This window comes from Rhinatrema bivittatum, chromosome 2 (assembly GCF_901001135.1).
Source record: "Rhinatrema bivittatum chromosome 2, aRhiBiv1.1, whole genome shotgun sequence".
In the NCBI taxonomy this organism is placed as follows: domain Eukaryota; kingdom Metazoa; phylum Chordata; class Amphibia; order Gymnophiona; family Rhinatrematidae; genus Rhinatrema; species Rhinatrema bivittatum.
The window spans coordinates 620,767,104-621,661,215 of NC_042616.1; the positions used below are offsets into that span (position 1 = coordinate 620,767,104).

The following is an 894,112-nucleotide window of genomic DNA, read 5'->3' on the forward strand; positions in this document are numbered from 1 at the left end:
AATTCTGTAACAGGAGCTCCAAAGGGACCGCCCGCCCCGCCCCTGTTGCAGAGGAGAACTTGTAATGTGGTCCCGGCACATAAAAAGTTAGAGCCTCACGACAGACACTGAGGGAGTGAGGCACAATGGGGCGTGGAAGGCAAGACGGGCGGGAGCCAGCGTGGGGGGGCGGGGAGAGTAAAGGGGGAGGTAGGGGAGGGAAGAGGAGGGTGGGGGCGGGCCCGGCGGTCTGGTTAAAAGGGAAGCTCCTACAGCCGAGCTTCCCTTTTGCGATCCAGACCTCTACCGGTTACCTGCAGTTTTCTTTGCCTGCTGGCTGGTTACTTCGCTTTCGCTTTCGCTTTTGATTTGCAAGTCCAGGCAGGAGGACACCGCGCGGCTCCCCTCCTTCCTCGAGTCCAGAATCGCGCTGCTCGTCTCATCTCGCAAGATACATTGTAGCGTGGTCGCTGCCGCGCTGCTTCGATCGCTGGATGTTGCTGATCCTTCGGAACCGTATGTAAAAAAAAAAAAAAAAGTTACTGCATTCTGGCTGTTTTATTATGCTAGGAGCTGGCAGGCTTCTTTAGTTCTCGCCAATGCTTGCTCCAAAGTGCCTGTGTGTGCCTCTAACCAGGGGGGGCTGTACATAAGAAGGGAGCCCGCATGTGCTAGTGATGTAATTCACCAGCGTTATATATACATTTTGCTTGCTTTGCGATTACAGATGTTTTGTAGTAACGTGGTCTTCTGGCTAGGTTTTGTGCTCTGCCTGCATATATATGCCTTTGCTGGTGTGTGTATAAGCCTTGAACGCAGGAGACCGCATGTGACGATGTGGCTTTCGACCGTCCTGCAGGTCCTGCAGTCTTGCTGGCTAATTTTCTGTGCTAAGTTTGTGCTCTGCCTGTAAACATTACGTGCTTTGCCCGCATGTCCACTGTTCTTGCTGGCTGGGCTGGGGGTTGGGGGGTTCAGTCCGGGTGGGAAGGGGGAGATTCCCGTGGGTCTTAATTTGCAACAAGTGTGTTCTGCCTATTTGCCTGCTTTATGGGGGCTTATATTAAAAAAAAAAAAAAATGTCTTTATAGAAGTATGGTGAGTGGTTCGGGACATGCGTGCATCTTCCATGCCTGATATAAAGGGGACTGGACAAAAAAGGGAAAACATGTCCTGGATGCACAAAGTAACAAGCACATGGAGGCATGCTTGTATAGCTACAATATGGTTAGAGTGCTGTTAGTGTACAGGGTGGCAGCCATGTTTGCATTAAGGCTGGGGGAGTAAAAGGGAAGGAACTTGGGGAAGGTGCTTGACTGCACATCTCGCATTAAGGCACATGGCAGCCAATTTTTTCATCGGGGCACACAGCAGCAGCCATTTTGCATTGGGGCACACGGCAGCAGCCATTTTGCACTGGAGCACACGGGGCACATGGCGGCAGCCATTTTGCATTGGGGCACATGGCGGCAGCCATTTTGCATTGGGGCACATGGCAGCAGACATTGCATTGGGGGGGGCTACCTTATTCCTATACAAAAAAAAAAAAAATAGAAAGAAAATTAATTACATACGAATATAACAATACTAATAATGAATAATGAAATTATTATTTGCTGCCGTTATATATTATTGCGCATCTGCTGCTAATCCCTTCCCCTTCCTTTCAGCCAACAACATGGCCCCCATTAGAAGGGACCGTGGACACGCAAAAAAGGTCTCATCACAGCAAATTTCACATGGCGCGTCGATGCCAGACGGCGCGCCGATGCCAGACGCGTCAGCCTCCAACGACGCCGTGGCCAGAACGCCAAGGAGGAGCAGAAGCCCACGGAGATCGCCCAATGCTGAACGCCAACCCCCGACTTCTACTCAGCGCAGAGGCAACCGAGCCACATCCGTGACTCCCCCAGACAACGCTGACATAGAACATTTGGTCAACGAGATAAGGGCGCAGGCCATGACCCATGGGACCGAATGGGTACGGCAACACATGGCAACCTTTAACTCCTCGACCACCCATAATGCACCAAAACGGGTCCATGCGGCCTCCAAGAAGAAAGTTCCCTCCAAGAAAGTTCCCTCTCAAAGATCTTCCAAGTCTTCGGCGGGGCAATCTTCTGGGCCTACGGCTCCCTCTACAGCCTCTGCTTCAACAAGATCTCAGAGGGGAGCTTCTACACGCACCGAAAGGAATTCAAGATCCCTCCACACTTCATCACGGGCTACCAACACATCAGGAGGTAAGCCCACCAGTGAATCTGACACTTCTCTTTCAGCGAATGGCAGTGACGATGACAGGGCCCTAGCGACAGCAATTCATAACGTGCTTAAATCCCACGCGAGAAAACACTCATCTGCATGCGGCGCTTCAGCGGCGACCGTTTGGGAAGCAGATCCGACACACGACTTGCCATCCTATAGGGCAGAGCTTTCCAAACTTTTCATGTTGGTGACACACTTTTTAGACAAACATAATTTCACGACACAGTAATTCAGTCTACTAGCAAACCAGAGGTTAAAAGTTAAACGAACGAAACATATTTCGACAATTTATTTATTTATTTATTTATTTATTTATTTAACAGTTTTATAAACCGAAATTCTTGTAAGGGTTTACAAATCAGTTCGGTTTACATTGAACAGAAAACAGTGCTTCGGTAAATGAAAGCAATTACATAGAACATTAACAGAGCTTCAAATGTGAACAATTATAAAGAACTAATAATAAATATCTTATTAACCAACAAACAAGCAGAACAACATTTAACATTTGTACAGGAAACAGTGTCCCAGAGAGAGTAAATATAATACATCCGTGGTCGCACGGATGTATTATATTTATATTGTATTTATGTATGTTTCCTTAAATATATACATAAATAAAATGTTTCACGACACAACCTATCTCATGAAAACCTTTCATTTATATTAAAAATATATAATATTCCAAGGTTCATGTTATTGTTATAATTTATGAGTAACAATAATAAAACAAATTGTCTAGCCCCCCACACTCATCTCTCTCCCCCCCAGCACGTCTGTCCCCCACACACTCATATCTCCCCCCCCCCCAGTACATGTCTGTCCCCCCACACACTCATTTCTCTCCCCCCCAGTACATGTCTCGCCCCCACACTCATGTACCTCTTCTTTTTGATTGTTGCCAGTTAAGTGCTTCACTCCCTTCAGGGTTCAAGCCTGCCATGGTGCATAAAACCTTCTAGGATCACCAAACACTGTTGCTTGCAGTCAGTACTCCTCATGGCCAGGCCTCATCAGCAGCAGCAGCCAATGCAAGGGCAGCTAGGCTCGTTCCACCCACCAAGTCCCCCAAAAAACGCGATTGACAGCAAAAATCACCCAATAATAAGCAACCCATAAACTGAAAAAAAAAAAAAAGTGAATCTCTAGAAAAAAAAGCCCAAACTTGCATCAGAGTTGACCGGGCTTGCGCGACACACCTGCACACTGCAGGCGACACACTAACGTGTCCCGACACACAGTTTGGAAAGCTCTGCTATAGGGATACGCCGGCTGCCCCCCCACTAGGCCTACCTGACGCAAGCGCTGTAGTTTTACCCGAGGCAAGTGTTATCACGCTTGCACCTCATGCAAGCACCCTCACAACCAATTCCAGTGGAAATACTGGAAATACTGTTCCGTTGCCACTCTCTAATTCCGTTCCTGGTTTCATACCCGTTCCTCAAGTCACCACCCTGTCTCCGGCAGAAGAAGTTCTATGTGGCGTCACCTCCCTAGCCCACAGCGTTCCACTTACAGTCAAGAACAAGATATGGAACCATGAGTTTATTGACATATTCACCTTACTAATCACTGACTTAGACGGCGAACCTGAGAAAGGAGGTGTTAACGAGGGAAAAGACAAGCGACCCAAAATTCCCAAAAACATTCATAATTGGATGAAAGCATTCCACATCTTCATGTCCGTAGTAGTCGAACGGGAACCTGACCAAGCCCCTTTTCTCATTCGCTATATCGATACCATAATTAAGGCCCAGAAACGGGGGGGATGGGCCTGGCTTAATTATGATATTAGATTCAGAAAAAGTATGGCTCAAGATCGTGCAATATCCTGGCGGCATAGATTAATTGATTTATGGTTAGACGAAATGACTCTCCATAAGTCATCCTGGCAAGAGAGACCCCTACCGCACTTGTCCGCTACCAGAGACAGAAATTTTCTTACGGGCAATGGGAGGCGTGAATTATGCAGACAATTCAACGCTGGACGTTGTACATGGGCAAACTGCAAATACAGGCACACCTGCTCCATTTGCGGTCTGGGCCCTCACCCCGCAACACAATGCCGGAATCCCAGAGACCGAAAACCTTTTCCACAGGGTCCCATCAGTCGCCCAAACGAATTCCATAGCCCCAACACCAGTCAACGTTAGGGCTATGCTTCCATGGTTACAAAGCTACCCGAACCTCTCTCATGCAGCAGAAATTTACAATGGCTTTACATGCGGCTTCCCCATCCCATGTCAACATTCACCCCACGATTCATTACAGCACCCCCCACGTAATTCACACTCCTTATCCTTACATGAAGAGGAAGCAAAAAAGAAAATTGACTCAGAACGCCTTTTGGGCCGGATAATGGGTCCTTTCACTCGCCCACCATTCCCAAACATGGTTTTTTCCCCTCTCGGCATGGTTCCAAAAAAAGAACCTGGCCGCTATCGCCTCATACATAACCTCTCTTTTCCCCCAGGTAATTCCGTAAACGATCATATTGATCCTCACCTATGCTCAGTGTCCTATACATCATTTGATGCAGCCATCAGTGTCATCAAAAAGGCGGGACACCTGGCACACATGGCCAAGGTGGATATTGAAGCCGCGTTCCGCCTCTTGCCGGTGCACCCAGAGTCCTTCCATTTGCTAGGCTTCCATTTCAGAGGGCAATATTATTATGACCGTTGTATCCCCATGGGCTGCTCGATCTCCTGCTCTTACTTCGAAAGATTTAGTTCCTTTTTGCAGTGGGTCATCGAGAACCAATCGGGATCCAAACTTTTGGTGCACTACTTGGACAATTTCCTCCTAGTGGGGCGGGATAGACATACCTGCAATGACCTTCTATCTGTCACACAAGCAGTAGCCAAAACATTTGGTGTCCCTTTAGCAGAGGACAAGACAGAGGGCCCGGCCAGAGTGATAACATTTTTGGGCATTGAATTGGATGCGCAGGCGCAGCTCTCTCGCCTCCCTTCCGACAAAGTCAGCAAACTACACAAGGCTATTGTTGAGATGCAAAGCTTGAAAAAAGCCACCCTTAGGCAATTTCAATATCTTATTGGTTTACTTTGCTTCGCTTCCAGAGTTATTCCGATGGGCAGGGCTTTCCTGCGTAGGCTTTCCTTGGCCACCGCGGGGGTGCGAAAGAAACACCACCGTATACGTGTCTCCGCAGCCATCAAACAGGATTTAAGCATATGGGAAGTATTCTTGCGTAACTTCAATGGGGTAACCTTTTGGCAGCACCCCCCTAGGCAAAACAGCGAACTAGAATTTTTCACTGATGCCTCAGGCGGTGTTGGCTTTGGTATATATTTCAGAGGAGCCTGGTGCGCTATGCGCTGGCCACGGCATTGGTCGCAGCACAAGATTTCTAAGGATCTTACATTTCTTGAGCTGTTTCCAATTGTTGTCGCCCTTAAGATTTGGGGGGAATCACTTTGTCGGTCGCATATTGTTTTTAGATCAGACAACATGGCGGTGGTACAGGTTATAAATGCTCTCTCTGCCCGCACATTCGAGTCTAACGCACTCTTAAGGCAATTAGTGCTGGCATGCTTGCAATTTAATATTACATGCCGCGCTGTGCATATTCCCGGTGTAAGTAACACAATTGCTGACTCCCTATCTCGCCTGCAGCTGACAACATTCCGATGCCTTGCCCCGACAGCAGACCAGCTTCCAACCCCCATACCCGAGGAGGTATGGCTACTTGGCCCCCCGGATTTTGGGATTTGATATTGCAGTCACTTTCTGAAAACACCCGACGAAGTTATAAGCAGGCATGGCTAGACTTTCACAACTTCAGGACCAACGAAATGCAAGAAACAGCAGAGTGGCCTATCTCGCCATACTCCCTTTCACGCTACATACTTCATTGCAAGAACCTTGGAAAATCAAGGGCCTTAGTAGCAAATTGCCTAGCCGGCATATCATTCTTTTCAAGATTACTAGGGTTCCCTGGCTACACATCAATGTTCCCAATAAGGAGGGCTATGTTAGGTTGGCAGAGGGGGGTGGGTATAACGGCAGATAGTAGGAGGCCCATTACCGTTCAAATTCTTAGAAAAATTGTCCAGGCACTAGACAGTGTTTGCTCGGATGACACGGAATGCACCTTATTTAGGTGTGCATTCTCCCTGGCCTTTTATGCAGCCTTAAGCGTCAGTGAGCTGACTGCACAATCCACAAACAGATCATCCGCCTCTTGTCTACAGTGGCAAGATACAGTTCTTGAGCGTGACAGGCTGATACTTCGTATTCCCAGGTCTAAGACAGACCAACGGGGTATTGGATCCAATATCATACTACACCAATGGGCTGGGGAACTCACTTGCCCTATCGGGTCCACCACCTTATTCTTAAGACAACGCCCGCCGATCGTGGGGCAGTTGCTAATACACAAGAATGGGAGACCGCTTACACGTTACCAGTTTAGTCGGGTCCTCCACATGTCACTGCACGCAGCAGGCATTGCAGTTTCGGGGTTTTCCACGCACTCGTTCCGCATAGGCGCCGCTACAACTGCTGCAAGCCTGGGTTTACAGGACGAGAAGATAATGGCAATAGGTAGATGGCGATCAGGCAGATTTAGCCGTTATGTACGCCCCCAGCAATACTTCGCCAATAACATGTAAGGTGTTTCACCCCTGTTTTTTGTCCTTTATTTACCGACAGAGCTGAGAACGCGGCTGCGCATCACATGGATCATTGGCCATTCTTATGTGCGTTGGGCACACAAAAGGGCCTTATAGCGGCCTTTGGGGGAACATCTTGGTATGGCAGCCCATCATCTATCGTTGCTTTGGAATGGTATCCCAGGAATGAGATGGGACCAATTAATTCCGACTGTTCTTCAATTGTTAAAATTCAACCCCCCCCAGATGCGATTATATTGCATCTTGGGGGTAATGACCTGCCGCTGATCAGAAGTGTGGCTTTGACGCAAAAAAATACAACAGGATCTAGTCACCTTGTACAGCATGCTGCCACAGTCGGTAATTGTTTGGTCCTATATCATTCCCCGTAGGTTTTGGAGAGGTGAGCTATCACACTGCGCTATGGAAAAGGTTTGTAAAAAAATAAATAAGTGGATCTCAAAATTTATGCCCACAATCAACGGTTTTATCTTTAAAACACGACCTGATAGACGAAAGCCCGGGTTTCTTTAGACCTGACGGTGTTCATCTCTCCGATATAGGGTGGGATATATTTAATAGTGATTTGCAGGATTGTCTTGAAGCTCTCTTGCCCCTAATGGCCGCAGCCGAGCAATGAGTGGGAGGTTTCCTGGTGAGTTCCTGGTGAGTGGGGGGTTTCCCGGTAAGCGGTATCGCTACCGGGGAACCTTGGCGTGGTGACCAGCCGAAGCAACACCCCCGCCTTTAGTTTAAGTAGGCCGTGGCCTGAGGGGCGGCGGCCCTTCGGGGCCACTAGAACAGGCAGCTCAGAAAGGGGCCAGCGGCCAGCGCAGACCCTCGACGCTTAACGGCCTAGAGGGGCGAGCAAAGAGGCGAATGGACCAATCGACCCTGACTTCCACGGTCGGGTCACCGGTAATTTCGACAGCCCTGGCTTCTACGGCCAAGGAGGGCGCATGCGCAGCAGAAAACTCTGACAGTAGCACAGGTTGGTGGGGGAGCGCTGGTCAATAAGAGTTCAGTTTTTTAACAAGTTACAGTGTTGTTTATGATGGCCAATTATGTTTATTGCTCAATTTAGTAATGTATAATATTACCATTGCTTATTGGGCTGCGGCCATTATTTTGTCCAAACCAATAAAATTCTCGTTATTCAAATGTAATGGTGTGCGTTGTTTCTAAGAGTTACTTGCAGGTATGATAAGGATTACAGACGCAGGCTTTCCACTGCCCACATTGAGAGCCTCACCACAGACACTGAGGGAGTGAGGCACAATGGGGCGTGGAAGGCAAGACGGGCGGGAGCCAGCGTGGGGGGGCGGGGAGAGTAAAGGGGGAGGTAGGGGAGGGAAGAGGAGGGTGGGGGCGGGCCCGGCGGTCTGGTTAAAAGGGAAGCTCCTACAGCCGAGCTTCCCTTTTGCGATCCAGACCTCTACCGGTTACCTGCAGTTTCCCACCCTCCCATCAATTTAGTCCTATTTGTTAATATAGTTAAGGGGTAGGAACCTGTCGCAGCCCTTGGCGTTGCGCATGGCGTGGTGACCAGCCGAAGCAACACCCCCGCCTTTAGTTTAAGTAGGCCGTGGCCTGAGGGGCGGCGGCCCTTCGGGGCCACTAGAACAGGCAGCTCAGAAAGGGGCCAGCGGCCAGCGCAGACCCTCGACGCTTCAACGGCCTAGAGGGGCAAGCAAAGAGGCGAATGGACCAATCGACCCTGACTTCCACGGTCGGGTCACCGGTAATTTCGACAGCCCCGGCTTCTACGGCCAAGGAGGGCGCATGCGCAGCAGAAAACTCTGACAGTAGCACAGGTTGGCGGGGGAGCGCTGGTCACTAAGAGTTCAGTTTTTTAACAAGTTACAGTGTTGTTTATGATGGCCAATTATGTTTATTGCTCAATTTAGTAATGTATAATATTACCATTGCTTATTGGGCTGCGGCCATTATTTTGTCCAAACCAATAAAATTCTCGTTATTCAAATGTAATGGTGTGCGTTGTTTCTAAGAGCTACTTGCAGGTATGATAAGGATTACAGACGCAGGCTTTCCACTGCCCACATTGTGCTCATCCCTATTTCAGAATACAGTGGAGGGAAAGGTCAGGACGCTCGGGTGGAATAACGCGACAGCAACAAGAGCAGGCACTCGGCGGGTAAGCGGTGCCGCCGCCTCCTCCGCCCGGGAAGAGCACGTGCAGCGGGCCAGGCAGAGCTTGCGTAGGGAGCTTTAGTGAATAGGGAAAGAGCGTGGGCTCCCGTTAGCATGACGTACGCGGAGCTGAGCTGGGAGACGCAGGGAGCGCAGCGGGGAGGGCGCTGCGAAGTTGAAGCGAGTGGCGGTGGTGGTGGCGGCTGCTGCGAGGAGCGCGCGAAGAGCGGCGCGAGAGGCATCGCAGCGCCCCCGTTGCCCCCCCCTCCCTCGAAGCATGAGCCGGGAGCTGGCCCCGGGCCCCCGTGTGCTGCTGAGCGGTAAGCTGCCCGTCGCCCTGCAGTGTTTCTTAGGTGCATGACCTTACATTGCATATGAAAGAGAGAGAGAGAGAGAGAGAGCGCGCATTACCTCACAGGTAAATATCAGCTGATCCCCTGCCAGCCAATATCTGCCGCCTGGCGCCCGGGCAGCAGCTGGTGCTGCGCTGCGGAGGGGAGGCGAGCATGATCGGGGTGGGGGGTGGCACCGATGCCCATGCCGGGGGGCAGCCAGCCATCGGCCCCCGGCCGGCTCCTCCGCCCGCGCTGCACCGCGATAAAATGGTGCAGTCTGCGCTCCCGGCCGGGGGCTCCCCCGCTTGCTGCATGTGCGCACCGGAGCTCGCCGCTGTCACTCGCAAGTCTCTGCTGCTGCTGCCTCCACTTTCTTCCTTTGCAGCGAGAGCCCGTTGTGCATGAGGCGCTTGCTGTGAGCGTGTCCTCGGAGGGTGGACGCTGCAGGACTGATGCTACTTGCACCTGCCAATATACTGGATTGAGGTTGATCGCCGAGTACCTTAGAGGCCTTGTGATAGGACCGGTTTGGGGGGGGGGGGGGGAATTTGGTTGTACCCGTACTTTCACTATGGGCTGTCAAGCTTTACTTAATCCAACTCGCACTTAAAAAAAAAAAAGTTTAAACTTTAACACCGGAGTTTCAAAGTGTGTATCATCCCTTCTTAATTTACTCCCCCTTGGTCCGCAAGAAAGCGAGATCCCCACTGTCCAGGTGAAAGTGAGCCTGCTTTTCACCTTGTCAGGGTGTTTGATGACTATTTATGGACACTTATTAAAGACTCTTGGGGGGGTGAGGTGCAGGTTAAGCGTGGGGATCGCTGCACCTATTTGTACTGAGGAGAGAAGTGCCTGCTGCAGTGTGCTTCAGTCTGCCGGGTGCCATCCCTGACATCATTAATGGTCCTGAGTAGCAAAGCAGAGAGAAGCCATGCTTGTGTGATAGACGCTCGCAGCGCCTATGTATCTAGGAAAGGAGATATTTACTAGTGCAGTGATGCCCTTGAAATATTTGTTCCTTAAAAAAAAAAAAAAAAAAAAAAAAAATCAGTGTGATCTTTTTACTAAACGCCTCAAGGTGATTACAGTATATTAAAATACAACACAAGCATCAGTAGTTGGCAATAAAAATAATACCTTTGGGAGCATTCACCTGCTTCATCAAGTTTAGCAGTCTGCGCTGTAGAAGCAATGGAGTAAATTAGCAAGAGGGGGGGAAAATAGCCTCCAAGAAAATCTGTGCTTCGTGCAGGGCTTGAGACAGACTGGCTGACAGTAGTGGCTGGGAAATGGGTTTTGGGGGCTTTTGTTGACCTAAAGGCAATCACTGGCAGATTCTTGCAAGCTGACCATGCTGGCAAGTGTGAGGTTTGCCACACAGAGGGAACCACCACAATGTAGGGCTTCAAATATACCCCTAGATTCATCATTCTGCTATATTTATATTTATAATCTCCAACACCCACACTTCAAGGGAAACCCTTGCTTGGTGGTTTTGTGCGGTGGCTTACGTTTCAGGACAACCACTTTGTAATTGTCCCTCTTTATAGCCCGGTATTTTACTCTTTATTATTTGCTATTAGTGTCCATTTTTTGGTTTTTTTTATTCATTTTTATGGGATCCCCATAAGAAGCAGTAAGGGCGGCAGCCTAGATAAGTTCATGATAAAAGAAAAAAACTGTTGGATGGGTCGGATAGACGGCCGGAGAGAAGTGAAATAATAAGACACCACTGTGTCTTCGCTGCCGGCTTTCGCACTGAATAGCGCCACCATGAAAGGTGGTGCTATTTGGTGCGCTACTGCCGACAATAACGTTGGTGATGTTACTGCCGGCAGCGGAGAAACCGCCGACTCCTCCCCGCCCCGACTCCTCCCCTCCCCCTAATGTGCATTATATCGCATGCGAAAAAGGCCTTTTTTGCATGTGATAAAGCTTTAGTGAATGACCCCCTTAGGGCCTCATCTACTTAAGCATTTTCCCCATAGACACAGAATTTATTTGTATTTATTTAAAATCTTTTCTGTACCGTCGTTTAGTGAAGCACCATCACAACGGTTTACAATGAGGCACGTAAATATATATTTGGTGAAATTCTTACTAACAATGTGCCAGAGCATTTATCGGTAACAAGTATTCATAATATAAGGTATATGCTGTGTGATCTGGATGATAGAAAAAAGCCATACAATCATTGCACTTTGTACTACAGTTCTCTTAAATGATTCTATTATAATGTTAAGTAAAAATGATAATGTATAGGTATAGGTGGGGTATTTGGTGACTTTAGCTTGGTCATTTAAACTTCAGCATCTCCATTCTCATTATAAAATGCTTTCTTGAAAAGCTATGTTTTCAAACTTTTTTTTTTAAAGAGTTTTAGATCTCTCTGTAATCTTGTTTCCAGTGGCAATGAATTCCAGAGTGCTGGTCCGGCTAATGATAGGGCTCGTTCTCTGACTTGGGTCAGTTTTGCTGTCTTGATTGAAGGGATGGTTAGTAGAGCTTTATTAGCCGATCTGAGATTTCTTTGTGGGATGTGTAGGCGTAGTGCTGTGTTTAACCAGTCTGCTTTTTCATCGTTTATCAGTTTGTGAATTGTGCAGAGTATTTTATAGAATGGGAGAGGAGCCTTAATAATTCAGGCCCTTAGAGTGTAAGCCCTCTGAGGATAAGGAAATACCTACAATACCTGAATGTAATTTGCCCCCGAGCTACCAATGTGAACATTTATCTTCTTTTTAAACAGGGATGATGTTTTTTTAAAGAATTTTTATTAACATTTGTGCGGTTTGTATTTTAGGTCTAACATTGTTTTATGATATGTAGTTAGTGTATTGGAATTGTGTTTACTTTGTGAGCGGTGATGAACAAAATTGTTTTGGAATAGGTGGCATATAAGTGTAATAAAATAAATGTTAAATCTGCAATTAAAATGTTCAGTGCTAGAATAGGGAAACGATGCCTGGATGGATTATCCTGTACAAAGGATGCAGAGAAAACAAGAAACAACTTTCACTTAAGACACTGCCAATCACAACTGGTCAAATTAAGGCCCTAAATTATGCATTTTCTTTTTTTTTATGCTGAAATGAACATGCTGGTGCCCGTTAAATTAGAGAGTCCTTGCAGTTTAATGGAGGATGGGCATGCTGATGTGCTAGTCTGGCAAGAAAATGGCAAATTTGGAATTTTTTTTTTGAAATTCAAGTTTTAATGGAGACCAACCATTTCCAAATAAATAAACATGTCTCAATACCAAACAGTTATTACGAACTCGTTTATGATAATAAACTGATATGACTAAACAGTCCCTTCCCCACCCACCCAACCCCCCCTCCCATAGGATTGCATAATAACCCTTATTATATCTCATCAACCGGCATCTATTTAAAAAGGGCTCCAGGGGCGATCCAGGAAACTACAGACCGGTTAGCCTGACTTCAGTGACAGGAAAAATAGTGGAAAGTGTTCTAAGCATCAAAATCACAGAACATATAGAAAGACATGGTTTAATGGAACAAAGTCAGCATGGCTTTACTCAGGGCAAGTCTTGGCTCACAAATCTACTGCACTTTTTTGAAGGAGTTAATAAACATGTGGATAAAGGTGAACCAGTAGATGTAGTGTACTTGGATTTTCAGAAGGCGTTTGACAAAGTTCCTCATGAGAGGTTTCTAGGAAAAGTAAAAAGTCATGGGATAGGTGGCGATATCCTTTCGTGGATTAAAAACTGGCTAAAAGACAGGAAACAGAGAGTAGGATTAAATGGACAATTTTCTCAGTGGAAGGGAGTGGGCAGTGGAGTGCCTCAGGGATCTGTATTGGGACCCTTACTTTTCAATATATTTATAAATGATCTGGAAAGAAATACGACGAAGGAGATAATCAAATTTGCAGATGATACAAAATTGTTCGGAGTATTTAAATCACAAGCAGATACCTTGTGAGACTGGAAAATTGGGCATCGAAATGGCAGATGAAATTTAATGTGGATAAGTGCAAGGTGATGCATGTAGGGAAAAATAACCCATGCTATAGTTACACAATGTTAGGTTCCATATTAGGTGCTACCACCCAAGAAAGAGATCTAGGTGTCATAGTGGATAACACATTGAAATCGTCTGTTCAGTTTGCTGCAGCAGTCAAAAAAGCACACAGAATGTTGTGAATTATTAGAAAGTGAATGGTGAATAAAACGGAAAATGTCATAATGCCTCTGTATCACTCCATGGTGAGACAGCACCATGAATACTGTGTACAATTCTGGTTACCGCATCTCAAAAAAGATATAGTTGCGATGGAGAAGGTACAGAGAAGGGTGACCAAAATGATAAGGGGAATGGAACAACTCCCCTATGAGGAAAGACTAAAGCGGTTAGGACTTTTCAGCTTGGAGAAGTGACGGCTGAGGGGGGATATGATAGAGGTGTTTAAAATCATGAGAGGTCTAGAACGGGTAGATGTGAATCGGTTATTTAATCTTTCAGAAAATAGAAAGACTAGGGGGCACTCCATGAAGTTAACATGTGGCACATTTAAAACTAATCAGAGAAAGTTCTTCTTCACTCAACGCACAATTAAGCTCTGGAATTTGTTGCCAGAGGATGTGATTAGTGCAGTTAGTATAGCTGTGTTTAAAAAAAGGATTGGATAAGTTCTTGGAGGAGAAGTCCATTACCAGCTATTAATTAAGTTGACTTAGAAAATAGCCACTGCTAATACTATTACTGGCAACAGTAACATGGAATAGACTTAGTTTTTGGGTACTTGCCAGGTTCTTATGGCCTGGATTGGCCACTGTTGGAAACAGGATGCTGGGCTTGATGGACCCTTGGTCTGACTCAGTATGGCATGTTCTTATGTTCTTACTTCTTCAGTCTGGGGGAGTGGCATAAACTCCTTAAGAAAGCAGTTGTTTATGTCTCCACTCCAGATAGGGATTCTAGATCTTATGTTATAAAAATTCAGTAAATTTCTGACATTTCTGTGACCAATTTATTTGGTTCTTAATTAGAGGAAAGGGGATCTTAATAATTGCTGCTGGAGAGGAAGGAGGGGAAAGGATTGAAGATAGGGAGAGAGGGGATCTCAGAAGAGGAAAATGAAGAAGGGAACGTAAGCATGAGGGTTAGAGATAAGGGATAGAGGGGAAGGAAAGAGGAGGAAAGAGAAAGGGATAGGAGGGGGAGAAGGGGAGATAAGGGATGATCTCTTTACACCAATCTCCCCCACCCCTCCATCAATCCTCCCTCTCACACTCCTTTCAGTTTCCTCAAACCCCACATCTTTTCCGATCCTCTCACTCTCTGTCTCTCCACACACAACCTCCAATCTCCTCATTCTCACCGCATACTCTCCGATCATCTCACTTGCACCCCACATCTCTTCTGATCCTCTCACTCACTGTCTCTCCACACACATACCTCCAGTCTCCTCATTCTCACACCCACTCTCTGATCATCCTACTCACATCGCACAGCTCCTTGATCCCTTCACTCTCTTGTCCACCTCAGAATTCTTTCACTTGCACTCTATAGTGTCTCTGATCCCCTCATTCACTCCCCACCTCTCTCCCATACTCATTTTACCCCCCTGCACCTCTCACTTCATCTAGGGGAAGGGATCTAGAAGGGAGATAAGAAAAGTGGTAGAGGGATAGGGGATGGGGTAGGAAGTAAAAGGAGGGATACTGGATCGGGAAAGGGAGGAAGGATGAATCCATTCTCACACCTTTCCTCAGGAAGATCCCTTTTTTCACTCTTAAATATACCCCACATCCCTCCACTCACTCTCACACATACATTCTACATCACTTGTAACCCCCTTACTTACACACACAACCTAACCCTCTCTGATCCCCCTCCCCTATTCCACACTCACACACACTCACACACACTCACACACACTCACACACACACACACACACACATACACTCACACACACACTCACACACACACACACACACACACACACACACACACCCTCCCTCGCACAATCCCTCACTCACTATCATATATACTCTCCACACGCCTTACTGTCCCCTCCCTTTCACAACCCTTCACTCCTTCTCACACATACACCCACATCACCTCTAATCCCCTTAATCCATACACGCCCCAACGTCCCCTCCCACCCACAACCCCTTTCTAACTTTCATCCCCTTTTCTCCTCTGATCGCCTCCCTTTCTCCCCCTTTACCCACCTCCTTCGATCCCAGCTTTCTTACAGCAGTGTACAGCAGCAGCAACACAGCACCTCGGGGCTGCTTCCCTTTTCCTGTGCAGTGCCTGGCCTGAGTGCTGAGCTTTGAACCACGGAGGTTGCCATATTGCGGCATGGCTGAAAGCGGGACCCTCCGGCCCTAGGCTGCACGGAAGAAGAAGCAGCCTGAGGTGCCACGGTGCTGCTGCTTATCACCGCTTTAAGGAAGCTGGGACTGGTGCAGGTGGGGTGGGTTAGGAAAGATGTAGCGGCCACTGCCTATTACTTGTTGCTTACAGCGTCCTAGCCCTGGATTTTCTCATGACAAATTTGCAGGGAATGAATTCCACAGGAAGGGCTGGATTTTGTGGCCCTTCCTGTGGCCATGGAATTCCAGGAAGCCAGTGGCCCTGCTTATGTGGAATTAAGGAATTGACTCCAAGAAATGAGAATAAAACCCGCAATCCCGTACACACTCTTATGTTGTCTCTTTCTGATGCATTTTTCTTTTGGGAGAATAAAATAATACAGTTGGTGTTCACCACACACTGCACAAAATTATAATGTCTGGAGAGTTTACAGTCTAAGTTAAAATCTAAGCCCGGGAAGGGGTAAGTGACTTGTTGAGGGTCACACAGCAAGCGGTGGGTAGGGGAACTGAACTGAGGTCTCCTGTATCACAGCTCTAATCTGCGCTGCTAACTAGGGATGTGAATCGTTTTAGGACGATTAAAATTATCGTCCGATAATTTTAATATCGTCTTAAACCGTTATGGAACACAATACAATACAGATTCTAACGATTTATCGTTATAAATCGTTAGAATCGTGAGCCGGCACACTAAAACCCCCTAAAACCCACCCCCGACCCTTTAAATTAAATCCCCCACCCTCCCGAACCCCCCCCCAAATAACTTAAATAACCTGCGGGTCCAGCGGCGGTCTGGAACGGCAGCGGTCCGGAACGGGCTCCTGCTCTGAATCTTGTCGTCTTCAGCCGGCGCGAAAAATGGCGGCGGCCATAGACGAAAAAGATTGGACGGCAGGAGGTCCTTCCGGACCCCCGCTGGACTTTTGGCAAGTCTCGTGGGGGTCAGGAGGCCCCCCACAAGCTGGCCAAAAGTTCCTGGAGGTCCAGCGGGGGTCAGGGAGCGATTTCCCGCCGCGAATCGTTTTCGTACGGAAAATGGCGCCGGCAGGAGATCGACTGCAGGAGGTCGTTCAGCGAGGCGAACGACCTCCTGCAGTCGATCTCCTGCCGGCGCCATTTTCCGTACGAAAACGATTCGCGGCGGGAAATCGCTCCCTGACCCCCGCTGGACCTCCAGGAACTTTTGGCCAGCTTGTGGGGGGCCTCCTGACCCCCACGAGACTTGCCAAAAGTCCAGCGGGGGTCCGGAAGGACCTCCTGCCGTCCAATCTTTTTCGTCTATGGCCGCCGCCATTTTTCGGCGCCATTTTGGAAAATGGCGCCGGCTGAAGACGACAAGATTCAGAGCAGGAGCCCGTTCCGGACCGCTGCCGTTCCGGACCGCCGCTGGACCCGCAGGTTATTTAAGTTATTTGGGGGGGGGGTTCGGGAGGGTGGGGGATTTAATTTAAAGGGTCGGGGGTGGGTTTTAGGGGGTTTTAATGTGCCGGTTTTTCGATTTTTCGATTTTTAACGATTTTTAACGATTTTTCACGATATTTTACCCCCCCAAACGGCAACAATACGATTCCCTCCCCCTCCCAGCCGAAATCGATCGTTAAGACGATCGAGGACACGATTCACATCCCTACTGCTAACTCCATTAAAATAATGCAGTTATTTCTTCAGCTGCCCTGAGGTTGCTGGTTGCAGCTGTTCACTGTGAGCACCTTGCTTAACTGGAAATTCAGATATGTTGCTGTGCCGGGGGGGCATTTCATATTTGATATCCAGAGCTTGTTTGGCATATGCATAAGAAGGTTTTGGAAAAAAAAAATGATGCGCTGTCCTTTTAAAATTTTATTTTTGTAGGATGAAGTTTACATAGAAAAGAAAGGCAATGCATGCAAGAATAAAAGGAAACAAATCAAAACCAAAAAACGGAAGGTAATAAATAGTATTCACAGCCCCTGTTAAGCTCACACATAGAACGAGAGAGTGAGAGGGAGGAAGGAAGATTTCACACAAACGTTTCAAGAAAAATCAAAGCATTATAAGGATACAGTCAGTAATCAGTCGATGTAATCCCATCCTAAATAAGACGTACATTACAGAGCTGTCCTTAAGGAATGCTGAAAGTTGCTCTGGATCCCAGAAAAGAATAAAGTTTTCCACGTACAGACTCTGGGTCAGATGTTCCATGCACTTCCCCCGTTAGTTCAGTAAAAAGTTATCACCTACAGCTTGTGTGCTGACCCCCATATTTCCTTAGACACACGGAGGCCGATATGCAAAGCGCGTTTAGTGCTAGAGAGCTGGATGAATGGGACTTACCCTGCACTCTAGCAGCCGCTGAATATCGGGCTGTCTGGTAAGCCAGGCAGTAAGTGGGCGGGCAGTGGGCGGGATCAGGGCGGCGCTGCTTATCCCGTTAAGCTAACCAGATAAGTAGCAATATTTGCTCTTAGTCGGTTAAGTTAGACCTTCCATACAGCAGGTCATTTATCCAGCTAAGTAGCGAATTGTGCTCGGATATTCAGCGGCGTAGTCGTGCCATTGAATATCCCATGTAACTTAGCCGGATATGTTATGGACGGGTGAGTTACATATCCGGCTAACTCTGAATATCTACCCCTCAGAGGATGATTCATTACGGCGCAGTAAGGTGTGTTCAGCTTTTCACATGGAAACACAACTTTATTAATGAATAGCCCCCCCCCCCACTGAATAAAAAGGAGCTGTGCAGTAAATAACGCGGATGCTTTCCGCCTTAAAAGCTTACTGCAGCTTAGTGACTCGGCCTCTAAATGGGGAAACAACCCCCTCAGTGACTCTGGCCCTTCCTCCTTTCTTTCGCTGGGCATCTCAGAGTGAAACACCACCCAGAACAAGCCACAGTTTGTTTTAGGATCAGAAACCTTTTCCTTCTTTCCTATGTTTCCTGAGTAAAATCTGGGTACAACCTAATTTTTGCTTTCTCCTGCCCCTTCCCAAAAGATAGCCATCTAAATCTTTGAGGAGATGATTTGTCATTAACCGGATTCCAGAATGAAAGAAATAAATAAAAGTGAATTTAAAGATTCACCAGAAGTCTCCAGAGCTGCACAGCCTTCCAAAACTCGAGATATCACTGGAATAAAATAGGCTCTAGAGGGCAGAGGGGAGAGCTTCAACGGAAACTTTCACGCATTCTGTTATGCACATCTTAAATAAGGCAAGTCCCGAAAGAGATTCCATTTTAGGAAAAATCACAGCCCTGAGATTTTGCTCCTCACGGGATTTTCCATAGCCACCATTTTCCTGTTCAAAATTTAAGTTATCTATAATCAGTGCCAGATTCACAGAAGAGATCCCTTTCATTTGTCACACATATTCCCCTTTTCTATCCGAGATTTTTATCATCAGACCCTGCATTTCTAATTTAAATGCCATTGCGTTGGTTCCCTCTATGTTCACCTGCTTCGATGCAGAAATAGAAACAGCAAATGTTTTCTTAATATCCATAACAGGGTGCCAGAACATATCCAAGGTAACTTTGCTTGGAGCCTCTGAGTCCCAGAGAAAATCACAAATATCCAAATCTACAGTAAATTTGTCAGCAAAAATATCAGTTAAAGTTACTTGGGAAACTTTGCTTTTGGGTCCTCCAGCTGTACTCACCCCCGACATCCGGGTCCCGGCCCTGGCCCATCCTCTTTGGCAGCAGTAGGCAGCCGCCTACGCGCTCGCGCTCCTGCTGCACTCCCAGGTTCCTCGAGCAGTTCCATGGCCTCCTCCAGTCCCAGTTGGATCTCCCCTTGTGCATCGAGGGGAGACGCCGCCATTACCTAATTCCAGTCCATCTGCCTTAAGTTTGTTCACTCGAACCTTCCCTGACTTTAAAGGAGCCGCAGCAGGAAACCTTCCTGCAGCCCCGGATGATGTCATCACCGGGCCTTGCTACTTAAGGTAGGCTCCGCCATTCGATCTTTGCCTTGGCAACAGGTCTCCACGCTTCCAGTCATGTGCTTAGTGACTGCTCGTTGTGTTACTGTTCCTGTTCTGTTCCTGACCTAGTTCCAGTCTTGTGTTCCTGTTTCAGTCCTTGTGCTTCAGTTCCAGCTTCTTGTTTCCTGACTACCCTTTGGACGGGTTCTTTGGCTTCGACCCTCGCTTGTTCCTGACCACGCTTTGGACGGATTCCCTGGCTTTGACCCTTGCTTGAACCTGACCTTGTCTCCAGTCGCCTGCCTTGACATCAGCTTGAACCTGACCTTGTCTCCAGCCACCTGCCCTGACTTCAGCTTGAACCTGACCTTGTCTCCAGCCACCTGCCCTGACTTCAGCTTGAACCTGACCTTGTCTCCAGCCACCTGCTCTGACTTCAGCTTGAACCTGACTCTGCCTCCAGCTGATTACTTGGACTTGGCCTTTCATAGGATCTTGCCTACTTGCAAGCCCGGACTTAACCTGTTCCTGACTCTTAGCCTGCTTTAGCCTGTCCGGGCTTCTGGATCCAGGCCCTGTCTTAAGCTCAACTTCATTGGACCCTGGTCTCCGCTGCTTCCTGGATCCTAGCCTCGAACACCCTCCAAAGGATCAACCATGCGGAGGCCCGCCTAAGACCAGCCGGCCCCGGTACCCAAGGGCTCAACCCGCGAGGAACAAGGGCTGGTATTGGTGAAGCTCCAGTCGGCCTCCGCTTCCCGTTCTGCTCCGCCTCCCGACGGTGGGGATCTGTGGGGGCATCCCCACGGGTAGCGCCAACTCCACCTCAGGCTAAGGGTCCACCTCCACAACAGGAAGTAGGCATTGGGCCACACAGGCCAAAGAGCAGCCTGCTTCTGCTTGCTTTAGGACGATGCACTGGTATAGTTTCCAAGGCATGACCACCATGGCACTCTGCCTCTGGGAGCAAAAATCTTAAATCCAGCCATGGCGGTTGTCCATGGTTGTATTCAAGTCTTGTTGGGAACATAATTCCAACCATGGTCACAACTCTTCGTGGGCCAAGCTGTCTGATGTCCGCGGATCTGAAAGAGAGAGCTGGAAGGAGGAAATGACGTTATCAGGGTGAACAGTTGCATGAATGCAAGCTCCCTCGCCAGGATCTAAGATCTAATTTATCACAGTTATCCAGGCTACCATCTCATCCAAATTTGACTACTGTAACGCTCTCCTCCTAGGGCTCCCATACACTACCATAAAACCTCTACAGATGTTACAAAATGCCACAGTGAGACTCATTGCAAATTCCCGTAAACATGATCACATCACTCCCATCCTTAGAGAGCTACACTGGCTCCCTATAGCCTCCCGTATTCTCTACAAAACCCTCACCATAGTACACAAAGCAATTCACACCCACAACTCCAACTGGTTAGACTTCCCTTTCACAGCTCCTCAGTCCACTCGACCCACTAGAACAGCCAATAAAGGCTCCCTGGTTGTGCCCTCTCTGAAAATAGCCCATCTCTCCTCCACACGTGACCGTTCACTCTCAATTGCAGGCCCCGCTCTTTGGAATACCCTACCGCCTGACCTGTGCCTTGAACCGTGTATGAACAACTTCAAAAAGAAATTAAAAACATGGTTGTTCAAGCAAGCCTACCCAGAATAAAAGGCCCTCATATCCCCCTCCAAAGAACGACCATTCAGTGTTTACTCTTTCCTCATATTGAGGATCCATGTATTGTTAGTCTTTTCTTCACAGCTGCCTCTTGTTATCCCTCTCCCAGTTTAGCTTTCCCTGTTAAAATGTAATTTGAAACTTAAATTTGTTTATTGTAAACCGGTATGATGTCCATAACTAATGCCGGTATATAAAAATGTTTAAATAAATAAATAAATAAAATAACAACATCCTTACCTGCACTTTGCCGAATCCATTATCCAGTCAACAATTGAATCACAGAGATGTCGGTAAGGAAGAAATTAATAGATATCCGTAAATTTTCTTACAATAAAAACGCTGCGGAACTGGAGGCTGCCGAGGGGAACATGGCAATGGGGGAGGGCCCAGAAACGGAGCTAGGCCATGATCCTGGCCACGGCTTGGCTTAAATAATTCTGATGTACCCAGCCGTGACGAATTTCGGGGTTGGTTTCGAGATTTGAGAGAGAACATTAAAACTTATAAAATGTAGACAAACAAATTAATTAATGAACTGCGAGAAAAAAATCTCAGACTTAGGACGGAGAATAGATGAAACAGAAATCCACACAGATGCCCATGCAGAAGAAATTTGATGGATTAGAGAGGAACAAATGGCTGCTACGTCAGAAACTGAGCATCTGGCGGAAAAATTGGAGGACATTGAGAATCACACCCACAGATGTAATTTAAGATTTCGTGGCATACCTGAGTCGGCAGAGTATGCAGACTGCACCACAGTGATCATTAAGCTATGCCGAGTTATTTCTCACATCAGAAGTCTCTGATGGCTGCACTACACCTAATCCTCAAATTGAGAGTGCACATCGGGCACTGGGGCCCAAAGCTCTGAATCGGCCCTGCGATATAATAGTATGTTTCCTATCATTTGTCACTAAGGAAAAGATTCTAGTGAATGCTCGCAAACAGAACCTATGGCAGTGAGAAGGCAGTGAAATTGCCGTGTTTGCGGATACTTCTCCGACCACATTAAAAAAGAGGCAAGACTTGAAAGAAGTCACTAGTTTTCTCCGCAATGAAAACACACCCCCAAAGGTAGTATAAAAGTAAATGGAGGTTACACCGATCTGTTTGAGGTCTGCCGTGGCACGAGACAGGGTTGCCCCCTCTCTCCTATTTTATTTGCTATTTTTCTTGAAACCCTAGCCTCAAAAATTAGGGAGAATAAAGATATCACTGGAATCGAAACAGACAGTTATTCCTCTAAACTCTCCATGTTTGCGGACGATGTGCTTCTCACACTCTCTAACCCTAAAATATCATTGCCTAACACAGTTCAAGAGCTGGAAACATTTAGCTCAGTAGCTGGATTCCGTATTAACTGGGAGAAATCCGAAATTCAAAACATCACAGGTCCTCCCGTAGAGACACAGGCTCTCAAAAATCACATGCCGTTCAAATGGGCCAACTCCAAAATTAAATATTTAGGGATTTATATAAGTGCCCAAGAAGACCTCTTCACTATAAATTATACACCTCATGTGTTAAAATTAGGTAAGGATATGGAAGAAAGGAATAGGTATCACATCTAAAGCCTTATCTCTCCTCTTTATATTGATTAATGCAACTAGTTTATATTGTTTTATGTAACTTCTCCTTTCTTCCCCCCCCCTCATGTTTTGCTATCTGTTAAATGTAAACCGATGTGATGTACAAACGAACTTCGGTATGTAAAAGCTTTAAATAAATAAATAAAGTAAATAAACCTCTTGGCTGGGGGGCATAGCGACTATAAAAATGAATGTGTTACCTCACATTACATACTTATTTCAGACTCTCCCAATAAAAGTTCCGGCAAAGATACTAAAGGCCTGGCAAGCCAAGCTACTGAACTTTATCTGGGATGGCAAACGCTCAAGAGTAGCTAGGAGGATTTTATATCTACCTAGATTAAGGGGAGGCCTGGGTGTACCTGGGTAGAATTACGCAGCTGCACATTGGAGAACAATTATAGACTGGCGTAGCAAGGCCATAAATAAAACAGGGGTTGCTCTGTTGCAAGACTGAGTAGGAATGCGTCCATTATCTTCCTTTATTTGGCAACCTAAGAGGTCCAGGCGACTACCCAACCAGGCTCCACCATCATTATCAGCAGTTCTTGAGGAATGGATAAATGGAAGTCTTCCCTGATAGGGATGAGGGACTATCATTATAGCACTTCCCTTCTCTGTGATCCACAATTCACCCCAGGGTATATGAATACAGCTTTCAAACAGTGCCAGTCTTTAGGGATCACGCACTGGGAGCATGTGTGGAACCCTGATGGGTTATTTAGCTTTCCAGAACTACAAAATAAATATGGCTTTCCTAAACGGGCACTATTCCCATATGTGCAACTATGTCATTTTGCGAAACAAATTAGGATTCATGAACTACTGGGCCAGGGAGTTCAATATTTTGAATCCTTATGCAGACAAGCAAAACCTGTAAAGGGCATAATATCTAAAATTTATAATTTTTTAAACAAGGACCCAACTACTAAGCCAGCCTATATTAAAAGTTGGGAGCAGGACCTACACAAAGGGTTCACCACAGAAAAAATGGCTGGCTATAAATGCTAATGTCGCCAAGGGGCTCATATCCTCCCAATTGATCGAAAGCAGCTACAAAGTCTTATTTAGATGATATTTAACAACAGTTTGCCTGCATGCATTTAATACTAAGCTTCCCTAAAATTGTTGGAAAGGGGGTCAAACCACAGGTTCCTACTTGCACCTATGGTGGGAGTGTCCTCTCATGCACAACAACTGGAGGGCGGTACAGGACTGAATAGAAAAGATACTCCACAAGCAAATAGTGATACACCCAGAGAATGCTTTGCTACATGACCCGGTGGAACATATAGGGAATTATATGAACAGTCTCTGGTGAGAGCTTTCTGTGTAGTGGCAAAGAGAGCTATAGCATTTCATTTGGAAACGCCTCTCGCACCTACCATACCGTATACCCAAGATAAAGTCCTACACCTTTACGTCTTATATAAGATCTCTGCTAATTTACATAAATGGGTACCGAAATTCAATCGTATCTGCAGTTTCCTCGGCATCTCCTTCTTCAAAATAAAATGCCGCATGTTGACCAGCTCTCTCTTTCACATAAACATTTTGTTCAGCTGAGATGATAGTATCCTGTGTTCTGAATTCCTTCCCGATAACCCCTCACCCTCCCCTATCCCTCCCATCCCTTCTGATAACAGTAAATCCTGGGAAAATACATCAGCACGAAATGCATTAAAATCAAATGAAATAGCATACATCATCATATACGGGGGTTAGAAAGTGGACTATGATCAAAACAACATGATTCTATTGTGGTAGACAGTGATTTCTTCTCTCCCCCAGTAAGAAACCCCTAGACCAGAACCATTAAACTGCCTCCCCTAGATGTTGCTTTGGAAGCAACATCTAGGGGAGGCAGTTTAATGGTTCTGGTCTAGGTCTAGGGGTTTCTTTCTGGGGGAGAGGAGAAATCTGCCTCCTCTAGATGTTGCTTCCAAAGCAACATCTAGGGGAGGCAGTTTAATGGTTCTGGTCTAGGGGTTTCTTACTGGGGGAGAGGAGAAATCACTGTCTACCACAATAGAATCATGTTGTTTTGATCATAGTCCACTTTCTAACCCCCGTATATGATGTATGCTATTTCATTTGATTTTAATGCATTTCGTGCTGATGTATTTTCCCAGGATGTTACTGCTATCAGAAAGGATGGGAGGGATAGGGGAGGGTGAGGGGTTATCCGGAAGGAATTCAGAACACAGGATACTATCATCTCCGCTGAACAAAATGTTTATGTGAAAGAGAGAGCTGGTCAACATGCGGCATTTTATTTTGAAGAAGGAGATGCGAGGAATCGGATCAGCTCTGGCACCTTCTGATGGTGTGGCAGTCTCTGGGTGCGTTTTTTCAACCGATTGTTTACATTTATGGGTTCTGAAAAACTCTGGGCTCTGGGATACCCTAGAGAAAGCTTCCTCGGCATTTGTGGTATGGTTTAATCAGAAAATTTCTTATGGAGAGGAAAAGGAATACTCGTTTCATTGGTTTGTGGCCCTTGAGGACAAGAGGTTCTCTACCCCTGCCCTAACTCATTCCTCTCATTGATACAGAGGTTCAGCCATGGTGTATTGTCAAATACATAACTGCACACCCAGTGGGTTAGAGCAGTAATGGGCAAACTATGGCCCGTGGCCCACCTATCACTTGAGGACATTCCATTATGTGTGGCCTGCAATTGCTCTGATCTGCCTGCCCCACATCATCATCAAAGGCCAAATGAAGCTTGAGCAGTGAGGTCAGAACATCGGCGGGTGGCAAGGGGAGGCCCCCTTCGTCGGCACGCTGACCGAGTTCCCACCCACACAAGTGAGGAGAGATCATTTGTTGGCGCTGGTGGGGATCCCACCCCCCCACCCCCGCCAGAGAGGTGACCCCATTCATGGGCACTGGCGAGAATCCCCCCCTCCCCCCCCACCAGCGAGGAGAGATCCTGTCCGTCGGCGTTGGCAGGAACTCCGCCAGCGAAAAGAGAGAGCGAAGTGGCAGCAGCATCCACTGCTGCCCAGCAGGTGGGCCTGAAAAAGAAGGAAAAATGTTGGGTCTGTGGTGCCTGTTGCAGCAGCAGCGCCCACTGACGGGACCGAAAATGAAGATAAAAAGACGCGGCAAGCCCGGGCTGGTGGGGGCTGAGGATGAGAAGGGGGAGGCAGCAGCGGCGCCTTCCGGAGGAGCAGAAAAGAGACCGGGTGGTGGGCTGCCGCTTCAATCCAGGCCAGTGGGGCTGTAAAATGAGCAGCGGTACAGTTGTGTGTTTGGGAGCCTGCTTGTGAGTTTGCCAGAGAGAAAGAGATTGGCAGCCTGCTTGTGTGTTTGTGAGTGTGTGTGCCTGTGAAAGATAGTTGTGAAAGAGAGAGAGAGAGAGATTGGGAGCCTGCTTCTGTGTGGTGTGCCTGTGAAAAAGTATCTACAATCTCAGGCTGAATGGAAATGAAACGTTTTCAGGTATGGAGAGGGTGGGAATTTTTTTTATCCTTTTACATTTTAATTATTGGGTGATATGTCTTCTGTTTTGAAATATTTGATTGATTTTGGGGAAAAGTATCCTTATTCTTCTTAATTATTAGCTGGTGTTTATTTGTCATCTGTTTTGATATATGCTTTTCATTAGTATGGTTTTCTCACTGTTAAGAACATAAGAACATAAGAAATTGCCATGCTAGGTCAGACCAAGAGTCCGACAAGCCCAGCATCCTGATTCCAACAGAGGCCAAACCAGGCCACAAGAACCTGGCAAGTACCCAAACACTAAGAAGATCCCATGCTACTGATGCAATTAATAGCAGTGGCTACTCCCTAAGTAAACTTGATTAATAGCAGTTAATGGACTTCTCCTCCAAGAACTTATCCAAACCTTTTTTGAACCCAGCTCCACTAACTGCACTAACCACGTCCTCTGGCAACAAATTCTAGAGCTTTATTGTGCGTTGAGTGAAAAAGAATTGTCTCCGATTAGTCTTAAATGTGCTACTTGCTAACTTTATGAAGTGCTCCCTAGTCCTTCTATTATCCAAAAGTGTAAATAACCAATTCACATCTACTTGTTCAAGACCTCTCATGATCTTAAAGACCTCTATCATATCCCCCCTCAGCCGTCTCTTCTCCAAGCTGAACAGCCCTAACGTCTTCAGCCTTTCCTTATAGGGGAGCTGTTTCATCCCCTTTATCATTTTGGTTGCCCTTCTCTGTACCTTCTCCATCGCAACCATATCTTTTTTGAGATGCGGCGACCAGAATTGTACACAGTATTCAAGGTGCGGTCTCACCATGGAGCGATACAGAGGCATTATGACATTTTCTGTTTTATTAATCATTCCCTTCCTAATAATTCCTAACATTCTGTTTGCTTTTTTGACTGCTGCAGCACACTGAGCAGACGATTTTAAAATATTATCCACTATGATGCTTAGATCTTTTTCCTGGGTGGTAGTTCCTAATATGGAACCTAACATCATGTAACTATAGCAAGGGTTATTTTTCCCTATATGCAACACCTTGCACTTGTCCACATTAAATTTCATCTGCCATTTGGATGCCCAATCTTCCAGTCTTGCAAGGTCCTCCTGTAAAGTATCACAATCCGCTTGTGATTTAACTACTCTGAATAATTTTGTATCATCTGCAAATTTGATAACCTCACTCCTCATATTCCTTTCCAGATCATTTATATATATATTGAAAAGCACCGGTCCAAGTACAGATCCCTGAGTCATTCCACTGTTTACCTTTTTCCACTGAGAAAATTGACCATTTAATCCTACTCTCTGTTTCCTGTCTTTTAACCAGTTTGTAATCCACCAAAGGACATCACCTCCTATCCCATGACTTTTTAATTTTCTTAGAAGCCTCTCATGAGGGACTTTGTCAAACGCCTTCTGAAAATCCAAATAACACTACATCTGCCGGTTCAACGTTATCCACATGTTTATTAACCCCTTCCAAAAAATGAAGCGGATTTGTGAGGCAAGATTTCCCTTGGGTAAATCCATGCTGACTGTTCCATTAAACCATGTCTTTCTATATGCTCTATGATTTTGATCTTTAGAATAGTTTCCACTATTTTTCCTGGCACTGAAGTCAGCTCACTGGTCTATAGTTACCCGGATCGCCCCTGGAGCACTTTTTAAATATTGGGGTTACATGTGGGGTAATGATGACTGCAGCCCCTCCCCTAGCTCCCTCCTCATCTCTGCACTCTTATCCCTCCTCCTCCTCCCTCTGCTCGACTGAAGGACTCTGATCCACCAGCTTGACTGGAACACGCATTCGCTTTTGCTCGAGAGTTCCTCTGACTCTCTCTGGTCCCTCAGCCTCGAGAGTTGCTCTTCCTTCCTCCTAGTCCAGTGGCCCTGGGCATTTCACTGCCGTGCCTCTGGTGCTAGGCACGCAGTTCGGAGAGGTATGCTTCCGAACGACCACCAGAGCTTATGTGCATTGTTTCCATCTCTGCGGGTAGCTGGGAGTCCGTGCATAGCCTGGAAGGTGCGTGTATACTTCAAAGGGCACACTCCTCAGCGGGTCATGGTGGAGTGTTCGTGCACACCCTGCCGATTGCCAGCTGACAGACACCCTCCAGAGATCTAAGAGTATTTTATATAGTGAGATTAGGAAAAGAACAGATTAAAATGAATAAGGTGGCACGCCTCTGATGTTTAATTTTTGCAGTACAAAGCCTTTAACTCTGGCATGGACGCCGTGTGAGCATTTGAGTTGCTGTGAACATAGTGTGTTGGAATCCTGTTTGTCTGAAAAAGCTTTTATCCGTGCAGATGATTAGTGGTACAATAAGAAGGTTCCTCTGCAGCGCAGCTACGTAAATACACTCCGGGTATTACAGTTTAGTACTGTGTACTTTGACATAATAGTGTTGAATGGATTAATACTTCTCACAAACAATGAAATGAACTCAGAGGCACAATCTCTAATAGATAACCTTGTTTCTAAATATGCTTGGAGTACAAAATTAATAAAGCTTTAGACTTTGATCTTTTTTTTTTTTTTTTTCAAATTATCTGTTTCATGAGAGACATTCTTTCATTTTGAGTTGTTTGTGATTTCCTTGCTTTTTATTAAACTGAAATTCTCTTCATTTTCTCATGCTGCTTTTGCCAGTGCAAAAACCTGGTTTAAAGACTGGGCAAACGTCCTGCAGCTCTTAACTAACTCAGCCTTATCTGTTTGCTCATTTATGTTTATATAATTAGCCCATGTTGGAAAGTTAGACGTTACATAGTAACGTAGTAGATGTCTGCACTACTTGGCCCATCTAGTCTGCCCAGTTCCCCTGCTCCCAGCACTTAAGGTAAGGATATCTTCCAGCTGTCAGCTGTGCAAGCTGGAGCTTACTCTTACCTCCGCCCACTGTGCTAAAAATGTTGACCACCTAGGGGATATGGCTCCTTCTCCTTTTGTCCAATCAGAGTACCGGCTATACTGGGAAATTTGCCACTTGCCTGAGATTGCACCAAAGTCTTGCTGCTAGTTCCTCTTTTTGGGAACTTCATGCAGCCATTTCCCTGTGTACGTCAGCTTCGCTTTCTCCCCTTTTGGGTCCTTTACTCTTCAGGTAGTCTATCACCCTGGCTCTCCCTCTGCATTTCTCTGAGCTAGGGTTCCCCGAACCTGCTCTTAACTGCCTTCTGTATCTGTCCCAAGCATGCTTAAATTCTGTCATGGTCTTGGTCTCCACTCTTTTTTTTACCAGGAGGCATCCACCACCTTCTTAGCAAAGAAATAGTTCCTCTGAGCCATTCTCCCTCCTGGGGCTAGTCCTGGGGGTTGGGGAGGGGGTGGAGAGAGCAGTTGGTGCGACTGTCCTGAGCTTTAACCGCGCTCCTTCTTGTGAGCTGCCAGATGTTTGACATCACTTCCTGTTCCTGCGCGCTGGTGGGCAAGATATTGCAGCAGCCTGCATGCAGCCAGAGACCTAGGAGGTACAGTGGAAGGCAGTCTGGATAGAGCCCACCCCACCCCCCCTCACCCTTCAGTCTTGGAGGGCGGGGGGAGGGAGCACTCTCATTTGCCCCGGGCTTCACATTCAGTTGGTCAGCCCTGCTCCCCTCTAAAAATTCAAGGTGATATCTTTTTATTGAGCTAACTTAATACATTTCTTGATAGCTTTTGGGAGCTAAAGATGATATAACCTGAATACAAAGCTGGACCAAATTACATTACAATTGTGTTTGTGTATGTGTGTGAGTGTTCCGTGATACGTGCTTTCTTATTCCTACCTAATGTACCCTATTTCTTATCTATTTACTTTCAAGTCTGTGTCATATTTATATGTGTGTCTATTACATATGTACTCTATGTCTTATTACTTCATATAATCTACCTTAGGCCTGTCTTTAGGGAAACATCAAATTATTATAAATAAGTAAATAAATACAGAATGTCCTGTAGTGAGTTGGAAAGACATGGACTTTTTCACGCACTGCCTTACTTAATACTGACTCCTGTCACCTTCTTTTCAGGCTGCTAAGAGGTCTTTCCCCACCCTTCCTTTTCCCCTTCTATTCCCTTTCCAGGTCACAGCGCCATTCTCGTGTAATCCTTTGCCTTGACCTGCTTATTCTGAGCCCGATGTAATAACACGTGCTCAGCAGAGCCCACAGTTTTACCCACGGTTGTGCAAACATTTTTTTGAGCGCAGACTGTACTCCAGATGCTTCAAGGAGTTTTACATGCGAAAAATGTGTGCGTAGACCTCTGCATGTTGCTCAGGGTCCTCCCATGGAAATCCCATTCGAATGGCTGTTACCATTATGATGCAGAGAGGTGCGCTGGCTTACCTCAGGTTTTCTTAGTGCTGGAAATTTTTACTCCTGCTCCAGGGCTAGTGTCAGTCTGTGCAGAAGCTGAAGTTCTGGTGCCAGGACCTGCAGTCAGGATTTATGCAGAGTAAACCTGCTTTGTGCATAAGATTGATTTATGTGCAAAAAACTGTTTTCTGAACTGAAAGCATTTATGTACATATGTTATATTTTCTGCCCACAAAACAAGCATTAATCCTGTCCGAGAGACTCCCCTTGCTACCCGAGTTAAAATATGCAGTTGTCCTGTGCTGAGCACACTTTTTAACTTCGGTTTGTACGTTTCTCCTGTATCTAAAGAAGATTTTCTCTCCTTTTATTGATTAGATAATTTTCTCCTTTGTTTGAGCCTTTGCTTTAGTAACTGCTCTTCCTGTCTCCCTGGGTTTTTCTTTATAATTTTCCCTGTGTGTCTGTGCCAGTCTCTAATCATTTATGCTACTTCCTAAAAGAACCTTATTGCTCTCTTATTTCTTGTCTCTTTGCTGACTTGCAGTCAAGAAAGCAAACAGAATGTTGGGAATTATTAGAAAGGGAATGGTGAATAAAACGGAAAATATCATAATGCCTCTGTATCGCTCCATGGTGAGACCACACCTTGAATACTGTGTACAATTCTGGTCGCCGCATCTCAAAAGGGATATAGTTGTGATGGAGAAGATACAGAGAAGGGCGACCAAAGTGATAAGGGGAATGGAACAGCTCCCCTATGAGGAAAGACTAAAGAGATTAGGACTTTTCAGCTTGGAGAAGAGACGGCTGAGGGGGGGGGGGGGATATGATAGAGGTGTTTAAGATTATGAGAGGTAATTTGAATAGAAATGAAAGATTTGATATAGGTCGATAATTGCTCAATACTGTTGGATCAAGGTTTTGTTTTTTTAAGATTGGTTTGATTGTGGCACATTTTAATATGTCTGGGAAATGTCCTTCATGAAGAGACAGGTTAATTATAGACGAAACTGAGGGAGTGATAGGATTTGCTATCGTTTTTAGTGATAATGTAGAAATAGCATCAAGAGGATGATTTGCAGGATTCAGTGACATAAGTTTTTCCGTTTCATCTCTTGATATGCTTTCAAAATTTAACCAATTGTTAACCTCTTTTTTGGGCATGTTTATTACCTGCTTTGATGTGGAATCAATTTTGATTATCAGTAGTTCGTTAACACAAAAAGCAGAGGGGACAAGGCACGACCTTGTCTTGTTCCACCCTGAGGAGAAAATTCTTCCAATAAGGCACTATTAACTAGTATACGGGCTTTAGGATTTGTATATAGTAACCTAATCCAATCCACAAATGGACCATCTATCGTAAATTTAGCTAATATCCAAACATGTAGGACCAGCTAACCCTGTCAAAAGCTTTTTCAGCATCTAAACTTAACTCCATGCCTTCCTCTTGTCTCCCCTAAGTTACTCAATACTGCTAACAGTTTACGTACATTATTAATCCCATATCTTCCGATTACAAATCCTGTCTGATCCATCCCTACCAATGATGGGATGATCTCCCCTAGTTGTGCTGCCAAGATGGAAGCTAGGATCTATGCGTCAATATTGAAAAGCAATATAGGTCTGCACGATGCTGGGCTTCCCAGGTCTCTCCCCTTTTAACAGCCTGATTCATCAAGCATAGTTGAAACATGTCTGGAATTTAAGTATTTTATAAAATTCTGGTCCCAGTCCATAGCTCCAGCTGCCTTTCCCAGCTTGAGCTGACTGATAGCTCTGAAAATCTCCCCCTCTGATATTGGCTTGTTTAGTTTATTCTTTTTTTTTCTTGTAAAATGCAGGGAGAAATAAGTCTTTAAAAAAATGTATTTCTCTTTTCTGTGTCTGAAGACTCAGAGCTATAAAGATTTTGATAGAAAGATTTAAACATCTCCAAAATCTTTTCTGTATTTGTAAATAGCATCCCCTTCTCATCTCTAATCCTTGTAATAAATACTTTCTGCCTCACCCCTTTAACCAAGTTTTTCTGTTGCCACACTTAAAAAATTGAAATTTAAAATAATTAATAGAACAAATAGCTTTGAAATGAAGCAGATGGTAAAGTGCGGTCCTAGTCTCGAACACCATTCTCCTGTGCTCCTCTGAAATAGAAGACATGTGCACCCTTTTCCTTGATTTCAACAAGTTTGAGAGGCGTAAACCTTTGGCATCTCTCTTTTTTCTCTGTTCAGCCACGGATGCTTATAATTTCTCATCTCATTCTGCCTTTCCTGCTTCTCACTACCTGCTGTATTCAATCGGTAATATTCATCCCATTTATTTCTGAGGAAACTACCAAACTCTCCATCTTTGTATAGCCCGGCCAGATGCGCCAGAACGAGGTCTTTTCTCGCTTTTCCCCAATTTTCAATGAAAATGAGAGGATTTGATTTGTACACTCCAGTGCTAGCTGCATTGTATAAATCTACTCCTTTTTAGCACTATATAAGGACTGAAATTGTTTACTGATGTCAGTTTTACAATGAATACATCTGCATATGTCTATAACATCCACCCCAGTTCAAAGCCAGTCTTGGCCCTGTCCCTTTTCCACCTCCATATTCTGGACACGTGTATATACATGTACACGCGTCTTTCCTGGCTTCTTAAAATTTGCATTGCTCGCACGTGGCCCTCATATGGGTGTATGTAGCCGTTTATGCACGAGCAACGCTTTTAAAATCTACCTCTACTTGCTACCATGTTAAAATCTCTCCCTATGAATGGTATATAATCGGGGTAATTGAGAATGATATTTATCAAAGATGCAAAAAAAAAATCTAAGGAGTAGATATTTGGTGCATGGGGAGTGTTTTCCTTCCACATTCAGAGTAACAAACTTAACATTTAAGACTAATTGGAGAAAATTCTTTTTCACTCAACGCACAATTAAGCTCTGGAATTTGTTGCCAGAGGATGTGGTTAGTGCTGTTAGTGTAGCTGGGTTCAAAAAAGGTTTGGATAAGTTCTTGGAGGAGAAGTCCATTAATGGCTATTAATCAAATTTACTTAGGGAATAGCCATTGCTATTAATTGCATCAGTAACATGGGATCTTCTTAGTGTTTGGATAATTGCCAGGTTCTTGTGGCTTGGTTTGGCCACTGTTGGAAACAGGATGCTGGGCTTGATGGACCCTTGGTCTGATCCAGCATGGCAATTTCTTTTTTTTTCTCATTTAAAGTTTTTTTATTGAAACTTTCACAATAGCAGAAGCACAAGGCAACTAGCATAATAACAGGGATATAACACAGCAGTGAAAAACAGCGTATACAGCTCTATAAAAAGAAAAGGTATATCCAAGCGCAACACATAACAAAGCATGCCCTGTGATACAGAACATAAATCCTCCATTATTTTTCTCCCTCCCTTACCCCCCTCCCCCCATCTCCACACATACTGCCAAAATGAGGTCAAATAAATGAAATTAAGAACAACCACCCTAGCCTCCCCAAAGAACAGGGAATCACTCTATACATGAGGGTGTGTTTGGGAACAGGACTGATCAGTAGCCTGGGTGAGTTTCCAACTGATATATGGTTGCCATATCTTGTCAAATTTAAATGTGCATTTGTGCTTGAAGGCTGTTATCTTAGACAATAAATAAATCTTGTCCACTTTCTGTTGTATGAGTGCTTTTGTGGGTACCCTGGGGTCCTTCCAAGTCCGTGCAATCTCCAGACGGGTGGCTAACAGAACATGGTGAGCCATCTTATTAAAATCCTCTGGCAAGCCCACAAACTTTCGCCCAAGCAACGCCTGTGCTGGTCCAAGATCGGATATGCCAGGGATCATATCCCTCAGCCAGAGATGAATTGTCTGCCATAATCCCTGTAAAGGAGGGCACTCCCACCACATATGAAGAAATGTTCCCACCTTCCCACAAACCCGCCAGCATTGGTCAGAAACTCGAGGCATGAATTTATGTAATCGCTGCGGGTACATATACCAGCGATACAGGACCTTATAAGCATTCTCTAGCATAGATGCAGCAATATAACCTTTCCCAAGACCCTGAAAAATAGTCTTCCACGCTGGAGGAGAAATATCCATCTCAAGATCCCGTTCCCAAGCAAGTTGAAAACTGGCTTTTGCCCCCCCAGGCGTGGCTAACAAGTGATATATAACCCGATAATAGCTGGCTAGAGTTGTCAGCTTTCTTACACATTTGTTCAAAAGAGGAAGGGCCAGATAACAGGTGTACCCCAATTTGAGTAGTCCGAGCAAAATGAGCGAGTTGCATATATGGGAAACAAGCTGAATCAGGTAAATGATACTGACGTTGTAAATCCGCAAAGGACCGTAGCCCTTTCGGTCCCCACACATGGTCCCATACCAAGATGCCCCGCCGTCTCCAAAGCTGGAAGGCTGGGTTATCTCTTCCCGGCCCAAAATCTTTATGAGCATAAAGACTAGTAAGTGTATGATATGCTCGCTGCCCAATAAGCCGATCCCCGTGCTGAAACCATAAAGATAAAACATCCACCACAGAGGGCGATAGCACCTTCCCCGGCTCCACCAACCAAGTCCTCCTTGGCTGCCAGATAAGACTCCTCAGCGGGATAGCTCCGTAGAGTTCCTGATTAATATTTATCCATTGTTTAGGGTGGTTCCCTCTATGCCAATCCACCAGTTTTTTAAATTGAGCGGCCCAGTAATAACGGGAAAGGTCCGGGACATTGAGCCCCCCCTGCATTTTTGATTGAAAAAGTACTCTCCGAGCTACTCTAGGCCTCCTCCCCGCCCAAATGAAGTTCATACATTTCCGCTGCCATAGGAGGAGTTGGCGCGCCGGGACCTGTATAGGGAGCGTTTGAAACAGATATAACAATCTTGGCAATATAGACATTTTGAATACCGCCATCCGCCCTAGCCAGGATATGTGGTATCTGCTCCACTCTTCCATTTCCCTGACCATTTTTTTCCACAAAGAAACATAATTGAGCGTGAATAGGTCCTGGGACGTACTGAGTTGCACCCCCAAATACTTAATATGTGACGAGGCCCACCTAAAAGGAAACTGTCCCTTCAAGGAAGCCGCGGATTGGGAAGAAACATTCACATTAAAGATCTCCGATTTCTCCCAATTGACTCGGAAACCCGACACTTTGCTAAAAGCTTCCATCTCGGAAATCATACTGGGAAGGGAGGTGTCGGGTCTAGTTAGAGTAAGTAAAATGTCATCTGCATAAAGGGAAAGTTTAGATGTAATCCCACCCAAAGTTAACCCCCTGATATCCTCCTGCTCCCGGATTTTAATTGCAAATGGTTCTAGAAACAAGGCAAAGAGCAAGGGGGATAGTGGACAACCCTGTCTTGTACCCCGCCCCACAGTAAAAGTGGGTGAATAGCCACCATTAATCTTTAGGCAGGCCTGGGGATGATGATACAATTGTCGTACCCATTGTAAAAACGGGGCTCCAAATCCCATGCTCTCCAAAGTAAGAAAAAGATATGGCCAGTGAACCATATCAAACGCCTTTTCGGCATCTATCGACAAGGCGAGGGTTGGGATTTTATATTGTTTCGCAAACCAGATACTATCAAATATCTTATGGACATTATCCGCAGTTGTCCTCCCAGGAATAAAGCCTGATTGATCGGCATGCACCAATTGTGAAATGAAACAATTTAATCTAGTAGCCAAAATTTTCGCCAGGATCTTCACATCCAAATTCAAAAGAGATATAGGCCGATAGGAACCACAAAGAGAAGGGTCCCTACCGGGCTTTAATAATATGGTGATCCCAGCCGTATTGGCCTGGGAGGACAAAACAGACCCCATATGCAAGGAGTTAAAAAACTTAAGAAGGATAGGCGCTAGGGCCGTGGCAAACTGTTTGTAAAATCTGGGGGTGTATCCGTCTAAGCCAGGGGATTTACCCATCTTAAGAGTTTTTATGGCTTCCGTCACTTCCAGCAAAGTAATGTCTTTATCCAAAAACTGTCGTTGCGTGGCTGTTAAGGCTGGCAACGGAGTATTCGAGAGATAACGAGCTATCTCCTCATCGGAAATAGTAGAATCTACACTGTATAAGAGGGCATAAAATTGATGGAATCGATGCCTAATCGAAGTATTGTCTGTCAGCATGGTACCATCAGCACTTTTGATTTTGGAAATAGTGGCTTGAGCCTGCTTACGTTTTAACGTTTGGGCAAGATACCTCCCCGCTTTATTCCCACCCTCAAAAAATCGCTGCTGAGCCATATTGAGCTGATGAGCAATCTTCGCAGAATCTAAGGGGTAGATTTTAAAAGAAGCGCGATCAGCCTACTTTTGCTTGCGCATCAGACTCAAGCAAAAGTACACTGGATTTTAGTAGATACGCGCGGAGCCGCGCGTATCCACTAAAATCCTGGATCGGCGCGCGCAAGGCTATCGATTTTGTATAGCCTGCGCGCGCCGAGCCGCGCTGCCTCCCCCCGTTCCCTCCAAGGCCGCTCCGAAATCGGAGCGGCCTCGGAGGGAACTTTCCTTTGCCCTCCCCTCACCTTACCCTCCCTTCCCCTACCTAACCCCCCCACCCGGCCCTGTCTACACCCCCCCCTTACCTTTGTCGGGGGATTTACGCCTCCCGGAGGGAGACGTAAATCCCCGCGCGCCAGCGGGCCTGCTGCGCGCCGGGCCGCGACCTGGGGGCGGGTACGGAGGGCGCGGCCACGCCCCCGGGCCGTAGCCACGCCCCCGTACCCGCCCCCAAAACGCTGCCGACACGCCCCCGGAACGCCGCGACGACCGGGCCCGCCCCCCGACACGCCCCCGACACGCCCCCCTCCGAGAACCCCGGGACTTACGCGAGTCCCGGGGCTCTGCGCGCGCCGGGAGGCCTATGTAAAATAGGCTTCCCGGCGCGCAGGGCCCTGCTCGCGTAAATCCGCCCGGTTTTGGGCGGATTTACGCGAGCAGGGCTCTGAAAATCCGCCCCTAAGTGCGCTATTTTACCCTTAGTCTCCTGAATAGCCTGAAGCGTCAGGGAATCATGAGGATCTTTCATATGAGAAAGTTCCAAACCCCTAAGGGACATCAGGAGTGCTTGGCGATCGCTCTCCACCTGTTTTTTAACATAGACAGCCCGGGAAATAAAGGAGCCACGTAGAACACATTTTAAACAATCCCATAATATCCCCGGATCCATCCCCTCAGTATCATTAAGAGTAAGATAGTCACAAATTTCCTTGGCAATCTGTCGTTGAAACTCATTATCTTCCAGCAACGAATCATTGAGGCGCCAGAAGCGCTGACCAGTGTCGTAATTCTGAATTTGTAGTGTGAACCATATTGGCGAATGGTCAGACCAGACTATCGGTTCAATATCCACTGCTTGGACCATATTTATGCGCATCTTATCCAGCAAGAACATATCTAGACGAGAATAGCTGCTGTGAGGATGCGAATAAAAGGAATAACAGCGGGACTTAGGGTATCGAGATCGCCATATGTCTATCCCCGCAATCAGAGATTGAATATGTTTTAAAGCTTTCCGAACCAGAGAGGAATCAGAACTATGCCCCGTCGAATTATCTAAAGCGGGGTTAAGGGTGGTATTAAAATCTCCGCCGAGGATCACACTCCCTTCTGCCTTGTCAGCGATAATGGTATAAAGCTGCGCAGAAAAGGCCTCTTTTTGAAAAGTTGGACCATAAATGGAAACAAGGGAATAGATTTCTGTCCCCAATTTAATATTAAGCAAAAGATATCGCCCCTGGGAATCGGAATGGCAATTCAATAATTCATAATGTAAATCTTTAGTAATAAGTATCCCCACTCCCGCATACTTGGCGTCTTTGGTCGCAGCTGCCCAATATTGATGTGGATATTGAACATTGTTTAGGAGCCTCTCGTATCGCTTCCGAAGGTGCGTTTCCTGTAAATAGATCACATCTGCCTTCAAGCGTCCCATTTCTTGGAACAGGAGCCTACGCTTTCGCCCAGAATTTAGGCCCTTTTACATTAAGGGATACAAATTTAATAGTAGCCATTGTAATTCCAACAGAGCGGATCTGTGACCCATGATAAACGATGGCCTAACCAATATACCCAACCGTATCCAGCTACTTCTGGTAATAATACACCCCAATAGGCATATGCTTCCTCACACCAAAAGGACCCCCTTTGAAAACCTGCAATATGCATAAGGAGAAAACTGAGCCCCCCCCCCACCCCCCACCCCCTTGAACCTCCTGGGAAAGATAATATCGTTCCCAGCATCTACTGGAGGAAACTCCCATCCTGAATCAAGAACAGAACCTCCCATCCCCACAGCTGCAATAAACTGGGTGCAGCTAAATATCAGAACAATTAAAGAAATCCGAGAAAAAATTTGAAACCCACACACACATGAAACCACTTCCCAGATATTCAGAACCACGGAGTGTCATTCAAGTGTCCCCATATATCCAGACTAGATATGGGCAAACCTGTGCAGACAATTAGCAAAACAGCATAAAAGTCAAGTGAGTCCGCCTTCCTTGGCACCCTCACTAGGGTTCCTTCTCAGTCGTCTGCCCCCTTTAGGAACTCGCTGCCATCTGGGCATCTCCGAACGTCGACCTTTAGGGGCCTTGGAGTCCTGGACTGGAACCTCAATTGTCAGGCCTGCCTCCTTCACCGCCTGAACAGCGTCCTCAAAAGATTGGGCCTTGAAAGATTTCCCCTCCACTTGGAACCAGATACCAAAGGGAAAGAGCCAGCGATAACACACTTTTGCCGCAGTTAGCGCCATGGTGATTGGTTTAAATGCCAGGCGTTTCCGCAATGTGGAGGCAGCTAGATCTGCATACACTGCAATGTCATGCTCTTCCCATTTCCAAGCTCGTTGTTTCCTTGCAGCAGCAGCCAGCTTATCCTTATAAATAAAAGAATGAAAGCAGACCACTATGTCCCTTGGAGTGTTTCCAACTCGCGGTCCCAGTGATCTATGTGCTCTCTCAATCTGGCCATGATGATCAGACTCACCAGCTCCAGGCGTAGGATCCCCCAGAATTACAGCACATATTTTCTGAATCACGGTTACACAGTCCTTATATTCCTCACTTTCTGGGACCCCCTTGAAGCGCAAATTGCATCGTCTATTCCTGTTTTCAATATCCTCAAGCTTATCGGAGAGCTCCGTCTGAGAAGCTTGTAAGGCAGAAAGTTCCTTTTGTTGAGCAGCCCAACGCTCGTCATGCTCATCCAGACACGTGTCCGCCTCAGCAATCTGGCGTGCCATGGAGGCATGCTCTTCCCTCATTTCTTGTAGTGTGGTAGCAAGCTCAGTTTTAAAAGATTTTATATCATTGCGAATTTCAATAAACCAAGAGCGCATTTCAGCGCGAATTGAGGACTCAGCCGCCGATCCTGGCTCCACACAGGCACGCTCGTGCAGATCCCCCAGATTAGAGTCCGCCGCCATTTTGTGTGCGTCTGCCTCTGAATCTTCTCCTAGCTTATTATAAGAGAATTTGTGAAAGTCGAAAGTTGGTTTTTGCACAGCCATAGTCCCCAAAGGTTCCGATATAAATTGTGAAGGGTTTCAAGACAAAACGCCGCGTTTTTTGCAACTTAGCCACTGAAAACGCTCCGGTGGATGAGGAGCTCCGCTCTCAGGCGTCCAGCATGGGAAGTGACGTCACTTCCTCCCCCAGCATGGCAATTTCTTATGTTCTTCTGTTCCTCCCTAATCAAGACTTGGTTCAACCCTAACCTCATAGGGAACTAAGGGGTCTCTACATTTACTATGTCTATGTTGGTGTATGTGTAATGGCTTATGTATGTTTTTATTAATTATTCATGAACGTCAGTGCTGTAATCTGCTCTGAACAATTTGGAGGTAGTGGAATATAAGCAATTTTAAATAAAATAAATAAAAACACATTGCCCAGAGCAGAGGGAATAGTTTGATCACTGGGTCTCAGTGAAACTTCGGCATGCAGCCGTCTCATCATTCCCAGTACTAATGCAGCAGCAGATTCTTCTGGTGAAGACCCGGGTAAGCGAGTGAGAAGCTCTGGGAATGAACTTTATCACAGATGGGGAGGTACCGGGGCCCCCCTCGGACCTTCCTCTTATGCTTGTCAATGGGAAGCGATCTGCGTTGGGAGCTGCATTCCCTGTAGCAGCCATATTGGTTCTTCCTCCATTTCCTGGGTTTTGCTTGCCCTAAGATTAGTGGGGGATGGAGTGGTGGTAAGCGCGCTCGGTGTTTTCTGCTATTCGTGATAAAATGCCAGAAATTGATACTTGTGTGCTAATGCATCTACATTCAGGAAGGGTGCAGCTGTTACCTGCACAGCCATATCTTGCACTACCATGCATACTGGAGAACATTAATGCCTCGCCACCGCTCTCTCCTAGATATTTCCAATCTTCCTCTCATTCTCTCCCCTCACCTTCTTCTTCCCCCGCCCTTCCCCCTTTCCTCTTAGCGAAATCTCTTACCTCTATAGAGTTTGTTTGTGCTCCTCTTTTTCCACCTCCTGCACAGGGCCTGACTCTTCCTCCTTGATTCTCTGTCTCCCTCTGTCCTTCTCGCTCCACCATGCACCTTTGTCTTCTCTCAAACCCTGTGCCAGCTGCCGCTTTCTGCGGGTCCCACACAGTTCATGCTGCCTACTCCATCCCTGGGTCTTTTCACTCTAGATTTTCTTCTTGAACTCCTTCCCCTGCTCCGGTCAGCTCCCATCACCTTCTGCACCGTGTGTCTTCCTCGCCCTGTAGTAGGGCTGTTTGGGCTGCCTCTTCTGATGGGGGGCTCCTATGTGGCCTGAATTGTCATCATCGCTGAACAAAGCACTAGAGACAGGAATAGCCCCTTCTACGGCTAAATTTCTCATATTCCAATTCAGAGCACTTAAAATTCTGCAAAATCCATGCAAAAGTGGTTCATTTCTGAAGATTTAAAACCATCACTATAGGTCACACTGTACTCCATTTAAGTATTTGTTGCAAATTTTGTACATCTGGAACTCCCCCCCCCCCCCCCCAATGCAAATATTGGACTGCTGCACAAAGGAAATATCATTGCATTTGCTGTGATTTGCCATTTTGTTTGATTCTGTGAAATTCTCAAGTTGGGTCCTAAATATTTTCACCTTATTAATGATCCTGACTTTGTTTTACTTAAATTAAAATAGCCACACCGAAATGTGGTGAGGGAGGCTATCTATTATGCTGTGACATGCTGTGATAGTCCTGTGAGTTAATAGAACAGTGAAGTCCCCAGCACACAGATAGGGATCGCAGGCAGTAATATCAGAGAAGATCATTTATTAAAGTGAATAAAACAGGTTGTGCAGTATCTTTTTATTAGACTGCAGTGCAAGCTTCATTATGCTGTTGTACTTTCAGATCTCGTATACTGGTATAACCTTCTTTGGATGTGACTTCTTTTTCTGAAGAAAGCAACGTTAGGTAACTTTTGCTCAGTGGCTTTCAGTGTGTGGGTAACAGCATATGCAAGACCCCATCGTTCAGTCTCCAGTAATACAACTTTTCATGTGCGATGAGTGTCAACAGGCATTTTGTTAAAAATCTAATGTAACTTAGAGGAATACTATTTTATTTTATTTTTAAACATTTTTTTTTTTGCAAAGTGGCTGCTATTTTACAAGCAGCTGTCTGTACCTAGCCATGAAAACAATGGAACATTTTGAGGGCAATTTTCAGAAGCTCAGGCAATTTGACTGTCTGCAGGTATTAGCTATGTAGTGTCCCTTTTGAAAATTCGCTTTAGCAAGGTCTGCACCTACAAATGTACTGGTGGCCTTTGCACCTGCTTTTCTCGGAGGTGGAGCCCTCAGCAGAAGGTATCACAAATCATGCTTTCGTGTTATACTCCAAAAATCTGGAACAAGGTATCGTGACCCCTATACCTCTAGCCATCTTATCTTACTTTCAGGAAAAATACTGAGGCATGGCTCCTTGGCCACACCTTCTCTTAGAGTTTCCTCAGCAGAGAAGTATTTCCAATTTATCAACTTAAACAGTCAAGAAAGGAATATCAATTATACACCCTGACCTCTAAATTTTACCCATTGTAAATTTGATTCAACTGTGATTGTAAATGACCTTTGACCAATGTACTGTGACTGTTAGCGAAAACCTGTTTTGTAATTCACCTTGAGGTCATTCATGGAAACAGGTGGAATATCAAATGCCTATAAATAAATAAATAAATAAATAAATAATAAAATAAACACTGATATAGCGAATAGCTCTTTTATATATTCAGTGAAGACTTAGCAAACTCAGAAGCTGAACTGGCGTCTAATTCTCCACAGTAAGTCTTGGGTCTACCTCTTATATCACCAGCACCTGAAGGGCTGCCGTGATCCATGACCAACACTAAGCAAATGTTCAGGATTTAGGATTTTTTTTCTTTTTCAAATATCATTAGTACATTAATTTGTCCGTTTATGTGCCTCTGGAAAAAACCAATACATTCATACTACGTAACCCTGGCTTCCTTTAAATAGTTAATGAATGCCTACAGAGATTATTTACTTTCAAATGATTAACACAGCTCAAAGCAAGCCCAAGACTAGTTTGACCTTTCAGCAGAATCACCAGCATGGCAGTGACTGGAGATTACTCTTACTGTAGACAGACTCTGAACACTGCAGCCTAGGGCGCCACACATATTCTTAAACCACAACTTTAAGAACATAAGAAATTGCCATGCTGGGTCAGACCAAGGGTCCATCAGCATCCTGTTTCCAACAGAGGCCAAATCAGGCCACAAGAACCTGGCAATTACCCAGACACTAAGAAGATCCCATTCTACTGATGCAATTAATAGCAGTGGCTATTAGCTAAGTAAACTTGATTAATAGCAGTTAATGGACTTCTCCTCCAAGAACTTATCCAAACCTTTTTTTAACCCAGCTACACTAACTGCACTAACCACATCCTCTGGCAACAAATTCCAGAGCTTAATTGTGCGTTGAGTGAAAAATAATTTTCTCCGATTCGTCTTAAATGTGCTACTTTCTTACTTCATGGAATGCCCCCTGGTCCTTCTATTATCCGAAAAAAGTAAATAACCAATTCACATCTACTCGTTCAAGACCTCTCATGATCTTAAAGACCTCTATCATATCCCCCCTCAGCCGTCTCTTCTCCAAGCTTAACAGTCCTAACCTCTTCAACATTTCCTCATAGGGGAGCTGTTCCATCCCCTTTATCATTTTGGTTGCCCTTCTCTGTACCTTCTCCATCGCAACTAAGGAAATGCTCAGGTAAAGCTTCGGGGCTGAAAAATGCCTTCCCCTTGATAGCTAAATCTAGTTTTCACAAAAGAGCTTCATTTAGCCACGGGTGAAAAAAGGGACATTCCCAGCGACAGAGGAGAGATTGAGGGAGGAAAAGTATGCATGAAGATTTGATTTTCAGATCCCTGTGGTTACCTTCTCCTTAGGGCTCCACCCCCAGATAAAGCAGGTGCAAAGTCCACCAGTACATTTGTAGGCGTAGACCTTGCCAAATCGAATTTTCAAAAGGGACACTATGCAGCTAGTACTCGCAGATGGTCAAATTGCCTGAGCTTCTGAAAGCTGCCCTCAAAATGTACAATTGTTTTCATGGCTAGGAACAGATAGTTGCTTGTAAAATAGCAGTCACTTTGCAAAAAAAAAAAAAAAAAGTGTTCCTCCATTATATTAGATTTTTAACAAAATGCCTGTTGGCACTCATTGCACATGAAAAATTGTATTACTGGAGACTGAACGATGGGGGTGTTGCGTATGCTTTTATCCACACACTGAAAGCCGCTGAGCAAAAGTTACCTAACGTTGCTTTCTTCAGAAAAAGAAGTCATGTCCAAAGGAGGCTACATCAGCATACAAGATCTGAAACTACAACAGCGTAATGAAGCTTGTACTGCAGTCTAATAAAAAGATACTGCACAACCTGTTTTATTCACTTTAATAAATGATCTTCTCTGATATTACTGCCTGCGATCCCTATCTGTATGCTGGGGACTTCACTTTTCTATTACCTCACAGGACTATTGCAGCACAGCACGGACAGTCTCCCTCACCTCAAAGTCTCAGCTTGAAGAGGGGAGGAGAGAAGAGCTGTGCAGGAGGATTGGAGTTCTCTAATGGGAGGGCAGGCAAAAAAGACGTTGAGATGTTTTGTGATCCTAGTTCAAGAAATGCACATTTTATTGAGTATTTGATCTTTTTTATTTATTTTATTCCTTGATTGTATGATTTTTGGATTATTCTTTGTATGGAATTAATGTTTTGTGTTTGTATTGACCTTTTATTTCTTTTCTGTTTGCACGCTGCTTTAGATGATTTGCTGCGGAACGGCAGTTTCTAAATCTTTAAAATGAAATAAATAAGTGCCTCATTAAGAGAAGACTGCCCTTTTTGTACTGTACGGAATTGCTAAAGTACATGTGGCAAGTAGTTATACTCGTGGTTTGTCAGTTCATAACTGTTCTGCTCGGTCCCCATTCTTTCCCCCTCCTTATATAACTGAAATAAGAGCCCCCTTATGTGCCCGAGAGACATTTTTCATGCTGCCACCTCTCAGCCAAGCGATGAAATGTTGGTGAAACAAAAGTCCTGCCCCGTGGTGTCTGTTGTACCTGCAGCCTGTGAGGAGGAGGAGGAGGAGCGGTTCATCGGCCATTGGAGTTAGTTTGTGGGGGACCAAAGTGGTGCAGCTTGGCAGTGCCGAATTCAGCACGAGGTCGGGAGCAGGAGTAGCACTGCAACCTGGGTTGCTGAATGCCCGGTTCTGGACCAGGTTTTTCAGCATGCTGTGCAGTGTAGGGTCAGAAGTACTGGTCGGTCGCTGAAAGTCGGGTTTGTGCAGCGGGCTGGCTGTCACACCATGACTCTTTGCTCCGAAATTGCTTCCAGGTTAGAGCAAGAGAGGAAGGGCTGGCATCGCTGGGCAGAAAGCCCTGCTGTGTCCCTCCTCCTTACCCATCCTCTGATTAGATGTTGTTGGGAGAGGAGGTGGGACACAGCATGGCCCTCTGATGTGGCTCTGGCAGAACTCCAGCAGCAAGAGCCTTCTCGGTTCCTTTTACCTCCCTAACTTTGTGGCTGGGCCGAGAATGCTGCTGAGCCTTGGAGAAAGAGGCAGGCACAGAGGAGGAGGAGGGGAGAGACCCACAGAGAGGAGATAGCCTAGAGAGAAGAGCGAGACATTCAGAAGGGAAAGGGGGAGGGAAGGGAGAGGGACGGAGATGGACATAGAGGAAGGAGGGGGATGAGGAGAGGGGAGAAAGACAAAAGGGTTCAGTTGGGAAGGGGAGAGAGAGAGGGGAGAGACAGGATATAAGGAAGGGAGAGGAAAGGAGAGAGACACAGAAGGGGCACATGATGGGAAGAAAGGCAAAAGGGTACAGTGATGGAGGGGAGAGAAGCATTATTTTTGGGGACAAAAGATTTGGATCAATCCAGATACTTCTTAAATTACTCAGAAGAGAAGGAAATTATTTTTGGCTTTGCACCAGTTTTTAAAGTGAAAGTAATCACCTACTTGGACAATTATCTCAGGAAATCTACCCACACCCGCGTTTACAACTGCTAATATATTCAGATAGTTTTCCTGAGAAAAAATATGCACATAGTTTTGAAAATGAAAGAGGATGCACGTAAGTGAAAGCTATTTACTTTCCAACCCTTGATAATATTATACAAATTGCAGGATTTGTTTTTGTTGTTGTTGGAAATAGCAGTATTAATAAAAAAAATGTGTCCCTCCCTGATTCTTTTAGTGGTTAAAACAAGCAAAATCACAAAGACTGCCTTTTTTCATTCAGATATGTATTTAATCCCTAAGGCAATAGTTAATGCTTAAAAGAGGATCTTTTTTTTAGAAAGTTACTTCTATTTAAATAATAATAATGGCTGCGGCTAAAGAAATTGATGGGGGCAGGGCTGTAACAGAGGGAAGGCAAGCAGGGTGGCCATCCAGGGTGCCAAGCCAGAGGGGTGCCACGCTGTTCAGTGACTTTGTGAACATGCAAGCCTGAACGGGAAGGGGGAGGAGGGGCACAGGTTGCCATCTTGCCCAGAGCCTTCCCTGGTTGGTGTTATGATTTTGCTGCTCGTGGGGCTGGCCAGGAGCTGTCTCACTCACCATGGCGCTGCTTCCAAGTCTGCGTGCTGTCAGCCCTTTACCTCAGCCGAGAACACCTCCGGGACCTCTCACGTGAACAACGCTGCCAAGCCTCTTAAACGGCTCTGCCGCTGCCGCCTTCCTGCTCCTTCCAGGCCCCAGAGACCTGCTTGGCAGCATTTAAAGGGCCAACAGGGGAAGATCCTGCTGCGCTCATTGATGATGTCAGCGGCCTTCTCCTATTTAAGCACACCCTGTGTGCTCTCTGTCTTTGCCGTAACAACAGGTCTCCTGCTTTCAAATAGTGCGTGTTGCTCCTGCCTTTGGTTCCTGTTCCTGTCTGTGTTCCTGGTTCCAGCCTTCCTTGGCTTCTTCAGTTCTGCGTTGTCCAGCCTTGCCTTGTCTCCCTCATCTAGCCTTACCCATCCTGTCTGTCTTGTCCAGAGTCTCTCATGTGTCTTTATCTGCCTTTGGCTTGACTGTCTGGATCTTGACACCTTGCTTGGATCTGACCACAGTTGCCTGCTGCCCGCATCCACCTTGGCCTATTCTTGATTAGGTTCATCTGCTGCCTGCCCTGATCTCCGTGTGCCTCTGGACTTCTGTTATCTTCATTGCCCTATGGACCCGTCTAAGTCCTGTCGGCTGCCAGAACCCAAGGGCTCAAGCTGCAGGGGGGAGGCAGTTGGTAAAGGTGAAGCACCAGACTGTCCCGCTACGGGGCGCGTCTGTTAGTTGCTGGCGTAGGCCTCAGGGGTTGGCCCTCGAGGCTGCGATAACTCTGCCACAGCACAAAGGGCTCACTCCCCTGCTACCCTACACTGTTGGGGAGAGGGAATTTGCTCTGCCAATCCCATCCCACTAAGATGTTAAACATGTCTGTAGCATGAATGGCTAAAGGACAGACAAAGTGTTAGGAATGAGCAGGGAAGGTGGCAAAAGAAAAGTTTAGCTGAAAAAGGTCCCTTTTGTTCCTCAGCCCAACCACCCTCCCCAGAACAAAAGTATTTATTTCTAAATTTATTAATCATGTAGTTTTCATTGAAACTCTTGGAAATAATAGACATGAAATGTAATGGGACAAAAATGAAAAGCGGATGAACAGTAACATCTGAAGAGTTCTGCTACCACGAGAATCTTTTCTGTTGATGCACGGTGTAGCCCCCCGATGGGCTACATAAAATGATAGGGGGGTGGAATTCCCTATTGCTTAAGAGTCATCCCTTCCATCTCTTGTGTGGGTTCTTCATAGTTGGTAATATAGATGGTGAAGTCGACCTGATGGGACAGAATGTTCCCCAACACCGCTCTCTTTTGGCTTTTAGCTGTATGGACAGGGAGGACATCCCCTCATTTCATCCTGACCAAAAACCAGGCTGGCAAACTGTATCAAATTCCAAAAGAAAAACTTGCACCATTATTTTCTGCTATATTCAGCCAGCCAAGATCAACTTACATGGATTAGAAGGTGTTTCACCTTTGCCATTCATGCCAGTCTGAAGTGGGCCTAGATTAAGGTACTGGCCCCTACCATCTCCACTGGTGGGCCATTTCATACCTTGTCGTCTTCTTCTGTGATTCTTACAGGACCAACACGAAATCCAACAGCCAGATCCTCTTCAATGTCCTATTACCAGGTTTTCTAATAATGTACACGGCTGCTAAAACTAGTGAAACCGTTGTCCAAAACATGTTCAGTGAAGTTTGGGTTTTAACCTTGGTCATTCCATGCTGGTTGCCCCAATACCCTCTTGAAAGCCTTTTAGTAAATGGAGAACGAGGTTCTTAGGTGACAAACAGATGCTCGTGATACTGTCAGGCTGACGTGCAGTTGTGAAAATGAGAGAAAAAGATTTCAGGATCGGCAGAGAGAAATCAAGTGGCGATGTCTGGAAGAATGCCACTCAGCTTTGGAAAGTGGAAGCAGGCAGGAGGGAAAGTAAGTCTAGAAAGGAGAGGGATACAGCGAGATGCTGAATAATCTGATGCAGACCTCAAGCTCAGCGCACTCTGCATATGTATTCTGAGGGACTGGAATATGTCTGCATACAGCTTGCAAACTGCAAGATGGCTTTGAGCTATTGAGCATTTTGCCGTGCATGGGGAATTAGGAGCAGTTATTGTAGTCCTTAACTACACCATTCGAACTCTTAAAATCCACAAGGTATTACACTTAAGTTGTAGAAGTGTGGAAAATGGTCTTGGGAGTAATAATAATGGAAACTAGTATTTACCATTTTTATGGCGTCAGGAAAGTACTGCTTCTAATTTGCACAAAAAGGTGCTGTGTTCATGTTGTAGAATTCTCTAAGCTTAACTGTAGTGCGGTCACTGAACAGATCTATGTCCAGAATTCAATTGTGGAAGGGGCCCTGTGGCTAGCAGTGGTGCTAGACATTTTTCCTTTCCATAGCTCCTCTGTGAGCCGTTCAGCATCATGCCATGCAGGCTATGTAAGTTTGAAGGATTAGGTAACGTTTTGACATGCTAAACAAAACTAAACAAGAAACAAAACATGTTTTCCCTGCATACCCCATTCAGTGCTGGGGAGTGGAGCAAAGAAGGCGAGCACTGATTCTTTCCCTGGGGGGAGAAGGGGGAGAAAGAGATGTGTGTGAGTGTGAGAGTCTGCATGGGTAGGGGGAGGGGGGGCAGGGATTTCACCCACCCTCTCGGATTTGCCAAATTAAGCAAAAATGGGGCAGATTTTAAAAAAGTACGCGCGCGCGGACTTTGGTTCGCGCAGCCGGCGCAAACAAAAGTACTCCGGATTTTAAAAGATACGCGCGTAGCCGCACGTATCGTTTAAAATCCGGGGTCGGCGCGCGCAAGTCTGCGCAAAATCGGCAGCCTGCATGCGCCGAGCCGCGCAGCCTGCTCCCGTTCCCTCCGAGGCCTCTCCGAAATCGGAGCGGCCTCGGAGGGAACTTTCTTTCCGGCGCCCCCCACCTTCCCTTTCCTTCCCCTAACTAACTCGCCCCCCGGCCCTAACTAATTCCCCCCTCCACCTTTATTTCAAAAGTTACGCCTGCCCGAGGCAGGTGTAACTTGTGCGCGCCGGTGCGTCATGTTCCGGTCTGGGGGCTGGTCCGGAGGCCGCGTCCACGCCCCCAGAATGCCCCTGGGCCGGAACCACGCCTCCGGCCCCGCCCCCAGAATGCCCCTCGATGACGCGCCGCTGCGACACGCCCCCCAGGAAAGCCCTGGGACTTACACGCATCCCGGGGCTTGCGCGCACCGCCGAGCCTATGCAAGATAGGCTCGGCGCGTGCAGGGGGTGGAAGGGGCAGCTTTTCAGGGGTTACGCGTGTGTCTTATGTGCATAACCCTTTGAAAATCTGCCCCTATATGTTCACACCATCCCCATCATATTTTTGTATGTTCCACTTCCTTTTTATCTACAAATTAAGTCCTGGGCATAACTATTGTTATGTTCAACTAATCTCAGTCTTCATGTGAAAAATAATTTAACTACAATGATTAGATATTTTTATTCTTCAGGAAACTCAATTGTAGTGCCTCTCTTGGGTTTTATTCACTGTGGGGTCGATTTTAAAAGGCGCGCGTTAATGTGCACGCGGTTCCCGGTGTACGCCCATGGACGCGTCGATGTTTATAACATGTGCGAGGCGGATTTTGATGTCCGCGCGCTCATATGCGTGCGGGTGGCCTGCTCTGCGCGCTTGGGGGGGGGGGGATTTTAGAATAATACGCGCGGCAACGCGAGCAGGGCTTCCCCAGTTCCCTCCTTTATTGGAGCGGACTGGGAGGGAACTTCCTTACTCCTAACCCTATCCTTTCTCCCTCTTCCCCTCTCCTCCCTGACTCCTAAACTAACCCTACCTAGCCCCATTTTTTTTAGTTTTGGACTTACTACTCCTCTAATGGTGCTGTCCCGCCTTGCCCCTTTCAGCAGGCCCGACCCTTGTGCGTGTATCGGGGGTCACGTGCGTGGCCGGGCCTGTTCTAAAATGCGCGCGGTGCATGCAAGGTCCAGCCACGCACGAAACCCCTGATTTTTACTGGCGCAGGCCTTTTAAAATGTGGGCGTTAGGCATTTTACAATAAGCAAAAAAAACAATCTAAAAGTATTTGTTTCTCGTGATTCAATTCCGTGAAAATAAAACAAGATCCTTCAGTTATTTTAGATGTCTTTACTGCAAGCTATCTAGGTGATTCTTCTCCAGTAAATGCTGTAAGTAACTATTTAAAAATATATATATATGTTTTTTCTCTGTTTTCATCCTTCCCCAGCATCTTAAGGGCAACCGGTACTTTTGAAAGCCTCTCTTTACTTTTATTGGAACATTTTGTTCTATAATTCCTGCAGTTTTGATTTGATTTTGCAGTAATGTCTGCTTGGAATAGCTGGTTTGTGTGCTCAGTTTAATTTGCTGATCTTCTGTCTTATAAGACCCAGAAGGCTGACTGCTCCCTGTTCATAGCTAGATTCCTCTAAGCATACTTTGTAATTCTGGTGAAATTTTGGAATAGCTGGTTTTGTTGTGGAAAAGGTTCTGAAAAAAAAAAAAGAAATACTTTGCCTGAAAAACCTCAGCCATCACATCAGTCCTTAAACACTATAAACCCTGTGTGGGATCCGCAACAGCACCCCTAGCTATGTCACCTGTGGTCCACACTGTTTGTTCTCCTCTCCCCCGCATAGAAGGTTGCTCTTAAAAATAACATGTTAGAGTTTAGGCTTCTGCTTGATTATCAGCGATCCTCTTGACAGGGAGCACCTCCCCAGCTTGCTGCAAGAAATGCTGAGCCTCCACAGGAGTCTGGGAAATCCACGGCTTGTCATTCACAGAGACTTTTAAGTGGGCCGGGTGTAATGAGGCAAGACAGGCCCCTCTGCTTTAAGGCTTTTGTAATCGATGCTACTGAAAAGTACTGGAATTACATAACCTTGAGCATTTTGTATCTCTCTCCCCCTTAGTGTGTGCTTCGTCCAAAATTCTCACTTTGTCTTGGTAATTATGCCATTTGCATTTTGACAATCCGCAGGCACCTGCCTGAGACCGGAGGCAGCGCAAGCACAAGATGGCGCCCTCTCGATCGTAATCGGACCTTCTTTCTCTGGCACCTTCAGGGGCCTTAGGAATCCGCCTTTCATTGGAGTTGGATCTGCACTCTCTTCACCCTCCAAGAAGCAGATCAATCTGATATTCTGGCGGTGCACCCCCTCCCCCCCCCCCCCCCCCCCCCGTTTTCCATATCATCAAGCTTGTCCATCACCTCTGTGAGCCTCCTCTCTAGGAAATTGGCCTTCCTCCTCACATCCGCCAGAGAGTCCTCCAGTTCCTCCACCCGTTCTCTGTGGCCTCAGTTCTGCAAGAATTTTCCTGTACCAGCGCCAGTAACCTTCTCGACCACCACTGCCAATTTGCTGTTTATGGTAGAGGTAAATTGTCCGAAAAGGATTCAAATATTTTTTGCAGCTGCCGCATTCTATCTGAAGGCATTGCCAGGGCTGGCCACTCCTCATCTCAGGCCTGCTTCTCAGCTGGATCTTCTTTGCCATTCGCCGTTTTCTTCCTAGATCTCTGAGCTTTGCCAGTCTGTTCAGCCCAAATAGCAGGCAGGGACTTGGAAGGCACATACTGAGACATCTTCTAAGCAGAAAAGGAGCAGAATCAGTGAAGATATAGAAAGATTAATAGCCCGGGATCTGAGGAGCTGTCACTGAAAGCGTCTGCTCACTTCCAGCACATGATGTGACTTTCTTAGTATATTGTGTTATTGCTGTCCTGAATTCACATGAACAGAATGCCAAAGAAGTCTCATATATATCATCCAGAAAGAAGCAATAGCTGTTAATTATTCTTCTGTTGGTGCAATAATAGGTAGCAAAACCTAAGATTGCAGATTTCGCAGGGGCTGATATTGCTTGCCACGACTCTGCAAGGGAATTCATTAGGGAAATGATATTATCTAGAGTAAAGGTTAGGAGAGAGGACATGTTCGTGGGACCAAGTCTTCCTAGCATTACATATATTTTATTGGCTTCCTATAGAATTTAGGAGTACATTTAAGATAGTCTTGCTGGTTTTTAAAGTTTTACATAATCAAGCACCTGGATATCTGATGGTTCATGTCCGGTCATATTTTCCTTTAGATGATTCTATTAAGTATTTCTTTAGCTACTGCTGTACAACTGGTATCCATAAAAAAGGACTTTCTCTCACATAGCTTCAAAGCTATAGAATTCCTTGGATTGCTTGATCAGAGAAGTTCATGAATACTGTACCTTTCAAAAATTAGTAAAGCATATCCTTTTTACTCATGCATTCCTTGATTACAATGAAAATGTTAATTAAGAACCTGTTCTGAATCATCTAAGAACAGGAAATGGTTGCTAAATTTGTACCCTTGGATGGATTGGTTAGGTAGGATAGTGCTTATCAGATCTTAATTATGTTTGGGATGCTTATTTTATTTTTACGGTCTATTGTTTTTCAAGATTGTTATAAGTTGATTATAGTTATTTTTAAAATGTCTGTAGTTTGTTTATTTTGATTGTATATGTTTTTCTTTTGATGACTACAGGTAATCATATTGTATTTATTTTTCTGTACATTGCTATGGGCATATCTGGTATGGCGACTAATTACATTTGAATAATAATGCTGATCTAATCCAGTAAAAGTAAAGGAGCTCAAACTGAACCTCTGATCACCTTTTGTCATGGTTTACTTCCACATTAGGCTGTGGAAGATGGAAATAAAACTGCATTTACCAGTGATGGATCTATTCCATTTGTGTCCTTTTGCCTCTGCTGCATTGGAATGCTGTGTCCTTCTAACTGTGGCAGGGCATTGGCTGACCTAGATTTGATGAGAGACTCATATGAAGCAGGGTCCACTGTGATCAAGAAATCCAAATAGCAACAAACCTTTCAAGATTTGAAGGTAACTCCGATGCTGAACCAGCCTTCCCATCTCTAATCGTGTGCAAGCCTGAGCATCTGTCGTGGGTAGACAATGTTGCAAAAAGATGGCCTGAATCCTGTTAATCCTGGTCTGCATCAATGACTGGAGACTGTGTAGGGATGTTGTACCTATGTTGTAATATTTTTGTTTCATAAAACATAGAACACTGCATTTTGCTTCCTCCAAGAGGAATTTTATTTCCCCTCTGGGAGATTCTCTTCTCACCTCTGAAAACTTAATTTCCCTTTGAGGTCAACTGAGGTAATGTTATTCCCTTATATCTAGCTTGGAAAGTGTTCTTTTTTTTTTTTTGCAGAAGAGTCCTGTTTGCCTAGCTGCAGGAGAGCATCACAGTGCTTCAATGCAATCTCAAGATAAACATGTACTTGCTTGAAAGATTTCCTGTTGCTTTTTTTTTTGTGGGAAAAGATTTTGGAATACAAACGTTTTGCTTTGGAACAGGTTAAATGTGCTCCCTAGGCAAAACCTTTTACAATTTTTAAAGGAGTATTTCAGGTTGAAACAAGGAGATGTCTGAATGTTCCATGATGCTTGGTTTCCTTTTTTTGAACAGCGGTCACTAACCAATGGCAGGGCAGCCTTAAAAAAAACAAAACTTGATGCTATCACAGTGTGCTCTGAATTCCCCGATCAGGTCTGTTTCCCTGTAGAAAACTAGGGTCAAACCAAAGTGGGATTCTAAATATCAGCGACCTCAGGGGCAGATGAAACATGTAAATCAGAAGCTATTGGGTACTCAAATGTCTGTGGCGGAAATTTGAATGAAACTGATGAATGATTTAGAAGTCATTACGAGTGAGATACACTTATAAGAAGAGATAGACAGATACAACCATACAGATATGATGATTTTATAAAGCTAATATCCCTCTAAGAAACTAGAGTAAAAACACATAGTTTTAATTTAAATGCCCAATCTGTTTTAAGTATTTTCTACCAGGTGTTTCTCTGTTAAATGTAAAAATATATTTATTTATTTATTTAAGGTTATTTTTTTATACCGTCATTCGTGAAACACATTACGACGGTTTACATCATATACAATCATAAAAGCAAATCATAAAAATAATACTTAAAATACATTAATGTTTCTAATATCAAATAAAATTAGTTAATAAAAACAAAATAAAAGAACAATAAAATTGCATTTCCTCATACTAGCTATTCCTTTTCTCAAGGTGATCAGTATAGGCCTGTTCGAAGAGCCATGTCTTTAAAATTTTCTTAAAAGCTTTAAACTCTGATTCTAGACGTAATTCGAGCGGCATTGTGTTCCAGATACATGGACCAGCAATTGAGATGGACCTATCCCGGACCAGTATAAGATGGGCTGAGTTTACAGATGGAATTTGCAGCAGTCCTTTATTCGCTGATCTCAACGATCTTTGTGGAGTATGTAGACGAATTAAAAAGTTCAACCAATCTGTTTTCTGTCCATATATAGCTTTATGTACGATACAGCATGCCTTATACTGTATTCTTTGTGTTATCGGTAACCAGTGCAAATTGATTAAAACAGGGGTAATATGCTCACGTTTATTACAATTTGTTAATACTCTTGCCGCTGGTGTCTGGTAATCAGAAGGCCCCAGCAGTTTCTGCTTGCTGTTCACCCAGCCTGCTGTGTCACTTTGCCTATTTGCAGATGATACTAAAATCTGCAGGAGAAAGTAGGAAGAGAGCATTCTGGCATAGCAAGCTGAGGAACTTGCTGTGGGGACATGTCAACTTTGAAATTTAATTTTGGATTTCCTAGCGTGTAGACAGGGACCAGTGGGTTTATGCTCCCCTGCCATCAGATGGATTTGGAGCAAGCTGACGTCACAGTATATATAGCCCTGCCATGACCACAGCCTGCCAGTATTCTCCATCTCCAGCAGATGGTGGATGAGCATCTCTCTATGGGAATTGATTCGAGCTTTTTGGAAGGAGAAATCTGAAATTCTAAATTCGGGAAAAGAAAGCCCCGTTCTCCTGCAGTGATACCTAAAGGTCCCTCCCCCAGTTGAGAATTCCTGAGGTGATTTCCATGGTCCCTCAGAGGTGTGTCTTGGTCCGCAGCTGGGTTTCCCGGCATGGATTTCGCTGCTAGTTCAGCTGAAAGGCAGCAGGTGCAGAAGGCCGAGCTCAGCGGTGATGGCAGATGCCCTCTCCCCCCACAGCCGGAGACCATCTCTGATTTCAGCTGGTAAGCGCTGAGCTCAGGTAAAGTTTAAAAAAAAAAAGAAAAAGTTTTACTTTGCATCAAAGGCAGTTAGAGGAGGTTTTAGGACTTCCTCCGGTCTCCGTGCTCGGTGCGCCGTACCGACATTTGTATCCGGTCCTATTGGGGTTGGGGAACTGGGCAACCTGGCGGGTTGAGTGGCCCCCGGTGGGCTAGGCCCCGTAATTAGGCTTTTTTGTTTCATGCTGCGTGGTAAGCCGTGGCGGCTGTTTTCGCATGCTCTTGTGCGAATTCTGCTACCCTCTACATGCTGTCGGTGTGCCCAGTGCGTCGGCTCTGCACATGCGTTGTCTGCTTGGTTTTTGGGTGCGCTTTTTGAGGTAGATCTTAAGTACGCCGGATTTTATAAGATACGCGCATATCTTATAAAATCCGGGGTCGGTGCGCGCAAGGCTGCGCAAAATCGGCAGCCTGCATGCACCGAGCCGCGCAGCCTGCCTCCGATCCCTCCGAGATCGGAGCGGCCTCGGCGGGAACTTTCCTTCCGCGTCCCCCCACCTTCCCCTTCCCCTGCTTCCCCTGCTTGAAGCAGGCGTAACTTGCGCGCGCCGCCTCGGCATCCCCCGGCACAGGCCGCAGTGCCGGGGGACTTGGGTCCGCCCTCTCGGCCCGCCCCCGGACCTGCCCCGGGACTTACGCGCGTCCTGGGGCTTTGCGCGCACCGGCGGCCTATGCAAAATAGGCGCGCCGGCAGGATTTACGCACGCAGGGCTTTTAAAATCTAGCCCTAAACGCGCAAAAAAATTTTTCACTGTTCCCATGCTTAGCTTGACGCACAAGTTGTGCGTATGCCTTGCCGTATTTTCTTCTGGGTGCTTATTTTTTGTGCGCATTCCACTTTGAGCAAGAGCCATTCTGATGCGCTGGTAAGCAAGAAACCTAAGTATCTTCCTATTTGTGTTGCCTGTCATATTAGGGCTTCTCAGCCTGCCCTGGCTCCTAACCTGTGTCAGCGCTGCTCAGACGCTCAGGGAGAGTTGACTTCCTCGGATTTTGCTAAGCCTGGCTCTTCCCATTCTGATGATGGGTTGGTCATGGCCTTGACTGGGGGGACACCCGATCTTGAGTCTCCCTTGAATGGCTCCTCCGCTGGCAAGGGCAGTTCTGTGGGGCCAGTTCCAGTTCCTTCTGGGCTTAGTTTGGACCCGGCTGCTTTTTCTTGAATGGAATTTTTTCAAGGCTTACAAGCCTTTCTTCAGGCACAGTCCTCTGCTTCCCCCATTCCTGTCCGGTCAGACCCTCAGCCGGTAGCTCCTCCCTCTTTTAGTCCTATGCTTAAGCGCCTCGGCTCGCCTTGGCTCCTTGCAGGTGTTCCTGACAGGAATCCGGATGGCACTGATGATGAGGTTGATCCTGATTCTCTGGAAGATGAGGAAATTCCTCCAGTGTTGGAACCATATCGAATCATGTTGCGGTTCTTTCATAGAAGTGAACTGCCAGCCCTGATTTCCCAGTCCTTGAAACAGCTGGGTGTCCCTGGTTCAGATGCTATGTCAGAGCCAGGAAGAATCCCATTTTTGTTTCCTTATGTAAAGCCTCTTGTTTTCTCACTGTTATGGATGCCATTCAGGAATTGATTGAGCAAGAATGGGATGCTCCAGAGGCAAATTTTAAAGGGGGTCAGACCTTGGAAGGCCTATACCCCCTGGATCCAGCTGTGAGAGAGCACTTGCGTTTTCCCAAAGTGGATGCACTGGTATGTTCCGTCTCTAAGCGGATAACTATCCCCGTAGAGAGAGGAGCGGCCTTGAAGGATGTATATGATAAAAGGATTGAGGCTTTTCTTAAGCAAGCCTTTGAGGTGTCTCAAGAAAGTATGGGACGATATTTTGTTGTGCCCAAGAAGGAGGGCTCCTTTTGTCCCGTCTTGGATTTCAAGAGGGTCAACCATCACTTGTAGGTGACTCATTTTCACATGGAAACCTTACGCTCTATGATAATGGTGGTGCAGTCGGGGGAATTTCTGACCTTCTTGGATCTGTCAGAGGCTTATTTCCATATTCCCATCTGATTGGAACAACAACATTTTCTATGCTTTACGATGTTGGGGTGCCATTATCATTTTTTGGTCTAGCCACTGCTCCCAGAACATTTTCCAAGGTTATGGTGGTAGTAGCAACAGCTTTGTCAAAAGTAGTTATCCTGGTGCACCCGTATTTGGACAACTGGCTGATTCGAGCCAAGTCTCAGGAAGTGAGCCACCTGGTGATACACAAGGTGATCTCCTTATTGCAGGAACTTGGTAGGGTGGTGAATCTGACCAAGAGAAATTTTCAGCCCTCCCAATCATTGGAGTATCTGGGGGTCTGATTCGAAATAGGACATGACAGAGTTTTCCTACCGGAAGTTCGGATCCAGAAACTGATGTCTTAAGTGCGTCAGTTGATGAACACCATAGGCCTGACGATATGGTCCTACCTACAGGTGCTCGGCTACCCTGGAAATGGTGCTATGGGCAAGGGTGCATATGTGTCTTCTTCAGCACTTTCTGCTGCTCGCTGGAACCCACAGTCTCAGGACTATGCGGTTTGGCTCCACTTGCCAATGGAAATCTGCACCTGTCTCCAGTGGGAGGATCGTCTGAGAAAGGGAGTTCCCTTGTCCTCTCCGACCTGGTTGTCCAGGGGCTCTGAATTACTGAAGAGTCCCTCTGGAACATTAATCACCTGGAGGCCTGGGCAGTACGGCTGGCATGCTTGCAGTTCAGCCATAGGCCGTGGGATCAAGCGGTTTGCCTGATGTCGGACAACACAACGATGGTGGCCTATATCAATTGCCAGGGAGGAACCAAGAGCCAGCAAGTGTCACAGGAAATAGACCAGCTGATAGAATGGGCCGAAGGTCATTTGCAGGTGATCTCAAGCTTTCATATTGCAGGAAAAGACAACGGACTTTCTCAGCAGGGAAAGTCTGGACCCAGGAGAGTGGGTGTTGCCAGCCGAGGCATTTCAACTGATTGTGGATCGCTGGGGTCTTCGATTCCTAGACTTCTGCTGGTGTCTCCTCAATATGCGAAGTTTCCTTGATTTTACAGTCGCAGGAGAGAACTGTAGTCCCTGGGAATAGATGCTCTCGTACAGGTCTGGCCAGAGGACAGATTGCCTTATGCCTTTCTTCCATGGCCCTTGCTGGGCAGGATAATTTGCAAGATCGAAGGCCACAGGAGGATAGTACTCCTGGTGGTGCCGGACTGGCCCAGGCATTCGTGGTATGTGGATTTGCGACGACTGCTGGTGGAGGCCCCTCTTCAGCTTCTGCCGCACATGAATCTGTTACAGAAGAGACGAGTTCTTCACGAGGATCTGACTCGATTCTGTCTTCCGGTTTGGCCCTTGAGTGCTCGTCTGTTAAAGAGTGGTTATTCCTCTGCGGTGATTATCACTTTACTCACCGCTCGTAGGTTCTCCACTTCCATGGCTTATGTGCACGTTTGGAGAGTTTTTGAGGCCTGGTGTGAGGAGCGGGGTGTTTTTCCTTGTTTAGTTAAGATCCCTCTGGTTCTGGATTTTTTGCAGGATGGATTGAATAAAGGATTGGCCCTTAATTCCTTGAAAATGCAGGTTGCGGCTGTTGCCTGTTTTAGAGGATTGGTGAACATAGTATCATCTTAATGACGACAGAAAAAGACCAAAATGGTCCATTTAGTCTGGTGTTTCATTGGTGGTTTCAATGGTGTTTCATTGTCATCTCATCCTGATGTGGCCCAGTTTTGAAGGGAGTGAAGCATCTTAGACCTCCTTTGAGGTTACCATTTCCATTGTGGAGTTTTAATTTGGTACTGGATTTTTTGGCGGGCCCTACGTTCCGACCACTTTGTAGCCTTTCCTTATGGTTGTTGACTTGAAGACTGTATTACTGATGGATATATGTTCTGTGGGCCTGATTTTAAAAAGCATTTACTCGAGTAAAAACCAGGTTTACTGGAGTAAATTCTCTTTACTTGAGTAAGTGGATTTTTGAAAATTGCTACAATATATGCCATTGACTTGTCTATAGGATTTACTCACATAAGTGCACTTTACTTGAGTAAATGGCTTTTGAAAATTGCTACAATAGTAGCTACATTTACGCATGTAACTCCTTTTGAAAATTACCCCCTGTGTGTTGAATTTCTGAGCTGAAGGCCTTGTCTTGCTAGGAGCCATTCCTTCGGGTGACTCCGGGGTTGTTTCAGCTGCCTACTGTTCCATCCCTTTTGCCCAAGGTAGTCTTGGACTTTCATTTGAATGAGTCCATCTCTTTGCCATCCCTGGATAAGGTCAGGGATGCAGAGGAGTTTTGCCTCTTGTGCTCCTTGGAAGTTAAGCAACTTTCCGTGCAGTATCTGGAGGTCTCTGAGTCTTCACGGGCTACCGTAGCTCATTGGATTAAGGAAGTAATCACGGCCGCGTATGTGGATGCTGGACAGCTGTTGCCTACTCAGGTTAGGGCTCATTCCTCTAGGTCTCAGGCAGTGTTGTGGGCGGTGGTTAGTCTTTTGTCTTCTGTCAACGTGGTCCTCCTTACACACTTTTTTCAGGTTTTATCATCTGGATGTGCAGGCCTGGGAGGATGCAGCCTTTGCACATGCAGTATTGACTGGACCAAGGGCAACCTCCCACCCTGTTGGGGCATAGCTTGGGTACATCCCACTGGTCCTGAGTCCATCTGTCTACGTGCTAGGAAATGGAGAAATTACTTACCTGATAATTTCATTTTCCTTAGTGTACACAGATGGACTCAGCTTCCCGCCCTTGGCTGCCTCATGAGTGTGTCAATAGTCCTCCTATGAGGCTCTGGATCCCAAGGGATTACTGGTAAGTGTTCATCCAGTCCCTAGCTTGGGGTACCTAGGCTCTTATGTGAATTCAGTGTTTATGGTTGGTTGAGTACAGTTCTAGTTACCTATTTTTTAGACATGTTTTTAATCAAGTTTTTTGCTAGTCTGGCAGACTGGGGTCATTGCAGGCCTATATATACTATGACGTCAGCTTGCTCTGTCTCCATCTGCTGGGAGAGGAGCATAAACCCACTGGTCCTGAGTTCATCTGTCTACACTAAGGAAAACAAAATTATCAGGGAAGTAATTTCTCCATTTATATTTTGCCTTTTATCAGTCACTTCAAAGCAAATTTTTGTAGAATTAGGGGTAGATTTTAAAACTTGCGCGAGCACTACCTGGTGCACACACATGGACACATGCGCTTAGGTGCGCGCATATTATAAAATCGGAGGCTGGCGCGCGCAACGGGGTGCTTCCCCCGTTCCCTACCCCCCACCCCACCTTCCCTTCCCCTACCTCCCCCTGCCCTTTCCCCCCTACCTTTTTCTTTTTTTTTTTTCTTCTGTGCCAGGAGCCTCTGACCTCGCCCCGCCCCGCCCTGGTCCGGACCACCCTGCCCCCTCCCCACCCCTTTTTGTAAGCCCCGGGACTTACACACGTCCCGGGGCTTTACGTGCATCACCGGGCCTTTTGAAAATAGGCCCTGGGCGCGTAAGCCCGGTTATATGCGTAACCTTTTGAAAATCTGCCCCTTAGTGTATAATTAGATCCATAGGATTGGGCTAACAGTTAAACTCTGGAGGCTTCTACCTTTTTTTCTTTTTTTGACTGCAAACAGACTATTTCCTTGAATAAATACACAGTTGTGGGTGAGAAAGGTACTATTGCTGGCCAGAAAGTTCATTTTGCAGAATTGGCTTATATCGAACCCACTTTCTTTGATGCAGTTGCATAACCTCATATATCATATGTGTTGCATGGAAAAACATGTTGAACAAATTGATGTTCCTAAGGAACAAAAATTGTTTTTATTTGTTTCATATACTTACTTATATTCATTGCCACCTAGAGTGCATGATACAATTTTATTTTATTTCTTCTTACCATTCTGGAATAGTTGCATGGGTGGGGTGGGGGGGGGGGAGTTTGGAGGAGAGGAGGGGATTGGGCTTTGTGGGGTTATTAGATTGAGTTTACTATTGTATATTATATGCTGAATTTTATGATGGCATGCAGGAACAACTCAGCATTTTAGACTGTCTTGTTATTGTTTATAGTAAAACTCAATAAAAAAAGATTTGAACATATGGCGAATGGCATTACAATTAAGTCATGGGATTGAGGTAGAAGCACAAGAAATAGAGAGGCCGATGCAGAAAAGTTTGTTCAGGCAAACATACGGCTTTGCCCACATTTGAAAACTCGTGTTGTGAGCATAAACCTTACTACCGATGCTGCAAGGAATTTTACACTCACAAAGTGTGCATTCTAAAATGGGATTACTGCTTAGCACCCTGGCATAGAAATCCTATGCAAATGAGGGCATTAAGCATTCCCTTCCGATGCAGAGAGGTGCGCTGGCATTAAGCATTCCCTTCCAGATAATTCCTAACATTCTGTTTACTTTTTTGATCGCACAATACACTGAGCTAACGATTTCAATGGATTATCCTCTATGACACCTAGATCACTTTCCTGGATGGTAACTGCTAAGAGAATCTAACATTGTGTAACTACAGCAGGGGTTATTTTTCTCTATATGCATCACTTTGCCCTTGTCCCTCGTTAAATTTCATCTGCCATTTGGAAGCCCAGTCTTCCAGTTTTGCAAGGTCTTTCTGCAATTTATCACAATCTGTTTGAGATTTAACTATGCATAATTTTGTGTCATCCACAAATTTGATCACCTCATTTGTTGTACTCCTTTCCAGTTCATTTATAAATACATTAAAAATCACCGGTCCAAGAACAGATCCCTGAGGCACTCCACTGTTTACCTTTTTGCACTGTGATAACAGACTATTTAATCCTACTCTCTGTTTACTGTCTTTTAATCAGTTTGCAGTTCACAAAAAAAACATTTATTTATTTATATTTATTTATTTATATTTTTTATATACCGGCATTCGAGACAGCAGTCACATCATGCTGGTTCACATAAAACAGGGGTGCAAAGTAAACATAACAATAACAAAGTGCTGAAAAGGCAGTTACATATAACAAGGTGATAAGAACTTGGCTTAGAGGAAGAGAAAGGACAGGTTATTAATTTACACAAGTAAACGATAGGAGATAAGGTCGACCATAGTGTAGATGGAGATTAGGGGTGGCTTGTAAGTATTAGATCAATTGACGTCTGGGAAGGCTTGTATGAATATCCAGGTCTTTAGTCTTTTTTTGAAGGTTGAGATGCATGGTTCTATTCTAAGATTTGAGGGTATGGAGTTCCATAACGGTGGGATGGCTGTAGAGAAAGCTCGGTCTCTTAGTGTGCTGTGTCTGGTAGATTTGGGCGGTGGAACCTGTAGCGAACCCTTGTATGCATCTCTTGTCGGTCTTGACGAATTGTGTAGTCGGAGAGGGATCTGTAGGTCAATGGGAGCCAGTTGGTGGATGTTTTTATATGTGGTGAGAATGGCCTTGTATATTATTCTAAAGTGTATCGGTAGCCAATGGAGGTTCTTTAGAATAGGGGTTATGTGGTCCCTTCTCCTGGTATTTGTCAGAATTCGTGCAGCTGCATTTTGCACCATCTGAAGCGGTTTGGTGTATGAAGCGGGAAGGCCAAGTAGGATGGTGTTACAATAGTCTAATTTTGAAAAAATGATTGCTTGCAGAATGGTTCTGAAATCTTGGGCATAGAAAAGAGGTCTAATTCTTTTCAGAACTTGTAATTGATAGAAACAGTCTTTGATAGAAACATCACCTCCTATCCCCTGACTTTTTGGTTTTCTTAGAAGCCTCTCATGAGAGACTTTGTCAAACGCCTTCTGAAAATCCAAATATACCACATATACCGGTTCAGCTTTGTCCACATATTTATTCACCTCTTCAAAAAAATATAGGAAATTTGTGAGGCAAGACTTCCTTTGGGTAAATCTATGCTGTCTGTGTCCCAGTAGATCATGTCTACTATATATGTTCTGTGATTTTATTCTTTATAACAGTTTCTACGACTTTTCCCAGCATTGAAGTCAGGTTCACTGATCTATAGTTTCCTGGATCACCCCTGGAGCCTTTTTTTTAAATATCAGGGTTACATTGGCCACCTTCCAGTCTTCAGGTTCAATGGATGATTTTAATGATATGGTACAAATTAATTGAAATAGGTCAGAAATTTCATTTTTTAGTTCTTTCATAATCCTGGGGTATATACCATCTGGTCCAGGTGATTTGATCTCTTCATTTTGTCAATCTGGCCTACCACATCTTCCAGGTTCACTGTGATTTGGTTCAGTTCATCTGAATCATCATCCTTGAAAACCGTCTTCAGAATGGGGATCTCCTCAACATCCTCTTCAGTAAACATCAAAGCAAAGAATTTTAATTTTCTGCAATGATCTTATCTTTCCTAAGTGCCCCTTTAACCCCTCGATCATCTAACGGTCCAGCCGACTCCCTCCGAGGCTTTCTGCTTTGGATATATTTAAAATGTTTTGTTATGCATTTTTGCCTCTATGGCCAACTTCTTTTCAAATTCTCTCCTAGCCTGTCTTATCGATGTCTTACATTTAATTTGCCAATGCTTATGCTTTATCCTATTTTCTTCTGATGAATCCTTCTTCCAATTTTTGAATGAAGATATTTTAGTTAAAATAGTCTCTTTCACCTCACTTTTTAGCCATGCTGGCAATCATCTGACCTTCCTTCCACCTTTCTTAATTAATTAATTAATTAATTAATTAATTTATCGAGTTTTATATACCATCATTCGGATTCATCATCATAAATCCATCATAATGGTTTAAAAAAAATATGAAGGTTACAATGTTAAGGGGGATAAACAGGGTTTCAAAAAGATTCAAACTGTTGTTAAACATAGGGGTATCAAATTCTAGTTATTTACTGTTCTGTTTTACATTTCACTTCTTAGTTATATTCCATAGTTGTGATTTCATTTATTCATTTAATGCCTAGAATACATCTGGACTGTGCTTCTAAGATGGTATTTTTTTAACAATGACCACACCTGTTGCACATTCTTAACCTTTATAGCTGCACCTTTCAGTTTTTTAAACAATTTTTCTCATTTTATCAAAGTTTCCCTTTTGAAAGTTTAGAGCTAGAGCTGTGGATTTGCTTACTGTTCCCCTTCCTGTCACTAATTTAAATTTTATCATATTATGATCGTTATTGCCAAGTGGCCCCATCACCATTACCTCTCTCACCAAATCCTGCACTCCACTGAGATCTAAAATTGCTCCTTATCTCATCAGTTCCTGAAACAATTGCTCTATAAAACTGTCATTTATCAATCCAGGAACATTTTCTCTCTAGCATGCCCTGATGTTTCATTTACCCAGTCATTATTGAGGTATTTGAAATTCCCATTATTTCTGCACTACCAATTTGGTTAGCTTTCCTAATTCTCTTAGCATTTCACTGTTCTTCTCATCATTTTGGCCTGGTTGTTACGATCGTGGACCCTTGGGCCGGTTGGGACAGTGGATGGTATGCTATGGAAGACCACAGCAGGCGTCTCAGCCGGGAGGTGGCTTCCAGTGGTGAAGTCTAAATGAATAAATGAACTTATCACAACTAAATGAATAAATGAACTTATCACAACTATGGAATATAACTAAGAAGTGAAATGTAAAACAGAACAGTAAATAACTAGAATTTGATACCCCTATGTTTAACAACTGAATCTTTTTGAAACCCTGTTTATCCCGCGCAGGTTGCACAAATGTGCACCCCCTTGCGCGCGCCGAGCCCAGCGCGCGCTGCCTGTTCCCTCCGAGGCCGCTCCGATTTCGGAGTGGCTTCGGAGGGAACTTTCCTTCGCCCTCCCCCCACCTTCCCCTACCTAACCCACCCCCCCGGCCCTATCTAAATCCCCCCCTTACCTTTGTTGGCAGACTTACGCCTGCTAAAAGCAGATGTAAATCTGCGCGCGCCAGCGGGCTGCTGGTGCGCCATCACCCGACCCGGGGGCTGGTCCGGAGGCTTCGACCATGACCCCGGGCCGGCGCCACGCCCCCGGGCCCGCCCCCGAAACGCTGCGTCGCTCCGGGCATGCCCCCTGACACGCCCCCTCCCCGCCCCTTTTACAAAGCCCCAGGACTTACGCGCGTCCCAGGGCTCTGCGCGTGCCGGCGGCCTATGCTTTTCTGTGCACCCTCCGACTTAATATCATGGCGATATGAAGTTGGATGTCCCGAAAGTTACCAAAAGTAAAAAAAAAAAAATTTGAAGTTGGCCCGCGGGTCGAAAACTGGACACTCATTTTTGCCGGCGTCCGGTTTCAGAACCTGTGGCTGTCAGCAGGCTCGAGAACCGATGCCGGCAAAATTGAGCGTCGGCTGTCAAACCCGCTGACAGCCGCCGCTCTGGTCCAAAAGGAGGCGCTAGGGGCGCGCTAGTGTCCCTAGCGCCTCCTTTTACCTGTTTTTACTGCCAGGCCCAATTTGCATACTGAATCGCGCGCACAGGAGAGCGGGTGTTCGCCCACTCTCCCGCGGACTTTACTGTATCGGTCCGTTGATGAGTAATCTAACATTCTCAGTCTGTCCTCTACAGCTCTGCTGCACTGGGAACCTGCATCCAGATCTCCCTATACTATCTCTGTGAGACGGGTCCCCTCTGCTGAGGGTCCCTGGACTGCTACCGCTGGATCACCTACTGCTACCTCTGGTGGTATACCTCAGCTGTATAATAAAGGACGAATCTCTGTGTTTGTGTGTCTCGAGTCTAGCCTAGTACTGTGGCTCCTCACGGGGCTCCTCCCCGTGGGTGTGGTCATCTCCACAGTACCCAAGAAGCCACTCAAACACCTCAAAACCTGACACCGTGCCAAGCTGCTTGGTTCCTCACACTGGATGGGCCACCACAGCAGGTGATCATGCTTCTGGTGCTGGAGGAGGCATATGGATCTCAGGACTAAGCAATGCTTCGGCTTCTGGCTGACTTCCAGTTTTTCCACTTGTCCAATAGACCCCGGAATCATTTGAGGAATGGTGCATTGATTGGCAGACTTAGAAACAGAAAACTTCTCCATGCAATCCTTCCATTTCACCATAATAAAGGAAGGGAACTGGAGGGCAAGAGAAAGTCAGATAAAGATAAACAACTGTGGTTGAGCAAACATGCACAAAGGGGTGTACCCCTTAAGCACTTAGCTTCAGCGCATCAGAGGCAGTGCGCCACTGGACGTCTCCTTTTATCGATGGCTGGCTCCAGGTAATGAGGTCACAGCACTCCTAGGAGGGGGCCCAGGCAGTGAAGTTGACCCGGGAGGTATGCGAGGTCACAAGGAGCCAGGAGAAGATCCTTCAAGGCCCACAAGCAGGCTCTGATGCTTCCTTTTATCGATGGCTGGCTCCAGATGATGACATCACAGCACTTCCAGGAGGGGGGCCTGGTAGCGAAATTGCCCCAATAAGTAAGCGCAGCCACAAGGAGCTAGGAGAAGATCATTCAGAGCTCCGTATTCTGATACTTTTGCATACTGCTTTGTACCGTCATTAGATTGAGAAATCATATAGAAATATCAATAAATAAATAAACTCTGGAAATTCATCAACATCAGGTTTTACCCATTTAATTGCTATCTCATTTTCAAGTCAAATAGTAGTCTTATATTAAAGGACCCATAAACTTCTTCAAAGACAGTTGTTGAAAACCCATATGTCGTTATTGATGAGAGACTCCATCATTGAAGCTGATAATATATTGTATGCTGGGGAAGGGGTGGAGGGCTGTCTTATTTGCTTCCTCTGACATGTGTGAGACATCTCAACAGTCTTTTCCAAACATAGGATGTAAGGCTACAAATACAGTTTTGCAGTAACTGATTCTCAGTTGTGAGTAGGGGTGAAGTAAGCTCATAGCAAAGAAGATTGGCAGAATCCTGTAGAATTTGAGGGAATAAAAGAAGAGGCCGCTTTATTGACTGAACTTGAGAGAAATTGTGAAGATAAGATTTCAATTTTAGTATTGAGGGATCAAATATGCACAAGGAAGATAGGATGACGGAAGGAGTTTTTGGTTCACTATATCAGCTACCCTCAATTTGTCAAAGAAAATAAGAATTGAAGATTGAGATGTGTGGCCACCATAAGGTAGTTATTCAGGACAGGTGAGAGCTGTTTCTCTTGAGCGTAATGACGTGGAGCTAGATTATTTCAGCAAAGAGAAATGATCAAGGAAGGCAGAAAGTTGTGCTTGGGCAGTCTGCTGCAAAATCTTTCAACAGAAAATAGAAAAGTTGTAGTTCCAGGGCTGGCAGGAGCATTAGGACCTAGGGAAGTGGGTGGGGCGCTGTAGTTGGACGTGAGGGTGGCATTTTTTAAAGCAGCGAATGGGGGTGTAGAGGCATGGAACTGGGAAAGGTTGTGGTGTATGAACAGAGCTTTGGAGGTTCGTGGTCTGCGATCTGCGGGGTTCGGTTGGTGCAGAAGGATAGAGAGAGAGAGAGAAACATCAAGTAGTATAAAGGGTCAAAAGAAGCTTTGTCTAGAACAGCAGTTCTCAACCAATGTTTGACATACACAACAGGCCTATGCTTTGAAGAAAGCATAGAGGAAGAAGTCAGGTACTTGAAATCCCTATTGCTGCTCTGAGCATCACAGTGGCTGACCAGAGATAATGATGACTACAAAATGGCATGGAGGCCAAAAATCAGATGATGGGCTGATTTTGGCCTGCGGACTTTAGTTGCTCACACCTGAACTTGCATCTAAGTTCTGTGTGGGTATCTATAGCAGTCCAACTAGTATTTTTCCAATAGGACATGTATTAGTGATTTATATTTGTAGTTGAGATATTCATAGGGATAGCCGTGTTAGTCTGATGTATCAAAAATAACACAAAATGGGTGGCCCCTTATAGACTAACCAATTTATTGAGGCTTGAGCTTTCAAGAATAACTTCATCAGATGCCTCCTGTCATTTTTATATTTTCATTGTTATCTTTTTTTAGGTAGGGTTGTTGTTTGAATCCTGGGCATTAGTGCTCTCATAGTATGGGTAGGTTTGCTATATTGCTTCTTTGTGTCTTTTTTTGCAGGCTTTCCTGTTACTTCACAAAGTATCTGGCAGTGGAGGGATTTTGAGGTGCTGTTACTGAGGTGATAACTGAATATGACTATATCTTTTGTATGAAGAGTTGAAAGGTGTAACGTCCTAGCTCTGCATTGTATAGACTCTAGAATAGTCAAACCTTCCTGATGCTGAAAGTGGGATGCATGTGAGTTTCTGTACCATTCAACCCTCTATTGAAGATCTGTGTAGCACATCAGTCCCAGCTTTCTCACTGATGAAGTAAGCGAAGATTAAAATTATTGTGGTTAAAAAAAAAGAATTTAATAATTTTAGTTTCAATAACAGCTTGTAAAAAATGAAATTTTGTTAAAACTTATCTTTCTCTTGTGTCATTTTTAACAATAAAATAGTATTTAGAAATTTTAGTTCAGCTGTGTATTGTAGTGTACAGTGTATGATACATGTTAGCATTATCTTCCAACTGTGTCCTGATAGAATAAAAGTTGAGAACCGTACGCTAGAAGAGTGACCACAGCAGATTTGGACCAGTCAGAAAAGATTCCCGAAGACAGGAAGATGTTAAAGTTGGGCAAACATACTGTCATATATGATCATAACCTAAAACTTCTTTTTGGTCAAAAGTTTTTTCTGTTTATACATGGCATTTCTCTTCTTTGGGCTTTCACATCAGTTGGAACCTGCAACTGAGAGGCACAGACTGTGTGTTCTTGTGTTGCTGAGTGGTCAGGACTAGCCAGAGAACAGGTTCCAGGCTGTACTGTGGCAATAATCTTTATACGTATCTTTATTGTTAAGCAATAATAAACAAAACAGCTGCTTTGAGCTCTTCAACAAAACAGTCGTAATTTACAGTTCGTATTCTCGAAGCTTCTGTTTCTCTCCCTGGGCCTACCTCATCCCTCTGGCCCTGGTCTCTTATCCCCACTTGCAGTACTTCACCCTGTCCCAGAATCCCTTGCTGGCTTGGGGCTTAAGGAGGACCGGTACAGATAGCTGTAACTGGTCCTTTAAGGTACTCTGAAGAAGTTCCTTACATGCTCCCTCACATACTCTCTCCCTTAGCTTGATCTTGACAGGCTGGGGATTCACTGTGCCTGAGCTAATTCCCTGCTCTTCCTCACCAGTGTCCCACTCTTGGGTGGGCTACCTTGATTCCCTGTGAGCTGGGCCTTCAAGGTCATAAATTGGGGACAATCGCTTCCTAGAATAATTGAGTTGGAGTTCAGGAAGGACTCCCGCTTTCATAATGGCTTGACCTGGGGCATCCGCAGAGTCTGACTGGTTGGGTATTCCTGTTTCTTGCCATGTTCACAGGTAAGTTGTCTCTCTTTTCTTGTGATTGATGCACTCTTTTTGGAGAAAGTCCTCACGAACGAGAGTCTTGCCAGTCCCTGAATCTACCAATTCTTGGGTGTGGACTTGGTCCAGTTCCACCTGGATCATAAACTCCTTAATTCTGATGTGGGATATCTACTAAACTACAAGTTTGAAGCTTTGCAAATGTGTTCACCCATTCTTCTTTCCAATTTTCATTCTCAATCTGGTGTTCTGTTATTACCTCCTTCTCTTTCTTGTGCTGTTCCTCCAACTTGCATTCGCATTCCATTCTATGACATTATGGTCCTGCACGTTACAAAGAGAGCATGCTCATTGTGTGGATTCATCTTTGTTTTTAGTCATTCTCCCGAGGGCTCTTTATTTTCAGCCTTGCTAAATAGGCAGTGGTCCTCTTGATGACCATTTTCTGCTCAAAGGGCACAGAATGAAAAAATAGTCCACCATTTCATTCCTGGTCTGGTCTGAACTCCCTTAGGTATTTTTCTTCTTCCGGAGTGAAGACTTTCCTGCTTTGGAGTTTTTCCTTTATCCCCAGAGTCTTTACAGTCTACTGTTGGCTGGGTCACTAAGCTGACGTCCATAACTTCAGGCTCCTCAAAACAACAGTCCCTTGCTAAATGAGCGCTCCGACCACAGTTAAAGCATTAAGAAGAGACTGTGGCCTAGGTTCTTAGTACAGAAGACGAGCTCTCCACTTCTGAGGGTTGCTGCTGGGAAGCTTTACTTTCTGTACTTTGCCAGGAAGTTTGTACAATTGCCTTTCTAGCCTCCTTACCATATGCTTGGTGGAAGGTGTCCGCCACTTCTAGAGCTCTTTCCAGTTTGAGCCATGTGTGTTGGCACACCCTATTTCACATGGGCCAGTGAAGCCCAACTAAAAATTGTTCCAGAAAAACACCTGTTGGGCTACTTCAAGGACAGTCTTTGCCTCCAGCTGTAGCTACTTCCAGCTGGCATCCTCAGGCGAAAAAACAGACGTCAAGGGCTCTCTGCAGGCTTAAGGACTTAAGACTTAAGGAGGACCAGTGCAAATAGCTGTACACAATCCTTTAAGGTAGTCTGAGGGAGTTCCTTACATGCTCCCTTACAGTTCTCTTTAGAACCTGGCAGGACTGTGCTCTTGAACCAGCCTGTAACTGTCACTTTTGAGGGAGATGACAGGGATGCCCTTTCTTTCGGGCTATGAATGCTGGTCTTGGCAGCTTCCTTACTTCTTGATGACCCCAAAGTCAAATGCAGGAATTGAACTCTAGCAGGATTTTCTTGATCATAATCACAGATGGAAAAAGAAAAATTGGGCAAAATTATGGAAATTTATACAGAGGCCCAGATCACACGTACACCATGTAAAATTTCCTGGCAATGTTTTCAGGCCATTGATTGTTTTACAAATTTGTGATAATAAAGCTGAGGGCCTGCCAATGATGCCTGGATAATAGGCAGAATTTTAACTTGTGATCAAGGATTGTGATAATTTTACCCATTTCCATTAATGGGGAGACAAAATAATTATTGTAGAGGAGTAAATAAAAAGGGATGGAGTCAGACACGTTTTTGGGAGAAGAAATTTAGCATAAAAAAATAAGCAGGAAAGAGAAAAACCAAGTAAGTGATCCTTCTTAAATAGCAACCTGTTCTGCTAATTTGGTTTAGCAGAATGTGCAACTAATAGGATAAAAGTGAATCTGTAGAGGGGAGTCAATGTTAAGAAGAGTTTATAGAGCCATTTGAAGAAAAGAACTGCTGACTTTTACAGAAAGTTTTGTTCTGTCAGGAATATGTGGGAGGAAAAAAGAAAGCAGGAGAGATCTAAAGGTGGCCAATTCTTGAGCAGAGTGAGATTTCTTCTAAGGAGGTTCTACAGATTGCAAATACGTGGGAGTGATGGAGGGGCTCTGACAGCTATGGCTGAGGAGGAAGGAACTTTCTTGGGAGCACACATTGAGAGAGGAGTAGGAGGAAAGAAGCAGCAGAATTAAATTTCCATTTGAGCACACTATCAAAGGGAAAAGTGAAGACATAATGGGAGAGATAGCAGTTCAATAGCTTGTTTCCAAGCTTTCTCTTGTATAGGCACGATATAGAAAATAGATTGAGAGTGACTATTTTCACTAAGTAGCATATCTGAGATGATACAAATTTCAGCCTTTTAAAATATATTTTAATGTAAAATTAGTTAAAAGGAAACCAACAAAGTAGTTGGGTAGAAGTGATTGATACTTTTATAAATGAATGTTGTAAACCAGTGAACTCGAGCATGTCCTGTATATGTGTTTAAAGAATTGTATATGTTGTTAAAAATATTTGAGCATAAGAATACAAAAGGTTGGGGTTATTCTGTTTTTTTCTTTTTTGCAAAAGAAATTATAATAGTTTCAAAAGTTTGTATCAAAACATTTGTTAGACTTATAAAGATATCATGTATACCTAAGTACTTTGTTGGTTTTCTTTAATCTTATTCTGTTTTTGGTGAGCCAGCAGGGCCCTTCCTTTGTACATTTTAATGTATGCAACCCTTGGGTGAGGTGGATCCTTTACTTAGCACCCAGGGCACATAAAAAGAATTAGAGATGGGCTCTCTATGCACAACTATTCCAGTGTTTCTATGAAAACTCCTTTCCTCCCACTGGATAGCTTTACTCTCTGAGGTACAGGCTTCTGAGTATGGGGACGAACAATGCTCTTATACCCTGCTTCTTTGCACTCAAGTCCTGTTTCTGACCTTTACTTCACAGCACTGCCAATTTACACTGTCTTTGCATCCAATAAATATATAGGAGAACTTCCAACTTCTTTACTGATAGTTTGATCAAATGATTGAATAATATTTACACTTCTCGTAATTGATTGATTAGCAGCAGTAAATATTATTTACTGCTGCTAATCAATAGAATAAACGTGTGGCTTCCCATCTTCTAGCAAAATCACTTAAACACTTTGGAAGCATTCCATATTTACACTGACATTTCTTCTTCTCCTACTTACTCATTTTCCTCACAGTATATAGATTGAAGTTAATTCAATTCTCCTCTACCTCCTAATTTAGTTCTTAAATCTTCCCACTGAAAGTGGTTAGAAAGTATATATTCCCAATATTTAATCAGAAAATAGTTGCAGATTTAATATCTTCCAAGAAATCCTTTAAATATCCTTTAACTCTTCAGACAGCACCAGAAGAGAACTTCAATCTTTCTTGATTCTGGAAATTCCTTAGGCAGTGCCTGGTGGGCACGTCTCACCTCTTATGTAAAACTTCCCTCAAAGGCAACTAAGTTCTTGTTATCTTTATGTTGTATCTTCGTTTCTCTTAGTAGTGCACTTTACTGGGATCCCTTCTTTAGGTGGAATTTGTAACACCGCTGTATCTTTCTGGATGAAAGACTTCCCTCTTCCAAAGGTTGATATACTGATTGCCAGGTACAATGGATTATTAGCTCCAAGTGGAAAAAATATTAATTGAACCCAGAAAGAGAAAAATTCAGTAAGAAGCAGGAAGAGTGGAATAAAACTTCCTTGCCTCCAAATAAATGAGATAGTGCAAAAAGACAGTTAATGCAAAAATAAAATTCCTCTGCATCGGGTCACCAGATAGCTTAAATCCTCTGGAGGAAAGACAAAAGATTGCCAGAATCTTTCCTTACACATGATCTAAACTTACACAGCAGATGCTTCACTCCACTGCGAAGGGGACCAAGACTGTCACAGGGAATGCTCAAAAATTGGTTTAAGAGAGTCCAAAACAAGCTTAAAGGATGGATAGACGAGTCAGCGGAGGCTGGCTCCTAAATGGGAAAACTTACTTACTCCTTTCCCATAAAGTAGGAAAAATTAAAGCAGGTGACAGGGAACAATCTGTCAACTCAAGTTCCAAACAAAAAAATCCACAAGGATAGCAGATGCATTGGGATGATAAACGGCTAGGACACATCATCTGCATGTTTCCACGTAGGGAAGCAAAACTCAAACCCCTCTCAGTTGTTTCCTATTGAACCTCCCCAAAGTAATGATACACACCTTTAGTAAGGAGAAATCAAAGGTCCCTTGAAGGAGGCCAGGTAAGTTTTACAAAAAAAGACTTGCCAATTTAGCAAAGGCTGTGTAAGGCTGAAAAGCTGTGAATTAGGCAATAACAAATATATAGAGCCCTATGTACTCAAAATAAAAATGTTAAAATTGGTGCACTTGATTTTAGTGGGTTTTTTTTTTTTTCGTTAATTGGTAAACCCTAATGTAGTGCTGCCAGTGTTTCCCAAACCTCTCCTGAAGGTACCTATCCAACTGAGTTTTCAGGATTGCCAAAATGAATATGTTTATGATAGATTAGCATACCCTGGATCTCCACTGTATGCAAATCTATCTTATGCATATTAATTATGGATATCCTGAAAACCTGACTGGTTATGTGTGCCTCCAGGAGAGGGTTGCAAAAAACACTGTACTAAGCCAATCATACACAGAAGAGGTGCATGCTGAAAGGGCTATGTTAAAATGAGCGTGGACTTTTGAATGCACACACTCTGCATATTTTTAATGTTGGTTCAACTTTCCTTTTTCAAGGACAAGCAGGATGGTCATCCTCACACATGGGTGACATTGGATGGAGCCCGGCACAGAAAACATATCAAAGTTTCTAGAACTTTGATTTAGCCTCGCTGAGCATGCCCAACATGCCTTATACCACGCATCTACACGGTGTCCCCTTAAGTCTCTTCTTTTCTGTGGAGCCTGTCCTCTCATGGTCGAGTGAGAGCTTGCCAACTTTTTGGCCTTGTTATAAGAAATTCCAGAAACAAGAAATGCTTCACTATATATGATTGTCAATCAATTTAATGTGTTTTACTACTCAAATGTAAGAAAATGGAGGAAAAAAAGACCTCAGAACCTCATGTTTGTTCTACAAAGAACATTCAACATGTACGAGGCATTTGTAATCACTGGTCTTTGAAAAACCTCCAACCATCCATATTTTAATTTTAATTTTAATTGAATCTTAAAATTTTTTTTTATCATATTTTTTGTTTTTCTTAAAATTGTAGAAATGATCTTCATTGGATATGTTGCTCAAAAATATCAAAGGACTCTTCACAAGGAACCATTTCATATATCTGTCCAATATGATGTTCAATTGAACTTATCTATATAATGCATTAATAAATGCTAACAAAATGCATTCATTCCACTGTTTAAGCCCAGTATTCATTTGACTTGTCTGTATGGTGCATTGAGACATATTTGTCAAAGTCCATTCATTTTACTTGTATAAGCCACTGTTTAACCCGATATTCATTTGACTTATCTGTACGGTACATTAAGACATGTTGTTAGAGTCCATTCATTATTTTTGTGTAAGCTGACATCAGCCGATGTTTCTCCGTGAGGCTGCTTCAAGGCAATCACTGTATAAATAAAAAATGTCATGAACAACCTCGACAATGATCATTAAAAAATGAAACTGTATCGAGGTCAATGAATACCTTTTATACCACAGCATCCAACATCCGATCAGTTTATCTCTTGCTGTCTGCCTTCACTAATGGCGATTTAAAGAGCCAAACGCCAGCGCATGCACCCTACTTTTATACGAATCTCTATCCAATCAAATTTATAGCTTCTTATTTGAATCGCTATAGTCAATTCAATTCGCCGATGGATTTGACTATTACATATGGTTACCCGCATTTTATTGATAGTCCTTTACATTTTACCAATGAAATGTGTCCTGTTTTGCAATGAGACATCAAAAATCCACGATGAAAAAGTTTTTTGTGTGGAACGATGGAATTAGTAGAATGGAAACCAATCGATTTCAAGATTTAAACCTGATGGGAAAAAACTCTGCAATTTGAAATTCCATCTGGATTCTTGTTGTAATAATCTTTTACCTTTGTGCCATCTCTGATGTTAAATTTTATTTGTTCCAAAACACTGCATTTAAATTCTCCAAATTTATGTTTCTTTTCAGTGCAATGACTGACTAGCGGACCGCCCCGCTTACTCCCCGCCCCTTTTTTCAAGCCCCGGAACATACGCACGTCCCGGGGCTTGCGCGCGTCGCTGGGCCTATGCCGTAACCCTTTTAAAATCCACCCCCCAGTGTGCCTGAACACATCAATGAGTTCTACTCATTGGGAACATTTTCATGCAGTATTTTCTAAAGAGGTTGCAGAGGTGAAGTCCACTTACTATCATCTTGATCCCATCCCTTTTTGCATGTTATGTAGAATCTTCAATCTCATTTCATTGAATTGTATATTGCTCCTTGTCGGAGGGGATTGTGCAGGTCTTTTTTTTTTATTTTTTATTTTTAAAGACTTCAGTATACCAGTTATGAAAAAGTTATGAAACCTACCGCATGACGTGGTAACTAGCTTCCATCCTATTTCGAATAACCAATCTTTGACAAAGATGTTGGAAAAATTGTTTTATCTCAACTCTCTGAGTTCTTTAACAATTTTAATATTTTAAATCACATTAATGTGGTTTTTGCACTAATCATAGCACAAAACATTTGTTATTGTCTCTTACTGAGTACATACTTTGTCAACTTGATAAAAGTAGTGCTATCATTGTAGTGCCTCTAGACATCTCAGTGGTATTTGACTGCATAAGTCATTCAATTTTATTAGGTAGAGTACATTCTTTGGGTTTAGGTGAGGGTATTGTACGTTGGTTCAGCAGAGGCATATTCGAATTGGGCAAGCTTGTTCTTCATGGAAAGCTGTACCTTTTATTTTATACCTGCTTCTCTTCAAATATGTCAGATTTTAAAATATATGTGGATGATATACAGTTGCTTTTTCCTGCTGATATTTCTAATATTGAATCTTTGCTAAGTTGCAAATAGGCAGTTAATAGCTGGCTGAGTCAGAATAATTTGTCTTTAAATCTTGCTAAAATGTAGGTTCTGAGGATTGGTAAAACACCCATTCCAGCTCCATGGATGAGTTTAACAATTGAAGGTGTTCGACTTACTTTTTATGATAGAATTAAAGATTTAGGCTTTAATTGATTTAGGCTTTAATTGATTCATCTTTATCGTTAAGCCTCAATTAAATGCCATTATCAGGGCAGCCTTTTTTAAGTTGAGAACAGTGCATAACTTAAAATATGTGTTGCCTTCTGAACATTTTCATACAGTTGTATAGGTGCTTATACTGGCAATTATTGATTACTGTAACTCCATTTATGTAGGTTTGGCCAAATATTCCTTGAAGGCTCTGCAGGTATTGTGAAACCCTGCAGCTTATCTGATTTTACATGTCCTTTTCGTGATCATATTACACCCTTTTAAAAATAGTTACACTAGTTACCTTTATGATTTTCACTTTTGTTTATAAAGCTATTTGAGGAGAGGATCATTCCTAATTAGCAGATAGGCTTATCAAGTGTGTTTCTTCCTGTTCTCTATGTTCTGCAAACAAAAATCAGCTTATGGTTCCATCTTTTAAGGAGATTTGTCTCCAATCTACCCACCTTAGAACGCTTTCGGTTGTAGGACCTACACTGTTGAACACCCTACCATTAATTGAAGACTATAAGCTTTTACGTACAAAGCTGAAGGATCAATTTTTTAAGCTACCCTTTTCTTAATTTTTTAGTTTGAAATGTGTTACATTGGTTTTGAATGCATTTGTTTTTCTTTTGTATATTGGTCTTGTGCTTGTTATTTTGCATTATTTTCTAATAGTAAAATTCTATCCAAAGACAGGGAAATACTGTGAAGTATAGGAAGTGTGTAATTGAGATGTGTGGTAGTAGAGAGTGAAGGCAGAGCTTGGGTATATTGTGTGGTAGTAGAAAGGGGGATGGGCTATACAGACAGAGAGAGAGAGGGTCAGAACTGGAGAGTTCAGCCCTAGAGAGGGGCAGAGCTCAATTTTCATATGATAGTAGAGAGTGGATTGGACATTACAGAGAGGGGGGGAGGAACTGGAGAGTACAGGGAGGGAGGGGCGGAGCTCAGTTTCCATACAAAGAGAAAGGGGTGGAGCTGGAGAGTGGGGCAGAGCTGGAGAGTACAAGGAGGGAGGGGTGGAGCTCAATTTGCATGCCAGTGACGCTATCCTCTTTATTATACTTAGATGTTTAATTTTGAACTGCCTAGAATTGCTTTGTTGTTATAAGCGGTCTATAAAAGATTTTAAATAAATATGAAAACCGAGCACTGTTGCTGCTGTTGTATTTGGGTTTATAAAAAAAGGGGAAGAAAGTGGCAGAGAAAATGAAACAAACTGCTGCTCAACTTTTAACAAGTCATGCAACAAAAAAGATATCATTTAAGAGTTGGAAAAAATGAAATATTTCAGTTCAAAACCTAATTAAAACTAATATAACCTACACATATAAAAAGGCAAAAAGAAGAAATATATTAAAAATATATTTAAAAAAATAAGTGCCACATGCCATTTTTATGTTTTGGCAGCCGAGGAACATTATGCAGTGAATTAAAGCTGATCGATTTATTTTCAAAGAGAAGAATATTCTTTGGTATTTTTCTTTACCATGAATAGTTAAAGCTTAGCAGAAGTTTGTTTCTATAACAGTGGCAGCTTGCACCGCCGTGCTCTCTCCCCCCTCCCCCCTCCCCCCTCACCTTATCACCAGTCTCATCTGCAAGCTTCCAGCATTCATCTGCAAGCTTCCAGCATTCATCCAGTCTCAACTGCAAGCTTCCAGCATTCATCCAGTCTCATCTGCATGCTTCCAGCATTTATCCAGTCTCATCTGCAAGCTTCCAGCATTCACCTGCAAGCTTCCAGCATTCATCCAGTCTCATCTGCATGCTTCCAGCATTTATCCAGTCTCATCTGCAAGCTTCCAGCATTCATCTGCAAACTTCCAGCATTCATCCAGCATCGCCTGCAAGCCTCCAGCATTCATCAAACCTGCACAGACAAGCCTCAATCTTTCACATAGCCCCTCTCATTATCCTTCTAATCTCGCAACTTAGTTCTTACAAATGGCCCCATTTTTCACAATTCCAATTCTCCAACATAATACTCCACCTAAAAGAATTTCTTTCCGACATGCCCAACAACACAACCTTAAATCCCTCTCTTCAATTTTGATCACTCCTACCTCACAACTGCTAGGCCTCACCCTCTTCTCTTTAAGCCTTTTCAATGCTCAATCTCTAACGAAAAAGTCTGTAATCTTAAACGACTACCTCATCGACGTGAAACCGGAGATTTGTGCAATCACTGAAACGTGGTTAAAACCTTCAGACACAGCAATAATTAATCAATTACCTACAGAGGCTTACGACTTCTTCTCGCTACCTCGTCATAAAAAAAAGGGAGGAGGTATTCTTTTAGCAACTAAAAAGGACCTCAGATTCTCTCTACAGCAATCCAATTCCAATGCAAAACTTGAATTCGGCCTTTTCACCTCAGACAAGCTCCAAATCCTTCTCGTATATGCTCCCCCAGGACTCCTGGAATCAGATGCTTCACCCCTGGTAGAATTAACTTCTTCCCTCATCAACTTTGACTCGCCAGCTATCATACTAGGTGATTTCAACATGCACGTAGATAACCCTACCCCATCACCTAACTGTGAATCACTTCTCACAGCCTTCTCAGCACTAGGCTTCACTCAATTAGTTAACAAACCTACCCACAAAGCCGGCCACACGTTAGACCTGATCTTCGTTAACGCTGCAATCAATCCCGTATCTATCCCAGATTGCACAAAGGTCCCGTGGTCAGACCACTACCTCATAACAACTTCATTCTCTATAAAAGATACTAGCCCGGCTTGCATTCCTGCGCCCTCCTTCACATACAGGAAAACTTGCTCCCCAGAAGACCTCAATAATCACCTATCACCTCAACTCCACCAACTGGACCTTACAGATCCGAACTCAGCACTTCGATCATGGAACACAATCACCGAAACTATAGCTAACAAGCTATGCCCTTCAATTACAAAAAAACCACACCAGAATTCCTCCAAAAGACAGCCCTGGTTCTCCTCAGAACTAAGAAAGCTCAAACTCCAACTAAGACAAAATGAGGCTAAATGGCGCAAAAACCCAGGAACCAACACCCTTTCAATCTACAAATCATCTCTGCACCAATACAAATCAAGCACCCTAAGATCCAAGAGGGACTATTACGCCTCGAAGATACATGACCTGGTATTCGATGCCAAAGCCCTCTTCAGCTATGTAGCCAACCTCACACAATTAAACCAACCAGAGATTCCACATGACCAAGCTCAATCGAAAGCGGAAGAATTAGCTCTATTCTTCAGCAACAAAATCAACACTCTTCTATCTCAGCTCCCCACTAACCATACTGTTCCACTAACCACTCGTCAACCCTCAATCAACTACACTCAGTTAGAAGAACTTGACACAACTTCATCCATGGAGATCCAAGGAATTCTAAGGAAAATGAAACCTTCCTCCCACCCTTCAGATCACATCCCAGCTAAACTACTACTATCAATTCCAGATTCTATCGCCAAAACACTGGCAGATATCATAAACTGCTCCCTCACTCAAGGACTCTACCCGGACAACCTCAAACTAGCCTCACTCAAACCCCTTCTCAAAAAACCAAATCTGGACCCAAACGATCCTAACAACTTTAGACCTATAGCCAACCTCCCCTTCATAGCCAAGATAATGGAAAAATTGGTAAACTCCCGACTCTCAAACTACCTTGAAGACAATAACCTACTTTTCCCATCACAATACGGATTCCGTAAAACCTTAAGCACGGAAGCCCTTCTCATCTCTATGACCGACCACATCATCCTAGGCTTAGACAAAGGACAATCCTTCCTTCTGATCCTACTCGACCTTTCGTCTGCATTTGACACGGTCAATCACTCTCTTCTCATCAACCAACTAACAGCCATAGGTATCTCGGGCACCGCCCTATCTTGGTTCAGAACCTTCCTCAGCAACAGAGGATATAAGGTTAAGATTCATAATAAAGAATCCTCTCTTCACCCTGCGTCAGTAGGAGTCCCTCAGGGCTCATCCCTGTCTCCTACCTTGTTTAACATTTATCTGTTACCTTTATGTAAACTTCTCACTGACCTCAATCTCAAACACTTCCTCTACGCTGACGATATTCAGGTCCTGATCCCCATCAAGGAGTCACTCGCAAAAACACTGTCTCACTGGGAAACCTGCCTCCAAAATATCAAACAGCTTCTCACAAGTCTCAACCTTATACTAAATTCTTCAAAAACGGAACTTCTACTCATCACACCAGAAAACAGCTCCCTCACACCCACTCATCCAGCCTTACCAAATACTACACAAGTGAGAGACCTAGGAGTTCTAATTGACAATCACCTAAACCTGAAAGCGAACATCAACAAAACCACCAGAGACTGCTTTTATAAGCTCCAAGTGCTGAAAAGAATACGGCCTCTCTTCCACACACATGACTTCAGAACGATTCTACAATCAATCATTTTCGCAAAGCTGGACTATTGTAACTCCATCATGCTTGGTCTCCCTTCTTCACACACCAAACCATTGCAAATGGTCCAAAATGCCTCCGCCCGTATACTCACTAACACCAGGAGAAGAGAACACATAACCCCTATCCTGATGGGCCTCCACTGGCTGCCTATCCACTTCAGAATAATCTACAAGACCATTCTCACCATTTTCAAAAACATCCATCAATTAGCCCCAATCGATCTCCATATCCCCCTCCGATTACACTACTCAACAAGACCGACAAGAGATGCTTACAAAGGATCTCTTCAAGTACCTCCAGCCAAAACTACCAGACACATCACGCTTAGAGATCGGGCCTTCTCCACAGCTGGTCCAACTTTATGGAACGCCATTCCCCCGGATCTTAGAATGGAACCCAGCATCTCAACATTCAAGAAAAGACTCAAGACGTGGCTGTTCACGCAGGCCTTTCCTAACTCCAACATTACTTAACCTCCTCCAATCAACATTCTTCGCTAGTAATAGCATTAATAGCCAATCAACATTCTTCGCTAGTATTAGCATTAATAGCCACCTCTTATAATGTTATTATATATATATATATATATAATTATTTGATCTTCATTTTCCTTCTTACTCCTAGTTATTGATTCCCTGTTACATGTAACTGCTTTTCTGCACCATTGTTCAAATTGTAAAGTTTATTGCACCCCTGTTTCTTGTGAACCAGCATGATGGGACTACTGTCTTGAATGTTGGTATATAAAAAAACTTAAATAAATAAAAATAAAATAAAAATCCATTAACCACACATACTCCAATATTGGTGAAAATAGGCCGCAGCTTTTATTAATTATTAACATAAAACCAAACTTTCGGTACCCGAGTATTAGTGCGTTCGTCAAATATTACCATACTGGGCTTCGTACCAGCGTCCGCCATTTTAGCCAGTCCGCCATACGCTCTGACCGGCCCCCCGCCATGTCCAAGCCATGGGGCCATCCCCCGGGCAGCCCACGCCCACCTCTACGCACTTTTCCTTCACCTGTGACCACGGTTTGCCCACCGTGTCCTCCGGGCCCCTCCTGGCCCCCCTAACTCGGGTACCCCCGCCACCAGACCGGGATAGTGTTACACTTGTCCCGGGCCCCCCAAACCCCACGGGTCCCCCAACACCCCTACTGCGGCCCAACTTCGTTCAGCGCATGCTCCAGCGCCTCCTGTATCGCATTATTAAACAGGTCGTACCCGACATCCGATAGGTGTATCAGGTCCGGTCTATACAGACCCATGCATGGCTCGTCTGCCCAGTCGTGCCGAATCGTTGCCATGCCCACCTTCGGGGCCCAGACTTCGATCTGCCTGTTCACCTTCTTGCGCCCTCTGCACCATAGCTTGTCACCCTGCCATTTTAGCCTGGGTATGATCTCCGACCATACTATGGTTGTCCCCTGGGCCATCTCCCTTATTGCTTCCAAATCCCTTTTTATACCATCGATCAACTGTTTTGCTGTAATTTCCCCCAAGTCGTTGCCCCCCAGGTGAATAACTATTACATCCGGCTTTTGCCTTGCGCGTAAACTGCTCTGTATTTCCGGGATCAATCGACCCCATTTCATGCCTCGGATTCCCATCCAGGTTACACCGACTCCCCGCGGTGCCAATCCCAGGTGTGTTCCGTATGGTCTCTCCCGAGCCCGCCGAGCCGCCCAGTGCACGAAAGAGTGTCCTACCAACCATACTACCTTCCTCCGGGAGAATGGACCTGCAGGCGAGATATAAATTCCTTCGTTACTGACCGTCCTCAACCCCTCCCTGCCTCACGTATCTATTTGCTGCTGCTGATCTCCACCTGCCTATCCTTCGGATCACCTCCATGGGCAGGCCCGCCTGTGCCGCACTTGTGGCGGCCCCAATTCTAAAGGAATGCGTACTGAATTCCTCCGGGTTCAGACCCACGCTTTCCACTGTCCTCCGCAGTACTGCCGCAAACTGAAATTTGGTTAACGGCACCCCGTCCTTATGACTTAATAAGTGGGCGCCCCCCCGTGGTCTGATTTGTAAGTAATTTTCCATGTTTTGTACCGGGCAGGTCACCTGTGATGGCACCCTTGCTAGCCTTATGTCCACCCCTTTCGCCCTCTGATCCGTTTTAGATTTATGCACCCTTATGGTTATGCCCTGTTCCTGGACTGTGACGTTACTATGAAGTATGCCATCGTTTCCTTCATCCGTTTTGGATGCCGCCACCAATTCACTGACCCTTAAAGCTGCAAAGAAAGCCGTGCAGAAAGCGGCTCTGAAAAGAATCACTTCGAATCTCTCTGACGCTACTTGAGCTACCGCGTGCCATAGACTCACCAATATCTCATGGGTTATTGGCCGCCTCTTGTCCCCCTTCCAGACAGTGCTTCTGGCCCAGCCGGCTAATAGCTTCTTAACCATGAAGTTATCCATGGGGTCGCCTAAGCCCTGCGCTTTTGCAAAAAATGCAAAACCTGCCAGTTGATTCACTGTCGACCCTCTGGACATCCCTTCCTCCTTTGCCCACGCCACGAACCTCTCTATGAGCCTGCCCTCTATACGCCCCCCTTGCCATCCCTGCCCTTGTAAATATGTTTGTACGCTAGAAAACCCTTTGCAGTATGCTTTCCAAGTTGCAGGGGCCACGGATGACCTCAGCAACCCCCATTCCGTATCATTCCAATCTGCCATAATTGTTTTGGTATTGGAACTCCTTCCGCTTCCGCCTCCGGCACCTGTTGACGAAAGAGATCCCACTTAGCCCTAGATAAAGCATCTGCCACCTGATTATGGATGCCCGGTACATGTTTAGCTCTAATTGTCATGTTTGTACGCAAGCCCTGTAGGACCACCTCTCTCAACAACGCGGCCACCTTAGAGCAACGTGCCGCCTGTCTGTTAATCACGGTCACCACGGCCATGTTATCCGACCAAAAAATGATCTTCCTGTTGCACAGCCTATGTGCCCAGACCGTAATGGCCACTAGGATCGGGAATAACTCTAAGAATGTTATGTTTTTTACTAGCCCGCTCTGCCTCCACTCCTCTGGCCACGGTGCAGCGCACCATGCGCCCTGGCAGTATGCCCCAAAGCCCCATCCGCCCGATGCGTCTGTGTGTATATCTAGGTCCTGGCTTGACCTCGCCTCCTCCTGCCACATGGATACCCCGTTAAAATTGTCCAGGAATTCCAACCACATAGCCACTTCCTTTCTAATTGGGCTCGTGATTCTGATATGATGTTGCGGCCGCCTGACCCCTTTTGTTGCATCCGCCAGACGCCTCAGAAAAGCCCTACCCATCGGGATGACCCGGCATGCGAAGTTCAAGCTCCCGATTATAGATTGCAAACCGACCAAAGTCGTCTTCTTGCTGGCCAGTGCCTGCCTGAGCATACCCCGCAATTTGTTTAACTTCACGAGCGGCAGTCGCGACGTCATGGCCTGCGTGTCTAGTTCAATCCCTAAGAATGATAGGGTCGTAGCTGGGCCCTCAGTTTTTTCCCCTGCTAGCGGGACCCCGAAATCAGCCGCCATCTCCTGGAATGCCGCCAGTGTTTTTTGGCATGTGTCCGTGCCGGCCGGGCCCACGAATAGAAAATCGTCCAGATAATGTGCCACATTACCATTCCCTGCCCTTTTTTGTAAGACCCATTGCAAAAAACTACTAAACATTTCGAAGTAAGCACAGGAGACTGAACACCCCATAGGCATGCACTTGTCAAAAAAGTACGAACCCCGAAATTGGAAACCTAATATGGGAAAATTGTCGGGGTGTACGGGGAGCAGTCGAAAGGCCGACTTAATATCCGCCTTAGCCATTAGGGCCCCTTCCCCGCAACGCCTGACCAATGCCACGGCCTCATCGAAGGACGTGTATTGAACAGTGCACGCCTCCGCTGGGAGGCCATCGTTCACTGAAGACCCCGTCGGGAAGGAGAGGTTTTGTATTAACCGAAACTCCCCCGGTTCCTTCTTGGGCACTACTGCCAGAGGTGACAACATCATCCCCATGAAAGGGGGGTCCGCAAATGGTCCCGCCATCCTGCCCAATTCAATCTCCCTGTCCACTTTCTGTTGCACTATGTCTGCTAGTCTTGTCGCCGATGAGGAATTCCTGTAACTTATGCCCTTAACCGTCCCTTGGAAAGGTATCCTAAAACCTTGCTCAAAACCCTCCCTCAAATGTTCTGCTTCCCGTCTCCTCGGGTATATGGCTAACCACTTCTGCATGCCTGCCAAACGGACTGGGGACGGTGCCTTGTCAAATACTTCGCTACCTCCCTTTCCCATTACTCCCCGATGTCGTCCCCTGACCTTTCCTCGCACATTTCGCTGCCGGATGCGGTGCCGCACATAATGAACATATGTGTTTGAACTTGCAGTCCTGGAAATTGCACCCCGCCTTATTGAAACGCCAACACACCTTGTTGTTACCGCTTTCCCCCCATGAATTGCTGCCTGCGCTCGCCGCACCGCCATGCGGCCTAGCCAATTTTCGCGGCGCCCCTGCCTCCATAACCTTACTGGTCATCTGGCGTAGCCACAATCCCACATCTTGTGCTGCCCATGACAATTTTCCATTCTCCTCCATTCTGTCCCTGAACTTCTCATCATAATTCAGCCAGCACCACCCCTGGTATTCCTTATATGCCTCCAATATGGAATCTGCATAACTCAGCATCGGGGCGTACTGGGATGGATCCTCTCTCCCTATGACGCTTATCATTCTTAAGAATGCCCTGGTCCAATTAGTTATGTTTCTAGGCACCTTTACCTCCCGTTCCTTCTGGTCTTCCTTTTTCTTTCCCTTTTTCTTCTCCGCCGCCCCTTTCCTGCCCTCCAATATTGAGAAAATATCAATATATTCACGCTTCCTTATCTTATTACGTAACACCTTTGGCACGCTCTCCCACAGCTCCGCCAAATTGGGGAGGGCTGCTGCGGCCATAGTGGCTGACGCTATCTCCCGCGGTGTTTTGACCGGGGAGTCAGCCGCCGCCTCACTCTCATCGGATTCCTCCTCGGAGGATTCCTCACTGGAGTCACCGGTATTTCGCTTTCGTTTAGTCCTCTTGCCTTTTGCTTCTCCCGACGACGACGCTGCTTCGAGATGCCTTCCCGTCTCCTCGGCTCGCTCCTCCGCTTGCCGCGGTGTCGTGGGTCGGTTTCTACTCTCGTTGCCGGCCTCCCCACTGTGTATGTCCTCCTCCGTCGACACCTGCTCGGCGGCCTCCGCTCCTGTCGTGCGGGCTCCCGCCGTGGCGTTGCCGCCCGCTGGCGCTGTGTACCAAGGCGGTGGGACCTGCCACCATGGAGGGTACATTGAGGCTTGCCATGCATTCTGACTGAAAGGGTATGCTCCCTGCACTGGCGGTGCTGACGATGCTGCCCCTGCTCCGGAGGGCCCCATTGGGGGCCAGACGGGCCAGCCCCACGGTGGGGCACTATACTGTCCCATTGCGGGCATCGCTCCGGTCGCTTCCTTGGCCACACCGGTCGCCGCCTCACCTATGGTGTCCGCCGCCGGCGTCCGCCCCCTCACGTCCTTCTCTGTCGAACTCTTGACTCCCTTGCTGGTACCCGCTTGCCCCTTTCCTTGTGCCTTGACTCTGTCTGTCCTAGGGCGTTTTCCGCCTTGACCTCCCTCTCCGGCACGATCAGGCTTCTTTGCCCTCGCAGGTCATGGTTCCGCCACCTTCGCTTGCCGGCTGCGCCCCCTTGTCTGCCTCGGTTCCAAGCCCGGCTTCGCTCCTTTACCAGCCATGTCGATACGCACAGTAGACGCCTTCCCTCGGCTCTCCCAAATCCGGCACCCCCTTGACGTTCGGTCGATTTCGCTGCCCAGCCCCGTGGAAGGCAATCCGGCCCACAGTCAGGGGTGGGGAGGGGGGGGGGGGCGATCGAGGTTAGTACTCACAGTTCAGTGTGCCGTCTCTGGAATCCGAGCTGAAAAGTGTTGCAATTCCGGGGTAGTCAGACCTGCTACTTCCAGGGATGGGCACCGCTGCCTTCCTTGTGCCGCTGTGGCTCGCTCTCCGTTCCGTCGTGGTCCTGGAGCACGGGCAGGGCTTCTTCTCCCTCTCTCCGCGTTCCTCAGGTCGCCTCCGGTAGCTCCCGCCTACTTCCGCGTTCTCCGGACCCCAGTCTCAGCTGAGCTGGCAGCCACTGCAACTATATCCGGCTTGCCTGCTCATCTCCCGCGCCGTGACCTCTCCGTCTGCGTGATCGCTGTCCACTGCCGGATGCACCCCCACGTGGCCGCCGGATCGCGGCTCCTCCTACCGAAAGCAGCTGCTGCAGGACTCCGGGTCCTATGCAGGGGCTCCCGTAGTGCCTGTCTTGAAAGTCTCTCCCAAATCCGGCACCCGTTTATTTCTTTATATTATTATTTTTATTTATTTTTTTTTTTTTTTTGTTGCCCGGCCGCGTGTCGCGGCTAAATCCTCCACCGGGTCCTTAAACGCGAGCGCCGGCCAGCGAAAAGAGGCCTGGCCCGGCGCTCGCCCCGCATTTAAGTCCCGAGGTCTCGCGAGATCCCGGGCGAGAATTTGCGCCCGAAGTCTCGCGAGAACCCGGGCCAGGATTCGCGCGCCTGCGCGCGTCCGCCCGATGACGTCACCGCGCCGCAGCGCGATGACGTCATCGCGCCCCGATGCGTCTGTTCCCCGAGGTCTCCGGCCTTTCTCGGCGCTCCGTCCCTCTGCCGCGCTGCTCCCCCGCCCGCCCCCCCACCCGGCCGCCGAGGTAAGACGACCCCGTGGGTGGGGGAGGGTAGCGGGGGTAGTCGCTCCGCCGGCAAGCGCCCTGTTAAGGGGGCCCTCCCCGCAGGCGCTTGTCGGTCCTTTATTATTTTCTCCACCATTTCCTTTTTCCCTTTTTATCCATTTGTGTGGTGAGTGAGCCTCTTTACTTTTTTGCATTTGGATGCTACACTTAATTCAGAAAAGTTGTTTTCTTTTAAGAATCCTGGTCATTGATCTTTGGAAAGAGGGATGGAAAATCTCCTGCATACACGTACTAATACTCAGTGTGCCCGGTTTAAACAGTGTAAGAGAGATTGTGATAGAATAAATGGGAAAGGTGAAAACCCGAGAGTCTGGACAGAGGGACAGAGTGCCTATTGTTCCTCTCTGGATTAAAGAATCTGTGGTTTCTGCTATCCTTGCTGCATATATTTTATTTAATTCCTTTTCACATGTGATCCCCCTCTGTATCTGGCCTTAAACCTGGAGTGGGAGTTACACTGGAATCCTTTGTGTTTGTGCCATGTTTCCTTGAATTCTGTTACTATTTTAGCTTCCCTTGCTTCCACTGGGAGGAGGCTGTTCCATGCATTCAATGTCCTTTTTTTTTGGAGAAAAAATCTCTCTCTCTATATATAAATATATATATATATATATATATATATATATATATATATATAGATAGATAGAGAGAGAGAGAATGATATTTCTATCTATATATGTAGCTCTCTCTCTTTCTTTCTCTTTCTCTATATATTATTTATTTGACCTGGGAATTTCCTTCTGCTGACACAGCATATAGTTGCTTGATGTTTTTGAAATGTAAAAGAAATTTAAAATTAAAGGAAATGTATAAATTTATGTATTTCTTGGTTTGTTTTGCTTTTTTTGCATTCTAAAATCACAGATGAGACTATGACATGATTACTTAAACATATGTGTACTATATTATATTAGGAAAGAATGTACTGTTTAATTTTGTGATTATTTGTCATGTTTTATTGTATGCTCATTTTGTAAATGTTTTATTGTTAGCTGCCATGATCAGTTTTATGGAAATTGCAGAATAGAAGAATGCATAAATAAATGAATAAACAAGTGTTTATACACTACTGAGAAAACGTTTTGTGAATCCTTTAGATGGTCTGTATTTTAGCACAGTTTATACTCAAAGTATGATTAGATTCTAATTTAAACCCTGCTAAGAAAGGAAGATAACCCCATTGAATAAATAACTCAGACAAAAAGTGTATATTTTGATTATTTAATCAGCAAAAAGATTCAACAATAAGTATCCTTGTGTGAAAATAACTTGAGCAGCAATTTTGATTTTAGATTTAGCCTTTTTGGCACTTCAAAGTGTACATCAAAGCAGATTATATTCAGGTTCTATAGGCATTTACTTCAACTACCCTAAATGTTTCCTCTTCTGTTGATCAGTCTCTCACAATGCCTTTGAGGAATTTTGGTCCATTCTTCCATATAAGACTGTCTCATCTCTGACATTTGAGGGCATCTTTGCATGAACAGCTTGTTTCTGGTCATGACACAGTATTTATTTATTTATTTATTTATTTATTTATTTATTTATTTATTTAACATATTTATATGCCGTTTTACCAATCAAAGATTGAACAAAGCGGTTTACAGCCATAAAATAAAAATCAAAATAATAATACATTCAAATAAACTAAAATATAAAAGATAGAATAAAAAATACAAATAATATCTTGATCAATAAAATTAAAATCTCTAAAAGGAATAAAACTATTACATTATAAAAACACAAAGAGAGAAGTTAAAGAATTAACGTAAGAAGCCTAAAATAGATAAATACTGCAAACAGCTAAATTCCCTGAGTTAATCCACTATTGTGCCTGTTCTGAACTCCCAAAAGCTTCCTTGAACAAATAGGTTTTTAAAGCTCTTTTAAACTCCTTTCTATTATGAATTTGTCTCAAGTCATCTGGTAGAGTATTCCACATGATGGGGCCGGCCACTGAAAAAGCTCGTTGTCTAGTTACATTAAGGGCTGCCGTTTTTACTGTGGGAACTTCTAATAAATTTTTACCCGCTGATCTAAGATCTCTTGAGGGTTTGTAAACTCGTAATGTAGAACAGAGCCAGATGGAATCAATATTATTTAACAGAGAATGAATGACCATAAGAATTTTATACCTTATTCTATATTTAACTGATAGCCAGTGTAATTTCTGCAGAATTGGAATAATATGCTGTTTGATGGGTGTTGCAGTAAGAACATGGCTGCTGAATTTTGGATTAGCTGCAAAGGTCTGATAGTCGAGTCTGGTAAGCCCAAATACAATCCGTTACAATATTCAATTCCCGAGAAAATTAGTGCTTGCAAAACTGATCTATAGTCATGTGAAAATAATAAAGGCCATAATCGTTTTAACACATGAAGTTTGAAAAAAGAATTTTTTACTACTTTGGCTATATGTTGCATCAAAGATAAGTTGGATTCGATCCAAATCCCCAAGTTCCATGCTACTTTAGAGATTTGAATAACAATGTTTCCCATCAAAATATTAGTTGGAGGAGCATTACTAGAGTTTGATATGAAACTAAGGTATAAAATCTCTGGGTTTTTTTGTTAAGTTTTAATCGATTATGGGCCATCCATTGTTCTAAAGTACTAATGTATAATTGAATCATGGAAAAAGTTTCTAACCAAGATGATTTGTAAGGTACAAAAAGCTGAATGTCATCAGCATACAGTTTATATTTCAAATTTAAAGAAGATAGAATATGACACAGAGGTAAAAGATATATATTAAATAAAATTGGAGATAATGAGGAGCCTTGAGGTACCCCTGTTACTTGGGAATAGGATGACGAAGAACAGGAGCCAATGTTTACTTGTCAAGAACAGTTATTGAGGAAACTGTTAAACCAATCCAATACTGTGGAGTGAATTCCTATGTGTTGAAGGATGGAGATCAGAATTTTATGGTCTAACATATCAAACACTGCCGAAATATCCAGAAAAATTACAATGAAATAGGTATAAGAGTCAAAGCCTCTTAGGAAAGTGTCAAATGAGGACAGGAGAAGGGTCTCTGTAGAGTGCCCCTTTCTAAAGCCATGTTGATTGGGATTTAATATATCATTTTCGGTTAAGTAATCTTTTAATTGAAATAAAACTACTGATTCCAAAGTTTTTGCCAACGAAGATAATGAAGCTATAGGCCTTAAATTGGAGAAATCCATAAAGGAAGAGGTGTTATTTTTTTGGATAGGTAATACAGATGTTTGTTTAAGTACCTCAGGAAATTTTCCGGATTTTAACGATTGATTAACCATTTGACATATATGATCAGGACAGCTGTCTACTATGCTTTTGAATAGGGAGCATGAGCAAGGATTAATTGGAGAATTAGATATTTTTTGTTTATTTACAATCTTTTGTATTGCAATGGGAGTGATTAGATGAAACTCAGTCCATTCTGAGTTTACGGCTTTCTTCTTGTAATTTGGGTAAGGTAAAGTAGAAAATTCCTGAGAAATAGTATCAATTTTCTTTTGGAAGAAATTTGCTATTTGTTCGCAAGTTTCATTAGTAATCTCAGGAATCATTGGAGAATGATCTGAAGTTAACGATTTTACAATGTTGAACAAGGTAGAAGGGTTATTATATTCTAAAGCTATTTTATCTGCATAATAATTTTTTCTTGCTTGGTTAACTTCATTCCTATATGCCTTTAAAGAGTTATAGAAATCCAGTTTAGAGTCGTGACTCATCTGCTTTATCCAAATATATTCCTTTTTCCTGTCTGGTTTTTAACAGATGTAATTTACTGTTGAACCAGGGAAGGTCTTTTTTATTGTGACTTTTCTGTACTATTGTTTTCAAAGGGACAACTATATCTAGTGTCTTGGTAATGGACAAATTCCATTCATCCACCGATTTGTCTACATTCTCTGCAATCTTACTAGGTATATTTAAAGCAAATTCGTCTAGAAATGTTTCAATCAGTATAAACTTCCTTTTTTTGATTGTTTTCTCAGAATTTGCTTGACCTTTTATCTCTAAAGGCGAGACTGAAAAAGATAACAAATGATGGTCTGACCATGGGACAGCTTGATTTTTGAAACCAGCTGTATAGATATTAATATAAGAAGGGTTGTAAAACACTAAGGGGTAGATTTTAAAAGCCCTGTGCGCCGGCGTGCCTATTTTGCATAGGCCACCGGCGCGCGCAAGTCCTGGGGCTTCGTAAAAGGGGCGGGGGGCGTGTCCGGGGGAGTGTTGGAAGTCCGGGGGTGTGTCCGGGGCGTGTCCGGGGGCGTGTCCGGGGGTCAGGGGGCGGTCTGAGGCAGGTCCGGGGGCGTGGTGATGGTTCGGGGGCGGGCCGGAAGGGTGGTCCCGAGTCCCTCAGCACTGCGGCCTGTGCCGGGGGAAGGCGAGGCGGTGCATGCAAGTTACGCCTGCTTTGAGCAGGCGTAACTTGCACAACAAAGGTAGGGGGGATTTAGTTAGGGCTGGGGGGTGGGTTAGATAGGGGAAGGAAGGGGAAGGTGGGGGAACACAGAAGGAAAGTTCCCTCCGAGGCAGGCTGCGCGTCTCGTTGCGCGCAGGCTGCCGATTTTGCGCAACCTTGCATGTGCCGACCCCGGATTTTATAAGATACACACGGCTACGCGCGTATCTTATAAAATCCGGCGTACTTTTGTTTGTGCCGGTTGCGCGAACAAAAGTACGCGCGTACTTTTTTAAGATCTACCCCTAAATCTAAGATACCTCCTTTACTATACGTGGGATCTGAAATAAACTGATTCCAACCTAACCCTGACATGGCGCTTAAAAAAAGATGTAACTGACATAGATGGAGAACAACTATTTATTTGCAAGTTGAAATCGCCTAATAAGATTATTTCTTTTAAATTCAAGGACAAGGAGGAAATTATTTCTAAAAATTTGGATAAATATTGGAGTAAGGTTTTTGGTGGACAATAGGTTAGGACCAGATTAAAGTAATTTGTGGATATAATTAAAAATTCAAAGGGGTCTGTGTTTGATATCAACTTCCTCACTGGATTGAGAGACGAGTTGATAATGGCCAATACCCCTCCTCCTCTACGACCGATTCTAGGTACCGAAAACGCGTTATAGTTGTTTAGACATAAGCTGTTAACTAAAACAGAGTCAGATTCAGTTAACCAAGACTCTATAATTAATAAACAATCTGGCTTTTTATCATTTAGCAGATCTGTAAAAATGGGAACCTTTTGTCTAATAGACTGTGCATTGCAATAGAAGACTGATAAAATCGGCAGTATAACCGAAGATAACGTCATAACAGTGTTAATAATTTTTAACGAAGATCTGCATATCTTTGCTCGTATATAATGGCGTTTAGTAAAAGCATTTGGCATTTTACCGTATCTGCTGTTACCAATTACTGTTGGAATCTTCATGATGGAATATATCCAAAACCAATACAAGGAATTTTTAACGCTTGGTCCACTCAGGTACTAATGAAGGGGCTAACAAAGGGGCATGCCCCTTTGTCACGCTCCTTCGTCGCGCGATGCCTGGCATGCGGTGCCTCCGGCGTCGCCGAGCTCTTTAAATCCAGGCACCCCTTGATGATGTCAAAGCAGGGGGCGGGGCCAGCAGCCGGCACAAAGTAGCGCGGGAGATTCAAAAGTCCAGCAAAGTAGTGTTAGCTCTTGAGATGTCAGTGGCTGTATCTGCTCACACGGAGCAAGGAAGATCCCAGGTAGCAATTAGCCTTTCCGGCGTCGCCGAGCTCTTTAAATCCAGGCACCCCTTGATGATATCAATAGGGTTTAAGTCAGGACTTTGACTTGGCTATCCAAAACATGAAGTGGTCAATTTTTAAAAGGCTTAGGCTCCTAACCTTTGGAGTTAGGCTCCCAGATTGGCCCTTTTGAAAAAGGGCTGAGTTTCTGAAGTAAGGCTTCTACTTTCACATAGACCCCTGAATTTAGCAGCTTAAAAAGTAGGTAGCTACAGGGACAGAGAGGGTGGGGAAACAGAGTAAGGAGCTTAGCCCTGTTTTTCTCAGGGCCCTGATTTATCATTTTGGATAAATTTCGCAAGAATAGCACCTGTGATAAAAAAGGGGCGTGGTTAGGGTAATTTGAGAGAGAGAGATAGAGAGAGAGAGACTCTTTATAAGGCTCTCATATAACTAAACAATTTATACCACTGCAGGAGGGGCAACTAGTAACTCAGGGTGTGGTTTTGGTGGTGTACTTTTGACTTAGCTTGATAGCAGCTAGGTAGAGAGTGCATCAAACTAGGTTGAGAAAACATTGTACAAATCTTATCTTTGTGTACCTGTCATCACTCCAAATCATATCAAATCTTCACTGATATTTAATGTTCTGTTCGTACCTCTGATTGTACATGTAAAACTGCCCCACAAAACTTAGGCAAACCACCAAAACCTCACCCCGAATTACTATTTGCCCCTCTTACAGTGGTATAAAAAGTTGACTAATATGTGTGTCGCCCTAGAGGCTTTCTCTCTCCTCCCCCCTTTCCCCCTTGAAACAGGATTTGTGATTTTAGTGCAAATCCCGTTTCGGGCATATCGCACAGCATAACGCCAGGAAAAATAGGTGTAGTTCTTTATGGCATTAAAATCCGCAATAACGCGTGTTATGCTATCGCACACAACACTAAGCACCTCTCATTTTAGTTTACTCCTTCCTACCTCCGCTGTAACTCAGCCCATTCGGGAAAAATTTTAAAATTTGCATACTTATCGCAATGCGTTATTTATCGTGGACATTATGGCGTTATCGTGGTCATTAGGGCTCTAAGCCTGAGATAAGGCCTTAACGCAATTTGATGAATACCCTGTTAGGAGCCAAAATGTAAGCAAATGTATAGCAGGCCTAAATTTAGGCCCTAAGTTTTATTCCCCTAAATTTAGGTGAATTTTCAGCTGAAAACTTAGGTTGCTTAGTTTGTCTGAAAGTAGGCACCAAACTTTCCCAGCCCTTGTCCGTCCCGAGAGCAGAAGGTGTGTTTCAGAAATCCAGTGCAGTCCTACTCTCTGACAGTACACAGCACTACCACAGACCGCCTAACTTCATAATTCTAATTTTAAATTCTTGCTTTGTTCCATTGTGTTCCTGAGCATGAATGTTACCTTAAATAAGGGCCAGAGAGGCAAATATTCTGCTTGGTAGGCAGATGGTTTGTCTGTATTTTCTAGTAGTTCTTCTTATAATTTTAGAGGAGGAAATTTTCAAACTGTTCACATTGTAACAAAGTCAGCAAGTACTTTTGAAATGCAGTTTATGCATGCTGTTTTCCTCCCTATCCTAAACAGAAAAGCATCCTCTAAATGTGATAATAAGTATAGACGTTGTGGTACAATAGGCACACTTTTAGCCTTATTGAGAGAGAATAATTTTTAGCCAATTTAGGTTCCTAAATCACTATTTCCCCACATACATGGCTTTGAAAATTGCCTTTTCAAACAAATGAAAACAGTCCTGTATTCAGATGTGGAAGTGTAGTCATGTTTGATGAAGTCGGGTCTTCTGCTCCCTGGAATTGAGGATGCTGCAGAAGCAGCATTCACAGTCTGCCATCCTGCCTCAGAGGAATTGGGGGACGGGGGGGGGGGGGGGGGGGGAGGAGTCATGATCATTGCTCAAGGGTGACACCTAGTGGCCAGATTCAGGGCACATGATTGAATGGTTCTGGAAGGAACCTTGGTGCATGGTCCCTGGCCAAAGGACTGTCACTGCAATGAGCAGATGAGGTACGTTGGGAGAGGGGGATATAATGTACGGTAAAAAAAAATAAATTCCTGTGTATTGTGAATGAAGGTTCATTGCACCAGGATCTTGGCTCAGTTCAGACCAAGGTGGAGACCCAGAGGAGTAGGAGGATATGGCCGCATCAGAACAAAAAGAGAAGCTCGTGTTCTATGTCTTTTGTGGCTTGCAGGCTGCATCCAGGCCCTTTGGTGCAGAGTATTTCTAACAGTGTGGCAGAGCCTATAGCATCTACTTAAATGATCACTTGTGCATTTTAGGTGCTTGCCATCTGATTTGTAAAATCATTTAAGAAAATCTGAAAAATAGATTGAATTTACAGGTGTATGTCTTGTGTCTAGGAGCTTTTTAAGATGATAGCCTTATTGGGTTGTGCCTCTATGTGATAAACAATTAATGCATGTCCTCTGTCTTGAGATTGGAAATAAAATTCCTAATTGTAAATCTTTCTTAATGAGTAGGCCAAGGCAGCATGTACATATTTTAAGTGTTCATGCACTTTCCTGTCATGTTCTCCTGAAACTAGCTCTGCTAAATGGGTAGGCACCATTGAACGTACCTTGTGTGGCATCTACAATGAGTCACTATGTCCTTGGCCTGGGATTTCTCCCATTCTGCTGCTGCGTTCTGATTTGTTTTCATCATTCTCCCCACTACAATCACAGCACAGTTCCATTTCAGGAGAAGCTCCTGATATTGTTGGAAACTAGGTTGTCTTGATGAGATTATAGTGCCTGAGTAGTATATGACACTGTCGGCCTAATTTTGTTTTGCAGACCCTCAGTTTATTAGCGCTGCATAAGTATGGACAAAGCTTGCCATGTACCAACTTCATCTCAGTCTGCATTATTATTGCAAACAGTTGAAAAAGGAATAATTTGTGATATTATGGAACTATGGGCCTCATTTTCCAATATCACATTAGGGGGTGTTACCAATGCAAATTTTATTTATTTTTATTTATTTAACTTCTTTTACTATACCGACACTCAAGACCAGGTCTTATCGTACCGGTTTACATTAGAACAAGGGGAAAAATCAATTAACGTATAAGTGGAAAAGAGAAGTTACATTAAAACAGGGAGAGTAAAAACATGGATGTCGGAAGATAGGACAGAATTAAGTAATTGAACAATAAGTTAACAAAATTACAAACTATAAATTAACATAAAACAATAAATTAATAATACAAAAAACATGGATTATAATCAGCGGAAATATACATGGAAATATATATATATGGAATATATACAGCTGGAATATACATGTTATGTCAGATGGGAGGAGTGGCGGGGGTGAGGGAAAAGGGTGGGTTGAGGTTGCGAGTGGAAAAGGGAAAAAAGAGAAAAAAGTTTGGGAGTGCGGGGAGGGAGAAGGGTGGGTTGGAGGGTGAGAGAGAGTTGGTTAATATGGAATCCTTCAACGATAGGCTTGTGTGAACAGCCAGGTTTTAAGTTTTTTTCTGAAGGTTAAATGGCATTGTTCCTGGCGTAAGTCTTGAGGAAGCGAATTCCAATGTAGGGGACCTGCTGTTGAAAAAGCTCGCTTGTGGATGGAGTTGTGAACTGATGATTTGTTGGGAGGGGCCTTGAGCTTACTTTTGTAGGCAGTTCTTATTGGTCTTGAAGATGTAAGTAGTTCCAGAGGGAAGGTGAGTTGGAGAGAGGATTGTTGGTAGACCGATTTGTGGATGATAGTGAGAGCTTTGAACAGTATTCTATGTTGAATAGGAAGCCAATGTAAGATTTTTAGGATAGGTGTGATGTGGTCCTTGCGCCGTGTGTTTGTAAGGATCCTGGCTGCTGCGTTTTGCAGCATCTGTAGAGGTTTGGTCGAAGAGGCGGGGAGACCGAGTAGAAGAGCGTTGCAATAGTCAATCTTTGAAAACAGTATTGCTTGAAGCACAGAACGGAAATCCTGGAAGTGTAAGAGCGGTCTTAGATGCTTCAGGACCTGTAGCTTGAAGAAACATTCTTTAGTTGTAGCGTTAATGAATTTTTTGAAATTCATTCTGGAGTCAAGGGTGGCCCCAAGGTCTCTGACATGGCTTGCTAGTGGGGTTATTGTGTTATTAGTGAAGGGGTGGTTATCGCTAGGGGAGATAACCAGGAGTTCCGTTTTGGACGTATTTAGGACCAGGTTGAGATTCGTGAGAAGCTGGTTGATGGCATGTAGGCAGTCGTTCCAGAAATTTAGAGTTGAGGAGATGGGGTCCGAGATGGGGATTATGATTTGCACATCGTCTGCGTATATAAAATGGATGAGGTTGAGGCTATTGAGCAGCTGGCATAAAGGAAGTAGGTATATGTTAAACAGGGTAGGGGACAGAGAAGAGCCCTGTGGTACTCCTTGTTTTGATGGGACGGGGTGGGATTCTTTGTCGTTTATTTTAACTTTGTAGTGCCTGTTGTTCAGAAAGGATTTAAACCAGAGCAGTGCAGAGCCAGAGATGCCTATTTCCATTAGACGGCTGATGAGGATGTCGTGATTTACCGTGTCAAACGCCGCAGAAATATCGAGTAGGGCTAGGAGGTAAGATTGTCCCTTGTCAAGGCCCATCAGGATGGTGTCCGTTAAAGAAAGAAGGAGGGATTCTGTGTTTAGGCGTTTCCTGAAACCGAATTGAGAAGGGTATAAGATATTGTGGGAGTCCAAGTAGTCGGTGAGACGGAAGTTGACAAGTTTTTCCATTATTTTAGCTATAAAAGGTAGGTTTGCGAGAGAGCACCAAATGAGGCTTCTTTCGTGCAGTGGGGGGGGGGAGAGAGAGAGAGAGAGAGAGAGAGAGAGAGAGAGAGAGAGAGAGAGAGAGAGAGAGAGAGAGAGAGAGAGAGAGAGAGCACCTTACTATAGTGCCTATGCCCTAGACAGGTATTTTAACCCCTATGGGAGGGCCACCTACTAACTCGGGGTGGGGATTAGGTATGAGCGTCGGGGGTTGGGGGCCACTTTCGCATTCCACATGAGACCTATGGACAGAACAGTGCTTTCTAGTGCAGATTTGCTGGCCGTCGGAGTGAGGACGCTCACTCCAAGAAGTGGTTTGGGCAACATTTTCTCCACCTAGCTTGTTGTTGCCCAGGTAGAGTGTCCATCAAGCTAGGTGGAGAGAACGTTGCCCAAACCACTTCTTGGAGTGAGCGTCCTCACTCCGACGGCCAGCAAATCTGCACTAGAGACCACTGTTCTGTCCGTAGGTCTCATGTGGAATGCGAAAGTGGCCCCCAACCCCCGACGCTCATACCTAATCCCCACCCCGAGTTAGTAGGTGGCCCTCCCATAGGGGTTAAAATACCTGTCTAGGGCATAGGCACTATAGTAAGGTTCTCTCTCTCTCTCTCTCTCTCTCTCTCTCTCTCTCTCTCTCTCTCTCTCTCTCTCTCTCTCTCTCTCTCTCTCCTCTGAAACAGGCTGTCCGGGACTATCGTGGACCGCAATAACCCTTTAGTAGCCCCGTAACGCAAATCTCAGGGTTGTAGCTATTATCCGCGATAGCAGCCACGCTAACACTGCGGCTGTTTCGCCGCACACGATAGCTTTGCATATGCTCCGCCCCCTGACAAATTTGCATTCGCAAATCGCGATAACAGCTGTTATCGCGATTTGTGAATTTATCGCGCGTGGTAAACTCCTTTGAAAATGAGGCCCTATATTTCTTATTATTAGTTCTTTTGCAAATGAACATACTTGATGGACCAAATGGTCCCTATCTGACAAATTCTTCTTTGTTTCTGTGGTTTTCTTGCAAGCTTACATTTTGGTTGAAAAAAAAATTGAACAGACTTACAGAGTAGAAAAGAAATGCAGTGTTGCGCTAAAGTTGACCAAATATTGAACCTGAATATGTTGAGATGCAAAACCAAAAGAAAGATGTATGCATTGTGACAGCAAACATTACTTCTGGTTTCCTAATGCTCACCCCCAATGCATTCTACAATCCAACAGGTAGCAAACTGCATTGGGGTCAAGCATGGCACAGTGGTAACTCGTATATAAATGCAGTGGTGCAACTGCCCAATAAAAATAACTTTAAGGGCTGTCCTCAGCAGAACTACAAATGTTCTCACTCTCCAGCATTGTTTGTAGAACAGCTCTGGCCTTGATTTGGGGAGGAAAGATGAGAAGAATGGCAAGTGGACCACTTTGGTTCAACAACCAACAGCGCTATCCATAGACAGGGACTCTAGGAGCCATCCCCTTGTTTGCTTAAACATGTAGTCCTGGGCTGAAGAGGTGGAGCCTAGTGGGAGAGGAATCCCAACTTGATGCAAGTAGAGGATAGATTCTTTCAGCTCTCTTCTTCTCCAGCATGCTTTCTCTCCCCTCCTCAGTGGTAACACAATCTCTTCATTTCCATTCCCAGCTTGTCCACAATGGTTTTTCTTGTGGACCTGTACTCCCAGTTGTTTCTGTCTATCCCCCTAGCTCCCCATCTCTGACTTACATCCTGTTGCTCAGTCTTGGTACTAGCTATCGCTCGTCTTCAGTATGATGATTGATTGCATTGTTTTTCTGATGATTTATCTTTTTATGTTCTTTCCTGGTCATTGCATTCTGCATCTCAAAATCTGCTTGTGGTGTCTTCAATAAAATCTTATAGGCTAAAGGATACTCGAAAAAAGGCACTATTTGTTGCAGGTCTCAAACTATGGAATTTTCTTCCTTTAGAATTATATAATGACATTGAAGGCATTATTTTTTTCTTAGCAGTTGGAGACATTGCTATAGGCTATTTTATTGACTGTATTTTATGCGATGGTATGTTTTGTGTCCAGCATTATCAATGTAACTATTGAAAGCTGTACTGAATAATTTGTTATTGATGGTTGTGGAATACAAACATTTTGAATAAATAAAATAAAATCTATTTAGATTCCCTACTCCAACCAGTGCTTGCTCTCTGCTGCTGTCCTTGGGCTCCGTCCTGGTGCTCATTCTCTCTCATCATGTTCTTTCTCCCCTCCATGGCCATGGCTGCCTCTTTTAACCTGGCTGTATACAGTTCTTTGAATAGGATTGAGCCCCATGGTAACAGCAGATGATGACAGATAAAGACCAATGGGCTCATTCAAACTGCCCATTTATTCTGGTCTACATTGGCAAGGATATATCCCAGCTTTGAGTCATAGAAACTTGTAAGATATTGCTCCTTACCAGAGTCAGTTTTTGTTGTCTTCCACTTCGATTTTCCATCATCCTGGATAGATAAGCATACGAGTTTCCATAATTAATCCACCACCCAGTATTCTTCCCCCTCATGTCTTACATAGAAGATAATGTCAGGGAAAAAACAATTGGCCCGTTCAGACCATCCATTTCTGCCTGTCCACCCTGTAAGGATATATCCCTGCTGCCATTTGTAGATGCTTGACTGCTTTCTAATATTGCAGTCTCTGGCTGATCTGGGAAACTATAGACCAGTGAGCCTGACATCAGTGCCAGGAAAATAGCAGAAGTTATTCTTTTTTTTTTTTTTTTAAGTATTTATAGATTTTTCAAATACAAACCAAGATGAATCTTGTAAAGAAATACATCAGAAAACTTTAAAGCAACAGCATTAGCCACTAGTTCTGGGAGCTACATAGATGAAGGAAAGAAATGTAAGGAAATAGCACTGATGCATAGCTACAATCACACTTAAAGGGTCAGTGTCTACGAGAAAGTGCTGGATCCGGGGAAGAAGAACTCATCAGAGCATTAAGTAATTGTCTCTGGGATATAAAGGTAGTTAAATGTTAAGGGTCAAAAAATACATGTTTGACCACACATTTGCAAGGAAGCTATTCTTCAACCTATTATGTCCCAGTGTCCTATTTAGAGGATAGCGACTTACAAAATTTGGGATATAATAGGTTAAGAACAGAATTACTGATCATATGGATAGACATGAGAAAGTGCCAGCACGGATTCAGCAGAGGGAAGTCTTGCATTATCAATCTATTAGAATCTTTTTTTTTTAAACAGTTTGTTTTCAGTGGGACACAATTAACAGTGAGCAATGCAAACAGTGCAAAAAAGAACTGGCAAAATACAAATAGCATAAAAGTATACATACTGAACAAAGTAAGCCAAAAAAATTATAATCAAACGGACAGGCTCCAATTAGAAGAATAAAGAGTTAATCAGATCTTCTCTTCACCGGTTCCAGTATGGAGGGCCAAGCGTTCTGCTATAAGTCTATCTGATTTTTCAGAGATTCCATACCAAACTCCAACTATGGTCCTCCCCCCACTCTTGATCTAAATGGTACTTCTCTTCCAGTCATCAAAAAAGCGAGAAATCTTAGTGTCTTAATCGACTCCTGCCTTTCCATGAACAATTACTTATCCACTTTGGTAAAAAACTTTTTTTTTAAACTACATGTGTTGAAAAGACTGCATCCACTCTTTCCATGACTTCAGAACAATACTTCAATCTGCGGTCTGGATTACTGCAATGCATTATTTATTGGTCTCCAACAAAATGCCCTCCACTCGCTGTAGTTACATGATGCTAGGTTTCATATTAGGAGCTACTACCCAGGAAAAAGATCTAGGCATCATAGTGGATAATACTTTACAATTGTCGGCTCAGTGTGCTGCTGCAGTCAAAAAAGCAAACAGAATGTTGGGAATTATTAGAAAGGGAATGGTTAATAAAATGGAAAATGCCATAATGCCTCTATAACGCTCCATGGTGAGACCGCACCTTGAATTCTGTGTACAATTCTGGTCGCCGCATTTCAAAAAAGATGCAGTGGAGAAGGTACAGAGAAGGGCAGCAAAAATGATAAACGGGATGGAACAGCTCCCCTATGAGGAAAGGCTGAAGAGGTTAGGGCTGTTCAGCTTGGAGATGAGACAGCTGAGGGGGAATATGATAGAGGTCTTTAAGATCATTAGAGGTCTTGAACGAGTAGATATGAATAGGTTATTTACACTTTTGAATAATAGAAGGACTAGGGGGCATTCCATGAAGTTAGGAAGTAGCACATTTAAGACTAATCGGAGAAAATTCTTTTTCACTCAACGCACAATAAGGCTCTGGAATTTGTTGCCAGAGGATATGGTTAGTGCAATTAGTGTAGCTGGGTTCAAAAAAGGTTTGGATAGGTTCTTGGAGGAGAAGTCCATTAACTGCTATAAATCAGGTTTACTTAGGGAATAGCCACTGCTATTAATTGCATCAGTAGCATGGGATCTTCTTAGTGTTTGGGTAATTGCCAGGTTCTTGTGGCCTGGTTTGTTGGAAACAGGATGCTGGGCTTGATGGACCCTTGGTCTGACCCAACATGGCAATTTCTTAAGTTCTTATGTTCTTACAATTGATCCAGAATGCAGCGGCCCGCGTTCTCACAGGAACTTCCCGTAGAGACCATATCTCCCCGATTCTCTACACCCTACACTGGTTAGCAATAGACTCTAAAATAAAATACAAAGTACTTACTATGATCTATAATCTACTGAACGATGACACCTCCTCATGGCTCAGCTGACAGCTTTGTTTTTATAAACCGTATAGACACCTCTGCTCCGCCCATAAAAACCTTCTAGAAATCCCAACCATTAAGACCGCATGATTAGACATAATCAGAAAGCGAGCTTTTTCTGTAGCAGGACTTTTACTCTGGAACTCGATCCCAGACACTCTTAGAAACTCCTCCAGTAAGAAAGAATTTAAAAAGAACTTGAAAACCTATCTTTTTGAAATAGCATTTCCCAGAAACAATTAATTATCAGCTCCAACCATTCTTCCTGATGAGTTCACCTGGCTGGAGACCATCCTTACTACCATCTGACACTCCCGCAGTAATCTAGCTATTGTTCCCTGCGATTTGAATTTTCCTTTTTACCTATTCATTTAATTTAATTTAACTTTTTACTATCTTCCCTTTTAGTATGTATTTTGTCTGTAAGCTATATCTTTTATATTGTCTTTATTATGTATGTATGCCCTTGCAAACCATTTTGACTTATTCCCAGTAAAAAAAAAACAGTATATAAAAATTGTTTAAATATAAATAAATAAATAAATAAATAAAATAATTGCTCTAGGTTTGCAATCTCTGCCACTTTGGTCTCCCAGCAAACAGTCGTTGGAGAATGTTTCACGTGTGAGTGATTGTCAGATGAGCGGCATGTAAGAGCTGTTTAGTCAGCTTCCTCTGTCCTCTCAAGAGGCATCTGTCAGGCCAGAGTCCCAGGAGACATGAAAAGGGGTCAAACAGCAAGGACTAACCACTAATTACAGGAAAAACTTAAGCCACTTTAGACCAAAAAGTTGATATCTCTATTCAGTCCCATCACATATGTAAATAATTGCCCTCCCAACCACATGCTCTCTAGCATTGAGAGCTAATAGTGCTAAATTTAGCAAAAATCACAGGAATGCAGCATGTGCGATGCAGTAATTTAAATAACAATTCCTGTGCTTTGCAACAAATAGAAATTCTTTGAGAAGCCCTCCAGATATGTTTCCATGTTTTTACATCTAAGTCAGCCTTTAAATCGAAACTCCATTGCCAGATAAGACCTGGTGATATTCCCTCCTTCCCATCATATCCCACAATTATCACATCTTATATCACAGCAGTGATATAAGATGTTGACTCTGTTTTTCCCAACACAACCCAATACCTCCCCCATATGCTCACCTTCTTCCTATTAGCCCTTGAACTCTAGTCCCTTTAGTTTATCCCCACCAATTGCAAGTACATGAAATGGGTATCACGAGGGAGCTGGTACTCTGTCAGATCCTCACAGGACTGGAGATGACCATCTTCAAGGAGCAGCCCAAATACCCCAAGACCCACTGGTGCCAGATATCAGCATCAGGAAATAAAGTGCACACGATAACACGGGATTAATCTATCTGAAGTTTTGATGGTGTAAATATTAAGTTTTCACCATAGATTAAAGTAAGGGACATTCCGGCAATTTGGAGGTTCCTGGGGTATAGAGTGGTTTTTGATTGATTTTCCCTGTCCACCCCAAAACGAATGAGTCTCTGTCTAAAGAATATATAGGTGTATTCACGAGGCATTAGGGCAGGGATGGTGAACTCCAGTCCTCGAGGGCCGCAAGCAGGCCAGGTATTCAGGATATCCACAATGAGCACGCATGAGAAAGATTTGCATCCAGCGGAGGCAGTGCATGCAGATCTTTCTCATGCATATGCATTGTGGATATCCTGAAAACCTGGCCTGTTTGCAGCCCTCGAGGACTGGAGTTCGCCATCCCTGCATTAGGGGGAGGCATGGAATAATTGAGAGGCAGTGAGGTGCTGTTCCTGACAGCCTTCTGGAGGGTGGGGGGGGGGGGGAAGATTTCCTTCCTCTCCTGTTGGGAGGATTTGCTTAGGCTTTCATTATCTGTGGTGTTTCAGGGTTGGAATGACAGCCAGGAGGAACTCACCTGAAGAAGTCTTTTCTGGGATGATTTTCCCTAATCCACTGGCTGTCTCTTGAGATTGATTGCAGCAACTAGATACAGAAATACCATCTGCCATTGGGGAAGAAAGGGAGTTATGTGTTCTGGGAAGAAATGGAGCCTAGAGAGCCATCAGAAATTTAATTCCCACCTGTTTTACACAAGCAGCATGAAAAATTGACTTGTGATTTTTTTTTTCTCTGTTGACCACATGAGACTCTCTCTCTGTTGGTTTATGTGAAGACTATTTCTTGTATTTTTTTGGACTTTAGTAAAGTACATTTTGTTCTGGAACACAACATATGATGTGTGGACTTGTTAATTGAAAGACTATGAGCATGATCCCCTTGGACCTTATAGGTTGGCTGTTTCCCATAGAGAATCCTGATCCAGAAGTTTAACCAGGTTTTCCTAAAACTCAGTGGCATCTGAAGGTAGCTCTTTGCATATTTTTGGAAGAGCTTGGAAAAAGGGGGTTTACGTGTAGATAAAATCAAGCCAGTGTATTTATTTGTTTTAATTTATATTCTGCTTGTCAGGCACTTCAAAGTGGATTACATTCAGGTACTGTAGGTATCGATATAATGTGTCTGGATTTTCAGAAGACATTTCACAAAGTCCCTTATGAGAGGCTCTTCAGGAAAAATTTAAAAGGTCATGTTTTAAGAGGCAATGTCCTATTGTGAATCAGTAACTGGTTAAAAAATAGATAACAGAGTCTAAATGGTTTGTTTTCCCAGTGGAGAGAGGTGAATAGTTGAGTGCCTCTGGGATATGTAGTGGCACCTGTACTGTTTAACATTTACATAAATGATTTCTAAGGACCTTCATTTTCAATTTTTATTTTATTTTTCTATTTTTCCTGGAAATTTATCAGGGTTTATTAGGACAGGAACTACAATGGGAGAAAATCAACGGGAAAAAATACAGATTTTTCTGGTAAATATAGTTTACTTTGGTAGTCAGAAGCCAGAACAGTAAAAAGGAATGCATTAAGTAGTTTGCCTTAATAAACACTATACTGTCCTTTGCTGTAGAACTGAAACAAACAGACCTTGAAGCATTTATGCCACTATACATTAACAGATCCCCCAAACATAACATTTCTCACTCTCCTCCTGCCTTTTCAATGTCTCCCTTCTTTCTAAATCTCTCCTTACCCCTCTGTCCCCAAGAATCTCTCTATCTTCCCTTCCCCCAAACAGCATTCATCATTACCGGCTGCGGTGACTCCAGGCTCCTGCTCCTCCCGGTAGCATGCTAACGTTGTGGCTGCTGCACACCACAGTGCAGCGCTGCACTGCACTTCTGCATCCACACATAGCCAGAGAGCCTGCCAGGAAGCGGTAGCACTGGCTGAATGGGAGGCATGGGACATCAGTGGCTCCTTCTAGCCAGAATTATTTGTTGGGAAACAAGCCCAAAGTGACATTTCCACACATTACACTCATCCCCACAGCATGGCTCCCTACCTTTAAAACTGGCTATAAATGACCCAGTAAGAAAAGTCCCAAGGGCCTTCTACACAATTAAAAAAAAAACCAAAAAACCAAAACAGCCAGTTCCATCTTCCCAGTAAAACTATAATTAAAACTATTTGATATCCTTATTTAGCCAGTTCTTCAATATAGATATGAAAGGGAAGACTAGAGCCTATGCATGAAGAGACAGAATCTCAATATGAATATTGCACTTCCAATTCTATAACACTTCTCATCCATAGAAATTTTCCCTACAGTGGACCTTGAAGGTTTGTCCTTACAACTCCAACAGATATCATGGGGAACACAACACATAAATAACAAAACCAAGAGGCTAGCAGTCCCAAAGTCTCAAAAAGAGAAATTAAACAAGGTGTCAACAAGCCAGTTGGTGTGTCTGATAACTTGAAAAATAGACCACCTGGTCAATTCAATCATCTACCTTGTTGAAATTATTATTTTTTAGTTAGTTTTTAAATGCATTAAAAAATGTCCCAGAACAACAGTCAGTGAATCAAGTTTTTATAAAATAGTCTAATATGGCCTGTGTTTCACAGCCACTACTTCCTCAGGGGCCAAAAATATCAATATTCATGACAAATTAGACTGTCAACCATACAAAATAAAAATTTCAAATTCTGGTGTCTCCTCAGTAACAGCAACCCAAAGGGGGTAATTTTCAAAAGGATTTCCATGCTTAAAACCGGGTTTTACACATGTAAATGCATGTTATCATGTACGTGGGCTTTTGAAAGTTGCTACAATAAATGTCATTGAATTGTCAAGTTTTGCCATGTTAAGTGCATTTTAAAGGAATTAATTTTCAAACATTGTGGTACAGAAAGATGGTGGACCTGATGATGAATGAATATTTGGATGTAAAATTTACAAAGCGAAAAGAGCCAAAAGGTTATGTTACCCTGTGAGAACAATCCTACAAAGCATTAGCGGATGAAAAGAAAAAAAATCTCTAACACTTCTAGATTATTCGATGGATTGGACCTAGAGCATACTTATAATTAAGTCCCGCACTGGGCAAGAAAGGGAGGAAGATGTGAGACTGGACTGGTACTTGAAATGTCATATCTGGAGCACTGGAGGGCAAGCATTTTTGTCAGTAGCAAGGAGGGCCAGACCTGAAATACTGCATGTTCTTCTACCTGCATCTGCAGCTCTTCAATCAGAATACAATTAAGGTGAAAACAGATTTTTGCCTTTGGAAAAATCCAGGAATTTACGGGTGAAAATCAGTTTCGACTGAAAATGAAGGATCCTAATGATCTGGAAAAAGGAACTATGACTGAGGTGGTCAAATTTTGCAAATTACATAAAATTATTCAAAATTATGAAAACACGAGTGAACTGTGAGGAACTGCAGAATGACCTTGCAGGACTGGGACGCAGAGCATCCAAATGGCAGTTGAAACTTAATGTGGACAAGTGCAAAGTGATGCACATAGGGAAAAATAATCCAAACTTTAGTTACATGATTTTAAATTCCATATTAGGAATCACAAGCTGGGAATAGGATTTAGGTATTGTCGTAGACAAAACATTGAAATCCTTGGCTCAGTTTGCGGCAGTGGTTAAAAATGCAAACAAAATGTTAGGAATTATTAGGCAAGGAATGGAAAATAAAACAGAATATCATAATAGCTCTGTGTAATTCCATGGTGCGACCCCCATCTAAAGTACTGTGTGCAATTCTGGTTGCTACATCTCAAAAAAGATACAACAAACTGGAAAAGGTACAGAGAAAGTGACCAGAATTATAAGGGAGCTGGAATGGTTCCCTAATGAGGAAAGGTTAAAAAGGTTAGGGCTCTTCAACTTGGAGACGAGACAGCTGAGGGGAGATATGGTAAAGGTCTATGAAATCATGAGTGGAGTGGGATGATAAATGCAAATCAGTTGTTTACTCTTCAGAAAATACAAAGATTAGGGGACATGTTATGAAGCTACTAGGTAGCACATTTAAAACAAATCAGAGGAAATATTTTTAAACTCAATACACAATTAAGTTCTGGAATTCATTGCAGGAGGATGTGGTGAAATCAGTTAGCATTTCTGGGTTTAAAAAAGGTTTGGACAAGTTCCTGGGGGAATAGTCCATTTACCTTTGTTAATCAGAAACATGAAATTGCCATGCTGGGTCAGACCAAGGGTCCATCAAGCCCAGCATCCTGTTTCCACCAGAGGCCAAACCAGGCCACAAGAACCTGGCAAGTACCCAAACACCAAGAAGATCCCATGCTACTAATGCCAGTAATAGCAGAGGCCATTTACTAAGTCAACTTGATTAATAGCAGTTAATGGACTTCTCCCCAAGAACTTATCCAAACCTTTTTTAAACCCAGCTACACTAACTGCATTAACCACATACTCTGACATCAAATTCCAGCGCTTAATTGTGCACTGAGTGAAAAAAAAAGACTTAAAGAAAGCCACTGCTTATTCCTGGATGTAAGCAGCATGAAATCTATCTGCTATTGGAGAACCTGCTAGGTTCTTGTGACCTGAATTGGTCATTATTAGATACTGAGCTTGATGGACTCTTGGTGTGACACAGTATGGAAGTTTTTATGTTCTTATGTAAGAAATTGAAAATAGCAGCAGAAACTCAAAAGCTGTGGAGATATGAAGAAAATAGAAATGAGAGACATCAGAATAAAACATTTAGACAAAACCCAAAGCAATTTTGTTAAACGTTGGTGTTAAAACCTTACCTACTAAAGCTGAAACAGAAGAGTTTTAGAGAAATGTATATGAAGATCTCATAGAATATTAACAGGGAAGCAAACTGGCTGACCAACATTGTTATGGCCACCGGTGGCGGCAAGCCGCGACCAGGGCCAGCCACTCACCAGGGCGGCAGACCGCTCCGCTCGCAGTGACCGCACTCGGCTTCGGCGGGTTTGTCCCGCGGCGGTCCCTGCTGCTCCACCAAACATGGCCGCGGCATCGGCCGTCCTCCTGCTCGCGTCTGGCTCCACCCCCCGCTGGATTCCCCTAGAGCCGCGTGCGCGGCAGAAGATAATCCTTAAAGGAGCCACTACAGGAAATAAGATGGGCTCCTTCCTGCAAGCTCCAGCTGTGAGAATTTAAGGCAAGGCCTGCACCTCAGATCTTGCCTTGGCTTCTTGGCTCCTGGTTGTTCCTGAGTTTGGTTCCTGCGTCTGATCCTCCGTGTTTGATTCCTAACTGGCTGTGGTGTATTCTCTGGCTCTCGACCCCTGGACCGGCTGTGGAGTTCCTTAGGCTCTAATTGTCTGGACTGTTCATATCTCTGATCCCACGACCTGCTGGAGGCACCAGCTCAGCTCTATCTTCCACGACCTATTGGAGACGTCTACCTCTGATTCCACGACCTGCTGGAGGCGCCAGCTCAGCTCTATCTTCCACGACCCGTTGGAGACGCCTGCCTCTGATTCCACGACCTGCTGGAGGCGCCAGCTATCTGGACCACACGACCTGCAGGAGGTGCCTGCATCCAGATTTCCTGGTCTTCCATCTTGTGAGAGTTCTAGACTTGGCCTCGCCTTCCAGCGACTAGATGCACGTTCTTTGCTGGACCAAGGGTTCACATCCCGAGTCGCAACAAACATACAGGAGAATATGGAGAGGCAAACTTCAAAACTATGGAATGGTCTAAAGGAACAACAAAACAGCTGGAAACCAGGTTAAGCCCCAAATTGGAAGCGCCCTTCCCTTTTGGAATCTCTCAAATATTTAACTTCTCTCCATCGAAATTTTGTAAACTGCAAAAATCAATTGATTAGACTGCCAGAGCTAATACTTCAATGGTAACAGCAGGAAGACCACTTCTCCTTCCAAAGGGAAACCCAAATAACATCCCCCAAAATTACAGACAATAATGTGCCTACCTACAATCTACAAGCTATTCAGTACAGTAAATGCAGTTGGAACATATAGTCATATAGATGTTAATAACATTATGGCAACAGAAGAGAATGATAACAAAGAGAAGTATATGAAACTAACGATGAGTTGATGCTGAATAAAGCTATTATGGCCAGCTGCAAGAAAGTCTGAAATTTAAGCATAGCTTGGATTGACTATAAAAAAGCTTCAATAGCAGTACACATTTTTGAATAATAAATTACCTTGAAATGTAGAGTGAACTGTGAATTGATTGAGTACAGTAGGTCTACCATGAAAATATTGCAGACTACATGATGTCTCAGTTATAAAGACTGAACTATGTCATTCCTAATATCAAGATCCAGCGAGAAATATTTCAGGGAGATTCCTTGTCATCACTTCTGTTTTGTCTGGCACCAAATCCATCGAGTACTCTCAATAATTCCTTGAGCAATTGTAGCATTTGTGGACCCAGATCGAGGTGGGGTTGACACAGCCTGTAAGGAGGAGCCCTGCAGGTCCCCACTGTAGGCAGGCAGACCTGGATGAAGCAGAAGCCTAGCTGGAATTTCGCCTTTACCAGCCCACGTTCTCCTCAGGTCGAACCTTTGGGTGCCAGGGCCAGCAGATCTTAGGTGGGGGGTTCTGATGATGATGGAGAGATCTGTCAAGGTAGTTGGATCGGAGTAGGTGAGGTGTATCTGGTGGCAGGTGATGGTCAAGAGTATCCAGAGGTGGTCAGTGGTCAGTGGCAGGCAGTGATCAAGAGGATCCAGAAGTCAAGCTGAGGTCAATACCAAGTATCCGTCCAAAGGGAAAGGCAGGATGTATAGGTAGGACAGGAAGGTGAGGAGCAAAACTGGCATGCAGGCAAGGAAGTTGAACTGAAGAACTGAAGCTAAGGACCACAGAAACTGAAGACTAGGAACACTGGGGCAAAGAGGAGGGAGACCTGTTGCTGAGGCAATGAGGAAGAGGAGATGAAGACTTTATATAGGCTTGAGCCTGTGAGATCATCAGTAGGTGCTGCCGGGAATTTCCCGCCGCAGGCCCTTTATATATCCTTACATTGGGCGTGTGCATGCGCCTAGGGGAGACCCGGCTGAGTGGCGGCGGCATCTGGCTATGAAGTGAATCGGCGGTGTCCTGGTCCTTTGACGTGTGGCAGGGTGGAAGGGAGAGCTTGGTGGTATTGGTGGTTGATGGGAGTAGCCCGGACCAAGGAGTAAATGCGGCGGTTCACAGGGGAAGCCTGCAGACCGCCAAGTGAAACAACGATGGACTTAGCCTTAATTCTGGTGACACTAATGATCCACAGATAACATCACACCTACTATTTATAGATGATTAGAAGCTTTACAGCTTTGTAATAGTCATTTAGCAGAACAAATCTGACTAGTGAAGAATTTATCAGATGACATCGAATGACATTTGGTCTGGATAAATGTGTTAAGGTGAAGAAGGAAAATTAAGAAAGACTGAAAACATTTCTCTGACTGCAGAATGTAACATAAAAGAACTTGAGCTGAAAGGTGCTGATAAATATATAGGAGTAAATGAAAGTGTAACAATCCAGCATACTGAGAGAAAAGATCAGAAGGAAAACTATAGAAGACTGAAACTGATATTCAGAGGGTCAGCCGTGTTAGTTTGGTTTGGTGTAGCAAAAAAAAAAAATGACAGGCGTTGGGTGGCACCTTATAGTATAACCAGTTTATTAAAGCATAAGCTTTCGAGGACAGTGTCCACTTTGTCAGATGCATTTGATGAAATGGACACTGTCTTCAAGAGCTCATGCTTCAGTAAATTGGTTAGTCTATAAGATGTCACCCATCATTTTTTGAAATTGATATTGAAAAGCACTTTAATAGCACAAAATAAGATTCTCGCTATCTATTAGGGATGTGCAGAGCAAAATTTTATGTTCATATTTCTTATGTCCGAAAGTGGGTCCCACTTGCGGCCAATATGGACATAAAAAAAATCTAATGAGTTGGGTATATGTACATATGTCGCCCATTAAAGTCAATGGGGGAAGGATTTCCAGCCTATTTTTGGCTGCAGAATTGTGGTTTTCTTATCAATTGGCCCAGGAGAGAGTTCCCTTTCCTTTGTGCAGGGAAGTACTCCCTGGAAAGGGTCCACCCCTAGAGTTGTGTGTACCCGGTGTTTACATTGGCGTCCAGTGAATATCGTTGGCGTCTAGTGAATTCCGTTGGCGTCTAGTGAATTCAGACGGTACTTACGCACTTCAGCAGATGACAAAGGAATTGGAGGATCTCTCAGAAATAAGAATACGTGTGGGAATACAAGGTCTGGATGAACAGGCAGGCACAGCAATGGAGTTAAAACAGCAGTAGGAACACAAGGTCTGGATGAACAGGCACATCATTTGAGGACAGATGTCAATCCCAGCTAGGGACACAAGCAGCGTAGGAAAAGAAACTAACCAGGATTCCCTCAGTAACGGCGAGTGAAGAGGGAAGAGCCCAGCGCCGAATCTCCGCCACTCCGGGTTCGGGGATCTGAACCCGACTCCCTTTCGATCGGCCGAGGACGACGGAGGCCATCGCCCGTCCCTTCCGAACGGCGCTCGCCTATCTGTTAGGACCGGCTGACCCATGTTGAACTGCTGTTCACATGGAACCCTTCTCCACTTCGGCCTTGAAGAAGAATGCTCAGTCTGTTTAAAAGAACAAAATTAACGGACCCACTCAAGGAATATGCTCAGTCTGTTTAAAATAAGAAAATTAACGGACCCACTCTGAAGGTCAATGCTCAGTCTGTTTAAAAGAACAAAATTAACGGACCCACTCAAGGACTATGCTCAGTCTGTTTAAAATAACAAAATGGAACTGCCCAGCTAGGGACACAAGGCCTGGAGGTACAGGCAGGAACAGCAACGGAGTTAAAACACTTGTGGGAACACTAGGGCTGCACAGTAGATGCCGGTCAGACACAGCGATTCATGTCAAGAACATGTGCTGCAGTGCTTACTGCTTACATTATCTTGAGCATAGGAGGCAATTGGAACTGCTGCAAGGCTCCTTTCAATAGCTTTTATTCATCTTGCCATTCACAAGGAAAATCGGGAAAGCCAAGCACTGGCAGGTTTACTTTCAAAAACACTAGCATTTCCATCAAGACCGGTGAAAGCCTTGAGCGGTGAGGGCTCATGATATCCCCTGTCATTGAAAAAACACGTTCACTGGGCACACTTGTTGGTGGACATGACAGATATCCTTCAGCCACTTTGGCTAGGTGTGGCCAGACAGTGGACTTGTGTGCCCAATATGCCAGCGGATCTGTCTGCGTATTCTCTATCGGCTCTGAGAGATACCGTTTCACTGACAGCTCTGCTGCTGTCTCCTCCTGTGCTTGGGAGGGCTGAGAGTCACTCAATCCAGTTACTTTCTCTCTCGCCTGTTGCACTACTGATGTATCTTTATGGCCAACATGCCTTGGGCGTTCTGACGTTGAGGTGGAGGCACTAGTAATAGTATCTGTCACTGACACAGTCCTTCTCCTGCCAGGGATAGCAGCAGCACAACTCTGTGACGTGCCTGCTGTTTCCACCTGTGCTTCAAGCCTAATCTGTCTCCGCCTATGGTGCTCCTGTTCACGGACCTGTGCTAACAACAGCTCCTTCACAAATGACAGACAATTGGTCTGTAGGGCGATTTTACCTTTCACACGGGGATCACAGACAGAGGCGAGCATGTATGTGCTGTCCTCTGTTAAAGGCCTTAATCTGTCTTTCACCTGCTGCTGCAAAACGTCCACACACTGCAGCACCTCAGCAGTCATTCCCTCTTGCCGTTTAATGCCTTCCAAATGGTCATCCAGGAATTTCACTATAGGGATGATGTCAGCCAAGGTGGAACTTCTGGAACTCAGCTCCTCCGTGACGTCCTTGAAGGGCTGCAGGATTTTTACCAGCTGACTCATGACTAACCAATCGTGATGCCCTAGGGGATTCTGTACACCTATGTCTATTGTACCAGAAAGTTCATGAAGGGGTGTCTGCAGCTCCAATAACCTCTCCAGCATCATAAAGGTGGAATTCCACCGGGTGGGAACGTCTTGAATGAGACGCTTCTCGGGCATATCCAAAGCAGTCTGATTTTCTCGGAGAACCTGCCCCGCCCTGACACTTCTGTGGAAGTGTGCTGCTATGTTCCTGCACTTCTGTATTAACCTACGCAGGTATTCAGTCTCCTTGTCCTTGGACTCCAAGCCCAAACCTGACTTCACTACCAGATGCAGAGTGTGTGCAAAACATCGGATGTTCTTAAACCGCCCATCGCTTATTGCCTTAACCATGTTTGCACCGTTGTCTGTGACAAAAAAGCCTGCCCGCGTTTTACTGTCTCGCTGGTGTACTTTCCAGCTCGCCAGCATCTTTCTGATGCATGCTAGAATATTGGCAGCGGTATGGGCATGGTCCGTCAGGTGGGTGTTCAGTAAAGCCCACCTCCACCCTGATGCTTGTTCAGTAATAGAGCTGCTGGCTGCCCCTGCCTCTGCCATGTCCCACCAGTGTGCTGTCAGAGAGAGGTAAGAGTGTGCAGCATTCATGGCGGTCCAGATATCGCAGGTGAAATGCACTCTTCCGTCTGCCTTACCTAGCAGTGCTTGCACGCGACTGACACAGTGCTTGTACAGGCTGGGGATGACCTTTCTACTAAATGTGGTTCTGGAGGGGACTTTGTAATTTGGAAGTACGACCTTCAAGAAACGTTTGAAACCCACATTCTCAACTAACTGCAGGGGCTGGTCATCAAGGGCAATCATTTCCCCAATGCTCCTGGTTACTACTTTTGCGGCTGCCTGCCTCCTACCCCGGGATAGCGTTACCGCACTCCACCCCATTTCCTCCATGGTGCATTGTCGCTTCTCCCACATGTCAGTGGGTTTCTGGCCTGCCGCCTGACTGCTAGAAGGGTATGAGGGCGTGGGCTGACTCTGCTGCTTTCCTACCACTGCACCCTGGTTGGAAGGGGAAGGGGTCCCCTGACGGAAAATGCTACCATCCCCAGATGGCAGTAATCTTGTTGGGTGTTGCCTCTTAACATGATACTCCATGCCAAAATTTGACAGATGTCCCAGTTGCTTGCCTCTGCTAATATCCCTGGCACAGTAATTACACCGAGCATAACGCGGGTCTTCTGTCACTTTAAAATGTGCCCAGATCGCAGATTTCTTTTGTGATCCTCCTCTCTTTCCCGCCCTGGGGGTGGATGGTGGCACTGGAGTTGAGGGTACTACTGGGTGTGGGTGGTGCACCCACTGCACCCGGCGAAGCAATGCCAGCGGGGGCAACAGTCACCCTCTGTCTCCCTTCTGACAGCTCTTCCTCCTCCTCGATATCAGTGGAATGTCTCCCCTGCCGCAGATTTCTGGAGGTGGAGGCTAAAACAGGACTAACTGACAATTCTACCGAAGATTGCTCAGGTATAACATCTTCCGTTTCTGATGAGAATCCCATCCAAGAAGATTCTTCTTCTGAATCAGAAGCTAACAGTGCCAGCGCTACCTTGTCACCGCAAAGTTTTGCAGGACACTTCTGTCCCCTGGCTGCTCTTGGGTGTGTAACTTTTGTCTGGCTAGACTCTGCCTCCTCTTCACTCTCCTCCAAAACTACAGTGCCAGAAACAGGTGCTGGCGATTGCAAAGTTTCATGGTCTGATTTCTTTTTTTTTGCCATGGAACTGCCATCCCCTACAAAGACGTTTGATTGCGACAGTTGCCTTTTTACCTGTACTGGTGGTGTTGCGCTGGTGTCTTTTGCGGTGCCTCCGCTGCCATTCCCACTAAGTCGCTTGCATCTCCCTTTCCCTGACATTATGGATTTAATGTCAATGAGTACTAGTGGTAACACTGCCCACTGTCCCACAATAATAATGTTCGGTCAGTTTAAAATAACTAAATTAACAGACCCACTCAAGAAGAATGCTCAGTCTGTTTAAAATAACAAAATGAACGGACCAAGTCAAGGACAATGCGGTTAAGTCTGTTTAAAAATAGCAGATTGAACAGACTCGCTGAAGGCCAATCTTCACTCTGTTTACAATGCCCACTGCCTCACTGCCTGCCTGGCAATGCACGGAATGTGTCTGTCTGTGTGTGTGCAGTGAGTGCACAGAGAACAAGCTTCCTTTTCAGTAGATATGAGGCAGGGTACTCCCAGCCCTGGAACTGCTGCCCACCCAGCACTGAACCACTCAAGGACAATGCGGTTAAGTCTGTTTAAAAATAGCAAATGTAACAGACTCGCTGAAGGGCAATGTTCACTCTGTTTACAATGCCCACTGCCTCACTGCCTGCCTGGCAATGCACGGAATGTGTCTGTCTGTGTGCACTGCAGTGCACATAGAACTAAAGTATATATGAGGCAGGGTATTCCCAGCCTTGGAACTGCTGCCCAGTGCCCACCCAGCACTGAACCACTCAAGGAGAATGCTTTTAAGTCTGTTTAAAAATAGCAAATGTAACAGACTCGCTGAAGGGCAATGTTCACTCTGTTTACAATGCCCACTGCCTCACTGCCTGCCTGGCAATGCACAGAATGTGTCTGTCTGTGTGTGTGCAGTGAGTGCACAGAGAACAAGCTTCCTTTTCAGTAGATATGAGGCAGGGTACTCCCAGCCCTGGAACTGCTGCCCACCCAGCACTGAACCACTCAAGGACAATGCTTTTAAGTCTGTTTAAAAATAGCAAATGTAACAGACTCGCTGAAGGGCAATGTTCACTCTGTTTACAATGCCCACTGCCTCACTGCCTGCCTGGCAATGCACGGAATGTGTCTGTCTGTGTGTGTGCAGTGAGTGCACAGAGAACAAGCTTCCTTTTCAGTAGATATGAGGCAGGGTACTCCCAGCCCTGGAACTGCTGCCCACCCAGCACTGAACCACTCAAGGAGAATGCTTTTAAGTCTGTTTAAAAATAGCAAATGTAACAGACTCGCTGAAGGGCAATGTTCACTCTGTTTACAATGCCCACTGCCTCACTGCCTGCCTGGCAATGCACGGAATGTGTCTGTCTGTGTGTGTGCAGTGAGTGCACAGAGAACAAGCTTCCTTTTCAGTAGATATGAGGCAGGGTACTCCCAGCCCTGGAACTGCTGCCCACCCAGCACTGAACCACTCAAGGAGAATGCTTTTAAGTCTGTTTAAAAATAGCAAATGTAACAGACTCGCTGAAGGGCAATGTTCACTCTGTTTACAATGCCCACTGCCTCACTGCCTGCCTGGCAATGCACGGAATGTGTCTGTGTGTGTGCAGTGAGTGCACAGAGAACAAGCTTCCTTTTCAGTAGATATGAGGCAGAGTACTGCCAGTGCCAGCCCTGGCACTGCCCACCCAGCACTGAACCACTCAAGGAGAATGCTTTTAAGTCTGTTTAAAAATAGCAAATGTAACAGACTCGCTGAAGAGCAATGTTCACTCTGTTTACAATGCCCACTGCCTCACTGCCTGCCTGGCAATGCACGGAATGTGTCTGTCTGTGTGCACTGCAGTGCACATAGAACTAAAGTAGATATGAGGCAGGGTACTCCCAGCACTGGAACTGCTGCCCACCCAGCACTGAACCACTGAAGGAGAATGTGTTCACTCTGTTTACAATGCCCACTGCCTCACTGCCTGCCTGGCAATGCACGGAATGTGTCTGTGTGTGTGCAGTGAGTGCACAGAGAACAAGCTTCCTTTTCAGTAGATATGAGGCAGAGTACTGCCAGTGCCAGCCCTGGCACTGCCCACCCAGCACTGAACCACTCAAGGAGAATGCTTTTAAGTCTGTTTAAAAATAGCAAATGTAACAGACTCGCTGAAGGGCAATGTTCACTCTGTTTACAATGCCCACTGCCTCACTGCCTGCCTGGCAATGCACGGAATGTGTCTGTCTGTGTGCACTGCAGTGCACATAGAACTAAAGTATATATGAGGCAGGGTATTCCCAGCCCTGGAACTGCTGCCCAGTGCCCACCCAGCACTGAACCACTCAAGGAGAATGCTTTTAAGTCTGTTTAAAAATAGCAAATGTAACAGACTCGCTGAAGGGCAATGTTCACTCTGTTTACAATGCCCACTGCCTCACTGTCTGCCTGGCAATGCACGGAATGTGTCTGTCTGTGTGCACTGCAGTGCACATAGAACTAAAGTAGATATGAGGCAGGGTATTCCCAGCCTTGGAACTGCTGCCCAGTGCCCACCCAGCACTGAACCACTCAAGGAGAATGCTTTTAAGTCTGTTTAAAAATAGCAAATGTAACAGACTTGCTGAAGGGCAATGTTCACTCTGTTTACAATGCCCACTGCCTCACTGTCTGCCTGGCAATGCACGGAATGTGTCTCTCTGTGTGCACTGCAGTGCACATAGAACTAAAGTAGATATGAGGCAGAGTACTCCCAGCCCTGGAACTGCTGCCCAGCCAGCACTGAACCACTCAAGGAGAATGCTTTTAAGTCTGTTTAAAAATAGCAAATATGAGGCAGAGTACTGCCAGCCCTGCCTGGCACTGCCCAGGATAAAATGTACAGACTCACTCAATAAGAATGTTCTTTTTTTTTTTTCCCTAACAAAGAATCTGTTCTGTGTTGTCTATCAAATCTGGTTCTGTTCTGTGTTGTCTATCAAATCGGGTTCTGCTATCTTCTCTGCCTCAGCCTGCCTAAGCCCACCCTGCACGATCCCGATCCCACCTCCCCACTGAATCGCTGAAAATGTCCGTCAGTCCTCGTGCTGCTGCTGCTTTTATAGTGCTGCTGGCTCGTCAGGAAATCCTCAGAGAAGCACGGAATGACAGCGCGATTCGCTGCATTCAGTGCTTCTCTGAAAAGGTGAACGCAGATTCGCTGCGTTCCGGTATCCATGCCGACCTGTCCCACCCTTTCCTGTGAGTCACTGAAACTCACAGGACAGGGTCAGACAGGTTGGCATGGTTACCGCAGGGGCGCCGCCATTTTCAGGTAATCCGGGGCTCCGAGCTCGAGTCGCAGGTAATGGCGGCGAGAAAGCGCGCGCATGGCGATTCGCCGTATCCGACATATCTATGTTCATTTATGTCGGAAATCTGCTCGTATACGCCCTATCTTTTTTTTAAGTAAAAAAAAAAATTTGAGTTGCGTTTTCCATATGCGGTCAATCCGAATGCACATCCCTACTATCTATCAACTTGCAGTCCCTGTACTCTCCTAGTTCTGGAATTGTAGACTTGCCTGATAAAGTTTTCAAACAGTTAGATGTAAAAATAAAAAAATTCCTCCATGCCCATCAAATAATGTATAAGAATAAATGCTGAGATTGTAGGTTCCTAGAGTTGAGGGTGGTATGGGTCTTATAGAAATAGATTAGGTATGTCTTCAATCCTTCCTAATGGAATCAGATCCAAATATTCAAAATGTGCTGAAGTACAAAAGTGAACGGCCACAATCGGTCTGCCTCCATAAACTTAGTCGTTTCGATGAGTAGAAGGAATGAATGAAAATCCCTAGGAGAAAGAAGCAACAGAATTTTTAAAACAAGAAAAACAATTCTTTAAAGTTTAAAGGATCAAACCAGCAAAGAAAAGTAGTTGGGAAAAGTACAAATTCAGTGGATAGTATACAGATTTACTGCTGCGAGCCCCACATAAATCAAAACGTAACACAGGATTGGATAAGAAGACATGAGCTTCAATCTAAAGATGAGAGATTGATAATTGCAGGTCAGGACAGTGGACTAAAGACCAGATAGTTGTCACGTGGTTGTCACTTGCTGTCATTTTGTGTCTGTATACAGACACAAAATGGTGATAAAGCTTGTCTACTGGAAATTGTAAATATTAAATTGTAGGTCCAGAAAAGCACTGGAATTATGATCCTTGATGCAAGAAAACTGGTCATTGTAGTAAAGGAGAAACACCCAAGAATGGCTTTACTCTTAGAAGTGTCAGAACCAAACAACTATTTTGTGGAACATACGGAGAGCGAGAAGATCCTCAACTACCAAATGATGCAATCAGAGACCAAGAAAATGTGGCAGAAAGATATAGAAAGAGTCCCAATTGTACTGGGTGCCACAGGCCTCATTAAAAAGAATTTCCAGGTGGACCTTGATTTGTTGTCTATACCTATTACATTCTATGAACTACAGAAGGAGGCTGTCTTTGGTACAATGCAAGTATTAATAAAGGTATTAGCAATAAATTTGAAACTCCAACATACCCTAGTTTATGAATGATGAATATGCCTGTCTTGTTATGTGAAAAATATGACCCATTTGGAGACATTATCCCCTAGTTTCAGCAAGGGGGTCTGGAGAGAAGATTGGAGATTTGGGGATCAAGAAGTGAATCCCAGGTAATTGTACAATGGAGATCCTTAAGGGTTAGGAAATCCCATCCAGTGTACCCTTCCACGAGAAGAAAGGGGACCCCAGGGAAAGGACTAAAGGACCACAGACACAGATCTTATTGGACTAGATTTATTGCTGCAATTATCAATGTGACAAGAAGAAAATGTACTTCTTCAATAGAAATTAATTGACACCAAGCTAAACAATAAACTTTTATTTTTGGAACACTACATATCTGTCTATCCTATTTTTTGGCTCCGGGAAGTGCCAACCTGTTTTTTTGGCACTGGGGAATCCACCCTAGGTTTCGGTGGACCTGTTCATGGACTGAACCTTGGAACTGAGTGTGCTCCTGCCTTCATAGTTACTCCAAGAAGAGGGGCTGCAGTATATTTTAAAGCTCTTTTTATCCTGAAACTGTGTACTCTGAATAAATGCAGCTTTTGTTCTTAAGGGTCAGTATTGTTAATTAACTGATATTGTGGCTGTTTTGCTATTGGCCTGTTACATGAAACATCAAAGCCATTAGTAAAAATAGACAGATGAGGAAATCATTGTGTGCTGCACCAAAATGAAACCTCAGTGTGCTGTGGTGATCAAAAAACCAAATAGAATGTTAGGAATTATTAGGAAGGGAATGGCAAATAAAAGGATGTATGTCATAATGCCTCTGTATTGCTCCATGGTGAGACCACATTTTGAATACTGTTTGCAATTCTGGTCGCCACATCTCAAAAAAGATATAGTTGCGCTGGAGAAAGTGCAGAGAAGGGTGACCAAAATGATAAGGAGCATGGATCAGCTGCCCTATGAGGAAAGGCTAAAGAAGTTAGGGCTGGTCAGTTTGGAGAGACGATTGAGGGGGGATATGATACAGGTCTACAAAATCATGAAAGGACTTGACCAAGTTAATGTAAATCGGTTTTTACTCTTTCAGATAATAGAAGGACCAGGGGGCACTCCATGAAGTTAGCAAGTAGCTCATTTAAAACAAATCGAAGAAAATTCTTTTTCACTCAGTACGTAGTTAAGCTCTGGAATTCATTGCCAGAGGATATGGTTACAGCAGTTAGTGTAACTGGGTTTAAAAAGGTTTGGATAAGTTCCTAGAGGAAAAATCCATAAACTGATATTAATTAATAAGCAGTGGTAGCTTGTGATTTATTTAATGTTTGGGTACTTGCCAGGTACTTGTGACTTGGATTGGCCACTGTTGGAACATAACAACATAAGAAATTGCCATGCTGGGTCAGACCAAGGGTCCATCAAGCCCAGCATCCTGTTTCCAACAGAGGTTAAACCAGGCCACAAGAACCTGGCAATTACCCAAACACCAAGAAGATCCCATGCTAATGATGCAATTAATAGCAGTGGCTATTCTCTAAGGGGTAGATTTTTAAAAAATGCGCGTTCGCGTACTTTTGTTGGCGCAGCAGTCGCAAACAAAAGTACGCTGGATTTTAGTAGATATGCGCGTAGCCGCGCGTATCTGCTAAAATCCAGGATCGGCGCGCGCAAGGCTGCCGATTTTGGGCAGCCGGCGCGCGCCGAGCCGCGCAGCCTGCCTCCGTTCCCTCCGAGGCCACTTCGAAATTGGAGCGGCCTCGGAGGGAACTCTCTTTCGCTCTCCCCTCATTCCCCTCCCTTCCTCTATCTAACCCACCCCCCCCAGCCCTATCTAACCCCCCCCACCTTTGTCCAGGGATTTACGCCTCCCAGACGGAGACCTAAATCCACGCGTGCCAGCGGGCTGCTGGCGCGCCGAGACGCAACCCGTGGGCGGTTCCGGAGGGTGCCCCTGGACCGCCCCGGGCCGAAACCACGCCCCCTGGCCCGCCCCCGAAACGCCGTGTCCCGCCCCCGAAACGCCGCGTCCCGCCCCCAACACGCCCCCGACAAAAAACCCCGGGACTTACGCGAGTCCCAGGGCTCTGCGCGCGCCGGCAGGCCTATGGAAAATAGGTGCGCCGGCGCGCAAGGCTCTGCTCGCGTAAATCCGGGCGGATTTACGCGAGCAGGGCTTTTAAAATCCGCCCCTAAGTAAACTTGATTAATAGCAGTTAATGGACTTCTCCTCCAAGAACTTATCCAAACCTTTTTTGAACGCAGCTACACTAACCACACTAACCACATCCTCTGGCAACAAATTCCAGAGCTTTATTGTGCGTTGTTGAGTGAAAAATAATTTTCTCCAATTAGTCTTAAATGTGCTACTTTCTAACTTCATGGAATGCCCCCTAGTCCTTCTATTATCCAAAAGTGTAAATAACTGCTTCACATCTACTCATTCAAGACCTCTCATGATCTTAAAGACCTCTATCATATCCCCCCTCAGCCATCTCTTCTCCAAGCTGAACAGGCCTAACCTCTTCAGCCTTTCCTCATAGGGGAGCTGTTCCATTCCCTTTATCATTTTGGTTACCCTTCTCTGTACCTTCTCCATCGCAACCATATCTTTTTTGGGATGCAGCGACCAGAATTGTACACAGTATTCAAGGTGGGGTCTCACCATGGAGAGATACAGAGGCATTATGACATTTTCCATTTTATTAACCATTCCCTTCCTAATAATTCCTAACATTCTGTTAGCTTTTTTGACTGCTGCAGCACACTGAGCAGACGATTTAAAAATATTATCCTCTAGATGCCTAGATCTTTTTCCTGGGTGGTAGTTCCTAATATGGAACCTAACATCATGTAACTACAGCAAGGGTTATTTTTCCCTATGTGCAACACCTTGCACTTGTCCACATTAAATTTCATCTGCCATTTGGATGCTCAATCTTCCAGTCTTTCAAGGTCCTGCTGTAATGTATTACATTCCGCTTGTGATTTAACAATTCTGAATAATATTGTATCGTCCGCAAATTTGATAACCTCATTCGTATTCCTTTCCAGATCATTTATATATATATATTGAAAAGCACTGGTCCAAGTACAGATCCCTGAGGCACTCCACTGTTTACCCTTTTCCACTGAGAAAATTGACCATTTAATCCTATTCTCTGTTTCCTGCCTTTTAACCAGTTTATAATCCACGAAAGGACATCGCCTCCTATCCCATGACTTTTTAGTTTTCTTAGAAACCTCTCATGAGGGACTTTGTCAAACGACTTCTGAAAATCCAAATACACTACATCTACCGGTTCACCTTTATCCACATGTTTATTAACCCCTTCAAAAAAGATACTGAGATTGATAGACCCTTGGTCTGACCCAGTATGGCATATCTTATGTTCTTATTTATTTATTTATTTATTGTTTTTTTTTATACCGATGTTCAAAATTAAGTATCACAACAGTGTACAATTAACTAGTCATGCCCCATTATAGGCATTTAAAAACATCCAATTAAAAAAGAATAATATTCAATCATAAATACAATAAGAGCAAATAAATCAGTGATAAAAGACAAAAGATACAACATTCGTAAGAAAAATTAAAATATGGTAAAAAAAAAATCACATTTCTATAATCTTAAAGGCTAAAAGAAACTGTAAAACAGAAGAATTGAGAGCTCAATATCAAGCTATTCTTAAGGGAAGGCCTGTCGAAAAAGCCAAGTTTTAATGCCTTTTTTAAATGTTTGCATGTTTGGCTCAAGTCGTAGCTTTAGTGGAAGGGAGTTCCAGAACAGTGGGCCAGCAATGGAAAGTGCTCGCTCACGCACTGAATTTAAGTGTGCCAATTTGGGTGATGGTACCGGTAAGAAGCCATTGTTGGCAGATCTGGTGGTTCTTTGTGGAACGTGGAAATGTAAAGATGCGGTGAGCCATTCCATTTTGTTATTATAGAGTGTTTTGTGAATCATGGATAATGCTTTATATTGTATGCGGTGATTAATGGGTAGCCAGTGAAGTTCTTTAAGTATCGGTGTAATATGCTCTATTCTCTTGGTGTTGCTTAGGATCCTGGCTGCTTTATTTTGAAGGAGTTGAAGTGATCTTATTGTGGAAGCAGATAATCCCAATAGTAGAATGTTACAATAGTCCATCTTTGAGAAAATGAGGGCTTGTAAAACTATCCTAAAATCTTGCTTGTATAAAAGAGGTTTTAATCTTTTTAAAACATTTAGTTTGAAGTAGCCATCTTTAATAGTTGTTTATCCAAGGTTTTTAGGCTTAATTCACTGTCTAGTCTGACTCTAAGATCTTTAATTTCAAAAGACACTAGATATCTTTTTTATTATTTAGTACTTCTCCTTCAATCGTTTCAGTCAGTTTGTCACAAATTAATAAAAATGCTGGTTTTTTTGGGTTAAGAGAAAGACTCATCTGTGTTAAAACTCGCCTTATTGCAGACAGATACATTTCCCATAATTCTAATGTTGCTTTAAGCTTCTTGGTAATCGGAATTAAAATTTGTATGTCGTCTGCGTATATAAAATGGGCAAGTCCCAATCTTGATAGAATCTTGCATAATGGCAACATATAAATATTAAAAAGAGTAGATGACAGAGATGAGCCTTGAGGAACACCATGTCTTTCTGTTAGTTGTTCAGACTCTATGTTGTTGATTTTAACTTTAAATGATCTATTTGACAGGTATGTGTTAAACCATTGCAGGGTGAGATCTGTTAATCCTATTTCTCTTAACCTAGTCAATAATGTATTGTGTTTTATTGTATCAAATGCAGCCAGTATATCAATTAATACTAGTAAGTATTTTTGTCCATTGTCTATTCCTCTAAGTGTTGTGTCCATTAGAGATGTGAGGAGTGTTTCTGTATTATAAAACCTACGGAAACCGAATTGTAAGGGGTGAAGGATGTTATGGGTCTCAATGTTTTCTGACAACTGCTTATTTACAACCTTTTCAATTAGTTTTGAGACAAATGGTAAAATAGAGATGGGTCTTAGATTAGATGGATCAATTGAGTTTATCTGTGAATTTTTGACTATTGGTTTAACTATTGCATTTTTTAAAAGATTAGGGAAACTGCCTTGTTCTAATGATAAGTTAACTATGTTAGCTAAAGGTTTGTTGTGCCAGGAGGTGGACCCTTGGCCTAGTGCAGGATTGGTAGGCTCCCTGGTCGGACCCAGAGAGTGCCTGCCACCAGGAGGCGGAGCACAATAGGAGACAGAGGCTATAGCTGGAGCTTCGCCACTAGCAACCCGGGGTCACCACAGGTTGAGCCCTTGGTTACCTGGGCCGCCTTGTCTTAGGTGGGCCTTGCAGGATCTCCTGGAGAGGAAGTGCAGAGGTGTGTCCACCACGATCAAGGGTGCGCGGTCGATATTCAGGCCAGGTGTCCGGATGCCTGAGAAGGCCAGAAGAGAGTCTCTGAATGTATAGCAAGGATCAAGATCAGATTCAAGGAAGCGTGGTCAGCCAATGCGAGGGTCAGAGCCAGTAATCAGTCCGTGGATAGTCAGGCAAAGCAAGGGTCAAATACCAGTAGTCAGTCCGAGAGTAGTCAGCCAAAGCAGAGGTCAGGTTGCAGGCAGCATGCAGATGTAGTCATAGAAGCAGGCAGAAGGTCAGGGACAGGCAGCGGTCAATCGTAGTCAGGAACAAGCCGAGGTCAGTACCGAGAAGACAGTCCGAGAGGTACTACCTGGGGATACGAGGAGACAGAAGGGCACTGGAACAAAACTGGAACAAAGCTGGAACGAGACTTGAACACAGACTGGAACATAGGCAAACTAGAAATCACTAGATGATCAACCTGATTGCCAAGGCAAGGAAGTGAAGGTAGGAGCTTCCTGATATAGTGTGATCAATTAGGGCGTGCCGCGGAGCTGGGATCCACCCCTGGCCCTTTAAGGTGCTGGGCGGTCCGCATGCGCGTCTAGAGGCGGGGCCGATGCCACGGAGGATGCCGAACTCCGCCATGAGGCCTGGCTGGAGGACAAAGGCCTGGTGACCGCTGCTGCAGGACGCAGAGGCCTAGTTGTCCTTGCAGGAGAGGACGATCTGGGACCCTTGGAGGAGCTAGAGAGGTGAGCAGGCCCAGGTGCGGGCCGAGCACGTACAGGACGCGCAACAGGTTTGGCAATTAAGTTGGATATGGTTTTCAGTGTTTTGGTTGCTATGTCATCAAGCGGGTGGTTAGCTGGGTTCATACTTTTTATGTAATTTTCAATTTCTGTTGATGAGACCAACTCGAAATTAGACCATGTACTTTCTGTGTTGGTGATCAATGTTATCTTGGAATTTTCTTTTATTTCAATATCTTTTATTAGTTTCAAAGCCTTGTCTCTGAAAAAATTGGCAATTTCATTACACTTTATCTTGGTATTTATGTTTAATAAAACATTGGGGGATGAGTTAGTTCGGTGTCGTAGGAAAACAACATTCTAGGATTGTATTGATAGTTATGAATTTTGCTGGCGTAGAAGTCAGGTTTTGTCTTGTTTATATTGGTTTTATATTTGGATAACACGGTTCTGTATTGTCTTAATGTTAAAGGAGTAGGACTTTTTCTCCATTTCTTTTCTAATTTTCTAAGTGTACGCTTCATTGATTTTAATTCTGGTGAATACATGGGGTCTTATGTTATATTATGTGCTTGGACGTGGCCCTAATATAGCGATAGTACTTGTGCTGTTTATATATCTTTGTATGGGCTTTTGAAGCACTTTCAGAGATGAATTCTCTAACGGAATAAATTGTCCCATAGCCAACAAGATTCTTAGCTTCATTTTTCTGCTTTGCTTTCCTTACGCTCAAAGCAAACAGTAATGTCATCAACATGGGACAGATTATTTCTTTGTAAAACACAGGAGTGGGGGTGGGGGCGTACATTTGTTGATTTTGTGGGCAAATTTTAAAATCACTCTGTTGCTTGCATCTGCAGGGACTGTAAGTGAATTTTCAAACATAAGCAGAGTTAGAGTGGGTGCTTTCTCTTACAAAGGGAGAGGGCAGTTTTCAGCTACTGAATTTTACCTGGGTAACTTCTTAAATACCCAGGTAAAATCAATTGAAAACTGTCTTCTCTATAATTATATTAGAATGTTAAAACTCTCCAAGGCGGTGGAGAAGCCTGAAATCTAAAAGCAATCAAACAAACTAAGCATCCCGAGTTTTTCTTTACAGGTTTGTATGGTTTTTTTTCTCCTGTTATCTTTTTCTCTCTTCTTCTATAATAGCAGCTGCTTTTGTGTTTGAAAAGAGGGCTGTGCAATTTATAGGAAATGAGAGCCTGCAAATGAGTCATGCAATAGTAGTAGTTAAACTCCACACTCTACAGGCTCTGATCCAGAGAGGGGGGCTAAGATTGCTTTGGATGCTCACACTGTGCAGCTGGGTGACCTCAGGGGTGTGTGCGTAAGTCGTGCTGCTGATAGGTGTAGTTTGGCTGTTTTATTGGGGGAGGGGGACAAGCCGTAAGGAGATCAGAATGGCAGGTGTGGGGCGTGCAGACTTTCTCCCCCACACCCAATTGCACTTTCCCCTAATCCCAGTGCTTTCTCCTTCTTTCCCTCCTCCCACCTCCTGCCCTGCAACATGAACCACTTCTCTTTTCTCCCCAACACTGCCCTGCAACATTTCCCTCTCCCCTCTTATCCCCCACGGCCTGCCCTGCAACATCTGCCTTTCTCTCTCCCTTATCCCCTACCCTGCAAGTTCTGCAGGGTAGGGGATAAGGGAGAAGGGGATAAGGGTAGAAGTTATATCCTTCTAACTCTGCAGCCTACTTTCTCTCCAGTGGCACAGCAAGGGGACTTGGGAGGGTCAAGGCCCCCAGGTGACAGGCTGTAAGAGGCAGCTGAGGACAGGAGATCCTGTCCCGCCCAGTGAAGAAAAGGCTCTGTGGTTGCTGGGAGATCCATTCCCTCCCAGCAGCAGAAGTGTAGGAGGCCCATGGCTGCCTGGGGATCCCATCCTGCCCAGTGGTCCGACTGAAGGAGGCCTGGCGCAACTGGGTGTGCACACGGTGCATTTGCATGGAGCACCACACCTGGGGAGGTGGCGGTGGCGGCAGCAAATGAGGCTGCTGGGCCACTGGCGGAGCTCAACCAGCTGGTGGCTGAAAATAAGGAACCTGCGGTATTTCCTCTTATGTGCATTTGCATTCGTGCTCAACTTTTCCTGCAGGTGTGCACAGCTTCTGCCCCACATCTGCCCCCCCTCCATGCAAGAAGGCCAGTGGGCCATGGTGGAGCTCATCCCACTATGGCCCGGAGTCAGGAGGAGGCCCTTGGGGCCATGGTGGAGCTCATCCCACTACAGCTTGAAGTGAGGAGAAGGCTGAGTGTGCATGTGTATGTGTATGTGTCTGTATGACAGCTTGTGTGTGTCAGTTTGAGAGCCTGTGTGTGTGTGTGAATGTAGAGGAGAGGGAATGGAGCCAGCTTGTGTGTGTGTGTGTGTGTGTGTGTGTGTGAATGTATGTGGCGGAGAGGGAATGGAGTCAGTGTGTGTTTGTGGAGGAGAGGGAATGGAGCCACTGTGTGTGGAGGAGAGGAAATGGAGCCTGTGTGTATGTGTGTGGTGGAGAGAGAATGGAGTCAACATGTGTGTGTATTTGTGTAGGAGAGAGTGGACCCAGCCTGTTTGTGTGTAGAGGACAGGGAGTGGAACCAGCATGTATGTGTGTGTGTGTGTGTGTGTGTGTATGTGTGTAGGAGATGGAGTGGAGCCAGTGTGCATGTGCCTGAGAGAGAGGGAGCCAGCCAGCGTGTGTGAGTTTTGAAAGAGTGTATGTCTGAGTGAGCATGATGATGAGCGTGTATGAATATGAGAGAGGAGAACGTTTGTTCACCCCCCCCCCCCATCCTTTCTCACTACTCCACGACAATCACAGGGTGAAAAGAAGTCAGAAGTTCCCTAGCATGGAGAGTGAATGATATTTTTTTTAATCGTTATTGATTTTAATTAATCGGGTGTTATTTGATGTGTTTGCTGTTTTGAAATATTGTATTGGTGTTTGGGAAATTAAAAAAATATACCATGTGAATATTTAATTATTAGATGTTATTCTGTTTATCTGCAGTTTTGAAATATTAATTCTTTTTATTATTATGGTTTTACTATTATGATTGATGCTTTATCTTTCTTGATTTTATTGTTTGATGTTTTCTGAGGAATGGTGATGTTTCTGTTTTTCCATTGGTGCACTACATATGGAGTCTAACTTGTTGTGGTTTCCAGTTCAGTTTATGTCTGCACTTTTCCATTTATATTGTATGATCACTTGATTCTGTATTTGGTGAAGGTCTGTCTGTGTTCTGCATTTGTGATTGAGGTAAATATTCTGCTAATGTTTCATTTCTATGTAGGGATCTATACAAGCTTGGTTTGTTCTGTTTTCCTAATAGGGGGTATATTGGTGTTTTAGGACATAGTGTAATGTTTGCAGGGACACCTTTTCATAGGGTTGTAACTGTTTGCATGCTGTCAGTTAGTGCTGTTTCGGAATGGGAGGTTTATTATATTGTAATTGCAATTTAGTTTGCTCGTGGCTTTCTGAGGACCAAGCCCACACCCAACGTGCATTACAATAGTCCAAATACGATATATGTTCCAAGTGTCTTTTTGGCTATTATGCAGGGTTTTCTGGTTGACAGCAGAGCAGTGCATGTTCTTGGGCTGAACTTTGGACTTGGGCTGAGGAGAAGCTGCGTCCTTGGACCAGTGGGCTGATCCAGATCAGTAGCCTTACAGAACTCGCTAAGTGATCTTTAACTCATTGTTATATGTAAACTTGTGGTGTTTAATTGCAAAATTGTCTGCATTGGGCATTTCTGCTTTGGGATAGGTGACTCATAGTACATTGCAGGGGGCCATTGCAATCCTTTGGATTGCAAGGAGACACCCATAACCACAGATCCACAGATTCTTGTGGCCAGTTAAGTAAAAAAGCTAGTTAGCCTTATGTTAGACTGCGTTCTTGGTGATATTCTTCAGCATTTCTGTATTGCAAGCCCTGTTATCTCTGTTTTTCTAGGTAGTCAGCTTATCTGGGGGAGGGGCTGTTGAAACTCAGTAGCAGATACAGAGTCTGGTGAACAGCCGTGGGCAAGTGTTAACTGCCTAGTTCCCCCCCCCCAACCCCTCTACCCACCCTATCCTTCTTCCCACCCACCCCTGGGTTTGTTCTTCTAATATTGTCTGCCTGGATTCGTAATTGAAAACAAGATAATTTGGAAATTTGGTAATTCCTTAAGTCTTTACCATCAAATCAATCGAGCAAAATGAGGTCTATCCAATGTAACAATTGTGGAGCCTTTATTCTGAGGCAATTCATCTGGAAGCTTAGGGCTTGCCCCATTTGTTCAGAACTCTCTTCCATGAAAAACTGGATTATAGTGGGCTCTGGTAGAGTAAGACCTATGATGCGGAGACCCTTATTTTTTCAAGTGACAAAAGTACAAAATGCTTTCTCTGAGTTAGATAATGAAGAAGCTCTTGCGATAGAGATTGAAGTGGTATCTGAAAACATAGAAACATAGAAATGATGGCAGAAAAAGACCAATCGGCCCATCCAGTCTGCCCAGCAAGCTCCTATACTTATTTTCCCATACTTATCTATTTCACCGACCACCAAGTTCAGAGCCCTTATTGGTAACTGTTTGATTCAAATTTCCTGCCACCCCCTGCCATTGATGCAGACAGTAATGTTGGAGTTGCATCAAAGGTGAGCATAAGGCTTAATGGTTAAGGGTAGTAACTGCCGCATCAAGCAAGTTACCCCAATGTTTGTTTACCCAGACTGTACTGATCAATGCCTTGTTGGATGTTGTCTGAATGTAGATCCTCTTTTCCACATTTCTCCCTGCTGTTGAAGCAGAGAGCAACACTGTATATACTAGGGATGTGCAGAGCAAAATTTTATGTTCATATTTTTTATGTCCGAAAGGGGGTCCCACTTGCGGCCAATATGGACATAAAAAAAATCCAATGAGTTGGGTATATGTACATATGTGCAAAAAAAAAAATTAAACCCCCTCACCCTCCTTAATCCCCCCCCCCAGACTTACCACAACTCCCTGGTGATCGAGCGAGGAGTGAGGACGTCATTTCTGCAATCCTTGGCGAGAAGCATGTGACGTCGGTGGCACGTCGAGTGACGCGGCGTCACGTGATTCCCGGCTCGTTCGCGCCGGATGGCTCGTTCGGCCCAAAAAGAACTTTTGGCCAGCTTGGGGGGGCCTCCTGACCCCCCCAAGCTGGCCAAAAGTTCTTTTTGGGCCGAACGAGCCATCCGGCGCGAACGAGCCGGGAATCACGTGACGCCGGCGTCACTCGACGTGCCGCCGACGTCACATGCTTCTCGCCAAGGATTGCAGAAATGGCGTCCTCACTCCTCGCTCCATAACCAGGGAGTTGTGGTAAGTCGGGGGGGGGAGGGGGATTAAGGAGGGTGAGGGGGTTTATATTTTTATTTTGGCTCAACAATCGCGATTTCCCACATATCGAACATATCTATGTTCGATATGTGGGAAATCCGATCGTTTATGTCGAATCAATTTTTTAAGTAAAAAAAAAATATGAGTTGCGTTTTACTAATGCGGTCAATCCGAATGCACACCCCTAGTATATACTTCAAAGTGAAGTATCAGGTTTAATTGGTTAGGGTAGTAACCGCCGCAATAAGCAAGCTACCCCCACGCTTATTTGTTTAACCAGACTGTGTAGTTCAGTTCTTGTTGGTTGTTGTCTGAATGCAAATCCTCTTTTCCACATTTCCTCTTACCGTTGAAGCAGAGAGCAATGTTGGAGTTATATTAACCATGTGAAGACTTATTGAGTAAGGGTAGTAATCACCAGGTAGTAGCCACCATTCCAGCAAGCCACCCCCATGGTTCTTCTCTTCATTCCCATCCTCTAGCCTTTATGGATCCACAGTGTTTATCCCATGCCCCTTTGAAATCCTTCACAGTTTTAGTCTTCACCACTTCCTCTAGAAGGGCATTCCAGGCATCCACCTGAAAGAAGAAACCCAATGCACGCAGAAATTCCATAATAAAATCAATAACCATAAGAAAAAAGCTCATTGTGCTGGGTGACTCAGTCATCAGAGGCACTAATTTGGGAAGTTTTTGGTTTTTTTTGGAAACTTTGTTTATTCAATGAAACAGTTAACATCAACAAAAAGAATAATGACATGTACGTAATTTTGTTTATGAAGACCCTTTGGGAAGTTTTTTTGAAGGAAATATTATAGTTAAAAGGCTTTCAGGATCATCAACTGGTAGAAATGCTATTCAAATAGTCAAGGCAATCAAAGAAAGCAAAGACTCTAAAGTTGATATTATCATTTATCTGGGTACCAACGACCTTGCTAGAAACAGCATCCAAGAGGTACAGAGAGATTTCCAGTCTCTGGCGAAGCAGATTAGTCACATGGCTGTTATGCTTCCACCCGCGGTAGCCCTGTGGTGTGGCCCTCTCACCTCTCTACACAAGCTTCAGGCTCCAGCTCCTCATCGCTGGCGGTGGTGGGCCGCCAGACCCGCCAGCATCTCCGGCCCTGCTCCACTTCCCGGGACCTCCAGTCAGGATGCCTACATCCGTCAGGCCTCTCCGTAGGGTTTGCGGAGAGATGCTGCCGGCGGCGCCGCGCCCTTCCCTAGGCGCGTGCGTGCACACCAGTGAAACCTTTAAAGGGCCTGCGTCGGGAACCTGGATGCTGACATCAGTTCCCTCAGCACCTAAATGCTCAGGCCTCGCATTGAAGCGTTACCTTTGCAACAGGTCTTCTTGGTCTCCTGTTCTCCGTGAGCCTTGCTTGTGTTCCTGTCTCTTCAAGTTCCTGGTTTCTGTTCCGTATTCGTCTCATCTGTGTGCTGATTGACTTCCTGGTTCTGACCATCGTACGCCTGACCTTGCCTGCCTTCTCCAAGCCTGACCTCTGCTACGTATGACCACGACTGCCTTCTCCGTGCCTTGACCATTGCTACGTCTGACCACGCCTGCCTTCTCTGTGCCTTGATCATTGCTACGAATGACTTTGCCTCCGCCTTTCTTGAGTCCAGAGTTCCACGTTGCTTGCCTCACCTTCCAAGTGCCGCCAGCTTCCATTCAAGCTTGACAGGGATGCCTCTGTCCCTATCCTCTGGACAAGGACTTTTAAGGATTCGGCCTCCCTTTGCTCAGGCACCTTCAGTTCCTTCTTGTTCCTTGGTGCTTGAGTTCCTGTTCCATATCCCATCCAGGATAGGACCACGCCATCTGCTGGATGTTGTCTCTGAGTTAAACCATCTACTACCTGTACTTAACCTAGAGGCCCGCCTAAGTCCTGCCGGCCCTCTCCCCTTACCCATACCCCCCTAAGGTAACAGGTCTGGTACAAGAAAATAGCAAATAAAAATAAAAGAGAAATAAAGTCAGAGAACACTGAACAATCTTATTAGGCCTAAGTCTGTCATTAGCACAGTGTCTTATTTACCAGTCTAAGAAAAATTATGAGCTACATTACAATTATCCTGTAGGATAGAGGTATTCTGTAAAGGGGCACCAAATAGCTTTACATTTTGCAAATGATTTTGCAGATTCTCCCCGAAAGTGCGTTGTTTCTAGTAGGTAGATATCTGTCAGTACAGTCACCCAATTTTCCACTGAAGGACCCATCGGTTGTATCCAGTGCAGTAAATTTATTTTCAGGGCTATTACACATCCTTTAATAAGGAGCTTGAACTGGTTGGAAGAACAACCCGGGTCTCAATATATGACCCCCAGTATACAAAAAGTAGGGGACCAGATGTCAGTGGGAATTAACATTTCCTCAAAATATGGCTTTATTGAAGCCCAAAATGTTTTAACCTTATCACAGTCCCATAAATAATGAACTAACGAAGCTTTGCTCTCCCCACATCTCAGGCAGCAATCTGAAGTTATTTATTTATTTTATTATTTAAGGTTTTTTTATACCGGCATTCAAGAACTCGTTCTCATCATGTCGGTTTACAGAAAACAGGGGTGCAAAAATATAACCAAAAACATAAATAAACGTGGAGAAGAGAAGCAGTTACAATTAACAAGGGTTCATGAACTGGGATTATAAGAAATAAAAGAGATAGAGGAGGATAATTATATACAAGTGTACAATGTAAATAAGGAGTCCTCTATATATACAAGAGAACAAAATAAATATGGAGGCCACTATATACAGCTACTTAGCATAGGAGTCATTGATGGATCTTGTTAGGTGGAGTTCGGGAAGGCTTGCCTGAAAAGCCATGTCTTAAGTCTTTTCCTAAACGTTAAGAGGCACGGTTCATTTCTTAGATCTGGTGGGATAGAGTTCCATAGCGGAGGGCCTGCTGTTGAAAGGGCTCGGTCTCTCAAGGTTCTGTGATTAGTAGTTTTTACGGGTGGAACAAGGAGGCATCCTGTGCAGGCTTCCCTAGTCGGTCTTGTTGATTCGTGAACACGGGGAGGAATTTGTAGGTCGATTATGGTGTGTTGGTGAATGATTTTGTATAATAATGTGATGGATTTGTAAATTACTCTGAAGTGGATTAGTAACCAGTGGAGGGCTTGAAGGACTGGAGAGATGTGGTCTCTTTTTCTGGTGTTTGTTAGTAAACGTGCTGCTGCGTTTTGGACCATTTGGAGTGGTTTTGTATATGAGGAGGGGAGGCCAAGAAGAGTCGCGTTGCAGTAGTCTAATTTGGAGAAGATGAGGGCTTGGAGAATGGTTCTGAAATCTTTGGCGTGGAAGAGTGGTCTTATCCTTTTTAAAACTTGCAGTTTATAGAAGCAGTCTTTGGTTGTTTTGTTGATGTGGGCTTTGAAGTTCAATTTATTGTCGATTAGGACACCTAGATCCCTTACATGAGTGGTTTGTAGGTTGGTTGGAAGACAGACTGTGGGTTTATTATCGGGAGTTATGAGTAGGACTTCAGTTTTAGATGAGTTTAGTACCAGATTAAGGCTGTTGAGGAGGCTTTTAATTTCTAGGTGGCAGGATTCCCAGAATTCGAGGGTTTTTGAGTATGATTCTTTGATAGGGATCAGGATCTGGATGTCGTCCGCATAGAGAAAGTGTATTAAGTTGAGGTTGGTGAGGAGTTGGCATAGTGGGAGGAGGTAAATATTAAAGAGTGTAGGGGATAAAGAGGAACCTTGTGGGACTCCGACGGTCGAGTCGTGGCTTGCTGATTCTTTGTTCTGTATTTTTACCTTGTAGCCTCTGTTGGTTAGAAATGATTTGAACCAGGAGAGCGCTAAGCCAGAGATTCCTATAGCAGCTAACTGTTTAATGAGGATCGCGTGGTTTACGGTATCGAAAGCTGCTGAAAGGTCCAGAAGGACCAGCAGAAATGATTGTCCTTTGTCTGTACCTAGGATGAGGAGGTCTGTTAGGGATGTAAGAAGGGATTCTGTGCCGCGATTTTTGCGGAATCCATGTTGTGAGGCGGAAAGCAGTTTGTTATCTTCAATGAAGTCCGATAGTTGGGAGTTCACAAGCTTTTCCATAATCTTGGCTATGATAGGTAGATTAGCTATTGGGTGGTAATTGTTGGGGTCTTTTAGGTCCAGGTTGGGTTTTTTAAAAAGTGGTTTGAGTGAGGCTTGTTTGAGGTCTTCTGGGAAGGAACCTTGTGAGAGCGAACAGTTGATTATGTCAGCCAATGTTTTGGAGATGGTTTCTGGTATTGTGAGGAGAAGTTTTGTTGGTATATGGTCCGCTGGGTGCGAAGATGGTTTCATTTTTCTAAGGATGGTTTGGATTTCGGAGGAGGAGGTAGGTTCAAACATTTCTAGGTGAGTGTTTTTGATGTGAGGCATTAGAGCTTGTGTTAGGGGAGCGATATTGGAGGGAAGTTGAGTAAGAAGATTCTTGATTTTGTTTTGAAAGAAGAGAGCGAGTTCATCTGCTTTGGCTTGAGCTTGATTACTAGGGCATTCTGGTGAGGGAACTTGGGTGAGGGTGGAAACGTAGTTTATTTATTTATTTATTTATTTATTTATTTAACACTTTTTTATACCGGCATTCGTAGGACACATCATGTCAGTTTACAAGTAACTGAGAAAGGAAATTACAATGAACAAGGGAGGGGCTAACTGGGTAATATGCAAAATACAAAGGAAGAGAGTCAAAAGCAGAATTACAACTTTTTGCATTCAAGTTAGGGTTAAATATGCAAAAGAACTTATAAACAAATTAAACGAGGCATGTACACTTGAGAAATTAGCATATGAGGGCTTATTTACAGTATGAGGAGGCAAGTGCACATATGTATAGTTAAAAGCTAGTGGGGGGGGAGAAAGGAGGGAGGGAGCAGGGGGAGAGGGGCAGGTAGGGTAGAATGAAAGGGGTACATTAAGGCATGGGTACTTTGAGGGAGGGGTTGCTAAGGGGTGAGAGGGAGGGGTATTGGGGGGCTAGGAGTGCAGGAAGGGAGCAGGAGGGGTGGAGGGAAGGAGAGGGGGAGGACAGGGAGGTGGTATAAAGGCTGAGCGTGAGCTGAGGTGGTTCGTAGGACAAAATTAGGATTGAGAGGAGTTGGGGTATGCCTGTCTAAAGAGCCAAGTTTTGATTCCTTTTTTGAAGTGGCTCAGGGATGGTTCTAGGCGGAGTTTGACGGGGAGGGAATTCCAAAGGGTGGGGCCCGCAATAGAGAAGGCTCTATCCCTGGTAGTGGTAAGGTGCCCAATTTTAAGTGAGGGGATTTGGGGAGTGCCAGCAAGGGAGTTTCTCGTGGGGCGATTAGCTTGACGGAATTGTGGCATATTTTCAAGCCAGGGTGAATTGTTATTGTATAGAGTGTTATGGAGGATGGTGAGTGTTTTGTACTGGGAACGGAAGGCGATGGGGAGCCAATGGAGGTCCTGGAGTATGGGAGTGATATGGTCTGTTTTTCTGGTGTTTGTTAGGATTCTTGCCTAGTTGAATAAAGCTTTCGCGTCAAAGACTAAGTTGTGAATTCTGGAGGCGAAAAAGTCTCTTTTTGCTTTGGAGGTGTAGGCCTTGTATTGTTGTAGCGTGCGTTTGTAGTCTGAGAGTGTGCTGGGATTTGGAGTTTTCCGCCAGTTAGATTCCTTTTGTCTTAGTATTTGTTTAATCCTTCTAAGATCGTTTGAGAACCATGGTTGTTTTTTGGAGGCATCTGGGTGAGATTTTTTTGTTGTAAGAGGGCAGAGCTTATTGGCTATTGATTCCGTGATCGTATTCCAGGAGTGTAAAGCAATATTAGGATCAGTGAGAATTATATCGGGAAGGTGTTTGGTTAGTTGATTGGTAAGGTCATCTGGATTACAGGGTTTCCTGTAGGTAAAGGATGGAGAAGGTGTGTGACTGGTAGTAGATTTTTCCAGTGAGAATGATGTAGAAATGAGGGAGTGATCAGACCAGGGTACCTTCAGATTTTTTATTGGAGAAGTCGATTTTATGCCTTTGTTGATAAAGATCAGGTCTAGTGTGTGACCTGCTTTATGTGTCGGGTTTTTGACTATTTGGGAGAGGCCCATCGCTGAGAATGCTAGTAGAAGAGTTTGGCAGCTAGGTGAGAGAGCAGGGTTGTCCATGTGGAGATTAAAATCTCCGAGTATTATTGCTGGGGTGTCCAGGTTGAGGAGTGTTGTTGTTATTTCGATGATGGATGAGACGTCAGATTCTAAGAGTCCCGGGGGGGCGTAGACTAGAAGTATTTGGAGTTGGTGAGATGTGAAGAAGCCTATCTCAAGTTTATTATTGGAGTGGATCGGATGTTGAGAGAATTTGAGGTCTTTTTTAGTAGCAAGAAGGATTCCTCCTCCCCTTTTTTTAGTCTAGGAAGGGAGAAGATATTGTAGGTTAGCGTCGGTAATTGGTTTAAGATTGCCGTATCTGATGGTTTCAGCCATGTTTCTGTTATTGCGCAAATGTCAGGCTTGGTGTCGGTGAGGTAGTCATTGAGAATTAGCGACTTTTTAGTTATAGATTGCGCATTGAAGAGCGATAGGGTGAATAGGGTGAGGCCTAGTAGTTGTGTTATCGGTGCTATTAGTATTGGTGTGAGTGATTTTAGGTTGTGGAGGTTTGCTTGTCTGGTTAGATTTCTTTTCTGTGGGAAGTAGTGATGTATGATTGGGATTGAGAATGTTGGATGCATTTTGGAGGCTGGATCCTTTTAAATTGTATGTGTTGTTATATAGGATGTTTGATTCGATTGAGTGCAGTTGTTGAATGGATTTGTTGAGTTGTGGAGTAGTTGCTGGGTTGATGCTGGAATCCTGTAGAATTGTTCGTGTGTGGCTTCAGTTGTGAGGTTGATTGTCTTTGTCTGGAGTGGTTGAGTGGGTGCTGTGTTCCTGTGCATTGTCAGTGTATGTCACCTGAGCAGTCGTTTGTCTCTGGCTGTGTCGTCATGCATTGGAAGTTTCAGATGGAATGATTGAGTGTTAGATGGTTGACTTGGATGGTGTAGACGGTCCTGTTCTGGCACGCTAGAGGGCTTGGTGGATTTTAGTAAGAGTCCGGCTGGCTTCCGGTAGTTAGAGGAGGTAGGTGGGAGAAATGGGTGGTCAAGGGCTCAGGGTCTCTCAGGGGCTGCACGAAGGGGCGCACAAAGGGGCAGGCCCCTTTGTAATATGCGCTGCATATGCCTGACTAGGCCAAAATATTAAACAATATTTTATCTTGATATGTACTTCCCGAAGGGAGTTCCTTTCAAAGATTTCATCACTAATTTGGTGCTATTCTCCAAATGTGATTTGGTTAAGGGTATCTTAAGATCTGATGACTATTTAGTAGCAAGATTAAAGAAAATGGAATTATTGTGTACAGATTGTGGAAATTTGTACAGTTTAGACATGGATATAGAAGATGAAAACCATAAAGAGTGTAGTCATTGAAAAGGACCATTTGTTATAAACTTCCAGCCTCCTTCTAATATCTTCCTAATATAGCTATGGATAAATAGTCTTTTTCTTGAAATGAATAGGTATCCATACAATAAGCAAATGAATGTGGTTCCCCTGGTCTTATATCCACAAATGATGACATTACAGAGATATCATTTACCTTGATTATTTGTAGTAGCCTCTACCTAAGCTGGCACTAAACTGTGGGTTCCCCTTCATTGGAAGGTACAGGGAGGAGTATCTTGATAAACCAAGAGGGGATCTAATTTTCTACCAGGCCCATCTCATAGCCTTGAACAATATTGATTGAGTGAGGTCCATACCAATTGTGCGGGCATCTGCATGTAAACAAATATTTTAGACTCATTTGGTCTGAAATTTCTCCTCTCCATCCCTAATATAATAGCCCAACCTATAGCCAACATCATAAACATCTCCATCACTCTGGGGTCAGTCCTTAACCCCCTTAAACAAGCAATAGTCAAACCCATATTAAAGAAGCCTAAGCTTGACCCCTCTGACCTGTCAAACTACCGCCCTATCTCTAACCTACCCTTCATAACAAAAATCCTTGAAAAAACAGTTAATGTACAACTAATTGAATATCTTGACAATCAACAACTTCTCTCTCCTTCGCAATACGGTTTCCGTAAATACCACAGTACTGAAACCCTCCTTCTGTCCTTAGCTGACCACCTCATTAAAGGCCTAGACAAAGGCCAACCATATATGTTTGCCCTCTTAGACATTTCCTCAACCTTCGACACCATCAGCCATAATATTCTCCTTCAGCGCCTCAGTGAAATTGGAATAACTGGAGTTGCCCTCAGCTGGTTTAAATCCTACCTTAGCAATATGAATTTAAAGTCAAAATTGGAAACAGCGAATCCAAAGCCATTCCCCTTAATCATGGTGTTCCACAAGGCTCTTCCCTGTCATCTTCTCTTTTCAACATTTACCTACTACCCCTCTGTCACCTCCTCTCTGAACTTCCGCACTTTATATATGCGGATGATGTTCAAATACTTATACCAGTGAACGACACCCTACCTAAGGCCATCAATATTTGGGAATCCACCCTTCTCTCAATTAACAGTCTGCTAACTGATATCCATTTCACCCTCAGTACCGCAAAAACAGAAATCATGCTCATTTCACCGCAAAATCCCACTAATGCCAACCCCTACACTCTTGGCCCCACCACCAACTTCTTTTTCTCAACATGTACGAGACTTAGATGTTACAATAGACAACCAAATTAATCTAAAAAATTTCATTAGCTCTACGCTGAAAGAGTGCTTTTTAAAACTATACACACTAAAAAAACTAAAACCCCTGCTTCATCTCACTGACTTTCGTACAGTACTTCAAGCCACTATCTTTTCAAAAAATTATTACTGTAATGCCCTCCTCCTAGGCCTACCCAAAAACTCTATCCACCCACTCCAAATCCTGCAAAATGCTGCCGCCCGTATCCTTACTAATACCCGCAGAAATGAACATATATCCCCTGTCCAAAAGGAACTACACTGGCTCCATATCACATCCCGTATCCTATACAAGACCCTCTCCATCATACATAAAGCACTACATAATCCTAACATAAAATGGCTTAATGACTCCTTACTATTCCACACTGCCTCAAGACATACCAGAAATAAATACCTGGCTACGATACATACCCTTTCCCTCTTCCCTCAAACTCACTAACCTTGCAATCACAAAAGCTCATGTGCTTTCCATAGCTGCTCTATGGAATTCGATGCCAGTAGAGTTACGGCAGGAACTCTGCCCAAAGAAATTTAAGCAGAAACTAAAGACTTGGCTGTTCAAACAGGCATATACCTAAGCCCTCTCCCCTCTTCACGCCCCCTGCCTCTCCTTAAATTGTCTACTCACTCCCTGCAGGAATGCTGGGCCCTCGGCTTTCCTAGGGACACTATTCTCATCATATGTTGTGTGTACACATTCCCTGTTTACTCTATACTTAGCTTGCATAGTCAGAGTATCCTATACTCTGTATATTTCCTGTACATAATCTGAATACCTTTAACACTGTATATAACTTGCACAGCATCCCATTCTACAGCGTATGTACTTTGTACAATATACATTCCTTAATTAGTCTCTGAACAGTTGATTTCCTTTTAATCTTTATAGTCTGTACTTAGTTGGAATACCTATTTTACTCTGTTTTTAACTTGTACAGTATCCCACTCTGCATTGTATGATCTTTGGTCTTCATATCTACTCAGTTCTCTGTAAAGCACGTTAAGCTAAGTTCTTGTTCAATGTAAACCGATGTGATATCCACAGTGAATGTCTGTATATAAAAATCATTACATAAAATAAATACAGAAAGGCATTTTCCAGGTCTGTTATTGAACCCCTCGTAATTGGTCGTATCCATTCTCCTAATATGAGCATTAGACAGGCCAAGTTGTATATACGTAAATCTGAAAAACCATGGCCCCCTGCTTCTTTTGGAGCAGTAATATTGGCAAATTTCATCTGTGCACGGCGTCCCTGACAAATAAAAGCAGTGAAGCTGTGCTGTATGCTCCTAAAATCATTTTTAGTAAGAATGAATGGCGCCATTTGTAATTTATATAGTAGTTTGGGTAACAGAATCATCTTTATTAAGGCCATTCTGCCTAATAAGGATAATGGAAGACCTGTCCAACTAGTTAGGGTCTTTTTAAAATCCACTATAAGAGGAGAGATATTGATCAAGTAAGTACCAGCTATCTGGGAAACGGTGAATTTTGATACCCAAATCTTTGATAGAATCTGTTGTCCAACTGAGAGGAAAGTCTGCCCATTTCATTTGTAAGGTCCTTAATATATCTAAGTTTTGGATTTTGAGAGGTTCAACTTCAAACTGGAAAAGTTCCCAAAATTGTTTATAGTGTCAAGAACCTTTGGGAGAGAATATTGTGCATGGGATACCATAAGCATATCATCAGCAAAAAGCATAATTTTCATTTCTCCATTTTTTATTTTCACTCCCCTTATTGTTCTATCTCCAAGCAAGGTGTGAATAAGGGGCTCTAACGAAAGAATATATAGTAACAAGGATAGTGGGCATCCCTGCCTGGTGCCTCTTTGCAGAGAAAACATAGAAGATGTTTGATCATTAAGCTGAATAAATTCTTAGGGATTTTTATACAATAAGCTAATAGCTTGGTGTATGGGGCCCTCAAAACCTAAAATCTGGAGCACCCTCAGCAGATAAGGCCATTCAACATGGTCGAATGTCTTTTCAGCATCAAAGCTTGCTAACAGTGGGTCTGATACTGAGGTTTTGTGGCACGCACAAAGCGCCAGTAATATGCGTCTGATATTGGTATTAGCTTTTTGCCCCGCCACAAAGCCCATCTGTTCTGGGGCGATAAGGTGCGGTAAAATGTTTTTCATTCTATTTGCAATAATATTTGCGTAGATTTAACATCTTGATTTAATAAAGATATGGGTCTATATGGTCCAGGATCTGTGGGATCCTTACTTGGTTTTGGGCGCACTATGATCGCTGCCTCCAATATAGTCTGAGGGAGCTTACTTTGTGCAATCATATCATTAAAAAGGTTTTGCAGGGTTGGAGCAATATGAGAGTGTAGTGATTTATAAAATAAAGAACTTAGTCCATCTGGGCCTGGGGATTTATGAGGTTTTAATTCTTTAATCACTCCCAAAATCTCTAACACCGTTATTGGTTTGTTTAAACTTTCCAAATGAGTAGGGGGATAACTGGAGAAGACTAATCTTTTGTAAAAATTCCTCCTGGGAGTATGTATTCGAGTTTTCAGATGTATATAAGGATTGATAAAAGTCCCTAAAAACATTTGCTATTTGAGAGGATTTCGTAACTAAATTCCCAACTTGAGCTCGGATAGTGTGAATGAATTTTGATGCCCTTTGGGTTTTGACCAAATTCACTAGCAAATGACCTGATTTATTACCATATAAGTACAGTTTTTGATGATATATGAATATTGCACCTTTTGCTTTCTGGTGTAGGAGGTCGTTTAGAGCTCATTGGGTCGCTAGAAATTTGTCTTTCCATGTCTGTAGTTGACTACTATTTCAGCAATTTTTATAATACTGCAATTGTTTCCCTAGTTGCAAAATTTTGTTGATTCGGGATTTGTTGATTCGGGATTTGAGCTGTAGCATAGCTAATAATATCTCCCCGAAGAACAGATTTAGCTGTTTCCCAAAATGGAATCAATAACATGGGCTTCATTATCTTTCACATATAGGCCCCATTGTTTTACCAAAAATTCTTTGAAGGCTGGGTCTTTAGCCAGCCATTCTGGTAGATGCCATTGGAATGGACCAGGTGGGTTAGGAAGCATACTTACATTGCAAAATACTGGACAATGATCTGAAATAACAAGGTTCCCTATTTCTGCAGAAAACACACATGTAAACAAAGTCTCTGAAATTAGGATAAAATCTATTCAGTATTTAGTAGGATGTGCTTTCGCATAGGGTGTAGGGAATGCCAAATGTCTATCAGGGATAAATGATCATAAAGATATTGTACTCCTTTTTGTTTCCACAGTTTAGTAATTGTGGTCTTGGAACATATATCCATGCTCGGATCAACTACACAGTTGAGGTCACCCCCCAAAATCAAATGCCCCCTTCCTAAAGCAAGATAACCATTTATGATACTTGTGAAAAAAGTATGGTCATATTGATTAGGGGCGTATGCTGAAGCCAAGATCACAGTTTTATCTGAAATGTTGCCACTTACCATTATAATTCTTCCCTCTAAATCTTTCCAAGATTTCAGAAAAGAGAAAGGAACCTGCTTACAATTAGTATCGCTACTCCCCCTTTATGCATAGTGCCTGAAGAGTGATAAACATGGGGAAAGCCCTTCTTTTGTAATTTATCATGCTCTTTAGTAGACATGTGTGTTTCCTGGAGAAATATAACTTCATCTTTAGATCTTTTAATGTGAGACAATACCTTTTCACATTTAACCGGGGAACCCATACCTGCAATATTCCAGCTCATAATTCTGAGTGTTTTAGCCATTAGAAATCATACAGGTTAACTGTGGCAACCCCCCAATTACTGAGAGAAACCTTCCTAATGCTGTAATGGGTATTACAATCCTATGCAAAGATACTTTTTTAATGGTATATTCTCTTAAACCCCTAGATAATGGCATTAACTCCGTTACCAGACCCATCCCTTTATCAATCCCTTCCCCACCCCCACCCCTCCCCCTTCCCCTAAACCCCAACCCCTCCATCTTGTACAGCCTACACCATCGTTCATCACAAGGAAAGCTGGGGGTCACTAACATGTTGCCGGGTGTGTCCGCTTCATAAACCTGCATACAATGTGAAAAAACAGAAATATTAACTTGCATACTGAATCAAATCCTCATTATGTTTAAGCGTTATTATGAGTTATCCAACTTGTCCCATCGACACATTCACTGATATTCACGTGTTTATTTTCATGTTGCTCCACATAGAATTTATAATGATTGGCTCTCGCTTTTTTTTGGTCTCACTTCATTAACGGAGGAGGATTTCTCTCTTCCCATTTGTCGATATTCTTCTCCTGGGAATCTTAGTTTTTCATTTTATTGTCTGTCCAAACCCCAAAACAATAGCATTTCCACATGTTCCGCTGTATAGAAAAAAATGAATCCATATGAAATTCTTACGTGGATGATGTTTTCATATTTGCTCCAGTTCTACGAATTGGGTTGCCTCCGGTGGAGATTCAAAGGTGTGCATTGAGCCGGTGTTCCAGATCCGAAGCCGTGCTGAATACAGTTGTAACATCCGTCGGTCGCAGACGGCTGCGACCGCTCTGCCTCACCTCTCTTCTACCCTTTTCCTCCTCCCTTGGAAGGATGGCTGCCTCCGCTGCTGCCTGCCGAAACCCTCGGCATCTCCGAGCCAGCATGGATATCCCCATCCGCCATGCTTCTTCTTGAGTCCTCCTAGGGCATGCTCGCGCACACTGCCTACGTTTTTGAATACGTCATGGCGGGAACCTTGGGGGCGGCAGTACCTCCGGATATTTAAACCTCTGCTCCGCTCCAAATCAACGAGTTAGCAAGGACTTCGGTTTTGCTACTCTGACCACTTCTAAGCTGCTTTCTTGGATCCCTCACTGCCCTTCGGGGTATCTCGCTCCTACGGAAGCTCCAGGTACCCACTCCTTGGGGGCCTCTCACTTCCACTTGCGGACACCCGCTCCTTGGGGGTCCTGTCTGCTTTCTTTTAGGAACCCTCGGCGCTCCTAGGTACTCGCTCCTTGAGGGCCTATTCTACACAGGGTATCCTGCACCTTGGACCTCTGGTCCCCTGCCTCATTCAAACTACTGAAGGAAGTTATCAACACTGCTTCTCCAGGTTCACGGTCTATCCTGCGCTGCGGAAGACTACCAGACCTTTTCTACATCTGGGTGAGATTATCATCTACAGAGTCTGTTGAGCTACTGGAATTCTGTTGGACTACAGTGCTGTCTGTTCCTTGGCAAGATTCAACTCTACTATCACAGTATAATAAAGCTTTCCTTTCTCAGTGTCTGCTTACTAGAGTCTAGCCATTCTTTGTGGTTCCCCATGGGGCCCCTCCCCATGGGAGGAGTCATCTCCACTTCGACCACAATATACCACAAACCCAGCAACAGTAGTGCAAAAGGAATCTGTTTAGCCGCTAATGTGGAGCAAATGGCAGAAAACGTCTTTCGCTTTTCCAAGACTTTGCTAGAAAAGTCTTGAAATATTCTTATATGTGCATTCTTGTAGTTTAATGTCTGTAGTTTGCGAGAGCTCATCCATATCTGCTGCTTTTGATGATAATTCAGAAATCAGGCTACACCTAAACGTGCCCGTGTATCTCCTGATCTCCGTGTTCCCAGCCTGTGGGCCTGTTCTACCACTGACGATGTTGCTAGCGACGGCAGACTCAAGGCCTCTGGAAATCAGCCAGTTAAGATCTGAGCCAGGTCAGTTTCTTCTATAGCCTCCATAAAGCCCGCAAATCGCAAATTGTTCCTTTTCTATCTATTTTCCAAATCCTCAATTTTTTCTTCTTGAAGCAGGAGTTGTTTAGACAGTTTATCCAATTGTCTCATGTGGACCAGAGAATCATCTTCCACCGAAGAGACTCAGTCTTCCAAATGAACCATACGAGGACCGAATTCTGTTAGTGAGACTTTAATCTCGGCAATTTGGTTGGCGATCACTTCTGATTTCCCATGCAAGGCCTCTGTTACTGCGTGCAAAATTGCCTCTGTGACCGAGGGGTCTAGTAGTGTGTGTGAGGCCTGTTCTGCGGTAGCCATCTTGCCTTCCCCCGGTTTCAGTTTCTCTTTTTCCTCTCTTGTGGGCCGAATTGGCATTCCTGGTGGAGATTTGAACATGTAGGAGTTGATGCTCATAAGCATTGTGGAATGTTGCCAAAGTGGAGCGATTTAGTTGACTGTGTAGGTCAGGATGCAAATGATTGGAGCTGACACACCCGGAGCTCGTGAGGAAGACGTCCTCACTGTCGCATTGAGTCACGTGACCCCCGTTCATCCCCTTTCTTCCTGCTCTGAATCTTGCAACCCAGGGCTGGTGCTTCCATTAGGCAAATTTAGGAAGTTGCCTACAGCACAGAATTCTGGGGGCAGCCACTAGAAAAATTGAGGGTAGGGAAAAGCATGACTGAAGGTTTGCCTAGGGTGCCAAATACTCTTGCACTCACCCTTTTACTACCGCTCTCTCCCCTCATTTTCCTATTACAGTCTCCCTCCCTTCTGCTACCTGCAGTCTCCAAACTTCCTCCTCATGGCAGTATTAGTAAGGGGAAGGGGTGAGGTAGTAGTAGGAAGCTTCAGGACAGGAGGATTTTTGGGTGTCAGTTTTCATTACCTTGTACAGAGGCCAGCTTTGATTGTTTATTTATGTATCTTCTGACCCCTTTGCAGCTCCCATCTTCTCCACATAGCTTATCCTTCGGTATTTTAAAATCATCTTTTTATTTTTAAAGCAGCTGTCATACTTACTGCAAAACCTGAGCTTCAAGTATTAAACTAGTGTGAAATTGCTAATGATATTGAATTGCATAGCAACTCACATCCCATAATGCAGTTTGAAAGGAATGGCTTCCAAAATGGAAAAATCTCTGATAGCCTTATTTAAATTGAATCTTTCAAAAATAATTTTTAGAAGTATTTTCTATTATTTCTCAGACACATTGGAATTGTTTATTTTCTAAAAGGATAGAAGAAAACATGTGATATGCTGTCTTAACATGGTTTACAGCTATAAAAACATAAGAAATGGCATACTGGATCAGACCATAGGGCCATCAAGCTACCATCCTGTCTCCGATAGTGGCCACTCCAGGTCATTAGGAAGTACCCTGAAGATCCCAAACATTAGCTCCAATCAGGGGCAGTGGATTGCCTTTTTGTTTGGGGGGGCAACCAAGCTCCACCCATACTCTGCCCCTAGCTCCGCTCTCAGCTCCATCCCCACTCCTACTGCCAATTTCTTATTTTACATTCATCGCATAAATCAGAGTGTATAATTATTCAGTCCCAGACCAACCAATAAAATGCTTGATGCTAGAAAGCCAGACATAGATCTAATAGAGAAAATGACAAAACAGCATTACTTCATCTATAGTGTATGACGATAGAGAAGATCATCAAATATCAAGAGATATAATCAGAGACAGAGCAAATATGGCCTAAAGATACAGGAAACAGTTCTAATTGTCTTTGCACCACTCATCTGATTAAAAAAATTACAAGCAAACCTTGATTTGTTGCCTGTATATATTATAACACACAAGCTTCAGAAAGAAGCTGTTTGGCACAATGCAAGTATTCAGAAGAGCCCTAGCAGTAAATCTGAGATATTGAGATCACATCCAACATACTGTACCCTGGCTTAAGAGTGAGGCTCATTCATGTCAGTGTATGTGAAATATATGACTCCTGTACCTCCATTTCTATAAATGAAGGATGTACACTATCCACATGACACCCCTCTGCCACACACCCTTCTAACAATGATGGCAGAGCAGGATATTCTCATCTACACCTCACCATACAAAACAATTCCGTTGTCTTCCAAGTAACATAGTGCAAACTTTCTCCACAACTTCCTCATCTGTTTATCTCTTCCCTCCTCATCTCTTTTAATCTCTTTTTTCTCTTCTCTCCCCAGTCCCTTTAGTTTCTTTTTAACCTCCTTCATCTTACTGCTGCTGCTAACTACTGTCTTTTCCTGCTCCCGGGCCGCCCCATCCGCTGGCCTGTGCTGCTGCCCCCTTGCTTCTCTGGGTCTGAGTCATCAGCGAGCTAGCAGCACTTGTATAGGCTGATCTCGTTCTTCGTAAGATCAACCTACAGGAAGTGATGCCAGCCCAAACCGAGAGTTGCAGCAGGAACAGCAACCGGGTTCCTGCTTCTCTTCTCTGGGTCCAGGGCATGTGCGGCAGCACACAGGGTCTCCCACAACAATGGGAGCTACAAAAACTTGGACGGACCAGGGCCCAGGTGGCCCACTCTGTTCTGATACTTGTCGCTCCAGTTTTTCTTGCTCATAATCAGGGATGAGCAGTGGCTTTTCCAAGTGTACATGGCTTATAATAGTTTATGGACTTTACCTCCTGGAACTTGTTTAAACCTTTTTAAAACCCAGCTACGCTAACTGCTTTTACCATATCCTCTGGCAACAAATTCCACAGTATAATTGTGCTCTGAGTGAAAAAATACTTTCTCTGATTTGTTTTAAATGTGCTACCAATTGGCTTCATAGACTGTCCCCTACTCCTAGAACTATTTGAAAGGGTAAAGAACTGTTTCTTGTTTATCTGTTCCACCCCACTTCAGATTTTAGAGACCTCTGTAATATCTCCTCTCATCTTCTCTTCTCATAGGAAAGCCGTTCCATCCCCTTTATCACTTTGGTTACCTTTCTCAGTGCCTTTCCTAGTTCTGCTATATCGTTTTTGAAACAAGACAACCAGAACTGCACAAAATGACCAAGGTACGGTAACAACATAGATTGATACAGAAGCTTTATTTATTTATTTATTTATTTATTTATTTATTATTAAACATTTGTATATCCTACTTGATCCAATGTACTTGGCAGATAACAACTATATATACATAATAGAACTTACGTAAAGTAAAATATTAACCAACATGTAGCAAACTTCAATTTACAAACATATAGGAATATCACAAAAACACAAGTCACCTTTCCCAGAGTAAAAATGACAAGAGGCGGGTGGCACTTTATAGACTAATCAGTTTATTGAGGCACGAGCTTTCCAGGACAGAGTCCACTTTACTCCCATAGAGGAGCTCCAATCTGTTCAACTGCCCATGTGATAGGAAGCTCTCAAAATTGCTCGTAATCTGTCTAGAAGCTTATGATGTCATTTGTTTATTTTCCATTTCTTTCCTAATAATACTGAGCATTTTATTTACTTTTTGACTTTCGCTGCACATTGAGCTGAGAATTTGAAAGTATTTTCCACAATGACTCCAAGATCCTTGTCCTGGGTGGTAATTCCCCATATGATACCCAGCATTATGTACCTAGAGTTTGCAGTATTCTTATGTATCACTTTACACTTCACAATATAGCGATGTCAAAGACCAAGGGAAACCAAAAACAACATACAGTATCCCTAAGTATATATAAGCATTCAAAACACATTCACTTCCAAATCTCCACCTCTAGTTAATAATAATAAAGACTTCATACTAGATTCTACCAGCATGCATTCATAGCCTTATAAATAATCATAGGTCCAGTCTTAATATTTTTGAGAATTTTTGTTTTGCAATTAAAATTTCAGTACTTTTCTGTCAAAATGCTTTTACAGTTGGTGAAGATCCCTGTTAACCATATGGTTCCCTACATGGGTCTGGGTTTCGAGTTTGATCTGTGAAGACACAGATCAAACTTAGAAAACATCTAATCAACTCTTGATTAGATGTTTTCTTCCATTATCAATACTCCACCAGGAATAACTAGAATGCAACAAAATTGACATTATCTGCGGGAATAATTTAAAATAAATAAACTACGGAAGCAATGAGGACTGCTCATCATGCTCATTCTGACAGCGTTTATGGCTAGTTTGGCACCAACATTTTAACCAGAAGTATTTCTGAAAAAGTGTCATATATATAGATGGACAAGAGGGGAGATCACGTGACGCCTTGGCGAGGACGGATGTGAGTTCTCGTCTGGGTGCCTAGGCCTAAGCCATCCATCCACATCCACCGGCGATTTGCTGAGTCAGAAGACCTGTGTGCGGTCCACGGTCTCTTGGTCGTCCTAGCTGCCTCGCGATTCTTGATGGCCACCCGGGCGGGGTCCAAAATCAAAGAAAAAGACCGCGATCGCGAGAAGGCCCGAACGCCGGACCCGATTTTGGAAATGGCGGCGGGGCCGAATGAGCAGAGCTCGGTGCTATCGGGGTCTGCAGCGGAGCTGACGGCGGCCGTCCTAGCAGCGCTTAACCCCGAATTAAAGAAAATATTGACGCAGCTGCAGGAGCTTGCGGCGGGGATGGCGGCCATTGATCGGCGTTTTTTGGACGTGGAGGCAAGGGTATCGGAGAATCAAGATGGCCTCCGCACGGCACAACAGGATATTCAGGCGCTTAAAATAGCGTTGGAGAAACAGGTTCAGAAGGTGGATGACCTGGAGAACCGGTCCCGGAGGGCAAATATCAGGTTGGTCGGCTTACCGGAGGGGATCGTGGAGGCCCAGCTTCCTCAATTTTTGGAGGGCTGGCTGCCGACGGCTTTAAAGCTTGTGGGGCTGTCTGGCCCTCTTCGCGTGGAGCGAGCACATAGACTGGGCCAGAAGCGTGATGACCAGACCAGGCCCAGGGTGGTCATCGCGAAACTGTTAAATTTTTCTCATAAGGCTGCTGTCATCCGTGCGGTCCAACAGGGGATGAAGCCGGTGTATGAGAACTTACCTATAATGATTTTTCAAGATTTCTCACAAGCTGTGTCCCTGCAGCGGCGGGCAATGGCCCCCTATTGTTCTCAGCTGTATAAGCGGGGCTTGCGGGCGGCCCTAATTTACCCTGCAAGACTGCGGGTCTCTACAGCTCACGGCGTCAAGTGGTTCACCGAAGAGGAGGCTATCAAGCAATACCTGCAATCCTTACCGGCGTTAGCCTCGGGAAGTGACTGAGTGCATGTGCGGGGGCGGACCGCGTGGAGTTGTGGTTACTACATTGCTGGCCGGACGGGCCACCTACAGTTTTGCAGATGGTGTTTGTTCCTGTGGTTGATTCCTTGTTCCTTGTTGGGTTTGGCCTGCACTCCGGTTCCGTTTGAAACGCAGCTGTGCACCCTTATATTTGCTGGCACATGGTTTTGTGCTGGCCCTGAGGAAGTCCCCTTGATTTGCGGACTACCAGTCCCTAGGTGGAACATGAACATGGTTGAGCGTACAGGTTGTGGGCTCAGTTCCTATCTATTTTATTTTTTATGATGCCGGCCGCAGTTGGTCTGGTGCGTGGAACTGAGGCAGAGCTGCCTGGGACAGCGGGGGTTGAATGGGACTTCTGGCTGTTCATTTTTTGTTTTTTGAATGTGTGTGCAGGCTTCTTCATTGTTAGTCATTGCCTTTTATTCTGTATTCTTATGGCTCATGTTGAAGTATTTACTATTGTGGATGGATGGGGGGGGAGGGGTGGGGGCTAGGCACAGTCTGAGTGATCTCCACCCACCGTAGATGGTGGGGGTATTGGGGGGGGTTAGTCAAAGTTCTGTGGGTAGAGGTAGGGTTACGGGGAAGGGGGGGAGGTGGGGAGGGTGGGAGGGGGGAGGCGGGGGGGTGGGGGGAAGGGGGGAAGAGATCCTTGGCTGGTTTCAGACTTCTGTTGGTTGGAGTATTGGTGGGGTTCAGCTCAACATTGCCCTTGGGGGTGTAGGGGGGGGTCCAGCTGGGAGGCCCCTCCCTATTCAATGGTTGATCGTCATTGATCATATGTTTTGGGCTTATAAACCACCTTGAGTACCAGTAATCTTTCACTGTTTTCCTGGAATGTGGGGGGCATAAACTCGCCTATTAAAAGGACTAAAATATTACAAGTCCTGAATAAGAAACGGGCGGCTCTGGCCTTCTTACAGGAGACACACCTCACGGCCCAAGAACATGATAAATTGAGGCAGAGGTGGGTGGGGGAGGTGTATGCAGCCTCTGGGACGTCACACTCCGCAGGGGTAGCCATCTTAGTGCGCAGGTCCTTACCCATTCAGGTCTTACGTGTCATTAAGGATCCAGGAGGGCGATACTTGATTTTGGAGGGAACATATAATAATGCTCCGATTATATTATGCAATATCTATGCTCCCAATGTCTACAGGGCCTCCTTTTTTCAGGAGGTACTTGGCCATTTGTTACCTTATATAGATGCGATGATAGTGCTGGGCGGAGATTTCAATGCTGTTCATGACCCTACACTTGATAGGGACTCGAAAGCACGAATTCGGGGGGGGGCCTAGTAAAGGGATACGGCTGTTGGAGGGTTCTCTTCACCTTCTGGATGTTTGGAGAGTCTTACACCCTATGGATAAGGAATTCACACACATTTCTAGGGCTCACGGCTCGCACGCGCGCCTAGATTATTTCCTGATAAGTTCGCACTGCCTCTCTAAGGTGGTTGAGGCTGGGATAGATGATGTGATTCTTTCTGATCACGCTCCGGTGTGGGTGGAGTTCTCCCACTCCCTCCGGACTTCCAGTACCTTTTTGTGGAAGTATCCCTTTTATTTGGCGGAGGATCTAGCATTTCAGACACAGGTGCGGGATAGTTGGGCGGCTTTTGAGGTGTCTAATGCTCAACATAAAGATAATCCCATACTCTTCTGGAACACGGCTAAGGCTGTGTTGCGCGGTGAAATTATATCTTATGTTGCGCACAGGAAAAAGGCTCTTGATAAACAACTCCTGTCGCTGACGGCCCAACTGCAAAAAGCAAAGAAGGAGCTTATCTCGGGGCCCTCTAAGGGGCGTAGAGAGCAATACTTGGCGCTGCAAACGGCTATTAATACCTTGTTACATACTCGGGCGAAGAAAAGCCTCCTTTTCTACCAATATAAGCTTTTTCAATATGGGCAAAAGTCGGGTAAAATGTTGGCTAACTTAATAAAATCTGCTAGGGGCCCTCGGCATATCCCTGCCCTCCGGAATGCTAACCGGCAGGTGGTGACAGATACTGACAGTATCCGTCGGGTGTTTCACACCTACTATTCCACACTGTACAAATCGGAGGGGTGGGACGGCTCTAAATGGGAGAAGTTTGGGGATGCGCTTCAACTTCCTATGCTGACTCTAGAGTTTAGCCGCTATCTTAATGCCCCTATTTCGGGAGAAGAAGTTTCCCAAGTCATTAGATCACTGCATAAATTGAAAGCTCCGGGTCCCGATGGTTACAGCGCTGAGTTTTATCATTGCTTGGGGGACCCACTGTCGGGCCTGCTGTCTAAGGTTTATAATGCTCTCATCGCACAGGGTACCTTTCCCCATGGGGATAATCAAGCATATGTCACCTTGATCCCTAAGCCGGGTAAAGACCCCTTGCTCCCTGAATCCTATCGGCCCATCTCTCTACTGAATGTAGATCACAAAATATTGACTAAGGTGCTGGCGGAGCGTCTGGCAAATGTGTTGCCTTCGCTTATACAGCCGGGACAGGTGGGTTTTGTCAAACAGAGGTACTCCTTGCGAAATATTCGGCAGGTGGTTACGGCAATGGCGCTTTGTGCCCGGGTGGAGGAGCCTTACTTAGTAATTAGTCTCGATGCCGAGAAGGCCTTCGATCGGGTGGAATGGGGTTTCATGTATCATATTTTAACATTAATGGGGTTTGGTGGGTTCTTTTACCAGGCGGTGGAACTTATTTACAATAACCCGGTGGCTTGTCTCCAGGTGAATGGGGGGTTAACGGAATCCTTTCAGGTGGGGAGGGGAACGAGACAGGGGTGCCCGCTTTCCCCTCTTCTTTTTTTACTTACCTTGGAGCCCTTTCTCCTGGCAATACACGCCCATCCCGGCATCCGAGGGATGCAATTTTTGGAGGGGCACCAAAGGGAGCTGTTTAAATACGCGGCATATGCGGACGATATCCTGTTATTTCTTACCTCCCCCGCTCGTTCCTTGGAAACTACACTAGAGGTATATGGCCAATATTCGGCGATGTCCGGTATGCGTATTAACTGGAATAAATCGGAGGCCTTGGCTTTCCCGGAGTCCCTTAAGGATCGTTGGCGGGGCGCCTTTCCTTTGAAGTGGGCCCAGGGCTCTATTAAATATTTGGGCGTTTATATTACCCCTAATTTAGATAAAATATATTCGCTTAATATTCTTCCCCTTCTACAGCTTACGCAAGAGCGGTTGGCCGCGTGGCGTCATCTACCGCTTTCCCTGAGTGGGAGAATTGCACTGTTTAAAATGGTAATCTTACCTAAGTGGCTGTATGTCTTACAAAACTACCCTATGTTGCTGTTATCCAAGGACCTTCGCCGCGTGGACCAGTTGCTCCGTTCTTTTATTTGGAGAGGGGGTAAGGCCCGGATCTCCTTGGGCTGGTTGAAGCAGCCTTGGTCCGGGGGGGGGATGGGGGTGCCTCGCCTCCAACACTATGGCATGGCGGCGAATCTGCGTTTAATCCGGGGGTGGATAGTTGGGAAATCTCCTTTTGTCAATATTCTGGCGGAGCGGACTTTCGCTAGACCTCTGGCTTTAAGTCATGTGTTGATGGGTTGTGGGAACAAACTCCCGCCTCGGCTGGCTCTCCACCCCTTGATACGTCCTATACGGAGGACTTGGGCGCTTCTTACTAAAATGCTGGGGATTCCGAGACAATGTGAATATCTAACGGCACTGCGGGGTAACCCTGATTTCTCCCCCGGCTTAACTACTGCCCCGTTTCTTAATTGGCAACCCAGGGGTGTGGAGTATTTGGGACATGTGTTTGATGGGGAGGGGCGCTTTATGTCTTTTGAGCAAATACGGGAGCTGTATGGTATCCCTACTCAACACTGGTTTAGCTATTTACAATTACACCATTATGTCCAATCCTTGGGACCGCCGGCCCAGTGTTTGGCGACCTTTAAGGCGTTGGATGGGTTCTTTCATTTCGACGCTCCAAAGGAGCCCTCTCTCTCCATGTACTATAAGGGATTAACCCGGAAGACTCTAGTGGAGTCCGCTAACATCTCGGTGGCACGTTGGAACCGGGATGGAGGGTTTCTACTGACAGCTCGCATTTTTGCGGGTAGTGTGAAGAGGGTTTTCCCGGTGACTAGTAATATGTATTTTTGGGAGATGCATCTCAAATTTTTACATAGAGCGTATATATCTCCCCATATTGCCTTTAAATCGGGCTTAACGGCTAATGCTCACTGCCCGCGTTGTGGGGAAGAGAGGGGCACGCTAGCACATGTCTTCTGGTCATGCCCGAATGCTCAAATGTTTTGGCAGCGATTGGGGACCTATTTTGCAGGGCTGGTGGGGGTGCGCTTGCCCCTCTCTCCGTACTTGTGGTTATTTCATTGTGTAACACAACATTTGCTTCCCAGCCTGGAATCTCGGACCTTGTTGCAAAAAGCTGGCCTTGTTGGGAAGAAAATTATTCTTCTCCATTGGAAGGAGCAGACGGGGCCCTCATTTTGGACATGGCGGATACATTTTCATCGTCTGATGCAGTTTGAGAACTTGGCGTCTCGATCGTCGGTGGCGGCGTGCCGGAAATTTCTTCAGACTTGGGACGCTTATATCCAAAGTTTGCCACACCGGGCTAGGAGTCTGGTACTCAACAATTAACTTGTTATGTTTGAACGGACCTTGAATAGTGGGGTTTGTGGCTAAGGATCTCGGGGGGGGGGGGGTTTGGAGGAGGGGGGGGGACTTACTGGGAGGCATGTTAATGATATGTGGTGGTGGCGGGGCTGATGGGGAGGGGGAAGAAGTGGGGCTCCCGGATACCATGATGTTGGGTTGGTTGATGCCTCTCTCATTAGGCTAAAATTTGGATAGTGCTCTGTTCACGGACTAGACAAGGGCGCACCAGTGCTGTATTGTTGTTTGTATTTTGCCTTGTGGTGGTTTTGGTTGCTACCTTGTTCTTGTATTACAGTGTATGGTTTTATGACGGTTCACTTCCTCAATAAAATATATTGAACATAGATGGACAAGAAAGCAGAATTAAATAATACAAATTAAATTAAACTGTAGCAGTCAATTTCTAAATTAAGGCCACGTGGGGAAAATTTATTTAAATTAAAAATCCAGACTTGTTCCCTATCATCTAATCTCCATACAAGATCGCTTCCTCATGGGGAGAGGGGAACTTGTTCAAGTATTCCCCACCGCATATCCTCAAAGGAGTGTCCCAGGTTTAGGCATATGAGACTAAGGGCGCTTGAAGTTTTTGAGTACTAATACAACTTTTATGTTCTGCAATCCCAATTTTACTTTTACATTTAGTTTTTCCATTGTATATCTTCTTCCATGGACATATGATGAAGCATTTGTAGAGGTACAATCTGTTGATCCATAATATATTATTTTTATCCCCCTATATCGGGTCTCGTCATTGGTGACCAAAGCACAATGTCCACAGGCAGTATGGCTCCAAGTGACCAAGACATGTCAAGGGGGGACAGGTGGTAGAAAATAATTCACTACGATATCCTTGATATTCTTATCCAATGAAAAGGCAATCAAGAGGTTATCATTGAAAACAGAGTGTATTTTTACTATTTTCAGATATTTAAATATAATTGCTGCGATCGCTGAAGAGATATGAGAAGAGCGAATCACACATGCTATTTCTGAATTTGAGGAGTCAAAGATTTCTGGAGAGTTGGCCTGCTGGTATCTATCCAGTTTACCCCATAGCTTGCTGTGTCACTAGGTTTGCTTGACCTCTGATTCTTGTTCCTACTACTGCCTTCCATACCAAGCACATCCAGATTGTATTACTTAGTGCTGGTTCCCCTGCCACCTCTGCAGATAGCTATTCCAGAATTCATTGTCTTCTTTGGTTCATAGAGCCCCATACTTAATTCACCTAAACTAGTATGGCTATTGTCCAAAAAGATCTGGTTTCCCCCTGCTCATTGATAATTGGGTTTTAACCATGGTTTCTCCTTGCAGATTACTCCAGAGCCTTCTTGAAGCAAGGTGCAGCCATACCACTACTGTTAAAATATTTTTGTTTCACTTTCTGTTGCGAAGGTTGACCCTTGGCCCGAGGTGGAGTTGACGCTACCTGTGGGGAAGCCCCCATGGGTCCCCACCGTTAGGAGGCAACTGGAGCTTCACCAATACCAGCTCTTGTTCCCTGCAGGTTGAGCCCTTGGGTACCAGGGCAGGCTGGTCTTAGGCTGGCCTTCATGTGGGTGATCTTGAGAAAGATGTTTGAGGTAGGGAGCCAGGAAGCATCAGAGACACGGGGTCTGAAGGAGCTGAGTTCAAGGCAGGGCCTGGATCCAAAAGCCCGGACAGGCTGAATCAGGCTAGAAAACAGGAACAGATTAAGTCCGGGCTTGTAAGTAGGCAAGAGCCTAAGTAAGGCCAAGTCCAAACAGTCAGCTGGAGGCAAAGTCAGATTCAAGCTGGAATCAGGGCAGGTGGCTGGAGACAAGGTCAGGTGCGAGCAAGGGTCAAAGCCAGAGAAACCGTCCAAGGCATGGTCAGGAACAAGCGAGGATCAAAGCCAGGAATCCATTCAAAGTGTGGTCAGGAACAAGTGAGGATCAAAGCCAGGAATCCATCCAAAAGGTAAACAGGAACAAGCGAAGGTCAGGAACTGGAAACAGGTACTGGAAATCGGGAACTGGAACAGGAATGCAGGACTGGAACAAATGAGCACAGGAGCAGGAACAGGAACACGAAGGAGTAGCAACTAAGCACACGACAAACGTGGAGACATGTTGCCAAGGCAAAGACTGGATGGCGGGACCTGCCTTAAGTAGCAGGGCCCAGCGATATCATCATCTGGGGCTGCGGGAAGGTTTCTCGCCATGGTCCGTTTAAAGTCGGGGAAGGCGCACGTGCACCTAAGGCAAGATGACTGAATCTACTTGGTGGTGGCGTCTCCCCTCCGCACACGTGGGGAGACCCGACTGGTACTGGAGGAAGCCGCAGGGCAGCCAGAGGAACCTGGGAACATGGTAGGAGCGCGAGCGCGTAGGTGGCTGCCTACCGCTGCCCATGAGGAAGGGCCAGGTCCGGGACCCGGGCGTCGGGGGTGAGTAGGGCCGGGTGCGGGCCTGCCGCGGGCGGGACACACAACACTAATCCTAAAAGAAAAGAAATAGAATGGAAGATACATTATGAATCACACTACAGTGCATATTCCTTATTCACTGTAAATTTTAAATTTGCAACAAATTTGCAAGATAGTTCAATTAATTAATTAATTAACTTATTTATTTAACAAAAAGCTTAATCAAAGATTTAATAGCTTTGGCAAAAGAACAAAAGAGTAGCCTTAGGGTCTTTGTAATCTGCCTTTCTTTTGTTCTTTCCCTGTTCGTGGTTGTCGCTTGCTTCTATTTTTGCTGTTATTAATAGCTTTGGCACCAATCAAGAATTTTTAAAATACATTGAAACTGTGCATCTCCAAAGAATAGTCAGCCTAATACCTTTAGAGAATTGGTACCAAGTAGTTCTCATTGAACTAAAGTTTCATAGTATGAGACAATGCCATGGTTAGTTGTTTTCATGTACCCTAAAAACATTGATTCAGAGAAAGTTATTAAATCACAAGAACACTGTGAGAAATTGCATGAGGACCTTGCAAAACTGTATATGCAAATGGAACATGAAAATTAATGTGGACAAGTAAAAAGTGATGCACAGGGATGGTAACTTTTAACGCAGCATGCGTCGGCCCATGCCCAAGGTTGCAGCCATTTTATAACGTGCACGTATCCAATCCTGCTTCTACCGTCTAAGTTGGGGAACTTTAAAGGGGTGTGTGCCAATACCATTCCCAGTTACCAGCTAGGTCCTGCAAAACACCCCAGTTTGATAGTCTACATTCTGCCCACTTAATACATACTCTTTACACCTCTCAGATCTTTCTATTTCTTTTTACTTTTTTAAACTTTTACTTTGTCCTTATCGGAAGTAAAATTACATGGCAGAGGGCCTCACCGTGCGCCAGGACACACAAGTATTTATGTGCTCATTTCTTGGCCAGACCCCGAAACACCCATGCTCCGCTCAGACCGTGTCTCTTTTTGGAAACAAGTGAGATGTGCACACATTGGTAGATACGTGAATATTTTGGCAGCTTTCAAAATTTGCTTGGCTTGCGCCAGCCCCATATGTGCGCCCAGCTCCCTAATTTGGCACGTGCCAGGCTTTTAAAATTCAACTTTTAGGGAAGAGCAACCCAAATTATAGCTACATAATGCAAGGTTCCACATTAGGAGTCACCATTCAGGAAAAAGATCTAGGTGTCGTCGTCGATAATACATTTAAATCTTCTGCTCAGGTTGCAGCAGCAGCCAAGAAAATTGAATGCTGTGCATTATTAGGAAAGGAATGGAAAATAAAACAAAGTATATCATAATGCCGCTGTATCACTACATGGTGTGACCTCATTTTGAATATTGTGTGCAGTTCTGATCACCACATCTCAAAAATAGATATAGCAGAATTAGGAAAGGTACAGAGAGGAGCACCAAAATGATTAAGGGGATAATATTTTTCTACTCAATGCATAATTAAGCTCTGGAATTCGTTGCCAGAGGATGTGATGAAAGCTGTTAATGTAGCTGTGTTTAAAAAAGGTTTGGACATGCTTCTGGAGGAAAAGTCCTTAAACTATTATTAAGATGGAGTTGCAGAAATCCACTTTTTATCTCTGGGGTAAGCAGCTTAGAATCTATCTACCCCTTGGGATCCTGCCAGGTACTTGTGATCTGCATTGGCCACTGTTGGAAACAGGATCCTGGGCTTGATGGACCTTTGGTCTGACCCAGCATGGGTAATGTTATGTACTTATGTAGATTAAGAAGTAAGGTGAAACAATCCTTCAGACTGCCTTCAGATGGAGAGAGCAGCTCCTGGTGCCTCTTGAGCTGGACCCTGCAGATAGATCAGAAATGGGCCAATGTGGGTGAATTGCAGATCTAAAGAGAATTTCCAGTAGGTTTTTCAGAACCTGAAGTTCCTTCCCCTGACTTCATGGTGCTCCTTGAAACATAATAGGGCATTTTGATGTAGTTAAGCATTCCGAGCTGTTTCTAGCTGTTGCTTTTAAATCCCCGAGGCCACTGATTTCTGAATCTGGAAAGGGAAGGGATCGCTTCCATTGATGTTGTTTATTATGTGTTTGGGATGGGGGGGGTGTTATGGAGGACAAGTAAGAGTCTCTTTCTGTATCTGTAAAATCATCTAGGGGCTTTGTCCTGAATTCTCCAGTGGAGGTCTCTTGTTTGCATCCTCTTCCAGCCCACAGAGTGGATGGCCCTGCAGCCTTCTAGAGGTTTCTATGTGGTTTAGAAGTGTTTTGCCTACTTTTGCTTGACTTTCCTTCACTCCAGCTGGAAGAGTTGCAAATCGACATGCCTTTCTTTTCTTGCCAACTGTGATGTCCAGATTTCATTGTGCTTTTTACGCACTCGTGGCAGAGGATTGCTAAATGTTATTCGGGAGGCTTTAGGAGGGCCTGCTAGGATCCTGGCACCATGTGCCTTCATTCACAACCATCTGGGGATTTGTAGCAGTTCCTGAAGGGTTTTGAGTGGGTCTCAAACAAGAATAAAAGGTCTTGAAGTTTTCAGATTCTACCATTTTAAGTGGTTCTGAAATTTTTGGTTGATAAAACCCTGTATTGACTTTCACAGAGCTTGATTAGAGGATGCTTTGCAGCTATCTTGTGTATTGATTGCCTTTCAGAGTGAATGCCACATATACAAACTTGCAACCTAAAAATTATTCTTTTGTTCAAGAGCTCTTGAATCTACAGTAGATGTAAAACAGGCAGAAATAAATCTGGAGCTTGTTAATTAAAAGAAAAAGTTTACAATTTAAAGCACTTCTCAGTAATCAGGCAAAAGCTCGGCGCCTGATTGGGAGACCTTCTGATTGCAGCTGTAATGCTTGAAATTGTTGGTACTAGTGCCACTGCTGTCTTGCAGCTTTTAGGCCTTATACTAGGGGTTCTCAACCTTTTGAAGAGTTTGGACCCCCACAGGTTTTGCAAGCCCTCACATGCACCTCTTTAATTTTTACATCCAGAAAACTGATTGATGTAATGATAAACAAATAAATAAGTATGCACTCCAGAATCATTTGTAGGGAGTAAAACGTAATATTAAAGAAAGAATGGTTTCTGATAGCAATCATGGTCTCTCTCCTGCCCTCCCCTTAATGTTCATGGGTGCTATACCCACCACCATGGCCCCTTTCCAAGTGCCTTGCCCTTCTTCTCTCCACCTACGAACCCTTCCTGAATACTCTCACCTGCCTGCAGTCCCTTCTCTGGTTCTGTCCTTCCTAACCTTCCTCCTGTGACCCCCTTCATGAATGCTCATCTTCCTGCCCTCGCTCCTCTCCAAATGCCTTCCCTCCTGTCCTGCTTGCCCCTACCCATGGCCCCTTCCCTAATGCCTTCTCTTTGATCCTCTTCCTTCTTTGTGCCCTTCCCTGATTTCCCCCTCTAGGCCCCATCCCAAGTGCTTTTCCCTCTTGTGCTCTTTCCTCCCTCCTACCCTTCCTTCATTGCCCCTTTCTGGGTGCTGTACATCCCCCCACCCCATGGCCTCTTCCCACGTGCTTTTCCTCTCCAATGGCGCCATCCTAAGAGCCTTGCCTCCTGTCCTGTTCTGTTTGTGGCTCCTTTCCTGGTCCATCTCTGCACTGCCCTAATTACAAGTATTCCTGTATTTAGTTATTTATTTGGATTTATTACCCACTTTTTGATTAAAAGGTGGGATTCAACAGCCTGAAGGAAAATTAACAGTTCTAGCCTGAAGGAACTTGAAATAAGTCAACACATCTCCATAAAATCAGCACAGGACTAATTAGATAAGACTGCAAACATCTCAGCACAGCAGTAGGTAGTAGTGGAAGCACGTTTAAGGCAGCACTGTAGGGTACCAAGTAGTTTATAGCACTCCCTTCTGCCCTCCTCCATTCTTAAGGCCCTTTCTCAGTGCTTTCACTCCTGTGCTCTCCCTGTGACCCTTTCTGAGCACTGATCCGATTATGGCCCCTGCTTTCCTTCCCTCCCCTCTGACCCCTACTCCCTTACTGCAGCTTTTTTCCCCTCGCTGTTAGACGAGCAGGGCAGCCTGAGCACACGAGGCAGTGGCCAGAAATGCTCCTCAGGGTCATCACCCTGCCCCGCTTGCTGCTGCCTCTGGTTGTGTGGAGCAGTGGCTGTTGAAGGTGTTGGTGGCAGGACATTTCCTTACTCCTTGAAGTGCAGCTGCAGACTCCTCGTGGTCTCAATTAGCCATGCTCTTTTCACCCCCCTCTCCTTGCCACATTGGGCGTCTTGAGGCTGCGGTCTTCCTCTCCTTGACATGGGATCAGGCAGTGGGATTAGGCAGGAGGAGCTAGGGAGCAGAGCTCCTCAGACGTGCGATCAGCCCGTTCCGTTTCTCAGCACTTTGCACCTTCGGTTGCTTCCCTTCTGGCAGCCTCTCTGTAAAACGTCTTGTGGATCTCCAAGGGTCCATGCTTCCTAGGTTGGGAATCAATGCCCTATACATTACCCATGGAGGCAGGCAAATTGCTTATTAACTTGAGCAAACTTCCATTCACAGCCCTGGCAGAACATTCTGCCCCATCATCTGGCAGCAGACATTTCAAACCTCTAGAGCAAGAGTTAGAAATACTGTGGCTGATTTTTCAAAATTTTGTGGCAATTGTGTGGCAAATATGCAGAATTTTGCATTATATTTCACATCTCTCACTATGCGAAAAGTATTTTATTGAAAATCTTTTGCTTTGTTTTTAAACGTTTAAACCATAAGCATATGCAAAATTTACCAAGTACACAAATTAACTATTTATCAAATAAAGATATACAAGTTACAAACATACTTGTGAATTGTCACTTTTGGTTTGGATTTAAATACACTGCAGCCATTCTTTTTATATTTTCTTGAATCCCTGTTGTCTTTCTGAATATACGAGCTTATGTATACAGAAACTGCGTTTAGCATCAGCAGAGTTTGTCAGGCTGCTCATTGAAATTAATACTATCTGTGCCAGCGGCAGGACACAAGCAGCTACGGACTTCCAAAATACATCCATCCAGGTCTTTGTGAACTGGAGAATGGTTGGGCCCATATGCAGGTGAGAGCACCTGTGTATAAAGATGAAAGTCTTCTAAAGGGACATCACTCCATCCAGGAATTATATCAAAATCATCTTTGGTTTGACTTAAAAACAGAGATCTTTGAGGGAGCAAACACTCCACTTGCCCTATCTACTACAACCTCATACAAACATAAGAACATAAGAAATTGCCATGCTGGGTCAGACCAAGGGTCCATCAAGCCCAGCATCCTGTTTCCAACAGAGGCCAAAAACCAGGCCACAAGAACCTGGCAATTACCCAAACACTAAGAAGATCAGTTGTGTGCAGAATGCCCACATAAATTCTGTTTTATATGTATCCTTCCCAAGTATAGGACCCTGACAGCACCATGAAACCCAGGTTCAGTCCTGTGGAGTAACACTTGCCCCAGAATTCTTCCTCCACCACTGACCGGCATTAAGAAAACATGAGTTAAGAACATAAGAAAATGCCATACTGGGTCAGACCAAGGGTCCATCAAGCCCAGCATCCTGTTTCTAACAGTGGCCAATCCAGGTCATAAGAACCTGGCAAGTACCCAAAAACTAAGTCTATCCCATGTTACCATTACTAATGGCAGTGGCCTGTGCTCTTCTCTAGATCGGGGAGTTACAGCTATGGTTTTTGCTTAGAAGAGTACTAATTTGCGTGCACATTTTTACTTAAGGTTGTGTGCATATGTTTCATACGTAAAACTCCTTGCTGTACTGGGCGTCATGTTCTCTATACAGATATTTGTGAGGAAACACGTGCTGATGTGGGCTGACAGTATAGAGCACCTTTATGTTTGGGACCTCTGTTATCACATGATAATTATTTTTTCATTTCCGTGGGCAGGTCTTAAGAACTATCCCCATAGCTTACCAGTCAGGGGAAAAAGTATCACTTCTCAGATTTTCTTCTCTGGTTGCTAGACTCCCTTCCTGTTCCCTTCAGGGAGTGGAGAACAACAAAAGGGGAAAGACTAGAGTAGGTAGCAGATAGACTTGGCTCTTCTCTGCTCCAGCCTTAGCTTCCCCCTCCATCCCCACCCCCTGTTCCCTCTAAGCATTAGATTAGCAGGGGTCTGAGAGAGGGCTGTTGAATCGGCTCTGCAAGCTATAACTTTCAGATTAATTAATTAGAATGGGGTGCTTCATGTTTGTTGCTTGTTTTGCAGGTTGTATATTATGCACTTAGGTCTCCACTGGATGCACGTAGCTCAGGTTTTGTTAAGGAGGGAGCATCCCGTTCCTATCCAGCACCTCTTTCAGGATGCTGTGAATGGGATCTTCCGCCCGTATAACTGCAGGAAGATATACAGTGTGGTGTAGCATTTTGAGTCTGGGTTTTGGAGGAGAAGACTTCCCTGTTTGTGTGTCCCATTTTCAGGCCCCCTACAGCCCAAATACCTGGGAGGAGGGGAAAGTTAAGTTTGAGATTTTGAAATAATTTTTTTAAAGTGATTTGTGTCTTCCTGGTCCTGACGGTGGGAGAATTTTTCCCCCCTGCCTGAAGAAGGTCAGGAAGAAGAGAATCGTTTGTTCTTTTCCTACAGGACAGTGACTTGCCACAAGAGAAGTAGTTTTGGGGTCTTTGAGAAGATTTTTGTTTCCTTTTGTTGGGAGGAAGTTTTGCCCGGGAGAAGGGAGTTAGGATTCGCTTTATTTGTTGCATTTTGGACTTTCCACCCAGAAGATCCATTTCAAACATCAGAGCAGAAACAGGAGACCCCGGTACCCTACTTGGAGCCTGGCTTCCCCTCCCCGGAAGAAACATTTTTTTTCCCCTAGTGCTTGTCACCATGAGAGACAAGCAGGACTGAGACACGTGATTAGATCCATCCAGACCAGCATCCTGTCTCCAGCAGTTGCCAGTCTGGGTCAGTAGGAGCTACCTGGCAATGCCAGAGATACTGAAATCACTCATTATTATTGTGTTGCTAGTTTCTGATAGCATTTCATCGTCTTGTCTATTGATAGTGTTCAGGTGAACAGATTCCCTTCCCACTTTTATTTTATTCCCTTTCTCATATGGAATTTTAATCCGTGAAGATTGTAAACTACATTTTGTTTGCTGCAGAACTTCTGTCCTGATTGACTCTATGCCCTCTTTAACATATAGCGCCACCCCTCCACCAATTTGATCCATCCTACCATTGTGATATAATTTGTATCATGGTAGCACAGTGTTTGATTAGTTATCCTCCTTCCACCAAGTCTCTGAGATACCAATTATATCTATTTTTTCATTCAGTGCTGTATATTCTAATTCTCCTATCTTATTTTTCAGACTTCTAGCATTTATACAGACATTTCAAAGTATCTTTTTTGTTTATATTAACAAACTGCTTATCAGTTGACATGGGTTATTTAGGATCTTTTTGCTCTGTCTTCTCTTTACTTAAAGACCTGGGGTTACTTTAGCATTTATTGCAACCTCTCTAGCAGGATGCCCTAACTTCCCTGTTTTATTTGTATTGTTGAAAGATACTGAGTGAATTGCCGGCATTCCCCCATCATCTAGTTTAAAAGCTGCAGTATCTATTTTTTAAAGGTTAGTGCCAGCAGCCTGCTTCCACTCTGGTTAAGGTGGAGCTTATCCTGTCGGAATAGGCTCCTCCTCCTCCAAATTGTTACCCAGTGGAAGGAATCTTGTGAGATCTGAGTTTTCCTGTGGTGAGCCTTTCTCCATTCCTGTGAAGCCTGCAGTGGTGACTCTAGAGCAGTGGTCCCCAAACTTGTCCTGGAAGACCACCAGCCAGTCAGGTTTTTGGGATATCTTCAATGAATATGCATGAGAGAAAATTTGCATGAACTGCCTCCATAACATGCAAATTTTCTCTCATGCTTATTCATTGTGGATATCCCAAAAACCCAACTGGCTGTGGCCCTCCAGGACGGGTTTGGGGACCACTGCTCTAGAGTCTCTTTGGGAGCTGATGTCTAGCTTTGGAAATTCATTAAACTCTTGTGAAAAAATATTGAATATTTAAAACCATCTTGTACAATCCTGAAGCCAGTCAGGAACTGTTACTTTGGCTCTAAGAGGGAAGAGTTCAGATTTATCCAAATTAATGTTATACCTGTAAGGACACAGCAACAACACAAAGAGCAACAATCGCGACCCTGTCAAAACTAATAAATAAATACAAAAGGTATCACCACACCTATACCCAATCACACCGTCGATGTGAAATGTGAAAAAAAAATTTTTGTATGAACTTTGAAAAAATTATTTAGAAAAATGTTGAAACAGATAATTAGAAATTTTTTTTAGAAAAACAGGACTGCATCAGCAAACCTTTGACAACGTGCACAATATAACCATATTGAGCCGTCCGGTCTTTTCAATCATTTGCAGCCTGTCATGTAAGCACGTATTCTCCAAAGTGTTCAAAAGCCCAAGAAGATTGATTCTTTGGAGCAGTTTCGCAATACATGGAATTCTAATAACTGTTCTGGAAACAACAATCTCTTTCAGTAGTTTCCCGATGTATGGAGTTAAAGTTAAAGTTGTCATAATGTTCAATCGTATGAATGCATTTAATAAGAGTGTTTGGAGTCTTGCATTTCTCATTAATTCATCCTACTAAAGCAGTTACTTTAACTCCATACATCAGGAAACTCCCTTTCTCTCACACACATACCAGTCACACCCCTGACCGATCTCTTTCTCTCACATACACCAATCACCTCCCTGACCACTCTCTTATTCTTACACACAGCAGTCACCTCCCTGACCAGCCTCTTGCTTTCACACATTTTTTTCTCTCTCTTACACACACAGTCTCAATCACACACATTCTCTCACACACTTACACACATGCTGACTCACTCTCTTTGTCTCACTCACCCCCACCTACATGGCAGCTATAGCACAAGGCAGCTGGTATTCTGCTATTAAAGCAGTTGTGACAGGCTGGGAACTGCAGCAGGAGTGACTCCCCCGGCCCTGCAGCGGTAAGAAGGCAGTACTCAGCTGTTTGCCTGTGCTGTGATCATCATAGCACAGAGCAGTCAGCCGAGAATGTGGCCACTGGGATTTCCTGCCACCCAGCTGTTTGGGAAATCCATCAAGTAACCGTGATGTGGAAGGGCTGGGGGAGTCAGTGACCGTCTCTCTCTGTGGGCCATTGTTGGTTGCATGGGTGAATGGCCAAGAGCAGAAAGGCCGTGATTCTAGCTGCAGGAGCCAGGGGAAGTTCCTGTGGTCCAGAGGGTGCAGGGAGGAGGGGCTGAGAATAGCATCTGTAGGCCGTGGATATGCAGAGCCTCGGGAAGCCAATGACAGGCTCCCCATGGTATGAAGAGGCTGCATTTTGATCTGCAGGAGCCAGTTGCTCGCAGCCTGAGGAGAAGCATGAAGTGTTCCCAAGAGGAAGGGCTGGAGCAGACAGCTGCATGTCGAGCCACTGTAGCTGCCAGCCCTCCCACAATGAACTTGGCCGCAGTCGTGAGTCTCTGAGCCTAGTGCTGCTACGAGGAGAGAGGGGAGCTGCAGAAGGCATTGGGGAGGGGGCCTTATGATTTAGGCCATAGTTCTGCTGACGTCAGTGATGACATCAGCGGGACACATAGGTCTGGAGCAGGGGCCATATAAAAAAAAAATTTAAACGCCGCAGACCTGAGGCAGCTAATTTGTGGCCGAGGCAGATTTCCCGAACTGCCACGCGGCAGGAAATCGCCACGGCCACATTCTCAGCTGACTGCTCTGTGCTGCGATGTTCACAGCACAGGCAAACAGCTGAGTGCTGCCTTCTTACCATTGCGGGGCCGGGGAGGGGGGGGGGGGGAATCTTGGGAGCCTTGGGACATGATTTCTGCAGCAGCAGCAGCATGGCTCTTTCTTCTTCTCGCGTTCCCGGTAAACATCACTTCCTCTTCCGGGCCGCAGGGGCAGGAAGAAGAAAAGGCCATGTTGCTGTTGCCGGCTTCCACAAACACTGCTGCCGTTCCACTCTGGGCTTGAAAGTGCTAATAGCAGGGGCAGGAACAGCAGCAGTGTTCATTGAAGAACTGTATGTGTGTCTTGCTGGGGTGAGGAGAGGGAGGGAAGAGCGGGAGACCAGGAAGTGCGCGACACACCTGCCAGTGCTTGACGACACACCGGTTGAGAACTGCTGCAGTAAATGATGTAAAGCTATCAGATTTGCAGCTGTTTTATCCCAGCTATCAAGTTGAGTCTTAGCAAAAGATTTATGGGGCGCTACCGATGCGATGTCCTGAATAATTGCAGGTGACTGCACTACAGCCACAAAAATATGGTGGTATATTGGGGGTTTTTTTCCCCCCAAACTATTAAACACAGATGCAACCATGAAATACTGCTAAATAGACTAGAAGAAATAGGACTAAGCAATAATACAATTAAGTGGTTCAAATCGTACCTAAATAAGAGATACTTCCAAGAACAGATCAAAGATACAATGTCAAATAAAATAGAACTTCAGACAGAAGTCCCACAAGGGTTGGCCCTATCCGCCACACTTTTTAACATATACATGCTGCCACTATGCCACCTATTAGCTGGACTGGGCATAACGCACTATATATACGCTGATGATATTCAATTAATTCTTCCCATTGACAATACAATCAAAAAAACTCTGGACCTAGCCAATATATATCTAGATATTATCAAACAGCTTCTCAACCAAATGGAGTTAGTTATTAACAAAGAGAAAACAGAATTCCTACATCTAGAAAGAAAAAAATCTAGAAATCATGCAAAATCCTATAACACTCAAAAACAACCAAAAGATTGAACTAGCTGAGAAAGTACGCAACCTAGGAGTGATAATTGACACTGAACTGAATATGAAACAACATATATCTTTCAAAATAAGAGAAGGTTACAACAAACTTATGACTCTTAGGAGATTAAAACCCATGCTAACAACAAACAACTTCCGATCGGTGCTACAAGCATTAATCTTTGCAAGCACTGACTATTGTAATGCCCTACTCCTGGGTTTACCATACACAACAATTAGACCACTCCAGATACTGCAAAACACAGCGGCAAGAATTCTGACTGGAAAAAGTAGAAGGGACCATATCACTGACACCCTAATCGAACTACACTGGCTACCCATTGAACAGAGAATACAATACAAATCACTATGTACCATACATAAATGAATCCATATCGAAAAAACAGAATGGCTAAACACGTCACTGAAAGTACACGTCCCCAACAGGAACCTGAGATCCGCAAACAAGGCATTACTAACTATTCCCTCCGTCAAAACAGCAAGACTAACTCAAGTAAGGGATAGAGCCCTATCATTAGCAGGGCCTACATTATGGAACACCATGCCATCAGAAATCAGACTGCAAAAAGACATCAAACTATTCAAAAAGAGCCTAAAAACATGGTTATTTAAACAAGCATACCACAAAGAGAATGGAGAATAGAATCCAAAGAATTAAGAACATAAGAAAATGCCATACTGGGTCAGACCAAGGGTCCATCAAGCCCAGTATCCTGTTTCCAACAGTGGCCAATCCAGGCCATAAGAACCTGGCAAGTACCCAAAAACTAAGTCTATTCCATCTTACCATTGCAAATGGCAGTGGCTATTCTCTAAGTGAACTTAATAGCAGGTAATGGACTTCTTCTCCAAGAACTTATCCAATCCTTTTTTAAAAATACCTATACTAACTGCACTAACCACATCCCCTGGCAACAAATTCCAGAGTTTAATTGTGCGTTGAGTAAAAAAGAACTTTCTCCGATTAGTTTTAAATGTGCCTCATGCTAACTTCATGGAGTGCCCCCTAGTCTTTCTACTATCCGAAGGAGTAAATAACCAATTCACATCTACCCATTCTAGACCTCTCATGATTTTAAACATCTCTATCATATCCCCCCTCAGTCGTCTCTTCTCCAAGCTGCAAAGTCCTATCCTCTTTAGTCTTTCCTCATAGGGGAGCTGTTCCATTCCCCTTATCATTTTGGTAGCCCTTCTCTGAACCTTCTCCATTGCAATTATATCTTTTTTGAGATGTGGCAACCAGAATTGTACACAGTATTCAAGGTGCGGTCTCACGATGGAGCGATACAGAGGTATTATGACATTTTCCGTTTTATTCACCATTCCCTTTCTAATAATTCCCAACATTCTGTTTGCTTTTTTGACTGCCGCAGCGCACTGAACCGACGATTTCAAAGTGTTATCCACTATGACACCTAGATCTCTTTCTTGGGTTGTAGCACCTAATATGGAACCCAACATTGTGTAATTATAGCATGGGTTATTTTTCCCTATATGCATCACCTTGCACTTATCCATAATAAATTTCATCTGCCATTTGGATGCCCAATTTTCCAGTCTCACAAGGTCTTCCTGCAATTTATCACAATCTGCTTGTGATTTAACTACTCTGAACAATTTTGTGTCATTTGCAAATTTGATTATCTCACTCATCGTATTTCTTTCCAGATCATTTATAAATATATTGAAAAGTAAGGGTCCCAATACAGATCCCTGAGGCACTCCACTGCCCACTCCCTTCCACTGAGAAAATTGTCCATTTAATCCTACTCTCTGTTTCCTGTCTTTTAGCCAGTTTGCAATCCACGAAAGGACATCGCCACCTTTCCCATGACTTTTTACTTTTCCTAGAAGCCTCTCATGAGGAACTTTGTCAAACGCCTTCTGAAAATCCAAGTATACTATATCTACCGGTTCACCTTTATCCACATGTTTATTAACTCCTTCAAAAAAGTGAAGCAGATTTGTGAGGCAAGACTTGCCCTGGGTAAAGCCATGCTGACTTTGTTCCATGAAACCATGTCTTTCTATATGTGATTTTGTGATCTGTGATTTTGATGTTTAGAACACTTTCCACTATTTTTGCTGGCACTGAAGTCAGGCTAACCGGTCTGTAGTTTCCCGGATCGTCCCTGGAGCCCTTTTTAAATATTGGGGTTACATTTGCGGTCCTCCAGTCTTCAGGTACAATGGATGATTTTAATGATAAGTTACAAAATTGTAGAAAGCGATGAGTTTGTGCTTTGACACAACACACCTACTCATAATGAGTGTTTTTACTTTTAAGCAGTAACAGATAACATGTAGATTATTAATAATTTTGAACCGACCTGATAAACCTAAATACACAACCTCACCTAGCATCTTATAGCTATTATGAAACTCTATACCATACCTTAAAGGCACCTGTCTAGATGTTAAAATAACAGTTAAACAACATTATTTTAAGTGCCTTATTGTTAACCGTTCTGACAGCTTCTAGCTTAACGACGGTATAGAAAAGAGTTTAAATAAATAAATAAATACATACATAGATAAACACTTGTTAATTTTAGTGCCTGTATGGTATCTAATATTTATTTGATTCAAGAGCATTACATAAACTCTGATGGGTACAGCCTCCAATCATTAGAGTATTGACTGACCAATCAATCAATTAATTAAATATTTGTTAGGCACTTTTCAGATTTCAATAAATTTCCCAAACTATGTAGAAAATTAAAACATTTGAGTTGAAATCTCTTAATTATTGTAAAATTGCCAGTATGAGTGTTTACTACTACTACTACCACTTAACACTTGTATAGCACTGCTCGATGTATGCAGTGATGTACAAAAAATATGTAAAAGAGAGCTTACAGTCGAGACAAGGATACAGGGCAAAAGAGACTTTGAGAATATCATTTATTAAACAGTGGTTAAAATGAATGAGGCTGTAATTGGGACAGTCATGGGTTAAAATTAAAAAGCAGCCTCAAAAAGATGGTTATTTAGACGGGATTTAAATAAGGTGACAGAGGGAGCATGACACACCAGCTCAGGAAGACTATTCCCAGCACATGGTGCAGCCAGGTGGAAAGCACGGAGTCAGGAATTGGCAGTAGAAGAGAAGGGCATAGAAAAGAGAGACTTGCCTGATGAGCAGAGTGCATGAGTTGCAAGACAATGTAAAAAAAAAAGCCCCAACTAACATATATATAAAGAGGGTAATATTCAAGCAGCCCACAGAAAGCTAACGGCTGCGGGCCGTTAGTCTTCTGTGGGCTGCAGACCATTGCACATTCAGGGGTTGTCCCATTATGCACGCAAACATACGAGCAGTAGGTTATACCTGCTGCATAGTATTGATGCACATACTTCTGAAAATGTAAAGTATGCATGAAAATACTATCCCCACCTCAGCCCTGTCCCCAGAACGCCTGCCCTAGGGTGGTAAAAAAGCATGTGCACACACTTTTCCGCATACAACTCCCTTCCCCGACCGCCTCCTAACCCCCAGTAATTTTCAGAATCTGACTTGCACACATACACAAGGGTTTATGTGCATAAATCCTTTTGAAAATTATGCCCAAAATTGAAAACAAAAAAATAGTGATTACTTAAGTATAAATGGTGTCCAATTAAAATAAACATTCACTGTGGTCCTTCCAAATACTGTAAATTTTATCAATTAGAGAAATATGCCCACAAAACATCCAAAAACTGGTCTAATATTGCTGCGTGGCAGAGCTGTGTGAGAATTCAAACCAGTGTGACACCTCATTCCTAATACAGCTGCGATGTTCCATTCTCTGTGTTGTGACAGCTCTTCTTGTTTTGCCAGTGTAGATGAGCTTGCAGGGGCATATCGCCATATAAGCCTTAAATGTCAATCCACACGTAGTGAAAATGTTGTGTGTGATTTCCGGTCTTTGAATGAAGACCTTCACCTCCATAGATAAATTGATGTTAGGGTGATCGTGGAGGCGCAGGTGCCATTGCTAGAATATAGTTTTTGGATGGAGCTCAGTTGATATATATATATTTTTTTTTAAGTTGGACTGTCTAACGAGAAAATAAAGAGGTTACATTTTGTAGATACAACCACTCCCCCAAAACAAATCTTTTAAGAAATTGTTAACCACTACATAGAAGGCAAGACCATAAGTAGAGCAGCCCGCAATCATTAGGCTATCATGAAAGCGGCCAGTTTGCTAATCAGGTCAAGTCTAGAGGGTTGTTCTGAAAGCCAATTCCATGGGTAAAACAGCTTTCTGAAAATTGCCCACCCTGTGTGCAAGTAAACTTATGCGTGTAGTGCCGCTATGCTTATAACTTTAACTGCAGTGATAAGAGGCATTCTCGGGGGAGGGGAGGGGTATCACGAAGGGCCTTGCACTTATGCACATGCAGAATGTTCTCGGGTGCACCACCCACACAAAACAGCAGACGTAAATGTCTGCGGGTGGGTTTTGTTTACATCATTTTTAAAATAAAAGTCCAGGGGTAAAGACTGAACTTTGCAGCAACGCGGGGAGTTAGGGAGTTACCCCCATAGAGGGTCATTTTCAAAGCCACAGTTTCCAGAGTCAAAACCGTGCTTCGGTATTTATTTAAGCATGTTTATATTTATTTCATTCATTTCATTTCATTTCTTAAAATGGTATACACCGGCAATGCCTGGCCCGAGGTAGCTTACAGAATAAACATGCATGATGATGGTGGTGAAGCAACTGCGACTTTCAGCAGCTTCAAAGCAGCTGCGAGTTCCCTACTTCCACATCATCTCCCGACACAGTCGCAGGGGAGAACATCTGAAGCCTGAGCACCCAGACAATAGTAGTGTGAAACAAAGCAGTCGGTTTCCCAAAATTACACTGCACACGCGTGAGAATGAGAAGGTGGTTTAAATTGCTTCCGGGTCTTCCCCCCTTTTCCGTCCTGTTCTGAGACAGCTGCCCATTCTTATATTGAGAGGGCCAATTAAGCTCGCAATTTTAATTGCAGGAAATTGATTTTTGTTTTGTTTCACAGTTAATGTTCTGTGGGTGTTTTGGCTTCAGATGTTCTTCCTCTGATGCAGCCGTGACGACATTTCTTGGCAAACTTCCCAGTAAGATGGAATGGAGCTCTCTTCTCATATATAAAATGCTGTACCGTCCTACCCCCAAAGTGCATTGGAAAGCAGTTTCAGGCCAGTTTTAAATGTTTAAACAGTGCATTCATTTTTAGTTTGCAACCAATTTTGGATTCATGGGCTGGCAAAAGCTCAGTGAGGGCTGGAGCACAGTAGCTTCAAACAGAAGAAGATGTTTTTTTTTGGCCTTTGGATGTTCCCATTTTTGTTACCTCCTTTATCTTCCTCCTAATGCTACTATTATGCCTGTGGATTAGATTGAAAAATTCAGACCTCCTCCTCCTCTCTCTAGGACTCTCACTCCGAATAATCTTTTGCGGGTTGGCGTGTATGCTGACAAGTCTCCTGTCCCTCGTAGGGTGAGATTTATCTCCTCTAGCTAATGATCCAGACTTTCTGGATCCCCCCTGCTTGCTTCTCACCAGCTGAACCATCCAGCCTGAAATGGAAATGTAAATAAAGGCACTGCAGTGTCCCAGACAGCAATTTTGAAATACAATTTCTTTTTCTCAGGTTGGCAAAGATATCAGGGAAAAACTAGATAAATGTGCCAGGGACTAATAGTCAAGTTATGACTGGATAATATGTTTTGTTTTGGGTTTTTTTTTTTTTTTGCTTTGCTGCTACAATAGGCTGGAAAAATTCTCCTGAAAATAATTAATTGTCTTTATGATGTATTCGGATTGGTATGTAGCAATCATCTCCAATAAATTTCAGGTACATAATAACAAAGAGAAATGTGCTTTATCGTACTACCCGTAAAATGCTGCAAGTGGTTTTCTTCTGATTGTTGTTTTTCCTTCAAATGCCTCCTGTGCCGCCGAATCCATTTGCGTTTCATTCTTACCTGCCACTGCCCTTGTCATTTCTTTACAACCGCAGTATTACCAAAGCATGATGACTCGGGAGTAAAGGTGGAGATGCACATTGCACAATGCTAATGCCTCCTAGCGCTACTACTGTGTACAGTTTTCAGGTTTTTCTGATCACAAAGGCCTATTTCTCCCTCCCTCCCTATGTATAGAAATATTTTTCTCTTGATCTAGAAAAGCAAAAAAAAAAAAAAAAAACCCAAACCAAAAAACTCAAGGTTCCCATCAGAACTTTAAGTTAAGCATTACACATTGCTAAGGCTTCAAAGGAAACTCTGATCCAGTGCTTATCTACAAGCCCTGCACTGATACCAGTGACAGCTGAGCTCACGAGCTGAATTTAAACCAGGGTCCTCTCCACTGCTGCTGCACCATTCGGCTGTTCTTGATCTATTTCTTTAAGGCGCTATCCGTATTGGAAATGTACACTGTGTTTATATCTCCGCGACTCAGATAATGAGATGTGGGAAAGCTCTGTGTGCGTATATTGGGCGCATGGTAACTAGACACAGAAAGGGGTTGAATTAGCCTGTGTTTGAATCTTGTGAGCAGTAGCGCCAGCCGTCAAAGGCTTCAGCCCCGTCCACTGCCCATTCATGTATCTTTGAGACTTGGACAAATTGTTAATGCAGGGGTTTTCATCATTTTCAGTTAAATTATTCAGTGGGGTATGGAAAAATGTATAAATACTTTGTGAACTTCTGTTCCAGCAGGCAGCACAGAAGGGAGGATGGTACATCTTGGCAGGTTCTCTTTGTTAAATACTGTCAGATACCTTAGACAGTGATGGCGGGGGGACGGGGACATCAAAACCCATCAAAATCTACCTCTGTGACTGAAAAGAAGAGTTATCTGTTGTGCCTATCCCAGTTATCCCGTTAACGATGGAAGACACACTTACATCATCCCTTGAAGAAGGATCAGAGTAGCTGTTACAGATCTTATTAGAGTCATCATTAGCTGAATTAGTGTGTGCCCTTGTTACCAGCATCACTGTGCCGTGACTACTTGAGGTAATTGAATCGGAAACCTGCTGCTTCTGGGCAGAAATGTACACAGACACACACACACACACACGGAAGAAAGCTGGCCAATGCAGTTTGTATGCCAAGGATAATGTACCTAACCAATCAGCCAGAATCTGCCATCTGACATTCCCTTCTCGAACTAGAGCAAACTGGGGCTGTTACACTGGTTCCTCCTAGAAGTGGTAGGAAAGAGAGAATGTGGCTCCTTTGCTACAATAACAGAAAGCACCAGGGAGCTCTGGTTACAAGCGATATTAAAAGCTTCCAAAAAATGGCCTTGAAAATAATGTTTCAGGTTGGTGATAGTCTGGAGACTCAGAAACCTTCTTTTCAAAAACCTGATTTGTGCTAGAGAGACATGCGCAGATAATGCTGTCTTAGAACTTTTGTCTTTACAAAAGCAATGATTATAAGTACACATTTTATAATCTCCTGTTTCCTTGCAGAATATTTCTATTTTTACAAATAATTATTGCATTTTTGGCTCAGCAGTTTCTTTCTCTTTGAGCTTCCAGCTCCATCAGTAACTGCCTTTGCAGGAGCCTTCATTTGCAGCTACCTTGGGGTTTTTTTTTCCTGATTTTTTACAGTTTAATAATAACTATAAGAACTGTCTCTGTTTAGTAGGCTTAGGTCCCGTCAAGTGGCATCTCTTCACTTTGGGCCAGGGCTGTGCGCACGCATCCCATCTCCTGACATTCACGCCTGCATGGCTCCAGTGGCTGCAGGGGCTAGAAGAAGGCTCGGGCATTGGCCTGCAGCCCGTGCGGCCAAGGAAGACAGGGAATCCATGGCAGAGGTCAGCATGGCCCGCACAGGCCAGCAGGTAGGGTAAACAGCTATGATGCCTGGATCGGCCCTCAGGGATTGGAGAAAGAACACAGCAGCCATGGTAGGAGGGGGAAACGAGACAGCGATGTGACTGGGCTGGGAAAGAACTGGAGGACAGGGTGCTAGGGTCAGGGTTGGGGAGTGGGAGAAACAACTACTCATTTCCAACAAATGTTTCGCAAGTGCCAATTAGCAAGTTGTAATAAAGTGAGACAGGATATAAATACATATCTTTTGTATTTCCTGCAGCTTGTACATTGTATGTTTTTCCCCCTACTCTCCACCATTGTTTTATCTGAATGCTTGGCTCAGTTTCCTCCACAACTGAGCTTCAAGCCCTGACAGACCCTTCTTCACCCCCTGCTCAGTACCATTTATGACTGGCAGGGGAAGGGTTGTGTGTGAGGGTCTGAATTTGAGCTGCCAGTGGCTTTTACTTGTGCTTTTTTTTACAGGAAGTGCACTTGGAATTGTAGATGGCAGACAGGAGAATTCCGAGAATAATATTTATTATGCAAAAACTGAGTTGCACTAAATACTGTGGAGTAGCTGGCTGAGACAGCACGATTATCTATAACTAACTATCCAATAAGATAAGGAGCTATCTCACTCAGTCAGTGACTCTCTCTCTATGGAGCCAATAATCCAAGATCAGGAAACTTCTGCTCCTTCCTTCTGGTTTACTAGTCTTCTTTTGCCCTCTGCCTTCCCTGTGAGGATACTGACTGTCACTAATAGATATTATATACATCCCGAACTGCATGACCATGTACAAACTTAGGGGGTCATTTATCAAAGTGCTATATGGCGTTTTCACATGCGTTAAGGCATTTTTGCTTGCGAAAAGCACCTTTAACTCATACGCAAACACCATAATGCATGGTGCGATGCAAATTAGGAAAAGGGGAGTGGTTTGGGGTGGGATTTCTGGCCAAGTGGGCCGGCTTCACAATTTGCAAAGCCATATCGTACAGCTTTAATGTGGATTTTAACTACACCTTTTTCATTTGTGTTAAGCCGTGCGATATGGCTTTATCGCACTTTGCGATGTTTTCGCAAATAGCATTTTAAGCTGCCCGGGGAGAGAGAACCTAGCCTAGCACCACAGGAGGGAGGGAGGGAGAGGGGGAGAGAGAGACAGAGAGAAACTAGCTAAAAGGTCCTCATACTAGGTAGGTATTTATACCTCTATAGGAGGCTCTCCTAGCTACTCGAGGTGAGGTTTAGGTATTAGTGTAGGGGTTAGGGGCCACTTTGACATTCAAAGTGAGACATGCGAACAGAACAGTGCACACTTGTGAAGATTTGATGACCTTCCTCACTCCGAAGGTCATCAAATCTTCACAAGAGAGCACTGTTCTGTTCGTACGTCTCACTTTGAATGTCAAAGTGGCCCCTAACCCCTACACTAATACCTAAACCTCACCTCGCTATTTGCGAAAACATCGCAAAGTGCGATAAAGCCGTATCGCAAAGTGCGATAAAGCCATATCGCACGGCTTAACACAAATGAAAAAGGTGTAGTTAAAATCCACATTAAAGCTGTGCGATATGGCTTTGCAAATTGTGAAGCCGGCCCACTTGGCCAGAAATCCCGCCCAAACCCCTCCCCTTTTCCTAATTTGCATCGCACCATGCGTTATGGTGTTTTCGTATGCGTTAAAGGTGCTTTTCGCATGCGAAAATGCCTTATAGCTAGTCTCTCTCTCTCTCTCTCTGTGGTTGTAGGTAGGAAATACAACAATTTTGGCACTTATTGCAAAGTGTGAAAAAGTTAGTTTTTGGGTACTTGCCAGGTTCTTATGGCCTGGATTGGCCACTGTTGGAAACAGGATGCTGGGCTTGATGGACCCTTGGTCTGACCCAGTATGGCATTTTCTTATGTTCTTATGTTCTTATGTTATCGCACTTTGCACTAATACCTATGCGAAGCGTTAAGATAGTGCACTTTGCGATAAACAGCCTATTACCATAAAACACGCCCCTTTTCCTATCGCATGTGATATTTAGTGCATTTTGATAAATCCAGGCCTTAGATTGTAAACCCTTTGGGGATAGGGAAATGCCTATAGTACCTGAATGTAATCTGCTTTGAAGTGCTGAAAAAAGTGTGAAAAGCAGAATATAAAAAAAATCGAAATAATTAAATAAAGTTATGCAAGCAGCTAGTTCTTTGTTCATCGGAGGTATCCATTCTGGCCTAGCTGGTGTCCTTGGTCTTGACAATAATTTTGAGACAGACAGACAGACAGAAGGGAGAGCTCACCCTCCTCTGGATTGATAAGAGGTTATGTCCATGACCTGGGCATGAAGGTTCATGCTGATTTATGGTTACACCTGCAGACACTGAGATATCTCACTTCTGGCCTTGTGGCAAGGCCTTTCTGCAGCATGTCCTGTTTTATTTCCTTTACAATTTCCTCTGTCGCATGACAGTTTCTGTTTGTAATCATGCAAACTATCTGACATTTCAGACAGGCATCCTTCCCGCTTTCTGCAGTGCTGAAAGACAGGGGACGTTTCACCCTGCCCGGCGTAAAGGCAAGAGGCTGTTTACAGAAGCAAAAAACTAATTAAAGTCCAGTTCTGTTGTGGTTTAGTGCCACATTCTGTGTGACTTCAGAAGACTCTGAGTTGATAAAGAAGTAAAGCACCCTATATTTTCTGGCTTGATCTGTGGCCCAAAGAGAGAGAGAGAGAGGCCTTAACCTTTACCAGCAGTGACTACACACCTTTCATCTATAATCCACACAAGCTTTACTACTACACATCCATCCCCCAAACCCCCTATCCCCCAAACCCAGCCATCTCCATGGCAGTCCTTGTTAGGGAACTACAGACTGTGGCGCCCTCTACAACCAGTGCAGGTGCAACCTGAATTCTGTCCTTAGATGTAAGTGTCGTTTGGTAACTGGGATTTCCTTAAGGTCAGGGTCCCCCAAAATCTAGTCTCTGAGAGCTGCAAACTACTCTGAGGATTTCCACAATGAATATGCATGAGATGTAAGCAAATCCTCGCTCTTACGTTGCCTGACTTGCGTCTTTGAGGATTTTAGACACTGTTCTGTATCTGCGACACATAATTTGGCTTCTTTATGCAGCAGGAGGTGCCGGGCGCTGATGTCAGCACATCCAAGCCTGGTCCCCGCTGCTTAGTGGGCAGGATGTGCTGGGTGCTGACTTCCGCACATTTAAACATGGTCCCCCTCCAGATACCGCACAAGAGGCTCCCATGCTGATGTCAGCGCATCCAAGCCAGATCCCTACTGCTGCTGAACATGCAGGAGGTGGCACACGCCGATGTCCGCCTTCCAGACACGAGCTCTTTAAAAAGCCAGTTCTCGCCGCTCAAAAACTCAAAGCAAATTTAAAAGTAAACTGGCTGGAAAACGCTTGGCTCAAAATCTACAGATTTTCTTAAAAAGATAAGTTTCCTTTGCTGCTTTGTTTCTCTCTCCTGTAAATTTCCAGGGGGTTGTGCAAGCGAGTCTCTCCTGGCTAGGACATGCTTTTAAAATGTGTTCGGTGATAGATTCAGGGTTCTTTAGGTGAAAATGGGGTCGCAGCCTTGGTGTTATGTTATGCTGGTGGCCCCTTGGACCGAGGGGCAATTGGCGCTGCCTGTGGGGAGGAGCCCCACAGGCCCCCACTGTCGGTAGGCGAGGCAGACGAGGAGCAGGGACCCCGCTGGAGCTTCACCACTACCAGCCCACGTTCCCCTTAGGTAGAGCCCTCGGGTGCCAGGGCCAGCTGGACTTACATGGGGCCTCTGCAGAGATGAAAGTCCAGAAGAGGGACAAGAAGCAGTAGCGCCGGTCAAATCTGGAACAGGAGATGAAGCCCAAGAAAAGATCCATGCAAGGATCAAAACAGGTGGTGGACTCGCAGCCAATGTCCAGGCAAGGGTCGGGGCAGGCGGCATAGCTCGTAGTCAAAGCCAAGGACAAACCAGGGACAAGGAAGTAACTCAGGAACTGGCAATGCATGTCTCTGAAGAGAGAAGACCTATTGCCAAGGCAAGGCCTTAAATAGCATTATCTCTATTACATGTAAATATATCTCCTGTGTATTCATTGCAGAAAGCCTGAAAACCATCTAGTTTGCCAACCCTGAACTAGATTTGGGGACACCTGCTGTAGACTAAGGTCCAAATCTCCAGACCTTCAATGTAACATTTAAGATACAGGAAACTTAAAGGTCTGTGTAATAGCCTGCGTTAGAATGTGGCGTAACCACCTATTTTAAATCAAAATGTACCAAAATAATGATATGCAGAATGCAGCAGCATCAAAATGGCCACATTAAACTTAGCGTTGCCATGTTAACGCCACCTTGCTCTGTATTGTCCCTGCATCCCATATTAATTAACCCTGAGAAATATGCCTGGTTAAAGTGGGTTGAAGGGATATGATGTGGAGAAGAGAGGGGCGCACTTCTTTTCTATCCCTCCCCCCCCAAAAAAAAAATCAACACAACAGCCTCTTGGCCCTGTAGTCCTCTTTCCCTGAAAACAAAATGAGGATCTCTGAGCCTCCTACCTCTCCCCACTACCACTTCCACTCAAAGAAAATTTAAAAGAGGGCCCATGTGCCTGTTAGCCTCTGGTCAAAAAACCCCTCTGGACCTCACTTTTTCTCCTCTCCCTAGACCAGCCCAAGGTAACCCCCCCCACACACACACACACACAGAGGTCCTTATACTCCACTCACCCTTCCATAAAGTCTCAGTGGCCCATCTGAACTAGGAAGAATAACTACAGTTCCTGAGGTACAGTTATGTCAGGTGGGCTATGCTAACTCTCATACGGGCCGATACAGTAAAGTTCATGGGAGAGCGCCCGCTCTCCCGGCGCATGCACAGGCCAGTGTCCTGTGCGCAATTCAGTAAACTAAAATATTTAAATTAGGGCCCGCGGTAAAAAGAAGCGCTAGGGACACTAGCGCGTCCCTAGGGCCTCTTTTTCGACAGGAGCGGCGGCTGTCAGCGGGTTTGACAGCCGAAGCTCAATTTTGCCGGCGTCGGTTCTCGAGCCCGCTGACAGCCTCGGGTTCGGAAACCGGACGCTGGCAAAATTGAGCGTCCGGTTTTCAACTCGCGAGCCATGGGCTGCTTTTAAATTTTTATTTTTTAACTTTTGGGACCTCTGACGTAATATCGCCATGATTTTAAGTCGGAGGGTGTACAGAAAAGCAGTTTTTACTGCTTTTCTGTGCACTTCCCCGGCGCCGGCAGAAATTAACGCCTACCTTTGGGAAGGCACTAATTTCTTAAAGTAAAATGTGCGGCTTGGCGGCACATTTTACTTACTGTATCGCATGGTAATGACTAAAAGGGCCATCAACATGCATTTGCATGTTGCGGGCACTACTAGTCTCGGGGGGGTTGGATGTGCATTTTCGACGCGCTATTACCCCTTACTGAATAAGGGGTAAAGCTAGTGTGTCGAAAACGCGCGTCCAAATGCCGGTTAACAGTGTGCTCCACCGGCACACTGTACTGTATCGGCCTGATTGGTATTAACACTGGATAGTGCATCCAGCATTAATATCCAAGTAGACTGCATTTTTTATTTTTTTAAAAGGTAATTTCCATGCTTCTACCAGCCTTTCTATGAAGCAATATTTTCTAATTTTTCTTTTAAGAGTCCCCCTAAGCATCACCTCTGACTTTAGAAGCTACTTTCCTTCAAAATTCCTTACCTCTTGCTCACTATTTATGCTTTTAAGATATTTGAATGTCCTATCATAATCCCCCCCCCCCCCCCCCGTATATAAATATTTAGGTGTTTAAGGAATTAGGATTATGGTGCAGGCTGTTCTCCAAAAATCCCCTTCCCTTGAGGATTATTGTTGGCATCATTTTCAAATTGTGCAAAAGCGTGAACCTATATTTTTTGTAAGAATTTTTTTTTTAAAGGATGGAATCTTTTTTCTCCATGCTGCCATGTGTCCATTATGCGCTATATTTGTCTCTGTCATGATTGTTCAAGCTGCTGTTCCCATCTATTTTGATGTGAGGTTTTCTCACTTATCACAACTAGCAAAAAACTAGGGATGTGTTTGCCTTTGAAATGATACCAACACACCAAAATCCCAAGAATATATAAGAAATATATTATTGGACCATCATACTAAGCACTCCTGATACAAGACCTTCATTGCTTTTTATATAATCATTGGTCCCAGAGTTTCCTAATTTTTTTTCTTTTTGGTTATAACAAATAAAATATTAATTAACTTATCTTTGTTTGTGATAATCAGTGACCATTATGAAGTAATCCCAAGAAGTTCCGACAAAGCGCCATGTTTCAAAAGCTTGTTCTGCAGCAGGGGGATAATTAGATATACTACAAAAGAGAAAAAGATATAGAAAAAACTGAATACTAGCTTATAGCACAAAGCATTTATTGATGTACAAACCATTCTCAGCATCAGAGTTTGGAGACATCCTTCTTTTTAGGTTCGAATCCAATTGTGGAAGTTCAAATATGTCTTATTTGATCCAAGGTTTTTTCAAAGGAAACCAATTAGCAATCTATAAAGATCATGACATCATCAATATCTAACTTGAATTGTCACTAAAAATTGGGCAAATCAGAGGAAAGTAATAGAGATCATCAGTAACTATTAAGACCATAAATTAAAATCAACGAGTGCCATTCAGTTTCGGCTTATAGACCATGAGGAATAATAGAGTTCACAGTGTATATCAAAAACTATTCTCTAAAGTTTATCTTAATATGAGAATTGTGATCTTGATTGGAACAAACAATTTGCTCAATAATCCACCACAGTAGTTCTGCAAAAGTGTGGGAAAATTCAGCACATTGAGGGGTGTTTTTTGGTGGATACCACAGCTTTAGTGTTCAATCAGCCTAATCATTCTCATTGTGTGACCAATATACATTAGACTGTAGGGACATTGAATGGTATAAATAACATTCTTGGATGTACAGTCTGTACGTCCACAGATGTAAAAAAAAAAAAAGAAAAGGCCAGTGTCTGGATCTCGCCAAGATAGTAAAGTTGAAGTCATATTACTCATGCAGCAATTCCCACAAGGGGTGTGACCTCTAAATTGTCTCATTTTGGAATCTGCAGATGTTGATAGCATGGAATGAACTAACAAATCTCTCAAGCTCTTTCCTTTCATATAGGCCACTATCGGGTGTTCATTAAAAAAAGGCATGAAAACGTAGTATGTGCCAATGTTTATGCAAAATTGCAGTTATTGCTTGTGATTTATCAGAGTAAACACCAATGATTCTCGGTGGATTTCATGTTGTCCAAAATCAAACATTCTCTTCAGCATTTAAAGCCCTCTTATGTGCAGGCTTAATTACATGCATAGGATAACCACGTTGTAGTAATCTTTGGCATAATTCTTGAGCACATATAAGAAAAGTATTTTTAGTAGAGCAGATTCTATGTAAATGTAGAAATTGTCCAATAGGTAAGCTAGATCATAAGCTGTACGGGTGGTAACTATCATACCATATCATATAGAACATTTATTTATTTATTTGGCCATTTTATATACCGTCGTTCCAAACGAAGATCACAACAGTTTACAACATGGCATACATATTATAAATTGACAAATACTTTCACTTGAAGTGTTCATAAAACATACATTTTAGAGACGTTCACTAATGTGATAAGGGGTGAAAAGATATGCAGGAATGAGGACTCACTTTTAACATGAGGTAGCAGAAGGATATTATGTTGGTGTTCGAAGAATATGTTTCAGTTTTATTTATTTGGGAGGGATGGAAAGTGAAGAGAATTGAGATCAAAAGTTGGGTTCTTAATGAAATTTGTCCATGTAGGGGGAAGTACTGAGTTCAGAAAAGTTTAGGTTAGGTTATAGGCATTTTGAAATAACCATGTTTTTAGGTTATGTTTGAATTTCTTTGTTTCTGGAAATCATCAAATCAAAAGTGGTTCATTTAGCTGGTTCATGTTTTACAACTTGTTCTCTGTCTGGTGATTCCTGTTTTTCTTCTTGTTCTTTGGTTGGTGGACAAGCAGAGAATTGAGTTTTTAGTCTGGTTATTTTTTCTAACAAATAATTGGCGTAGTTGTTGCAAGCATTCTTAGAGAAGCAGTTGTTGTTTGAGATAGAGGAAGATGGGTCCTTGATTAGGTGTTTAATGACTTCAAAGAGTAGTTTAGAGTTGAAAATTACTCCATGAATCTGTTTAGCATAGTGTTCTTTCTTTGCTTTGTTGATAGAAACCTGATATTGAGAAAGAAGTGATCTGTATTTTCCAAGTGATTCTGATGTCTGGCTTTTCCGCCAGAGTTTCTCAAATGTTCTCAATAATTGTTTAGAGCGTCTTAATTCTTCATTGTACCAAGGTTTCTTTTGTTTAAAGGAATGTTGATCAGGTTGGATTGCTTTTGTTTGGATTGGGCTTAGGTTGTCCGCTATTTCATTAACCATGATATCACATATGTCAAATAATGTGGAGGCATTAGGAAAATTGAAATTAAATAGTTTATTTTTTATAGAATCAGAGAGTAAATCTGGCTCTGTCTTTTTTCTGGAAGGTGGACCGGACCTGGTTGGCCGGTGTAATGTGGGCCCAGGCCCGCGCAGGAGGCAAGCCCTGGCTTCTGCTGGGTAGCAGAAGACATTGGGAGGAGGGGTTCTCGGCGTGGGGGGGGGGGAGGGTGTCATCGCGAGGTCGCGAGCAGGCGCGGAGGCAAGGGAGGTGGAGGGGTGAAGGGAGCGCACGTGCGGGCGTAGTAGCAGCCATAATTGGCTGGGAACTGAGCAGGAGATGTGCTGGCTGGCCGTGATTGGCCAGCCGGTGCGAGTCTCAGGAAGGTGGGGGGGAGTGCAGGGAAGCCTGCTTTCTCAGTCAATCCTCGGCGTCTGAGCAGCAGACTGGGTTTTCCCTCCCACCCGCCCTGTTTTCAGCTGTTGTTTTCTGTACTGGAGTGTTCGGGGGTGCATATTTGTCGCAGCTGGGGGAGGGAGTTGTGGGCGGATGGCCCGAGCCGCTACAGTTTGCAATTGTAATGGGCAGGTTGGTTGCCTGATAAATTTGTGACAGCTGGGGCTGTTGTCAGGTGCGGGCTCCTTACATCAGAATAAAATAGGCTCCTAACACAAGTTCTTAAATTGAGTTGCTCAACGATCTCTGAATATTGGCGTCTAAGAGGGTAATTTTAAAATTGTGCATGGTGGGCTAACATTTGTGCATACCTTTTACGTGCAGATTTTTTGCCCTAAATTTTCCTAGCAAACTTGTGTGAATGTTTTTACTTTGAAAATTCGCATGTGTGTAGCCAAATACTCGCACGAACTCATGAGCACAAAGTTGTATCTGTTCTTCAGAGAGCATAACGTGTGAGGCTTCATTTACACGTGTACTTTTGAAAATTAAACAGTATGCATCTGTCCTTGCTCCTACTCCCTCCTCCTCTGGAATGCCTTTCTCCAGTTCATGTAAAAATATGCTTAATATGGAGTTATGCGCATATGTTTGCATGCACTCATCCTGGGTCAATTTTAGAACAGCCACGTACACGTATAAAAGTGTTATTTATGTGCATAAATGGCGTTCCATGGGGCGGAGTTGAGGGCGGGGATACCATTTACACACACACACGTTGATTTTCAGAAGTATGCCCGTAAATCAGCAAGCACATATTTACACTGGCAAACAAGCAGGGGTAAATTTATGTATGTATGCCATGTAGGGTTCTCTCCACACCCACTAATTATCAAAGCAGACTCATAAACATAAGTCTGTTTAGAAAATTCGGGCCGAAGTCTGTGGGTACTTCCTACACTGAAGCAGGATGTTATAAAATTACCCTTCCAAAGAGCTACTTTTCAAAGGGTTCCATGGGGGTCGTTCCGGGGAAGGGTTCGGGAATGTGAGCACGGTTTGCTGTGTTGTAAGTGGTATATGAATATACATTACCAAATTTGTCCTTACACTTTGACACCTGCTAATTGACTGGCGCAGTTGAAATGGCACTTGTCTTTTATCTGTAGATTCAGTATGGGGTGAACTGGTAAGGGGAGCAGGGGAAAGTGTTGGAGAGTCTAGGTGAACTGGTTGAGATATCGTTGATGCCAAATATGCCTGCGGAACACACACGTATACTTTATAGAATACCTGCCTCCACATTTTATTCTGGGTTATTTTGCGTGAATGGTTACAATTATTATGTGCTTATTTTTGTAATATGAGTAGAGAAAGTATGCATGTTGCTGCATTACAAATATACGTGCATGCTTTCGGGGCAGAAATAAGTGGAGTTATGCAAACTGGGCAACTTGCGATACACACTTTATAAAATACTAGTATCCATCCTATGCCTGTAAATGGCGTACTGCAAACAGTTTTGAAAGTTGGGCTCTAAAGCTACATCCAAAATACTGATAAAGTTTCTTCCATCCTTTCCTTTCTGAGCATGCTACTAAAATGCTTATCCACTGTCTCATCCCTTCTCGCTTAGACTCTTGCAGCTTGCTTTTCCCTGCCCTCCCATTGAACATCTTTCTCCACTGCGATCTATTCAAAATTCAGCTGCCTGACTTATCTTTCTTCAGTGTCACTATGAGCATACGCTGACTCTCTGTCCACTTCTGCTTACAGTTCAAGCACTATAAATTAGAGATGTGCTTCATTTTTTCATGCCGGGTCGGGCTACGTGTCGGCCAACCCGTGGAAAACTTTGTTTTCCATCAGGTTGTGTTTTTTCTTTCTCTGCATTTTTCGCCGAAAAAAACCCCAAACCACCCAACCCTTAAAATTTAGTTATTTATAACCCCCCCACCCTCCGGACCCACCAAAACTTGCCTAAAATCCGTGGTGGTCCAGCGGGGGTCCCGGGAGCGATCTCCCACTCTCGGTCCATCGGCAGCCAGTAAACAAAATGGCGCCGGTGGCCCTTTGCCCTTACCATGTGACAGGGGCTACCGGTGCCATTAGTCGGCCCCTGTCACATGGTAGGAGCAATGGATGGACGGCACCATCTTAGAAAATGGTGCGGGCCATCCATTGCTCCTTCCATGTGACAGGGGCCGACCAATGGCACCGATAGCTCCTGTCACATGGTAAAGGCAAAGGGCCACCGGTGCCATTTTCTTTACTGGCTTTCGACGGCCCGAGAGCGGGAGATGGCTTCTGGGACCCCTGCTGGACCACCACGAATTTTAGGCAAGTTTGGGGGGGGGGTCCGGAGGGTGGGGGGGGGTTGTAAATAACTAAATTTTAAGGGTTGGGTGGGTTTTTTTTTTTAAATAAAGGTGCCCCTCCCCCCCGCGCTAACCAGAACAACAAATTTTTCCCAAAGTTCGGGGAAAATCTGTCTCGGGATTCAGGTCCTCCAACCCATGCCGAATTGGACTATTTCTTTGAAATAGTCCAATTCGGCAAAAACGATTGCACATCACTACTATAAATGCATTCACTCTGCAGCTCCCCTTTACCTATCTTCTCTTCTCTTTTCCTAATCTCTCCCTCGTGAATGCTGTTTATTGGGCAGATTGCTCTTATTTGTGCTGTTCTCCTCCATTTCCAACTCCGAGCTTTCGACCTTGCTGTGCCCTATACCTGGAATGGACTTCCTGAGTTGCTGCGTCTTGCTCTCTCTCTGGCCATTTTCAAATCCAGTTTAAAAACTCATCTTTTTTGAAACTGCTTTTAAATCCTGAAGCGCTAATATTCAAAAAGATTTACGTGCGTAAAAGCATATATGGTAGCCATGTAGAAATGATAAAAAGTAGCAGTAGTAATGAGGAGTTATCGAGTGCATGCCCTTGCAGGCGAGTAATAGCAGCGCTTCTCCCTCCACCGCATGCAGTCTTTTCTCTTCCTTCCCCCTCCCAGCTTCCTCTTTCAAGTGTGGTCACTACTCTGAAGTTCCTGTGAGGCGCGTGACCCGTGCAAACTCTCTGATCTCTGAAGCTCTCTAGCTCCATGCCTTCCAGTGAACAAAGGCATGTGGCTGGAGGAATTCTGGATTATTAAACGTCAGGACGGCTAGGGATTATTTTCAGTTTTTGGATGTGTCTGATAATTGTTCAGTAAATATAAAGTAAAAAAAAAGGAGGAAGGCATTCGGGATTGGGGGAAGAGCGGGACCATTTCTTGAGATCGCAGAGGAAAAGGGAAATTATGAGGCAGTTGCAGCTGTGGAATAGCTGGGCAAACCTGGGGACCTTGCATGTTTATAGTTTAAATTCCTGCCTGGATTGAATGCTATCAGCGTCTGATGCTGTCAAGAATTTATTTGAGAGTTGCACAGTCTGTTGGATGTGCTACGCCCCTGATGAAGTGTATTACCATTCCTTCAGAGTCACTTAAGTCCCAGAGCCTTCAGTCACCACAGGTTATTTATGCCAAGTACCTGCACTTCATTTTCGGAGCAAGGTGACCCAGGAAGCTGGGATAAGCAGTTGGGCTTCCGCAAAATCTGAAACTTTATGAAACCTTGTTTTTCTTTTGACGGACCTGCTTCCGATATTTTCAGTAATGTTAAACATGATCTTTTCTATGTCAGGCATGTCCGGCATTTCAGCATGGAGACTGATTTTTTCTGAATGATTGTTTTTGCCATTTTAACCCATTAACTGAACCTCTTTAGGAGTTGATGTTAGCTGCTGGTAGACTTATTGATTTGTTTTGAAAGAGTGCCATTGTGTGATTATACCTACTAGATACTATTTTTCATTCAGTGTTTTCACTATTTTTTTCAGTGAGGCCATCTGTGGGCATGTTGTTTTGATTATTAGAGCCATAATTGAAAACTAATTGTTAGCTGATAGAAGCTGTTGAGTTTTATTCATCTCAAATTTTGTTTTATTGTAAAAATATTGTAGCATGCAGGATGGACAATAAATATTTGGCTCATTTGTACAGCTTTCACTAATAGAACATTTCAGCAAAGATATATATTTTAATGCCATATAAGAGAGCAATAAAATTCAGTGTGCTTGACTGTCATTAGATAAAGTACTTGTGAGGGGATGGGGGTACTGAAGTGTCCCATCCAAAGCTAAGATCCTATCTGTTGGTAATCTAAGAAAAGAATGGCTGTTTGCTGTTTTTGGTCAGCCCTGAAGTTTCCCCAGCCTTGTGCAGTTGATTATTTTATAACATGGAGTTTGCGCTGTCTCTGTAGATCCAGATCCAGAGACAGCGTCTAAGCAATAAGGCATATCCAAGCCTTTTTTTCACAGCCATAAATGATTGCCTGTTCCCCTGAGTAAACACATACAAACCTCTCACCATTTCTCCCTGGAATTTTGCATTAAACCCACCTTCTGCCACCCGATGGGATCAGGAAGAACCAATCCAGAATGGCTGGTAGATATAACTTCCTCCTTGGCTTCCTGTCAGAGCAGCAGAAAGCCTTGGATCCTGCCCTGTTCCAGCTGTGATTCCTTTCTGCTTCTCATTCTGTGCCAGCGGCCCGACAGACTTCTTCTTCAGCTGCTGTGAATTGGGGTCCACAGCGGCTTTGATGGGCCTTTCCTTGGCTCAATAGCCGCCAGAGGCCCCATGCACACAGGGTTAAGGACACCCCTGGTTACCAGCCATATCATGAAGAGAAGGTGAGCAAGAGTTCCCACTATGTATAGGTATTTAGCTCATTCATGTGCCTCCTGCTCCGTATTCTGTGGCTGCATCTGCAGCCTAAGGAGCAGCAGAGGTGCCTGATTGGACTGCCAGATCCCTGCCCCAGCTGGATTCTTCAGTTCTGTGCCTTTTGCTTACAGTCAATAGCAAGGGTGAAGCGGGTGAAGATTTTTGAGATCTTGAACATTGCTGAAGAAGTCTTTGGATTTATCTGCTTTGAAGGCTAGTGTTTTTTTAATAAGGAGTTTTGCCACCTTTCACAGCCCTTGTTCATGCTGGAATTACAAAGAATGGATCAATGGGAAGGGATTGTGGAAGTGGATGCTGGTACAGGTGAAAGAACATCCAGGAAGAGTATCATGGATAAAGATGTTTTTTCTAACTTTGATTTTTCTGATGATGTTTCACATATTTTCTAAAGTGGTTTGAATTTTGATTTTCAAATTCCAGTAAACTTTTATGTTGAACACCATTGCTGGACTCTTGTGATTTTTTTTTCCTATTAGACATTAAGACATTATTTGGAGAGTGCTTTTTTTCTATTTTTTTTTTTGCTCCTCCTGGAGAGCCCCATGTCCAGTGACTATAAGCACTGGCGTGAGACCTGACTAGGACAACCGTATTCAAGACTGAACTCAAGACCTAGGAGATTATCTCCCCCTCCCCCACTGCTGGATGAACCCCAGCATTGTAGCTCCCTGGTTTCAGCCAGCAAGCCGACTGGTGGTCCTGCTGCACTTATGTTATTTATTTATTTTCTCTGTTCTTTTTATTTTTATATGTTTTAACTCTGCTATATTATATTTTGTTTCATTTTGATGTGTTTGATTAATTATATTTTATGTTGTACAAGCCGTTAAGCCCGTTAAAACGGGCTACATCCCTCTGTCTCTCACCTCCCCCTCATTCTCTCTCCCCTCACTCTTCACCACCCCCTACCTCCCTCCCTCTCACCCACTCCTCCCTCTCCTCTCACTCACTCCCTCCCCCCTCTCTCCCTCCCTCTCACTCACACTCAGTCCCACTCACTCTCCCTCAGTCCCACTCCCTCCCCCTCAGTCTCACTCCCTCCCTCCTCTCTCCCTCCCTCTCACTCCCCCTCAGTCCCACTCCCCTCCCCTCTCCCTCAGTCCTACTCCCCCTCACTCTTCACCACCCCCTACCTCCCTCCCTCTCACCCTCCCTCTCACTCACACTCAGTCCCACTCCCTCCCCCTCAGTCTCACTCCCTCCCCCTCCGTCTCACTCCCTCCCTCCTCTCTCCCTCCCTCTCACTCCCCCTCAGTCCCACTCCCTCCCCCTCTCCCTCAGTCCCACTCCCCCTCACTCTTCACCACCCCCCTACCTCCCTCCCTCTCACCCACTCCTCCCTCTCCTCTCACTCACTCCCTCCCCCCTCTCTCCCTCCCTCTCACTCACACTCAGTCCCTCCCCCTCCCCCTCCCCCTCAGTCCCACTCCCTCCCCCTCCCCCTCAGTCTCACTCCCTCCCTCCTCTCTCCCTCAGTCCCACTCCCCCTCAGTCCCACTCCCTCCCCCTCTCCCTCAGTCCCACTCCCTCCCTCCCCATCTCTGTCCCACTCCCTCCCTCTCTCAGTCCCACTCCTTCCCTCAGTTCCACTCCCTCCCCCTCAGTCCCACTCCCTCCCTCAGTCCCACTCACTCCCTCCCTCTCTCAGTCCCTCTCCCTCCCTCTCTCTCCCCCTCTCTCTCCCCCCCTCACTCAGTCCCCCCTCTCACTCCCTCCCTCCCTCTCACTCAGTCCCACTCCCTCTCTCTCCTCCCCTCTCACTCAGACCCTCCCTCTCTCTGTCAGTCCCTCCCTGCCGCCGCCGACGCCGCCACCCGCCGCCGCCACCCGCCGCTGCCGCCACCCGCCGCCGCCGCCGCTGCCACCCGCCGCCACCGCCGCCGCTGCCATCCGACGCCGCCGCCGCTACCACCGGACGCCGCCGCTGCCACCGCTGCTGCCACTCAATGCCAACGCCGCCGCCGCCGCTACCACCGGACGCCGCCGCCGCTGCTGCCACTCAACGCCAACGCCGCCGCCGCCTCCCAACACCGCCGCTGCCACTGGACGCCGCTGCCACTGGACGCCGCCATTTTTTTTCGGCTCAGACCGACGTGCTCGCCCGCACATGCGCGGTAGAGCTGGTCTCTACTGCGCATTTGCGGCACGTCGGTCATCCTTCGTTTATTAGGTAGGATTTTTATGTGTTTATACTCCACTGAATATACTTTGTAAGATCAGTGGAATACAATTTTTTGAATAAATAAATCCACCACTCACACAGTTTCCTACTACAGATGCTTCTTTTAAGATGAGATCTGCGAGGTCAATATTCAGAGGGTTTTGTTGCGCTTGGAGGTGGACCCTTGTCCTGGAGCAGTGGAAAACGGCTCTCTGGTAGGGACCAGGAAGCACCTGCCCCCGGGGGCGGAGCACTGGAGGAGGCAGAGGCTAGGATGAGTTCACCACTGGAAGCCCACGGTCCCCCTGGGTGGAGCCCGTAGGAACCCGGGCCACTTGGACTTAGGTGGGCCTCGCAGGGTCTCCGGGAGAGGTAGTAGAGAGGCATGCCCATGAACAGCAAGGGAGCGCAGTCATACACTAGACTGTAGGTCTGGAGTAGCAAAGGAGACCAGAACAGCGTAGGCGATGACAAGGCAAGGGACAGAGCCAGAATCAGGAGACATGGTCAATGGCAGCCGAGGTCAGAATCCGAGGATCAGTCCGAGGAGTAGTCAATGAGGCAGGGGTCATGTTCCAGAGGTCAGACAAGGTCACAAGGCAGGCAGAGGTCAGGATCCAGGCAGTGGATAGAATGGTCAAGGAGCAGGTTGAGGTCAGTACCAGAGAGAGGACAGACAGATGCTGGAATAGAAGGACGCTGGAAAGCTGGAACAGTAGGACGCTGGAACAAGGCTGGAACTGTAGGACGATGGAACAGTAGGACGCTGGAACAAGACTGGAACAAGACTATGAATGCGGAGGCAAACTAGTCACTTACAGTGCTGACACGATTGCCAAGGCAAGGAAGTGCAGGCAGGGACTTCCTTATATCGTTCGTTCAGTCAGGGTGCGCCATGGTGCTAGGACCCACCCCTGGCCCTACAAGAGGCCGGACGGTCCGCGTGCGTGTAGGTGCGTGGCCAATGCCACTGGAGACGCCGAACTCAGACGTGAGGCCTGATGCACAGTGAAAGGCCCGGCGACCGCCGCCGCGGGACGCCGAGGCCTGGAGGTGCTCGTGACTGCCGCTGGGGAGGCCAACCCGTGACCTGCAAAGGAGCTAGCGAGGTGAGCAGGCCCGTGCACGGGCCGGGTGCGGATAGGGTGCACAACAGATTTGTCCGGCTAAGTTTGGGACCAGCTGGATGAACCCTAGGATTTGGATTTCCTGTCCCTCACAGCGGATAGTTTTTAGCCAGGTTTGGTTATTACCCACCTGAAATTTAACCTGGATAAAAAACAGAGGCAACACTGAGGCAATCTGGGGGCAGGTAGTGTTGATATTCATTGTTGCCCAGCTAAGTTTAGCTGGGTAAGTCTGGTTGTGGTGGAAAGCAGGCCTGGATAACTTCTAACCTAACTGTGTATATTCAGTGGGATTTGTTTTTCCATTTAATAGCTGGGTTTAAGTAACCATGAGGTACCTTATTGCTCACCCTGCCACTGAACCTGAACTTCTGTGGGTTTAAGTTGCTGGACTGAGGCCATTCTTGCTGTCCATTGTGATATACACCGCATGCGTCCTCCAGGCAAAGAGAAGTATCTGTAGATCAATGAAGTCCATCTGCACAAACTAGTTATTATCCAGTCTGAAAGAAAGCACAGCTGTCAACTTGCCCTCTTTTTTGCACTCTTTCCCTCCTAAAAATTCCTTTGTGTGGTTGCCTATTCCTTGTTCTCTCACCCCTCAAATACATCTAATCTCCTAAATCTCTCTTCAGGGTTTTCGGATATTCTGGTGTATGATAATGAGCATGAGCTCTGCTATGAGAAATTCTTTACTCCTCTGGGAGTGGATTCTGTATCTTGTGATCCAGCCAGTTCTTTTACATCACCTAGCTGTATTGTTTGAGGTGAGCTTACGGTGAAGGGTACATACTACACCTCCTGACTTAATGTCTCCATAGTAGCAGGTAGAGTAGCTCACTTATTTCTGAACGGGGTCAAAAAGTCAATACCCCTTATCTTTTTCTTTTTTCTACCTGGAGATTAGTTACCATGCTATGCTGTGGTTGTCTGTGAGCTAATTTAGAGAACTGAGTGATCTTTTTGTTTGCTTCTAAGCCTTGACAAGAATTGTGGAGGAATTTGTTTCCCACTTTTGCTGCTTTTTTAATAGATTTTTTTTAAAGGATAAAATGAGGTTGAGTCTGCTCTACATGCATTTCATTGAAATTTTATATATAATTTTTTTATTTACTATTTTTTATTTGATTTACGGTATATTCCACCTTTCAGACACTTCAGAGTAAATTGCATTCAGAATTGTAGATATCTTTATCTAAATATATCTCTGTATATACAAATAAATGGACTGAGACTGAATGTGTATGGTTCCTTCTGGTGGTGCATCTGCCCTGTCTTGAATGCATTGACCCTCTACAAGCAAGGTTAATGATTGCTGTGTCCTGATGTGCCTTTTGTATTACTGAAAAAGAAGTGTTGGATGGATTCTCCAATTCTTGCTTTTCTGTATTCAGCAAAACTATAGAACAAAAGTATCCCTCGATTAGACCCATGAATAGTAAACACTTAGTAAAAGGGCTAATTACAAACAATAATTGATGTACTCATGTCGCCATTTATTCCTATTTTTTTGTTATTTCAATAAAGTTATTTTTAAAACCTCCTAGGAATTGTCACTCAGCAATGTTCCCTCTACTATTTTGTATGTGCAAAAAACTTCTCATGCGCAACATAGTTTACAAATTTGTGTGCAGTGCTCTTTGAAACGCCATTCTATTTTCCTTTGCTTGTGCATGCAACATTTTTCTGTGTGCGCCTGTTTCGCGATCTGTGTGCATGTGCGCATCTTACGGGGGGACAATATTCACTAGAAAGAAGGAAAATAGGTTGATGCTGAAGGAGAAATGCATGTTTAGTAAGAGCCATATGAAGACTATGGCAGTTCGGTATAATAAGAGGTGTAACAGAAGTAACCACCATGGGGTATATACACTAAATTGGATTTCTCCTAGGACAAGCAGCATGGTAGTCTTCACACATGGGTGACATCATCTGATGGAGCCCGGCGTGGAAAACTGGCACACTGAACATGGCCAGCATGCCACTATCCACGTGTCCATGCGGGGTCCCTCTTCAGTCTCTTCTTTTCCGTGGAGCTGTTGTCTCTCGCAGTTGTGGAGCTCGTATCTTTTCTGTGGAAAACTTTTCTACAGTTGTTTTTTTCAACTCTCCTGCGCTGGGTCCTCTTGATTCCTCCTGGTCTTAGTTATTTGGGTGGAGTGGTAAATCTTTCATTCTTTGCAGTCGATTCCCACTAGCGGTGACCTCGATAGCAGCCGGTCATCGACCTCTTACCAGCTTTTTGCGTCCATGGTATTGTCGGGTTTTCGACAATGCTCCCAGTGCCCTCGGACTATGTCCCTTACAGATCTGCATGAGGTATGTATCCTTTGCTTGGGGGTATCGCACAATGCCGGAGGTGTCATTTTTGTGACCATATGACCCCCAAGGGCAGGTGCGCCTGCCTTGACTAAATGGAGAAGCTCTTTGGATTGAAGAAATCTGAGCCCTTAACACTGGCATCAGGGCCAGCAACACCGAAGGGCCGCAGAGACACTGAGCCGTCGGTGTCCACCCCTCCACCAGTGAGCTTGGTGGAGTGGGGCACTGGAGATCACCCTTCGTCGACCTCATCTTGATCAAGGACTCCAGGATCGTCTCCGTCCCCCTTGGCGCCGGAGAAGGACCAGGCCGAGCACCATGGGAGGTCCAAGAAACATTGTCATCGGACTCCGTCTTCGCATGGTACCGGGCTCAGGCCAGCACTGGCTTTGGCTGTAATGCCCCCAAAGTGACCCTGCAGAGAGGAGGGGCCGCCCTCCATCAAACCCGGGAGTCTGAGGCGTTCCCCACCCGTTTCCGGATACTGATCTTCCTGGGGGCTCTGAGGGAGGCCTGGTTATGCCTTCTCCTCCTCAGTCCGTCCTTTTCTTGGCAGTCTTCGAGGAGGAGTTGGAGCTTAGGGTGCAAATGACAGTTGATTGAGCCTTGCAGGTTATTGAGCTGCCGGCCCCACTGGTTCTTTCAGCTGCTGGCCCCACCGGTTCTTCCACAGCCAGAGCTTGCGCCCTCGATGCTGGCACCGCTGCTGGAGTTCTTCTTGGCGTTCTTCCCATACAGCCGATGATGGTGGCCCGGGTGCCATTGATGCCCCACTGGCCACCTTTGCCGCCTCCTTCCAGTGCGATCCCCATTGTGGGTTCTTCCGAGGAGGAAGGTTCTCCATGACCCAAGGCTCTGTCGAAGCCCCCGGTTCCACAGCCAGTGCTGCTTGGACCCAGCTCCCAGGGCCTTCAGGGCTCTCAATGCCCTCAGTGCCCTTTGTGCCTAAGCTCTTGGGCTGTGGAGGGCTCCCGCCATGGACGCCTGTCAGCGATCTCAGTGATGATGACGCCCCTTATGACCTGGAGGGGGGATGATTCCTCCAAGTCTTCCTTCGATGACTCCGGGGACCTCGGATCTGTCTCCTCCAGAGGAGCGCCTGAGGACTTGATGTTTGCTGGGTTCTTTGGGGCCATGGCAGAAACCATTCCGTTCCAGCTTCTGGCAGAAAAGAATGCCAGCACAAGATTCTGGAGGTTCTCCACTTTGGTTTCTGTGCTACCCTTGACTTTACTAGAATGTCAGTTTTATTTTCTTCTGGCCGCATCTCCAAACCACGCGTTATGCTTGCTCCCATGACCTCTCCCCTTCCTTTTATACAACTGTCTGTTATTCCTTATCAGCCTCTGCTGCTTTGAACTCTGCAACACTGTCCACTCATTTCCAACTGCTACATTTGTGCCTCCTTCTTTCTAACTTTCTCATCCCAGACACTTCTCTAGTCTGATGAAGCTTTTATGGATGTAGTTGTAAGCTTGCTTTTGTTATCACTTCAGATGCTCTTGTTGGGTGATCCCAATTGTTTACAATTTGTAAACTGAAGACTCCTAGCTATGTCTCTTTGTCCTATGTCACTCACAAGGCCATTTAGCGTTTACTTTTACGCGCACTACAAAGAGGCATTCCAGGGGCGGAGGGGTGGGGATATAACTTAGGCGTATAACGTCAGTTTTGTAAAAGTGTGCGGGTAAATATACACGCACAAAGTTACAGCCACTCGGGAGCCTGTGTGTTGGCGCTGGGTCTGCACACACCTGTGAATTTTCAAAGCAAATTCATGTGTATAAATATGCTGTGAAAATTCTGACTAAAGTCTGCAGGTAAAAAGTACTTGCAGACGTTATCCTATGCGACCTGCTTGAAAATCAAAGACAGTCCATTATCATAGGAACTAGCAATCAATCTTGCTTATTAGTAAGCTTATTTAATTTAGTTGGCAGTATAATGAAAGATTGTTATTAATTCAGGGGAGCAAATGAAAGGAACATTTCATTTTCTTGCCAATGTTGATAATCCTTATCTTCAATAACATTAAAGTATTTACAGATTTGATCCATTTAGAGATTGGTCCACATTTTGAGGTGCAGTGGTTAAATTATTAAGTATCTTTAGGATAGCCCAGTTACAGGCCATGATAGACATGTGGACTAGAACATGGAGGCAAAAAGTATATGTTTTCCCTTCTCTAGAGATTATTGTAGGGTGGGAGGGAGAAAGGGGCAGGGTTAGGGCACTTTTTTTTTTTTAATATTGAGGTAGGTTGGGAGAGATGGTGGCAGCGTCAACTTTTTATCTTATGAGGGTAGGCTGGGCAGGAGGTTGGGAAGGAGATCAGGGCAGCGAGGGAAGGCTTCCCTTCCAAGAGAGGACTCAGCCGGCCAGTGCTGGTTTTCAGCGCTAGCCGGTTAAGTTCAGGTGGCCATGGTTGAGAACCCTAAATCTAACTAGCTAGGTTTAGATGAATATTCAGCTGATAATTCACAAAAAGATAACTGGCTAAAATGAGCCAGTTATCTTACTCGCATTGCAAATCTTTCAGTATTTATTTCACAGGGCCCATAACAATTAAATGGAAATGCTCAATGTAATCTGTATATGGATCTGTAAGCTGAGGAAGTTGACATAATAAATCAAAGGTACATTTGGTGATCTTAAAGGTTTCAAACTCCCTGGAAGATTAGTTGCATACGTTGCTCAGTGCCTCTGTTCAATAAAACATTTGCTTCCAAATGTTTATCACTGTCTTTATTCCGTTTTATATTCCACTGAACAGTTCACGGTGCTTTAGGTAGCATTCAAGGCTTTGAGTTATTGTGGGAGTTTGCATGTATTTTTCTCACATATCATTCCTTGTGCAGCTGATAACGACTGGTCTTCACAGGGGATGGCTTGTGTCCTTGCAGTCTTGGTTCTGGTAAATGAAAGCTTCAAGCCTCATGCCAGCTGTGACTGCACTTCAAACAGGCCCAGCTGCCGCACACCTAATTAGGTGGCACCAGGAAGTAGGATGCTTATCAATAATTAAAACTGATAATCTCATTTTTCACCTAAACTGTGGCATGTTGCCAGCTTTGTCACATCAGTCCACTTAACTATCCTCAGTTCCTATACTTCCTGTATTTAGCGCTAAACTCAATTATTTATTAAGCAGTTAACTAATCCTGATTTAAAAATAGTAACCTGCTATGCAGTTTAATATTGCTCTTGCATGTTGGAAGGGTGATTTTCCACATCTAGCATACACAATTATGCCCGTATTTTATAAACTGTGTGGCGGGAGCCACACAGCTCTGCCCTAAAAGTGTGTACGTATGTCTCAGTACGTGCACATTTTTTTAATGCAGGGAGCCTCATACTTTCCATATCTGTTTTATAAAAATACATGCTCATATTTTACATGCAACGTAATTGCAACATGTGCGTATTTACGGCAGTTAATGCGCGTATAAAAACACTTGTGCGCACACTTTGAATCACTAGTTCACTGGCACCACCTGTTCACATAGGCCCTCCACGGCCCTCCCACCCCCCAGAAACTACAGACGGATGACAAGTGTGATTTTATTTCTGCCACTCAACCAGCAGGTGTAGAATCAGGCATATAAGTTTGGTATTGTACATGTTCTAACGTGCTCGAACAACTGAACTCTGTCCCAAACTCCCCTAAACTGTCCCCTTTTTTTCCCATTTATATGTTAGTGCATGCATATTTCAGGCTTTTACAAAATATTATATGTGCGCACACATATATTCATAACTTTCAGTTTTATGCCCTGAAACCTATTGAAAATGTTTAGTTTATTTTTTAATTAATTGCATTTTTTTATATTTGTAAATCAGAATGATATACAAATTACCCCCTTAATATTTCATCATATAATAACAGTATAAAATTCCTTATAGAATGGTGCCAGTATAGTCCAAGAGAACAATTCTGGACCATGTTCTGACAAATTAAATGAAAACCATGGAACTAAATATTATCTACTTAATCCCATTGGGTAAACTCTTGGCTGGTTTGGGGTTATCCTTTTTTATTTATGATGATGACATCCAATTCTTGGTGCTGATACAGGGTTCGATTGCCTCTTCGATTGAATTTTTGAAAATATACGTAGAGGCAATTGAAAAATGGATGTCACATATTCATTTGGTGTTGAATCTCTCCAAATCAGAAATTTTGTCTCCTTCTAGAACCAAAAATGTTCCTGAAAATTTTGAGATTACCCTAAAGGGTCACACGATAAAACTTTCTGCATTGATTAGAGACCCAGGGGCTGTGTTAGACTCTCAGCTATCTATGTCTGCTCACATTAAGCATCTTATTCTTTCCGGTTTCTTTAAGATTCATTTGTTAAAGCGGCTTACGCTTCTGTTGGAGCCTTCAGATTTCAGAGTTGTTCTTCAGACTGTACTTAGGCCATGTTTTGATTACTGCAATTCTCTTTTGCTGGGTCTTCCTGACTCTGCATTGCGTCATTTGCAGTGACTACAGAACTCGGCAGCTCATCTGTTGTCAGGAGAGAGGAAGTCCGATCATATCACTCCGACTCTGGCTAAGCTACGTTGGCTTCCCATCTCTCTAAGAACTGAATATAAGGTTCTTATGCTCCTTCACAAACTAATTAATCAGGTTAGTAATATTCCATGGTAAGGTGCGGCCTTAAGAGTGTACATTCCTTCACGCTCTGTTCGATCACAGAGTAAGGGGCTGCCTGAAATTCCATTAGTTAAGGCAGCACATTTGGGGGGAATTTAGAGATCGTATCTTTTCAGTGGGTGGGCCCGTACTAAGGAACAATATGCCAGAAATGCTGAGAACTGAAGTCATCACTTCTGTGTTTAAGAAACGTTATTTTGGAAGTATAACATCACAGATTGGAGTGCATGGCAAAGTTATTAAATTTGAATGTGCAGAGGAATTCGGCATGGTGTTTGAAGATGTTTTTTGTTTTGTTTGTTTTAATTGAGAAATTTTTTATATATGTGTTTTTAAGTTTGTAAACCGCATTGATACTCTGTGATACTGTGGTATAAAAGTGATTGTAAATAAATAAACGAAAAAATAAATATCGGTGAGGTCTAGTGAATTTGATAAAAATTCTATTTTCTAGTCAAGCCAGTGGAATTCAGTGGTAGCTTCAGGTTATCTAAGAACAGTAATTAAAATTTTCTTTTAACCAGAAGTAGGCCTTACTCTGAAAGGGGCTGATGCAATAAGCCGCATGTAAAAACATGTGTCTGAACTGGGTGCTCGGTTTTTTAACATGTGCACAGTCAGGTCTCCTGGGCGTCTGATGCAGTATGGTAATGAGGTGCCATGTTAAAAAGGACCCGCTAGGGATCAATTGGATGTTCCTAGTGTGTCCTTGGCATCGGGCACCCAGGAGATGTGGCTGTGCGCATAGCCACGGGTTAGGAAAACGGACGCTGGTAAATTGAGTATCTGTTTCCTTAAGATGGCTGCCATCAAGACTTTTTTTCATGTTGCTGCTTTCTGTGGTTCCTCCTACTTAGTATCGTGACGATGCTAAAAATAGGAGGAACCACAGAAAGCAGTATTTTTTTTTTTTTTTAGTGAGCCCTTGACATGGGGCAAGACTCAATGCCAAATTCAGGGCTGGCGTTAAATTTGCTGTGTTAAAAAGTGCACATCGGGCGCATGGCAGTTTCTTGCATTGGGGAAATCGCTAATAGCCTCATCTACATGGCATTTACCTGTGATGAGCGCTATTAGCTATGCGTTAGTTTGGACACGCTAATCCCCTTCTTGCATCGGGTGTTAGCCTAGCTTGACCAAAACACACGTCCAGTCACTGGTTAAGCTGTGTACTAGCCTGAATGCATGATATTGCATCGGCCCCAAAGTTTGCTTAGGCTTCACTTTCACCCAAATTTGCTGTAGGCTTCAAGTGCTAAACTCAACTGTGAACTTCCCTGACATTCACTACAAGCAGCTGATGAATGACGACTAATGAATTTTTGGGTACTTGCCAGGTTCTTATGGCCTGGATTGGCCACTGTTGGAAACAGGATGCTGGGCTTGATGGACCCTTGGTCTGACCCAGTATGGCATGTTCTTATGTTCTAATGACAATTGAATTATTCCTTTCAGATTAAATCAGCGTTGCCTGAGTGTAAGATCTAGTTTAATTTACTCATTTTACGATTTCTGATTCATCTTCAAATTTCTCATAATGCTTTTTATGGGATTATTTTTTACTTATGGGGCAGAAGAATCTCTTGTCATCCTGCCTGCTTCACAATCGATCAATCAGAATACAATTCTCTTTAAATTTGAAATTGTTCATCCCTCCAGAACACTTCTTATATAGAGGTTGTGCTGGGGACATGCTATGAACTGAGGGGAGGATCTTCTTGCTAAGGCACTGACTGATGTAATCTGCTGGAAAGCTGCACATTATGATTGTTAAATTGGTCCCACGTTTCCTGGAGTCTGGAGAAGTGTAAGGAGCAGCTGGCTTCCTTCTGGTCAGCAGGCTGGGAGAAATGCAGCCCTGAAATAAGAGCAATGACATTACAACCTTTATTTTGTGGCCTTTAAATTTATTTGAAGTAGTGGGATGAAAGATACTGATTTGGTTGCCTAAAGATACTTGATCATCTAGACTTGGAGACCTATAGACCTCTGCTGTGCCTCTTAGGTCTTTTGGTGTGTTGAATTGTTCACCTTCTACCTTGCTGTAACCGAGGAAATCAGCTTAATTTTTCTATAGGAGGTGCCAGCTAATGCACTTAAACATCTCTCCTGTGACCTCAACAGGCATTAACCATATGATGTCAGTGACTTTTTCAACTGCATTCTCAGAAGGTATAAAATGGTGGCGTTTTATGGTTTTGTTGCTGTTGGAGACAGATGGAATGCCCAAACCAAAATTTTCTGCTCACATCATAGAGTAAAAATCTGAGCAATTATTAGTGAATTTGTAACAACTGTTGCTTTGGTTTTTATCCTGCCCTGTATCATTCATTATGTCACATCTAACACACTCACACTGACACTCCGCATGCTTTCTGCATGAAATGTGAATAATATACAGTTCACATCCATGCCACTCGTAATTTAAAGGATTGTGGGAGGCCCCAAGACACAGACATGATTGTTATATAGTGATGCTATATTAGCAAGAATGATTTATTCACATGGCCTATTTCAAGCACTTCTACATATAATCGAATACTCCTCTTTTACAGCACACTCAACACCTCAGCTTACAGTTAACCACATATCTATTCTGCCTTTTTTTTAAAGGGAAGTTTAATCTTTCAAGTCTAGTCAGGGTCCAAAAAACAGTTTCGGGTCCCCAGTGTGCTCAGTTGCAGGCATTCATCCCCTTCCCATTTTATACAGTTCTTGGCCAAAAGGGCCAAGAAGGAAGTGTCCTCAGCTCATGGCTCAGACTCCATGGTTTGAGCTTGGCCAAAATAAGCAAAGAAATGGTTTTAAAATTTAGGGGGAAATATTGAAATTGTCCACAGTGCTTTCAGTATTCACGGAACCGCGAGCTCATTTTCAAAGGAAAACTGTGGTGCACCCGGAATGGGTGGGATCAGGTTGGGGGGAAAGAACACACGCAGGGGGATCGCAGTTCCGAGTCACTGCAAAAACTTTCCAGTGTGTACTTGTAGCCGGCTACTTTACCCCTTCATGGAGGTGCGGACAGTGATAGGAAGATGCAATCGCTGCACGCACTTTCCCCTTTGCTGATCTTTCCTCCTTTTCCCCACATGCACATTTTTACCCGCAGTAAAGGAGGCAGTTATCAGACCGCATTTTTATACGGTTAAGACCAGTGTTTACATGTGAAAAATGTTTCATTATTGCTCTTTCAGCGTGGAAAGCTTTCTCTTCTAGGAAGGTTACTTTAGCACAAAAGCATACGTGGTGTACACTGGAGAGAGCACTGTATTTCTCAGGGTGTTTTTGCCTTGTGGATAAATACAAGCCTTCACAAGAGCAGTCTTAGTGCTTTTTACACTATCAAATAAAGATTTCCCTTTTTTCCCCCCTTTTTCCACAACGAATCCTATATAATATGACTGTGTAAATGCTTTTAAGCTAAACTACATTAATATAGTGACTAAAGCAATTTCTATTGCCTTTTGCCCTTTCTCTGCGGTGATATCATGGCTCGAGCCAGCTATCATCGCTTCTTCTGCCCGGTGTCAGATTGTGATCTTAAGAGAACTTTTGTTCATCATGAAGGGGATAAGGAGGACCATGCATGTTGTCATGAAGCTGATAATGTATTACGCTATTCCCACAGGGGCCTAGTCGGACCTTTGTGTAGGTCTTTACAAGGCTTTCCAGAGATACTGTATGCTGGGCTTCTGAGCTGTGCTTTCCTAACCTGGGATGTGATTCTTTTTATTCACCTAAATCGATGAATACATTTCTGGGAGACATTTTTCCAAATCCTAAATGCGACTGAATCAGTTGCTCACATCTTGAAGCAGCATTGCATTTTGTTTCTTACAATATCAACTTGCCTGCTTCTTATTGCTGTCGCTTCCTCTTGTGGTCCTGTTGTGCAGGGCACATAAAAAATTAAATAGTTATAGTGTTAACTGCAACATTGGTTAAAAATGGTAAGAGGTACTTGCAGTACAGGAATATGAAAATACAAGTTTGTTCTCATTAACAAATATTAGAGTCTGGAATAGACCTCACCCCATTGCGTAAGCAGTAGTTTAAGAAATGAGTTCACTGCAGCATTTGGAACTGAATCACTGGGGCAGAAGAGATGGGTTCTTGAAATTGGCTTTCCAGCATGAAATAACCTATTTTATTGCCCAGAGGTTACTGAAAAGATTTTTTTTTTTTGTTGCACTCTCTTAGACCCTTGACACAGCGATTCCTGGCATATTCTGGTGTTTATAGCAGAAGCCATAAATGTTTACAGCCTCCTTTCCCCCTCGGAAATGCCATGTGATCAGTCATGTGGTCTGTTTGAGTTTATGTACCAAGAGATGAAAGAAATACCAAGAGTGGTCACATGGACAAAAACATTTCATTTCAGCTGAGCAAAGTTTGCAAAAATGCGTGCTAAATAACACCATATTGCTTTCAATGTGGGGAGGGTAACTTTCAGTGGCACCTGCAGAGCTAAAGTCTGTGGGCAAAAAGCACCTGCAGACTTTAGCCCAAATTTCCAAAGATAAGTCTGCTCTGAAAGTTTTCTGGTTGTTCTGGGTACATGCAGAGACATTTGCATGGAAGTTATACCTGCTCAGAAACAGGTGAAACTTGTTGCACATACTTTTACGTATTTAGTTTTGAAAGTCGAAAGTATGAGGATAAATCCCAATCCTGACCCAGCTTTACCCCCGGAAAGCCTATTTAGAATGTGCGTAAAAGTACATGTGAAATTGTGTTCCGTGTGAAGTTTTATGTGCACAAGGACCTTTGAAAATTACCCCCATCATTTTTATTTTGTGATCTCCTCTAGATGGTTCTAGTCAAAGACTTGAATAGAAGGGGTAGGATTGGAGCAAACCACTTGCTGTAACACACCGGTATGGCTGCTGCAGTGGGAGTCTCCAGCTTGCCTAAGGGAGACTGCGTCATAGATCTCTGTGGCATTTTAAGTTAGCAGTTGGGGAGGAGGAGCTGTTTTTCTTGAGTTGAGTTTTCCCTATTCTTGATGTTCTAGGCCTCATGGCTTGGGTTTTGCACTGAAGAGGAAAGAGATAATTAGTTTGCTAGTACACCACCTGCTAGTACACAGCCTGTCTAGTAAGGGTATTCCAGAGTTTGTTTAAGAGATTTTTTGGACTTGCTTTTGGAAGTTTGTCTTGTGAAATCCCTGGTACTTGGCCTGGGTTAGGGGATTTGGGGGGAGTCCCCGTTCCTGGGAAGGCCAGGAGTAGGGGACATTCTGCGGCTCTCCATCTCACAATGCATGGATAGATCAGTGGTGACTCGCTGCAGGAGAGTTCCAGTTTTTGCCTTTGTATGAAGATTTGCCTTTAGTTTTGGTTGGAATTTTTGCCGCCACTCTTCCTTCCCTATAGTCGGGAACATTGGAAGAGCTGTTTGTTACCTGCTACCTGGACCGTTCATCCAAAAGATCCCACGTGTCATTTGGAGAAAGAGAACTCTTTTGATTCATTGGGAAACCACAGGGTGAAGAGGTACAGTTGGGAGCTTAGCAGTTTTCGATGTCTTTTTTGACCTATTTTATTTTGGAAGGGGATTTCTGCCCATAACAAGGATATCCCTGTCCATCTGGGAAGGTTTGCTTTTCCATACCCTGGAGAATAAGTTTTATCCCAGGCCCCATCTGTTGAGGGACCCACAAATAAAGAAGTGTTGGAGCAATGTGATAATTTTCAGTGTCAAGAACTGGTGTGTATAGTATTACAAAATTGTTTTGAGGTAAAGATTTTTTTGGACACCTATCCTGAGTCTCCAGCATATTTTGTTGGCACTCACATCCCTCCTATTCACATTGAGGAAAGGACTTCCCAGGAGAGAGAGTGAGTCACCCCCACACCTTGGACCTTGGAGGAATATTCCTTCTTCCCCCCTCCATTGCAAGAATCTGACATCCCTGGGGCTTTGAGACAAAGAAAATATAGCTCTGGGAATCCAGTGTGACCCATGCCTTCTTAGCTCACTACCAGAAGAGAAGCTACAATTTAAAGAACATCAAGCAATTATTGTAAACTAGTGGAAGGACCCATCAAAATGGTGGGGGCTAAATGGTGTCTGTAGAGTCTATCCCTTGGACTTCTCTAGCTCCGGGAGCACCCCCTTTTTTCTGCAGAGGAATAACAATTTATGTATTTTTTAAAAATGGTTTATTGAATTTAATATACCTCCTGTAAATCAGCTCATCTCATAAAATCAACATAAAATCCAATCAGCATACATAAAGACAAGGACTAATTAGTAATATACAATAATGAAATTCATGAAACACAATGGAACATAGCCCAGCAGAGAAATTAGCTGAATCTGCAAAGCAAGTTGTTAACAATCATAATCCTGACTAAAAAGTCATGTTTTGACTATTTTATGAAACTTCAAAAGATTTAGTTCTATACAAATGTCCAGAGAGAGAGTGTTCCAAAGGAGTAGTACTTGATAAGCAAATGATGATTCTCTGGTAATGTCAAACCTAATAACTGAAGGGGGAAGGAAGATGGAGATTCTTCTGAGAGGAAAGCAGTGTATGTGAAGGGGTATAGGGAATCAGAAATTTTGAAAAAGGAGACCAGAATGAAGTGAGCAAAAAGTTAGAGGATTTTAAATCTGATTCGGCAGATGACAGGCAGCCAATGTAGAGACTGGAGGGTTGGAGTTACGTGATCGGATTTTTCAACTCATAAATTACCTTGGCAGTCTTATATCCTGCTCTTGAGTTGTGTTATGACTTGTAGGTGTGTGGGCCCTTGGGCCGCGGTGAGAGGTGGTACCACCCACAGGGAGGAGCCCTGTGAGTCTCACCGTCAGAAGGCGTGGTGTCAGCGGACGTCAGACACAGCTGTGGCACAGAGTCTTTATTATAGAGGTAGAAAGGCACAGCCTGTGGAGCGGGGGGTGCAGGAGAAAGTAAGTAGATCAGAGCAGAGGAGTATACACGGGGGGGGGGGGGGGATACCTCAGATGTGGAGATCCGGTAGTGACCTGTGAAGCGGGGTACGCTGATGAAGTCTCTCTGTAGTGGTGATGCGGTAGTGGCCTGCAGCACAGGGTACACCGAGGGATCCCTCACTTCGGGCTGGTATGGTAGTGCCCTGAGGTTCGGGAACACAACGAGGGTCCTGTAGCGATGATGTGGTAGTGGCCTGCAGCGCAGGGTACACCGGAGCAGTTCCTCACTAGAGATGACCCGGTACTGGCCCAACGTACGGGTACACCGGAGAAGTCCCACAATGAGGGTGGTAGTAGAAGTAGTCTGTAGAGTCGAGGTACTCGGCAGAGTGGGAGTTCCAGAAGAGGTCCTGGGAACAGGAACAGAAAGTAGTCTAAGGCAGAAGGCCCTCCGAGGAGCGGATAGCCAGAGATGAGGAAAGGCTTCCGAGGAGCGGGTACCCAGATCATCTCACGCCAAAGAGCAGCGGCTGGAACAGGAAGTCCAAAAGGATGAAGTGGATTCAGCAACAAGGGAACTCCTTGCTAACTCGTCAGTAGACAGGGCCAGTCAGCTTAAGTACAGCAGGGTGAACATGTCATCTGGAGGGGACGCCCCCGAAGTTCCCACCATGACGTGTTTTAAGACTGATCTGTGTGTGTGCGCAGGCACCTATGCGATCCCGAAGGCAAGATGGCAGTCTGTAGCTCCCACACTGTCCCGGGAATGCCAGGCTGTAGCTGGCGGAGGCTGCCATTCTCCCCATAGGTGATAAGGCAGCAAAGAAAAAGGTGAGCATCAGTGGTCGCAGCTGTCTGCGACCGACGGGCATAACAAGTTGAAAATGAGGAAGCCCAAGAAAAAGAGAGTTACGGTTTCTCCGAGGACAAGTAGGATGGTAGTCCTCACACATGGGTGACATCATCATAAGAACTTAAGAAATTGCCATGCTGGGTCAGACCAAGGGTCCAAGAAGCCCAGCATCCTGTTTCCAACAGAGGCCAAACCAGGCCGCAAGTACCCAAGAACCTGGCAAGTACCCAGATGGAGCCCCGTTGTGGAAAACGCCAAAGTTTCTAGAACTCTGACTAGGCACTCTGAGCATGCCCAGCATGCCCTATACCACGTATCCACGTGGGGTTCCTCCTCAGGCTCTTCTTTTCCGTGGAGTTGTAAGCCTGGTGCTGTGATTGAGCTCACTTTGGCTGTTTTTAGCCTTGTGGAAAACTTTATGCTTTTCGTGGTTTTCGCTGTTCTTTCCTTGATCCATTGCCTGGTTCCTCTCTGTATCGTCTCGTAGTGTCCCTAGTCAAGGATTTCGGCATTTCAGGTAAGTTTCTTTTCGCGTTGAGTCACACCTCGGTGCCCGCTGGCCATTGATGCCCGCTGCCATCACTTTTGCGGCCTTTTTGTTTCAACCCATCATGGCCACGTACGGTTTTTGCCAATGCCTCTGATGCCCGAGGACCATTCTATCACTGATCCTCATGAGGTGTGTATACTTTTGCCTGGGGGCATAGCATGATGTCCAGGGTTGCTGCTTATGTGCCCAGGTGACCCTGAAGGAACATTGGCTTTGTCTCGACAAGATGGATCAGCTCTTCAGGTCAAGGAAGTCTGAGTCATTGGCATCAGCCGCATCGGCACCAAAGGACCTGCGAGCCGCAGTGATGGACACCATGCCATTGACAGCAGTGGGACTGTCAGTTCATTGGGTCGAGGACACCGGGTTCGTCATCTTTAACCTCAGCACTGGGAAAAGACCAGGCCGAGCATTGAGGGAAACCTAAGCAGCATCTGCACTGGTCCCCGTTAATGCATGATGCAGGGTGCGGGGGTGCACTGGCTTTTGCTGTGATGTCCAAGAAGTGACCCCCTGGCGAGGAGAGCCCATCCTCTACCAATGCCGGGGGTCTGTGATGGTCTCCACCGATCCTGGTGCCAGTTGCCGATCCCCCTCATGGGTTCAAAAAAGATCTGGCCACTTCTCCTTCATCCCTGTCAGTGTTGGCTTTGGCATCGTTTGAGGAGGAATTGGAGCACCGAGTCCAGCTGGTGGTGGAGTGAGCACTGCAAGGCTTTGGTCCTGTGGCACCGATGGCACCAGAGCCTGTGCTGCCATTCTCATACCGCTTCTGGAGAAGCTCCATGTGCTCATCGGTGCGTTCCTGACCCAGCTGACATTGTTTCCCTGGACAGCATCGGTGCCCGGCGGGGTGCCGAGTCCTCCCCCTACCAATATGGTGGTTGTTGCCAGTTTTTTTTGAGGAGGAAGCTCCACCAAGGCCAGCAGAGACACCGAGGCTTGTAGCACCTGTCCAGTTTTACCAGTGCCTGTACCTCTGGACGAAGGCCGAGCACCTAAGGCCCCTTCCCCTGTAGCATACTGTGGAGGATGAGGGACCCTATGACCCCTGGGGGAGGATTCTATGGAGTCCCATCAGACCCTTCTCCTCCAGATAAACGAAGTCCCTGCCTGAGGCCATCCCATTTCAGCTTTTGGCAGAGGAGGATGCCAGGCACAAAATGCTTGAGATTCTCCAGTTCATGGAGCCTCCTAAGGAGATCATGGTGGTCCCAGTAATTGAGATCCTTAAGGAGTTGCTGCTGAGGATATGGGATCACCCTCTCACAGTGCCTCACGTTAACAAGAAAGCAAATGGGGTTTACCTTGTCCAGAATGCTGCTGGATTTGATAAGTGTTAGTGCCTCACCGGTCAGTGCTGGTCGAATCTACTTTCTGGTGAGTCAAGCACTCTCAGACCCATTCCTTGGCACCTCCGGGAAGGACCACAGAGTGATGGACACTCTTGGGAGGAAAGTGATCCAAGTCTCCATGCTTAATGCCCACATTGCTGCCTACCAGCTCTACATGAGGCAATACTTGCAGGACATCTGGAAACAGGTGCAGGAGGTGACTGAGCAGCTGCCTCAGCAACAGCAAGACACCCTCATGTTGCTGGTGCACAAGGGTCTGGAGTACGGAAAACATGAGGTCTGTGCAACTTACGATGTTTTCAAAATGGCATCGAGAGTCTCTGCAGTGGGAATCGACGCCTGCAGAATGGCATGGCTGCAGGTTTCAGATCTTCAACAGGAGATACAGAAACAACTTGCTGATGTGCCATGTACTGGAGAGAATCTCTTTGGAGATAGGGTGAGGGATGCTGTGGCCCAACTTCAGGAACATCAACAACTCTCCGTGAGTACTCTAGACCTGTCCTCCTCATCCAGAAGGCTATCCAGACTGGGTCCAAGGGAGTACTGTCCTCTGCCTCCTCACTCACATTAATACCATCAGGGATTGTGTGGCCATCCCAGGCAGCAGAGAGCCCACAAACCCCAGCCAGCATCTCAGTCAACTCTGGGGATGTGATTTAGACTGGGAGTAGGGTGCATAAGCCAGTTGCCCGTACCTTGGACGATGGATGCTCCACTCCGGGACGCAGGCTGCAGTTCTTTGCGAACCAGTAGCCCAGTGTAACCTCAGATCAGTGGATTCTGTCCATCATTCGCCAAGGGTCCCAATTGAATCTATTGGGTATCCGGCCAAATTGCCCTCCGTGCCCACATTGGGGGCCAGTAGCGTATCAGAAGGTACTACAAGTGGAGCTCTCCTCCCTCTTAATGACCAGAGCGTGGTATAGGGCAGTGGTCCCCAACCCTGTCCTGGGGGCCCACCAGCCAGTCGGGTTTTCAGGATAGCCACAATGAATATGCATGAGAGAAAATTTGCATGTTATGGTGGCAGTGCATGCAAATTTTCTCTCATGCATATTCATTGTGGCTATCCTGAAAACTCGACTGGCTGGTGGGCCCCCCAGGACAGGGTTGGGGACCAGTGGTATAGGGTATGCTGGGCATGCGCAGTGTGGCTAGTCAAATTTCTAGAAACTTTGACATAAGTTTTCCGCATTGGGACTCCATCTGATGATGTCACCCATGTGTGAGGACTAACATCTTGCGGTCCTCGGAGAACATCTGTTAAAGGTAAGCAATTCTGCTAACCAATTCTGGAGATTACAAATTCATGCATCAATAATCTCAGATCAGGTGAGTTGAGAAATGGACATAGTCCACAGATATAACAAAGGAAGAAGAATGATTTATGGATAATACTAAAAATAAATGACATCATAGAAAGTTTTGAGTTGAATTGGATCCCGAGAGCAGTAACATTTTTAAAAAGGATAGGAGTGTAAAGCTTGTTGGAGAAACATGTTGGTCAGTGTCCTGAAGATTAACCAACAGAGCTTCTGATTTAATGGGATTGACCTTTAGTTTGTAACTGAAAAGCCAATCAGCCACACGGTTCAAGCATTTATTAAAATACGAGAGAGAAAATGAGGCTTTTGTCTTAACAAAGGCAGTGATCTAGATGCCATCTGCATAAAAATAGGGTCTAAAACTGCAGTCTTGAATTAGAGTAGCAAGAGGGGAAAGAAATATGTTGAAGAAAAGAGATAATATGGACCTTGCGAGACACCAGAAGGCATGGGATCTGAAAGCCAATCATTCCATTCAACTTGAAAGGAGTGCTCGTGCAGGTAGGAAGGGAACCAGGCCAAGGATAGACCATTAAGGCCAATTTCCTCAAGGTGTGTAAATGGAAGTTCATGGCTAGAATAACAATTTCTTTTGCAGTTTTCCTGTCCCTCCTGCCTCTCTTCTACTCGTTCCCTTTTTCTCTTCTCCCTTCCTTCCTTTGTTCCCTTCCCCCATCTCTCTCTCTCCCTCCCACCAAACCTCCCCTATTCTCCTTTCCTCCCTCCTTTTCCCTATCTCTTCCATTCCTTTTCCTCTTCTGTGCCCTTGCTCTTATTTCTTCTCTCCCTTTGCTCTCCCTTTCCCTCTTCTCCCTGCTTCCATTTCCCTTCTCTCGCCCCCTTTACATTGCTCTTCATTGGTAGCCACCAGCAGGAGCCGGGCTTTTCCCAGGGTGCTCCCTTTTAGCACAGATTGTTTTCAGTTAGTGCAGGTTAGTCTCATTTAGTGTTTGCTAATTTTTATCAGATTTTGTAGCACATTTTTTAGCAGGATCTCCATCTTTCTCACTGTCTTTGAAGTTCAAATGCACAGTGTGATAAACTACCCTATCTAAAGTGAAAGCTGTCTACACTAGCAATAAATTACTAAACGGAGAATATGAGAGAGCCAAGCATTTTTTGGCCCCGTAAAGGTTTTACTGTAGCCAAAAGAGCATGAAATATTGTAGCTGTAGTGCTGGCAGGCAGAGGAAGTGGCACATTGTTGGCTGCAAGGGAGATCTTATTCTGTGGCCAATATCATCTGCCTGTTTTGTGCAAAGGGAAGATACTCAGTGACTGAAGAAGAGATGCATTGTTTTTGTCCTCATTGGAAATCTACATGTAGCCCCCTGTTCTAGATGGAGCCCTGATTCCAGGGCTTGGTTCATGCACAGTCCCACCAAAGCTTGGCATGGATTCTCCGAAAAGGGAGAGGATAGATCTTCAGGGCCCAAGGGGGCAGTGTAAGTCTTTTTTTCTGTTGGTATAAGCCCAACTTCACAGTGCCAATAAACCAGTCTGGACAGATGGGTGAAGTTCCAAAAAATAAAAATGTTTACTGTTCAACTTGCTCTGTGGAAATTAATTGGCCCTAAGTGTATTTGCTCCTTGTCATAGTCATAGTGACAACAATACATCAAATCCTAAGTGATCTGTCTCTGTGATCACTTGATCTTTTCCTATAGTCCCCCTGTTTTCCTTTGACTGGAATGTAGGCTGCCTGGGTAGCACTGAAAAGGGACCTCCCTTTCCTTATACCTGGAGTCCACTGCTTGTTCCTTCCTTCTCCAAAAACTCTCCTTTTGTTCTCTGGGCTGAAACTTCAGTGTGAGGTCTCAGATTCCTCCTCTCTCCTCCCACCTCTGGATTTCCTTCACAGCTCTCTCTTAGATGACCCAGGGGTCTTTTGGTCTGAAGGATCCAAAAACATTGCAAAGTGGGGGAGATCCTTCTGTATGTGCCTCTCTTTTGGGCAGGAAGGGTGGACAACAACAAAAAAAAACTTCCTTCCAATAAAAATCCACATACATTCAAAACTGCAAAATGTGGGCTGGCAATGTGATCTCTTTTTCCATCCTGTCTTTTTCAGCACCGGGGCTAAGCTAATATTGACAAAGAACAGGTGTAGCCAACTTACTGCCGTCACAGCTACTTGGGTCCAAAAAAAGACAGAAGGCACTGGTTGAGTCTGATAACCACTTTATTGTGAGTCCACAGGATTTGTATGCAATACAAAACAGCAGCTCAGAAGGCTGAAATACAGCAGAGCAACGATTACAGCTTCCATTAATTTCTAAATTCCAAACTAAACCCATTTTCATATGGAAACTAACCCCCAAACAAAACAAACCACACAAAATCAGTGAGCTAAAATCAGAGCTTACTTAACATTTAACAATAAATAACTCCAACATTTAACAATAAATAACTCCCCGCAGATTCAGAGAGAATGCAGCCCTGCTTAAATCTCTACACTCCCCAGGAATCTGGGCTCCAGGAAGCTTGCACGTTAAGGGGCAGAAAAGGGGAGAAACATTGAAATTCTTTCCTTGCACACTTCTATAGATACTCCTCTTCTTCTCCTTGTACCGGAAGATCCCTTTGTGTACTCTCTGGGAGACAGAAACCACTGTCCTGCACAGCATACAAGCTGTTAAAATAACAGTGCAAGTAGTAGAATTTGGTGGAATTCTATTTGTATTTTACACTTTATTACATAGGGAATTTACAAAAATCAGACCTTCTCCTTCAAAAGAAAATGATGCACCAATCCTAGGGGTCACCTGCTACCATTGCAGCACCCTCCAATGGGGTTGCTGTGGCAAGATGGTTGTTTCTGCCCAGGTTGACTTTGTTGTAATCCGTGCAGAACAGAAATACTGGTAAGTGGGCGGAATAGAAATTTCTATAAATAAATCAATGTAGGGCCCTGTTTGAATCCACAAAGAAAGATTGTTATTCAACATGGCTACTGGTCTCTTTAAATTGGCCACGTGAGCTATTTTCCATAGGGAATAGGTTACTTACATTTCTAAAGCCATCTTCCACTGACTACGAGTTGGGTTGTCAAGGATTTGTATATTTCTGTTCCAGCAAAGTAGAGAACCTGCATAAATTATAATTTTCATTCATACACATTTGTTTAGAAAAGCTTCAAAGTCATTGTGGCACTTTTAAGACTACTGTTTCCACAGTTTATAACTTTATGATGCCATTTTTAGCATTGCTTTTTAAAACTACGGTTTGATTTGGTTTATTTTATGGTCATATGTCTTTTTTTTTGTTTGTTTTTGAAATCCAACTTCAAAGCACCTCTGCCTCCAGTATAAACATTTTAAAGTTATCTCCCTGAATTTTGGTTTAGACAGTCACAAACCAGGCCTTGGAGACTACAAGCACGGCAGGCACTCACATTCAAGTGAGCACATGAAGTGCCTTCCTTTTCTCCCCCAGAGCCTATCTCCAACACTGTTGAAACAAACTGCTTTCTTTAATGGTATCTGGAAAGAAAATTGGCCATTTTGATTGTTGCATTGTGAAAACTGAACAGGTAGTGATTTGTGCACAAATGCACACACACACACACACACACACACAAAAAGTGAAAACTTTTATGCATAGAAGGAATTTTGTATAGAATTTCCTTACCAGCAATCCTTCTTTGCTTTGTGGAAATAAGAAGCCTGTTCTGAGGTTAAAGCACAGTCACTATTAATAATACTCTGCTTGGGACTGGCGAGGTTGTCCAGTGGTAGCACTGTGCTGTACAGCAAACCTAGGATTGATTACCCATCCAGACCTCTACTCTTCAGCCAGTGAGAGCAGAAAGCACTAAGGAGACAGCGTTCACGGACTCTGAGAGAGAAGGGAAATGGAGCTGTTCCTGTGTGTCCACACCAGGCATCTGAGGATTTTCAAAAAGAGCTTGCTTCATTCAACCTTGCTCTTTAGCTGCTGCAAGAGGGATGGGGTATGGAGGATCTACCTAAGCTGTTTTTAGAATGCCGTTATTTTCATGCCTTCGATAGGACGAATGTTTGCAGTGGCAAGGATGCCTTTTTCAACATGGTGGCAGGAATGGTCAGGGCAGTAGTCATCCTAGGGTTGAGGCTAGGACTGGCGCTGCTTGCCGTTAGTGCATGATAACAGAAATGGTGGGAGCCTGGAATAGAAACAAATATTGTTAAAATATGTTGATGTATTTAGGTATCCAGTGTACGGTGGTTTTGCAGTTTAAACAAAATGGAAAAAAAAAGCAATATTTGAGGACATAGGATTCAAAATGAAAAAGAACCTACTTATGGGTACTTGAGACCTGGATTGGCCACTGTCAGAAACAGGATACTGGTCTTGAATGATCCTCGGTCTGACCCAATATTGCAGTTCTTATGATCTTAATGTGTACTGTGGCTGAAGCCAGCGTTCTGTTCAATTCATTTTTATTGAAATTCTGCTACCATAATAGCCCACCCAGTCATCTGACCCCTGATGGTGTAAAAGAGAGTGAGAGAGACCAAGGACTTGGAAAAACTATGACTCTGTGCGCCCCTCAGACTCCTTGCATGATGCAAATTTAAATTCTGTGTCAAATAGGAGTCCTTAAAACTTTATGTACCAGCAGTCCTTTATGTGCCCTACCAATGTTAACATATGCAGAGAATTAGTGAGTGGAAATGGGTTTGATGGGTGACCAGACAATTAGATTAAGGACAAGGGCTGGATATGTTTTGCTTGGATCTCAGCAAAGCTTTTGATACCATCTCCCCCATGGGAGGCTCATAAATAAACTGAGCAGTTCCAGGGGGTGGTTCCCAATGTGGTGGATTGGATTAGAAAGGGGGTTGACAGATGACATAAGGGTACTAGTAAACGGAATTCACTCAGAGAAAAAGGTGATTAAGGGAGTGCCTCAGGGATTGGTTGTGGGGCAGCTTCTGTTCGATATCTTTGCAAGGGACATTGTGGAGGTGTTAGAAAGAAAAGTTTGCTTTTTTGCAGATGACACAAATATTTGCTGGAGTAAAGAGAATGAGACATGATTTAAAGAAGCTTGAGGAGTGGTCATATCTTTGGCAATGAAAATTCAGTGCCTTAAAATGCAGTGTCATATACTTGGGGTGCAGAAATCTGAGGGAACAGTACCCGTTGTGAGGTGAAGAACTGATGTTGCAGGAGAGAGACCTTGGGGTTGATCGTGTCTGGTCTCTCAACCTAGCTTGATGTTACCCAGGTAGAAAGTCCATCAAGCTAGGTTAAGACAACATTGCACAAATCTCCTCGGAGTGAGGAAACTCACCCGAGTTTCCTAACTCCGAGGGTCATCAGATCTTCACAAGAGAGCACTGTTCTGTTCGTACGTCTCACTTTGAATGTCAAAGTGGCCCCTAACCCGTACACTAATACCTAAACCTCTCTTCGAGTTACTAGGTGGGCCTCCCATAGAGATATAAATACCTATCTAGTGTTGGGGGGCATTATGGCTAGGTGCTCTCTCTCTCTCCCCCCCCCCCCCCCCAGTGGCTCTGATAGTAAACATGGTCCCCCCAGTGGTTGTATGTGGGAAATACCACACTTCTGGCACTTATCTCAAAGTGTGAAACAGTTATCACAATTTGTGGTAACTTAGCTCTTTGCATAGGTATTAACGCAAATTGCGATAAACTGCCTATTACCATAAAACACGCCCCTTTTTCTATCGCATGCGGTATTTAGTGCATTTTGATAAATCCAGGCCTGTCTGGCCATAGAGCTGTCTTAGAGTTGCTGGCTAACTGACTCATCATAACAATAACGTAATGCGCGCACTAAATAGCTTGAGAGAGAAAGGAGTTGATTTGTACGATGTACTCTCTCAAGCAAGCTAGGTAGAGAGTACATCGTACAAATCAACTCCTCTTTTACCTATCATCACTCCAAATGACAAAAAAATTTCACTAATGTCAACTTTGCTATTCGTACCTGTGACTGTGTATGTTAAACTGCCCCCCAGAACCTACTCTGCCTCCCTCCTCAAACCTCACCTCAAGTTAAAATTGCCTCCTCTTACTGTGGTATAAATAGTAAACTATCTCTCTCATAAAAGCCTTTTTTGGTCTGTAACGCACCTGCAGTGGATTAATCAGCATACAGTGCGAAAAATAGCGCAAATTTGATAAATGTATCGCATGTTGCGGAAATTACCTATGCGATAGGAAAATTAGCCTAACCATGCCCCCTTTTTATCATGGGCGCTATTCATGCTATATTTATAGCACATTGATGAATCTAGGACTAACTTTGCTATCCAGACTGTGTCTGAATATAGACCTCAGCAGATCCATAATGGAGGAGGATGGAAATTAAGAAGTAGATTTTAAAAGCATTGCTTGTGGAGAAATGCCCACATGTGGGTCGCACGCGAGTAATGTGGATTTTAAAAAGCCATGAAGTATGTGCGTATTTACCAGTGTGTGTGTGTCAAAAATAAGAGGGTGCAAAAAGGGCAGGGGCCAAAACTTATGCACAGAAATTCATATTTTAAAAAAGCTGACCATGGCGAGTGTCGGCTTGTTATCCGTATGACTTTACTGCTGGTCCTGATGAGGAGGAAGTCTGAGATCTCAAGTTTTAGGGAGTGAGGGGTTGGGTTTAAGTGGAGGGTTCAGAGGGGTCTGGAAGACCTCAGTATTAACTGGGCAAACTGTTGGAATTAAGTGGAAAAACCGAGTTGTCCCTTGTGCGAGCATGTTTTAAAATCTGCCTACATAAGCTCGTAAAAGCCGCCAAAGTCCTATGGAAGATACATGCGCCGGCTATGCTCGAGTAACTGCTTAAAACTGGGAGCATACTGACACACCGATGGTGTATTTTAAAACACACGCGTACAATTGTTTGCATGATTTAAAATGTCAGCGTATCTTTGCTCACGCCAAAATGTGCATGTATGGGCGCACGTGCTTTCGATTTAAAATTACCCTGTATGTACATTGGACCTGTACAGAGTGGATAGATTTGAGGGGATAACTTATAAAGTGAACTTACTTGCGTAAGTCTGCTTTCAAAATGGGTGTAACCTGTGTGCATATTAGCGGCAAATTGATGTGCCATTGTACTATGTAGATTTTTTTTCCTGCACTCCATGCCTCCAGCATCTCTTGCATACTCCTTATTTATTTTTGGTCATTTAGAAAAAAAAACCTTGTGAGTGACCACAAGTGTGGGATGACTCTGTAAGGTCAGAGGTGGAGGAATCCTCGCAGGGGCTTCCATTTCCCCTGCAGCTCCACAGCTAGCATTTTCAGTGTGAAGCTTATGTTACTCTGAAGAAAAAGGATGAGGCCTGGGGATTTCGTCACGTGACAGCATAACAAAATCCTAGGATTATGATCTCTGCAGCCAGGAATACAATAACTTTGATGAAGCATCCCACTCTGGAGCTGATCTAGTGTTGACAGGCTACATTTCAAGACTTCATGAAAAGCTTTTAAGTGCTCAGATGTAAGCAGCTGAAAATGACCATTTCTTCCTAAACCTCCAGCGCGGACCCTGCCGTGACTTCACGCAGGCACTGCCTTACAGAGGCAGTTTTCTGACACCTCCGTAACTGCTTGGCTTTCTTGTGGGATTTATGGCTGTTCCATCTGGTGAGGGGTTCGGACAGGGGCTAGCAATGCAGCTACAGCTCTTGCCCTTGGATAAGGTTGTGCATGCATTCTGTCTCACTTATAAGCTTTGTCTAGCTGTGCTCTACACAGAGTTAACTTTGATGCTGGCACAGTGAAGTCTCAAAATAGAAACTGCAAAGAGAACAAAGCAGAGCTTTAATTATGTGCTAGTTTAGAAGACTCCATATCTTTTGTGAAGAGAAGACTGTCTTGTTCTTGTTTGTGTCTTGGCCCATGAGTAATCTTTGATTTCCGCTTTTATTTCTTATTGAAAACTTCCACAGGCTGTGTGTTTAGCATGGATGGATTTCCTACATCTTATAGAAGAGAGCCTTTTTAGACTAATTTATCATTATTATTTTTTTGCCATCATGGTTAACTATATCCATTCATTTGATTAGTCCGGTTGGGTCCCCTCTTCCAACTGCACAGTAGATTTTTAAAAGGGTGAAGGAGACAGTGCTGCTTTACACTTGGTTACCTGCTTTTTTTTTGTAAGAATGAGATATAGAAGGGCCCTTTACAGTCCATTCTTCCATGCCAAGACATGATGACATCATGAAAATAAGAGTGAGCTTCCTTGCACAGATAAAAGCATTAGTGCCCTCACCATGGCAAAAATCCACTATATTGTTTTATGTTAAGAAGCAGTATCCAGCACTCAGGAGACACAAATGGGATCATGTCAGATAAACGTGAAGTTTCATGGAGCACTTTTGCTTCCCTGGAGGAAGTGGCTGTGCCGTTTTTTTGTTGGTGTAGATGTCTGTGGAGAGGCCACCAGGGGTCTCCACTAGATGGCCCGAGATCCCTGCCCTTTAGTTATCTGAGAGGAGGGTCATACCATTCTAAAGGCATGTCCCTCTGAGGTTTGTCTAGGTGTAGCATTCCGATCTGGTAAGGGAGGGTTAGATTAGGGAGTGGAGAGGAAGTGTAGTTTTGCTTTCATGAAGGAAAGATGTGCTCAGTGTGTGACCTGCACCTTGTGGTGGCTGAAATCCCCTCTCCAGAGGTGCAGGAGGGATCTGTACACCCCTTCGCCCTATCAAGAGTAGGTTGCAGAGAACTGTAATTAAGATCCAGTGTTTTTGGCAAGGTTTAATTTTTCATAGGAAAGAAGTATTTTACTGCCTCCTTCCTTACCCAGTACTGCAAGGCCGGTGTAAGAGGATCAGGTACTCTAGGCGCACCTGCCTCCCCTCCCCCCCCTAGTTTCGCAGCCCCCCCTCCCCCCCGGTCTCAGCCTCCTACCTCATACCCAGAGTGTGTGCTTGCTGGGCCGCGAGCAGGTTGGGCTCTGCTTGCGGCCCGCGGGATCTCTACTCCTCTTTGCCGCTGCTCGTGGCTCACGTGGCTGCTGTAGTATTTGGTGCCCCCTAATGGTCGGCCCCCTAGGCGCCCGCCTACTTTGCCTAATTGACATGCGCGCCCTGCAGCACTGGACTAAAAGAACTATTCCAGTACATGCCCGTCCTCCAGGATAGCCTCTAGTTATTTTTTTGAAGAGGAGTCGAAGGGAGGAGAAGAACATCTGGAGACCCCCAATGGAGTTTCCACAGTGGGATACAGGACACAGACAGGTTGCCCTCTGGATATTAGGCACTATGGGGAAAGGGGCCATTCGTCACAGTTAGCACACCCCAGCCACCTTGGGACAAGTATTTCCTCCTCTCCTTGGAGAATACACAAGTCTCGAGCCAGTACAAAAGGACACTTCCACAGAGGGAGATACATCTTAAACCAGTACTCCTGTATGAATAAGGATCATCGTTGCAACTGAACACTTAATTATTTCTTCCTAGTGATTTTTATACAATTAATATCAGTAAACTTTATTTTGAACATCCATCCATCGAGTCCAGCCTGTTTTATCAAGGTACCTGAAACCGAAGTGCTATGGTAACAAACACACAAAGAAGGTTTCCAATGCCTGAGCCCAGAAGGTTAGCCTTCTCCCCCACAGAAAAAGAATCCACCCCTTGGAAACAGAAGGGATGGGGAAATGGCAGAGGAGCTAGCCCAGTCTAAGAAATTCTTTTATGGCCCTTGGGAATCAGACATATTCTCCGAAAAGGGGCTACATCTGTTTTTGCTTTTTTTTTTAAATGAAAATGATGAAATGGGGGTTAACCATGCTGAGTTCGCCACTCTGGCTTCTGGATTTCATGCTCTTTATTGTGAGGCGTCATTGTGTTCCCAATGATGTGAGCCTTATTGAGGGTTCATAAGTAGTACATGAGCATATCCATGTAAGATAAGAAATGGGTAGGAACAAAGAAGTGAAGAGCCCAAAGGAAACAGAAGGCTCGCCCCGAGCTCTGTCACCAATAAAGCATGAATGGCTTGAATGGAAGGATATTTGCTGTATTAGCCAATTGATAAATTGAATTACTTACTTGTATTTTTTGTCTTGTTTTTATGTATGTGTATATTATTTATCATGTCTTGTACATCAATTTGAGCTGCGGGACAGGCAATTAACAGACTGAAATAAATAAATTCTGCAGTTGCCAAGATTGTTTTTTTTTTAAATAAAATAATAAACATGGGGAAGAGAGCCAAATGTAATGAAAATTGGAGAATGTGTCATTTCCTTTTTCATAAAAAAAATAAATAAATAAAAATTCACAGGCTACAGGGTGGGAGTTCTGGTTTTGAGTCTAACATTTGCTCTTTGGGCTGTCTGGGATGCTGCAGCGTATTTATCAGCCCTTGAGGGTAGAGAAAGTCTCAGGCATTACAGAATGGTGACACCTGATGAGTAGGCAAAGAATGCATGTCTGCTGGGGTCCAGAGGGAGCCATGATCTGAAGCCCGTGATCATCGACTGTTGCGATATTGGATGGCTAGATGGAAAGGGGGGAGAGAGGGTTAAAAATGGGCGTGACATCTGGGTGGTTGCAAATGAAAGCTTATGGCACTATCCACTTCAGTGGATAGTGCCATAAGCCTAGTGGTGTCCCTCTAGAGCAGGGGTGGGCAATTCCAGTCCTCGAGGGCCGCAAACCAGTCGGGTTTTCAGGATATCCTTAATGAATATGCATGAGAGAGACCTGCATTCACACTGCCTCAGCTGTATGCAAATCTATTTCATGCATATTCATTAGGGGTATCCTGAAAACTCGACTGGTTTGCAGCCCTCGAGGACCGGACTTGCCCACCCCTGCTCTAGAGCACTGCATCAGTTACTGCGTCATAGGATTGACAATGTGAATGCATAATATGATATCTTATATGCAAAATTGCTTATTTTACATTTACGCTGCGAGCCTGAATCCTTCATGAAGCTGCTGATGTAGCACTGGGTGCTATATATTGTATAAGAGCCAAATAGATTGAACAGTGATGAGTCAATACGAACATAAGATGATGCTAATGGTCCATGGCTTTTCAGACAGGCATTTTATTAGCCCATAAGACTTTCTGGTTTTTGTCTTTTATTTTATCTGATATGTTTATGTTCTGTTTTTGTTCATGATTTTATGTATGTTTTTGGTTTCTCATGGTTTCCTTTGTACATCGCCAAGTTTATAGGCAATAAACACAATTTAAATAAAGATAAAGATCCTGTCTCTGAAAATGGCCATTCTGGGTCACTTAGAAATACGTAGCAGAACCCAAATGTAAGAAATGACAATCCCCAGATTTACCTGTCTAATAACTTTTAGTAGCCCTGTCCTCTGGAAACTTGTCCAAACCTTTTTTGAACCCAGCTAGAGTACTAGCTTTGATCATAATCTCTGGCAAAAATTCCATGTCTTTAATCAAGCAGTGACTGAAGAATTGCTTTCTTAAATTTATTTTAAATGTGCTACCAATTAGGTTTGTGGCATGTCTCCTAATCCTAATACTTTTTGAAAGGATAAATGATCATTCTCTATTAATTTGTTCCATCACGCTTGGTGTATAAATCTCTATCATATCCCCTCTAAGTCATATCTTCTCTAAGCTGAAGAGCCCTAACCTGTTTAACCTTTCTTCTTTAGTGGAACTGTTCTATCCCTTTTATCATTTTGCTGCCCTTCTCTGAATCTTTCTTAGTTCTGCTGTACCCTTATAGATTTAGGGTGACCAGCAAACATACATTCTCGATTGACAAGCTGGCATGAATTAGTTTTTATGTGCGGATGACATCAGTCAACAATGCTGACACAGATCCAGCTCTCAAGAGCTCAGTAAAGACTTTACTGAGCATGCGTGGGAGTTCCCTCGTACGCATGCTACCTCATGCCTTAGTCTTTTTTTGTATGAGCTACTATACAGATATGTCCCAGTATCTTTTATAATTCTTCTACTTTTTGGGACCTAGGGTTCCTATCTGCCTTGTTGCTTTAAAATTATTCTGCTGCTGCCTCGTCAGCCCCTCAAACAGAACTTTTACGTTCTTAAACAATAAAGGGAAGATTGAGAATTTATGAACACAAGAACATAAGATATGCCATTCTGGGTCAGAACAAAGGTTCATCAAGCCCAGTATTCTGTCTCCAACAGTGGACAACCCAAGTCACAAGTATCTGGCAAGAACCCAAACATTAAATAGATCCCATGCTACTATTGCCAGCAACAAGCAGTGGCTGTTCCCTATTGATTGATAGCAGTTTATGAACTTCTCCTCCAGGAACTTATCCAAACCTTTTTTAAACCCAGCTATACTAAGTGCCTTAACCACAACCTCCGGCAACGAATTCTAGAGCTTGATTATGTGTTGAGTGAAAAAGAATTTTTTTTGATTTGTTTTAAATGTGTTACTTGCTAACTTAATGAAGTACCTCCTAGTCCTTGCATTATCTGAAAGAGTAAATAACTGATTCACATCTACTTGTTCAAGTCCTTTCATGATTTTGTAGACCTCTTTCATATCCCCCCTTAGCCGTCTGCTGTTGAAGAGTCTGGAGAACCCCATGACTAAGAAGCCTGCAGTAAGCAGCTTTAAGGCCTGTATCTGTAGCGCTGGATGGCCACCATGGGTATGCACTCCATCTGCTATTGCTTTTTGTGCCTGGACCATGACTGCTACAGCTGTGGTTGGATGTTCCCCATGGTACAACAGTACCATGCCTGGAAGATGGAAGCTGTAGGGAAGGCACTGGTGGGTAACAGCTCCAAGCCTTGGTGTGAGGCCGAGTAGAGGAGCCACTTCTTGTTGAGGAGTGAATCTTCATTGGGATCCTGACATAAGGAATTGACTGGGATGTTTCCCTCTCTCAATTCCATAAGCATGGGAAGACTCCCCCTCATTGTGGTTGTGCTTCCGTATCTGCCTCCAGTAAGGGGTTGAATGTGGCACAGAAGTCTGTGGTGCCAGAGGAGGTGACAAGAAGTATGCTGAAGCAGCACAGGGTAATCACTTTGAGGCCATCTTCCTTGGAACCAATAAAGAGGTCAGCACTTTCAACACAGGGCTTCACTGGAGCAGGGCCCCCCTTCTCACCAAGGTTGAACTTAGCCTCATCAGCCCAGGTGCCATCTTTATTAATAGGTGATGTATTTGATGTCTAGACATTTGATTTATCTGAACCTAGGTCAAACTAGGGTACTTCAGTGTCCTTGGTGCAGAGCTCTCATCCTAACGTACGTCAGCACACTCAGCATGATATTTCATGGCGCTGTCAGTGGTATCGGAATGAAGTACTTTGGTGTGTATGTTCAAGAATCCCATGATGACTGTCATGGTGTGGAAGAAACTGCCAGCGCCAGCTATGAAGTAGGAGTTAATGATGCAATCTTCATGGAGCACTTAGTGAGCCACTTCTGTGGCAGAGGCTGTTGCTGAGGAGTAGGGTTCCTCTTCACCTTTACCTGCCACCCTGAGCAAGCATGACTCCAGCTCAGAGGGTCCCTAAACCAAACGGAAACCTGCCATTGAAGCTAGTGAAGAATTTCCTTGCCTGCTTAAGCCCTGAATACCAAAGAAAGATTAGAATCCAGGATAGAGGGAATTTTACAACATGGTGGGCCTGCTCCAAGTCCTATGCTGGTACAGTGCCGGGGGTAATCTTCACCGTGAGGTAATGAATCTTCCTTTAGGGGAGTCCCTTCACAAACTGGAGGTGAAGAAGTAGGCTCAGTCCACTTTGAGTTCCTTCCGGACGTTTCCTTACCAGACCAGTGGAGGTCTCCATCTCAGTAGCCTTCTTCATTATTGGGATTGTGGCTTAGTATTCCCCCATGGTCAGGAGATGAGGAGGATTCCACAGGGATTCAATCTGATCCTCTTTCAGATTTGCTACAGCGTATCTCCCTCCAGAGAAACTCTGCTACTCCAGGTTCCTGAATAAGCTGGTGAAGACTCTGTCTATTAGTGTTAGAGAAAAAAAGGACCTAAGAACAAACATCTTTGTATATCTTCAGTTCCTTCATCCCCCAGTGAATTCTTTGGCTATCTTAGTGTTGTGGACTATAAATAAACACTTAATACTGGCAGTTTAAAGAAAGATCTTTATTTAAAGTATGGGATATCTCAGGAGAGTGCCATTGGCAATGAGCCAATTCAGAAACACTATCTCAGAACATTGTCGATACAATGCTTATTTATTTATTTATCGAGTTTTATATACCGTCATTCGGTTTCACCATCACAACGGTTTACAAAGTTTCGATATTTAACAGTGTTTCCAAAACGGTTCATATGGTTGTTAACATAGAAGATATCATTTATGAACTTGGTTTGTAGATTAATCAAAACAAATTACAGAACTGAGTAATAATCGCAACTTTCTTGGGTCCATCAGTTTGCCTAGTGTTATAGGAGGGGAGCGGTGTTTCAGAGTCAATGGGCGAGTTGGTGGGCTTTGGTAAACATCCATGTTTTTAGCTCTTTTTTGAAAGTTTTTAAGTTTTCTTGTATTCTCAGTTCGATTGGGAGGGTGTTCCAGAGTTTGGGGCTTCCAAGTGAAATTGCTCTCTTTTGAGTTGAGGTGAGTTGTTTAGATCGAGAAGGTGGGATCTTTAATAGTCCTTTATTTGCTGATCTGAGGTTTCTGTTTGGAGCATGCAATTTTATGGATGAACTTAGCCAGTTTGTTTGTTTTCCATATATTATTTTATGTAGTAAGGTTAGTATTTTGTATTCGATCCTAAATTTTATTGGGAGCCAGTGTAGAGATATAAGTGTAGGAGTAATATGAGCATGTCTTTTAGAGCCAGTGAGTATTCTTGCAGTTGCATTTTGCAGGATCTGGAGTGGGCGGATGGTATTAAGAGGTAAGTTGAATAATAGGGAGTTACAGTAGTCCAAGTTGGAGAAGATGAGTAGTTGAAAGACTGATCTGAAGTCGTTGGGGGAGAGGAAAGTTTTTAATTGACGTAATGTTAGGAGTTTGTGATATCCGTCTTTGATTTTAGCTGTGATGTGGTTTTTGAAGGAGAGTTCTTTGTCAATTATGACTCCAAGGTTGCGTGCATGATTGACTGGAGTGATAGACACTTTTTGGTTTATTAAGTTGAGAGGTGGTAGTTGAGGAGTGTTGTTCTTTCTATCCAGTATGATTATTTCAGTCTTATCAAAGTTTAGTATGGGTTTTGTAATTGCTTTATTTTGTTTAGGTAGGTGGCTTTTTTTTGTAGGTTTCTTCCAATGAGTTGATTATTGGGATTAATATTTGAATGTCATCTGCGTATATGAAGTGGGTCAGGTTAAGGTTTGATAGGAAGTGGCAGATCGGAAGGAGATAAATGTTGAAGAGTGTCGCTGATAGCGAGGAGCCTTGGGGGACTCCGGTGTCTAGGTTTATTTTTTTTTGAAAGGGTGTCATTGATCAATACTTGGTATGTTCTTTGTGATAGATATGATGTGAACCATTGTAGGATTTTTTTTCTTTTGCACCAATTTCTGATAATCGTTCAATCATGATAGAGTGGTTTACCATGTCAGAGACTGCTGATAGGTCGAGTAGTAGATTAAATAATTGGTTTTTACCTCCAATTTATACACCAATGTTTTTTTGCATAATTTGTTTCTAATTGGTTAGCATTATAATTTTATCTCATATATACTAATGAGTGAAATCTTGTAAGGCAGGAATGAAACTTAAGCCTAATGCTTGACACACTTTTTGACTTTTGGCATACATTCTAGCATTTCAGCATATTCTGGCATTTCAGTATATTCTGGCATTTTAGCAACTGGAAACCACACTAGACTCTGTATGCAGCACAAGAATGGAAAACAGAAACATTGCCATTTTTCATAAAATATCAAACAAAATCAAACAAAATAAAACATTGGTAATTTTGAAACTATACTATTAAAAATATTTCAAAATAGCTGACAAATAGAATGACATCCAGTACTCATAAAAATTTAAAAAATGTCACAAACTCCAAAAATATATTGAAAAACAGCAGACACATCATATAACAACCAGCAATTAAAACTAACAAGGATAAAAAAAATAATCTGCTCTCCATAATGGGAACTTTTGCTTTCCAGATGCTCTGAAATTGTGATAGATTGACACACACACACAGACTCACCCACACATGCAGGCGAACTCCAGTCCTCGTGTGCCACAAACAGGCCAGGTTTTCAGGATATCCACAATGAATATGCATGAGATAGATTTGCATACAATGGCAGCAGTGTATGCAAATTTTTCTCATGCATATTCATTGTGGATATCCTGAAAGCCTGGCCTGTTTGTAACATTCAAGGACTGGAGTTCGCCATCACTTCTCTACCACATTTATGGGTTTGCTTTCTTACTCTCACACTCTTTCTCTTTCATACACCCTCATTCACTCACACAGCTATCTCTCACCCACACACAGAATCCTCATCTCTCACACACACACATCCACGCACAAATCTTCATATAAGTTCCTGTATTTCACTCATATACGCACCCTTACTCCCTCATATACACCCTCATAAAGCTCCTTCTCTCCCTCACTCACATACACATTGCTCATAGACGTGCCCTCTGCCTCTCTGTTATCCACACACTCTCCCACAGGCTCCCTCTCTCACACAAGTACCCCCAATCCCTCACACATATAGACACTCCCTCACATAGGCTCCCTCTCTCTCTCTCACATGCACACAGACACACACACACACACACTTCCTCTCTATCTCTTTCTCACTCACATAGGCTCACATACTCTTTTGCTCCTGGTTCTGGGTCTCTCCGTCTTCTTCTGTGGGTGGAATGGGTTCTGTCCATGGATCTTCTGGGTTTTCCTCTTCTGTGTCTTTGAATGATGGCTGGGGACAAACTGGCAATTTTCTGCCCCCCTAAGGTTTGGCACTGTAGACGACTGCCTGCTTTACCTAATGGGAGTGCCAGCTCTGATTCTTCCTTTTGTCCTCAGGCCTAAGCACCTCTTCAGTCAAAGTTAATCTCAGTGCCATTACATTGTGCCACCAGGAGGTGGAAGGAATTCTGATCTCTCTTCATCCTTTGATATCCAAGTTCATGAAAGGACTGTGACATTCCAGGCCTCTGGTCAGTAAACCTCCATCGACTTGGCACCCCAGTGTAGTTCTAGCTGAACTCATAAAACCTCCTTTCGAACCTCTTGCATGATTGGATTTGAAGTTTCTCACCTTAAGTTGTTTCTCGAGTGAACTACAGGCTCTGGTTTCATTTTCACCATACCTGCAATTATTCTATCTTCTCAACTGTTCCTGTCCTGTGATCCAAATAGATTTGAAGGGCAATTGCCAAATGGACTCTGTCCAATTGGTTAGCAGACTATATCACACACTTTTATGCACTAGCTGGCTTGAAGATTACTGATTCTGTCAAGGCTCATCAAGTGAGATCCATGGTGACTTCAGTGCCTCATCTCAGGGCCACTTCTGTGGATGACATGCAAAGCTGCTACGTGATCGTTTGTGCACACTTTCACAGCTCACTACTAACTGGGTAGCATGTCCTAAGGAGACAGCTAATTTGGACAAGCAATTCTGTGCAGCCTGTTCATCCAGTAGTCCACTCTCCTCCTGGTGGGGCCGGTTTGTCTTTAAGTAAGTGCTTCTGCAGTGCAACTCCCCAAGTGTAATGGCTAATTTATGCCTGCTTGTTGATGGAGAAGGCAAGTTTGCTGATTTCTAAACAAGGTTTTCTGTAGACAGGATGAATTAACAATTCTTAACACCCACCCACTCCCTGTAGAGCTGACTATCTTGCTAAAGCTTAAACTGTGGAAGAGACAGATCACATATGCAGGAACTGCTGTATATGCTTGGTAAGACTTTTACTGAGCTCTGAAAGCTGGGTCCATGTCGGTCCCATTAGATGGCATTACCCACACATTCTGCTGCCAGGAGAATCCTGTTTTCAGGTAAGCAAACTTGCTATACTCTAGGTGTGGTTGCATCATGGTTTTCTACAAAGACTTTATGATATTCACAGCTTTGTTTTTTGTATTCCTTTTTGAATAATTCCTAAAGTGCTAAAAAAGAATTGTAAAACATACAATAGTGTGAAACTGGGCAGCAGTAAACAAAGTTAATATATTTGATTTAAAACAGATCAGTCTTGTAAAACTAGTTCACAGGACCACCCTCCTTCAAAAAAAGTGCCTTAAGGGGGGTAATTTTGTAAAAACCCTCCTAAATTAGGTGGCAAACACAAGTTACACCAATTTTGAAAGTAGACATGCGCATAAATTCACTTTGAAATTATCCCTCTAAATTTACCTGCACCTGCTATTGTGTGCACGGAAAGGTCTTTGGAAAATTGGTGCGCATGCTTTTGAAAATACAAAAGTATGCATGTGAGTCCAAGCCCCTCCCCAACTCCACCCCTTGGAATTCCTCCACCCAGTCTGGGTAAACTTACATGTAAACAGGCAGTACACACATGTTCACCCATATATCAAGCAGGCACTTTTATAATAGGGCATTTCTACCAGCGAAACATTGTTTTGTCTACAGAAATGCCTTTGAAAATTATCCCCTTAAAAAGAACTTCTCGTTTCCTGTTTATTGTCTTTTCCATTTATGTAAACAATGTTTCATCCATTCTTAATAACTCCTGTGTGTTCTGTTAATTTTGCCATTTAAAAAGAAATCGGGGTGAGGAAGAGGAGCAAAAAGTGTATGTCCTACAAGAACATACAGCTGTAGGTACTTGACTATGTAGTTTTAACAAGAGCCTCCATAAAATATCAGAGTAAAAACAAACACTGGAAAAGAAGTACCGGTAGCCTACAGGCATATCATACTAATGAAAAATGGATTACAGAGCAAACTCTTCTCCTCTTCTTCTTGTATCTTGAACATCATCACCAGTTCTAAAAAGGGCCCATTTTTGTGACACAGCAGGCAGAATGTGCAAATTCATAGAAATCTCACTGGGGCCCATGATGTGAACGTTTCTGCTGTGGCCCCCTGGAGAAAACATTTGAGAATTCTACACTCAGGGATAGATTTTTAAAGTTATGTGCGGGCATAGATTTGTTTATGCAACCCGGTGCGAACAAATCTACGCCCGATTTTATAACATGCGCACGCTGCCGCGCGCATGTTATAAAATCCAGGGTCGGTGCGCGCAGGGGGGTGCAGAATTGTGTAACCTGCGCGCGCCGAGCCGAGCAGCCTGCCTCTGTTCCCTCCGAGGCTGCTCCGAAATCCCCCCTACCTTATTTTGTGGAGTTACGCCTGCCTCTGGCAGCGGTGTGCGCAAGTTACGCCTGCCTCTGGCAGGCGTAACTTGCGCACACCGCTGGCTCCCTGCCCCGGCACAGGCTGTTGTGCCGGAGCACTCAGCCCCACCCCTGGACCGCTGTCACACCTCTGGCCCTGCCCACGGACCGTTGCCACACCCCCGGCCCGCCGCCACACCCCCAGACACGCCCCTGGCCAGCTCCTTATTCGAAGCCGTGGGACTTACGCGCATCCCAGGGCTTGTGTGCACCGCCGAGCCTATGCAAGATAGGCTCGGTGCGCGCAGGGGAAGGCAGGGTTAGGTTTTCGGGGGTTCTGCGAGTATCTTACACGCGCGACCCTTTGAAAATCTACCCCTAATTGTACTATATATATAGGAAGCTCACCCTTTTTGTGAGAATTCTCTGTTATGGCACTTCCTCTTGCCTTACACACATGGCTAGGGTGCCTTTGGAAAGAATAAAAGCTGTAGCTTTGCCGAAAAAGTGTTTTTAAGAAAAAAAAAGTTATTTGTGGGTAAAAAAAAAAGAATAATAAAAGGTTCATATGGTGGCACTTACATTGGTCACTGTAAAAATGGCTTGCATGAGATGCATGTAGTTTCCTTTCCTACCTCATGATAATGAGGCTGGAGACCTCCTTCTAGGGTTATCAGAAAGTGACTGCAGGGCTAGGGAAAAAAGAGAGTGAGTGCAAGGCCAGAGATCCTCTTCCTGGGTCCAAGAAGCATAAAGAGTGATCATGAGTGAAATTAAGAAATAATAATTATAATTTTGCAAACTTGTCCATTTGTCTAAATGCTAATAAGGAAACCATCCCTTCTATCTGGATGCAATTTTTGGGTAATTATGTTTATCCTATGCATATAGTTGAGGTGTCTTCTGATAGAGAAAACATTAAGGTGCTGCCCAAAAAGAAATCACAGTTTTTGCCAAAATTCCACCATTTCTTATAGAAAAATAAAGATATAAAAGCTTTTTACGGCTGTTAGGTGCACTACTATAAAAATGGCCATGTATTGAGCATTAGTGTGATCCGAGACTCAGGAGCAAGTGCCCCATGGTTCTACTCACACTGGCCAGGGAGAATTTCAGAAGTTGCAGTGGACACCAGGATATCCTGGCCTGGTAGTGGAGCAGCAGTTGATATTCTGGGACTGGGCGAGGAGCAAAAGTCAGTATAGGCACGAGGATTCCTTCCACCAGGCCCATGAGAATTGCAGCAATCAGTGTCACAGGGCTGGGGAGGGAAGCAAGGAGTCCGCCAATGGTCCCTTAAACTGGGCCAGGATGTGAGAGAAATAGTTTGTGCAAGCTTGAAGATCCGAGCTGTAATTTTGCCTGGGTTGACACGTTTCTGTTTTCTCATAGAAAACTTACCATTCCTGTGTGCACTTCCTGTTGCCCTAGCAACAAGGGGGTCAGGTGGTGTTTGAAAGAGTAAAGGTGTAATTTTGCTGAAAAATCATGGGTGTCATCAAAACATTGGCATTTACTCAAAAAAGAAAGATGATATTTTATATTTGCAGTGGCTATTATAGCCAATGCTAAAAAAAAAAAAATAAAAAAAAAATTGTATCAGTGCTGAATGACTTTGCGCCATCTCCCAAGCTCAGAGAGGGGAGAAGAGACCTTTGCTGCAGACCCAGGGATCCCTTCTACAAGTTGTTCTGGGTGACCACTTATTTTTTTACTTTCATATTTGAAGTTTTTATATATATATATAGAGAGAGAGAGAGAGAGAGAGAGAGACAGACAGACAGACAGACAGACATATAGATAGATAGATAGATAGATATAGTTTAGCTTTATATATATGTGGCAGACCCTCCTGTTGTGGCAACTAGATGCCACTGTCCCTTCAGTCCCTCCCACCTGGAGGTTCTGATAGGATGACTCAGTGCTATTTAGCCTTGCCATTTCAAGACAACATGGAATTCACTTAGAGAGGTCAGAGAGCAAGATGTATTTTTTCTACACTCTGGTGAGGCCTCCTAGTCTCACCCCAAGGAGTTTCTTTTAGAAGTGACACCTCCCAGAGCACTCCCTATTTTACAGAGATAGATTTTAAGCCTGATACCCCTTTGGGGTAAAGGGGCTCTTTTCAGGGGACCAGAGATCTGTGAGCCTACTCTACTCACTAGGTAGGCAAGCACCAGTGATGGATCCTGTAGCGAGAGACAGTGAGGGCAGAAAAGATATCCATTTTAATTTTTGAAAGTATGATTTGGACTTTGAGTTAAGTGGGGAGCAGCGGCGTAGCCACAACTGAATTTTTTTGGGGGGCCCAAGGTTAAATGGGTGGGCATTAGACATGTAGGTTTGAGCCCTACTAGTTGTACGCTTATCAATAAATAATAGAGATGTGATTTGGCCGAACCTTTTGGTTTGGCCTTCATTATCGGCCCACCTCAGGAAATTTCGATTTCCCGCGGATTGGGCCATTTTTTTTTCGGCCGCCCTGAATTTCAGGGTTAGAGCGCACTAACGGGGATTTAGTGCGCACTAACGGAAATTTCGGGAAAATCCGCTTTGTTTTTCGGGATGGCCGAACCAGGACGAATGCGCATCCCTAATAAATAATGCCTTAGAATGCACCTGACAATGGATTTCTTTGTAGTCTGCAACAGCTATTATGCATCATGAATGATGCTTTAAAATATTTTGTTTCTAGCACTTACCAACATTAAAAATAGCTTATTAATTTATATTAATTTATTTTATATGTATTGCAGTTTATAAATGCACAATATCATATAAAAAGTAAACAAAGAACACTTCACAGAAACTTCAGATCCAATCAGATAATAAAATAAACATCAATGTATTTTTATGAATCCTCTTTCCAAAAATGCTGAATATATCATAACTACAATAAAACAGCAATAATCCTAAGAATAATAAAAACATAAGATCTGCAATGGGTGCAGAGCAGAACTAGGATTGTTCTTATTATAACCCAACATGCAAAAAAATATATATTCAGATTCTGGTGTCACCTCAGTAACAGCAAAACAAACTTCCTCCATTGCAAGCACTTTGTGAATAATATAAACCCCTACAAAAATATAATAAAAAACCATCTAGAACCTTCCCATACCATACCATAACAGCAGTAACTCTGAGAACTCAAACAGCAGCAACCTTATCTAAGAAAAGGCAGCAAGGCAAACATTACACCAGGCCCTAGAACACTAATACACCACCTACTAGGCAAACAAGCTGGACTGCTACAAATCTCTACAGAGAAACTACATGCTATCCGAAATACTGCACCTCTGTAACACATGCACAACACAGACAGAATAAGAAACTATAAATTAGTTAATTACCTAATACAGAATAAGAAACTATAAATTAGAAAAAGAAACATAGACAAGATTGAAATGGAAAATCCATGAAACCAGACACTGTGAACAGTGGAATAACTGAAGAAAAAGTAAAATACAATTATATAAGAAATGAACATTCCAAAAGATGGCATGTTTCAGTTGCTGAAAGTCGTTGTCTGACCTTATTTTTCTAATTCAGCTGATCACAGTCTCTTTTTTCCCTTGCCTTTTCCTAATTCTTTTTCAAGGTCTCTTTTATTCTTTCTGTTCCTTCTCTCTTCTTCTGTCTTCCTTCCTTTCTGCCTCATACAGGCTCCCACTCCCACACACACACTTTTACCCAGGCTCCCCTCTCAATGGCAGGCTCTCACTCTCATATACTCTCTCTCACATGCATGTTCCCACTCCCACATACATGCAAGCTGTCACTCTCATATGCTGTCTCTCACACACAGGTTTTCCACTTTCAGACACACACACAGGCTCTCACTCTCATATACTCTCTCACATGCAGATTCCCACACACACACAGGCTCTCATTCTTACATGCTCACTCTCACATACAGGCTCCCACTCCTACATAACTGCTCTCTCTCACATCCACAGAATCTAACGCTCACATACTATCTCTCACACCCACACAGGCTCTCCACTTCACATGCTTTTTCTCTCAAAAACACATACAGACTTACTCTCACATGCTCTCTTTCTCACACACACACACACAGGCTTCTCACTCCCATGCTCTCTCATACATACACAGGCTTCTCACTCTCAACCATGCTCTCTCTCACATAAACATGCACACAGGCTTCTCACTCCCATGCACTCTCTTACACATACACAAAGGCTTCTCACTCATGCTCTCTCATAGACACACACACACGCTTCTCACTCCCATGCTCTCTCTCAAACATATTCACAGGCTTCTCGCTCCCATGCTCTCTCTCAAACATACATACAGGCTGCTCTCTCTCATATACACACACACACACACACACACAGGCTTCTCACTCCCTTGCTCTCTCTCATGCATACATACACATAAGCCACTCACTTCTACACACTCTATCAGGGCTCTCCCTCTCTCCTGGGCCTCATTGCTGCATTGGGCCTCCTCTTCTTGAGCCAACTAGGATGAGCTCCGTGACAGCCCTGCATTTGGCCTCCTCTTCTCGATGCCAGGGAATGCTGTTTTGGTGGGCCTAAGTACAATGTGAGTGGGCCATAGCCCACCCAGGCCCAGCCGTGTCTACGCCACGGGTGGGGAGGTTTTTGGATCCCCCTTCCCCACTTGGATGGCAGTGCTGAGAAATAGCCTGATCCCCTGATTTTTCTACAAGAGAAATCCCAGAAGTAACAGCTAAGGACAGGGAATCTGAGTCAAAAGAAGAAAAAGCAAGAGGAGAAGACCTCATCCGGATCTCTGCACATCAAGGAACCAGGACAGTTTGGGTGTTTAAGGCAAAGAGGCTGGCTAAAGGTGGATTTTTGCAGTTAAGTGGGATCCCTCTTATTAGGATTCCATGAGACAGCCGCTAGGAGAGTAAGAACATTTAAAATCACCATGGGCTCTATCCAAATCACTGCAACAAAGGACACCTACCTACTCAGAAGACATTCCTGTACCATCAGTCAGATGTAATCTCACACTTCTGAATAATGGGGCTTTATTTAGCTTTACGTTAATCAGTAAATTATTATTTTACAACCAGTTCCTGGTCCTGCCTGTTCTTTTGCAGCATCTCCCTCTCAGGGATGCCACAGCTACAAAACCACACAAGGACACACTAAAGTTCTTTCCTACTGTCTGGGTCATAGACGAGAGCCCCCCCCCCCCCCCCCCCATAGAAAGAATTCCCCCTCCCTGGGATCAAGAGTCAAGCTGGGAACGAGTCAGCTAGCTGGAGCAGCCCCAGAGGTTATAAATGTGATTGTGTGCCCTTGGGACTAAATATCCTGGGTAAGGGTTACATATATTTCTTTTAAATTACATTTTAGCTCACACTTTTTCATTAGTAGCTCAAGGGGCGTTACATTCAGGTACTGTAGGTCTTTTCCCTATCCCTAGAAGACTTAGAATCGAAGAGCCTGATGTACTAAGAATTTTTTTTCCTATAGACACAGAATGGGAGAAAAGCTTTAGTAAATCAGGCCCTAAGTTTGTACCTAAGGTAACGGAGAGTGAAGTGACTTGCCTAAGGTCACACGAAGCTGCAGCAAGACTTGAATCCTGGCTTCCCTGGTTTTCAGCCAACTGCTGCAAGCACTAGGTTACTCCTCCATGCCATGTATGTATTTGCATTCTCCGTTATTTGTTTCTGTGCTTATAATGTTATATATTCAAATGGCACCTCTTTCCTTAAACTTTCCTTGTGAATTTCACTTTATTGCACTTCAAAAATCAATGTAGGTATAGGTATATTTGTTTTCAAGGGACAATGAGAGACAGGATACCCCTTGATGGATCAGAGTTTTAATCTGCAGTGCCTTGGGGTCCCAGTCGCAGATTGAAAGAGAAATGATATATAGTGAGAGATCTATGTTATTCTTGCCATTGTGACTTTCAGGTTTATGTTAAAGGGACTTTATATAGGACAATGCGCCATTAATAAAACTGTCACAGTTGCTCTAATTACATCTCCCCAGGGTTGGCAGTATTCAGTTACACAGTGCTGTTGCAAGGCTTTTTGCTGCATCCATCATAAATAATGTTTCATACTATAGTGACTTTGGCTTTTAGGTAGTACCTCCAAGCAATGTGCAATCATTGTATTTTTGACTGTGCCACTCTGGATTCAGATGTGGTATTTTTCAAGAAGCATGAACTCATTTCATGAAGCATTAACTCATTTAAGAAAAGAGAGGGAACTTCTGGAACCATTGGGGAGTGAGTTTTGCTGTCTGGCTCCCCCCCTGGAGAAGAAGGTATCTGCCATGCCATAATGGGGACAGTATCCTGCCAGGTTAAACCCTGGCCCCGCCCCTTCTAACATCATTGTGATTCCTCCACAAGAGAAGACCCATTGTGGGAGCAGGGGGGGTGTCACCCTCTTTGGGAGTAACTGGGAAGGATTGGGAATTTGTATAATTTTTTTCCAACAAAAGGTGATGTGTTAATGGTGTGGAGTAAAGAAATTTATGCCATTAGACTTTCCCTTTCTGTGTTCATTGCCTAGATCAGTCATTCTCAACCCAATCCTATGTACACACCCAGCCAGTCTGGTTTTCAGGATATCCACAATGAATTTGCATGAGGTTGATTTGCATACAAAGTATGTATGCAGTGCATGCAAAACTCATGCGTATTAATCGTGGAAATCTTGAAAACTAGACTGGCTGAGTGTGTCCATAGGACTGGGTTGAGAATCACTAAGTAGGTTGTTGTCCGCTTCTGTTTTGAATTCTCCCAATTTTATGTCATTGCTAGATACGTGAAATCAGCCACCAGCTAAGAGGAAGATTAGAAAAGGGTCATGTTTATTTTATTTGTAAGTTTGGGAAGGAATGTAATTTTGAGATCATTGCTTTAGATTGCAATGCAGTTTGTTCCAGCTCCCTAACGAGAGTGGGAGGAGGGCCAGGCTAAAGTAGGAATTTGTATTGACTGGCATAACTACTAGAAAAAGAGAGGTAATAACGCCTCTTTTCAGGTCATTGGTAAGGCCTAACTATGTTCAGGCCTGAAGGCCATATCTCAGAAAGGATATAGAGAGGCTAGAGATGGTTCAAAGAAAGGCAACCAAAATGGTACAGGTTTGTACCAAAAACCCTATGAAATTAGACTGAAGGGCCTTAATACGTACACCTTAAAAGAGAAGTGATATAGGGAGGATATGATACAGATATTGTCTTAGTGTAAAGACAGGTGAATCTAAAACAGTGTGTTATGCACCTCTACCAGCAGATGGAGATGGAGCAAAGCTGACATCACAGTATAATTACCCTGCAGTGACATCAGTCCGCCAGTATTTTCTGTCTCTAGCAAATAGTGGACATGCATCTCCCTACTGGAGATTGCTTTAAGATTTAGAAGGAGAAAAGAAGAAGGAAATTTAATTTGCCCCGCTTTCCTGTGGTGATACCATATGGCCCTTCCCTCAGTCGAGAATTCCTGAGGTGATATCCTTGGATCCCTCCCTCAACTGAGTGCCTTGGTCCAGTAGCTGGTTTTCAGCCGGCATGGACTTAGCTGTTAAAAACAGCTGAAAGGCAGTGGGTGCAGGAACCCGAGCATGGCGGTGAAAGTATATGCCCTCTCCCTCTGCAGCCGGAGACTGATTCGGTATTCAGCAGGGATGGGCTGAGCTCAGGTTAAAAAAAAAAAAAGATATATGTATATATATATATATATATATATATATATATATATATATATACATCAAAAAAACCCCCAACGTGATAACGTGGGAGACAACTAGCACTCCTTACCTATAATGATCCTTACCTATAATGATCCAATTTGAATAACATTTTTTATGGGAACCCTATCCGAATACTCCAATTTTTTATGTAGTTCCTAAGATACATAAATCTTTGACAGCGCCCCCGGGACGTCCGATAGTCTCCGGTATACATTCAGTATTGGAGCCGCTTTCGAAATATGTTGATTCTTTTTTGAACCCATTGGTTAAGAAGAGCCGATCATACATTCGAGACTCTTCAGAGTTCATTTCCCGGATTCAATCTTTGACTGATGTTGAGGATGGATGGCTATTGGTTACGGCGGATATAGTGTCTTTGTACACTAATATCCCTCAAGTGGATTCTTTAAAGGTGATTCAGGAAGTATTAAGAGCTAACGAATTTTCGGACAAGAAGAGTATGTTTATAACAAAGGTAGCTAGTATAGCTCTAATGAAGAATTTTTTTCGATACAAAGATGAGTATTATCAACAAATACAGGGGACGGCCATGGGTGTCACTATGGCACCCTCGGTGGCCTGCCTGTATGTTGCAGAATTCGAGGAACGGTACATTTATGTGTCATCTTATTGGTCTAAAATTTTGTGTTGGGTACGCTTTATTGATGACGTATTCTTTATCTGGACGGGGTCTTTACAGGCTTTCTTGGAGTTTAAACTATGGATGAATTCATTGGATGTTAATTTACAGTTTACTTTTTCATCACATGAATATTCTATCTCGTTCTTGGATCTACAGATTTTTAAGCAAGCTCGACGTTTGGTGACGTCTATACATGTAAAAATGACAGATCGTAATAATTTGTTGCACTTCAGCAGTTTCCACCCACAGAATCTTCGAACAAACATCCCTGCAGAACAATTTTTGAGATTACGACGGTTATGTAGTGGTACGGATGAATATAAAAAACAAGCAGAGTCAATGCGGGATAAATTTGCAGCAAGAGGATATCCAAATAAGACCATCAGGAAAGCATATAAGAGAGGATTATATGCAGATCGAATATCACTACTTCAAACACGACAACGTAGGGAAGAAGATAGATTAGTATGTGTACTTCCTTATTCACAAAGAACTCATAAGATTCAAGGTATTATATTGCAACACTGGCATGTTTTAACATTCCATGATTCTCTAAAAAATAAACCCGTATTCGCTAAAACCAGAGGGCGAAATTTACGAGATTTATTAGTACATTCGGACTCACAGATAACAGATACAGGACAAACCCCTGGTCAATATAAGTGCCAGGGCTGCTCTGTATGTAAGCATGTTATTGAGACACGGAGTTTTCAACACCCCACTATGCCTTATAAACAGGTATTGAGTCATCATTTTGACTGTGGTACAGACAAGGTGGTATATGTCATTTTATGTCCATGCCAGAAACTATATATCGGTCAAACTAAATTACCAATATGGACCCGAATTATACAACATAGGAGCTGCATACATACAGCCAAATTAGAATCTCCATTGGTTAAACATTGGCAGGATTATGGCCATACAGAAGATCAGCTAAAATTTTGCATATTACAGCAACGTTTAAATAGAAGGGGAGGACATATTTCTCAAGATTTGCGGCAAACAGAGCAAAGATTTATTTATTATTGGCAGACTACGGCACCTAAGGGGCTTAATGCCACAATAGAATGGGAAGCATTTGCGTAAGTTAGAGCGTGACGCATGGGGAAAGGAATAGGCAGTACGTCCGGTGGAAGGGACGTCCGGTGGAAGGGAATTGACTATGTATGATATATACTCTTTAGAAGAGTATTGATTGGAGAGAGATTTGGACGTGAGTTGGGATTGGATGCCATAGAAAACCGTGGAGGCGTATATAAGGGTAGTTTCGATTGGAGTATCCTCAGTATGAAAAAACCTTTGAAGACGATGCACGGCTACACGCTGAGGAAGGTGAGTGTGATAGATGTTAGTGATGGAGGAAGTTGACAGAGAACGGTTTGGGTTGTTATTCATTTGATTTTAAATTTATAGAAATTGAAGGTGGTTGAGAATTACCAGGAACGACTTCGAAGTTAAGTGAGAAGGAATTGAACAGCGGTAGTGTGCAGTTGCTTTGAGAATGTTTTGGAAGCTTGAGAGAAGAATTTGAATCTGCAACATTATTATGAATAGTAGCTTTACTGTGGAGGAAAAGGTAATTCAAATAATTTTAATAGATATAAAGATAACGGGAGGAAGCGCCACTTGTTTTGTCTCACAGGTGTTAGAGTAACATAAAATTGTAATTTGTAACGTTCACAGCTGATGAGAACCAGTGAACATTCTTTGAAAGTTTGTATCCATGGTAGACGCCGATAGAGACGAATCTGTGATGAGACAAAGGTAAAGTTCTGTTAGTCTTTCTGTGGGAACATCAGAAGACGATGCCAGATTAAAAAGAATGATTAAGCCATTTTTTGGAAACTATTCATTTCTAAAGATTGTTTTAAATTTGAGGATTTAATTGAGTAAGAAAAAAATTATTTGAAAATACTTTATAGGGTCACATTCATATTCGGGAGTTTTCTAATAATTAAAATCTGGAGCTACTTAGCCGGAGTGAAATGAATGTGTTGGTCTGAATCCACTCCTTTAAAGTCTAGGCAGGAGTGGATATCAGGTTAGAATTTTTAAATATTGTGGTTTCAGTTGTAATCATTAATGAAACATCATGAAGTATTTTTGAATATGGTTAATAATAAAAATGGGTTAATGAATATGTTTGAATATTGTTGAAGATAGGGTAAATACATGATTATGGAGGGGTGGGAGGATTAATGTTGGTAATAGATCTGTTTTTAATATAGTTGTGTGATTTTCAGATATATGAAATAGAAGATATTGGTCTTTGTTGATGTTTGGTCTCTATATAAGCATTCCCCTGAAGAAGCCAATATTGGCGAAACAAGGTCCTTGTCGGGATGGAAGATGGAACCATCAAAACAGAAGACACCACTAATCTTTGTTAAGGTTGATGGGCATAGCAGTAGTAATTAAGCTATGCAGATAAAATGTTTAATAGTTAAGTGGTTGATTCATTACAGAAGACCAAGTACAACATCAAAGAGAGTATAAGTCCAATGAGGGTAAGATTGAGTTTAGCAATCAGGTGAGAATTGAGGGCTAATAATCATTGGACTGATTAGAATTTTTAATGTATGTATAAAGAATGTATTTGATATAATTTTGTATTAATATATTTGTAGAGTGAGTGTTAATACACTAATAAAAAGTTGATAATTTTAAAATAGTGTGGGTTATTCAAATTGGATCATTATAGGTAAGGAGTGCTAGTTGTCTCCCACGTTATCACGATAGTGCCAAAAATGTTTTTGCTTGCTATATATATATATATATATATATATATATATATATATATATTGGATCATTATCCAATATATTTTTTTGCTTGCTATATATATATATATATATATATATAGCAAGCAAAAAAATTTTTGGCACTATCGTCTCCTCAAGTGCTATCTGCTCATATATTCATCAAAAAAAACCCCAACGTGATAACGTGGGAGACAACTAGCACTCCTTACCTATAATGATCCAATTTGAATAACCCACACTATTTTAAAATTATCAACTTTTTATTAGTGTATTAACACTCACTCTACAAATATATTAATACAAAATTATATCAAATACATTCTTTATACATACATTAAAAATTCTAATCAGTCCAATGATTATTAGCCCTCAATTCTCACCTGATTGCTAAACTCAATCTTACCCTCATTGGACTTATACTCTCTTTGATGTTGTACTTGGTCTTCTGTAATGAATCAACCACTTAACTATTAAACATTTTATCTGCATAGCTTAATTACTACTGCTATGCCCATCAACCTTAACAAAGATTAGTGGTGTCTTCTGTTTTGATGGTTCCATCTTCCATCCCGACAAGGACCTTGTTTCGCCAATATTGGCTTCTTCAGGGGAATGCTTATATAGAGACCAAACATCAACAAAGACCAATATCTTCTATTTCATATATCTGAAAATCACACAACTATATTAAAAACAGATCTATTACCAACATTAATCCTCCCACCCCTCCATAATCATGTATTTACCCTATCTTCAACAATATTCAAACATATTCATTAACCCATTTTTATTATTAACCATATTCAAAAATACTTCATGATGTTTCATTAATGATTACAACTGAAACCACAATATTTAAAAATTCTAACCTGATATCCACTCCTGCCTAGACTTTAAAGGAGTGGATTCAGACCAACACATTCATTTCACTCCGGCTAAGTAGCTCCAGATTTTAATTATTAGAAAACTCCCGAATATGAATGTGACCCTATAAAGTATTTTCAAATAATTTTTTTCTTACTCAATTAAATCCTCAAATTTAAAACAATCTTTAGAAATGAATAGTTTCCAAAAAATGGCTTAATCATTCTTTTTAATCTGGCATCGTCTTCTGATGTTCCCACAGAAAGACTAACAGAACTTTACCTTTGTCTCATCACAGATTCGTCTCTATCGGCGTCTACCATGGATACAAACTTTCAAAGAATGTTCACTGGTTCTCATCAGCTGTGAACGTTACAAATTACAATTTTATGTTACTCTAACACCTGTGAGACAAAACAAGTATATATATATATATATATATATATATATACTTAGAGAGGGAGGTGAGTTTTTTTAGGGGTTTCCTCTCTCCTTCAGTTTCTGCACTCAGCGCCTTGATCCAACGTTTATTCCCACCTCTGTGAGAGTTTGGGGGTCGTGAGCAGCCTTTTGGCTAGCCCCTGCTGTCAGGCTTTTCTTGTTCACCGGTGTTTTGCGTGCTTTTTCCTGTATGTTAGGCTGCCCTCTTCAGTTCCGTTGGTTTGTGTGAGTGCATCCAGGTGTGCATCCAATTGTGCGTCTAGTTGGGTGCTTGGTTGGGCGTCCGATTGGTTAGGGGCATCCATCTATGCGTCCATTTGCACACACTTATCTGTGCATGCAAGTGGTGCAAACTCAAAGCCTAGTTTTTGGGCGCCCATCGAGGTACAATTTTGGGTGCCTAGTTTTTTGCAGCGTGGTTACAGCTGGATGCACACTCCTCAGAACTTATTTTAGCGTACTGATAGACGCCTTACCCTTTGTGCTGCTTGTCATATTTGAGTATCTCAGCCTGATGTGCCCTCTAACTTGTATCAGCCTTGCTTGGAGGCTCAGGGGGAATTGCCTTCATCTGATTTTACCAAGCCCGGTTCTTCCCAGCCTGATGTGGGACTGGGAAAAGAGCTGCCAGAAGGGTCGTCTAACTTTGGAGCTCCCCTACCTGGTTTGTCAGTGGGGGAAGTTAGTTCAGGGGTTCAGGACAGGTGCCCCCTGGTTTTGGCATGGATCCCTCTGTCTTTACTTGGGTAGAATTTTTTTCAACCCAAGAATAGTCTTTTTTTCAGGTTCAGTCCTCAATCCCAGTCAATGTTAATAGTTCAGGGTTGCAGGCAGTGAAATCCCGCACACCTGATGCTATGGGTAAGTGTCGGGGGTCAGCTGCCAGTCTTCCTGTTGGGGACCTAGATGGCACGAATGATGAAACCGATCCTTACTCCCTGGAAGATGGGGAAATTCCTCCGGGATTGGGCCATATAGAATTATTATGCGGTTCTTTCATAAAGATGTTATTGGCTCTGATTTCCCAGACATTGAAGATGCTGGGAGTACCTGGGCCTGAATCCATGTCTGAGCCAAAGAAAGATCCATTTTGATTTCTTTGCGTAAAGCCTCATGTTTCTTTCCTATTATGGAGGCCATTCAAGAGTTAATTGATCTTGAGTGGGGTGCCCTGGAAGCTAATTTCAAAGGGGGACGAGTCTTGGAAGGCCTGTACCTCCTGGACCCAGCTGCAAGAGAGCAATTGCATTTTCCAAAAGTGGATGTTCTGGTGTGTGCTGTTTCCAAGCGGACGACTATTCCCATAGAAGGGGAGCAGCCTTGAAGGATGCACAGGATAGAAGAATTGAGGCTATCCTTAAGCAGGCTTTTGAAGCAATGGCAATTAATTTGCAGATAGCTTCCTGTTGTTCTCCGATAGCTCGCTCTTGTTTATTGCTCTCTCAAGAGATTGATGAATCTGATGGAAATTTCAGGGCAGTGGTGGAACCAGAAGCCGCCTTTTTGGCAGATGCGGGCTGTGATTTGGTCCGCACTTCGGCCAAAGGGGTGGCTTCTAGTTCCACCACTGCCCTAGAATTTACATCAGATTCATCAATCTCTTGAGAGAGCAATAAACAAGAGCGAGCCATCGGGGAACAACAGGAAGCTATGGCTGAGAAATTCATCGGCCGATACAACCTCGAAGTCTAACCTTATGAAGTAGCCTTTTAAAAACTTACTCTTATTTTGGAGTGAGCTGGAGAAAATTGCCAATAAGTTGGGTGAGTCCCCGGTTGCTTGATTACTAAAGCATAAGTAACAGGTGTCGCGATCCATCAGCAGAAGAGATTGTAATAGGGGGTTCAGACATTTTCAACCTTACAGTGGAGCGACTTTTCAGAGGACTCAACTTTTGGTTACATCTCAGTTCTTTCGTCCCAGGCAGCCCAGACGGGGCACAGGCTCAGGTAGTGGCTCACCCCAAGCCTCCCAATGAAAGATGTGCTGACCCACCTCTGGGATCAGGAGATAGGAGGTCACCTCTCTCTTTTTTATCGAAGAAGGGTCAAGATCATGACAGACCAGTGAGTGCTGGAGGTGATAAGGGATGGCTATATGCTGGAGTTTTGTAGTGTTCCTCAGAACGTGCTCATGGTGTCTCCCCGCAGTTCTCCGCAGAACATACAGGCAGTGGAGGTTATGTTGTCAAGACTCCTCAGCTTGCGGGCTGTGGTTCCAGTGCCTACGTCTCAAGTAAATACGGGCTGATATTCCATTTATTTCATTGTGCCCAAGAAGGAGGGCTCTTGTTGTCCCATCCTGGATCTCAAAGGAGTCAATCGTCATTTGTGTGTGACTCGTTTTTGCATGGAAACCTTGCACTCAGTGAAAATGGCAGTAAAGTTGGGGGAGTTCCTGATGTCTCTCGATCTGTCCGAGGCATACTTGCATATTCCCATCTGACTAGAGCGGTTTTGGGATGCCATTATCAGTTTCGAGCAGTATCTTTTGATTTGGCCACCATGCTCAGACTCTTTTTTCTGAGGTTATGGTGGTAGTGGTGATGGAGTTGAGAAAAGAAGGGATTCTGATACCCCCTTACTTGGACAACTGGCTGATTTGGGCCAAGAGTCTGGAAGAGAGCCTCTGGGTCTTGCACAAGGTGATCTCCTTGTTGCAGGAGCTAAGTTGGGTTGTGAGCCTAGCCAAGAGCAAGCTTCAGCCATCATAGTCACTAGAATATCTCAGTGTTCATTTCGACATGAAACTGGACAGGGCCATATTCAGAAGCTGATGGTGCAGGTGCGTCTATTTACGAACACAATATGCCCGACAGTGTGGTCCTATCTTCAGGTGCTTGGAGTGATTGCGGCGACCCTGGAGGTGTTGCCGTGGGTGAGGGCACATACGCAGCCTCTTCAGTGCCCTCTGCTGTCATGTTGGGGCCCAGAGTCTCAAGACTATTAGATTTGATTCCACCTACTGATGGAGGTCTGCTCTCAACTACAGTGGTGGGTAAAAGCGGATCATCTCAGAAAGGGGGTTTCCCTAAAATCAACGAACTGGCTACTACTCACAACAGATGTGAGCCTCCAGAGTTGGAGAGCTCACTGTCAGGAGCTGATGGCTCTGGAGTGCAGAAGAGTCTCTCTGGAACACTGATCAGCTGGAAGCCCATGCGGTCTGGTTGGCATGCTTGCTGTTCGGCGACAGATTGCAGGGTCGAGCGGTCCAGATAAGGTCAGACAATGCAACGACAGTGGCTTACATCAATTGGCAGGGAGGAACCAAGGGCCAGCAAGAGTCTCAAGAAATAGCCCAACTTAATGAATGGGCGGAAGTATATTTTCAGGAGGTTTCAGCCTTGCACATTGCAGGAAAAGACAATGTAAGAGCAGTCTTTCTCAGCAAACAGAATCTTGATCCAGAAGAATGGGAATTGTCAAATGAGGCAATTCAGTTAATAGTGGATCACTGGGGCCTTCTGTTTCTGACCCTGCTGGCGACTTTTCGCAATGTGAAGGTTCCTTGATTCTTCAGTCGTAGAAGAGATCCAATGTCCTTGGGCATTGATGTTCTTGGGCAGGAGTGTCTGGAGGGCAAACTGCTATATATTTTTGCCCTGTGGCCCATGTTAGTTAGAATGGTTCGGAGGATCGAGAGTTACAGTGGGATGCTTCTTCTGGTGGTACCAAACTGGCCCAGGAGACCGTGGTATGCAGATCTGCAAAGGCTTCTGGTTGACTCTGCCTTCTGGTTTCTGGCACACAGGAATCTGCTACGGCAGAGGCCTGTTCTTCACAAGGATCCAAATTGATTTTGTCTTACAGTATGGCCCTTGAGAGAGCCCAGTTGCTGAAGCGTGGATATTCTGCTGCGTTGATTGCTACCTTGCTACGAGCGAGAAAGTTCTCCACTTCCTTAGCCTATGTGTGGTTTTGGCGAGTGTTTGAGACTTGGTGTAAGGATTGAGGGAGTTCTTTCTTGTTAAGATTCCGCTTATTTTGGAACTTTTTATTTATTTTATTTATTTAAGGTTTTTCTATACCGGCATTCATGAAAGCGTTCACATCATGCCGGTTTACATGAAACAGGGGTGTGAAGAACAAACCAAGAACATAACTAAACGTGATGAAGAGATGCAGTTACAATTAACAGGGGCTGTAAACTGGGAGGAGGAAAAATAGAGAGAGAGAGAGGAGGTTAATTATATACAATAGTACAGTATATATACATAATCCGAAATATATAGTTGCTGAGTGGAGTCTTTAATGGTTGGCGTGTTAAGTGGAGTTCGGGAAGGCTTGCCTAAACAGCCATGTCTTAAGTCTTTTCCTAAAAGTTAGGAGGCATGGCTCACTTCTGAGATCTGGTGGGATAGTGTTCCATAATTGTGGGCCTGCTGTGGAGAAGGCTCGGTGTCTTAAGGTACTGTGGTTAGTGGTTTTGGTAGGTGGAACAATGAGGCATCCTTTGTAAGCTTCTCTGGTCGGTCTTGTGGATATGTGTGGACGTAAAGGAATTTGTAGGTCAATTGTAGTGTGTTGGTGAATGATTTTGTATATTAAGGTGATAGATTTGTAAATTACTCTGAAATGAATTGGTAACCAGTGGAGGTCTTTTAGGACTGGGGAGATATGGTCTCTCTTCCTGGTGTTAGTTAGTAGTCTGGCTGCTGCATTTTGGACCATTTGGAGCGGTTTGGTGTAGGAGGAGGGGAGGCCAAGTAACGTAGAGTTACAATAGTCTAATTTGGAGAATATGAGAGCTTGGAGGATGGTTCTGAAGTCTTTGGTGTGGAAGAGGGGTCTTATTCTTTTTAAAACATGCAGCTTATAGAAGCAGTCTTTGGTTGTTTTGTTTATGTGGGCTTTGAAGTTTAGTTTATTGTCAATTAGAACACCTAGATCTCTTACTTGAGTAGTTTGTAGGTTGGTTGGAAGACAAGTTGAAGGATTGTTGTTCTCCGGAGAAATGAGTAATAGTTCTGTTTTATTGGAGTTAAGAACCAGATTTAGGCTGTTGAGGAGGTTTTTGATTTCTTGATGACAGGACTCCCAGAAATCAAGTGTTTTTGAGTAAGATTCTTTGATGGGGATCAGTATTTGTATGTCGTCTGCATAAAGAAAGTGATTTAAGTTGAGGTTGGTGAGGAGTTGACAAAGAGGCATGAGGTAAATGTTAAAGAGTGTAGGGGATAAAGAGGAGCCTTGAGGGACTCCAATGGTCGAGTCGAAACGTGATGATTCTTTATTTTGGATTTTAACTTTATAACCTCTGTTAGTGAGAAACGATTTGAACCAGGAGAGCGCCAATCCAGAAATTCCTATTGTAGATAATTGGTTTAAGAGAATAGAATGATTGACGGTATCAAAGGCTGCTGAAAGATCTAGAAGGACCAATATGAAGGATTGTCCTTTGTCTATGCCAAGAGTAAGGAGGTCTGTGAGGGAGGTGAGGAGGGATTCTGTGCCTAGGTTCTTGCGGAATCCATATTGCGAGGCGTATAGCAGTTTGTTATCTTCAATGTAGTCTGATAATTGGGAATTCACCAGCCTTTCCATAATCTTGGCAATGAAAGGAAGATTGGCTATAGGTCGGTAATTGTTAGGGTCATTTGGTTCCAAGTTTGGTTTTTTTAAGAGTGGTTTGAGAGAGGCCTGTTTGAGGTCTTCAGGGAAGGCACCTTGAGAGAGTGAACAGTTGATGATGTCTGCCAGTGTTTTGGATATAGTGTCTGGGATTGAAAGAAGAAGTTTGGTAGGGATATGGTCCGCTGGGTGCGAAGAAGGTTTCATTCTTCTAAGGATAGTTTGGATTTCGGCAGCTGTGGTAGATTCAAAGAATACGAGGTGATTGTTTTTGATGGGAGGCAGTAGAGATGATGGAAGGGGGGCGATTTTGGAAGGAAGTTGAGTCAGAAGATTCGTGATTTTATTTTGAAAAAATAGTGCAAGTTCTTCAGCTTTAGATTGAGCTTGGTTACTAGGGCACTCTGGAGAGGGTATTTGGGTGAGGGTGGATACATAGTTGAATAGGGCTTTGGCGTCGAAGACCAAGTTGTGGATTTTAGAAGCATAAAAGTCTCTCTTTGATTTGTATGTGGAGGCCTTGTACTGATGAAGTGTGAATTTGTAAGTTGAGAGTGTGTTGGCGTTTGGGGTTTTTCTCCAGTTGGATTCCTTTTGTCTTAAATTTAGTTTGAGCCTTCTGAGTTCGTTAGTGAACCATGGTTGTTTTTTGGAGGAGTTTGGGTGTGATTTTTTAGTTGTTAGAGGGCAAAGTTTGTTGGCTATGTTTTCTGTGATTGCATTCCAGGAGCGTAGGGCCGTGTTGGGATCTGAGAGGACTATATCTGTGAGGTGATTGGTTAATTGTTTGGTGAGTTCATCAGATTGGCAAGCTTTCCTGTAGAGAAAGGAAGGTGATGGGGTGTTAGGGGCACTCGAATTTTCTAGCTGAAATGATGTGGAGATCATGGAATGATCTGACCAAGGTACCTTCAGATTTTTTGGCGGGGAGGACGATTTTATGCCTTTGTTGATAAAGATCAGGTCCAGCATATGACCTGCTTTATGTGTAGGACTGTTGACCGTTTGGGTGAAGCCCATCGCTGAGAGGGCTAGGAGCAGTGTTTGGCAGCTTGGTGAGGGAGAAGGGTTGTCTATATGGAGATTGAAATCTCCTAATATTATTGCTGGAGTGTCTAGGTTGATGAGTGTAGTGGTTATTTCGATGAAGGGTGAGACATCAGATTCTAATAGTCCTGGGGGGGCATAGATGAGAAGGATTTGAAGTTGGTGTGATGTGAAGAAGCCGATTTCAAGCTTGGTGTCGGAGTGGACCGGATGGTGTGAGAACCTGAGGTCTTTTTTAGTTGCAAGGAGGATTCCTCCTCCCCTCTTTTTCAGTCTGGGAAGAGAGAATATGTCGTACGTTTGCGTTGGAAGTTGGTTTATTATTGCGGTGTCTGAGGGTTTCAGCCAGGTTTCCGTTATTGCGCAGATGTCCGGCTTAGAGTCATTGAGGTAGTCGTTGAGGATTAGTGATTTTTTGGTTAAGGATTGCGCATTGAATAGTGATAGGGTAAATAGAGTAAGTCCTAGGAGCTGGGTTATCGGAGTGATTAGGATTGGTGTGAGAGATTTTAGGTTACGATGGTATGTTTGACTGGTTGGTGTTCTTTTCTGAGAGAGGCAGTGATATAGGATTGGGATTGGGAAGGTAGGATGCATATTGGAAGCTTGATTTGTATTGAATGTTGGCATCATTTGCGAAGATGGTGGGGTTGTCTGAGGAGTTTGTTTGTCTGAGTCAGGCGTTGTTGCGTGGATGCTGAAGTCCTGAAAGGTTGTCTGCGTGTGGGGTTGTCTGAGAGGCTGTCTGAGACAAGAGTTGTTGAGTGGATGAGTCAGTTGTCGAGTAGTTGAGTCAGGCGTTGTTGAGTGGATGCTGGAGTCCTGAAACGTTGTCTGCGTGTGGGGTTGTCTGAGAGGCTGTCTGAGACAAGAGTTGTTGAGTGGATGAGTCAGTTGTCGAGTAGTTGAGTCAGGCGTTGTTGAGTGGATGCTGGAGTCCTGAAAGGTTGTCTGCGTGTGGGGTTGTCTGAGAGGCTGTCTGAGACAAGAGTTGTTGAGTGGATGAGTCAGTTGTCGAGTAGTTGAGTCAGGCGTTGTTGAGTGGATGCTGGAGTCCTGAAAGGTTGTCTGCGTGTGGGGTTGTCTGAGAGGCTGTCTGAGACAAGAGTTGTTGAGTGGATGAGTCAGTTGTCGAGTAGTTGAGTCAGGCGTTGTTGAGTGGATGCTGGAGTCCTGAAACGTTGTCTGCGTGTGGGGTTGTCTGAGAGGCTGTCTGAGACAAGAGTAGTTGAGTGGATGAGTCAGTTGTCGAGTAGTTGAGTCAGGCGTTGTTGAGTGGATGCTGGAGTCCTGAAAGGTTGTTTGCGTGTGGGGTTGTCTGAGAGGCTGTCTGAGACAAGAGTTGTTGAGTGGATGAGTCAGTTGTCGAGTAGTTGAGTCAGGCGTTGTTGGGTGGATGCTGGGTTTGTGATTGTCTGCGTCGTTGGTTGTGGAGTGGGTATTTTGAGATGTAGAAGGGGCGATCCACGTGGCCCGTCGGGGTTTGGGAGAGTTTGGGTTTGGGAGAGTGTAAAAGAATTCTGGAGAGAGTCTTACCCCGTTTCCTAGGGATGGCTGCGGCTCTTTCTCTCGGCAGGTCGTCCTTCGGTGTTATTGTCGCGTGAGAGGCCGGAGGTCAGTTGGGCATAAAGGTTCTATGTCGTGTCACTTGTGAATGCGTAGGCCCTGGGCCTCGGGGCACTCCAAGGGGCGCGCTAAGGGGCAGGCCCCTTAGGTCGCGCTCCTTCGTGCGCGCGACGCCTGGCGTGCGACGCCGCCGTGAGGATTTTATATTTAAAGGGCTTCTAGCTGCCCTCTGATAGGCCTATTGCCGTTCCGGGGGCGCGGCTGCACTCACCGCGTGGCGTCAGGGCTTCTTGTTCCTGCCCTCTCCTATTCGATATAGGAGCTTTTTAAAGTTTTGTTTCTCGTTGCCGCTGGTGCCTCCTCTGCACGGCTCACCGATTGGGGTGAGCGGGCTCTTGCCCCGAGTGGGCCGCGCCGGCCGCGCGAGCCCCAGCAGAGGAGGAGGGAGGTAGAGCGGATCGTTGCCGGGCGCAGGAGTGCGAGAGAGGGACGCCGCCGGGAGGATTTTAGATTTAAAGGGCTTCTAGCTGCCCTCTGATAGGCCTATTGCCGTTCCGGGGGCGCGGCTGCACTCACCGCGTGGCGTCAGGGCTTCTTGTTCCTGCCCTCTCCTATTCGATATAGGAGCTTTTTAAAGTTTTGTTTCTCGTTGCCGCTGGTGCCTCCTCTGCACGGCTCACCGATTGGGGTGAGCGGGCTCTTGCCCCGAGTGGGCCGCGCCGGCCGCGCGAGCCCCAGCAGAGGAGGAGGGAGGTAGAGCGGATCGTTGCCGGGCGCAGGAGTGCGAGAGAGGGACGCCGCCGGGGTTGCTGAAGCGTGGATATTCTGCTGCGTTGATTGCTACCTTGCTACGAGCGAGAAAGTTCTCCACTTCCTTAGCCTATGTGTGGTTTTGGCGAGTGTTTGAGACTTGGTGTAAGGATTGAGGGAGTTCTTTCTTGTTAAGATTCCGCTTATTTTGGAACTTTTGCAGGATGGATTGAGTAAAAGGTTGGCCCTTAATTCCTTGAAGGTACAAGTTGTGGCTCTTGCCTGTTTTCAAGGTCAGGAGAATGGTGGGCCCTTGTCAGCTCTTCCAGCTGTGGCCCATTTGTTGAAAGGAGTGAAGCATCTTTATCTTCCCTTGCAGTTACCAGTGCCCTTGTTATAATCGAGTTTTGGATTTTTTAGCGGGCCCCACATTTCGACCGATACAAAACCTTTCCTTGAGGTTATTGACCTTAAAAGCCTTAAAAAAGCGGAGTATCTCTTGTGGTAATTTGTTCTGCGTGTTGAGTATCTGAACTACAGACCTTGTCTTGTCGGGAGTCATTTCTGCAAGTGGCTCCAGGGGCGATACAACTGCGTACTGGTCCTTCCTTTTTGCGAAAAGTGTTTACAGATTTTCACTTGAATCAATCTATTTTATTGCCGTCCCTGGAGAGGGCAAGAGATGCAGAAGAATATTGCCTTTTATGGCCCTTGGATGTCAAAAGGCATATCTTGAGGTAGTTAGAGGTTTCTGAACCTCTCAGAAAGACGGACCAGCTGTTTATTTTCCAAGTTAGGAGTAAGCAGGGTGAGCTGGCGTCGCAGGCTGGATTAAGGAGGTAGTCACGGCCTGTATGTGGATACTGAGCAGCCATTGCCTAGTCAGGTTAGGGCTCATTCCAGTAGGCCTCGGCATTGACAAGGGCGGAATTAGATTGTTATCTTCCGTTGACATTTGTTGAGCTGTGATGTGGTCCTCCTTACACACCTTTTCCAGGCATTATCACTTGGATGTACAGGCCAGGGAGGATGCAGCCTTCACATGTGTGGTTTTGACTGGACCGTGGGCAGCCTTCCGCCCTGTTCAGATGTAGCTTTGGTACATCCCACTGGTTTTGAATTCACCTATCTGTACACTAATAAAGGAGAAATTACTGCTTACCTGATAATTTCCTTTTCCTTAGTACAGGCAGGTGAATTCAACTTCCCACTGTTGGCTGCCGAATGGTTGTGCTATGGTCCACCTGCATGGCTATGTGGTCTAGGGAGTACTGGTAAATGTCAATCCAGTTCCTAGATTAATATTATCATACTCTTAGTCTGAGCTCAGTGTTTTCCTTTTCCTGAGTGCTGGAATGGTTATCTGTTAATAATCAAGTTTTGTTAGTTTGTCCACAGTTTTTGCAGAGAATACTGGCAGGCTGAAGTCACTGCAGGGGTATATATATTGTGATGTCAGCTTTGTTTTGTCTCCATCTGCTGGTAGAGGTGCATAACCCACTGGTTTTGGATTCACCTGTTTGTACTAAGGAAAAGGAAATTATCAGTTAAGTAGTAATTTCTCCTTAAATACCTGAAACGTATTATTGCGCAAGCAGTCAATTTTTTTCAGTGGAAAGAAAGTGGGAGAACTAGGGGGTCACAATATAAAGCTCCAAGGGGGTAGATTCAGGACCAATATCAGGAGGCATTTTTTCATGGCGAGGTTGGTGGATGCCTGAAATGCCCTCCTAGAGGAGGCAATAAAGACAAAACCAGTAACAGACTTCAAAAAATATGGGGTAAACACAGAGGATCCCTAGTGGCATGAGAATGGTGATGATGTGCCAGTTGCAGCCCAAGGCAGCAGTGATATGGCTTCCTGGAGGACCTAGGGATAGCTTGCACGGTGTCCAGCACATGTGAGTAGGGTTGGGTTCCGTGTGGGAATCTGATCTATTTTGGGTAGATGTGCATACTTTTGCTGCTGGGCACAGTGAATGGGACATTTTGGTCTTTATCTGATGTCATTTACTATGTTACTATAGTCTATATTTATTTTCTGAAGATGTTTACTTATGTTGTGTGGGTTTGGGCGGAAGTGTAACTTGGATTTTATTGTTAGCTTGTAAAGCATTTATGTCCAGCTTCCTTGTAAGAGTAGGGGAAGGTCAGGCCATTGTAGGGATATTTATTGCTTTATTTTCTGTTTTTATGATGTCGTATTTGATGATTTCTATTGTTTGGTGTTAAGCCTATTGTAACATGTATTGTGTGTGGGCCTACTCTGCAGAAAGGCTTGAGTGAAACCGAATTACATTGCATTACTAAGTTATTTTCTTTGTCTTTTGAAATGTTTCCTTTTTTCTTATTTGTGTTTTTCAGTAACCTTCATCTGACCTAGTCTGGAGGTTGTACAGCTCTGAAAAACTACTGTCAATGCATTAACTTAATGTTGGCTTTCTAACTCTTATTCTAGATCCTGAAAAAAATAAAGGTCCCCAAAGTGTGTGTCGCAAAAGATAAGAGCTTTACCTGACATGCTTGTGTATTGCAGAGTGGCATAGATAGTCGTTATTTCCCACAATTTGACCCCTGCCCTTTCAATCAGTTCCATAAAAAGGCAATTATTGTACAGCTATTTTTTCTTAACCAGAAATACTAGAATTGGACCTGAGATGATGCTTCTTTCTGCAGCTGTGCTCTCTAGGGATGTGATTTGTCCTCTCCTCTGAAACCCACTGCCAACAACAACAACACCAATCTATGTATTGGCCAACGTGTTTACTTCGAACACTGATAATTAGATAACCTGAGTTCCATTCCTTGCTCAGAGGGAGATGGGCTGGGACTCGCAGTGCTGCCCAAGTTGCCCCTACAATCCTAGGAGGGAAGGTGAACCAAATTATGCTCTTATGCTAACACTCGGTGGTCAGCAATAGAACAGAATTGGAAGAAGCTGTGACCGAAGATGCAGGCTGTGCTCAGCAGTAGGTGGCCATTACAGCACTTGGGCCAGGATTCATCATTCCGTGCGGAATGATGAACCCTGCGGTATAGGGTGGCGGGGGGAGGGGGTGAAGCAGGGGGCGATCGGGCGATAGCCTGCAGCCGGCTGCAACACGGCGGTGTGGTTTCGCCTGCCTCGGTGCAGCCGGCTCACTGCAGGCTATCACGGGCATAGCGCCACCGTAAAAGGTGGTGCTATTCCCTGTGCTAATGCTGGCGATGATGTTCAAAACATTATTGCCGGCAGCGGTGCTGCCACCACTTAGCATAATTCCCTCCCTAACTCCGCCCCGACTCCTCCCCTCCCCCTAATTTAAATCTTACTGCCGCGAGGGGGTTATTTTCCAAGCCAAGATTGGCCCTTATCACGTGCATTAGGGCCTTATCGCATGCGATAAGGGCCTTATCACGGCAGTAAGATTTTAATTGGGTGGGGAGGAATCGGGGCGGAGTTAGGGAGGGAATTATGCTAAGCGGCAGTGGCACTGCTGCTGGTGATAATGTTTCGAACATTATCGCTGGCAGTAGCACGGGGAGTAGCACCACCTTTTACGGTGGCGCTATGCCTGAGATAGCCTGCAGTTGGCTGCACCGAAGCAGGCGAAACCGCACCGCCGTGGTGCGACTAGCTGTAGGCTATCGCCTGACTGCCCCCTGCTTCGCCCCCCTGTAGCGCAGGGTTCATCATTCCGCACGGAATGATGAATCCTGACCTTGGTTTGTATATGGGTGAGAAAGTACAAGAAGCAGGGCAGTTGCTCCCTTAACAGGAGCCATGGGGACGTGACCATACACATGCAGAATAAAGAATCACTGTCCCCTCCCATCAAAACCTGGACCACGCCTCCACCTGAACTGAGAACAGAGGGGCTGAGTATCTGTGTAATCACCAGTTCCCTACACAGAAGTAACACACAGATGGTATATTCATTTTTATTGACAGTTTAAGGAAATACATCTAAAAATTATCTTTTTACTTGCTTAATTTGGTACCATTGTGACCTACATAATCAAATTTATCAAAGTCCATGCTAAATTTTTTTTATTTGGTTTAATGAAGGTGCAAAAAGTTTGACTCACATGCGAACTTATCATCTTGCACACAATCAGTGTGTGTAAAAGCGAGAATCACTGCAGGAGTCTCAGGTCTGACTGATGTTTTCAGCAGAGGTCAGGGAAGGCTACATTTGGAAGGCCTCCAAAAGACAAGATACCTCCATTTAAGGACTTTGCTTATCTCAGTGACATATACACTTTCATAAAGTACCAGAAATTTCCATTGCATTTTTAAAAAAAATATATATCTGTATGTCTGTGTGCATGTATATATATATATATATATATATATATAATACAATTGCAGACTCTTTGTTGGTGCTGTTTCACTGGTGGCTATGATGGGGTGCTGTGTGGTTTAGAACATGCTTACTTGTGTTGCAGAAAGCACAGGCACTCAGTGTCCAGCAAAACAGTGGTACAGATGGGCCAAAAGAAAGGATGCCAGCAGCTTGACGAAGAGGAGGAGGGAGGAAAGGGGAAGTGTACCTGGGTTGAGTTGGGCAGGGAAAGAGGGAAGCGAGGGATGTGGTCGGCCTTGGGAAGGGGAAGTGATCTGGTGAGGTGAGGGGCTGTGTGCTGAGCTCACTCTGTTGAATTTTCATTGAGTTGCAGCTAGCATATGTATATCTAAAACTTTTTAAAATAGTTTTAAAACAGTGCAGAAGCATCTAAAGTTCCTCTGACATGGTTATCTACTTCTAAAAGAGAGTTTCACATGCAGAGGCTCACACATACCTCCACAGGAAAACCGTGGCAGTGCTTTCAGCTTCCTGGCATTGGTGAAGCGTCCGATGGCCTTTGGAGCTCCTCAGTCCTGCCTTCCCTTAATAAATTCCATTGCTGACCCGTGTGCAAAGGAACATCATCCCCAGATGCAGTGAAATTGCCAGCCTTGTATCTGATGAGCTGTCTGCTCTCTGCATTTCCCTCAGACCTCAGTTTTGATATTTTTTTTGTAGAGTTTTCCTGATTTGCAGGCCATAACTGGCCTTCATAAATTAGGTCCACTGTATTTCCTACAATCAAATCTCTTTTTTCATTGTCAGCACTATAGGATTTTTTTTCATTAGAATCCTGGGAAGCAGATTCCACTATTAATCAACACAATAGCTCAGGATGTGCGTGTGCATCTTTCTTTGCCATCTCTTCAGAGCTTAGCTTAGCTTGGTGGCAGAACTGGGTTCTGTCGCTCCGGCTTAGATTTCCCGCAATCAATACTCTTCGCAAAAAGTAAGCACCGGCAATTTATTTTGTGTATTTTTGACATAACTGGTAAGCTTTTTGTTCTACACTCCTCATAATCTCTGTGCATTATTTACAGCATTTAGAGGTGGAAAGTAGAAGGGGCTGCACTGCAGTTGTGCAGGATTTAAAGATACAAACTCAAAGCGCCACGTTTTCAGTCCTAAGTATGTGTTTGGAGGGGGAGTGGGATGAATATGTATGTGTGTGGGTGTGTTTAAAGATAAGTACACAAATTTGATAGCAGAGAGAGGGAGAAAGTGTCAGGAAAAAGGGACGGTGTTCTAGTAACTCGTTTATTCCCATCAACATTTGTTTTCTGTGGGGTTTTTTTTTGCAAGATCCTGCATTATAAATTGGGTCCTTGGTTTTACTGCATGTGTTTCAGGTACTGTAAAAGCTAGAGCCCTAAAAATACCAACGTAAAGATATTGAGCCGTGAAAGTAAAGTAAAACCATGCCCCTTAATTTATAGGGTCTGTCAGGAAATTCAGACGATTTGATTGCTTTGTACATTTTGTTCATAGCATTTTTTTTTCATATAGTGGGATGGGTAGTGGGTCATTCTTCTGTTGGGTTTTCAACCATTTTGTATGCTTACTGAATATCTCTAGTATGTGGGTTTCAGCAGTGTATCAGTTGTAGTTTCTGGCTCTCAGAACTATTCAGCTTGCTTTGCAACATTTTACACAAATACTGGAAGAATGATGATCTGATTCTGTATGATTATTATCTTCATACATTTGTGTTATGATTATGTTCACACTAACAGTGCAACTATGGATTTGCAAGTAGGTGAGTTGGATGGGACTAGCAATAAATGCATGAAGTGCAGGGACAGGCAAAAACTGAAACACTAGTAGTTCATAAAACCAGATTAATAGCTAATACCCAACAATTTTGCCCAGGATTGCAATTTTCTGTAGAGAAGTTAACTTCTGATTGATGTGGTCTGCCAGTCAGGAAGCTGCATGCAATCTTGTTATGTGCTTTACATTTCATGATATCGCTTTTGTTCAGTTGTGCTATTGATAAACAGTATTTACTATTAATTGCTTCCTAGGAAGGGGGCTGGATATGACAGTAGGAATTGGGACTGACTATTTTCCAGGTAGAAAGATTCTATTCTGAGAGGCTGTGCTGCCTTCTGGGTGATATCACCTAATGTGCCACCAGGAACAGTGCTTGACTTGATTTCTAAGCATTGCTTTTTCCGGCTTAATATAGTCCCTCAGCCTTGAATTCTTATTTCTGTTGAAGTAAATTAACTGATGCCTTCTGAAAGAGTACAGGCTCTGTTTTTTTTAAAGGGTCTCCTCCATCCTGACTCTTTTGAAAACGGAACCGATAGCTTACAGCTGGCAGACTGGGACAGTAGAATGATGCCCTCAGTGACTATATCCCCTCTCGGCATCAAGCTGCTTTCTAACTCCTGTAGTCGAAAACATACCTTGTCAGTAGAAATGTGCTATTTCTACTGACAATCAACCCTGCACGACATGATTTAGACTCCATTCCCACTCGAGTTCTTAAGGAAATTGCTCATCCTTTAGCCCCAACAATTGCAGCAATCATCAACAAATCCCTAGATGAAGGTGAGCTACCTCCCATGCTTAAAATTGCCACTATCACACCTCTTTTAAAGAAAAAATACCTCAACCCTGACGACCTTAACAATTACCGCCCAATTTCTAACCTACCCTTCTTTGCCAAATTGACTGAGAAGGCGGTATTGAAACAACTCAATGATCATTTGGATGACAACAAAATCCTTTACCCCACCCAATTTGGTTTTAGGAAAAACCACAGCACTGAAACCCTCCTACTCAACCTTTCCAATACAATTCTAAGAGGTCTTGACAACAAAAAAGGATATTTACTGATTCTTCTAGACCTCTCCGCAGCCTTCGATACGGTGGACCACAATTTGCTTATTTCTAGTCTGGAAACCATCGGTCTCGCTGAAAAAACCCTAAGTTGGTTTTCATCCTTCCTGAAAAATAGATTTTTCAGAGTCTCTTACAACAACTCTTCTTCAAATGCCATCCCCCTCAATACTGGTGTACCACAAGGATCAGCTCTCTCTCCCATTCTGTTTAACATTTACCTTATTCCGCTATGCCATCTCCTATCCAAACTTGATATTACCTATTACATGTACGCCGATGATATTCAAATTCTCATTCCAATCTCCTCCTCCATTGAAGATTCTATGTCCAGTGCTGCCTCACTCCTTGATTCAATCAGAAACATGTTACTCCAGCTCAAATTATGCTTAAACATGAACAAAACCGAATGCATTCTAATCGCCAGAAATAATGTCAGACCAAAATTTATCCCACCTTTCCAATTCGACAATACCACCATCCAACTCAAAGACAACGTTAAAGACTTGGGCTTCTGGATTGATAGCGATCTAAACTATAAAATACACATCTCTTCAAAAATAAAAGAAGGATTTCATAAATTACATGTAATCAAACACCTAAAACCTCTGCTTCACCCCCATGATTTCAAAACCGTCCTTCAAACCCTAATCTTCTCTGGTCTGGATTATTGCAATTCTCTACTAATTGGCTTACCTAAATCATCCCTAAGACCCTTACAACTCCTTCAGAATGCTGCTGCCAGAGTTCTGACGGGTAAAAGAAAATTTGATCATATCACACCCGTACTCAAGCAATTACAATGGCTCTCAATTGAACAAAGAATCGAATTTAAGATCCTCTCAACTTTACAGAAAGCAATATACAAAGCAGACTACACCGCACTTGATGACATCATTCATATCCAGTACTCTCCACGCACAACAAGATCAACTAGTAAACTACAGCTAGTGATTCCATCACTCCCTTATGCTAAACTCTCGTCCACCAGAAACAGAGCCATTTCTATCATCGGCCCAAAACTATGGAACTCCTTACCTCAGTTCCTCACCTCCCAAGAAAACCCAAAATCTTTTAAGAAAGAACTAAAGCCTGGCTACTCTGCCAATCTCATACTGACAGCCTGCACAACAATCTCAAAACTTAATCCCACAGCTTCCCATATTTTGTCATTTATTCCCCCCTCTGTCTAATCATCCTGTTTCCTACAGATATCTAAGACTATTTTATCATTATACTTGAACTCAGTCTATTTAATGTACCTATCCTTTGGTACATCTTATCTGGTTTATACTCAATATGCTTATCCTTTAGGATATCTTGCCTTGTTCATATGTTTGACATGACAGTTCTCAGATTGTTAATTGTTGTTTTTCTTCAATGTCTTCAATAGTTTTATGTAACATGTTGTTATAATTTGTAAACCGGAGTGAAGGCTACTCTGCTCTACTTCGGTATATAAAAAAAAATGCTAAATAAATAAATAAATAAATATTTGTGTGGTTTAGGAGAGAAGAGTATGCCAAGGGTCAGTTTACTATCTCGGCTTTTCCTCTCTGTTATAGTTGAGAGAGTTATACCAGCTCCAGTTTAGAACTCCTCTGATGGGCCGAATTTCCACTGGGCCTGTCTGTTAGTGAGAGAACAGAAAAACAAACAACTAATGTCCCCTTCCTTCCAGCTGGTAAATTGTCTTTGGGATGTCCTTAGAGGTGAAATAAGATTGGAAAGGTGCATTCATAGACTACACAAACTTTCCAAAGGCATTCTTTACCTCCAGTACTTTTTCCCAGTCATCAATATCCCCCTCCTTTCTCCACCCCACTAACCCCTATTTCCCTCCCATCTCTCCACGTCTTCTTGGGCTGTTGGGATCTGGGAACCCCATGCCAGCCCCCCCCTCCCCATTCTGGTCCTTTTGCTAAACTCCTCTTAGGGTCTGCATTTTCATGATTTGAACAAGAAGGCTTGGACCTATTCTTTAAGGTCCTGCTAGGTACTTGTGACCTGGATTGGCCACTGTCTGAGAGAAGATGCTGGGCTTGATGGACCTTTGGTAACATAGTAAATGACATCAAATAAAAACCTAAATCATCCATTTAGTCTGCCCAGCAAAATGTTTAGGATTGTAACTGCCGCTTCATGTAGGTTACCCCATGCAGAAATGTTATATAAAGTTAACATAGGTTATCCCATTTCTTCATTTCCATCCTCTAGGCACTAGGGATCCTCTGGGGTAGATTTTAAAACCCCTGCGCGCGTAAATCCTCCCAGATTTACGCGCACAGGGCACTCGTGCGCCGGCGCACCTATTTTGCCTTGGCCGCCGGCACGCGCAAAGCCCCGGGACGCGCGTAAGTCCCAGGGCTTCCTAAAAGGGGCGGGAGGGGGTGTGTCCAGGGGGCATGTCCAGGGGCAGGGGGCGGTCCGGGGCGGGTCCGGGGGTGTGGCGACGGTTCGGGGGCGGGCCGGGAGGGCAGTCGCGAGTCCCCCGGCACTGCGGCCTGTGCCAGGGGATGCCGGGGCGGCGCGCGCAAGTTACACCTGCTTCAAGCAGGTGTAACTTGCCCAACAAAGGTAGGGGGGGATTTAGGTAGGGCTGGGGGTGGGGTAGATAGGGGAAGGGAGGGGAAGGTGGGGGATGCGGAGGGAACGGAGGCAGGCTGCGTGGCTCGGCGCGTGCAGGCTACCGATTTTGCGCAGCCTTGCGCGCGCCGACCCCGGATTTTATAAGATACGCACGGCTACACGCGTATCTTATAAAATCTGGTGTACGGTACTTTTGTTCGCGCCGGTGGCGCGAACAAAAGTACACGCATGCGTATTTTTTGAAGATCTACCTCTCTGTGTTTTTCCATGGTCTGATCCATTATGGCATTTCTTATATTCATCAAAATACATCCACCAATTGACCTACCCATAAAGCATTCTTTTGTTTTCCTTTGGTAAAGAACACCTGTAAATGTTCTTTTGCAGTCAGTCTTCTCTTCAGACATGGCTCAGCAGTCAGAAGACTTCCAAATTGGACGCAAGATCCGATGAGAAAGTGTCATGCTCCAAGATCAGCTAAATATGTAGCACAAATGTAATGGGTTTCTTATCTAGGCTACTCAGATTCATATTAGCTTTCAGCGGGCTGGAATTGGTTGAGTCCTTTACATGACCCAGACTGAACTAAGTAACTACAATAGTTAACAAAATATAAAATATGAGGTATAGGCAGGGCCCCCAGTTTCCTGTGGCAAGAGTTAGCAAAATCTTTGGAAAATTTATCAAAATTATGTGGCAAGTCTGCATAATTTTGCATAAAAATTCACATCTCTCACTATGCGAAAAGGTCCGTTTTTTAAATTGGAAACTGTTCACATTCCTGTCGATTTTAAAAGCTTGTATGGGGGCCACGTGCATGCATCGTGGATTTAAAAAATCCGCAAAATACTTGTGTATGTACCCATGTGCGAGTAAGGAATAAAGGGGTGGAAAAGATGCAGGGCATGGATGTTTTGGCGTGGGACCAAGACTCCTGTGTGGGACTGAATTTTAAAACTGCAGCGTATCTGCGTAACTTTACTGCTGCTCCTGATGAGGAGCAAGTCTGTCAGATCTCGAGCTTTAGGGTTTATAGAACCAGGTGAAGGGTCTGGGTAAACTAGGGGGGGGGGGGGGTATGTAGGATGAAGAACCAGAAAGGGCTAAAAGATCCCGCTATTAACTGGGCAAACTGGTGGACTAATTGCAAAACTGGGAATGTGACTTGAGCAAGTAATGTTTTCAAATTCACTGACATACGCGTGTAAAAGCTGACAAGGTCCTATGGAAGACACACGCACGCTAGCTGTGCTTGATTAGCCTCTTAAACTTATGTGCAGTTGGTGCATTTTAAAAGATATGCACACAAGTGTGCGCATGATTAAGAATTCCAGCGTATCTTCACTCACGCGCCGATGTGCACATGTATGGATGCACGCGTGCTCATTTTAAAATCAACATTGTTGTTTTTAAACAAACTTTATACAAATACAAAATTTACCAAGTAAAAAAAATCAACTATTTATCAACTAAAGGCATATAAATTGCAAACTTTTAACTGTTCAATGCCACTTTTGTTTTGAATTGAAATAATGCAGCTATCTTCTTGAGAAAGTCTTTGTGATCTTTGTGAGTATATAAGCCTATGTATGCTGAAAATGCCCTCATCATCAGCAGTTTGTCCTACTGTTAATTACACAGAAAGATATGTGTGCACATACAAGTAAATTTTAATACGCCAGTGCACGCCAAATCTGGGCCACGCGCGTATCTCCCGGTATTCACGGAAGAGCCGGCAAGCTAAAAAGGGGCGGGCCTGGGGAGGGCCGGGGGCAGGTTGTGGGCAGGCCAGGACAGCGCCATTAGGCAATGTCCTGCTGAAGCGCTTGCTGGCAGCCGGCCGGCACGCGCAACATACTACTCTGTAGAGCAGGTATGTTGAAAAGAAAAAAAGGGTGAGGAGTCCAAGATGTCCCTTTCGGACCCCTGACCTCCATCCCGGCCGGCAGACCGTAGACAACGCGCCCACGCGGCAACCAACCGACCCTCGCATCTGCCAGCGCCGATAGTGAACCGGCGAACCAGTCCGGGGCCCTTTACCTCTCCGCCGGAAGTGAAGTGAAGAGAAAAGACCCAAAGAGAGGAGAACTTGCCAGCGCTAGCGCCAGCGCCTGAGACCAAATACCTGGGAAAAGAAGAGAAGGGAATTCACGAACCCAAAAGGGAAAAACCCCACCAGCCCGACCATCAGCAAAGAAGAGAAGGAAAAAGAGAAAAGAAGGAAAAAAAGAGGAGGAGGACTCTGCCTAGCTGCTAAAAAAGAGCTGAGACTATCACTTCAGATCACTAGTCACACCTCCCATCTGGAATTTGCGCTCTTTAGCTCAAAACAGCTCCAAATTTGTTTAGTCTACGCTCCACCTGGCCTACTAGATTCCGATCCATCCCCACTCATCGAGCTCATTGCCAAGCACATCAATAATGACACCCCAGCAGTCATCTTGGGAGATTTCAACCTCCACATTGATGCGACCCCCCTATCCTCCAACTGCGAAATGTTATTATCCTCCTTCAAGGCTATGGGCTTCTCACAAATTGTTAAAAGTCCCACGCACAAAGCGGGGCACACACTGGACCTTATATTCATAAATTCTGGCCTTACACAATCTTCCCCGCTGCACTGCTCCCCTATCCCATGGTCAGACTATCTAATGATCACAACAAACCTCTGCATCAACGACAACCCTGTGTCACCACACACCAAAACTACAATTCACTACAGGAAGTCCTGCTCCATGGAAGACCTTACTGCTCACCTTTCATCGGAACTTAACAACCTTGACCTCTCCGACACAGATACAGCCATCTCTTCATGGCATACCATCACTAACAAGGGGGCCGAAAAATTATGCCCCCAAAAAACTAAAGAGCTAGACCAATCCTGTAAAAACAAAAAACCATGGTTCACACAAGAACTAAAAAACATCAAACAAGAACTGAGAAAAAAAGAACACGCATGGCGAAAGAGACCATCTAACATCTCACTAGCTGAGTACAAAACCCTCATGCACAGTTACAGAAACAGCATCCTTCGCACAAAGAGAGATTTTTATGCCCGCAAAATTCACAATTTCTCCTTCGATGCTAAAGCGCTGTTTTCATATGTCTCAGAGCTCACAAAACCCACCTCACCAGTTATCCCTGAGGATCAAGCACAATCGAGATGCACAGAACTTGCACAATTCTTCGAAAACAAAATCCTCAATCTAATAGCTCCTTTGGCAACACACAATTTGGAACCTCCTTCCCTTTACTCTCCCCCCTCCAGCCAGAATGCAAACCTAGATTCCGTCGAACTTACCTCCTCACTCAAAATTGAATCGATCCTCAAAAAGATGAAACCCTCCACTCACCCGCTGGATTCCATTCCATCTAAATTACTACTCACCATCCCAAATATTATTGCGAAGCCATTAGCAGAAATCATCAATCGCTCGCTAACCCAAGGATTAGTACCAGACATGCTGAAACTAGCAACCCTCAAACCTCTCCTCAAGAAACCTAACCTGAACCCTGCCGACCCGGCGAATTTTCGCCCCATCGCTAACCTACCATTTGTCGCCAAACTTATGGAGAGAATAGTTAACAAACAGCTGTCAGAATACCTAGAAGACCACAAGATTCTTACAACAGCCCAATTCGGATTCCGCAAATCCCTCAGCACGGAATCCCTCCTAATCTCACTGACAGATAGCGTCCTCACTGGTCTGGAGAAAAAGACCCCCTACCTCCTGGCCCTTCTCGATATATCTGCAGCATTTGACACCGTAAAGCACTCTGTCCTCATCAACTGGCTCTCAGACATAGGAATCTCAGGATCAGCTCTTGAATGGTTCAGATCATTCCTTAACAACAGGACATACAAGGTCAGAATAAATAATAAGGACTCTCACCCGGTCAAATCCACTCTCTGAGTCCCCCAAGGATCCTCTCTCTCCCCAACCCTATTTAACATCTATCTTCTCCCCCTATGTCATCTGCTCTCTAATCTAAAGGTCACACACTTCATTTACGCAGATGATGTCCAGATCTTGCTGCCAATCACAGAATCTATCTCCAACACCATAAACTTCTGGAACAAGTGTCTACAGTCCATAAACTCCCTCCTCACAAGCCTTAACCTAGTAGTCAATACGTCAAAAACAGAACTTATGTTGATCTCTCTGGATGACAACTCTCAAGCTGCCATCAATCTAATCACACCTCCAATGATATCCCCCACACACGTAAGAGACCTTGGCGTTACTATCGACGATAAGCTGAATCTAAAAAAATTTGTCAAGAACACAACAAAAGAATGCTTTAACAAGCTACACATACTGAAAAAGCTGAAACCTCTTCTCCATTATCAGGACTTTAGAACAGTCCTCCAAACAATTCTTTTTTCTAAAATAGATTACTGCAATTCGCTGCTAATTGGCCTTCCAGCCATCACCACCAAACCACTACAAATGTTGCAGAACTTGGCTGCCAGGATTCTAACTAACTCTAGTAGAGGAGAACACATCACACCTATACTAAAGAACCTAACTGGCTCCCTATCAAATCTAGAATCATATTCAAAGTTCTAACCATAACTCACAAAACTATTCATTCTCAAACTTCGCTAGAGCTGAGCTGCCCACTTCGTCCGCATGTTTCTTCCAGACCAATCAGAACCAGCTACTTAGGCACCCTTTATGCACCTCCAGCTAAGACATCACTCAAGAAACGTGCATTCTCGACTGCCAGCCCCTTTCACTGGAATGCCCTCCCCACAGACCTTCGTCTAGAAACTTGTAGCCGAACATTCAAAAAGAAGCTCAAAACTTGGCTCTTCACAAAAGCCTTCACGTAAATATCCCTCCCCGAGCCTTGTCTCAGAGCCAGTTTCACACATGTCAAACTCCTATACGCTAGTTGTCTGATACCGTAACCATTTAATCGCACTATATAACTTATGATTTCTCCTACTAGATGTATGTTTGCTGTTCTCATGCTTATTAAGTATGATGTTAACTAAGTTTACTGATGTTTATCTGTAATTTAAACAGTTTTTGAAGTCTGTTCTCTGTTTGATATCTACTAGTCATACGAAGTTAACCTTGTTAATTGTACCCTCTTGTTCGATGTAATTTCCAACTTTGGTTCTATGTAAACCGACGTGATATGTACTAGTACATGAACATCGGTATATAAAAACCTTTAAATAAATAAAGAAAGAAAGAAAAAAAGGGTGAGGAGTCCAAGATGGCTGCCGCCTGGAAAGGATGCTCACAACCTCGCTTTGCGGATTTTCCTCAATTCGCCTTCTTGCCGATTACTTTAGCTTTTTCTGCTATGCCTCGCACTAAAAGAAAGGCAAAATTGAAAGTAACTGTTACTTCAACACCAAATCCTGATTCGAGGCAGCCGCAAATCGAAACGTTGTTTGCTGGATCCATGAGTCAACTGCCGGTGGGAGGAACCGCGGGAGTGCTTGACGTGGAGCAGACGCCAAGCCCCCAGGTGGAAGAAACATCCCTCAGCCCCACAGTCAGAAATCTTCAGTGTGTCTGGAGACACCACAGCTCAATGGCTGGAGGGGAAAGCGGCTTCATCAAGAACAACAGCTCCGAGAAAAGATGTGGGCAAAGCGATCTTTTCGGAGAGCCCTGTTTTTCAGGGCTCCGGGGGCATGGAGACCGAGCAGCAACCTCAGGATGGTGAGAACGGAGAACCTGTGGTTACAGGGACAGACGAATCAGAGGTACATGTAATATGCAACTTGCCCGTGGTTAAGCCTCCAGAAACAACTCTTGATCTTATTTGGAAAATGCTAGTCTCAATGGACAGCTCTATAAAAATTCTGAGTACTATGTTGAAAGAAAATTTGCAAAATACTAAGAACTTAGATACTAAAATAATAACTCTGGAAAAAAGTGTGAAAGTAATTGAACAAAAAGTCAAGAAAAATGAAGAAGTTCAGAATAATTTAATTAAATCTGAGCCTGTTTCACTAGAATGGAGAGAATGGAAAATGAAAGCAGAAGAATTAATTTGAGAGTTTCGAATTTTCCAAAGATAAAGGCAGTGACCCCAAGTGATATGTTTAAATCGTATTTAAAGAATATATTAAAATTTCGTGAAGAAGGGTTACCGGCCATTTCAAAAATTTACTATATACCGAGGCTTAAGGAAAGGAAGGAAGGCAATCAACCACAACAGCAAGGAAGACAAGAAGACCTTTGAATGTTTCAGCATTACTTGATTTGACTTGAATCTGTTATTGAGACAAGGGAAACTTTGGTAGTAACCTTTGTGTTTATTGCTGAGAGAGATGCTGTATTAAGATTATTTCTCCGAAATCTAGGACATACTTTTCATGGCTATAGAATTTGGATTTATCTGGATATTACTAAATCTACCCAAGATAAGAGAAGAAAATGTTTATAGATGAGGCCTGAAGTTATTGCAAGGGGAGCAAAATTTATTTTACGCTTTCCATGTAAATGTATAGTAATTTACCAAGAGTCTAGGTATATATTCTATGACCCTATTCAATTATGTGTATATCTAGATTCACATTCCTGATTTTTATCACAGGTATTGGTAATTACAGAAGGGGGGCCTTAGGAGGCCTTCGCGATCTGTTATGCACACGCAGGCTTTGGCTAGATGTAGCAAGAGATGCCATGAGCAGCTGCTGCACGAGAATAGGAGATGTGTGCCCTTGGACCTTGGTGAACCCAGAGAGGGGCTCCGGGGAAACACCGAGGCTGGTGAGACAGATCCGTGTCTGGGTCGAGGCCAAGCCCAGGCCCCTGCCGACCTGCATAACTCAGTGAGACCAACCACCCTTGGTTGGTCTGTGAGTTGTCCTCCGACTACTCCAAGCCCTTTCGGACCTGCCACTGGGAACGGCAATGGCAGCAGGCTGGACAGGAGACGAGGACGGACGAAGGCTCTGGAACATGAAGACTGAGACAGGAGACTTGGGGCATGCAGTCTCAGACGAGAAGCTTGGGATGTGAAGACTCAGACGAGAAGCTTGAGCACGAAGACTCAGGATTAAGGTTTCTCCTTAGTCCACAGGGCATGGAACCGCCACCAGCCTCCTTTCCTGTGGCAGGAAGCCACCTCTGACGTTGGGCCCTGCTCTGCGGCCTAGTGCCACCTCCAGCTTCATCCTTTGTAGTAGGGATGCCACTCTCCAGGGTCCTGCCTCCTTAGGCGTGCAGCCACGCCTCCTTCAGCCTCTTAAAGGGCCCATGGTGGGAGTAGCCCCACGGCCCCTCCTGATGATGTCATCCAGGCATTTTTCTCTTCAGCCCTATAAAAGGGCCCTTTGCCAGTCCGTCTTCGCCTTCGCAAGGAGCTGCCTGCTCCTGGAGTGTCTGCTGTTCCAACTCTTTATCCAGGAGGCTTCGACGTCCATCCTCCAATTAGAACTTGGAGAAGGATGCCATTCCATTTACTTTGTAGTCCATTAGGATAATTAATGCCTACAAATAATTATCTAATTTAACAGGTAACCTGTGATTCCAGTTCAACAGGATAAGGGAGCAGAAACTACATTTTTGTGAGGTAATTAATCAGTTTTATTACAGCAGCATAATGGTTTCATATGATATAGTTTTGATTTGTTTCATTTTAATTTTACAGAGTAAAGCTCTGTTATAAGATTAAGCAAATATTCTTATGTTATCTCAAAGTCAACTTGCACGTCTCACTACACAATACCAAACTAATTAACTCAGCTGAAAGAGTAATTAAGCCTTTTTATCTCACCCTCAGCTGTGATGAGTTGTCTTCCTGCAGAAATCTGGGACCTATCTCATAGCAATCCAGCAACACCCGTGGTAAGCAAATGATAGGTTAGACCACAGTCTCAGGGAAATAGAACCCAGAGGTTTCACAGATGTCTCTGTGACAGCAACTGGGTAAAGAAGGACTTGGCTTGCCAAGGTTCTGCAGGGATAAAGTTGGCAAGCATGACAAGGCAGAAAAGTTAACAGAGCAAGTTGTGCTGAACAAGGAGCTCAGTATGTAAGCTTGCTAGTTCACAGGTTTAATGAACTGCAACAGTGGAAAAGTCCTGCAAAGGTAGTAGTAATGTTGGCAGGGCAGCTGTAGATTTGACAAGTTCTAGGAAAAGGTTCCGGGAAAGAATCCACAATCTATGTAATCCAGAGTCTCTTTTTCTGCTTGGGACTTCATTGCATATTCATTCCATAGGATTCAACATTGATCTTTGATTGGAAGTTGCCATCATCTATAGGCACAGGATTGGCAGGATGCAAATATGATGTCTTCTGAATCCGGATATATACCTATATTATCACTATTAGTAATGAGGTACATCAGCGGACATTTATGAATAATCCCTGCTTCATAGCTGGTTTCATGGCGAGATACAAATTTGCCACCAAGGACTTGCTTACCAGTTTGTGTGTCTGGGGTGCACTAGCAAATTGTGAGGTGTAGACTGATGTCTGATAGGAGAAAAATTGTAGTTTCTTCTTGCTGTATAGTTTTTCACAGTCTTTAAAAGTGAAACTGTAGAGGCCATCACATGGCTGATGAATCCATCTTTGCGTTGCTTCAGGCTTGCACTTAGATTCAGTCTGTGCAAGATCATTTATAAATATATTAAAAAGCACTGGTCCAAGTACATTTAACTTGCCAGTGCTTATGTTTTTCCTATTTTCTTCAGACGGATTCTTCTTCCAATTTTTGAAGGAAGATCTTTTGGCTATAATAGCTTCTTTCTCCTCACCTTTTAACCATGACAGCAATCTTTTGGCCTTCCTTCCACCTTTCTTAATGCATGGAATATATCTGAACTGTGCTTCTAAGATGGTATTTTTTAACAATGTCTATGTCTATTGCACACACTTTTCATTTTTTTAAAACTATTTTTCACATTTTATCAAAATGTTCCTTTTGAAAGTTTAATACTAGAGCCATGGATTTACTTATTGTCTCCCTTCCAGTCATTAATTTAAATTTGATCATGATATGATCACTGTTGCCAAGTGGCCCACCACCATTTCCTCTCTTACCAAATCTTGTGCTGCACTAAGAATTACATCTAAAAAGCTCCCTCTCTCATTGCTTCCTGAACCAGTTGCTCCATAAAACTGTCATTTATTCCATCCAGGAACTTTATCTCTCTAGCATGTCCTGATGTTACATTTAGCCATTCAATATTGGAGTAATTAAAATAACAAGGGAGAAACTCCATCAAACCATTTGCATTCATTAAATTAATCTGTTTAGAATAATTATGTAATCAACCTGTAGATTTGTATCTAATCCAGCTATTTAATACCATAAGTTTGTCTAAAAACATACACTTTTACCTGTTTCCTAAATGATAAAAAGCATTCAATCGCCCTTATGTTGCCTGGAAGCTCATTCCTGCCTTTTGGGCCTGCTACAAAAAATGTTCTTTTCTGTGTTTCTACCAGTCGAGTTTGCTGGATGGATGGTACTTGTAAGAGATTACGCCCTACAGATCCTAAAGCAGTAGGATGTTTGTACATTTTCTGTAGACAAGTTGAGACATATAAAAGTATCCTGAGTCAGAGTTTGATGAATCAAGGTTACAATTTTAAACTTGATTCTCCAAAATACAGAAATGACAGAAGTCGAGTGGCAATTTATAGACTAACCGATTTATTAATGCATGACAGCTGTCCTCGAAAGCTCATGTTTTAATAAATTGGTTATAGGTTATTAGGTGCTATACAAGACTATGGCTATCCCTCTTTAGATTTTTCTCCAAAATACAGGTAACCAATGGAGAGAATGTAGTACTGGTGCAATGTTGGCAAATTTCCAAATCCCTGTAAATAATCTAGCTGCAACATTTGCATGCTTTTCAGGTCTGATGCTGGTAAATCAACATAAAGTGAATTACAGTAGTCCAGTTTAGAAAAAACTGAAGCCTGCAGGACTGAATGGAAATTCTCAAAATATAAGTAGGGTTTAAGCCTCCACAGTAAACAATTTATAAAAGGCACTTTAGTGACTGCCTTTGTTTGAAGCTAAAGTGACAAATCAGGTTCAAATAATACTCCTAAATTTCATATCTGTTGGAAAGTGGGAAGAACCCATTCTTCAGATTAGAATGAAGATAGAAGATTTTGCATTGGGAATCTGTTTAGTATTATCATTTCTATCTTTTCAACATTTAATATCAACCTGCTTAGAGTCATCCAGTGCCCAACCATCCTTAAAACTGAGCAACCACAGTTGGTGCATCCTCAATTGTAAACGTGATTGGCATGGAATACATTGTCGGTGTACATTTCTGTAGCCAATGCCCAAATTGGACACGAGGCAAGGTCAAGAGGGCAATGCCCTGAGGGATTCCAATATAAGTGAGAGACCAATTAAAGGCTTGCCAATTTATTCCTTTTGCTTTATATGCACAGAGAAGAATGTGAACCATTTCAGTATAGTCCCTGAGATTACAATCTCTTTTAGCCAGGTAAATAATATCTAGTGGTTCACTATGTTGAATCTTGCAAAGATGTCTAATGAATAAATATGTTGTCATTTCAAAACCACACCAGTAATAATCAAGACTGCTTTATAACAAAATTTCAGTACTGTTGGTATTGTCTTTTTGGTTGTTATTTTTATAAATATTTTGGTGGATTTTTATTTTTGCAAGGAAATGTCTTAAGCATGGACACTGGAAGTGTGTTTATTGTATTGGCACAGTTCTCTCCTTTGAGATTTCATAGTATAGATTGTTTTATTTCTGTGCTGTTATCCTGGACTGTGTTTACTACCCCTAACTAATCAAGCTTGATATTTCACTTAGATGCAGTTCCAACACTGCTCTCTACATTAATGGTGGGGGTGGAAGGGAAATAGAACCAAAAGGTTACTAAGAGCTAAGAGTAACAGATAAGTATGAGGGGAAAAAAAAAGTGTGAAACTTGCTGGGCAGACTGGATGGGCCGTTTGGTCTTCTTCTGCCGTCATTTCTATGTTTCTATGTTTCATTTGCCAAACCTGGTTTGCTCTTCATCCATCCATTATAATGATTATTATGGGCTTGATTCACTACAGCTTTTTCTCCCATTTTGTGTCTGACACAATAAGGGGACAATATTCAGTAGCCAAATATTCAGTGGGTTAAACATCCTGTTAAATTTTCCTGGATACTTTAAACCTGACCAATTATCTTTTGAATATTGGTTTATTTACACCATTTTGTAATCTGCAATTTCCACATTGTTCAATGCAGAGTACAATACTTACATTCATAATATAGCTGGTTAGGTTTAAAGTTGCCTGCCCTTGTGTGGTTGGATAACTTAAGACTTAACCGGCTATATTCAAAAAGAATATAAGCTGGTTAAATGGCTAAGCCCAAGAGAGAAAACTTTTTTTTTTTAAGGTAGCATGGCACTTAACCAGCTATATTCTTTTCAATATAGTTGGTTTAAGTCTAAGGTTATCTGGCTACCCGAGGCCTGCTCTGAAGCAGGCCGAAAATTATCCAGCTAACTTAGACACTCATTCACTAAGGGCCTCATTTTCTAAAGTATTGCAGGCCTGCGATACTTTAGAAAATGAGGGGCGGGGGGCCGAAACGGGGGGAGGGCCTGCGCTAGCTGGCAGCGATCGCACCGTCCTGGTATCGCACGCAATAAGGGACCTTTCGCGTGCGAAAGGTCCCTTATTGCGTGCGAGCGGCGTGGAAAATGAGGCCCCAAGTCATGTTAGGCCATTTACCATGGTAAATGGGCCTTACATGGAGATAATGAAAGGTATTTCAAATACCTCAAATTATTTCTACTCTGGCACTGAGTATATTAAAATGAGCTAGTGGACATGGAAATGCTCATAAATATCTTAAATCAGTACTTCTCAACCCAGTCCTCGGGGCATACCTAGCCAGACAGGTTTTCAGGATATCCATAATGAATAAGCACGAAATAGATTTGCATACGATGGAAGCAATGCATGCAAATCTATTTCATAGATATTCATTGCATGTATCCTGAAAACCTGTCTAGTATGCCCTGAGACCTGGGTTGAGAAGCACTGCACTAAATGACGCAACTCAAATAACACAGCTTGCCAAAAATATCATAAGCTGCACTATTTGACCTAAAGGTTACTACAACTCTTGAGTTGTCGCTAACTTCCCCCAGGAGCATGGGGATGTTAACGCATGTTCCAATGCATGTGGGGGCCCCAACTCCAAGTAAGCACCCACTGAAAGTACTCAAAAATCCTGGGGGTCTCCATAGACCCCCCTGCCTCAGCCCTCACCCACTGCCCATGGAGGCAGACCATTATCAAAAGAATAGAAAACTAGGCCACAACCTTCCCCCAGTCCTCCCCTTTATCATAAAAATCCAGCCCCTAGGGACCAGCGTCTCTGACCTCCAGACCCCCTCTTACTTACAAAAATATGCCTGGTGGTCCAGTGGGGGCCCAGTGCACCCCCTGTGCTTCAGGCTCAGATAAAAAGGAGTGGTTGGGAGAGGAGAACGTGGCCTGATGCCAATGTAAATATTTTATTTTTCTATTCTTTTGAAAAAAGTCTGCCTCCAGGGTCAGCGGGGATGGAGATGGGACAGGATATCTGTGGAGACCCCCGAGGTTTTTGAGAAAATTTGGGTGGGATTGGGGGGGGGGTTAACTCGGGGCTGTCAGCCCCTTTAAGCAGTGGTGGCTCCACAATCCTGTTGCCGCCATCACATGAAATTTGAGGACATTTACTGCCACGGTATTTTATGCTGTGGTATTTAACATCAAGGAATAATACCAGAGGAACCCACAAAGTGGCAGGCCATTTCCTTTGGGGAAAATTACTGCAGCTTAGTGAATGAACCCCTTAGCCAGTTATAGCTAAAAATCGGCTAAGTTAGCTGAATAACTTTACCTCTTCTTTTATCTGGTGACATTTTAGCCGGATAAATGGATCAATATTCCAAAATTGCCATTTAGCCAGATAATTTTTTTAATTATTTGGCTAAATGCCTTTGAGTATTGACCATTAGTGAATCGAGCTGCAAGTGTGCTTTCATGAAGTTTAGATAATATAACCCTATGCCCCTTTAGCTTTTTTGCCCCTTTGTGCCTTTTTCAATATCATTATTTCCATGGGCAGAGAATGGGGCAAAAGTCCTTTTTAAATTAGGCCCATTGTTTTATACCTTCCCAAATTAATTAGTACTGTTTGTGTCCAGCCTTCTGAAAGTATCCTGTTTTATATTTCTTGAAACAGAAAAATGCCCATATTTACATTTGATTCAAGGTAACAATTCCTTCTCTCCCAGCGCCTCCGTCCCCTCTCCCCAGCAACAAAATAGTTGAATTAGTACAAGTTTGAATTGTGTGAGTAGTAGCGCCAGATGTCAAGGCTTCAATTTTACTGAGCATTTGTCATTTTGTAAACACTTATAATTCATTTACCTTGAAAATTACAATTAAAAAGTAAATCTTTTATTCACTCATCTCATGCTTGGCTTGATTTAGTAAAAGAGTGTTTGGAATGCCAGCTCTGGTTTTTGAAGAGCCGAATAAGGCAGACCTTGATGAATTTTCTTTGAGTCTAGGAGCCAGCAGCTGATAGCTCTCCCAGCCCCATCCCCAAGTTCCCCCCGGTTGTCCCTACTGAGGAGTGTGTGGAAAGGTAGCCCTCTCTGTCATTGGATTCCCCACTCTGAGGTCTGCCACAGTTTCTTTAAGCTTTAAGGTCTGATGTTTTCCCATTCTGTGTCTATGGGGGGGAAAAAGTAGTAAATCGGGCCCTTAATATGCTGTTGTACAATGCTAGTAGAAGCATGTAGTCAGCACTCTGCTCTCTCCTGCAAGTGTGTTGGAGCCCTCCTGATAGCTAAGCCTGAAGTAATTGCCACTTTGCATCACCTATCACTGAAGCCTAGGTCTCCCCCTCTCTCTCTATCACCCCACCCTGCCTCCAGCAGTCTCTCTCAATCCCCCCACCATGTCTTCAGTCTCTTTCATCCCATCATCCTAAGCAGTCTTTCTCTCATCCCCTACCCTGTTTTCAGTCTCTTTCAACCCCCTCATCCTCAGCAGTCTTTCTCTCATCCTCCACCCTCTCCCCAGCAGTCTCTCAATCCTCCCACCATGTCTTAAGTCTCTTTTATCCACCCTCGTCCTCTGCAGTCTCTCATCCCCACACTACCTTCAGTCTCTCTCAACCCTCCCTCATCTTCAGCAGTCTTTCTCTCATCCCTCCACCCTGATCCCAGCAGTCTCATCCTCTCTCTTATCACCCAGTAATCTCTCTCTTACCACCCACCCTTTTCCCCATTTTTTCCATTGATTTTTTTTCCCATTTTTGTTTGCTATAAATAAACATGATAAATTCCCTAGAAAAACAAAATAAAAACAGAAACCAAAGGTCCCTATGTATTATTTTTATACTCTGATAATTTAGTATTTTAATAATTGTTTTTATTAACCATTTTCTGAATTGTGGTTTGGAGACTTGTTATATTTTGATTTTGTTGTTTTGCTTTGTATTTTATACTATGCTTTAAGATTCTATAGTAAGCATGTAATACATTTTCTTTTTTACTGTTTGTTTACTATTTATAGTCAGACCGGCAGTGCTCCTGACAGTAAAGAAAAAGCATCCCATGTGCAAATTCCGTGTAGCCACCATCTTGGTAGGACCCTGTGGGGCCCTGTAAGCACCACCTTGCAGCCAGGATTTTCAGACAACAAAACTGTAAGTAAGAAATGTATTGTTTTTTTTGACATTATCGTTTCCTGACCAAATAAAAGGGGAAAGAGCTAATTTTCTTTCTTTTTTTTTTGTAAAGTGGAGATTTGACTAGGTTCTTAGCAACTTCTGCCCTAGCACCTAAATCTGCCAGATTGCTCCTCGATTATAGGACTTCTGGTTTGGTCACCCTAGATCTTTTTGTTGTAACCCCCTTCGGTTTAGAACTGTTGCAGTTGGGTACTGCAGTCAGGATAGTGGACCCTTGGGCCGGTCTACACAGGGAGGCAGGGTAGGCCGGGAGGCGGAGCCACAGGCTGGCGGTGTTCACCCGGGAACCAGAAACCCCCCCAGGAGGAGCCCGTAGGGTCCTGGAACCTTGGGACTTAGGAGAACGCTCAGAGTCTATAAACAGTGAAAGCCTGGGCAGAGGGTGTAGCAGAGAAAGTCCAAAGAGAACACTAAAGTCTGTAGTCCAGCATTGCAGGTTGGGGACCAGCTGAAGGTAGAACAGCGGGCAGCAACAACACCCGTGGCAAGCTGGACTGTGAGACAGGAGCGAGGATAGGCTGTGACCCGGAGCAGGCTGTAGACTGGAACGGAGTAGTAGCTGGCTGTGAACCGGAGCAGGCTGAAGACTGGAACAGGGCCTGCAGCTGGCTGAGAGCCGGAGCAGGCTGAAGCAGAGCCAGGAACGGACCAGGGTCTGAGGCAGGCGGCAAGCTGGAACAAAGTCAGGAACGGTCCAAGGTCGGAGGCAGGCGGCAAGCTGAAGCGAAGTCAAGGCGATCCAAAGGTCAAGTCAGGAGCGGGGAACAGACGAAAGCGCAACTCAGAACTACTAGGCAGTAGTGAACCTCGTTGCAAGGCAAGGAGAAGGCGTCCGGATGCCGGTTAAATCAGACTTAGGGCGTGGCGTCGTTAGCACAGGCGGGGCCAGACTTCCGGGAGCTGTGCGCACATAGTGCGCGTCCTCACGCGCCCGCGAGGCAGCGGGGAGACGGGCAAGCAATGGCGGACGCCATGAGGAACCGGCAGAACTGCAGGGGTCCCGGTCGCACGGAATGCGGCGTTTCCAGTAGTGGAGGTGAGCCTTGTTCAGAGAAAGAGAGGGGGAAGCGGTGGAGACCGCAACAAGAGCTACAATATATGAGCCACACAATTCCCAGGGCCATTCTTCCTGTACTGGACCTCTCACTTTTCTCTCCATTCATGCACTCGAGGCACTGGGGTGCCAGGGTTCCACCGGCAGGGAAGGGGACAAACCTCTGGGGGCCTAGCTACCCAGGTGGGAATTTATTCCTCAGACGTCTTTACATTCCCACTCAGTTCTTCACACATTGATAGTCACCATTGTAGATCTAAGTTGGCTGGCCTCAAATTCAGAATAGAGCAGATAAGAAGCTTGGAGTGCTGTTCAACATACAAGTTTACTGTCAATTTAAAAAAATCATGAGGATACAAAGAATTAAATTCCAAGTGCCACAAACTCTTTCTCCATCTTCATCCTTTGAGTCACCGTCCTTTCCCTGAGCTGGGAAAGTAGGAAAAAGCTCTTCTCCAAAGTAGGTAGGGAAATGGTAGAGGGAAAAATAATTCCCTCCTATCTGAGGTAAAGTCTTCTTAAAAGCCAGTTCTCACTTTTAAGCAGTCACACTCCAGATGAAGTTCCCTATCTCCTCAGGTAGGGGTGATAGTAATATAGAAATATGGTGAATGACTTCAGATAAAGATCAAAATGGTCCATTCAGTCTGCCCAGCAGATTTTCTTTTGGGTCGTAGCAACTGCTGCTCCATGAAGGTTAACCCCAAGCCATTTGAAATATCGGGTGTTTCTGTGTCACAAGTCGTATCTTACCAGAGCCCACTGTAATCCATTTATATCTGGGTTGCTCTCTGGAAGTGGGGGTGGACATCCTGTCTGCACAATTTGGAAAAGTGGGTGTTTGCTCTCCTGAGCTGGGAGTAGGTCAAGAAAACGACCTATTCTCTTAAACATCAAAAAACACTCTTCTCTCATGGGACACTCCTTCTTCCAGGTCTATGAAAGCAAGGCAAAGTCCAGTTTTCTGGGGCAGGCTGCGGGGCTTGAATTTGGGGAACCACCAAAAAGCTATTCTTCTGCTCCAAAAATCAAGGCTACATCCAACCACATGTGCCAGTGCTTAAACCCAGTTTACATAGGGAAGCAAGACCAATCCCAGCACCAAAGGCGGGGAAAAAAAACCTTAGGACTGGCACAAAAATGGAAGGGTCTAATATTCAGTAAGGGAACAAAGTAACCCTTACGTCTCTCCCCCCTGCTAGAAAATAGAAAAATGAGTCAGGGTAACTGAATTAGATTTTTTTCTGTATGCCTACCCTCTGCAGGAGCAATCACCAAATGATATACGGAACATGATGGGATCAATATTCAATGCTGGCCGTTTAAGTAACTAAAATGCATTATGGCGTTAACTCACGCAATAAGGCATTAACGCCATAACGTATGCGATAATTGTGTGTTATGGTTTTGTAGGAAATTGTGAACCCCGAGCTGAGATGAGAGATGAGAGATGTCTCCGCCCACAGGGAGGAGCCCCGTGAGCCTCACTGTCGGTGAATGTGGTCTCAGCGACATAGGACACAGCTGTGAGAGAGACTTTATTAGAGAGAAAAGATAAGACATAACCCGAGGAGCAGGAATTGCAATAAACATAGTTCTTGAGCAATAAGATATACCCAGGGTGGTACTGTAGATGAGAAGGTCCGGTAGTGGCCCGCAGCGCGGGGTACACCAGGAGGTTCCTGCAGGCTGGTGGAGAAAGCTCAGAAGTGCAGATCTGGTAGTGGCCACCAGCGCGGGGTATGGCGAGGATGACTGTACTGTAGGTGACGAGATAGATGAGGTCTTGAGATACTGGAACCAAGCAGAGGAGCAGCTACAGCAATACCCTGTAGCTCAGGATATGTAGAAGCGATAATGCTGAAGAATGGTAGTGGCCCGAGGCACGGGGTACACCGTGGAGACTTCAGCAATGTTGGTATCATAGGAAACTGAAGAAGGTACTCGCATAAGGAAGTTCCAGGAGAGAAACCAGAGGAGCGGGTCAGGTGAAGTCCAAAGCAGGAAGGCCCTCCAAGGAGCGGATAGTCAAGACGCAAAGGGCACCGTGGAGCGGTTACCCAGAGCATCCAAATTCCACAAGGAGATACTGGAACAAGAGATCCAAGAGTGGAGCGGATTTAACAATTAGAGAACTCCTTGCTAACTCTCAAAGAGTAGGAAGCAGGAAGGAGTTTAAATATCTCTCCCTGAAGTGACATCATCAACAGGGCTGGCCCAGGGTTCCTGCCCTGGGCCCTTTAAATATCATCCCAGAGGCGCGCGCCTATGGAGGTCCAGGAGGCGGAGCTTAGCGCAGAGGCAGCATCCCTGCCGCAAGTTGAGACCTCCCGCCCTCAGGGTAGGCCCCGAAAAGGAGCAGCGCACTACGATGGTTACAGCGGCCCGCATCGAGACTGGGAGACGGTCTGGGGAGCAGGTGAGCACGGTCGGTCGCGGAGTGTGCGACTGACCGGCATAACATTGTGTTACCGCATGGCGCAAATGCAAATTTTTAGAAGGGGAGGGGTTTGGGCCAGATTAATTAAAATGAGGGGTGCTATCGCACGGTTTTAGCGCCAAAAATAACTACACCTTTTTTCCTGGCGTTAAGCTGTGTGATATGCCCAAAACGGCCGTAATGCAATTCGCAATAAATTTTGCAAATTGCATTTTATTTATTTTATTTTATTTATTTGCTGAGTTTTATATACTGTCATTCGGTAGAGCCATCATAACGGTTTACAAAGTTCATATTTCAATGTTTTTAACAATTGAGTAAAATATATAACAGGGAGCATATTAAACAGAGACAACCGATTGCAAAGATGATAATTGGCACATGCACTATGGGTTGCACGAAGGGGTGCACAAAGGAGAGAACCTTTCCTGGGCTGGAGAGGGGAGAAAGGGAGAGAGAGAGAGAGAGAGAGAGAGAGAGCCTCTGGGGGGGGAGGGGCCTTCACAGTATTCAATTATTTATATCTCTATAGGAGGGCTAGCTAATAGCTCAAGGTGAGGTGTTGGTGGTGGTTTAGGTTTAGGGGCCAGTTTTAGATGTGGAGTGAGACGTACGAACAGCACAGTACACCGAGGTGAAGATTTGATGTCATTTGGAATTAGGAAAGTCTCACAAAGATGAGATTTCTACTGTGTTCTCTCGCCCTAGCTTTTGATTAATCTAGAGGTTAGCTGGTTAGATTTGTTCCGGCTAAGTTACGATGTATATTCAGCAGCCCAGCTATGCTGTTAAATATATACATATAACTGAGTGCTTTGCTGAATAAGTCTAACCGGCTAACTTTAGACCTGATCTATGGCACATCTAGCTTAGTTGTACAACTTATGCACTGGATAGGATATTCAGCAGTTAGCCGCATAAGTTGTATGACTTACTCCTTCCACCCACGTTATGCCCACTTCTTATGCAGCTAACTTTTTAGCCATATAAGGAACTTATATGGGCATGTATTCAGCCACTTCTTAGCCGCATAAGTCCCGCTTATCAGGCTAAATAGCACTGAACGCGCTTTGAATATCAGGCCCTATATATTTAGAGAAAATATAGATGTAATTTTTCCAATCAACCACTTAGGGGAGCTCATACCCATGGGAGGCTATGATCTGCATAACCCTTCTCTGGATAAAGGAATTATAACATATACAACGTGTACACGTCCCACACAGAAATCTAAGATCAGCAAACAGAGCACTTCTATCCATTCCATCTGTAAAAACAGCAAGACTCACCCAGGTGAGGGATCACGCATTATCTCTAGCCGGACCCACATTATGGAACTCCATGCCCCTTGACCTCAGACTACAGAGCAATCATACATTTTTCAAAACGCAACTCAAAACCTGGCTTTTCAAACAAGCCTTCAAGAAGGAGAACGAAGCAGGAAACTAAATAAATTTAAAGATAAGCAGCATAAAGCACCCAATGACTATATTCCAGCTCCTAATGGAATTAGTTCAACCTATTTTTAACTATAGTCAACTTTCAGAATGAATCTTTACTTAACACTCATCCACATGTAAAGTCTTTTGATATAACTCTTGTTTGTTACCGAATTCTAATGGCACCACCCATGTAAATTATGAGATATATTTTCCTTTGATATAGGTTCCCTATTGTAAACCGTTATGATGGTGAATAACTTAATGACGGTATATAAAAACTTTTAAATAAATAAATAAATAGATAAATATGACATTAACATCATCACATATTAGCTCTCCTATTGGAAGAATTATGAACATATAACATTTACTTCTTACTCCACTATCACCACATTACCCCATTCAAAATCCAAAGTATCTCTCCTACTTGAAGAACTAAGGGAAGTGGTCACACCAATCTCCCTATCTGGAAAAGATATCCCCAGTCTGGACATACCTGGGTCCCTTCTGCAAAGAACACCCACCCATGGGGGTTCAGTCATGTTCAAGAGGAAACTGTCCTATCAGCATGCTCACCCATGTCAGACTCATCTGCAGGGAACATTAGGGAACCTGGGCCCCTTCCACCAAATTACAAACCATGGGAGCACTATCAGTTGGGAAGTAACGGGACCACCAGTAACGGGACCCCATGCCAGTATTGGCAGGGAACATGGAAAACTCCAAAAGACACCACAGAACTACAATAACACCGTACACCTCTGTGGAGAGAATACTCCTTGAAACATTCCCTGAGCTAGGGAACAGTGCTATGAGTCTTCAAAGCACTTTAAGGAAAAAAAATGGGACAGACACCAACTTCAGCAGACCAGACAAACTTCAAAAGTTACACTATACATTTGTGAGAAAATAAAATAAAAACATGAAATAGATCACATTTAACTGAAAGAATCCAGTGTTAAGCATTAATCAGAGAAAATTCAAGCAGCACCAATATATTTTATGTTTTGAAATATTTTGCAAATTTTGGGTTTTCTCTTTTTAGTGAAAAAAAACAAAATACAATAACCGCAACATTCATAAATAGAACAACATTCCCACCTGCTAAATTAGATGTCAGATCATATTCCCCAGTTGATGGTGAAGTGGTAGTCAATATCTCAATCTTCTTGGCCACATGCCACTTGCTTGGAGATGAAAAAGAAGGTAATTTCTGAAAGGCAAAAAGAAAAACAAGCCCTTCTGGTACAGGCAACAATTACATCTTTCAGTAACCTTCATCATATTAATTTCTGTAGGCAGCAATAGGAAAACTATGGTTCAATCCATCCCCTATTAAGAATGGAAAATGGTTCCCAACAGTTCACTCACATCCCTCATTTTCATCATTTTCATCATACCCCATGGCAAGGAGTCAGAATGTTCAGGAGGTGGCTTCTTGACAGTATCTCCATTAAGTAACAGATACTCTATTTATCCATAAATCCATCTTATCTGAAATACATGGCAGCATGCTGATAAATGTTCTTGTCGATCTTCATCTCCCTTATTAATTTGGCCATTTCTTTTTTTGAAATCCAGGTGGTTCCTTGCAGTGTCATAGTTTGTCTTATGCTTCATAACAAATTTGTCTAAATACTCCCAGATCCATTCTTATTTATTTATTTAAAAGTACTTTTATTCCTGTGACAGAGTGACCCTGTTTTTCTCTTTCAAACCTGTGTGGGACCAGGCATGGGGCCTGGTCCACCTTAAATCCCAGACAGGGAGAGAGCTCTGTGGGCAGGACTCTGCTGGGACAGGGAAAGACCTGAGGGCAGAACCAGCTGGGGCAGACTAAGAATGGAAGCCCAGCTGGGTTCATGAGGCCCCTGCATCTCCAGAAGAGGCAGCTATTGTAAATCTATACTGACCCAAAGCCCAGGGAGTAGAAAGTGTACTGCGAACATAGGCATTCATTGTTATTTTTGAAGTACAGTGGTCCCTTGACTTACAAAATCAATTGGTTCCAGAGGGCTGGTTGTAACTCAAGTTGGTTGTAAGTCAAGACTATTTTTTCCATAGGAAATAATCGAAATACCTATAATGCGTTCTAAATCTCCCAAAAACACCCCTTATCTAACCATTTCTATAATAAAAAATGGTTGTATAATGTCTGTAGTTACCAGAAACACCAATAATTTCCTAGTGTACTCACCAAAAAGTTATAAAATGTGCCTAGCCTACCAGAAACAACAATTTCACCTCCTCCACAAGTTCCTTTATTATATCTGCATATGGACTCTCTACCTGGGTAACATCAAGCTAGGTTGAGAGAACATTGCACAAATCTCATCTTTGGGTGAGTTTCCTCACTCCGAAGGTCATCAAATCTTCACAAGAGTGCACTGTTCTATTTGCACGCCACACTCTGCATGTCAAAGTGGCCCCTAACCCCTACACTAATACCTACACCTCACCTCGAGTAACTAGGTGGGCCTCATATAGGGGTATAAATACCTACCTAGTATGAGGGCATTATGGCTAGGCTCTCTCTCTCTCTCACCCACCACCCCCCCACCCCCGAATGAAAATATTTTAGTTATAACTTGAGATCTGTTTGTAACTCAGAATTTTGTTCGTAACTCGAAATTTGTTCGTAGGTCAAGACCGGCAAAGTTGGTCGTAACTCGAGCCGGTCGTAACTCAAGGGCCCACTGTACTGTTCATCTGAATAAAGTGAAAGAGCATTTGAACAGGCTGGAGTCAATGTGGTTTTCTGCCCCAGCCAAGGTGATTCGCTCGGTCACTCTCACAGATGGTGTTAGATTGGGAATTTTTTTCTAAAGCTTGGCACAGAAAAGCCCCAAGTCTCCAGGGGAAGACTGGAATTGAAGTTTGGTGTTTGGTCTGACAAGAAGTTGGAGGCAAAGCAGTGTTGGAGAGAAAAGGGTGTGGCTCAGGGAGCACATTGAAGTAGGAAAGATTTGTCTAGCATTGCCTAGGAAGGAGACTGGGACAAGAAAACAGTGCTACTAGCGTTACGGAGCACTGAAAGTTAGAAGCTTGCTGGCTTATAGAAGAGCATACACAAAATAAAAAAACTGAAACTGCCTTTAAATAGAGAGTGGTCTGTGGGGCCTGGAAGGTAGTCAGGTTTTAGATTTTTTCTTTAAAGATTAAGGAGAGAAGCTCCATCTGAAGTTAGGACTGCTAAACAGAAAAAAAAAAGCAGTTGTGTACTGTATTTGGACAGGGCATGATCCCTACAGAGTGCAGCTGTCAGAGGCCTGAGCAGTACTACCAAAACCCTGGTTTGAATCCAGTGGGTATACTGCAGTGCAGATGAAAGAAGGAAGAGAAGCCAGAGAGCTTAAAGATGGAAAGAAAGACTGCACCGGGTATTAAATGGTTACATCTGATCACTGAAGTACAAGGGATTGCAGCAGAGGTGTCCCAAATGAGAGGCAGTGCTAAGGCATCTCACCAGAAAGAATGCTGTGTTAGTGAGTGAACTGAGAAAAACTGTCAGTCTGCCATAAGTGAAGCCAGGCAAGGTGTAAAGCAACTGTTTGAATTATATGACTGAAGCTTGACACTTCAGCGAGCCCACACTCTAGTAAGGGCTGAAAGCACCAATGGGGCTGAAGTCAATCTGGGTCCTGAGTGGCAAGACGTTGTGGAGGGGAATGCAACTGAGCAGGAGAAGAGTCAGACTAATGGTCCTGCAATGAATGTATTACCCAAGAGCTCAAGGAGAAGCTTAAAGGAATGGCCTTAAGGGAGAGGGCCTGGGGAAACCCTTGAGAGAGGGGTCACAGAGATCTAGGAATGCAGCCAGGAAAAGCTTGAGAGGGTCGATGCAAGAAGCAGAGTTTGATAGTACAGAAAGTCCAGAGGAAGGTACTGTAGATTGCCCAAACACTGAAGAGAGCCATGGAGAGGACAACACAGAGTGTCCAGAAGAGGGCAGTAGCAAGTGGCCTGTGAGATGCAGTATTGAGTGGCCAAAGGAGGGCAGCATGGAAGAGCTTGACAGAGACACTGCCAAGGGGTCAGTTGAAGGGGCTGGAGCGGCCATGGTGTCCCCAGTGAGAAGGACTATCAAAAAGTCAGATGCAGGCACTGCTGTGGAAAGCCAAGAAGGTGGGGCCATGGAGAGTCTGGAGAAAGGAAGTGTAGATACTCCTGCGAGAGGTGATATGGAGGAGCCAATGCATGGCACTGACGAGGAGTCAGCAAGAACTGTGTTGCTGTTGCCAAAGGGCGCTGATTGTGAAGGTGCAGAGGAGGCACAAGTCATTGCAGAGATGAGTGAAGAATACTCACCATATGTCCCACAGCCAGTCTAAGGAGTCCCACTGGGGCGGAAGTAGAACCTGGAGATACAGATGGACTAGGATAAAGGACTACAGATGCACACTATAGGTGGTACTAGTGTTGTCTAGGCTTACCCTAATGTATCCTATATCCCCGTTCCCAAGCTGTTAGAAGTTAGACTGCGGAGTTAGCAATCTGCAGTATTCCGCTATCTGATGGGAGGAGCAATCAGATAGGAATCTGTAATGGTCTGTTTTGCGAGCTCCTGAAAGAGGGAGGAGTTAGCAAACTTGTAATGAATCTGATATAGTAGTGGGTGGATCCCTGGGCTGCTGGCAGATGACCACACCCTGGGAGGATATCCCAAGAGGCTAGGCTTGAGTATGGAGACAGACACACATTAGTTCTTTTATTAAACAGGTTTTTGAAACCACCAGAGGTGGCAGTAGTGAGCTGATATGCCCGGCAGGGCTGTAGTCCCTCAGGTAGTGGAACAGCGATCCCAGGATGGCTGAGCTGTTGAGAAACTGTAGAAATTGAGTAGGCAGAGTAGGCAGAGTTCATGAAGAGAACTAGATGACAAAATTCACATAAGGTCTCAAGGAAGCTCAGGAGCTGGAAAGGTTTAGGCCCTCGAGGAGTGAGTACCTGGCTCCAAGGAAAGCTCTGAGAGAGCGATGGTAACTCACAATTGTTTGTAGCAGTGATAGCTTCCAGGCAGTAGAGAATCTTCAGAGTGTCCAGGAACATGGGCCCTTGAGGAGCGAGTACCGGTTCCTATCGTAATCTGAAATAAAGAAAAAGAGCGAGGCCCCCGAGGAGCAAGTACCTCTGGTAAGTCCGAGGAGGCAGAGTAGCTTGGATAGGCGAAACAAGTCCTTATCCATATCCTTGGCAAATCCTTGCTAATTCAGTTTGTTAGCGATATCAGAGACCTTAAATATTGGAAGCGGATGACGTCATCTTAGGGGGATGCCCCTGAGGTTCGCGCTCTTGCTGGTACATCAATCAGAGCGCGCACGCGCGCCCTAAGTCTTCAGGCAACATGGCGGATCTGCAACGTCGAGCCGATCCAGAGACACCGGAGGGAGACAGCATGGAGACGCCGCGGCAGCCAGCTGTCCATCGGACCCGAAGGGAATCGCCACAGAGGTAAAGAGGGCGGAGTGAGGACGTTGAGCAGCGACGGTCGCAACACACGCATAGTTGGTGGGAGGCCAGATGAAAGGGAGAGGGGTGTGTGGTACCAATGGGTCCAAATGGTGGTGGTGGGGGGGGGGAGTTATGTGACAGAGTGACCCTTGTGCGAGACCAGTCATGGGGCCTGGTCCACCTTAAATCCCATAGACGGAGAGAGCTTTGTGAGCAGAACCCTGCTAAGGCAGGGAGAGGCCTGAGGGCGGGACCAACTGAGGCAGAATAAGAGTAAGTTCAGTTGGGTTCAGGAGGCCCCTACATCTCCAGGAGAGGCAGCTTCTGAAAATCTGTGCTGAACCAAAGCCCAGGGAATGTAAAGTGTACTGCAGATATAGGCAGTCATTTGTATTTTTGAAGTACTGTTCATTTGAATAAAGTGAAAGTGCATTTGAACAGGCTGGCGTCAGTGTGGTTTTCTGCTCCAGCCGAGGCGATTCGTTTGGTCACCCTAACAATCCTGCTCTCTACATAAGATGCCTGAGGCGGTTTACAATATAAACTTGCATAATTACATTTTACAATTTAAAAGCAAAGAAAGGAAATACAATTTAAGAGTCAGGCAGAAGTGAAAAAGACTACAAATTGGAATCATTGGCTTTACATCTTGGGTCTTCATGTAGCCGACCAGTAATACATTGCAATAGACCCTGCCAGAAGATTTTGCTTGGTTTAAAATGTTCATTTAGCGGGGGGTGACGGGTCCCTGTGTATGGTACACTATAATACATGCTCATCCTTTATGGAAAATGTTTGCCTGAAGAAAATAGTTTTTAAATCTTTCTTAAAGTTTTTTGAATCGTGGATATCCCTTATTGGGGCCAATGTAATAAGGTGCGCTGAAGCTGCCGCAGGTTTGTACGCACATGTACACATGTTTGTGCACACGTTTTCCCATGCAAAGCCCTATATGGGGATGTAATAAGGGTTTTGTGTGCGGGGAAAAAAAAGCACATATAAACGCGTTTACTGACGTGGTTTTTTTTCTGCATGAATGCATGCTAATGGCATGCAAAGGAGGCGATTACTTAATCATGGGCAATGCAGGGAGCTGTGCTAATGCTAGTGTGGGTTTTTTAATGTGGGTCTTTTACCTCCACGGTCAGGACACGAGTTAAGTGACAGTGCCGATTCGAGGGGCCATTTTATTCCATTGCTTGCATTGGTGTGTTGTGATTTGTGTGTCTGTGCAGCTCTGGTGTGATTTATATTGGAGATTTATATTGGAGATTTCTGATTGTGTCCAGCTGTTCCTGATGCTTTGGTACATCCTGCGGCTTCACCAAAGGATGTCAGCAGCAGAAGGTTTTGCAGGTGACAGAAGTCGTGGCAGGAGAAAGAGGATCCAGAGGGAACAGGCTGAGAGGAGGGATCAAGAGGAGCAGGCTGTTCCAGCTAGATTAGTGATTAACTGGGCGCCTTTCTGGGTGCCCAAATGCCCTGATTCGTGGCCAGCTGAGTGCCTATCTCAATGCTCGAGTAGCCAGCTGAGCTAGACGCTTTTCTGGGCATCCAGATTCACGCCAGGCTGAGCTATCTTAGTGCCTGAGCGGCCAGATTCATCCCCAGCTGAGCACCTATCTCGTTGCCATGCAGTGTGAATTATCACCCATGAAAATATTTGCCATTTTTTCTGCAGCACAGAGTTATTCGAAATTTAAAACATTCATTCCAGGGTCCTACTATCACTGAATAGGGAGACCCATTCACTTGCTCGCTTTTCTGCACGGATTATCGGCATGGGTTTTCGGCGCAGATGCAGCGCTTTACCACACATGTACATGCATTTCTTCATGAGTGTGCGGATTTTTGTGCGCAAATGATTTGCATAATTAATTTTTCTGCATTCCGCGGAAGCACCAGCTTTAGCCATGCACAACGATCAAAACCCGCGCTCATAACTAGTTCCTGTTTTGCCGCGGGTCTTATTACATCATCTGGAAGTGAGTTCCATAATATTGGTTCGGCCACTGAGATAGATTTATTCCTGTTATTTCAAGCCTTGCTGTTTTTATATTTGGTACCTCCAGGAGATTTTTATTTGTAGATAGTAGCTACCTCTTTGTCTTATAGATTCTAAGAGAAGTACTTAACCAGATTGATGATTCATCATGTATCAAGTTAAATATAATTGATAAAAATTTGAATTGAATGTGATAGGTGATTGGGAGCCAATGTAATGATATTAGTACAGGGGTTATGTGATCTCAGATTCCTGGTCCAGTTAAAAGATGATCTGCAGAGTTCTGGATTACTTGTAGTGGACACATGACACATGATGGTAAACCAAGATAAAAGGAGTTGCAATAGTCCAATCCATTTAGCACAAGTGACTGTAGTGCCAAATGAAAATCATGGTGTTCCAGAAAACATTTCAAATGTTTTAACATATACAGTTTGTAAAAGGAAGTTTTTATCAAATTAGAAATTTGATATTGCCTTGAAAGGTTGGTATCTATTATAACACCTACATTTCTATCTTTATTGTTATTTGGAATATTGTGTCCTTGGAAGTTCAAGACAGCAGGGATTTTCAAAAATGAGTATTTAATACTTGAAAGCAAAACAATCTCTGTTTTTTCAGTGTTTAATTTTAAGTGGTTATGTAGTAACCATCTATTTACTGAATTGATGCAGAGGGTAACCAGATCCAGGGTATTAATCTTTGATGATTTATAAGGGAAAACACCTGGATGTCATCAGCTTAAATTTTGTAATTTAAGAGGGGCTAAGTTGACATTGAAGAGTGCGGCGGATAGAACTGAGCCCTGCGGAACTCTAGAGGACACAGCATTCCAACTCGATGTACATGACCCGATTTTAACTTGTTGTGTTCTGTCTGTCAGATAAGATGCAAACCAACTGAATAGTGTTCCAGATATTCCTATGGATTGTAAGCACATAAGAAGGATGTTGTGGGCAAGGGTATCAAATGCTGCGGTAATATCAAGTAACATGAGGATGTAATCAATATGTACATCAGACCCACAGATTATTGATTCAAATGAGGAGAGTAGAAGTGTTTCCGTACTGAATCCTTGTCTGAATCCATGCTGCTGCTGATCAAAAATGTGATTATCATTGATGAAATCAGTAAGTTGGTACAGGACAACAGATTCTATAATCTTAACAAGGGAGTTAAGGGAAGAGATAGGCCTAAAATTCATGATGTCTAATGGATCAGGGAGTGATTTTTTAGGAATTGGAGTTACAGATGTACGCTTCAGGCAGGTGGTTATGATGCTCAACAAAGTTTATCACATGAACCAGGACATATGGATAGTGAAGGCCAAAGAGTTCTCTTACTTTTCTCTACACTGGGAGACCCATCTTGTAGTCAGCCCTGGTTCAACTGTTCTTGGGATCACCCAGGATTAGTCACGCATCTCCATTGCAATGGGGTGATCTAAAACTCCTGTGTACCAAACCTTCTGGTCCCCTGCTAAAATAATGTCAGTTCACTTTAGGGGAGGGATAAATCTTCTCCTGTCCTACAGTAAGAGGAAACCGGGGATACTATTCCACAGGAAGACCCTCCTGAGAACATCCCTGCGCTGGACACTGGGGCAACATGATCTACACACTGCTGACAATATTTGAGTATTGTCTCTAGTCTTTTACCAGCATGTTGCTATGTGGGGTCACAATCATGAATCACTGACAGGCATTGGACACACTCACAGTAATATTCTAGTCTCTGGAATCGAAATTCTTGCTCACAATGGTCTGACCACCTCTTCAAGAAGAATGGGAATTGGACAATCCCTCGTAAGACACCTCGGCCAACCAGGGTGTTATATGGGTAAACTCCTAGGCCCCACTTGCGGTCTAGTTGACAAAAGCAACCTATGCAGTGTGGGGTGCCCATGTGGTGGTTTAGCTTATTCCTCCTCTCGAGCCACCCACTCCACTGCATTGAGACAGGCGATCCATGATGGTTCCACTAGGCCGCTACCCTTTGAAACAGCAGATTACTCAATCTCTTTCTCAACAACCACTTTGGGTCCCACTGCAGGACTTGGTACCATCACGACTGGGAGGGAAAAAACACTTCTCACTGTCAGCTGGGGGCCTCGGCCGGGGTTCTGGGTCTACACTCGAAACTGCAGCTGGCTCTCCACTCCCTGCACCACTGCTCACCTCACTCCCAACAGACTCACTTGGCAATGTTGACCTCTGACGCTTCCTTACTGTGACTTGTGTTAGGGTACTCAGAGAGGATTCAATCTGCCTGACAAAACCACTCTTCTGCTGGCATCTGCTTCTGAAAACATGGCCACATTACATTAGCAGTACTGTAAAGCCACCAGCTAGGACTACTGAAAAGAATGGCACATTCCACAATTGGCTTCACTCATCATGGTGCAGCCGAACAACTATACTCTGTCTCAATGGTAGAAAAGTCTCACTCCCTCCGACCCAGGCGTTGATTGGATTACCTCACTGGCTGAGAGTAACTCACATTCAAAGGTGCTTTACTCATCAGGCTGCTGATCAATTCACTGGCTGCTAATACTCAACCCTCCTCTGGGCATTATAGCAGGCTGCCATTTCCCACTGGGACAAGGTAAGGTCAGATATTTTCTGTCTCTAGTTCAAAGTGTTACAGTCAGGCAGTCTGGATTCTGGTGTTTCCCTAGCAGGTGCACTACAGGAATTCAAGGCTGAGCAGGACACGGTCTTCCACCTGGTCAGCCCCCTCCCTCTTGGGATGAGCCCATAGGTTATGGGACCTGGCAGAACTTCCTGGAATGATAGCAGTCAGACTAGGTCGAGGCTGGAGATGAGACTGAAACTGAAGGCACTGGTTGAAACTGAAGGCACAGCTGGAACTGGAGGCAAAGGCTGGAGAGGGAGACACAGGTTGGGACAGAGGTCGCACTGGAACAGGGGCCACAGAGAGGATTGGACAACACTAAGACTGAATAGGACAAGGACTGGACAAACATGGGAATCAAGGCAAACAAGATACATAAGATAGGCAACATACAAGGAGGCTAGCGACCACAAAGCAAGGCAGGGCTAGAAGGCTCCAAGGGCAAAAAGGCAGAACAAGCTATACTAGAAAGCCCCAAAAGCCATAAGGCAAAGCAAGAAGGCCAAGGAGGCTACAGGGCAAGGTAAGAGGACCTCGGAGGCTATGGAGCAAGGCAAGAAGGGCGCATGGGCCAAGCAGAAAAAAATCAAGAGGACTAGAGCAAAGAGCCAAGTGACTCAATGATGAGGCACAGAGTTGTGGGAGAGGCAGGGTTAAATAGGTCTGGGCTTGCTGAGTCATACAAGCATTAAAGCAGTGGGAAGAGCAGGTGTGAACATGGCTGGGTGAGGGCCTCTGCTGGTGAGAGGGCTACCTACAGCCAGAATAATTACAAAAGGCTGGTTAAGAGGTTTGCTGCAAGCCGTAGTGTTCACTTTCCTACTCTTCTCACTCACTCTTGTCTCCTGTTCTCCTTGTGTAGCAACAGGCCCGCCCCTCACTCTGTAGGTCTGGAATTGCTGGCGGGTGATGATATTTTGATCATCACCACGATCCTGCAAACTTCTATCATCTTCTTGTAAATTTGGAGTGCTCTCTCTATCCCCATTGTCTCAGGGCAGGTATGATGCCATTTTAGGGTATCTCCATGGTTTTTAGCCCAAATAATCAAATCCACACAAAAGTTGAAAAATAGACCTCAAATCTTCACAGTCATCCCCCATCACATCAACATTTTTAGGTCCCTGTTCAGGCATCATCTGAAACCCCTGTTCGATTTAGAGGTAGAATCTAGGGGCTACACAGTGTTAAGTGCAATTCTCACTGTTCCAAACCTCTCACGGTTCTCTTCATTCACAGATGAAAGCCACTGGGATGCTGGGGTTCCACTGGACAGGATCTCAAGCCTCTGGGGCCCCAGGTATGCAGGTGGGAATCCACTCCACAGTGTCTCTACAGTTCTACTCAGTTCTTTACACAGTGATACTCCCATTGTAGATCTCAGTGGGCTGGTCTCAAATTCAGAAAAGAGCAGGCAAGAAGCTTGGAGTGCTGTTCAGCATAAAAGTTTACTGTAACTTAAAAAATAATAACCAAGCCAAAAAAAGCAGAAATCATGAAGATACAAAGAAGAATGAAACTCTAAGTGCCACAAACTCTTTTTCCATCTACAGTCTCTGAGTCACTAAAATCTCTTCTCCAAAGCAAGTAGGGAGAGGGTGGTGAAAAAATACTTTCCTCATATTCGAGGTAAAGCAAAATCATCTCAAAAGCCAGTTCTCACCTTTAAACAGCTACAGTCCCCTTTGTTAACTGAATGCAGGGCAGATATAGTTCCCAGTCCCTCAGGCAGGGATGTTTTGTCTTCCTGAGCTGGGGGACGGTCAAGAAAACAATCATCTCTTTTAAGACAAAGAACTCTCTTCTATTCTTCTCTCACAGGACAGGCCTTCTTCCATATCTGTGAAGGTATTGGATTTCAAGGCAAAGTCTAACCCTTCTGGGATAAACTGTGGGGCCTGAATTTGGGGAACCACCAATTAACACTCCTCCTCCCCCAAAGTCAAGACTACATGCCAATGCTTAAACCTAGATTATACAGGGGGAGCCAGATGACTCCCAGCACTCAAGGCAGGGAAAAATCTTAGGGAAGAGCTTAAAAATTGCAAAACTGTACTCTTATACAGGCTGATGCAATAAAGTGCACGTAAAAAACAGGCGTCCAAACTGGACGCTCTTTTTTTTACTGTGCGCACATTCACCTCTCTTGGGCGCTCGATGCAATAAGCAAATGAGCCACCACGCTAGAAAGGTCATGCTAGGGGGTAAATAGTGCATTCCTAGCGTGTCCTTGGCATCAGGCGCCCAGAGACATGGCTGTGCATGGGATAGGAAAATGGATGCTCATAAATTTATCGTCCGTTTTCCTAACCTGACTGCCGTCAAGACTTCCCCACCCCCCCCTTTCTGTGGTTCCTCCGACTTAATATCGCAATGGTATTAAATCAGAGGAACCACAGAAAAGCAGTATTTTCTGTTTTTCTGTGCAGGTTTGGGGCGCCTCAAGACTTAATGCCAGCTCCCGGGCTGGCATTAATTTTTGAGGGTTAAAATGTGCTCGTCAGGTGCACGGTTATTTTTGTACATCGGGGTACTAGTTAACAGCCTCATCAACATGGCATTTACATGTGATGAATGCTATTAGCTACGCGCACATTTGGACGTACGTTTTGGATGCGCTGGTCCCCTTATTGCATCAGGGGTTATGGATGCATGTAGAAAACCTGTGTCCAAACCATGGGTTAATCTGTGCACTAGCCTGAGCGCGCGATATTGCATCGGCCTGATAGTTGGGCAAAGGTAAAACAATTGGTAAGGAAGCGAAATAACTCTTACACGTATGTAACCCTACATTTGCCAGGTATCACCTTTACAGCCCGGAGAGCCACTCAACCAGTATGGAGAAAATTCTCTCAGGTCCATGGACTGCGGGCAGGTTCACCTTCAAGGCAAAACTGGGCTGAGGATACATTAGGAATAAAAACCCAATATCCATCCCACAGCTGTGCTTCAAGAGAAAAGTAGTTTACTTTTGGAAAATAACCAGTTCCGCGAGTTAAGCAAAAGTTCACAGTCCACGGTTCAGTACACCAGAAAAATACAGGGGAAACAAATACAAAAATCACAGTTCTCTATTCCATACAGCAGGAAAAACAGTTCAAAACTCAAAATTACAGTTCGTACTCTCCCAGGAAAACTTCCCCACTCCTAATTCCTTTTCTTCACCCTTACACATCCTCTGGGGACCCAGGAACAGCTCAAAGTCTTCCTCATTGTCTCTCTCAGTCTTCCCAGTACTCACAAACATCAGGATTTTCTAAATACCAATAAAATATTTTAAAACAGACAGATCAGCTAACACTCATAAATAAAACTAACAAGGATTTTTAAAAACTCCTACTCTTCATACCTGGGAGCTTTTGATTTTCAGATGCCCTGAGATCGTCATGGATTAGCAGGCAGAGAGGAAGGTGGGGTTTGCTATGCACACACCTTCTCCATTCTCTCCTCTTTCTCTCTCTCTCTCGCTCTCACACACAGATACATACGCTGCCTCCCTCACATACACACACACACACACACACACGCGCGTGCGCGCTCTCTCTATGTCACACACACATTCACTCTCTGTCACAAGTGCGCTCTCTCACACACACACACACACACACACATACTCTCTCTCTCTGTCACCCCCACACATGCTTTCTCTCTCTCTCACATATACACACAAGCTCACACTTTCTCTCATACATACATGAGTTCTCTTTCTCACATACACATTCACATGTGTGCTCTCTCAAGCTACTGCACTACTTACTTCAACTTAGAAGAGAAAATGTAGTGTTTCTGTTTCTTTTGCTAAACTGAAAAGACAGCAACTACAGAGCAATGTGACAAGATTTGTTAAAACTGAATCCTATTTACCATGGAATTTTAATAACATTTTAAAAGTTGTTCAACTGCAGAATGGGTCTCCTGCAATGTGATTCCAAGCTGCACGAGGCATAAGCTATTCAAAATGGTCTAAGGGCAGGGATACATCACTTTTCTAAGTTTAACAAACTGTAAAACTATTTTTTTAAAATACTTTTGAATATTTTCTTTTATTCCTAGCTCTGTCAACTCAACCAGTGAATGGGGGAAAGTAAGACCTATTTACTGAGAGACACTTCAGCTAAAAAATGTTTACATTTTCAGTCCCAGAACACAATTTTATTCCCAATTTCCCCCAACCCTGACGAGTTAATTGCCCCACCACCTCATGTTGATAATTGACGAAGGGTGCCTGCACTGACGTCTGGCCCCAAGCTCGGGGGTCTCCTGTAGTCTCAGCGACTTCACTCTGTGTTACCTCACGTCTCAAAGACACTCGCAACTCAAGAACCCTCAGTGATGCTGTCCTTGCAAAAATAAGGAGCAAAAATAAGCTGCAGCAGCTCTTCAATCACATTTTTGGCCAGGGCCTGGGGGTTCTTCTTTGGCAGACAGTGGTTTCTGCTTCACTGCCTGCTCTGCCTCCGTTCCACATGTGCTGAGAACTGCGCCTGTGTGGCTGCAGTTGTCAGCACGACCTAAGTGCTGCCAGTCCAGGGAGGACGGGAAGTTGTGTGAAAGTTCGGGCACAGCATAACAGGAAAACGGGTGGTGTGCAAAGGTTTCAGGCCCCGTGATCAAATTGTGTATTTCAATGAATCTCTAAGTGAACAGAAGTTGACAATACGTACAACTTTCTGTTGCGATTCCGGGCCGCCCCCGGAATCGCCACCCACCTGGTCGCGCGTCCGCTCGGGTCCCGTGCTCCCCGGGCCTCCGGGGACCTCTGCCGCCGCAGGCCCGGCGTCCCTCCACCTCGCCCGGGCCTGCAGCGCCTTCAGTTCCTGCTCCTTCGCTTCGCCGGAGCAGCCGGCGCCTCGCGGTGCTAAGCCCCGCCCCCTAGACGCGCGCGCGCGTCTAGGGCTAGTATTTAAAGGGGCCAGCGCGGGAAACCTCAGGGACGCCCCCTGATGACATCAGACGCTGCAGGGTACTTAAGCCCTGCAGCTGGACCAGGACATCGCCTTGCAACGAGGTTCCCAGGTTCGTCCTGCTCCCAGTTGCTGTGTTCCTGCTCTTCGCTTGATCTCCTGGTTTTCGACTTCGGATTGGCTTGTGGTTCTTCCTGGCTCCTGACTCTGGTTTGGCTTCGGTGACTTCTGGCTCTCGACTCGGCTTGGCTTTCGGTACTTCTCTGGCTCTTGACTTGGACTGGCTGACGACGATCCTCTGGCTCTAGACGCGGACTGGCTGACGGCGATTCTCCGGCACCTGACCCTGGCCTGGTGAGCTCGACTCCGTCGGTAGAGATCTCCTAAGTCCCAGCGGCCGGGTTCCTACGGGCTCCTCCCGGGGGGACACCGGCTTCCAGGGTGAATCGCCTAAGTCCCAGCGGCCGGACTCCTACGAGCTCCTCTCGGGGGAGTACCGGCTTCCAGTGCGAAGATCCTCGTCCACCGGGTCAGCCTCTCCTCCTGGCCCTTGGTCGCATAGGGCCCTCCGTGTCCTCCTCTCAGCTGTCCGCGAGCCTGTCTTCGCCGCCTCCCGGTTGGAACCGGTGTCTCTACCTCTCTAAGGTATTCCATCTCCTGGTTCCGATCGGCCTAAGGGTCCACGAAGCTGACAGATTGCAAGGCCATGGACCCGGCGGACCTTGCCGGTCTCAAGGCTATTCCAGGCCTGGCCCAGAAGTTGCAGCAACAACAGAGCTGCCTCGACACGCTCATGTCGACAGTACAACGTCTGGCAGATCGCGTTGATGGAGCCTCCGCAGCAAGTTCCCGGGCATCCATGTCCCAGGCCACTCCCAACTTCGCCGCTCCCGTACAGATGCCCGCTCCATCCCGATATTCAGGGGATCCGAAGGCATGCCGGGGGTTCCTCAATCAATGCTACATCCGCTTCGATCTACTACCCGCCCAATTCCCTACGGACCGAGTCAAAACGACCTTTATAATCTCCCTCCTGGAGGGGAGACCTCTGTCTTGGGCTTCAGCTCTTTGGGAACGACAGGATTCCCGACTGAATAATCTGGTTCAGTTTGTCAAAGCCTTCCGCAGAGTCTTCGACGAGCCTTCCCGGGCCTCCACGGCCGCTTCCGAACTGCTTCAGCTCCGGCAGGGCAATCGGCCCCTAGAGGAGTACGCCACAGAGTTCCAGACCCTGGCCACTGAGCTGGCCTGGGGGACCGACAGCTTGCACGGCATCTTCATGGAAGGCATCTCTCCTCGTCTTCAGGATGAGCTCGCCGGCCGTGACCTCCCCGACGACCTTCAAGAGCTCATTGAACTAGCTGGGCGCGTAGACCGACGAATTCAGCGTCGGTTCCGAGAGCGACGGCCCACTCAGGGCCAAACCACACGCAGGATCACTCCGCCTCGAGTCCGGACGTCTCCGCCTGCAGCTACCACTCCATCAACCGAGGAACCCATGCAGTTGGGTCGTGGTCCCCTATCTTCTGAGGAACGTCGACGCCGCCGTACCCAAGGACTGTGTCTTTACTGCGGGGGCCAGGGGCATTTTCTGGCCCGCTGTACCGAGCGTCCGGGAAACGCCCGAACCTAGAGCTCAGCGGGGAGTTGACTCTAGGCAACATTTCACCTAGCTCCCCATGTACCGTTCCGGTACGCCTGTGTCTTCCGGAGGGAGGCTTCGACACCCTAGCCTTACTCGATTCTGGCTCCGGGGGGAATTTCGTTCTCCAGGAGCTGGTACAACAGCTACAGCTCGAGGTTTGCCCGCAAGAACCGCCTGTGCGGGTTTCCTCTATTCAAGGGAGCCCTCTTCCTGGTATCATATCCACTCGCACCAGCCCTCTGAAGCTTCAGGTGGGAGCCCTCCACCAGGAGGAAATCTCGTTTCTTATCCTGGAAAAATCCATCCACCCAGTCATCCTGGGCTTACCCTGGCTTAGGGAGCACTCTCCGGTGATCGATTGGAGGTCTCTACAGATTACCTCCTGGAGTTCTGCGTGCCACCGTCATTGCCTTCCTGCACGCCCGCTACAACCCATTTCGCTCTGCACGGCCTCGTTAACAGTACCCCCACAGTACCATGCCTTTCAGGATGTTTTCTCCAAAGAGAAGGCAGAGTTACTCCCAGAGCATCGCCCGTTCGATTGCGCAATCGACTTGCTCCCGGACACCACGCCCCCCCGTGGGAGAGTATATCCTCTGTCCCTACCAGAGACCAAGGCTATGTCCGCCTACATTAAAGAAAACCTGGACCGAGGGTTCATCAGACCGTCTAACTCCCCGGCTGGAGCCGGCTTCTTCTTCGTGGCCAAAAAGGATGGGTCTCTCCGGCCCTGTATTGATTACCGGGGCTTGAACCAGATTACCCGGCGAGACCGCTATCCATTGCCTCTGATTCCGGAGCTCCTGGATCGCCTGCAAGGAGCTCACATTTTCACCAAGTTGGACCTTAGGGGGGCATACAACCTCGTACGAATTCGACCAGGCGACGAGTGGAAGACCGCCTTTAATACCAGGGACGGCCATTACGAGTACCTCGTCATGCCCTTCGGTCTCTGTAACGCCCCAGCGGTGTTCCAAAACTTAATGAACGAGGTGTTACGGGACCTCTTGTACACATCCGTCATTGTGTACCTTGACGATGTGTTGATCTACTCCCGGAACCTCGAGGAACATCGGCAGCATGTACGACAGGTTCTGCAAAAACTGAGGGAAAACCAACTGTATGCAAAATTGGAGAAATGCCAGTTTGAGGAAGAATCTCTGCCCTTTCTGGGATACATCGTATCCTCCACCGGCTTCCGCATGGACCCTGAGAAGGTTGCTGCCATCCGGAACTGGCCTCAACCGGTGGGAGTGAAGGCGATCCAACGGTTCCTAGGCTTCGCCAACTTCTACCGTCACTTTATTCCACACTACTCCTCCCTGGTGGCGCCATTAACGGCCCTCACACGCAAAGGCGCCGACGCACGAAACTGGTCTTCCGCCGCCGTCCAGGCCTTCCAGGACCTTAAAGAGGCCTTTCTGCAGGACACTTGCCTCCGACACCCGGATCCCTTACGTCCGTTCGTTTTGGAAGTGGATGCCTCCAACGTGGCCGTGGGAGCCGTCCTGTCCCAAGCCTCCAAAGACGGGAAAACCCGACCATGCTCCTACTTCTCCCGAAAGTTTTCACCTGCTGAGAAAAATTACGGAATAGGAGACAAGGAGCTATTGGCCATTAAGCTGGCCTTCGAAACTTGGCGTCAGTGGTTAGAGGGGGCCCAACATCCCATCGTGGTGTACACGGACCACAAGAACCTCGAGTACTTGTCCCATGCTCAGAGGCTCAATCCACGGCAAGCACGTTGGTCCCTCTTTTTCAGCAGGTTCAATTTTGTTCTCCAATATCGGCCAGCAGCCAAGAATACTAGGGCAGATGCCCTCTCACGTGTTTCGGAGAGTGAAGATGGTCCCAACCCTCCGCAATACATTCTGGATCCGGCAAAGGTCCAACTGGCGGCCACCGAACTAGCACCGGCAGGGACTACGGTGGTTCCCGTACGTGCCCGAAGGAGGGTCCTGGCGTGGGCACACGATTCTTTGACGGCGGGGCACCCCGGGGTAGCCCGGACTCTCCAGCTCCTGACCGAGTTTTATTGGTGGCCGAAGGTAAAGGAGGATGTCCGCCTTTACATCCAGTCATGCCCCACATGTGCGCAGCAGAAACCGTTGCCTGGTCGCCCCTGGGGACTCCTTCAGCCTCTCCCTGTACCCGCGGAGCCGTGGACCCACATCTCCACAGACTTCATCGTCGAGTTGCCTCCCTCACAAGGGAAGACGGTTGTCTGGGTCACGGTTGACCGCTTTTCTAAAATGGCTCATTTTGTGCCATTAGCGAAGCTACCCTCGGCTCCTGAGCTGGCAGACCTCTTCGTCCATCATGTCTTCCGCCTACACGGTCTGCCTCAGCATATCACCTCAGACCGTGGGCCCCAGTTTACGGCCAAGTACTGGCGGGCGCTCTGCAAGACGTTTGGGATTCAGGTAGACCTGACTACGGCGTTCCACCCCCAGGGCAATGGTCAAGTGGAACGCACGAACCGAACCCTGAAAACGTTTCTCCGCGCTTTTGTAGGGGAACAGCAGGACAACTGGGTGGCTCTCCTCCCCTGGGCCGAATTCTCGTACAACCGGCATCGACACTCTGCTACGCAACAGTCTCCCTTCAAGATGGTATATGGAAAGGTCCCTAAACCACCATTACCGTTGCCTGTCTCCACCTCCTCGCCAGCAGCGCAACTGACGGCCAGCCAGATTCAGCAGCTTTGGCACTCCACGCAAGAGCAGCTCCGCCATACCGCCGCACGCTTCAAGACTTACGCGGACAAGTCTCGGCGACCTGCTCCGGTATTTCTGCCTGGTTCCAGGGTGTGGCTCTCTACCAAGAACATCCAGCTCAGGATTCCCTCCATGAGATTAGCTCCCCGCTACATCGGACCTTTTCGGGTAGCCGAACGGGTTGGCGCGGTTTCCTACCGCTTACGTCTCCCATCTACCCTTCGGATACACGACGTCTTCCACGTTTCTCTCCTCAAACCAGTGGTCCTCTCTCGCTTTCGGCCTCTGCCTCCGGAGCCTTCCGAAGTTGCTTCTGATCCTGGGACCACGTACACGGTGAAAGAAGTCTTGGACGTTCGGTTCCGTCGTCATCGCTGGGAGTATCTTCTCTCCTGGGAAGGATACGGCCCTGAAGAGAACTCATGGGAGCCCTCCGCCCACATTCTGGATAAAGACCTCCTTCATCGATTCCATATGGCGCATCCTGATAAGCCGCGTCCCCCCGGGAGGGGGCGTAGGAGGGGGGGGTACTGTTGCGATTCCGGGCCGCCCCCGGAATCGCCACCCACCTGGTCGCGCGTCCGCTCGGGTCCCGTGCTCCCCGGGCCTCCGGGGACCTCTGCCGCCGCAGGCCCGGCGTCCCTCCACCTCGCCCGGGCCTGCAGCGCCTTCAGTTCCTGCTCCTTCGCTTCGCCGGAGCAGCCGGCGCCTCGCGGTGCTAAGCCCCGCCCCCTAGACGCGCGCGCGCGTCTAGGGCTAGTATTTAAAGGGGCCAGCGCGGGAAACCTCAGGGACGCCCCCTGATGACATCAGACGCTGCAGGGTACTTAAGCCCTGCAGCTGGACCAGGACATCGCCTTGCAACGAGGTTCCCAGGTTCGTCCTGCTCCCAGTTGCTGTGTTCCTGCTCTTCGCTTGATCTCCTGGTTTTCGACTTCGGATTGGCTTGTGGTTCTTCCTGGCTCCTGACTCTGGTTTGGCTTCGGTGACTTCTGGCTCTCGACTCGGCTTGGCTTTCGGTACTTCTCTGGCTCTTGACTTGGACTGGCTGACGACGATCCTCTGGCTCTAGACGCGGACTGGCTGACGGCGATTCTCCGGCACCTGACCCTGGCCTGGTGAGCTCGACTCCGTCGGTAGAGATCTCCTAAGTCCCAGCGGCCGGGTTCCTACGGGCTCCTCCCGGGGGGACACCGGCTTCCAGGGTGAATCGCCTAAGTCCCAGCGGCCGGACTCCTACGAGCTCCTCTCGGGGGAGTACCGGCTTCCAGGGCGAAGATCCTCGTCCACCGGGTCAGCCTCTCCTCCTGGCCCTTGGTCGCATAGGGCCCTCCGTGTCCTCCTCTCAGCTGTCCGCGAGCCTGTCTTCGCCGCCTCCCGGTTGGAACCGGTGTCTCTACCTCTCTAAGGTATTCCATCTCCTGGTTCCGATCGGCCTAAGGGTCCACGAAGCTGACACTTTCTGCAAATTTGAATACATAATTACTGTTTATTTGCATTTTTTTTACAGGCATTTGCCTCCGTTCCTCCTCAGTTTGAGCTTTCATCTATAGGAGGGCTTACACTGACACCCTAGAATCAGGAAGCCCTGCAGCCGCTCAGTGTGATATTTCAGAAAGATTCTTATCTGTTAACAAAACAAGCAAAAATCCCAGGAGAGTGAGAAATTCTAGCAGATCTTCCCTTGATTCTGACATCAGAGTACTCCTCGGGGAATTCTATGCCCTAAAAATGTAACATTCTGCCCAGAGTATATTAGAATTCAGCAAATTTCTGAATACTTCATCTGTTAGAATGACACAATGTAATCATTGTCTTGAGTAATAATTTAAACTGCACTGTGAGAAAATGTTATTAGACTAAGAATTTGTCATTTTTTTGTGCAGAATTCCTCTAGCAGTAATGTAACAATACATCAATAGACAGTGGAACTCATTACTTGACCATGCTGTCTCCCCTTGCCCTTCACCCACCAGCTCAGCTCCACTGCTTTCTCTCCTCATCAGTTCTTCCCCACAAGTCTGCTCCACCCTCGGCTTGCTCCTTGTGGGCTGTCAACACTTTCTGCATGCCTGTGTAGGCCAAAGCTGCAGCCAGTGTTGCTTCTTTCCAGCTTCATGACCCAATAAAATACTACTACCCATGCTGGAGCCCTTGTCACTACTCTGCCTCTGGCTGAGGTGCAACTTCCAGCAAAATTAAGAATGGAAATTTCATTCTGTAAGGGAACAGGGAAGGAAAATTCTGCACCAATTGTGTATTGTGCAGTGGTGTGAATTCTCCCAGGAGTAATTAAAGGCAGTGAGGACTCTGACGTGTGCCTTGTTATCTGAGAATCTGTCAAGGATTCAGATGATGAACTGGTGCAACTAGCCACAGAAATTGTATAAGATAGATACATTCCAATATCTCAAAATATTAATAATGCACAAGAGGGCAAGCATTCAATAGAAAGGATGTTGTCATAAGATGAGAGTGGGTAGAATCAGGAGTAACAGAAGGAAATATTTCTTCACAGAAAGGGATGCAGATGCATGGAGCAGCTTCCTAGGGTTGATGGTGGAGGCATAACCAGTATTGAAATTCAAGAAAGCAAGGGATAAGCACAGAAAGCAAGGGATAAGCAAAGAAAGCAAGGGATAAGCACAGGGGAAACAAAGTATAGTATGTGGTATTGCAGCAGGAAGGGGAAAACAGCAGACTAGGTTGTCCTCACGGTCTTTTTCTGCTTTCATATTCTGTGTTTCTGTGCTGGATTATTATATTTCATCGTTCTAACTGGTGGCAGAATTAGGAAGCATAAAGCATGATTGCTATTACTTTGCTTAAAGCAACTTGTTAGAAAGAAGGAACACTGCAGATTCATGGTGTAATATTTAATTCCAAAATACTCTTCGAAACTCTTAAAAACATCATCCTCAATCTCAAACAACTACAATTTTTCAAAGAGTTCATGCAATGAATACGCCACTTCTTTGCTAAATAAAATCAATAGGTTAAAAATGCAGTTCTCCACCTGCCCATCTACAAATGAACATGAAGAAAAACATGGACAAGTGAAATGGAACTTATTCAACATGGTATCGAAACTTGAAATCAACCAAATCATCACACAAATCAAGCCTGCTATACACCCACTGGATCCAATCCCTGCAAGTTCACAGAAAGTAATACCCAGCATAATTACGACAACAATCACAACCATGATCAACTACTCGCTAGCAGAAGGATGGGTCTACGATAAAGCAAAACTATTGGCTACCCTATTCAGCATTTACATGCTGCTGTTATGCACCTCATCAGGACCAGTAATAAAGTTATGCCAAATAGGAAGTATTGCGGGGTGCGAAAAGTTTATTGCACTTTCGATACTACCTATGTGAAGCGCTATGTTACCGCATGGCACGGTAACTCTAATTACCCTAAACACGCCCCTTTTCTTTATCGCCGGTGTTAGCCCTGCAATATTTCAGCATTTTGATGAATCTAGGGGCAAATTGCCCACCAGGACCTGCTTGGGGGATTTTTCAGCATCAGGAACTGCTGCAATTGGAATTCTCTAAATGCCTCTAGAGATCCCCAGGATCACATTTAAAAATGAAGTCAAGAGCAGCTATTACAGGAACACCTTTACCCCCCCCCCCCCCCTCAAAAACGCCAGAATCTAGAGTTTTTTTAGACTGGACTCTCCTCCGGTGTGGAATCTGGAATCTCTTGGACCAGACTTTCCTCTTATTCAGAACCTGGATCTTCTGGGAACAGTTTCTCTGGAGCAGAATCTGGAACTGCTAGAAGTGGTCTCTCCTCCAGTGCAGCAGCTGGAAAATCTGGGAGTGGACCTTCCTCCAGTGTGGAACTTGAAATTGCTAGTGCAGAAGCTGACTTGAAGCTAGGCTGGAGGCATGAAGTAAGATTTGCTCTTGAAATTCTAAAGGCAACTAGGTGTAGGTGCTGAAAGATGTCTGTCAGAGCCTCCTCAGGATCTACTTCATTTGGGATAATATGAATCAGATTCTCAGAAGCAGGTGCCATAGCTAAAGGGACAACTAGAATGAGATTAGCTGGTGCTAGGGCTATGAAATTGGCTGGTGCTGGAATATTTTGGAGCTGGGGCTACATGGAGCTAGTACTGGATTATTTGGAGCTGGAGCTGCACAAAGAGTTATTGCTAGACTCTTTAGAGCTAGGACTACATGAAAAGGTGGAAAGAAGGCAAAACGATCACCGGCATGGTTAAAAGGGGAGGTGAAAGAAGCTATTTTAGCCAAAAGATCTTCATTCAAAAGTTGGAAGAAGGATCCAACAGAAGAAAATAGGATAATGCATAAGCATTGGCAAGTTAAATGTAAGATTGATAAGACAGGCTAAAAGAGAATTTGAAAAGAAGTTCGCCGTAGAGGCACTCACAGTAAAAACCTTTTAAAATATATCTGAAGCAGAAAGCCTGTGAGGGAGTCAGTTGGACCGTTAGATGATAGAGGGGTTAAAGGGGCACTTAGAGAAGATAAGGCCATCATGGAAAGATTAAACAATTTCTTTACTTTGGTGTTTTCTGAAGAGGATGTTGGGGTGGTCCCCATACCGGAGAAGGTTTTCATGGGTAATGATTCAGATGGACTGAACCAAATCACAGTGAACCTAGAAGATGTGGTAGGCCTGATTGACAAACTGAAGAGTAGTAAATCACCTGGACCGGATGGTATACATCCCAGAGTTCTGAAGGAACTAAAAAATGAAATTTCAGATCTATTAGTAAAAATTTGTAACCTGTCATTAAAATTATTCATTGTACCTGAAAACTGGAGGATAGCTACTGTAACCCCAATATTTAAAAAGGGCTCCAGGTGCGATCTGGGAAACTACAGACCAGTTAGCCTGACTTCAGTTCCTCATGAGAGGCTTCTAGGAAAAGTAAAAAGTCATGGGATAGGTGGCGATGTCCTTTCGTGGATTACAAACTGGCTAAAAGACAGGAAACAGAGAGTAGGATTAAATGGACAATTTTCTCAGTGGAAGGGCGTGGGCAGTGGAGTGCCTCAGGGATCTGTATTGGGACCCTTACTTTTCAATATATTTATAAATGATCTGGAAAGAAATACGACGAGTGAGGTAATCAAATTTGCAGATGATTCAAAATTGCTCAGAGTAGTTAAATCACAAGCAGATTGTGATAAATTGCAGGAAGAACTTGTGAGACAGAAAATTGGGCATCGAAATAGCAGATGAAATTTAATGTGGATAAGTGCAAGGTGATGCATATAGGGAAAAATAACCCATGCTATAGTTACACAATGTTAGGTTCCATATTAGGTACTACCACCCAAGAAAGAGATCTAGGTGTCATAGTGGATAACACATTGAAATCTTTGGTTCAGTGTGCTGCGGCAGTCAAAAAAGCAAACAGAATGTTGGGAATTATTAGAAAGGGAATGGTGAATAAAATGGAAAATGTCATAATGCCTCTGTATCGCTCCATGTTGAGACCGCACCTTGAATACTGTGTACAATTCTGGTCTCCGCATCTCAAAAAAGATATAGTTGCGATGGAGAAGGTACAGAGAAGGGCTACCAAAATGATAAGGGGAATGGAACAGCTCCCCTATGAGGAAAGACTAAAGAGGTTAGGACTTTTCAGCTTGGAGAAGAAACGTCTGAGGGGGATATGATAGAGATGTTTAAAATCATGAGAGGGATAGAACGGGTAAATGTGAATCGGTTATTTACTCTTTCGGATAATAGAAAGACTAGGGGGCACTCCATGAAGTTAGCATGGGGCACATTTAAAACTAATCGGAGAAAGTTCTTTTTCACTAAATGCACAATTAAACTCTGGAATTTGTTGCCAGAGGATGTGGTTAGGTCAGTTAGTGTAGCTGTGTTTAAAAAAGGATTGGATAAGTTCTTGGAGGAGATGTCCATTACCTGCTATTAATTAAGTTGACTTAGAAAATAGCCACTGCTATTACTTGCAACAGTAAAATGGAATAGACTTAGTTTTTGGGTACTTGCCAAGTTCTTATGGCCTGGATTGGCCATTGTTGGACAGGATGCTGGGCTTGATGGACCCTTGGTCTGACCCAGTATGGCATGTTCTTATGTTCTTATGGATTCTTCGGAGCCAGGACTGGAGCTGAAATAGCCAGTAATGGAGTTGCAGAACTAGCCAGAGCTGAAATGGTCTGGAGCGAAATTACTGGAGCTAGAGGAGCTGGAACTATCTGAGCAAAAATTGGATTCATGGGCAATGCTTTCTCCAAGGAGTGACTAGGTGTGTGCACATTTTTTTTTTGTCTGAGCAACACTTTTTTTAAACCAACAATTTTTGAGTGCCAGTATTAGCATTGCATTTCTGTATATAGCAAAAAGAAAAAATTATGTGAGCGACCATGTAAAACCTGTGAGCAAATCTCCAAAATGTATGAGCAATTGCTTACATGCTTAGCTTAGAGGGAACTATGTTCATGGGTCTAAGAACTGAATTTTCTGGAAACAGAGTAGCTAAGAACGGAGTTAGAATTGCTAGAGCAACTGAGACTGGAATGGCCGGAAGTGGAGCTCCTGAGGCTATTGGAGCCGGAATCTGTGATGCAAGGAGTGGATTCAGAGTGTGACAAGCAGTACAATTTGCCACGGTTTCCATATTCTTATGAAATCCTTTTTTCTGGATTGTCATTTGGAGTCAAGGGCACACAAAAGACATTTATGTATCAATATCAGTCTCTCCTGTCTCACTTGTCCCCAAGGTGTGGTTTCTTTCTGGGGGGTGTGAATGCAGACTTTCTTGGCCCGGCCGGTGGTGTGCATTGCTGTTACTCTCTTATGGTGTTCTGTGAGACTGAGCTACAGGGATAGACAGGCGGGACACAGATGGGCTGTTCAAAATAATTTTACTAAAGCTTCATATTAAATGTCCAATCAAGTTGTCTGCTGTCCTTTATACAATCTGTGGAAGGTACATTGGAACTTGTTATCTTCTTCCTCTGTGTAGTTCTCCTTTACCTCAAACTCTGGGATTTCAACTTGTCACTCCTGTACTGAGTGCATAGGTTTTACCAATCTTACAGGAAAACTGTGCGAGGGGATCCCTAAATCACAGAAAACATCCTATCTTAGGGCCAAATGTTCAGATCTTTCTTCTCCCCAACCTGTGTCCTGTGTCCCGAGAGTGGAGATCCAGTGAGGGGGACTCCCAGATCTTTTTCTTCTTCTCTCTCAACCTCCTGATGTGACCTTCCTGAGGGAAAGCGCTGATGATAAGTAAGGGGAGCCAGGCTCCTGAAGCTTTGGCTGCAAGGTGAGGAGGGGTGGAAAAAAATCTCCTCACAAACAAATAGAGAAAACGCTTCCTAAAGCCAGAAATCTCCTCTGAGGTGAATGCTGTCACTGCAGTTTCCCCCTTTCACCTGGACAGGGGCTCATAGGTCTTCAGCCCCAGGGCATCCAGATTAGGTGGACTGACCTTCACCGAGACTGCCCCTGAGTTTCACAGCAGTCAAAAAAAAAAACCCTTCAAAATACCAAAATCTTCACAAAAGTTTCTGTATCCAAATTGAGGCAGCTCTCTCAGGCAGGGAGTGCACTGATAAGGAGCCTCCTCTTAAGAAAAAAACACCAGGGGAGGAGTCCAAGATGGCGTCGGGTGAGGATGTTGTTTTCCTGGAATTCTTTGCTTTTATCCTTCTCTGTTATGGTCAAGCGGTGTGGTAGGCTTAGGAGAGATCCCCCCCCCCCCTGCTCACCCGCAAAGCCCATCTTCATGGCAGATGACATTTCCGGAACTGCTTTTCGCTTCGTCACCGTCGGGGCCGGCCTTCGTTGCTGCTGTCTCTGAGGGAGCAGTGCACCAGCCTGAAGCTTCTTTGGACATCTTTCTGAGGCCCAACGATAGGGGGACCCCCCTCCCCCGACGCTGGTGATGCTGCTGCTTGTCATGACTCTGGATCAGGCATGCCCGTATTTAACCCGGGGTGTCAGAGGTGATCGCTTGTGGCACGACTGATCAGGGAGGTGGGATTGGACTTTTGCAGGCCCAAGATGGCATTGGAAAGGCTCGGTTTCTAGTCGGAACCCCAGATACAGCTGTGAGGTTAACAATAGCTTTGGGTGGAGCACAGACTGGATTTCATCAAAGTGAGCCTGCTGAAATCTGTTTTGAGTTCCTCCCTACTTAAATTCTCTCTTACAAACTTGGAGAATATCAGGCTGGTACTTTCCTCCATGCAGTCCCTAAGAACTCTCACAGCCACTGTGAATAATTTTTTGCCTAAAATACAAATCCAGGAGAATTTTGCCTCTTCTTATGCCAAAAAAATAACAATGTTGGAAACTAACTTGGGGACAACTTTGTTGATTCAGAATAATTTGATACAAGATCATATCTAATACATCGTAGGCTGGAGTCTCTAGAGAATTTTGCAAAATCATCTAATCTTAGACCTCAATTTTCCAGTTGTCTCAATGATTTCTCCTTCAGAACTTTCAAGACCTACATGATGGAGGTTCCTGGCCTTTCTGTATCTGCCCTCCTGTTGATTCGTAAGGCCTATTGTCTTTTTCAGGCTAAGGGCCTGAAGAAGTAGGTGCTGCTCAAGCTGTATTGAGTTCTGGAGGGGAACCTTTGGATATTTCTCCTATCTTGGAAACTTTCAAATTTTGATTGTGATTAGATTTTTCAATTGTATTTTCAAGCAATGAATATTTCCTTCGTGGGTGGCAAACGTCAAATATTTCCTGATTTCTCTAGAGGGCATGTAGGAAAGCATTCCTAGATATGTGACAAGAGGTTGTTGATTTGGAGACTTGTTTTTTTCTTGTGATTCCCTTGCAAATGTATTATTACTTTTTTCCTCTAGAAAATGTGTTTTCTTAGACTCTATTCAGCTTAGATCATTTATTAATGCTCGAGTTCCTGATAATGCTTGATATGGTGTTCTTAATTTCTTTGCAGCGTATTTAACTTAGGATAGATTCTCTCATATCATGATCCATGTACAATGTATACAATATTCTCACTATAAGTTCTTTTTGTGTTTCCTGTTTTTGAAGTTTTTCCTTTTTAAAGATTTTCTCCCTTTCTGGGCTCCCCTGAACTTGTGATGGTCGGTTAGTGATTGATTGTAATTATTGTATGTTTGTTTAATTTTTTCCTGTGAATATTACAACATTCTTTAAGTAAACTGACCCATTTATGGGGTGAGGATTTGGGTATACTGCTTGATACTCGTGACATTACTGCAGCATTCTCAGTTCTTTATAGGTATATTCAGCCAGCAAATTTAAGGGAAATTCAGTTTAAGATTCTTAAGCACATATATATAATGAGGGCTCATGGATGCCAAAATGAAACTATAGGTCTCTAATATATGTTTAAAGTGTGGTAGTGAATTGGGAGATTTATGTCATATGTTCACCGAATGAAGTAAATTATATAATTTTTGGCAGCAGATTCGTGGCATTATTGATTGTCTGCTGGGTATAAAGATATCATGAAATGGAAGAATGTCATATCTATATTTGTTTGATACAATAAGCATATTACCTGCAGGCAGTGCAAAACTGATTAGGTTTTCCCTGACTATAGCCAAAAAGATTATTCCATCTCATTGGAATAGTAATGAAATACCAGGCATTCAGGCTTGGAAAGTAGAAATTAAAAACTTTTGCTGTTATGGAGAAATTACGGCAACAGGATTCATTGGGTCATAAAAGTTTATTAACACAGCAACAATATTTTCGCTTGTGGATGCAACTACAAAAGATGTTGTGTGGTGAAGCTCTGCACTTAATGCCTCAGAAAATAAGAGATTGTTAAGTATGTGTATATAGAAGGATGAATGGGTGTTTTAGGGGAAAGCAAGAAAAGATTTAAAAAGTTATGAAGCAAATTGTTTGTCTTTGTTACCAAATGGGTTGCAAAATTGTTAATTATTAACATTTTATAAGTTTGTTATTAAGCAAATATTGTACTCTACTTTTGCTTCAATAAAGAAAATATATAAAAAAAAAAAATAGGTCAGACACAAGAGGACAACTCAGGAGAATCCTCTTAATCAATTTCTGTCTGAACCTCCCCCAGCTAGATAGTACATTCCTTTTGGTGAGGAAACCAAAGGTTCCTTAAGGGGCTCCACATGGTAGTGCAGAAGTAGGGCATGCTCAAAGTTTATAGAAACCTTGATATCAAAATTCTGCGCCAAACTCTGATGATGTTACCTATGTGTGAGGACTGACATCCTGCTCTCCTCAGAGAAAACCCGTTATAGTTAGGCCACAATTCTTGACTCCCAGATACAGAGAGGCTTGGAGATTCAAGGCATGGTTTCTTAATGCTGGAGATTTAATTCCAGGCCAGAGCTGAAGTAAAGTTACTCCAGCTGTTAGTCCATGGGGCTGAACCCAAAGTTCTTGGTGAGAGAGGCCAGTACTTTATGCCAGTAAGTTCTTGGTGAGAGTTCTTGGTGAGAGAGGTTCTTGGTGAGAGAGTTCTTGGTGAGAGAGGCCAGTACTTTATTCAACCTTACCTCTACCCTCTCATCTTTCGACCTATCCTCTTCCCTTGAAATTGAAAACATCTTAAAAAAAATGAGACCCTCCTCTCACCCCTCTGAAACCATTCCTACTAAACTTCTCCTATCTATTCCCAAAGCTATTGCCAAACCTCTCTCATCCATCTGCAACTGTTCCCTGGAGCAAGGTATAGTCCCTACACTCCTAAAACAGGCAGTGGTGAAACCAATCCTTAAAAAACCCAGCCTTGACCCTTCTACTCTAGCTAACTTCAGACCTATCTCTAATCTCCCTTTCCTATCTAAAATCTTGGAAAAATTAGTCAACTCTCGCCTATCTGATCACCTAGAACAACACAACATCCTTCCTCCCACACAATACGGCTTCCGGAAAAACCTGAGCACAGAAAAACTGCTGCTATCCCTGACGGATACCATCACTAAAGGATTCGACACTGGGAACTCATTTCTCCTTGCTATGTTAGACATATCTGCAGCTTTTGATACTGTTAACCACATCATATTAATCAACATTCTCAGTAACATAGGAATCTCCGGCACTGCCCTCTCTTGGATCAAATCATACTTACAAGATCGTCATTATACAGTATCCACTGGCAACAATGAATCCGACCCAGTTAGCCTTAACCAAGGCGTCCCCCAGGGTTCCTCTCTCTCCTCTACTCTATTTAACATTTATATGCTCCCCCTCACCACCCTCCTTACTAATCTTGGCATCAAACACTTTATCTACGCAGATGATGTCCAAATCCTTTTCCCCTTCACTGACTCCCTCCAAACTGCTCTTCAAAAATGGGAATCCTGCCTGACGGTTACCAACCAGCTACTCACTGACATGCACCTTGCCATTAACCCGCAAAAAACTGAACTCCTCATCATCTCCAACAAACATTCCTCTCTCTCCATTCCCACTGCGTACTCCTCCACGCTCTTCCCCTCCCACACCCGTAGCCTGGGCGTCCTCATTGACAACCAGCTCTCTTTCAAACCCTTCATTAAATCTATCCTAACTGACTGCTACTTCAAACTTCAAACTATCAAAAAACTCCGGCCCCTCTTATTCTTCACTGACTTTCGCACAGTACTACAGTCTATTATCTTTTCCAAAATAGACTACTGTAATGCACTCTTCCTTGGTCTCCCTGCAACACATACTAAGCCATTACAACTCCTACAGAACGCCTCAGCACGCATCCTCACCAATTCCAGGAAACGTGACCACATTACTCCTACCCTTATCGATCTCCACTGGCTCCCAATACAGTCTCGCATCCTGTTCAAAGTTCTCTCCCTCATTCATAAAAGCATCACCAATGAAAATACTGACTGGATCAACCCCCCACTGCTTTCTCGCACATCCACTAGACCGACTCGCACTGCCCTCCAAGGGACACTCCGTACCCCCTCTATCAAATCCACCAATCTTATTTCCACAATGAACAGAGCCTTTTCCCTTGCCGGCCCCACCCTGTGGAACTCTATGCCCCCAGACTTGCGCACTGAAACATCCACACCCAAATTAAAAAAAAACCTAAAGACCTGGCTATTCTTACAGGCCTACCCCTCCCTCAACAATCATCCTCCTGATAACCCCCTAAGCTGTGTATAATGCATTCCCTGTATCACCTTTTACAATGTGCCTCTGCTGTCTTTATCTCTCAATTACCTTCTCCCCTATGACCTCTTGATTTGATTACAATGCTTTCCACGTACTACCGTCACTATGTGCTCTTGTTAATTTTCCCTCATCTGCTTCCAATTGAGGAACCTTCGTTCCCTGTAAATAGTTACCCAGTTACTGTTTGTTGATGTTTATTTCTTGTATGCAAAGTTTACTGTTCTATGTAATGGCAGTGCCAAAAGTTCTGTATAATGACACTGTCAAAAAGTTTTAGTTATCTGTAAACCGATACGATGTGCAAACGGCTATCGGTATATAAAAACCTATAAATAAATAAATAAATAAATATGGAGTGGAGGAGTAGCCTAGTGGTTCTAGTGGGCTATGAACCAGGAGACCAGGGTTCAAGTCCCACTCTTGCTCCTTGTGACCTTGGGTAAGTCACTTTACCCTCCATTGCCTCAGGTACAAACTTAGGGGGACATTTTCTAAGCCTGTTGTACGTGAAAAGAGACTTTTCCTGTGTGATAGCTTGCCGGGGGGGGGAGGAGGTGGATGCGGTGGTATCTTCGCTGGTGGCGATAAGGTAAGCACTGTTATCGTTGCCAGTAGCATTGGGTGCGAAAGCTGGCAGTGATAACACCGCGGTGGTGTGCTGGTTTTCTCAGGCCCACTGTTACTGCTGAATTCACCATTCTGTGCGAGAATGGAAAATCCAGGCCTAAGGCCTGGATTTATCAAAATGCACTAAATATCGTCTGGGATCGGAAAAGGGGTGTGTTTTATGGTAATAGGCAGTTTATCGCAAAGTGTGCTATCTTAACGCTTCACATATGTATTAGCGCACACTGCGATAACTTTTTTGCACTTTGTGATAAGTGCCAGCATTGTAGTATTTCCTACATAAAATGGTCCCCCCAGTGGTTGTAAGTTGCTGGAGATCCAGCCTAGCTATCAGGGCCCTTCTACAAACCACTGGCGTGGGGGAGAAAGAGAGAGAGCAAAATGCCATAATGCCCTCATACTAGATAGGTATTTATATCTCTATGGGAGGCCCACCTAGTCACTCGAGGTGAGGTTTAGGTATTAGTGTTTAGGTTTAGGTTTAGTGTTTAGGTTTAGTGTTTAGGTTTAGGTATTAATCTTCATCCAGTTCGTTTTACAAAGTTGTATCCCTGCTCGTTGACTCTCTCTATCCTTGTTCCTAGTTCATTGTAATATCGTTGACTCTCTCTATCCTCGTTCATTGTAATTTCCTTTCTCAGTTAATTGTGAACCGACATGATGTGTCCTACGAATGCCGGTATATAAAAATTGTTAAATAAATAAATAAATAGTGTAGGGGTTAGGGGCCATTTTGACATTCAAAGTGAGATGTATGAACAGAACAGTGCTCTCTTGTGAAGATTTGATGACCTTCAGAGTGAGGAAACTCACCCAAACATGAGGTTTGTGCAGTGTTCTCTCAACCTAGCTTGATGGACTCTCTACCTGGGTAACATCAAGCTAGGTTGAGAGAACATTGCACAAATGAAAAAGGTGTAGTTATGCGTTAAAGCCGCGCAATATGGCTTCGCAAATTATGAAGCCAGCCCACTTGGCCACAAATCCTGCCCCAAACACCTCCCCTTTTTCTAATTTGCATCGCACTATGCATTATGGCGTTTTCGCTTGCGTTAAAGGCGTTTTTTTCATGCGAAAACGTCTTAACGCATGCGAAAACGGCATGTAGCACTTTGATAAATGACCCCCTTAGATTGTAAGCCCTCTGGGGATAGGGAAATACCTACAGTACCTGAATGTAATCCGCTTTGAAGTGCTGAAAAAAGTGTTAAAAGCGGAATATAAAAAAAATATATAAATAAATATAAAACACTGAGGGATTGATTTTAAAAGGAGCGCACATGGCCACGCCAATTTTATAACATGCATGTGCCGGGGTGTGTGCACAGCGCGCACAGGGGGATAAATATTAGTAAACTACACGCGGTGATGCAATCGGGCCTCCCCCAGTTCCCTCCCAGTCTACTCCAATTAAGGAGCGGCTTGAGAGGGAACTTTCCTATCCCTAACCCTACCCTTCCTACCTCTTTCCCTCTCCTCCCTGACCCCTAATCTAACCTTAACTATCCCCATTTTTTTGTTTTTCTTACTTACTGTGCCATTGGAGTAGAAGCAGCTGGTGCGTGCTTCCCCGGAACAGCAGCTAATGGTGCTGTCCTGGCCCGCCCCTTCTGACAGGCCCGGCACTTGTGCACGTATCCGGGTTTACGCACGTGGCCGGGCTTGTCGTAAAATGCGCGCAGCCTGCACAATGCACGACCACGCACGTAAACCCCGAAAATTACACCTGATATTGTGTACATATTAAATTTTCTACACATAAAATATGTTTTACATAGGAAATATGTCTTGTACGCACTTATTTTGTGTGTACCAAAACCTGCACATAAATCTTGTCTTAGGTGCAGAAGACACTATTTGTGCACAGAGAATATTTTCTGTTCAGAAAATATATATTGTGCACACATAAATATTATTTTATGTGTACTAAACATGTCTCTGCATATGTTTTCTGATTAATGTGCTGTTTTCTAAACTCCTGATACATTAGCATACCATTGGCTTACTGCGTTGAGAGTTAACTCAATGTTTACTGCACGAGTAAAGAAAGGAATGGGCTGGAATAGTGAGCTCTTTACTGCCGCCTAAGATGACAGAATCGCTCCTCCTGCTGCCTCCAAAATTTGAGTTCTCTAGATGATTGCCTAGATAACCTAATGGAAGAACTGGGATGGGGAGGCAGCCTTACTTCCTACTGCTTTGGGATACAGCACTGTCATGGCCTGCTTACTAGAGATCTCATATTTGAGGTTCCCCCCCTGTAAGTGGAGCCAGAACATTACCGAACTAAGGGCTGGTAGGAGGTAAGGCTGCTTCCTCCTGCCAACTTGGCATAAGGAACATTTACGGGATGAGGGGGTCATTTGTTTTGCAGCTTGGGAAATGGGAGAGAGGGTTAGAAGGGTGAGTCTGATTGGGTGGGGGGTGAATTAATTTTTTGCTGATTGAGGAGCGGGAGAGAGTTTTAATTTAAAGCATTACCCCATGGAGTGGTGAGGGTTGTGGAGCTGAGCAGTTGGTATGGATGGGCAGATTAGATAGACGATATGTTTTTTTTTTTTTTTCTGCCATCATGTTTCTATGTTTCTAAGCCTATGTGCTAATTTAAGCACTATACATGGAACAAAAGCACTATGCTTAGTACCTTTTTTTCATAGTCTTGTGCAGTAAACATATCAGGTTACTACACTGGCAGTAATCCAAATGAATAATGCCCACACTATAAAAATATGCCCTCATTTTTAACGCAACTTTTAGCATGTTCTTAGTATATCAGGCCCAGAGTTTGCAAGGGTAAGAAACACCATGGTAAGGAAGAGGTTTCTAAATCCTTTGATCCAAGATCTATCTCCAGGGCCTTTTCTTTACAGGCAGTGTTGCTGTAAGTTTCATAGTTTGGTGCCTTGTTAGAACCAAGCCACACAACCCTGATAGAGAGAAGTGCAAGCCACCAGGGGCTTCGCCCTCCTCCCATTCCTGCGAGATGCTCATCCCCGCTTCAGATCTGATTTCAAATTGTAGTCTAATCATGGTCGCCATGATCCAGACATGCAGGCTTCAGTTAATTTTAGAATCAGCACATGTTAAGTAATAGATTAAAGCAACCTCAGCCTAGTGGAATAGCCTTTCACCTATTATTTTGCAGCTGTAAACATTAAAAGCAAATCCAGTGCAGTATTTTGTATTGAAAAGAAGTTAAAGGAAACTGGTGATTTTTAAAAGTGTTCTTTTTAGTTATTGTACAGTATGTGCCATAGTATTTAAATGCATCTTATCTGACTGTTGCATTCCTTAACATGGAACAATTGTGTGTGTGTGGGGGGGGGGGGGGGGGGAGAGTTTGCATAACTTCCTTAAGAAAGGTAGGTGTAGGTACAGGTCCGTTCCTGCTCTTGCAGGATTTGGGGGGTGTTCAAGGGCAGGTCAGCGGCTTGAGTTCTGATCCCAGCCAGCAATCTCATTCACATTACATTCCTCTGCAGGGCAGCCAAGTTTGGAAATCAGCTCCTGACTGTACAAACTTTGTATGCACACTTCACTGCATGCAGAAGGGAGAGATGCAAACAGTTTGATGCTGAGGTTTTTGTTTTTTTCTTTTTGTGCTCCCTTTCATCTTTCAGGGGACAGGTAAAAGACAGCTGAGTGAGTGCACTTTAGGTATCAGGGAGAGAGAGAGGCTGAAGGGCGGGGTGGGAAGAGTGATAAAGGGGAGTGTATGTGCGAGCCCGGGATTGGTGAGCTCTGCAGAGGAAACTGCCGGCAGGACTCCAGAGGAATGTGAAACCAGATCATTTCCAAGTTAAAGATAGAGGCTGAGTGCAGGCATCTTGAGGCAGTTTCTAAATTCATCTCTCTGCCCAGCGTCTCCCCGAGTTCTCCTGCTGACAGTTCCTCTCTGCCTGCGCTGGGATTTGTGTTTGCATCTGCTTTCCAGTTCACCATTTCTTTGTGCATGTGCTGAGTCCAGGTATCTCGGAGCACCCGAGGTGCTGCAGGAAACCATGGTGGGGTAAGTTTGAACTTTTCTTGTATGTTTGTGACTTTGTTGGACCTTTCCAGTGCATTTGTGTAGTTAGGAACTTTCCCATGATGAAGCCCGCTTGTCACTGTTATAGCGGTTTGGACTGGATTTTTGCCCCTCACTGATTTGGAGATGAGTTTTAGTTTGGCTAATGTGTTGGGCACTGTGCTGGCTTACTATTTTGCCTTTTCTTGTTTTTTGTTTTTCTTTTTTTTTGGATGAGGGGTTTGTTATGCTTTCCTTTCAAGCTGCTTTTAAACATTTTTTTTTAAGACTGGCTGTAAGATTTGCTGGATAGAAAAGCACTGCAACTGTCTTCAAAGAAGCTGAAACCACTTTTATAGTCTTGGTAGAGCAGGGGGTAATTATTGTGGTTTACAGAAGTTATTTTAATTGAGCGCCATAAAAAAAAAAAATACCTCCAGGGCTTTAACAGTATGCTATTTTTAATGAGTTTCATTTCAACCAAGAACACATTTATTTTATTCATAAAAAATATCCTCTCTTCTTTTGTTTGCATTTAATGCAAAACATATTTGGTTTCTTTTCTGTTTGGCTGAATAAGGAATTTGATTTTTCTGATGGTCAAGCATGCAGTCATTTCTCCAGAACTGTTTGTTCTACATATGCAGGCACTGACATTTTTTTTTAACATCTAATTGCAGATCTGCATCTCTACAATGTTTGAAAGATGGATTTATTGATCTAAGATATTTTCATTCTTGTGCTGTGCTTGAAGAATTTCTGGCATGTTTCTGATGTATGTATGTGAAGCACAGTCTTGCTTTATAATGTCAGAGCATGAGTGAGAGAGCGAGAGTTGGAGTAGTAGGGGCTTATGGCCCCTGCCTGACTTTTGAGAGAGCGATTTCACACCACTATGAATTTATGTTCAGAATAAAGACAATTGAATGCTACTTTTTGTTTTCTAGTGGGTGGATGCTACTTTGCTTGGGATCCATTCTTATTTAGGAGGGAGGTCCCTCATCCCAATCCCCTCTTTTTTTTTTTTTTTGCCCTCCATTCCCTCAGTAAATATCTCAGTGAGACCTTGGGCTCAGGGTAGAGACTACAGGTACCTTTTATATTTATTTATTTATTTAGTGACATTCTTGCTCTTTAGTCCTGTAGTCAGGTCCTCTGACAAATTTTTACAGCTGACATTTGGGATGCCTCCTTTGCAGTGTGGATGAGAATAGTTTGTTTTTTTCATTGCTTTTAACTGTCTTTATTTGAAAGGAAACCACTTTTCTGTTATTAGCAGCTTTAATAATAGACTTGTATTTTATTGCTTTTATTTAAATATCTGCTTTTTGATTGATAATTCTTTTATAATTTATAACTTGTAATTTTTATTGTAAATCGCTGTCATTTATTTATACAAGAGAGGTGATTAATCGGGTTCAATAAACTAACTGGGCAGACACATGGGCATTTGGTCTTTTTATGTTACAATCAGCTTAATGCTTTTTTTTTCAGGTAAAATAAATCTATAATTATAAATGCAGAATTTATAATACACAATATTAATTTTAACAGTTCTTAGGGGTTTAAGGTTGTAGGTTCGCCTAAGATGCCTAATTGCCTTTCACCATCCCTGGGCCTGCAGAAAAGCAGAATTATTACAGGTAAACAGAGTTGGGTATACACTAGAAGGCAGAAGAGGACTTGCTAATGTAACTGCAAATAAAGACCAAAATGGTCCATCCAGTTTGCCCAGCAAGTTTGTATGAAAATCTTGTTTTTATACTTTTTTTTTTTTTTTAAAGGGTATTAGCAACTGCTGTTCCGTGCAAGCTACCCCCAAGCCTTCTGTTAATGTGTCTTTCTTTTCAATACAGAAGGAACCTGTGATTTTGAACAGAAGTATTATTAAAAAAAACAAACGATTGTGATTAAAATGATTTGGAACAGCAGAAGCACCCCTAGGAAATCATCAAACAGCCAATAGTTTCTAGGATTGAACAACAAATGCTTTATATTCACTTTCAGTTTCTCACGGATCCTGTTGGAATAAGTAGATCTGTAAATATTTGAACTGGATTACCTCTCACTTCTAGGAATACAGTATTTTTTCTTTGGAGGAATAATGCTTTAAGCAAAAATGTCCAGTGTGGAGGCCTGGAGGGTATTTTGTTGCCTTACTCTGAGAGTTCAGCTGATCCTGTAATAGATAAATGTAATATTCTGTCAATCAAAAAAAAATCCTCCGTCAGAAATATGATTTGGTGCTTCCCCTACTTATCACAACTTAAAAATGCCAATTATTGACTGGGGCTTTGTACAAAAGATAATGACATTGCAACCTGATCCACAGATTATTTTTATTAGACGCTATCCGATATTACTTGGGTTGCTGGTGCATAACCCTTTTAAATATTAAAAGAAAAAGAGAAAAACAGCAAAACAGAAAGCATATTAAAACTTGGAGAATCGGTCCATAAACAGCATTAACAGGCTTGTTGTCTGGCAGCAACAATGTATTTGATTTCTCCCATTGGCCAACTCTAGTGAACCCTACTTAACATCTGTCTGTGGGAGAAACAGCCACTTCATTTTGTGGAGTAAAATGTTGCTGGAAAATAATGTTCCTACTTCCTCAGACCAACACCAGCACTGTCCCCCATCTGTACACGTTCCCCTTTTTTGCTAACTGCTGCCATCTATGCCCTTCCTTGCTGCCCCTGCATCCCTGCTTTCTGCCTTTGACCCACGCCTTTAGTTCCCATCTTGCAGGACATCTTCCTGGTTGCCCCTTTGACCTGCGGTTTGTCTTCCAATCTCACAGAGCTTTGCAGACAGAGCATATTGTCTATGTGTAGTGCACCTTCTACTGTTCAGAATTACCCCCCTGGTGGCCATCATCAGGAGAGAACAGACAGACATGACCGACTTACACAAGCCTTTTATATATATATATATGTTAACTAGTTTTAATCCTTTTTTTTTGGTAACGACAAAGGAAAATGCAGTGGGGGAGGGGTGTGTGTGTGGATTGCTGCTTGTGTATAGCCAGGGCATTTCTGTGCTTTAATGGCCATTACAGTACAGTCAGGATATGGCACCCTGGCCAACTGTGCCACCTGCTTACAAATACTGATCTATAATTAACTGCTAGTCATTTGGCACAGCTTAAAAATATGAATGTACTATGAAGATTCTTTTTTTATTTTTTTTTAAAGGACATTTTGTAAAATTGTCTTGACTTTTAGAAGAGCATTTAGGGATAGATATATAGCTGTGTATATTCCTCTGTCTATAAGAGGGATATAGTTGTATCTGTTTGCAGTTATTACTGGTATTTTATTGGAGAGAGGGCCAGGAGAAGCAGGAGAAAAGGCAGTGAAAGGTGGACTTATTTTCTTGTGTTCTTAGTTCAGAATTTATTATAGTACATGGTGCTCTATAATCTTTGTGCGGTCCTGTAGTTGTAATAGGAAGATGTCATTCTTGCAGCCTGGGCGTTTGAAAATCTAGCATTCATTTGCAGCTCAGTTTATGGTGCTTCAGACACTTGTCACTTGAAATCTAGAAGTGCAGGTTCCAACTTATCAAATTCCATTACTGCGCTTACTCCTCTATTGCTGGATGGATTCTGTTCAGCCTTGTAAGAGCCATTAATCTTATGTTTACCTGATGGCTGTGAATTCTTCCTGTCTGCTAAAATCAAAGAGAAGATGCATTTTCTCTATCTAGTGAGAACAAACAGAAATGACCGGGATCCTTTTAGCTGCAGTGGTTGTGTAGTGGTTAGAGGTTAGTATGCAAGTCTGGATTGGTTCTGCTATTTATAGTAAGCCAAAATATTTCTATGGACACATGCATATAATTGGTAGGTATTTTGCTTTTGGAAGGGGTTTATGAGATTGTGATTAAAGATCACAGTAATAAGGTTTCTGGTAATTGGAGAAAAATATCAGTCCCCTAATATGATTGGGGAAGTTTTTTATGGTCTCTCTTTCCTGGTAATATATTTTCCTTTATTCTAAATCAATTGCTAGTTTTGTGTTTTTTTTAATTGAATAACTTACAAGGGGAGTACCATGCTCTTTATCCAACCAGGTGAAAGTAACCCTTCCACCAAGTGATAAATGTTATGCCTGAACAGATAGGTACTTTACCTTGAAGAGGGCTTTCTACACTTGCTGAGGGCATCTAGTTTTAAGTTAAAAGCAGTGAGAAAGTGATGACAAAAAGCTATAGAAACATGATAGCAGAAAAAGACTTTCTCACAGGACAAGCAAGATGGTAGTCCACACATATGGGTGACATCATAGGATGGAGCCCAATCACAGAACACTTTTGTCAAAATTTCTAGAAGATGACTGGCACCTACTGGGCATGCCCAGCATGGCACTAAACCTGCAGCCAGCACGGTTCCCTCTTCAGTCTTCTTTTTTCCACGCAGCAGTAGCCACGCGGGTTAAGGAGCTCCGCAGTAGCCACGCGGGTTAAGGAGCTCCACAGAGATTCCTGACAGGAATTTTCCTCACGTAATTACTAAAAACTTTCATAACCCACAAGGGTCCCTCCTTTGAATTTTTGACTCCGTGGTACTCTGGTAAGTTTTTACCAGGTTTCGATCGATTCCTGTTGAGTTTGGCCCTCGTGGCCTACTGGCCGTCGACCGTACAGCGGCTAATTTTTTCAAAGGCCATGGCATCAGGGTTCCGTCTGTGCCCGGACTGTACTCGCACTATGTCCATTACAGACCCACATAAAGTCTATGTAATGTGTCTTGGGTGCGAGCATGATGTCCTGACTTGCACCAAATGTGCCTTAATGACACCAAAAGGTCGCAAAGCCAGAATGGAGAAAATGGAACTTCTCTTCCGTTCTCAAACTCCGACGCCGTCTATTGCATCAACGTCGTCTGAACCGGCACTGTCCACTTCGCGCCAGTATTGACCACCAGTCAGTGACCGTCCAGCGTCGACGACTTCTCGGCCTTCGACTACCTCTACTCCCCCTCAGGACCGAGGGGATTGTAGAGAGAAATATCGGCATTGACACCACAAGTCTCGGACCATCGAGGAAGGAAAATCTTCGACCTTGCCATCATCCGAGCCACCATCGAAGAAACCCCATCCAGAAAAGGCACTGACCCTTTCTGCGACCGGGTCACCGAGGCAACCCTCACCCGGATGGGTATCAGGAGCCATGACTCCGCCTTTAATGGTGGTTCCTCCGGTTATGCCTCTGCCTCCTTCTTCCCTTCTGGGGCTGCTTGCTCCAGGTCTCCGTGAAGAACTAGACCGGATGGTTCAAGAGGCCATCGATAAGGCGATCTACAGACTCCAAGTTCCTCTGACACCGAAACTGGTGCCGATTGTGGAACTGACCACCGATCTGATTCTGGAAGCACTGGCACCGCTGCTCTCGAAGATGGAAGTGCTTATAGCCGCTTTTCTACCGATGGATCCTGGGTCACTGATGGCTCCGGTGCCCCTCCCCACTTATCCTGTCATTGGGAGGGGAAACACTGTTCCGCATTCTTCCATCGGGAGTTCTTCCGATGCCTCAACCATCGATGCCGATGCACCTATCAGCGCCCTCGATGCCTGCACCAGTGCCCTCGATGCCTTCATCGGTGCCTCCAGCACTTCCTTTGATGCCTTCGGAACCTAGACTGGGACCTTCAGGAATACCATTGTCTCGTCCTTCTCAGGCTCCTAGAGGGGCAGGTCCTGATTCCTATGACATCTGGACTGACGATTCTTCTCATGACACTGATGACTTGCCATCGCCACCTTCTCCTACTGAAAGCAGGAAGCGTTCTCCTTCAGAGGACCTATCCTTCATAAATTTTGTGAAGGAAATGTCTGAATTGGTTCCCTTCCAATTGCAGACTGAACAAGATGACAGACATCAAATGATGGAGCTGTTACAATTCCTAGATGCTCCCAAGGAAATAACCTCCATCTCTATTCACCAGGTTCTTTTGCATCTCCTCAAAAAGAACTTGGAACACCCTGGTTCTGTTGCTCCAGTCAACAAAAAAGCTGATACCACTTATTTGGTCCAGTCAGCCCCAGGATTCCAGAAACCTCAGCTGGATCACCAATCTGTGGTTGTAGAATCTGCCCAAAAAGGGGAAAAAGATCAAAACCCTACTCTTTCTTTCCCCCAGGTAAGGAACAGAAATTCCTAGATGCCATTGGCCGTTGTGTCTTCCAGGGATCGATGCTTATCTCTCAGATCGCCTCCTACCAGCTATATATGACCCAGTACAACAGGGTCTTATTCAAGCAGATACAAGACTTTGCAGAGTCCCTGCCTCAGCAATTCCAGGAACAACTTCTAACCCTAGTACACAAGGGTTTTGAGGCAGGGAAGCATGAAAAGATCTTCTTATGATATCTTTGACACCGCTTCCAGAGTATCTGCAACTGCTATTTCGGCAAGAATATGGGCCTGGCTTAAGTATTCGGACTTGTGCCCTGAAGTACAAGACAGATTATCTGATCTGCCCTGCATAGGAGACAATCTGTTTGGGGAACAGATACAGCGGATGGTGGCGGAACTCAAGGACCATCATGAGACCCTTCTCCAGCTCTCTCTGATGCCCTCTGAGTATTCCTCCAAACAGCCTTTCAGGAAGGATACTAAAAAGTCATTCTTCCATTCAAAGAAGTCCTATCCACCACAGTCTAGGACTCGTTCCACGAGACCTTTCCCAAAGGCCCAGTTCGTCAACCTCATAAACAAAAGCCGCAAGCAGCTCCTCAGCCGGGCCCTGCTTCCTGTTTTTGACTCCTGCATAGAGAGCAGCAGCCAGTTTCCAGTGCCTCAGATACCAGTGGGAGGTTGATTAATGCATTTTAACAACAGGTGGCACACAATCACCTCAGACCAGTGGGTCCTTACCATAATCTCTCAAGGTTATCGCCTGAACTTTCTCTCCATTCCACCGGACTCCCCACCTCTACCGGCGTGGAGAACATCCGACTACTAACTACTCCTGGAGCAGGAGGTCTCCCTCCTCCTCCAGTCTAGAGCAATAGAACCAGTACGTTACTCTCAACAAGGCCTAGGATTCCATTCCCTGTACTTTCGAATCCCCAAAAAATTGGGAGGCGTTCTTCCAATTCTGGACCTACATGCCTCAACAAGTACCTCCAACGAGAAAAGTTCAAGATGGTAACCTTGGGTTCCCTCCTTCCTCTTCTGCAAAGAGGATACTGACTCTGCTCTCTCGATCTCCAAGATGTGTACACGCACATTGCGATAAATCCATCTCATCACAGGTTCCTGAGATTTCTAGTGCCCCAAGCACTATCAATACTGAGTGCTCCCATTCGGCCTGGCATCTGCACCACGAGTCTTCACCAAGTGCCTCGTAGTAGTAGCAGCAGCCTTTTTCAGGACTCAAGGTGTTCATGTCTACCCCTATCTAGACGATTGGTTGATCAGGGCTCCCACTCAGCAAGCTGCTCTGCCGTCCCTACGTCTTACTTTACACACTGATTTCACTAGGATTTCTCGTCAACTACGCAAAATCCTGCTTAGTCCCATCTCAAACTTTATCATTCATAGGGGCAGACTTGGACACCTTGCAGGCAAAGGCATTTCTGCCTCGACAGCGAGCTCTCACTCTCATCTCCCTTGCACACCAGCTACAGTCTCAGCGCCGCATGACTGCACGCCACTTCCTCATCCTACTAGGACACATGGCGTCCTCAGTACAGGTTACCCCAATGGCCCGCTTGGCCATGAGAGTCAATCAGTGGACTCTAAGGTCACAATGGACTCAGTCCATCCAACCTCTATCAACCACTGTCCACATCACCGACTCACTCCGTCAGTCTCTAGCCTTGTGGAAAAATCAGATCAATCTCCTCCAAGGCCTGCCCTTCCAGGCTCCAGACCCTCAAATAATTCTCACCACCGATGCTTCCAACCTCAGCTGGGGAGCCCATGTGGCCAATTTGCAAACACAAGAAACTTGGTCTCCAGAGGAAGCCAAACACCAAGTCAATTTCCTGGAGCTTCAAGCGATCAGATATGCTCTCAGGGTATTTCAGGATCACCTTTCCAATCAGGTCATCCTGATTCAGACGGACAACCAGGTGGCCATGTGGTACATCACCAAACAGGGAGGGACGGGCTCCTACCTACTGTGTCAGGAAGCTGTGCAGATATGGGCGGAGGCCCTCTCCCACTCGATGTACCTCAGGGCCACCTATTTGCCGGGAGTGGACAATTTGTTGGCGGACAACCTAAGTCGCGCTTTCCATCCGCACGAGTGGTCCCTCAACCCCACAGTAGTGGACGCAATATTCCAACGTTGGGGGTCATCCTCACATAGACCTTTTTGCGTCACCTCAAAAACGCGAGGTAGAGAACCTTTGCTCTCTCACTCGCAGCCAACACTCACAGCCAAGAGATGCGTTCTCCCTCTCATGGTCTCCTATATGCATTCCCTCCACTTCCACTTCTCTCGAAGACTCTCGTGAAGTTACGTCAGGACAAAGGATGCATGATCCTGATAGCACCTCACTGGCCTCGCCAAGTGTGGTATCCAGTACTTCAGGATCTCTCCATTCGCAGGCACATTCCCTTGGGAAAGGACCCGCTTCTGATCACCCAGAACGGCGGGTGCCTACGCCGCCCCAATCTTCAAGCTTTGTCCATGAAGGCCTGGATGTTGAAAGGTTAATTCTTCAGCCACTTAACCTTTCAGAGCCAGTTTCCCGTGTCCTGATTGCTTCATGGAAGCCTTCCACGAGAAAGTCTTACCTATACAAATGGAACAGGTTTAAGTCATGGTGTTCTTCTCAATCCCTTGATCCCTTTACCTGTTCCACCATGAAGTTTCTAGACTATCTTGGGCACTTGTCAGAATCAGGTCCAAAAACTTCCTCCATCAGAATGCATGTCAGTGCGGTGGCTGCCTTCCATAAAGGTGTCGGGGATGTTCCTATTTCAGTACAACCCCTCGTAACACTTTTTCTGAAAGGCTTGCTTCACCTCAAGCCTCCACCACGCCCTCCGTCCCCTTCTTGGGACCTCAATCTGGTTTTGGGTCGGCTCATGAAACCACCATTCGAGCCTCTCCAATCCTGTGATCTTTGCTATCTCACATGGAAAGTGATTTTTCTTTTGGCAATCACATCTGCTCGCAGAGTTAGTGAGTTACAGGCCCTAGTTACTTATACGCCTTACACTAAACTTCTGCAGGACCGGGCAGTATTCCACACTCACCCTAAGTTCTTACCTAAGGTAGTATCGGAGTTTCACATTAATCAATCCATTATACTACCTACCTTCTTTCCCAGGCCCCACTCCAATCCAGGAGAACAGGCTCTCCATACCCTTGACTGCAAACGGGCTCTAGCCTTCTATCTAGACCGTACAGCTGCCCACAGGAAAAGCACTCAATTATTTCTCTTTCCATTCCATCAAATTGGGGCAGCTTGTGGGTAAGCAAACTCTCTCCTCCTGGTTAGCGGACTGCGTATCCTTTTGCTGTCAGCAAGCAGGCATTCTACTTCAAGACCGTGTTAAAGCACACTCTGTGAGGGCCATGGCAACTTCAGTAGCACACCTACGCTCGGTGCCGCTTCCTGACATTTTCAGGGCTGCTACCTGGAGTTCTCTCCATACCTTTACAGCCCATTATTGCTTAGACAAGGCCGGAAGACAAGATTCCATCTTCGGCCAGTCTGTCTTGCGCAACCTTTTTACAACTTGATGTACCAACACCCTTCCGCCTGCCCATTAGGGTTCAGGATGCCATCTACCAAATTCCACCCCAGTCCTTGTCCCTATTGCACATCTTGGGTACATTTGGTGCATTTCTCGGACATCCTCAGCTCGGTACTCACCCATATATGAGGACTACCATCCTGCTTGTCCTGTGAGAAAGCAAATGTTGCTTACCTGTAACAGGTAGTCCTCACGAAACCTGCCCGCCGCCCCGCGGTGTTGGGTTCATTACGTTTTCTTATTTTATTTTTCGGCACTTCCTGTAGCTTTAAACAAGACTGAAGAGGGGCCCCTGCTGGCTGCAGGTTTAGTGCCATCCTGGGCATGCCCAGTAGGTGCCAGTCAAAGTTCTAGAAACTTTGACAAAAGTGTTCCGTGATTGGGCTCCATCCTATGATGTCACCCATATGTGAGGACTAACATCCTGTGAGAACACCTGTTACAGGTAAGCAACATTTGCTATACAGTCTGTCCATTCAAAGCTGTAATTCAGCTTTACAGTTCCTACCATTCCCTCAGAGATTCCCCTTGTTTATCTCATGCTTTCTTGAATTCAGACACTGTTCTTGTCTTCTCCCCTTCCACAAGGAGGCTGTTTTGTGCATCCACTACCCACTCCATAAAGAAATATTTCCTTTTATTTCTCTTGAGCCTTTCACCCTCATCCCATGACTCCTCCTGTGCATGGAAACCTTGGAGATATTTAAATGTCTCTACCATATCTCCCTTATGTCACCTTTTGTCTGGGTATACGCGTTTAGGTCTTCTGTCCTCATATGCTTTACAATGAAGCCCTTTCCATTGCAGTAAGTGTGAGCTTTCTGCCATCACTGACTACTCTGCTGCTGCTAGCCTACTTGATAATAAATTAATTGATGATGATAATCATTAACCACTTAGGCTAGTTAGTTACCACTTTGATACTATATTGAAAATCAATAAACTAAACTAAACTACTTTCAACTGGCTGGCATAAGTTACCTTGAAGTTAGAGCATGATATTCCTTTTTAAGCTTAACATTTTAATGATACTATGTATAATATGCTTCTTTTTTTGCCTTGAGCTGCTTTCCAGTTAGGTACCACAAAGAGCATTGAGGTCTTACCAGCAGGCACTCTTAGCAGTGCCTGCATTTCTTTTGGTGAGATTAACTTGAATGCGGAAATGTGCATTCCCTTTTTTTAGCCCACAACTTTTGAATATGCTTTCCTTAGATATTTACATGGAGTTAAGTGTCATTTTGGAAGGTGATTCCAGGTAGCATTTGGATAAATTGATTAAGGAGGTCTCTTTGGTTTGGTATTAAAAGGCTTCTAGGGGTTGTAAGATGGTGAGACATGGAATTTGGTTGGGGTGAGTTGCGGTGATGGTTTGTAGGGTATTGTTGGTTGGGGGGATACGGTGGGAGTTTCAGGGAGAGAATGTGGATGTTGGATGAAGAATAGGGGTGGGCATCAGAATGGTCTCCAGACCTTTAAGATCTTTACTTGCATCCTCAATGTCAATTCTGTCATCAAAAGAACAGACACCCACAACAGATCCTTCATGGGAGCAGTACCTGCCTTCAGGAACTTCTTCCTAGAATATCTCTGACAAATACTTGACTACTCCCACTTCAGGAAGCAAATGAAAGCCTGGTTCTTTTGTCAAGCTTTTAATCCCCACCTGGGACTCACAGATGCTGAACTGACAATGGAAACTGTCTGGCATCACTTCGAATTCCATAAACCTACTGCTGCAAATGAATGTTTTGTGCTATTTATTCATAAAATATAATAAGCTGCGCTGACCATACTGTGGGTTTTACTCCTATTTTAGCATGGGTTTGGTGGCTCTAACCTAATCCAGGGATGTAATAGGGGTTTTAGCGCCAAAAATAACCTGCAGTAAAATAGAAGTAGAAACCTATGGCAAGAATAGTGCATCTCCATGCAAACTGCAGAGTAATAAGCTTATTGTCTATTAACCTGCAATGCAAAGAGGCATGCTTATGGGGAGGCACGCTAGTGAAACTCCTTTTACCGTGGGAAATTTAACTCCTGGTCAGAGGCAGGTGTTAAAGTTCCCATAGTAGAGAGAGGGTCAGAAAATCCTGGCGAGCTGGGCTGAATGGACAACTCTTCCTCCCTCCCCAAGCAGGCCGAATCCCTTCCCATCTTCAAAGTATTGGCTGGGCTGCAATTGACTATTGTTTATTTGCCGCTATTTTAATGTGCTGTAAACTGCTTTCAGTGAATTTTGTATTCAAAAAGGTGGGGCATAAAACTAAGTAATATTCATCTATTTCTTGTCCCAACTTTGTGCCCCAACAATTAGTTAATCCATGTGCATGTCTGTGAAAATGATGGTTTCTCAGATCCTATACACTTTGGGGTAGATATACAAAGCAAATTCAGCAATATTTGGCCGGATAAGCAGAACTTATGTGGCTGCTGAATATGTGCCTACGTTCAGCGGCCACTGCTTAGCCGTATAAGTTCCTTATATGGCTAAATGTTACATGCACAAAGGGGCCGATGCAATACAGTGCGCTCAGCTGAGCGCACTGTATAACCCGCAGACGGACGCGGGATAAATAGGCGCTAATCCACCCCCTAATGCAATAGAGGGATTAGCGCCTATTTAACGCGCGTCCGACGTGGAGTGAATGAGATAGCGCTCATCACTTGCAAATGCATGTGAATGAGTCTATTACTCATTCATTCCACATGGAAAAAGATAAATGTGCATCTCAGACTCACATTTATCGCTCAGATATTAATGCCTGCCTGGAGCAGGCGTAAATAGCTGAGCGCCTTGAAAAGAAGTACAGAAAAGGAGAAAAAACTGCATTTCTGTACTTCTTTTTTAAATTAAAATATAAATAAATAAATAACTCTGCCTCGGTTTTCATAACCTGCCTGTCTGCCAGTAATGAAAACGGCCGCGGAAGGGTTTCTGGAATCAAACTGATTTGGTTGAATAGTGCACTGTCCCTCTTTCTTGAGGGTGAGAGGTCTAATGGATTTTGAGAGTTGCCTTTAGTAGGTTTCCTGTTGCTGCAGTGTTTTCTACTCAGAGAACAGGTTGTTTTTCACATAGGAACCTCTGGACTGGCTTAGCCTCTGAGTGGCATCCGCCCTCTGTTTTTGCATGGGATCTGAAAACCACCCATCGGGAGCTCTCGCTTCCTTATTTCACAGCAGGGTGCCTTATGGTGGGCAATGAGCTACCCAGATCAGGAATGCTCATAGGGTGGGGATTCCCTTTCCTGGAAATCTGCTACCCAATAGCGGATGAGGATTCTTCTTGCATGGGCAGTGCCTCTTTGGTTACCTGCTGATTGCAATGTGGATAGTTTTGCTTTGTGCTGCTCCGACTCATCAGTGTCGAGATGGGTGGCACTCCTCCCTCTATTTCTTCACTAGCATGTTTTCCTTCCAACAGCCCGCCCTATCTAGGGCAACTTGGGATGGGGATGAAGGATGACGCAACACTTACGGGTTTCTCCTCTTTCAGAGGAGATTCGCTGATTTCTATGGGCCACTTCCTCGCTCTCCTCTCACCACCATGGTGGCCGGAAATGCTTCCGAGGCCTTCCCTCAAACCACCCCATAGCTCTCTTTGCTTTGGGAGGCAGCCAGCAGACCTTCCATTGCTTCCTCACCATGGCTGAAGGCCTCACTGATTTCTGCTGATAGTCCCTGCTTATGTTGGAGCTACAGCAAAAGATTACCTACCATGCTGCATTGTGCCTTCCTACCTATGTCTTCCTACTGCAGGGCCATCAGCTGGTAGCCCTGCCTGAGATCCTTCCTGCCCACCAGTGTAATTTTTTTTTTTTTTTTACATATTCAGAGGTGGCAGACATAAAAAAAAAAGTATGCAAGGGAGCATGTGTATATTTTGTGGGTGCAAAGTAGCGCATGTATGTAAGTGTACAGTGGATGTAACTGACATGTGTATGTGTCAACAGGTGCAAGGGAGTATGTGTGTCAGTGGGTGCGAGAGCATGTGTGTGTGTTTGTGTATTTGTTAGTGGGCACAAGGCAGTGTGTGTGTGTATGAGTCTGTGGGTGAAAGGAAGGGTGTGTATGTGTTAGTAAGTGCGAAGAAGCGTCAATGTGTGTGTCTGTGGATGCAAGGAAGCATGTGTGTATGTGTCAGTGGGTGAGAGGGAGAATGTGTGTCTGTGTATGTGAGAGTAAATGTGTCAGTGGGTACGAGGGAGTATGTGTGTATGTGCCAGCATGCATATGAGGGAAGAGAAAGTTTGTGCACTTCCTCACCCCCACTAATCCAGAATAATCTCAGGATGACTGGAAAGTATAGGAAGTGTGGGATTTTAAAAATTCTTATTGGTTTTTATTATTGAGTGTTATCTGATGTGTCTGCAGTTTTAAAATATTTCATTAGTTTTTGGGAATTTTTTAAAGTTTTATATGTGTTTAATTATTGAATGTTCAGCTGTTTTGTAATAGTATGGCTTTACTATTGCTGATTTATATTTCTTGATTTCATTATTTGATATTTTATAAGGAATATTTCTCTTTTTCCATTGTTGCACTGTATACGGGATCTAGCTTGTTGTGGTTTCCAATTCAGTTTTTGTCTGCACATTTCTATTTATACTTTAGGGTCTCTTTATTCTATATTTGGTGAGAGCTGATCTGTGTTCTGCATGTGTTTCAGAGGTGAGGTATTCTGTTAGCATGTAGCTTCTGTGTAGGGGCCTATAGAAGCTTTCCTTGTTCTGGTTTCCAAATTGGTGTTTGGGCCTGGTGTAATATTTGTAGCATTGCCTTTTCATAGGTAGAGCTGTCACTGTTTGAATGCTGGCTGTTATTGCTGTTTTGGTATTGGATTTTACCCATATTTTAATTGTAATTCAGTTTACCCTAGGTTTTCTGAATGCTGAGCCCACACCTAACATCTGTTACAATAGGCTTAATACAATATGGGATACGTGTCTATTTTGTCTTTTGCAGGATTTTTTGCACAGCAGTGCATGTAAATGTAATGTACATGCTATACTGTAAGTGATACTTTTACCTCATAAGCCTGTACTTTGAATATCCTTGTTAATGTAAAAACAATTATAAATGCATAATTTGTAATTGTGTGTGAAGAGGGAGGGGCTAAGGGTACAAGGCTGTGAGGTTTACCTGTGATGCCTAATACCCTTGCACCAGCCCTAGCTGCACTGGATCCACGCGGGAAAGCAGGAATCTGGAGCTGTAGTGCTTTGGGTCAAGTGGCTCTTTCTAGTCTTGGCCAGGGCTTCATTTTTTATTTTAAGCACTGGAGGAACAGATTTATGTCCGATCTCCCCGCCCCTCCCCGGAGTAGGCAGGCAGGCAGGCAGGCACTGCAGAGCCTGGGGGACCATAAAAGCAGCAGACTCTGTAGCACTCAATCGATGGGAATGCACTGGAATAGTGACAGGGGCACTATTCACAAAAAGAGATGGGGGGTGAGCCAAGAGGCAAGCCTGGCAGTGTTGGGGAGGCTTCTGTAGGCTGATCTTTCCTTCGGAAAGGGTTAGCTAATTCTGGAACCAGTGAGTCTCCTGGAGTGGAGGTGGCAAGAAGGGTGCAGGTGGGAGGGAGAACGGGAGAGGGGGCTATTGCAGGCTGGGGAAGGGCTGGCAGCAAGCAAAAGCATTTTACAAAATACTGGGGCAGTACTGGAGCGGTGGCACTCCCTGTCAGGTAGATTTGAAAAGCGTTGCTCATGCAAAAACGGCCCCATACACGTGTATGTGGGCCTCGCGTGAGCAGTGCAAATCTTAAGCAGCTGGGAAGTACGCGCATGGACACCTGTGCGCGCGTCAAGACTAAGGAGGCAGAAAAGGGGCGGGGCATGGGCATTCCGGGGAAGGGCCAGGAGTTCCGCGCGCAAGTCCTGAATTTTGCAAGGCTGAACACGGCAACCGGCGCCATGTTACCTGCGTAACTTGCGCAAGACTGGAGATTTTTAGGCCAGAGGGATCCTGAATATGGGGAAGGGGGAGGGAAACTATCTGACACTCTCTGGGGTAGATTTTCAAAGGGGTACGCGCGTACCCCCAGAAAACCTACCCAAACCCCCCCCCCTGCGCGCGCCGAGCCTATTTTGCATAGGCTCGGCGGCGCACACAAGCCCAGGGACGCGTGTAAGTCCCGGGGCTTGCATGGAGGGGCGTGTCGGGGGGTGTGCCGCGAGTGCTGCAGCGTTTCGGGGGCGGGCCGTGAGTGATGCGGCGTTTCGGGGGCGGGACCGGGGGCGTGGCACCGGCCTGGGGGCGTGGTCGAGGCCTCCGGACCAGCCCCCGGGTCGGGTGATGGCGCGCCAGCAGCCCGCTGGCGCACGCAGATTTACACCTGCTTTCCCTTAGTTGAAAGTGCCTCCCTTCTTTTCCACTTCTCTGGCATGTGACCTGAAAACTAATGCAGTAAGATTCATTTTCTCCTATAAACATTAGTTTAATAGCTAAATTGAATATAACATTTGTGATGCTCTTCTGTCTTCATTTAAGTGTAAACTAGGAATATTCCAGTAAAGAGTGAAAGGGCAGGTCCATCCTTTAAAGCAGTGGTGGGCAAACTACTGCCCGAGGGCCAATTCCAGCCCTTAAAGGGTTTTAATCCAGCCAGCCTATGACTTAGGCACACTCCATAATGTGCGGACAACCGGTGCTCCGACCTGCTTGCCAAATGATCGCCCTTCATGACGCTTGAGCAGGGGGGGTTGGATCATTGGCGGGTGGCAAGGGGAGGCCTCATTCGTCAGCACTGGCGGGATTCCCACCCCCACCAGCGAGGAGAGACCCCTTCATCGGCACTGGTGGGGATCCCTCCCCCCCCCCCCCCCGCTAGCGAGGAGTGACCCTGTTCATTGGCACTGGCAGGGATCCCACCCTCTGCCAGCGAGGAGGGATCTCGTCCGTTGGCGTTGGAGGGGTTCCTGCCAGTGATAAGAGGCAATGATTTGGTTAGGGCTTTTTAAATCTCTGTGTTTGGGGACTGAGAGGTATTTTCTGCTTCACACCAGCTCCGTCCTGATCATGTTTTGCCCAGGGATTGACATTTTGTGCTTATTTACGTCGATCTATGAATGCTGGCTGTGTAATGTGAAGGAAATACGGTAGCCTGTCCCTCGGTGGCTCTAGCTGATCTTACAGCATTTGCCTAAAAATATAAAAGCAGAGTGAATTTGACTGCTGACTTAGCTCCTGGTCACCTTCTCCTCTGTTTAAACTATGTGCAGACATTTGTGCTGTGCAGAAGTCCCCTGGTGGTATGTTCTACTACCAGGTAGTTTGGGGATACCTGGTGATGCTGAATGTACTGCATTTAGAGCTTGTTGCCAAAGGAGCTGCTACTTTAAGGCACTGGAAATGTCCTAACCAAAAATTTATAATCTTATATTTCTGTGTTTTCCAGCCACACTACATGTCAGAGGGGCATCTGTCTACTAACAAACAGACAGTGCCTCACTCCGGGTGATTGACTGAAATAGGGGAGCCGTATTTAATAGCAGGTCTCTGATTTCTTTTAAGGTTACAAGCTGAAGGGAACTCCAGAGTCTGGTGTAAGATCTTGTCCCATAGCCTAATATGGATATAAAATTTATCTCAGACCTTAATGATTCTGAGTAGCAGCCTGCCAAGATTTCTGTGTTTAGACCTTAGCGTGACAAATTCCTGCTTACAGCAAATATACATTTATAATATACTAAATGGACTGTCCTGCTCTTGTTTCTTTATTCTCTTCATGAGCTTGTTTTAAACATGCTTTTTAAAACAGAAATATGTACAGATGTTTTCTTTTTCTGGTTGTATCACCTTGCCGGGAACGAAGTCAATTTTAGCTGCAAAGCTGCAGTAATTTTAGGTGAGCCTTTGTCCAACACAGATAAAATAAACCAGTAGGATAAAACTGCTCTCTTGCATTTTCAAACCCAATTTTGCTGTTAAGAGCTTCTGTCCTAAGACAACCTATCCTGGATAGAGAGCTGGTGTTTTGGATTTCTTACACGTTGTCTTAAAAATGAGTAGAGTAAGGATCCAGTGCTTCTTACCATTATTGCTCAACCCAAAGTAAGAAAAATAGAGATGAAATTCAGACGTGGCCATGCTAGGAGACCAAGGGAGCCAGGTGCATAAGCCTTCCGCTGCGTTTGTACCATTAGCTCTTTAGAGATGGAGGAAGAATAATATTCTAACCACTTTTTTTTGAGTGTTTTGGGCAGTTACACAGAGGTTTCAGATGGCTGTGGTTCCTGAGTGCTTATGATGGCGAAGGATGCAGTTATATTTCATAGATGAATTTAGTGTAACTTTTTTCTGTTTCTAGGATGGGCGGGGGCCGGGGGGGGGCATGGCGGGAGCAGAGTCACAGTGCAGGTGTTCTGGCAGCTGGTTCCCGCTTCTGGCTTAGTGCAGACATTCTCTCTGAAGCACTAACATGACTTTTGTGCTTCGGCTGTTTCGGAAATCCTGCATGGAGGACATTGGCCAGGGGGGTCACTGCAAACCTTGTACTGGTATTTTGAGTGGGTGTTTATGACTGTGAATTATTAGGAGGCTGTCTGGTTGTTTCCATTACATTGGGTGTAATGGAGGTTTTAGAAATCCTTTTCAGAAATGGTGCGACAGACCCCTCCCCCTCCCCCCCTCCCCCCTTCTGCCTCCATGCGAAATGCTGGTGCTTTAACAGGAGCAGTTCCTAACCAGTGCTGAAGCAGCAGTGACTTTGGGTTGAGGAGCCTGCTGAAAGGCAAGTGGTCCATTACTGCTGCTGCGCCTGCTGTCACTAGCTAGTGCTTCAGCTTAAAGTGTCTCGTCCCCCTACTGCTCTGATCCGTGAGGTGAAAAGAGGTACTGCACAGTGTTGAAGTTAGATATTAGAGGGACCCTGCTCTCATTGGACCTCCGATGGGGTTCTGAGCTACAGTTTATGAAATATCAGTTTGGAGCAATAAATAGATTAACTACCAGGACCACTGAACAAACTGGGAAATTAAGATGAGCAAGAAAGAAGTACTTCGCATCACATCAGGAATCTCCAGCCCATGTTGTGGAGGTGGGCAGGCCTGGCCCGGCGGTGTTTATTTATAACAAAGGATCAGCAGCATGCTGTAAGTGCAGTGTAATTTCTGTAACGCACAGGAACAGAGCAAGTGGAGAAGTCATGCCTGCAACTTTGATTAAGCTCCCCACAGTACCTAATACGGTTTTAATTATCTCTAAAAACTATTAGGTCTGTTTGCAATAGTTTGGGATATCACTTAGCTTTCACTATGTACTGAATTTGGAGCTCTAGCCAAATGTTATCTAAACAGTCTCCTGCATTTAATGCTGACTGTGCTATGATGGATCCTCATTATACATTTTCCTTTTGGTATTAATTAATTTGCAGACTTTCCCCAAGGTCAGTTAGTGCAACTAACTATTATCAGCTGCACCACCTTCTGGACATGACATGGATTTTTAGTCTGACTTTACCATGTTGGTAAGTAGAAAGCCTTCTGTTGTCTTTCTACTTACGGGATATCTCATTTTCCTAATGAACCCTTACCTCTGTAGTACCCTACATTTTGTCACTGACTAAGATGCTTTTGCATGAACATTCTGAGAGTGTAACATTTAGAAACTTCATCTAATTTTACCTTTGTAGCATTTAACACACTTATAATGTATTAGAGAGATACTGAAGTCTCGAACTAGTCGCCTGTGGTTATCTTGGTCTTGGGTTAAATAATGTAGTCTTAATATTTCCAAGTCTGTCCAGCTTTAACGTTTAGCATTTATCACAGTGTCTGAAAATTATTAAGTTTAATGTCCACAGTAGTTCTGAGAATGATGGGATGTCGAGATGCATGCAGAAAATCTTCCTGAGCTATTTGATAGTGCTGTAAACTGAAGTCGACTGCCTCAGTGAAGTGTGGTGGTTTATAGCCTGAAGATTAGTAAATTAACTTGTCCCACCAGAAAACCTAGTTTTTCAAAACTCAGAGCAAACCACTTAGAACAAAGGATTTTGTATGAATATTAGATCTGTAGACTTTGATATAAAATGTAAACATTTGAATAGGATATGTTTTCAGTAAATATCATATACAAAATATCACTTGACAGATTATTACATTTATTTTCAGAAGTGTGAACACTGCTCTGAAATTGTAATACAATGATGGAACGGACCATTTCTGATTGTTGTTTCAATGTCACTTGCTTTAACAGTTACAGTCAAAGCAAACTGCTTAATAGCTTATTGTTCACTTATGAGTTATCGAAATATTTCCCATCACCTATCTGATGGACTCCCAGGAAGAAATATCAGTAGGTGTGATACCCGGGTATGGAGAAATCCTAGGTATCAGGTCGCCTGGGTGCCTGGCACCTGGTACTTGCCACTCATCCTGGACCTAAGAGGAGATCCTGTGGCCTGAGATAAGCTACTACTTCCCCCTGCCACTAATGTTCGGTGACAACTAAAGTAGACATTTCTGGTTTCTTGCTCTTTTTAGTTGATCCTTTAAAAGAGTCACCTAATTTGAGGCTAAAAATGAAGAATAAGATTAATGTCTATTGTGGGAAGGCCAACTAAGAAAAAACACTATTCAAAACTTTAGGCTGAATAGTGGCAATTTGGACAATGTCGAGCATATAACGACATTTGAAGCCCTCCTGGTTGTGAGCTGCATAATGAATTATCTTTCTCATTACGCGGTGCTTGACTGATTATCCTTTTTCCAACTCAAAAAAATCACACAGATGATTTTGCCCCCCTATAGAAAAAGGCAGGGAAACCACCCTGAATGTGCTCAAGCCATGGCACGTGTGCAAAGTAAGGGCAAGAAACCAGAAATATTTACCCATACTTTAATTGTACCTCATTTTCATACTTTCTAAAATGCTTATTCTCCTCAACTGCATAGGATGGAATGGTGAAAACCCCAGCATTATGTACATGCTTAAAATTAGTATTAAAAGGCAAACATTACCATCAGAAGCTTCAGATGAAACAAAGCATGAAGTCTTGCTGAGTTTACAAGCAAATATATATGCAAAACCTATCTTTACTATCCTTGTAACCGATGATGATGAAGTACCTGGTTATAAGGCTAAATGCATTGTTTATATTATTTTAAGGAAGTTCCATTCTACTTTTCCAATGCTAGGGTGGCTGGCATCTCAAATATGCTTAAATAAGGGCAAAGTAATATTGGAAAAGTAAGGACAGGGTAGACAGGTGCCCTATATGACTCTATAGGCCATACCATGGGGCATCTTCAGTAGAGATACTCCTGAAAAAAAGACAAGAAAGTGCCATCCCAGCAGGCCAGCAATGCAAGTCTTCTTAACATCTAAACATCTCATCAACTTTTTCAAAATATTTCCACACCACACGCTTAACAAATCGTAGTAGCACCACTACTACTAATCCTTTCTATAGCGCTACTACACATATGCAGTACTGTGCAGATATATTTAAGATACCATTCCTTCTCTGTAGAGATTACAATTTGTTTAAAATAGCAGTTTGATTAGATATTGGAATGCCATACGAACTCTCTGGGTTTCTGGAAAGTAGAATATAAATCAAATAAATAAAATAGCTTTCCTCAACTACTACTTCTGTAAACTGTCTCTTCTGTCTCCACAGCTACTTCCTCTAGCTGGGGAAGACAGTGCCAGGCACAAACATTGTATAATATGCAGTACACGATGAACATCTTGCTGATTTTCATGGGTACGAGGGCTGGGAAACCTCTAATTGAACCTACTGAACAAAATTGACTGTTCAACCATCCAAAGGTTTGCTCGATCAGAGGCATGGTGAAATGAAAGTTATGGTGGTACCACCCTTCAGAGACAGAGGTGGGGTTTAGCAGCCAGCCTAGCAAGGGGTAATTGGTATAATCTTCAGTTACGGAAATCAAGTGGCACATCCAGGAAATGCTGGAATCTATGAACACCTCGCTAGCATCACTGAAGACTACAGTGGTTCCAGCATTTACCCAGTAGGTCCCCCATCTCCCTGATCCTGAGCACACACAGTCAATAGGAGGGTAGTTTTAAAAGCCATTTCTGCAGGTTAAACAATACTTCATGCTAGGAAATGTGTTTTTAGAGAACTTCCCTCCCCATATATGGATAAACGTGTTTGCGTAGAGTCCGTATGCGTGTGAATTTACCTGCAGTGAGCAGAGGCATTCCCAAAGGCGAAGTTGGGGGAGGTGTTTGCACCTATGCTCATACTTTGAATTTTCAAATACCGGTATATGTCAGACTTTTCCTTAGAAAAAAAGCTAGGTATAAATATTAGCAGATGTAAATGTGTGTGAGTTGATTTTGTGGGATAATTTTTAAAGGGAAAGCATGTACATACTTTCACTTTGAAAATTAGTGTAAAGTCTGCCAGTAAAAAGTACCCTAAAGCTTTACACTACTGCAGGCAGTTACAAAGTGAAATCCCTCTTCCCAAGAGAGAGAGAGTAAAGAGCATGCTACCATTAAAGTGAGCTGCAACAGAGAAAACAGAGGACAATGCAGCTATGTAACATGAGCTACCAGCCCATGAAACCCAGAATGAGATTGAAAAGGTTGCCAGACTCCTTTCTATGAAGGCGCTTAAATGACCATTGAATAGATGAGTCAGAGACTCAGGTAGGGGTCGGTAGGGGGTCAGTAGTCCAGGGGGCATGTCACAGCCCCCTGGACTACTGTTGGTAACTTGCAGTGAAATATTACTTTAAATCATATTGAACTATGACTGAAAAAGTCCTACATTGGAGAATTTTGAATGAGAGAGGGATTTAGGAGAGAAATGTACTGAAAAAACAGTCCTAGGAAACAAAATGATTCTCACCCTGACTAACAAGGGGAGTCAGACCCTTGGGTACTCATTTCTCAGACAACAAATGAAAAAGAAAAAAAAAGAAAGCTAGGCACTCCCTTCCTATGTTCCTGCCTGGGTCTTGGCCTTTGGTTGAAGGAAGGTGACCTATCCAGGCTGGGTAACAGTGAATGATTGGCCATGAGCTTAGTAGACCTAAAATCACTAAAAGCTGAAACTACAGAGGCCCTGAATCACTGAATGCTAAACAAGCCATGTGGCTAGTGGAGCTGTAAACCCAAGCCAGGAAAAGCTTTCCTACCAAGGGGAGGCACCAGAGATCCGGAGGTCCCCCAGGAGAAAGGGGACCCCAGCAGCAGATTGGGAGGTGACCCTGGGTCCCTCTTGAGGAAGAGGATCCCCCAGTGGCCGATTGAGCAATTGCCCTGGAAATTGTGGACTCAAGTAGTAGATTGAGTGGTACCCCAGGAGGGCGTGGAACCCAGCAGCAGATCGAACAGTTCTCCAGGAGGGTGTGGATCCCAACAGCATTCCAGGAGATAGAGTTGGGTCCCCCCAGGAGGACATGGACCTAGCAGTATTCTAGGAGGCAGAGTTGGGTCCCTAAGGAGGGTGAGGACCTCAGTGAGAGGCCAGGGGGTGGAGTCAGATCCCCAGGAGGGCGTGCACCCCAGGGTTGGCACAGAACTTTCAGCAGAGCGGAAGTGGCATTGAGAAGATGGCAGCAGTTTAGAAACAATGGACACCCTAGGCCAACACTGCCCACCAGCCCAATTGCATCTTTTCACATGGGTGAAACTTGTAAAAAGAAGGGGGAGGATAATAATAATATTTGATTAAACGGGAAGACAAGAGGTCCCTTCTATTCTATATGGCGGTATACTATTCTATATGGGGGAGCCAACAACCCCAAATTGCCAAATATTAAATGTTTTGCTGTCTTGTAGAAATGTATATAGAAGTATGGCCTGAGACTACTAACCATGAGTAGATAAGTGTGTTGTTTGACATCCTATTAGCAATGTACATAGTCATGTAGAAATGTATATTCTTATATAGTCTAATAAACCTGGATATATTTGATTATACTGCCAGCCTTGCTCACAGAGCCATTTGAAGGGAGGGAAATCCCACCCACTAACATCTTCTTCCCCAAGTGGAGGCACCAGGTGCCAAGAACGTGAGGACCAACAGAGTCTGCCCTAGAGGGGCTCCCACCAGGTCGGTCCCGGACCAAGGAAGGCCCTCGAGGTAAGCGGTCAAGGGGGCGTTACAAAAGTTACCCCTACTGTGGGCATTGTTACAGGAACCAGGAAACGTGGCCACTACATCAGTAAGCAATGGTGACAGCAGACCTAAATGTTCAGACTGTAGTATCGTTTATGCTTCCAATCGATGACTTCTTGGCTCCCTAAAGGAGCTAGACCTACTTAACTGCAAGCCATAGCCTTGATGACATTAGGTTAGTTCACTATCTTACAGAAACTCCGTTTTTACCTCCTTCCTCTCCTGCTTAGTACAGAGGATACTGAATATATTCAGGCATGAAGAAAAGCATGACCTCCAGAAAGGAGGTGACATATCTGGAGACATAGAACTAACAGATGCTTATCATGCATACTACCAGCCTTTGAAGGAGCCAGTAGTCAGATGATGCAGAGTGGTCATTGCTTTTACCTGTGAAAGTGGCCTGTATGGAAGACAGGATGTCCACAAACTTCTTAAAGAACTGGGATATGAGAGCTCTAATGAGGTTAAATCTTCATGGGCATTTTCTCTGTTTGCTCCTTTAAATCTGCCTTGGGGTAAAATGTGCTGCAAGAGGCACAGTATCCTTCTGCAATGTGAATAAAAGGGTAGGTTATCTCTTAGTGCCACTGAGGTATACCTTAAATGCATATCCATCTTAGATGAAGTGGAAATGAAAGTACTACCCCCTTTGTATCTATTTTGTACAGGCTGCTCTTAATTGTGAGAAATGACTACTAACTTCTTCCAGTGCTCCTGGTAGACCAGTATTGGCATAGGTACTGTTGTGATTTTGGTACTTAAAAGCAAAGATAAAGATCTGCAAAATGGGACCTTTATAACCCTTTTCTGACACTCTTCTGATTCCTCTGCCAGGGAATTAGATTTAGTGAAAGGAAAGAGGATAGTACAGGCTGTTGACACCACCAGCCAAGGGGCTGCAGTGTCTGAGAGATCCTGGGTGGAATTTATAACTGTGACAACACACTGCGAGGAGATGATTGGGGAGAAACGGCCATGTGAACAGTGGAGGATGGAGCATGCTGGACAAGGAATTTTGGAGGAGCCCTTGGATTCTTTGGTGAGCTCAGGGAGTGAGATCTCACTGGGACAGATACTCTCAGAGGGCTTGCAGGAACAGCAAAAGCTACAGGAGATTTCCAGTTTGGTGCTTATTAAACCAAAAGTCATTACATTGGAGGGAATTTGGAAAGCTATAATTTATTTTAAAAACTTATAGCCTACTAATCCACAGTTCTGCAATCATCTACAATCAAGTGATAAAACAAACTTGATAAAACTAATGGGCAACTTTTGAAACCACAGCTTGAATCTTCACTATTTGTTAAAAAGCAAGAAAAGGAAATTTCTCTTTGCCTACAGGCTGGATAATGCACAATTTAAAATGGATACTGTGCAGGAAAGCATGGGCTCTGTTCCTTCAGAATAATGTAGAAATGTTGGAAAGATGTATTGGACTGGAGGACTACTCAATATAACTTTTCCTAAAGCTAACTAGTGGTAGTACTCCAGTTAAGAGATAATGCTTTACCTCCTATATCAAATGTACTGTTTACCACTTTATAGAAAGATAAGTGAAAAGGAAGACATTTAAAATTTGCAAATGCATTTGCTGTTTTGAATTTGACTAAGTATTTGGAAAGATCACAAGAGATTATATTGTCAATCTAGTATTTGACTCTGAGAGAGAGTACTTTCTGAGACTCTTTTCTTCATAATATAGATGTGCCGTTTCTCAGTCTGAAAGGATGGATGCTTCTAGACGTGGCCCGGATAACCAGGGAAAAAAAGCACACATCTGAACTGCACTGCATTTCTTTACTTTCTTGATGGTAGTTTGTGTTAGTTTTTTTTTCCACTTAACACACTAGTAAATTATGCTGGCCACATCCGGAAAGGCACATATAGGGGTAGCCTTTTAAAAAATGCACGTGCTACCCGGCGTGCGCACATGGACGCACACAAAGGATGGTAGAATTTAGCTAATTTGTGTGGCGACAAGATTGGGGCTCGCCCAGTTCCCTCCTAGTCTGCTCCAATTAAGGAGCGGACTGGGAGGGAACTTCCCTACCTCCTACCCTAACCTCCCTTCCCCTTCCCCTTCCCCTCTCCTACCAACCCCCTATCCCTATCCTAGGTACCCCTATTTTTTTAAATTTACCTTTTGCTCCTCCAAAGGAGCAGTAGCAAGTTGCACATGCCGGCACAGCGGCAAATGGCCGCTGTACTGGCCGCTTCCAGCCCCGCCCCACCCCTCCCCAGCCCCCAGACTACCCCTTTGCTGAGGCCCGGCTCTTGTGTGTGTTACAGGGGTTACGCATGCGGCTGGGCCCCTTTTAAAATGCTCGCAGCGCACGCAAGGCCCAGCCACGCGCGTAACCCCTATTTTTTAATGCTCACGGGCCATTTATTTATTTATTTAGCATTTTTTATATACCGACGTTCTGGTAACAATGTTACCAATCACTTCGGTTTACATAGAACTTAGAAATGACTTAACACGAATGTCTTACAGAGAACAGGGAAACTATGGAACTTGGACAACATTGAATTGAATAAATAATAACTTATACAATATATACAATTTTAACTAGCAGAATTCCTATAAATTAGGTTAATCATGTAACAAGTGGTTGAAGATTGGCAGGAGGGAAATTCAGATTAATTCAAGGATTATTAAGCAATGTGGGATAAAGAGATCATTAACCAGGAAGGAAAAGTGATATAAAAGATCAGTTCAGGTGTAGGCTTGTGTGAAAAGCCAGGTTTTGAGTCTTTTTTTTGAATGTGATGGGGCATTGTTCGAGCCTAAAGTCTGCGGGGAGAGAGTTCCAGTGGATTGGACCTGCTGTGGAGAAGGCTCTTTTGTTGGAAGATATTTTGAATGGAGGTATTTTTAGCGAACCTTTATGTGCAGATCTCAGTGGACGGGAGGATGAGTGTAGTTGCAAAGGTATCCTGAGGTCAAGGTGTGATGTTTTGTAGATGGATTTATGGATGGTAGAGAGTGTTTTGTAGAGGATTCTATATTTTATAGGGAGCCAATGGAGATTCTTTAGAATTGGCGTAATGTGGTCCCTTTTTTTGGCTTTAGTTAGAATCCTAGCGGTGGCATTTTGGAGCATTTGTAGAGGTTTTAGGGCAATAGCTGGGAGCCCAAGTAAAAGAGAATTGCAGTAATCAATTTTTGAGAATATGATTGCTTGCAAAATTGATCTAAAATCTTGGGGGTGGAGTAAGGGTCTGAGTCTTTTTAAGACTTGGAGTTTGAAGAAGCATTCTTTCACGGTGTTATTGATGAAGCTTTTGAAATTCAGTTGGTCATCCATGAAGACTCCTAGATTTCTGACCCGGGGAGATAGAGGGGGTGCTGCCTGAAGTTGAGTGTTGGAGAGTTGGTAGTTGCCATCTTGGGTGATTAGGAGGAATTCTGTTTTGTTGGCATTTAAAATCGGGCCGATAATGAGAGAGGCTCTGGTGCATCTCAGTATCAAACTTATGTCCAGAACTTATTTTTACAAACTTTATTTCCAGAAATGTTACCAAATACATTTCACAGTTGACTTCCCCACTCTTTACTGCATGTAGTCCCTGCCCAGAGTGTGACATTGTAGGTTCTGTTCAGCAAAGTACCTTACTACCAAATCCAGTACTCAACCAATAAATTGACTTACCCTACTGGAGTCACATCATGTCCTACTGTGGACAGTGCAAGTTTTCTCTGTGAGGTCTTAGCAAGGGGTTTGCCCAGATTCTCAGGCTCAGACCTCTCTAAAATCTCTTTTCATGAAGGTCCTCCATGACTGTGGGACCTAATGTCACTCCTCCTTAGAGACTCAGTTCGGGCACCCAGGTTATTTCTTCTTGAGGGGGAAAACCTGCAGAGCCCTTGTAGGTCCCTGAGATCTCCCCAACTCTTCCTGCCAAACTTTAAACTCAGGATTATATAATCTCAATATCACTTCTCTAGAGGATATATCTTCTAAAACCTCTTAAAGGGGACGTAAAGAGAATTCAGCTACTTTTTTTTTTTTTTTTACTGTTTTATTTAATGTAAAATTTGTATTTGATGTAAAATCTGAATCTGTATGTTGTATATTGTTTTAACTGAATTCTATTTTATTTATATGCTGTAAACTGGTATGACTGATATACAGAATATTGCTATTCCAAATAATATAAATAACAATAAAATAGATAATTATAATACACAAACCTTTGTCAAAATATTATAAAACCACATAATTCTTTCCAGGGAACTCCTCAGTAATGCTGGGCTCCTTTTGGGAGCCCTGTCACATTTACAATTGCATTTCTATATGTAAAAGAGTACTGTGGATGTGAGGAAAGAGGGGGAGTGCTGTTTCAGATGAGCATTATGGAAGAGTTTCTCCATTACTAATTCTAATATATCAGAGCTTTCCTTAATGATCTGAGAACTTATGTGAGAAAGCCAGCTGCAGATGTGTATTATAATGTTTCTCATGCCCATGTACTTGCTGTGGCTCTCCTATTAGTTTAGATCACAGTTTCAGTGCAGTGTAGCAGCACAATTTAATATCCTGTCCTGTTCTCAGCACTGACCTTGAATGAGGTAGTATCTAGCACTGTGCCAGACTCTTCATGAAATGTGAGAAATTAGCCCATAGCTAGACTCAGAGTAATGTGTGCATCTCTTCACAGAACTATTATAATATAGCAAGGGGGAGGCTACACTGAAATATTTGGAAGTAAAAAATAAAGTTACATGTAGCCAAACAAGAAGATAATCTAGGTTTTTTTTTACTATATGCTAGACTTAAAAAAATAATTTTTAAATGTCTTCGTTATCAAGTTCCCTAGCCATGCTGGTACTCATGGGTTGGACTTTGGGATTAAGGCAGGAGAAGGAGTCCCAGGGTGCTGATGCTGGATCCTGGAGCCAGAACTTAGAGCAAGAACTGAGATCCGCTTTGAAACATGGAGCTAGGACTTGGAGCTGGAGTTGGAAACTTGAATGCGAGGCTATAGCTGGGACTTCAAGACTCAAGCAAAGACTGGAATTGAAGCTCTGAGCAGAAACTGGAACTAGAGGCTTGGAGCAGTCCTTGGGAACTTGACCCTAGCAACTGGAGCTTAACACAGAGCAGGGACTCATCATGGAAAACAGAACTGCAGTTTGAAATAAAAGCTGGAACCGCAGTTGGGCACTTGGCAAGCCAGAATAATGTGGGAGCTAGAATTTCAAGCAGAGTTTGGCCATGGAAGGAAGGAGCAATTCCTACTATCCTTACTAGAGAGTTTGGGTAGCTTCCTGGTGGTTTGAACACTTTCCTATTCCCAACAACTTCTTTTTAGCCTGGTTTTGGCCAATCCAAGAGGGCGTGGCCATCAACTTCCTTCTTGGTTTCTTATGGCTTCTTGCCCTGGCTTGCTTCCAATTCACTGGTTGGCTTTGTTAAGGTCCTGGCCCTTTATCACCGGCTATTGCCAGTTTGAGCCCCACCAGCACCTTCCCCTGGCCCTTCTACTGTCTTTTGTTTTTGAAAGTTTCAGAAGTAAAATTCCCAACCAGGGACTGATCCTGAGTGAGCAGTCTATGTGACTGAATTAATAAATAAAAGTCTTGCAAAAGGAAGAGTAACTGGAATCTTAGTCCTTACTTTGATTGTTTAGCTGATCCTTACAGTGGATGCTCACACTGTTTTTACAAGGATCCATTACCTTTCCCACCATTTCAGTAAAGTTGTGCATTCGGGTGCTACTCTTGCTCTCACTTGGAGGTAATAGATGTGAAGTGTGTATCGGGGTGGGAGTGGGGGGCTATGCCGCATACATTCCTGCTGCATTGGTGCAAAATGCAGCTCTGGAATATTGCGGTAAAAATAAAGCATAATTTAATTCTTTTTCATTTTAATATTTATTGAATATTACATTTAACATATTAAGACGTAGCATCTCAATCAGAAAACATACAAGTCTAGGCCATAGCAGTACAAAGATAATATAGGAGCACACATTTTAAGAAATTTGTACTGGGGGAGATCTGTGACCAACTGTGGCATATCTGTAGATGTGTGTGACTCAGTGAACTGCTTCTTTTCAGAAGATCTTACCTGATAATTTTTTCTGTTTGTTTCCAGCCAGTCTAGTCTATATAGGGCACTTTGCCTCCGCCTAGCCCAGCAGATTAAGACCAGCCCCCAGGAAAGACGTCCTATTATTTCTCCTTTCTCCCATCATTTACCCTGCTGTTACTTCTCCCAAACAGTGTTGCACCGGCCGGCCACGGCCCCATCACGCAACTGGCCGCCCTTACCTCACCCTCCCTGAGTCACAGCAAGATCCTGATGCTGACAAGAGGAGGACACCTTCGACCTGGTCTGACGTGCCGCACCAGGGCCATCGTTCTGCTGAGCATCCCTAGGTGCGCGCATCATGACTGGTGCGCTCTTAAAGGGCCTGTGGTGGGAAATACCCCGCAGTGCTCTGTGATGACATCCCAGGCCCTTTTCTATTTAAATGTCTGATCTGGATTCTTTTTTGGACAGAGACACAAAATTTTCAAACAAGCCCGACTCAGGCCGAGTTTCGCCCTCTTACAATGGGGCTACATCAGGGGCTTAGCTTTATCGTTTTGGGGTTTCTGAGTGTCCGGGTTTCAAATTGTAAATATACATCAAATGGTCGGAGAGAGACAGAGATTGCCGCTGTGCGACCAGTTTCCTTTCGGCGCATCGAATATATTAGAGAGCATTGTTTGTCAATAACACTGCGGCATAGGATATAATTATCAACCAGAGACCATTTGATGTATATTTACAATTTGAAACCTGGACACTTGGGCTTGTTTGAAAATTGTGTGTCTCTGTCCAATAAAGAATCCAGATCGGACATTTGGCTTCTAATTCTGTATTGTCGCCTCCATGGCTTTGTTAGATAGCCTCCCTTGCTGTTTCATCAGTCCTTTTCTATTTAAGGCTTGCTCTTCCAATAGCTGATGCCTCAGCATTTGGTCAAGCTCGTTTGAGTAGCTGTTTGCCACACAGTTCTAGTGCTCTGTCTACGGTTCCTGATCCTTGCCTCCTGTTTCTGTGTCTCCATTAGTTCCTGTCTCCTTGTTTGTTGTCTCTTGGTTTGTCTGCTCCCTGCCGTCTCGCCTTGTCTTCCTCCCTTTCAGATCGTTTCTTCGGCTTGTATCGTGGCTTCTTCTTCGGTATTGGATTCTTGGCTGACCTTGGACTTCCTGGACTTTGCTGGATTGCTGCCTGCCTCAACCTCGGTTTGTCTTTCTTTCTGTTGTGTGCTGCCTGCCTCGACCTCTGCCTGAACTGACCTGTCTTCTTCTCGCTGGCCTTCGTCTTCTTCCACGATGGATTCTCCTTCAACCAGAGGCCCGCACCTAAGTCCAGTCAGCTCCGGCGCCCCAAGGCTCAACCTGCGGGGAAAATGGGCTAGTATTGGTGAAGTCCCTGTTGGGCCCTTGCTCCAGTCAGCTCCATGTACCGATGGTGAGGACCTGCAGAGCTTCTCCCTGTGGGTAGCGCTAACCTCACCTCGGTCCAAGGGTCCACAAATGCAACAAACAACGCTTCCCCAGTGATACCAGAAACACTAGAGAGAAACACCCGAGGCAAGTTAGAATTTTACCAGTGATTTGACAAACTGTACTATTTCGGGTAACATCCATAACAAAACAGAATTCCAAACAGTCATAGAAATACAGTCCACAAGCTCCAGGGGCTTCCTTTTACTCCCAGTCCCCCTTCAGGATACTTTAGAGCAGGGATGGGCAATTCCAGTTCTCGAGGGTCGCAAACCGGTCGGGTTTTCAGGATATCCCTAATGAATATGCACGAGAGAGATTTGCATGTACTCTGCCTCAGTCGTATGTAAATCTTTTTCATGCATATTCATTAGGGATGTCCTGAAAACCCGACTGGTTTGTAGCCCTCGAGGACCGGAATTGCCCACCCCTGCTTTAGAGGAACTTCCCAGGCTGTGGGACTCTCTCTTTTGCACTTGGACCAAGCTGGTGATTTCTCCTCCTCCGAAAACACTGGGACAGGTCCTTACATGACATAATGTGATCTTCTTTATCCTAGGGACTTTGCATTAAGATTTCTCTTGCAGTGGACTTAAGAAAAAATTCCTGCTGCTCTCCTTTTAGCAGAACTCACACACACTAGAGTTTAGAATACTCCATAGTTTATGTCCACTTCTCTATGAATGCACTGTAGAGCCCACCTAGATCTCCACTACATATCAGTAGGGAGTAAGGAAGGAACATGCCACTCCTAATCAGCACCTCCTCAAAGGATGCTGAGGGTGGTGTCTCCCACTTGAAGGAGGATGCAGAGTGGCTCTCTGAGCTCGGTTTGAAAGAAAGAGGAGTATAAATTTAGAGTTCTCCAAGTTTCCAAATTTAGGCCCCCACGGCCTGATACATGGGAGAGGGGAAGGGGCACATCCCTATGCAGTACCCAACCAGTCTGGAGGTTGTGTGAGCAAATGGGGAGAGATTTTGGCTTTTATGGAGAATGTCTGTTCCTATCTCTGGGAGGAATTTTTTCTCTATAGCTGCTTAGAGGAGGTTGGGGGAAAAGAGCTGTGTTTCCCATCCTACCTCATGTGGAGGGACAGTAGCTGCTTGCCACAGAGCAGATTTTTGTTGATTTTGGAGAAGGATTTTGTTCCTTTTAATTGGGAGGAGTTGTTGGTCACCATTTTTGCCCAGAGAGAGATTAGGAATTTATCTATTGCTGCAATTGGAACTCTCCACCTGCGAGTATCTTGTTAAACAGCAGAAGAGAAACAGGAGGCCTTGCTATCTTACTAGGGGCCTGGCTTCCACCACCTGGAAGGAAAGGTTTTCCGTAGTGGCTGCCACACTGAGGGGCACTCATTCAGAGGAGCGGGTCTGAGACTGTGGTTAGAATTTGGACTGTTTGAAGATCAAATGAGTGGTTGTTTGTTGATTTACTTCGAAGATTGGTTTCAGTGAAGTTTATTTTTGTAACACCCCACTTAAATATTAGTGAGTTATTCGTAATGATGCAGAGGATTCAGCAAGTGTGAGTACACTTGAATAGAAGGAAAGAGGAGAGCGGTGTTTCACCTACACCACAAATTTAGTATATGAAAATGTATCTCATGCATATTCATTGTGGATATCCTGAAAACCCGACTGGCTGTGGGGTCCCCAGGACAGGTTTGGGAAGCCCTGCCCTACACCTTAGTCCCTGGAGGTTCAGCCTTCCTTTGAATTGGGAGACTCCACACCCTGGGGCTGTTCTGAATTTGTGAGACTTTGTAAGGTATTAGCCCCAGGGACTGAGTGTGCCCCCCCCCCCCACACACACACACAATTTAGCATAAACCCTGAAGTAGGGGCTATATTACAAATCTGGGTGACTCCTAGTAGAGCAAGAAATCTGGGAGATGTTTCCCCTCCAAAGGAATCCTTCCAAGATTCTTGCTCAGAGCCCCTTCCTCACTCGTAAATCTGTAAGCACTCCCTCCCTCTTAAAATCCCAGGCACTCCGACCTTGAGCCTGAAGGAGAAACCCTACAGATACCTCTCTTTGGGGAGTGTCTGAAATTCACTACACCTCTGACATCATGGCTGTATGGCTATGGAGCATAATACCTCATTAGTAAGGGGCATTTTAACCCCCAACTCATACCATCTGTACTCTAAAACACTCTCAACAGGTAGCCTACAGTTTGTGTGCACAGAATTTCTAATAATGCAATATTATCCCAACTTTTCCTGGCATGCAGGGGCCCTTGGGGACCCATGCTTTGGGGTTCTTCCTGGATGGTGGGAAAGAGTCAATCTTTCAAAGCCTTTATAAAGATTTTTCTAATTTGATGCTCTTCTGTAACCAGTCCAGTAAGGAATAAGCACTGTAGCTCCTTCCCTGGTCACTTGATTGCAGAAACAGATCTCACAGCAGCTTAGTGCATAGTCGGTTCAGAAAATAACACCCAAAAGGTAACCATAGTCTCAAGCAATAGGTAGGCAGTCTGCGCCAGGCATACTCTCCTTGGGCACTTGCCTCTGGTACTTGCTCCTCTGGCTGCAGTTCTCTATATTTCTCTTTCCCCTCAAATAATCAAAATCAGATGAGCCTCAGGATGATTTCCTTTTCTTGGTCAATAACTCTTGCGACCTTCTGACTCCCACAAAGCACAATCCTCCCTTTTCAAATTTCTTTCTGAAGAAATGCCTCTTAGAATAAGGAGATATCTTTCTTTAAAATATCTCAGGAATCCCTCTTGTACCCTGTGGCACAGAAATGCGTGGACAAGGCTTTTTCTCTTTGTGTGTTTTCTATTTACAGTGAAAATAAACCAACAGTGTTCCACATTCACAATTACAAACTCAAACAGGTCAGCTATTTTGAAGGAACTGCTTTTCCCTTTTTAGTCAATCCTCAAATCCACAAGCTGTTCTCTGCTAGAGTCTAGTGCCTCTCCTTACTCTCCTCTCAGCCTACATTATACCCCCAGGCAAAGGAGACAGCCTGAATTCCCTGTCTTAAGGTAGGTCCAGATAACTAAGCAGTGTTCGTAAGAGGTCCCTGGGTATACACCCCATCACATACCCTCCCCCTCAGCTCAACCTTACAGGGTTGAGCACTTGCCTGTGTCAAGGCTACCTTCCTAGGGTAAGAAAGCACTCTTCCCCCACCTAAGGGTCTAGAGGTTGGCTTAACTTACTGAACCCCATCCCTAACCAAGTGCAGCTCTTTGTCCCTTTTCCTAGGAATCTTATTCCCCACAGTCCTTGAATCCTGGACTAGGATGAGGCTCCTCCTTTCTTGGCTCTTTCATGATACCACCGCCTTATTTTGTTTGAGGTGTTCTTTATAGTCTGTTCTGTTTGGGCTAGTCCTGAAGTGGTCTCAAAATCCTTCAGATTGTGAATAGTTCCATCCTATTACCTCTGGCTACGGGTGATGAGGCAGGATTCTGACTTCCATGCAGGCCTGTCCTGCAATTCTTGTCAGTATTACCTGACCAATGGGATACTATTGTTGATAAGAAGCTGCCATACTGGGTCAGACCAAGGGTCCATCAAGCCCAGCATCCTGTTTCCAACGGTGGACATTCTAGGATACAAGTACTTGTCAAGTACCCAAACATTAAATAGATCCCATGCTACTAATGCCAGTAATAAGCAGTGGGTATTCCCTAAGTCATCTTGACTAATAGCAGTTTATGGACTTCTTCTCCAGGTACCTGTCCAAACCTTTTTTAAACCCAACTAAACTAACTGTCTTAACCATATCCTCTGGCATTTCACTCAACACACAATTAAGCATTCCAGTGCTTAATTGTGCATTGAGTGAAAAAGAATTTTTTTTTCAATTTGTTTTAAATGTGCTACTTGCTAACTTCATGGAGTGCCCCCGTATCCAGTTTGACATCACTCACCTCATACAATGTCTGTTGAATGTTACTTTAGGAATGGGAAGTTTTGGAACTCCATTATGTAAATATGTATATCAGTCATGCTAAAACATCCTGCTTTATCTGAATGTAACTCTTGAGCAATCAATGCAAAGGCAATTGCTAAATCCAAATATAACACCCCAAAACACCTTATAGTTACAGCATAATAAGTACCACAAAATGATAATGATACATGTAACAGAATAAAGAGGGAAATGATGAAAGTAATCAAAAGGCATTAGTATTCCAGTAGAGGAGGAATCAAGGATTTGGTAGGTTGTGGGCAGTATGGCAGAGAGCTTAATGGGCAATTATGCAGAACTATGAGATGTGAGTGGAGAAAGAGAGGTCAGGATCAAGAAGCTTACCACAGTTATTTACAGAAGTGGGAAATATGAATTTAGATTCTGCGTGCAAGACTGAGATGTTTCTTTTTTTTTTTCCAAAATAATTTTTTTCTTTATTGGGAAGAAACAGCGACATACAGTGAAACCCGCACAGCAGCAGGTATAGACAGTGTACATAGTAACCAATACGAACCAAAAATAGTGAATACATAGTACCAGCCAGCGAACATCAGCTGCGGCTCACTCCCAACACTTTTATTTATGTTTTAGTGCCCCCCCCCCCCATCCCTGCCCACAAAATCGTCCCAACACCCCAAACTCCATTCAGTACCATTCAGACCGCACACCATTCATGCCACCACAGACTCCCCCCCCCTCCCCCAGCGACCAAGGGTTGCATCCAACCAGAATCAGATCCACTACGTAATCCTTCTTGAACAGTCGTTGGCAGCAAGCAAACACAAGCTTGGTACCTTTTATCAGGTTTACGTTTGCCCAGCACACAGTCCAACCGTTCAAGTCGGAGAGTGGAAGCCATTCTTTGAAACCAGGCTAAAATAGATGGAGACAAGTCCGGAACTACCCAGTCGGAGAGTATGGTGCGACAGGCCAAAAGGACGGCCACTCTGCTGAATTTGTCTTTTGAGCGACTGACCTCAGCAGAGCAGGCTTGTGGGCTGGACAACAAAAACTGCCCAGTTACAAGCACCGAGACAGCTGTGCATTTTAAGATGACATCCGACACTGATCCCCAAAAAGCAGTCAAAGTAGAGCAGCGAAAAAGATGGTGTAGGAGCGGGCCCTCGTCTGCTCTGCATTTTATACAGAGAAGGGAGTCCATCAGCCCATCTGGAAGCAACGAACATCAGTACAGTAAATACAATGTAAGATTTTAAATTGGACTTCACGAAGCCCAATGTCTTTGATCTGCCGATGCAGCACCGTAAAACACTGTTCATATACTTAGGAGTAAATGGCATGGCTAGCTTGGTAGACCATTTGGTTGCCAAATACTCTAATCGACTGTCCGCCTGTACCCCAATATTCCTGATTCACTAGTTTGTAACTGATTTTACTAGTTTGTTCTTTTTCCCTTTGCTTAAGTTCTCCAAGTTTATTTCCTCCTTGTTTCATTGTAAGACAATTTTTGTTACTGTTGATTTTAAGGTTTGAAATGTAAACCGTAGTGATAAGTAACCCTGTTATTTGAACTTCGGTATAGAAAAGTTATAAATAAATAAATAGAGCCCGTCCCTTTTTGGCCCATCTGGAGATTGTGTTCTTAAGAAGAGCTGTGTCAAACACCTTAGTTGCAAATACTGATTCCGCCGCCCAAGTCTCCGATGTCCACTGCAGAGATGACAGGTAGTGCTGTGCTTGCAAGTAGGCAAAGAAATGTTTGTTAGGCAACTGATAAGTGACACTCAGAGTGGCATAGTCTAATAATACATGTGCAGCATGGTTATAAAGATGTCAAACATATACTACGCCCTTTCGAGCCCAAAATTGAAACAAAGCACTACAATCCCTCCCTGGCACAAAATTCACATTTCCCAACAATGGCATCAACATTGAGACTAACCCCGGCCTGTCTCCCCGCAAGCGTAGCCACCGCCATGCCCGAATACAGGGAAGAAGCAGTATTCTCGGAAAAGTTAGCGCTCGGCGCATGCTCTCACTCATTTGAATAAGACTCAATGGTGACCAGGGGGCGGCCATTCGGGTTAAGAGACCAGGTTCACAGTATTGATAAGTGTTAGTAATCCACTCCCCCACGAAATGGAGCTGGCAAGCAGCATTATAGAGCCTAAAGTCTGACAAACCATAGTCCCCCCGCTCCCTGGGACATGCTAACGTCGCATAGGTAAGGCGCGCCCTCTTCCCTTTCCACAAAGATTTTTGAATAGTGGCATAGAGTCTTCTAAGGTCCACTGCCTTCAACCAGCAGGGGATCATATGCAAAACATAGATTACTTTAGGGGCAATCACCATTTTGATTAATGTACATCGACCAAACAGTGACAATGACAAGGGACCCCAAGCAGCCAGTTGTGTCTGTATTTTATCCAAAACAGCGTGTACATTAAGATCATATCCATATCCCAAGATATTTGAGCTTGTCGGCAGCCTACTCAAGAGAAAAGGGGCCATTCCATGTGTGTTGCAGCCGGGGTTCCAGAGCTAAAGCTTCTGACTTTGCAAAATTAATTTTTAGGCCCGCCACCCTGTGGAATTGACCAAACAGATCAATAATTACAGGTATGCTAGTGCGGGGTCTGCCCACAAAAAGCAGAATGTTTTCGGCAAACATTGCCAACTTAAGAGGATGATTGTCAACACTGATACCACACACCCTATGATCCCTGCGTAACCGGTCAGCTAGGGGTTCAAGAGCCATGATAAAAAGCAATGGGGAAAGAGGACAACCCTGCCTAACCCCACAGTGCAGAGCAAAAGGGGGGAGACGGGACTCCGTTCACCAGGATACTAGCACTAGGGTTACTATACAATAGTTCGAGCCACTGCAGAAACTCCCCCAAGATCCCGTACTGGCACATCGCCCAAAACAAATACTCCCATGAAAGAGAGTCGAACGCCTTTTCAGCGTCTAGACTAAGGATCACTGCCTCCTCCCCTGAATTGTAACTAAGAGATGTGATCAGGCGCCGCACGTTGTGCACCCCCTGACAGCCCCGAACAAACCCTGTCTGCTCCCCATGAATAAGAGAGGGAAGGAGGCCACTCAACCGCTCTGCCAAGATAGCTGCTAATAATTTAATATCAACATTAAGTAAAGATATGGGCCTGTAAGAGCCCACTTCCAATGGGTCCTTGCCAGGCTTTGGCAGAACTACTATGACTGAGTGATTTAAGGCAGCAGACAATGAGTTAAGGTTTAACATTTCATTGTAAAATTTGTGAAGGGGTCTTCTACTGGTAAAGAACCCCGGCTGCTAGCACAATGGCCCTCCTTGTCATGGCAAGTTCTGGTGATTTGGAATGGCAACTGTTTGTGGAAAAGGAGAACCACACCCCTCTTACGGGCCGTATAAGAAGAGTAAATGCATTGTCCCACCCACCTACTCTTTTTTGAGCTTTTGGTGTTCAGCATCGCATAAATGGGTTTCCTGCAAAAAAAAAAACAACAACCTGTGAATGCATACGATTAAATTGGGCTAACAATTTTTTTCGCTTGATGGGGGAATGGATACCATCGACATTCAGCGTAGTCACTTTAACCTTTGCCATTCCAACCAACTACGCTTAACATTGCTTGCACAGCCCCAAAATAGGGCTGGAAATCCACACCTGACACAGTCTCGCAGCTTCCCAGCCTAAGCCGCAAGACCATGTGCAAAAAGTTCCCATACTCCACCTTCTCTAGTCGCAATAGGTCGTTCCCTTCCCCTTCCCCCCCCCCAGGACCCCCGTAACTCCAAATCACCCGAGTCACCTTGCATACCCCCCAACCACACCCACACAAACACACACCATCCAACCCACTTTCACTCGCTCCAAGAGGCTCAAAGCCAATCCCGCCCCCCCCCCCACCGTGTAACATGAGGGCAGAGAGAGGCTTCCGTCCAACCCCCCCCAGCCCCACACTATGGCAGTAATACAAGAGAATGCAACATTTCCAAAAAGACAATAAAATATTTGGACCCACTGCACCCTGGACCCTGAAAATCCCTAAGCCGTAGGAGGCATTAACGATACAGAGAATAAAAGGTCGTAGGCCTCCCCCAGCCGCTGATAAACCCATAGGTGTGAGGTAAAGAACTGCAACCCAACAGTAAATAACAAACCCACATAATCGTAAAAGTTAAGTCAGGAACAAAAAACATCTCTATAGCTATAACCGAAGGAACAAAGGCAGCATGTAGGTGCCCTCACTCTCCGCCAGTACGTGGCAGGGTAGCGATGAAACCCTCCGTCTCTTCTTTGGAAGTAAAAAAAAGAACTTTGTTATCATGAAAGACTTGCAACTTAGCTGGGTAGAGTAGGCCAAACTTAACACCCCGCTTATGGAGCTCAGTACATGCCGGTGACATGGTTTTCCGCAGCGCTGTTGTGTTAGCCGAGAAATCGTTGAAGAGAAGAATCTTATGGCCTTGATATTCCAGGCCTGCTTGCTGTTTAAAAGCCGACATTATTTTGGTTTTATGGGCCAAGTTCAGTATTCTTGCTAACACCGGTCGGGGCCTCGCAGCACCCTCACGCATCAGCCCAACACGATGAACCCGCTCACATATCAGAGAGTCTGCAGCAAATTCCAGGCCCAGCTGCGCTGGCAGCCATTTTTCTATCAAAACAGAGAGCTCTCCTTCTTTAACTGACTCGGGTAAGCTGATGAGCCTGATATTATTCTGTCGGCTCCGGTCCCCCAAATCTTCAATCTTGGCCATCAACTCTCATTGGATGGTCTGGAGATCTGCCTTGTGTCGCTCTGATTCCACTAGTCGGTCGCCATGGTCAGACAAGACCTGTTCTGCCTCATCCAACCTTTTGGTTTGACCTTCCAAGGCTGATTTAATGTCCTCCATAGAGGCTTGTATTTTGGAGATACAAAGCCACTGTGACACTATCTTTTGCAAAGCATCTGCTGAAAGTGAGTCCAGTACCTTGACACCGGCGGGAGCCTCTGCCATCTTAGAAATAGTGGTGGAGCGGGGACGGCAGTCGGTATTTTTGCGAGCGCTTCTCTGGCGCATTGCCCACCCACCGCAAGTGTGACCGGGACCCCCGGGCCAGCAAGGGACCAGAGCACCAAATACAGGGACTGTCAAGAACCGGATACTAAGATAGGTGCTCTAGGTAAGGACGCAGGACCTTGAACCTCAGTGTCACAGCTGTCGACCCGACCCCACCAGTGCCAGTAGCCCTGGCGATTCTGTGCGCAGTTCCCAAACCCGCAGGGGTCCAGCAGCAAAATACAATTGCGGGTTCAGAAAAAGAAAGAAAGAAGAGTAAGGCAGGTAGTTGAGTGTGCGGAAATAGGGCACTTACACTCCCCTGCAAGACCCAGGAACGTCGGCCCATTCAAAACATTAAGGGGAAGAACTCACAGAGGTGGCCGCCATCTTGGCCACGTGGGACACACACCTCCCGGCGCCGAGTTCGATCCTGAGCACCCGCCAGTCCTCATGGACCTCCCGCGGCAGCACAGAGCTGAAAAGGGCCGTTTCCACAAAAAACTTCGCCAGGTCGCCAATTTTAAATGTATGAGGAGAGAGGGTAGGATGGCGGGCCATCCACCATTTTGTGCCCGTTTTGCCGCGCGCTCACGTTCTCTGCTTTTGCCTCTACCCTCTGCTTCTCCAGGAGCACCAAAAGCTTGTCCCCGGAGGCCCCAACCTTTTAGGAGCCTACCCCGACGCAAATATGTAAAAATCGCCACGGTTATATGGGGAGATGGGGGGGGGGGGGTTCAGAGCTCAAATTCCGGTCTCCCTTGCCAGTGACTTCATCGCTGGAAATCTAGATGTTGTTTCTAAAGGGAATGCTTCTAGCCCAACTGGATTTCCAGAAAGTATTTGACAAAGTTCCTCAGGAGAGACTTCTTAGGAAATTAAAAAGTCATGGGATAGGGGGCAGCGTCCTATTGTGGATTGCCAACTAGTTAAAAGACTGAAAACAGAAAGTAGGGCTAAATGGTACATTTTTCCAGTGGAGAAAGGTGAATAGTGTTCTGGGACCACTGCTTTTTAATGTATTTAAAAATGATCTGGAAATGGGAACACCAAGTGAGGTGATCAAATTCGCCGATGACACAAAATTATTCAAAGCTGGTTAAATTGGAAGAGGATTGTGAGAAATTGCAAGAGGACATTTGCATGCCCTCTGGGAAGCTGAGCATGTAAATGGCAAATGAAAATTAATGTGGACAAGTGCAAAGTGATGCACTTAGAAAAGAGTAACCCAAATTATAGGTACACAATGCAAGGTTCCGCATTAGGAGTCACCACTCAGGAAAGCATATACTTATCATTGTTGAAAATACATTGAAATCTTCTCCTCAGTGTGTAGCAGCAGCAGCCAAGAAAGCAAATAGAATGCTAGGGATTATTAGGAAAGGAATGGAGATTAAAACAGAGAATATCATAATGTCACCATGGTTCAACCTCATATTGAGTACTGTGTGCAGTTCTGGTCACCACATCTCAAAAAAAGATATAACAGAATTAGAAAAGGTACAGAGAAGGGCAACCAAAATGATAAAGGGGTTGGAACAATTCCCCTATGAAGAAAGGTCAAAGAGGTTAGGACTCTTCAGCTTGGAGAAGAGACAGCTGAGCGGAGATATGATAGAGGTCTATAAAATAATGAGTGGAATTGAACGAGTAAACATTAATCAGTTGTTTACTCTTTCGAAAAGTACAAAGACCGGGGGACATATGATGAAGTTATTAGGTAATACACTTAAAACTAACTTTTTTACTCAACGCATAATTAAACTCTGGAATTTTTTGCCAGAGGTCTCGGTGAAAACTATTAGTGTAGCTCCATTTAGAAAAGCTTTGGACAAGTTTCTGGAGGAAAAGTCCATTAACAATTATTAACGTAGAGATGCAGAAGTCCACTGCTTATTCTTGGGATAAGTAGCTTGGAATCTGTTTACCGCTTGGGATCCTGCCATGCACTTGTAACCCGGCCTGGCCATTGTTGGAAACAGGATACCGGGCTTGATGGACATTTGGTCTGACCCAGTATGGCAGGTTTCATGTTCTTATGTAAAACGTCTGCCTTGGAGACATTTAGCTGTAAGGAATCGAGGCACAGTTCACATGTTCAAGACAAGGGGGATAGGATGGGGTGGGAGACTTCCTTGAAAGAGTTGGTTGAGATCTATAATGGAGCATCATCTGCACAAAAGTTGTAGCAGTGGTGGAAATTGTAGATATGATTCCCAAGGGGAGGGGATTCAAGATCTACTCCCTTGATTTTTCCATGTATGTTACAGTTGCTGAAATTTGATTGAATTACAGTATTAGGTTGATAGACATACTGTGGAGTTTTGCTCGGATGAGCCATCTGGGCATTTGTTTCTGTTTTTCTGAAAAAGTGGTTTCAGTTAGGGTCCAATAGCTCTGTTTATCCTGTGTCCTCCCATTCACCTGGCCACACTGAAGAGATTATCCTACTTAAAGACTTGTCAGGCAGAAGCAGCCAGTGAGAGATTAATCATTTCTCAGTACTCACTGTGGATGTAATAGTTTTCTTATAAAGGCTCAAATACATTCTTAATTAGGTATTGCTTTAATGTCACATGAACTCTGGTGTGGCGAGCTAGCAGTCACACAGTCGTGATTTGCCTGCCCGATTTGAGCTGTGTATGGGAATAAGCTATGCTAACCTACAGACATTAAAGTGCACAAGTAATTTTTATTATCATCCTCTTTATCGTAAGGATTTGGTGCTGTCAAGCAAGCTGAATCATTGCCCGTGAGCCGCCAGGTTTCCCGTGGTGATTATTTGACGGAATGCCAGTAGCTGCTGCCCGCAGTTTCTGAAAAGCTGACCTTGTAACAACATCAACTGTTGCTTCTGCTGACACACTCTAGGCGCTGGAAGCTGTTATCAAAACAGAAATTGTAATGAACCATTGTGCTTGCAAAAGCAATTGTATTGCAGTATGTCAAATTATTTTAGGGTGCCTCATCCACCAGAGGCAAAGCATGAAAGGCCAGAATGTAAGTACCCTTTTGTGGTAATATTAGGGTTCTGCAACATCCAGAGGTGAAAAAGAGAAAACAGTTTACATGGGGCCTGCTCTGCTGCAGGGTGATGACTTATTAATTTTTGTATTTCTTTTTCTCTCTGATTATCTTTGTATAAGCACTGTTTCTATAGAGCTGTGCCACGTCATATAGTAGGGCCAGCACGGTGCCTCAGTGACAGGGTTCAGCACTGCTGCCACTGCAGAAGACACAGGATTTCAAGGCCGAGCTTCTGCTCTCTGGGCTAACTGGGACCGGGGATGCTGCGGAGGCAGTGTTCACAAGCCCTAAAGTGGAGGGAGTTCCAAGTCATCATGCAGCGGTGACGCCTTGAGCCCATATTCAGAAATAACTTAGCTGGATAAGTCGGCCTTTTCACGTGCGATAGCATGCAAATTCGAGTCGGGACGGACTCGGCGGTGTCTTCGCTGGCGGCGATAATGTTACTAACATTATCGTCGCCAGTAGTGCGCCCAATAGCACCACAGTGGCACTATCGAAGACACTGCGACGGTGCGATGGCTGTGGGCTTTCGCAGGCTCGCCCCCCTGCCCCCCCTGTTTTCGCTGGATTCATCATTCTGCGATGAATGATGAATCCAGGCCTTAGACAGATAACTTGCGCGTTATTCATCTAAATGGCTTTTGAATATTGACCTTTGCAGGTGTTTTCACAGACCTGAGAAGGGTTTTAAGTTAAAAGCAAACTTTCATGAAATTTGAAATGCAAAAATCAATACAAATTAATTTAACTAAATTTGGTGTGCAGTAAAGAAGACAATATTTGCTGGCTTAAGAGAGTTCAAAATTTGACTGATTTCTAGCTTTAAAGTTGAAAGTTTGCAAGCTATGGTCAAGATGTTGTTGACATTTTAAAACATTAATCTAACTATTAGATGAAGTACTAAGTGATTTCCTCCCCCTCCTCCAGACATATTTAGTAGGAGAAACTGAATTATCTGCTTGGCGAATACAACCTTTCTAACTGAGGCTTTACATTTGTTTCTGACTTCTGATCTGCTTGAGAGTGTAGTGTGCGTTTCTTACCCGAGTGTTCTGTGACAGATGTTCTTTTTCCTTTCTTTTCTTAAAAACAGTTATTGCATTTTTATGTAACCCTGTTTTGGGGTAGCTGCTCATAAAGGAATTTGTATTTCTTGGGGGCTGGATCCACTCGTATTAGCTCTCTCACAAGTCTCTTTCCCCAGGGCCTTAGTTCTTTTCGGACAGGGGGAAGGAATTTCTCTTTCAAGACCCTAAGTGTCAGGGCGGACACTGTAGCTCTGTCCCTGGGAGAGGTGCAAGTCCTTTACCAACTGTATGTATTGTAGGTGCCGGTAACACGCAGGAGACTTGGATTTTGAGTGTCCAAAAGTAAACTTTACTGAAGGTGAATCAGATCAGAAAACAGCAGACTTCAAACAGTCATTTGCACCACAGAGTTGATCTTTGCTGTTCACAGTCCTTCCTCTATCTATGTAAGGATCTCTTACTACCAGGGCAGGAGAAACGCTCACCCTCCGGGCCATGGATAAATGAGGTTCCCTAGTGGATTTGTGCTGGCAGAAACAATCCCTCCAACGCTGGTAAAAATGGTAAAATATTCTGTGCACAGAGAGCCCCAATTTCCTCTCTCCAGTGGGAGTTCTCAGGATTAATTTAAATGTGTTCTTATTCACAGTTCTCCAGTTGTCTCTCTCTCTTTCACTCTGGAATCCTTGATGGAAAAGGATCCATTCAGGGACATGAAGCTCTGTTCCTCTTGTCAGGGGGAGGAAGGGTCAGCATAAATCTTCCTCCAAGTTCTTTCAACCAAAAATGTCTTCCCAAAAACGGAGTCTAAAACACCAGAAGATCTCTGCAGCAGGTCACCTCCATACTTCTGTCCTCCAGGAGCTTGCCTAGGGGCAGGGCTTCCCTACCCTGGGCCTCCCAAATAAAGGTTTCCCAATGGCTTCTCTCCAGGCAACACCCAGGGATCTCTCAGGTGTCTTACAAAGGAAAAATTCAGTAAACCTGAAACAACTGGATGCAAACCCAACCAGCCAGTGAATGGATTGGGAAGGCAGCTTCCCGCACTTTCTCAGGGACACCAGGCAGGGTTTGCTTGACCCCTACAGATTAGGCCCAAGATTCAATGAAGGAAAAACCTCCTGCACTTCCTTCTAACTTCACAACTCCAAAGCACTTCCTCCTAAAGCTCTCAGGAGAGAACTGCTTTTATTTCCTTAAAAGGAGATGGTCATCCCAGGTCCCTCAAAGGGAGGGGCTGCAAATGTAATCTGTTTAAAGTGCTGAAAAGCAGAGTATTATTTACTTATAAATGTATGTATCACTTATCAATGTTTCTAAGCGATTTACAAAGTACATTCACAAGTTAATAAAAACAAAACATCATAAATCAAAATAGTTAATCAAATAACAAACAACAAAAACATAAAAAATAGTAACGCAATTCAACTGGCTCTTTATTGATGCTGAAAAAATTGTGACCTACTGAGGGCTAACTGTTAAATGTATAATTTGAAAACCTACTCAAATAGGAATGCCTTCACTATTTTCCTAAAGGTTGTTATCACTATTTCACAATCTACCTTAATCACTAGCCTGTACTACTGCTATGAAAGGATCTTTTACTATCAGGGCAGGGGGAAACAGTCACCCTCCAGGGCATGGATAAATGCGGTTCCCAAGTGGACAGGGTGTCTTTGTGTTGGCAGAAACAACCCCTACATTTACGACTTAATTTGGAGAGCCTAAGTTGATTGTTTTAGCTATGGCCCACTTGTTTGTTACACCTCTCCATCTCCGAGGCAGTGCTTGAGCTGTTAATATTGTGTTTGCTTTTTGGTGGCAGTGGAGACAAAAACAGCAATGGAATTCAAGAAAGCCTGGGATGGGCACTGTGAGCCCCTCATTATGGAGAAGCGAATGGAAAGCCAGAGGTCAGCTGGGGTCTATGGCACTGCAGGGGGAATGAAATTGGGCAGACTAGATGGGCCTAATGGCGCTTATCTGCTGTCATATTCGGTCATTCTCTGGATGTAAAAGGTTGAGGCTGCTTTGTGTTTTCTAGAGAAAGATGCATAGCAGCAGCCCTGGAATGATTGGGATGGTCAGGGAATAGAGGATTTCAAAAGTTTCAGACATAAACGTTACTTTTTAAGAATTAACTAGAAACCCCCCAAAATAATACAGCAATATGTAAATAAACTATTGCTGTTTCTCTAAAATTTTGGCCCTATTCCACCCAGACACCCTTCAATTAAGATTTTCATCTGAACTCTCAGCATAAACCACAATAGACTGTATCAATTGTTTATCTTACACTGCTGGCTACCCTCCCTCTTGAAGCCATGAGATACTTGGGGTAGGGAACTGGCATCTCACTTTTTCTCTCTCTGTGGGAGCAGTTCCACCCCAATCAGACATCACTCTTTGTCCCAGTGCTCTCAAACTCAGAATAATCTGAGATAGTGCACAAACTTGAGTTCTGTGGTACAAATACTTATATTCGTTGTGTCCTAGGGTGCCCGTCGTGCATGATTAAAGGTGCAGAAATAGGATTGTTAGATTGGATGGCTCAGTTGGTTACTGTATCATTGTAGGAAAGCTGTATGCCAGGTCTGCTGAAACAAGTGATGATTAGGTCACTATTGAAAAAAAGATATCCATGGACCTCAGCAGAAAGGAGAGTTTTAGGCATGCATCCAGTTTTTCCTACTTAGATAAGATTATTGAAAGGGCTATTTATGCACAGTTATTCAACTCTGGAGATGAGCAACTGTTTTTGGATACACATCAATCTGGATTTCAGCCTAGGTGGAGCACAGAGATGCTCTTGGTGGGATGTGTTTAAAAGTGTCAATGCAGGGGTTACCCATTTGATCTTTCTTCTGAATGTGATACTGAAAATTACAATCTGCTGATGTAGTGTTCAAGCGGTTTGGGACTGAGAGGAAGTTCTTTGAGTGGTTTAGCTCCTTCTTGAAAGGAAGAGTACAAAGGGGTGACAGAGGGCAAGGCACAGTCAGATCCATGGCTGCTTTCCTCAATACCAGGGGACAGTATTGTCACCCATTCTGTTCAATATTTATATCACACTTTTGTTGACAACATTGGTCAGTATGGGATTTGATATCATCTATTTGCAGATGATATCCAATTGTTTTTTTATCCTATTGTGAAGGAACAGGTCAGAATATTAACCAGTGCCCTGAAAGCAATATCAGGGTGGCTGACACATAATTAATCCGGATGAGACCGAATCTCTGGGTAAAGAAGGACCCCTATATGTCTTGTGTTGGATGATACACCTGTAATCCCTGTGCTAAGGATCACCTTCCCAGCCCTGGTGAGCGTTGTCTGGCAGCCCCAGGGTGAGGTAGACTCAGTCTTTGGGCATGGGCTGGGGAAAGGATAACCTGTAAGGCCAAACTGGTTGAGGACACCTCTTACACTATCCAAAAAATCCAATGTCCACACTTGACTTGTGCTCCAATAAAATACATGTTTATTGTAATTCAAATAGATAGAAGGAGAAGAATTTTCTTATTCAAAACATAGTTCAGACTCTGAATAATTTAATGGTGATCTTGAATACATCACTAAGCTCCCAGTTCACCACCTTCCTCTTCTCCACTGTATCCTTTGTATTCCAGAATCTTTGTGGCTCTATCTCCTTGTCCTGTATTGCTGCACTTCAAGGCAGTCTCTCTTTCTCTCAGCTCACTTTATTCCTTACTGCACTTCTGGGGCAATGTTTCTCATAACACAGTCTCTTTTTTCATTTAATTGCTGGACCAGTGATGACCCCAGGTGGTATGATATCCTCTGTTGCAGAAAGCACCACTCTGAACTCACTTCAGAAGCAATTCACATCCGGATGCATACTACAGGAGTGGCATCAGACTCTGTACACCCCCAGATCTTTGGGCATAGTGCCAGTCCTCAGCCCTGCTGTGAAATAACCAGCTGTAAACCATCAAGGCCCAGCTATCCCCCTCCCCCAGCATAGTTCCTGAATCTAGGACCACAAACAAACCTTTTCCCATTTTAGTACTTAGTGCTCATAGTTCAGCTAATAATCCATTCTTTGCACACAGAAGTAGCTCTGAAAATAGTGCATCCCCTGGTCCATTGGAGCATAGTGCTAGTCTTGAGCCGTGCACTGAAATAACCAGCTGCAGCCCCCTCCTCGCAGCACAGTCTCTGTATCCAAATTCCAAACTTTGTCAGTGTAACCCTAGGGGTTACAATCTGAAAATAAGGGGGTAAAGAATTTTATTTTTTTACTGACCTGAGTCCTGAGGCTGTAAGAAAGTATTGCTTGCTTTTCCATTTATCTCACTGAGAGGGGGCTGTTGTAGCCCAAATTGGAGGAGACCCTGGAGCTGTGTGATGAGTTTCTTTAAGTGCAAGCAGTGACAAGCTGCATAAAAAATAAAAATAGCATGGAGTTAGTGCTGGCAGAAAAAGAAAAACTCCAGGAGACGCACAAACTTGGGGTAAGGTGTGCAGGCAGCTGTGAGAACTCTTCCCCCTTCTTTGCAGGTAAGAGGGGGCAGGCAAGGCTGAAGAGAATGAATTGTAATTGGGGAGAGGCAGGGCTGCAGACTTTACTTTCGTTTTGCAAAGGCAACACAGCTAATGCTAGGACTGATGGGAATCCCATGCTGAATGTTATGCAGATTGGCAGCTCACACCATTTTGTGAGAGTTTAGCACATGGAGAGAGATGGTAGACGTAGAGGCAAGCAGACCTGCTAGAGCTTTGTCGCAGGGCCTGCTTTTGATGTCCCATAGCAGCAAACACAGAGGGAAGTCATGTAAACATATGTTTGAATGAGGAGAAATGTATGAAGTGTCACAGTGAAAAATTTAAATTCTTTTAATTCTAGTCCTCTCAGGTAAGAGTTAGATGCGAATAGATAAATACAATTTAAATGCAGCTAAATTTTCTTGGCTTAATTGAGTAGAATTGTTGAAAGGAGTCATTGAATGCTGGAGAAATAAGTAAAAAAAAAAACCCCAATCATTCTTTGGTAACAATTTGTCACTCTTTATAGGACAGTGTATATAAACTCTCTGGGCTCCTGCAGTGCTGCATGCTATTGTTTAAGCTTGCTTGAATACCGAAGGGAGACAGAGAGATAATTCATCAAAAGAGTATGAGAGAGCGAGGAAATTTTGAGCAGGTTACTGTTATCGTTATTTCTCTTATCTGAATAACTAAGGAGTCAATTAAAACAGGAGTTGGTATTGGGGGACAGTGACAGGGAGAGTTTCCCCACATAATTTCTGTAAAAGGTGTACAGATTGTGAGACTCTTTGAATTTAGAAGATGTATGTTGTAAATAACAGTCTGTGGAAGTGATTTAAGAATCCTGTATTCTGCAGAATCCTATTTTTAATAACATATTGATTGCCAGGAATCTCTGAATAAGTGAAATCCTGAATCAGCACAGAGTCAAAGGAGTGCAAGTCAAACACAAGGAGAATGTCAGTATAAAAGTCCAGGAACTGGATAGTGATCAAATGTGATAGGAGAAGAGAATATTTGTGTGTGAGTGTGAGAAATGTCGGAGCAGAAAGAGACATCCCAAATTCCCTCTGTGAGTTAGCGTAAGGTGGATTACTTATTTTTTCATTTACTCACTACGCCAGCCCTAGTACAATTAGACAGTGTAGACATCACACCTAGCATCATATTTAATATATCATCAGAAGAGGGGGATGCGATAGAGTATATAAGGATCACATATTTTATTATTAAAAGATATATAGGCTTCAAGTGACCATCACTGAACATTGGCTAGAAAAGAAAAACACAGTCTACATCAGTGGTCTCCAACCCTTTTCTGGGGGCCCATCAACCAGTCGGGTTTTCAGGATATCCACGATGAATATGCATGAGAGAAAATGTGCATGCACTGCCTCCATAACATGCAAATTGTCTCTCATGCATATTCATCGTGGATATCCTGAAAACCCAATAGGCTGGTGGGCCTCAGGACAGGGTTGGGGACCACTGGTCTACATACCGCAGAATCCAGAGCCAGAGAAGATTTCACCAGGGCTTGCAACCTGAAAAGGAGAGACAGCACTGAAATTTCCACGGATCAGCTAAGTGTATATAGTCACCAGCTCCCCCAAAAAACACTTATTGGCTAGCTAGACCACAGTCACAGATTGAAAGAGTAAGACACACGCGCAGCAAGAAAAAAAGAAAAGGAAAATACACAGTGACAGTGTTAAAAACACTTTGACCAAATGGAGAAAGCAAAAAGAAAAGACAGTAACATATATATAGAACATTCTTACCATGTGTGTACTACAAGGAGATCATCTGAAACACCTGGGAAAAGAATTATCAGAAAAGAATCATATTTTTGTCATCAACCAACACTTACTTTATAAGCAATTCATTTCAGTTGGGACAAATTTAATAATTCAGAGTCATATGCAAAGAATTATACTTATCTAATGAGATCTCTCATATTGTAAACTCTGGTACCAGTTAGGGATTAGCAATCCTAGAGAGGAAAAGAGATATAAAAGAAGATTGTATACTCATAATTATTTGTTTTATATGTGATATTCAAAAAGTTGCAGACATTTCAATTGTTTATTCATAACATTGTTTCTTGTTGAATAAAGTTTGAGAAAACTGTGGTTTGGGAATCCAGCTTGAATTTCATCTGACTTATTGATCTTAAAAGACTCTGTCTTCCCTCTCTGTCCCTGGGAGACTGCCTGGGTGAGTTCAGCCCCCTGTTTCCTTTGAGAAGACCCAGCCGGAAGGAAAGCAACATTTTTTATCTACCAGTCTTCACTTTGGGTAACATCTTACAGTGACTCACTCCCTATCACCAGAAATCCCATTGCTTACTCTTGCCACCGTACCACTGAAGCGGGAGACTCATTACCCCAAAGATTAAGTAAGAACTTGTAATCCACTGTTAGGCACTTTTGTTTCTTGGTAGTTCTTCTGGTTGAAGCACTGCTATTTCTCCTCTCATCCCTTGACATGGACCCTCCAGAGCCTCCCGATGTCCTGCTCCCTTCCTCAGACATCCAGTCCTGAGCCCATGCACATATCCTTTTATACACATACCCCTTTTATATAACTGCAACTCACTCCACCTTTGGCTAGCAGTCACGCTTGCCATTCACCACAAACTGCACTCACCTCCAAGGCTAGCTATTTTAAGGAATAGGGTAAAGTTTTAACCTTTCTTAAAAAATATATATATACTATACACATCTCTTATATGAAGGGTTATCCCCAACTCTTCCTACTAGCCATCTTCCCTAAGATACATTTTAGATAACCTCTGTGTGATAGAGTACCTGACAGAAAGCCTCAGACTCCCTTAAGGGACCGGCTCCAGCTTTCTGGCTCGGTCCACCTTAGACAGGAAAGGGATTCTCGGGTGGGGTGGTTCCCTGAGCCAGGGGTTAAAAAGGTTAGGCCCTGAGAGAGGAGGGAGGCCCCAGGGGAAAGAAGGAAGCTGTAATGGAGTGCTGTGCCCTTTTTGAAAATGTCTTGCATTGTCAGTCTGCTGAGGTAAGCAGCCATTTTTTATTTTGTCTTGCTGGACAGCAGAACAGACTCCAGCCTGGTCCTGTCTTAGACCTTCTCCTGTCTTAGACCTTCTCCTGTCTTAGACCACTCCAAGGCTTTACACTCTGTTAACCAACATGTTCTCATTCTAAAGTATAGGCTGAACCTTTGAACTTCATTAACAATGGACAGTAAGTACATAGTCCTACAAATCTGAGCTACAACTCCATCTAGTGACCCCCATAGGGTTACACATCTTTGCAGATGACAAGAGAAAGTGTGGGATTTAGGTATTTGGGTTGATTACAAGTTATCTATGTGTTCTCAGATCATTGCAATCTCCAGGTCAACATTTAAATAATCATATCTTCTGAGTTAGATACAGCATTTGTTTCTTCTTGTAGATTTAAACATTTTGGTTCAAGCACTTGTATTGTCTATTGCCGTGTGCTATATACTGGGCAGCTACAGAAACAAAGGAAAAGCCTCCAGAAAATTCCAAACACTGTAGCTAGGCTTTTGTGTAGTATTTGCTTTAGAGATCATCTTAGTCCTGTCATGTTGGAGCTATGATGGCTCCTGGTAAAATTTTGCATGCAGTTTAAGTTACTGACGCTGTGCATAAAGCTAAGAATAAGTTAGCACAGAAATATCTAATGGAGCGGATTGCTGTGTATAGCCCTGACTGGGTGCTTAGATCATCACAGGATGAACTATGTGTGGTGCCTTCAATAGCAGAGATTAAACCAATTGAGATCCGGGAAATGGCATTCTCCATATGCTCGCCAAATCTATTAAATGTAATGTCAAAAGATAATAGTCAAATTAGGGAATATCAGAATTTTAGGAGCAAGGTGAATGAATACTTGGCTATAAGTCTGAGATATAGAACAATAAAGTATATGTCTGAGATATGAAGCAAGAGATAGGAGTTCTGAAGAATTCCATTCTTGATTCATAGGATCTGAACACGAGTATTGGGTTTTATCTGATGAAAGTTGTACATACCACATAATAAACTATCTATTGATGTTGGTGTTTACTGATGATATGGCGTTGATTTTGTACTATTATTGTACATAAATGATGCTTAATTTTAGTTGTATTTACAGTTCTGATATAATTGTAGGTACATTTGGTGCTATCAATGTAAAATCTTTTTTACTCTGTTCATTTCTCCAAGCTTTCCGTAATGGCGCAATTAACAAATATTAATGAATGATTGAATAAAAAAATAAGAAATATCGGGGCTAGACCTAGAAGGCAGCTGATTTCAAATATGGGAAGCTCACCAGTGGCAAGTCTGAAGTTATCTTTCAATGATCTGCGGTTAGTACTTTCAGCATCAGATATCGTTAAATAGAAGCCACTAGGGAAATGGGGAAACAACAGTTCAAAAAAAAGGATAACCATCAAAGCAAGGATGAAAGAAAATGTAATTTGAGAATCGTGAACTCTAGGATTTTTCAGTGGTAGAAGCAACAATACAGGTGACCTCAGCAGTACCCCAGCAGAACTGCCTCTGCTTTCAAATTGGGCTCCGTCTTGCTAGGAACTTCTACAAAGGGCTCAGCCCACTGAAATCAATATATAAAAGTTATTAGCAGAATTTTATTGGGGGTCCATATTCAAAGGCATTTAGCCAGGTAACTTGTCATTTATCTGGCTGAATGGTAACTTTTGATTACTTGAGGCACATATCCAGCTATATTTTAGCTGGCTATGTCATTTTACGTCTAAAATATAGCCAGATAACATAGGATAGTTCTGAGGATGTTTCAGGGCAGAGCTATGTTATCTGGCTAACTTAGTCGATTTTCAGCTATATCCAGCTAACGCAGTCATTTATCAAATCTCATTAGGGCCTTATCACGGGCGTTAGGGCCCTAACGCTTGTGACAACATCATAACACATGCGATAAAGCATTGCAATTTGCGTATTCAAATTTTCAAAATTTAGTTAAAAGGGAGGAGTTTGGGCAGAGTTTATGAAAATGAGGGGTGTTTAGCACATGTGATAGCTTAATGCATGCTATTGCAGGATTTATTGCTGGAAATAACTACACCATTTTTCCTGGCGTTATGCCCGAAATGGGATTTGTACTAAAAAATGCAAATCCTGTTTCGGGGAGGGGGAGAGAGAGAGAGAGCATCTCTGACGAAGCACACATGTTAGTCAACTTTTTATACCACTGGAAGAGCGGCAACTAGTAACTCGGGGTGAGGTTTTGCTGGTGGCCTAGGTTTTGGGGGGCAGTTTTACATGCACAGTCAGAGGTACGAACAGCACAGTACTCATCGTAAAGATTTTATGTGATTTGGAGTATTGAAAGGTACATAAAGATGAGATTTGTACAATATACTCTCGACCTAGCTTGATGCATTCTCTATCCAGCTGCTATCAAGCTAGGTCGAGAGTACAATATGCAAATCTCATCTTTGTGTACCTGTCATCACTCTAAATCACGTCAAATCTTAACTGATGTGTACTGTGCTATTCATACTTCTGTCTGTGCAGTAAAACTGCCCCTCAAAACCTAGGCCACCACCAAAACCTCACCCTGAGATATTATTTGCCCCTCCTACAGTGGTATAAATAGTTTACTTATATAAGAGCCTTATAAAGAGTCTGTCTGTCTGTCATGGTAAAAGCCTGTCTGGGCATTTCTCAGCTCCTGATGTGAAAATGTCACAGGTGCAATAAATGTAACACATGCTGCATTAAAACACCTATGCAATGCAGTAAAATTATGCACATTGCAGTATCTCAAAAATTACCCTAACTATGCCCCCCCCCCCTTTTTTTTTTTATTGCCGGCACTATTCCAGTGAAATGTATAGCAAAATGATGAATCTAGGTCTACATTAGCCAGATAATTTTAGGTCTGCCTCACAGTAGTCATAAAGTAATCCGGCTCCATGTGACCTGATAGTTTTAGACTTAACCAGTTATATTGAAAAGAATATAGCTAGTTAAGTGGCACAGTGGCTTTAAAAAAATCATACATGGTCAAGATGGCACTCTAAGGTAGCTGTGCTCAGTGAAGCTCTTGAACCCTTTGCTTTTTTTCTGGTTATTTATTTTCCCTTAACATTTTATTACCTGATGGTAGGTAAAAAGCGAGAGGGCAGACCTAGCATATCTTCTACAGTTCATGGCCCACCTGCAGAAGTCAGCCTGATTGATTTATTTGTTGAGCATGGTGGATAAGCTGAGAGATCATCGTTGGGGAGTACAGAAGAGAAAGGTTTGCCTCTTTCTCCTCTTGGCAACAGCATTTCACTTAGTCTAGGCCCGATAGAAACCTTGATGTAACCGGCAGAATATCTTCAGCTCAGTGTAGTCCCCAGCTAGACACTGATGGATTACATCATCCTCTTGGGTCCACTAATAGAGGGAGCCTGAATCCAGCTTTGAACAACAGAGGATTTGAAACCATCAGGATGTGTGGAGTGAGGAGTTGCCTAGTGGTTAGAGCAGTGGGTTGTGAAACCAGTGTTCAAATCCCACTGCTGCTCCTTGTGACCTTAGGTAAATCACTTTAGTCTTCACGTGCGATAGGTGTTTATTGGGTGCAAGTTGACTAACATGTGTGCCTCGTCAGAGATGCTCTCTCTCTCTCCCCCTCCCCGAAACGGGATTTGCAATTTTTAGCACAAATCCCATTTCGGGCATAACGCCAGGAAAAATGGTGTAGTTATTTCCAGCGATAAATCCTTACGAACATGATAAAGCTTTAGAAAATAACCCCCTTAGACGGTAGCTTTAAAACAAGCACATGGACACTTATTCACACACACATGGTACATGAGCAAGCATACACTGGAATTTGAAATCATGCATGCATTTGATTTAAAATACACCTAGCATACATATGTGTGTTCCTAATTTGAAGACCTTACTCAAGCAAACATACGTTGCATATCTTCCTTAAGAAATTGTCAGCTTTAACGCACACAGGTAAGCAGATTTTAAAATGTGTTCGCGTGAAAGACATAGTCAATTTTCTCAATTGGTCCACCAGTTTGACCAATCTGTCTTGATGTCATTCAGAGCCCTCTGGTTCTTCAACCTGCACACCCCTCAGTTGATCCAAACCCCTCGCCCTGGTGTGTTAGGTCCAAACAACGATTTCTGCACACCTCATCAGGAGCAGCAGCAAATAGATGTGGCTAACAGACTGGTGCATGCTGCGGCAGCTGTTTTTAAAATATGGAGTTACGCGTCTAACTGTTGGCTTGGCCCTGGAATGCCCATGCCCCATCCCCAACTCTGCCTCTTTTCCACCCCCCTTTTAAAATTTTTCTTATACAAGTGTACATATATGTGGAATTTCTGGCTTAAAATACGTGTTGCTCATGCACGGCCCAAATATTCACATTATATGGGCTTTTTAGTGAAAGCAATGCTTTTAAAATTCACCTCTTAGCTTTATAAGATACGGCTACGCGCGTATCTTATAAAATCCGGTGTACTTTTGTTCGCGCCCGCGTATGTTTTTAATATCTACCTCTGAGATTCTTAGGGTTCCAGCCCAATAGTGCCACTGGCTTCTCATATATATTTGCCATTGTTTAAAATGAAGGAATCAGAGCAACCCTTTTCTATGTTATCTCCAATATCGGATACTAGTATGAGTTTAAATAATTTTTTGGAATCATCAGATGATAAAATTGCTATTCCAGATTGTTTCACTGCTGCTAGTGTTGGGAATCCCGGCCGCAGCCGCCTGTGGCCGGGTCCCCCCTTACCGCCAGACGTGCTTCCTGTTTCGCAGGCTGCCCCATCTTGGCTTGGGCTGCGTCGGGGCCTTTTCGTGGCGTTCTCCCCACGAGGTAGATGCAGTCGGCATCTTCAGGCGGCTTTGCCCCCTAGGCGCACGCGTGCGCGGTTTCCCGGGATTTAAAGGGGCTTCAGCGGGGAACTTTGGAACAGCCCCATATCCCACGTCATCACTGAAGGCCTAAAAATAGGCTGCCCCAGACCTCCTTGCCTTGCCTTGCCTTAGCAACAGGTCGCCTCCAGGGAGAATCTAGTTGCTTGTTCCTGACACCGTCCAGTATCCTGCTTGTTCCTGACTCCGTTCCTGCCTGCTCCAGCTCCTCTCCTGCTTCTGAGTTCCTGCTCCACCTGCTTGCTTCTTCGGTTTGGCTTCGGCTCGGTACCTGGCTTCGTCTGTCTGCTGCCTGTCCTGACCCTTGGCTTGCTCTCTGTCTTCAGCCAGCCCTGACCTGTGCCTCGTCTCCTCGTCTTGCTCCTTTGCTGTCTGCCTTGACCCCCTGGACCATCTCCAACCCTCCACGTCTTCAGCCTGCTTCGACTGGGATTGCTGTTCATACTCCTCTTCGCCAGGAGACCTTCTCCTAAGTCCTGGTGGCCCCGGCACCCAAGGGCTCAACCTGCGGGGAACGAGAGCTGGTATAGGTGAAGGTCCTGTCTGGCCTCCTGGTCCTGATCCACCTCCCGGCTTCGAGTACCGCTGCAGGCGGTCCCACCATATGCTCTGGCCGGCCCAAGGGTCCACGTTCACAACAGCTAGATCCTGACAGGAACTGGCTACTTAAAATGTTTTTTCAAGTATATTATATTTTTGAAAATGCAGATCAGGGTGTTCTCATATGTTGCAAAGGTAACACAGAAAAAGTACAGTCAGATTTTGTTATTACAGCCATGGGTTCTTCAATGAGGTTCTTTATTCTTTCTAAAGTTTCCATGTAAGTCCCCGATCCGCTATCAGAATGTTTCATATATATTTTTTTTGAACCAAGGCAGTTGACCCTGTTGTTGAGTGACAAGGTTATATCTCAAGGTTAGACTAGCTCAGCTCTTGTTAGGATGTAGGATCCTCTTAATTTCTCTTAACTTGGGTTACTGTGCAATCCTTGGTATTGATTTCCTCAAGTTATATAGGATTCTATTGTTTTCTTTCATTTGTGACTTGACCTTTATATAATTGAGGACTGGATTATTCTTTTTCTTGACTTTCTCTTTGCTAATGTAATTATTTTTCCATTTGCTAATTGTTTTCCTCTCAAGTTTAATATTGAAGTGTATTATTTATTTATTCAATTTATAGGCCACCTCTCAGGCACTTCAGAGTGGATTACATTCAGTTCTGTAGGTATGAAAATTGCATTAAATACATATATTTAAAAAAAAAAAAAAAACCAAAACATGACGTGTGGGCCTGCGGTCTGATTCTTATATCCCCACCCAAAATTTCATAAATACCCTGTTGGGCTGAGCACCCTACCCCAACTCCTCAAGCCCCTGCAAAAAAAAAAAAAAAGATAAAAATTGGTGGGGTCCACTGGCCTGCTGCTCCCACCCCCTTCACAGTTCCATTGCAAATTGTAATAAGGCCATGTCCTCCCTTCCCACCATCTAGACCCTAACCCTGTGAAATTTGCTCATCTTGTTAGCACAGGGTGTCATGCATTCTCTATTTGTGGCCTAGATTATTGGAATGCTCTGCCAAGCTATGTGAGAAAGATTAATGACAGTAAGATTTTTTGGAGACATCTTAAGACCTTTTTATTTCAAGATACATTTGCAGCAATGTAATGAGGAATGCATTTAATTATATTTATTTATTTTATTTATTTATTTTTAATTTTTATAGACCGAAGTTCTTGTAGGAACTACAAAGCAATCCGGTTTACATACAACTTTTAAATGCCCAAAAAGAGTAGTGGGCTTTACATAGAACAGTTGAACAATAAAACAGGTAACAATAGAACTAACAATAATGATGGAACAAATAGAATAGATAACCGATTAAACATAGTAATATAGTAATAAATATTATATAGAAAATAAATATAAAAGAGATAGAGTAAATGGAGTGTGAGTACAGTATAAATACAAAAGATGAATTATATTGTTTTATTTTATCAATTTTCCTGATGTAATTTTATTGGTTTTGTTTTATGTACTGTTTTAATTGATTTACTTTGTTGTACTTCGCCTAGCACTTTTTTGATATAGGTGATTAAATACTTAAATAAGTAAATCCTCCCACCCACCCAATATCTCGAAAAATCTAGTCCGAGCACTGGAATCAAGGTGCTCCTAGCACGATCTTGACGGCTTTATGCGTTGCTATGAGAACAGTAGGACACAAAAGCTTTTGACAGCATCCCACTCTCTTGGATAATAAATTGCCTTAAAATGTAGAGTGAATCGTGGATTGATCGAGTATATCAAGTTTATCATGAAAATGTGGCAGACTGCACGCCACCTGAATTATGAAGATGAATGATATGTTATCCGTAACATCAAGATCCAGCAAGGAAGATTTCAGAGAGATTCCTATTCACCATTCTTGTTTTGCCTAGCACTGACCCACTGAGTGCTTTAGTTAACTCTTCAGGTTATGGATTTCTCCTTAATTTCAGAGTTATTAATGATCTGCAGACATCACACCTTCTGTATGTAGATGTCTTGAAGTTTTATAGCTCCTGTGATTGTCATTTAGCAGAACAGCTCAGAGTAGTGAAGAAGTTTTCAGATGATATCAGAATGATATTTGGCCTCAATAAATGTGCTAAAATGACTTTCCATAAAGGAAAATTAATTAAAATTTAAAACATCATTCTGATTGGGAACTGTAGCACAAAATAACTTGAGCAGGATGGGATATACAAAGTCAGCTCAAGTTACCAGTAGAAAAGATCAGAAAAATTATTGTAGACTGAAACTGATTTTGAAAAGTGTTTTAACACAAAATAAGATATAAGCTATCAATCCACTTGCAATTCCTGCACACTCCTATATTTTTTAAATAATAAACTGAGATCTTAAATAGTTTGATGAAAGAATAAGAAAACTACTTCATGCACATCAAGTAATCTGTAAGACTCAGTGTATGCTGATATTGTACATTCCGAGAGCTAAAAGCAATATGATCCTTATACATATAGAACTGCTATGATGGGCCTTCTGTTATAATTAGTGAGGTTTGGATGGACCCTTGGAAACTGTGGCAGCTGACCATGCCCACGGGGGGAAGTCCCATGAGGGGCCACAGGTCAGGCTCAGCTGAGGACACAAACACAGAGATTGATCTTTATTTAAACAATGTTGTGTAGCCACCAGAGGTGGCAGTGATGAGTAGTTGAAGTAGCCCGGCTGGGCTAGTATCCCTCAGGCGCTGGAACAGCGACTCCTCCAGTAGCAGTGCTGTAGTGGAAAGAACTGAGAGTAATGAGTACAGTGGAATATGAACAAGCCCCAGTAGAGAACACCAGGATAGGAAGAGCAGGCCCTCAAGGAATGAATACCTGATCCCTGAGCTGAGAGGCTTGTAGGAGATGCACTCACGCAGCAGTTCCACGTAGGAGATGGCACCAGGGCTGGAACAGAGGCAGGCCCTCGAGGAGCGAGTACCTGTTTCCAGGGAAAGCTCTGAGGTGGAGATGGTAGTACTCACTGGTGTTGAAGATAGTAAATCCTTCCAGGCAGAAGAGAAGGTAGGAGCAGGCAGCGAGTCAGAGAACATGGGCCCTCGAGGAGCAAGTACCAGTTTCCTGATAGTGACCTAAAAAGCAAATGAGGCCCCCCGAGGAATGGGTACCCCGTTAGCGTTAAGAGTCCAGTGGAAGATTGGAGAGGCAGAATAGCTGGGTACGGAGAGCGAATCCCATCCGTAAGAATCCCCTTGCTAACTCAAAGGCTAGCAAACATCATAGGCTTTAAATATCCGGGCAGCGTGATGTCATTACAGGGGGACGCCCCTGAGGTTCACGCCAAGTAGGAAATAAGAGCGAGGGCCGCGCGGCGCACATGCCCTAAGGTACAGACAGAGCATGGCAGGAGGCAGCACCCAAGCCGGTCCGGGGACACCGGAGAGGACGGCAGACGCCGAGGCAGCCAGGCGTCCATCCATAGCGAGAGGAGGTGCAAAGAAAGAAAGGTAGGCGGAGTGAAGCCGTCGGGAAGGGATGGTTGCAACACCTTCTTGCATACTTAACATCCACAGATCCCAACAAAGTACAAAAGTAAATGGTTAAAATTAGTCTCCATCCTTAAGCTCGGATGATCATTTCAGTGAGTGGAAAGAATGAGTGAGAATCTTACTGCACATGAGGAGAAAGAGGCAATGGAATTTTCAAAGCAAGATAAAATACTTAAAGAATGTCTAGCAAACAAGAAAAATCAACTGGCAAAAACACAAATGTAGTGTGAAATACAGGGAGTTGCTTCAGAAACTGCATAAGGATTAAGCCTTGATTCAGGAATGTATTTATTTATTTATTAGTGGTTTTTATATACCGCTCATCATTTGGAACATCTGATCGGTTTACATTGAAACAGCAAATTCAGCAACAGGCTTTACAAATAACTTATATTAAAAACAAAAGTGGTAGAGGGATGGGGGAGGGAGATGAACAAGGTGGAGGTATATTGGACGCAGGGGAGGGAGAAACGTGAACATTTCTAAATTATGTACAAACTATTTACAGCTTTCTTATGACAATGATTAAGGAGAGGTGAGGCTAGATATGAAAATGAGAAAATGATAATTGCAACATAGGATAGTGGATTACAAACAAGATGGCCCAGCATATTTAAAAAAATGATAAAACAGATAAACACAGATTCTGTTAAACAGAACCAGAAATGGTTATACATACCTTGTTGATGGATGTCAAGTGCTAATATCAGAAAGTCTACAGAAAGTCATAATAAGGTGGCACATCTAATTCACTGGAAATTGTATAAACATTATAATATCGCCGTACCGATAAAGCACTGGGGACATGACCCTGAGAGGATCGTAGAGAATAAGGAAGTTGTCCTCACCTGACACATCTTCATTCCAACAGATAAAAAGTTTGATGTAGGAAAACTAGATATGGCGATAAAGGAGAAAAGCACAAGAATGGCATCGCTGATAGAAGTATCAGTACTAAGTGACTATTCCATGGATCGTATGGAGATTGAGAAGATCCTCAAGAATCAAATGATGCAATCAGAAACCAATAAAATGTGGCAGAAAGATGCAGAAATAGTCTCAATTGTATTGGGTGCCACTGGCCCGATTAAAAAAAACAAAAAAACCTCCCAGGCGCATCTAAACATATTACTTGTGTATATAACGCCTTATGCACTTCAGAAGGAAGCTGTCATTGGCACAATGCAAGTATCACGAAGAGCATTAGCAGTTAATTTGAAACCTTGAGATCTTATTCAACAAAACCTTCCTTATGAGTGAGGTTCGCCTATCAAGGTAGGCACAAAATTAACTCATTTGAAGACATTAGCCTTAAGTACCTTTTTTGAATTTTGCCTTAAATTTTGTTAGCTGCAATTAACCAATGATGGCAATCATAGTTTCCTGCGGCATATCAAGGATAGATTCTGTGGCTGTTGTGGAGCGCTAGGAGAGCGATCCCACTCCTGGGAGATGTGTGTGCCCTTGGGCCGTGGCTCGACGCCAGAGATATCTGAAGAGGGGCCACAGGAGGCTTGGCATGCCCAAGCATGGGCTGGACGGAAGCAAGCTGGAGTGAAGACTGGCTGACAGGCCCTCCTCCGGACCTGCACGCTTCGGAAGACCCAACAATGCAATGTTGGTCTTGTGAACAGTCCTCCGACCGTTCCCAGCCCTTTTGGACCTGCCGCAGGGTAAGGCACGAAGCGGCAGGCCGGATGGAGGCCTGGGCAGCGAAGACTGGAACATGGATTCAGACTAGACTCAGGAACGACGTAGACTCAGGCTTAGACGTGGACTCAGGACGAGGTACTGGATGCACAGAGGTGGACTCAGGACGAGGTACTGGATGCACAGAAGTGGACTCAGGAACAAGGGCTGAAGGAAGACATGGGCACTGTCCCTCAGGGCGCCCTACTCAGACCACCCATGGGACTGAGTCGCGGACCACCCTGTCCCATGCGCGCCCTACTCAGCCCTGGAGGCTGGTCGCGGACCACGCTGAGAGTGGGAGAGCACAGGGAAGAAGCAGGTTGCTGCACTCCTGGCAGCTCAAGGAAAGGTTTGCTGCACTCCTGGCAGCTCAAGGCAGATACGCTGCACTCCTGGCAGCTCAAGGCAGGTTAAAGCATCAGGATCAGGAACAAGGATTAAGACAGACCTCAGGGCTGGAACAAGGACATCTGGAACAGCAGGTAACATCAGGACTGGAACACAGATACTGGAACAGGAGACACACCTCAGAGCTGGAACATGGACATCTGGAACAGCAGGAACATCAGGACTGGAACACAAGTACTAGATCAAGAGACAGACCTTGGGACTGGAACGGCAGGCAGACATCAGGACTGGACGAGGAGCTCCGACAGGTAACAAGAAACATAGGACCTTGCAGAAGTGCTGGAACACGGACGACGTCCTGGAGCGAAGGATCTCAGGAGTGACCAACCTTGCGAAGGCCAAGACAGACTGAACGCTGAGCCCTTTAGTAGAGCTGAGGTAGACAACGCCCAGGGAGGGGTCAGCAGGGGGCCACACCTGGCTGGCCCTTGAAGAGGAGCAGAGAGGCGCGCGCCCGTGCCCTAGGGAGCTGGAGAGAAGAGCTGGAAGCTGGTGGCGTCCTCAGCCACGTGGAAGGCCAGGGAAGCAGTGGAGCAGCCCTGGGCTGGATCTGGGTGAAGGCAGGTCACTGGAGCAGCTCCCAGCTGTAAGGACTGAAGCAGGAAGAAGCAGAGAGAGGTAAAGCTGGCTGCAGGCACCGGCAGGGAGAACAGAGAGCTGCAAGGACTGAAGCAGGAAGCAGGAGAAGGGCTGACTGCAGGAACGGCTCCATGCCGTGAAGACAGCAGGCAGAGTAGAGAGCTGTAGCAGGCTGCAGGCACTGGCAGGGACGGCTTCCCTGCCAGGCAAGGACCCGGGCTGAAGCAGGCACCGGTGAAGACGGCCGCCCTGCTGGCTGAAGGTCCCGGGATTGCAGCAGCACGTCGGGGAAAGGCAGAAACAGCAGCAGAGGAGCGGGCCGCATGGCATCAGCTGCGGGGACGGCCCCAGCTGATTCAGGGAAAGAGAAGCAGCAGCGTCAGCAGCCCGACTGGCTGTGAGAAGGTAAGAGCCTGCCCACGCTCCTCACGGGCAGGATCGCAACTGTGGCAAAAGTTAGAAAATTTGGTGCCAAGGTTTCTGACATTCTGTGACAAACATACAGAACATGTGCATATATTTGTATATTAAAAAATGCAAATTTATGTTTTTAATTTATAAAAATAAAGGTTTCTCTTCCATTTCTTGTATTTTCAGATACTTTATTTTGTTTTCTTTTGGGGGAAAAGTGATTTTAGTGATCAGTGCTGTGTAGAGAGAAGTGGGATAAAGAATAGTGGAAGGAATCTGGAAGATTTCAAAGGAGGGTGATGGAGAAGAGATCTCAGGGGGGAATGGCAGGGAGATAGTAGATAGATGGAAGTATTGAAGCTAGGGAGAAATGGGAGTAGAGGGGAAAGGGATGAGGAGAGGGAAGAGTAGGGATCCTGGATCAAGGAGGGGGAGATATGGGATCAGGAGAGGGAAGTTAGGCAGATCCATTTTCACTCCTCCCAGGAAGCTGACCTCTTCTCTCACATACGGATGCTCACCCATTCCGATCCCCTCACACACTCATACTGCTCACAGCCCCTCTGATTGCCTCACTCAAGTGCTCACTTCACACCCTCTCCATTTCCCTTACTCACATACTAAACTCTTGTCTACTGCACCTCACTCTGAACCCCACTCTCACCATCATGCATCTCTCAATGAACTTATCTCCCCACCAATCTCCTCACCAACCCTCTAGGCTTCGAGCAACAGAGGACAAGTAGGAAGAAGCAGTCTGAGGTGCTGCACAGCTGCTTTTCTCCTTCGCAGAGCTTATATTAGTGCAGGCAAAGGAGGGGCAGAAAAGTGTGAACCACTGCTGTTGCTTCTTCTATCTTATCTTGGCCTGAGACTCCTGTAGCGAATGTATAGGGATTGGAAAATTCCATTGTAACTGTTGGATTTTGCTGCCCTTACGACAGTATGGGAAACTGGGGGCCCTGGGAGCTACCTTTCTTAAAAGGGGCATGTGTACTCAGGACATCTGAATGTGGTGTTTTTAATGTGTGTAAATGACATGTCCTTTGACATGGCTTTTGTAATACTGCTCACTTAAACATTTATAATCAATCTATTAATGAATGTGATTTTGTATTCAATGCTACTTGAGTTCACCCTCAGGGGAGATTAGAAGGAGTTCAACATTAATCTTGGCGTAACTGATCCCATTTTGTCCTTGGGCTGAGGTAGGATTGGCTCTACCTACAGGGAGGAGCCCTGCAGGTGCCCATCATCAACAGGTAAACCAAGGCTGTGCAGGATCCCGTCAGGATCTTCACCTTGATCCCCTTGGGTTGAGCCTTTGGATACCAGGGCTGGCAGGACTTAGGTGGGGTCTCTGTGGATGACGGGAGAGGTGCTTAGTAAGTTGGGTCGTAGGTAGGCGGCAATCAGGAGTAGTGGATATCCAGGCAATGGTCAGAGGCAGGCAGCAGTCAATTGTATCCGAGGTCCAGGCAATGATCAGAGGCAAGCAGTGGTCAGTCGAATGCAAGGTCAAGCCGAGATCAAAGCCAGGTATCCATCCGAGAGAGTAGTGAGGAACGGATGGGCAGGGCAGGCAGGCAAGAGAAGAACAAGCGGGCAACATGAATGGAGATGAAAACAGAAGACAAACCGGAGACACCTGAACGAGAGCTGAAGACAAGCTGGCTGAGGAACTGAAGACAAGCTGGACGAGGGCAGGAACACTTGGAACTATATACAGTACTTGGGATTAGATGAAGCTGTTGCTGAGGCAATGAGCGAGTGAGCCCTTTAAAAGGCTTAGCTTGTGAGGTCATCGGTGGGTACTGTGGGGCTTTTCCTGCTGCAGGCCCTTTAAATAAGGAGAGGTTGGGCGTGCGCATGCCTAAAGGGGAGTGCGGCAGGATGGAGCTGACGGCGTCCTGCTGTGTGACGAGCTAGCAGTGTGTTTCTGCGTTGGAGCACGGCATCCTGTCACACGGAGAGGCAGCAGGATCCTGCCGTCTCGGAAGCCCAGGGTAACGACTCGACCAGGGAGGTGAGTGCGGCGGTTCGCAGGGGCAGCCCACGAACAGCCAAACGTAACACCCACCTAGGCATGTACTTTCACTCCTAATGTAGTTATTCCAGGATAAAGCTGCACTAAATTTATATAAAGGGAGTTCTGGAGCCAATGCCGGATTTAAGTTTGAACACTCACAGAAGCTGTTTCACATTTTTTTAAATCCTGGAGTTGTTTCATATTTGCGAAGGGAATAGGGAGCAAAGGAAGATGAACATATCCCAATGGTGTAAGTGATTCTAAAGACTCAAGCACAGTCACATGTAGAATATATATTAATTTTTATATTTATTGCATTAGCAACATCACTGTTACTCTCCGTGATGCACGATGTATAATTAAAATACCTAACACTTGTAACAAATCTTAAAATATCCAAAATTCATACTCACCTCCAGGGCTGGCGTGTCCATTAGGCGAACCTCGGCGGTCGCCTAGGGCCAAGCCATAGGAGGCGCCAAAGAGCAGCCACCTGGTGCCGCAAGCACAGTCTCTATTTCTCTTTTCCGCGAGCGAGATAGGCCCTGAGAAGCACACAGTCAGCGCCGAAACAGGTTTGGGGGGGGGGGGGGGAAACGACCAGGGAGGGGATGCAATGTGGGGGGGGGGGCGGCAGCTCAAGGGTCACCTAGGGCACCCAATACCCTTGTACCGGCCCTGCCCATCTCCCCCTTTCCACTTATAACTAACCCTCATCTCCTCATCTGTCTGAAACACTCAGCAGTAGAAATCACTAGATCATATATCAGACCAAAAGCCTTCGTAAAAAAGCACGTTCTTAGGAAATTACGGACTGCCTTATTCCCTAGGAAAGAAAATATTTATGAATGGCCAAAGCACACTGTGGATACTGAGGAGTTACAATATTTGGCACCTGGGTGAAATGCTTGGAACATTCCAACAGGAGATTATCATTACCATGTGGTTTGGAAGGAAAGGTTCGCGACCTGCTTTTGTACAGCTTAATTTTTCAAGCAGGGTATTGCTATGGATACACTTGGGTTTTGTATTTGAATCTTATCCAACATGAGCTTATTAAATCATGCAAGACATTTCTTTCCTTTTATGAGACTGGACTAGGGGTGTTAAGCACCATAATAATGGGGCCCTGATGTTTCTGAGCTATTTTATGTTAGTGTGGCGGCAAAGGGGAAAAAGGTGTTAAGTCATCTTTATCTATTTGATTCATGACTTAGTTATTAGAAGTCAACTACTGTCAGAAAATCAGTGTAAAATGTGATTTCCCCCACATTTATGTTAGCAGCTCCAAATGCACCCTAAATGTTACCTTGTGAATGGTTTTTGTTACTACATGCCTAAAAGTAGTAATTTCCACGAAGAGAATAGATGGGAGTGGGGAATCCTTTGAAGTAGTGTTCTAATGTGAGGAATCCTTTGACAGATTACAGTAGAGTGAAATCTAATGTTTAAATAATGAATCTTGCAAATTTTAAAAAGGTATTTTAAAAATTAATAAAATATGATGCAAGAAAATGCTTAGTAATAGGTAGTTGTGTATTTCAAACCTTTTTCCACCTCTTATTTGAATTGTCATGGGCCATGTCACTCCTGGGTTCTGCTTATTTTCACACAGATAAGCAGCTGAATTATCCATGCTGTCTGGGTACGTCTTCTATGCCACTAGGTGGTGGAGCTCTCTTAGCAAAGTCTTTCAGCTAGGTGCTCCTTCTTGTATCTTCTCGCGTTTGCCTGAGGCTCTTCAGTCCGTTTTTATTCGCGCAACTGATTGCACACAGAGCTCTTTTCCTCTCAGAGATTTCTAGTCTGTGAGGTAGAAAAAACAAAAAAACTTCACCACCACAGGGCAAGGCTTTACCATCACAATGCCTCGACCAGGATTCAAATTCTGTGCCTGTGGAAAGATTATGTCGGTCACTGATGGTCATAAATCTTGCTACCTTTGCCTAGGTCCTGATCATGACCGAGCAAGCTGCGGGGACTGCGGCCGTATGTCCCCAAGAGCGCAGAGCCAGCACGCTGCCAGGATTCAACAATTGAAAGCAGCACCATTGGGCTCGTATGCCCCTTCTGAGGCCTCAATGAGATCTTCCCCAGGCCCAAAATGTAAGAAGAAGTCCCCCTCTCATCGAAGGGCCTCTTCTGTGGCCCAGGGTAAAACACCCACCGCTGATGCCCCATCAAAAATCGACATACAGCGCGGGGGATGTATCGGCAACACTGTGGCCGCATGCCGCATCAACACCATTGACTCACCTTTGCATTAAAGACCATCACTCTGGATTGTGTTCAAAGCATTGATGCACCTCCAGAGAAACGATGCATCTGTGCACCGATGCACAGAAAAAATGGCGTCGCATCTGCATCGGGCCGACGCACTACTGATGCCATTGACGTGTATCGGCGCAGTTTCTCAGAGCCCGACGCTGCCAACTCAGCCGAAGCCAAAAAAGCACATAACAAGCCATAAAAGACCCAGGGTGTTGCGTTGGAGGTGGACCCTTGGGCTGAGGTGGGGTTGATGCAACCCGTAGGCAAGGACCTATGGGACCCCACTGTCTGCAAGTGGAGTGGGCTGAAGCTAGAGGCCACTGGAGCTTCACCTATACCAGCCCTCGTTACCCTCAGGTTGAGCCTTTGGGTGCCGGGGCCGGCAGAACTTAGGAAGGCCTCGAGGTCAGCTAGAGATAGAAGGTGATTCAGCCCAGAGACAGCAGCTGTAGACAGCGTAGTCCTATCCTGGACAGGATTTGGTGCTGGAACTCAGGCGCCAAAGGAACAATGAGTAACTGGAGGCGCTCAAGCAAAGGAAGGCCTAAGCCTTGTAAGTCCACTTCCAGAGGATAGGCGAGGCAAGACGTCACTGACTGAGAATCAGAGCCGGTGGCAAGTGGAAATTGTGGCAAGCAATGTAGAACTCTGAACACAGGAAGGTCTCTAGCATAGTCGTTCAAAGCAAGGGTCAGGACACGGAGAAGGCAGGCGTAGTCAGGCGTAGCAGAGGTCCGGGGCTGGAGAGAAGCTGAAGAATAGTCAGGCAAAATGGTGGTCAAATCCATAGAGTCAGTCCAACACAGATGAAACAGGAACAGGAACCAGGAACCACAGGGAAACAGGAACACGCGAAAGAATGATTCTCGGATCAGCTATGAGCACTTTGAGTACGAGGAGACTGGTTGCAAAGGCAACTCTATGGAGTGAGGCCTGAGCTTTTATTCGCTGAAGAGTCTGACGTCAGCATCCGGGTCCACGGCCAGGTTCCCACCGCGGGCCCTTTAAAAGAACTAATGATGCGTGCGTGCCTAGGAAGAGGTGCGGCGCTGATGGTGGCATCTCTCCGCGGGCTATGCGGAGAGGCCCGACGAACAGGGACATTTTGCCTGGCAACACTGGGTAGTGTGGCAGGGCCAGAGGCACTGGAGGGAACCCGCGGTCGAAGCTGGTGGCCCACCGCTGCCAGGGAAGAGGAGCCAGGAGCTGGAGTCCATCTGAAAAGGTGAGAGGGCTGCGCCGTGGGGCTGCCATGGGTGGCACGTATAACACAGGGAACATCACCAACCTTGGTAGTAGACTCTGACTCGGATGTCTCTCCACCACATTTCTCAGGCAGCTGGTCATCTTCCTCGGATGTGCTTTCAGAACCATCTGCAGTGTCTCGACGTCGTAATACTGCTGGACTTCATCCTCATAAGGTCGTATCACCTCCACCAATTATAGCGCATCCCAGTAGTCCAAGTGTTACTTCACTGGCTGCCCTACTGCCTTTAGAAGCCTTGCCTCCCACACCTTCTACTTCAGGGTTAGCTTCACAAGCTATCTCACAAATAACGACCATACTGTCGCAATTTCTACAGTCGGTAGATCAGAGACATCAGAGATAGGATTATAGACAGTGCTGGGGAGGTGTCGGCTTCGTGGTACATGTGGGCACCGATGACATAGGAAAATGTGGGAGAGAGGTTCTGGAAGCCGATTTTAGGTAGAAAGCTAAAATCCAGAACCTCCAGGGTGGCATTCTCTGAAATGCTTCCTGTTCCACGTGCAGGTCCCCAGAGGCAGGCAGAGCTCCAGAGTTTCAATGCATGGATGAGACGATGGTGCAGGGAAGAGGGATTCTGTTTTGTAAGGAACTGGGGAAACTTTTGAGGAAGGGGGAGACTTTTCCGAAAGGATGGGCTCCTCCTTAACCAGAGTGGAACCAAGCTGCTGGCACTAACTTTTAAAAAGGAGATAGAGCAACTTTTAAACTAGAACAAGGGGGAAGGCTGACAGTCACTCAGCAGTGCATGGTTTGGAGAAATGTATCCTTGAAGGATACTGATGAAACAGGAGAGATAGGGCATACCAACAGAAAGGTTCCAATAAAAGCAAATGTAGTCCATGTGCCTATATGTAAAAAATCACCTGAGCTAAAGATTTCCAAATTATCTCTAAGAACTGAAAAGCAGGTTGTTAATACATAGAAAAAACACACTTTGAAATGTCTGTATGCCAATGCTAGAAGTCTAAGAAGTAAGATGGGAGAGTTAGTGTATAGCAGTAAATGATGAGATGACATAATTAGCATCACAGAGACCTGGTGGAAGGAGGATAACCAATGGGACAGTGCTATATCAGGATACGAATTATATAACAATGATAGTGTTATATGGGGGTGTGGCACTTTATGTCCGGGAGGGTATAGAGTCCAACAGGATAAAGATCAGACAAGAGACTAAATGCTCAGTAGAATCGATATGGATAGAAATCCCATGTGTGTTGGGCAAGAGTATAGTGAAAGGAGTATACTACTGTCCACCTGGACAAAATGGTCAGACAGTTGATGAAATGCTAAGAGAAATCAGGGAAGCTAACCAATTTGGCAGTGCAATAATAATGGGAGATTTTAATTGCCAAAACACAACAGTGTGGAACCCAGAAACAATCTTGAAATATTAGCCTAAGAAGGTGTCAGCAAGCTTGACGTTATGTGACTTCAAAACAGGACACCAACCAATCTTCTAATCATTCACCTTCATCATATTTTAATGCTTCAAAAAATATATTTTTTTAATTTTAGTATTTTCTTTAAAAATAGTCCTCCATCCTCAAAGAGTATTAAAAGATAGACTCTTTAGGTGTAAGCATTATATAGCCCAACATGGCCAGTGTTTCGCTTGATAGCTTCTTCAGGGGCATGCAAAAATTGTAGACATAGAGTCTTTAACCTATAAATAACAATAATGTCTTTAGAAACATTCAACTGCAAGAAGATGAAAGAATACTTATCTTTGAAATAGAGTGGCTACCATTTAAAGAGGACGATACGTCTCGACCATCACATCATGGAAGCGGAGGAGGAACTGAAGCCGAGGCTCACGTCTCTTTAAATTCTCAACCCCCACATGACATCATCAAATATGTAAAACATCACAGGACTCGTCTTTCTGTAATATGAAAAGAATTATCCAAAATTGTTCAACCCAGAAAAACATGCAAATCAAGTTCTGTGTTAAGGCCAGCCGGTGCAACAGTATCTAGTCTGTAAATCCATCGCTGCTCTGACTGCAATAGCAATCGTTCCCGATTTCCACTGCGCCAATGCGGTGGTATGTGGTCAATGGCACAAAATAGCAAATCATCAAAAAGATGTCCATGTTCAATGCAATGGGCCACCAAAGGTTTGTCTACACAGGCATGCCTTATATTTGACCGAATTTCGATCATCCGTGTTTTTAAAAGATGTTTTGTTTTTCCAATGTAAATAAGTTCACATGGGCATTGGATCAAATAAATGACCAGATGACAGATGATGGAGGGGTTAAAGGGGCTCTTAGGGGGAAGATAAGGCAGAAAGACTAAATGAATTCTTTCTTCCGTTTTTACAAATGAGGATGTTGGGGAGATACCAGTTCTGGAGATGGTTTTCAAGGGTGATGAGTCAGATGACTGAACCAAATCACTGTGAACCTGGAAGATGTAGTAGGCCAGATTGAGAAACTAAAGAGTAGCAAATCACCTGGACCGGATGGTATGCATCCTAGGGTACTGAAGGAACTAAAAAATGAAATTTCTGATCTATTTGTAACATGTCATTAAAATCATCTATTGTACCTGAAGACTGGAGAGTTGCCAATGTAAGCCCAATATTTAAAAAGGGCTCCAGGGGCAATCCTGGAAACTATAGTCCAGTGAGATTGACTTCAGTGCCAGGAAAAATAGTGGAAACTATTCTAAAGATCAAAATCGTAGAGCATATAGAAAGACATGGTTTAATGGAATACTGTCAATATGGATTTACTCATGGGAAGTCTTGCCTAACAAATCTGCTTCATTTTTTTGAAGGAGTTAATAAATGTGGATAAAGGTGAACCAGTAGAAGTATTGTATATGGATTTTCAGAAGGCGACTCTCATGAGAGGCTTCTAAGAAAACTAAAAAGTCATGGGATAGGAGGCGATGTCCTTTTGTGGATTACAAACTGGCTAAAAGACAGGAAACAGAGAGTAGGATTAAATGGACTATTTTCTCAGTGGAAGGGAGTGGGCAGTGGAGTGCCTCAGGGATCTCTATTGGGACCCGTACTTTTCAATATATTTATAAATGATCTGGAAAGAAATACGACAAGTGAGGTAATCAAATTTGCAGATCATACAAAATTATTCAGAGTAGTTAAATCACAAGTAGATTTTGATAAATTGCAGGAAGACCTTGTGAGACTGGAAAATTGGGCATTGAAATAGCAGATGAAATTTAATGTGGATAAGTGCAAGGTGATGCATATAGGGAAAAATAACCCATGCTATAGTTACAAAATGTTAGGTTCCATATTAGGAGCTACCACCCAAGAAAGAGATCTAGGCATCATAGTGGATAACACATTGAAATCATCAGTTCAGTGTGCTGCGGCAGCCAAAAATCAAACAGTATGGTGGGAATTATTAGAAAGGGAATGGTGAATAAAACGGAAAATGTCATAATGCCTCTGTATCGCTCCATGGTGAGACCGCACCTTGAATACTGTGTACAATTCTTGTCACTGCATCTCAAAAAAGATATAATTGCAATGGAGAAGGTACAGAGAGGGGCGACCAAAATGATAAGGGGAATGGAACAGCTCCCCTAGGAGGAAAGACTAAAGAGGTTAGGACTCTTCAGCATGAAGAAGAGACGGCTGAGGGGGGATATGACAGAGGTGTTTAAAATCATGAGAGGTCTAGAATGGGTTAATGTGAATCAGTTATTTACTCTTTCGGATAATAGAAAGACTAGGGGGCACTCTATGAAGTTAGCATGTGGCACATTTAAAACTAATCGGAGAAAGTTCTTCTTCACTCAACATACAATGAAACTGGAATTTGTTGCCAGAGGATGTGGTTAGTGCAGTTAGTGTAGCTGTGTTTAAAAAAGGATTGAATAAGTTCTTGGAGGAGAAGTCCATTACCTGCTATTAATTAAATTGACTTAGAAAATAGCCACTGCTATTACTGTCAACAGTAGCATGGAATAGACTTAGTTGTTGGGTACTTGCCAGGTATTTATGGCCTGGATTGTCCACGGAAACAGGATGCTGGGCTTGATGGACCCTTGGTCTGACCCAGTATAGGCATGGTCTTATGTTCTTATCAGCTCCCACTGCCTGTTCCATCAGAGATGCCACAGGTTCCGGAGGACCCCTCTATTCCCAGGCCATCACCAATGGACCAACCACAGAGGCCTGCATCACCTATGGAAGACATTTCAGACACATCTTCCTCAGGAGACTCATCTACGGGCTATCCATCAGACCCAGCTGAGGTCCCGCCTGAACCCGCCTCTCCACCAGAAGACCTTAGCTATTCCCATTTCTTGGAAACAATAGGCTTACTGCTAAACATAGAAACAAGGAAACTACAAGACCCCTGTCAAAAGATGTTGGGGATCTTAAAAATTTTTGACAATCCCATTGAACCTATAGCACTTCCAAAACACCCGGTGCTAAATACGGTTATGGAGAAAACATGGGACACCCCTCTCTCTACTCCGCCAACATCAAGGAAAACAGACCTTAAGTATCATATGAGGTACTCCCCCTTTTACTCCACAGTTCAGCTACTGCATAACTCTATAATAGTTGAATCTGCGATGCAAAAGGCAAGAAAATCTAGACTGTACTCAAACTCCACCAACTCGATATGCAAAATCCCTTGATGATTTTGCAAAGAAAATATATCAATCTAGCATGCTTAATGCGAAAATTCAGAATCATTAGTTTTCATTGCGCAATACCTCTTTGAGAACCTGCAAGCTCTGAAGCCTCATCTACTACAGGGATCCTCAGATTCCAGCCTTTACCGCCCCGGGAGGGAAGAGAATCATAGTTATTGTGCAATGGTGATCCCTGGTGGTCTGATTTAGGGCCTGTGATTGCAGGAAGGAGCTGTGGTGCAATAGTGAGTGGCTTCTGGCCCAGGACTGCCACTGAAATGGCTGGACTAAAGTAAGTAATTGTACTGAGTGCCACTGGGCACTGGCCTGATTAAAAATAACTTTCCGGTGCATCTAGACATGTTGCCCGTACATTTTACACCTTATGTACTCCAGAAGGAGGCTAACTTTGGCATCATGTAAGTATTTAGAAGGGTATTAATAGTACATTTGAGAGGCTGAGATCATACTCACACTACCCTCATTTATGAGTGAGGTTCATTCCTGTAAAGGTATGCACAAAATGAACCCATTTGGAGATATTGCTCCGAGAGATATATTGCCATACTTTTGTGTTTAAGAACGTGTTAATTTGCATGGCTTGATTACCCTGAAAACCAAATTTGTCACTGACCTCCCATGACCACCATTGTACAACCCATCTTAGCAGCCCAATTTATTAAATGAGAGCTTCTGTACTATATGTACAGAATTTAAGGCAAGTGATAAATCAGATCCTTTTGTGAAGAAAAATCAATGACAAATCCACTGAGAACCAAAGCATTCTGCAAAGTAAAGTAATCAGGATATGAAAGAGGATGTTGGTATGTTTTCCATCTTTTAAAGATGCATGAGCCTTGGCTCACAGTTTCATATGAAACGGGCATAGGGGTTCTTATCTGTTGTGAGGAAAATCATCTCCAGGGTGCACTGGTGGGGAACCCACCTCTTGTAACTCCAGTTGATACCTCAAAGAAAACACAGCATACTGGATTGGTATTCCGAAAAACTTCTCCTTTTGCTTAGAGGTAAAGAGTGGAAAAATATTTTCAGCAGAGCATATATTCTTTCTATTCAGGTTTTGGACTAAACAGACTACTTAAATAAGAAAGTTTTTCCTTTTTCCCCCAACAAGTTCTGAGCAGGCTTCCTACACTTCTAGTAGGATATTGTCTTTTTCCCATCTCTGGAACCCCATGGGTCTATATTCCCTACCCAAGTGACTGAATCTAGGATTCCAGGGGTTATGGTTTCCCACATGAAGTTGACTTACAAGTCCTCAACTGTATGAGTTCAGTCCAGAGGCGTACATGGCAACATCTAAAGTCCTCCGACTAGGCCGATGCAGAGCTACTCCTCACTCTCCTTCAGGGGCCAATTTTTCAGTAGCCTGCACTGTGTGCAAAGTAACTGGTTCTCAGAGGGAAACAATATGCATTGAAAAGCTTCCGTTTACTTTGCAGCTAATGTTTGTGTGGGGCCTTGCTGGGGCAAAACACAGGGCATACTTGCGGTAATTTCATGTGCGTATACAATTTTTCTCCCTCGATCTAAGCATGCTGAAAGGAATGCCACCCCATAATGTGGCTAAGAAGCATAGGTGTACTTATATCTCATTTGGGGAGGGCAGCCTTCACTCAAGCCATTTCACCTGGATAAATACCTTTGGAACATGTCCTGCCCATGCAAAGGGCAGGAAATCTCAGTTCGTCTTGGAGAAATGTTCAAAACAGAAACTTTATAAAGGGGGCCTCTGCATGCAGAAATCTCCCACCGCACACCCAAAGAGGTGTACAGGAATAAACGTCACCCTGTTAAAGAATGTGTTAACCTTTAGGTACGGCAAAGGGCCCATGCATGTATGATAGCCGTGCGTCACGTACAGTATGTTATGCACAGTGTGTGTTTATACGGAATACTTCAGTAAAGTGTAGGGATACACTATATTGCTACTTCTAAGGAGCTGTAGGAAAAAAACAACAACCTGAAACTTTACATTTAGGAATTAATCCCTAAGAATTTTTTGGTAGGAAATCCAGACTGTTTACTGAAGTATTTCAGAAAACCAAACCCTACATTCCATTGTATATATTTTAGATTTGCATCTTTATTTAGTATGTATGCCTCCGTGTCTTTGGGCACATATAGCCCTTCCTTCTCAAAGCAGCAGGCAGGTGCCAGCAATGGAACAGTGCCCAGGATTTTTCCACCCTGTGTGTGTGTATGTATATATAACATATCTATATAAAGGGAGAGGTATAGATTTTTTAATTCTGTTGGTCATCATCAATTGATTTTCTGCTGTGGTAACAGGAAATGGCACGTCCATAACTTTCGGTGGAGGGTGCCAGCATGTCTACATGGTACACACCTTCTAAGATATATGCGTGTGTGTGTGTGTATAACCCCACCCTGGCGTGCAGGTCCAGCATGGGCGAGTCCATAAAGTTATTTATATTCTTCGGGGCCGGAACCCTGACCAGCTCGTCAGTCTCCCTTTATTTCCCCAGGTGTGGATTCTTTGACTAGGGGTAGAAAGGAGTCCCTTCAGGCCCCAGTGCGGGGTGACTAACTTCCTAGGCTGAATTCCCTGTGTTAGGTGAATTTTCTCAGTGTGTTGGGTGCTGTGTGCTGGGTACCAGAGGAGACATAGGGACAACTGATTTAATGTCCAATATAAATGCTTTACTGTAAACAGTTTGGTTTAGTGGCACAAATAAATACAGTCTTTCCAGCTTCCACAATTATGGCTCTTTCTCTTCCTTTTCCTTTATTTTACAAATCCTGTGTCCTCTATGCAAAAGTCTTAGGTAAGGCCAGGGATCCAGCCACTCTCTTGGGTTAGGTGAAGCAGCAGTCCCCAGGTTAGAGCCACAAAGAATAAAGAGACCAAAACGCATAACTAGAAGCATGCAGAAAAAACTGAATGGAAACTGCAACAAGCCAGAGTCTCTGTATGCAGTGTAATAAAGGAAAAAAAGAAACATCACCCATCCTTATAAAATAAATCAAGAAATATAAAATCAGTAGCAGTAAAACCATACTAACAAAAAGAACATATTATTTTGAAACAGCTGATGAGTGGAATATCTAATAATTAAAAACTCATATAAAAAAATTCTAGATACCAATAAAATATTTCAAAAGAGCAGACACAAAGACTCAGCAATAAAAAATAAGGATACAAAAATGTTTTTGCTCTGCATACCTGGGAATGTTTGATATCCAGGTGTCCTGAGATTATTTTGAATTAGCAGGAGGAGGGGTGGTTTGCTTGGAACTTTCTCCTCCCTCTCTGTCACATAGAAGCACGCTCTCTCACACTGGTTCTCAATTACACACCTATACACACATGCTCTCAGTCACTCACATATACCCATGCTTTTTCTCTCTCACTTATATAGGCTCTTAATTACACATGTATACACATGTTGTCTATCTTTTCACGCATACACACACAGGCTTTCAATCACACACATACATGCTATCTTTTTCTCTCACACACAGACTCTCATTCACATGCTTACAAACATGCTCTCTCTCTCTCATTTACACACAGGCTCAATCACATACTCACGTGTTCCCTCACCTAAACCAGCTCTCAATCTCACACATACACACATGCTCTCTCTCTTACTTTTACACACAGGCTCTTAATCATACATACACATGATCTCTCTCACACACAAATGATCTCAATCATACACACATACTCTTTCACACAAACAGGTTTTCAATCACAAACTTACACATATAGGTTCCCAATGGTAAACTTACATTCATGCTCTCTCTCTCACAGGCAGGCTCTCAATCACAGACATACTCTCTTTCACATATACAGGCTCTCAATCACTCACACACATGCTTGCTTGCTCATTCACTTTCTCTCCCTCCCCCTGGAACTAGCGGCAGCAGAGCTTCCTCCCAACCCTAATCTTCATTTTCAGCCCTCGCGGAGAAGGAGTCCCATCGGCCGCGGGGGTTGACGTTCTTCTTCCTTTTTCTCCAAGCCGTGCTGCTCATTCCTCCAGCCACGTCTCTCTTCTGTTCTTCGGACCGACGCTGACCACACTAGCATGGTCTCTTCTTCCCACGCACGCACCCGCTGCTCACCACTTCCGGGCTGCGGGGGGGGGGGGGGTATGGGAAGAAGCACCATGCCGATGCCGCTGACTCCAGCTGTCCTGCCGCGTTCCGCTGACAGCATTTTAAGCCCGGGCGGAGGAGGACCGAGAAGCAGCTGGGTCAGCGGGGGCCCGGGAAGTGTGGCGACACACCTGCGTGTTCTTGGCGACACACTGGTGTGTCACGACACACCGGTTGAGAACCACTGGTCTACACTAAGGAAAAGGAAATTATCAGATAAGTAATTTCTCCATTCCTACTCCCCAGAAAAGAACTAAATAGGCAAACAAGATATGTCAGAAGACAACTTTGTTATAAAGTAAAATAAATATTTAGATTACTTAATATGCAAATACGGGCAAATATACCACATAAATGTTTCAGAATTTCAGAGACTTTGCTGCAGAATTTTCTAATTTATTTTCTGCAGAATCTACCCTGGCTGTAGGAAACTGGGGGCTGTGGCTTGTCTCCTGCACCCCACCCTCAATTTTCACTGTGGTCTCCTAGTCTTCCCCCATCATACCCATACACATTTTTCATTTGTAACTTCACTGTTATCTCTGAGTATTGTGATGCAGACCATAACTTGATCTTCACTATTCATTGCAAAAGCAGAGTATCTCTTGGCACTGTACACTTCCACGTAACCTGAGCCCAGCACTGCTAGCTGCAAGAGGGGTGTCAGGTTGGGTGCTAGAAACAACGGCAGCAGGTCAGGGGTGGAAGGGGAAAGGAAGCTGGTGTGGGAAACACTACTGTGGTAGGGAATTGGGGCAGTGGCTGGGGTAAGCAAACAAGAAGTGCCATGAGATGGAGGAAATAGAGGCGGTTACGCACAGGGGTTAAGCTGGAGGCAAAGGAGCTGCCACCACCACCACCATCAACAGCAGTAGAAGGCAACAGGGTCTAGATGGCTGCATTGCCAGGCAACTTCTGTGGTGGGAATCATGTTAAACCCAGGGGCTAAATATAAAGAATAAAGAGGGAATTCCTGGCCTTTGTATGAACAGAAAGATTTGTAGGTGTTTATTTGATCATATTTTTCAAATCAAATTGAAAACTTTCTATGATGACATTTAGTTACTTTTCAACCTCTTAGATCCTTCATCAAATGTGGCATTTTCCCAGACAGAATTTTACATAACATGTCCTGCCGCTTTCTGGAAAGCCTGCCCTCTATTCTTAGAGAACCAAAGCTTAAAAAAATAAATAGAAACATTCATACAGTTAGAGCAAAGACAATGCATGTTTATTTTTATCAGTATGTCACACTTGAAGTAATTATGAATTTGCATGTACTAATTGTAATGTGATAGAGCAGAAAATACATAAGTGATAGTTTTATTAAATAGCTTTGGCTGCCCTGTAGCTTTTTGCTGTTACAGGTGTTTTATCCTATTGGAAAGCAGCATTTAAGGAAAAGTACACTCTGACAGGAAATAGCCTCCTAGAGCAGCTTTTAAATAATTAATTGTTATGTGTCACCATAAATAGATTTTGGAAAGTGCAATGAATAAACATGTGCATCCTGGGGGTTTGTTTTTTTTTATGGTTTTGAAAAATTCCTTTTGGAACAATTTTCAAAAAAGTTTGAAGTTGAAAAGTCTGTAGTTATTTTTACCTATGGATTTTGCACTGGTTTTAAAAGGGAAAAAGTGTGCGCATACTTTTGATTGGAAAATTGCTCAAGGCAAATGTACCTGCAGAGATTTACACCTGCTTTTTCCAAATAAAACAATGTTCATAGTTTTGAAAAAGCAAAATTTCATGTGTTGTTTTCTCCCTCTTTAAGCAAAAGTTTGGAATTGTAGGGTAGGGCTTATGTTACGGAGCTGGGAGCATGTTCTCAGACTTCTTGCCAGTTCAGATGTGATTTAGAAAGGAATTGTATCACCAAGGGAGATCTGTTTCTGCCCCTAGGTTATTTACAGGCTACTCTGGGAGCATAGAATAGCTCTCCCCCTCCCCCCCTTACTTGGTGCATTCAAAAAGCCTAATAGTGTAGTTAGTGTAGCTGGGTTCAAAAAGGGTTTGGATAAGTTCTTGGAGGAGAAGTCCATTAATGGCTATTAATCAATTTTACTTGGGGAATAGCCACTGCTATTAATTGCATCAGTAGCATGGGATCTTCTTAGTGTTTGGGTAATTGCCAGGTTCTTGTGGCCTGGTTTTGGCCTCTGTTGGAAACAGGATGCTGGGCTTGATGGACCCTTGGTCTGACCCAGCATGGCAATTTCTTATGTTCTTATGTAATACAAGAGTCCCCGACTTGTTGCATGCCAACACAACTGTGCTCCCTGGCAGATTGACGACTTTCTTTTACATTGGTTTGATTATTCCTAAATTTTGCAAACATATAGTGGTGCTTGCTTGATCTGGGGAAAGATAGCCTGATGTTTGTCAGATTGGAAAAGTCAGGGACCCCTAGCCTAATGCATCACTAAACCATGCCGAAGGAAGACAGTTACACCGTATATGGTGGAAACCATTTTTTTGCAGAAATAGAAAAGTAGAGGCAAGTTGCTTGGGGGCTATTGCAAGGAGGTGTATTTTCAAATTTGCCATTTGATTTAGCTTTGAATGAGCAGAAATATCAAAACTCCCTAAGAATGATCTCCATCAGCTTGATGGACAGGAAGGAGAGAGAATAACCTAATCTAGTCAGTTCCAGCAAATGCACTTTAAAAAAAATATTTCTTTTTATCATCTATTTCCAACATGGGCATAGGACAAAAGTCAAGCAAGCATATTTTAAGTTACCATCACAGCAGTTTGCTTGTTTGATTGCATTATTAAGCAACCCAAATATTTTAAAGGAAAGGTCCCACAATATATATTTTTATGTCTAACAATGCCAACTTTAAGTCATTGTAGATTTTGTTGATTCCGAGCACATTTTTTGTGTAATTTTGATTTGGTTTCACTTGTATTTATTTATAAACCTTTCATATTCCACCTTTACCAAGATGGTCTCAAGGCAGATTATGATCAAATTTATAATAAATTCTGGTTACATTAGTGTTTTAGTTTACCATCAACATAGACTATCACAAAAGGGGAGCAGGTACGGGGGAGGGGGTGAGGGTTTCTACAAGAGAGTATAGAGGTTTATGGAGGAATGAGGTGATTGTCTAAGGGGTAACATAAGGTGTTTTAGTAGTAGAGTCTGATACTTGACTTAGGGATAGATTTTTTAAAAATAGGCATGCACGCTATCTGGCGCGCGCACATGGACAAGCGATTTTATAACATGCACGTGCCGGTGCGCGCATGTTATAAAATCGGGGGGCGGCGTGTGCAAGGGGGTCAACTTTGGCCACTTTCACGCGGCGATGCATCGGGGCCTTCCCCACTTCCCTCCCAGTCCGCTCTAATTAAGGAGTGGACTGGGAGGAAACTTTCCTACCCCCTACCCTAACCTACCTTCCCCTCTCCTCCCTACCCTCTAAAAGCCTTTTTTTTTTTTTTTACCTTTTATTTTGCAAGTGACTTCAGGGCCCAACCTGAAGTAACTTGCGCGTGCCGGGACAGCGAGGAATGGCGCTGTCCCGGGCCGCCCCGCTCCGCACCCTTTTGAGGCTCTGGCACTTACTTGCTTTCTGGGGTTTACGCATGTGGCCAGGCCCATTTGAAAATTGGCCCAGCGCATGTAAACTCCGGGATTTATGTGCACTGGGGTTTTAAAATCCGGCTGTTAGAGAGCAGTTCTCATAGTTAAAGGGATTTTCTTATATAGTTTAGTCACAGTTTTCACTGTTAAGAAGTGAATTTCTGAAATTTAGGGAAGTTTAGGAGAATGCCTTGCTGGCTAGCCAGACCTTAATTCTCTTCCTGAAGGTAAGGTAAGGTATCTCCAGGCGCAGGTACAGCAGTATCTTGTTCCAAAGTTTTGGGGCAAAGCAGCTGAATGCACAGGTTCTACTGCAGGTTAATCTGGCTAGGGCCATCTGGGATGATCTAAGTTCTCTGCAGGGGTGTACAGTGACAGAAGTTGGAAAAGATACTCAGGAGCCCAGTTGTTTATATAGTTGAAGACAAAACAAAGAGTTATAAATTGTATCCAGTGTTTGATTGGAGTCAGGGCAATTGCCTCAGGATTGGTGTTATGTGATCAGATACTTTGGTCCCTACAAGAATTCTTGCAGCAGTATCTTGTAAGAGTTGGAGGCACTTGAGATCACGGGGAATAGAGAGTTACAGTAATGTAAATGACTGGTGGTTATTATCATAGTGACAAGGTGATTATCAAAGTAGTTGTGAAGTTAGTGAAACTGGTACAGATGCATAAAGGAGATCCTTGCCAATGTTGTGATATGAGCTTCTATTATAGAATAGAGTTAAACTTTTAGACTTTGTACTGAATCCTTAGGTTGTATAAGAGTTCTAGATAAGGAAGGCAGGAATAGTAAGAAGTGTCCTTGTCACCTTAACCAGAGGATCTCTGATTTGGAGGGGTCGAGATTAATTTTGTGATTGATTGAGCCATTATGTTATTGCTATAAGACAGTGGTTGAGATTGACGATGGAGCAAGTTTGGTCTGACGATGCATAGCTGGATGTCATCTGCAAAAAGGCACCCAGATACCGGATGCCCAGATGCCAACAAAAGTCAAACAATTTTCTTAAATTTTGAAACACTGTCACAGTGTCAGGCTGCTGTTGAAAAATAACCATTACTCTCAACTGAAAGATAAATGATTTTATCTGCAAGATAAAAAAAGAAAAAAATCTTATATATATGATCTATGATTATAAATCTTGACATAATCAAACAAGACTTCAGTCACTCCAACAAATGAGTGCAATTGGCATCTCCAACGATATGAGGTCATAAGATTTATGGCATTTGATTTGTTCTGATTCAGTTGTCTCAGTGATCAATAATAGGTGGATTCCTATTGGATTGGATTGTAATATTCACTGTAGGGCTTCTTTGTAGTTTGGTATCTGAAAAATGGTAGCATTTAATGTTGACACTCTGGTTGAGATCATACATTAGGCAGATTTAAAAGTTAAAGAGTATCAGGGAAAGCACTGAAATCTGGGGTACTTCACAGATGAGGTCTGTGGATGAGGATGATTTGTTAGCCGAGGATATGATCTGGGTCTTGACCAGGAAAGATTTAAATCATCTGAGGGCTGTGCCTTCAATGCCGATTGTTGCGCTGGAAGTGGACCCTTGGCCTGGTGCAGGATTGGTACGGCCCTCTGGTTGGACCCAGAGAGCGCCTGCCACCAGGAGGCGGAGCACACAAGGAGACAGAAGCTAGCAGGAGCTTCGCCAATAACAGTCCGGGGTTTCTGCAGGTTGAGCCCTTGGGTAGCCGGACCGCCTGTTCTTAGGTGGGCCTCAGACGTTCTCCCGGAGAGGTAGTGGAGGGGTGTGCCCACCACGAGCAAGGGTGCACGGCTGATGCAGAGAGGATGGACCAGACCCGAACTGGAAGCTCCAGAGACCTCAGGGAGGTAATAGTTCAGGAAGGCTCTCCGGGCGTCTGCGGGTCTAGTCGAGTGAAGGCTGTGGGTAGAATCCAAGCAGGTTGGTCTGGTAGTCACAGTAGGCCAGAAGAGAGTGTCCGAGTGAAGCACAGGGTTCAAAACCAGAGAACCCGTCCAGAAGTGGTCAGCCAAAGCAGGGGTCAATACCTAAGGTCAGTCTGAGCGTAGTCAAGGCAAGCGAGGGTCAGTTCCAGGCAGCAGACGAAGAGAGTGGTCAGGCAGGCAGTGCTCAGTTCCAGGCAGCAGACGAAGAGAGTGGTCAGGCAGGCAGTGGTCAGTTCCAGGCAGCAGACGAAGAGAGTAGTCAGGCAGGCCGAGGTCAGTACCAGAGATTAGTCCGAGAAGGTACTACCTGAGTAAGGACACAAGAAGGAACGCAGGAAGACTGGAGCACACGGAGACACTAGAACAAGGAGACGCTGGAACACAGGATTAGGCAAACTAGACAACACGGTGTCGACCTGATTGCTAAGGCGAGGTCCTGGGGAAAGGGCCTCGCTATTTATAGGGCTGTTATGTGATGTCGTCATACTGCATCCAAATCGGTTTTCCCGCGCGAGGCCCATTAAAGCTGAGGACATCGGCCGCGCGCACGCCTAGGGGCGGGGCCGAGGCGGCTGAAGATGCTGAGCCCCGACGGGAGCTCCGCTGCGAGGCCTGCGGCATGGAGGAAGCCGAAGGGCCATGGTGAGCATCTGGGGCGCCGAGAGATGGCAGCTGCGGCAGACTGGAGCTAGTGGAGGGCAGCGTGAGGGGAGCAGGCCCCCCCCGGTCGCAGCACCCATGCAGCCGGGACGCGTAACACCGATATCACCAAGTCTTTGAAGAAGGAGTTGGTGATTGACGGTACTGAAGACAGCAAAGAAATCTAGTAGGAATAGAAGGGACTCACTACCTTGTCAGCATTCATGTTGATGCTATTGGTTATGGCTAATGGGATAGATTCTGTTCCATATCCTTTCTGAATATCGCTTGGTAGATTAAAGGATGCTGCTTTCTTCAAGGAAGTGAAGGGTTTGGAAATAGACTGTTTTTCCACTATTTTGATAGGAATGGAAGGCTGGAGTCTGGACAATGGCTGTTGACTATTCTTGAAACAGAGCCAGGGGAGTATTTTTGGAGTATAGGGAAACCTTAACTCTCTGTGGGAGTGTGAGGAAAGTGCATGAATTACACACACTCCTTCGGAAGAAAGGAGTGTGTGCTAACCAGGACAATTCGCATCCACATGTGCTGAGACTGGTGCATACTCTTCTGATGGGATATCTTCTTTTGCAAAAAATTGTGATTTGTGATTCACATTGCATGCAATCTTATGGATCAGGACTATATCTGAATAAAATAAATTTGATCTCCCTTTTTTTTTTTTTTTGGAAAGGAATGGGTTAATTAGAAAAACTATTGCTTATTGTGACAGGGCAGTGTTAACCTGCCTGCTTTATCAGGATCCATTGTCTATAAAACATACTGACACCTTTTCAGTTTCAAAGATTTTATATTTAATTGCCTCTTGGATATTTGTCCAGATATTTACGATAATTACAAATACATGAAGTTAATATCCACTTTGCACAGGCCTGGCTTCATAGCCTACTAAAATATAATTCTGTCGAACTTAAACTAAACATTATACCTTGAGAGCAGATTCTTCTTCCCAAATCTGTTTCCCCCTTCTTCTCCCTCTCCCATCCCACCCACTGCCAAGCAACCTGTGGAGACTTAAGCTGGTCTGAATGCAAACTCTCCCAGAGAGCTTAAATCCAGCCTTAATTAGGAATAGGCAGCACATGCATTCCCTTCCTACCTGCTTGTCTGCAGGAGGATTATAATTCTGGGTTTTGGAGTGGGCTGTTCCAGTGATGGGGTACCCCTCCCCCCTGTTTGTTTTAGAGAAATTGATGATGAAAACACATTTCTTAATGTGTGCATTTAAGGCAAAAGCAAAATAAAAACATTTTAAGGGGTAACAAGAAGATTTTGATTGGTTGGCAGAGAAAAAGATTTTGATTGGTGTTACCACTATGTTATCATCCCTTGCATATGTTTATAATTGCATGTAGGTAATAATTCTGAATTATCTTTGATAAGCTATACAGTTTAGAGACTTGTTCCTGTCTGCCATAAAAAAAATATTCTGTTTTGAACTGTTTTTTCCTAGAAATAAACACATGCACACATTGACACATATGCAACACTTACTGGGGATGTACTGCTGTGGTTGATTGGCAGCCATTAGAAGGGGTATCAGGGACCAAGAGGATTTTAATTTAATGGCTAGAAGCTTCAAAATTAATTTCAAATAGCGGAGTTGTTTCTGGACTAGCAACATGAACTATGAACCTCAAGCAGCAATGCTTCCTAAACCTATCCTGGGAGCCCCACCACATCAGGCTTTTAAGATTTTGACAAAGAATATGTGTAACCAATGGTCACTAGTTAAAATGGTACTTTAGCACCCCTTGTGGGTGTGTTAATGTTTTGTTATTGTTTCATCTGAGCATGCTGCAACTTTAATTGAGTCGCTTTTTGGAGAGCTTTGCAACAAGCAAGATTTCTCTCTCCAGCATGCAGCCTTAGAGGACCCAGCTCCCTGTAGAGCATTTGTAAGCTTCAGGGAGGACTCTGCCAAATAATTTAATTGGACTCCTCTGGATGGGGCATGAAACAAACCATCTTTTTGTGAATACCATGGGGTTTCATTAGTTCACTGTTTAGTGAGATTTCTGAGTATATGAGCATTATGCCTGATATAGAATGATAAATTGCTTCAGACAGAATGAAAATCTTTTGGTGCATCAGCAGTTTGGAATTTGAAGTGTGAACAGCTACCTTCCAACTGGAATCTCTCTGTTGTGTTAAATGTGTGCAAGAAAATAAATGAGATGGTTGGATTAAATTGCAGTGAATGCCATGTCTTATTTTGGAGTCATATGAGAGCATGGAATGTAGAGGGACTGATGTGGAATGTACATCCAAAACTCACCCTCTTGAGAAATCTTGCCAGTTCTTCAGAGATAGTATAATGCAGGTTACAAATTTGGTGCTCAACCTGGGAGTTTGGGGTATGAAATTAAATTCTGGACTTTTTTGTGCTTTAATGACTTCTTGTGAAAATTGCAGCAGATTAAACCTAAGGTGTCCATGACGGGGGTGGGGGGGGGGGGGAATGTTTGTCATTCGAATTTTAGTGAAAGAAGGTTTACAGAGTCTACTTAAGCTGGAAGAACTCTCTAGAATTGTTGTGTTCTCTGTGTATGGAAAGTGTGTGATCATATGGCACCTATCCACTTAAGCATGTCATCATGTATATTTGAGCTAAGGCTTTGTCCCAGTGTCCTGAGGAGATGGTGCAGCATGCTGCAGGATGAATGGAGCATGTTGCAAGAACTGTTGCAGAGCAGCCGAAAAGAGAAAAAAATGGAGCACTACTTCTCTGGAAAACTGCTGAGCCTCAAATAAGTATAGATAAGGGTAAAAATAAATATACATATTTACCTTCCCTATGGTTGTTGGGGCAATGGAGCCCCTGATCTGGTGGGTGGTAGGACAGCCCAGCAGTGATGGCCTGATTTGTGCTGGGGCTGGGGAGGCCCATGGGAAGTGCCCCAATGTTTTTTAAAAAGATTTTGTGGGCCCAGGAGCAGAGGCAGCCTACTGCTGTCGGCGGCACTAGTGCCGCACTGAAAATTAAAGCAGTGGCATAGCTTCGGGGATTCCCTCCACCCCCCACGCCCCCGACATGGCAAAGGAGCCACAGGATCAGGGATGGTTGCTCCAGGGATTCTCCCAATGCAGTGCTGCAGCCGTGCCAGTGTCAGAGGAGCTGCAGGAGTCTGGGGAGCTCCCAGTAGCCTGAAGATGCTCCAGAGTGCTGTTGAGTGTAGCTGGTGTCAGTGTACAGCAGCATCACTGGGGATGCTGCTGCTGCTGCAAGGTTAAGCAAGCAGACAGTGTCGCGGCTGTAATCAAAACCCCAGCACATTACCGATTTAGGCCAAGGGGTTCTCGCTGATGTTGGGCAGGGACATCAGCGAGAGGCTGTCCTAGCAAGTGCTGTAGGTAAATAAATGTTTTGAAAGTAAAATAAAGGCTAAATAAATATTTTAAAAGTGTAAAAAGTTGGCAATTTTGGTAGGGAGCCAGTGCTCCCTACCCAGTGCCAATAAATATAATAAACTTCTCCACATTATTAAAAATTAATACTTTGACAGTGATTGTCTTTAGGGGTGCCTGTGGCCTGACCACATGCAGAGTTTGGGGTCAGAAGTTAATTTTAATACTTATCCCATCCATTTTTCCAGGGGGACCCTGGGGTTGAAAAGTGATTAAAACATTTTTTAAACTGGTGTTTGGTGGTGGTAGTTGCCAGGTGAGTTCACACAAACATGGTTATCATACTTGGTTTGAGGAAGAAATATTTATATTTTTAACTTGCATAATAAACATCTCTAAAGGTGCTTAAATTAACTAATATGGCTATAAAAGGACACAGGACATCTGTTACATTTATTTAAAAACTAACCTGAAAGTTTGGTGTGATTTTGAATTGTGCAAGTGAAGTTTATTTTATTGGTTTTATTTTCCCATTCATTTTAATGGGCAATGTTAAAAAGTGGTAAAAACAAGATCCATCCAGCTCTTAGGGAAAAAAAGAACATTCTTTGCTATCCCATAAAAATACTTTGGCAATGCCATAGAAATGCCAGACCATCTCAGTGTCTATTCAAAGCAGCTGGGTGATCAGGTCTGCATAACAACACCAAACTGAGGCAAAGCACAGAAAGATTTGAGAATTAATTTACCTTAAGAGTGTTTTGAACGTTCTAAAAATTCTTTTGCAAGCTGATTTCCTTAGTCAAGAAGTTTTTAAGTGGTTTCTAGGAGGATAAGAATGTTTACTGAAGTAGATAAGTACTATTTCCTGAAAATACCTCAGATGAGTAAGAATTTCTACTGAGGATTTTCAGAAAGCACTTTGTAAAATTGCAGCAGAATTGAGCTGGAGACTGTAGAGAGTAGCTATGCTGGAGATTGAGAGAGAAGGACCAGGTCCCAGGTCCCAGAGGCCTAAACTGGGTGGAAAATCACTCTAGGAAACACAAGTTTTGTATGTGACAGTGTGTGAAAGTGGTGCTTATTGTAATTCTAATCCTTTCTGAGGTAAGGAATTAGTTAAAATTAAGGTTAACTTTCTGTAGCTGGTCCACGGTATTTTGCCAGCTTTGACAGATAAGTGGATGTGAGAAAAGTGGATGACTAATGGTCTGATTCTGAGAGGATTTAATTACCTTCATACTACCTCAGGAGAAAATTATTTCATAAAGTCCCACAGACTTCAGATTGTAGATACTTGCCTGTAGATAAAGGTGAGGCAGTTTGATCACAGGACCTGTAGATAAAAGTATATCTGTGTTATTTCCTTAAAGGAAAAAAAATTGAAATATTTGGAATATAGAAAATCCATAAGTTGTTCCTGTCTATTGGAAAATAAGTGGGAAAGAGAGAGCAAGAGAGAGTGATTAAATATCTTTCCCACTTTGTTCTCTCAAAGCCAGCAAATTTAGACAGATTTGAAATAATTATCTTTTGGTTTGTATTAGGAAGAACTCCAGTCTCATTTAGACGTACATGCTAGAAACATAATAGACTGCGTAAGATTTCCGGTGTGAGGAAGTAAGTCTTTATTATTGATTTGGTTTGAGTTAGCATGGTAGGTGAACCACTGAATCCTACAACTTCCTGGTCAAGAGTGGTAGTCCAGGTCCAGTCTGTGCCATCAAGCAGCGCAAGCTATTCTTGGATCACAAACCACCAAAGCTTCACATCATTCCTGGATCAGCGCTCTCTACCCAGCGTTCAAAAGCAGCGCTCTCAAAATGTATTACCCAGAACTCAATCAAAGATAAGTGCACACCTTTGAACTGTGACACAATTTTGGTAACTTTCACTAGTGCAAACACACATGGACAGATAAGAGATGATAGTTAATCATTGAATTAAACCAGATTACAAGTAATTCTTGTACTGGAACCAGTTTCTATTCAAAATACTGTGTTTAAGAATTAGAGTGAGAGTCACATATATAGAATTGTTTTGTGTATCAGAAGTAAATCATTTCTCATTGAAAATACTGACACTATTGAAATGTTTATTCTGTTCAATAATTACACTTATTTGTAGAAGTGAAGAACCTGGAAAAATATCCATTTTCCAGCAAAGTAAAGTTCTTTAATTTGATTATATAAGTGCCTCTGAAATAATTTTTCTATTTTGAGTTATTTTTTGGTGAAGGTACCCAATAGCTTTACCATCTGGCTAGCCATGTGTTGGTGCATGAAATAGTTTGGTATCCGAGGGTATTTACACAAGGTTGGCTTGTGATGCAGCTGAGTGCCAGTTTTGCAAAGCCCCTCTAGACTGGTGGCACTGGACATTGTATGCCATAAGTGCCGTGTTATGCATTTCTGACCCATGGCAGACAATCCAGCAGGTATGAAGTACTTCAGCAAAGCAGAAGATTCATAGGGTGAGGGTGGCCAATCTTTTCATCACTTCCCTATTGCCATCTGTGAGATCCGAATCATGGCACTCCCTGCAATGGAAGGAAGCAGGGAAGAAACTGAAGGCTATGGCCAGAGATTTGAGAGGACCACTAGTAATGCTTAGCGAAGGGAAAATGCCTGAGAAACCCCTGGAAGAGGAGAACTGGCTAGCTATCATTATCAGTATGGATAAACTGAATCTCTCAGGGGAAAAGAAACTGACTTCACCAGTAGCATGTGAGATGGTGAGTGGAGTGCAGCAAATTCTGCAGGAGGCCCTTAGTCGGGCGGAAGCTGAACTGCCTGAGACTAATTTGCCACTGAAGACTGTCATCCCTGGAAATCTGTTTGCTGGAGATTCAAGTGCAGTAAAAAAGGGTCATGCTAATTAAGAAGTCCTCAGCAAAATTAGTGGAAATAACAACGGAATAAAGGTTAGTCCTCCAGTGAAGGAGCCAGCCATGTTAATAGTCTCTGTGAAAGAAAGGGGATGATATCCTGATGTGATAGTGGAATCAGAGAAGGAGGTGAATGAACTGCCTCTCATTAGATTTTGTTGGGGTCTAGGTCATGGGTCAGTCAGTTTGGAGATATTCATGTGCATGAAGGAATAGTTCTCTGGAGGAGGATGAAAACGCTAGATAAAACTACTGAAGCTACAATGGAGAGTGCAGCAGAGATGGTGGCACATTATGACCCTCCAGAGAAAGCAGAAATGCAAGTGACATCTGTCACATAAGTTGTGAATCCTTACAATCTTCATTGTCGGGGAACCCTGGAAAATATATGGCTGGAGCCTGGAAAGCTTTACACCTATAGTCTGGTGCATGTTTGTAGAGCAGAAAGAGAAGTTAGGAAGATGGCAAGTGTCTTTTGGGGCTATAAATATTCCTATGTCCCAAAGTGGGCCATGGAGATGATCAAGAGGAACTGAAATGAGTGAATTCATCAGAAGGTTGTGGAAGGTGAGAGAAGATTTAAAACAGGCTCATCTGAAAGAAGAAACAAAGTTATTCTAGTAAATGGCTGGTAAAATCAAGAATCTTGGTACATGGTAAGGATGCACCAAGTGCTGTATGTCTCTTCAGATGGGAATGAAATATATGCCATTGTTACCAGAAAGCTAGGAGATGGGTGAGTTTTAAAGAAGCCAGACCCTAATCATTATGAAGAGTCATCTGCTTCAGAGACATTGTTGATAACCCCCGCCCCCCCAAAAAAAAACAAACAACAAATAAACAGCAATAGCAACTGCTGCTGAGATTCACCCACAGCTCTGGTTTGAAGAAATGTTTTAATTGTTCCTGCTTTAAATAAGATCATGAGGACTATGTACAGGGGAGAGGACCTGATGGAGTTTCTGGGATGAAGCCAGCCCCCTCATTTGGATCTAGATTCGTAAAACAAATATTGTATGGCTGGCTTGTGTTGCTTCCTTATAGGTGCAGTTGCCATGTTTTGGTGAAGGGACCGATTCTTTCAGTTTACTTGGAGTTTGGATTGGAATTCACCAAGACCTGCTCTTCAGTGCTATGAGGAATTCCATTAACTGGTCCTGTTACATCACCTGCTCTATAGCCTCTTACTTAGTAGTGGCTGATAGTTAGTTATTATAGAGGCAATTCTATTGTTTGCCCCATCGGATAAACAATTTATTGATTTTTATAATATTTAATATTTTTTTGAAAAAGTCCAAACTGATTGTTTCTGCTGTAATTTATGTACCCAACTTCTGTTTCTTTACAGTACAATTAAGGAAGACATACCAGACGTTAAGGGAATTTTTATCTGAAGGACTAATGTTAATTTCTTTTGCTAAAATGATATTTTATTTATTTATTTATTTCAGATTTTTATATACCGGCATTCGAGACAGCAGTCACATCATGCTGGTTCACATAGAACAGGGGTGCATAGTAAACATAACTATAACAATGGTGCTGAAAAGGCAGTTACATATAACAGGGTGATAAGAACTTGGCTGAGAAGGAAGAGAAAGGACAGGTTATTAATTCACACAGGTAAACGATAGAAGATATGGTTAATCAAGGTGTAGTTGGAGATTAGTTGACCATGTTGGCGTCCGGGAAAGCTTGTATGAATATCCAGGTCTTTAGTCTTTTTTTGAAGGTTGAGATGCATGGTTCTGTTCTGAGATTTGAGGGGATGGAGTTCCATAACGGTGGAATGGCTGTAGAGAAAGCCCGGTCTCTTAGTGTGCAGTGTCTAATAGATTTGGACGGTGGTACCTGTAGCGATCCCTTGTATGCATCTCTTGTCGGTCTTGACGAACTGTGTAGTCGGAGAGGGATCTGTAGGTCAATGGGAGCCAGTTGGTGGATGATTTTGTATGTGGTAAGAATGGCCTTGTATATTATTCTAAAGTGTATAGGTAGCCAATGGAGGCTCTTTAGAATCGGGGTTATGTGGTCCCTTCTCCTGGTATTTGTCAGAATTCGTGCAGCTGCATTTTGCACCATCTGAAGCGGTTTGGTGTATGAAGCGGGAAGGCCGAGTAGGATGGTGTTACAATAGTCTAATTTTGAAAAAATGATTGCTTGTAGAATGGTTCTGAAATCTTGGGCATGGAAAAGAGGTCTAATTCTTTTCAGCACTTGTAGTTGGTAGAAACAGTCTTTGGTGGTTTTGTTAATGGTGGCTTTGAAATTCAGGCGATTATCAATTAGGACTCCTAGGTCTCTCACTTGTGTGATTGTTGGCGTGGCTTGTTGTGCAGAGGTGATGGTGCTATTTTCTGAGGCGATGAGCAGGAGTTCAGTTTTGCCGGAATTTAATACCAGGTTTAGGCTGGTGAGGAGGAGTTTAATTTTTTGAAGGCATGTATTCCAGTAAGCCAGAGTTTTTGCGAAGGAATCCTTAATGGGTATCAGGACCTGGATATCGAGATGATGACTACTACTTTAAAGTTTTAGAGAGTGGCAAATGGTTTCTTTCCAGGAGTGTGTATCTCTGTGAATATGATAAAGATTGCCTAATGCTGGGGTTGTTGCGTCGGAGGTGGACCCTTGGGCTGAGGTGGGGTTGACGCAACCCGTAGGCAAGGACCTATGGGTCCCCTCCATCAGCTGGTGGAGTGGGCTGAAGCTAGAGGCCACTGGAGCTTCACCTATACCAGTCCTCATTCCCCCTCGGATTGAGCCTTTGGGTGCCGGGGCCAGCAGGACTTAGGTGGGCCTCGAGGTTAGCTAGAGATGAAAAGTGATTCAGCCCAGAGACAGCAGCCGGTAGATGGCATAGTACTATCCTGGACTGGATTCGTACTGGAACTCAGGCACCAAAGGAACAATGGGTAACTGGAGGCGCTCAAGCAAAGGATGGCCTAAGCCATGTAAGTCCACATGGAAAGGATAGGTGAGAGGAGGCATCACTGACAGGCTAGGATCAGAGCCGGTGACGAATGGAAGTTGTGGCAAGCAACATAGAACTCTGGACACAGGAAATTCTGTAGCGTAGTCGTTCAAAAGCAAGAGTCAGGGCACGGAGAAGGCAGGCTTGGTCAGGCATAGCGGAGGTCCGGGGCTGGAGAGAAGCTGAAGAGCAGTCAGGCGTAGCGGAGGTCCGGGGCTGGAGAGAAGCTGAAGAGCAGTCAGGCGAAGCGGAGGTCCAGGGCTGGAGAGAAGCTGAAGAGCAGTCAGGCGAAGCGGAGGTCCGGGGCTGGAGAGAAGCTGAAGAGCAGTCAGGCGTAGCGGAGGTCCGGGGCTGGAGAGAAGCTGAAGAGCAGTCAGGCGAAGCGGAGGTCCAGGGCTGGAGAGAAGCTGAAGAGCAGTCAGGCATAGCGGAGGTCCAGGGCTGGAGAGAAGCTGAAGAGCAGTCAGGCATAGCGGAGGTCCGGGGCTGGAGAGAAGCTGAAGAGCAGTCAGGTGAAGCGGAGGTCCGGGGCTGGAGAGAAGCTGAAGAGCAGTCAGGCATAGTGGAGGTCCAGGGCTGGAGAGAAGCTGAAGAGCAGTCTGGCGTAGCGATGATCAAATCCAGAGAGTCAGTCCAACACATAGACGAAACAGGAACAAGGAGAACAGGAACGGGGAACCACAGGAACACAATGAAGAGACGATTCTAGGATCAGCAGCGAGTACGAGGAGACCTGTTGCAAAGGTAATGCTATGGAGCGAGGCCTGCGCTTTTATACGCTGAAGAGTCTGACGTCAGCATCCAGGTCCGCGGCCAGGTTCCCGCCGTGGGCCCTTTAAAAGAATCAGTGATGCGCACGCCTAGGAAGGGGTGCGGTGCTGATGGCAGCGTCTCTCCGCGGGCCTCACAGAGAGGCCCGATGAACAGGGACATCTTGGCTGGCAACACTGGGTAGTGTGGCAGGGCCGGAGGCACTGGAGGGAACCCAAGTTCGGAGCTGGCGGCCCACCGCCGCCAGTGAAGAGGAACCAGGAGCTGGAGTCTGTCTGAAAAGGTGAGAGGGCTGCGCCGCGGGTCTGCCGTGGGAGTCTGGCCTCCTTTTCAACTTTCAAAATTTTCATGGACTGCCACATGCTTCTCTTTCATTTTTACCTGCAGTAACATGCTGTATATAGAAAAGTTATTAATGTAATAACAAAGAAATAATTATATGCACCCCAGAATCATTCATAATATATAAACCTTATTAAATATTGCTTACTGATATAAACAGAATACATATAATTGCAAAGCACAGCAATAAATGTGCAAGAATGTACTCATATTCAATAACGTGAGATGTAACTACAGGTAGTCCCACAGCTGGATGTCTCTGGATCTGGACCGGTTGAGAGGAATGGACTGGTGGAAGGAGAGAAATGGACTGGCAAGAAAAGGACTAGTGGAGGGAGAGTGAGAAACTGGAAGAAATGGACTGGTGGAGAGAAACAGACTGGTGGAGGGAGAGAGAGAGAGACTGGTAGAAAGGTACAGGTAGAGACAGAGAGAGGAGAATGAGACAAACTGGTAGGGATGGACTGCTGGAGAGCGACTGGTGGGGATGTACTGGTGGAAGGAGAGACAAGTAAGGATGAACTTCTTGAAAGAGAGAGTGACTGGCAGGACTGGACTGGTGACGTGAGAGAGGGGGACTGTTTGGGATGGACTGTGGAGCAAAGCCAGAGAGCAAGAATCTGGAGGGAAAGGGGGAAGGAGGGATGTTTGAGACAGGCCCACATAACTAAAAGCGAGATGTGGAGAGAGGTTCGGTGCACATATTTCCCTCCTCCCCCCCCCCCCCCTGCAAACTTTATTTTTTAATTAGTATTATGATTTTTAAAGAAAATCACCTGTGACAGGGAAACCACCCTGTTAGTTTGATCTTGGTAATGGTCCAATGGCTTTCTCCACAGCTGCTTGTTACCAAATTCCATATATGCAGAGACCGGACATCCCCACTCATAGAGCAAGAGGCACTGCTACAAACATTTTGCACCATTGTTGCAAGGTGCTGGTCAAGCATGTCAATGGCCTCTCTAAGTAACAGTAACCTTCTAAGTAGCAACAACAAAAACTCTGGCCAGTTTCAGCCATCTCTTAAAACTAACACTAAAATTATTCAAGAGCATCAATCAAAAATTCTTGTATATAGGAGTGGGACAAATCACAATATAAAACCTGCACCTCACATTCTACAAAAACTTCCTCAAGAAAGGATGCAGAGGAAAATAAGGACATTTCCCCTTACCACTCACCATAAAAACATAATATTCAAATTCTGATGTCACCTCAGTAACAGCAACACAAACTCCCTCCACTACCAGGAGCATTGTATAATACAAAATTCTACAAAAAAAATGTACTTAGAGCCTATAGAAAACCTGCCATACAATAACACTAATTGCCAGACTGAAACAGTAAGAACCTTACCTATGAAAAGGCAGTACATGCTGTAAAACACCAATATTTATTTATTTATTTATTTTTTGTTTTTATATACCGGAAGTTCCTGTATACAATACATATCACTCCGGTTCACATTTAACAGAGATAACTATCACCGGGGAGGCGGTTTACATGTACCTCCTAATACCTCCTATTAGGCGGTTTACATGTACCTCCTAATACCTCCTATTAGGGAAAACAGAACAAAATAGGCTGCTATAGATCCCTATTTAGACAGTACATGCTAGCAGAAATCCTCCCCTGTCATACATGTAGAACACAGACAGATGCTCTCAAAATACAGAATACAGAGTATAAATAGAAATGTGGAGACAAAAACTGGAAAGTGCAAGAAGCCAGACTCTGTATGCATTGCAACAATGGAAAAACAGAAACATCGCCATTCCTCATAAAATATAAAAAAATGCAATCAAGAAATATAAATATCAATAATAGTAAAACCATACTAATAAAAGAATATTTAAAAAATGACACATACAACATCCAATAATTTAAAACTCATTTAAATTTAATTTTCCAATAAACAAAATATTTCAACACATCCGACACATCAAATAGCCAACAATAAAACTAAAAAGGATTAATAAATTCCCCATTCTCCATATGTACAACTTTTTGATTTCCAGTCACCCTGAAATAGCCGTGAATTAGTAGGGTTGAGGAGAGGGGTGCACAAACTTTCTCCTCGCATATACGTTCATTCTTACTCAAACACACATGCTTCCTCTCTCACACACAAAACATGCTCTGTCTCTCATACACACATGGTGTCTCACACTTATACAGTCTCTCTCTCTTTAACACTCAAACATACACACACTCCCTCATACATATAAGCTCACACAAACACACGCTCCCTCTCTCTCATACACACAGGTTCTGACACACATTCACATTCCTTCTCTCTTACACACAGGTTCTCTCACACACAGGTGCTCCCTGTCTCTCATACACTCATGCTCCCTCACACAAACACACGCTTCCTCTCATATACACACACATACATACACACACAAGCTCCCTCTCTCTAATTCACACAGGCATACATGCTCAAACACCCTCTCTTTAACCCAGGCCACTCCCTCTTTGTTCTGGAATCTACACAGCGAAAAGGGTCCAGCGGCCTCACTCAGACTGCCAGCAGGATGGAGTGAGCCCGGTGGCCCGCTGTCTCCTGCATTCTTTGGCCACCACCAGGATCGGGTGAGCCTGCGGCCCCACAGCTTTCTGCAGCCTTCAACCGCTGGTGACATGGGGTGTGCCAATGGTTGCGTGGCCTTCATTCCTCAGCCACTGCTGGATGGGGTGAGGCAGTGGCTCCACTGTTTCCTGCATTCCTCAGCCTCCAGCAGATTGGGGTGGGCCGGCAGCCCTGCAGCCTCCTTAAGTGTTCAGCTAATGTCAAGGCATGTAGTCTTCATTCCTCGGCCGCCAGCAGGATTGGGTGAGCCAACAGCCTCCTACATTCTTCAGCTGCTGGTGAGATGAGATTTGCCAGCGGCTGTTGGGCCTCCTTTTTTTGCAGCCACCATGGAATGGGGTTTGTCGGGCCTCTTCTTGGTGCGGGTTTTCATGGATCCCCTGTTATGGCCTGGCGGACTACAGTTTGGGAACCACTGGCCTAATGAAAAGATCTAATTATTGGTATACAATAGTATCTACCTAGAGATCATTTTCGGACTTATAGATGCAGTTTCACTGTAATTGGTGTGTCCTGATAGATTCACCTTGGGGTACTACCACTTATATATGTGACACATTCAAGCACAGACACTTCTTTCATAGTATATAGATATTTCAACAGGGGTTTTTCTCCTTTGCTGTATCTCCCCCACTAAATCTAACACCTCATTTCTGTGCTGTCTCCCTACATAGTATGCTTCCTGAGGACCGCTCAATCTCCGGATCTGCTGCTGTCCTTCTATTCTCGTCCCTTGGTAGGAGGGTTTTCCCTGGCATGGGTTTTACAGCTCTACTAGGCTCATGTCTGTTCAGAGTTCAGTGATTCAGGCCCTCCACAGTTTCAGTTTTCAGTGATTTTCTCTCAGACAAAAGACCACGTTTTGCTTTCTCTGTTACCTGACCCTGAATGGGTCACCTTCTCTCAGCCAAAGATCAAGATCCAGGCAGGACCCACAGAAAGAGATCATGTGCAGGCCCCTCCAGTCTGCCTGACTATATCCTTTTGTTGCCTGGGAACTCGGCACCCAAGTGTCTGAATACCCTTGTTACTCAGCGTGAGAATCTGTTTACTTTCTAGGATTGTTCTCCAGTACATTTCTCTCATAAACCCCTTTCCCAGTTATAGTTCTGTAATTTAGGAGTTTGACTGCTTTGATTTTTAGTAATTTTTCCTGCAAAATTACCAGCAGAAGTACAAGGGGCTGTGACATGCAAATCCCCTACCTGTTTCCCTGAGTAATCTAATCAATGGTCATTTAAGCACTTTCACAGTAAGAGGTCTGGCAATCTTTTCAGTTTCCTGGGCTGGTGGCTCAAGTTACATAGCTGCATTGTTCTCTCTTTCTTTTTTTTATTTCTGCCACAGTTCACTTAAATGGTAGCATGCTCAAACATCTGTCTCTTGTGGGGGTGGGGGTTTCAACTAGCATTGCTTTGTCTTGTGAATGTAATTTGGTAAAGCGACATCCATTGCTATTGCACCAGTTATGTGTGGACATGGTTATTGCCAGGGTTAGTTGGCTGCTATCCCAGTTGGTATTTTCTAACAGAAAGAATATTGTTAGTGTATCACTATAGCCATAAATGTGTTTGATAATGTTGTGTTATGTGTGTTAGATGGTGGATGATTGGAGCATATAATATTATACTGTTCTGATTTGATTGTAGCTAAATATATTGAGATGTCTTTCATAAATTTACTTCATTGTTTGAAGAGATCCTGTTGGATTTTTACCTGGAACATTATAGAATAGTCCATTTGGTGGGGAGGAAACAGAGTAAACATGTGGGTAGGTAGCTCCCCCATGTGGGACAGCACATGGTGAGTTCCTCTGGTCTATAAAGCTATCTTAAGGTGTGTATTTTTCTGTTTCCCTTCTCAGGGGGCAGCATATTTAAGGCTATCCCCTGTTTTCCTAATTCGTTTAAGTTGTTGAAACTCCATGGAGATTTTCAGTTAATTTTAGATATGGGAGTTTTATTCCACCCTCCCTATTTATTAAAGTTCGTGAATTTTAAAAGGTAGAGGTTGCTTTGGTCAGAATGAACCTGAGCCATACAAAGGAAAAGAAGGAAAGAGGGGAGAAAAGAGTTGGGATGGACTCCCAACAAGGCCCAAGAATATCTACTGGAGATTTGGAGAAGAGGAGTAATAGGAGTATCATTCTGATACTGGAAGGGAGAATAGGAGAATACTTGGTGCTCTGCAGGTATTGTGTGGAGAACATGAGTTCAGAGGAGAATACAGAATGGAGATGTAGGAGATTAAATGACTGTGTAAATGGATTTCACTTTTTTAATACTTCACCCACATTATGAGGGAAGAACTACAATTTGCCCAAAGCCAATGGGACGAGAGAAACATCAGATTAAAGACTGAATCAACTGGCTTCACCAGCTTAAGCTTTAACCAAGACTTTGAGAAGTCGCATATTTATTAAGAAGCACTTGTAACATCAATAAGTGAATTAAACAGCTGTAAAGACTACTTTCATCATTTTCACAGTATCTCAGTAACAGTAATGTTGGAAACCAAGTCAGCTACCAGTGTGCCTTTTACTGCCTAATGACTCTTTTGCTTGTCAGTGCTGTGATTGTTTTGCCGTGTACAAGGCTATGAACTGAGACTTAGGAGACTGCAATGCAAAGGGCCTTGAAAGTTCTCCCCCCCCCCCCTCCCCCTCCCCCTCCCCCTCCCCCTCCCCCACCACACACACTCAGGGACTCCTGGAGTTTGGCATTTTAATTGTATGGGAAGTTTACATTCTGAAGCTGTTTTTGAGATATGGTCTCTGTTACACTATCCAGGCACAACCAGCCCAAGGGTTACATATTGTTAAATGGATAAACCTGTCAGGGATGCCAGCTCTCAGGAGGGGACTATTTAACCCATGGTTACGAGTTAAAATGGTATTCTAGCACCTCTTGTGGGGTTGTTGATGTTTTGTTATTGTTTTACCTGAGTATGCTCCAGCTTTAATTGAATCACTTTTTGGAGAGCTTTAGAACAAACAAGATTTCTCTCTCCAGCATGCAGCCTTAGAGGACCCAGCTCCCTGTTAAGCATTTTTAAGCTCCAGGGAGGACTCTGCCAACTAATTTAATTGGACTCTTCTGGCTGATGCATGGAGCAAACCATCTTTTTGTGAGTACCATGAAGTTTCATTAGTCCACTGTTTAGGGAGATAAATATATCTGGTGATCCAAGATGGCATCAGCATTGACAGCATAAGATTTGCCTTTGCCTGCTGGAATATTGCCTAAAATGCCCTATACTGGCTGAAAAAGGTGAGCTAGGGAGAAGACTTACCCTGTGGTCCCTCTCCAGCCACCTCATCTCGGTCCTATAGATGTCCACTTCGTTTGCAGGGGTATAGCATCGGGAGTAGAGTCTCCGGGGGTAGGAGCGGTGGAGGAAGAACAAGATTCTCCCCCTGACTCGTTTATTTCTCTGTCCCCAATGTTGAGGAATCTTCTGGTCAATCCTGCTGCACTTAGGAACCTGGATGAGAGCCTGGATCAGTCGCAGTCTGATAGCACCAGCAACCAGGGTGTCCAGGCAGCAAGCTCTGTCGGGAGGATAGAGCATAGACGCTGAGCAGGTGTCTCTCGGTGAGCTAACTGGATGCGCAACCTTGGGAGAGCAACGTGTGGATGAAGGAAGTAGATGTGATTTAATTTCTACTCCAGCTTCTGTGTCTATGCTTCCACTCCAGCAATTTTCTCTGGTAAGACCTTTACAAATAACTTTGGATTCTATTTGGGAAGCAATTGAAATACTCTGTAATTCTCTTACTAATCAGTTAAATTCCTTAGTTCAAAAATCTAAGGACAATGATAACCGCTTATAGATGTTAGGATTCCCGGCCATGGGTTGTCGCGGCCGGGCTCCCTTACCTCTCTCGGTGGATGCTCGCTCTGACCCTCCTTCCCGGCAGCCCAGAGCAGCCCAGCCCTGAATCCTGTGGCAGCGGCCTGCCCACGCGGCCCTGGACGCTGCCAACTCAATCTCTGCACGCATCTCCCTAGGCGCACGCGCGTGCCCTTCTTAAAGGGGCCGTGGCGGTAAACTTCTCCGCGGCCCTGGGAGATGACGTTACTGAGCCTGGATATTTAAATCCAGCTCAGATCTCAGCACCTCGCCTTGGCAACAGGTCTGGCTCCTTGTTGAGTGCGTTGTTGCTTGTTCCTGATTCTGCATTCCAGTTTGTCTTCCTGACCCTGCATTCCAGCCTTGTCTTCCTGATCCTGTGTTCCCATCCCGGCTCCACTCTAGCACCCATCCTCGGACTGACTTCCTGGTTTTGACTCCTGCTTGGTATCTCGACTCTGCCACTTCACTGCCTGCCTCACCGTTCTGCTATTTCGCTGCCTGCCTTGACCTCCGGTCCGTCCCCGGTTACGTCTGTCTGCTGCCAGCCTCGACCCGGTCTGCCTGACGCCGCCTTGTCTTCTTCCGGACACCTCCTCAGGAGAGACCCGCGCCTAAGTCCTGTCTGCCCCGCCACCCAAGGGCTCAACCTGAGGGGAACGTGGGCTGGTATAGGTGAAGCTCCTTTTGGGTCCTACCAACCTGTACTGCCTCCTGAGGGTGAGGACCACTGGAAGCTTGCCCTTGGTGGTGGTTCCAACCTCGTCTCGGCTCAAGGGTCCACATACACAACAATAGACAGTGAAAACTTCTATAAGGTTATGTCTCAACAGATTAATGAATTAATTTGGACTTGGACTCTAATAAACCTTTCCAGGAATCTCTCACAAAAGATAATTCGCTAATGATGAATAAAATAGAGAATCTGGAAAATACAGTACGAGGAAGGAATCTGTTTCATTAATTTTCCTAAAGTGCCATATATTGTACCTGAAGATATGTTTAAAAGATACTTAATGGAAATTTTAAGGTCCCAGAGCAAGCGATTCTTCTGTTATCTAAAGCATATTATTTACCTCCTTTTAAGAAAGGGAAGGAAGAACAACTTGGCTCTCACCTACGGTATCTTTGGAGTGCGCAGAATTTGCAAATTTGAATATCTCTGAGATCTTAGACTTCTGATTCAGCCCAAGCACAATCGGCAACAATGGTCGCAACATTCGTGTTGGAATTGGACAGAGATTGGATGTTGAAATGGTTTTTTAAACATTGCTCTGAGTCTTTTTTGCATTTCCAAGTTATGGTCTTTCCAGACATTTCCAAGCAGACCCAAAAGAGGAGGAAACAATTTTTGTTACTCAGGTCCAGGGTGCGACAGATTGGTGTTTTCTTCATACTAAAATGTCCTTGTAAGTGTGAAATTAAATATAAATCTGTTTTGTACCCTCCCAATTAACACAATTTCTGAGTGACAAACTTGCACCTTCTGAGGAGTCTTAATTGTAGCCTTCACTAATAGGTCTCCTGAAAAGGCAGCAGTATTTCTCTTTATTTTGACCTTGCTCGATTTGTGCTTTTTTTTCTTCTTTTATTTTAAGTATCTTGGAACTGTGTACTGGGATCTCTCATCATTGAGGACTTAATAATACGAAGTTCTTTTTTTGTTTCTTTTTTTTTTTTTGTATTTTTACTTTATGTATGTATTAGTACACTTCATATGCTGTATTTGTATCAAGAGATTCTTGATCTGTAATTAACATTGCATAAATAAAAAATAAATAAATAAGCAATATGCCTGATGCTGGATGATAAAATGCATCTGACAGAATTAATATTTTTTGGTGCATCAGCAGTTTGGGATTTGACTGAAGTGTGAACAACTGCCTCCTAACCAGACTGTCTGTCCGTGTTAAATGTGTGCAAGAAAATAAATGAGATGGTTGGATTCAACTGGAGTGAATCCTGTGTTTTATTTTGGAGTCACATGAGAACATGGAGTATGAAAGGACCGTAGTGAAAGGTACACCCAAAGCCTAATCTTTTGAGAAATCCTGCCAATTCTTTGGAAACAGTGTAGTGCAAGCTAAATATGCATGAGATAAACCTGCATTCATTGGAAACCCATAAAGATGAATTTTAAAAGCCCAGTACACGCCAAAATCGGGAGATATGCGCACTAGTCAGGCTGGCGCAAAACTGAGCGGATTTTAAAAGCTGCCCGTGTACGTGCGAATCTCTTGCTACGCCCACAAATGAAACGTTCTGAAAAAAGGGGTGAGGGTGTGGTTTGGGCGGGGCATGGGCATTCCTGGATTTTACATTGAAATATTTATGCGCACAGGCATGTGCCAGGGTCCCCTGCCGCATAAGTTTACTTCTGCTATGGATGGCGTGTAAGTCATAAAACAAAAAAAAAACACATCAGTGAGGGTTTAAGGGTCGGGACTAATGGGAGACGGAACACTATTAAACTGGGGGGGGGGGGGGGAGTTTGTAAATCCTATTCCTTACCTGGGCAAACTGTGAAGGAACTGGTATAAATTGATATCGGTGTCGGACCGCAAGTCTTTTAAAATCCCCCCACTTAAGTGGTAGAAGCGGCATTTCCGCACATAGGCGTGCGACCACTTAAAATTATGCGCAAATGTTACGCATGTTCAGGCTGTTTTATAACATGCACGCATATACACGCGTATGTTATAAAATGGCCACGTCCCTGTGTGTGGGTCACCAAACGTGTGTGCACAAGTGCGCCAGTGCACCCGTTTACAAGTTCCCGTTGTATTCAGATTTATCTCATGCTTATTCATTGTGGATATCCTGAAAACCTGACAGGCAGTGACATCTCAGGACAGGCTTGGGAAGCTCTGTCATATAATAACTCTCAATAAGTATATCAAGCATCATTCTGACAGAGATTAATATTAGTAGAAGGTAGAAAGCTGATTTCCTTCAGATATCGCTTAATGGCCTATAGACGTGATGTTTTGGTTCTTAATCTCTTTGTAATTTAGCCAATATGATTTGTTATGTGTAATATCTTGTTTTTGCTCTCTTCTGGGGGGGGGGGGGGGGGAGAGGGGAGAAGGTTGTTATGGTTGTTTTGATGAAGGATTGTCTCTCTTTTGTATTGTCATAAATTTAAATAAATAGTTAAAAAAATAATAATGTGGAAACATAAATGTGAAACCTATCTTTATTTCTGCATTTTGACTAAGCCATGGGCAGATAAGGAATACAAAATAAAAACAACAAGAAATTATAAAGTGGTAACAGTCATTGCTGAGGAAAAAAAAGAAAAACATTTGCAGAAGGAACCATTGCATATGGAAATATAAATTGGGCATTTTGTGAGTATAGCCTGATACGCTCCTAGATCTATAAAAAAAATAAAACACAGCTGAGAAAATGATTTGGCCATATGCAGTGTGGTGAGATCATCTTCCAAATGAGACACATGCCATCCCTAAAGTAGGCCAAACCATCAGTGTTGTATTCAAAATTAATATATTTTTTAAATTTTGGCCAAAGACAGGATTTATCATCACTGCCTATATGACAAATGTTTCATGTGTTCTCTCTCTCTAAATGTAGAGTAAACTTTCATTAAAAAATACAAACTGGCTAGTAAAGGGTTAAAATATGATAAGCACACTTTTAGGGTTTTTGTTATGAATCGCCCTGCCCGAGGGTTCCCCTGCGAGCAGGCACTCACCGTTGCTGCCTTTCCCTCTCCCCGACACGGCTGTGCCGCCGGATGTCGAGCCTTCAATGCGGCTGGAGCCGCGGACTTGAGTTCCTCCTGTGGCCCGGAGGTTGCCCCTGGTTGTAGTCTTCACCGCGGCCGGAGTCACGGACCTTCGGCGTTCCCATGCGGCATGGCGCTGCCGCTGATGTCATCTTCTCTTCGCGGCGCAAAGGCCGCATCCCCGGGCCGGAGTGGCGGCTGGAGCCGCCCCCAGGGCTTCCTGCAGCGGCTGGGGCCGCTGCCATCGGGCCTGCTCCTCAGGCCCAGCCCTGCGTCTCTGGCTCTGTGCGTCGGTGCAGGCCACTGTCCGTGGTCCTGCACAGCTTCCTGCTGTCTCTTAGGCGCGGGCGCGCACCTCTCTTCAAGATTTAAAGGGCCAGCCACAGGAAGTGTGGCTAACCCCACCTAGGGAGTGGACTTCGTGCCCAGCCCTATAAAAGGGCTGCTCCATCATTCAGTCTTGGCCTTGCATCGGAGTTGCTTCACTCTGGAGGCTCCTGCCTGCCAGAGCTCCGTCAGGTCTTCTTAGTCTTCTCCATGGAGTTCTTGTTGTCACGCCATGTCCTGTGGTCCTTGTCCAGGTGTCCTGGTGTCTCGTCTTGATCCTCCACTTCCTGTTGTTCCTGGTTCCTCGATGTCCTGCCCTTTGCTGTTACGTCAACGCTCCTGAGCCTTCTGGTCCTGTAGGCCAGTAGTCCCTCAGATGACGTCTTTCCCGAGTGGGGACTAGCCTGGAGGTGGACTGGTGTCCTGAGCAATCTTGTCCTGCCAGCCGTGTTGGTGCTTTGGATGACATCGGCTCTGTCGTCGGAGTCCCACCTCGACTGGATCCTTCCTGCGCTTGTCCCGCTCCCATTATGGTCCGTGACCAGCCTCCTCGGGCTGTGTAGGGCACGCAGTGGGATAGGGTGGACCGCAACTCAGTTCCATGGGTGGACTGAGTAGGGCGCCCTGAGAGACAGTGCCAATGTCCTCCTGCCTTGCGTCTTGTCTTGTTGGATTTCAAGTTCCTCGTCATGTCTGTGATTCCGTCTCATCAACCCAAGTCTTCGTCTGTGATGCCGTCGCATCATTCCTAGTCTGCCATGTCTTCGTGTCAAGGCCCGTCTGCCCTCGACCTCAGGCCAGGCCTGCTGCTCCATGCCGATCCAAGCGGCAGGTCCAAAAGGGCTCAGAATGGTTGGAGGACCATTCAACTTCCAACATCATCCTGTTGTTGGCCTTGGGAGCTTGCTGGCCTGGCGGTGGAACCCGCCGTCAACCCTCGGTTCGGTCCTGGATCCGTCTGGGGTCGGGCTGAGGCCCAAGGGCACACTAAAACACCTGAGTGTAACAGAATGCAAGGCCTTTCGAGGCCGTCACTCAACAGAATGCAAGGCCTTTCGAGGCCGCTTCACAACAGTTTTTCTTTACCATGACACATTGATGTCATAGGGTGCACTATGAGCAGGGCTGGCGCATCCTATTAGGCGAACTAGGTGGTCGCTTATGGTGCCAGTCATTAGGGGGCACCGAAGAGCAGCAATGTTGGGCCACAAGCAGACCCTAGCTCACTTGCGGCAAAGAGGAGTAGATATTCGGCAGGCAGGGAGTGGCACCCAACCTGTTCACAACTCAGAGAAGCACACACTCGGGCACATATGAGGTAGGAGTTGGGGCCAAGACCGGGGGGGGGCAGCGCCAGTAGGGGGGCGCAAGGCAGGATTGCCTAGGGTGCTTAGTATCCTTGCACTGGCCCAAATGGATGCAGGCTTCAAACACAATGATAGAAGTAAATATGTAGGTGTTTGACTTGGGCACAGGAGATTCAAGTTTGAGTCTTCTTTCCTACTCAGATCATGAAAGGGATCATTTTGTATCTTCACGCAAGACTTAGCTGTCAAATTCATGCATTTGGTACACCAGTTTTCAAAGCGGATTTAACACGCAAAAGTTTGCTTTGAAAATTATCCCACCAAGTCTACCAGCACAAGTTATATCTGCTAAGATGTCTGCACAAATTTTCCTATGAAAAATTTGCTCGCATACTTTTTAAAAACCAAAAACATGCATGCAAGTGCAAAGCCCTCTCCAACTTCACAAGGAACGCCTCCACTCAGTCCAGATTTGATAAACCATCTGTTGAAAAACATCTAGGTGGTTTAAAATAAATCACACTGTGTATAAAATTCATAGTAAATCTATCACACCCAATGATTACCCGGCTCTACTCACAACAGTCTCCCTCCATTGATTATCTTCATACTGACAAATCTTTAATATTTGCTTTAATTTAGCAATACCTCATCATATCATCCCATTTCACTAATTCCTGCCCTTCCTCATCAAACCTACACATATCCTGGAGCAGTAAAACCCAAGCATGGCTTTAAAACTTTGAGCCTGATGTTCAAAAGCATTTAGCCACATAACATATAAGTCTGCCGCCTGTGGAAGCCAGGTGCCATTCTCTCCAAATCACACTATCAGCTTCATTATAATGTGCAAAACCCTCATTATCCCTTTTTGGATATACATTTTCACTGTCCTGGAATTACCAACATATGAAACTGGGTGGAGAATAACACTAAGCATGTTCACACTATAATGTCAACTTGAACTAAGTGCAAGTAACAAATAAAGCATTTGCTTACATTCAGTTACTGCATTGCCTCATTTAAGTATGTCCAAAACCACTTACAGGGCCCAACTCCTTTGGACACCAAGGGAAAAAGAAAAGAAAAGAAACACAGAAATCTATCATCAGTACTGTAAAAGAAACTAACACAATTAGAAGAAAGTTATAAAAAAAAGTTATAGCGGAATTAGGGAAGGCTCACATGTATGTAGAAATCGAAAATATGAAAATAAATCTTATTGCCTTTGTATATTTTGTTTTATTCTAATTCCTTTATCAGCAAGGAGAAATAATGCTTTCATAATAAACATGTCTGCTGTATACAGCTGTGAAGGTTCAGTCTCCACTCCACCCCTTCTAGGTTAGGATTTCTTGTCAGCTCAAAACTGGTTTTATACAGCATTGCAGCATAAGAAGGGTAAGGGAATGAGGAAAGGTAAGCTTACCAGTTTTCTGTGCTCCAGAACCAGGCACATTAGAAACTGCACAACTGCAACATATGTACATATCCCTTTCACATCCAAATTAACTAGCTGTGGACATCAAATACAATCAGTACAACTCCACATATACCTTCTGTTCTTCTGCTGAAGTATATACTCATTATCCTGTCTGACATACTGTCATATTGCCTATAGGTTTCACTTCCTCTTTTGGATCCCACACCTTAGCATCCACAGGATTCCTCTCCAGCCAGGCTAGATAATGCTGGACACATGTTATAGAGCATACAACATACCACAAACACTGTATCCACACCCACCCAAGTCAGAGGCAGAAACTGTTCCTTATGGTCCAAACAGTGAAAGCAGATTTTTAAGAGTCTGAATGTGCATTCAGTAACTAGCCTTGTGGACCAGTTGACACTGTAGTAGAGCTCTTTTGAACCAGAAGATAGCTGCAGGAAGGGAGTTACATAGAAACATATAGAAACATTGAAATGACAGTGGAAAAGAACATCCAGTCTGCCCAGCAAGCTTATGGTAGTATCTGCTGCACCATACAGGTCACCCCCATACTTAGCAGCTTCCCAGACCATAAAAATCAGGGCCCTTGTTCCCTATTATTTCTTGCTGTTGAAGCAGAGAGCGATGTTGGAGTTGTATCAAAAGTATTAGGTTAAGGGTAGTAACAGCTGCATCAGTAAGTAACTTTATGTCCTTTTTTTCTTTATTTCCATCCTCTAGTCTTTAGGGACCCACAGTGTTTATCCCATGTCCCTTTGAATTCTCTCACTGTTTTTGTCTTCACCACCTCCTCTGGAAGGGCATTCCAGACATCCATCACCCTCTCCGTGAAGAGGATGGCGGATGCCTGGTTAACAGCCAGGGCAAGAAGGGATGCCCATTGTCACCTACAAACACACAACAAGTAGGACACAATGTCATTTACAAAGACTTACATTCCACTTGCATTATGAAGTTACATGCAAGGACACTTAATTATCTTGTGACCAGCAGAACTCAGTTCTGAGAATCATGATCATACACATAGTCATACATGGGAGACATTCTTAATATAGAGTTTCCCAATCTTTTCACGCTCAATGCACACCTACATTAATAAAAATGTTGGGTGGCACCCCAACCTCCATGGCCTAAGCAGTGCAGACATGAAGAGGACTCATGGCCAAAAACACTGAAAGTCCTACCAGTCTCTCTTCCAAATTTTAAAACAAAGGGAGAGAAGGGGGTGAAGGACCTCTATAAACATTATGATATGGGCAACAGGTTCAAAGTGAATCACATTCAATGCTTAGGGCACGCTTTCCTGTCTCATTTAGCTTGGGGATAAGAAAAAGGCTGGAAGGACTCAAAGATGGAGAAGATGAGGTAGGGCTGTGTGCAGTGTGTGTGCGCTGCACAAGGCGAGTCCCAGCTATCCATGTCCTGCTTGCATAATTACACAGGTTCCTAAGTGCCACTACTGATGTCTCTTGTTCCTGCCACGTGCTGAGAGCAGAGCCCAAGTGTTATCCTGGATCTGACAACAGGCATGGCTGACTTTTCTGTGGCACACCAGATCCTGGCACTCTGGTTGGGAAACCGCCTTACTATATGGGCATTTTGTCAATCCAGGCAAGCAAAGCACCGTGTCCATCTTGAGTGACCACAGTGTAGATTTTTAAGGGGCTGTGATTATGATTGTAGTTCTGAAAGCAGACACTGCAGACCTGTGATAGTGTGCCTGGTCTGGCAGCATAGTCCAGCCTCCCCTATCTGAGGAACGCCACATGACAAAGAAGTGTGGAGGGATTTTAGCCTTGATCCTGTTTATACAGATATGATGTAAAACAGTGTTTAAAAATAGAATATTGTTAAAAACAAACAATATAAAAAGCCAAAATATATGTATTATGGGATCGAATAAAATAGGAGGGCTTATTCTAGTAAGGCTTCCATTTTTCCCCAGAGTGTGAATAAGTTTTAAAATGTGTCAAATCTCTTCATAGAATATAAAGGGAGCAGCTGTCTGCAGCAGCATCAAGGCTTGGAATTATGCCAGCATCGAGTAGGAGTAAATATATTTGCGTGTGAGGGCTGCTGGAGGTGTATGGATTTGGGTGAATGGGAATTTGAAGGGCATGTCTGTGGGTAGCATAAGAGTATAAATGGAGCATCTGTGGTTGCTCCGTCTCTTGCCTGCTCAAAATGCTGTTTTTCAGGCTGAACCAATTTATTTATTTATTTTGATAAGGAACATATCCTGGCTCTCTTCTTTTGCAGCAGCTACTGTCCCGGTTCTTTGCAATATTCACCCACCAGAAGCCAACAAGATTTTGAGTGAATTCAGGCTATAGCAGTGTTCATTGTTATAATGCAAATCATTGGCACGTTTTGCTTGCCAAAGACCCAAGAAGCCTCAGTCATGGTATTGGTTTCCTGTAGGCTTTAATGGGGTAGATTCAAAGGAGAGATCCCGCAAGAAATACAATGTCCGCTTACTTACTGCAGGCAGGCTGAGGAAGCAAAAGAGTAATACAGACAATGTGAATATTTCATGGCATGCCCCGCTACATGAGGACAAGATGTAGACTTCTCTCTCTGCCACAGCACCTTGCATGGCTGGACAGTCTCCTTGCCTTTTGGTGACGGTAAAGAAGTTGTTGAGCTGCGTGTGTTGGGTAGGTTGGATTTTCTCTCAAGAGATGTGCAAAATAACATGCAGGGCTGTGGCTCAGGGTGACTACTGATTTCACATCTCTGGCTGTTGTCTCTGGAAAGAGGAAAGAATTGGAGTCTGCATGCTACAAAGACAACACAGTGCTGCGTTTTGTCTTTTTCAGTGTCACCATGCGCACCAGTGTTGTCTAGGGATGGGCATCAACCTCCTATCAGTCGCCAGAAAAATCTTTTGAAAAGCCAAAAGCAGATTGTGGAATGAAGCTTAGTAAATCACACTTGATAGAAACATGGAATACTTGCTACCTTTACAGACAGAGGAGTGTCTAGAATTTGCAAGCCGGAACAGTTTGACAGTTGAGGTTTGGGCCTTGACCGACTTCAAACTGTTCCGGATGCTGTTAAAAAAAAACCAAACTGCCTCATTCTATGAAGCATTTCAGTATATGATGGTATAACTTGGCAGGCAGTGATGATCAGTTTTAAAATATGTCTGTTTGTGATTTGTTTTATGTTGTGATCTGCCGAGCATGGCAGAGCTAATAGAGGCGGAATATAAATATTTCAAATAAATAAATAAATAGAACATATTGTGAGAAAGAGGAGAAGCTGTTAAAACTTCCCCATGAGGGAAAGTGGGGGTGGCAATTTTAATTGGGAAATCAATACCCTTTCACGATGTGCATGTAATTGCTGATCCAGAAGGCCACTCACTATGTGTTGGTGAAGAGAACCCTGGGAGGGAAGCCATTGGTGCTCTGCAACATCTATGCTCGAATCAGTATTCACATGCGTTCTTTTCCCAGCTTACAAAAATATTAGAGCCACACCATCAAACCCTTTTAATTTTGGAAGGGGATTTCAATTGTGTTGGAGATGCAGGTTTAGATAGATCACGACCACCTCCGATCCCCCAACTGCACTCTCACAAAGGGTTGCCTTATGTATGCGCCACTTTGGATTTGATAGATAGCTGGCGGGTACACCCTTTAGATATGGAGTATACGCACCTTTTGCATGCACACACGACACAATCCTGCCTGGACTATTTACTGGTGGATAGGGGTATGTTCACTAAGGTCTGGGATACCCAGATTGGTCCCCTTCTCATCTCTGACCATGCACCAGTCTGGATCGACCTGGAAGGCCTCCAGACGGCCCCCTCCCAGTGCCTATGGTGTTTTCCCAAATTCTTATATAAGGATCAGCAGTTCCGCACCTATTTAAAGCAGAAGTGGCAGGACTATGCGCTCCTCAGTGCGGCACATGCAGACATGGTGAAGGCAGTGCTAAGGGGGGACATTATTTCATACGTGGCCCATAGGAACAAAGCACTAACATCTGAAATCCTTACCCTAGAAAAGGGACTTTATGTGGCCAAGTGGCGGTATGATGCGGACCCCACGACTGTTAAGCAAAAAGCCTTTCCATCGAGATTCACACTACCCTGAACACCCTATTACACTAACGGGCGAAGAAGGGCCTGATGTATTATAAAGGGCGCTTTTTCTTATATGGCAATAAAGTAGGCAGAACATTGGCTAACTTAACGCTACGAGAGAAAGGTACTTCCTTCTTAACCACCATGCCCTCGACCGGGGGCCAATTGGTCAACTCAGGCCCAGACATCTGTCAGATCTTTCGAGAATTTTACCAACAACTATATACAGCTGCCCCCAGTCCGGCGGGTGAGATTCAATCTTACCTAGACACAGTGGGCCTGCCTAGCCTGTCAGAGACCCAGTTGCAACAACTCAACCATCCCATTCAATACCAAGAAATCTTAAACGAAATCAAGTCGGCCAAGCTCCTGAAAGCCCCAGGGCCAGATGGTCTGCCCATGGAATTCTATAAGCTATTGGCCCTAGAATGTAGTAGGCCCTGTCGGTGAAATGTTTCATTCTCTCACAGACTAGGGGTCCTTCCCACTCTCCCCCAATTCGGCTATGATCATTGTCCTTCCTAAGGGGGCCGGGACCCTACTATCCCAGCCTCTTATAGGCCCATTTCTCTCCTCAATTTTGACACCAAACTTCTTGCGAAGATTATGGCCACTCATCTGGGTAACCTCCTACTTGGCTTGGTGGGGGCCGAACAAATTGGCTTTGTCCCAAAACACAATACAGTTACCAACATTCGCAAATTATTGGTCTCCCTGACTCATAGCCAACATTATCACGTGCCTTCGCTGCTCCTCAGCCTAGATGCGGAAAAGGCTTCGACTGCTTAGAGTGGAACTTTATGTTCCAGACACTCGAAGCTTTTGGCATTTCTGGCTTTTTTGTACGGGCGCTTCAGGCTCTTTACCTCAAACCCCACGCATTCGTCTATGTCAACGGTTGTCGTTTGGAGGAGTTTGAGCTCGAAAGGGGTACTCGCCAAGGCTGCCCACTGTCACCGCTACTTTTTATTTTAGCGTTGGAACCATTTTTGTGTCGACTCCGGGCTAGCCACGCTATTGCGAGCATACCCATTGGTAAGGACACGGACGCTTACTTTAAACTCTCTGTTTTTGCAGATGACATTCTGCTTCATGTCTCTGATATGCAGAATTCAGTACCAGCCCTGCTGTCAGAGGTAGTGGGCTATGGTCAGGTGGCTGGGTTCAAACTTAACCTTGACAAGTGTGAGGCTCTGCCGTTGGACTCGGCAGTACGACAACAATGGGTGGGTGACTTTCCGATGAAATGGGTTTCGGACTCCTTCATCTATCTGGGTATCATACTAACCTCGGCGCTGCGCCAACTTGGCAAGGTTAACTTCATGCACTTTTACCGAGCGACCCAGCGGACTCTTGATCTCTGGCAGGCTTTTCCGCTTTCACTTTCCAGCCGAGTCCACTTGGTGCAGATGATTCTTTTGCCCAAGTGGCTCTATTTGTTTCAAACCCTCCCCTGCAACTACACCACTGGTGAGCGTTGATCGTTTACTACGCCGTTTTCTTTGGAAGGGTAAATGACCCCAGATATCCTGGTCAACTCTACGGCTGTTGAAAAACTGTGGTGGTCTGGGGCTCACAGGCCTGAAACTATACCAGCTAGCATGTGGCTTGCATCATGTTGCGGACTGGTTGCTGGACACGGAGTTCTTTACACCCATGGTTTTTGAACAATCATTGTCACCCGGTCTCACCCGTCGTTATTTTTTGCATTCAACCCCACGGCTGGCACCCACCGTTTTAAAGAGGAGCCTGCTCTATTTTCCCCTGCGCCAAGTGTGGCGCTATTTGTGCAAGGCCCTCGACTGCACGGCATCCCAATTCCTCCCTATAAGCGGCAATCCCAGCTTTACGCCCGGGCTCGCAAGGAGTCCCTTTTCACAGTGGGCCATGTGTGGACTTAAATGGGTGGGACAGCTTTTTTTCTGAGGACGGAGGTGTCAAGACCTTCCCTGCTGTATGTGAGGTTTTCGATCTACCCGACGCAGATGTATTTGCCTACTTACAAATTTGCAGCTATGTCTGAGCCCTCCAACGAAACTCTCTATCTGACATACTGGATATAGAGGACCCAGCCCCACCCTCTATCTCTTACTACTACAAGCTCCTGCTGCAACTGAAGCCTCCCCTAAACTTTGAAGGGCTCCTTTTACAGTGGCAAAGTGAGCTTCCCTTAGACATGACAGTAGCGCAATGCACTCTCAGCCTCAAGCGCATCCCAACGATTGTGAGTTGTCAGGACCTGCGTGAAACTAAATATAAATTCCTCACATGCAACTATTACTCTCAGATTTGAGCACATCGTCTCGGTCTTACCCCCTCACCCGTTTGTGAGAAATGCGCTCTCTCACCAGGCACCCTGGGTCACAAGTTTTGGGGCTGCCCCAAAGTTCAAAACTTCTGGCATGCAATTATAGCTTATATTCTCCAAGTGACTAAGGTACAGATACCGGCTCAGACACACAGTCTTCTTTTCAACCATCTGTGGGGAGATTCGAAAAGTTTTACTCTTGGGTAGGGGCCGACCTGCCTAATTTGACATTTTGGAAAAATCAAATCCACCTTTTATGCTTGACTGAGAAGGTGGCGGAACACATAGATGTTGCTCACAAACCTCAGCCTTTCCTCCCCATTTGGGATGCCTATATCCAATTGCTACCCCACAGAGCACGCAGCTTAATATTAAACGACATGTCCACACCCCCTGCTTTATAAAGTCTTCTGTTTTTCCATATGTGTTCTTCCATAGGCCATAGTATGGCCTATGGAAGAACACATCAGCCTCTTCTTAGTGTTCTTTGCTCCGAGCTGAGCTTGTTACACAAGAGGGGGGGGGGGGGGGGTGGGGGGGAGGGTTGTAGGTATTGGGACTTGCTATGTTTCTAGTGTGCATTTGTTGTCACCATCACCCATGTACACACTTATGGTTGATGCATTTTTTGTCATGTGACACGGTTGGTTCTATGTGAAAACTAATAAAGATACTTAAACATAAAACTTTCCCATGATGACATACATTGAACTGGGTGATCCCTACAGTGCAGAAGAATGGTCCTGTTATTAATCATAAAAGGCCATCCAATAAAATCTTTACTGAAGTGGCTACCTAGGTGATTAATAATAAAATTTGAGGGTCGCTGGGGTAGGAAAATCATTGCCAGATTTGGTAGACTAATGCCGCCTTGTATTCTCTGAATGGCAGTAAAGTACCTGGCACTCTTTTATGTTTAGTATATGGATGTTTCATCCCTGACTCTCGCGAGGGGTGCTTGGGTGACCGGTGGGACTGCAGTGGAGACTCACAGTGTAAGAATGCTTAGCTGCTACGGAGATTTTTTTTTTTTTTCTTATATTTAAGATTTGCGGATTGACCTTCTCCTACCTGACCCTACACACTTTTCAGTCTGTGTCACATTTTATTTCGTTTTTCTTCTAACTCTCTGGGAAGCAATGGTTCCTGAAGACAGGAAGGAGTGCAGTGCCCATGGGTTTCTCTAGGTGTACCGTGAGGTAGTCAGCACAGAAACCTGCTTAACTTATGAACAAGGATGGTAGTGGTGCTGGTAGTGGAGGGGTGGAAGGGGGGGTAGACATTTTGTCATTCTTTTGTATTGTAGCAGCTGGATTCACTGCTGCTATGGTAGCGCACCACATGATGAGGTATATTAGGTTTCTGTATACAGAGTACAGGAGAGAGAATGAACAGTTTTTAAAAAATTGAAGTTAAAGGTTATTTTGGACTTTCTTGTGTAAGCTTATGTTAGATCGAATGTTATAGTTGCTAATGCATGTTCTACTGAGAGAGAATTGGGTTGTCGCTGTGGTAAGCTGCAGGTACAGGTAAGGTGCAACATTACTACATCTATTAAAACAAAGACGTCTTGCTCCTTTAGATTTAAAACGCAGGACATAACTCTTCATGTCATCTTCTCTCTCTCCTCTCTCTGTTTCTACCTCCAGAACTAAAATACATAAATGTATGCATATTTGCAGAATCAGGGTAGTTTTTTTTTTTCAAGCAAACTAAGTTAGGTGCTCATTTGTAAGCCTAAATGCATGCAACCATATTATTCACCCATTGTGATACCTGTGAGTAAAGCCACGGATGGTCTACAGAGGTGAATGACTCGGAAGAGGGGAACTCCCTTTCCAGATACGTGATGCTGAGTGCATGATCTTATTTGTTTTGAGAAGATGGTCTAGTTCTTGTAATGTCAACAACATTGTACACCCCCCCCCCCCCCAGCAGCCTTCCTGTTTTCCAGATGCTGTCTCAGCAAGAAGCCACTGCTTGAATAATTGCTCATTGGCTAAGTTACAGGAATTCATTGTGCACACTGGAGAAAAAAACTTCTGCACCTGACTTTATTGTGTGTTCTGCCCTTATTTAGCACAGCAGTTGTGCAGGATTTAGCAAACCCTTGCTTTGATAACCCCTGAACCCATCTTGATTGCTCTTACAAAGACATGTGAAAGTTGCAGCTGGGGAATAATGCGGTTAGTTATCAAATGTTTGCTAGACTCATGCTAAGTGTTGCTAATGGCCCTGGATTAATCTGCGCAGTGATCTCTAGAATCCCAGTGCAGTGGAGTGTTCCATGCACGCTACAGAGCATTGCTTGTTGCAACCTGTCAGGACAAAGTTTGATAAATAATTTTTTTTAAAATTTCTTTTCAAACACTTTTCCTGTTTTATACCATCCATCCATCCACATATTACTACTACATCTACTATTAATATTGTGCAAAAAAAAAAAATGTACGCGACGCTGTACAGACACACTTAAGAAACAGTCCTTGCTTCATCGAGCTTAGTTTTGTCAAGACACATGGATAAAAGGTTTCAGGAACTTTGTATATTATAGATAAATGGTTAAGATCAAGGAAAACCAGAATTTAAGTTTTAAAAGCAGCCTCCAAAAGGTGAGTTTTTATACTGGATTTGAATATGGTAAGTGAGGGAATATGATGCTCCAGCTCAAGATGGTATTGCATGCATTGGTGCAGCAAGGTAGAAAACAGAAATTGGTGATGGAGAAGGAAACAGTTAAAAGCAGCTTGCCTGAAGAAAGGAGTAGTTTGGGAAGAGCGTGTGGGGGGAAAAAAAGAGAAGAGAGGTAATGAGGAGCTGCAGAGTTAATGCACTTGTAGATAAGTAAGAAAAGCTTGAACTGAATCCAGAAGCAGATAGGGAACCAATGTAGTGACTTGAGAAGAGGGATTAAGTGGCCATAGCAACATTAAAGAAAGATAAGTCACGCAACTGGATTTTGAATAGACTGCAGTAGAGGGAGATGGTTCAGTGTGTACCTGTGAGCAGCAGGTTACCATAGTCTAACTGGGGGGTATTAATATAAACTCCTACATTTGGTATTGTCCCGTGATAGTCACCTGTGGTAGAGCCGTGCCTTTGCTGTATTCATCCCAGATGTCTGTAAGCGGTTCCACTCTGCAGTACTTTCCAGCAAGAGTATCAGAAGCAGTGTTTCTTGAGGGGGGGGGGGGGGGGGGGGGGGGGGGGGGGGGGGGGGGGGGGGGGGGGGGGGGGGGGGAACCGGCTTGATTACAAGTAGTCCATTCAGGGAAAGTTCCCCTCCTAGCAGTCCTCCATGGATCAGCTCACAAGGGCAAAAGGACAACAAAAGAAAGGCTTGATTAGCATATTTTCCTCCTTTCAACCATTCACTGGGGAGTAACATTTCTCTTTGGTTGCAAATGCCACGGCATCGCTGCTAATGCTCCCGTGCCTACAGGCCAGCCGCTCTGCTCGCAGTCCTGAGCCTATTCCTGCTCTAATTAACCAAAATGCAAGGAAACAAAAAAAGAGAAAAACCTTACAAACAAAAACTTGAGCTTAATTTCACAGGATAGGTAGGTAAACAAAGTCTCTGTGCCCAAACACCTTAGGAGACCTCTTGGGCTGTAGCACAACTCACCCTGACTTCCCACCATTGTGCTTTTAGCCAACAGCTTTCCCTGTCCTCATGTAAAAGGAAACAAAAAAAAATTAAAAAAAAACCAAACCAATAACAGGTTGTCTTCACCTATCTCTAGGTAGCCAGCAAACTTGGGGCCAGCAGCACCACAAAATACTTGTAATTGAAATCAAAGTACTATACCATTAGTCCAGTTCCATATCTGTCTGGGTTTCTGTCTCTGGTAATTTACTTCAAAATCCTCCTCCTGCACTTCCATGGGGCTGGTTGGCAATTTAATCTCTCCAATGCCCCAGTGCACTCCCTCTTCCTCCTTTAGGTACTCAAGTGTGTGTGTGTGTTCAATCCCACAGTGTCCCAACCCCCGGTGAGTAGCCAGCCCTCTCTCCCTATTCCCATTGGTCCTTAAGAGACTCTAAGAGTCTGGGAAATGTAGTTTCCATCCTGTCCCTCTTGGATCTTAGCTGTATGGGATAATGCCTTGAAATAGGTCTTAGTTGTCTGGGTCTGCTTCTAGCTGTACAAGGGTAATCCAGTCCAGGTTTTCCCTGCTGGGCAAGCAGTGTGAGTCGTCACAGTACAGTATTATACAATGTATTAACCATGCTTCACTTTTTTGAAGGAGTTAATAAACATGTGGATAAAGGTGAACCGGTAGATGTAGTGTACTTGGATTTTCAGAAGGCGTTTGACAAAGTTCCTCATGAGAGGCTTCTAGGAAAAGTAAAATGTCATGAGATAGGTGGAGATGTCCTTTTATGGATTACAAACTGGCTAAAAGACAGGAAACAGAGAGTAGGATTAAATGGACAATTTTCTCAGTGGAAGGGAGTGGGCAGTGGAGTGCCTCAGGGATCTGTATTGGGACCCTTACTTTTCCATATATTTATAAATGATCTGGAAAGAAATACGACAAGTGAGGTAATCAAATTTGCAGATGATACAAAATTGTTCAGAGAAGTTAAATCACAAGCAGATTGTGATAAATTGCAGGAAGACCTTGTGAGACTGGAAAATTGGGCATCCAAATGGCAGATGAAATTTAATGTGGATAAGTGCAAGGTGATGCATATAGGGAACACATTGAAATCATCAGTTCAGTGTGCTGCGGCAGTCAAAAAAGCAAACAGAATGTTGAGAATTATTAGAAAGGGAATGGTGAATAAAACGGAAAATGTCATAATGCCTCTGTATCGCTCTATGGTGAGACCACACCTTGAATATTGTGTACAATTCTGGTCGCCACATCTCAAAAAAGATATAGTTGCGATGAGAAGGTACAGAGAAGGGCGACCAAAATGATAAGGGGAATGGAACAGCTCCCCTATGAGGAAAGACTAAAGAGGTTAGGACTTTTCAGCTTGGAGAAGTGATGGCTGAGGGGCGATATGATAGAGGTGTTTAAAATCATGAGAGGTCTAGAACGGGTAGATGTGAATCGGTTATTTACTCTTTCAGATAATAGAAAGACTAGGGGGCACTCCATGAAGTTAGCATGTGGCACATTTAAAACTAATCGGAGAAAGTTCTTTTTCACTCAACGCACAATTAAACTCTGTAATTTGTTGCCAGAGGATGTGGTTAGTGCAGTTAGTATAGCTGTGTTTAAAAAAGGAGTGGATAAGTTCTTGGAGGAGAAGTCCATTACCTGCTATTAATTAAGTTGACTTAGAAAATAGCCACTGCAACAGTAACATGGAATAGACTTAGTTTTTGGGTACTTGCCAGGTTCTTATGGCCTGGATTGGCCACTGTTGGAAACAGGATGCTGGGCTTGATGGACCCTTGGTCTGACCCAGTATGGCATGTTCTTATGTTGTCTTCTAAAAAGAATACACCATTCTCACCCCAATGGTAACTCCTTTTAGAAACTTCCCCATTAAATAACATGCAACAGATTCTGTTACCCTTTCCCTATGCCATCTAGTAGTGGTTCACTAGTACTGCACACAGAGTAATTTTTCCAAATACCCCAGAAAGAAATCCTGTGGCTTTCTCACCCAACATCTCTTCCTGGGCCATATACCAAATTCCAGTAGGTGGATGCTACCCCTGACAAAGATTGTTCCCTAATTCTTACTTTTAAAAACAATTTTGTTGAAGCCACTTCCAGCTGTATCTTCTGACTTGATCGTTATTTTTTTGCTGGGGCGTAGGATACAGTTTTGGTCATCAAATAAGAAGGACCTATCCCTTCGAAAAATAAAATACTAATGATACATTTTTTAAATTCTACCCTTGAAGTTATTGGAAATCAATGAAGTGCAGACATCTGATCTTTTGTAGCATCAGAAGCCAAGCCAATATTTTCTTTGGAAGACCTATTTATTTTTGTAACCACTGGGCTGAGGTCCTCACTGAGGAGTCCATGAGCCTCCCTCAATTCTAAAGGGTAGATTTTAAAAAATTGCGCGATCGCGTACTTTTGTTTGCGCACCAGGTGCAAACAAAAGTACGCTGGATTTTATAAGATACGCACGTAGCCGCGCGTATCTTATAAAATCCGGGGTCGGCGCGCACAAGGGGGTGCACATTTGTGCAACCTGCGCGCGCCGAGCCCAGCCCGCGCTGCCTGTTCCCTCAGAGGCCGCTCCGATTTCGGAGCGGCCTCAGAGGGAACTTTCCTTCGCCCTCCCCCCACCTTCCCCTCCCTTCCCCTACCTAACCCCCCCCCCCCCCCGGCCCTATCTAACCCCCCCCTTACCTTTATTCCACGATTTACGCCTGCGAAAAGCAGACGTAAATCTGCGCGCGTCGGCCGGCTGCCCCGCTCCGTGTTCCGGTCCCGGGGGCTGGTCCGGAGGCTGCGACCACGCCCCCGGAACGCCCCGGGCCGAAACCACGCCCACGTCGCCGCCCCCGAAACGCCGCGTCATTCGGCCACGCCCCCTCCCGCCCCTTTTAAAAACCCCTGGACTTACGCGCGTCCCGGGGCTCTGTGCGCGCCGGCGGCCTATGCAAAATAGGCGTGCGAGGGCCCTGCGCGCGTAAATCCACCTGGATTTACGCGCGCAGGACATTTAAAATCCGCCCCTAAGTGCTTAAGGTATTCACGCGTCCCATACAATTCTTAAGTCCCTCTCTGAGTTCCTGTCTGGGGAGGTGTCGGGGGGAGAGACTCTTCTCTTCAAGGCCATGAGCATTGTTAAGACAGTCTTTGCATATGACAGTAATAATCACACAGGCATCTGATTGTGGTTTCCAATGTAACTTTACTGACAGTTGTTGGTGGAAAAATGAAAATGACTACAACTTTTCATGCAATCTAATCCATTTATATTTTTGACTCGTCAATAAATCTGTGACTTTGTAATACTTAATGCAACTTCTAGTCCATTCAAGGTCCTTGCCAATTGTAAAGGTAATTAGAAGTTCCCTCCCAAATTTCAGGATGCAGGCAGATGTAACTAGATTAATATGATTCACCATGAAGACCCATAATACAGGGGTGGCCAACTCCAGTCCTCGTGAGCCACAAACAGGCCAGGTTTTCAGGATATCCACAATGAATACGAATGATATAATTTTGTATACAATAGAAGCAATGCATGCAAATCTATCTCATGCATATTCATTGTGGATATCCTGAAAACCAGGCCTGTTTGTGGCTCTTGAGGACAGGAATTGACCATGCCTGCCATATTACTTACCTTTCTCCAGATGAATAAAATGTCTAGTTCAGTCTCCTCTCTTCATTATCCAGGTGATAGTGATCCACACACAAATGGTGCCACTGTTATTCTAAGATCCACATCTCCTTCCCCAGAATGAATGATAATTCATTCCTATAGTAACCTTTGAATGGTTATTGAGTCTCTTCAACTGAGAAATGCCTACACTCTTTCAAAATAACATTATCTGAGTTACTGGATCCCGAAAGAACTCAGATGAAATATAAAAAATACAACCAGCTTCAAAAAACAGCCCAAAAGAAGGGTGGATAAACTTCTTCCCCTAAAGCAAAAAGGTCATGCCCCAAGTTTTTCCAAGAAACCCAAAACAAAACAAAAGACAGGAGCAAGCATGAGGGCATGTTGCCCTTGAGAAAGGCAACTCAAAATCCACACCTACAAAATGGTGCCTAGGATATTTATAGGCAAAGACTCCACCATTAAATTCTCCCACTTGGGGGAGCTAGATTCCAACTAAACCTGACTCTTTTTCTCTACCTACTTAGTTGATTGGTATACTTCTTTAGCAGATGCCCAGTAGAACTCTACATAGTGTATCGCAATAATCCATATGGGATAACACAGAGGCTTGTATCATCCCCTTAAATCCTGGGGGAGTGTAAAAATGGCCTAAATTGTATGACTGTTCATAAACATGAAAACGCTTTTTTTTGTTATTACTGACTGAATTGTTTTTCCATCATAAGCTTGGAGTCTAATAAGACTCCTAAGCTTTTAACTTCTGTGGAGAGTTTAACATGTTTCCAATATTCAGTTTAGAAAGTCTCTCAGGAAACTGAAGGGCCCAAACCCAACAGATTTATGTTTTCTCTGCATTCAACTTTATTGAGTTACTGGACAAACATAAAACAATATCGAAAGTGTATTCAGTGTTTCAATAGATCTTTCCCAGGAGTCCTGCCATGGTACCAGCATTTGGCCATAGAAATTATACAGAAAATAGGATGACTGAATCTTCTTCTGTAACAATATATAGAGTGCAGTTTGTGTGACTCTCAATTCTTCTTGCATCTTAGTGGATGTTTGTCTCGCTAGATTTGTTCTCTCCCTGCTTAACTGTTTCCCTAGATTTCCAGTGTGTTCTAGTATGTGATTATTTCACCTTGAAGGACAGCTTTTGTAGTCTAGTACACGACTAGGTCCTGTTTATATTCCTGATTCAATGTTATTTCACCTTCCCATTTCTTCTTTATTTTTATCTGTGAGCCATAACTTGGTCTGCATTAGAAGCAGCAAGGGGGCTTCTGGAAGGAGAGAGATGCTCTGAGCTCAAGGATTCAAAAACACTGTTACAATACTTTTCTTTCCCAGTATTCTTATTTTTTATGATGCAGCAGTGCATTGGAGAGAGTGATAAGAACTCAACACTGTTCCCGATGAGAGTCAATAATATGATTTGTTTGAGAGTGGATTGCAAGTGCTGTATGAGATGTACCGATAAACCTTGTTGATACAAGATTTTTATTAAAATGCTGTTAGCTCCTCTGTTCCTCAAGATGTCACTTTCTTTGGGGGTGAGGGGAGGCTGGTTATTCTAAGTCACATAAATAAGCTTCTTTTCTGTTTAAGATATGTAGTTAGAATCCTGAGTTTGAATTTGGATTGAGGTAATTAAGCAGCTTTGGACAGTGGGGTTTTTCTGGGTAGAAAGTGAAAACAGAGTAGAACCAAGGAATGAATTTCAAGTCCAACTGTATGAGGCTCTGGAAAATGTTATAGTTGCCAGACTTTCACACCCTGAGATTAACGCGAGGGAGGATTTTGAGAATTATTCATGAAACGTTTTCTGGTAACATGATAGTGGCACAAATTGCCGTGTAAGCATCTATCCACCTTTCTGGCACGTGAGTGCCATCAGCAAGGTAAGATGAACATAATAGATAAACTGGTAGGCTACACCTACTTGTATATGAGGTGATTACTGTGCATGTGGAGTGATTTCTGACACATGTCCCAGAAAACACTGCATAATTGCATAATGCCCTATTTCAAATTTCTCCTGGAGTTTTTCTGCCCTCCTCTTACTCTTCCTCCCCACCACTACCACCTCTCTCTTCTTGCCCCTCCCTAGTTTGTCTTCCCTCCCTCAGGTCTGCTTATGCTCCTCTTCCTATCCCCTCTGTGCCAAGCCCCAGTTTTTCCTTCTACATCGAGGCAAAGCCCCCAAACCTCCTCTTGATCCCTTCTCTCTCTTTGCTGTTCCCTCCCCACCCAATTGCTTTATATTCCTCATATTTACTTGTTTTATTTATTTTTTATTTATTTGCTGCCCTACACTGTTTAACTCCTAACCTCTAGGCCAAAACCTCTAGTAGAGATCCAAATAGGTCTCTACATTTCCGTAACACTGCTACACACAATCAGTTCTCTGTCACAACAGCCAATGCATTGATATGTCTCTTACACCACGCACGCAATGCCTCAGCCACTCAAGTTTCCACCACAGAGACAGCACTCTAGAACACCTGTCATACATAGAGTAATACACATCCATTGGAAAGATTTATTTACAACAATCTCCACCCCACTTAATTAAAAAAACAAAACAAAACCCTCTTGGTTACTTGGCTAGACTCTTCTGAGCTGTGGGATAGACTAGAGAGAGTCCAGGTTCTTCCCTTGGTGTCGGTATACCTTCAGCTGGAGGAGGAGTACATTGTGGCCTGGTTGTAAAAGAAAGAGATAAAATAAGAAAATGGGTACCTAAAATCTTTAAGGGGAATTGGATTCAGATGATAGCCAAAGCTGGGCCCCGATTTTTACAGTCTGGGGTACTGATTCACTGACATTAAGATCCTGAAAAACGCAGCTGCAAGAATCCTCACTGGATCTGAAAAACATGACCACATCACTCCAACACTTATATCACTACACTGGCTACCAATAAAATTCAGGATTGAATACAAAATACTATCCATTCTACATAAAATTATATATGAAAAACATGAAAACTGGCTAAGATCCTCCATAAAACTACATACCCCAAACAGAAACCTCAGATCAGCAAATAAAGGACTCCTAAAGACACCACCTACTCGTTCCAAATAACTCACCTCAACCCAAAAGACAGCAATCTCCCTAGGTAGCCCAAAACTCTGGAACTCCCTCCCAACCGAACTCAGAACTCAAGAAAACCTAAAAACCTTCAAAAAAGATCTAAAGACATGGATGTTCACCAAAGCATATCAACTCATCCAATGAACAACACAACGCCAACCCCCTCCAATCTAACCTGAAGAAAAATGAAACTCAACACAACAATGTATTATAACAAAGAATTGTAACATAAAAACTGAACTAACTTCTATATGATATCCCTATGTTAACAAGATTGTGAACCTTTTTTGAAACCCTTGTTATCCTCCTTAACCTTGTAACCTTTGTATTTTTGTAAACCGTTATGATGGCGAAACCGAATGACGGTATATAAAACTCGATAAATAAATAAATAAATAAAAAGCACAGGACTGCTTCTATGGCAAAGCACGTTCAAACAACATTATCTGAATTATCAAGAAGGCTGCTCACCCTGTATAGCAGTCATTTTGTAATGGGTTTGACACTTGCTTGGTTTTGATTGTAAATATTGCTACCCTTAACATAAGGAACGGGGGTAATCTGCACGGAGTGGCAGTTACTACCATATAAAACTTGCTGGGAAGAAAAGGAGGACCGTTTGGTCTTTTTCTGCCATCATTACTGTGTTACTGTGTAAAACAGAGTGAGATATTTTTTACCACTATACCTACAGAGAAGGAAAAACTGCAGACAAGTGAAGGGATTGGCACACACAGGAAGCAGTAACAGAAAAAAAGAACACCATAAAGAGAGAGAGAAATTGGAACACATAACAAAATAACAAGAAGGTTACCAATCTCATACTAGGTTCTACTTTGCTAGATCTCCAGTCTCCCAGCTGGGTGAGCAGTTGCGTGAACATCTGGGCTCACACATATACTCCACTCTCACAGCTTGCCTTTGGATGTTAAAGTGCTCATCTCCATTTCTGCTTTTGTGGCAAGGGAGTAGTAAAAATCAAGAAATACATACAAACTGGCATGCAGTGAAGTTGAAATAACAACTTTTGAAAGATAAGCAATGAAGCCATATTTTTTTTTTCATTCTGGAGAGAAAGAGAACTGTTTGTTTACCAAAGTGAGAACTCACATATTTATATTTTGTTTGCAAAAAAATATCTACTCAATATTTCAATATCACTTAAAGGCTATTTAGGAACTTTGAGGCCAATATTCAGTAGGCTGTTTGGAGGACAAGTTATCCAGCTACAGTTAGCCAGATAATTTGTCCAGCATATTCAGCGGGATAAATGTCTCACTGAATATACATGTTTAAAATTATCCGGCTACATATACCCTGGTAACTTTAACCTTAACTGGCCATTGATTGAATATGGCTGATTAGCCATATCCGGGTAAGTAGCAAGCAGGCCCGGTGCGACCGGGTGTGCATACCATACAGTTGCAGGGGGCGGCAGACACAGGAGGGTGCAGCAGGCTGGTGACGGCAAGAGAGGCTGCGGGACTGCTGGTGGAGCCTAAACTCGCCAAGAGCCAAGAAGGAGAGAGGCTGCTGGCTGCTGATGCTCAACCCGCTGATGGCCCAAGAAAGAGAAACGCTGCAGGCCACCGACGCTCAACCTGCCAGTGGCTGAAAATGAGAAACCCGGGTCTTCTGTTGGAAGCTGTGCCCGTGCACAGCTTCCGCACCTCCCCTGCAAAGGGGAGGCTGTGGTGGAGCTCATCCCACCATGGCCCGAAGACAACAAGAGGCCATGCGGGCTGTGATGGAGCTCATCCCACCAAGACATGAAGACAGCAGGGAGCCATGTGTGTATGTCTGTGAGCTTGTATGTGTGTATGAGTGAGTGAGAACCAAGTGTGTGTCTGAGAGCCTGTGTCTGTGTGAGAGTTTGTGGGTTTGTGTTTGTGTATCTGAGAGCTCATGTGTCACATATAGGCTCCTACAGGTACACATACACACCATACACACACATACATACATAATCGCTGTAACCTCCGCCAAGTTCCTCTGCCCCCCCCCCCCCCCCCATAGTATCTGTTATCTGGTTTCAATGTAAAACGCCCATGGAGGCGTCAGTTTGATTTCATTGTAAACCGGTGTGATATGTATATTATACAGGAACATCGGTATATTAAAAACTATAAATAAATAAATACATACACACACACAATGTATCTGTCAGAGAGAGGGAGCTTGTGTATGTTAGAGAGTGAGTGTGTGAGAGAATGAATGTGTTATTGTGCATGTGTGTGAGAGAAAAGATACAATTTGTGCAGTCCTACCTCCCCCAATCCACGACAATCTCAGGGTGACTGGAAATCAGAAGATCACAGCTAAGGAGAGCAGTTTTTTTTAATCTTTATGTTTTTATTATTGAGTGTAATTTGATGATTCTGCTCTTTCTATATATTTATTTTGGGGGGATAGAACATTTTTTAATTATTGGATTATTTATTCATCAGAAGTTTTGAAATATTTTATTGGTGTTTGGGAAATTTTGGATATTCTCTTCATTAACTGGTTTGCAATATTCTTTTTATGAATATGATTTTACTATTATGATTAATTTTTTATGTTTCTTGGTTTTATTATTTCATATTTTATGAAGAATGGTAATGTTTCTGTTTTTCCACAATTGCTCTGAATATAGAGGCTGGCTTGTTGCAGGTTCCGGTTCAATTCTTCTCAGCACTTTTCCCTTTATAGTTTCTGATTTCTTTATTCTGTATTTGGTGAGGGTCTGTCTGTTTTCTGTATTTGTGACCGAGATGAGGTATATAGGTGAGGTATTTTGTTGGCATGTATTTTGTTTCTGTGTAGGGATCTGTAGCATCCTGGTTTCATAATAAGGGTTTTATTGTTGTTCTAGGGCCTGGTGTAATATGTGAGGTGTTGCCTTTTCATAGATAAGATTATTAGGGTTGTTTTGGTATGAGAGGTTTACTATATTGTAATTGTAAATTCTGTTTGTTCATGGTTTTCTGAGGGCCAAGCTCAGATCCAATACACATTACAAAAAGTCTAATTCCATAGAAGTTCCAAGTGTCTTTTTTGCAGAGTTTTCTGGTTGGCATCACAGGAGTGCATGTAAATATAATATGCATGTTGTAAGTGTTATTATTGCCTCAGAAGACTGTACTTTTGAATGTTCTTTTTCATGTAAAATTTGTTATAAATGCATAATTTAATTGTGTGTTTCTGTAAAAGGTATGGGAATGTGTGTGTGTTTGGGGGGGGGGGGGGTGTGCAAGGCTGTAAGGTTTGCCTAGGGTACCTCATACCCTTCCATATCCATGGATTCGGGGGGGGGGGGGGGGGGCATGTCATTTTTTTAAAATACAATTGCAGGATGGATCTGGGCTTTATTTGATGGGCCTGGGACAGACACTGAATAAATCAGGGGGCAGCACAGGCATTTTTCACACAGGGCAGCAAAAAAGCTAGCACTGGCCCTGGTAGCAAGTTATACAGCCACATGAGGCTGGATAACTTAGCCGTATTTACCCGATATTGAGCAAGGTTACCCGGATAACTCAACCCCTCCCCAGAATGCCCCTTTTTATCCGGCTATAATTTAGACAGATAAGTGGCTGAATATGCCACATTTGCCATTTAGACTGATAATGTTTGAGTTATCAGTCTAAATGGCTTTTGAATATGGACCTCAATGTCTTTCAAGCGGCCCACCACTCTATATTTTAATCATAAGGCCCAAGTATTGGAAACCAATACTTCCCTTCAATTTGATGTGTTCTGTATAAATCAGCAAGACCCAACACAGTGCTGTGTTTTTAGGTGTTCTTTCTGTGTCAGGGGTATATTCTTCACAAAAAAACAGCTCCTAATGCTGATTCTGCAAAGTGGAACGTCTCAGTCTAATATGTTGTGGACACAAACCAGTGGGAGTTAGAGGAACAAATAGGTTTTCAGATCTAATAGTCAATTCACCTGAATTGGTGAGAAAACACTTGATAGCCACTTGCCATGATAGTACAGTTTTTTAACTAATTCATATAAGCATAAATTTATAAGCACAAACTCATAAAATGCATTGATTAGAAAATGCATTGTCAGCATTGCAAAAGATAAACAATGAAGCCTTGATTTTCATCCTAGAGAGAGAGGGAGAACTATTTATTTACCAGCATGAGAACTTATGTTTTGGTTTTGTTTATCCCAGTCTGCCTAAAAGATGTTTCCAACCACATTCTAGTGCTCTTGACAGGAAGAAAAGCATCACTAATAGCTTTTTGATGCTTTTAGAGCTTTAGTTGTTTTTTTTTTTTCATTTTGATGTGCTTTTCTCTCACTGCCTCCCACTCATTAAGCTCCTCATCTCCTGCAGCCTAAAAGGAAATATATACTCTGTTCCAGGCTTGTCCAGAGGCCTGTGCAGCAGAGCAGTACATATTTCAGGGACCAGTAGGACACCAGGAGACAAATTGAGGGTTTAATCTACAGTATGCTTTGTGTTATATTCTAATATAGTAACAAAATTCACCCACAGTCTGTAATATTTAACACTGCTTGATATATTTTCTAATTCCTTTGGTTTAGCATGAGTGTGGCAGTGTTGCTATTGTGTATTGTGGGCATTATGCTGCAGTGATTGCAGTCACAGAATTGTATTTTGGGGGGGGGGGTATTTTACAATTTTGCTTTTGTCTTTTGTTTTTAATTTGTTTGGTTATAAGCTTTATCTGTCACCACCTCTGTTAGGTAACTAGCAACTTGTTTCCTTGTTTTGACTCGCTAAGTGTTCTAAGTGTAGAAACTCTTTAGCTCTCTGCCAGATTCCTGCCTTAAGTTCATTTACTCAAGTCAGAGTCTGGGTACTAGTTACCGGTCTCAGCCTCTGGATAGAGGGAGATTCCACTTCTGCAGCAGGAGGTGTCCAAAAATCCCAGAAAGCCATTGCGGCGTTCAGGCGGCATTAGACATGCTATGTAGGGAAGATAGCTCACCTGAAGAGTGGGGAACTAAGCAGAGATAGGATATTGGGAATATACAGTGAAGGGATCAGTAGCAGAATTCTGGTTGCTGGGAATGCTTTCCTATCCCTAGCATCTTCCCCATTTCACTGAGGCCCGAGCAATGCATGTTCTCAGGAGTGTGAACCTGGGATCTGTTCATCAGGGTTCTCCTGCCTCTCTGGCTTCTAGTGCATCATTGTTCTACAGCTTCGGTTATTCTCCAGTTCAACCCTGTCAGTGCCGTGCCCATTCTCCCTTTTCACAGCTTAAGGGGTTCGGAACATCCCTTGCAAAAGCAACGTGGGGGGAGTAAAATGTTCAAACTGCAATAACATGTTTGCTATTCATGTTTGTCTAGGCCAATTCTACATCTTTTTATTCTGCACAAGGGCTTTTCAGTGGTCTAAAGTTCATTTGACAAGAAGGTTATATTTATGCCTTATTCCTTTGTAAGTGGAGAAAACTGGTGGCACTAAAGCATTTTTCAGTAACAGTGCTCTTCAAGTGGGATTATAGGTAACATAACCTTGCAAGGGAAAGAATAGTCATCCATTCCTCTTACCCTCATTTTGTCTAGTTTCAGAGAATATAACTTGTAGCAGAATATTTTATTGTTCGGAGTAACACACTGTTTTCAAGGAAAAGGAGGTAGTGGGTCAGTGAGGGTCTCGATGTAACCTATTACTCATATTTCCTTGACATGCTGAATTCAGTGCCTAAACAATAGGGCATGCATGCATAACTCATATTTCTGAGACTACATAAAATGTGGCTTTCAAAGATTTTCTGAACACTTCTTGAAGGAGAAAAAAAGTGTGGAACTATATGGCCGGATTTTAAATGCCCTGCGCGCGTAAATCCGGCCGGATTTTCGCGCGCAGGGCCCTCACGCGCCGGCGCGCCTATTTTGCATAGGCTGCCGGTACGCGCGTAAGTCCCGGGGCTTCGTAAAAGGGGCGTGTTGGGAGTGTGTCGGGGCGTTCCGAAAATGACACGGCGTTTCGGGGGTGGGCCCGGGGGCGTGGCGCCGGCCCGGGGGCATGGTCGAGGTCTCCGGACCAGCCCCCGGGTCGGGTGATGGCGCGCCAGCAGCCTGCTGGCATGCGCAGATTTACGTCTGCTTTCAGCAGGCGTAAATCTGCCAACAAAGGTAAGGGGGGGTTTAGATAGGGCCGGGGGGGTGGGTTAGGTAGGGGAAGGGAGGGGAAGGTGGGGGGAGGGCGAAGGAAAGTTCCCTCCGAGGCCGCTCCGAAATCGGAGCGGCTGTGGAGGGAACAGGCAGCGCGCGCTGGGCTCGGCGCGCGCAGATTGCACAAATGTGCACCCCCTTGCACACGCCGACCCCGGATTTTATAAGATACGCGCGGCTACATGCGTATCTTATAAAATCCAGCGTACTTTTGTTCGCGCCTGGTGCGCGAACAAACGTACGCCCTCGCGCAAATTTATAAAATCTACCCCATAGTGTTTTTGAGTAATAATCCTCCAATTCATGGGGCTTAAGGGTGAAAACAAAATCCTAGTAATTGCTATACCCTGTTTTGTCTGGTTTCAGAAAATATAATTAGAGGCAAAATATCTTGCTGAGTGATATGGTTATTAACCCTGAATTTTTAGTGATTGCCTAATTTTAGTCCTGCTGCTGGTCATTCACTAATTAACATTAATCACCCGGTTATCAATTTTAAAAACCTTTAAAAGATACCTAATAAATTAATCTAAATACCCTAATCACATTTTGCAGCCTTTAAATTGATACATACCTACTCCTTACTAGCCCTTAAACTTTATCACCTCAACAATTAAGATGCAGACAGGAGCCCAGTAGTAAGATGGGGCCATCCAGTGTTTTGCATTGAGGGTCACATGTATGATTATCTACCAGTTGGTGAGAGGTTGTATGTGTGCACCCCGTGCAAAGACTCCTGACTTTCAGAGAACAAATCTGATCTATGGAGGTCAGAATGGCAGACCTGGAGGAGCTGAGGCCGAGAGATATATAGAGGAGACCTTCAGGGACTCAGTAGAGCGGTCCCAACTCCAGTCTAGCAGCCCTTGTGTTGCTTTAGATGAGCAAGGTCACCTGGCAGGAGACCATCACTTTGGTGTGGCAGAAAGTGATCCCAAAGCTAAGACCTGCCCTCCAGGTGATGCTTTATCCAATTGCACCAATGAAGTGTCTTCAAGGGTCCAAGACCAGGAGGGAAGGGGTTAGGACAGCATTGTAGTCGGTGATTTGATCATTAGGAATGTAAATGGTAGCTGGTGGGCATGAGGCGAGCTTAGTAACTTGCCTGCCCAATTTGAATATAGTGTACGTCATGCGCCACCTAGATAAACATTTAGAGAGTAGTGGGGAGGAGCCAGTTGTTGTGGTAAATATGGGTACCAATGACATAGGAAGTCTCAAGAAGTTGGTTCTGTAACCTAAATTTAAGCTCTTAGAGTCTGATTTACTAAGGCTTTTCTCTCATTCCTAGTGTATTAGAAAAAAGCTTAGTAAAAGAGTCCATTAGAAATTTGAAATCAGGAACCTCCAAGGTCGCATTCTCAGAAATGCATCCCGATAGAGAGGTTGTAATAAATACTAAAGTAAAGTAGCCCAGGTTCCTTTAAGTAAAGAGCAGACAGAACAGAAGATTCCAAATTACCTCTGTCAACTGATAAGCAGGTTGTTAATACAAACAAAAAACATGCGTTCAAATGTCTATACAAATGCTAGAAGTCTAGAAAAAAAGATTGGAAAGTGAGAATGTAAGAACTGAATGAAGAGGTAGATATAATTGGCATCCAAGAGACCTGATGGAAGGAGGATAGCCAATGGAATACTGTCATATTAGGTACAAATTATATCACAATAATAGGATGGGTCAAATTAGTTGAGGAGTGGCACTATATATTCAAGGGGGCATAGAGTTAAACAGAATAGCAGTTCTGCAAGAAACAAATGCACTATAGAATCTTTATGGATAGAAATTCAATCAGGCTGATACAATACGGATGTGCTGAAAAAAGTATGTCCGCTTTGGCACCCGCTTTTTGAACGTGCACAGGCCCCTCTCCTGGAAGTGTGATGCATAATGCAAATGAGGGGTCAAGCTAAAAGGAGGCGCTAGGGACAATTAAGAGCCCCTAGTGCCTCCTTGGCCCAGGAGAGGTGGGTGTCAGCTGGTTTCGAAAACGGTCGCTCAATTTTTTAAGCATCTGCTTTCTGAACCCGCTGTCAGCAATGGGTTCGAAAAATGGACGCTCATAAAATTGAGCATCCATTTTCCTAACCTGACCTGCCCACACAATTTTTTTTTTTTAAATATTTTTTACCTTTTTAGTTCCTCCGAATTAATATTGCTAGGATATTAAGTCGGAGGGGATACAGAAAAGCAGTATTTTCTGCTTTTCTGTACACTTTTTCTGGCTGCTCAGAAATTAATACCTGCCCTTGAGCAGGCACTAATTTTTGAGCGTAAAATATGCGGATTGGCTGCACATTTTTTTTCAGTATCCAGGGCAAATAACTAATAGCCTCATCAACATGAATTTGCATGTGATGAGCGCTATTAGTTTCCGGAAGGGTTGGACACAAATTTTCGACGTGCTACTACCCTTACTGTATAAGGGTTAGTGGACGCACGTCGAAAATGCGCGCCCAACCGTGTGTTAAATAGTGCGCTCAGATGAGTGCACTTTATAGTGTCGGCCTGAATGTGATAGGAGGAATAGAATAGCAGTAGGGTGTACTACCATCAACCTAGCCAGAATGAACAGACAAGATGATGAAATGCTGACAGAAATTAGCACCACAATAATAATGGGTTATTTCAATTACCCCTGTATTAATTGGGTAAATGTCGCATCAGGACATGCTAAGGAGGCAAACTTTCTAGATGAAATAAATGACTGCTTCATGGAACATTTGGTACAAAAACCAATAAAAGGGGGAGCTATTTTAGACCTAATTATTAGTGGAACACATGATTTGGTGCAAGAAGTAACGGTGTTGGAGCCACTTGGCAATAGTGATCATAACATGATCAAAAATGACTTGAAAACTGAAGGGAGGATACTACTGTGATAGCATTTAACTTTCAAAAGGGAAACTATGAGAAAATGAGAAAAATAGGGAAAAACTGAAAGGAGCAACTTCAAACGTTAACTTTTTATATCAGGCATGGATCTTGTTTAAAAATTATACATGTATCATCTTTCTCATCAATTTTTCTGGTAGCAATTAGTTAGACCATCATTATAGGCATCATCAGAAAAATTTAATCAAACACTTTGACTGTCTTCATTCTTATATATTATCATAGGTCAGCAAGAATGTCCCACTTATTTTTTCTTTTTCTATAATGCAATTTAAAATATGCTATACAAAAATATGATTACTCAATTCAAATAATAGTCCAGCGACTTATCTTATATAGGATCGCACATTGTAGAGAAATGTCAAATAGCCACCACAGGATAATTTGTCCAAGAAACATCTGTCTCTTCTTAGCCCAACATGGGACTGTGTTTCGAATAAAAGTTCTTTATCAGGGTGCTATCTTCAGATACAGCTATGCATAGTGGCTCTAAACTGGAAGTGATGTTTAAAAATACCATCTTGGAAGCCCAGACCAGATGTATTCCATGCATTAAAAAAAGATAAAAGAAAAGTTAAATAACTTCCAGCATGGTTAAAAGGTGAGGTGAGAGAGACTATTCTAGCCAAAAGAACGCCTTCTGAAAAGTGGAAAAGGGATCTGAATGAAGAAAATAGGAAATAGCATAAGCACTGGCATGTTAGATAGGAACATAAGATATGCCATACTGGGTCAGACCAAGAGTCCATCAAGCCTAGTGTTCTGCATCCAACCGTGGCAAACTAAGGGGGTCATTTTCCAAGGAGTTACCACGGGTGATAATTCCGCATTCAGGGGGCAGAGCAAATGTAAAGTAGGGAGGATTTATTGTGTGCTGCGAAACAGCCGCAGTTAATAACTACTCCTCTTTCATTATGTTGTGTGCTAGAGGCTGGTAAAGGTTAATTGCGGTTTGTGATGTTGAGAGAGAGAGAGAGAGAGAGAGAGAGAGAGAGAGAGAGAGAGAGAGAGAGAGAGAGAGAGAGAGAGAGAGAGAGAGAGAGAGAGAGAGAGACTTTCTATAGTGCCTCCTCCCTAGACAGGTATTTGTATCCCTATGGGAGGCCCACCTAGTAACTCGAGGTGAGGGTTAAGTATTAGTGTAGGGGGGTAGGGGCCACTTTGACATTCAACGTGAGATGTACGAACAGAACAGTGGTCTCTTGTGAAGATTTGCTGGCCTTCGGAGTGAGGAAACTCACTCCAAGATGAGATTTGGGCCATGTTCTCTCATCCTAGCTTGATGATCCCTCAAGCTAGGTTGAGAGAACCTTGCCCAAATCTCATCTTGGAGTGAGTTTCCTCACTCCGAAGGCCAGCAAATCTTCACAAGAGACCACTGTTCTGTTCGTACATCTCACGTTGAATGTCAAAGTGGCCCCTACCCCCCTACACTAATACTTAACCCTCACCTCGAGTTACTAGGTGGGCCTCCCATAGGGATACAAATACCTGTCTAGGGAGGAGGCACTATAGCAAGGCTCTCTCTCTCGCTCTCTCTCTCTCTCAACATCGTGAACTATACTGGCAATGTAGCCCAAATTGGGCTAATATTGCAACTTGTGATAACAGCTTTTTGCATAGCTGATATCGCAATTTGCGATACACATGCTTATTAGCATAAGGTACACCCCTTTTTGGTATCGCATGTGATACCAATGCGATATTGGAAAATGAGACCCTAAGTCGCAAGTACCCAAATATTAAATGAATAGATCTCAAGCCACTAATCCTTATTGATTAATAGCTTTTTATATTCTTCTGCTCTAGGAACTTATCCAAACCTTTTTTAATCTCAGCTACACTAACTGCTGTAACCACATCCTCTGGCAATGAGAGAGCTGAATTATACATTGAGTGAAAAATAATTTTCTCTGATTTCTTTTAAATGAGCTACTTGCTAACTTCATGGAGTACCCTCTAGTCCTTGCTTTATGCAAAAGAGTAAATAATGATTCAAATGTACCCATTCAAGACCTTTCATGATTTTGTAGACCTTTATCATATCCCCCCTCAGCTGTCTCTTCTCCAAGCTGATCAGCCCTAACCTCTTTTGCCTTTCCTGATAGGGAAGCAAAACATTTATAAGGAAGGCAAAGACAGAATTTAAAAAGAAGCTTGCCATGGAAATAAAAACTCATAATACAAACTTTTACAGGTACATGTGAAGCAAAAAGCCTGAGAAGGAGTCATTTGGACCATTAGATGATCAAGGAGTAAAAAGGGCACTAAGGGAGGACAAGGCCATAGCAGAGAAATTAATTGAGTTCTTTGCTTTGGTCTTTACCGAAAAAGATGTAAGACAGATACCCATTAGAAAGGGAATGGTGAATAAAATGGAAAATGTCATAATGCCTCTGTATCGCTCCATGGTGAGACCGCACCTTGAATACTGTGTACAATTCTGGTCGCCGCATCTCAAAAAAGATATAATTGCGATGGAGAAGGTACAGCGACCAAAGTGATAAGGGGAATGGAACAACTCCCCTATGAGGAAAGACTAAAGAGGTTAGGACTTTTCAGCTTGGAGAAGAGACGACTGAGGGGGGATATGATAGAGGTGTTTAAAATCATGAGAGGTCTAGAACGGGTAGATGTGAATCGGTTATTTACTCTTTCGGATAGTAGAAAGACTAGGGGGCACTCCATGAAGTTAGCATGGGGCACATTTAAAACTAATCTGAGAAAGTTCTTTTTTTACTCAATGCACAATAAAGCTCTGGAATTTGTTGCCAGAGGATGTGGTTAGTGCAGTTAGTATAGCTGTATTTAAAAAAGGATTGGATAAGTTCTTGGAGGAGAAGTCCATTACCTACTATTAAGTTCACTTAGAGAATAGCCACTGCCATTAGCAATGGTAACATGGAATAGACTTAGTTTTTGGGTACTTGCCAGGTTCTTATGGCCTGGATTGGCCACTGTTGGAAACAGGATGCTGGGCTTGATGGACCCTTGGTCTGACCCAGTATGGCATTTTCTTATGTTCTTATGTCAGAAGTGATATTTAAAGGTGACGATTCAGAAAAACTGAAACAAATCTCAGTAAACCAGAAAGATGTAATAGAGCAAATTAGCAAACTAAAGAGTAGCAAATCACTTGGACCCAGAGTTCTAAAAGAATTGAAAAATAAAATTGCAGACTAACTATTAGTAATCTGTAATGCCAATTTTTTAAAATTCCAGGAGTGGGTTCCAGGAGTGATCCAGGAAACTACAGACCAGTAAGCCTGACATTAGTGCTGGGAAAAATGGTTGGAACTATTTTAAAGAACAGAATTACTGCACATATATATATATATATATACATAGTTTAACGGGACAAAGCCAACGTAGATTTAGCTAAGGGAATCTTGCTACCAATCTGATTTTTTTTTTTTGAAGGCATGAATAAATGTGGGTATAGGTGAGCCAGTTGATATCGTGTATCTGGATTTTCAGAAAGTGTTTGACAAAGTATCTCATAAGAGACTCTTGAGAAAAATAAAAAGTAATGGGATAGGAGGCAATGCCCTATTGTGGATTGTGAACTGGTTACATAGTAATGATGGCAGATAAAAACCAAATGATCCATCGAGTCTGCCCAGCAAATTGCTCATAGTACTAACTGCCGCTCCTTGCAGAATACTCCCATTCTTTCTATTAAGGGTAGTAGTAACTGCCACTCCTTGTTGTTACCCCCCATGCTTTCCATTGCAGGTAGTAACTACAGCCCCATGCAGGTTATTCCCATGCCTTCTGTTAAGGGTATGATCTCCCCTGTGGTCACAGGACTGGCTTTGCTGGCCATGGCTTCTTTTCCTTCTGTTCCTCTCCCTACACTGCCATCATTCCCAGTGCAGCTGGGAGAGAGGTGAGAACCTGAGGGGGAGGAGACATGGCAAAAATCCTGACAGTGTTTAAGTGGGGACAGGAGAAGGACCTGAAAAGGGGAAGGAATGAAAGGAAAGAAACCTGAAAAATAGGAGATTGGAGAGAGAGGATTACTTGAGAAAGGAAGATAGAAGGCAATATAGCGAAGAAAACTGATCAAGTGATGGATAAGAGGAAAATGAAAGATGGAACAATGTTTGAGTAGAAGACAGGATGAGAGACTGAAAGAAGAGTGAGGTTCTTGCATTTTAATTTTCTGTGCTCCAAACTGTATCCCTTTCCATGGGAAAAGATTGCAGAGGAGTGGAAGAAGGGAGAAGAGAAGAAGAAGGTTCTGGAGGGATGGGAGATGAGAGGATCAATAAGAAGGTTGAGGAGAGGAGAGAAAGAAGGAGGAAGTATTGAAGGGAGGAATGGAGGGAAAAGGGAAGAGCAGAGAGGCTGCAGACAAGGAGAAAAGGTCATGGAAGAGAAAAATACAGAGAAGGATGGGGAGGGAAAGCGGAAAGGTGGAAGACAGGGGAGGAAGAGATGTCTGGGAAACAGTAAAATAAGAATGCAGGCAGGATTTTCAAGAAGAAAAAGACATGAAAAGACAACAAAACAGGCATAATGAAGATAAGGAGAAAAAGATTAGACAAATGTCTATTAAATAATTCTCTTATTTCAGAATTGATACACAAATGCAAAAATTGTGCCATAAAATAGTTCCTGTGTATTGTGTATAAATGGTTTAAGAAATAGTTCTATTGACAGATGTTTTCATCATGTTGGATTTTTTATTCCTTTACAAAAGTTTGATTTGTAGTTGCATATGGTTGACACTTCACTCAGTTTATCTGGAGCTATACTGGATTTATATGTAGAATCTAACTGGTAACAGATTCCCAATAGGTATGAAAGTCAATCTGCTAGGTTTATTTGGGGGGGGGGGGGGGGGGGGGGGGGGGGGGAAGGGGTTAGGGAAGAGGGTTGATCCAGAGAAAAATAACTCAGTTTTCAAACATACACAGATAAGCTTCCTTTTAGGTCTTATTGTTGGAATCTGAACAAAATGTCCCCTGGTGTATTACAGTGAATAACCATATGATAATATATTTGGTTTTATGTGCTTCATTTACTGAGAAACCTGCACATCTAGTACTTAACAGAAGTAGAGCACACAACGTTATTTAGAGTATTTTAAAATGCTGTAAAGAAAGAAATCACAGAGTTGTCACCTTTTATTATGATCTAAACCACTAGCATACTTTTTATTTTACTCTTCATGTTCCAAATCTTCTGTGCATAATAGGGATGTGAATCGTTTTAGGACGATTAAAATTATCGTCCGATAATTTTAATATCGTCTTAAACCGTTATGGAACACAATACAATACAGATTCTAACGATTTATTGTTATAAATCGTTAGAATCGTGAGCCGGCACACTAAAACCCCCTAAAACCCACCCCCGACCCTTTAAATTAAATCCCCCACCCTCCCGAACCCCCCCCCCAAATAACTTAAATAACCTGCGGGTCCAGCGGCGGTCGGGAACGGCAGCGGTCCGGAAATTCCGGAATGGGCTCCTGCTCTGAATCTTGTCGTCTTCAGCCGGCGCCATTTTCCAAAATGGCGCCGAAAAATGGCGGCGGCCATAGACGAAAAAGATTGGACGGCAGGAGGTCCTTCCGGACCCCCGCTGGACTTTTGGCATGTCTCGTGGGGGTCAGGAGGCCCCCCACAAGCTGGCCAAAAGTTCCTGGAGGTCCAGCGGGGGTCAGGGAGCGATTTCCCGCCGCGAATCGTTTTCGTACGGAAAATGGCGCCGGCAGGAGATCGACTGCAGGAGGTCGTTCAGCGAGGGTTTCGGCGCCTCGCTGAACGACCTCCTGCAGTCGATCTCCTGCCGGCGCCATTTTCCGTACGAAAACGATTCGCGGCGGGAAATCGCTCCCTGACCCCCGCTGGACCTCCAGGAACTTTTGGCCAGCTTGTGGGGGGCCTCCTGACCCCCACGAGACTTGCCAAAAGTCCAGCGGGGGTCCGGAAGGACCTCCTGCCGTCCAATCTTTTTCGTCTATGGCCGCCGCCATTTTTCGGCGCCATTTTGGAAAATGGCGCCGGCTGAAGACGACAAGATTCAGAGCAGGAGCCCGTTCCGGACCGCTGCCGTTCCGGACCGCCGCTGGACCCGCAGGTTATTTAAGTTATTTGGGGGGGGGTTCGGGAGGGTGGGGGATTTAATTTAAAGGGTCGGGGGTGGGTTTTAGGGGGTTTTAATGTGCCGGTTTTTCGATTTTTCGATTTTTCGATTTTTCACGATTTTTAACGATTTTTCATGATATTTTACCCCCCCAAACGGCAACAATACGATTCCCTCCCCCTCCCAGCCGAAATCGATCGTTAAGACGATCGAGGACACGATTCACATCCCTAGTGCATAACACTCCTACATAAAATGGATTATGTCAATTCTTTGTAATATCCTAAAAGAATTATTTGGGGATTGTCTTTATTGCCAGTGGGGAGATGTAAATAAAGAATCCATATATTCTTCTCCTGGTTGCTCAATGCTTCCTCAAGCACTTGAGCTATAATGGTTTCTTAGAGGAAGTGTTAATAATTGTCCAAGGGAGTGCTTCTTGTAAGTGATAGCTATGAAAAAAAAGTTGGATTAAAGTGGTAAGGGGAGTTAACCATTTTCTGACTTTAGCTCATTCAGTTGACAGCTTGCTTCAATTCATATTTATTTTGTAACCTTACTGACATGAGAGAAGTAAATGAGTTATCCTTTTCACTACTGCAATACTAATTTATTTTTTTAATGTGTTGACTGAGAAAATCAGATTAAGACGAATAATTTGCTTTCATCAGGGTCCTGGAGACCAAGGGAACTGAGCACCTTGCCATAGATCATACAAAGAGTCGGTGGCAAGTGTGAATCCTGAACTGGGAATTCTCCAGACTCATAGTTCAGTTCTCTTACCACGTGGCCACTTCTGCTGTCTTAACAACAGCCTGGAAATGTTATATAATGGTGAGAGCTGACTAGAGAAAATAGTGTACTGTTTCTTTCCAGGGTAACTTTCTTACTGTCAAAACTAGACAGATTTGTTATCTTTGTCTATGAAGTTTTTCCAAGTTTCAGACCTGGAAAAGGAAAAGGAGCTACATTGGAATTAGACAAGAAAGAAATTGCAGTTGACCCAAGACACAGTAGATAGGACTAGTTTCATGCACTATACATGAATGTCTTTCACCTCCTTTTTGTGCGGGAACATATTCTGCCTAAAAATATGCTGGTACTTTTGAAAATTCCAAAGTGAGAGGGTATTTGCAAATCCCTCCCCAGCCCGCCCCTGGGAACACCTCCCTTTCACCATGTCTAAACTTTTCACGAGTCCTACCAGCTTTGAAATTTGCCCTCCTTATCTCTCCAAAGAAGATGGTAGGAGTAATAGTATTTATTGCATCTTTCTCTAAGCTAGGACTGTGCTAGGACTGTGTACATCCTCCATCTCCCTTCAATTTAGTGGTGGAACTCACTTCCAGAGTCAATACGTCAGATAACAGAAAGAAAGAGTTTCAAGCATGAACTGAAAACATGGCTCTTTAGATAAAATACCAGTATGCGGATAACTGCTACATCAGTACCAGAGATGATGTTAGTGGAGCGAGCAATAAGGAATGAATGATGTGAAGTGTATTGTTAGTAGAATTGAAACTTGTATCTACTGTTAGGTTGACCAAAAAATGTATGAATATGAACTAGATTATATAGTAGATAGTGTGAGATCCTAAAATATGTATACAACGTAGTGTTGAACTAGAAGGTGAATGTGGACACACAGTATGTGATCGTTGACCATGGATATGAATGTGGATATTGTAAACCGTTGTGATCTTCTTTTGGAACGACGGTGTATAAAACACAAAGAAAGAAAGAAAGAAATTAAATAAACTTTTCCACAGACATCTTACAGAGGGAGGCTTTCAGCCAAAGTGTGTGTGCGCCTCACCCTCTCTTGTCAAATACGGTGGTTTTATTTAGATATCTAGCAGAGAGTGCGCATCTCAAGATTGTCCTATAACCCTATACACCTTTTCCATATTAAAAAAAAGTCCAGATAAGGTATAGAGTCTTTCTTTCTGCAGTTGTCTCAGGAGCCTTCAGTAACACTATTATTCTCAAATATTAGTTGACTGGCTGCCCTCACAGTCATGTTGATGAGTTGCATGGCAGTCCACGGATTCCACATCAAATTGATTGTGCCTCTGTGGTCTTTTGTGCAGCAGCTGACTGGGTGCATTACAGCAATAGAACAGTCTCCATGCGCTGTTCATTCAAATTATGCCCGTCAATTGTGAGTGAGCAAATACTTGAGAGGTTGTACACTGCAAAATTATATCAAATCTCTGTCATGCACTTTGGCATTATCTTTAGAATTTTAGAATATATTTTTTTGGGGAAAATCTGTTTTTGCTTTAGCAACATGTTGAAACAACAGACAAGTTAACAGTGTTGCTGGCAGGGAATGTGTGGCACTGGTAGGATTTAACTTCAGGAATATGAGGCTGGGGGCAGGTTAGGGGTGGGAGACATCATGCAGGGATAGTCTGAAATGGACATGATAGCTGGAGCATGTAAGAGGTACATACTGCTTGCCTGTGCGCTATTTTTGAGTCTGTAGGGAAACTGAGAAATCAGTGGGAGCATGAGAAAAGAAAAATACCAAGTGTTTCATTGCTCAGCTGAAGAAACGCATTTTTTTCTCCACAGTTTGCTCAAAATATTGAGAATTTGATTAGCACATTATTTGTAGAGTAGCACTGTGAATTACACTACCTCAAGGATTCTAATCTTTTCCTCAAGATTTCTTCCTTTTGTATGTCTTGATTTGAAAGTGTAATTTTGTAGGGTTGTGCAGTTTAAAACCCAGGGTTTGGTATCAGAGAGCAAGAGGCTAAGAGTGGCAATCTATGTCAGTCCCTGAGAGCCAGAGTCTGTTCGGGAAGGAAGTTTGGCTTATGTACATGTGACCCCTCGTTTAGCTATACCTATGAAGGCAGGGACACACTTAGTACATGGGCTTAGTCCATGCACATTACCTGCTATTAATTAAGTTGACTTAGATAATAACCACCGCTATTACTAGCAATGGTAACATGGAATAGACTTAGTTTTTGGGTACTTGCCAGGTTCTTATGGCCTGGATTGGTCACTGTTGGAGACAGGATGCTGGGCTTGATGGACCCTTGGTCTGACCCAGTATGGCATGTTCTTATGTTCACAGTCCATATAAACCCTGATGTGGATACTCCAGAGAGGGGGAGAAGGATAGACCTCTTTGTGAAAGGCAGTGTCAGTCTGTCGTTCTGGGGTGTTAGCTCGAACTCTTCTCTGTAGCTTCCAGCACCAAGAAACAGGCTGGACACATACAAGGTGGCCAAACAAGTAGATAAAGCAATGGCAAAAGCCAAAACAATGTTTGAATGCATAGGGAGAGGAATGGTCAGCAGAAAGAGGAGGTGATAGTGGCCCTGTATAAGTCCCCGGTGAGACCTCGCTTGGAATACTGTGTACAATTCTGGAGACCTCACCTTCAAAAAGATATAAACAGGATGGAGTCGGTCCAGAGCATGATTACTAAAATGGTCAGTGATCTTCATTATAAAGCATATGGAGACAGACTTAAAGATCTAAACAGGTATACTCTCAAGGAAAGATTAGATAGGGTAGAAACATTTAAATTCTTCAGAAGTATCAATACATAGGAAGTAGGTCTCTTTTAGTAGAAAGGAGACTGGAACGAGGGGGTCATGGGATGAGGGTGAAAGGGGGGTAAAGAAATATTTTATTTACAGAAAAGGTGATGGATGCATGGAACAGCCTCCTAATGGAGGAGGTGGAGAGAAGAACAGGATGTGAATTTAAGAAAACATGGGAGAAATACAGTAGATCTTTGAGGTTTTATTTTATTATTTATTTATTTATTTATTTGAGGTTTTTATATACCGAACATCATCAGAGATATCATGCCGGTTCACAATTAACTAGGGAAAAAGAGAGTGGGAAGAAATCAGTTACAAAAACCAGGGATCTTAAAACTGAGGGTGCGAGAGAAGAGGTGCACGGGAGGGATAGTAAAAGGCACGAGGATAGATAAACTTAATACTAGGGTACATATAATGATATACAACGTCCGTCATAGCCATACAACAGCTGAACCTCGCTGCTGTGTGACTAGGTGCGGTAACCATCACAAATGTTATTACCAGACAGTAAACTGAGGGAGTGGTACAAATTGTAGAGTTGAGGAGTTGTGTTGATGGGCAAACTAGATAGGCTGTACAGGCTTTTTCTACTGTCATATTTCTAAGTTTATTTGTTTAAAATTCCAAATATAGACAAAATACTAAAAAAAAAAAAATCACTGAGATCCATTTTACTAAAAACGGATCTCTATGCTTCCTAAACTACTCAGCACAGGTGTTTGAGACAAAACTGAAGTACAAAATCAGATCACTTCCTTCAAACTCCAAAGCAAATTGCCACACTGACAGTAGGGGGTCACCTGCTAATCTGCAGACAAGAAACTACGTTTGTTGCAGCCCCCGTGGGGAGCTGTGGCAAGATGGTATATTCCTCTGTCCTAGACTGCTTATTCCTAACCGTTAGGCTAAATTCTGTAGTAGAGATCCCAATGGGGCTCTTTATACAGAAACTCCGGAGTCCCATGTGATTGGTCTTGTAATCTCCAAGGTAGCTTGTTGAATCTCAGGTTTCAGGGTAAAACCTAGCTTACAAAGAGCTGTGTATGAAGAATCCAGCCTTCTTGAATTAGGCATTTACAATAGTCCTTGGAGCAATCATGAATGAATATGGAACAAAGTAGGGTACTATTCAAAGCTCTGAAATAAATTTCTTACAGCACCCAAGAGATAAAGAATAAGAAGAAGGAATGTCTTATGTGCCAGATGAACTTAATGCATAATTAATCCTGCAGTGGGAAAGGTAGGATGGTCTAACTCTGACAAGGTCCCTAAAAATGCAAGGCAGACTGAGAGCAGTAGAGGCAGAGACCAATACAACATGTTCCTCTGGTGCAGCTTATAATTTATCTATACATTTCCAAGCTAACAGAAAATAACGAGCTCCATATTCAGAAGCATTTACTGTAGATAACTCAGAACTTAACTGGCTAAATGAATATTTGGGCACTTAGCCGGCTATCTTATTATCTGGCTAAAATGCCGGATAACTTGGGGGTCTTCTGGGAAGAATTATGTTAGCCTGCTAAATCTGGGCAGGGCAAAGAGCTGTCCTAAATGTTAGCCAGCTACATTTAATAGTGTGGCTGCACTATTGAATATACCTCTAGAGTTAGCCGGATAAGTTAATCCAGCTAACAGTGACTGAATATGGGCCTCCATGAGATCTAATTAATCCAGGATACTTACAGGACTTGGTATAGTATAAAATCAGTTCTTATGGTCTTATTTTTACTTTTATGGCGCATAGACAATCTGCCTTAAAGATAGGAAGTGATAGATCAAATGGTGGATTACTCTGGACTAGAGCAGTGAGAGTGCCATATTGGTCGACTTTGATCTCTAGAAATAAAGGTCAGCAAAAATGTTGTAAGTGACCCCTCTTTATTAGACTAAGTTAATATATTTCTTTTCACTTTCTCAAGAACTGTGCTCCCTTCATCAGGTCAGCATTTTTGGTGAGGCCTCCAGAGGCAAAAAATAATTTTGAGTGAATTGAATAAGCGTTCCATTTCACTCACCCGGGCTTTAAAAAAAAAAAGCAGTTGACTTGTAATACCAACATTTGCCAGTTCAGTGAAAACCTTTGCTGAGTATTTCAATAGGGAGACATTCTTGCACTTCAGAAATACAAAATTTCTAAATGTTTCATTTCCTGCATTTTACAGACCTATGTTATGGGCCGCTCACATTGCCCTGTGAAACATAGAAACATAGAAATGACGGCAGAAGAAGACCAAACGGCCCATCCAGTCTGCCCAGCAAGCTTCACATTTTTTTCTCATACTTATCTGTTTCTCTTAGCTCTTTGGTTCTATTTCCCTTCCACCCCCACCATTAATGTAGAGAGCAGTGATGGAGCTGCAACCAAGTGAAATATCAAGCTTGATTAGTTATGGGTAGTAGGGGAAGTAACCGCCGCAATAAGCAAGCTACACCCATGCTTATTTGTTTTACCCAGACTGTGTTGTTCAGCCCTTATTGGTTGTTTTTCTTCTCCCCTGCCGTTGAAGCAGGGAGCTATGCTGGATATGCTTGTAGTATCAGTTTTTCTTCTCCCCTGCCGTTGAAGCAGAGAGCTATGCTGGATATGCGTGAAGTATCAGTTTTTCTTCTCCCCTGCCGTTGAAGCAGGATATGCATTGAAAGTGAAGTATCAGGCTTATTTGGTTTGGGGTAGTAACCGCCGTAACAAGCCAGCTACTCCCCGCTTTATGAGTGCGAATCCTTTTTTCTTCTCCCCTGCCGTTGAAGCAGAGAGCTATGCTGGATATGCGTGAAGTATCAGTTTTTCTTCTCCCTTGCCGTTGAAGCAGAGAGCTATGCTGGATATGCGTGAAGTATCAGTTTTTCTTCTCCCCTGCCATTGAAGCAGAGAGCTATGCTGGATATGCGTGAAGTATCAGTTTTTCTTCTCCCCTGCCGTTGAAGCAGAGAGCTATGCTGGATATGCGTGAAGTATCAGGTTTTCTTCTCCCCTGCCGTTGAAGCAGGGAGCTATGCTGGATATGCGTGAAGTATCAGTTTTTCTTCTCCCCTGCCGTTGAAGCAGAGAGCTATGCTGGATATGCATTGAAAGTGAAGTATCAGGCTTATTTGGTTTGGGGTAGTAACCGCCGTAACAAGCCAGCTACTCCCCACTTTGTGAGTGCAAATCCTTTTTTCCACATTTCCTCTTGCTGTTGTAGCTTAGAGCGATGTTGGAGTCACAGTAACCATGTGTATGTTTATTGAATAAGGGTATTGTCTCCAGGCAGTAGCCGTCATTCTGGCTAGCCACCCACTCTTTATTGACGGCCTCTTGATTTTATGGATCCACAGTGTTTATCCCACGCCCCTTTGAAGTCCTTCACAGTTCTGGTCTTCACCACTTCCTCTGGAAGGGCATTCCAGGCATCCACCACCCTCTCCGTGAAGAAATACTTCCTGACATTGGTTCTGAATCTTCCTCCCTGGAGCTTCAAATCGTGACCCCTGGTTCTGCTGATTTTTTTCCTATGGAAAAGGTTTGTCGTTGTCTTTGGATCATTAAAACCTTTCAAGTATCTGAAAGTCTGTATCATATCACCTCTGCTCCTCCTTTCCTCCAGGGTGTACATATTTAGATTCTTCAATCTCTCCTCATAAGTCATTTGATGAAGACCTTCCACCTTTTTGGTCACCCTTCTCTGGACCGCCTCCATCTTGTCTCTGTCTCTTCGGAGATACGGTCTCCAGAACTGAACACAATACTCCAGGTGAGGTCTCACCAAGGACCTGTACAAGGGGATAATCACTTCCCTTTTCTTACTCGATATTCCTCTCTCTATGCAGCCCAGCATTCTTCTGGCTTTAGCTATCGCCTTGTCACATTGTTTCGCCGACTTCAGATCATTAGACACCATCACCCCAAGGTCTCTCTCCTGCTCCGTGCACATCAGCCTTTCTCCCCCCATCGAATACAGTTCATTCGGATTTCCATTCCCCATATGCATGACTTTGCACTTCTTGGCATTGAATGTCAGCTGCCATGTCTTCGACCACTCTTCCATCTTCCTTAAATCCCGTCTCATTCTCTCCACTCCTTCCGGCGAGTCCACTCTGTTGCAGATCTTAGTGTCATCCGCAAAAAGACATACCTTACCTTCTATCCCTTCCGCAATGTCGCTCACAAAGATATTGAAAAGGACCGGTCCCAACACCGATCCCTGCGGTACACCGCTTAAAACCGCTCTCTCTTCAGAGAGAGTTCCATTTACCATCACACATTGTCTTCTGTCCGTCAACCAGTTTGCAATCCAGGCCACCACCTCGGCACTCACTCCTAAGCTTTTCATTTTATTCACCAGTCTCCTGTGCGGGACAGTGTCAAAAGCTTTGCTGAAATCCAAGTAGATGACATCGAGTGCTCTTCCTCGATCCAATTCCTTGGTTACCTGTGGTGATGTTATTCTGATTCTAGGTGTAATGGCTTCTGCATGCCTGGCTTAGGCAGGCGTTTGATTATCTTTAACACTTGGGGAGGCCAATGCAATAAATGAGGGTGGAAAGCGGGCGCTCGGTGCTGAGCGTCTGCTTTCCTAATAACGCACCCAGCCACCTCGCCTGGGTACACGATGCAATATCTAAATGAGGGGTTGTGCTGCCAAGGAGGCGCTAGGAACAAATGTGCGCCCCTAGCCCCCAAGAGAAGTGGCTGTCAGCGGGTTAGGAAAACGGACGCTCGTTTCCCTAACCTGACCACCGGCACTTTTTAAAAAAAACATGTTTTTTTAAACCTTTTGGATCCTCCGACTTAATATTACCATGATATACTGCTTTTCTGTACAATTTTTGGGCTGCTCGGAAATTAACGCCTGCTGTTAGTTTTGCCGGGGTGGGGTTGGACGTGAGTTTTGGATGTGCTAATCCCCTTATAGCATAAGGGGCTGTGGAAGCACGTCCAAATCACACGTCCGACCATGGGTTAAACAGTGCGCTCACTTGAGCGCACTGTTTTGCATTGGCCCCTCGATGTGTAACAAATTCCATGCTGAGAAGCATGCGTCATTGGCAGGTAAAGAATTGGTTTACCAGAATTTACGGACTGACCAAGTCCGATTGCCGTTCACTTAGACTAGAGTATACAGCAAATTAATACTTTTGTGTGGAGAAAATAAACTTCACACAATCCATTCCCACATTTTGGATTTTTCAAAGATACTTTTTGAACAGAGTGACAAGTTCTCGGGCCATTTCCTCCCAAATGACCATGTCTTCCTTGAAGAGTTGAGGATGTGCAAGAGTTATTTTGTAGCTGTCACCTGACAAAAGAAAAGCAGACATTAGGACATAAGGAGTGGGTCACATTACTTAGCAGTGATAGCAGTATTTCAGTGCTTGCCGGACACAATGAGCTGACATATTATAGGCCTGCTCGGATTCTCTCCCAGCCTTGGAAAGCTTTTATGTCTCGCAGAAAGAGAAGATTCATGTCCTTGGCATGGGCCCTTAGCAGTGAAGTAAATAACCTTTTGAAGATATTTGTATTACTTGCTTGAAAAAGTAGAGTCAGAATGGGTGGGAAAAGAAGAATTTTCATTTAAAGATCAATTTCCAGGAAAAGAATCTCATATAAAACTGAAACGAGGCATTGTATTGCTTTTCCTGTTTTCTTCTGAGTATAGATTAGTCTATTGTTAGCTTTGTGCCCATATTTGTAGAGAAGTTAATGTTTCATGAGCTATGTGTGGTACTCTGGTTTCTTTTCTTCTTTATGGGCCTTTTAGTTTTCTGCTGACCAAATTGAAATGATAACTTTTCTTTTTTTGCATGAACAAGGCAAAGTTGTGACTTTCTTATTGTGCAATGGATTGTATCTATCTGCTTAATAAAGGAATTTAAATCGGCTTGTAGTGCCTCAAAAACTTTTAATCACTTAGAATTAATCTGCGCCACAGTTCATAGAAACTAGGTTGAATATGACTTAGCATGGGGCTGGGCTCAGCTAAAGTGTCAAGCTTTTATGAGAGTTGGAGAGATTGATATTCAGCGCCACTTAGCCGGATACATTTGGAAACATCCACCTAAGTGGCAGTATTTGAATATTCAGCTGTATTTGGTGGCCACCACTTAACTGGATAACACAAGTTAGCTGAATTTTAGATAGGCAGACATATTCAGGGAGACTGTCATGCTGCTGAATATCCCAGCCAAGGGCCTGATTCATCAAGGTGTTTTCCTATAGACACAGAATGGGAGAAAAGCCTTAGGGGCAGATTTTAAATACTTGCGCGAGTGCGTACTTTTGTTCGCGCAGCAGGCGCAAACAAAAGTACGCTGAATTTTATAAGATACGCGCGTATCTTATAAAATCCGGGGTCGGCACGCGCAAGGGGTGCACATTTGTGCAACCTGCGCGCGCCGAGCCCAGCGCGCGCTGCCTGTTCCCTCCGAGGCCGCTCCGATTTCGGAGCGGCCTCGGAGGGAACTTTCCTTCGCCCTCCCCCCACCTTCCCCTACCTAACCCACCCTCCCCGGCCCTATCTAAACACCCCCCTTAACTTTGCGCGCGTTGGCCGGCTGCCCCGCTCCGTGGTCCGGTCCCGGGGGCTGTTCCAGAGGCCGCGGCCACGCCCCCGGAATGCCCCCGGGCCGAAACCACGCCCACGTCGCCACCCCCCCGAAACGCTGCACCCCGCCCCCTAAACGCCGTGTCATCCCGCCACGCCCCCGCCACACCCCCGACAGGAAGCCCCGGGACTTACGCGCGTCCCGGGGCTCTGCGCACGCCGGCAGCCTATGCAAAATAGGCTGCCGGCGCGCAGGGGTTTTAAAATCCGCCCCTTAGTGAATCAAGCAGTAAGTTAGCCGGATATATTTGTCCAGCTAACTTGCTTAGCTGGAGTGCGACTGTATATGGATCTTTAAGTGCCTTGTAAAAGTCTTTGCATTCTTGTGCATTTTTCACATTCGAGGCATTAAAATACAAATCAAAATCCTTGACAGTAAGACGGTAACTTTTAAACCAGCATGCAGGCACACAAATATTCGCGTTTGGCCCATGACCAGGGATGTGGCCATTTTATAACATATGCCCATATGCCGCATGTTATAAAATAGCCTGACTGCGCACACTTTTAAGTGGATGCATGCCTGTGCACACAAATGCCGCTTCTACCGAGTGGACACGTTATCCGGCTTAACTTTTATTTATTTATTTATTTATTTATTATTTTTATATTCCGACATTCGATCTCAATCGAGATATCACACCGGTTTACATTCAGCGGTTTACATTCAGCGGGATAAATGTCCTGCTGAATATACTTGCCCAAAATTATCTGGCTACATGTAGCTGGTTAACTAAACAATCTAACATAAGAACATAAGATATGCCATACTGGGTCAGACCAAGGGTCCATCAAGCTCAGTATCCTGTTTCCAGCAGTGGCCAATCCAAGTCACAAGTACCTGGCATGTATCCAAACATTAAATAGATCTCAAGCTACTATTCCTTATTAATTAATAGCAGTTTATGGATTTTTCCTCTAGGAACTTATCCAAACCTTTTTTAAACCCAGTTACACTAACTGCCGTAACCACATCCTCTGGCAATGAATTCTAGAGCTTAACACTATGCGCTGAGTGAAAAATAATTTTATTCTGTTTTGTTTTAATCGAGCTACTTGCTATGTTTGTGTATTACTGGCTAGGTTTTTTTTTAGTTATCCAGCCTTGTGTAGCCGGATGCTTGCTACTTAAGCGGATGTCTTCATACAATATCCAGTTAAATAGCCATGTCTTATTTAAAAAAAGAAAAAAAAGTAAAGGGGCTTTTGGTGTGATTTTCTGCTTCCTGCCCCTCCCCCTGAATTTAATAGATATCCTATTGGGTCAGGCACCCCCGCCCCACATTCCCTCCTAATTATTAAAAGTGTCCTGGGTCTGCTGCTGGCCCCCCCCCCCTCCCCCATCCCCTTCCCCATTTTATTTATGTATTAAAAGCCTTGTGCTGCTGCTGGAACTTCCCACCTTGCCTCCTATGCCAAAGATGTGGGTGGACGGCAAACACCCCCGGCCCCCCAACCTTCCCCTCCATTCCTCCAAAACTAAAAGAAACTCTGCTGGGAGCAGAGTATGAACTTGCCCATTCCTGGCTCCAGGGCAGCTTCTGATACAAGCTGCGCTGGAACACAAGTTGTGTGTAACTTTTTGCTTTCAGCACAGCTGTTTTTTTCATGCTTCTGGCATGCCATAAATTTTTAAAAACAACATGAAAAGCAGAGAGGGCAGGGAATCACCCAGCCTGCCACCTCCTGCTGGAACACTGACCCGTGGTCTCTGTCCTCCATCTAAAAGGTTTTGAATATTGACCTCCTGAAAAAAAAACACCATGTCCCCTAGTACTCTCTTACCTGTGCTTGGTTTTTGTGCCTTTTCCATGCCCTCTTCAGCTGCATTGAAGTACGTATGTGATTAAACTGGAAAAGACACCCTGCAATAATACCTGTGCTACAAAAATCTCTGATAAACACCAGTTTTTGGTGTCTCTAAAGAACCTCTGAGTAGATGGAAAATAAACACCTTGATTTGCAATTTAGAAACACTTCAAATCAGAAGCCCTAAACATAATTCAGCCACAACCATGCTTTACTGTAGGATTGATACTGTTTTTTGTTTGGTTTTTTTTTTAACACCATACATATAACTTAGCATTGAGATTAAAAAGTTCCACTTTGGACTCATCAGACCAGAAAACCTTTTTTCACATGCGTGCAGTGTTCCCTAAATGTTTCCTTACAAATGCTACGCGGCACATCACTTGGCTTTTCTTTAGCGGTGGGTTCCTTCTTGCCACCCTCCCTTGCAGGCTATGTTTGTGGAATAATCTTGCAGCTGTTGAAGCGTCACCATTTTCCCCAGTCTCAGCCAAGATTGCTTAGTTCTCTTAAAGATATCGGAGGTCTCGCAGGGACCATCCACAGCAGTTTCCTCAACCCTCTACTACTGACTCTGGAGGGACGGCCTAATGGTGGCAGTGTCTCGGTGGTGCCAAACTGTCCCCTCTTTACTATAATGGACATAACAATACCCCAAAGGATATTCAAACACATTCAATTTTTCTTATGGCTTTCTCCCGATTTGTACTTTTGAATAACATTATCCCAGGGTTCTTTTGATAGCAACTTGTTTGGCATGTTGTGATCTTGGCTTCAAATTCACTTCATACAACAGAAACAGCTTTATTCTTGAATCAGCTCTACTACTGTGATTGGACACAGGTGGGCTCTATTTAACTTATTATAGGCTTTGTTAAGGCAATAATGTGAACCAGAGCTAATTTTGGTTTTCTATGACAAAGGGCCTGAAGACACAATGCAGTTAAGATGTTTTTATTCTGATAATAATTACTTTTGGAATATTTCTATAATTGTTCTTTCAGGATGGGCGTGCAGGGTATGTTGTGTAGATCAGGATTCCTGCTTTAATGCATTTTGTTTCGTATTTTTAGTTAGCAGAATGTGGAAAATGTATAAGGCACTGTGAAACAGTTAGGGACCGATGTGCTATAGTGCGGTAAGTCAGTGTAGGTGCTAAAACTTGCTGTGATGCAGTCACTTAATGTGATGTGTATTCAAACAAATGGAATGTAATTAAACAAAAAAATGTCATCACATTAAATAATCATCAGCTAATTCAACTATTCACAAAAGTGTGATATAACTAGAGGTGAGAAATTCATGTTTTTTTCAAGCTACAGGCTTGTGACAAATTAAAAAAAGACATGAAAAGCAGAGAGGGCAACCCAGCCTGCCTCCTCCTGCTGGAGCACTGACAGGCTAGTTGGAGGTCCCGTGCTCCCAGGCCTTCTACCGATAACCCAGCAGGATGGGCACCCAATCTTCATAACAGTGGCACATCAAGGGACCTGTGGGCACCGCTTTCCACCTCAGTGGTACGAGAGGGAAGGCTCCATAGAGGCCTCTTGCATTTTCCCCTCTCCTTCCCACAAAGAGGAGGACTGGAGGCAGGGATAATCTGTCATACTTCTTGTTCCTCTCCTCCTCCCTGCACCCAGGATACTTTTTATCATATTTTCTTTGCTTTTAAATGCAAATCAGCTTACAGCATGCCAAGGCATTTTTTTAGGCATGTGTAGCTAATTCTTAGTAATTAGCCAAAAATGCCCCCAATTTAAGGTAAGAATTCAGACGTTGGTGTCAGTAGTGTTGTGGAAACCGCACTCGTAGCTCCACTCCCAGTCGATGAGCTGGAGGAGGAGGAAGCTGACCTTTACCGAAAAGAGTTCAGGTTAATGAAATACAATGGATATTTGTTTCTAAATGTCTTTGAAACGGAGTAAGCCATTCCTTCCTTTTAGAGTGACGTGTGAACTATGCAAACACGTGAGTTCTTTTTCTTTGCTGTGCTTACTTCAGGAGAGAGCTGTGCTGGGAGGGGTTATATTTAGCATCTTCTTATCATTTTGTTCCCTAGAATGATTGAAGACAGTGGGAAACGGGGAAATACCATGGCAGAAAGAAGACAGCTGTTTGCAGAAATGAGTAAGTACTGAGCTTCTGGGGTTATGCTGTAATATGAGCCGTGCCTCTGAAGAGGACGGGCGGGAATGGGAGCGTTGTTTAAAAGCAGGTGGCCTGGTATCCCATACTGTTGATCTCACACAACATGCTAACAGTTAGGAGGTGATATCAATTCATGTACATTAGTAATTGCCTTCACTGAGTAAACCCAAGACTGGTACAATATCCAGAATACACAAAAGCATCTGGCAGTTAAAAAAAAAACAAAACCATTCATTCTAGTCATTTAACAGATAAAGACTTTACATTTTTGGAAACTGTATGTTTTAAGCTAAGTGGATTTCTATGGTGCTGGTTTCATTGGTCTTATACAATCATGCATGACAGTGGCCTTTCTGACTTTAGTGATAAAGAAGAACAGGAGAGGGTTGTACAGTAGCGCTCTGCTCCATACAACTGTATCACCCTTATTTGATGCAGAGCAGTAAGGAGCTTTTGAATCTGCTAAACAAACAAAAGAGGACACCTGTACATCTGAAAACAGCTTTCATTTGTTGAAGAAATGCAACCCTATAGAATGCCACATGCAAGCTATGACAGAATTCAAGCATGCTAAGGACATATATAGAGCACAGAGGAAGGAACAAACTTAGCAGGATGCATTATTATAAGCAACCTGCCTTTCACTTCCTCGAGAGCAGAGGCAAGGGGAAAGGAGATGAGGAGCAAAAAAAAAAAGCTAAAAGGAAGCCGCAGGCATGGAACCAGCAAGCTACAGCTTCCTAGAAACCAGCTGGGCCAGTGCTGGCAGGCTGGTGGTGGCCAGATACTGTCCAACAAGGCTATACAGATATAGACAACCTGATGTTTGGACAACAACCTTCCTAAGTTTGGCAGCTGTTTAGATTATTAAATAGCTTGGTGGTAAGATATGGGGGTGGGGCCTAGGCATCGGGTTAAATATGGGAGCTTGTATGCTCATGTGCTCAGGATGGTAGAGAACCAAAGAGGAAGATAAAAACTAACCTGGGTAAGGTGTGGTATCCCTCAAGTGATCAGTCATCTACATCTGGCAGCTGGGATAGATCCTTAGCAGGGAAAAGTGGGCAGACTGGATGGGTCACTTGGTCTCTAGCTGCTATCATCTGTGGTGTTACCTTTCAAATTGCAAGGGGTATATTTGCCTTGTGAAGTCTGTGGATGCTGATGAAAAGAGTTGGAAGGAACTAAACTTAGGTCTTGAAAAAGCTATTAAATGGATGAAGGGTAATAAGTTGAATCTCAATCATAAAATGTTTTCAGAGTAGTTAGCAATGATTCTAAGCTGGACCTAATTCTTGACGGGCTTGTTCTCCTTTTAGTCTCTTGTTCAAAAGCTGGGGGTTATCTGAAATTCACTTTTATCAATGGGGTGAAAAACTCCTCAGGCTTTTAAAAATTTATGGTGAATTCAAAGACTTCTGTCACTTTATGAACAGTGTGCCTTTGCTGCTGTTATCCATATATCGTTCACATCACAGGTGGATTATTGCTTTCCATTAAAAAAAATACTTCAGAGGCTATAGTTAGTTTAGCATGCTGCCACTTGACTGTTGGCCAGCACAACATATTCAGATAAGCTCACTCATCTCTCCAGTTTTAAAAGAGCTACATTTGCTGATCAGATATTGAATTCAGTTTAAAGTTCTGATAATTAATTTTTAAGGCTGTTTATGTGTCAGACTCTCTGTGTCTGGAGAAACAATTAATATATTATGCTCCTATTCACTTTCTGTGATTTGCAAATGATGCTCTTCTTGTGGTCCCTTCATTGTCTGAGTTAAGACTTACTGGAACGTGGGGAGAGACTTTTCTAGTACTGGCTCACGAATATGGAATTTTGTGCTGAAGGAAGCTCGCTTAACTGACTTACTTAACCATCTTACTTTTAGAAAATTGGTCCAAACTTGGCTTTTCCAACAGGCTTCCAGTGGGTGACTTTCTTTTAATATGATATTGTTTTATGATTTTATCTTTGAATATCTTATATTTTTATTGCTGTCTAGCATTTTATGATATTTTTTATTGACTATGTTTTACTCTTAATTTATTTATTATTGAATTGTGATTTTGTTTTATTGCTAACTTGTTTACTTTTAAATTGTGATTTTGTTGTACCTTGCCTTGAGTATTTATAATGAAAGGCTAGGTGATAAATAAAATGATTGATTGAACATTAAACTGGGCAAAGGAGTGAAAAATAAGTTAATACCCACAGTTCTTATGGCAGCCTTCATGTGGAAAGCGGAGGAGAGGGGACAGCCTCCATCCTCTCTTCAGCAGTGCCTGTACAGGTCTTCTGGGGAGAAGGAAGGTTTGAAATCAGTGGTAGGGGAAAATTGATGGCCTTGGCAGTGGTGGCAGGAAGAATGATGAACATGGAAGTGGTGGTGATGATTTGGGGAGGAGGAACAATGGTGGGGACAGGGCTCATGAAAGTATAAGAGTTTAGGTCAGGTCTGGCAATAATTCACAAGTGTTGGGGGAAATGCTCAGTTGCTTTTTATATTTCTCCTGCGGATTCACAGCAGCATGCTTTGTTTTAGCAATGTTTTACTTTTATTACAATTGTCCTGATTTCTTCTGCTGCCTGTTTTAAAGCCTGATACAGTATCACAGCCAAATAGATCTAGATGGAAGAATGTTATAGCTCTTCAAAGGGCTAGTGCTTTTAGAGGATCATTAGGAATTCATTTCATGTCTTTGCATTTTACCATCACTTAACTTCTGATATGCTGGCAGTTTCTTAATGATCTGAAGAGGAAGGAGACTAATTCATCGAAGAAGGGTTAACACTGTGCATAGGCGCCAGCTCTGTGGGTGCTTGAGCACCCCCAATATTATCTCCTGCACTCTAGCATATTGGGAACTGAGAAAGTCATGCTGCAGGGCTGCCAGGAAAGGCAGAAAGGAAGTGTTTCTGTCTCCTAGTTACTGCTCCCACCTCCCCGTGCAGTCCATTGGCTGTGGAATGTCTGACTAATGAGCTTCGTGGAGGGCAGGCATTGCATTTCTGTCTCCTAGCAATTACTCCCACCTTCCCCTGTGACCTATTGGCTGACTGGAATGTCTGAGCAACGGAAGCCAAAAGAGAGCAGAAGCAGTCTAGGACAGGCGGGCTTCCTGAGGTGCAGAGGAGCTGGGGAAGGCTGCTGATAGAAGGGCTAGAAAGGAAAAGAAGGACAGAAGAGTTACAAGCAGGGTGAGAGAGGGGCTGAGAGGACTCCTGGGAGCTGGTTGTAAAGGGGAGACTGGGTGGGAGAGGAACTGAAAGAAGGAATTCTGGCCGGGAGAGGAGGAGCTGTGGGGGGAAGAGGGACTGGGAGAAGAGTTGTGGGAGAGGGTGAGGAGTAGACTGAGGGTGAGAGGCAGAGAGAATAGCAGAGAGGGGATACAGGCTTTGAGAAGGGAAAGTGGGATTCAGGCTTGGAGAGAAGACGTGGGTTGTGATAAGAAGAGGAGCAGGGGATGAATGGTTAAATGAAGGGACCTTTTAAAAGGAAGAGAGAGATGGAGAGGTCTGCAAGGAGCTATGAGGCTTGGGGTAGGGGAATGATAGAAGAGGCAAACTAAGAGAAGGGCTGCGAGAAGAGAGGGGGATCTTGATGGAGGGAAGAGGAAGAAGAGGCGAGGAGGGAGATGGAAGTGGCAAGTCGGGGTTGAGACCAGGAGGGGGTGAGAGAAGATGAGCTGTGGAGAGACAGCTGGTGGATAGAAAAAGGTTTTACACATGGAGGAAAAATAATGAAAAGAAATAACAGGAAGACTAGAAGATAAGCCTTAAAAGAAAAAGGAAGTTCTGAGAGAATTGCAGCTGGATGATGGCCTTGGTCTCTTTAGAAATTGACAGCCTAGAAGAGATACTGAAGCTAGACCTTGAATAGTTCCTACAGAGTTCTTGAATTTTTTTTGTTTATAATATGTTTATTTTTTTTATTTAGTTCAATAACACATCCAAAACAAACACGTTTTCATGAACAGTAGAAAAAACAAGTTGCATTCTTACAACCAACATACTCCTAAAGTTAAAGAGTGTATTCCTCCCCCAACTCCCATCCTTACAGCTTTAGCAGTACATTCACAAATGGGGCCCATGTTTGCTGTCTCAAGATTTGCAACTTCTTAGAACTCCCCCTTGCAGTTTTCCTTTCCAGCAAAAACATGTCTAAAAAATAAACTTTGCATGCTGATATTGTCAGCCCTGAAGTTTCCAACCAATTGGAAATCATAAGACAAGAGTGCCACTAAGCAGCCTCTATACAACAATTTGTGCAACAACCTGAGATTGGAAGCCGATCTTACATGGCCCAATAAACAGAAAGCACCGGACTAATATGTTACTGGTATTTTTAGAGAGACAAAATATGCTTGTAAGAATTGCCAAAATTGTTGTATGACCCCCACATTCCATAGGCAATGCATTAACGATGCTGATGGCTAAGAGCATTTTAAGCAGCTGTCTGAGGGAGCTATGTTAGCTGCATAGACCTTACTAGGCTAAAAAATAATTCTGTGCACTATTTTGAAATGAATCTCCCAAATTTTAACACATTTAATTGCATGCCTAGCTAATATATCACAATCAAATGTCATCTTTTCTCAGAGTGCAAGATAGGTCTTGAGACCAAACTACTGCCAAGCTTTCATAAATAGGGGGATTTTCAAAGGGTTACACGCGTATGTCCCGGGGCTTGAAAAAAGGGGCGGGGAGTGGGCAGGCCGGAGGCGGGGCGGGACCGAGGCCTCCGGCACAGCGGTTGTGCCAGCACGCGCAACCTACACCTGCCCAGATGCAGGCGCAACTTCGTTAACAAAGGTCATGGGGGGATTAGATAGGGCTGGGGGGCGGGTTAGGTAGGGGAAGGTGGGGGGGTGGAAGGAAAGTTCCCTCCGAGGCCGCTCCCCTAGGGCTCAGCGCACGCAAGGTGCACAAGTGTGCACACCCTTGCAAGCGCCGACCCCAGATTTTATAAAAATCGGGCATAGGTTTAAAAATCTGGCCCTTAGTGTATTTACTTACATTGTGTAAAAACTTTTAGAAACTTGCGATTAAAACTTGCTTCTTTGCAAGTAAGTGCAAAAGCCATTGAAAGGAGCCACTTGTAATATCTCTATCCCCAGAGGACAGTAAAGTCCGCTGTGTATTTCAGTGTAAGTAAAGTAATCTACAGTACTAAAATGTAGGTGTTGGATACAATGTCCAAAGCTGTGCATTTTTCCAGTTTGTAAATTAACAAATGACTGTACGCTAAATACACCTTGTGAATGAAGCATTTGAAAGCTTTTGTGCATCAAATCCGGCACAGAGTGTGGGTTGTCTGTTAGAGGTAAGCAATAGGAAATTTGACAACTCAACCCTAGGTGGTTTCTAATATAACGCCAGCATTTCCTAATTGCACCTGATAGCAAGGAATTTGAGACATAAGACAGTAGCTTGTCATTTCTAGCTTGAACCAAAAGATTAAAAGGACTCATAAATTCCCTTTCCAATAGGGTTATTGGATTATCAGCTACCACCCCCAACTACTCTTAAAACTTTTAGGAGACAAGAGATGTTGTAGAAGCTTACATCTGAGAATGTTAACAAAAAAAAACAAAAAACTACCAAAAGTATGAATGTGGTCCAAGACCACAGCATTAGCCAAGACCATCAACATGTCATCTGCAAATAACATTTTTAATTCTTCATAACAAATTGGAATGCCAAGTATACTTTGTCATCTTTTATTTTATGAATTAATAATGGTTTCAAAGAAATAATAAACAGTTTGGGCAGAGGCCTAATGCCTCTGCCCAAACTGAAAATATAGGACGTTGATCCATTTATATATATGAAAGCCCTGGGATCACTTTAAAGAATTTCAATTGCAGCCATAATTGAGCTGTTAAATCCAGACTCACCCAATACAGTAAATAGGTAGTACAATGCCACCCTATCAAAGGCTTTTTCTGCATCAAAACTTATTAGCAGAGAGTCCACAAGTCGATTTGCTACATGACTCTAGGTAAGTAACAGACACCTAATATTGGCATCTGGCTTCCTACCAAAAATAAACCCAGTCTGCTTTGGGGAAATTAAAGAAGGTATATAATATTTCAGTCTATTTGCAACAAGCTTGGCATATATTTTTATGTCCTGGTTCAGTAAGGATATTGGCCTATATGATCCAGGATCTGATGGATCCCTACCTGGTTTTGGCAGAACTATGATTGCAGCTAGTGCCATAGTGTCTGGATTGACTTTATGCTGCATCATGTGATTAAAGTTGAGAAGTACTTGAGCTTTTGTCAAATTGGCTGACATGCATCCAGGTTTATTTTCATGTAGGAATACTTTGTGCCGGAACATAAACATTGTACCCTTAACTTTCTAGTGTAGCAGATCATTTAACATTTATTATGCTTTTCTAAATCTATCCTTCCAAATTTCTAAGGCATTCCTATTCTATTGAGATTTATAATATAAAATTCTCTTTTCAAGATCCAATATTTATTTATTTATTTCTCTGCCTCATCTTAAATGCCACAAAGTAATGATTTCCTCTCTAAGCACAACTTTAGCTGTTTCCCAGAATAATATCGGATTGTCCTTATGCTGAGTATTAGCCATCTCAAATAACTGCCACTTTTCGCTTAGATAGGATTGAAAATCAGGTTCCAAACTTAACCATTCTGGCATCATTCATTGAAAGGACCCAGGTATTCTAACAGATTGACACATAGTACAAAAGACAGGTCAGTGATCTGAAATAATTAAATTCCCAAACCTCTGCCCTGTCTGTCTCACTATACAAGGATTCAGATGTTAAGATATAGTCAATCCTAGATTTAGTTAGGTGGGTCCTAGTCTTGTCCGTGTAGTCCCACTCCTCCTGGTGGAGGGTTCTCTAGATGTCAATTATTGATAGTGTCACATAAGAATGGAATACCCTTCCCTTTTCCCATTCTAGAGGTCAAAGTATTGGAACATTTGTCCAAACTGGGGTCATTTATGCAGTTCAGATCTCCACCTAATACAATTGGGGCCTTGTCATATTGATTTGAATCTAATATTATGACCTTCCTATACAGTGTGCTTTTGAGTATAATAATCCTCCCTTCTGTGTTCACCCATAATTTTTCCAGGAAAAAATAAACCCTTTTATATATTAAAATAGCAACACCATTATGTTTGGATGTTCCTGATGAAAAAGAGACCTGCTTGAACCAACGCTTCCTCAATTTCATATGTTCTCCATCTGACATGTGATTTTTGCAAGAAAATGTTGTCTCCCTGAGATCTGTAAACATGTGCCAGTACTTTCTCTCTCTTTATGGGAGATCCTAAACCTGCTACATTACTTATACTTCACATTAGTGCCCTTAATTGAATATTAATACTGAAACACATCTCAGACTCACTCTATGAATAAGTGGTGACCACATAATGTTTCCCAACAAGCGAAAAGATGTGCCCATCCCTCCCCTCTGTCTGTAAGGCATTCCGAATGGATGTCACCTTAATGTGTATTTTAAGACAACTTTTCCCTGCTTTAATCTAATAGCCAAGGATGGATCACCCCCAATCCTAACCCCTTACCCACCCCTACCCAACTACCTCCCTCCACCTCCCCCATTTACATCCCTCCTCATCCCTAATTTTATCAATCCCTTGTACTCCCCTGTGTTTCACGTAAAGAGGCACGTAAATACGACCAGGTGCCATCACTCCATCAACAAAAAATTTTAAAACTTGATCATTACAGCCTGATGCTTTCATCAGCATGTGATAACCAACTTAGGCCTGGATTCGTCGCTGAATGATGAATCCAGCGAAAACAGGGGGCGGGCCTGTGAAAGCCCGCAACCTTCGTACCGAATAGCACCACCGTGAAAGGTGGTGCTATTGGGCGTGCTACTGGTGACGATAATGTTACTAACATTATTGCCGCTAGCAAAGACACCGCCAAGTCCACCCCCTCGCCGCCCCGACTCCTCCCCTTGCCGCCCCGACTCGAATTTGCATGCTATTGCACGCGAAAAGGACCTTTTCACCTGCAATAGAGGCTTATTGCACGCGATACAAGCCTTTAGTAAATAACCCCTTTAATGCACTACAAGTAAACAATAACCCAGATTGCAAAAGTGTTAACCAAAACCTCAGTTAGAAAAAGATTTAGTTCTCTTTTGGTTGCGAAACTAGAAATAACAGCATGAATTACACCAACGATGCCCACAGCAGTGACAAGGTCTACTCCATTGTCAGGAAGGCCTATGATAAATCTCAGTGGAGCATTGTAAAAATCCTAGCGCTGATGCTCGATCTGTCGCAATTAGCCAACATGGCACTATTCACATGTGACATAGCCGGTTCTAGTCTATGGGACTCCAGGAAGAAAATGAGTGCCGCAGCCTTTCCAAAGAAATAATGAACCTTGGTAGTCTGATTAGACAGCACTGCCAGAAGGTTCCCTGACAACGAAGATTGACTCATCTTGTAACCACTTCAGACATTGCCCAGACAGCCACTAGTCATCCACATGCCACCACCTTGGGTAGAATGAGGCAATAAGATTAGCATCCAGTAGCACACCAGCAGAGATCTATAATTCCATTGTATAATAATTGCAGCTCATAATTAATGTTTGACTGGTAGCGAACACTTTCACAAATTTCTTGGCTTCATTCATTGTTTCAAAGACATGTATTGCCCCATTATTCCAAATATGTAGCTTGGCAGGAAATTGCAATGAAAATTTAATTTTTCGTCACCTGTTGAGCACACACAGGCCCAAATTCCCTCCGTTTTGTGAGTAGTTTGAAAGATCTTTATCTGGCTGTTATTGTATTGCAGTGAAGATTGCTTTCAGGAAACTCGCTTGCTTGTGCTCAAAGTTCAAGATTCTTGTGATCACCACTTGGGGCCTTGGTTCTCCAGCTTTATTAGCCCTAGCCTATGCACACTCTCTATAACCAACGATCCCTGCAGGCCTGATAAGCCCAGTGCCTCAAGGAGCTAACCAGTATCTCAATCAGGTTATTTGCCTCCACTCCCTTGGCAAACTCAATAAAGCACAGGTTATTGTGACCCAATCTGTTTTCCAACTCATTTATTTTTTCCTCTTGCGCCTTGACCACCTTTTTAAGCTTTTGTATTTTCTTTGCCATTTCTAGCGATTCATCTTTGGCTAGAGACACACACCTTGCCAAAGCTTCTATCCTCGGCCCAAATTCACTTAATGAATTCTTTTTCTCTGAGATTTGTTTAGATATCCCATCTAACTTGACTGCGATCGCTTCTGTTACTGTCGCAGTTAAAGCACTTACTGCCGCCTCAATGAAGGAGCATTGCTGGCTATTCCCTACCAACATGGCCATTTTACCTTCACTGGGCTTTGGCATCTTCTTTTTTTTTTGCAGGTTTTACCGGCAAACCAGATGGTCATGAAACGTGACTTTCCACAGTTCTTGCATTTTGCTCATAAGATGACTATTCTCCAGGCTGTTTGGAAAGGAGCAAACCCAACTACTGAAGGAAAAAAAATTCTGATGTTTCAAGACTATTCCACTAAACTGGCATTTGCCATGCTTGAAATGATTTGATCATAAGATCAGATTTAACCTGCAATATACGGCTAAACTTCGAGTATTGTATGCAGGTGAAGCAAGGTGATTCTTTCAGTAGCTGAAGCTTGGACTTTTCTTGGTAAGTCTGCAGAGGTTCATCAGGGCAGCTTTGCCTTAGTTAAGATCAGACAGAAGACAGCAATGTCAAAGAGTTAGTTTTGGGGAATCAGCAATAACTTTATATTAACTTCAAAAGAGCAGCGCTGCTACCCTTGTGCCCATTTATTTTCAAGATTTAGGATTATCCTTACATTTAAAATGGGTATGGTCAGTAATGTGAGCTGATCGTCTAGATCTGGATATTGTATTATTATTTTGCAAGCCATGGCCCTGTATTAAACGCTTAGCAGCACTTCAGTTCTGCTGTAACTGTTAATGGACTGTGAAAGGCTTTGTGGAGAGTAGGATCTCTTAGAACTGTTTTATAAAATCCTTTTCAATCTCTGGTTTTGGTAAACATATCTGACTCTGCCACCTTCACAGGTTGCTGTATTAGTGAAGCATCAGATTCGTGGTTGCTTGTGGGTCATATACTGGAGCAGAATCTGGGGGGTTTTCCCCCTTTTTCTCCAATCTCTGGGCTCAGTGCATTGTCTGCACTTTTGATTTATGTATTTAAAAAATATATATATTTGTACTTGTTTTATATTTGTATTTTAATGTATATTTATGACTGTACTTTATAGAATTTACACTGGAGATATTTAAGTCGAAGATGTGGAATACAAAACCATATAAGTAAATAAATAGATATTTCTCACAGGACAAGCAGGATGGTAGTCCTCACATATGGGTGACATCACAGGATGGAGCCCAATCACGGAAAACTTCTGTCAAAGTTTCCAGAACTTTGACTGGCCCCTACTAGGCATGCCCAGCATGGCACTAACCCTGCAGCCAGCAGGGATCCCCCTTCAGTCTTCTTTTTTCCGCGCAGCAGTAGCCTCGCGGTTAAGGAGCTCTACAAAGATTCCTGACAGGAATTTTCCTCACAGAATTACTAAAAGTTAATTTGCCCCGAGGGGTCCCTTCTCTAACTTTTTCAAGCCGCGGTACTCTGGTAAGTTTTTACCCGTTTTTCCATCGATTACCGTCAAGTTTGGCCCTCGCGGCCTACTGGCCGTCGACCGTACCGCGGCTCAATTTTTTGCCATGGCATCGGGGTTCCATCGGTGCCCGGACTGTAATCGCACTATGTCTATCACAGACCCCCATAAAGTCTGTGTAATGTGTCTTGGACGAGAGCACGATGTCTTGACCTGCACCAAATGTGCCCTAATGACACCACATGCTGCTACTGGAAGTTCGCCGTTCCTCGTTGTTTATGGGATGCAACTTCACCCCCCCCCCCCCCTACCTTCGCCTGAACCTAGTGTACAAGTCTCAGTGTGCAAGTCTCAGCTCGCCAGCTTTGTTCCTTGTGGATCTCTACCCGGCTAAAGATCCATAAGGCCACCCTGTCCGCTAAGAAGTGGTCAGATAGGCATCGTCAGCCAGCACCTATCTTCCTTCCAGGAGACCGTGTCTGGCTTAGCACCAGAAATCTACAGCTATGAATCCCGTCCAGACGACTAGCACCGAAATTCTGTGGGCCTTTTCGAGTCACCGAACGTGTGGGAGCAGTCTCTTACCGCCTGCGCCTACCCTCCTCCATGCGCATACATTACGTCTTCCATGTGTCATTGCTGAAGCCTCTTGTGTTGTCCAGGTACCACTCCCAGGCTCCTGAACCATCGGATCCTTCAGTACCGGACGAGGTCACGTATCAAGTGCGTGAAGTTTTGGATGTCCGGTTTCAACAATGCCGATGGGAATACTTGCTTGCCTGGGAGGGTTGCGGGTTACCAGCCGGTTCCCAAGAGAATAACTCTTGGGAACCGGCCCGTAACATCCTCGACAAGGACTTATTACGGCAGTTCCATCTGGACCACCCAAGTAAGCCTGGACCGGTTAAGAGGGGGCGTAAGAGGGGAGGTACTGTTGCGGTTCTGGCAGCGAGCACCGCAGCCAGGCCCTTACCTCCGGGTTCCCGGACCTGCTCCCACTTCCAGAGGCCTGGTTTGCGGCCTGGTTGGCAGCGTCCCCGCTGGGGATGCGCCGTTGCGAGCCCTCCCATGGACGCCCGGCTCCTAGGCGTGCCTGCCACTTGGGCGCTTTTCTAGGCTGTTTCCCGCCAGTGGTGACTCCACCCAACTTCTGACGTCAGACACCACGGCCTTGATAAGCCGGCCGCGGCCATCCAGTCTTTGCCTTGCAACGGGTTAACCTCCCGGTTCCCTGTTGCGCTGTGCCCCAGAGTGACTCGCTTGGCTTCGTCGCTCCGTACCTGCTGGTTCCTGCCTGCCTGCCTGCCACAGTACCTGCTTGGTTCCTGCCTGCCTGCCACAGTACCTGCCTGGTTCCTGCCTGCCTGCTACAGTACCTGCCTGGTCCCTGCCTGCCTGCTACAGTCCCAGTCTGCCTGCTACAGTTCCTGTCTGGTTCCAGAACCCGAGTCTTGCTACAGGTCCTGCCTGGTTCCAGAACCCAAACCCAATTACAGTATTGCTACTGTCTTAGTCTGGTTCCAGTTTCCTGTCCTGATCCACAACCCGCCTAAGTCCCAGCGGTCGGGCTCCTCCCGGGGGGGCTTCGGCTTCCAAGGGTGAAGCCACCTAAGTCCCAGCGGTTGGGCTCCTACGGGCTCCTCCCGGGGGAGTACCAGCTTCCAGGATGAAGAGCATCTATGTCCTGCCTGAACATCTGCCTCCCGGCCTGCTATTCACTAGAGATATTGACCATCTTTCCCAGTCTCCAGCAGGTCGGCCCAAGGGTCCACTAAACAGAGACTCCCATAACACATGCAGTCAGTAATCAATTACAAAATGAAAATAAATGGAACTGTGCTATGTAGATTGCAGTATTTTATATTATTTTTATATTTAGAACTGTAGTAAGCTAAATTGTGGAGAAAAGACCCAACCTGTTTTTTGGGCATGTGGATATATGCCACAATAATGGCTTGTCTACAAGGCCTATAGGTTAAAATGCTCTCCTGTGGCTTGTACAACTAAGCAAAAGAAATGTCATATAAATGGAGTGTGTTTATATATCCTAAATGTTTCCCTATAGAACATCATCTTTTTTAATTTTGTTACCAGATAATTTGTATTTGGCTTTTCTCAATTCTGCTGGCAAGATATTGTTCTGGGCAGCATTGCCATCCAAATATTTGTTTTAAATTATAATTTAATGCTTTGTTGACAAGCAGCAAAGCTAGACTGAGATCATCTTTGTCATTATGGAAGATGGGCTGTTTTGGATCATAGCCTGGAAGTTAACCATATTGTTGCTGTTAGTGGCAGACACAATAGGACAAATGCTGCACCAATGTCCTTCCCAAATCTAAATCCATTCCCCCTTCCCCTGCAGTTTCTTTCTGTCTCTTAGATATACACATTTGGAATAAGCTAAAAATGATACAGTATAATGCCATTTTGAACAGCATCTTTCATAGAAAAAATGATCCAAAAGATAATCAAGGTCAATTTTCAAGGTCAATTTAGACTCCTAAACTGGCCCTTTTGAGAATGTACTAGGGCTGAGTCCCTAAATATAGAGTTCTGGTTTAACGAGGTTCCTAAATTTAGCATCCTACAAAGTGCATGGCTACAGGGGCAAGGAAATAAAGTTAGATGCTTAGTTAGAATTGACTTTCACCACTATATACCTAGCTTACCACATCATTCATCAAAATGCGTTATGGCATCAACGCACGCAATATTGCATGCGTTAACACCATAATGCATGTGAAAAACACTGTAGTGCATGGCGCAAATGCAAATTTTTTGGGGGGGGTGGGATCAGAGGAGTTTTAGGTGGGGATTAGGGGCAATATTGCACGGTTTTAACACCAGGAATAACTGCACCTTTTTCCCTGGTGTTAATCTGTGTGATATGCCCAAAATGGCCATAATGCAATTCACCTATTGACCTATTAGGTGGCCCTCCTATAGAGATTTAAATACTTCCCTACTATGAGGACCTTGTAGATTGTCTCTCTCTCTCTCTCTCTCTCAGCACAGGATGCAAAAAGTTAGGATTGCCATGCAATAATGCAAAACAGTAAGTTACCATACAGTAACTCAAAAATTTCAATAAACATGCCCCTTTTCCTTATCAATGTGTTATTACTACTTTTTGATGAATGATGGGGTTAGAATCCTAAATCTAGGGAAATAAATAACTTAAATTTAGGCTTCTAATTTTTAAAAAGCTGTATTAATTGAATTTTCTCCTGACATCTTAGGGTCCCTAACTTAGCCACATAACTTAGGAATCTAAATTTAGGAGCTAAGCTTTTTTTGAATATTGGCCTCCTCATGGTTACACAAAACATGAAATACAGTAAAGTATAACACATTAACAAATGAAGGTAAAATTAGCAGTCAGAATCAGGAAAGAATTATCTTGAGGCAGAATTTAATAATAGGGTGAGAAACAGAAATAGTAATGCTTTTCCTCCTGTACTATGCACAATACATAGGTATCAGAGATGTGCATTTCACAGGGGTGACAGAGAAAATCAGACATTTCACAAAAGAATGAACAGAAAAACTGTATAATCCTAGGGGAAATGGGAGAAACAGCTATAGCAGCTAAATATGTTATATTCTGCCACCAGGCTAGAAATGTAATCTAACTACAGATGATACTGAACTTCACCAAAATCCAGGCATTGTCCTTTCTAGACTGCGTAAATTTTATTTTACTGTTATATTTTTCTCCTCTCTTCTTTTGTAACCAATTTATATATTTCTTTTGCAACATATGTGCAAATTGTCATGCAATAGAGTTTCCTGAATCAGAGTGCTGGTGAGGCAAGGAAACAATAGTAGGTTACTCTAAGAAAAGTATGCAACAATGGTGAAAGATCTGCTACCTACAGTTGTTGGCATATTTATTGGGCTAGAAAGAAAATAGGAGTCAGAAGAGCAGAGGACAATGATAAATAGAAATAAGGATTGAGAATTAGGGTAGAATGAGAGAATCCACTGAAATTCTCCTGATTTACACAGGGTTTAACTTTTTAGGTCATCTTGTATGAAGTATAAGCGAGAATGCCTTTGCAAAGATTATGTCCTTCTATTTGTTTGTGACCTAATGTCAGAAGACAAACTAGTCAACAGAATGAATTAATATTTTAGAGTTTACATTAGCGTACTGTTTATAAGCGGGTCTCAGGAAAGCAATTTCAGGCAGCTGTTTGATCTAAAAGGCAAGTTTATTTAAGAGAAAAGACAGAGAAAGAGAAAAGCGGAACAAGGGAAAGAGGAAGTTGTTGTTCCATGGAGGACAAGGCAAGTTACAAAGGCGTTTTCAGTGCTGCTTCTCAGTGTGGCGCTGTGTGTCAGTGACTTTTAAACTTTTCATAATGTCCAATAAGAATGTTCTGACACGCATCCTGGGTGTGTTTTCTACTTCCAGTGACCAATAGGAATCGTTGCTTTTAGTCCAATCAGGTACTGTCTCTGGGGTGTCGGCTCCTTCCAGGCAGAAAATTAGCTATCCGAAACTAGGTTCTCTGAAGCACATGGTGGCTGAATAGGTTGCCAAGAAATCCAGGAAATATATACTGTCCATCCATAAACATTCCCCCCCTTGAAGGTTTGTCCTAAAAACCCTTCACAAATGAAAGGCTGAGATTGTATTTTCTGGTGGAAGCAAATATTGCGTCATTTTGTGTTACCCTCTTTTTGGACTGTTAAAATGGCTTTCATATTCTTTATGTTGCTGAAACATTCTCCTTACATATCTCTCAAACATTCACACATTCTTTATTTGCTCAATTTCCATCTCACATTCACTCTACAGTCACATACTGTTCCGGCCTTCTTCTTCCAGTTGATCCAGGTATCTGTTGACTCCTGAGGTAGTTTGTCTGTATTAGCAGCATACAAGTAACCTATATTTCCGTTTACTCCTCTCAATGATTGATCATCGCTTCAATCATTATACTCAGGGTTGTTGCCCAGGGAAAACCATCCTAACGATTGGCTACCTGGCGCTTGCCCATCCTCGTTAAGCATAACAGTCTGAGGAGGAAATTTTATTTCCAATATTGCTGCATGTAAATGAAAGACTTGCTTTAATGTAGCATAGAAGTTCATGACACCAAATATTTGAACTTCTGACGTTGGCTGTGTCCACGGTGACAGAAGATGTTGTTCCAGGCCATTAAAATAAGACTTCATTCACTCTCACAATCAATCATTGCAAGCTCACCTAGAAATCTAAACCAATTTAACTGTGTTTCCCATCAATTAAACCAAATTCAATGAAAATACAACCTTATCCTTTTTAGTAGCTCACTGATCTCTCCTTATGCATTAGATTCAGGGGGAGAGTCATGTGTGTTGTCGAATAGTGGTAACTTGATCTTGTACTTCAGATGAAGAGTTAACCATGATATTAAATCCAGGCATCTTGGGCATAGCAGAAGCAATGGTACTTCCAAAGCGGCGGAAACAAAGGCAAATGCATGGTAGGCAAAAACATAGCAAAAGACCAATACATATGAACATTATAAGAATGCAGACAAATGCTTTAAATCCTACTCCTAATTTTGAAAACCATGAGTCAAATCCATCAAAGATTCCTGTGAACCATGAAGAATCCCAAACACCTCCCTGATAATCAGCAACATCTAGTTTGGCTAAAGTGACAATTTTTTCCATGGCATTCTTTACTATGTGTGAACGGTTTATGATAAGTGTACAGCATTCAGAGCTGTTTAGTACTGTGCACAGACCACCTTGTCTGCTAATGTGTAATCTAAGCCCTGCCGATTATATTGGGCCATTAAAGTGACCTCATTCAATTGATCTTGTAGAGCATTGATTGCACTATTTAGTTCGAGTACAATAACATGTAACTATGATTGCAGTCAGCGAATGGCCATTCCTAACTCAGCTGTGACTGCCACTTGTCCAAATGGCAGCCAAGCAGTAGACGATAGGGCATCTAAATGGGTCTTGGTCAAAGGGTAAGTACTATTGATATAGTCTAGAGCGTGCTGGACTGCTTCATCCTCGGGGGCCACTGGTGAGGCAGGACTAACACTTCTCTTAACACATTGATGAGGATGGGCTTCATAATTGGGATCCTTCTTCCCCAAGGGCACTATTCTTGTCAAGGGGTTCAAAGTAACCAGGACACAAAGATTGAACGATTTGGGTACATGTGTGTGTATCTTACCATGACACCACCAATATTGTCCTATTTAGGCTGAGGCTCCTGGGGTATAGTAGGCCAAGTCACCGTACAGTAAAGCTTGAGGAATGAAGGGCATTTTAAACTGAGCAACATAAACCTGGTGACTCTAATTGCATCGACGGGGGCATTCAGTTTTTGCTGCATGGTAAAATGCAACCTCCATAAGGTGTCATTTTTCCTTTTTCGTTTATCATAAATTGTATGCTAAATTTCTCTGTAGTTCTGGGAATCTTAAAGGATCCATGGTATACATCACCAGTGTAATTATACCAATAATGACTTGTACCTCCAATAATACACCAATTTTTTCGATTCAGGGAATAAGTAAAATTGCAGGGAATAGTCGATGGCGTTAAGTGATTCGAGTCAGCATTGGAGATGCACAGATGAGGCACTCGGGGCATTTCCTGTCAAAGGGGGGAACCTAACTTTGGGGTAACGTGTATTCCATGTTGCATTGGTCAGGAGCTGGACATATTCTGGGGAAAACAAATCTGATCTTTCAGCTCCTACTACTACACAGTCTGCCTGTCCTAGGGCAAATCGGTGCGGTACTCATATCAAACACACATGGGAGTAATTAACGGGTTCCACCAGTCTCAGGATCCCGTTTACCCATGAATTCTCATATAATGATGGTGCAGGTATAGGGTAGGTAAGATTTGAAATAAAAACATGGAAAACAACAAAGAGAAAAAGTATTAGAGAGCGCTTGCGCATGGTGATCACCTAAAGGAATATAAAGAGAAACGAGAACTCAGAAGAAAGTAAAGTAGGGATTTCAGGAAACGTAGATTGTACAATCTTTGTCTTATCTTATCCTATCTTATCTTATCTAATACGGCCGATATTGTAACTAACTTAAACCGAAACTTAAACCTATCTTAATCTTATCTTAACCTTAAACTTATCCTAAACTTAATCTTAAACTAAACCATATAAATAATTAAAGCTGAGCCAATGGGGCTAGGATATAAGCGGCAAATCCTCTAGCGAACTTATAAGACTTATCCTAAAACATTTGGATATTGTAGCAAAAATATTAAAAAAAGAGCAATGCTGGTCCACACAACGAATACCACAACGAAAAACCTGACCCAACAGTAAAAATCAAAGAACAAAGGATTAGGGTTCATTGCGGATGTTGTCCTACTCAATTCTGTCAAAAGACTGCACTTTATGTTGGAGCCTAATGTCCTTAAGATGTGTCCATACAGTGTCTTGTCCAACTTTCACTGCAGTTGGGGTTACTTCTGTAACGGGGAAAGGTCCAACGTATACAGGATCCTTCCACGTCTTATGGGTGAAATTCTTTCGCCACATGGTATCTCCTATCTCTACTTTTCTGGTTGGTTCTGCCACAGTATTCTGCTGTTTTTCTGTAACTGAATGGATATAGGTTAGAGCAGAACATAAGTTTCTCCAATAAACGGGTAGTTTATCGAGCGTAGCAGTACTGGGAGTTACCCACGGCATATACCATCCAGTACTCAATTGGAAGGGGGAGATATTCAATTTAGCTAAAGGGGCATTCCTTAATAATATAACAAGACTCATGGCAGACAGTCTTTCCATGACTGCTTTGTGTGTTCCATTAATATGCAGAGCCTGGTCTTGAGCAACCTATTATACCTCTCCACAAAACCATTGCTCTGAGGGCGATAAATGGCTATTCGCCTATGATGGCATTGTAAAGGTTCTGTGATCTGATCCACTAACCTGTTCGCAAAGTGGGGTCCATTATCAGTAACAATACAATGTGGGAGACCATGTCTGGGTATTCTCAGTGCATAGCACTTTGGCCATTACATCCCCTGTTTCTCGTTTGCAGAGAAAGGCCTCAACCCAGTGCGAATATCTATCCACACACACCAGTAAAAACTGTTGTCCCGCTTCAAAACTAATCATGTCTGTGAAATCACAGTGCCATTCAATGCCAGGACCTTGTGGCTTAGGAATATGACCTGGGGTTATCGATAGCCCTTTCCTTGCTATGTTAGCCATACAGTTGTCACAACAATTTCTTGGCATAAAGAACGGATATGGGGACGCCACCATGCCGAGGAGATTTCTTCAACTAGTTGGGTTACAGGGCGATGGGCTGGCAAATGTAGTTGGGGAATCATACTATGAAAGGCGGCTAAAGGTAGACATAGTTTTCCAGTGGGATGTACGTATAGGAAACAATCCTCAGAAATGTAATTAACAGGGGTGGCTCCAGCTAAAAGCCATTCTTCCACCTCAGCGGTCGTGCTCTCTTGCTGCAAATCGTACGCTGTCTGAATAGGGTGAGGAATAGGAGCCTCAGGGTATAATAGAGGTGTCTCCTGCTCCTCTCTCAAGGGATCAGTTACTTCACTGTTGCTAGGATTACATTCATGTTCCCTGTGTTTAGCCTGCGCTCTAGTAGTTACTAGCACTGTGGAAGCCGTGGAAGGTCTAGTTGGGGTTTTAAAATGTTCTAATTTCTTATCTACTGCATCATTTCCATATGCCTCCCAGGAAGAATGAGGGTTTTGATGTCCCTTCACCCAAACTATGGCAACTGGTTCTTTCCTGGTGGTGAATTCTTCCAGTGCCTTAAATAACCTTTGCTAAATCTCTACACTATGCAAGGTCATTCCAGTTCTTGACACCATTCCTCTATGCTCCCATTTGTGTCTATGCTTGTGCAAGGAAGAGAACACATAGTGTGAGTCAGTGTATACAGTAACTGGGACAAGGGGCGACCAATTCTCCAACAAGTGGGTCAATACCCAAGTGACAGCTGTCCACTCTCCTACCTGGGCTGAACATTGAGGGGGTAGGGAGAAAACATGTTCTTCCAAGACCTCGGTTGAGTTATGTTTGATGTGCAGGGCAGCGAAACCCCGTGCAGTTGTGAGATGTCCCCCTGCATCTGTAAACCAATATTCTCCCTCTTCCAAAGGGCTGGCCTGTAGCCAGAATTTATTCTCTGGGGGCAATTTACGGTTACAGTCATGTGGATGAACCACTTCATCTGTTGCATCAAGTATGTGTTCCAGTGTGTTAACTATTGCCGGTACTATTTTACCCCACTTTTTCAACTCTGTGGCTGATGAAGCTAGGATGGCTTTGTATTTCCCAGTGCGTGACGCGGTGAGGAACATGTTCATGGGCGCTAACAGATATTGTACATCATGAGTGGTCTGTACTACTACTTTGGAGTAAGGAATATAGTGATTCAACTTTTCCCTGGCTGAGGCACATGCTACTACACCTCTCTCGCAGTTTGTCATCCCTTCCTCAATTGGCGTGAATTTCGCCGACAGGTAAATCAGGGGTTCCATGGAATCCTGTATGCCAATGGCAGACCATGTGTAATCTCCTGACACAACCCACAAGTTAATAGGTTGACAGTCATTGTACGATTGTAATGTGTGAGCTTGTAGCGTCTCTGATAATAGGGACTTAAGCATACTGATCTCTTGTTCTCCTAACATCACTTTATCCTTCCCATTACCTTTAGTGTAATCATACAAAAAACGTGCTTTCTCACTAAAGGCCGGTATCCAAAGTCTACAAAAATTCAAAAGGCCTAGTACTGCACGTACCTCTGTTACTGTAGTGGGAGGCATGGGCAAGTTTGTAAGAGCTTTAACCAGATCGTCACTGATGGAGCGCACCCCATTCCCTAAACATATTCCCAGGAAGGACACTGTGGTTTGTGCCAGCTTGAACTTGGACTTGTTAACCTTATACCCTAGACGTCCTCGTCTGTAGCTGTAAGCAACAAGTCATCAACATACTGGCATAGGCTTACACCAGGGGGCAGTGTTGCCTCAAAGGTTTCAAGGTCCTGCCCAAGTTGCATGCTAAAAACTGTGGGACTGTCTCGGAACCCCTGTGAGAGTCTTGTCCATTGGTACTTATGGGGTCCGAATCGGAAAGAAGTAAGTGGTCTGGATGATTCCGTTAGGGGCACACAATAAAAGGCATTGGACACGTCTATACAGGTTTTGTACAGGTGGATGGGCGAGGCATGCAATAATGTTACTGGATTGGGGACATCTGGATATATGGGGACAGTCAACTTATTTAACAGCCTCAAGTCCTGGACCAACCTCCAACGTCCGTTCTTTTTCTGGACCGGATATAATGGGGTGTTTAAAGGAGAATTACTCTTTTCAAGAATATTGGCTTCCACTAAATGCGCTATCTCAGCCTGAATGGATTCGAGTGAGTCAGAGGGCAGTGGATACTGGTCCTTTTTGGGCCGACGGTCGGGTCTTTTAACTGTATATAGTGTGGTTTCGCTGTTTTGGCCAGTCCGAACGCGTTAAACTTGAATATCATCACTGAAAAGCTTGTTGGAGAAGTTATTGACTTTCATTTTGTTCACTTTTTTTTCAGTCTGATTACAGTTGTGTGCATTAACAGACTTTTATGTGTACTGGAACATGCTTGTGCATGTAAAATCCTGTTAGTGCACTGGGGAAATGAAGTAATGCACAGTAAGTGACAGAGAAGGTCTGTACTTAAGATAGGCTTGAACAAAAGCTGAATGCAAAAGCATAATTCTCATTTTTAGGCAGGTCCAATGGCAATACAAACTATATAGTTGTCATTTAGCATAGAGGTTCTCAAACCTGTCCTGGGGAAACCCCAGCCTGTCAGGTTTTCAGGATATCCACAGTGAATATGCATGAGATAAAATTTGCATGCTTTGGAAGCAGTGCATGCAAATTTATCTCATGCATATTCATTGTGGATATCCTGAAAATCTGGCTGGCTGGTGATCATTCAGGACAGGTTTCAGAACCACTTTTCTAGCAGTTGCTGGTTAACATTATTCTATAGCTACCTTTTGCATCTGGATATATTTTGTTTAAAATGATAACACAGCTTATTTCACGAGCAAATATGTTATCCCCTATTCATGCTAATTAAAAATATATATATATATATATATATATATATATACATATCTCTTTTTGCTTCCATTAGGAGCTCAGGATTTGGATCGTATTCGACTGTCCACATACAGAACTGCATGCAAGCTGAGATTTGTACAGAAGAAATGCAATTGTAAGTAAGCTGGATGAACCTGCTCACTTTCCTTTCTCATTTGAAAGAAGCAGTACTAATGAGGCACTTCAAAACCCAGGGACGGTAAGTTTTAAATAGGTGCACGGGCACATTTATGCAAGCGTTTGTTGGCCTGCACCCAGAGACCTGGCCATTTTATAACAGTGATGACTCGGCAATGTCGAAGAAAATATGGTAGACTAGAATCCTCCATCACAGTCTCGGCTTTTCATTCCGGAAATATTAAATGATGCATTTGCTTCAGGGTTTACTGAAGAGTATGTTGGGGAGATACCAGTTCTGGAGACAGTTTTCAAGTGTGATGATTCAGATGAACTGAACCAAATTATGGTGAACCTGGAAGATGTGGTAGGCCAGATTGACAAACTGAAAAGTAGTAAATCACCTGGACCAGATGGCATACATCCCAGGGTTCTGAAAGACCTAGAAAATACAATTTTAAACCTATTTCAATTAATTTGTAACATATCATTAAAATCATCTGTTGTACCTGAAGATGGCCAATGTAACCCCGATATTTAAAAAGGGCCCCAGGGGTGATCCAGAAAACTATAGACTGATGAGCCTGACTTCAATGCTGGGAAAAATTGTGGAAACTGTTATATAGAATAAAATCACAAAATATTTAGATAGACATGGTTTAATAGGACACAGCTAGCATGGATTTACCCAAGGGAAGTCTTGCCTCACAAATCTCCTACATTTTTGTGAAGGGGTGAATAAACATGTGGACAGAGATGAACCGGTAGATGTGGTGTATTTGGATTTTCAGAAGGTATTCCCACATGAGAGGCTTCTAAGAAAACTGTCATGAAATAGGAGGCGATGTCCTTTTGTAGGTTGCAAACTGCTTCAGGGAACAGAGAGTAGGATTAAATGGTCTGTTTTCACAGTGGAGTGCCTCAGGGATCTGTGCTTGGACCAGTGCTTTTTAATATATTTATAAATGATATGGAATGGGATATGACGAGTGAGGTGATCAAATTTGCGGTTGACACAAAATTATGCAGAGTAGTTAAATCTCAAGTAGATTGTGATGAATTGCAGGAGGATCTTGCAAGATTGGAACATTGGGCTTCTAAATGGCAGATGAAATTTAATGTGGATAAGTGTATCGCTCCATTGTGAGAGTGCGTCTTGAATACTGTGTGCAATTATGGTCACTGCATCTAAAAAAGATATAGTTGCACTGGAGAAAGTGCAGAGAAGGGCGACCAAAATGATAAGTGGCATGGAATGGCTGCCCTATGAGGTAAGGCTAAAGAAGTTGGGACTGTTCAGTTTGGAGAAGAGATGACTGAGTGGGGATACGATAGAGGTCTACAAAATCATGAAAGGACTTGAAAAGGTTAATGTAAATCAGTTATTTACTCTCTCTCAGATATTCGAAGGACTAGGGGGCACTCCATGAAGTTAGCAAGTAGCTCATTTAAAACAAATCAAAGAAAATTCTTTTTCACACAGCGCATGGTTAAGCTTTTGAATTCATTGCCAGAGGATGTGGTTACAGCAGTTAGTGTAACTGGGTTTAAAAAAGGTTTGGATAAGTTCCTAGAGGAAAAATCCATAAACTGCTATTAATTAATAAGCAATAGTAACTTGAGATTTATTTAATGTTTGGGTACATGCCAGGTACTTGTGAATGGATTGGCCACTGTTGGAAACGGGATACTGGGATTGATGGACCCAGTATGGCAATTCTTATGTTCTTATAGTCAAGGCACTGACTTTCACAAAACTCATCGTTTAATAAATGGAAATTAAGTCCCCTTTGCCTTACTAAAGCCTGAGTCATTCCCCTATACAACATGGTTCAGTCCTTTGCAGTAAGTGGTATCTCCCAGTAGAGGGCCTACAGAGATCTCTGTGAGTAAGGAGTCAGTTCCTTTCTAGACTAGAAAAGAGGGATGAGTATTCTTATGGTGGAGAGAGAGATTTTCCCGTAGAAGAGCCCTGCCCCTGTGAATTCCAGGGAGAGAGTGTGAGAGCAAAAGATGTTCTTCACTTGAATATAGAGGAGAGAGAAAAAGGTACTTGTGGATTAAGCTCATTTCAGGGATATTGGCTCTCTGGGTACTTTTCAACTTGGAACCTGCATTCAGGTCTTCCAATGGTGATGTGCCTATGGGAGAGGAGTGAGAAGCTGTGAAAGTACTATCCATCACTTGATCTATCAGTTTGAGTTGGAACTAAATGGAGATTGGGTTGTGTAGGAAAGAGACCTTTACTTATCTTGAGTCTGAGGTTTCGCAAGAAAGACTGATAACAGTAATTATATCTCTAAACTAGTATGGTAGTAAAGGGAAAGAGGTGTAAAAAAAACCATTGATTGCAACTAGCTTTGAATGACTTGCAAATAGACTTTTCTACTGTAAATGCTTGCAACTATCTACATATACAACTGTCAGCCTTAATCCCTCAAAACTACCCTCCCCTCAACACACACACACACACACCCCAACGTAATAAAACAGCCACAACTTGTTTCTATGTACCTGTAGCCCCTAGATGGGAAAACCCTGATACTGTCTCCAAAAGCTCACGTGTCAAGTGTAGACCCTTTTTGCACAGTTCTTTCCAGGATAGTATCCTACTCTGAGAGTCCAAGATCCCCTGTAGGGAGGAAGCTCACCTTCAAGGCCATTTTGAATTATTCACACATCAATCTTTCTTCATGCACTCTGTAAACAGCACTGATGAGCTCTTAGCAGCAATAACCAGACTGGAAACTGTGTAGGCTCCAACTCACTTTCATTGATAGGTTGCAAAATGAATTGATTTTTTTACAAACTTAAAATTGAAAATAGTTCAATAGATTTCCACAACTTGAAACTCAATAAGTTTGTGACCAACTCTTTCAGAAACAGTTCAGCCAATTCCTTGAGTAATTTGGCTCTTTAATTATTTTTCCTCTCTTTGCAACGTGAATTCTCAGTTAATGCTGGGTTTTTTTTTTTCTTCTTAACCCTCAGTTTCTCGCCATGAGAATTGAGGGAACATTTTATATTCATGTTTTACCAGCAACAGCAGTCCCAGTTATCATACCTTTCCCTCTAATCTTCACTTGTCCCCACTCCCAGCTTTGAGCCACTAAATGAGCACTTTAGCACACTTTAGCACACTTCTCACTTTAGCACACTCTTTGTATGAACTCCCTGAGTTCATACAAAGGGGCCGATGCAATACCATACGCTGCGGCTAGCGCACAGCTTAACACGTGATTGGACACGCGTTTTGGATGTGCGTCCATAACCCCTGCTGCAATCCTGGGATTAGTGCGTCCAAAATGCGCGTCCAAACCACTGCGTAGCTAATAGCGCCTGTCAAATGTAAATTCCATGTAGCTGAAGCTCTTAGCTAATACCTGCGATGCAAAAAATTTCCCGTGCGGCCAATGTGCTCATTGCAACGCGGCAACTTTTATGCCAGCCCGGGGCTGGAGTAAAGGTATGCCACGCTCAAGGGATCATTGATAAAAACAAAAATTCCTTCTTTCTGTGATTCCTCCAATTAGTATTGTCGCAATACTAAGTAGGAGGAACCACAGAAAGCAGATTCCAGTAAAAAAATTAACTCTCGGGTAAAAAAAAAATAATTCTGGGCGCCCAATATAAATGCACAAGATACGCGGTCCAGACCATATATCTTGTGCATGTATATTGTGCTGGTAGCGGGAGAAAATGGATGCTAACAGCCACCTCTCCCGAGCACCCGATGCCAAGGAGGCGCTAGGGATGCACTGATTTCCCTAGTGCCTCCTTTTTAGCGCAACCCCTCATTTAAATATTGCATCGCGTGCCCAGGAGAGGTAGCTGGGCGTGCAACAGGAAAACAGGCACTCAACATTGAGCGCCTGTTTTCTTTTTTTTTCTTTCTTTTTTTCAGTTTCTTTTTTTATTGAATTTTATTCAATATCCAAAAGGAAAGAAAACTAATACAAGATGAAACAAGATAATAATGTAAATTATCCTGTTAACAAAGAAAAATCTTAACTTGATACTTAAACCATCACATTAATTTCAAGTATATAAATCCTCATTAATGGAGGGAGAGGTAAAAAAAAACCAAAAAAACTATTATCTGGAATAAATGCAAAAACGAAAGAGAGATGGAGGAGAGATAATACTTTCATCAAACAGTCTAATCCACCCCTAATAATCCCACTAATGTCTCAAGATTTATCTGAAATAAATGCTTCCAAGTGCATAGGGTCATAAAACACAAACTTCTTATTCTGCAAGGAAACCAAACATTTACAGGGAAGTTTAATGAAGAACGTCGCACCTTAACTGCAGCACTTTCTCCTTAAAGGAGAGAAAGTGCTTCCTTCTTTTTTGTGTTTCACATGATGCATCTGGAAAAATTCCTTTTTTATGACCACAAAAGGAAATATGTTTATTCAAGCAATATTTATGAAACACAATATCTCTATCTTTATCTAAGCTGAAGGATACAATTAGTGCTGCCCCGAGTTGTAACTAAATCGATAGAGGATTCCAGAAAGGCTGATACTGCCAGGCTATCATGCCTGGTGACCTCCGATAACCCATCTGGATTAACTCGTTGCTTTGGAATATAATAGATATTAGATACATTTGGAATCTGATTATCTGAAAAACCTAAAATATCTTTTAGGTATTTTTAAACATCTCAGTAGGAGACAGCAGGCTTGTAATTGGAAAATTCAAGAATCTTAAATTTTTACTATTCATTGAATTTTCTAACATCTCCAAACAGTTATGAAAAACTGCCTTTTCTAAAGGATATACCTGCATTTTGAACCAGTGTTAATGCCCCATTAATATTAGAAATGGAGCTTTCCACTGATTCAAAGCATTTATCATGTTCTTCAAGCTTAACTCTAGTTTCAGCTGTAAAGATAGTCATCTGAGATGCATTTTGGTTAAATGCTAGCTCTAATTTAGCTACCATCCTCCAAATATCTTTCAGTGTGGCCATCTCCGGTGTCTCCAAATCTAGGACACTAGCTGAAGGTGCTGGAAAAGCAAGAAGTAACCCAGAAGAAATAGAATCTGGCATTCCAGCAGTCACGTTTTGCTCCATATTCAGTATAACCGGTTTACAAACCTGCTGATCTATCTTGATGGAAGTAGAAACATCTACCCCAGATATAGGGTTTGTTGGTTAGGGTGGAGTCTGGCCAAGGCCTGAACTAAAAGAAACCTCTGTAACAGATGTTTCTAACCTGCAGTCCATAATGGGCACATTTCCTAGATGTAAAACATGCTCATCCAAAGGACCTCTATGCGATCTCTGAATAGGGGAGGAGGAAGTTATTTTACTTTTTCTTTTCTTCCCCATCAAAGATTGAAGATGTAAATTAAACTTGAAAAGCCACGTGCCCCTTTGGCATGCACGGCTTCAGCAGCGCGCCGGTGATTACTGCGCGCTGCTGGGGCCTTGTTTAAATCCCAGAGTCCCCGGCAGATGATGTCGCCGAAAGCGGGGGAGGGGAGGGCGTCCCATAAAGCAGTGCTGGGCAGCAAAGTTCTTTCTCGCCGGCAGGTATCTCAGTCCTCCTCCTCTCACAAGGGCCGCTCCCTCTGAGCACCCGTTTTTTTATGCACAAATACTGCATCAGCCTCAAAGACCCTTACACAATACCTCAACTTCTCCTCAGAGATGGCTAGGAGACCATTCTTCCTTGATGACACCGCTTCTTCTCCCAGTCCTTTCAAAGGGAAAGACATTGATGGTGATCAGTAACTGAAAAATACCAAAAACTTACTCAAAAGGGCAACTCAGTGAGAGGCAGGAAGGGTGGAAAAACTTCCTTCTCTGGCAAGTAAACTAGTAGTGGACAAAAACTACAGGGATAAGGATTTCTGTCTCCTTACCAGGGGCGGATTGCAGGAAAATATCAGCCCAGGGAATTTTTTTTCAAACCGTCCCACGTGGTATCTGTCTGACTCCTTTGTGTGCTTTCCCTGCAGGATGTGTTTCAACAGTTCCCAAAAGCACACCAAACTGACTCTTCAGAGGTACATCATGTGACCTGGAGCCTGGCAGAATTGAGCCAAAAAATCGTTTTTATGGTTCTTCGGGCTCTGCGGTGCCTGCCTATTCCAGGGGAAGGGTGAGGAGATCAGGCGTATGTTTGTTTAAAAAGAAAAATGAAGCCCTGGCCAGACTGGAGAGAACCACAGGACCCAAAGCACTACAGCTCCAGATTCCTGCTTTCCCACGGGGATCCAGTACAGCCAGGGCTGGTGCAAGGGTATTAGGCATCACAGGTAAACCTTATAGCCTTGTACCCTCAGCCCCTCCCTCCCCATACACAATTAAAAATGATGCATTTATAATTGTTTTTACATTAATAAGGACATTCAAAGTACAGTCTTATGAGGTAATAGTATCACTTATAGCATGCACATTATATTTACATGCACTGCTGTGGTGCAAAGCAGAAGACCCTGCAAAATAAAAAATAAAGAGACACTTGGATTCCATATTGCATTAAGCCTATTATAACATGGTGAGCGTGGGCTCGGCTCTCAGAAAGCCTTGGGTAAACCTAATTACAATTAAATTATAGTAAAACTCAATATCAAAACAGCAGTAACAGCCAGCATTCAAACAGTGACAACCCTATCTATAAGAAGACAATGCTACAAATATTACACCAGGCCCAAACACCAATTTGGAAACCAGAACAAGCAAAACTACTATAGGCCCCTACACAGAAGCTACATGCTAACAGAATACCTCACCTCTGTCACACCTGCAAAACACAGATCAACCCTCACCAAATACAGAATAGAAACCATAAATTATAAACAGAAATGTGCAGACAAAAACTGAATTGGAAACCGCAACAAGCTAAGAACATAAGAAATTGCCATGCTGGGTCAGACCAAGGGTCCATTAAGCACAGCATCCTGTGTCCAACAGAGGCCAAACAAGGCCACAAGAACCTGGCAATTATCCAAACACTAAGAAGATCCCATGCTACTGATGCCAGTAATAGCAGAAGCCATTCCCTAAGTCAACTTTATTAATAGCAGTTAATGGACTTCTCTTCCAAGAAGTTATCCAAACCTTTTTTGAACCCAGCTACACGAACTGCACTAACCACATTCTCTGGCAACAAATTCCAGAGCTTAATTGTGCGTTGAGTGAAAAAGAATTTTCTCCGATTAGTCTTAAATGTTCTACATGCTAACTTCATGGAATGCCCCCTAGTCTTTCTATTATCCGAAAGTGTAAATAACTGATTCACATCTACTCGTTCAAGACCTCTCATTATCTTAAAGACCTCTATCATATCCTCCCTCAGGCGTCTCTTCTCCAAGCTGAACAGCCCTAACCTCTTCAGCCTTTCCTCATTAGGTGTTGCGGGACCGGGCCATGTCCCAGTCCCTCCACCTACCTTGGGGCCGGCCCGGCCCACGCGAGTCCGTCTCCGGCCTCCCAGACCTGTTCCACGGCCTGCCGCGGCGTCCCCACTGTGAGGGAGATGCCGCCGACTCCCCGTCGTTGGCCCCTGCAGCTGAGATGGGATCCTCACCTTGCAACGAGGTTCTTCAGGTCTCCTGATTGCTAGTTGCTGCGAACACTTGGACTGCTCTCGTCTTCGACCCAGCTTGCTTCCTGACTTGTCTCCTGCTTCCGCCCCTTGGTTTTGGCTTCGTCGTCTGATCTTCTGGCTTCCGACCCGGCTCCATTCCACGACACATTCAGCTTCTGTCCCTGGCTTGGCTTCGTCTTCTGACCTTCCAGCTCCCGACCCGGCTTGCTCCTGGACTCCGACTTCAGCTTCCTCCTCTTCTCAGGTATCTGGTACTCGCTGGCCCAGAGGCTTCTCCTAAGTCCCAGCGGCTTGGGCTCTCACGGGCTCCTCCCGGGGGAGCCGCAGGCTTCCGAGGGTGAAGACACTTTATCTACCTGGGTCCCGTGCTCGTCCATCTCTTCAATCGCTGCCTAGGTCCTTGGTCACATAGGACTCCACCTAAGTCCAAGAGGTCCAGGTTCCTACGGGCTCCTCCTGGGGGGACCTCGGTCTTCCAGTGGTGAAGCCTCCTCTGAGTCTCTTCCGAGCCACCTCCTGGCTGGGACGTTTGCTGTGGTCTTCCATAGCATACCATCTACTGTCCTAACTGGCCCAAGGGTCCACGACCGTAACATAAGGGAGCTGTTCCCCTTTATCATTTTGGTTGCCCTTCTCTGTACCTTCTCCATCGCAACTATATCTTTTTTGAGATGCAGCAACCAGAATTGTACACAGTATTCAAGGTGCGGTCTCCCCATGGAGCGATACGGAGGCATTTTGACATTTTCCGTTTTATTAACCAATCCCTTCCTAATAATAAGCTAGATCCCGTATACATTGCAACAATGGAAAAAGAGAAACATTCCTTATAAAATATAAAATAATGAAATCAAGAAACATAAATCAGCAATCGTAAAACCATACTAATAAAAATAATGAATATTTCAAAACAGCTGAACATCCAGTACCGTAATTAAATTCATATAAAACTTTAAACATTTCCCAAAAACCAATAAAATATTTTATAACAGCAGACACATCAGATAACACCCAAGAATTAAAACCAATAAGAATTTTAAAAATCTCCCACATTCTGTACTTTCCAGTCACCCTGAGGTTGTTCTGGATTAGTGGGGGTGAGGGAGCGCACAAACTTTCTCTTACCTCACACGCATGCTGACACACATTCTTCCTCGCAGCCACCGACACATTTACACACTCACATACACACACACCCCCACTGACACATACATACACACACGCTGCCTCATACCTACTGACTCACACATGCTTCCTCGCACCTACTGACACACACAAACACTTTTTTGCATCCACTGAGACATACACACACACAGTCACACCCACTGGCTCAAATAGACACATACTTATTTATTTATTTAAAAACTTTTCTATATCGATATTAGTGGGGACATCATATCGGTTTACTTCAGAACTACAGTATGGAAATTACAATGAACAGGTATCGGGGGAGGGATCACATAGGAACAAGTAAATAACAAAGAGATAAAAGAGTACAAACGCGTGGGGCTGCTCGGAGTACAATTGAGAGCCATTAAACAGCAACATAATAGTGTAACAATTGTGACTAAAACTTTGTACAAGCGTTCAGTTCAGTCACACCCTCTGACATAAACACACACTGGTTTGCACCCACTGACACATATGCCCACTCTCTCTCTTTTTTTCCTGCCATCTCTGCATATGTACTGGTGGGCAGGAGCAATCCTAGCAGAGCTACTAGCTGATGGCAATGTTTGGGAAGAGGTAGGCAGAAAAGCCCGATGCAGCAGGATGGAGTAATTTTTTGCCACGGCTCCAACATAAAGGGAGCCATCGGCAGAAATCAGTCAGAGGCCTTCAGCCATGGTGAGGCAGCAGCGGGAGGGTCTGCTGGCTGTCTCGCAAGGCAAAGAGAGCGATGGAGTGGTGTGAGGGAAGGCCTTGGGAGCATTTCCTGCCACTACGGTGGTGAAGGGAGGGGCAGGGAGCAATCCCACAGAGCTCAGCAAAGCCACAGAAAAGAAAACAAAAAACAAAAATACAGGCCTGGAATTGCGGCTGCAGCTGCGGGAAAAGATAAAAACAGAAATGAGCGGAGAGCCTCGGTGGAAGCTCCCGCTTCACCAGAACAGATGCTGCAGGCCGAGTGTTAATCACAGCGCCTCCGCTGGCTTGGGGCCGCTGCAATCAACACCAGTGTCATGTGCCTGGACCGACAGGCCCATCGGGGCATGCCCAAAGCCCAGATAGGCCAATCCTCCCCACTCCTTACTTGTTCCAGTCTCTATTTAGAGCAACCCCAGAGTCCTAACCCAGGAAACTAATGAACTAGAAACAGCATAGAACATGAAAGAATAACTCAGGGAACCTAAAGCAAAATTCCAACAGAAAACCACACTCTTAAGATGATGGCAGGGGTTTAAAGGAAAGCAAAGGTTCCTTACATACATACTGTATTTATTTTAAGAACTTATACCCCGCCTGTTTCCACTTCTAGGCAGGTTACAAATTTTAAAAACATTCATAACTGACATAAAACACTACATCAAAAACCTAAATAAAATGATATTTTACAAAAAGGAAAAAAAACACCATAAAACCTAAAAGGTCGATTTTAAAAGCGTTACTCGCACAAAAATGCCTACATATAGAATCATAGAAGTAATGGCAGAAAAGGACCTTATGGCCCATCCAGTCTGCCCAGCAAACTCCCATAGTTACCAGTGTCCCATACTTTTACTCAGTCCACCAAGGTCAGGGCTCTTGTTGGTTACTGTTTGAGTCCAATTTCCTTCCGACCCCCTTGCTGATGAAGCAGAGAGCAATGTTGGAGTTGCATCACAGTATGAAGGCTTATTTGTTAAGGGTAGAAACCACCGCAACAAACAAGTTACCCCCATGCATATTTGTTTTCCAAGACTGTACAGTTCAATGTCCTTGTTGTTCCTCTTTTCCCCTGCCTTTGAAGTAGCGAGCAATGATGGAGTTGCATCACAGTATAAAGGCTTATTTGTTAAGGGTAGAATCTGCCGTACCAGCAAGTTACCCCCCATGCGATGGCTTATTTCTTACGGGTAGTATCCGTCACACCAGCAAGTTACCCCCAAGTCTCTTACTTCATTCCCCTCCCTCTTGCCTTTAGGGATCCACAGTGTTTATCCATGCCATTTTGAAATCTTGCACAGTTTTTGCCTTCACCACCTCCTCTGGCAAGGCATTCCAGGCGTCCACCACCCTCTCCATGAAGAAATATTTCCTGATATTGATTCTGTCATCCTCCCCGGCGTTTCATTTCATGACCCCTAGTTCTATTGAATTCTTTCCAGCGGAAAAAGTTTGTTGTTGATTGTGCATCATTAAAACCTTTCAGGTATCTGAAGGTCTGTATCATATCTCCTCTGCTCCTCCTCTCTTCCAGGGTATACATATTTAGGTCCTTCAACAACTCCTCATAAGTAATTTGATGGAGACCTCCCACCATTTTGGTTGCTCTTCTCTGTACCGCCTCCAACCTGTCTCTGTCCCTTTTGAGATACAGTCTCCACAACTGAACACAGTACTCCAGGTGAGTTCTCACCAAGGACTTGTACAAGGGGATTATCACTTCTTTTTTCTTACTAGATATTCCTCTATGCAGCCCAGCATTCTTCTAGCTTTAGCTATTGCCTTGTCACATTGCTTCGTCATCTTTAGATCACCCCAAGGTCTCTCTCCTGTTCCATGCACAGCAGCACTTTACCCCCCATCGCATACAGTTCCTTCAGATGACCACATCCCAGATGCATGACTCTATACTTCTTGGCATTAAATCCCAGTTGCCATTTCTTTGATCACTCTTCAAGCTTCCATAAATCATGCCTCATTCTCTCCACTCCTTCCGGCATGTCCAGTCTGTTGCAGATCTTCGTATCACCTGCAAATAAACAAACTTTACCTTCTATTCCTTCCGCATAGTCGCTCACAAAGACGTTAAACAGAACCAGTCACAACACCGATCCCTGCAGCACTCCACTTACACCGTTCTCTCTTCAGAGTAGATTCCATTTACCATCACACTCTGTCTTCTATCCGTCAACCAGTTTGTAATCCACGTCACCACCTTGGTGCTCACTCCCAAGCTTCTCATTTTGTTCATGAGTCTTCTATGCTGAAGGCTTTACTAAAATCCAAGTAAATCACATCGAGCACTCTTCCCCGATCCAATTCTCTAGTCACCCAATCAAAGAAATCAATCCGATTCGTCTACCAGGACATTCCCCTGGTGAATCCGTGCTGTCGCGGATCAAGCAAGCCACCAGATTGTAGATAGTTCACTATCCTTTCTTTCTGCAGAGTCTCCATTAATTTTTCCACCAGCGAGGTGAGGCTAACCAGTCTGTAATTTCCAACCTCCTCTCTGCTTCCACTCTTGTGAAGCGGGACCATCACTGCTCATCTCCAGTCACTCGGCACCACTCCCATTTCCAGGGATCTATTAAACAGGTCACGTAGCGGACCCCTTCAGTACATCTCTGAGCTCCCTCAGTATCCTTGGATGAATCTCATCTGGCCCCATTACTTTGTCCACTTTCAGTATTCCTAGCTTTTCCCATACATTCTCTTCCGTGAACAGGGTTTCATCAAATCAGATATGCGTGTATGTGGGCCGTACGTGAGCAACACGGATTTTAAAAAGCCGTAAATTATGCATGTATGTACCCTTGCTCACATGGGGAATAAGGGGGGGCAGAAAAGGGGTGGGGCATGGGTGTTCTGAGGTGGGACCAAGACTTAAGCATGTAATTCCAAATTTTAAAAATTAAACCTGCAGCATGCGTTCGCTAGATATAAGCATAACTTTACTGCTGCTCCTCAGGAGGAGCAAATCTGTAGATGTCAAGCTTTAGGGCTTATAGGACAGCATGAAGATTCCAGGTCAACTGTGCTGCATGCAAGATGAAGAAACAGAGGGGTCTGAAAGACCACTTTTTTTTTTTAACTGGACAAACTGGTGGAGTAATTGGAAAACTGGGAATGTGCCTTGCACAAGGACATTTTAAAATTTGCTGACATATATGTGTAAAAGCCGACATGGTCCTATTGAAGACACACACACATGCTAGCTGTGTTCGAGTAACCTCTTAAAATTAGGTGCATACTTACACGTGGTTGGCGGATTTTAAAATACACGCGTAACTGCGTACGTGATTAGAATTTCTAGTGTATCTTCGCTCACAAGCCTATGTGCACAAGTTTGGGCGCACTTGTGCTCATTTTAAAATCAACCTACCAATCACTAAATGCAAACAACTATAACTTTAAAAGAAATTACTAATTATTAAAAACACAAGCCAACCAGTGATCTATGGGACCTAATAAAAAAAAAAGAGAAAGGTCAGTTTAACTCATCAAAAGTCTGAACAAATAAATATGATTTCAACAGCTTTCAAAACCTACAAATCACATGTTCAGATTTAATAGCTTCAGGCGAATGAATCCATACGCAAGGGCTCACAACACAAAATATTCTGTCTCTAGATAATGCCAGACCAATCTCCAAAGATGTTGGTAAGCAAACCTTAAGACACGCACTGGCTGATAGATCTTTAACGCTGCACTAAAGCAGTTTGGAGCTAGGCCGTGAATGGCCTTAAATATTAGCATTACAAGCTTAAACTTTATTTTTAACAGATGGCTAGCCACTAGAGTTTAAACATGCGTCTTATTAAATCGGCTACTTAGATTGTAAACTCTTTCAGGGAGGGACTGGTATCTTTATTCTAAAAATATTGTAAGCAGCCTTCAGCATTATCTAGAAAAGTGGGCTAAAAATAAGAAGGTTATTTCATTTTAAAAACTCTTCCAGGATTGATGGAAACAAAAGTTCTGTTTGCTTGTCATTGAGTTAGTATTGCAAACACAATGTTGAACTGACAACCTTAAGATTAATAGAAGTAATAACATACCACAGGCCTCAATACTTCCCAAGAGGGTTTTGAGAATCAGAATCAACATGCCAGTGCTTCAACACTCAGGGCCAATGCAATAAAGTGCGCTCAGCCAGCACACAGGTTTCCTCGTGGTTAGATGCATGTTTTGGACATGCTAGACAAGCACTCAATACAATGAGGAGATTAGCAAGTCCAAACAACTGTGTCGCCGATAGTGCTCATCACATGTAAATTCCATGTAGATGAGGCTATTAGATATTAACCCCCCCCCCCCCCCCCGATGCAGAGAATCGCTGGGCGCCCAATACACATTTTTTAAACGCAGCAAATTTAACTCCAACCCAGGAGCTGGAGTTAAAAAATTCCATGAGCAAAGGGCCCAAGAGAGAGTAAAAACAAATAGTGTCCTGTGTGATTCCTGCCTTTTATTTTTAAACACCTACTGTTTGCGGTGTTTAAGAATAAAGGTATAATGTGACAGCTTGATGAAAAAAAAAATTTCTGGACACACAATATACACACACTATAGAAACGCTGCAGGCCAATTTTGCCCCTTGCTATTGTGCATGTATATTTGGCGACCAGAAATCAGCCCGAAGCAGGATCAAATGGATGCTCGTATTGAGCACCTATTGCAATTGTGGGCGTATAGCCACGACTTCTGGACGCCCGATGCTTTTGAGCACTAGGGACACATAAGCAGCAGCTTATTAAAATATAGCATTGGGTGCCCAGGAGAGGTGACTGCGCACGTGTTAGGAAAACACCCGTTTTAACACGCATCTTATTGCATCGGCCTGTCGGAAGGCTCATTAAAGTCATTTTCCAATGGATTAAGAGACCTTTCTGAAGAACAGAGAACACTTCTTGAACAGTTTTAATCCATTCAACCAGGCCTGAAAGAATGATAGTGGCAAAGCAGCTGACAGAGGACAATTTTCAAAGTGATTTTACAGGGTAGAAAGCGTGTTATCTGCATTAATTATGCCTGTCTGAACCCTACTCTCCACATCCTGTGACCTTTCAGCCTCATTCAGAGGGAGGCATTCCTGGGGGGTAGCAGGGTGTATAGGTTAGGGATAGAAAAGTCCGTGCTTAGATTGCATTGTCCAATCCCTGTGTGCACTTCTTCAGCAATATCCTGCCCTCAGAAAAAAGCATCTACAGGTGACCACCCAGTCTTGGAGCCACAGCAAGTTTCAAAACAAAAGTGCGCGTGTGGAAAGCCCACAGCTGAAAATGTGCACGCACTCTCTGTCCCGGTGCAGACACTTTTGAGAATTGTCCCCAGAATCTCCAGGACTTGTATAATCCTCTTGAAAACACAACTTCCTAAGAAAGGAACAAAACCTACAGCTTTGTTTTTCATTTTGTAATGTAACTTTTTTTTTATTTGATATTAGGGATGTGAATCGTTTTTGAACGATTAAAATTATCGTCAGATAATTTTAAAAGCGTCCTAAATCAGAGTGCACGATACAATACAAATGCCCCCGATTTATCGTCAGGGGCATTTGTATTGTATTGTTAAATAGGGCACGGGAATTATTTGGGGGAGGGCGGGAAAACTGGCACACCAAAACAACCCCTAAACCCTTTAAATCCAATTCCTTACCCTCCCCCACCCTCCGGAACCCCCCCAAAATGTTAAATTACCTGGTGGTCCAGTGGGGGGAGGGGTCCCGGCGCGATCTCCCACTCTCGGGCCATCAGCGCCATTTTGGCTGCCACTAATTAAAATGGCGCCGATGGCCCGATTAAAAAAAAAAAAAAAAAAAAACCCACCCGACCCTTTAAATCGACCCCCCCTTAGCCTCCCCCACCCTCCCAACCCTTTTTTTTTTAGGGAGGCCCGCGCTGCTAAAAAAAAAAAACCACCCGACCCCCCCCCCCCCCAAAACCTTTTAAAATTACCTGGTGGTCCAGGGGGGCCTCGGTGGGCCTCGGGGAGAGGAGAGATCCAGGTAGGCCTCGGGGAGAGATTTCCCGTTCCCAGGCATCAGCTGTTCTAAAAAAAAAATGGCGCCGATGCCCCTTTGCCCTTACCATGTGACAGGGTATCCGTGCCATTGGCCGGCCCCTGTCACATGGTAGGAGCACTGGATGGCCGGCGCCATCTTTAAAGATTATATAATAGGGGCTGATGAGTAAAGATGGCCGGCCATCCAGTGCTCCTACCATGTGACAGGGGCTGGCCAATGGCACGGATACCCTGTCACATGGTAAGGGCAAAGGGGCATCGGCGCCATTTTTTTTTTTTAGAACAGCTGATGCCTGGGAACGGGAAATCTCTCCCCGAGGCCCCCCTGGACCACCAGGTAATTTTAAAAGGTTTGGGGGGGGGGGGGTCGGGAGGATGGGGTCGATTTAAAGGGTCGGGTGGGTTTTTTTTTATAGCGGCGCGGGCCTCCCTAAAAAAAAAAAATTAGCGATGTGAATTGGAATCGGAAACGATTCCAATTCACATATCTTAACGATCAGATTTCCCGCCCCCCCCCCCCCCAGCCGAATCTGATCGTTAAGACGATCTGGCACATGATTCACATCTCTATTTGATATACCACAAGTCAAGCATAACAAATATTGCTTTGGTCAAAAACCAAATCAACAAACACATAACTTGGTTCAATAAACCAAAGAACCACGTTTTCTTTAGGTTTTGAATACATGTTTATTTAATATTAGGCTGTCTTTGCTTTATCTGGTTATAGTCCTTCCTTATCCCAGTAATTCCTGCAGCTGCCTGGAACCTCAGCACTTTTCTTTGTTCCTCTGTTTTCTGCATGATTGTGTTTTCACAGTTTGGGTATCTTTACAGCTCTGTGGCAGTTGGGAGGCACCTCAGGGGTTGCTACCTGCTTCCAAATCCCTTCCAATTTACATTTCCATTTGTGCTACCCCAAGCGGCTTTAAAGTAGCAATATCTTGAGAAATGTTTGTCATACAGATGCATGACTGAAAAGCTGATGTAAAAATTGTTTGTATGACAAACCAGCTAGAGAAATCCTCACATCAATGATTGTGGCAGGATCTGAATTCCTAAGCATTGTAATAAATAGCAGAAGGTATGGAGGGTGGGGGGGGAGGGGGCTTTTGTCAGTGAAGCTGTAGCTGTCTCGTGTTTATGTCTCCAGATGGGTTTATTTGGCGAATAACATGATAGGAATGAACCTCATTCTTAAATTAGTGTAGGTTGGATAGGATCTCAGTCTCTCAGATTTACTGCAGGAGTTTCTCTTAATTGTACCAAACTGCTTCCTTGTGGAATTCACAAGGTGTAATATTGAGAGGAGCTTGGAAGTTCTTTTACATCAGGCCCGTGGAATCTACAAAACAAAACTATTTCTGTATCTTTCTGCCTCATTTTCTTGGTCTCTGATTGCATCTCTTGGTACTTCATGATCGTCTGTCTATCCCTACATAATACAGAATAGTCAGATGGTACTGACATTTCTATTGGCAATGCCATTCTTGTGAAGAACTTATTAACCTAATTTTCTGGTTCAAGTACACAGTTTAAAGCTTCATTGAGCAGAAATTGTTTTGAAATTACAGTATGTATTAACACTAGAGGTGATGATTGTTGTGGTAGCAGCTCTTGGCTTGTGCATTGTTAGTAGCATTTTCACTAACGTCTAGGAATTATTTTTTTTTTCATTTAATGTTAATGCTGTTCACAAACCAATCTATTACATTTTATGCAAAATAGAATTAGTATAATTTTTTTTATTAGTATACATTAAAAAATGTAGGCCTGATTGTCAAAATAATTTCTCCTAGGACAAGCAAGATGGTAGTCCTAACATATCGGTGACATTATCAGATGGAGCCAGCAAGGAAAACTTTTGTCAGAGTTTCTAGAACTTTGACCAAGCACACTGAGCATGCCCAGTATGCCACTATCCACGCGAGGTCCCTCTTCATTCTCTTTTCTGCGGAGTGTTTGTCTTGCGAATGTGGAGCTTGTGTGGTTTTTGACTGTAAAACTACCACGATTGATTAAAATTGTTCTCGGTTCATCACACCGGTCCCTCGATCTCCCGGCCCTACTTAGCGGGCTTTGCGCTAAGGGGTAGATTTTAAAAATTTGCGCGATCGCGTACTTTTGTTCGCGCACCAGGCGCGAACAAAAGTACGCTGGATTTTATAGGATACCTGCGTAGCTGCACGTATCTTATAAAATCCGGGGTCGGCGCGCGCAAGGGGGTGCACATTTGTGCAACCTGCGCGCGCTGCCTGTTCCCTCCAAGGCCGCTCCAATTTCGGAGTGGCCTCGGAGGGAACTTTCCTTCGCCCTCCCCCCACCTTCCCCTCCCTTCCCCTACCTAACCCACCCCTATCTAACCCCCCCTTACCTTTGTTGGCAGATTTACGCCTGCTAAAAGCAGACATAAATCTGCGCGCGCCAGCGGGCTGCTGGCTCGCCATCACCTGACCCGGGGGCTGGTCCGGAGGCCTCGACCACGCCCCCGGGCCGGCGCTGCGTCACGCCCCCGAAACGCCGCATTATTTCGGGAACGCCCCCGACATGCCCCCTCCCCCACCCCTTTTACGAAGCCCCGGGACGCGCGTAAGTCCCTGGGCTCTGTGCGCGTCGGCGGCCTATGCAAAATAGGCGTGCCGCCGCGCGTAAATCCGGCCAGATTTATGCACGCAGGGCATTTAAAATCTGCCCCTAAGTATGTATGTTTCTAGTGGTCCATTTCTGATGGTGCCGTCTCCTGGTGGCTGCTGGCCATTGACCGCTCGCCGGTTATTTTTTCCGATGGCATCGTCAGGCTTTCGCCGATGCCCCCAGTGGCCCCAGAGGGGTGTCCTTTACAGACCCCCACGAGGTCTGTATTTTGTGCCTGGGGGTGCGCACGACATCCGGGGATGTGCATTCTGCACCCAGATGACCCCCAAAGGACGCCGAGTGTGCCTCAACAAAATGGAGAAGCTGTTCGGTCCCAGGAAGTCTGAGCCCTTGACCTCAGCCTCGGGGGCATCGACGCCTCAGGCTAATGAGGGACTGGGAGCCACTGGTCCCGTGTTAGCTTCTCCACTGTCAAGTTCCCAAATTGAATTGAGCACTGGGGACTGGCCTCTTTCTATTTCCTCTAGGTCCAGGTCCGGTTCATCGTCATCTCCCTCGTCTCCGGGGAAAGACCGGGCCAAGCACCATGGGAGGTCGAGGAAGCACTGTCACTGGTCGCCGTCCTCGCATGAATCCAAGCTCGGGAAGGCTCCAACATTGGCCAAGGTGCCCCCGAAGTGGCCCTGGGCTGAGGAGGCGTCACCCTCCATCGAGGTTGAGGGCCTGAGGCGATCCCCACCAGTTCAGGTACTGGTTACTGGTTCCCATCAGGGCTCCGTAGGAAACCTGGTTTTGCCTCCTCCTCCTCAAGCTGTCTTGTTTTCGCCAGCAATCAAGGAAGAGTTAGAGCGCAGAGTCTGGTTGGTGGTCGGCTGGGCCCTACAAGGCATGGAACCGCTGGACCCCGCTCTGTCAATGTTGGCACCATTATTGGAGTGCTTAGATTTGCTCTTAGGTGCTCTGCCAATGCAGCCCTTGCTGGTGCCCCGAGCACCTTTGATGCCACGGGGGACATCGATGGTGCCTCAATCAGAGGCTATTCCGGTGGCCAATTCCTTGGATGAAGGAGGGCCTTCAGGGCAGATGGTCCCACCTCCACAGCAGACCCCGCGGCCGACACTGCTCAAGACCCCATCAGGTTCCTTGGTGCCCTCGGTGCCCCCAATGGCCCTGGTGCCTTCTGGTCCACCGGTGCCTTCCGTGCACCCAATGCCTTTCAGACTCCCAGTGCCTTCAGGATTCTGGTCTAAGGATGTTACTAGGGCCCCTCCACCGGGGTCCCTGGGCAGCCTGAGTGAGAAGGATGCTTCATATGACCCCTGGGAGAATGAGGTGTCCATGTCCTCTTCAGAGGATTCTGAGGACATGCCCTGTGAGCCATCGCCTCCGGAGGAGTGTCGTAGATCTCCTCCAGAGGATTTGACATTTGCTGGTTTTGTGCAGGCAATGACAAAGTCAGTCCCGTTCCAGCTCCTGACAGAGGAGGACTCCAGGCACAAAATGCTAGAGGTCCTTCAGTTTGTGGATGTGCCTAAGGCAGTGTTGGCTGTGCCGGTACATGACATTTTCAAGGAATTGTTTGTCCAGCTTTGGGAGCACCCTATTTTGGTACCCCCAGTGAACCAGAAGACGGATGCTGTGTAACTGGTGCAGCCTACTAAGAGTTTTGAGCAGTGCCAACTTCTGCACCAGTCCATGGTGGTGGAATACGCCCTGAAGAAGGCAAAGAGGTCTCAGACCCACGCTTTGGCTCCTCCAGGCCACAAACACAAGGCCCTGGATGGCCTGGGAAGAAAGGTCTTCCAAGGTTCCATGCTGGTGGTCCATATTGCTTGTTATCAATTGTATATGAGCCAGTACTCCAGGAACCTCTAGAAAACAGGTTCCGGATTTGGTGGAAAGCCTCCTGCAACAACTGCAGGAGGACTTTCTAAAGGTGGTGCAGCAGAGCTTGGAGTGTAACAAGCATGAGGTCCAATCTGCCTATGATTTCTTTGAGGTGGCAGTGAGGGTAGCTGCAGCAGGCATAGGTGCTCGGCGCATGGCCTGGCTTCAGGCCTCTGACCTCTGTCCAGAGGTGCAGGAGCGTCTTGTGGACTTGCCCTACTCAGGAGAGATAAAATTAAGGAGGCAGTGGTACAGCTGGAGGATCATCATGAGACCCTTCAGCATCTTTTGGCCAGCACATCAGACCCACAGTCTGCTGGCAAGGACTCAGACACCCTTTCTACTGCCCGAGAAAATGCTACTCTCCAGCAGTCAGAGCAAGGTCTCAGTGGGTAGGACCTAGAGCATGCCCTCGGCAGCCGTGTACTCCTCGGACACAGCCAGCACCCAAGTAGGGCCTTGCCACAGGGTTTTGACTGGCTATGAGAGAGTGTAAGCCAATCACCCATACCTCCGATGATGGATCTCCCTGGCTGCGGTTCTTTGTGGACCATTGGCCCGCTATCACCTCAGAGGGTACCAATTACATTTCCAGCGGGTCCCTTCAGACTCTCCTTTGTGCCCCTTGTGGGTTTTTTTTGGTGAATCAGCAAATACTGTTGCCGGAGCTCTCCGCCCTTCTAACGGCCAGGTTAATTGAGCCCATTCTGCCAAAGCAATGAGGCGGTGGCTTCTACTCCAAGTATTTCTTGATTCCAAAGAAAACAGGAGGCCTCCATCCTATCCTGGACCTAAGGGCCTTGAACAAATTCCTGGAACAGGAAAAGTTTAAGATGGTCTTGCTGGGTGCCCTAATCCCTCTCCTGAGGAAAAGGGACTGGCTTTGCTCCCTCGATCTAAAAGACGCCTACGCCCACATTGAAATTTCCCACTTCCATGAGAAATGCCTCCAATTTGTGGTAGGCGGGGACCACTTTCAGTACCGCGTACTGCCTTTCAGCCGGCATCTGCACCCAGAATCTTCACAAAGTGTCAGCGGTGGTGGGTGCTCACCTGAGGAGACTACTGGCGCAGGTCTTTCCCTACCTGAACGACTGGCTCATCAAGAGCACCTCCAGGCAGGGTGTGCTGCAGTCTCTATATTCCACCATTGCAGTTTTAGAGACCCTTGGCTTTATGATCAATTACCTGAAGTCTCAGCTGGTTCTGTCCCCACAGCTGGACTTCATTGGTGCCAGATTCGACACAGCTCAGGCTCGGGCATTCTTGCCCCAGCCTCGGGCATTCACCATAGTGACCCTTGCGGGAGCGATCTCTGAGTCACCAGGTCTCTGTGCACCACATGCTGCATCTGTTGGGTCACATGGTTGCGACCATCCATGTCACTCTCTTTGCTTGTCTGCATAGGCGCAGGGTGCAGTGGACTCTACAATCACAATGGCGTCATGCCACCCAGGACCTGTGAGTGCTCATCAGGGTTACTTCACTTCTCCGGTAGTCCTTGTCATGCTGGGGGACCCTATCCAACTTGGTGGTTGGGGGACCCTTTTCAGCTTTCCCCTGCTCAAGTTATCCTCACCATGGATGCTTTCTACATGGGCTGGGGTGCCCATGTAGAGGGTCTCCACACCTAGAGTCGATGGTCAGTACTGGAGGAGCAGTGCCAGATAAACTTCCTGGCGCTCCAATCGATCCAGTATGTGCTTTGGGCGTTTCAGGATTGCCTGGCAAGCAAAGTGGTCCTGGTTCAGACTGACAATCAGGTGGCGATGTGGAACCTGAACAAGCAGGGAGGCACAAGGTCGTTCCTCCTTTGTCAGGAAGTGGTCCAGATCTAGTCGTGGGCTCTGTTTTAGGGCATCCTGTTCCGTACCATGTATTTACCAGTGCCGGAGAATGTGGTGGTGGATGATCTGAGTCGTTCCTTCTGCCCACACGAGTGGTCCCTGAAGCAGGAGGTTGCCGATTCAATCTTCTGTCTCTGGGGAACCCCGGATGTGGATCTTTTCGCTTCCCGCTACAACAGGAAGGTGGATCAGTTTTGCTCCCTGTTCAAGGGGAACAGCAAACCAGCATCGGACGCCTTTGCCCACCATTGGGGCAAGGGCCACCTGTATGCGTAATCTCCACTTCCACTATTGTCGAAGATACTCCTGGAGCTTTGACAGGACCGGGGAACCATGATTCTCATCGCCCCTTATTGGCCGAGACAGATTTGGTTTCCACTCTTATAGAATCTCTCCCTGCTGGAGCCAGTCAGTCTGGGGACCTCCCCATACCTCATCAAAGGATCAGGGCAGGTTGCAACACCACAACCTCCAGGCCTTGTCCTTCATGGCTTGGATGTTGAGAGGGTAACTTTACAGCCCCTGGATATCTCAGAAGAGGTATCTTGGGTCCTGGTGGAATCCAGGAAGCCTTCCACTAGGAAGTTGTATGTTCTGAAAAAGTTCTCCATGTGGTGGAAGTGCCACAGCTTGCATCCATTCTCCTGCTCCACTTCGAAGCTTCTTGATTACCTTCTGCACTGCACTGAGGCTGGCCTAAAGACAACTCCGTCAGAGTCCATCTCAGTGCTATTGGGCCTACCACCGAGGGGTGGATGGTTCACCCATCTTGGTGCAGCCTATCTTGCGGCGTTTTATGCGGGGCCTTCTGCAGCTGAAGCCTCCCTTAAGGCCCCCCGCTGTCTCCTGGGACCTTAACGTGGTCTTGGCCCAGCTTATGAAGGCTTCCATTGAGCCACTGCACTCCTGTGACATGAAGTATCTGTCCTGGAAGGTCATCTTCTTTGTAGCAGTCACGTTGGCGTACAGAGTTAGTGAACTTCAAGCGTTGGTGTCATACCCACCTTATACGAAGTTCTTTCTCGATAGGGTTGTTCTGCGTGCGCACCCTAAGTTCCTGCCGAAGGTGGTCACGGAATTCCATCTGAATCAGTCCATCATCCTGCCCACCTTTTTTCCCAAACCTCATTTATACCAGGGTGAACAGGATCTTCACAGTCTGGATTGCAAGAGAGCCTTAGCCTTTTACCTGGAGCAAACAGCATGCCACAGACAGTCAACGCAACCCTTCTTCTCTTTTGACAAAACCCTGTTGCGTGTCCCGCCCGTGGTAGGCCCGCATCCGGGCCTACTCACCCTTGCAGCTCTGCTCCCAGACCCAGACCATCTTCTCTCGCAGCTGTGGGCAGTCGCCTATGCCCCGATCTCCTACTGCCTCCTCAGCTGTTTCTGACTCTTCCATGGCCCTCCTCATCTCCCAGCGGGTCTCCCCATGTGGGCTGCGGGGAGACTCCGTCGTCCGGCCTCCTGCGGACCTTGGCTTAGGCGCGTTGTGTAAGGGGCTGCGGCGGGAAACTAGCCCGCGGCCCCGGATGATGACATTATTGGGCCCTGCGATTTAAGGCAGTGCCCCGCCACTAGCTCCTTGCCTTGTAAGTAGGTCTCCACATTTGTTCGTGTGCTAGTTGCCCATCGTTCCTGGTTCCTGATCCTGACTCCATTCCTGGTTCCTGCTCCTGACCCGTACCCTGGTCCCTTCCTTATCTCGTTGGATTGATTCTCTGGCTTTGACCCTTGCTACATTGGACCGCGCTCAGGACTGATTCTCTGGCTTTGACCTTTGCTACGTTGGAATATGCTCTGGACTGATTCCTTGCTCTGCTCTGTCTCAGTACCTTGTCATGCTCAGCCGACTGCCCTGACACCAGCTTGACTTGACTACGTCTTGATCTCTACCTGGACTTGGCCTTTAGGCTTCGGCGTCTACTACCTGGGCGCCCTCTGTCTCTACTCTGTTCCTATTGGCGCCCGAGTTTTTGGATCCCTGCCTCGTCCGGACCTACGTCGACCCCGTGATACCTCTGCTAGTTCCCAGCAACCCTTGCTCCTCATCTACTGGGAGTCATCACAAGGAGACCCGCCTAAGAACAGCCGGCCCCGGCACCCAAGGATTCAACCTGCATGGAACGAGGGCTGGTATTGGCGAAGCTCCAGTTGGCCTCCGTCTCCTAGTCAGCTCCGCCTCCCGACGGTGGGGACCCGTGGGGCTTCCCTAAGGGTAGTATCAACCCCACCTCGGGCCAAGGGTCCACCACCAGCGCAACAAACCCTTTTGGGAGTTGCTGTTGGCAAGCAGACTCTATCCACCTGGCTAGCAGATTGTATTTCTTTCTGCTATGCGCAGGCGGGACTGCAGCTTGGGGGCCATGTCAGGGCTCATTCTATAAGAGCCATGGCAGCTTCAGTGGCTCACTCGTGAGCGGTCCCCATGGATGAACTCTGAAAGGCTGCGACATGGAGTTTCCACCACACCTTCACTTGGCACTACTGTCTGGACACGGATGGCGGATGTAACAGCAATTTTGACCAGTCCATTTTCTGGAATCTTTCAGCTGTGAAACCCAACTCTTCCTGCCTCAAGCCCTGTTGTTTGGGTTCCAGCTGACTTCCTCTTGTACCGTCAGCACCAATGTTGTTGTGCCCTTTTTCACCTGGTTAGGTGCTGTTGATCCTATTGTTGTTCGGGAGCAGCCTGTAGCTAGGGATTCACCCATATGTGAGGAATACCATTCTGCTTGTCCTAGGAGAAAGCAGAGTTGCTTACCTATAACAGGTGTTCTCCTAGGACAGCAGGATGTTAGTCCTCAGGAAACCTACCCCCTAACATGCGGAGTTGTGTTTCTGTTCAGTTTGTTGTTTTATTTTTTCGTAATTCTATATTACGAGACTGAAGAGGGACCCCACGTGGACACATGGATAGTGGCATGCTGGGCATGCTCAGTGTGCCTTGTCAAAGTTCTAGAAACTGACAAATGTTTTCTGTGCCAAGCTCCATCTGATAATGTCACCCATATGTGAGGACTAACATCCTGCTATCCTAGGAGAACACCTGTTACAGGTAAACAACTCTGCTTTATGCACTTAAAACTGGGTTTTACACATGTAAATGCACTTTACATGTGTAAATAGGCTTTTGAAAATTGCTACAATATATGCCATTGAATTGTCCTTAGGATTTACTTGAGTAAATCCTATGGACACTTTACACACATAAATGTTACATTTATGCAAGTAACTCCTTTGAAAAGTCACCTGATAATAAGTAGAACTAGCAAAAAGTGTCTAGCATTGCTCGGATAGTCTAATCTATAACAGCCTGTATGTGTGTGCCTGTGAGTGGAATGCCTGTGCTTTTGTGTGTGTTTGAGGGAACCTGTGTGTGTGTGTATGGCCCTCAGCCTGTGCCTGTATATATGTGTGTGCCTGTGTGTATTTGTCTAGCCTTGCTTGTGTGTGTGTGTGTGAGTTTGTGTGTATGTGCGAGCCAGTGTGTGCATGTGTGAGAGCCTGCGCATGCTTTTGTGAGTATGTGTGAGCTTCTGTGTTTCTATGTGCTTATGAGCGCTTCTGCGCTCTTGCACGATCTTACATACATGCTTGTGTGAGCTTGCATGCGCTTGCATGAGCTTGTGTGAACTCTTGTGTGAGTTTGTGTGCACTTATATGTATGTGCCTGTACCCACCTGTCTCTGTGTATGGGAGCATGAGAAATAGATTGATATAGGCACACCCAGAGCATATTAGCAAACATTACCCGGTGTTGCTCAAGTCTGGTTACTAACATCCTATGTGTATATGCAGCTGTGTGTGTGCGTGTGTCTTTGAATGTGGATGCCTCTGCCTATGTGAGCATATGGAGACATGCGCATGTGTCTGTGTGTGTTTGGGGGAGCCTGTATGTGTGTCTGCCTGTGCATGTGTGTGCCTGTGTGTTTGTGTGACTGTGCATACCTATATGTGTTTGCAACAGTGATTTTCAGACACAGTATATTATCTTTGCATATTGCACCTTTCATTGTTCCGGGTGCCACCCGGTGGCCACAGATAGACATGGCCACAGATAAACATAACAGTATGACCAATATGTAGGCAGTTAGTATAGCTGGGTTTAAAAAAGGTTTGAATAAGTTATTGGAGGAGACGAACATTAACTGCTGTTAATCAAGTTGACTTAGGGAATAGCCACTGCTATTACTGGCATCAGTAGCATGGGATCTACTTAGCATTTAGGTACTTGCCAGGTACTTGTAGCCTGGATTGGTCACTGTTGGAAACAGGATGCTGGACTTGATGGACCCTTGGTTTGCCCCAGTATGGCAATTTCTTATGTTCTTACATGGACCCAAAAAGCAAACCGGAAGACGGTCTATCAAAGCCAGTAGGCAAACAGTAAGACAATATCTAAGGTGATAGGTCAGTATGTAGACAGCATGACCAATATGACCAACCAACACAACCATCTGACACAAGCCTTTTATATATATAAATCAATAGCATGCTCCAGGTTGTATAGGCATAATACAGATGCAGGTCTTCTTCTGCCTCTCAGTGCACCCAGAGTTTATGTATATCTCAGTGACCATATATACCCTACATTTTATTCCCTGTACAATACCTACTATGGGGCATGTTACGGTACTTATAAAAAGATTTTGATGCAAGAATTAGTGCAGGCTGGTTTTTGTAATAAATTAATGTAATCTCTCTTCATTTATTTTTAAGGATGGGCATTCAGGAGAAACAAAATTTCCTATTTTGTTTCGGGTTGTTTTCAAAATGGAATGATTTAAATTCCAACGAAATTTTGGTGGAATTTCATTCCTTTTTGAAAATCTGGAGAAAACAGTCACCCCTCGGGCCTTGGCCTAGGCCTGAAGCCGGGGACTCATGTAGGGAATAGGCTAAGACCCAAAGCACCCAGCCTATGCCCGAGCACGATGCCAGGGTCTCGACCTAGGCCCAGTCTGCCCCTTTTTTATCCTGGTAAATATACATGCAAAACTGAAAATATGTGCAACATCCACATTTATAAAATAGCATTCATATGTATACATGCTATTTTTACATTTGGAACCCCTTTATTTGTCATGTTGTGAATTAATAAGTTTATCAGGCTAGCAGCAATCACTGTGTTACCCATATGTATGTAGCACCTCTTCCAGCGGTGGATCTGGAAGGCAGGGGTCACACGGGGACCCAGGTCTAAATCCTGTCTCTGTCCACAGTCCTGGGCGGGTGGGGTTATTTCCGACAGGGGGAGGGGATGGAGGAGAGAAACACTCCTCCAGATTTTGGGGATAAATCTCTATCTCTCTCCCGGGGAAGTCTCTATTCACTATAGGGAGGAAGTATGAGAGTGCCAATAAAATATTCTGGATGTTCAGGTTGAGTGTCCAAACAAAACTACTGCAGCAATTCTTCAGTAGCTGGTTATGGCACTATACACATTAGTTTTTGGCATAACAGTTTATCACAGTTTTCCAGCTTTCCTAATCTGTGCAAGTGGCCTTCAGCACGTGGATTAGGAAACCTCACCCTCCAGGGCATGGAAAGGTAAGCTTTCCCAGATCCTAGGTGTGGGCAGAAATCCCCTTCCAAAATACCAACAGACAAAATGGGCTTCAGCAGTGCCCAACTGCCAAGTATCCCTCTTCTTCCAAATTGTTCAAAAAGGTCTTACTCACAGTTCTCTTTCTCCAGATGTCACATGGAGTCTTTCAAATGAAAGGTCCAGGCAGCAGGGAACAATTAGCTCTGTCAAATTTCCTCACTCTAAGGGTGGCAGCAGAAATCTTCCTTCCAGATCCTCAAAACAAATTCTATACTCCAATGTCCAAAAACTGGAATTCTCTTTCAGCAGATAGACACAGTGAGCTGGAGCAGGCAGAATCTTCCCTATCCTGGCTACTCTAGATAGGGACTTTCCCATAATTCCTTTCTAGGCCAAGAACGAGGGGTCTCAGGAAAATTCCAAAAATCCTGGTAAACGAGCAGTGCAGATTTCATATGTAACTTGGCCCCGCGCCCAGAGCCGGTGGGGGGCTGGTTGATTGGCGAACTTACCGCTTGGCGACACGGTACTGGTCAGCAGTTCTGGCCTTCTTCATGCTCCCGATTCTGTGGTGGTGACTTGGGGCACCGGCTTCAGTGCGCTGATGTATGTTTGGCGTGCCGTTGACGCAGCAGTGATGTCATCAAGCATCAGCACCATGAATCCAGGAGGGCACGAAGGGAAGAGGGGAAGTGAGCTAAATAGGGGTGTTAAAGGGAGGCTCCGGAGGAGGGACCAAGCGAGATGGGGTGGCACCTACTTGCCCATTAGAGGCTTCAAATTAACGAGGCAGACTGAGGGGGCGCATCCTGCAGAGCAAAGAAGCTGGACTGGGGAAAGTTGGCTTAATCTGTCCCTTTTGCTCCTTCTCCCCACACTGCAGGTTGTTACCTTCATTCCCACCCTTCTCCCAACTCCTTCAGTTGGCAGCTTAGTCAGCATTCCTATGTTATGAAGCTGTTTTCTTGATGTTATATGCTTGCATTGTCACAGCTTTGGGGTGGGGGTACCCGAGCAAGAGAGGGAGGTTTGTTTCTAATCGGAGGCAATGCACAATATCACCGGTACACTGCATCAGAGACTGTATGCCCTTCCCTATGCTACCTCACCCTAGCTCCTAGTCCATATAGTGATGATCCCAAAGAGTCACCACATGTTCTTGAGTGAGAGCAACAGGACACAAGTAAAGCACCACAGTATCGCATAGTGCAGGGAAGGGACAGATTTAGGATACCCTGCAGCTGAGTTTTATGTGTGGCAGTAACATCTATGCAACACTAGAAATAGTGTGGCATTCGCTCTGTATTTTAAACAGCAACATTTAATATTAAAAACGGGGAGGAGAAAATGAAAGGAAACGTTGAAACGTAATGCCTGCTTTAGCTGACTGTCAATGTTTAGGAAGAAATTCTGGGTACAGTGAAATAAATGAGTGGGTTAACACCTTGTCGTTTCACTTTCACAGAAGTTGAAGTCATTTCACATTCTTCAATATGTTCTACCCTTTTCCTCCTCCCTGGGAAGGATGGCTGCCTTCGGTGCTGATTGCCAAAACTCTTGGCGTCTCCGACACAGGATGGGCGACTCCATCCACCATGCTTCTTCCTGAGGCCTCCTAGGCACGTGCGCGCATGCCACCTATGCTTTTGAACACGTCATGGTAGGAACCTCGGGGGCTTCCCCACCGCATGACGTCAGTACCTCCGGGTATTTAAACCTCCGCTCCGCTATAGCCCAACGAGTTAGCAAGGACTTCGGTTTTGCTACTCTAACCGCTTCTAAGCTGCTCGCTTGGATTCCTCTCTACCCTCCGGGGTAACCCGCTCCTACGGAAGCTCTGGGTACCCGCTCCTCGGGGGCCTCTCGCTTCTATCTGCCTTTCGGGGTCTAACTACCTAACCTAACCTAGGACACCCGCTCCTCGGTGGTCCTATCTACTTTCTTCCAGGATCCTTCGGCGCTCCTAGGTACTCGCTCCTCGATGGCCTATCCTGCTCAGGGTATCCTGCACCTTGGACCTCTGGTCCCTGTCACCATTCTTCTACCAAGGAAGTTACCAGCACTGTCACTCTGTGAGTATCGCTACCCTCCAGCTCTCCTTATACCACCCTTCAGGTTCAGGTTATCCCGCACTGCGCAACACTACCCAACCTTGCTACATCTGGTTGAGACCATCATCCATAGAGTCTGTCTGAGCTACTGTGATATCGCTGGCCTACAGTACTATTCCTCCCTTTAAGCAAGATTCAACTTACATCAGCAGTACAATAAAGCTTTCTTTCCTCAGTATCTGCTTACTAGAGTGTAGCCTATCGCTGTGGTTCCCCATGGGGCCCCGCCCCATGGGAGGAGTCATTGCCACTTCGACCAAGAGACCACAACATGCCACAAACCCAACAGATTGCTAACTCCAAGGACTCTGCTCAGCTCGCGGCCTTGCAGGCCATTCCTGGCCTAGCCCAACAGATCACTGAGCAACAAAGGTTTCTGGGAAGCCTGACTGCTGCCTTTAATTTGTTACAGGCACAACTGAATACTTCAACAACTTCAACAAAAGAATTGCTGTCTCCGGTGGTGACTGTCAAGTAGGGATGTAAATCGTTTTTTGACGATTTAAAAAAATCGTCAGATAATTTTTAAATCGTCAAAAATTGTTAGAGTCGCGATACAATAGAAATTCCCCCGATTTATCGTGAAAAATCATAAATCGGGGGAGGGGGGAGGGTGGGAAAACCGGCACACCAAAACAATCCCTAAACCCACCCTCCCGAACCCCCCCCAAATGTTTTAAATTACCTGGTGGTCCAGTGGGTGGGTCCCGGCACGATCTCCCGCTCTCGGGCCATCGGCGCCATTTTGGCTGCCACTAATATAAATGGCGCCGATGGCCCGAATTAAAAAAAAAACCCCATCCGACCCTTTAAAATTACCCCCTTAGCCTCCCCCCCCCCAAACTTTTTACACATACTTGGTGGTCCAGGGGGGCCGCGGGGAACGATCTCCCGTTCCCACGCTATCAGCTGCGCTAAAAAAAAATGGCGCCGATGGCCCTTTGCCCTTACCATGTGACAGGGCAAAGGTAGCGCCGGCACCATTTTGAATATTGGCAATACGGCCCGCGTGCAGGAGATCGCTCCCGGACCCCCGTTGGACTTTTGGCAAGTCTTGTGGGGGGTCAGGAGGCCCCCCCAAGCTGGCCAAAAGTCCCTGGGGGTCCAGCGGGGGTCCGGGAGCGATCTCCTGCATGCGGGCCTTATTGCCAATATTCAAAATGGCGCTGGCGCTACCTTTGCCCTGTCACATGGTAAGGGCAAAGGGCCATCGGCGCCATTTTTTTTAGCACAGCTGATAGCGTGGGAACGGGAGATCGCTCCCCGCGGCCCCCCTGGACCACCAGGTATGTGTAAAAAGTTTGGGGGGGGGGGTCGGGAGAGTAGGGGAGGCTAAGGGGGTAATTTTAAAGGGTCGGGGTGGGGTTTTTTTATCGGCGCGGGCCTCACTAAAAAAAATTAGTGATGTGAATTGGAATCGGAACCGATTCCAATTCACATCTCGTAACGATCAGATTTCCCCCCCCCCAGCCGAACCCGATCGTTAAAACGATCGGGCACATGATTCACATCCCTACTGTCAAGACCACCGTACTGTTATCCACGCCTACCCGCTTCACGGGCGAAGCACGGATGTGTAGAGAGTTTGTCAACCAATGCAGTATGCATTTTTCCTTGCTGCCTACAAGCAGGGGATCTGGTGCACAAATATCCTGTACCTGGTGGTGAGGGAGATGTTGCGAGGGGGAGGGGGAGAAGGATTCCTGAGAAAGTATCAGGGTCTCATTCCCTAATTAATCTCACACTGCTGGCAGAAGCAAATTGCACAAACTTTGAGTTTAACTCTTAACTAAAACTAATTACAACCAATTTTGTATGTATGCCAGGTTGGAAGCTAAAGGTAATTATTCAGCCAAGACAGAAAACTGATTAAATAATTGTTCAGTCTCTAAATAACAGTACTGTGACATTAAACACTACACAAGAACAGTAGAAAAGTTTTGTTTTTTTTATAAAATAATTGTACTAATGTACTTCTACAAAGTAATTCAAGGCAGAAATAATTTACCAGTAGACTCTATAGTGTGGAGTAGAAGTTCCAGCAGAGTATGGACTTCAGAAGATGTGTACACAACAAATGTCTCCACCTAAAATTCAATTTATTGTCCAGGTTCAGAGCAGTTATAGTTGAAAAGTTTTTTAACCTAGCTCACAGCTATGCAATTTATTGATTTTTTTATTTCCTTTTGCCCCTGCCCTTTCCTTCACCAGGTGACAGGATATGATTATTGTCCAGTGGCTGAGAGCAGGGATGGATTCGCCTATCAGGAGATCGGGCATGCCCCGGTGGGCCAGTTAGGTTGGTCAAATGGCATTTCCTTTCAGACTCCTCTGTTTTCTTTATGGCTCAACCCTACTAGCAGTTAGCTGCTTGTCTTGTCTTTGGATACAGACGTGCTGGGCTTCAATTTTGGAAGGAGCAAAGGCAGACTGGTACTTGTTGCAGGTAAACGAGCACCTTGATGACCCCTGCCTGCTGCATATAATTGAAAAAAAAATTAAACACTGCTCTGTTTTCCAGTCAGAGCACTGCCTGCCACTGGCCTGCCTCTCTTTCATGCTCCGGTCGGAGCTGCAGTGTCCTGGCCCAGCCTGCCTTCCTGTCTCTCCCACCTCCTTTTTTTTTTTTTTTTTTTAAATAATTAAATGAGCTATCAGCCTCAGTGCCCTTCCTAGGGAGAAAAAAAAGCAGTCTATTGCCAGTCCTGCAGTAAGAGAGCTCTGTTTCCATCCGGTTGAAACTGCCTGTAGCCTCAGAGATGGAAGAAGGGAAAGGAGGTTGTGCAAGCAATGGTAGGCAGCACTGTGACTGAAAACAGTACTGCCCTGGGACAAGAAACTGAGTTTTTTTTTTTGGCCTCAGTGAATCCAGTAAATTAAAAAAAAAAAAAAAGCAAGCTGTGAAGGAGAGAGGGACTGGCAGGGACCATCACATTGCAGCTCTCCCACTATCACTAGGACAACAATGTGCTGCAGAACCCAGCAGCTGAATGTACCAGCTGTAGCCTGTAGATAAGGTTACCTGCAAAAAAAACCAAAAAAAACTGGGGTGGGGGATTGGAGAATTAAAGCAGGAATTTGAGGATTGGGTAAAGGTAAGAATGAAATTGGGGAAGAGGCGAGCATCCCTGATGGAGATTTTTTTGGCTCAAGTCTGAGAGTAGAGGCATACGTGTTCCGGGATACATAATGTAACTCTCTAGGGTCAGTTTGGTGTGCTTTTGGGAGTCATTGAATCACATGGGGCTGTTTAAAAAAAAAATCCCCCAGGCTGATATTTCCCTACAATCCGCCCAAGCTGAGAGCAAGAGATGGCTTAACTTCCAAGGCCATACCAGTCTCACCTGGGACAGAACATAGAGCTTACTAGAAGCAAAATGAATTCCTTTCCTACGGGCCGATACAGTAAAATCGCGGGAGAGCGGGCAAGCGCCCGCTCTCCCGACGCGCGCACAGGCCACTCTCCTGTGCACACGATACAGTACTTTAACTTATTTAAATTAGGCCCGGCGGTAAAAAGGGGCACTAGGGACACTACCGTGTCCCTAGCGCCTCTTTTTGGACAGGAGCGGCGGCTATCAGCGGGTTTGACAGCCAACACTCAATTTTGCCGGCGTCTGTTCTCGAGCCTGCTGACAGCCACGGGTTCAGAAACCGGACACCGGCAAAATTGAGCATCCAGTTTTCGACCCGCCAGCCGTGGGCCCATTTTTTTTTTTTTTTTTTTTTACTTTTTTAAACTTTCAGGACCTCTGACTTAATATCGCCATTATATTAAGTCGGAGGGTGCACACAAAAGCAGTTTTTACTGCTTTTCTGTGCACTTTCCTGGTGCCTGGAGCAATTAGCACCTACATTTGGGTAGGCGCTAATTTCTGAAAGTAAAATGTGCGGCTTGGCTGCACATTTTGCTTTCTGAATCAAGCGGGAATACCTAATAGGGCCATCAACATGTATTTGCATGTTGCTGGCACTATTAGGTTCGGGGGGGTTGGACGCGCGTTTTGGACGCGCTGTTACCCCTTACTGAATAAGGTGTAAAGCTAGCGCGTCCAAAACGCCGGCTAACAGTGCGTCGACCCGCTAGTGAGAAAAATACACTTACATATTTTGGACGTGGTAATACACAAGGTTAGGAAACAGAATTTTTACAATGGTAAACTTGTTTAATTGTGTAAAATCTTTTGATTATTGCCGCCAGGCAGTTTTAAAAAGCAATGGACTCTGAATTCAGCTGTGACACTTCCTGTATTGTATTTAATCTTTGAAATGGTATGGAATCCTTTCATTTTAGATCCCCCTGTGAGAGAGGTATCCTGTCGCATTGGTGTTACAATACTTTCTGCAGGGCAGTGGGTAACTAACTCAATTACGGAACATATGGTAAAAGATGTAATTTAGAATCATAGAAACATAACGGCAGAAAAATACTATATGGCCTAACAAGTCTACCCATCCACACCAACTATTCAGCTTTACAATCCCTATCTACCACTCCCTTAGAGATCCTCTGTGTTTATCCCTTGCTTTCTTGAATTCATATATTGTTCTTGTCTCAACCACCTCCACAAGTAGCCTGTTCCATGCATCTACTACCCTCTTTGTAAACAAAGAGTTCCTTAGAATACTCCAGAGTCTATCTCCTTTCACCTTCATCCCATGAACCCTCGTTCTAGAGCCCACCTCCTGTAAATGAAAACCTTGGAGATATTTAAATGTCTCTATCATTTCTTCCCTATCCTGTCTTTCCTCTAGGGTATACATGTTTAGATCTTTAAGTATGGCCCAATTTGCTTTAGAGCGAAGACCACTGACCATTTTAGTAGGCATCATCTAGACTGATTCCAATCTGTTTTTATCCTTTTGATGACATAGTCTCCAGAACTGTACACAGTATTCCAAATTAGGGGCATGCATTTGTTTGAAATGAAAGAGTAAAATGGGATAAATAAGCCCATTTAACTTCCTAACTGGTTATTTAAGATACCCAGTTAAGTAGTAATCTATCCCGCCACACAAGGCCGAATAACTAAGACCTGTTCTGAACCAGCCAGAACTGAAATTCAGTTAAGATAGCTGGATAACTTAGGCATGCTCCAGAACACCCCCGTAACACCTCTTTTTTTTATCCAGCTATAATGTTAGCTGGATAATAACTATCTGGTTAAATTCTAGTGTTGCAGACAATGTGGGCGTGAGCCCCTTTTGCCATGGCACAGTTAATGCAACCTTATGAGCAGAGCCCCAAGGTCTGTGCCGACAGCTGGTGAAAGAGTCGGTGCGAGCCAGGCTAAGGCAGAGCTCAGGATGAGCCGAGAGTCAGGGCAGGCGGCTGGTGAGGCATAGGCAGAGTCCATGGCTAGGGTTGGATCCAGGCAGCAACCAAGTAACTGAGAAGGATCTTGTGGTGCAGAGAGGATTTTGTTTTTGCTGCCACTTTACAAATTGGTTTGTTCATCAGTAAAGATTTTGTTTGGACACTAACTCAGTGTCTCCTCTGTGGTTTTTGGACTTAAACTGCACACACAACAAACATGTATTAGAAATATGAGAGAGATATGTATGCAAGCCATTCTTAGCACTTCAGGCTCTGAAAGAGATACTCTTTCCCTCCATAGAAAAAGGATCCAGAGATATACAATCTTTTATGTCCCCACCAAAGCATAGCTCACTCCCGAAGGTGGGGTTATATGTGTTATTTACAATCTAGGCAAGACATTTGGACAAGAAAATGGAGGGGTTTCAGGACATATATTTATTACTGTAAACATGGTAATAATTGTCAAAGCGTTGACTGGGATGTGCTTGGGTTGAAGATTTAAAAGCAGTCTCAAAAAGATAGGTTTTTAAAGTAGGTCTTGAAATGTCCATAAAAAAGGGCATGTTATACCAAGTCAGGGTGAGTGTGTGTGTGTGTGTGTGTGTGTGAGTGTGTGTGCAAGAGAGAGATGGAGCATGTTTCTGACTGGCTGTGGCTATGTGAGAAAGAGGGGGCATATGTGTGATTGAGAGCTTGTGTGTAAGTGAAATAGAGCGAGCATGTGTGTAATTGAAAGCCTGTGTGTAAGAGAGAGAGAGCATTGTGTGACTGAGAGAGATTAGTCAGAGAGGTGACATGTGTATGTTTAAGAAAGACTGATCAGGGAGGTGACTGGTATGTGTGTGTTTGTGTGGGTGTGTGTGTGTGTGTGAAAGAGAGAGAGAGACTGGTCGGGGAGATGGTTCGTATGTGAGAGACAGAAACTGGTCCTGAGGGTATGACTGGTGTGTGTGTGTGTGTGAGAGAGAGAGAGAGAGAAAAGACTGGATGTGGTCTCTAAGGAAGAGGAGCATGACGACAGCTTCAGCAGCTACTGCTGCTTCTGGTGTGGCCTCCAAGGGAAAGGAGTAGGAGAACTGCTGGAGAGGGTAAGTAAAGGTGGCTTTTTAAGTTCATTTTTCTTGATTGATTGCCATTTTAATTATTGGGTATTATGTGATGTGTCTGCTGTTTTGTAATATTTTATTGGTGTTTGGAGAATTTTTAATGATTTTTAAGAGTTTTTAATTGTTGGATGTTCTGTTCATCAGCTATTTTGAAACATTTATTCATATAGTTTACAATTATTTCTGTGTGGGTAGCAGCTTGGCTTTTTCTGTTTTCCTAATTGGAGGTGTTTTGGTGTTTAGGGCCTGGTTTAATATTTGTAGTGTTGCCTTTTTATAAATAGGGTTGTTCCATTTGAGTGCTAGCCATAATGCAGGTGTAACTTTGTGCAGATTAGTTTGTGTGCATTATTGCAGATCCTAGTGACTGTTAGATGCTATATTTCAGTTTCTATTTCTCCAGTTTTGTACTGCATGCAGAGTGGCTTTTCTGGGTTTCCATTCCAGTTTCTATCTCCATATTTGTAATTTGTGGTCTTTCTGTACTTGGTGAAGGTCGATCTTGTATGTATGACCAAGGTGAGGTATTTTAACTAGCATGTAGGCTAGTAAAATACCTCACCTTGGCCTGGATTTATCAAAATGCAGTAAATATTGCATGCGATAGGAAAAGGGGTGTGTTTTATGGTAATAGCGCACTTTGTGATAAACCGGCTATCTTAGCACTTTGCATAGGTATTACCAGAGAGTACAATAACTTTTTCACACTTTGCAGTAAGTACCACAAATGTTGCAATTCCTACCTACACAGAGAGAGAGAGAGAGAGAGAGAGAGAGAGAACCTAGCTATAAGGCCCTCATAGTAGTTATGAGGCCCACATAGTTACTCGAGGTGAGGTTTAGGTAGGAGTGTAGGAGTTAGGGGCCACATTGACATTCAGAGTGAGATGTACGAACAGAACAGTACGCTCTTGTGAAGATTTGATATTCTTTGGAGTGAGGAAACTCACCCAAAAATGAGATGTGTACAAGAAGTCCATCAAGCTAGGTTGAGAGAACATTGTACAAATCTCATCTTTGGATGAGTTTCCTCACTCCGAAAGACAACAAATCTTCACAAGAGTATACTGTTCTGTTCGTACATCTCACTCTGAATGTCAGAGTGGCCCCTAACCCCTACACTTCTACATAAACCTCACCTCGAGAAATTAGGTGGGCCTCATATAGCGATATTAATACCTAACTACTATGAGGGCCTTATAGCTAGTCTTTCTCTCTCTCTCTCTCTCTCTCTCTCTCTCTCTCTCCTTAAAATAGTGAAAACATCACAAAGTGTGATAAAGCCATATCACACAGCTTAATGAAAAGGTGTTATTTCCCACATTAAAACTGTGCAAATAAGGCATTGCCAAGCCAGCCCACTTGGCCAGAAATCCCATCCCAAACTCCTCCCCTTTTCCAAATTTGCAAGGCGTTTTCACATGCGTTAAAGCTGTTTCACATGCAAAAATACCTTAACGCATGCGAAAACGCCATAAAGCACTCTGATAAATGACCTCCCCTTATTGTTGTGTTTTCTCAATAGGACATGCATTGGTGGTGAACTGCTGTCTTTTTATAAGTAGGGCTATTGGGCCAGGTAGTAGAGGGAGTTTGTGTTGCTGTTATTGAGATAACACCAGAATATCTTTTTTGTGTGGTGAGTTGTACGGGGAATGTTCTAGTTCTGCTTTATACCCATTACTGAGGGTGGGGTTAGCCTTGTGACTGTCATATGTTCAGTGTGACACTCATGTGGGAACTATCTATCAAGTGTGTCCTGACAGAAAAAAGGTTGAGAACCACTCTCCTAATAGCCTCTCTAACTTTAAGGTATTGGTCTGCAGCTCGCTGCCACTGCTCATTCTTCTTCATTCATTGTGACTGCCACCGTGTTTTTGACTTATAGCTTCTGCCCTCTTGCCAGCACTGTGCTTATTCCTTGTTGCTGTTGCTCATCCTGTTTGGCAGGTGGCAGGGTGGGGTTCAAAGCTACCACTGCATCCTTTTTCCCTCTTACTCTTAGCATCACCAACTTTCATTCTTTCATGAGAGTCTCAGGCTAAATCCGTGAAACTTGACATCAAGACATTAAGCTGTGTCTTATTCCGGCTTATACAGATTTGACAAGAGTTTTTATGGGCTGAGTATCATTCCTAGTGTTTCCAGGGCAGTTGCGACACATATTTTCCCTGTCGGGAAGAGCTTCTCGACTGAGGCTCCGTGGAACTCAGTTTGCATTCACCTCATTGGTGGTTTCCCTTTTTCAAACTTTCTTCCAAGTCACATCCCTCTCTCTGGTCTCTAAATACTTTTTTGAATTTTTATCAGTAGGAGTCAGTACAGAGATCTGCCAATCATCCCCCCACAGACTGAAGAGAAGATCTTGGCAGTGTAATTTCCCCCACAGCCTGTGCCTTTAGGTTTTGCCTTCATATTAATGAGAGATGATTTGATAGCTTGAATGGCAGAATCGGAGGCCTTTATGTTTTTGTTTATATTTATAGTAACCCACTTTAAGGCTCCAGTCTTTAAGTGGACACACTGGGCTGTAATCAGAGTTTGGAGAAAGCTTGCAGCAGGTGTTCCTATTTTGAACATGCCTGTAGGAGTGGTTAGTACCCACCACTTTGTCAAATGTGCCATTAATTTTAAGTTGCTTATGCACCGTGACTTGGATCACAAATAATATTTTGGCACAGTGAGATCTACACAATTTGCATTAGGCAAAATATTTCAACAGCATACTTAAATATGTGCAAAATCATTTCTGATTGCCTCAGTTACTAGTTTCCATTTTTTGTTTTTAAAATAGCTTCTTTTTCTCCCAATTTTGGATGTATAAACATTTCTTTAACATTTGTATGCTTTTATGATTATGCACTATCCATTGTGTTCCTGTTCTTCTGGAAAATCTCTCAGTCAGAAATTTTTTTTTATTAATATGTATTATTTAAACAGCACATCTGAGTAAAGCACAGATTTGGCTGGAAGACACACAATCTGTCTTGGATTGCATGCAAACATTCCTGAAACTCCTGGTATACATGATAGTGCACTTAGCGGTGTTTAAATTGGAAGATTTTGAACATCAGCCATGCCAGGTTCATGGCTGGCTGAATAGTTGGAGCAATTTAGTCACTAGAACAAATGATGTTTTTGAAGCTAGGGCACATTGTGTGAAGAAAATGTTTTTCAGATTTTGAGCCTCACATAAGAACTTAAGAATTGCCACACTGGGTCAGACCAAGAATTCATGAAGCCCAGTATCCTGTTTCTAACAGTGGCCAATTCAGGTCATAGATACCTGGCAAGATCCCAGACAATAAATAGATCCCGCACTGCTATTGCCCAGTGTTGAGTAGTGGTTATTTCCTAAGTCTACTTGGTTAATGACAGGTTATGGACTTCTCTTCCAAGAACTTGTCCAACTTTTTTTTAAACCCAGCTATACTAACTGCCTTAACCTTATCCTCTGGCAATTAATTCCAGAGCATAAGTGTTCATTAAGTGAAAAAGAATTTCCTCTGATTTGTTTTGAATGTGCTATATATTAACTTCATGGAGTGTCCTCTAATCTTTATATTTTTTGAAAGAGTAAATAACCAATTTACATTTACCAGGTTTTTTCCACTCATGATTTTATAGACCTCTATTATATCCCACCTCAGCCATCTCTTTTCTCCAAATTGAACAGTCCTAACATCTTTCCTCATAGGGAAGCTATTCCACACTAGCCATGTTGAATTTTATAAGGTGGTTTACATGCTTCTGAATCATCTAAAAAATAAAAAATAAAGAACAAACCAACCATTGGAGTTACAGTGAGTACTACCGCTGAGTTACAATGAGTACTACTTGGTTGTATTCAGATGAAATCTTGGAAAAGTCTTTTAAACCATTTTGTTTTATTTCAGTAAAATCATAGCAGCAGAGCAGCTTTTCAGCAGTGTGTGTCCTGTAAGTTTTACTGGCATGAATCAATAAGAAAATTAGGCAGTATTAATATCTGGGCTTGCCATTTGAGGTCTCTAATTCTTTAATGCTGCTTTTTGACAAAAACATATTTTAAAGAGCAAAGAAATGGAGATGGAAGGATGGCCATTTTAGTTTTTAGGAACCACTGAATCCACGATATGATCTGCTAAAGGTGATGACAATTCTGTAAAATGTAGGTCTGTCTATGCTAGGCTCCTTTAAAATTCAGCTGTGTCTTCCACGCTACTAATATATACACGTTAGGGCATGAGAAGCCAAGGCTTGTAATTGAATTTGTAGATAAAAGAGGCACATGAATCTACAATATCCTTACAGACTCTCCCTCTATTCAGCCACCTCAACTGGAACAACTTCAGATAAGAACTTTTTAATTTCTTGGCACTGCTGTTTATTTGCTCTAATTCTGAATTTGGTTTCAGAAAAAGTAGTTAAATTCTTAAACTGCTGGTGACAATTACTAAGGGGCCCATCTCAGGGGCTGTCCACCCCAAAGGCTGTTTTCCTTATATAAGCTTTTGGAGGGTAGAGACCTTTGTTTGTTGAAAGTGATTCCTCTCCTCTGTAGTGGGAGATTCATATACATATTTTCTCACAGGACAAGCAGGATGGTAGTCCTCACATATGGGTGACATCATCAGGATGGAGTCCTACTGGGCATGCCCAGCATGGCACTAACCCTGCAGCCCGTAGGGGTCCCCCTCCAGTCTTCTTTTTTCCGTGCAGCAGTAGCCTCGCAGTAAAGGAGCTGTGAAGAGATTCCTGACAGGAATTTTCCTCACGGAATTACTAAAAGTTAATTCTCCCACAGGGGTCCCCCCTCTAATTTTTCTCAGTCCGCGGTACTCCGGTAAGTTTTTACCTGTTTTTCCATCGATTACCGTCGAGTTTGGCCCTCGCGGCCTACGATTTTTTTCTATGGCCATGGCGTTGGGGTTTCGTCGCTGCCCGGACTGAACCCGCACCATGTCTATCACAGATCCCCATAAAGTCTGTGTAATGTGTCTAGGATGCAAGCACGATGTCTTGACCTGCACCAAATGTGCCTTAATGACATTGAAGGGTCGCAAGGCCAGAATGGAGAAGATGGAATTTCTCTTCCGTGCTCAAACCCCGACTCCATCCATCGCATCGACGTCGTCAGAACCAGCACCATCAACTTCGCACCAGCATCGCCCACCGACAGGTGACTGACCTGCATCGACGACTTCTCGGCCATTGACACCCTCCACTCCCCCTCAGGATCGAGGGGATCGCAGGGAGAAACATCGCCATCGACACCGTAAAACTCGGACCATCAAGGGAGCGAAATCATCAACCTCGCCATCGTCCGAGCCGCTGTCGAAGAGACCCCCTCCAGGAAAGGCACCATCATTCCTGTGACCGAGTCCCTGAGGCAACCCTCACCCGATCGGGGATCGGGAGCCGTGACTCCGCCTTTAACGGTGGTCCCTCCAGTTATGCCTCCTTCTTCTGTTCCGGAGCCGGGGCTGATTGCTCCAGGTCTGCAAGAAGAACTGGACCGGATGGTTCAGTAGGCCATCGACAAGGCGATGCAACGTCTTCAGGTTTCCTCCGGCACCAACACCGGCACCGTCTGTGGAACCATTCATCAACCCGATTCCAGCAGCAGCACTGGCACCGCTGCTATCCAGGATGGAAGCGCTTATGATCGCTTTTCCTCCGATGGTTCCCGGGTCTCCGATGGCTCCGATGCCCTCCCCATTGACTGCGTTATCGGGAGGAGAAACACCGTTCCGCACAACTCCATTGGGAGTTCTGCCTCAGCCACTCAGCCATCGATGCCGATACGTCCCTCGCCACCGACCCATCCATCGATGCCGATACGTCTGGCACCACCGAGTCATCCAGCGATGCCCTCGATGCCTGCACCGGTGCCTTCGATGCCATCATCGGTACCTCCGATAATTCCTCCAATTCCCTCGGAGCCTAGACCGGGACCTTCAGGTTTACAACCACCCTGTCCCCCTCTAGTTCCTAGAGGAGCAGGTGCTGATCCTTACACCACTTGGGGTGATGACACTTCATCAGACACCGATGATTTACCTTCACCCACTGAGAGTAGGAAGCGTTCTCCTCCAGAGGACCTCTCCTTTATAAACCTTGTGAAGGAAATGTCCGAATTGGTCCCCTTCCAATTGCAGACTGAACAGGATGATAGGCACCAGATGATGGAATTGCTCCAATTCCTGGATGCCCCCAAGGGCATCACATCTATACCCATCCATCAGGTCCTTCTCAATCTCCTCAAGAAGAACTGGGAACATCCTGGATCAGTTGCTCCAGTACACAGGAAAGCTGACACTACCTATCTGGTATAATTAGCCCCAGGTTTTCAAAAATCTCAGCTTGATCACCACTCAGTCGTTGTAGAGTCTGCACAAAAAAGGGCAAAGAGGTCAAAGCCTCACTCATCTGTTCCTCCTAGAAAGGAACAGAAGTTCCTAGACAACATTGGTCACCGAGTATTCCAAGGGGCCATGCTCATCTCCCAAATTGCCGCCTATCAGCTTTATATGACCCAATATAACAGGGTCATTTTTAAGCAGATACAGGACTTCTCACACTACCTGCCTCAACAATTTCAAGAACAGTTACAAACCCTAGTCAACAAGGGTTTTGAGGCAGGCAAGCATGAGATTAGAACATCTTATGACATTTTTGACACTTCTACCAGAGTGTCTGCAGCTGCCATCTCGGCAAGGTGGTGGGCCTGGCTCAAGTCTTCTGACCTTCGCCCGGAAGTACAGGACCGGTTATCTGACCTGCCTTGTGTCGGAGATAATCTGTTTGGTGAGCAGATTCAACAGACGGTAGCAGAATTAAAAGACCATTATGAGACCCTAAGACAGCTGTCTTTGATGCCTTCTGACTTCTCCTCAAAGCCCTTCAGAAAGGACTCTAAGAAGTCATTCTTCCATCCAAAGAAATCTTACCCGCCACCATCCAGAGCCCGTGCCACGAGAGTTTATCAAAAACCTCAGTCTCATCAAGCCCGTAAACAAAAACCACAAGCAGCTCTTCAACCAGGACCTGCTTCAGGTTTTTGACTTCCACTTAGAGAGCAGCTGCCAGATTCCTCTGCCACACATACCAGTGGGAGGTCAATTGTGCCACTTCCACAACATGTGGCACCCAATCACATCTGACCAATGGGTATTGGCAATCATTGCTCAGGATTACCATCTGAACTTTCTCGCCCTGCTACCGGACTCTCCACCTCTACAGATGTGGAGAACGTCCGACCACTCCATTCTTCTGGAACAAGAGGTTTCCCTCCTTCTCCAGTCAAGAGCAATAGAACCCATTCCATACTCTCAGCAAGGCCTAGGGTTCTATTCCCGGTACTTCCTAATCCCCAAAAAATCAGGAGGTGTCCTTCCTATTCTAGACCTACGAGCCCTCAACAAGTACCTTCAATGAGAAAAGTTCAAGATGGTCACCTTGGGATCGCTTCTACCTCTTCTACAAAGAGGAGACTGGCTCTGCTCTCTGAACCTCCAAGATGCATATACCCACATTGCGATAACTCCAGCTCATCGCAAGTACCTGAGGTTTCTATAGGCCCCCAAGCACTATCAATATCGAGTGCTCCCATTCAGCCTAGCATCTGCGCCAAGAGTCTTCACGAAATGCCTCGTAGTTGTCACAGCTTTCCTTAGAACCCAAGGTGTTCATGTCTACCCCTACCTGGATGATTGGTTAATCAGGGCTCCCATTCAGCAATCTGCTCTGTCATCCCTCAATCTAACCTTACACACTCTAATTTCACTAGGATTTCTCATCAATTACAACAAATCCTACTTAGTCCCATCTCAAACTTTATCATTCATTGGGGCAGACTTGGACACCTTACAGGCAAAGGCTTTCCTACCTCGACAACGAGCACTGACTTTTCCGTCCCTTGCTCACCAGCTGCAGTCTCAGCACTCCATGACTGCACGCCAATTTCTTGTCCTCATCAGACACATGGTATCCTCAGCCCATGTCACACCAATGGCCCGCTTGGCCATGAGACTCATGCACTGGATTCTGAGGTCTCAATGGACTCAAGCTATTCAGCCTCTCAGCCATTGTCCGCATAACCGACTCACTCCGTCTGTCTTTCGGCTGGTGGAAAAATCAGACCAATCTCCTCCAGGGATTGCCCTTCCAGGCTCCAAATCCTCAAATCATTCTCACCACCAATGCTTCCAACCTCGGGTGGGGAGCCCATGTAGCCAATCTGCAGACACAAGGCTCTTGGTCTCCAGAGGAAGCCAAACACCAAATAAATTTCCTGGAACTTCGAGCAATCAGATATGCTCTTAGGGCATTTCAGGATTGCCTCTCAAATCAAGTCATCCTGATTCAGACGGATAACCAAGTGGCAATGTGGTACATCAACAAACAGGGAGGTACAGGCTCCTTCCTTCTGTGTCAGGAAGCTGCGCAGATTTGGCAAGAAGCTCTCTCCCATTCGATGTACCTCAGGGCCACCTGATTACCGGGAGTGGACAATGTGTTGGCAGACAAGCTGAGTCGCGTCTTTCAACCGCACGAGTGGTCTCTCAACCCCTCGATAGCGAACTCCATTTTCCAACAATGGGGATATCCTCAGATAGACCTCTTTGCGTCCCCACAGAACCGCAAGGTAGAGAACTACTACTCTCTTATTCGCAGCAAACACTCTCAATCCAGAGACGCATTCTCCCTCTCTTGGGCAACCGGTCTGCTCTACGCATTCCTCCACTTCCTCTTCTCTCAAAGACTCTTGTGAAGTTACGTCAGGACAAGGGAACCATGATCCTGATAGCACCTCACTTGCCATGCCAAGTGTGGTTTCCAGTGCTTCAGGATCTCTCCATCCGCAGGCACATTCCATTGGGAAAGGACCCGCTTCTGATCACTCAAAATGACGGGTACCTACGACATCCCAATCCAAGCCTTGTCCCTGACGGCATGGATGTTGAAAGGTTAATCCTTCAACCAGTTACCCTTTCTGAGCCAGTTTCCCGTGTCTTGATTACTTCACGGAAGCCTTCCACGAGAAAAGCTTACTCTTATAAATGGAAAAGGTTCACGTCATGGTGCTCTTCTCAGTCCCTTGACCCCTTTTCCTGTCCAATCCCGAAATTTCTGGACTATCTCTGGCAACTATCAGAGTCAGGTCTTAAGACTTCCTCCATTAGAATGCATATCAGTGCGGTAGCCGCCTTCCATAAAGGTGTCGGGGATGTCCCTATATCAGTACAACCCCTGGTCACACGTTTTTTTGAAGGGCTTGCTCCATATCAAGCCTCCACTACGTCCTCCGGCCCCTTCTTGGGACCTTAACCTGATTTGGGGTCGACTTATGAAACCACTATTCAAGCCTCTCCAATCCTGTGACCTTCGATATTTCACATGGAAAGTGATTTTCCTTTTGGCTATCACTTCAGTTCGCAGAGTTAGTGAATTGCAGGCTCTAGTTACCTATCCGCCTTACACTAAGCTTCTGCAGGACCGGGTGGTACTCCGCACTCACCCTAAATTCTTACCTAAGGTAGTTTTGGATTTTCATCTTAATCAACCATCATACTACCTACCTTTTTTCCCAGGCCCCATGCCAACCCAGGAGGACAGGCTCTGCATACTCTTGACTGTAAACGGGCTCTAGCGTTTTACCTAGACCGTACAGCTGCCCACAAGGAAGGCACTCAATTATTTGTTTCTTTCCACCCTAACAAGTTAGGGAAGCCTGTGGGTAAGCAGACTCTCTCCTCCTGGTTGGCGGACTGCATATCCTTCTGTTATCAGCAAGCGAGCATTCCGTTCCAAGACCATGTTAAAGCGCACTCTGTGAGGGCCATGGCGACTTCAGTAGCACACCTACGTTCGGTGCCGCTTCCTGACATTTTCAGGGCTGCTACCTGGAGTTCTCTCCACACCTTTGCAGCCCACTATTGCTTGGACAAAGCCGGAAGACAAGATTCCATCTTCGGCCAGTCTGTCCTTCGTAACCTGTTTACAACGTGACGTACCAACACCCTTCTGCCTGCCCGGTAGGGTTCAGGATGCCCTCTCCCAAATCCCACCCAGGTTGTTGTGCCTGTTGCACGCCTTTGGGTACATTTGGTGCATGTTCGGACATCCTCAGCTCGGTACTTACCCATATGTGAGGACTACCATCCTGCTTGTCCTGTGAGAAAGCAAATGCTGCTTACCTGTAACAGGTGTTCTCACAGGACAGCAGGATGTTAGTCCTCACGAAACCCACCCGCCGCCCCGCAGTGTTGGGTTCGTAACGTTTTTGTTATTTTATTTTTCGGCACTGCCTGTAGCTTTCAAATAGGACTGGAGGGGGACCCCTGCTGGCTGCAGGGTTAGTGCCATGCTGGGCATGCCCAGGAGGGGCCAGTCAAAGTTCTGGAAACTTTGACAGAAGTTTTCGGTGATTGGGCTCCATCCTGATGATGTCACCCATATGTGAGGACTAACATCCTGCTGTCCTGTGAGAACACCTGTTACAGGTAAGCAACATTTGCTATCACTTTACTCCAGCAACATCACTGCCGATTTCAGATATAATGGGACCCTGCTCAAACTTGGGGAAGAGTCTGACAGGACCCCTTTCCAAGTCCTCTGCCTCCTACCTCCATGGCTCTTTCCTGGTTCCTCTTCTACCTCCTCCTGGTCCCCCATTCCTAGTTTCTTTCCCAGCTGCCTCTACATGGTCCCTTTTTATCTCCTCTCTTTCCTTCTCCCAGCCCTTCCCAATGACTCCCTACTGGCTCCTTTCCTTCCACTCCCCTCCATGACTCCTTCCTGGCTCCCCCTACCCCATGGACCTTCTTTGTTTGTTTCCTTCCTACCTTCGCCCCCTCCTCCATTGCCTCTTCCTACCTTCTCTGCCTCTTTCTCTCACTACCTCCCTTCTTTGCCCCTTCCTGACTTGTCTCCCTCCTTCTCCTCTTCAAGGCATCTTCAAAGATTCTCTCCCTCTGTCCTTCCCTGCTTCTTTCTCCTATCTCCTTCCCTATGGCCTCTTATCAGCTCTTTTCTTTCCTATCCTCCATCACCTTCGAACATGGCTCCTTTCTGTTACTGGTATTGGTCTTCAGGCAACTATCTAATCTGAAGCAAAAATTTGTAAAAAGCAAGCTTCTAACAGAAACTCAGCAAGAAGAAAATGGCACATACCCCTGCAGTGTACCACGCTGCAAGCTATGCCAGCGCATATCAAGGAACCCCCTAGTCACCCACATGGGAACGGCATTCAGCATAAGAGGAATCCTACTCACTAATCCTTGGGGAATTCTGCACTACTGGGGAGTGCAGAATTTGTGAAGGATTCTCCTCCTGTGGAGCTGCGAAGAAATTCCATTTTCTGCACGCCGGTGCGCTCATGTTATAAAATCGGCACATCCATGTGTGCATGGGCACGTTATAAAATCTACCCCTTTACTGTTTATGCTGTATTTTTGTCCTTTTTTGCTTTGCTCAGACAGATTGCATTTGTAACCAGTTATGAATGAAGCGAGTCTGATAAAAAAACAGTCATGCGGCAATAGTTTGCACATACTCCGCCACCATTCTCTTTTAATTCTGTGCACGTACTGATATCATTCTATTTTTATTCTGTACAACTTATTAAGCAATGGAGATTCAAGGCAATCACACATTTTCTCTGTAAAGATGAATACACCAACACTTCAGAAAGTCTTGCGGTAGGCCTTCTAGTTTAGGAGGACTAGTTATGAGGCTGTCTATGAAAGCAGGGTTAGCCCGGTGGTTTGTAGTCTGTGTAACGTCAAAGAATTGTGGCAGTGTCGACACCTAGCGTTTAAGGGGCAGAGGTAATCTTGATGTAGAACACTGTTCCCCTGTGTAGCACCTATCACCTAGATTCTGAGATGCACCTTTGCCTTCCAGCAATAGGGCTTCAGAAATGAATAGCACCACCAAGTCTGTGTCCCTACTGTAATCTGTTTGCAGAAATAGTTTGGTTGAGTTGTTTCTCTGGGAGATTCAATATCCCTAGGTTTATATTGGTGGTTCTTGTTGCAGTGCCAGCCGTTCATGTGCAGTCAAAAGGCTTTAGCTGTAGATGGATGAGGTATATAAGCATGCACAGTGACATCTAGCGGTTGTTCATGGACATTGTTCAATTTTGACAGCTGTTTTGGTTTACCCTAGAAGATGTAGCCTCAGGCTTTTGCATTTGCAATGCCAGTGGAGATGTAGCAAGCTTAAGAAAAGAGTCTTCAGATCTGAGTTAAAGCCAGAGTTCACCTGGTGTTTCTGATTTTTCGCCGTCACTTTTGAGGATAGATTTATGCATTTTTTGGATACTGCTTTACCAGACTAGGCAGGTACACATGTAGACTCACTACTCCAGCTTCCCTGTGCCCCCATGACTGCAGTGACTTTCAATCTCAAACTTGAATACGAGCGAACTTTTCCCGCTGATGAAAAGTACATGCGCTATTGTAAAACATCTGCAGGAAATACGTAAAGGGTGTAACTGATTTTGACTTTCTCCATTAGGGCCTGATCAATTAAAGTGTTCTCCCCATTTTGAGTCTGTGGTGAGAAAAAAAAAAAAGCTTAGAGGGCAAGATTGCAGGCAAGAATGCAGAGAGGCCCGTACAGCTCCCTGCAGCACGTACAGCAGGGGTACTTTTACACCCACATGATTCATAACCTAGTGTAAAACAGGTGCCAAGCACGCACCGGAAACTATGCACAGTGATTTGATAATGAATCACTCTCTCCCCTGACCTAACTCTCCCCCTTTCTCCCTCTACGGGCAAAAGTATGCATGCTATGAAGCAACCCTCTTACCCACACTAAAAGGGGGCAATATTCAAACCAGGTTTTCACATATTCTATCTGTTGGAAAAAAGCTCAGCAAATAAGCCCATAATTACAGTTCCTAAAGATCAATTTTTTGGGGGGGAGAGGCATTGAGAGGAGAGCAGAAATCGAACATCAACCGTTCCAAAAATACATATTTGAGTGTGACGGATGGAATGCCAACACACAGACAAAGCAAATTATATTCATAAATTGAAAACAATAATGGAAAGAGAGATTAAATTCCCTGGGGATAAAACAAAATTCCCTTATTGAAGAAGTGGCATTATCCAGAAAGCAGCAGTGCTGAAACATCCTTGTAACAGGATTTCCCAATGCATATTGCAGAGTTGGAGACCCTAGTGCTTCAGCGCATGGTGCCTCTGCTCTAATACTCTTGGACTGTTCTTACAAAAGTCTTTGCATAATCTGGGACACAGCAGATTTATGAGTGCAGGTTTAATTAATCAGGTCAGTAAGATGTGTTCACTTTTTGGTTCACAGAGCTTTGATACTGCACCCAGTGGCATCTCTAGACAGAAGTATTTGAGGGGGCAGGCGACAGGGGGAAAGCTAAGTATGGAAGGGGGGAGGGGTAAGCCAAAGTGACATTTCTACCCACAACCTCCTCCACTGCATGGATCCCTGCCTTTATGTTGGCTATAAAGGACACAATAAGAAAAAGTCTCAAGGTCCTGTGCAATTTTTAAAAACCCAGCCAGTTTCAACATCCTAGTAAAACTACTATTAAAATTATCTGGGTGTTGTAATTATTTGTATTTGTGGATCCTTGGGTGCTGTGGAGGTGACCATGCCCACGGGGAGGAGCCCCGTGAGGAGCCACAGCACTGGGCTAGACTCATACTACACAAACACAAGAGTTCTTTTATTAAATAGCTTGAAGGGAACCACCAGAGGTGGCAGTAGTGAGGCAGTCTAGTAGTTGCAGTCTCAGGGACCTCGGCAGAGGGAGCCCTTCTCTCCTTGATGACAACAGGAGGTTCCGCAGCAGGTCTCCCAGCAAGGAGATACTGTGGCTGAGATAGACTGAGAGTTAGAGTACTCACTAGGTGTTTGCTGTTGATATGTGATTCCACCAGGTCTGTTGTAGAAGGTACAGGCACCGAGGCAGGGAGAGCCGGCCCTCAAGGAGTGAGTACCTGTTCCCTGTAAGGCACCTGAAATAAAGCGGAGGACCTCCGAGGAGTGGGTACCCAGGTTAGCAATACCCCGAAGGGCAGAGAGAGAGAGAGAGAGCTTCCTGCGGCAGCATGGAAGCGGCAGAGTAACGTAGACAAGAACGGATTCGAGTCCTTGCTAACTCGGGGAGCTAGCAAAAGAGTGAAGGTAATATACTCGGATGGCGTGACGTTAGCATGAGGGAACGCCCTTGAGGTTCGCGCCAAGGGTGGTACAAAGACGTGGGTTGCGCGCGCACCCTAGTAGGTACCTGGGAGGAGCAATGGCGGGAGGCTGCACCATAGCCATTCTGGGGACGCCAGAGAGGTCGGCTTGTAGACACGGCGGTAACCATCTTGCCCAGGTAAGCGGGAGGAGCCGTGAATAAGGTGAGGCAAACGGGCAAAGCCGTCGAAGACCGGACACAACACTGGGAGTCTTGTTCAACCAGTTCTTCTATATGGATATGAATGAATTCTGGAGTCTATAACGTCAATAATGATTTGGAATAATTGCCTGAGGAGATTAAGATCAAAACATCTATAGTCAGATTTTGAAAATTACTTAAGGCTCATTGGTTTCATCAGTCTTTTGGCGGAAGGATTTGATTCTGAAGAAAGAATTTACAACTACAACCAGGTTCTGCAAGATATTTATGGCTGGCAGTAAGTACCTGGGGGATGAAATGACCTGAGGCCGTGATTTAATTCATTTTTTATTTATATTGGGCCAAGGAATGGGTGATGCTGTGCGATTATTTTTATTATGTATGTAAATTTGTAGCCTGCTCAGAATTGGTGATGGAGGGGCTATAAATAGTTTAAATAAACAGCAACACAAACATCTTCTACTGCTACTATGTGAAATAAAACCAAACTTTGCAGAAAAGGCACTCGAAATCTATTTAGCAAACCTGCCATTCCATAACAGCACTAACTCCCAAAACTCAAACAGCAATAATTCCACCTTTGATAAAGCAGTACTGCAAATATTATACCGGTCCTTAGAATACCAGTGTACAGTTCTGAAGACCACACTTCCAAAAGGATATAAAAAGGATGGAGTTAGTGCAGAGGATGTCTACTAAAATGGTCAGTGATATTCACTGTAAATCATCTGGAGACAGACAGAAATATCTAAACATGTATACCCTAGAGGAAAGACAAGATACGGCAGATATGATAGAGATATTTAAATACCTTGGAGATATCAATGCACAGTAGATTGGTCTCTTTCACTGGAAAGGGACCTCTGAAATGAGGGGTCATGGGATGAGAATGAAGAGTAGTTTAAGGAAGTATTTCTTTACAGAAAGGGTGGTAGCTGAATGGAGTAGCCTTCCAGTAGAGGTGATGGAGACCAGAATAGTATCTGAATTCAAGAAAGCATGGGACAAGCACAGGGAGTGGTAGGGTTTGTAAAGCTGAACAGTTGCGTGATTTCTCAGACTAGACAAGGCGTATGATCTCTTTCTGCCATTGAGATTCTATGAAGGGTTAAAAACAGAGAGTTTTCTGCTTTCTTTCTTTTTGGACAGCTGAACTTGTTGTTTTGATTCCTGCAAAATATGCAGTTTTTCTTTTCACAGCACTGGGAAAACTGTGTAAATCTCTAGCAGGAGTGAGAGAGGACGTGGATATATAGCATATTTGAAGCCAAACCACTGTGGAAGCCAGCATCTCTGGTACCGGGAGAAGCTGTGCTTGCAGTGCTGTCTGCAGTAAAGCAGCAGCAGTGTCTCCCACTCCCTGGTAAACTTACATTTCTAGTGTGTAGGAGGGTTAGGGGAGAATGTACAATAAAGAGGTGCCCCTAGGTCCGTTTTTGAGGAATGCTGAGAAACATTCATTTGTGTGACAGTGCACTAGGCTCCAAGAAAGCAAAGATGGGATTTACGTTTTGACATAGGAAAGGAGGGCTGCTAGGTATAAAGAAGATGGTAGCGTGCATGGGGTAAGACGCCAAAACCCATCCTGGATAAGGAGTTATATCTTCCAAGCAGTCACAATCTACAGCTGGCAGTTAGAATATATCCTTAGTGTGGACACTGGGCAGACTGAATGGGCCAGCTGGTCTTTTCCAGTCAGTACCTACTGTGTCATTGTGTTTCAAACACTTCTTGGGTGCTTTCAGAGCAGTTTTCCACTGCATTGTAAGTTAATCTGCCTGTTAATTACTTTTTCTTTCTAATATTTATTTTACTGAGGATTAATAGCATCCTTTCCCAGTTTTGCTTTGAATCAAGGACTTCATGTTCTTTTTTTATTTCTCATGCACAGATAAATATATATGTGTACATGCCACTCAACAGTTTGACCACACTAGGGCAGATGTGGCAGATTGGAGCAGAATAGTCTTTCCCCCATCATTTGACTGCTGTTATTTGTTGCAGCTCTGTCAGTGCACCCAGCATGGCAAGCTGTCAGCAGAGGCCATGTCTGAGGTTGGGACTGAACCCTGTTGGAGTTTGTCTTGCAAAGGTTTCCAGGTGCAGCACACATTTCACTTGCGTGCTGTTAATCCTATATTGATGAATCCTCGGTAGCAGCAGGTTACGCTCCAGTTTTACCAGTGACATGTGTAAGTGACAGTGTTACTAGTCACAGCAGTAATCTTGTATTATTACCACTAGTAGTATTTATGATTACTCATTTTAATGTAGAATGTTTTGACTGTTTTCTGCCCGCAGTATTTGCAGTTGCAATTTAGCAATAAGACTGCTAGAATTAGTGTGGGGGTACTGTGCCTACATGCTGCGTTTGATTGACTGGCAGTGCCAGCGCATCATCTGACCAAAAGTGGCTGAATTTCAGCTGGAAACGACCTATTCATTCCGCAGCTGGCAGTGAAAGGGAAAAAACTGGGAGGGATAGGAAGCGCTTTGGCTGAGCGCACCAGTCAATGAGTCTATGAGCTGGGCCTGTCCTTTGTGGCCAGAAATCCTGCATCAGCAGTTTATGCAAGGAAGCAGGCAAGCCCATTGAATGCGGCAGGGGCCCAGTCCCAGCAGAGAGGCTTCTCAAACAGCGGTCGCTCTCCCAGGGAGAGTAATGGAGCAAGGACCAGACCGGTTGGTCTAAGTCCTTTCTGATTACCCTGCAGTAGGGCACAGAGTGCTGTAGCTATGGAGATACATTAGTGGTGAAAGGGGGGTTGGGAGAGAGGGAGGGAGCCATAGAGCTGGCGTTTAGAGCATAGCAGGCACCTGCATTCCCTATGAAACCGTAGTTGTGCAGTCACAGATATAAAAGTACAGCTGAAATACAGAACTAGGAATCCATATGTGCAGCTGTCAACCCTCTATATCAGGGGTGGGCAATTAATTTTCCCATGGGGCCGCATGAGAAATTGGGATGGTTTTAGAGGGCCGGACTAATATAATTAACTCAGTTCTCAATAGCCCTACTTATGAAAAGACAGCAGTTTACCACCAATGTATGTCCTCTGAGAAAACACAACAAATAAGACCGATACAAACGCTTACATGCTAGCAAAATATCTCATCTCGGTAACAGACACAGAACCGACCTAACATACTCCCAGGATCTGTAGTAATGCACATAAACTAATCCGCACACAGTTACACCTGTATTATGGAATACACTCAAACAGGAGCAACCCTATCTATGAAAAGGCAACACTACAAATATTACATCAGACCCTAAACACCAATACACCTCTTATTAGGAAAACAGAACTAACAAGCAGCTATAGATCCCCAAACAGAAATAATTGTAAAACTATACTAATAAGCAGAATAAATGTTTCTAAACAGCTATGAACAGAATAACATCCAACAATTAAAAACTCATAAAAACTATTAAACATTCTCCAAACACCAATAAAATATTTCAAAAAAGCAGACATCACACAATTAAAATGGCAGTCAAGAAAAATAAACTTAAAGCCACCTTTACTTACCCCCTCCAGCAGCTCTCCTACTCCCCTTCCCTGCAGGCCATGGCACACACCAGAAGCAGCAGTAGAAGCTAAGCTCTATACTTATGGTCCTCTTCCTTAGTGCCCATGTCTCTCACACACACACACCATACCAGTCATGCCCCCATGACCAGTTTCTGTCTCTCACACACCAATCATCTCCCAAACAGTCTTTGGCACACACACACCAGTCACCTTCCTGAACAGTTTCTCTCATGCCATACACACACACACACACACACACACACACACACAGGCTTCCCACTCCCGTGTTCTACTTGCATATATGGTCTTCTCACTCTCATAATCACTTTCTCTGTCTCTCTCTCTCACACACACACACACTCACTCACCAGTCTCTCACTCCCATGCTTGTTCTCTCCACATGCACAGGCTTCTCATTCCCAAAATCACTTTCTTTCTCTCTCTCACACACACACACACACACACACCAGTCTCTCACTCCCATGTTCTCTTTCAGATATACCGGCTTCTCCCTCCCATGATGTGTCTCACACACACCCGGGTTTCTCACTCCCATGCTCACTCTTCACATGCACAGGCTTCTCATTCCCATAATCACTTTTTCTCTCTCTCTCACACACACACACACACACACCAGTCACCTGATCTCACTCATGCATACACACACACACAGGCTTCCCACTCCCAAGTTCTCTTTCAGATATACAGGCTTCTCCCTCCCATGCTGTGTCTCACACACACCCAGGTTTCTCACTCTCATGCTCACTCTCTTCACATGCACAGGCTTCTCATTCCCATAATCACTTTCTCTCTGTTACACACACACCAGTCTCTCTCATTTCCATGCTCACTCTCCACGTGCACAGGCTTCTCATTCCCTGAATCACATTCTTTCACATTCACACACACCAGTCTTTTTCTCTCACACACACAGTCACCTTACCAAGCAGTCTCTCTCTCTCTCATGCATGCACACTCACCCAGGTTTCTCACTCCCACAACTCCAGGCTTCTTATGCTCATGCTTTCCCACATACCCAGACTTCTCACTTCCATGCTTTTTCTCTCACACACACACACATCAGTCACCTCCCTGACTAATGCCTCACACTCTCACATACACATCAGTCATCTCCCTGAGCAATCACTTTCATTGTCTCTCACATACATACACACACATCAGCTCTCTGACCACTCAATCACACACAGGCTGGCTGGCTGCTTCTCACTCTTACTCACTTCCTCTTCCCCCTACATATGTCACAGAGTTTTTTGCCGGTCCGCAGCGCGCGCTCCCGGTCTCTGCCGTTGCCGCTGGGCTGTCAGCACGTTCAAGCCCAGTGGGAACGGCAGCGGTGTTGGAAGAAGCTGTGGCACCCGCGGCTGGGCCTTTTCTTCTTCCCGCGCCTGCCCCCCCCCCCCCCCCCCCATGACCCGAAACAGGAAGTGATACACGGAGCGGTGCGCGGGAAGGAGAAAGAGCCGTGCCGCGTCGGCTGCAGCATCGGCCCCCGAGCAATTGAACCAGCCGGCAATCGAGAAGAGTCAGCAGCATGAGCCCCCGCAGGCCAAGAAAGAAGAATCCCTTCGGCCGCGGGAGGCTCATGCTGCTGACTCTTCTCGATTGCCGGCTGGTTCAATTGCTCGGGGGCCGATGCTGCAGCCCACGCGGCACGGCTCTTTCTCCTTCCCGCGCACCGCTCCGTGTATCACTTCCTGTTTCAGGTCACGGGAGGGGGGGGCAGGCGCGGGAAGAAGAAAAGGCCAGCCGCGGGTGCCACAGCTTCTTCCAACACCGCTGCCGTTCCCACTGGGCTTGAACGTGCTGACAGCCCAGCGGCAACGGCAGCGGGAGAGACCGGGAGCGCGCGCCGCGGACCGGCAAAAAACTCCGTGACATATGTAGGAAAGAAACTCGAGCGAAGACACGCTGTCCGATTGGCCGGTGCTGGGCAAGGCTGCCCAGCACCGGCCAATCGGACAGCGTGTCTTCGCTCGAGTCACTCCCTCCTCTCCCCCCCCCCCCCCCCCCCCCCCCGGACGCTGTAAAAAAAAAAACCAGTTCATTCTCCGCTCCCTCGCTCCTCGATTGGCCGGCCAATCGAGGAGCGAGGGAGCGGAGAATGATCTGCTGCCTTCCCTCTGCAAGGGAAGGCAGCAGTGCCTCATTCCCCGTCTGCTCTCAGCAGTGGGCGGGCCGGATTCAGACCGTAGGCGGGCCGGATTCAGCCCGCGGGCCGCCCCTTGCCCAGGTCTGCTCTATATATACTGGGATTACTATGAAAACACTGACAAGCACTAGAGTTAGTGAGAGATGTGAAAAGAGAAGCACTGAGCTCTGGGAGGCAGGCAGGGTTGGGCATCCGTACCTTGATGTGCATCTCACCCATGAGGCCCACAGAATCTGACCTTCAGATTTTGAATGTTAAGGCCAAAAACACATAATCAGCTTTTACAAAAGGTCCTTGCCTTTTTTATTTTAGTTAATTTCGCTCTTGTTTCTGTTGTGGGTCCTCCCACCCCACTTCCTGTTTCATTGTTTCAATCGGTTGTTGAGCCTCAGTAATCGAGATGCCATTCTGCTGCTGCTTCCCCCAAATTTGTCACTGTTAGGAATTTATTGCAGGAGACTTGAATAATGATGTCATAGATCCCACGATCATCGTTATCTCAGCTGAATTATTTTGCTTGTTTTTGGTTGAGGATTAATTTTCCCTTTGTTACAGAAGTCAACATGGATAAAGCAGAAGTACGCTACAGTACTTCTCATGACATTGAATGGTTTTGAAGCCGATGTATTACAGTGGAAATAGCTTTACAAACACGGCTGCATGCGGGAAATAACTAATAGTGGAAATTGGATTTGCAAATTTTTACCCATGTAGTTGCCCTTTTTTTGCATATATAATTTTGCATTTGTAAAGCCATTTTCAAAAATTAAGCTAAAGAATTGTGCAAGTCAGCTCATTAGCTGTTTTCACAGTAGGTAAAATGTATTGTGAAAAATTTTGCAAAGTGGTAATTTTCCTCAAAACTTATCTACACCTCGGGGAAGTAAAGGGGTTTTTTTTAGATAAAGCCCACAATTTTTGCATGGGTTTCATTTCAAAATTTAAACCTGCAAAGCCATTAAACTGTTATTTAAATGAGCCAATATCATGAGGCATTGGCTCATTTTGGCAAAAAATACCTTGCCATGTAGTACATCAGCCTCTTAATGTGGAAGAGGTGAGTTACAGTTTCCTCTGAAAACTACACTGGTTTATGAGAGGCAATACCAGATTAAGCTGCCTGGAACGGCAACAGTGAACAGACTCCGAATTGGCTGGCGGCACATTTAGTAGAGTTGAAACCTCTGTTCTTCCATTCTGACAATTTCCCTCATGATTTCAGTAGCAAGGTTACTGCACCTTTAGGTCAGTCCCTTTAATGTATAGACATAGGCACAGGATATGCATGGTACCATGACGGGATGCTTACTGATGAAAAAGAAAATAACAAAATATTCTCCACAAGAATTCTCAATGCCTTTTTCAGTTAGTTTTTCCTTATTTCTATATTTCCATACTTGGGCCCTATTTTCCCCAAAGCATTTTGCAACCGTGTTACGTACAGACAGAAAAAAAAGCATCTGAAAATTAGAATCTGTATTGCTGTAAATATTACAGCTCCTGAAACTAAATATGATAATGTTTGAATATTATCCTGTCCGTAATGTCTGTTTTGTTTTTTATATTTTTTATTGATTATATCATTAACTTTACATGTAATGAAATAACAAGAAATAGAAGAAATAACACCAAAACAGAGAAATGATGAACACCCAATTTTGCATAGCCTACATAATATGAGGAAAGAGTAGAATTCTAAAAAGAAATACTAATTTAGAAATAATAATCTCAAATTAAGTTGAGGAGAACAGCCAATTATTCTGTCACCTTACCTCAATATTAGTTTACCTTATACTCTCAGAGAGTTCCTTGGTCTTATTTGTTACGAAATGCTCTAAGTGGGGTGGGTCTGAGAAAACAAACCTGTCATGATAAGTGACTAAATTTCAGATAGAAATTTCAGATGGAAATTTCAGATGGAAACTTCATCCCAAATTACTTATAGGAAAGAGATAATTTCCTATGGGACTGAGTAGCCCGAGAAACATCTAGAAATATCTGTATTTTTGTACACAAAAAAGAAATTGTTTACACTGAAAATATTTATAGAACATTAAATCTTTATCCTTATGTGAATCAAAAGTAACTAAAAGATTAGCTCTGTATGGAATACCATCTATTGAGGCCTTTAGAAAAGTAGAGACCCCAGGACTTGAAAACAAATCAATTTCCCTGTCCCCTTCAGTGAGGACTTTCCTCTTTAGTAGATAATATAATTTAGATAGAACAGGAACCCTATCCTCATCAAATGACAACATCTCACATATGTACTTTTTAAATAATTCCATAGGCGATAAAAGCCTAGTAATGAGAAAAATGTAAAAAATGTAATTAAGAGCTCTCTCAAGTTATTCTCTAACATTTCAAGATGACTATAAGTTATGAATTATCCTTTATAAAGGAGGCACAAGATGCCTGAACAGAAACCATTTGAGAGTTCATCTCTAACACTGATCTCTCTACACTATGGAGCTTCCGCTCCTGGTCCTCCATCTTGGACCTAACCTATGAAGAAAATACATGCATCTAAGAAGTTGAATGGTAGAGGCTTTTATCCAACTTCACAACGAGTTTCCACAGATTCAGTAAAGTCACATTAGCAGGCTCAATACCCTCCATAGAGTTACTCATTGGCGGGATAATCGAGGAGAGAGGAACCACTCCTAGACTCTTTCCCTGAGTCTCTAGTCTTGATGATAATGGTTCCATATTAGGATTTAAGGAAGAGTTCAAATCTTGCTGTGTAGGTGTGAAACTCAAAGCTGCAGTCACAAAGTTACAGTTGGGCATAAGTCTTTCAATAAATAACACAACTGCTGGTTGGGAGGGTGGCAGATTTTCCACCAGATTTAATGAGATCCCTGAAATGGAACTCCCATTCTGTAAGTCCCTGCTGAACGACTCACCCAAACGAAGACTGTGGTCATCCATGGTGCCACAAATCGCTGAAGAAGTGGCAGCTGCCGTGGGAGTAAGTGAAGATACCCACAGTTTGGTTTTCCTCTTCCTTCCCATTTCAATGTCTTAGGGCACGCCCCTTTGGTGAGCAGCTTCAGCAGCATGCCAGCAGCTGCGCACCGCAGGGCCCTGGATTTAGTAGCTGAGAAGAACGCTGATTGATTACGTCAGCTCAGGCCGGGGAGGGGGAAGGAAGGAAGATATTGCCTTACACAGTCCATTGCCAGCAAACCCGGTGGTCCCTTGGTCGATATGTGATCTCCACTTCCTCAACTTCTCAGCTCTTCCCCAGATGTGCGCCACAGGGCCCTGGATTTAGTAGCTGAGAAAGACGCTGATTGATGTCATCAGCTTGGGCTGTGGAGGGGGGAGGGTAGGAAGACACTGTCTTACAAAGTCTGTTGCCAGCAAATATGGTGGTCCCTTGGCTGGTATGTGATATCCACCTCCTCAGCTTCTCAGCTCTTGCCCTGTAATGTCTGTTTAATGCATGCAGTTTCTATGCTGATTATTTTTTTTCGTTAGGGTTTTATTTTTCCTGCTTTTTCCCTCTTTAATTCCCCATTCCAGGTGGCCCCAGGAACCCTCACCAGCCCTAAAGGATGGAGAGCTGCCTCCTCTGAGGCAATCCCCCCTGCACCACTCTTTATGTCCAGCAGGAGTCCACCACATTTATGGCAGTAACCTTCTTTCTCTCCCTGAGGTTGAATGGGTGTTTTCAATTAGGTCTAATCTTGAAAGTTAAACATTTCTCTTGAGTACAGTATGTAATGTAATTCATTTAATATCTCACGAAACAGACCATCACATTTTCCTTTTCTTTCCTTTCTTCTTTTTTTGCGTGATGAGCTATTTTTGTGAACATCAGTTGTGACAAATATGCTTTTTGTCCTGTCCATAGTACATCTAGTGGATATCTGGAATGTCATCGAAGCGCTGAGGGAAAATGCACTGAATAACCTGGACCCAAACAGCGAGCTGAGCGTGGCGCGCCTGGAAGCCGTGCTTTCAACTGTCTTTTACCAGCTTAACAAACGAATGCCAACCACTCACCAGATCAATGTAGAGCAATCCATCAGCCTGCTCCTCAACTTCCTGCTGGCAGCCTTTGATCCGTAAGTTCACCTGCAGAATTTTCCTGAAAGTCTATATGTATTTGCTCAACAAGAGATCTTGCATATGCATTTGGGTTTTGCAAAATATGGGAGAAAAGCGGCAATCTGTTGGGCACACCAAGTGGTGCTGGGCAAAATCAGTAAACCAGCATGGAAATCATGCTGTAACTCGGGAGGTGCAGGTGATCATATTTTAAGATCGGTAAACAAAGGCTAATTGGTGTTGTGTGGTCTTTAAAAAAAATGCTTCTCTATTTCATTTTAAGACTCATGTATATACTTCAGGCCTCTGAATCTAAAGGCCCCAGTAGATCATTGGTCTTATCAAAAAGAGAACAGCAATCACATAGCCGAAACTCTCAGAATAATTGATTGCTTTTCCAGTTTGGTCAGCGAGCCCTGCAGTTGAAATAGAAACTCAAAGCATCCAGACTGAAAAGAGCCCCGGATCTCATACTGTTAGCCTAGACAGGGCACTTGAGCTGCTTTTCTTGGTATTGTGCACTCTTCAGAACCAGATCCACTGGCTCCGTCACCATGGGAACAGCTGGGGGAAAAGGCAGTGGTTCCACATGATAAGGCAGTGGCCCAGGGCTGCATCTCCCAATGTAGACTGTGAAATTTAAAAAAAAAAAAGACACAATTTCAGTAGGTCAGTTCACTTTGATTGCTTTTTTTTTTTTTTTTTTTAAATAAATAAGGAGAAGGCATTTTCCCTACTATCATGAAACATACAGATCAAAAGAATTTCCAAAATTGTAAAGAATAACTAGTGAAATAAAAAGGTGCATCAGTGAGCATTTGCCTGCTCTGCTGCCCTCAGACTCCAGATTACAGATTCCCAGCTCCTTGATCCCATCATAACAACATTAGTATTGCTGCATACATGATATGACATTATCTCACAGTGCAGTGAAATAAATGTCTAGAATTCAAATTTACTTTCCTTACAGAGTTTACAGCCTTGCATGAGGAAATCTCGGAAACGGATGCAGGGTACTATTAACTCTTTTGTAAAGCAGGACTGTTGGGCCTGGTTTATGGTTGTTACTGTTTCAGGGTGTTATGTGCCTTTCTCCTGAAGAAGGCGGCTCCTACCGGATGTAGCTGGTTTGGGCGTGATGCATGTGAATATTTTACCCACTGGGACTTTGACTTCGCTCTCTGCAACTGTGGAAATGGTTGTGAAGTTGCAAAAAATGCAGAGCTTTCAATTGTTGCATTCACTCATGTGGATGAACTTCTGGGCAGTGTGCAAACTCCGTGAGGAAGGGTTCTGAGAGTAGCACTAGACGCCACCAAATACTCTGTTTTAAAAATATTCCTAAAAACATGTTTCCTGCAATCTAACATAATAACATAGTACAGCATTTCCCAATCGATTTGCCACCATGGCTGCAGTGCAGGTGTGCCATGAAAAAAGCCTAATAGGAAGGAACTGCAATCTTCATTTCTTTTCCTACCTGGTCTATAGGATATCTTTCTGCCAGCAGGGGGGGGGGGGGTGTCAAAGAGCAGAGCTTATCTGTTGCTGTTGCAGTTTCGCTCTGCTGGCTCTCCTTTGCAATGGACACTGCACAGGGCTCTGTAGTCTTCCAAGACCTGCTGGCCCCTGCAGTTGTGATTGCAGAGGGAAGCTGGCAGAGGAAGAAGAAGCAGCAGCAGCAGGTAGGCGTTGCTCACAGACTCTGCTGGTTCCAGGAGTGTTGGGGAGGGAAAGCTGAATGTACCACAAGGTGTGGAGGTAGAAGGAAGGTGATGATACCAGGGGAATGTAGAGGAGATGATTCCAGGGGGGATAAGTGAAAGGGAAGGTGATTTCAGGGGAATGTTGAAAGGGGAAGATGATGATGCCAGGGGGGAGAAGGAAGGTGATGCCAGAAGGGGGTGGAGGGGGAGTGAAGGGGATGAAGCCAAGGGGGATTGAAGTTGAGGAGTGGGAAAGGGAGGTGATAATGCCAGGGGGTGTGGAGGGAGAAGGAGATAGAAGGTGATGATGCTAGGGGGGGTGGAGGGAGAGAGAAGGGAGAAGAAGGTGGTGATGCTGCTGGGGGAGAGGGGTGGAAGAAAAGGGAAGGGAAGAAGATGATGATGCCAGGGGAGAGTAAGGGAAGGTAATGATGTTGCCAGAGGGTGAAAGAGGGAAAGGAACAGAAGGTAATGATGATGCCTGGGTGAGGGAGGGGCATGAAAAGAAAGGTGAACATAGGAGGGAAGGGAAGAGAAGAGAAAAGGATGATGGTGAAGATAATGGTGTGCCACAATAATGTGAACTCTCTGCCGGTTGCCACAACCCAAAAAAGGTTGGGAACCACTAACGTAGTAGGTAATGGCTGATAAAGACCACCTGCCTGTCCAGTCTGCTCAGGTATTCTGGTCTGCATTGCAAGACAACTGCCAACCATAGAAGCCTGGACCAGTAATTATTCTCTTGCTGTTTGGTTCTCTACTATCTTGGGTAGCAATTAATCCAACACTCAACCCCCCATCCCAGGTGTTACCACTAAAATGGGTAAAAATCTAAATAGCTACCAAAACTAGTGAGGCTATTGCCCTAACATCCGGTTGCCTAGATTCCTGAGCCCCTTGCTGGTCAGTACCTGGCCACCACCAACTTGCTGGCATTAACCTCTTTAATTTCTGCTGCACCATGGCTGGGACAACAGAGACTTCAATCTGTGCTGCCACTCCAGGGACGTCCTCTGTGAGCCAAAGAGTCTCCCACGGATCTGTAAACTGAACCCCTATAAGGGTGAGAACCAATAGTAATCTTCTACAGTCATGAAGGCTAACTAGTTATGTTTAAGTTGAGGTCTCTGATATGCTAAATTTACTAATAATGCAGATCTTTACTCAGTATAAACCTGTGCTGTTTATTTTATTCTAACTGCTAAACCTGAAGTATCTGAAAATTAATCTGAAAATTAATCTTGGACTTTTCGGATCGTATATAAGGTAATAAGTAGTAAGTTCCCGTAGCATGGCTAGTATCCCTCAAGAGAGCTGGGAGGAGACTGCCTGCTCCCTCTCCTTTTCCCTATGATGCCTTCGGTTATATAGTAAGATTTCCTTGAGGCTTCAAAAAGAGACTTATATTCCTTTTTACTGGTGATAAATACCTGATGGGAATTAACAAAGCAATTTATTCCTACAAACTCTTTCAGCTCTCCACATCTTCCTTTTAGATTCTATAATAGAGTCATTAAACTAAGGTACTCTGCATTTCACATCCCTCTGTTTTCTGTATACCAAGGGTCCAAATTTTGTGTCTCGTTAATAATAATTGATTAAAGGAATTAGTTATACTATCGGCTGAGTTGCTGATCTTTAACAACAACTATTCCTCTTTAAACCTTAATGGATCAATAGGTTTCTGAACACGATGAACAACCAGGTTGTTGGACTGATCAATTCTGTTTTCAAGAGCAGAAAACTGAAACTTTATTAAGCAATGATCTGACCAAGGAACTGGGTTGACATCAACATTCCCAATGGTGTCCAATTGCACTAATGAATAAGAAGTAAAAACATGATCAAGCATATGACTGCCTCTGTGTGTTGCAGAGGAAATAAGTGGGACTAACTGTAACGATGTTGCAAAATCCAAAACATCCTTTAAAACATCCTTGAGTTTACTATCTAAATTAAATTTAAAATCACATAAAATAATAACTTTGGAATATTGCACTACTAAAGAGGTCCTATTGTGGATTGGCCATTGGTTAAAAGGCAGGAAACAGAGAGTAGGACTAAATGGTCAAGTTTTCCAAATGGAGAGAGGTCATTCGTGGAGTACCTCAGGAGTCGGTACTGGACCTCTGCTGTTTAACATTTTCATAAATGATCTGAAAAAGAGAACATTGAGTAAGGAGATCAAATTTGCGATGACATGACATTTTTCAAAGTTGTTTAAACAGCAGAAGATTGCGAGGAACAGCCGAAGGCCCACGTTTATACAAGAGTACAAAACTAGAATTTGTTTACAGTATGCAAGTGAACAGTTAAAATCCAGTCAAGGAAATATTGCTGTATCAAAACTTGCAAAGTGTTGTGTAAGTTTGAAAAAATTCTATTTATAAATAGACATTTGCTTTACTATTGCAAAATTCAGTTGTCACGAAATCTACAACAGTTTATAGAATTGTTTTCTGTCCCATATTGAATAAAAATGAAGCAGCCATAATATTCAGTTGTACAAGAAGAGATGTTTTTCCTTTTGAAATAAACCCTGGCACTTCCATGAGGTAATAAAGGTGGATCTATACTGTTTGAGGAGAGCAAGATGGAGAGAACTAGTAGCAAAATGGATGTTGTGTGAGGTGCAGCAGATCATTTGCTGGCAGGAACCAGGAAGCAGCTCTTGTCTCCCTCTTGCAACCTTTTATGATGGAGAAACAGAACTTGGGTGACAGTGGTCACATCTCCCTTTGGGCCTGATTTTCAAAAGGATTTACAAGCGTAAGATGAAAATTGCCCAGGGGGTTGTGTGCATAAAAGCATGTGCTTCACTTGCACACACATTTTACAGGCCAATGGCCGCTGTGCCAGAGGCCTCTAGCTTTGCCCCGCCCCCACCCCGCCCCTGTCCCAGGGCTTTATGCAAGTCGCCGGGCCTTTCTAAAATAGGCCCGGTGCACGTAATCCCACCTACACGTTTAAATCCAATGGATTTACACGTTTAGACTTTTGAAAATCTGCCCCTTAGTTAATTAGGCCCAAAGTGCCCTATTTTAAAAACAACTTCTGAAAGAAGGGAGCACATAACCCTGTATCTCACTGTTTCCCAACTCTCTCCTGGAGGCACACATAACCAGTCAGGTTTTCAGGACTACCACAATGAATATGCCTGAGATAAATAGTCTGGTCTCCAGTGTATGCAAATGTATCTTGTACATATTCATTATGGATATCCTGAAAACACTGGGAAACACTAATATGTCTGAAGCAAATCAACAGGGAGCCATAAAACTGGACCTGCAACCGAGAATTTGTTACACTCGTCTTTAGCAATGAGCATAGCCAATATAAAGTATCCTATGAGGATAAACAAGTATTTCACTTTTTATTTCTTTGCAAAATGATATTAAACAAACCAGCATGACCCTTTAATGTTTTCTGTGACATGACATTTGTAAATGTGTGATTTGTGGATAGTGCGTGCTGCAACTCTGCGTTGGCAGCAGCTGAAAATATCTAGGTGAAAACTCCTCAAAGTGAAGAAATAAGACTAGATTCTTACACACACTTTTGGAAGCCTGAGCAATGTAATTTTAAAATATAATTATATTCCCTCTTATACATTTCTTCTTTAAAATTTGGGAAGTGAAATCAGAGGGGGACAGGATTCAGTACAGCGTAGCGTAGTCTAGTTCATTATGTAAGTTCTAAATGACATTATATGCACTGATGTCCTGGTTATTAATGTTTGATACAGCTGTACATACGTGTGGCTAAGTCAGGTGCCTGTAGGTTAATGCACATGAGTCCAGGGGCACAGAATCTGTGTTTCACTAGTCTGGAGCAGTGTTTCCCAACCAGTGTGCCTTCAGACTCAATCAGGTGTGCCTTGGAAAATTCACCACTTCCTGATGCTCAGATCCAGACCAGCCTCTGGGCTCTACTCTCAGCACCTTGCAGCCAACAAAAGACTCTGGACACCCAGCTCTTAAACATGTAGGAGCTCCTTTATGTGTAATCATGCATGCCTCTTCTTCCTGCTTATAGCATGAGCTCTCGAGAGCAGCAGTTAGGGCACTGGTAACTGGGCCCCAAGTTGTGCAGCACACACATTGCACACAGCTCTTCCTCAGCTTTCTGCCCTTCAGCCTCCTTCTTTGAGTTCCTCCAGCCTGTTTTTCTTCCCCAGGCTGAGTGAGATGAGGAGAAGTGCATTGAGCACCGGATGTGACTCACTTTCGGGCCGATACAGTAAGGTGCGGTAGAAAGAGGTGCGTTAGTGCCCGGCGCACCCACATTTGCCGCACGCACAGTTCGGATCACCTACCGCTCAATACTGTATTTAAATGGCATGCAAATGCAAGCTGCGTCCAACGCGCGTCCATGAAGCGCAATCCATTTTACTGTATAGGCGCTATACAGCGCCTATACGGTATCCTGGGTGCGCTGGTACCTGTCATTTCAAATGATGTTTGAAATGACAGGTACCAGGAAGTGGATGGTTCTCCTACAGACCCCGCTGCCTTGAGCGCCCGGCGCCAGCAAGCCCCAGCAGCCGGCGATTGGAGGCAGGGAGCGCAACAAAGCACCCTCCTTCGGACAGACAAGAGAGATGAAATTTCACAGTCCCAAACCAACCCAATCCAAGCCCCAGCAGAGAGAGACGAAATTTCACAGTCCCAAACTTCCCCCAGCCCCCGCTCACCTGCCCTGGCCGCGGCCACGCAAGCCCCCAGCAGCAGCAGTAGAAGGGCGGCGAGAGAGAGCGGCTTCAGCAGCCCCATCGGCGAAGATGAATACGTGCACCCCTGTACGTCCAATATGGGCGCTCAAGGCAGCGAAGGCGCATGTGCATACGCCGTGACCGGCTGGACTTCTATGCTGCTGCTGGGGGCTTGCGTGGCCGCGGCCAGGGCAGGTGAGTGGGGGCTGGGGGAAAGTTTGGGACTGTGAAATTTCGTCTCTCTCTGCTTGGGCTTGGATTGGGTTGGGTTGGTTTGGGACTGGGCGGCTAAGTGCGAGAAGCATTTCTTTTCTGTGGATTGGGTTGGTTTGGGACTGGGCGGCTAAGTGCGAGAAGGATTTTTTTTTCTGTGGATTGGGTTGGTTTGGGACTGGGCGGCTAAGTTCACCACACTAACGCAAGGGTCAGGGTAGGCGTTAAATTAGTAGGTTAAAGACGCGGCAAGATAGGTTAAAAAGGCGATAGTCGGGGTGCACTTTACTGTATGGGAGGGAATAGCTAATTGGATCATTTACATACATATACATGCCGCGGGCGGAAAGGGATACGCGTCGAGTTAAAGAAGCGGTAAGGATCGGTAAAAACAGTGAATTGCGGGTTAGACTTACGCGGCCAAATTGTGAGTACACAGCGGGTTAGAAACGGGGTAACTGCGGCCGCGCTTTACTGTATCGGCCTGTTTGAGTGTTGGGAACAGCAGCCATGGAGGAGCTCTGGCAGAAGTCAGTATGGTTTAGGCAGCCAAGGTAAGTAACCGAGCTGGCTGCCCAAACCATACCGACTTCTTTCTCCTGCACTTGTATATAGAGGACGTTGGTCCATCATGACGGATTAATATGTGACTCTGTTCCCCCTCTCCCTTTGTCTTAAAACTTGAAAGAGACATTTGGGGCTTTCAATGCTTCCCTAGCTTTTTTTATGGCCATATGAGTCTTCTCAGTGTCTGCGCTGCCCGCTCCACGGAGAGCGGTGTGCCGTACAACATTTTTTTGTTCATGTAGGTGTGCCTTGGACTTGAAAAGATTGGGAAACCCTGGTCTAGAGGACCTAGAGGTTCTGGAACCAGAATTGTAAATTCCCAATTCATGAACTTGCACATAAAATATGTGCCAGGTCTCTCTAATTGGAATGTAAAGTTTGATTATTCAGTACCTCAGGTATCCACCTAGATTGTAAGCTCTCTGTGGCAGGGACTCATTACATCTGAGTGTAATATTTTGTGAAATGTCCTTGTTTAGGCTGTTACATAAAAGTTGAAATAATAATAACAAATGGAATCACTTCATATGATAAATTATGCTTTCATTTTTGCTTTTTTTTTTTTTTTTTTTTTAACAGAGAAGGGCATGGCAAAATTTCAGTGTTTGCTGTTAAAATGGCTTTGGCCACCCTATGTGGAGGAAAAATGATGGACAAATTAAGATGTAAGTAATCATTGTTGTCCCTAACATGCACATAAGACATTGGTTGAGGTTTTGATAGGTAAGTGGGTGGCAGATCCCCATGCAGATGTTTTTCTTTTTTGCCTAAAATGGGATATTTTGTGTTAGATCATGTCATCTGTTTAGGACTAAAACAAATTGCATACTTTGTCAAACTGGATTCATTTTATCTGGTGAATGTTCTGATTTGGGCTGTGGATTAAGCAGTAACAGTGAAACAGAACCATCCCATGCAATGCCCAGGGCAATTTCAATTCAGAATTCGGGCCCTGATCTTGCATGTGCCATTTTTTTGCCTTTGCCCAAGACATTGAGAAAAATCCAAGGGCCCTGGTTGGCCATGTTCACTCACACCTAGTGCCACCAGATGTGCAAACCGTGCAATTGCACAGGGCGGTACACCCACTGGGGCGGCATCGGGAGCAGGGAGAGGCCCGTGCTGCCGCCAGTGGACCGGAACCCACCGGCGGCAGAAGAAGGATGTCCGTGATGCCACCGGTGGACCTGATCCCACCAGCGGCAGAAGAGGCCCATGGTGCCACTGGTGAACCCGATCCTACCGGCGGTGAAAGAAAGAGGTCCGTGCTGTCAAGAAAAAGCAGCGCATGTAGGAGGGTATGAAGGCTGTCATACCGGGCCACTGCATTAGCTTGACCTCCCATCGCAAGAAACGACTACAGGCTAGGAGAGAGACCCTTCTCTGTGAGCTACGAGACCTGGAGGCAGATCATAAACGGAACCCTGGGGCTTTTCCCATTCGATTGTTGTCTCGGAAGCGGGAGGTTATAGCGACCTTAGATGTGGAGAGCATCGCCTATGCCTTAGATCTTGTAAATCAAAAGTATTATGAATTTGGAGACAAAAATAGTAGCATGTTAGCTAGATGTTTACAGGCCAAACGGGTAAAAGCTTTGATACATTGTATTAAATCCACCTCTGGAGAGATGCTGATCTCACAGGCCACGGTTCGAAACCGATTCCAAGAATTTTACATGGAGGTGTTCTCACCGGAACAAGAGCCTCTGGAGGGTGACATACTTACTTTTTTAACGAAGATACTGCTGTCTAGTCCCTCTGCTTCCGATCAGCATCAGATAGGGAAACCAATCTCTCCCCTTGAGGTTGATTGGGCTATTACAGACCTTAAAATTGATAAATCCCCGGGACTTGATGGGTTCACACCTCTTTTTTATAGAAATATAAGCTATTACGTACACTGTTAGCGGAAATGTTTAATTATATACGGGAAGGAGCGCGTCTTCTCCCATTTGGAAACGTAGCAGGCATTACAATCTTACCAAAGCCAGGGAAAGACCCTACAAGCTGTACATCATATCGGCCTATTTCCCTTCTTAATATTGATTTTAAAATTCTAGCGCTCAGTCTCTGGAGTCATATGGGGCAGCTTATTCATGATGACCAGGCGGGCTTTATGCTGGGCAGAGGGACATCGGATAATATTCGGAAATTGATAGATTTAATCCATATATTTAGCTAAATCAAAGGTGGCTCCTACAGCCTTTTTAACTCTAGATGCTGAAAAAGCTGTTGAAAGGGTGTACTGGCCCTTTTTGTTTGCAGTCTTACATAAGGTAGGTCTTGGGGGGACTTTTTCTACCTGGGTTCGGGAGTTGTATCGAGCCCCTTTTGCCTGTTTAAAGATTAATCATAGTTACATTGCCACTTTCCCTATTTGTCGGGGAACTCGTCAGGGATGCCCCCTGTCGCCCTTATTTATTTGCTCTGAGTCTGTAGCCCTTGGCGGGGCAATCAGGAGAGCAGATACAATCTATGGGGTTCGGTGCGAAGGGCAAACAGTATAAAATTACGATGTATGCCAATTATATCATTCTCTCTCTTACCTGACCAGTGGTCTCGGTCCCTAACATGATGGCCTTGATTGAGCAATATGGGAGCCTTTCTGGCTTTCGGATTAACTCTAAGGTCCTTCCAGTGAATTTTTCAACCGACCTGGCCAATGCTGCTAAAAGGGACTTCCCATACCACTAGACCAAGGGTCCCATTCGTTATCTTGGGGTTAAAATTGGATTGGATCTCGATAAGTTACCTCGCTTAAATTATGAACCTTTAATTCACTCATTGATGGGAGACCTCGATAGGGGTCTCCTGGTTTGGGAGGATGGCTGCAATTAAATTGTGCTTACTACCAAAAATTATCTATCCTTTTCAGGCTCTTCCCTGTTATCTCTCGGAGAGTGATTGGAGGCCCCTGCAACGCAAGATTTTTGCTTTTGTCTGGCATAGGCGACCCCCTTGAGTTGCCCGACAGACACTGTATAGGCCATGGCAACAGGGTGGGCTGAGTTTTCCGTCCCTTTTGCATTATTATATAGCTTCTTAATTGAAATATGTTATAGATAGTCATAATTTGAGTGCCCCTAAACAATGGATACAGATTGAGCAGGCCTGGACAGGAGTGACGCCACTACAAGCAATATATTGGCCTATGTCAAATCCCATGAAGGAATTGGCGTTACTCCCCCCTAGTCTACTTTCTACCCTCGTGGTTTGGAAACGATGGAGACCTAAATTAATGGGACACAAACAATATTTGGCCCTATCCCACATTGGTCACAGAGATTTTCCTATGGGATGGGAAAACCTGGTCTTCAAGAGTTGGGCAGTTAAAGGCTTGACCAATTTAGGTCAATTTTGGGCTCAGGGAATGATCTCCTTTTCTGCTTTGCAAAATATTTACCACCTGCCTGCCCAGGATTTTTTGGCTTATGCTCAAATCAGGTATTTCATACTTACGAAAGGCCCCCGACAGGACCTGCAGCTTCCCCGCTCTATATTTGAAGGTTATTGTATATTGACTAGCCAGGTACAGAAGGTGATATCGAAACTATATCAACTTTTGATTCATCAGGGCGGCCCACCTAGTCGTGTGGGAACAGGATTTGGGGACTCAATGGGGAGAAGATAGGTGGGAGGAGTGTTTTAGGTCTATGGGACGGTTTTCGCTGTCAGAGAACCGCTATAAGATTCTTTATCGCTGGCATTATTCACCGGAGAGAGTAGCCTCGTGGTCCCCAGGGAGATCCCCTCTGTGTTGGAGAAAATGTTATCACCTTGGTACATATTGGCACATGTGGTGGGAATGGTTACAATCCTTTTGGAACCAATATCACTTGATGGTTAAAGCTGTGCTGGGGGTAGTGGTTCCATTGCGGGCAGACTACTGGCTTTTAGGGATTCACCACAGCCGCTCGCCTACTAATAGCAGCTAGGAGGAAATCTAGTGAACCCCCAGGCCTATCTCAGCTCTGTGCCAAGTTGCAGCAGGTAGGGTACATGGAGAAACTCATGGCCCTACGGCGAGATACTCTACCCAAGTATCGCAGACGCTGGGCAGCAATTCTGGATCATATCGCCACATTGGAAGGGAAGCTCTGAGGGGGTACCCCGTTAGATCTCATATGGGGGATTTCTTTTCATTCTTACATCACCTTTCTTTCCTCTTCACCTAGCTGAGTGACTTTTAGGTTATAGCATATGGTGGAGGAGGGGTGTGAATCTCAGGGCTCTGGAGGTATCCTAGCAGGTTCCCTCATCGGGGCCAATGAAAGCAGTAAGTTTTATGGTACCCTTTGTTCTGTCTTGCAATATTCAGATCGCACAAGTTACCGGTGGGGGAAAAAAGGGGGGGACAAGAAAGGAGGGGAGGAGATAATTGGTATCGAGACGAAATAATGGCATCATTTTCAGAGTTAAATGTGAGTTTTGTGTAATGTTAAACTTTATTGGTTAATGTATACTCATTAATACACTGTATATCTGTATACCTAAGATTGTTTCTTAATAAACAATAAATTACAAAAAAAAAAAGAAGAAGCAGCATGGCCCCACCGAAATCGACAGCGTGATCAGCGCTGCCTTAGTAAGTGTCAGAATAAGCAGCATTGCCAGCAGGGCCGCACTGCTTTTCCACTTACTAAGGCATCGCTGACCACTCCGTTTATTCTGGTGGGGCCGCACTGCTGAGGAAGAAAAGGAATGCGCCCTGCAAGAAGTAATCCAATGCCCCATGGCCAGAAGTCGGCTGAAGGAGACTCTGCTGCTGCTGCTGCTCCTGCCTGCTAAGCCAAGGGAAGTGACTGAGAACAGAGCAAGTATGCTTGTGTGTGGAAAAGTGAGAGATCATGTGTGTGGGAGAGTGAGAGAGCATGTGCGCTTGTGTGTGGAAAAGTGAGAGATCGTGTGTATATGTGGAGGAGTGAGAGAGAGCATGTGTGCTTCTGTGTGGGAGAGTGAGAGAGCATGTGTGTGGAAAAGTGAGATGGCATGTGTGTTGGAGGGTGAGAGAACATGTGTGAATGTATGTGGAGGAGTGAGAGAAAGCACGTGTGTGTATGAGAGGGAACATGTATGTGTACAACTACCCCAGTTACTCTCTGCCTGATAATCCATGAAAATTTCAGGGCATCTGGAAATCAAAAGTTCTCAGGTATGAAGAGCGTAACATTTTTTAAATCCTTTTTATTTTTCAGGTGTTATTTGCTGTGTCTGCTGTTTTGAAATATTTTATTGGTGTTTGGGTCATTTAAAAAAAACTTTGATCTTTTATTCATCAGTTTTTAAATAATAATATTAGTATGTTTTTAGTATTATGATTATGTATTTATTTTATTTCTTGATTTTGTTTGATGTTTGAGGAATGGTGATTGTTCTGTTTTTCATTGTTGCATTGCATAGAGAGTCTGGCTTCTTGCAGTTTCCAGTTCAGTTTTTGTCTGCGCGTTTGTATTTCTACTTTATGATTGCTCTATTCTATATTTGGTGAAGGTCTATCTATGTTCTGCATGTGTGACTGAGGTGAGGCATTTTTCTATTAGGAAGAGTATTCATGTATTCGGGCGTTCAGAGGGTCAAGCCCACACCCAGCACACATCACAATAGACCTAATACCATATGCGTTCCAAATATCTTTTTTGCAGGGATTTCTAGTTGGCATCACAGCAGTGCATGTAAATATTATGTAAGTGATATTTTTACCTCAGAATATTGTAGTTTGATATTTTTCATTTATAATATAAATGAATAACTCTTAACTGTGAGTATGGAATGGAGGGGGGGCATTGTGCAAGACTATAAGGTTTGCCTAGGGCACCTAATACCCTTGCACCAGCCATGGATTCGGGGGTGGGGGGTGCCAGTTTTTAAAGTTTGTATCACTGAAGGGAGCTGGGTGGTTTTTGGTGAACCTAGGACAAAGAATGACTGATGGGGGAGGGGGGGAGGACAGCACAGTAATTGTTCCACAGGACCCCTGCCCTAGTGAATACAGGGCTGGTGCTAGCCTTTTTGCTGGGTGTGTGTGTGTGTGTGTAGGGGGGGGGGGTGGACGGGGAGTGAGTATCTTACAGCCTGAGAGTGTGTCAGTGTCTGTGAGAGCAAGAACTAATGGTTGGGTATAAGAGCATGAATGTGTATGTATGTGACAGTGTATGTGTGAGAGAGAATGGACATTCTGAACCTATGGTGAGTTGAGTCACATTCACATTATAAATGTCATAATTAAATAAGAATGCACTAAAATCCAACCCCATCCATAACCCCACCCCCATTTGACCAAAGCCCCGCTCCTGCCCCACCCTCACCCCGCCTTGCCGGGCCATGGAAAAATGTTCTTGCTTGAAGCCGGTCCCTGGTGCAAAAAAGGTTGGGGACCACTGCACTAGGGGACTCCCCACCACCACCATCCCCTTTAAATAATCCAGCTGTACTTTTTTCCACTCTACCAAAATTCTGCCATCTCCAATGCTGGCCCTGCTATTTTTGCAAACTTGGGGAGGATAACTTTCAGCAATGCTCAAGTGCACCTATTTACACGTGTATATGAGCGCTCGCAGAGTTGCAGCTGTATTTTATAACTAGCGCAGAAAGGTTCTGAAACATGAGTACACGTGCATGCACAAATGTGTGCATATGGAAAAAACCATGAACCACGCAAGTTCAGACTTACCCGGAAAAATGCCGAGTTATCCAGCTTAGTAGTGGGATTTAACCGGTTAGATAGCATTAGTCCGACTTAGCCAACTATGGAGGCCTGCTGCCGTTTAGCCAGTTAAATTCATTGTTGCACTGCATAGAGAGTCTGGCTTCTTGCGGTTTCCAGTTCAGTTTTTATCTGCGCGTTTGTTAATATAGCTGGATAAGTGCCCATCACTAGTTCAAATTTGTCTAAGTAGCCGGAAAGAAACTACTTAGCCAAGTAAGTTGGAAATTAGCTGGGTGAGTGTGCTCAAATTATATACCCATGTATTTGTACTTCCAATTTTAAAAGGATCTGCATGTAGATTTTAAGCGCATTAATTTGACACTTTTACCCCCTGTAAGTCAGCTTTTCCACGCGGAAGTCAGGGTATTTTATAACATTTTCACAGCAATGAAATAACCAGGTTTTTTATACCAGTCCATCTTCCAGTTCTCCCAGTCCATCTGCAGCTGGTGAAGACCCTCCTGGCTTTTCATCCTTAAGTGTCCCGTCCCCCCCCCCCCCCCATTGTACCCAGACCCTCTACCCGGTCATTTTTTTCATTTTAACAATGTTTACAATCACTTACACCAGATATCAAGCAGAAGTAAATATACACAAGTAAAAGACTTATGCGTGTCACTTTGGCAAGTTTTAAAATAGCAACTTATTTGCATAAATGTTGGCCTTGCCCCAGAATGCCCATGGTACGCCCCTTTCTTTAACAGGCAGAGTTACTGAGTTATGCATGTGAGTTGCAGTTGTGAAAATAGCATGTCCAAGCGGGTGTGCTGTTTTGTGCAAGTGCTATTCTTTACACGTGCAACGTTTGAAAACTTATCTGCAAATCATGACACACTTATTTTTCATTTTCCTGACATCCATAGTGAATGTCATAGTCTAAAAGTTAAACATTTAGCTTACCCTTATGAGACTTGCATTAATTACTTGAATTTTGTTACATTTGAAAATTTGTTTCTGGAAATATCTAACTTTTATTTTCCCAGCATTCCTGGTGATTTTTTTCCCCAGCTTTCCATTTATTTTAGTACATAGAGTCTTATCGTTTAGGCCTTCTCTCAGCTGGGACATACTTATATCTTTCCTGTCTTTACACCTGTCTTTGTTATTTGTAGATGGGATGAAACTGAATGTGTTACTGAGATCTCAGCTCACCAGCTACAATTTGCAATATATTTAACCAATGGAAATGCTCCTGAGTGGAGTTGAAATCTTTGCCTGGAGAAATAAAGCCACTGTTGCTCTCTGTTTTTTGTTCTTGCTCCCCCAGATATTTTCTCCATGATTTCAGACAACAGCGGGGTGATGGTTTATGGAAGGTACGACCTGTTTTTACGAGAGGTGCTCAAGCTGCCCACGGCCGTTTTTGAAGGCCCTTCCTTTGGTTACACAGAGCAGTCAGCCCGCTCCTGTTTCTCCCAGCAGGTACAGACCTATGGTCAGAGTTTTCTTCTTAAAGCCTGGTCCTCATGCCAAGAGTGGAGTGAGGAAGGGCATTGCCTGTTCCCTTAGGATGAGAAGAGTAAAGCGGGCCCTGCTGCAGCCTTCTGTGTGGTGATTTGGTTTTAATTTTCATGGGTGGGTGTTTGGTGAAAGCAGCTGGTGAAAGGTTGCTTTGCAGCCTTCTCCGGATCAAGTCGTCTCTGTGCTGTTGCAGCAGGTTAGGGAATATGAGAAGGTTAGATGAACCCCTCATTCCCCCTGCCCCATGGTCACTATGTCAGAAATGTTCCCGCATTTCTGAGGGTTGCCGCCCAGAAATTGCCACGCATGCGGGGAACGTGCCACCATGTACAATGAAAATCGAAACGTCAGTTCCATCTGTTTTTATTTGTATTTACCAATTTAAAAAAAATAATCCCAGAAAATAGGCAACTCTAATATTAAAGCTGCCACAGAATTTCTTTCTTAGCAGTTTGAATGGGCTACAAAGCAGGAGCAAGGACAGAAAGGACTGGATAGATTCACTGTGAACATAGCAGCAATGTGGGAGCTTTCCTACTCCATCACCAGGACAGCTTGAAAGCGGAAGCACCGAACAATAAATTGCTGGTTTTAACATAGCCGCAAAGCCTAGCAGAAGCCAGGGCACAGCGCTTCTGTGAAGAGAAAAAAAAAAACCCCGAGCTTTTAGAAGCGTTCAGTAATGGAATAGTAAATAGAGCCACAGACTTTCGATCGCCTGCATCTTAATAAAATCAAGCAGGGCTCCAATTATTTCCCGAGCGTGCTTCTTGTTCCTTTCTCCCTGTTGATTGTCCCTCTCCTCGCTCCTCTACGCTGTCAGTTGTGCGGCCCCACAGAGGGCAGTGCAGAGACCCAGAGCTGCTGTCAGATTGTATCCCACCGCACAGAGGGAATAAGTGGGTAAGTGGGCGGAAAGCAAAGAGAGAGAGAGAGAGAGATGGAGATATTAATACACTTGCTGTATTTGTGCATTGATGTGGCTTCTTTGTGGTGCATAATTGTAATGTTTTCAAAACCTATGTTGGGACTTAGGTGCCCAAAAAATGGTCAAAATTCCCGTTTCAGCACACCTAGACTCATTAGATGCCTAAGATTATGCGCCCAGACATGTAAGAGATGTGGTTTCAGTTTGCGGCGTAGATGTTAAGACGCCTAAATGCAATGCCACTGCTGTGTCTAATTCTGTACCATGCTTTCAGGCATATATATACCGGTATATGTGAAGGCGTTGTGTCCAAAAGTGCTTCTGTTGCTATTTTTGTAAGTTTCCAGCAACAGTTTACATCCATTTTATATAGGAAATACATTGTTTGACTTAATGATGTTTACAGATTTCTTTTGTATTCCACAAATGTTTTATTCATTTCCTCACAACCTCAGCTATGATTGTTCAGATTGGTTTTGAATTTTGAGCTTTATTTTCTTATTGCAATAATCTTATTTCTCAACTTACATCATAATTTGTATTGACAATTTTTTCTTAAGCCACATTTAGTTTTTACAATTTTCATCATGTTAGTCTTAGTATAACATGCAGCACCGTAGCTGATATCGTATGTTATTAGTGGGCAGCACCTGGCTGCCCACAAATAACTTACAAAGAGCTGTCAAACCACAATGTTTGCCAATGTGAAATATCCTTTTAATACTTTAGAAACATACACAGAACCACTCAGGGAAGGATGGCCTGGCAGCTCATTTCCTTTCCTGAGGTGCATTTGACCACGCATACTATATACTTGTGGCAAGTTTCAAAGTAAAAGTACACATGTACTTTTGCTTTGAGAATTGGTGCTAACCCTGCATGCAAAAGGTACCATTCTGATACCTATGAGGAGGAGAACTGCAATGGCAACAGATTGCTCTGCATCTTGTTCCTTTGCCACCCAGCCAGCTGCTGCTTTGAACTGCGAAGCTGTGTTTCCTTGCAATTCAAATCAGCTTTCGGGCTCTGAGCAGCAGAGTAAGATGACACAGCCCAATGTCCTGCCGCTGCAGCTCTCCTCCTTGATCTGTGGGATGGGGAGAGCAAGTAGAATCAGCAGGGGAGGGGGTAGTTAAACAGCTGCGCGATCTGCAGGGGGACCAGAGAATTTATGAGGTAAATCAGTAAAACAGTTGCTCCATTGCTTCTGTATTCTGATTTGGCTCGGCCCCTCGTCTCCTGCGGTAATTCTGTGGGAAGTACTGGATTTTGAGGCCCTTCCTGTGGCTGTGGAATTGCAGGAGACAGGGAGCCCTGGTTATATCCCAGATATCAGCCATACAAGCTTGACCACCTGCTCCTTATCCAGTTCAGCTTTGTTTGCCTTCTCTCTTTGCTTCTTTACTATTCTGGGTAGATGAATGTACAGATTCCTGTTATTAAACCAACACCCAGGCTTCCCATGCCTTTTACTCAGCCTGTCAACCCTGTTCTTACCACTGCCTTTTATATCTGTCACAGGTATGTTTAAAAATCTGTCACAGTATTTGGTTTTTCCTGTACGTACCCGGATCAGTCCAGACAGTGGGTTGAGCCTCCTTTCCAGCAGGTGGAGACAGACTAAAACTTGAAGGATGCCCTATATCAGGACAGAGCCTATCCTCTACCCCTTCAGTATTCGTCTGTCTCCAGCAGGTGCAGCATCTCCCCTTCGGTTCTCTGCTGTAGGCTAGTCAGCCTCTTCTTCTTTCTTTTTCGGCTCAAGCAAGTAGTTCTTTGATTCCCGCTTGTTTTAGAAACAAACGAAAAAAATCTATGAAGGAAATTTTGCCTTCTTTTAGTGCTTTTACTGTTTTTGTGTGGGAGACGTCCGTCTCCCAGCTCTAGCCCGGCTCAGGGGGGCTTTGCCCCTTTTGCAGGAGGGGGTTCCCTGCATAGTCCTGAGGCCGTGGACGCTTCCAGGTGTGGGGACCGACACTCTCCGGGCCTCATTCCCCCTCTGGCTGCCGAGAGGGTTTTTAACCCGCTGCTGCGCTCAGTAAAAAAAAAAAAAAAAAGGAGTTTAAAAGTTTCAAACTTTCAATAAGTTGCAGGTACACACCTACCTCTAACTTATTTGCAGCAGTTGACCAGCTTTTTTATTTTTTTCTGGTCAGAGTAGGGCTAGAACCGGCAGCCAGAGAAGCAGAAGGCAGCAGATTTCCCGCCTGCTCTCTCCTGCTGTGCAGGCTGTCAATCAAGCTTTTTTTATTCAGCTTTTTTTTCTTCAGCCGCGGCTTAGCTATGTCCCGGCTGGCAGCCTGCCTTTCTTGTGAGCTGCCCTCATCGCGTTTTTCGCGGCAAGGCCTCTGCACTGCTTGCCTGCTGGGTGGGGAAGGTCCCTCCTCGGCAGGACAAGCAAATTTAGCCCGGGGCTCCACTCCTTCCGGCATGGCTAGGCCTTTCCCGGGTCGGCAGAGCCCAGGAACAGCCGCCATCTTGGATTTTTCATCGGGGCCGATTTCAGTGCTCCCTGGGGCTGGGGGGCCAGATTTTTTTGATTTTAACCCTCGATTTGGCCCCGTGGGTGCCCAGGAGGGGGGTCCTGACCTTCCCGCCCCCCCCCCCCCCCCCCCCCCCCGCCAAATCCAGGGTCCCTTTTTCATCGGATTTCGTTCTCCTCATGCACAAATCTTATCTAGCTAGCCTGCATGAGCTGGACGAAAGCCCCCCCTGCCAAAAATCCCTCGCTCAGCGCCGTTGACCACTGGACCGGCCGCGGAGTCCCAGGGACCAGTTCGGGTGCTCCGTTGAACTTTACAGTTACTTGCTTGATCCTATTCTTGGGTTTCTTGTTTTATGCTTTGACATACGTTATGCTGAAGGGGTAGAGGATAGGCTCTGTCCTGATATAGGGCATCCTTCAAGTTTTAGTCTGTCTCCACCTGCTGGAAAGGAGGCTCAACCCACTGTCTGGACTGATCCGTGGTACTACAGGAACGAAAATTAACAGGTAAGAACTAATTTTCCTTTCCAGCCACCTACCAGTGGATGCCGTGAAGAAGTATTTCCTCACATTTCTCTCCATTTGGCACTGTTATGATTGCTCGTTTTATGTTCATCTGAGAGATTAACATCTTAAGATGCTTGGAGTAGGGAAATAGACTTGTACAATGTGCTCTCATGGCAGAACAGTAGTAACGCTTGCTGCTGGTTTTTATGGTTCTTTATTACATTTTTACAATTCTTACCTCAATAGAAAAAAGTCAGCTTAAATTCTTTCCTGGACACGCTCATGTCTGACCCACCACCGCAGTGTCTGGTTTGGTTACCTCTTCTGCATCGACTGGCGAATGTAGAAAACGGTAAGTACAGAGCCAGCTGTGTGCTCAGCAAGGACACGTGCGTCCGTGTGCGCAATCAGAGCTGTGGGTGGGCCTTGCAAAGATTAGTGCTTAAGCTCATTGCCTGGGCTGCCTTCAGGACTGCCAAATGACCAACTTTCCATTTTGATTCTTGCACATCCGTACTCATTTTCTGCAGGGTCTTTGAGAAAGCTTTGGATCGGGGGTGCACAGCGGTGGCCCTTGAGGGGCATCCAACAGGATAACCGCAATGAATGTTGCCAAGTTATATTTGTACACATTTGGCCAGAGAACCAGGTTAAATTTGCATAGCGCACTTACCCTGAAAACCAAACCTGTTAGCAAGCCCTCCTGGATGGGAGCTGTGCAGCCGCGCTCTAGCTCCAGAGAACCTCTGCTGCTGACTTGTTCCTTTGTTACAGCCAGGGATTCTTCACAGAACTTTTCCACTCGAGGTCTCCCACAGCCTATCTGCTTCCATTGCTGACACACTCAACCTCACCTGCTGTCAAGAGTCTCACTGGGAAAATGTTGCATGGGTTGTTGGATTTGCTGATAACTTTCACTTTGTGAAATGGAGTGTTCTGCGTAATGTCTGTTTCCAGGCGAAATGATTTTTAACACTTTTTAGTGTATAGAGAATCTTTGTATGAGAAACATGTTTTTTTAATTCATGATTTCTGCTTTATTGTACTTCTTTCTGTGGTTTGTTTTTTTTTTTGGTCCCAGGCTTGTGCCTCTGTTTGGGTTTGGTTCCAACCATTATTTTCTAGAGTAAATAATTACACATCAGCAACTCTGTCCTGTAAAACCTTTCTCAAGGTCCCCTACCCTTGCACTAAGCTCCTTTCTTCTCCTTAGGGGCAGTTGAGGGTCACCGTACTCACTCGTCCACACAGCCTGACCATCACAGGCATACAAACACAATGAGGACAATTTTCAAAGCCATTTACAGGAGTAAAACTCATTTTGCACATGTGAAATAGCCATCTGTAAATGTCCTTCTCTCAACATGGCGTCCGTGCAGTGTTCCACAATATGTGGACGTTTAACCACCTTATGAGGAGGTGTTCCCAGGGCATGTGTAGGTCGGGGAAGAGAATAACGAGTTGTAGACTGCCTTTTCAAATCTACGTACGTTCTTTTCCCTGAAAACATCCTTCCCTCTCAGAAAAGAAGGTGCAAGCGTGCCTGTGTACTTTCCCTTTGAGAAATGGTGCAGACCTCGTGCGTAAAAAGTGCCCACTGACTTTTTGTCACAGTACGGGCAGTTTGAAAATTGCCCCCAATGTTAGGGGCACACACAAGCATGAGGATGTGCACACAGATCCTCACTTTCTCCATAAGAACATAAAATGTGCCATGCTGGGTCAGACCAAAGGTCCACCGAGCCCAGCATCTCATCTCCTCTTCTCCCAATTTCGCCTAATAGCAGGTTTAAAAATTAATTTTGCTAAGTCAGAGGCCCTAGCATTAGACCCTGGTTTGGCTCTGTCTTGGGTGGTCCCCTTTCCCCTCACATGGGCACCAAAGAAAATTTTAAATATTTGGGTGTGTGGATCCCCAGGGACTTGACTTCTTTATATGAACTCAGTATTCGAGACTTAATCCTGTCTGTTCGGGAGAAGTTGAGAATATGGCAGTCTCTTCCCTTATCTTTCTTTGGCAGATGTGCACTTTTGAAGATGGTGATCATACCAAAGATTTTATATAAATTGCAGATGCCTCCTTGTTGGCTCACACCACAGGTTATTAAACAGTTGCAATCTGCTTTCTTTACCTTTATTTGGAATGGTAAGGGGGCCAGGATCAGTCTAGCTAAACCTATGGGTGCTAGAGAGTTTGGAGGCCTAAATTTTCCAAATTTGCATTCTTATAAAGCTGCCTGTCAGTTGCGTTTTATCAACGAGTGGATCACTGGTTGTCTGTTTTTTGTGAACCTGGCCTCATGGATGATAATCTGTCTCCTTGGTCTCCATTGTATCTCATCTACTCCACTGATCAAGAAATATGCAGATTGCTCTCTACTCGCCCTGTTCTTCTCTACCCTTGTGTACAAGCCTGGCGTTGGTTCAGGAAACAGGGGGGCTACGCTGGCCATCAAGCCTTATTTGTATCTGTTAGGCAATGGTGCTTTTCCCCAGGTTTAGAGTACCTGCCACTTTTCAGCACTCAGCACAGCTGGGGGTGACTCTTATTTAACATCTATATGAAGAGGATCGCCCGATTGGTCGCTCCTTTTCTTTGCTTTCTCAGTTGTTTTCAATTTTGCCCAGGCAGTTTTTTGCATACCTTCAAGTGAGACATTATTTGGGCATTTTTAAATGGGAGCAATCTGAGTTTTTGAAAGAGGTCTCTTTTGTGCATGAGCTTCAGGAAATATCCACTAAATACAATACCATTACTAAGTGGCACAAACTATGTAAACAAGATTTATAGGATCGGCAACTTGAAGCCCTTGCTGCTTACTAGAGTGCGGCCTTAGTGGTGGATGTCTCCAAAGCATCTATGTCCAATTATTTTAAAATGGTGAATGTCTTCACCGTTGATGTAAATTTGCATGAAATGAAATTCAAACTGCTTCATCATGCTTTCATGAATGATATTAAAAGATATCATATGAACTTGACACCTAACCCTCTCCGTATCAAATGCAATGTGGATCTTTAATTCATAGATTTCTGTTCTGTACAAAGTTAACTACTTTTTGGGATGTAGTGCTTGGGACCATTGGAAAATGTTCGGGGATTCCGATTTCTAAATCGGGCAGTCTCATTCTACTGGGTGTTGAGGCTCTTGTTTCTCACAGAAATATGTGTGTGTGTGGGGGGGGGCAACGTTTTCTATATATTTAGCTCTCCAGGTTGCCTGTAAGTGCATTTTAATGCACTGGACGGGGAATGATGTGCCTACTATTGACCCTTGGTTTCTTAAAATGGCATTTCAGTTGCAGATGGAGTGGTTGGATTAAAAAATGGGGCCACACAGATTTGGAGTTTCTTTTTTTGCTTGACTTTCTCCCACTCTTTAGGGATGGTCTTCTAGCTATGGGATATTCCAGTCAATGGAATGGATCTCTGATTAAGACATCTCAGAGTGGAAACTGAGTTCTGCACTCCTCTGTGGGGTGTTTTAGGTTGCTGGTCCTTCCTGTTAGTTTGAGAACTCTCCCTGAATTATGTTGCGGGCTCTCTTATTCCTACAGTGGTTTGTTTTGGTCCGGTTTCCGGGGGTTGGGTAGGGTGGGGGATAGAGCCTGAGTATATAAGAGGGAATGGAGTGTGCATGGTGCTGTGTCTGTGTAGAGTGTGTCTGTAGTATGTTTGAGATGTGTGTGTGTGTGTGTGTGGGGGGGGGGGGGGATATATTTATTTGTAGGGTTTAAAATGGAAAGGAGGAGTAGTTCTCTGTTCAGTTATCTTGTTTGGCAGATAAACAAGATGCCTTCAACATATTTATTCTGTTAAATTGTATGTTTACCACTTTACTGTGGAATGTACTCTCTTCCTTTTGTCAATAAAAATCATTTTGCAAAAAAAGAAGAAAAAAAGATTCTGCAATGTGGTGTAACCCCACCCCAGTGTGCAGGTCCAGCATGGCTAGGACCATAAAGTTAGTTATCGACTCTTCGGGGAGAGACCCTAGCTAGCTCTTCTGCTTCCCCTTACTCCCAAGCAAGCCGACGCAATATCGTCGCACATTAAACGTCGCTCTCTTAACACGCATCGATCCACCTCTCCCAGAAGCCCAATTTCATATTTAAATGGGCTGCCACGGTAGAAAGGAGGCCCTAGCGCAGGGGTGGGCAGTTCCGGTCCTCGAGGGCCACAAACCAATCTGGTTTTCAGGATATCCCTAATGAATATGCATGAGAGAGATTTGCATGCACTCTGCCTCCGTTGTATGCAAATCTATTTCATGCATATTCATTAGGATATCCTAAAACCTCGACAGGTTTGTGACCCTCGAGGACTGGAATTGCCCACCCCTGCCCTAGCGCCTCCTCGGCATCGGGCGCCCAGGGGAGATGGCTGTCAGCGGGTTCGGAAAATGGACAGTCATTAATTGAGCATTCGTTTTCCTAACCTGACTGCCAGCGACACTTTTTTTTTTTTTCTGTTCTCCTTTCTTTAGGTTTCTCCGACTTAATATTGCCACGATATTAAGTCGGAGGAACTACAGATAAGCAGTATTTTGCTGCTTTTCTGTAAACTTTTGGGGCTCTTCAAGAATTAACACCTACTCCAGGGCAGGCGTTAATATTTGAGAGTAAACATGTGCGAGTCGGGTGCGCCTTTTTTTTTTTTTTTTTTACATCGGGGGGGTAATAGCTAATAGCATCATCAACATGAATTTACATGTGATGAATTAGCTTTGCACTTGTTTGGATGTGCATTTTGGACACGCTAATCCCCTTATTGCATGAGGAGTTTTCGACGTGCGTCCAAAGGGCCAGATTTTAATACCTACGCGCGGGCGTACATTTGTGCGTGCAACCCGGCACGCACAAATATATGCCCGATTTTGTAACATGCGCGCGCAGCCATGCGCATGTTATAAAATCCGGGGTCAGCGCGCGCAAGGTGCACAATAGTGCACCTTGCGCGTGCTGAGCCCTTGGGGAGCCCTGCTGGCTTTCCCCGTTCCCTCCACATTGTGCCTGCCTCAACTCCGCCCGTGATCCGCCCCGCCCCGCCCCCTGCCCGCCCATTCAGTAAAGCCCTGGGACTTACACGCGTCCCGGTGCTTTACGTGCGCCGCCGGGCCTTTTGAAAATAGGCCCGGCGCACGTAACTCCCCTTCGTGCGTAAATTCTCCTGGATTTACGCGCGTAGGGCTTTTAAAATCTGCCCCAAAATGCGCATCCAAGCGCCGGTAAAGTCATGCACTCAGCCGAGCGCACTGTATTGCATCAGCCTGACTGTGTGCATCCTTTCGAGTGGGGGCAGAAAGGGGTCCTCTCTGGTCCCAGTGCGGGGTGCCTGACTTCCTTCCTGGAATTTCCCTGGGTAAGATGATTTTAAATACACTGTGTACTGTGGGCCCAAAGAATGCGCAGGGACCGCTGGGTTAGTGTCCAAAATAATTACTGAAGACCGTGATGGAGTTATGGCACAATAAATATGAGTGTCCAGCATCACAGTTCTCTCTCTGTCTCTTTAATTTCAATTCTGTGTCTTCTATCTGTGCAAGAGGCTTTTGAACAGGCTGGGAATCCAACCACCCTCCTGGCTTAGGTTGAATTAGAGCCCCTTTGGTGGGCAGGAAACCCTTCCCAGATGGCAAAAAATCTGTCTCTTCCCAGGGAGTGAATTTCTCTCTTTCTCCGATTGGGTGTTCTCCTTTTATAAATGAGTTCTTACTCACAGTTAGATGTGCTTGACCTTGATGAGGATCCCTTTTGGAAGGAATCATGTATAGAACTGCAGGGTAGGGAGAGGGGCAGAAAAACGCTTCCTTCCAGGTCTTGGAAATTACATTTCTTCTGTTGCCAAAAGCAAATGACACTGGATTTCCCATGCAGCAGGTCACCACCACTTCAGGAGCAGGTCTTCCCTATCCCTGGGCAGCCTCAACTCATGGTTCCCCGCTCCCTGAGTCTCAGAAAGGCCTAGACTGGGTTCAGCAGGGCTCCTACCAAGCAAAATGTACAAAAATCCAAATTAGTCCCTGGACAACCACTCTGCACCTTGGGTGGAGAGAACAGCAGTGGAGTCCAGACCTGAACTGGAGGATCTCGGATGGCTTCCAAGACTCCAGGTAGGCCCAAAATGTAATTCGGGAAAATCTCCAAGAGCCCTTTATGGAGTTCTGCTATAAAATCTCCTGCAGGGAATATTGATTACAGCACCCTCAATGGGAGGGGCTGCCATGAATGGATCCTCCCCCTAATTATCTCTCTCTAACTGCAGTAGTATGTATACTCCCAGGGCTTACTGGTAACCCGGGACGGTGCCCAGGTCACAGTGGCATAGTAAATTATGGCAGAAAAAAACCCCAAATGGTCCTTCCAGTCTGCCCAGCAAAGTGTTTTAGGGTTGTAACTGCTGTTCTGTGTAGGTTACTCCTGTGCCATCTGTTCAGAATTGTAATTGCTGCCCTGTGAATGTTGTCCCAGTGCTTTATTACCATCCTAGGGATCGGGTGTGTTTATCCCATGCCTTCTTGAAATCTGGTACTGGGTTGTTTTTTTTCTCCACTAGGAGGCCATTCCAGGTATCCACCACCCTTTCTGAGAAAAAAATATTTTCCGACGTTGGTCCTGAGTCTATCCTCTTGGAACTACATATCATTCCCCCTAGCTCCAGAACTTAAATTTCCATTGAAAAAGGTTCACCTCCTGTGCATTACTGATACCCTTCAAGTATTTTAAAGTCTGTATCATAACTCCCCCATCTCTCCTCTCCTCTAAGGTATACATACTTAGGTCTTTCAATGTCATCTCATATGGCTTCTGCTGCAGACCCCACACCATTTTCGTGGCCTTGTGAAAAGACATGTCAGCTATTGGTGCCTAGCGAGACCTGAAAGCCATTTGAAAAGCAAAATTGTGAGTTCTTTGTTCTGTTAAAAGGATGTCAGCTGGTCCAAATGTCAGAGATGTGATGATCGACTGTGTCCTTTAGACATGGCTAGACAAGGTCACGTGTATGTCTCTGAAGTCTTTTTCTTGTAAAATGTGAGGTTCCTGTTCAAGCGAAAGGTGCTGTATAAATTATATTTCAAGAGGGATTTTCCTTCTCAGATTAAGTCACTTCCAGTTTTAATTAAACAAATGGATCTTTCCAGTGGCATTTGAACGCCGTCCAGTTGTCCTGAAATAGATGTAATTTCAGGACAGTGTTGCTGATGTCTGTGAGGCATACAGGCTGCTCTGGAAGAGGCCCGGGACTTTCTCTGAGAGAGTGGAGGGAGGGGAAGAAATTAGTGGCAGATAGAGAATATGATCTCAGCTTTCAAGGTGGTACAGAATGCCAAACCAGGGACCAAAGACTTACCCACCTAATCAGAATGAACCTTGTGTAACGCTGTTAGGGAGAGAAACCCCCCCACGCATGGAAGAATTCAGTTATTGATAAAGAATAATCTGTCTACTCTACGTTGATTTTTTTTTTTTTAATTCTTGGTCATGTTTCTAATCCTTCTCCCTGCAGTCTTCCACCCTGTTGAGTGTTCCTTTTGCCACAGCGAGAGCATGATGGGATTTCGCTATCGCTGCCAGCAGTGTCACAATTACCAGCTCTGTCAGGACTGCTTCTGGAGGGGACATGCCAGCGGTTCCCATAGCAACCAGCACCAAATGAAAGAGTACACGTCCTGGGTAAGGGAAGGCTCCCTCGCTCTCCGCCGCCGCCAGCCCACGGGAGCTCCCCAGCTTCACTGGGGATGGTGTGCGTGTGTGCGTGTGCGTGTGTGCGTGTGTGTGAGTGTGAGAGAGAACGCGCGAGAGAGAATATAGCTTATTGGAACCGATTGAACAGCAGGTACAAACAGAGGGGCGCGTTTTGCTGTAAAAAAAAAAAAAAAAAAGTCAAAATGTCAGGTAAGGTGAATTTCGTTTTTCCTTAGGACTGTTCTGGATTTCACAGTCTTGTGTTCTACAGTCTACCCTTCTCTATTAAACCATGAGAAGCAGAATTGGACTGCTACAGGATTTTGTCAGGCTGAGAGCAGGAGCAAACTGGTTTGCTTAAAAATGCTTTTTCTGGGCCACAGTGCTTACTGCTGGCTTTCACAGGCGCTGTCTATTTCTTCATTGATCAAACATTGCATGGGGCTTGCAGTGGCACCCGTTTGAAGCCTGGGAGCAGTGGCGCCAGTCATCAAGATGCTACTGCTCCCAGGGTTCAAACTTGTGCTAATGCAGCACCTCTGCAATGTATTACCATGTGTCCAATATATGTGCGTGTATTCTTCAAGAATAATTGCTCCTTTTTCAGCCCTGTCGCTGTCCTCTGTTGATTTCTGTGTTTGAAGTAGGAGTTTTTGAAGTAAGGTCTTACATTGGCATGATTTTTCTCAACACTTTAGGTGGAATCTGTGTAATGATAACATAGAGATCAAAATGTGGATTGCTGTAGTGGTTCCATAAAATACAAAGATTTCTTTAATGAGAACCTCCTGAAACTTTTCCATTGACAGTATTGTTCATTAAACTTTCAAACCCAGCTGAAGGCATTTGAAAAAGGGACTTGAGAACCACAAAAGCTATTGTGTAGTATCAATGTATAAAATGTTTATTTTGAAAGCGAGTACCTACAGTCAAACACACAAAGATTTTGAAAAATATAATTGAAGTACTGTAGCTGTGATTTGTGCTGCAGGCACTTGGCAGGAGACCCCAGTTCAAGGGTGAATTAAGGATCCTGATACAGTCAATCAGTGGAGAAAGAGTACTGTGAAAGTATTTGTATTAGGCCTGAGCATAACTTGCTCAACTGCTTTCACGGTCACCTGAAGCCAGTTCTCAAAGTAGCTCCAGTGCTAAGGGAATCCTTCTCACACAGTAGTGTCATGCTAAGGGAAAGGTGGTAATAACTAGTGCCTCAAGCATAAACAATGTTTGAACTAGGAACCTCTTCTGGTCCTTTACAAAAGTAAACATAACCAAATTGATTACTTTAGCCGTTCATGTTTGAGTGCATTCTACACTTAGGAGAGCACTGTTACCTTATTCACCTTTTCCTATTTTATTTTATTTCTGCTTTGACGTGCCTGAAAAGCAGGAAAAAAATAAATCTAAATTTCCTACATGTTGGGGCCCACAGTACAATGCATGGATTGTACTAACGCTTCAGCATTTCTGCACTGCCAAGCCCCCTTAAGTGCTTTGTGCTGCAGGAGAATGACAGTGCTCTTGTCTCTACTTGCCTTATTACAGGACATTTTGATGTATACGCCCCCTCTCTTCCACAAAGGAACCCAGGGTGGCATACACCGCAATAATACAATCAAACAGTGCATAAGATTTTAAATACTCTTCCTCTCCACTTCCCAGCCCCTCACTGTCAGCTCCAAGTTAGTTTGTCCTGTGCAATTGATATAAAACCCTCCACATAAAAAGGTGTCTAGCTATCCAAGATGGCCTTGATCAGCTAATGTGATCATTAAACAAAAGGATGAAGGTCCCAGGCCCCAACCTAAGAAATGCAGTCAGAAGAGAAGTGGTCAGGTTTCTTAAATAATGGCTTGTTTCCTTCTTTGACTTTCTCTGTTCAGTCCTTTGAGCACTGTCCTAGATAGTTCCACTCAGTGCTGCATGAGAGAGCACTGGAAGGGTCTCTGCAGAAAATATAATGAGCAAGGAGGTTAGTGTTTATTCCAGGTAGGGGCAAAAGGAGGCACACACACAAGTCTAGCCATTGATACCCTTCCCTGCTTAATAGGAGATGGGTTTTTCTGAAAGGAAAGGGGATGAGAGCTTTCCAAAATCATTCAAAGAATAAAAATCATTGTGTGTCTGATTGGACTGTTATCTGATACCTCCCTTCACTGTGCTCATCTTGTAGTTGTACTGCAGTAAATATATGCCTTGCCTATTCAAGTTATCTCTTCTTTCCTTGTTTCTCCCAGAAATCCCCTGCTAAGAAGCTAACTAATGCACTTAGCAAATCTTTAAGCTGTGCTTCCAGTCGTGAACCTTTGCACCCAATCTTCCCTGACCAGCCTGAAAAACCTCTAAACCTGGCTCATATTGTGTAAGTATCCTAGTCTGAAGCAGAGACAGTATCTGTCTGTAAGATCTTATTTTTCTTTGTACCCTGAATGTCTGCTGCTAGTGAAGGCTGTTACGTTCACTAACCTGGCAAGCTGTAATTATCCATTTTATTCACAGAATGAATGTGGCATAGACCGGGTCTGTGAGAGTGTTATTCCCCCAAGGCAGTACACTTCAACCATTTCCTGAAAAGACCCATCTGCATGTCTAGCAGGTTTCTCTACTCTACTTCTTGGCCTCCCTTTTGAGGCTGCCTGTGCAGGAGTTAATTAGTTTCCTGTTCTGAGGCTGGCTGCCTGGCTACCATGCAGTTCATCCAAGTTCGGTTCCTGAGCCTGGCTTCTGCTCTTTGGGGGCCAACCTGATCTTAGAAAAGCACACGCTCAAGGGCAGAGGGAGCCCTAGCCATTGCACTTTGGTGACACCCTAGTGACTAGAGTCCGGTTTCATGCGCATTGGGTTCCAGAGACCATCAAGGATTGTCACTGCAATGGCAGAGGTAGGCAGGAGGTGAGAGTTAAAAATGAGGGAAAGACCCCCTCCCCCTCCCTTGCCAAGTAATTGCAAATTAAGGCACATGGGACTGTTGCTCTCGTAGAGTCTAGCTCAGTGATGGTGAAATGTCCTTGAGTGCCTCAGAACAGGCCATGTTTTCAGGATATCCACAATGAATATGCATGAGATGGATTTGCATACAATGGAGGCACAAAATCACGGCTTATGTTCAGACATGCGTTTCCACGCCATACAAACATGTCTTCATTCCCTCCACCCGCCAACACCTCCTTACGCAGGTGCATGCAGTGCACACTGAGAGGAAGGTATTGTTCTTGACACCATTGCAGAGCTGAGTAGTTGCTGTGGATGATAAAGTGGTTTTCTGCCATCACTTTTTTTTGTTTCTATAACATATAAAAATAAAAATGCATCTCTCACCATTGCATATTTTTTATCAGTTTTATCTTCACATGAATCAATTATCCTTTTTTTTTTTTTTGGAGGGATTTTAAATTCTTCCTTGCATTAGTTGCCACATTTACCTCATCACCACATCTACCCATCGAACTAAGAGTATTCCATATTTTGCCACAAGCGTAACTCCCCAATGTCATTTTCACCCTCCGAATGATAGAAGCCTAAGAATCGGCATGTCAAACTCAGCATGAAACAGTTTAAAGAGCTCACCAAAATAGGTGAAAGCATTGCAATAAGTTATTGGGCGCCTTGGACTTGTCAGAAAGCTGTACTGGGAGCGCTGCGTCCCACCCACCAGCTTCTCTTTGCTGCTCAGCCAGGCTTCAGAGTTACCCCTGGGGAGGGGAAGAGTTTTGCTAGCGGATGCCAGAGTGAAAAGTATGGAGAAAATAACTCTGTTTTTAAAACTTCTCTGCTTTTCTCTTGAAGGTTAAAAAAAAATGCTGTAATCTTTAAACTGCAGTGTGCAAATATGTAGTAATCACATCGGTACAACCATGCGCAGCACAGAAAATGCAAAAAGGGGATAGGAGGGCACTTGTGTGCTTGTTGCCTCATGAGGTCAAACTGTGAAGTAGCTCTGACAGATTTTCCCTGCGAAATCCCTTTGCAAGCCCTGGTCTTTTGAGAAACAGCGAATGCGGGAGAAAACGTCTCAGAAAAACTTTTAACCGGGATTGTTTTCTAATCAAAACAGAAGCATGCGTTGTTATTCAGCCTATCAGCTTGAATGTTTCTGGCATTATTACTTTTCTGCTGGCCTTATTCCTAGATCTCATTTCTTTCACCTGTTATGGCCATTTGCTTTTTTTTTTTCTTGGCTGTGGGATGCTGCCATGAGGCTCTGATAAAGGATCAACAGTGCAGCGCCTTTGTTTCTTACATTCATCATGGGTTAGAGTCAACTTGAGTGCTTCTCTTCAGAAATACATTTACAATCTGAATGAAAAGGGGGAAAAAGTTGTGACTTTGATTATTTTAGCTGCAACCGGATTTATTTATAATTTTTTTTGTCTAGTATTTGTTTTAAGCAGGGCAGCACTCTATTAGTGGAAAAGCATGTCAGAAATAAATAATTTTAACAAAAAAACAGTATATGGGAGCACTCCTGGGCGAGCTGCTCTCTGATTTATGGATGTATGGTATAAGAATTATTTCTGCTCCACTCCTTTCTTGACACGCAGTAGGAAAGTTAGGGGTTTCCCTATGTTAGGGCTAGCAGATGGCATCAGTGCTAATGTCTTATGTTTTGTTGATTATGGTGTGTGCACATTAACTGGCTTTTGGCTAGTGGCACCAAAAATATACCATTTTTGGATGATTTTAAAAGCATTTTCAAACTTACTATAACCAGCTTTTCTGACTTCTGGGTCCTCGAGGACAAGTTACAGTCAGTCCTGATTTTTGCCTCCCAGTGCATCTCCATACCTACAATGTTTGTTTTTTCTTAAATAAGTTAAACCTTCAATTCTGTATTTACAATGGAGCAAACAAGCACTGTCTTAGTAATCAAGCATGACCTGGAGCCATTTGGTATTCCCAACTCTGTACAGTGTTAAGGCATCTGGTGGGTGAGGATGTGTACACCTAGGGTACCTTGGTGATAAACGTTGACTTGTTCTGTTGGTTGAGCCAAGAACTATTACTACAAATCTGTTACCTGTAATATATTTGTACTCATTAGTTCTCTTCTTTTTATTGCTGCTGCAAAAGAGATACCTGGTAAGTTAACTTGTTAGCAGACAGTATATTTTCTTGAAATGTTTGTCTGTTTTTAACCTTATGACTTCTACCTATGGTCCTACAAAAGAACAATGCACAATATCTATTACAGCAAAATTTCCAAATTGTAAGGCGGACTTAAGACAGTTAATGCTTTCTTCTGGTGAGTGGTACTGAGAGGGGTGTATTTACAGACACCAAGGAAGAGCATCTCAGGCATAGATCATTATCACTGCCCTGATAGTGCCAGGCTATGTCCCTCCACCAAAGGAACGCTGCTGCCATTCCTGAGCCAATATCTGGGAAAGTAAATATATTATAAAGGGGAGTAAGTAGGGTGGTAATCTTAGGATTTTCAGTTGCCATCAAGTTACCTCACCATTGGGTCTACCTCAGCCAAGTAGAAACAAAATATTTGATTATTTCTCTAAACTCACATGTTTCCAAAATAACATTTGGGTCTTTTTTAATGACATAGCATTCCTTAAAGCTAATGGCTCTATTACCGTGATGCAAGCTCAGCATTTTCTCTGAGCCACTGCACTATTGACAATTTGTAGAACTGTACTTATTTACAACTGTAAACTTTCTCACTCTCAGCTTGGCGAGCCAATTTATATTACCTGAAAAGCACCCATGGGGTCCCACACCAACCAATTTTGCACAGGAGGACCATAAACTTCCAGTTGTGTCAGTACACAATGTACTACATTAGTCCCGCTGAGTGATTTCCTGATAGGATTCCAGCTTCTATGCTTTACTTCTGTGCTTTGCTGATAGAATGGATTGGCTTCTGGATGCTAATACATAAAAAGTTCCCTCTTAACTTTTGCTGAACTTGTTCACTCCCATGTAGGCCTCCTAGACCAGCAACCAGCATGAATGACACAATCTTCTCTCACTCTGTCCCCGCCTCAGGAAGTCCTTTCACAAACAAAAGGTGAGTGATAGCTCTCTTAAACATGAAAACCTTTCATTGAAGCTAATCCTAAAATCACTGCAGGACAATATTGTTTTTATTCCCTAGTAGAAGGGACTTTTTTTTTTTTTCAAGATCTAAGTCTCTTCAAAAGATTCTGTAGCAGTTTCAAACTAAATCCCAGATTAGGGACTGAATATATGTTTGACAAATAGCACTACTACTACTACTACTGTTGTCATTTCTAAAGTGCTATAAGACACATGCAGTGCAAACCAATACACATAAAAGACAGTCCATAGAGCTTATGATCTAGTCAGTCATGACAAATAAGAGTCTGTGGGGAAGCATATATGTTGTATAAAAAAGAATGAAGAATTGGTAATATGCTGTTGATTACTCTGGAGCCATGTGCAGGTACCTTTCCTGGTATCCTTATGACAGGAGGAGCAAGAACGTAAGTCGCTGGGGAAGTCTTTACTTGTTGTGTTCATTCTAGAGAAGTAAAAATAGGTGGTATCCATTATGCTTAAGCGAAGTTTAGTGAAAAGTCTATAGGCTCTTTCTGTACAGAACAGAATTTCATGATAAGTTATTTTCCCTCAGAGAAGGGGGGGATGGGAGGAATATTTCCAGATGATGATACACTCCATCTCTGGAATTAGTCCAGCATTCTGACAATACTTCCTATAACAAAACTTAAAAAGAAAGCACAAACAGCAACAAAACAAAAGTATGATAAAAGAAGACAAATATATAAGTGATAAAAACTAAATAAAATGAATACCATTCCATTTTATATAAAACTTGTCACTCAGGATATGTAAAATAGATCTGTTTTGTAGGACTCATCAACTAGAATAAAATGCAGAGGTTGCCATTCAATAGGAAACCTTTTCCAGAGCACAGGCATTAGTGCAGTGTGTCCCAGCCAGTAATACCTGAAAACAGAAATCTATAAACACATTTTAACCATACAGTTTCAGTTGGATGATATGGTTCCAGCACTGCTGGTTGTCTGGCATTAGGATCTTGTACAGGCTTGGGCCTAAAACATCACTAATCGAGTATGGTCCATCCCATTTTGCTATACCAAAGGGAATGTTTGGTCTGGGGTTAAGAACATGACCCTACTCCCAACCTTGAGTGACCTTAAGTCAGAACCTTTTCCATATACATCCTACACGTAATTCCTAGACTTTTCTGGTTAGTCAACACAATAGTCTGTACTTCTTTCGATGTTCTTGATGGGATTTTATCTAGTCATTAGCAAGAATTACTGTTTGTTATTCAGGAAGAAAAGGATGTAGCATTTTTTCCCATTGTGACATAGGCCTTCCCCATTAAGGCTTCTTAGGGTGCAAAACCTGTAGATTTACAGACATTAGCTCTGATATGCATGAGGATCAATGGAAGTACTTGATCCCAGTTTCTCCCAGTCAGATTGAACATAGGACTGAGGTAAGCCTTAAATATTTGGTTCATGCTTTCTACTTGACCTGCTACTTGTGGATGGCAAGGAATGTGCAATTGTTTTTCTGTATCCAAAAATATCAAACAATTCCTTGATTAGCTGAGAAATGAAAGTGGGACCATTATCAGAATCAATGATATTTGGGACTCCCCAGCATGTAAATATTGCATAGTTGGGACATAAGAACTTCAAGCCCAATATCTGGCAGGATCCCAAGGGATAGATAGATTCCAAGCTTATCCCAAGAATAAGCAGTGAATTTCTGCAACTCTCCCTTAATATTTGTTAATGGACCTTTCCTCTAGGAACTTGTCCAAACCTTTTTTAAATGCAGCTATACTAAGAGCTTTTACAACATCCTCTGCCAACAAATTTCAGAGCTTAATTATGCATTGAATAAAAAAAATATGTTCTCTTATTAGTTTTAAATGTATTACCCAGCAGCTTCATTGTGTGTCCTCTGGTCTTTGAACTTTTCAAAAGAGTAAACAACTGATTAACGTTTGCTCATTCTATTGCACTCATTTTATAGACCTCTATCATATCTCCTTTCAGCCGTCTCTTCTCCAAGCTGAAGAGTCCTAACCTCTTTAGCCTTTCTTCATAGGGGAATTGTTCATCCCCTTTATTATCATCTTGGTCGCCCTTAATTCTGCTGTGTCTTTCTTGAGATGTGACCAGAACTGAACACAATACTCAAGATGAGGTCGCACCATGGAGTGATAGAGGTATTATGATATTCTCTGTTTTATTCTCCATTCCTTTCCTAATAATCCCTAGCATTCTATTTGCTTTCTTTGCTGCTACTGCACACTGAGCAGAAGATTTCAACCTATTTTCAATGATCCTTTTCCTGACTGGTGACTCCTAATGTAGAACCTTGCACATTGTAGCTATAATTTGGGTGCCTCTTCCTTAAGTGCATCACTTTGCACTTGTCTACATTTAAATTTCATTTGCCATTTGCATGCCCATTCTCCCAGTTTCGCAATGTTCTCTTGCAATTTCTCACAATCCTCTTGTGATTTAACAACTTTTGAATAATTTTATGTCATCAGCAAATTTGATCTCCTCACTTGTTGTTCCCATTTCCAGGACATTTATAAATATATTAAAAATCATTGGTCCCAAAACAGAACCCTGAGGCACTCCACCTTTTTCCATTGGGAAAATTTACCATTTAACCCTTCTCTGTTTTCTATCTTTTAACCAGTTGGCAATCCACAATAGGACACTGCCAGCTATCCCATGATTTTCTAATTTCCTAAGAAGTCTTTCATGAGGAACTTTGTCAAATGCTTTCTGGAAATCCAGATACACTATATCAACTGGCTCATCTTTATCCAAATGTTTATTTACGCTTTCAAAAAATGTAGCAAATTTGTGAGGCAAGACTTCCCTTGGCTAAATCCATGTTGGCTTTGTCCTGTTAAATTATGCTTATCTATATGTTCAGCAATTTTGTTCTTTATAATAGTTTCTACCATTTTGCTTGGCACAGACGTCAGACTCACTAGTTTATAATTTCCTGGATCACCCCTTTTTTAAAACTTGGCATTACATTGACAACCTTCCAGTCCTCAGGTACTATACATGATGTTATTGATAGTTTACAAATTTCCAATAGCAGGTCCGCAATTTAATTTCTCAGTTCTTTCAGCACTCTGGGATGTATACCATCTGGTCCAGGTGATTTACTACTGTTTAGTTTGTCAATTTGCCCTATTACATCTTCCAGGTTCACAGAGATTTGTTTCATTTCCTTTGACTCATCACCTTTGAATATCATTTCTTCCATGGGTATATCTCTTACATCTTCCTCAGTGAATACTGAAGGAAAGAATTCATTTAGTCTCTCTGCTATGGCTTTATCATCGCTAAATGCTCCTTTTTACTCCTTGATCATCTAATGGTCTAACTGCTCCCTCTGAGGCTTTTTACCTCAATTGTACCTGAAAAAAGGTTTTTATTTCCTGGCGTGTAGCCAGATGGACTCAGAACAAATGGGATAGTATCCGCGTGCTAGCAGTTGGAGACGGATCTGACGTCAGCACGGGGTATATATATCCCCACAGGAAGCGTAGCAACTTAGTAATTTCCGTCTCCAAAGCAGTTTGGAGAGCCTGCACGCTTGCTGAGCGTGTTTTCCAAATCTACTTTTTCTTTTCTTTTTCTACTTCCTAAAACTTCTACAGCATCGAGCCCCGCACTCCTGCAGTGATACCCTAAGGTCCCTCCCCCAGTAGAGTTTCCCAGGGTGATTTCCGTGATCCCCCCGGAGGTGTAAGTCCTTGGTCCGGTGGCCGAATCGCGGCAGGGACAGAGCCCCTGGGCGAGGTTCGGGTGAGGCTTTTGAGGCGCCTCGGTCCCGGCATGGACGAGGCAGCGGGTATATATCCTCAAACGCGGCGGTGAAGGTACTTGCCCTCTCCCCCCGCAGCCGGAGACCGCCCGGGTTCTAGCCGGGAAGCGCCGCGGATCAGGTAAGGCGTACATCTCTTATTTCTGATCTCCGAGGAGCAGAGGATCAGCGGCGTGGCACGCTGTGGAGGGCGCCATTTTGTGGGCCTTGTTCAGGTATTGAGCGCCCGTAATAGGCGCGGCTTTATTCCTCCTTGTGCGTATATTGCCTTAGTTCTGAGCTGAGAGCATATTGAATGCCACTGAGCGTGTATTGCTAATCACATATTGCTGAGAGCCTATTGAATGTTATTCAGCGTGTATTGCTAACCGCATATTGCTGAGAGCCTATTGAATGCCATTGAGCGTGTATTGCTAACCGCATATTGCTGAGAGCCTATTGAATGCCATTGAGCGTGTATTGCTAACCGCTTATTGCTGAGAGCCTATTGCAAGCCATAGAGCGTGTATTGCTCACTGCATATTGCTGAGAACATATTGCATAATGTGGTTATGATTAAGCCCCTGTTGTATTAAGCGCATATTGCTGTCGCATATTATTATTATTGTGCGCCTGCTGTATTAAGCGCATATTGCTGCCGCATATTATTATTATTGTGCGCCTGTTGTATTAAGCGCCTATTGCTGCCGCATCTTATTATTATTGTGCGCCTGTTCTATTACGCATATATTATTGCCGCTTCTCGGCGCATACTTTTCAATGGAACAGAACGCCTCAGCATCTTCAGCGGCGGCGCCGCCTGCCTCAGGCATTAAAGCCCTTGGCCTCTGCTCTGCATGCCAGCTTAGAGCCACGCACAGTGAAGAGCCAGACTCCCTATGTACCCAATGTGAGGAGTCCATGGGACCCTCGGGCCAGGACCAGTCTCAGCCACGATTTGCTGACAGTTCCCCAGGGGCTACCCCGGATTTAGCGGGCAGTCTCGACCAATCGGGAATCCCGGGGGATCTTGTACCCCGGCGATTAGAGGCTGCTTCCATTTCCTGGGTGGATCTCTTTAAGGGGATTCATGCCTTTGTACAGATGCAAACGGCTTCCCGTCCGGGCCCTGCGGTTCCCTCTGTTCCTGCGGTTGCGGCGGTTCCTGCGGTGGCTGTGACTGCGGCGGCTGCTGCGGCGGCCGCTGCGGTGGCGGCTCCTGCGGATCCTGTTCCTGGACCATCACGCCCTTATCGTGAGCAGGACCTTCCGCCGCTGGACAGTCCAGATCAGTCGGACCAGGAGGTTTCACCAGACAAGTCCGAACTCCCGGACGAGGGGGAGCTTCCCCCAGGGATTGAGCCATATAGAACCATGAGGCGGTTCTTCCCCAAGGAGGATCTCTCCGACCTGGTGTCTCAGCGTCTGGCGGAGTTGGATATTACAGGTCCCAGGGCTATGGTACCCTCTGTGCAGAACCCCCTGCTGGAAGGTCTTCGTCCTACAGCCCGCCATTTTCCATTCTTGCAAGCAGCTCAACAACTGATAGATTTAGAATGGGCGGCACCAACGGCTTCCTTCAAAGGGGGCCGGGCCCTGACGGGCATGTACCCATTGGCACCGGCTATCCAGGACCTGCTGGCGTGCCCTCAGGTGGACGCCTTGATTAGCGCTGTGGTCAAACGCACTACCATTCCAGTTGAAGGGGGGACGGCCCTCAAGGAGCCTCATGACCGGCGACTGGACGCCATTCTGAAACAGACCTTTGAGGTGGCAGCTCTATCTTTGCGGATCGCGACCTGCTGACAGTGGTGACGCATGCCTGTTTGTCACAGGTTAGGAACAACGCTCCAGCAGCTGACATGGAGTCAGCTCTTTCGTTCCTCACAGATGCTGCATCAGACCTAGTCCGGACAACAGCTAAGGGGATCTCATCCTCCGTAGCCGCCAGGAGGCAGCTCTGGATCCGGAGATGGTCAGCTGATGCGCCTTCAAAGACACGCCTCACCAGATTGCCCTTTAAGGGCTCTTTCCTATTTAGCAGCGACCTTGATAAACTGGCCAGTACATGGGGTGCCTCTCCAGTGCCTAGACTACCGGAAGATAGGTTCAGAAGGGGCCAGTGCGCCTTTCCAAGGCCCTCCAGGGGCAGGAGTTCACAGCGCTTTGTTCCGACAGGGGTCGCTACCAGGCACCACGTCCTCAGGTCAGGAATCAGTCCTTTCGGACCAAGCAGCGCAAGAGGGGAGCAGGCCTGGGCTCGGGTCCTGGCCGCGCCTCTCAATGAGAATCCGCCGATTCATCTGGGGAACAGAGCCATAGGGGGCAGGTTAACCCTCTTCTACCCCAGATGGGTCGAGATCATGTCGGACCAGTGGGTCCTCGCCATTATCCGGGAGGGATATTATCTGGACTTTCATTACATCCCTCCGGACAAGTTTGTGGAATCTTCATGTCCCATACACAAGAAGGCAGCATTGGAAGCTACCCTGGCGAGGCTCCTGTCCTTGAAAGCCATCATCCCAGAACCTGCCTGGGAAGTGAATTCTGGACACTATTCCATTTATTTTATGGTACCCAAGAAAGGGGGCACCTTTCGGCCTGTGCTGGACCTCAAGTCAGTCAATCGATACTTACGGGTACCGAGGTTTCGCATGGAGACTCTGCGCTCCGTCAAGGCTGCAGTACAGCCAGGAGAATTCCTCACGGCATTAGACCTGTCAGAGGCATACCTGCATATCCCGATTCATCCGGATCATCAGCGCTACCTACGCTTCAAGGTTCTAGGACGCCACTTCCAGTTTCGGGCTCTGCCCTTCGGGTTGGCCACGTCACCACGGACATTCACCAAGGTGGTCGTAGTGGTAGCAGCGGCACTCAGGCGGGAAGGAATTCTGGTCCATCCCTACCTAGACGACTGGCTGATCAGGGCGAAATCTCGAGAGGAGAGCCTTCGGACAACCGACAGAGTGATCGCCCTTCTGGAAAGCTTGGGCTGGGTAATCAACCTCAGCAAGAGCTGCCTACAGCCTTCCCAGTCACTGGAATACCTGGGAGTACAGTTCGACACCCGGGCAGACACGGTCAGTCTCACTACCAAGAGAAAGTTGAAGCTTCAGCAGCGTATCCAGTATTTGATGGGAGCCAGTCGGCCCATAGCCTGGGATTATCTGCAGGTTCTCTGTCTCATGGCATCCACCCTGGAAGTGGTACCTTGGGCGAGGGCCCATATGAGACCTCTACAACACTCCCTGCTATCTCGCTGGAGCCCCCGTCTACGGAACTATTCCTCGCGCCTTCATCTGCCAACCAGAGTGCGGACCCAGTTGCGGTGGTGGTTGCAGTCCAACCACATGAGCAGAGGGTCGAAGATGTCATCACCCACATGGACTTTGCTCACCACAGACGCCAGCCTGAGCGGCTGGGGAGCACACTGCGAAGAACTCACCGCACAAGGGCGGTGGAACAGAGAAGAGTCAGCGTGGAACATCAACCGTCTAGAGGCCCGGGCAGTCCGATTGGCATGCCTTCGATTTGCTCACAGACTGAAGAACAGAGCAGTCAGAGTGATGTCCGACAACGCCACCATGGTGGCATACATCAACCGTCAGGGCGGAACCAGAAGCCGACAAGTATCTCTGGAGATCGTCCCACTGATGGCTTGGGCAGAGGCGAATCTTCAGGACATCTCCGCCATCCACATTGCCGGGAAGGACAATACCACAGCAGACTTCCTCAGCAGAGAAAGCCTAAATCCGGGAGAGTGGCAGCTGTCACCCACAGCCTTCCAGATGATTGTGGATCACTGGGGGATTCCGGACATGGATTTACTGGCGGACAAGTCCAATGCTCAAGTACCCAGATACTTCAGCCGCAAGCGCGACCCGTTCTCACACGGAATCGATGCCCTGGTCCAGCCGTGGCCTCCAGGGACTCTGCTATATGCCTTTCCTCCGTGGCCTCTGCTGGGCGCCATCATCCACAAGATTCAGAATCACCGGGGCCTAGTTCTTCTAGTGGCACCAGACTGGCCAAGAAAACCCTGGTACGCAGACATGAGAAGACTACTGGCAGGGGAGCCTCTTCCCCTGCCTCCTCTCCGGGACCTTCTCTGTCAAGGTCCCATCCTCCATGAGGATCCAGCTCAATTCTCTCTTATGGTCTGGCCATTGAGAGGGCTAGACTGAAGAAAAGAGGTTACTCGGAGCCCGTGATAGGTACACTCCTCCGAGCTCGTAAGTTTTCCACGTCCCTCACCTACATAGGGATCTGGAGAGTATTTGAAGCATGGTGTGACACTCACGGCACCAATCCACATGCGACCACAATCCCTATGTCTATTCCATGTTACCGTTGCTAATGGCAGTGGCTATTCTCTAGAGGGGATGTTAAGGGTGATGAGGGAGGGGGGAAAGGGTGTTATATTGGAAGATATGGAAAACGATCAACATATAAACTCTGAGCCTGATTTACTAAAGGTTTTCATCCATTCTATGTCTATGGAAAAATGCTTAGTTAAATGACCTGCTGTGTTTGGTAGGTCAGTCATCTTTATTTGCTTGTTTGGATTACCGCTTTAAAAAATTGCATTATATTCCTATATTATTTTTGTTCAGTGGCTGAGAATTGTACTGATGTGCACTGAATTTGTTTAATAAAAAGTAAATAAAAAAAAAAGACCCACCTTAGTGCTATATTTTATTACATCAGGAAACAAATGGACAGAAACATTATCAAGGTAGCTCTCATACTCAAATGGCATGTTGCAAGTTAAAGCTAAATGAAAGCTTGAAGTGCTGTATTTTTCTCCCCTGTCCAACACTCATACAGTTTTCTTTCCTGTTTTATTCATTGTCTGCAAAGGGCTGTATGGCAAGGCTAAGCAAACATTGGCTTGCTTGTACCATTCAGTAGGAAGTGTAGAGAGGTGTGCTTTGCTGTCAAGGATGCCTCTGTAAATGGAAGTGAAAAAATGAATACTCTGAGGTGCAGGGAAGAGTAACTGAGCTGAGCAATATATGAAGCCTCATCACACAGGAAGGAAAGCTTCCAGCACAGTCATATCCTGATTAAAAGCTTTTCTTCCATTAGCCAGGAACTCCATCAGCGGCTGTGCTCTGCCGACTAACCTTAGTGCAGCACCTTTGCACTAACAGGGAATGTTGTAATGCTCCCAATGCATTGCATGGCGGTGACAGGGAAGGGCTGGTCAATGTGACTTCATGTGTCACTTTTGTTGCATTGGAAGCAGTCATATGAAGAGGATTCACACTTTGAGGAAAAACATGTCTACAGCAGAGACATGTTTGGCCTGCTGAGTCTAAAACATTAAAAGTGAATTTTAAAAACTGGACGTGTGCTGATATCGGGAGATGGGCGCACATCTAGTACTTGCGCCTGTCCATCCCATTTTATAAGGCGGTCAGATGCACTCATAAGTGCCAATGCACAAAGATCTCACATCAGCTAAAAAAGGGGCAGGGTGTGGGTGAGGCAATGGCATTTTGGGGTGTGGCCAAGAGATGTTTGCCCAAGTAACCAGGTCCAGTACCACATAACTTTACTTCTGTTGTGGATGAGGTGTAAGTCTGAAAAATAAAATTTACAGGCATCTAGGAAGTATTTGAGGGGTCAGGGGTATCTGAGGAGAGTGCAGGCTAACCAACCAGGGGGCTTTGGAGGTCCTAGCTGAGCACTGGGCTAACTGAGGGATAAACCAGTGAAACTGGTCATCGGCTGGACGTGCATCTGTTATAAAATACCCTCAATTGCTCATCCATAAACTGACTACACTTCTCGGCACACACAAACTTAAAATTAGGCGCACACATACGCGCACCTAGGCTGTTTTATAACACGAGCACATATATGTGGGTTTATGTTATAAACACATATATGTGCACCCACACACCCATTACCGTCCCTGTGGGGACTGGGAAAGAGAATGGTAAATCTTTCATTTTAGTTCAGAAGTATCCAGTAGCAAAGACTCCAGTAGAATACATTCATTTATTTGATGTGGCACATGATACTGTACAACATGATATTCTTCAGTTATTACAATATTACATGATTCTGTACAACATGAAAAGGTTACCAAGTTTATATAGGTGCAGGAAGATTTGCAAATTTCCTTAGGAATCACTCGTGCTGAAGGATGTTATTACCCACTAATTAGACATCCAGAATTGCTAGATTTGCACAGAAGAATATTTCATTTAGCAAAATGTGATTCTGTGGCACACATCCTTTTTATGAGGTTAGACATATTGGACATATTTTTAATTTTTCCCTTTACTTTGTAATAACTGTAAATTTGGTAACCTTTATGGACCTCATCAACATAAACACTCACAAGGAAAGACAGTTACCCTCTTAACCAATCATACACACACACACACTCACTCATTCACTCACTCTCCAGGGTTAATCTTCTCTCTCTCTTTTACTTACACACACATACATACATACATACATATATACACCTGCTAATCCCTTCTCTCACATACTCCCATCCCTCCCAGTCTGTATGTAGTATAAGGTTTAAATTTAATTCTGAGCATTTCTGAGTGTTCTAGAAAGCAGTTTGTGAGTATCAAATAAATTATGTGTGTAGTATATGGTTTATATTTAATTCTGAGTATATCTGTTTGTACTGAGACATAATCACTGCTTTGTGATAGCCACCCACCCATCATATTTAGTCCTATAAAATAGGATTTTTTTTTTCACATCGAGTCAGTTATGGATTTATATCAATGTGTAATTAACACTTTTCTTAGTAAATGATTAATTTTAGTCCTGCTGCAAGTCACTGACAAGCTAACATAAAACATATCTACATTACAACTCAACAACATTAAGATGCAGACAGAGGTCCAGCAGCGAGATGGAAGCTATTTAGTCTTTTGCTCTGGGTGCCAAAAGCATGATTTATCTATCTATTGGTGAGAGCTTGTATGTGTGCATCTGGTGCAAAGGGCTCCTAGCTTACAGAAAACAGGTCCAGGCTGTGGAGGTCAGACTGGTAGATTTGAAGGAGATGAGACAGACAGAGAGGTACTGTATATAGAGGAGACCTTCTGGGATATAGTAAAGCAGTCCCAACTCCAGTCTGGAAGCACCTGTGCTGCTTTGGAGGAGCAAAATCACCAGAAGGAAGTACTCAAGGTGGTGTGGCAGGAAGTGATCATGTAGCTTGGACCTGTCTTCCAGGTGATGTCTTATCCTATTACACCAATGATTGGTTTACATAGGCATGTGACCTGGAGGGAGGGGTTAGGACTACCATGTAGTTGATTATAGGGAATGTAGATAGCTTGGTGACAGTGGGTATGAGGATCAATTGATAACTTGCCGGCCAAGTGCAAAGGTAGCGGGCCTCACATGTCACCTATATAGGATTTTAGAGAGTAATGGAAAAGAGCCAGCTGACGTGGTACATATGGGTACCGAAACTAGAAAAATGCAGAAGGGAGGTTCTGAAGGCTTTTAGGTAGGAAATTGAAATTCTGAACCTCAGGGTTGCATTTTCAGATATACTCCCCTTTCCACATGCAGGAGCCCAGAAATAGGCTGAGTTACAGAATCTCAATGTGTGGATAAGATGATGGTTCAGGGAAAAGGGCTTTAGATTTTTAGAAATTGGAGAGCATTCTGATGAGAGAATAGTCTGTTTGATTGGGATGGGCTCCACCATAACTAGGGTGAAACTTGGTTGATGGTGCTAACATTTGAAAAATAGATAGAGAAGCTTTTAAACTAAATCATAGGGGGGAAGCCAATAACTGCTAAGAAGAGCATGATTCTGAGGGAGATATCTTCAAAGGATGCTGGCAAAACAGGGACGTTAGAATATCCCAATAGAGAGGCTGTGGTAGTTGAAGTAGCTCAGATATATTTAAATAAAGGGCACATAGATATGAATAACTCAAAATGCATATATCATCTACTAATAAGCTGACTGTAAATACAAATAAAATGAGAAATACAACTAGAAAATATGCTTTTTGCAAACATAATAATAATGCCAGAAGTCTGCAAAATAAGATTGGAGGGTTAGAATGTATGGCACTTAATGAAGATATAAACATAATAGGCATCTCAGAGAACTGGTGGAAGGGGATAACTAATGGGACACTGTGATACCATGGTACAAATTATATTGACATGACAGGGCAGGCATAGATTCAAGCAGGATACAAGTTCTGCAGGAAACAAACTACTCTTTGGAATCTTACATGTGAATTTTCAGAGTTATACATTTAAATGTAACAAACTATCATAGTAATTTTCAAAAGCCATTTATGCAGGTAAAATGTATTGACAATCCAATGGCATATATTGTAGCAATTTTCAAAAACCCACTTATATAGGTAAAGTGGATTTACATTTGTAAAACCCAGTTTTAAGCATGTAAATGCTTTTGAAAATCAGGCCCAGTATGTATAGAAATTCCAAGTGTGGTGAAGAAGAGTACGGTAGTGGGAATATAATACCGCCCATCTGGCTAGGATGAGAAAACAGGGGATTGGTTATGGAGTTCCAATGTCTTTTTAGACGTCCAGCTGGAAAGTGGGATGGTTCAACCATTGGGGGTTGCTATATCTCCTGTACATAGAGAAGAAAAATTTGGCCAGTCACCTTTTGGACTCATTAGTGCACAGGATGCAGCTATAACCTTTGGATGTTGCTAAGACTGCACCAGGATTTGTCACATTGTTTATCAGTGGTGGGGAACTCTCATTCTCTCCAGGAGGTCTTTACCCTATTTTTAAAATATGGGCGAGTGAAGGCCATGGAACCTTTGTGACTTTTGTTGCTCTTGCAAATAAATCAATCTGTTCAATTGAGTACTTTGTAGAGAAATTTGGACTCAAAAATCAGGAGCATATATTCTGTTTTCAAATGAAAACACTTATTTCTCTCAGGTTGAGGCTGGAATCAGGAAACCTTACATCAGGTGAATTCCAAAGATTGTTACACATTTTTAAAACAGGCAAATACTCTGTCCATTCATTACAAACATTTTCATTCTGTATCCTCCTATACAGTGTTACACTATCTAGCGGTATCTTGGAGTCTTGAGCTCTCTAGAGAAATCATAAAAGAAGATATGTTAGTGAGCATTACCATGCTCTATAGGTATACTGGTTGGGTTGTATTAAGGGAAATACAATTGAGAATTATACATAAAATGCTTTTTTTCTCCCTATTGAGTATTTAGGGCTGGCCTGTCATAATCAGCATGCTATCTTAAATGTCAAGAAAATAATACTACAATAATACACTGCTTGTGGGATTGTGGGACAGTATATGGGCTCTGGGGAAGTGACTGGGTCATTGTCAATAGAGTTATTTATGTTAAAGTTTTGATGTCCTTGCTGCTTTGTCTTGGCATCCTCCTGGATGTTCAGGGTCTTGGAAAGGGGGAGTCTACCTTTTTGCTAAAAGGTTGCATGATTACCAAGAAATGTCTTCTTTCTAAATGGTTAAACAGTGTCAACCGATAGCACTCATTGGAAATCAGAGATGTTGGAACTAAAGTGCATGGAATCTAAAACTTATTATACTAAACCACAATTAGAATTTAGGAGGTTTACAAGATTTGAAGTGTCTGCATTTTATTGTTACTGAATGATATGGGTAGTAGATTTAAATTTCCCTAAGATTATGTTGTGTCAGAGAAAGAGTGTATGTTGAAGAATAAGGGGGGAAATGGTTTACTGTTTCAAATGTCTTCCAACCTTCAGGAAAAGACTGAAAACATGGCTGTTCATGAAAGCATTTCTGGACCCTTAAAGATTCACTACCATCAAATGCAGCATTACTGAACATTTCCTATTAAACAGAAACAGTCACTATCTACCAATCACTACAATGTTTTACTTCTTGTTAAACTTTTTATCTTTCCTCTAACTCTAATCCCAGTTAGAATGACCCCCGTTTTATTGTAACTTTTTCTTCCATGCACTTGTTTTACTTTTAATGTATACTCTTATGTTATTAGTTATTTACGTTATAATGTATTTCTCACCCCTTGTTTTATGTAAACCGACATGATACGAACTCCGTGAATGCCGGTATAGAAAAATACAAATAAATAAATAAATAAATAAATGTTAATTTTCACTTTGATGTTCTATGGGATGTTTTATGCTAAAAATTTGAATAAAGATACTATTACAAATGTGCTAACAGAATTAAATAGGCTAATAAAATTGGCAACACAATAATAATGGGAGATTTCAATTATTCAAGTATTGATTGGATAAATGCTACTTTAGGACATGCTAGGTAGGGAACTAAAGTTCCTAAATGCTATAAATACTTCATGCAGCAGTTGTTATGCTCAGGCTTGTGGACCCTTGGCTGACAAGAGGATGGTATACCTTTCGGAGGGTCCGTAGGCTCTCTCGTTGGGTGGCGAGGCAGAACAGGAGGCGGGACCAGCTGACCCTTGGCACTGGAGGCTGAGGCGAACACGGAGGCGATGAAGAGACGATACGAGGCGCTGTGTCTTCACCACTGGTGGCCTGCGGTCCCCCCAGGAGGAGCCCGTAGGGACCCGACCGCTGGGACTTAGGTGGACCTAGGGAGGTCAGAGCAATGGTGCAAAGGCCAACTGGAGCTTCGCCCTGGAAGCCCGCGGTCCCCCCAGGAGGAGCCCGTAGGGACCCGGGCTACTGGGACTTAGGTGGGCCCTTGGAGACGGAGTCTTGAAGGAGTCCTAGGTCGAGTGCCAGAGGGTCGTCGCTCACCAGTCCGAAGTCATGCACCAGAGAATCACCGCTTGCCAATCCGAAGTCAGGAACCAGAGAATCACCGTAAGCCAATCCGAAGTCAGGAACCAGGAACACCAAGACGGAACAGGAACCAGAGTCCAAGCACAGGGAACTCACCGAAGCAAGCAGACTAGACAGCAGTGAAGGACGTTGCCAAGTCACTGGATGAGCAGAGGAAGCTGCCTTTTATACTTCCTCTGTCCTGGCTAATAGAGAACAGGTGAGGTCCTTTAAAGGGATGGGTCCCTTTAATTCTGTGGAGGGGGCATGGCCTAGTGCTGAAGCATGGCGGCGGCCATCTTGGATTTCCCTGGTGGAGGAGAGATGCCGCTGGGGGAAGCAGGACGGCTTCCCCTGCAACGGGCAGCACGGGCCCGAGTCGGAGCCCTCCCCCGGGGCTCTCCTGGCGCTGTGAGTGAGGTAGGGGGACGCGGTCGTGGGGCGCCACGGCCGCGGAGCACAACAGCAGTTGGTCATGCAATCGATAAGAGGGGAAACTACTTTAGATCTAATTCTCAGTGAAATACAGGACATGGTGCAAGGGGTAAAAGTGGTTGATCCACATGGCAATAGTGATCATAATGCAATTAAATTTGGTATAATCACTGACTGGTGAATATTTAGTAAAATTACTATAGTAGCATTTAACTTTAGAAAGGAAGATTATAATAAAATGAGGAAATGTTTTAGAAAAAACTAAAATAAGCAGTTTCCAAGGTTAAAAATTTGAATGAGATATTGACATTGTTTAAAAATACCATCTTGCAAGCTCATATAAACTGCATTCTATGCATTAAAAATGGTTTAAGAAAGACCAAATGAGTGTCAGCATGATTGAATAGTAAGGTGAAAGGGGCAATTAAAGCCAAGAGGAGTTCTTTCAAATAAGGAAAATAGAGAGGAGGATAAGCACTGGTAAGTTACATGTAAAACAGTAATAAGGCACACTAACAACTGTAGGAGATATAAGACATTTCACTGCTGTATGCAACAAGATATGAATTTTAACTTCCATGGATACTGACTGGTATTCCAGCAATGGAACACAGAGACAGCACTAAAAAACAAGATGAGGTACTTTTGACCAGGACAACAATACTACCCAGGTTATCCGATCTGCCTATTTTATTTAAGGGCTATAAGCTTCTCTCCGCAAATAGGGGTAGATTTTTAAAAAAAGCGCGTTCGCGTACTTTTGTTGGTGCACCAGGCGCAAACAAAAGTACGCTGGATTTTATAAGATACGCGCGTATGTTATAAAATCCTGGATCGGCGCGCGCAAGGCTGCTGATTTTGGGCAGCTGGCACGCGCTGAGCCGCGTAGCCTGCCTCTGTTCCCTCCGAGGCCGCTCCGAAATCGGAGCGGCCTCGGAGGGAACTTTCTTTCACCTTCCCCTACCTAACCCACCCCCCGGCCCTATCTAAACCCCCCCCCCCCCACCTTTATCCATGGATTTATGCCTCCCGGACGCGCGCCAGCAGGCTGCTGGCGCGCCGAGACCTGACCTGGGGCGGTTCCGGAGGGTGAGGCCACGCCCCCGGAACGCCCCGGGCCGAAACCACGCCCCCGGGCCCGCCCCCGAAACATTGCATCCCACCCCCAAAACGTCGTGTCGTTCGGCCCTGCCCCCGACACGCCCCCTTCAGAAAACCCCAGGACCTACGCACGTCCCGGGGCTCTGCGCACGCCGGCGGCCTATGCAAAATAGGCGCGCCGGCGAGCAGGGCTTTTAAAATCCGCCCGATAATGAAGTAAACCCCCCATGTGTATGGAATAGAAAAACAACCCAAGTCTATCTGGAGACTAAAAACAACTATCCAAAGGGCAGATTACCAGAGGTCAGCTCACAGAAAAGCGCTAACATGACAGAGCAGCGCTGATCAATAGGTGACAGGACCAAGATCAGACCCTGGTCCTGGGCACCATATAGCAGGAGCAGTGACCTCCACCCCATCTCTGATGAGAAAGGAAGGGCCAGCCTTCTGGAGGGAAAACGACCCTGTCCATCCTGCTGCTTAACTATGCATGAGCTCTCTTGCATATTCATGCTTTGCCTGATAAAAGCAGCCAACAAAAAAGCCTAAAAAGGAGGGTAAGTGAAGGAAAGACAATCAGCACCTGATGACGCTTATGACATCACCCTTGCCCCTCCCAGCAACTAAGGAAGAGCGCCTGAGTCCAAGATGAGACGTCTGCATGCAAGAGATTCCTGTCTGTTCATGGTTGTTCGGGTCAAAGGACAGCCAGCACAGGCACCAAGAACACAAGCTCTTTTTCACCTATCTCCATGGCCTCCAGCCAGAGACTGCTTCAGAGTGAAACAGAAGGTAATCTAATTTTGGGGGCTAGTTAGGTGCATTTATTAAAATATCCAAAGCAGGTTAAAGCCTCTGATATATTTGAATTCACTAGTGATGCAGAGCTCTATTAGTATAAACCTGAAAAGTCTGACAAATAAAAGTCTGATTCTGTGGAAAAATCCCATGGTCTTTTTTGAACTATTCGGATTAAATAGGCATAGGAGGTGATAGAGGTAATCGTCTGTAGCACTGCCTGAAGGAGAGGAAAGACGTACACAACAGACAGGTTGCAGAAAACCCTCATACTGCTTACAGAATGAATTTGAAAAGAAGCTTGCCAGAGAGGTAAAACCTAAAAATAAAAGCTTTCCAAGTACATATGAAGCCTGTGAGGTCATCTAAAGGTCCTCTGGTTTTACCGAGAAGAATAGTGATGATTATGAGCAACAAAAGCAAATCACTGTGAAACTGGAAGATGGAATACAGACGTGGCCAACGTCAGCCCTCAAGAACCACAAACAGGCCTTGTTTTTAGGATATTCACAATAAATATACATGAGATAGATTTGCATGTACTACCTCCATTGAATGTAATTATATCTTATGCATATTCGTTATGGATATCCTGAAAACCAGGCTCATTTTTGGCTCTTAACGATCAGAGATGGCCACCCCTGACGGAAGAGACAAATCGACAAAATAATGAGAAACAAAGCAACAGAACCAGATTTTATTCACACAGAGTTACAAATTAACTAAAACATGAAATTGCAAACCTATTGCTAGTAATCTATAACCCAGAGGTAGGCAGGTCTGATTTTCAAGATATCCACAATGAATATGCATGAGATGTATTTGCATATAGTGTATGCAGATGGCACTCCAGGACCGGATTTGCCTATTTCTGCTATAACCTATAATGTAAAGGGTGGCCAATGTAATGCTGATTTTTAAAAAGGGCTCCAGGATTAATTCAGGAAAGTATAGCATGACGTTAGTGCCAGGCAAAATAGTTGAAGCTATTCTTAAAAGCAAACGCATTGGCCACATACACAGACCTGGCTTAATCGGGAAGAGTCAACATAGTTTTAGCAAAAGGAATTCTTGCCTTACCAATCTGTTAGATGTTTTTGAAGGTGCAAATAAACATGGAAAAAAGTGAGCCAGTTGATGTGTAATGTACTTGGATTTTCAGAATGCATTTTGGCAAACTCCCTCGTGAGAAACTCTTCAGGAAATTAGGACATTGTAGAATAGGAGGCAGTGTCCTATTGTAGAGTGCTAATTGGTTAAAAGACAGGAAACAGAGTAGCACTAAATCGTTTTTCAAATGGAGAAAGGTTATTAGTGGAGTGCCCTAGCGATCTATACTGGGACCAGTCTGTTTAACATATTCATAAATGATTTGGAAAAGAGAGCAACAAGTGAGATAGTCAGGTTTGCAAATACAAAGTTGTTAAAACTGCAGCAGAATGTGAGGAATTGCAGAAAGACCTTCTGCGACAAGGAGACTGGATATCTAAATGGCAGATAAAATTTAATGTGGGCAAATACAAAGTGATGCACATAGGAAAAAATAATTTAAGCTACAGGTACACAATGCTGGCTTCTTATTTGGAATCATTACCCAAGAAAAGGACCTTGGATTCCTTGTGGACAAAAGTTGAAATCCTCAGCTCAGTGGGCAGTAGCAGTCAAAAAAGCAAATAAAATGTTAGGAATTATTTGGAAAGAAGCAGAGAGTAAAATGGAGAATATCATAATGCCTCTGTATTGATTCATGGTGCAACTGAACCTTGAGTATTGTGTGCAGTTCTGGTCGCCCCATCTTAGAAAAGACATAGTAGAAAAGGTATTGAGAGAGGCAACAAAAATGATAAAAGGGCTGAAAAGTCTGCCTTACAAAAAATGACTAAACAGATTAGGACTCTACAGCTCGGAAAATAAATTACTGAGAGAGAATATGATATAGGGAATGGTTATTTACCCTTTCAAATAATACTAGACAAAGGGGAAACTCCATGAAACCTAGCAGCCAGAAAAGGATGAGAGAGAGAGAGAGAGAGAGCGAGCGCACCTTACTATAGTGCCTATGCCCTACATAGGTATTTGAATCCCTATGGGAGGGCTACCTACTAACTCGGGGTGGGGATTAGGTATGAGCGTCGGGGGTTGGGGGCCACTTTCGCATTCCACATGAGACCTACGGACAGAACAGTGGTCTCTAGTGCAGATTTGCTGGCCGTCGGAGTGAGGACGCTCACTCCAAGAGGAGATTTGGCCAACATTCTCTCCACCTAGCATGTTGTTGCCCAGGTAGAGTTTCCATCAAGCTAGGTAGAGAGAACGTTGGGCAAACCACTTCTTGGAGTGAGCGTCCTCACTCCGACGGCCAGCAAATCTGCACTAGAGACCACTGTTCTGTCCGTAGGTCTCATGTGGAATGCGAAAGTGGCCCCCAACCCCCGACGCTCATACCTAATCCCCACCCCGAGTTAGTAGGTAGTTAGTATGTAGGGCATAGGCACTATACTATAGTAAGAGTCTCTCTCTCTCTCTCTCTCTCTCTCTCTCTCTCTCTCTCTCTCTCTCTCTCTCTCTCTCTCTCTCTCTCTCTCTCTCTCTCTCTCTCTCTCTCTCTCTCTCTCTCTCTCTCTCTCTCTCTCCTCTCTCTCTCTCTCTCTCTCTCCTCCTCCTCTCTCTCCCTCTCCCTCCCTCCCTCCCTCCCTCCCTCCCTCCCTCCCTCCCTCCCTCTCTCCCTCCCTCCTCTCTCGGACTATCGTGGCCTGTGATGATTTCGTCCACCGCGATAACAGACTGAAACAATCATCGTGCACTGGGAAAACATCGCATGCGGTGCTGTTTTCGGGAATGGCGAAAACATCGCCGCACCATTGTCAAGGCAACTAACATAGCAAGATATAAAAGAAGTTTGGACAAGTTCCTGGAGGAAAAAATCTGTAAACCATTGTTAGCCAGATAGACTTGGAAAAGCCATTGCTTATCCCTGAGAGTGAACAGCTAGAAATAGATCTACTTTTTGGGATGTGCCAGGTACTTGTGACCTAAAATGGCCACTGTCGGAAACAGTTTGGCTCGATGGATCTCGGTCTGACCCAGCTTGGAATGTCTTAAATTCTTAAGTATCTGAGAGGAGATTGATGCAGCGGGGAGGTAGCATGAGATAGGGGATCCTCGTTCCCTGGTCCTGGATCCCTCTTTCCCTCATTTTCCCTCCATCCTCGATCCTCCTCTTTTCCTGGCTCACCTCCATTTACAATCCTTCCTCTCTCCCTTTTGTCCCCCCATCTCTAATCCTCTCCTTTCTCCCTGTCATCCCTCCCTTTCTTGTCCCATCCCCAGATCCTCTCTCCTCCATTTCTTCCCAAATTCCTAAGATCCAGTCCTCGAGCCCCACTTCCGATCACTAGGATCCCTTTCCTCCACCCAAAACATCTCAAGCAACAACAAAATTATTTCCCCAGATACAGTACATGAAACTAAAATCTAGTCTTATATTCGTTGACATTTTGAGTATTATAACCAATGTTTAGTTTTTCATGTACAGCATTGTATGTGCTGCTAGTGGTATGTAAATAAGATATATTATCAGTAATTCTATTATTTAAGTACATCCTAGCTATCTAGTTTAGTAGCTGCTATTATTAAGTGATTTTTTTTTATGATTTTTAGTCAGTAATTTTAGTGAATTTTAGGTATTTTTGTTTCTTAATTACTAATTATAAGGATATGATTTTGAAGTTGTTTTTAGGTCTGAAACGTTATTGTTAATATGTTGTGAACCGTTACGATGGACTGTCTTAGAGACGGTATACAAAACCTAATAAATAGCTCAGATTTTGACTTTGGTTTCAAGTAAAATAAGTTAAGTTGGTCTGCTCTGTATATGATTCTAGGCAGTGCCTGATTTGCTAAGGCTTTTCTCCCATTCTGCGCTTATGGAAAAAATTAAGCTTAGTAAATCAAGACAGTAGTGTGCCACACTGCAGTGGCTATTGCATTTCCACTGCGGTGCAATAGCAAATGTATGCAAATTGATGCAATAAAGATTCTGTGACAGCAAACCAGGATAGACTCGACTATCTTGCTTAGGTTTGCATCTTTTCACTTGTGCCACACATTTCATGATAATCAGATGAGGAAATTTAGGCAAAAACTATATCAAGGCATTCATACTTGAAATAATTAGTCTCATGATGTCTGTTCCAGGTATAGATAATGAATATTATTCTAGTTCCAATACTAGACATGACAATGTCACTAGTTCTGCTCCCATTCTTTGCATATTACATTTCAAACAAGCAGTTTGGTCTTGCTCAGTGTATTGTCACTGTCCCTATAGGAGAGCATTTTACTTGGTAATTTTGTAGTCTAATGTTGGAGCTAGGGAAAAGAAGGGTAAGCAAAGATAGCTTGCACTCAGCGGTGGCCATAAAATTTCAATTTCCAATGTTGCCCATAATTCACAACCCTTATTATAGGTCTGAACTTTGATTCTGATAATGACTTTATTGTGGTCATAGTTGTATGCCCCAGCTGTGGCTAAAAGGATTAGTTTGCTGCATAAACATCTATATAAAGCTTGATGTTCACAATCTTTTCAACCATGTATGTTTATACTTAGTCAGCTGAAGTAGAAATATTAACATAAGAGTGAAACTAAAACTGTATAGTATATACTACCCTCATTTTTAGCTAATCCCACTCATCAGCTTCAGGAAAGCAGGTATAAGTAAAATGTTGGTTCATTGTCCTGCCCTTGTGAAAGCTATTTATTGGCAGCTGCGTGCTCCAGATATGCTTTATTGTGCACTAGTTAGGACGTGAAGTGGATACTGTTAACGCCCAAAGGCCTTGGACTGGCCTGCTACTTCATGCATGTGTTAATAGTTTGTATCAGAAAGGTAACATAATTCAAGACTATAATATATTAGTCATTGGCTTATTTTGAAAGATTAAAAGTAAAATAAAATAGTACAATAGAATTCTGTTTATTTGAGAATCTATTCACCAGAAACTCTTGTTACCTGGGGGAAAAAATTGCAGTCCCCAGACAATGATCTATTATCTGAAAATTGATTGGCTTCATATGATCCATTATCCAGAAAAATTGCTATTATCTGGAATGGCCTTGGTAATGGTGCTCTACTGTATTGCTTTAGCATACCCAAAAATTGTGTGATGTTTTTTTTTCCCCTGAGTAAAAATGAGCTTATATTAGCTATATCCCTGTCCATGGCCAGGCTAGAACAATGGTATAGCACATCGTTGGGTAGAGATATATTAATGTGTTCCGGCAAAGATCCCTTGATTTTGGTGAGAAAGAGTGCATATTACTTGCGTTTCCTACCTGCTTCTCATGCCAGGGCCCGGAATTACTACATACCAGTTACTACAATAGTATACAGCTAACTCCCAGGGAACCATATTCAGGACCATGCCATGCCATGCCATGTCAGCTGAAATTCATTGTGAAAACATATCAGCAAACTGGACCACCACCCTTTTGTTAATATCAATGAGTCGGAAATTCAAAGCAAGCTTATTCAACTGTCTAGTGCTTAAAATAAATGAATAAATATATACATATCTATAATTCCATTTTTCTTTGGTTTTTTTTCATTTGCTTCTTTTTTTAATTACTCATGATAAATTTCTATAGTTACTATGAGGTGCACATCCAGCGTTAAGCTCTGTTCCCATATAAATTGAACACACTCACAGTAAACTGAGGGCAAACTCTGTCAAGTATAGTAAAATTCTACATTTTAGGCCTGATGTATGAAAGTGTTTTCCTCATTTTGTATGGATGGGAAAAAAATGCTTCATGTGTCTGGCCTTGCATTTGCCAGGGGGAGGTATATGTTATACTCACTGATAGCTAAATAATGTTACATGTTTCTTTGGTTTGGCTTTAATAGGTTTGACATAGAGCGGTTTGATTTTTTTTTTTTTTTTTTTTAAATTAGTGTTTCATTTCTCATACAGTAAGGATTGATTTTATTTTAGTCTGCCAAGATTATGTATTATTTTGAAGAAATCAGTGTTAATTGTCTTGCAGCTTCAATAATACAGTGTGCATTTTCTTTTACTCTTGTTACTGGGATTTAATTTTCTGAGCTCAGAAGTAAGGGTTGAGTTCAGAACGTCACCCTCCTGTAGCATTTCATGGGTCATGTTCTTCATTGCGCTGCAGTTGCTGGTCACCCCTTTTCTCAGTTTTCCCGTTTTGTTAATTAGCTCTCCTCACAAGAGTAACGAAGTAGAGCAGAACAAACAGCAAGCTAGGACTGCTCTGAGTTTGCTAAAGGGCAAAGGGTAAGTCCAAAATCATAAGTGTGTTGGCATCTTGAATTAATACAACTAATATACAGCCCTTCTGTGGGAGGGCAGCACTGATTTTCATATTCTTATTTTGTTTTATAGGGAGTTTTCTTACAATTTTCTTTTAATCCAACTAACCAATTAAACTGTGTGCACTTTAAAAAGAAATGGGCCAATTTACTAAGCTGCAATAGAATAGTTCATTCCCATGCTGTTTTACCACAAGATTTCTACAGGATTTACTAAAATGCGGTACCTGAGTATATGCTTCCCTTCTAGCAGACGGAGACGGAGTCAGGATTCAAAGCTGATGTCACCTTAGATATACCCTTGCAGTGGCCTCAGCCCTCCAGTATTCTCTTCAAAAGCCATTGTGGACATACTACTGAAAAATTTGATTAAAAATTTGGTTACAACTTGATGATAATTTGATTAAAACTTGATTAAAAATGGACAACCATAATTGTACTCAACCAAACATAAGCACTGAATCCCAACAAGATTATAGATGCCCTGATCTAGGGATTGGGTGACAGTTTACCCGTAACTTCTTGGAATCGAGATTCACCTCATGGGTGATTCCTTAGCACCGTTCTTGAATAGCCATGGGCGGGATGCTGAGTCCATCTGTCTACACTAAGGAAAACAAAATTATCAGGTAAGTAAATTCTCCATTTCCTAGCGTGTAGCCAGATGGACTCAAGACCAGTGGGATGTACAAAAGCTCCTGAACAGAGCAGGAGGCTGCCCGCAGTCCAGTTAGCACCGCCCTTGCATAGGCTGCATTCTCTAGGGCCCAAACATCCAGGCGATAGAACCTGGAGAAGGTGTGCAAGGAAGACCATGTTGCCGCTTGGCAGATGTCGACAGGAAACAGTAGCTTAGCTTCTGCCTGGGCTCTAGTGGAATGAACTTTAACCTGAAAGGGTAATTCTTTTCCTAACTCTACATAAGCTCCCGTGATCACCTCCTTGATCCAGCGAGCTATGGTAGCTCGCGAAGCTGCTTCACCTTGTTTCCTTCCACCATGAAGAACAAACAAGAAGTCCGTCTTGCGCACTGGTTCCAAGATTTCCAGATAGTGCACTAAAAGCCTACTGATGTTTAAATGGCAGAGGAGGCAGTAGTATTCCATGTCCTTGTGTCTATCTAGGGACGGTAAGGAAATGGGCTGATTCAAGTGAAACTCCGAGACTTCCTTGGGAAAGAAGGAAGGAACAGTGCGAAGCTGTAGCGCTCCTAGAGACATCCGGAGGAATGGCTCCTGACATAACGCCTGTAGTTCTGTGATGCAACAAGCCGAGCATATCAACACCAAGAACACAGTCTTCAGCGTTAACAGGTGCAGGGACAGACTGTGCAGCGGCCGAAAAGAAGGCCTTGCTAAAAAGTCCAATATTAAATTAAGATTCCACAGGGGAATCGGCCACTGTAAGGGTGGTCGAAAGTGTTTAACTCCTTTTAGGAAATGGGCCAAGTCCGGATGTGCCGATAGGCAGGCTCCGTTCACCTCGCCTCTGAAACAGGAGAGAGCCACTACCTGGACCTTCAAGGAGTTAAAGGATAACCCTTTATTCAGGCCATCCTGTAGAAATTCCAGAACCATGAGGATTTTGGTCGTCCGAGGGGCAACCTAATGGCAGCCCAGCACTGCAAAGCAAACCGCAGTTTAGTAAATGCCATGGAATTTTGCGTTGCCCAGCCAAGAAAATTGTGCATTCCCAGCCACGGCAACAAGCAGTGGCAGCCCCATATTCTGAGAACACAATCTTTCAAAGGAGCCTTGAGACCCAGTCAAAGCTCCCCTCCTTCACTCCTTGCCTGAAATTCCCTAATGATCTAGTGGAGAAGAGCATGACCCCCCTTGCCCACAACCCACCAGGCCATTAAGAAACATGGGCCCCATTAAGCTTCTCCCCCTGTTGCCAATCCCTGCCCCTTTTAACAAAATAATGCTCTCTCCCACCACCAGCTCTTCCCAGACGAACCCTGAACTCCCTGGGGTCTAGTGAGGGTAGAAGTGATCCCTACTTTCTCCTGCCCCACTGACACCATTTTCTACAGTAGAGCCAGCTGACCCCATAAGAGGAAAAGAAACGCCTGGGATGAGCCGGAATCACTTTGGAAAATGGCACTAGCAGCAATAGGAGCAAGTGGAGATCACTCCTCGCATAAGACCTCAGGGAGTTTAGGTTACATCTGGGGATGGTCAGAAGGATAGGGGATAGATAATGGAAAAGGAGGAGTGAGCACTATTTTGTTACAAGCAAGACTTGGCAACAGGGGGTGGGGCTTAAATGGGGAGTGGTAATTTTTCCTTTATTGATGGCCTGGATGAGTGTGTGGGAAGCAGCTGTTGACCTCCCCCACTAGACCACTGAGAATTTCTGGACAGAGATGGGACTTTGACCGAGCCTGGCGGTCCCTATAAATTTAGGCCGCAGGAGCATCACTTGGTGCGTTAATCCTGGCAATGCTTACCGGAAAAGGTTAACTATACCTCGTAAGAAATAATTAACTTTCTGAGAGTAGCATGGTTTTCAAAGTCTACCGCAAGCCATGTTATTCTTTTCCCATTATAATGAGCTCATTTGCATGTGACAAGGCTCATTATTTTTAACTTGCGGTGGGCCTGCTTTTTTTTTTTTTGTGCGTTAAACTGCATTATTACAGATTAATGTGCATTAGCCCCATTTATTAGGCGTTATCGTGGTAACGCAGCATAGTAAATTGGCCCCAAAAAGAGTAATCATATCTTAGGCATACCTACATAACTGAAGACTTTCCTAGCTTTTGTCCATGACTGAATTTGTTATCCTGCTTTTCAGATTCTCTGACATCTGTTAGAACTTGTACCAGCTTTTCTAGCCTTTTTATTTTTTGGTCTCTGAAGTTACTTTGTTCCAGATTTCAACAGTTTTTTGTTGTTTTTTTCCTTGGTTCGCATGCCACATTCTCACTTGCTCCTGCTTTTTTTTTTCTGTCTGTTGTGTTCATACCTGTCCCTCTTACCCTTTACCCCCTTGTTCCAGGGTACAGTACAGCCTTGATGTTGCCGAAAGGCTGGCTGATGAACATGTCCTCATCGGCTTGTATAGCGACATGCTGCAGAGCAACCCCACACGGTTAGTGCAGGTTTGGCACCTTTGTGGATACAGAGAATAGGGAGCAGATCACGACAGAATGATTCCCAGTGACTGCAGTTACAGTAAACACTTTAAAATGGACTCGTGTTAACGCACCATGGTGTCAATATTAGCTTTGCTGGCAGTAGGATCAGGAAAGTATTGTTGAGAGGTAACGAGCAATTATGTTCTCAGATTAGTTTGTGCCATTGTATAGTGGCGCCGTGCCAGCTCTCTCACTAATTTTGAAGCCTTTCTTCGGAGAAATCAATATTTTTGTAGGGAGCATTTGGACTTGTCTTCCTTTGCAGTAAGGAAGAGAAAACGTTAAGGTGAAAGCTATTTAACAAAATCAGGATAAGGCTTAAAATTTAGAAGGTGAATTTTAAGAAACGTGTGCGGGTGCACATGTGAGCGCGATTGCCGGCTCGCGCACATGGACTCAGCAATTTTATAACATACGCATGTATATGCATGCCTGTTATAAAATATGCATGTACATGTACGCACAAATTTATAGTTATGTGTGCATGTGCGCACAAATACCGCCTCAGTTACATAAGTGGGGGGGATTTTAGTAGATACGCGTGCTGACACAATTACCTGTTTCCCCAGTTCGCCTCAGTAAAAGAGAGGACTTCTTAAACCCCCTAGCTAACTCGCCTCCCTTTTACCCTATTAACCCCCGTCCCTTAAAACCCCTCTGATTAGCCTAGTATTTTTATTTCATGACTTACATGCCGTCCATCGCAGAAGTAAAGTTACGCGGATGGGGACCCCAGCGCGTACTGGCGTGCATAAATACTTACGTACTAGTTTTATTCGTTATTTCCTAGAGTGCCCATGCTCCGCGCAGACCACGTCCCTGCCCATTTTATGGAAAAAAATTGTATTCGCGTATCTGGGCGCCTCTTAAAATTTGTGCAGTGCATGCCAGGCTGATACACATGCATATCTCCTGGCTTTGGCGCATGTAGCACTTTTAAAATTCACCCGTAAAACTTTTGTGCTGGAATTCCCCACTTCTGACATGGAACTTTCCCCTACAGACTGAAGGAGACAATGCAAGCAGGTCGCTCACTACCTAATATATCTCGTCATGAAACCTCATTATGCCAAACATGTAGCATTGTCCTCTACCGTTGGAAATCTTTGCAGCAGGCACCTATCGTCAGGAGAGTTTATATAGGCTCTTCCCTAAGAGTACAGCAGTATAAATAGAATTTACAGCACAGCAGGCCTGAAGTTAGAAGTCTGCTTTATCCTAGCAAAGACCCTAATCTCACTTTGAATGACAGTGATTTGATTGTGGATTCAGAAGTTTGGTAAGAACTGCTTCAAAATTATTTGGTTAGCCACTAAAAATAAATGAGATTAAGAAATAAGAAAGTACGAATGGTGACATTGGGACACTGGAGGGCAAAAATGTGGGAGCCTGGATGCATCACAGAGGTGCAACATTTGAACAGTGAGGGAAAGTTCTGAATTCACTGCCTTTCTGGTGACCTTGGGGCCAATGTAATAAGCAGCGCTAAGCTTACCGTGGGTTTTTACTCGCATTTTACTGCAGGTTTTTTGGAGCTAACATAGCATTGGTATGTAAAAAGGGATTTAGAGCCAAAAACAGCCACACTAAAAAAAAAAAAAAAACAAAACCCATGGCAAGCTTAGCACTGGTACATGCAAATTGCAAGGTAATAGCCTAATTAGCTATTACCCTGCAATGCAAGGAGGTGTGCTAGTGGGGAAGCTACCTGGTGCATCTCCTGTTACCGCGGGAAGTGTAGCATCTACTCAAAAGCAGGTGTTAAACTTCCTGCAGCTGGCCTGATAAGTCCTCCTCCTCCTCCCCCAGGATGCCAAAACCCCTTCCTGAGGTCTGGCCCAGCCGGCAAGGTGTTTTGGGTCCAGGGAGCCTCCATTTTTCATACTTTTAAATGGTCATTGTTCAGTGAGCCTTTGTGCCAGAAAATACAGACCCAGACTGATTTAACATCTCTCCACCTCATCTTAGCCTGCAAAACCCCTCTTTCCCCACCAGGAACCCCTGCTGGTTCCTCCCAGCAGGGCTGTTCCCAGTTGGTGCTTTTCACTGATATATGTCAGTGAAAAGGACCAATCCCCATTCAGGGCAGCCTTCTGAAAGGGAGACTGGTCCAATCACTGACATGTGACAGTGAAGGGACCAATCGTCACTAAGTGATGGGGGGTGAATAAAGGAGTGAATAAATGTATTTCCTCCTTCACGTACTGACAACTGCTTCTTTGAGTACAAAAGGGATTGGTCCGTTCACTGATGTGATAGTTTTTTACTCTGAAAATATTTGCAGCTTGGCATGCAAATAGCTTCCAAGTAAAAAAAAAAAAAAAAAAAAAGCATGCTTTTTTCCTTCTAATGTCCTTTTTTTACGTGTGGATCATTTGCAAGCCATTAGTTTACTACATCCTGCAGGGATCCTGAGTTTTAGTGCCCATGTTAAGAAAAATCCATGCTGAAACGCAAAGCCAATTTTAGCATGGGTTTTATTACATCAGACCCCTTGACTTCAGCTGCTGTATTCTTTCATCTGGAGGCAAGGGGTACAAGCATGGCAGCACTGTACTGCTTGAAAAGACAGGAACCACAGCTGGAACAGACAGTGACCAGAGAGCAATGTTGTTTAGCGTTGTGAGAGAGGGGCTCTGCGGACTCAGTCCATCTCCAAATCAATACCAATAATACAATACTGTACAATGACACAAAATACAGCATAACATAACACAATACACTGTTTTTACTTAGCATATCAAATTGCATCCAATGTTAATAATTCCAGAACATCAACTCTAATATATCATTGAGGGAAAAGAAAGTTTGGTTGTAACACACTTTTTGGCTGAGTGAAAAATTGAATGAACCACAAATTTAGACATTTTCATTTCAAGTCAGAAATTATCTTTACTTCATTGACCGCCAAGAACATTTACATTTTCTGATTTCAAAGTACTGAGGTTAATTAGTATGGTGAATTAGAAATGTAGAGGCATTTCCACAGATAAAACAGTGTTTTATGCATGGAAATGGACTCTTTGAAATTTTTTTCCCTTTCTCCCTTTCTGTACCTAAAAAGTACGTGAGTGGTGCTGGAACACATGTACCTCTATGCAGAGAGAGAGAGAAACTGCTCCTGGGAACAGAGTCAGAGAGAGGTTAGCGGTTGAACACACACGCACGCAGAGTTCTGTGCATCCACGTCCACTTGTACATTTTGCTGGAAAAGTACCTGGTGTGCAGGTGCTTCTCCCAAATCCATTTCCAAAAGGAAAGATTGTCCTTTGAAAGTTGACGTAAAGTCTTCAGGTAAAAAGTTCCTGCAGACTTTATTTATTTAACATTTTTCTATACCAATCTTCATGAAAAGGATTCATATCAAACCGGTTTACATGAACTAGGGGTCTAAGTAAATGAAAAACCAATAATAATTATATAATTAGGTAATCAAATAACAAGTAGTTCAAAGCAAGCAAAGTTACATATAACAAGGAGATAGAACTTGGGAGGCTAGAGTAGCCAGGAAGTAGAAAGACAGCGGAAAAACTATAAGTTAAATACATATGAAGTATACTGGGCCTGGTGAGAGCATCTCGTCAGTAGGGCAGAGTCCGGATTGACCTTGACTTTACATTTCTGTTGGCCACTGAAAGTCGACCTCTTGCCTGGGTAAAATGGCTCACTTAAAAATCTGCCTCCTCTGGCTGCCCACAGCACACAGACTTTTAGCCAAGTAGACTTGAAAAAGTAGAGGAACATTTAGGTCAGGGAAGGGTAATGACCTGCATTTATGACATTTTCAAAAGTATGTGAACTATTCATCCCCTTCCCTGGCCATTTACATAAAAGAGCAAATACAAAGGACACAGCTGCTTTTAATATACATACATTACATGCTGCATGCATTGTTTCTCATTGAAAATTAGCTTAAAATGCACCTTAAAAGTATCCTTGTGTCTTGCACACAGGCTATTCGATAGTTGCTCCCCCCAACATGTACAGTACTGAGAAAAGGTTGTGAACCTCGTAGGATGATCTGTATTTTAGCACAATTTATACTCAAAACATGATTAGATCCTAATCTGTTCTATTTATTTATTTATTTATTTAAAATATTATATAATTGTTAATCAGTCTCTTACATTGCTGTTGATTAATTTTGGGTCATTTTTCCATACAGAATTGCTTCATCTCTATGATATTTGAGGGCTTCCTTGCATGAACACCTCATTTCAAGTCTTGCCACATTTCAATAGGATTTGGATTTGGCCAATCCAAAACACAAAATCCCTTCTTCAGCCATTCTATAGAAAACGTACTTGATTGTTTAGAGACGTTGTCTTGCTGTATATCTTATTCTAGGTTCAGCTTCAGCGCATTAACAGATGGCCTGACATTGCCTTTAGAACTTTCTGACACAAAGCAGAATTCATGGGTCAATCAATGATGCAAATCATCCAGGTCCTCATACAGCTCAGCCCCACACTATGATACCTCCACCACCATGCTTGACAGTTGGGATGAGGTTGTTATTTGGAAGGTAGTATTTGATTTTTTCCAAACAAATAGGCTGATGCAATATCCGCCTGGAAAAAATGGGCACTCATGATTGAGCTCTCGCTTTCCTATCGCACACCCATGCACCTCTCCCTGGCGTGCAGTGCAGTAAGCTAAGGAGCCGCTGTGTTAAAAAGGAGGCGCTAGGGGAAATTGTGTGTCTCTAGTGCCCACTCTGCTTTGGGTGTCCTGGAGAAGTGGCTGTGTGCGAGGTAGGAAAGCGGCCACTCAATTTTACGAGTATCTGTTTTCCTAACCCTTGCACAGCCACAGGTTAGGAAAATGGATGCTCATAAATTGAGTATCTGGTTTCCTAACCTGACCACCATCAACACATTTTGTTTTAATTTTTTTTATCACGTTGCTGCTTTCTGTGGTTCCTCCAACTTTATTTCGCCACAATATTGTCAGAGGAACCACAGAAAAGCAGTATTTTCTACTTTTCTATTAAACTTTTGGGGCTCCTCAATTCTTAATGCCAGCTCCAAACTCAGTTGTGCAGATTTTCTCTGCTTGGTGATTTACTTGTTACCCAATTATTTAAGTACCTGAGTCTGATTAGCCAATTAATTGTGCTAAGGAAACTAGGATTTCACTACTCCACACACACTGATTCTGCATTAGCCTTATTCTTTTCTACTTTTGTGTTTACTTTATACCCTTTTTATTCCATAAGAAAAGACCAGTTTCAATAAAGGTATCATGGTACGGGCTTGTAAATCTCATTATTATACTTGGGTTCACAAACTTTCTCAGTGCTGTAGATACATGCCAGAATAATTTAGACTAGCAAATTTGACTTTGTCGAGCATGTTTCTCCGCTCTGTGCAGGAAATATAACTCAGATGCAAGAGACTGAATTAGGCCTCAAGGTTTTCTTCCTCTGGCAATATACAGTAGGACTCTCAAAGGTTTCCTCTGAAATTGTCAAACCTGTCAGCTAGCTAATTTTGGTAATACAAAATGCCAGAATGCCAACATTTAAAGATTGCAGTCCCAATGCCCTTGATTAAGAACAGTATCAGTCATTCACACAAAATACCAATTTGACTTTGACACAAAAAGTTATATGCCTTGTATTACTATGTAAATAATTAATAATAATCCTTTCCCTCAGGTACTACCACACATTGATGTTGTAATTAAGCTGTGCATGGCTGCAGCAAAGACAAACGTGCCATAAACAACACAGGTTAAAATGGAGCAATAAACAAAAACTTTGAAAAATGGCCTTTATTTCCACCGGGTTATTTCATTGTAGATCATCACTGCACACATTGAACCTAGAGAGAGAGACCCAGAAGTTTTATGTATGTAAAGTACCTTTTAGGCTTCTAAAACATATTGTTCATGTTTAAAAAGAGACACTGAAATCAAAACATTATTCAGGTAAAATATTGAATTGTAAATGTTAATATTTCTGATTGAGAAGGTCACATAATGACCGAACATTTGCTGTATGCGGTGTTCAAAAGAACATTATAGCTCACAAGCCTTACTGATATGTTAGGGTGTCTAAAGTCACACTTACATTAAATACTGTACATTATATATTCTGAGCATGCAACATGCTCATGGGTTGAAAGAGAAAAGTGTGGGCTGTACCATAATATCATAATTTTGACAGTGCTTATTGTCCCCCACTAAATTACAACATTTATTCTTGATATTTTTAACTCTGGATTCTAGTAAGGCAAAATGGGGTTGGGATGCAAAAAAATAGCATTGCAAAGGTCATTTATGATACTTATAATAATGCCTCTTCTTTCTAACCAACCATTTTCTCTTCCTTCTTCCTGCCTTTTCCCAAACATCAAATAGCACGCTTGACAGTCCTAGTCGCTTAGATGAAGAGCACAGACTAATTGCCAGATATGCAGCAAGACTGGCAGCAGAGACAACTTCATCGGCAAGTATAGTAGACTCTGATATGGGGAATATATTTCTTTTCTCACGGTAAAGAAAGGCGTATGTGCTGGATAAAGCATGTATCATTTCGAAAAAGAGTGGATGAACTAAGAATGTTCGTCTTGGGGGAAAAAAAGAGGTGAAGAGAGAGTATGTTAACATTGGGCTAGTATTTAGGAAGGGCTTCCATAGGTTTATGAGGATCTTTTTAAGGAAGGTGAACCTAACTGTTCAAAACTGGGGATTCCCGATTTTCTATGTTTTTTAGGTAAAGGCAGACATTATATTTCAGTTTCCCCTTTAATTTTTCAGGTGATTAAGGCTAAAAGTATCCTGGTATGCAGCTGAAGGGACAAGAGATTGCATGCATGTGCACAAGTATCTACACTCACAACCTAAGAAAGAACAAACTACCTCAATGTGTGTTTAAAATTAAATGCATAAAAAATTATCCAAATGAAAGTGTGTTAAAATATTAATGCCATAAACTCTGATTCAGAATGATAGAGAAATACACTTTAAAATCATCAGACATGACTAGGATAGACCACGTGTCAGATTTAATCAAGGTGTCTTTCCTGGTGGTGTTTGAGACTAAAGTGGGCATGTGTTCGACAGTGAATAACCTTAATAGGCACTGCGATGTATGAACAGCTTGGACACGCAGAAGGTGGCTGAACATTATGGCTAAAATATTTTCATGCAGCCTGTAAGCACTCCTGTTAGATGAGGGGCCTTTTCCCCAGCTAAGTCTCAGAAAAATAACACCACCACACCAGTTTTGTTTTCTCTTATTCCACGTAAGAAAAAAATACAGTTCAGTAATAAATGCCTTCATGGTGACTTTTCATCATTCCACAAATCGGGGAGGAGGAAGGGTATACCTTGGATATGCGAGGGCCTTATCTTACTGTGGTCTTGGAATGCTTTTTTAATAATGGGATTTTGTTTACAGTAGGAGTTTAATATTTGTAAAATGAACACATAAGAATGTGCCATAATACCAAGGAGTTTTATTCAGGCTCATGCTTTCAGTGGGGAATAGGTTTGTTCTACTATCCTCAGCTCTCGACCTGTTAGCTTGAGTGCCTGGACAGAAAGTTAAACCTTGCTTCAAATACCAGATAAAACTCAGTCCTTGAATATCAAACAACGTTTATTAAAATGATGAACAGTTGAACACTCATGGAATGAGAAAACATCAAGAGTAGCTGCAAAGAAAGGAGAGACTGTCACAGTGTGATAAGTTCTGTCTGGAAGCTCAGTAGTCTGAAGGCGCCAACTGGAGCTGAGATAGAAGCTTACTCCTGGGGGAATTCTGCACACAAAAATTTGAAATTCTGCATACTTTATATTGGTCAAAATAACACAATATACACGATAGTCTTTAAGTAATTAATTGAAAATGTAATACAGAAAAAAGGTATTACTTAAAGATGCAAAGTTTTAAATATTTTGATTTTCCTAGAGGTTCACTGTAAGAATGTCTTTTTCACCCTCCCTACTCCCCTGGCCAGTCTCCTTTCACTTTGCCTCTCAGGCCCTAACTCCTCCACCTGCCATTATCTCTGTCCTCCCCCTCTAGGCTCAATCCCTTTCACTCTATCTACACTCCCAGAGTTTGACCCCTCTCTCAGTAGTGACCCTCACACAGGCTCCCTCTGTCCCTCTCTCTCACACACAGGCTCTCTCTCTCTAGTGCACATACACACCCCCTCATACAGGCTCCTTCTCTCTCTCTAGTGCACATACACACCCCCTCATACAGGCTCCCTCTCTCTCTCTCTAGTGCACATACACACCCCCTCATACAGGCTCCCTCCCTCTCTTGCACACACACCCACACAGGCTTCCTTTCCCTCTCACGCATACACCCTCACACAGGCTACCTATGTCTCTCTCTCACACACCCCTGCGCACTGGCTCCCTCTCTCGCTCACCCCCCTACATATAGCTGCAATTTTTATTTTTACGGTGCATGGCTCATTTGTGGAGTACACAGAAATCCAGAGAGATCTTTACTTTAAAAGTTTTGGTTTGAAAAATGTGTGACTGAATTAAGTGAACACATATTTAAGGAACTATTGTACTACTTAATACTCTGGCTACCCTGCCCATCCAAACCTTGTTTTATTAAAAATACAAGTTTAGAAGCACCAACAACCATCAGTAGTAATTTGAAAAGACCCATGTTTCATGCATTGACTTGCCTTTGCCCACTTACTCGTCTGCACATAAAATTATGCAAATGTCTAAAACTTCTGGAGGTAAAATGTTCTCCCTTCTAGTGCAGAGATTTTCTGAGCACTCAAGTTTAATTTATTGAGACCCATGTTAGAGTGCTCCAAAAGAGTTTATTGTAAGTATTTTGCTGTACCTCAGTCACCTCTATGCTCTGTGCATTTTTTTCTCTAAGAAAATATCTATAGTTGACAAAATAGAGAGCCATGCACCGAGGCACCCTGCTGGAAGGCTTCGGTACTCTGTGCAATTCAGTATTATCTCATGGCCCCATCTATTGATCTGCAACCACAATGCAAGCTGAATGATGAATCTGGCTTTCACCAGGAGAGCTTCCAGTGCTTTCATGGGAATAAAGCATCCGGGATCAGATAGAAATCAAACATATGCTCCTGTTGTTGCGGGACAAGACTCTACAATTTCTTAAAGTAGTTGCTGAAAGGACTTGCGTGTTGTGCCGGCTGTGAAGAGTAATTCATTCTGCTCTCTCTTGCTTCAGCAGACTCAGCAGAGGGGTGCCCCTGATATCTCCTTTACTATTGATGCAAATAAGCAACAGAGACAGCTGATTGCAGAACTGGAAAACAAGAACAGGTAAGAGTCTCTCACTGAGGTCTTTGCTTAAATATCCAAGCAGCAGCACTGGCGAACAGGAAATGTGGCTAGCATGCTTGGCAGTTAAAACTAAATCACGAAGAACCTCCACTCCCCCACCCCTTTTTTTGTTCTGATTTCTGTTTAAATCCCAAGGAGTTGTCCGTGTTAATGATTTGGACAGCACCTCCTCTCTAGTTGGTGTCCTCCTCTCTAGTTGGTGCCCTGTGCTGATACTTATTCATATCCCATGCAGGTAGCACACCAAGCATGCGTGTGTAACATGGCTGTAGGAGTAACCACCATGGAGAGGGTTGCACTCAGGAAATGAGATTTTAAAAAAAGAAGGCACGTGGCCAAATTAAAGGCTGCACATTTTTTTTTGTTACAAAGAAAATGTAAAAATGATCTGAAATAAGATGTTGGGATGAAAAAGAAAAGACTGAGGAAATAAAATCAAGAGAGTAAATGATAACAATAAGAAAAAGGCAAATTGCTCTTATGAGTTACCTAGCTTGCATTGCTGCTTTTGAGTCGATGATTTGACTTTTTCTAGAGTGCCCTCTTTAGCCTTTCTGTCTATTCTTTTTTACCTAAAAGAGAGCTGATGCTTTCATAGCCAGGGACAGTGTGCTCTACAGCCAGCTAACAAACACTGGCAACCTTCTTCTTCCCTCGGCAGGGAGGATGGTGTATCTAGCCAGACAGCGTGTTACATACAATAGAGAGATTTTTGGTTTTTTACAAGAGGTTTAATCCCAAATTGGGACCAACTTCAGCTAATGGTTTAGATCTTACCTTTGATGGTAGGCAAAAAGGCTGGAGAAGCGATCTTACTTGATCCATATTCTGTAAATCATGCACCTTTGGGCTGAGCAAGCTACATCCGGCATAGTTCAAAATCCTGTTTCAGAACAGTGAATTTTTGACTCATATATACTTTCTTTATCAGTCAATTCTGACCTAATTCAAAACAGACTAAGGGGTGAATTTTCAAAACATTTACGCGCGTAAAATTAACATAAAGGCATATGAGTAACTTATACACGTATAGATGCTGTTATGAAAACATCAAAAGTACGAGCTAACTTTTGGTCTAGCACTTTCATTTACACATGAAGAAACAGGCAAGATAGGAGCGTTCCAGGAGGTCCTAGAGGTACACACTCAAGTTGCTGTTTTATAAGAGACTTCCGCACATACATTTCTCAGCTTAGATAAGATGATAAGAATATGCCATACTGGGTCAGACCAAGGGTCCATCAAGTCTAGCATCCTGTTTCCAACAGTGGCCAATCCAGGCTATAAGTACCTGGCAAGTACCCAAAAACTAAGTCTATCCCATGCTACTGAGTCTAGTAATAGCAGTAGCTATTTTCTAAGTCAACTTGATTAATAGCAGGTAATGGACTTCTCCTCCAAGAACTTATCCAAATCTTTTTTAAACCCAGCTACACCAACTGCACTAGCCACATCCCCTGGCAACACATTCCAGAGTTTAATTGTGCATTGAGTGAAAAAGAACTTTTTCCGATTAGTTTTAAATGTGCTACATGCTAACTTCATGGAGTGCCCCCTAGTTCTTCTATTATCTGAAAGAATAAATAACCGATTCACATTTACCCGTTCTAGACCTCTCATGATTTTAAACACTATCATATCCTCCCTCAGCTGACTCTTCTCCAAGCTGAACAGCCCTAACTTCTTTAGCCTTTCCTCATAGGGGAGCTGTTTCATCCCCTTTATCATTTTGGTTGCACTTCTCTGTACCTTCTCTGTACATCTGCTAATTATCTTGCACAGCTGATATCAGACTCATCTGTTGGTTGGGTGAGAGGTCTGGGTGAACTGGGGGAGCTCAGAGTGTAGAACTAGGAAGGTCTTGATGACCTGGAGAAGGACTGGGTAAACTGGAGATTTCGGCAAACTGGTGATTTCAGTAATGCGCAAATTTTTTAAAATATATCAACTTGCGCGTAAACAGAGTTTTTACATGAGCAAGTCACAAATTTTTTCACTCAAGTTTTTAATAAAGACAGGAAAAATACACGCTTTCAATGCATTGCAGATTTTCACACATAAGGAAACACAATGGTGTAGGTTAGAGTTGGACATATGTGTATTTTATAATCTGCACACACCTGATACGCTCAGGTTATAAAATACTGTAGTAGATCACTATGTGGCCATATTCGCACATATATGAGGCCATGCGGAGTTGTTTGAAAGTCATCCTCCCAGATTTTATTATCCCAGTCTGGACCAGGGCTGGCATTTAGTGCCATAAGCCTTCGTTCACAACTACCCAGGGATTTCTTCTTCCCTATATCCTCTCCCAACCTACTGCAGCTAGCCCAGTCATCACAGCGACTGCTCACAGCCTGGAACTACATATGAGGGCCCCTCCCTACTACTACAAACTCTTCAATCCTGGGCCTTAAATCCGATCACTAGATGTCAGTATTATGCGATGACAGACCTCTTTCCCAGGGGACTCTGAGCACTACCTCCACAGCATTCTCAGCACTAGCCAGCCGAGGGAGCAGAGTCCTGGCCAAGGAATGGAACATAGGGCACACGACTGCCATGGACACCAGGCCGGCTCCAAGAGTGCTTCACACAGAATATGCATGTAAATCTACAAGGATCTGCCTCCAAATCAGGCAGATTATGCAGGTTCACAAAGAGCCACAAGTGACACAGTCTATCCAAATTTATTTACAAAGTGTGGCAGCTACTGTAAAATTTGCCTTTGGCCATAGAAATGTAGCAGGTTGCCCCACCACCATCCACTGCTGCTGCTGCTCTGATCTGTTACTGCCACTAAGGCCCAGCAGCCCATCCTGCTCACTCCCTCCTGCCACCATGGCCGTACCTAGGGGTCCAAGGCCCTATACTCTGATCTTTTTCCTTTGCCAGGGGTGATCCTTTCCTTTCCCTCCCCTGCTTGCCACTGACAGGAGGCTAACAACATTTCTTACTTGCATCCGCCACCTCTTCTGCCAACTTCATTCTGAAATCTGAGCTGCACAGGGCCCAGTAGACTTGCAGGATTTGCCAGGTGTTCAGGTCAGTGGGGATCAGAGATGCTGTGGAGGCAGCAGTCACAGCCCCGATGGTAGGGAAAGAAGTCCCTGGTCATCGCTCTACAGTGACGTGAACTGGCCCAACTCAGAATGGACACATGCAGGGATCTTGAGACAAAAAGTAAAATAGAACCACTGCATTATCACATTTCTTAGCACCCAGTCATATGAATCCAGAACATGTGGGTTTGTGCTCCCCTACCAGGAGATGGAGACGGAGCAAACTGACGTCACAGTATATATACACCTGCAGTGACATCAGCCTGCCAGTATTCTCCGTCTCCAGCAGATGGTGGATGTGCATCTCCCCACTGGGGATTGCTTCGATTTGAGAAAAAGAAAAATAAGGAGAAAAAAATAATTTGCCCCACTCTCCTGCAGTGATACCATAAGGGCCCTCCCCCAGTTGAGAATTCCTGAGGTGATTTCCATGGTCCCTCAGAGGTGTACCTTGGTCCGGTAGCTCGTTTTTCAGCTGGCGTAGACTTAGCTGCTTGAGCAGCTGAAAGGCACAGGGTGCAGGAAGCTGAGCGTGGTGGTGATGGCAAATGCCCTCTCTCCCCGCAGCCAGAGACTGTCTCTTTACTCAGCCAGGTAAAGCTGAGCTCAGGTAAGTGTTAAAAAAAAACAACAAAAAAACAGAGACAGTGAAGGAGAGTTCTGTTAGGGCTTCCTTCTTCCTGGTCTCCGTGCTTGGCGCGCCATTCTGATGATCATCCCACTCTTTGGGAAGATGAGGGACATGAGCAGCCTCCGTTGGCTAGGCCCTGCTCTGAGGCTTCTTAGTTGCGTGCTGCGAGGTAGACCTCAACAGCTTTTCGTGCACTACTTAAGCTACCCTCTACTTTTTATTTGTTTCTGTATTTAATTTTAAAATATAATCTTTTATTTGTCAATTTGATTATGTACGTTATACTTGTAAACTGCCTAGACCTACTAAAATTGTATAGGTGGTATAGAAAAGCTTCAAAATAAATAAATAAATCAGGATTGTCGGTTCAGCGTGTGCATCTAGCTGTGCATTCAGTTGTGCATCCTGTTTTCTGGATGCCTAGTCAAACTTTGTTGTGCATCCAGGCCCACACTTACTTGTGCATAAAAATTAAGCATTTTTTTGTGTGCTTGTCCTTGAGTGCCGCTTATTCTATGAGTGCCTAGGTATTGGAACACCTAGCATTGAGATACCTAAGTATCGGATGCCCAAGTGTTGAATGCCTAACTTTTTTGGATGCCTTATTTGAATGACTAGAATTTTTGGATGTCTAAAAAAAAACCAGCTAGACACACACTTCTACCTGCCGCTCAGCACACTGTTGGCCATAATGGTGCCTATACCTAAGAAGCCTAAGTGACTTTCTCCTTGCACTGCCTGTCATATTAGGGCATCTCAGCCAGGAGTGCCTGCTAATTTGTGCCAATGCTGTTTGGATGCTTAGGGAGATTTATCGTCCTCTGATTTCACGAAGCCTGGTTCTTCCCAGCCAGATGAGGGTCTACGTAAAGACAACTTAAGTGGGGCATCTGACTTTGAACTCCCCTAACTGGTTCCTCAGCAGGGGATGTTAGCTCAGTGAGTACACCCCAGGTGCCTCCTGGTTTGGATACTTCTACATTTTCCTTGGTGGAATTTTTCCAGGGGTTGCAATCCTTTCTTCAGGCGCAGTCCTCAAACCAGTCCAATGCTTCTGGAGTAGAGGAGCAAGTAGGAATCTTGCCTGGACCTTCTGTTACACTCTGGAGTACTCCTAGAGTGGTAGTGGGTTGTCCTGATAGAGACCCGGATGGTACGGATGATGACGCTGATCCTGATTCTCTGCAGGATTGTGAAATCCCTCCATGTCTAGAAACATATAGAACTATGCTACAGTTCTTTCATAGAGATGAACTGCCATCTCTGATCTCCCAGACCTTGAAAATGCTTGGGGTCCCTGGGACAGATTCTGTGTCTGAGCCAAAGAGAAATCCCATTTTGGTTTCCTTGTGTAAAGCCTCTTTTTTCCCAGTGATGAAGGCCATTCAAGAATTGATTCATCTTGAGTTGGGTGCCCCAGAGGCAAATTTCAAATAGTGTTGTGTTTTGGAAAGCCTGTACCCTCTGGATCCAGTGGTGAGAGAGTGTCTACGTTTTCTGAAGGTAGATGCACTTGTGTGTGCAGTTTCCAAGTGGAACACTATTCCTGTGAAAGGAGGAGCGGCTTGAAGGATGCTCGTGATAGATTGAGACTATCCTTAAACAGGCATTTGAAGCAGTGGCAATGACCTTGCAGATCGCTTCTTGTTGTTCCTTGGTGGCTTACTCATATTTGCTTCTCTCCCAGGAGGCTGATGACTCTGGGGTAAATTCCAGGCAGTTATGGAACCAGCCATTGCCTTCTTGGCCGATGCGAGCTGTGATTTGGTCTGCACTTCAGCCAGAGGAGTGGCTTCGATAGTAGCGGCCAGGCACCAGTTATGGTTGAGAAATTGGTCGGACGATGTAACCTCCAAGGCTAACCTCACCAAGTTGCCCTTTAATGGCTCGCTTTTATTTGGGAGCGAGTTGGAGAAACTGGCCAGTAAGTGAGCCGAATCTCTGGTTCCTCATTTGCCAAAGGATAAGAAACAGATGCAGTGCTTCTTTACCATGAGGGGTTGTGCTAGAGGATCCAGGCATTTTAGACCCTATAGAGGAGTAACTTTTCAGAGGACTCGACCTTTCAGAAAGTCTCAGTCCTTTCGCCGCAGTCAACCCAGAAGGGGCGCAGGCTCGGGTAGTGGAACCTCCCAAACCTCCCAGGTTTGCTGACCCACCTCTGTGAACAGGAGATAGAGTGACGCCTCTCTCTCTCTTTTATCAGAGGTGGCTCAGTCACATCGGATCAGTGGGTCCTGGAAGTGATACAAGAATGATATGTGATGGAGTTTTGCAGTGTTCCTCAGGACATGTTCATGGAGTCTCCTTGCCACTCGCTGCAGAAGAAGCAGGCAGTGGAAAGTATATTGACAAGGCTCCTCGGTTTGAGGGCTGTGGTCCCAGTGCCCACATCTCAAAAAAATATGGGGCGATATTCCATTTATTTTGTCATGCAAAGAAGGAGGGCTCCTATCTTCCCATCCAGGATCTCAAAGTGTCAACCGTGATCTGTGGGTGAAACATTTCTGCACGGAAACACGGCGCTCAGTGATAATGGCTGTGCAGTCAGGGGAATTTTTTACCTCCCTGGATCTGTCAGAAGCGTACCTTTAAGTTCCCATCTGACCCGAACCTCAGTGTTTTCTGTAGTTCACAGTTCTGGGGCGCCATTTTCAGTTTCAGGCACTGTGCTTTGGTTTGGCCAACATTCCCAGAACCTTCTCCAAGATAATGGTAGTAGTTGCAGCAGAATTGAGAGAGGGTGGAAACCTAGTACACCCGTATTTGGATGACTGGCTGATCCAAGCCAAGTTGCCAGAAAAGAGCCACCTAGTGACTCTCAAAGTGATTTCCCTGCTGCAGGAACTCAGCTGGGTGGTGAACTTTGTCAAGATCAGTCTTCAGCGTACTCAGTCTCTGGAATACAACTGAGTTCGTTTTGACATGAAGCAAGGCAAGGTGTTCCTGCCAGAAACTCAAATTCAGAAGTTACTAGCACAGCTCCATCTGCTGATGAGCATTCTGCGGCCGACCATATGGTCTTACTTGCAAGTACTTGGCTTAATGGCGAAGAGCCTGGAAGTGGTAGTGTGGGCGAGGGTGCATATGCGACCTCTGCAGCGCTCCATGCTGTTTCTGTGGAACCCGCAGTCTCAAAACTATTTGGTTCAGCTTCACCTGCCAATGAAGGTTTCCTCCCAACTGCAGTGGTGGCTGCAGGAGGAACATCTAAGGAAGAGGGTTTCCCTAATCCCTCTGGACTGACTAGTACTGATGACGAATGCGAGTCTCCTTGGTTGGGGAGCTCACTTTTCAGGAGCTGACATTGCAAGGCTGCTGGTATGCAGAGGAGTCTGGAACATCAATTGCCTGGAAGCCAGAGCAGTCCAGTTGGCATGTTTACAGTTCAGCGACAGGCTGCAGGGTCGATCACTCCAAATAATTTCGGACAGTGCTACAATGGTGGCTTACATCAATCGGCAGGGAGGAACCTAGAAGCCAACAAGTGTGGCAGGAAATAGATCAACTTATGGGAATGGACAGAAGTGCATCTCCAGATGATCTCGGCCTTGCACATCGTAGGCAAGGACAACGTAAGAGCATACTTTCTCAGCAGGAGTCTGGACCCAGGAGAGTAGGCATTGTCAGATGAGGCATTTCAACTGATTCGGGATTGCTGGGGTCTCCCGTTCCTAGACCTGTTGGAGACCTTGCACAATGCAAAGTTTCGTGCTTCTTCAGTTGCAGAAGAGATCCGAAGTCATTGGCGCTCAATTCCTTAGTGCAGAGGTGGTCGGAAGACAATTTGCTGTATGCTTTTCCTCCATGGCCCATGTTGGGCAGAATGATTTGAAGGATCAAGCACCACAGAGGAATTATGCTCTTGGTTGCTCTGGATTGGCCCAGGAGACCATGATATGCAGATCTGCGGAGGCTCCTGGTGGACTCACCTCTTCGACTTCCAGCGCACAGGGACCTGTTCTTCACAAAGATCCGAATCGATTTTGTCTTACAGTTTGGCCCTTGAAAAAGCTCGCTTGTGAAACATGGCTATTCTGCGGCAATGAATTCCATCTTACTAAGAGCAATAAAGTTCTCCACTTCCTTGGCCTATGTACGGGTTTGGAGAGTGTTTGAGGCCTGGTATGAGGATCGAGGTACTCTTCCTTCCTTGGTCAAGATTCCACTCATTTTGGAATTTTTGCATGGTGGCTTGAATAAAGGCTTGACTCTCAATTCCTTAAAGGTACAGGTAGCAGCGCTCACCTGTTTCAGGGGTGAGGTAAATGGTGCAACCTTGTCAGTTCATCCTGATATGGCCCATTTTCTGAGAGGAGTGAAACATCTTCGGCTTCACTTGTAGTTTCCGGTGCCCTTGTGGAGGCTTAATTTGGCATTGGACTTCTTGGCAGGCCCTACACTTAGACCGTCACATAATCTCCTTGCGATTGTTGACCTTGAAAACTGTATTTCTTGTGGTAATTTATTCTGCGCAAGGGTTTCAGAACTGCAGGCCTTGTCTTGCTGGGAACCATTTCTCCAGGTGACTCCAGGGTCAGTACAGCTGAGTACTGTTCCTTCCTTTTTACCAAAGGTGGTCACTGAGTTTCACTTGAATCAGTCCATTTCCCTGCCGTCCTTAGATAGAGAAAGAGATGTAAAGGAGTATCATTTGTTGCAACCCTTGGATGTCAAGAAAAATATTGTCAGATATCTAGAGGTTACTGAACTTTTGCGGGAGTTGGACGGACTGTCTGTCCTTCACGGTGGTACTAGACAGGGAGGGCCAGCCTCACGAGCTACAGTAGCTTGTTGGATTAAGGAAGTAGTCACGGCTGCTTACATGGATGCCAGGAAGCTGTTACCTAGTCAGTTTAGGGCTCATTCCACTAGGACTCAAGCAGTCACATGGGCAGAAGTTAGATTGCTGTGTCCCATTGACATTTGCCGAGCTGCAACATGGTCCTCCTTACACACCTTTTCCAGGTATTATCATCTGGATATGCAGCCCCGGGAGGAGCAGCCTTTGCGGGCAGCCTCCCACTCTGAGGGAGTAGCTTGGATACATCCCACTTGTTCTGGATTCATCTGACTGGACGCTAAGAAATGAGAAATTACTACTTACCTGATAATTTGCTTTTCTTTAGGACAGTCAGATGAATCCAGCTTCCCTCCCTTGGTTGTCAAATGATTGATTTTTAGTCCTCCTGCATGACTACATGTTACAGGGATTATTGGTAAGTGTTAGTCCAGTCCCTAGACTAGTGTTAATGCATTCTTGTCTGAGCTCAGTGTTGCCTGTTGGCTTATTGAAATGGTTATCTGTGTTTAATCGAGTTTTTTGCTAGTCTGTCCACAGTTGCTTTTGAAGACAATACTGGCAGGCTGATGTCGCTGCAGGGGTTTATATACTGTGACATCCGTTTGCTCCGTTTCCATCTGCTGGCATGGGAGCATGAACCCACTTGTTCTGGATTCATCTGACTGTCCTAAAGAAAAAGAAATTATCAGGTAAGTAGTAATTTCTCAATTAACTATAAACTTATTAAAGAGACCTTGGAGAAGAGACGGCTGAGGGGGGATATGATAGATGTGTTTAAAATCATGAGAGGTCTAGAAAGGGTTAATGTGAATCAGTTATTTACTCTTTCGGATAATAGAAAGACTAGGGGGAACTCCTTGAAGTTAGCATGTGGCACATTTAAAACTAATCGGAGAAAGTTCTTTTTCACTCAACACACAATTAAACTCTGGAATTTGTTGCCAGAGGATGTGGTTAGTGCAGTTAGTATAGCTGTGTTTAAAAAAGGATTGGATAAGTTCTTGGAGGAGAAGTCCATTACCTGCTATTAATTAAGTTGATTTAGAGAATAGCCACTGCTTTATTAGCAACAGTAGCATGGGATAGACTTAATTTTTGGGTACTTGCCAGGTTCTTATGGCCTGGAATGGTCAGTGTTGGAAACAGGATGCTGGGCTTGATGGACCCTTGGTCTAACCCAGTATGGCATGTTCTTATGTCCTTATATAGAAGAGCAGTATATGTTCACGTAACAATGTTCCAAAAATGTTTTGTATTGGAAGATTAAAGCATTAATTAGCCACTCCGTCATTTTTAGCCTGGGTCTCATAGAATTCTGTATACTGTAGCAAAATTGTATCTTTTTTAAATGTTTGAAATATTCCATATAAAATATTAATTTATTTAAAAGAGAACAAAACACTTATCTTCCTTCAGTTGTAGTTTAGGTATTTGCCACATAAGATGTTAGAAGCCCCTTTCCTTCTGAATGCTAAGAGAAAAGTTTAGAATTTCAAAAGCCTCTGCAGATTATGATGAGCTAGAATGGTGGGTAAACGTTTGGTAGGTGGAAGTGAAATACATATATAAGGGTACATGAGGATGAAAAACCACACACGCACATACAAATTATTACTGTACGGTTTATTCTGGTAAAAACGCTCAATTAATGTTTTAGATATAGAAATGGGTAATTGGCAAGGCAGGTGGAGCAATTGCTAGAGCCACACAAAGATGGAGATTAAGACATTTAACAAGGTCAATGCAGTGGATGACAAGAGAATGAGAACTTCTTTTATTCAATATCCCCAAAAGCACCTGTAATGCATTTTGTCGGCACGCTATTTTTAGCCGGGGCCACATTGCAGGCTCTTGTCTGAAATGGGGCCAGGGGGCTTCTCCTTGGAGCTCCTCAAGCGGGCGGAGGGGGGTCCCTGGGAGCATTTTGAGGGGGGGTGGGAGACCCCTGGGAGAATAACCTAAGGCACAGTGAGAGGACCAAAGTCACATTAACAGTAGCAGCATGCCCCTCTCCCCCAGGACCGACTCACTGAATGGGCATGAGGACAACGAAAAAACCACCGGCACACGAGCTGCTTCCTCCGACTGACACCTGCAGCAAATCAGAGCTTACCAGTCAAAGATGATATTTGACGCCCATGCCATGCACACACCACTGCTCTCCTCCAGCAGCTTGCCTGATGCTCTGACCTGACATCATCTGCGATGGCCCCAAAATGACACACTGAGGTGCATGGCATCAGGCCATCGCTGATGACACTGGGTCAGAGCATTGGCAGGCTGGAGAGATTAGTGATCACATTGGAGGTGGGCAGTCTGCAACAAAAGGGAAGTCAGGCTAGATATGGCCCATGGGCCATAGTTTCCCCACCCCTGCGGTAATGTGTTGTCATTACATACCAGCTAGAAATTAATATAAAAGGATGCTTTTATTAAGGCTCCTTGCTGCACGTAATGATCTTGTGATAGCGCTTGGTAATTTATAGTAATAGGTGCTTGTCTTTTAGTGAGTATAGTGATGTTTAGATACCAGTAATGATCCTTCGAGTGGGAGAGCAAGTGGGGTATTGTTTAGGTACCAGTGAGGATCCCTTGGGGTAGGATGATGATTAGGTACTGATGATGATTCCTCAAGAAAATGGTGATGATTCAGTACCTGTGATGATCCTTCAGGGATAGGGTAATGGTTATGTATCAGTAATGCTCCCTTTGAAGGGGGGGGGAGAGATGTCATAGGGTGATGTTTTAAGTACTGATAATGGTCCCTCAGAGGGTATGGGTAATGTTTGGGGATCTGTGAAGATCCCACAGGGAGTAGGGTGATGATTGATTAGGTTCAGACACATGTCTCTCAATATAAAAGTTGAACAGTATGGTCAGCCTGGCCTTTTCTAATAAATGCACGTTAATAAAAGAAATAAACTTGGATGTCTATATTCAGACACAGTCCGGATAGAGAAGTTAGCTGGGTAAAGGTTATCCAGCCAGCTTTGGAGGTATATTTAACAGTCAGCCACACTATTGAATATAGCCAGCTCCTTAACGTTAGCTGGCTAACTATAACCGGCTAACTTTAGGACAGTTCTTTGACTCAACGGACTTAGCCGGCTAATTCAACTCCTCCCAGTTACGCCCCTGGACAGCCCCTAACTAATCCGGCTAAGTTTTAGCTGCCTAACTTATTAGCTGGGAAAGCTATTTAGACAGATAACTATTACATTATCCTTCTAAATGGCTTTTGAATATGGACTTAATAAAAAATCCCTTTCAAAAATGCCAACAAGTGAATTGAGTGGTGACTAAGGAAGCAAATAGGTTTCTTCAAATAACCTAACAATACCTTTTTCACATGTATGTATCTGTCACTTTGCCCTGTTGGTGGAGGACTGTATCCCTTCCCCTCTACTGATACTGTGCATCTCTTTCACAGCATTACATTTTAGTGGATGGATGGTCATGATATCCTAAAGTTAATAGCACTAAGTGCTTACTTGTTTTGCACTGTTAATTTTTTTTTTAATTACAGAATACTTTCAGGGATTGAAAACTAATAACAATCCTGTAATGGCAGTAAACCTTTCCTTACTGGAAGGAAGGTCCCTGATGGGGTTTTAGTTTTACATTATCACACATCCTGCAGGTGTAAGGTTCGGATAAAGTATGATAGATAATCACATCATTAAAGGGGAGAGCCAGCTTATCCTGGAGCAGGCAAGGCGCCCTTCAGTCTCTCCCACCTAACAATTCCTTTGAGGACAGTGCATAGAGAGACCCTCAAAATAACCCTCAGCCTGGATTATTGGAGATTAATGCTATTACAGTCAGAAATTTCTGGCTGATACTTCATTGTCATGCAGAAATAGGTAAACATAAAATCAGCCTTTCAGCCCAACACCGCACTAGCTTTCTGAACCATAACATATCCTGCCATACAGATTCTTTGATATTTCTGCCGTTATGTTAAAGATAGATCAGGCTTGCTCAGCAAACCCCGCCACCTTTTAAAAAAAAAAAAATGGGTTCTGTCAAAGCTGATTTGTCTTTCACAGCTGAACTCTACTTCATGCACATCTAATAGCTGCTAAGCTGCCATAACTAAAGGAAATCACCAGTATCAGTATAAGCTTGGCTACTTCACCGTCAAGTCCTGGGGCACATAAATAACCCCATTACAGTATGTCATCAATTCAATGACAGCAAATCCTATTAAAAGCACTCTTCTTGAAGAGCAGTCTTCATTCATAGATCCAAAGTTAAATGAGAGGTGTTTAAAGAAGTTGAAAGGATGTGTCCCAGTTAGATATTTTTGCTTGATTGATGCACAAGACCGAGTGTGTGTAATGATTATTAGACCAGGAAGGCCACAGAACCGTTAACAGCATGCAGGACAATGTTTGCTCAGGGAGGGCTTCTTTTGTGAAGTTAAACCTCGATTTCGATTCCCCGTGTAGCCTTGAGACTTTTCTTTGCCTCGGCCTCCAACTGTGCTGCCAGGTTTGTGAAGGGTCTGACAGAGATGTACCTTGGTTTCTTTCTCTGGTTCTGTGCTTCTGTAACCTTTTAGGGCCAAAGTGCATTAAGATGCTCCAGAGAAAGGGTTCCACTGGTTAGGTGGCATGAAGATTGGAGCGTGGGGTGGTACATACATTGGTTATTTCTTATCAGTTATTTTGTTGCATTCTGTAGAGATATTCTGCCTGAGAACATTGCTAACACTTACATAAACACAATGGGGACAGTTTGCACTCCACTCGCCTTGCTGCAAAGTCTGGGGCTACTTTTTCTGCGTGGTCATTGCATGCGGGCACTTCCCTGCTTTTTCTACAGATACGCTTTCTGACCAAAGGTACACTCGTCTAAAACCTTGGGCTTAGTTTTTTCCCCTGACCTATCCCCACCTCAGGACAGCCCCCACTTACAGTGCAGGGGAAAAGAACACCTAATAGAACCAGGCACATGATTGCACCTACGGTACACACAGAGTGGGCAATTTTCACGCAGATGATTACTACAGGAAAAACACTTTTTGCCCATGGAAATCCTTTTAAAAATCACCCTCATTATGTCTCACAAGTGGAATGGAGCTGAGATCCTGAAGTAAGCACTTACACCCGTCAGGGTGACGCAGCAGGACAATAAGCTGTGTACTGACCCCGGGGCTCTGTGACGGAAAGGTCAAAGCAAGAGCCTCTAGTCCCACCTTCCATCGGCCCCCCCCTCACCCCCCACCACCAGAGTAGTCCATATGTATAGATACACGGAACAGTTCAATTTTTTCCTAGAAAACTGGTTAATATTGAGGCCAAAATAGATGTGAAAAAAGGCATAAAGAAAAATCTATCTCAAACGTTTCTTTCTATAGAGAATTTCTGACCTGTCCTGTTATTACCGGTGCCCACAGTGTACCCAATCGCAGAAAATTAGTTTTGCATTCCACATTAATTGCAGAGAATATGTATTTCTGTTTGCTGTTTTGTCAGCATTAAATAATAGCATTGTAGTATTGGAACATGCGGGCTATACATTTTTTTTTTTTTTTAAATAAAAAAGTATCAATCTTTGCAGTTGCAGTACTGAGAAACAGCAATGACTAGAAGGATATGGCAGCTGACATTTATTCTATGTGTATTTTTTCCTCCACCCCTCCCAAGAGAAATCTTACAGGAAATCCAGAGGCTGCGGCTTGAGCACGAGCAGGCATCTCAGCCCACCCCCGAGAAGGCACAGCAAAACCCCACTCTCCTTGCAGAGCTCCGGCTCCTCAGGTAGGTGCGCAACAGCTGCCCCTCTGCAGGAGGTGGACGGTGCAGAATACCGAGAATTCATGCTTATGCTTTCAGAGACTGGCAGACGTTGTAATATATATGTGATAGAAACATCGAATATGATGGCAGATATAGACCGCAAGCTCCATCTAATCTTCCCAGCTCCATTCCTGATGCAACGCCGTAGACCCTGGATAATCTTCGGCTTTTTTCTCCCTTCTTCGTAAGCAGGAATCCTCTGTGCTTGTTCCAGTCTTTCTTGGATTCCGTCACTGTTTCTGTCTCCACCGCCTCCCCCCAGGAGGCCATTCCACGCATCTCCCACCTTTTCCGTGAAGATGTATTTTGTAATATTTCTCCCGAGTCTATTCCCTTGGAGCCTCATACAGTGACCTCTTGTTCTAGAGCATTCTTTCCTCTCAAAAAAGGTTTGCATTTTGATACCTTTGAGGTATTTGAATGTCTCTGTCATATCCCTCTGTCTCTTCTCTCCTCTAGGGTGTACATATTTAGGTCCTGCAGTCTCATTTCTTACGATTTTTGGTGCAGATCCTGCACCATTTTAGTAGCTTTTCTCTGGATTGCCTCCATCCCATTTATATCCATATGGAGGTACAACCACCAGAACTGGACACAATATTCTAGGTGAGGTCTTACCAAAGACCTGGATTCTGGAAGGTTTACAGGCACATGTTATGAAAAGTGTAAATGTTCATAGCTGAAGTTAATGGAACCCACCTGTTGATGTGATTACTGTCAGTCATGGGTACTCTGATATGGAATGAATTACCTTTAGCCTTACATAAACAAGCTTGCAGCAAAGCATTTAAGAAGCAGTTGAAAACACATTTGCTTGAACTTGCATATTTTTAGCCCTTCATGTGCAAGTTTTGGTAATTCCTTGTTCATCCCGTAATTGCATTTTTGTAAAGTTTTAAAGTGTTTGCATAGCAGTTGATGTTGGTCATTATTTGTTATGTTTTTATGCATCTGTATAATATTGCATTTTTTTTTTGAAATTATGAATGTTTAATTGAAAGCTGCCCAGAACATTGGATGGTGCAACCTAGACATTTTTCTAAATAAATAAATAAAATGTGTATCCATGCAAACAGTTAATCGGTGAAATTCCAGTCCCTATTGCAAGCTAACTTGTGCCAAACACTAATTACGGTAAATGGATTCCTACTCGTTGTGCATCATTGTATTTGGTCCAACATCAGAATTATCCATTGATATGAACAAAGTAGGTGCTTTCTCATCTGTAGACAATTCTTATGTTGGTCCAACACCAGCTATCACAGTGTGGAAAGAATCCAGTTAAGGCAAAGTAACACTAGATTTGGCATTTTTCACAGACTGCATTGACGTACTGGGTGTAAAAAGGGTTAACAAGATTCTACATAAGTTCGTAGTCCTTTTCATATTCATGGTTCCTCAGCAGCCAGTACTCCGCACAGGGGGTAAAGGGCACCTGGTAGTTCATAGGAAGAACTTGGCATTTACACCTTCAGTTCCTTGGTAGATTTTAACTTCATCTTAAAATGTTTGGGCTAAGCTTTGAAGTAATACGCTGCACTGGGAAGCAACCCCCCCCCCCCCCCCTTCTGCCTCCTCCTCCTCCCCTCGGTTTCATATGCCCTGCCGTCTCCTGGGAACAGTTGAAAACAAGAATTTCATCTTAATTTAGCTTTCCCAGTCAACAAATGTAAATAAGTAATGACTATCTGAAGTAGCCTATGCCTAATTGGGTATATTCAGGTACAGTACATAGGCCTGTAATAATGAATATTACATTAGTGGTGATGGTGTACCTTCTGCTTGTTTATACTGAGTAGTGACCTAGCATGGCACATCCTGTGTCCCTAAAGCGAATTTCTTCCTGAAGATGTGAGTATAGATGATAGTCTTGTAATTATATACTGAGTTTCTTTTGCTTAACCATTAATATTTCATATTATTATATTCAAAATAAAGGTTATTGGTTTCTCAGTTACTTTCACAGGAGATAAAAACATACTTTTTCCCCCCCATAAATTTTCTCCCTTTTTTTTTTTTGGACATACTGAGTTTCCTAGGCAAATATCTGTGGGGCACACACTTCAGGCAGATAGGCGTCACCAACAAGATGGGTCCCTAACTGTTTACTTCGTCTTAGCTTGTTGGTGGCATCTAGGTGCATGAAAGATGCTTTGGTACCTACTTGGTGATTTGTAGCACTGATTAAATTCCTCTCTCTAATCCCAGGGTGAGCAACTCTACAGAGTGAACTTTTCTATTTTTGGCTAGGGTAGTTGGACCTGTTGTACATGCCTCTTTAATAATAACTGTAATCAAACTGTGAATGGAAATGAGTTCAGTTCAGCAGTACTATTTATAGGTTCTAATTGGTTTTAGCAGCACACTGATTTCTACCTTTACTATTCTGAATCAGCCTACATTTAACACTTAAAGGTTAATCCACCCCTGGCTGTTTTGGCCTTCAGGTAGAGAATAGCAGATGAATATTTATTTATTTTATTTATTTATCTGGACATTTTATATACCGTCGTTCCATGTAAAGATCACAGCGGTTTACAAAAATAACATTCATAGTTAAAAATCAGCAAATAGTGATGAGTTTCAGAGGTAATATTCATAAACAGGCAAAAATATCTATAAAATGAAATGTTCCAATACATATTAACTAAAGATCTAGGATTATAAGACTTGAAGTACAGAAAATAAAATAAATTTCGCCACTCTGCTTGTTTCCTTTGTATCTGAATCCAATCTTTCCAAAGTTATGTCTTTATAAATTCTTTATTTCTAGATCTACCCAGCTAAGGAGGAAAGGTTTTGTAGCTCTCAGGAAAGAAACCCTTGATTTAGGAGCCTCCTTCATATTACGTTATCCTTGTAAATGTTTTGTTAAGTTTCAGTCCCATACTTTTGTTTTCTTTGTTCCTGAGCAGTTACAATCCTTCCTCAATGCTAGGAAAGTGTCTTCTCCAGTCCCACAGAATCCTTAGTTAATTATTTGAGCCTTTAGTAAATTATACTGGGGGCCCTTAGTTGCTATCCACCTTGCCTTTTCTAGATTTTCTTAAAATTCCCTTGTATTGCATCCTCCCTCCTTCCTATGTTTCCTATTTAGTGTGGGGAAGATAATATTGATATTTTATGTTTTATTTTTCCATGCTTTAATTGATTTAATGGTATCTCTTACAATGTGATTTGTTAGTTTTTCTTTTTATGTAATTGCTTGTTTTCCCCCCACATTGTGTATACAAAGACTTCTGATACTTTGTAAATCAAAATTGCATAAATAAAAAGTAAAAATAAATAAATAAAAAATTTAATGTATTAGTCAGTACGTTGAGCTTTTTACAATCTCTCGTTAAATCTGTTCCTCATGCATCAGTTAATATCTCTTGTCATTCTTGTTATTGTAGAGCTCTACATTCTGATGTTTTTAAGTAAGGTTATATGAATTTTTAAATAGCTATGTTTTTAGCTCACATTTAAATCTCTTTCCATCTGGTATCAAATGTAACATCTCAGGTAGGGAATTCCAAAGTTTTGGACCCGCTATGGAAAACACACGATGTCTTAAATGCATCAGGTGTGTACCGTATTGTGGGGACAGTCAGTAGTCCTTTATTTTGAGATCTTAGAGTTCGCTGTGATGTGTATGGTTGTAATGACACACCTATCATACTGGTGTTACTTGAATAAGTGATTTTGAATATTAATACTTTAAAATAGATTCGGGATTGGCCAGTGCAGTGAAATCAGTGAGGGTGTAATGTGATCAAATTTCCTAGTTCCTTTCAAATGTCTTGCTGAGGCATTTTGTAGTACTTCTGTTGGTTTTAAGAGACATGTGGGAAGACCGAGAAATAAGGAGTTACAGTAGTCTAGGTCTGAGAAAATTAGAGTTCGCAATACAGTTTGGAAGTCTTCAAAAGTTAATAAAGGTTTCAAATGATGTAATATTCGCAACTCGGCATAACCTATATTGATTAATTTATCGATGTGCTTTTTCATAGTAAGGTTCTCCTTTAGCTGAATTCCTAAATCCCGTACTTAATTTGAGGGAGTAATTTGAAAATTACCCAGGTCTAGAGCCAATGGTTTAGCTATCGAAGAGCTTCTACTTAACCAAATTATTTCAGTCTTTTAGTGTTTAATGTTAGTTTAAGTTGCGAAAGTTCCTGCTGTATTGCTTTCATATAGGTTGAAAGTGTTGATACTGTGTTTTCAAATGATTTGGAGAATGGAAGGTAAAAGTGGATGTCGTCAGCATACAGGAAGAATGTAATTCCTAAATCCACCAGTAATTTGCACATTGGGAACATATAAATATTGAATAGTGTTGCCGAGAGTGCAAGTTGGGTTCATAACTGCTTTTTCAAGTACTTTTGATAGAAAAGACAAATTGGATATTGGAAGATAGTTGTCCCAATCATTGATTCTACCAGTTTTATTTTTAGGAATCTGTTTTATCTTGTTTTAATCCATGTGGTACAATACCTTCTGATAGAGAATGATTAATTAGGGTTGTGATTGTCAGAGTGATAACATGGTGTACTTGTTTCGAGGAACTGGTTGGAATTAGGTCATGTGGATGAGTAGCAGGCTTAATTTTAGCAATGATTTGACTGATTTCGAAAATGGACCACTTAACTAGGCCATGTGAATCTTCAGGTGCTATTGTTGGAGAATAGATAGGGAATTGAGTTTTTAACCTATTGATTTTATCTAAAAAGGATGTAGCATATTTATTGCAAGCGGCCTTTGAGAAGTTATAGTTTCTCGTGATCGAAGATGATGGGTCCTTACTTAGATGTTTAACAACATCAAAGAGCAATTTAGAATTACATATTACCTTGTGAATCTGTTTAGCATAGTAATCTTTTTTTGCTTTATTGGTTAGAGCACTGTATTTTGTTAGGATAGATTTATATTTTCCTAGCGATGCAGAAGATGGGCATTTCCGCCAATGTTTCTCTGATTTTCTAAGGTTCTTTTAATGCATCTTAAATCATCATTGTACCAGGGCTTCTTTTGTTTAGAGGTATTCTTTCTTTGTTAATAATTTTTATATGGACAGAACTGAGGTTTCAGCTATGTCATTGATAATCTGATATCAATCACACCAAAAAAACCCACACACCAACGGTGTATTCCAGTACACACCAATGTAAACAATCCAAAAACAACTAGTGTCCTGGTATTAAATTTACAATAGCACCTAATACGCCCAACTACTTATGTATGACCCTCTATTCACGGGCAGACATTGTCTGTACTGCTCGTTTTTCATAGGGGTCACTAAATCTTTAATCAAATGTAATTTTTTGTTGATTTTCAAAAATTTTTAGCAATTGCAATCAAAAATAAAAACGGATACTTATCCGCACTCGGAACCCAAACCCGACATGGCCATGTTTCGGACTTCTGTCCTGCCTCAGGGGAAAATATTCAGAAAGCCAATTCAGGTGGTTGAAAACGTCTTTTTCTTTCGGCGAATTTACTCCGTGCCGGTCCTGTTTGTCAACGCGGGCTGCATTTCACCCCGCTGAGTTTAAGAAATGGCGACAACCGGAACCTATTTATTCAATGTCAGCGCCTAGTACCTCCCTTTCCGGTCAATGCCTGGTAGTTCTCTACCACGTCCTCTCACCGCTGCTAACGCTGAAAAACCTCCCCTCGACAGGGAGGGCGTTAGTTCCCTATCACGTCCTCTCAACACTCCCAGCCTTTGACCCTCCTCTTCCGGTATCAAATATTTACTATTCCATCTTTGAAAAAAAGGGATTTTGATCTGGCATACTATACTGGAAAACAATTAGTTTCTCTGCACTCACAAGGAGGCATATATACTCATAATGAATCACAAAATAGATCACAGTAGCCCATGCTCGTAAAACGCTGAATTTACGTCACGTCCTCACTGGATGAATGCTGTAAAAGTCTTTTTAGGAAACATTCGTGATCGCAGTCCCCTGCATCATTAATTGGGCACAGGGATAGAAGACTTCTTCAACAATCACAATATCGTTCAATATCCATCCGGACAAAACCATTTTTATCCAGATATCGAAGAATCAAATGAGAGAATACCAATTGATTCTCTCATTTAAACCATTCGGGTCTACAGTATTCAAGTGAAAAATCCAGAAATGTTCCCGACGGTTTAATAAAACCTGTATGTCTCCTCCTCTTGGATTTGGATCCACTTGTTCCAAAATGGACCATCGCAAGTCAGTGAATTGGTGATGATGATCAATGCAGTGTTGGACTAGGGGGGCTGCAAGTTTGGATGTCTTGATACAACTCCTGTGTTCGATCAGGCGGGTCCGGATCTTTCTCTTCGTCCGACCGACATAAACAAGACTGCAGGGACACTGTATCACATACACAACTCCTATCGTCTCACACGAGGTCCGTCTATCATGTCGAATCACCATCCCCGAATGGGGCGCCTGCCATTGTTCACCCACAATGGTTTGACCACACATGTCACAAGTGCCACAAGCTTGATGTCCTCCAGCCGGAGACGAAATCTTGTGTGATGAGAATCGGGAATGAACAACCCGATCCCTGATGTTTTGTCCCCTAAAAAAGGCAAACCTAGGGCTCGTTTGAAACGTAGTATGCAACGTGAGAACTTTCCAATGTTCACGCACAATGTTAACCACTTCAGATGCATAGCGTGAATATTTCAAAGTACAGGTAAGTTCTTGATTATAAGGACGTTGCTGATACTGTAACAACAGATCTCTATTTGCAAACAGGGCCCTCTTGTATGCCTTTTTAATCACTCCACGGGGATAACCTTTTTGTGCAAATCTTGTAGAGAGAACTGAAGCCTGTGCTTTAAAATCCTCCATAGATGAACAGATCCTGCGCAATCTAAGAAATTGAGATATGGGAAGGCCATTCTTTAACCTTTGAGGATGAAAACTGGAATACCTTAAATAATGATTCCTATCAGTAGGCTTCCTATAAAGGGAAGTGATGATTGTTTTTTGTCTTTGAGGGAAGCACGCGCTCTTAAAGTTTTACATCCGTTACACCCCGTTCTATATACCCTGCCCAAAATACACAAGCATTTGGATGTGCCCCCGGGCCGTCCTATTGTAGCAGGACGCGGGTCCCTTTTGGAACCTTTATCAAATTTCCTTGATTTCTTTTTAAAACCTGTGGTCACAAAATCCACCTCTTTTCTTCAAGATACGTCCCACATGCTTCGTTTGATTCACGATCTTCCACCATTTGTTGAGGGCTGTTGGTTAGTTACCTTAGATATCACTTCACTTTATACCAATATCCCGCAGGAAGAAGCGTATCAATTGGTACAAGATATTCTAAGGAACCGCCCCCGCCCGCATCGTGTACCTACAAGTTTCCTATTGGGCATGTTGAAATTGGTGCTGTTTAAAAATTTCTTCAATTTTGATGGGACTTTCTATTTACAGGTCCAAGGGGTGGCTATGGGGGCCACTGTTGCCCCTGATATTGCTAACCTATATGTAGCTTGTTTTGAGGACAGATTTCTGTATAATTCCGAATGGTTTCAGAATATTGCAATTTGGCGACGCTACATAGACGACATCTTTTTTGTCTGGACAGCGACATGGGATGAGCTACAATTGTTTTTGGATTGGCTAAATTCCCAAGATCCCCATCTACATTTTACAGCCCATTGTGACCAACATTCAGTGGCTTTTTTGGATATTTTGATTAAAAAACAGGGGGATTCGTTCATCACTTCCCTTTATAGGAAGCCTACTGATAGGAATCATTATTTAAGGTATTCCAGTTTTCATCCTCAAAGGTTAAAGAATGGCCTTCCCATATCTCAATTTCTTAGATTGCGCAGGATCTGTTCATCTATGGAGGATTTTAAAGCACAGGCTTCAGTTCTCTCTACAAGATTTGCACAAAAAGGTTATCCCCGTGGAGTGATTAAAAAGGCATACAAGAGGGCCCTGTTTGCAAATAGAGATCTGTTGTTACAGTATCAGCAACGTCCTTATAATCAAGAACTTACCTGTACTTTGAAATATTCACGCTATGCATCTGAAGTGGTTAACATTGTGCGTGAACATTGGAAAGTTCTCACGTTGCATACTACGTTTCAAACGAGCCCTAGGTTTGCCTTTTTTAGGGGACAAAACATCAGGGATCGGGTTGTTCATTCCCGATTCTCATCACACAAGATTTCGTCTCCGGCTGGAGGACATCAAGCTTGTGGCACTTGTGACATGTGTGGTCAAACCATTGTGGGTGAACAATGGCAGGCGCCCCATTCGGGGATGGTGATTCGACATGATAGACGGACCTCGTGTGAGACGATAGGAGTTGTGTATGTGATACAGTGTCCCTGCAGTCTTGTTTATGTCGGTCGGACGAAGAGAAAGATCCGGACCCGCCTGATCGAACACAGGAGTTGTATCAAGACATCCAAACTTGCAGCCCCCCTAGTCCAACACTGCATTGATCATCATCACCAATTCACTGACTTGCGATGGTCCATTTTGGAACAAGTGGATCCAAATCCAAGAGGAGGAGACATACAGGTTTTATTAAACCGTCGGGAACATTTCTGGATTTTTCACTTGAATACTGTAGACCCGAATGGTTTAAATGAGAGAATCAATTGGTATTCTCTCATTTGATTCTTCGATATCTGGATAAAAATGGTTTTGTCCGGATGGATATTGAACGATATTGTGATTGTTGAAGAAGTCTTCTATCCCTGTGCCCAATTAATGATGCAGGGGACTGCGATCACGAATGTTTCCTAAAAAGACTTTTTACAGCATTCATCCAGTGAGGACGTGACGTAAATTCAGCGTTTTACGAGCATGGGCTACTGTGATCTATTTTGTGATTCATTATGAGTATATATGCCTCCTTGTGAGTGCAGAGAAACTAATTGTTTTCCAGTATAGTATGCCAGATCAAAATCCCTTTTTTTCAAAGATGGAATAGTAAATATTTGATACCGGAAGAGGAGGGTCAAAGGCTGGGAGTGTTGAGAGGACGTGATAGGGAACTAACGCCCTCCCTGTCGAGGGGAGGTTTTTCAGCGTTAGCAGCGGTGAGAGGACGTGGTAGAGAACTACCAGGCATTGACCGGAAAGGGAGGTACTAGGCGCTGACATTGAATAAATAGGTTCCGGTTGTCGCCATTTCTTAAACTCAGCGGGGTGAAATGCAGCCCGCGTTGACAAACAGGACCGGCACGGAGTAAATTCGCCGAAAGAAAAAGACGTTTTCAACCACCTGAATTGGCTTTCTGAATATTTTCCCCTGAGGCAGGACAGAAGTCCGAAACATGGCCATGTCGGGTTTGGGTTCCGAGTGCGGATAAGTATCCGTTTTTATTTTTGATTGCAATTGCTAAAAATTTTTGAAAATCAACAAAAAATTACATTTGATTAAAGATTTAGTGACCCCTATGAAAAACGAGCAGTACAGACAATGTCTGCCCGTGAATAGAGGGTCATACATAAGTAGTTGGGCGTATTAGGTGCTATTGTAAATTTAATACCAGGACACTAGTTGTTTTTGGATTGATAATCTGATCCCAGGAATCAAATGCCTAGGAGGCATTGGATTAATATAGTTCAAGGAGCTTATTTTCTATTGATTCTGCAAGTACCTCTATGTCTATCTTTTTCCTGAAGGTAAAAGTATGATTATTATCTATACTTTTATGAGTTGGGTTGAGGAAGGTTATCTCTGCTTTTATTAATTGGAGATCAGACCAGGCAATCTGGTGTGAGAAGTATTGATTAGACCGTTATTGGTATTGGCAAATATTAGGTCTAGTATATGTCCTGCTTTATGAGTAGCTTTGGAAACAAATTGGGACCATCCCAAAGCTTCCATTGTCTCTAGAAACATTTCACAGGCTGCAGTTCTAAGTGTTTAATCTTCGTGGAGGTTAAAGTCTCCTGTAATTAAGGTGGAATCTGGGGTTGGAAACACCTTAGCAAATAATTCTATCAGTGGTGAGCAGTCTTTTTTGTAGTAAACCTGGAGGACAATAGATAAGTCCTGTGTTCAGTTGAGGATATTGTAGATTTGGCACTTCATAGGGAAGGTTAATCTTTACTTTATAAGTTACTAGCTTAAGTTCTTTTTTATAAATTATTAATAAACCCCCACCATTTTGTTTAGGTCTAGGAAAATGAAATACCTCATAGGTAGGGTGGGAAATTTGGTTTAAAACTACTTTATCAATCAGCCAGGTTTTAGAGATGCAAAAAATAATGGGATGTAAATCCTCTAGCAGGTCATTAATCAAAGGGATATTTTTGACAGAGACTGAACATTTAATTGGAGCAGAATATACATTAAGCAGGAAGAGACAGCGGAAGAGTTAGCACCTTTGGCATCACCGCCGCACTGATCTAGTCAGTGGTGGTGGGCGGTGGCCAGCCGACATGGCACTGCCTACTCCCTCCTCTCCCTCTTCTTTCTGGCGGAGGGAGGAGTCCCTTCAGCACTGCCCCAGGTGTCAGTGGATGGGTCCAGCCGGGATGACCAGGTAGGCTGTGCTTCCTTTTTGGTGTCGCTGCCGCACTAATCTAGTCTGTGATGGTGGGCAGGCCAGCCGACTCGTTGCTAGCGACTCCCTCCTCTTTCTGGGGATGGGAGGGTCCTCAGCGTGTTTTCAGCACTGCCCCCGGTGCCAGTGGATAGGTCCAGTCAGGACAGCCAGGTAGGCCATGCATCCTTTTCGGCCTCACCATTGCATTGATCTAGTCGGTGCTGGTGGGTGGGCTGTGGACGGGTCAGCTGAGGCATTCATTTCTGAAATGAAGTTGGACATTGCTGATCTGGGACGGTGGGTCAAGGAGACAGGTATGATTGGAGGACCAGGCCTCAGAACTTGCTGGGTGTAAGATCTCCCAGGATAAGCTTTCACAATCTAATACAGAGCTTTAAAATAGAATTGAGGACCTTGAAAATCGGTCCTGTAGATCAAATCTGCGCTACAGAGGGGTGCCGGAGGGTCCTGATTTTATGGATTGTAATCAGGTGGTTGCCAGTATCCGTGCACTGCTCTTGGGCCTGGATGTTAGGGTTGTGGAAGCCCCTGTGGTGAAGCTGGACAGAGCACATAGGGTGCTGGGAGCAACACGCAATAACATTCTACGTGATATTGTCACCTGGTTCCACAGTTTCTCTCAGAAAGAGGAGGTCATCAGGGCAGCCCAGAAGTCAGGCTCCGTATCATGGAGGGACCATAAGGTTGAAATCTTCCAAGATTTGGAGGTCTGTACGATTCACAAGCACAGAGAGTTCCACAATGTTGTAGCTGTGCTCCGTGACGACAACATTAAGTACTAATGGCTTTTCCCTTTTGGCCTGAGCTTTACTATTGCTGGAGTGACGTCTCATGTATCTACTGTCTCCAAGGCGGTGTACATTTTACAAGCCGCAGGCATAGATCTACTCGCCGCCAATACCAATACCTTTATGACAGTAGTGGGAAGTGAACAGCTGCGAAGCGATACTCCAAAATGGTAATGAGTGGACAAGGGAGGCAGAAGACTCCGGCGACATTCTGGTGGCCCACATTCTTCCAAGGATCCACCAACCTGAAGTGATTGTCTTTTTTACCTATTGGGTTGATCATTTCATATAGTTTTATACTATTGTTGAGCCAAACTAGGTGCTTTTCTGTAGTTGTTATGCTCAGCTTTTGATGGGGGATAGTATTTACCTTCTCTTATTCTTTTTTGCGGGTATGTTGGGATTTAGTTGGAATGCCACGTTGAGAAGATGTCTTCAGTCCTTCAGGAGATGATCCACACTGTGGGGCTGTGGATCAGATTTGGGTGGGGGTGGGGGGAGAGGCGGGTACTAGTTGAAGGCTTTTCTGGTCTAAGGGGCTTTTTGGATTGGGTGGACATAGTGGATTTAGAGGGAAGTTGGGTTATTTTTTTTGTGTGTTTATACTGGAGAAGGGAGGTGGTCTATAATTTCTATCGCATATTATGGAGGTGCTAAGAATAATTTCAATTAACATAAAGGGTCTTATCCCTGGTTAAGAGAAAACTGTTATTTCAGGAGGCTCAGGGACTACAGGCGAATATTATCTTTTGCCAAGAAACTAAACTACTTAAACGTACGGAACGGTTATTGTGGGATGGGTCCTTCCCACAACAATACCTAGCATTTGCTTCAATCAAAAAGAAATACTATGGTGTGGGAATATTTTCCCGGAATCTTGCAATAGATGTAAAGTCTGTCTTGTGGGATGCGGAGGGCTGGTATATCATATTTAAAGCTATATTAGATCATGAAAAGTAGACATTTCTCAACCTATATGGTCCAAATGCGGATCAGGGCTCCTTTCTTTTATGTATCTCCATGATCCTGGAAGAGTGGGCCGAGGGTCATGTTATTGTAGGGGGAGATTTCAACTTTATAAGAAATCCATATCTTGACAAAACAGGATCAGGATCAGTGGGCTCTGAAGGTCACAGAAGGCCCTAAAAAATCTGATATCTGATTGCGTTCTGGTAGACATATGGTGCTTATGGAACCCAACAGTGCAATTACACATATTTCTGTCATTTTCACCAGTCATACTCTCATATAGACTTTTTCTTAATTGACAAATCTTTGGTTGATGTGACAGCTAAGGCTGAAGTGGGTACCATAACTTGGTCTGATCATGCACCGATCTGGCTAGTGTTGAAATTGAAAAGCAAGGGTGTTGGCAGACACTATTGGCATTTAAATGACAGTCTACTCGAAGATAAACCCTTCACAGAATCCCTTATGAATGATATACGGGTATATTTAGATCTTAATAGAACTGGCGAGGTCTCTCCTGGCACGATTTGGGATTGTTTAAAAGTGGTTTTGCGGGGTAAATTGATCTTGAGGGCCTCACATCTCAAAAAAGGTAGAAACGCCAAAAGGTTACATATCATGCAATGCATAGCCAAATTGGCTTTAAGTTATAAGCGAACCCCTGATCCTAATAAACTCGTAGAATTGGAGGAAAAGTGTTAAGCGTGCCGTCCGCAGCAGACCCACGGCACGGCCCCCTCACCTTTCTACAGGACTCCAGCTTCTGGTTCCTCCTCGCTGGCGGCGGTGGGCTGTCAGCTCCATCCTCAGGCCTCCTCCGGTGCCTCCGGCTCTGCCACAGACCCCGGCGTTCCCGGTCCTGCTACCTCTTCTCATCGGGCCTCTCCGCATGCTACTACTCATGCTGCGCCACTCCCTAGGCGCGCGCTCGCGCATGCACCATTGATCCTTAAGTAGGGACCGCGGCAGGATCCTAGCTGCGGCCCCGGATGATGGCGCCAACTTAACTAAAGTATTTAAGTTCAGGCTCCGCTCCCTAGCATTGCCTTTGAACAGGTCTCCTCACTGGTCGAGTACTCATTGTCTCCTAGAGATTCGTCTCATCCCTGCGTTCCTGTTCCTCATTGTTCCTGGTTCCTGTATCCTCGTTCCTACCTTGCTTTATACCTCGGATTGACTACATGGACTTTCACTTTGCTTTGCCTGTCTTTGCCATTGATTCTCTCCAGACCCAGACTTTTTTGCTTCGCCTGACTACTCTACGACCTATCTCCAGACCCAGACCTTTGCTTCGCCTGACTATGCAATTGCTTATCTCCAAACCCAGACCTCCGCTTCGCCTGACTATGCTATTGCCTATCTCCAGACCCAGACCTCCGCTTTGCCTGACTACGCTACTGCCTATCTCCAGACCCAGACCTCTGCTTCGTCCAATTACGCTATTGCCTATCTCCAGACCCTGATCTCTGCTTTGTCAGACTACGCTCTTGACTATCCCCGTGATCAAACCTCAGCCTTGCTTGCCATTGCCTCCGGATTGCCGCCAGCCCTGACTCAAGCCTGCCCTTGGATGCCTCTCCAACTTACTCCCTGGACGTGGTTTCTTCAGGCTTCGGCCTGCTTTTGCCTGTGTGTCTCCGTTCCATTGGCGCCCAAGTTTCCAGGACATTACCCAGTCCAGAGTAAGATTGTATGATCTCTCACCTGCTGTCTCAGGGCTGAACCAACTCTTACTTCGACTACACACAGAGGCCCACCTAAGTCCTACCGGCCCCGGCACCCAAAGGCTCAACCCGTGGGGAACGAGGGCTGGTATAGGTGAAGCTCCAGCGGCTTCTGTCTATCGGCCCACTCCGCCTGCCGATGGTAGAGACCCATAGGTCCTCACCTACGGGTTGCGTCAACCCCACCTCGGCCCAAGGGTCCACCTCCGACGCAACAAAAAGTTCATAAACCATTATTAAGGTAGAGTTGCTGAAATCCATTGACTATTCTTGGGATAAGCAGCTTGGAATCTATCTGCCCCTTGGGATCCTGCCAAGTATGTGTGACCTGGAATGGCCACTGATAGAGACAGGATACTGGGCTTGATGGACCCTTGTTCTGACCCAGTTTGGCAAGTTTTATGTTTTTTGTTATAAATACTTGCATGTAGGAGATTTGTGCCACTTATCTGGATAAATTTTGAATGTCTGGATAAATGGCAGCTTAGCCAGATAAGTTCCAAGAACCGCTACTTATCTGGCTAAGTAAGATAGCCCAGTAAGTGTTAAAATGTTACTTATCCAGCTATGTTAATGGCGCTATTCCACCAGGCGCTGATGCATAGGGGCAGCCCACTACCATCGGGCACTTCAGGAAAGCTACATCTTGGGAGAAAAAGACAAAACAAATAGAAAAATTAACTGAGATGAAAGAAAATGAAAATCAGCGATGTGAAGACCCGGCCCCCCGACGTCATGACGCCCAGCCAGCGGCGACCCAATTAACGGTGCAATTCCAACAGGCGCTGATGCAGAGGGGCAGCCCACTACCATCGGGCACTTCAGGAAAGCTACATCTTGGGAGAAAAAGACAAAACAAATAGAAAAATTAACTGAGATGAAAGAAAATGAAAATCAGCGATGTGAAGACCGGCCCCCCCCCCCCGACGTCATGACGCCCAGCCAGCGGCGATCCGATTAACGGCGCTATTCCAACAGGCGCCGGGCGTCGCGCGCCGAAGGGGCGCAACAAAGGGGTTTTCCCCTTTGTGCTCCCCTTCATGCTAACCTTTGTGCTCCTTCTAATATAATTGTATTTATGTTTTGGTTATTAATTTAACCTTTATTAATGCTGTTTTAGCTTTTTGCTCTGTTTACAATTATTTCGTTATACACGTTTAAATGTATTAGACTAAGGAATTTTTACTTCCTGCTTATTCTGTTTCATTGTAAACCGGTTTGATATGCATTTGATGCTGGAAAATCGGTATATAAAAATTAAAAATAAATAAATATGTTGAAAATATATGCCATGTATCTTTTAGATATGCCAACATGTTGTTGGGCAGATTTAAGTGTATTTTCTATAGTGTGCACACATTTATGCACACAATATAAAATACATGTGCATGCACACGTCTATATAGCTGTGTATATGGGCGCACTCACTTGTTTTAAAATTATCCTCCCTGTTTTTGCACTAAAAATGCATGACTGTGCTTTTTAGCCAACTTTCTGAAGGGAAAGATGGCCTCTGAGATCACTGTGTGTGCGTGTGCGCACACCGTAAAATAACCTTTGTGTTTGGTGTCGTATCCACACTAAATTTTTACAAGTCCAGGGGCCATGAGGACTGACAGAGGTGGAATTTTGTCAGATCCACGTATATCCACACATCACGTATAGACACGCATTCCAGAAAACAGACTCCTTTAGTTCTCGTTGGAACTTCTTGCTGCATTCAAACTTAGTTGTCGCGCACTTAATTACTCCATGAGCTTTCTTAGATCTCTCCTCATTCTGACTACTATCTTACTGTCATCTGCAAAAAGACAATTTTTTCCTATTAACCCTCCACAATATTGCTCACAAAAATATTGAACAGAAATGGATGCAGAATCTTACCCTGAGGTATTACACTAATCACCCTTCCTTGTTAGGCATAAACAACATTTACCTTTTACCTTATGTTGTCTACCCCTCAGCCAGTCTCTAATCCAGTGAGCCACCTTGGGGCCCATCCCCAGGCTGCTCACTTTATTTAAAAACCTCTTATGAGGTACAGTATCAATAGCTTTGCTGAAATCCAAGTATACCACATTCAGCGCCTGCCTACAGTCTAATTCTCTGATTACCCAAAGAACATGATCAGATTTGTTTGACATGATTTTCCTTTGCTAAAATCATGCCACTGCAGATTCTAGACACATTACTGCTTTTCCTTCAGTAGAGCTTCCATTAATTTTCCCCCCACTGAGATCAGACAAACCAACCTCTAGTTCCCAGCCTCTTCCCTATCACCACATTTATGAAAAGGGGTTGCCCTTCTCCAGTCCTGTGCACCTATTCCTGACTCCAAAACTCAATTGAATATATTTGTCAGTGGACTGACCAGAACCTCTCAGAACTCCCTTAATATCCTGGAACATATTCCATCTGCCCTTATAACTTTGTAGTCTTTCCGTGTTGCTAGTTCCATATATTCTGTTTTTCTCCTCTGTAAGTGGTGTGGCAAATACCCAGCAACCATAGGTATCCCTGCCAACTAATAGTGCTCCTTCTTCAACAGAGGAATAAAGTATTGTGGTTATAGCATATGCTAATGTGTCAATCATCTTTACTAAGCTAGTCCTGTCTTCTTAGAATGTGCTGGAACTGTAACCCACTGGCTAGTCTGTATATCATGGAGTACTCCCCCTGCTCCAAGTGCTGTGTATCGTACGTCTAAATGCAGCCTCCTGTGGAACAAATTCATCATAATGTTAAAAATAGTCACACAAATAAGTTATGGAAACAGTGGTTGCCGGGCTTTCTTTTCTGGAATATTTTTGTGGGAATCCTTAATGTTTTTAGCATGCTTCTTGCCTGATTTATGTGCCTGTCAGCTTGGTCTGGTTTGTAATCTTGCAGGTCACTTGTGTTTTGTCCAGTGACTAGCATTAGTGTACTGTAGTTTTATGGTAAAATGTCTATATATTTTTACAATATATGCTCCACTGGCTAAGGGGCAATATTGAAGTGATCACCTTCAGAAAAGTTTCTCTTTCGGCCCTCTGCCAGTTGGGGGATCTTAAAGTGCCTGGGATGACCATGAAGTAGGGAAAATGGGTAAAGGCAACAGACTCTATACTAGTTTTTGAGGTCATAGCACTTATTATAAATTGTGCTTATAGACAGTCACATGGGTGGATTCACTGGCATGAGCCTGCTTGCTATTTCTGTAAATATTAGTTGAGTGCGGTTGAAAAACTGGATTTTTTACATCCTTGAGATTGTTTTAGAGTGAAATAGTAAAAATCCTTTAGACGTTTCCCTTAAGGCCAGAAATTGTGATGTTATAACAACATAAGTTGATTCTCTTCTGGATCTGACATACTCACGCAAGAGATGAACACATATGTAGTATTTCTTTCAGCCCTGTTAATGTTGTCTTTTCTTATCCTCCTTGGGGCCAATGCAATACGGTGCACTCAGCAGAGCGCACTGTTTAATCCGCAGTTGGACATAGGTTGTATAGGTGCTACCTAATCCTCAGCGCCTCCACAATGCAGAAAAAACTGCTTTTCTGTACATCCTCCTATTTAATATCGTTGTGATATTAAGTAGGAGGAACAAATCTTTAAAAAACTAAAAGAAAAAAAATAGTTTAAAAAAAAAGTGCCAGCAGTCGGGTGCAGGAAACGGACGCTCAGTTGACAAGCGTCCCAATTCTTGAACCCCTTGCTGTGTGCCCTTTAGGGAAACGGACGCCGATAAATTTGGCATCCGTTTTCCTAACCGGCAGACGGCCAACACTCACGGGCTCCCGATCTCAAGGAGGTGCTAGGGGAGGGGAGCCTGGGGGCGCATTAGGAAAACGGGTGCTGAGTGTTCAGCACTGGCTGTCAGCACATATTTATTGCATTGGCCCCTCCTTGTAAGATAATTTTTTTTATATAGTCCTGACCAGATCTCATTAGAGACCAATCAAACACAGCCATCAGTATTTTCCTATTTCATATTCCTTACTGTGTGATATTTATTTATTTATTAGGATTTATATCCCAGTTGATTCATTAAAAACATTCTCAGAATGGGTTACAACATAGAACAATATAAAATCACATAAAAACAGCAGACAATATAAACTAACATAGCGGCAACAAGCACAAAACAACTAGATGCACCCACTACCTTCTGTTCATTATCTTCATTACTCCATTTTACCTTCTTAAAATCTTTTCTCAACCACAGCACTTCTTCATTTTCCCTATCCTAGAACTCATATATCTTCTCCTGCATATACAGACTTAAATAGGAGCATCTTAATTTCTTTATGAAATGTTTTCAGACTGGTCACCAATCTAACGTCCCTGGGCAAATCATTCCAGTGCTTAGGGACTACAGAGAAAAAGGCCTAATTGCTAGAAGTCTTTGCAGATTCTACTAGAGGAATTTCAAACTAGACTGATTGTAATCATTGTGTTACTCTCAGTGACACATATAATGTTAGCTTGTACCTAAAATAGCTTGGAGTCATGAAGAGCCTTAAAGACCAATAGTAGCACTTTAAAGCACATTCAAGGTGTAATAGGCAACCAGTGCAAGGCCTTTAGAGTCAGGATAATATGCTCATTACATTTCACCCCCGTGACCAAGCACACATCGCTATTCTGCACCACCTGCAGTCTTTGGTGCGATCTTTTAGGTAGCCCAACATATAATTCATTGCAGTAATCCCATTTGGAGAATACCAAAGCTTGAACAATTATTCTAAAATCATCCATAGAAAAGAAATGCCATATAAAATAACAACTACAACTCGCCAAGGCAACCTGCGATTCCAATGTCCATGAAAGTCCACACGGACACCCAATAAACGCACATCCTCGTAGGTCGGGAGAGTACCACCGCATAGTTTAACTGTGGGAGCTACGTGTGACAAGGAAGGCTCCCCTAAACCAAATAATACTGAAAAAGCAAAGCATCGGCCAGCCCAGCCAACCTGAAGAGGGGGAGGCAGTCAGGTTTCCTGTTTTGCAGCCTAGAGTTCTACCCAGGAACCCAATGAGCAAAATTCTGGTGCAGGAGAATGAAATAGTAATACCATGTGCCCTTAATTAAGTTTAATTATTTTTTAGCGTCCCACTGATCCAGCACTCTGTCAAAAACGTGTAGTTTTGATTGTTCTTTCCTAAGCAGGGTGTGACTATTTCTCCCAGCAGTAGGAATACTGAAGCACAGCTTTGAGTAGTGAACTTGGAGGATTGGACCCTTGTGCAGCCAGTTCTGACCCTGACCTCTTATTTCTCAGACAGCGCAAGGACGAGCTGGAGCAGAGGATGTCCGCCCTTCAGGAGAGCAGGAGGGAGCTGATGGTTCAGCTGGAAGGGCTCATGAAACTTCTGAAGGTGAGATGGTTACTCAGAATTTGAAAAGTGTAGAGTAGAAAAATGGGCAACTTTATCAAGAGGTTGCAGACAATACGTTTTTCAAGTAGGTTTAATTTTTTTTTGTTATTATTTATTTCCACATTAAAAAAAATGTTTGATTCCTGTTCAGTCATTTGTTTCCTTTTGGATTTAGACTATGAGTATTCCCAAAAAGTCTTTAGAAGGCATTGGGAGAAATACAGAGTGCTAGCCATGTCAATGCACCCAGCTAATCACAAAAGATAGATTAAATTATACTTAAATGTTATCGCATGTCTTGAATTCAGATATTACTATATGATGTCTTCATTAATATCCAAAGACAGAACTGCATCTCAGTAAACATGAGATCTTATCTGAGACACTGAAAAAAAAATAGTTTGATCTGTGCTGATTTCTCCGTGGCAAGCCTGAGTAATGGTTTTGACAATCCAACTTTTCTGCAGGAAGAAGAGCTGAAACAAGCAGTGAGTCCTTCCCACGTTTTAGACCTGTTTAACCCTTGAATTGAGCGGCAGTGCTGCAAAGATTGTGAATGCTAATGCCTGCAGTGTTTGCTTTATTTTGAACAATTTTTTGAAACATGTTTCTTATTGTGAATAACCTCCTCGGGCTTCCAGTTAGCCAGAGGTTAAGAACCTGTTATATGATTGGTAAAGCTACATTTTAAAGCAGCAGTACCAGCTCGACTGCTGAAAATAGGAATTTGCCTGTCTAACATGCTTGGTTTCATCCTTTGGTCCTCTTAACTCCGTCTCCTTTCTCTTTTGTCACAATATCTGTACTTTTCCTTGTGCTTTTACACTCTAATAAAATGTGTGCACCTTTTATTATGTCATGCCTCTGATTTTAGAAAGCATCTTCCGTTGGTCCCCTCTTCTGTTGATCTTGCTATGCTCAGGCTTTTCATCTATTAATGTGGTGTCCGCACGGGTCTATCATGGGGGACAGCGCAGTGGGACCCCGATTTACATACATTCAGAATGAAGCAGGAGCAGTTAAGTAGGAGGAGGAGGAGGAAGTACCTTCAGAATGGCTTATTTCCCCAAAGTTCCAAGCCCAAGATACCTGATATATAACTGTTTGGATGTTGAGGCTTTGGGACCAATTTGGGAGAATTTGTACTTCATAGTGTTTTCTGCTATCTGCTCAGAAACCAAATACAAAATCAGAAAAAAAATGGGATTGTCATGATTTTGTGTCTACTACCAACTGAATTGCACCTATCCCTTTCAAGGAAAATATTATTTTATTCTCTGAATTTTGGGACCTATTTCCATTTTCCATCTTTCCTGCTGTTTCTTGTAAAGTCAAAGTTTTCATTAGGACCAGTATGGTTAGTATACCTCTGGAGCCTCTCAGAAGTCTGACAGGATCAGAATGTCTCTAAGGAGAAGGGAGCAGAGAGTTGATGTTGATACCAATGATATATGTTTATTTATTTATTTATTTATTTAACACTTTTCTATACCGACCTTCATGGTTAGATGACCATATCAGATCGGTTTACATCGAACAGGGGAACTGTAACAAAAAACAGTAAAAAAAATAGTAAATTGAACAGGAAGAGCAAAGTTACATTTAACAAGGTAGGTAAACTTGGAGGCATAGACAGCCGGAAAGAATGTTGATATCAATGTTGCCAAACAGGGTGAAAAAGCATTGAGGGGAGCCAGTGGGATGCTGTGTTCCATGGAATGAGGTATAGCCTGCAGAAAAATAGAGGTGATAATACTTCTCTACTGTTCATTGGTGAAACCACATCAGTGATATACTGCCAATTTCTTATGAAGGGGCTCCTGGTTGTAAATGATCATAGACATACCTGGGAACTCTCCAGATTTCACATAGAAGAAACTCAGGGAATTTGCATTAATTGCCTGGTGTCCAGGGAAACATTAAAAGCACCGGGCCTCTCCGTTTATAGTTCCAGCCACTCCCCTTCCTCAGTAAACCTACAGGAATAGGAGAAAAGGGGTGAGTCTGGAGAAGACGCTGCGGACAGCATATTGGGAGAAATTAGAGGGGGACTCTAACTCAGTCTGCAGCTGTGATTCCAGGACCTGGGACTCACTCAACTAAGAGTAGAGTGAAGGCGCATAGGTCAGGGAGCTGTGACTTATTGGGGGTAGGAGCAATGAGAATGCTAGGGTCATCCCTGGATGGGGTGAAAATTGGTGAAGGGGAGAGAAAGAGAGAGAAAGTGTGGATTACTGGGAGGTGGTGATGGAAGAGAGAAAGCTGATACACATTATTTCTCTCTCTGCTCCCTCCTCCCCTGCCTGCTAATCAACAGCCATCTCTGGTCAACAAAACGTAAAAGTTCCCAGGTATGACTATAGATCACAATGAAGCAAGAGTTGCCTATTGTCTAGAAAGTCATATTTTATATTCACTCTGAGGATCCTGAAAACCAGACAAAGAGGCCCTGCTTCCTCTGCCTCTTGATTCAGAGCATCGTTACCGTGGCAGCATCAGGTACAGAAAAGGATGCCCGCAGGCCGTGACCTGTCTGGATGTGCACAAGTTGCCCAGAACCAGCGACTGACTACTGCATGAGGGTCAGCAGCGACAAGGCCTGGGGAGAAGAGAGACTATGGCTGGTGGATCCCTGGGTTCCTTTCTCCTGCTTCCACCAGAAGAAAGCAGGGAGAGCACCGGTGACTGCTCAGCCTCTGGATCCCCCCCCTCTGGTGGCCAGAAGAGCCCAGCTAAGAATGCTGTGCCACTTCTCCCATAGTTTAGTATTGCCTCAAAGTTGAGAACCAATACTCAAGGACTTTATGTCATAAATGTGACCGAATCTGGAACTTGCTTTAATATGAGCTAATGGGCAGTGAAAACAGAACTGCTTTTATGGTAGGGTGTACAATGGTTTTTTTTAAATTATATTGGTTTAGTAAATAATCCATAGAGCCACCTGAAATCTTTATGACTCGACCCCTAAAAGTGACCAAAAGCAAGTTTTCCAGAGATTGTGCAGTGAAGATTAGTATCCTGCAGAGGGAGCCATGCGATACTTTTCTGTTCATTGTTTTTGGGTTTGTATTTTTTCCTTTTTTTTTTTTTTTTTTTTTTTGCTTCTTGTGAGCTTCTTTGGTGTCTGGCTGAACTATGACTCTGAATAATGTAATCCGTCTTACATTCTAACACCAGGGATTTTAAAAATGTCAATGGGATTAAGTAGTGTGATCCTTTTTTTGGTTGAAAAGGAAGGGCATGGCTTTCAGCTGTGGTTTTGAGAGCTCTGCAGACTGATGGCCCTTCCCAGCAGTCCTTCCTGGCACTGCGCAGGATGTAATGAGGGATGCGCTCTGCTCTGCACAGGTTGGCGCACAGTTTGTGCGAATGTGTTTGTGCCTACATCTTTACTCCCAGTTTTACCAAGAGTTTAATGCACAAATGTAAGTAAAAACTATGCACATGTATTAATGTTCCTCCATGCACATCCCATGCTAATCAAGGCATTAGCTATTACTTCCCATTGCAGAGAGGTGCGTAAGCTTAATTCAAGCTTTCTTAATGCTGGAGTAAAGTTTCTTGAGCCTAATACAAGTCTGTGGTCTGAACCTGGGCTCTGTGGTGTGGGGATCCCATATGCGATATTTGATTTATGCTCAGAGACCATGCTTTGCTTGAACCATGTTCTATGTTCATAAATTATGTTTTATGTGTGCCAAGCATTTCTTTTCGCACACATTTTTTGACTTAGCGTGCATTTTTAAGCTCCTGATCTATTAGCATACCATTAGCTTACTGCATTGGGAGTTAACTCTTTTTTTTTAGTACATGAGTAAAGAAAATGTGTGCAGAAGTTCAGCAGGCTTTTTTTTTTTCACTTGCATTTTATTACATCAGGGCCACTTTGTGGTACGTGCTCGGACTGTATTGGTGGCCCTGTAATTCATCTTGTCGAAGTTGTGTGACAGATTTTAAAGCACTAGACTAGGGGGTCACTTTAGGGGGTGAGTTTATATGAAGCTGCTACTTTTTAGTGTTTGATAATTCATTAATCTTTTCAATAGAAATAGAATTGTTCTTCTTTATTCAGCCACTGCTGCTGGTGTACTCTGCTGGTTTCAGCCTATGCATATGAAACTTGGAGAGCTGGGTTTCTTTCTCTTACTGCATGACCTGCAACATCGCCAGCTCCCACCTCTAATAAGCTCTTCAGGCAGGGGCCTTGTCACATGTGATTCATTGTCTACGGCAGTACATGTACACCGGCCACACTTCACGAACAACAGACGCACTAGGCTGGATGTAATGAATTGCTTTCAACAGAGCACTCAGTTTTGTCCGCAGCTGCATGCACATTTTTTTGTGCACAAAATTTACTCCGATGCAGCAAGTAATTTTGTGCACAAAAAATGTGCATGTAAAACTGTGCGTCCTGCTTAGCGCTCTTGCATGGAAATCCCATGCTAATAAAGTCATTAATGATTACCCCTCAATGCTGAGAGATGTGCTAGCTGAACTCCAATTTTCTTAGCACTGGAAATTGTATTCCTGGTCTGAGATGGCGTAAAGTTTTCAAGGGCTAGTGTCCTTCTACAGGTAAAAGCAAGAGATCTGGTGCCAGGACTAGTAGTCAGGATTTTATGTGCAGAAAACAAGCTTTGTCCACCAAAAGCATGTTTTATGCACAGAAAGCATGATTTGTGCATACAAACCATGTCTTCTGCACGTAAAATATAATTGATGCACATAAATCATGTTTTACCTGTCCTAATCCTTTTCTTTAAACACATTTTCTGCTGCTTTTGCAAACCCTGCATCAGGAGTTTAAATGTCAAAATTAGTTTGTGAGTTCAGAAACTGCATTGAATTTCAGTGCACAGTTGTAATGCTCAGCTAATTACATTGGCACCACTGTTAAATTCCTGATAAGTTTTCTTTGAGTTCTTGTGTGTGTGTGTGTGTGTGTGTGTGTGTGGTGGTGGGGGGGGGGTTTGATTTATGCTTCCCTTACTGAGGTGCTGACAGCATGATGTTTGGAGCTCTTCACATTAAACATGTTTAACCCACAAAAGCCTAACCCATAACAGGAATTTAAATTGAAAGCATTGCATGGTAGCTTTAAGCACTACTCTCCGAATGCATGAATCTATCCGCTGGACAAACATCTAAGTGAGCTCCAGTTCCTTGTTATTGGCTTCAAGTGTTCTCCCCGTGGCAGCACCAAGCACAAATCTGCATTTAGTTTTTCTAGTATTTTGTGGTGACATCTTATCCCAATAACAAATAGGTTGTATTTATACTATGGTTTGCTTGGTTTGTGCATATTTATGGCAGGAGCGACATCTAGTCACCAAAACAATTTTTTAAAGTAAACTATCTCAGAATAAACAGTAATACCAGCCCTGGGGTTGATTTTTTTTTTTTTAAGGCATTTATTTTTCCTAAGCACAGAAAGAGTACAAGCCTGCTAACAGCATGAAAGTGTACCATAGTTCAAGTTCATTTTTAACATTGTACATAGGGCGGGTAGGTTTATAGCAGCCCGCCTAAGGCCCACTCTGAAAAGTAGGAGGGAATTGCTCCTACCTTAGCGTGCCGCAGGTGTAAATAGCATCCTTTTAAACATCAAAAGTACACGCCTAAATGGCTTTCCCGTCCTAACCCCACTCCCAGGAATGCCGCTTTGCAGTATGTGTAAAAATACGCACAAAATTGTTTCCATGCATACTTTTCCCTGTGCAGCCCGGGGATTGTGTTCAGAAAGCCCACGTGTAAAACTGCATTTTATGCTTATACGTGCTTTTGAAAATTACCCCCTGTTTCAACTGCACTGATGGCCAAAGAAGTGCTGAAGTGTGAAGTAGAACCCAGGATTACAGTGGTGAATCAGAAAGGGTCTCTATTATATTTATTTATATTCCGCTTTTTCAGCATTTCGAAGTGGGTTACATTTAGATACTGTAGGTCTTTCCCTATTCCCAGAGGGCTCACAATCCAATTTGTACCTGAGGCAATGGAGGGTAAAGTGACTTGCCCAAGGTCACAAGGTACTTCCTAGTCTCTTCCAGCTAAAGAAAGTGAAGCTTAGCGGGCCGATCAGATACTTAAAAGTTGTGAAGCCTGTCACCCAGGGAGCAAAGGTTTAAGGAGGTAATTGAACTATAAATTGGGAGCAGCAGTAGACGATTTGGAAACAGCACAATATGGATTCCAGAGCTGACAATGAGAATCCATGAACTGCTGCTGTACAGGCCAAGATGAGACCGCTAGGGAAGACCTACAGAAAAAGAAATAACCAGCTCATTTTTTTTTTTTAAGCTCAGCATAGCTTCACTAAAGGCAATGCCTGATGGGCCAAATTGAGCATGTAGCCAGGCAAGTTGGCGGAGGGCAGGCCAGGGCGTGTAGTCTCTTTGAGCTTGGTCAAGGCTTTCACCATGGAACCTCACTGGAATGCTCACAGAGAATGGCACAGACTGGTGTGAGTGTGAAGTGGCTCTCCAGGAGAAGTCAGAGATTATGGCAAACTAAACAAACTAAAGCCTTCTCGCTCACAGTGCATGTTCTGCAGTACTTGCAGTTAACTGTTGTGTTTTAAAAAGCAGACCACTGCAGTTTGTGTAGTTTACCCTCTTCTTTGTCTGCCTGTGTGTTTCAGATCCTCCAGCGTGGAAAAATACAAATGCGGATGATCACTGATGGGGAGGGTAAATAAGGGGTGTCCTCTTCCAGCAAGCAAAACTGAAATTTGGGATTTGACGAGCTACATTTTTGGAGGTTTTATTTACTTTTAACAAGAGTTTAGACTGAGGCTGCACAGGAAAACTTGAGAAGAACATAGACATTTATTACAGTGGTGCAGGCACCACTGGCCAAAAGCCCGAGAGACCTTAAGCTCGTCTCCTGCACGCTCTCTCCAGGTGTCCCTTCTTCCAGCTGCACTGGAGAGAAGTTTCTGCCCCTCCTGCTTCTAACCCTATGAGATTTCCCTCTCCCCTTTTCCTTTCCTCTGCCCTGAACCTGGCTCTCTCTGAAACCTCTCCCCCTTCCTCCCTCAGGGACTGTGACTGCTTCACTTTGACACAGGTAGATAGTAGCAGGCTGGTAAACAAGAGAGGGAGATAGAAGGCACTGAGCTGGCTGATGTGAAATGCAAAGGAAAAACTTTTAGCTAAAGTCTCTCAAACACAGGCTGAAGTAGATTCTAAAGCAGTCAAAGCAAAACATAGTTTTAGCTGGAAAACCTAGTAATAAATGCTAATGTCAATTAAAAATAGGAAAAAAAAATTAAACAGCAGTTATCTGTGTTCAAAACATCATTTTTATAATCTTAAAAAGTCTAAGAATAGTTCCATTCATCAAACAGTTGTGGGACTATTTCCCATTCTGTGTCTGTAATAAACTTTTAAAAAATCATATCTTTACTGAATAAGGCTCTCTTATGTGTTCATTCCTTTATCTTCAAGCACATTAAATGTATACAATATTTCCCCAGCAGGAAAAAATTACTACTACTATTAATTATTTCTGTAGCACTACAGGATGTGCATAGCACTGTACAGATACACATAATCCATGGAGCTTACAAGTCTAGTCAAGACACATAAGAGCAACTTTGCGTGCTCTAGGAATAGTTAAATCAAGGCCACGATCAGAGAGAACCAGGTTTTACATTTTGAAAACAACTTCAAAATGTGGGTTTTTAGGTGAAATGTGAATATAGTAAGAAAGGGAGCTTGATGCAGCAGCTCAGGACATCTGTTACAGGCATTGGCTGCAGTGAGGTGAAAAGCATGGAATCGGGAGTTGGAGATGGAGGAGAAGCATCTTGCCTGATGAACGAAGTTTGGGAGGTGGGGTATAGGGAGAGATAAGAAAAAAGAGGTCATGTGTTGCTAAACAGTGAATGCACTTATAGGTGAGTACAAGAATCTCTTAGTAGCAGTCCACCCAGGATTCAGCATATCAGACAAAATGCATGTTCTGAGAAGTCCCAATAATTCTTCTCTAGGAGCAGTCAGACTGCATTCAAGTAACTTTCAGCTCACACCTGAAATGCTAGTGTTTGCAACTGATCCCCGATAAAGGGGTCTGCAGTACTCTGAAAGCTCCCTTCCTATGTCCACACAGCTACCTACAATTCAGACAAAACAAAAGTTCAGTAGATTTTAGAATACCAGCAGGAAAAAGCTCTTTCCACTTACCAAACAGCTTCTATCCTGGTAACATAGAGGTCCATATTCAGCTTGTTTGTCAGCTAAGCTTGGCTCTTAGCCAAAGGGCAGGAATTGAAAATGCTGCAGTTCTGACCACTGCTGACATAGCCGGTACATTTTTAGCCAGCTAGAACCTTATCTGGTTATGTCAGGGGTAGAACAGCGTTTTCCAGCTAAGTTAGCCAAATAACATTGATTTTCAGCGTTATCCAGCTAATGTAGTCAGATAACTTTAGGACAGCCGAAGAGCAATCATAAAATTAGCCAGATAATCTTATCAAGTTGACTTTAAGATAACTAGATATATTCAGCAGCACATCCGTGCCGCTGAATATCCCAGGTAAGTTAGCCAGATAAATATTCCAGCTGTCCAACAACTGAATATGGACTTCATAGTAAATGATGACAGAAAAATACCAAACTGGCCCAACCAGTCTGCCCAATCATGATTCTTCCACTTTGGATAGATAAGCATATAAATCTAAATGCTTAGCTGAAAGCCAGGTCCCAACTCTCCATGTCTTTTACCTGTGTAAGGGTGTCACCAAAGCGTCCCTTACTACAGTATGTGCATCAGAGTCTTAACAGAGACTGGATATGTGATGTCAGAGACAGTAGGTGTGAGGAGTGGTCCATGACACTCCCCATTGGGAGTGTGTGTTTAACCATACTCTTGAGCCCATTTTGGCTTGTGTTCAGTTTCATCCATCTGCTGTCCTAAGAGACCCAAGAGTGGAGTTCCCAGGCCCTGCAACTTGGGAGATTTCCTTGGGATCGAAGAAGGATCTTGAGAGTGAAAAAGACCAAGAAGTGATCTCAGGGAAGAGGGGAGTTAGGCCCATACTCTTCACATGCATGGAAGATTATTATTCTAGTAAGGGATTTTTATTCTAGTAAAGGATTTTCTTTTTCACACAATACCAGACAATGTGGTAGCGTAAGAGTTTTGAAAGGCTGTAACATTCCCCTTTGTAAGGAAATAACCCAAGGGAGCATGGGGTGTCTGCCCAGTGATCCAGAATGTGCCCCCAAGTTCCAGTAGCAGGTTAAAAGGGGGGTTACATCTGAACTTTCAACCACTTTCCTACCACTGCGTACCATATCAGTCCCAAACATACCCAGTATCTGTTAAAGCATTGGCCTCCATCACCTCCACTAGAATTGCATTTCAGGCCTTGCTGACTTCTTTAGTGATTCTTACAAGACCAACACTAAATCCAAGATTGAGGTCCCCTTCCATGTTTTATTACAACTTATCTAATAAGTGCGCAGCTGCCACCACCAGCAGAGCCATTGTCCAAACGTCCAGCCACCCATGCTCATTGAACTGTGGGTTTTAGCCATGTTACTTCATGCAGGTTACATAACTATCTTCTTGGAAGCCCAATACAGCCATATTAATACTGTTAGGTTCATTATCGCCTCTTCCTGCAGGTTGCCCCTGTAGCTTAGGCTCTGAGCAGGTTACCTCCACGTCTTCTTAGAAGCCCATTGCCATCATTCCACTGCTGTTAGGGTCGTAACACCCACTCTTTGCAGATTACACCTTGGCTACCACCATGGCCTTTGATGCCACTAGGGCATTTCATCTACTATCCCTTCATTTTTTTGCAAGCAAGGATTCTTGAAGTCCATTACCATTTTAGATTACATTACTTGTTTTGGGAGGCCATTCTAGACATCCACTAACTTTTCTTTCAAAAAAACAGCTTTTTTTTCCTGAGTGTACCCCTTAGAGCTTTATATCATGACCCCTAGCTCTACAACTTTATTTCTATTGAAAAAGGTTTATGTATAATATATTATTAATACATTTCAGATATTTAAATGACTCTGCAATATCCCCCCTCTCCTCTCCTCTAGAATATATTTAGGTCCTTAAGTCTCATCTTATATGGCTTTTGGTGCATTTTGGTTGCCTTTCTCTGGACATCCTCTTGCCTCTTTGTGTATATCCTTTTGGTATTACAGCCTTCAGAACTACAAGCAATATTCTAGATGAGGTCTCAGCAATCATTTGTACAGAAGCCTTCTCATCTCCCTTTTTCTGCTATCCACTCCCTAGCATCCCTCTGCCTTTGGCTACCACCTTTTCACACAGTTTTGCTACCTTCAGATCATGAGACACTGTCATTCCGAGCTCTGTGTCCTGTTTGGTGCTCATCAACCCCCTCACTTCCCATCGTGTAACACTCCTTCAAATTTCAGCACACCAAATGCATGACTCTACACTTTTTTGCTTTTCATCTCAGCTGCCAGTCATTCAGCCCTTCACCAGCTTTCTTACATCACTTCTCATTCTGTCTACTCCCTCAGGGCTGTTCACTCTATGATTTCCAAAAAGAGAATCCAACTGTCTCTAGTCTGGAAAGACAACAAAACAGAACACAGCACGCATTTAAACCAATGGTGTCTGTAAGGGGTGTCCAGTTATTTCATTTGCTATGTGCACATAGCTCTTTATATGCACATAAAATTTTACATATGTGCAGAAGTCCACCTTTATGCATGTAAAACAATGAAATGAAATAAAAATAGACAATAAAAGAAACCAACCCAGATAAAATTATATCCATCCACATCCCTATTATTCATTTAAAACGAGAATTTCACAGAATAGTTTTTTACTTTGGAAATCATAATATAAACTAAAACATGTAGATGAATATTTGATCCCAAATTTCAGGTCACCCCAGCTGTTTATGCAAATATGAAGAAACTGAACATGTAGGGGTTCAGCTATTTTTTGTGTAGCAGGACAGGTTTTATTTTAGCCGTGAAAAAAAAAAAATAGTAAGTGAAATAAATTTTTGGAAGCAACTAACCCTTTCTTACCTCTTCCATTGTGAATGACTTATTGCTATTACTATTCTTTGTTCTATAAGCCAGGCGGCTCTTTGCTTTTTTCCTGTTTCTATAATTTTTTTCCCCTCATTCTCATGCATTTGCTTTAGTCGGTGTTCTCCATCCCCACCTTCAAACACCTATTCTTTGCACAGGACCTCATGTTTAAGCAGGGAGAGTACTGTTTCAGTTGCCTGTAAAGCAGTTTGGTAAAACAGAGCTCCCTAATAACTTTGGTACATAGTAATAACGTGAATGATGGGAAATACACTCTATGACTGCAGGGCTGACTGATTTTTTTTGTCTCTCAACTGGAGCTCCAGAGTTGAGAATAAAAACAGCAGTTTACAGCAGTGCTTTGTTGTGGGAAATGTATACTGTGTTTAAGCATTTTTTGCTTATTTTCCAGACTCAAGGGACAGGCTCCCCTCGCTCTTCTCCCAGTCATACCATTAGCCGGCCTATTCCTATGCCCATCAGGTCTGCATCTGCCAGCTCCACCCCTACCCATACACCTCAGGACTCTCTGACAGGGGTTGGAGGAGATGTGCAGGAAGCATTTGCACAGGGTAAGCTCCATCTTACTCTCTACCTGTTTGCTTACATCCTTTGGAACCTTCTCAGCATTTGAAACTTCGGAGAATGCTCTGTCCCTCAGTGACAGATTTATTGAGCTAAGATTAAACTTGTTTTTACATTTAATTTTGTTATTTGTTTGTAAATTATTCAATTAGCTATATTTTTAGAATAACAGGATCTTCCAAGTATATGCATCCATTGTTGACACAAAAATGAATAGTAATTTGCATAGGGTCATAGATAATTATATTATTTTCTCCTAGGACAAGTAGTCCTCACACACATGGGTGACATCATTGGATGGAGCCCGGCATGAAAAACGTATGCTCCTTTTGTTCTTCAGAAAGCGTATTTTTCCTGCACTGGATTCCTCTCATTTCCTCTCAACTTTAGTTAGCCGGTGGTACGGCAAGCTTTTGCCTTCTGTGTGGTTGATTCCCGGTAGTGACGTCCTTCGGTGTCCACTGGTCATTGACTCTCACCAGCCTTCTTTTTGTCATGATGTCATTGGATTTCCATCGAAGCATCCAGTGTCCTCAGACTATGTCCCTTATGGATCCACATGAGGTGTGTATCCTTTGCCTGGGGGCATTACACGATGTCCGGGGGATGTCATTTTGTGACCAGATGGCCCCTGAGGGCCGGCTTGTCCACCTGGACAAGATGGAGAAGCTGGTCCTGGAAGTCCGTGCTCTCGACACCGGCCTCGGGGCATCGATGCCGAAGGAGTGCAGAGAGCCGATGGACACCATTCCCTCATTGTCCACCCCTTCTTCTGGGCCTCCGGTGGAGAGGGGTGATGGAGATCGGCCTTCATTGGCCTCCTTTCGCTCGAGGACTTCGAGATTGTCTCCTTCATCCTTGGCGCTGGTTTGAGCACTGTGGTAAATCCCGAAAACATCACCACTGATCTCCATCCTCCCACAGTGCCGGGCTCGGATTGGCACCGGCGTCTGCTGTGATGCCCCCGAAGCAACCCCGTGGTGAGGAGGTATTGCCCTCCATCGAGGCTCGGGGTCTGAGGCATTCAAGGATTGGCTGATCAACAAGGTGATTTTGATCCAGACTGACAACCAGGTGGCAATGTGGTACATCAACAAACAGGGAGGTACAAGGTATTTCCTCCTGTGCCAAGAAGCTGTTAAGATCTGATCTTGGGCTCTATTGCAGGGTATGGTGCATTGAGCCATGTACCTGGCTGCCGGAGAATGTGGTGGCCAACACACTGAGTTGAGCCTTCCGATCACACGAGTAGTCCCTGAAAAGGAAGTGGCAGATCAGATGTTCTGCCTCTGAGGGACCCCGGATGTGGATCTGTTCGCATTCCCCTGCAACAAGAAGGTGGATCATTTCCGCTCCCTGTCCAGGGGGGATGGCAAACCAGCCTCAGATGCCTTTGCCCGTCATTGGGGCAAGGGCCTTCTGTACTTGTATCCTCCACTTCCACTGGTGATGAAGAATCTCCTGAAGCTCTGACAGGACAGTGAGACTATGAACTTGTAGCCCTCATTGGCCGAGGCAGATCTGGATCCTGATCTTGTGGGATCTCTCCCTTCAGGAACCAATCAGTCTGGGGACTTCCCCAGACCCCATCACTCAGGATCAGGGCAGGCTGTGCCATCCCAGCCTCCAGGCCTTGTCCCTGACTGCCTGGATGTTAAGAGGTTGATTCTGCAACCTCTTGACCTTTCTCATGATGTGTCTCAAGTCCTGGTGCTTCCAGGAAGCCTTCGACTAGGAAGTCTTATGGCCTGAATTGGAAGAGGTTTTCCTTCTGGTGTGAGCACCTTGGTTTGGATCTGTTCTCCTGCTCTACACCAAAGCTGTTTCATTACCTCCTGTACCTTTCAGATGCTGGCTTAAAGACCAACTCCATTAGGATACACCTGAGTGTGATCGATGCCTACCACCAGGGGGAAGGATGGTTCGCCCATCTCTGTGCAACCCATTATAGGTTGCTTTATGCGTGGTCTGCTTCAGTTGAAGCTTCTCCTGCGGCATCCTGGGATCTTAATGAGGTGTTGGCTCAGCTCATGAAAGCTCCTTTCGAGCCGCTGTGTTCTTGTGATCTCAAGTACCTGACCTAGAAAGTCATATTTTTGGTCATGTCACATCAGCGCACAGAGTCAGTGAGCTTCAGGCCTTGGTGATGTATCCACCCTACACAAAGTTCTTCCATGATAGGATGGTTCTGCGTACGCATCCTAAGTTCCTGCCTAAGGTGGTGACAGATTTCCATATTAGCCAGTCAATCGTCCTTCCCACTTTTTTTCCCAGGCCTCATTCTCACCAGGGTGAACAGGCTCTGCTCAGTCTGGATTGCAAGAGAATCTTAGGCTTCTACCTGGATTGAACGGCAAACCATAGGCAGTCTACGCAACTCTTCATCTCTTTTGACAAGAATAGATTAGGAGTTGAGGTTGCTAAGCAGACCCTGTCCAACTGGCTGCAGTTTGGGGGCTATGTCAAGGCTCATTCTGTTAGAGCCATGGCAACTTCAGTGACCCACTTGAAAGTGGTTCCCGTGAATGAGATCTGCAAGGCTGTGATGTGGAGTTCTCTCCACACTTTCGCCTCTCACTTCTGTCTGAACAGGGATGGCCAACGCGCTAGTAGCTTCAGCCAGTCTATCCTCCAGAATCTCTTTCAGCTGTAAAACCCAACTCTTCCTACCTATGGCCCTTTATTCAGGTTCAGGCTGTCTCCTTCTGTTACCAACAGCACCACTGTTGTTGTGTCCATTGGCACGTGGTTAGGTGGTTGTTGGGCATTTGTTTCGGGGACAGCCTATAGCTAGGGATTCACATGTGTGAGGGCAACCATCCTGCTTGACCTAGGAGAAAAAAGAGTTGCTTACCTGTAACAGGTGTTTTCCTAGGACAGCAGGATGTTAGTCCTCACAAAACCCACCCACCACCCCATGGAGTTGGGTTTCATCTCCTTTTCTTTCTCTCTCTCCTTTCCCCCCATAACACTCCTCTGGTTTTTCATGCCTCCATCCAAATCTCATTTCCTATTCCCCTTCCCTTCAATTGTTTGGTTCCCCCCATCTTTAACCTTTCCTCTCTTTACCCTTCCTCTTCCTTGTCTATCTCCTTGTCCCCTTTCTTTCCTCTATCTCCCTTCCTCTCATCACCTCTCTTTTTTCCTGCACTCCTCATCTCCTTTCACCCTCACATATCTCCCCTTACTCCAACCTCTCCATTTTTCCTTCCATTATTTCACAATCTCTTCTCTTCCAGTCTTTCTGTACCTGCCTTTTTTTTTCTCTCCTTTTCTCTGTCTGCTCTGTATTCCTCTCTCTTAGTGTTTGGGTAATTGCCAGGTTCTTGTGGCCTGGTTTGGCCTCTGTTGGAAACAGGATGCTGGGCTTGACGAACCCTTGGTCTGACCCAGCATGGTAATTTTCTCATGTTCTTATGTTCTCTTATCTCTTCCTCCCTCAGCAGCACTGGCTGTAGGGAGGCTGAGAAAGCGCCATGCTTCGTATCCCCGCAGCTTACTCCTCCTCAGTCCTGGTGTGCATCTCTCAGCCACACTCATGAACTGACCACTATTTGCCATGGGAAGGGAAAGAGCAGTCTGGAGAGAGCTGCAAAAGGGAGGAAGGTAGACTGGCAGAGGTAATCCTGGTTTGGCTCATTCCCGGCTTGTCAGCAATATCGATGTCAAGCAAGGCTCAAGGCACACAAGGCTTGCCCAGCACTATGTTGTAGATTATATAATCCATGTGGTCTTGAAATATACACCGCTCCCCCACCCACCCACCAGAATGAAAGCCCTTTATTCACAAAGGGATTGGAATGGATCTTAGTTCTGTTCTTGCTGTTAAGCTTCTTCTGTTGCTATCTGTATACAGCACATTTTATTCTAATAACTTCAAAGGTTTTGGCATTGGGATTGCAGTTGATACAGTAGCATGTACTGTATTAGTACAATTTCCTGGGATATCGTCATCACAGTGCATTTGTGTACAATATCCAAGTCCAGCAAAGCTTTTACAGAGTGTTTCTAAGAAAGTGCAAATGTTTTGCCAATGGATTTTATTAAGTTAGAATGATTTACTATAGTAGCTTAAGTATAAATAACTGTTATAGTAATGAAAAAATCCCTCTTGTCTGGTGTTTTTCCCCTCTTTAGGCACAAGAAGAAATTTAAGGAATGACCTGCTGGTAGCCGCAGACTCCATCACCAATACAATGTCTTCTCTGGTGAAAGAACTAAACTCAGGTGAGAGACTACACCATGAGTGAGAGAAGCAGGAAACAGTATTTGGGGTGACAGAGGACATTACTGAACACCGACTCATGCTTTTGCTGTTCTTTCTTAATAGCACAATAAAATGAACATGGAAAATGTTTTAAAATTCCACACACACACACACACACACACACACACACACACACACACACACACCCACCCCACCACTACCACATGTGTATCTTTGTCCGTTGCTATTACAGGAACTTAAGCTTGGTCAAAAAATCAGATTTGCTAACCTGTAAACAAGGTTCTCTATAGACAAGATGAATTAGCCATTATGTATGGGGTGATGTTATCTGATGGCACAGACACAAATCCAGATCTCAGCTCAGTAAAGACGTAACTGAGCATGTGCGGGAGTTCCCATGCACGCACGCGGCTTCATGAAGCCCCTTGGTTTCTTCCAAGGCTTAAGCTTTAGCAAAGTATTTGATTCTCCAGGGAAATCAGTGGGTATTAAGAATGGATAATTCATCCTGATGTCTCAGAGAACTCTATTTACAGGGAAGAAAACTTGCCTTCTCCATTGACAAGCAGACATGAATTAGCCATTACATGTGGGGAGTCTTAAGCTGAGGGTTGCACAGCAGAAACACTTACTTAAAGCCAGCCTGGCCCAACTGTGGAGAGTGGACTAGTGGGTGAACAGGCTGTGCAGAACCACTTGTCCAAAGTTAGTGTCCTCAGGATATTCTGTCCAGACAGTAGTGGGATGTGAAGGTATGGACAGATGACCAAATAGAAGCTTTGCATAAGTCTTCCAAAGAAGTCGCCATAGCTGTCCCTTAATGAACCTTGACAGAGTCTGTAACCTTCAAGTTTGATAGTACCTAACAGTGCATGATACAGTCCATTAGCCAATTGGACGGAGTTTATTTGGCAACTGCTCTTCCCAATCTATTACTATGAAAGGATACTAACAACTGAGAAGATTGACAGATTCATCTTCAGATAATATACTAGGGCTATCTCACAGTCCACGGAGTAAACACTCCGTTCTCCTCTGTGCGTATGAGGTCAAGTATGGTGAATATGAAACCAGAGCCTTACTTAATCTTCAGGCCAGTGACGAACATGAAAAATAACTCTTTCCAGGTGAAAAACTTCAAGTCCATGACTCAAAAGTTCAAAAGGATGTTTCATGAATTGAAGTCCCAAGGTACTAGAGATTAACATGATGGCAGAAAAAGACCACATGGCCTATCCAGTCTGCTCATTTGCCCAACTAATTTAGCTTTACAATTCCCATTACTGCCTCAGAGATCCCCTTTGTTTATCCCATTCTTTCATGAATTCAGATACTGCTTTTGTCTACACCACTTCTACTGGGATGCTGTTTCATGCATTCACTATCCTCTCTCTAAAGAAAAATTTCCAAGACTACTACTGAGCCTGCTCCTTTCACCCCCATCCCATGACCCTTCATTCTAGAACCTCATTTCTGTTGAAAGAGGCTCACCTCCTATGCATTGAAACCTTGGAGTATTTAAATCTCTCTCTCTCATCTGACCTGTTTTGTCTTTACTGTAGGGTATATATGTTTAGATCTTTAAGACTGTTTCCATATGTTTTAGAGCAAAGACCACTGACCATTTTAGTAGCCACCCTCTGGACCAGACTCTAACTAATTTATATCTTTTTGAAGATATGGTCTCCCGAACTGTACATGGTATTCCAAATGAAGTCTCACCAGGGACCTATATGGGGCAATATCACCTCCCTTTTTCTGCTGATCATTCCTCTCCCTCTGCAGCCAAGCATTTGTCTGTTTTTTGCTATCGCTTTATCCATTTATTTAGCCACCTTAAGATCAACAGATAGGATCACCTCCAAATCTTGCTGTTCTTTCATGCTTAGAAGAATTTCTCCCCCAATACTATACCTCTCCCTTGGGTTTTTGCAGCCTAAATGCATAACTACATTTTTTAGCATTAAATCTTAGTTCCCAAACACTAGACCATTCTTCTAGATTCACTAGATCCCTCTTTACATTTTCCAAAATGTCCTAGTTGTCTACTTTGTTGCAGATTTTGGTATCAGCAGCAAAAAGACAAAACTTTCCTGACAATCCTTCTGCAATGTTACCCACGAAAATGTTGAAAAGAACCAGTCCAAGGACCGATCCCTGAGGCACACTGCTCATAACACCCCCTCTTTGGAGTGAACTCCATTTACCAATAACCTTTGTCACTTCCACTCAACCATTTTCTAACCCAGTCAGTTGCTTTAGAGACCATACCAAGGGTGCTCACTTTATTTATAAGTGGCCTATGTGGAACTGTGTCAAAGGCCTTACTGAAATCCAAGTATACTACATCTAGCACTCTCCTTTGATCCAACTCTCCGGTTACCCAATCAAAGAAATTGATCAGATTCATCTGATAAGATCTACCTCTGGTAAAACCATGCTGCCTAGGATCTTGCAATCCATTGAATTCCAGAAATTGCACTATGCTCTGTTTTAGCTTCAATTCCATTAATTTTCTCACCACAGAAGGTAGACTAACCAACCTGTAGTTCCCAGCCTCTTCCTTACTTACAATTATATGATTAGGAAACACATCTTCCCATCTCTAGTCCCCCAGAACTACTCCCGACTCTAAAGAAGCATTGAAAAGGTCAGTCAGCGGAGCTGCCAGAACTTCTCTAAATTCACTTAGTATTCTCGGATGTATCCCATCTGGCCCCATCATCTTATCTACTTTAAGATTAGTTAGGTCCTCATGAACACACTTTTCTGAAAATTGATTGAGGTTTACCTCACATATATTTGTTTATGTTTTATATGTTCTTGCTCCTGGCCTTTTACAGTGAACACTGAACAGCATTATCTGTTAAATGATTTTGCTTTTTCCTCCTCAGCTTCTACTTATTCCTTCCCCTTACCTCTGAGTCTCACAATGCCACTTTTGCACTAACATATCTAAAAAATGTCTTGGCCCACTGTTTTACCTTATTTGCTATTTTTCTTCCATTTGAATTTTTGCATTCTTGACTATTTTCCCAGCTTCTCTTAGCTTTTCCAGATATTGCCGCCTGTCTTCCTCTTTCTGTGATCCCTTATAGTTTATGAATGCTAACCTTTTCTCCCTTACCTTTTCAGCACTTTTTTAAAAAACCATAGTGGCCTTTTTTACCTCTTTCCTTTATTTATTTAGCTAACAAAAAAGGTTAGTTGCTCTTATAATATATCCTGTAAGTTTTGCCCACTGCTCTTTCACTTCCCTTATATTTTACCATCCAGCTAACAACTCTTTGAGGTACTCCCCCATTTTAACAAAGTTAGTTTTCCTGATGTCTAGGACTCTGACCTTTGAAAAGATCTTCATGTCCTGAGACTAATACTGAACCACTCCCTCTGGTGATCACTGGATCCCAGATGATCATCCACTACAACATGAGAGATTCTGTCCTCATTGGTAAGTCCCAGGTCCAGTATGGCCCCCTCCCATGTAGGTTCCATTACCAATTGACAGAAAGGTTCTCCCAAATCAATCCAGTGCCTTTGAGTCCTTCCCTGGGAGAGTGTTGTAATGATATTGGACCACCCCAAACCCTGAGGCAGCCTGTACTCCATATTTCAACACCAATTTCTGGACTACTGGAAGGCTCGATGTAGATCCTCATCTGTAGATCTTAGAGAAGTTTGTGAACCAAGATAGCTCAGAATTTGCTGGGGGTTGAAGGAATTGAAGCAGTCTACATCAGCTTATTCAAAAATCTAGAGTAGAAGAGAACCTCTGAAGTGGAGATATGCTGTGCAAGTCCAGAAGAGGATCGGATGGAAATACTGATGAGTAATCTCCTAACCACGGGGGAACACTAAGCCATGACCCTGTTGATGAACATTATCAAGATGAAGACATCTACTGGTCTGGTGGGAAAATGTCTGGAAAGAACTTAGAGTGGATTAAGCCTCCTTCTTAACCCTCTGATTCATGAAGGGACTCTCCTGGAGGAGGAGACTCCTTCACATCATGGTTAGGGATTACTCTCAGTGCTGGCAGCTCTTGTGTGACTATGCCCTGGCATAGGACTTGGAGCAGCCCCACTAGGTGGGAAAATTTCCTGTCTTGGATTCAGGGGCTGGCACCACAAGAGTGGGGTGCTTACGAGATAAACAGCAGGAATCTTTCATCCCTGATTTATTGCAGCAAGAGCCCAACAACATTTTGCTCCTTGATGAGGAGCAGCTTTGCTACTTGGCCTTGCTGGTCTTGCACCGAGGTTTAGGTTTGTAACTTACAAGCCACTTCCTTAGGGCTTCCATCTTCCAGATATGGTACTGCCACACTCTAGGGGCCATCTGACCACAGCCATAGCAGTTAGAGGAATCATGGTCTGGGCGCAAAAAGTGAAAGCAGATGGAGTGAGTATCCGTAATGGACATCCGGCTCCGACAGATGCAGGCCTTAAAGCCACTTATCGCAGGTTTCTTGGCCTTGAGCTTCTCCATGTTCTTTGACAACTTGCTTTTTACAATCTCAATTTTTACTCTTTTCTGTTCTGTTTGAGGGGCTGCTGAGGCAGTAGCAGAAAAAATTTAAAGAATCAAGACAGATAGGAGCACTAGGGCACCGAAAAGTAGACAAATTCTAAGAGAGGCTGGGATATGTCCATGCAGTAGCTCAAACGAAGAAAGACTGAGGGGCTCATGAGACAGCGTGTGCATGCAGGAACTGTTAATGTTCAGTAAACAAAGAGCTAGGTCCATGTCTGTTCTACTGGATAACATCACCCTTCAGGTAATGGCTAATTCATGCTTGCTTGTCAAGGAAGAAACTCTGTGCTCTGTTTTTATCTTTCTTTATTGGTACTTATAGCATAGATTTAAGAACATAAAAGTTGCCATACTGGGTCAGACTGAGGGTGTTGCGCCCATCGGTCGCAGATGGCTGCGACCTTTGATGCTCACCTCTCTTTTCCCTGCTACAGCTATTCTCAAGGCCATGGCAGCCTCAGCCTGCAAACGCCGCCTTCCTCGGCGTCCCTGGGACATTGTGGCCGATTCCATCCGCCATTTTAAGTCGAAGATTACTTAGGGCACGCACCCATGTGCCAGGCCCTCTCTTATCCACGTCATGACGGAAACCTCGGGGGCGTCCCCTCAGCATGACGTCACCCGCCAGAAGTATTTAACCCATCCAGCCTATGCTTCCTACAAGTTAGCAAGGAATTCCTGCTTATTCCCCTCCAGAGACGCTACGCTTCGCTACTTGAACTGCTGCTTGAACTTAGAACGCCTTAGGTACCCACTCCTCGGGGGCCTTGTTACGTTCTGGCTATCTGCTCCTCGGAGGCCCTTCCTGCCTGCAGATTCCTGTCTTCCTTATTCAGGACACCGCCAGTTCAGCTTTGTGAGTACTATCATCGCTTCTATCTTGCTGACAGAACCGCCGGTGTACCCTGTGCCTCGGGCCACTACCGTGCTCATCCCAGCTACCTTCCTACAGTCCGGAGTAAGTACCATCATCTACTTTGCTCTGCTGATCTTCTGCACCTTTCTGAACTATTACTCGCTGAGCCTCTGCATACCCCACGCTGCGGGCCATTACTGGATCCACCCTAAGGAATACCATCTTGAGAGATGTTCCCTGGTGTACCTCGCTCTGCAGGCCACTACCAGGGATATCAATATTGAGCAGCCTTACTACTCTGAACTGTCTTCTCTCCATGCTGTGGGTATCACCCACGATTCCAGTACAATAAAGTCTCTCTTATCTGTGTCTGTCTCTGCTGTCCACGCCCATCGTAGTGAGTCCCCACAGGGCTCCTGTGGGTGGAGTCAGCTCTCACTATGATCCAGGGTCCACAACCACACCAGATAACAGATTGCTAACTCCATGGACCCAGTTCAGGTCTCAGCCCTGCAGGCCATTCCTGGCCTGGCCCAACGCATTGCTGAACAACAGAGGACCTTAGAGACATTGACCACTGCTTTTAATCAGTTGAATTCTCGACTGAATACTTCTACCACGTCTGATAAAGATGCCTCATCACAAGTGGTTTCCGTTCGAACTGCTGTACCTTTATCAGCCCCCACTTGCTTCTCAGGAGATTCCCTGTTGCGTAGGGGCTTTCTCAACCAGTGTTGTATGCACTTCTCTCTACAACCGTCTTACTTCCCTACTGAATTAGCCAAGACCACATATATCCTGTCACTTTTAAATGGGAGAGCCCTGGTCTGGGCTTCACATCTATGGAAACACAATGACCCAATCCTCAGTGATTTGCTAGGTTTTCTTGCTCTTGTCAAGTCAGTATTTGATGATCCAGTTCGCAAGACTGTCGCTGGGTCTGCCCTTTTACACCTCCAACAAGGGGCTAAACCACTTCTGGACTATATTATTGAATTTAAGACCCTGTCTTCAGAGCTTCATTGGGACCTGGGGTGCTTCACTCCTATATCAAGTATGAATTTGGCCGCACGTGATTTGCCTGATACCTTGGACTCACTAATTGACCTTGGCATAATTGATCATCGCCTGCGTGAGCGTTCATCCGAGGTAAAGAGTCCTAAGAAACAATCATCAGGGTGTATACGCTCACGACCTACACCTGCTCCGCAGGCTCCGCCTTCCCCGTATCACTGAAGAAGATGAACCCATTCAACTAGGTCGCAGCCACCTGACTGCCAAAGAGAGACGCTACCGTAAGTGATTAGGTCTCTGTATGTACTGCGGACAACCTGGCCATGCAGTTCAATCATGCCCCATCTGTCTGGGAAACATGCAAACCTAGGATCTGCGGGAGGACTCTTCCTAGGTCTTACTACACCATCTCCTCCACTGACTCTTCCAGTTTCAATTATTTCCGGGACTTGAATTTCAGACCTTTGCACTTGTTGACTCCGGTGCAGATGGCAATTTTATTCTAAAAAGGCTGGTGGAACATCTTCGGATTCCTATCGTTCCAACACCAACTCCGCTGCTCCTTTCTTCTATACATGGCGAGCCTCTCCCAGGAGAAGTCTCTTATACCATGCAACCAATATGCCTGTGCACAGGTTCTCTTCATACTGAGACCATCTCATTTTTGGTCCTTGAGAAGGCCATTCATCCAGTAGTACTTGGACTACCCAGGTTGCAAGACATACACCCCAGTTTGACTGGGGCACCCTGGAACTATCACAATTGAGAGCAGCTTGTCACAACCGATGCCTGAAGAGAGTAACACCTATGCCCTACATGTCAACCTCTACTTCTCTCCCTGGGTTGCCATTACAATACTCATCATTTCAAGATGTGTTTTCGAAACAAGCAGCAGATGTATTGCTACCGCACAGGTCCTTTGATTATGCTATTAATTTAAAACCTGGTTTGGAGCCCCCTAGAGGAAGGGTTTACCCACTTTATCTTTCAGAGACTGAGGCCATGTCAGTCTATATTCAAGAAAACTTGCAAAAAGGTTTTATCCAGCCTTCCAAGTCACCTGCCGGAGCCGGATTCATTTTTGTTGGCTAAAAGGATGGATCTCTTCGTCCTTGTATAGACTACAGAGGACTTAATGAAATTACTATAAAGGACCATTATCCTTTACCTCTGATTTCAGAGTTATTCGACAGACTCCAGGGAGCCAAGATTTTCACAAAACTAGACCTAAAAGGGGCATACAACCTGGTCCGCATTCGTCAAGGAGACAAATGGAAGACGGCCTTTAATACTCGTGATGGCCATTTCGAGTACATGGTCATGCCTTTTGGCCTGTGTAACGCCCCGGCCGTATTCCAAAATATAACGAATGAGATTCTGCGAGATATGCTTTACCAATGTGTGGTTGTGTATTTAGACGACATACTAATTTTTTCCCAGGATTTACAAAGTCACCAGGCAGACGTTGCCAGAGTCCTGCAAAGACTACATGATAACCATCTTTATGCTAAGCTTGAAAAGTGTGCTTTCCATCAGCAGTCTGTTCCTTTTTGGGCTATGTCCAGCAGAGGTTTCCAGATGCATCCACAAAAGATCAAAAGTATACAGGACTGGCCTCAACCGACTGGTCTCAAAGCACTCAGCCGCTTCCTCAGCGTCACTAATTATTATTGCACATTCATCCAGAATTACTCTACTTTGACTGCACCACTTACCGCCATGACGAAGAAGGGAGCCAACCCTTCACAGTGGTCTCCAGAAGCTGTCGCGGATTTTCAAACCCTCAAAGAGGCTTTCTTCAAAAAACCCTGCCTTCGCCACCCGGACCCTCGACGTCCATTTATAGTCGAGGTTGACACCTCCGATATCGGTGTAGGGGCAATTCTTAGCCAGAACAGTGACACCCATACTCTACATCCTTGCTCTTTTTTTTTCTCCTGCCGAGAGAAATTATGGCATAGGAGATAAAAAGCTGTTGGCTATCAAGCTAGCATTCGAAGAGTGGTGCCCATGGCTAGAGGGGGCACAACATCAGATACCTGTATACACAGACCACAAAAATTTGGAATATCTGCGTCATGCGCAATGACTTAATCATAGACAAGCCCGATGGTCTTTGTATTTTAATCGGTTTGACTTTCTACTCAAGTACCACCCTGCTGACAAAAATACACGTGCAGATGCTCTCTCAAGATCTTGACTGCTGAGGATGTTCCGGATGCACCTCACCATATAATCAACCCTTGCTGCTACCCATTCTGTTCCAGCTGGAAAGACTGTAGTTCCTCAGACCTTAAGAAAGAAACTTCTTAAGTGGGCTCATGATGCTCGACTATCTGGTCACCCTGGGCAAGCCCGTACACTATCCACACTAGAGAGATACTACTGGTGGCCTTCGATGAAGAAGGATGTACAAGCATACATAGAATCTTGTGTCACCTGTGCAAGACAGAAGCTTCCGGCCAGTCACCCTTGGGGCCTTCTCCAGCCTTTACGAGTTCCAGAGGAACCATGGACGCACATCGCGACTGACTTCGTCGTTGACCTGCCAGTGTCCAGCAGAAACAACACACTATGGGTCACTGTAGACTGCTTCTCGAAAATGGCAAACTTCATGGCATTATCCGGACTCACATCTGCTCCAGAATTGGCAAAGCTGTTTATACGGCATATCTTTCGCCTGCACGGCATGCCAAAGCATATCCTTTCAGATAGAGGTGCACAATTCACGGCAAAGTTCTGGAGAGCTCTTTGCAAGAATTTTGATATCTCTTTAGACCTGACGCCAGCATACCATCCTCAATCAAATGGTCAAACCGAAAGAATGAACCGTGCACCTAAACAGTTTATTCGCTCCTACGTCAACTCCAGACAGAGCGACTGGCAGAGTTGCTCCCCTGGGCCGAGTTCGCCCTCAATTCACACCCATCTGCCGCAACTGGATCAACACCATTCCAGATAGTGTATGGCTGTCAGCCATTACCTCCACTACCTATACCCTTGTCAGTTCCATCGCCAGCAGCCCAGGCTTCAGCTGAAGAACTCCATCATCTCTGGGAACAAATCAAAGGCCTTTTGTAGAAGGATGCTCATCACAGAACAGCACCTGAGTTCCAACCAGGAGACAAGGTATGGCTCAGTACCAAATTCATCCGTCTCAAGCTGCCATCTGTTCGATTCGCTCCACGCTACATTGGCCCTTTCTCTATTCTCCGCCGCCTGGGACCTGTAACTTACAGCCTACGATTACCCACTTCCATGAAAATACACAACACCTTCCACGTATCTCTTTTGAAGCCACTCATCTGAGACTCCGGATCCACAGCCTCTGTCTGCTGAAGAGGACATTACGTACCAAGTGGATGAGATCTTAGATGTATGCAAATGTGGAAAGCATTGGGAATACCTATTATCCTAGGAAGGATATGGGCTGGAAGAAAACAGCTGGGAACCTGCTAATAACATCCTTGACAAGGATCTTATTCGACAATGTCATCTAACTCACCCAAGGAAGCCGAAGCCCCCTGGGAGGGGCCCTAAGAAGGGGGTACTGTTGCGCCTGTCAGTCACAGATGGCTGCGACCTTTGCTGCTCACCTCTCTTTTCCCTGCTACAGCTATTCTCAAGTCCATGGTGGCCTCAGCCTGCAAATGCCGCCTTCCTCGGTGACCCCGTGATGACGTGGGCAATCCCGTCCACCATCTTGAGTCGGGGATTACTTAGGGCACGTGCGCCAGGCCCTTTCTTATCCATGTCATGGCGTGAACCTTGGGAGCGTCTCCTCTGCATGACGTCACCTGCCAGAAGTATTTAACCCATCCAGCCTACACTTCCTACGAGTTAGCAAGGACTTCCTTCCTGCTTATTCCTCTCATTTCAGAGACGCTTCGCTACTTGAATCATAGAGCATATAGAAAAACATGGTTTAATGGCACACACAGTCAACATGGATTTACCCAAGGAAAGCCTTGCCTAACAAATCTGCTTCATTTTTTTGAAGGGGTTAATTAACATGTGGCTAAAGGTGAACTAGTAGATGTAGTGTATTTGGATTTTTAGAAGGCATGTGACAAAGTCCCTCATGAGAGGCTTCTAAGAAAACTAAAAAGTCATGGGATAGGAGGCGATGTCCTTTCATGGATTACAATGGCTAAAAGACAGGAAACAGAGAGTAGGCTTAAATGGTCAATTTTCTCAGTGGAAAAGAGTAAACAGTGGAGTGCCTCAGGTATCTGTACTTGGACTGGTGCTTTTCAATATATATATATATATATATATATATATATATATATATATATATATATGATCTGGAAAGGGATGCGACAAGTGAGGTTATCATATTTGCGGATGATACAAAATTATTCAGAGTAGTTAAAGCACAAGCGGATTGTGATACATTACTGGAGGACCTTGCAAGATGGAACTGCCGGCATTCAAATGGCAGATGAAATTTAATGTGGACAAGTGCAAGGTGGTAATAACCCTTGCTGTAGTTACACTATGTTAGATTCCATATTAGGAGCAACCACCCAGGAAAAAGTTCTAGGCATTATAGTGGATAATACTTTAAAATCGTCGGCTCAGTGTGCTGCAGCAGTCAAAAAAGCAAACAGAATGTTAGGAATTATTAGGAAGGGAATGGTTAATAAAACGGAAAATGTCATAATGCCTCTGCATCGCTCCATGGTGAGACCGCACCTTGAATACAGTGTACAATTCTGGTCGCCGCAACTCAAAAAAGATATGGTTGCGATGGAGAAGGTACAGAAAAGGGCAACCAAAATGATAAAGGGGATGGAACAGCTCCCCTATGAGGAAAGGCTGAAGAGATTAGGGCTGTTAAGCTTGAAGAAGAGACGGCTGAGGGGGGATATGATAGAGGTTTTTAAGATCATGAGAGGTCTTGAACGAATAGATGTGAATCGGTTATTTACACTTTCGGATACTAGGAGGACTAGGGGGCATTCCATGAAGTTAGCAAGTAGCATATTTAAGACTAATCGGAGAAAATTCTTTTTCACTCAACCCACAATAAAGCTCTTGAATTTGTTGCCATTGGATGTGGTTAGTGCAGTTAGTATAGCTGGGTTCAAAAAAGGTTTGGATAAGTTCTTGGAGGAGAAGTCCATTAACTGCAATTAATCAAGTTTACTTAGAGAATAGCCACTGCTATTAATTGCATCAGTAGCATGGGATCTTCTTGGTGTTTGGGTAATTACCATGTTCTTGTGGCCTGGTTTGGCTTCTGTTGGAAACAAGATACTGGGCTTGATGGACCCGTGGTTTGACCCAACATGGCAATTTCTTATGTTCTTATGAACTGCTGCCTGAACTTAGAACACCTTAGGTACCTGCTCCTCGGGGGCCTTGTTACGTTCTGGCTATCCGCTCCTCGGAGGGCCTTCCTGCCTGCAGATTCCAGGACACCGCCAGTTCAGCTTTGTGAGTACTATCATCGCTTCCCCATCTTGCTGATGGAACCGCCGGTGTACCCCGTGCCTCGGGCCACTACCATGCTCATCCCAGCTACTTTCCTGCATTCCGGAGTAAGTACCATCATCTACTTCACTCTGCTGATCTTCTGCACCTCTCTGAACTATTACTCGCTGATCCTTTGCATACCCCGCGCTGCGGGCCACTACTGGATCCACTCTAAGGAATACCATCTTGAAAGGTGTTCCCTGGCATACCCCGCTCTGCGGGCCACTACCAGGGATATTAACATTGAGCAGCCTTACTACTCTGGACTGTCTTCTCTCCATGCTGTGGGTATCACCCACGATTCCAGTACAATAAAGTCTCTCCTATCTGTGTCCATCTCTGCTGAGGCCACGCCCATCGTAGTGAGTCCTCACAGGGCTCCTCCCTGTGGGTGGAGTCAGCTCTCACTATGATCCAGGGTCTACAAACATATACCAGATTATAACAGAGGGTCAATCAAGGCCAGCATCCTGTTTCCAACAGTGGCCAATCCAGGTTACAAGTACCCGGCAATTACCCAAACATTAAATAGATCCCATGCCACTAATGCCAGTAATAGCAATGACTATTCCCTAAGTCAGCTTGATTAATAGCAGTTTATGGATTTCTCCTCCAGGAACTTAACCAAACCTTTTTTAAAAACAGCTGCACTAACTTCCCTAACCACATCCAATGGCAACAAATTCCAGAGCTTAATTGTGCATTGAGTGACAAAGAATTTTCTCTGCTTTGTTTTAAATGTGCTTCTTGCTAACTTCATGGAGCCCCTCCTATTCCTTCTATTACCTGAAAGAATAAATAACCAATTCATATTTACTTGTTCTAGTCTTCTTATGATTTTATAGACCTCTATCATATCCCACCTCAGCCCTCTCTTCTCCAAGCTAAACAACCCTAACCTCTTTAGCCTTTCCTCATAGGTGAACTTTGCTTGTCTTCTATATTATTATTTTGAATTTCCATTCCCCACCCCCAACCCTGTTGTCCTTAACAGCGCCTGCTGTCCCCTGCTGCTTTCCAGGCAATCATGCCTGGTCGACCAGTTACCCCTTGTGGATTTTCCCTTGCTCCCTGAACTTCAGCATGAAACCTCATTGTGTCTCACTGAGCTTTATATATAGACTCCTTTTAATGAACACATATGTCATGTATGGCCAAAATGTATGTATTGTGCTGACAGTATACACCATGCTGTCCAAAATACAAACATATTTGAAGAGTGTAAGGAAAATTGTCACAAAGCCATATTGTAGTTGGTGCATTTAATGTTTTGATGTTTGTTTTATGTTTGTATTTTAATGTTTGCTTATTTTAATTGTACTTTTGATAAAAGCCTTTAAATAAATAAATAAATAAATTAAATATTGTAATTCGCCTAGCACATGTTATAGGCAAAAAATAAATATTTTAAATAAATAAATATCACAATACGTGTTAATGTAAGTGAGATTGAAAGAGGACATAGAAGGAGTGGAACAGATGCAGGAATGTTGCAGTTGTAGATCATAGATTAGGAGTGGTGTGTTTAGGTAAAGAGCATTTTTCAAAGCCATGTTTTACCCTGAATGTGGGTAAAAAATAGGTGTGAAGTTCCACAATGTGCATACTTTTACCTGCATCATACTGGAGGCATTTGCCAGGGTGGGTGATAAAACAATGCGCATACTCTTGGGTTTTCAAAAGTGCACACATTGTTTTGGTTGGGAAAAAATATTTGCAAAGCGGGTGCCAATCTTTGCGGGTACTTTTCCCTTCAGGAGTTTTGAAAGTGAAAGTAGGCATGTACTTTCACTTTAAAAATTGGTGCAAAGCCCATGAGTAAAAGTACCCACGAACTTTGCAGCTATGGGGGGTGGGGGTATGAAGATTGTTCCCGTAAAGAGGAGTGGAATGTCTCTTTGGAGATAGGTGTCTTCAGGTGGAGAATGAGGGGTCCTGCCACACTGATGGTGTGTGTGTGGGGAGGGGGGGATTTCTAGGCGAGGGCAAATGCTTGGAGGGGAGGGTAAGCCTAGGAGCCTGCACGTGGCGGGGGTGGGGAGTGGCTGGCAGCAGATTGACTGTCTTCCAAGAAGGCTGCAGGATGGGCTGTAATGAAAACAGAAGGCTGAGGTGTAGGGAAAGGGAGCGGAGAGAAGGGAAGAGGAAGCTTGAAGGCAAGTGGGGAGGCAGATTGAAGAAAAATGAATCTTCGACACTCTTGTTCTGAAAGGATTGCAAAGTAGGGTTTGAGAAGTTGCAGCGCACGAGTGCTGTTCTGAAAATCAACAGTATTTGTTCCAGCAACTCTTCTCCTTGCTCTCTGTCTATATAAACATAAATGCATCAAATATAATTATGTTAAAATAGAACAGTGAAAAAAATTAGTGGGGAAAAAATATATTCTCAGTCGTTAGTAAGAAGATTACATAGCTTGCTACAGGTCTTATTGTTGATTTTTCTCCCAGAACTCAGGTGCCATATATTTTTTTTTTCGGCATTTAAATAGTACCCTAAATTAGGCTACGTTATAAGAAATTTCATACAAATTGCATCCCTGTGTAAGAGAGCCTACAGTCTAACAGGTGGATTTTAAAAGAATTGCTCATTCAAAAATGACCCCATACACGAGTATGCGGGCTGAATGCGAGCTACGCACATTTTTTTTTTTAGCAGAATCATTTTTATTAAGAAGATGCAGCTCATAGGCAGAACATTAGCATACGAATACAAGGCAAAACCAGAGTCAGCGAGTATTCAGTTAGAAAATTGAAACAGCGTTCATGTCCTCCCCCACTGCTCTGACAGAATCACCAGCCTGCAATCTTCATTTTTAAACCAATGAAAACACCCACATTCATCCACTAACTCACTCAACACTTCCAGCCATCATTCATCCGTCTAACTTTCAAGCTGTTATGAACCCTCCTGTAGCTGGGCTACGGGAGGCTCCTTACCTCTTCCTGGAGGCCGCTCCAAGCCAGGGCCTCGCCTGCGAACTGTCCAGGATTTGCTCCAGGGCCTGGGAGGCCTCGATGTCCGTGGGGCCTGCCTGAGGCTGCTTGTGCTTGCATGGACTTCCTGGTTTGAGCCACGCCCTTCCATAGGGGCCGGTCCGCAGCACTTCTCCGTAGTTATAGGGCCAGCTAGTTGTGGGCCTGCCAAACTCCTCCCAGAGAGTCACCGGTCTGCAGCCCTATAAAAGGACTTCAGTCTGTCATTTCCTTGCATCAGCGTGAGTTCTCTCTGGAGGCTCTCGCCTGCCAGAGCCTTGTAAGGCGTTCTGTTCTTCGTGGAGCTCCTCGTCTTGTCTGTTTTTATACCACGTCTTTGTGTCTTGGTGTCTTGCCAGAGGTCCCTGACCAAGTCCTGATGTTCCGCCATGATCCTCCTTATCCTGATGTGTCTGCCTGCCAGGATGTTCTTCCCTGCGTCTTCGTCTGCAGTGCTCTTGAGCCTTCCGGTACCTGTAAGGCCGGGTGTCCATCGGATGAGGTTGTGCCCGAGTGGACCAGCCTACAGGTGGACTGTGTGTCCTGTGCTCCTGAGCCTCCATTCCTGCCAGCCAGGGGGGAAACTTCAGATGACACCGGCTTCATCATTGGAGTTCCTCTTTGCCTGGACCTACCCTGCGCTTGTCCCATTTTCCTCGTGGTCCGTGACCAGCCTGCAAGGGCTGTGTAGGGCGCGCAGTGGGACAGGGTGGTCCACGACCAGCCCTTTGGGTCCGCCCGTGAAGGTGGGCTGTGTAGCGCACCCTGAGAGACAGTGCCAATGTTCCCCTGCCTTATGTCTTGCCCAGTTTGGATGTCAAGTTCCTCGTCATGTCAGTGATGCCGTCTGCATCAGCCCAAGGGTCTTCGTCAGTGATGCCGTCTGCATCTGCTCAAGGGTCTTCGTCAGTGATGCCGTCTGCATCTGCCCAAGGGTCTCCGTCAGTGATGCCGTCTGCATCAGCCCAAGGGTCTCCGTCATAGTCCTGTCTACATGTCAAGGCCTCCGTATGCCCTCAACCTCAGGCCAGGCCTGCTGCTCCAATGCCGATCAAGCTGCAGGTCCGAAAGGGCTCGGAACAGTCGGAGGACCATTCCCCTACCAATGTCACATGTTGTTGGCTCTGGGAGCTTGCCGGCCTGGCAGAGGGTAAGACCGTGTTCAGCCATGCGGAGCCACCGTCAACCCTCGGCTCGGCCCTGAAGGTCTGGGCCCGGGCTGAGGCCCAAGGGCACACTAAACACCCCCGTACACAGCACAAGCCACACATCCTAACTATTCACTCCCTACCCCCCCCCTCCCCCAGGAGACCAACAACCCTGTACACAGCACAGGAACAGATAATACATGGAGATACAAAGAGAACCGCAGCCCACACTGCAGATCCCAAATACTTCCTCCTCCAAACTCAGGAAAATGGGAATTTGAGGCATAAGCCCAGAGAGCCAGCCCACTCACGCTACAGCCAGTTCACCCGGTATCTGGCCGCCACCAGGCTGGTTTGTATATCCACAGGTAAAAGATGGTAGCATCGGGACCAACTCTCATAGTATCTCTTATCAGGTTTCGTGCAACTCTTTACACTGTCCATCCACTCCAGCTGCATGAAAGTTGCCACTCGAGGATACCAGGCAGTCACTTGAGGTACTGCAAGAGGGTCAATCCATCCCGCCAGAATCTCTCTGCAAGCTAGAAGAATAGCAAGTCTTCTGAAACGATCATGGGAAACAAAGCATGGTGTTAAGGTCACTTTCAGCCCCACTATAAGGAGTCTACTTGATTTCGGGAGCTGTCCTATTAATACATTTCTTGAACTCCAATACGGTAGCCCAAAAAGACTCAAGGCTGGAGAAGGCGAAAAGCCGATAAAACATGGTACCTGACTTTTGCATACATTTAATACATAGCGGTGAGGGCAGACGGCCCATTTTAAATTGACGCACATCATTGCAGATAATGGGGCGGATTTTAAGAGCCCTGCTCGCGTAAATCCGCCCGGATTTACGCGAGCAGGGCCCTGCGCACCGGTGCGCCTATGTTCAATAGGCCTACCGGCGCGCGCAGAGCCCCGGGACTTGCGTAAGTCCCGGGGTTTTCCAAGGGGGGCATGTCGGGGGCGTGTTGGGGGCGGGGCCGAGCGGCGCGCCGTTTTCGGGGTGGGACGCGGCGTTTCAGGGGCGGGCCCGGGGGCGTGGTTTCGGCCCGGGGCGGTCCGGGGGCATGGCCGCGCCCTCCGGAACCGCCCCCGGGTTGCGTCTAGGCGCGCCAGCGGCCCGCTGGCGAGCGGGGATTTACTTCTCCCTCTGGGAGGCGTAAATCCCACAACAAAGGTAGGGGGGGTTTAGACAGGGCCGGGGGGGTGGGTTAGGTAGAGGAAGGGAGGGGAAGGTGAGGGGAGGGAGTTAGTGAATTCCCTCCAAGGCCGCTCCGATTTCGGAGCGGCCTCGGAGGGAACGGAGGTAGGCTGCGCGGCTCGACGCGTGCCGGCTACACGGAATCGGTAGCCTTGCGCGCGCCGATCCAGGATTTTAGCGGATACACGCGGCTATGTGCGTATCTACTAAAATCCCACGTACTTTTGTTTGCGCCTGGAGCGCCAACAAAAGTACGCCAACGTGCCGTTTTTGAAAATCTACCCCAATATGATGAAGGATTCTGAACGTCCCAAATCTGGGATGTGACAGTGGAAAGTCTTAAAACAGAATTGTATATAGGGCTTAGTGACTGGCTCCATTCATACCGCCGACCAGTAAGCAGCGAGCATGTCTAAGAACTCGGTTGAAGCATATTGCTGCTCAAGGTGTTCCAGCCCTTAATAGAGTTGCAAGAGTCTGCGGTGTCAAATATGTTTTTGGCAAAGGAGGATTCTCGCTGAAATCGTTTTCGTGTCCAGTGAAAGGAGTGGAGATAATATCACATCTGCAGATACACAAAGAAGTGCTTAGACGGTATGTGGAGGCAAACTCTCTTACCACTGGGCTGTCTTCTTCATAGAGATGGAAAATAAATGGCAGACCATTACGGGCCCAAGCTTGGAATATGGCACTACAATTGAGACCAGGCAAAAAGTATTTATTTCCCACTAGTGGCAACAATAAAAAGTAGGAGTCCTCCATGTGGCATTGTCGCCGTAGCCACCGCCAAGCTCGCCATCAAGGTCAAAGAAGGACTTTTGGGGTGTCCACGGTCCGAATTGTCTGCGGACTGGCTTGCAGAAGAAATAAAGCCTTGCTGACAATAAGAGTAGGAATCTAAAAGCCATTCTCCCACAAAATGCATCTGGCAGGCAACATATCTCCGGAAGTCTGGGAGTCCAAGTCCCCCCCTTCCTTAGAGCTTATCAGGACCTGATACTTAAAACATGCTCTCTTACAAGCCCATAAAAGCTTTGAAAAACGGACTGTAGCTGCCGTAAATCAGCAGTAGATAGCCAAATAGGAAGCATATGCAGCTTATATAATAGCTTGGGAACAATCACCATTTTTAATAGGGCACATTGCCCAAAGAATGTCAGGGGTAAAGGGCGCCAGGCCAGCAGGTGGGCTCCGATATTCGTGATTGTTTCCCGTACATTCATATCATAAAGGGTGGTGAGATCTCTAGGAATCCATATCCCCAAATATTTTAGTTTCCCAGAAGCCCATAGGAAGGGGAAAGCTCCGAGCCAAGTTGCCTGCAGTTGCAGGTTTAAGGGTAACACCTCGGACTTAGAGAAATTTATACGTAAGCCCGCTATCTGTTGAAATTGTGAGAAAATCGAAACTATGGCGGGGATGCTTACCCAGGGCGACCCACAAACATAAGAATATCAGCAAACATTGCCAATTTCAACACATGATTACCAATGCGCAGGCCCCAACCTCATTGTCACTTCGAAGTATGGCAGCTAAAGGCTCAATCGCTGACAAATAGGGGAGAGAGCATCCCTGATGCACCCCGCAGTGCAGGGAAAAGGGTGAGGACAATGCACCATTAATTAGCAATCGAGCACTGGGATTGGTATAAAGCGCCTGTAACCAATGCATAATTTCTCCCTCAGACCCATAGCACTGGAGCACCCAGAACAGATAATCCCAAGGCAGGGAAGCAAACGCTTTTTCTGCATCTAGACTTAGGATCAGTGCCTTAGCCTGGGGATGATAGCTTAGGGCCGCTATCAATCACCTTACATTCTCTCCCCTTGCCGTCCTTTAACAAAGCCCATCTGGTTAGAGTGTATTAGCTCGGGAAGAATAGTATTGAAACAGGCGGCCAAGACAGATGCTAGAATTTTAATATCAACATTAATAAGCGAGATCGGCTGATAAGAACTCACATCACAGGGATCTTTCCCTGGTTTCGGGATTAGAACAATCGTAGATCGATTGTCTACCTCTGGTATATGTTTGTGAGTAAGAAGATTATTGTAATAATGGGTTAAAGTAAGTAGCAGGGGAAACTTTAGTATCTTATAAAAATCATTGCTTAAACCATCTTGTCTGGCCACTTTGCCAATCTTCAACCTTTGTATAACAGCATAAATCTTGCTATCTTTAATGGGGGTGTTTAACAGTCCCAGTCTCTCCCGAGTTATCTTTGGCCAGGGGAAGTCTCGAAAAAAGACTTCAGAGGCTTCAGCGTTCCTGGGTTTTGCACTGTAACGGGATTGGTAATAATCCAGAAAACTAGAGGTAATATCCTCTATGGCAGTTTTACAGCCACCGTCTTTACCTCTTACTCTAGCAATAATTGATTTCATGCCCCTAGCTCGAACCAGATTGGCCAATAATTTACTAGGCCTGTTACCATGTTTATAAAGCTGATATTTATAGTACCGCAGAGATTTAGAGGCCCGCTGATATAATAGGGTATTGAGGGCCAATCGTATATTTTCTATCTCTTGTTTATTTGGAGCAGACATATCAGATATATATCTTGACTGGGCTGCTTTCAAATCAGCCGTTAAGCACAGAATTTCCTCATTGCGTTTTCTGTTTCATTTAGCTACATAAGCAATGATTTGACCACGCATCACCACCTTCCCTACGGCCCAGAGAATATCTGGGGTCACGTCGGGAGTGGCATTGAGCCGGGCATAGTCCTCCCAACTCGTCTGCAAATAGGTCTGAAAGGATCTGTCCAAAATAAGGTCTGGGGGCAAACGCCAGGAGAAAGCTGGCCTCTGAGGTCTGCCTATCTCTAGGGTGACTGATAAAGGTGCATGATCTGATAGTGACATAGTACCTATGGTCGCCTCTTTTGTCCTACAGAACAAGGATTCAGAAAGTAAAAAATAATCAAGCCTTGAGTAAGATAAGTGGGGGTGGGAGAAGAATGTAAAGTCTTGTTCCCTGGGATGCAATGTTTGCCATATATCTAGCAAACCCAGCTCTGCACTGACAAAATGCACTCCCATGAGGTGGTCTCTATTTCCTGATAAACGAGGAGGCTTACAGTCTGTTTATCCATAACCATATTAAAGTCCCCACGCACCACCAGGCCATGGTCGGACAATTTAGCCAGGATGGCTATAATCTGGGTGAAAAATTCGTGTGAGTAGGAGCTTGGGGCATAAACATTGCAAAAAGCTACTCTCTGCTGATGAAGCAAGTCTGTAACAACAAAATAACGACCCTCCGTATCCTTCCATACCTTATCTAGTTGAAATGCCAGTTGTTTATGGAACAAAATCGCTACACCCCTCTTTCAGGAGGAATTGGAAGAGTAATAACAGCTGCCCACCCATTCCCTTTTTAATTTAGCGTGCTCATTATCTGTTAAATGAGTCTCTTGTAAAAATACCACATGAAACCGCAGTCGGTGAAACAGGGAGAGCAATTTCTTCCTTTTAATGGGCAAGTGTATACCATCAACATTTAGTGAAGATACCTTTAATGAGGCCATTTCAGCTGTCTAAGTTGGGTCCCAGCCTCCCATCAAGTGATACAGTAATCTTGGAAGATACAGTAGGTCGGACGCTCCCCAGCCTGAGCCTCGGCCTGCACATAAAGACGTTCCATTTTTATTGGCTCCTGTGTCCGTCCCCACTTCTTCGGTTGGTCTCCCTTGGTTTCTCTCCTGCCCTCCCCTCCCCCCAGCTGCCAGACAACCTGTAGACATACACACACAACATGCACACTTTGTATATGTTGTGTCTGTTGTTGCTAGATGGCTTCGCCACGTTTGCCTCACCTTATTCATGGCTCCTCCCACTTACCTGGGTAAGATGGCTACCACAGCGTCTACAAGCCGACCTCTCCGGCATCCCCAGAACGGCTATGGTGCAGCCTCCCACCATTGCTCCTCCCAGGTTCCTACTAGGGTGCGCGTGTGTGTGCACCCTACGTCTTTATACCACCCTTGGCGCGAACCTTGAGGGCGTTCCCTCATGCTGACGTCACGCCATCCGGGTATATTACCTTCACTAGTTTGCTAGCTCATTGAGCTAGCAAGGACTCAAATTCATTCTTGTCTACGCTACTCTGCCGCTTCCGTGCTGCTGCTGGAAGCTCTCTCTCTCTCTCTCTGCCCTTCGGGGTAACTGCTAACCTGGGTAACCGCTCCTCGGGGGCCCTCTGCTTTATTTCAGGTGCCTTACAGGGAGCAGGCACTCGCTCCTCGAGGGCCTGCTCTCCCTGCCTCGGTGCCTGTACCTTCTTTAACATATCTAGTGGAATCGCATACCAACAGCAAACACCTAGTGAGTACTCTAACTGTCTCATCCACAGTATCTCCTAGCTGGGAAACCTGCTGCGGAACCTCCTATCATCATCAAGGAGAGAAGGGCTCCCTCTGCTGAGGTCCCTGAGACTGCAAGTACCAGACTGCCTCACTACTGCCACCTCTGGTGGCTCTCTTCAAGCTGTTTAATAAAGAACTAACTGCGTTTTGTGCATTACGAGTCTAGCCCAGTGCTGTGGCTCCTCACGGGGCTCCTCCCCATGGGCATGGTCATCTCCCACAGCACCCAAGGATCCACCAAAACACACTCAACCATAACAGTATAGCCATCAAACATGCACCCCAGAACCACATTCTATGCTCCAAGAGGTTCAAGGTGCCCACCAGTCCCATGAACACAGGACTCACAGGCCCTTCCTCTAGCGCCCCCCCCCCCCTCAGTCCCTGCCCCAAACAGAGCCATCCAAACAGCAGGACATGACCAAGAAATAAAACATATTGAGTATGAACTGTCAATAAGCTATAACTTGAGAAAGCACAAAAACATGTTAACTTCAACACTGTCAAAAAGAGTATGTGCTGCGACTTTAGCACTTGGTAACCAGTTCAGGGGTCCACACATAGCTCAGTATAATGCATAACATTACTGCTGGCACCCCCCTTAATGAGATCAGAACAAGTCCCATATTAGGATGTTCAGGGCTTAAGAAACAGCGGCAGGGTCCAATGATGCCAGAAAAGAGGTCGCTTCTTCCTTCTTGTTAAAAAAAGAGGATTTTATCATGCTGCACCCTCAGCTTCGCAGGAAATAGTAAGGTAAAAGAGAACCCTCTTTTGTGCAACTCCGAACAGGCAGGAGACATTGCTTTTCGCTGCGCTGCTACAGTTGCACTTTGTGGGACCAATTCAAAATTCGAGCCTTCCTGGACTGGGTCTGCTATTTGCCTCCCTCGGGGAACCCACCCTATGGACTCATTCACAACGTAACAGTCAGGAGCGAGCAGCAGGCCCAATTTATCAGGGAGCCAGGTCTCTACAAAGGAATACAGTTCACAGTCAGGCAAGCACTCAGGGAGGCCTATGATTTTAATATTATTTCTCTTGTTTCTGTTCTCCTGGTCTTCCAACCTGGCTAGAAAATTGGCTTGCTGGGTGTTTAGGGTTTGCACTTGCCTTTCTGTGGAGCTCAGCCTGTCTTGCTGATCTGAAATACGCTGTTCTGCCATCTCAATCCTCCGGGCTTGACCCTCCACAGCAGATTTAATGTCCTCCATAGATGCCTGTATTTTCAAGAGCCTCTCATCAAGCGCTGCGGAAACGCTGGCAGAAATCTGAAGGAGCGCCTCAGCTGAAATCGCTGTGAGCTGCTTACTGCCACTGGCCTCGGCGGCCATCTTGGCCATGCAACTTCGGGTCCCAGGAAGGCCACGCAAGGATCAATGGCGCATATCGAGCCTTCCACCTGTCAAACCGACACGAAAAGCTGGCTATTTTACAACCCTCCTTGCAAGGAAGTCAGGGACTCCATCTGGGACTCCAGGGGGGGTTGGTTGGGTCAGAGATGGCGCCCGAATGAAGGAGGAGGGGCCTGGAACTAACAGATCAGGCTTTTGACCTCGATGATGTCATACCTTGAAGTCGCTACACAAATTTTAAGAAGCCGGGAAATATGCACGTACATACCTGGGCGAGTGTCAAGAATAAGAAGGCAGAAAAGGGGCATTCTGGGGTGGGGCCAAGACTTCCGCATGTAACCCCCAAATTTTGCAAAGGCTGAACACAGCAACACACACCATGTTGCCTGCGCAACTTTACTATTGGTCCTAATGAGGCACAAGTCTGGAGATTTTGAACCAGAGAGGTCCTGAACTCCCGGGGGGGGCGGGGGGGGAGAGAGTGGGTGGAGAGAGAGTTCTGGGGAAAAAGATCTAGGCATCATAGTGGATAATATTTTAAAATTGTCAGCTCAGTGTGCTGCAGCAATCAAAAAAGCAAACAATGTTAGGAATTTTAGGAAGGGAATGGTTAATAAAACTGAAAATGTCATAATGCCTCTGTATCACTCTATGGTGAGAACGCACCTTGAATACTGTGTACAATTCTGGTCGCCGCATCTCAAAAAAGATATAGTTGCGATGGAGAAGGTACAGAGAAGGGCAACCAAAATGATAAAGGGGATGGAACAGCTCTCCTATGAGGAAAGGCTGAAGAGGTTAGGGCTGTTCAGCTTGGAGAAGAGACGGCTGAGGGGGGATATGATAGAGGTCTTTAAGATCATGAGAGGTCTTGAACGAGTAGATGTGAATCAGTTATTTACACTTTCGAATAATAGAAGGACATGGGGACATTCCATGAAGTTAGCAAGTAGCACATTTAAGACTAATCGGAGAAAATTCTTTTTCACTCAACACACAATAAAGCTCTGGAATTTGTTGCCAGAGGAGGTGGTTAGTGCAGTTAGTGTAGCTGGGTTCAAAAAAGGTTTGGATAAGTTCTTGGAGGAGAAGTCCATTAACAGCTATTAATCAAGTTTACTTAGGGAATAGCCACTGCTATTAATTGCATCAGTAGCATGGGATCTTCTTAGTGTTTGGGTAATTGCCAGGTTCTTGTGGCCTGGATTGGCCTCTGTTGGAAACAGGATGCTGGGCTTGATGGACCCTTGGTCTGACCCAGCATGGCAGTTTCTTATGTTCTTATTGGGGGGGGGGGGGGGGCGGCTTTACATTGGTCTGCCTAGGGTGCAAGGTTCTGTAGACCCTTGTAATACTGCCCCCCCCCAAAACCCACCCTGAGTTGAAAGTGCCCCTCTTACAGTGGGAGATATATAGAGTTTCGTTCTCTCATGCACGAAAAGGCTGCGCACATACATGCAGCAGGGATATTTTAAATGATACATGTGTACTTGCACGCATGATATAAAATTAAGTGTATCTTTGTTCGGGTGACCAATGCATGTTTATGGGTGCCCGTGCGCTCCTTTTAAAATGTACCTGTAAGAGGATAACTTTAAAACATGTGCATGCACATCCATGTACACATGTATATAGGTGTGTGCTAATGCACACTTGTACTGCGCTTATCATATGCATGTGGGTTATAAAATACACATGCATCTATGCTGCAGCATTTGCACGTATTTAAAAGATACCCAGGAATGTATTTTGAATATAGCTGGACGAGTTCCAACTTACCTGGCAAAATAGCTGCAGATTCATCACTTAACCAGACACCTCTCCAGTTCAAATATTTTTATTGAATATTAAGCGTTTAGAAGATGAATGTAACAGAAAAGAAAATACAGTTCACAACATCCATGAGATTAAAGAAGAATACCTAAAGGACAAAATAAAGTACACATGGCACCATTAAAGAGGCCAACATCATTAGGCTTGTATCAAAAGGGATGGAGTCATAAAATAGGGGTCTGGAGGCCTCCACACTGCAGACCATTTAGCCAGCTGGTTAAACTTAACAGTAGCAGATTTCTCATATATACATATATACAAGCCGAATTCCACCAAAAATATATATATATATACATATATACATATATACAAGCCGAATTCCACCAAAAATGTTCGTTAAGTAAATCGCTGTTCTTCCAGTTGGATAAAAGTCAGGCTCCTCTCAAAAAGCGCTACTTTGCCAGGTAAGTAAGGTAGCCAGATCAGTAGTGTTTTAAAGACTCACCTGGTTCCCTAACTGAGCCTGCTAAGTAGCGCTTTTTAAGATTTATCCAGCTAAGTGGTGTGCATCTGCTGTACGCACATATTTTGACTTTTAATTTTAAACATTTACACATGAAGATTTCACTTGTGCATTTTCCTTAGCACTTGTTGGCTTTCACATATGTAAGTCCTTAAATTATGTAAAATGCATGCATGAAGGAAATTCAGTTTGCCCAGTCTGTCTCTAGGCCATCAAGATCTTTCTGGTTCTTTGGCCTGAAACCCCACCCCCAGTTTATCCAGACCCCCTCACCCAGTAAGTATTTGGCAATAAAGGCTTTTATTCTCACACCAGATAATTAGCAGATATAAATATATGCAAGTAATAGACATGCGTGTGGATATGGCAGTGTGGAACTTGGGCAGTAGCGGCTTGGGAAACAGCCAAGAAAACAAAGGAGGCAGACCCCGGCCTGTTTCCTTCCGTACGCTTTTATTCACAATGGGAGCAAAACAGAAAAACAAATACAGCTCACCTTGCTGTTCTGACAATATTCAAACATCAACTGCAACATGTCCTCTCGTAGGAAGGTTTTCTTTCTGTAATCCAGACTCTCTCCCAACCCTCTGGGCCCTGGTCTCTTGTCCGTGGTCTGCCCACTAATATCGTTTTTGGCTAAAAATGTGTTAAATTTGTTTTTGGCTTGATTAAATGTTCTACCTATTAATATTTCTGCTGGCAAAAGGTGACAGAATTGAATTGTGTCATATTTCATATAGAAAACAGGACACAACAAGAATGTGTCTTGCCTCCTCCTTGGTATGTGACCCCCAGGGTGAAGGATTTTGTCTAGGTGAGAACTGAAGATGGGCTCTGTATCCCTGTGTTCTGATTACATTTCACAGAAGTGGGAAGCGAGACAGAGAGCAACGTGGACTCTGAGTTTGGACGGACTCCTTTTGATGACCTGGTGCCATCGCCGACCTCCGAGAAAGCTTTCCTTGCACAGATCCATGCCAGGAAGCCTGGGTACAATCATAGTACAGCGGCTACCGGCACCATGCGGAGCGCTATGTAGGTATTTTGTCACTTGCTAATATGTCTAATAAACCAGAAGGGTTAATTGCCTTTTATCACACCTCCCCCCCACCCCTTATTTTCAATGTATTCCTCCCAACCCCACCCACCTTCAACCCCGTTCTTGTTCCTAGAGGTCAAGACTGTCATTGGTTTCCTAATTTAGCACAGTGTTAATCAACTTTTGATTGCCCTCAGCAAGTTTCACAGGATGTTCAAAATAGCACAAAAAAAAAAAAGCAACCATAAATTTACGCTTTAAGGTTAAAATAAATCTTGAATATGGTTCTTGGAGACTTAGTGATCTAGAAGAAGAAAAATTAAACTGGAAAATCACATGTGGTTGATTCTTGCAGTAGCATTGTGGCAGAATCATGTTGGCAGTTTGCCAGATCTACACCATTAGATGACATCTTCTGTACATTTATTTTTATGTAGCCCACACTGGGATATATACTACTACTTAACGCTTCTATAGCATTACTGAATGTACACAACACTGTATAAAAACATAGAGGAGAGAGTCTATGCTCAGTAGAACTTACAGTCTACTCAAGAGAAACATACAGCATATAAAAGACTTTACGAATTTCTTTTATTAAAACAATGGTTAAATATTAATGAGACTGTAAGCAGGATAATTAGGGGTTTTGATTTAAAAGCAGCCTCAAAAAGGTAGGTATTTTAGATGGGATTTAAATAAGGCAAGAGAGGGAGCAGGACACATCAATTCAGAAAGACTGTTCCAAGAATACAGTGCAGCCGAGGGGGAAGCATGGAGCTAGGAATTGGCGGTGGAGGAGAAGGGCATAGATAATTGTCACTTGCATGATGAGCAGAGTGTACAAGGAGGGGTATAGAGAGAGATAAGAGAGGAGAGGTAGGGAGGAGCTGCAGAGTGATGGCTCTTTAGATGAATAAGAGGAGCTTGAACTGTATGTGGGAATGCGTAAGGAGCCAGTGCAGTGACTTGAGAAGAGGTGTTGTATGGGTTTAGTGACTCTGGAGAAAGATAAGTCACGCAGCTGAATTATAGGTGGATTGCGGTGGAGAGATCTGGCTTGCTGAAAAGGCTTGTGAGGAGCAGGTTGAAATAGTCTAAGCAGGAAGTGATGAGAAAGAGGATAAGGGTTCTGGTAATGTGTTCAGAAAGAAGGGATGGAGATGTCCGATTCTGACTTTTGGAGCCTAATACCAGTCTCTGTGGGTTAAAAAAATCACAACAATGGTCGACTAGATGGTGTAGTGGACCTGGCTTAGAAACAAGATCTGTATTTTCTCGTTCTGGCTAAGGAAGACTACTAATTCTTCTCTTCCCCTCTGCGACCATCTGACTGCATCCCTATAACAAGAGCCTCTAATCCTCTCTTCTTCAGACTTCCAAATTCAAGCCTGCAATCCTTAGATTCAGTAAGCAGAGTCTCAGTCCAAACACATCTTTCAAAAGTCAGCAACCTTTATTCTCCTGGGGTTCCCGCAGCAATATCACAATAGTAAAAATCACAGACAAGGATGAATCACAGGAATCAACAGCAGAGATGAGCAGCATAGCAAAAACCAAACATTCTTCCATGTTTTCTCTCCCTCTAGTACAGCATCAAGATCTTAAGCAGCTCTCAAACATCTTCAGTAGCTTAGTCACTTCTTCATGCAAGTTCTTATCAGTACTCATTCCTGGGGATCTCTTTTAGCAGCACATCTCACCAGTCTCCTTAAAATTCCCGCAAAGATATTGTGGTCCATAGGCCCCCTCTAGGCTGTCACAGGGCATTGCCTAGGAGCCTAGACAAGTTACTCCTGTTCCTTTGGTGGCATGGCCCGGCAGACCTGGGCAAACCAGCAGACCCAATCGGGAATCCTTGCTGAATTCCAGATGTAATCTTTCATTGCCCAAGTCTGAAATCTACCTACTCCCACTCTGAGAAAAGTCTTACATTGAACCAGGTCTCTCTCAAACATTTACTTAAAGAGGCAGCTAAGAATATGCCATTCTGCCCTGTAAGGAAAAAAAAAATCAATTTAACCAAAAAATAGAAATTAAATGATGAAAGTTAGAATTAAACTAAAAAGGCATGTGGCATATGGCCAGATTTAGGCCTGGGGCACATTTATTTAGATAATGACAGCTCAGGTTGGTATAATTAGGGAGCCACCATAAAACAAGGCTATCCTCAGCATAAAAATGAAAGGGATGCTGGTTGGTAAGAAGTGGAACAGACTCCTGCAAATCCTCTGGAACTGGTTAAACAATAAATAAAATAAAATAAATAAATAAATATGGCCCAGTCCTGTTGGTTTCAATTTGCAGATCTTGACTGCTGCTGCACCCACACAGGACAGTGAAAATACAACAGCAGATTGAAGCAGAGGCTTCAAAAATAGTTATGTTCATCTTTTGAACTTGAAACAAGAAAATCGTTGTAACTTAGTTGAATTTTAATAGAATTATGAATTGTGGTAATATGTAATTTGAAAGATTTTAAAATGAAAGGGTTAAATCTTGTGGCACTTTTCGTGTTCACTTTCCTGTGGGGGGCACCAGCAAAGATATGCCAACAGCAGTAACGTCTGAGCTCCTTCCATACCCTGAAAATGCAAACAAATGGCAATCACTGAGGCTCTGTCTACTGCCTGCAATTTAAAGTCGGAAACATGAAATGAAGCCACAAAAACTAAACACCGTGAAAGACATCAGTTAAATGTAATAAAATAATTAACATTTGGAAGTCCAGATCCTTCTCTTCCAAGACCTTTCTCCTCTTATCCTAACTCTCGCACCCCCAACGGTGTCCTTGTGGGTTAAGGGCCTAGACTTGACATGGGTCATCGGTTTACCTTTGTTACACAGAAAAGTGCATGCGAGTATATTGGACACACAGTAACAGACACAAAAAAAAAGGGGTTGAATCAGCGTAATTTTGAAAGGTGTGAGGTATTACACCAATCATCAAGGCTTCAACCGTCGCAGCTTTCCACTCATGCACTTTTCATATCCATTCATAATTCAATCATCTTAAACAAAAAAAACTGTCTAAAGTGGAAAATACATTCACTTACCTGGTGCCTGAATCAGAAATGGCTGGCAAGTATGCAGGCTGAAACTCTCAAAGAATTATAGTAGGAAATTTCAATGTCAGTAGGTGAACAGGTTTTTTGTTGGTTTTTTTTAAAGAGCACCTCCATACTCACGTTTCTCCCATGGTCCTCTCTCTCGTTTTCCTCTTAGTGTTACAGAAGATGGTGACTCCTATGGAAGAACGGATGACGAAACCTACGAAAATGACTCTGTTCGCCAGCTGGAGAATGAGCTGAAGATGGAGGAGTATTTGAAACAAAAGTTGCAAGATGAAGCCTACCAGGTAAAAGCATGTGATGGGCTTCCCAAAGAGGGCAGTGTGACTGCTCTGGAGATGTGCCGCAGTGGGTCTCTGCATTAGGGTGAATAGAACAGAAGTTGCTTCGCTGTGCAGAGGTTGAGGCTAATAAATGCTTCATAATCTTGTAACATCGTAATGACGGCAGGAAAAGACCAAATGGTCTATCCAGTCTGTCCAGCAGTTTCTTACGGTAGTAACTGCCGCTCTGTGCCTTATGTTAAGGGTAGCAATATTTACAATCAAAACCATCGGTACATTTTCAGTAGCGTATGTCCATATGATGTGCACCTCTTACTACATAAAAATGCAAGACCACCAAAATGCAAGGCATATGGTAACAAATAATAACCACTGTCCTGCACACACTTTGCAATTTTATTATACTCGAGGCAATTTCTAATTCATAACTGTTTCCTAACCATTTGCCATTCTGCATGACAACATTGTACCTGAAACAGATATAGTGGGAGTATCTGGATCAATCCAGTTATTTAATTGGCTGAATATTTATTTATTTATTTTATTTATTTATAGTTTTTTATATACCGCCGCTCATCAAAGATATCACGTCGGTGTACAATGAACAGGAACTTACGCCGGAGCGTTATACATTTAACAGGATTAAATAAGCATTATACATTTAACAAAAGTAAGAATATATATATTTGAACATAAAACAAGTAGAATCTTTTAAAACAGAACTATCATTTAGGATTAACTGAGCTGAGTTAAACAGAGCTGGAAAGTAAAGGGATTTTAGGAAATTAGGTATGAGGTTAGGGACAGGTTAGGAGGAGATGGAGTTATAATTAGGAGTGATAAGAGAGGGGAGAAAGCGCTTCAGGTGCAATTAAGAGCAAAAGTATGGAATGGTATTTACAGTAAGGACATAAAAAAGGGGAAATTAGAGATAGTGTAGAGAAAGGGGGTGTTGGGTAAATAAGGCAGGGCATAAAAGGGGAAGAAAGACATATATATTTCAGGTATAGGCATGTGTAAATAACCATGTCTTGAGTTTTTGCTTGAAAGTTTTGGGAGATGGCTCAAGGCGCAGTTCAGTGGGCAAGGTATTCCATAACAATGGGCCAGCAAAGGAAAGCGCTCATGCTTTGGTGGAGGCATGGTTATATATTTTGGGTGAGGGGGTCTGTAATGTGGCGAGGTATTGATTTCTGGTAGGTTTAATAGAAGTTTGAAATTGCAGTGAATTATTAAACCATTTCATTTCAGGATTGTGGAGGGCTTTATGGATCAGTGTTAATGTCTTGTACTGTATGCGATATTGAATGGGGAGCCAGTGAAGGTCCTTCAAAACTGGCGTAATATGTTCCTTTGAGTTTGTGTTGGTAAGGATACGGGCTGCAGTGTTTTGCAGAATTTGTAAGGGGCGGATGGCATTTTTAGGTAGGCCTAGGAGGAGTGAATTGCAATAATCTGTTTTGGAAAACAACATGGCTTGTAAAACTGTCCGGAAATCAGATGCGTGAAGCAAGGGTTTCAATTTTTTGAGTGTATGTAATTTGAAAAAACATTCTTTAAGGATTGCACTGATAAATTTTTTGAGGGTCATTTGGTCATCAATAATGACTCCTAGGTCTCGGACTTGGTGAGAGAATTGTATGTGCGTTGGTGTTATAGGTAAGGTAGGCGAAGTATGTAATGGAGTAGGAGGAGATATGATCATGAGTTCTGTTTTTGTGGAGTTGAGGGCAAGTTGTAAGGAGGTTAATAGATTGTTGATAGCAGTGAGAGTAGTGTCCCAGATTTCAAGGGCTTTGGATATAGATTCTGTTACTGGAATAAGAATTTGAACATCATCAGCGTACAAAAAGTGTGGAAGTTTAAGGTTGGCGAGGAGATGGCAAAGCGGAAGAAGATAAATGTTAAAAAGGGTAGATGAAAGTGAAGAGCCTTGCGGGACTCCTTGCTTCAGGGGGATTTCTTTTGATAGGTGGTTGCCAATTTTGACTTTATAATTACGTATATGTACTAGTATCTTAGGCTAGGACTTCAAAAACATGGTAAGCCACCATCTCTTCACAAAAATCCTGTCATGGAGTCGGTTCTGGCTGCTGGAGAAAGGATTTTCCCTTCGGTGATCAACATATCTACTTCTCAGTATTGTAGTTCAGGAAAGATTCTGTGCACATTGTATGTGTGGCAGGTTTCCTTCCCAGATATTTTGTTCCTTGAAAGCCCAAACTACTGAAAGTTTTTGCATCAAGTTTATATATTTTCTGCTGACACCATCAGGCTCATTAATTTTACCACCAACAACCAGTGCTTTGTGACTTGAATGATGTCTGTCCAACTGCCAAAAAGAGAACTTTACAGTTTAGGGTCCCAAGCTAGAAGCTGTGCTCCAAAGATTTCTGTATTAAGTGTGGGCCAAGCTAGGCTGTAGGGCACAGGGAACCTGAGATTTTCAAGATAACCAGCACTTTGGAGAGGTGAATATTGCTCAAGCCACAAGGAGCAGGAGAGTGAAAGAGGATGGCCTGCACTTCCTGGCAACCTTTTCTGCCATACAGTAAATAGGTACTCAAGCGCCAGGCCGTCAGTGGAATGAGTGAGCCAGTCACGAGGGACATGTAAACAGCTCCTAGTGCTGTAGCCCAGATCCAGGCCACGAAGCTCAAAGAAACAGGAGGAAGCTGCCAGGCCAAAGATAAAAACAAATAAACAAAATTCACCCAGGAAGTCAATATGTTCAAGTGGGGAGAAAAGAACCAAAGCTAAAAGAAGCAGAAAAAGTTCCAACCAAAGTTGGTGCTGAAGGGACCAGACTTATTCAATAAAGATTGTGGGCCTTATTCAATAAAGATTGTGGAGGCAACTTTCAGACAAACTACACCAGGTTTCAAAGATTTTTCTACCTTCTTTTTGCACAGGTAGATTTTGTAGGGGATAAAACGCGCATTGACATGAAGATGCAATTTGCATGCAGTATTTTACAATCCCACTTCGAACACTCCCCCCCCCCCCCCCCCCGGAAACGCCTCCTCTAAATGTGGCTAAACGCACACATGCTATGGAGCATCAGGTGTACTTCTAACCTTATTGAAGGAGGGCAATTTTCATACAGCCAGTGTGCACAGGTAAATCATTATTTACTTGTGTAAATGACTTTGAAAATTGTCCACTGTTTCCAGATGGTTCCGTCATTCCTTGATATCTGCATTGTCTGTCCTGCTGCGGCTGGGTGAGATGCCACGTCTCCTTTACACAGAGGTTCTGAATGTGGCTTTCCACATTAGGCCCATAACTCATTCCATTGTCTTCAAGCTGAAATTAGTGAGAAGTCTGAAACTTTTGTTGTTATCTAGGGATTTGAGAACAATGGGCCAATCACTGGTCCTGGCTGCCATGATTTATTGCAACACGATTTTCCTTGGTCTTTCAACTCATCCAAAATGCGGCAGCCCACATAGTATCAGGATGTAACTTTCGCGATCATATTATCCCGGTGCTACACAATTGGCTGCCTACTTTATGGAGAATGAAGTTAAAGGTAATTACTTTGATAAATAAGGACAAGCATGGGAATGGGCCAGATTACCTGAAGGCAGTCCTACCGTGTTTCCCCGAAAATAAGACAGCGTCTTACTTTCTTTTTACCCCCAAAAGTCCCACTATGTCTTACTTTCAGGGTATGTCTTATATTGGAAAAAAAGTGTGTTATGTGAACAACAGGGGGCAATATTACCCCCTGCTATGCACACAGGACACAGAACAAGTACTGTATGGCGATATCTCACCGCTGCAACAGCTACCGTACCTCTCTATCCTGTGTCTTCGCAGACAGCGCGATATCAGTGCGGGAGATCGCGCGGGGCACATCCAATGAGAGCTGCCGGAGACACATGACGCTATGTCTCTGACAGCTCTCATTGGCTGTGCCCATGTGACCTCCTGCTCTGCTACACAATTCAATGAAGCCGGCGCCACCGTCCTCCTCCGCGCTATGCCGTGGCTACCTTTTACTTTACTACATCTTACTTTCGGGGGATGTGTTACATTAGCCGACCCCCCTAAAATTCCCACTACGTCTTACTATCAGGGGTGTCTTACTATCGGGGAAACACGGTAGGAATCCCCTTCTGGTTATTCTTTTTGGCTGGAAAAATGATTCTCTGTGTTCCTAGCATGAGAGTGGCCAGATATTTTTCTGTTGCTGGTCCAGCCATGTGAAATACTTTTCTCCTAGATCTTCATCTTGAAGCTGACTGCCTTGCATGAAGAAAGCTGGTTTTATTGTTTCCTGTATTCGTATTACTGTTTTTATGTTCTGCTGTTTTAACAGAGTAGAATCTGTTATGTATAGCAATATAGTTCTGGATTTTTTTATATTTGTTTTTTCGTTGTGTCTCGCTGGGAATGAGCATATTAGTTCTGTTGAATTAGAAATGTACATTAAAAAATAGGCACAAAATGAGGACTAGTCCTTTTTTAATAAGGTGAGTATGCATGTGAGACTAGATTGGAGATGTTTTATGGTGGAGGGAGGGAGGAAGCAGGAGAAGAACCTGAAGGTTGGCAGCCTGTAGAACCACAGGGGGAGATGCTGTGGCAAGGGGAAGGGCAGGAGAGAAGATGAACCTAAAAGAGGAAGGTAGTGAATGAGTATGAGGTGGATTTTTACAGAGGGTAGAGAGTGAATGAGTCTCTGGGAGGGGATTGTGCAGCCTATGCAGTTTTATTATTTTTATTTTATCACTTTATTTATATTCTGCTTTTCAGCAGTTCAACGCGGATTATTACAATGCCACTCCTTGTACTGGTTAATAGGTAGACATTGCATTATTAAGTTACTATGTTAGCAGCTTAACCTAAAGGTGGAACACTGCTCTGGAAATGTTGAAAACTACTGCCTCAGAGACTCGGGACCGTTGTATTAACTTGACTACTATTACTGCTATTTATCACATGCCTGTCATGGTCTACTATGCATCCTTATTATAATCCTTCAGATTCAGGGGATGAGTATAGAGGACTGGTATGGGAGACAGCACATTATTTTATCAGAAAGTACCTACCAAATTTTGAGATCATGCAAGACCCCACAAAATATGTATAGGCCACAATCACAGTGTAGTTTGCAAAATCCAGCTAACAATGAAATTTAATCCAGCAGGAGAATGGAACATCCTCTGTGTTGAGAAAAGCTGGGCAGGCTTTATCAATTCCCGGATATTTGTTTATTAATTTGTAGTTGATATTCTGTTCTATCATGATATAGCTCTAAATTGATTACAAATTTACATATAAAAAATATATAAACATTTCATCGTAATACACACATGCCCGTTTATAATACATGTTGGTTACACATCCACGCTATGGTATCCTTAGTTGCCCTCATTTAAGGAGAGTCCAGAGAGATTTTTCTTGGCAAGTCCAAATTAAATTCTGAGTGTGAATAAGTGGCTTTGCTAGATTATTTTGCAGATGCATGGTCCCATGCACTTCCCCCTCTTGTGAGTAGGTCTTGTCTAATTGCAGAAGAGCTGCTTTTTCTTGCAGGACTGACAGAGAATATAGTACCTGTATGTGTGGCTAACAAGAATCCAAAGAACTTTTTTTGTTTTTTGCACTTTTGCGATTTGTGTTGCAATAATATGATTGAGGGTTCAGTTTTATGGTATAGCTTAGAGTTCATTATATTTTTCCTGTTGGCGATTTATTCTGTTGGAAATGTCAAAATGCATTTGTTTCACGTATATTGCGCCATGACTCCCTGCTTATGTAAAATTGAATGACACTGAATAAGTTTTGCATTTGTCACTCCAGTGCTACCACCGAGGTCAAATTCCCATGATCTAGGGCAGGATGAGGTTGCGTCTTTGTGGTAACCTCTTGGCACAGATATTGGATTTGGATTTTGTATTTGATTACACATTTTTCCAAACCCAAGATCAAGGCCTGTTGCATTTCGGGTACAGTAGCCATTCCCCTGTCCGAGGGGGTTTACAATCTAAGGAGGTAATTTTCAAAAGGAATCACATATATAAAACTGGCTTTTAAGCACATACATGGGCTTTTGAAAATTGCTACAATATATGCTACTTTTACATGCGTAACTCCTTTGAAAATTCACTCCTAAAGTTGTACCTGAGGCAATGGAGCATGAAGGGACCTGCCCAAGATCACAAAGTGTGTCGGGGAAGAAAAGAGATTTGAATTCTAGCTCTTGTAGATTATAATAAATAGTGAGGGTCATTTTCAAACTGCCCACATAGGCTAAAGTCTGTGGCTACTTTTTACCCACAGGCTTCAGCCCGAAGTTTCAAAGTGGATTTTGCGCATAAATCCGCTTGTAAAATTCACAGATGTGCGTGGAATTCCACGCAACATGTTCGCACAGCAGGTGTACCTTTGTGCGTGCAGAATAACAGGCATACTTTAAAATATTAAAAGTATGCATGTATATTCTGACCCCCCACCTCAGCTCCACTCCCTGGAATTCCTATTTAGTATGTGCATAAAAAGTACCTGCATAAAAGTTCGTGTAAAATTGTGCTCTGCGCATGCCCACCAGGGATATTTTCAAAACAGCTATTTATATATACGTAAAATTAAGTTTAATGCATGGTAAGTGCCTTAGAAAATTACCCTGGTATAATCATAAGTTCCATGTTAAGGGGGACAGGCTGAGTCAGCCCTGGGTTTATCCTCATTGCATGCGAGGAGATGGAATCCTGTTTTTCCTGGGGAAATGAGAACTACATCTCCCTGCAGGCAGTGGGGCAACATCAGGACTGTCCCTCTTGACCCTTTAGAGTGAATTTTCAAAGGAGTTACGTGCATAAAAGTAACAGATATCGTAGCAGTTTTCTAAAGCCCATAGTTTTGTGTGGGTAAATCCCTTTGAAACTTACCTCCTAAAACTTTAAGGCGCCTCAGGAACCATAGGAGCAAAGTTATCACTCTAGCAATAAATATTAAATGTTGGCATTACATATAACGCAATGCCATTGCAAGTAAATACTGCAAATCATCTATTTATATTTTGATAAAATGATTTTTTCTAAATTCCTCATATGGTTTATAATCCTTAAGAGTTGCCTCATAAAAATCCACGTGAGTACACTAGCCTTTGCATATTAAATGTGGGCAAAGAAATGGCCTAGTGTTGAGAGCCCTGGACGCTCATCAGGGGAAGCTCTGGGACATGAGTTTGAAAGTCCACTCTTCTACCAACTCTATGTGCCCTTGAAGAAGTCACTTTATCTCTCTTTACCTTAGGCTGAAAACCAGATATTTTGTCTTACTCTGGCTTCCCTGGTTAACAGTTTGAAAAATACATAAAAAAGAGTTCAGGAATCTGTTGTTCAACCATGTCCAACCACTCTCCTCTCCTAGTGGCCTCTAAACACGTACTCACTTGCTCGCTCACTCACTCTGCATGGCTTTCATCAGGATAATTCACTGGCCTGGCTGCTTCACAGATTCAATGTATCTTTTCCTTGTTTTATATCCTTTGTTGCCCACAGGTCAGTTTGCAGGGCTGAGTGCAGTATCCTTCCCTCATTCACCTCTCAAGTAAGTATCCTGCTAAAGTAGAAGTATATGACTAGTGCTTTCCCTGGATTTCTGGTCATCTGTTCCTTATAAGACTGTTCTCAGCAATCATCACTTGACAGTATTAGAGCATGCATGTTATAACATCACTGTACATAAATGGGATGTGGAAAGGGCTCATAGACAGTCTTATATTAGCATAGCGAAAGGATAGGACACAACGGTTAAGACATGTTGCATGTTGTTTTAGAAGTGCATGCTACTCTACCAAGTCTGTACTATTTCCTTGTGAAAAGGGTATTGTCTTCAGTTTAATGTCAGCATGCATCCCATCTCTCTGAAAGGATTTGCATTAAAAAATAGCTGTCTTCTATAGCCCTGGAAGAACCATTTTCCTTCCTAGTTATGAGAGGTTATGTCTTACTGCAGTGGAAACTCATTAAAAGTAGGGAGGGTGCAAGTGAAAATGTTTGCTTTTCGGGGGAGGGGTGGTTAAATTTCATTTCCCTTTTCATATCCAGATCAGTCCAGACTCCTAGGTTTTGCCTCCCTGCCAGCAGATGAAAACATAGAAAGTTTCACTGACTCTGTACATAACCCAGTGTGCCACCTGCAATCCCTCAGTATTTCTCTGTCTCCAGTAAATGGTAGATGGAGTAAAACCTGCAGTCTGGAAAGAAAAAAAAAAGATTTATAGCAAGAACATTTTTGGATCCTTCCAGGGGGGTGCGAGGTCCTGGTGTAGCCACACACACACACACACCCCCGGCTTGAGGCAGCCAAGCAGGGGTTGGTGACCCTTCTGATATCTTGGTCCGGAGGTCCTTGGAGTGGACATCTGGTGGTCCAGATCCCTCATCCCCCACAAGACAGTGGTGGAACCTGCTGGCAGTTCTGCACTGCAAGCCCAGTGGAGTGGGAAAGTATCCCTTTTATACGGTTTGTCCTGGGCTTGGTTGCTAAAATTTGGCAAAAGGAATGGAGATGAATATAGCCAGTGGTGTGGCTCTTTTCTGAGCTAAATCCACTAAGGAGTGCAAGAAGACTCTAGGTCCAATAATTTCATATTCAACATTCTTTATTTGTAATTTTAAATATTTCAAGGAGCCACTCCTGATTTCAAATAATGCACAGATAAATGACTGCTTCAGGGTCCCCCGACACGGACCCCGTGTTTCGCCCGAAGGCTGCGTCGGGAGGGACAGTCTATAATTTCAACAAAAGCTTAAAGTCAGCTGAGGAGTTCACACAGCTCAAAATGGCAAGGAGAGCTGCCATGTGGCCTGCACTCCTGGAAACGGAACTTCAGCACCAAAGGAAAGTATTGCCTCTATGTATCTTTATTTGTTCTCAGAGAATGACAAAAAAGAGAACAAGGAACTAGTTAAAGGCCTCTGTGCAGCAGTGGGGTTTCCTAGCGGGAGCTATCTTAGCAGCTCAGGGAGCTCAGCGATGGGGTTTTTTAGCAGCTTCTCTGCCTAGGAGGAGACTGAGTGGATCCATGGCATTGAGGGACTGTTTCGCTGCTTGCCGTGGAGGTGCTAGTGGTGCTGCAGGTGGTGGGGAGGAACAGGGTGCGCAAGTGGCATGGTGTTTGGGGGTCTGCATCGAGCATGGCCGAACCGGTAGAACAAGCGTCATGGGTGATGGAGTCTAGTGCTGAGGCTTTCCCCGTTAGCGCAGGTATGGCAGTCATTTTCGATTCCCTAGCAGCATCAGTGGGAGAGTCAGGGGAATCCCCTCCTCATTTGTTGCCAGCAGTTACCTATCCCATGAAGGTGCAGAGAGGCACTTGCACCAAGGAGGAGTCTCTGTTTATGGTAGAGATCTTCTGCCAGTTTTAATTTGCTTATGCTCAAAGCTTGTTTAGCAGAACAAACAATGGGGGATGCTGGCTCTCGGCCTAGTCTCCAGGGGTTCTCGGCCGATCAAGAGGCCTGAGCTGTTGAGAAGCTCTTCAGGCCTTCGGTGATTCTTGGTGCCAGATGTTGAACAGATCCGGGCCTAAACACGCTGAAGGTGCAGGCAGGCTTTGCTTAGCTACATGGTAGCCTTCAGCAGCAGTTCTTTTCCTAGGCGTGTAGGCATGTGAGCACATTCTCATCGCGTGGCGGTTGCATGCGCAGGGACCTGTGCGCGTAAGGCCGCAGCCTAGATTACAGCGCTTATATCTGTGACCTAGACTCGAACGTGTATTTGTGCAGGTACTTCTGCGCATAAGACCGCGACCTTGAATGGAGCTTGTATTTGCGCACGTACGTGTGCGCATATGATCGTGACCTGGTCTTCAGCGCTTATGTACACGTGTCCTGGAGGGGCACGCGAGTACACCCGGGAGGTGTTGGTGTGCGCGCAGAAGGGTGCCTAGAGCCAAAGTTCAGGAGAACTTGGCGCCAAGGATGAACAGGTCCAAACGCTTTGCTATCTGTGAAGTTTGCCATCTGAGAGCAATTCAGTCCTCTCTCTGTGTCAGCGCTGTTTAGATGCTCAAAGCTATTTGACTGTGACAGCTTTTGCCCATGTTGGGACATCCCCTCGGCCTATGGTATCTCTGGAGGCAAGTGGAGTGGGAGGTGAGGTGAGGCAACAGTCAGTTCTCCTCCTCCCTTGTTCCTGATGGCAGAAGCTTCCCCAAGATAGGAAGACTGGGCCTATGGGTTCCGGTATAGATCCATCCTTTTCCTGGGTGGAATGTTTCCAGGGCCTGCAGACCTTTCTGCAGGGGTGCCCAGCAACGGTGAAGCAACCTATTATGTAGGGATTGTGTGCTCATGCCTCCCATTTGTCAGTCACGGCGGGCAAATGCCACAGGGAAGCTGTCACTGGTAATGTTCAAGGGGATGTGGATCATGAAAAATCAGAGGATTCCAATGGGGAATTGGCTTTCTCACCTCTAGAAGAGGGAGAAATTATATTTGATTTTATATTTTTTCACAGAGATGTCTTGCTCAGACCCTGAATATGCTTGGCGTGGCCAGAGGTCAATTTAAGTTAAGCATCCTGTTTCCAATTCAAGAGTTATTTGGCCTTCAATGGAATGCCCAGGAGCCAAGTTTTAAAAAGGGGGAGAACCAATTTTCCTGTATTCCATCCATTTCCTGGTTCTGGAAAAAAAAAAAAGGAAGGAATGTTTTGGCCAATATTGAATTTAAAGAAGGTAAATGCAGCTCTCAAGGTTCCCCGTTTCTGCATGGAGACTCTGAGGTCCGACTCTCAAGTCCGTCATAGCGGTGGTATGCAAGGGAGAGTTTTTGCATCTCTCGACTTGACAGAGGCAATACCTACACATAGCCATCTGTCAACAAGTCTCTAGGATGGATGGTGAAACTAGCAAGAACTATTTAGTCCTCTCTCAAACTCTGGAATATCTGGGAGCTCAGTTCGACCTGCTGGCAGAGAGAGTGTTTCTCACAGAGAGAGATTGCCGAGTCAGATTCGGCTTCTGCTAGGTGCCCAAGCTCTGGGACTATTTATAGGTCTTGGGTTCTATGGCATTGACATTGGAATTAATACATTGGGCCTTCATGCATATGAGGCCTCTGCAAGGGACCTTTCTCTCCTACTGGAATCTGTTATTGGAAGAGTTTCATCTTCCTCATCTATATGAGGGGGAAACCAGGGACAGTCTTCCATGGTGGCTTACTGGCCTCGACGCCAGCTTGATATCCCTGCTGCACCTACTGCTACGATAAGTGTAATTTTACTGCCCTAAATGTGGTAATACACAGCGTACTAAATGATGGAAAATATTCAAAAAAATATGTAAAAACTTTAAAAATTATTACTAGAGAAACCAATGATTAAACTACAGTGACAGGCCGTTCTTTGACCGGTGACTGCACAATTATATTGGTGGCTGACAGGGCTATCGGAGTTAAAGCCCGCCATCTTGCATGAGGTTTCTCTGGTTCCCTACATGAGACTACATGGTATCAGCATTTGATATTCCTATAATTATGATGTAGCATAGTATTTTGTGATAGATTGAGATAGATTTGCATACAATGGAGGTAGTGCATGCAAATCTGTCTTGTACATTTTTTTTATGGATAACCTGAAAACCTGACTGGCAAGGTGTGCCCCGAGGACTGGATTGAGAACCCCTGCTCTAGAGTATATGATAACCGGAACTAAGCTTTGTGTACTGCTCAGTACTTCAGATGCACGTGTGGCATATAGTAACACCCACCAAAAGTTTTATTAGTAAGTTGTTTTATATGAAATCTCTGGTTTTTTCCCCAAAATTTGGCCAGCAGTTTCTTCCTGCTCCTCTGGTCTTTCATCTCCATTGCACCCAGACTCTGTTACATTCTGCCTTCACTTACATCTATCTGAGGTTCCTCTCTCCCTCCTCCCATCAAGCCCAGCCATTGCAGTGGCAGTCCTTGACTCAGGGCAATGGACTGCAACTGCCTCAAGAATCTGGTGTTTTTATGCAGTTTGAGTGTGGTCACTGCTATGGTAATGATTGTATTACTCACTCTGATGCACCCCCAGCCCCAACTAACCCGAGAAGCAGAAATGGGGCTCAAGATTCAAGCTCAGGTATCCTGCATGTCAGTGCTCATCAAGGAATGATGAAAACCATTTCGGAACTACATTGTCAAGTCCAATTTCTCTTAGCTGACGCAATAAAATCCCATGATTAATGGTGTCAAAGGCAGTGGAAAGATCTACGAGCACGAGAAAAAATTCAGTGCCAGAGTCAAAACCACATCTAAATATATCAAAAAGGGATAAAAGAAGTGTTTCAGTGTTATAACCTGCTCTAAAGCCATATTTCTAGGGATCCAAAATAAAATGTGTTTCTAAAAAATCTTGTAACTACTTTAATACAGTTTTTTTGAGAAGGGTGGATCAAAAACCTCCTCACAACAAAAAGGGGAAACCTTCTTCACTTCAAAAAATCTCTAGCCTGAGTAATGCTGTCAATGCTATTGCTTCTTCTCTGGAGTTCAAGGATAGTTCACAGTTCTTCAGCCCTTGTCCTCTGGGTCTGGGGAGTGAGCATCACCATGAATGTTTAAGGTTTCACACTAGTCAGAAAACAGCAGAAATCTTAATAAAGTCTCTCTTCCAAAATGAAGCAGACCCTTTCAGGCAGGGAGTGCACTGGTAAGGAATCTCCTCTAAAAGAAACACCAAGTTAGGTTAGTGGGCCTAACTCAGCAGGGGAAATCAAAACAGCTCTTCTCTCTTTGAAAGCCAACTCAAAATGACCACACTTGCTCCTATCCTAGCTGTGTCAACTAGAGATGTGAATCGGAACTGATATCGGATCCGATTCTGGTTCCGATTCACATCTATAGAGATGTGAATCGGAACTGATATCGGATCCGATTCTGGTTCTGATTCACATCTCTAGTGTCAACCCCCCCCCCCCCCCCAAGTAGACTGAGACCACCAATCACAGCCAGCCTCAAGGGGAGATGCTGTTTAAGAATGGTGTTCCTTCTAAGCTGGAATTCTATGGGTAGAGATCTAGGACCATCTAGTGGATGACCAGGGGCTCGCCACACAAATCTGGTGGTGTTTACCTCCAACTGCATGAGAAGCAAACCTTTTTAAGCAGAAAAGGAGTTCTAGAACAAGAGGTCATGGCACACAATCTCCAAAAGCTCAAGGCATGAATTGTCAGTGCAAAAAGGTAGAGTCATGCATTTGGGGTGCAGAAATCGCAGGGAACAGTATGTAATGGGGCTGAGATATTGATGTATGTTAATCAGCAGAAAAAAATCACAAGTTATTATATCTGAGGTTCTCCATCTACAAGCAGGATGAAATCAGCCATAACCAATGGGTAGCATCATCCAACGGTACCAAAATGAACCCAATATGCACAGGTGTTCCTGTGCATGGCCACTGCCTCATGAGCTCCTCAGTCTTTCTTCATCTGAGCTACCGCACAGACATATTCTCTATTTCTATAATTTTGGCATGTTTCGCTTCTTTATGGTATTGCATTCTTTTTCATGATGCTGCCTCAATAACCCTTCAAAAAAAACTTTTAAGTCCTACTCCTCAAAAAATAGTTACAGGAAGTTCAGAGATTTTCAAAATGGAAAAATATAAATCCAAGAAGGCCTCCATAGGTTCCATATGTCCATAACAGACACCCACACCATCTGCTATTGCTGCCTGGGCCTGGATCCAGACTATGACATTTTAAATTTCTCAGCTGCAGCAGAATTGTAACACTTTGCTTCTTACCAGGGAGGTGGAGGACATTCTGATCTCATCTAGGAAACCGTTCACCAGAAGATCTTACAATTTCAAGTGGAAAAGGTTCTTTGCATGGTGTTAATCCTGTCTTCTGGACCCCTTCACTTGTAGTCAGAGAGATCTTCTTCAATATCTCTTTTTCCTATTATCATCAGGCCTCAGCATTTCTTTAGTCAACGTGCATCTCGGTGCCATAGCCGCTTTTCATCAGTGCGTGGATGGAACTCTTACCTCTTTCTACCTTTTAGTTTCAAAGTTCATGAAAGGACTATGGTATACCAAGTCTTCTATCAGTAAACCGCTGGTGCCATGGGGCCTCATAATGGTCCTGGCTGACCTAATAAAATCTCCCTTTAAATCTCCCAAGTCAGTAGACATGAAATTTCTTACCTGGAAGGTTATTCCCCATGGCTATCACCTCGGCACACAATGAGTGAATTAAAGGCCCTGTTCTCTTATTTGCCACGCTTTCAGTTTTTTTTCACTGTAGTGTTGTTCTCTGCATATGCCCTACGTTTCTTCCAAAAGTGGTATCTGCATTCCACATCAATCCAACCATCATGCTGCCTACGTTATTCCTAAGATTTCATGCCCACAAAGGAGAATAGGCTCTTCACTCCCTGGAGTGTAAAAGAGCCTTAGCATATTACTTGCAGAGAACTCACCCTCACCATCAAGCTTCTCCACTGTTTGTGTCCTTTGATCTCAACAGGGTGGAAAGGATAGTAGCCTAGTGATTAGAATATCAGGCTAAGAATCAGGGAAGCTAAGATTCAAATCCAACTGATGCTCTTTTTGATCTTGGGCAAGTCACTTCACCCTCCATTGCCTCCAATATAAACTTAGGACCTCATTTACTAAGCATTTTTCCTGTAGACACAGTGAGTGAGAGAAGCTTTAGTAAATCAGGTCCTTAGATTGTAAGCCCTCTGAGATCAGGGAAATTGCTACTGAACCTGAATATATTTCATCTTGACCTACCAATGAAAAGGCATGAGCTAAATCCAAAAAATATTTGCTTAACACACTGTATAGCATACAGCTATACTCTGGCTGGGTATCAAGGTTCATGCAGTATGAGCCATGACATCAGTGTCGCATCTGAGGGCCATTTCTATTGAAGACATCTGCAAAGTTGCTACTTGGTCGTCTAGTTACTCCTTTATTTCCCATTACCGTCTAGACAGTATGTCCCGAAAAGACAGTACTTTTGGACAAGCGGCTCTGCTCATCTACTAGTCTACTCTCCACTGGGTAGGGTCTGAGTTGTCTGTTAATTATTCCACAAGGCAACACTCAGCTTGGGACTCACCACTGATTATGACTGATTTCATGCTGCTTGTTGACAGGGAAAGCAAAGCTGCTTACCTGTAATGGGGATTATTCTTAGGATAAATTAGCCATGTATGTATTACCCACCCACCTTTCTGGAGAGTCAACTACTACGCATGAGCCTGGAAAAGCCTGGAGAGCTCCTGAAACAGTAGCCACACATGGAAACTCCCACACATGCTCAAAAACATTCTGAGATCTGAGAGCTGGGTCTATGTTGGTGCTGTTGAATGATGTTACCCACTACTTATGGCTTATTCTTCTTTGTACAAACTCCCCGTTACAGGTAATCAACTTTTCTGTTTCAATGTAGCAAAAGAATGCAAAACGACAGTGACCAGAGCCAGAGATATTCTTGGGTACATAGGGAAAGACATAACCAGTAGGAATAAGTGGGAAAAGAGCACATTTATAGCACATACATAGGAAAATTTCCCCTTTCTCTGAACCCTGCCTTCCAATCTCTTCCCCTACTCCCACCTCATCAAAATCCTTCTCCTGCCCCCTCCCCACTCCAACATTCAATCTCATCCCCCATCCATCCTTCCTTTTGCCTTTCTTGCTCAAAGTGGAGTGTGTGGCTGTGTTGGCTGACACCACAAACATTTTCAAACTTCTTAAGCCAGATGGTTTTGCCGATCTTGCAATACACAAGATAAGCACAGTCAAATGCCAGCCCATGAGGTTTGAAAAAGTTCAGTGCCAGCCAACGCAACCATGCTGCAGTAGCCAAGAAGATAAATTTTACCAACTGTCCCCCATTACAGCTGCCACATGTTATAATCTTCTGCCTGGACCTGCCAAAATCGTTCCATTCATCTCTATGCAGATATCATGGCCAGTCTCTGTGAAAAGATTTGGATGAAATTTGGTGAGAGTTAGAATCTTATTTTCTCCTACCAAGTATCATCCAGATCTGACCTGATACCTCTGTACAGATGGATGGATATACAGGACAATGCTAACAGGCACTTTTTCTTGCAGAAGGAAATGTGGCTAAGAAAGAAATTGATAAAGCTTTTGTACAGGTCATCAGTGAGCCCTCACCTGGAGAATTAATGTTCATTTCCAGACACCTTATCTCCAAAAGCACAGAAACAGAGTAGAAGGTGATAAGAGGAAAGAACAAGGAGGTTAAGAATGGAAGTAGAGGGAAGTATTCATTTTTCTCACTAAGGCGGGGGCCTAAAAACTATTTCTTACAGGGGAATAGTTAACCAGCCTTGACTCAGATTCTTCCCTTTTCTTCTTCCCTGCAACGAATCACATCCCCCTGACTCCTGTGGACCTTCGCTGTCTCTCCTCCCTGCCTGACCATCAGAACTCAGAGCCAGCACATACTCACATGTTCTTTAGTGGCCCTACCCCCTCCTTAAGCATGGGCTTCCTGTTTAAGGAAACTCATGCAAGAAGCAAGGCCACTGCAGAGCCTTGTGAGCATGCGCTGGCTCGCGGGCCCCATACTCCATGTCTTCTGCCCCATGATACTGCTGCGGCCAAAGGGGGTAACACAGTAATCATTTCCACACAGCCACAGAAGGGATGCATCAAACCTGTTAATATGTATATCCTCAGAGAGGAGTGATAGAAGATATGGCTACAGATATTTAGATACCTTAAGAGGGTAATTTTATTACAGCCCACGTAGGGCTGGTGTAGAAAGTACACGCAGACTTCAGTCCAAATTTTCAAAGCAGACTTACCTTTGTAAGATTGCTTCGAAAATTAGCAGGTATATGCAGAACTCTGCATGGCTAGCGTGCTTACATGTATGCCTGCTTGGGAGGCATAAATGTAAGCACGTGTACATTTACAAGCATACTTTCAAAAGCCTAAAGTATGCCTGTAAATGATTTCCCCACTCCATCTCCACCGCCCTGGGAGAGCCTCTTCTAAGTACGCATAAACATACGCGCAAAATAACTTCTGCACATTCTTCTACATGCACACCTCCCCGCTTGGTAGTTTTTAAAACGCCAGTTAATGCTCAGAAATGCTTTTGAAAATCAGGCTTTAAAAGTATAAATAATGCACAAGAAGCAAAAGTTTTCTACTGGAAAGGAGATTTTAAAAGAAGAGGTCACAGACCTAGAGAATAACATCAAAAAATATTTCTTCACAAAAAGGGATGGTGGCTACATGGAATGAACCTCAAAATAATAGACTTGAAGAAACCATGGGATAAACAAAGAGGATCCCTAGCTGTGAAGAAGTGACGGGAATACCAGACATCAACTATGTCTATGACATTGCACCAGTAATGAAACTGGGCAGCATGGGCCTTATGATTCTGGTCTGGCCTCAGATTCTATGAGGTTGATATTCAAAGGCATTTATCAAGATACCTTGTGAGTTATTCAGATAAATGCCGAGTTTTGAATTTATCTAGATAAGTCAGAGGCATTTCAGAGGTGTTCCAGGGTGGAGTTGAGTTAGCTGAATAATTCTGATATTTGGAGTTAGCTGAATAAATTATTTGGCTAACTACATGTCCACGAGCAGGATTCGACTTTTTGCAATTATTTGGGGGGGGGGGAGGCTTGGCCGGCAGATCTAACATTTGTTTCACAGAGTGGGGGAATAGGGGATCAGGCTAGAGGGCTGCAAGTTTGGGGTTTTTTTGTTAGAATCTCTACTTAACTGACTGTATTCTCTGGACATAGCAGGTTCAAGTTATCGGGGTATGCACCCCTGGATAACCTTGATACCTAATCAGTAATATTTAAACATAGCCAGTTAGGTTTCAAAGTTTTCCAGGTAGGTATAGCCGCTTATTCATTTTAGATGATGGGACCCAACAGTAAAATAATTCAAGAAGGCTTGGGATAAGGATGTGATAGTAGAGCCTGAGATCTGGTAGACAATCTGTACTGCAATGGACAGATTAGGTAATCCTTATCTGTGATCATTTATCTTTGTTTCTATAAGAATAATATTAAAAAAAGAAACCAAAATTAACAAAATTAAGTCTACAAAGGATATGTGAGAAGAAACCTATGAGAAAAGTTCCTTGAGGGAAAAGTCTATAAACTATTATTAGCCAGGTAGGCTTGGGAAAGCCACTGCTTATCCCTGGGAGTGAGTGGCATGGAATGGATGTACTCTTTGGAATCTCTGGGGTACTTGTGACCTGGATTGGCCACTGTTGGAGACAGAATGCTGGGCTCGATGGACCTTTTGTCTGATCCAGCATGGCAATTCTTATATCCTTAAGTTAGGAAAAGGTAACTGAGTAGGATACAACAACAATTTTCTGGGATCTGAACAGAATACAGCATTATTTGACCTGGTGAAATCCAGTAGGACTAGGGGACTCCATTTGAAACCTGGGAAGAGGAATGCATAAGCATTGTGTGAATTCTGGAAAGCAACAATCACAGGAAATAGTAATTTCTTAAGAATAATTAGCCTAACAAAGGAAATTACTAGAGGCAAGCAATCTGTATATTAAAAATGGGGTATTTTCTGTTTCTTCAGAGGGGGAATAAAAATGGTGTTCAGTCCAGTCAACCAGCCCGTGTTGAAGGAGCAAGCTGGTTTTTGACCTTGGATTCCCAGAAGCCTCGGCTTTTCCTCTCCTCAGATTAGATCTGGACCTCTTTTTGCTGTGCCCCATGGGAGTTTGGGATCCAACCCTTTCCGTAGGGGCTGTTGTACGTTTCAGCATTGTTCAGTTTTTGTTTTTTTTGTCCCTTCCCTCCCCCATGCAGGCGAGTTGCGGCCAAACAGACGATGAGAGCTATGTAAGAACCGATGACGATGAAAGCTTCCTACGGACAGACGACGAGGAAAGCCTGGCAGCTAACTTCAGAGAGGAATGGAATGAGCAAGTGCAGCGTCTCCTGACAAAATAAAACTTCTCTAATACAAATAAACAAAAAAAAAACAAAACACCAAAAGTTCCAAGGACTTTAGCACAGTAGTTTCGTTCAAAGAATTGTAATTTGTAGCTGTGTATTAGGTAGCGAGGTGAGAAAAAAAACAAAACAGACTTTTAAGGCGAGCATAAACCGGGCTGCATTGTTTGTGAGCTGAATAGGTGCAGGCGAGGAACAACCGTCCGGCATTTGCACAGCTATTTTTGAACAATGGCAGTGCCAACGGAAGCAACGGAAACCTTTGCACACGGTGTTGAACCCCGTTCAGTTTACAATATTAATACTATTTATAAGAGTTCACTTTCACAGTACTTGGGAAGTTTATTAGAGCAGTTTACTTATACACTGTACATGGGAGCGGGGAGGGGTTCACCATGAGAAAAAAAACAATCTTGCAATTATGCATTTAACACTGAATGATTTGTGTTCCTGAGTGTGTGTGTATATACACACCCATTTCTCAAACGGTACATACCAGACATTGTTGGCAATTTGTTTACAAGTCTGTCCTACTGTATGTAAAATGACTTGTACAAAATGCGCTATAAATACTTCAATCTAGGGCTAAAATGTAATTTTAAGGAGATATTTTCTTTTGAGCAAGTTTAACCGATCAGCCATACAAGTTGTTACTGTAAATATGTTTTCCCAAATAGACATTGTCATATACAAAGAAGGCAACATTCAAATTATATAGAATCTAGTTTTTAAATCAGCACAGATCTTCTTAAAACTGTGAACTATGTTTTGAAGTACTCGTTAACTGAAGCTGTTTATAAACCACAGGTGCCATAAGATCCCTGAGCTGACAGATGCTACTTATGCGTAATCTTCCATAATGTTATTTTATTGATGTTTTAACTTTAATAAGCATGTCTATAAAATAAAAAATCAGCTCTGGCCGTTCATTATTTTTGTAATCATACTTATTTTGAGGCCTATTTATACAGGCTTAAAGTGTGTTGGCAAACCTTGTTTAATTTCTGAATATGTACTACCCTTAGCTGGCCACTAGGTGTTCTGCATGCATTCTTTGAAAGTGTGTGATAAAGCAGTCTCTTCCAAGGCTGAGAACGAAGGTGCAACTGTCAATGAAGAGCTAAAAAAATAAAGATGAGTATTTGGTAAGGAAAAACATACCAAAGTGAAGACCTTGAGATAGGAGACCTTGAAAATCACATAGCTCGACTTGTGGATAGGGTGAGGACCCTTTTGCTCATGCCAGATTGTCAGTTGAAAATGAACACTGTAAGAGGTATGTCAACCAGCGTCCCCTAGATCTTTATCATTTCACCTCTATGCTGCCGTGTACTTGTGTAGCAATCAAAGCCAAGCCAGTATGGCAGTATCTCAGGCTTGTAGTTTCTTCAAAGAAGTGACACCTTACAACACTACTAGGAAAAAAAAATGGAACACTTCCGAATGGTCATTATATAACCTATAAGGCAATTCACTCTGTCCACTTGTAGGATCGGAAGCTGTAGTGGTTGGTTGGAATGGTATCTGTCTCTCATTAGTAAAATGTATATTTTTTAAATGGAGCATCTTATCAATGCTTTGATATTCATTGTTATACATTTGGTCTTGGTTAAGTCTCCTGGTCTTTATGTGAGAGGGATATCCATTGGGCAATCCATTGGAATTCAGTGCTATGTGGGATGGTTGCTGATGTCCTTTTGGAAGGATGCTTTCCTAATGTAAATCTTTCCCCACCACATACACATACAGTTCATTCTCTGAATATAAGCATGATAGTCCAAGTTTCTTCATACAGATGTATGGACTTGATTGTGACTCTTGAGGTGTCTACCAACCTGAGTAAGTCTGCATTGCCCCAGTAACCTGCCTCTCCTCATTTCCTGCTGTTCTTGCTCCTGTACAAGGTCATCCGTACTCCAGTCCATAATATTTGAAGCCACCACCTGCTATGTGAAATACTGTCAGCTCAGGGTGAAAACCAAATGTTTCATGAAGGAAAAGATGAATCACTATGCAGCACTGGTGCAATAGCTTTCACAAGCTGATTTTACAAGTTTTGCTATTGCAATTTGAATGTGCCAACTACCTACATGAATATTTATTTACAGTATCATTGTAATATTGCAAGTCAGTAGTAAACTTTTAGCAAAAATTTGGAAACAAGTAATAATGTAGAATCATTTCAGACAGCACATCCCTTGGCCCATCTTAAGACTTCATAGCTAAATCTCTAGGGGCAATGCTTCCATTTCCTGCCATACAGATCCAAGCTAAAGCACATTTGTAAAGCAAATATTGGATTTCTGGAATCTTGTGTACTCTTAGCACTTTCCAACACATCAGCTATTTGATCCTCTTTGCACTCTGCTGAATATAATACTTTATTCTGGTGTGAATACTTTTTTACTTAAAACATTCTAAAAAATATCCCCAAATCTGGCCTTGTCTGTCCCAAATAATCGTAGAATGAGATACCCACTGCAACAACTATTACATCCTAATTAGCCTGAGTTCTGGGCTAGTATTTTGGACTTTTGGTATTCTGTGAATCCAAACGATAGAAAGGTTGCAATACACAGCTTAGGTTGTTGAATGTTTACGATATGTGTAAAGAAGGATCATTTGTATGTAGTACTGTTAACTGAATTGCATAAAGTGTGTGGCCTTTGTTGTGATACAGTGTGCTTTGTTAATATGCATGAGCCAAAACTGTTGCATTATTATTTATCACAGTTGCCTGCCTTTACTTTGCTCATCATCCTTTCATCTTATGTGTTCTTTAGTTCTTGGCAATTACTGTAGATAGACCTTGTAAATATTGCAACCTCAGGTTGCTTCAGCCACATTGGTTCAATTTAGCTAAGGGAGCCATGAACAACAAGCACTCCACTGTGTCCTAAGAAAGGGCATTTTTACATTTGAACCAAAAATCTAAGATGAGTAACATCTCAAGGCTACTAACTGTAAACAGTTTTTAATCCATAACTACTGTACTTGACTTCACTTGAAACAGCAGATACAGAGACACTAAAGAATTTCACAATATTCATTGGTATTGTTACAAAACTACTATTGTATGAGGTTTTTTGTATTGCTGTTAAGTATTGTTTTGTGTGTGTTGGAAACCTACTTGGGGAACATGTTATATTTTGAAGTGATTTAAACTATTTAATTGTGTGTCTATATTTTGGAATGAAATTATTTCTTCATTAAAAAATACCAGGTTTTTAAAAACACCATTTTACTTTCTGGATTTGTGTTTTACTTTGCCTTGAAAGGATTTGTCTATTCTAAAGCTATCATTGCATGGATGAGTTCTGTTATTCTCTAGTGTTACTCATGTAGCTAGCCTCACATATTCAGTGTTTTTTCATTGGTCTTGCTGTTCACCAGATACAGTCTTCTTGTCATTTGATTTTCTTCTTCATGCACTTCAGCACTATGAGGCAGAAGGCTGGGAATTTAGACGTTGTCCATGGACTTTTATAACAAAAGCTATCCTAAAAGAGGGGGAAGGAGCTAACCTAAAACCAAATGGATATAGGCGCATCATTCAGTTATACACCATGCATTATTTCTAAATTTAAATGTAAAATTGCATTCTTGTGAAGATGCTTTTGTTTTTGTTAACATAAACTTGAAAAGAACAAAGTATTAGCATGATAAAATTATTGGACTTGAACTAACATGAGACAATAGAGGAGACTGGATTACTCTGTTTTGAAGTACATATTCAAACATACAGAGATACTGGGCTGTAGGTGTGAAGTGTGCAAATACTGTACTATTTCATTATATATTTGAGACATTCAGCAAGGGATCTAGATGAATGCTGACTGATCTCAGATGCTGATGAGCACTTTTATTAGTCATGATATTTATGATTTTTAAAGCAAAGTTTTCTTAGCATTCAGACAAGTAGATCCAGAACCAGTGGGTTTTGCACCTCTACCAGCAGATGGAGATAGAGCAAAGCTGATGTCATGGTATATATACTCCTGTATTGACATCAGCCTGCCAGTATTCTCTGTCTCCAGCAGACGGATGCACATCTCCCTACTGGGGATTGCTTAAAGTTTTAAAAGGAGAAAAGAAGAAGGAACATTATTTGCTCTGCTCTCCTGTGGTGATACCTTATGGTCCCTCTCTGAGTAGACAATTCCTGAGATGATACCTTTGGATCCCTCCCACAGATGAGTGCCTTGTGTTGGAAATCTGCTAGGGAGTTAGCAATCTGTTGTGAATCTCCATACGGAGTTAGCAATCTGCTAGGGTTCTCCGTGAGGAGTAGCAATCTGTTATATCTGTTAAGAAAGCTGCGCATTAGATGGGAGGAGCAATCTGAATGAATGGCTCCTAAGAAGGAGGAGTCAGCTAACTTGTAGTGTCTCAGATTCTGTTATTCCGCTATGCTGGTAGTTAGCAATCTGTTATGAATCTGAGATAGTAGTGGTGAATCCCTGGGCCGGTGGCAGATGACCACGCCCCCGGGAGGATATCCTGAGAGGGACCACGGCTAGGCTTGAGTATGGAGACAGACACACATTAGTTCTTTTATTAAACAGGTTTTGGAAACCACCAGAGGTGGCAGTAGTGAGCTGATATGCCCAGCAGGGCTGTAGTCCCTCAGGCACTGGAACCGCGATCCAGGATGACTGAGCTGTTGAGAAACTGTAGAAAGTGAGTAGGTAGAGTAGACAATGTTCATGAACAGAACTAGATGACAAAACTCACATAAGGTCTCAAGCTCAGGAGCTTGAAAGGTTTAGGCCCTCGAGGAGCGAGTACCTGGTTCCAGGGAAAGCTCTGAGAGAGTGATGGTAACTCACAATTGTTTGTAGCAGCGGTAGCTTCCAGGCAGTAGAGAATCTTCAGAGTGTCCGGGAACATGAACCCTCGAGCGAGTACCGGTTCCTATCTGTAATCTGAAAGTAAAGAAAAGAGCGAGGCCCCCGAGGAGCGGGTACCTCTGGTAAGTCCGAGGAGGTAGAGTAGCTTGGTAGAGCCAAAGCAATCCCCTTGCTAACTCCGTTAGATAGTGAATTAGAGACCTTTAAATATTGGAAGCGGATGACATCATCTCAGGGGGATGCCCCTGAGGTTCGCGCCCTTGCTGGTACTTCAATCAGAGCGCGTGCGCCCTAGGTCATCAGGCAACATGGCAGATCTGCAACGTCGAGCCGGTCTGGGGATGCCAGAGGGAGATGGCATGGAGACGCCGCGGCAGCCAGCCATCCATCAGATCCGGAGGGAGTCGCCACAGAGGTAAAGAGGGCGGAGTAAGTGTGGCGAGCAGCAACAGATGCAACACCTTGGTCCAGTAGCTGGTTTTTAGCCAACATGGACTTAGCTGTAAAAAAAAAAATTTTTGCTGAAATGCAAGTGGGTGCAGGAAGCCAAGTGCGGTGGTAAAGGTATATGCCTTCTGACCCCGCAGCCAGAGACCAACTCTGTACTCAGCCAGGACGGGCTGAGCTCAGGTAAGGAATAAAAAAAAAGAGAGCAGGAGGGAAGTTTTGTAGGGATTCTGCCTCCCTTCGGTTTCCATGCTCAGTGCGCCAATCCGATGTATACTCCCACCTCCAGGGGAGCTTAGGGGATATTGGCAGCCCGGCAGGTTGAAGAAAACAAAACAAAACTAGACCAATGTCTTGGAAAATGTAATATTTATTCCAATTACTAGTAAAAGTGCCCGACTCTGGCTGAGTTTCGCCTTTTTGGCTGCATCAGGGGCTGTAAAAACGATAATAATTTAATATTTGATAAATAACAAAGTTAAAAACAATTTTGCACACAAAATTAAATAAGCACAACAATCATAAAAACAGAAATCAATTGTAAACAATCAATTATAAAGATCAATTATAAAAAGGAGGGTTACACATGTATAAAATACCACCAACAAAAGAGTGAAGGGGAACAGAGCCACATACTATTAATAAAAACAGGAAACAAACCACATATAATGAATAAAAACAGAGAAGACAGTACTTATATCAAATGAATAATTTCCTCGGGAAACCTGATTATACAAATGTTTGTGTTTTTTACATTTGTATTAAAAAAGTCAATATCCACTGGGCATAAGACAGATATATATATTAGATAATCTGTAAATTTCATCAGACTCAATCAACATACTTTATCTCAAGTGTCATAGTAAATTATCTTAAATCAATACTCAATAGGTAACATGATGAAACAAATTGTTCCTTTATCATAATAAATAAAAATGGTTTAAAAAAGATCTCATAAAATATTAAATTTAAAATGCATTATTTCCATAAATAAATCCTACTTCTCATATAATAATGATCTAAGCTCAAATTGTGTTCACAAGGCAGTTAATTTAAATGTATCCCATTAATTATAGTGTTTTTATTACTGTAGAATTTAGTAAGCTAGCAAAGTAGAATTAATTGTTTACCTGCTTGTTGTCCAAGAATATATTTTTTCAATATTCTCTTTCTACAATATAAAATAAAGTATCAAAAATAAATATATTACAGGTCTATAACCAATGTCATACCACTGAATTGAAAATCATGTCAATTTTGTAATGTAATATATATCTAATTGATATTAAAAAATAACCTATTCAAAATTAATATATTGGAGAGACAGTATAATAACTCAACATATTTGTTCCCTATAACCATAACCATCAAAATTCAGTTCCTATATATTTTGAAGAAATTCCGTTCTTACATCTAAAGAGAACCATATAAGTTTTTAGATATGTAATTCTTATTATACAAGTTTCATATTCTGTAACCCAAACAAGAAAAAATAAAAAAAAATAAACTGATTCTGCTCATGAAGTAAAGGACTGGCTCGATGTTTTCTATTTTATATTTGTAAACCCACTGCCGCATCCTTACATCTGGCATAGGTCTTAAATAAAAAATAATAACGTCAACAATCTATAATTATAGCATCTAATTATATTACTACATACCTAGGGAGAAGTCAGTTCTCAGAGAACCTTCCTGATCTCTCAGAGTAGCAGGGCGACTATTAAATCGACAATGTCGACATAGCTTATCCACAACATCATAATTTTATATACAAATTAAATATAATAATTTACTGACTAAAACATTTTTTTGGAATTAACCCGATGTATGTCTTCCAACTTAACGGCATAGAATTAACTTTGTGTAATCATTCTACTATTGTCGGCATAGCTCAAAAAATGTTATGCAAACAAATTTTACTTCAGTACAGTTCCATTTCGCATACTTAAAGGTATAAATTACTTATATGTTTGTTTGACAGCTATCTCAATATTTCCAAAAACATTTCCAATGTCAAGACAACTGCAGTATAGTCTTTTAACTACAGGACAACTATCGGATCAGTGCTGTCGGCATCAGTAAACAGTGATAAAGACAACTCTCATCATTATATCATCTGTGGAAATAATTTAAGGCATACCTAATTCTTTTCCTCCACGTCCATAGGAGCATACTCCCACCCAAAGGAAATCAAATTACTGGGTGTTCGTCCATGTATCTTTATATATGGGAAAAGAACGCTATAAACCGTGCCAAAAAGCTAGTGAAGTCATATCCTCCTTTTACATGTCAATCATTCTTTCGAACAGCTCCGATCATATAGGTTAATATATACTGTCCATAGAAAATGATTTAAGCTCATCAATGCATTCCCTATATAAAATATCAAGTTGGGTTTTAATTAAATACTTCAATATATTAAAATATGTAAAATATATATATCAAATTATCAAAAATTATTTTTTTTAAAACAAAAAAAAAGTTTCATTAAGTATCTACTTTTTTGGGGATTTCTTATTTTAAATTGCCATATAAATGAATACCTTGGTAATAAACTACTTTGTGATCAATTACTATATACGGCAGGTTGAGCAGCCTTTTTGGTAAGGTCCTGCTCTCAGGCTTTTCTTGTTTGCTGTGTGGTAGGCTGCGGCAGTGTTTCATGCGTTTTTTTTCCTGCACATTAGGCTGCCTTCTTCAGTTCCGTCGGTTCATACTAGTTCATCCGACTGTGCGTCCAGCTGTACATCCAGTTTGTGCTCCTAGTTAGGCATCTGGTTGGATGCCTAGTTGGGCACCTGGTTGGGCATCCAGTTGGTTAGGGGTGTCTATCTGGGTGTTTAAATGCATGCGCTGATCTACATGCACAATCTGAGCGGTCTCGTGGGAGCTCAGTTTTTGGACACATTGAGGCACAGTATTGAGCGCCTAATTTTTGGACACCTAGTTTTTTTGCAGAACGACCTCAGCTGGACACACACTTCTCAGATGCCTTAGATCGTACTGATAGACTGATGGCACCTATAGCAAAGAAACCTAAGCGTCTTACCCTCTCTCCTGCTTGTCATATTCGGGCATATCAGCCTGGTGTTCCCTATAATTTGCATCAGCACTGCTTGGAGACTCGGGAAATTGCCTTCGTCTGATTTTACTAAGCCCAGTTCTTCCCAGCCTGATGCAGGACTGGGAAAAGAGCTGCAAGAAAGGTCGCCTGACTTTGGAGCTCCTCTAATTGGTTCATCAGCGGGGGAAGGTAGTTCAGTGGGCACAGCACAGATGCCCACTGGTTTTGGCAGGGATCCCTGTGCCTTTTCTTGGGTAGAATTTTTCAAATGTCTGCAGTCTTTTCTTTATGCACAGTTCTCTGCCCTGGCCAATCTTAACAGGTCATGGTCACAGGCAGCAAAATCCCGCATGCCTAGTGCTGCAGGTAAGCGTTTGAGTATGCCTAGATCTGCTGCTGGTCTTCCCAGTAGAGACCCAGATAGCACGGATGATGAAGTCGATCCTTACTTCCTGGAGGATGAGGAAATTCCTCTAGGGTTGGAGCTGTATAGAATTATATTGTTTCTTTCATAGAGATGAGTTAAACGTCCTGATTTCCCAGACATTGAAGATGCTAGGATTACCTGGTGCTGAATCCATGTCTGAGCCAAAGAAAGATCCCATTTTGATTTCTTTTACATAAAGCCTCATGTTTCTTCCCTATTATGAAAGCCATTCAATTGATCTTGAATGGGATGCCCCCATAAGCTAATTTCAAAGGGGGATGAGTCTTGGAAGAATTACCCCCTGGATCCAGATGCAAGATAGCAGTTGCCCTTTCTGAAAGTCGATGTGTTTGTGTGTGCCTTTACCATGCTGATGACTATAACCGTAGAAGGGGGGTCGGCCTTGAAGGATGCACAGGATAGGAGAATTGAGGCTATCCTTAAGAAGGCCTTTGAAGCCTGCTTAAGTATTTACAGATAGCTTTCTCTTGTTCCCTGGTGGCTTACTCTTGATTACTTCTGTCTCAGGAAGTCAATGAATCTGGTGTGAATTCCAGGGCCATGTTGGAACCAGAAGCCGCCTTTTTGGCAGATGCAGGCTGCGATTTAAACCACACTTCGGCCAGAGGGGTGGCTTTGGTAATAGCGGCCAGGCTTCAGTTATGGCTGAAAAATTTGGTCAGCTGAAACAACTCCAAATCCAGCCTTAAAAAGTTGCCCTTTAAAGGCTCACTCCTGAGTAGAGAGCTGGAGAAAATGGCCAATAAATGGGATGAGTCCCAGGTTCCTCAGTTGCCAAAGAATAAGAAACAGATGCTGTGCTCCTTCAGTGTGAGAGCTCATACTAGGGGATCCAAGCATTTTGGACCTACAAAGGAGTGGCCTTCCAGAGGGCTCGACCTTCCAGTAGATTTTGTGGTGTCATTATCAGTTTTGAGCACTACCTTTTGGTTTGGCCACCGCACCCAGAACTTTTACCAAGTTATGGTGATGCTGGCAGCGGAATTGAGAAAGGATGGGATCCTGGTACACCCATAGTCGGATGACTGGTTGATTCGGGCCAAGAGTCTGGAAGAGAGCCTCCGGGTTTCGTGCAAGGTGAACTCCTTATTACAGGAGCTAGATTGAGTGGGGAACCTGGCCAAGAGCAATCTTCAGCCATCACAGTCACTAGAGTATCTCATAAGAACATAAGAACAAAAAAATTGCCATGCTGGGTTGGACCAAGGGTCCATCAAGCCCAGCATCCAGTTTCCAACAGAGGCCAAACCAGGCCACAAGAACCTGGCAAGTACCCAAACACTAAGAAGATCCCATGCTACTGATGCCAGTAATAGCAGAGGCCATTCCCTAAGTCAACTTGATTAATAGCAGTTATTGGACCTCATCCAAGAACTTATCCAAACTTTCTTTAAACCCAGCTACACTAACTGCACTAACCACATCCTCTGGCAACAAATTCCAGTGCTTAATAGTGCATTGAATGAAAAATAATTTTCTCCAATTAGTCTTAAATGTGCTACTTGTCACCTTCATGGAGTGCCCCCTAGTCCTTCTATTATCCGAAAGTGTAAATAACCATTTCACATCTACTCGTTCACATCTACTCTCATGATTTTAAAGACCTCTATCATATCCCGCCTCAGCCGTCTCTTCTCCAAGCTGAATAGTAGGGGTGTGAATCGTGTGATCGATCGTCTTAACGATCGATTTTGGCTGGGGGAGAGGGAAATCTGATCGTCGTGTTTTTATTTTTTTTAAAATCGTTAAAAATCGTAAATCGGGGGAGGGCGGGAAAACCGGCACACCAAAAAAACCCTAAAACCCACCCCGAACCTTTAAAACAAATCCCCCACCCTCCCGAACCCCCCCCCCCCCAAAATGTTTTAAATTACCTGGGGTCCAGTGGGGTGGTCCCGGCACGATCTCCCTCTCTCTGGCCACGACTGTGTTAAGAGAAATGGCACCGGTGGCCCTTTGCCCTTATCATGTGACAGGGCAAATGTAGCACCGGCGCCATTTTGGTTCCTGGCTCCCGACGTCACGCGTGCAGGAGATCACCCCGGACCCCCGCTGGACCCCCAGGGACTTTTGGCCAGCTTGGGAGGGGCCTCCTGACCCCCACAAGACTTGCCAAAAGTCCAGCAGGGGTCCGGGAGCGACCTCCCGCACGCGGGCCGTATTGCCAATCTTCAAAATGGCGCCGGCGCTACCTTTGCCCTCACTATGTCATACGGGCGACGGTCACTGATGGTGCAGGTGTGTCTATTGACGAACACAATACACATGACAGTGTGATTCTATCTACAGGTGCTCGGATTGATGGCAGCGACCCTGGAGGTGGTGCCGTGGGCAAGGGTGCATATGCGTCTTCTTCAGCACACTCTGCTGTCTCGTTGGAGCCCACAGTTTCAGGATTACTCGATTCGGCTTCACCTACCGATGGAGGTCTGCACTCAACTGCAGTGTTGGTTAAAAGCGGATCATCTAAGAAAGGGGTTTCCCTAAGATCACCAGACTGGTGATCTTTGTAGCAACCGTCGCTGCCCGACAGCTTCACTCTGCCTACTTTTCTTTTTCTGCAACTCCTCCTGCTCCCTGTGGACGTCTGGCTGCCGCTGTGTCTGCCCGCCGTCCTCTCCGGTATCCTCGGACTGGCTTGGGTGCTGCCTCCCGCCATGCTCCTCAGCACCTTTTTTTTTTATTTTATTTTTTCCCAGGCATTCTAATTTTTTAGTTCCTTCAACCTAATATTGCCACGATATTAAGTCGGAGGAAATACAGAAAAGCAGCATTTTCTGCTTTTTTGTTCACTTTTTTGGCTCCTCCAAAATGAATGCCTGCTCAGGCACACATTTTTTTTTTTTTTGCATGGAGCAAAATAGATAATAGCCTCATCAACATGCATTTGCATGTGATGAGCGCTATTACCTACACGCATGATTGGATACATGTTTTGGACGTGCTAACCCCCATTTTGAATCGGGGGTTATGGATGCACGTCCAGCCATGCACTGCAGCCAGCACATGGTATTGCGTCAGCCTGTGTGAGAGGGTTACAGTGTGTATCATCAGGGTAAGACCATGCCAGCAGGTACAGGAAAGCTGCAAAGAGATTGTCTGTCTGTTTTTCTGAGGATAAGCAGGATGGTTATCCTTATACATGGGTGACATCGTCAGAAAGAGCCTGACATGGAACTTTGATCTCAAAGAATCTAGAACTTTCAAACATGCCCTACTGAGCATGCACAGCTGTAGTCATCACCCTGCCCCCTAGGCAGAGATAGTTAATCTCCTTTTTTAGCGAAGCTGTGTGCTCGCGTGAGCCATGTGTCTCCTCACATTTTTTTAAGTGATTTTTTTCTACAGCTGCAGCTGTTTTTTTCCTTTACCTTACGGTAGTTTTATTTCTTTTCCTTTTTCTTCTTCTTTCCTCTGTCTGCCAGCCGCATGGCGAGTCTTGGTTGCTGTAGAGTCTGGCGGAGTCTATTTCTATCCATTATAAAAAAATAAAATAAAAAAATACTGCACCTGCAGTTTAGAATCTGTGTCTTCTCCTTGCTCTATCTGTTTTTGTACCTTTGTGAGGTGCTGGCAGGACTGACTGAATGCAGTCCATGAGTGATCTGTGTAGTCTGTTGAGCCTGGGCACTCGCCTGAGTTCTACCTGGGCAGAAGTTCCATGTCATTTCACCGATTGATTGGCATCGATGGAGTGTTGAGATCATGAACCACATTGTTCCTGTGTGGGGAGAGCTCATCCTAGCCACATTCAAAAGATCTAGTCTCCACGGGCAGGAGCCCTGGATGACGTAGCCTCCCCTCCTGCTTGCCGGTGATGGAAGTGCTGTCTCCTTGTGAGAGTGGGTGAGCAGAAGCCTGGACAAGCAGCTTGCTGCCACACTTCCGGTGCCATGCCCAGTAACGGTTGCCCATGCACATCTGTGATCAGTGCACCGTTGTTCTGATGCATGGATGTCAGGACCACACTGAGGACCAGGACTGCCATTGAGCACCAGGGTCACCCTTGATGCCGTCAAGGTGCCGGGGCGCCCTTGAAGCTATCAGGGTGCGTGACCACCCTTGATGTTGTAAGGGCCTATGCTGAAGGCATCTGTGGATGTGGAGTCTCAATGCACCGGAGTCATCGAGCACCTTGGACCTCAATGTGGCAGAGTAGTGGCACTGACTTCTAGTATGGGGGACCAGGTCTGCCATCAAGCACCACAGGCCCCCTCGATGCCATAAGAGCCACCCTCAATGTCAATGCCATCGATTGGTTCAGTGCCTTCAATGCCATCAATGCCCTCGATACCATCAGGGCATGTCAGTGGCCACCCTCAATGCCGTTGAGGTAGTGTCCTCAATGTCATAGAGGTGGCTGGCCTCGATGCCATCGTGTTGCAGAGCTGACCCAAAACCATCAACGCCCTCAATGCCATTGAGGTGCGGAGGCGCCATTGAGGCCATTGAGTATTTTGGCCACCATTGCCTTTCGCTGCTACTCTCGACAACAACAAGGCACTGGCATCACCATTGAGCACCCTGGGTGTCTCCGAGGGCTCTTGAGAGCCTTCAAGTGCCACTGAAGTCCTCAAGCAACAGGGATTTTGGCCTTGAATGGATCAAGCACTAGGGTTGCCATTTATTCAAGGCACCCTGGTACGTTGCGGCATCCAGCAGCATGGTCCAGTGCCCTCGAGGCTCTTTGGTGGTGTCCTGATGGGGCACACTGAGGGGCATTGTGCTGTCCCATCACTGGCCTATGGCTATCAGGCACCATGGATGCCGATGATATCAGGGGCCTTGAGCCTCTGAGATCAGGGGGCATCGGAGGCCCCGCCTAGGTTCATGCACCATAGGTGTTAATGAGCACTAGCGAGGCTATCATCAGCCATAGCCGCTGGAGAGGGATGCCTTTGAGCTAGCATCATCAACATCCTTGGACGAATAGGTGAGCCAAGGGGAACAGTCAATGGCACTAGCAGTCATTAGTTCCTCTGGGCACCAATGAGGTATTTCGGGGCCGTGCTGGAGCTGCAGAACCTCTGCCTACAGGCACCCTAGGCATCCTTGGTACTGCCAGTCCATCAATGTCTTTGGGCACCGAGTCTCTATTGGTGCTGCTGGGCTGTTGAGGTCTGTGGGTGCCTGTGGTGCCAGGGATAGCGCTAATGCCATCGAATCCCTGGGAGCAGCGTTGTTTGGTACCCTTGATGTGGTCCATTGTTGATCAGTGCGAAAGTGCTTTGAGCCCTATAGGCGTCGGCACCACTGTGGGCACCAGAGCATGTGGTCGAATGCTGAAGGACACAACCACAGAGCACCATGGGCACCGTCAGTCCCCATGGACTTCGCTGCTATCATTCCATTAGGGTAATGTCAGTGAGCCATTCCCAACACAGTTTCAAGGGCTATGTCCAATCTCTTGAAGCGTTATCAGATACTGGGGAGAATGACACCATAGAATGCCAACCACCACCATGCCATACCCAGAGCCATCGTCACACTGTTCCTATGCACTCCATTGGGAGTTACATGTGCAGTCGGGTACTTTGAGTGATGACAGGCAGCATTCTCCCTGTCTGTACAGTTCAGCCATGCCAGAGTTCTACCATCGTTGCATCAACGTCTCAGCCTCCTCCATCAGTTCTGCACCACAAAGTGTTGGGGAATACTGGCGAGGAAGGCATCGTCACACACTCTATGAATTGCCTTTGGCAGCACGCAGCCACTGACTAGCAAGTGGTGCTCGGTCCTTGCTGTGCAGTAAGATTCTACCCACAAGCATGGCGAGTGGGGTCATAGGTGTGTCACCATCCATAGGATGGGATACCACCGTATGAGTACTGGTCAGCGTACTTTTACAGCGAGGGCTGTATTCTCCAGTTGCCCTCATGGCAAGCACATTAGGTTGTGCGCCACTGCCACAGTACTGAACCAGGACTTCATTCCTGGTCGAATCCTAAGGGGAGTAGACACCAGGAAGGTAGTATTGTGAGTCTTCTTCCTCAGAAGAGGAATATGTCTTTTGACCCCTTCTGTATCACAAATCCCCTTTGTGGGGAAGTCCCTGGGGCTCCAACCCTGGCAGGTTTATGGCTGAACCGGAGCCTCGATAATTTGAATCCTTGTAGGCCAGGACTGGGGGACAGCAGTGATGGTCATCTGACTATTTTTGCTGGGGCCCCTTTGTTGATTACCAAGGATTGCCTTTCCCATCTGAGGGTGGCTGCCAATGGCAGATTGCTCATTTCTGAACTTCAGCAATCAGTGATTGTGTCTCAACTCTCAACTGGAGTTGACAGATTTTTTGGGATCAGGAGGCCCTGATTCCCATTGCTTTCCTGTCCCTTTAGGAAATGGTGATTTGACTGGGTTCCAGGGCAACACTTATGGGTTCCCCTCTGGACGCCTGGTTGTCCACCCCTTCAAGGGGTGTCTCTCGTTCTCCATTTCCCGGAGAAGGCATGTCACTGCTTCTGATTGGTGGTTGCTCTTGGTTCCTCGTGAGATCCAACAGTCAGTCAAGCGATAGCACTCTCCTTAGGTCGTCCTAAGGCATAACAGGTCTATTTCATGAGGCAACCTTTCCAGAGTAGCTCCCGGTAAAGATTAGGGTTTTCTCCCATCCAGGAGTCACCTTTAATACCTGCTGAGCTCAATGGCCGTTTTTTTTATAAGGATCATTATTGCCAGTCATTCTCGCCTACAGGACCCTACCTCAGTGAGGAGGGTTCTAATCCATTTAATTGGTGAGTATGCCTTTCAACTTATCGTCATATCCATGGCTGAGGGAGCAGGGGGACAAGGGACCCTGCAACAGAGGTGCTGCTTTTTGGTTGCAGTGGATTGCAAGCTATATTTCCCCCATTTTAGGGCTAACCTTGTCTGTGGACAGGGGAGTTCTGGTTCATGCAATGATTGTTTCATTTACTGGACTTTGTGCTTCCTTGGGAGAAGTATATGTTATCATGGGTGAGGTTTTAAGACCTAAGCAGGTTTGGGGCAATCTGTTCTGAGATCGCCCTTGCCCTGCCCTGGTACCCTTAGAGTTTCCAGGCCAGTGAAGAAATCTTGTTTGACAGGGGTTTGCACTTGTAGCACCCCTGCTTCCTGTCTCTTGGTGGAATGTTTCTGGATTTCTTCCCTTTGGAATTTGCTCTCAGTTTCAGCTGTTCCAAGCAGGCTGAGGGCTCTATCTCAGTGGGTAATTCCCTACTGGAATTGGCAGTGAGTTATTTGCTTGGGGTTGAGTTATACAACCTAGGGACTTGTACTTACTAGAGATGTGAATCGTGTGATCGATCGTCTTAACGATTTCGGCTGGGGGGGGGAGGGAATCGGATCGTCGCGGTTTTGGTTTTTTAAATATCGTGTAAATCGTAAATCGGGGGAGGGCGGGAAAACCGGCACACTAAAACATCCCTAAAACCCACCCCGACCCTTTAAAATAAATCCCCCACCCTCCCGAACCCCCCCAAAATGCCTTAAATTACCTGGGGTCCAGAGGGGGGGTCCCGGTGTGATCTTTTACTCTCGGGCCTCCGGTGCGTTGTAGAAATGGTGCCAGCGCTACCTTTGCCCTGTCATATGACAGGGCAAAGGTAGCGCCGGCGCCATTTTGTTTTTTGTCCCCCGACATCAGGAGCGTAGGAGATCGCTCCCGGACCCCTGCTGGACCCCCAGGGACTTTTGGCCAGCTTGGGGGGGCCTCCCGACCCCCACAAGACTTGCCAAAAGTCCAGCGGGGGTCCGGGAACGACCTCCTGCACTCGAATTGTTTTGCCGTACAAAATGGCGCCGGCCATATGCCGGCCATACGCCGTCAAAAAACGATTCACATCCCTAGTACTTACCCCGGCAGTCCATCGGTCTGCCTCCTTGTGTTCTTTACTCCTTCTGATTTACAGTTGAAATTTTGGGGAGAGGGGGGAAAAGCTAAGCTATTCATGGTATATCTTAGTGTATATCTGCAGGAAAAAATACACCATTTTTCCCTATATCTTTGCCAAGCTCTGGCCAATACTGCCTTTAGCTTTTCCCACTTCACTAGGTTGCCAAAAGTGTTTTTCTGCTCATCTGAACTATCCTGTAGACAAGATGGATAGCTCTGCCCTTGACAGGGTGCAATATGGGTGAGCTTAAGGCCTAATGTATCTCCCTGCTCGGGGGTTTGGGCTAACAATCCCATTCAGGGATTGCCTGTCATCACCTAAAACTCTTGATGCTCTCCTGCTGGTCAGCTAGGTCTGCTGCTTTGGCATGTAGGGTCTGTCACAGACCCTATCGTTGTTGCTGATTATTCTTCCAGGTATTGCTTGGGTTTTCTGCCCATTATGCCTATTGGCCAAACATGGGCACACTTCTGCAGAGACATTCTGTCCTTTGGATGTCAGTGGACGCAGTTTCTTTCTGGGGTGTTCTTGAGATCCAGTTGGTTTTACGGTTGTCTTGTAACATCGAAGAAAACTGTGCAGTCTTCATCCAAGAGACTTCCTCTTGTTTACATCGCTAGACTTTTTCCTGTATCCAGGAGGTTCAAGACCTACTGTTGTTGCAGGGTTTACTGATCCAAAACCCTGCTTGTAATGTTTTCCATGATGCAGAATATGTTTCTTACTGGCACTCACATCACTCCCCTGCCTTAGGCGCCTCTGCTACTCATTAGGGTTTTGTGTCTCAGTCTTTTCTATGGTTTTTCCCTTTGTAGAACCCAACTCTTTTCCCACCTAGACACCTTTGTGGGTCAGTTGACTCATAGACAAAAGGGAGAGCGGTGGTGCTTTCAGCATGGCACAGTTTCCCGCTTTGTCCTGCTCAGACAGCCTAGAGCTTGGGATTCACCCATGTGTGAGGACTATCATCCTACTTGTCCTCGAAGAAAGCAGAGTTGCTTACCTGTAACAGGTGTTCTCCAAGGAAAGCAGGATGATAGTACTCTCGAAACCCACCTGCTTTCCCTGGGAGTTGGTTTCTCCATTTATTAGCTATATCATGGACTAAGGGCCTCTGCTTAGGGGACAGGGTGATGACTACAGCTGCACATACTCAGTAGGGTATGTTTGAAAGTTCTAGATTCTTTGAGATCATAGTTCCGTGCAGGGCTCCATCTGATGATGTCACCCCTGTGTGAGTGTTTCTTGCAGCATGTGGAGTGTTTGTGCACTGCAGTGACTTAAAGGCAGCCTTCTGCTTTCTCTTTGTAAGAGAATCAATCTTTTTCTTGATTTCCAGGCACTTGTTTATAGCCAGTGTGAACCTTATGATTGCACATCCATCCTTTATAGGCAGCATCATGTCAGCATTTTATGATCTCATGGTGCACACTTGACTTTGCATAAACAAGATCTATATAGTGTGATCTCTTGCAGTCCAAGGGTTCCCCCTGAGGAAGCCGGTTTAGGCGAAAAAGGGCCTTGTTTGGGACTTTACATCTATACTCAGGAATTTTGATCACAGTAGAAGGGAGACTAATGTGTTTTCAGGACTTCACAATAGGTTTCTTTTACTGCAATTAAGAACTAGAGATGTGAATGGGAACCGGAATCGGTTCAGATTCCGGTTCCGATTCACATGGGGGGTTTTTTGCATCAGGCCCGTTCGCGGTTTTGTTTATCGGCTGCGCCCAAGCCGATAAACAAAAAACCCACCCCGACCCTTTAAAACTAACCCCTTAGCTTCCCCCACCCTCCCGACCCCTCCCAAAAACATTTTACAGGTACCTGGTGGTCCAGTGGGGGTCCCGGGAGCAATCTCCTGCACTTCGGCCATCGGCTGCCAGTAATCAAAATGGCGCCGATAGCCTTTGCCCTTACTATGTCACAGGGGCTACTGGTGCCATCGGTCAGCCCCTGTCACATGGTAGGAACACAAGATGGCGCCAGCCATCCAGTGCTCCTACCATGTGACAGGGTCCGGCCAATGGCAAAGATACCCTGTCACATGGTAAGGGCAAAGGGCCATCGGCGCCATTTTGATTAGTGGCAGCCGACGGCCCGGGAGCGGGAGGACGGCCCGGAGTGGGAGATCACTCCCGGGACCCCCACTGGACCACCAGGTACCTGTAAATAGTTTTTGGGGGCGTCGGGAGGGTGGGGGAAGCTAAGGGGTTGGTTTTAAAGGGTCAAGGTGGGTTTAGGGGTTTTTTTGCGTGCCGTTTTTCTCGCCCTCCCCCAAAACAATAAGGGAACCCCCATGATCAATATCGTGGGGTTTTTCTATCGTTTTGGGGGAGCCCCCGATTTCTGATGATTTTGAAAATACTGGCAAGTACCCAAAAACTAAGTCTATTCCATGTTACCGTTGCTAGTAATAGCAGTGGCTATTTTCTAAATCAACTTAATTAATAGCAGGTATTGGACTTCTCCTCCATGAACTTATCCAATCCTTTTTTAAACACAGCTATACTAACTGCACTAACCACATCCTCTGGCAACAAATTCCAGAGTTTAATTGTGTGTTGAGTAAAAAAGAACTTTCTCCGATTAGTTTTAAATGTGCCACATGCTAACTTCATGGAGTGCCCCCTAGTCTTTCTATTATCCGAAAGAGTAAATAACCGATTCACATCTACCCATTCTAGACCTCTCATGATTTTAAACACCTCTATCATATCCCCCCTCAGCCGTCTCTTCTCCAAGCTGAAAAGTCCTAACCTCTTTAGTCTTTCCTCATAGAGAAGCTGTTCCATTCCCCTTATCATTTTGGTAGCCCTTCTCTGTACCTTCTCCATTGCAATTATATCTTTTTTGAGATGCGGCGACCAGAATTGTACACAATATTCAAGGTACAGTCTCACCATGGAGCGATACAGAGGCATGACATTTTCTGTTTTATTCACCATTCCCTTTCTAATAATTCCTAACATTCTGTTTGCTTTTTTGACTGTCACAGCACACTGAACCAACGATTTCAATGTGTTATCCACTATGACGCCTAGATCTCTTTCTTGGGTGGTAGCACCTAATATGGAACCTAACATTGTGTAACTATAGCATGGGTTATTTTTCCCTATATGCATTACCTTGCACTTATCCACATTAAATTTCATCTGCCATTTTGATACCCAATTTTCCAGTCTCACAAGGTCTTCCTGCAATTTATCACAATCTGCTTGTGATTTAACTACTCTGAACAATTTTGTATCATCTGCAAATTTGATTATCTCACTCGTCGTATCTTTCCAAATCATTTATAAATATATTGAAAAGTAAGGGTCCCAATACAAATCCCTGAGGCACTCCACTGCCCACTCCCTTCCACTGAGAAAATTGTCCATTTAATCCTACTCTCTGTTTCCTGTCTTTTAGCCAGTTTGCAATCCACGAAAGGCCACCTATCCCATGACTTTTTACTTTTCCTAGAAGCCTCTCATGAGGAACTTTGTCAAACGCCTTCTGATAATCCAAGTGTGATGTGAAAAACATAAGTATGCTGATTTGTCTCATCAACTCATGCATACATAGTTAACTATACTAGATATTGTGCAAAATCATTCAGCACACAAGTAATAGCTGAGCCTTTTGAATGATTGGAAGACTGTGTCTCCTTATAACTTCTTATTGTAACAATATTGTAAAGTCAGTACAGTTGTTGCATTGTACCAAGTCTATGATACATTTGTATTCTTACTAGGGATGTGAATCTTTTTTATAACGAATAGAAATATTGCACGATATTTCTTAATTCGTTGTATATCAGGTAAAATGAGAAACGAACACTTTTTCCCCAAAAGTTTTGTGAAAATCGTTTTTCGGGTTAGTGCATGCTAACTCCCGTTAATGCGCGCTAACAAAAAAACATTTATTTTTGTTATTTTTTGTTATTTTTGTTAGCGTGCCCTAACAGGATTTAGGACGCTAACTCCCGTTAGCGCGCACTAAGCCGAAAAATTATTTTTTACTAAAAAAAAAAAATGCCAATCCGTGGGAAAACAAGATTTTCCCGCGGCCACACGAACCCGAAAGCGCAAACGATCGGGCACCCGATGCACATCCCTAATTCTTACATCTCACTGATAAAATGTTTTAGCTATCCTACTGGGTCGTTTATCATTTCATGTTAGGGCCTTATCACATGTGATAAGGCCCTAACATGAGCGATAAATAACCCAACACAACATGTGTATGCAAATTATTCATGTGGGTGGAGTTTGGGTGGAGAAATTGGAAATGAGGGTCTGCTAGCACGGCCTGCGATAGAGTAACGCATACTATTGCAGGATTTAATGCCAGAAATAACTACACCTTTTTTTTGTAGTACAGTGAAAAAACTATTTAGCGAGCATCCGCGGCCGATATTGTGGATCGCTGGTATTGTCGCAGCAATAAGAGGAATGATAATTGACACACCTACCAGGCTTTCCTGGCCCAATATTAACACCTGTTCTTACCTGGTCTAGCTTCCTAAAGCTATGATGTTTGTGGCAAGTTTAATTGTAGGGAGATACTGGATGCTTCGGGAGGCTCGTCGCAGACGACAACAAGCGGAACAACAACCGCAAACTCGAGAACAGGCAAGGCCTCTTTCAAGCCCGCCTAGGGAAGTCCTTGCACCGGAGGCAGAGGCACGGGCCCCACAGGGTCTGGGCTGAAGGCAGCACCTGGCTTTCAGGCAGCCATAGCAGAGGAGATACAGGGAGTGCATCTTTCCTCCATGTCCTTGCTGGGCATGCCCAGAGGACTATGTGGTTTGCAGGTATCGCCTCAGCTCTCGGGCTATCCTGGAATTATATGAAGAAGGGGTCACGGGGGGAATGTCCCAAACCACTTTTCCCACTGTCTGGACCAGGTCATCAGAGCCGTCTCTGACCACATTAATCGCTACATAGCATTTCCTCGGGACAGGCAGACTTGATGGACTTGAAGAGAGGCTTTAATGCCTTTGCAAACTTTCCCAATGTTCTGGGAACCATTGACTGCACTCACGTGGCCATCATTCCACCCAATGACAGGGAGGAGATGTACCGCAACAGAAAGCTCTTCCACTCCATCAATGTGCCAAGTGGTCTGTGACGCTCAAATGTGCATCCTTGATGTAGTGGTCCAGGTACCAGGGAGCTGCACACGATTCCTTTATGCTTAGGCAAACGGGCCTTTGGGAAAATTTTGAGGACAGCCTGTATGGTGACGGTTGGCTCATAGGCAAGAGAGACGCTTCTTTCTTTATTCCATCTCTGGCTATATGTTTGTGGCAAATGGCACGATCATTGTGGGTGGCTGGGGAAGAAAGGCATTACTGCCATGACAAGTGACTCATACAGTTACATCTCCAGGCCATTGCTCCAGGGCCTGGCTTTTTCTCCCCATGCTGCAGTGGCCTGCCAATCTTGTGTATAGCAAACAATGCACCGGCCCTAAAGCTTGGTGTGTGAGCAGGCACTATACACTTTCTATGTGTTAAATTTCAAAATGGCCCTGTTCCAATACTCCCATTCAGAGCAATTTACATCTCACAGGTTAATGACAAGCTTGAAGTATCCTCACTGCTGGTACCTCATGATCACGTGAGGCCAGTTAGAGAAGCATCATCCAGAGTGTCGGACACAGTTTGTCTTGACCCTCACACACCCCAACTAGAAGGAGTGTCCTGTGCATGTTGGTGGCCTGGCATATTCCCCGTGTCAGGCCTCTCAAATTGGTTTAGCAATCACACCATAAGATATTGTTCTTTCAGCTAAACCAGAGGGGCAGATCTTATGTATAGCTTCAAGGTTGGAAGCCTGCTACACACCAGTAGCCTCAGCTCAGTTGTGAGGGCCTGGCACGCAATTGTTGGAAAACCCAGATGCGATATAGTAGTCTAGAAGAGCAGAGCTACTTTGGCTACTGCTATCCTGCACATATACTGACCCAGACCAATGTGACAGGCTAGGCAAATCAGTTTTTAAGGCTCAGGGAAAGGTACAGGTTACCTTATACAGTCTTATAGGATGCTATGGTTTGCATGCCTGATCAGCACATGCTATGATTGATGGCTTAAATCTGTCTTTGCTGCAGGAGATTCTGAGTGCGGATGCAGGACCTGGCTTCTCACCCTCGTTGCCATTCCCAAGATGCCGGCAGAGACGAGGTACAATAAGGCCTTATGTTCTACCCACTGTGTCATTGAATGTACCTTAGGAATTCTCAAAAGTCGCTTTTATTGTTTGGATAAGATGGGTGGAGATTTAATGTATGCCCCACCCAAAGTTGGAGATATAGTGCTGCTCTGCTGTGTCTTCCATAATCTTGCTTTACGCCATGGACTATGAATGAATATAGTTCTTGATTTCCCCCCGAATTCCCCATGTGTCCCCCCATGAGCCGAGGTCACCACGCTGAGTGGCAGCCAGCTTTGCCAAAACCTTATACAATGCTACTTTGCCTGATAGGCCTCACCTATCACATCCCCTTCCAGGGAAGGGAGGCTAGTAGACTGTTAGCTGCTGCTCTTCTCGCTTTCATCATTCTTTCTCTCACTGCTTCTCTGGCTGGGACACTGTGTAACAGAAAGCATGTATGCCTAGTCTGGATTCATCTTGACAGTAGAGCCATACAGTATCCTGGAAAAACAGTTGTGAAAGTAAAGATGACATAAAATACATGTGGATGCCATAATGTGTTTTGCCTCATAGTGACACTAAATCTATTCTATTATCTTTACTCAGATGATGTCCAAATACTCATTCCTATCACAGAATCCCTACAAAAAACCCTAAACCACTGGCACAATTGCCTTCAAACAATTAACCACCTGCTCTCCACTCTCAACCTGGTTTTGAACACCAACAAGATGGAGATTCTTATCATCTCTCAAGACAACTTCCCCACCCACCCTACTTTACCGCCCGCCTCACAACTAGCCAATTCAACTTTTAAACACTCCCCTTTTGTCAGAGACTTAGGAGTCACTTTGGATAACCAGCTTAACCTCAAGAAGTTTGTAAACACCACCACCAAGGAGTGCTTCTTCAAACTCCAAGTCCTCAGAAACCTAAAACCACTCCTTCACTTCCAAGATTTCAGACTGGTACTTCAATCAGTCATATTGTCGAAACTGGACTATTGCAATTCCTTTCTACTCGGTCTCCCAGCCAGCTCCCTAAAACCCCTTCAGATGGTTCAGAACTCCGCAGCCAGGCTACTCACCAATACCAAAAAAAGGGAACACATCACCCCTACTCTTCAGAACCTACATTGGCTCCCCATCAAATTCAGGATCCTCTTCAAGGTACTCACGATTATCCATAAAGCTATACACAACCTCACCACCCTCCACACATCCACTCAACTAAAACCACATACCCCGTCTAGACCAATCAGGAGTGCTTACAAAGACACCTTGTATGCTCCCCAAGCCAAAACATCCCTTAGAAAATGCGCCATATCGACAGCTGGACCACATCAATGGAATGCGTTACCCCCTGACCTCAGACAAGTATCTTGCCCTTCTGTCTTCAAAAAGAGACTGAAAACATGACTATTTAGCCAAGCCTTTCAGGACACCTAATCTCCCTTCACCTTTAACCTCTCTCTCCCAAGCGAACATTCCAGCTGGACACCTTGGTCCACTTCTCAGTTCTTCTGTTTGCTCTAGCTACCATCTCTTCTGTTTCCGAGATGATTTGAGAGGATTTTATTTTATGACATGTTAAGATGAGTTATATTATTTTTATGATATGTTAAGACAAGATTTTGACCTGTTTCCACTGTTAACTAGCACCAATGTTCCTTGTACTGCCCCTGAGCGAATGCTGAAGTTTCATTGTAAACCGATATGATTTGTATATTTTTACAGGAATGTCGGTATAGAAAAAATAAAAATAAATAAATAAAATAAATAAAAGAGGCACATGTAGTATGTGAATTGGTGAACGACTGCCAACACAGAGTTCATAGTTTGGCCTAGCTAGCACCATCTGGCTTGCCAGCCATCCCCTGCGGACCCCATCCTAGCACTCACATGTGGATGAGATAGTGACAGAAGTATGATGCCACCCTAGCTAGTCCTTGAGCATGGAAAGCAACAGCTCTAGAAATGCTATAAATATCAAATAACTTTGAAGCTTAAAGGCACTGCCTAAAGGTACAGGGAGACAATTAAAGGTTTCATTGACAGAATTCCCATTGTACTGCCTCATTCCGTAGCTGACAAACATCTGTATGTGAACTTATACACCTGCACTGGGTCAGCTTACTGTCACATGAGCGTGCCAAGACATAGCTGACACCACTGCATCACCAGTTTTAGAGCCACTGCTGACTCGGTTTTCCAACTGGATCCAGATTTCCTGAGTATGTTGATGCAGTCCTGGTCTTACTCCCATGCATGCAGGCATTGATAGTCTTGGTTTTGCATGGAAAAGCTATAGAGAAATCGGATGAAATCCCTGCATGTAATGTGTTCCAAACCAGGACAGGATTTACCTGTCCTGAAAACTTAAGTCAGTTGGCAATCCTTTTGCTGACATGAGAGTGCTCTAGTAGCATGCCTTCCCTTACAGCCTTGGGTAAAAGACCTGTGCTACCTGGTGCTATTCCCACAATGCACACAGGTCCACCATCTAAGGTAGCATACCTCTTGGTGGTTGCATGCATCCTGCACACATGCACCATACTACACCTACCTATGCAATCTGTAAATGATAATGTACAGAAGGTGAGGGCCTTGGCCATTGTGATGTCATGTGGGTTTGGTTAGCTTCTTGGCAAGCCTATACCAGGATGCACATCTGGCTCTGTGAAGGCAGGATTGGGAATCAGATGGTGTCCTGTGCCTTCACTTGTATTTTCGAATGAGCTCGGAGATGTCACGGTCACTGAATAGTTTATAAGGACTCTAAGAGCACACCCATCTCTCCTGAGCATAGGTTAAAGTCATATAAGCCACCAGTTAAGTGTGTTTTAACCTCCTGCCTTCAAATCAACCATCACAGCTAGTCTTACAGAGATATTGAGATATCTGGGTGCTGTAAGGCCCTTGGCCATTATGGCTCATTGATAGTCATGTGGTGCAGCTGTATATATCCAGAAAATATGCAGAGTATTTTGCTTTGAGCAATAGCTAGTATCTGATACAGTCCTGGTGTGATCTGTTGCCACCCTTAAAGCACATAGGCTGAACATTCCTGCACCAAACAGCTTGCAGATAGTTCCGTTTGCAACGACACTCCACACATTTCTGTGGTTTAATGGTTACAGGCCTTTGCTTATCCATATGCCTGTCAAGACTTGTGGGGAATCAGGACGAGCAGAAGGCCTAGAATGTTGCTCCTGCTGTTTGAGACCAGGCAGACTTCCACAGACTAACTGCCATCCCTGTAGTGGGCTGCCTACGGGATCTGGATACTACCTGTAAGGTCATCCTTACCTTACACGTCTGATATAGATTTGCAAGCCATGCCAGTACAGGGGTGCCAGCCAGTCTGTGGAAGGCTGCCTGGTCCCAAGCAGCAGCCCTCTAGGCCTCTGGTGTTGGCCTGTGGACATTCTCAACATGACAATACTCCCTCACTCCTCCTCCCTAGTTGTCATACAGCAGCTGACACTCTATTCCAACACTCAGCAAGTAGACATCATATTTAGTTTACTGTGAAAGGTAAAAATGGTTGGGTATAGATAGCCTTTGACTCATGACACAAGTGAGGGGACCGAAGATCAAGTCTTGTGTGATGATGACTCTAACTTCCCCTTAACACTATACAAGCTCTACATGTACACAATAGACTGTGTTGAGCAGCTAGCTACTGTCCATCTTATATATAGGCCCATGTAAGCAGGAGTTAGCTAAGAGTATGCAGTTTGAAGAAGACAAGAAGAGGCAACATTGGAGGTCCCCAGTAATAAACTTCTTTACCACTTGCTGTCTTCCTTAGGAACATACACTGCGTTCCATTGTATGGCCTAGCCTATATGGTTTTGCCTGATAGATAAGTGGCTACTTGGAATGTGCCAGGGTATTCTAGCATGTAAGGTCATGTGGAGGACAAACCTTGTACCTAGTGAACCCTTTACACAAAAAACACACAATGAAAGGAGACAACTAGGATGTGTATGTGTATTTTTTCAAACCAGTGACATTGTTTGAAATCAAGTCAACGTCTTATGTAATCACAATCTGCAAGGACAAGATAGCAAATAGCACTAAACATTGTACATTCTGTGTATACCTATACATACATTGCTTGAAATGGTATCATTACATATATAGGCTTATAAGCTTATCCTTTTGACACAATCATGATTACAACAAAGACCATAGAAAGCAGAAGTGACATCTCCAACAGCTACAGTACAGCTCTAATGTTGGAGTTGATAGCAACCCTGATATGGAATGGCTAGGAAAAGGCCCCAGATAGTCCATGTTGAAAGAATGCACTCAGTGGGACAGCCTAAGGGGCAAGGCAGCAGAATTCAAGTGAAGGCCCCAGACAGTCCATGTTGAAAGATTGTACTCAAGGGGACAGCCTAAGAGGCAATGCAGCAGAGTTCACGTGAAAGCTCTACACTTTTGATTTTTTAAATATACACACACAAAGTTACACCTGCTCTGAGGCAGGTATAACTTTATGCATGCATGTTGGTACCAATTACATGCCACCTGCAAATTTTAAAAGCAGATTTATGCATATAAATCTGATTTGAATATAAAGTACCCACAAACTGTAGTTTAGGTGAGCTGTTTGAAAATTACCCTTAGCACTTGATATGTCTTCTTTCTTTCAAGCAATACTGTGGGATTTACTGAAATTTTATCCAGGTACCATCATAGCACCTTGCTATTGGTCACAAACATTTAACCTTTATGGCATTAGGTCTGGCAATTTTTTGCAAAAATGTTTTTTCCAAAAATGCAAGAAAAATTCCTGGTAGGTATTTCCTGTCACTTCTATATCAATGCCCAACATGATATTATGTTTCAGATTTCTACTTCAGGTACATATCAGTGTAAAACTCATGCTTCGGTTGCAAGTCACCCATTGCCAAATATTCTGCAAACAAATTATGTGGAATTAATAGTATATATCTAAATGATCCTCTAAAACAAAGTCCCAATTGAATTAATTTAAAGAATTAATTTTATTTTTGGTGTTCTCACTTTCTGGTGACCATTTAGACTGAGTAATATCTATGTGAATCTACATGCAGGTTAATGTAAAAGGGTGGTATCTCTGACATCAGCAAGATGTCACTAGGTTTTTATAGGGCAAAATACAGAGAACAATGAACATCTATAGGAATAATCCCTACTCAATTTCAGCATTTAGACCTTTGGGCTCCACCGTCTGCAAAATCAATTGTTGTTCTCTTTGTGCCAATACACAAACCCTAACTCCCCCCTCCACTCTGCTCATACATGGTTGAGAATAATCCATTTAATCTCCATGAAGGAATGCCTCTGTTGTAAAAAGTGCAAAACCATAGGAGTCTCCTGTCTTCAAACAACTCTTGTGCTCAATTGGTTTAGTCTTTATTCATTTATTCATTGTTCTTGCTTATGTAGTGTAAATTACACGGACATATAATTAAATAGACTACAAATATAGATTTATAATGCCAACCCCTTTTTAAATGAATGATTTGACCCATTGGAGTTAGTACATCATATGATTGCAACATGAGACTGCAATTGTCACAAGATTGTATTTCAAGATTGTAATGATTGAATGACCCTTTCTATAATACTTTTACCTCATGAGAAAGCAAACCATGAGGGTCCATGCAAAATGAAATGACTCTTCGGTATGTGCCAGTGTTTTTTGATTATTTTACAATTTCAAGGGACAATTAACCAGTGTCTCCGAATACAAGTCTTGTAATCTGCCTTTTCTTTAACTGCTTGTTGAAACAGTAACTCGTGAATGCTGCATAGGGCCAGGTGATATGCTTGCTTTATACAGGACACTAGGTATACCCTAGCCAAAAAATATTCAGCCATTATTTTGGCCTGACATTTATATTCCTGAATATCACCTAAGTCGTAGGAGCTGACCTACAGGAAGGGAAATACTGTGGGATGGAAACTGCAGTACATCAAAAGATTATTTCCCTCATTCGGTTTCCTAAATATACTAGCTTTTGAAGCGAGTGTGTGCCTTGAAAATTAAAATACCCAAAAAAAGTGATTTCCTTATGATGATAATTCAATGTAAACCTTAAGCATGTGCTCTGTCTGATTATCCATTGATAAAATTCAGCAAAGGATGCCACTGACCTACTCCATAGGGGAAAAGGTCATCTATATATCTCTTCCAGCAATATACAGTAGATGTCTACTACAACTATTGCCATAAATATGTTGTACTTCAAAAGAGGAGGCAAAAAGTTTAGCCACATCTGGGACTATCGTGGCCCCCAGAGCTGTTCCCTGAATCTGTAAGAAATATATGCCTTGAAATGCAAAATAATTCTTGACGGGCTAACTCAACAATAAAAGATGGAGATCTCTGGGGACTAGGACACTGTAATAGTGCTTGCTCTATAGCATTCAGCACTTGATCTTTAGGAATTGCAGTATAGAGAGATTCAGTATCAAAGGTGACAAGCAACATATCTCATTCAATATGGATACTATCCAGAAATTGTGACATGTGTGTACCATCTTTCATATAGGATAGCACACATGTGTTACAGTTTCATCAGTGGATAAACAGACAGAGCACACTCTTAAGGTTTACAGTGAATTATCATCACAAGGAAATCGCTTTTTTGGATATTTTAATTTCCAAGGAACACACTGTGGTTAGAACTGTAGATTTAAGCCGGGGGTTTGCGGACTGAAGTCTCATTACCACATTTGGTTTTGTTTTTTTGTTCCTAACATTGTGGTCACATTTTTGATACATGGTTTTAGTTTTTAAGGGCTTTTGTTTATCCTCTTATATAAATATTCATTTTTAAATAGCACATTCTTACACTTTTATCCAAATATATTATCTTTATCAATTTTTTTATATTTTTGTTTCTTGAGGTTTTAGTTCTATTTTATCAGTCTGAAAAGATTAAAATGATTATAATCACTTTTAATTAATCTACTTTATTTCTTCCAGACAATCATTTTCTAGTAGGTTTTGCACCATTGCTCATTGGTGTTCTAAGGCAGATGTCTCTAAACTGGAGAGCCCTAGGGCTGTATTTCCAGTCAGAAAACCTTTGTAGTCCTCTTTACTTTGTTTTCATGTATTTTAGGGGGACATTGTTACAATTTGAGTCTTTTGGGAGGGCAGGAGGAGCCTGGTCTCTGGATGCCTGTGATGATAAGGGTGCCAGGCGCCAGTTAGATAAGTGTGTGTGTGGGGGGTGTGGGGGGGAGTAATTTTGAATTGGTGCACTGGGGTAGATTTTCCAGGATCCTAGAGTCCTGGTTGGTTGGCAGAAGGAATCCTGCACATTAGAGGGGGAAGGAAGGAACCCCCGGCCCCACACCAGCGCCATGAATCGGCTGCAGCAAGACCGAGCCTCACAGCCCCACTTGCTCACGCCTGTCGACCAAAGCGTCGACCGGCAAAAGCAACCCCGGGATGTGAGGAACCGACGGAACAGAAGGCTGCACCCGCCCCCGAGCAAGCCGCAGCACCCCCTCCCGCAGGAGGGAAAACCATCCCCAAAGACCTAGCAGATGCCTAGCTGCCCGTCCCTTCCAAGAGCAACCTGCCCTCTGCCGCACGAAGAGAGAGAGTAAAGTCACTTTCCCCGGCAGGATCCAGTGCCCCTGTACGCACCCTCCCACATGCAGGCATGACTAGGCCCAACCCAGGAGGACCAGAAACCCTAGTGAGCAAGACAGCCGCACTGGATAAAAAGGGGTGGCACCACAAACTACTACCCCTTTTTATACCACCCTCCTAGTTCAAAATTGAATCCCTTGGTGCACTGGGGTGGATTTTCCAGGATCCTACTGAGTCCTGGTTGGTTGGGCCCCAGTGCACCAAGGGAAGTCTTGCTTCACAAATCTACATTTTTTGAAGGGGTTAATAAACATGTGGACAAAGGTGAACCAGTAGATGTGGTACATTTGGATTTTCAGAAGGTGTTCGAAAAAAGTCCTGCATGAGAGGCTTCTAAGAAAACTAAAAAGTCATAGGATAGGACGCGATGTCCTTTTGTGGATTACAGGCTAGTTAAAAGACAGGAAACAGAGAGTAGGATTAAATGGTCATTTTCACAGTGGAAAAAGGAAAACAGTGGAGTGCCTTAGGGATCTGCACTTGGACCAGAGCTTTTTAATATATTTATAAATGATCTGGAAAGGAGTACGACGAGTGAGGTGATCAAATTTGCAAATGACAAAATTATGCAGATTAGTTAAATCTCAAGCGGATTGTGATACATTGCAGGAGGACCTTGCAAGACTGGAAGACTGGGTTTCTAAATGGCAGATGAAATTTAACGTGGACAAATACAAAGTGATGCATATAGGGAAAAAATAACCCTTGCTGTAGTTATACAATGTTAGGTTCTATCTTAGGAGTTACCACCCCGGAAAGAGATGAAGGTGTCATAGGGCCTCATTTTCCAATATTGTATGGTATCCCAAAAAGGGGTGTTACCTTATGCTAATAAGCATGTGTATTGTGATAACAGCTATGCAACACACTCTTAGTACAAATTGCACTATTAACCCAAGTTAAGCTACATTGCCAGTATATATTGTGGTTCATGAGAGAGAGAGAGAGACTTGCTATGGTGCCTCCTCCCTAGACAGGTATTTGTATCCCTATGGTAGGCCCACCTAGTAACTCGAGGTGGGGATTAGGTATGAGTGTAGGGGGTTGGGGCCACTTTCACATTCAACATGAGACGTACGAACAGAACAGTGGTCTCTTGTGAAGATTTGATGGTCTTCGGAGTGAGGAAACTCACTCCAAGATGAGATTTGGACAATGTTCTCTCCACCTAGCTTGTTGTTGCCCAGGTAGAGTGTCCATCAAGCTAGGTGGAGAGAACATTGCCCAAATCTCATCTTGGAGTGAGTTTCCTCACTCCGAAGGCCATCAAATCTTCACAAGAGACTACTGTTCTGTTCGTACGTCTCATGTTGAATGTGAAAGTGGCCCCAACCCCCTACACGCATACCTAATCCCCACCTCGAGTTACTAGGTGGGCCTACCATAGGGATACAAATACCTGTCTAGGGAGGAGGCATTATAGCAAGGCTGGCTCTCTCTCTCTCTCTCTCTCTCTCTCTCTCTCTCTCTCTCTCTCTCTCTCTCTCTCTCTCTCTCTCTCTCTCTCTCTCATATACTGAAACCAGCTGTCCAGAAACATCATGAACCACAATAAACGTTTACTGGCCTCTAGTGCACAACATACCACAAATGAAAGAGGTGTAAGGAGCTGTGCTAACACTGTGGCTGTTTCACGGCACACAATAACTCTTTCCTACTTTACATATGCTCCGCCCTAACTCCACCCCCTGAATTTGATGCACTGTGCTATCCAGCTGGAGATGGTGCATTTTAGCCACTGGTAATCCAGGTGCCTTCAGGTCGAAGGAGACAAAGAGTTGAGAAACACGGGAGTCCGAGTTTGCCCTTTCTTTGTAGTGTGTTAAAGCTCTTTTACAATCTAGTGTGTGCAGTAGTTTTTCCCTATCGTTTGCATGCGGTTTAGGGAAAAAAGTTGGTAATTCCATGGTCTGATTGAGATGGAATGGGGTAACTACTTTTGGTAGGAAGGATGGGTGAGTTCGGAGAACTACCTTCTGGTGATGAAATTGCAAGTATGGAGGGTAATGGACCAAAGCCTGTAACTCACTAACTCTTCGTGCTGATGTTACTGCAACCAGGAATACCACCTTCCATGTGAGGTATTTAATGTGTGCTGAGTCCATGGGTTCAAATGGGAACAGCATGAGTTGTTCCAAGATTATGTTGAGGTTCCATGGAACTGGAGGTTTGGATACTGGAGGATGAATGTGCGTTAATCCCTTCATGAAACGAGTCAGTAATGGGTGATTGGATATAGGAATATCATTGATTGGTCTGTGATAGGCGCCTATGGTGCTGAGGTGAACTCTGATGGATGATGTTGCTAGACCAGCTACATATAGTGTATGAAGATAATCAATGAGCAACTCCGGTGAGCAGTCCAATGGTGGTACACCTTTGGAAGTGCACCAGGCAGAGTAACGTTTCCATTTATAGCTATAATTTTTCCTGGTTGAGAGTTTCCTGGATTCTAACAAAATGAATTGTGCTGAAGTGGAAACTCCTTGTTCTGTCAGAAGGAGCCTTTCAATCTCCAAGCTGTCAAGTGTAGAGATGAGTGTAGTGGGTGTAGAAGTGTCCTTTGATCTTGGCAGAGAAGATCTTGTCGATTCAGTGTAAATTGTAAATTGTTAATTGTTATTCTCTGGTTATGACCTTCTTGTTTTCTATCCTTCATTCTGCCTATTGGTTATCCCCGCGCCCAGTTACTCTCCCTGTTGAAATGTACTTTCCAACCTTGCAGTTATTATGTGAACCGGTATGATGTCCCCACAAATACCGGTATATAAAAGTTTTTAAATAAATAAATAAATAAATAAATAATTGAATTGGATCCTTGATGGATGGTCGAAGCAGGAAACTGTACCATGGCTGCCTCGGCCAGGCCGGGGCTATGAGTATCAATTGAGCTTTGTCCGCTATGCACTTCTGAATTGTTCTTGTTATGAGAGGTATGGGAGGAAAGGAATACAGAAGGCCTGTCTTCCACGGAATGAGGAAGGCATCTTGAGCAATCCTGAATTGGCTTGGTCTTATCGAGCAGAAATTGGGAACCTGAGTATTGATCTCTGTTGCAAAGAGATCTATCGAAGGTGTCCCCCACTGCATAAATATGTCTTGGGCTATTTCTGTATTGAGTGCCCATTCGTGGGGATGATAGATGCGGCATAGTCTGTCCGCTCTTGAGTTTGCAACTCCTGATAGGTAAGTTGCTTGGAGAGGTATGGAATTCCAGTGAGCGTGTTCGAAAATTATCAGGGGCTCCTTGCAAAGGGACCATGAACCGGACCCTCCTTGTTTGTTGATGTAAAACATTGCGACTTGGTTGTCCGTGTAGATCATGACCCTGCGTCCTTTCAGGTGGTCTTGGAATACTCATAATGCATTGCGAATTGCTCTGAGCTCCAGCAAATTTATTTGCAGATTCTGTTCCGAGATTGTCCATAACCCTTGTGTTTCGTAAATCTCGAGGTGTGCACCCCAGCCCTTGTGAGATGCATCTGTGGTTAGGACTGCGTTGTGAGGAGGGGGGCTGAACAACGCTCCTTTGGACAGGGTGGAGTCTAGGAGCCACCATGTTATATCTTTTTTCATTTCGGCGGTCAGCAATACTTTCTGCATCAATGGTTGTGAATGCTGTTTCCATTGGCGTTTTAGTCCCCATTGCAGGCGCCTCATGTGTAGCCTGGTGTTGGGAACCGTGAAAATCGCCGCTGCCATGTGGCCCAGGACTACCAAGACTTGTCTTGCTGACGGTCTCTGAGTATGGTTCAAGGTATATAGAAGGTGACGGAAGTGTGATATTCTGTCACCTGGGAGGTATGCTCTGTTGCACGTAGTGTCCAGGCATGCGCCTATGAACTGTAACTGTTGTGTTGGTTGTAGGTGTGATTTCTGAAAATTGATCACCAATCCTAGTTCTTATACACAGTGTATCACCCGATGGAGGTGATCTAGTAAGATGTTTGGAGTTGGTCCGATTATGAGCCAATCGTCCAGATATGGAAAGATGGTTATACCTTGTTTCCTGAGATGAGCCACCACCACTATCATGCATTTGGTGAACACCCTGGGTGCAGCCGATAGTCCAAAGGGAAGAACTTTGTACTGGTAATGTTGATGTCCGTAGCGAAAACATAGGTAACGCCACGAGGATGGATGGATTGGAATGTGTGTGTAAGCATCCTTCAGGTCGATGGAGCACATCCAATTGTTGGTTTGAATGAGAGGAAGAATTGACTTCAACGATACCATTTTGAATTTCTCCTTGGTGAGAAATTTGTTCAATTCCCTTAGGTCTAGTATGGGGCGAAGGCCCCCTGACTTCTTGGGTATGAGGAAGTATGGGGAGTAAAATGCTGCTGATTTGGAGCCTGGGTGAATTTGTTGAATTGCTTGTTGTTTGCGAAGCAAAGCAATTTCTTCCCCCAGTTGTGGATGGGAATTGTGAATCTTGAGTGTGGAAAGATGAGGCAATATGGGTTTTGTGGTAAATTGGAGTTGGTAACCATGACGTATTATCCCCAAAACCCATTGATCTGAAGTTATTCTTTCCCAGGCTTCCAGGCAAGAACGAATTCTGCCTGGAGGAGCTTGATGTTATGGTGGCAGCTGAGTAACTAAAAAGATGAAGTCGCTTTTGCTGCGGTAGTCGGCTGTTGTGCCTGTTGCCTCTGGGTACGTGGTTTACCTCTATGTTGGTTTGATGTATTGTGTTGTGGAGCAGGACGCTGGTAGGAAGGGTATGGTTGGGTACGAAAAGACTAATAAGATCTATAGGGTCTTCTGGCATATGATTGCCTACGAGTAGATCCCATATAACAACGTGTGGTCGAATAAGTAGGATGTGATGTTAATGATTGTACTGCTAGAGCTTCTTCTTTCAATTTACCTACTGCGTCCTGGAATCTTTCTCCGAACAGGCTATCTTCTGTACATGGGAGGTTTGTTAGTTTCTTGTGCAAGTCTTCACATATCGAACTTGAACGTAACCATGCTAGTCTGCGGGCTGCAATGGCTGTTGCTGATGCCCTGGATGATGTTTCATGTGCTTCATAGATTGACCTCAAAAGGTGTCGAGAACACTCTTCCATGTCATGAAGAGGCGGCGGTATCTGATCCGCCATTGAGGAAAGCATACTCTTCATAGCTTGCATGCACTCATATAGGTATTGTACCATGTAGAATTGATGTTGTATAATTCGTGCAGTCAACATCAAGTTATGGTATATTTTTCTGCCAAACTCATCTAAATAATTGTTGTCTTTCCCTGGTGGGTAAGAGGAATGCGACTTTGTTTTCTTGAATCTTTGCATCACCGACTCTACTACAATTGAAGCGTGAGGTAATTGTGGTAGAGTGTACAGTGATGTTTTCCTCAAACGAAATTTTATGTCTGTTTTCCTGGAAACGGCTGCAATTGCATAAGGCATATCCCAGGATTTCTGTAAGACCAAATACAGGAGGTCTTGTGGTGGAAGAGATGTTGGTTCCCCTGGAGTATCAAAAATCTTTAGAAGACCAAGGGTTTCTGCTCTAGGGTCTGCTTCTTTTTGGACCTCTAGATGCAGTATTGTACCCAATTATTCTAGGAATTTTGGGTATGTGAGGTCTTCCGGAGGGGAGTACGGTTCCTGAGGTTGTTCCTGCGGATCCGACGGGAATCCCGTAGATGATGATGGGGATATTTGTATTGAAGGAGAATCAAAAGATGTATCCTGTGTATGAGTTGGTGAGGCTGGTCGGTTTATTATGGGAGATGTCGGCAGTTCTACCGACGGCTCTCTATTAAGCTGTGTTTTGTGTTCCGGAGAACTGTCATCAGCAATATTAGTCATTTTGAATGATGACTGAAGTGTTTCATAAAAACCTGCTAAAGACTGAGACAATTGATAAAATGCCTCTTTTGTATGAGGGGGCATTGTCATATGACCATCTGGTTTTCGTGAGACACCTGCTTTAAGGTGCATTGAGTTATTTTGAGGTGAAGTATTAGGTACCTTTCTGTCGTTTTGTATTTTATTGACTGATATGTTCCTCGAATCTTCTGAATCTGTAGAAATGTTAGAGGAATGAACCTGTATTACCTCTCTTTGTGAGAAGGTATTGGAAGGTAGTCTATGAGATGATTTAGAAGTCGAAGGACTTATTTCCCATGTAGCAGTCCTCTTTGCCAATTTTTTATGGTGAGAGTGTCGTGAGTGCTTATGATAATCGTTAGACGACGAGTCTGTATGACTTCTACGTGATGTAACTTCTGTGGTATCAGCTCCAGAAGAAGAGCTTTGTGAAGGGTAACGTCGTCGTTCCAACTCATTCTGTAATACCCGAGGTGAGTAATTATGCCTTTTATGCGCAGATTTAGATCTATGCGTGGATTTATGTTCATGCGCAGATGTAGATTTATGCATGGATGTAGATTTATGCGCATATCTTTCTATTCCTGTGCGGCAAGGGTTGTCGGCGCCGATGTCTTCGGCGCCGTGCGCATAGATTTCACTGGAGTCGGCACCGCACGCGCAATTTCAACGGCGCCGTGTGCGTATTTCATCTGTGCAGTGGCTTCTTCTGTGCCGTGCGCGCCGGTTCAGTCAGGTTGTGCGCCGATCCCTCTCCCGGTGCCGATCCTTTTTTACGTGCAGACAGTGCCTTAGGCGCAGAAGATGTGGGCGCCAAGGTTTCTGGCGCCGATATGGTACGTTGCGGCTCTACAGGCTCTGTGGATTTCTTAGAATCCATTGGCCTTCGTCGTTTTGCATTCTCCTTACCTCCGAGAGTGGAGGATTGAGGATCTGATGACAAAGTTCTCTTTTTTGATGGAGCCGATGAAGTCAGTGGGCCAGGTGATGAATGAGCCTCCGATGGGTCCCTTGAGGCAAAAAGTTCCTGAAGCCTATAGGCCCTTTGTTTTAGTGCTCTAGGTGACATCCTAGAGCAAAAGTCACAATCTTTCCGATTGTGATCTGGTCCTAGGCATCTGTAACATCGGTCGTGTCCGTCCGTGACCGACATTACTTTGCCTCAACGACGATTTTGACATTTTATTTCTTTAACACTGAGAACAGCTCTGCGTGCGATCCCGCTCGCGGAAAAAACAGCCTGAGGAGATTCCGTTACTTTCCTGCGCGGGAACACACGCGCAGCAGCAGAGAGGAAAGCTCTATTCTCTGCTTTGACAAGCTCCGCCTCCCGGGCCTGATTGACAGATCCCATGACAGCATGGCTAATTCAGCCCTGCTATCAACGGGAAATATTTCTTCACTGAGAGGGTGGTGGATGCCTGGAATGCCCTTCCAGAGGAAGTGATAAAGATTAAAACTGTGAAGGATTTCAAAGGGGCATGGGTTAAACACTGTGGGATAAACACTGTGGATCCCTAAAGGCTGGAGGATAGGAATAAATAAAAAAAAGCTTGGGGGTAACCTACCCGGAGCGGCAGTTACTACCCTTAACAGAAGCATGGGGGTAACCTGCATGAGGCGGCAATTACTACCTTGGGAAGCTTGCTGGGCAGACTAAATGGACCATTACTATGTTACTATGTTACTATGTGGCACTGTTTCAATATTCAGTTGCTTTTAGAAGCAACTTAGCAGGATAAGTATTTATACAGCTAAGTATTTATCCAGCCAAAAGGTAGGCAGGATGGTGGCATAATGGGGAGGAGCTATTATCTTGCTAACTTAGGGCCAGATTCATTAAGGCTTTCCTCCCATTTTGAGTCTATGGAAAAAACCCTTACTGGTAGATTTTAAAACACTTACGCGCGCCGAAGCAAGGAAATATACGCGTGACTTGGCACGGCACGTACCACACGGATTTAAAAACCTGTGCTGGTATGCGCATATCTCCCAGTACACGCACAAGAAAAATTTTCACCAAAAGGGGTGGGGAATGCATGTGGTCTGGGCGGAGCACGGGTGGGGCTTGGGCAGGCTGGAACTGCACCACGAAGTCTGCACGTAAATCTTTACATGCACAAGCGGGCGTCGGGATCCCCTACCGCATAACTTTTCTTCTGCTATGGATGGCGTGTAAGTTGTAAAATAAAGAAAAATATTGTAGTCAGTGGGGTTTTAAGGCTTGGGGCTAATAGGGTAAAAGGGAGGCAAGTTAGCTGTGTGTGTGTGGGGGGGGGGGGGGGGTGGGGGGGGTTAGGAAGTCCTCACCTTTACTGGGGCGAACTGGGAATAAACTTGGAAAAGTAATTACATCGGCACTCGTATCTAGTAAAATCCCCCCAACTTACCTGCGAGCAAGGCGGCATTTGCGTGCCCAGGCATGTCTCAGTATGAAGTCATGCGCACATATACACGCGAATAGCTGATTTTAAAACACGCGCACGTACACGCGTATATACACACGTTATAGTTTAAAATCACCGTGTCTGTGTGCGCGTGTCAGCAAACGCGCACATGTGCGCTTGTGCGTGGCACTTAAAATGTACTTCTTAGTGAATCAAGTACTTCACCTGATAAATGATGCTTCATCTCGCTATCTGGTGTATTTTAAAAGCCGGGAGATACGCACATGTCTCGGGCCGGTGCGCGCGCTGCATGGATTTTAAGAAGCGCTCGTGTACGCATGCATCTCCCAGTACGCACCCAAATACAAAAGTTTTAAAAAAGGGATAGGGTATGGGCATGGTCTGGGCGTGCTGGGGGAAGACCAAGAGATGTGCACGTAAATACCTCCATGCGCAAGCATGCGCTGGGCGTCCTCACCACATGACTTTACTTCTGCTATTGCTTTCGTGTAAGTCCAAAAAAAAAAAAAAATCAGGGCTAGTCAGCAGGGTTTTAAGGGTCGGTTCTAACAGGGGACAAGGGAGCTTTTAAAACCAGGGAGTTCGGAAGTCCTATCCCTACACTGGATGAACTGGGAACAAACTGGGAAAAGGGTAAGTAGCATCAGCACGCACCTCTTATAAAATTTCCCCCACTTACTCGGTAGATGCGGCATTTGTGCGTACATGCGCGCATCTATATAGAATTGAGTGCACATGTACGTGCATACAGTCGTTTTTGTAACATACACATATATGTGTATGTAGGTTATAAAATCACCACATCCATGTGCACAAACTGGCATGCACACGCACATCTGCGCACACGCAGGGGTCTTAAAATTCACCTCTGTGTTAGCCAGATAAGTTAGACCTACTCAATAACAGGTCTAAAGTTAGCCAGATAAAATATAGCAGGTTAACTTAAAATATATCTGGGTATATTCAGCTCCTCAGCCGTGCTGTTGAGTATCTTGTCTAAGTTAGCCAGAAAAGTTTTATCTGGCTAACTTACCTAGTAAGATATCTTGATATATTGACCTCCATATCTATAGTCTCTGCAGGTTGGGAACTTAAACATCCAGAAAACAATAAAGCTGAAAATGATTAATAAGCCAGTGTAATACTAGACCCACCCACTCTGTACACAGTTTCATATACTTAGCCTTTGTCATATGTATATCCTGCAGGAATGTCACTTGTACATTCTGTTGTTTATGGTAGTCTTTCTCAAGTTGGTCCTTGTGTACCCCCTAGCTAGTCTGGGTATCAGGAGATCCATAACGAATATGCATGAGAGTGAAATTTGCATGCACTGCCTCCATCATAAGGACATGAATCTCTTCCATAATCATTGTGGATCTCCTAAAATCCTGACTGGCTAGGGAATATAGCAGCACAGGCTTGAGAAACACTGGTATAGGGTACTGAAATGTCTTTTTGTGTTTTATGGGATAAGAAATGCCTCTAAAGTTTTATTTAGTTATTTATAAAACCGCCCTTCTGCCAAGGGTTTTGGGTGAGAACAATGCATACAAGTATAAATATACATACAAATAAAACCATCAACATAAAACCAAAATCAATGATTTAAGATAAACAAACAGACAGATCAAAATAAAAATGTAATAAAACAACAACAAAATAAACCTGCATATTACATTACAGGTCTTATCTGACTCTACTATATTAACCAAATGCAACCCTAAACAGGATTTTAGGGTTGCATTTTAGGGTTGCGTTTATGGAAAACTAAATATCATCTGTAGCCCGCAACTCTTTCGGCAAAGAATTCCAAATGTATGGTCCTTTATATGAAAAAGCCTTATGTTTAGTTGTGATCAGAAAAGCAACTTTAGTAGATGGAACTTCCAAGAATAAATTTGAGATGAACGTAGACATAATTTGTGAAGTGGTCATTTTACTTGATCATCCTCCATAAGTTTACTAATGTGAAATCAAAGTGAGAAATACCTACAAATCCCAAATCCCTAATATACTATGACTTCTGCCCTGACAGTCATAATTCAAAAGAAAGCAAATTGTGTGTCTAGACCACCATGTTAATTACAACCCACATTAAAGACATACCAGGCATCTGAAGTTGCAGTATATACTTTCCTTAACTATATGTATATTTCTACTATCATATTTTGGGCCATCAAGTTCTATATAATATACATGTAGCCAGGCTACATCTGGTTCTGTACATTTTTGACTAGCAGTGCTGGACATTTTCTTTTAATTAGAAACACAAAGTGAACATATCTGCACTGATAAGCCAAGTTTCCCAACCACAACCCACAATCTAAACAAACTCTGTGGACCCAGGAAGTCAACTATTGTGCCTACAGTCACAGTCACAGCTAGGCACTCTAGGGTAAGCTGCTCTTTGTGGTAGGGGGCTCCAAGCCCTCCCTACTTACAGGAACATCGTTGAACAGCTGCTGCAGTATCTCCCCCACTGAACAAGGAAATAATTCCCTCTGTGACATAGGAAGTTCCTTTCTACTGATTTGCTTCTATCTACAGGAATAACTATCTATGGCACTTTTGCCTTGCTCAGACCCACACTCTGGAAATGAGTTCGGTTCCTGCAAGTAGTGGTGGTTTTATAATTGCCAATTTATTTAAAACAGAAATATAGGGTGCACTTAAACAAGTGTTAAGGCACGAGCGCCACAGTGAATTAGACAACCACAGGCATTGCAGCAGCAAATTTATCTCCTTCTTTAGAATTCATTCTCTGGACCCCTTTCCAGGGGTTACTCGGTTATTTTGGAGGGTCGAGTTAAAGGCTGAGATTTCCAACAAGCAGTACTTTGTCACCATAATCCTCTTAGGGCTCGCTTGTGGATAGCTGGGCTACTGGGCTTAGAAGCAGGATACTGCACGTACTCTTTCCTTGAGAATAAGTCACATAGGCCTGCTTCTACTCTAGCAGTTTCTGCTAACTATTCTTGGCAGCAATCTCTGAAGGACCTCCTAGATCTCCTGGGTCGAATTGCCCACTCCTGATACAGGTCTCACCCTTTATATCCACCAGAGACAAATGATGGCATCATCATTTCTTAAGGTCACAGGCTTCTTCTTTGTAACCCCAGTTAGGGGCATATAAAATAAAAGAGATCTGATGCTGGGTTTTTGTGGGCCTGGTATCAGCTCTGTTGGTTTAAATAAAAACAATGCTCTGATTCACGGGGGCCCGATATTCAAAGCACATTCAGCGCTATTTAGCAGGGTAAGCGGGACTTATGTGGGTAAGTAGCGGCTGCTGAATATGTGTCTACATTCAGCAGCCGCCGCTAAGTCATATAAGTCCCTTATACAGCTAAAAGTTACATGCACAAAATGTAGGTGTTTACTGGGCGGATCGGGGGCAGAGGGAAGTAGCCATATAACTTATATAGCTAACTATCGATATTCGGAGTTAGTCGCATAGGTATACGTGTAAGTTTAGATGCACCATAGAGCAGGTCTAAGCCAGGTAGACTTATCCAGCTAAGTGCGTATATTCAGCGACTTTGCTGTGCCACTGAATATACATCGTAACTTAGATGGATAAGTTCTAACAGGCTAAGTTACTTACAGGCCGAGCGCACCATTAGCTTCCGTTTGGACGCGCATTATGCAGTAAGCGGTAAAAGTGTGTGGAAAACACGTGTCCAACCCCCCTGAAACCAATAGCGCTCTCAACGTGCAAATGCATGTTGATGAACCTATTAGTTAGTCCCGCGCGATACAGAAAGTAAAATGTGCAGCCAAGCCGCACATTTTACTCTCAGAAATTAACGCCTGCCCAAAGGCAGGCGTTAATTTCGGCAGGCACCGGGAAAGTGTACAGAAAAGCAGAAAAAACTGCTTTTCTGTACACCCTCTGACTTAATATCATAGCGATATTGAGTCGGAGGCCCCAAAAATGTAAAAAAAAAAAAAAAAAATCTGCCCGTGGCCTGCAGGTTGGAAAACGGATGCTCAATTTTGCCGGCGTCCGTTTTCTGAACCCGTGTCTGTCAGCAGGTTCGACAACCGACGCAGGTAAAATTGAGCGTTGGCTGTCAAACCCGCTGACAGCCACCGCTTCTGTCAATAAGGAGACACTAGGGATGCACTAGTGTCCCTAGTACCTCCTTTTTACCACAGGCCCTCATTTGCATACAGAATCGCACCATAGGTGCTGTTGCCAGAGAGAAGCTTGTGGTAAGAATACCTTTGATTAAACCTGGTTGGTCCTAGTTTCACTGGAAAAAAAAAGTTTCTTCTTTGCCTAATATTGCAAATGAAATATATATGAATTCTCAGATGCAGAAAATTTTGTCAGCAGCTCAAGCGCAGAGGCTGGATTTTCTGGATCAGTGAGCGAACCTGGTTTCAGCAATTCAAATTGTACTGGTTCGGGGCGAAGCAGTTGTGAATCAAAAGTCGGAAAATTTGGAGCACTCAGCTAGGGCCATGAATCGGTGCCTACTGATTTTTCCTAAGGTCCCTCTCCTCTCTCCTGTGAATATCTTTAGGAGATATGTTTAGGAGGTTCTGAAAATGCCAGAACCTAGTTATTGGCAAAACCTTCTACTGTACCATCAGGAAGAAGAAGAGCCAGACAACAGAGAGAAAGGCTAGAAGAGTCCAATTTTACTTTATAGCTTGGCACTTGACGTGGGTTCTGGAAGATTCCTCAAGGAGGAGTGTAGCAGAGCTCTACTTACTTAATGGTGAATTTTAAAAGAGAGGCACACACACAAAGTTGCAGATGTGCGAGCAGGGACGGAAACTTTTAAACAACCGCCATGTTCCTTTAAAGATGTGGCTGTCGGCGCGCATGTGTGCCTAGGAAGGTCAGCTGGGTGTGGAGATACTTGTTCTAAGACGTGTGAATGCCGCTGAAGTAAATGAGAGGGAACTGAGAGGGGAGGGCCCATCAGGTACTAACTAGTAGGGTCATTCTTTCTTGTGAGATGTGGCTGCATCGCGTGCAGTGTTATTAAAATCAGGGGAAGGGGAGGAGTGTGGGCGGGGTTTGGGTGGAGTTATCTCCGGGCAGTGCTGTGGGCGCTAATGTTTTTCACATTATTGCTGGCAGCACTGCGGGAAACAAATTACACCTTTTCCCGTGGGGCTATGCGGGCGATAGTGAGCGATGCGGCCAGCTGCCCACTGTCGCCCCTCATCCCTTTTTTTTTTTTGCAACACATCATTCTGCTATAAATATAAATATAGCAGAATGATGAATCTAGGGGTTGGAGATCTAAAGTATTCAAGAGGAATTCAGGGCAAAATATAAGAACTGGGATTATGTTCTGATGTGATGCTGGGACTGTATTCTGACCATCTACAGTGGGGAGAAGCTGAGGATAAATTTGGGAATCTAAAATGGGACTTAACTACCTTCAGTCTGGGAAGATTAAGTAATTGGAGTAACTAGGAAGAAGAAGGAATTCAAGTGTTAAAAGTGTGCTTCCAACAGAGTCAGAAGACTTTTCCATAGTAGTGAGGTCACTGTATTATTATTTATTGACTTTATTTGAGCGAGAAATGAAACTGTAAATATTCATCAGTCATCAAAATATCAGTAAAGAAGTTGGAAACCAGCCTGCTTCTCAGTGTGTTTTCAGACTGGAAAGACTGTGTTAAATTATCAGTGCTGTTTACAAAGGATAGAGAGGAGAGGTACTGGGCTATTGCAAAAAAAACTGACCATTTAGTCCTAATCTCTGTTTCCTGTCTGTTAACCAGTTCCCAATCCACAGTACAACACTGCCTCCAAACCCATGATTTAGTAATTCTGAGGAATCTCTTGTGCGGGACTTTGTCAAACATTTTCTATAAATACAAATATACTACATCAATTGGATCACCTTTATCTACATGTTTGTTTACACCTTCAAAAAAAAATCTAAAAGATTGGTAAGGCAAGACTTCCCTTTGCTAAAAGAATTTTGTCTGTTTCCCATTAAGCCATGTTTATTGATATGGCCAGTGATTTTGTTTCTAAGAATGGCTTCTACCATTTTGCCCAGCACTGACATTAGGCTTATCAGTTTATAGTTTCTTAGATCACTACTGGAGCCACCTTCCAATCTTCAGGTATTGTAGCTGTTTTCAATGTTATGTTAAAGATTACTAGCAAGAGGTTTGCAACATAATTTTTTAGTATTTTTAGAACTCTGGTGTGGATTCCATCTGGTCCCGGTGATTTGTTACTCTTTAGTTCTTCAGTCTGATCTATTACAGTCTCTGTTATTGTTCCTCAGAATCTCCACTATTAAATATTGTTTCAGGTGTGGGTATGTTCCCTAAATCCTTCTCCATAAAGACCAAGGTAAACAATTCATTCAGTTTTTCTGCTATTTCCTTCTCCTACCTGAACACCCCTTTGATCCCTTGGTCATCTAGCAGCCTAGTTGAATCCCTCACAGCCCTTTTGCTTCATATGTACTTGGACAGTTTCTTGTTATTTATTTTTGCCTCTTTGACAAGCTATTTCTCAAATTCTCTCTTGACCTGTCTTACTTCTGTTTTACATATACAGGTAGATTTTAAAAGGGTTACGCGCATAAGTTATGCATGTAACCCTTTCAAAACCCCCTTGCGCATGCCGAGCCTATTTTGCATAGGCTCGGTGGTGCACGCAAGCCCCGGGATGCGCGTAAGTCCCGGGGCTTTGCTAGGGGGCGTGTCAGGGGCGGCGCAACATTCGGGGCATTCCGGGGGTGTGTCGGGGTGTGGTGCCAGCCCGGGGGCATTTTGGGGGCGTGGCCGCGGCTTCCGAAATCGCTCCTGGGCCAGGGAATTGCGTGGCAGTGGCCGATTGGCGCTCGCGAGTTACGCCTGCTTGGAGCAGGCATAACTTTCACGATAAAGGTAGGGGGGTGTAGATAGGGCTGGGGGGGTGGGTTAGGTAGGGGTAGGGGAAGGGGAAGAGAGGGGAAGGTGGGGGGAGGCTGAAGGAAAGTTCCCTCCGAGGCCGCTCCGGTTTCGGAGCGGCCTCGGAGGGAACGGGCAGTGCGCGCAGGACTCGGTGCACGCAAGGTGCACAAATGTGCACCCCCTTGTGCGCGCCAACCCTGGATTTTATAAGATACGCGCGGCTATGCGCGTATCTTATAAAATCCGGCGTACTTTTGTTTGCGACTGGTGCGCGAACAAAAGTACGCGCGGGCGTACATTTATAAAATGTACCCCATAATTTGCCAGCATATGCCTATTTTCATCGTTTGGGTCTGCTTTCCATTTTTAGAATGATGCCCTTTTAGCTTTAACTGCCTCTTTTACCTCACAGTTAAATAATGCTGGTAGTCATTTGGTCTTCCTTTGAACTTTTTTAATGGCTGGAATATATTTTATATGGACTTCCAAAATGGTATTTTTAAACAATGTCCACTTCTCATGCAAACTTTTAACCTTTGCAACTGCTCCTTTTGTTTTTTTTCTAATTTCCTCATTCTATCATAGTCTTGCATGCTACCACAGTAGTTTTACTGAAAGTACTCCTTCCAGTGACATGTAAAATCTTATTGCATTATGATTGCTATTGCTTAATGGCCCCACCACAATAACTGCTCACACCAGATAATGTGTTCCACTAAGAACTAGATCTCAATAGTTGCCGCTCTCATTGGCTCTAAGACCAGCTGTTCCATGAAACAGTCATTTATGGTATCTAGAAACTTAACCTCTCTAGCATGTCCCAATGAGAAATTGATCCAATCAATACTGGGGAATTGAAATCTCAGATTATTATTGTGTTGCCACATGTATGCCCCTTTTTAATTTTAGGTAGCATTTCACTGTCTATTTCTTCATCTTGGTTAGGTCAATAATATACACCCACTGCTATATTAGCCATCACATATAGAACATCTGTCCATAAGGATTCCACAGTACATTTTACCCTGGTATCACAATATCCCATGTTATCCTCCTTCTACTAAGCCTCTGAAATGCCTATAGGGCCAAATTTTAAGACCTACGCACGGGCGTAGATTTGTGCGTGCAACCCGGCATGCACAAATCTACACCCGATTTTATAACATGCGCGCGCAGCCATGCGCATGTTATAAAATCCAGGGTTGGTGCGAGCAAGGGGGTGCACACTTGTGCACCTTGCGCGTGCCGAGCCCTAGGGGAGCCCCGATGGCTTTCCCCGTTCCCTTGGCGGGAACTTTCCTTCCGCCTCCCCCACCTTCCCCTACCTAACCTGCCCCCCAGCCCTATCTAAAACTCCCCCTTACCTTTGTTAAATAAGTTGCGCCTGCCTCTGGACAGGCGTAGATTGCGCGCACCGGCCAAGTGCCGGAGCACGATCCCCGGCACGGCCACTGTGCCGGAGGCCTCGGTCCTGCCCCCAACCTGGCCCACCCCATCCACTCCCCGCCGCTTTTTTCAAGCCCCGTTACATGCGCGCGTCGCCGGGCCTATGCAAAATAGGCTCGGAGCACAGCACGCATGAGCAGGTTTTCGGGGTTACGCACGTAATATACGCGCGTAACTCTTTGAAAATCCACCCCATAATGTCTAGCTATATCTTTGTATAATGCCATACATTCTAACTCACCAGTGTTATTATTCAGACTTCTGGCATTAGTAAGTTTTTTATTTGTTCTTTTATTTCTCTTTATAGTTACAACCTGCATTTTAGCAAATGATACAAGCAGTGTAGAATCTTTTCCAGCAAATCCAACTTACCATCAGCTGATGAAGGTTCTGCTGTCAGCACTCCCTCTTGTGTGTAACCATTTCTAATTTGTTTTACAGAATCCACATTTATCTGTTTTACTACTACCATTTTTTACTGTTTATTTATGCATTTAAAAATATACATCTTGTTTGAAAAGTAATAAGAAGTAGAAGAATGAACAAGACACCATATATATAAACAACAGCAATCCAAAATTTAAATTACTAAAGTCCACCACATAGGGGGAAATGAGAAAAATAAACATGAAAAATATATGAGAAAAAATAAGCAAGAGCTAGGCTTAAAGAAAACTCCATACAATAACAAAGGAGGAAACATCAAAGGGAGCTTAACACTCAGAAACGTCCTCTCTTCCAGGAGTAGAATTTATAACAGGTTCAACAACGCACTTATCACTCAGAAACAAGTTTAGTTGCACAGGTTTAAAAAAAACACATATTTCGCTTGTTTAAATCTAATCACACATTTACATGGGATCTTCAGGAAAAATGTTGCTCCAATGTGAATCACATGTAATAATAAAACCTTCTTCCTCTTCTTTTGTGTAACCTTTTCCACATCAGGAAATATTCTGTCCTTCATTTTCTTAAACTGTTCATCTTGATGTTCAAAATATTATTTCAGAATCTGATCACAGTTGCATTCCAGTTCAAAGTTCACAATCAGCGTGGCTGGATTCATATCAAGTCCCCCTGAATTTTCGAAGAAAGCTGTGAGATTGAAATTACTAGATGATACGAGGGAAAAATCTTCCTTGTCTCTCACACAGGCAAAGGTATATAAAAAAAACCTTTACTATTGCTTGCAAATAGTCTGGAGGAGTTTTAAGTATCTCAGGTAAATATTGCTTAAAAATTGCAGAGATTTTTTTCAGACTTGGGAAAATGAATCAACCGAAGATTCCTCTCTTCCAAAATATTTTCAAATTTCTCTAGCTTATTATCCTATTATCTTTTATCAAAACGTTCATGACGAACCCTATGGTCCATTACCAGTAAGGCCTGGGTGAACCCTTAGAGCAGTATACGTTAGTGGATGGGGGAGGTTACCATTCAAATACAGCTCCTCCCTTTGAGGATGCTGGGTTGGCCATCCCTCTTTTAAGCAGCTCTCTCCAGAGAGACTGTGGGCAGTCTCTTATGGTTTGCTTGAAGTTAGGAGGTAGTGAGAAATGTTTCTGCATTGGATTTTTTCAGGCCCAATCAGAGGAGCTGGGCATATCCTGCCTGGGGATCCTGATCAGAGTTGGGAGGATATTCCTTCCAGTCCACTCGCTGGCTGGTTGGGATTTTACCTCTGGATTGTATTTTTGGATTTTGACAAATTTTCTTGGTAGGAGCCTTGTGAGACCCTGGGTAGCACCTGGGCTCAAGGTGTGGGATTACCTAGGTTAGAGAAGACCTGCCCTCCACACCCTCAGCGAAGATGGAGGAGGTGGTGACCTGCTGTAGGGAGGACCTCAGGTGCTGAATTGTGTTGAGATCCAGGAGGAAGAGTTTTGACTGCCCCTTCCTTTCTGCATTGGAGCAGGGTGAGCTGCTTGTTTCCAGGGGATCCCTCTCATCTGGGATCCAGAAAAAGAAAGAGAAAACCCAGAGAAATAACAGAAGATCACCTAATTGTGAGTAGGAGCAAAGTAAAGATTACTGAGGACACCCATCCGGCCCCTTCACCTCCCGGGGAGAGAGAGAGGATTTTACTCTCTGTGCCAAAGGCTATATTTGCTATTTTTACCAGCTTGGATGGGGTTTGCTGCACAGCTAAAGGATTCTCTTCCCACCTGGGAACTCCATTTATCCCAACCCTGGAGGGTGGATGCTTCCTAGAACTGGTCTAAAGAGTCATGCACAGAGAGAAAAGACTGCAAGAGAAAAGAGAGATATTTGTGGTGCAGAGGATTCTTTTGACATTGTCAGTTCACAACTTAATTGCCCATCAGTAAAGACTTTCATTTGGACGCTAATCCAGTGACTCCAGTGTGGTTTTGGGACTTAATACTGCACACACATTGTGAGATAGAGACACCAACCCCCAGGGAGAAAGAGAAACGTGCCTCCAAGTTACTCTTAGCCCTGGAAGAGACACTCTTCCTCCCATAGAAAAAAGATTCAGGCCCTGGGGGAAAGAGATCACAAGAGAGCAAGTCTGCAGTTCCAGCCCCAAAGAGCAATACATACTTTTATGGCCCCACCGGGAGTTGCACATTATTCTTCCGCTGAACTTTCTCAGTAAGGAGCATTGCTGTAGCCAGTCTCTGGTTACAGTCCTTCAACACAGTCTCAACTTCCTCTATTTTCTCAGTCATATTCATTAGTAAATTGTGCAAATTGCCCCAAATGGGACTTACCCGCACTCTCTAGAGGCTTAGGAAGAGAGAAATGCCAATGCCTTATACCCTTTCCAACATATTGTTGAGAAACCTTGTACGATCCGATAACAACTCCATTCCTAGGTGTTTGAACAGAAGCAGATCCTGCACCACTGAGACTGCACACAGTGGATCCTTCTAAGATTCTCCACAAGTGAGCACCAGTGATGTCATCAGATGACGACTCAGCTTTGAGCCACAGTCGGGAAGCTGAGTCCTCGGGATTCCTCCTAACCTCCAGACTGATGAAAATTTGTGCTGCAAGAGCATCTCATAAATGCCCTATTGCTTTATTTAGAGAACTTTTAAGCATAGCTTTAATATACTCCAAAATTGTTGTAATAAAGGTAATCTTTTGTATCTTAAAGCTTTGTTTTTAATAGGTATGGGTTTTCTCAGTTTCGTTCAATAGATTTCGTGTTCAGTTTGTTTCAGAACAATTATGATGGTTTTTATCCCAGGGAATTGGACCAGGCATATGCTGAATGGGAACTGCTCTTCTCCCTACAGAGTACTTGTGACAGTTTGACTCTGGCCTTGCTTAAGACAGTGCCAGCTGTTGGCAGAATGTGCAGTTTGATTGTTACTTAATAATAGCCTTTTTCTCCCTGAGGAATCAGTTGCATTCATCTGTAAGCAGGCTGCCATTATACGCACAGCAATCTTCACGGCTGTACTCCAGACATTGCCGTGCAACTCCATAGTTGTGGGTAGAGTATTTACTGGAAAGAAAATTCAGGTCAGTGCTCCAAGGTTGTCCTCCTCTGCTCCTACTAGGTTTGTTTCCAGATCCTTCCAGTTCTTGAAACCTGAGAGAGACTCTCAATCAGTTACACTTCGGCATTAAAACCATCAAGCTTGAATGTGGTTTGGGAAGCAAAAGACTTCATTTTGTGGTCTGGTTGTATAACTACTAGAATGTACCAGTTGAAGCAAACTGATCTAATTCCCATTTAAACAGGAAAGACCTTGTTTTCTTGCTGCCCTGAAGTATGCGTAAATCAGGAAGGCATTCAGAAGAACAGAAATTACCTTTAGAATTTTTTAAAACTCATTTTTATTGAAAGAATAAAACAGTGTACAACACATAACAATACAGCTCATGACGCATTTGATAATTTAAAAAAAAAATACAGAAAAAGTATAAAAACAAAACAGTAAAACAAAATAGACAAACACACCTAATCATGCAGGATACACAAAGGGCTAGATTTAAAAAAAAAAAAAAAATAAGCACGCACTACCTGGCGCACACACATGGACGCAAGGCAGCGTGCGCAGGGTTGGTAGAATAACTAAAAATTGTGCGGCGACGAGATTGGGGACTTTCCACAGTTCTCTCCCAGTCTGCTCCAATTAAGGAACAGACTGAGAGGGAACTTTCCTACCCCTACCCGGAGCTCCTTTCCCCTTCCCCTCTCCTCCCCACCCTCTAAAATCCTTTTTTAATTTTTTTTTATCTTTTGTTTTGCAAGTTACTTCAGGGCCTGATCTGAAGTAACTTGCGTGCGCCAGCCAGCTGCCGGCGCACGAGACTCCAGGACAGCAAGGAATGGTGCTGTCCCAGGCCGCCCTGCTCCGCCCCCCCCCCCCGGCCCACCCCTTTTTGAGGCCCCGGCATTTACACATGTCCCGGGGTTTATGCGCATGCCAGGCCAATTTTCAAACGGGCCCGGCCACGCGCATAAACCCCAGGATTTACTCGCACCAGGGTTTTAAAATCCAGCTGAAAATGTATGCAAGGCCCAAATGCATTTGGTGCCCAGAAGGTCAAAGGCGAATCTAAAAAGATGGGTCTTCAATATTTTCTTAAACAACTTTATACAAGATACTACTCTCAGTTGTTTGGGAAGACCATTCTAATAAACTGGGTCGGCAGGGGAAAAGGACCTTTCAGGTGTTTCAACAAGATGTGTAGATTTGACAGGTGGCTTGATCAATAGATGGGATTGTGAGGACCAGAGTGAGTGTTGTGGGTTATAAATTTTCAACAAGGCGCAAATACAGAATCTTTTCACCATCTTACAGAAGAAGTTGAGCACAAAAAATAGCCCCACATGTTACTTAAGACTGATCCATACTTGTTCTCATTATGTTTTACCTATCAACAAACCTGTGTCTTTTCCCCTGAGAAACAATTAAGATAATAACAGTAAGTGGTCTCATTGAACTTGACAAAGCATGCAATCATAATAATGTATTATTAACTAACCTGTTCCACAGAAAGTAAATTACTTTATCCTGTTAGCTTCAAAAAGGGAGACCATACACTCTGATATCTATCTCTTCTATAGAATAAAATCAGTTCCATAGTCTATACCTTCCAAACCAACTGAAACCATTTATAGACAGTTCAAACTGAGATTCTCAGTATCGTTTAATGTTTTGTCTGGAAGCTACTGATAGTCCAGGCCATACCCTGTCTAAGTGAAACTGGGGATAAATTACCTGCCTTTCCCAGTACAATTATTAAATAATCCATAGATTGTCAGGTTGAAGTAATCTTATGAATCCAGGAGAGATTTTCTTGTCAATAAATGTTTATTACTGGACAGGTCCACCACATATGCAAAGGACCCTACCTCTTCGCAACCCCTCCAACTAACCTCCTTTGTATACATTTTTGAGGGGTGTAAAACCAATGATACAGAATTTTATAACTATTCTCCTTTCTAATTATACTTATTAAGTTGTTATGAATAAAATTTTAGACTGTCTGGACCCAACCCTCCTTAAATATATTTTGGGCTAACGGGTTTGGCTCTTCATCCAGAATAATCTGATAAATTCTTGTTATAAACACTTCAGAATTTTTTACATTAAGGATGAATTTTCTAAATCACATATGCTCATAAAACACCATTTTGCATGAGTATATAGGCCTTGTGAAAATTACCCCAGGACCTGTACCTGTTAAAGTATGTGCCACATAACGCCATTCTCCAATCATTTCATTGGCTGCAATAAAATTCAGAGTTCAATATAAAATCCTGACCTTCATTCATTCGCTTATATATAACTCTTCCTCTACCTGGCTCTGTTCTATACTTCGCTTTTACAAACCCATCAGACATCTAAGATCCATGACAAAAAACCTTCTGGACATTCCGTCACCCCGCTTAGCAAGACTGGATATCACAAGAAAAAGGGCTTTTTCAGTAGCTTTTTCAGTAGCAGGTCCTTTTCTCTGGAACTCATTACCAAATTTTCTTCAACAATTATCTGACCCCTCACACTTTAAGAAATCATTAAAAACTCATTTGTTCCAAATTGCATATAAAATCCCAACAACTGAACAGCTATAATTTCTCTTCCATTTCCGATGATTCCCGCCCCCCACCTTTCAATTCCCCTAATCTCCCCTCCCCCCTCCAGTTTTTTATTCTTTTCATACATCATTCCCTCCCCCTCCCCCCTTCCTACACATCTACATACTCGGCAGTATTGATGGCACTTGATTTGATTTGACTATATTTTTTAATTGTTTTAAGCTTTATTTTTATTATAATTTACTATGTGTTATTATGTTTTTTTGTAATTTTATCTTCTTTTTATTTTTGTAAATCATTTTGATTAAATTACATTTGTAAAAGCGGTATATAAATACTTTAAAATAAATAAATAAATAAATAAATAAATGTGAGAGCAATTCCACGTGTAATTTTACATGTTCCTGAAAAATGTTGCCCCGAGAATGGAGTTAGGATGGGAAAACCATTTATGCACATACAGGTCGATTTTAAAAGCATTGCTCGCACAAAAATGGGAAATGTGGAAAACAGGTTTTACATTCGGACAACATCCAACAAGGCATTGATCTGTGCACTCTGGGTAACCAAGCATCGGGGTAACTTGCTTGATGCGGCGATTACTACCCTTAATCATTAAGCCTTATTCTCACTTTTGATGCAACTCCAACATTACTCTCTGCATCAATGACAGGGGATGGCAGGAAATTTGAATCAAACAGTTACCAACAAGAGCCCTGAACTTGCTGGTAGATGAAACAGATAAGTATGGGAAAATAATTGTGGGAGCTTGCTGGGCAGACTGGATGGGCCGATTGGTCTTTTTCTGCCATCATTTCTATGTTTCTATGTTTCTATAATGCCTCTGTATCGCTCCATTGTGAGACCGCACCTTGAATACTGAGTGCAATTCTGGTCACCACATCTCAAAAAGGATATAGCTGCACTGAAGAACATGCAGAGAAGGACAACCAAAATGATAAGGGCACTGAAGAACATGCAGAGAAGGACAACCAAAATGAGGAAAGGCTAAAGAAGTTAGGGCTGTTCAGTTTGGAGAAGAGACAACCAAGGGGGGATATGACAGAAGTCTACAAAATCATGAAAGGACTTGAACAAGTTAATGTAAATTGGTTAACAAGTAGCTAGCTCATTTTAAATAAATTGAAGAAAATTATTTTTCATCCTCAGCCAGAGGACGTGGTTACAGCAGTTAGTATAACTGGTTTTAAAAAAGGTTTGGATAAGTTCCTAGAGGATAAATCCATAAATTGCTATGATGGTAATTCATAAGCAATAATAGCTTGTGATCTATCTAATGTTTGGGTACTTGCCAAGGACTTCTGACTTGTTGGATTGGCCACTGTTGGAAACAGGATACTGGGTTTGATGGACTCTTGGTCTGACCCAGTATGGCGTATCTTATGTTTTTATGTTCTAAAACTGGGAATTTGCCTTATGTGAGCATGTTTTAAAATTCACTCACATATGCGCGTGAATGCCTACATGGTCCTATTGAAGACACATGCACTCTAGCTGTGCTCAAGTAACCTCTTAAAATTAGGAGCATACTTACGCCCAGCTGGTGCACTTTTTTTTACATACATGTGCAAGTGCAAGCACGATTAAAAATTCCAGCATATCCTCGCTCGTGTATGGGCACACATGCTTATTTAAAAATTGACCTCACACTTTATACAATTAAATGTATGTATGTAAATGAACATGTGAACATTTACAGTTGCTCCCAAGCAGCTAAAAATGTGCGAGTATATGGTTACGGGTACCTGCTAATTTTCAATTTCAACTCTCTTTTATCTAACACCGGGCTCTGCAAATTGTAGGATGCAGCAATGCTGATACTTTGATTTAAAACAGCAGGGTTTGTTTTTTTTTTATAATTTGGCTGATAGTTGTGTCTGTTTTATCTTTATTTTAAGATGAATTTTAGAAGCCTGAAACGTGCCAAAACCAAGAGATACGCGAATAAGTGGGGCCGGTGCACGCCAATTGAATTTTAAAAGCTGCCCGAGTACGTGCATATCTCCCCCTACAGGCAAAAATAAAACGTTTCAAAAAAGGAGTGAGGCTTGGCCAAAGTCTAGGCAGGGCATGGGCATTCTTGGCTATCACAAGGAAACCAGCGTGTAAATACTTACGCACACAAGAGCGCACCAAGGTGCCATTCCACGTAACTTTACTTCTGCTATGGATGGCGTGCAAGCAATAAAATACGAAATATATAGGCATGCCAGCAGGGTTTTAAGGGTCAGGGCTAACAAGGGAAAAAGGAGACTATTAAACTAGAGGGGTTGGAAGTCCTATCCATTACCTGGGTGAACTGGGAAGGAACTGGGAAAACTGGTAATGGCATCGGCGCGCGTGTATATATTATAATCTCCCCCACTTAAGCAGCAGTAGCGGTATTTGTGCACATAGGCACATGCCCACTTAAAATTGCACGCGGTCAGCCTACTTTATACTGTGCGCATATATACACACGTATGTGTTATAAAATAGACGCCTCTCCAGCCGCGAGCCAGCAAACACTGACACGTGTGCACCCGCGCGCCTGCTTAAAAGTTACTGTCTTCATGTATATTCTTATGTACCCTGTCCCAAACATTGGAGGGAATGGGTAACAAGTAATTTTAAATAAATATAAAGTGGACCTACATGTGTAAGTCGGCTTTGAAATGTAGGGCTCAAGTCCGTATGTACTTTGTAGATGCAGACTTCAGCCTGAAGCGCTAAGATATAAAATTAGGCTTTAAAAAACGATCATCCTGCCTTCGGAAACCTGCATACCATCTATTTTCAAATACAAGCCAAAGATGTATCCTTCTAGATTAATTTAAAATTAAAATGAAGCAGGTTTGCCTTAACTCACTACACCATTGGTCATAACCCTTCATGAGAAGCCAAAGCAAACTGGTCAACCTGGCAATGCTTGAACTGCTTGTGCACACACAGACTAGCAGATCAAAGACTAACATGCCCACACTGGGATACTCTAATGATACAAATAAATGTTGAGGGCCAAAAAGGTGCAGACCATGGAGCTCATTTGCCAGCTTCTTGGGGAGATCTGTATGGAGGAGGATTTTGCTGCAAGCAATAGAATGATTCATCTCTTGCATATCATTCTGGGAAAACATCTACAGTGGTTTGTGACAAGAGCATGAGATGAAGAAGATGGATCATGACATCATTTTAACATTTTCCATTGGACTCCTCGTTTGAAAGAATTATCCAGATTTCTTCACGTAAGGTATTTTTCATGTCAGCTTTTGCAGTTTTATTATTATATTATTATTATTTGTTCTGGGATCATTTTTTTAGAATTGGAGATATTTTTTACACATTAGACAGTCAGTTGATGGTCTATCATACCCGTTAGGATTTAGTAGGTTGTACAATACATGTTTGTTTGTGAGTTTATTATTGCTTTATATTGTTTTTATTGTGAGTCCTGGAAAGGTAATGTTATATTATATTATGCTGGGTGTGCTATTTTAATCAGGCCTGAAAAAAAATGTATAAAAGTGTATAAAAATTAAAATTTAGCTTTTTTTTATAGCACTTTTGGTGTATGTAGCACAGTGCAAAGTAAACACAGATAAGTTAGCATAGGAGTAAAATAATTTTTTCACAAATCATAAAGGCAGAATAGGTTAAGAAGGAGAGCTTCCAGTTTAAGAAGGGAGATGTAGAAGGGTGGAGACAATAGCAGAAATGATGTGGCGATGAGTCTCAAAAGAGGAATTAGCTCAGTTCTTATGGAACTGCAATAAAATCCTGATTTAATTTTCTATCAAATTGAGGGGGTCATTTTTCAAATCACGTTAGGACCTTATCGCAGGCGTTAGGGCCCTAACGTCTATGATAATGCCATAATTCATGAGATAAATAATGCATCGTGAGTTGTGTGTGAAAATTTGAAAACTTTAGTCAAGTGGGAGGAGTTTGGGTGGAATAAATGAAAATGAGGAGTGCTTAACACTGCATGTGAAAATGTAACGCAGGCTATAGTGAGATTTAACTACACCTTCTTTCCTGGCTTTATGCCTATGACTGGCTGTTATGGCCGAACCGGGATTAGAGTAGGTAGTCTTTCTTTTTGATATGGTAAAGCTCAGGATAGTAGTCAGTGTGGCGATACATGGACCAGAGAATCCTAGGACCAGATGATTAAAGATTTCAGGAAATCTTGGACTCTGAGCTGCACAGAGCAGGGTGCTGAGGGAATATGTGTGCGTGGGAAAGGGCCGAGGTTAACCCACGCCTGCTCTAACTCTGTCTGTTCTCAGTTCTGGTGAGGTGCTATCATATTCTATTCACACAAATTCTAACGTCTGCAGTGACTGAGATTCTGCTAATTTTCTGTAATTCATGATAAATCCAATTTAAACTGGACATCAAATGTGAGGGGATTTTCATCACCTAGATTGAAAAGCTTCCTTGTCTAGCCCTGCAGTCACATCTGAAGAAGGGACCTGTGAAATCTTGAAAGTCCCTGTACTGCAACATCTTTTCTGCTGATGCTTTAAAAAGGTAACACATCCTACAAACACTCCCATCTGCTTTCCTCAGCCTTTCACATACATAAAACCTGGTTTTATAGATGCAAATGACTCATACCAAATAGACCAGGGCTCCGTGCATGTAAAAGCCTACGCATCACTCGGATATGTGCGCACTTTTACACAAACCGCAGCGAGGGACTCTGAGGGCAGAATGGCACTTACGCACACATAATTTTTTATTTAAAAAAGTATGCATGTATATTAACTCTGCATAAAGCGCTCCGAAGAGATGTGAGTTAATCTATGCACATACCAGGCCAATTCCCTGAGGATTATCAAAGCAAACTTATGCTCACAGGCTCACTTTGAAAACCCTGGCTAAAGACTTTACCATCACGATTATAAAATTACCCTCCCTATGGGAAATTACTTGATGAAATGGGTGAGCAATAATGAAAACTGTCTTTTTCACCACATTTGCAACCCATCCACACCTGCACACAGATACTCTGGTTTTTTTTTTAAACTTGGCAATGCTCTGCAGAACTGCCAGATTTTCCCGTTTTTGGAAATTATCCCCTTAAAATTTAGAGCAAATAAATTCCAGAACGTGTGAATTTTGCAGAAGATTCACAAAATAAAAATGTGACACTTGCCATGTCCAACTCCAAGGCAAGGACCACAACGTGTGCATTATGTCCTCCCTTGCATTATGCCCACCTATTGCAGAAAGCACCACAGGAGCAAAGGAACAGAGTTGAGGACCATTAAGCCATATACTGTATTAGCACATCACACTCAACCTTAGAAAATGCACAAAACCTTTTCAGCATTAGCACATTCTGGTTTGCATTATTATTAATATTTTTTTACTCGGAATCTGAAATTTTACCTCCTCTGTGCTAATTTGCCAGCGCTATAATAAAACAAGCTTGATTCCCTGAACAGAAGGCGACGTTTGTAAAGTCTTGCTTATTATGAGGCCTTGATGGGATAGCAAAATGTGCCTTGTAATTGATGCTCTGGGGAACAGAAGTTCTTACAGAAGCATGTTTCTTTCTAGCTGCATAATCCCAAGGGCTGAGAGCAGTACACAAAGGGAGAGATTACAGGTGATGGGTTTGTACTGTCAAGTGCACTTCTGAGAAATCCTGTGGCTAAAAAAAAGAGCTCTCTTTTGAAGAGGACAGGCAATAGCTGTGTTGTTATTTGAGCTGTTTTAAAATGATACCATTTGTCTATTTCTATGATGCATTTTATTCACCGTGATTCATATTTGTGGTAAACAGTACATACAGTAGCATGGGTCAGCCTGGTGGCTCAATGCATTGTGCTTTGTGCTGCCATGCAGAATGCCCGAGTTTGATTCCTGGGCCCAACGTTTCTTCCCAGGCCACTGGGAGGAGGGAACCTTCGCTATCACGACACCCAGCAGCCAGATTTAGGATTCTCATTAGCCAGGTTCCAGGGGGAGTTACCGGTTTGTTGTTTGGATGAATTGGGGGGAAGGGGGCAGAGGAGCTCAGGTAACTGTGAATGAAGGCATATGCTGTTGAATCTTAGCCCTGGTTCCAATAGAGCTGGAAGTCCAAAGGAGGAGGAGGAAACAGCTGGGCCAATAAAAGAAAAACCCTAAGTATGAAGACTGATGGATGAGTTGAGTGAAAATGTAATATTTGGGAGCAGAATAGGAAACTAGGGCAATATTATTTTATTTGAAAATGAAACAGTCCTGCCAGCCAGTTAGAGGTGAGTTCCAGCAGCCATGGTCTGAAGGTAGAAACCATAAGAACACAAGATGTGCCATGCAGCGTCAGACCAAGAGGTGGATTTTAAAAGCGTTGCTAATCCAAAAACGGCCACACGCGCATGTATGTGAGCCACACGCAAGCAACACTAATTTTAAAAAGCCGGGAAGGGATCTACACGCGCCCAGAATATGGAGACAGAAAAGGGGCAGATCATGGGCGTTCCCGGGGCGAGTACAAGACTGACGCGTGTAACCACAAATTTTATGCAGGCAATGCGTGTATGTTGCCTGTGTAACTTTGATACTGCTCCTCATGGATGAGTGAGAGAGAGAGAGAGAAAGAGAGAGAGAGAGCCAATCTGACACTCTGTATATATATTCTATATATATGTACCACTCTAGAGGGGCACTTTGAATCAGGGTGGGTTTTTGGGAGGTAGGTTGAGGTCAGGGAGGTGTTGTTAGAGACACATTCAGAGGTACTCATAGTAAAATTGATATCAGTAAAGAATTATAACCCTTATAAGTGATGAAAAGGAGTAGATTTGTACACTGCAGTTAGCACTGCAGTGTACAAATCAACTCTTCTTGTTAGACTTTTCATCACTTATAAGGACTGGATGGCATTTTAGATGTGTGAGAACTGCAGTGTAATCTAATGTGCTTCGGGGAAAATAGTGTGTATGTTCCTTTAAAAGTTTGGGCTTTTATGATTGGAACTGTTTAGCAGGATCTGTAAAGGTGGGAACTTTTTGCAGATATTTGCTCTTTTGGTTCCTACACTTTCCAAGTTGGGGGTAGGGAAATAGGGACCTCCAGATATGTGATCTGCAGGATTAGCCAGCCTGCTGACCCAAGGATTCTCACAAACGAGATTTGGACCCTGCAGCGAGAGGGGTTCTTTCCTCCTCCTGAGTAACGGACCAGAAGGTGAAAGAAAAGAGAGGCCATTCCTCCATCTGAGGGAAGGGCCAGGTGTTCTGGCCTGGGGAAGTCCCAGAAGACGGAGTGCCCCAGATTGTCCTTTAGAGTACAGTAGTCCAGGGAACTTATACCTGGAAAAGGTGTTTTGGAGATCTTTAAGAAAGGTCAAAGACCATGGAAGTGTGAGTAGTGTAACCCTTCAGGTAAAAAATTAGGAAAGGGGGGGGGGGGTATAATTTTTCTTTTTTTTAATAAAGAAGCACAATGAGGGATTGGGAGCACCAAATAAAATATATTTATCTGTCCCCTGGGGGTGCTGACCCGGGTTCTGGAGGCTGTTGTGGCCCATAATGGTGGAGGCACGGCCCTGGGATGTCCTGGGCTTGATTTGTGGCTGCTGTAATGGCAGCTAGGATTATAGCTCCTGGGGCAGACAGATAAGGGCTGCCGGGGAGAGCTGCGAAGGCGAAGGAAAGACAGGAAGTAGAGAACAGATGATTTTTGACAGCCGTGGGTGAATGCCGTGGGTGAATGCCGTGGGTGAATGCTTCTTCAGAAGCCTGTCCAGCTATCAGCTGGACAGGCTTCTGAAGAAAGGTCAGTAGCATTCTTTGGTCCCAGGCTGCACGGTGATTGTCAGGCGAGGAGGGACATGAGCTGTGATCGGTGCAGTGATGCCGAGCTGCCCCGAGGAACTGTCATTATTGTAGCGGCAGCCTCGGGGCCACTGCCGCCTCTGGAGATAGTGAGACATCGGCATCAGGGACCCCTAGAAAGGCCCCGGCACTAGCGATCAGTGCAGGCCGCAACCAGAAGTGACCCACACAGCTACTTTCAGTTTGTAGCTGAAACAAGGGGCAACTTCAAAAGTAAATAAAAACAAAAATAAGCAGTGAAAAATTAAAATAAACCCTGATTCATGGCGCGGGGGGGGGGACGGGACCCAGCCTAAGCTCCAACATAACTTTGAAAGTTCCGGGTGCACCTTGACTAATCTGTGCTTAAAAGTGCCCACTACTCGATTAAAACTCAAAAAGGTGGAAAAATAAATGGTGTAATTGGAGCAGGTGGCCCCTAGGATTTTTATGACCCTGAAGCCAACTGGTGGTGGTGGTGGTCAAGTGAGGGCAGGCTCTTTCCCCCCTCCGTGTGACCTTCTATGGAATTTAAAAGAACTGAAAGAGGATCAAATTAAAAATGTTAAAACAGGGGAAAATAATCAGAGATTAAGAGATCCCTAAATAATTGTTTGAGAGAAAAATATAGGGAAAAGTTGAATGCTATTGTGGTGTTATTTTGCCCTGAATTTCGGGTCTTTTATATTGGAAGAGAATGTGAACCACTTTAAATTGGTCAAAAGGACAAAAATGAGTTTAAGAATCAAATTTCTGAGAAAAAATTAGACTCCAGTCCAGTAAAGCCTGTGATCCAGTTCAGGGTTTTGAAACTGCAGACTCCATTTCATAACAGAGCTGCTGAGAATTCAGTATGTGTGTATGCAAATTAGATAACTTCCACTATTTTGTGAGAAGATGGTGAGGAGGTATAGTGAAGCAGCCAGTGGAAGTATACACCTGAATCCCCAGTTAATTAACTAATCAAGACTTTCTACCAATTGTTCAGTATACTCAATTTTTCCTAAAAGAGTCTACAAAAACATCAATATAAAGAAGGGGAGTGCTCCCAAAGAAAAAATGTATTGAAACTCTCCAAAGTACAACTTCGGACTATATGCTCTGATGTCATCAGCAATGCATGGATCCTCCAAGAGAGGGAGTTTGAATCCAATCAGTCAGCGTGTGATAGTTGGCACAATTTACGGGCAGAGATTTCTCCCCTTGTTCTCTTTAAAGACTCCAAAGTGTCATAAAAGTAGTAAATAAATACAGAGGGAATATCAATAGACACATGGATGAGTGAATGGTATTGTATGAATGGTAACTGTAGAATCTGTACTTGATGAAGTTGCCAGTGGTCAAATATAAGATACAAGACAGAGACAGATACCAATAAAATTGCTGAGCCATGGTCTTTTCTTCAGCTTGATAGCTCTTGTGTAAAAGAACATCATTTGAGAAAGAAGTTCACGTGTTTAGGAAAAAGTTAATTAATGCGAAATTCAGTGTCCCAGTACAGTTTTTTTTTATACAACTGGCTGTTTACAGTAAGGCCATTTCAAGTAATATAAGTTAATGGCAAATACACTGTCACCTGTGGTTTGTTTGGTGGACCACCACACTTACCTCCAGCCCAGAGCCCTAAGCAACTACTTCTGATGCTGAGGAAGATCTCCATATGAATGCACAGCAGACAGCCATGTTCAGCCAGCCTCCTCCACTGCTTCCTCCAATGATGGGGAAGGCCTCTGTTTGGACACATGGCACACCGCCGTGCTCAGCCTATTTTCAATGCTGTTGCCTCTCCAGGCCCCTCCTAGGCGAGTATATGCCTGTCGACATCCCTCTTAAAAAGCCTACAGCAGGAAAATACTAGCAGTGCCTGAGGATGACATCACCAGCATGGGCCTATAAAAGGCCACCTCGACAACACTTCCTTGCCTCAGCAATAGGTCGAATACCGTGGTAGTACTAATTGCCACTTCAAGTTCCTCTTCTTCATTCCTGTGTTCCTGGTCCTCGTCTTGGCAGTCCCTGGTCATCTTCTCTGAGTTCTTTGTCTTGTCCTATGGTCAGACTTCAGTCCTTCAGTGTCTCCTCTTGCCTGCCTGAGCTGATTCTCACCACCCAGTCTGCCTATCCATCCCGCATTTCCCTCAGATGGATCTCTGGTTCTGACTTTGGCCTGCTTGACACTTGACTATGACTGAACTCCGCATGCTACTGACTATTACCTGATTCTTGACTACAATTGAACTCCACCTGCCTCTAATCATTGCCTGACTCTCAACCATGCCTAAACATCACCTTCCCTGACCACTGCCTGTCTCTGACTATGCCTGTATTCAGCCTGCTTGTAGCTCGACCATCTCCACGGATCTCCATTTCGTCAACAGAGACCCATGCCAGCCCCAACGCCCAAGGGCTCAACTTAAGGGGACGAGGGCTGGTATAGGTGAAACTTCAGTGGGGCCTCTGCTAAAGCCAGCTCCGCCTGGTGCTGGTGGTTGTGCTGATGGGCTCCTCCCTGCAGGTTGTGCCAACTCCACTTCGGTTCAAGAGTCCACACCCGCAACAACCTGCCTGAATTCACCTGCCTGAGCTCCATTACTGTTTCTGAATTGCCTTGCTCATTTCTCTGTTATCCAGAGAGAAATATGTTTCCCTCTTGGTACTTAGCTAGTGAGAAGAAGAGATAGAAAGAGAGAGATAGCAAATAAGAGTTATCAGAATTTGCAGTTTCTGGTATGTGTGAGAGAATTCAAGGCAGATGTGTGAAAGGGACATCAGATTTAAGGTGGCAAATAATGCACCTGTGTTAAAGTATTAATACAGCACCTGAACAGTGGAGTTCTTAAAGACAGTGAGGCCGATGTAATAAGATACATAGCTACATTCCTGCTAGCTGCTGCACATAATTTTTTTAGTGCGCACGGCAAAAGCAGGTGCTTCCACAGGACATAATAAAGGCCAAGTTTGCAAATGAGAAATATGTAGAAAATCCATGCAACAATTGTGATTCTGCCCTCATGGGCAGCTTCTTACCTTCTCTCTGCCTGCCCCGTGGCCTGGAGGCCACAGTCCCTGGTCTTTCTTGCAGCTGGAGCCACTCCTCAGTCTGCCCTCTGCGGCTTGAGAGCTGCCAACAACACTGGGTCTGTTCCTCTGCCCACCCTGCTCTTCAGCATTAGCAGCAGCATGGCCGCTGGCCATGGTCCTGCACAACTTCCTGCACAACTTCCTGCACAACTTCCTGCTTCCTGTTCCTAAGGCTCCTGGAAGTCTGTCTTCCAGCGCTCCGTAGGGTCTTCGTTCCTTGTTTGTGCTGTATTGCCTTTTCATCTTGTTTGGCTTTGTTTTATGTCTATAGTTTCTAGTTTCTGTTTCGCTTCAGTCCCTGGAGATACCAGCTTCCATTTTTAGACCCTTGATTTCCCTCTGTCGGTATGGACTGATACCTTGTCCCCTCTAGCTGTTGATATGAGGCTTGAGGAGGGGGGTACTGTTATGATTCTGCCCTCATGGCCTCCAGGCTGCCCCGCAGCCTGGAGGCCACAGTCCGCAGTCTTCCTTGCGGCTGGAGCCACTCCTCAGTCTGCCCTCTGCGGCTTGAGAGCTGCTTACGCTGGGCTTGTTTCTTGGCCCCGCCCTGCTCTTCAGCATTAGCAGCAGCATGGCTGCTGGCCATGGTCCTGCACAATTTCCTGCTTCCAAAGGCACGGGCCACACCTCTTCACAAGATTTAAAGGGCCTGCCGCCGGATATGCCCCAGGCTCCACCTTGACTGTTTCCTGTCTCAGCCCTTTAAAAGGGCTTCTCCAGCACTTCTGCCTTGCCTTGCATTAGAGTTCTTCGCTCCTGGAAGTCTTGTCTTCCAGTGCTCCATCAGGTTCCTTGTTCTTCGTTGGAGCTCCATGTCCTGAGTATTCCTTGCTTCCTGAGTCTTCAATGCTTCCTGTGGTTTCCTGATGTTCCATGTCTTCATGTTCCGAGGTTCCCAGTCCAGGCTTCCTGATGTTCCACTTCCTGATGTTCCAGACTCCTGATGTTCCACTTCCTGATGTTCTGCTTCCTGATGTTCCGAGGTTCCGTTCCTCCTTTTCTTGTTCCGAGTCCTCTTGACCCTCCAACTCCTTTGGTTCTCCAGATGACACCTTGTTGGGTTAAATCCGTCTCGTCGGTTCCTGTTTTCGTCATTGGAGTTTCGTCTCAGCTGGATTCCCTTCCTGCGCTTATCCCACTCTCCACGTGGTCCATGACCAGCCTCTTCAGGTTGTATAGGGCGCAGTGGGACAGGGTGGTCCTTGACAAGCCCATTGGGTCCACCCATGTCAGTGGGCTGTGTAGGGCACCCTGAGAGACAGTGCCAAGCTTCTCGTCTCATCCAGAGTCTTCCAAGTTCCTCACCTCATCCAGAGTCTTCCAAGCTCCTTGTCCACATCCAGAGTCTTCTCGTCCACGTCTTGAGTCTTCTGTGTCACAAGGCCTACGTCTGCTCTCATCCTCAGTCCTGCCTGCTGCTTCTTGCCGATACCCAGTGGCAGGTCCGAAAGGGCTGGGAACGGTCGGAGGACTGTTCAAATACCAGCATAGTGTTGTTGGCTTCCAGAAACATGCAGGTCCGGCAGAGGGTTAGACTTTGTCTTCAAATGCTGGGACACATCTCGCCAACCCTCAGCGCTGTCTTGGAGTCTTCTGGGGTCGAGCCGAGGCCCAAGGGTACACAATCCCCTCAAATGGGATCGCTCTCCTAGCGTTCCCTAACACAAAAAAAATAAAACATGCATGGAAATGCACACAAATATGCGCGGTCAAGAACCTATGTAATAAACCGCACTGAAACCCATGCCGAAACCCACATTAATATGGTGACCTGCGAGTGATTCACGGGCCAAAAGCCTTTCCTTTTCATAAAACAGTGAAGACGTTAGTGGTCCAGGAGTGGGAGTGAAGGTGGGTAGAGCAATGTCTAATCCCTTCATGTTCCATTTCTGATCGCATGGCAGCTGTACCGGCAGATGATGATATATGCGGGAAATGCAGCAGGGATTTCTTCAACCGATCCATAAAATGTACCATAGCATCCAGAAAAAGTGAAGGTAATCCATGATTACCCCAGAGCTGCTTGGACACACAGCCACACTAATGCCAGCAATGGACTAAACTGGTCTCCAGGCACATGCCTTGACCCGGGCACTAAAAAACCTACGTACAAAAACCCACAGTAACTGATGCATGGCTCCATGCATGGCCCATAAATAGTTAACTGCCTCCTTTGCATACTATTTGTATGCACTCGCACAAAACCAGCCACAGGTTTTTGAGCGGGTTTATGCATGTATTTCCTGCGCTCACCACGTCATTACATTCATGCGTAAGATTAGCATGGGAAAAATGCGAGCAAAAACCTGCGACAGCTTTAGCGCAGCTTATTACATTAGCCCCACTGTGATCTACTGTAAAAAGATTAAATAAGTTCATCATTGACAATAGTGATATTACATTTTAAACAAACACAATATCACAGCACTTTAATTAAGAAGTGAAAGGAACCAATTCTTCTCCCTATTCCCTCTGTAAAACCGTAGACGGGTAACACCAATTATCATTTTGTTTTCCACTCAGAGTAATACAGTTCAACTAGCCAGCTTGGACAACATATAGCAAGACCATAGTACACTTGTGGAAGACTACCAGGTTCAGTGCAGACAGTGCACATTCTGTTATTTTATTTAAACGTTTTTGATGAAAGTTTTTAAGTTTTGTAAAAAATTAAGGGGTAGATTTTAAAAGCCCTATGCTCGTAAATGGGGTTACACATGCTGGGCCTATTTTAGAAAGGCCCGGCGATGCACGTAAAGCCCCGGGATGAGCCTAAGTCCTGAGGCTTCGGGAAAGGGGCGGGGGAGGGGATGGGACGGTCCGGGGGCAGTTCGGGGGGTGGGGGCGGGGCCAGAGGCCTCAGGCATAGCAGCCATTTGCCGCTGTGTCAGAGGATCGCGTGCCGGCCGGTTGCTGGCGTGCGCAACCTGTGCCTGCCCCTAGGTAGGCACAGCAGGTAAAATAATTTTTTGGGGGGGATTAGGACAGGGATAGGGGGTGGGTTGGTTAGGGGAAGAAGAAGGGAGGTTAGGGTAGGGGATTGGGAAGTTCCCTCTCAGGCCGCTCTGAAATTGGAGTGGCCTGGGAGGGAACTGGGGAAGGCTGCGGGCGTCGGAGCGCCCAGGGTGCACAATTGTGCAACCCCTGTGCACGCCGACCCCCGATTTTATAATATGCGCGCGTACCTACGCGCGCATGTTATAAAATCGGGCGTCCATGTGCGTGCACCGGGTAGCGCACGCACATGGACGCCCACGTGCAACTTTATAAAATCTACTCCATGTTAAAAACAAAAGGAAAAAAATAACATGTTAGTAGAAGCATGTAATGGTAGTGACACAAGGCTTTTTAATTTCTAATGCAAGATATGCCACTGGGGATTATATAGGATTATTTGGGTGTATTGTGTGTTAACCCGTCAAGGGGTTACATTTATTTAATTTATTTATCTGAAAAAAGTAACCAGCTTGAAACTAACTTGATCTTGCCTTTGATGTGTCTGATTAAAAACTAATTATTAAATATAACAGTATTAAGAGGCCCCCGCGACAGCAGACTTGACTACCATATGATTGCCCTTGCCTTGATATTAGATGTACCTACCGTTGACTTGGGATATCTGGCACTGTAGAGCATGGCAGCTGAAACTGGAAAGCAAATGCAAAATGATTTAATTTTTAATTTTTTAATTTTTATACTCTTTATCAATTTCATAATTAATACAACCAAGCACAATCCAAGCTTGACAGTAACTAAAGGAAATAATTAGAGTTACAAAGGCATCATAACAAAAAAAGAACACTACTTTACCTTACTTCAAAACTACAATTTGGGGAGATGTAAAGGATTCAGTGGAACAACTTTGTGAAAGAAAAAAGAAAAAAATAAGAAAATCTGACAGTAAAATAATAAAACATCTCAGCAAATTCAAAGAGGCAGGATTCATAGCTGTCCTGTTGTCTAGTACTACTTTTAACTGACTAGGTTCAAGAAAGTCATATCTGTTTCCATCTAATTTAATTAAACATTTGTCGGATAATGAAGACTGTACCTCTTAATTGAAGAAAAGATCTCCTCATATTCTGAGTCTTCCTGCAAAAAGGAAATCCATATTTTATGACCCAGAAGAAAAGCATCCTTATTGTTGCACAATCTCATAATTAAATTCTTATCTGCTTCAGAAGAGCAGATCAATAAAGTCCCAGGGTCATTTATCACCTCTTCAGATTGTTCTAAAAACTCGTCAGATTAGAGGTATGAGAAAAGACTACAGAAACATCAGGTACTTTATCATTTTTTTTAGCTGTTGGTAAACAATACACCTTAGAGAGGGAGGGTAAATGCTCTTGAAAATTACCCAAGATTTCCTTCATTTATTTTGCTACAAGTTCCTTTGGACCAATTAGAGAGGTACAAAGAAAATCAATAAACAAAGATTAAGGAATCTTATTTTGTTCTCAAAGAATTCAAGACACCTATTTATGTTGAAACTGTCTCACATAAAATCAGATCTAAGTTCTTGAGCAGCTAGATCAGGGGTCAGGAACCTTTTTGGCTGAGAGAGCCATAAACGCCACATATTTTAAAATGTAATTCCATGAGAGCCATACAATATGTTTAAAACTAAATACAAGTAAATGTGTGCATTTTATGTAAGATCACACTTTTAAAGTACAATAAGTCTCTGAAAATATTACACCAGGCCTTAAGACACCAATACATCTCCTATTAGGAAAACGGACCAAGTCAGGCTGCTATAGAGTCCTACACAGAAACTACACGCCAGCAGAAAACCTCACCTGAATCACGTGCTGTCCCTCACCTAACATAGAATAAAGAGACCAAAACGCATAACAAGAAGCATGCAGACAAAAACTGAATTGGAAACTGCAACAAGCCAGAGTCTCTGTATGCAGTGTAACAAAGGAAAAAAGAAACATCACACATCCTTATAAAACAAATCAAGAAATATAAAATCATCAGCAGTAAAACTGTACTAACAAAAAGAACATATTTCGAAACAGCTGATGAGTGGAATATCCAATAATTAAAAACTCATATAAAACATTTCCAGATACCAACAAAATATTTCAAAATAGCAGACACAAAGATCCAGTAATGAAAAATAATAAGGATACAAAAATTTTTTTGCTCTGCATACCTGGGAACGTTTGATATCCAGGTGTCCTGAGATTGTTCTGAATTAGCAGGAGGTGGGGTGGTTTGCTTGGAACTTTCTCCTCTCTCAGTCACATACCAGCGCTCTCTCTCACACTGGCTCTCAATGACACACCTATACACACATACTCTCAGTCACTCACATATACAAATGTTTTTTCTCTCTCACTTATATAGGCTCTTAATTACACATTTACACACATGGGGGTAGATTTTCAGACAAGCGCGAACAGCCTACTTTTGTTTGCGCTCCAGGCGCAAACAAAAGTACGCTGGATTTTAGTAGATACGCGCGTAGTCGCGCGTATCGGCTAAAATCCTGGATCGGCGCGCGCAAGGCTATCGATTTTGTATAGCCTGCGCGCGCCGAGCCGCGCTGCCTCCCCCCGTTCCCTCCAAGGCCGCTCCGAAATCGGAGCGGCCTCGGAGGGAACTTTCCTTTGCCCTCCCCTCACCTTACCCTCCCTTCCCCTACCTAACCCACCCACCCGGCCCTGTCTACACCCCCCCCTTACCTTTGTCGGGGGATTTACGCCTCCCGGAGGGAGACGTAAATCCCCGCGCGCCAGCGGGCCTGCTGCGCGCCGGGCCGCGACCTGGGGGCGGGTACGGAGGGCGCGGCCACGCCCCCGGGCCGTAGCCACGCCCCGTACCCGCCCCCAAAACGCTGCCGACACGCCCCCGGAACGCCGCGACGACCGGGCCCGCCCCCGACACGCCCCCGACACGCCCCCCTCCGAGAACCCCGGGACTTACGCGAGTCCCGGGGCTCTGCGCGCGCCGGGAGGCCTATGTAAAATAGGCTTCCCGGCGCGCAGGGCCCTGCTCGCGTAAATCCGCCCGGTTTTGGGCGGATTTACGCGAGCAGGGCTCTGAAAATCTACCCCATGCTGTCTATCTTTTCACGCTTACACACACACAGGCTTTCAATCACATAAATACATGCTGTCTTTTTCTCTCACACACAGACTCTCATTCACATGCTTACAAACATGTCCTCTCTTTCTCTCATTTACACACAGGCTCTCAATCACATACTCACATGCTCCCTCACCTAAATCAGCTCTCAATCACACACAGACACACATGGTCTCTCTCTCTCATTTAAACACAGGCTCTCAATCACATACTCACATGCTCCCTCACCTAAATCAGCTCTCAATCACACAGACACTCATGGTCTCTCTCTCTCATTTAAACACAGGCTCTCAATCACATACTCACATGCTCCATCACCTAAACCAGCTGTCAATCAGACACAGACACACATGATCTCTCTCTTACTTATACACACAGGCTCTTAATCATACATACACATGATCTCTCTCACACACAAAGGATCTCAATCATACACACATACTCTTTCACACAAACAGGTTTTCAATCACAAACTTACACATACAGGTTCCCAATGGTAAACTTACATTCATGCTCTCTCTCTCACAGGCAGGATCTCAATCACAGACATACTCTCTTTCACATATACAGGCTCTCAATCATTCACATACATGCAATCTCTCACTCACACACACAGGATCTCAAACACACATGCTTGCTCGCTCATTCACTCTCTCTCTCCCCCTCCCCCGGAACTCGCGGCAGCAGCAGCCACCTCCCAACGCTAACCTCCTTCATTTTCAGCCCTCCCGGAGGCGAAGGCGGAGTCCCATCGGCCGCGGTTGAAGATTTTCATTTTCCTCCGAGCCGCGCTGCAGTCTTCTTCCCGCGCAGGCACCCGATGCTCTCCACTTCCTCTTCCGGGCCGCGGGAAGAAGAGAGCACCGGCGTGCTCTCTTCTTCCCGCGGCCCGGAAGAGGAAGTGGAGAGCATCGGGTGCCTGCGCGGGAAGACCCGCGCAGGCACCCGATGACTCCAGCGCTGGCACCCGGCTGACACCCGATGACTCCCGCGCAGGCACCCGGATGACTCCAGTCGGCGTGCTCTCTTTTCCTCCCCCCCGCGGCCCGGAAGAGGAAGTGGTGAGCATCGGGTGCCTGCGCGGAAGAAGAGACCACGCTAGTGTGGTCTCTTCTTCCCGCGCAGGCACCCGATGCTCTCCACTTCCTCTTCCGGGCCGCGGGTGGGGGGGAGGAGAAGAGAGCACGCCGGTGCCGCTGACTCCAGCTGTCCTGCCGCGTTCCGCCCGGGCTGACAGCATTTTAAGCCCGGGCGGCGGAGGACCGGGGAGCAGCTGGGTCAGCGGGGAACCGCGAAGTATGGCGACACGTGTCTGCGAGCCAGATGCAGCCCTCAAAAGAGCCATATCTGGCTCGCGAGCCATGGGTTCCCGACCCCTGAGCTAGATCATGAGATGCAAGAATTTTAGGCCTCTTGTCCTGGTCAGCTGGTGAGACAGAATCTTGTCCTTTAACAGAGTCCATGGAAAGAGAAAAATCATCTCATTTTTTACTTACAGCTCTTTCCAGAAGAACTATGGCCCACCACACATCCTCTATTTACAGTATTTGCCAGTCTCTGCAGCACAGACTCCACTGGGGTTTTCGTGGCCTGTCCAATCAAATACTCTTTAATAGTTGAGGCAACACCACACTTATCAATACCAGCCCCAGCATTAACAGATTCCACAATCCTCATAAAGGGGCCGATGCAATAAATGGGCCGGATTTTAAAAAGGTTATGCACGTAAATCCAGAAGATTTACGTGTGTAACCGGCCTTACGTGTGCCGGGCCTATTTTAAAAAGGCCCGACGAAGCGAGTAAAGCCCCGGGATGCATTTAAGTCCTTGGGCTTTACTAAAGGGGCAGGGAGTGGGTGGTCCGGGGGCGGGGAGGGCTGGGTCAGGCTCCCGGCACACGGCCAAATTTGCCAGGGCTGAAGTAAGTTTTGTAATAAAAAAAAAGAAAACGACAAAGGTAGGGGGGAAAGGGCGGGGAGGTAGGGAAAAGGAAGGGAAGGTGGGGGTAGGGGGGTAGGGAAGTTCCCTCCAAGGCCGCTCTGATTTTGGAGTAGCCTGGGAGAGAACGGGGGAAGACATCGCAGCTTGGCGCGGGCTCGGCGCACACAAGGTGCACAATTGTGCTCCCCCTTGCACACGCCGACCCCCGATTTTATAACTTACACGGTCCTGCACGCGCAAGTTATAAAATCAAGCGTACATGTATAAAATCGACCCCAATGTGTGCAGAAAATGGGGGCTCAATGTTGAGCCCTCATTTTCCCAATGCTCGCCCAGCCATCTTTCCTGGTCGCGTGATCCAATATTTAAATGAGGGGTTGCGCTAAAAAGGAGGCACTAGGAACAAATGTGTAATACCTAGCACCTCCTCAGCATCGGGCACACAGGAGAAGTGGCTGTCAAGCAGGTTGGGAAAACGGACGCTCAATCTATGAGTGTCTGTTTTCTCCCGCTACTGGCATATATGTATTGGACGTCCAGAATTTGTTTTCAAAGACTTTTTTTTTTTTTTTTTAATTAAATACTGCTTTATTTGGTTCCTCCTATTTAGTATTGCTACAATACTATTAGGAGGAATCTCAGAAAGCAGGATTTTTTTTTTCAATGCACCCTTGAGTGTGGCAGACCTTGATGCCAACCCCAGGCTGGTGTAAAATTTGCTGCGTTGCAAGGGCGCATTGGCTGTACGGAAAATTTATTGGAATGCGAGGATTAGCTAATAGCCTCATCTACATGAATTGACATGTGGAGTGTTATTAGCTACACGGTGATTTGGAATCGCATTTTGGACTCGCTAATTCCCGGATTGGATTGGGGGTGAAGGATGCGTGTCCAAAAGGCGCATCCAGTTTGGTTTTCTAAACTAAAGATGTGCTTTTTCTTAATCAGGTCAGTGTTTTCCCTGACCTCTGTAGAGTAACCCAAGATAAAAGGAAGAAATTCTTGGCACTGTGCTCTAGAGTTATCCAATTGGGAACTATTTTCATTCTTAAATTTCTAGTCAACTGTATTCTCAAGTTTCAAGGGATGCAATTTGCTTTCCCAGTTCAGTTAGAGAGGTTTCCAGAAGAGTGTACGGCCCACTTGGCAGGCAGGTTGCATCTTTAAATGTTTGGAGTTAATTGCAAAGTTATAGTGTAACGGTGCTCCGCACCATATCAAAACCTTTTCCAGTTCTACAGGAGTTGTTTTGCATTTTTGGGGATACTCCCCCCAGTTTTTGAACTTCCCTTTTTTGGAAAGGGCTCAGAGATAAATTTATTATATTCTTTCAGAACACGCTCAAGGAAGATCCCTTTAGATCGGACACTGAAGAGGAGGGATTTTCTGAAGGAGTTTTTGGTAGGAGAGATTTTGGAAGCTTTGCATTTTTGTTCAGTTCCCAACAGTGGAATCAGACACACCCTTGCTGGAAGGGCTGGATCTCCCAGTGCCCTCAGTTAACAGTGGGGACAGAGATTGCTGGCTTGGAAAAAGGTTTGTATCCAGATTTTGAAGTCAAGGAGAGGGGTTTTGTTTTTTTGCTTTTTGCCTTTTTGCAATTTTCCTCGTGGCTTATGATAGTGAGAGGAAAATTTCCCTACCGTTTATGGTGGGGAAGTACTGGACACAGATTCAGACCAACGAAGGAGATCTGAGATAAGGTGCACCATGGACAAAAGAGACTGTTGCCTTGGGGAGTAGTCATTTATATTTTTTTGCAATCTTGGCTTGGATTTCATTTTTCAAGTTGAATTAAATTCTTTCCTTTTTGTTGAACACCACCACTGGCTCTGTGTTGTGGTTGAACTCTTCCACGGTGAATATCTACTGGTCATTGATTGAGACATGGGTGAGACCGAGTGTTTCTATTGTGCAGCCCCGCCGCCACACTGAGGGCCTCAGAGGTCTATGCCTCTTCCCCACTGCTGAACCCCCGGCATCCCAAGAGCTACAGGTGTGATGTGATAGCAGAAAGAACCAGAGGTTCGGGGCGTTGATAGCATCCTGGGAACTGGGTGACCCTTGTATTCGATCCTCCAACCAAGAGGAGATTACAATAGCATTTAAATAGTTACCAAAAAATAAACTGGTAGATTTTGTAAGGTGCACATGCACATCCATGTGCGCCTGCTTCCCGGCGCGCACATATGAACGCGCCAATTTTATAACATCCGGGTGCAGGTGCGCGCATATTATAAAATTGGCGGGCCACGCGCACATACGTGCAGGATTGTATAATCCGTGTGTACAAATGGGGGTAAAATTGTGCAAATTTGTGCGGCGATGCATCGCAGGCTTCCCCAGTTCCTTATCCCCTACCCTACCCTCATTCCTCTTCCCCTCTCCTCCCCAACCCCTAAATTTAAATTTATTTTTTTTACCTTTTTGGGGCAACTTACTTCAGCTCCTGAGTTGAAGTAAGTTGCGCGCGCCATCAGCTGGCTGGCGCACGAGGCTCTGGGACAGTTTACAAAGGCGCTGTCCTGGTCCCCCTCCGCCCCGCCCCACTCAAAACACGTCCTCCGGCGAACCCCTTCCAAGAGGCTCGGCATTTGAGCGCGTACCGGCCTTTATGCGTGTGGCCAGGCCTCTTGGAAGATTCGCCCGGCATGCATAAGGCCCGGCCACACGCATAAAGGCTGGAATTTATATGCGCCGGGCATTTAAAATCGACCCTTAAGCTGGGCACACTTTTTTACATTGGCCCCTCAGACAGTGCACTAATCTCTCTGTACCTCCCCATTCTTTTGCTTCACACCTTCATGGTAAGGAATCCTATGGTTCCTTACACATATAAACAAGGATATGCTTAAAGGAGCACTTGGGAACCCCTGTTAAATCATTAGGGGGTAATTTTATTTTATTTTTTTTGTCAAAATCAGTTTTATTTCCAGGACATGCAAGTCAGGAGCACCGAGTGTACAATGAAGGCAATAATAATAACTGTACCACGACAATCAGCACTCAGGTGCCACAACTGCACGCACCCTTCATTTCCTCTTTTTTGTACAACTGCGACCAACTTTGGCAATCACAACACATGCCCACCTCAGTCATAACCATCACACGCATCAAACACTCAACACCCCACTCAAACTACCATTCTCTGTAACCCCTTCCCCCCCTCCTCCCGGGAGTCCAGATAATGGAGACTTTTGCAGGCCCCATACATAAAGTACACCAGTATTGTCCAAGCTGCTACCAGAAAAAGGAGAAAAGTGCAGAAATCGGTGGCAGAAGTCATCGCCAGGCAGTTTGGTTTCCAGTTGCTATTAAGTAGTTTTGTACATCTTGGGGTAGTAAAGAGAAACAGGAGGACCAATATTCACAGTAGGGTTTATCATATGGGCGAGAGTTCGTAAGAACGGCTAACCTCTCCATTTGCATAGCTGAGGCAAGTCGAAATACCAGGTGTGAAGTGTGGGACATGCAGCAGGCTTGATCCACGTAGTTAGTATCGTGCAGCATGCAAGAAGGATGGTGGTTCACCCAAACTTATCCACTGCCACGTCAGATACAGCTACTTTTCCCCATACACCTGATAAGAGAAGATGGCCGGACCGTCTGAGATTGACCTTGAGACACTGCGCAATGAGTGTGAGGACCCCATCCTAGAATACCTTCAGGTTGGGCAGTTGAAAATCCTGTGGGCCAGGGTACCCAAGTCCAAGCCACATTTGACGCACTGAGCAGATGGAAGGCGGCCCATGCGGTCTTGGCACACATCATCACAACTAAGATGGTGCAAGATTCGGAATTGTAATTCTCGGAGGGTGACGTCCGGTATCATTTTATACAACGTCTTAAAACAGGTAAGAATATTTGAGGCCATGAGTTCCTCACCCCAAGCCTCCGTCCAGTACCGTGCCACAGAGCGGACGTGATGAGGTTCCCTGTATTCCTTGCCCAAGTTACTCCAACCTTTGATAGAGTTCTGTTTGATAGCAACATTGAATATCCATTGGGCAAAAGTCGATTCCAGGTGAAAAGTCTCCGGGGTCCACTGAAAGGAATGAAGATAGTGGCGAGCCTGCAGAAAGGCAAAAAAATGCTTGGGGGGGATAGCATAATCACGAGTCAGAGAGGCAAAATCAACCACTGTGGGCGAGTACTTTTGGAAGAAGTGAAAAAGGAATGACAATCCTCTTTGTAGCCAATTGTCAAATATTGCCCTGTAATCCCGTCCTGGTGCAAAGTTCCTGTTGCCCAGGAGCGGAAGCAGTAGAGAAGTCGTACCCGCAAATCTCCCCTGGGCTCGAAGCCATCTCCATGCCAAATGGCAGGGCCAAACAAGTCTCATGGAAACATCCAGGTTGCAAAGCACTGCGGCATCAGCTTGTAACAGAAACAAGGGGGCCCAGGGGGCAGTCATATTAGTTAGCAGACCATCTTCACAATAGGTGTATTGATCAAGTATCCACTCTCCCACAAACCTAAGTTGACTGCTACATTTTACAGGCAAAAGTCATGCAAACCTAGTCCCCCCATATCCCTGGAATGCATCATAATTGAATATTTCAGCTGAGCTTTCCCCCCGCCCATAGAAACTTCTGAAAGGTGTGCTGTAACCAAATAACATCTCTCTTAAGGAGCCAACAGGGGAGCATGTGGAGTTTACAGAGTAATTTGGGGATGATTGCAATCTTAAAGAGGGCACACCTTCCAAAGAACGAAAGTGGCAGAGGGCCCGAGGCCTTTAATTGGGCTCCCAGACTTATCAAGGTGCTGCTAATGTTGAGAGCATAGAGCTCCGTCAAATCTCTTGGGCTCCATACCCCCAGATATTTGATTTTACCAGGAGCCCAAGTAAAGGGAAACTCACTGGGCCATGTATGCGGCAGCTGGGGGTCGAGCGAAAGGGCCTCTGATTTGGAAAAGTTTATCGTGAGCCCCACAATCTCTTTGAAGAGAGCAAAACTTCGAAGGATAGCTGGGACACTCTGCCGGGGCTTGCCCACAAACAACAGAATATCATCTGCGAACAGCGCTATTTTCATTTGATGTCTCCCAATACGGAGTCCCCAAAACTCTCTGTCCTGTCGAAGCTGAATAGCTAGGGGCTCCAGGGCTAAAAGGGGGAACAAGGGACAGCCCTGGCGCACCCCAAAGTGGAGAGAAAATGATTCTGTCAATGTACCATTGATAAGGATCTTGGCACTGGGAACAGCATATAAGGCTTTTAGCCAGGTAAAAAAGTTCCCCTCGAAGCCATAATTTTGCAAGCTCCAAAAGAGATACTCCCAGGAGAGAGAGTCAAAAGCCTTTTCGGCATCAAGACTCAAAATAAGGGCTTCGACTTGTGAATGATAGCTCAGGGCCGCAATCAGTCTCTGGACGTTTTTAACCCCCTGATGTCCCTGGACAAAACCGGTTTGATCAGAGTGTATAAGGATAGGGAGAATCACATTTAGCCAGGCTGCCAACACGGTCGCGAATATTTTTAAATCATTATTTATCAGGGAGTTGGGGCGATAGGAGCCTACTTCAAGGGGATCTTTCCCGGGTTTAGGAAGGAGTATTATGGTAGGCTGATTTTCTACTGCGCTTATCGCATGCCCTGAGAGTAAGCCATTGAAGTATTGCACTGGGAACTTCAGAATCTTATAAAATTCGGGGCCCAAGCCATCAGGTCCCGCTGCCTTTCCAGGCTTCAGTCCATTAATAATGGCATGGAGTTCACTATCTCGAATAGGGCCATTGAACAACAGCTGGTGGTCGCCTGTAAACTTGGGCCAGGAAATGTTTTGAAAAAATTGGGAGGATGCTTCCAAATTGATAGGTTTTGCCCCATATAAGCCCCTATAGTATTCTAAAAATCTCTCAGCAATAACTGACACTATAGTTTTAGGGAACCCCCCCCCCCCCCACTTTATCCTTTATACTGGTATTAAGTGCCTTAGGCCCCCTCGCTTTAATCAACTGCGTCAAAAGCTTACTTGGCCGGTTACCGTGTTGGTAAAGTTGAAATTTATAGTAACGGAGAGACTTGGGGGGCCTCTGGCGCAACAATGTGTTTAGCGTCTCTCTAATGCCATCAACTATCTGTTTGGTGGTGGCCGACAAAGATTGCATTTGCCGTAATTGGGCCTATTTAAGTTTGGCAGTTAGGGTCAGAATATCGTTGTTACATTTTTTGTTTTGGGTTGCTACATAGGCTATAATAGCTCCCCTCATAACTGCTTTCCCAGCATCCCAAAGCATAGCCGGAGAAATGTGCTTTGCTCTTTTAAGTATTGATGAAACCCTCTATCCAACTTGAGACCCGGGGGCATGCGCCAAGAGAAGGGCAGTTTAGGCAGAGGTCCAATACCTATGCTTACTGAAACCGGGGCATGATCCGATATCGCTATCGCGTCGATAGTGGCCGCTTTCACCCTGGGGAAGAGGGAGTCAGAAATCAGGAAGTAATCTAACTGGGAGTAGGTATTGTGAGGGTGTGAGACAAAGGTATAGTCCCGCTCCCCCAGGTGGAGGGCCCTCCAAATATCCATCAAGCCCAATTCTTGACAGACAAAGTTAGCTCCCAGAAGATGATCATGATGGTCTATAACCTTGGGGGGATTACAGTCCTCCTGCTTGTTTGGCACAACATTAAAGTCACCCCCAAGCAGCAGGGCACAATGAGATAGCTCGGCCAAGATCCCCACCAATTGAGCATAAAAGTCAAGAGAGTATACATTTGGCGCATATATGTTGCAAAGAGTTATCCGTTGTTGATGGCACGTCCCTGTGATTATTATATACCTGCCTTAATCATCATGCCACACCTTGTCCACTTGAAAAGGTAATTGTTTGTGGAGCAGAATAGCCACACCCCACTTCTGTGAAGAGTAGAAAGAAGAAAAAACTGTCCCACCCACTCTCTGTGCAGATTTGCGTGTTCTGCACTCATCAGGTGTGTCTCCTGGAAGAACACCACCTGAGAACTGAGTCTTTTAAAGGCCATTAACAATTTCTTTCTTTTAATAGGGGAGTGGATACCATCCACATCCAAGGAAGTAAATTTTATAGTAGCCATCAAAGCCAATCAAGAGACTCTCGACGAGATCTGAAGCAACACATCCTCAGAGATGGACGCCAGCTGTTTCAGGTTGTCGGCCCCGGTCATCATCTTAGGTGCATGGCTTCACCGCTCTGTGGTGGTGCTGGCGCGGCAATGGTGCATATGGGGTAGATTTTAAAAAAGAGCGCGAACGCGTACTTTTGTTTGCGCAGCAGGCGCAAACAAAAGTACGCTGGATTTTATAAGATACGCGCATAGCCGCGCGTATCTTATAAAATCCTGGATCGGCGTGCGCAAGGCTGCTGATTTTGGGCAGCCTGCGCGTGCCGAGCTGCGCAGCCTGCCTCCATTGCCTCCGAGGCCGCTCCGAAATCGGAGCGGCCTCGGAGGGAACTTTCTTTCACCCTCCCCTCACCTTCCCCTCCCTTCCCCTACCTAACCACCCCCCCCGGCCCTATCTAAACCCCCCCTTACCTTTGTCCCTTGATTTACGCCTGCTAGAAGCAGACGTAAATCTATGCGTGCCAGCAGACTGCTGGCGTGCTGTCATCCGACCCGGGGGCTGGTCTGGAGGCCTCGACCATGCCCCCAGGCTGGCGCCACGCCCCCAGTCCCGCCCCCAAAACGCCACGTCCCGCCCCGGAAACGCCGCGTCATTCGGCCCCGCCCCCGACACGCCCCTTAAGAAAACCCCGGGACTTACGCGCGTCCCGGGGCTCTGCGCGCGCCAGTGGCCTATGCAAAATAGGCGCGCCGGCGCACGAGGGCCCTGCTCGCGTAAATCCGCTCGGGCATTTAAAATCCGCCCAACGGCGCATACAGCTTCCTGGCGCATACGGCTTCCCGGCACCAAATGAGCCCGGAAAAACTGCATTTCGACTCTCCAGGTAACAGGTCCACAGCCAGCTGCAATCAGGAGCATGGGAGCTATTTTTTCACGTAGATGATAGGGGATTTGGGGAGAGGGGCCACGGAGCTCGCTCCTCAAGCTTCCGCAGCAGATGACGTCATCCCCGGATGTCAGGGGGTAATTTTATAATATTGTTTCTAAATTAGGCAACAAAAATGTGCATAAGTTACACAAAATTTCAAAGTGGACTTATTTACAGTATATGTTTACTTTGAAAATTATCCCTCCAAATTTAGCTGTGCACAATTACACTTGCTATTATGTATGTGGAAATTTTCCCACGTACTTATGAAAATCCAAATGTATGCACAGAAATCCACCTAGTAATGCCTTCACAATCCCATATATCTGTGGCCCTGGACATTCCAGGATATGGATCTGCCACAAAGCTACAAAGGCTGCTGGCTCTCTTTGAAGTTCTTGTGTTTTTATTCTATCTTCCTGGACAGTTGGACATGCCTCTACTCTATTTGAAGCTAGGTATAAGGGGCCCAACCCTCTTTAGATATTGCAACTTCTCTCTGGTGCCCCCTTTCCATCAGCAGGGCTGGAAATGTTCAGTCCACCAGAAAATCCAAGGTTCTTCTACCCGCGAGACCATCTGCATTTGTTGCTGATGAGATGGGTCATGATGGGGGCAGCAGAGTACAAACAGTGCCATGCTTTCCAAAGGCAACACTATGTAGCCTTACAGTGTTTCCATTTGTTTTGCAAATTTGCTCCTTGAGGTGGGAATGGGTGCCATCCTGGCCGCACCATCATGCATCAATCTGCACTTGATGAGTGTATTCGAGTACACAGTCTTGGGAGTGTGAGGGGGACTCTACTCCCCAATGAACTCAGTGCACCAGTAGTCAAGAGAAAAGGAAGTCAGACATGCTAGGTATTGTAGGACCCCAGATGAGTTCCCTATCTGTTAGTGAAGAAAAGATCATGTTGTCTATTGAGTCTGTGCCATGTCCAAAGGAGGTCTTGGATGTAGTAGTCAAGGAAATGATTGAGGAGCCTGCCACCAAGTCCAGTTAGTGGGTTGGTTATAGATGATGAAAGCACAATTGTTGGACCAGCTTATTCAAAGACTAATGGGACACCAATCTTGGGTGGTTCCTAATACCATAGAAACAGGATAGAAAACAGCCAGAGCTTCTCAGGCTAAGCTTATGGTGTGGCGAAAAATGAGAGTGTTTGCACTTCACTACCCATACATCCCAGTTTATGTCATGAATTTTGTGAAACAACACTAAGAGGAATGGAAATGTCATCCAGGGCCCAACCAGACTACAACAAAGAACTGTAAAAGCAAATGGATGAACTGAGGAGAGGGTGAAATGTTTATAAACATGCCATCATCTACCATCTGAGGGATGAGGCTGAAAATAAGTACCAAATTTAGTGCTTGTTGCCAAATGGAAAGACCATTATGAACCTGCTTCTTTCGAAAGCAAGGAAGAGGAGCAAGATGGTTCCCGGCAAGACAGAGCCTGCAGTTCAGAAACTCTATACACAAAATATCATCCTCTAGTAAGTAACTTCAGGAAAATACAACCCAGTGGTCAAAAGGTGGGACCCTCCAGAATTCCAGAACCAGATTAAGACACAAGAAGGGTATCGGCAACCGCAAGGGGAAACAAAGATGCTTCATCCCTACCAAGACCGTGTCACAACCAGATGGGCCGACAAGGATTCACCATTCACTGGACCTTGAGACAGGCCCAAACCGCCACCTGTACCTTCATGGAATTAAGGGCCAAGTCTTTACACAACCCATCCTGACAAAAAAACAAACTGAGTGGGATTTTAACCGAATGAGGATGAACCCCTCGTTCCTCATACCAAGCCTAAAACATTTGCCAAACAAAAGTATAGGCTAAGGAAGTGAATAACTGTCATGCTCAAAGCAAGGTGGACTACACAGCATTGACCTACCCACACTTCAGCAACCGAGCCTTCTCTAGGGCCTCATTAAGACAAAAATCAAGTCAGATTTTCAAGAAGGCCTTTGCCATAGCAGATCCTTGTGGACTGGTAATCTGCGGAGAGCTTCAGGGAGAAACCATGAAAATGTCCCAAGGAACACTGAGAAATTTCAGAACATAGCCCTCTCTTATCACCTCCAGACCCCACTTGTCTGACGTGATCTTGATCCACCTCTGATAAAAGGAAAGACTGACGACCCTCTACCTCCTGTTCCTGGGAGTGGGTTGGCACATCCTCATTGAGGGGTTTGAGGGGCACCACCACTCAAGCCTGCACCCTGTATTGGCTCCCTGGAATGAAGGACTGAACCTATCCAAAGATCGAGCCCTAAGAAAATTCGCTCCTCTGTAGGGTTAAAAATGTTTGAAAACCCCCAGCACGACATATCATGCTGAACAAGCGTGGTGCCTGCTTTTAATTCTCCAGTAACTGAGGAACCTGGGACTCACCCCACTTATTGGCCATTTCTTTCTTTCTTTCTTTTTTTCACTCCCAGAGTGATCCTTAAAAGGCCATTTCAACAGAGTAGGCTCTGGATTGTCTCGGCACCAATTCGTCAGCTGTAACTGGCTCTCAAGCCTGCTTAGCTTTTGAGATCAGATGAGATTGGGCTCATCCAGGGAGGAGAGGCTTTAGGGCACTGCCCTGAATGCAAATCAGACTCATTAACTTCTTGAGAGAGAGCAAGGCATAGCAATCCACCAGGGAGCAGCAAGAGGCCATCTGCAATTTATTGCCACTGCCTCGAGGCCTGCTTAAGGATAGCCTCAACTCTCCTATCCTATGCCTCCTTCAAGCCACACCTTTCCACAGAGATAGTCGCCTGCTTGGTGATGGCACACACCAGCACATCCACTTTCAGAAAGCACAACTACTCTCTCTCTCTCTGCCAGATCCAGGGGTAATTTTTTTTAAAGTAATCTCCAGTAATCTGCTGGAGATGGAGAGTACTGGTGGGCTGATGCCAGTGCAGAGATATATACCCTGACGTCAGCTTTGCTCCATCTCCATCTGCTGGTAGAGGTGTATAACCCATTGGTGTGGATTAACCTGTCCAAATGCTAAGAAAACTGCTTTTTGAACAGCTTGGGGGTCCATAGATACAGAGGATCCTGTGATTTGAAGAGTAGACCATTGAATGATGCAGGAGGAGGAAGAGTGGTTCCTATGGTTAAAAACTACAATATTAGATGCATTAACTGTGGTGCTAGAACTCAGAAGAGGGAGATGAGGAGGAGGGAAGAGGCACAAGCTTTGGGAGATGGGAACTCCAGAGGACAATTGTTACTTGGTGACTGAGGGTGAAGTCAAGGTTTAGGGATGGGGAGCGTTGGGGACTCCATGGGAGATTGGCAGTCCACCAATGTCTTTTTTAAAATGTTTCTAAGATTGACCTAGACCTCACAAGGCACCTGTCCCCAATAGTCTCTCTCACAACCTGCCTTGTCCATACTAGTCTCTATCTTTCAAGTCTACTTCCCCACCCATCCCTAGTAGTCTCTCTTTCTCAAGTCTCAATCTCCCCACTCCTAATGCCTCATCCATCTTGTCTCCAGCAGTCTCTCTCTCTTCATGCTTTTCTCTTAACTGAACATGCTGCTGAGTCCTCCCAGAGGCTTTGCTAACTCCATAGCAGATCCAAAGGTTGGACCCTTAGGACCACTGCCAAAATTTTTTTAACAAAACCAATCATGATCCTGTTTCATATTCCCCTCTCTGAGAATGATCTCATGAAAATACATAATTGAACATCTTGCTTTTATATTTACAAATGTAATTGAATATTAAAATTCTGATGCCACTTTAGTAATAGCAACAGAAATTCCTTCTACTGCCAGGCATGCTGAGGTAATACAAAACTCTACAAAAAAAAAGTCACTCAGGACCTATGTAGCAAACCACTGAATCACAAAACTCACACATTAAGGAATCTATCTAAGGAAAGGCAACACTGTTAATCTTGCTATGAGCCTTAGATGTTGCGCTGCGATGGACGAGAGCACCAAGGGACGCTCTCCAGTGCGGGATGAAATGTGTGCCCTTGTGGTGAAATGTCCTTACCCTGAGACTCGAACGAACCTGCAAGCTTCCTTGAGACCACCAATGCAATGGTGGTCTCTGAATGGTCCTCCGACCGTTCCAAGCCCTTTCGGACTGCCGCTAGAGAGCGGCAGGAAGCAGCAGGTTGGACAGAGGACAAGGCAGACGAGGACAAGTCACAGCACGAGGATTCAGACAATGACTCAAATGTTGAGGTAAACTTGAAAGGAGAGCTGCAACGCCATGCGCCCTACACACCATAGCCGGGATTGTCGCAGACCACTTTGGAGGCAAAGCAGCAAGGCTGGCATTGACTCAATTACATTAGAGTTAAAGATGGCAATGGGTACTGAAGAGAGGAACATCAGGACAGACAATGAAGGTAACCAGCCAAAACTCCAGCTGGCTCCGTCCTGAACATGAGCCTCGGGAGCCCGGCATTATAGACGTATCAAGAAGGTCAACAGCAGGAGGACGCACCTCTGACCCGGCGTGGAAGACGCATCAAGAAGGTATCCCGAAGTTAGACTAGAACTAATATCTCTTCCTCACACACACACCAGTCACCTCCCTGACCAGTCTCTGTCTCACACACACACACACATACACCAGTCACCTCCCTGACCAGTCTCTCTCAATCACACACATGCTCTGTCACTTACATACAAGCTCACACATACTCTGTCACTTACAACCACACACACTGCCACTCATGCACCCATTCTACCACACACACACAAAGCTGCCACTCACCACCCAGGCACCCATTCTACCACAGGCACACAAGCTCTCACTCATGCAACCAGGCATGCATTATAACACACACACACACACACACACAAAGCTGTCACTCACGCACCCAGGCATGCATTCCAACACGCACACATTATAACACACACACACACTCAAAGCTGCCACTCACGCACCCAGGCACCCATTCTACCACACACACACACAAAGCTCCCACTCATGCACCCAGGCACCCATTCTACCACACACAATCTCTCATTCATGCACCCAGGAACCCATTCTACCACAGGCACACAAGCTCTCACTCATGCACCCAGGCACCCATTCTACCACACACACACAAGCTCACATGTGAGCCTCTTCTCATTGTTTGGCCCAATAAGCCTGGCCTCCGCTTCTCAGCTGCCTCTGGCCTGACCTCCGACAGTGCGCAATGTCTCCAGCCGCCTCCCGTGGTACGCAACATCTCTTCAGCTGCCTCCCACAGTGTGCAGGGTCTCTCCGCTCTTCAGCCACCGGCAGCTGTGCACAGCATCTCTTCGTTCTTCGGCCCCGCTGGTGGCGGCGCGCAGGTCTCTCCACTCTTCAGCTGCTGCTAGCGGCGCGTAGCGTCTCTTCATTCTTCTGCGCGCAGGTCTCTCCGCTCCTCAGCCGCCAGCAGCAGTGCGCAGCATCTCTTCATTCTTCGGCCCCGCCGCCTGGCCTCCAGCAGTGGCGCACAGTGTCTCTCCATTCTTCAGCCCCGCCCCTAGGGAGAAGGGAAGCACAAGCGGGGCAGTGGAATACCGGGAGCCACGACTCACCTGCCAGTGCTTGGCGAGACACTGGTGTGTCGCGACACATCAGTTGAGAACCACTGGACTAGAAGATGGACGACATGAGGGAAGCTCCGGAACCCAAAACATGAAGAAGATCAGACGAGAGTGAAGATCCGAGATGGTACTCAGATGGACGAGGAAGATCTTCAATCCGAGATGAAGGAAACTCCAGATAGAGCACTAACACCCACAGCCGGGGAGGAGGCTGCAGTGGCCAGCCCAGCCCTCAGGCTATCCATTGGAGCACTGCCCACCGGGGGCAAGGCGTAGCCAGAGTCCAGAGTATCAAAGGAGGAAGACGAATCTCCAAAGCAAGAATCCAGGAGAGACCGATGGGAACATAAGTACCCTCAGCTCTGGAGATGGAAGAATCCCACCAGCACCCTACACACCCCAGCCGGGGTGGTCGTGGACCCCTGAGCCTCTACGCGCCCTACCAGCCCAGCCGGACTGGTCGTGGACCACGAGGGACGGGAAGACGGAACCTCAGGAATCTCTGAACAGAGACATCGGGGTAAAGCTGGAACGGAGACATCAGGATCCTGAAGACATCACAAAGACAAGAGACCAGGAACATGGAACATCAAGTAATCAGGAACAAGGAATGGGATCCCAGGTGTCTAAATATTAGACTGTGTGTTGTTATCCCTCTAGACAGGACAAGGATGCCAGGCTGGAGTTGGAAATGGAGATCCTCAGGAGACCAGCTCCAAGAAGAAAGTTGCTCCTTGCAAAGGCAAGGAAGGACTGACAGTGAAAGCCTTTTGTAGGCTGAAGCAGGAAACACCCTGGGAGGAGTCAGGAAGAAACCACACCTGCACTGGCCCTTTAAGAAGGGCAGAGAGGCGCAGCTTCGCCCCTTAGGAGGAAGCAGGAGTAGCTGCAGGACCCTGGACAGCGGCCCTGTTACGACACTGAAGGCTGCAGAGGAAGAACCAGGCCTCAGGACAGGCCCCGACGTTGGAGGCAGCTTCCTGCCACAGAAGGTGGAGCAGGAACAGTTCCAGTTGCCAGGCGAATCTGGGGATGCAGGCCTTCTCCCCACGGAAGGCCCGAGGTAGGTTGTGGCCTCTGGGCCACATGGGAACACTGTCAGTGGCTCCATGCCGCAAGATAAACACAAGGACGGCCTCCAGGCTGCAAGGGAGGTGGAGGCGTGACTCCTGCCTCGCGGGACTGGCGGAGGCAGTCTCCGGACCGCTTGAGGAGCAGTAGCGCGGCACCATGCCACCAGGGAGATCCCCGGCATGTCTCCTGCTGCTGCAGGAAACCTCAGCGTGGCTCCTGCTGCAGGGAAAGGGAGGTGGAGAGGCGACCTGTGGCTCCTGCCACAGGCTGAATCGTAACACTAGAATGTCAATGCACCTTCTATTTTGGAAAACAGAACATCCAGGACTGCTACAAATCCCTACACAGAAACTACACACTAGCAGAATGTCTCAATTTGGTCATACATGCAAATATAGACTGGCCTTTACCTAATACAAAAAAGTGACCATAAACTAGAAATAGAAATATGTAGAAAAAAATTAAACTGGAAATAACAAAAAGCCAAATTCTATATGCCTTACAATATTGGAAAAATAGAAATAGCAAAATATAAAGAAGTTAGAGATGCACATTCTCTAAATTGCCATATTCTAATTACTACATTGAAAATAAAGTACTTTTTTCTACTTTTGTTGTCTGGACATTTCATTTTTCTAATTGAGTTGGTCCCAGTCTCTCTTCCACATTCCTCTGTCTTCTTTTAACTCCTTTTCCAGGATCTCCATTCCATTTTCCATTTTTTCTCTCCTCATATCTTCACTTCCTTCCCAAAATCTGTCTTTGAAATTGATCACTCCCTTGTATCTCTTGTTAAGAACATAAGAACATAAGAAAATGCCATACTGGGTCAGACCAAGGGTCCATCAAGCCCAGCATCCTGTTTCCAACAGTGGCCAATCCAGGCCATAAGAACCTGGCAAGTACCCAAAAACTAAGTCTATTCCATGTAACCATTGCTAATGGCAGTGGCTATTCTCTAAGGGGTAGATTTTCAAACGAGCGCGAACAGCCTACTTTTGTTGCGCTCCAGGCGCAAACAAAAGTACGCTGGATTTTAGTAGATACGCGCATAGTCGCGCGTATCGGCTAAAATCCTGGATCGGCGCGCGCAAGGCTATCGATTTCGTATAGCCTGCGCGCGCCGAGCCGCGCAGCCTACCCCCGTTCCCTCCTAGGCCGCTCCGAAATCGGAGCGGCCTAGAAGGGAACTTTCCTTTGCCCTCCCCTCACCTTCCCCTCCCTTCCCCTACCTAACCCACCCGCCCGGCCCTGTCTAAACCCCGATCCTACCTTGTCGGGGGATTTACGCCTCCCAGAGGGAGGCGTAAATCCCCGCGCGCGAGCGGGACCCCTGCGCGCCGGGCCGCGACCTGGGGGCGGGTACGGAGGGCGAGGCCACGCCCCCGGACCACCCCGGGGCGTAGCCACGCCCCCATACCCGCCCCCAAAACGCTGCCGGCACGCCCCCGAAACGCCGCGCAATCCGGCCCCGCCCCCGACACGCCTCCCGACACGCCCACTCCGAAAACCCCGGGACTTACGCGAGTCCCGGGGTTGTGCGCGTGCCGGTGAGCCTATGTAAAATAGGCTCACCGGCGCGCAGGGCCCTGCTCGCGTAAATCCGCCCGGTTTTGGGCGGATTTAGGCGAGCAGGGCTCTGAAAATCTACCCCTAAGTGAACTTAATAGCAGGTAATGGACTTCTCCTCCAAGAACTTATCCAATCCTTTTTTAAACACAGCTATACTAACTGCACGAACCACATTCTCTGGCAACAAATTCCAGAGTTTAATTGTGCGTTGAGTAAAAAAGAACTTTCTCCGATCAGTTTTAAATGTGCCCCATGCTAACTTCATGGAGTGCCCCCTAGTCTTTCTACTATCCGAAAGAGTAAATAACCGATTCACATCTACCCGTTCTAGACCTCTCATGATTTTGTTGCTCTATTGTTCTCTTCTCTGCCTCTCTATCCATTCATAGCTAGATTTCAACCCTCTAATTCTCAGTCTCCCTCTTTTCACCATTCACCTATCCTACCAGCTTTTCATCTCCTTGTTCCACCCCCTACCCAGTTCATCTCTTCACTCTCTCTCACCACCTACCCAGTCTTTTTATTTCCCCATCTCTCACTCATTTCCCAGCTTCTTATTCCTATTTTTCACCTATTCTCTAATCCCTCAGTTTTAATCTCTATACCTACCCTTTCACCAGCCCTCATCTACTATCCTTTGCCTCTCAATCTCTCACCAGCCCCTGCTCCTTCCCTGCCCTTCTTTTTCAGTTTTTACTTTAGCTTTCCTGTAAATTTATCAGTGTTTATTATAATGAATAAAAATGGAGACAATAGGTGGGAAAAAAAGCACAGAAATAGTGCAGGGAGGGGGACAGTGGAGTAGGCAGGGCCTGGATCTGAGCATCAGGCAGTGGTCACTTTTCGCGGCATACCTGATCAGGTCTGAAGGCGTTCCAGCATGCCATGGCACATTAGCTGGGAAATATTTTGTTAATGTAAATGGTATTTTGTCTCTGTGTTTTATGCTGGATTGTTGTACCTTCATCCACACCTAAGGACAGGGACAGTGAGCTAGCTAGTGAAGGCCAGCTTCTTCTCTCCTTCCACATGCATTTCTGATTGGATGAAAGTACACATAGTAGAAGAGAGTGTGGAGTAATGCTGTTTGGTTCTGCAAACATTTTGGAGACCAAACCAGAGATGGAAAATACATAAGAGAGGAAAGTGAGTGCAAGAGGGGATGATCAGGGGAGGGTGAGAGAGAACCAGAGAGAGGGGATGTAATGGAGACTGAACAAGCATGGGGAGATAGGGAGAGCTGCTAGAGGAGGCATAAAGGTTGGGTGGGGGGAGAAAAAGCAGGATAGGGGACATGGAGGGGATAGTATGAGAAGGGAGGATGACAGGGACAGTAGCATTTCCCCCCAACCCTTGCTGGGAACTACTGCTCCTCTTAGGATGACATCAGGCACTAGGGATGTGAATCGTTTTTCAACGATTAAAATTATCGTCCGATAATGTTTATATCGTCTTAAATCGTTATAGAACACGATACAATAGAAATTCTAACGATTTATCGTTAAAAATCGTTAAATCGTGTTAGTGCGCACTAACTCGATTTAGTGCGCACTAACTGAAAATGATACAAATAAACACTTTCCAGGTCACTGAAGGTCAGTTAGGAATGAATATGTGTTCCTATTGGCTGGCTGCCCTCTTATCTATTGATGTTACCAAGGTTACCACTGAGGTGATGGTTGGGGGGATGGGAAATGGAACTGGAAACTAACGAACACCAACAGAAAATGAAACAAAGTGTTCACACTTCCCAGGTCAGTAAAGGTCACTTAGGAATGAATATGTATGTATGTATTCCTATTGGTTGGCTGTGCTCTTATCTATTGATGTTACCAAGGCTAATACTGAGGTAATGGTTGGGGGGATGTGAAATGGAAACAGTTGGAAGCTTGACAAAAAAAGTAATGTAATGATCAGCACTCACGTGACTAGAACTTGTTTGTTTATTATTTTTGTTAGCAGGCACCTGAAATGCTAGTGCATGTTGAATTTGCCAATCACTGTGCATTTTAGAAAGGTGGTCCTGGCTGGAACTGTACACAGTTCAAATATATGTAATTGATTGTTGGTAAGTGTATTTTTTAAGTAGCCACACTGGCACAAGTATGTTTACTTTTCCTCCTACTTAACTCACTAGCTTAGCTTTGTAAGAAGGGCTTCTCTGCTTGTGTGTTGTTTTTGTTTGGTGTGAGGAGAGCAGAAACATCAGATCTTTATTCAATCTACTACAGTCATCTCTTACAGTGCCCTATCCCTATTAATACCAGGAGTGTTGTGATCTTCCTGCACACAGTGCCCTAACCCTGATACCAGTCTGAGACAGCTCCCTCCCTGCATTACTAGTGAGAGGCTGGCTTCACAGACAGGGGGGAGCTGCCTGACCCTCACTCCTGACTTCCCCCATGTCCCAGCTAGTGAATGGTGTGTGGGTGAGGGGGGGGGGGAGGATGGTGAAGTCTGAGACAGCTCCCTCCCTGCATTACTAGTGAGAGGCTGGCTTCACAGACAGGGGGGAGCTGCCTGACCCTCACTCCTGACTTCCCCCATGTCCCAGCTAGTGAATGGTGTGTGGGTGAGGGGGGGGGGGAGGATGGTGAAGTCTGAGACAGCTCCCTCCCTGCATTACTAGTGAGAGGCTGGCTTCACAGACAGGGGGGAGCTGCCTGACCCTCACTCCTGACTTCCCCCATGTCCCAGCTAGTGAATGGTGTGTGGGTGAGGGGAGGGGAGGATGGTGAAGTCTGAGACAGCTCCCTCCCTGCATTACTAGTGAGAGGCTGGCTTCACAGACAGGGGGGAGCTGCCTGACCCTCACTCCTGACTTCCCCCATGTCCCAGCTAGTGAATGGTGTGTGGGTGAGGGGGGGGGGGGAGGATGGTGAAGTCTGAGACAGCTCCCTCCCTGCATTACTAGTGAGAGGCTGGCTTCACAGACAGGGGGGAGCTGCCTGACCCTCACTCCTGACTTCCCCCATGTCCCAGCTAGTGAATGGTGTGTGGGTGAGGGGGGGGGGGGAGGATGGTGAAGTCTGAGACAGCTCCCTCCCTGCATTACTAGTGAGAGGCTGGCTTCACAGACAGGGGGGAGCTGCCTGACCCTCACTCCTGACTTCCCCCATGTCCCAGCTAGTGAATGGTGTGTGGGTGAGGGGGGGGGGAGGATGGTGAAGTCTGAGACAGCTCCCTCCCTGCATTACTAGTGAGAGGCTGGCTTCACAGACAGGGGGGAACTGCCTGACCCTCACTCCTCCGGGGTATTGTGATCTTCCTGCACACAGTGCCCTATCCCTGATACCAGGGGTGTTGTGATCTTCCTGCATGCAGTGCCCTATCCCTATTAATACCAGGAGTGTTGTGATCTTCCTGCATGCAGTGCCCTATCCCTATTAATACCAGGAGTGTTGTGATCTTCCTGCACGCAGTGCCCTATCCCTGATACCGGGATGTGTGCAAGAAGATCACAACACCCCCGGTATCAGGAATAGGGCACTGTGTGCAGGAAGATCACAACACCCCCAGTATCAGGAATAGGGCACTGTGTGCAGGAAGATCACAACACCCCTGGTATTAGGGATAGGGCACTGTGTGCAGGAAGATCACAACACTCCTGGTATTAATAAGGATAGGGCACTGTGTGCAGGAAGATCACAATACCCCTGGTATCAGGGTTAGGGCACAAGTTCTAGTCACATTGACTGATCACATTACTTGTTTTGTCAAGCTACCAACTGTTTCCATTTCCCATCCCCCATATACTGTCAGTAGGAAACTTGGTAACATGAATAAATAAGAGGGCAGCCAATAGGAATACATATTCATTCCTAAACTGACCTTAACTGACCTGAAAAGTGTCAAATTGTATCATTTTCAGTTAGTGCGCACTAACTCCCAGTTAGTGCGCACTAATCGGAAAAAACGATTTTTAACGATTTTTTAACTAAAAAATCGTGCCTAAGACGATTTTCTTGCCCTGCCACACGATTTCTATCGTTAAGACGATATGGAAAACGATTCACATCCCTATCAGGCACCAGGCCCGAAATTTCTAAACGTAGGTAGCCTGCTGCCTGTGATTTCCAACCCTGCCCCTCAAAATAGGCAATACAAAACAAAAACTAGTAAATAAGTGCAAAACCTCTCCCCTCCAAAAAAAAAAAAAAAAAAAAAATGTCTCTGGCCCTTAAATATTTTTGACTGGCACCTAAAATTCCAAACATTTTCCTACCCTGACTAATGCAGTTGGAAATATGGAAATCCTCACAGCTAGACTGTATAAAAAGGAACCCACTTATTAAAGGAAGAGTTCTACCTTTGCCTGTTACTTTTCAAAAACACAAATGAGGGACATAAAATTACTTGAGAAACTTCCTGCCTAGTTGATTTAGGTAGCCGTGACCTAGATAGCTTGTGCTGTACATTTTAAAACAGTTGTAGTTAGTGGTTCTTGAAATGTTCTCTCTATTTCCCTTAATTGCCCTTGCTCCCTCCCTCCTTGCTCCCACTAGGATGACAGGCTTCACACGTATCAATTTAAGATTTGGAGGGGGGGGAGGTAACAAAATTGTTTCCTGTGGTTTTATGTTTGGATCTTCTGACCTCCAGGCTCAGGGCCTCCTGTCACAGTGCTAACCCCTCCCGGCACAGAGCTGAGATGGGCAGGATGTACATATTTCAATCAGAGCTACAGTGCAGCCTCACAAACAATTCCACTTGTATTACTGAAGAAGCATAATGTTCCTCGCTTTTTCCTAAGACAAGGAGCAGTACGTCCTTATCACTCCCTGGGAGAGCTGTTCCCGGTGTCCCTTCCATGCACGCTGTGTCACGTGGGCTGAACCCTTTGCTCTATTAAACAATGTGGATTATTTTAGAATAAAGAAGGTGCAGACCTGGCGTTTCCAGTTACAGTAATTGCACCTCGACAGTGCTCATATTTCCTTTATGATTGCCTTGCATCACCATCCAAAGCATATAAGGAAATAGCCAGTCAATGTTTTCTCAGCGGAGGAAGATAAATAATGGAGTGCCCCAGGGATCTGTACTGGGACCGGTGCTTTTTAACATATTTATAAATAATCTGGAAAAGGGAACAACGAATGAAGTGGTCAAATTTGCAGTCACAAAATTATTCCAAGTTGTTAAATCACAAGCGAATTGTGAGAAATTGCAGGAGGAGACTGGGCATCCAAACGGCAGATTAAATGTAATGTAGAAAAGTATAAAGTGATACACATAGGAGGAAAATAATCCAAATTGTGGTTACACAATTAGTTTCCATGTTAGGAGTCTCCACCCAGGAAAGGGTTCTAGATGACATCGTGGACAATACTTTGAAATTCTTGGCTTAGTATGACAGTGGTCAAAAGAGCAAAAATAGTTTTAGGAATTATTAGGAATGGAATAAAGAATAAAACAGAGACTATCATAAGACCATAAGACTTGCCACAGGATCAGACTAAAGGTCCATCAAGCACAGTATCCTGTTTCCAACAGTGGCCAATGCAGATCACAGGTATCTGGCAGGATCCCAAGGGGTAGATAGATTCTATGCGCTTTATCCCAGGGATAAGAAATGGATTTCTGCAACTCCACCTTAATAATGGTTTATGGACTTTTACTCCAGGAACTTGTCCAAATCTTTTTTAAATGCAGCTACAAAAATAGCTGTCATTATATCCTCTGGCAATGAATTCCAGAGCTTCATTATGTATTGAGTAAAAAAATATTTTCTCTTATTAGTTTTAAATGTAGTAACTTCATTGTGGGATCCCCTAGTCTTTGTACTTTTTGAAAGCATAAACAACCGATTAACGTTTTCTTGTTCCACTCCACTTATTATTTTATATACCTCTATCCCCCTCAGCTGTCTCTTCTCCAAGCTGAAGAGTCGTAACCTCTTTAGCCTTTCCTCATAGGGCACTCAGTCCATCCCCTTTTATCATCTTGTTTGCCCTTCTCTGTACCTTTCTAATCCTGTTATACCTTTTTTGAGATGTGGTGACCAGAATTGCACACAATATTCAAGATGAGGTCACACCATAGAGTGATACAGAGGCATTATGATATTCTCTATTTTATTCTACATTCCTTTCCTAATAATCCCTAGCATTCTATTTGCTTTCTTGGCTGCTGCTGCTGCTGCACACTGAGCAGAAGATTTCAACCAACAATGACACCTAGATTATTTTCCTGAATGGTGACTCCTAATGTGGAACCTTGCATTGTGTAGCTATAATTTGGGATACTCTTCCCTAAGTACATCACATAATACCTTTATATTGCTCCATACTGCAATTACAATTCTGATCTTTGCATCTAAAAAAAGATATAGCAGAACTAGAAAAGATGCAGAGAATGGCAACAAAAATGATAAATGGAATGGAAAAGCTCATATATGAGGAAAGACTAAAGAGTTTAGCAATTTTCAGCTTGGAGAAGAGATGGCTGAGGGAAGATATATGAGAGGTCTATAAAATCATGAGTGGAGTGAACAAGTAAATGCAAATCAGTTGTTTACGCTTTCAAAAAATAAAAAGACTAGAGGACAATCCATGAAGTTACTAAATAGCACATTTAAAGCAAATCAGAGAAAACATTTTTCACTCAACACACAATTAAGCTCTGAAATAATTGCCGAACAGTAGCATGCAGCAGGGCCTTCTAGGGATTCAGTGAATCCCAAGGCTTAACCACTGGTATGCTGGCAAATGCAGGCAGAAGAATGAGGCCAGGGCAGAAGAGCCATTGACAGAGCTGCCGCCATCTACAGCAACACTTTTACTTACATCCTCCTCCTCCCCCACCACTGACTGCACCATATCCTTCCACTAGCAGGAGGAGTCAGAGAGGAGCACATCTGACACGCTGAACTATCCTCTTCTTCCAGGTTCCCTCTGAAATCGAAAGCACACGGGGCCAGTAGGTCTCCTGAAACTATGGTGTCCCGTATGATTCTGACTTCACAGGGAAGATGCAGAGGAGAGGACTGCAACAGGTAAAAAGCGCTCCTGCTATAGATTCGAGGGAATCACAGGGTAGACGATTTGTACCAGTAAAGGGGGGGGGGGGGGGAGGGGAATGAAGAAAACTGATTGTGCTGGTGGGGAATGAGGGAAAATGAAGAACATTGTGCCGGATGGGGAACGAAGACAATTGGGAGAGATGACTGGCGCAGGATGACTGTGTGAAGAAAATGATTGATGATTTTGCCAGAGGGAAAGGGGAATACAAATGATTTCAAGGGGGGGGGGGGCGCAGTGTGAAGAACAAAATTGATGATTGCATGGAGTGGGGGATAGATAACTGGGATGGGGAGAAAATTGCTGATTGTGCCAGGGGACAGGACAGGTGGGGGAGCAAGGCATAATGATTATGCGAAAGCTAGATAGAGAAGACATAGCCAGTGTTGGGAGCCCAGCCCAGCCTCGTGCATCCCAAAGTGCCAGATGCAGGGAAGACTGGCGTGAGATAGAGGTAGGGGTGGGAGAAGAGATGCAGGTAAAGGTGATAAGGGTAGGGACTGGGAGTGAGTACTGAGCAAAGAGAGGACAAGAATGAGAAGGTAAAACTGGGAGAGAGAATAAATGATAGAGGATGGAGGACTAGAGTGGCAGACCTGGAGGAGCTGAGGCAGACAGAGAGGTATATAGATGAGACCTTCAGGGACATAGTTACCAAGTCCCAACTTCAGACTGGCAGCCCTGGTCCTGCCTTGGAGGAAGAAGGTCTCATGATTGGAGAGCATCAACCTGGTGTAGCAGGAAAGGATCCTGCAGCAAGGACCTGCTCTCCAGGTGGTGCATTGTCCTTTCGCACCAAGGATATCTCCCCAAGGCCTACTGCCCAGGAGAGAAGGGTTAGGTTGGCCGTCATAGTTGGAGATTCGATTATTAGGAATGTAGACAGCTGGGTGGCTGGTGGGTGTGAGGATAGTCTGGTAACATACCTATCTGATGCGAAGGTGGTGGACCTCACACGTCACCTAGATAGGATTTTAGACAGTGCTGGGGAGGAGCCAACTGTCGTGGTACATGTGGGCACCAACACATAGGAAAATGTGGGAGGGAGGTTCTAGAAGCCAAATTTAGGATCTTAGGTAGAAAGTTTAAATCCAGAACCTCCAGGGTAGCATTCTCTGAAATGTTCCCTGTTCCACGCGCAGGTCCCCAGAGTCTCAACGCGTGGATGAGACGATGGTGCAAGGAAGAGGGATTCAGTTTTGTTAGGAACTGGGGAACCTTTTGGGGAAGGGTGGAACCAGACTGCTGGAGCTAACCTTTAAAAATGAGAAGAGCAGCTTTTAAACTAGAACAAAGGGGAAAAGCCGACAGTCGCTCAGCAGCGCATGGTTCGGAGGGAGGTATCTTCAAAGGATACTAATGATGCATTAGAATTAGGGCATCCTGACAGTGAGGTTCCAATAATAAGAAAAGTAGTCCAAGTACCTGTAACTAAAAACTCACCTGAGCTAAAAAATTCTAACTTATCCCTATCAATTAAAAAGCAGAATGAAAATACAAACAAAAAACAAACTTTGAAATGTTTGTATGCTAATGCCAGAAGTCTAAGAAGTAAGATGGGACAATTAGAATGTATAGCAGTGAATGATGACATAGATTTAATTGGCATCTCAGAGACATGGTGGAAGGAGGATAACCAATGGGACAGTGCTATACCGGGGTACAAATTATATCACAATGACAGAGAGGAACACCCGGGAGGCGGTGTGGCGCTTTATGTCCGGGATGGCATAGAGTCCAACAGGATAAACTTCCTGCATGAGACAAATGCACAATCAAATCCTTATGGGTTAGAAATCCCTTGTGTGTTGGGGAAGACTATAGTGATAGGAGTATACTACCCTCCACCTAGTCAAGATGGTGAGACGGACAATGAAATGCTAAGAAATTAGGGAAGCTAACCAAATTGGTAGTACGGTAATAATGGGAGATTTCAATTACCCCAATATTGACTGGGTAAATTATCATCCGGACATGCTAGAGAGATAAAGTTCCTGGATGGAATAAATGACAGCTTTATGGAGCAATTAGTTCAGGAACAGACGAGAGAGGGAGCCATTTTAGATCTAATTCTCAGTAGATCACAGGATTTGGTGACAGAAGTAATGGTGGTGGGGCTGCTTGGCAATAGTGATCATAATATGATCAAATTTGAATTGATGACTGGAAGGAGGACAGTAAGCAAATCCACGGCTCGCGTGCTAAGCTTTCAAAAGGAAACTTTGATAAAATGATAAAAATAATTTGAAAAAAAACTGAAAGGAGAAGCTACAAGGGTAAAAAGTGTGCAAGATGCGTGGTCATTGTTAAAAAATACCATCCTAGAAGCACAGTCCACATGTATTCCACACATTAAGAAAGGTGGAAAGAAGGAAAATGATTACCAGCATGGTTAAAAGGGGAGGTAAAAGAAGCTATTTTAGCCAAAAGATCTTCATTCAAAAATTGGAAGAAGGATGCAACAGAAGAAAATAGGATAATGCATAAGCATTGGCAAGTTAAATGTAAGACATTAATAAGACAGGCTAAGAAAGAATTTGAAAAGAAGTTGACCGTAGAGGCAAAAACTCACTATAAAACCTTTTTAAAATATATCCAAAGCAGAAAGCTTGTGAGAGAGTCAGTTGGACCGATAGATGATCGAGGGGTTAAAGGGGCAATTAGAGAAGATAAGGCCATCGTGGAAAGATTAAATGATTTTTTGCTTCAGTGTTTATTGAAGAGGATGTTGGGGACATACCCGTATCAGAGAAGGTTTTCATGGGTAATGATTCAGATGGCCTGAACCAAATCACGGTGAACCTAGACGATGTAGTAGGCCTGATTGACAAACTGAAGAATAGTAAATCACCTGGACTGGATGGTATACACCCCAGGGTTCTGAAGGAACTCAAAAATGAAATTTCAGATCTATTAGTAAAAATTTGTAACCTATCATTAAAATCATCCATTGAATCTGAAGACTGGAGGGTGGCCAATGTAACCCCAATATTTAAAAAGGGCTCCAGGGGTGATCCGGGAAACTACAGACCAGTTATCCTGACTTCAGTGCCAGGAATGATAGTGGAAAGTGTCCTAAATATCAAAATCACAGAACATATAGAAAGTCATGGTTTAATGGAACAAAGTCAGCATGGCTTTACCCAAGGCAGGTCTTGCCTCTCAAATCTGCTTCACTTTTTTGAAGGAGTTAATAAACATGTAGATAAGGTGAACTGGTAGATGTAGTATATTTGGATTTTCAGAAGGCGTTTGACAAAGTTCCTCATGAGAGGCTTCTAGGAAAAGTAAAAAGTCATGGGATAGGTGGCGATGTCCTTTCGTGGATTACAAACTGGTTAAAAGACAGGAAAAAGAGAGTAGGATTAAATGGACAATTTTCTCAGTGGAAGGGAGTGGGCAGTGGAGTGCCTCAGGGATCTGTATTGGGACCCATACTCTTCAATATATTTATAAATGATCTGGAAAGAAATACGATGAGTGAGGTAATCAAATTTGCAGATGATACAAAATTGTTCAGAGTAGTTAAATCACAAGCAGATTGTGATAAATTGCAGGAAGACCTTGTGAGACTGGAAAATTGGGCATCCAAATGGCAGATGAAATTTAATGTGGATAAGTGCAAGGTGATGCATATAGGGAAAAGTAACCCATGCTATAGTTACACAATATTAGGTTTCATATTAGGAGCTACCACCCAAGAAAGATCTAGGCGTCATAGTGGATAACACATTGAAACCGTCGGTTCAGTGTGCTGCGGCAGTCAAAAAAGCAAACAGAATATTGGGAATTATTAGAAAGGGAATGGTAAATAAAATGGAAAATGTCATAATGCCTCTGTATTACTCCATGGTAAGACCGCACCTTGAATACTGTGTACAATTCTGGTTGCCGCATCTAAAAAAAGATATAGTTGTGATGGAGAAAGTACAGAGAAGGGCAACCAAAATGATAAAGGGAATGGAACAGCTCCCCTATGAGGAAAGATTAAAGAGGTTAGGACTTTTCAGCTTGGAGAAGAGACGGCTGAGGGGGGATATGATAGAGGTGTTTAAAATCATGAGAGGGCTACAACGGCTTAATGTGAATCAGTTATTTACTCTTTTGGATAATAGAAAGACTAGGGGGCACTCCTTGAACTTAGAATGTGGCACATTTAAAACTAATCAGAGAAAGTTCTTTTTCACTCAACACACAATTATACTCTGGAATTTGTTGCCAGAGGATGTGGTTAGTGCAATTAGTGTAGCTGTGTTTAAAAAAGGATTGGATAATAGGGATGTGAATCGTTTTTTGACGATTTAAAATATCGTCCGATATATTTTAAATCGTCAAAAATCGTTAGGGCCACGATACAATACCAATTCCCCCGATTTATCGTCAAAAAATCGTAAATCGGGGGAAGGGGGAGGGCAGGAAAACCGGCACACTAAAACACCCTAAAACCCACCTCCGACCCTTTAAATTAAATCCCCCACCCTCCCGAACCCCCCCCCCCAAATGCCTTAAATTACCTGGGGGTCCAGCGGCGGTCCGGAACGGCCTCCTGCAATTGAATCATGTTGTCTTCAGCCGGCGCCATTCTGCGCCGCCATTTTGCAAAACGGCGGCGCAAAATGGCGGCGGCTATAGACCCACACGATTCGACTGCAGGAGGTCGTTCCGGACCCCCGCTGGACTTTTGGCAAGTCTTGTGGGGGTCAGGAGGCCCCCCCAAGCTGGCCAAAAGTCCCTGGGGGTCCAGCGGGGGTCCGGGAGCGATTTCCTGCCGCAAATCGTTTTCCGTACGGAAAATGGCGCCGGCAGGAGATCGACTACAGGAGGTCATTCAGCCGGGGTTCCGGACCCCGGCTGAACGACCTCCTGCAATCCGCCCGGATTTACACGAGCAGGGCCTTGCGCGCCGGCGTGCCTATTTTCCATAGGCCGCCGGCGTGCACAGTGCCCCGTGATGTGCGTAGGTCCCGGGGTTTTCTGAAGGGGGCGTGCTGGGGGCGGGGCCGAATGACGCGGCGTTTTGGGGGCGGGACGCGGCATTTCGGGGGCGGGCCTGGGGGCGTGGTTTCGGCCCGGGGCGTTTCGGGGGCATGGCCGCGCCCTCCGGAACCGCCCCCGGGTCGAGTCTCGGCGCGCCAGCAGCCCGCTGGTGCGCGTGGATTTACGTCTCCCTCCGGGAGGCGTAAATCCGTGGATAAAGGGGGGGGTTTAGATAGGGCCGGAGGGGTGGGTTAGGTAGGGGAAGGGAGGGGAAGGTGAGGGGAGAGCGAAAGAAAGTTCCCTCCGAGGCCGCTCCGATTTCGGAGCGGCCTCGGAGGGAACGGTGACAGGCTGCGCGGATCGGCACGCGCCGGCTGCCCAAAATCGGCAGCCTTGCACGCGCCGATCCAGGATTTTAGAAGATACGCGCAGCTACGCGCGTATCTTATAAAATCCAGCGTACTTTTGTTTGCGCCTGGTGCGCAAACAAAAGTACGTGAACGCGCTTTTTTAAAAAATCTACCCCACTGTGTAGATGTGGGAATTTAGGATATGGTTATACATCGCAATAATATTTGTTGCATATACTGAATCCCCTACTACAAATGTCACCGCACACCACTGTTGCTGAAGGATGTGGTAAATGCAGTTAGCCCAGTTCCTGGAAGAAATGTCCCTAAACCAGGTAGAATTAGGGAGAGTCTCCTCTTATCCCTGGGATGAGCAGCATGGGATTTATCGACCTTATGGGATCCTGCCAGGTTCTTGTGACCTGGATTTGCCACTGTTGGAAACAGTGGCAAAACTCATAATAAAAACTTTTTAAAATATATCCGAATCAAGAAACCTGTGAGGGAGTCGATTGGACCATTAGAAGACCGAGGGGTTAAAGGCACTCTTAGGGAAGTAAGGCCATTGCAGAAAGACTAAATGAATTCTTTGCTTCCGTGTTTACTAATGAGGATGTTGGGGAGATACCAGTTCCGGAGATGGTTTTCAGGGGTGATGAGTCAGGCGAACTGAAACAAATCACTGTGAACCTGGAAGATGTAGTAGGCCAGATTGACAAACTAAAATCACCTGGACCAGATGGTATGCATCCTAGGGTAGGTACTGAAGGAACTAAAAAAATGAAATTTCTGATCTATTAGTTAAAATTTGTAACCTATCATTAAAATCATCCATTGTACCTGAAGACTGGAGGGTGGCCAATGTAACCCCAATATTTAAAAAGGGTTCCAGGGGCGATCCTGGTAATTATAGACCAGTGAGCCTGACTTCAGTGCCGGGAAAAGTAGTGGAAACTTTTCTAAAGTTCAAAATCGTAGAGCATATAGAAAGACATGGTTTAATGGAACGCAGTCAACATGGATTTACCCAAGGGAAGTCTTGCCTAAGAAATCTGCTTCATTTTTAGAAGGGGTTAATAAACATGTGGATAAAGGTGAACCAGTAGATGTAGTGTATTTGGATTTTCAGAAGGCTTTTGACAAAGTCCCTCATGAGAAGCTTCCAAGAAAACTAAAAAGTCATGGGATAGGAGGTGATGTCCTTTCGTGGATTACAAACTGGTTAAAAGACAGGAAACAGAGAGTAGGATTAAATGGTCAATTTTCTCAGTGGAAAAGGGTAAACAGTGGAGTGCCTCAGGGATCTGTACTTGGAGTGGTGCTTTTCAAAATATATATAAATGACCTGGAAAGGAATATGATGAGTGGGGTTATCAAATTTCCGGATGATACAAACTTATTCAGAGTAGTTAAATCACAAGCAGATTGTGATACATTACAGCAGGACCTTGCAAGACTGGAAGATTGGGCATCAAAATGGCAGAAGAAATTTAATGTGGACAAGTGCAAGGTGTTGCATATAGGGAAAAATAACACTTCCTGTAGTAACACGATGTTAGGTTCCATATTAGGAACTACCACCCAGGAAAAAGATCTAGGCATCATAGTGGATAATACTCAGTGTGCTGCAGTCAAAAAAGCAAACAGAATGTTAGGAATTATTACGAAGAGAATGGTTAATAAAATGGAAAATGTCATAATGCCTCTGTATCCCTCCATGGTGAGACCTTGAATACTGTGTACAATTCCGGTCGCCACATCTCAAAAAAGATATAGTTGCGATGGAGAAGGTACAGGGAAGGGCAACCAAAATGATAAAGGGGATGGAACATCTCCCCTATGAGGAAAGGCTGAAGAGGTTAGGACTGTTCAGCTTGGAGAAGAGACGGCTGAGGGGGGATATGATAGAGATCTTTAAGATCATGAGAGATCTTGAACGAGTAGATGTGAATCGGTTATTTATTCTTTTGGATAATAGAAGGACCTGGGGGGCATTCCATGAAGTTAGCAAGTAGCACATTTAAGACTAATCAGAGAAAATTCTTTTTAACCAAACATATAATTAAGATCTGGAATTTGTTGCCAGAGGATGTGGTTAGTGCAGTTAGTGTAGCCGGGTTCAAAAAAGGTTTGTATAAGTTCTTGGCGGAGAAGTCCATTAACTGCTATTAATCAAGTTTACTTAAGGAATAGCCTCTGCTATTACTGACATCAGTAGCGTGGGATCTTCTTGGTGTTTGGGTAATTGCCAGGTTCTTGTGGCCTGGTTTGGCCTCTGTTGGAAACAGGATACTGGGCTTGATGGACCCTTGGCCTGACCCAGCATGGCAATTTGTTATGTTCTTATGTTGATGGGGGGGGGAGAATGCATGAGGGAGATGATGGGGGAGGAGGTAACAGATGAGAGAGAGCCAGAGAAAGGAAGCAAAGTCCTCTACTCTGAAGCTCACTGATACCCTTTAATGCTCTGCTGCTTAATTACAAAGCATTTCCACTGGAGAGGGCAAAGGAAAGGAACAGCACTCATACTGTTAGCTGCAGAGAAAACTAGACAAGGAAAGTACTTGTGGGGATTTACTTTTGAAATTCCTACATGTACTTTATTGCTCATATGTTGCACCTGCTAGAACAGTCCCCATGCTCCCCTGCTTGCCCACATTATAAAAGGGGAAATTCTGCAGAAAGCTTCCCTGTAAAAATGAGTTTGCAGGTCCCTGGGCAGTGCGAAAATTACCCCCCATAATGGATTTCCTTCTTCTACCAGTTGCAGGACTTCTCCTTGATCCAGAATATTCTCAACTAACATTCAGCTGGCTAAAATGAGGCTTAACGAATGAGAAATGATACAGGTCACTGAGAGAAATTAAAATTTTCCCCACTGAGGGCTTGCAGAAAAATGTGAAACTGCGGCATTCTTGAAAAATGGAATGGAAAATCATTCCAATTAAGAATGGAATTTGGACAGAAAATTAAATGCACATGTATTCTTTATAGTGGATGAGTGGGTCACTGTTAGAGTGCTGTTTGGGCAATTGTACAGTGCTGTCACACCCTCCCATCCAAATGTGGGCATGGGGAACAGAGAGCAGCATGCGGCAAAGGAGCCTCATGTGAGCCTAAAATGAATTGAGGTCAACCAAAACCTCCACCCTTATTGTGGACTGCTTCTTTTATTGAGAGTTATCCACAGGCGTAGCTGTACATTTCAGCTGGGGAAAACAAAAAAGAGTGGTGGTCATCATATTCCACCTTCTTACATAAAATTTCAAAGTGCAGATGACCTAGCAAAGGATTTTGGCACAAGGCGACCAGATAGATAGCTCTATGTTACAAGGTCCTAGTTTTTACTCTCTATGGATTTGCAGCTCTGGTTTCTTAAGGAAAGCAGGTCTCAAAGCCATAGCAAATCTATGGCCAATGCAGCATGGCCTTGGCTGTAGGCACCACTTCTGAAGGGTGCCATGCCACCAACCTCACCGCATGCAGTTGTTATTTATGGCAGGGGAGAGGGCTGCAGAGCAGTATAGAAGGAGTGCATGCTCATATTTATTTATTTTATTTATTTGTTGCCTGATGATGAATTCCAAGTGACTTATAGTGCTTACATTCATAATAAACACATAAAACCCAGGAATAAAACATAACAAACAATAAAAGTTCATACAAATAAAACAGGCCATTACATAATACACATGATCAGCAAACTGCAGAATGTCATACTCCTTTAGTATATGAAAATGACTGTGGAAGAGAAAAGCTTTTCATATCCTCTTGAAAGTTTTTGTGCAAGACTTCAGGTGCAGTTCAGTTGACAGGGAAGTCCAGAAACCAGGGGCCGCTACCAAAACAGCTCTTTCCTAGGTCTCAGCGAGGTGTGCTTCATGCATTGATGGAATGTCAAGGAGATCACTTTGACAGGAATGTAAGGCGGGAGGAGGATTATGCAAATACAACATAGCATTTGCCAATGGTAGGGAATCAAGAGTCACCAGCTTGTAAACCATTTTATATTTCAAGCGAAAAGGCACAGGTAACCAATGAAAGTCAGCCAGAACTGGGAAAATATGATCGCAAATACTTCATCCGGATATCAACCAGTCAGCGGCATTCTGAAGAGCCTGCAGAGACTTTAGTGCATACTAAGGCAAACCAAAGTGCACAGAGGTACCGCACTATTCTCCCAATGCTCACTCTCTCTTCCTGCCCACTATTCTGGTCACACAGCAGGAGGCGCAAATGCCCGCCTGCCCATTGCCACTCCTGTTATTATTTCTTGGACTTAATATATCACCTTTCAAAAATAATCAAGGCAGTTAACAATACAATACAATATATTATCAAAACACAAAATTAGTAATAGAATGAATGCGCAAAATAAAACAATGCAGTATATAAAAATTAAATAAACCGAAAACAAACATACAAACATAACAGTCCCTTGAACCCTTTTCCCCGCACAATGCCAAGATTGGGGAGGGAAGTAATGGTGTGTTTGCATAAAGGCCATGCTGCAGTCAGAGAAGCAGGAAGCAAAAAGAAAGCAGGGACTGGGCTTGTCAGTGAGCTGCTGCATGCACAAGCCTTGCCATGAGCCATCCCCACATGGTTTTTCTAGGCAACAGGAACCCCATGCAGAAGGAGGGGTTGGGGCTGTTTCAGGGCTTGAGTGTGCGCTGGTTCAAAAACAGGCCCCACAGGTCCTTTCTTTTTTCTTCCTGCTTCTTCAACTGCAGTATGGCCTAAACACAAGAGCAGCATCATTCAACCTTCCCAGTCCTGGGGTTCTCCTGGATCAGCTAAGCCAAGTGAGAGAGGAGGATCCAGAATGGGACCATGTGGAGATGCTGGAAAGAGGGGAAGAGTGATGGGAAATGGTTGGTGGGGGTTGTGGCGAAGAGAATAATGGAAGATGCTGGGCAGGGGGCTGTGGAGGGGAAAGTGATTGGAAGAGGGAAGTTGCTAGGAAAGGGGAAGCTTGCTGGAGCTGTGGAAAAAAGAGTGAGAGAAAATACTGGGAAAGGGAAGAGAGTGATGGGAGATGATGGGCAGGGTTTGTGGAGAAGAGAGTGAGGGGAAATGCTGGGCAGGAGGGACTACTGGGCTGCGGGAGGGGGAAAGAGTGATGTGAGATGCTGGGAAAGAGGGCAGGGGAGAGAGTGGGATGTGAGGCAGGAGAAAAGAGAAGGGGATGCTGGGAAGGAGGTGGGGAGAAAAAAGGGAATGATGCAGAGTAGGGGTAGGGGGAGGAAGAGAGAGAGAGAGATGCAGGGCAGGGGGAATGACTCATGTCAGAGACAGATGCAGGCCTGGATTTAGGCATAGGTAATGTAAGCAACTCTGGCATCAAATTTTTATAGGTGCCGGAACATTACTGCTATCGCTGGTATCTGAGCCTGTAACCTAGGCTAGTTAGTTAGATAGTTAGTTTAATTTATTTGATTAATTATATTTCTTCTATAAAATTAAAGCAATGTACAATACAAAAATAAATAAATACAAACTTGTCCTCTCTAGTTCCTTTTCCAGGGTCTCCTGTCCATTTTCTGTTTCTTCCCTTTCCTCCTGTCTTCTTCACTTCTTCCTCTACAGCTCTCCTCTACCCCAATCGCCTCTAGCCCTATTCTCTCCTCAAAGTCACAGTGCCACTTGTCTTCATTAGTGGCACAAGCCCTGTACCAACACCAACTGGGGATTGGAACCTCAAAGCAGGGCCTCAGAGAGGTGTTGATTGCTGCCACCTCTTGCACAGATTTCCATGTTAGCAAGAAGACCATGCAGAAGGAGGCATTGGGGCACCCCAGGGCATATAAACTCATGATTGCTACAGGAGGCCTCTACAAGCCTGTTATATCATCCTAATTCCTGTTTTACCTCTTCCCTTATCAAAAACTATCAAAATTCTGCAGAAAAAAACAACAACACATTCTTTCCACTCATTTTGTCTGATATAAGAAACTGCTTTTTAACTAAAGACAATATTCAAAAATGAACACAAGCGGATTTGCCATTGATTTTTTGAAGTATTTCTTCTTGGAATCTACTCACTAGGAGATAAATTCTTTACATTTATGTTGGTTGCAGCATGAATGACCATAGTAGCCAAAAGGAAGAATATGTTAACACCAAATATGGAAGAATGGTTTTTAAGATTGTGAGACGACATCTCAATGGAGAGATTAACATGGGCAAAAAGTCATAATTACTGGGATGTATGGAAGAGCAGAAGAAAAGTTGATGTTAAGTGGTTTACAAAAAATCTGGGGTATACAGTACTTCAGCTCAATGGGAGAATTTATATTGTTTCCTTTCTGGAATTAATATATGCTGAGCTGTAACACTCTTATATTACCATAATGTGTATGAATGGTTCTTTGTTTCTTGCCTTTGTTCTAAAAATATGAAATTTGTTCTAAAAAAAAGAAAATCGCTTTTTTGCAAGAAAACCTCTGAACCTTGTTCTGAGCTGTGCAACATATTCTGAATGCTGAAATGAGATGCTGGCACGCAAGCTCTGTGAATATATTGAAATGCTGATACCCTGCTACCCTCATACAAAGTTTCGCTTCACGGCTCTATGCAGCTTTAAATAACTCAGAACCACAAGCTAAATTAGACCAAACGTGAAGTGGTAGCCTGGAAGTCTGCTAGCCTGTTATTCTTAGGGCTTTCTACTAATAATACTAATGGCCTTTCGTCTTCCTCTGCTCTTACCTCACCCACCAGCAAAGTGAAATACACAAAGTACACATCTGCTGTGTTAATGAAGGGTAACGCTCCAAAGCCACAGTCTTGGCAGATATTTCATGGCAGATATATTAACTAAGATTTCCTTTTTAATGCAGTGCATAAGAAGTATTATCTCCTATTATGTTTACATTAAAAATGGCTAGCCCAATAGCCTATTGTCAAAACTAGGAGCTGCTCAGCAGGAGATCTGGGTTTAAATCCCCAGGGCAGGAAGCTTGCCAGAAACAATTCATTGTTCAGAAAGAGAAAGCAGGCAAAGGTATCTTTCTTTACTGTAATCAGAGGTTAAAATATAAAAATAAGGGGGTAAAGATTTATTTTTTTTTAGTGATCTGGAACCTAGGCTCTAAGAAAACATTGCTGGGATGTGGCATTTTTTTTGGTCCAGTTCTCTCACTGTGTATGTTGCTGCATGGGAAAGATGTGCAGGCAGCTGTAAGAGCTCCTGTTTCCCTCCCTTTGCTAATGAGAAAAAGCTGCAACTGAGATTGTTGTGACCAGTGCAGTAAGAAAACAGTATTTGTTTTGTTTTTGCATGGTGCTCAGTATCATGCGTTACCTTCGAGGCATTCAGTTCATTCCTCCACTGGGTAACAGCGCAACAAGCAGGAACAAACAATATCGTGTATTATCTCGACGATTTCCTTTTCGTCAGACTCAAAAGCACTACTGCCTGCTTGAGACTGCTAAGAACATTCCATACAATCGCATCCGACTTCGGAGTCCCAATAGCACATGACAAGACCGAAGGGCCTGCCACTTCAATCAAATTTCTTGGAATAAAACTCGACTCTAAGACAATGGAGTCCAGATCACCCCAAGAAAAACTCTGTGATGCACAACAGGTTGAAGCACGCAATGACAGCCAAAAAGATGACGATGGTCGATATGCAGTCACTAATAGGCAGCTTGAATTTCGCATGTCGCATTATACTGTTGTGTCTGTAGGTTCCTGATGCCCTCTCTCTGCCCTCCTTACCTCTTTGGCGCCTCCCTCTCCGTCTGTGGGAAGATTGGCTGCCACGGCATCTTTCTGCCGAGGTCCTCCGGCGTCCCCAGACCGGCTAGTCGCTGCAAACCGCCATGTTTTCTGGAGGCCTAGGGGCGCGTGCGCGGCCCCGACTGAAGTACCGGCGATGGTGCGAACCTCGGGGGCATCCCCCGAAGATGACTTCACCCGCGACGGATATTTAAGGTCTTAGAATTTGCTAACACATTGAGTTAGCAAGGGAATGACTACGGACTCGTTTTGACTTTCCAAGCTACTCTGCCTCCTCGGACTTACCAAAGGATTCGGGTTACTCTACCTAAGCTACTCTGCCTCCTCGGACTTAATAGGGGTACCCGCTCCTCGGGGGCCTCGCTCTCTCCTTTGTTTTTCAAGTGACAGTCTGGAAGCGGTACTCGCTCCTCGAGGGCCCTCGTTCCCAGACTTACTCGGTACTCTCTTCTGCCTGGAAGTCATCACTGCCAACTACATCAGTGAGTTACCATCGCTCTCTCTGAGCTTTCCCTGGAACCAAGTACTCGCTCCTCGAGGTCCTATACATTCCCAGTTTCTGGGCTTCTATGAGACATTGTGTGAGTGTTACCATCTGGGTCAGTACATGAACTCTGCATACCCTGCCTACTCACTATATTTCAGTTTCTCTACAGCTCAGCCTCCAGGGATCACTTTTCCAGTATCTGAAGGACTACAGCCCAGCCGGGCATTCCAGCTCACTACTGCCACCTCTGGTGGTTCAGTATATTGTCTAATAAAATAACTAATGTGTGTCTTTCTCCATACTCTGAGCCTGACCGATGATCCCTCTCGGGATCTGTCCCCAGGGGCGTGGTCATCTGCCACCGGTCCAAGGATCCACCCACAACTCTCCTAAATAACAACAGATTACTAACTCCCAAGCAGACAACTCCGAACTGAACATTTACCAATGGGGAGAGTCTTCCTGAGGAGGTTAATCGTAAGCACGATCGGAGTTTCATGCCCAAAACATTGCATCAAGGTCACTCAAGCGATGAAGGAAGATTTGTATTTTTGGTCATCCTTCCTTGACAAGTTCAACAGAATATACATTTGGCAAGACCCTCCTATATCAAACCAAGACCTCGGTATATATTCAGATGCATCTGGAGGATGGGGTTTCGGAGTATACTGGTAGGGCTTCTGGGCTGCTGAGCAATAGCCACAGGAATGGGTTCAGAATAGTTTAACACGTAACATCACTTTCCTTGAGCTGTTTCCCATTTGGGTGGCACTAGTCATATGGGGTCACAAACTCCAAAATAAATACATTATTTTTTGGTGCGACAATTTGTCGGTTGTGCAAGTTCTCAATAAACAATCAGCCAAATGTCCAAACATGGCTGAGTTACTGCGAGAGGTGATACTGATCAGTTTACCTTTAAACATGACCATGAAAGCACGTCATGACATGGGTGTCCATAATATTGTTGCTGATACCTTATCCAGAGCTAAATGGGATTTGTTTTACAAACAGGTTCCCAGAGCCGACAAGGAAGGCACAGCAGTACCCAAGAAATTGTGGAACATTGGGACAATGCCACGAGAGACCTCCTGAAGAGATCAGTCGCCCCCTCCACATGGAGAGCGTACAGCAGAGCATACGACACTGTATCCGACTTCCTTAAAGAGAGAGGTTGGAATGCAGGACCAGTTCAACAAGATCTATTGGTCAAATTTATTGTGAGCTCAAAGGAGCGTGGTATATCAAAGGGCGTGGTAATAAGTCAGTTAGCGGGCTTTGCCTTTTTCTCAAAGGCAAGAGGTTGGGGAGACCCATCAAAGTCTTTCCTAGTTAGGAAGATTATGGCGGGATGGGCCAAAAAATCTGGACCTGTCATTGATTTATGTAACTATATCACTAATGAGTTGGTATTGCAGCTATGGTCAGCATTACCATCTGTATGCATGTCACCGTTCGAAGTTAAGCTGAAGAGGTTAGGGCTGTTCAACTTGGAGAAGAGACGGCTGAGGAGGGATATGATAGAGGTCTTTAAGATCATGATAGGTCTTGAACGAGTAGATGTAACTCAGTTATTTACACTTTCGAATAATAGAAGGATTAGGGGGCATTCCATGAAGTTAGCAAGTAGCACATTTAAGACTAATCAGAGAAAATTCTTTTTCACTCAACACACAATAAAGCTTTGGAATTTGTTGCCAGAGGATGTGGTTAGTGCAGTTAGTGTAACTGGGTTCAAATAAGGTTTGGATAAGTTTTTGGAGGAGAAGTCCATTGACAGCTATTAATCAAGTTTACTTAGCCACTGCTATTAATTGCATCAGTAGCATGGGATCTTCTTAGTGTTTGGGTAATTGCCAGATTTTTGTGGCCTGGTTTGGCCTCTGTTGGAAACAGGATGCTGGGCTTGATGGACCCTTGGTCTGACCCAGCATGGCAATTTCTTATGTTCTTATGTTCTTATATTCTGAGGAAAGTGTCTGTCTATGCAAATAAGCTGATGTCACCATTCTGTGAGCCAGTGTTGGAGGGAAAATTATGTGAAGAGGCTAGTGGACTGATGTATATAAGTTTCTCATTGATTCAGATTCCATTTCAGTCTCAAATATGTCTCAAAATTCCCAAATTTTCTTTTCTGCAGCTTCATACAAACATGGCGGGTTGTCCATAGGTCAACTGGTTCTAAATGCCTCTTAGAACTTTTTATTTATTTTTTTTACTGAGGTTAGCACAGGAGCACTAATCTTCCTTGGTGCCAGTTGAGATTTCAGTTAGTCTGGGTTTGACTAAGTGAGAGAGTAGAAGGCATCTGGCCAGTTCTCTTCAGAGACTGCTCTGAAATCCCAGAAATACACAACAGTGGAGCACAGAGAGGAAGGCACATATCTCCAGTATGATTGTTTGAAGTATGTGTGACTGTGATAGTGTGATATTTTATTTATTTATTTATTTATATATCCTTATATACCGACTTTCAAGTTCATTTCAAGGCGGTTTACAATAAAGTTGAGTTGCAGTAGCAAAGCTCAAGTAAATACACAAACATATAACATACCCTGATGTTTCTTACATAGCCAATATATAATTAAACTAAAACATATTACAAAATTATCATAGAAAGCCACCCATTTATTTATTACTAGTAGAATTACCCTACATTTTATACATTTAACCCCTCCTGTCATCCCTATTATTCATAAGTTTACCCTTCCTCACCAAACCCTTGTCCATCAAGTCATCTCCCATTTCGCCCTTCTCCCCTTGCTATAGTTACTATAACTGCTCCGTCTGTAAAAATAAAATAAGATCATGATTGGTTGGGAAAGGCCTGTTCAAATAGCCAGGTCTTTATTTGTTTCCTGAAACTATTTATGTTCTCTTCTAACCGAATCTGAACAGGCAGGGAATTCCACATCTTTGGTCCCGCCAAAGACAAGGATCTCTCTCTAACTGAACTCAAATGAGCCAATTTAGGTGATGGGATAGTCAATAAGGCCTGTCCGAGTGATCTCAAGTTTCGTATTGGGACATGAATGCGCAATGAGGCATTTAGCCAGTCGGAATTCCTACCGTAAATGACTTTATGAATCAGTGTTAAACATTTATATTGTATACGGAAATGAACCGGTAGCCAATGCAGACCCATCAATACAGGAGAGATGTGGTCAAACTTTTTGGTATCAGTTAACAGTCGCGCAGCAGAATTCTGTAAGAGTTGGAGCGGGCGGATAATTGACTGAGGTACTCCTAACCATAGAGCATTACAATAATCTAGTTTAGGTAGAATTAATGCCTGGACAACCGTTCGGAAATCATTTGGATGCAATAGCGGTTTTAATCTCCTTAAAACGCGTAATTTATGAAACCCATCTTTTATGATCGTCTTAACTGATGGTTTCATATTAAGTTCTGAGTCAAGGATGCATCCTAGATCTCTAAGATCGTGTTGGATCTTATACGTAGGGAGACAATTTGCAATTTCCATCTCTATCTTCTCTGTTACCTTGTTACAGATAAATAACATTTCGGTTTTTGCTTTGTTTAAAGCCAAAGACATATGTTTAAGAAGTTGGTTTAATGAGTTATGATAAACCTCCCAGAGTTTTAATGTGGCTGCCAGGGACTCTTTTATAGGTAGCAGTATCTGAATATCATCTGCAAACAGATAGTATACCAATCCCAGCCCTGATAAAAATCTGCATAATGGGGCCATATAGACATTAAACAGAGTCGGTGACAATGATGAGCCCTGAGGGACACCAGTGTGGAGATCAACTAAATCAGATTCCACTGTTCCAAGTTTAACTCTAAAGGATCTATTTATAAGAAAAGATTTAAACCAGTCAAGTGTTTTATCCTGCAGGCCAATTTCCCTCAATCTTAGAATAAGTGCTTCATGACTGACAGTATCAAATGCTGCCGATATATAAAAACAAGGTAAATTCCAGGTAAGATTCAGGGTAGGCAGTTTAATCATTAATATTAAATTAATCTGGCTGTATCGCGGTGAATTTTCATCAGCCATTGATAACATTAGAAGAGTTGACTGGAAATTTGGCAAATGTAATATGGATAAAGTAAGTGATTTTCCAATCACTATAACTAGATATGCCACTGTTATACCTTGCTTTGAAGAAATATATAATAATAAGTGATCTTGGCTTTCTCTAACAAGGAGAGGGCTACAGCTCTCATAATATAGGAGAATACTTCTAAAGAAGTATGTTATCTCCAATGGAACTGATCTAGGAGAACCAGAGTCTGACTTAGGAGAAGGTCTAGTTTATTGTGGTGATGTGCTGCAGTGACAGACAGGCTGGATACATGAAACTGTAAGCTTGCTTATAGCAAAGCTTATAACTGAACCCACTGAGAAAGAAAAGAAAAGGGTAACAAACAGCAGAGCTGCTTCTAAAGTGAGAGGAACCGCCGCTGAACGACCTCCTGCACTCGATCTCCTGCCGGTGCCATTTTCCGTACGAAAATGATTCGCGGCAAGAAATCGCTCCCGGAACCCCGCTGGACTCCCAGGAAACTTTTGGCCAGCTTGGGGGGGCCTCCTGACCCCCACAAGACTTGCCAAAAGTCCAGCGGGGGTCCAGAACGACCTCCTCCGTCGAATCGTTTTTGTCTATGGCTGCCGCCATTTTGCGGCGGCCATTTTGAAAAATGGCGCCGGCTGAAGACAACACGATTCTATTGAGGGGGCCGTTCTGGACCACAGCCGGATCCCCAGGTAATTTAAAGCATTTGGGGGGGGGGGGTTTGGGAGGGTGGGGGATTTAATTTAAAGGGTCGGGGTGGGTTTTAGGGGGGTTTAGTGTGCCGGCTCACGATTTTAACGATTTTTCACGATAGTTTACACACCCAAACGGCAACAATAGGATTCCCTCCCCCTCCCAGCCGAAATCGATCGTTAAGACGATCGAGGACACGATTCACATCTCTAGTACATAATGCCCTCCTGTACATAATGCCCTCCTTGTACATATACATCCCTACTATATCTCTTGTTAATTTGTACAGCTTACCCTTGTTCTCTTCCCCCCACCTTCCCTGATACCCAGTTCTCCTATCAGTTCATTGTAAAGCCCAGTTGGCTACTTTTATGTTATATGGAAACCGATATGATGTTCCCCGAACGAATGTCGGTATATAAAAATTGCAAATAAATAAATAAATAAATAAATAAATAAATAAATAAATAAATAAATAGTAAGTGTAGTGGAAGAACACTCTATTTTGTTATTTAAAGAGTATAAATAGCTTACTGACTGTTCCAGGGACAAAGTATCCAACACAACACGAGCAACATCCGGCACCCTCTGGCACTCAAGCCACGCCCATGAGCAGCGATGCATCAAGCCACGCCCCCTATCAGTGGCAGTACGAAGATTCATCCTAAAGAAAGTCAGCTAAGTGTATACTTCACAAAGTCTAGCTAGACTGAAACCTTTTTTGAAACTTTTTTTTCCACATCATGAAGAAAGAGTACAGAATCACTGCAGCAGCTGTCACAAGTAATTGTGCCAGAGACATACTTGAAGAACATGCAGTACAAAAGCCTCAGAATTCACAGGAATTGGAGAGTTCACTGGAAAGAGACAGAAAGAAAAGAATAGTTAAATAATCATACAGAGTCAAACATCACAGAAAGGACACAACAGAAAACACTTGTTATCTACTTACCTGCAATTAGAGGGTTGATTTTGTCCTGCTGCATCTGCAGGACAGAATTGGGACACAAAGATCCACTTTCTTCATAGCAGCATCAATTACTAAATTCTTGGTATAGAAAGTATAGCAATTAATACTCAAACCATACTTATCTGATTGTTTTATGGTTCTCTTCATTTAAAATACTTGTTAACTAGGAATTGAAAGAAAACCAAGTTGTGTTAACTGTGGAAAACTTACAGTACATTTATAATATTTTCCTTACTTGTTTCTCACTGTTTAAACTTGTGATAATAAATCTGAGTCATAGCTCAAAATTTGTAACATTTTTATCTGCTTACATTCAAGTTTTTTTCACTTTGGGTTCTGCCTTCTCTCTCTTCCCCTGGGAGACTTGCTGGGTGGGTTCTCGACCCCTATTCCTAATATTAGGGATGTGCAGAGGGACGCCATACTTTGCATTCGGGATTCGTATTCGTCAGGGGGCAGATACATTGCATTCAGCAAGGGGGCCCCCCGATACGTACGTGTTAATTTGTATTCGTTTCCCGGCTAAAATTGAATTAAGTACAATCCCCCACCCTCCTGACCCCCCGCCCCCCCCCAAGACTTACCAAAACTCCCTAGTGGTCCAGCGGGGGGTCCGGGAGCCATCTCCTGCGCTTACAGCCTCGGCTGCCGGTATTCAAAATGGCGCCGATAGCCTTTGACCTTCTATGTCACAGGGGCTACCGGTACCATTGGTCAGCCCCTGTCACATGGTAGGAGCAATGGATGGCCGGCGCCATCTTGTACTCCTACCATGTGACAGGGGCTGACCAATGGCACCGGGAGCCCCTGTGACATAGTGAGGGCAAAGGCTATCGGTGCTATTTTGATTACTAGCAGCCAACAGCCCGAGTGCAGGAGGTCACTCCTGGACTCGCTGGACTTTTGGCAAGTCTTATGGGGGGTCAGGAGGGTCCCCCAAGACTTGCCAAAAGTCCCTGGTGGTCCAGCAGGGGTCCAGGAGCGATCTCCTGCACCCGGGCCATCGACTGCCAGTAATCAAAATGGCGCCGATAGCCTTTGCCCTTATTATGTCATAGGGGCTACCGGTGCCATTGGTCAGCCCCTGTCACTTGGTAGGAGCACAAGATGGTAGGTTAAAGGCTATTGGCGCCATTTTGAATACCGGCAACTGAGAGTGTGAATGCAGGAGATGGCTCCCGGACCAACCCCCCCCCCCCCCCCCCCCCCGGACCACCAGGGAGTTTTTGTAAGTCTTGGAGGGGGAGGTCAGGAGGGTGGGGGGTTTGTTTAAATTGGCTCCTTTAAATGGCCGAATAATTCGGTGAAGATTCATTGTACTCGTGGAGAATCGCTATACGTTTCTCTTCCCCACAAATACAACGAATATGGCCCTATACGTTGCAGATTACAAATATATAGGAAACAAATGCACACCCCTACCTAATACTGGGAGACCCAGTAAGAAGGAGAATTCCTTGTCTATCCTTTCCCCCCTCTGGGCAATTACAATTGGTGGTTCCTCTGATACCACCTGAAACCCCATTGCTGTTCCAATGCTGCCTCTGGCACCGCAGCGGGAGGGTCACTATGAATACGCCCCGGAGAGGTGGGGGAAGGGGAGGGTGTAGATTACTACCACCTGCTGACCTGGGGTAGCAGCAGCCATGGTTTCAGAGGATGCCCTGTGTAACATGTTCATCCCTGGCTGAATTGTTTCTTTAATTCCTCACACTTCCCGGCCTTCAAACTCTTCAGTCGGTAAGCCCCGGCATATATTTTTCCAAAACACAAGGTTTATTTAGTTTTTTACAACCGGACCTTAGGCTCTTCAATACAGGGGCACTGTTAGATTATGCTGGGACCCAGAGCAGAAACTGAGGAGAGGATTCCTCCCCTTCCGGGTTTCCTCCCTTCCACCCCTGCTTAATTCCGAGTCCTCTCTTCCTGCCCCACCCCTCCCCCAAACCCCAATCCCAGGAACAATGCTTATTCCTTCCCCTACCCCACAGCATTCTTCCAATTTTAACTCTCCCCCCACCCCACCTCCTACCATGACCCTCCATTCCCTCCCCCTCACTTCATCTTACCGATCCTGCCCCACTGCACACGTCTTCTGTCAGCAGTGGATGAAAGCAGTGAGAAAAAGAGTCAGAGTGGGATCTGTAAGCCTGAGTGCAGTCCAGGCCAATGGTGGCCCTGCCCCCCCTCCTCACACATGGGCTTTCTGTTACCAAGAAAACAACCTGCACTGTCAAACAAAGGTTTTCTCCCATTCTGTGTCTATTAGGCCTGATATCTTCTCTCTCAGGAGTCTTGACTCTTGCAGCCTGGAGAGACCTAATCTGATCTGGCTAGAAAGACCTCTAATCTGTTTAAATACAGCTTTAGCTGACTCATCTAGGCCTACAATTGCACTTCCCCTCCCCCCCCCCCCCCCCCCCCCCCCCCGCAGTCAGCCTCTTTAGAAAAGGCCGAGTTTTTGTTGCCTAGTCCCTTGTGTGGTGTTTATTCACGTTGTCACACCCTGGGTCATGGTACTAGATTCGGTTACTAGAGGTAGGGTGCGGTCTGAGCCCTGGTTTGCATCCGTGGAGACAACTGGGGAAACTGTTTTGGTTTAAAGCTATAAAAAGATTGAGATGACACATAATTATTGTGGAGGTCCTCAGTCTCGCACCATCCACTATTTTAAGGCAGAAGGAGTGGAACTTAAAAGGATTCTGATCAGAATCGAATACAAAACAAATAAGATACATAAATAATAATAGCACTGCTTTTTCTCCTGAATGACTCTTTAAGAACATAAGAAGTGCCATACTGGACGAGACCAAGGTCCATCAAGCCCGGCATTCTGTCGCTGACTGGCCAGTCCTGATCACAAGTACCTGCCAGGTCTCCTTTTCCCTGGCATGGTACCAGGTGATGATTCAGACCATTTACAGCTGATTAGAGTCTTAAACCTGAATTCCCAGCAATTTATGTTAAAAAAATGACTGTGGGAAGATATCAAAATAACTCATTGATGGTTCGGGTTTTGGTATGCTACAGATACAAATTCGCTGCTTACTGCCAATTACAGAAACATAGAAATGTGACTGCAGTAAAAGAACGTATGGCCTATCTCATCTGCCCATCCATCCAACTAATTTAGCTTTACAATTCCCATCACTCCCTCAGTGATCCCCTGTGTTTATCATATGCTTTCTCGTATTCAGATACTGGTTTTCTCTCTACCAGTGGAAGACCGTTTCATGCATCCACTACCTTCTCTGTAAAGAAATATTTCTTAGGATTGCCTTTGAAGTTAAGGTGACAAGTGTCTTTATTCATTGCCATTAAAGATTTTTTCCTTCATTGGGTTATACAGGAGGAAGATGGGACCTAATCATTGAAGTAACATTTTGATAGGGAAATATAGAGTGTGATTCCCTTCAGAACCCTGAATTCCAGCCAGTGGCGTAGCCATGGTTGGGCCGTAGCCCACCCAACCAGAAGAGGACTGTTGGAGCAATGCCGTTATGGGATCCCATCCCTGCGACGGCAAACAGGAGAGCCTTGGAAGAAGCAAGGCCGTTGTGGGATCACATCCCCGTATCGGCAAAGAGAAGGGCCTCGGAAGAATCAAGGCCGCTGCAGGATCCCATCCCGCCGACGGCGAAGAGGAGGGCCGCAGCTGCAAGGTTATCACGGGATCCCATCCTCTCTGTGAGAGAAGGCATGTGTATTTGTGTGAGTGTGAGGGAGGAAGGGAAGAAGATAGTAGGAGAGGAGAAACACTGAAAAGGAATTAGGCAATGAGGGAAAAATGGGAAAAAGAGACCTGGACCAACTGATTAGAAAAATACAAAGATCAGGCAAAAAGGTAAAAAAAAAAAAATGATTTTGAGATTTTAGCAATTTGAATTTGCCTTCTTTGGGAATATGCAAGTCTTATATTTTTGTATTTTGCTCTTTCTTCAGTATTCCACTGTTCAGAGTCTAGTTTCTCAGGCTTTCTATTTTGGTTTTGTCTGCATGTTTTTTGTTTCTAATTTGTAGTCTCTTATTTCTATATTAGGTAAGAGCCGGTCTCTGTTTTGCCTATGTGTGTGTGACTGAGTGCAGTATTTCTGTTAGTGTGAGGTTTCTCTGTAGCAGTCCAGCTTGTTTTGTTACTCCAGTAGGTGATACATTAATATTCTAGGACCTGTTGTAGTATTTACATTGCTGCTTTTTCATAAGGTTGCTGTTATTTGAATCCTGTGACTGTATGGTATGGCAAGGTTCTAGACATCTCTTTCTGTGCAGGAGTTTGTTACTTCACAAAATAGCTGTGGAGGGATATTTTTTGCTGAGGTGACACCAGAATTTGAATTTTTTTTTCATGTTGGTTGTAATCTGAATTGTCCTAGTTCTGCTCTGCACCTGTTCTGATGATTAATGATATTTTATTGTAGTTATGATGAATTCTGGCTTTCTGCAAAGAGGATTCATGAAAGAATACATTAATTTTTATTACATGATTGGATCTGTTTGTTTTCTTTGCTTTTTACATGATATACTTATGCATGTATAAACTGCAATAAATGTAAAATAAATGAATACAGATTAATAAGGAATTTTTAATTCTGGTAAGTGCTTGAAATAATTGTGGTAAAAGGTTTTCATGCATGCTGCATAATGTCTTGCAAACTATTTAGAAAGCCATTGTAGGGTGCAGTATAAGGCATTATTTATCAATAAGAATGCAACTAATAGGTCTCAGACCTGCATGCCTACAGCCCAGTCTGTTCCCTCTCAGCATAAGTGCATCAGAAAAAAAAATCCCCACATCACTGGATGAAAATCTGCTGAGCTATTTGCTCTGCCTGGCATCACATAGAACAAATCTATAAAACAAAAGAAGCTTCCCCAGGGACTCTACATAAAGCTTCTTTCCAGGTTCAGAACTGTAATTTCCAAAGGATCATAACAGAATTTGCAGATCCACCAAGTAACTAACTCCAAATCATTACAGTGTTTTTTATTCTCCCTTCTCTGAGCACCATTGGATTTCTCCTGTTTGTCAATACAAATGTTTAAAGAGATATGTTTTACAAACAGGACCAGAAGCTACCTAATGCACTGAGCATGGAAGGAGTTTCCCAGGTGAATTCAGTCTAATTTTAAAAAATTATCCTATAAAACTGAGGCTCCCAGCCAACATAACTCTATAACATGGCTAAGGATAGGGTTTGCAAAAGGAGAGATTCTGCATTGGGAAAGATAAAGATCCCAGGGGCACATAAAACCACATTTCACTACAGTTTCCAGATGATTCTCTTTGCATGCAATGATGATCAAAAGCAGAAATCATTACAGAATATAGGATATTTACAGATTTTTATATAGTTCGTCCAATGCTACTGGCTGGATAACTCCCCATTCCGCAGTGTAGAGTATACTGTTGTTATTTATCTATTTATGGGCATTTATAAAGTGCCTTCCAGATGAAAAGATCATCCAAAGCAGTGTACAATTAATAAATTCACAACAAGTAAATAACAAAACACACACGTAAAATGACCCAAGCTAAATCCAGAACTGCTAAATACAAACAGGCCGATACAGAATGGTGCACTTGGCTGAACGCACCGTTTAGCCCCTGTTTTAGACGGACTATTTTTACCCCTTATACTGTGGGTTTTAGACGGACTATTATTACCCCTTGTACTGTAAGGGGTAATAGCGCGTGGAAAACGCGCGGCCAACCTCCCCCCGAAACTAATAGTGCTCATCACATGCAAATGCATGTCGATGAGCCTATTAGTTATTCACCCGGAATACTGAAAGTAAAATGTACGGACAAGCCGCACATTTTATTCTCAGAAATGAATGCCTTCCCAAGGGTAGGCGTTAACTTTGAAAGCACCGGGAAAAGTGTACAGAAAAGCAGAAAAAACTGCTTTTCTGTACACCCTCCAACTTAATATCATAGCGATATTAAGTTGGAGGCACCAAAAATTAAAAATACCAAAATAAATAAATAAATATATAAATCTGCTCCCCCGGTCAGCGGGTTCGAAAATGGATGCGCAATGCATGCTCAATTTTGCCGGCGTCCATTTTCCAAACTCGTGGCTGTCCTCGGGTTCAATAACTGACGCCAGTAAAATTAAGCGTCGGTTGTCAGACCTGCTTACAGCCGCCGCTTCCGCTGATGAGGAAGCGCTAGGGACGCGCTAGCATGCCTAGCACCCCCTTATTAGCATGCGGCCTTATTTGAAGACAAAATCGCACGTCCAGGAGAGGTGCCTGGGAGTGCGTTGGGAGAGCAGGCGCTCGACTCGGAGCGCCGGCTCTCCCGCACCTCTTATTGCATTGGCCTGATAATTTTTATCAATCAAGGAAACCTCCTTGGCTTCCAAACAAGCGTGCAGGGGTTTTGTGCTTAAACTAAGCAGCTTCCTCTTCCCTCCACTCCTTTAAGTGCTGTTGGAAACTGTGACCCAGTTTCCTCAAAGTGGGGCGGATTTTCAGAGCCCTGCTCGCGTAAATCCGCCCAAAACCGGGCGGATTTACGCGAGCAGGGCCCTGCGCGCCGGGAAGCCTATTTTACATAGTCCTCCCGGCGCGCGCAGAGCCCCGGGACTCGCGTAAGTCCCGGGGTTCTCCGAGGGGGGCGTGTCGGGGGCGTGTCGGGGGCGGGCCCGGTCGTCGCGGCGTTTCGGGGGTGTGTCGGCAGCGTTTTGGGGGCGGGTAAGGGGGCGTGGCTACGGCCCGGGGCGGTCCGGGGGCGTGGCCGCACCCTCCGTACCCGCCCCCAGGTCACGGCCCGGCGCGCATGAGGCCCGCTGGCGCGCGGGGATTTACGCCTCCCAGAGGGAGGCGTAAATCCCCCGACAAAGGTAAGGGGGGGGGTTTAGACAGGGCCGGGCGGGGGGGTTAGGTAGGGGAAGGGAGGGGAAGGTGAGGGGAGGGCAAAGGAAAGTTCCCTCCGAGGCCGCTCCGATTTCGGAGCGGCCTTGGAGGGAACGGGGGTAGGATGCGCGGATCGGCGCGCGCCGGCTATACAAAATCCATAGCCTTGCGCGCGCCGATCCAGGTTTTTAGCAGATACGCGCGGCTCCGCGCGTATCTACTAAAATCCAGCGTACTTTTGTTTGCGCCTGGAGCGCAAACAAAAGTAGGCTATTCGCGCGCCTTTTAAAATCCGCCCCAGTGTGCGTATCCCACAGACCTCTGCTTCTTTCCAATGGCTCTGTAGGAATGTTACTCTCACCGTCCTCAGATTCCCTACACCTGCTGCTCTGTCTCCTCTCTGAATACCACTCCTCACTCCCTGATGGCACATTCCTATTTACGTCCCCAACCTAAGGATTTAGGATTATACTATATCATTCCTTATGCCCAGGACAGGGCTACATTAATCATATTCTAGTGAGACTTAAGGAGCTTTACATCTACTCGAAGATTCCCTAGCTGTAGCTCAATTAAAAATAGATAACCCGAAGAGAAAACTCACAGCTATGAACGATAAGCAACACGATCGTGAGACTGGTAGCTGCAGAGACAACGTCCGAGGTGCGTGAGTTTGCCAGAAGGATGAGAAGACTCAGATTCAGCCATGGCTGCTGGAGCTTCCCAGCCTGCAAGGGAAGGAGTGTGCCATAAAGCTGACAGGGCTCCAGAGCTCTTGCTCAGCCCTCAGCCCTTGGTGTGATAATTGCACCACTCCGTAATATCTTAAATAAGATCCACGCTGCAGGTCATCAGAGAAACCTGCAGTGCAATAAGAGTAAAGATTTTAAATGTCCATAGTTTCCCCCTATGCTACAGTGGCTGACGCAAAGTTACAATGACATGAAAAAGTCCTTTAAGCAATGCAGTGTTACGATTCCTGCCCGCAGATTTTCCCCTGCGAGCAGGCCTCTCATCTTCCTGTGCTGCTTCCTCGATGCGGCTGGGAAGCAGTTGTGGCTATGCCGCCTGACCTCTCCCTTGTCCCGCGGCAGGGAGCCGCTGGGACTGCCACTCCTCCGCGGCCCGAAGCGCCCCTGTTCCCTTCTTCAGCAGCCAGATGGCTGCCGCTGCTGCCACACTCCTGCGGTCAGACCACCGCATTTGGGGCCTTCACTCGCTGCAGGGAGCCGCGAGTCAACCTGCCTTCAGCGGCTGGGAGCTGCCAACACTTGCCCAGACCTTGCTTGCGGCCTGGGGCCACCCCTGAGCTCTCCCTTGCGGCAGGGATGCCACCATCGGGCTCTCCCTGCTTCTGCCTGCCTCTCTAGGCATGTGGCCACACCTCTCTACTGGATTTAAAGGGCCAGCAGCCGGATATGCCCCGGGCTCCACCTAATGACTGTTTCTTTTCTCAGCCCTATGAACGGGCTTCTCCTGCACTTCTGCCTGGGCTTGCATTGGCGATTCCTGCTCCTGGAAGTCTCGTCTTCCAGCACTCCGTCAGGTCTTCGTTCCTTGTTCTTCGTTGGAGCTCCATGTCCTGTCTCGCCTGAGTCTTCATTGCTTCCTGAGTCTTCGTGGTTTCCTGATGTTCCATGTCTTCCTGATGTTCCACTTCCTGATGTTCCGAGGTTTCGTTCCTCCTTCGCTTGTTCCGAGTTCTTGACCCTCCAGCTCCTTTGGTTCTCCAGATGACACCTTGTTGTGCCTGTCCCATTACTGTTCATTTGATTTTAATGAGTGAATGTGTATGAATGTATAGAAGTGTTGAGAAACATGACACATTTTATGTGATTTGGATATAGTATTGTTAATAAAGTTTTGTAACCTCTCTTACATATATCTGAAGGTTTAATGTTATCCAGATAAGTTTAACCCTGCCCATCTATATGCAGAATAGAGCCAGGTAACTAAAAAAGAGCCTCTGTGTTGCAGTCTGATACTGCAGGCGAGGTAGTGGACCCTTGGGCCGGCCCACCTAGGATGACAGGGTAGGCCGGGAGGCGGAGCCACCGGCTGGCGGTGTTCACCCGGGAACCAGGAGCCCCCCAGGAGGAGCCCGTAGGGTCCTGGAACCTTGGGACTTGGGGAATAGGCTCAATGTCCAGTGGCAGGAAAGGCCTAGGCCGGAACTGTAGTATAGGAAGTCCAAAAGTATAAGATAGTCCGAGGACCAGCTGTACAGGCCGAGGGCCAGCTGATGACAGGACAGCGGGCGGCAGCGGGAACTGTAGCTAACCGGATACTGAAGCAGAGTCTGTAGTAAGCTGGAACTGAAGCAGGCTGAAGACTGGAATGGAGTCTGTAGCAGGCTGTGGACTGAAGCAGGCTGTAGGCTGGAATGGAGTCTGTAGCAGTCTGTGGACTGAAGCAGGCTGTAGACTGGAATGGAGTCTGTAGCAGGCTGTGGACTGAAGCAGGCTGAAGCGAAGTCGGGAACGGACCAAGGTCAGAGGCAGGCGGCAGGCTGAAGCGAAGTCGGGAACAGACCACGGTCAGAGGCAGGCGGCAGGCTGAAGCGAGTCAAAGGCAGTCCAAAGGTCAAGGCAGGAACGAAGAACAGATGAAGCGCAATTCAGAACTACTAGGCAGTAGTGAACCTCGTTGCAAGGCAAGGAGAAGGCGTCCGGACGCCGGTTATATCAGGCTTAGGGCATGGCGTCATTAGCACAGGCGGGGCCAGACTTCCGGGAGCTGTGCGCACAAAGTGGGCGTCCTCGCGCACGCGCGAGGCAGCGGGGAAACGGGCAAGCAATGGCGGCCGCCATGTGGAGCAGGCAGCGCCGCCGGGGTCCCAGCCACGCGGAACGCGGCGTTTCCAGCAGCGGAGGTAGGCACCGTTCAGACCTAGCGAGGGGGAAGCAGCGGAGACCGCAACACTCTGAGTTTACATTCTGAATATAGCCAGTTAAGTACCAAGTCATCCGGGTACGTGCACGCGGATTACTTTAGAACAGCGAGGGGGAAGCAGCGGAGACCGCAACACTCTGAGTTTACATTCTGAATATAGCCAGTTAAGTACCAAGTCATCCGGGTACGTGCACGCGGATTACTTTAGAACAGTTTTTTGGATTGTAACTGTGCTCCATGCAGGTTAAGTCCTTGCAAGTGTGCAGCTGCTGTTTTGGGTTGCAATTGCCTCTCTGTGCAGGTTATTCCAATGTATTTCATTTGTATCATTTTGCCACCATGAATCCTCTGTGCTTATCCCAAGTATTTTTTAATTCTGCCACTGTTTCTGTTTCTAACACTTCCTCCAGGCATCCACCACCTCATCTGTGAAAAAATATTTCCTGATGGATAACTTGTCTGCTTGCTGCTTTTCTGAATATTGATCTTTATATACTGTATGCTAGTTTAATGTATACGCTTCTAATACAGGCCAAAATGTCTTTTTTCCATGACTTATTAACAGAGCCCTAGGTGATGATGACATCACATTATCATGTGATCTCTCTCTCTCTCTGTCTCTCCACATGACAAACGGCCCCAGCTCCTCATAGGTATGCATTCCTAAAACTGGAAAATGCCCTCCAGCTCTATGCCTCACCCGCGCCGCTTCTCCTCTCGTCCATTTTTTCAAAACTGCTGCCTTTACTGGACACTCTGCCTCCCTGCCCACTTCCAGCACCCTAGGCCACTGCCTACCCCATCAAATGCTTCAGCCGGCCCTGCTTATTAAATATATTGTCCAAATCTGATATAACATCCCTCCTAATGAGAGGAGACTAGAATATGTGCTTAGATGAAAAGCTTGAACAGAAACCTGAACAAGAAAAAAACAGTTTATCCGTGTGTAATCAATAATCAAAATTAAAATTGCAGGGCACTCAATAATATTAAGTACACTTTAAAATTTAAAAGAGTGCTCATGTATGTATAGCTCCAGCTCCAGCCACAATTTACCATACTATCATGGACATTATGGACATTATAATCATAGCACCTTTAAAACAAAGTCATATTTTCTTATGCTATGCAAACAATGAATGATAGCTTTATGGAGCAACTGGTTCAGGAACCGACGAGAGAGGGAGCAATTTTAGATCTAATTCTCAGTGGATCACAGGATTTGGTGAGAGAGGTAACGGTGGTGGGGCCACTTGGCAATAGTGATCATAATATGATCAAATTTGAATTAATGACTGGAAGGGGGACAGTAAGCAAATCCACGGCTCTCATGCTAAACTTTCAAAAGGGAAACTTTGATAAAATGAGAAAAATAGTTAGAAAAAACTGAAAGGAGCAGCTACAAAAGTAAAAGGTGTGCAAGAGGCGTGGTCATTGTCCAGATGTATTCCACACATTATGTATTCCATACATTATGTATTCCACACATTAAGAAAGGTGGAAAGAAGGAAAATGATTACCGGCATGGTTAAAAGGGGAGGTGAAAGAAGCTATTTTAGCCAAAAGATCTTCATTCAAAAATTGGAAGAAGGATCCAACAGAAGAAAATAGGATAATGCATAAACATTGGCAAGTTAAATGTAAGACATTGATAAGACAGGCTAAGAGAGAATTTGAAAAGAAGTTGGCCGTAGAGGCAAAAACTCACAGTAAAAACTTTTTAAAATATATCCATAGCAGAAAGCCTGTGAGGGAGTCAGTTGGACCATTAGATGATCGAGCGGTTAAAAGGGCACTTAGAGAAGATAAGGCTATCGCAGAAAGATTAAATGATTTCTTTGCTTCGGTGTTTACTTAAGAAGATGTTGGGGAGATACCCGTACTGGAGAAGGTTTTCATGGGTAATGATTCAGATGGACTGAACCAAATCATGGTGAACCTAGAAGATGTGGTAGACCTGATTGACAAACGGAAGAGTAGTAAATCACCTGGACCAGAAGGTATACACCCGAGTTCTGAAGGAACTAAAAAATGAAATTTCAGACCTATTAGTAAAAATTTGTAACCTATCATTAAAATCATCCATTGTACCTGAAGACTGGAGGATAGCAAATATAACCCCAATATTTAAAAAGGGCTCCAGGGGCGATCCAGGAAACTGCAGACTGGTTAGCCTGACTTCAGTGCCAGGAAAAATAGTGGAAAGTGTTCTAAACATCAAAATCACAGAACATATAGAAAGACATGATTTAATGGAACAAAGTCAGCATGGCTTTACCCAAGGCAAGTCTTGGCTCACAAATCTGCTTCACTTTTTTAAGAACATAAGAAATTGCCATGCTGGGACAGACCAAGGGTCCATCATCCTGTTTCCAACAGAGGCCAAAAACCAGGCCACAAGAACCTGGCAATTACCCAAGCACTAAGAAGAACCCATGCTACTGATGCAATTAATAGCAGTGGCTATTCCCTAAGTATAATTGATTAATAGCCATTAATGGACTTCTCCTCCAAGAACTTATCCAAACCTTTTTTGAACCCAGCTACACTAAATGCACTAACTACCTTCTCTGGCAACAAATTCCAGAGCTTTATTGTGCGTTGAGTGAAAAAGAATTTTCTCCGATTAGTCTTAAATGTGTTACTTGCTAACTTCATGGAATGCCCCCTAGTCCTTCTATTATTCGAAAGTGTAAATAACCGAGTCACATCTACTCGTTCTAGACCTCTCATGATCTTAAAGACCTCTATCATATCCCCCCTCAGCCGTCTCTTCTCCAAGCTGAACAGCCCTAACCTCTTCAGCCTTTTTGAAGGAGTTAATAAACATGTGGATAAAGGTGAACCGATAGATGTAGTGTACCTGGATTTTCAGAAGGCGTTTGACAAAGTTCCTCATGAGAGGCTTCTAGGAAAAGTAAAAAGTCATTGGATAGGTGGCGATGTCCTTTCGTGGATTACAAACTGGCTAAAAGACAGGAAACAGAGAGTAGGATTAAATGGACAATTTTCTCAGTGGAAGGAAGTGGGCAGTGGTGTGCCTCAGGGATCTGTACTGGGACCCTTACTTTTCAATATATTTATAAATGATCTGGAAAGAAATACGACGAGTGAGGTAATCAAATTTGCAGATGATACAAAATTGTTCAGAGTAGTTAAATCACAAGCAGATTGTGATAAATTGCAGGAAGACCTTGTGAGACTGGAAAATTGGGCATCAAAATGGCAGATGAAATTTAATGTGGATAAGTGCAAGGTGATGCATATAGGGAAAAATAACCCATGCCATAGTTACACAATGTTAAGTTTCATATTAGGTGCTCCTACCCAAGAAAGAGATCTAGGTGTCATAGTGGATAACACATTGAAATCTTCGGTTCAGTGTGCTGCGGCAGTCAAAAAAGCAAACAGAATGTTGGGAATTATTAGAAAGGGAATGGTGAATAAAATGGAAAATGTCATAATCCCTCTGTATCACTCTATGGTGAGACCGCACCTTGAATACTGTGTACAATTCTGGTCACCGTATCTCAAAAAAGATATAATTGCGATGGAGAAGGTACAGAGAAGGGCTACCAAAATGATAAGGGGAATGGAACAGCTCCCCTATGAGGAAAGACTAAAGAAGTTAGGACTTTTCAGATTGGAGAAGAGACGGCTGAGGGGGGATATGATAAAGGTGTTTAAAATCATGAGAGGTCTAGAATGGGTAGATATGAATCGGTTATTTTCGCTTTCGGATAATAGAAAGAAGTTTAGGTAGTAGTGTAGGAGTTAGGGGCCAATTTCACATGCAGAGTGAGATGTATGAACAGAACAGTGCATTCTTGTGAAGATATGATGTCTTTCGGAGTGTGAAAACTCACACAATGATGAGATTTGTACAATGTTCTCTCAACCTAGCTTGATGGACTCTCTACCTGTGTAACATCAAGCCTTATAGATAAGCTCTCTCTCTCTCTCCCCTCCCCTCCACTCTCACATCTTAGCCAATTCCCCCCCCCCCCCCCCCACACACACACACACTCACACACATCTCAGGCCCATCCCCAGGCTAAAAATACCCAAAACAGAATTTGTGAAAAAAAATCGCAATTTGCATTATGGGCATATCGCATTACATCGCACAGCTTAACGCCAATGAAAAAGGTCTAGTTATTTTACAAAATTCCCGCCTCCGATTCCACCCCAATGCCTCCCCTTTTAAAAATTACCATCGCACCATGCATTATGGTGCTTTTCACATGTGTTAAGGCGTTTTTTGCATGCGTAAATGCCTTAACGCATGTGAAAACGCCATAACGCTAGTTGGAAAATGACCCTATTAATTTTCTTTATTGAAAATACTGGACACTGATAGGCGAAACTATTCAGGATTTTAAGAGACATCATCTCTCCTCAATTTATAATCCTGGATGCCACGAGGTTACAGGGCCCTGCATGCTTCAGACTTCAAACAGAAACCAGCAGAGAAGGAGGCAGATGCAGGTATGAACTGCTGCTTCCCACCTGCCTGCTGGGGGGAGAAGAGAGGGAAGATCTCACTGAACAAGGTGTCAGAGGAGGGATTAGGCAGAAGAGGTTTAAAGTGCAGGGTCCTCCAGAGTGCTGGGGCCTGCGGTGCTGTGGTCACCCTGATGGTCTTCTCTTCTTGTCCCTGCAACCTTAACTACAAAACTGACTGACTGAGACTAGAATTGGAAATGCCAGATTTACTGAAAATTTTTGAACATAAACAATGAATAATTTTTGAAAAGGACAGTCTATTTATTTAGATTGAATTCTGAATTTTAAGCGTGAGAGACTGCTATCAACCTCCTCACACCTCTTGACTTCGTTAGGAGGCCTTTGCTTCCACGCCTTGCTGCAGCGATGTCATTCAGTAACAGGCATTCCATTCAAGACCAATAGAAACGCGCAGTTAACCTCTGATGTGGTGAGATTCCCACAGTCTAGAAACACAGTCCTTCAATGCAGTTGTCATTTAACTTTGCCTCAGGTGCACTTCTTTTTGACTTTCAAAAGCATTTGAGGTAAACCGTACAATGCGACAGAAACATATTACTGCCTCAGTGCATAGCATGAACTGCCAGTGCATTTCAAACTCATCTGAGGCAGAGCTAAGGGGAGGCCTGTGCTGTAGAGACGTATGATGGGGAAGGTCGACCAACAAGAAATTTTCATCTCCAAAGCCTAAGACTAGTTTTCTGCTGTTTGCCTCTGTAAATCCTTCCATGTTTGGCATTTTAGTGCATCAGTTTCTTTCCATTGCAGTTGTGTACAATATACCAGTGCAATGCACTTACATAATTAACTGATTGCTGAGCTGACTGCTTAAATATGGAAAGAAATACACATTTATTTCCCAAGGGAAAATGCAAGTGAAATCCATATGTCGTACTGGAGCTGCTCTTCCAGCTGAAATAATTGTGGCATGCATCTTTAATTGGAATACGCCACAGGCCTCCTCCTGTTACCATATTGGAAAATAAACAGCCAACAGGACAGGGTTGGCCCTTCTCTGTTAACCCCATAGTTGCCAGCCCATTCCCACCTTTTTATCAACCAGAGGCTATAGAGGTCTACAGAGAATACAAGTACAGTAAATGTAATCCAATATTTGTTAACTGTATGCCATTTGCTAAATGCTGAAGACCATTACACATTTAGTAAAGGGGCAGAGCTTACTTAGTAAGAGCTCAGAAGGCAGCAGAGGCTTATAATTATACAGATGTCAAATATAAATTATAATAAATTATTTTGCTGGTGATGAAAGGTATTTATATATATATATATATATATATATATAATGTTTGTACATAAATACATTGGTTTTCCTACAGATTGGGTCACACTTTAGTCACATAAACTACTGGGATAAAAGCTGAATATAGAAAATAAGTGAATAATGATGGGGAAGGGGAAGGGGAGGAGGATGTTTGGTTATGCAGGAAGTAAAGTTATTTACTTTCCATTCTGCTTATCTGCAATGCCAAAATCATCTTACTAAAATTCTGAAGACAGAGGAGATTTGGGGGATGCATGCTCCATTTTGGCAAAATACTGGTAGCCAAAGCATTTCAGTTTCCCCACTTGAACTCTTGCCTCAGTGTTACTTTCTTTCTCTATTTCATTAATCGCAGATGTTCAGAAGAAAAGATGCATCTGTTCACAAATGAAAATTACTTCCAGTGATGAGCATTTACTCAAAACAGTGTTTAGCCTAACATGTAAAAAGAAAAAAACAAAACGAGAAGGCATGGGTTGGACACTGTCCTACATGCGAAATTATGCTGGTCCGGGCGAGAAAGACCGCTCTCCTTAGGATAGAACACTTCTCAACATGTGACAGATGAGTGCAACGATGAACCCAACAAAGATCAGCGACTCGCGTTTCCAGTCGAAGACAACTTACAAGGCAGTTTATGTTACAGAGCCGTCACATCTCATGCCAGAAACAAACAAAGAGCAGCAGAAAACACCAAGTTTCCTGCCAAGGCAAAATAATGGATAGGAAATTCAGATTCTCTCTGACAGCACTGTGCAGTCTTTTCCTTTGCAAAGTGTAATCAAAATAAGTTTTCACACCTTCCCAGTCTGATTATGAGCAACTCTCGTGCCACTCTTCTCCCTCTTCCTCGTGTCTAAAGATTGTTTTGTTTTTTTTAGCATTTTAAATACATATTGATAGGTATGTTGGATCTGCTCTATCAGCCTTCTCTCTTCATCTTCTAGAAAAAGAATTGATTCAGTTGGGGCTCAATTCACTTGTGATATTTACAACCTGATAGGGATAAATATCAGGAGATATTTGGGATTTGCTAAACAGTAACAGTCATAAAAATATTTGCCAGAACAAAAAATCATCACCTTGCAAAAATATTCAGGTTGCTTGAGAGGTGGGGGGGGGGGGGGGTCCTCCAAAAATCCTCTATCAATGCCCACAACTCCAGCCCTGTCCAGCCTCCTTGGAGTGCTTCAGTCAAATTCAAAACCCATTTCACGGGGCTCCCGGAGACCTCAGACATTAATATATTTACTCCACTTGGGCAATTGCTGCCATCACCACAGAGCTCCAGTCATTCTTACAGGGGTATTTTTTGAAGGGAAATCATCTCTCTTTCCCTGATTTTTTTCTCTCTTAACGTCCTTGTGCTCAAATATTCCCTTTCCTCTATTTAAATGAGTGCATTTCGAAATGTTCATACCATCCATGTTTTTTTTTAATATTATTATTGTCCTTATTCTTCAGGCTATTCCAATATAATTTATGCATGCTGGTCCAGTCCTCGTTTGCTGCCTGTTGCTGCTGCCACTTGACCCAGCAGCTCCCACATGCCTCGAAAGCCAAGAGGCCCCAGGGGTGTGTCGGAAGTATGGACATAGTTGACAGTGCATCTTTTAATTTTGTTAAAAACTGAAGAAGGGGCCATGGCTTCCTCCTTGCCTTGGCTCCAGCATCGTTGAATATCTGTAACGGGTACCTTGCAAATACCTTTTGGAGAAGTCGAAAACAGCAGGTACAGAGGCTGAATAACCATTTTTTTATGACAAAAGATATTTAAGGACCAACACCGAGATACTATTTACTACTGGAAGAAGAAACCAGCTGGAGTGAAGCAACCTGACTGGAACTATGAAGTTCACAGATAGCAGAATATTTAAAAAAAATAGAAAAATATGCACAGTGAGCCCAATATTCAAAAAACCTTATGAATTTAAAAGTTTTCCCTAGCTCAGCAGCTAAATTTAGGCACTCGAATCACAAGACTCTTAAATGTCGGCATCTTAAAAGGGTGCTTGGACAGGGTGGGAGCAGAAATTCAGGCATTCAACACTGATTTCTAGCACTGGGTACCTAAATAAGGTGCCTACACTTAGGCCAGTCAGTCATAGGTGCCTCAAGATTTGGCACCTTGAAGTCCATTCAGGTACCTATATTTAGCCATTTAAGGCACCCCAATTAGGAAATCTTCGAAAGGATAGCCATGTTAGTCTGTGTAGCCAAAAATGACAAGTTGGGTGGCACCTTATAGACTAACCAATTTATTGAAGCATGACCTTTCAAGGACAGTGTCCACTTCATCAAATGCATCTGACAAAGTGGTCACTGTCCTCGAAAGCTCATGCTTCAATAAATTGGTTAGTCTATAAGGTTCCACCTGACTCCTGTCAATTAGGAAATGTTTAGGAACTTACATTCAGCTATTTTAAGGTGCCTTAAATGGCTGAATGTAGGCTCCTAATATAGTTCCTAATTAAGGTGCCGTAAACGAGGTGCTACACCCTCTTTGAATATCAGGCTCAATGTGTGTACAAGAAGGGGGCTATAATATGTGGATCCAGACAGCAAAATAAGAATGAGTCCCATATTTAAAGATCAAAGTATGACTATATTCCAAGAAAATTCAGAGAAACCACCTCCATCCTAGAAATCAAGATAACAGAATGTAAGAGGCCATGTCAGGTAGACTGTTATTATTACAGCTCTAGTTTCCAGCTCAGTCAGAATCCTGCCTTCCTGGCTTTCAAGATTCACAGCTATCCAGTAAGCATATTGCACCTTGGATGTGGAATCAGCTGAAAGCCAGCGCCAGGATAACATCAACATCTTATTGCAAAAAATTGGTTTGTTTCAACTTGTAAAATAACACCCATAATGTAGACAGCCACTTCACTGTGCCCTAATAGCTATAGGTCAACCTCGTTAGCTTGAGATTTATTGCCTCTCACTCATCTTTTAAAGCAGGCTTCAGAGATAAAAATCACTTTGTGTGAATGAGACCGTCTTGCTATATATGAGCCTGTTGTACTAAGCAAAATGTACTAGATGCAAAATGGGGAAAACTCATATATTGTAAACCACTGCAATCTTAGGAGAATGTGGTATAGAAATGTGTTTAAACAAATAAATAAATCTCCCATGTTCAGTTATTTTATGACTTATAGCTCTTATCACTCAGCTTACCGGTTATACACCTATTATACACCTTTGGTTGCTACACATAAGGAGTAATTTTGTAACATCGCAAATAAGTTAGACTGCAAATGTGCACAATAGGTGCAGCAATTTTTCAAAGTAGACATATGGACATAAATCCGCTTTGATAATTATCACTGCAAATGTATGCATAATGAGACCTGTTTGGTGTACATAGTTTGGCCGAGAGAACATAGAAGCAAACTTTGTAAAATCATAAAGCACGCATGTAAGTCCAAACCCCATCTGGAATGCCTCTTCTCTCTCAACGTATCAATTGCACAGCTTACTAAAGGGCCATTTATTTATTTATAAATTTACAATCTACATTTATGCAAACATCGTTGTTCTAAGTGGAGTACATTAAAAACATACATAAATTAATATGACAACAATGCAACAGACATAAAACAAATAAAAACAGAAAAACTCATAGGTATAATTAATAACCAGTCGGTCTAATTAAAAACAAGAGTAAAAAAAAATGTGCATTCACTTGTGTTAAAAAAAAATTATAGTTAGAAAGGTCCTTTGCCAATTCAGGGATGGAGTTCCATGAGGAAGCTCCGACAACAGAAAACATACACTTTCTGGATTCCTGCAGAAAACAAATAGCTTTGGTGGTGGAAATAGACAATAGAGACCAGATTTTAAAAGGCCTGCTTGCATAAAACCCGGGGTTTACGCGCGTGGCCAAGCCTTGTGTGCGCCACACGAATTTTCAAACGGGCCCGGCCACATGCATAAACCCCGGTATGCGCACAAGTGCCGGGCCTCTTCAAAGGGGCAGGTCGGGGTCTGGGCAGGTCGGGGGTGGGGCAAGGGGCGAGGGGCGGGCCGGGACAGCGCCATTGTATGCTGTCCTGATGACTCGCGTGCTGGCAGCTGGCCAGCACGTGCAGCTTACTTCAGCTCCGGCACTGAAGTAAGTTGGGAAAAAAAAAAGAAAAATAGATAGGGTTTAGGGAATGAGGAGGAGAGGGGAAGAGGGAGGGAGTTTAGGTAGGGGGGTAGGGAAGTTCCCTCCCAGTCCGCTCCTTAATTGGAGCAGTCTGGGAGGGAACTGGGGAAAGCCCGATTGCGTCCCCACGCGTAATTGCTCCGGACCTCCGTCGCCGCTGCTGCCGCTGCCGCTGCTGTGCCTAGAGGGAGGTAGGGCCTGCGTGATCGGCGCCCAGACCCGTCGGGGTAAGGCCTCTTGTCTCCCCTGCCCCCGACGAGCCCAGACACCGATCGTGCCTCCAGCCTGCCGTTCCGTCCTTCCCTCGGAGCAGGGACCCTCCCACCAACCAGGGAACCACCAATCAGGAGCGGAGAGGGAGATTTAAATTTTACAACCTGCAGGCTCCGCGTTTAATTGCTCCGGACCTCCGTCGCCGCTGCTGCCGCTGCCGCTGCTGTGCCTAGAGGGAGGTAGGGCCTGCGCGATTGGCGCCCAGACCCGTCGGGGTAAGGCCTCTTGTCTCCCCTGCCCCCGACGAGCCCAGCCACCGATCGTGCCTCCAGCCTGCCGTGCCGTCCTTCCCTCGGAGCAGGGACCCTCCCACCAACCAGGGAACCACCAATCAGGAGCGGAGAGGGAGATTTAAATTTTACAACCTGCAGGCGCCGTGCGCCTGCGTCGCGCACCGAAGGAGCGCAACAAAGGGGCTTGCCCCTTTGTGCGCCCCTTCGTGCAGCCACTGAGATTAAGAATAAGTTATAAAGAAAGAAAAAAAAAAAAAAAAAAACCTTAAAAATACTTAAAATACCTAAACTACATAAAAAAATTACTTAGAACTCTACATCCATAGTAATTTCACCCCCAACTGAATTTCGGACCTCACTCAACCACAGGCATCCTCCAGCTAGCTGCACTCGGACCTCACTCAACCACAGGCATCCTCCAGCTAGCTGCACTCGAACCTCACTCAACCACAGGCATCCTCCAGCCAGCTGCACTCGGACCTCACTCAACCACAGGCATCCTCCAGCCAGCTGCACTCGGACCTCACTCAACCACAGGCATCCTCCAGCCAGCTACACTCGGACCTCACTCAACCACAGGCATCCTCCAGCTAGCTGCACTCGAACCTCACTCAACCACAGGCATCCTCCAGCCAGCTGCACTCGAACCTCACTCAACCACAGGCATCCTCCAGCCAGCTGCACTCGGACCTCACTCAACCACAGGCATCCTCCAGCCAGCTGCACTCGGACCTCACTCAACCACAGGCATCCTCCAGCCAGCTGCACTCGGACCTCACTCAACCACAGGCATCCTCCAGCCAACTGCACTCGGACCTCACTCAACCACAGGCATCCTCCAGCTAGCTGCACTTGGACCTCAATCAACCACAGGCATCCTCCAGCTAGAGCCGCACATCCGGTTCCGCGACCCATCGGGGTAGGGCTTTCAGACTCGCCATACCTCCGACAGCCCTTCGCCGGACATGAGGCCTTATCAGCATTTCACTTACTGGTCCCGGTCTAGGTCTGCCCAGATACAAGAGCACCATCGATGACATCGGAATTGCCGCGCCTAGAAGGGCAATTTAAATCACAGCTCATACATAAACATCACGTGCTTGGCGGCGCACGCAATAGGAGCTTGCCCATTTGTGCTCCCCTTCTCTTCACACTCCCAATGTATCCCACCCAAAACAACTCCGCTTCCACCTTCTTACTCTCCAGGCCCTTTCATGACGCCTCTTACCATCTCTATCCAGCCACCCCTCCAAATATTCATCAATTTACTGAAGACCAAAACCTCGTCTCTCATTCAAGATCTCAATTCAAACACCCACAATCAGCGACAACAATCATTCATAACAGGAATCCTAACAAACCACCAAGCAACTCAAACATGAACCATATGCTACGAAAATCCAACCATCTCATTAATATCCCCCTAAAGAACAACATCAGAAACCTAACCTATCTGACCTTCTTCTTAATAAACGCTCAATCCCTAACCAAAAAATATATCCTAATAAATGACCTAATCCAAGACAAGAATCCAGACTTCATAGCTATTACAGAAACCTGGTTCAAAACCACTGACCAAGTTCTCGTAAACCAACTACTTAACAACAACTACGACCTGTTCTCCATTCCTCGTAAAGCCCGAAGAGGTGGCGGCCTCTTACTAATAATAAAAAAAGAGCTTGCAATCAAATCAATCTCCAACAACCTACCAAAGAAATACAAAATCGCCCTCTTTGACTCAGAACACCTTCAAATATGCCTAGTCTACTGCCCTCCAAACCTTCTAGAAGATGACCCATCCCCCCTTCTGGAATACCTATCTTTAAACATCAGCACAAAAAAACCTACCATAATACTGGGCGACTTCAACCTCCACACAGACATCAACAAAAAAACTCATAGCTGCCAAACCCTTCTGGACATGCTATCTAGTTTCAACATGACTCAACAAGTGAACACCCACACTCATAAAGCTGGACATACTCTTGACCTAATTTTCACCAGCCACCACTTCTCAAATACCCACACCTCTGCCAACCCAGTCCCCTGGTCTGATCACTTCCTCATCCACTGTAAAACCCAACTACAACCCAGTATCTCAACTAATTCAAACATCCCTACCTCTTTCAAATTCAGACCACATTTTCATCCAGACAAACTACAAAAAGAACTAGGAAAACAACTCTCTAACCTCGACCTCTCCAGCATCAAGAGAGCAACTCAATCTTGGCACCATCTAACCAAACTAACAGCCAACAATATAAACCCAGTGAAAACTAGACAGCGAAAACTAAAAAACGACAAAAATAATCTGTGGTTTGACTCAAACCTAAAATCAATGAAAACAAACCTCAGAAAACTGGAAAAAGAATGGAGAAAATCGATGTCCTCAACTAACCAACAAAGATACCGCACTCACCTTGCCATCTATAAAAGCACGATTTCAAACACGAAAAGAAACTACTACAGCCAAAAGATTAAAAACTCTCCTAATAATTCAAATGCCTTATTCAACATCATAAAAAACCTCACAGAGGACAAAAACACTACCACCCACTCACACAATGATACCAACTTAACTCAAGAACTTGCCACGTTCTTCAATGACAAAATCAACAGACTAATAAGCTCTCTCAACAAATCTACTACCACTGATGACTGGTTAGAATCTAAGAATATACCCCAGTGGTCACATTTCAACCCTGTCTCCAACACTGAAGCCGAAAAAATGCTAAATAAAATAAATCCTGCATGTCATGAATTTGACACTATCCCAACATGGAACCTCAAAGATATGGCACATATCATCGCCCCCATCTTAGCCGCCATCATGAACAAATCATTAGAAGAAGGCGAACTCCCAACTGAACTAAAATCAGCAACCATCACTCCCATTCTAAAAAAGAAGAACCTAGATCCGTCAGACCCGAATAACTACCGCCCCATCTCCAATCTACCCCTACTAGCCAAATTGACAGAAAAAGCTGCTTTATCCCAACTAAACGAACACCTTGAATCAAACAACATACTACACGCGAATCAACACGGATTTAGAAAAAATCACAGCACGGAAACACTTCTCGCCAACCTATCCAATGAAATTCTAAGAAGTGCTGACATCAAGATTAACCACCTCCTAATACTCCTAGACCTCTCCGCGGCATTCGATACTGTTGATCACAAAATCCTTCTATCTAGCCTCACAAACATCGGCCTCTCCGACACCACCCTCAAATGGTTCACCTCCTTCCTAAATAACAGATCCTTCAAGGTCACTATGAATAACATCTCATCAAAACCCCTCCCTCTAGACACCGGTGTACCACAAGGTTCTGCCCTTTCGGCCACCCTCTTTAACATCTACCTAATCCCTCTCTGCCACCTCATCTCCAGTCTTGGAATAACTTTCTTTCTGTACGCCGATGACATTCAGTTCATCATCCCTATCACCAACTCAATAGAAGACGCTCTCCGCACTGCTGCCAAACACCTAACCACAATTAGTAATATGCTCAACAAGTTAAAATTATGCCTAAACATGAATAAAACTGAATGTATCCTCATTGGAAGAAACGTCTCAGACCAAACCATCTCCCTCAACTCTCTTCTAATCAACAACATCTCCATACCTCTAAAAAGCTTAACAAAGGACCTCGGCATATGGATCGACAAAGATCTTAACCTAAAAACAAACATAGCAACCAAAACCAAGGAAGGTTTCTATAAACTTCATGTACTAAAACACCTAAAACCGCTCCTCCACCATCAAGAATTCCAAACAGTACTACAATCCCTGATCTTCAGCAGCCTAGACTATTGCAACTCAATGTTACTAGGTCTCCCCAAATCCACCATAAAACCACTACAGTTACTGCAAAATGCCGCTGCTAGAGTACTGACCGGAAATAAAAAATCGGATCACATCACCCCAGTATTAAAAAGTCTACACTGGCTACCAATCATTCAGAGAATAGAATACAAAACCCTGACGATCATCCATAACGCAGTACACAATACAGATAACTCTGCAGTCAGTAAAATGTTCCACCCCCACAAACCTCAACGGAACACCAGAACTTCTGACAAACGACTTCTCGAAATACCCACATATCCCATGGCAAAGCTTACGAACACCAGAAATAGAGCTCTCTCCATAGCTGGGCCAAAACTCTGGAATGCCCTACCATACTACCTAACCAATATCATCGATAATAAAGCATTCAAAAAAGAACTGAAAACCTGGATCTTCAGCCAGACTTTCAATGATGACTTAAGCAAATTACAATTATGATGCCTTAAGCCTCCACCTACTTCTCCCCTCTTCTCTTTTCCGCAGATATTTACCCCTTCCTCCTCCCACTGCCTCCCCCTCTATTGTATATACCTTCCTCGTTTTTCGTTTCTATATTCATTTTCGTTATTTGGCTTAAACTATTTTAGTTATTTCCTGTTACAACCTGCTCCATGACCTGTTATATATACTTTTGTTTCACTACTTGTTCTATGTATCATTGTTTCGTTTCAATGTAAACCGGGGTGAAGGCATGCGCTAAACCTCGGTATATAAAAGCTTCAAATAAATAAATAAATAATTTGAAAATTTCACTCTCCCCCTTGCGTGCGCCGCCCGCACATGTGCGGATTGTAAAATCCGGCGCACACGTGCCCGCGGCCACCTGATTTTATAACATACGTGTGCATGTTATAAAATCAGTGCATCCCTATGCGCGCACTCATCTTTTAAAATCTACCCCTAAGTGTTTACCTTGGGATCTCAGAGGACGAGAAGGAACATAATATGAGATTTTCTCAATAAGATAATTGGGTACTTTATCTTGTAAAACTATTTTACTCACAGAAGTCCCATGGAAAATGACCCTCCCTATGACCAAGCTCTAAAAATAAATGTCCTCGGAATGTGATGGCACATTCAACAGGGGAATTTAAGAAAAACTCTCTTAAGGCAGGTCACCTGTGAGCGCAGAGCAATACATTTTTTTCCACCTGAGCTATGTAGCCTTACAAATACCTGAGAAGACATGCAGTGGTGTATCGAGAGGGATGGGAGGGTGCTGACCGGTCTGGGTGTAACCACCAATAATTAATCAGTGCTTCTGCTGTTCAGGGTGAATGCTCATACTTGGAAACTCTGACCCCCATCCCTCCTGTTCCCTGCAGACTACCTGGAAGGGGGGAAAACAACTAGGGGGAGGGGCTGGATTAGGAAACAGTACAGTTCTTCCTTTCTTGGATCTGCCCTGTCCACTCCAACCTCACTCCCCCCCCCTCCCTGCAGGGAATAGAAGGGGAGAGAGAGCAACAGGAAGAGAGGGGCTGGATTAGGGAGCGGAGTGGTTCATCTCTTGTCTATTCAGACTTCTCCAGCTTCAATCTCACCACCTTCCCTCCTGTTCCCTGCATGCTGCCCGGGAGGGGAGAAGCCAGCATAGAGAAGAGAGCAGAAGGCTGTTCTCTGCTGAGTGACATTCTCGCACTAGCCCCGGGCGCCCATGCCTAGCCAGGGGGAGAACGCAGGGATCAGGAAGGGAAGGAGGGGAAACATGTTTAGGGTCATCCATGGAGGGGGTGGAAGATGGCGAGAGAGAACGTGTGTCAGAGAGGAGTTTGCTTGGGCATCTCTGTGTGTGTGTGTGTGTGTGTGTGTGTGAGAGAGAGAGAGGAAAGCTGCTGATGTGTAGGTGTCCCTCTCCCCCGTGCAGACCTCAGTGCCACCTGTGTGAGCCAATGCTTCTCTGTGGAGCCTTTCCTTTTCCACTGCACACCCTCTCTTCCCTGCCCCACCTTTCTCGAGTCCCTTTTATGCTTCTTCTCATCATCCACAGCCTTTAGCTGCGCCATTGGTTTCCCCTCCTCCAGCGGCTGGCCAACAACCTCATTCCCCTGAATGGCTCTCACCGTCACTGTGGCCCTTGCTGCTGCCGCCCCATAGGCACACCGTGTGGCTGCAGAAGGAAGAGGAGAGCGGCGGTGGTGGGGATAGGATTTATTAAGCTTGTCATCCTGCCATTCAAAAAGCCCATCAAAGTGGGTTACAGCAAACAAACCTAATATATATATAAATAGCATAAATACAATTTATTTTTATTGTATTGTATTTCTATTCCACTTTTCGGCACTTCAAAGTGAATCACATTTAATGGTATCCATCATGGAAACTTTAAAACCCTGAAATCATCACACTCCTAATTATAACTAGACAAAAAAAAAGCCATGCTGTTGCCTGTGTACAATTCTGGTCGCCACATCTCAAAAAAGATATAGTTGCAATGGAGAAGGTACAGAGAAGGGCAACCAAAATGATGAAGGGGATGGAACAGCTCCCCTTGAGGAAAGGCTGAAGAGGTTAGGGCTGTTCAGCTTGGAGAAGAGATGGCTGAGGGGGATATGATAGAAGTCTTTAAGATCATGAGAGGTCTTGAACAAGTAGATGTGAATCGGTTATTTACAATTTCGAATAATAGAAGGACTAGGGGGCATTCCATGAAGTTAGCAAGTAGCACATTTAAGACTAATTGGAGAAAATTCTTTTTCACTCAACGCACAATTAAGCTCTGGAATTTGTTGCCAGAGGATGTGGTTAGTGCAGTTAGTGTAGCTGGGTTCAAAAAAGGTTTGGATAAGTTCTTGGAGAAGAAGTCCATTAACGGCTATTAATCAAGTTTACTTAGGGAATAGCCACTGCTATTAATTGCATCAGTAGCATGGGATCTTCTTAGTGTTTGGGTAATTGCCAGGTTCTTGTGGCCTGGTTTGGCCTCTGTTGGAAACTGAATGCTGGGCTTGATGGACCCTTGGTCTGACCCAGCATGGAAATTTCTTATGTTCCTATGTTCTTTCTGAACTGGAGGTAATTCAATTCCTCATGCAGATCTAAAGGACTACAATTCCAAAGCGTGGATGCAAAGCAGATAAATGCAGATTGCTGCTGAGTCTCTGAACCCAAAGGGGGGTCACTACGAAGAAATGTTGAGATCTCAGTAATCAAGCTGGCTCCCACCATGATAGTCAGTCAGCCAGATATTTAGGCTTCTCCCAGTGAATGTTGGGGGTAGACTGCACATAAAATCAAGAAATACTTACATTTAATCAATTCAAAGAAATCCATGCCACGGTGGCTATAGGTAATCTCTGAGATGGCTGTCTGGGAAGAACTAGGATGTTTCGCTTTTATACTCACCGTACAAAAAAAAAGATTTGAAATTCTGGCGTCATCTCAGCAACACCCACTCCGTCCTTTACCAGACACTTTGTGAAGTGAACCAATTGGTGCCATTTTGTTGTATGAAAAGATTTTGGATTAATCAGCGCCATTACAAGAAACTGCTCCAGCAGGGCAAGGGCAGCTTGGGATCACTGGGATCCCAGGATTGTGGTAAGTTAAGGGAGTGGGAGAAAGCCTGAGGAGGTGGAGCTTCTTGTAAATCATGCACATGGATTTGGGTTTTAAAGCAGACTATCGTAACATAAAAACATAGAAACATGATGGCAGAAAAAGGCCGTATGGCCCAGCCAGTCTGCCCATCCATCCAATTAACTTATCATTATAATTCTCATCACTTCCTTAGAGATCCCCTGTATTTATCGTATGCTTTTTTTAATTCAGAAAGTGTTTTTGTCTCCACCACTTTCACTGGGAGGCTGTTCCACACATCCGCCACCCTCTCTGAAAAGAAATATTTCCTAAAATCAAAACAAACTGAAACAAAAAAGGAAAACACCAAAAGGAAATTAAACCCCAATCTACTAACAAAATGAAACAAAAAAAATACCCATATAAAACAATACCTAATTCAATGGGTTATGTCCCTGCAGGTTTAAATCATATCCTATTTTTCCAATACCGAAAAAAAACCTAATCTTGATCCTTATAAACCTTCGTATTATCATCCAGTTTCCAACCCTACCATTTATCAGCAAAATGGTGGTAAAGGCAGTCTACTTGCAGTTTTTGGGTTATTTAAAGAGCATAGGAGCTCCGCACTCTCAACAGTCTGGTTTCAGGTGAGGCCATGGGACTGGCTATTATGAATGGTGTTCAGAGGGCCAGGGAACAAAGCAGGCACACCAAGAAAGAATCTGAAAAGGCAAGCTTTCCTTCTGAAATCTAGCAGAGAAAATGGAGTTTCTTTGCACATGCTCAGACCTTTCAGTGGGAGGATGTCAGCATCACTTGATCCAGATGCCAACTATAGGCTAGTTAAAAAACTTGCTTCACTTTGATAGGTCCTCTGTCCTATCTTTTTAACTATTTCTCCTGCCTCAGCTCCAGCCAGACTGTTACCTCACACAGGAATTGGTTGGTTGCCTTATTTACCAGTCTCACACCACACTTTTCAATGGGCCATAGACTTGAATGGGAAACATATAATCAAATGAAGTAAAAATGTTTGTTTAAATTCAGGGGTCCATGAATGAAACAAAAATGATCTCATTCGTTGCATTTTGCCCATGTGTTTCAAATGAATGTGCATCCATATTCTATTTCTATGTTACATTTCCTGGTTAAGAACACTATAGTAGTATCACGCTGTAAGCATTCTGGCACTGACCCCTGCCAAAGTGTGCAGTGTGCATGAAATCCCTTTTAAGTTTTTTGTTTTGTTTTTTAATTTCGGCATATATGGGATTCTTTGCCATGCATAATGTTCTTTATTCTTTTTCCAATACTGACTGAAGAGTTGACAGCAGTGTGGACAAGCATTTTTAGCTTCTTGCTATCAGTTCAAGTCAACATCACAGTCAGACCATGCTTAATGCGCTTCCTCCACCTGTTAGGATTCACAGGTTTTGTGAACCCTTGGCCCAAGGGGAGGGTTGACACCACCTGTAAGGAGGAGCCCCATGGGTCCTCACCGTCGGGAGGCGAGGCCAGCTGTAGCAGGAGGTCAGTGAGTAGTAGCAGAGAGATAGGGCATCCTGCATCATAGCCACGTGATGGCAGGAGCTTGTAGAGAGGATACTGTTGGGAGCCCCGAGGAGCGGGGTAGAGACACAGTTCAGAGAGGACCCACAGTACTCAGGCTGGACTGGAGATGAGAGTGCCAGAGCAAGAGCCTCTAACAGAGAAGCGCAGGCAGGCCCCGAGGATCGGGGAGCGAGATACAGGCACTGTAGGAGGAGAACAGCTGAGACTGTCCTGAGGGGCGGGACAGCGTAGCGAGCAAGGCTCTGGTGTGATGACGTAGGCTGATTCGAGGGGCGGGGAAGCCCGAGTCAAATCTCTGAAGCAGTGATGTAAGCCGCCCCCGAGGAGCAGGGCTGCACACAAGGTATCGCAAATAGAAAATCAAGGGACCTCCCCAAGGAGTGGGGAAGCCTGGAATTCAGTCCCTATGAAGAACGTAGGCACTACCCCGAGGATCGAGGAAGTCCGAGTCGAATCTCCGAAGCAGTGACATAAGCCGCCCTGAGGAGCGGGGCTGTGCACAGAGGAATCTCTGTTGGAAATCAAAGGCTGTCCCGAGGAGCGTGAAGCCCAATGCACAGTCAGTATGTAGAACGAGGGCACTACCCCGAGGAGCGGGGAAGCACGGAGTGCTGGCTCCCAGGCAGGAAGGTGGTCCGAGGCCAACCCTGAGAAGCAGGGAAGCTGGCAGGCAGGGTCTCTAGAGGCGCAGGGGCTGACCCGAGGAGTGGGAAAGCCTGGAGACGGTCCCCGATTAGAGCGCAAGCAGGCCCCCGAAGAGCGGGTACCCAAGCTAGAGTCCAGAGCCAAAGGCAGGACCGATGCAGGAACCACGATCCAAGGAGACAGGAGTGAGCACTAGGCAAAGGAACTCGTTGCCAAGTCAGTTAGCAAGGGGTGAAGGCGGTCCTTAAGAATCCCAACCTTGTGATATCATCAGTTGGGGGCGCCCCTGAGGTTCCTGCCATTGGGCCTTTAAAGAGAGGCCTGGTGGCGTGCGTGCACCTAGGAGAGCCCAGAGTCAGCGTGGGTGATGGTAGCATCCTGGCCGCCATGAGGAGCCTTGCAAAGCCGGAGAAGTGCAGCGGATGCGATTCGCCCTGGCTGCGAGCTGACCCGGAGAGGAGAGCAGACCAACACATGTTGTGAGTTGAACCAGTCGCAGCCGTCTGCGACCGACAGTCATAACACCACCCAGGTCCAGGGGAGCTCTGCATAAAGAGAGGGGCTCTGCATATTGGGAAAAGGATAATGAGAGTCTTGCATTTTGTAATGAAGCTGACAATGCATTACAGAATTGCAGGGCAATGCCAGTCTGAAACCCACATAAAGGGAACATCTGTGGTATGCCAGAGATATGCATGATCTCTAAACCGCATTTGTTTGACATAGAACCAGTTAATTTTTATTTGTCACACAGGGAAAATGTTTTTGTGACTGGAATTTAATTTCTGAAATTAGGTGACTGAAATGTATCATTTATAATTGTGATTATTTTATACAATAAGCAACCACTATGTATTTCTCTCTCTCTCTATCTTATCTAACTTTTTATCACTTATCTAACTTTTTTTTTTATCACTTACCTAACTTTTTATCACTCTGTTCCCCTCAATTTTTTGTTATGGGACAAAATGACCTAACATAGAATTAATTTTCTTGAAGAACAGAAAACACATTATAGTAGCACTGATAGCGTCTTGAAATCATTGACTGGGGATTTCCAGCTCCTGAGACTCTTCAGTACTGTCTAGTTTATTCTTTGTGGTTTAGGGTTGGATCCAACTTGCATTACACCTCTTTCAAGATATCCCAAAACTGGATCACAGGAGCTCATCTGCATTAGATGATTTGTTCATTCCTCAAATGAAATAAAAGCAGGACTTAGAGAGCTTTGGTTTTATTTACTCAGTGATTTTACATCAAAAGACATAGATGTTGTGGCTATTTTAACTCATGGCTCCAGCATCTGAGACAAAATGTGAGCCTAGTCATTCCATAATCCTGTTAGAGCTAATGAGTCACAGTGGAAAATAAATAGTCATTCTTTTTTCTCCACAGACAGAGCAGAACTCACATGGATTTTACTTCGATGTGGCATGGATGCAATTTAGTAACCAAAAATCAGCAATAACCAGAAAGCAACCAAAACACAAAATGTTATTGAGAAACCAAATGAACAGAAACTCTGAAAAGACGGTGCATTACGTATGTAGGTCTAAATGACCTGTACCGGCTAAACTTGTACTGTGAGATGCCCCCCCCCCCCCCCCCCCCCCCACTGCTTCTGAAATTGGAAAAGACACCTCAGATTTCTTCTGCTGCTCCTGCCCCGTCTATGTACCTCTTGCCCTTGTTCACCTCTGGTGAGAGAATGTAGAAGAAAATGTTTCCTGGAATAAGGGACTTTTTCATTCCTCTATCACATTTTCTTTTTCCTTTGTTCAGGCAACTTCTTGCTGAACAAAAAAAAAGGCAACTACAGGTTCTTCAACATAGCGCATGGGAAGCGCTTTTCCCGGAAATGGTAGGTTGGATTTGGAATCACTTAATGGGAATCTCTGATATATCAGAATGCACTCTAGCCCACAAAGATGGTCTGAACCAGGTCAGCGTGCAACGGGAAGTGGATTAAGAACATTAAGAGCAATAATGAAAGGCTGTTTCTAAGAATAAAATGCTGTTTTGCCCATGGAAATAGGCTATTTGATTATTGCTCATTCTCTAAGCGGGTAAAAATATGTGTATATGTCAGTAATGAGCCTACTTTTACCTGTATATTTTGTAGTTAACCCTAGACTCAGTAAATCAAACAGGAAACCAACACGACCCATAACTTACTAAGAGAACTTCCTTTAAGACTACAGTAAATCTCAAACCTGACTTCCGATTGATTTAAATAAGTCCACTACCCCCCAGAATATATGTATACCTCAAACTTAGAGCACACTAACACCTCAATGATCTAACGCAGATACGCTGCTATATAATATTCCAAACGAATTTCCAAACTATCAATGTTATTCGGTTATAATGTTACGATAATAAGACGATGTTGCTATTACAATGTAAAGATAATATGACCTTTTGACAAATTATCCCAAGAGTTACCATTTAAACTGATGTGATAAGCCTTACTGATTGTCGGTATAAAAAAAACACAAACAAACAAACAAACAAACAAACAAACAAATAAATAAATAAATAAATAAATAAATAGATGTTCCTAGGGAGGCCACTATGTATGTTGTTTTGCCTTAAAAATATACCTACACAGAAAGCAGGCACAAATTTGTGCAGACACTTTTGAAGGGCCAAATAATCAAAGTCAACATACTAGTGTAGTTTTGCTTTGATTATTGTGGCAAATCCCGTGGGTAAAAACTACCCACGGGATTTGCCAGACCATGGGTAGTTTGATTATCCACCCTATAAAAATTGCCATGTTGCCACTGTCATACACTGTAGCCATTGGTCTGACAGTGGCCAATCCGGATCCAGGACTGGCGCAACCATTAGGCAGGACTAGGTAGCCTCCTAGGGCAGCGTCATTTGGCGAGTCGCCGCTGGGTACTCAAGGGTGCCATTTTCAAAATATGAAGGGGTACAGAGGTTGCAGAGCATTTGCTAGGTGTGTGCAACATGGTGTATAAATGAAAAAGAGAGACCATAACTTTATAAATCTACCACTGTCAGAGGAGCACATTCAACTCAGAGTGGGTTTGGGAGGGGTGTTACATTGCTCTGCCTAGAACGCTACAGACCCTTGCACCGGCTTTGTCCCGATCACTAGGAAATATCTGATAGCTCCTAATGGGAAGATCCATTCTCTGTTGTTCAGTCCCAGAAATAAGAAGTGGTGTTCCCTAAATCCTTCAGGAACTTGTCCAAACCTAGGAGATCTGGCCACTGTGAGATTTGAACTAGGTTTGGTTTGAGTCCTAGTGGACTCAGCTAAGAACATAGGAATAGACCAAAGCTCCAGAGGAATAACTTCAAAGATAGCCTCTGAAACCCTGCCACCAAGGACTTGGATGAATTGGAGGACCAATCAAAAGGAATTGCTGGGAACTAGTGCATCATGCTCCCTCTCTTGCCATGTTTGCCCCCTTTTTGAAACTGCTTTTAAATCTTATGCCTGACTGCCTGCTTTTAGTCTTGTTAACTAACTTTCTTTTCTTTTTAACCATTGCCTTGCTTTGTACTCCAAGTCTCTTGGATGTTTGTCTTATTAGATTGTAAGTTCTGTTGCTTAGGGACTGTCTTTTTGTATGTCTGCACAGCACTGCATATGTCATGTAGTGCTATAGAAATGTTAAGTAGTAGTAGTAACAAGGAAATGTTCTCAGCAGCATGAAGGCTGACCAGCTTTATAAATACAGAACCTCAATCTTATGTTTGACTGGTTTTGGTCCTGCTTGCCTATAACAGATTTCCCATACACTGCGGCCTGGCCTGCTTGCCTGTGAATTTTAATGAGTCTTGTCTCAGGATTCTGAATTACTGGTTGACTATTGCCAGACTCACAGATGTTCTATTTCCTTGTTATTTGCACAACTTGAAGAAGAGGCCTAAGTGTCTATCTGAACTGCTTTTCTATCTGTTCTCAGCAGTCCATGAGTACACCCCACTGGGGACAACAGTTTTGTTGGGAAAATCACTCTTCTCCAGTGACTTCATGCAATGCAAGGAACAGGGGTATGAGAGTGTTGACCTCTCCCAACTGATGAAGTCTCTTTAAAAATATAAGAACATAAGAAATTGCCACACTGGGTCAGACCAAGGGTCCATCAAGCCCACCATCCTATTTCCAACAGAGGCCAAACCAGGACACAAGAACCTGGCAATTACCCAAACACCAAGAAGATCCCATGCTACTGATGCAATTAATAGCAGTGGCTATTCCCGAAGTAAACTTGATTAATAGCCGTTAATGGACTTCTCCTCCAAGAACTTATCCAAACCTTTTTGGAACACAGCTACACTAACTGTACTAACCACATCCTCTGGCAACAAATTCCAGAGCTTTAATGTGCATTGAGTGAAAAAGAATTTTCTCTGATTAGTCTTAAATGTGCTACTTGCTAACTTCATGGAATGCACCCTAGTCATTCTATTATCTGAAAGTGTAAATATTCGTTCAAGACCTCTCATGATCTTAAAGACCTCTATCATATCCCCCCTCAGCCGTCTCTTCTCCAAGCAGAACAGCCCTAACCTCTTCAGCCTTTCCTCATAAGGGAGCTGTTCCATCCCCTTTATCATTATGGTTGCCCTTCTCTGTACATTCTCCATCACAACTATATCTTTTTTGAGATGCGGCGACCAGAATTGTACACAGTATTCAAGGTGCGGTCTCACCATGGAGCGATACAGAGGCATTATGACATTTTCCGTTTTATTAACCATTCCCTTCCTAATAATTCCTAATATTCTGTTTGCTTTTTTGACTTCTGCAGCACATTGAGCCGATGATTTTAAGGTATTATTCACTATGATGCCTAGATATGTTTCCTGGGTGGTAGCTCCTAATATGGAACCTAACATCGTGTAACTACAGCAAGGGTTATTTTTCCCTATGTGCAACACTTTGCACTTGTCCACATTAAATTTCATCTGCCATTATGATGCCCAATCTTCCAGTCTTGCAAGGTCCTCCTGCAATGTATCACAATCCCCTTGTGATTTAACTACTCTGAATAATTTTGTATCATCCGCAAATTTGATAACCTCACTCGTCGTATTCCTTTCCAGATCATTTATAAATATATTGAAAAGCACCGGTCCAAGTACAGATCCCTGAGGCACTCCACTGTTTACCCTTTTCCACTGAGAAAATTGACCATTTAATCCTACTCTCTGTTTCCTGTCTGCAGAGAATCAGTGACCTACCTTCAGAAAAAATAAAGCTACCCTCCAGCTGGTTGCAACCCCACTATCAGTTGCCCAGAGCACCTTGTTACCACTTCTGAACTGTTTTAATGATAGTTCTGGATGTTTCTGAGATTTTATCAATTAGTGTCAGCTCCAGTTTACCTTGTACCCACAAGAATTTCCCAGTGATAGAGTGAAGGTGGAGCTGGTACTGAGTCTGCTTACTGGGTAGGCTTTAAACTGGGTCTCCCTCCTTCTAGAGATGGACAGCCTCTTATTGGCTAACTGGTCTGCTTCCTTACAATCATTTTCCTAAACATTTGATGACCTGTATCAAACTCACACTTCAGAAATGGCACTTATTGACTAAGGCAGGGTACAGGGTCAATGATTATGTATGCAGCCCATTTCAATCAGCTGATTGCGAACATTGCTTGGAACAAGCTTGCATAGTGGCATCAGTTTTGCCCGTAATGCAAAATGACATTGAGGATGAGTTAACTTGAGTAGATGCCCCTGAAAAAATCAGTGAGTTTATCAACCTGTGCATAAAATTGACACATGCCTGAGTGAATGATGTCAGGAGAAAAGAGAAAACCTAAGTCATGCTTATCGTCCCAATTTGGTGGTGAGCAACCCTGCACCAGAGACAGTGTAAGTGGATCTGTCTTTGTCTCTGAAAAAGAGAGGAAATGCTGTAGGCACTCAGGCCTGAGCCTGTACTATGCTGACAGGGGCCACTACGCCCAAACCTACTTTCAGAAACAACTGCCCTGAGGGGGGGAGAGACCTCAGGTAAGAAGATGCTGAAATACAGCCTTGCTCTCTTAATCATGACCATTGTGTTCTTGCCAAACAAAAAGGGTTCTCCACTTATCGTTCCAAGTAGACTTTTGTCTTTCAGCCACCAAGATCCACCTGGCCCAGTGAGCAAAAATAAACTTGGGGCAAGCACAAACTTTATGGATATCTCAGTGTTGTAAATCTTTAATCTTCCCTATAGAAAGAAGTGGATTCCCAAGCTGGTAAAAACCATTAATGGAACTCTGCTAAAACTGGGACTGGTGGTCCTGGAAAGAGTCCCCATAGGGACTGCTAAGAGATATGATTAGTGCTGGAAGATCATCTGGTTACCAAACACACCATTCAGATCTGTTGGGCTACCCAACAGATTAAGGCTCTGCACCAACTAGTGCCATCCCTACTCACTTGTGGATATCCCAAAGGCAGCTGGAAGGCTAGTACTTTACCCTCTGAGTCACTAGAAGACACTAAGGGAAGTAAGCTAATTCAGAAGTGAGAAACTTGTATTGACTGTTAAAAGAACCAGTGATCCCACTTATGAGGAACTGGATGGGTCCTGGGACTAGAAAGGCAGTTACTGGGAACAAAAAAAGTTGTTCCCAGAAAGTCAAGGGCTACTTTGCCATGCTGCTGCACCTGGAGAATGAACTCAGTGATTCTCAAGGTGAAATAAAATGTTGGATAGTTTGATTTTTCCGTGAATACTGGAGGAACTGGAATTGAGCTGTTTGCGATTACCTGGATTTGATGACCTTGAAACTGGACCTGGCTGTGAGTATCTGTTTGCTGATTGAATTGCTGGAGACTACCTGGAACCAATATTTGATTGCTTCATGTTGAGTTGTTGAAATCCTGTGGTGAAGTGAACCTGCATACTTGAAATGTTATCACTATGTTCAAATGCAGATGAATTTAAAACTTGAAAGAGAATGGGGTTTACATAACCCTCAGGCTGATAATCTGACAATATTTATGTATTTATTTATTTATTTAACAATTTTTATATACCGGCATTCGTAGGACACATCATGTCGGTTCACAATTAACTGAGAAAGGAAATTACAATGAACGAGGATAGAGAGAGTCAACGATATTACAATGAACTAGGAACAAGGATAGAAAGAGTCAACGAGCAGGGATACAACTTTGTAAAACGAACTGGATGATGATTATCCATGTTAAGAATAGGTATGCATCAGGATGTTAAGGATGCATGTACACTTAAGAACTTAACATATGAACTTATTTACAATATTAATATTAAATGCAGGGGCAGGGAGAAGGGGAGAGGGGGAGCGAGGAGGGGAAAGGAGAGGAGGGGGGTAGGGGTATAGGAGAACGTTAAGGCAATGGCACTTTCAAGGAAAGGCTGTTTGTAGGAAGAGAGGGGAGGGGTAGGGGAGAGGCAGCAGGATGCTGGGGAAGGGTGGGGGGAGGGAGCAGGGGGGGAGGGAGCAGGGAGGGAGCTGGGAAGGTGAGGGAGCTAGAATGGTAGTATATATGATACTGTTTCCTCCTTTTTTTGGTCATTCTTTACTCTTCTTGGTCTTTAATGCTTTTTAGTCAGTTTAGACATACCATACAGTTCCCTCTGGTTCATTCCAGAATTTTTTTTTTCTGCGTGGGGGACAGAGATAGTAAAAGTCTGAGAGTCTGAGGATCTATGCAGACGCAAGACGTTTTTGGAGTTTCAGATACTTTGAGATGTGATCTGAACAAAGTTCTGATATATTTTATACCTATAAATGTCTGGGATTTTGGATCACATTGATATATAATTAACAGAAAAGATCAGTTTAATAGCAGTCAGACCACTCTGAAGAACAATGTTTCACAGGCACATTTAACTGTTATGCAATTTAAAATCAGTATTACATAAGAATAGTTTATCACAATTGAAGATCAATAACAATCTATCAAATAAATGCAGGACAAATAGTTCAGTAAACAGCTATTTTACATGGAGTTTGGGGGAGTCTTACAGAAAACATTCAGATAAACCCAGTAACATACAGGATAGTTAACTGTCCCCCATTAGCACATACAGTGCTTCATTCTGGTTACAAAACAGCACACTATGGGGGTCATTTTCAAAGGAGTTACGCATGTAAATGTGACACACTATCGTAGCAATTTCCAAAAGCTATTTACTCGAGTAAAGTGCACTTACTTGAGTAAATCCTATGGACAATTCAATGGCATATATTGTAGCAATTTTGAAAAGCCCACTTACTTGAGTAAAGTGTATTTACTCGAGCAAAAACCAGTTTTGCTCGAGTAAATGCTTTTTAAAATCTACCCCTTTTTGCGGTAGTGCACAACTGAAAAAACCTCCATCCAATCCAGTCCAATCCAATGCACTTCAGTGGGGCTTTAGGACCAGTCTGTATGTACTGTACATGCCCAAATGCCTCCCCAAATAGTATTTTAAAGTTGACCACCCTAGTGACACACTTTTATGTTCCAAAAAGCAAAATCAAGCTTCCAACTTTAGTGCCTCTGGTTTCAATTTTATGTTTTCATTATTTATTCCTTCATATCTCCTGTTTTCCTCTTTATTTCACTGTCCTAGTATTTTAACTCATCCAGTCATCCAGTTTTACTTTAATTATTTTTGTCTTTGTCCAGTTCCTTCATCTTTTCATGCAGTCTCTGTGTGCATTTCTCCCCCCTGCTTGTATCTCTCAAAATGTCTCTCTATCAAGTATCTTATTCACCTTCTGGCTTCTTTTCATTCCCCTCTCTGCCACAAGACACTCTCTCTCAATTAGCCTGTCTCCCTCCTCACCTTATCCCATTTCCCTGGAGGTCCGAGATCTAGGGACCTTCCTAGATTGTGAATTCACACTGAAAGCGCGCATTAAAAAAACCATTAATTATGGGTATTTTAAATTGAATGTTTTTAAAATATTGAAGCCTCTTTTATTTCCAAAAGATTTTAGAACAGTTTTACAAGCTCTTGTTTTGTCAAAATTGGATTACTGTAATTCGATGTTTTGGGGCCTACCAGTGAATGTTACAAGACCATTACAATTATTACAGAACTCAGCAGCTAGACTTTTGACAGGAACTAGAAGATCTGATCATATTATGCCAATATTAAAGGACCTTCATTGGTTGCATGTTAAATACAGGGCTCAGCATAAAGTTCTATCGCTAATTCATAAAACCCTCTACAACGAAAAGATAGAATGGTTAACCTCAACTAGAGATGTGAATCAGAACCGGAATCGATTCCGATTCACATTGTTAATTTTTTTTCGTGTGGCCCGATCGCGGTTTTGTTTATCGGCTGCGCCCGAGCCGATAAACAAAAAACCGCGATCTCCCGCTCTTGGGCCATCAGCTGCCACTAATAAAAATGGCGCCAATGGCCCTTTGCCCATGTGACAGGGTATCCATGCCACTGGCCGGCCCCTGTCACATGGTAGGAGTAATGGACGGCCGGCGCCATCTTTAAAAATGGCGCAGGCCATCCAGTGCTCCTACCATGTGACAGGGGCCAGCCAATGGCATGGATACCCTGTCACATGGTAAGGGCAAAGGGCCATCGGTGCCATTTTGATTAGTGGCAGCCGACGGCCCGAGAGTGGGAAATTGCTCCCGGGACTCCTACTGGACCACCAGGTACTTGTAAAAAATTTTGGGGGGGTTCGGGAGGGTGGCAGAAGCTAAGGGATCAGTTTTAAAGGGTCGGGGTGGGTTTAGGGATTGTTTGGTGTGCCATTTTCCTGCCCTCCCCTAAAATGATAAGAGAACCCCACGAACAATTTTGTGGGGTTTTCCTATCGGTTTTGGGGAGCCCCCAATTTCTGACAACTTTGAAAATATTGTATGATATTTTCAATCGTCAGAACGATTCACATCCCTAACCTCAACATTACATTTTCATATCCCATCAAGAATTACAAGATCAGCAGGTACAGGGATGTTACCCATACCTTCTCTTAAAATTGCACATTTAAATAATGTGAGAGAAAGGGCTATTTCCATTGCCGGGCCCCAGCTGTGGAAATCTCTACCACAGGAACTAAGGATGGAATTGGACATTAAAATATTTAAAAAGGGTATTAAAACTTGGCTATTCAAATAAGCCTTCCAAGAGTTTTAACCTAAGGATTATATATCCCCTTTAATATAAATATTTAGTTAATTGTATTATCTCTGCTCTTACAGTTCTGCTTCTTTAACTGTTTAAATTTTATGATTAATTATTTTACTATTTTATTTGTTTTTATTAGTTTATTATGAAACTTTGAATTTACTTCTCTTCATTTAATTTTGGAAATGCAAATATTTTTAAATGAATATTTGTTAACTAATATAAACTGATGTGATATGTTCTCATAAAACTTCGGTTTATAAAAATTCGGTATATAAAAATTAATAATAAATAAAATAAATACCCTCTTTAAATCCTTTTTCTGTTCCTACTCTCTTTCTCTTAACCACTTTCTTACTCTCAGCCAAGTCTGTCTTAGCTTTTTCTCTAAGACAATGAGACAAAACAAGCTACTTTAAAAGGAAACAGGATACTTTTGATTTGACCACCACTGATGAGTCCTTTACTAAGGACGAGCATATTAATGCAGAAACATTTTTTAGTTCAGTACCCCAGAGAGCAGGCTTCTCAGTGGGGAGAGAGATATGCAGTGAATTCAATGAGAACACAGTCTTGGATGAGGTCCCAGGAATTAAGGGATTCTCTGTTTTGAATTTGTTCTTGAAGTCTCTTACACAACATCAAATTTGGGATATTGAAAAATAGACTGACTTCTGTACCAACAGTGAAATATGCAAGAGTTAAATCAAAGCTTACTTTTTTAGATTTATCAGACTTTTGACAGTCAAGTTATATTGTTCCCAATATATGAGTATGCACCCAATATGAGTCTATAGGTGATTGTTTTCCCCCAGGGCTAATTGATCCAGTATTTACAACTTTCCACTAGTTGGTGGTAAGAGATGTATGGAAATTGTAGACAGTAGATCACAAAAGATATTTTAGTAATATCATTTATTTATTTAAAGAAATGTATAGCTCACCTTATTCCGACTCAAAAAGAACGCAAATAATTTCCAACAAAAACCAAATCAGCAATAGAAAAGGAAATGTCAATCTGTATGCCGTTTCCCAATATAGTCGGTTATTAGTTGTAAATGTGTTTTCGTGTTTTTTAATTTTTATTTATTTTTTAATTTTTGTATATATATATATCTATATCTAGCCGCATCAGCAAGCCTGTCGGCGTGCTTTCTTATGATATTTCAAACGAAAGCCGCCCGGACTTCTAATCATTTGCGGCAGTCCTTAATATTCTAAATATTCTTTTGTTATATAGTGTATTCCTACAGTTTTTCATTAGATCATCAATAAATTGTGCCGTATACTAATCCAACACTGTTCACTCCTCATCGAGTGTATTTTCTCAAAACGCAGTGCATTGACAAAGTCAGATCTTGGTTCAATGATAGCTCAACAACCGGCCGAAGTTTCGCAGCTTGTGCTGCTTCATCAGGAGCTTGAATTATAAAACTTTGTCAGAGCGGCATGTAACTCTTCAAAGCAGGACGACCTCGTCTCAAAAACTTTGTCAGAGCGGTATTTAACTCTTCAAAACAGGACGACCTCGTCTCATGACATCTTGAAATGAACAGACTCTGTTCATTTCAAGATGTCATGAGACGAGGTCGTCCTGTTTTGAAGAGTTACATGCCGCTCTGACAAAGTTTTTGAGACGAGGTCGCCCTGCTTTGAAGAGTTACATGCCGCTCTGACAAAGTTTTATAATTCAAGCTCCTGATGAAGCAGCACAAGCTGCGAAACTTCGGCCGGTTGTTGAGCTATCATTGAACCAAGATCTGACTTTGTCAATGCACTGCGTTTTGAGAAAATACACTCGATGAGGAGTGAACAGTGTTGGATTAGTATACGGCACAATTTATTGATGATCTAATGAAAAACTGTAGGAATACACTATATAACAAAAGAATATTTAGAATATTAAGGACTGCCGCAAATGATTAGAAGTCCGGGCGGCTTTCGTTTGAAATATCATAAGAAAGCACGCCGACAGGCTTGCTGATGCGGCTAGATATAGATATATATATATACAAAAATTAAAAAATAAATAAAAATTAAAAAACACGAAAACACATTTACAACTAATAACCGACTATATTGGGAAACGGCATACAGATTGACATTTCCTTTTCTATTGCTGTAGCTCACCTTATTACCAGACAAGCTGTTCAAGGTGGATCATATATCATATCTATTGTATTTGGCGATATACGGACTGCCATCCTTACCTTCAGCTTCAAGGCCGATGCAACTACTCCTGATGCTGGGGAAGGCCCCCAAATAGACATGCAACAGGCCGCCACATTCTGCCTGCTTCTGATGCTGCCACTCCCGCTCATGCCGGCGAAGACCCTGGAGTGGACACATGACAGACCTGTCTCCAATGCCGGACCCTCCAAGGCATGTGCACTTCCCAAACCTGCTCTTCTTAAAGGGCATGTGGCAGGAAAAGGCCAGCAGTGTCTGATGATGACATCACTAGCATGGACCTATAAAGGTCCAATTCAGCAGTTCCTCCTTGCCTCAGCAATTGGTCGACTACCTTGTGTAGAGCAAGTTGCCTCAGCATGTTCCTAGTCTTCGTTCCTGTTTTCTTGGTCTTTGTTCCTGGTTACTAGTCTTCATCTCGGCAGTCCTGGTCTTCTTCCCTGAGTTCTTTGTCTTTGTTTTGCGGTCAGTTCTTCAGCGTCTTCTGTGTCTTCTCCTGCCAGCCTGTGTTGTTCCTTGCATCCCTGCCTATCTATCTGTTCCACCTTCCTTCAAATGGATCTCTGATTTTGACCGGCCTGCTTGACACTTGATGACACTTGAACTCCAGCTGCCACTGACCACTGCCTGACTCCTGACCATGTCTGAATGCCACCTGCCTCGACCACTGCTTGTCCCTGACTATGCCTGTACCCAGCCAGCCTGGACACTGGCCTATGACCTAGCTATCTTCATGGACTTCCAGCTCACCAACAAAGGCCTGCACCTAAGACCTGCCGGCCCTGGCACTCGAGGGCTGAACCTAAGGGGAACGAGGGCTGGCAGAGGTGAAGCTCCAGTTGGGCCTCTGCCACAACCAGCTCCACCAGCTGATGGTGGGGACCTACAGGGCTCCTGCCTGCAGGTTGTGCCAACTCCATCTCTGTCCAAAGATCCACATCCAGAACAATATCAATATCATATAGCAGATCCCCCTTTTGGTGCTTTATCCTAGACTAGGGGTGCCACATGTCTGGGTTCAAGTCTGGTCAGGGAGGAAGACTTCTCTTCTCAGTGACTACTTCATACTCTATATCAGATTTTTCCAGAAGGTACCAGGTAGTAAAAAATAACAGCAGGGAAGCCAAAATTAGCATAACAGGGAGAAACCAGGAATCACAAAAGGATCCATCCACTCTCTGTTAAGTTCACATGAGGGACACTCAAAGAAAACACAGGAGATCATAGCTGGTGTTCAAATAAAAGTTTACTGTAACTTAAAGAAGATGATCCAAAACAAGATGACAAAAATTAGAATCAGTATACATCCAATGACCGATAAAAAAAACAAATGGTTGATCTGTCCATCTTTCTTCTATTCACTTCCCTTACTACTCTTGCACCTTTATCCTCATTGATAATATCCTCACCAGTCAGAGTGGGATAACTAGTGTGTAGTTCCAGTTCTGGCATGAATTGGGCTGAAAGAAGAAAAATATCCCCAAGTAAAATATGAAAAAAAAAAATCAGGTTAAAAAAAATCAAACTCCTCAACTGTAATTCAACTATCAAAATATGTCTCTTAAGTTAGTGGCTCAAAAGTCTTCATCCTTCTTGTCACCCAGTCTGTTAATGGTCAAATGGGTCAATATATCTTTCTTCCAGCCCTTTGGGGCGCTGGGGATATGAGAGATCTTGGGAAATCTCTTGGTCTTCAATCCTCACTGTATTGAAACCCAGGGAAGGATTCAAGCTCCTCACTCGTCCTCTATCTCCTTTCCACTCTCCAACTCACTAACTTAGTTGCTTTGAAATCCTGGAGGAATCCTTAACTGTGACCCCCATCTCTTCCTCTGTCGCCATCCCTCTGAAGCACTGGATATGCCCCATAGGTCTTTTTAACCCAAAAAGCCGATCCCTCAAAAAGGTGGGGTTATAGCAATGGGAGGAATCAAAAATATCAAAACCCCTCCTACTGTCCCTAGACAGAAAAATCATATAGGGATTATGTTAGTGACTGGCACAGCCCCATCACAGTCATAAGGAAGAAAAAGAAGGCATTACCAAGTTTGAGTTCAGATAAGGATTTGGTAATTAAAGTGCCTGACAAAGGGGATGCTGTACTAGTTACGGGTAGGATGAATTATTTAATGGAGGTAAGGACTCAGTTAACAGCTGCCTCTTCTTATGGTCCTTTACCAAATGATTCCACACCGATGTTGAAAGGAGAAATTATGGAAGCTCTGAAATCAGTTCATACCACAGAGAGCGATTTCTGGCATCTCAGGACTGAAGCTCCCAGAGTCTGGTTATATACTGTTTACCAAAGATACATAAAACCCTATGTGATCCTCTTGGAAACCAATCATTTTAGGGAAGGGTTCTATTATAAAACCCCTGTCAACCTTTCTGGATACATTTTTTAAAATCTATTATTCCCTATGTTGTTATCATACATTAGGGGTTCTGCCAATAAGATCAAAATGCTGGATTGTTTTATTTTTGGCACACATTAAATTATTTTTGTGACCTTTGAAACTGAAGGAATTACACAAACATCATGCAGGTGTAATGGTTGGAAATGGGAAGGTATATATTAGATAAGAGATCAGTAGGATCATATTTTCTGACCTCATTAACCAAAAACGTCTTTGTTTAAAAAAATGTATATATTTTATCAGCAAATAAAAGAGACCACCATGAGAGCAAGCATGCCTACTTACATTGCAGATTTATATGTGGGCAGAATTGAAATTTGGTGAATAGAAAATTGCCTGTTTATTGATGTCATCTTTATGATCTGGAGGGTCCCTTCAAACTGGGTAATAAATGAATAGCAGGCCATAGACTTAGCTGAGCTGCATCACTGAGAGCTATAATCACTGAGCAATGGATAAGCCATGAACTTATCTGAGCTATAAACCACTCCCACTGAGAAAAACAGCCTCAGGATATTGGCTATGCAGAGGTGGAATTGGGTCCCCCATGAGGACGTGAATCCCAGTTCCTGTTTTGAAGGCAAAGTTGGGTCCCCTAAGAGGGTGTGGACCCCAGCGGCAGATCAAGAAGTGCAATCATGCCCCCCCCCCCCCCCGAATGACAGATCAGGAGGCAAAGTTGATTCTCCCAGGAGGGCATGGCCCCAGCAGTAGAACAGATGTGGAGAAGAGGAGACAGCAGCAGCAGTCTGGATGCAATGGATCCCCCCCGCAGCTGCCTACGACTGGCAGTACCTACCAGCCCAGTGGGAAAGAAATAAAAGGGAAGGGCAACTATATTGGATCAAAGGGAATGTCAAAGGGAATAAAAGAGATTCTTTCTTTTCTATATGGCAGAGACTAATACCCCTAAATAGCTAAATGTGCAGTTTGATATCTTGAAGAAATGAATATAGTTGTAAAGTCTAATAAAACTTGTACGTATTTGTAAATACTGCCAGTTCTGCTTACAGTCCCTTTGGTTTTCAGGTTTTCCAGGTGCCAAACATCCTAGGGCCCAGGACTGTCCCACAAGATGATTGGGCATGGAGGCATTGCAATAGTAAGTGACTGCAACGCAAAATTATGCAACGTAGCTCATTAACTATGAGCACATGATAACACATCTGAAAATAGGTTTACAAACTTGATTTTGTAAAAACTTTAATTATATCTCAATGAGGTATAGTTAAAATTTTTGCTAAAAGTTTGGAGCAAAACTATATGTGATATTTTGCTACTGAGCTTCTTTGCACAGAAGTCCTGGTTGCAAAATATCACACTCTAAGAGCAAAATAGTGTGTGAAACTTTTTCTTTGAGTACATTAGCATTTTAGACTGAACTGGACAGTTTCATCTTGTCACCAGGTGATCAAACTGTCACTCTTCATAATTATTTATTTGGAATTATTACCTGCTATTTTGATTAAGAAATTCACTCAAAGTGGTTTATATGTGTTTGAAAAGATATTTGGACCAAAGTGGTATATAGGAAATATAAAGTGGTATATAAATATATTATTGGTGGAAGTGAAAATTAAATACCAAGAAAAATAAATAAAATATAAATTAAAGGTAAATATAAATTATGCTGATAAGATCATTAGTTCAATAAAAAATATAATCCTAATCTAAACAAAACCCAAATGTTAATTAAATACATTTTTATACCGAGCATAGTTTAAAACATTTAACCACAATGAATAAACAAATAGATAAAACACTAACGGGCGGATTTTAAAAGCCCTGCTCGCGTAAATCTGCCCAGATTTATGCGAGCAGGGCCTTGCGCGCCGGCGCGCCTATTTTCCATAGGCCTGCCGGCGCTCGCAGAGGTCCGGGACTCGCGTAAGTCCCGGGGTTTTTTGTCGGGGGCGTGTCGGGGGCGGGGTCGGCCAACGCGGCGTTATGGGGGCGGGACGCGGCGTTTTGGGGGCGGGCCCAGGGGCGTGGTTTCGGCCCGGGGTGGTCTGGCTGTGTGGCTGCGCCCTCCGGAACCGCCACTGGGTTGCGTCTTGGCGCGCCAGCGGCCTGTTGGCGCGCATGGATTTACTTCTCCCTCCGGGAGGCGTAAATCCGTGGACAAAAGTAGGGGGGGGTTTAGACAGGGCCGGGGGGGTGGGTTAGGTAGAGGAAGGGAGGGGAAGGTGAGGGGAGGGCGAAAGAGAGTTCCCTCCGAGGCCGCTCCGATTTCGGAGCGGCCTTGGAGGGAACGGAGGCAGGCTGCGCGGCTCGGCACGCGCCGGCTGCCCAAAATTGGCAGCCTTGCGCGCGCCGATCCAGGATTTTATAAGATACGCGCGGCTACGCGCGTATCTTATAAAATCCAGCGTACTTTTGTTTGCGCCTGGTGCGCCAACAAAAGTACGCGAACGCACATTTTTTAAAAATCTACCCCTAATTATACAAGTGAATCTGACATGGCTGCATTTCAGCTGGATTGTCTGCATCAGGTATATATAGTAACAAAATCTTCCAGAGCGCTTAATAAAACATAAACATGTTATGTACAAACATTTTAAAAAAATATAGTTTTAATAGAAAAACCCTTATATATGTAGAGAAAAAGTGACATTGAACAGTTTAATCTTGTCAATGGGTATCAATTTGGGGGATCAACTTGGGGGAGGGCACTTTATGTCTGGGAGGGCTTGAAGTCCAACAGGATAAAGATCATGCAACGGACTAAATGCACAGTAGAATCTTTATAGGTAGAAATCCCGTGAGTGTTGGGTAAGAGTATAGTGATAGGAGTATACTACCGACCACCTGATCAAAATGATGAGACAGATGATGAAATGCTAAGAGAATTCATGGAAGCTAACCAATTTGGCAGTGCAGTAATAGGAGATTTCAATTATCCCAATATTGACTGGATAAATGTGACATCAGGACATGCTAGAGAGCTAAAGATCCTGGATGGAATAAAAGACTACTTCATGGAGCAATTGGTTCACGTACCTCTGAGAAAGGGAGCTATTTTAGATCTAATTCTTAGAGGAATGCAGGATTTGGTGAGAGAAGTAACAGTGGTGGGGCCTCTTGGCAACAGTGATCAAACATGATCAAATATGAACTAATGATAGAAAGGGGGACACTATGTAAATCTACAGCTCTAACACTAAACTTTCAAAAGGGAAACTTTGATAAAATGAGGAAAATAGTTAGAAAAACTGAAAGGTGCAGCTGCAAAGGTTAGGAGTGTAGAACAGGCATGGAGATTGTTTACAAATACCATCTTAGAAGCACAGTCCACATGTATTCCATGCATTAAAAAAGGTGGAAGGAAAGCCAAGCAATTATCAGCATGGTTAAAAGGCAACGTTAAAGAGGCTATTTTCACAAAAGAAATGTCCTTCAAAAATTGGAAGAAGGATTCATCTCAAGAAAATAGGAAAAAGCATAAGCATTGTCAAGTTAAATGTAAAAAATTAATATGACAGGTTAAGAGAGAGTCTAAAATGAAGTTGGCCACAGAGGCAAAAACTCATACTAAAAATCTTTTAAAACATATCCAAAGCAGGAAAACTGTGATGGAGTCAATTGGACTGTTAGATGATTAAGAGATTAAAGGGGCTCTTAGGGAAGATAAGGCCATTGTGGAAAGACTAATTGAAATATTTGCTTCCATGTTTACTAAAATGGATGTTGGGGAGATACTGGTTCTTGAGATGGTTTTCAAAAGTGTTGATTTGAATGAACTGAACCAAATCAGGGTGAACCTGGAAGATGTAGTAGGCCAGATTGATAAACTGAAGAGTAGTAAAACACCTGGACCAGAATTTTATACACCCCAGGGTTCTGAAAGAACTCAAAAATTAAATTTCAGATCTATTAGTAAAAATGTGCAACCTATCATTAAACTTGTCCATTGTACCTGAAGACTGGCGTGTGGCCAGTGTAACCCTGATATTTAAACAGGGCTCCAGGGGTGATCTGGGAAACTATAGACCGATGAGCCTGACTTCAGTTTCGGGAAAAATAGTGGAAACTATTCTAAAGAACAAAATCAAGAACATATAGAAAGACCTGGTTTAATGGAATATAGTCAGCCATAAGGAATTGCATATTAATGAGCCCCTCTTGCTGTGACACAGCCTCGAAGGTAGAGTCCTGAGACCTGTGCCAGCAGCAGGTGAGCAAGTCTTGGCACAGACCAGACTATGACTGAGTCCAAAAGTCAATACATAGACCAGGCTGCAGCTGAAGCCAGGCAAGGACAAGACCCAGGGCTCGAGACAAGGCTGAGGCAGAACTGAAGACTGCATCAGAGCCACAGGCAAAAACTGAAGCAAAGCTGAAGGCTGAGAAGACAGAACCAAGCAGAAGCTGAAAGCAGTTACCAAACTAAAAAGCTTGAGCAAGACAGAGACTGGAACCAGAAGGAGCAGAAACCAAGAGACCTTCTTGCTAAGGCAAGAAATCCAACTCCAAACAGGCTAAGTAGTCTTGAGCATGTGACATCATTATCGGGGCTCCCACCAACATGCGCTGAATTGTGAACACTGATGTGCACGCATGTCCTAAACGTCTCTTCACTGGGTCCTAGTATCACACTCGTCAGAGAATCCAATGGCGGCTCCTTGCCACACAGTGAACGTCCGCTGCCCCCTCTTCAAGCCTCTTCTCTTTGGCTTCTGAGGATACAAAGGTACTATTTTACCAACTGGGGGCTCGAGGGTCCAGACCCAAGATCCAGAGATTCTTTGCTTTTGGGACTGGACTGAAAAACCATTCAAAGCAGAAGACTAAACTGAAGAAAAAGTTGAAAGGTTGGACAAGGACTGAGACTGGTCATGATCGATGGACAAAGATTGGCAGGAGGACAACACAGTTCAGAATTCACGTGGGAACAGGCAGGATGGTGCAAAGGTTGTAGCGCCCTAGGCAGACCAATGTAAAACTGCCTGCCTCATCCTGAGTTAAATTTGCTCTCTGACACTGGTAGTTATATATAGTTATGGTCACTCTCTTACAGTGCGCTCTCACTTTCTCTCACACATTTTTTAAAATGCCACCCTCATGTGCACTAGCTATCAAGTTGCAGATCATTCCAATTAAGATGGTAGCCTCTCTGGGACAGTGACCGAATATAGGGAGTCCAAACATTCAAAAAGGGCTTCTTATGCCCAAAATCTCTAAATTTGCTAACGTGTTTTTCCATAACAATCAAATGATGAATGGCCTTCCTCCACTGTAACAAAGAAGAAGATTCTAACATTCTCCAGAATTTCAAAATAGATAACTTCACCAGAAGTCACATTTTCCTCCACCGCAGCTTCTGGAATTTAGTCCCCTGTTTCAAAGCGGCCACGTCATCAAAAAGAAAAGTTTCTGGGATCAAAAGTATAGGAAAGCCCGAATTGACCTAAAAAAAGCTTGGATACTTTGCCAAAAAAGTTGAATAGTATCTGAACAAAAAAGATGCTCCAGAGTGCTCATTTCTTTACCATATAATTTAGATATACAGCAGAGAGGATACCCTTCATGCAGGAAATAACCAACCATATCTCCTTTAGAGAAATGCTTTTAGAATTGATGGATGTTCTCCAAAAGAAATCAAATCTGTACGGAATGGGGGAGTGCTAAACCACCATAAGGGTGCAAACACAGTGCACCCTTATCACTGCCACTCCAGGGACTCTCCCACTTCTACTTCGAGCCCATCATTCCTTCCTCTAATTGCGCAATCACTACTACTCACCAGGCCCAGAACTGGTGCACAACCATGTTTCCAGGGGGTGAAGATAGATTGTTGGAAATCAAAAAGGCCTTTGAGAGTGGAAGATCCTACAGCCCTCCTACGAATGATCTGGATGTCTCCAGCTTTAAGCCTTCAACAAACATTTCCATGAACCCAAGTACCGATGTAGGTTCAGATGGCTAAGTTTGAAGCTTTCCCTTCCTTTTCACCATTGTAAAACAAGAGAAAATGTATATTAAAAGCAAGAAATGGATTGGATATGGCCCAGGACTGCAAGCTGCATCTGCATAGCTGCCATCTGGGTCCCCAGTTTCTCCCCTACTGAACTCATTTTCAGTTTTAGATCTCTACATTGCCTGTAGGTTACTGCACTGTGTGTCTAAGCCTCAAACTAGGAGCCAAAGTTAGTTGTCCAATTTGGCATTCAAATGGAATTTTAGATGTCTAAAACTAAAAATTGGTCCTTTTTTGGGTACATAAATTCAGGTGACTAAAATCCTACTTAGGTGCACAACTGCTCTTTGAAAATATAATACTTTACATTACATTTATATATATACAGAGATTACACAAATGATGGGACAGGTTCACAGTTTCAGCAATTACGCCCTACAATTGAACAAATTGACTAAATTCCATTATTTCTCTTTCCTAGGTTTAGAAACCCCAGCAAAGACTGAATGGCCAGTCAGTCAGTGTTTGAAAATAATTTTAACCATTGTAATTTCTTAATGGAGTAAGCATTGCCTCAATGACCATGCAATATTTATCTTGGATTAAAGTATGAAACACTATAATTTTGTATAACCAGATCCAGCAGTCATGAGGATGCACTTTTGAGGGTTTGAAGTAAAAGCAAATAGTAGTTCTTTCAGCGTTTCATTATGAATGTGCCTTACCAATAAAGAAAACTTGATTATCTCTATGGCCCTTTTTACTTTTTATATCCATGTGATCGAGAATAAAAGGTCGCATTTTTAATGGTCTGCACGCGTACATTTCTGGAGTTAACGCACATGGCCGGGCCCTGCGCACGCTGCGTGCATTTTCGAAAGGGCCCGGCCACGTGAGTAATTCCCGATAGATGCCCAAAGTGCTGGACCAGAAGAAAAGGGTGGGCTGAGGGATGGGGTCTGAGGGGGGGGGGGGAGGGGCAGGCTGGGATGGTGCCATTAGACCCTGTCCCATGGAAGTGTGCACCGGAAACTTACATCTTCTCCTTGGAGCACATAAGTAAAGAAAGAAAAACATTTAGAAACATTAGGAAGTGTTTAGGGATTGGTGAGGAAAGGGGAAAAGGTAGGCTGGCCAGGTAGGGGTGTAGGGAAGTTCCCTTCCAGGAGAGAAAGGGAGGAAGAGAGCTGCAGAGCATTGTGGGGGGAATTAGAGCTCCTGAGCAGAGTGGGGGAGAGTGAGAAGGGGCTCTTGAGCAGAGGATGGGGGGAAAACAAGGCGGGAGGAGTGATGCTCCTGGGCAGGGAATTTGTGGGCGAGAGAGAGGAGGGGATGCTGTGCCAGAACTGCTGCTGCAGGGAAGGGGGAATATAATTCTAAATACCTGCCCTGGGTTGTGTAGAAAAAGCTGGTCCAGGAACAACGTCCCCCACTCTAAATGTTTGACCCAGAAAGGGGCACCCCCCTCCCTTCCTACTCTTCAGTCTTGGGGGGTGGGGAGGCACCTCTTTAGGTGGTTTGCCTCAGGCCCCACACTCCCTTAGGGTTAGCCTGCTTATTCAAGTCTATTTTCTTGTCGTCTTCTTTGATTCTAACAAGTCCCATTCTTGATGTAGCCTCCTCCCATGCCTTATTACCAAGCTTTATAATAATCCAAACAGCCGCCAAAACTAACAAGGCTGTTCCAAGAAAATAAACAAAATGGTTGGACTCAAATGGAATGAATCCTGTGGTTTTATTTTGGAGTCACATGAGGCCATGAAGGGTAGAGGGAGTGAGAAGCCCATGGCACGTCTAAAGCCTTCCCCCTTGAAAAATGCTACTGATTTCAGAGACAGTACAGTGGAAGTTTATACTTACGTCAGTGCTTCCACAGAGGAGAGAGAGACCTAAGGCAAGGAGCCTGAGTAGCAAGATATTGCCCTGACCTATTGCACAAAACGTCAGTTCCTTAAAGGTCTGCTTAAGTAAGGAACAATGTGGCACCATAGGGGCTTCCATCCTGGAATTCTTAATATTGCTGTTCATTCTAGTCTTCAAACCTCTCCTCTTTCTCACATAGCAATGGCAAATAATCAAATCAAATAAACCACATATCTTTGAGTCACTTTGAGTGACTTTTGTAATCAAAAAAGTGTATGATAAATCCAACTATGAATAAATATGAAGAGAGACACATATGAGGAGCGACTAGCAGTTAAACGCTTCAATTTGATAAGAACGTAAGAAATTGTCATATTGGATCAGACCGAGGGTCCATCAAGCCCAGCATTCTGTTTCCAACAGTGGCCCATCCAGGTTACAAGTACCTGGCAAGTACCTGAACATTAAATACATCCCATGCTTCTAATGCCAGCAATAGCAGGTGCTTTTGCCAAAGTCAACTTGATTACTAGCAATTTATGGATTTCTCCTCCAGGAACTTAACCTTTTTTTAAACCAAGCTACACCAACTGCCCTAACTACATCCTCCTGCAACAAATTCCAGAGTGCAATTGTGTGTTGAGTGAAAAAGAATTTTCTCTGGTTTGTTTTAAATGTGCTACTTGTGAACTTTATGGTGTGCCCCTAGTCCTATTATCTGAAAGAGTAAATAACCAATTCACATTTATCTGTTCTAAGCCTCTCATGATTTTATAGATCTCTTTCATATCCTCTCTCAGCCGTCTCTTCTCCAAGCTGAACAGACCTAACCTCTTTAGCCTTTCCTCATAGAGGAGACGTTCCATCCCTTTTATCATTTTGGTTCCTCTTTTGTATACCTTCTCCAGTGTAACTATATCTTTTTTGAGATACGGCAACCAGAACTGCACACAGTACTTTAGGTGTGGTCTTACCATGGAGCGTTACAGAGGCATTATGACATTCTCTGTTTTATTCACCATTCCCTTCCTAATAATTCCTAACATTCTGTTTGCTTTTTTGACTGCCGCAGCAAACTGAGCTGACGATTTCAATGAATTATCCACTATGATGCCTAGATCTTTTTTCCTGAGTGGTATCGCCTAATATGGAACCTAACATCGTGTAACTATAGCAAGGGTTATTTTTCCCTATATGCATCACCTTGCATTTGCCCACATTAAATTTCATCTGCTATTTGGATGCCCAATCTTTCAGTTTTGCAAGGTCCTCCTGCAATTTACCATAATCTGCATGTGATTTAACTACTCTAAATAATTTTCTGTCATCTGCAAATTTGATCACCTCACTCATAGTATCCTTTTCCAGATCATTTATAAATATATTGAAAAGCAACAGTTCAAGTACAAATCTCTGAGGTACTCTACTGTTTATCTTTTTCTACTGAGAAAACAAACCATTTAATCCTACTCTCTGTTTCCTATCTTGTAACCAGCTTGCAATCCACAAAAGGACATCAATTTCAATTTCAATTTCAAAATTTATTAATCGCCTAACACAAAAAGGCCTAGGCGATATACAAAATAAACATACATAATAAAATCTGAACATACATAGTAATAAAAACAAAACATAAAAATGACACTCATAAATATAGGTTTCATAGAAACCATCATTGATTATTTCAAACTGACATCAACAACATATCCCAAGAGATTCACTAAATTACCTATCTGAGGTATATTAAATGGGGACATTCGACAGTTAACACTTCCTATTCCATGACGTTTTAGATTTCTTAGAAACCTCTTATGAGGGACTTTGTCAAACACCTTCTGAAAATCCAAATACACTACATCTACCGGTTCACCTTTTTTCCACATGTTTATTAACCCCTTCAAAAAAATGTAGCAGATTTATTAAGCAACACTTCCCGTGAGTAAATCCATGCTTGTGTTAGAATCCAGCTGCCGGGTGGCAGATCCAACATGGCCCCCTGAGAGGAAGCAACTCCCTGCTGCTCAGCGTTACTTCTGAAGATTTTTTGAATTTTGCTGTTATGCCACATAAGAGAAAAGGAAAGGTCAGGGTTTTTCTGCCCGAATCCTGTCCTCCTGCTGACCAGCATTTAATCCAGGAGTTTGCAGTCCCCACAACAGATTTGAGAGCTGTTACCCCAGCTGGTGAAACAGAGAGAGGAGCGTTGTTTTCATCGGGGGAAATATCTTTGAGCTCTCCTGATCCACGACAACAGCTCTTGGCTTCTCCCTCAGGAGATGTGGCTGGCCCTGGGGTTCCGGGAAGAAGTTATACCGGCGTTCCCCAGCCGGATGGAGCTGCCGACGTTGAGCCTGAGCGGGTGCGGACCTCCACCCCGGACCAGCGTTTGGAATCCTCTGGAGAGGGGAGGAGAGACACCGGAGATGACCTACCAGTAACAGCTAGTGGGAATGATCTAGCGACTGGATCAGGGATGGTGAGTCAAAATCCCATGGAGATTATGAGACCAGCTGTGGTCACGCTTGAATCCCTTTGGGACTTAATGGCAGGCCTTTCTACTACTTTCAAAGAACAGTCCCATCGCTTACAGAATGTTTCTTCTAAATTGGATATGGTTGCCCAAGATCATCAGCGAATTTTGGAGCAATTTATTCTTTTGATAGGCCCTTGTCTTATTGTCCTTCGGCTTTATATTCTCATACTTGCTCGTGACGTAGAATGTATTGCTGGGGGGACGATAATGGGGTGATAGGATGTGCATTATACTCTGAAAGTTTTCTGTATAATCTACAGGGCTTTTTAGTTGCACTAACTGTGGATGTTATAAATTATTTGTTATGTGCCACTGTATATTCTTCTCATGGCCAATAAAGAGATTTCAAATAAAAATAAGACTGATGTTTTTGCCAGTTACCTGTTTCAAATTATTAATCTTTCCTTAATTAAGGGTGACATTCCTTTATGCTTGAAAAAACAATTAGTGCAGAAAGATTTAGCAGTTTCTTTGGACATATTATTTAATTACTGCCCTATTTCAAAATTAATTCAGTGACCAAGTTATTGGAGAAGTGGGTTTTAGGTCAGCTTGATGATTATCTAGATAAATATGATACCTTAGATATGAGGCATTTTGGTTTTAGGAAGTGTTGTGGTACTAAGACATTACTGGTATCTTTATTGGATGTCTTGGATTTCTTTGGAGCCTTGAATGTAATAAATCATGGATAGTTGTACGTCTTGATATTTCATCAGCTTTTGATACTATTGGTCATCATAGGTTGATTGACAGATTGTGTAGTATTGGAATTGGAGTAGTAGTGTTACAGTGGCTTATCTCTTATTTGCAAGATTGAAAGCAGCAGTTTAGGTTAGAGAGAGATTGCTCAGATTGGTATTTGATTCTGTTTGGGGTACTACAGGAATCTGCATTTTCTGCAGGTTTTTTTTTTACATTTTTATTTAACTGTTAAGGTGGACCTTATCTAAATCTGATTTATAAAATATATCCAGCCCATGTGCAGTTTTATCTACCAAGTGAGAATAATGGAGAGTTTCCAGATGTGTCGTTTATAAGGAATTTTACTGTAATAAAAAAGAGGTTTGCTAATAATGGTTTGGTTTTAAATTGTGGTAAAACACAATTCCCAGTGGTTCCTCCATTTTTTAAAGTTGATAATACTCATATACAACTTTGTGATGAGGTTAAAATATGTGTTGTTTTTTATTCTAAACTTACCTTAAAGGCACAAGTGAAGAAGACTGCACATATTGGGGCAGATTTTCAAAGGGGTACGCGCGTAAGATACACGGGTACCGCCCGAAAACCTGCTCAAGTTTCCCCTGCGCGCGCCGAGCCTATGTTGATTAGACTCGGCGGTGCGCGCAAGCCCCAGGATGCGCGTACGTCCCGGGGCTTTCCTGTATAAGGGGGCATGTCGGGGGTGTGTGTCGCGGTGGCGCGTCATTCGGGGGCGGGGCCGCGGGGGTGGATCCGGCCTGGGGGCATTTTGGGGCGTGGCCGAGGCCTCTGAAACAGCTACCGGGCCGGGGAATTGCACGCCGGCCGACTGGCTGGTGCTTGCAAGTTACGTCTACCTCTGGCAGGCGTAACTTTTAAAACAAAGGTGGGGGGGGGTTAGATAGGGCTGGGGGGGTGAGTTAGGTAGGGGAAGGGAGGGGAAGGTGCAGCTGGGGGGGTGGAAGTAAAGTTCCCTCCGAGGCCGCTCCGATTTCGGAGCGGCCTCGGAGGGAACAAAGGCAGGCTGCCGATTTTGGGCAGCTTGCGCACGCCGACCCCGGATTTTAAAGGATACGCGTGGCTACGCGTGTATCTATTAAAATCTGGCGTATTTTTATAAAATCTACCCCATTGCTTTTTATATATTATGTTTGATTAGGCCTGGATTTATCAAAATGCTCTAAATATCGCATGTGATAGCAAAAGGGGTGTATTTTAGAGAGAGATTAGCCATAATGTCTTCACACTAGATAGGTATTTATATCTCTATGGGAGGCCCATCTAGTAACTCGAGGTGAGGTTTAGGTATTAGTGTAGGGGTTAGGGGCCACTTTGACATTCAAAGTGAAACTTATGAACAGAACAGTGCTCTCTTGTGAAGATTTGATGACCTTCGGAGCGAGGAAACTCACCCAAAGATGAGATTTATGCAATGTTCTCTCAACCTAGCTTGATGTTACCCAGGTAGAGAGTCCATCAAGCTAGGTTGAGAGAACACTGCACAAATCTCATCTTTGGGTGAGTTTCCTCGCTCCGAAGGTCATCAAATTTTCACAAGAGAGCACTGTTCTGTTCGCATGTCTCACTTTGAATGTCAAAGTGGCCCCTAACCCCTACACTAATGCCTAAACCTCACTTCAAGTTACTAGGTGTGCCTCCCATAGAGATATAAATACCTATCTAGTGTAAGGGCATTATGGTTAGTCTCTCTCTCTCTCCATCTTTCTCTCTCAACTGTGTGCCAATCCATCACACTTTGCATGCAAAAACACCATATGGTTACAAAAATGAAATCATATATACTTATTTTTCAATGACAAACCACTCACAACTTAAAGACTAAAAAATGTTTTTCACTTTTTTTTGTTTTTTCTTTTGCCGCATCAGCAAGCTTGATGACGTACCTCATTGGTTTTCAAAAAAGAAAAAAGTGAAAAACAATTTTTAGTCTTTAAATTGTGAGTGGCTTGTCATTGAAAAATAAGTATATATGATTTCCTTTTTGTAACAGTGTATTACAATTGGCCCAGAATGCTGCTGTGAGGTCAGCAGTTGCTCTACAGTAGAAAGAGTGTTACTCTGTGATTGAAAGAGTTGCATTGGTTACCAAGCGTATCATTTTGTTGCATAAAGCACTATTTTCTTTTTA

The 894,112-nt window shown here is 44.1% G+C and overlaps 2 protein-coding genes across 17 annotated transcripts; both read left to right on the forward strand.

Moving 5' to 3' along the window:
- Positions 1 to 219: 219 nt before the first annotated feature.
- LOC115085334 lies at positions 220 to 8,042 on the forward strand. Of its 3 annotated transcripts, XM_029591213.1 has the most exons (3): positions 220 to 495; positions 1,650 to 2,222; positions 5,884 to 8,042. In XM_029591213.1, exons 1-3 carry the CDS (start codon positions 474 to 476, stop codon positions 6,879 to 6,881), a joined length of 1,593 nt encoding a protein of 530 aa, XP_029447073.1. In that variant the 5' UTR covers positions 220 to 473; the 3' UTR covers positions 6,882 to 8,042. The 3 variants fall into 3 exon arrangements, with proteins under 3 accessions (XP_029447073.1, XP_029447072.1, XP_029447074.1); XM_029591212.1 differs by lacking the exon at positions 220 to 495 and having other exon boundaries at positions 1,041 to 2,222; XM_029591214.1 differs by lacking the exon at positions 220 to 495 and having other exon boundaries at positions 1,046 to 2,222; positions 6,922 to 8,042.
- Positions 8,043 to 9,189: 1,147 nt separating this feature from the next.
- On the forward strand, positions 9,190 to 725,172 carry DTNA (dystrobrevin alpha). Of its 14 annotated transcripts, none has more exons than XM_029591217.1 (23): positions 9,190 to 9,352; positions 277,865 to 277,997; positions 473,111 to 473,178; positions 495,025 to 495,105; positions 554,931 to 555,144; positions 562,904 to 562,989; positions 570,297 to 570,451; positions 574,657 to 574,762; positions 581,917 to 582,083; positions 584,336 to 584,460; positions 588,034 to 588,117; positions 611,258 to 611,335; positions 614,374 to 614,466; positions 620,876 to 620,963; positions 623,703 to 623,797; positions 637,970 to 638,083; positions 657,410 to 657,506; positions 657,974 to 657,994; positions 668,958 to 669,117; positions 673,268 to 673,357; positions 699,453 to 699,621; positions 702,851 to 702,983; positions 721,787 to 725,172. In XM_029591217.1, the coding sequence occupies exons 3-23, from the start codon at positions 473,112 to 473,114 to the stop codon at positions 721,928 to 721,930; spliced, it is 2,367 nt and encodes a 788-aa protein (XP_029447077.1). In that variant the 5' UTR covers positions 9,190 to 9,352; positions 277,865 to 277,997; position 473,111; the 3' UTR covers positions 721,931 to 725,172. The 14 variants fall into 14 exon arrangements, with proteins under 14 accessions (XP_029447077.1, XP_029447083.1, XP_029447080.1 ...); XM_029591221.1 differs by lacking the exons at positions 9,190 to 9,352; positions 277,865 to 277,997 and adding exons at positions 318,838 to 319,114; positions 710,495 to 710,543 and having other exon boundaries at positions 721,787 to 721,922; XM_029591228.1 differs by lacking the exons at positions 9,190 to 9,352; positions 277,865 to 277,997 and adding exons at positions 318,840 to 319,114; positions 710,495 to 710,543 and having other exon boundaries at positions 623,706 to 623,797; positions 721,787 to 721,922.
- The last annotated feature ends 168,940 nt before the right edge of the window (positions 725,173 to 894,112 follow it).

What these genes read in the sequence shown, in the direction of transcription:
- LOC115085334 (XM_029591212.1), top strand. Translation starts at nt 1,580, where the DNA reads ATGAAATTATTATTTGCTGCCGTTATATATTATTGCGCATCTGCTGCT. An exon ending in GGCTACCAACACATCAGGAG is followed by an intron (nt 2,223 to 5,883) that starts GTAAGCCCACCA and finishes TCTCGCCTGCAG; the next exon opens with CTGACAACATTCCGATGCCT.
- DTNA (XM_029591215.1), top strand. An exon ending in ACAGCTGTTTGCAGAAATGA is followed by an intron (nt 473,179 to 495,024) that starts GTAAGTACTGAG and finishes TGCTTCCATTAG; the next exon opens with GAGCTCAGGATTTGGATCGT. An exon ending in AATGATGGACAAATTAAGAT is followed by an intron (nt 562,990 to 570,296) that starts GTAAGTAATCAT and finishes TTGCTCCCCCAG; the next exon opens with ATATTTTCTCCATGATTTCA.